This window comes from Netta rufina, assembly GCF_964035555.1.
Source record: "Netta rufina genome assembly, chromosome: 7".
NCBI classification, from domain to species: Eukaryota; Metazoa; Chordata; class Aves; order Anseriformes; family Anatidae; genus Netta; species Netta rufina.
In genome coordinates, this window is record NC_140130.1 from 29,090,696 (window position 1) to 30,049,314 (window position 958,619).

The 958,619-nt window shown below is 38.4% G+C and overlaps 5 protein-coding genes and 1 long non-coding RNA gene across 29 annotated transcripts; 3 read left to right on the plus strand and 3 right to left on the minus strand.

Annotated features, from left to right (window-relative positions):
* Window positions 1-2,667: 2,667 nt before the first annotated feature.
* On the minus strand, window positions 2,668-63,899 carry AFAP1L2 (actin filament associated protein 1 like 2). 2 transcript variants are annotated; one of them, XM_084289718.1, is made up of 19 exons: window positions 63,797-63,899; window positions 25,954-26,082; window positions 25,334-25,411; window positions 20,787-20,878; window positions 17,163-17,253; window positions 12,004-12,206; window positions 11,563-11,742; window positions 10,598-10,687; window positions 10,200-10,287; window positions 9,753-9,857; window positions 8,943-9,154; window positions 7,172-7,317; window positions 6,768-6,879; window positions 5,865-6,107; window positions 5,597-5,777; window positions 5,250-5,417; window positions 4,757-4,938; window positions 4,178-4,306; window positions 2,668-3,522 (listed from the first exon to the last, which is right to left on the minus strand). In XM_084289718.1, the coding sequence occupies exons 1-19, from the start codon at window positions 63,810-63,812 to the stop codon at window positions 3,496-3,498; spliced, it is 2,472 nt and encodes an 823-aa protein (XP_084145844.1). In that variant the 5' UTR covers window positions 63,813-63,899; the 3' UTR covers window positions 2,668-3,495. The 2 variants fall into 2 exon arrangements, with proteins under 2 accessions (XP_084145844.1, XP_084145843.1); XM_084289717.1 differs by having other exon boundaries at window positions 12,004-12,209.
* A 15,555-nt stretch (window positions 63,900-79,454) lies between these two features.
* On the minus strand, window positions 79,455-264,592 carry ABLIM1 (actin binding LIM protein 1). Of its 18 annotated transcripts, XM_084290325.1 has the most exons (25): window positions 218,914-219,042; window positions 177,697-177,831; window positions 165,605-165,788; window positions 165,141-165,250; window positions 151,068-151,194; window positions 149,806-149,899; window positions 129,699-129,786; window positions 125,035-125,093; window positions 122,269-122,331; window positions 118,866-118,913; window positions 114,655-114,732; window positions 112,101-112,256; window positions 107,547-107,582; window positions 106,125-106,254; window positions 95,920-96,024; window positions 93,818-93,865; window positions 91,359-91,505; window positions 89,070-89,161; window positions 88,851-88,938; window positions 87,337-87,398; window positions 86,935-86,995; window positions 86,210-86,217; window positions 84,879-84,953; window positions 81,801-81,881; window positions 79,455-80,478 (listed from the first exon to the last, which is right to left on the minus strand). In XM_084290325.1, exons 1-25 carry the CDS (start codon window positions 218,951-218,953, stop codon window positions 80,365-80,367), a joined length of 2,229 nt encoding a protein of 742 aa, XP_084146451.1. In that variant the 5' UTR covers window positions 218,954-219,042; the 3' UTR covers window positions 79,455-80,364. The 18 variants fall into 18 exon arrangements, with proteins under 18 accessions (XP_084146451.1, XP_084146454.1, XP_084146456.1 ...); XM_084290328.1 differs by lacking the exons at window positions 79,455-80,478; window positions 81,801-81,881; window positions 218,914-219,042 and adding exons at window positions 191,895-191,993; window positions 263,731-264,074 and having other exon boundaries at window positions 83,271-86,217; window positions 89,070-89,164; XM_084290330.1 differs by lacking the exons at window positions 79,455-80,478; window positions 81,801-81,881; window positions 218,914-219,042 and adding an exon at window positions 264,568-264,592 and having other exon boundaries at window positions 83,271-86,217; window positions 89,070-89,164.
* Window positions 264,593-270,690: 6,098 nt separating this feature from the next.
* LOC311211725 lies at window positions 270,691-274,249 on the minus strand. Of its 4 annotated transcripts, none has more exons than XR_014618640.1 (5): window positions 274,112-274,249; window positions 273,854-273,980; window positions 273,311-273,451; window positions 272,669-272,753; window positions 270,691-271,192 (listed from the first exon to the last, which is right to left on the minus strand). It is a non-coding gene; the product is annotated as an uncharacterized lncRNA (long non-coding RNA). The 4 variants fall into 4 exon arrangements; XR_014618642.1 differs by lacking the exon at window positions 270,691-271,192 and adding an exon at window positions 271,204-271,764 and having other exon boundaries at window positions 272,705-272,753; XR_014618643.1 differs by lacking the exon at window positions 270,691-271,192 and adding an exon at window positions 271,204-271,764.
* On the plus strand, window positions 274,140-309,840 carry FHIP2A (FHF complex subunit HOOK interacting protein 2A). The gene is made up of 18 exons (XM_084290642.1): window positions 274,140-274,481; window positions 281,551-281,629; window positions 283,481-283,650; window positions 285,860-285,964; window positions 286,195-286,317; window positions 288,837-288,875; window positions 290,551-290,844; window positions 291,860-292,056; window positions 293,271-293,385; window positions 293,491-293,567; window positions 293,667-293,859; window positions 295,114-295,283; window positions 296,160-296,303; window positions 297,866-297,956; window positions 299,691-299,834; window positions 304,228-304,368; window positions 305,540-305,643; window positions 305,737-309,840. The coding sequence occupies exons 1-18, from the start codon at window positions 274,437-274,439 to the stop codon at window positions 305,840-305,842; spliced, it is 2,337 nt and encodes a 778-aa protein (XP_084146768.1). The 5' UTR covers window positions 274,140-274,436; the 3' UTR covers window positions 305,843-309,840.
* Window positions 309,841-314,329: 4,489 nt separating this feature from the next.
* On the plus strand, window positions 314,330-365,428 carry TRUB1 (TruB pseudouridine synthase family member 1; the record flags this gene model as incomplete). 3 transcript variants are annotated; one of them, XM_084290600.1, is made up of 9 exons in its annotated part: window positions 314,330-315,525; window positions 315,612-315,698; window positions 335,521-335,616; window positions 339,603-339,658; window positions 354,406-354,487; window positions 360,862-360,934; window positions 362,194-362,333; window positions 363,467-363,523; window positions 364,909-365,428. In XM_084290600.1, the coding sequence occupies 8 exons, from the start codon at window positions 315,629-315,631 to the stop codon at window positions 365,121-365,123; spliced, it is 789 nt and encodes a 262-aa protein (XP_084146726.1). In that variant the 3' UTR covers window positions 365,124-365,428. The 3 variants fall into 3 exon arrangements, with proteins under 3 accessions (XP_084146726.1, XP_084146727.1, XP_084146725.1); XM_084290601.1 differs by lacking the exon at window positions 315,612-315,698 and having other exon boundaries at window positions 314,332-315,525; XM_084290599.1 differs by lacking the exons at window positions 314,330-315,525; window positions 315,612-315,698 and adding an exon at window positions 334,508-334,655.
* A 57,410-nt stretch (window positions 365,429-422,838) lies between these two features.
* ATRNL1 (attractin like 1) lies at window positions 422,839-913,225 on the plus strand (the record flags this gene model as incomplete). Its single annotated transcript, XM_084290483.1, has 29 exons — window positions 422,839-423,140; window positions 464,596-464,679; window positions 466,774-466,887; window positions 468,983-469,111; window positions 472,634-472,842; window positions 482,410-482,584; window positions 483,358-483,445; window positions 495,067-495,322; window positions 501,624-501,807; window positions 504,285-504,439; window positions 516,041-516,125; window positions 517,997-518,205; window positions 520,558-520,676; window positions 529,067-529,199; window positions 530,643-530,824; window positions 543,067-543,280; window positions 545,701-545,889; window positions 551,413-551,631; window positions 556,524-556,661; window positions 576,602-576,695; window positions 604,654-604,706; window positions 626,831-626,925; window positions 627,574-627,652; window positions 628,664-628,821; window positions 673,848-673,909; window positions 694,142-694,220; window positions 785,670-785,777; window positions 859,899-860,013; window positions 913,101-913,225. 29 exons carry the CDS (start codon window positions 422,839-422,841, stop codon window positions 913,223-913,225), a joined length of 4,152 nt encoding a protein of 1,383 aa, XP_084146609.1.
* Window positions 913,226-958,619: the final 45,394 nt, after the last annotated feature.

Below are 958,619 nucleotides of genomic sequence, written 5' to 3' on the forward strand. Positions count from 1 at the left end.
CCTCTCAGTCCTCGTTTTTGCATCCACAACCTTCCCTCTCTGCGGGGTTTTGCCAAGGGAGAGCAAACGCCTAGCAGCAGCAGCCCTGCAGCCCTGCTTTTGTAGGGGACGAAGCGCTTTGCAAGGTAAGGGGGCGTCAGGGCAGGGGGAAGAGGGGGGAAAAGGCAAAGGTCACAAAGGCCAGGGGGTTGGGATGGTCTTGGAGACAGCTGCTGATCCCACAGGCAGGTAGGATAGTGCTGAACAGTTGGAGTTGTTTTATTTTGCCTTTTTTTTTTTTTTTTTTAATTAGAGTTGAAGATCCCGGCTAGTTTCTAGGCCCTTTCTCCTGCAAATTTTAATTAAAAATGGGTAAGTAAAAAAAGTAAGTGGCTTGGGGCTCTGTCGTGATCCCTTTATTGGGTTTGCTCTCACAGGCTTGCTTTGAGTTGAGTCAGAAATATTTAACGAGAAGGTGTCTGATGGGGGCTGTGCCCTGGAGGCTGGATGCTGCTTGCACTTGGCACAGCTGCCAAGGAATCCCTGCGAAGGCGGCGCTGATCCTGTCTGGCTTAGCGGTGGGTACAGAGGATGAGGCCTGTGCCAGCTCTGTGTGAGGTGTCTGGGCTGCTGTTACCACCAGCCATGAATGCTTCTTACTCTGTAGGATTGCTGCAGGAACCTTCACAGCTCATGGGCCGTGCACTGACTGCAGGGGAGAGGCCGTTTCTTCTTTAAAAAACTGGGATTTAGGTAAGTGCCACGAATTTCATCCCCTTTAAGGTCTTAGCTTCCCTCGAGTTTCTTGCACAAAGCAAGCAAAATCATTCCTGTTGTGACTAGTAAATATTTGTTTCACAAAGGCATCTGGTTTGGCATATGTGCTTTAAAGACAGGCATCAGCAACTTTCTTTACTAACCCTTTTCCTTCCTTTCCAGCTAAACCCCATCCTGTTTGTCCCGACAGCGATGGCAGCAGGCACCAGCGCTGCACACAGTTGCTACCTGGTGGTGAGCAGGAGGTAAGGGACTTTTGGTACATTTTTCCCTTTGTGCTGAGGACTCTGCTCCTGAGGCTGCTGCATGGATTCATGCAAACTCCTGGCTATTTTTCAGTGGGTGAGCTGTCAGAAAAATGTGGTTGGCATTGCTGTCACTGTAGAGGACTAAGCTATTTATTTCAGAGAGAGACTTTGTGGACTGCATAGCCAAGGAACTCTGTAGTACCTAACAGTGTTGGGGTTTGAAGCGCATGAAAGCTACTGGAAAATAGAGCAGCGACAACGTGTATTACAAATAAATTACACTGGTAATAATATACTCAACATTTTATTATAAAACCCTCAAAAGCGCCACTTTATAGCTCACAGTTACGACAAAGGAAACGCCTTGAGTTAAGAAAACAGTGGGGACACAGAGACATCATTTAACATTTTTTTTTGTCTGGGAAGCAGGTGTTGCTCAGGACTCGCCTACGTTCACCATCCCCTGGCGGTCCCAGCAAGCCCACCGAAGCTGACGGGGCTGCGGTGCGGGCAGCGGGGCTGCTCCTGCCCAGCGCTGTGTGGGTACCGCTGTGAAATGGCTGGACAAGCTCTGGCAGGTGACAGCGGGGTGTAGGGTGAGGGCATGGTGCTGTGTGTGTATTTAGGGGGTGGACGGGGTCTCCTGCCAGCTCATCGTGGGTCGAAACAAAAGCTTTGTGACGGTGGCCATGGCCTCCTTGTGCTTTGGAGCTGAAAGGCCCCTGGGTCCTGAGCCAGAAGTGGCAGCAGGTGATTTGTGAGAGTTTTTCCCTACATGCAAACCTTGGTGAGGAACAGGGCTGACAGCTGGGGCTGGTGAAACCCTCCTGAGGCCTGGGATTACAAATTGCTCAGTCTGTGCCACAAGGGCATCCTTCTTGCCTCTGGGATGCCCTGCCCATGTGCTTTGCTGTGCCCAGGCTCTGCGGCAGCAGTGAGCATCCTCCCGCACCCCTTCATCCCACAGCCATCAGGCCTCTGTTCAGGGAGAGGCCTCATTTGGAGCTGGTCTCAGGCCTGTCAAAGGCTTTCAGGGGTTAGGAAGGTATAACGTTTTGCCTGTCTTTACCCTGGTTCTGGGTGCTGTTTGTCAGCGTAGCCACGGGACCCCAGGGACAGCCCAGCCAGGCTGGCAGAGGAGCCAGGCAGCGGTGTCTGCAGGCCTTCAGATGTGACAGCAGGCCACAAGGGGGAGAAGAAAACAAGTAGATGAATTTCTGCCCTGTGCTTTCAAATTTTACTGTCTCTAAGCATACCAGTTCCAGGCACCTAACATCGCTCATTAAAAAGCTTGGCCAGAGAGGAGAGGGATGAGCTTTGCAGGCCACAGCACCCAAAGGCTACGTTAAGTTTAATCATCTGGAAATAAGTGTGATAGCACCAAGACAGCCAGCAGCCCACCAGAGACGTGGACAAGAACAGATCCAGCACCCTCCTGCACCCATGTGAAGGGTTCCTTTCCCACCAGGAGGTGTCCAGCAGATTGTGCAGCTGCTGCTGTGCTGCAGCCTGCAGGGACCAGAAAGCATCAGCAAAGTGGTGCTTGCAGCCAGGGCAGGAGCACAGGGACACTTTTACCTCTCCTCCCCTTGGAAAGGGCCAGCATCAGGATCCAGCATCCTCATCCAACAGGTAAGCAGGCCTGGGCCTTTGGTAAATTGGTTTTCTTTTTCTTTTTTTTTTTTTTTTTTTCCAGAACAAACTCCTCTGGACACGGTCTGAGAGATCTTCTTTGCCCAGAGCCCTTGGTGCCACCAGGCTGTAACGTAGCACAAGAAGGTGAGCAAGGATCTTTCTCCGTATTGCAGCAAATCAACCCTGCTGCAGGCTGGTAGGAAGAAGGCCACGATGTGATGCATCTGGTCACTGAAAATCTCTGCTGCAGGTGTAGATATAGTTAGTTCTCTGTTACGCTGGGAGGCTCCTTCCTGCCGGTGTGTGCTTCTCATCCGTGTTGCAGCCATCGCTCAGGCCCAGGTACCTCTCCAGGCTGAAGGCTGGATGATCTGCAGCTGAGTGAGGACCAGCAGCAACAGGTGAGGCTTTAGCTGACCGGGATTTGCTGTAACACGTCAAAAACCACTGGGGTATAAAGAATAGCAGAGGCCTGTCCTGAACCCACTACTGCCACTAATATAGAAACCTTAATAACTCATTGATAAACCTTCAGAGTAGAAATAGACAAAACACCCCTATGTACAGTAACATTCTTGTTTACATCGACTGGGTTAGGAATCTGATGCAAGGATTGCCACTGGTTGTTATTGTTTTAGCTACGTGATGGGACTTGTCTGGAAAGAGCAAGATCGTTTGGGCTAATTGGTATTGGCAGCCGTTGGCTCCGCTGCTGCATCTGAGCAGGTGGAGCGACGCAGAGGAGACGCGTGGGGTGGGTTGTGTTGCACACCCAACCTCCACCGGCAGGTGATTGAATCCCCTTGTCCATGCCTGGGTAATTCCAGTCTTTAGTCCATCTCTGAGAAACGTCCTTCTAACTAGCGCCCTTCTTCTCCCATTCCTGCCAAAGAGTAAAGGCAAATTAGTCAAAAGGCAAATCTGGCAAGCAGCAGGAGCTGTAATATGCTCAGGAGAAACCCGATTATCTGGTACCCACAGGGTGGGTCAGGGAGGTCTCTGTTAGAAGCAATACTTTCATTACAGACTTCCCACTCCAGAAAACAGTGGCACTGCCTGCAAGGGACTGGGCACGTGGGTAGGTAGATGGGGTGAGACATTTAAAGGAAAGGCCGAGAAGCTCAGCCAGTGCCTTTGTTTCATTAAAAAGACAGGTGGTGGTAAGAAGACGGTAAGAAGACCACATGGAGGCCTCCCAGGTGCTCAGAAGCAGACTGCCCGATCACCCTCCCTCCTAGTGAAACTTCAAATGCATTTCAGCACAGTTTCAGTGAGAGGAAACCTCTTGTTTACTCCAGATGCTGCCAGCGCAGTCAGCGTGGCTGGGCTCCAGTTACAGGAGCACACAGCGATGAGCTGAAATCATAGCTGGGACAAGCCCAGGTGACAAGACCAGAGGAAAACCAGGCTGCCCTGAGTCCTGCTCAGCGTGCTGCCTGAACACCACCAGGCCAAACCCATCACCACCACCCCTGCTGGTCTGCTCAGCTGCTGGGACAAATGAACAGCAGCTACCCCAGGCACAACCCAGCATTTACCTTAGCTTTCTGTAGGACTGTTCCCTTCCCTGTCACCATGACAGACAAAGGTCTGTTTTTCAAAGCCGTTGCTGAGTTGACTGGTGAGCTCTCTGCGCTGTTTCCTGGACCGGCAGTTTTTGTTTGAGTCTATGATACAAATAGTAGAAATAGGGGTGACCATCACTGTTTTGTGGGAACCATGTCCTCAGGAAGAAATTTAGGGGCCTAAATCTCCCCCCAGAACAACCCTTTGCTTGGCTGGGTGCAGAAGGAGCGCCGGGTCCTGACCTGCATGGCCCTGATGGTGTGGCTCAAGATCCCACAACAGCCAGCGTCCTGAGTCCCAGCCTCCTTTTAGCAGCAGTGACGGGGGAGATATCTCATTATTTTAATACTCTATTGTCATATTATTATAACTTATTTTCATGTTACTGTATTATCATATTGCTATATTATCATATTATATTTTTATGTATCACATCATTATAGATAGAGTGTTTTAAAATATGGTGTTATGTTATTATTGGTTATGCCATTAAGGAGCAGGCTGAGGTGCTGTGCCCACGCCCCCACGCACACTGGGGTGCCCCCACCTACCCGGGGTGCGGCGTTCTCCAGGTGCGTGGTGTCCACCGTGGTGCCCAGCGTCACAGGGCCGGACTCTGCCTTCTTCAGGTTCTCCTTCACCTCCACCAGGTTCAGCTCCACATCCACCCTTCGGCTCTCCTTTTTCTTGCACTCTTCTTCTATCTCCTTCAGCTTCTGCTCCAGGCTCTTGTCTGCAAAGGGAGGGACAGCTCGGCACCGCACTTGCTGCCTGGCTCCCAGGGGCTGGCGTGAAGCTGGGGGTCCTTGGTAATTGTGGTGCTGGTGGCTGCAGGGGATTTGGGGCACCCAGAGGAGGAGCAGGGACCAGCCACAAGACTATACGTCACTCCTGCACATTTTCCTTATGTCTTTCCCCAGGATGGACCATGGCAGAGCGAGCACTTTCTCCAGTGCGTTCTAGGCTACGGGGTTCATCACCCCTCCCCATCCCCGTGGCCCCACCTTGTCTCGTTTCTGCATGCTGCCCCTTGCCCAGCTCTACCTGTGCATCCCACGAGCATCTCCTTCAGCTCCCGCCTCTCCTTGCGCAGCTGGGTGAGCTGAGCTCGGATTTCCTCCTTCTCCTTCTCCAGCCGCTCCTTTTCTTCCGTAAACCGCTTCACCTCCGCCTCTGTCCTGTTCTTGCCCAGCTTGGTCTCCACTGCCGCCACTGAAAACACAAGCCACCCAAACCAGCTCAGAGAAGGAAAAAGCAGAAGGGAAAACATCTTCGGGTGGTTGCAAACAAAAATGAACGAGACTGGGGAAAGTCAGGGGAGGCTCAGCACCAGCTGCAGGACACAGCTCGCACCCGGAGCCCCCCGTCCATGCCCCCAGCTCCCCACTCACCAGGCAGGGGCAGCTTGGGCCGGTGTGCAGGTGCCAGCTGGGGGCTGCCCACCACTGCTGCAGAGCCTGTGGGCAGCTCGAGGGCCGTCTGCGGGGAGGTGATGTTCTGCTGCTGCGCCTGGGCTTTGATGGGGGGCGTCTGGGGCAGCAGCTCTTCGGGCTCCGGCTTCTCGGGCTGTTTCTGGAGCAGAAGATGGGAAAGGAGGTGAGATGATGTGGTGGGGAGCTGGACCCCTAATGAATCCTGGCCCCAAACCTGGTTAAATACCTGCTCTGAGGTCTCCATCGCCTTTCCACTGGGCTCAGCAGTGTCCTTAGCCACCGGAGTTGTCTCATCCGCGCTGTCGGGAGCAGCCTTGGTGCCAGCCCTCTCTAGAGGTGGCGAGCCGAGGGGTGAGGTCTGGCACGACTTCTTGCCAGCGCAGTGCAGGAAGGACTTCACCGGGGTGAGATCCAGGTACACCCTGTCTTGGTCCCCCTCCAGTTTGCTCTCACTCTTGGGTACTTCTCCCTGCAAAAGGCAAATGTTCCCCTGAAAAGGGCCCGTCTGCTGCAGCCAGCAGCACAAAGTCTCACCGGAGAGCAGCAGCATCTTAGGCAGTCTGGGATATTTTCCATAAACATATAAGTGATCTAACAAAGTTACAACCCCCTTTTCTAAGTCATTCCTCAAGGAATATTTTCAGAGTACAGAAAGTTTCCCCCCCCTCCTCCACTCTCCTTTGATAAATCTTTCCAGTGCTTGCAGAAGACTCATATGGGGATCACACCCTGGTGTAGATATTTAGATATTTAGGATACCAGCCCCCATCTCCCCAGCATGGCCTGGGACAGCAGATCCCTACAACGCCCCACTGGAAACCTCTCACATTCCTCAGTGACTCCTCACCAGCGCCCACTTCTGTTCCTTGCAAAAGCCTGGATTTCCCCGGGGGGCTGGGAATTCCCTTCTCCCCAGGTGCTGTTACCAGCTGCATGTGGCTTTGGCAAGCCCTCTCCCTTCCCTGCTGGAGATTCCCCCTGGCTGGGAAATGAGATGCTTCCCTGTGAATCATGGATGCCCCTTGATGCAAGCCACCTGTGACAGTGACCAGGGATGTTTGCTGCAGCAGCAGGAGCCAAACTCGGTCGCAGTGCTCGCTGCAGGCGGGTGTCGTGCTGGGCACCTTACCTCTGGCACATCCGGCAGGTCCACATCGTCGTAGAGCTCCTCCTGCGGCATCCTCCCCCTGGGCAGGTTGTCGATGTAGGCGTTGGGCTCGGAGTATTTCCTCTGCATTAGGCTGTGAACAGGCAGCAGGACACCCTGTCAGGAGGGATGGCGCACTCTGCGTGGCCGCGCTGCTGAATTTTGGGGTGTCTGTGCACATGGTGCCGCACCCCCAACCCCACTAAGCTGGCTTCCCAATGGCCACCTGGGTGCACGTCCCTACTCCCGTGACAACAAGTGCTCTCCTGCCTTGCACTGAGCTTTCAAAGAAAGCCCCCAAATTGCACCCACACCTGAAGCACCCCTCTCCAGCTCGCTCCCCCTCCACCAGCTCCCAGGAGCCCCGCGCCACCCCATGGACGTACAAGAAGGAGTTCTTCGCAGCGCTCACAATGCAGGAGACTCTATCAGCATCCACGTAATCATAGGTAAATTCCTCCGGGTCTGTTTTTGAGCCTGACTCAGATAAGAGGAGGCCCAGCCAGTGGCCCATTTCCTCCGAGGACTTCGCCTACGAGGTGACCAGAAAGATGTTATGGGTGGCACCAGCAGCATCCCTGGACTCCCTTGGCAAGCGAGTTTACAAGCAGTTCTCTGGCCGTCCAAGGAGTGGAGCTTTATTTATTTTAAACCTGAGACCACATTAAAAAAAGAAGGCAGTACCACTTAGTGTATGGACCAACTGGCAAACTGGGAAGCTGTATATAGGAATGCAGCTTCTCTCTTCACTCCTGACTAAAATTTGCAGTCTGCGTGTTCCTTTCAGTGGTGAACAATTCAGCTGCCTTCCAAACTAAGTCTCCATGGCTGGAGATGCTGTCAGGGAGCCAGCTTTGGGAGGAAAGAGTGCATTTTTTATTTTCCACCAGCAGAGTGCAGTGACATGATTTCCAAACACCAGATGTGCAAGGAGACACAAGCATAGCAAAGAGCCTGCACGTTCCTTATGCCAGAGCCCCAAATCCTGTCTGCACAGGGAAGAAGGGAACGAGAGAGCTTAAAGCATGGTCAGAGAAGAACATCAAAGGGAGCCCCCAGCTATAACATGGCCAGAACCAAATTCCCAGATGCAATGAACAGCCTGACGTTTTGCAAAATTAAGTGTTGAATATTGTGCCTGGAAGTCAGCTCTAGCAAATAGCCTTATATACTTCCCAGTAGTGGATGATTTCTCCCTGGAGCAAGACGTGGGCTGACACAGATATCGTTTGCTTTGATTTGAGGCATTAGAGCAGTAAGTACAAAGTAAAATTCAGGGCAAGTGAATCCCAAACTGGAAAGCATATTTTAAGCTTCCAATCTGTTTTATTTAGCACAGACTTCCCAGTGCCTGGGAAGCCAGCCAGCCAGTCTGTACATTGAGGCTGGTGGCCCAACAAAATGCAGTTTCTTCCATTCACAAAATGTAAATGCTCCCAGCACCTTTTCTTCACATCTGTAATTAGGCAAAATGTCTTGGACATAGACATAGCCTGGATCAAAGGCTAAGCAAAAACACCTAAAAACTTCATGGCAGGCACTCGAAGTCAGTTGTTTAGCTATAAATATTCCACCCACTGGAAAAATACAGGAAATTGCTCACATTGTCCACCTCCTACCATAATCAGGCTGTCGTCAGAGAGAACTAAGATTAGAGATAAGCAGCCTAGATGCAGGCAAAGGAAAGTAGCAGATGGAGACGAATTCACTTGCACTTTCAGAGGCAGATCTGTGATCGGTTTACTTAGGATGCACTCATGACCCATGGTTTTGGGACTCTCTGTTTTCAGAAGATAAAGTTCATAGAATCACAGAATGGTTCGGGTGGGAAGGGACCTTAAAGATCATCTAATTCCACCCCTCTGCCATGGGCAGGGATGCCACTCACTAGATCAGGTTGGCAAAGCCCCATCCAACCTGGCTTTGAACACCTCCAGCATCAGAGGCAGCCTGGATTACCAGACGGGCAGGACACCTTCTAGGCGACTGTGGTCTGGTAAACCAAAGTCCTATGCTTCAGCCTCTGTTTCCTGAAGTGAAGTCTTCTCTAAAGGACCTTTAAAACGTTTAGCTTTTGGGCACTGAGAGGTTTTAGGCCTGCTAAGACACCCAAACCGACCATTTAAAGAAGAATGAGCTTGGAGATGCACAGCCTACCTCCAGAATGAGCCGTTCCTCCCCGTTGTGCAGGATGCGGAAGGAGTAGAGATGATCAGGGCTTGGATCCGGGATAATTTCACAACCCGCCAAACTCAGGGGCTGCTGAGCCAGTTTGCTTCGGTTCTTGTCCTGGTAGAAATGGAGGTGACCATCTTTTATCTGACACCAGCGGGACTTCCACTGGCTGTTCACAAGCACGTTCAGGTAACCTGCAAGCAAGCACAGGTTATCGGGTCATATTTTGTACCACACGGGGCGGGGGTGAATCAGAAGTCATTTCTGTGCACAGGGAGTAAGTCAGTTCTGAGTTCACCACAAAAAGCCACAGGCAATGATGAAGAGCAGAAGCACAAAGATGAGTGGTCCTGAACCAAACCAAACAGGATGAACGGGTGAAAATCGGTTCAAAATGGGACCCTTACAATTCAAAAAATTCAAAAATTCAAATTAGGCTTGGAGCAGCAAGCTGACTACAGACACCTGGGCAAAGTTGGTCCCAAATGATAATTCCAGTTGACCCACACAACCTCCTCCCTGTTGAATCCCACATGTGTCTGGTATTATCTGCCCTTGCTCTTGAGTCACCCTGTGAGCTATGGCCTGCCCTTGTAAGCACCACAGTCACCTTAATGTGAGGAGGCACCATAATCTGTGTGGATTTACTGGTATGGACCACGTGGACAGTGGCTTTTTTGCCTCCCAATGCATGCACACAGCAGGCCATGATGCCTGGTGCTCACCCCGCACTGCACACCAGGGTCCAGCCCTGAGACAAGTCCCTGCAGAGGAGTTTGTGCTGTCACTTACTTGAGGTCTCCAGGGATCGCTCTGGGCTATCCATGGAGCTGGATTTTTTCCTCCCCAGGTTCATCAGGTTGCTTAGGATAAGGCCAGTTGTCCCCTTCTTCTTAACTACCAGAAACAAACAAACAAAAAAGTCACTTAGGCTGCATTTATGCCATCTAAAACCATCCCAAAGCGACTTGCCCAGATTCATGCAGGATCTCTGTGGCAGGGCAGGGCCTCACACCCAGGTTTCTCAAGCCCTAGCGGAACACAGTAACTACTGAGAAATCCCAGTGTTCACCTGCCTATTCATTATGGAATGAAAAGCAATGAAATCAAGTTCTCAGGTAGCGAATTCACAGGTGGTTTTCACCCTGCATTGGGTCAGTTTGGGTTGGCAGCAGACGGAGAAGCCACAGAAACCCTCACTGCACACAGTTTCCCCTCATTCCCAGGGTGAGTTTTTACCATCTTTTGTCGTCTCAGCCGTCTCTGGGTGCCCCTCTGTGCTGCTCCCACTCTCTGAGGCTGCAGAGTACCTCTCGGAGAGCTCCACCTGCCAACAAGCACCAGACATCAGCCATGCAGACACATACAACCAACCCGCTGAGTTGCAGGGAATTTCCCCCCTGGCTGCTCCCCTGTATGGAGGGGAGCCCATGGCTGGGTCAGTTTTGAGGGAAAGAGGTGGCAAGAAAGTTCAGATTGTTCCATTAATGCTCCTTTTTAGCAGAACAGGTGGTGGGTTACGTTTGTATCGACATCTGCTCAGACACCATTAATGTACCTACGACTGCTATTTATTAAAAGAATAAGGGTGGAGAAGTCATCCCCCTATTCCTCCTCTCTTTTGGGGCAAGGTGTACCTTTGGGTAAGTGAGGCGCTGTGAGTCTGGGATGTACTGGTTGCCTTCACTGCCTCCTTCGCACTGCAGACCGCTGGTCTCCTGGATTACCTGTGCAGAAGACAAAGCCATAGCTGGTGAGTACAGCGCAGTAACAGGACCGATGCTTCTCCCCACAACCACAGACAGGCAAAAACAGGACATCCTGCTAGACCCCCAGAGTCCCTCCTGTTCCAGGTCAGCCAGGGAGCCCTGGTGCTGCCCCAGGCTCTGCAGAGGCTCCCTCTTCTGCTGCCATCCCAAGGCAAGGGATGCATTGCCCCCTGTCCTCAGCCACTTCACGCTGGGCACTCTCCCCCCAGACACTCCTGCTGTGGTGGCTGGGCTGCGAGGTGCCTGTGTGGCCTCCCGCACACAGGAGGCGGTGGGTTGCTCCAGGAAGAAGCTAACCCAGACATGAAAATGAAGTGGTCTATTTGTATATGGGCTTGCAGGGAGGAAGGAGCCAGAGCACGCGAGGACAGGATGAAAATCAGATACGGTCTTGTTGGGATTCAGAGACGCTCATCTCTGGAAGATGTACAGCCCTGCACAGGAGCACGAAGCACGTAGCACGTAGCACTCTCACATTTCTCCTCTTTCTTACCTTCCCTCTGCATTTCCGAGGAGTCAAGATAATAATCCATTTGGAGGGCCCTTCCAAAAGGCTTTCTCTGGTTACCTGTCTCTCCCTCCCCATGTTCACACCTGCCTCACTGAGACAGGCACTCCTGCAACACCAACACCACCCATCAGCATGGGGAGAAGCAGGGGCTGAGCCACACCACATGCATGGAGGGAAGCTGGAGGGAAGCAAGGAGCTTCCCCCTTGGCACACAGGGCTACTGATGGGCTGGTATGCCAGGCACTGCAGCCTGAAGGAAATGCCCAGGGACCTGCCTTCCCTGGCAGATGAAGACCTGGGCAACCCCAGGGATGTCACTGACCCTGAGCCACTGCTCTGCCTGGTCTTTACTCTGCAGCCCCAGCACGATGACATCGGCGTTCATGGGGATGATCTTCAGCTTGTGCTCTTTCTTCCTCACTTGCTTTTCCTTGTGAATGACGGTGCAGCCCAGCAAGTTCACATCCAGCTGAGGGTTGTGGTCTTTGGAGCTCTTGTAGCACTGGGAAAGGAAGATGGAGGACAAGTGAGGGACAAGAGGAGCCTTCCCTTTCGCTTGCTGGCAAGAGTGCACCACTAGAAGTGGCTCAGTGCAACCTCATGCATTAAGTGCACTGAAAACAAGAAGGTTTAGGACCTACAAGGACGCCACATCTAGCTATGCAGACTACAAGCAGCTCATCTCTACACGTATGTAGATACACCTATGGTGTAAATAGGTTGGTTTAGGTTGTTGTAGGCAGCCAGCAGAGGATATACGCACCAGCAGCCTGGTGTCCTTGATGACACACAGCTGTTTCGCCCACTGCCCCAGCCACTTCTTCCTCCATAGGAACGCACAGATACGGGCGTCCTTCATCAGCTCGATGGTGGCCTCTGTGGATGGCCACTGGTGGGTTGCTGACTTGCCTTTGCTGCTCTCTTCTTCATCGTAAGATTCATAGGAGCTGCTGACGGCTTCACCATCTTCTAAAGCAAAAGCAAAGCTTTGTCAGTAAATACATCCCTCGGACAGCTCTGGGCCTATTGCTTGCCTCAGCCATGCTCAGCCATGCAAAAGCTGCAAGCATAGGGATGTGTCTTTTGAACATCTCCTGCAGAGGATAATCAACAGGAAAATGACCCTCACAGATCTTTTCTTTTTTATTTTTTTCTTCCTACCCCAATATTAATCTAACTGAAATGTTTTGAGTCTAATAGCCTCAGTTAGCAAACACTCAAAAGACACATCTCGGTTGACCACAAGTTTGAGAACATTCCCCTAGATGTTTTCTGATGCTTTCTGCCTTTTTTTTTTTTTTTTTCCTGCCAAGATGCTTTCTCTGCTTTCCACTTCAAGCCAAATAAAAATTTTAAGGCAATAGCAAGCTATAATCACCCCTTGTTCTCTGAATGTCAGAAGTAAGAATGGTATTTGCAAAGCCATGCAACAAGCAAGGATCTGTTGTATTGGAGATGTCATGCCACTTTCCCTCTCTGGGCTAACAGATCTAAGGGACATCAAGGGGCTTTGAAGTAACACACTGTTGCAGCAGCAAGAACTAGTCATAAGTGGCAGTGGTAAATAATAACAAGCATATTTTTCATGTTCATTCTTGAACTGATTGCTACTTTATTAGGGTAAGCTGGGATTTTCAATGCTCGGCTCTAATGGGAGGCGATAGGAGTTTTCAGCTGATAGCAGCAGCTGGCCATTGGTGTCAGATTCATCAGAAACAACAAAAATGTTCCTGTTGGCTGCAGGGGAATTTGCAGTGCTTTGATGGTGTCTACAGTACAGCTCTTATTCATGAGGAACCGGATCCCCATCACTGCTACGTAAGCTCGCATGGCAAGATGGCAAGATTTGGGCACCGTCTGCGTAGAGTTTGACATTCTTATCTGATCAAACTGAGAAAGGTCATCAAGTTTCCCTCACCAGAATTTAATCTAATTTAGATTCTCATCAAATCTCAATATCCACATAAAAGTAACATTGTTGGATTGGTGTAAAATAAGAGAGGAAAAGCAGCCGGAAAAGAGAGCAAAAGCTTCAGGAGCTTCATTGAAGAGTGTTTCTTAGCTTGGGTTTGTTTTTAAAATAAAAGGAACTGAGATGAAGAAACAAAGCTACAGCCCTACCCCCAGCCTCCTCCGGTGAAATCTCATTCTACAACATCCCTCAAGTGGTCAGCACGAAGCTGCCCCAGTTTAACAAACTTTGAAAAAAAATAAAAATAAAATAAAATAAAAAAGACTGCCTTTCAACGTCTCTAAATACCACTGGCACACACTCCTGGCTCACCATCTCCAGACCCTCCTGGCCTGGCAGCACTGCTGTGGCCTCCTGATGGAAAGGTGTTTTCCAGGCTGCGTTTCCAGCTGGCAAACTGGGACAAACCCTGCTTGGGTGACTTGTGCTAACACTGTAATTACCCCTAGAGCTCACTCCATCCCAAGGCAGACAGCTTGGGCACATCAATACAATGTCTTTGCCTACTGGCAGTTTCAGCTAAGACCAAAGTTTTATCCTCTTGTTGAAGTGGCATCGGTGGCAGCCTCCTAGATTCAGAAAACTAGACACCAACACACAGCAGAGATGCTCTGATGGCAAATTTTGAAAAACCAGAGTTTTTCCCCAATTCTCCTGTTACAAGGATCCAGAGCCATTCAACTCCCCTCCTCCAGTTCTGCTGAGATTTCCAGTCTCTCCTGTGCCGAAATAACACCTGCAAGATACTTTTGACCCAGACAGAATTATGAAACCAAACCACCCCAGAGGCTTTCCGCCATGCCCTTATCTAGACCCAGCTCTGCCTTCCTGTTTGGTCTTCCCACAGCTGCCCGGGCTGCCCATCGATACAGCGATGCAGAGAGCTCCAACCACCCTTCATGCACGTAACGGGCAGTGCCAGGGGGAAGCATTTGATTGCCTTGGCTAAACACAAGGTTTCAAAGAAAAATAATAATAAAGGAAAAGCACTTCAGGGTTAAAAGCATGCCATACCCATCGTTATTGTGGCATAAATAACACCCTCAGTAACCTGCAACCCTGGCCTGGGTCCAGCCGCAGCAAGCCTACCAAAAAGACCTGCACAGTCAAAAGCAAAGAGAAAGGGAAACAAAGAGAGAAAGCCACAGATAAGAAAATGCAAAGAACAAGGGTGACAGCCTGGCTCGGGTCCCACTCCCCCCTCTGCCGGTGAGGCTGCCCCATCCCCTGCATCAGCTTCCAACAGGGACAAGGGGCCTGGGGAGCTTGCAACCAGCCCCCTCCAGCAAGGGGATTCCCCTTCAGAAAGGATCATCATCATCAGAATTAAAACCAGCGAAGGCAGACGAGCTGGCTCAGTTGGAGTAATTGTTGCTCAGTCGGCAGTCACCAGTCACGTTGCCCCTTCCATTTTCACTCTGTCTCTTATCACAGCCTTCACTTATGCAAATACAGAGGAGGAAGGGAACGATAACGGTTTAACACCTCTCGGTCTGGGAGGAAAAGGAAGCAGCAGCGCTTGCTGAAGCCGTACGGTGAAGGCAGAGGCATCCCCAGCGGAGAGGCAGGGATGATGACGATGAAAGAGGAATCCCAAGACCCAAGGGTCTCTCCTGCCTGTTTCATTTTAATTAGCTCACCCACGGTTTGTTACACTGTTTGCAGTCCCACCTCTGATGATGCACAAACCCTCTATCTCCTCAGCCCATCTGGAGGCTTGCTTTGATGTTCTTTCTTGGCAGCGCGCTCCCCAATTTTACTAGTGTTCCTATTTTTGTTTAATTTTGCTACGCCCATTTGTTTGGAGAGCCAAGGGTGTCTTCCAAGGCTCACGCTGTCAGCAACATCACGAGCAGCTCCCTGCTCTGCCAGACTGCAGGGGTGAGCAGCGAGGTCTCAGGTGGGTGCTGGGGTCACACCAGCATACGTGGCCAGAAGAGCCCTGGGCAAACCCATACATGTTCTCACCACCCTTTAGCAACACCAGCCACACTGAGGTCTCCAAGCAGTTGCTGGCAACGAGCATCACTCCCTGTAAGCAGCTACTGCAGGGTGCTATTGCCTGTCTGCCCCTACTCCTCCTTCCTACTCACCCCAATGAGCCCCCTGACACACAAATTTACCAAAAAACAACAGAGATTCCCAGCAGCACAGCGCTCTCTCCCTTCCCACAGAAACCCCCTTGAGAGGTACCTGCGTTGCAGCACACAGGTGCTTTGTGCAGAAGGGACCTGCTGGGGCCTGCAGAGGGCACGGGTGGTACCGCATTCACGGGTGGTAAAGGCACCACACGCCGTGGCAGCGCTGTCTGGGCTTGCACATCCCATCTCTGCGCCCTTCTCGGGCTGGGATCTCTGCTCGTTGCTGCGATGCTGCACTTGGTGGTGCCTGGCATCACCGGCTGGGCTTGGAGACAAAAGGGTTTCACCTCGCTAGTTCCTGACATGCAGCCCAGTGGCGGTGGCCACCCACCCCCTTCTCTTCCTGCTGCTCTTCTCCCTGCAGGCACCCAGGTCTGGCTTTTTCAGGACACCCTTGTTTAAAGCACACGCTGCAGCTGCACCCCGTTAGCACCACACCACAGGGCCAAGGTCAGTGCCTGGTGCTTTCGCTCAGGGCAAGCTGCAGCGTGCTCTGCGTTTAGAGGTGTGAAACACCAAGCCTGCTGGTCAAACAGCTGCTAACAGCAGCTACAGACAGCACCGCCAGCCCACACAAACACCTTGTTTTGACAGTGCTCCCATCACGTGGGGATCTTCTCTTCTACCACACTTGCAAGCTGTGATCTCTGGGTGCCTTAGGTCTCTAACTGGCCCTGCTGGGTGTATTTACATCTCTGAACAGCACTGAAAATGCTAAGCCTGAACGAGCTTGGGGACCCACACTGAGCTATGAGCTGCCTGGGTGTGTGAGGGGGACATGCTGCTGTGAGGATGCCCGTATAAACCAGCCCAGGTGGCTTCAAGCAGGGCCACAGGAGTTTTACAGCCTGATACTGCACACCAGGGCTGTGAAGCGCTCAGCTTCTCTCATGGACAGCTCTGATTCAACAGCCAAGAGCTTCGATCCAAATCCCACTTATCCCTAGCTCTCACTTCTCTGCTTGTCTCAACTCCTCCTGCTCAGATCTACCCCATGCCACGTGCACAGCTGCACCCTGAATGATCTCCATCATTCAGACTCAAATGGCTCGTACAGCAACGACAAGATCGGCTGCTACCAGATCAGAGGGTGGTAATCTCTCATAAAGGGTAGTCCCAAAAAGAAGCACGCACAAATGTGTCTGCACAAACGAGAAGCCAGGAGCTCTGCCTGCCTGCAGCAGCCTCCCCCAGAGGGGGTGGGAGCACATGGTGACGGGCACCCGTGGCACTGCTGAGGACATTACCAGGACATGGGCGTGAGTGAGTGTGCACAGCGAATCCACGCCGTCCCCTCACATGATGGCTGGCTTTTAGAACAAGCTTACAAATAGTTTAACTACCCAAAGAGACAGAGCTGAGTAAATAGTCAATTATAAAACCTGTTACAGCAGCTAACAGGTCAGAGTCATCAATTTTGAGCCCCAAAGGGACGAACAGAGCAGCAGGACATAAATGCAAGCCACCACAGCTTCACCACTTCTGAATGGAAACCAGCATTTGACTAGAGCCCATCTTCCAGAAAACCGTCAAGACAATGAGAATCCACAATGACTTAAAATATTTTACAGTGATGTCATATTAACCCAGACCCACTACTTATTTCTAAAGTAAACTTAAAATTGTGAGTAACTCATTCGACTTTTCTTTTCAGCTGGCATTAGACCTATAATATTACATGTGACCAGAATCAGAAGACAAAATCTGTCTCATAAGCTGTAAGAATTGTATGTTTTTAGTGTAACTTTCTCATAAACTTTAAGTCTTCCATCTCACACATAACCCCCCAGACAGTTAGCTGTGATATACCGTTTAGAGAGACGTCATATGGCTCGGCCTCTTCATAATATCCTTCTGGGGATTCGATCTTGGGGACCAAAGGTTGTTTTGTTTCAGGAATCTGCAGAATAAGTAAAAAAAAAAAAAAAAAAGAAGCATGATTTAAGGTAAAAACAGATGCTTGAAAACAATGGGTCATCCTTTCTGTAGCACTAAAACATATTCTAGGGTTTTTATGTAAACAAGCTAAGATGACAGGGAAGAAGAATTATTAGTCTGGTGAAGGTTTCCAGTTAAAGTAGAAAGTTCTCCGAAATTACTGCATAATTGCATCATAAATATTACTTTCTTTAATTTTGCTGAAAGCCCTGGAAGGATGGACTTGTACATTTCCCCATAAGCAGCAGCTCCAGCCCGTTGGCCTTATCATGAACTGGGACTTGTGCCTGCCACGCTGACCCCTCCCAGGCTGCTCCTCGGAAGGGGACGATCCTCTGAGCTACCGATCGCCTTCACAGGGAAGCAGCAGGGTGGACACTTGGTGCAATTCTGGCTTTACACTCGAAAGCACAGCCTGAGCACCCACGGGTCATATCTCTAAGTCTGGCAGATAGCAAACCATTGGCTAAAATCTCTGTTTCAGGAAATATTAGGAATCTTTAATTGTGCTCTGAGCAAAAAAAAAAAAATAAAATAAAATAAAAATGAAGGAAATGGATAAACAACACTGATGGAAAATAAGTCTTTGAAAGGAGTCCAAGTGTGGAAAATCCCTGTGGTGCCTGCCAAACCCCTCCTTAAACACAAGCAAAGGCAGGCAGGAAAAACAGTGCCTTGATCCTTTAGAAATACCAACACATGACAAAAAAAAAAAAAGGGGGGGAAGCTAAGAAACAACCTTTTTACTTCTCAAATAATTCACATGGCTGTTGAACGTGGTACAGCAGAGCCAGAGATAACAGTCGGATGGGCCCTTATCTTACACTCTTCCCAAAACACTCTCCCATCACAACCCAAAGCAGCATCCCCCCATTCCCCAGCGAGGTTTCCCCTCTCCTCGCCCAGGCCATAGCACCCCCAGCCATCTGACAGCGCTATGCTCCAGCTCACACCGCTCCCGCTGCCTTCGGACAGAGACAGGACATTCAGGGCATGAGGGTAAAACCCCACGCCTCCCAGGAGGGCAGGCAGAAGAGCCGGCCTCTCCCTGCAGACACAACATTGAAGGTCACGGATCATGCATGGTCCTTCATGCTGGACCATGGTAATTGCTCCAGGTGGTCTTGAGCATCATGGCATAGTCTAAGGGAGGTTAATTCCCTTTGCAGGTCACGCCAGCACCATCAAATGGAGGTTCAAAGACGTTCCTTCTGCCCTGGGTACCAAAGGGTGCTGCTGCCCAAAAGTAGATAGGAAGCTTTGAAGGAAAAGATTTTCTGGCTAACTGCCCTTGATAAGAGATGCCACTGAGCCCATGGGAGTTAGGTACCCTGCCCATGCTCCCACACGGGTGAGCTGCACACTTGCCACTTTTTCAGGTGTCTTGGATGAAGGCACCTCCTGACACGGGACTGCCAGCTGCTGTGAGCAGGCTCTGAGCTTGCTTCCCATGGCCACACAGGACATGCTGTCAGAAAACACTTGCCTCCAAACACTTCGAGGTTTAGGAACTTGTCCTAATGTGTTAAATTAAAGAAACAAGAACAACCAGTCCAAAGCTTTCCTTAATCCCTTCCCCGGCCCGGAGTATGTCTGTAATTGTCATCTGCGGTGGCCTTGTGCGTGTAGCCAGCTCACATTGTGTTATGACCATAAACAAATTGCCTACACAAAGAAAGGCTGTGGGTTTTCTGACACTATCCCAGGAGTGTCAGGGAAAGGGTGGGGGGAAGGGGCTGCTCTGTTTTGCTTCCTACAGACAATGGAATCCAACGGGGAATAGGTGGGACTGAGCCTCAGCTGCCCCAGAAGTCATTTTTTTTTCCTCTTTTTTTTTTTTTCCCCCAAAGACATGGAGTTGTTTTGTCTTTATCTGAAATCAAAGAGCATATGCTGCTGCGTTATCTCAGCCAGGCTGGCCCTCGCAGCACATTTGTCTCTTGCACACAGCGGAGCACGCAAACAAAACCATCTTGGGAGTCCGTGCCCGAGCCCTGCCACCTCCTGGGCAGGCAGCTGCAAGAAGAGGCAGAGCACAGAGGGCTGCCAGGGCTACCAGGGGATGGAAGGACCCTGACACCTGACCTATAACCCGTGGGACTTAGTGCTTCAAGGCTACTTTGGGACAAAACCAAAGAAATGAGTAGGACCCAGCTGGATCACCCTCTGTTGCCACAGTTCTTGAAATATTAAGTATCTCTGAGTGCTCAGATCTCTTTGCAGCCAATGGCTTGCTGATACTTCTCGGATGCTTACAGCAAGGAAGCACCTGACTGCTTTATGTGAGTGAGGTTAGCTCCACCAGCAAGCAAAGGTAGCTCCCAGCACAGGCAGCTGGCCTGCGAGCACAGCCTAACCTTGTCAGCTACTGTTAAAAACTGCTTTTCCTAATTTCCTCATTTAATTTTTCGATTCCCCTATCAGAAAGATGTAGCACTCTTTAGAGCCACCCCATAACACTTGACACCGCACCAGATGCTCAGGACAGGAGCTCCCAGGGGAGGCCTGCAAATAGCAGATCAGCTGGCAGCATCCCAGGGGCTTACCCGGGAACGGCAGTGAGCTGAGCTGTTTGGGGAAAATACTTGGGGTGCTGGATTCCTTGGGGTCTTCCTATAAAAGTAGTCCCTGCAGTAATAGCTAGCTCTGCTATTCCTTTTCCCAAGACAATGTATGTTAAACAAAAAAAAAAAGTGTTTTTAATTTTCTGGATTTTCTTTGAAGTGGCTTTTCAAAATTCATCATCAACCAGCTGCCAGGGTAGGGAAGAGGCCACCCCACTGGAGCAGTGGCCCCTCCTGCCCAGCTTACAAATGCAAATGTGCAGGAGCTGTCCTGCTAAAGCACACAGCCTGTCCTGGGCTGAAGTCCTGGGGCCTCCACCCATGGCCAGGGAAGGGGCAGGTTCTCTGGGGTCACGGATGCACCATCCTGCCCTCCTCCGTGTCCCCTCCACATACACTCCCTGCCCTCCTTTCCTTTCACATTCCCAAATCCCAGCTGCTGCAATTCCCACGTCAGACCAACAACAGAACAGCCACAATCTCTCGAGGACAGCCGGGCTGGCTTTCTGGCATGGGGACAAAATCCCACTGGAAGCTGACCATGTAAAACTGTACCCTCGCAAGATTTACAGCTCTCCTATGGATGGATCCAAAGGAATGTTCTTTTGTAGTTTTTTGAAGCTGGAGCACAGTGCCTGGGGTCTTGCACCTCTGAGCATCAAAAGCAGTGAGAAAATGGGCTCTGTGGGGCTGTACAGACCCATGTTGCCTTTTCCAACCACTTTTCCCCCGGCCTGGGGCAGGAAACTAATACATTGGGGAGACCCTAGTTGATTATGTATATATTTATATATAGAGAGAGGTTTATTAAAGTTCTGTCCATTTGGCTGTGCTGCACACTGTGTAATAAAAGTGGCCCCAAAGCCTTCAGGGGCTGATGTCCCCAGGCTGAGGGCTGGGCAGTGAACAGCGGAGGTTTTGTAACACCTACCTTCGGAGGGGGCAGCTCTGGTAGGCTCTTCTGAGGAGGGGATGAATGCAGTCCCAGGTCTCCATTGGTCAAGGAGGTTCTCCCATCCAGTGCTGCAAGCCAGAAACACAATTATATCGATGATATGTGGCATTTCCCAGCAAACGGCTACCCGGGAGATGCAGGAACAGCGAGGTGCTATTTTGGTAGGAAGCAGAATGATAATTACAGGCAGCACTGCGGGGTGACCATGTCACTTCGGGCTAAGTTCAGGACTGTGGCACTAGGAGACCCAGCAAAAGAACCCGCCTCTGCCTTTTGGGCATGTTTTTTTCCTTCTGGAAGGAAAACTGTGAAGCCCAGACCCATTGGGTTGGGCTGGGCTGCACAACAGTTCAAAGCCAGCCAAGAACAGTAATTTAATTACTATTGAATCTACCAGCTGAGGAAGAGATGCTCTTGAAGCAGCAGAAGCCAAACATGTGAAAGGGCATATGGCAGCAGAACTGCTCCAGGCAGTCAGCCTCTGCCTCTGGAAAGTCAGATTTTCCAAGCAGCTGAATGCAGAGTGATTCAGTAGCTGGGGGACATACGGAAAGCTCAGAAAACTTGTGTGCAGTCCCTCTTCCCCACCACAAAACTCCTGGGTGGCCTCAATCAAGTCCCCTGATCCCACGACCTCCAAGACAGAGAAATGCATTAATGCTCAGGAACAAGTGGGAGCCAGGCACCCGCCAGCCAAAAAATTAAGGACGTTGAAGGCATTATTCTGTGCGGTGGGGGAAGTCCCCTTTCACACAGTGTCTCTTAGCAAATACTCTGGGAAGAATGAGGCTAAGATGCCCAGATATTGCAGGTCCCGTAGATTAAGCAAGGGAATTAGGTCCAAAATCTGCACTGAGCTGGTGCTCTGGGCCCTGTAGTCACCTGCTAGTGCTGCAGCCACGCTCCTCAGGCATACACAGAAACCACCACGGCTCGTGCAATGCCCAGCAGCAATTAGCATTGTGCTCAGAAGGCACTGGCATGAACTTTGCTGCATACTTCTGGGTTTCAAAAATAGAAGCTGGAAACCACATTACTTTGTTCCAGTCTGGGGCTCGGAAGCCACAATGATAATTCTGCCCCAGGCTGCAGCGAGCTCGCGGCCAGATGGTGCAGGAAAGCAAAACACATCTCGCAAGTCAAATTGCTTTCTCTTAGGTCTCCTGGTCATCAGCACCAGCCAGCTATCGTGGACGCTCATGGACTGATGGACACCAAATGCACCGCACAACTAGGACTGAGGGATGCCCTGTGAGGTTCCAGGTGAGAGTAAAGCAGCACAGGATGGGGACCTCAGCCTCGGTCCTCACCCTGCTGGAGACCAGCCCTTTCCTGTGGACACAAGCCCACATGCTCCAGCTGAGGAACACAGCAGGATGCAATGGAGCTTTGATTTTCAGGCTCTGCACAGAAAGAACAACCTCCTCTAACCTTCTTCCTGACAGGACTCCTGGGGGATGTTTTGGGGTTTTTTGTTCTGAGGTTTCAAAGGGTACCTATCGCTGTGCCCAGCTGCCAGCAAGGGGGAACTGTGACTGATATGCTCGGTTCCTACACTGGAAACAAGTCTTGCTCAGGCTTATGAACCCCAACAGGCCTCCATGTGACAGTGCCTTGAACAGGGCAGCTCATTCATAATAGAGCACCTGGTGAGTGCTCACAGCCATGACCACGAACAAAGTGGGTACAGCCCTAGAGCAGGTGGCCATTGAAATTCCTCACGGGGAAATAACGAATTACATCACAGGTTGAGAGTAATATGATAAGAATTTGAAGTCTAACTACAAGCCAATCCATTTATCTTACACAAATAACATCAGAGAAAGCCTAATTTGAGCTCTCCCTGCTGAAGCAGAGGGCTGCATGGCATCCCCTTGGGCAGAGATGTCTCTCAAGTTTACTCCAAGAGATCCTTACTAACTACACTTGTTGATGAGTGGAGCTTCAATTTTTAAAGATACCTGATTTTTGTTAAGATTAAGCAATTTAATATGCAGTAGACCACTCACTGTGACTCTTATCATCATAACAAATTAATGATATCGATCTACTTACCATAATAAACCAAACTGACATCCCTGCCCATGATGGGGGGTAGGACTAGATCTTTAAGGTCCTTTACAACCCAAGCCATGCTATGATTCTATGAAATTGCTGCTATACCATTAAAACCATCTATGAGTTGGATATATTCTGCGACAGGAACCTGCACCTAGTGTATGCTCTTGGTATGGAGAGTCCACGCGTGTGCTGTACCTACCCCTTCCTTCTCCTGCTACAGCCAGTAGTGCATTTAGAAGGAAAGGAAGAAAAAATAGGCAAAACACCAGCTAAAATTCACATTGGTACTAACCGTTTGTTATTTATCTGTGCTTTCTGCTCTTTGTGAAAGTGAATCACCGGTGATATTTGGGATAAAGATGACAGGGTGCACCACAAGGAGCCCTACACTGTGCATCAGGCCCACCTCCCCAAATCCTGCATCCCTTGCTCTCTCTGGTGACTTTCAGAAGACAGCATTCAGCTTTCGAAAGAACGCCATGGACTTGCAGGGTAGAAACTTGCTGTATTTCTCAAATAAATGAAATCAAGCAAATGATGGTGCTGTGCCTTCTTCACTCATTGCAGTGAATTCAACTTCTGTACCATAAAGTGGTATCTCAAAAGCAGAGTACAGTTCAGCTTAAATTCTTACTGATGGAACTGGAAGCAGATACAGTGAGCAGTGAAATATGTCATTTATTTGGGTTTTGTTTTTATAGAAACTGCATTTTTATGGAGTTTAGAGGCTGGTGTATTATCACGTCAAGAAGCATTTCACCCTGTGCTGCTAGAGCACACCCAAGGTGGTGAGTAAAACCTGCAGGGGATGAGAGGTCCCACTGACCTCAGCCACAGGAGTGTGGTCACCACATCCCACCAAAGGACTGTGATGAAACACAAAGCTGCAGCAGATAAAGAGGATAAAGGGAGCTGCATAATCCCTTGGGGATCTACATCACGCTCCCTAGCACCTGTGGGTACTACAGCCCCTTCCACCTGCTAAGCCTGAACCTGCAGGTCCCCCCACTGACCGAGCACGCACAGACCTCTCCATGCCGTGACAGAGACAGGCTCAGGGCTGTACACCCAGATGCAGCTATGGCTAAGATCCCACACATGTGTCTGACTGACTGCATTTCCAAATAACCCAGAAGTTTTACTTGGAATAAGGAAGTTGCTGAAAACAGAGAAAGTGAGAAACACCAGGTCCCACAGGGAGGGACTGAGTGGCTAGGCTCACAGCCCTGATCAGGAAAAGTCTGAAATAAAAGAAGCAACTCTAAAAATAAATTGTCTGAAATAAATTGTCCCTGAGTTTCAGCATGGTCAATAAGTGCAAGCCTTGTTTTATCCACCTAAACAAGAACTTATATAAAGAGGTATTTCTGTTGCCACTCAGCTACTGGGAGCTACCAGGAGGCTGTGCAATCCTGTTATGGAGCATTACGGCATTACCCAGAGGACCCTGTCCGGGGATCATGTTGAGGCTGCATGCGTAATCCGGGAGGACATCCTGTCTCCCTGGGTATTTAAAATTAATCTAAATTCAGCTGCAGGTAGTTGTTTTTTTTTGTTGTTGGTTTTTGTTGTTTATGTTTTTTCAAACCAAACCAAAACCAAAACTAACCAACCAAACCAACTACACAAACAAACAAGAAAAAGAAAAACACACACAAAAAAAACACAACTGAAAACAGAGCTGGCCTAACTACTGAAGGATCAGCAAGTCAATAGCAGGCTGCACTGAGGCGTCCTCTTGTTTATTTGGACTGAAAACGTTGGGGCTGGGTTTGCCTCTGACTACAAGTGCTTTAAGAAGATGCGTGTCAGCAGTAATTCGCTCCACACAATTATCAAAAACAGCCTTTGTGATGAACTTCAAAGAGCACGGCTACTTTTAAAGAATTATGTTCTTTGACACGCTACGAATTTGAAACTTGGGAAATCTAAATTAGAAATTAATGAGGTTTGATTTCTTGGCTTGTACCCTGCAGAACTCAAGGAACCCCCAGGAGACAAAGCTGCTCTGCCCATGCAGCTGGTGCAGACCGTGCCTGGGAGCTCACTTCACTAGGTTGTGACAACTCGGACCCTATGGGCTACTGCAAAGCGACATACGAAAGAGAACTTGCTTTCAGGGGCTCAAAAAGGTGAAGTGACTTATTTCATGGCCAAAGGAAACACAACAGCTTCCTTAAATATTTCAGGCACTGGAATTGCAAGCCTTAGAAGGCAACGTTTTAATCCCAAAATAATGCCCTCCAAAGTGCTACTTCCAGGAATAACTTCAGTGTTGGCAAGGACCACGATTTCCAAAGGAATGTAATGAAAATGGCAATCCTTCCTCACCATCAACTGCTTCAGCTCTCAGAGCTGCCAGAGAGACCACCACTGGTCTCAGGAAAGAAAGGCTCTAGTAGCCACATGAACCCTCACCACCCTGTTAGGTATGAGGCACCCAGCAATCTTCAATTCCCTACCTTTGTCTTGTTTCTCCTGGTCACCCTGCTGTTTGTTGACAGTCACTTTGTTCATGTAAATATATTCTTCATCGCCACCTGCAACCAAAGGGAAAAGCGAAGCCTTTATCCACCCTCTGCTTTCCCATTGCTCATTTTTTCACAAAGACGGGTGTAAGAAGTGGCTTTGCTGAGTGCACGTGGGGGACAGCACGTTTGTTGAGGCAATGTGCAGAAAAAAAAAAAAAAAAGAAAGAAAGAAAACCAATAATAAAAAGCAGAAAAAATAAATGCTGTATAGCCAGGAAATTCCGTAAGTTAAAATTTCTACTTAAACACTAACTTAGGCAAACAGTACATCCTGTGTATCTTACAAAGTGGATTAAATAAACTTAAGGTTTAAGAAGGAAAACAGAAAGGATCAGGAATCTTGGGAATCCTTTGCTTGTAAAGCTGGACACGTAACTAGAGTAATTTTACATAAACAATTAGAGGTCACTGAAAAAATAATCTGTTTCATTTTCTCCTTTTAATTTTCTCGTCTCCCCTCCCTGCCAACCTCCAAGAAAATGGTGCTTCAAGACCCCATAGGGGTTCCCACGTGAGCCCACCACCCCATCTTCAGCTTTCCCTGCCCGTACCGCTGGTCTTGGTGTACACCCGCAGCAGGTCAGAGAGGAAGCTCTTCTTCACAAGAGCGGTGCTGCTCAAGTTCTCCTTGTCCAGGATCCTCAGAAAATCTTCCAGTTCATTGAGCAGCTGCTCGAGAGCTATGGCAGAAACAGAGACAACTGTTAGCAAAGTAGTTTGGTGGCATTTCACTGATTGTTTTCCATTTTTCTCCATTTTTTCTGCTCAGGAATTAATTTATATTTATTTTTCCAGCTTGAACGCTCCCTCTGTTTTTTAAAAGAAAGCTCCAAATTCCATTAGCTTGTTCATAAACCACTAAAATCCCAGGTAAACACCTACACTTCCTTCTATAGGACCTTTTGCTCAAGATGACAAAAGCCTAGAGGGATTTTGAGCAATAGGGCTGGGACTATACAAAAGCAGCTAGCAAGATCTTGCCACTTGAATCCCCAAACATAATTAAAACAACACTGCAATTAGTCTATCAAAGACCTTGCTTTTTGGTTCCTATTTTCAGGCATGCTCCTTATTTCTCCATAACAATTCAAAACCATCCACATGCTATGTGCCAAATATTCATCTCCCCTCAAAAAAATACAGAAAAAAAAAAGGAAAAAATAAAAGGATATAAAAAATCCATGATTCAGTAACTTCTCAAGCCATCTTGCTTGGGTGCTGCCCAGTGCTGTGTGTACCATGTGGAACTGAAGATAAACCCAAGGCTGAGCAGCATCCCAGACAGCCTTCAGGAAAACCTGCCGCACCGATGCCATCCCTTCACACCCACAGCAATAGATTTGTTTTCCTTCTGAGGAGCTGCTGCTCAGCTCTGCCACTGACAGGGCTCACACTGAAGCAACAGGCGTTTAATTGCTTGCTTTTGTTTGCTCTGAAATTTATCATGGGCTAATTAGCAGCAGTGGCAGGAGCCTGCTCCGCAGAGGAAATAACAGGGTGTTATGTGGAGAGAGGAAGCGCAGCACAAGAATGACAGCGTGTGGGAAAAGTAGGGAAAAACCAACTTTGGCTCTTCCTCTGGCTGGGAGGCTCCCTGCTTACTTCCCTCCATCGCTCCCTGATGCCAGCGACCTGCAGGGAAGGTGATGGAAGGCTGAAAAGCTTGGGTTTAGCACTGCCAGGCTGCAGATCCTTCGCACGCCATCAAGGAACGTGGGGCTGTGATGTGTGGGTTATTTAACTGGGGCAACGTGCCCTTCCCTTTACTTGCAGCAGTTTCCTGCTTCATGTTCCCACGTGAATCATAGTGCACAGCAGTGAACTAGAAAAGTGTTAATGTTTCAGTTCTGCAGGGCAAAGCATCTGAAGTACATTGACCCTAAGTGCTACCACCTCCAGTCTCATAACCAATATTTGTGCAGGAAAGAGCCGTCACCTTCTTACTGCCCTGTCTTTAGCCAGCTGCTGACCCTTCCTCAGGTGAATACTTGTTAGAAGAGGGAAAAATAAAGCATAAATTACTCTACACTGTGAAGCTTTGTGTTGTTAGCCATTAATTCAAAATCATGTTACTGCTCTCAAACTGTATTAACCTTCACTAGCCTGACTCTAAAACAGTCTCACAAGTCCAGATCAACTGATAATAGCTCTGGATGAAACTGCTAAATTCTAGCACTTCACACTTCATTTTATAACCTCTATATCCAATTAATTCTCTTCCGGTCTTATTTAGGACCAGTATGAAATAAAAACTGCCTGTACCACGATGCATTAACTTGAATGCTTTTGTTGGCTGCTTGTTTGCCCAGATATAACCCACTGCTAACTAGAGAAAGTAAAAATGATTTCAAGAAACAATAGCATTTTTCATAAGCTACAAGGAAACAGGTAGCATTTGGTGACAATATCAGATCTCATTGATAAGCGTCACTTAACAATGAACTGTGAGCATTTTGTGTCAAACACGCTTGTAACCTGCTTCTCTCAAACGTCAAGGAACCTGCTTCTCCTAAGTTTAAGGAAACTCCACTGGGGCAGATCCGAGTCTTATATACCCCCCTCATCCATTACAATGGTGCGCTTCCAAAAACCTGAACTGAGGTTGGTACTGGCTGAAGTCAGGCCTAAACGTATGTTCCTATTCATTTGTCCTAGGAACAGGACATTTGTGTGTACCAAAAGAAACAGCTCAAAAAAACACTTAATCTTAATTTGAATCCTCAGAAGTGGGTCAGCTCCCCCAGCTGCCTGCGCAGCAGTCACGATACTGCATTTGCAGGGAAGGGGGGATAATTCCCTCCTCCACCCCCATGACTGCAGAAAATGCCTTTATTCTTCTCCCAGGCATCCACAGCTAGCATACACACAGGACCCGGCTCTTGTGAATAACACAGCCCATACAGTAGGTTACATTTTCCAGCCCACCAAAGCTGAATTCAGGCTTCCAGTGACTCAAAGCAACTCATTTAGGATGTGATCCTGGGGCCACCGAGGTCAGTGGAAAGACTCTGTCAGACTTCAAGGGATTCAGCCTTTAGGGACTCAAGAGAGATTCATTTTGCTCTTCTTCAGCAAGAAGCGGCATATAAACCATCTGCTTCTATAAAAGTTTCTCTTTCATCTCAGCTGGACATTCCCTATCCAAACCTGATACCTGCAAAAATAAACCACCATTGAAATGAATGTGACCATTCATTCTCTCATATCAGAAGAAGAACAAGCTAAAATTCATCAGAGTGATGAATGTGAGAAAGAAGAAGGATGAATAAGAAGAGGCTCCATAAGATCCTTTCTGCAAGCAAGAATCACAGCAGGTCACAGCAGGTCAATAGGACTAAAAACAGTTGAGAGCCCATGTATGTCAAACCATCTCAGGATCTGGAATGCTGGAAACCACTGCTTGACCTCAGCTAAAGACCTGTCATGCTGTGGTGATGAAGTATTGAACATACTCATGGCAGAACCAGGTTGGTGGTTATCCAAAGCAGCCTGAAACAAATGGCTCTCCCTCCAAGCTGCATTGTTTTGCTCTCCTTATTTTAGCAGTTTAGAACTAAGAGCATATAAAGCCAGACTCTGCATGGCAGTAGCTACAGATGCAAGGAACACAATTGCAAAATCAAAAGCTGTGCTCAGCAGAATGAGATGTCAGAAGTAGACAGAAGCCGGAGTCACAAGGCAGTGCAATTCTCAAAGATGACTTTGAGAAACCTCCTTGCACATCTGTATTGCTCTTCTCAACTCCCATAACACTTCATTGTAACCCCCAAGTACAATGTGACCCTTCTAGTAATCCTTCTACCTGTCTACCTCTATCAGAAGGACTACCTCAAATAAATATTTCTATGTCAAAAATTCCACCTTATTTATGAAAAACAGATCACCTCTAAGGCTAAGAACAGAGAAAGCAATGCCCAGAAGAATTAAAAGATTTAGCCACGGTCACTGTGGAAACCCCTACTGAAGCCAGTCCTCCCAAGCCCCAGGACAGGATACTCCATCTCCTTACAAATTTTGGCCAAAAATATGGAGTACATTAGATAGCAAAACACAGCTCATACATGTATCATGCTCTTCTTCATGGCCACAGGCATCAGTCATTGAATACAACCATAAGGATTTCTCAGTATGAGATGAAGAGAGCAGTCAATGAACGGAATTTGACTGATTTCAGTGATGACTGTCACCAAAAGTACAATACTTTAAAATACACACAAATCTCACATCTTTGCTGGTATAGGAAGACTTGCAGAGCAGGGGCTACAACCAGAACCATCACCACCCTACATGATCTTAAATGGAGGGTGAGGGATGTTCTCTCTTTTTTTACTCCAAGACAATGAAACCCTTTTTACAGAAACTCCTGGGCAGCCCTCTGACCACAGAAGATGCTCTCTGTATGAAGGTTGGAAATTCGGTTGCAGCAATAAGCAAAGAATTACTTGAAACACAACTGATCTGTTTCGACGTCAATTCAGTGGCAGTCAGAGAGCGCTGAAAAGGGCTTCTTTTGGCTCTCTTCTATGGCCTTTCTTTGCAGACAAAGTCCCTTGCATTGCAGCAGTATCTGTCCTAGTTCATGTGAAGCTAGAGCCAAAAATGCAGCAGCTTGCAAAGCTTCCATTGAGGAAGCACATTCCTCGCAACGGAGCTGCCAATTTTGCCTGACACCAAGGTCACTGAAAGGTAAATGACCATAAAACTAGATTATAAAAGCCATTCCTTCCAATAACCACTGATCTTTGTCATTTTGCTACAATAACAACCTATGTCTACATCTAATTACTTCATGTCTTGGCCTTATGAGGAAATGGAAAGACAGACTCAGAATGAACTTTCATTCAAGTGTTTTAGTAACCACTGGGCAGGATTATATTAGACCTTTTAATCTAAATTCAATTATTTATTTTATCAAGGTAGAGGGGCCCCAGCCAATGGACAAAGGACTGTAAGAAGAGACATACTAAATGATGAACTCTTTCCTCTCCTGAGATGAGAGGATGATAAGGAGTACCCTTTACCACCAGGAAACTCGGGCATGCAGCAATGAGAGTGATTTGCCCATGGATATGGGCTTCTCCTCCAGCAGGTCCCCAATACAACCTGGCTTCCCTGTGTCCCAGCACACCCTTCCCTGAACCTTGGCATGTTAAGGAGATTCCCAGCTCCACACCCCATTTCAGGCTCCCCACATGCTATGAGTGTCTGTGGGCACACAACATGTAGCCCGGCACCCCGCAGATGGAGGGGGTACCCCACAACACAGCGGCCCACAGAGAGAAATGATTTTCACTTTTTTTTTTTTTTTTTTTTTGCTCTGGTTCCTCATCCCCCATCAATAGGGCAGCTGAGGAGTGCATGGAGGGGCCTGGCAGGCACAGAGGCAGCATTCAGAGGGCTGAACAGCGAGTGCTGTCAGCCGAGCCACAGCACTCCTCAGCCTCCTCAGGGGCCTCGCTCAGGCTGATGTCGCCCCCGATGACAGCCAGCAGGCTTCTCTCATGGCCCTGAGGAAAGGCAGATGTGGTGACAGTGACAGCTGTAGAGGCTGGATGACCCCCGCATGGGGCTGCCTTCCAAAACAGCAGAGCAGACCCTTCCTCAGGCCAGCTGGCCCTCCCCACGTGGCTGGACTCAGCGCCTCGTAGAGGAGCAGCAAAGACAAGGCCACCATGACGCCTTGGCCCTCCTGTAGTGGTTACCCCTCTGCTGTGGCACACTCAGAGGACGTGTGAGAGGAGCTGGTGTGGCTCTAGCACACCAAAGTTCACCAGGCTGATGAGCAGAAGGCAGACAAGCACGGGTTCAAGGGTGCCAGCTCGGTTTTCATCATCACTAAGCAGGCTCCACTGCCCATGCTGGCACCTGCAGTGACTGGCCAGCCTTTCTGCCTCTAGCTTTTCACGGGAAAATAAAATAAATAAATAAATAATGAAGAAAAAAAAGCTCCTCAACCCAGCATTGGCCAGATGAAACTCCTCCATTTTACACAAAAGAGTATTTCATAAATATTTGTAGAAAAAAAAAGAAGTCTCCCCACAGCAAAATGTGAAGTGCTGTGTTTATCAAAGGAGAAGAAGAAGGAAAAAAACAACACCAGGCTTCCAGTAAACAGCGAACTTTCTCATTAAACAATCACTGCTAGATTAAAAAAAAAAAAAAAAGTAAAAAAAAAAAAAATTGAGGCGAGCCTCTTCTCTTAAATAGGAAAACTGTAAAATTAGTGAACTCCTACCACATTTTCTCTATTAAGCCTGCTGTGTCAGACTATTATGACCAGTCACAAAGCTGTCTGATTTTCAGACATAATGAGTGCTCACAAGGAAGAAAGAAATAAAAAACCCAGACTGCTTCTATTGATGCACCTAAAATCCAGCACCGCCTGGCTTCACACTCCAGTCGGGACCATTAGGCTCGTCTTTGTCGCAAAGTATGAATCATGGAAGGAGAGAGGCAAACAATGTGTCTGGTGGGTTGTGGGCTGTGAACTGCACAGATGAACCCAACCAGCTCTGCGTGGGCTGCTCTGGAAGTTGGAACAAGCCTCGCATTGAGAAGCAGCAGCTCTAACCTAGGAACCCTGAACTTTAACAAAACAGCAGCAGAAAACGCACACAAAGCTTTTCAGTTTGCTGAGCAAACAACAGGCTTCTCTTCACTCTGCTGGGAGATGAGAAACAGCATCCAAGAAAAATTAAGAAAAAAAGAAGGAAGAGAGAAGAGAAGCAAAACATGAAAATTACTGTGTCATAAGGAGCTTTACTAAGCAATCTCATATTTTAGTGCCATATTGCTTTATTACATGCAATATAGGGTAGATGAATGAAAATTCAGGGGCTATACAGTGACATCTTTCTTTGCAAAGTGTCTCAGTCTTTCCATGACAGACCAATTGGTGACTCATTGGAGGTCTCGCACTGGCAAACAAATTGGTTGGCTGACATCTGAAAGAAGCCAGTCTCCTCCCTGTGTAACATGCCCTATTAGCAGGGTGCCCATCAGCCTCAGGAAGTCCCTGATGTATTACCAGGCTATGGACTGCACAGCTGTGCTCAGGTGCTTAGCGATGCGAGTAGCATTAGCACAAAACCGTCATGGGATGTGAGGTTGTTTGGACTGTCACCATGAGAAATGTTGCACCCTCAGCATACCAGGTCATGTATCACTTGCCTAACATGGTAACTTGCTGGGGCAGGACAGAGCTAGGAAACATCAGGGAAGCAAATAAGGAAAGATCAGCACAGTGGCCAAGAGGGTAAATTGAGATTAAACCGAATTGGCATGGACATCAACTGAAAAAATATGGACTAAGTCAGGCAGGGCAGGATGTTAAAGAAGGTCCTCTTTCTAAGATAAATATCCCCAAGAGCAGGCTGTAGCAGGCTCCCTTCCCAACACGGAGGAAAACAATCTCAACAATTTCTACAAATCAGAAATTTGCTGCCAAGCCCCATAGCCTCCTACACTGGCGTTACACAGAGACATAACTTCCTCTAAAGCTGCCATCACTGACTCCTTTCTCTTCCCACAGTCCTTTCTCCTGTGGTTTCTCCCTGCTACTTCTGCTAAGATTTAGGGTTCTTTTTTTCCTTTCTTGTGAAGTTTTGCTCTCTTTTCCCTCTCTCGATCTTTAGAAGACTCAGACTCAGTGCAGCTACTTTATTATGGGGAGTTGGTTACCACCTGACCTGTAACTCAAAAAGGACATCCATTGTTTGCTATCTAATGTAATGCATAGCTCTATCTACTTAGATATTACTATATCTAAGTAGATAGAGCTATGTACTAGTAGTGTACTAGTATATACTATCTACTTAGGCTACTTAGAGGCATGCAACCAAAAGAAAAGGTTTTCAAGGAAAAAAACATAAAACTAAAAACACACAAAGATCTCAACTACAAGATACAATTCGACATTGCTCAAATCCAGTGCAATGAGCATGTCACAGTCACTCACTCATCCCAAACACGTTCTTTTCTCCCTTGGTGCAATGTTTGCTCCATGGAAGTGGCAATGTATGCTCCTGCACCTCAGCTGAGGGCCTGGGCACTGCTGGGGGAAAACGTTTCTCTACTGCAGCCAGAAACCAATTCCCAAAAGCAGACTTCCTCTTGAAGAAGGAACAGAGCCAGGTTGGGCTGCTGTAGCTCATGGGAGGGAAGGTCTTGAAGGAATTCCTCAGACAGGGAAAATGATTGCTGTCAAAATACCGCAGCAGACCTTGCATCATTCTTATCCACCACTCTGCATGGCTATATCCAGAGGAAATCACATCCCCATCCCTGCCTTACAGAACAGCAGGCACACTGCTGTCCGAATGCCTCCCAGAGCCCTGGCCACAGGATCCCTCTTTCCCACACAAAAAGAAAGCCTGGGATACCACACTCCCAAAGCAGCAAATGGGAAAATGCAAGGCCCTCGAGAGATTAGCTATCACAATGATGGTGAACGACAGCCCTGGAACAACACCCCACGCTTTGTACCACATCAATACAAGTGAAGGAGGTTAACTGCCAAAAGTATTTGGAGATGGATTTCTCTCTCGCAGGCAAGACACAAATTAAAGGAAGCTGCCAGATATGCAGAGGGTTTGTGTGTGTTTGTTTTTTAATGGAGGACATGCACACACACATACACATACCCTCGTATCAAAGCATTTTCCCACCACTCTCTGTTGATTTAATGGCATCATTCCTCCAACAAACAATAGAAACATAACAGAAGGGGAAGAGAATTATGTTTGAGAAAGCAAAAGCAAGAGCTCTGGGGTCAGAAAGAAAGACAGACACAGAGCCCTGGCGTCCCCAGTCTTTCCCTGCTGTTTCCTCTGCAGCAAGGACTCTTCGAGCTGTGCTGGCAGCCTTCATGGCCTGGGCTGAGCCTCTGCTTCTGCAGCTGAGTTGCTGAATGACTGCACAAGACTATTGCAAAAACAGGGGAAAAACAGGTTTTAAGAGTATCCTGAAATATATCAGGGTAGGCTGGCGGAGGCTACAGCAACATCATCACTGATTGCTATGTTTCTTTCTTAACAATCTTGCTCAATCCCTTTTCCAAACATTTCATACCGTCCTTATCCATCCTCTTCAGGGGAATCACGGAGCCTAAATATGGGGCGGGAGCGTGTCCCCGAGGCACTGAGCAGTGGGGATGCAGCAATGTGCATATCAGAGACTTTTTCTGGAATCCCACTGCATAATCACCGGCAGGCAAAACACTCCAAAATGAAGATAATTAAAAATAAATAAATAATAAAAATCTACAGACATCACCCAAGCTCACCCCTTTGCTAACAACAGCAAGCTGATGTTTACTAAACTTTAGTTTAGGGTCAATAGGTGTGGAAGTGCTTAGGAATGACCAAGCGGTACTTCCTCCTGCCCTGAGTCACCAGAGTTCAGCAAGCCTCTCCCAGCAGGGCCCCAACATCTGAGCATGGGAGGCCACAGCTCCCACCCGCCTGCAGAAGGTGTCCCGAGGACAGGGCTGGATGCCATCTGTATTCATCTCCCCCACCTCGGACCTGACTTGTCGCTGAATTTGGGGTGGAAGAGCTGCACCCCAGGAGCACACGTCTCCTGTTAGCTGTGGATTACCGAAGCAGCTGGGCACCACATGAGCCATTTCAAGACACGTGAGCCCTGCAGGGAAACACCAATGTTGTCCTAATGCTGCAGTGATGCTCTAGAAACAGGGGCTCTGCTCTGCTTCAAACCCCAAACATCGCTTTCACCACTCACCAGGTTTTCAAATGAAGTTCAAGTTTTTGGGACCATTTGACATCTGTGATGTTAATTCATATATTGCCCAAGAAATTGCCAAATGTGTTTTCTTAGTAGAGCCTACCCCTCCAATGCTCACAAAAACAAGTGTCAGCTGCCTTGGGGAAAACAAGTGTCACCCACAGGGAGCCTCAGAAGCCTCTCCCAAGCTTCCCAATTTACGCAATGGCTGCACACACGTTACTCGTCCAACACAGCTCTCCTTCACCCTGTGAAAGAAACATGCCCTGCTAAAATACAGGTGACTATCAATGCCTCGGGGCAAAATGGTGACACGGTACTTCCCACAACAAGCCAGGAGCATACTGGGGTGAGTGACCCAGTAACGTGCCAGCCAGCACGGGTCAGGATGTCAGTGCCACGGTGACTGCCGGAGCTGGGTGCTGCTGCACGAGGAGCTGCAACGTGAGCTCCTGATGTCTCCCCATGGATCCAGGCCCCACGTGCTGTGATGGTCAGATCCATGGAGAAGGGATCAAAGAAGCCCAGAATCAACCCCTCTACCCTACCAACAGCTATAAGGTCTCTCCAGAGCCTTCTCTGCTCCAGGCTGAACAACCCCAGCTCCCACAGCCTGTCTTTGCAGGGGAGGTGCTCCAGCCCCTTGATCATCTTTGTGGCCCTCCTCTGGGCTTGCTCCAACAGGTCCATGCCCTTCTTGTGCTGGGGGCCCCAGAGCTGAACACAGGACTCCAGGTGGGGTCTCACAAGAGCAGAGCAGAGGGGGACGATCACCTCCCTCACCCTGCTAGCCATGCTGCTTTTGGGTGCAGCCCACAGTACAGCTGGCTTTCTGGGCTGCAAGCACTCACTGCTGGCTCGTGTTGAGCTTCACATCAACCACCACCCCCAGGTCAAATTCACCCAGACATTCAGAGGGGTGAGAAGGAGCTCAGGACAAGGTAGCTCTACTGCACCTCTGCCTTCTTCCCCAGCAGGGCCCCACAGGAGCCCAGGGGGCTGAGGTGGCAGAGCACAAGGACAAAGAGTGGCCTTTTTACTTCCCAAGAAAACTCAAAAACTTTTCCCTTTTTATTCTGACTGTGAGGCATGGGAAATGAAAGACAGCTCTCAAACCAGAAAAACAACCATTTACCGGATAAAAAAGATTTTCTTACTTTGTCTGTCTTGCACTTTGTTTACATGAACAAGAGCCAGTTATCCAGAGTGGGAACAATACGCTGAATTAAATCTCCGAAACCCATTACATAAATATGCCGAAGGTATTGCTAATCCTATCACGGATTTAAGAGTTAGATTGTTATTTTCATTTACCATTTCAGCAGAAAATCCATGACAAGAAACTGCTGATAGACAAGATCAGGCCCTTCCAGCAAATTCAGTTTCCTTGGAACTTCTCTGTGCTCGTGTTTGACTCCTTAATCTCCCTTGTAACAGACCTCTGAGAGATCCCTGTAGCTGGGCTATAATTTACCCAGTCTGGCATTTCTCTTTTCTTAGCATTAGTGCCAATAAGAAGTTATGTGATCCTCAGGAACTCCCCCTGCCCACCTGGGATATTTGGGGAGCACTTGAGGGGTCACACGGGACCAAAGGGAGCAGCGCGAGCAGGGAGCAGCGCTTTGGCCAAGACCCATCCGTGCTGCCCTTGCTCCAAGCTGTGTTTTCCATCCCAAAGGTGAACATAACACAGTTAAATGTTGGCACTAATGCATTAATAGCTTTTAATGAAAGTAATAACTTGAAGGAAGTCTCTTATTCTACTGTGAGGCGCAGCCTGGCCAGCACACTGCTCGGCCTCCGGCGCTGGAACCAATTCAGTCAAGGACATGATTAGCATCTCGCAAGCAGGAACTGCCCTTGAGATAGTTTTCTAATGCTCACAGTCATAAAGAGAAACACATCCTCAAAACCACTGGTGAGTGAGCTGCAACTAAAGCAGCAGAGCCCCAGTTTTGCAGAGAAGGTATGGAAAACCAGTGGCCATTCAATGTGCTGATGGTCCAGAGAAAGGAGCAGCAGTGAGGAGGAGAGCCCTGGGCTGTGTACTCCAAATCTCCCCCTCACCACATTGCTTTGCTCACTTGTCCAGGGAGCATTTGGGATACTGCTTAGGGAGGGATTTTCTCATTTGCTGTCTGCTGTTGCTGTCTCACAAAGGCTGTCCAAGCCCTCGCAGCTGCACCAGCCCTTTCCCACACAGGCTGCCACTGCAAATTCACTCAACCTGTTGCCTCTCTCTCCTTCCATCAATTTCCAGCCCCAAAGGCAAAGCTGAGGCAGCCAGGGAACACAAAGCCACAGAGCCTTTAAATCTTCTTGGGTTAGGGAAAATACGAGGATTGTTTCTGTTGTGGTTTGTTGAAGCTTCGTTTGTTTTATTGCTACCTGCTTGTCCAGGCTTTCTAAGCAGCAGAGAGGCAGGTGAAGGAATGCAAAGACAAATGACTAGGAAAACACTGCCCATTTTTAGGAGAAAAAGAAGTGAGAGGCAGGAGTTGGGTGGAGGTTGGACCCACCAAGACAGGGCAGCTGCCCTCTTACCATTACCTCCAAGGGGGCAGGCCAGGTTCAAATCCCTCCCCTGCCTGAAAGGATTTGAATTTGTCCTTTAGCTCTGCCTCTCTGCTAGTTTGGGACCAAACTATAGACCTGCATTTTGCAACACTTCTTAAATTCTTCAGGTAATTCTAAACACTTCCTAAAACACTTCAGGTCCCACTAACATGAGAAAGGATGTTGTGCAATTAAATATTTTTCAGAAGTGGACATTTTTCCTTATTCACCCTTCACCACAGGCAACCTTAGGCCCAAACCCAAAGCTTCGGTGATGGGGCTGGTTTTCTAAGCCTCACCAAGGATACACACCCAACACTGCTTAACACTCTGGCTTCACTGAGGCAATTTTTCCTCTCAGCACACATCACTGTGTCTATGCCTTGGCTATCTTGCTTTGATTTCTCTGCCCTATTTAGGTGGCAGCTGGGACTTGCAGGCGTACCCAAGGCATGCTACCTTTCTCGCATGAGTCAGCAGCAAGCAACAGGAGAGCTGTTATCTGTAATTGAAAAAGAATTAAGCGATTTTGAAGACCGGGAGTGTTTTGGACTAGTTAGCTGACTGACAGCAGGAGCACTTCAGAAAAGGCTGCGTTATGAAAAACAGACTTCAAAAGGAGAAGTGACAAGGGCCAGAGTGTTTATGGTGCCTGAGGAAGTCATTACAATTTAAAAGGATACAGATTGGGCAAGTACACTATGCTAAGAAAGCTGATCTACTGCCAAAAAAAGTTTCTTTTAGCTTTCCCATTGCTCCCCAGCCTGTCAGAAATGCAGCTTCATGAACACCTGCATTTCAAAACATTTTTACAGAAACGCCTTGCAACTGCTGAAAAGCTGAGGAAGACACCACCATGAAGAACTATATGCCTCCTGCTCCCATTTTTCTTTTCACCTCATTAACAGCTGTCTTGCTTTCATCATTTCCAAACAAGAGAGGGGTTCTGAAAATCCCTCAGAGATAAGACATTTCTTAGAGGACTGGATCTGTATGTGGCACAGTTTATCATCCCTCATCGTAGTTCAGAGGGTGGTGTTTTTTTGAAGCAAAGGCTTCAAAGGCATCTGGGGTCCACGAGCACTGATGTTTGCTTTGGCGGTGAGCAGCCTGCCAGGTCAGGAGTGCTGCTCCAGCTGGAGAGGCGTGATGCTAGCCAGAGATGAAACCGAATGCAAAACTAGGTGGTTTCCAGTCATAAACAACCATTGCTAAATTTCTGCTGCTTTGATATATGTGCTATGCCACGAGCGGTTTTGAATGGGGGACTCAAATGAACACAAGCTTACGACAGCAAAAGCTCAGCTGAAACCTGTCTCACTTGTTCTGTTCCCCTCTGCAAGCTCCACGTTCATCCCCTTCCACGAGGCCTTAACACTTCTGGAAGAGCAAGAGCCAAAGGCAGCCAGCTGCAGTGAGACCCAAAGCCAAAAGATTTGCGGTTCTGCAGTGAAGCCAAAGCTGGTGTTACACCAGGGCCATTTCTGCCCCTCACCTGTTTCCCACCTGAGAGCTTTAATGCCCATTTTCTCTAAACTTTTACCCTACTGTAGAGACTCTTTTCCTCAATGGCTCATATCCAGAGAGTGACAGATGATTAAAACAAGTCTACAGCCCTCAGAGGGTACAGGGCTCGGGTTGTCTCACTGGGTGCAGGTGAGATGAGGTGAGCTGGGCCAGGGGAACAAGCCCCAGCATCGCTGCACAGAGATGGTCCCTCAGGACTGCCCCGCTCCCAGCTGGATGTCGCCATGGTTAAGTCCCTGGGGTTGCTTATCTGTCAAGAGTGCTAAAAATAAATAAATATATGTATATTCTGGAGGTTTGGCACGCTTAACCAGGCTTCCAGAAACCCTCTGAGGAAGCTCACAGGATGTCATAACGCAAAGTATTTACTGAAAATTGTCTCAGCATTCAAATGTTCCTGGTGGACTTAGTTCAAACTGTGTTGGATCCCATCTGCTTCAGACTTGTGGATCTAACCATAATTTCACAGGAAGGGAAGTTGTCACTTCTCCCCACAGGTCTCATAGGGCCCCCATTTCACAAGCTCCTGGCAATTGTGAGGGAAACAAAGCAATCTTTGTGCAAACGCAGTCGCTGCTGAGAGAGGACTCATTACACGAAGGTACACACCAGGGAGGCCACGTTTCAGGAGGTACTGGCAGACTGGCAAAAGGCTTCTTTGCTGTGGATGCACATGTACCACTTCAAAACCTGCTTTGGGAGGTATCAGTGGCACCAGACACAAGCAGCCACCATGGACCAAAGGTAACTGGGCAAGAAGACAGCTTCAGACCAACACCTCAAAGGTGTTCAGAGAAATCTGATGGCTTCATTTCCCAGCAATGGGCTGCAGCCTGGATAGGTGACATCTAATCCCACTGCCCTCACTGGACTGCATATCACGTATCATGGCTAATGCAATGGTAACATCAGGTGCCACATCAAACCCAATAATCACTGCCATTCACAGGATTTTAAATATAGAGTACGCAATAATCTTGTTACTGCTGTACAGCCACCGCAGATATCTACCTGAGCCGTACCTTCTTTTGTAAAAGATCCACACAGCCCCCACTGAAGCTTACCAATAAAGTTTTGCTTTAAGCACAGAGAAGAAGGATGACCTCTTAAACAGAAACTTCAGTTTTATGCAGGAGCGAACAAACAGTGTAGATATTTCCCAATTCGTGTCACGGAGATCCAGATGTTCAGCTCTGGGGATCCCAAAATACCACAAAAAAAAAAAAGCTCAAGATGAAATTGAAACAAAGTGCAAGCTATGTTTCATTGAAACGGGAAACCACAAACCATTCCACTTTCAATGGGAAGACTAAGCACTGGGATTTTGTTTATTTCTAGGAAAAAGAAAGACTGAATCCACCACCTTTCAATAGCCGGTGACTCCACCAGGCTGATAGGGCTCTCCTCTGGGACAGGAGGAGACAAAACTGAGGTCAGGCTAGGCAGAACTGCAGGCAAGTCCTGTGTGCCCCAAACACCAGTTTCTCTGGAGCAGCTGGCTCCCATTTTATCCCATTTAAGTTGTTCCCCTACATACGTATGTCTGTACACATCTATGTATATATGATACTACTGTTCCTTGGCCAGGAGCCTGACACGGGGTGATTTGCAAGGCTCAGACCCAAGGACGTGGGTTTCCCAGGTAGTGCCGTTGTCACGGAGGCTGTTTATGACCAGAAATTCCAGCCAGGACCTCAGGAACTTTAACAAAAAAATAACTTTGGTATATCTTTACTGAGAAAAAAATAAAATTAAACACAAACAAACAAAACAGCAAACTCCTAACAGATCAGCATTTTCTGGGAAAAAAAAATAAATGGAAAAGAAACCAGCCAAAAAAGCCTTCCACTCACTTGAAGTGTAAGAACAGCCCTTATAATTCCTGGTTAACTGCGCTGACAGACTGTGCTTATGGTTCTCCTGCATTAGTCCATGAATTTGTTGGAACTTTTGAGCAAACCTGGCCCACTATTTTCCTACTACAGAAGGAAAAACCCCACTATGTCTGAATTTGCCCACTTTCCTTCCCTTCTCCTGCTGCCAACAACAGCTCCACCAAGCACATGCTCCCATGGTGAGACCCAGCAGTTTCTGAGAAGGGTTTGCCCCGTGCTGACATTTATCAGGAAACAGCTGTCAAGTCCTCAGACACCTTCCAGTGCTGCCCACGACCTACGTGGTGTGCTCCAGCCTCTGTGCCCTGCAGCCCAGCTCGGTATGAGAAGCTCCCAGTCCAACCGGTGAAAGTTAGACCAGGACCCGGCCTCGTTGCAGGGAGAGAGCCACAAGACCAAAAACTGGCGTTGAAAAACAGACAGTTCCAAAACCAAGAGTCATAAAGCAACCCTAAACTTCTGTTTGAAAATATTTAGACAGGATGTCTTGCTGAGCTGACACATCTGGCTTCCAGAAGCACTTTGGGTCAGAGCTACGCTGAAAAAACACTTTTCACGATGCCCTCAAAAAGGGCAGTGGGAGCCTGGGACACTGCTGCAGCCACCCAGCAAAGCTCCAGGAGCTGAAGAGGAGCTGAAGCAGCCCATGCTGCTGTTCCACCCAGCACAGCTTTTACACTTGGAGGTCACCTGCGAAGTCCTCTGGCCCTGTACCACTTACAAGAGGCGGATGATCAGCAGGCACCTTCACAAAACACTGCATTGTTGCAACCGGCCTGCTCGTGGCCCCAAGAACAGCACAAAAATACTCTTTTCTTTTCACTCACTACATTATGTGTGGCCAGAGAGCACCAACCGGGAAAAAATAAAAACGAAAAATTGGCTGATAGCCCTCCCTGCATGCTTCCCACACAGACAGGCACCCCTTCCCCGATACGGGTCGCTAAGCCAGGATGCATTTTGTCTGCTGCTTACCTAATAAAAAATAGATCATAAATCGTGGCGAGTTTCCAGGTCCTCCTTACTATCCAAGCAGCATCAACAAAGGCGAGAAGGCAAATGCAGAGCATACCCGGGGGACCTGGAAACACCCAGATGCTCCCGAAATAGTCACTGCTCGGAACGTCGCAGCTGGAGCACGCCTGGGACCCACTTCCCCACACGGCAGAGGCTCCCGGCGGCGGGTCAGGAGGTGCATTCCTCCACTAAAAATACTGTGAGAAAGAACGGCGGGGCGGCAGGCCCAGCTCAGCCCCTCGGAGGAGCCGCCGGAGCTGCTCGGGCCTCCTACCAGGCGGCGTTTGGGTTGGAAGAGCCCTTGGGGAAAAGGGCTGCTGCTCGTGTTGTCCCCCGAAAGCTGCTCGGTCTGGTTTTGGCTGTGCGTAGAAGGGAAATACGTAGCAGAGCAGATTTGAGAGCGTTAGAAGTAAAAGGCCTGAAATCAGCACAAAACCCGATAGCAATCAGCTCATCTCCATAGGAACAGGTTTAGTGTTGTGGCGGCCAGAGGACCGGGTCCTGAAGGCTTGTGTCCTCCTGGTAACCCTGGGAAAATCATCGGCTCTTAATCACGGATCTGGGGGAACATTGCACATCAGTGTTTGCACTGCCACGTTACGTCTTGGCTCTGCCTAAGGCTTCCCTTGGCTCCCAAGGTGCTGGAAGACAAACATGTATTTTCTTTTCATTTCAAGATAGCTGAAAGCCACAGGCTGAGCAACAATGAGAACTGTATGTGATTAGGAATAAACGAATAAAACAGCCTTGAACAAACAAACAGAAATCCCCTGGCCTCAAATCCCAGACCAAAACCCCGGGGGTCCAGAAGGTTGCAGGAACGGGGGAGACCTCTGGGCCCGCGTGCCCATGGTGACAGCCGGTGCTCCACGGCAAAGCAGCTCCACTGCAGCTCCAGCAGCACCAGCACACCTTCCTAACAGCCAGCAGGGCCTTCTGGCCACCCAGCAGAGCAAACTCAGCAGAGAAAAACCCCCTCAAGGGGTCTTGGCATGGTGTAAAACGCTGCTGAGGTAGCAGCGGATGGAGTTGTTCTCCCACCCCAGAGCGTGCTGCTGTGCTAGGGACAGCCTCAGGCTTCCCAGGTTTTTCCTGCAAGGCCACGCCGCCCAACACCGGCTGTGTGCAACCCTCCCAAGGCCCAGCAGCCCACGGCAGAGGCGCTTTGCTTCCCCTGTGAGTGCACAGACCGATTGTGCCCAGCCACAAGGCACGGTGCAGATGCACTGCTTGGAGGTTTGGGTCATATCCAGCTATCAAGGCCCTTTCTAAAAGGCAGGCTCTCACCACTGGTCACACTCACAGCATGTGGAGGAGCCCTTTCCTTTATTCACTGCCCATTTCCTGCCCGTTTGTTTCAGCAGCGAACTCCCTATTCTCCCAGCGTGGGTGGGATATACCGAAAGGAAGGGAGCAATCCCTCCCCTCCCGCAGCACAGCAGCCACAGGGACCACAGCCCCTTGCAGGAAGGAGGAAGCTTGCACGCAGCCCTTCTGCAGAAAAGCAGCTTTTCCAGGGAAAGCCTGGAAAGAGATAAGAGGCCGGGCATGCAGCTCCCACCACAAATCAATGCAGGAGTGCAGGGGGAGCTGCCTGCCCTGGGGAAATGGCATCCCCAGGCAGCATGGCTCATTACCAGGGGACCAGCTGCCAGAGGAAGGGGACACCCAAAATACTCCCTGTTTTGGCTTCATTTTCCAGGAGGAAAGGGGCTGGGAGGGAGTGTAGGGAGGCTTCCCACTGCTGCCCAGCTCCTGAGCAGCCCCAGCTCCCTCTCACGCACCCATGCACGAGCTCCACCAAAGCTACCTGGCTGCAGACTATGGCTGGAGCAGGGAGATTGCAGCCTCTTATCTTGGCTGCTCCTGTGAGCTGCACAAATCTTCAAAGACCTTCCCTGTGCAAACCTTTTTCCACGCTTCCATCTCTGCCTTGAGCTCACACTCGAGGTTTTGCAAGGAAAACACAAGTTTACCCTGGCAGTTTGATGCCTCGTCAGTGGTTTTCTTGAACCGACTCCTTTTGATCACCTCACAGCTCAGACCCAGAGGTCTGGGTCCACAACCAAGCCCGAGGACAGGAAAGGAGGTGGGGGAACCCACCACCACCTCTGGCCAAGATCTCCTGGATTTCTCCTCCCAGCCTCCGCGGCGCTCCAGCCCGTTGTCTGTGCTGTCAGCGCGCGCAGCGCCAGATGACTCAGCCTGCAGCTTCCCCTCAGGATTTCACGCCGAGATACGGGCAGCAGCGGTGCAGGGGAAGGTGGAGGGAGCGGTTTTGCACCGTGTCAAAACAATGTCATTTGTTTTGCTGGGTGGACGCCCGCCCCCTGCCAGGAATGCTCCTGCTGGTGACGCAAAGCAAAGCCGGGAGCCACCGTGAGCCGAGCACCTTGCAAGGTGCATCCTTCCCACAGCCCCACCAGGCACACAGCACCCTGCCCGGACAAATCCTCCTGCAGCTTTCTGCCAGCACAGCTGTGGGTGTCAAAGAGACTGACTCAATATGCTGTAATTTAAAACAAACTTCATCCCTTCAACTAAAAAAAAAAAAAAAAAAAAAGGAAAAAAAAGAAAAGAAAAAAAGACTCTGTTATCCTGAAGACTTACTCCCTTTCCCTCTCCTCCTCCAAAAGCAGAGTTTACTGGACCATTGGCAAAGAACTGCTTTGCTGGAGGGATGGAAACCTTGACAGTGGTCACATTTAAGGAGTAACAGATGTGCATTTCCACTAGAAATCCCTTCTGCCCAGATGAACTCCAGGACGTGTAGGAGACCTGGTGTGCCAGATCCTCTGATGAGGAACGTCCCAGTGACACTTCCAAACCTCTAAAAATAGAGGGCAGCCAGAGAGGATCAAATGGTGAACACCATGCATGGCTGGGTTGGAGAGCATCCCGGCCCGGGGCTTTGCCCACCCTGACCACAGCTGGCCAGGGGTGGGAGCTCACCTTCAGCTCACAGCGAAGGAAGGGCAGCTTGGGAGCGCATGGGAAGCAACTGACCTGCCAGGAGAGACTTCATGCTGAACCTAAATAAGCAAAACAGAGAGCCTCTTCCCTCCCACCAAGCAGAACTGCTGATGAAACCACCTTTGTGCATGACACATTTAGTGGTGCTTCGAGGAAACCAGCGGCAATAAATCCATTTGAACAGAAAAGCCTCTTTTCTAGCCCTGAAGGTACACTCCCAAGATTGGACTGGAGATTCTCGTCTGTAGAACAGCTTAAGGGCCACAAGTTCACAGGTACCTGAGCGTGCCAAAAGTAGATCCAGCGTGATGGGACAGATGTTCGCTCAGGCAGCTGGGAAACACAGACCCTGCTCAAGGAAGCTAAAACTCTCTTGACCAAGACAGATTGCGCCTCTGTGGAAAAGCATTGCCTCTTGTCCTTTCCCTAGATATCACTGAGAAACGTCTGTCTCTGCCTCCTTTACCCCCCATCAGGTGTTTATACACAGTGACAAGACCCCCTGAGCCTTCTCTTCCCCAGACTGAACAGTCCCAGCTCTCTCAGCCTCTCCTCCTGTGCCAGATGCTCCAATCCCTCTTGGGGGATCCTTCTTGGTCCTTGGCTGAACCAGGTCCAGCACATGGTCCTCTGAGGAGGAGTACCATGGTCCTCCACCAGGACCTGTGAATATTTCCTTACAAAGCTGCCTCCCATCAGGTCAGCCCACCACAAGTACTGGTGCAGTTATTCCTCTCCAAGGCAGGACCCTGAAATTCTTTACTGAACTTCAGAAACCTTTGGCTCATTTCTCCAGCCTGCTGAAGTCCCTCCAAACATCAGCACAACCATCTGGTGTATCGAACACTTCTCAAGTTTCATCTGCAAAACTACCAAGGATGCTCCCCATCAGCTAGGTTTTAACGAAGATGTTGAATAGTATTAGTGCCAGTATCGACCCCTGGGCACACCTCTAGCAGTGGCCCCCAGCTAGACTTTGTGCCACGAAGCACGGCAGTTCAGACAGTTTCATCTCACCTCCCCGCCTACTCCTGTGACGATGTTATGGGAGACCGTGTCAAAAGCCTTAGTAAAGTCAAGATAAACAACATCCACTGCTCTGCTCTCAGCCACCAAGCCAGTCCTCTTATCAGCGTTTTACACGCATCAAGTCTGTAAGATGATAGCGTGTAAAAAATAAAGCAAACATTTTCCCAAGCTGTCTACTCATCAAAAGCTAAGCATAAGTAGTAAGGTGTGGGTTTTTTGTTTGTGCTTTTTTTTTTAAGCTTGTTTAGAGAGAATAACATTGCATATCCATGGGTTGTGTTTATTTTAGGACTTAAACATGGAGATAAGAATACTCATATATCACCATATATCATCCAGCTCCCTCACCTGTATTTCTACATGCTGCCTCAAACCAAGCTACAGATGCAGCAGTTTGATATTCCGTGGGCTCATTTTGATCAGCATTCACCTGCATTCAGTTTACAATTGAAACATTGGCACCGTGTCAAGTTACATCACACCACTTTGGCAGCATCTGAATGCCTCCCACTGCATCACACATTTTCTCTTGGCCTTTTTTTTTTTTCATAGGGTTAGAAGAACATCTTGTTCTGAAATCTTGTATAGTGTACACAAAATAAATAAATAAATAAAAATCATACACATAGATTGAAGCTGCTTTGTAAAAGTCTTGGGTCAGATCCAAAGCAGCTCTGGTCTTTTGCAGCCTGAACTTTATTCCAACAGAACAATTTGCTCCACATTAATGAAATCTTGATTTGAGCTTCACCATCAACAGACGGGATGCTACGAGGGGACTGGCCTATTCCAAAAGTCTGCTAGCCCAGAGGGAGGAAGTCTGCCTGGAGATCCATTGCAGAAGCCACACACAAGCAGCTCCTGGCCACAAGTACAAGCAGCTTTGGCCAGACAGAACGCAAACAGAGAACTCTGATGAAATGGTTAAGCACAGCTCACGTAGCCCTTGACTATTCCCTGCAGGCAAGGATCCTCCCCACACACCCTGAAGGCAGCTGCTTTGTGATATGAGTATCACGGATTTATTCCAGATTCAGCATCTGGGTCATGCTGTCCCAAAGCTCATGCTTGTCAAGGTGCACATGTATGGATGGGGAGAGTGATGGCACCAGCTGAAAACTCCACACAGAAGCATGGGCTACTGAGCCATTACACCCCCAAAACTGCAGCTCCTGGAGGAGAGGTGATGTTTCTGGCTATTAATCTGAAGAATCCCAGAAATGCTCCAGGTGGAAGAGACCTCAGGCATCCCTAGTCCAGTGGTATACTCAGAGCAGCATTAAGTCCTAATTCACACCAGGTCACTTTGGGCTCTTTCCAGTGATTGGGTCTTGAAAACTTTGAAGGATGGACCTCTCTGTGCAGCCTTGTCCACAGCTTGACTCTCTTCATCCTCAGAAAGATTTTTCTCGTATCACGTCTGAACCTTCCTTCTTCTGTTCGTTCTGGGCCCACATTTGGGCTGGAGGAGGCTGTCCTTGTGGCCAAGCATCACCATCGCATTCTAGGCCAGAAAATATCCAGTTTTCCATTCAGGAAGATGGAGGCAAACATTTCTTTTTTACTTTTTAGCTGTCAAAATATTTATTTTACACCAGTCAAACAAAATACTCCATTTAAACTTTTCTCCGCTTTGTGGGAGGGGTGGGAGTTGAGAAAAGCAAATCATAATAATTTAATCAGGGTTTAAAAACAGACAGACAAACGAGACTACGTTGACAGAAGTTGTATTTGCTGCAGTAAAGTCTTTTTGACACAAGTCTTCCCTTTCCTTGTTTGAAATTCAGTCTGTTAGGACTTGAGCCTGTTTTCCTTGAAGTCAATCAGAGACTTTCCTCAACATAGAGAGAATTTCATCCTCAGATTGAAGCAAAACAAATTATGGATACAAGCACTCAAGAATCCAATTTAAGAACTGGGTTTTTAAGTTGAATATAATATTTCAAACAGACATGAATAGCACGAGGGCCTTGGAGGGCTTGGACAGCTCCAGCCAACAGGCCGGGCCTAAGAGGCGCTGTGGAAACAGGGACAGTAAATTCCCCAAAATGAGTTTATTTGTTGGCAAAGACAGAGCAATTCCATTCTGATTTATTTCTACTTTGAAAGAGACATTCAGCAGCTTCCCAGCATTAAGACATTTTCACACTCGAGTCCAAAAGGGGCTTAGAGCTACTTATGCCCAGTTACTGTACATTTCCACAACAGCGTGGAGCCTTGGCAGGCTACTCAACCAGCTGGTGAGCCTCAAATCCACCAGAATGTGAGGAATAAAATATTTTTCCTCCCAAATTTCTGAGCAGCTGTTTCTCAGGAAAGACATTGGCCAACTTTCAACAAATCTGCTGGGCAGGAAGTAGATGCAATCATTTTAACGTTGCTCCCAAAGCCAAGGGTGTCTTCACCTCTCTAGCACCATTTTCAGAGCGATTATTTCATAGCACAGAAAATGTTTAAGTTAAGCTGAAGAGGCTTAACAAGAAAAGCAGAAGTAACCTTTAAGGTACTGGATAAAGCTGTTTGCTCTCTTTTTGTCACACTCCTCTCCGTATCCTTTCCTACCAGTTAGGGAAACATCAAGGTTATTTCCATGACCAAAAAGCTTTCCAAATGAGGAACCCATGAAGCTGACGAGCCCCAGGCTCCCCTTCCTTTTCTCTGCCATTGGCTACTGTTTCAGTTCTGCCCTGCACTTGCAGTGGTATTCATCACACCCTTCACTGAACCACATCAAGCCAGTGAGAGTAATGTGTGGAAACAACAAAATGGTGGGGATGAGGGAGTTTCCCTTCCCTTCCTCCCCCATTTTTTCCCTAGGATGCCCAGGGGAATTGGCTCCGAGGGTGGGCTGACAAGGTGAGCAGCAGAAGTGCCCAGCCAGCAGCAAGAGCTGAGGGCACATGTGGTGGCTCCCCTTTCCATGGGGTGTGAGGTGTTCAGCAGCTCGGGTCCTCTCCTGTGCTGACACCCTCAGAGACCTCCCGCTCACTTTGCACACTCCCTTCAGGCTCTCACTGAATTGGAAACAGTCAAAGGTCAGCCTATCCCATCTCCTTTTCTCTCCTTAGTCTCTCCCCACCCCTGGCATCTCTGTTAATTGGAAGCCACCCACACGTTCGCTTCACATGACAGCTCCATCCACTAACATTTAACAGCTGACATTTTTCCCCTCATTTTGTTGAATCAAAGGCAGGTTTTCTTATTATGCAGTAACCACTCCAGGATTTCAAACCTATTTCATGCAGGGAAGAGCCTCTTGTGAAACCCGTTGCTTGTCCTTTTAGTTAATACATGGCTGATGGTCATCCCCAAAATGCATCTTCAGTAGGTCAGTGCAGTGCCCTGGTCACTGTCACAGTGTCCAAGGTATCTAGAACACGAGCTTCTCACTAAACCATTATATGCTTTTTTTTTTTTTTTTTATTCATCTTCACAAATCAGAAAAAAACAACACACCCCAGAAACCTCAGGAACCTTCTGGCTCTCAAATTAGCAGTAAGGATGCTTGGCTGGATCTTGATAATCAGCCTTGCCCAAGGTGGCCAAAGAGATACTGCCCTAAGCTGTGCTGAACCCAAGCAGTTCTTCCAGGATGACCTTTCAGTAACGTTAACTAGAGTGTGCTCAACCCTAACAGACTGCTCTGGTGTTTCCTACACAGCTGCCCAGGTAAGGATTGATTATTTTCAGGGACAAGCTATGAGTTTGCTGCTGCTATCAAGCCCCACCACAAAAAAAAGACCAAGCTGCCTCTGAGGCACACATCCTTCTGGGACATCCCATGCAGCTGCAAGGGCTTTTCATCCCTCCCGCACCACAGGGTCCATCTCACAGAACCAGCATCATGCCATAAGAAGGCTAGGAGGTCTTTGGGCACTTCTGCAGCATGATGATCTTGAAGGTCTTTTCCAACCTCGCTGATTCTGTGGTCACTGTAATGCTGCTGGAGTCTCTGTGCCCTGGGCACATGGGCACCCATCCCGCCTGGTGCCAGGTATAGCCCCTTCCAGTCCTCAGCTGGAAGTTTGGGATGGAAATTCCTACCTGGGCAGGGACTTTCAAGGCTGCTGGGCCACCACAGCCCTACCTGGAGGGATGATCCAGAAGCTGGTTGCACAAAAGGTTCAGACAGATGGAAAGCAAGGGAAAAGCTTTGCCCTGAACAACCAGTACAGGGTAGACATTCACCACAGACTCCTGCTGTTTGCCATCTTCTACAGATCTTTTAGGCTCAGACCCCAAATCAGCTTCAGGTTAGTAAAAATGCTATTTATTTCTGTTGGGTTTGGCTCAGGCCCCTTCTAGGTAAAAAAATAAAACACAGTTAATGGAAATGCAGCGTGCATGGAGCTTCCACTCCTATTAGCAGGTCTGTCCGAGAGGACACAATTTTCCATCCATGCATTAAGCCAGTCCAATACTGACATCAGCTCATTTCCATTGATCCTGATTACATAATAGTGACTTAATTCTCCATAGAATTGAATTTTCCATATGTTTGGATATTTTTCAGTTGCTACATGATTTCCTTGTTCCCTGCTGTATTTATTATCACTTTGTCCTACCACCTAAAAATTACAATCTTCACTGCAAGCTGAAATTTCTACAGGCTTATTTTGATTTTCTGATATAATGTTTATCCTATCAATTTCCTTCCATCTAAAAGACATGCCAGAAACTATACTGCAGCACTGGGCACACCTATAGCTTTGAGGACTGTCACCAATTCTGGGCAGAAGTTATGACCTACATTAAGAGTAGTTAATAACAGTTACAGCATCCAAGCTTTCAGGTACATTTACAGCTATTTATAATTCATAAACATCAGTTTTATGAGATCTGGAAGTTGTCAAAAAACCACACCCAACAACTGATTGCAAAAGTTATTGTTTTAAAGCTGGAGATTAATATTCACACTGTGTATTTCCACCCACAGGACTGTTCCAGCCAAGGGTTAAAAGCCTGCTCCCGTGGGATAAAGCTCAGCAACATCTCCAGTTAGGCCCTTTAGGCTGTTTCGTGGAGGACTGAAATCCATGCTTCTAATCTCTTTGCTAACATACATATCACCAGTGCTATTCAAGAAAGCATTATTCCTTCAAAATTCACATGGTGTCACAGGGTAAAGTCTCTGATTTTCACAGTACTGCTTTATATTAAAGGCACACTCAAGACCAGAGTGAAACGAAGCATGGAAATATCAAAAGCACCACCGATACCTGGGAGCACACCCATACTGCCATGCTACATACTGCTGGACTTGTGATTAGCCAGCACTGCTATGTGTTTTCAGTCCATTAGCTTCGCATTGGCCTATATGTCATGGTCATACAGTTCTCCCTCGGGCTGAAAACACCAGTGGCAGGAGAACCGGTACCAGAGAGAGTCCACTTCAAAAAAAAACAAAATACATATGATCAACTGCTCCTCAAGCTGTCACAGAAGGAACCTCCCTTCTGTCTCTGCAGGACCTTGAAAATTGGGGTAGTTCCTGGAAATGGATGGGCAAAACAAACTGTGATAATAGTAATGTACAAAGGGAAGCTGGAGGAGGAAGAGAAGGATTTGATGACATCTGGGAGCTCTCAGTCTGCTCTGCTGCAGGGCAGACAGCAGACACCTCCTCCTTCCCACCCAAGTGCCCAAGCCTCTGTTCCTTCCTCGAGGAAGGGATATGATCAACTCCCTCCAACCACATTCTCTCCACTTTCCAGCTGCAAGCCTTGAGCTTCTGAATCGTCTCCCAGCACCACATCTGCACTCACACTTGTACCAGCTGCCAGCCACAGGACGATGCTGTGGGAGGCCAGCAGCTCGCTGCTTAGTATGGGCTGGATGAGACACCCCTGGGTGCCAGGGCGGTTTGGGTTCAGTGTGACAGCAGGTAGTGTGGGCCTCCTCACCTTCTCCAGCTCTCACATCACACCATTGGCTGTTCTTTGGCATTAGTGAAAATGGGATTTTATTTATTTATTTATTTTTTTGCCATGCAAAGAAAGGAAATTATGTGAGTGTTCCACTGTATACATCCAGTACTAATATTTCACATCACATCCCTAGGAGTAATGAGACCTCCCAGATCATGGAGCAATCCTGAAGAAATCTGAGGGAAAGTCACATCACTTGGAACATTCAGCATCTAAATGGGGAAAACACCAGAAGACACACACTTTCTGGAACAAGGGGTAAAGTAAATGATTTAAGGACTCTTTTCCCTGTCTAATTTCATCTTCTCTACAGCTGTTTAGCTTGGGCTACCTAATCCAGCTACTATTCTATAACCAGCCCTGTTATCAGACATATACAGTGCAGACCAAGGAAATCCCTGCTGCCAGGCATCTGTGGAGAACCTGAACGTCCTTGGCATCCTGAGTGAGCATGCTTGACTGTGCATTGCTACCCGACAGAGTGGCCCCTCTCCCCAGCACACTGCTCCCACCCCCTTGCCCTCTGGTCTACCAGCAAGCAGAAAACTAGCCTGGCCAAAAGCTAGTTGGCAGCTGCTTGCTAGGAGAGCAAGAAAGAGAGCAAATGCAGAGGTGGTGCAGGCAAGGCAGGGGGATGGTAGGGCTGGGCTGTCCTCCTCAGCAGGAACAACCTGTTGGGTAGGAGGAGATTTCACAAGGCGACTGTGCCAAAGAAGTCTCCATCACCCAGTGCATGCAACCACCGAAACCACCAAGGAAGTGTTCTGGAGGCTCCCTCCACACACACACCCACTCACTCTCAGCCTGCAGGGGACAGCAGCACAGAACAAACCAGGCCAGTGGCTGGATGTTGAATAAAGCCGCACCAGTGACAGCTTTCCCTTGCACCAGGGCTTGCCAGCAGCTTGCTGCCTGGAGCCAGATGTGTTTCACCACGTCCCCAGGATCCCAGCCACACAACCTGCTGACCCCGGCACCCAGCTCGGGCCACGTGTGTGTGCTGCGGCCTGCGCAGGGCCCCAGCCCGGGCACAGCTGTGTTGTTGGGTCAGCTGCGGTGCCACAAAACACAGCTGCGCCGATCTGGGCCCGGACACCTGGCTCCAAATAAAAGCAGCTCAGTAGCAGGAATTGGCCATTCCTGCTCCACACAACTGGAGCTGACCCTCCAGTTGCGGGGTCTAACCACATCGGCCTCCTCCAGCGAGCTGCAAGAGGTGGCAAAGGAGATGCACCGAGTCAGGGCGAGGAGGCAGCAAACGTGGATTGTGGGGTCTGACTGAGGGCCAGGAGACACAGATTTTAATCCTGGCCCCACCTCTGGCTTAAGCTACGGTGCAGGAAGTCTCTCCCCTTCCTGGTTTGTCCACGTTGCTCCCTGTTCCCATCTCCCTAGCAGTGATCTTCCCCCACCCCCAGCCCTTTCTGGCTTCAGGAAAACTCTTGGCAACCAACATCAGAAGTTTTTTTTTTTTTTTTTTTTTTTTTTTTTTTTTTTTTTTTTTTGTTTCGGAAAAGCATCCACAGTTCATTTCAGACATTATGGTTTTCATTTTCACATAATATACACTGTGACTGACGTGTCAAACCCGCCATAGCCTAAATCTTAGGGTTTTATTTCTGAATTCAGAATAAAGAAATGCTCCCTGCTACTGACTGAGTCATCTTTTCTAGATCAAAGCTGCTCCTGCTCAAATTGAAACAAAACAGTTTGGCATTTGACTCTTTCATCCAGAAGCCAGCTCTGTCTTTGCTAGGCAGCAGTTCCCTTTACATATTTAAAATGGAATATTTTACTTCCTTCTTGCTGTACCATGGCAGAGCAGGCCTGCATGTTTGGGAACAATAGAAACAAAAAGTGACTGTATTAATGAGAGAAGGAAATCTTACAGACAAGTGCTGAGAGAAAATCTGAAATTCCAGCCCAGAACGTGGGACTAGCAGAAGCTCTCAGGAGCTTCTCAGCTGAGGAGGCTTCAGCCCAAAGCCTCTAAGATGAAGATGTCAAGCACCAACAGATCAGTGCTGTGCCGAAGGCTCCACAGCCCTCAGCACCAGGGTCCCCCAGCCCCAGCTGAGGTCTCAGCAGAGGATTTGGCTGTGTTTGCATACCGCACGTCTCCAGTGTGTTCAAGCCTCCTCATCTTTCACGGTTCAAGTAATTATGTCTGCAGCAACGGTGAGCCATGCCTGTGCTACGAGCACCCAGAAGAATCAGCATTTCTCTTGGGTGAATGAGCTGCCAGCTCTGCATTCCTTCTCCATCACACATTGGCTTCTGTTAACTTTAAAGTTCGATTTCCTGATGTGACAAAGCATCTTTATCAGTTGCACCAGAAATGTATCAATAAAAATTGGTTAAACTTTCAGTAAACTTAATGTTCTAGATCCTATCTGATCCTTGTGGTCAGCCCATTGACTATGCTGGAGTGACACCAGGAATGAATTTGGCCTTTCCCACCTCCTCTAGATGTAGGCCAACAGACATTCATGTTTGTCAGGAAAAACAAGAACACATGCTGAAAACAGAGCATTTCCAACAAAAACTCCAGTCCAGCATGGGAACAAAAGCAAACTGAGAAGGTTTTGCGGCTAATCAGGAGTGTCGGTGTGAGGTTGTCTGACCAGAGTTAAATTCTATAAGAATACCTTAAAGAGAGAAGTGGATTACCACGCAGACCAACTCATTTCTTCATGGGGACTAGCTGACTGATGTAAGAACATGCAATCTGGAGGTGGCACACAACAGTCCACGTTTTTTTACACACCTTGTAGTAACACTAGTTTCAAAGAGACCCTAAATGCCTACACTAACTGCATGGATGCTCCATTTTAGTACACACGCAGCATGAACAGGACACCCTACACCTGGTCTTGAAGCCATCTCCCAGAAGAGCTGTTCTCCATGCTCAACACCTGGCCATGCTCCAGTTTATCCCTGTGGCTCTGAAACTCCTGTGGAGCTGGTAACCAACCACCACAAAAATCAGAGAATCATCACAGCTGAAATGAAAACACACAGCACCAAAGGGGGATGCCATTATTTAAGCCAAAGAATTGAAGGAAGGCTGACGTAGCTGGTCCAGTGAAACATGCAAGTTAAATCCCGTGCCATTTAATGCAGGGTTTCGGATGGAGGCAATCCTCTCCTGGAGTGCTGCCCCAAGACCTAGCTGCAGCTGAGTTCCCTTCCTGCAGCACTCGGGTCTCCTGCCCGGGCACTGCCCACAGCTTGCTGCACGCAGTTGGAGCAGTACAGGAAAGCTGCCATTGCTCTTTCAGTTTAAGAGGCTCAGAGAGAGCTATCAGAATTACAAATAAATCATGCTGCTGTTGGGAACGCTGAGCCTCCCGGGTCTAGAAAGCATTTGCTTCTCTTCTCAGCCAGACATGGGAATTCAGGCTTTATAACGAACGAGTTTCAATTGCCATTTCGTTTCCCCCCAGCCCGCCAACTCCCACTTCAATTTCCAGAAATAGACCTCTTCTGCACTCAAAGAGAGCATCTGCTTGAGCAACCCGAGCTGAAAACTACACTCACTGAAGTCATCTAGCACGAAGTGCTAACAGACACGGACCTGAAGAAACCGCATCCTCACCCAGGTCTGCTCTGCTTCACATATTGCTAGGTTGTACTGGCTCAGCATAAGCTGAGGTAGCCCATTTAAATCCATTTGATTGGTATTTTGGCATATGCAGGTGATTAAAGCAAGAGCCCGCTGTGCTGAAACTGGGACTAGCTGCCACAATGTAAGCGCTCAGATGACAGACTGCATTAACAGCGTCTCAATATCTAGATCAGGATCAGCGACAGAACTACGATTCAAAGTCCCAGAAATCAAGAGTGAAGCTTAGCATAACAAACACACTTCAAGACTGATTTACAAGAATTGGGGAAGTTTCCTAGAACTAGACCCTGCAGTTCAACCACATTCAGATACAAGCCGAGCAACTCTTGCAAGCACAGATACATTAAACAACACCCAATAGGTTATGGTGTCCCAATACATAGCTCAGCATTGAGACAACCAGCACCAAACAAGGCAATAGTGCCTTTCAGCGCCTGAAAGATAACCCAATTTCACAAAAGAGAGTCTTCTCCTCACCAGGGGAGTAACTCCAAAGCTGCAGCAGCAGAATTAAACTGTCATGGCACCAAGGCAAATGGGTAACATCACCAGCCAGCATTGCTCATTAGAGAGTTGAAAGACACTGTGCATGCGTATATATCCTTTAATAGGACTGGAAAAGATGGGACAAGGTTAAAGCAGAAGTGAGAACCTGTGCTTATATAAAATAATACTGTGCTTAACAGAAGAGTAAATCATTTACAAGCACTGTTTGCTAAATGGTGCGGTAGCAGACTTCCATTTTGCATTGGTAAAAAGAAACATGGCCTTTTGTGTTTGTGTTAAGGTGAGCACACGTCTACTGTGAGCCTCTGAGAATATTTGGGTTATGCCTTTTCTGCACGCTCTTAGGCTGCTCCTCTTCCCACACAGCCCTTACCCTGCAAGGGCACAGGTCCTTGTTAGCCGAGAAGCTACACCCATGCTTGGCACACAGAAGGGGGACTGTATTATTAACTGCTCAGTTAATAATGATTGGTTAGGTTGGACAGAACCCAGTAACATGTAATTAGGACTATTACAAGTCAGTCCTCACGTTTTCCTATAGCTTTCTCATGGGGTAGCCAAGGGAGACACTGCAAGACAAGGTGGCAGGGCGCAGGAGCTCGTGAGGGGTGGCTCTGCAGAGATGACCTCTTGCAGAGGCCCCCGGCCATACGAGGCTGAGCATCACCAGCAACAGCAGTGGGCTCTGACTGCTGCACAGGGAACCAAGACAGATGTGGGGATCACAAGCACCAGGCTGAGGGAAAACCTCAGAGCTCACTGGTGACTGAGCGCTGCTCTGGGATACTCATACAGAGAAGGGTGAGGGTGCTGAACTCCAAAAGCCCGCGCAGCACTGATGACACTTGCAGCCCCAGGCATCAAGCACTACATGCCCCAGATTAGGCAAACCACCCGCATGGCTTGAAAAGCTCAGGAGGAAGAGCACGTAGCCGCAGTGCTGCCCAGTAGACACGAGACCCCAGCAGCAGCAGACAGCTGAGCAGGAGCCAGCCCGCAGCCTGCTCTTCAGAGGTCTGAGGCCAGTGCAGGACGGCACGTGGTCCCCCAGGAGCTGCAAGGTCTGCCTGGTCCATCTGTGTCACACCTTCACTTCGAGTCACCTCATGCAATTTCATCACACGTAGCTCGTCGTCTTTTGTGTTCTACACTTCTCCCCTCGTTACCCACCACAAGAGGAAGGAATATAGATAGCCACAAGGTTATCAAACAGGTTATCAGCGCTTCAGTCTCCTAACCCAGTTTCACAGGCATGGTTCTAGGCGCAGCTCACAACAAGCAGACAGTTGCTACAATGCACAGAAGACACTTTTTTTTTTTTTTTTTAATTAAGAAAAAAAGCTGCTTTCACCCACAAGCACATGAACACATCCTGAACTCCTCACAGGCAACAAGAGCTTGGCTGGGGTTAGATGAGGGGATGCTACCTCCCACCCCTCAGCCCAGCTAACTGCAGCAAGGTAAAGAGAGCTCTGCTGCTTTGTAGATGGAGCCCCATCGGTCTGAACAGTTCTCTTCTCATGCGAGGAGGCTTTATCATACTCCATCAGCTGCCAAGATCAGGCAATCCTATAGCAGATGTGGAACAGTACATTATAATCCCAGTTCTCTGCTGGATTCTGTATACCCCAGGGCAATGGAGAAGTCTGAGAAGCATGACAATAAAACCAGCAGAAATTCCCAGTATTCAAGACTACCAGGCACATTTTTAGAGGCTGCAATAAAACGCAAAATATCCTTGAAGACACCAGAATCAAACAGAGGAGGCAGGACATGCTCCCCAGCCAAGTAGCAGGGATAAAGCTGCTGATGGGATGAGGGGACAGATGGCCTCCAGCTGTCACAAGCCGCTGCAGAAGCCTGGCCTCGCCACATCTCGACTTTTGCAGCCCAAATTTCTGCATTTGCAATCCTTTACTGCTGCAGGTGGTGGCCACCTAACCGCTGCAATCACTTGCCCGTTACCAGCAGGCACCAAAGAGCGTCTCTGCGTTAGCGCCGGTTTCAGCTCATTCTCAGTGGGACCATGAGAAGCCAGAGCCTTTGGCGTGGGGACTGACCGGCCGCGTGCACTGGCTTGTTCCACACAAATGACAAATTAATGGTGCTACTGGAAGCTGGTGGGGCTGCAGCTGGCCGGGTCACATTCCTCTGCAGAAGAAAGCTCCCCGTTTCAAACGTGCTTGTGGAGAGACACTCAGCTAAAGCCACTAGCGGCATTGCAAAACCCTTGTGCAACTCACGTTCTCTGTGAGCCAGCTCTTTCTTCCCAAGCCTTAATAGTTCTCGTGCTTTGCAGTGATAAATAACGATGATGTGATCTGCAGAGCGACTTTGGATCAGAGATTTGTTTGCAGATACCTTATCTCAGCTCACAGGAGCCTGTACACACACTTCTCCTCGCCACCTGCCTCGGTGCAGACGCAAGCTCTGGGAAGGAGATGGCCTCATCGCAGCAGCCCAAGCCCTGCTCCCCACCGAGCTCAGTTCAAGAGGGAAGGGCTCAAGCCACAACTCGGGCATGAACTGCAAAAATCTCCTGGCTCGGGCCCACCTCGCTGAAAACACCGCTGCCAAAGCGTTATGCAAACATCTTCAAAAGGCATCCAAGCTGCTTAGCAGCCCACCTCTACACTCCAAACTTCACACTGACTCCAAAAAAAAAAAAACAACAACTAGATCCATTAATTATTAGCAAGATAGGGAGCCTAAAGATATTTTCAAAATGAAAGCCTCCCAAGTCACACGAGCGAGTGGAAAACCACGTGCATCACCCCCGTGCTGGGGGCGGCGACTGCTCCTGGTTATCTCAGGAGGAGACTCAAATTCCTACACGCACAAACACGAAGCCCACAGGCTGAACTGCCAGCTAGGGCTTGCGGGTCTCTCTTTCCCAGGCTCATTGTAAGCCTTGCACTACACTTTTATCCTAAGCGGATCCAAAGGAGGAAAACAACAACAAAAAAAAAGACATCAGAAAAACCTTTATGCAAGACAGAGCACAGTTCACTGAAGGGGAGGAAATACTGGCTTTTATTAAATCACAAGTGGCAAGTATGTACATTATGTGGGAGTTTCAGGCTGATCCTATAATTCTGAGATATTTGCTTCCAGACAGAGCTGTTTATAACTGAAGACAATGTTGCCATACACCAAACCATCCTCAGATGTGCTTTCTGTGGAATTTTGCCCACGAAGAAAGCCAATAGGTCAGTGGGAAAAGAGGGGAAAAAAGTACTTCAGTGAGCGCTGACCCTTGTGTTTGGAACTTCAGGCCAGATGAGCGCAGTTCCCAGGCCTCCCCCCGCAGCACCCTGCCACACCACAGCCCCGCTGCCAGGGGACCCCAGGGCTGCAGCAAAACTAAAGCCCCTGCCTGCAGGAGCTGCCACGCACACGCCTCTGTCATGATGCCTCTCCCATGGCCGTCCCGAGCCAGCAGCCACAAGCTAACCCATGCCAGGCGTTAGCCCTGGCATATTTCTCAGCCTCGGTGCCTTTCAGCCCCGGCTGCAGCCTCGTTGAGTCACTGTAGGGCCGGTCGCTCACCCAATGCAGCCCCACTGAAGGGTGCCTGCGGGCTTCTGGCCAGCTTCAGCAGCTTGAGTTTGCTTCAGACCTCCCCCCACACACCCCATCTTCCTAAAGCTCTGCTCCCTGAAATCAACTCAAGTTACTGGTCTCTAAAAACATTTATAGGAACTTTAGCCCAGAAATGAGCAGCGCTGGCACCTGCACCTCCTAGGGGCAAGGCCACATCAGAGACGGGTCAGATCTGTGGTGACAGACTGTGGCAGTGCCCACACCAGCCTGTCTTCCCCGCTGACCTGAGAGCAGAGAGGAGGTGACTCAACTTCCAAGGGGAAGTAAACACCACTGGGCAGGTCAGCAGACCAGCTCCGTGACTGCGGCACCCCAGTCAACACACTGGCTCTGGGCCTGTGCTTCAGCAAGGAACGCCTACGGCCCAGGTGCTGGTGCTCCACATCATCGTTAGTCACAGATGCACGGCTGAGTTTTGGTTCTCCAAGGTGTCCCCTGCAGTCCTGGGCTCTCTGGTCGCTACTGCCTGAAGATACGTTTGCCTGCCTCAGAGGACTTCTGCCTTTCCCTCTGGGACAGCAGGCTATTTGGAGGCTCATAGGAAGTTCCCAAGAGAACAACGTAAGCACTCCCTGTGCTGTAGGTTTTCAATGAAAGCGATCAGTGAAAGCCCCCAAACACTGAACTCCTTCACAGGAAACTTCTGGAGCCCCCGCCAAGTACAGCACGCACACAGCTTCAGGAGTGGTGAAGGTGTGCAGGGGGACAAGAACTGCCCCATACACAAAAAGAAACAGCACACCACAAAAACAAGGCCTCGTGCCTTGCCAGGAATGCTCCAAAAGTAGGCGCCCAAAGTTGCAGTGCAGGTGAGCACTGCCAGTGCCAGGAGCAGGATCCAGGCAGTTTTGTGAACGATGCCAGCAGGGCTCAGATACCATAGCAGCATGACTGAGGGGGTGCTGTGTCCAGAAATGCAGCTGGGCTAGAAATATACTGGCACGGGTGACAGTGTGCAGGATGGCGTGGCTGGGTGGACAGGGTAGATGTATAATTGAGACAGGCTGTGGTTTCAGTCACAGAAAAAGGCTTCATCTCCTAAAATCCGTGCTGAAAATGACTGCATCCCTGCCTTCTGCTCCCAGAGCCCATTTCCTTCTCCAAAACCCACCAGGGTCACTCTCACATAAGCGAGAGATAACACATCTTACAGCATTACACAGGACATTAATTTCCATTTCAAAGGAGACTCAGCACAGCAGTTGAAAATTGTATTGGATTCGGTACAGCAGCACACTGCCCTGTTTTCTCCAGTTGCCAATTGCACCAAGGCAATTAGCTGAACACAACAGCTGTGATGGTGCTCAGCTGAGGATAAACCACATATGTTTATGCAGAGCCTAGATCGTGTTAATATGAATCAATCCAATTCTGATTCTGATTAACAAGGGTTTATACAGGGTCTCAGAATGTCACCAGGACTCTTATTCTCCTCTCTGCTTTACGGTTCATCCCAAGCATATCTCCCTGCATTTGCAGGAACTTGTTAAAAAGAACATGTGCACTAGGTCCCAAGCAGGCCCACACCCCATTCCCCTCCCAGTCGAAACACGCTAATAAGCGAGCAAACACCTCATCTTTCTACCAAGTCACCATTTTAATCCTCATCTACACTAAACGCTTGGCTTCTGGTAACAAGGCAACCTCAAGGAAGGAGCACGTCTCCTTAGAGGAGCACTGGAAGCACTCACAGTGCCCTGCAGAGCCCTGGCAGACCCTCAGATGAAGAGGAATACAAAGCTGATGTCTTTCTTCAACAGAGACAGTAACACAAGAGTGCCAAACATCTTTCTTTGAAGGACTGGGCTGCAAGTCACACCGATTTCCATTAGAGAGCTGTACCGCATTAAAAATACAATAATAACCTACCAAACCTCTCAAGGCTCATATCATTTGAGAAAATGCTCTTTGCTGCAGACTGGCAGGAAAAAAAAGAAAAAAAAAAAAAAGAAAAAAAAAAAAACTGCCACACACAGAGATCATCTTTCAGAGCCTTCGTAGCCTAACAAGTGTCAAGAGAGTTTCTTCTCATGCAGCTGGCCCTGCATCCCCATCTGCAGAGGCTGGGAAAGGAAACCCATTCCCAGGAGAGCTCCACAGCCCCTCCTTCACTCCCACCATGTGCATCCAAGCGCCTAAGCCCTTCCCGCAGTGCAGGTGCCACCCTGCAGGCTGACACAGCACCCAAATCCTGCAGCTGGTCTGGAAGCAAGAGGGACAGACACCTCCTGTGTGTGCCAGGCTGGGGCCAGGACTACAACGCGTCCCCACCTGCATTTAAAAGAAATAAGCAGTGCTGTTTGCTGCTGCTCACACCCTGTGCTTCTTAAGTAATAGGAGAGGCTTTAGAGTTAAATGCCTCTCCCTAACAGCAGTTTATTGCTTAAGTGTCCTTTGACTCCATCCATCATAGGTGGACTGTCCTGTAGGAACAGGCACTGCCCCTCATGCTCATCAGTAACTCCTCACTCAGCTGCTTCCTCCACCTGCTCCACAGGGCTCCCACCTCCTGCATGCTCTCCCCTTGGGACCACACAGCTCGGGATGCCTCCCTGCCCTCATCAGCACCCGCTGGTCCCACACCTGCCCGTTCATTACCCATAGCACAGAAGGCACTGGCGAGCTCTGCCATCAGTCGCTCTTGCTATTCATTACACATGTGCAGAACACATCGCCCTGCTCTGAGGGAGCAGTGTGCATATTTAAGAAGACAATATACAAAACATAGCTGAATCTTAATGAATCCACTGCTTTGCCACGAGAACTGAATGGCACTGTGCAGACCCTGCCAGAAAAAAAAAAAAAAAAAAAAGAGTAAAAAAAAAAACTACACAATATTTGGCTTGTGATATGATCTTTAACATCACTTTAGCAGTACATCACTACTGTGCCTATCGGGCTTCTAAAGCATCAATTGTAAGTAGGAAACGAATCAAAATGCAACAGGAGCTACAGAACCAGCTGTGTCAGAACACTGCATTACTTGCACAGCAGAGTCAGAGAATGGAGTCCTGGCAAAAAGTAACTTCCCACAGTGTGATACCTTGGCATATCAGGTCCCCACCACAGAAAGATTAGGGAACAAGGGCTGTTAATTTGAATGCGTCTACTGAGCTCTAACCACACCTGGGCAGTTTGAGGGTAACACATCCAGGCAGGGTCAGGCAGAAACATACTTTTTGAGCTCTATGCTCCTCTCTGAAGTGTTCAGGCAGCCCAAGGAGGGCAGTGGCTATGAGCAGAACCCCATTTCCTCCCAGCAGGTAAAGCTGTACCACAGACTTGTTCGGTACAGTGCAAGTGCTGGAATGACCTCCTCTGGGGGAGACTTTTACAAGCCAGCGGCACCAAAATCGCAGAGCACCCCAGGCGTGGGCACTTCACCAGCCCCCCTCCCTTCCTCCCTCCTCCTCCTTCTCCTCCGCTCCCCGGAGCGCTTCCCCGGCGCTTCCCGCAGCGCTGCGGGGCTCGGCCGAGCCGTTCCCAGCCGCTGTTGACCCCCGGGGACAGCGGGGAGGCCGGGACCCTGCCCTCCTTCCAGCCCGATTTGCATTCAGAAACCAGGAGGGCAGGAAGTCTGCGCCGACGGGCGATTTAGGAAGAAAAAGCGGAGCAACCTTAGGCAAATCCAGGGGCTGCAGCAAGCGAGCCACGGCGCTGCTCCCTGACCCCGAGAGGGACCGGTCCTGCGTGGGGAGTCCCCACGGTCCCTACCCGGGGCAGGTGCCCGGGGAGCCGCAGCTCCGCGCCCCCCGCCCCGACCTCCTGCGGGACTCGCCCCGCTCCCATCCCCGCCCCACTCGCGGGGCTCGGCTCCCCGCGGAGCCTCCTGCAGCCCCCACACGCGGACACCCCCGAGACACCCCCACCTCCACCGCGGTTTCCCCACGCGTGAACGCGGCGACCCCCTTTATTTCCCCAAAGCCCTTTCCCCACCGAAGCAGGGGAGCTCGGCAGGTCGCGGACACGCGTGGCGCCCCCCCCTCACCTCTGCATTTCTCCATGGGGGCTGCGGGACACGGAGCTGTCTCCGCTCCGCTTCGCTCCGCACCGCTCCCGTCCCTCCGCCGCCGGCTCCGGATCCCGGCCCGGGCCGCCCCCTCCCCGCCCCTCTCCGCCCCGCGGCCGGGGCTCCGCTGTGGGCACGGGCAGCCGGCAACCTGCGGCCGCCGCCGAGGGCACCGGGAGCCGGGAAGGGCTCGAGGGGCACGGAGCTGCCCCGCCCCGCAGCGCCGCGCCCGGCTCGTCCCGGGGGATTTCCCCACCCGCGGGTTCCGGAGGAGTTTTTCTCGGCACAGCGCCGCAGGCACGGCGAGAGGGAGCTGGGTCCGAGGCCGCTGCAGGAATGTGATGCTTCTGTCAGTGATGGGAGCGTTGGGGGCCCGCACGAAAAAGATGTGGAGATGTTGGAGATGCTCCAGAGGGGACCACGAGGATGCTCAGAGGGCTGGGGTGCTTCTGTGGAGACAGGCTGAGGGAGCTGGGGGTCTTCAGCCTGGAGAAAAGAAGGCTCCTGGGGCAACTTACAGCAGTCTTCCAGTGCCTAAAAGGGGTTACAGGAAAGCTGGGGAGGGAATCTTTGTCAGGGAGCATAGTGGTAGGACAGGGCGTAATGGCTTTAAACTAAAAGAGGATGCCACTGATGGAGGAGGGTGACAGCAAGGCCATGTTGTTCTGAGGTTGGCCTTGTCCCTCAAGGGACTCACAGACTTTGGGGCTTTGGCCTTGCTTAGCACTTTAAGTGTGGGCAGGAAGACAGCGGTGTAGCCTGTGATGGAAACATACCTCTTCTTGCAGAGACCTGTTTCCACTGTGGGGCAGGTGGGTGGGCTCCCCAAACCATACAGCTCCTTGCACCTTTGCTCAGCTCTGCAAGCCTATGTCTGAGGTGCACACACGTCTGAAGAGCCTGGAGTGCTCAGAGATGTTCATTTCCACTTCAGCTGAGTAAAATGGTGAGGGGGGAGCATCATCGTTTCTGTACAATTGCTGGGCCGTGGAGTCAGCAAGCAGAGAGCAGTGAGTTGGGCAAAGGCCAACAAGAGGCTCACAGAACCCACATTTCCCAGCCTGCCTGGGTCCCTGTGTGCCCCTCCTGCCCCCACCCTCCAAGGCTGTGATTGCTGGCAACGACATCTCACAGGGCGTCTGTGTCAGGTGGAACTGTAAAGCGGCTTTTACTTCGTGGAAATGTCCCCAGTGAGAACAAATTTTGATAAAGGGCTATTGCTGCTCAAGGAAGCTGAAGGTGGAGCACATCCCGTCTCTTGCCAGTACACAACCACCACACAAATGGAGAGGCAAGCCAAGTGCCTGAGCCATCAGATCCAGCAGCCTCTGATGACTGGAGGGAAAAACAGGTTAAATAAATACATCCGTCACTAGAAATACTTCTCTTACGGCCCTTTCCAGCAAGTTCTTGGCTGCAGTTTTCAGAATCTAGCAGTGTGGCCCTGATTTTGCAAACTTTTAAAGCTTGTCTGTGCCTCAAAGCAGGTGAGTAGTCATTCTGAACTCAGCAAGCCTAATTAAGGATAATAACAGTTAAACAAGCTAATTAAAGATGATTTGAAACATCAAGACATCAAATACCTGAGATTCCTGTCTTCAGACCCCAGAGGCTTTATATCCCCTGCTTGTCCCTTGCGTTCCCCTCCTGGCCGTGATAAGGACACACTGGTGTCTCAGGACTGCTGGCCAGGCCCATGGCAATTGGTGAGGCAGTGACAACTAACATAATGGCAGAGGATATAAGTTTGTCCCCTTCCTCTTGCAGCATAAACTACCTAGAACACTTTGGAACATTTTTTTTTTTTCCAAACAGGCTGTTGTGTTCCAGGGTTTAATAAAACTGGGAAACGTGCAGACCCTGCTTAGTGCAAGGAGCTAATACTCCCAGTGTTGGTGCTGAAATCAGAGTTTGCTGCTTTGCCCAGGCAGAGCAAATACTTGTGTGCCAGTTTTCATGGTGGAGCTCCTTGGAGCCAATAAAATAACATCCGTCTACACGTGTATCCGTGTATTTCTTGCTTTTTTCCTCCTTATTATTAGTGGCAATTGCAGACATCCATAATAGGCTTCTGCCTCTTTGCAGGGGAGATATTTCATGTGCTAAATGCCACCACCAGGTGATTTACTGCAGTGCTCTGTGAAAAATCCTAGCAACCCACTCAGGAGCATGAGCCTCAACCCAACGTCTTTCCCCACAGGTAACATTTGTGGGTGCTTTACAGCAGACCTTGCCTGTCCCCGCTTCCAGGAAAGCACTGATGGGGCTCAGTCAGTGAAGAAGGGGCCAGAAGCAGCAGGAGACAGACCCATCACTCTCTGGGATAGCGTAACTGATGCAAGCAAAGCTACTTGGCAGAAGAGGAGTGAGTACTCAACTGGAGAACAGGACATGAATCTTTTACTTCAGGAGATTTCCAAGCATGCTGACTATGGGTATGCCTTTTGAGGTCTTCTTATTTCCCTGTGAAGCACCTCATGATTCTGGCCATAAAAGAGGTGGCCAAATTCTTCCCCAGCTTCAACTGGCGTAACACTGGTGTTGCTCCACTGACTTCTGCCCAGCCATTTCTGACTTTTTCCAATGAAAGGCAAGACAATCAGACCTAACACAAACAAATGATAATAATAATAAAAAAAAAGCTGTTCAGCTGCTCAGCTATACAAAAACGTCATGGCTGATACATCCCAGCAATGTTTTGGATTCCCTCAGACATTAACTGTTTCAAAAGAGCATAGCTGGGAAGAGAGTGGCTGGAGGGAGGGGGGATTTCCCATTAAGGACAGCAGGACCAGATGTCTTTTTGATGAGCTTCTCTTGGCTTCCTATTCTTTGACATTTCCTTTGCAGTCATTGAGTCCAAACTGCTCCTAGAACAAATTAGAGAGAGCTCTAACAGCATGGATGACTTTCGCTCCCCTGATAGATAGAATACCTATCTCTGGCCAAAGTATGAGACATGCTGACTGGACAGTGTTCTTAACTGCCTGGGCATTTATTCATCCTGGAGCCATTCCTTCATCACACTTATTTTCCACTTAAGACCTATGTTTCCCTCCAGAGAAGCCCCTCAGCTTTCCTTTGGCAGTGTTCAATACCAGTAAAAGAACTAAAAAACATTCTTTTTTCCACTCCAAACTCCATATGGGCATGTTCCCCCCAGCAGACCTCACTGGGTATCGATACGCTGCATTTCAGCATGTAATGCTCACAGCCACCATGGGACATGTCTTTCAGCTTCCTAAGAGTTTCTGATACAGGTTTCTGATATGTAATTAGCCATGGTCCTAGTTTTTGAGGGGATGGGATAGGAAATCAGGGCTTTCAGTGGACCAAATATTACAAATCTCATCCACACATGGATTTTATTGGTAAACCAATATGGAGTAATCTCTCTCCTAAGTCGGTACAAAAAACCTCTGTGGACTATAATGCTGTTAATGGAGGACTCACCTTGACAGAGATGACCTCTTGGCATCTTTCAGCACCACTAAAACTTACCCAGGCAAGAGGAAAAACTTGTTTTATCAAAATATGGGAAAACATTAATTTTTACAGCTTGCTACATTTTCATTAGGATCTTTTAAGACCTCTTCCATCATCACCACAACCTGTGGTCTGATGTCAACTGTGAGCTCACGGAAGGCTATTCATTCTGGCATTTTCCCCAAAATGAGTGGCTTTTTTTTTTTTTTCAGTCCGCAGCTTCTCTTTAGGCCTTAACCACTTCCACCAAGCCAAAGTCAATAAGCAGAACACGCTTCAGAGGTCAGCGCTGCTGAAGTGGGAAAGTTAAAAAAACAAACAAACAAACAAACAAAAAAAAAAAACACAGAACCTGTAATTTCTACAGTAGAACACCAACAAACTGCAATTTCTACCAGCTGTGGCTAAGTACTACGGAGGAGCCCTCATGCCTGCTAATAATACTAGATCTCAGGGTATGTCAGACTACCTGACAAAAAGGAAGCAACCACACAGTAGCAGATCTCATCTGTATCACTCGAATCTCCCATTTTTATTTTTATTTTTTGTCCTGTGAACAGAGACTTTAATTAAGAGTCAAGAAGTCAGCCTCAGTAAATACCAAAAGAGCTCTTTCCCTTTTCCCACGTAGACCAGCAGAATTGAATTTCTTCTGCCTTCCCAGCTATCATTAAGTATTCTGTTTAAATAGGCCAGCTTCATGCCATCCATAATGAAGTTATAGTGTATTGCTCTGTTATGAAGGATGAAGCTGTTGTGTCCTACGGGGAGAAAAATCGCTGTAATCCAACTTTCCTTTTGAAAAGGCCTAATGTATCCACATGAGATCTTCTGGCAGAGACAACTGAGAGAATATAAATAGAAGCTTAAAAGAAGAAGGAGGGGAAGGGGAAAATAACTCCAACAGGGCTGAGTAGCTGAAATTCGCAAGTTTAATAGGAAGATGGATGACTGAAGAGCCTGTTCTGTGACACAATTAGGACTTTATGTAGGCCTTTTTCAATTATTTGTAGCTGACAAAATATCGCACAAAGGCTGTTTCACACAGCAGGCCAGGTGCCCAGAAATGTGTGTTTTTTTGGAGGGGGTTGGACTGGGAGAGCCGCCCAGGGGCACAGGCCACGAGGGTCGCCACTGGCGAAGCTGGGAGATGGCGTGCGTCACCCCATGCACAAGTGGCAGGAGCCAGGAGTGTCCCACGGTGCCTGAGGGCCCTGGACACCCAAACCCTGGTCTGCCTTTCCCCGAGGAGCACAAGGCTGCAGCCACCATCCCCAGGCCCCAGCAACTGCAGGGTGGGAGGTGACCATACAAGCGTGCGTGTCCACCTCAGGCTGCAGCTCTCCTCAAGCAGACACACTGAGGAGACATGTGGGTTCTGGTACAGGATGAGGTTTCTGCAAAACGATAGTTCTGGGTCCCGAAGTTATAGCTAGAGATCTTGTCTCAGGGCCTTTCTGTTGCAGGTTCTGTCCTGCAGCTTCTCACTGGCCGCCCACCAAACACTATTTTTGTTTACTCTTGTGGCATTTCCTTTCTCATCAACAAGTCAGCTACCACAGCTCAACCTTCAAGGAAGGTCACTTGAAATAACCTGAATAGCTTTGCATGCAGCTGCTCCAGTGCTGCAGCTGAAGATGCTGACATCCAGCAGAGGAGTGGTGGTGAGATGTAATGGCTTTAGCATCTCCCACAAGACCTGCAGAAGATCTTACCAAACCTTCATGCTTTAAGTGCCTTTAATTTCTTTCGGTTTACTTCAATCCCTCAGTGAGATCATCTGACCAAGGACATTTCATTTCAGGCTGAAAATGCCCAGAGGGGAATGGACTAGCAACTTTAGTTAAGTTTGGATGAGCTTCCCTGGGTTTCCCCATGAGGTGAAGGCCAAGTGGCAGCCTGGGGCCTGCAGAGGGGTAAATCCTGCTGGGGCAGAGCTCCTCTTTCCTGGTGTCAGCACCAGGGCCATGTTGCAGCCATAATGACCCTGACAGCTTGCTGGTACAACTGAACCTAACTCCACTTTTCCTCATAGGGTCCGTTTTTGAGCTGGTTTGTGCACCCGATCGGGTGGCTGCTCGGCCTGCCCCAGCAGTCGTGTTGTTGTCACTGGGACTGGTAAAACACAGGGAAGTTCTCCTGTGGTCCTCTGCTGGGATCGCTCTGGGGCCAGAAGGAGCACAAATGCACTTTTCAAGAAGTGGAACAATTGATCAGCTATGGGAAAAACAAATCTTGAATGCCAAGCATTGGCAGCAAGGTTGGCATGTTGCAGTGGTGTGCTTGGAGCTGCCTGTGTGTATTGGCAGATCTTGTTTATGATCCAGTATTTCTTGTTCTCAACAGATGTGCCAATTACCTACTTTTTTTTTTCTCTCCCTTTTGTTTCTTTTTTCTTCCACAAAACTAGCCAGTAAGAGCATTATTTTTTTTATTTATTTCTTTTTTTTTTTTTCTTTTTTTTTTTTTTTTTCCCAGCTGTGTGAGGAGATAGGGGGAACAGCGAAAGACACAACATGAAAATAAAACACACACTTCTACATGACTCCAAATATCTGGCCTCCTTCCCCCTTCCTCCCACAGTATCTGTACTCTTAAATGCATCATTACTAAGGGAATTATTAATGTAGTCACATCAATAAATCTTACTTAAAAGTCCTTATATTGAAGTCATCATTCATCTAGCTGGGACTCCTCTGTAAATGATAATTAGGGTAAGAGCTAACTGAGATACCACAGAGTTTGCTCCTGGCAGTCATTTAACATCCAGCATGGTATCAAAGCTGTAAAGTAGGCATTTCTCAGCGGCAGTTCATTCATTGTAAAACTTGTTTTGATTATTAGCTTGTCTCCTGTTTCACAGCAAACACTTCGGTTCACATAAAGACCTCAAAGCATCAATGTCAATGAATTCCTTGAATGGACTCAGCTGCGTTTTGTTTGCTCTGCAGTATGTAGCCACGTCCAGAAGAGCCAGCCAACGTGCAGCACTATTTCAGACAGCCTCACTGGGCTCATCCTGAAAAGAGTTGGTTCTACAAGCAACTCTTCTTTCCAAAACCTGGTGCTATGGGGGCTGGGATATCCCAAACGATGACACATTTCTTAATGACTGCTTAATAACAGAATGTGTAAATGTGCCGCTGGAACCGCAGTGCTAAAGGGAGGGTTATCACCTCTGTCACCAAATCAAGACTGTAATTTCATGACATAACATGTCCAATATCCCTCGCAACTCAAAGTGTTCTGCTCTAATGTTCTTCATACCCCATTACCCATTTGTGCCCACCCTTTTGTGCCAGTACAACTGTTTTGTGAGGCCACTGCAGTCACCAAAGGAGGGAACTGACTCCAATTAAAAAAAAAAAAAAAAAAGAAAAGAAAAGAAAAGTATGGAATAAGAAGTAAAAAATGTTTTCTTAAGCAGGATCAGTTCCTGAATGTCAGGGAGAGCGACCCCACAAGCAGTCATGCTGACATATCTGATGGCAGGAAGGAGCTGTGAGGCCGTGGGAATACCTTGAGCTGGCTGAGCAGCCCAGTCCTTCGTCTCATGAAACCGCAGCCTGAGGAGGGACGGCTCTGTGCTGCTTTCCTGCTGCCTCATTCGTCCTTTCCCCCAGCCCATGGGCCCCCATCACTACCATGGCTACGTCCAGTCTGGGACGTACATTTTAATCTGCAGTGTGTATACAAAAGAGAACTGGAAGCAGTGGCTGTCTGAGACCCACCTGACCTTTGGACGTACAGCAAGCTTCCTGTTCCAGGGCTGCCGGCTCTTTAATCTCCAAGTCCTTAAAAATACAAGCGAGCCTATGTGAAAAAATGCTTTGTAATGGGAACTCCTGGAACAACTTCCCTCTCTCGCCCTCTCACTGAGCCATAGAAAACAGTAAATATCTCTCCCAAGAGTCCTTTCTTACAATAGAAAAATGGCAGGCCAGATTGAAGTTTCATTTCCCAGCCTCAGACTCCGCAGCGGACAGCACAAAAGCTAGAGGATAAAAAAGCAAGGGGAAAAAAATGCTCTTGTTCATTCAGAGCTGGAGAGATTTTTGGTGGAGAGCGAACTTCTTGTGACACCAGAGCAAGCCACACTTGGGAACTGGGTTTCTCTTTTTGCAGGAGGAAGTGGTCTTGGACTATATACTTGACAGCAAATTAGCACTGACATTTGACTTGTTTTGATCTGAGCTATTTACAGTGGTTTTATCTGTGTATTTTTGACATGCTGTGAAGATTCCCATTGCCAGATGCTTTGCGATGGCTGTAGGATGCAGCGCATTCCTCAGCCATTACTCAGGGGTCATAAACCTCACATTATTTGTGGGGAGGAGGGAACAGAGAAAAATGGCCTAAAAAGTAAAAAAGAAAAAATGAAAAGAAAGAGAGAAACCCAGGACTTAGATTTCATTGGGCTTGTACGTTTAACTGGAGAGAAATTAAGAAATGCAATTAGGGTGGCTGCCACTGTCATGCTGTGGAGCCAGTGACTGGACCAGAGCCTTGTATACTTACTCTGTGCGCAGGAGACGTTCATGGAGATGAAATTCCCAACCACTATGGACTGAGGCAGATTGAAACAGAACAACTGCTCCCTCACCCTTCTGGGTCCAAGGCCCCACTGGGGGCTGCTGCTCAGGACCTCCAGAGCCTGGGCTGGCCAGAGGTGTTCTAGGGTTGGCACCAGGCAGTAACTCTTGCTCTGTTGCTACAAGGAAGGAGCTGAGACCTGGGAAGTGGACTTTTCATGACTAAATGAGACAATCAAAAGGAAGACTTTCTTTCTTTCTTTTCTAGGTTCCTGGGGCTGCAGGGCAGCAGGCAGGGAATGGGATCCTGCCCTGCAGAGCAGTGGGGGAAACACCTCCAGGTTGTCAGTTGTGAGACAGGGAACGTATTACCTGCAGGGCACAAATCCTGGTGCTGCAGGGGCTGTCTGTAGGCTCAAGGATGCTGTGCAGGACAAAGTTCTTCACTCAGAGGGTGGTGAGGCCCTGGCACAGGATGCCCAGAGAACCTGTGGCTGCTCCATCCCTGGAAGTGTTCAAGCCCAGGCTGGATGGGGCTTTGGGCAACCTGGTGTGGTGGGAGGTGTCCTTGCCCATGGCAGGGGTAGGAGTTAATGATCTTTAAGGCCCCTTCCAACCCAAGCCATTCTGTGATTCTGTGACGTGTGCTGTACCATTCCTGCCCTTGAACAGAGAGCTGCAGCTCAGATGATCAATGGCCTGAAGCAGGATCCTTTCACACCCCCTCTGAACTTTTTTTTTAAGATTGATCTCCAGTGGCTTTACTTCAAAGACTAACATACCCCCTCCCCTCCCCCCCTTAACATTAAGCCTCAAAGCCAGTCTTAATGAGGCCCCAGTACAACTACAGGAGGCTCGAATTAATTCAGTGACGTTCAGGAGGCCATCTATTTACAGCACAGTGCATGCACAGCACCCTTTCCAGGGGCTACCTACACGCCAAGCCCCTGGACATTTCTTTCTTCTTAGGCAATGATGGGAATTGCTACAGGTCCCTCTGGGGTGCGGTGTGTCCAGCCCTGCTGCTGCTGTGGTCTGCTGGAGACCTGGGCGTTCAGCACACACGGACAATTTGCAGCTCTATCTCCTAGAACAGCATCTTCCACATCTTCTGCACCCAGACCAAGGCTGGGGAGAGTTAAACTCCAGGTAGTTGGGCAAACATTCAATTTAAAATACTAAGACACAGAAATACCCTGTCAGGGATGAAGTTTTTAGCTGAACTCACAAGAACAGAGAAAGGAAATTATTTAGATCATGAAGCCAATGCAGCAGGATGACCTAGCTGACCTTGCTGATATCTTGGGTCCTTTTAAACCACAAACTAACCGCACAAAATGAAGACTCCTATGTGGTTTGTATAAGTAGCTATTTTACTGACAAGAAACCTTTTGTCCTTCCTCAAGTCTGGTGAGAATTCTACTGAAGCCAGGCACTTTTTTCATCTGTCTTGGTCTGGTCAATGATGTCTCGCCTCTCTCTGCGCATCTTGTTCTGTAAGACTTTGATACAACTCCACAAGGTGAAAAAAAAGCAACCAAACAAATAAATGAGGCTACATGAATCCAGCGATTAAGAATAAAGCTCCAAACTTTATTCATTGACTTGAGTACAACAGTGATGCAGATTACAGTGGCACAGGAGTGCAGTATGTGCTGTTTGCAGTATGACAGTGGAAACACTAATTGTACAGAACAGCAACCCAGCTCAACTTTTCATTATGCATACAAGCAGACTTACTGTACAGACAAGACATTGATTCACTTTTACAGAGAGACTCAAGAGCTGTCTCACAGGTGAATGGGAAACACAGGGACACCTCCCCGAAACGCTGGTTTGTAATGTGTGGAGGGAGGAGAAAAGAAAAATAAAATAATAAAAATCCTATTGCCCAAATCTACCAACTTAAAAGGAAAATATACCTTTGAAAAACTAGTTTCAGTTTCCAAAGCTTAAAAAAAATGTCCCCAGCTGTAAGGCCCCCTCTCGCAGGAAGAGCTGTCAGCAATGACCAGGTGGCACTGCTGGGACAGGACAGATCCAGCAGGGACACACAGAGCTGGCTGCTGCAGGCGTGCAGAGCAGCCAGACACTTTCCTGGTCCTGCCAGATGAGAAAGAACCCGCTCCCAAGCATGTGGATGTCAGTGAGAGGCCCCACTGGTGTCAGTGGTTTTGCATCTGGGGGTAGTGCTTTCTGCAGGGTGTCCAGTGGGACCTGTCAGCGCCCAAGGGAGCCAGACTCAGCCTGGTAAGGCACCGCTGGGATTCGTGCAGCTGCTTCTGCAAGCCTTTAATACCTCATCTCCTAATGCCTAGGAGCAAGGTGGCCTCAGCTTTGCAAGTCCTAGGAGCAACACCCGTATTAACTGTAGTGATTTCTGGCCAAGCAGTTAGCTGCTTGCCTTCAGTCATCTCTTTTTGCCTCAAAAGAAAGACCACAGCACACATGGAATTATTACCTCTTCATATGGACAAGCATTTTTTTAGGAAATCATTAGCAGAAATCTTTTTCCCTGTTAAAAGCCCTTTGGGCAACAGATAATTTATTTTGCATACAGGCAAACAACATTAATGGCCAATTACACTCCCACTTCCTGCACTGATGCTCACATTAAAATTAATAACACTTACTCCCTCCACGTCAAATGCCAGCATCACACAGCTCCTGCCAGCAGAATCGTCTGACTAAAAGTTCAGTATCTTTTTTTTAGTGATAGATTTTTTGTCCTGCCCTTTACTAAGCACTAAATAGGTGTGTGGGAGAAATCAGAAGGCAACACTCACCAGCCAGAGCAGTCCTGCAACCTGCAGTAATGAGGGTGTTCCTACACTAGATGAGAAATTTCTACCATCACAGCGTGCAGTCACTCTCTCCAGCTCTTCGTTACATAGCAATGGGGTAAAAACATACCACATATTGTCGGGATCACTTCCTCCATATGTCTACCCTGAAGAATATGGACTCCAGAAGACGTGTGGGCAGGGCCAAAATGTTTGGCAAAGACCTGGACCGTGACCTGAATGTGAAAGGGGGCTGCGGGATCAAGCCCTAAGTGTCTCTGCTATGGAAAACTGATTGGCATTTCAGGACAGATCAGTTGATTTTATTGCTTCCTGTACATGCTTTATTCATCATCATTGAGTGTTTTTTAGCACCACAGGTAACTTCCAGGATGCAGACCTCCTCCTCTACAAGTAAATTCAGAAGGAAAGCAATGAAATGTGGAGTGGAAAAAAGGCTTATTTCCACTGAGTCGGTATCTACAAGGCTATGGCCCAAATGGGCCAGGATCTCCTAACTACTGCTAAGTCAGGAACAGCCAAAAGAAGTCACTCCACGCTGAGTTTGGAGGATGTTCTTATATTCTTACTGTTCTGGGGATCCATTTTTTCCATCACTTGTAGCTTCAGAACATTAACTTCGGCATAGATGTTCATAAACTACAGCTGCTCCAAACTTGATTTCCCCAAAGTTTGAAAGAGGTAGCACAAGCTGGCATGCATTTTCTTATAAATTTGCTAAATATCACACTTGCAAACCCTGGAGAAAGCAAGCTTATGCCAGCTGTCCTCCTTCCCAGAACTTAACACTTCTCCATCCGTTGACATCACCTGACATAGCAGAAACACCCCAGGAGGAGCAATGACTTACAGAAAGGGACTCTACTTCAAAATTTGTCTAACTTCAGAGTAACACTTTCACAAAAGAGACCCCTAGCAACCTCCCCTGAAGAGCAGGGTGTCTGAACCATATGGCTGAGAAAGGATTTCCAGATTGCAACAGGGGAAGGGCAGGGAGCACTGCAGTGCTGGCCCCACAGAGACTCGGAACCATTCAGCTTGGTAAGACGAGTTGACCACTTTCTTGACTTTTATTTCTATGAAAGCATTACTGGAGCCACTGAGCTATCTTGTCCCACATGCAGTGGTAAGAAACTTACTGTTTTCCTAGTCTAACCTTTCACAGCACACTGCAGCTATGTGCACAAACCATACTGAATGAAAGGCTACTAATCAAACTGGAAAAAAAAAAGAATATGTTTCTGAGACTCACACCACTAAAACCTGTGTTAAATGACACCAGCATGAAATGGTAACAAACGATTAAAAAAAAAAAAAAAAAAGTATGAAATTCTGAGAGCAAGCTTCACAAGAACTTACTCTTCCAGCTGTACAGAAAGTTTGTCAAGTTCGGGATAGGACACTGGCAGAGTTGAGATGCTACACTCAGCTTCCAAAATGAGGCTACAATAGATCAATCACTTCACTGAGAAAGAGCAGACAGTTTAGTAATTTCCAAACCTATTTTTCAAGTTGGCTTCATTTTACTACCTTCAGGGAAGATATTTATCATATTTATTTCACCACACTTATTTCCACGTCTGACTGTCAGCAGGCTGGAGCTTACACCAAGTGAAGGCGAGGGCATCCAGGGTACGGGCAGCTGTTTCCACTGTACTGCAGAGCAGCTCTCCTCTTGGTCATGATGGAAATTATCAGACTGGGATCTGGAGAAGCCACAAAACCCAGCAGGTTAAATCTCTGGATTCCCAATTAATCTGCTGCATAAGGTCTTACTCTTCCATCTAAGCACTGCCAGAAACAGGCACTGCAAATGTTCACATATGCTTGAGAATGCCTTTTAGATGATAACCACACGTGGCTAACCTTGCACTTCCACAAAGTGGGACAGTGACCTTGTATTCTGCACACTTGCTGGATCTCAGAAGCAGGTACCCAGGAGCCCTGCAGATACAAGCACATATGCAAGTGACGTCCTTCATAATTACTGCTGTCTTTTCAACACAATGCAGAGTTTGGAAATTCCAGGTTAACTGCTCATAGAGCATCTCAACTCCATAAGGGCAGCTTGTGCTTCATGTGCCTGTGTTTTTGACAACCTGCACGTGTCTATGATCCCGTTCTGCACACCTGTATGGCTGTTTTGCAATTCCACCCCACGTGCCTGTTTTGACAGGTCTTTGCTCTTACATCAATCTTAAAGCAGAAAGGGGAAAAAAATGAGACAAAAGCAATCAGGTTTCAGTCCTTTTGGCAGTGACGTTGTTGACAGCACTGAGTTTGATGGGGCTTCATCAGAAGCTCAAATGCTTTGCACGAGACAGAAGAACTTGAGCATGTACTTAAGGCATATTCTTTCACACACTTAAGTATTTACTGAATAATTTAGAGTCTTATTACAAAGCTTTGACTCTCTGTTACATTACAATATTCAAATTTATTGGCCACAAGGGACTATTGAGAGGGGAATTACAAAGAACTGCCCAACAGCACAGAGCTGCCCAACAAACAATATGCTACTGGATCGATACTAGGAAAATGATTCACTGCTTACACAGAAAACTCTCCCTGGAGCTGTCTTTCCATTTTTATGAGGTGGGAAGACCAGATGAAAGAAAATATTGCAGTGACAATTGCTAACAGCCCACTGCAGAAACCACCCACCCATCCCACGGCCGGCTGCGGCCTGCTCTTTGGGGCCATGGGATTTTGGGGTGGTTCTGCTTCTGGATGGGTGGGATATTAAGAGGAATTCACACTTCACATCCTTAATCAGAAATAAAGCAGTAGTAAGTCCAGTGTAGAGAGCAGTGAACTGACTGACTATGCTCCACACTAGAAAAGGCCCAAAAATCCAGTTAGAAATTAATCGTGTCTGCTGCATCTGAGCTGGATTCTCCTCATTCCTTCCCAAGGTCCAATTGCAGATTTAAATTCTCAGTTGATGAGGCAGACACAAATTATCTTGTCATTCTCAAAGGCTGAGGAAGTGTGTTGTTGTTTTTTTTGTTGTTGTTTTTTGTTTTTGAGGGGAGGGAGAAGAGAGAATAGAAGACAAGACAACCTGGCGTAACCATCTGTGAACTGACTGGGTGGTATATTTACATACCTTGTGAGCAGTTCAATAGTAATCTAAAGATGGGGACAGAAAAATGCAGACTGGCAGCTCACGTCCCTGAGAGCAGACTTTATACCAAAAAGGTTTGTTGTCAAGGTGACTTGGGCTAAAAGACTCGTAATGCCTGCTGCATCTGCCACAGGGCATCACCCATGTGGGCTGACAAATTGTGGAGAATTTAGTACTTTAAATAATTAAAACCCAAATGTTCATCTCAGAGTTAAGCCACACCTTCGCAGGCATCATACACTGAATTTCTGAGACTAGTGTTCACGAAATGCGTGACTGTGAGACACTGCTGTCCTTTCACTGCATGGCTATGATTTCAGCTGCCACTCAGAAATGCATCTCAACCTGCCAGTGCCCTCCCTGGCATTCCTATTTGCTTCCCAGCGTTCTTCTAAAACCATTTCAGATGCTTGTTCTGAAAAATGAAGTAAAACATGTTGAACTGAGCCTTGCTGCAATCTCAGTGAGGTCCAGAGAGCTACCTTGCAGCTAACTGCGTGTCATGGTATTTACCAAGGGCTTGTGTTCAGCAGGGACTACGAGGCCAGCTCTGCACAGGAGCATGTTCTCCAGTTTGTCCCTTGGGCTCACCCTTCCCTTAGCCCTAGAGCATGGAGCAGGTGCTGACCCCTTGCATCTGCCTCTCAATCACTGAATCTTCAGCTCAGGTTGGATCAAAGGAACCGCGGTGATCTGCTATAACAGGACTTCCTAAACCAGCACAGAAGAGGCAGGGTTTGGGCTGTCCCGCACGTTTCATGGTGAAATGCCGTGTGGTGAGACACAGAAGTCAGCACAGTGATATCAAATCTCACAACTATGTGGGACTGTTTCCCCTTCCTGACTTCCAGACTTTTAACACCAATGTCTCATAACAGAAAATACAAAGGTTCTGATGTCTCCAGTGCCAAAAGTTTCTGCATTAGAAATGAAATCTTGATATTCTTTGACAGACACAGAACCTGAATGTCCCTCTCCAATACCAGGAGATGGGCTCATTAGTGCAGTATGCATTGGCAGTTAAGCACCGAGGAAGAAAAAAGCTGACCTTGCAGCCACAATGCATGTATTCAATTACTTTGGTGCTCATGTCCATCTCTTAAGGACCTGCCCAGAAGCAGTTAAGGTATATATAGGCAGTTTTGTTATTTTTATTTTTTTTTCCAAGCTGCAGCATAGTGGAAGAAGACTGAAAGCAAGAGGAGTTCAATGCAGCTCAGAAACCATCTTGCATGATTTCTCTGTCTCCACAAACCAAGTCAGGCACAAAGGGAAATAAATATAACCAAGGCTGGAGCTCTGAAGCTTCAAGAGGGAAAAAAAAAAAAAAAAAAAAAAAAAAGCCTGTGCCCTCTTTTCCAAGCACAAGTGAAAAACTACACTAACTAAAAAGAGAGTGCTTGGCCCCATGCACTGTGCCATATTGACAACAGCAACTGCAATTTAATCAAAAAGCCTCTATTGGCAGAGCATGGTACCACCTTGGTGGTACCTTTTAGTTCATGAACATTCCTCCCCCAAGAGGGATGAAACTGTGTGTTGGCTTGCAGAGAACCGTCTTCCCTGCTTATGTAAAATCCTACAGCTCCACAGCAATCTGAGGGGCTGTACTAGTAATGACTAGCAGGGAGTCTGTCCCGAAATCTCTGGGTGTGAACCAGGGCACACTTAAAAAAAGCATTTTCTCACTCTATCACTCCCACCCTCATCCACCCATCTCCTGGACTAAATTACAAGAAAACTGACTCTTCTCCATCATTCCCATTACTTGAGTGATCTTAAATTATTTGACTGGTTAAGCCCCAGCCTTATTAATTCAAGCAGAAAGTGTGGAAGAGGGAAGACTGGCAACAGACACAGTAATTCACTTCCTATATATCCTAGCAAATATATACAGGTACAAGGAGCCCGCTTTCCAAGAATTCAACTGGGATGCACTGCAAAGGAGCAGAGCGCCCACCTTTGCAGACTGTATCACACAAAGATGTCATTTCAAAAGACTGCCAACTAAGAAACAGTTGTGTGAAAGACAACGTGACCATATGGGCGTGTTACAAAGGGCTTCTCCTTCACTACAGATTATCTATCTATCTCTCTCTCCATATATATACACATATATACACATACATACACACAGATGGATAGATATAAATACATGTGCGCACACACGCAAACACACTTACATATATATATATTTTTATATATATATATATATATTTCTTTTCCAGTTCTTGGAGTGGTTACAACTACTTTAGTCTACAAGGCGTCCTAAGGGCACTTCCTGGCTCTAGCAATAAAGTCCATCATGTTATGGAGAGAAGTAAAGGGAGTATCACTGAGGGAGAAGAACAGTTTCCTATCTTGTATGAGATCATGTAAAAGGTCAACACCTCTGAAAATCATCTTTGTTGTTTCTGAGCTCAGATATTTCCTTCCCTATGTTCCAGGAGGGCAAAAGTTCGTCTTCAATTGCTGTGTGCAGAGGTGCCACTATGCGATTTTCATTTTTTGGTGGGTAGGTAGTCGCTGCCAAATAGTTTGGACTGTATGATACAATATCCTATGTACCATTTTTAAGTTGGTTTCTTTAAAGGGAGATTAAAAGAGTTTTGCTTTTTTCTTCATGTCGTTGCGTCTCCAGAGAGGTAACTTGTCAAACTCCTGTATCGTCATGCCAAATATTTCTTGAAAAACTTCAGGTGCTAAGTGACGCTTTAAAAAAAGAAAGAAAAAAAAAAAAAAACGAGAGAACAGGCAATGGTCAGTCAGTCAAAGCCAAAGAGATGCAATAGAAGACAGGAGTGCCTTAAGGATTTCATGTCACTCTAAGAGCCACTGCATCATCTAGTGATTGAAGTTTGATGAACTAACAATCCCTTGCCAATGTCCAAGTCCTTATGAACCTGCATTCTCAATGCACCAATAAAATTTTGACATTTGTTACCTCTGAGAGGTCTACAAAGGAGATCAGGCCAACTATTTCAGTTGCTGAATAAGCAAGACAGGAAAAGATTTTGTCTGCAGTCATACACCAAGTACTGACAGATCTTAGAACAGAAAAAAGTTCTTGCATGCCCTTGTTGTGGACTTTAGGTAGTCATCCCCACCCACACGCTGAAGTTTAAACAGACACTGAGTTTCAACAGACACTGAGTTTCAGGAGAGTTTTGCAGAAGGGCTGCAGGTGGGACATGCAAGTTTTGAAAAGCAAGAAGCCAGCCTAACCTTCCACCACATTTCTCTGCAGAAAATGAAACATATTTTAGTGCTGTCCTGTGCATTAGTTACTTCTCTTGTTCAGCTGCTCTAGAGTGCACTAGACAGGGGAAGTCCCTCCCTGCAGCGCTAATGTAATGTCACCTTAAATTTTGATTAGCGATCACATTATCTACTTGTCTAAAAATGTACATAAACAGGCACATACATGAATTTTTGTGGCTGCTTTCATTCATCTCCATAAGATTAATTAACTACAAGTTACTTAAACATCGCCAGGCAAGGAATTCCACTGAACTACTTAAGTCTTACTAATCCACAAACTGGTTGACCACTTCTATTTGTTAGTAGAGATTTAAATCCTCACATTTTTGCATATTGGCCAGTCTAACTGTCAGGACTTACTGACGAATTGGAGCAAGTCAGACTCTGGATCCTCAAGGATGGCTGGTACTGACTCTTAGCTAGGATGTGATCCAAGCCTACACAAAGCATTGCTCCATTCTAGCGTGGGTTCTCTGACTACAAAACGCGTAACCAGTGTTGGTCTTTTTACCAATTTGTAAGTATGAAAACAATTGCTTGAGAAACTAAGGTGGTTGTGAACAGCTCCGTCCAGGAACAAGGAGACACAGGCATTGCTGGTCAGAGATGTGGGACTCCTGTTGCATCCTCCCTGTCCAACTCCTTCTTTCCTGCTTAGTGCTGAGAAATCTTTCCGGTATAACAAGGACCCACACATCAGTGTTAAAGCTTTCAAGTGTGCAACAATAAACAACTTCAGCAGGAAAGAGCATTTAGGAACTTGCTTCTCTTACCTCCAGCCTGGTTCTGTCTACATCTTTTAGTATTTTATTTCGCCCTCTGTTGGTCACCATGAGCATTTCATATGGAAAAATCTGTTAACAACGTATAAAAAGGGGAAAAAGAGATGTATTTACATTCAAAAACAGAAAGAACACAACGTGTCTTATTTTCATAACCACACAAGAATTTTTTTTTCTTTTTCAACGGAAATTGCAACATTTCATTTTTAAAGATGCATGAAAGGCCAGTCGGGATAGAGCAAGAACTTGTTTAATATCAACGTCAAATTGCCTCCTACTATAGAGGCAATCTGTACTTGTCCACACCAATGATTTTTATGGTGCATCAGCTCAGCTGGCTTTCATAACACAAAATCCTCTCTAGTCAATATACTTTCTCATCTAGCAACATACAATTTTTAGAGTTTATTAAGGTAAGTATATTTGGCACTCCTTGGTCTGGCTGATGGTTACCAAAGTGTGGACAGCTCTAAGGAAACAGACAGAGAACTTTTAAAAGATGAACCACATGAGAGTGCATCTGAAAAAGCAGCACTCTGAATAAGCAAGACATTCATTAGTGGGGGCCACTGCAATCAACAAAATTCATCATGATTTTCTTTGCCTATTTGGATAGTTAAAGAATTGAACAAGTGCCCTCTGTGCTTGCTGTCTGTGCCACACATGCATGGATTAAAGGAGATGCTTTTGTAGACATACTTATCTAACACACCTTCATCTCCTTCAGAAGAGTGTGTCCAGCACATCTCCCATTACATTTCTCCTGATTTCCCTTTGCATTGCAAAGAATATCCAGAACTCACACACAGCAGTTGCTGCCCAGTAATTCCTGAATGCATGGATTATTCATTTTTTCTTTTACACGTGTAGGTTCTTTGTTTAAAGTAAAAATGTTTACTGTCAGTGGGTCTCAAATCAGTTTGACCCAACAGAAACTACATTCCTTAGAAAGGATTTCAGAAAACCATGTGCCTTAAAATCAGTTTCTGGAATCATCTCATTTCAGTTTTTCATGTACACTTCCACGTACATTTGGAATGACATTGGAGAGCTCATGTTCTGCCTGACAGAGCCTCCCTATAGCCCTTTTCATTGTGTATCGCTGTAAGGATAACAGCATTCCCAATGAGGTCCTCATCCAATCCCCACTGAAACCAGTGAAGTTCTTCCACATACTTCAGTGGGAATTGGCTTTTACTGCTATTTTTACTGCTGGCCTTGTTCGACTGATTCAGATACATGCTCCCTGAGTGAAACCACCAAAACTCTCTTAGGAGAAGCAACTGTGCTATCATTAAACACCATTAATTCAATTATTTTAACAGTAGAAAATTCAACCAAATCAGCTTTGTGCAGTACTAAGCAATTAAGTTCATTCCATTGTAAACAATTATCCCAATGAACTTTGCAGAAATATAATAAATAAGATTCAGGCACTGATGAACACACCACTGAGTTTATTGTAAGTAATAATAATTTAAGTAAAGTGTGCTTACATACCAATTGTAAGATATGACTTATGAGATTCTGACATTGTCACAAATGTACAATTAGACTATACTTTGAATTACATTGCTTATGTTTGATACTGGAAATGATTACCAGATACACCATGAAAGGAAACTAAAACATAACTCTTCTAAATGTTTAAACAGACAGAATTTAAGTCAAGGTCTAAGGTTGTAAGTACATTTTATATTTAGGAATTCACAACAAGGTATGTTTCAATCTAGGGTGTCAGGATGCACAAATTCTGTCCTTTCCAGTGAATCACTTGGTAAGATTTGGTCTTTCTAAAGTTTACTGATTTTTTACTTCCCAGGAGTTTCATGCTGACTTTGAGGTTTTTTTGTTTGTTTGTTTTTTTGTTTGTTTGTTTTCACCCGATCAAGCTTAAATTAGCATTGAATCATTGACATGAATACAATTGCTGTCAATTAGCTCCAGGTCTGGCATAACCTTCTTGAATGTCAACAGAAAGTGACCTATTATCTCACAAAAATTCCCACAAATTTTATCGCTAGTAATATGACAGAATTTGTTACCCAAAACAACTTTCCAAATAATTGGGTGCATCAAGAGAAGTGGTGGCTGTAAGAATTGCTATTGCACTGAAAGAGAAATTATTTGGAATAAAAAGCAGTATCTCAGAAGTTGGGGATGTCCCCAGGGTCTTATCTATATAATATATAAAAACACTCGTTAATGTACATTGCACTAGGGTCTCAGCTTATAAAGCTAAAGTTATTGCCTTGTACAATTTGTCTGGAGGTCACTTGGAAGCACAAGTAGTAATCTGGTTTGCAAAAAGAGTTCCTCACTTAACTGCATAAGTGCTGATCCTTGTAACTTTGGCAAAATCATGATTTCTCAGAAGGTTCACCAGCAACAGAGAAAGTTGCAAGACTTAAAACACAGCCCTGGTTGAAGCCTCTCCATTGTTTATGTTCATTTTTGATTCAGACATCTCTAGACATAGCAGCAAAAGCACTTTAATTTATAACTTAACTCACATTCAGTTGATGTTGCCTTTTTTCCCAACAAAAAATAAATTTATTATATAGGGAATTCAACACTATTCAAGGTGTCAGGCTAATGGTGCTGACAGCTAAAGATCGATCCCAAAAGACACATAGATATCTAGCTTCCAATTCCAAACTGAGATCCATGTCTTTTATTAAACCAAGGCAGCCTCAACCACATGTGAGCCACAGTATTGTGTCACTTTTCAAACTTAACAGATCTGAGACTTTGCAGTCAAGTTTGGCTACTATTTTGGCTACTGACAGCTTGAGAGTGAACTAGCTTTTGAGTGCTTTCAGTAGCTTCATTTTGTCTCTGGAAAAGCCTCCTTTACCCAAAAAAGGGCACTTTGGCTGCCCTCAGCCTGAGTACTAACACCTAAAACAGGCAAAGTCCAGAACAAAGGGAGAGGTTTAGCACATAAGGAGAAGGGACTGAGGTGAGGCAAAGAAAAACAAGAGGACTAAGACATTTCCCATATTTTATCTGCATTTCACAGTCAAATCTTCATTGCCCTGAAGGAAAGTGAATAACATCTGCACTTGCCTTTGGCTCCAACATGTTAGGCATAGATACTCCTCTGTCCATTCTCATTCCAGGGACATGACCATCCGGAAGGGACTGCATCAGATACAGGTATACATCAGACACGTAGGTTACACACACAGAGGGTAAAGGCACTCAAGCAGTGGTGAAAACAAAGGTGAATTTGCACTGAGACTTCCTTTAAGTCTTAATGCTGACTCTTACCACACAGGACATTGCTACAGCTACCATTTATTACTCTTCTGAGGCATCCTTCCACCCTCTCTGCCACCACATTTTCTGTCACTAAGGCTGGCGATAGCTGCCCACTGAGACTAAATACAGCCCAGCCCAGGTGGACCTGGGGTCTTGGAAAGAATGGTAGGCCCTTCCCAGTCCCAATGATCAGTTAAGGCTCTTTGGAACAAATATGCAGGAGCATTAATTTAGATCCCACCCAACAGCATACATAAGCACTCTTACACTTCTGGACTGTCCTTTCTGTCATTTACTGTATCAGCCAAGGTATTTTTTTGTCTCTACAATGGGAAATTTTGACTATGAACCCAAGTGGGGATAGGGTTCTGGCAAAAGGGTGCTATTTTGACACAGGTACTGTTCCTACTAAAATTACATTTTGAGCATAATACACAGAGAACTCTCTTCTCTTCCCATAATCTTATTTTCTTTCTAATCATTGTGGTTTTGACACAGTAGTAAAAAAAATATATATCCAAACAATTAAACCCCTTCTTAAATTATCACTTCATATTGTGTTTGTGCTGAGGAACCAGCCAGACAAACTTCTGGAAAAAAATCCTGCAGATAGGATTTGGGGTAAAAGGGCTGATTCCTGTAAGTACATATCTTACTAGTTCATCTGTGACAGCAGCACTGCAGAAAGCTATTGATCAGACATCTTGTCTGGAGAGTAAATTTCAGGGAAAAAATAAGGATTTCAAGGCTCTTGGTATGGAAGAAAATTGCCTCCAGAAGAGAATTTCTGTCTCTGGGGCTGATACTAGAGAGGCTGGAAATAAATCTGCCCTCAGCCATCCAAAGAGAGCTACTGCAGATAACTTGTACTTCAACAGACAATGGGTTTAACAGAACAAGTCACAGAACTGGTCAGAGCCTTCTTAACCCAGTTCTGGGGAGGTACAAGGAGGAACCTGAGGTTGTGCCTGTTTTTTATTGATAAGACTCTACATTGGTGATTATGCTTAAACATGCAGGTAAATCAAAGCTAATGTCTTAAGAACCCCTTTCCTGTAGCAGAAATTCAGACTTCAACAAGAAAGTAGATTCTTTTAATTCCGTTGTCAGTTGATTGATGAGAATCCATACTCTACCTGGAAATCTGAAAAGCAAGAGAGAAATTTCATCTGCTGTAGAGTGTGGAAGAGGAGGAATCAGTCACAATTTACCAGATAATCCTAGTGTCTTGTGATCTGCCTGATCTTTTCAAAATCCCACCTGATGCAGAAAACCTCCCTACTTTTGAAGAATGAAGAATAAAACACTCCAAACAGTGGGATCCTCAGTCAGTAAAATCAAGTCACTTTGGAAATATTGAGACACACAGAACCATAATCAGGTTCTCAGCCCCAAGCTCAAACTGTTTCAAAACATTAAGTCTCATAAAGTTCCATAACTTTCATAAATACTACATCTATCTTAAAGTCTCAACGAATATCATGAGTAGCAACTGGGATTAGAAGCTCCTTACTTCACTGCAGCACACTGTGCAGTGGATGACAATTTTCAGAAGAGAACACGGTAGCAGAACTTAGTACAAATTCCAGTGAATAACAGATTACCTGCTTTCCATGTATACCAGTGCTAAAGCAGTCTCTTGGCATAAAAAGGGGCAGATCTACATAGCAGATTTAGCAAAATAAACCCAAAACTTTTAACTCTAACTCTGCAAGTACATGCTAACTGTCAAGTTTACCAGAGAAATGTACGCAGCAAATACAATGCTACCACATCTACAATGTAAAATAGCAGAAATGATCAAAGATCATAATACATTCCCTGTAATGAAGTGGCATGTAAAAAGGCCCCTGAGTCTTACCTCTAACACCACCACTCACATCCCCGTAACTGTTGTACTGACCAAAATCTGTAGACACCGGCTGTAACAGGAAAAGAGGGACATGCACATAAATTCCCAGTTCATGACCTCACCAGTGGGGTGGAGTATGGGGAGTAACAAATTGTTTAAAGCCTATTGTTCCTCAATTTTCATAAGCTTTCTTGCATTTTTAACACTGAAGTTTGTTGGGAGGGAAATTAGATTTTGACTTCAGATGTTCTATAAGAACATCTTTAAGAACACTATAAGAACGTCTTGTAAGATGTTCTTAAGATGTTTCATAAGAAAGCTTGATCAAACTGAAAATCCACTACATTTAATAGGAAAATACCATAGATTATTAAAGCCACCTTTTGCTTCTCAGAATCACCACCTCCTTACCCTGTGAAGTCCATTTTTTCCATAGCCAGGAAGAGAAGAGGTTTTGGAGGCTGAAGCATGGGCTGTCAAAGGAGGAAGAAAAAAATCATTTTACTGAAAAAAATCCCATGAAAACTCAAAACCATGAACATTTGAGAAATCCACTAGCAGAAAAAAACACAGAAGCACTGAATGTATACATAACCAGCTGAGATATACTGACTTTAAGAAGGTAACATCTCAGCCCCAAACTCATCACAACCTTCCATACATTCAGTAAGTTAGACGTAGCATTATCATGTCATGGTGCCAGGCTCAAAATCAAAGTGGTCTCCACTGAGCTGAATGTAATGCTCAAGGATTAGAGAAGAGAGTAAAATAAATTTTTAGACCTTAGATGAAATATCGACATGTATCTTTAATAATTTCTTTAGTTAGTGCAGCCCTTTCAGACAAGATTCTTCATATAAGAATGATTTTTTTTTTTAATGTTACTTTTATCACAGAAGGACAGGGGCATGGAACTTGAAGCATTCTTGTTGCCAGCAATAAGCAGCTTTGGGAGAAGTACCATCGACTCCACAAAAAGCAACTAATGACTGCATCGATTATCACTGTGAAGAGAGATGAACACATCTCCAATAAAGTAGTCCTCCAACCTGTGCTATCATTAATAAAAAAATCATAAGCTCTGAAGTGACCAAGTAGACTCTGGACCTGTAAACATTAAAAGTATTGAGGGAGAACTACAGACTTTCTCTCCTAAACCATAAGTAGATGCAACACACGTATACAACAGGGAACACTAAGAAATCTTAGTTTGCTTGGCAGCAGTCATTTTGTCCCTTCTTGGCTTGAAGTCTAGTTGCTGTGCTACAACAACCTGTGGATGAAGAGTGAAATAAAACCCCAAAAGCTCATCTCTGGACATCTGTGGTAGCCACTAATGTATATCAAAGTGTGCAAAAAGGCCAAAAGCTGATGTTTATTTCATTTTTTTTTTCTCTGCAACACAATACACCCAATCAAATGTCAGCCACTGCTGAAATACTACCTGTGTTTAGAACATGCAGCTCCACTAGTAAATGTTGCTGACTTTCTGTCCCTGAGGAGAGACTAAAAGGTGATTGCAACCACCAATTTAAGTAAAATGTGTTATTGTAATTTAATACATGTAAGCCAGTTATCAGCATGTGTGTGAGGTAACAGTTACTGAAGCTCATTCCTTAACTATTTTAGGAAATTTCTCTCCCCAAAATAGCCTCAGAATTCTCAGGCTTGCATTTCTTCTAGTTTTTAAAAAAATAATAGTCAAAAGAACACAACAACAACAAAAAACACGAACAATCCCCCCCCCCTGCACCCAACTGCCTTCAACAAAACTAGCTAATGTATTAGCCCACTCTTTTCATGGGAGAACACCACATATCAAGCAGTCTTCCAGTGGTCTCTCTTCTGGGAAACCACTGAATATGTGCCTTTGGGGCGTTCATTATTCACTGTTCATTGGTAGCTTCAATGCCTATGTGAATTACCTGGAGAATCGTAACGACTGGCAGAAAGGGATGACCTCTCTTTTTCCATCTCTTCTTTCAGTATCAATTGTCCAAGACCAGAGTTAAGCTAAAAATGGCAATTAAAAAAATAAATGAATGAAATAAAGCTAGTTGAGGTACGAAAAATTGCTTATGGAAAGAAAAGGAGCATTTTTTGTATGGTGTTCAGAATCAGTATGAAGACAAGGTTATAATAACCTTCATGAGCTGCTCCTCTTGCAGTTGCCGGCGTCTCTGTAGCTCCTCATCATCTTCCTCTCTTCCACTTGACCTGCGTCTCATGTCAGCTCCTGCTTCCATAAAACCACAGTACAGAGAGCTTTGTGTATCCATTCTACTGCAGCTTGAAATTTCAGTGCTAGTTCAATGTATTCATCATTTTGATTTACTGAATAAACAAAGCAATGTTTTCTTGCAGACTCAAGTTATTCAAAATTTGCCCTTCATAAAACTCACTCAGATAGCCTGTCCTATGGCTAACAGTTTCTCATAAAATTAACAAGAAGTTAAACTACACATGGGCTCCCAGCCAAGCAACGGTCCTGAATAAAAAACTGAAGAATTAAAGTAATAAGGAAAGGAGCTCAGATTTCTAGTTCTGGAAACATGGGGTTTAGTGTACCTGCAAGTGTACCAGCAGTTAAAAAAAAGTCCGATTTACATTTATACTTATCTAGACTCAGAAAAGTGAATTTCACATAACATTTCAAGTGGAAAATTAAATTTCATAAATCTCCTGAATAAACTCTCATAGTTGGAATGACTATAACATAATTTCTAGTATAAAATAAAGTAAATTAATTAATCCTTTGGATAAAGCTAAAACGAATTTAGACCGCTTCTACACAGGTTTTCCGCATTTTAGTTTCCTGATTTTTATTGGTTAATCTTTATCGTCTTGAATAGTCATAAAAAATGGTCTAATTTCCAGTTTGGATGCTAGGACACTAAAATGAATACACAGAGTACAACACTTCTGTATGCATTTAGCCAACTGTATTTTATTCTGCACAGACTATTTCCTCATACAGCTATTCACCAATACAGACTCAGTGTTTTATTTGAACGAAGACTCCATTTTGCTACTAAAGTCTCTGAAGGTTTACATCAATTGAATGTTTCGTACAGCACTACTAAATTGATGCTAACATGGAGACAAAAAGTTATCAAAAAATTATATCTTTGTATTCAATTTATTTATTATTTTGTTTGGTGCCTCAGGCTTTTGCAAAACTTCAGTACAATAGCTGCATGACTTATTTTTTGACTGCTGAGCTCAGTCTAGCTCTGTAACTAAAATACCACACTCAGAAAATCAGGTAACAAGCCTAAAAAACTAGGGCTTGTGAGTTTGTTTTTCAGTGCTTAATGTCTTTTTATTTCTGAATAAAATACATCCATGAGCACATTTTTATCTGTATAAACAGTCATGTTTAGTTTCTCGGATGTAACAAAGTCACCTGAGAGTCAATGTACGAAGCAGTTTTACTGGAAAAACTGTAATTAAAGTTATCATCCACAGCCAGGAGAGTGAGCTGAGAGCCAAAATTTCCAACAAAGCCTCTCCCTGTGACACACAGCATAATAATGCTGTAGTTATGACAAGCACCATCAGGAGAGGTTCAATGTAGATGTTAGCACTGTGACTGTAATGTTGTAAAGTTACAATCCTATATAAAGGACATTTTCAAACAATTGCCACTGCATATGCAGCCCCTTTGACTGGTAATCAAGCTCTCCCACATTATGTCACCTCTCACAGCAGTTCTATGAAAATCCCGTTGTGAGAATAACCGTACCTTCCTTCTCAGAAAGGAGGTTATGAGATAGGCAAGACCTTCACTGTTTCTGACTTGACTTCATAAATCAGCCAGGCTAGATAACTTTTGTACTGTGTTACATGAGGGTCAACAAAATCAAATGAAAAAAATACATTAAAAAAAAGTTTAAAAATTATCATGTGCATGGTTTAAAGAAAAGTGAATAAGGTGCCTGCAACGTGACAACAAAGAAGAAAAATACCCAGTCTATAGAAACAGTAAATCTGAAAAAAATAGGACTGTTTTAGTCTATTAATTGCTCCACTGCGGTGCTTGCACGGAAACAGTCATGTGGTTGGAAGCAATGACACTTTGTGTGGAATATTTGCCATTAGCTTAGGGCAAAAGCTTAAATAGACAATAACTGAAAGAAGTCAGGCTTGTGTGATACATCATACTGTTATTATGTTACTGTATGGGAATTCACATCAGTTGTCTACAGTTAGTATCTGTGTGATCAGTTCAAATGTCCTTTTGCAAGGACACTCCTCCTTACTCACTCCTATTCAACAGCTATAAATACCCAGACATCTGGAGGTCTCACCAGAAGAACTCCAGTTTGTGGAGAATACCTGGATTGGAAACAACGCTCCCTACCTGTTTTTGCACCTACTTTACTTATCAGTACCTCTTAGTCTACATCACTTACATCATTTCTTTAGCATACCTATGGCTGCAAGGGAGGGAGGACCTGGCCAGTGGTCCGTCTCAATCTTTGGTATCTCGTTGGGTGCTGGTGCGTGAGCTGCTGGGAACTTGGAGGACTTGATGATATCCTCGGAGGACTTGCTCTGTGCTGCCAAAGCAGCTGCATCTAGATGGCAATCAGGGAACTTAGCTATGTAGTTATCTTTATCAATATAAATCTCTTCCATGTTTTGGCAAAATTTTATACTTTACAAGAAGGCCATTTTCAAAACTATGCATTTTCATGTTTTGCCTTTCTAATTGTAACTGGAAGCAACATAATGATTTCCTCTTGCCAACAGATTGGAATCAAGTCTTCCCATCCCGCATCCCTACCCCCAAATAACCCCAAGTCAGCTTGGGATTTCAATAGGGTTTCAGAGCGTTAGAATGATAGGCAAGAGTGAGAAAATTTAAGCCAACAGTATTTGCCAATATCTCCTAAGGACAGCTGATTAATAATGAAGATGAAACCAGATTTATGCACTGGTTTGTCTTCCCTCTAGGGTAAGAAAACAAGTAGTTGAGAAAGACAGCATTAATTTTAATTGTACTGATGCTAATTATTTCCTATGTTTCTGTGACAAGCTGCAAAACAAACATAAAAAAAAATCTGAAACAAATATGTTTATTTAACCACTGTATCCTTTCTGCTGCATGTACTTGCTTATTAGCATGCAGTAGCAGTAAAAAAGAGATGCAAATTTATTTATTAACTACTAAACTCCATTTAGATCAACTTGGCAGGGAAAGGCACTTGCAAAGAAATGAACCTCACCATTAACATATCTTAGCAGTGGCACATGCATTTAAGATTCCGGCCTAAGCCAAAGTCACTTAAAAGCATGTGAGGATGTGCATTATGGATTTCACTTCTTGATGTTAAATGTATATATACATATATATATATATGTACACACATATATATACATACATATATATATATATATATAAAATCAATAGGATTTAGTTTGCATTTAAAACATTCTTAACTACCTCTTATCCATGAACTGTTAGTCCAAATCACCTTTCTCTTATATGAAGCTAATATATCAGAAGAAATAATTCTGGATTTTTTCCCCCCTTTTTCTTTTTAAAGGGAAAGATATCTGTTATAAAAATGAAGCACGTTGTTACTCACCCAACCCACTCAGAGTAGTTTAGGAGAATCAGTATTAGATATCATTGGGAATTCTTAAAATTTTATGATTGGGAAACTAAGCATAATTACAGGTATGGAGAAATCTGGTCAGAGTTTACAAAAGCATGACTTCAAACAGTACTTACGTATTAGAATTGGTGATGTCAGTGGTTAAACATTCACATGTTAATGGGAGATGAGGAGATACATTAAAACCATAAAAATAAACAAAAGTAATGTTAAGACTTCTAAAATGAGCACATGATTTGAAAACTTAAAAAAGAAAGAAGAAAGAAACCTGATGTAAAACTTCATCAGTTTACAATGCTCATTCCTGGCTACAGAATGGATTTCCTGGGCTTTCTTAATCATCTCAGCTCAACAGCTCTCAGCCAACTGTTCATCTGAACCCTGTAGTACTGCTGATTTGCTACTTAAATAAGTTTCATTGGGCAAAGGGTCTGCAAAGGGATGCAGAGTCTTTAAAAAGTAGAGTCATCTGTCTTTCACCACATCACATAGAAATCTCCTATTTAAAGTTTTCTGTTCACTGCAGAAGGGAATAGAAAACACATTCAAGGTCTCTCACTCTGCAATGTTACCGAACAGCAAGGCAGTTGGCTTCTGCCATCACTGTTATTGCAGACTTGCTAAAAAAACATCTACTCTGAAAAGATAAGAGTACTAATGCTGTTGTCCAATTCAAAATCCAAACACTGGAACAGCAAATACACTGCACTACCAGAGCTGTTTCCTAGGGCTTGAGAATCAAATGAGTACTGTCAATGACAAGTCGCCTATATTATTTTCAGTATTTAAAGATTCCTGTTTGAAGCCACAGTACATTTGGAGTTCCAGTCTGATAGTAACATCCCCATCACTGCTGTTGAAATAAATTGTACTTTGTCTGTTTAAAATAAACATAATCCATGAAGTTCCTGTCAGAAAACAGACTGTTGTTAATACATTTTTCCACCACCAAAACCTGTATTCTGAAAATATGAAATTAAAGAAGTAAAATACAGAAAGCCATCGCAACATTATAAAGACAGCAAAATCCCAGTTAATGGCAATTTTGCCATTAATATCAATGTAGCCAAGATTTAAGCCATATGATCCAAATGAAACAACATGCATTAAAACATAATCACTCAGCAGGACATGCAATAAAAGCTGTTTCAGGCTTGGACTACTGATTTTTTTTATGCTTGCAGCATAAACACTGAATACTTCTCACTATCCTGCATGCATTTCAATTGACAATTGAGTTCTGAAACAAAAAGAGAAAGATCATTTACCATGTTGTTTGTAGATTGGAGGTTTTCTGTAAATGTTGACACCTTGATCTGTGAAATTGAGAAAGAGAAAAATGTTGATACGAGAACTACTTCAGTTATAGTTGAAGTTAACCCCAACACTAAAACAGCAGACAGACCAAATCAAGGATGTAGCACAAGAAAAAGCCAGTATTACACAGAATCAGATTATTTGAAGAAAAGAAAACATAAGAACAAGTGACAAGTCAAAGACATGTGGTATGAAGTCCTTTGGAGCTGATTCTGTAACATGTGGATGCATCCAAATCATGACCAATTTACTTCAAATATTCAGAAGATTATCAGTGTCACAGACATTAGGAAATGCAAACAAGCAAGAGATTTCCATGGTGAAGATACAAGCTATTTGGGGAAACTACCCCAAATAACTTCTTGTGGAAAATTGTGCTTCTGTCATAACAGCTCAATTTTCTTTCCAGCTGACTGGCTGGATTGAGAAGAGGATAATGCAGCAAGCCTACAATTCACTTTAAAACCCAGAGAACAAAATAGCTGCCTCACACACTCTTTTGAACAGTCAACAGCTAGATTTCACTGAGTCAGTGCTAAGGGATACACTGCTAATCCTCAAACCACAAGGATAGACTTTTTAAAATATATATTTATTTTTTATTTAAGGACCACCACATTGCACATTGCAATGTAAATCAGGAAAAAGCACTTCCTGGAACCCTAATGGAGTAAATCTACTGCATATCTAAAGATAAAATATTGTTGCAAACAGTGATCCAAGACAGAAACTACATTGTTCTAAAGTACCCACCCACCTCAAACCAACACTTCATGTATTACAAATACAAGATCCCATTAAAGTGCTACAAATACACAGATCCCATTAAAGTGTTACAGGAGACAACCTCTGGCATTAAGGAAAACCAAGTAGAAATCTACCAAAATTAAGGTAAAACTTACTCTACGGAACCCTTCCTTGGCTAAGTAGGCCAATTCCTTGCACACAAAGACACTGCAGTATTTCATTCGTGTTCATGATCTGTTAGGGCTACTTGAACAGCAAATGGGTATAGCTATTAAAGGGCAGTCACGCAGTACTTTTGTGCAAGCCTGAGCTAGAAAGTCGTAAGGGGGCTGTGAAAACGGCTCCTGGGGGGCTGCTCTGTGCCAGGTGAGCAGGACAGCTCTCCCACCACACTGGGGACTGTTTACTTGGCTGGGTAAGTCATGCAAAGGCACTTTAACTTGCACAAGTAAAAGCAGCCAGGTTAGGTTAGGCAGTAAAAACAGCCCACCTGGGCCATGCCAGGTCATACTGTCTGAAAGGAAGCTCACATCAGTGGTTCATCTGCCTGGTCTGAGGCCAGGAGGCCCAGCAGTAACCTCTGCAGTGCAAAGGGACACTAGATGGAAGGGGACCTGAAGAATAACTGGATATAAGGCTGTCAGCTAGCACTGATGCAGTCAGACAGCGTGTGTCCACAATCCTAGGGACACACATCCTTTCCTATCAAACTGCAAGACAGGTGATCTCAGAGGCTGCAGCTCACATCTAAACAGATATTGCCCTTTATGGAGAGTGCATCCTGATGCACATGTCCTTGCAGATCTGCAGGGCTCTGTGAGGACACCATGCCACTGCACAAAATAAGTGAAATATCATCATTTGGTTAAAATAAAATAATAATAAAAAAAGGAACAATAAACTGGTTCAAGACTGAACCAAGTCCCAACCATGACTATACATATAATGGCTCACTGGTCTATGGGAACCGCAACCAACTCCTCCAAACTTAGCAGAATGATGCTGGTGCAACTGAAAGATCAAGCACTACATAGCTTACATCCAGCTCACGGGCCACTAGCAGACCCTGAAAAACATAGTATTCTAACAGTGAAACACCTGACCAACAGAACAGAGAAAAAACACCAGAAACCCCCAGTTTCTGAAGGCACTGCTCCTCCCAGGAAGCCGAGGAGCAGGCAGTCCCAAACCCTGCGTGCGCACACCATGGCAAACAGCGTGAAACAATGGAGACAAGACAGGAGTTACAAAGGCTACATTCTACACTGTGACAGGACACCGAGACACATACAGTGCCAGCTCCTACCTGGAACATGGAAATGTTTAGGGGCCTGAGCGTAAGTTGGAGTGAGAGGGCGGCTGTCTGGCCGATAGGGGACAGGGGAGTTCCGACCGCTGGACGGCTCATTGCCTCCAATGAAAGAATGGAGAAAACAAAATGAGAAGAGGGAGAGCAACAAACAAAATAAGATAAAATAAATTAAAAAAAGCAAGCCCAATCAAACCCAAACAAAATTGGTGGAATCAAAACCTCCAGGGAGAAATGTTTGAACCAAAAATATAAACACAAACAATAACAAGGTCTGGTAGCCCTGGTGACTTTTTTTTTTTCCTCATTTTCCTGCAGAAACAAAGATTTGTGTTCAGGCTGAAGTTGAGGTTTTAGCAGCTCACACTCATTCTGACGGCATGCAGGCAGGAGCTGTGTGCTGGCAGCTGGTGATTAGATGGGCGATGTGGAGAAGAAGAATGGAAGGTTACTTGGCAATGGTTTAACATGGCTATTGACATTTGGAGTTAAAAGTTGCAGGCACAGAGCACAGTAATTGATACGCAAACCCAAAATGAAACCAACTCCCAAGCAGGGAGAAGCAGATGCTGGCAGTTACTACAGTTCCCTAAACCAGAAGCGCAGAGAAGCTAGAGATGGAAAATAGCCGTTAGGTCACTTGGCCAATATCAAAATGCATACCTGTTCCTTACACACTCTTTCATTGGTTTATTCTTCCAATAGGAAGTTTTTGATATGGCAAAATAATTTGTAGAGCAATGCAGCCCACCTGATGGCTGAGCCCTCATCACTGGTGCCACCCCAGGTCTCTGTCAATGCCATGTCTGGCTCCAGTGACAATACTTCATGACTGCTGATTTAGCAAACCTGAATCTATTGTCTAAAAACTTAAGTTCCATTTGTATGGTTATTCTTACTAGGACTATATCTTTGCCTCCTAACAACCCATCAGCCCTGAAAACTCCCCCAGTCAGCGTGAGGGCTGCTGCAGAAATAAAGTTTGGTTCCTAAACTCCAAGACTTAACAGGCAGATTTCCCAACACACAGCTGTGTGTATTCCATAAAAGAACATTGCTGCCTTTTGCTTTGTGCCTTTCTTCACAGTAATGCAAACTCATACAAGCAAAAACTGTCCACCTGAGTGCTCAGTTTATATGGGTGTGTAAAAGGTAGGGAAGCATCAAACCTCTTAAAATTTTCAGGTATGCACCAGGGATTAAAAAAAACTAGCAAAGTTGATTAATAAAGCAAGAAAAACAAAACAAAACACCACCACAAAAATAAACTAGTAGACAAGTACAAGGAAGCTATAAAACATCAAAAAAAAAATAAAAAATAAAAAATAAAAATGCAGGCCTTCTTTCAGCTGCAGGTTTCCTATGCTCCATTAGACTACCCAAAACCTCAGACCAAGCACTCTTCTTATTTATACATTGGGGGTGGGAAGTTTTCTTTTACACCATTCCTCTTTAATTTGAGTGGTCATCTACCAATCTAAAAGGCACCAGAAATGGAAAAAAAAAAAAACACTCTTAACACAGTTAGAGTTGTGTCTCTGTGAGACACAGTTGGGTCTCACCTAGACCCAACAAAGTATGCTCACATACTTAAGGTATGCAGGCTAATCTCCTAGCTGGTACACAGATAACTTTTTTAGAGAAAACTGGTGATGTATCATGCACATAGTACAAGGCACACAGTTAGCATGGTATCCTCCTGCACATATTGCTTTGCAGATGTCTCTGTTGTCTCTGTTGCCTGGTATTTCCCGGGGTTCCTGCACGGTCTGTCTCTTCCTAATGACTGCTACTAGTACTGATATATGACTCTCCTTTACAGTTTCTAGGATTGCAGTCTCATTAACTCCAACCCCTGCAGGAGGGAATGGTACATCTATTTAGACTCTCATTAGATCATCCCTGGTGAGCCCACTTTCATAACAAGGCTTAAATGCTTCAGATGCAGCTATAAAATCACCCACCGTTTATGAAAGCAGAATTTTGTGTTAAAGTTCATGCTTAGGAACCTGCGTTTGCAGAGAACCAAGAACATAATTATTTTTATTTGCTTGTCATTCTTAAAAATCACTACAGGTTAATAAATACAACATTCTCTGATGCCTTCTCAGAAATTAAAATTAAAACCATCAAAAACTGAAATGTTTTGTTTCTAAAAGACCCAATCTTTTTCTAATTTTTTTTCTTATACTGCAACAAATCTGCAAAAACAATGTGGAATTGTTATAAGACTTCATCCATATACCCATTTTTCAGTAAATAGAAATAAATTATTTTCAACTTTGACCAGAAGAACTGTATAGGCTTCTGTCCTGAGCAGCTTTAAGGTACCATCTACAGTGGGTCTTAGGAACAGAAAACCTTAGGAATTTCATGTTAGAGTTGCTTGGAAAATTTTAATGTTTTGGTAGGAAAATGGCACTGTTGGAGTCTAAAATGATTTCTAGAATAACACAGCCTTGGTAGGCATTTGCTGAACACTAGATAGTGCCTGAGGGACTAGGAAAGGCTAGCAGTTCTGGGTCCCTGACCCTAGCACTGATCTTAACGCATATAGGAGATCAGAGAAAATGCATAAAAGGGTTTTGAAGTGAACACAAATGACTAGCCATGCTTTGGTCAGTTTTTCAGTATAAGGACACTTTTCTTATGACTTCAAGCATATGAAGTGTCCTGCTGGGTTTGGTGCTGAGGGAAAAAAACAGTTCCAAATTCAAAGAAAATTAGTGTTCAAGTGAAAATGATGCACCACAGAAACATGCTTATGATGAAATGGAAAAACAAACAAACAAACAAAAAAACTCAGCAGCACTCCATGAAATCTTTTAGAGGCTAACTGTAATGAAATTTCCAAGAACAGAGTCCTCAGACAGAGCACCCTAGGCTATTAAGAAATCTTAACTAACTTCAACTACCTAAAATGTAAAATGGCTCAGGGTGCTTCTTGAAAGGAAATGGAGAATCAATGCTCTGGACAATACTGCTTCAAAAATGAGTTTTCTTTAGTGACAGACTACGTAAATTGGAAGAAGCCTGTGTATCTTCAGTATTGATGTCTTTAGAGTGGGCATATGCAGACAGGAGAGCAGAGCTAACCTGCCTGTACTTACCTCCCAGTGCCTCGAGGCCAGCCTGCCAGCAGCTTTACGTAAAAGTAGGGGCTGAGCCCACTGCACTGGGGTTCCTTGCTGTGCCTACACCCAAAAGCCTGTCATCGTATCTCAGAATAAGCTGTAACTGGTTTTGACTCCACAAAGCAATGAGAGCATTCCAGTTTGCCAATGCTGTGGGAAAATCTAATTCCTGCTCCCCTGGCATGGAGCTTAATGTGTGTGCAAAAAAAGTAATTTTAACAGATATCAGTCACTTGAGCACAGCAGTCACTAGGCCCACTGTGTGATTCACAAGCTAATTTCACAGAATCAGGCTAAAAAAAGTCAGTATGCAACCAACACTGAGCTTTCTGTCAACCTGCAGTTTAGTTGCTTTACTTCCGAACAGACAAAAAACCACCTCAACAGAACCTAAGCCCTAAGTCCTTTTCATGTTTCGTCCAGCTGCCATTCATCAGCTTATCCAAATGTGTAGCCCATGTTTCCCAAACAAGTCTGAAAGTCATGAAGCAGCCAAATCGTAACTGTTTTCCAGAGCAGAACTTTTAGCTACATCCACAAAACCCTGGAAATTTATCACACGCACAGAGTATTTGATTTCAGAGACCTGTCTTGGGGCAGGAAAGGAGGAACCTGTGAAAAACAAGGCCCAGATTCACTATGGAGGTCTGTAGATTCATTATGGGAAGGTCTGGGAGTAGAGGAAACCTCCCCCCTTAACTTGGTGCTCTTTTCAGACAGAAATCTTATGGGGGCTTTGCAATCTTCTTGAATGCCTCTGAAAAATTCTAGGCATGTAAGATGAAATCCTGGGTCTCAATGAAAGTTTTGTCTCTGATTTCAGTAGGGTCAGGGTTTCTTTCATTCACGGACTTGTTTTGATTCTTTCATAGCGAAGACAGTACTTTATTGAGACAAGCCCAAATTCAATGGAGAGACCAAATGAGTTTAAATGAAGTCTGAGTTGATGTATATTATACCCTCTTTCAGCCTGTTCAACATGTAAATTACATCAACAAACTCTAACTAAGATCTCCTTAGGCATATTTAGCCCCCTCAATTCTTAAAGGCCTTAAAATCTGGCCTTGTCTCCAAGGCATGAGTATTACACTGATTTAAACATAATGCTGTATGTAAACACGCAAAGCGGTGTAAATGTCAACTTTTTTGGCTTAATGATACAAAATAGCACAGGTGTATGTGTCAACTGTCAACTTCATTATCATTATGCTGTTTGGAAATTACGCCCCTTTACTATAGCAGTTTTGGCTTGACCCATATTCTCTGACTCCTGAAAAAATCAACACAAAACACTACAGCTTTATGAAATATTTCCAGCAAATTTACACCAATTCTACCTTCCTGCTCAAAGTACAAGTGGCTTCAAAAAAGGCCAAGTACAAAGATGTATGATACCTATTTGTTAAATCATTGTAAACATATCTATCACATCTAATTAACTCCAGACAGTGCTCCAGTTCTCATCTCAGATGTATTCACGGGGACGACTCCCTAGTAGAAAAAGAGGTGTTACTCTCAAGGGTAAAAATAAGGCAGTTCTTTAAACTTTGAAAACTGACGGTTATGATATCCAAGGCAAACCACCACAGACAAGATTTTTAGGGAGTTGCATTAGGTGCAGCCAGTACCAGACCAATCTCTCTTTTCTGCTAGAGGCTATGTGGACACTTGGTATACAAGGAGAACAAACGCAGAACCATGTGGGAAACCCAGCTGAACCCACCAGTGGGTAATGATAGCTGTATTAGAACATGGAGTAGTGAAGAGGACACATAATACAGTGCAACTGGACTTCACTCAACACTACCTGAATGATTAAAAAAATTACCACACCAAATCCCCTAATTAAATTCAGAGCAAGCTATACTGTCTCCTATGAAAACATGTTCTCCTACATGTTGTGACAGGCACAGGGCTTATTTAACGAAAACATTCTCTCTCCCTATAATCTTGTATACATATAGTACATACACACATATATACACCATGTGGGTTTTCTGAGTGCATCTGGTTACAAACTATCTTCCATCATAATCTGTTCAAAGGACAAGCCAGAGCTTGCTCTGACTTCAGGAACATGACAAACATTTGTTCATCTAAAGTTTGGGTTTTGTCAGTGCTCCACTGATCACTTAACATACTGGAAAAATTATGAAGGTCTTCAGGCCTGTTGACTTTTTGTACCTCTCAATGTTTTGTAGCAATGAGAAGACAAAGATATTCCAATACCTACTTATCTTCAACTTAAACAAATGAGAGAAATCATGATTTTTGCCTAATTTCAGTGTACCGTAGGACCTTACTGTATCTTTGTATCTATGCTATATAGGAGAAAGTACTGTTACCACACATTTCTATTACACACGTAAATATCACTATCAAATTGTTCCATCTGATAGTGCTAATAAATTAACAGCATTAACTTTTTCACTATGAGATTTGCAATAATTTGATGATCCTTCTCTGAAACTTCTGCCGCTTTTCTTATGTCACTCATCCTGCTGTGAATCTACCAGTTCCCTGTAGGTCTTGTAACATCTCTACATAGCTCTTCTAGCTGGAGCATCTCCTTCTTCTGTCCTATCCAATCTAACATCCACCAGAACAGCCAAGTTCTCTTCATGGTTACTCCTTTTTCCAGCAGGTATGGATGGACATCACTCAGAAGCACAGCTTACAGTTGGCTGCACTGCTCACTGAAAAAGCTGTTGCTCGTGTGCTTTATTGGCTGCTATTCTCACAGTCTGCATGTCATCAGGAAGCTCTGCCTGCAATTTTACTACATGCTTTATTTCAGATCACTAATAAAAACATCCCAAGTTACTTCATCTATGTATGTTTTTATAGAAGTCTGAGTTTGGCTCAATGCTCTGGTGGAGCTCAGCTTGCAGTGGTGAACTGAATCCCAAGAGCGTACTTTTTGTTTTACTGAGCGGCCCCCTTCCTCCACAGAGAAGAAAAAAAAAAGGAAATGAAAACCATGGGACCATTCCCACCACACTAACCTGTGCACCAAACTGAAGTGCTCTAGGTCACCTTAAGAAGGAGGTTTTTTTTCCTCAACCAGCAATTAAGAGATTACTCTTCCAATTGAGCCATGTGAATTACAAACTGTGAGCACCTGCTGCTTGCCCCCTCTCAAACGCACCACATCCTCAGATGGTGCACATGTCACAGTGATATGAGCCACAGCTTTGGGAGCCTTGCTTAGTTACCACATGTGAACCCTGTACAGGCCTAAGACCTTTACATAAAATTTTCAGAAAATGGTAGATTCTTACAATGTTCTATGTACATCTACTTTGTAAGAACCATACTCACCCCCTTGTCTATAGCACTTACAATTCCAATTAGTCTTCTGCACCAATAGCTGCGATACAGGGCTAATCTACACATGAATATCTTTGAAACATGAAAACAACAGGCATGGTTTTTCAATAGTTCTTCTGATTTATCTACTGAAGAAGCTATTTTCTCAACAGAAAAAGAATGAAAATGCCAGTTGAAAGAGTGTAGGTAGTAACTTGGGTTAACAGCAAAAAAAAAAAAAAATGTTGAAATTGCAAGGGTTATGGATTAACTGCATGCTGAAATAAGCTGTGTATCTATTTTTAAGGGTCCCAATCTTTTAAGTTTGAAGTGAGGTGTGGTTTTTTGTTCTTGTAGTGACATATTAGGAAAGTTGAAGTGCATATTAACAAAAATCACCTAAGGACAAGCTAAACTAAAATTAGTAATGGTGCTCTGAATGTTTCAGGAGAGATAACATTGAGATCTATTAGCATTTATTGAAAGCGCATGGCAACAACTGCCTTGCAACTGTTTTTAACTCCAATTTCTGATTATCTGTGTTAATCAATGGTGCCAGAATAGAGTCTTTGCTCAACATACGTAATTGCCTCTTCTTGAGCTTTTGTAGGTGATATAAGCTATGACTGTCTCCCCCAACATAAAGAAACAGCACAGCCAGAGAATGCTCCAATAGAAATAAAAGTAAAACCACATCCAGAGAAAGCAAGAAACTAAAAGCTTGTTGAGCTGAATGAGCTCCTTGAAGGGACACAGAAAAAACTCTGCCCTCAAATTAAATAACAAAAAATTACAGGTTAAAAAATGAGAAATGACCAAATCCTCAGTTAGCGTAAATTCTTGCAATTCTACTGACTTCAGCAGAGTTTGCTGATTCTCACTAGTTGAGGAGAGGCCTAGGGATTTTATTTTATTGGGCACTAGTTATTGCCAATACAACTAATAATGATTTATTTCCTTATTGACACTGATCTTGATATAATTTGTGGTGTGTTTTTTTTTTTTTTTCCTCATATTTTTTGGGTCACCTTGGTCTCATTCAGGCAGGATTTGTAGTTAATTTTTAAATGTGCATTTTAAGAACATGAAAATAATTTCATATGCTAGTTGCTGTAGGGGTTGTTACATATTACTTTAGGAAGAGGCTAAGCAGTAGATGATAATGCTTCCCTCTGTATTTCTAACAGGGAAATTGCTTGATGACTTGTCAACTAGGGCCCTTAGAAATGACATATTTCCTCTAAGAAAGGACATTATGTCTATTCTACCAGAGTTTAAAGTGTAACGGCACATTTCGAGGCATGCTCAGCTACGCAGCCAATGATAACCTTACGAAGATGCACCTCATTAGCTTTGACAGAATGCTAATAAATCTCCAGCCCGGAGGGTACTCCTTGGAGAGGCCTGGCTCCTTACCTTTGACATGGGGGATGAAGTGGTGTCGGAAGGGGGAGTTGGGGCGGGAGTCATGGTGTGCGGAGCTGAGACTGCTAGTGCGCAGGTATGACAACCGCTGCACACCAGTAGAGAGCAGCTCTGCGGCAGCAGGGAATCGGGGGGCAGAACAAAATGAAAACAAAGAAAAATAATAAGAGAAAGGCAGGGAAGGAGGCTTCAAAGGAAGAAAAAAAAGGCATTAAACAATTAGGATTCTGAAAAGGAGGAAGGAAAAAAAAAAAAAGGTTAAAAGACGTACCAAAGGGTTCATAAACATTAGACAAAGTTACAGCAAGTAGTTGAAGAGAGGCTCAGATTTGAACTGCATTACTAATTCAGCGTAATATTTACTTGCTTAATGAGCTTCTTATCTATGCCTTGTTACCAGAAAATAGCCTGCTGCCATCATGCAAATATCACAAACATTGACGCTCAATTAGTTAAGAGAGCAGCTGTTTTGAAAAGTGCCTGACCAACTCCACATCAGTCAAGAGGCATGCAAGCTGCCCTCTATTGTTTTAAAGCATTCCAAAAATGCTGCCAACGTCAGCTAGGGCATTATGGAAAAGGCTGCAAACTTTTTCAAAACTTGTAGCACTCAAATTTTGAAGAACCTGATGCTGACAACGTCAACACAGTGCTTCACTTCTCTCTCAAGGGCTCGCTGGAAGCCAAAGAGGAGTTACCTGGGGCCACTGCATTTATTCAGACAGAAGTTATTCTTGCAAATAACATGATTACAAGAAGTGATATTAGGAAAATAATGTTAAATATACACATGCTATTATTTGATATGAATAATGCTGGAGGAAAATTATAAATTAACAATCACCCCAAAGCAGGGTAGCAAAGATCAATTCTACAGAATTCTACAGATTTCTGTCTGTGTCATATGAGAAACAAAAACAGGTTAGCCAAAGATGAGATCATCTGAACAGAGATAAGCTTGAACAAATATCTTCTCGGAAAATCCCTCGGGCTGTGAACTTTTGAAGATTTTACATCTGGACCCAAATTCTGGCTTGAGCCCATCCGCCCATCAAAGAGTTACACAAACAGAGCCTACTTCTGAGGAGCATCCTTGACTGAACACAGACAAAAAAAAATCAATCACAATAAGGTCTGGAATAAGTCTTGGATTTGTTGATGCCCCTGATACAACCAATACAAATAGAGAAATCCCCTTGAAATTGCCAGAATCAAGAGACAGAAGTTTGCAGCTTTTTCATGCTTTATAAGTCTCTTTCAGTTTTCATTATAATGTCATCTTAAAACACAGTCATGTTGTCAGCGCTAACTATAAGATACAATTTGCTTCTGTCCCACCTCCCTTGGGCCCATTAAATAAGGCATTCACTGACAGACACAATTAGCTGCTTTCAGCCCACCCTTACTAGGAAATGGCTCCAGCACTCAAGTTCCACAGTGGTGGCTCTACAATAAATCTTTAATTTTAAAATTGCAGCTGCTATTGTGGATGGGCCTTTGGCATGCTAAGTGTTCGTCTGCAATCACCAAGGAAGATGGAACTGCACGATTGTATCACTTATTTTAAAAATGGGTCACAAAGATTTAATTCATTACCATAAAGAATAAATCAATCTTGAAAAGTATTCAATGAATTACATTTACAGATACATTTTCATGCAATTTGGGTGTGGATGAACACTTAATTTTCATGTATTGCTTTCATATTACACAACCAGTAATTTGAATGCTCTTGGAACCTGAATGACTGTACGTTCTCTGTATTATACATAGAACTTGTGCATCATTTCTAAATCAATAATAAAAGTTGTGGTTTTGTGTTTTGTTTTGTTTTTTAAATGTCCCCTAGCAATTGTCCATGGTTTCAATTAAAAAAAATATCTATCTTGCAAACTATGAGTATGTATAAAAACTAACAATTCAGAATATGCTGGATTATTTATTTTATATAAATGTTTTTTTAGGAGAGAGGAATCCTACATTTGTGACTTCTCTATAGTCAAGCCATAACTTTTGTTTCTAAGATGTGATACTTTTCACAAATTCCTGAATGAAGGTTGTGTTTCATTGCTGGAAATTGTTGCTCACTTCTACAAATACACACACATTTACAAAATAATTAATCAGAAATAAAATCAGAAGATCAGTATTCATGACACTCATCAATCTAGGGCAAAAGACTGCATCAATCATGAACAAAAAACACAGGGAGAAGATATTAAAATATGAAGCTATTTTTCAAATGACTGCTAAGAGAAACAAATGCTTCTCTGTGCCACTCAGTGACATAATAAACACTACTTTTGTACATCCTTCTAACGCAGTTGCCCTTACCAGGTCTGTGGAAATGCTGAGGGGAACGTGACATGGTGGGTGTGTAGCTGTGACGACTGTACACTGGAGAATTAATGGAGCCCTGACTAGTAGACCTGTGAATCATGCGGTCCCGAACATCTTGATAACCCTGCAGAATAGAAGCAATTAAAAAGAATTCACTAGTAAATATAAATGCATGTTACACATTTCTTTTAGCAATGCTCAACTTTTGTGGATCTGCAGATATCAACAGAAGCTACTGAAACAATATTCCCTAAGCTTTCAACCCATTTCATTATCACTGATTGCTAATCTGTTCAAAGACTCTGATCCATTTTTATAGTCAGTGTCAGAGTTCAGTCTTGGAAGGTTCTAACTGCACCTGTCATTTAGGGTAACTTCTATTAAATGTTATGTAATCCTAGATTTCCCCACGTTCCTGCGATTCCATAAGGTCAGTTGCCTGTTCAGAGGATGCCTGTGCTGCAGCACATGGCAGAAGATACTCCTGAGCCAGCCTTCAATTAGCTAAGGTGGAGACCAACAAGAGTTCAAAAGAGGCAGCTCAGAGCTCTGTGGCTTAATTTACCATGTGTCTCAGCTAGCTACAAACAGGGTTTTTAGTACTCAAATTAGATCTGACACCCCCACCCAACCATCTGAAAACATGAAGCCTTCTTCTACAGCAAAACTCAGTTTTCTGTTTCCTGGAAAACAAAACAAACCAGAACAAGCCAAAACAAACCCAGAGCCGACAAAACAAAAAACACACACAAAGCAAAGCAAAACAGGATGAAAAGGGATGAGAGCAATTTGAATGCACAAAGAATTACATCAAATTTTATAGTCCCATTTTTTTTTGTTGTTGTTTTTAACCACGTAGCAATCACCATGACTTTTATGTGGCAAACAAACAATACTCTCCACCCCCAAAATGAAAATGCTTATGCAATAGCATCTATAGGAACCTGACAAATAACTTTACAAATATTTAATGTTACCATAGTGTTCAAAACAGCCCCCAGGGAAAACCAAACCAAACCATAGTTATGTTTCCTTCAAGGCAAAACTACAAATGTTTTAGTAGCAGCCATGTCTTCTTATTTAAATGCTTAGAGCAGCATTTTAGCTCATGTCAATCATCCATCTCCAGAGATCCTGCCTGTGGCAACCAGAAGGATCAATGTACAAGTGACCTCTGGTGGACAAGTGGCTCTGCTTTATAGACAACAATTGGGTAGCGGCACGAGCTTCATTTCTCATACAATCTGTCAATGAAAGAGTAATGTTTTCTTTTTAAAGTTAATTTTCCTTAAAATTCAATATTCAGAAAACATTTCTACATAGCAGAAAGAGATCAGATGGGTAACAAAATCTACACCTGCATTTGCTTAAGTGAGCAATTGTAATCATAGTAAGATTATGTTCCACCAAACTTACTTCTGCAGAAGGGGTAGGTGATAACGTCCTTGGAGACTGCAAAGATACAAAAATAAGGTTACAGAATCATCACTGCATGTTTTGGGCTAGAAAATGGCAACCCAGACATTGCTGCAGATACGCGGATATACAGCAGTATGAAGTGGCAAGGTAGACATTACTGAGGCCATCATAACACTGTAACTTGCTTTTTTCACATTGCTCAGGAACTGGTCCATAAATCATTGAAGCAATTAAAGTCTCTGGGAGAATCTTTATAAGTGTGATTAATTCAGTCAAATATCATGAAACAACATCTCTCAACCATCTAATCATTGTGGTAGCTAAAGCATATCTGTAGAGATCAGAATCAGAAAGGGTTATTAATTTAATAAGCATGCCTGTTATGAAGAAATCTTTAAAGTGGAAATCCAAAGTAAATAACCTTAACTCAAAGCTTTTCATGGCGTCAGAAATAAAGAATGACTTCCAGGATGAAGCATGCTGTTCCTCCAACACACACAGTCTGGCAAAAATCTCCTTTTCCTCAAGGCCTTACATTTCACAGCCAATGCAAAGCAGCACGTAGTTGTCATCAACATTTCTTTGATATGATCTCTCTCTAAGTTAACTTTGTATTCATCCATCTTTATGCAAGGAGCACAGACAGGAATTACAGCATGTATATTGAAAGAAGTATGCAAAAGCCAGTGGTAAGAAATATGCACAATAGTTATGAAGAGTTTCTATTACGTAGATAGGGAAACTGAGGCAAGACATACCTTTAGAAATGAAGCATAAGATCATGCATAAATTGGTGGTATAAACAGGAATAAAGGCCATGTATGATTACCAGTTATGTGTCTTTTATCACAAGACAATTTGAAACTGGAAGATCAGGATTTAAAATATTTATTCTTTTATGCATTAAGTTTCCATATTACTTAATTGCCATAGCAAACATGGCAAGAGTTTATGCTTTTAAATATGACCACAGTTGTTATAGGATGACATAGCCGTTAAGACAATGTCTCAGCACCAAAACTGCTGATTCTGGTTTAACTATTACAATAATGCACAACAATATTTAGTGTAAAATGTATGCTCAATTTCAGGTAATAATCAGAAATTCACCTCTACATTTTGCAGTGTGAGACCATTAACTCTCACAGAGCTGTTAACACTGGTGATTATTGCAAATAACCAAATTTCCATAATCTGTTGAGGTTGCCTACTTGCTCAGGCAATGTAAATGGTTGTCACAGGAATCTAAGACTGGGAAGGCAACCCAGAAAGTGACTTGCTGATTCCATGACCAACATTTCAGGTATTTCCACTCATCACTATCTAACATCACCTCATTGCTTTTTGGGAAATGGAACCACCCTCTGCAGCCAACTCATTGTTTCATCACGCATAGGTGAACTGCTGTATTTTAAATTCTGAGTCATGTTTCTTCAGGGCTTATGAAGTCTTTTAAAATCTGTTCTGTTGCACAAGTCTTTACACTAGTCAGTTCAAAATACGCTCTGCAGTAGACTGTGAAGACAAAGTTCCAGAATAGTAAGCCAGTGGAAACACAAAATTATATCTTCCAGATTTTAAAAACAACATCAACAAACTTTGGTAGAGCTGTAGTGAACAAGTTTACAGCAAAACTCCCCACAGCAGGCTCAGTCTTCTGTCACTTTGAGATCTACAGGGCTGCTCTGATGCCTGCAGTCATGTAGATCACTGATTTTTGGGAAATTCTGGCGTGCAACATTTTGGCCATCTTTACAGGTGTAATTTTACAATGTAACTTCCAGCACTTTGTTCTGATCTCATTTTAATTTCCTTTTTAATGAACTACCAGGTATGATGCCTGCTCCATTTTGAAGCATCTATCACATTAGAAAAAAGCAGTTTTCTCATTTTACAGCAGTTTATTTACTGAAAGCTGCTACACAGAGTCATTGCTCTCAGCTGACAGAAAACTAAAACCAGAGAACACGCAGGGTAACATTGCTTCTCTCAATATTTATGCAGCACAAGTCAGAGATGATGAAAGATTTGATTCCTGTGTGAATCAGGTTGCTGCTAGCATGGCAGAAGTTAAAGGCCTGAAGAACCTGAGCAACTTTGACTTTCTAGAAATTTTATCATTGCATTAAGGGTCAGTCTCAGTAGCAATAAATAAATAAATAAATAAATAAAAGTACTGATTTCAGGCAACCATCTTCAGACAGCCACAGAGCACTAGCAGGCTCATTTCTCATCTGTTTTGTCTGAGAAACTAAACCTCCTCTTCACGGCCTTCTTGCTGCTGGAGGATCTGTAACTCAAGCATCCAGTATCTTTAACTAAAATATCCAGTTCCCGCTAGATGGTGCTATGTGAAAGCGTTTTTCGTCACAGGTTTATAGAAAAAAACAAAATTGTGATTTAACTGAACACCACAGATTATCGGTGAGAAACTTTTCCATGCATTTCTCTTCCATTGCAATGAAGAATAATGTCTCATGCTGTTTCTTCACACTTTCTGTAGCTGAAGTATACAATTTTCTTGTAGTTTATTCCCTGTAATTTAAGGATTATCTCCACTACTGGGTTACTTTTGGTTGCTCTTAGACACCTGCCTTGTATACACACGCACATCTTTCTTACCTGAGTTTGATTTTTTTATATATATATTTCTTTTAATTTATGTAAAGAGCATCTCTAGGGTGCAAGCTTAAGGTCAGGCTCACCTTTTATTTAACCCCACCACATGTAAACACTTTACAAAAATAATGCAGGCTAAATTACTCAGTCTGTAAATCCCTGCCATGACTAAACGTGTCACCTCCTTTGCTTTTTAAGGATGATGGTAACTGATATTTGAAGATTAAGTGTCACTCATATACACCAACACAAACACAAAGTAAGAGATCACTCCACCCCTGATGGGCTTATGCTTTCATAAGGGAAAGGGAAGGGAGGAGAAACAGGCACAGAGAGGCGAGGTGAATTGCCCAAGGTCACAGTAGTCACCAGTAGCATTGGGTAGAAAACCCAGATCTATTGAAAAGATGGTGAGAACCACTTTGTATCGGGAACAAATTTCTGTAGTCACAAGAAATTAATTGGATTTAATGCTGGTGATAACACAGGGTAAGAAAACCCCAAAGGCTTTTGCTTATTCCCGGAACAAGCATAATGGCAGACATATGCCTTTATCAGTGAGCAGCATCCCCTTAAGGATTAACAAAACTGGGCGAAATCAGTTCTTCCTCTGTGACTAACAAGAGATTTGTGTTTGTAGATGGTTCTGTGGAATGGCTCAGATCTGTTGGAACTGGTCAGAGATCACCAATGCATCTCACAGGAGTTATGAATCATACGTCAGCTGGATTCGCTGCCAGCCTGAATCTGAGGGCAGAAATTCTGTAATATTCTGACCTATTAATCACCTATGGTATTCCTGAGATAACAGTCTCCTGAATTTCCTCATGTTAACTTATAATATAGCTCATAATTTAAGATTAGCCCTATGAAATATCAATAAATAAAGTACAAAAGCAGAGAAAACCAATCTATTCGTGAGAAGAATGCTTTGCTAAGAGAGATCATCTTAGTCACTTCATACCATCTGTGCCTGAATGCTCTACTGTACTTCCTTTTTCCTCAGCATATCTTCATACTTAATTCAGTTACTGTCAGCTAAATTCACTGAGATTGCGAAGAAGTTTATTTCCACACCCATTAGATTTGCATTCTGGAAACTAGGTTTACAGTCAACTGGTAATACCTGACAAAACCTGCTTCATGATCTGCATTTGAACCATGTTAGCAGTGGTGGCAGCTATAGAAGTTCAGCTGAGAAAACTGAGGGACCATACAACCTGAAAGATATCTTTAAATACAAAATTAATAAAATAAATGAGATGATTGTTTCTCTTGTTGCAGGATAAAAGAATCTACTGAATGTCAGGAGTTTACAATGTGAGGCAGCTATTTCCATACTGCAACTAACCTGCTTTTCCAGGTGGAAGAGCACTTCATCCTGACCTATTTCAAATTTTATCCTGTATGTATGTCTGGCAAAGTGCTCTGGAAATATATTTCCCTTTGGCATGCAAGAGAGAAAGCATTCTGCTGCTCTTAATCCTGTTACTGCCACAGAACATTATGGTATTCCTCATATTCTCTTGTGAGCACTGGTGCTCTACAGCAGCGTGCCTGGTACAGAGCACAACACCAAGCTGGCTTTTGCCTTGTGGTCTGGATTTTGCTGTACCCAAAAGCTAAAATATGCATGTGAATTATGAGCAGAGACACACACAAACAGCCTGCAACCTGCTCCCTGTTCCTCTGTCAGCAGCTAGCGTTAATGCAGGCAAGAAGTGGACCTGTGTGTTTAACTGTGTAGCTTCCCCACATAACACATCATCATCACTGTCCCCGTTAAGCCCAGATCAAACACAAAAAGCACTTTGAACAGCAGCAGCAACAATTCTAAAGAGTGTCAATTAGAAATTATTTCAAAAGAGGATAGAAGCATAGCAGGCTTTGAGTAAAGCTTATAGCAGAATTGGTTGCTTGTTGGTTCATTACCTCTCCAAGACTCTGTCTCTCCTGTCTGTCCTCGTAGGCGGAAGTGTAGAATGGCTCATAAGTAATTAGGTCTGGACGTTCAATGTCATAAATGGCCTTGACTTTGGGAATGGCTGCTAAATCCTTGTAATCAAGGATCTCATTGTCTACTTTTGCCTGAAGGTCAAAGACAGAACATAAATTAACTTACACAAATGCACTGGTAATTTCTATTTTACACAATTTATGATTTTGTGTATTTGTTATCACACTGTTGCTATGGAAAACCCTTTTTGGCACTCTACACACAAAGTGGCTGCTTCTGTTTCTTCTCCAAGTGGGCCTCCCACTAAAAGCACGCAGTGTTTTCTGAGCTTAGGAAAGAAAGAACATTGCATATACAGATGTCATACAAAAGTTGCTTATCAACAGCACTGAGCTGGAAACTTCAGCTCCATAAAAGACTCATTTTGTGGCCTGAGGCAAGTCATTTCACCTCTGCTCTTATTTTCCCATCTGTAAAACGTGCGATAATATCAATTTAGATTGCAGATCACAGAGATTGTGAGAGGATTCCATGCAGGAGACCACAGACAGAACGCCAACCTATAAATCTGCACACAAGAGGAAATACAACTCATTACAAGGAAATAAAAAGGCAAGCAGGACTAGTTGTCAGGACTAGGCATCAAGCTCCCAACCGAAATTATTATATTGCATTCATCACTTAACCTATGCACAAACTTCTAACTAAAGCATTTTTTGCTTACTAACAGGATACTATGTAGTACTAACACTGACTATTTTGTCACTATATCTGGGAGGAGATCTTGACTAGTTGGAAACTGGGAGTAGGAAATAATTTCTAAAAAGACAGTTGTACCCATCAGAAGGAGCTAGAAAGAGGTCTTACGTATTGTTTAGGGAGCTAATATCTTCTCTTAATTAAGAGAAGACTTGTTTAAAAAAAAGATCATCATACATTCTTAACTACATTACTGAAGTAAACTTGATTTTTAAAGCTACTAGGGAATATTCAATTTGCTTTTCACCTTTTCTACTAGGTATTTTAGTTATTCATAGTAGGCTGCACATGAAAACAAGGCTGATCTGTTTCTACTCACATTCAGTTCTGTTCTGCTTGAGTACTAGCACATAATGTCTTCAGATTTAAGTGAATTTACCTTCCTGAGCTTTTCTAACAACCACTGGTCTTGGTGAGTCTTAAATAATGCCATAAATTAGATACAATACAAAATAACTTCTTATTGAGAAGCACGGCTTGAAATAGTTAGGAAATCCACTTTCTAAAAACAGCCTCAAATCTGTTCAGTTTTCACTCACCAGGTATAATGAAGTACCATAAACCAATTTAACCCTAGGTAAATAGGTAATTATACTAATGTGTAATGTTTTTACCACAGTTTGTTAATGAGCTGCAAATAGGTCTGGATATTTTTAATCCCACGTAAATTACTATAGATACTTTCATAGACTCCAGATGTTGCCCTATAGACTATGTTGTTCAGCAGTAGGTGAAGCTTCATGAACTTATCCAGGTGATGTTACCAGAAAGGATGGCAGTTCTCTGGGACATGCTTTGTGGTTTGACAGCTGCAGCGTGAACACTTCTGACATACTAGCTGTTTTTAGGTTGTTGCTGAAATGCACTGAAGAACTAGCACTTATCTCAAGCTTAGGACTGGAGATCTGTAATTTTTCTGCGTTATAATACATGTAACAAATCTGTATGCCTTACATTTTCACCTATATAATCTTAAGGTTATCTACAAAATGAGTGATTCAGTATTAAGTGCAGGTAACAGAAAAGAAAGTCTGCCCTCTGTGTCTGCTGCTTCTTCCAAACATAACCTTTGTCTTTGATCCCCTCATAATGGACTCTCTCACTAACTTGCCTTCCTGTCATTTTCTTCCTTAGCTGTTATCTTCCAGTTCTCCCTTGGAGAGTTGTGCAGGTTGTCTGAAGCATGTTTTACATGAGGACAAAGGCCATACGGACTCTTGAATGCATGCAAGTTCTTGGAAGTGTAGGTTATATGCATTGAAATACAGCAAGTCAGAGAAGGTTGAGCTGTTCTGTTATTCATCCATGCACAGCTGATTTCATACTCTGCCTCCTTAGATCCGAACTACTAGATGACTTCTTCTGACCCTGGAAACTCCTCTGCCAAGAAAAAAAGGGCACTGACAATACTGAAGTATTGTGCTAAATACTAAAATTGGTATTAGAAGAGGAGAAAAAAAAAATCCTTTGAAAATTTTGAGCAAACTTTCTGTGAATGTATTTCCAACTGCAGTTTCTAAGATCTGGTCAGGCAGCTGACCTGCCTGCCTTCTGTCCATCTTCACATCACCAAGTGGCTTCAGGAGATTTACTGAATCTTTATGTGGCCTGGAAAAAGCCTGTTGTGATATAAACTATCCCTGTAATGGTGCTGAGAATTTTAACAATTTAATCACTGAAATGAAGGCATTAGCATCAGTATAGATATGATTTATTTGAGCATGAAGTATTTCGTATTCAAGCAGCTCATTCATCAGGAGAAATACTTACATAGATAGTGTGGCCTGGTGAGCCAGGTATACTGGAACCTGGTCTGGAATAAATACTTTCTGATGATGTTCTCGTAGGCTGAAAAACAAACAGGAACTTTTCAGAGGCAACGGAAGCAATTAACATTGGTAACTTTGGTTTTAAGTGAAGAAATCTGCACACATCTTGAAATTAACTGCATTTTTGGGAAAAAAAAAAAAAGTCAAGACAAATGCAAGCATTCTGGCATATTTCAATCTTATGAGGCAGGTGTGGGCTTTTTTTTTTTTTTTCAGGGGAAGGAGTGTTGTGAGAGAGGAATGAGGTTTTCTAAATCATACAGTGTAAAATACTGACAACAATAATGAAGAAAACCAAACGACACCTGCCAGAGACACTGCAAGGAGCCATATAACATACAGTTCAGGATAGTCCTGCTGGTCACTTTATCAAAATGTTAGTTCACAAACAGCTGGAGATTATAAGCAGCCATTGGTTCAGCAGCCAAAATTGTTGAGAGAAGCACAGCACACGTCATTGCTTTCCAGATGTTCAGTCACTGGATTTCCATTATGAATATGAAATTGAATTCGGCCCTTCTCAGTAGAAAGACCAGAAATCCTTGGCTTGGAGCTGTTCCCTGCATCTGCAACACAACTTAGATGCAACCTGAAAGCTAAACTGTTGGTTGAAATTTCATGATTCCCCAACACTGCAAAACTGATGTTTAGTGACAACGTCCTGCAAACCAAAATTCAGGAGAACAGCTGCACCCCTGCAGAGTGAGTGCTGTCACACATCTAGCAAGTATCTAACAGTACACTAGTACTGAACAGACACTGATTCCCTACGGGAAGTTTCGTGAGAGGAGACAAAATAACTTGGCATTGAGATGTGGGGATCCTGAAAACCTGACAAATGTGAAAACCATTTATTTGATCAAAAGTCACTCAGGTTATTGGGGCAATAACTTAAATATAGCATACATGCAGCAGACAAAGGTAATCAAAGATCCCACTTCCACTTGAGAAGCCATTTTTGTTCCTTAATTGACTGTGAAGAACTAACTCCAATCATAAAGTAATGCATCAGCAGATGACTCTGAGAACACTAGTGCAGTAGGTTATTTCAAAGTCACCAGAAATTAAGCCTTCTTAAGCAGTCCTTATCTCTCGTCTGTTTGTGAAAATGTACTAAGGGAACTTCCAGTCACATACTGATGAGAAACAAGGCTAAACAGCTTGGTTCACTGATTTTTCTTAGGAAATATTTGGAGTGAGCAAGGCTACTGGACATTTCTCATCCTTGAAACACTCTCAGACTCTTTCTACCTTTAATTTCATAGCCAGAAGAGCTACTGGAACCATCCTTATAAAAGTGCTGAAGACTAGTTGGGGATCATACAGCAGGAGTTCTCTGACTCCCTCTGTGGAAATGAAATCACCATATGCAGGGAGGGTCGAAGGAATAAAGGGCTTTGAACACATTCCACCAAAAAACGTGAAGATCCAGATCAGAGCAGATGTGGCTATGGAATGACATCGTCACCAATCCCCTCAGGAATACATCTGAGAATGCCTTCTCAGCCAGACCTCTCCATGTTCCTCTCTTTTTCCCTCTGTAGCTGCAAATTCCTATGTCCCAAAAGGGAGCACAGAAATTTCTCAGCTGTCTCTTAGTTCCTTCCATGATGAAATCGAAGGAAAAACAAAACAAAACAGTCCGCCCCCCCCACACACACACACTTGTTTGATGGAAACGTTACAAGACTAAAGCTGGCTATTGCTGAGAAACACTTCATCCCCTTTTCATTTCGCCACTTCACGCCACTGAGTGAAGACACATGTAACGTGCTGCTGCAGTTGCTATGGAAAACCACTGTTTTCATTACAACACAGGGAACACCATTAAGCAATTGAGGTACTGTTAGGGGCGTCTCTGTTACCTTTCACTTTTGGCAGACATGCTTTAAGAGTTTTGTCTGATTAATTTTCCCTCTTGCAGGAAAACAAGCATGAGAGCCAGTTATGACTTCTTCTAAACTGGCGCGTCTTCTGGGTTGCTTTTCCCTCTGGTTCTTTGTAATCTCTTTAGAAAATCAGATTTTTTCAGCCCTTGCTTCAACTCTAAGTCCCACCTCTTAGTGTAACTGCTAAAATCTTCTTCAGCAAAGAAAAATTCCCTTGTGCTTATCACTTCAGTGAGTTTATTGAATACAGTCAGATACCCTAAGATGACAGTTTCAGCAATGCCCTGCTAACAATTCTCTTATCTGCTCTTAATTCAGGAGTACAGGAGCAGTTGTCAGATGGACTGGCAAGCCATAGCACCTGTTCTTCATTTCCTCTCCGTGCTGCTGCTCCAAGTTCCTCTTTACTATCCCATTAACATGGCCATGAGCCAGATACGACACTCTCTAAAACCAGTTTTTTATTTTCTGTAACATTTCCTGTGTACTCCAATTTGACGTGGAGTGTCTCAGGAATTCCACGTTCCCCAGGCAGGATGCCACCCTACCTGAGCACATTGGGTTATCTGCTGAGCAGCTGAATGCAAGCAGACCTTCTACTCTGCGCTTCCTCCATCAGCTCCCAGTCCTGCATCTTGACTGATTTTACAACATACCCTTGAACAGAGCGCACGGAAGAGGACTTCTGCATCTACTTTCACTCTTGCTGCCTCACTTTGCCCTACTTGTTTTGAATTACACAGGCTGTTTCCATTGCAGATGGCTATTCTCTGTAGATTCTGCTGTTTCCCATATGGTCTGGAATCCTTCACAGATTTGCACCTTCCCCTAAAGACAACTGCTCTGCATTTAAGAACATTTCTGCTCTTTGCCTTAAGAAACCTACACTGAAGATCCCTTCATATAAACTGTTCGTCTTGGGTAGTTTTAGGCTATTATACAACTATAGCAACCTATAGGCCTATAATAACTCCTGATTGAAAAACTGTGACTGGGTATGGCTTCTATTACATTGTACATTATGTTTTCATTACCAGTTGAGAAACCCTGCCTCTGTAGCACTACTTTACTACTTAAACAGGTGGCAGGAGAAACAATCGATGATGAATTCTCTTCTGATGTAACCGGTGTAAATCCCATCCTAGAGAAGAGCTGGATCAGAGCACAAGTTAAAACTGGACCAGTGGCAAACCCTGACCTTCACTGGAGATATCACATGAGCATTTTTGAACACATACAGATAAGGAAATGAGAGGAAACCTCCTTTAATATGAATGCATTCCTCTAGTGGTATTTCATTCCATCACAACAAACCTGTGACACTTGTTCTATACTCCCAGCAACAAAGTTAAGCTGTCTTACTTCTGCAAACGGGTCTGGAATATTCTATGCATAACCATGCTTGTTCTTTAAGGATTCAAATAGAGCTTTTCATAATGCCACTTTTTTCAGAGAAATTTAAATCAAATCTTTGTTAAGAACTACAACTATTTTTTTCTTGTGGCATGGTCATTCTCCACATTTTTTGACTGTAGAAAAGGTGTTTCTTTTTTCTTTCCTCCTCCACCCAAATAGACATAACACTGGTAAATATATTAATATGGGATGTCTGTACCACATATAGGAAGTTTGTGAATGCATATGAAAAAAACAAACAATAGAAGCTCATACATATCATTAAAACAGGTCAGGGAGAGAACCAAATCACAAAGTAGCTGAAATATATGTAAGACTTTTCCGTATTTCCCACTTTATCACAGACATTTTTATGTTTTTGATCTTCATTTCATGCATTTGTCCTCAATGCAAAAGTTCTTTACCAACTTCATTTGCCGACTGGCAGAGGTAATACCAACTGTCATGCTCTTGATGCTCATCCTGTTAGGTTCATTGTGAATTTTAATGCTCAGTTATCATACTACCCATGCATATGCCCCAAGTTAATTAACTCATTATTTTATTATTAGATTACAAAGCTTAACATGTTCATCTGCATTTACCCCAGCTTGTCATGTCATCATGCATGGCACATCATCTAAATACATAACTTCTTTTAAGAAAAACATCCACACTAGAGCCATTCACATCATCCAGATACTGCTGTAATGTGGTGGCTGTGGCTTTTTGAAGTGCAGATGTTCAAAAACATGCTCTACAGTAACTTACAAGTGCAGGCAACCAGATCAAAACTGATCCCAAGAACATCTGGCCAAACAGATGCACTATTGTTTAACAAAGGCATCGTCAGCGTTGTTTACAGTACCTGCCTTAGTTTTTTGATAGAGTTCATTATGCAAGGCGGTGATAATAGCTGCAGAAGAATGAATATGTTTTCACTTAATAACATTGAACATGACAGTTTAAGCAAATTCTCTAAACCTCAGAAGCTACTGTAAGTGAAGCGTATTTATAAATAAGCTAAAAAGAAGATTAGGGTGTAATTTATTCTACTCAGCAGCCACAACTTTGCAATAGCAAAGAATTTGGCAGACCCAGTACAATACTTGCTACTGGAAGTACCTGCTTCAGCAACTGCAAGGCTTTACAGAGGATAGAATTTTTTTTAGGTCTTGGAACCAGGGTTCACTGGAAACAGGTTTCCCATGGATTTCAGTAATTTTCAGTGGCAGTGTACAAGACCAATAACGCACCTCAGTGCTACAGCATTCATTGTGCCTGTCTGCCAGTTGAACTGTGTCCTTCTCTTTACAAGTGCGTTACCTTCAAATGCACGCAGTACTTCAGTATTTCTCTTTCTTAAAAATCTACAATATATGTGCATCAGGACAGAGCTAGTGAAAAGGTTTAGTTCAAAGTCACACAGACACATATTAATAGGTTACAACATTTTTTTCTCCCTTTTCTAGACAAAAAGGCCAGAAAGGAGAAGGAATTTTCAGCACAGTCGTTGAAGGCACGCTGCTACCATATGTAAGATCTTTTACAAGACTACTCATGCAAATGTAGTCTTCACCAACAGTAAGGTGAGTGGAAAGCAGAAAAAAAAAATGAAGTGGAAAGTCCAGAACGTACTGAATTCAATGGTCAAGTTCTTACAGAATTCACAATATTTGGTTTATTTCCTCAAAAATTCTTGAATAACTTTTTTTTTTTTTTTTTTTTTTTTTTGCTGGTAGGTAGCAAGCATCATTTTAACAACACTACAGTCACCTTTTAACTTAAGAAATTTTCCCCTACAATTTAGTTATTCCAACTTGCTGGGTTCCTTCTTATATTTAGCAAACATTTAACCCCAGTAAACATGGGTCTCAGTCCACAGACAGCTGCCCATGGCAAATGATTAGCAATTACTTCAGAGGTGATTTATATTTCTTTTATGTTCCTTTATACTGTTTTGCTTTCTTTCTTGCACTGCCCTTGACATCTAGCTCCTAGTGAAATGCCTAACTTCTAACTTCCACTGATTTCAGTGGAAGCTCCAGTACTCAAGTCTGGCAGCTCAGTACTTTTGTTGGGATGTCGTAGATGGTGGTGTTGAAGCCTGATGTGTGATCATTGCATCAAAGTGGCATTTAAAGTGCTCGGAGTAAAGTTCTGTTTGAATCACACACCAAGGATTGTGTTCTCCAAATTATGTACACCATCCAAACAGCTTTCAGCAGGGTTATCGTGATGAAGAGCTGCAGTAGGCATGCACCTTCTGTCTTGCCTGTAATCTGCTACCATATTAGCAACAAAACACACACACAAAATGGAACTCATAGGCAGCAGGTTCATCTGAGGCTCAAAACATCTTCTAACTTCAGTACCAAAGTTTGTTCATAGATCTAAGAGACTGTCAGGTATTTCTGCTTCTGGCTAAGCTTTTGTGACCCGTTTCCCACTAGCTGTTCGGTACTCAGCTGAGTCACAATGTCTCAGACCTCTGAAGTCAGTATCCAGGGACCTACAGGATCTCTGAAGCATGCACCTCCATCAACAGGTGCATACTTCAGAGAAACAAGAAACATCAACAAGACTGAACCACCATGGTCTGGAAAAAGCTGCAGATATTATTTACAAAACAAGCACGCTCTGGCTTACTATGTGCAAAAGGCGTTTGCATCAAGCGTGCTCTGGTAAAGTTAAAAACTATAATTTTCATGTAGATTAAAGACTTTGGCCTGTCTTTACAGCAACAGCAGTGATAGCATCTTTGTGTCTACTCTGCAGAAGAGCACTTAAAGCCAAAGTCTGCCTTGAATTACACTTTGTATAATTAGCCTGTAAATCCAAGCAGTATTAAACACTGACTAAACTTACCCAAGAGGATATTATCTGACCCTAAGCTACTTGTATCCTATACAGTCTGCAAAGCAACAACAAGAACATACCTTGATTTTGGCACGGACCACTCCTATTTTTCTGTGCATGTTTTTCTAATAGACTGGACAGGATTCATTTTTCAATCCTAAGGCTCCTGGGTTTCAACATTGGAAACTCAGACTCCTGCATGCTAAACTGACTGCAAGAAGCCACTACACTGGCCTAAAAGATGAGTGAAACAGTCCCCCAGACTGCTTTCCTTACTCTCCAATATCAGATCCCATAAAGCCTAAAAGTGCAGAGACAATGTCCTCCTTAGGAGCAGTAATAACATAACTTTGTAGCTTTATTTTCTTGATATATATTCTGTAGATAAGAGAGAGCAACATTCAAGAGGGGTTAATACATTGCAACATCCAAGTGAACTACGTGAAGTCCTTTGCAGGACAAAGGGCACAGGCCTGGCAGTGACTGCCATTGAATCCCAGCGCTGTGTTCAGCCACGTAACGCTGCCCTGCAGACTGCATCTAACACAAATATCCTGCCCTGGCTGATGATACAACTGTGCAATGAGAGATGTGAAGGCTGTGTGAGCAGACAGTGAAAGTCCAGTGGCAGGGAATCTATCAGCCTGTCTGCCTACTGCTAGCCTGTACTAAGTCCTTATCAGCACATTTTTACTTCATCATTGGGTGAAAGCTATACAACCAGACAGCAGATACAACCAACAAAGAAGCAATGCTCTGAATGAGAAATGGAAGTAGGTGGTGGTCTCAGGTGCACACCAAACTCAAGGAAGTCTGAAAGCAGAAGAATCAAGGAGGGACAACCTCCTAACGCCAACATGGATGTGCTGCTGATTATGGAGAGGCCAAACGCTCTGGGGCAGTGCTCAGGACATGCCCAAACCCAGCATTTTGTAAATATTTTCTCAACTGAAGTTTTCATCTGTATTTGGTTAATAATTATAAAAACAAAAATGATATAACTGATAGCATTTTTCCCTCTAAAAAACATAAACCATTGTTCATGGAAACCTGACTTCTTCCCTTCAAAGTCAGACACTTTTTTACCATTTTCATTTGCTTCATATTTGCACTCTTAATTTTTTCCTTCAGAAGAAAAACTTTCAATGGCACTGGAAGAAAAATACTGCAACCCCCAAAAGCTCAAATTAATCTAAAAAAAATAAATTAAGCATTTCATTAAAAAAAATGAAAATGTGAGAATTAACAAACACTGGACTACATGATGCAAAATACAGAATCAGTGCCCAGGGTGGCAAGTGATAGCAGGAAAGCTATGTGGCAGAAGTAGTAGCAAGCACAGCAAATGACAATAACCAAGAATCTTCTCAGTAAAGAAGATTGTTATCAACACTGAAAACACAACAGCAAACCTCTGCAGAGCGTGGTCTGCGCAGAACCAGACTCTTTGGGTAAAAGAACTCAGATGAGGAATGCTGTCATGAAACAGAAAAGGGAAAAAGAAGAGTGAAAAGGAAAATAGTTTCCCCAGCCCGTAGGATTTATGTTACTTATTGGTTCCTGTAGAATCACAAACCACCAGACAGTTGTTAAAAACAAAATAAACAACAACAACAAAAATAAGCAATTTATACTCTTGTTACATACACAGGACTGCTTTACTGTGTTTTGTCTTTACAATCCTCTACAAATAAAAACAGGAGGAAGACCTTAACCATTTTCATGAGCTCCAACTGAAATACCAAGCAGCTAAAGTGCTGATTAGTTTATATCACAATTCAGAACTTGCTGAATACTTCTGAAGTGACTTCCACGATAAAAGGGCATTTTGTTTTGTTTTGCTCTACTGGGAAAGGAAACTCAGCAGAGAGGCCATGTCACTAACTTTTTGCAGAACCACCAATAAATCCAGGCCCGACCCTGCAAGTGGTTTTATCTCATATTTGGCAACTCACAAACCAGATTCTGATTCTCTTATCAGGTTGAAGTCTATGCAACCAAGAAATCGACAGTGAATCAAACCACAGTTCATAATTTAGTGGTGACATGTTCAAATAGCACATAGTTCTGCCAGTTGTTTAATATGTTTCTGTACCTCCCTTTTTGCTACTGCCTTCATTTGAGTCTGCTGAATGAAACATGTGGCAAAGTCATCTAAATGAACTCAAGTGAGCAAGTGAACTCAAACTGATTTTAAAATAAGGTGTCTGATATTTGCAGAATGCATACAGACTACCTGTGATGTAAAGCTGAAGCTAAAAATCCTCTCTCTCTCCAGCTATCTTCAGTATATTGCATTTCCTGATACCCTTTTAAGACATCTGAAACCTCTGCATGGAAGATCTCCAGGAATAAGGTGGCCTTGGATAGCTTTGCCATAACATTTCTCATGTTCCCTTAATAAGCATTCTCTCACTTCATTTGTCTTAAATTTCCTGCAAGCACTCACTTATGCAAAGTCTTGCAGGTGGATGAATTTATTTACTTCATTCACTTCAATTAAAATCAGCTGAAGAGGAAGAAGATTCACATGCTTGAATGTGTAATGGAAAAAAGGAGAAGATACTTGAAGAGGACTTTACAATTTCCATGGGGAATGGAAATAAACCAACAGAGTTATAAGGCCAGCTTGGAGAAGGTTCATAAGGGCAGCAGTGTAGTCAGGAATGCTTTGATAAGGCTTTTGGGTCCAAGTGAAAGGGACGTATTGTACCCCAGCCATTCACTGCTAAGCATAAGCATTCTGACACTTAAGCAGGTCCAAAGCCCTGTCTTACATTCAAATTGTTAAATGAGGAAGAAAATCCAGAGCAGCATAAAAAGTACTGCGGTAATTAGTTAACATTAATAAGGGAGCAATCTAATTCTTTGGAGTTCTCTCTTTACCTTCTAATTACTGAGCGCTGGCATAAACAATCTGTCTGCTCCTTGGGTGATGCAACAGCCCCACGCCTACTCTGGAGGTAATTCTGTCTCTTACGTGGTAAAGTTACAGCTGGTTTACGCTATGATAAGAGGGTCACTGAGAACAACATTTATGCAAGTGACATAATGCTACATGCTGGAAACCAAAGGCCAGGACAGACTTCTGAGAACAGCCAGGGAGCTTACTGACTTCCTAAGTTTCCAAGGCGGCATCAGGCCCACCTCCTTGCAGCTGGGAGGACTGAGTACAAAATCCAGAGAACTTTATGAAGGAAATTTCACAGGCATATTAAATACCTGGTCATCTATGGCCAATTCTCCTTCTGTATTATCAGTACAGCCCATGCAGATGTGAACTCTGCTCAAGAAAAAGTTATCAGTATGCTACCTACGTTCATAGTAAATTTGCAGAACAGCGCATCTAAATAAATTCTGAAGGCCTGGGTTTCCTGTGAATGACCCACACATAGAACAAAACCCACAGGATAACCTTCGTGCCAGTGCATCTCATTTTCCTTGTCTGGTAGACCTTCTAGCCATTTTATTCACATGAAGTCTCTAATATTTATATTCAGAAAAATTAACCAAGTTCAAAGAAACTACTGAGACATCAAAGACAGTAAATTGTCCAGGAGGCAAATTAGTGAATATAGGCTTAACATTAAAATTACATGCAAAAATCCAGGCTATAATGTTTATCAGTGCAATGTTATTCCCATCAATTTGATTAATCCAGAAACCATGTAGGGATATGTTGAAGTGACCCCAAGGATAACTGCAACTCTTCTTGGCATTCAAATTAGGATCCTTTTAGTCTGGGGTTTATTTGTATGAAGAGTCCATCTGAGCTAAATGCCGTAAATAACTGCACAGAATGGGATAACTATTGAGAGAAATTACACAGATGTGCAAAAATACTAAGATACCCTGTAGTACTAGCTCTGTTCACATTTTCCTCTTAAAAATCTCTCCCTAAAAATAATTGATATAAGATTAACTGTCTTAAAGACAATGTCACATCTGTATGTCAGTAAATGATTCTATCTTCATATCACTACACTGAAACAGATACGTGAAGATGCCTAAAAATCACACCAGTACCTCTGAAGTGCTGTCACAGTTATTCTGCCAACGTGGTGACAGCTATGCAATAAGCAAACAAGCAAAAATGGACAATCAACTCTTTCAAATACAATGTCCAGTTACTGTGTGTGCAAAACATCCAGCGAGTTATTGCCACAAGTTCAGCTTACCCTTAGCTTCTCTTCGGTCTTAGTGGATTGCTTACAGTCGGGATGCCAGACAGTGGAACCTTTGGGAGGTGTAAAAAGAAGAAAAATCCTTACTCAGATTAAAACAGATCATGAAAACCTGGTCATGAAAACTTAGTCATGAAAACAGAACCCCTTCACTGCATCAGACTGTGAAAGAGGAACACAAGTGAAACAAACCAAACCCTCAGCCCACCTACAGCAGGCCCTTGTGGAAGCTGTCAAAGCACTTAGCACACATTCTTAATTAAGTCAAACACCCCATAAGCAGCAAGAAATGCAGCCAGCACCAGCTGGAGGAACTGAAAAACTAAGGGTTCTTCTGGGGAGGATGGAGGGTAAGGGCCATAGTGACCTTATCTGCTCTTCCCTTACGTACCCCACCATGCATACAAAGGAAGTTCTGGTTACAAGCCCACCAATACCAGCAAAGTCTGATGACTTCCTTGAGCAGTCGGTGCCGTGCTCAGTTATTGTGAAATATTACTGAAATATTGCAAAATAGCACCTCTTCCCTGCAACTATGCAAAATGCAACAGGAAAAGCATATATGGAGCAAAATTAGAAAAAAATCATATAACAGCAGTCAGTGCTGTATCGTGCCCTGCACCAAGCTGGAGAAACCAGTATGACTATTTGCATGAAGCAGTACGTGAAGGAGCCTCTCTCGAGATCCAAGTGTACTGTACTTGTCACTGGCACACACATCGCTTCTGCTCCTTGCTCTGTGAGGTCAGTGGCATGTGTTGTATTGGATTTCTGCATGGCACGTTCCAGCCTCACATCCTTTAAAAAAAAAAAAAATCAAGGTCTCCACTGTCTGTGTTCCAAAACATGGGATTTTCTCTTACATTGTGAAAATGTAAATATCCGTCTGTGCTCACGGGCTGAGCAGTGCTCAGGGCAAGGGGCACTTCCATTCCACTTCAGTGCTCAGGAACAGAGCACGAACTGTGGTCACTGCTGGGAAGCTGCTGGCAGGTTTTAGCCAAACTGAAATGGAGCAGAAGCTAATGCTGATTTGTAACACTGACTGCAGCTGCAGTCAAATTTAAACTTCAGTCCAGCCACTGCAAAGCCAATACTGAGCCTTGTCTGCCTGCAGGAGGGAGCTTCACCTTCACTCCGTCCACACAGAAACCAAACAAAGGGCAGTCCAGGTCTCCTGCTGGTGAATATTAGCCCAAGTGCAGCCAGAGGACACCCCACCCTCAGAGCCACTGAGAGGTACGGGTCAGGGGCCCTGGACACTTTATTCTAACAAGCCCTTACATGGCTCAGTACAGAAGTGAAGAGCAACAGGAATGATTTCACTTCCCAGCAGCACACAGCATAATCATCATCAGAAGACTGCAGGGAACACTGTGATTCTGGATCAGGGCCTGAGACGTTTGGCTTCGAGTCTAAGACAAGGAAGAAGAAACTGCATTTGGCAGGCGGGGACGATCAGATAACAGGGAGAAGCGCACCGAGAGCCTTCTCTGTAAACAAACAGCAGCTTCCGAGCCAGGACCCCACAGCGCCAGCAAGATCAGGAGAGAAGCATGGCCTGTGCATTTGCTTAGGAGATCAGGCAGATCCCAGCCCTCAGGAGGAAGAGAGTTCGTGCCATAAAGCTGATGAGTTAAGACTCAGAAGGCTTCAGAATTTGCAAGTTCAGTTACAAGCTTCCTGCATGACCCTAAGAAAAATGTTCTCTGCTCCTCTGTACCTCAGTTTCTTTTCTATTAAACCGTTCCTATCATCAAAGGAAAAGCTATTGCTGAAATTTCAGGCAGCGTTTAGCACAAACTAGCCCAGTTTTAGGAACACCCACCCCAGGAGAATGCTGGAGCTGATGAAGGGAATGAGAAATGCAAGAAGGTTTGGATATAATTTTCACGGTGGAACTTAGTTACCAGTTGTGAGCTTTCTTTCACAAAAAATGGTAAGAAGTTTTAAAAATATGAAATTGTAAAACCCAAATCAGGTAAAGCTGGCACAAGAAGTAAAATGCAAATATTTTTTCATGACCCTGAACTATAGCTTGTAGATTTGATTCACCCAAACGTGTCTCACTATTTTGAAATGTTTGGAACTGTGTAAATTCTCAAGCTGCATTGCCCTTCCTTTCCCTAACAGAAGCAGTTCAGCAAATTGTGGCTAATCCCACTCCTAATGTAAGTTTGCTCACTTGGCAAACATCAACCAACACATTCATTTATTCAGCTTTTTGCTTTGCGTGTACCGCCGATTCAGAATACAGTGCTCTAAAAAGCAGCAGCTCAATTACACAGTGAATAAGGCTGAAAGCCTGTGTGAGAATCAAGAGCAGCAGCAGCCCTCTGAATGCTAAGCAACATCCTAGCTCAGCAACAGCCCTCTGGGATGATCCCTATAATAAAATTCTACTAAGGAAGTCCATGGGAAAGAGAAAGTTTGTGATGCTACTTCCTTGTCATTTCCCTGTGAGGGAGCAGGGTGAAGTCAGAGTGCTTCTGCTAGCACTACCTAAACCATCCTTAACATAGGAAGCCCCAGAATGATGGGTCTGGTTTTGTGTTTTCTTTTTGCAGATTTGCTTTTGCACATTCCTATTGCAAGTGACTAACAGAAACCTACCAGGCTCCTCTACTTATACAAAGTGGTACCAACACAGTTTTCATGTCTAGTAGAGAGAACAACTAGAGATGAGAAGGAAACTTCCTATTTTCATATATTTCATTGGTAATGTAATATTGGTTCTGGCTGGTTTTTATTTCAGAGAAATGCTTGGAAGGCTGATATTCTGCACCCTAGGGGGAACAATTTGGATGGAGTCAGGATATCCATTTCAGCTGGGAGCTCTGCAGAGGAAAGGCTTTCAGGTCACCTTAAAGCCTTAAAAGCATGCTGAATTCAGCAAGGAAAGCTTTGTCAGGACAGTCTGGAGTACACTCAGCAATAGCATTACTTGGTCAGAAAACAGACTTATACAATAAAGCAGTGCAACTTGGGCTGCTGCTCCTCCACTGAAGCACAGTGTGCATGAGGGACATCAATTCACCATCATGGGACAGGAGATACAGAAGTGTGTGTAGCTAAGAAGAGAATGACAGCAGGTCAAGGAGCCAGGTATCTCTTCCCGTCTCATATCACCTAAACTTTGCCTGGACAAAAATCTAGCCTTGTTTAAGTACCTCCTGCCTTACTGGGATCAGCACAAGTTTATACTGCAGCCTGCACATGAACTTCCATTCTGTGCTCAACTGGTGCAAACTGCATCAGTTCATCCCTTGCTGCTATTAAAGTAATTTCTGAATTAGTCTGCTCACCTTGAACTCTGCCTGTCCTTTATCATACTATCATGTGAAGAAACTAAGATTACCACTTGTAAGATGCTGTAACTGCTGCTTTCAAATTAGGCTTTCCAGTTTGCCATCAGAAAGCAGTAGTTCCTACCCAGCCCTCTTTCAGCCTCTCCTTGCTCTGGCAATGAAGTGCCGCTACACAACTGTGTATCTAATTCTGTGCACAGCTGGAATAAGATGATGTCTTACAAGGCCAGTGAGATGAGAAAAATGGACTGCAAGGGAGGACAAACTGTAAAATAACACAAATTAGCTTCAAAGGAATTCCTTAACAATGTTATCTTGTTTTGGAATTCCTCCAGAAGGAATCTGTCTCCATTTTTTCACGAGATAGCTGCCATCACACTTTCATCATTTCTTTCCTACACTTTTACAGGCCTTTCAGGTGCATCAAGTGAGTTTTCTAACATAACTACAATACACAAAATCCCGATCCGCAGTTACCTTTTCACTTTGATTTCTAGATGTACAAATGCATATTAGATGTCTTTCTACCAATATTAATTAATACTACAGCAAGTCAGAAAAAATAATTGTAGCTTAACAGCTAATGTGCTACCTTCTGGGAAAGTCAACAGAATACAGTTCAAGGATGTTTTTCAATCAAAGAAAGAAGCACATTCTGTTTTACATGAAAAGATTAAGGGGAAAAAAAAATGCTTTGCACCTGGAAGTGAGTACAAGACCGCTAATAATAAAAAGGAAATGGAAATGAATATATGAGAGAGAAGTGACTTCAGAAAGAGACAAATAAATATAAATGGGACTAAAGGAGACATGTGACCAGATGAACAGGAAATAGGCAAGGCAAGCAAATATAATTAGGAAGCAGAGGAGACAATCTAATGATGCGCATGGGGGATGAGATCTACGTGATTCAAAACAAGCTCACTGCAGTGTCTGGAAGGCTTTTCATTGCGTTTTACAGTTTGAAGAGTGGTCCGGAATAACAGAATTCAGGGGAAAATTACGTGAAATCCTCTCACGTTGTCTGATAGCTCATCCACCAGTCTGTACACTAAGCTATCTGTGAGAAGCCAAATTCAGACGCAGCCTAATAATTTTTACCCTTGTTACACAGCTTTTGAAAATACAATCTGGCTCAACTCAGGTATAGAGTCACTGCAAAGCCATCATCATGGCCATTTACTACAGTGAAAGAGTTTAGTAAAAATGTTTGAGGGCACCGTAAAGAAGAAAGGATGGCTGCTGTCCACCATGTCCACACTGCACAGGGATAGCTAATAAAGTGCTGAGGTCTGTAACAGAAAAATTACCAAGCCTGACTTTCTGGTTTTAGAACAGAGACGTCCTTACCTTGCAGATACATTTCTTCTCCTTCCGTGAACATTTGGTTGCACCTGCTGCATCGTGCACAGCTTGGATGATAATGCTTGTCACCTGCCTAAACAAGAAAGAGAGATGAGGGATCAATGCACTGTAAACATTGCTCACAATTACACTGCTCTGTGAGCACTTAATCTGCTAACAGACCACTCTCATTTTTCCTCTAGTTCGCCTGTTATAATATGGCTCTGATGATGTGACAGCAGCTATGGGAATGTAAGACCTGCCATTCTGGCTCGGTGCAAAGGTCCAGCATCCTGTCCTCAACAGAGGCCAGCAGTGACTACGCAGGGTAAAAAGCTACAGGAACAAGACAAGATAGAACAGCCTTTCCTCTTCACACCTTCCCATTCAAGTCATCAGTGGTTTAAATACTTCCTGGTGAAAGGCTATGCTCCAGTCTATTCTCCATGATTTTGCCCGACAGCTTTTTGAATCTCCACTTACCAGTCCAAAGCAATGAATGTTACACTGCAGCTAGACATCTGTGCAAACCTGCTGCCTCCTCCTTTTGCAGACAGCACATATTTTCTCAATTGCTCCATTGTTATGGATGAATTTAGACAATGAATGACAGTTTTCAACCTGCCATTTCATTCCTTGGCTGCCTTCCCAACACTGCTGATATGGGCAACTTCTGGGACCATTAACCTAAAGCACAAATGCCTGACTTCAGAAGCTAGATGGGTGCAGGCAGCTTGAGCTGCCTGAACTATTGACCTAAAGATTCTAAATACTCTAGATCCTGTAACCCAAATCCACCGAGTCACTTAAATACACATCTCTTCAATACAGTGATATTCATAAAAGGCTTGGTTGATCAGGTTTCAGGCCTATAAGGACAGGAAAAATCAAGGCACAGATACGATTGTGATTTCTCCTTGAGAAACTAAGCATGCAAAGCCCACATCAGGCTTTTTGAAAAAAAAAAAAAAAAAAAAAATATCCTAAAACAAGCAAGTAGTGACAATTAATGGATTCTAAAAGGCTTTATAAATGTATCCGATTTCCTAACATGTTAACTTCAAATGCTTTTCACAAAATATTCCCTATCAACTGAAATGTTACGTGCACAACACCAGTCTGCAGCATAGCACTGCAAATACTGAATGGGCTTCCAAGGTAGATCTCACATTCAGACAGCTCAGCACTCATCAGCAGGAGCCTGTATCCTTCTCTGCACTTTCTGCTGTGCAAAATCAATATTGTGCATACAAAGGAACAGGAATTTTATCTGTATTTGGTAAAAAAATAATCCCAACTTTTGAGCACTCCTCAAATTCTTCAGCAGAGTGAGGGCCCAAAGAGCTGCTTGTCACAAGCAATTTCAGGCATATTTCATTTAAAGATGATGCCAAGCCCATGTCCTGGAAACTGCTCCCAGTTAATGAGATATAAAAAATTCCTAACAAGACTGAATCACTGCCGGAAAGCATCTTCTCCAAACAGGAAGACAATGATTACAAAAATACATATGAACTCATAGAAGAGGAATCTTTTCTGGGCTCGCCTGTCTCATCCAACTGCAGAACATCTCTGCTGCATAAGAGCTCAGATTTTCAGTAGGCACATGAATGTTTTTTCTGAAATAAATTCATAGCTTCTCAAAAGGTATTCAGTACGGTAGCTAAGAAGCTATCTAGTCTGAATTGGGAAAAGTACAGGGCCTGTTATGTTATTATGAATTAACCCCTGACATATCCCATCTGAGATGGGGCCATGTCTCGTAAGATGTTATCCAAATTCCCAGACACAAAAGACTGAAACAACACTGTGGTCAAAAGTTTTTGTAATTTCAGTTAACTGCCAAAAAGTCTTTACATTGATATTGTCAGATTAATCAGGCTTTACAAAGAAATAATTCCCTTCCAAGAATGCCAATAGTAAACTACGGCAATGGAGTTTTAATGGATCCAGCAGAAATATCTATAACGTGAAAGCACCGTGCTCTGTGGACAATAGAAATCATGTATTCACATCCGAACAGTTTCAGCATCTGTTCTTCCAAGCTTTGATGTACATGTGTTTTAGGAACAGAATGACAGATGACCCCGATGTATTACTCAAACACTGCATTGCACGGTCCTAGGCAAAAACTGCTGAAATCTTTGTTTTTTGGGTAGTTTTTCTGGCACTAGCCCAGGATTCTGATTTTTGTGTTCCTTATTTTGCAGTCAAATTACAACAACTTGGGTCAGTAATTTCTACTAGCTCCATTCACCATTTGTCCTAAAAGGGTGTGTATGTGGTCTAATCTCGCTAATATTGGTGAGTCTTTCACTTGCTGTGATAAACTGACAAACATGCCATTTGTTTTTCTCCTCATCACAAATATTTTCTTAAGGACACCTGGTACATCTGTCAGTTGATTATGACTTCTATAAGCAGCCTACACATTTAAGAAAGTCGGATTATTTACAGGAAAAACAAATCCAGGATTCATCACAACATTGTGTGTAAACCTGTGGCCACTCTGAAGCTTCCCACTCCCTGGAAAAAACCTCCAATATGCTACTGCCAATGTAATTTAAACAATGTACACATATCTCTAAAACAGCCAAAATGTTTATCAGATCTTTCCCTAAGGCTGTAACAACTGGCCAAACATTAGCCCAGAGTGAGCAGTGATGAAGGAACACCACGCCCCTGCTAACACAAGCTTGCTAAGTGGAAGTGCTAACCCCTCCTGCACTGGCTGGTTTTGCTGGAGTTTTATATCACAGCAGCTGCAGCTGTTGCTGAATGCTTCCCATCCAGTTTCATCCATTTTCTGCCTCAGCAGTGTTTCTATGACTCTGGAGCAAAACTCTGTCTTCAGTGGGTATCCACTGGGAACCAATCTGCAGCTCAGCTAACCCAAGGCTAATCTTGCTAAGCCTGACTTGCCATCATCATCTGAGAAAGCGGGTTGCTAAAAATCAGTCATTACAACGTATTAGGAGAAACTTCAGGATCTACAGGGAACGAAATATTCACACTTTTCAGATATCTGTTTTCTTCCTAGCTTTCAGGCTACTAAACCCACATTCAGCACAATCGGTGTGAAGTTTCCTGTAACCACACACTGCCATACTGGGGGCTGTTAAGGCTTACATCCCAGTCCTGCTGGCAGTACCAAGCACCATTACTCAGTGCACATTTGACCTGAAGGTTCTTCAGCCGAAGTGTAAGAGGGTTAAAGGCACTTGCCTTCCCTCTATGCCTCACTCTCCTTACCCCTTCCCAAGTTCATTTCATGTCCAGAAATCCCTTACAGTTGGTTTGCTACTCAAAAACTTCTCAGCTGGCATCTTGCACCCTGCCGACAGCAACAAATCACTTCTTGCTCAGAAAAATAGCTATTCAGTCTTTGGGGACTTAAAGCCAAAACTGTACCATTTCTCATAGGTGTCTGGGAAAGGCAACTGTGGGTTGCACAAAAAAATAAATTTAAACACAAATGACTCCAACCCAGAAAATAGAAATACAGCTGCATGTGTGCCCCAGAAGCCAGCCTCAGTCCCTGCTTTGGGCACACCCAGCCCTAATCCTAGGACCACAGTACTTCAAAAGCCAAGGACTGCACTTTTAGATTCTATCTCCTCCCTCATGCTGTCCCCCCAGCTCCCACAAGACCAACTTTTATTTTCTCAGTGCTTGTAGAGCTCCAGTCTGATTAAATAAATGTTTTCCTCTTTGGTGAACGTGAGAGCTTAAGATTTCCTATTACTCATGCCTTCAGTCCTGTTCTTTCCAGCACAACGGTGAACAAGAGCCAGAAGGGACAATAACAAGAATCCCACCAGGAGTGCTCACATGCCAGTGGGTCTGGTGGAGGAAGAACTAATTACCAACAGACATTTTCTGTTGGCCAAAAGACACAATTAAGTGCATTTTTGCTGTGTTACATTTGCACAGCTGCACTCACTCTCCATTCAAAGATATCCTAGCAATCACCTGACAAGCAGCTATTAAACACATAGAAAGCTCAATTTTCCTAATACAACCTAAATGCAAAAAAAAAAAAAAAAAAAAAAAAAAAAAAAAAGATGTAGTTTTAAGAGTGCTTTTAAAAGGTGTTTTTTTTTGTTTGTTTTGTTTTTTAATGAAGAGCTATCAATCACAGCTCTTTGATTGACAAATCTAATCAAATATTTACTCCTACCATGACTCTAAGGAGGTTGACCTGATTTCTCAGATCTCTTAAGGACTAAGGAGCAGCATAAAGAATAACTCAGACTCATCTTTAAACCCCTTAAGGAATGTCATGAATTGTAAAACAGGAACTGTAGCAGTAGCCTACCATTTTCCAGAGAAGCTTTATTTTAATTACTGGCAGAGGTCACAGAATCTTTCACCCTGTTTGATGTTCAGGATAATATCAAATGCCATTGTTTCCTTCTCTGCAGGCTTCTGTGATCTCACAGGCGGGTGGAACAGCACAAACACTATGAAGACCAAAATTTGCTTTTAATAACATCCTGGCCTAAACTGTCCACTCATTTTTCCCAGGGTCTTATCTGTTCAGCAAGTCACTACAAACTTCTGTGCTGAGGTACAACAATAAAAGTGCAGCTCCTCTGCTTCCAAAGGACATCTGAATCTCCCATAACTTTCCCTGTTACTACCAAAGGAAGGAAAATGTAATACAATTTAAATTTTGTAAACTATCTAGCTTGATAAATCCTTGTTTGATGTGCATCTTTAAAACGAGGACCTCCTGATGTTGTTTGGAGTACTAATGTCACCACCCCCTTTGGAGAGGAGCAGCTCCCAGCAGAGCCCTGCCCTGCACCCGGAGCAGCGGGAAGCAGAGCTCACACCAGCAGTTCCCAGGCTGCGAGAAGCACGTGAGGGGGAAAATGGGAAATGGAGCATGAGGCCATGACTCTAAATCTGAATGACAACCTGCATGCAAGGGACGTGGAAGAATCCCAGAGCTTTCCATTGACTGCTGTGCTGTCTTGGGCAAGCCCAGACTGCAGCTGCTAGGAACACGCACTGTTCTTCCATGCCTGCTTTCTGAGTTATACAACATACTTCCCAGTATCCCAGCAGTGACTACCAGTGTCATGCTATTGCATTCCTTAACAGATGGACTGTATCAAACTTTTGGAACTTATTACTGTTAATTCCATCAGCATACAGTATTATTATACTCATTAGTGGCTGCTAATAGCAATGCAAATTATTAGCTGCTTAGAATATCATTTTTCCTTATAGAAAAGATGTGAGTAATGCTTCAGGCTACATCTCCAGTGTTGCAATTGGTCTGCTAGCATGAAGAATCAGCCCTCCTGGGAGCTGAACATCAACCAGACTTACTGTGCAGTAGGGCCCTAGCAGCCACCTGTGACTGCACTGTCAGCTCTGCCTCAAGTTCTCATTTCCCTGCAACACCCAGTGATGAGCGAGTTGCACATAAAGGCAAAACATGCTAAACCATAGACTCCTTATGGCAGCCACTCATCCTGTCTTCATGGAGCAAATGCACCTATCATTACACACTGTACCACAGCTAAGAACTTACATTCTCCACACAGTTAAAAGCAGGAGGTTGTTACTTCAAAGATAATTCCACTCAACTAAGACATGCACCCACAGAAGCCTCAAGAGGCCAGGTAGAGTATTCTGGTCTGTACAGAGAAGCAAAGCAATAGCAGACCCACCTTTATTGCTGACTGCCAGGATTTCTAACATCATATCCGTTAGAATCCTATCTATGCACAGAGAAATCTAATCCCAGTGACTGACCATGTAGTTAATCAGAGAGAATTCAGAGAAAATATATGTAGTAGATTGTATTAAGGTATGTGTATGTCCTGCAAAGTAAAACTAACCATTGAATGCGTGCAACATTTGCTCCATGTTCTGTCTTGTTGTGAATAGATATGTAAATTGATGGTATTCTACCCAGTCTCAGACATCTCACTACTCCATGCAATTTATAAGTCTTCTTTCATTATTATCTGGACTTTCATTATTATCTGGACTGACTGGATCTAGGATCTAGAAGGATACTAAGGATACTAAGAAGGATGTCATTCACATCAGAGATGTAGGAGTTAAAATAATGACTAGTGTTACTATGACTGAGGAAAGTAATCCAAGATGCATGTTTTCTGTTCAGAAATAAAAGATCAGGGAAAAGTCCAGGTTCATAAACAGCAATTCTCACATTGATTCATTGAGAGTCAATACAAATCTGTGAATTCACTGTCTTTGTGACAGATATTACTGGTATACTTAAGTAGAAACTACTTTCTCAGTCAGCAGAACGGCAACTGACTTCAACCTGCTGACATTTAGCTAGAAATTTCAATAACAAAGCTCTTTCATATCTTAAAAACCAAAAACAAACAACAACAACAACAAAAAAAACTCTCCCCAAAACAAACAAACAAAAACCTGCATCTGACAGATATTTTATAGATCAGAAGGCACTGCACCTGACACCTGGCAACAAATATTAGACCTCATCCTAATGTGAACAGGTTATTTGCAATTCTGAAAATTAGCAATTACTTCCATTCGGATCATGATTTAATTGTGTAGACAGATAAAGAACAACACTGTATTTTAAAGGAACATATACCTAGATCTTAAAGTAACCCTGAAAAGATAAATCCTGGAATTTTAAAGACAGCCTACTGAATGTCCTAAATTGTGTACTGTAAAAGACAAGCAAGAAAATAACCATGCTCCGTACTCTTTTATATAGAAAAAGCATAAGAATTGAGATAATTAAAAAGGTAATATAAAAGGTAATATTAGATACTGTTTGTTTGACAAGAATTATTTTTTTCCAAGTGTTTGTCATGAGTCTACTTTTACAAATTAAAAGACTTGAATAAATTGAACTCAAGAGTCTTAAAAAAAAAAAAAACAACAAACAACAACAAAAACTATAGCTAGGCAGTTGTCTGACAGATGGATGTGTTAGCAGGGGGGAGACAAACACCTCAGAGATGACTTCCTTCTGCCCACAGCATGAGGTACCTCTACTACTGGCCCAAACAATATAATAAAAACAAATATAAAAACCTTTCCTTGTAAATTTGCCGATGACTCAAAACAATGTTTGTTTAAGCTACCTAAAATCTAACAAGTACATTTTAATATCCTAATGCAGAATGGCTGCAAATCAAACAAGCAGGGCCCTGGGAGACTGAGAGCCATGTTGTAGGCCACAGCCACTGAGGGAGGCACTTGGAGGTCATCATTAGAAACCTCCCGAAAGAGCTCGGAGAGTACCTAAAATAGCTGGTTCTTCTGATCATTTGGTGTGTGCAAAGAACATAAAGGGATAGCAGAAGCAAGGTTTTGCTTCTGACTATATACTGCAGTCGCTATTATAATACTGACAAGTGGACACATGGATTTGCAGAGTAATTCAGTGGAGAGCCACCAACCAACGTGAGCCTTAGGCTGTGAAATTGAAGGACTTGGAGCCAAATTATTACTGAGAGAGAGGCTTCAAAGATGACTGGAGCACAATGGAACAGTAATTAAAAGCAAAGAAGAGAAATAGGAAAGAGAATGAGCTTTTCAATCCCACCAAAACAAACAAACAAACAAAAACAACTGTGACATCAACAAGCTAAAGTTAGACAAATTTAACCACAAAATAAGATGAGGTTTCTACAGTAGAGGTAACTTAAACAGCAAAAGGGAAAATCTGTGACTTCACAATCATTCTGCAGCCTTCATGACAAGACAGGATAATTTCACAAAGGATAACCTTATATTTTTATTATTTTATCATTATCATCATTATTTTTAGGGAAAAGCTCTATGATTTTGAAAAGAGAAGGTCAGACAAGACACTTTTAGCAGTTCCTCTAACCTTAAAATCCATTCCAATGGATATAGATGGAGGTATTTACCCATGCACCAAGGCCAGGCCTGGTCTGGTGGGAGGTGTCCCTGCCCATCGCAGGGAGTTGGAGTTAGTTGTTTTTAAAGCCCCTTCCAACCCAAACCATTCTGTGATTCTAAACTGCTCCTAGGGAGCACAGGACAGAATAATTAGAGTCAGAGCCTGAAAAATTTACTCCTCGAGCTGTCTTGGCAAAGCAGCAAAATTCCTGGTATAGCAGGAACTTTGCTGCTGGAAGTGAGCTTTTGTTGATGTGGTTTGCGGCTCAGGGAGACAGCCCAAGCACAACGCCAGGAGCAGATCGGGACGAGCTGTGCCGCATCAGCACCAGAGCTGCTACTGCCATAATTGCACCAGGGGCTCTGCAGAACAGGCACAGCTGAGATAGCTCGGTGCAGGGCTCAGCAAAACTCCTGCTAGCCTGCTCAGCAGGCAAGCGTCTTCCTATCAATGAAGGATGTGAGAGTCTGGGGCATTAAGCAACTCACCTTGGATCAAAAGTAATTCTTGCAGCAGATCCAAGCAGAGAATTCAAATTCTTAGACTCCCAGTCCGGCAGCGCCTCTGAGTAGCACACCACCAGATCCAATAGCTGATTTCCTACCTAATTAATATAAAATTGTCTTTCCAGTTTTCTGTCAGAAGGCTGTTTGTGGAACCGTGTAACCTCTGGCATGCAATGTAGCAATGCCTGGTCTCCACTCCAATGTCTGCATTCAGTTCAGAGGGAGTGTCCCAAGAACAACAGAGAAAGAAGAGTTGGGAAGGCCAAAGGAGTGGGAAAAGAGATTAAGCATGAGATCACACAGTACCTCACCAGAAAATAACAAGAGGACATAAAAGAAAAGTAGCCAATAAGAAATAAAGTAGAAATAAAGCACTCAATATATGCTTATTTGTACCTGGTAGATCCCCACGTTATTCTAATAGGAAAATATGCCAGGAGTGAACTGAGTAGAGTATTTTCTTTTCCTTTTGGTGACTGCTATCTGCTCTTGTAGCAAACTCACCCTAGTAGTCACTGTTGTTCCAGCTACTCTTGTCCTATAATGCTTTAAAAAGTATAAAAAGTATTCTGTCCTTGATTAACTGCAATGCTACCTGCTACCTTTAGAAAATTCTTCCGGTAAGAGGTCACAATAAGCAACAGATGACCATCTATCAAAGGGACAGATATTCTTCAAATGTTTTCCTTCCCAAACACATCACTCTTAACTCCAGAGTCTCTAACACATAATTACATGTATGAGACTGAATTTGACTACAGCAAGGCATTTCTGAGGAATCCTTGCTTTGCGATTCTGGCCAAAATGCCATCAAATTAACCAAGTGAATAAGTTAATGCACAGAAATAGTTGTCACTTTTTCAAATAGAGTAACTTAGAATCTAAGTGCCAGACCACCAACAGGTACTTGTTTTAAAAGCAGAGCCTTTTATTTTTGTCAGAAGTCCATTTTATATTGTTTGTCAGTCTTCTCGTACAGATGATTTCTAATTACAGATGCAAAACTATGCAAGCATACTTCTGAATCCTAGCTGGCATGAACATCACATCAGAGTATGTTTCTCAGAGCAAAGACACAGCCATTTTACTTGCTACATTGTTTTCTTCAGTTCCACATAAAATCAAGGTTTCTAGTTACCGCAGGAAAATGACTCCAGCAAAATAACCATGATAGAATATATTACTGTGGTGATGAACAGAAAAGAGATAAATGAACCTAAAGTAGAAAGGGATACCTAACATCACTTGCTGCCATCAAAGTTTCAATTGAATATAGCATCTCTGTGACTGTTGCCTCAATAGCACAGTACTTCAAGGGTGCTGCTGAGGAATCTGCTTGAAGTTTTACTGCCTCAGTTCTTATTCTCCTCATTCCTATGAAAACAACATTTTCCAGCCAAGATGCAACTACTTCACAGAATTCAAAGCAAAAACATCCATCTGTATGCATAACAAATCTCTCTCCAAGTTGTACATGTGCAAGGCAAATTCTTAACACACTAACTCATACTCAAGTGATTCTTGGTGCTCATTTCAGAGACCTTTGTAAACTACAGAACATCCCAAGCCAGTTTCACAGACAGTTTGAATGCCAGCATGTGTGTTGCTGGTGGTGCACAGGTGCACCTCTTGCTGTGTGCTGTTTTTCCCTCTTCCAAAGAAAATGGCTTGTAATAAATGTCAAACAAACCAGATATCTATCTCAAGGACAATTACACCTATATGACCTTCTAATGTAGCATGAGCATGCAATTAAAACCTACCTACTTTATGCTCCAGATGGTCATTTTAAACATTTAGTTACTTGCAAAATACTCAGGTAATCATATTTCTTCATCTTTAAAGGACCCAGTTCAGTAAAGAGACACTTGGGTGTTAATTGTGAGGACATCAAACTCCCAAGATTCCAAACTTTGTCAGGGAAAGCACCCTAACAAAGCAGAGAGAAGAGAAGACTGAGTCCTCACACAGAGAATATTAAGCACAATACCTGTTTTGGAACCTGTTACAAACGTGTGACATCTATAGACTTGCCTCAACAGGCTCTTCTCCACTTCTCAAGTTTCAAACTGGTTTCTGCTGCATTCTTCCCAACAATTACTTTTTACTGGGGACAGGTGTAAGTCCCACCCTGCCCTTCTACAAATGAGGAGCAAACTCTCCACTTATAGAACTTAAAAATGAAAGATCACAATCTTACAAAAAATATTCCACCACTTAATCCATTTTCATTGTGATCTCAGTCAAGGAAAATCAAAAACTAAACTGGCTGAAATAATGTCATGATGTCACAGATTACCTCACATTCCCCTATCACTACATCCCAATTGAAAGTGAGACCATGACAGTGGTTTCAGTGTAGTACTTTGGTGCAGGGATCATCGTAGTTTTATACCTCTTTTGTGGCTGATTGTGGTGCAAACATTTAAAAGATGCAAAAATAAATAAATAAATATATACATGCAAAAGTTTAAAAGATGAAAAGAAGAAACAAGAGCAACTATAAAATGAAAACCCAATATTATGTTTTCCCTAAAACAGATTGTGCCAAGAAAAGAACACGTTCTACAGTGACAACCATGCAGCAGAGTTCTTAACACAGGTACATAACAAGAAAAATAAAGTAGTCCAGGTAATTTACCATTCCACTGAAAAAATATATGTATGTTATGTGCACCTCTGTTACAGTAAAAAACTACCTGTTTCAAGTACCTGTTGTGTGCTACTGGAATACTTGCAATAGTTATATACCACACAGGCATACTTGGTGGCAGTGATCTTTATACTAATATAAATGCCTCTACTGAAATGTCATTCTAAAGTATTTTTTATCAGCCTGCTAAAGTTTATTGCTAATACTTAGTGCAAGAAACACTCTACAGAATATTTAATTAAAACAAACAGGAAAAAGCTAAACATGCTGTGCTAGGAAACATAAATCCTCATCAGCAAGACTATACACAAGAAAGCAATTTATACAGATAAGCCATTATTTTATAAGCACCTGCAAGACTTCACAAGTCCCTTTGTGGCAATAAGGAAGCTTTAATTGGTTATTTTTTCAAATTACTTGTTATGACTTGCTCTCCTTATTCACCATCCTGTACATCTTCTTAACATTCCTCCCTTTTCTATTGATGTTCAAATTGACTAAGGGATGGTTTCAAAACCACTGCAGAGAAGTTAATGCCTTGTAATGATGCTGCCATAGCAACTGAACTCGTGTTAGGGCTCTGTCAACTCCAGCTAATTGCTTTTACTATATGTCAAGCCTCTTCTAAATACAGATATCCCTCTTGCCAAGTTCGATCTTTTGAGTTTAAAAAAGCAAAGTCACCAAAACCTTGATAGAAAGATTTTTACATGAAGTTTTTTTTTTTTTTTTCCTGAAGTTTATTATTATATTTTATTGGATTATTTTTTTTTTTCTGGAAGTATATTAATTCTATATTTTTTGACCCTGTGCATGGTGCTGTGTTCTGTGCAATTACACATGCATATTTTTATCAGGGAAGGACAGTTTGAGTCAAGTCTGTGCTGCTACACAGCTACATAGACAAGCTGGCTGAAACATTTACTAATATGCCTGAGTTGTTATACTTTTCATTTCCCCATTTCTACACAAACAAACCCCACATTAAAAACAATACAAAACCCAACAATGTTTGGCATTAACTAATAAAACACATTTCCGAGCTCAAAGACAGAGAGACTGGAAAAAAGTCCTAACTTTATTGCTATGCATTGATTCTCCAGAAGTGATCACAAGATGTAACATACTATACTAAGAAGTATTTGAGATAAAGAAGTCTATTGTTCCTCCGTGCATCTGCAATCAGCTGCAATCAGAAACAGCCAAGCTCTGTCCTGTTCTCATCTATTTCTGGCAGTTTAAAAATGTTAGCTCCACTCTCCAACTAAGACATGGGATTACACATATCCCTTTAAAAAATCCTGCCGGAGCAGTAATAATAGTACACATATCCGATTCTGATATTACTGACAAGCTATTCAGTCACATCACAAAGCTGTATCCCCTCCCCGAAAAGAAAACTACTCCCCTTCTAGTTCAGATCTGGTTTCACAGGAAGACATTTACCTTCTGGTAAGAATTCCTCAGTCTAACTCCATCCGTGCTCGGCTGGTGGGCAGAATCCCTTCACCTTCTTGCAGACCAGGAGCAAGGCGCCCCTGAGTGCACCCAGCCCTCAGCCTCCCTCCTCCTTCTCCTTCTCCTCCTCCTCCTCCTCGTCTTCTGCTCTTGCTCTCCCGCCCGCCAAGCCTGCACGCTGAACACACGCTGTCACTGACTCGACCAGCTTGCTCTGAGAAAAGGAAACAGGGAAGATCCTGGCCCAGGCAGGGGCAGGGCCACTTCTCATCCATCACTCGAGTCACTGCTCCATGTTGAACATTTTTTCCCTCAGGGACAGGTGTCCACCGAGTATGAAACCAGCACTCTCTGGCTCTGGAAGTTATTAAATTTTACTTGCACGGCTTCTGAAGAATTTACACAGCCTCCTGGGTGTCAGTCTAGTTTTGTCAGAAGCACTTAGTTATGCTGAGCTTGTATTCTGCTCTGATTCAGGCGAGGGCAGGAAGAGCACAGGGGCCGCTTCTCTCACGGGCACAAATATCCTGTGTACTGCCAGCACACTGTGGGTGAGGCCATGCCCCACACACATCCTGTGAGCCTTTGATGAATGCACAGTGTGCCCCATAAAACAACCCTATTTGATCTCTTCACAGGTAAATACCACAATCGAAAGAAACCCTGTGGTCTGCTGTATGTACCTGTCTGGCTACAAGGGCAAACACAAGGCAAACGATCACAACAATGTGCTTCTGCTGTTTTCTTACCACTTACCTTGCTTGGTTAGGCAGCACGTTTGTGTTTTCCGATTTATTAGAACAGCAGTAAAATTAAACACAAAGCAAATCACAGAACTAACAAGGCGTGCACTAAAAGCTACCGCTTCTCATGTGTTATGTAGCCTTCTGCTGCTGCATTTTTCTGCTGTGTGAGGATGACAGTGCTGGCTGGGAGATGCTGGTTGAGAGCAGCTGAGTTATCTCCCAAGTCTATAAAATGTCCAAACCGGTGTGGTGAAAACAGAGTAGTAATACGTCCTTCAGCAATTTTCCTTAACACACCACCAAAACCAAACCCTTTTGCATACATCACATCATCAGTCTTCGTTTAAACTACTTCCTTTATAAAAGTGCTAAACATTTTAAATCACTTTGACCCTTACTACTGGTACAGGCTGCATCATCTGAATCTGGTAAGTGACATGTTTTGTGATACTTCTAGGATAATCACTATGAAAACAACCCCATGAAATATTTCATTCAGCAGAAGAATATGTTTGCCTTTCATTTAACACTTCTGAATGGAAGTAAAATATATCTATGTTTGTTTTAAGAGATTCTCTACACAGTTCTTTGATCTAGAAGATGTACTGGTGTAAGAACACAGGACCAGGTGTATGAATACCCTGCAGTACCTAAACTACATCCTGGACTGCAGAGAAAGGTGATGATTTCATGTGAGCTTCTAAATCTAGCCCTGAAATCAACACTTGAATAAACTCACAGGCTACTCTGGATCACATTCTTTGCTGGGTAAATGCAGAGATACAGTTTCCTTATACAACCATGGCAGCTCTCTCTCTCTAATTATTACTGTTATTTACTTCCAAATTCTGAAGTCAAGATGTGAAGGAGATAATTAGTATCTGAGTTAGGTGCAGCAAAGATAAAACGTCTTAAAATTCTGGCACATTAAAATACAGCAACTAGAAGTATTAAGTTTCCTTCATATGAAATGCAACCTCTTAAGTATACTCACCCTCTTTAAAATAAGGGGAAGCTCAGCATAAATTACTATATCAGAACTGCTTAGAACTTGACCTTGCAGGCTGAAGTCAAAGGAGGCTTCTGGTTTCCTGGCATTTCTCTTTCCGGGTCCATCTGTTAAAATGGCATTATGCCACTGCTTACAAGGTGGCATGCGAGTTTCAGCAGTGCTCAGGAAACAAACACAGGGCAGCCAGCAGCCCACCAGAACAGGAACTCAAGCTATGCACAGCCAGGAGAAATCACACAATGCCCTTTTGTTTGATAATGAATAGTAAGCAAGTAGCATTAAAAAAAATAAAAAATTAAACGGGTAGAGTAGCCAGATGGTTGAGGGATTTGACAGTAGATATAATAGATATATACATCTTCAGATCACGAGATCAAATCAGTAATAGAAAATAAAAGTGAAAATCTCAGCACCTGAATTTTTTATTCCCAGGCTTTCTGTCTAATTTCATGCATGTTATTTGTCTGTTTCTGTCTTGGTATCTTCTTTCTACAGAACTAAAAGAATACTACTTAGGAGTTTTGTAAAACACTTTAGATAAGCACAGATAGAATGCATGCGCATAGGCACAATCCACCATTCTCTGAAGTCAATGGAAAGCTTCTCAGTGCTTTAACATATTTTGAATCAAGCCCTACAGGAATAATTACATTGTGCATGATAAACACAAGGCAAAAATGGTTTAAGCCAGCATCTTTCAAATAGCTAAATATGTGCTGAAGTTTACTCAGATTTGTGGAGTTACACATGTCTACAGAGAGATCTGTAGGATTAAGACCAGATGGACATCTTTCCATAGGCAAGCCTTGAAGCTATGAAGACAACAACTTAGACTTTCCACTGTGTGACAGTCCTTACTCTCATTATGGCATTACTGCCTGAGAAGAAAAGTTTTTCACTGAAGTTAAGAGGAAATGAGTAATTTGCCATAAATAAAAGTTCCTTTCTCCTGGAGAAACCCAAGGAAGAACACTGATCTCTGTTGTCTTGACAACAGTATCATCAAATACTCAAGTATTAAAGTATCCTGCATGCTCAAGAAAGTTGCAGTATCTATTTCATGTTAGATACTTATCACATTCATTGTGCTGGCGTGCAGACTTATCTATCATCTGTGACTATTTATCACAGAAAGCTATGGGCAAAATAACATGAGAAATACCTGAGCTGACTTAAATGCACATGGCATTTTTTTATATTTTTACGGCTATTCAAAGTTGTCAGATCTATGGTATAGAAAAAAAGGAGATTCTTCCATGAGATGTGGATATTAACAAAATATATGCTGGTTTTTGTTTGTTTGTTTGTTTTGTTTTTAAGTAATGCATTTCAAAACTGAGCAAATAAATCATCTCTACAGAATGCTGGTGAAGTTCTATTTTCTTAAGGCTTGAATCTTAAAAAGTTTGAGCTCAAACCTTGGCTTTTCTGACAAAGTTTGCTGTATGTGCCTACAGGGCATAGCACAGCTGTCTTCTGAGATGAAGACTCTTGGGCCAACATTAGCTTCAGCTGTGGTTGTCTCTCTTGCTGACTGCTCAATGTAGAAGACTAAGGCCTGATTTTTCAGAGGTGCAAAGCAACAACGAGGGATAAAAATGAGCAGGAGCTGAGATGCTGCAAAGCATCTTAAATTTTCTATTTAAAAAAAATAAACTCTTACTGGAAAAACAGGTATCACCTGCCTCCACAAACAAAGCACAGATTCACACTTTCATTTCGCTTCAGTTTTCCTGCTTTTCTATACTTTCCATCTAGTAAAGTAATGAGAATGATCAAAAAATAAATCAGTCCTACAACAACAGCATTCTGTTGATTTCTTCTGATCCATTAGAGGGAAGTGTTTGCATACCACGTGCCACATACTTCCCCTCTAATATCTTCACATCATTGCTTTGGATGAATATTATGAAATAATATATAGTGGTCCTGACATAACAAATATTTTATTGTTGGATTAAATGAAAGACCTGGATCAGATTAATATTTCTAATTAATACAAGTAAAATACAAAGCTAGGTAGCAGTTGAGCTGCACAGTAATGCCATAATCTCCACCTCCAATAACATTGCTACTTCACACTGATAACATGGTTTTATTCCCAAGAGAGGTGGCAGGACAAGAGACAACGCATATGATATTAATTGACAAAAATGCCCAACTTTGCCAAAGAAACACTGCTTAAGAAAACAAGGAGGGAAAACAGTAATCTGTCTGTGAGAATCCCGAGCTTCATCTAAATTAAAACTTCAGGTGTACTGAAAGGTTGTGGGTGATTTTCTGTACAGGCTAATGAGGTTGTTACTTGTCCTGCCTCAAAAGCATCTGCAGCCCTCCATGAACTGCAGGATCCTGTTCTGTGAATTATCTTCCGTGACCCTCTGGCTACTTCCAATCTCTCATCTCCTTTGTTACCAGAGGATTTATGTCATGCTTTGGCCCCATCCTTTAAACTACTTTTCCTGCTAAAAGGAGACTTGTGCTGACACATAATTTTCTCATCTTATGTTTCCACTTATTAATGCCTTTAGTCTAATTTAGAGACATTAGTACTGCTCCTTTAGAACTGTGCATCTCTGACAGCATACAAGATTTCTAGGAGGAGACAAGAAACTAGCTCATGGTTCTACTAAACTTCTCGTATTATTGAATATTAGCTGTATCTTCTAAGCATCTTTTCAAGTGCCGCCCAATGACAGAAAATGCTTGTATGTCTCTCCAGCACCTGCATTCCCAGCTGATACGTGAAGAACTCAATTCATGGACTATCCAGACTACTAAGATGTACTGTGAATCAGTCAAAGCAATGTCTGAGTCTCCCTGACCATAAAATACTGTGCTTTTTTGGTGAAAGACTCTAAGGACTTGTCCACTCTACACCTATCACATAGCAGTGAGCTTCAAATGCCATTTAAAACAAATCAGGCAAGAGCTGTGTTACAAGTAATTCAATTTCTACATGCTTTATTTTTCGGTCTTGGTTAGAGATTGAGAACTATTGCTGCCCTCTACTGTATTATTAAGGGTTGTGCCTCTGATAATCAATGAGATCCATGAATATGCAAGCAAAAATTCTAGTTTTACCCATAATTTCACATGCATAATATTTCCATAAAATCATTCAAAAGGTCTGTTTCTATTTCATGAGCATATTTGGATCCTGCTGGGGCTAGGTCACATGAGGAATCTTTATCTATTTTCTCTGACTTTGACCCTTACATGAGGTTGGACACCTGCTCCATTACTTTTATTTCAGCAATATGTTGTCTCTTCTTCTGATAATAAATGCCCATAAGAAGAGAAAGAACTACAAGGCAAGAAACCAACCTTGACACCAAAATGACTGCAACAAGGTTCTGTCTGGGACACGAAGACTCTGATAAACCAAACTTTAGCTTAGATTGTGATAGAGAGCTGAACTCTAGTTGAGTTGAACTCATTTTCTCCTGGCCTCAGCTGATTCAGCTCTGAAAGGGTATAGCTCTAGATCGAGTACTGTGTTCAGTTTTGGGCCCCTCGCTACAAGAAGGACATCGAGGTGCTTGAGCGGGTGCAGAGAAGGGCGACGAAGCTGGTGAGGGGCCTGGAGAACAAGTCCTACGAGGAGCGGCTGAGGGAGCTGGGCTTGTTCAGCCTGGAGAAGAGGAGGCTCAGGGGTGACCTTATCGCTCTTTTTAGGTACCTCAAGGGAGGCTGTAGCGAGGTGGGGGTTGGCCTGTTCTCCCACGTGCCTGGTGACAGGACGAGGGGGAATGGGCTTAAGTTGAGCCAGGGGAGTTTTAGGTTAGATGTTAGGAAGAACTTCTTCACTGAAAGGGTTGTTAGACATTGGAACAGGCTGCCCAGGGAAGTGGTGGAGTCACCATCCCTGGAAGTCTTCAAAAGACGTTTAGATGTAGAGCTTAGGGATATGGTTTAGTGGAGGGCTGTTAGCGTTAGGTTGGAGGTTGGACTCGATGACCTTGAGGTCTCTTCCAACCTAGAAATTCTGTGTGATTCTGTGTGTGATCCTCTCAGAAACCTAATTTTATTTCTCATTGATACTAGAAAGAGCAACATGAATGCAACCTTTCTATATTCACATCCACTACACAGAAGGCTCCAAACAGAAATAGCTCATTTCTTCCCAGCTCTCCGCAGACTCAAAGAACCTCCTCTTTTATTATTTTCATCTCCATGCCTCTGAATAGATCACATTGCTTTCAGCAATAGATTGCACAGGTTTGAGCACCTATCATGAGCTGTGTAATAGAGTAACAGCAGAAATAGCATCTAAAGTCATTATAGAATATTTTATGCTTCCCAGTCTCACAAATCCAATTACTTCTCTCCAACTATGCTGAGTACTCTCCAACAGAGAGTACTAAACTGAAAAACTCATCAGTAGATGTGAACAGATAGGCAGATGGTAGTAGACCTCTAGATAAAAGCCAGAGACACAGCCTTTCTAACTCAAGGGAAAAGTCAGACTGTTCTCACTGATTATCTTTGTGGCACTCCAAAAGAATTAGAAACACACTGCAAAGGAGGCAGACTAAGATCACAGCTAACTGGAAAAGTGTACTTCCTCTCAGTAGAAGCAGTGACAGGTACAGCAGCTGTCTACATGCTTTCTGAGTCTCAGTTGGTGGCTACTGTCCTGGCTAATATTCGAATATTGAACTACAGAGACCTCCAGAGCTAGAAAATCGAGCCGTTTCCACTTTACATCAAATATGAAACTTATCAGATGAGGGCTGACACAGTCCTATACCAGCAGTAGATGGAACACAAAGAAGAGAACTTATAATACACATTTAACTAGCAAATTCCATCCGTTTTTATTTTGGTAATACTTTCAGGTTTATTTCTTGGACTCATTAAAATAATACATCTGGTTTCCTCTCCAAAAAATATGCCTGTAACTGAAATTCTTCCTGGCTTTCCCATTTCTTCCACTTTATTATTTAAAGGGAATTTTGTGTTGGTTCCCCCCTTTTTGCTCCAGGAAGGTTGAGTATTAAACATAACTAAATCTGGACCAAGCCACACAGCCCGTTCTAGGCCTAAGCTCAAAGGTCAGGTTATTTCCATTGAACATAGAATCTTATACGGAAGGGAGGCAACAGGTTTGTTCCTCATATTTCAATGGTAACAGGACAAGGAAGGTCTTCTGCATTTTTACCCACTGAACATTTCTGTGATGACACAGAGGGATGCATGCATAATTCAAGGATCCCATCTCACAGGGGACTAGTCACAGCCATGGGAGACAGTACTGACAACAAAAGATATGCAAGTGTAAAATGATTTGGCCAGAGAGGCAAAGAGAACACAGAGGATTCCAACTAAAAGTAAACAAAAGACTGTTCAGACATTTTCTGTTTGTGCCTTCTTGTTTCTAACATATTATTTCCAGTACATTTCTCCCTCACCTTGTCAGCATCATTCATATCATCTGGCCTTATTTGAGAAGAAAAATCTCAGGTACACAACCCCCCTTCATGACTATACATCTCAGAATACTCACAGTTGTCAAAGGTAATGATTCCAGTACTCAAATTACCTCTATAAATATATCAAATCTGACACAGAATAAGAAATGTAACAGACTTTGCACATCACCACTAAAAAAGAAACATAGAAATCATAAATCCATAGAAACTAGTGTAATTAATTCTCTATCACATACTTTCCCTGATTGCTCCAAAGGTAAAACACTTGAAAATATTTCTGAAAATTAGCACCTTTGCTCTAAAATCAGCAGTAAAATTTTCCCATGAGAATTTTTTATTTTTTTGCAGCTCCTTGAGAACATAATGGGATGTGGCCCAATTCTTAAACTCCATCTTACAAAGCACGTACCTCTAGGACTTTCCCAGTAATGAACTGGTGACATGCTTCACACTTGACTCCAAAAAGAACCTGATAGTCCTTTTCACAATAAGGAGCACCATCTCTGAAAAAGAAAATCCACAAAATATAAACCACCTTTTAATAAATGGGTTACAGCATGACTTACATTCTTCCCTTGTTTTCACTCTGGAACTCCAATGAACAGCAATCAGCAAATGGGAGAGAAACCAAGAGATGTATTTTGCAGTAGAAGAAAAAAAAATAAAAAATCATATTCTCATAATTCTATAATTATTCCTTTAAATTTCCATAAAGGAAAGGTACCCAACCTTGAAACACTGAAGCAAACCTCATTCTTAAAAACAGACTCTAGAACTACAGGTGGTACAATTCTAGAGAAATTATTGGAACTCTGTCCATGGTGATGAGTGGAGATCATTCAACAAAGAAATCTTCCGTAGTGTGTGAAGAGCGTAACCAGTTGCTTTTAAGTGTAAGGTCATGGATGTTTTTGGTATGAACAATGTACATCCATCGTACAAATGGAAGCACCAATCAGAACTTAATATTATTTCTCAGGCGCTAGCATTGACCTTCTTTTAAGAAATTACAGAATTTATTTCATTTAATTGATTTATAATATTATACATCCCACTGTACTTACTGATGGGTTTGTGAAACATACTTTATTTCCCTACATTTTCTCCTCATTATATACTTGAAGAGGAGAACAAGGACTGTATCTTAATTCCCTCTGTTTTATAATTACAACACTTTTCCCCCTTCACTTCCTCTGCCCCTCCTTATGTTCAATACTCTCTTCATTAGTTTCTCATTTGGAATTGAGAAACACTGACAGGTCAATCACATCATGTTTAGTCTATTCTGTAGCAAAGGCAAATAACGGACAGGTTCCTATTTTTTTCCTCAATATCAATGTTGGAAAACAAAATGGCACAAAGCCATATCAAAGCTGTATCTAACACAGAAAACATATAGGAATTCACTCAAACCCTTGTGGGAGCATTGAGATACACCCTCTTCTGTACTGGTATTAAGTAGGGACTGCTATCATTAAACATCACATTGCAGTTGCTCTGTCCAGTTTACCTCCCTTCCCCAGCTCAGCTCTCATTGACAGCAAAGAATTTTGGCATATGCTGAGAGGTGATAGAAATTGGATACCAAAAGGTGAACTTTGCTGCCAGCTCTTCCCTTCTGGCAACAAGAACTCATGCCAAGAGTGCAGGAGAGTTGCAGAGGCTACTTACTTGCTGATGTATTCCCCAGTTAGGACCTTCCCACAGGCCTTACACTTAAAGCATCCCAGGTGCCACTGCTTATCCAGAGCTAGCAATGCTTGTCCATTCTTTATGTCTCTTCCACAGCCAGCACAATCTGCAAATAAGCAAACAAATGCATTGCTGTCAGTTACCCGGTTCATTGATGCTCATTAACCACCCAACAATTGCTAGACTTGGTAATCAAAGAGGAAAATTACACAGCTATGCAGAGACACATCTTCCTTTCCTCAGAGACTTACAGATCCTCCATGAAGATACAGTCTTCTTTACTACAGACATATTCAGCAGAGGACAGAAATCTCTATCCTGTTTTTCACACTTTGTGATTCAAAGATTGCTAGGTAAGCTTTGTACAAACTTAAGATTTTGTTGGGAAGCAGCTATGAACCATCATCCAGAAAAGTACCAGCCTTCCAAAGGAATCAGTATTTTTCTCATTTTGCTTTTTACAAGATCTGGAGTGCCAAAGTGAAGCAAAGAAAGGAGGCCTGGGCGAGTGCCACCAGGATGCTGCAGTCTCCCATTGGGTGGCAGCAAAGCCCAGGACGTCCACCCAGCCACGGGCGGTGGCACATCCCAGCCCAGGAAGAGAGGAGAGAGCATTTTTAGCAAGGGCCTGAGGCGAGGGTGACAGCAGTGTGACAGCACTAAATGCTATATGACGGGGCATATTGTGTTCCACCTGCAGGTGTGGAAAACAGCAGCTTTCCTGGGCTCTAATAGGCACAAGCACTCTCACTTGGGGATTTTGGTACTACCCAGTAGCCCACGCTCAATTTTTGCTGTGATTCAGAAAGACAATTTGATGGCAGACAGCAAACCTGAAGCCCGAAGCCACCGAATGCCCTCTGTCCCAGAAGATGCCACAATGTCTCACGTCACATCAGAAATCTTGGGCTCAGCCCTGAGCTCCCATTCCTCTCCATTCAGATATAAGATACTCAAGAGATTTCCTGGCATGGGGCAGTTCAGTGCATGGGGAGATTTGACGAGACTGATGTGGGACACAGCAGGGAACCACCGGTGCTGTGTTGGAGCATCGAGAGAAAGGACAGCCTGGCAGAGCAGCGAGGCAGAAAGGGAATGCCCATCAACTGGGACATGCTGGAAGCCAGTGACAACCCAGAACAAAGGTTTTTCTGTATTTTATTATCCCAACACTCTTTTTGTGTTCTTTTCATGAATGTAACATCCTCTCCATGTGTCTGAAACATCAACAAACAGCCTCAAACCAAGACCAGTTCCAGCTGACTGAACAGGTACAGCCCTGACACCATCATCTCCTCACAGTTTTACAGCCCAGGTAACACCACACCCTGCAAAAGGGCGACTCCAGATTTATTATCACAACTGACAATAAAAGGAGTGTCTCCTTTTGACACCCAAGGGCCTGACTTTTGTTTGTTGGATAATGGGTGAGGACAGCCCCAAATAGACGCTGTGCATTCCTGCCAGCCAGGTCACTATTTGCAGCAGGCCTCTCTATCAGCATTCTTCATGCTCTCAACTCCCTCAAGAGAACAGGCCCAAGCACCACGCTATCTTGTAATAAAATGCAAGTCACAGACCAATGATGCAGCTTGGACTTGAAAAGCAACCCTGAGATGTCCTAATCCCAGGGCTTTGCTCTAAAGGACAAAAGTTACAAATTGAAATTATGAAATGACAAGTACTGACAGCACGTAATGGATCCCTCTGCTCTTCTGTGCCGTTTCAAGGCTTCATGCCACTCCACAATGACAGCAAGGGCTGGAACAGGTCACTGAGAGAGGCACTGGAGTTTACGAAATGGGACTGAGGGGGAGACAAATGAACATCTGTCAGGATGCCATTGGTACATGGATCTTCCCTTTGGTTTGGAGAGGATACTACATTATATTAGGTTCCTTCCAACTTGAAGCCATGCAATACACCTACCAACTGTAACAAGAAATGAGATCTTTCCTCCCACCTCAGTGGGTGCTGAGCTGCAGCTTTAATCAGCACCCATTTCTCAGCTTCCTAGCACTCCTGCTTCTCCCTGCTGTGCCAGCTTCCACATTCCTGACCTGCGGTCCTGCCAAACCATGACACATTCCCTGTTGCAATAATCCCTCCAAAAATCTGCTGTATTTTCCATGCTTTTGGCAGCTTTATCCAGGCAAGTTTTGTGAACCTGAAATTTTGCAGATACGGAACCAAGAAAAGAGATTTTTTAAAGCACTTTGTAGCACTTCAGCTGAATTTCTGAAGCCAAGTCAGAATAGAAGAACTGCCTTATGTAAAAGGGCCCACCCAGTCCACAGTCTTTGTCTTTCCTGGTGCAAAAAGCAGTTACGTGGAGGAAATAGGGATCCATGAAGCATGCCCACCTGTGTACCTGCTTCCTGTAAGTCAAAGGTGGCGGTGTTGGACATGCATTTATTATTCTATAGCAACTATGACATTCACTCACTCTTTGTGTGTTCCTTAAAGAGTAAATGAATATCAATCATTATTTCCAGTCACAGGCATACTAAACATCTAATATCAAAGCAAGCTAATAGCCCAAGTAGTGTCTTACTAGGCTGAGATGGCTTTTAACTAAACCTGATTTTAATTCTAGCAAAACAGTTGGGTATATGCATGAGAAGCTAGCAATTATCATTATTTCCTAAAATAGAGAGTAAATAAGGCTGGGCTAGGCTAAGAAAAGATCATTTATTCATCCACATTCTACAAATAAAAGCCATTTATGACCGCAGGCATGTATGAAGCATATTAAAGCATTTGGCTGAATGTCATCAACAGACAGCATATGCAGGCAGGATCTCAGTATCACACTAAGCACAGGCTGCATCAGTGTAAGCCATAACCATCTCGTGCTGCAAAGAAAAGGGCAGTGAGATAAGACTAGTGGTTCACAACCACGTGCCAGGCCAAACTTGTACTCAAAAATCTGAAAACTCTCTCCCAGAATTTTGTGTAATGGTTCCCACAGCAGTTCTCCCTCTGGCTTCACACCTGGGTCAAACATATGGCGTCCCTTTGACCTTGAGCTCTATCGTGCTCTCTTTTTGTCAGATAACCCACATTCCTCCCCACTCCCATCCATTTCACAGCTGGGCCGGCATAACGCAGAGAAGTGCAGTGTGAATGCACGAGTGAGCAGTACAGCTCCTGCATACACTTAGAACATAAAGAAAAGCCTACCACAAAATCAGTATGTGGAATTACATTTGAGCTGAAGGAAGACTTGAGGTGAGACAGTCCATGGCACTAATTCTCCTAAGAAACGTGAAGTAACACACATGCTGATGTGTATTGTGGCTGCCTGTGACACCAATAGCTGCAATTCCCCACCTTGTAGCCTCCACCAGCGACGTCTACCTGCTCAGACGTGGTACAGAAGAAGTGAATTTCCCCTCTCTCAGCAGTAGCTGACAGCATCATTTTTAGCCAAGCAAAAGCTCCTTGCGTGGTTCTCTGCCAGAGATGGCTAACATAACCTGTTGTGGTTTTCCTGTTCCCTGACTAGGCCTGCTCAATCTGAAGATACATCCTAACATATTTAAGTTACAGCTCTGGAAAAAAAATCACTCAGAAGGCTGTCATATTTGATGTGTCTGAACACAAAAGCAAATGACAAGAAGGACAAAAGGGCTGTAGCTGAACGTTGAGTCAGCCAGCCCAAAAGCATGGAAAAGTGGGGGGACAGGGCAATGGGAAGTGGCATGACACTGTAATACTGTGCATGATGAAGACCTCCACCCCCCAGTCACCTTAAGCTGCCTCATTAGAAGATGCAGGCCAGGGTGCGCTGCCTTCCATGGCATCTTGCTCGTGAAGATGCAAAGAGAAAACACATTTCCCTTTTTAGCATCTGCATCACCCCAGCCATCCAGGAGTGAAAAATCCTGCACAGCAACCCATTCGTCACTGCCTAAATTAAGCGGTGGATTTTCTTCCTTTGCCTCCCTCCCCTGCTCTCAGCCAATAGCAGGGAGCTCCCCCCTGCTGGATCCCTGCACAAGCAGGGGGCTCGGAGCTGACACAGATGCATTAACCCTAACAACACTGCCTAGGGCCTTGCCCACTCCCATTTGTATTGCTTTGAAAATTGACTGGCAATTGTACCTTTCTCTCACATTCTCCACTTGCTGCATAGAACATATCAGAGGAAAGTCGTCTCTACCTGCTTTTGTCCTAATGAACATCTTTGTGCAAAATCATGTGCAGGATGAGTTGATGTGAGCAGGCCAACTTTGTTCTGTGCAGGGGGCTGAACAGAGCTAACAGTATCCTGGCTTAAAGATGCATAATTAAGCCACCAAAAAGTTCTCATCAATCCTGATAGCCATTGGTAGCACGTGTCTAGATAAAGCCTGAAGCTGCTGAACATCTACAAATCACAGGAGTGAGACTCTGTTACGGTTCCTATAAAGTACAATACATCAGTTGTATGGAGACAGTACTAGCAGCATTCAAACCTGCAACAGGTAAAACAGGGAATCTAGTATCTATTTATCTCTATGTAAAGACATTTGTTTGAAAACAAACTTTCATTCAACATGCACAGAAATACACTGTCAGACACAACTGGACAAAGGGAGCAAGCTACAATGGACAGTGGCTTGGAAGTGAAAAAAAAAAAAAAAAAGTAAAAAGAGGCAAATATTATCACTGGAGTCGAAGTAAAGAAATCTCTAACTGTAAATAATTCTTAGCCATCTTGAAAAAAGACACTTGCATCCCAGTAATTCTTCTGTGGCAATCAGGAGATTGAGCAAGTTATCCTTTCTCACAGAGTTAGGGGACCAGAGAAGTTTCTCTCAGTTACCCTTTAACCACAAAGATCAGGCAATGCTTTTTAAAGCCCTGGTTTAAAATTAAAACTTTCAATGATATCACACAGGCTTTTCTAGCTCATCAAGATACTTCTGTGAAAGCTAAAAATACAAACTCACTTTGTCTGTTTACAGTATATTAAATGCTTTCAAAGTTTAAGCCACAATCATTTGATTGTTATGGCAGTAATGAGTTCTGAAGTCAAGAGAAGGCCATACAATACTGGAAATTTTTCCAGAATTGAGATCCATGTATGTTACTCAATTTTGCAATGAAATCTGTTGCCAGACCCTTCCTCTTTGCCAATGTAAAGATGGACAAAATGTGTTATTGCCCTTTTGCTAAAGGCAAAACAAACTCATTCCAACATCCTTGTACTCCTGAATAACCTAACAATGAGAGGCTGGGCTCACACAATGAAGGGAACAAAATTTCCCATGGGAAGCGGAACATAGCTTTGACCATTTATCATAAATGGCAAGTTGGAAAAAATGATATTTTCAAAATAAATATTTAAAGAAAATAAAAGGCTTTAGGTGATTAAATATGGAAAGAAATCACACTGGCATAGAATGGCATTATTTGCTTGCAGCACAAGTCCCTGTTAACCACCTATGAGTGCCTAACATTGACTTGCCTGTTTAAGAACTTGACTAATATACATGGAAATATAAACTAAATCCACTTATATGAAGATCACTGTGTGATTATCTTGATATATAATTACTGGAAACAACACTTTCACCATTTGATGTAATTTAAGGTAATTCAAAAGGATGAAAGCTTGTCCCTAACTTTAGTCTGTTAATATGGCATTGTTATATTATTAGAGTTTTTCTTCTTCTCCTCTTTATTGATGTGAGTATTTGTGTTAGTTTTCTACGCAAGAACAGGAAACTATTTCGCTTCCTTCCTTATATTGCTACACCTCCTTCTCAACAGAGGACGAACCAATTGGCCTTTACCCCCTTACTCCTGGAAAGTGTTTCTACAAGCAACATACCACCAAGTTGGCCTTTCTCCATGACATCAGCCACCTTTTCAACCCAATCTTTCCTACATGTCTGAACAGAAAACCAAAGTGTGATGGAAATAGCTTGTAGCATCTCTGTCTCTTTCTTCCTCCACCTGTCTTAGAGAGGAATTTGTAATTGTCCTGTAAAAGAAAGGTAACAGTATTTTTTTTTTTTTTTTAATTTTTTACACTTAGCAGCCCCAGTGTCCCAGTTGTAAAACTACTCTGAGGATAAACCTCAGCCAGATACAGATCAGCGGTGGCTATCTGAAGCTAGTCTAACCCGTTATTTCCTTTACCACACATTCAGGACTTGGATAATTACAGCTGAATTTAAATTCACAGCTCTAACTCACAGTATGCCAAGGGAGTTGCTCAGTTTGCAAATAAGCTTCAGTGCTTAAAGCCCAGCTCATGGACAGTACATGATGTGTCTCTTCATTTGAAGACTATTTTGGGTAATTTTCCATTGTTACTCTTGGAAAACAATTAAAACTGTACTATCTCCAATATGGAAACTTTTAGGAAGGTTTTTATGTCCTGGTAACCCATGGCAAACTGAGCTCTAAATAACAACAGTCAGTGACCTCTGATTCCTGACCTATTACCTGGTAGCCTCTCTGAATATGGCAATTCCCAAATACTCGTGTCTGGGGATTTCCTCCTATAGTTGTATTTTCCGAACTAGTGATGCCTCCCAATGCAACACCCATTTACTGAGCAATTCCTTGCATTTCTCCCAGAACTCTCTTTGGAATTATATTTGATTAGTGTTGGTAAAGACTTGGGAGATGGATTTATTTTTTTTCCAAATTTAAGATGGGGTTACACATACATAAATAGTAGCAGATCCGTAATGGTCCATTCACAATTGTTCTTGCCCAATTTATACACAATACCAAAGAATGCAAAGGAAATAGGCAAAATGGACTGAAAACACCTTCCTGAAAAAATAAAAAAAGGTTACATTTGTGAACCAACATTTTCTGATGGAGAATTGCTAAGTCAGAAACTTACTGCCCTGCCACCACTATATTCTCAATGCAGTTGCTGTTCTGTTTCTCATCACCCAAAAAGTTAGCTTCTAACAATGCTTTATACACCTCCAGGGAAGGAGCAAAGTTGATTTATAAAGCAGCAGTGAAAATACAAACCCTCATAAAATAAGAAGTAGATGAGCAAATGGAGGTTTCTTATGCAATTTAACCACTGGTACAAAACATAAGTGACAACTAAAATTAACCTAAGAAAACAATTCAAATTATGGAAATGTCTCAAAAATTGCAAACACTCCTCAAAAGAATAAAACTTTTTGGAGTAATCACAGAAATTGGCCATCACAGTCACTGAAAGGATTTAACAAGGGAAGAACTGAATATTCTTCTGCCATAAACCAATGGCTTTTGGCAGACAGGAATTGTACTTGAGGTTTGCATCACTTTTTTCTACCCTTTCATGAATGTTGATTTGCTTATTTTAGTCTTCAAAAAAGGGCAGGATAGGGCATAGTTTAGACCCATAGTATTCTCAATGTATTAAAAAGCCAGTAGCCCTGCAAGATTATTAAAAACCAATTTAAATTAAGATAGGGGAAATTTAATACTCATATTTAAAAATCAAGGATGTTATTAAAAATCCAAATTGTACACTTTAAATCACTTTTACACATTTAAAGTTAAAAAATCCAAACAGGATTTGAAAACACAGAGGACACTTGCTCTCTTTTTCATATCTATAAACAAAATCAGGTATAAGGTCCATCACTTTTAAAACCCTTACAGACATAGTTATACAAAGTAAGTAGCTTTATAAAGCTACCTTTGACAAATCAGGAGATACAAAATTAAAATACATTTTAATGTATTAACATTCTGCATGTGTCCAGCAGATTTCAGGTAGTTTCTGAAATGAAAAAAAATAATCCACAATGCTATTTTTATGCCTTGTAATTATTTCCATGCAAATGGATCTAGATGTAAGTCATGAGCAAAAATAGTCATTATGTAAAAATACAGATGTCAAAAAATTTGACTAATTTATACAGAACTATACTAGTTTAAGTAAATGTGTACACATACAGAGTGCTTAGTAGTTACCCTCTTCTTTAGGAGAATAATTAAAAGTATAAGTGCAAAACAAGGTTCCAATCAATTCTTTTAATCAAGGTTTCCTGGGTTCTTAGTTAAGCTATGATTAAAATCAGTGATTTAAATCACAGTGTTTGAAATCAATCCACAATGATATCTGTAGTGTTTTGATTCTATGATAAATCAAAAGTTACGTGACTACATGGACCCTTCTGTCAAGTCCCAAATACCCTCAGCTCAATCTCCAGTATGCAGGTGCGCAGGCTTGAATGCCCCAGAGATAAGTGAGTGCTTCTCTACCTTTAGCAGATAAGCCAGGAATTATGAAATGAGAATTCTGTGTGCTACAGCATACTCACAAAATATCAGTTCCTTAAGGATCAAAACTATATACAAGATTTTTACAAACCCGTTTTAAAATGCATGTTGAAAACCGAAATTATTGAGTTGCATTGGGGAACCGAATTGTTCCCCAGTGCTCTCTCTGACTGCCATGTATGCGTACTGGGAGCGTGCATCCCTTGAGACAAAATTGGGCTCGGCATCCTCCACTAAGGCCTATCTACATCTGTGCCAAGCAGTTGGACAACTCCTCCATATATTATGCAGCTTTGACACACAATGTGGAATTGTAAGATATTTCCTAAGAATGAGCTCAAAAATCATGCGCTGGATGTTGCTTAATATCCTTTTAAGCCCAAAATCATTGCAGATAGCTTGCTTCCAAATAGCCAGCCAAGTCTTCCCCTTCAGATTTTGTGTCCTCCCTGCAGACTTGCAGGAGTATTGTGACTGCTTGGGAAAGAAGACTAAAGAACAAAATAATGAAAAATCAGTCAAATGTGGATAAACAGTTACAAAGGCTAGGTGCAGGCCTTTCACAACAACTATGATTAAAACAAACAAACAAACAAACATCTATTTTATTTATGCAGCTAACTTCTAACAGAGAAGTTTGTGATGCCTATAAATTTGCTCAGGCATATTTCTGATGCTTTTGTTTTTAAAACAAGCTCTTTCCTCACACTTTTTTAGGCAGTGAGACAAAAGATGATTCCCATTTATTCCTGATCACCTTTTTCTTCAACAGATCAAGCATCCCAGCTCTGCCCTACTTCAGCTTTGCCACAAGCCCTGCTGGAAGTTTCAGATATGTACTGGGAGCTTTACTGTATCTTATTTGAAGAGATAAGGCTATTGAATCATTAACAAAGATATCTTTCTCCCACAAGTTCATTAAGCAGTAAGCTTATTATTTATATCACAATGGAGCAAAGAGCCCCAGTTGTGAGCCAGGATGTGGCTCTGTTGGGCTCCGTACAGATAGGCATGAAAGCATTTGTCCCAGAGAATCCTGGGTCATCCTTTGAACCAGAACAAAATGTGCAAAGTGGGCAAGGACAAACATACAAAACAGCATTGTGAAAGCTCCACGTGGAAGCTGGCTGGCCAGGGAACAGCTGCACCGAAGCTTATTCATGCACTGTATGACTGGCCATTTTGGAAACTCTGGTCCAACACTGGCTCTGTACTTCAATGCTCTTAGCTCACAACAGAGACCGCTCCAAAGAAAGGAGTGTCAAGGTATCTTCTTTGTGCTGCTTTCCAAACAGTATCACTGCATATCTCAGCATGTATTGGACACAAGTTATCTATTACACTGAAGAAAAGTAAACTATGGGACTCCATCATTTTGAAAGATGATGCATTTTTCCCAATGAAAGCTCTTGCTCAGTGATGGTACTGCTTCAGTCTTTTGTGGATAAGGAGGTTTTGTCATACCCATCTAGGGAGCCTACTTCTCATTTGAAATGCAATTTCTTAATCAGTTAATATACATCACTAAAATGTTCCAGCCTTTCAGCAAAAAGATAATCAGCAATAACTAAAACTTCCTTACCAGTAACCAGACAAGGAGCCAACACAGAAAGGGAGAGGAAGTAATGTAATATTCTTATTAGTGATGTGCTTTATCATGGAAATTCTGAAGTATAATGCCTAAGGGGAAAATCTCTGTCCAAGGAAAAGGGCAATCTCTTAAACTGTGCTCAAAGCCACGTAGCCTCCTCTTAATTTCAGAGATGAGCATGGAAGCAGACTGCTGGTTCAAGCTGTGCCAAGGCAGACTGCTGGCACCACCTCCCCTGCCTGCCCCTAGCATGGGGATGTCTCTGTGGCTGCTCTGCTCTCAGGTATTCTTTTAACTACTTTCTAGAAATTTAAAAATAAAAATCAAGGTCTAAATAAACTCCGAATTTGTATTCGGAAACACCCACATCAATTCATTCACCAGCTGCCCTAGTGAGAATTCAGTGATTAAATGCCCAATGGAGAAGCATTAAAGAGGGTACGCCTGGTAATTTCTCGAATCTACTTGCCTCTGCATAAATAAGTAACAATAAATTATGTACATAAAGTTTGAATTTGGCTTTGGCTCCTTTTTTGCTCTAAATTACAGCATGAAATTAGAAAAACATACATTTTGCAGAATTTTAAAGGTGGTCTTCAAAACAGTCCATTGAATATGTGATCCAAAATGCTGAGGGAGTCTGACTTGAGGCTGTCATATATGGACCAGAGATTCATTCTGTTAATTAACATCTATATTGTAAGGGGGAGGTGGAGGGAGAAGAAGAGGAAGCAGAGCACCCATCACCACCAAACAGACAACGGACAAGCTGTAGCCTCCTCTGTAATTACAGATAACAGATGCCTGTACAACTGCTTCTCTACATGTTGAACTACATGAACCATAACAAACACAGGTGTGTAAGCATGTAGCTAGAATAGAAAGGAAAATAGGAAGAGCTTAAGACAGTACAAACCAGGCAATCATGATGCTGTGTAACAGCTTGGACACTGTTTAAAACACAAATACTAATTGACCAGATACACTACTTACATTATGCCGTTACTAAGACCCAAACAAAATAACTTTATGACTTTGGCAGAAGCTTGAAGACCATGAACCATCCAAGCCATCAACATTACACTTCTAGTCTTTCACAACCCAGTTCAGCATCATCTCTGCTCTCAGATTTGATTTTTAAATACCAGGCTCTTGCCCCCTGCACCTGTGTTGCTCTGCACAGATCCTCGTCACTTTGCTTTATAGAGCATGTCTCATTTGTCATGCTGTCACATGAAATAAAGCCAGAAGAAAAAAAGACCACCAACCATTTCATTTGTCTGCAAGGCTACATACAGGTATTTGGCCTTAAATTTCCTGCTGACTTCAAGGAAAATCCCAAAGCTAATGAACTCTGTTCATCCACCAGTGTCTAACGAACACAGATGACTAAATTATGAATTAAAACATCTGTATACTTAAAAAGACTGTCTTAGAAAAAAAAAAAAAAAAAGGAATAAAAAAGGAGTCACTGATATGTTCTTTAAGAAAAAAGCTATAATTATTCCAAGTAATATATGTGGAGCAAAAAATATATATATTAATATAAACACAGTAAAGAAGTACCACAGACCCAACTAGTCTTAAAGAAAAAAGGAAAATGAACTTTTCAGTATTTTTCCTTCTGATTGCCATGGGTGCGCACTGTAAGAGTGTAATAATATTCAGGCTCATGATATTCAAGATCTTAACCCCTGTATTTAGAGGCATTTGATTCTCCTTGAAAGCATCCAAGAAAAGCTATCAACAAACCTTTCATTTATGTGAAATAATAGACATCAGAAAACTGTGTGTCAACATTAATGCAGACATTCCAGTGGATACAAAGCTTCCTTTTTTACATTACATAAACCAACCAAACCTGATACACTTTCAGTCTATGGAATTTCCTCACCCCCAACTTTCTTTGTTTTAAGGAAAACTGCCTCCAGTAATCTACGTGAAAGTGATCAGGCAAAACAGAACACAATATAGGCTGGAAAATAGATGCACAGTATGAATGAGATTCTTTTCTAGAAGAACTTATGTTTAAAAAAAAATCTTTTCAAAGAAGGGTGAAGTATTAGAAAAGATTGATGTGTCTCATTGAGCCAGCAGGAGAGAAGTGGAAGCAATCTGGAACAGCTTACACTAATTAAAATTTACTCTTCAGTGCCAGCAAGAAAGGCGTCTCAGTATCTAAGTCAACTTTTGTGTGAAGCTAAAGCAGCAGCTGGCATATCTCTGAACACACTCTATTAGGAGGATGCTTCATTAGTATTCTTTTAATTGAATTTGTCTGTACTCATGAGCATATACTGGTCCTGTTTTCATTTGTCAGTTTTGGAGAGTTTTGCTCTAAAATGACCAGAACCTCTACACTGTATCTCCCACGACTATTTTCTACAACTATCTGTCCACAACAGATGATACACAGTGGCAGGTACTTGCAGATCTCTACCTAGTGCACACTAAATTGGTAAGAGCAGGAGCTCTCTTGTTCTGTGCAGTGGTAAGTTTGCCCAGCAGGACCCAATTTTGATTTAAAAAACAAAATCTCAGCACAAGTGAGAGTCAAAATTATGTATTACCATCCCTTCTACCTATGGTTTCAGTTTGGAACCCAAACAGACAATTCTAGCAGAGACTATGGCTATCAAGAAATGACTCCCCAGCTCTGTCACTTGTCATCAGTGATACAATTCCTATAAATACTGTTTGCTAGGTAGCATTTTGGCACCTGGAGTCTCATCATGGGGAAGGGGCCCCAGTGCTGGACAAGCACACCCCTCTTGGAGAACCAGGTCTACTGTGATCCAGATACTCCTCTCACTGAACACCACTAGTTTGGGAACCAATGCTATGACAGAGAAAAAGAACGTCAGTGCTGTCCACATTGCTAGGTCCTCCAAGTCCTTGCTGGTTATCACTCCTAGATATCAGAAATTCAAACAAGTATGATTTCCACATGATTCCTTTAACTCAGAATGATTCTCTGGGTGCCTGCAGGTCTGCATACAACTTTATGTTAGTTTATAATTCTTCTAAATATTTTTAGAGTTTCCTTAACTCTTCATTAACCAATTAGGCCTGGGCTTTTTCAGCTCCAAAGCCACAGTTAGAGTGGAATATTATGGCTTAACAGACAGAAAGGCACGACACCAAAATATGCCTTTCTTTTCTCATTTTCCTAAGTGTCTGAGTACATGCTCTCAGTCAAATCAGAACCTGAGATTCTCTTCACTCATCTGCTGAGCATAAACCTTATCCAACTATGCCTTTACATTGCCCTTCATAATCCCAGGATCTCAAAGCCAAGTACCAGTAGAAAATACAGAAAGCCTCCCTCAACAAAACCAAAATTGCTGGTAAACTACCTAGTATCACAAAAAAAAAATCTGCAGTCATTTTGAATTATAAAACTATGCTGGGTAAATCATTACAAATTAACCTCCTAAGTGCAATCCAGAAGTCAGAGAAAGAATCAGAAATTCCAAAAGATTTAATGGTTAAGTTACCACAGGCAGAGCTGAATACTTCCTGTGAGTCAGTAATTTACAAATTCTCTTATAAGCATTAAAACTCAACAGCAAACCAAGTTAATTTCCCTTTGAGACTTTCTTCACCCTCTCTTTCCCCTTAACTTGATTTCTCTCTCTCTCTCTCTTTATTTTTTTTTTAAATAATAACGGTTTCTTAAGAACCATTCCTGAAAACCATTCCTGATCACAAATCCATTTCAGTATCAAACTATCAGAGGCATAAACCTGGTGATACCCCACTTTAAAGGATAATTTAATTAAATTGAAGTGTTAAAGAGTGGAAGAAAATTAATTTCCTCTAACATTGTCCTTTTCTGAATACTTCAGCTTGTGCAACTATACATGGAAAAACTGGAATCTCTGAACTCTGAAACCCCTGATTGCATCAAGAGGACACTTTTACAGTGTCTATAAAAGAAAATGAGCCCTTCAAAATATCCAATTTCTGGGTAAAAGTCATTTGTTCATACAGAAATAACTAAGTGTAAATGTCTCTTCCAACCTGTAGTACCAGATACTTTTAAAAAAAAAAAAAAAAAAAGGAAAGAAAAGAAGGAAAAAAAGGATGGCTTCCAGAGACAGTCTACACTTCTAAAAGGAGGAGAAAAAAATTAAATCAATAAGATTGAATTGAGACAGTTACAATCAAATGCTGATGAGCTCAGAAAGTGAAAGGATTCAGAAAGAAGATGGAATACTTACTGCTGGAGGCAGACAATTCTTTGGGGCTGGAGGACATTGGCTGAGCACACAACTGACAGAGACAATCCCTTCCATTAAAGGTAACTCGATCACCTGGTGGAAATGGGCGCCTGGAGAGTTAAAAAGAAAAATCTATTTTAGCAAAGGTTACACCAGAAATTCTGTTCTGTTCCCCATGCCTTAAGTTTGCTGCCTTCCACCAGTGCAATTAATATTTTACAGAAACTCAGGCCAAAGAGTTTCTGCAATGTGGCCTTGGCAAAGCCAGGCACTGGAAGAAATCCAATCCACAGATGCAAGCAGAGCAGAGGTTAGACTTGCCTTGTATTTTGGTTTCAAAATGTTATACAACATACTTTATCTAAAGAGAAGAACATCTTGAGACTTGTGTCTCATGGTGATGCCTTTCTCCCTGTTTTTCTGGTACTGGGTTCAGGCCATACTAGTTGAAAGCGATGACTTACTTGCAAACAGTACAGGCAAAGCAGGTTGGATGGTAAGTTTTTCCCAGAGCTGTCACTACTTCTCCTTCAACGAACTCCCCACAGCCATTGCAGCGGGTACCATACATGCGCTGGTAATCCAAAGTACAAAGGTATTCCCCATTCTTAATGAAAAAGCCTCCTTGTGCCAAGTCACAGCCACACACTGGAAGAAAAAACAAAAAAACACACATACAGATTGGAAAAATATACCTACAAAGGATGTTAGCAACACCCTTTGATGCCTACAAATGAGAGGACCCTGGTGGTCTTGCTTCCTTCTGTCAGATTCTTGCCTTTTCCTACTGTCACTGCAGGTCTTGACTTCACAGAAAATGACTGGCATTCTCTGGCTACAAGAGACTTTGTAATAAAGAGTTAAAAAATGGAATTTAGGACTGACTGGTATGCTATGAAACATAAAATATGACATAGTGAAAGATACTACCTCCCAAGTAACTGCTTTTATAAATTTTTCGAGTCACTCAGAACTCCTTCTGTTGCTGTTTCTTTAAAAGCTGGAGTTATTTGGAACGCGTACCACATTAAAAAGAAAAATGTCTCATAACAAAAACTTGGGGCTCATGTGCCCCTCTTATTGCCTGTTGCATTGTGTTTGCCTTTCTGATCTCATTCTGAGATGATCACTTAAACTGAAAAGCTCATTCTCTGAGCAGCTGAATCTTAAACAACTGCCACTGACTGGGGAAAGCAAAATCCTCAAACCAACTCTACTGAATTACAGGGGATGCATGTTTTTTAACCTAGGAAAGACACTGGAGGCAGCTGAAATACTTTTTAAAATTATTTTAGACAAGTGGTAGATGTGGACACATTCTTAGGGGAAATTGCTAAACAGGGCCTACCTTCTAAGATAGGTTTTGCATTGTATTTACTCCTGGTTATCACCAAATTACAGATTCACTAGGAACAGGATGCTCATGACTTTTTGTTTTCATGACAATACGTGTGTGAAGAACCTGCTCACTTCAGCACATCTTTGGCACACCACTGGACCTTGTGGGAGTTTGCCTCAAATCACCTGAAGCACTTGCAGGAATGCTTCTAACACAGGAAGGAAGAGGTTAAGCCTCTGCCCAACATCAAGCAAATCACTTATTTCCCTGCAACACCACCAAGCAGGCTTTGCAGATGGAGGCAGTTTTACTGTGGCAGTATCAGGCTGCAGCTGAATTTATGCTCCTTGCTGAAAGGCAAGGCTGTCTTACGTCTTCGTTCAGGGTCAGCACACTGCTATCTCACTAACCCTGCCAAAATCTCTGTGTGGGGCCACACTGTAATCTGTGAATGAACCTATTTGTTTGGAGCTAGCTTGGAGAACAGTTTTTTCATGCTATGTAGACAGCCTCCCTACTCCACAGGTTCAGTTAACAGTGGTGTATGAGTCTTTCAGATTAACCTGACGTTTTAGAGAGAAGATCATAGCAATATTGATTCTGACAGCAACAACAACATAAAAGACCACAACTACACAGCAAGGAAGTAACGGGTGCAGTCACTTGCTTAGTTCCTCGTGGAATACAGTGCTGTAGAAATCAAGATAAATCAGATGGTCATGAAAAAATAATACATCTGACAGAAAAATTCTATGCAGTACCTGGACTAGTGGGGATTTCTCCAGAGGCATTCATTGATTTTAGGCCACGAAAGCAGTCAGGAAAAATTCTTTCTTGTAAGGGCATATGGAAGAGACTTAGGAAGGAATAAGGTAAGACTGCATTATCTTCTTTTTGCCTGGAAATCAGACAACCTTTTTGACCCCAAGTCATGAACAAGGTGATACTACCCACTCTGTGGCCTGGTCTGCAAAGCCACAGCACAGCATAAACTGGGATTTTCATCTATTTTCCCAGCTGAAACTATTCCAGGGCTGTTCAACCCTGGAACCTGCCCACAGATCTCTAATTCACTTGCCCAAGGAAGATAGAGTTTGTACCAACACAATCCTGCTTTCACTTCAGGTATAGGAGACGAGCAGAAGATACGACTTCATAAATACAACAGATTTTACTATTTTATACACTATCACACATTTTTCCCCTCAGGCATGTGCTTTCTTATAAGAAGCTTTCATGTTGCTGCTTCTTTTTGAACCAATGACTATTTCAGGAATGTTGTGTGGTTTTGATTAACTCCTCCATTCCCCAGATAACGCTGAGCTGTCCCACCTTCACTGCATCAATACTTTTTGCATTGCTTTAAAAAGTACATCTGAAATGTTCAGGGTAAACCATCAGTATTTAGTTACACACAAATACTGTGAGAAGGCTGCAGTAAAGATGGTCAAGCATTAAAAATCTAGCCACATCTCCACTATCTATAATTTATGATACGTGCAGCCAAACCATATGACAGCATAGTGGATCTTGAATATGGCAAATGGGAATAAAGAGTATTAACCATCTTTATTTTGGACAAAGTCATTTCCCAAGAACTGTTATTGCCTTTGAGTGGCTAATCTGCATTGGTTGTGTGTTGGTCTTTTACACACTGTATTCCCTGTACTTCATGGATTAAATAACACTGCATTTGAAATTGTAGCTACATAAAATGCTAGTTGTGTACTACTTTACTGGGAAAAATAAGTGTATTTATTAAAGGGTGAGAGACCAGTCGATGATTTCTGTGAGCTGGCAGTTTTTCATTATTTCTGCTTATTCCTGCTTATTCACCAGGAACCTGTTTTGCTGTAAGAAAATATTCATCGTGCTACGTTGGCATTTTTGGTCAACTTAAGAGGCAGAAAGCAATCCATCCCCAAACAGTCAACTCCTATGAAGGGAAAGTGACACGAGAGATAGGAGACTGAATTTTACAATTCTTCTTTAGTTTGGGCTGAACCAAGGACTTGAACCTGAATCTAAAATACAAAAGTAGCACCGAAAATACTGGACTGTTTACTTCATGTTTTTTTTTTTTTTTTTTTTTTTTTTTAAGTCCTCTTTATAGACCTCTGTGGGAAAGCATAAATATGAGCTGCTAGATAACTTCTTAAAAGGACATGCATATGGCAGCTCCCAGGCATTTTTAAATGTTATTGTAACAGTAATTAATAGAATACTAATAAAGATCACATGCTAAAATGCAAGATAGAATTTAAGAAGCATCAGTACTAGCATTCTTCCAGTTTCCCATTTCTGAATAGACCAGTGTTAATATTTATATGCAAACAAATACCATTTCATGGTGGCATTAAACCCACAAGCAGCTAAAACTCAATTATCAGTGACTGAAGAGAGTGACAAAGAGCTACAGTTAAAGCTCTATTATAATGCTCCAAAAAATGTTCTAAACTGGTTTTCAGGTATACCTCCAGAAAAAAAAAAAAAAAAAAAAAAAAAAACAACTTTTAATTCTTCCATTTTTTTTCTCCTGATTTCCATTTTGTTTCAAATACTCTTTCCAAGTTAACATTACAACATTATGTAACCATATCAGGCAGAAAATAATGTGATCTCCACACCACAGGTAAGGTAAGACCTTAGACTTACCTTGTTTTGGGGGCTACCAAGACCTTTTCCACTGGACATCCAGAAGCAAAGCATAAGCATATTTACAATAGGTTTGCTCTACTTTAATGCCTAGATGTTGTTAGGGATTACTTCAGTATTCAGACTGCCAGTTCCTGTGGTTACGTTGCATGGACTGGAGTACTGGTATGGAATGCCCCATACTGGATGCTTCAGAAGGTGCTAAATGTCACGAGGAGTTATGGAGTGCTCATGTGTCTACATGCAAGTTTCTTCCTAACCTCCTTTAGTTTGTATTTTAGCTTGTAGCTTTAAAGCCCAAGTCTACATATATTTTGGCCTCAAGCTGAAGGCAGTCTCACTACTGCCTCAGAAGCCTTATATTTAACTTTCTGGCTCTTCACTGTGGCTCCCAATTCTACCACTGAGTCACTTTCTGAAAAACTCACTTAGTCATCAGGGTTGGTATAATCAGGTAGGATGATGAAGTAACTTTCCGTGCAACCTGTGTTCTTCTGACAATCCATCTTCACTGCATCCTACAAAGGACTGTGGCAGATGCATCATTGTTTGCAAAAACCTCTACAAACTTTGAATCAAAGAGTTCATACTCTCAATTATTAAGCTTCATCCCTTTTGCTTGGGGGAAAAAAGGATGAAAATGGGGGATAAAATTATTTGGAGAGTGTTACAAAGGCAGGTAATGACTGTTCTAAACAAGATGTTTCCCCAATTACCCTTTTCCTTACAAAATCACCTTTCCAGTCAATCTCTTATTGTTTTTGCCAGTCACTGAGAGCAAGTTAAATTCTCTCTTACTGGCAAGTCATGAATGCAGACACAAGGAGAACTGTTTAGTATGTGAACCACCAGCAGATTCATCATCTTTGGCTTCTTCACAGCAGGAAGCACAAACCAATCTGCAAGAATTAAAGACAAGTTCTGGCAACCCCACATTACGATGGATTTTCACAGCCAATTTAGCACATGGGTTCCTATCACTAATCAGCTTTAAGCCACACAGACCAAACAAGGGTCACCCAGACTGTTAACATCCATTGGTTGGAAAAATGCTGTTCCAACAGGCTGCTTTCACTTGGAGTCAGAGATGGAATCAGAAGAGATAAACATGATAGAATCCACACTTGGTGTACAACTTTGTATACAAAGAAGGGACTTTAACAGCTTTTTTCTTCTTGCAACTGTGCAGAAGTAATGTTTCTGACCACAAATCCCCTCAAGCTTAAAAACATTGCATTAACACGCATATTTACAACCACTGTAAAAATACCACAGAAAAGATGAACTGATTGTCATAGACTTTCTTTTAAATGAACACAATCTGCCCAACATTGTTCATGCCACATACAGTAGAGGCAACGAAGCGAAACCCACTGAGTTCAATATATAAGTACAATAAATCCCAGTGGTGTGATGTAGGCAATAACTGTGATAAAAGTATCATGTCATAAAACAACAAAAAATAAATCCACAGTGATGACAGTTAATAGGAAACATAAAAGTATTTTCCTTTTTTTTTTCCTGTGCTGAAGGGAAAACACTTCAAGAGAATTAATTAGTGTATCCAGTAATGATTATTAAATCCTGCTTGAAAAGGTGAAAAAGAAGAAGTGTTTTGTAAGCATCCACCACATGGAAATATTCTACCACCAACAGTTCTCCATGAGAAAAACATTTCCCCAAGACCCTTCCTGTTTGATATGATGATGGAAGGAATTCCTTTTTGCATGACCAGAGCCTCCCTTCTGAAACAGAAGATGAAGACACAGGGGGGCGTTACTACTCCCTGACATATTACAAAAACAGACACACACACACACAAAAAAAAAAAAAAAAAAAAAAAAATCAGCATCAACAACTTATCTTCAACAGCTCCTGGACAACACCAGACTTAGTTTCTGTTTTCTGTGTACCAAAGGCTCTCATATTCCAGTGATATGATCCTGCCTCTCTTGTGAAAGGAATGAGTTGGAATGCCCTTGTGCTGCTGCTCTACAGGCTGCTCTTTCTTTCTTCAGCTATAATGGAGCCTCTTCTTCGCATTTGTGGATCACAAGACTGGAGCCTGCCTCAGTGCTGCAGTCAGCTCTCAAAGCCTCAGAGCTGCAAGTGCAAGCCCAGGCTATTAAGACAAAATATAGTTGCTCAAGAGCAATCCAATTGCCTGTGATCTCCAAGGAACAGGATCATTCCTAAGCTGAATCACTTCCAAGCTTTAAGAGAGCTGATGAAAATGAGAAGATCAGAGTTGTTCAAAGTGAACAGAAGCACGATTTGATCCTAGCATTATGTAGGATTTTCATAGTTATTGTCAGAGACAGTTAAAAAAAAGCAGGCCTTTTGTAAAATAACTCCACATAGATTTTAAGTGAAAATTGTTTAAAAATTGAAGAAACAAAACCACAAGAGCAGACTCCATGAGCTCAATTTGATGAAATGAATGCTATTCATTAAGAATGTCTAATGATTTGCTTTGTCATCGTGCATTAAATAAGGTGCAAATTCAATTTCCTGTTCTGTTTTTTCTTTCTTGCATTTCTTATCTTCATAGAATAATGATACTGTTCTCAAGCAGGTAAAGATTCATATAATCTCTATTTCTTAAGGCATAATGGATTTTGTGTTTAAAGGCATAAAGGAATTTGACAGTATCAGTTTATGTTTATCATTTATATCTAAACAAATACACAAAAATATGTTTCAGGGTAGGGGGTGTTTTTTTGTGTTTTGTTTTTATTGTTGTTGTTGTTTGTTTGTTTGTTCATTTGTTTGTTTTGCCTAAGAGCTTAAAAAATCCTATATTGATAAAAACAAGGTTCATGTTCTCGTTATAGTTTCAAGTTTCCACATTTCAAATGAATGAAGTATTTCTCTACCTTTGTTTCATTCCTCTTATCGGCACTTTTCTTGATGGCATAACCTTCAGTTTTACGAGCCATTTAAGGAATGAATATACGTCAAAGTACACATCAACAGAAGATGAGATTGGTACGTCTCAGCAGCCATGTTTAGGCACTACCATTACAGAAAGATACCCAGGCACTATTAAGAACCTGCACACAGCATTTTGCAAAAGCTGTAAAGGATAACTTGATAACATGATAACTTTTTGTCACACTCCTGCTGCTGGAGATTTTCTTTGCCATACAGTGATGTCAGACACGTTTTGAGTGGAGCTATTCAGAACTGTGTCCAGTTCTCCCAGTGGTTCTGGAATCTCTTCTCTTTTCAACAGAGTGATTTTAGAAACAACCCTGGGAAGTCAGAAGAGCTTTACCTATACATAACAAATACAGGTGAACTGCTTCATTAGCAGTTCACCACCTTGGCTGAAAGAAAGGTTGAGCAGCTAAAACACTTCCTGAGCAAAAGATGGAAATGCATTTCTCCCCTTCTCCCCTAACTAGGTCTGGGATCCCCATGACAAGCATTCACTAGCCTCCAGCTGGGCCTTTCACCTGTTTCCCTGAAAAACCTTGACGCTCTGGTTTGAATGTCCTGCCTATACAACTACGTAGTGCCAACTGTCTTTATGACACAAATATTTCCCAGTGGGGTACCTTGAAACATCTAAGCATCTAATGCAAGCATTCATTGAGCAGAAACATCTGAGCTCTGAGTTTTAATTTAATCAACTTCCCAGTCAAAGCTGTGGCACTGCTTAAGTGCAAATAAGTCAGCATTCTTTGGTTTTCTGCTTAACACTGAAAATACAAGCACCAATCCAGCACAGGAGAAACTTTCCTGTCTGAGCCTGACGTGCACGTATTTCAGTCTTTCTGGCACTCTAACAGGCAATAGCTAGCACTCAAGCTCAACAGCAAGTAAACAACCACCATATATGTGACAATGTGACAGCTTTCCAAGTAAGATATCACTATTTTGTGCACCAGGATGGAAACAACAGCAAGAATCATTCAGCCATTTAAAACACCTTTCACATTAGACTAAGCACTAGGTGGAGATCAAAGTCATGTGTGGGTCTGTGGGAAATGAACCTTGAAGAAAATGCAGTCAGTGGAAAAATGTCAAAGTTTAGCCTTAGATTGCCTGGCTCTACCTATTTGGATGAGAGATTTCTAAAAAAAAATGAGCAAAACAAGGATGTAAGAATGTAAAAAATCCCTAAAGTTATGAAGAAGCCAGGCAAATGAACTTGATAATCCTTGTGGGACCCTTTCAACTCAGGATATTCTATGATTCTGCAAAGGATACATTGACAACAAACCCAAGTGACTTTCCCCATTCTCTTAAGGATGCTATGTGCCACTCACCAAGCACCTGTAAAGCATCCTGCTGGCCTCCTGTCTTCAAAGGGATCCAGTCGCTTATTAAAATCTGACGTGGCATCTGTCAGATTTCATAAACATCAGCGAAGAAGTGCAATTAGTTTCATTTCCTGTCAAACGTTTGGTCACTGAAGGGGACCAAAGGGACCTCGGGCCCAACTAAACTGACATTAACATTTCTTGCCCCCCTTCCATGGGGCTTTCTACCGTGGATAAATGACGCAGAGTTGCTGCAGCTGTTTGAGATAACAAGTCAGGTCCAAAAAGTCATGACCATCCAAACCAGGATGTTATAAACTTTCTGTTCTCTTTGTATACTGCCGCAAAAGCATTTCCAGTTCATATTTTCCAGTGCTTTCTATTTTAATGACCAGAAATGCCCTTTTGTTTAAACGAAAGCTGAGGCACTCAGGTTTTAGGAAGAAAATTAAAATACAAAACCTGAGAATGACTTAATGAGGTTGAAGGCTGTTTCTGTAAGTAAGCTGAAGAGAGGAGTTCACAAGCAGGCAAGCAGAACCACAGTGTCTGCAGAGTTTTTTATATAAAGGCGTCTCTGGTTCAGTGATTCATAGCTTTGAGGGACCTTGTGCAATTTCCTGATGCTCAGGAAGGAGCACTTTGTATCCATCAGCCACGTTACCTGGTCCGCTGCTCAGTCCCTGAGCAGCATTTGTGGAAATGCAGATATCTCTGCACACAGTGCACTGGCTATCTGCTACAAGCGGATCCTCATGTTTAGACTTGCCACGCACTGACACTGACCTATTAATAGTTCCCACTGCCCCGCAGTCACATTGCAGCCTCCTCCTGCCACCACCGAAGGAATCTGATGACAGATCAAAGGTCAAAGAACTAATGATTTAAACCACATTCCAGGCTGTTGATACAGTGTCTGCTTACATGACCCTAACTGCTTCCCTGTCCTTCAAGGGAGGAATATCCAGTTCAAAGTCAAAGATTACAGAGCATCCCAAAATCTAAACTTAGGAGCCCTCCCCCGTTAAACTCTTTGAACTACAGATGACAGAGCCTTGTAAAAGTCATCCCATAGACAAAACAGATGCGTGCCTGGAACCTGAACATGCCATAAAGGATGCTGCAAGTGCGTTTTGATGTAGGCTTTCCTAAACAACCCGCAAAAACATCTAACTCAAAAGAAGAGAGTTAGCACGTTTGTTCTGTAATTAAGAAACCATTTTTACACTAATTTCTAGCAATGTTTTAACAGAAGCTACAAGTTGCTTCTCCATGGGAGACCTGGGCTTGCGGAATGCTTCCTGAATGCCAAGACTTGGCTTTGTCTCATAATTAGCAGGAGTACTAGCTGGTAATTGCTGTTTGATATCTGACACTGCCATTGCACATAGAACGTTCAAACGCAGTGAAACATTTCCACCTGGCACAGCCCAGTCAAATTGTGGACATTTATGACATTTAGTAGGAACTAGAAAACTTGAGGACACTACCCATATCCACGCAGCAGGATTACTCATTTATAAGGTGGCTGTCTTTTTTTCTTTTTTTTTTTTTTTTTTTCTTTTTATTATTGTTTAGACTACTAAATGGAAGCTTGTTTTCCAATTTATATTCAACATCAAGAATAGGGACACTGTCCACTATCTGAATGCCCCTAATAATACATTACCTGGTTAAGGGAACACAGCCTGTCTCTCTACATGAGCCAAAAATCAAGCATTGTAAACTTTTACCTTGTTACTAGCAAATCTTAAAGCTGGTTTTATTATTTTGGCTGTATTGAAACTAGCATTTCCCTTTAACCCAAAAGATGAATCACATGCTTATTATTAAGTCTCATTATAGCAATTTTTCTAGCCTCAGAGTTTCCTCTCTTGGTACTTGCAGTAGGGTAAAATGAACCATAATCTACTGCCAATGACAAAAAAAATATATCAGTTCATATCAGATGACAACTTAAACTGATACTAAAATCTCTGCTAGTGCACAACGTAATTTATGCCCTGATCCCACACACATTTACATAAGTAACAGACACTGCAGTGTATAGTCTTAGTTTTCCAAATAAGTTATTGACATGCATTGAAGTTTACAATAATTTTTTTTTTTTTACTTCTTTACATGCCAATAATTCATTCTTGATCTTGTTCATGCTTATTAAAGACAAAAAGTAATAAAAATGAGGTCTCTAGCACAGTCTGCTCTTCCTCCAACCTTCACCTCTCAGCCTCCCTCCTTTCCACCTGCTGCTTCCATTGCCAGGTAACCATTAATACTTTGGTTAGAGAGCAGTGTGCTCTCGGTAACATATAAACTAAAACCTGTTTATTATAATTGGAGGCTAATGCACAAGGCAAAACAGAATCCAATTAAGCCTCTATTTGTAACACAAAATGGTAATTCCTTAGCAAGATGAGTGACTTTGTTATAACACTGCAAAATGCAACTGCTCTGCATCGTGCTGCTAGAGTTACACTCCTAAACGTTTCTTACCATCCCCTGTCCATCATGCCCTTGTTAACTCCAGCTCCAAGTCAGCTGCTGGCTGCCTGAGATTCCTTGCCTATCAGGAGTCCTGAGGAGCTCGCCTTCTGGGGCACAAGGCACACCATTTTCAGCTCTGTTCCTTTATCAGCTCTTATGCAGAGCTACAAATAGAAGCAGCCAGCCTTGCTGGGCAGATAGGACAAAGTGGTATGCATTTGGTTCTCAGTGGGCATGGAATCACTGCTAGCTACGCCTTATCTTGGGGGCATGTAAACGCACTGATTGGTAGAGGTTTTCCTTGCCGCCTTTGTCAAGGAGCAGTTTTACTGTCTCTTTTTACCAAGACTGATTCCAGAGATGGACACAGCACCAGACTACTGGGCATGAGAACCGCCTGATCACGTTACGGGACATGGAGCATGTCCTGGGCTGGCCAGCGCAGCACAGAGGTTTAAGCCCCTGTTTCCTGCAGTGCAGCACCCAACGCTGGCACACATGGCGAGCAGTCACAGTGTGCCTACGTGCCTCTGACACAACCTAGGAAGGAGGATTACAATCACATCAAACCCACTTAACAGCAGGCTGTAAACAGCGTTGTGAGCATGGACAGCAACGACAAAAAGGAATCCCATATACAGCAGACTAAAAATGGTCACACTGAAACCCTGCTACAGTACAACTACTGGGACAGCTTTATGAGGAAATGTTTTTGTTTGTTTGTTTGTTTGTTTTGTTTCCTCATCTTCACTAGACTATCAGAATAAGTCTAGAAGTAAAAGCCTAAACATTTTCAGCAGGTGTCTGTCTGTTCAGTCATACGAGCTTGTTCAAGGCTTTCACACTGTAAATGTATGAGCTGAAATCTCAAGAGCAAATATTGCTATGCACAAAGAAGAAAGACAACTAAACTGCCTATAGATGCAGCTGATGCATTCTGCTCTCAGTATGAGTTGTTGTTTCCTCTGGCTTAACAGCAAACTGCCTAAAGTGAGAGGGTCTAACTTTACCTTCTGTAGTGGAGCCACGTTAAATTAAAAACCCATTAGACTAAGAGGAAAAATGCTTACTCTAACATCTGTGTCCCACTTGTATGAACCATATGGTCAGCCAATATGCAATATGAGTAAATTACTATACAGTTTAAAAAAAAAAAAATGTATTCACTTAAATATGAGAAGTCAACAACAAACAAGCTCTGAAGCTCAGGTAAAAACAGAACTTGGAACTACCTCCTCCATATGCCACTTTTTTTCCTTCTAAGTGAAAGACACAAACACAAAAAAGAAAACACTCGCTGGCAAACCCAACTAATAAGGCATAGACTGAATGAGAGTTAGTGGGAGCCTTAGAGGTAGTAGGAGACCAAAATGAAAATCAAGGCCACAAAAAAAAAAAAAAAAGTGGACCCTGGAAAAAGAAGTAGAGGTCTAGCAGTACTGAGAGACCAGGAAAAAAAAATGGAGACAGAATTAGTGGGGGGCCAAAATCAAGTATGAGAACATTCTGAGTCTCCTAGCAGTGCTAAGTTTATCCCCCCTCCTCATGAATCAAATATCCAATATAATCTTTTCAATTACACTGTTTGCACATTGAATTTGTTCTGTGTGGCGTTGATCACCTTGCTGCTTGTATGTGGGTGATTCAGCCCTTTTACTATCCATTCATTACCTTCCCCACCCACAAATCCTTGACATATTGAGCAAGAGGAATATCCTGCAGATTGCAGGAAGCTTTATGTCTCATAACTGCTTCAAGGTATGTTTTCATAAACTGACTCATTTCTAACAGGTGATCATCAAGGTCTTACCTTTGCAGGTGAAGCATTTGATGTGAAAGTGTCTGGCCTGAACACGGAGTACTTCACCTTTACATGGCTCTCCACATTTATGGCAGTGGATGACTGGCTTTTCCGATGGGTGGTGAGGCTCTTGAGGATGGGCCACTGTAAAACAAACAAATATGATTTAAACCTAAAGAATTTCTGCTATACATAAATCTGTATTCCCAGTAACTTCTCATCACAAGTTCATCCCATCACATTTCACACTCATCAAAAAAGTCACAACCATTTAAAAAAATATAGTCTTTTCATAAAACAGTAGTTTAAGCCACCCTTATCCACTACCTCTTTCCAATGAGTCTGCCATGGACATGTGAAGACGAGGAAAAATTCCCTCTGCAGTTTTGACACCACAAAATGTTTCAGAGTCCATAAGCTTTTCTTTCCAAGAACATGAACACATGTAATTCATTCAACAAACACACAAGGCAGGAAGAACTGGACTATTTTAATACAAAAATAAAGAATACAATCCAAGAAAAAGAAGGAAAGGAAAGCAATTCCAAGTCATGTTTTGGGAAAAAAAAGATGAATGAGGTGGCTTGACTTTGCGTGCAAATGGCTATAATAAAACTGCAGCCCTCTCAACTTTGCTCTAGTACATACAGGGAAAGCACTTCTATAGAGAATAGAAGCCAAGTTTATTTGTTTCCTGCAGAAACAACTATCTCATGCAAATTAGAGATATGAGTAGACAGAAATGCCCAAAGCATATGCAATAGTCAGGGTGACAAAATTCCAGGTACTGGGAAATCAGCAATCCCTTAGCAGAGCTTGGGCAGGAACAGGAAAGGTTTGTGTCAGCTTTGTTGTATATTTCATTGCGGTAATAAAAGTTTTATTGCTCCACATTTGGCTTCTGTAAAGCAATGTTTAACTTTTTCTTCAGATGTGCCTTGTGTCAGCCCGGGGCTCCAACAGCAATGCGCGGGTGTAAGGTAGAACAAAAATGTGTCTCAGCTGGACTGTGTGAAGTGGAAAGTGTTACCCAGAATGTTCCCAAACAAAACTCTGTTCCCTCAAATCCTCCTCCTAAATCCCATTTTAGCAGCAGTAAGCTGTCCTAATGCTGCTCCCAAAGTACTGATACTTATCATTGATACTTATCAGAACATTGCCAAGATAATGTGCATCTCTTCACCCCATCTCTCTCTTCCTGCCATTCCTGCCCTGCTTTTCTTGGACTGACTGCTGATAGACCTATATAATTTTCACTGTCGCTGGCAATCGTATTGATTATTTTAGCTCAGCATTTTCTGGAACTCTCTTTTCCTTTCCTGATCAGCTCCTGACATCTCCCCAACCAGGATAATGCTTTTTTTCCAGGTTAGTGCTTATGCAGCAAGAGAACACATACCTTGCCCATATTTGCTGTACCAGTTTCCTCTCCTTTCTCAATGAAAAAGAAACTATGGTTTCTTTCTCTATGAAAGAAACCTATCACTTCATCAAGTTCTTGTACATTACTGTCCTTTATAAATGCCTTTGTTAAGAAATATATTGCTGTAACTGTATGAGATATAGTAAGTACAAGATCAATAATAAAAAAATGACTTAAGGGGAACAACAGCATGCAGAATAGAGAATAACACATATTTCAAGCAATAATTTCTGCTGTAATTTCAGCCAAGCTAAGATGGCAGCTGCTGTTTTGTTTTCTCCCCAATCTCCTAAAAGCCTTCAAAGCAAATGGCTGAATTCCTCTACTCAAATACCAAGTTGTGAATACCTCCTCTTCTGGTAGCCTCACTTCAATTATTTCCCTCGATTCAGTCCAGAATCAGAGTGCAGTTGGCAATGCCGACCAATGTTTTAATAAGCAGTTCCATCTAAATAAGATCCCAGTAAATGCCTTGCCTTGAGTGAACCTCATCTAATAGGCTGCAATACAAAACTATTTCTGGAACAGAAGTTATTATTCTTCCAAACAAGACTATTAACGATTAACTTGTAACCAAGGAAACACACAGTTTATGCAATATGAGGAAAAAAAAAAAAAAAAAAAACACCAAAAAACAGAGAGAGACAAGCAGGGGGCTAGCAAAGGAAATTATTATGAGGAAAATTCCCTTTCTGATCCAGACAGCCCAAGGTGGGCCTGGAGCCAACTGAAGAAAAGGAATCAGAGCAGATTTTTTAAAGTTGCTCAAAGGAGGATCTGAACTGAGGATTTGGGCAAGTGGTATCTAGGACTTGCATGGTGCAGATTGAAATCTGTACCTGCAATGTTCTGCTCACAGACTTGTGTGGAGGATACCCTAGCACACCCTGCGTGCCAGCACTCAGACCTTCTGGTATTGATCTGAAAGACAAGTTTTTGCTCTTTATTGGGAGTAAGTAAATGTGTTCAAGACTGGTCTGACGATGCAACTTCAAGTTCTGCCTTTACAGCCCTTTAATGAATACAAATGCTGTTAGTTGCTATTTCCAGACCGATCTCTTTAGTGAAGCTAATTATGTCACTTGTCTTACTGGCCTCAAATTGGAAATGTAGGTCAAGATTTGAGTAATTGACTTGTTCTCTTGCAAGGAATTGCTTGCAAGCTTTTTTTCTCTGGGCATATGCAACACACAGAAGGCAGAGTCAACCCTTTATAGGCATCAGCAAGGGAACAGTGCTTACATGTATGAGTGAGACCAGCATCAGAACAGGGAGTTAAAGAAAGACTAATACCTTTCCAAGCAATTTATTTCAAGTGTTCCTGACTGAAGTCCAACCAGCTTACTGGCCATATAAATAGTGAGCTGCTTTGGGTCTGAAAACCCAGAGCTAGAAATTAAGAGAGGTGCTGGGAGCTCAGGATTCTTCAGCTTGGATTATGGTGGCAGGCCAGACCATCCAAATCTGAAGCAAGTCACAGTCTGCCGCTCAGAAGTCTTAATTACCTTAGTGAATACTTATGTATAAACAGATGAAAATCAATTTTATCTAGAAGGAAACAAGTATTTTCTTTCCATTTACAGTAGCTAGGAGCAAACCTGCATGATCTGGTTTAGCACACTATGCAGTTTTCTCAGGTTACTCTAAAATTGATTTTGTTCCAATTTAAAAGAACAAAAACTAATAATTTTGAAGGCAAAATGCTCCCAGAGCAACACATTCTTGGCTCAGTACAGCAGCTCACAGTTGTCTTTGTATCATAAGCTGCATACTTTTCTGCAGGGTGTGGAAATGTAAGTCAGGTATTTACCAGCTCTAGCATACTGGTGTGCACTGGTACTTGTCTACATACAAGCCTTGTCAGATGAATTCAAGATGCAATTTTTTTTTTTGTCTCTTTAGCCCAACAAGCATAGCATGGCACAGGGATCTGTTAATGCAAGATTAAACACTATGCACTTGACTACCTTACATCAGGAACGTGTAGAAGCCTACTAATAGAAGGGATCATTTTAAACATCTGTTTTTCTGTAAAAAATACAAAAATACCCGAGCTACTAATACATTTTTGTTTTTATTTTTAAAACTGGCCCTAGCTGAACTACTGCAATGTCCACAACTGAACAAACCCCAAGGGGTGCTGGAAGCAGACATACACGTCAAATGGGTGTGAACATTTCTTTTAATATTTCATTTTGTTTTTATTCCTTCAGCACTTTTCAGGAATAACTCTAAAAGCTACAATTCATATAGAAGTCTAAGCTGTAACACTCTAATTTTGCACAGACTAATCACACGAGATCACCAATAAGACTTTCCCTACATTTCAAGTTGCTTTATAGCAATTTTCACTTGCAATGCTGCTGTATCCTGCTTGGACTTTTTATTTTTACCTTTACTGATGAAAAAAAAAAAAATCTCTGGGCAGAGATGTACACAGAACTCTTCAAGACGAGCTAGGCTGAGACTTCTACTCTTGCTTACAGGACCAGTTTAAATGAATAATTAATAGATAATTAATGCTTTCTTCAGCTCACTTGGGTTTCCAATAAGACAGATCAATGGACTATTAAACATTCCATTTACCCAAAGTAACAAGTATGGACAACTGCAAAGTCTGGACTACTTTTTCTTTTTAATCAAAGAAAGAGAAAAACAACAAAACCTCATTTTTCTGAGGAATAGTCTGTCACTAATCTTGCTTTGTGCTAATCTCACTCCACAGACATATCAGCATAATTTGTGTCATTCTTTACATCCCCTTGTGAATCATGCCATGTTGATTTCATTGCATTTAGCAACTTCACTACATTGATGTAAATTCAATTTCACCAGCCTGGGAGTGCTCGTTTCTGCATTTTACCAAAACATCTCCAAATAATCACAGATTTCCAAAGAAAAAGCAACAATTAAAAAAAGGAGAACAAAACTTTAACAACCCCATGTTCATGACAAGCCTGAAGTAGTTTCTGAACAAAATTAAGGAATTAATTTGCTGTGCAAAGTTTAAATCTGCCCTGTCAGTGCTGCTTTATGTAGAGCAGATCATTGTGCGAAGGTTTAATAGCAATTACACATCTTGCTGCCTCAGCCAGAAAAAGAACCTCAGCACCGAGTCCTTCTGAAATGGAAATTACAGGTATTACCTGAAGAGTAACAATTGTTGAATTAAAGAAAACAAGAAAAAAAAAATACTGCAGCCTCCCTTCCTGATGATTCTCTCCCTGAGCTTGACCTGAGCACAGAGCTGTTGGGAAACCAGACGAGCTAAGTGACTCTGAGCTGCAGATTGTCCTGGCAAGACTCCACGGCTCTGCTGCAAGCCACAAAATACTTCGGCTTTTTATTGGAAGTCAGAAAGAAGCTTCTGGGAAACGCCTTGCTATGAGCATGCTGCAAAGCAGAGGTTACAGCAAAATATGCTGGCTTCAATTCTGCTCTTAATTGAAGTAAAAAGCAGCTTCGTCTAAATTTAAACATGAGGAGGATATAGGCTAGTGCTGTCTAAAAGGTCCATTTTTTAGTTTTCATACTTGCATGCCTACCTTTGCAGATAAACGTGGGGTTACGCTCAGTCATTCTGACCGTGTTGTAGCAGCTGGGACTCTTCACTTCCTGCTAGGATATACAGTTTTTATGATTTCTATCTCCGCAGCCTCTGGAGGGTTTTTGCACACTGAGAACATCCTGCACCCAGAGCAGCGCAGGTGAGGGGACCTTCAGGATTTCACAGCTGTGCCCTTCACATCTTACGGGTGGCTTAATACAGACAGCAAGCTCAGAAATGCGAACTGTATCAAAAGCTGCTCTGGGATGAAAGGCACCAGAGAAACATGCTCAAGGGGCAGGCCTGCCCCATCACTGCCCTGTGCTCTCATAGTGAAGACAGAAGGCCAGCACAGAGGAGCCTTGAGGTGCTACTGAGATACCTGTTAAAAAGAAGGGTGACAAATACAGCGTTGTTTTGCTTCTCTGCAGATCCAAGTCTTGAATCTCATGTCTGAGAACACCATCGGCTGAGGAGACCAAATAATGACCAAGACTGAAATCAACCCCCAGCTGCCAGGAGCAGACAGAGCAGGCTCTGTGGTCGCTACCTGCAGGCATGGGACAGGGATCATGGGGAACTGTGGGACACCCTGGCAGGAGACACTCCCTGCAGAGACAGCAGCGAGCTGCGTGCCTACACACGTAGGAAAAAGCCTAAGGCAAAATCCTAGACTGCAGCTTGCTTATGCTGTTGCCATTCAAGCTGTACCTGGAGAATCACATTTTAAAACTCACTTCCTGGAAATTTGTCTTAAAGCTTTTCTAACAGTCTACATATAACCAGAGAAGCCATCTTTAAAGGGGGAAAAATCTTAAGCTCCTATTTGCTATATTTTTTAGATGCTTTCTGGCATTTTTCACAGAAGTATTGTTATTTTGTTATTCCAATTAGCCTGCTACTGAAAACAGAGAAGACCTAAGAACAACTGACACTTTACCTCTGTATCCTATTAAGTTATCACCATAACATTTGCTTCCTCAGCCTCAGCTTTTCAGCTAGAATAAACAAAATACACCAAAGGTATCTATCCTCAAAATAGCATCTCATGGCCAGCCATGGGCTGGATTACAACACACTAATAAACAGATGACTCTCTCTTCACCCCCTGTGCCCCTCAGCTTGGCAGGTAACTACTAAAGCTTTTTCACAACACACTATGAAGAAAATAAGACATCAAATCGCAGCACTTATCCAGCCTAGAAATAGGTTGCATTGCTATCTTCAGAGATCCTTTAAAAGCAAAAATAAGTTATAATGGCATTAATGAGTGGAACTAGTTAACTAGGATGAGAGGCTGGGAGAGTTCACAAGAACAGTTGAGAAAACATTCTAAGGAAAAATATCAAACTCGTAATTTACATGAAAATAGCATGTGAAGATCTTCTTACCAGAAGCCATTTTTTAAAAAGACAAAACATACCATTTAAAAAAAAAAAAAAAAAAAAAAAAGTTGGTATTTAGGTACTCCCTAAATATTCATAAGTATGCAAACTGCATAGGTAGAGCTGATGCCACCCAAAGAATGAAATAGAAGGTTTAGAGACAAATGCCAAGTAATGACCTAAAACATTAACAACTGCAATTTGGAATCAAAGAGAGAAGAGTCCACTGTTATTTAAATACAAAAAATTGAAAGTTCATGCCACAAACATGCATACGTATAATAACTGTGGAAGTATCACTGATGCTGTTCTCGATACAAAAGCATCAGAGCCTGTCTACACTAAGCCAGGTACATGTAGCATTGCCTTCATTTGCTGGCCAACACCAAATTTCACCTCCTCTGTCCACACGTGCTTGCCTTGCTCACTTGCCACAAGTTCCTAACAGTGAACATAGAGCATGTTTTGTAGCATGTCCTATACTGCAGAGACAAAAAGACTTGACAAAATTATTCTGCTTGTATTTGCTACATTATAGCATATATGACAACCTGTGTTTAAGAAAAAATAATCCTTTCTCAGAGGAGTTAATGAACAGCTTGTTATTTATGATCAAGTGCTGTTTTAAGTTCAAACAAGAAAAAGCAGTAGGCAGTTTTAAGCCTATTTTCAGTAATGAAAAAGTACTAAACTTACAATGAAGAATGCAGCAAGCTAAGACTTGCTGTGAAACACGATGTTGAAACAAATGTTGACTAAGCTAAGCCAGTCTTTGAATTAAAAATTACATTATTCAACATGATTCTTAACAGATGGGTTACTGGATAGGTAGTTAGCAAACCAGTGATTTTAGTCTGTCATATTTCTATATTAGTAGAGTAATTTTTCACAAAAATAGATTTAGATACAAATTGGGTGATAAAAAGATAGGGAATTCAGACTGCCTAATCTAATGTTCTGAGAACACCTTTATTTTTTATCTTCCTCACTTCAGCAAAAGTTCTCTGCATTTGCTCAACCAACTTACTAAAGGACAGAATTTCAAGATAATCTATTCACCCTTCAAATCTCCTTACCAAAGGGATGGAGGCATATGTTTCTCACATCTAACATCTGCAAGTCTGTAATGCAGCAACTGTATCTGCCTAGAAAGTAGTAAGATCATTTTGTTCTGTATATGCCTTCAACACATTGTACACAAAAAGATCAAGATATCTCAGAAGTGTCTTTTTTTTTTTTTCTCCCCTAGCATAGGATGGGGGTAATTGGAAATTCAAGAGCTCCTCAGAGTACTCTCTGAGTACACATCATTTGACGTCTGAACCAAAATTTTACTCAAAACAATTAATAAACAGAAGTGTCAAATCATTCACTGCAAGTCCTCAAAGATCCTCAAGGCTGCACAAAGCAAATTGCTGAAGTTAGCAGAAAAAGCAATGGCTTTTTCCAAAGAGCACAGAAATTCCATCTTACTGATGAACAGCATTGACCTGTAACAGCACTCAAACATCAAACAGGCCTCTGAGCTAGCTTAGCGCAATCCACTTATGGATTTTAGGGGACCCCTGCCGTTACTGCAGTCTGATGTGTGAATGAAAAATGGGGAAAAGCCTGCACAGAAATAGGGCTGTCACAAAGACCTTTCAAAACAGAATCTATAATAAAATGTCCCTCAGTTACCACCAAAAGTCTTCCCATCACGAGTTTCCTTTGAGGCCCTTTGCAGAGACCTGTGCTCAGCCATCGTTCCTCTAGCTAGCACTTGAGGTGGTGGGTAGCAAACAGGTTCTCAAATCTATCAATGCTGCTTCAAAGTGTATTCAGAGAAAAACAAACACACACTTCTTAGAATAACCTAAACATTTATTGACTCTTGTTTGATGTAGCAGTAATAAAAGATAACCCTCATTGTTCTGCAAGGCTGTGTTTCTACTTGAATCACTTCTTTAATGTAGTATCATTTTAAGATCCTAAACTAACACCAAGTTCCACAATTCTGCCATGCAGATTATATTAACATCTGTGACATCAACCTGGTGCTAACAGCGCTGGGAATTAGGGAATAAATTAGCGAGCTACCCTGGTGACACTGTTTACAGAACCATGCCTATTAGGCTTTTGTACAGTAGAAATCCAACAACATTTTCACTTCTGAACAGGCATTACTTTGTCTGACCCTTATGCTAGCGCTTGCTCCTCGCTTTGCAGCTTTGAGGAGATTCCTCTGCTTTCCAGCTTCTGTTTTCCTGTCAATATGTAATTTAAAACAGCAAATAACATATGTCCCCGAGCTATACAAGGCATATATCATTTCTGGGTGTATAGTACTTTATGATTAGCCCATATGAAAGCTAGCATTATTTCTCTCACTGTCACCTCCTACACAACAGTGCAGCTAACTTACACCACAAAAATCATTGCCATTAATGAAATATATGACTTTGCTGCAAATGGAGTCCAACTTTGAGACAACACCGAAGCACTTACTTGGCTTTAAATCCCAGTGATTCAATTAGACTCACAGAGATACTCTGCTGAACAGAATAAGCTTAAGACAAAGCCTAAGTGTTCTTCTCAGACAGATCCCCAGTGAGCCCGAAAGCTATCCAGGCTCGGCGAAGGCAAGGATTAATCACCCTTTTGGGGATACTGACTGTTCTCTAGGTGGAAACCCATGTTTGTTACAAATAATCCTTTTTTAAATTAGTTATGGATTGCCCCCAGAAACAACAAAATCCTGTTCTCTTGTTTCTCCCACACAAAGGATACACCACGTTTTGATTAGTGGAACTTGGTCTTTTTCCCCACTATGCATTCATTTGACACAAAAAGGACCAATTCTGCGACGGTGGCAGGCCCAGTTATCACCCTATCCCAACCTACAAGGACTGTCCTATCACATGAAGACACTCAAGGGGAGGCCCACGGGCTGTGGTCAAGCCCCGGTGGAGTGCCAGGGTACGACCAAAGGGACGCCCAAAGGCCAGGAGCTGAGCGCGCTGATCAGCTCTGGGCACCCTTGCCTCACCAAAGGCACTGCGTGGGGCCTGGGGCCAGGAGGCCAGGAAGGGGGAAGGAGAGAAGCCAGGGTGTGTTTGTCTAAGTATGAGTTTGTTTGCTCTTATTTTTCAACAGCAGAATCGGAAGTTTGTTAATTGGCGACAAATTAAATTGATCAAAACCCCCCACCAACTCAAAACAGTTTTGTGGGCTTGGGGCTCTCCCTTTATCTCTTCTGGAAGGAGGAATAGCTTAACTGCCTCCATCACTACCTGAACCATGAACTCTCTGGTCTCAGAGTTAATGAATAAAGCCACGAGGCCCTCCCCTCCACCAGCATCAATGGCAGAAGTTCTCCCGCTTCTCGGCACGAAATAGCTGCCACCAGATCTTCGGGGACTGCCTGCTGCAGGCAGCTGGGATGCGAGGAATGCATGGAATGGTGCTGCGGCCATGGGGCCTGGTGGGACTGCATGGCCTGGCTCGGGACTTGAATGCTCATGCCCCGGTGTGAACTAAGTGCTATTAAAAAATACGCAAAAAGTGCAGCAAACACGCAGTGCCTGAACTGGCATCTCTTTGGTTATTTTTGTTTCTCTCAGTTTCTCTGGCGCTGCACACCAGAGCTGCAACTTGAAATCAAGTATTAGAAATAAATTTGGAAAGAGAAAATAGAGAACAAGCAACACCATAAGTTTGCCAATAAAAACATAGTTCTTTTACAATCATTTTGTCTTAAAAAGCAATAAGATGTTTATAAGATATTTCACATACCACTGGATTTTTGTTTCAAGTGGTAGTAGTTGAAATCCAAGACTAATATTTCTTTGTGATAGCTGTGAAAAGTAAAAGAAACTCTCTGCTCCAAAGGCCCCTAATACAAATAATCAAGGCAGACAAGAGGAATGTTCTTATCCTTATTTTACAGATCAACTAACAAAGCGGGAGATCAAGTTACTTCCCCCAGGGTCACCTTAAGAGTCTAACACAGAACGGTTCTGTAGTTTAGTACCTTAACCACACAAGTATCTTTTTTTTAATTCCTAATGCCACATGTATTTATAAAATGCCTTTTTTGTGGCTTGTACAAAAGTCAGCACATTGACTTCATCAAAACAAAACCCCAAATGCTGAGCCCCAAAAGCAAACTGACAGGCACAAGTAAATTTAACAAAGTCAACCAAAGCAAAGAGAAAAGGAAACTCCCCAATCTTCCCCCAACGAAGTGTGAATGCATAATTTTGTCAAGTGATTCAACAGCAACAAACCTGGAGACTTCCCCAGGTCACCTGGGGATAAAAGTTCCCAAGCCGTGAGTTATATCAAGACTGTTTATCAGTAACATCCACAACACAGAGAAAGTGTCAGAATCCAGATCCCACTGTTCAACGTTTTATTCCTTCACACTGGCAATAAATGGTGAGACTGCAAATAAGCAGAGCACTGGTGAGAGAGTTCCACACCAAGAACACCTTGACATTAACACACGGGTAACATTTTTTATGCTCTTCAAGTCCAGCCCCAGCTAAAGCAGGCCAATTTACTTCAAGGGGAAAGGGCAGAACAAAAGCTGCTCTGGAGACTCGCAGCATTTAGGGATGTGGGAATGGAAAAGGAGGCAAGACTGGAGCCACCACAAGCACAAAAACATCTTCTTGATCATAACCTTAAGGGTTATCAGCATCATGCTTTATCAACAGTATGAAAAAAACAACACAGGACTAAATCTCTCTGCAAGGCTTAACTATACCAGAAGCCAAATTATCCAGGAAATGCTAACGTTTTGCTGAACGGTGTTTTCTGTCTTGTTTACTTGGAAAACCATTATCAACTGAATATCCACAGAGGCATCTGTGAGAACATGGAAACACGATGGGGCTTACTGCAGCTTGGCACCCAGCAGGTGCCAGCACCAAAGGTGCAAGAGAAGCAGTGTGGGAAGAACACAAATCATGAAATCTCTGCACCTGCTTCCCAGCCCTAAAAGTCTTCAGCCCTTCCTCTTTTCTCCTCTTATCCTTCCAAGCACAGAGAAGCCTGGCACAAATAGCTACTACTCCACTTCCATGGGTTTGGCCATGTACAACCCAGTCCAAGAACTCATCAGACAAAGGGCCAATTCCCACCACATTGTCACAGACTGGCAGATGAATGCCAGGCCATCAGCAGTAGGTCAGAAATCAAGGACCAGGGCTAAACCCTCAGTTGTGGTTAACTAATGGAGGGAAAAATGAAGCTCTAACAATGTACGTTATCCAGCAATGTGGCTTGCAGGCTCAAAATTCAGACAACCACCTCAACACAGAAAAACTGAGACTGAAGCTATTAGTATAGGCTTTGTAGAAGACAGCTATTAACAAGAAACACAGAACACATATGTAAACTTTCTGCTGCAGGATATATAGGTAGCAAGTCATCTTTAGACACAACACCGTGACAATAATTTTACCTTATTACTAGGTAATAAGGGCTCATAATTGGAAAGAGACAGGTACACAACGAGAGACACAAAAACATGGAATCAGTCAAACACAATTTAGGAAGAGCCATTTGGTGTCAGCAGAGAACACCCTGGCCTCAGGATTTTATTTTGTTTGTACATGAATTGACCAGGCAGACACTGAAATCACTCCACAATCTGAACATAATGAAGCATGCTAATTTGCTAAAAACTGTTACTAATCATTTTGCACTTCGGTGAATTGGAATCACATTTTTTCTAGTGGAAACCAGCCTCTCCTGCGCTTAGTTAACATGTTTACCAACTGGCACCAGGCTGAAGGCATTTTCAGCTTGTTAAAAACAATTCCGGCAGTGGCTGGGAGGGAGGGGACCAGCTGTACTATACAGGCCTGAAACAAAGCCTGAAATTCTGGGGAAAGCAGAATAAAGTGCAAGGAGAGAACACAGAAAATAAACAAAACAAAAAGGTGACCTACAAACTTCTGTTGGAGAAATTATTTGAAAAGAGTAAGGCAGAAAAGATTAAAGAAAAAAAATACTGAACAGTATTATCCTTTCTCATTCTGCAGCCATGATGTATGAAACATTAGTAAAGGCATCACAAAGTTAAAGGCAGCATTTAGCTCTTTTGTCTATTATCTGTGTGAACAGATGCCAAATTTTATATCCAACATCAATATTAATAGCTATTGTAAATAATTCATCACACTTGGTAGGCAGGGGAAAAGGAAGCAATTTAAATACAAGTCCTTTTCCTATTTTCAGCTGTTTATTGTCAACTTTTCCCATTATTCTAGCAAATCATCTCCCTTGCTTTTTTGTTTTTTAATGAAAATTATTGGCTTGTTTTAACTTCCTTACAGGTTAGTAACAACTTTCATGCTGCAAATTCATGAAAAAATTACTCTGCAAATTTCATGCAGAGTACTCCTAAGGTACAGCCCCATGCAGCATGGGAAGCCCAACCAACTGCGCATCAGCTGGGTGGGGAGCAGAAATGTAGCAAAGGATGAAAACTGCACTGCTAAAACCGCTACACATATTTAACGTGCATTTCAAGAAAATCCACAGCCTAAGTTCAAAATGCATCTTAGAAAACAAGCGACAATTATGATAAGCTGAATGACAATATGCTTTTCTGGAAAGATGGGAGGCAAATGATACAGGATCCCTGAAACTTATAGCTGCAAGGATTTGGGATGAAACTGCTTCTTAAACCATCCCTGGTATGGCTTACCGATACTGGTAGCAGGTCAACAGTTCACAGCCAGGACATTATAAAAATGATCCTGTAAATCTTAAGTAATGGGTCTCAAATTAGTTAAATATCCCATACTATTTATGCTGGACCAGTACATTTCATCAACAAAAGTTATCAGGAGATAGTTTAGGGCCACAAATCTCTGCAAGTATCAGATACACTAGAGCAGACTATTGAGAGTTCGTCCTGCTCACTCCAGCGTAAATCCCAATGAGAGTAAATTCACTCAATTTGTTTCATTTATAGCATTAAATCACTGTGTGGGTGTTCAGAGTTGAGAAACTATTCACTCTCGCTCAACACGACTGCTTTTTATTTCTGCTTACCTGGTTTGAATTTATCCCACATTAGCTTTTACAGAGCCCTCTGGAAAGTAAAGAGAACAGATCCTCCTCCTCAAAATACAGGGACTAAAGTCTGTATCTGTGGTAATGTAATGCTCCAAAACCACATCCATCCCACTGCTCAAATACAATTCAAACGTAGTTTGCATCTTTATAATGCAATAAATGATGCAGAGTGCTACTACTGTGAAGAAAGACTCCACAACCATTCCTGAATTCTTTGACTAGTAAATCCTTCAGTAGGAGGCTTAACACGTTACTTATAGGCAATTGAAATGCATCTCATTTACTGCTGCAAAATTCCAACATTATATAGAACTCCCATATAAGCCACTTCTTCGCTAAAAGGAAAAACGTGACCTTGTCAAGTCCAGGCTTGCTGGATGTGTTTATCTTAAGTAAGCTACTGCTTTGGTGGTCAAAGCTCCCTGAACTGTAGCTAACACAGGTTAAAAAATAAAAAATAAAAAAATCAACAGCAAACTTGAATTAAATCATGAATTTAATCAAACTTGTAGTAAAATTGGAAACAACAGCTACATGCACACTCAGAAGGAACTGAGCTGAGCAAACACCTTAAGTTAGGTGTGTTCAAGATGCTGCCCTTACTAAAACAGGTACAAATATCATCAAAGCAATCCACTGCATGCAGCTTTTGGCACATCACATCTACAGAAAGGCAAAAAGCAGCTGTCAATGAAGACGCACTTAATTTTAAATGTGAAAGTTTAGACCTCAGGTAATTAGGTCTTTTCAGTTCCAGTCTACCAATAAACATAATTACCTTTTTCTTTCACCATGGCAAACAAATTTTCTTCGTAGTGGAAGCAGCAAGAATTAGCTGAAGGAATTTAAACACAAGCTCTTTTCCAGCAGTGTTTGGCTGAAGTGGAATAAATAATAAAAAAAAATAATAATAATAAAAAGGCAGCTTATTCCAGGCAGTTATCTTCCTCAGCCAGATCTCCCACAAAATCTGATAAAGTCCTATTTTTCGTCGTGTCTCTTTTCTTCTTGTGCCTTTTCTTGCACTGTGGTCTCTTCCTCCGGCTTGTACCCTGCGTGCAGACTCTGCCCCTTGTGCCGAAGCACCCAGCTACAGCTGCTGCTGTGTAACAAATGCCGAATTCCCCGTCCCCGGCTCCCAGTCACTGACACCACCTTGCATTCCTCTGCCCTCACAGAACAGAGCTGGCAATGCAGTCTGCTCCTGAATGACTGGCAAAAGACTGCGAGTGAGAAGATGTGGGAGAAAAGAGGAGCAATGTTCAAACACACACGACACTGTGTATTTATGAGTTCCTTATTTTATTTACTCAAACTGAGCCAGGATGAGATGGGGAAACACAAGATGAACACATACAAATGCTGAGGAAGGCTGCAGCACGGTGTCTTTTCTCTGCTGAGCACTCTTTATCCACCCCTGGTTTTGCTTTAAAACTGTTACCGAACATCAGACACAGCCTCTCTCTGGTCATCTGACCACAGTACAGAACAGAGCAGCATGTATAATCTCTGCAAACTTGGAATGCTGACTCTATTCAATGCCTGAAATAACAATAAAAATAATAAAAATCAGATCTGCAGCCACTCAGTGGGCAGCTGGGTTTAGAAGCACAGCCAGGGAGTGCCCCAGACCGAATTCACAGCATGAGTCAGGTAGGCAATGCACTCAGATAGCCAGGGCTGGGAGCTCCATCCCTCTTACACAATTCTGTTTGAAATGCTGGCCACAGGCAGTCAGGGAACCAAGCAGCGAGAGAGCTGGAAAAAAAAAAAAAAAAAAAAGAAAGAAAGAAAAAACCACAAAGCCTTTACAATATTGCCAGGTCTCAATGTCTTACAGCAAGATTCAGAATGTTTCTGTTTTCTTTTAGAAGATACCACCTCAGAGTCAGGTGAGAATCAAAGCCTGACTTTCATAAGCACAATTTTATTCCCAGTTATGGAAAAAAGCTTAGAAATAGGATTATTCAAAACCCTGAATGCTCATTAAAATAATGTAATGTGGTGTTTTCAATCCATATATATACTGCCAGTATCAAGTAGCAATACTCCCGTATTTATAGGCTACTTTTTCCTTGTTTATAAATAACTTTATTCCTCATTGTAGCCAGCTACCAGTGATTTTGCCAATACAAACCTACCCCATCATGCCTTTGACTGGGCAGTAAATTTTAGTATCTGTGTTTTAGAGGTGGAGAAACTGACAAAGGAAAATGAACTGACTTGCCAAGGACAGAGGTGACCTCAGCAGAAGAGAGCTGGACTGAATACAAAGCTATTCTGGGCTAGAGGCCGGGCAGATTCACTGGGCTGCAGCTTCACCGGCCTCAGCTCAGTGCCGTACCTGAGCTAGGTTACATGACGGAGGTGCAATTATGTTCACGAGGCAGCCTACAGCAAGCTCTGTGTTCAGCCCAGAGCCAGAGGCACCTCTGTATTTTAGGCACTGGAGCTCACACCTCCACAAGGGAATCCCTTCTCAGTGCCACTATATGTAGGGAGGGAAAAATTAATATAAGGAAACAAACTGTAGGCATCAGCCAGACAGAGCACCAGATGGCTGATGCATGCTGGAAAATCACAGCATACATCCATCATTAAAAATATTTGCAGTAAATAAATTCTCAGTGTTTTGCATAAATGCCACACAGAAGAACAGAAAGAAATGAAATAAACCAGTCCACTTCACCCAAAATATCTCTTATTCAGTGACATTCTTTAATAAATAACTATATAAATTAGGAAGAGAGACTGACAGAGATTCAGGCATGTGCATGGAAAAAAAAAAATCTCTAGCAAACCTGGCTGGCTTTCTATTGTTAGCAGCCTGATGTGTAAGAGCAGCGCAGCCCCGGCAGTCTGACATTCTTGCTTCTGTGACTCAGTGTGCTGCTATTAATAGCAGCTCAGCCCCAGCCCCACCAACCTGGGGCGCAGCACGCTGTGTCACGCCGCTGACACCCTGGAGACGCTCAGGTTGTAACTCAGCCTGGCTGTGTTCTTTCCCAAGCCGTATTTTGTAAACAGTTCGGGGCCAGCAGCCTGCAAGGGGCACGGCTGACCTTCATTCATAACTGTTGGATCTGATGTGCGAGCAGCCCGTGCTCTGCACGCATGGGTACCATTAACTCTTTCCTTCTGACACCCTGCAAAGGCGTGCGATGATTATCATTCTTTTTTTTTTTTGTTCCAGCAGCTGCTGACACAGAAGCTGACTGCTGGTATCTGAACTTTCTGTTCTCTGAGTTCATTACATCCATTTTTCACATATGCTAGAGATTAGCACTGCCATATCTCATCTCGCCTGTGGCTGAATGGAAGCCTTTCCTCGCATGTCTCAACCATAGAAAGCTGCAGGGTTAGACTGCAGCATGCACACAGAAATAAATTTGAAAATACAGACTGCAGTGTATTAGACTGGGGATTTTAGGAGTCAAATGTAATTTACTCCAGCATAAGAAGACATAGAGATCAGCTGTTGGTATTGTAAATAAAATCTTTTTAAACTGGGGTCATTTTTTGTTTTAATCTCATTGTTTCAAGCCTCAAGACAAAAATTTACCTTGCTGTATAATTCAGAATCTACTCATATATGCTAAACTGGGAGGAAAGACAAATAGTTAGCAAGTCTAGAAAGAAAACCTTGGTACTTATTGCTTGGTACTTATTCAGGGGTGCATATTCTAAAAGAAAGAAAAAATTCCTTTGCATAACCTTTTGTACTGTACAATTTTAATAGCGAGTCTCACTTGAACACAACCAGGATGTAAGATTCCCAAAGAGCACACTATAACTACACAGCGTAATTATGTTACTGTTACTTCAGGGTGAAAAATACCCTGTGCAGCCAGCAAAAGGCATGGGAGTCATGCAGAGACCACGAAGGGAAAGAGTTAACCAGCTTGGTTTGCTTTTTCTTGTACGGTGATAATGTTGAAAAATCAATGTTAAGATACTAAGCAGTTTAGCCATGACTTAAGATTTGTTATTCTCATTTTAAAAGTTGGCTTTCAGATTTTTATCTTGCTCTCATTCTTCACAGATGAGACCACGGATTGTGAGTATCAGTACATAGTTTATATAAAACTCTTTAAAGACTAACTGAAATTTCTTGTTCATCTAATAGTGATGGAAACTGCCTGCTAGAAAACACAAAGGGAAAGGGGAGAAGTTGTACTAATAAATAACATCCAGGAAAATATCCTCTAGTTAATGTCCTTTTGCTTCCAGCAAAAAGCCTAGGACAAACAGTTTTGACAAGAAAGCCTGCCACAAGCTTCCACAGCTTAGCTGCTGCACAACCTCAGTCAATTTTAAGAGTCACCACTTCTGTAAAGTGTTGATCAGGGAATTTTGCAAAATGCTGATTTCTCCAAGAAGGAAATCCCCCTCCCTCATGCTCTTAAGGAAAAGGAGGCCTGCTCTGGTTGTTATCCTAACTTAACCACGCCTGTTCTGAAGAAAAACTAATGATGTCAACAGGGGATTTGTTGCAACTCTGCAGTGGTCCCAGTGCCCTGATGCTGAAGCACACAGTTTCCAGTTTCAGCATTCTCCAGTTGTACAGTTAAGTATTTCCTGGCTTCTGCTCCTCTTGAACGTACCCCAGTCCAGCAGTCTATTCCTCTGATGTGTTGTCCTCAGCCACTTGGACAACTGACACATTTTCCATCCTTTGAAAACAGCACAAGCAGTGATGCTTATTATGGACTCGAGCACAAAAGATGACAGACAACTGACTCATGCAAAGCTGATGATTTCAGTTTTTTTTCAGACATGCCACTGGGCAGAACTCAGCCTGTACCTGAAAAAGCTGTCTCCTACACCATGGGTCTGAATAGCTGGGTGTTCGCTCCCAGGTGCTTGACTGCTCTTGCATGCATTGCTCTTTTACCTCTCCAGGTTCTTACAGTACCCTCAGCCAACCTACCTATCTTCTGAAGCCAGCAGGTGAGTTGCAGAAGTCTCTTCATGGCAGTTATTCATTCTGTAGCCTTTCCATACTCCCCACACAGTGTTGCCTCCATGAGTTCACACAGCAGCCCGTGCAATGACCTTAGGCTGCCAGCCTCTCCTCACCCATCTCCTCGGCAGGATGCTGAAGAGCTTTGAAGGCCCCACAGAATGACATCCCCTCGGGGCTCCCTAACACAACTTTACAGAGGGGAGCACTCACTAGAGAGGAATGTGCTTCCTAAGGACATATTGCAGTCCTGTGACCCTACATGCTAGGATAATCACAGTAGCCTTACTCTTATCAGACTGATCTGCAGGCGAATAATGCACGATGGCCTTGGTCCTATTTGTGAGTTTTCTTCTATGCTGTGCTTTCCTCTGCCACTTATGTCGTGCTACTTTGACTACAAGCACCCTGTAATACTGCTCTTTATAGTATCATGCAATCATTCTTTTGCAGAAAATGAAATTATGAAATTAAAATTTACCAAATGCATCATCTGATTCAGCAAAATACATAGTGTAGTTTATTCTGATCTGCCAGGATGTGAGGGCTTACTGCTTTTTAAATAGAAACATTTCATATTCTTAAAAGCCAGATTCCTCAGGAATGAACTGACAGATTTTGATCTATTAAGTAGTCTGGTTTTCTTAAAACAGAATTTGATTTTATGAGGTACTTCCAAGCAAGATTTTCTTAGTAGGTTGTTATTCTGCATAACAGTAATAGCAGCCTACAAAAAATACAGATAAAACAGTAAAATGGTAATGCTTAATTTACTGCAAAACAAAACAAGCAAACAGGGATGCTCATCTTCACTCTAAATGTTCAGAAACCTCTAACACACAAGCTTATGTAAAAAGCACCTGAAACCTCCAGGTCATCTTATCTTTAGAAACAGATAAGAAAAGATGGTTACATTACACTTCTTTGCAGTGGCTCCAAAAATATACAAAGCTCACTGTTGGGTAATATTCTCACTGTAGGTACATATAAACATTTACCTCTGAACAGCAATTACATTATTGATATAACAAGCAGCCTCCAAACTGCTTATGTTACTGTTAATCCTTAGAAAGGAGATCATGCTTTATGAACACCTGTTTCATAAAGTTTATAAACTTACCTTACAAAATCATTGCATTTCAACTACTACAAACTGAATTAGCCTAGCCAATTCACAATCACAACCAGTAGTGCTGCAGATAAAAATACGCACATGCTGTCAGTAACCATTTGACGATTACTGACAAACACTGCATATAACTTGCATGAAGGCAGGAATCCCTGACAGGGAAGAGTATATACAAGTGTCATGCTTTACTGTACATGCCTAAGGTTAAGGAGATTTGATATTGATAATCCACTTCAGAATTGGATTAACTACACAGAATAACCTCTACAGCCTGTCTTGGGAGTTTGGGGCTCAGTGAAACCAGCAGGAAGGCAATAAAGACTCTCTAGTCTAAAGAATTTCTCCACAAGAGGCCTATGAAACAACAGATTGAAGCAGCTTTCCACCAATCAGTTAATTTGCAGAGCAAAGCAGCAAGTTCTTTGTTTTGCAATCGCGAGAGATGTGACAGAGCATCTCACTGAGCATTAACCTTTGGTGCATGCCTCAACGATACAACACACAGCAACGCAGCCAACAGTGCAAGTCCATAGTCCCCGAGGATGAGGCAACTCATCACAGACACTGGATATACACCACCCTTACATTTCAACTGGATTAATTGTTTTTTACTGTGCCAGATGACAAATTTCTTCTGTTCTGATTTCACATAAACTATAAATAGGACTCTAAAAAAGGCATCTGATCTGTCCTGCAAATATACTTCACTCCCAACGGTTATTTCCCAGTCCTGTGTCCTTTCAAATGAACCACAGAGGCCCTCAAAGGAAAGATAAAAATATGCTTTCTGAACAGATGCAACTTGGCTACATAGTGTAATATTAATATATTCAAACAAACTTTTACAATGAACAGATCTTTCATCGCCTTGCTCCAGCTTCTGGCACTTCTCCACTAGTGGCTCTCCATTTTATCTCCTAGCTAGGGAAGTCACTTGCTTCAGTTACGCAGAAACTTACAGATTCGAAACTTTCCTTCGAATTATTTGTTGCCATTTCAACAGTATTTAGGAGACACAGATCAAACTGATATTCAAAATAGAGTAGGCAAAATTGATTCCAATATCTGCACCGACTGGAATTTTTAAACAGAACTACAAAAGCTATTTTGATTTTGCTGCTGTGTAAGAAGGTCTGCTCGCTGTTAGTTTACATCAAACTGGATGGCTCATGGCCTCCACTCCAAAGGAGAGTCACATATTTTGAAGGAGAGCTTGCCATCTTAAAAAACAGTATTTAATCTCATATATACAAACAGTATTTAATCTCCCAAGTACTGATGAATACTGATAAGCTAATTGTTTTTATATTTTTGCAATTTCTATGATCTGCATTGAAAACTGCACAGACAGTTTCATATCTAATTCACACACAGCAGCAAACCAGCAACAAACATTCCCTGGTACTGCAGTGCTTCTGTGATACTCTACCATAAAGACTTGCTCCCTAAAGGAAAATAATTGAAAACAAAATTGAAAAGCAGGATGATGCAAAACCTGTAATCACAAGCTCCCATTCTAACATTGTCTTCTGATTTCCCTCTCAGCTCTACCTTGTCTGCATGCAGGATTGTGAATACATTTGAGACTAACAGCACCTTTACTATGTATGAGCAACATGCTCAGTATGGCAGGGCCCTCATCCATGGAAAACACTGGGGTGAAGAACACTCCTGCTGCTTCCCTCCTGCCCTTGTTGTTCCATTACCCGTCTCCCCTTTCACTGGAAAAAGCCCACAGAGGTCTACCAAACATCTATCGTTGTCCCAAACTAAAGATACTTCCAAGGTCCCGGTGTACAACAGCCGGCTCAGTGATACCCCCATCTCTGCACATAATGGAGGAGAAGGAAACAACAGCAGGTGGCATTCATCCTCTCCTCAGCCAGGGACATACGGAGTGGACAAGGCCAAGCTTCTCTCTCCTCTTCTACTCCCTCCATGCCCCAGCGTCAAAATCAAAGGGAGCGAAGACAGCCATCTCCGATTCTCCTCTCTCGGCTCTGCAGTCTTTCCCACTATTCTACCTTTTGGAAAAGGAGCTCAGACCCTGGCTCTCAGAGGAAAAGAAGCAGCACTTCCTACACCTCTCTTCCCCATCCCAGTGCCACCAGCATTGTATCCACCAGCAGAGCTGGCCTGGGTCACTGGCACAAGGCTGTGGCAGCCCCAAGCCCCTTGGAAGCAGGGCAGTGGGCAGCTCGCCCGCCTCAGGTAGGCCTCAGCAGCCATCCTGTTTCTGCCCTGCCAAGGAAGGGAACTGCACTTCTCCCTCAGCTGTTTGATTAATATAACGAGATTATACAACTGCAAGGGACAGACACGGGAGAGGAAGTTTTGATCAGATACGGAACAAAAGCAGGGCTCCCTGTAAACAGTGGGAGATGTGTGGCCAAAACATGCTCCTTCCCACCACAGCTGACTGCACTCATCAGTGTAATGGAGTTACAGAGCAAAAGAGATCCCTACTTAAATTCCCCTCAATAATCTTTACACCAATATTACCTTTTCTTTTCTTTTTTTTTTTTTTTATAGTGACACGGGAAGCAAAACCCCCAATTTTTTCATTCTTTCTTTCTACTCAAAGCTATTTAGCTAATTTTTCTTGCTAGTATCTAGTAACAGTAGGAACTGCGATTTTGTTGTTATTTATTGGATAACAGATAACAAAGAATGTAGACAGAAAGCAGCAAGCCCTAGAGAGGTGAATGCAGTTGCCCTAAACCATGCTGCATTAATGCAGATTAATGCTAAACCACCAATGTACCACTAAGCAAATTAAGTTAGGTTGATCTTGGACACTGGCAGTGACTTGGCCCACAGCAAATGGAAAGCTGAAACTGGGAGCCAAGGGTTAAGAAGACATTAAATGTTCAAATACTTTAAATAAAAATGGCACAGCAATTAAATAGGAGTAGATACAGCATATAGACAGAGGACAAAGAACTTGTTCTAATTAATTACCTTTTCTTTTTCCTATTTTTTTTTTTTTGAATGAAGCTAACTCTGCACATTTACATAACCAAAGACTTCTAGGGCCTGTCACAGGGAGTTTCGCCTATACTTCTTACTCCAACATGAAACCAGTACTCAGGTATTTTCACAAGCAAATTTATCCCTAGTAGGATAAGTACTGTAGCAACTGCCTCAGGTAAACTTAGCCTGCTGCTGCCCCTCGCTGTGACTCTGGGAGTACCACAGGTGACAACATCTGCCCGCGTTTAGCAGATGAGCGATGAAAAGCAACCCCATGCTGGTAAAGCTGATGAACTAAGCAACCATATTTTCAACACCTGCAACCATTGCAGGATTAAAAGCCAGTAACACTATTACTGTGGCAAAGGGCAGAGTAGCAAGCAGCTTCCGTAATGGGAGTGAGCAAGAGAGTACTTTCACCTGTGAATGCTGTGCACAAGCCCTTGCTATTTAACATCAGGCATTGTGCAGCGAGGACAAAAGCAAGATTCTCACTCAGTGGTGGCAACTGTTAGAATGGCTCTGCCACTGCAGGCGCCCAGGGGACAGCAGCTTAGCTGTGCTTGGCTGAGCTTCATCAGGCACACCTGATCCTTCACGCCTACCCCCAGCTGTGCACTGGTAGCACAAGGGGTTTACAACCAACTTCCAGAGGTGCTGAAAAACACCTGGAAGAGAGATGCTGCTCCCAGGACAAGAGCCCAACCTTGATGGCATGCTTGGTCCATGAAGAACACTGCAATATGCCTATGAATCTCTACTATAACACTGCAAAGCTATCCGCAGAAAAACAGGGATTCAAGGGGGAAGAAACACAGCTTCCCACAAACCTGAATTGAATCAAGACACTAGGACCATATGGTTCTTAAAAACAACAAAGAGAAAAAAAAAAACATATCAGTGCACTCAGCCAGGTCCTTAACTGACAGTGATCTGTAATCACAGAAACAGACTCAGAAGAGACTCAAGAGATTACATAGCCATGTGCTAGGTAGGCTCAAGCACCTTGATCCTTTGTGACACTCATGAAAATCTGCAACCCGTTTGCACAACATGCTTTGGCACTGTTCCTCCACTTCTCTGCCTTTGCATCCAGAAAGTTAGTTATACAGTTATGCAAAGTAGGTCTTCTCTGCTGCAAACGCAGCTAATCTCACTCAGTACAACGCAGAACATCTCCATTTGACAACCCTTTCCATACATGAAGATTGACTAAATCCCTCACTTATCTCCACTCTTCTAGATTGAGCCAACCTAATTCTATTAATCTTTCCATGTAAGTCTTCTTACCTAAATTTATTATTCTCACTGCCTTCTACTAGTTTTCCTCCAGTTTATCTGTATCTTTCCCAAAATAAGATGTTCAAACACAGGCAGTGTCCAGCAGTGGCCTCTTCTGTAGCAGAACAGAGAGCAATTATCTCCCTTGCTGTACACATCTGCTAACACATCCCAGAATAATAGATTTTTTTTGTCAGTAGTATCATTTAGTTGATTTATATTGTGATAAGTATAGTTATCCTCCATATGCTTTTCTGTAGTAGTGTTAGTTATTTTCCATATTTTACCTATGCAAGTCCAACACCTTAGACTTGTATTCACTGAAGATCAACTGCATGACTTCAAACCACCTAGCTGACTTCCCAGGACCATTCTGAATTCAGATATTCTGCAGGAGAAGGACACAATGCTCATAAACTTGGATTACCACAGAAACTTTTAAGGCATGCTCTATATTCCATCACGTAAGTCAGTTTTATAAACCAGGGAGCTTTTATAAACAGGGAGCGAAGCCAGGAGAGGTTGTTCACTTGAAGGAATCTATCCAAAAAGCTATGAAAAAGCAGAACCACCTTATCTGTACAGCACATCTCAGCATCTAAAGAAAGGGTACCAGCTACATTGCCAACAGAACCTGGATTTTTCTCTCTCTAATCACCACTTGCCACTCAGCATTGCTTAGCTTTGGACACCTTACAAGCTCATCCAGCAGCATTAAAATCCTATGGCTATAGGTACACATACTGTGGGGAGCTTCTATGAGCACCATCAGCACATTACAAATGGACCTTTTCTCCAGACCCTCATTTTTCACAGGATCTAATGCTTTATAAAATTTTCCTCCATCTGTCCAACCACTGAGCTGTCTTCATGCGCTCTGGACTTCCCCCATGCCCTTTTCATCCTCTCAAATTCCTTCTGTCTTCCTTGCCATCTAACTGGTCCAACACAAGCAGCCATTCTCACAAGCTCTGCTTTGAATTAAGACTGTTACATAAACAGGTACTGAACTCATGCAGGAGGTCGGTTAGATAATGTGGTACGTATCTCCTTTCCCTCAGGCGTACACCACCGCTGCATCGAACAGCATTCAGGTTGGAGGAAGAGAGGAGGCCTGCACAGGGAATCACATCCATGTGACAGATGACAGAATCTCAGGCAAGAAGGAACATCACACAGCTCCGAGCCAATTTTCTCTTTCAGATTCCTCTTCTCTTTTGCAACGAGCTGTCAACTTTTGCTAGTCCTTAATATCAAACATTTTTCCACAGCTTCCTTTGTATGGGAGTCTGGCCTCCAGAGACAACTAGCCATGTGCTTAAACAGGCTGGGCTAACACAGGTTTGGTGGCAGCAAACCACCCAGTTGGCAATTCCTCCCGTGGGAAGCAGTCCCTTACCACCTTCCCTGGAATCGGGAGTGAAGGCTGCTCAGCAGGCTTTGCGAGCCAAATGAAGCCAAGAATCCCCATCCTGCAGTCACCTTGCAGTGATTCAAAATGTCTTTTGAAGTCTTTTTCTTTTTCTTCTAAAAAAAAAAAAAAATAATCTTCAATTTTTAGAATACAGTTAACTGTCTACATCACACCGCTCTCTAACATGAGATGAGATGCTCCAACCTTCCCCTTGGGAAGCCAATGGACTTTCATGCTGAGAGCTAAGTAAAAGCATGGCACAGGTTAAATCCCTGAGACTCCAAAGACCCACTTCCTGGATACTAAATAGCTCTGCACTTGTTGAGAAGATTCCTGGCCCTCCAAAAACCTAAGAACAGGGCATTTCCAGAAGGCTATAATTCCACTCATGAGCAGCAAAAAAAAACATGAGATGAATCTCCAAATGTCTTGGATGGGGAAATTTATAATCTCTGTTTGTAAAGCCAAATACAGACAACAACCTGTCTTTCAGGAGCGTACATAAGCTGCTAAATCTTGTAGTACTTGAGGCACCATAATCCCCAAGCAGGCACATGGCCTAAGGGATGGACACATGCATTTTCTATCTTAAACTCACTTACAGCTTCTACCAACAGGCCTTTTTTCAGAAACCACGTCACTACTTTTCTTCTAAAGAGCTGGAATTCTGACTCCAGTTACAGTACCACAATTTAAGCAGAGCTAAGACACCTTTCAGCTTTTCAGCTGGCATTATCCACCCAACTGGAAACCAGGACCAGAACACCCATCCTACTGAATACCAGCACCCAAATTGCAGGATGATAAAATAATGCTAATCATTTGCTTAATGATTATTAAGGAACTGCTTATTATTAGTGCTTAATAATTCTTTGTGATTGCTGATAACTGAGTGAAGAACTGCATAAATGCAAATTTCTAGACAGATTCAAGTCCCATGCGAATCAGAATAAAATTGCAAAAAGGTGGCTGCCAGTCTGCTACAAATGCAAAACATTTCTTTGGAGTCCCACATGGATTGATCATATAGCCAGTCATTGTTCATTCAGTTTTCTACTTTAAATTGTGCTTTATACAAATGCAGAAAATATCCATCAAAGTTCTCTCTAGAATACCAGAGGGAAATGCAAGGGTGGCAAGGCAGAATTATACCTGCTTTTTCAGGGTCACAGCCATATTACATATTTACCGCACGTTCTAGCATTATCTTAGTTAGAATTTTAGTTTTAACAGAATTGGTCACTCAGAAGCAGTAACTACACACACACACACACACACACAAAAAATATATATATATATTTTTTTTTTTTTGCTATATTACTATTGCACTGTGGAGTTCATTGAGTACAGAGCTAACTAGCTAAAAAACTGCTTTCACAGAACAGAAAATTATCTGGCACTGATGAAATATCAAACCCGAAAGCAAATATTGAAGAAATACCCACCTACCATATACAGCAACTCAATATTAACACTTTTAGGATCTAAACAGAGTGATAAGTATGTAGTAGTTCTCTTGATCTGTTAAGGACAGGCAGAATTTCAGCACATAAGAAGTCTGGGGTATCAAAATCAAGGTCCATAACACAAGTCATAGAAGAGAAATTTTGTATTTGTCTGCAAGCTTCAGATTAACAATATTATAGCCAGTTTCATAGATCAGCATTTCCAGAAAAAAAGTAGTATTTTTTTTTAGTTCTTGATGGACTGTAACAAATGAGTTAAGCTCATGAATTCAAAACATAATGCCTCCTCCCGCTTTGCCACAATGAATAGTTCCATCAAGGAATAAACCAGTGTTCAATATCAATGAAATAGATAAATAAATAAATAAAAATTAAGGACTGCTGAGAGGAACAGACAGCATTTTTATGACTCTGTACATACATCCACATTATGCTGCATCTTGAATACTGTGTGTAGTTCTATGCCCCATGTTTTCAACTGTTATAATAGAACTAGAAAAATAAAGGGGAAGAAGGATAATAAAATGCATGGATAGGCTCCTGCACAAAGAGCATCTAAATAAATTATGACTATTTGTCCTGGAAAATAGATACCTGGATAAGAGATACAACAGAGGTCTAAAACTCACAAGTGACAAGGTGAACAGGGAAAGACTTCTAATAATCTTTTCCAATTCAAAAATTAGGCAGCTCCAAATGAATCTATTCAGCAATAGGTTTTAAAACAAAACCAAATATAGTTCCATAAAACCCTTCGGAAAGCTGTAGAACACACCACCACAGGATGCTGTGGTTTTGCAAAGTATTTTTATCGCTTGAGTACCTCTGCAAATTAAAGCTTTCTTTTTTTCCCAAGATGATCAGAGAGAGAGAGATGCACTTACATCTACCTTTAGACTATTCAGATTCTATTTTTTTTTTAATTCTTGTTCCCTCCTCACTAAAAATATTTCTGTACACCTGCTGTCATAAAGCATCTTGCTGTTACACAAAATAATAAGCTAGCTGTATTCAGTCTATACGGTGAACAAAAACCCCATATCTGATGCCAGCCCTCACTTACCCAGATCCTCAGGATCGTCAAATAACCGCTCGCATAAGTAGTAGTCATCTGGATTCAAGTAGGGCAGTTGCTTCAGTATGCTCTGCTTCGGAATGAGATACAAGACCTCTGCAATATCCCCATCCTCAATAATGGACATTCTTTTGACTGAATTTCTGAATTTCACCTTTTCCAGCACCAATTCTTTACTGTTACTTGATCCACACAGCTTTCCAAAGCTGTTTAAGATGGGGAAGGACGGCATTTCTATGCTGAAGGAGCTACAGAAAGTAACCTGTAGTGCGTGTACTCTGTCTACTACTGCCCTTACCGATCCTTCTCTTTTTCTCTTATCCAGCAAAGGAGATTAAGGAAGATATATTTTTAGTGATTATCTTCAAGAGATTATGACAGTATGCTTGATCAGGTGACTACCATCTAAAACTATTGCAATCAATTGCAACTCATTCCAGAGAATGCAAAAAGCTGCAGCAAAACCATAAAGAATATTTGAAAATCAGATTAATATTCAGGACAAGAGAAAGAATTTATCCGAGGTATGTAAGAGGATTAGTTTGAAAACAAAACAAAAAAAAATTTGCTCTGTTAGAAATCTTATTATGGAGGAATCATCATCATAAGCTACAAATGCACATCTGTGCATTTAATCTACCAAGCCTCTGTTCCATGCCAGGCCTGTGCGTGTGCCACGGAGAACAGGTTAGAGTAAAGCATGCTTGCCCTCCTCCTTCAGGAGTATACAAAGGCTGGCTAACTTTACTTCGTAAGTAGATTTCCTTGGAGAAATCCTTTCTGCAGCTTTCACTGCCTATTACAAACAAAAGCACTTAAGCTTCCCCCTAACTACTGAAGACTGGTTAGCTGGGGCTCTCTTCCTCTCCCCTTTCCTGTCTGGCCAACAGGAGAAGCTTTGCAGACACGGTGCCAACTCCTCCTGCTTCGCTTACAAGAAGTATTTACATTAATCCAATTCCAGTGACTTGCTAATCTAATCATCTAATGAATATTTCTCCCTGGGTAAAGGCAGAGTTAATCATCAACTGGGCACTGGAAAGTCACAGGAAATCCCAAAGCAAAATAGAAAAAAGAACTGGAACAGCATTCATAGTCTGAAACGGGGAGTTACAGGTAGACCCCAAGACAAGTCCCCTTCTCAGAGACAACCTCAGCTCCTTCTCCCACCAAACTCCCTGAGACAACAGCAGTGTTCAGCCCAGGCCTTCAGCTCCCCTTAACACTCAGAAGCTGTATATAGCTGCAAAATGGCCTGGTGCAATAAGCACACTGCTTCCAGTATGGCTTTTGCTAAATTATAAGGTGAAATAAAAACATTAAAACAATAAGCTTACTGAGCATGGCGAGAAATTGTCATTTAACTCTTCCCTCAAAACCCAAACAGTTCAAGTACTATCTGATGGGGACAGGCTTTGAAGAGAAGACTCCTTTATTTACTGTTTTAAAGAGAACATGCCATGTCACAAACCCAGCCTTTGATCATCTATTATTACAGTTTTCCTTTCCTGTGAGGTCATTTGCTTTTTATTTTTACATAGCAGGACTTTTATGTTATCTTGAAAACAAGCCCGAAATCACAGCTCCCTTTAAGCAGCCATTCCCTGGGGTTTTATAACCAACCATGGACAGAGCCAGCACAAATCAACATCGCTGCACTCCTTTTTATGGGGTCATACTAATGTGTATTTGAGGAGGACAGGGCTCAATAAATACAGCAATTAGAGTTCTGTCTTACAGTATCTCCCATCAGATCAGAGATCTCAGCAAACACTATTTTCAAGTATTACCCCCAGGAAATGAAGCTTGTCAGCTGTTTTGCAGTCTCTCCCAGATTTCACAATTTACTGGCCTGCACACCACGGGCCAGTCAGGGGAAAAGGCAGATCTCCCGAAATAACAACAGCTTCCATCGCTCAAGCTGAAGGTGGATCGCCGCTCTGTGTTCATGCAGCGGGATGACTCAGAGGAGACGGCTGGGCGCTCTCTAACATGTGCATCTCTCAGCTCAGATATCAGGTATTGCTGAATAATCTGAGAAAGATGTAGACAGGCCACAGAAATCCAACAACAGTGGTGCCCATTACCCAGCCTCACCAACGCTTCCAGGTGGGCTCCGCCCTTCAGGTAGATGAGGCAAGAGCACACACACGTCAACTCAGCTGCCCAAGTCAATCCTCACAAGGCAGAAAGGTGAGCTCCGCAGTGAGCTCTCCAGCTTCCCAGCTGTATGTCCCTACACAGGCGTTACACCTGCTAATGCATGACGTACTGGTACAATCTGCTGGGTAGTGGTGATCAGAAGAAACTGCAGTCTTTTTTTCTCACATAATCACATGACATAAAAGCTATATGAAACCTCCTCTGACTCTTTTAACCACTTGAGATTGGTCCCTGCATTGGTCCCTCTTACATGGCTACAGAAGAGCTGCAAGCAGGGTACACAGGGCAGGGGCAGGATGAAGGCAGAAGAGGCTGAATCCTCTGTTACCCATGCAGGGATCTGTTCCTGCACTTGGTAGCATGACTTCTGCAGGCAGAGCAACTCCAGGGTCAGCTTCAGAGGCAGAGAGACCAGTGTCCTTTTTCTGTAGCATCTCCACCCCAGAAGCAGTCAGCCTGTGCCTACTGTAGAAGTCTCCAGTGCTAGTTTGAACAGGGAGTCACAACCTTGTCTCCTTCTGATGCTGAGACTCAAAGGATTAGCAGAAAGGCCACGAGTACAGTTCAGCAAGCATTTTGTGACCTTAGTGTGTCACCATAGAAACACCCAGCTTCTTAATTTTTGCGAATTAAGGTTACCTTTCTCCGAGGGGCTACTCTAACAATGCCCCTTTCCAGGCATGGCTATTGGTGTCTGTGACTGAAGACTGCAAATATCGAAGACCACACAGTAGCTGCTGCTGCTAATGCAAAGCAATATGATTTTTTGTCAGTGTTTTTTACACACAGGGTATACCTTTAAGAACCTCCACGCTGCTAATACATTATAAAAGGGGACAACAAGTAGAAATGAGCAAAACAAGCCTAAGAAGTATCAGAGTGGCTTCCTGAGAGCTGGCTCAGAGGGTCAGGTCCCCGTGCCCCAGGTCTGAGAAAACCTCCTACACCACCCCTGTAACTCAGCATTATTGGTAACAGGCTTAGCTTCAGCCAGAATCAAAAAGACAGTGCCAATCTCCTACCACTGGAGGGGTTAAGCACTCGATTAGATGGAGGAGATTGATTTCTAATACCCTTGCTGAAGAGAAACAAAAGAGGCAGGAAGCACAAGGGCACAACCCCATCCGTATATTTCTTGAAACCTGTTCTCAGGAACCCAACCCAGAAACAGCACTGAGGAAATTTCCTCAGCATCTGCCAAGTATCAAAATGTTTTTCAACCACTGCCAATCTGAAGCCGTGCCTCCTCTGAGCGTTCAGCGCTGGGGGCTCGAGTCTGCCCAGGCATTACAGAGCACAGCTGCAGGTGCAGCCGCTTTTCAGACTGATGGAGTTCACCAGGGACTGAATACGAGACAGAAGTTAGGCAAACTAGTTACTTTAAATGTCTGATCTCACTACTAGGTAAATATTTTAATTATAGCATTTCCATCCATCTCAAGGCCATTTCCTATTCAATCCTGTCTGAATTTCCCGAACAAGCAGTCCCAGATTATACAAATAAACATATAACTAAGTATGTCTCATGTACAACTAGGAATAGATCACTCTACTAATGCTACTCAAACAGAACAACAAAATTTGACTGCAATCAATAAATAAATTCCACAACAGAGTAGCAGGCATCTGCTATGTTATTTTGCTGAATAACAGCAAAAAGTAGACAACAGCTGTAATTGCTTCTGTCAACAGACTTAAACTTCCTGCAGATACATTTCAGTGTGATGTTATTCTTGTTTTTGAAAAAAATAGTCAATCATCCTAAATTCAGAAAAACCTACTTCCAAAGGAAAACAAACAAACAGACAAAACAAAAACAAATTTTCCTTTTCCCTCCTCATGCCACTTCAGAGTGTAACACATTTATCATATAGGTAGATAGCCCCAACTATTGTTTCGTCCAGCTGACCAAGACGACAGGATTATCTTCTCTGCCATCAGAATTCTCATACAGACAGAGAATAAAAGAAAGAAAGTAAAAAAAAAAAAAAAAAAAAAAGAAAAGAAAAGAAAAGAAAAGAAAAAGAGAAAGAAAAAAGCCTTCACACAGATGAAAAATGAGCAAAGACTACATCCATTTATACCAAGAAATATAATTATCCAAGCAATTAAAAAAAAAAAAAAAAAAAAAAAACAGCAAGAGAGAGCAAAAAAAGGCATTCTAAAATTCAAGTTCCCACAAATAGGGAATCAAAAGCTTACTAATTACTGTAAAATGACTCCATGCACACAGCTTTTCACTTCTGACACACACCATTTACTTACTGAAGACTGCAGGGTGACATACAAAACACTCAGCTACTTACTGCAATCTTGATGAAAGAGTTCATTGATATAATGGAGAGCAAAAAATCCACATGCACATCTTTAGTTTCTTTACCTAAATGTCCAAAACAGGCAGTCATCTTCTGGGCATACTGACACAAGCCATTCTCGCTGTAGGACTCCTCACTGAGGACCTGTTCACTCATTGCTTCCGAAGGAGCTGCCTTTCTCGACAAAGTCAAGCAACTACTGCTTGCTTGAGACTGATAAGACTACAGAGCTTCCTCCAGTTTATCTCCATTAATAATTCAGGCCCTATATACAATTTGCTGAGCTCTAAAAACCAGCAGGGCAGAGCTACTTTGTGGCTTTTGAAGTAATCATGTCCTTAAAAAGTATCTCAGGTTATTATAGTCCAATAGTTTACAGCCATTATTTTAATTTGGAACAAAATCCATGCTCTTGCTGCACAGTGGAAAATATTGTTGGGATTGTGTTCTGGTCAGTAAGACACATAAAACATCTCCCCAGCTCAGACCCAGAAACAGAATTACACCCCCGGTACTGACACACTCCAGCAAGCAGACATGGACACTGTTGTAAGAGCATTTCTCGTGTCACGCACCCCCGCCTCAGTGCTATATATTTTCTAGGAACTAAGTATGATAAAAAGAGCCCAGGTATTAGCACCACCTCATTTTCTGGCACTTTCTAGCACCATGTATTGCAAAAGAAGTAAGGCACCATGGTCAGGAGCAGCAGGGCACTTTGCCAGCTCAGCCGCCAAAGCACGAAACCAGTCTAACCTTACCGCTACCTTTGCTTGCCTGACATGAGCAAGCAAAGGAGAAACCAAAAAGCAATCCACCACGTAAATTTGTAAAGAACAAGCTCATGATCCTTGTTGTTTCCACCAGCAAATATGGGGAAGCAGGTTCAACTCAACAATAAAGCAAATGGTCAAAACCTGGTAAGAAAATCAAACCAAACTGACTCAGCAGTCCCCTGGGCCCACTGCAGTGGCAGGCCTCACGTACCTGTCTCTGCTTTGCTCTTCAGACACCACAGCACAGTAAAATGAGACTAACTAGAAGAGAAAGAGCATACAACATATACTACAGATCACCTAATTAATGATACTGACTGAGCTAAATATTTGCAGAATGGCTTTTGCTATCCCCTCTGGACTCAGGCGATGATTACAAGTGAAGAACAGGTGGGCCTCCAACAACTCTGCTCCTTGTACCTCACACTTGTCTCCTCTCTGTTACAGACTCTTCACCAAGATCACCTCCACTCAAGAAAAAATATTTAGAAGAGATCATATAATGACTGCTGATGTTCATATTAAGCACTGCTACTACTTTACTTAACAAGACACTTTAAAAAGAGATCTGTGCTAGCATATCTGGATGCAAATTTTACAACTGATCAAAAAGCCTAGTTACTCAATATTACTTCAGCAATTTCCTGTCTATAAAAGCATAAAGAACTGAGAAGCATTGCTATTTTTCACTGTGGTACAGGCTATGAAGAATCCATACAAATATAACTTTTAAAGTCCATAGGTCCCTACCAAGTTAATTCCTTGGTTTCAACTGAAAGAGTCGGATAAGCTATGCCACCATCTACAACAGAAGGAACATAACAATCACAGAGACGCAGGGCAGCTCCATACTGGCAAAAAGAGCAGAGTGGCTGACTGAAAAGAGCTCTCTCAGGTTAAAGTGACATCAAAGATAAAATGATTTGTATTATAACTCAACTGAGCAACCCAGTTAAACCCTAGTCTCCCATAGAGGCTTATCAAGCTGCTAAATCAGGATTTGATCTTCACCATTATTGTAACTGACATTTAATGAAATAACAAATGAAAAATGAAATAACAAATGAAAAAAACAAATAATGAAATAATTTGGCAAGTTTTATCCCAAACACCTGTTTTTGTTGCATGCAACAAAACACACGCATGCAAAATACAGTACCAAAGAACTGTTATGAAGTCTATGAATGTCTTTGTCACAGGAGAGAAGCGAGTCTGAGGACTGAATAGGATGAAGCTACGGTTGTACCATCTTCCACTGCACCAAGCATGGACTTTTTGAAAGCCCATCTGAGGATCTCCGAGGTGTTGCACTGCAAACTGGATCACTGGTCTATGTAGTAACAGCAAAACTTGCATGCACAAAGTATTTTGTTTAACTGAGAAATAAGAAAGCAATGTAATTTACTGATTTATTTTTGGTGTTCATTGCAAAACAAATATAAAGTGTTGCTTTGCCCTGTTTTTCTTCTGTGCAATTTGCAAGCATGAAAAAAAAGTATAAAAGAAAACACTACTACAGTTCTGCCTCGGACTTAACTAAGACCACATGGTGACAATTTCCTTTCCCAACTGATGACATTTGCAAAATCTTTCAGCTGAATTAAAGCATTGTGCTCAGCTTCCTGTTATCAACTATGTATGATAACTTTCATGGCACATGAGCCTTAAATAACAAAAGAACAGCTTTGCAGTGCATTGTAAAGCTGGACAGGCAGCATAACAAGCTCTTGGGAAAGCTTTCCCCTTTGCTGTACATTCAGAAACTGAATCTGACTCACTTCCCTAAACTCCAGAGTCCATCAAGTTTATCCACCAGTGAAGCAATGCATGTTAAGATAACACACACAAAAATATCAAAACAATATGCTTGAGATTAAATCCAATCACTCTCTTTCTTGGACAACAAAGGAGAGCGACAACAGCCATTCTCTATTGTGCAATTAGATGGGCTGAAATAGTACACACACAAAAAATCAATCACCAAATGAAATATTTACATGATGTTAAGGGCAAAAATAACATCAGTTATCAAAGCACTGTCTACTACCTATGGCAGCTTTAAAACATCCCTTTCAAGTATCAGGTATCGGTCACTGTCAGGGATTGGATACACATCCACTGGAAATGAAACAATGGTTCAAATCAATTTCTTAACTACCTGATTTCTACATTGGATGATCCATTTTCATTAAGAACACTGCAAATAAATAAACATAATTTGTTCTTAAAAAGCATCTCTAAGCTTATCTAAAAGTAAGAAAGAAATCTCTTTGTAAAACTTCCTAATTCACTAATTTAAAGCAAACTACCTAGTCTTTCTACATTGCAGTTCTAGGTAAAAACAAAACAAAAAAATACAAAACTTTCCTTGTAATTCATCAATTCACCACTTAAAACACTTTAGAAGTCCACTAAAAGGTTTGTCAAACATTTTTTCCACCTTCTGCAAAAAGCTAGTGCTTCTGGGGTTACCACTTTCATTACAAAAATGATATCTCCTCCTAGGTTCAAATCTAATGCAGAAGCAGGCAACTAAATTCCCAATCTGTGATACAAAATCACTGGCACGCTGCTTGCTAGAGGAGTGCACTGATAATCGGTTTAAGACCAAAAGCATTGTTCAACCAAAAGCTATTTACCTTACTTTACCAATTCAAATGTGCATTTCAGACTAGTCATGGGGAAAAAAAATAATCCTTGACTATTTTCAGACATAAAATGTCAGTGTGTGCATTAATGGATCAGTCTATTGTATTATTTCAAGATGAGGTGGCTCAGCATTATATTTCCTGGCAGCACAATTAAAGAGTAATCTATTGATCTATAATGCCAAGAACACTGCAACATATATTCGTATAGAAAAAGCTATACTTTTTACTTAAAGGTGGAAGAAAACAACAGCTGTAATTGCTGACAACTGATGCCATTTTGTAGGCAGGATATGGTCAGAGGTATATGAAATACAAATATAAAAACTACTGCACCCTCAAGACTCTGTATAATTGAACAACTGACTCAGCAACACAATTCAAGTGCTTGCCTATCTGCAACCTTATAAATAATCCCTCAGCTTTCCTGGGGCCATGCAGTACGCTTGAAGTTAAAGAGACGCCTAAGCCACTCTAGGGAATAATTAGCAAAAAGGATCATCCTGGCAGAAGCTGGCACACCTTCAGATGTTTAACAGGAATTATTTTTTTTCTAGTTCTCAACAGTGTTAGGTATTTTTTATTTAAACAGATACTTGAGATGCAAATAAGCAGTGTGGAAAAACAAAAATTTTTGATTTTCTTCTACTTACTTGTGGTCATTACTTTGTAACAGTTCAGCCTGTAGTAGCCTGTAAAGAACCACTTAAAGAACCACAATCAAAATAAATAAAAAAAGTAAAGCTTTATTATATTAGCTAGAGGCCCCAAGAGCTAGAGATGGTTCATTAAAATAGCACCCCATTGTGTTTCATATTCATTTTGCTTTTTCAGACAACCACAAAGGTAGCATCAAATGAGCCAAGACATGCAAGAAAAACAGAAATCTGTTAATCAGACATTTTTTCTTCACTTTGCCTTTCTTGAACTTTGATAATTTTTCCAGCTGAGAGGAGAAACTCAGTAACACTCTCTTCACAATGTAGACTTCATAGTAACTGAGACAGAAATAAATTGGGAAGGAAAGAGATCAAAGTTGAAAGCTTGGTTTTCTTTCAGTCCTCGTATTTATTTCTTGTACCTTTTTAAGGTGTGATGTGCTGTAAGCATGACATCAAAGAAAGCAGCACTCCTCTTGTTATGTACTAAAATAAACTGGATATTATTGTAGTGTCTCTTCTGACAAGTCACACGATTACAAGAAGATACACAGCAACTTCACTCAAATGCTGAACAGAGAAACTATATTAGAAGAAAAAGTCCTCTAGGTCACTGTAAAACCTCCTGAATATCTTAGCTGAAAATTTCCTTTTCTCTCCCAACGGTGGATCTTCCATTGCAGATGCAGAACCAGCACATGTGATGGCACAAAGCATGAAGCATTTCTGTCCCTGCATCAAACCCTCGGGCTCCCCAGCACCACGGCCGTTCTCGGAGCCTAACTGCAGGGTAACTGCAGTCCTCCTGCCTTCAGCTCCAGCGAAGCACTAGAAGAGACTCCATCTTCCTGCTAGAAGGCCTAATTTAGGTACCTAACAGAAGCTGGTAAAATTTTTCGTAACATCTGTCAAAAACAAAACTAAGAATAGGGGGCTACCTTTCAATACAGTGGAAAGAATGGCACTGATGGAGGATGCCAGAAATGACATCAGATCCGTTCATCCACTGCCAACATTTCTGCTAAAAGCAGCTTTAAATATGCTGTGTTGGCTAATCTTTGCTTTGTAATTAAATAAATCCTACAGCACCACTGAACCCTTCCTCTCATGGTCAGCACTATCGTCTGGTTGACGAATCAGCTGTGCACACACGCACAAGTGATCAAGAGCCCCGTTAAAACCTGAGACATGTCAGTTAAGCAAAATGATGCTCTGCCAGCCACTCGCTTCTCACAGGGACTGTGTTCTGCACCACTACAGACAAAACACCCTGATGGGGCTGACAAAAGGCTCAGGATTTAGTCCAATTCATTCATGACATGAAATGACGTGTAACATAAAACGTAACTACTCATATTTGGCAAACTGTGCCACTCAGCACAGAACAGGCCTTGTTATATTTGCCGACATGTACAATGTGGTACAGCTCTGCCCATTAAATGCTACGAGAGTTATTCAAAGATAGTACTGCATCAGGAGTCTTGATCCTGTAGTGGAAGTGCAGGGCATTTGACATCTAGCCAGCCTAAAATTTTGGAATAGGAGATAGGAAAGAAGGTCTTACGATATTGGGAAAACCATACTAGTCGTAGTATGAACTACAGGAATTGTGAATGAGTCAGTTGGAACAGCTACAAAGACTCTGAGATCACGGTGTTGATAAATTGATTGATATTTACCATACTATATTCACAACAATAATTTAGAGCAGTATTTCTTCAGCAGTAAGTTCTTGACTTTATCCTGCCATTCCTTGACCATAAGCTGTCTACTGAGGGCATTTGTTTTTGCTAGTCAAGGTCGTGTATGTCTTGGGCTACTAGAAAAATGTCACTGTTCCAGCAGATGACGTTTAACCAAATGTTTGTGGCTTTTTTGTTGTTGTTCATTTGTTTTTTAAAATAAACTTAAACTAAAACACAATTTAATGTCAAGATGTCCCTTCCCATCTTTGGGAACAACCTGTTGCTGCATTCTTAGTCGTCATCACAGATTTTCTGTCCTTCCTGGTACTTACACTATGCTAAACACTGCATCCAGACAGTTACTCCATGATGGGAGGTTCAATTCTTCAGTTCATGCAGAGTGCAACCAACTATACAAGGGCATAGTAGTTTTTTTCTGTTTGTTTTGGTGGGTGTTTTTGTTTTGTTTTAAGTGTAGACACTCCCTTAGTGTATCACGCAGATTAATTAATGTTGATATTATCACTCTGAAACTTGTTTAATGCACAGATTTAACGCTGACACAGATCTATGACAAAAAAATCCATTTTCCACATACCAACTCTTCAAGTTCAGCTTCATCATTCCTTCTGGTATTTAAAGTCTACGTATTCAATCATTTGGTAGGAGTTTTGCCCTGGTATCTTTTAGGAATAGTTCTGCAACTGAGAATAACAAGAAAACAACAACAACTAAAGAAAGCAGGCATGCCAGCCAACCTGCCAGGCTGTGCTAATGAAAACTGATTGATGAACTACTTCTAGCAGCACTGAGCAATATTTTCAGATGAATCAGTTAAAACAGGTGCTGACCACCATAGGATTTAGCAATAGAGACCTTATGCTATAAACATATGTTTATAACATATGTTTTCTGACTGAAACTAGTTGGCACCTTCCAGTTATTTCCTTTTTAACTATGAATGAATTACAAGATAAACCATTATTTTGTAGTGGTTTTCTTTTATATTGTTTGTGTGTTGTTTTTTTTTTTCCCTCCACATTTATGCTTTCTTTGGAATCCAAACCTTCCCAGTACTTTTCCTAGATTCAGTTAATTGATTATGAAGAAGTCATAAATTTCAGTTCTCCAGCTGCTTGCTGGAGAATAAGGTCAGGCCTTGCAAATAAAGAGAGACATCTGACAAGGAATTGGTGGGTCAGCTTTCTAGAATGGGAAAGCTAGCACATGAAACTGATTAAAAACGGGTAAAACAAAACAGTGTCTTCATTACTCATTTTACTGAAATGACAAACACATATCTCAAAAACTGTCTCTCTGTTTATAAGATCTCAAAAGGGCTAGACTCCCAGCTTCCTCCTAATGCTAGAGAAGAGAAAGTACAAATTCCTAGAGTATGAAAGAGAAGCCATCAATTCTTCCCTCCTGTGCTTTATCAGTGCGGCAGTCAGAAGTTTATCTGCTAGGACCTCAACAGTGAGAACAAATTTCCAAACCCACACAAGAGGTCGTCTGCACCAGCCAAAGCAGGCAGAGATATAAGCAAGACTTCCCCTACTCTCTGTGTATCTGTTCAGGAAGGGCAGAAGCAGATATTCAGTCTAACCTCACTTAGAATGAATCCCCACCGGATTTGGACAGATGCTCTTTTCATCAGCACGTTCATGTAATGATATGGCAGTTTCCTACATCACAGCAACACAGAAATAGCTGATTTTAAACTTGCACTTCTGTGAAGATTAATTTGTGTTCCTGCAATCAGCCAAAACAGAATTTAAAAATAAAATAGTAAAGAAATAAGGAGGGGAAAAAATTAATTTTGCACACCTCATTCACCACACACTGGGAGATGCAACAGAAATAGAACTGTTCTATCTAGTCCCACATTAGGTGAAGTGTTTGGCCTACAAGGAATAATTAGCAATGGAATTTGTTTTGTTGTTGCTGTTATAAACAGGTAGATTTTTTTTTGAAGGTAAAGTGATACTTTTCATAAAGAGATATATAGAGTTCTCTAATATGCATACCTGTACATTTTTTAAGCTCCATAAAGATAGATGATGTCTGTGTGAGACATTATTTTTAAGTGACAAATGTTGGATTACGCAATGCAAAAAGAAAATATGATTTCACTTTTGCCAGCTGTAACCCCTGAAGTCAAATGGGGTCCTGGGAGGTTTGTTTTATCTGTGCAAGCAACTACTTACTTAAGAGAGTAAGCAACTACCCACACTTGGGTTACGAAGAAAGCTAAATGTCTTTTTATAAGCATGCGTCTTCCCTTGTGTTTTTTAAGATTGTGGTATATATAAAAAAAGAAATGCTTGATAAATTAATTAAGATTTGCAGGCCACTTGCATGCGCATCAGTCATGTTGTATCACTCGCTGGTACCTTACCTCCAAAACTGGTGAATAGTCTTTTGGTGTTCGGAAGCAAAGTGCTTCCAGTGCCTCCTTGCAGGCTGCTACACGTCGGCAGTCAGTGCTGCTCAGTCATACCTGCAGCACCTTATAACAAGGAAAAAGCAGGGCTTGGCAGCAGCAGCTGCCCAACATCCTGCTGCCTGCCTTCTGTGCAAAAGCAAACAGGAGTGACAGACAGTTGCGGGACAGCCAAGAACTCGTAGGTGTGCTTAGTCAGTAAGCCACAGATTGTACAGCAATGTTTCCTCAGGACAAATTCCAAAGAAAGCTGCCCTCAATCGCACAGATCAAGTTATCAGCTTTTCATTCAAAGCATTAATTAACAATACTTGGAACTTTTATGCCACCTTCCATCACAAAAAAGAACTAAAATCTCTTTATACAGAATTTACCCCACAGCAATAGCATGCTGTCATCATCTTCACCTATAAAACAGAAGAACCATGAAAACAGAGCAGGGAAGAGCTTTCCACAAGCACACAGTCAGAGGTGGACAACAAGGCTGTTTAATTCCACCTGGTTGTGCTCCACTCCTCACATTGCAAAATTCACTTCAGAGGAGAAGCACATGGATGCACACACTCACTGGTCAGCCATGTAGCAAAGTCCATGGACTTTGTTACATAAAATACACCAAACTGGGAAAGGGTTTAACTGCTTAATCAGTAAAAGCGAAACTAAAGAAATTACTCTACTAGCAAACATGCAATATTCAGTCCAACAGAACTTCTTCAGACCGTTTTCCCTCTGTAAACCCAACGCCCAATGTCCTGTGCATGTTTTAACCTATGTAATTTATCAGTAGAGCTATAGCCCAGGACAAACCTTTGCCGTTTTCAGAGCTTGGATGTATTTCTAGTTCCATTCGTGTTCTCAAGCAGTAACGTTTCCGGACCTCAGAAGCTACAGCCTTCCAGAGCAGAGATGTAAAGCCAGAGAAACGGCAGAGATCCTTCAGAGGTAGCTCACTTTATGGCTTTACTCCCAATATTTCCTGGGTTAGCAGTACTAAAGGGAGTGGCCCTAGCAAAATAGGTGTGTCTATGTTCCCAGTTTAAAGGAAGAGTGAGTATTTTCCTCTAGATATTCCATTCATCATCAGGACCATGGTATATTGCCCTTCAAACAGTGATATGTTCCAATGTATCAAGCACCTCAAAGCAACTGATACCACTGACAACTTTCTTTTCCCTAGCCTGCTTCAAAGGCTGACTGCAAGCAGACTTAATTTTGTCCTACAACTGCTGTACTTCTGTTTTACTCTGTGCCTCATCTCCACTCCACTGCTCTTCTTTTTTGGATATATCGCACCTAAACAAAAGAATAAGAGCCCGTGTAAGCCAGGGATCAAAGAAACACGGTTTTATCACTTTCCGTACACACTTAGAGCAGGGAAAGCCAAAGTCCCATGCATCTTCCTCAGGTTCCCAGAACATCCCACCCGGACAGAGGCAATTAGGCTGGCTACAAGTGTAAACTTCCAGGCACTTCCTTCTACGCAGTTGCACAAGAGACAAACTGTTCCACGAGCAGCTGAATTAATGAATCTTCTTGTCTGACAGATTTGTGTTCAACATCCTCAATACCCACCAGGTCTACATTACCTCCACGTAACATCCTCTTGGCAACAAGATTCCCAGAAAAGCTTTCAGTTCCTTTCCACTTGTCTGCTTTCCAAGTTCCTCTCCATGTCCTTTAGACCATCCAGCAAAGCCTAAGGCTGTCTTCCTTAACTGCTTCAATACCTTCAATTTCCACCTGTACCACCTGAACTGCACACTCTCTTCTCTTGCTCTCTTCTTTTCCCTGGGCCCCAACAACTGGTTAGTACCTTTCAGTTCTATTCCCTGAAAGAATAGAAGAAGGAATCACATTTTTCCCCTAAAGTTTCACTTTTAATAACCCCCCAAAAAGGGCACATTTTCTCTTGTCTGAACTCTTATGTAAAGATGTCAGAAACATACAAGATCTGCTGGGTTCCTGGGTAAGAACTCCTACATCCAAATTTTGGCCAACTACTTTTCATTCCCTGCTTCAAATAGTAAATCCTGAATTTCCTGAACTCTTGACTTCATTTTCCCCACACTGAACTGTCATCTTCTCAGCCAGCTCGTTAAAATTACACTCATCCAGACGCTCAGACAGCTGTAAATGCAGGCCCGGAACCTGGCCTCCCTTCCTTTAGTCGCAGGCTGCTGTTCTCCTCCTTCACCTTTATGCTTTTTATTTGCTGCCAAATTACGTGTAGTACAGGACAGGGCGTTCACTCCGCTTGGACTTCAACGTGCCTGACAGAAAGTGATTAGCTCAACAGAAATGCTGCTTTCTCTCCACCCCCATCCTCCTTTCTAATAATCAAGGCACTCTGTGCTTTAATTACCTTCACTGACACTCTTATGTGGTAGGCAAATACAATTAGGCCTGTTCTACAGACAAAAAGAATTAGAGCACTGCATTCCCAGGAAGCATTAACCATTAGCACTTATTTTTGTTGACTCTGCTCCTAGATACAACTATGGAGTGTGTACGTCTCAGACACAATTGCAAAGAGGCACGCTCTGGGTCTCCGGCCTCGTTCAGAGGCAAGTTCCTGGAGTAGGGCGCTGTGACTTCGGCAGCTAACCACATCTTGATCTTTTTTGCTCAGGTGAAGAGATGAAAGGAGAAGTTGAGAATGATGCAATAGACATCTACGTATTGTACAACTCACCGTGCTCACACCAGCTCTATATTAGTAGCCATAGTACTGGACACTATACTGAAGCCATATATTAACTTTTCTGCATGGCTGTGTATGTACATATGCACCCCTCTATAATACGGGTTGATTATACATCGACTTACATCTATGTTAAATTAACTGACCATTTCTGGTAATTTAGTGAGAAGTGATCAATTCTCATGCACTTTACCAGTCCCCAGTCTCATCTCAGCAATCTCTGTTCACTTCTCTTATGCTGAGGCTCTAGCCTCCAGAAACCCTGGGGGATTTGAAATCCATGGGTGTGCTGCCATGAACACTGTGTGTTGTTCCCATGAAAAAAAAAAACAACATTCAAATCTCGCCAAGTGACAAGACTCTGAAATACTGCAGTCTGTTATGCTCAGCAGAGAGGTGTTTTTGTTGGCTATTAAAGCTCAGCAGAGACTCGTTAGCTATTAGATCTACAGCAATCTCACTGGATTTAGCTTACTTCATCCTATGCAGTTCTCAGGCCTGTTGTAATTCCTGCATTGTCTGAGCATAACCAGCCCCATGGTGCAAGGGCCTTGCAGAATTTACACTGGTGCCAGCAGCACAGAGAAGCAACAACATCCTCGGTGACGCCAGCACACAGACTAACAATCTGATGGCTCTTAAACTGAAGAGCATGTTTGTGAGGCTTTCATTTACATTCAATACCATTTTTCCCTGCTCTGGACTTCATGTAATCCAAACAGAAGCTCCCAGAGCCACAAACTGCCAACTATCAGGGAACGCCTTAATCAGGGACTTTATCGGCCACTTCAGACAGCCACAGATTCACGAAGCAGCAAATTCCTGTTGTGTCTGCTGGGAGACACAGCAGGCATCTCAGCCTCTCCTTCAAGTTTCCAAAGCATTTCTTCCTAGACAACATTAGACCATAATAGCTCAGCCTGGTCCCTGGAAGATCTTATCCTTATTGAGATATTATTTCCCTTCTACAGATTAAGAAAACACTTAAGCAATCTGCCCAGGACCACAAAACTCTATGCTCAGCTTTGTGAGTCTGTACCAGGAATCCCAATCCTAGGCATTCAACCTCGTGTTTGGAGAAAATTATTAAGGAAGAAAGAAAAAAAGGGAGGAGGGGGAGCAGGAACAGGGACAGGGCTGAGGTTTTTAAGGACGAGTATGCTCTTATCATGAGGAAATTAACTTACCCTGTTCCTTCATAGCTTTTCTCCTTGTTTCTTCTCACTCCCAGCCCCACATAACAGAATATGCATGCACACAGCTCCCGCGATGATGCAGCCTTTCACCGGAGCTGGTTCGTAAGGGCCAGCAGCAGAACCAGCAGCTCACAGGATGGAAATCACCAGCAGACTCTTCCTCATTACTTCAGCCAACAACTTCCCTCACCTCCCAGTTTAGGCTGAGGCTCCTGATCGCTAGTTACTCTCCTTCTCATTTACTGCTTTCAGTGGTGACTATTCCAGATTTTTTTCTCCATCCAGTGAAATTATTGCATCACCAGCAATGTCTCTGTCTCCCAGCAGAAACTAATTTACAGTAACTTCCTTAATGCTTGTGCGTAGCAATTATTTTCAAGTGTAACTGCTTGGAACAAGCGTTATGCCATGCTCTCTGTGCTCCAGAATAATGAAACTTTATAGACATACAAAGCGAAGCCAGGCAAACACTCCTTCCCTGTGCATTGCTAATTGCATCCTAATTATAACGTTTTACATGTATTTACGCACCTTTCATCCTGCTGCATCCCAGGGCATTTTACAAAATGTCACACGGTTTTAAAAGCAGGCCTATATTAAGGCAGAACTCCTAGCGCCCAGACAGCCCCAGAGCCCAGCACAGCAGCCCACATAACGTGTTATGAGGGATGTTTGGGCCAAAGGCACAACACTGAACCCCTTCAGTTAGATAAAGACCTGCCCTCCCCCTTCAGACATCATTTGAAATTCTTGCATATCCATTCCATTTGATGATCTCAAGGTTTTAAAAACATTAATTAACTTGTACAGTATTCTAATTAGCTAAGGCATAAATGAAGATATAAAACCTGCAATGCCTCTGCTAGCAGTCAAGAGCAACTGCTTAAGGGAAAAACCATATGAGCCAGGGCAAATACTGAAAGAGCGCTCTAGATTCTCTCTCATGTTGCGGCAAGAGGTGGTTAGGCTGGGGACTGCCTCCAGAGCAGTGTTTGCCAGCAATCAAGGCACCCATTCTCTCTAAATTCTTCTAATTCCTCCCGGAACACCTCCTTCCTCCTTTTCACTGCTCTACACCCCGAAGTGGTGAGCTCCATCTTGCACTCCAAAGAGGAATGAAGAAGCACTTCCCCAACAGCTCTTAGCTTTTAAGCCTATCACTTACTAATTCAATGAGGCTGAGGCCAAAAGTCTCAAAAGTCTTTGGGGGGAAATAAATAAACAAATTGAAGAATCATTCTCTACATGCTTTCTCTGCCCATAGATTTTAGAAATTTTTATCATCTTTCAACACCACTCGGTTTTACAGGTAAACAAGCACAGAAGCCTTTTTTTTTTTTTTTTTTTTTTTCTTTTTTCCTACAAGACCTTACACCTGCATGAATACAAGCTGTTTATATGTGTCTAATTTTAAGTATTGTGTTTAAAATTTCTACCCATATAGACAAGTCACTTTCTGAGTTCACACGCTGAGGTAGTGAGAGCCCTGATGAAAGAGCCCAGGTGTCCTTGTCCTTACAGTCATTACTAGAAGGCAAGAAGAGGGAGTAAATTGATTCTCTGATTCTAAACTGCATGCTCCCCAACATACACAGGCAGGAAGGATGGATGCTGAGTCAGCACTATTGGGATTTCAGCGTATGCTTGCAAGAAATGTGAGTATATCACTTGTGATACACTGAGCTTTAAATAGCTTCTCAGACTAAAATGGCAGTCTCCCATTACACTTTAAATAAAGATTTACTGAACAATTTTGTCTTTTTTTATGCTAAGCATTTGCTGAGCTACAACAATGTGCAACCTCCCTCTGTGCTTTTCCACCCCGAATTGTAGCTTGGGAACTTGCTGATACTGATTGCGTTCCCCTGACTTGGCTCTTAACGCAGGCGCCAAGCAATGGATCACAAAGGGATAGCATGAAGATAAAATGTTTGGCAAACACTTGACTGTCATATGCTTTCTGTTGCCAAGAAACAAAAGAGGACCTATTAAAATCATCTCATTAATGAACTTTTCTATGTTCCTGTTTTTATTGGCATCTTGTTCATTAAGTAAATGCTTTTTCTTTCAGAGCGAAAATGTATTAGCAGAAGGAGTGACTTTTATTCCCACCAGAGGCTGGCATTTACCAAATCTTCACAATAAATAACTTTGAGTGAGATCCTCAGCTGGTTATGGTTGCTCTTGCTCTGTTTTTTGCTTACAAATAACCTTTTTTTTTTCTTTTTTTTTTTTTTTTTTTTTTTTTTTAATTTTGACACAATTTGGTTGCAATTGTGATCTGCTTGCTGAACAACTCTCAAGGAAAAGAAAAATATTTTACTCTGTCAGTGACAAGAAAACTTACATCCTCGCTTTTCTCAAGAAAAACACAACCCTCAAAGTCAGCTAATACCCAAACGAAAAGCCTGGTTGAAGAATTATTTCATAATGAGTAACAGCTGTAAAGATACAAAATCAGATTTCCAAAAGCAAAAAAGTGACAGGCAGGCATCAGTTGTGCTGATGTTTTCCTTCAACCTGAACACACGTGGCTTTATCTGTGTCAGGAGTTTTAATATAATACACCAAGGCTGACTGTCAGCACAGAAATTCCTCAGTGTGAGGCATGATGTAAGGGAGTGAACCAGACTCAGCATCACAGGACCCTGAGAGCACACCTGTCCTCGGCATCAGGCTTCACACATCACCTGGTGTGAATCTTGAAAACAGAAGTTTAATTTACCAGTCTCTGTGATACACTTCCCAGTGTATCAAGTTCAGCGGTCAGCAATTACAGGCTGTAACATCACACAACTCTTCACCTAACCTGACCAAGTTCCAACCTAAAAAATAAACATCTACAAGTCCCACGGGAAGCCAGGTGTCAGGATTCAGTTCCTTCTGTCTCCTATACTAAATTTGTTAACAGGATGTTTATGAACTTTTTTTCCTGTGACAGCTTCATCCATCAATTAAAACAGCTCCTTTTCCTTCACTATTGCCACGTACTCCTGGATGTGTGCCCTGACAGGTACACGTTCTCTCAGCATCTGTTCTGTTAGGCTCCACCAACACACACCAGTTTAGAGAAGTTGGGGTTTACCACCCACCATCAGCCTGCCATCAAACAAGGGGTGAGCATTCTCCTTGACAGTCATTCCCCCAATGGTTAATTCCTAATGGGCAGCAAAAGTCCTTAGTCCCCAACTACACAAATATCACTTACTTACTAAAACTTAATTTTAACCTGTTTCTATGATTTGCCCCAACTCCTACAACATGCTAATCCCTGCTTGGCACCCAAATTTGCCATCAGTACACTTGGTTAGCAAACACCTATGTTTTCCATCTGTATGACCCATAATCTCTTCCACCTTAATCAGTAATTTCTCAAAAACAAATACTGAAGTTTACAAATGTGTCCATATTTCATCTGTCATGTTTTACATGAGTATGTGAAAAAAGACCCCTCCTCAGACACTCTTGCAGCAGGCTGCTGTGCTGGCTCAAATCAGGTCAAAGGAATTCTGTACCCCAGAGATAAAAATCAGCAACAATGGTTAAGTTCTGTCATTAAGACTGCTCAAATGAGTCTTCAGTTCAGCTGACCTGCTCTACATTTTCAGAATAACCAGAGCATTGTTTCGGGGGTTAATGAGAAGTTCAGCCATTCGTACTTCAGTAACGCTGAGACACCACTGGAGGTAGCAACATTCCTGCATCAATTCAAACCTGATCAGGTGGGATAACCACCAGACAGGGGGGCAAATTAAGACATAAAGAGAAAGGAATGCCTAAGTCTAACTTTGCACGCCACAGATCAGGGGCAAAGCCAGAGCAAGAAGCTAGGTGTTACACCACTCCAGGCAGGACCCCACAAGACAGCTTTTCAGTTCTGTTTTCATGTGCAAGTACTGACACAGCCAATAGGAGTAGTAAAAATGACAACACATGAGCAATTTTATACGACTGAAAAATCAGCTGTCTCTCTCTTTTTGTTAACTGTTGCTTACACCAATCACCAGTATCTGAGGACCAAGGCTCCAAAATTTGCTAGAAAGGGAAAACCTGAAGCAGTTAATGGCTTTTACAGCACTTCGTGTGCTTTAAGTATAAAGCACAGTTGATAAGGAAAAATACTGGGAGAATTCAAATGATGCCTTATAGCTCTTTTTTGCTTCAAGGCAATTTTTATCACAGCCTACTGAATTATATTAAAAATCCTTTCATTAAAATTTTATTACCACTGACAATACTAAGTATGAGATGTGACTTCAGACCAAGAAATTTTTCTTTCTTACCACAGTGATTAAAGCAAGGTAATTCAGAAACCTAAGTAAGAGGGTTTTTTGTTTGTTTGTTTGTTTTTTAACTTCAACACCTGTCTAGTCAATAGCCACACAGCAAATTTCAGGATGGTAAGCACTAGTGAATCTGAATAAATAAGGCAGGGAAAACTGAAAGTGGTAGCATAACAGACCTCAGAATTATATGCACTCCGTTTATCTAACAAATGAGCAGTAAAACAAAAAAAAAAAACAAAACAAAAAAAAAATTAAATAGAGAAATACAGGATTAAAATTTACAAAAATTGTTAGGTCAAAAGAGAGGAAGATAGGGAGATTTATTCTTCTTTTAACTCACATTCCCATGCTTTTATACCTGCAAGTTTTATTTAGAAGTAGGGCAATGACATTTGCTTCTAGTTATTTCAAATGCATCGGGGCTGCCTTGCAGAATCAGCGGTTCTGTTATTTATTTATTATCTGTGGTACAAGGGCAGAAGCCAAGAACCAGGCTCAGCGCTACCTGCCACCCCTAACCGGTAGCTCAGCATTGCTGCTTCTATCACTCAGCACCCCATGCACAGGGAGCTCACCTGGGTGCACGTCCTTTCTTCTTTCTGCCCCAAATTTTCTGCTAAGGTAAGTGAACTCTGTCCAGGACTTATATGTGGGACAAGAGACCAAAAATACAGAAACTCCTATTGACCGAAATTCAGCAGGTCATTTGAACAGGGTTTAAAAGGAAGAGCCCTTTCAAGCAAGAGCAATGAATGCACAGGGGATGGAGAAGGAGATCCCTGGTTGTGTGAATTCTGGAACTCCTACAGGGTCAGCCGCTATCTGATGGCTGGCACCTCTACAAGCAGGAGGTGTGCGTAGAACTGGGTACTGTGATGCTGTTCCAGGGGAAGCTCTCAGTGCTGAACAGAGGGGAGCCATCACTCCCCTTGATCTGAAAGCTACATTCTTGAAAATCTTGTAAATTTTATTCCACTGCAGAGTGAGCTCTCAGTGTCACAAGCAAGCTTGTCTGGGCACAGTGCTGACTCTCATTTTACCTGTCCATCAGGTCCCACTAGTCCTTCTCTGCTCGTGGATGCTCCCAGCCTGCCTGGTTCTTTCATCCGACATGCCAGACTCCATTTGTCCTTGCAGAACACCCCAAGTCCCCCACTGGCCCATCCTTCCAGGTGGCTCATGTGCCTCTGAGTGGGAACCCTGCTCTCCCTCCAGCTACTGGCCGCTCTCCCAGTTCGATGCCACCCGTGAACTTTCTAACAGGGCATTCTGCCCCTCCATTTGGGTCACTGAGGAAGATGTTGAACAGCAGTAACTCCAGTATCAACCCCCGAGGTACCCTGCTTGGGACAGGCTGCTAGATGCTCCTTCAGCCTAATGATCTAGCCAGTTCTCCAAAAATCTAGCCTACCCAGTGAGTCCACGACCCCCAGCCTGACTGCAGATAGGCTCTAGCAGATGTTGTGTCGGCTTGAAGAACAGCAAGCACACTCAGTGCAAAGCTGCACCACTACTACACACCAAAGCCTGGACAAAATGGGTTGAAGGATGACCACCCCGAGTGAAACTTGGCAGATAGCACTACAAAGAGCTGTTGTGCCATTTCAGAAGCCAAAGATGTTCATAGGCACGCATCCCATATGGAAACAGACAACACTTTGGTCACCACCTGAGAATTCCTCCCTTTCACCTGTATTACTCGCAACAGCTTTCTCTTCTGTCCATTTTCTTCCTATTACATTCACAGAAGGGAAACTAGCAAGGCATTTTAACACCTCATTCTCTTCTTATTAATTAACCTGCCCTCCTGCAATGAACAGAATGCAGCTAAGATGTGGTCTGTTTCTTCTATTTAAAGAACGAGCTGTCATAGTTACCCATCCATCTCAGATCAACCAGAAAATAATTCCACACCCTTCAGCATCTGAGAGCACATGGAACAATTTAATGGGCAAAAATTAATGCAAGCCAGTGAGATTTAGCTGGCATTTGACTGAACACTTAGTCAGCAGTCTGTGCAAACTGATGACACCTACACACTTATTCTACTAATTTCTATCATGAGTGTCACATTTGTTCCATGACAAATTAAGAGTTTATTAAAAAAAAAAAAAAAAAAAAAAAAGAAAAGAGCCAACAAATTGTTTGGCCTTTTAGCAGGCTGTTTATGTATGCTAAAGGGAATCAAAAGCCTAGCTCAAGGTCAACTGCGTTGCCAAAGAAGGCGGTTCAAAACAAATTCCACCCAGAGTGTGTCTCTGATCCCAGATTTGTAAGGCTGGATAGCACATACCTTACAGACACCTACACTGGAAATACAAATCCTTTGTTCCATCCTCTGTGAGCGTTTGTCCATTTTGCACAGACACCTTTACAGGGATCACATATTCTTGGAAGCTCAGTTTCCAGATAGCTTTATTGTTGTGTCACTAATTTTTCCATCTCAGAACTATTTCCAGCGATAGACTAAATGCTATTTTTAATCTTAAATTCTGTCTCATTGCTAGGCTTAAATTCATTGTGTACTTCAAGATTCATTTTGGATTCTTCTCATACTTTTGCAATGCCAAGAAAATTCTACCAATGATCTCTAGATTAAATTCACAATGATCGTTCTTTTATCAATCTAAAATACTAAAATAATAATAAAGCATGGTGTTACCCATCAATTTTTTAAAAATTCTTAAATGCTGTATCGAGTTTAGACTTCAAATTCAAAACAAATCAGTTTCTGTCAAAAGATTTTAGACTTGATTCATCTCATCTCCCTGCTACCTATACCCTATTCCCAGAGGCACCAGAGTACTTCTAACAACTGGCTTCTAAAATCTCTAGCTGGCCTGACCGTGCCAATCCTTCCCTCACCTCCGAGTCATCTGTCTCAGCAGACTTGGTCATACCCTTTCACTATTACCGCCAATTAATTTGCAAAGCTGTCGTTTCAGGACCTCTGCAACAAGAGTCCCATTTTCCAAAAGTCAGTTTCAGCAAATCCAAGCGTACAAAGCAGCTTCCAAACTAAACAAATGAGCTGGGCCATCATAGCCATGCCTATTGTTCTTCAATTATAACCACATGAAAAAAATAAAAACAAAAATCTAATCCTGGGAATAATTAATGACACCTATGTCCTGATATGCGTATTACTCACACGGTCAGAAATCAAAGCATCGCTCTTCTATGCCAGTAGCATTCCTTCTGCATAAAACCACATTAAAAACACAGAAAAACCTAAGAGCTTTTCTATCTCGTGGAGGCAGTTTAAGAAATAAAAAAACTTGCTAGCTTATAGTATAGCTAAAGCAGATGAAAAATCCTGGCTTCTCTAAAGGCACTGCTTCCTACTCAAATTCACTCCTTTCCAACAAAACACAAACACACCCAAATCTAAAGGAATTCGCAAATAAATTTCAATGCACATTGTGAGTAAAGCTATCATAAGGCAATCTGACAGGAGGTGGGTTAGAAATACCTTGGAAATATTTTAATGGCTCCAGTGCCTTGGAGAGGTGACAAACCAGTCGCTGCTAGCACTAAATAATACAAACGCTTATTTAAAAGTTGGTGAAATACATGTTCCAGACCTGCCTGTAGTGACAACTCCTGTTTACGGCTCAGGAAAAACAAATTTCTATTTAAGGAAAAACTATTCTTGGAGAAAACGGTTCCAAATCTTTCCTTAAAGGCATTCCCATGTAAACTTCATTCCCTGTGTAAGCCCCATTAGGCATGGGAGAGGTAAAGGCCCTGCAAGCTCACAGCCTCCGAAGCAAGGCTCGACAAACAAGCTGACGTTGTTGCCAGCCCAAGTGACCACCAAGTTATGTCCTTGGTTGCCCCACCAAAGGGCCAGGAATACATCCCTGTGCTCTGAGATGACAGTATTTATTCCAGAAGCGAGGGCCAACGCCTCCACCCTCGAAACATGTGAGATAAGGTTTGGCTGTCCCCAGAATAGCACGAGCATCACCTACACAGGCGCTGGGAGCACGCTAGGAGGCATCCAGCAGCCAGGACGGAGCACGGCTGGCAGCAGCAGCTGCTGACAGGCTGCCAGCACCCGGCCCGAACTGCAGCAACAAAAACAACTTCATTAGCGGGCAGCCATGGTCTGCGCTGACTTCAGCTCCTGGATGATTTCCACACACAGCCCGCTGCCTGTCTTTAGCCCAGTGTAGCTACAGCTTCACAAGCAAGGCTTTAAGGTAGCAGAGTATTTTCTGACTGGGTAGCGTCCATCACAGAGGGGACCGGCTCTTCGGTTGTGGTCCCAGTGCAGCATTTCATTACTGCAATATGCCTCAGCAGCACTACCGTGGAAACAACCGATTCTGTAGCAAGGGACTGCAGCTCTTGGAAAGTCAATGCACTTGGCATTTGAGGGGCTAGATGATAAAAAATCATCATCATAATAATATAATAAACCCCTCTGCATATCCCTTAGAATTACTCCATAAAAGTGGAGGCCTTTTCTGAGCAGCTCTGAGTATGAAAGGGATCTCCTGGGCTGCTGAATTAGTGCCTGGGACCAGCACAATCCTTTAATATAGTAGCATAAGAGAGGACCTGAACCAGAAGAGAAGCTCAAACAGAGACGGTTTCTTGAGCAGCAGAGGAAGGCGTCTGTCAGAACACTCTCAAGCACAATATTTCCATGTGGCAGAGTGGCACAGGCATAGCAGCAGTGCCATCCAGCTGGAATCACAGCTCAGAGCAGTCCCCATGAACCCAGTCTTTCCTCCGGTCTCCCAGCCTTCCTGAATGTACAAGCGGGATTCAGCTTTTTCAAAACACATTTGTCTGAGTCACCAGTGAGAACAGCAGCCACCAAAGTTGCAGGCTGGGACTAACTGGCGGGACGTGGCACACAGGAAGCCTTCAGGGCACGGAGCCAGGCCAGGAGCCATGCCATTCCTCACTCCCAGCAGCTGGACCCCTGCAGAAATTCTGGCTGAAACGCTGGAAAATGTGTCTAAAGACTCACTCGCTCAGCTGTGGGTGAAGGTGTCATACATCAGAGCCAGGGGAAAGCAAATGGAAATTACGAGCAGGAGGTAGGTAAAAAGCATCCTGCTCAGCAGGAGCCCTTAGTCCCTGGTGCGGGCTTGAGGCAATAGCTGTGCACGGAGGAGACCTGGGCACGGGGGACATGGCGAGGTGGTGTGACACAGGGCTGCCTGCAGCCCACTGGGACACTGCCATGTTGCTCTGTTATAATTACTTGTTATGGCACAGGCAGATTTACTTTGGAGAGCTTTCAGTCTTCAAAGACGGACTATAATGGGTTTTCTGCCTGCAGACATTTCGGAAAATTAATTCAAATTAACTTCTGAAATGAATTACATAAAGTACTTTAAAGCTTTTTGTGGACACTCTTGTTCATAACTAAGAGTGACCTTAATTTCAGTTAGCTCATTACAAGAATAAATTAAGATCAATCAGAGCACCTTCCAGTCTGAATTCGCATCCTTGTTTAATCTGGAGGAATCGTTCCTATGTCCCTCCATTGGACTGTGTCAGCTGCCACAGAAGGCTGGAGAGCAAACAGAAACAAACACCCCTGCATCATCTTCCTGGTGATGGCAGTGTGAGACACCTGTAACTCAAGGTGCTCTTCCACAAGGCCATTACTTCTTTGTTTCTAATACCCAAGTAACCAAAGCAGGGTTTTATTTTAGCATTTTCCTTGAATACCAGGCAGAAAAAGCCTCGTGTACTCTGGAAGAGCAACCCCAGTAACAGCGGGGTGCAGCCTTTCCCCCACCTTGAGTTCCCTCAACAAGAAGTTGGGTTCCAGCTGAAGGTCAGTGAGAGACAACCAGCAGGGGGTGGCAGCAGTGACAGGTCCCTGCCATCCTGTCACAGACCGCAGGAACAGCACACGATGCCCCTGTCAGGCTCTGCTCCAAAGACGATGGCAGCTGAATGCCACAGATGATGCCAGCTGTCACTTGAGCTGTACTTGACAGCCTTCAGCTTCTCCTCAAGCACAGACTTTACGCAGAGACTACAGAAAGAACAGCAAAGGAACCAAAACCGCCTGAATTTTACAGAAGTCTTCTGAGCTGGATGTAGGCCAAAGGTTCAGGCAGAAGTCACTGAACACCGAGACTTTCCTTACAACCAGGGTTGGCTGCTGACTCACTTGGGGACAGGAATAACCTGTTCTGATAGATTTATTGCTCTTACCATTTCCCACTAAGCCTTTAACGAAGTTTTTATGACCCATTTCCTTCAAACAACACCCTTGCAGCAGTCGACAATGCAAGGAAGTTACACTTGCGGAGAGGAACAAAGTCAAGCAGGCACATGGGAGGCAACGCAAGCCGAGGAGCAACTCCCTCTGCTTGCCAAAGCATCTTCCCGATATTTTCCACAAAAAGCTGCAGGCAGCACTCCCTGCTTTGTCCAACACCACATCTTCCCAAGGATTACAACTTTTAAGTCACCTTCCACTCTCATACAGCGTTCCTAAAAGACCAGCATTAGCCAGACAAGCTTTTTGCCTGTAGCGAACTGGGATAGCAGCTTTCTTGTTCGTGCCAAGCTGGCGCAGGGTGAGAGTTAAGCTGTGTTTATGCCCTACATATCTGCAAAGCAGCGAGCTCTGGAGAAGTCGAGCAGCATTCCACTGATCAGACCGGCGTGATACCGACTTCCTAGAGAAAACCAACACAGCGGTCACACGTAACTGAAGGCTTCAGCAGCTACTTTGAAATTCAGATGAGTGCAAACCTTTGCAGCTCCAGAGACCGAGCTGTACACTCAAGGGAACTTGAAATGGTATAAACGCAGGAGAATTTGTCCTTATGCTGTCACCTATTTAAATGGCTATGGGATTGCAAGTGTGCCTGCATGCCTGAGTGCACGCTTATTTAGGCATGACAGGGTGATGGTGATTCTCTCTCTAGCATTATTTCACTACGCCTCATTGTGGAAGTGTCTGTACTATCAGTACATAGCTCTGAGGGGAAAGAGTGGAGCACAAAAGAGCATGAAGAAGGGTAACTAACAGCCTGCAGTGGCACCCTTACCTTACCTTAAGCCTTACCTTCACCACAGACTTTCTGAGGAATCTTGGACACATCACTTCTCTCTCACGGGTTAAAATGAATGTACACAAGAAAACAAAGGTTGTTTATACTTGTCATAGGTCTAACAGTGAGACTGGCAAAAACCTGTAAATCCTGAAGAGTGCTTTGGCTTCTTTAAATTGTAGGTTTCCTGCAAGCTCTTATGTAACCCTCACCCAGAAGAGGGAGTAGGAACAGACCAAACTTTGTGCCGCATCACAGAACATGTGCCAGCTATCCCCACTGTGCTCTACATTACATAGGTAGCACCACTTGTCCCAGAGACTCCAGGGAACTTCACAGCCCTTACTGGACTATGAAGCAGGCTGATAAAAGCGCTGACAAGCACAAGTCCCACTGCAGTAAGCAGGTAGGAGTTTCACATTCAGAGAATAACATTTGCAAACTGATGCCAAGCACAGCAGCAGGAGAGTACTGTTTCAGGGTAAATCTATATACCCAGAGCACTGCAGATTGTCTTAAGCCTGAGAATTTCCTGGTATTGAAACTGGAAGGATTACTTTCAGCCATGAACAAGTTTTTCTCTTTGCTACTGAACTGCTCGATGGTCTTTGTTTCACTGCCTTTATTTCGCATAGAATGAAAAATGGTCAAAGCTGAATTCTCAGACACCCACAGGTTGCCCTACTCCCTTTAAGACAAAACACACTTGAAGATAGACCAGGGGGGAAAAACAGAGATGGAAAGAGGTAAGAGCAAAGGTGACCTGTTACTTAGCTGAGTATTCTGCCTGCATGCATTCAGATACATAGCTTAAAGAAGATATACTCAAGGAAGAGAGCCTTGCGGGGGATGACTTTACCAAAACATCAGGAGACTAACTGGAGTGGGTATTAGCTGTATAATCAAACTATAATGCTTAAGACTAGAAGCTCTCTCTTACGTGGACTGCAACAATTTTATGCCACACTGAGACAAGAAGCGAAAAGTACTATAATCAAGTAACTGGAACCTATCATATCTTTAAGGAGAGCTACTGAGTGATGCATCTAAAAATAAATCAAGCAGTTACACACGGATTAGGGAAACAAACTATAACTACCTCAGATGACTTGGATCTGGAATTCATTTTTGTTTCTTGATGACATGGTTTCAGGAGCTTCAGTGCAGTCACATTTCACAAGGTATCCAGCAGCACCTTCGCAGGGAGCCCAGCGCTGTGCCGCAATGCCAACTCAGCCCCGACACAGGCAGATGACCACAGCCCCACACAAGTGCGGGCAGCCATCCCCCGTCTCCTTTGCCCAAGCTCACTCGAGGATGAGTCAAGCCTGACACTACTTTAAATTACAAACATTGCCTAAGAAGCTGTGTGGTGATGAGAGGCATGATAGCAGAGATCCACAGAGAACAGAAGACAACCATCTTTAAGATTTTTGAAGTCTAATTTACCCCCAAAATACCCAACATTGATATCATTACTAGGCCAAACATCTGCCACATTCCTTACTCACAGCAGTTTCTTGGTGAAAGTTAGAAACAAAAAGCCCAAGTAATGTGTCCTGTGGAGTGGAGTGAATTTTATGTCTTCCTTCCCCATCACACGTCTGTTTATTATTCTATTGTATTTCCAGCCTTGTCAATGGGCAGACAAACACTTGTTAAAAGTACTGCTCCCAGACAGGCTGACTGCCTTTGGTACTCTAGTGCTCTGTAGTAACTTTCTGCTCTTGAAAAGATTAAACAAGGAAGGAAAGAAGCAAGCCTGGGGAAATTATTTGTCATGATGAGGCCTCAGGAGGAATGGTAGATTTTATTTTCTCTACTCCGTTGCATCAGTAACTTGCTAATAAGTCTCAAGTTCTAAAAACTATTCTAAGCATTGCTGACATTTGTACTTACACCTTCACAGGCAAAAACAGAAACTGTGTCAGGTGTATCTGCATAAGGAAAACATATGTGATGTTCTTCCTTCTACCTTATTCAGCAAGTCTTCAGGCAAAGCTGGCAAGCAACCCTGCCCACAGGTACAGATTCATCTTAGGATGTTTCTGAGAGACAGTTTCAGCCAAATAGTAAGTGTTTATTCAGAAACAAAAAGAAAAAGAAAAAAGGTTAACAGTTCCAGAAACATAGACCATAATTTTTATTAAAATTAGTAAGTAACCTTTTTCTAAGGTAATTTATTTATTTTTACGGGACAGAGAAGATCCATCTCCACCACTCCATTTCAGTTAAGTCAAAATTCAAGTCAAAAAACGGACAGAAATTTATTTGCATGTAGTGACTTAAACTCTTTAGCAGTACAGCTTTTTCATTGTAAAATGCTTCCTTCCCTACTCCCTTAACAACTTCATACAGCATTGTCACTGCAGTATCCAACAACCGGGGTACCCAAATTTGTTCACAGCAGCTTTGAATATTAAAGTCTAAATCCTGCAAAATACCGTAGAATCTTCTGAGAAAATGCACAGCCGCTCATAAATATTCTCTAGACCCCATGCTACATTATTATACGTACATTAGCGCTAGACACTCGAGAGCAGCTCTCTGCTTCGCTAGCAATGGATTAAAGCAAGTCTTTTAATTAAAAGCCACCAATTATTTAAATTTTTAAAATGAGAGGGAGAAGTCAGAGTCATCCACAATGGCAAGTCAGTTCTTCTGAAATGACGGGAAGCGATGCTGACAGCTGCCTAATCCCCCTCCCTGTTACAGGCATTCTGGGAACGTGGGGCTACAGCAAGGGAATTGTAACGTCAGAGAGAGAAGTCTCATAAATCTGGCATTAAACCTATACATCTTCACCCATCAGGTGATTTTTCTAGACAAGATAAAATAGCATTAGGCATTACAGACACAGAGCCACATAAGCAATATTCACCTAATTTAACCAGACAGCCAAGGGGCCGGGGAATATTCGTAAGTCTTTCCGGTTTTTCAGTTCCTTAACGGACCCCACCTATTTGCCTGCTTCTCTGATATGAATTGTAAGGTCTCCCCTTGTCTTCTCCCGTGACGTTTTAAAATTTAACTGTATATTAACATTACTGCCTGTTCTGCTTGATTTTTACTCTGCAGTAACACTGTACAGCTATCAAAACAAAAAGACAATTACTAACTCCACAATTTTAACAGCTCTCATGCTTTTGACTTTACAAAATGGAAAAAAATATTGCAGTTACAGTAAAAAAAAAAAAATACTGGGAGAATATTAAAAGAGATTTATTTATTTATTTTGTCATAAGTTTCCTACAGGTATAGCGTCTACACTGTAAAGAGACCGGGAAAGTTTACACCTGTTTCATTTATGACTTTCATTACTCAGAAGCCAAAAATATAGAAGCGAACATGTGATACGAGGGATTTTTAATAATAAACAAACAAATACAACACAGCCCCATAATAAATGTTTCACCTGTCAGCTAAGCAGGCAGCTACTGTACAATCTGCCTTTCACCAAATCCCTTTTATAATTGGTAAAGGAAATGCTATTCATTTACATGCAGCTGCGAAAATAAAGAAAGAAATCTCATTCTCATTTGAATACAAAATAAAACACAATAGTATGGAAAAAAAAAAAAAAGAATCTCAATACCTTAAAAATAGGAACAGATAAGACATTACTGATTATCTAATGTAATATACATGTAGATTATATAACAACTGTTCTGGACATCCAGTTTTATACTGCAGATACTTGTAGTTAGGTGTCCTCCACAGTACCAGCTCTCATGAAGCTTCTGCTCTGCTGCGAAGTTCAAAATAAAGTGCAATGAAAATAAACACAAACAGAAGATCCAATGTTTATACTTTTTTCAGTCAAATTAATCCCAGAGAGCATTAGAAACTTACCTAATTATTTGAACAATGACCCAAATCTTGCAAATATTTTGCTAGCAGTGTCTGACTAGTCTGTAACACTAGGCCCCTAAGATTCATAAAAACTACTTCTAAACTCAAAGGTAAGTGTGCATTTCCAGGACTGTTCATTTCACCTGTAGCAACATCAGTTCTTTGACATAGGATGCAAGTTACTTCATGTGCACAGGTGGGCAACCAAAGGAAAAAAAAAAAAGAAAACAACACCTAAGATTCACACAACAAAATTCCATCAATATTTATCCTCTAGGAGAATATATATCCCACTGAAATACACTCTGTATTTTATTTTTCTAAGCTCACAGTTGGTTTGCACTTGATGGCCTGCAGAAGTTTACAGTCCCTACATGGAAACTCTTAAATGCTACTGAACTGATTGAAGGCATTGAGATGCTGATTTTCATTGAAGTACCTGCTGTTCAGGCAGCACACAACACAAAGGCCAATAGAATTTATTTTCTGAAGTGTATTTTTCTTCTATAAAAAGACATAGAATAATTTAGAGAAAAAAATCTAAGGATAAGGAACGTTTTAGAGAAAGGATGAAAAACTTGAATGGTTCCATTAGTTTTCAATAATTTTTTTTTAATTAAAAAAAAAAGGGTCTTGTCTTCTGTGCTTTCCAGATTAGTTCTGGAATCAGAAGCAGCACTAATGCAGGAAAATGCCTATTCTTCCAGTCTTCCCACAACATCTGTTTCAGTAGCATCTGTTTACTAGCAACTATCCAAAGAGGGCTTGCCAACCTAGGACATCCAAGTTGAAGGTCTCACATGGCTTGGAGTCCACTTTCCCATCTGCACTGAAAAACAGAGACATCGGAGGGGACAAGGAATTTACCAACTAAAAAGATGCACTTCAGATTGTCAGCAGGTGCCAAGCAGCATCCAAACCCTCAGCTGATAAGCTCTAAGCTCCTGTGCATCCCGTTTCCACGCAGTGCCATCATTCTTACAGCTCCTGCACAAAAAGGAACCAGTGGGCAGACGCACCTGCCTGTAGGGTGCTGTACAGCAGCCACTGAGCAGCATCCAGCAACAAGATTCAGGCACTTAGGTCATGATGCAAAGCATGTCACACTCCTGTCCACACCACGTCTGTGCTCTGCAAACAGAAGCATCTTTTCCACAGGCAGAAGGTCAGAGCTCAGTGTGCAGCTGGTAACACGATTAATGCTGCTATGGCTTCAGAAGACCCCGAAGGTAAGGTGATTAGCACGCCTGCCATCGTCTGCTTTCACTGCATACAAAAGGCACTTTCTGCCAAGACTTCCACAAAACACACAGTCTACTTCAGTGATTGTAGGGGGTTGACAATGGAGAGGATTATAGGAAGTTTACCAGTGAACTGGGTTCACATTCAGAACGCACACGCGTGTAAAGCACATACCACATTTTAAAAGGTGTCATAAGGCAACATTTGTGTAAGAGTGACACTTCCAAAACATATACAGTAATGTGGTCTTGGGGGAAACAATAACAAATTATTTCAAAAGCAGTAAATAAGATTTAAATATATGATCTATAGCTTTTGTGGATTTTAAAGTTAGTTCTTACAGTGAAAAGCAAAACCTCAAACTTAAAGAAAATCAAAGGATGTTCAGAATTTTTCAAGCAAAAAATACCACACTGACAGTAATACTCCAGTGACAATTCTTTGGATTTTTGAAAGGACACAGAAAATGTTTCTGCAAATAAACACACTCCTGTGACTGCGTTTCTTGTGATGCAGGCAGTTTTTAGGGTCCCCCGAAGAAAGCTAATACAAAGACTATTGAAGGGAACAAGCTGGGCTGGCACTCTGCAGAAAAGTACTGGCCTGCACAATGGCATCTCAGGGGATTTATTTCAGAAAAGCAGCTTAGGCTTGGACAGTCCCAGAAGCACAGGTGCCATGCCTAGGCTGGTCACCACCTGGGCAACTAAAAATCGATTGCTAGCACATGTTCTTGACTGAAAGAGAAATAAACGCATAACCAAATACAGCTATGGGTCTTTTCCTTACTTTCTTCAGTCCTACAATGCTCTTAGGATGGTGGGTAAGTCTAACTCCCTCACCTTAATCCCATGACTTCAGAACCAATAATTTCCTCATTTCAGTACAACCAGTCATTTGGATAGTTTCAGTGGCTCGATTTCTTTCTTCATTTCATTAATTTCTTGATTCCAACAAAAGCCTGTTGCCATAAGTTTCAAAGTCTAGTCAAACACTCATTTTTCTCCCATAGGTTTTTGATCACTTGTATTCCAACAAGTGCCCCGATATTTTTGTAATAAGAAAATATATGGTCCTGATCTACCTCTCCTATACCATTTATAATTTCAGCTACTGATAATAAAACAGAAAGGGTAAGAAGAAAGGAACCTAAGAAAATAATCCAATTGCCCCCTTCAGTCCTTATAAGCAGCCTAAGATGAGCAAGTGCTTGAAATATTTTAATCTGAATGTGGAGGATTTAAGTCAAGATAAGTATTTGAGAGAAAAAAATATACACCTAGTTTGTTTTTTTTTTCAGCTTCTGCTGTACCTCCTAGCCAATAGTAAACTATTTCTAGTAACAGCTGCTAAGAATTTTGAAGAGTATTTTTAGGATGTAACCAAGCTCAGGGTATTTTTATCTATGATTATACATTGTCTAAGTCAGATGAGCATCAGCTAGGAGGTTTAGCCAGACTGTTCTTGTTATCATACTCTCATGTAACTTGAAACTGCTGCAAAACAAATCTTTATGAAGAGCCATTTAAAAAAGGGTGTAACAAAGCAAAATGAGCAGTCCCATCAATTCCTGGGCAGGGAATATCTTCAGGGGAGTTTCATCTCATTACATTCTGCAATAATAGCAGTAACTCTCCAGTAACTGGAGCTAGGCAGTCCAAAGGGTTCCTAAGTCTCCTAAGTTCCACACAGCACAACACTGTGATTTCAGATGTGCAGGGAAAATACATTTCTTTCACGAGGTTACTTCGTTTTTTCATCAGTGCAGCACAAAATGAGAGTCTGGCTGGTCTGATGAAAAATGTAGAATTCTGCAGCCTGGGGGAGCGGACATGGGGTCGTTTTCCACTTGCTTGTTTCTTTGCTCACCGTTTCCAAATATTAAGCAGTTGAGAAGACAGAATAACATTGCCTCAACCTTTTGATTGTATTGCCAGATTCTGTGAAAGATTAAAGACAATTTTCCAATTATTTTCTCTCATCTTTAGGATTCTGAGAGAGCCTCTCATGGAAATGAAGAGGTAGGAGGTAACTATCTCTGTCAGAAAGACAAGCCGGCTTTGCACTGAGTAGTAAGGGTATCTTTTCCACCTCCACGTTAATTACTGTTCGCTTTGCGCAGTATTATGTAACAGATTGCTGTGAAACCGTCTTGCAGTTTAAGTTCCCCTACCCAAAACAGCGAGGGACCTGCTCCCTTACTGCCACTGCGGTTGCGCACTGGCAGGAAAACAGAACAAAATGGTTGGAGATCTCCAGACTGCACTGCTGAGAGGAATGGAAGAACAAGTTCCTGTTCAGTGGCTGCAAGACAGGGGGAAGAGAGACTGTCGAGAGTGTTTGGACTTAATGAGGGATCCAACAGGATACTGCTTACTTCTCTCCCGTAATGCAGAGCTGAGGGTGCAGAAGCAGAAAGGATGCCAGCAGGCCTCCAGCTTATGGTGCTTTTTTTGTGGTTAGTATAAGTGATTTTAACAGTCCCTCTCACACTATTCTCCACCACAGGCAGTAGAGGAAGGATGTACATAGAGCCAGACAGAATCGGTAATTGTTGTACATCATTAAAATTCTGTGAATTTTTCTCTTCTGCTTGGCGACCAGCAGCTTTTATTACTCCTAAGAATAGTAACAGGAAAAAGGAAATAACAAGGAAAAAATAACCCCACTACAGCAACAGAGATGCAGGTACCTTTATTCCTGCCCCACCTTTTGTTTCAGCATGACATTATCTGGCATGTCAATCCATTTCTGCGCATGAAAGCCCAATTCAAGAGGTAAAGGAGGGGGGGATATTCAGTGAGTGGAGGAGAATGGATAAGCCACCTCCACAGCGTAGCTGCTGCTCTGGGACCCCACACACAGGGTATGAGTGGCTGACAAACCGCAGGCCACGCTGATCAACTATAGCACATGGTGACTCAGGGTGGAAAAAGGCTGCAAAGCTGCCCTGCTAATAAGCAGCCAGGCTTCACAAGGGCAGAAGAAAGGCAGCTGTTTGACTTTCATTTCCTTTACTCAAGACTCAGTAAGTTTATAGTATAACAGAATGTGCCAAAGCTAACATAATTCACCATACTAAAAAATACACAGATTTTCACCTCCTACTAGCGTAATATATGTACTCCACTTACCAAGATCTACATCCTCCCCAATGATGGGGAAACATGGAAACACTGCAGTTCAGTATGATGGATACCTTTAATAAAAAGCACAGATGAGACAGAGAAAGCAGAGGTCCCTCACACACACATCTGTATGGCTGCCTTGAGGGTGGTTGGTGCAGACAGAAAAGTATGTTGGTGTTTCATTTCAGGTTCACTGCAATTTCCTTACTCTCTCCCCTGGAAGCATGTGCAATTTCACCACTGAGGAAAAGGTTAAGGACACCAGCCTAGCCTGGACAGGCAGACTGGTCGCTCCTGACACTTCAGTGCTCACCGGGAAGAAACAGAAGATACTGTAGAAAATGACTGGACGCTGACCCTTTTGCCAAGGGAAAAGAAAAGTGATTAAAGGAGCTGGGAGATTAAGTGAAGAGTGTGCCTCTGGCAAAAATATCTGGGATGGGGACTCCTCACTGTGTGACCAAATTGAACTTGTAAGGCCCTATGCAAAGACCTGCAGAGCCTTAAGTTTCACATACCTACTACGCTGTGAAATTAAATCAGCCTGTTCCTGAAGAACTGACTCGTCTGTGGGTGAAACCTGTAATTCCAGAGCCATCGCCTGGAAGGATGAAGGTGCTCCAGGGAGGCCACACAGTGCAATTACAACACTGTGATATCTGAAGCCCAAAAAAGACCAAAGCTTACCTGCTCCAGGGCTAGGCCACTGTTTAAAGTGCTACTGATGCAACTACAAAAGGCGTCAGAAGCCAAATTTCAGGAAGCAATTTCCTTTGGACACGAGAATGTGTAACAGTGGCTAAAAGTCATTTCACCTTTCTCTCATTGAAACCCACTTTATAGCCAGAAAAGCAAAGCTTTGTCTCTCAGGAGTTCTGGGATGGCTAATGGCAATCACATCAGTACTGACAGACAAACCACCAGCAAAGGTGTTCGTTGGCCCCGAGGGGTAAGCTGATTGCACACAACAGTATGAAAGCAAGGTGATTAAATTCAGTGGAAATACAGCTATAGGACTACAACTATTTAGCTAAGTCAAATTTTAAAAGATGTTTAGATGTTGAACTTAGTGATATGGTTTAGTGGAGGACTTGTTAGTCAGAGGTTGGACTTGATGATCTTGAGGTCTCTTCCAACCTAGACAATTCTGTGATTCTGCTAAATCAGAGGGATATTGTGAGAATATGCATGAACAAATATCATAGCTGTTGTAAAGAAACAAAAAGGTGATCCCAATGATGGTAAATCTGTCTTTCTGATTTAAATATATAGTCTTTTTGATGAAAATTCATCAAAACCACGCTGTGTTCCAACCCCTTTTTTTCAGGATGACTTTTAGGCGAGGACACGTGGTTCGGCGACAGCATTTAACCCACTGCTACAGTGGGGATGCTGAGTGCAGCCGGAGAAGGGGGGAAAATGGCAGGTGATTACGGAACCGAGTACAGGGGCAGAAGGAGAAGCGTGATACAGGGCACCCTGACCCGGCCCCACAGCGGCGGCCCCACAGCCTCCCGCCTCCCGCCGCCAGGGGGCCCCGCCGCGCCGCCTCAGCCCCTCCAGGCGCCGCCGGCTTCCGCGGCCTCCTGCGGGCCCTCAGCCCGGGGTTTCTCCCATCCGACCCAAACAGCCCGTGCTGGGCCCTGCAGAGAGATCTTACACAGATTCTCTGTGTACCAGACTGTAATGAGCGAAGTTGACGAGGTGTCGGGTGTTTATCGACCTCTGTTTCACAATCCTCACATAAGAGGGAAATGCCGGCACCTACCTCTGGTTAAAAGCACTCCCTGAACAACGACACGTCTCCCCTCATCTAGAGGAAAGGATCCGTGACTCTGCCATGCAAAGTGAATTTTATTAACTTGATTCAGGCTCTGTCACTCATTTATCAACATCTTACATGCACCTATATATACATGTCATGGTTAATCCGTTTGATGAACTGTGTTTATTTGTGCTTCTTTGACGGACTCTGCAATTTGCATGCCAGTTTAGCTCCTTTACAGTAACTTATCAGAGTCAAAATCATTTTAAATAACTGGAAATAGCTTTCTTTATTAATAAATAAATAAATTCAGGTTATAAACTGTTTCTCTGTTTCTGCTGTCCATTTAGATTAGAAAGTCCTCAGGCACTGGTCTTTCATGAAGTGTAAACGTGGCTTGGCTCAATGCCCGTCGCCTACCCCAGCCTTGCTGGGCTTCCCACTGCTAATCTAATGCCAGTAATACAAAGCATTTTAGAGCAGGATTCACCTAATCTATCTGTAGTTGCCCAAAAGATAAGCATCGCCTCCATGCCAAATCATGAAAGTCATCTCTACAGTCAACATTAAAAAGTACATATAAAGGGTAATTTATCACCCTGTCTTATATGTTTCAAGACAAATGCTACTTTTTATTCTTTAGCAACTGTTCAGACCAGACACAGTAAATGCTACCTTGTTTATTAGTGTCACTTTCCTCAAGGAAAAAGAACAGGCCACAGATGAAATGCTTCCCTTAGACAGGTCAAGTCAGCACAACTAGTATTCCAAGAAAATCTCCACGGTTTTAAAAACAGGGAAAAAAAAAAATAATTATAACAGACTTACATCATGTTCCCAAAAAGTTTGTTCCTCCTCAAAAATAAAACCTTATGACACTGGCAAAGTGATATTGTTCCTCAGCATTTCTTTTTGTAAAGAATTCTTAAATGCATGAAGCAAACTATTCATATTTCTGATACTAAAAATCAGAATCTTTAAAAGAAAAACATTAATTTTTAATTTCATGACTAGATATATTTGTCCATTCAACAACAAACATTTTCAGACTTCATTTTTAATGCAGGGGAACACACCACACCGTAAAATAGCCTACAGTGAAATGGAAAAACAAACACTTTAAGACAGAAGGCTCAGGAGTAAAAGGAAAAGATTATATGGTCAATGTTTACTACAAACAGGGAAAGAAAGAAAGAAAGAAAGAAACAGAGAAAGTGAAAGAAAAAAAAAAGTGAAAGAAACAAAAAAAAAGTGAAAGAAAAAAAAGAGTGAAAGAATGTAAGAAGGAAAAGAGGAAAAAAAAAATGAAAGGAAAAATAAGAGAGGAGAGAGGAGAGAAGGAAAGGAAAGCAAAGGGAAGAAAGGAATGTGAAAATAAAAACAACTGCAGGAATAAAGACACAATCAGCAGCAACACTTTGGACCAATGGCTCCAAACAGGCTCTGGCAAAGGACCAGCACAGAGGATCCCAGCCACAGGCCCCCGAGGTGCCCTGAGCACCCCAAAGAAAGCAAATCTGTGCAGCAACTGCACGCTGTATCTTCAGCCTCTTCATCTGCTGGGGAAGTTCTCTCACATATCACAGACAAAATCCCTCTGACCCCATAAACTGCAGCCAAGAGCAGGCAGGTTTACTTCAGTCAGAGAACAATTTCACTGCATGTGACCTAAATTAGATGCAAACAACAACAAAACTAGATGGCACTGAGGAAACCACAGCCTTCATAGATCTGATCTGATTAGCATCAAGGGAGAGACAATGGTTTGGAAATCAGTATTTATTTTTAATACCTTGACCTTGATTATGTCCATCTCAAAACACTGAAATTACGCTTAGTGTTTCCAAGGAAAGGCACGTCTAAAACAATACAGCTGCAAAAAAAAAGATTATTCCCATGTTAGCTCTGGATTTCAAAGGGCTTCCAAAATACAACACCAGCTGTCCATGGAATCTTTTTGGAAGCCTGAAGTTGATACAAACCTCCTACAAATCTTACTGGTGTTTGTAACAGCAGATACCAGGCTCTGCTAGCAGCTACCTCAGCACCCTGTGATCATTTTCAGTTCTAATTTGCTGCCACAAAGGCAGGTCACCTGTAGCATGATAAAGTACACCTTGGGGAATATGCCAAGCGAAAGGCACAGCAAGGAAGTTTTCCCTGGTAATATCAGGAGTCAGTCTCAGGTGTGCTCCTAAGGACAGACAAAGTAGATCATTGTTTTAGCCACAAGCCTGTCCTGAAAATCACTGGACACAACCCAAATTCTGCAATGCCCTACTAATAAACATAGCCCTTCCTTCCCCATAAAAACGCCATGGAAATCAGTTAATTAATAAGCTAGGAAGAACATAATTACAGATTGTAGGATATCTTTACCAGCATGAACACGTCATCACGTTTATCACTGTTTTCTGTCATCACATACAAAGAACATGTTTTCATTGCAGTTAGTTTAATTGACTAGCTCTAAAATAATGACTTCTCACCTCTGCTGACATTTCTGTTATTTTTGCCTTAGAAAAAGACAACCTGAGGATCTGTGAGGTACATTACAGAAAGCAGCTTGAGGCTTTTGTCTGCCTTAACAACAAAATAATGGTTTTAGAAAAGCATTACCTCTGCTCCCGAGCAGGTTCAGAATCAGATTTCACAATGAAAAAGAGTGACCCAGTTCAGCAATGTAAATACATTTCATCTCTCTAGCTCCAAAGTTTAGCTGAAATAACGTTCAGATGCTACAGCTTGCACTTCGGACAATAAATCACATTAAATATTCCTTACAAGTAACAGGAACAGATAAAGAGAAGGTCAGATCGTTGTGGGGTGAATTGGCAGAGGTCGCTTAAAAAGCCACATTCCTACAGCTGAGGCTTTGCTCCGGAATCCTACAAGCTATATACTTCAGGTGTTTACATTGCTTCAAGCAGCACTAAAAAAACCCTGAAAATCCTACAGTGAAATCAACATCACCAGAACAAGCTATTCCCAAAGCCATCTCAGAAATGCTTACTCTACATCTGTCTAAGAAAACCACTCTGGGTACCTCTAATTTAGTCTTAATATGATCTCTCTCCTTCACCTGTGAAACTATAAAAAGTTATTATTAAATTCGGCCATGAAGTTTTTTGTTTGTTTTTGTTTTTGTTTTTGTTTTTAAGAGCTGTACTGAGTAGCCACAAATTGACTGCTTTTGTAGACTTTTGTGTGAAAAAGCACCACCACGCCTTCAAAAACACAAACACAGAACATATGAAAACTGCACAGCAGTATCAGGATCCCACAGCCCTCACACTGTACAAGTTGAAAATGGACTTTTTTTTCCTCAAAACCTTTCCGTCTCTCTACAGCTGTTTATAATGGGAGTAAAGAAACATCGTCCCTCCAGTCTGGCCCAGATGATTAATTAACTGATACACCATCATTGCTGCAGCTGCGTTTGCCAAGTTATCATCCTCGGGACCATAATTAACAGAGAGGAACTTCCAGTGGGAATCAGGCTTGAATGACATCGGCGGTAACAATTAAAGCTCCCGATGCTCTCACAGCACTTCGGAGCAGCCTTGTTAGCCCTCCGAACACTCCTCGTTCTCTCAGTCCTGCCAAATGCCTCTGAGAGGCAGCTAAGGCTCCGTATAGTTTTACCGGACTCAGGGATCATCCAGAAACCTCTGGCCTAAGGTTTTGCTTCTAAAATAAGAGTGCTTACATCTACTTTCCCTTTTGCATGTTTCTGTTTCTTTCATGTAAGCAATGGAAGCGCAAGAGGAAAGTCCACAACCAAAACAGTGCGTGGGGGGAGAGATTTCTCCCTTCAGCCATCCTTTGGGATTTGTTGTATGTTGTGTAGTTCAAGAAGGCCAGAGATCCCAGTGCTGGCTACATATACTTAACTATACTCTAGTTTTGTTTCGGTTTTCTTCTCCCAACATCCACACTCCCAAACTCTTTATAGCTCTTAACCATGTGTCACGCACATGGGGTTTTGTGCCTCGTGGCAGAAAACCCAAACGCCAGACGGGAACAATATGTTATCAGAGTGGATTTTTTAATGTTTTTGTTTCACCTAGTGGAGACATTGCCATTCTCACCCTTGATTAATGCATCAACCCTTTGCACAAGGTTTCCTGATCCCTCTCAGGGCCATCAGCCTACCCAGGGGCAGCAGTTCCTAATGAGGCAACACGGCTCTCTCTCTAAAACAAATGCAAAGAGAGGAGGACATCCTTGATCTTTTATTGCTTAAGTGCTTCTGGTGCAATGATCTACTTGCAGCTGACATTTGAAACTTGAAGCTAAAAAGAATTCCACAGATGGGATTTGAAGGTCATCCAAACACAGCTTTAAACCCACTCTATTTTGTTCCCTAAAGTAGCCTCAGTACAAGCCTCTGGTTGTAAGCTATCCCGTACTTTTTTTCCTCTAAGTTCATCATCTGGTCTATCAATTTATGACTGGGCGGGAAAAAGCAAAAAATGTTCCTAACGTGCATACAGATGTTCCTAATGGTGCTTTCTTTTAAAGCAGTAAAGCTGGAAAACTTGATTTTATCTTTTAACTTACTCTGTTACAAAAAAAAAAAACTTCTCTCTTTTTCCGTATGATCACACGACACTTAACTAGAAATCAATTCCCACTGTGAAATGCCCTGGTAAATGTCTGTTCCACCTTTTCAGGACAGTGTGCATGTTGGAGATACTGTGACACTCTGCTGACTATCCAGTACATTTAAAACAACTTGTATTTGTAATTCAAAGCTGTTAATTTTTGTACCCATCCACATTTGAGCAAAAAGGCTAACTACAGGTTTGCATAGAGGCTGACTACTACCCCATGCGAAGGATTAGCCCACATCTGCATGACACTTCAATCCTACTTAAGCCTATTCCAAATATCATTAACGTGCTTCTGGCACAAATGAGACAGCACCGCCATGGATTAGGTAACGGGAGACACGCTCAGCATGCTGGGCTAGATGACAGGGAAGGAACAACATAGCATTACTAGGTTATGCTATCATATGTGCTCTCTAGCCCCCTTGGATATAACAGCTTCATCTTATATATACTATCCTATATCACATCCTGCACCTGCCAGCACAGATCATGCTAACTGCTGACACCCAGTGCATGAAAACACAGCGGGGAAAGCCACAGCACTGAGTTGGTCTGTACTCAGCAGTGGAGCATCACAGAGCTGGGACCGGGCCTGTGTAACATCAGTGGTGACACTTACAGGCACCTACTTCCTAATTTCAGTGTTCCCAGTCTTGTTAAACACACTAACAACAGCTTGCCATAAAGCCCCAGCTATGTTAAACCACAGCCTTGCTCAGGAAGTCACATCTCCAGGCTCAGTTGGGAAGGGAACAGAGCCCAGTGATAAATGCTTCTGAAATAACCCCCCAAAATCTAGGGATGCAGGCCATTTTGCCCCAAACTCCAGTCTGAGCAAGAACCACAAGAAAATGCTGCTGGACGAGGCCTCGTGTCCCCTCATTTGTCCCATGTCCCCAGCAGGCAGCTCTGCCCACCACTGCCAATCTTTGTACTCAAAGAAAAAGACAACTCACAGGTGGCAACCAATAGCCATGACGGTGAAAAGCCAAGCTCAAAACGTGTTCTGTGACTGCTGCCCCAAAGTATTTTCATTCCACTATTCACTGATTTTAAGGCATATGTGATCACCCAGACTGACTTCCAGATATAACATTTAAGAAGGAGCATGGAGCAACTCTCAGGACACGCCTGCTGCTGGATACTTCACAGTGCACTTCTCTCACACGAGCACAAGTGTAAGCGTGTTTTCTCGCTGTGTGATTCTTTATGTGGGCTAAGCGATGCTTCATCTTCCATAATTTGCACTTCCTGCCACTACTCTTCTACCAAATCTGAAAATGCTGTAAATAGAGGTGAGGTGATTTTGCAGATCTCAAAGCTTCTCAGGGAAGCTGTGCTGCAGCTCCTCACCCCACGGCACGGCAGCTGGCTCGGCCCTCAGCTCATCCGCACAGCAACAGGAGCACTTGTGCCACATCCAGAACTGCTCTTCTGGACATCAGGAAAGGCAGAAAACCACCGTGGGCAATCGCTTTAAGTATTAAAGAGCTTGGTCACCAAACGAGGGAGCATCGATCTAACAAAGTCTCTCTACTGCAGTGTGCATTAAAATCATTAATCCTCGAAGCTTTGTAAAATGGACAAACACAGCTGTTTGTGAGCAGCTGTCTTCGGCAGGGAAACCAAAGTCCAAGGGGAAAGGAAATCAGTAGGTGTTACACAGAGGGCCTGTTGACAAAATAAAGGCAGCATCTGAAGCTACATACTAAACTTAGAGAAATTAACTTATAGCAGAATAAGGCCATTGTTCTTCTAAATGAGAACAGACATAGCCACCCTTACCTACCCTAAATATCTATGTAAAGGAAGCCATCACAATCTCTGGTCCTAACAAAGCACTCAGGAAGCCAACTGGTAAGTAGAGGGAAAATGTCATGAACGCAATAAATATCGTGCCCCACATGGAGATGTGCTGGAAACACACACTTGGTATCAAAGGATTTAGGTTCATAACTGCAAGCATCTTCCAAGTCAGTGAACTGGAGATGTAGGCCCATCACTGGCTTGGGGAGGTACAGAAATCAGTTATGGGCTGCTAATGTGACCCAGAAAGAAGCTGGACATCACAATTATGGAAAGAGGAAACAACACCAATGTTGTTCGTGGAATTGCTGTCAACGCCCTTCGCCCAGAAGGCTGTTGACAGCATCATTTTCAAGGAAGCAGAGATACCATTATATAAGGGAGCTTGTCCACTGAACACAACACCATCCCGTGTACCCAGCACATAATTAAAATCAGTGCAAAACCATCAGTAAATCTCTCAAGCACTCCTTAAGGCCGTATTCACTCTCTTCTGCATTCAGAGCCATCCCTTCTGGAAAACTTTGGGTAGAGAGCTACTGCAACACAGGGCTCAGGGAGATATCTAGGGAATGAGATACACCCTGCATGCAGTATAAACGTACATATATATATATATATATATATATATATATACATATATATATATACACATATATATGTACATATATACATATATATATATACATATATATATAATATATATATATATATATATTTAATAGGCTTTGTAAGCATTTGCTCTGGGCCATTAGCAGGTCCCAGGTGCCCTACAGAGCGCTACCCAGAAAGAACTGCTTATAACTCAGAAACAAAGTAGTGGAAATGATATCCTGTTTTCCATTTATTTCTCCATCAATTTATCCCAAGCATCTTTACACCAAGTTCCGTCAGAGCTGAGAAAACAAGATGAAATTTCTCAGCGATCTGCTCAACAAATGACCCCTGAAAGGCCCAGTCCAACCCTGTCAGAACTTTGCTCATTCCACTGTGCTTACACTGGCCCCCAGACCCTGCATCGCTCCACTTAACACAGCTAACGTGTGTGACTAGAGCTCAGCTCAGCTCCAGATGGCCAAATGTCAAATAAATTAAAAAACAGCCACTGCCAAATCTCTGCTTAAAAAAAAAATACAGAAGAAATCAAAGAGGGAATGTGAATTCAGCATTAGAAAACATAATGCAACATGCTGACTTTCCTTTTGCAGGTCCCTTTTACAAGATATCTACCTCGTACAAGGTAATGAAAAGATGTAAAGGTAATGAAAACATGCAATAAAGCTCTGCCCCTAGCTACTGAACAGCCTCACAGCTATCTTCATCCTGCTGACAGCATTTATGTCCTCCAAGACAGAAAGCCACCATGCTCTGGATTAGGAGTAAATCCTCAACACCACTATTGGCACACAAGCTATTCCAAAGAGGTATTAAAAATGAATAACAACAACATCCAGATACTGCAGATTCTTTAGAGAAGATTGAAGCATAACTAGAAAGCAAACTATGGCAAAAAAATAAAAAAAAAAATGGGGGGGGAGGGTACTTGCCTATGGTTCAGCTAAGTCAAAAATCACGATTGGCAGTAGCTGATCAACCACACAACTGAATAAAAGCATAAATGCACATATGATTTGTAGAGTTGATGTTTCCAGCAGTTTACCAACATGGCTGCTGGGATGGCAAAAGAAAAACTACTCAGTTCAGAGCAGGGTTTAGACCAGAAGAAGAGAGGAAGAGGAGGAGGAAGGGACAGAAATATCTTGATTAACATACAGAACTGGGGCTCCTTAAGAGTAGGATCACTTTACACAACTTCTCTTCCCTGCACTAACCTACATCTGACATCAGTCATAATGCTTCAGGAACAGCTAAAAGTAATTTTCACACCTTTCTTCTAGAATAACATCTTATCTAGCATGTCCTAGATCAGATAAAGCAGATTGAGGATGAAATACAGATTTTTACCTAGAATATTGTAACCGGTAGAAGGAATGGTTCTCCAAAGATCACAATGCCCACTTTTGCACCTTCTGATCAGGGGAATACTTTCTAAAAATCAACCATATACAATTAACATTTGTTTTAGCACTCCAAAGTGTAACTCTATCCTCATTATCAACTAAACTTCTAAAAAACAACATACTGTTGATGCTCCCTGTGCTGCTCTCATACACTAATGAATGTGCAAAAATAACTTTTCTATCAAGAAAGTTTCCAAAATATGAGTTCAGACCAAATACAGCTGGATAAGCCCTTTCATCCCATAGCACAGAACCCTAGAAATTCTAAAATACTAATGGTGAAAGGGACTCAAAAATCCTGTGTGCCCCCTCCTCGCTTATGGTAGGATGAACTGTTCCTAAAACTTTCCCCTGCTTAATGTCTTCCACTGTGTCAAATGTTACTGAAAAAAAATCTGACCAATTCATTTCTCTGACTAGCACAAATCTGGAATTACTCTGCCAGCCTCCACAGTAATTCCAGATTTGCAGAACACAATAGAGTATATAGCTCGTCTTCAAAGAGCTCTGAAGAAAGACTTTTTGTCAATATATTCAAAGTGCAATGCATAAAATAAGCACTGCAGTTTCTAAACAGTCATTCAAGCAAGAAATAGATCAGAAATAAAAGGCATGCTAATTATTTTTGAAGCGCTTAGGAAAGATCAAATTGCTGTATCTGTTTCACCTTCTGATACTGCAGAATACTGTGCTCAAGTGTTACCAACAGTATTGTCTGACATTTTCAACACATATGAAACAGGAAAATATCTGAAATGTCCTCATACTTCATCATGGGAGTACCAACGCTGAGAATCAAGAGTAACATGCTTATGGAAACCATAAATATTAGTAGTAACTAATGCTGGACAGAGTCAAAGCTGAATTCAAGTTTTCCAATTGGGAAAACTCTTGCACTGCAGAGATCAAGCAGGGAGGTAGAAAATTAAAATAGATTCTAGAAGCCAAGAACTATATCAGTCCGTGATGTATGTTGTTTCTGGAATACAGGCCGTGGAAAACATCAATGAATTCTTCAGTAAGAATATCTGCACTTGATAGAAATTCTGAGCAGACACACTAGCACACACTTTGAATGCACCAACCACCTCCCACCCTTGTGTCAAGGCATCGCTTTCAGTCCTAGAACTTGGAATAATCTCACACTAGCTCTCACACGGCCCATTGGCCATGCTACTGATGTAACATTGATTACTGGAAATCAAAAAAGTACAATAAGTAAACTGAGCTGTCCTTCTGGAAGGAAGGAAAATATATTTTGACAAAAGCTGTTAAGCTGGGAACTGTTAATAGCATTACTTGTGTTTAGGCAAAACTGCAATTCCTGTGGGCTTCAGCTTCTCTTCCAGTTGTACCTTCTGTCATCTCCGTTTCATTTCATTTCATTTTACAAATAGAAAACTGCTTGTTGTGTTTATAAGAACAGCTTTGCTCAGTTCTGGCTGCATCTCTGGGCTCTTTAGACACGCCACAAGTCACAAAGACGTCCTGGGTGGCCTACCAGTCGATGGGAGATTTAACAGGGAGTTAAGACAGGACCTCCGCTGGCATCAAGCTTCCCAGTTACTTTACACGTGCCAACAGATGGTGTTTCCTAATTGCCCTAGGAAATCACTTAATAAATCTGTTTGAAACTTCAACTTGCAGTGCAAAGAAAATGTGGGTAGCGAGGAATTAACTATTTTTTCAAGGAAACCAGCAGATTTTACTTTTAAGCAGCATCACGGACGGCATACCTCAGCAGGAGAGATACGCACTGGCGCTGGGGCTGCTCAGCCCTGCAGAAGATCAGCTCTTTGCTATGCAAACACAAACACAGCACCAAACTTGGGTTTTAATGTTTCCCCTCAGAAGCCACCTGCTTGCACACAGCCCCCCTCCAGGCCCTGTGCAGGACAGCAGGAGAGGCCTCGCTTCCGCTGGGTCTGAAAGAAACCTGACTGCTTAAATACAGAAGCCAGCAGAGAGAAGCACTCAGAGGTTTCAGAAAGCTGTGATCTTTTCCTCAGACAATTATAAACCAGTACTCTTTCCGCTCTCTCCTGAAAAATCACAGAAATATTGTCAGCAGTTCTGAGGAGAGTCACTGCAGAAGGCTCTCGCCTAGGCTGGCTGCTATGCTGCCTGGGGTGTCCAAAAACTGAAGCAAGAAAAACAAGCTTTCTGGCATCAGGGCACTTCCAAGTCCTTCCACCAGAGAGCTATCTGTAACTCTCCAAACATCCTCTGTTCCCACCTCATTCTTATACTCAAGGCCAGTTCTGGGCTGTGCCAGCTGGGCCTCTCCCAGCTCCAAGGAGCATTTCCACGCACACTCTCCCGCCTTGCTCCACTTTACAGATTTCTCTTGCTCACCATTCCCAGGCGCCTTCCACTCCCCTTCCGCCCTCTCTGGCTCTCACTCACCATCTCCTTTACCCACTGCTCTCATTCCTTCTCAGCCTGTGGAAGAAAAGTGCAGGCAGCTCATTTAACAGGGGAGAGCAAGGCTCAGGCTGGACCTTGCCTTCCGGAGAAAACTGAGTCATAGCCTGCATTAGCAGACGCTGCTGGACCTCTGCTTTGGGTGGGAGGGTTCAGGTATGGAAACTAAATATGCTGTAAAACCATCCTATGCAACTCTGACAGTCATTCAGCAACAGGAATTGCGTGGATGGGGGCACGAATGGATCCCCTCCCCTCTTCCAAGTGGCCTCAGTGAGCACAGGTGCTTTCAGCTTCCTCAGTGGGTGTCACTTCACAGACCCAAAACACAGCAGCATGCACAGGAGCATGCTGGCACACACCCAGGGGTGCTTTGCTGGGGCTCCCACTCCCCACCGTTCCCCCCAGCACTTGCTAGCTTCAGCCGCCCGCCTGCAGATCCCTCCTGCACCAGCCAGCCCCAGCCATGCCCTTTGGCACCACCGCCAACGACCTGCACTAAAAATACCTCCTGAGCATCATAAATAGCAAGATGGTAGAATTCGCAATCCCCCCGGAGGCACACAGTCTCTTTGCTTTTGATAAATACAGAGTGGCAATTATGTACACAGAATAAAGTGCATCTTACTGCACCGGTCTGCTTGGCCTGTTTGCCTTGCAGAAAGGAAAAATGACAACTTCCACTATCTGCTGAAGCTGGCACCAGGGAACAAGAGAAAAAGGGGGAAATTGCGATTGTGAAAAGCCTCAAAATCTCCCAAACTGAGTTTTAGAACACATTTAAATTATGAGGATGTAGTGTCCAAAAACACAAGACTGGTATTACTTAAGAAAACCTCAGCTGTGCACCAAGCAGTGAGCCACACAGGAGGAAAACCCAAAGCACAAGGGGAAAGCTGCATCTTTAGGGTCGTGGTTTATTGGGCAATATTGGTGGTTGGGGGACGATCGGAAGGTGATCCCAAAGGTCTTCTCCAACCTTAATGATTCTAGCATCTTGCCCTGCTTCACTGCTGAACCACAATGCATGGCAAAAGGAGCAAATCACAAAGCACAGCACCAGCCAGATGGAAGGAGGAACAATCCCTGGCCCTCTTATGGCACTTCACTCTTGAAACCCCACTACAGGAGCCCCACACAGGGAGAACTTCTAAAGTACCAAAGAAACTTTCCAAGTCTGTGAGCTTTGCTGACCCATACAATTCTGGAATATTCAAAAAACTCATGTTATGATGAATAAAAAGTTAGATTTCTTTCCTCCACATTCTCTTGTAAGTTTTAAAATACTAAACCTAGGAAAAATTGCCACTGTCCAGCTGCAACTCTGAAGGAAGGACAACACAAGTGGACTACAAAGTTGTGTAGGAAAATATTTACCATGTCTCAAGCACATAAAGAAATATGGTACCACTGCGGTAATTGAAATGTATTCCTAGATATTAGCCATTTATAATTTTTTAAATTTTAAATGATATTCTCAGAAATATGGAAAGCAAGATAACAGCATCTCAACCATGGCACAAGAATTTTATTATAAATCAACCTTTTATTTTGCATAAACATAAAGAGTTAACACCAGAGCCTGCCTCTCTGAAACACTAGACTCCAGCAAATGTGCATGGCACATCTAAGTACACAAAACATTTTTACCATTCATCTCAAATATCAAAACATCTGTCAACAGAAAATAGAAAAAATATTTATAGACATTTTTGGACAGAGATCACTTCAGGTCAAGTCAGAAAGAATCCCTAAGCCGCAATCATCAAATTCTTTTATCAGTTGCTCTGGATTTAGCCAGTGTTACTAAAAGAGAAATAAGACATTGGCTTTTTATAGCAGCTGTCAATTCAAGGATGATCAAAGTTTTATTATTCTTCCTTAGATCAAAGTCCAGCATTTTGGGATTATCTCCAGCTCATAAAGCAGAATAAACAGTCCTGGATAACCACATCATTATATAACAATACTGTCTTCTTGCAGGGAGTTTTATTCCACAGGTTTATAAATGAATTGTCTGATTATCTTTTGTTTTACTATTACAAGAGAACACCATACAACAGTAGCAAAACCATAAAACAGTAGCAAAGGCTGTAGAAACATTAAATCCCGTCCTAAGTGTTTGCATTCATAGGGAGATAATATTTACAAGCACGGGTGAGACTAAGATTAAAAAAACAAAACTGGGCACAACTCCAGTGAAAGCCAATCGGTTTTACAGCTCTGCTCATTTTAAACCCCTCAAGACATGTGCAGGTTTCCTGCTGGGGAACACAGACACTCACCCACACCTCGGCACAGCCTGCTCATGCATGCACACACCCATAGCACTGGAATACAGAAAGTCCTTGGCAAAAAATAGCATACTTTCGTTACTACTTTCATAAATAGGCATAAAATACTACTTCACAGGTAATACTCAGCACAATTCCTTTTGCAACAAAATCTAATTTTAAAGGTGACATGGGTGGTGCTTAGATTTGTGCTAAGGTCACGAAGATGTTTACACTCAAAAAAAAAAAAAAAAAAAAAAAAAGTTTTTCCTTCTTTCTGTTTTCATTCTGAGAAAAATGTTAATTTCCACCTTGCCTACTGACCACAAGCCCACCTACATACCTGCATCTTCAGGAAAACAACAAATCCCAAATCCATCTCTTTTACACCCTAATTCTATCAAGTTCATGCACCTTACATAGCATTTATTGGAGCTTGCTCTCCCACAAATGCTGACTCACAAAACCACAAACCCAGGACAGGGGAGAGAGCCAGGACTTCTCATCTACCACTTGTGCAGGCTCTGAGTTAGAGCTGAAACACCCCTCTCAGGACTGTATTACCTTAACTCTGATACTTTACTGTTAACTAAGTTTCAGTTCTTATCTAACCTGGTCTTCTCCCGAAGTTCCTAATGCCAAAACCAAACTGAAACCTTTTATCACTAGTTAAAAGGAAACTGTAATTTGAAAAGTAGTTTTGCTGACTGCTCTGTTGATCAAAGATGCCTCACACAAGCCTGGTGCAATAGAAACGGAATCAGCTCTATAATAACAATAATTAGAGCAGGATCCTTTCATTGAGTGAAATCCCACAGTCCTTTGTACAAGATTTACACTGGAGGAAACTGTAGTTAAAATGAGAGCACATTAAAAATGACTAAGTTAGGGTCCCAGATATAGCAAAGGGAATGACAAGTATTAAAAAGTTACAGAAACTGTTTCAGTTTGGTACTTTGGAATAAAATATGACAATACATGGCCTGTCTGCAGTTCCACAAGCAGCATAAAGCATCTTTATTCGTAAGGAAGCAGTGAACCAAAACTTATGTTATCCTCCAAATGTGCAATGTGATAAGGCCACTCACTTCTCAGGTGTATTTCCAGAAGGATCACATCTAAGCACGACAAAGCCACTGATATGGTCAATGAAGAGCACCATTTCTCAGCATGCTCCAAAAAGACCTAAGCACTGGCCCTAGGGCTTCAGGGAGGCAGAACCTCACAGTCTGCTGACCAGCCTGGTCTGGTTTTCCTCCAACCCCCTTAAGTTGAAACTGCAGATATACCACAAGGAGAAAAAAGTACCCTTTGCCCTACCTTTGAGCATGCCGTCTCCTGGATGTTCCTGTTCCATGCTTCCCTCCACAGCACCTCCCAGCCACAGCGGCACAGAGCCTGTGTCTCCCCAGCACCTCCCAGTGACACCAGCAAAGCTCCAGTGTCTCCCCTCTGAAGGCAGAGAGCATCCCAGGGCCACAACACATGCTGGCGTATCATACCTTTTTGGACATCAGCCTTCTTTACCGAGACAAACACAGATCCTCTTTGCACTTCAAAATACAGAGCTTACATGAACATGTTCATCTTCTTCAGATGTGAAGCACACACAATCTTTTCTAGCCATGAGGCAGAAACTGCAAGGCCACATAATTACACCATAGCCACAACCACAACAACCACAACCAACAGCAGAGGAATCGGCATGGGCTGCAGAGCCTGGGCACAGGCAGGAGATCAGCACCGCTCTGAGTGTGAGCCCAGCTCAGACGTGGGCGCAGAAACAGCAGGCGCTGCACTGGATGTGGCCACGGTTTGTGATTCACACGAAACACACTGACTCACCGAAGCACTAATTCTAGCTTACAAATGGGGAAAGGAGAACCTAAGGCTCCTCCGCTATGGGCGTACCTTACTAAAGCCCATCTGGTCCAGCCTTGTTTACAAATTAAGGATTTCCTTACATTACGTATGGGGCTGGTAAACACACTGAATGCAATGCTCAGTAATGTTTACAGGACTGAGACTGTGACTGGGGCTGGATTTTCTAAAAATGAACTTCTTTCTGAAAACATGCAACAATAAGGGCTGAGGATTTAAAAGAAGAGTCTCCGAAGTTTTTTTCTGCTATTCCTATATAATACCTAAGAGTTTTCTTTGGGTTGTAACTGAGACCACTTACTTATAAAGACATCATAGCCTAAACAATATGTAATAAAAAAATGAGGGGCTACTTGTTGGTCTCAGAACTTACAGACTGTTTTTCACTGTGTCTGCTTTGCACTGTTTCCCCCTTTACACTGCAGAACTAAGAAAAACTACATCAAGCACATGAACTAACCACATGTGGTTTCATTTCCAATTACTTACAGATTAGGTTAAAAATAATTCAAAATATTCAATTCAAACCCATTATATTAAAAAGAAGGAAAAAGAATCTCCAAAAGATTATTTTCAGAAACTGCAAAGCACATGAGGTTCCGCTGTTCTTCACTAAAAGCAATTTTGCTGGCTTTTCCATCCATAAGCTGATGTTCATTTTCCTTGTGTGCAATTCCTTTCAAAGCTGTGCATCTAAAATAGATTCTACCTCATTGTCCCAGTTTCCTTTTGTTGTTGCCATTAGTCTATGTAACTTTTTCCATGTATTCAGGACTAATTTTCATTAATCTCAGAAGTTAAACAGCACAGGCTAATCTTTGTTGAGGGGAAAAGAAAGATGGGAAGAAGAGGATAAGCTTAATAAGGACCAGCTCGAAAGAAATGCTATCCTTTCAGACAGATACCTCATTAAAACGCTCTTCTTCCCCATCAAAACAAAACTTCTACTAGGTCTAAAGATTAGGCTGCAGATAGTGATTGTCATCCACAAAGTATAGCTTACAGCGACATTCCAGGTGCTGATCCTGACCTCTTTAAGCCACTACATTGAGGTTCAAGCCCTGAAATGAGTACCTAGAGAAAAAAAACAACACGTAAGTCATTAGACGAATTTGGAAGAAATAAAGTAAATGTATAGATAGGATTAAATAACGGTATGAAATGGGTACAAAAGGAATTCAGGATGAAAGCTGGGGAGAGAAGCAGCCTTGGCTGCAGGCTGGCAGCCTGCAGAGCAGAGGCCTGGCAGGCAGGACTCCATGCCTCAGGCACCGCTGCAGCGCGCCCAGCCCTGCCAAGAGCGCTCCTGCAGGCTCTGGAGCATCGCACCAAGGAACATGCTGGAAATCATTATGACTGGGAGTGTCCACTGCTGCTATAATTAACTGCTCAACACGCTAAACTTCGCTATTTCTGCAATTAAGGAAACGCTCAGCCGGTTTACACCGCCCCACTCTCCAGGCCTCTCAGGCGGACACGCAGCCGGCAGGTTGCAAACAGCAGCCGGGAAGGTCGGCACGTGCCTGAAAGAAACGCCTGTGACAACAAGCATTAAAACGGAGCAATAGATTTCAACAAGGACACGGCAGACAACATTGCCACCTCTTAAAAGGCTGGTGCCTTTAGATGGAGCAATATTGCTGTGCTCATCACAGACCACAATAAATGGCTGATTTGCAGCTCACAGCAGCTAGTTTTTAACCCTGTCAGCATGGACCTCGATCAAAACCACCACTGCCAGCAACAGCAGCCATGGCTACAGCTATTTAAGGAGCATTAGAAGATTAGGGAAAGAAAAATAAAAGGTACTAGTGGAATATATAGGAGCTCAATATTTATTATGTTAATTTCTCACTGACAAACCTGTGAGACATCAACCAAGTGATCTGCACAGTGTGTATGAGGAAAGAAGTTACCAGAGCAAAACGTAATGAGGTGAAGTTTGTCCTCTTCCCATCAAAATCTATTGCCAGCTGGTGTAAGTACAAACTAGTAGTCTGAGAACAGGACCTGGAGGTTGGAATTCCCCTCCTGACCCTGGATCTGAGACTAAGTGCAGAGAAAAACATCACCTCAGTTGCCTCACCTGTAAAACAAGGACAAAACCTCCCTAACACCGGTGTGTCGGTGATGGATCTGTCTGTTTGATCTACATTTGTTGCAAAATCAATTCTGGAAAGACAAGGATTGTAGTATGAAATAAATTCCAAACAACCCTACTACGCTGACTGTTGAGTAGGCTAAAAAATGGAAGTACTTTCTCTACAACTCCCACACTTACAGTATCAGAGCGGCACGGCACAACCTGTTAATACTAGACAGCAATAATATTTCTTTAACTCTGGCTTCTGTCAAAACGTAGTGATTTTTGTTATGGCATAAAAAAAGGCAGGAAAGACACCACTATTGATAAACCTATTTTATGTGCCTTCATTTTGCCTGAATTTGCCTGCTAGACTAAATATAGCTCGTGCTAATTCTTTCAATATTTAGAAACAAATAAACAAACAGCAAAGATATTATTTGTCCACACCAAACGCTACCATTTGTGCCTGCTTGCTTCAGTGTAACTGCAGATTACTAAAGTTAAAAATAGCCATTTTCCATTAACTTAGACCTTCATGATAACAAGTAGTTTTGACAGTTTTTAAGCAGTTTGAGATAACATGCACAAGTAGGTCACAGTTATACTTGGCTTTAGAAAAATGTCTTTCATCCAGCGAATTTACAGCTCTTTACAAACAAGCCCTTAGGTAAGCAACAACCTATAAGGCTTACTCCAACACCCAAATTCAGTCATGTATGAACCCTAATAGCAGCTACTTAACAACAGCTGAAAGTATAATATGAAGACCTTTGCAAACTGCACAATAGAAAGCATGACTGACGTCAACGGCAGCGATCCCAACAGGCTGCAGAACAGGTCATGAGAGTGCCCTGGGAAGGGCTCCAACTTGACAGGGACATGGAAAAGGATTTTCAAAGTTCGCTTTAGTTTAGCTCCCAGTTCAATCGCCAGATTTCCAAAATGATTATTTGTTCACGCTTCTGGGAATACTCATCTATGCTACTTCATCTGGCATTTGGTCAGAACGTCAGCTAGAGCTGTACTATGAGGAAAGCTGCAAAGGAAGTTTAGAGACCTTATGCTTTGGTAACTGGGAGAGGTGAGGGACATTGCAAAGAACATCAACAACATAGTCTGTAAGGGTTGGTAGAAAATAAAAGAGAATTTCAGAAAATTCATCGTAAAGCACAGGTCAGCCATTAGTCCTCACAACAATCCCCCTGAAAAAAATATCTCCCATTATTTCCATTGTACAAGTAGGGAAGTATAAAACTCTTCACCCAGAGTTCCATTTACAGCAAAATTACATTATTTTGTATTATTTGCTATACTTTATGTATTGATTCACAATCTACTATCAGGCTATACAGTACTTCTGCTTAAATAACAACAAGGAACTAGAGCAGAAGAGTTCAAAGGGATGGTTCAAAACACAGAGGTCCTGATGGATTTCAGGAGTTTCTTCCGTCATCTGTTGCAGTCAGTTCACTAGACCATGCTGCCTCCTGGAGCAAAAGAGACAAATAAAGAGAGCTGCACAAATTGAACACTGATGATATTGTGATGTGTTTTACTATGCCTTGAGTATCTTCTGCAGTTTAGTAATAAAAATGGCAGAGGTAAATCTTTACCTCTTTGGCTATTCTTGGTATGCCTGGTGTACAAACAGCAAGTAGACAGCTCCAGACCTGATGCATTCAGAATGATAATGATCACCTTTTGGACAGCTAACACTACATAAAATATTAACAGTCAACATTCGCTGAACACGCAGACCCTAATGATACTGAGGTTTTAATGAGACTCCTTATGCATGAGGTAATCTGCCAGCATGAAGCAAAGGGTCCTGATCCAACACTCAAACAAAGCCCTGATCCCATAAGGACATATTTCTTATCTGAGCTACATGCTCAGGAGTAACCTCAATAAGATCCATCATGCCGCGTTAAGTGTCTAAAAGTAAGCTCATACATAACATTTTATCAGTAGTAGCGTTTAGAACAGTTGACAATAAAAATGTTCTGTACCGCCTCACACACAAACAGCCTTTGGTCAGCACCAAGCAACTCTACTACATACTCCTACAGACATGTTTATTTTCCAACTAAGTCCATCTGTTAACAATGAAAAGCAGAAATCGATAGAAATTAATGTCTTAATCTCTTTTATGAATATTATTTGTTGCATCTCTAAACTCCTGTGAGGTCCCTGTCCCTCCAATTAATTGCTCTGAAAAAACCTGGATGGCATGGGAAAGGCTGAGAAAGAATTCCCCCTTCATCTCCAGGCAGCTCTCCAGCAGAACCAAGCAGGCATCAAACATCCGTGCCGTGCCGATGAAATATGAAAGAGAGATGGCGGGGAGAGAAAATGGGAATAGGGCCAGTGGAAATGTTCCCTGGCTACCCTTTCTGTACGTTTCAGGTTTGGTGGAGCAAAACATCTGCAGAGCTGAAATTGCAAGGTATTTCCATCCCTTCCTCAACTCCAGGTAGCCCTGTGAAGACGGCAATCTAATGCATGTCATAAAGCTTTGCTGAGACCAGGGCTTTCCCCCCCAGGTACTAAAGCAGCCTTAGCACAGCACTGATGCTAACACAATTAGCACTCTTCCAGAAATGGATCCTTCAGAGACTGATGCAGACCATGGCTTCCTACAGCAAGAACTCCACAGTGCCACAAGGAATTGTGCTGACCCACCACCATTTATTATTTATACCTGGGATGGGCGCGACGCTGTGGGAACATGGAGCCGGGCACATTGCGCTGACAACCCTACAGCAGTCGCACGCTGCCATCCATGTGCACGAGGCTCATTTGGACAGCGGGAGGAATCCAGGCAAACCAAAGCGCTGGTGCACGCCGGGCGGTGTGTAGTGCGTGAAGACGCAGAGAAATAAGGGGATGCACAAGCAGGGCGTATCCCTGCATCCAGGGGCTTGTTCACACGCGATATGTAATTTTCACAAAGTATTTTTTTCAATGCAGAGACAAGCGGGGAGTGGTTTTACTGGTTATTACCGCGCAGATAATTTTCTTTAAGGGGAAAAAATTTAAAAAAAAAAAATAAAAAAGAGAGAGATGCTTACCGGTATTTCAGCTTTGTTATGACAGCGTTCAGAACATGTTTAACTTTACGCCTCCGGTTCCTCCGATGGCAGCGCCCCGCGCCCCGCACCTGCAGCCCCGTCCCCAGCCCCAGCGCCCGCAGGGGGGCTCGGCACCCTCGGGCCCCCCACCCCGGCACCCAGCGCCCCCTCCCCGAGCCCCTTCGCCGCAGTTGGACCCCCCAAACTCCCCGGTCCCCCCTCGCCCCCCGCAGACCCACCTCTGGCGGACATGGCCGGGCCGTGCCGGGCCGTGCCGAGCCGGGCGGGGCCGCGGCGCTCTCCGCGCTGCGTGCGCCTGTGCGGCTCGGCTGGGCTCGGCTCGCCTTGGATCGGATTGGATCGAGTGGGATCGCCTGGGATCGGGCTGCCGAGGGCAGGGCGGCGGCTGCGGGGCGGAGCGGGGCGGGCGCAGCGCTGCGGGCCCGGAGGGGCAGCGGGCGCCCCCCCGGCGGGGACCGGGAGCTCCCCGACACGGCCAACCCGACCTCAGCGCACCGGGAGGCTGCGGGGAAGGGCAGGCGACGGGAACCGCAGGGCTGCGGCCGAATTGAGCCGCGAGAGGTGGCTCCGCTCAGGGTCGGCACGGCCAGCAAGCAGGACCCGGGGTGCTGCGGCAGCCGGCACGGCGGTGGCACGGGGGCTGAGTCACGCTCCTCCTGCTCTGCTGTGCCACACGCAGCGCAGCTGCCTCCCAGCAGCAAGCCCACACGGTTTTCCTACGAAAGAAATGCAGCCGGAGATCCAGGAGAGGTGGCGGTGCTCGCATCCCTGCCCGCGGCTGCGTGGCGCGGTCCCCACCGCAGTGCCGGGGCGCAGCCGGCTGGTGGCTGCTTGGCAGAGCCCTGCTGTGCTCGCCCCGCTGCCAGCCGGGCAGCGATGTATATATGTGCATGTAAATGTGTGTGTGTACACGTATGTGTGAGGGAGCAGAGCAGCAGCACAAGGGCGAGCACACACGTGTCCTCTCATCAGGTGATGTAGGCGCAGACAATGCGCCGGCACAGCTGTTCCTCCCATATCGCGCTCAGCCAGCAATGACCCGTGGTCATACACACCTCTGTTTGCCATGCATCGCCCCACTGTCACCCGCAGCTCATGCTCATCAGGTCGTTCTGTCTTCTTGTCCCTTGTTTCTGAATCCTGCGGCAGCAATGAAATAAATCGCAGGTTCGCCTCTTTCCCAGCTCCTGTAGTTGCTCAGCGAACGTTCACTCAAAAAAAGTTCCCTTCCCCATCTTCTTTTCTGAAATGAGTAATGTTTTCCACTTGGAAACAACTCAGGTTTTCTTTCTTGTACCAAAAGAGCCAAGGTTTTCCTCAGTAACATAACAGCATTTTGTGTTTTTAATTGAGTCATTTCCTATGCACTTCCTTCAATGAGTTTCTGACTAGCATTATCAAGGGTTCTCCTGTGTGATGCTTAATAGATGGCTTTAAAAAAAAAAAAAGGTTCAGGAACATGCAGAAATTAGCTTTTTAATGAAGAATTTCCTTTCTTTATGCTGCTAGGAAGTAAAAGGAGAAAGGCATTTGTACCCTGGCTTTCTATAGAACGCAAAGAATTTATTCCACTTACTGTGCAACACCTCTAAGGCTGAGCAGTTCAACAGACATGTCGATCAGAGAAAGTTAGAATGGATCAGATACAGAATCAATTTATTAAAATTAGCCATTTAGTTGGGTTTCCTAAGTAACTGAGGGTGATAGAGTTTCATTTTTCTGTCTGTCCAGCAAATCCCCTTCAAGAACTTCAAGACCCGGATATGGAAAATTTCTATTAAAGCTGACTAAAAGGTAGAACTCAGAAAGAGTTCAACAGCCTTACGAGTTTTGTAGTAATTAGGACTTGCAAAGAGAAATTAAAATGAAGAAAAGCTGCAGTGGGAACTCAAGTTATCAGTTCTGGAAGCCATGCCTTCATTAGCCACAAGTACCAGCCAGGCAATCTGCATGTGTGCAGCTGAATCAGCTTCTGCACTGGCTGTCTCCTGTCCTGCCAATATTTAGGGAATGTGGAAGGGAGCTGAAGAGAAAGGAGAGGGTGGGAAAGGGCGGTACAGAGAGGAAGGGAGACCTCAAATAAGAGCTATTGATCCAGACAAGATGGGCAAGCCAATCCAAGAGTTTGCTGCTGCTGCTTCTGCAAGCTGTTGTCACGTACTCTCCTGTGCACTGCCTTTTTCCTACTCACCCCAACACATGTGCTCCTGCTGCCATTGCTGGTCTCACCCCTATCAAACCACTTCAGCTCATTAATCACCAAGGAATTGCTCACTTCCTTGTGCTGGTGATTTTTCTGCCAGGAAAAGGAAACAGAAAGATAGACAAAACCAAAAACCTAAGGCTCAGGTAAACGCTGGAGCTTACAGAAGACAAGTGCGGAACTGCATGGCCAGCAAGAGGTAAAGAAGAACAGGTGAGCATTAGAGGGAAAAGAGATGGTCTTTTTGAGCAGCAGCAAGCTGTTGAGCTGTTCAGTTGACTGAGCCATTTCCTGATCACTTAAGAAGTCCATTAGGAGAAGTGATTGATATTACTTTATTTCAGGCACCTACCTGAGGTTTCTGAATTAGCCAGCTGAGAGGCAGGATCCTACCTGCTACATTTTTGTATTGAATATACAGACAGCTTAAGCTTCTAACTCAAATTAGACAGAAAAAAACAAACAAACACAAACACACACACACTAATGCCAGTGTTTTTTAAAGGTATTTGGGCTTTCAGATATGCAAACAGGTACCTGGGGATTTTTTAGAGATTTTTTCAAAGTCCTTCACCGACCAATTTTAGCAGCCAGGTGTTTTCAAATCCCCTATTGGTATATTCAGATGCTTAAATGCCCTTGAAGAGCTATGTTGTTTAAGGTCACAGAGAAAATTATGTCAGAGTAAAGAACAGAACCTGCATCTTTCCAGAAAAGCCCTCTAAATATTGGACTGTATTCTCTGTACAACATACCTTGCTGTCACTTGTGAATATATTCACCTGTGTGAATACATAAAAGTTTCTGGTTTTCTATCCATTAAGTAAACAGGTTTTAGACAAACTGAAAACTCTTAAAAGAATGATGATGTCCAGCTAAGTCAGCAAAGGCTAGATTTATACATTTGAATTGTGAAAGCATTAATCACTTTTACTGATATAACCTAGAGTATTGGAGATCTTGGCAGCTAAGAAAAAGCCTCTAAATAAGCCCATTAATAGCTAATCTATATTGCCTTTGCACCAAAATGGCTAAGTACCCTGGAGGAACTTAGGGCACAGGCCAGCATGTGAAATTCATTTCTGAGGATCAGGTTTGGAAAGATCAGCTAAACGTTGACTAGGATTTACTGCAGAAGAATTTCAGTATCACCTGTGTGTGCATCCTTATTGGAAAGATCCCAACAAAGAGCTCGGAGTCAAAAACTTACTCAGCTTTCATCAGGTTCTCACGGGCTCACATATGAGGTATGAACCATGAATAATAGCTATGAATCTTGACTCCTAAATCATTTTTTTTTCTAATTTTGTATTCAGTGTATGCCTACAGGACATACAGAGACAATTACATAAACTGCCTTTGCTGTTAATTATAAATGAGAGTTTTTAGATATGTGTCAAGCAAGGGTGTTATCTCAGTGAGTGCCCTACTTTGCCCTTTATCCTAAAGAATTTGCTGTGGCCGAACAGGATTAGATTATGCAATCAGAGCTGATTAAATGTGTAAGCATTTTTACATATAGTATCTTTTACATTATGCTATCAATGTAAACTGTGACAGATACTTCCTTGGCCAAAGTTCACATTAGCGAAGATGAGTAACATAGCAAGAATAAGAAAGAATATTATGAATAAACCAGAATCAAAATTTCTTGCCACTCCTCTACATAAAATTTTATGAATCATCAGCAAAAATTCACTGATAATTGCAATGACAATGAGCCAGACTCTGAGAAGTGTATACATTCTGCTGTGAACAGCCCCATTTATGTGGGATAGAAAGTCTGTACCCAAATAAATTAATTATCTAAATCAATGTGAAAGTACATCAGTGAGTAATGTGATAACTGACCATAAGACACACAGGTTTCTTCCTGTGCTCCTGGAATTCAGACATTGCTGATGCTCTCTTGATTCCTGAAATGCTATTTTCTTTATCCTTACTTTCTACTCTGACCACTGTGTAGCAGAGCCCTCTGGCTGAGGAGTATAGAAGCAGACAGGACTCCCTTCAGCACACATCAAGATCATTCCTTAATCAGCTGTTGGACACAATTTGATTTGAGACACACAAAGTACTGACTCTTTTTCAGGAACTGAATGCCTTGTCCCTTGTCAATCTATATCAAGATAGCAACCCCTAGTCTCAAACCTGGCACTGATCAGTCCTACAGCTAAAGCACACACCTGTGTGTAGACACATGCTCTTTGACAAAGTGTCACTGAAATTGTGACGGCTGTTTCACAGGGACTCGGGACACACCTGAGAGAGAACACAGAGCAAAATCAGCCAAAGGCACAGTCTCACTCATCTTAACAGGAGCTTGAATGAATCTCACAGTCTTCCTGAAGAGACTTGGAATAAAAGAAAAACACTTTTCTACTGTTAGCATCGGCCAGTGCACCCTGGTGCATGCATTCTGTATATTTTCTTTCTCTTACCCCTTGATATCTACCAATAAATGTATCTGGTTGACCTGTGAGATATGATCTCAGGCCTAGCTGAGTTTTCTGATGTTACTGTATTCTTTTGGGGTGCTTTTAAACAAACAAACAAGGTTTAATTCAGTCAAGCGTGTGTGTGGGAGGGTGTTCCCCACTTTTGAATCCGTTTGAGTTTCGGGCTGATGGTAATCCTCCGCAGCTCTCACTTGTTTATGCCACAGACAGTGATGCTGATGGACAGAGATGCCAGCAGATGATGGAATTCTCCACCTGAGCACATTGCTGGAGTGAAATCCTGGGACAGGCTGCCCTCTGCAGGCAGTGATCCAGCAGCAGGATGGATTGCTCTGAAACAGCTCACGGAATTGGTTAATGCTACAAAAGATTTTTATGTCTGAACAGAGAATTTCCACATATGCTGTAGATGCGGTGGTGAATGTAATAGCGATTGGCTTCCTGTTGCTGGCTGTAACCGCTGGAGAGGCAGAAGGAAATGTAGACAGCACTGGTCTGATGGCAGCAGCCAAGCACCCCAGGTAGAAGTATTAGCTCAGTTGGACACCAACCGCAAATTTCCAGGGGACCCAGAGACTGGAGATAACAGCTTCTGAACGCAGAACCAGAGAAACGAAATGGATGGAAATGCTTCTCTTGACACAGGAGCTGCCAGGCAGGAATCAAGCGCTCCGGCAGTGCTCAAGGATCTAATCAGGAGCAGGTTCCTTTATATTAGGCACATTACAGACACAGGTCTGCTTACTTCAGCATTTCACAACTTGAGGACTGAATGTCAAACTAATCCAAACAGCCTGAGGCAAACGAACATGGATGAGCAACCGAAACATTTCTGAATGACCTTAGGTCTACTACAGACTTCATTTTCTTTGCTTGTTGTCAGTGGTGCCTCCAGCTCAGTTCCTTAAAGGCCTCATCCAAGTGCAGATGCTCATTCCTACAGGGCTAATGACTCAGAAAGAATTACAAACAATCAAGCTGAACGTGCTTGCTCTGGAAATGTAGTTTGGCACAGAGGACAGCTTCTGAGCATGAAATTCTAACTGGAAGTGTTCAGATGAATTTATCTACTCTCACCTACAAATAAAATAACGCAATGGTGATGTGCACAGTCACTCTTGGGACTTACACAGGAACGCTGCAAGAATCCAGCTGGGGTTCCCAGGAAGGGCCTGTCTTTTACCACAGGCCTCTCCCTAAATTCATTGGGGTTTAGTTGATAGAGAAATGCAAAGATCATGTGGGATGTGATGGCTGCAGGGATAAATCAATGTCTGAGTAAACTCAGACTAGTCCTGTAGCTTCAAACATTATTTGAGAACCAAACTGGACAAATGAACTGCTAAAATCCAAGTAAAGGAAAGTAAAGTAGCTAAGCCCAGAAATAATGTTTCTGGTTGGTGTATTAATTCATTCTACAGAGGGTACACAGGGATATTTTTTCTCAAAAAATATACAAAGATTCTCTCTAAACCTTGTTGCTATGTTTCTGACAGAAACGTGCAAAACAGTTAAAACCAGGTCACTCGTGCCCTCTGCTACTGGACACAGCTTCCTATCAAGTCATGAAATAAACCCATGGGAGTTACTGGCCATTTCCCTGGCTGTAACAAAATAGGTAAGTGACAAATGTCCAGGGATTTTCTCCATGGATAGCGAACACTAGAGAGCTTTGTGACACAAATAATTGGGTCTTTCTAGATAATTGTTCTATCAATAATGATTTAAAACTAATTATGAAGCCACTAGAGAGTGCCTCACATAATAAATGCTAGACAGTTGCTTCAAAATTAAGACATTTTACAATGCCAACATTTAATATCAAACTCCGTGGAAGATTTCAGTTATGCCTCAGGACAAAGATATCTGAACTGATACTCCAACAAAAACTTAACTCTTAATTGTAGACTAATGCAAAAGAGAGATCTGTTGAAAGTTTATGAATATGCATAGTAGTGTGCCTGAACTATTTTGCATAGCTCCTATTTACTACCTAGATGAGCTTTTGCATACGATCAAACAGATTATCTTGATAAAATTTTAGGGATTAACAGATTATAACCCTAAATCCAAAGATATTAGTAACAGTGAAATCTTATTATGCATTAGAAAACAAACACATGCAGTCAGAGCTGATCTAAAAACTACTACGAAACCTCTTAGCCAAGCCAGGACTAAGCACCTAAATTGTCCCCTGAAGTACATGCAGATTCTAGTGTCTAGACTTTCCTTTCTGCAAGTACACAGGCAAATGATTGAGAGAGCCAACATATTGCAGCTGGGCCACTCAATTATTTTTTTTTTTCTTCCCAATATTTTGGGGCAAATTCCACTTTCATTTTGTTTCTATCACATTCAGACTCTTGCAGTCATTACAGTTGCAATACAGAACAAATCTGGAAATTTATTTTTAATCCCTCTGCTCCAGCTTCCAGTACCATATGAACAAGTAAACTCTTGGTCCTGTTAACCTGTAGAATTCAGTGAAATTGGCTAAACTCTAACTGATCACATTTTAGAGCATTTTATCTGGTTTCAGTAATTTATTACATGCTAATGCTTGCAGACACCATATGGCAGAACATTCATACATTTACTTATAGGGGAAAACTCAGATTATAAAGAGGTTTGCAGTGGAATAGAAACTTATTTGAGGAAAACATGATGTGTTTGGAAAATTCATGTCTCATTTCATCAGCAATGTGTACTTCTGACCTCCTTGTGGTCTCCTTCATAACCCGTTATGCAAGCTAGAGCTGTGTTGTATAAACAGTGTAACTGAGGCACAAACATAAGAAATACCCTGCTGGGCATGCATATTTGTCCATCCAGCCCAGTATCCTGTCTTCAACAGCTGCAATGAGGGATGGCGTAAAGAGACTAGCAGATGTGACTGGTAATTGATAAGACAATAGACTAATGACTAGGAGGTTTGTAGCCCATCAGAAGACAAGTGGATGCCTCTACAGGAGAAACAGATGTGCAGAACTGCAACAGGATGTGCAGGCCCGGGAATGTCTGAAATGGGATTTGAAGAAACAGTGCGTGAGCTGATTACATGGTGCTATTAGTGAAGCAGCAAGGAGGGAGGTGTTACACGCATCTTGAAGCATCAACAACCAGAAAATTCATGATGGAAAATGACAATTAATGGGAGCATGTACAGTACTACATATACAAAACAGATTAAACTTGGAAGAAACATGGTTTGGACTTCAATCCCAGTGCATGCTGTTTGGTATCCAACACACAAAAAAATGCTTGTTTTCTATCATAAAGCCTGATATCAAAAGGGTACAGAGATGATTCAAATTTCTCTTTAGCCTTCCCCAGCAGCAGAGATCATACCAAGCCTCCACCTTTTCATTCTTTATTTCATTCAAGCAGTACATGAAAACACAGATGTCACTGTGGTTATTATAAACACAATAGAATGCAAACATATTCTGCACTGCTCTACCAGTATGTTTTCATTCTGGGCTGCAAAACTTCCAAATCCTGAACCTCTCTGATGCAGAAGTCCAGACTGCAGGAAGTTCTTTTGTAACGTAGACAAATATATCCATTAGAGGCTGCCTGATGCCATCAATCTAAAGGGCACAGAGATTTCCAGATAGAAAGGCTAGCACATTATCTCGCTGTCTCACTCCACTTAAATTGATTTAATCTTGACAATTTCATTAATTTGCAAGAGGGAGAAGTTAGTTCCCAAAAGCTTCATCAATTAAAATAGCCTCATTTCCAAGAAGCGTATTAACTGACATTCAAGCAAAACACTAACCTACTGCATGTGGCACCCACAAAACAAATCCTACTTTAAAAATAAACAAACAACAGCAGAGATCTATACTTAAGGAGTATTAAAATAGGTAGTAATACTTGTGTTTATTTCAGTGGAAACAGCATCAGGCATAAGCAGGTGAGGTTGTGAGAAAAGCATAAAAAACCCCATCATACTTACAATTTGCAACATATATATGCACCATTGACTGGATTCTGCACTATAGATTGAAGCTCAATATATTAGTAAAGTAAATGCAGGGTTATTTGCAGTGATTCAATTTATGTTTAATAGGCCTTGGGATAATCATGCAATTGTGGTGTTTTCTTTGTTTTCCTTACTGCAAGGCATTTTATATTGAGGAGTCCTAATAAGAAGTCACCTTTACAACCAAAAACTGAATGCCAAGCACACTGAAATGTTTGTTTAAAGCAAAACAAACAAAAACCCAACCCTGTTTTTATGTACATCTGGCACTCTTAGAATAATAAGAGGCCCTCAAGCATTAAAAAACCATTGCCTCACCATCTGCGAAGAGGTGACTTGTGATTTCATAAATTGTGAACTACACTTAGCAATGCTCTCAGTTATAAAACTGTCAGCTTTTATATCTTTATGATACTTTACTGTTTCTTTATTCATTTTGCTGCCCAGACACACCCAAAAAACATTTTTGCAAAAACAAATGGATTGCAAAGAGCATTTGAAATTACCATGTTCTCTTAGACATCTTAATCAAGCATACGTGCCTTAAATCCACATTTTCTTCACAAACTATGCAGGCTCCAAATAGGGAATCTATAATGAGAGAACAGGAGGGTCCTCATTAACATGGTAAACATCCCCACATATGCGGAAGAACAGCTTTACCACTACTCAGTCCACTTTCTGACAACATATTTGCATTCAAACCTACAACTTATCATTTATTTTATTTGCTTTAATGAAAGCAGAGCTTAATCCTGCAATATAAACCACATAAGCAGGGTGGATGTATCCTCTGAACTGTAGTTACAGTATTAAAATGCTAATATATATATATAATCAAATCAATAATAATATTAGGCATAATCTGTGTGTATTACAAAACCATAGCAAATACCACTTAAATGCATCTGAATGCATCTAGCTTTGCCTTCTAGAGTATTCTTAAAAAATCTAAGTTTCTTTTGTATAGTACAGTATAAAAACCTTCTAAATAACCCATGTAGTTGCTAATTACCTAAACACAGAGAGAAGACAGACGTTTCATCATATGACTACTCACATAGAAAAATTTTTATTTCCTAAGAGTATCTACAGAATATAACTTGACAAACCCACAATAAGCAAAATTGTTTAAAAAACATAATTACCTTCTAAAATTACATTATGTGATATATATAGGTTTTGAGAAGGAAACAGCTAGCTCTGGTCCTTAGCCACTTCAGCAAAGGTGTCCATGTACAACTGTACAACTGGTATTTATACAGTACTCGGACTGTATCTCTCTGGGCCTGCAAAGTAGTAACAACAATTAGTCCAGCAGAATCATTAGTAAAACTTCATCACACAATCAGTCATAGACAGACTTCACAAATGACACAATATAAAATACAGCAGTTACATAGTAGCTTTGTGTTGTCTTTTGATTCACCTCTCTTTATTTATTCCTGGCATATGAAAATTGGTGTTCATTAGCCTCCAGCAATTAACGGGAAAGTTTTGCCCCATTTGAATGACAGGTGCCAGCCCTGTCACCTTCCCAACATTTCATTCTGCTCCCAAAGTGCCAAATCAGTGCTGTTCCCCCACTGCCATTTGCCCAGTGTCCAAACACTATGCTGTGAGCTGTAGCTGTTCCCAAACCATCACACTACCCACCAGCTGCTCCTGTAACCTCTGCCCATCTACCTTACCTCTGCTTTTCCTGCAGCAAGGGAAAATGGGAAGAGTGGTCTTTTTTTCTCAAAGTATTGGGCTTGGAAGTGAAGTAAACCCCCCTTGGTCTTGTTCAAAGGGAGAGGGATGCGTACCATCGGTATTCTGGGGAAAAAAATCAGCAGTGAAACAGGTAAGATACACGGTGCCTTAAGCGCTTTCATATTAGCTCTACAAGCACCCCAGCTGGCTAAGACCACACCGCCAGCCCAGCCCAGCCCAACCCAGCCTCTCACCCTCTCTGCCTTTCTCTGCTGCAGCATTCCAGGTGCCGGCCCCCAAGCACCCCTGCAACCACCACAACCCAGTGGCAGCTTTTGGGGCCCGCGGGCAGGGAGGGCGGCGGAGCGGGTGGCGGCCCCTGCAGGCGGCGGCGGAGTCGGAGCCCCGGCGGTGTCAGTGCCACGGTGTCGGCGGCCGCCGAGCGAGGAAGGCAGCGAGGAGCCTGGCCCCGTCCCCGCGGCCGGGCCGCCGCATGCAGCCCTCACCCTGGAGCGGCGGCGGCGGATCGAGGAGCTGTCGCGGGCGTCCCGGCAGCGGCTGCTGCAGTCGCGGGACAGGATGTTCTCCAAGTTCACCTCCATCCTGCAGCACGCCGTGGAGGCGGTAAGGCCGCCGGCGAGCCGTGCCACGCAACGCCGGGGATCCGAGCGGGGCCTAGCGGCCGGCTGGGCCGAGACGGGGATGGCCGGGGCGGGGGGACCCGGCTCGGTTCAACCGGGCTCGGTTCAGCCCAGCCCGGCTCAGCCCGGCTCGGCTCCCTTCCTCCTTCCCTGCCGTGGCCCCGCTGCTCCCGGCTCGCCCCTGCCGCAGGGAAGGGAAGCGGAGGCCGAGCTGCCCGGGCACGGCGGGGCAGGGCCGGCCCCTGCCCAAGGCTCGGAGCCCCGGAGGGTTCCCGGGGGGTTCCCGGGGGGATCCCGGGGGGTCTTTGGGGGGCATCGGGGTGCGTCCTGCCGGGCCCTTGTGTCCCGGTGATAACCAGGCAGGCCCTGGGTTGTAATCGTGTTTTTCAACGGAGCAAAATAAAAGGAGGAAAATTCAGGAAACTCCTCGGGATTGTGTTATTGTTGGTGGTGGTGTTGTGGCCTGTGAACCAGCTGCGGTGCTTTTGTGCGGTGTCGTCGCTCCCGGAAAGCGCCTGCTTGTCGCTGGTGGGTTTATTAACGGGGTAGGATGGGGGAGCAGGGTGAGGTGCCCGGCGTTGGGGTGTGCTTGGTTAAACCTTATCACGGAGCCCAAAACGTCCTGGGCTGGGGAAGAGAGAGCCCCTTGGTGGGGCTGCCGCCGGGGTAGGCCACGTTCGGCTGCCTTTGGCGATCAGCACCAGCTTCTGCAGCGGGCCAAGGTGTCTGCAAGGCTGGGTTTGAAGAGAGGTGTCTTGGGTCAGGTGTCAAACGCTGGAGGTGAAATGCTGCTGGGGCAAACGCAGAAAGTGCCGAAGGGGAATTCAGAGTGGTTGGGGAAAGAAGAGCCGCCATGGGAAGTCGTGTCTCGTGTGGGGAGCACCTTTGTGCGTGAATGCATTTTTCATGCTGCAAATACTGCATTAATTGCATTGATTAATAGGGTCTCCATCCTAGTTTGCCCTGTTGGTGGCAGAGGGCAGCTGGAAAGAAAGGTGATGATGAAAGTACGTACTTGAAAACTCTGTATGATCACATAATGGTCACCTTCAACAGACAGTGCTTTCATTGGAAGGCATACAGAAATTAGTGGTTGCCTAACTAAAGAAATCCTGTTATGGTGAGCTGTGCCGCTTTTTGAATAGGAAAGGGTGACTAAGTGAGGCTAGACTGGAGGAAAAGTTATTTTTTCAGGCGTAATGATTCAACTCATCAAAGTTATTCCTAGAAGAATCTTTACATCATTGGTGGTGCACCAAAATAACATCAAAAATAAACGAAGAGAACTGCATTTATATGAGATCCATGCAATACTAGGAAAAATCAGGGAGCTGAATGGAAAAATAGTAGGGACTAGACTGTCTTTTCTAATTTACGGAAGAAAACACACAGGCTGGTAAACGTCACTTTGTGAGTGGCCTCTGTGAAGCAACTTTCCGCGTGTCATTGCTCAATGGTGTTGTCCCTTTTAGAACTGGATCACCCTGCTCACACCACTGTGAGGGACCTCCTGATAGCAGACACCATGCTGAATTGTGTTAGTGGGGTTGTGACAAATATCGAGCACCATGTGTTACGAATGAAAGATGGGACCACAAAAGCAAGAAGACAGTAAGAATGCTTTTTTGCTTTAGTGTAGGAAGTTTGACCCAGCAATTCAAACACAGGGCAAAGAAATAGAAACTTTAACCAGTGTTGGGGCTGACTCTGCTTCAGCTCTGAATATCAGCAACAAAACTGTGAACTAAGAAGCTAACAGTCATTCCTGCTGCATATCACTCACTGCTGCTCTCCTGCCTCACTCAGGGTCTAGAGGCCTACAGTTAGACACGTATTTAAGAGTTGAGTAAGAGTTGATTTTTATTAGATAATAATTGTTATCTATCTCTCCACACTATGACAAGTCATTCCGAAGGTTGGCAGTGTAATGTGCATCGAGCATTAACTTTTTGCTTGTTGTGAGTGTTCTGCTCTTTAATTGACTCCCTTTGTGACAGGACTGTTGATGAGGCATAAGTCAGGGAGCAGTTGCTTTTTATTAAGGCTTTTTTATCTCAAAACTTTCAGTCTTTTCTCTCTGAATTGTCCAAGTGTGGGGTAGCTCTGTATTCCCATTTGTCATTACAGCTGAATCCTGATTGTTGCCACCTTTTATCACATCTCAGTCCTGACAGTATCTTAGGTATTTTTCCTTTTTTTGGACTTCCATGCAGCATCTGGATGAGTAAGCACCATTGTGGTATTGTCCTGACAATAAATTGGGATAGGTGGGTTGGTGAGATTGGTGGAGGGCACTGAGGTCTTTGTTCTGTTACCTTCCGTCAGGGCAGAGTAGAAGTGTTGCTACTTAGTGGGGCTACTATTAATGAATCTGAGACAGTTTCTCTGTCTTCTCGCCAAGATGTTTTCTTTTTGCTGTTTGTAACTGGTACGCTTCTATCCACAAAGTATTCCAGGAGTTTTAAATTCTCAGTAAGAAACAAAATACAGTGTAAATAAAGCTGCAAGTTAGGCTTCTTTTTTTTTTTTTTTTCCTCTTATCTCGTGTTCTTCACTTTTGTTTCCGTAGAGCAAACAGCTTGTCTGTAAAGGGGTCACTCGGTTTTCAAAGGACTTTTGTTTGTGTTGGTTTTGGTCTTTCATGAGATGTTTTGTCTTAATAGTGAACTTGAAAGGATGTGTTTGAGCTCTGTATCTTGAGCAGGAAAACTATGATTTGGGCTGTTTTGAATTTCGCATCTTTCTGTCAAACAACATTGTTTGTTTCACTCTGTTGGTCACTTGCTACAGATTACTCCAAAATCATTAGCTGTCCAGCTACTCAGAACAAAATTTATTCTTCTTTATTCTTCTTGAACCCACTTTATTTGATATAATGAGCTCAAATTACTGATTGTTTTAACATTGTGCTGCTGGTAACAAATTATAATGACAAAAATTAAGGCACTTGCAGGCATGTGCAGTCTTAATTTTGAACTTGAAAGCAGCAGCCATTATAAACTCTGGGCTTTCATCAGCTGAGAAAATAAAGTAAACCTTCAAGCGTTAATCTTTTTTTTTTGGACTTTCCCTAAGGGCAAGCATTCAGATTAGTGAGATTGAAGAAAAACATCGAGTGGCTGCTGTACTTTTCCGTGTTTCAGTCAGGGGAGTGTGCATGCACTTGTACGCACTTCCCCTTCACTTCTGTTTGACCCAGCTTCCGCTTTCCCTTTACCCTCCCATCTGACCAGCCAGAAGCTGCTGCTCTTTTATACACTGTTTGCTTTGCTGGGTGGACTTGTCCAAAAAAATATTGAGGGATATCACCAACTTCACTTCTTCCCACCCTTTCATTATTGAATTACACTTTTGAAAAGCATACATGCAAATATGGCAATGATTTTTAAATGCCCAAAGGAGTTGCTATTAAAACTGAATATTTATAGGTTTAATTGTTCTTGATTTTTTTTTCTTTTTTTTTTTTTTTTCCTGCCTAGACACTAATTCTGTATAGTTTTGAAAGCTACGTGGACTTGTGCTTTGGACAGATTTTATAACTGCAAGACTGAAGCTCTGGTCAAAGATCTATAGATCTTCTGGGAGCAGCACTTTCTCTGGAAAGAGTGGGGTTTGATCTTTACTAATGTAGTGTCACCAGAACGATAGGGCAGCGTGTGCTAAGTTTAGCTGCTAAATGAGAACACTCATTCACTCACTCCCAGGAAGCTCGACTGCTGGAGCTGGGGACCAGATGGAACAGCTAATCGCTGTCTGCTCTAATGGGCTGCTTTTTAGTGGTGTTCAGTGAGTTTTGGCGATTTTGATATACCAACACCCACACTGCAGTCTTTAAGAAGTTTCTTCCACAGAGGAGGAGGGCTTTAAATTGAGATTAGGAAAGGAATCAAGAGCTCATAATTAGTAAGGACATCAGTATCTACATCAAAGTCAACTAATATAACTGCAAGAAGGAACTGCACTTTTAAAGTAATTCTTTCAAATTAGACAAATAGCGGTAATCAGAGGCCTTCATAATCAATTTTGTTTTGCTTCAGAAACTGGCATACAAATATGCATACTTTTAGGAAAGAATGATTACTCAAATTAGCAACTGTAAGATATTCCATCTCGGCTGGTAGCGAGTAATTCCTTCTGGAGCAGAAACTACAACTTCATACTGGAATTACCTGACTTAGTAAGGGTAAAGCATGCCAACCAAGTGTTAGGGAGCTTACAGTTTTGCAGTGCTTCCCAGTGTTGGGCTTTGTCTGTGTGTAAGTTGAGATCTTAGTTTTTGTCGTTACCTTGGTTTTGTGTCTGAGTAACTGAGATAAGATTTTTTTTTTCTTTTTTTTGGCAGTAAAACACTTACCTCAGAATAATATGTAGCATTGCTGGAGTAACACCTCTCTTAAATGTTCCCTGGAGCAGCTGTGCTGAAATAAGCATGTTTATACTAGGTCCATCCTCAGTGGGAAGACCAATTTGAGGGTAGGAGGGTTAAAATACTTTAACCAAACAAGTAAATATTTTTTAAAATTATTTATTTATTGTTAGGGGTTGCTGAGTCAGGTAGCCCAGTGCAGGCGAGGATGCCATAGCTCTGCATCCCTAGGTCCAGTTGGCGGCAAGGTTGATTTCTATATTCCCAACAGGTACGCATACAGACATACACAATGCATGTATAGATGGCTGGCCACACAGACAGACAGTGATGCGAGACTTGTGCAAACACAAGCAGTGCAAATGACCTGATTCTGTTCCCTTCCTTGGCTGATCAGGATGGAAACTCGTTAGTAGAAAATGTATATGTGTGCAAAGGGGGTCCCTCCATTAGCTGGTGCTGCACATGCAGTCTGTGCAGTGGTTGGCATGTGGACACACACCTTGGTCTGACAAGACTGTGAAATCACCAGATATTTCAATTAAAAAGGGCAGGACCTGTCCCCGAATTACCTCTTCATCTCTGAGAGCAGTCCCTTGAGGCGTTTGTTGGGAGGGAGGGAGGATGTCGGTACCCACAGCTCTCTCTGTGGATAAATTATTGACAGTGTTGAGAAGCGAAATCCTGTTCCTGGCATTGCTCAGAGGCACTACGTTCATCTCAAAACAGATGAAGCTGGAAGAAGTGGAGAGGAAAATCACATCGGTCAAGGATAAATTTTTAATGTTATCTATTGTGTGTTACTTTGATAATAGCATGGTTGGAAAAGCCTGATATTCCTCAAAAGTGGTCTCTGTGCCATTTGTCAGCCTGAGCTGAGTTTTCAGTATAGTTTTGTTACACAAAACAATCATTCCATTGCCTGAAATACACAGCTCCACAGCAAGTGTGACATATGGAGCATGAGACAAAATACCTTGCGCTCAGGCTTCAGTTTGCTCAGTCACTCTTCTGAATTTCAATAACCTAGTAGACTTCACAGTGGAACTAACTAGTTTTGTGCACTCTGAGGTCTCCTCAAGCTAGCTGGTGTGCTGAAGTGCTGCTCTCAGTGCCCAGCCATGGCAATACAGAAGGCTTAATCAGGCCACAGACTATCAGGGAATGGATAAGCAATGTAAGTTTGATCGCCTAGCTGCCATTTGTGAGGACACGTTTCGACACAAGGTACAGGTGTAGATAGTTAACAAGCACCATTACTTTTTTTAAAGTCTTGAATTTCAAAGTCCTGTGTGCAAAGGGTCAGTAACAATTGGCATTTCCCTTCTTTATCAACACGTGGCATGCTGCTCATAGACTCAGCTTCATGTCTTTACCACCATAAATTTAAATGCCGTTAAATTCAAGGAAAAGACTGACACAGCAAACTTAAAAGGCTTTTTCAAAGAGACCAACCCTACACAATGAAGAGTGTACAGCCCTGTGCTTCTGTTTGTCCAGGACCTGAACTAACTTAGCAGTTTTTAGGCCCTAGGAGGAGACATGAGAGGAATTCAGGTTTATTAATCTTAATGCGCTCTCCGTAGCTTCTGGAGTGGAGATGCCCTGAGTTCACATTGCTACTGTCGTGTCAAGTTTGTCTATGCAGGATTGTGTATAAAAGAATGACATGGGGATTTGATTCATCCAGAAAAGCATCCAACATAGGATTAGGCCTCAGTAACAGCAGGTCAATTTGATCAGTGGGGTTGTATCAGTTTTTACTGTAAGATTCCTGATTTTACCAACTCTGACCATTTTGTGCTCTGGTCACAAATTCACTATTTGCCTCAACTTTTATAAGGCTCTTTGGAGAGCCGAGTGGTGAAGTGGTTGTGGTCATCTCTTTCTCCACACATGGCCTGTGGGGTAAAAAAGTTGTTTGTGCCTGTGGTGTAAGGGGCCCCAGAGGCTGGCCACCAAGCTCTCGCAGTTGGCAAGGAAGGAGCAGTGCTGGTAGCTGACCGAGCACGAGGGAGGCTGCGTTTCATTCTTGCAGCGTGTTATTTATTCCTGCACGCCAGCCACACTCAATGGGCCATCCCAAATGCCTTCAGAAAAAAAAAAAAAAAACAACAACAAAACAAAACACAAAGAAACTTTGCATTTCAGAAATGAAATAAATGTGTTTGGCTAAAAGAAAGAGCAACCTGTCGAACTCTAGGGATGGGTCTGATGTGGAAAAAAAAAAAGGAAATTTTTTTTAGAGGTTGTGGCAAATCAGTGTTTTTAAGGGAGCAGAGGGAGGAAAACAGAGCTTATGGAAAGGGATAGATGTCATCAAAAGCAGATGTAAAAGAATGTGATTTTTTTCCTAAAGGATAAAACTCTGATATCTGATGTCTAAACAATTCAAACCCATGTTTCTTGTTGTGCTTTGCTCTATGAGCGATTGCTTTTGTTGTGTCAAGTAGATTGTCTGGTCATAAAGACATCACTGAGATTGCTGGTGGTGTTCTCATCTAGTCAGTGTGATGTGGGGCTCCTTCCACAAATAATGTATGGAGGAGTCCTTGTTAAAGGTAAAAGCACAGTGTAAAAATTGTAGCATTGGTCTACTGGCAGCTTATTCCCAAAATTCATTTTAATCTCTGAGGAAATAAGTTTACTTATTACTAACTTTTTTTTCTTTTTCTTTCCCCCATAGCTTGCACCATCCCTTCCATTACAAGAAGATTTTGTTTACCACTGGAAGGCAATCACCCATTACTACATAGAGACGTCAGGTAAAAGAAAGAAATGCTCTCTTCTGGTCTGTTGGTTGTGAAATCTCGAATTCCTGGTTTCAGTTTTGTTAAAAAGTGAAGATGAAGAAATACTAAAATGAGTCATGTCTTTTACCAAAATACTAACATGAGTAATAATTAATTTAAAAAAAAAAAGTGTACATTCATCCCCAAAATTGTGTCATGAACAAAAATAGAAGGTCTTGTTTGCTGACTGCCATGTGGAGAAGTGCCCCTTTTCATGTCTGATCCAATTTCTGTCTTGATGTATTCTGTTTGATGTAAACAGACAGCTACAGAGATGTGGTACCTGCTGTTAACCTTTTTATTGTTTTGCATGAAGGATTTTGTTTTTCCTTCCAAGATTTCAACAAAATCCTTTGCCAAAGTAAAATAGGTAGAAAACAATAGAAATATATTTCGTCAGAATAGATACCTATAGAAAATATGTAGAAAATAGTAAAAAATAGATATTCTGATGAAATTTTGGCTATAGTTGCTTGTTCTTTATCTTTTTCCTGGTTTCCTACAGCAGTTATGCAGCACATATCTTTTCAATTTGTGGTTCTAGTTTAATAGTTTTAAAAGTGAATGTTACCATGCTTTCCACAAGCTTATTAGTTCTGCATTTTTGCTAGAGTAGCTATTCAATCTGTGTTTCTGTCTGGGACTGGTGATCTTGTTTATATCAATATTTACACTCAAAAGCTGAAACTTGACACCTCGTTCTACTCATCTTCGGGAACACTATGTGATGTTTCCTAAGGTGGAAATGACAGGGTGGTAGTGGAAAACTGATACCTGTGATTACGTGGAACAGAATAAAATCTGACCTATCCCCCAGACTTTCAAAAGTTGCATAAAAAATATGTTTTCACTCAGTGGATAGATTTCTGCTCTCTTCAGTAGAAGCAGAACTATGCCTAAGAAACTCCAGCAAAATGCTCTACGATAATTAGAGGTTGTGGTAGAGACCAAAATCACTCTGATACGACAGTTTTCCTTGTTGCCATTTGCATGCAAGTGACAGCTATTTTTAGAGCATCACATAAAAAGTAGTAGCTATTTCCCTAGAGGGATATTTGTTCAAGAATATAGCTGAAGAGATTTTTTTTTAAAAAAAGCAAAATCTCTTCACGTGCAGACATGCTTTACAACGTGTTAATGCCAGCTCCTGCTGCCAGTGACATAAATCCAAAACAGTTTCATGACTTCAGTCATAGATCAGTGTTTAACCCTTTCGTTCAAAAAATTTGAAAGAGTGCTATCTTAATGCAGAATGTATAAAAGCCAAACCTAAAATCTCATAAACAGCATAGAGTCTGAGTTTGCTTTGTTGTTGTCATTGTTAGAAAAGCCATTTTACTTATCTAGTTGATAAAGGAACTGATCAGCTGTGAATTGATTTAATCTTAGAGGCTGTTTATAGATTTCAGAATATGAGGCAGCTTATTGAGATGGGATGGATGCTAACCAAAAGATTGAGGCTTGAGCCTTTCTGTCATTAAATTTGGCTTCTGGCTGCAAGAGTTTTCCTTTCTGACTTGCTTTTCAGGACTCTGCAATTTTGGCTAGTTAGGGAAGGTGTCTTAAAACCGAACATCTAAAACCTCTATCTTTTCAAAATTGGGGCCACTATATATTCACATATATTTTAAAGATATAGATAATCTTTCAGATTATATATGTATATGTATGTGTATATCAACTGTCTGATAGCTTCCTAATGGTTATTTTGTGACTTTTGTATGACCACTTTAAATGAATGGTCTTGTGTTTAAATTTTAAATTTGGAACTGGACTTAAAGACGATACTTTAGTCATTCTTAATTGTATATCTCTTCTATTTAGATGACAAAGCTCCTGTGACTGATACCAACATTCCTTCTCATCTGGATCAGATGTTGGATATTCTAGTTCAAGAAGAAAATGAGAGGGAATCAGGTGAAACGGGGCCGTGTATGGAGTATTTGCTACATCACAAGATTCTGGAGACGCTCTACACATTGGGAAAAGCTGATGTATGTACTTCTCTGCAGAGCAGATTAGATTTTGGACGGGCTCCTAATTGTAATAGGGAAGTAGGTGTTAGTGTGGGACACTGAGGGACAAAGCAATAGCTGTTTGCTTATCTTACCGGCATATCATAAATAATAATCTTAAGTAATTGTGATCAAAGTGAGACAAGCAGTGAGATGCTGAGTAAGGCAGAACACTGCGATTTGTTACTCAGCACTCTGGTGCTGACTGTGAGGCTGGAAGTAGGAAGAACTTTTGTTCAGTCTAAAGGTTTTATGGCGTCCACAAGACGGTATTATCCCTCTCTCTGCTTAGTAAGTGTTGGGAGATTCTTGGGTGAAAAGTGCTGTATTAAATACACATTTTATTTTGTTTTTCTTAATGTGAGGAAGTACTGCTCATAAAGATTCCATGCTAGAAAACATTTACTTAAGCTGATTCCCAGACAGCTTTTACATCTGAGACTTTAATATAAATCCAGCCCATGGCAGTGTTGTCTGGTTCTTCTCACATCTGCTTTGTGGCATGTGAAATTAAATTCATGGTCTTCGTGCATTCTCATTGATATCTTTCTTGGCAGATTAATCAACTGAAATAGTTGGGATTGGACAGAACATGATGTGAATTAACTTGGCAGCCTTAATTCTAGAGCTTTTTGTATCATGGTGCAGGTGCAGTTAGAAAAGTATGGTGTGCCCTGTTCTAAGGGTAAATGGAGCTCTCCAGGATTTCCTTTTCAGTGAACCTTTTACATGTAGTCAGTAGTTTTTAATCTGCTTGATTTGACACATAGACAATGTTGGGTACTAGCTGTCTGAGCCTAGGATGTTCCTTGCTCTGGAAGGACCAGAGCTCTGCAGTTACTGTTACTGTACCAGCTATAATCAGTCAAGGATACCTAATACAGATGTGTTGAAAATACTTGTTGAGAAATATTTTAGTTCTTGTCAAGAAACCAAGATGAAATGGAGACATATGTGAAGCAAGTAATCAGTAGCATGTTTCTAAGAGTTGAGAGGAGTCATTTTGCACTCAGGCAAATACGCCTGTACAAGCAATTCTTGTACAGCCTGTCTTTATACTTCACCACTTGTGCGTTGATACATCTGAAGCAAACACACAGTTTGGTGCTTGCAAGATGTTTCAAAGATCTGTTGCAAAAAAAAGGTAATATCCATTCACAGCAGTCACTTACACTTATTGTTGTTGTACCCTGATGGTTCAAGTTCTGTCATTCATTGTCGCAGTTCACTTGACAACGGAGTGATAATTAGGGATTAATAATCTGAGGGTAATTACCTTGGCAGGAGAGGCAGGTTAGGCAGTTGTGATTCCTGACTGTTGCCTCCCATGGTCCATTCACTTATTTTTGTTAGTAGAACTGTTGTTGAAGGTGTGCAGTGAACTGGATCTGGGAAATAGCGTGGGGTAAAATTGACCCGTGGAGTAACAGCTTTTATTATATTTTAACATGTTAGGGCACGTTAGGGTTGGGGGGATTTAGCCAGAAGCAGAGGTATGTACAGGACCACATGCCATTAGATCTCATGGAGGTAGGAAAGTATTTTCATGTGATAAATGCATGAGAGACAGTAGAACATGGGCCCGGGTGTTCCATAGGCATTTGCAATTTATATTCTGCTGAATCTCAGGGATAACAACAGCTTTCTCTTGTCCTGGAACGTCTGTGCTTTTATAAACACTTTATCTGCCTGAGGCTAGTGGCTCATTAATTTAAAAAAACAAACATCTACAAAAATTTTTGTTTGTTTATTTCAGATGCTTATAGTTTTTAGTTTTTTTCCAACCTAAATGATTCTATGATTGTCTTATATTTGTATGTACTAAAATCACACTAATTTGCTGCATTTTGTGGTACAGTATCCTACAAGGCAGCTGACCTGTAGCCAATTCATTCAGAGTTAATTTCCCTCTGTATTAGGGAATATCTCCTGGAAAGATGGTGGAAGTCTGTATAAAACAATTAATTGAAGGTACGGATAATTTGAAAAAGAAAATGGATAATGAGATGCAACATTTTTTGTTGATCTCTGTTAATAAAAAGTGTGTTAACAGATGATGCGATTTTTAAAAATAGTTTTGGATAAATTATTTCTGTTTAATTATAGCCATTTTGAATGACAAGTTTGTTTCGATGTTTCTCTCCACGTTCGTTACATTTTCTTTAGTGTTCATATGTTTTTGTTTCAGTGTCCTCCAGGAATGAAACAGCAAGTTTTGGCTTTTTATACAAAACTGCTTGGAAGAATACAACAACCTCTTCTTCCCCACATAAATGTGCATAGGCCAGTGCAGGTACTGTTCAAATTTTTAACTAAACTATACTTTTGTATGACAAGTTTTTCTTACTCTGCTGCAGCTAATGGTATATTTTAATTTTTCTATTTTTGAGGCAGTGTAAGAAAAATCTTGGTTTTAGTGTATTGCCAATTAGATCCTTGAGCTGCCATCTTTCAGCCCGCCTTTCCTAGGTAAAGCAATAACTTCCTTCCTGCCTTAATTGTGTATTTTTCTGTGTGTGACAGAAATTAATCAGGCTGTGTGGTGAAGTTCTGGCAACACCAACAGAAAATGAAGAAATTCAGTTTCTCTGTATAGTATGTGCAAAGCTGAAACAGGATCCATACCTGGTCAACTTTTTCCTTGAGGTGAGTAAATCAAATCTGCATTTTTCTATGTTTATTTTTGAATCACTGTGTCACAGACAAAATCTGATAGAGAACTGGAGATAGCACATTGTGCTTCATAGTTTAGTTTTCATTCACTCTGTGATTTTTTTTTCCCTGCAATATTAAGTATTTTACTTCTAGAGACTTGATACATCTGATAAATTTTACTCACTTTTCATTCGGGGCACACAAATACACCTTCTTGAGGTACTTACCCTTTTAACCTTTAGAGGGCACTCTCCAAGTTAGAAAATCATTTTTTTTTCAGCCCAGGGAAAGAGTAGGGATTGTAAAGTAGAACATTGTGTGAGTAAGATGTTGGGCTTTCTTGTTATTTTGTCTTCAGCCCGATGAAGACTAAGGGACAGATTGCACAGGGCACTGAAACCTTGCAAAATGCTAAGTTTTCTGTGGGCTCAGGCCCTTATTTGGTAGTGGCGCATATGGTCTAGCTGCAGTGCCAACTCCCAATCTACAATATGGCATTATTTTCTATCTGTAAGAAAGCCAAATATCTTTACTCCCTTCTTGGAACTTACATGTGGCATTGATGAAACCAGAGTGGGAGTACAAAGAATTCCTAGGCTGACTTTCTATTCCCATTTAAAAGGAACATATAAAAGTTTAATTTATAAAAGTCCATTTAGAAATTCTTCCTGTACCCACTTAAGTGTTTCCTATCATGGCACAGTAACTATGAAGTGTGTGATACATAGCTGAAAATATGTAGATCTGTAGTACTTCAGGAATATTTTCCAAGGTTTCCCCAAACAACAATCTGTAATGGTACAGGCTGATAAGCAGCAAAGATATGTTCTTTTCCGCTGAGTATGTGAATACCTCACTTATAAGTCAGTTAGTAAAGAATCCATCTTGAGTTTATTTTTACCTTAATTAAACACTGCCCTGATTGCTATTGTATCCAGTGTGGTTGTGCAAGGGATAGAAGTGACATAAGGATTGAAGAGTTTGTGTTTAAATATTGGAGGTATTCAGAAGCAAGCTACTGGATATATTATGTGCAGAATGTAGTAGAAGTCCAAACCAGGATAATTTTTAATGTGATTTGTGTAATTGCATAGTCAAAAAGAATAAATAAGACCATCTGAATAACTCCTATACTCAAATAATAAAGTCAACCTTGAGAATCCCTGTCACAAGAAGCACAAGTATTTTGTAAGACATTCGTTAGTGTTCTTTTTGAATATAGCAAGTTTACAATATTAGAAATCAGACATGGAAAAAGAGATGATTCCAAATTTCAGAGAGATCTTCTAGTTTCACAAAATCCTGGCTATAAAGTTCAGGCAAGCTGAAGGGCATTCCTTGTCAATCCTGTTTCCTTCACAATGTTATTCTAAATGTTGTAGCCTAAGGCAGATATCTTTACAACTTCTGATAGTTCCTTCCAGGTAAACTGATATTTGGGGTGCAGAATAGTCCCCTGTTAGAGCAGAATATTCTGGTTGTTCACATCTGTGCCTCTTAGAGGTGCTATTGTGACTTGATACTGTTTCTGACCTTCAAATTCATGAAAGGGGGAAAGTTACAGAATTTTGTATGGCATTTAACTCTTAAATCTCTAACACTTTTAAACTGAAATGCAGATACATCTCTCCAAAGCAGTCTGCTTGTCTGTCAGTAAGTTTTGCAATCCTTCTTTGAATTTTCCTGATGAGCTTCCACAGTATTTCATGAACTTAACAGAATGAGTATCTACAAACACTGGAATTCCCTTTTATGATTCCATATCAAATATTTTGTTATTGGAAAGCTGTTTATATTTTAGTGTGATCTTTCCTATATTACTTAACTGATAAGACTATCTGGCATCATAACTATCTCTTGGAAAAGTTACTTCTGTTGTGGAAATTAGAACTGCGTTCTTCTTATAAAGCCTTTAAAATCCATATGCTAATTTTATTTTGGCTTTACTGTATTCCATTCTTTGAACTGAATTTTCCTCGTTCTTGTGTAGAGAGAAAGAACATATATAGGGATGTTTATCACCTCTGTCTTAATCATTATTTTATGCTATTTCCTTATCCGTTTCCACCTTAGTTGGCCTATCTCATCTCCTGAGAGGTGTTAACTTGCAACTGATTGTTCCATGCAAAGGGATACTTGCATCTCCGTGTTCAAATGAGACTTTAAACAAGTTCTAATATAGTATCTATTAAAAAGTTGTACATTCATTTTATAAAATGAAAAATAGTTTCACTGTTGACTTCTTTCATTCGTACAAATTGCCAGATTTATATTTTTCAACATAGGCATTTGTATTAGCTATGATATTTGATTTTTCACAGAATTCTTTTTAAATCTCTCTGAACTAGAAAAACAACATGGTATTTATTACCCACCACAGATTTTGAATCTTATGCAAAAACAGAACTGTATTTTTATATTGTCTGCTCTTTGCTGATACTGAGTTCACCTGGAGGAGTTTTTTATCTAGAAAACACTGAATGTATGTTTTATATAACCTTTCCTATTAGGTCATTCAGGATCCTGTTTTGCACGTTTACAGGAGGCAGGTGAGCAGCTAAGCTGCACAATTGCATGATTAGACAACAGGAAGCTTAAATACATCCATAAGCTCTGCTTGTGTGTTGTTGGATGTACAGACTGCTTTGTGTTACCTGCCTATGTTAAAATAACGAGCTATGAACAAATTTCCAGGGGCATTTATACTTCTATGTATGTTAGGTCTCATCAATGCCTTGGCTAAAGAGTAAACTACAGCCTTTCAAGTGATAAAAGAGTCTAGGCATGAGATAATAGGTAAGAAAAAATAAATGTTTTACGAAAGCATTATCAAATCTTTGGAAAAAAGTAGCTTTTCTCTTTAACAGCCCTGCTTGAGGCTACTTGAGTAGTGCCAGCAGCAGTGCTTAATCAGTGCTTAAGCAGTGCTTAATGGAAAATGCAGTTCTGGGCTCCTGCTGTGCTTTCTGTGCAAGGGTCATAGTTCTAAACCAGTTATTCCCATGTATTGATAACTTATAAGGATGTCAGGAGGAGTTTAGAAGATCTAGAGTCATTTTTCTACTGTAGTCAAAAATCCTACTTCTGTTACAGCATGCAGTATGGTGCTTTTACCACTGGGTTGCCTCTCCAGGGACAAATATGAGTGTATGGTATCATCCAGAACAAATTCCCCACATAGAACGCACGCCAAGCAAGCAAATGTTCACAACAGTTCTGTTGTTTGCTGCCTGTCCCTGCTGGTTTCTATGCACTAAACACCATTAATGTCATTAATATGGTTAATCTTTTAAATTGTTAATGTTTAAGGTACATTTGTAATAATTTTGTCATTATTATAGTGCAGATAAATGTTTAGATTAATAATCTTGCTACTGCTTTGAAAGACTGTCCTGTGCTGAAGTCTAATTTATGTTTCTACTAAAATATTATTCACCTGTGCTTATGCGAGAAGAACACAGAATTTTTGCCACTGTGTGAGTTTCTTCCTGGTCCCTCAGCATAGATTTAAATGCCTCTTTAAGTGCTGGAGACGGATTTATAGAAAGAGAGATGGGTTGCTTTCTTTCATAAGTAGAGGTGCTGTGTAGCATCTGAGAAGGTTCTCTGTGATCTGTTATAGTACCTGGTGCCCAATGCTAACTTAGAGTATCTTCTGTCCATTGAATCTATTGAACTTTTTCTTCAACTCAAGGGTATTCTACTATTGTAAATGTGTGCACTTTTTTTTAAACCTATCTCACTGAAGATAAACTCTCAAGAAGTTTAGAGTGAGTTCCATTTTGTATGACTCTAACTGGAAATAGTATTTCAGACATTAAATGAATTTGAGGCCTTGACCTAGAAAAGGACGTTTTATAGTGTGTGCTAAGGTCAAAAGGTGCCCTTGTGAGGTAAATGAAACACTTCAAATAGGGAGCAAATCAAATGAATGTGTGCCTGCATTGGTGGAAGGAAAAAGATGCTATCTCCTAAAAGGCAGGTTCAACCTTGAAACCATATAGGATTCAACCTTATGGGTCTTAAAACAAATTTAAGCAAATTAAAAGATGTGCTGGATTAAAAAACACATATTCTTGCAACCCATTACAATCTACATGGTTACTGTGTCTAGCCTTGTAGAGAACTGCTTCAAATGCAGGTGTAAAAATTTCCTTTTAGTAGATTTGTGATTTAGAATGAACAGCAATTTCAGCTTTGTAATTGCAACCAAATGCTTTGCAGAATAAGTTAAAAGCAATGGCTTCCAAAGAATCAACAAACATAATCACAGAAGACATGCTAAAAGGCCAAGAGTCTTTGGCGACAGACACAGGACAGCCCATTCAGCCTGAAGAAATACCTGGTGCTGCTGGAGCAGAGCAAATGGAGAAGGAAGATGACCTCCCCCACCAGGGAGATGATCTGTCTTTCAGTCTGGATGAACTAAATGTCGCATCATCACCCGAGTCCTCCACTGTCGGTCCAAATCATGACTATAATTTAGTGAATTCTCTACTAAATCTCACTAAAAGTCCGGTGAGTGGGTTTTTTTGTTTGATTATTTGCTTTTTTGCTTTATGTTTTGTTTGATGTGATAAAATGAAGGATTAGTTTGGATGCAGCGTGGATTAGGCAGAGGGAGTGAACACATGTCTTTACAGCTTGTACTTTATATTTTAAAAGTAAACTGAAGTTTTTTTGTGTGTTTTTTTGTCAAATGCTTATTTACTTTGCAAATTTAGATTTTTCTAAAATAAAAATATTTTAGAAAATGTATATTAAGTTTGTTGATGGTAATGTCAGTTTTGAGCAGTGTCCTATACAAATTGCTCAAACACCAGCTATGTAGGATAATCATTAAGTTAAATATATCACGAGGATTTAAAAAACAAAAACAAACAAACAAATAAACAACTTCTGATTATTTTGAGTTAACCAAACCCATTTTTCTTGCAAAGGCGCTAGACTATGTTTAGGGGTTTGGTTTCTTTTAAAAAAAAAGTTGACATATGTCTTACCCAGTACATCCTGGAATTCATCCTTAGAAGGATTCTTTCTGAAAACGTAGAGTAGGGTTGGATAAGTCTGTAATTGGTACAGCAGTGATGAGAACAGGAAAGTGTATCATGGATCCCTGAAGGGTTTGAGTTGGAGGGGACCTTTATAGCCCAGTTCCAACCTCCCACCATGGGCAGGGACACCTTCCACTTGACCAGCTTGCTCAAAGTCCCGTATCTGTCTATGTAGCTCATTATTGTTAAATCATGGTTCATATTGTCTAATATCTTGGTCTTAGTCTGACCTACAGCACTCTCTTTGTCAACCGTAAGGTTGCAGTTGTGTTCTTAGTATTTGACCTGGATTCAACTGAGGTTATTTTGCACCATCCAAATTCACTAGAAATAAATCTCAGTGACTGAAAAAGAAACAAAAAGAAATGGATTCGTTCACTGTGAGGGAATGGAGAGGTATTGTCTGGGAGATGTTTGCTTCTTGATTTCAAGTGAGCTTCGTTCACCCTCTGATTAATTCTTCCATGTCTTTCTGCCAGGATGGCCGGATAGCCGTGAAGGCCTGTGAAGGGCTCATGCTTTTGGTGAGTTTGCCAGAACCAGCAGCTGCCAAGTGCCTGACTCAAAGCACTTCTTTATGTGAACTGTTGACAGACAGGCTGGCCACCCTCTACAAAGCCCTGCCTCAGTCGCTGGATCCCTTAGACATTGAAACAGTGGAGGCAATTAACTGGGGGTAAGAATTTTATCTTTGTGTTTAATACCTGTAGTGACTTTACATCCCACCCTGGCACTCGTTTTCTGTAGTTAGATGAGATGTACAGAAACATTTACACCCCCCATGCTCATCTCAAGGGCAGAGTTTAGTTACCCTCTGCAGTATAGAGGTCAGACTTGAGTTGTACAACGTACTGCTTATTTCTGCCACAGGGCCAGGTTTGACTGCTAGTCCATTGCAGAGGTTCCTCAGGGGGTGAGGTTTTCCACTGAATTACATCAGCAATTTATGGTGTTGCAGCTGTAGCATCATGTGTAGATTATTTTCCTGTTCGGGTGTCAAGGATTTAAGAAGCATACTCACAAACTTTTCACTGTACGCAGTAAGCCCTGTAAGGTGCTGCAGAGGGCAGGAAGAGTGTATTTGACAGCAGGCTGTTGTTGCAAAATTTTTGCAGTAAAAATGAAGAAGGAAAGAGTTACTGCATAACAGCATGAAGCAAAAGATACGTGCCTGTTATCCTAACTGCTTGTTTGTCATATTCTCAATACATTTAAGTGCTCCTTCCCACTCTGCCTTTTTTCTTATGAATTGATCTTGATCTGCTAGTACACACACAAAACAAAGCTATTTGCAAAAGAATATTTTAGCTTCTGGTGGATGGAGTTTGAAGTTACAAGAAAAAAAAGGCAACAGAATAGTGGAATAAATCATTTTTGGACTGCTTTACCAAAGAACATGGTGCATTTGTTATTCCATGGAGCCTTTAAATTGAGATACATGTTTTTTCTTCTGAAGGATACCATCTAGTTCAGGTATACACTGTGTAGTTTTGGTGGACTTGATTGAGGCTGCTTACAGAGCAGAGATCGTTGCCTTCATTTTATGGTCTCTGACTACAGGAGTTGCAGATGCAGTTTCTGTGGCCTGTGTTTCCTGGGAGAACAGACTAGGTGATCCGTATTGCTTTCTGACTTAAGAAATACTTAACCTCAGTATTTCCACTCAGAGTTCTTCTGCTGGACATACCATATATCCTTTAGCATGCCATTGAAAACCTTTCTATGTAATGATAGCATTTCCAGATTGGTAGAGACAGGCAGAAGAACTGTTCAAATGTTCACTTTGTTGTCAGTAGATCATTAATTTTGCTGTTAAGTTCAATAAGAATAGAGCTCAATGTTCTTCAAGTACTCGTAGACTAAATAAGTATTTTTCCATGCATTCTCTAGCTTGGATTCCTATAGCCACAAAGAAGATGCATCTGCTTTTCCAGGGAAAAGAGCGTTGATTTCATTTCTTTCATGGTTTGACTACTGTGATCAACTCATCAAAGAAGCACAAAAGGTTTGAAATGTTTACAGATGATACAAATATATTCAGCAAATAAAGACTTCTAGTTGTTTCTTAGCTTTTGAGTTTGAGGCATACCATCCTGTATTTTTGTTTCAGACTGCTGCTGTTGCTATGGCAAAAGCTGTGCGGGAACGATTTTTCGTTGATGTTATGGAACCCCAGCTGATGCAAACGTGAGTAGCATCCTATAAAACACAGCAGAGCAAAGTCTGAATCAAGCTGAGTTTTCTTTTCAAATCCAGTACATATCTGACATTAATTTTACTGTTCAGCTCAGAGATCGGAATCCTCACATCAACTGCACTATTGCACCGCATTGTTCGTCAAGTAACTTCGGATGTCCTGCTGCAGGAAGTAGTTTATTTTATACTAGGAGAACACAGAGAGCCAGAAACTTCGACAGACATCAACAGACATCCATTGCGACACAGGTTAATTGAACACTGTGATCACATCTCTGATGAGGTGAGAAGTGCTAATCACGTAATAATGTCTGCTGGCCAGTTTTGTCTTGCATAGAACTTGTAGAGATGTCATCGTGAGATTTTTTCATATTTCTGTCAGCTCACTGCTTTTTGCCAAGGAAAACAGTTCTGACTGCCAGCTCTACAAACTCCCTTTAGAAAGTGAAACTCAATCTGTTTTTTCTAGCTAGCACATTGCAGCAATTAATAAAGATTCTTTGCTAAATTTGCTTGCCCTGTATGCGTATCTGTTTGGGCTTGCTTATCTGTAAGATTGGGCAAAATCAGTTTCTGTAATTGCATTTTAATTTGTAGTTTGTTATATGTTGCATCACTGTTATTTTCCACATTGTGTAAATTCTGTCATGTTATCACATAAGATATAGTAAAAGAATATATATATATATGTTTTTTATATAAATTACATGTGGTCAGAGAATATACACAACGACAATGAAAATATGATGTAATAACTTTAAGTACTTCACACACAGCAAACATCGTTAGAATACTTCACTTCAGTAAAATCCTCCCTCAGGACCTGCTTGTTTCATTTTTCCATTCTCCACTCTCTACTTTAAAAAACAAAAACAATAACAAAAAACACCTAACACAAGTTTGATTGAAAGACTGACCTATGCCTTCACATACCCATTTTTTTTCAGTTTGCTCACCTGCTCACCTTGTCAAAATTGGTTATCTAGCTTTTGCAAAATGAAGCACTCGAAAGCTGTCTCTAAAAACTGTTTCTTTATTGCTTAAAGTCAGTCTCCTTTTAAAAGCCTGCATATCTTCATGTAAAAATCTTAGTCTGTAATTCTAGCCTCAATATCCCAATATTATTTTGTTTTATTCTGGATATTTGTTACTGTCTTTAAGTCCTGTTCTGGGTCTCACTTGAACACTGATATCTATCCTCCAGCATGGAACTGATTGTAATACATAGAAAACGAAGTTGTAAGTTCTTTCTGATGTTGTTTGTGTCATTATTTTGGCAGGTTTTAGGAGAGTTTTTGTTTTATAGGAAAAAATACATGCACATAATAGTTTTCAGATATTTGTAGACTCTCTGTCTGTTTTTTATACCACATAATAATTCAGTGTAATAATTTACTAATTTTTATTGGGATTTTTGCTTCCTTCCATGATGTAAACAAGTAATTGCGGTGTTCTAAGGTATGCAAATTCAGATGTAAGATAAGCAGCATAAGGCAATAGTACATTGTTCATGTAATTTTTGCTTTTTATGTTGCAGATCAGCATAATGACTCTACGAATGTTTGAGCACCTTTTGCAAAAACCCAACGAGCACATTCTTTATAATTTGGTTCTGAGAAATTTAGAAGAAAGGAATTATATAGAATATAAGCCATTGTGTCAAGAAGATAAAGATGTGGTAGAGAATGGACAGATTGCAGGTGCAATGTAAGTTTCTTTTCTAAGGAAAATTTTCACAACAGCTAACTTGAATATTTATTTTTAAAATCAGGGTGTTTTAGTAATCGAAGGACAAGTGAGCACAGATAGCACATTGAGTGCTCTGCGTATTAAGCTGTATCCATAATAAGCATATCGAAAGTGATGCACAAATTATTACATTAACAGTTGTTGGATCAGTAACAGAAAAGCTAAAATTCTCAAAAGCCTCTTTTCTGAATGCTGGGCACTCAAAGATTGTCATTTAGCATTGTACTTACATGTCGACCTAGCTTAAACCCATGCATGTTTGTACTGTATTCAATGAGATTGTTCCTGAAGTCAGTCACTTAGGTGTCTTGTTTACATTTATGTTCTTTAATCATTTTTTGGTGGAAAAACTTTTCTGGGTTACTTCACATAAAATTCTTTGAAATACCTATGTAACTACTGTAACTTTTTTTTTTTTTTTAACTGATGGAGAGGAGGAAGGACTAATCACACCAGCTATTTTAGAAATTATCTAAAATAAGGTGTCTGAGTCATCTAAAATAACCTGGTGATTTCCCAGAGTATATCTCTTGTGAAAAATGTGTCTAAAGGATTTATGTGATGTAATGCAGTGATTTTGTACCAGTCAAAAATGTTGGTTCTGTTATTCAGATCAGCAGGTTATGATTGTTCTTTAAAAGATGAGAAGTTTTGTTGGTTATGTGTAGAGGTTGGCATTTCTGCTTATTAATTTGGTAAAAAGCTGTACATATGGTAGCATTCTGGAAAACATCTTAGTTGTTCAGAGAAGAAAAACAGAAAACATGCCTTTTGATCCAGTTTCCTGCCTTCCATAACATTCTGTGAATGACTTTGTCTAATATAATCTCACAGAGACCTGGAGGAAGATCCTCTATTTACTGATCTGTCTCCAGATAACACATTGTCAGCTCAGGAGTGGCTCAGTGCTTCTCCACCTGTCAGTCCAGAACATCCAAAAAATGATGGGAAGACTGAAGTTCATAAAATTGTAAATAGGTAAGTTGAAATAAACACTTAAAGAAATCTCTGAATGTGTGGGTGTCTGTGCACGCTGTTGCAAACCAAATGTACTCTGTAATGGATGTTATTCTGTGCCAGCTGGTAAAATGAATCCACAAAAGAAAATTATGTGGCATTTTATCAGAAAGCTACTCCTGAAAGATTAGAGCTTTCTATAAGTAAAAATAATTCGGCATAGACCAAAAGACTCCATAAACTTTACAGCTAACAATCCAGCCAAATACTCACAATTCTGAATGAAAGCCTCATTAGTATAAAACTTTCTTTTCTCCAAAAAAAGTAATAAAAAAACCAAAACAAAACAAAACAAAAAACCTCCACCTTCACGAAATTCACTTACGTAGAAGGAAATAATTGCCAAACCAGAGACACATCTTGGTTTTCAGGGAACAGAAGGTTATCTCTGTCACCTGCAGCATACCTTTCTGTGTGCTAGACATACTGCAAATAGGATATCATGAAGAGGACAGGTTCTGCTCTAAGCGTCTTAGTGATGGTAATTCTATTAGCAACTAATATTAGGACAAATGCTGTTTGCTCTGTTAATACACTTTAGCAAAGCAGCACTGGTATTTCAATGCTGCCCTATTTGCTTATCCAGAGATAATCAAAGGTGTTAGCCAAAGGCAGCAAACAGCCCAAGGACAGTCAGCACAGATTGGAGTGGCTTCTTGCCTTCTTTCCCCCAGTACTACTATATATAGTTTACAGTGGGCATGGTTTGGAGGAAAGATAAAAAGAACGATCTCCTGAATTCACCCTGTGTAATCTCCATCATTGACTAGAAATGTTTTCAGGATTTGCAGTGTTTTGCAGATTTATTTTTTCAGATAAGATGAACTCCATATGAAAACTCATGTACTACGTATTTCTACATACAAATCTTTGAGGAGCCTTCAGGAGTTCAGTGTGGAGAAAGCTAAACTTTGGGAAAAGGGTCCAAAAGCAGTTTTATTTTGCTGTCCAGAAATTTTAATCGTCTTTTAAAATAATTTTTTAATGAAATTCCCTCTCTGATAAGATTCAGAATTCTCTGATGTTATTTAGGCCAGATATTGGTGAAGTAATAAGCACATAAAGTGTATGCACTACATACCTGGCAAGGGCATTTGTATGCAGATATTCCTGAAGTAGATATTAGATATTTATTACCTCAACAAACTGGGAAATAAAACTGCCTGTGCAGTAGGTTAAGAAGAATTTTGACTGTAATTCTCTTTTGGCTCATTTATTCCCCAGTGAATTTTCCATGTGCTCTGGTAAGATGGAGTCTGACCTTTAGCAAACACTTGAGCTGGTTTTGACTATTCCTTTTTATCTCCATTCTGTCTGCTCATTTTCAGAAAGTGCTAGCCTTCCACTGAGGTTTTTGCCTCCGGTGCTAGATAGAACAGTTCTGAAGTGTAAGTCTTTTTACAAGCAATAGTTAGAATGCACAGACAATTCAGTATTGTGAACATTATTGCAGATAATGCAAAAGTATCGATCTGCTGCTCTGTGGATTATGGGTATTCATTAACACACTTTTATCTCTGTAGTTTTCTCTGCCTTGTACCTGATGAAGCCAAGTCGTCATACCACGTGGAGGGTACAGGTTATGACACTTACCTCAGAGATGCCCACAGACAAGTAAGTCAGTGAAGTCTTCATTATTCCTGGAGAATTTGCAGTGATTATGCGGATATACAAATGCTTCTATAAATAGTCCTAATGTATGCATCTTTTAGTAATGGAAGATGGGAAAATTCAATTTTTATTTTCTAATGAAAACTTAGCTTAGGAGATTTTTTTTGGTGATGAATCCACCTTGTATTACTCTAGTGGGAATAATGGATGACATTAAATGCATTAATATTCATATAACAAATACACTGAGAGGAAATCTGAACTGCTGATAGGTTCTTAATTTGCTTTTGCATTTATCTGCATTCTCTTGGAGAATTGCCTGCCAAGCTGTTTGAAAGGACTAAAGGGAAATTAAAATGCTGCATAGGAGTTATGCAATCTGGGACTTCAAAAATAAAGGCTCATCACAGGGAATGCATAGCCTAAGGCGTTCAGGTTTGAAGTAGAGGGTTCTGGTAGGAAGGGAAACCTTTATGATTTACTATTTTGAAATAAATGCAGCTTTTGCTTTTACACATGTAATCTAAAGTCTCCTTGGTCAGAGGACAATCACTATTTATTTGTGGCTTTCTTATTGAAGCCCTGTGAGTCTTCTATTATAGAAACAATTATGCAAAAATGTAACCAAGAGAGCTATATTTAGTAGGTACTTCAAAAATTCCATGATCTCTGAGTTATGACAGCAGCAATTTAGGGTGAGAAGCTTGGATTTCTGTATTTATTGTATTGTTTTATCTACAGTCTCCTGAAAAGAAAAGGAATAGAAAATAGTGAATAAGAAAATAAAGGTAGACGTAAAATGCCCCCATGTTCTATTCTTGGATGCTAGAAAATACATATCATCTTTGTATTTCTTTCATGCCTTGGGAAAAAGAGTATTCTGGGAGTTATTAGAGAACAGAATTGGTTTCTGTCACTTCCTGACAATGATACGGCTACTCTTAAAATATTTCCCCCCTAAGAATAGCACTGCGTATTGCTGTTATTACAACCAAATAGCTGTTCTGCTACCCTATTTCTGTTCCTGGAAGCTTGTACCAGTAGGTAAGCTACATGCACTGAATGATTCCCGAGTCTGTTTTGTCTCACTTTTGCTACTGTTTACTCCTGCATTTGTTATTTTCATGTGTATTATTGGTGCTCCTTTCAAGGTACAATTCCTTGAAAGTGAGACAGCAGGCAGCCCGCAGCAAATCAGAGGCAGAAGCTGGTGGGGTGTTAAGGAAGACTGCTGTGGATGATGGGAAACAGAGAGAGGGAAGAGAAAACCCTGAAGTTCATTTTGTTTCTATCACCTACACATACCCGTGCCTTCCCTCCCTGGGAAATATGGGAGCAGGATGGGTTGGATGTTGGGATAAGCTGCCCATGATGCAGTGACAGGGTGGTAACTTACTGACAAAAGTAATGTGTATGAATGTAATTTCTGCTTTAGAAGAACCTAGATCCAGATGTGTATTGTTAGCTTTGCTTTGTGTTTTGGTGTCTGCCAGTTTTGGGTAGCTCAGTTCTCCATGTGTTGTGTTTCTAAAACAATCTTAGTAGCATGAACGTTGAGAAGAAAATGAAGTGCCTGTATAGAAACTGGTTATGTTTATTTTAGAATGGCTGTTCTTTTGGGACTTAGATTTCTCATATAGCTACAGATTGTGCTTTTAAGGCCTAGACACTATTAACAGGAAACAAAATGATTTCCATGGAGGTTTGAATATGTTTTCCTCACTACTTTTTTTCTAGTTCCGTGATTATTGTGTCATCTGCTTACGGTGGGAGTGGCCTGGATCTCCCAGGTCTTTGGAAAAGTGCAATTTAGAAGCGTCATTTTTTGAAGGACACTTCTTGAAAGTCCTCTTTGAAAGAATGGGCAGGATTCTTGATCAGGTAAGAAAAAGCAAGTTATAAATTCAATTTCTAATGCTTTCATCACTACTAAGTGGCTAGTGTCCATCAGGCCTTGTGGATTCCATCATTCAGATGTCTGTTACAGCATCATGTTATTGTGTAAAATCCCAAGTCCTTGTTGCAGGTCTCTGTAGATTGCAGGATGTTACAGCGATCGGTATTCTCAACAAAAACAGAACAAAACCTTCATGTACATTAAGCATGTTATATTCTTGGATAGCTATCTTTCTGTGTACAGAATGCTTTCTTGACCATTGTTGTGATTGAAATGTCATTTAAATTGATGAGTAATACAAGAATACCGGTGTGGTATTGGATGAGTGTAAGATAGTATTCTTAAGTACTCTTTGGGACTAGCATCACTGGTTCTGTTTTCATTTTCTAGCATTTACACTTAGAAAGCATGTACATTTTTCAGTCAATAAAGTTCTTTACATTTCCTTTCTGCCACATTTCTCTGAATTTCAATCTGGACTCTTGTTCAGAACATAGTTTACACCATTGTGAGATGAGAAGAACTTACTGTATCGCTGGTAACATTCTCCCCATGTTTTTTCACAGTTAGAAAGAAAAGTAGGTTGCAGAGAAAATTTCTAGAAGGTATCCTTTTCCATCTGCAATGTAAAGGTGTTTTTCTTTTTTTCCCATTTCATTATATTCAAATAATGAAAGTATAGCTGCCAAGGGCAAACAAGTGAGATATGATCTGACAGGCTCCTTGTCCTGAAAAGGACATGTCAGGCTCAGATAAGTATAAAGGAGTTAAAAGAAAGTGATTTTTCCTGCTCTGTGTTTCTTTCTGTATCTAGCCTGTCCACATGACCTCGTCTTTCTGAGGAGAAGCAACATGAAGGCTCAGGGAGATGAAAAGGAGGTCACCCTGTACAAAAATTTCTTGTTTCTCTGTCCTTTCGAAATTCTGGACTTAAGTTAGTCAAGTCAATGCTGCTGTTTTTGATGAGGAAGATACCTTTCCTTCTTGGTAAAAATGAGTGCTGAAAGTCTAGATTACACTCCCTATAACACCAGCTGGAGTTGCTACAGATGCAGCATTGCTAGTTTTTCAGAAGTTTCCACAATTCTGTTCGGTTTTAGATGTGCAGATATCTACAGAATGATTAGTTAGCTGTGGTAGTGCCAGACTTCCTGCTTGTAAATGGGACAAGAGTCATTTGGACATACAAATGGCAATACACAGGCAACATGACAGGAAACCAGCAGTTGTTTCTAGGTCAGCTCTGTGAGTGTTTAGAGGAGGAGGATGTTTGAGATTACTGACTTTTATAATTCAGAAGTTGGAAAAGAAAGCCAAATACGTCTGCTGCTGTATTGTGTGTTCTCAGTGTTTTGGTTCCAGTAAACATGTACCGCGCTCTTCCCTAGTTTAAATGAGTACAGATTGGAGTTATAAGGAAACCTGGTTTTCTTTTTTTAGGAAAAACAATCCTTGTGGATATGAAAACCTTGTCTGAGCAATGACACATAAATTATAAAAAGAAACCAAATTACATCCACCGAGAAACACCTAAGTATCAGTTACATATGATTACAGCAAAAATAGCATCTGGCATGGCAGCACAGTGCCCATATTGACATACTACCGGTCGGCATGACACACATTTGAGTTAGTCAAGCAAGGTGTTACAATCTGTGGTGTCAAAAATACCTGACTCCGAAATTAAAATAAACTGCCCAAATCAAACAGCAGGGGTAAATCCATACTATATTGTACCTAAGGCCTGCCTTAAAAAATAAAAGAAAATAATTAAAAATAGAAATTGCTAGGGGTTATTCATGGTGAAACATACAAACAACATGGTGAAACACACAAACAACACTCATGGTGATACGTATAGAAAAACCTGAGTCCGACTAAGGGCAAATTTGACACAATATATGCTGATGCCCAGATAAAGTAAAAAAAAATAATCAGAAAAGCCTGTAGTAAGGCTACGGTACTACTTATGGATTGTGTTCAGTGTCATTTTTGCTTTGTCTTAGGTAGTTCTTGTGTTTTTATCAGTTTTCATCAGTGGATATCAGAAAACTTCACAGAGCTGGTCAGCATCATTCACCTAGCTTCTGACAGAAGATAGCTGAGGGACAGAAGTGAAGTAACTTGTTCCAAGGCTGTTCAGATCTAGTACCTTAATTATTAGACCGTACCTCCTTCCTGCTGTTAATATTACCCATTAAATTTCTATGGAAATAACTGTTTCCTAAGAACTTTCTAAACTCCAAGTTTCACTGGTTTTCTCAAACGAGAGAACATATGGACATAAATAAAAGCTCAGCTTTCCTTAGTGCTCTCAATGAGTTCAAATCACAACAGCAATCTGTCTGAACAATGCAGCACGTGTTACTACTTTGTTTCCTTCTCTTCTTGTGCACACCAGATAAATCTCGTGGCTTCAAAGCCTCCTAATGAATTGACTGACTCACACAACTCTAAAGCCCTTCTCCAGTGGTTCAGTTAGACAGACAGTGGAATAGATTTATGGGAGGAATTTGTGTCTCTGTCTGCACAGTAACTTTTCTCTTCCACACTAACTCAAAAGGTAGTAATCCCTGTCACCTATAACGTCTCTGGCCCAGAATCTGAAAGCTTCATTCATTTGTTAGAAGATTGGGATGAATCTCTCGCTAGAATATATCAAGTACAGAAATAACTGCCTCTGACTGGGAGAAATAAGTGCCTTCACTTCACAAGAACTGTGAGACAACTCCCTCTGGCATGCCACGGTGACTAGTAACGATCTCAGGATTACGATACCTAAATGTTAGTTGGGTGTCCACATCCAGTCACTGGAAATTTTGTCAGAACAGCCCCTGTAGTCTCGGGAGCTGTTAGACTGAGAAACCAGTAGGTGTCTTTTAAACCTAATGAATCACCATCTCAGCTTCCTTGACTGTAATGCCTGTCAGGTCGACTCAGTTGCCTGAACTGAGGTAACTGTTGCTGTTTTTGTGATGCCCGAGACGTTCCCACAAGCTGGCAGTTACCACACAGATCTTGCAGGATCCACCCTCTGTGGAACTGTCAAGAGATAATCAGGATACTTGGAGCATCTGAGGCAGCATGAGATGTTTATAAGCAATTGTATCAAGTGTCAAATCTCTGTTGAGTAGACTAATGAGAGCTTAGACATGGAGGCACACCTAAATATATCTAAATCTGAAGGTGAAGTCTTCTGAATCTTACTCTGGAAAAGGGAAGAATCTGTTCTCCTATTCTACAGTAGGATGCTAACTTGAGAGCATCAAGGTGATAATTTGAGCCCATGAGCACACATCGTCTCCTAGATGTGATTATGCCATGAAGATGTTGCTGCCAACGTGCTGCTGGCAGGCAAAGGGATTGAATGAGGGCCCAGTAATCCATTTCAGGTAGAATCAGGCAGATTAAGTGAAACCATCTGTGCATGGGTAACGTCTTCAGACTGGCACAGGCGTGTAACAAGGGAACGTCTGTCCAACTCTTGCCATCATTGTCTGTTCCACCGCTCAATAAAGGGAAGGAAATTCCACTAGTTTAGAAATTTTGGCCTGCATTAAAACATCAGATTGTTTTCCTTGCAACGAGGAAATTGAAGACAAAAAAAAGAGTTACTGGAACATGAAGACGGTGTGATGAAAGTACTTTCTTTTATGGAAATGAGTTTCTTTGTGGGCTGGTAAAAACCTTTAAGCTAGGTACTGTTTTGTTCCTAGAAAACCCTTATGGCTGATCAGTGTCTTGCAGCTTCTGACAGTGTTGCCTCTTCCATGTGGTTGATTTGGGGAAAGGCAGCACAGAAGCAGCTCAGAATTTCATGCCGCATTCCCAGCCCAGGATTGCCTCATCTCCAGTAGCATGCTGCCACAAGACAACCTGGCTTTTCGCAGTGGTTCTTTCCAGGAAAAAATAAAAGAAGAGAAATGCATTATTAGCTTTAAACATGGATTTATCACTGTCAATTTCCTAAGCTCATATAGTTTGCAGTTATCCAGGAGAAGCAGGAAGATGTTGCATCTAGGCAGATGATTAATCTAGGCTGATTCTGTGCTATTTGTTTAGCTAGTGAGCTGAAGAACGGTTTTATAGGAAGAGGACTTCTTATCCTACAATAAACAGGAAGTGTGCAGAAGTGCCCTGTGGTTGTAGCAGTTACACAGATAATGATATCTGATGCCTAACTGTTGTATTCTCTTTAATCCTGCTGTGGGACAGGTTTGGGGCCTGTCTTCTAATCTAGCTTTTTATCTTTACATATTTATAAGCCTCTCTGTGAGGTCGTAGTAGTTGAGTAAACACTTCCTGGATAAAAAGAACTCAGTGTGAAAATAACAAAGCACTACATTTTCCTTGTTTGTTTGTTTGTTTGTTTTGCAGCCCTATGATGTAAATTTACAAGTTACGTCAGTGTTGTCCAAACTCTCCTTGTTTCCCCATCCTCATATACACGAATACCTTTTGGATCCTTACGTGAACCTAGCGTCTGGCTGCAGGTCTCTCTTCTCTGTTATTGTCAGGGTGAGTAAACACACGGTTAATATTTACATATGGCTATAGAGCAGTGATATATTTAGTAACTTCGTAATGAATATTTAAAGCTGGGTACTTTAAGTTGGCAAATGGCTCCTCACTGAAAATAGATACTTAGCTCTTGATTTAAAAATCAGAATTACTGATTTTCTACCCAAAATATTGGAAAATGTATTCTCCAGCGTTTATTCTGATTCTGCATGTCTTCAAAGTTGTTTGTTTAGTTTCATAGCATAGATGTAAAATATCGCTTCTGGCAGTGATGTTGCTTTAAATTGGACTAGGTGACATTGTTGTCACTTGCAGGCAACATCAGGTAATGCAGTAAGAACAGAAAAAGTACAGGTTTGCACCTGGATGGGAAAAAGAGGGCTTTAATCTACACTCCAGCAAAGGACACTTCTGAATACCTGTGCCTGGGTGAATATCTCTGCTCATCCTTTTTTTCTTTTTATTTTTCTGATAAAAGCTGTTTTTTACAGTCCAGCCTGTGACCCTTCTCTGGATTCCGGTCAGCAATGAAGTGCTAGATTTATTGGAAGTCCCTTTCCTTTCCCTCTCTGATTTCATCTCTTCCTGCCAGACCTTCATCCTACAAGTGCTGGCTGGATGCCTGTCACAGCGCAGTCGTCTCAGTCAGAGATCCCTCGGCTACCCCACGCACCAGCTGTTATTAAGCTGGTCAGGAGCCTATTAATGGTGCTTACCCAGTGCTAACAGAGGGCTTAGCTCCCTTTTTCCCAGCAGCCCTCCCCGTTTCAAATATAATCTTCACTCTCTCCCTTTGTGCTTTCCCTAAACCCGTGAATTTACTGGTCAATTGCCTGCGTCAACATTTACTAGGATGAATTAATCACTGGTGTAATTAAAATAAATGAGTAATTTAATATATGGCAATAGCTAGGAAGGCTTCAGTGCTCCTGTCCTGTTTTATCTCTTCGCTTTCTTCACTCACACCCTTGGCCCTGCTCATATCTTTAGTGCTTATGACCACTCACCCTTTTTTGGCACAGAGCAGCTGCTCTGCATATTGTTTGGTGAGTCTGTGGCGATTTTGAAGTGGCTCTGTGTCCCAGGCACTGAAGGCTGTCATCTGTCCTTGCTGCCAACCACTCCGCAAAGGTGTGAGTGTGTGTGCTGACGGCGCTGTGCTTTGCAGGTTGTTGGGGACCTCATGGTTAGAATCCAGCGCATCCCAGATTTCACTCCCAAACTTCTGCTGGTCAGAAAACGCCTGCTGGGCTTGGAGCCTGAAGGGCCCATGTGAGTAAATTCATTGCATATTTTCTAAAACTCACTGTTTTCGTGCATGCCAGTCCTGATTCTCTGTTGATTTTTATTTTTCTTCTGTCTCAGCATTGACCACATGACGTTACTAGAGGGTGTGATTGTGCTGGAAGAATTCTGCAAAGAGCTGGCAGCAATTGCATTTGTGAAGTATCATGCCTCGTCTACACCCTAAGCAGCCGTGACGAGTGGCCAGGCTGTAAAATCACGCAGCCTGCTTTAGTCAGAAGGACTACTGACAACACCCAGCTAGAAGAGGTGACACCTCCTGGCACAGTGTCTGTTGACATTTGGCAGGACTGGAGGACGGGTTACTTTCACCAGTCGTTGGATTCACCACGTTGCGAGGTAGATGGATTCAAACGGACCTAGAATGTGATTAAAGGCATTTTGGGAGAAACCAATACATAGCATTTCTAGCCACTGTGCAAAGATCTGCAGAAGCTGCATGAAGAACCACAGACATCAGACCTTGGTTATTGTTCTGTTCTAACGACGATGTTCAGGGAGCTAGGTCTTTCATGCTTTGGAGCTCACGTGCTCCAGTTCACTTTTTGTGACCATATTACTTTTAAGTAGCAAATTAATTTTATAACATTTTTATGTCCTAATTCGTTTCTTCTCATGTGAAAAGAAATTACAACTAGAGTTGAAATTAATGTTGTTAGAAATGAAGAGAGGTTCAAAAAATCCACTAATTCGTATACAGTGGAATATATTCATGAGATTTTTTTTTTTTTTTTTTTTTTTTTTTTTTTTTTTAGTTTTGTGACTCTTAAAAACAACTCTGAGCTTGATTCCCCAACGGATTACTTCAGGAGATTTATTAGTATAAAACCAATACTAGTGAATTAACCCTGATTCAGGATCACGTCCATAACAAGTATATCAGAAATGTACATGTTTATAGCACATTTGTCTCTGTCTTTCCAAGTGATTGCTCTTCAGGTCATCTGTGTAACTAGATTTACTTCAGTTTTTTGCATGTGAACTCCAGTTGCTTGGCATTTCACCTTTATAGGGAAATGAATTATAGGTCATTAGTAGTTGTTGCTGAAACAGTATTTCTAATTTCTTTTTTAATTTCTAAATTGATATTTAGCTTGAGTTTATTTAACAATCCTCTGTGCCTTGAAAATTGGCAGCATAAATGTTCTGTCATTTTTAGAAACATTTTTATTGTTTATCTAACCCTAGTAGTGGTGCCCAGCAGAAGATTGCCTGATGCCAATTCAGTGAAGTGTTGATGCGTTACGTAGGACCAAAATGTGTACCTGCTTTGCATAGTGCTGGGGTACGGAAGGGTATCTCAGTGAGCCTGTCAGTATGAATGCTGCCAGCCAGGGCAGTCGTTCTCACTGCTTGGACTTTGCTGCTGTTTCTCTACAGTGATGGCAGCGAGCCCTTCAGACAGGGCTTGCAGCTCACTGCCACCCCTGCACCAGCAGGGCCAGGAGGCTGTGCTTTGACCTTCAAGCCACACGCAGTGATTTGGGTGAGAGACCTGTCCTGCACGCTGCACAGGTGCACAGTACCTCTTCCCCTCCTACAGACCTAACAGTATAGGCGGGCAAGGCGCAGTTTAGTTCCTTGTGTTTACATTGTCTTTCTTTGTCTTTCCTAGTATCCTATTTGCACAGCTAATGCCTGTTCTGGATGTGATTGCTTATATGCAAATATGGGCTCATTTACTCAGTCACTGGAATTGTCCTGGATTTGCATGACTCTACCTAGAATGAGATTCTGCTCTGAATCCATGCCTTTGAGATATTTTTTTTTATATGTTTATGGAATCTGGGTGTTGAGAGGTCATTCGAGTTAGCAGGTTAATTAGAAGTGTCACAGATAACGGGCTAAATTTATTCTTGTCACAACAGTGAAGGTGGTCTTGCTGTAAAGGCTTCCTGTACAGGTTCAGCTGGGGAGGAAGGCTAACAAAGCAGTTCTGGAACCAGGGAAATACTTTGGCAGGTAAAACCAAACTCAGTGGCTCCTTATACTGGGAGGCATCTGTACTGTTTCTTGGATTTATCTGGAAAAAAAAAAAAAAAAAGCAAATGTATTTTACTTCCCAACCTTCCTTTTTTCCCCCTGAATTTAGCCCTTAAGTGTTTTCAGATCAAAGTGGCATAGTAGGATAAAGCTTAAATAATAACACTTTTCTCATTTTTGTTCTTTAGAAATATACCTTGAAAGTAGCAAATAATTTTAGTGATATGTATTGCAGTCAGCCCATATTAGAAGCTTCATTAATGTAACATACTTGACATATAACTTAGAGCGTATGTTTATGCAGTGATGTTTAATACATATGTTTGTTATAATTAAGGTCACAATTCAGCAAAACAGTTAAACATAAGGTTAATTTCAGTAGTTTTCCTAAATCACAGTCTCTTGCGTGGATAAAGTAAGCTGTTGAGCACAAATGCTGATGCTTCATTGAATTCGTGTCTTTATTGTTTTTTCTTGAGCTTAATTACTTTTTCTTTAAAAATTATATTTCATTATTTATTTTTTTAAGTGTATGTTCCAGAATACTTCTGATGTCCTAATTTCAGTGGAAACTGGAAGTGATAATACTGCTATGAATGAAAGGGAGAGAAATGCTAAGCAAAACTTGCAAGAGCTTTCCAAGCTATATAATGATTTGTAAAGCCATGCGGGAGATGTCTGATCTTAAATGAAACCATTAACATCACCTCTGGTATTGTTGTTTTTACTGATACCTGAGCTCATTGTGTTGTACGGAATTGTATCAGTCAGTTTCTGGAAGGACTGCTGCAATGTCTGTGGCATTTTAATGCAAAACAGTTTACCAAGCTGCAAACACAATTCCTTAACTCTTGTACATGGGGAAAGAAAAAAAAAAAAAGTAGATATAACTGAATACTCTTAAATTCAGGATAAAATTCTTCAGTCTTCAGCAGCATTGGAGATGTTCTTGCAAACCAAATCTTACTCAGCTGATAAATTTGTAAGACATGGATCCATCTTGGTAAGAAGTGAAGCAATGTTTGAAGTTGCATTAGCCTGAACTGATTTTGTGAGTGCCACCTACAAACCCTTAATTACAATACACGATGACAATGACCTTTATTTTGTATAAGTGATTTAATCTTCCTTAAGAGATGGAACTCATTTAATTTTGTTTTGTGATACTTTCATGCACTTTTTTTTTTAAGAACCTTCTTAGGTTAGAAGTTAGTTCAGGTCCATGTTTTCACCTTTCCAATCTATGCATGTCATTGAGGTGCCCATCTTGTTCCTCTGTTTGTGTTTGTGTATTTATTACCCAGAGATGGACACCTGAGAAAATGTATGGCCTGAAGTTCACAACATATGGAGGTCCTCCACATGTCTGTGGAGAATACAAGTGCTTATCACCTTTGAAAATATGGTCACTAGTATTAGATTGAAATGCTTGAGAGGAGTACTAGAATAACTTTTGATTTCAAAAAGCAGATGCAAACTACTTTTTAACCCTTGATGCACGTGTGTAAATAGACACATTTTTATGTTTTTTCCATTTAAAGTATGTATTTGATTTAGACTCTGATATAGCAAATTTTGTAACAAGCCATGTGCTAAGCTCCCGTAGAACAAGTTTGTCCTTAGTTGTCTTCTCATATGACTGTAATATTCCTGGTATTCAGATCTCGTCTGTGTAATGTTCTTACTATGTATTTGTCTGTGCAATATAAAAGCTGTGATTTGACACAGCTTGAGTCTGGTTGTATATCACCTATGTATATATATACATAGATATATATATATATGAGAACCAGAATTCCGAGCTTGCTTACACTATGATTAGTGTAAAGATCGTTGCACGTGATTTTACAGGGCACAAGTAATCATGGAATGGCTTTGTAAATGCATGGTAATTTCTACCTTAACCTGCTGTGTGAATCCACAGGTGACATTTTATTATTACTTACTGTCCCAGTACTAAACCGAAGTGCTAGGTAAAATCTAAGGATTATGTAGCAGACTTAGTGCTACATGAAAAATCCATATCCGTTACGGCGTATCCTACAGGGTTTTCAAACCGTGATCCTCTGTAGTTTCTGTGCCCTGTAAAATAGTGTAACTATATAAAATAAACGTTCCTTGTTTTGCCTCCTGCCTTGTTTACATTAAACAGAGGATATTCAGTAAAATTTTTCTATTAAACTTTGTGTAGGTCACTTACTGATAGTGTTGCTGAAGTTTCACAGGTGTGGGATTTCTGGTGAGGAATGCTGAAACAGCCAGATGAGCAGACATACAATACTAAATTTTACAAAGGAGGTTGCAAGAAAATCCAACTTTTTGTGCTAAAAAATGCATGCAGGATTAAAAGGGATATTCTCCAAATAAATGAATTTCAATGAAGCCACTGCTTCTATTATTACAGAATCCATAATGGGTTTTGTTAGATGACCTCAAGACAGAAAACATTGAATCTTCATGGTGTCATATTTTATATCGTGCCTTTCATCTTGAAATCTTTTTTTTTTTTTTTTCTAAGTTCATTTTGTTTGTCACTGCAGCATCTTCTGGAATAAACCCATTTCCTGCACTGTGCTGTACTGTGCAGGGCTCAGAGTGAATCAGCGTACTCTTTCCCATGAAAAATGGAAGCAAAGGGAAATGGCCAGGATACAGTCATCCTGAACACAGATTAATGGCTGCTCTTCCTGAGAGCCCTAATATCTTTCAAGACTGCAGCTGGTCAAGACCTTGGTTTTCTATTGCATTTGAGAGCAGAGTGCCTCAGTCACAACAGCAGTTTATTGAATTGGGTACAAATGTCACGTACGTGAGTGAGCATCTTTTCTTCCTTCGGGGCCTTTGAGGAAAGCTTTGTTACATGTTTTTATATATTTTAAAATCATATTTGTTGGATATCTTTTCTTAGTATCTCATCTAGTTTTGGTGTCCTTCAAGTTTTCATAATCTTTTTAAAAATCTTACTGCTCTGTAAGATTCCCTTCGAGGACTACACTTGGATGTTAAGCTGTTTTTCCTTCTCAATATTTAACAGCTGCAAGTGCTCTTGCATCTTGAACAAGGAGAGAGCAACAGCAAGATGATACACTTGACAGCTTTTTTATAGCTCTTAGCATCTTTCCTCCATCCTCCTGGGTCTCAGAGATTGTCATCTCCCACCCCAAATCATTTACTTGCTGTGCCTGCATGAGGCATTTAGAGATTTAGGGACACTTTGGTTCCTCAAGCAGTGAGGAATTTGAATCAAAATCGCACATTTTATATCTTCTTGTATTTTTCACTTACTTTCGATATCCTTGAAATCACTTTATTATTGAAGCGTGATAATCTTATGGCACTTGCATTCTGATGCAAGTTTGGGGGGCTCCAGATGCTACTGAAAGAAAAACAAAAAACAAACAAACAAACAAAAAAAAAACCACTACTATGGGCATGTGGTTTCTCCTTCATATTCGTTAGCTCATTTTACAGATTCTCGGTCAAAGCTCTCAGTGCAGATACAAGTAGCACAGGATCTACCGAATTTGTTAACCTTTAAATATTAACAGAGCTGGTGCTGTCAAAGCCCAAAGGATTTTGCTGGTTTGGTATGTGATCCAATTGGATTAAAGGGTATTAGTGCTTGGAGAAGTGAATCCGTCACAACTTGTATGAGCCCTTTTGGCCTAGACCCGTATGTTCCTGGTGCATCCTTGATCAGCTGATGTTCTGTCTCGAGGATGAGCAAGAGGATTGAAGAGCAATTTAGGAATCAAGTGGAGCATATGGTGGATTAAAGTTTGCAGGTGACTTAAGCTTCTTGGGAATGCCAGAAAAGCAAGAAAATATGAAAAGCTGAACTTTACAAGTTCAGACTGGTTGCTGGTTTTGCTTTTGGAGTCAGATCGATATTGATAAAAAGATGCAATGCATCTTAGAATTTAGTGTCTCACCAAGTGGAAGGGCTACTTAAATCGCCCTTGCTAAGATGGTACATATTTTCTGAACAACATTTCTTAAATTTCTGCACATTACAATAAGTGCTGCTGGTCATATGGAGTCTGCTATGACAGCACTGTGGCACTGACAACTTTGTCAGTGTTTTGCTACTTTGATGAAGCAGGTACATCGTGCTCCTCTTGCCTTTCTGCTCTCCAGCATCATAATTCAGCAGGGGTTTGTACGGCTTTGCCACTCCGGTAAAATATTTTACATACTGAAAACTATTGGAGCACCCCCAAGGGAGGAGCCCCACTGCAGTGTTAGGCAGTAGGAACATGAAGAAAAACCTAATGAATTCTTAATCACCTTCATTTTCCAAAAAGGACCTTGTTTTATTCAATGTATTCTCTGAAATAACTGGTCTTGAGAAGAGGGAGGGTACCCTCCACAGGGAGCCCTAGATGGCAACTATAAACCCCCAAATGTGTTGCCTTAGGGGCAGCAAAAATGAGACATTTGCATTATGTGTACAGGATCCCCTACCCCAGCTTGGAGAGAGATCTCTGTATTTTCTGATGTCTCCATATGAAATGGAGACGTTTTGGATGAAAATGAGTCATTGTGCTGAGTAATGACAGATAACAAGACTGCAGGAAGTTCTGGGGAAAACGGCAAAAGGTATTAAAGTGCAGCAATTTATTTAAGAGCGAAGGGCTACGGGGGTAACTGCTTTTTGCATAGCGAAATTATGGCTCAGGCTTAGTCGAACACTTCCTCACAATAAAAAGATTTGAAAGCCTTACACATTAGGGCTGAAGGAAATACAGAACCTGATTTATCAGCACGTAATTAATGAGGTAATGTCATGGAGGAAAACTGATACTCCTGATCGATGAGAGCTTCCTGACTGAACGCTGCCAGGCTAGACGTGGAAGGAGCCTGTCACCCGACACGTTTTAAAACCCGGCTGGACAAAACATTGAGTGTTGCAACAGGAAGCCAGGCTGTATCAGTGGTGAGATGAAGTGGGCATGTATCCCTTTCACCTCCTCAGACTCCCAGCTAATTAACGGCTCCTCCGTGATTTGTATTTGTTCCGCTGGGAAGCGGTGCAATGGACTGATCCACTTGAAAGTCTCCTGCAAATGAGGAAAGTTGCTGCAATCTGAGAAGAGCAATTTCCAGCCTTCCAAAATGAGGCTTGCTTACATAAAAACCTCTCTGCAGAAGCTGCACCCATTATGAGCAGCGGGGGGCACAGCTTGAGGAGCTGGGCCAGGAGCCCCCCATGCTGGGGCACCTCCGAGAGAAGAAACAAATTACCTGTTCTCTGGATCTTCATTATCCTTTCCTCGAGAAAGCCACTTGTACCTCCCTCATCTCCGCATCCACAGGAAGCACCTGTCAAGTTTGTGTTTCTTAATTTGGGTTTATTTTCTCAGTCATGAATTTTTATTTCCTAACATTTTCGGAGATTTCTATTTTTATTATTAGCAGCAAGTCTTTGACACCGTGCATCTTTCCAGACAGTTTTCATTTAAGCTTCCTGTAAAGGACAGAAATCTTTCTATTGCCTCTCCTGCCTCCCGAGACTCACACTCTCTTGCCTTGTTAATTCCATCCTTTCAGATCCCTGGGAATATTTTCCTTCTTGTCCCTCACCTTGGGAATTGTGCAGTCAGCAGTTTGTTCAGCCCAGCGGGCAGGGCGTGTGAAGGACATCGCAGACAAAAGCAGCACTGCCTCTGTCCGTGCAGCTCCAGCTGCAGGATCCCTTAGGAAAATCCTAGCTGCGTAGCGAGTGTGGCTGGGCGGGTCAGTGGAAACCCAAATGCTGAAATCAGTGGGAATCTGGCATTCAGTAGAAATGATGCAGTCTTCTCTCTCTGCTCAGCAAGCTGATTTAGGCATTTCTGACAGTGTGTTAAGATTTTCTAGAGAAAAATAGGAAGGCAAATTAGCAGAGAAGAAGAAAATGGGCTCAGGAGTTTCTTAATGATGCTTGAAGAAAACTGGATAGCTTGGTCATATTTAAAGCAAAGACGTGTAAGGAGGTTCCTTCTGTTGATTTAAGGAGCATGCCTGTGTACGTGCCACAAACTGGCAACACCACGGAGACTGCAAACAGCCTGATCTGCTGGAGCTCAGCCCAGCAAGCAAGGAGCCAGGGTCCCATACCTGCAGCCTCGTGAGGGTCCCAGGCAGGGCCCGGCACCTCTGCATCCTTCTGGCTGTTTTTCATCAAGAATTGAGGTCCTGGCTCACGTCAAACGTTTGTGGAACACAATAATCCTAATAGTTTGGTATTGGCTTCACCACAGGAGTAAAGCATAAACCAGGGAGAAGAGAAGCATGATTCATTCTGGTTGCTAAACATGTTACTCTTTTGGTGGTGCTTCTTTGTTCAAACAAACCTATCTAACACAAATTCCAAAGGAACAAAAGCCTGAATAATGTAGGATCGAAATTCAGTCCCCCAAACCACCTGGCCTTGCTTACATAGGCAAAAACCTGTCTGCATCTGTAAGATGCTAATTTACGCCGATGGTAATTGAAGTGTTACCCTCTCATTGCCATTTGCCAGAATGCAGCCAGCGTTGCTCTTGGTAAACAAGACCTCTCATTACCAGCCTGGACTTCGGCTGTTCCTCTGTTCTGAATTTTCACTCAAATTTAGGAAAAGTAGTACTAACATGGAGTAAACCATGCAACAAAATGGTATTAGCCTTAGCATGCACTTTCATGCTATGTATTATGTCTGCTTCTCTGGAGCCATGATCTCAGCTTGGGTCATTAAATAAGGAGTTGGGTTAATATCAACCAACAAATCACAATAAGCCTTGATGTTTCTAAGATGGGAAATGTGCAGGAAACTAGATTTATCAGACCCTATTTTTACATTCTACAAGATCAAGAGATAGCATAACCCCTTTTTTTCCCTTTTATAATTAATTCCAAATGTCAATTTGATCTACTAATATCATTCTAATTGCTAAATTTCTAAAATAAGGTTGCCTTTTTGTTTCTAAATATCAACCAGAGAGAATAATGAAAAAACACATGCCTTGATGCGATTAAACATGATTTGTGCTACCAGTCAGCCTGTCCTGCAGCTTGGAGAACACTCTCTCAGTCTCTTGAGTGAAGCTCTGGCACAGTGAGCTATGGCTGGCTCTGTCTATGGGGAAAGCTCTAACACAAAAGTTTGTCTTTCACTTCTGAGGTGGAAAACAGAAGTTCATTACTTCCAATAGTTTGGGATTGTCATACAGTTGACAGTGATTCACCATTCTCCAAACAACTACAGTTTAATGCTGATGCTTATCCAGTAAACTAATATTTGCTTATTTAATTTTATTTTAGACAAAAGCAAAGGGATAGGAACTGTAAATAATGTGATGCTAATAACTGCAGTGATTGGTGCCATTTAAAGGAACTTTTCATAGTACCTGAGTGCTTGGATTATTTTTTATTCCTATATCACTGTGTTTTGTTCTGCCTTAGTTATTTTTAATCAGTTTGATGTCCATCCACACACTGTGGTGGTGTTGAATACCTGAGCCACTTTGTTGGGTTGGTGTTTTTGAGTGGCACATGGTTTTTACTCCATGTGACAGCTGGATGACTCAGACTGTTAATAGAGGAAGCTGTCATAGAGGAATTGCATATGCCAGGAATGTGCAATCCAGACTTCATTTAACTTTTTAAGTACAAGCTATATAGGTGCAATTCAACTTTTCAGCTCTTTGTGTATTAAACTGTTTGGCAGAGGAGGGCTGACTCTGGCCTCAGTTTTCCACAGAAGCTTTGTGTGGTTAGCAGTTACACCAACAATTATCAGAAGTAAGTAAGGATTTACAGAGCAAGCTGACCCAGATGCCATATAAAGATCTCCAGGCTGAAACTGAAATCAGATGAAGAAAACTCACACCATCGTGAGCCAAGGTCAGTCTAACTTTGTACCTCATCTCCTACAGCAGCTGAAGATCCCTGTTTATAGCTTCGTACTACTTCAGTACCATTTATTCCAGGGGCTCCCTGAAATTTTATGAGCACAGCCAAGGAGGCACCGATCCCACATGTGGTATTTGATACAGGGTTGTTCGTCATTAAGCCAGGTGAGCAGAAGCCTCCTGATGATGCCGGGCTGATCCCTGGGCCTACAGCCACCTTCCTCAGGCCGTGGGGCTGGGCAGGAGCAGGGTCACAGCTGGATGGGAAGCAAACCAGAAACATCGCAGCAGCACAGCAGAGCAGCCCTGAGGCCCTGTAACATGGCACAGCCCCTGTGGTAACAGGCCACGGGCTTGGTGCTGCATTTCCAAGGCCTCGGGGCTGAGGCCTCTCTGAGCTCCTGCCCTGCCTGCGGCCTTGTTTTAATTTGGGTTAGCTGCAGGGCCAACTGCTCTTCTCACCGGGTGGCCGTGTTTTCCTCTGCTTGCTGTAGCAGTACCACCACGTGCAGCTCTGCACTGTAGCCTTGTGACGGGGTGTGGAGAAATATGGGGCTGGTCGAGTGGCTGAGGCCTCGGGAGCATTAGGGTAGAGGAGAACCCGCAGGGAAGAGGTGGGGAGCAGGCTCAGCCCCATGGCCTGTATGGCTGTGTTATAACTAGGACCTGTAACACAGAAATCATTGCATTTTTTTGTGCCTAGACAAAATTCCGTCTGTAATAATCAGATCTGGACCGATAGTGGCTCTTGGAACAGACCTCAAAGATTTCAATTCTACTTAAATTCTTGGCTTTATATATAAGGTGTTTCCTCTTTGGCCATAAAGAAATCTGGGGTCATAACAGTAAAAAATACATTTCAGAACTACAAAGAAAAAAAAATGAAAGAAAGGAAAAAGAAAAGAAAGGAAAAACAAGCAACAGAATCAAACAGCAGAAAAATTCCATTCTCTTGCTGCCAGGGGAAAGATTCTGACAAAGCAGGGACAGAGACTCCTGCCTGCCTATGACAAATGTCATCTCTTTTATTGCTGTTCTTGACCCCAATACACACCATGCTGTGGCAAAGCTCCTCGTGGGTTTTTCTTGCATAAGAAGAGTGACATTTGATCTGAAGTCAGTCTGGAACTGAGACTGGGGATGTGCACAAGCCTGCTGGTAAATCTTCGGCGATGTTTAAATGGTGCCAAAGTCCCCGTTTGGAGACTTCAGCTGAGTTCAGCCACATCACGCCCGTTAAAGAAACAGGAGAACACCTGAGTCCTGCCTCTGACCACGCAGTGTCTAACAAAAGCTCTTTTTCTTTGTTTTGAATCCAAACATCTCTGCTGAAGTCAAATCCTACTCTGCGACTGCCTCCAGGTTTAACCAGGATAAAAAATGACCACCCTGACAGTCAGCATGAACAGATTGCAAAAATAGAAACAGAGAATTTCATTCGGATGCTCATCATTATTTAATCCAGCAACCAGTGGACATTAAAATTTCATTTTACCAGCAAGTATTTTTCTTTGGATTGAGTCCCAAATAATTTCATTCTCTGGTTATTTCATTGTTTCAGTGACAACATACCCGCACAGTAATTATTCTCAAGGGGGTCAGCATGCGTGTGGGAAACAGCATTCATCAGTGGGCACCATTCTTAACCATCCATTTTTCTCTTGGTTTCCTGATTCGCTGTTATGAAGCATTTCCAGGGAGCTGATACTCATGTTTTAAACCATTATGTTTCCTACCATTTATAAGCATCTCTGAGCCAGAAATCATTTAGCGGCTGTTGCTGCTGCATCCTTCAGGGACAAAATGTTCTAAAGAGCTAATGTTGCTCTTTCATTAAGAAACCTATTCAGAACCACAGAGAGTGATTTTGACAGTGCAATTGGTAGTTGCTGTAGGGTAGAAGCTTGACAGGAGTCCTATTTTAAGTGAAATGAATGTATACTGTTTATTTAAAGAAACAGAGTCAGCCCCAGATTTTGGTGTGCATATATATGTACATACCTGGGTGCCTCCTGCTTCTCTAGATGGCACGGGATTGTTCTGCTCAATACACGAACAAAATGCGTTAGTATGTCTTAGTGTGGTTAGCTGTGGTTGGAGCAGGAGGAGAAGGACCTCTAGTGACTCAGAGAAGGTGAGGTGAAGGGCATTGAAGTTAAAAGCCACACAACAGATTAGCTGCCTGCCAGGCTGAACAGCGGTACAGACTTTTGCCTTACAGTTCTTCCAGTGGCAACGCTGGTTTTTAAAAGTTCCTGTTCATAGCTTGGCATCGTGTTTTGCTCTTGCTGAAAGGTCAATGTGTATACACAAGGATATTCCAGGGGTCGTTGTGATGCAGCCCAGGAAGTTCAAGTGGCCAACTTAAGCTCACGCATTGCTGCAGGGAGGTGGAAGCATGAAACAGGGTGGGAACAGGTGGTAGATCTCTCTTGGTTTCACCAAAAAGGAGGGGAAAGGAGGATGGCTGCGTGGTCGGGCAGCAGGGGAAGCCGGAGCCTGCCCCTGGCCCTGGGCCATCACCACTGCATGGGAGCAGTGTCGCCGAAAGCCCCTGCAGAAGGGTGCAGTTACGGCTCATTAATGCAAGATGGCAGAAAAACAAAGCGTTGTTATCGGCGCGTCTCATCTCTGTAAGTGCCACTGCACAGGTAATTGCAGACTTTCAAAATTAGATCTCCTGGCAGTGCTGCTGAACACATATGCTTGTGTCTTAGCAAAATGTTCTTTGCAAGGCCTTTGGAGATGAAAGACAGGCTGGGCTTGATTGGAAACCAATTATCTGCTGCTGTGGGGACCTTTGAAAACTAACAGGATTTTTATTTCCATTATCCTTTGATCCCCAAAATGAGCAATATAAAGATAAAGAAAAACAGAACAAAAGAACAGATGTATCAAGTAATGAGTACAAAGAGAAAGGGGGAATCTGCCCATAGGTTACTTGGATAAATAAATAAAAAATCAAATTGCTGTATTAGAACCTCCCGACAAGCTATAAGCATAACTAATGCATCTTTCAGCTCAGTTTGTTTATAACTCACACCAGCACCCAAACACAGAGCTGCAGTATGGATTTACTGTAGATGGCTGCAGGGAGGATTTTTTTTGGTCTCACGTGCAGCAGGAATTGCAGCATTACTTGTGCAGTTGATGCTACTTCAGGTGCCATCCCTGCAGCAGCGTGTTGCTGCACCTTTGATCTCCGTATTGCCTGATTTCTTTAGCCTTTCTCCTGGTTTGGCTTCATGTTCCAGGAAGAATCCAATGCTGCTGAGTGTGCTTTACAGCCCCAGCTCTGACTTGTCATTTCCTTGCTGCCAGCAGACTGTGGCCAAGGGAAGCAGCTGCAGAGCCATTCACTCCTGTAGCATTTCACCCACTTCTATGCCCCCGTTACTTTAATTTTAGTTTCACTGTCTGGGGTCAGTCCAAAGCAATTAACACGGAGCATCTGAAATCCGATAGGGATTTAAAGCACAGGGCGAGTGGCTGCCACCTGGTGAGAGGAGGAGGAGGAGGGAGGTGGAGGATGAATGAGCTGGACCTTTTCCTCTTTCATCCGGCACACATTAGTGGATCAATGACTGAAATGGATGAGGGTGCTGCTGGAGTGTCACGGCACCGTAATGATGTAGATGCTATTAATGGCTAGAAGCCCCAGCCCGGAAATTATAGTGGAAGAAACAGAAATATATATATATTTCTGAGGGCTCTGAATTGGTGATTTGAGGGTCGTAATTTAGAGCTGGCTCTGATAGCTCAGAAAATGTCTACTGTGCACATTTTCAGAAGTTCATTTGTTGGTTAAAAAAGGAATAAAGTCAATAAAGTGTGGGTGGTCATGATTCCCCTTCCATGCCCTCTCTGAGGAACGGCACAACAGTCGGTGACGGTGGCTCTCTTTTAAGTCACGATCTATTTCTTGCTGTTTGCAGTGAGGAAATGCACCTTCAGCCCTCTGGCTCTCTGGATTGAGAGCAGACGTGCAAAATATTGTAGTTTATATGGCCTGTGAACTCAGTGTGTTTCGAGATCAAATTCCCATGACACTGAAATCACTGGCAAACCCATGGTTACCTCCAGGCAGCCTGCACCTAGACACAGTGAAAAAGCAGAGCTGACCAAAGCAACCCCAAAGTCCCACAGCAAAGGCACCTTTTCTTGCAAATTTGCTTCAAAGGACAAATTTGCTGACCTCAGCTCCATCTGTCACCTCAGAGAGGCCATACCCTTCCTCTAGCAGCCTGATGGATCTCAGGATCCAAGGGGTCTATTCCTCATCGACTTTCTTTGCCCTTCCTACAGTAATGAGGCAGGTCAGAGGGGAGAGCACGGAGCAGGAGTTCAGCTCCCTCTTCTGAAAATAATGCAAAGGAGCATGCCGTGCTTCTGACCCATTAAAAAGCAAATATACAGAAAGCTGTAAGAAAGAAATCTGTATGGGGAGTGCCAACCCGCTTTCTGCTGCCTGCTCGGAGGCTTTTCAGTGTGTTTCTGTGGCAGGGGCTGCCCCTTCTGCAAACAGGCAAGGGGAAAGCACCCAGCAGGTATGAAACAACTGACCACACCACCCAGAGCTGGTAAGGGGCCCTGAAAAGCCAACCCCACCTACATTTGACAACGGTTGTGGCTGCCAAGGTGAGGGGCACTCAGCCTTTATATGCTCATGTGAGGTTGCTGGGGCGTCTGCTGGTCTCCACTTACAGCCCTGTCTGCCTGCACCATTAACTCTTCATGGCTCCCTTAGTGGAAACTTCAGCACATAGAGAAAATGAAGGGGTTTCTTGAATTTCAGATTCCCAGCTATTTTATTTTATTTTATTTTATTTTATTTTATTTTATTTTATTTTATTTTATTTTATTTTATTTTATTTTATTTTATTTTATTTTATATTTATTTTTTTTTCTTTGTAAATAGCAGAGGCTGGCTGATAAGGCAGCTCTGTGTGGGCCAAGAGGGCAGAACCTGAAGTAAACAGCAGCGGCTGATCAGGCATAAATATTTTAGAAAAATGGGTCAGTGCAAAAGCCTTAGCTGCAGCTACTCATCCTGAGGGTCAGGTTGCAAAAGCCTCCTCCTTGCTACTGGTGTCTGAAGTCAGATTCAAGCAAGGAATAAATTTCAGGGGTGAGGGAAGTTGGAGAGCGATTTTTTACTCTGCACTGAACCAAACTGAGAACAGGTCTCGTACCTCTGCCTCCTCACCGGGTAACTAAACTCACACAGCCAGTTCATCGTCAGCCAAAGGCTGCGAAACCTGTTCATTGCCAGGCAATTTTGCATCTTTTCAGTCAGGGCCAACATATAGCACCTCTTTTACCCTGTTGAGGTGGTTCTTGTGAGCCACGTCCTGCGTGGTTGTGGGGATCAGCGGTGCCTTATAGCAGCAAGTGGCACATCAGCAGCGTGCCCCTCCTCTAACAGACTGGTTCAAAGAGTACGCTTCACTGGGATTTATTGGAAAATACTCGTTGTAGGAAAATCTGTTACATCCTACCCTCCTGATCCAAAGCATGGATTCAGTACCCTGGGGATCGCAGCTGTGCCAGTTCAGGAGGTTCCTCCCCACAGCCCCAGCCCCTCCATTCCCTGAGCAGGCCCAGCTCCTGCTGGAGTCCATCTTGTGTGGTCTGTGGCACTGCAGCACAGCCATGATGCACTGCGGGGCAGACCCTGCTCTGCCGAGATGAGGACATCTTCTGGCATGGGCACAGGCTGTCCAGAGCAGCTGTGGGTGCCCCATCCCCAGAAGTGTTCAAGGCCATGTTGGACAGGGCTCTGGGCAACCTGGTCTGCTGGGTGGTGTTCCTGCCCGTGGCAGGGGGTTGGAATTAGATGGTCTTTAAGTTCCTTTCCAACCCAAACCATTCTGTGATGCTTGTCCAGCATAACTTTATCTATTATCTGTGTTTTCTACATGAGAAAAGGAAATGGAGCGAAACCACAAGTTCTGGGTGTATCTGAGGGCTCCTGTATTCTTCTTGTGCCCTTGGGAGCTCAGACAACCTCTGTGCATCACAGCCCAGAGACAAAAAATCCCCACCGTGTGCCTGAAAGGACAAATGCGGTCACAGTCGGGAGGTTCAGACACATCCCTGAGGGAATGTGAGGCATTTTAGAAGAGCTTGGCAACATGTTTAGCATAAGGCTTCAGAGATAAGGAAACCTCCAGCTGTCTGGCAGACAGGGTGACCACCACTGGCGCCCAGACCCAGTCAGCTGCACGGCCACAGGAGCCCGGTGTCACTGACTGAACAGCGCCTGGAGCCAGCCTGGTAGCCAACACCGCTCCCCCGGCCTGCACGGCTCCGTAACCGATATACACTAAAATGCCTATTCTATAAATCTCTCCTTAATTCTTTTTTTTTTTTTTTTTTTTTTTCTCTCTGTCTCTCTCTGTAAACTCACCTGGCCATGTTTATATTCAAGATCCACAAACAAGATAGTTTTAAACTCCTTTGTGGGAGCCAGTTTCATTGCCTGATGCATCTGGAGAAAATATATCCAGAATATGGATTTTCCTTGTCAGACCCACTGTTCAGAGATGAATTATTCATCTTTGTTTGTACACGTTATTTATGAATTTTTAATTAATAGTACAGACAATAGCGAGCAATTATTGTACATTCTTCTGGCCTTTTCCACTCAGCAAGGGAATTGGAAAAAATGAGGTTAGCATATTCAACAAGATTCAGGAAAATTTAACTAGGAGAGTGTTCCTACTGACATTGCACAACTCTTGAGGTTGGTTTCATTTCACATAGAAAATAAGAGTAAATCCAACATGTAGTATTTAAAACTGTAGGGAAAAAAGCACAGAACCCCACAGGTCAGCTGTGAGGATGTGACACAGTTTTAAATTACAAGCGCAAAAAAAGCTGAAATGTAAAAGAAAATCTTGAAATTAGAAAGAAAGAAAATGAAGTCTTGAAGAATTCAAAGTCACTATATTGCAGTTCTCAGAACATCCAATTGCTCTGTAAATATTTCTTAATTAAAGGCAGTTAGATTGACAGCAATATTTAACTGCAATTGCACTGAAACTGAACCACTACCTGCTGCATTAATTCCAGATACCACAGGAGAAGCAAACTGGGAGTAGGTCTGGATTTACATCCTGATCAAGAATTTATGGTGCGGGTCCAAAAGCACCTAGGCAAAGGACAATGCCAATTTATCACAAGGTCATAGAGACCTTTGCCTTGTTGATTCATGTTCTCTGCGCCCAGCCTCACAAAAGACCTGTGGGAAGGCCAGCTGTTTAGTCTGAATGTCATGAAGAAGAATGAAGCAAATATGGTGCCCCCTTCAAATTTTAGCTCGCTAGAGAAATCTGGTACTACATCAAACGGGTATTTATCTTGGATGCCAAGGGAAGGGAAAGGCATTTTGGTGCACGGACTAGTGGCTGAGTGGGAAATCTGACATGACTGCATAAAATGGACTTATGGTCTGTAGCAAATGAAGGTCTGTCAATCAGACAAAATGTCAAACTCTGCTTAACTAAATGGGCTTGTTTATCACTGTAATTATGTGGCCTTACAATGATAAGGTACTGCATATACATGTCTTACTCTGTGCCAGGAACTGTTCTGCAGAAACCCAGTAAATTTAATTACTAAAGGAGGAAAAAAAAATCCTCTGTTTCATGATCTATCCACCCCTGCAGTGAATACTCAGGGGAAATTCCTACTGAAGCCAAGCAGATGGTTCCCACCTTGTTGTACGCCCAGCTTATTTTCTTTTAAGCTATGAGGTGGTTTACAATGCCATTTTTCTCTGGAGCTGCCTTGCATTTGGCAGACTTCTCCTGAGTGCGTGTGAATTCCCTTTTATTGTATATATGAATGAATCTTTTTTTTTTTTTTTCTTTTTTCTTTTTCTTTTTTTCCCCGCAAAGAACAAATCCCACTTCAGATTCACACAAATGAGGACATGAATCAGACAAGTATCTAGTCGAAACACTCTTTCACCAAGATGACTCCCATTGACTTCATTACAAGGGAGTCAATAACCAGATTTAATGTCACTGAGCCACATTGTCTCTGGTGTACTTCCAGAAACATCCGTATTGACTTCTTAAAGACTTGTCTATAGACCAGTGTCATGTATTTCTGATTCCGAGCAATCTCTTACTCCCTTTTTGCATGGATATGTAAGTTTGCAACAAACTTAAACAGATGCTAGGCGGAGGAAGGAGCTGCTTGCTTTCTCTGTGCCTGCTGGCAGCCTCCATTGGTGCTGGCAGCACGATGAAATACGGCTTGTGATATTCTCCAAAGCAAACTTTGTCCTTGTGTCAGAAGCCAGCTCAAGCCCTCTGCACCGCTCAAGGGACTCCCCCATCGCAGAGGTGTGGTACCGGCTCCTTCCCAGCAGCGCAGTAAATCTCTGCTCTTTTCCTCTCATCTCAGAAAAATCCAGGCTAGTGGGGGTCTCAGAAGAAACATCACATGGGTTTTGGAAAACTGATGAGCACTGATGATGTCTCTCAGGAAACTTTCCTTTAAGTCAAATCTTTGTAAAACTAGATGTGCCCAGATTAAAGGATAAACCTAAATTGGCAGGTGCCTGGTCAGGGAATGGTGTATACTTTATCTGATTTGAGACTATGTAGCTCCAAGGAGTTCTTTAAAGAGAGATAAATCATTAATCCCCACAATCAGTTCAGAGCAGCCAGAAAATAAGATAAAGTTCCTGTGTCTTTGTGCCACGTATACCTGCGGGCATCTTCTAACAGATTTCTTTGCAGCTTGCATTCAGCTCTCTGCTTCAGTCAGAGATACAGAGGGAAGCTGTGTTTGAAAGCAAAGAAAATAGCTGAAATCTCTCATGAGATGTAATTTAAAATGGATGTTCTTGGGAAAAAAAAAAAAAAAAAAGTAATATGCAAGCATTACGGCATATTTTTTCTCTGATGTCTGTTAATGGGAACACACAATACCTGGATGACTTAACCTGTGACCATTATTTATTGCAACCCATTTTTTCCCCAGAGTGAACGTCTGAATTCAAACCTTCCATTTATTGCTAAGTGCACTTCTGGGAAGGGTAAAGAGAATGGTGAAGGCTTGGATCCACAGGCAAGCAGCACACGGCAATCAAGCCCAGCAAGCAGGGAAGTGGCTCTAAGTGTCCTCTCTGCTCCCTGTGCTGGGCTGGCCGTGCAGGCAGGCCTGGGCAGAAATAAAAAGACCCTGCAGCCTGCTTGCTTCCCTGACAGCTTGCTTCAGTCACTCACTTTTAACCGTGGAATAAAGAATCCCCTTGCAGGCTTTGGGGAGAAAAGCTTTCCCCAGGAGCAGCTCCAGCTCGGTGATGTGTGCAATGCAGCAATGTGCCACAGCACCCTGGATGCAGAATTACTGTGAGGATCAAAGCAAGTTTAATCAGCTCAGCATTTCATGACTGTTCGCAGCCCCTCCTGCCTGTCTCCTTCACTTTGGATGGCAACGATGCAGGGAAAACCAGTACCAGCTGTGGCCAGCCTTCCCCCAGGCGTTTCACCGTCATCCTTCAATGGGAAGACGAATGGAAATGTGAATCAGGAGCGATCGGGAGATCTTGCCAACTCTACCCGTTGAGGGAAGGGCTTCTGAGGGGCTTCTGTCTGTTCTCAATGCAAGTGTGCTGCATTGCTGCCAGCGTCACCCCGGTGAAGGATTCAAGCAGAACTCTAATTCTCATAGAAAGCAGTGTTCAGCATTAAAAGAGCTGGACTTACAAGCTAAATATGGATGAATTAAGAGCACAGAATGCTTCTGAAGGGGAAAACAGATCCTCTTTTAGTTGCCTGAGACATTAAGCCCTATTTAAAATAATGAAGAAAAAAGTTTTGCAGGTCTTGTTCATTATAAGTTGCTATTCTAGGCTTCACTCCTCCCCCAGTTGGTATTTCCTGCTCTCCAAAATGCAGGGAGAAGCTCTGGAGTTATTCAGTTGGATGTATCTCCACAGGGAGCCCTTACCCAGTGCTGTGGGAGGACTTGAGTGGGTGGCAGGGGGGACAGGGCTGCCGAGGGGCGAGCAGAGAGGCTGCTGGACCAGAGAGCTGCCTCTGCGTGCCGTGGGTGAGGCAGATCTTACCTCCATAGGGACCTGCTTTCCTCCCTGCACGCCAGGCAAATCTTCAGGAGCTGGAGCTGCCTGCTGTGGAGCAGCTACAGGAGCTGGTTTGCCACTGCTGAAAAATAACTTCCTAATCTGACTAAGAAATCGCTGCTTTCTTTCAGAGTCCCCCTCTCCCACCTCACCGAGCGGGCAGGTTCCCATGTTGACTTTCGGAGTTGCCGTCATCTGCAGCAGTTCTTCCCAGCTCTTCCCCCTTAAGCTCTTTTGGACAGGGATGACTGTGAGCTCCTTGCAGCTCATTCACCGGGGCTCTCACTTTGGCAGGGTTTCAGGCTGATGCCAGGACAGCCACGGCCATGGGATTATTTTTTTTTTAAGCACGTTTAGTTCCTGCCATCTGTTTGTTGGCTCAACTCTACAAAATTTAGATTGTGTTGCCTTCCCAAAGTTGTTTTTTCCCCCTTGGACCGCTGTCAGGATATGCAATCTGTCTCGGTGAGCGTTCCAGTCAGCACTCGAGGTACGATAAAATGCCTTTGACTCTTAAACCTGCTACTTTATTCGTTAACAACACACACTGATAGCGACCATGCATGGCACCTGAAAGGCAATGAGTGCCAAGAGGCTCCAAACCTCTGATGGGCACTTAGTGTATTTTAGCAGTAATGTGGCAGCATTTTATATGCTATTCCCTGACTCTGGCCTTTTAGAGCAGGTCATTTGGTCAAGTTGGTGCTGTTGGTGCCATTTCTCTCCCATCCTGGGGCTGTCCAGGAGGTGCAGGCAGCTGCGCTGCCTCTGGCTTCCTCTTGCTCATCTGCAGGGCAGTTACACCCTGATTCATCTTCCCCATTTATTTTCCCCTTGGATGTTTTGATGAAATCTGTGCTTCTTTTCAGATACAACTTCTAAAAACAGGCCATTCCCAGTGACAGCCGTAGAGGTATGACAGGTATGAAGGTCTGATTTCTCACCTGGTAAACAGATTATGAGCCCACCTACACTTAAGATATAATTTTAGATTCTACTTGATGGCTGGCCTATACCTACATTTATATTACGCCTTTAACCTTACAGGGTTTATTTTCTTTAAAACACTAAAAAATACTACATTGGAAGTATGTTTCTAGATGAGACCCATAAGAAAGAGACATATAGTTTATAAAACGAAACCATAAAAACCTAAAAATGTGGGAGAACATCTGGTTAATATCTGTGTTCTCATCTAATTGACAGCTTTAAAAAATACTGTCTTAGCTAGAAAATACAATCACTCCTTTAACAAAACAGATCTTTCCAGTCTTACTTGATTGCAGGGCTCACGTGCTGTATATACAGCTGAAGTCCAACTAAATTATCTTTGCTTTTAGCTGACTGCAGTACTTCTGCAGAGACTGATGATAAATCTGCAACAGATTAAAACTGGATGTTTTCGGTTTCAATAAAAGTTAGTTATTTTTTTAAGTGGGAATAACAACAAAGAGGCACCAATTAGACAACGTAGGATTTAGATAAATTTAAGGTTATGACAGCTCTCTTGCCCTCAGCCAGTAAAATGAATAATTTAGAGCCAAATTTAGGGTCACTCCAGCACTAAAGTATTGCATTATCTAATTTCTGTTGTTGCTCTGAAGTGTAAGCAGCAAGCTTATTAAATATGAATGGAGTAATCAGACAAATTCTATGACTGTGTGCGTGAGCTTCTCATTAATGTTTCACAAAGAAGAACCAAGAAAGACTAAATAGACTGCACTGGATTTAAAAGTAATACATATACTCCAGAAACAAGTAACTTAATGACCTTCCTATGAACTCAAGGACTTAAACCAATAGGGTACTCGAGCAGAGTATCTTTACTGAAGCAGTAACTCAAGTAAATCTCCTTCTGCACATCCCTGGTCACCTCTTGTAGATGATCTCTTGCCAAAACACCATTGCTCTGGTACCATCCACTTAGTGCCCATGTCAACACTATGCTTACACACTGCTAGTCCTGGGCACCACCGCTTACCACGTCCTTGTGACAACATGAGATGATTACTGTAAGCTGTAGGGATGGCGTCTTAGTAGGACACAGAGTGTACCTTCAAGCCAAGTTAGCAATTAGGGCATGGTTTCGAGCATCCTTTTCCTCTCACTGACTTCAGCAGATAGCACTCCTGGGATCAGGTTCTTCAGCTATGTAAGTGAACACTGCTTCGAAGTGAGCTCCTGAGCTAAGAGAAAAAAAATATTTTGGCCTTTTTTTCAGCTTTCCAGGAAGGAGGCTTTCAATGTCTAGCAGAGGAAAACATTCTCTATTTTAGTTTATTTCAGTTTTAACAGTGGAGATTAGATGCAATGTTCCTTTCATCAAACCTGGCCAGATAAAGAAACAGACAAAGAAAGAATGATTAAAAAATATTTAGAAAACCTATAAGAAATGTCAGAAAAATGCCAATACTCAACTCCATTTTCCTTTCTTATTAAAAAAATAAAATAAAATAGGACTTGCATTGTGAACAGGCAAAAGTATAGTCTGAGCTTAGGGATGCTCATTGTCCATGATCACGACATGAGATAAAATAATCTGGATAGAGTAGAATATTGATCCAGCTATGTCAAAATATTTATTTGTTCACAGAAACAAGGTAAATATGCAGTGTCATTTTAATGATTGCAAGCCAGAATCAAAAGCAGAGTGTTCACCATCTTTAGAGTCTCTTCATTTTTAACAGGGTACCCGACGAATCAAAGTCTTTTTTCCCTCTGCCATTTTAAGGCTGTCTTTATGAAAATAAAAAGCAGACATTATCAATTTAATCTTACAGGTGGCAATTAGCATCTTTACAGACTCTACAGCCTAAGCAATTAAAAGTTGAATAATTTATGGTAAATGGAAAAATTTCTGTTAACAGTATTATAACGTGCATTAGAACTACACTTCTCTGCCTGGAGCTGCTCGATTATTGATTCTGGAGCTCTCATTAGCGATGCAGTTGGCAGCCCTCACCCATGGACAATGGCTACTTTTGTTTGTTTGCACTTCTGAATTAATTGGAACTAATCCGTGGTTACTTGTGCTTTTCCAGGGTGAGAGCCTGCCAATAAAAGGGGACGGAGGAGGTGTGCTGTGGTACTTCTCATGCCAGCAGGACATCTTCCAGGCAAAACGTGCCAGAATGGCCACTGGCTCCCCCTGCCAGGGCATACAGCGGACACCTCCGGGCTCCAAATTCACTTCTAGGACAATGCATAGCAAACCACAGCTTTGACCATAGGTCAAAAGCTTGGGCTGGTGAGATACATAAGAGGTGAAGGGAGCTCCTTGCAGTGTTCATTCTTGCTCTTTCCATAAGCACCTGCTGGTAGTAGAGGGCTGGGGACCTGAACTGACCCAGTTGCTCATGCAGAGGAGATGGCTGTGCCACCGCTGCAGCCCAGGCACAACAAATCTGAAGGGCAGAAGTGTTTTGGGAGATAATACCCCCCTAGATTGAGGCTTCATAGGCTTCAGCTTGCTTATGTGAAGAAATTACACAATATTTATTTAGCTTTGATGCAAGTTTAATGCTAGATGTAGAGTGTGTAGTTTGTTTTTTTTTTTTTTCCCTTTTCTGGAGACACAATCTGTTCCTTCAATCAAATGAGGTGAGGAAAGGCAGTCATCTGAGGTGTGGGAACCCAGGTACTGCACACCCGTCACAAACCACGAATCAGTCTGCATGTGTGCTCACGGTGTGAAAATGGGCCACTGAAGGGCTGATTATTATCTCATTTATCTGGACATGAAAATTGTACAAAGCCAGGTGAGAAAACAAGCACAAATTTAACTACTGGTGAAAGCACAAATCTATTTTATTTTCTGTCTCCTCCGATCTTCAAATCAAGATTGAATGTTTTGTCTAGAAAACACACTTCAACTCATATTGCTGAATTTAATGTAGCAGTGGCAGCTTCTCGGATTTCAGTGTCTAACTCTTTTTAACCTTAGGTTCTAAATTTACAGGGGGGCAGCGTGGACTTGAATGGTCCGCATAAACAATCCCTCATGTGCTGCATTCTTCTGTATGAACATCTGGTGAGTCCTTCGTCACTCCTAATTAGGATGCAGATTCTTGGAAAATTAGTTCTTTGACAGCAACTCTAACTAGCAACTGTGCAAATTTAAATGAGAACTGAGAACCCTACTAAGGCTTTTATTCGAAATAAAACCCAAAGATCTACACAATTAATATTTTTCCCCCTCATCATCACTGACTCTTCTGATTCCAGACCATGCTCTGTCATTACACCTGGACATGTACCAGAGATTAAAAGTGACTTCCTGGTCCATAACAGATACGTCTTCACCAACTAAATGCGACAGGCTCTTTAAGGAACAATTTAAATCATTTCTATATCATATTACTCCATAGCTCCAAGGGTGACTTGTGAACAATATGTCAAGAATTTCTGGTCTCTTCTTTAGTTAACTGCCAGGGATGCATTTCACATTAAGAAGGAATAGCTAAAAACATCTGAATTGTGCTATATTCATTTCGGGTAGTGAAGCTGGGGAGGGGTCTGGAACACAAGTCTTATGAGGAGCAGTTGAGGGAACTGGGGTTGTTTAGCCTGGAGAAAAGGAGGCTGAAGAGAGGCCTTATTGCTCTCTACAACGGGCTGAAAGGAGGTTGTAGCGGGGTGGTGGTCGGTCTCTTCTCTCAAGCAACAAATTCTTCACTGAATGGGTTGTGAAGTATTGGAACGGGCTGCCCAGGGAAGCAGTTGAGTCACCATTCCTGGAGGTCTTCAAAAGACGTGTAGATGGGGTGCTTAGGGACATGGTCTGGTGGCGGACTTGGCAGTGCTACGTTAACAGCTGTACCTGATGGTCTTGGAGGTCTTTTCCAACCTAAATGATTCTGTGATTCTGTTCAGTCCAACTCAGTTTGACACTACAGATCTGCATTAAATCAGCTATCCTGGTCTTATCTAAGCCATTCTCAATTGAAAATAATCCTTCTAATATCATAGAAGTTATAATAAAGATGGAAAGAAAACATTCTTAAAAATAAACAGAAACCTAGGTGTAAAACTTTAATTGGTGTAAACCTAGACTACCGATCTTGTTCTGAACAAAATAGAAAAATCTGTTCATGAAATACTTGCAGTTTAGGAACCATCATGGGAACAATGACTAACAAAAATTGCCAAACCTAGTGCTAGTGTATGGCACGGGTAGTTTTATCTTTCCCTTGCATGCAATAATTGATACTCTTTTTTTCAAAACTGCTGCAGTTCAACAAGATGCCGAAGAACCCACTTTTATTGTAAAGATCCACTCACACACAATCAAGTATGTGCTGCCTGCCCATCTGAAAGGGACTGAATGAACTAACAACTTGAAGAGTTATTTATCAGCACCTTATTATCCAACCAGATGGAACAGTTAGAGGAAAAATATTAGATGTACTTCAGGCTTTAACAGTTGCTACTATGGACAAAGATTCCCCTGGCTGACAAAGGGAACAGTTCCCATGACTAGGCCCTAAACTTTCAGACAGCTGCAAGTCTGTTTTCACAGGAAGAACATGAGCCATGACTGACCTCCTTGCAATTATCTGCTCTGATTTGGATGCAGACAATAAAGCTGGAATCATAAAGTGTTTTGCTGAACACAGATAGAGAAATGGCCTTCTGCTGATGAATCTACTTTAAAAGCTGACATCTAGCATCATTTTCTTCCGCATTTTGGTGTGTAAGCATTACTTCAGAAAAAGCTCATCTAAAATCAGACAAGGAAGTAAGCATCTTCCTGGAGAAGGAAGTGTTGCGTCTCTGTTCTGCACAAACAAGCAAAGGATTCCTCCTCTTCTGCAACAGCACTCATCTGCTGTTTGCACACACTAGAGCTGCTATGATCTTCCACATTATTTCTTCTCTATAAAGCATAATCACCAGATCCTCGAGGCATCACTTTGTGCAGTTCCAGTGACCTGCGTGGAGCATTTGGCCTGTCCCTACCCGACCTACCATGCTTCATGCATAAAGCGACAACGTCCTTTCAACCTTTTACTGAGCCCCTTTATTAATGTTGCTAATAAAATCAGTAACTCTAATCATGCTTTTGGTTGTTGTGGATCCTGGCTTGGCTAGGAATCGTTGGAGATAAACATCTCATTTCAAATAGGCTACTGAGCAGATGGTAATGACTTTTAATCACTAGCAACACGAGGCAAATCTGAAATAATGCCCTTGAGACGAACAGTTTGGTACATCATTCCCACCATTTCGAATGCTGAATAACCTTGCCCCATGAAGTGAGCCATGTGTGATTTATGTGCTCATATACTTCTAGCTAACTAAATACTGACAGTCATTAATAGTCTTTCACATTTCTTGTTTTGGGCCCTTATCCAATGCCCACTGAAGTCAAAGCAAACTTCTTCTTTCTAAGCCTTCAAAGACTCCATCTGCTGCAGTAACAACGAGTTGGGTTTTAATTGAGGATGCAGAAGTCTGGGAGACCAACAAGAACTTGCTGCTCAGTCCTAAAAATGGGGGTAGGAGGTAGTTTCTTTAGTCAGATGAAACCCCTCTCCTCCAGTGAAAAAAAAAAAAAAAAAAAAAAAAAGGCTTTTTGTAATTTGTGGAAACAGTACCAGGGTGAGACACTGACCTTCAGCTCAAGCCCTACGTCTGTATCAGGGTAATTACAGCAGACAAATCATTTTAGACAATTCTCAGCTTAGGTCAGTCCTTTAAAAGGCAGCATGAGGAGGTGTTGCACAGGCCCCATCCGCTGCTGCAGTGTTGGAAAGATGAGGTTTTCTTTGCCTTAGGGACATCTTTGTGCCAACAGTGGAGCTCTCATTTTTGTGTTACATACTTCCACCCCTTTGCAATGTTTTCAGAACAGCCTGCTGACCTAGTGATAGTGCTGGGCATGGCTGTGACAGGCTTGCATTTCAGTCCTTGGGCAGCAGTCTCCTTGCTTGGAAGCTTGCTACTTCATTTTTGGAGAATTAAAATTTAAATTTATTTCTATTTAAACAGTGCTGTTTAAATAGTTTTGCTTGAGCTTGCTTTCAGAGCAATCTGCGTTAAAGAACTTTTTAGCAGGGCATTTGTGAGAATATTTCACACATGGTGTTCAAATTGTTAGCTTGACTAAACCATATCTGCAAGAGAAACTCCATCACAGTTTACAATACATGATTTAAGATACCACTTAAATTCTTAAATTTTAACTTCACATAAATCAGCAGCAATTCTCATGCTGACCTTTTACCCAAGTTTTTTTTTTTTTCTTTCTTTTTTTTCCATTTTGTCTTCTGAAGGACTCTGATACCTCTCTTGTACATCCCACAATGATGGCCACACGTACCACTCAACAGGGAATTCACCCTCACAGTTTAAGATGACAGCAAATATTTCCACAGCCAGATTACAGCTATGTAAATGAGATCTAAGCAAATAAGGCACATAATTAAAACCTTGAATGATAGTTCCAGAGAGCTGACGTAGGCACCCTACTTTTATTAAGAAGGAATGGTTTGGATTTCACCCTTACTGAACACATGGGTACTACACTAAACATGATTGTACTGGAGAAAGGAGCTAGTGCTCCTCTTTTTAACTAGACCCCTTCAGTAATATGTGCAAGAAGTGTGTCAGGGAGGCTGTTCAGCACTGCTAGTGGCAGTGGAAGCAGGTACTCATCTCCTGGAAGCAGTGATCGTAGCTTGTATCTGAAGCACTGGGAGCCCAGGAGTTGCTATGGGAGGTGTGAGCAGGCTCTGAGAAAGACCCTGGCCCCAGTGGAAGCTGAAAAAGTGCTTAAGAACTCATGGGCCTTGGTCCTGCTCTGTGCAGAGACATCAGGAATACTTGTTTCTCAGGCTCTGGGAAGCACTGGGAACACGCTTAGCCCTTAGCTAAACATGTGTTTATTTCCTCAGTGTCTGTTTGTGGGTTCATCTGCAGGCTCTTACAAACAAATAAATAAAATGAATGAATGAAACATCCAAGTTCCTGGTACCTTCCTCATGTATAGCTTGCTTTAATGCCTTGGGAGTGTTGTCAGAGAAATGAGTCTGTACAAATCAGGCCTGAAGAGGAAAACCCACGCGCTGTACTTCCCTTGTGATTTAACAAGAGGAGGGAGAGAGCCGAGAGAAGCCTGCCTTAGCAATACTTTCTTATATGACACACGTGAAGGCGGGAAGATTAATGGACTGAGCAAGTAGTCAGCAGAATATAATTCTTTTAAGTTGTGAGGGGAAGGTACAGTGACTAATGTTGTGACGGGTGAGGGGGAGGGACAGCAGCTCTCCAAACCCATTTATCAGAAAGCCATGTGTCTTTCTGCCCATGCCGTAGGACAGGGTGAGCTGCATGCAACCACAAAATGTAATTTATGTACTTGAGATTAGCAGCTATCGTCCATAAATGTGATATTCCAGGAGTCAGGCACCTAGCACTGAGGTGGTTCAAATCTCAAATCCCGCCTTTGAGCTGGGTTGATAGTGCTGTAAGATTTTCTTCTCAGCGCCAAAGGCAGAACTGCAGGGGTCTCACCGCCTTCATTAAAACGCGATACGTTTATGTTCTAATTGACTACCTCCAGCTGTTAGGGAAACCTGATAGCTTTATCTAAAACTTGGGCCGTAATCCTACAAATTATTGTGTATATGCCCAGCTGTAAGCACGGCTCACGCAGCGAGGCAGCCGTGCTACCAGCCACCCGCAGAGTGCCCTGGTTTGGGGGCACCAGGCGGAGACCTTCCCTTATTTTCCCAGTATGCCTTCACTTCTGGTTGAGTTACAGCATATTTTATGAAAGGACTCCTAGTTTTTTTGATCAAAAGGACGAGCCGGAGCCCGGCCGAACTACGTTTCCCAGCGGCTCCCGGGCGAGGGAGGGCGGGCTCGGAGCATGGCCGGCGGGGAGGCGGGTGGCGGCGGCGTGGAGGCCAAGGCGGCCCAAAAGCTCTTCTCCCTCAGCGGGCTCTTCGCCGTCTACAAGCCCAAGGGACCGACCTCGGCAGCCGTGCTCAACCTGCTGAAGGAGAGGCTGCTGGCAGGTAGGAGCCCGGCCTGCTAACCGAGGGGGGAGGCCCCGTGGGGATGGGGGGGGCCCCGCCCCCATCGGGCCAGAAAATCCCAAAAGGGGTCATTTGGGGGGACTCGTCCCGAGGCACGGCATGGGGAGGTTGTGGGGTTTGTCCCCCTGCTGCCGCCCCACAGCCGTGGGGCCCGGGCCTGGGGACTGTAGGGGGGTGCTCAGCTCTGTGCCAGGTGCCTCTTGCTGCTAAAATAGCTAAATAAATCGGCAGCCGAGTGGAAACCAAAAAGTGTTTCAAGGAAGCTGGAAGTTCAGTCTGCAGGAACTTTTTTTTGCTGAATACAAATGGAGTCTTGATTGTCCCTTACCAGGGGAAAACAAAAGTTTGATCATTGAGAAAACGTGAGGGGGCTGTGGCATGGATTTCTTTCGTAATGGATGTGGGGACTTGAGCATCTAAATTAGGCCTTTATTAGAGAACAGGCTTCTTCTCACTTGGTGAGACCCAAGTGTAGAACTGGCTCACTGAGGCTAATTTGCCTCCATAGTGAGGAGGCAGTGACTGCAGCTCTTGTGTGGGTGACTCCAGGTCACGTCTGATGTGAAAGGCATAACGGAGAGATAATGCAGCGTCCTGGTCAAACTTTGGAAATAATTAAGGAGGCTTAGAACATCAATCATACTCAATGCTAATAAATAAGGAGCAGTGATGTGTACACGATTCCTGGAGTCATCAGCTTCATCAGAAGTAAGGTGGGTTGGGATGCTCAGTATAGCAGTTTCTGCACCACTATTTCATAGTTCGTGTTTGTTTATTCTCCTTTAGCAATCTGGAAATATGTTTTATTTGTCCTGTAATGCCTCCTTTCCATTTCTATTTGCAGAAGCTGGTGTGCAAACGAATGGTAACAAAAGAAAAAGTCAGGTCTTGAAAATTGGACACGGTGGAACTTTGGACAGTGCAGCGACAGGAGTTCTGGGTAATGAAAAGTATAAATACAGTTATACAATGAGCTCGGGAAACATTTTCATGCCTACATGAAATCAGATGTGGAAGAACAATTTGGGATACACGTGGCAAACCTTGTGGCGTTGGGGGAAGGACAAGTTACTGGAAAAGAGTGATCCAGGTTAAATTTCCCCTTCATCTACTTCTACATGCATATAATATGTTCCTGAACAAAAGGTTATTTTTTTTCCCAAATCCCTGATATAAGTCATGGGCTATTACATGAATTCATTGCACAACATTCTGTATTTTCTAAATAACCTCAGAAATTTATGGCTTTTTTTTTAGTTAAGCTAGGGATTTATAGTCATCATAATTTTCTAAAGTATTTGTTCTTAAAATAATGCATTGCTGGGATTTGGAGAGAGCCTTTTGGGCTTGTATACTTGTCAAAGGATAGATGAATAACAGCAATTCAAGTGCTGATTTTTTGAGGCTTAGCACAGAAATAGTTTTCACTTGCTGTCCTATCTTGCTTATTAAAGAAGAATCATCAAGGAGATTTTTGCCTTTTAATTTTGATAGTGATTTATTTATTAAATTCCTTTGTTTTGTTAAGGAAAAGGATATATCAGTTGCTGTTGAAAACTTGGCCGGGGGTATGATAATTGGGCCGGATTAATCCCATATCATATACTGTCACCAATGGTTTTGTTGATAGGTAATGTGGAAAACTACAGCTTGCTTTAATCATAGTTTTGTAGCTCACCTTGGCTAGAAGAAATAACAGCGATACTTGGGTATAGAAAATCAACAGTGCAACTATGGGTATACGCGAAATAAATCCATTGAGCTTTGATGTAATGACACTCAGGGAGAGCTGTGCTTCAAAGGAATGTTTTTTGCAGAGATTGGTGCTAACAGAGGCCTGTATATGCTGTTAATTATTGCTCTCTGTCACCTTGAGCATTTTAAAATGGAACCTTCTTGGGCTAGGAGTTAAGTACCAGCTCTTCCAGTTCTGATTTCCTGTGCTCTGTGGCCACTCACCGGAGAACAGTGTGTGTCTCACTGAAGCCCAGGTTTTCCTTTTGCAGAGATGTTCCCATTGAGCATATTACTGCTCATTGTGGGACATCAACAGCATTGATCCAGAGGCAAAGAAAAATCGCTCGACCTTAATTGCTTCTCCTACTGTTCTGTGATAATCCAGCAGTCTCTGAAGCCAGCTCATGTGGCATGACAAAAAGTACTTGGGCTTGATGTGCTTGGTAAAGACAGAGAAGTTCATCACCTTAATATGCTACAGATTGATCCAGAAAGGCATGGGATGTTTCATTCCAGTGCCATACAAAACACGCAGAGAAAAATCAGTGGAAGTTAGATTGGAAAGGACAAGACTTGTGAGGAATGGGGAAGGGAATGTGTTGAGATTTCCTGGGGGGTTCAGGTAAGATTATTAGGAGACACAATAGAAACAAGTTACTCAGAAAATGTGTGCTGCTTTTTGGTGGGGGGTGGGAGGGCAGGAAGCTTTATTCCTTGGTGTGTGGGAGCATAATAAAGAATTCTCTGAAACCTCTGACTGTCCACTCTCCATCTTTGCTGCTGTTTCACAGATTGTATGTGCTCAATATCTGTAACTTTGTGTATGTGAAGTAGCTGAGACAGAGCACTGCTTGGTGTGCAAAGTGTACTGCAACCACCTGGGCAGTGCCTTTCATCAGAAGACACACTTCCATATTTCTTCTCCGACTCCCTGCAAGTGTAGATGAGGAAGGGCCTTGGAGGCAGAGCTCAGTCATTTATGGCATTAGTGAAAGGTGACTTAGGGACCAAGTGGCAAACGATGGCCCTGCACTTATAAGAGTCTGGAGTGACTGCAGTCTCTGGGAGGTGAAGTCTTTTCTGTCCCCATCTGTGGCTTCTGTTGCATTTGGAAGGTGATGAGAGCTGGGACTCAGCTTGTATTTCAGTGAGGTCTCATATATTAGATAGAAGAAGCAAGGAACTCTTAAGTCTTTAGAGTACCATGTTTTAATATCAGTGTAGGGCTGTGGCTCTCATTGAGTGCTTTTTGCTGTATGATAGCAATTGTTCATCTTTTTCTTGTTTCTGTATGCCAATAATGAGCTGTAGTTCCACAGAGGAAGAAAAGAAGAAAAAGCCACAAAATTAAAAGCTAGTGGTAAAATTTTAGGAGCACTCATTACATCTTTAAGAAAGCGTATGTTATGGAGCTACGTTCAACCTTATGTGAGGAAGATCTGAGAGTAAAATCTTAGGGTTTCCTGGGACACAGGGCTCCCAGTCTAAGCCGTTCATAAAAAGGCAGAGGTAAGTGAGCAGTGGTGGTACTCCTGAAGTTGGCATTATTTAATCCAGTTAGTAACAGGCATTTAAGAAGTGGTTTGGAAGGTGGCAAAATGCAAGTGTGAAATTCAGTTAAACCTTGCTGTGTCTTGTGTAGTCTGGCAAGTTTAGTTTTTCAATAATACACATGCTATGCTAGTTGATGATTAGCAAGGAGAATTGTTAGTCTCTTATTCACAAAAGCATTTGATGCCTCTAAAACTACTCTATTGAATCTCTTGACGCTTTAAAGCAAATTTCAGCTCAGCAGTTGCATTGAGCTGTCAGTGATGTCATCAAGTTGTAAGAGAAGTGCGTGGTTACAAAGTTTTATCTGTGTGCTTATCTCCTTCTCTCAGCCTTGTTGCAGCTCAGTCTGGTGAATGTGACAGGAACACGCTGAACTGAAGGCACGCAAAAGCACAAGCACAAGGGCATATGTGACTGTAAAAAAACCCCGAGAACCAAGAGGATAAGTTACAGGGAATAAGAATTCTTAAGAGTCTCAGAGTGAGAAGCATTAGAGCACAAATGTGCTTTTTGTTTTTGTTTGTTTTAAGAAGTCCATTAGCTGGCTAGATGCTTTTGTTTCCTGGTTAACACAAAGCTGATTTCTTGCAAGTTCCCTTAACCTTTCCCTTAACTCCTGAAGTTTTATTAAAATCAAGGACATAGCTGTTACGTATTTCATGTACAACTGATGCAAATATTTTGCTTTTAAATTTCAAGAAGGGTGAAGGTGACCTTCTATTACTGCAACAGTAGAACAATTTAAGAATAACTTCTTAATTTCTCATCAGCGCTGTCTTTTTTTTGATGTGACCTCGTGGAGAATTCTGCAATGAACTACAATAAATAGCATGGCGATGCTCTCACAAACGTGTGGTGACAGTGTATCTGACTCCTCATTGTTTTCTATCTTCCTTCTGTTGTCTTTTGTTTCTTTGGATTGCTGTATGCAGAGAAAATCAATAGGAAAGCTTATCCAAGCACCATATTGTAAAAAGCTTTAAAGCAAAATGTAAAATATTTCTTTTTCCTGTCTGCCTCTTTTATGAAAAGCTGAGTGATTGTTACTTTGCGTAGTTCTTACTTAAGATGGAAAAGACAATAATCTGTACGTACACAATAACAGGAGGGTTTGATTATAGAAGATTTTTGACAGAGGCAGAGGCATTTAGACCTTTTGATTATTTTACTTGCTTGCTGTGACCCTGATAAACTATTTCATTACGCTATCTTGCCTGGATTTCTCTTAGCCAGCATCAACCTTTAAAAGGCCTATTTACTTAGAGTGAAGGCCAGATTCATTATTAGTGAGCCATTGCCTTCATCAAACCAGAGACGGGGTTAATTGCACTGTCTGTTTCTTTGGCGATTAAAAGCTAGATAAATATAGGAGCTGAATTAAAGCATTTTAAGAATTAGGTGAAGCTTATTTCTTTTCTGCTTTAGATGTGTGTTTTTTTTTTTTTTTTCTTTCACTAGTCCCATGTTATTTGAACATCACAGAGAGATTTTCTCATAAGCACTGACTCTCCTTATATGCTAACTGAGCACGAAAGGCAGTATTTCTGATGAGCATCATATTTAGTAGTGACTGGTGTTGAATAAGGGAGTTGTAGAGCTAGTTCTGAAGTGGCACTTCTCTTTCTGTCTTTGCAGTGGTTGGCATTGGAAAGGGAACAAAACTGCTGAAAACTATATTGGCTGGTTCCAAGGTAAGGAATACTAAATGTCGTGTATTTGTGGTTTTTGCTTGTTTTTTCTTCCCATGAAGAGCTGCACCAACATACAAATATCCGAAATGTCCATTACGTTCACTGTAAATACATACTTCTGTTCCTCTTTGCATTTGGGCAGAAATTTGATGTTGAGGCTCTTATATCTAGACTGGTCATTAAAAAACCTTTGTTTGTCTTTGGTCTTTATCAACATTCTGTAGGAAAACAAATTCCTATTCTACAAGAAGATTTCTGTAATATTTCAGTGTTTTCAACAAAGAAAAAAACCTGAAAACATGTAATGCAGATGGCGCCATAAGGGATGCTTTTGGAATGTAATTGTGTGTGATGGTTCGGTTTCTGTTTGATTTCCTTGTATGTAGATAACATAACTACTGGTCACCTTGCAGTAACAGATGGTCTTTGTTTCTTTTCTCCCTTCTTAAATGCAGCAAGACCTTAAGAGGCACCCTTTGGAGTGAAGTATGTTTTGTGTATGGGATAGTAGCTTTCACTCCAGGTTCTGTCTATTTCAGACAGGTGATTTGCAAACACCTGGACAGGCACATGTAAGGAGCTAAAGGTAACAAAAGCCTTCTGGCTGCGTGAGTTAGACCAGACTGGAGCCTCAACAGGCAGAAATCTTGTTCATTGCTGCTTTTGATCAGTTGCACTACATCTTTGGTGAGTGCACTCCAGACTGGAGGAGTTACTTACACAGAGAGGAGCGTGTGCTCCAGGAATAACCTATCAGTGTTGATTCTTTCTTTGCAAGTAAAATCCTGTGCTTTTAGCAGTTATTTTTAAATGAGAAGTTTAGGTAAGAATGAAAGATGCAGAAATCAATTAAGCCTACCAGATTTCATCTTGTACTCAGGGAAAGTCAATAGAGAGGGCTCAGCAAATTGATAGCCTTTCTAATGCATTCATTTCTGCTATTTTCCCATTCTCTTCTGGTCTGATCACTTAAGCTGTTTGTAGGTGTTGAAGTGATAAATTGAGGTAAAATTTGATTGATAATCTTCAGTTCAGCTCCAAGGAAAATACTTTGACAGGAGAGAATACAAGCAGGATAAAAAGCTGTAGCTGTAGAGACAGGTACAAACCTTGCTGTGTACTCTGTCAGTCTCTCAACTGACTGAAATGGGCTTGTATTGATATATAGGACCAGATTTCAGTCTCCTATGTTTGAAAACATACAGTGAGCAGCTGGAGCTGGGTTTTCAGTTGAAGTGTAAGGAGTTAGGTGATAAATCCTGTATGTATGTTCTGAACACTTAAGACGTTGCATTTCTTACAAATCACAGGTTTCTATCTCTGAAATCCTAGACATCACATTTCTCTCATTGACTAAGCAAAACTGAATTAAAATTAATCTGGGATTAGAACAGACATTTGAACAGAAAAAAAAAGTGTAATTTTAGTCTTTGCAATTTCAAGCAAAAAAAAATTAGCAATTTAACTAAAACCACCTCCATAGTTTCTTATGCAATTTGACCAGTGCTCACTTGTTAGTGTTTCTTGCAGCTGAGAGGCCAGAACCCAAAAGCATCCAGGAGGAAGCATACTACGAAGCTGAATGCTGCTTTTTTAGCAGCTTCTCTACCCTCGTGTTGTTAAACACTTGATAAAATTTCAAGGCTCTTGTTTAGTTGGCTGTTTAATTACCAGTTCAGCAGTGCCCAGGAGCACTTAAACCTTGAGCTTTCCTATTGAAGCAGCATTACTCTGCATATCTTCATATGGATTCATATAATATTTAAAATATTCCTCCTACTGAGGAGTTTCACCAAAGTTTTTGTATCCTCCTCCCCTCTGGCACAGCTGCCCTAACCTCTGGGAAGTGGAAAGCACAGCCCTCCAGTTGTAGAAGTGTTTCCAACCCTCATTAGGAAATTATTTTTATTTAAAGCATTTCAGCATGGAAGTTCTAACCTTTTACCACATGACATATCCCTTTAAAGAACATTTAAGTTAAACTAAAGCTTTGAGATAATTCAGTTATGTCTTTGTAGTGTGTGGAAAAATATCTTGATTTCAAAACGCCTCAAGCAAGTCAAGAATCTCTTAAGCTGATGCTCAGAGGAAACAGCTGTGGTGGATGAGGCGGTTCCTACTGTTTTGTCAGAAGAGCTCCTTGGTGACTTGGCCGTCCTGCAGCCAGTAGGGTCATTTGTCTGAGTGTTGTACCCAGGAAGCTCAGGAAGGCTTAGAGCTGCTGCTGCGGGACAAGGGAAGGGAACACAGAGGAGAAACGGGCGGTGTGGACAGTCCAGAAAGCTGCCCCAGCTGGATCCATCAGCTCTCACCTGGCCTTAGACTGGATGGGCTGCGGGCACGTGATTTAATGAGGCAAGTAAAGCTACATCCTTACAGCAGCTCTGCTCTTCCACAGGAACTGTTTGGATGCTCTGATATGGCAGAGGGAGCGAGGCAGCTAGCATCTGTGCCAGATGGCCTGACAGTCATAAGCCTTCATTTGGAGCTTGTCTGCCTCTGCTTTCTTATTTTCTGTTTATGCTTTGATAAATTAGGCACGCTGTAACTCAGGGTAGCAAGCTTAAGGAAGTTGAAGGATTTGCTGCAGATACCTGCCTTCTTGGGTTTGGCCACACTTACAGGAAAGGCTCATAATGTAGTGAGAGATGATATAGATAAATATATGACTGTCTAAATACCTTTGAGGTTTTTTTTTTTTTGCATCCCGTGCCATGTATTACAATTTTCTACTCTGATCTTTTTACCATTGTGGATGCTAAAGTGCATGCTGAAAGGTGTGATGTTTTTCTTTTATTTTGTTTATTACTATAAAGATTCAGCTGAACTGGCTGAGCTTCACTGGTTAGGATTTACTGTTTCTTTATAGGAATGTATCTTGTAAAGAAATAGTTCAGTCTATCATTGTTGGCAGCAGAGATATGCTGAGTGGCCAAAACGTATGTTACTGCAGTAAACTCCATATGGTGGCTCTGCCAGAGATTGGACTATTTCTGATTTTTTTTTTTTTTCTTCAAACATTGTGTGAAACTTTCCTGACTCTGTGTGGCAGCTATGAACATTATCACTCAATTTGCAACTTGTACATATTATACAAGGAGTGTTACTCTTCCTCTGTAAATCATGTTCTCCACTGGTGCTCTGTCAGTTTCACCTCCTTATGTAGTAACTCAAAACAAATAAAAATGTGTAGCCAAGGGCAATACCTACTTAGTGTTCCAGATCTCATTGAATTCTTAGTGTTTATCCAGAAATAAAAATATGTCCAAGCTGGCTTAGGTTTTGTTTGTTTGCATTATTTTGTTTCAAATGTTCCAAGTGAGGGGGAGAAGCTGAATCCTTTTGGATCTGGAATGTAAATTCTGAGCATTTAATATGTGTTCCATAGGAGAATCACTTTTCCATCTTATGTGCTGGGACTTGAACTTGTTCTGTCTTGGACTTTCCCCACTGTGTTTTTGAGATAAATTGTTTTATTGTGTTTGCAAAATAAAGATAGTTTCTTGTTCTACTATTTCTTGTTTCACTGGTAAAGTGAATAGAATTGGGGTGGACCAATTTTTATTATTATGGTAAATGGTTTTTCAAGTGCTCAGTCTTGTGGGTGACTTGTCTCTCTCAAACACAATAATAGAAATGACTTTTTGGGGAGGGCGAAGGGGTTAGAGAATGCTAGTTAGAAGTACATTTTCCCAAATGGTAATGCTATTTTAAAACCTCTCATCTCCTAGAATGTGCTGCTGTAATGCAGAAACAGACTCATTAGAGGAGGGGGGGAAAAATGTAGCATTAAGTAATGAAATTTTTCATTATTCTAATGCTTTCCATTGGGAGGAGTTGTCTTCCAACACATACAGCATTTATTGTTAGTTAGGATAAAACAGGATAGTTTAAACTTTTATGCTTCAATTCCATGCTTAATTTGCATATTTTTCAGTGAGATAACATCTAGGTTCACCCTAAGAGTTTTATTTCACTCCTACAAGTGTGAATGAGGCCAGGACTTGGCTATCCATCTAACTGTGATTGAAATCGTTGCTACCTGATGAGCAGAAAGCAGAAAGTTTTGTTTTTATCTAAGGATGCAGCTTCGTGTCATGGTCTGTTTATAATCTGAAACCTCAACAACTCAGTGATAGGAGGGGAATTGCTCGAGTACACTGCGATGTTTGCACAAGCTTGGGCAGGAGCTATTTAAAACAGAAAATGTAATCTCAGAAGTTCTGGCTTCTCCAGAATGAAACGCTATCCAAAATAAAATAAAAATCACTGGGTGGAGTAAAACACAAAATCCAAGTCATTGCAAGCACTAGAAAGAGAAAAAGAGATTATGGGCAGAACAAATATACATGAGTTACCTGATATGTGGCAACTTAGATTTATTATAATTGGACTATCTGGAGTTTCTGTGAATCCTGGATGGGAAATGAGTACTAGTCCAGTGATTAGGTCTCAAAACTTGGCATTCACACTTGCATCCTATGGAAGAATTGTTTTCACAGCGCTTCTGAGAATTTCGGAGACAAGTAAGTTGCTTCTTGCAGTGTGATACCTGGTTTAGATTCATATATTGCAGGTTTGTTTCTCTGGAGGGTTGGGACCAGATGCTACAAAACAAAATGTCCATAAAACAGGTTGTTTCTTTACCTCCTGTGATTATCTTACTGTCCTAAAAGATTAGGCTTTAATTTGTATCCCTTAAACTTCTCAAACGCAAAGATTGGCAGCTTTCTCTGAGTTCTTTTTCTTTTTGAATTTAGTCCTTAACTTCCATCTTAAGGCAGTGAGTCCAATGAATTAATAATGCGTTAAAAAGAACATCTAGGAGTTCTATAAGGAGCAAAACTAATGAAGCCTTTTCTTGTGACTTCGTTTGTTTACAGCTCGTTAGACACCAAAGCCCCATGTGGACTCGTTGGTATCCGGTAATACAGTGGGGCTCCCTCTGGGGCCTTTTTCTTAGTGGAAGCTAGAACAGATTTGTTTCCTCTATCTACCTATTTTCCTGAGATTTATAAGAACTCAGGATCTCTGAGAACTCTATTCTTCTGCCAACATTTGTGTGTTTGCACATTAATATGCATACCGTGATGGTATAAGTGCTATATCTTATGAAATCCTTTCTTTTTAAAGAGCCTTTTATTTTCTTTTAAAATGTATTTCTAAAGCAGTTTGTGCTCCAGTTCATATACTTGAATTATGAGTGCAAGAAAATTGATCTGACTTTCCTTTTGAGGGATGCTCTTGGTTGTGTGTGCTCTTATTTTTAATATTAAAAGATTTCTCCACAGTATCACCAGCTGAGCTCTTTGCTTCATCATGCTTTCTTTTGGAGCTGGCAGAGTCAAAACTATTTATTCATACAGTGGATAGTGGTGTGTGTTCTGTTTTCTTTTTCATATTCTGGTATTTTTAACATTCTTTTGGAAGGGTGAGCTTGTGAGTAATGGTAGTTTTTTTTGTATTTTATTAAATTTATTGGTGTAGTAAGGCAAGCTAGGCATTTGAACCTGCAAGTACTTTCTCAGGTCTAAAACAGAACCATGGGTTCTAAAATTAGATGCAATTTCAAATCTGTTCAGAGTTTAGTGAAGTAGGTATCTTTTAGATCACTTCTGAAAGAAAAAGTAGTTACTGGTTGTGACCGTGGTACACCAGCGGTTCTGGCCGGGCAGGCAGCGATGACAGGTAAGACCCCCGCACTATTCCATACAGATGGGCTGTTTCATTGCCTCCTTTCATAAATGGATTTTATGATTAAGAAAACAACTTCTATCCCATGTGAGGTAGCAGGATTCTTTATCAGCCAGGCTTCCAGTCAAGAAGGGTAGGGGGATTGCTATTGCTTGCATGATGAGTCTTCAGATCCTGTCTTGCTTCTGTTCACCTGTGTGTATCGGGCTTATGTGGCAAGGCTTTGATAGTGGGGGGCCGCGAGGGTGGCCTCGGTGAGCAGAGCCCTGCAGCTGCCCCACGTTAGATAAGGGCCAGTTTCAGCCAGCTCCAAAGGGACCCACCGCAGAGCTGAGCCAATAAGTGATGATGTTTGTGCCTCTGTGAGAGCAGATTTAAGGAAGGGGGGAAAAAAAAGATGCACAGCAGCAGCTGGGAGAGTGAGGAGTGAGAAGCAGCCCTGCAGCCCCCAGGTGAGTGCAGCGGGAGGGCAGGAGGTGCTCCAGGCACACAGCAGCAGTCCCCCTGCGGCCTGTGGAGAGGCCCCTGGTGGAGCAGGCTGTCCCCCTGCAGCCCATGGGTCCCACACGGAGCAGATCTCCACGCTGCAGCCCCCCCATGGGTGGAGGAGGCCCCGGTGGAGCAGGTGGATGTGGCCTGGAGGAGGCTGCGGCCCATGGAGAGCCCCCACAGGAGCAGGCCCCGGGCCGGAGCTGCAGCCTGCGGAGAGGAGCCTGCGTGGAGCAGGGAATCTGGGGGGGGCTGCCACCCACCAGTGGGGGACCTGTGCTGGGGCAGTTTGCTCCTGGGGGATGGACCTTGTGGGATGGAGCCGTGTGGGAGCAGTGCTTGAGGACCTGCTGCCTGTGGGCAGCCCCGCAAGCTCAGTTTGGGAAGGACGCTATCCTATGGGAGGGACCCCATGGGGAGCAGGGGCAGAGAGGGACCGTGAAGGAGCAGCAGAGACAAAGTGTCAGGGACTGACCGCAGCCCCATTCCCTGTTCACCTGCATTGCTCAAAGGAAGGAGGTGGGAGAGGGGGGAAGGTGGTTTTGGTTTCTTTCCTTTGTTTCTCACTGCTCTAGCTTGTTAGCAATAGGCAATAAATTTCACTAATCTCCCAACTCTGAGTCTGTTTTGCCTGTGACGATAATTGGTGAGTGATCTTCCTGTCCTTATCGCAGCCCTTGAGCCCTTTCCATCATATTTTCTCTCCCTTTCCCTTTGAGGAAGGGGAGTGAGAGAGCACTTGTGGCGGAGTTCAGCTGGGTAAAACCAACACGCTGTGGTTTTAGCTGGTGTTCTGCCTCCGCATTGCACTGCTGTCACATCCAGCTATCTATATTTGTTGTGAGGAATCCAAGTAAAACTGGATAGCTTGCTCTTTAGCACTTTCCCTAGGAAATTTTTCATCTGCAACACCTTCTCGTTTTTCACTCCATGGTTCGTGCCCTTTCGTTCCCACACCTCGTTGTTTGTGGTATGCCATCCACACTGAGCAAGGGTCTGACAGAATTTCGGTTGGTTTTGAGATTGGAGAAGGAACAAAAAAGAGTGCTGTGTGTGACCTGCTCACTTAAGCAAAATGGATTGTAGCTACATAAAATGTCATTGCTTTGCCTCTGTTCAAGCCCAAAGAAATTGCTGTTTCCTTACAAGGAAGGTAGGAGAGGAAAGAAAGAGATAAGGTTATCTCCTAGGGGAAGGAGAGAGCCTGGTATATTATTCATTGTGGAATGTGAGGGGGTTAGTGTGAGGTAACGTTATACTGTGCCATAAATCCAATATCTCTATTGAGCTCGTGTTTTTTTTTCTGAGCCCAGTGGAGTTATGAATTTTAGTTCCCAGGCTTGTTTTGAAAGGTGTTTTATAGGTTTCCCTTGAGGAATGGGACTGGCAGATCAGTGATGGAGCGATTGTTTTATGAGTGATGTTAACCCACAGGCAGATGGATGTGTTTCAGCCCTTGTAGACGGGCTAGGTGATTCATCCTGACATGTAGTGGTTGCTTAATTTCATCCGTTTAGTTACCATTTTTGTGTGTTCACTAAAGTATTTTACACTCTTGAAATACACAAATAGGACAGAGACTTGCCATTTCTGTTACCTGGTATTTGTTAGGGAGTTGTGCGAACAGATAAGGAACTCATAGGTGCAAGATGTTATCTCTGATACTAAAGCTTGACCTACTTATGTCTGTAGTCCATGACAGCTATATCCAAGCACCACCATGATACTGTTTGCTTTTTGTTTTAACCACTACTGACACCTGAGAATTTTTGCAGGACCAGAGCTTTCTGTTGTCGTACCGTGGCCTCGTACCAGAGACCATCACTGGTTACGTACACTTGCTGTGGCTTTCTGATATGTGAGCATCGCTGTACATTACTGATAATGAACTTCTTGTTCCCTGAATGTCTCAAGATGCTAACTAGAGATCAATGTCAGTTTATGAAAGCATGGTCTTCCTCCTTACTTTGTTACAAGGAAAATGCTTACAAAAAAAGGAAGGCTAGGAACTGCATGCATTCTCTTGTTTTTGATGTGTTTTGAGATTGTGTAGAAGGTGTTAGCAAAACTTGAAGTGGTGTCTGCGCGCTGAGAGAATGTTAAGCATGCACGGTGTAGGATGCGGGAATCAGGAAGGGCTGAACTGTTAGCTGGATAAAAATGGTCTTAATGTGCCCCTTCCATGTATGCACACTGGTGTCATCTTCAGTGACCCGTTGTTTCGAAACACAGTACATTTGTAACCTGTTTTTTACCCTAAAAAAAAATCATAAAAAGAGGCTGATGTGAATATCTGTTCTTCCCTTACCTACCCAGTATCCCCAAAACACAGTTGTAGAAGAAGCTGTTAGATAGTATATATAGAAGCTTTCCTGCTGCAGTACCATTAATAAGCTGGCTTAACACGCTGTGTATTGCTTGAGTCTCTTTTATGTTAACCCCAGAGGCCTAATCTATTAATAGCTCAGCTTCATGCTCTATTAATATTCACACTTTTTTTTTAAACTGTTGGAAATATTGAGTAGACTGCATCTATTGTGCTCCAGAAGCTCTTTCCTCCAAAAATGCGGAATATTTCAGGAGCATGCTGGAATGTGCTTGCTTTCATGAGGTCGGTGTGGCCCTCTTTTCTCTTGACCTTTCTATAATTGTGTGTCTCTGTGCTAAACGTACAGGTCTGCCTTGCATTCATTAACTCATTCATTCAAAAAAAAAAAAAAACAAAAGCAAAAACCAAGCAAACAAACAAAAACGAAAACCCAAACCAAGGCTGCAAGATGGCAAGATTTTTTTTTTCCTAGTCAAAATCACAGGGGTGACAAAAAAGAAAAGATGTTAACAGGATTAAACTAGCCATTCTGCATGGTTTTCTGTAGTGCTTCTTCTAGTAACGTGGAGATGCTCATAGTTCTGCATTTTAGAACATACAGCATCTTAAACTTAGCAGTGTCTTCAGATTCACTTAAAGGCTTTCAATTTTATCTATGCCTAAAGTCTTCCCACCCGCTGGAGGGACTGTCTTATCTCTGGGCAAAGAATTATGAATTGTCTTTAAACTGTTTCTCGGCTAGGAGATGGAGCTTGGCTTGGTTTATTTTGTCTGCTCTGTGGTGGAGGTGCTAGATGGCAGAATGAGGAAACAGGTGTTTAAAAACAAACACAACAACAAAAACAGGTGCTGAAGACAACATCTAAGGGCCAGCTTGAGGTATTTTGCTGTGTGGTAGGTTCCACGAGCAGCAAGTGTCAGAAAGGTTTGCATAAATAGGCTGTGGTCTACAAGCAGCTGCTTCTGCACATCAGCCTCCATCCCCCCTTTGGCTATTGTGAGTCTGTGTTGCATTTACGAGTGACACAGGGCCATGGTGCCATCTGGGGTGATTTAGTGTTCCTGTTAATGTTGGGATTATTAGTATTATTTTTAGTTATTGGTTTGGTTTTTCTCCCTCTCCTTCCCTCCCTCTAACACCAGAACTTGGTGCTATCTTTGGTTACTGCCTTAAGGCTTCTCTGAACTGCATGCAGGTAAAGTGTCCTTTGTGGGTTCCCCTGCTACAGGTGGTTCAAGTCCTTCGCTTTGAAAGTCCAGTCACCCTGTGCGCTTGAACTTCTTAAACAAGCTGACATAAGAGGTCAGAAAATCCTGTTAGCCCAAGAGTAAAGATCAGATAGTTCTTCAGCAATGACAGTACAATTACAGCATCCAGCAGTAAATAAAATTTAGTGCAGGCGTAGCACAAAGTCAGCTTTTTCTTTTGGGAGAAAAATGAATGGGAGAGGGAAGTTTTTTTGTGTGTGTTAAGAGGACATGTTTGGTGTTTGTTAATTTTGAATTTGCTCCATCATAAAATATGGAGCTCCTCCCTAATCCTGCAGTCTTAATTTTTTCCCCATGCAACCTGCTTTTAAGAGATTAGGGCTCTTTGTTTTTAATATATTAGAATCTACTTACTGAGAGTGCTTTGTTTCGGAAAATAATTGAAACTATGGCAACCCTCTTTTTTTTTTTTTCTCCAGCTTATTTGTCTACCCCGTGTACCCGTCTGTTTGGGTGGATGATTAGCATGCGGGAGGCCATTGGTCACTGCTGATGCTACACAAACAGCAAGCACCAGTTATGTAACGCGTAAATCCGGAGCATCTTAGTCGTGCTTCAGAAATCATCGCATACAAACCGAATGCCAGTGTAAAGCTGAGAGCTGAAGGCTTCTTTGGCTGAAGTTTACAAAAATATAACTGCTTGCACCAGGCATACAGGTCGAATGGATTAGTCATGGGAGCGGTAATTCTAGTCAGTGTTTGCCTGCTGGGTGCTGCCTCCAATTTCTTTCAGGTTCCCGAGACCACTTTTTTTCATCATTATTTATTTATTTTTGTTGATTTTTTTTTTTTTGTGTGCGTTCTCTCAAACTTGTCAGCCCCATGCAGGCACCAGTTTGCATAAATTGACTTTCTATCAGCTGTGGCTTCTCTTCCCTGGCTTTCAGCCTCCTGCACAGGGGCTGGGATCTCTCCTTTCCTTTTACACTTCTGCATTCGGTTGCTGCTGTGATTAGAAAATGGGTCACCCTTGGGTGAACTCTTACGACCTGCCTCTTCCAGGGAGTCTGCTTTGCTGGGAACTTCTTACAGTGGGAACCATCTTAAAATCTTCCTGACAGCTTCTAGTGACCTTATTTCATAATTACGTGTGCTGCTGTCTAGCTCCTCCAAAGCGTTGCGTTTCCATGTTTGAAAAAAGCTTTTAAACATGCTATAATCTAAGATTTCAGCTATCTGGCTTCTTTCCAAACAAACAACCAACCAAAAAAACCCACACCACCCTTTGATACATTAACAATTAAAATCGAGAAGTTCCGTTCCCTGGTCTGTCTGGCACTTGCACTGATAAGTGGGGCAGACGTGCCTGGCAGGCAGCCCAGGGGCTTCAGCCCTGTGCAGCTAATGGCTTGCTGGCTGCAGGAACCCTCAAGCAGGAGAGGATTCCTCCTCCTGCTCCTCCTCCTCCTCCTTTCTCCTCCCAGTGCACAGTTAAATATGTGCACTGACAAAGTCCTGTAATTTCTCTCTTTTTATGTTTATAGTTTTATTCCCCTCCCACCCAGTATCAGGATTTCTCTTAAATTGGATTTGAAATCAAAAAGGCAAATGAGAGCTTTTTCTCTTCCTAAAACATGATTGTGAGCATCATGTGTATTGACTGTGAGAATTTTGATGGTGCCTACAGTTGTGACTAAAACAAAATTTCTCTTCCCTTGATCTTTCAGGTGTACTGGAGGGTTTGTAATTCGTTTCTTAGGGGTTCCTGTGGTCCTGTTTTTCTCTGGTCCTGGCTTTTATGGCATGCCTTCCTGGTCACAGGTGTGGTAGCAGCCGTATGGCTACCAAAGCACTTCCCATCTTTCTGGTCTTGTTGGGGCTGCTCCCACCATGCATATCCCTGAGGCTGCAGGACGGTTTCCTCCTTATATCGTCAGGGATGGAGTGCAGTGCTCTGTCAACCTAAAGCACCTCGAGGTCAGCTCCTCACTAGTGTGAATGAAAGAGTTGCTTGTACTTGAGGGCTTCTGATCACTTTGCTGCCTCTTGTTGCAGTTGCCACAACATCAAGACAAATGTTTTCTAGGCAGCAGAGAGATTCGCCAGTGCCTGAATGTTGTCTGAAGGTCTGCATCCCCTCGGGGTCACGCTGTTCTGGCAGCTGGGAGGCTGCTTCGGGGCCATGCAGAACATCATCACAAGCTGAAATTAATGCAGGGTGCTTTAAGTTGTGACCGGGAGTGCTTCATTTTAACCTTGAATGTGCTACACTTGCATATCGAAGAGTCCCGTAGGGAAGCTGAGGTGCTGGTTTCAGTCCTTAAATGATTTGGGTCTTGGTCACTGGAGATAAGCAGGGGGCAGAGGTGTTGGGGCTGGCAGCTGGCAGACCATTCTCTGACGAGCTGCTCGTACTGGGATGTTCCTGTCATGGTCTGGATCTGCTGGGCTTTTCCTGAGATACCTCCTGCCGTGGTTGTGTGGGTTGCAGTCAGTGTGGCTGTGAGCTGTTGCTGTCCGTGTTCTGCAGTGATTTGTACTTTGAGTACAGGAAGAATATTGCCAGATACGTTTTATAAAACTGGAAGAAAGAAGTGATTGCCAACACAGGTGAGGAAAGGTCACCAAACACTTACTAAATGAGTCACGATCTGTTGGGTGCTTCCCAGGGCAGTGTGAGGTAGAGGCTGAGGAGAGTTAATGCTGAATTTGGACACAAAATAAGAGGCACAACAGATTAAATCGAGATTCTCATCTTCTACAAGCTCTGGGTCCCGGACACTAAACAGGGGAAGTAAATCCTACTACGTGCCCAGTAGGAATTACGCTGTATAATTGTAGGTATCCAAGGGCACTTCAGAGACCGATCTGTAAACCAACTGTAATTCTTGCTGCCCTGTTACAGCCTTCTTGGTGGATTATTGCGGTTCTGTCTCAAGTCTGCTTTTGTGACTCTTTAAAGGCTTCTCTAAGGAATGGCAATTTGTAACCAATTTTTAAGGATTTTCTTTCGGGATGGCTTTTTAAAGATGGCTTTATGTTTTCTTTTTGCAGAAACTAAAGAGCGAGTCGGGTCTAGAGCTCTGGGTTGTGTAGTTCCTCCAGTTTGTGTTTACATATGAACACGTGATATTATCTCTCCCTTGCAGGGAGGTCAGATAAAGCTTGTCATTAGAATGGACAGCCTGAAGCAGCATAGCCAAAAACAGAATTAAGACTAAGAACTGCATTCAAACTGAAGTGTCTGATTTGAAGGGATTTGAAGTTTTCAGTTTTCAAGTTTTACTGAACTGCTAAGACCGTTCATCATGCTGGAATTAAGATCTACTCACGTTTTTTATTAACCTCTAGAAATAACTGCTGAATAGTGTCTCTTTCTAACTGGGCTATTAAAAGTTAAGAACTAGATCATTAAATGTCTCGGAGAGCAAGCAATTTTATGGTCCTAAAAGCAGATGATGTACTGCAAAGTTGATATAAATATTTATTGTGGAGCAGCCTTCATCCATTCCTTCCTGTTCTTTGCTATGTTTCCCAGAAGAAAGTAAACTTAAAAAAATAAAAATAAATTTTTTAATGCCTAATTTTGCAGCATATTACTGCAGGAAAAAAAAAAAGTTTGCTTACCACATTAAGGCTATAGCTATTTTTATATTGAAGTTTGCACTCCGCTGCCTTTTGTCCAACTATTTCTGCTGTTCCCATTTCATGGCAGTTGCTTGAAGAAATGCATTCAAGTGGCAGGTTGTCACACAGAGCAAAATCAAGACAGGTCTTAGGAGTCCTTTTCTGTAGATGTGATTTATATTCGTACACTGTTATTACTTGAGCTTGTTTATTCTTGCCAAGTACATGAAAAAGGATGAATTGCATCAAAGAGTAAAATGTGAGCGCTGATGCGTGCTTGGATGCATTCCAGTGAGTTTGGTCAACCAGCTTCAGGAAGGTGCATCTTTTCATGACCTGATTCAAATTTTTATTAACTCGATTGGGAAGAAGTTAATTGAAGCCTTAACAGGGAGTTAGGTGCGTGGACCGCCTTGATTGTTCTCTTCTAGGCTATCGAAATGGGGATAGGGCTGAGTGAAATGTAAGGAAGAAGGATAGGCAGTAGTTCAAAGCACGGACCTTCAGGTACGAAAAGATCTCCAAACTTAACCCAAACTCATTGTACAGAGTGAGTCTCATGGGCAGCTGGTTCATGGGAAGCTTTTTGTCAGCTTCGGCAGGTTCTGCCTTATTCCTGTAGCCTGGCAGAACTTGGGGTGAAAGTGTGGAAAAGGAGGACACAGGTGAAATGCAACACAGACAAGAGCCACTGGCCTGGGAACACGCTAATCCCTTCTTGCAAGCTACAAACACACATTCTGGAGAGTTCTTTCGACAAATAACTGTTTAAGGAAAAGCCCTGAGAGGGAAATATCCTGCGATCCCATGACAAGCAGAGATGTCACCCAGTGGCCTCGCACTCCATGTACTAGTCACGATGTCTGCACCGGCTTCCAGATGTTCACAGCTCCTCTAGCTGTAGGCTATTGTGTGTCACTGCGTTTCACGGCTGAGCTGTTGCAATGCTTTGCTTTGGAAGTGGGTGTTTTGCTTTCACAAGTCAAGTTCTTTGTGTTTGTTTTTTTTTGTTTTGTTTGTTTGTTTTTTAAGATTGTAAAGAAACAGAAAACCTGCATGAAAGGTGCTCTGTGTGCCTTGCTTAAACAGTGGCTTATGACACCCCCCAGGGACTTGGATCTTTAACACTATTTTCTTTATGGTAGTGATGTATTTATAGGAAAAATCAGATTACTTTCTTCTTCCTTGGGTTTCTAAAAGTCATAGGTCCATGTAATGCAGGATTTAATTTCTTTTGAGCTCCCAGTCTTATCGTTGTTACTTCGGCTTACTCACAGTTAGTGTTCTTCCAGGTCTCGTTTGGAGTCCTTGTTGTTTTGAAGTCATTTAAAAACCAAAACCAGTCCAAATGAACACAAGAAAAGCTGGCTCACTAATCTCTCTCTTTTCGTTCCCAGAAGTACACTGCCATTGGACTGCTGGGCAAAGCTACTGATACGTTGGATGCTACAGGAAAAGTAACTGAAGAAAAACCTTATGGTAATCATAAATGAATCAATATGCTTGATGTGATTTGAAGGCATAAACGGTCTCTATCTGAGAAAAGCGGAAAAGATATTTGAGACCGTGTGGATTAAATTTAAACATGAAATCAAACTAAGATTATTTCATCTTCAACTTCAGTGCTCATATAATTCAGTCCAGCTTCGTGCAATTCTGCCCAGTGCAAGTGTTCATTTCTGTTGGGGGGGAAAAAACCAAAGCAGACACTAGACTGGGGGGAGAAAATAGAATTGGGCAGGACTGTGTCGTCTTAAATCTTTAACAGGCTGACAAATGGCATGCTGTGTCCGGTAAAATTTTCATCTTACAGTGTGTAGTCTCCTGAATGCTCTTTTAGTAACACCCTTCAAGGCCAGTGGAGGAATAAAGAGCACTTAGATCTTCCCTCCAGGATGTCTGGTTAACTACAGACTGCTCGGTGCAAAATGAGGATGGCATAAACTACCCTCTGCATATATTCACCTACTAAATCTTGCTCTTGCTTGCCGTTTCTGTCCTAATAAAGGAAATGTTCTGACCCGCAGAGCATTGTGTAAGGGTTTAAGGTTTCTGCTTAATCCTGACTGTGCAACTGTGTCGGAGTGGACATGCCACACTACCTGGGCTGTCTTAGAAACAGTGTGGGGCTAAACAGGGACACACCAAATGCGTTTGCCATGAGTTCTTTCTCAACCTTGGGGGAAAAAAAAGCAATAGGTAACTGGTTGCTTAGCAACTCGTATAGGTCCCACACTGTTTGTGGTACCTAGTTATAAGCAGATGAAGTAAATTATCTTTTTCATCATGCTATTAAAAAAAAAAAAAAAAAAAAGGTAGCCTGGGTTCCACTCCTTTCTTTTGTAGCCCTTCTTTTTGCATGAGTGTAGTGGGTTTACGTGGCAAGGTTTTGGTAGCAGGGAGCCATAGGGGTGGTTTCTGTGAGAAAGATCTAGAAGCTGCCCCATGTTTGGGAAGGGCCCCACTGTTTTCCAGATCCGAGCCAATAAGCGATGTTGTTTTTCGCCTCTGTGAGAGCATATTTAAGACAGGGAAAAAACGCTGCGCCACACAGCAGCCGGGAGAGTCAGAGGAGTGAGGAACAGCCTTGCGCCAAGGTCAGTGTAGAAGGAGGGGGAGAGGTGCTCCAGGCGCCGGAGCAGAAGTCCCCTGCGGCCTGTGGTGAGGACCATGGTGAAGCAGGATGTCCCCCTGCAGCCCATGGAGTACCACGGTGGAGCAGGGTTCCATGCTGCAGCCCGTGGAGGAGACCACGGTGGAGCAGGTGGCCCTGCACCGATGGAGGCTGCCGCCTGTGGAAGACCCCTGCCGGAGCAGATTCTGGGCCGGACCTGTAGCCCGTGGAGAGGAGCCCACGCAGGAGCAGGTGATCTGGCAGGAGCTGCTGCCCGTAGGGGAGCCAGGTTGGAGCAGTTTTCTCCTGAGGGATGGACCCCGTGGTACGGACCCATATCTGGAGCAGTTCTGGAAGAGCTGCTGCCTGTGGGAAGCCCACGCCGGATCAGTTCATCAAGGACTGCATCCCGTGGGTGGGACCCCACAGCACAGGGGACGAGAGTGACCGAGAAGGAGCGGCAGAGAAGAAGTGCTGTAGACTGACCATAACCCCCATTCCCCGTTCCCCTGCGCCGCTCGGGGGGAGGAGGTGGAAGAGGGTGGATGGGGGGAAGGTGCTTTTGTTTTTTTTCCTTTGTTTTCTCACTTCTCTCGCTTGTTAGTTGTAGGCAATAAATCTTACTATCTCCTTATGCCGAGTCTGTTTTGCCCGTTACAATAATTATTGCGTGATTTTCTCGTCCTTATCTCAATCCTTGAGCCCTTTTCACATATTTTCTCCCCATTCCTCTTTGAGGAGGGGGAGTGAGAGAGCGGCTGTGGTGGAGCTCGGCTGCCCACTCGAGCGGAACCACGACAATGAGGCAGGCAAGGATGAGTTTCTTGTGCACCTTTAACCCGATGGATCATTGTAAATTGTGTTATTTACTAGGCAGTGCTATTCAGAGATGTTGAATCACTTGCTTCTGCCTCAGGATCTAAGGATCTAAGTTTCTCTCTAAGCTTCTAAAGGACAAACTATCCAGGTGGTATTAGAATTGCTGATAGCCAACATTTGCTGATGCTGGTGGACGCTTCCCTAGTCCTTGTATACCTGTCAAAGTGGAATGCTGTGGGTGCACTGAGTGTTTGTTTCAAATAGATGAAATTCCCATAGTCAAATTAGAAAAAATAATTTTCATGAAACTTTATTCTTGCTTTTTAATTGTGTATTGCTTATGGCAGACAGAATTTACAGGATTTTCATGAGCATTTCTTCCACTGGCAGCTTCTGTTACACTAGCTTCCTACCCCTGCACCACCTCTTCTGTTAGGGTGCTTTAGGTTTTTGTTATACTGTATGGCAAGTAAGCTTGGGAAACTGATTTGGGTTAAAAATAACCATGTTTTTGAGGTGCTTATCCTTTAAAAACTGAGGTCAATCCCACTCATCATGCAGTTTCATGAAGGGAAGTAATGGCATTTCTGGGGCAGTGCAGTACTGGGTAGGGGACAAAGCTTCCTTTTGCTGAAGATGACTGCTGAAAGGAGTTCTCGTCAAATTGGCCTCAGTTACTTTCCATATTGCTGCAAATCAGAGTTGAATTCTTCATAAAGAAGGATGAGAGAATGTGTACTCCTTCTCTTTCTGCATGCTACCTACGTATTTTATATTTTCTTCCTTCTTCATCTTCCATAAACCCGGTATTTCTGTTCTTATCCAGTGCCTTCTCCAAAGCAGCTTGGCTTTCTGGGTGGCACACCAATTCCTAATCTTAATTGCTGCTCCAGGAACATACACAGCAGGTTTTTCAAACGAATTTCAGCTTTTCTTGACAACTAGAGGGATCCTGGGAGATGGTGAGCATCTGCTAGGGAATACAAATCCTGCAATACCAGCAGAATCCAGGGCTGGGACTTAATGCAGGGAGAGGGCAGTAAAGCAGCCTGCAAGATGTTTAAAACTCCTCTTGAATGACTCCACTGAACCCCAAGGGTAAAGTGCCTGAACAAAGTTTCCTGCTGTAAGAAAGTGTTAGGTTTTAGTCCTCAAGGTGTCTCTGGACAGCACTTTGGAAAGCAAACTGTTGTGAAATAGCCTTGCTCACAACCAAAGGATGTGTTGAAGAGAACTGCTTGGGTTTAACCCCTCCTGAACCTCTGAGAGTTTTTGTTTCTTTCTTAGCAGAGAAAGAACTTGTATTTCTACGTGAGATTTACTTAGGGCATCGTACAGCTCCCAGGATGCTGACTTTGGAAGCACCGAGGATTTAATGTTCCTCTGAAGTTTTCTGAGGATGTTAACGCTTGCAGCCCTTCTGCAACTACTCACAGGAATGTGCGTTCTGAAGCCCACTTCCTCCCAGCTGCTCAGAGACTGCATCCAGACATGGGGCACAGAATTTCTCAGGGTTTTCTAAAAGGTTCTGCTGATTCTGTGAAAATGTGTTTAATAGAGCTACCTGAATAATTTATAAATAAATAAATAAAAGTAGTCCTTGCAGCTTTCTGCTTGTCTGTTACAGACAATTGCTGCCAGACTGAGCTGAGGCCACTTGCTGTAGTTCCCTTGGACTGTCACAGTTAATTATTGTGATCTTGCGTTCTGTTCTGGTATCACTTGTTAGAAAGCACAGGGCAAGATCACCCTTCAGTGGAGGCTTCTTGAGGCTGTGGCACAGCTGGCGCCTTTTGGTTTGGGAACTTATTTCCCTTCCTTTATGATTGCAGCAGGAAAATCGGTCAACAGTTACCAGTGTTTAGAAGTATAACTGTTGAAAATGCTCATCCTAGAAGCTGAAAACATCATTCTAAATGTTTTAGAAGCCTTCAAGACCAGAAGCTTTGGGTGCTTTGGGGTGCTGGTAGAATTGTAGGGAACGGTCCACTGGAAGAAGCACGGCCTGTGCAGACATCATAGAACCCACCGTCAGTCTAAAGGCTTATGAAGAAATTTAGAAAACAGTCTGAAATAAAGGTATTTCAAATAGTGTGCACACAGAGCAGCTGCAGTCATCTTGTTTGAAGCTAGGGCTGTCTTTACTCCTGGGACGGCTCTCCCTGAAAGGGCAGAGAGATGCAGTTTAAGCCCAGCTTCTAGCAAAACTTAGCATTTGCAATTGGGTTACTGAGGAGAGTAGTCTAGTTCTCGGTAGCGAGGGTGATTGGGATCTGTGACAAATAAGTCCTGCAGAAACCTCTCTGGCCCTTGCTCTCAGGGAGCAGAGGATGGGGAGAGAACGTTTTGGAGCAGCTGAAACCATTTAGCCTTTGTGAACGTGTTCATCTTCCCTGCTTGATGGAGGGTTGTGAGCAAATGCTGCTCTGAACTTGCTGCCAAGGCAGGCTGTTAACCTACTAAACCCGAGCCCACAGCCAGGGGAGGGAGACCTGCGGGCACGGGGCCAGAAGGGAGATGGCTCTGCTGGGCAGGACTGGGGGAGCTGAACGGCAGCGAAGGAGCTGGCTCACAGTGTGGGCTGTGTGCTCTGCGGAGACACGAGTCCAGACTGGTGCCTGGGACAAATACACAATTTAGACATAGTGAAAGTGTTTGCTTGGGACTGGATTAATGGGGCATTCTTTTTCGTCGGAGAGCTGGGCGAAAGCTGCACCAGCTTGCTGTAGGAGAGAGCAAGAATCCAGTACAGCCCACTGACACAAAGGCAGTGCACATGGGAAGGAAAAAAAAAAAAACATGTTTTGAGATTTTCAGAATTTAATACTGACCAGATTGTGCTATGATGCATCGCAGAAGACAAATATGATTTATCCTGTATCTTAGCAAACTCATCTATAAATATTTACTTTGATAACACACTGCACAGCTTTGTTAATGGCTTAATGCATCATTCCTCACATGGGGATTTTTTTTTTTTCCCCTTAGATATTAAATACTGAATTCTAGCCTGAAAGAGCCTGGGTTTTGCAAGAAGGCAGACCAGGATCACAGGCATGGAGCTGAGTCAAGCTAATTTTTCTGTGTAATTTTGATGTGATGCATTGCTAAACTACAGCAATGCTATCAGATTTGCACAGCCATGTAAGAACCTCTTCAGAAGATGATCCAGGCTTACTGTGCAAACAATTTTGTCAATCCTACCCCATGTTCTGCTGTGCATTGTTCTTTCTCAGTATCCCTGACTGACCCATGTGCCTTGCAACCTTGCAGTTAGTAACGCTTCAGGGCAGCATGTGCTCCTAAGGCTACAAAATGTGCTTGGCCAAAATGAGGTGCCACATTGCCATCTTCAGAAGTTGCAGTGGAAAGAAAACTCTTCCTTCTTATTTACAGCATGAAGTACAGCTGTTCTGTAAGGGCTGCAAGCACAGGTCTTCTCCAAAACATAATGAAGGGGCAATAAATAATATAATTTTATTTATGTTCAGGGATGCTGTTGACTTCATGCGACACTAATAACATCATAGAATTATAGAATCACTTAGGTTGGAAAAGACCTCCAAGATCACCAAGTCCAACCATTAGCCTAGTACTGCCAAGTCTACCACTAGAATATAGCTTAGGAGGCACATGACTAGTTACTGAAGGGCATTTTGATTACAGATCTTATGTTTGTACTCTAAACAAATCAGGGATGAACGTCATCCCTGTTGCTAGTATTTCAAAGGACCAGTGCAACCAGCTACTTCAGTTATAGCCTTCTAATAAAAGTGGGGCAGGTTTGCAAGTGTATTCGAGAGTAGATTTCCTAAAGCAGTTACTTTCTTTTCCAGGATTTCTTCAGTAAAATTGCCTTACTTAATAGGTAACCATGCCTTTGTGAGCATCTGCAGGTTAGATGTTTGATGGAGGAATTTAGTATTTTGTTCCAGATGTAGTCTTTCTTCAATAGGAAAAAAAAATGCAGTTTTTTCACTAGTAACCTGTTGGAATTTTCCCATGAGTACAGTTATGTACTCTTAAGAGTAGTTGTCAATGTTAGATGAGCATTTTATTCTTCTTAGCCCTTCAACACAGATTAGACTAGGACAAGTTTTGTAGTTTTGCCTGGTTTCCAAGAAAAACGAATTTGTAGTCCCGAGGGAGGAAAAGTTGCAAAGCAGAACAGTGTGTGTAGGGACTTGTGCCCTTCTGAAAGCGGCCAGGCTGTCTTAATCACCTTGGACTGTTTGTTCCATTCTTCTTGTGATAATTCACACTCCTACCTACATTCTGTTTTTTATCGCTGGCATTTTTCATCCAATCTAAATTCAGACAAGAGGGACCACTTCTTTGTATCTGTTTGCAGAATGTGATCAGTTCCATTGATGCCACGTGAATAACCGATGCTAACATACTTGTTGTTTTCTTTCTACAGACCAGGTAACAAAAAGAGATCTTGAAAATGTGCTACAGAAGTTCACAGGGGACATCATGCAAGTTCCTCCGCTGTAAGTTCCACAATGTTCAGAACTCTCAGGAGCGGTGTTCAGCTCTCAGGACTTGCCAACAGGACTCAGTTCTGTTGGAAATAAAAAAGACATGTTTTGGCAAGAGGGTAGAGGCAAGGCAGACCTAGGAGTTTAACATTTGGAGCTGCAGGTCACGCTGATTTGAACATCAAACACAAATGGTGACCTGGAGCCTGTTTTGTTGGTGAATATAAAGCAGAGTAACAGTCCTAAGCAGCTTTTGCAGGGCTTGGATTGTTCTGTCCTGTCTTTCAATTAAAAGGGAAAGCCTCAAGGCTTTAATTTTATTTATGGGGTAGGGGTAGGCTTAATGACATCAGCACGGAAGTTCCTTTAACGCCTGTAAATTAGTTTTCTGAAAACTTAGAGTATGAATAAATTGTTAGTGATTTAAGCTTCCATAGCTTAACAAATTTCTTCCAGTCAGGTGAGCCATGGTAACTGGCAATATGCAAGTGCTTAGCTTGTGACAGATGGCTTTTCTGGTGATTTAAGCTAACATGCTTTCCTTTGCATTTGCAATGGATCGGTTACTGTGGTTCCGCTGCGAGCCCTGTAAGGTCAGCCGTTCAGTAGGTGTTCTGTTTGTGTGACCTTTTCAAATTACCCTCCGGTAATTTGAGCAAGATCTTTTTTGATTTTTCTATAGTCGTCTTTTCTTCAGGGCCAGAGTTGGAACTTTGATGAAGTGTCATGTTATCACTGAATTCTTTATTTATTTTATGTTAAGTTCCATAGTGGAACAAGGCTCTGTAACTTGGCAGTTGCTGTTCAGGAAAATCCCTGATCTCAGTTGAGTAAAGGTGCAAGGCAGAGTTACAGACATTGCCCGAGCTATGCCCAGTGCTCACCCCACCACAGTACTGAAACAGAGTGTGTCCTGCAGGCTTCTGAGGGGCAGAATGAGAGAGGCTGTTGCAAGTCTTGTACCCTTTGTAGAAACCCTTAGTTTTCATAAACTAGAAATTGAGTGATGAAACACTTTTAAATCCATGCAGCAAGAGTTAATTTGAGGACCGTCTCTTGTTTTCCCATTTACATAGCTACTGGTGAATGAGATTATTCTGTGTCCAGGAGATTTCAGAAGCACTTGCTAGGTTTTATTTTTTGTACGTGAGCATTTGGAGAGGATTAGAAGGGTAAAATGGATGCTGTTGTACAATATTAACAGGATCTGGAGGATGGGAAGCTTGTTCTGTTACAACAGTGTAACGCATTTTCATGCTCTATCTGATCAGCTATTCTGCTTTGAAGAAGGATGGAGAAAGGCTATCAACTCTGGTGAAGAGAGGAGAAGCAGTTGAAGCAAAGCCAGCTCGGCCAGTAAGAGTGTACAGCCTCTCTCTCCAACAGTTCCAGCCACCACTGTTCACACTGGGTAAGGGCCAAAGATTATTATATAGAGCGACGCTCCCAGTTTGTTAGTGCTTATTTACACTCAGAATGAGACTAAGATATAGAAATGGGTTTCATTTCCCTCAGCTACTTATTTTAGTGTGAGTCTGCGTGCGCAGACTTTCACTTTGCAGTAAAAGCACCATATTTTGGTTTTAAGTTAAGCTGATTATATGTAATCTTCCTGTGAGGGAAAATTCTGAGAGGCTGGCCAGGAGATTACTTGCATCTGTCCATGATTTTGCAGCCTCCAGCTCACTACTCCTTTCTCAGGTCTCCTTACTTCCCCTGACCCATTCCTTTGCCCCAGTGCCCAGACTGCTGGCATCTTAATTCATCAAGGGCCACCATCAGTTACTGTCAGACCTCTTTCTAGGTTGCAGAGACAGGATCCTACCCTTCTGTCATACATGAAAAAGCTTGGGTAGTACATTAAGAAGCACCTTAATAAATAAACCAAAGATACCATTGTAAATATTTGATGCAGGTGAGGTCAGGATAATCTTTTGCATTGAGGAAGTACCTGCTTGACCTGTAGTCCTCTGGTGGACCAGATGTTAGATGATGAGCAGGTATGAACAACAGAACTTGGTGCTGTGTTACTTGGGGCCTTACTTTATGGGTGACTTGCAGCTGATCGCTGGCAGAGGGAGAAGGGAAGGGTTGAGAGAGCAGGGAAAGTTAAAGGTGAATTTTAAAATGTCAGCAGCTTTTATTGGAGCTTCTTATGTGCAGTATCTTAAAAAAAAAAAAAAAAAAAATTGATAGTTTAGGCTATTCTGGAAATAATTTGGCTTCATCATTAGAAATACAAAACAACCATCTGAAACCTTTGAAATGAATAGAACTGAAGCATTTATTAACATACCACGGCAAGTACTTAATTTCTAGTGAGTTAGTTCCGTTGCCATTGTATTTGCCTTCCCTCCTGTCTTGGCTTAGCAATCTCACCCGCACATATGTTACAGGATGAATAATTGATGTTGCATCCTATAAATATTTTATCACTGGGTTGTTTGCTTAGTGCATTTTTACATTTGTTTGGGAGCATGGTCTCTATGTAAAGTAGATTTCACATTGTGCTGGCAGTTTACCATGTCACTATTAACATTCCAGATGTTGAATGCGGTGGTGGCTTTTATGTCAGGAGCCTGGTCAGCGACATTGGCAAAGGTAGGCATGAAAAAAAAAAAGTGATGGTTTAAGGAATGAAAGTGTCTGCTTATAGAAAAATCTTACCATGTTTTATATCTCTGGCCACCAGACTTCCGTGCTATTTTGCAGATTGGTACTGCTATCACTTGCTTTTATATACTAGGGTATTTTCCTTGGGAGCATGAGGGAATGAAGGCTAAATAATTGCTGGAGGACCCTGGGGGCTGGGGGATAAAAATGGAGCAAGGAATAGCACTGAGCAAGAAAATGCAAGGCAAGGTGGGAATTTTTTTTTCTCTCCTCCATATGTTAAAGCTAACTCAGATTAAGGGTGAGAAGAGGCAGAAGAAAGACACTGTCTTTTTAAACATTATTCATCACATTTTGAAAACAGATTGCACAGAACATTACCATGCACATAATAAACCCTATCTCCTGGAAAGACTTCTTCGTTTGTGATGATTTTTCTAGTGTTTTCTTTCTCCTTTCCTTTTACTGTGAATGGTGTTGCTTTCCCACAGGGTTATTTGTCTTGTGTCCTATATCTATCAAACTGCATGATGGAGAACAGATAGGCCATTTCAATTTTTTTAAGTGATACATTTGCAGATCAAGAAACCAAGTGATGTGGGAGAGCCCTATGAATTTCAATGTTGTTATTTGTACTTAGGCAAGTCAGAGATTCTCCTTTTGCAGTCTTCTGAGCATACTGGGTTGTGTTCAGTCCTTTAAAAACAAACCAAGATAAAGTCTCTAGCCAGCTGGCTCTTTTTCAGAGTATGAAATGCAGTAAAAATCCTCCTGCATCTGCAAGTATGGACAAGAATATTTTAGTACACCTGTGCACTTTCAAGTCAGTTCCAGTTGCTGACAAACAAAAGGGGTTATCTTTTGTAACCCCTCATTACGTAATTCTGTCCTACTTGTATTTAACCCATCGTAGCATTTGTTTATGTTTTGAATTTTTCCTTATCCTAGTTTATATTATCCTGATGAGTGGCACAGGATAAAAATGTTGAAAAACACGGACAAATGCTTTTCCAAAAAGCATGGAAAATAGCACATGGTCTTCTAAGTCACTTGAATGTTCTGTACAGAATGTTCTGCTTTTATTTTATGTCATTATTTCTCTCTCATCATTCTGATTTAAATCTGGAAAACCTCCTGACAACTTCCTGTCAGATTTTGAACTCTTACTGCAGTGGAGATCTACTGAAATCAAAGGAATTCCTCACCTCAGACTTAAGAAGATGTAAATGAGTGTTGAATCTCCACAAACTGCCTTTTCAAGCTAAGCAGAATAATGTAGAAGGTTACATATAAAAGTACATATAAAAGTACATTGCAAATAGTTAAATTTGACCGTGCACTTCTTCTAAAGTCTCTTTTCTTCTGTACTGTAGAACTCTCTACCTGTGCCAGCATGCAGGAGCTGACCCGAACCAAACACGGGCCATTTACGCTAGAGGAGCATGCACTTCATGAAGACAAATGGACAATTGATGAAATTGCGCGATCCTTAGAGCATTGCATGTCTCTTCTCCCAGGAGAACCATCTCATAAAAAATTTAAGACAGAGCATCCTGAAGAAACTGCTGTGAGCTGTGAAGATAAGTAATAAGTTAGGTCAAGGAAAAAGACTGAATGATTGAGACATTTTAAGATTGGATTGGGATTGTCTTGCCTTTTGTGTAAATTTACAGGTCTGTATTGGGACAAACTGCAGTGCAAGAAAAATGGTTCTGTTTTCTGGGGCTAGAACATTCACTGAAAATATCCAGTGCTTGCTGTTTTCTGATCTGTTTATTTCCCTTGTAACATGCTGTAAATTGGTCTGCCACTGAAGTCAAGTCTTCATAAACTTTTAAAGAACCTATGGGGTGTAATATAACTGTTGTTAATAATTCCTCAATAAAAAAATATATGTCCTTAGGATTTGCTAAATGTGGTCCAAAGAAAAATCTTTTTCTTTTTTCCTCCTTTATAGCTGCTAATCAAACGCTGAAGTACCATGGTGATAAGACTTTGATAGCTTAAAGGGTACAAGAATGTGGAGTGACAATTTGTTTTCTTGCAATCCATTTCAGAAGTGCCCACTTACTGCTGTTTCTGCTATGCTGATTGTTCTTTCAGTCAAATGTTCCTCAGAATGCATTAAACCTAGATGCTGATGTTTTAGGTCTGCAATAGCAGTGTAAGTAGCTTACAAGTTTAAAGAGTCCATAAAGGTAACTGGTAACTACTGCTATGAAAGATGCAGTCATCATTACAGGTGTGTATATTCTGTTCTGGTATGATGTCCTGATTGGTGATGATCTGTCATTTAAAGTGTAGCTAACAGTTATGTCCTCGTTGGGCTTGTAAATACCAATTTACTTCTGCTGTGTGTTGCTTGTATTGCGTGAGCTGTCTCCTGTTTATCAGGTGCTGCTGTGCTTCTGGGGTCTGGCTGGTTTGGTGCTGACCAGAAGCTGGGTGGACAACAGTGGGATCCACCACAAAGGATCTTTGCTGAAACCATGTTAGCTCAGTGGGACACTGAGGGCCTGTTCCGCAGTTCGTTTGTTCAACAGAATCTGATTGCACTGATTGTTTCTCAGCACTGCTTCTCTTGGGGTTTCCAAAATGGCTAAAAGACGGGGGTGTTTGAGAGTGCTAAAAAGCACCCTACTGGTTTCGATCTGTGCAATGGACTATCCTAACAGGACTTCCATATGTGTCGACAAGTTAGTGGCAGGTCTACTTCCCTCTTGTCATAACGTGGAACAAGAGAAATAATTTAAAGATGTGAGTAAAACCTGAGAGAAAGCCCTGCGTTTGAAAGTGCCACTGAAATGTCATCAAAGAGGAATGGACTGGCTGCTGTTCTGCACTGCTGCTGGACAAGTGGGCGGCTGTGGCTTTGTACCACTCCCACGCCTTCAGTTTGTAGTTCTGGAGTACGGAGACTCGATTCTCTTCCTCTGAGTGACTGAATGCTGTGAAGCCAACAGGCTGTGGTTAGATCTTGTTGGGTGTATCTTTTACAATGACATGAAAATTTGATTTAATGACTCCATGTTAATTGCCTTGCTCCTTTCCATGGTAAGTTATCTTGCTAGCTAATTACTTCTATTGTTGGAAAGAAGTTGCGTTTTATTCCCAGTTAGAATCTCCACACCCTGCATTTTATGTCTTCATCTACACCTTATGTAAAGCAGCGTGCTCTGTGTGCTGGTATTATGTGAAATGATCAAGTTCCAACTTTGCTTTCAGCTTCAGAAAAGAAATAAATACCCTGAAGTTTCTTATTGCAGGATGCCTTTCCAGACAGCAGTATATTTTATTTGTTTTCTATAAAATAAGAAACTGAAGTATATGCAAGATTAATGAAGCCCTCCCCCTCTTTTTTTTTGGTGGGAGGATAGAGTTTATATTTTACTGTTCAGTAAACAGACAATTTTCTTCTTTTATATATTTTTACAGAAACTTAAGGGAAATGTAGACTGGATGAAGTAACTATTTTGAGAAATCTTGATTTAGGAGATGGAAGAAAAGTGTGTACTGTAAGAGAGCAGTGGGAGACTTTAGTTTCTTTTAGGAGTACTTTTTGGTACTTTGGATAGGAACAGAGAAGAATGATTATTTTCTAAAGAAATGAAATAAAGCAGAAAACTTCATTTTCCCATGTACTTATGGGGGATGATCAAAGACTTCGACTGAAACACACCTTCTCAATTTATTGTCCATATCCCTGTGTTCTTCTAGGTTGAATAACTTCTCATTTTCTGTATTTATCCTTCTGAACTTTTAAAAATAGCTAGAAGATATTACCCTATTAGCCTCCTTCTTCCATCTACAGGGATTTGTTTAGTTAAAAATTAGTGCAATTGAAAAATTCTTCTACTAACAGGATACATTTGTATGTAGTGATATAAGTGTCCAGCACATTTCAGATGTTAGCAGTTTGTTTAATGCTTACCATGGCTTTCTTGCTGTTCCATGTAAGACCTCCCGATTTAGGCTGCAAGTCCTAACGTGTATGGAAAGCATGGAGAGAAAAGGAACACAGTTGTTCAGGAATCTGCATGAGGTGTGTAGACAGTGTTATTAAAGATTGATGGGACTTTCAGTCTACAAATAAAATTTCCCTCATTGCTTTTACTCCTCTGTAGGAAAAGTGGGAGACTTTCACCAGCTGTAGCTCACCTTTTTTTTCCTTTAATGAACTTCTTCATCTCAAATTAATGAACACCTTCTCTCCAGATAAGTTGTACTGCACTTTGAAAGCTATTTCACTTAGAAGTTGAGTATGAAGTATGCTTGGTTGCAGCTGTAAATGGCTGGATAGCATAAAAAATGATGGCAGACATCAGAGAGCTGTCCTTACAGGGTACAGCATAATGAGTGCATAAAGCCATGAACAAATGATGCAGTAAGAGCCTGGTTTGTGACCACAGATAAGTGCCAGCCCTTACCAGTTGAGCTATCTTTTTAAAAATTCAGACAAAAGCCAGCTTCTTCCCAGTGTCTTTGCTACGTGCTCCACCTCGTGTGTGCTCTTTCCTAGGAAACCTTGTGCTTTAATGGCTCTCTTCCCTTTAAATCATTAATCCCAATAAGTAGTAACCAGGAAGCCACTGAAAAACACAGGAATATCTTTTTTTGGTATGTTTTAATGAGTTTATAACCAAGTGTCTTGAAACTTTCCAGATCTGGAAGTAAGTATTGTGTTCCCATGGGAACCTAGGGAAATAATCTCTCATTTAACTTCTTTTTTTTCTTACTAATGTGCGTGTCTCTGAGATACCAGACTTCAGAATTGTGATTTATCCACAGAAAAACTTAAGTTTTTCCAGAAGTAAATCATGGGTCTTGATTACTGACGGTCATATCTCAAAATTAAGGGCTATCTGGAGTGAGAGGAAACATGCACATGCAATTTTTCCTGAGACCAGTAGAAAAGTTAGTAGCGAGTTCCCAGCTGAGAGTGGTTTAGATACAAAGGGTAGTTAATAGGAATTTTATGCTCTTCTGGCCATAAAATGCATGTGTCTCCGTGACTTACCACTTAAAATATGCCAGTGACACGGACGTAAAGATCTGTGACATTTTAATGAGCGTTGTTCATGGGGAAAGTCCTGTTAGAAAAACATGTCCTGCGTTCTGACTTGAACGTTGTCCACCCCGAATCTGCACTCGTGATCTCTAGCCCATAGCCACAGGCTGCCTTCGCCTGGCCCTGCTGCTGCTGCCAGTGCTGGTGCTCGGTCAATGAGATTGAGAAGGGCTTCCTAACTTAGCCTTTTCTAATGCCTCTGCCTGGCTGGGTCTCCTTCTTCCTTCTTTAAACCATAGTTTTTCTGTGCATTTCATAATGTGTTTCTGCTGCCAGCACACTGAGCACTTTTGAAATGTCTTTAAGTAAAATCAATAGGTTCTTTTTTTTTAATATTCATCAAGCCTGAGCCATTAGCGAAATATTCTAGGAGTGCCTTCGTCAATAACTAAACATTTAGCTTCTTACCCTGCAGTTCTGCTTTTGATTTGTATGTTTATTAGGAGAAAATAAAGTCAGATAACTTGGAATAACTCCCCAAATTTTGGGATACCTTATGATTTTCTATTTTCAGTGTAATAAATGATCGCGTCGCTATTCTGAGCGTGAATGGCTCTAAGATGTTAATGGCTGGGGTCATTCTTGGTTTGCTTGGCAGAGCCAAGCAATCGCTTGGCAGCAGCATTCATTTTATTAAAAAGCCCTTAGAGGCACACAGCGAGCGTGCACGTGGACGGGTGAGTGTGTGACAACATGCAGCCAGAGGGAAGCCGCGGAGGCACTGAATGGGTTCAGCCAGCCTGTAGGCGAAGTTGCTGCCCCTATTAAAAACCAGTCATTGTTTCTAATAGCCAGGGGTTTAATTCGCCTCTTTGTGAGACTTGATTAAGTAAATCACCAGTACTTAAGAGCGTGTCAGACAAGCAGGGTTATCTGAATGCTGATGTCTTTACACTGTGTGATGAGACCGCACATCTTTGCTCGCTGTCTCTGAGAGCTGCTAGGCTCCTACAGGTGTCCAGCAGGCACAGCAAGAAGATGGTAAGTGGGGCAGGTGTTTTCAGATAAGAAGTGTTCAGGGAAAACACAGGACTGTGTTGCACTATGGAAACTTTATTTTTTCCAATTCTCTTTTTGAAGAAATGTTAGAGGTGCTGCAGTGCTTCAGAGAAACTGTTAACATGGACGCGAGAGAAACCCCTGAGGATTTTGTTATGGGTGTGAGTGTCTTGGACTTGAATCCTTCTCCCTCTTCGCCTCTCACTCCAAGAAGTGGGGTCATGTCAAAGGAGCTGCTCTCCCTACCTTTCCCATATCACGTGGCAGTGTGTGTTGTGGAGAGTGAAACAATGCTGTGCCCACGCTGGGCTGGAGAAGGGCATGTGTGGTTTGCCCCAGAAGCTGGTAACTGAATGTGAGTGGGAGAAGAAATGAGGCAATAGAACTTGTAGTATAAACACACAAATGTCTCTCTAGCCTACAAAACAGCCTTTCTCTCACCAGATTTATTCATCTTAGGCTACAGCTGTGTGCCTGGCCTTTCTGCTTTGCATGTCATTAACTCATCTGCTGTTTGAGACAGCTTACCCCAAAACTCTTTTGAATTCTTTTCCAGGTACAAGAGAGCATTGAGAAAGAGTGGAGCAAGAAGTAGCTTCTGGGGGGACAAGAAAACTGGTAACAAAGTAGAACTGAAAAGAATGAGGTGTATCTGAGCCATTCCTAGCACTGCCCTTCTCATAAGACACAGTCCTGCATACTTTAGTGCTTTTTCTCTGGGCATAGGATTATTTCTGATATTTCAGAATTAAGTACTTCGAAGTCAGATCTGCAGCTGAGTGCATGCATTAAAAACAAAATACATCATTTCACAGATGTCAGACTACTTTTAGTGGCTTCAGAACATGGTTTTATAGTTTAAAAGGGGGGGGTCTAGAAGAGGAATGGCAGGAGGTAAATGCACATTTCAGTTCGTACATTTTGAAACAGATGAGCTCATTTTAGGTAATAATGTAAGGAAATACATTAAGTATTGTAAAGCAGGAAAGGTAAAGAGAGGATGCAATTTTTACTAGACTTTCTGTTTCTTTAAGCACATAAAATAATTAGCTTAAATACATCATTTTGAGGCTTAAGAAGCTTTTATGTAGAACGGCATAATAGAGGCTGTTACTGTATCCTGATGTGAGGAAAAAAACCACCTTTATTTTCATTTCGGTAGTTGAAAAGAGAGTCTTCTACAACGCCCTTCAAAAGGCAGTACCATTTCACTATTTTTGTTTGGTTTATTTTGAATTGCAATAAATCCTTAGCATAGCTGATTCTATCTTGAGTGGTATATCAACATCAAGTCACTTGCTTCCGCTAGCTTTCCTAGGGGTCAACAAAACCATTTCATGTTCTGCAGGTACGTAATATGCATTCACGGCGTAAATGGACCATTGTGTACAAACACTAAATTTACATAGAAAATAGGATTAATGCTCTCTAATCTTTGCTATGCAGATTGCTCTTTCAGTAGAATGCTATCCGGAATTCATTAAACCTAGCTGCTGCTGTGCTGTGTTGCTTCGTGTACAGTTTCTTCTTAGTTTTAAACTCTAATTTGACAAAGGGCATTTCTTGGTGATTCATTCCACCAAACTGCTGCTGCTTATACGCAGAGTGATTACTGACTTTGAGCTTCTGTATGTACTGGCCACGATTTCCTAGCACAGCATTCTGCACCTTTACCAGAGGCTACCCAAGCAGAAGACCAAACATCTCGTGGTGTTGCTCAGCTAACCACCAGCAATGATAGAGTGGACTACAGGACAGCGATATTGCACTGGTGCTCCCTCCAGGCGAGAGCCAGTGGAAAATGGCAGCAAGGTGTATAAGGAAAATAGCTAACTTAAACCATGGCATTATTTCTCTTGACCTCAGTAAGGGACTCCTGCCTTGTTGTAGCAAATTGTGTAAATTATTACTCCCTGAATTAAGGCCTTATGTATTTCATTTTCACCTATTCAGTTCTTTTTCTGAGTAATGCAAACTGATGGATTGTAAAATAATTTTTATAGGGGAAAAAAAAAGAGTAAACGGTGTTGCACGTCACTTAGAGTTGTTCTGTGTCTGATGAATATGTAACAGTTCTATTTTCTACTTAAAAACGCAAAAAAAAAGTCAGAATAGAATTAGTGTTATCTTGTAAAATTGTGTTTATCTAGGAAAAGTATTTATTTCTCTAGAGAGTGCTATTAAAATCTGTGCAGAATGGATAAACTCATTTGTTGAGTGTTGGGGATTTGTTTCTAGGGCTAGGAACGAGTAAATTCTGTTGAACTGTACAGTTTCCCTGCACCAGTTTTGTCAGTTCTCTGCTATGTTGCAGATGTTGGTTATTTCTGGAAAGAAGAGCATGTTCATACAGTCTGAGCTGGTCTGTAGCCATCCCTTTTTATCAGTGGAATTAGAGTACACATCCCACTTTCCTCCTCTCCTTTGCTAAAGGAGCTCACTCTATCAGTTCTGCTCTTGGATTGCAAGGCCTGTTTTTCGAGCCCTTCCATCACTTCTTGAAATTTCCGCAGTTTTCCATGCCTGGTATCCGCACTGGATGCGGTTCAGAGAGCTCCTCTGGCTCTCCCTTCTGGTTCCCTGAGCTTGTTTAGTTTGGAAAAATATAAGAGGGAATGCATGACAGCATCTGTTTAGTTACAGGCACAGACTCTCTGCTTTGTGGATGTTCCCACGTAAGATGAAGCTGGCCCGGGGAGAGGGCATTCCAGGGCTGCCTGTCTCCCGGCGTGCCCTTCTCATCGCCCCGTGTAGGAAATGCACAGCCCTTCTCTCGTCGCTTCAGGAACATGTGTGCATGCTTATTTTTTCTTCAAAGTTGGAAAGCCTTCCCCGAGCCCTTCTGCTCCTCGGTATCATTTATCTCTCCCTGCAACAATCTGCTGCTTTCATAACTGGCCCAAGGCTATGAAGCAAACTCGCAGCCTAGGGATGCTGCTGACTGCAGTCCTGAGGAAGGAGAAAATTGGCCAGGAGCAAGCAGCTAATTGTTGAGTGGGAGAAACAACTGGGAGTTCTCGGTAAATCAAGAAAAATGGCTGGTGTCTGAAAACACTGGTGTGGTACAAGGCTGGAAAGAAGTGCTTTGGCTTTCTGAGTTTTTATAGCACTTAGCTGTGTTCTTTCTCAACAGTGTTACAGAAGTGCCAGGAAAGTGGTTTTACTGGGACCAGGTCAAGCCCAGTTGCACGTTTTGGGAAGCTCAATCAATAAATTTATTTACATGATCATTTGTTTAGTTTCTGGCTAAGTATTTGTAAATGTATAGGTAAAGTGCAATAGGTAACCAGCAAAGTTGAAACTCAAGCTTACTCTTGCACTTCTTGCAGTGCACTTACCAAGACCTCGGCTCCACAAGAGGGACCAGGAGTACCCTCAGGGCTCCTTCTGATGGTGCACAGAGTAATTGCTGAGGATGCCGTGGCTGTTTTAAGGAAGAGGGTGACTGGGGGAATGAAATCTTCAGCTTTCAAGGTAGTGTGTTGAATTCTTCAGAGAGGAAAATGTTTTTTCAGTGTTTACTTAAAAATAAGGTCAAGCCAGTAACTCTAATTATACATAAGCCAAACAGCATGCTTCCTGTTCCATGCTGGAGATTTACTTGACCCAGGGAGAGCAGCTCTTCGAATTAGCCTGATTTCTCCGTGTTAGAATCTGTTTTCAATACATTACAATGCTATTTCTATGCGAGTCAATCTATCGGCCTCTGATCAACCGAGAGGAGTTACTGAACCTAAAATGTGTGTCGTGGTGCATGACTGCAGAGACTCGGTTCTTGCCTCCAAAACGTGTGCTCTGTACCGACTGCAGCAGAAGCATCAGACCCGATGATCTGAGAGGTAAATAAGGGAGCTCAAACCAAGCGCAGCTGTTTTCCTTACTTTGATGAGTATGGAAAGCCTTAACAAGAAAGCGAATAGCAAAGAATGATTTGAAAGAGGAAAAAAATATTTGTCTTTCGAAACCTTTGCTTGGAGAAATAAACCCGTCGGTAATCTCCCAGGGTTAGCAGGGAGCTCTTTCCATAGCGTGGGTTAATGTGGATCGAGAGAGAGGAGGCTTTGTAGGCGTGCTGCTGAATAACCTGGTCATTTGGCTCCATGAACTGCTGATCTGTGGCTCGACTGCCAGCGAAGGCGTTGTTCCCAACTGGGGCCCTGTTGAGTCACAAGTGCTTAATTCGAGTTTCATGTTTCTGTCACGCCGGGGTGGTCAGTGTGCTGGCAGGTCTGTCAAGGTTACAGGCTGATGGAGCAGAGCTTGAAAGCTGCCACGCAGCTGGCTGAGCGTAGGTGATCAAAATTAACTCTGCGGGAAGGATGCATCTTATCAAAGGGCACAAGATGTGCTAGGCATAAGGGTACACACAAAAAATGTGTAAGGAGAAAGGAAGATTTATTTTTTTGCTTTAAAAATCTATCATATTAAAAGTTATCTGGCTTTGGTTGATCAAACCTGCACATCTGCACAATCTGTTGCAGGCTGAAGTCAGAATGAAACGAGAAACTGCAAGCTCACGCAAGTTCTCCGGGTCAAAACTGTGATGTTTAATTGAAGAACTGTCAGTGTCATAAGCATGCATCATATACAGGCTCTTCTGAGTATTACTTAATGCTCTGCAGCTCATCTCTTTTATCATCTGTTTGCCCAGGTACATGTCAGAAAGGGCAAGCCATGGAAATGAAGATATTATTACGCTTTAATTTAAGAAGCAAACTGTGGCCTCAGGACTGTTGACTCCTGGTCACAAGGGTGTCAAGCTTTGCTTTAAAGCACTTGTTGAGGCATTTAGTTCCCTTAGAATAGATTTGGGCATGTGGATGTGGAGCAGCATTGACGTGGGACAGTAGTGTTCCCTCACAGACAATGGCAGTATCCACAGCAGTCAGTAAGTTTTACTTCTCCACATTTCCCAGTTTAAATAAAATAAGCCAACCAACCAAAACAACAACAACAAACTAGGTATATCAGAAGGACAGGAAATAAATTCCGGGGTGATGTTTAAGGGTGTGGGGTCCAACAGAAACTAAGCTCGACAGCTCACTTTGTTGAGGCGAGATTTGCAGCAAGCCACTTGGCTTCTGGCTCTTGTCACCAAGCTGAAACATTGCTTGCAATGTAATTTAGGATTCACATACACATGCTAATTGGAAATGTATGCTGTTGTCTTAGGACAGGAGAAGGGACTTTTGTTTGTTTGTTTACAAGTAGTTTAAGATATTCCTGACTAGTTTATAGTTCAGCATTGTGTGCTTAAAAAAAAAAAAAAAAAAAAAAAAGAAGAAGAAAAAGTTGAATGTAACTTATCATTGTCTCCCATTTGGTTATATGTAGTTATAAGGAAGGAATGCAGGAAAGTTATCCCATTGGTGTTAGCTGAAAATGAGTTCAAAAAGAAAGTCCAGTGCCCCCAGGGAAGTCTTTCCAGCAGCAGGCGGATCTCTGCGGCTTACTGGTTGGAGTTACCTTAAATCAGCCTATCCTTAGGCTTTGCTGGTTGGAAGTACATGTTATCTGCAATCCTGTTTAACTTAGAACTGTAAAGCGTAATTGAGGATGTTATTTCAAAGCACATTGCTTTCTGAAGCTCCGTTTCTGAGAAGGATTTTGCACTTTAACAAGAATTCTTCTGATGCAGTGAACCCTGCCCTCTGTCTTGTTTTCATTAGACGTAAAGCTTAAATGGAAGGGCTCTGGCATTCTTTAAAATGTTTCAGCTAAATATCCTTTAATATTTCTGTGGTCCAAATGCAGATGAAACTTAGGTCTGTCTTGTATTATTTTCTTTAAAGACGGAACGTATGAAGAAATTATTCCATAAGTCCTCTTGAAGGAGTACAGACATAATAGCTGTTCCTCTGTAATGTGACGTGGATCACACCTCTTCCTTGGGGATATGAGCAGAGTTTGCAAATGCTAAGTAAGGATGTCACCCAGCAAGGTGGTAAGGCGTCAGCAGATTTTCCCTGGGAAGAAATGAGTTGGGAAGTGGCTGGCAGTGACACCAGTCACTGGGGTAAGTCTCCTGTGCTCCGTCCCAGTTATACCACGTGCAGCTCACACGATGAGACTTTCTGGTAGAGATCATTCGTTTTTATTTTTTTTTACACTAATATTGGAACATATCTAGCCTGAGGGTTTTTTTTCTTGTCCCTTCGTAGGTGCTCAGAAAATGGAGATGCTGACCTGTCAATTGCACCTGACAGTGCTGTTAGAGAAAGGCTCTTCTTTTCTGCCTTTTCTACTGTATCCTGGCCTAGTTTCCTCACAGCAGCTGCACAGCATGGCACCAGCAGTGCAATTCAAATCTAAATTTATGAATGTCTGTTAAAGTGTGAGTTGCACTCCTATGCACTGCTTGTTCTCAAACATGTTAAAGCAGTTAGAAAATAAAGGAGCTGATGGAAGGAAGGCACAGTAATGTAATAATAGTGGAAAGCACATTTTCCCTTCCAGTCATCTAAGAAAAAATGTGTTAAAAGATTCTGAAAGAGTGCTGAAAGGTTGATGCTAAGGTACATGGCTTGGAAATTTCAGAGGGGAAATGTTTGTCCGTGAAGACATTGCCTGCTTCTCAGGAGAGTTGGTGAGTGCAGGTACACCAACAAAACCTAATCACGCCTGTGTTCCTCGTGTGTTTGGATCTGTGGGTGAAACTGTCAGTAACCCAGGATGTAAAGACAATGGAGGACTTCAAGTCATCGAGGGTAAAAGCTTTCTGAGTACTTCTGAAATCCCAGCCATTGACCATCGCAATCCCTTTCCTGCCTGTTCCCATGCAATAGTTACAGCTCACCTGTGCTGAGTGATTCTCACTCACCCTTGCTGCTGTGGATTCTGCAGGAGGGCCCCAGCCCGGAGCACGTTTCCTCACGACCTCTCTCATAGCAGTATTATTTCCCTAACTCAGCACTTTCTGTTTATAATGGCTCACAGCTCTCCAGCTCTCCCCTTCTCCCTGCTCTATGGTTTCCATGCACGGTTGTTGGTTTTCCCCTCTGGCATTACTTGGCACTATGTTTTGCTTTTTGTTGTTGCTGTAAGGGCCATAACAGCTGGATTTCCCTTTGCCTGTGTCTTTTCACCTTAATGAGCACCACGATCCATAGTTTTTGCTGTTCAGTAGAGATAATTGGCAGGTATTCTCCAGCCTTCTCTTAAATTATGCTGTCCTTAGCTATATTGTTGTTTTAATACTTATTGCTTTTTTTTTTTTTTCCCTTCATAGTAGCCTTCAAAAAGAAAAACAGGGCTTTGGTCATGGTAGGCATTGCACAAAGCGGGAGGGAGAGAGAGAGAGAATGAGAATCTGTGTTGAGGAAGCTGGAACTTGACTCCCAAAGGGTCGAAGGATGGGAGGAAAGCTGGAGCCTGGAGTGGTGGAGTTGCACTGGTCGCGATGCCTAGGAAATGTCCCGACACCTGATCATGCTTTGAACACCATGTGGTGATACACAGCACTCCAGTCCTTGAAGAGTTAAAGTATTAATAATATACGTTGGAGAGGAAAATACATTCTCAGAGATGTCTTGCAGGGTGCAATCATATACAAGGGAAAATAAGAAAATAAAGACAAGGCAACATTTACTCTTCAAAGCAATTTTTTTCCTGTGGTTCTTCATTACTGTCTCAGTATCCATTCTTCACTTTCTGTCTCGCATTTCCTGTGATTGCTGTGGGGGTCAGAGCCTGCTGTGCACCAGGATCCCAAAGCACTTGATGCTCAGTGATTTCAGACCAAAAGCACGGTCCCTGCTCCGTAGAGCTCATGGTGTCCCAGCACCACTGGGCAGTAGTCGGGCATCAGAATAGGATGAGCCTTTGGAGTAAGTAGGAGTAGGAAAAGCTCAGAGCAGGAAGGACATGGAAAGGGACTGCAGGATTTGGGGTGCAAGGGGCTGTTTCTTGAAGATATTGCTTACAAAGTCATGTGCAACAGACAGACGTGGCCTTGCTGTCTGTAAGAACAAACAAGAAGGCAACCAGCTGGCAGTCACCAGTGCCTTGCAGGAAGGTGGTGGTGGGCACAGGGAAGAGGGGAGGAACTGGTGGGAAGGGTTTGTGAGTGGGAAATGCTGAACTCTGTTTTAGCTGAGACGGATTGCTGGATGTCTGTGATGCACTACTGGGCTGTGATGTTGCTTGAATAGAGGAGATAGATTTGTCTGTCTAGTTTAGACCTGAGTCATCAGCGGAAAGGATTGAAGTATTGTGCTTTTTGCAGACAGGACTGAGCAGAGATAAAGCATTGAGAAACATAGGGGGCCACGAATCGCACCTCGTGGTGACCCTCTCTTCACTTTTTTTCCCTTCCAGACATGGAGAGAGAGATGAGCATCCTCCCAAAAACATACTGAAAGAGCAATTAAAGATTTTAAACAGAACTAGAAATACTCTTGTCCTCTGACTTCTTCTTGGTTTCTTTCTTGCCAACTTACTTTTTCCAGGGGTTCCTGTTGCCTTCTAAATGCTGTAGCTTCTGAAAGCTTCTTTCCTTTCCTTGTGTCTCTTAGCTGCAGTCTCTCCAGCACCTACTTCTTTCCAGTCTCATTTCTTTCTTTGAATCACTTCCTGAGAGTTTTGTCTGTACCTTTTCCCTACTTGCAGATGGAGGATCACAGGGGGAGCTTTCTTTAAGAGAAAGAAATCTCTGTGGGCAGGTACCTTAACTCTCTGAGCAGCCCAGGAAGCTGAATTTTCATTTGTGAGGTTCCTTAGCCCAACTGATAGAAGGCAGTTTGCCATTTAAGGGTGATACAGAGAGCTGTAGTCTTAAATTTTGAATTAGAGATGTCAGCAGCGGTTACCAGGGAAACTTCTAAAATTACCCTGGCAATGTCTCCTCTCAAATACTATATCAAATCTTCAGGAAACGGCACCAAGTGAACAGGCATAGATTGAGGAAGCATCTCTGTGTCAGAGTCCTGGATGCTGTATGTACAAGTAAAATAACCCCCCCTAAAACTTACGGAAGATACAGGGTCTCTAGTTCTGCAATCCTAAATCAGGAAAACAGCATGAGAGAAATAAAAAGTATTGATTCTGTAAAATTCCAGTGAGGCAATTGCTTTAATAGGAATATCCTTGGTAACCTCCATTTTAGGTTTTATGGTTTTGTTTTTAAATACTAAAGGAAGAACTGTTGCTTCCCTCTGGAGCTGCTTCCAACAGCTAATTCACAAAAACTGTAACTCATGGCTAGGAACTAACACGTGAAGAGATGTTGTACTTGCCCACCCCCTAAGCCTCCAAACCAGGTAAGAGTATAAAAATGTATTCACGCATATTTAAATGCATGCTGGTCAGAAAGAAAGAATATTTAGGGTTAGAACAAATTCCAGAAACCTGTAAAACGGTTCCAATTGTGCTGGAATAGGCTCCCTACCTGAACATGGTACCACTTTCTCTGCCTTAGTATGTCTTAGTTATGTGTATTTTGTTACTGTCTTCACTCATACAAGTCTCTGCTATAAAATATGAGCTTTTCTGAAGAGAAACATGTGTATTCTACATTATTAACTAAAATAAATGTTTGTATATAAGGCAGCTTTGCATTCAAAATGCATTGCCTGGCCAGGTAAGCCACGTGTATTTATTATCCGGTAACAAACATTGTTGGTTCAGCCTCTTGATTCAATAACATTTGTGGAAAGTAAATGTAAATTGTAATACATGTTTAAAACATGTCTTTTTGTGTGGCGCTGACTGCAGCGTGTTGATGTGTTAACAGGCTAACTTCTGCTTTTGTGGAAGTGCTGTAAGGCCATAATCCAACCCTCTGAGGAAAGTACAGGGGAAGATGCCACACAAGCATCTACTGCCAGATAATTGGCCACCGCCAGAACCTGGGAATATGCTGCTGTGGGGAGCTGATTGCTCTGCTGAAATCAAACCATAAAGAGTGCAGGTAATTAATCACCGTATGATTAATCAAAAGCTCTGGAAGCTACGCATGAAACAAAAAATGCCTTAAGTAGCAAATTCCTCTGGGGTTGTGAGGAGGTTACGCCAGCTGTTGCAGTGAGGGGAGCAGTGGCACGGCTGGTTCAGAGAGGCGGATGCTCGCTCTGACTTACCATACTGAAGTAGGAGCAGACCAACCTCTATTTTAATTTCACTTCCACACAGTTTTGTTCCTTTTGGTTTCAGTATGACAGGAGCATGCATGCAAGCCTAGTCTTGCAAAGATGGCAGGAGGAAGGCTCTGGAGGTGAGTGGTGGGGTGCAGGGAGTGCAGCCCGTGGCTGTAGGAGCCGATTCCAGGGGTATGAGGTGACCTGGTATCATTTCTTTGTGCTTCCTGTTGTTTCACCTGGAACGTTTTTTATTCTTGAAGCGAGAAGCTGGTGTCCTGAAAACTTCAGCGTTTTAAGCCATGTACATGCTGAAGGGGTGTTCCAGTCCTGTTTTCCTGCAGCAGCCAGCCACTAATGATACACCAACTCCCTTCCTGAGGAGCAGAGCTGACACAGATCAACAATTTGAAAAGCTGTGGGGACACTTAATGAGAAATAGAGCAGCTTGTCATTGCTGTGAACTCACCAAAGGCTGCCATGCTGACAGCTGATGGGGAAGGGGCAGGGCAGCCACCCGTTTTTCGCGACCCAGTTGTATGCAGTGGTTGCTGGATGGGCACAGGCAGAGCTGCCCAGCAGTGTGTGACCTGACCCCATGTTTCATGACCTACCACTGCTTTGTGGTGTCTCCTTGCTTAGGTGTGGGGCAAGGGTGGTAAAAGTGAAATGGTCCTTTTCCTTCAAGAAGCAAAGCTGCACTTCAGAGAGAAGCAAAGAATGTTTTTCCCTAGCTCCGAAATAAACCCTGCAGGAGATGTAGGGATGTTCAGTATCACGTGTGTTTTCCTCACACATAAACTATATTTTAGGCAGAGTTATTTGCAGTACTCTGGTGTAGACAATAAACACACAAAGCTATTTTGTGAAAACGTGCAGCTCTTAATTTAAATCTGACTTTTGCTCTTAAATCTTCACAAAGATGTGGAGAAGGACAGGAAAAATATGGGTGAGTTTATTATAAGATATTCCTGTTTCTTTCGGGTAATGTTTAATGATCAGTCAGTGACTGAGTTTACATAATGTTAAATATTTATTTTTCCTCTGTAGAGCTGAATGGGGAAATGTGCTCACATTCCTGCCAGATAACTAATTGGGTAACAGTGGATGGTTTGGGTATTTTTGAAGCAGCAGTTTTATCCACGGTGCCTGTCTCATTAAGGATTTTACTGTTTGTATTCCAGAAGTCATGAATTCTCCAGCTGGGGCCGGGGCTTTGAAAAATTATCATTCTGTGTGCTTGAATGGTAACTTTATTACTTCCGAGTTATAAAAAAAAATGTCATTTTGCATTTTCCTTACACCTTCACAGCACACATTTCTGTTCATTTTTAGTGTTTGCAAAATCATGATTCTGTTGCAGTCGGTGGGTTCCTACCGGTGGGTCTGGCTGCAGGAACAAGGCTGCAAATCTGTGAGATGTGTGTGATTCCTTACTCCTCTGTTTCTTTAACTCCCGTGCTCAGATTTCTGGTGGAAGAGCTTTCTTATCTCTGCTGTTGCTGTGTTTGAGTTACGACCCTTATTCTGCCAGGCACAGATTCGTCTTGGCTCATCTCAAAGGAAATGAAACTCAGGTGGTGATGGGCAGCCCCAGGAATCCTTTTTAACATTTCTTGGACTGTTCTGACCCCAGCTCCAGTCCCTGTTTCCCACCTCCCCTGTGCCTGGGATGCTCTGGGGAACATCTCTCATCTTGGCTGTGCTAAATTCTACCCCATGGTCTCCTCAGCCACAGAGGGCAACAGAATCAGCTTTTGAGGTGGTGCTGTTCTTCAGGGAAGGTGGGGTTAGCCTGTGGTAGCTGATCCTGCCCAAGTTGTATTCAAGGCACTTTTCCCTGTCCTGTCTGCACTTCCCCCTCCAGGGGACCAGGATTCACTTCCAAGCTTCTTCCACCCACATACCCTGAACCATGATGCTGGGAGCTTCGTTTGTTTTGCTGCACTCTGCTTTCTGCACTCTGCTTTATTTTTTATGGGAACAGCTGCCCTCAGTATCTCTCTTTTCTTCTCTCAGCAGAGCTGTGATATCAGCTTAGCCCCAGAGAAAGGGGCTGAGGTTGTATGAGGTGGTGAGAGAAGCTCAGTGACTGGGCTGCATGGGATTCTCCTTCTCCAGAGAGCTCTTTCATCTGTTTATTTTAGGTTCTGTCCCTGCTTCATTGTGAAATACCTTAATTCTTTGTTCAGCTTTCTGGTGAAAAATAATATTCAGATAGCGTACGAGTGCTAAATCTCACACTCGTCTCCAAAGAGGCATGAGATACTGAAATACTGAGCTCTTCAGCGAAGATTTATTAGAACTGAACTGTGCGTTGTTCTGATGTTGTTCCCCTTATTGATGTTATTCCCCTTATAATATATTCTTATGTTCCACTATTTGCTGAACGTTGTTGCCTAGCCTAAATACCATGTTAAAATTGAAGCTAATGTTGAACCTTGAAAAGAATTTTCCCTAATGTAATTTTAAATACAGATAAATGCACGTGTGCCATGTTTTTGTCATGCTTTTGTGTCTTTGGCTGGTTTATCATAATTGTGTGGATTTTCTTCCTAAAAAATCCTAGTGGATTTTTTTCTTGGTACATTAACAACATTTTTCTGTGAAGCACCCTAAAGAGGCTTCATAGCCAAAATATTTGAAGTCACAAAAGGTCAAAGCTGCTGTTGTAACAGCTCAGTTTGGCGTTACATGAATGAAATCCGCAGTTAGTCATTTCTAAGGTCACGGCATGGCAGGTTTACTTATCTATTTGTAGGCTGTGAGCAGTCTATTTAATGACTGCTGCTTTTGTGTGGAAGAAAAAAAAAAAAGAACTCAAGCCGGATCCTTTGCCACTTTCATCCTTAAAACATTTAATATTTATGTTATCAAAGTGAAAACTTCCTTAAGGTAATGACAACTGGAATCATTCAAAATACTCCTGCAAGAGGGAGGCTGTCATAGTGCCGGTCTGCTTTCAAGTATCGCTTGCTTCCTGCCTGCCCACCTCCCTCCTTCTCTCTTGGTTTAGCTTCCCTTAGCTTTTAACTCCTGTAGAACTCTCTCATGACTCAGTAAGGTTTCTTGCAAATTACTTTTTGTGAAACAAAGGTTATTTGTAGGGTGGAGATACATATATATTTATTTTCTCTGCAGCTGAAGGATTGTTGTTTATCTGAGCTAGAGAAATACCCTGCACTGTGTCAGCCTTAAGAGCAAGAATATTCCTTTATAAGTACTTCGTCTTAGATGTACGGTAGCTTGTGTCTATCTACTTTCATATTTGTTTATAAAATACAGCAGCATAGGAGGCTCAAACATCTAACTAAACCAAATCATTTGTTGTTGCTTTGATTAATTTCTTAGATCGTATTTGGTGTGGTAAGATGCATATACAGGAAATCCGGCCTCAGTGTATTCTGTTTCAGCATAATCTATTGAATCAATAGTTTCTATAAATAACTTTAAAGCCAAAGTGCGCATTCATGGATCTACTGCTGTTAGGCAGTGTTTTTCCAATACCTGAATTATGAAATGGGTCTCACCATGTTTTTCTGAGTAGATTTACTGATGCTGGTGAAAGGGCTTACAGGAAAGTTGTGAGCTCTTTCTGTGGAGGGTTCTTTTTTTGTCTTCAACTATTCCATAAATTGTCTGAGCTTGAGTAGTCAGTTAGTTTGGGTAGAATCAGGTGAGTTCCTGTTGATTTATGGATCTAAATGTTATCTTTGTGTTCATGGAACTGGCAGATTTATATACACAGGTGCATAGACATAGCTATATGCCTGAAAACGAACCACTGATAGATGAACATAATGATGCATACTGGGGAAAAAAAATATAAAGAAAGCCATAGGAGCCCCTTAACAAAACACTTAAGGGCAGAGAGCAAAACAGTCATCTGCTCTGCCATGGTGTCCTGTTGCAAACAGGGCCAGATTTACGGTAATTAATACAATAACACAGCTGCAAAAGAGCTCAAGGTGCAGTGTGATAATTTTTTTCTGTTTGAATGAACAAGAGAAACGATAGCTTTGTTTTAACTTGTGAATACTTTTTTTTTTTTTTTTTTTTTTTTTTTTTAATCAAAACAAGGATTTGAATTCTTAAAGTAGACGGGTATCATTACAAAGGTCATGATAAATTAGAGGGAGAGTCCAACGCATCAAAATGTTCAGCACAACAGGTTCTGGCATGCTTGCACAACCTGGGCAGTAAGTGATATTTCAGCTCCTGCAGTCACACTGCTGATGGACCTCTGTTCTCTTAAGGGTACAACTAAAACCAATGGACAGAGGTAGCATCTTTTTAAGATTTTAGAACAATGGAAATAGAAATAGATGAGATATGAGGCCTGACAACTTGCCAGCTTTCTTCCCTAGATCGGCTTCTAGAGACCTAGTCTCTAGAATTTTATGTAGAAGTAAACCAAACAAAATCAACAAAAACTGAATCTCTCCACTGTTTTTTTATAGTTAAGAAATGCACATTTAGACAAAAGTGTTCATGAGATGCTCTGACAATTTTCTGCCATAGGTGGGTTGTTCCTATGCAGAAGGCTGGAAGCCTAAGAACAGAATGGGACCCTCTGACTTTAGCGAGGTACTTGTGCTTATTATCTAATGCCTGAAAACTAAGTTGCAATGATTCTACTTTGCAAAGCGAAAATGGAAGGTACACTGTAAAATCTCTGAACTGTGTTATTTCCAGGGAACATGACATCTAATCTGGTCCTACCACCATAGCACCTGTGTCCTAAAGCAAGTACATTTCCTAAATGTAATAGCTTTCACCTCTGTTTCCTAGAATATTCTTTAAGATACATGCTGTTTTAAGAAAAAAAATAATCTTGTTCTGCATGGCTTTTGGAAAAGGTAATACATAAAGTAGATTAAATCCACTTTTTCCTCCTTTTCTTTTCTAATGCTTGGTTAAGGCCTATGAAAACCTCTGCACCATTACTTAATGGGCTTATCTGTTTCTAAAGAGGTCAGAAAGTAATATCTCTTTCCGTTCAAATGTTAGAACTTATTTTTGTGTCCTGTATATATTATCTTAAGGGATAGCACACCTTTTTCATTTGGTTTTCTTGGCTTGTGCTCTTCCTGAAAGCAATGTTGTGTACTCCATATTACTCTGTAATCTTCTTAATTTCATGATTTCAATTACACTGTGAATAGAAATCTTTTTTTTTTTTTTTTTTTTTTTTTTTTGTAATTAGTGACTTTGTTATTGCAGGAAGATTTATTTATTTTATTTAACTTCTCTTATACATAGATATCAAACATCCCATCTTTAGCTTGGGGCTAACCCACATAATATGTTTATGAGTCTGCCTCTTATTGAGGACAAAGTTGAGACTTTCATGGAAGAAGCTGCATTTTAGACCTCATACTTACAAGAAAGATTCTTCTGAAAGTGGAAATCAAGTAGCTGAGCAGCAGTGTTTGCCCAACCCAACCTCTCTGAGGAAGTAAGAATTTCCCTGTCCCATTACCCTCATTCAGGAGTTAATTCTCAACTGTAATGTATGGACCCGTAATCTGCTACCTCTCTTCTTATAAGCATAAGAAAGTGTAACAGGCAGAGCTCACGAATGAACAGAAGGAGTGCAGAGGGAATCAGCAACTGTCTCTTGGGAGAAGAAGAAAAGACATGAAAGGGACTGCGGGAAAGCAAAAGGTAATAATAACAATGATCCCTAAAAGGACCAGATTTTTAATTTTTGTATTAAATTGTACTGAATGCAAGAAAACAACACTGGAAAAATTCATATAATCTGTATGTATTCATAATTAAGAGAGTATCTCTGAAGATAAGTTTATATTTGTCTCTCACTCCCTGTGTCAATCCTTTCCTAACAAGAGAGCAGCACTTTCTGCTGCTGGCAAATGAGCCTGCAGCACTGCAGCATCTTCAGTTCTTTCTGTGGCACATGGATTTGCATCAAAGACAAATCTGACTCATTGGTAGAATAACCTCGCAAGGCTATTTAGTAAGAAATATCCATAGTCTTTGCCCCAAGCAGACTTTTTTTTTTTCTTTAGCCATATTTAAAACAATCAAAAATGTGTCTAAGTTGAGGTGAGAAAACATGAAATTCCAACTTTATTCTAAAACCACTTATTGATAGGCTTTAATTGATAGTTTTAGCAAGATGGGAAACCCCTCTTTATTACCTTTATACCAGAAATCAATACAGTTTCAGGAAGTACAATTTTTAATTCTCTGCCTACTGTAGGTAAAAATGTGTCTGTGGTTTTCTTTTGGATCAGCCATGTAGCTGTTTGAAGTACATGCATTATTCAGCACATTGATACTTAATTTCTTTAGAGGTGCCGTATCTTTTTTGCATGATTATTAAAAAGGAATTATCCCCAAACCTTCATTATACTGAAAAAGCAGAAACAGAGAGATGTTGTACACTGAGGTAACCATACTCTTCCGTGACCCTAACTTCCCCTTTACAAAAGCAAGCTTAAGTTGGTTAGAACTGCCTGTGATTGCTCATCTTCTCTAGTCATTACTTCCTGCATACACATAACAGAAGAAAAGTCTTGTGCCAAAGAAGATTAATGAAAATCTACATTACACTTCATTCAGAGCATCTGCCTGCTTTGGAAGTCATGCACTGGCACACATACTAATTAGAGCAGAACAAAATGTGCCATTTTTTTTTTTCTTTTGGGGAGGAAATTGAAAACCAAGAAGCTATTTTCTCCCTAATTTTTTTAAATGGTCACACCAGCTGTGCACATTAAATACCTCATATGCAATGTGCATTAAGACTGCTGCAGTGGTTAAAATAATAATTCTACTTTCTAAGAAGAAGCACACTTTAACAATCATCTTTGAAAGGGGAGAATTCTATTTTTCTACAAGTGAGTAAGTCAAAACAATCACTATGAATATATCTGCACCCTGAAAGGACCCACTGATGCTCTTGCACGTAGTAATATGTACTAGCTGCTGAATAACAGGGAAAACAGATGGTGTATTATGACTAATTTTTACAGTGGGAATAAAACACAGGTAATGACACACCTATTAACAGAGAGCACTGTTGAGGAATTTCCTGAAACTGTGGAATTAAATGTATGGTACTATGTGCTCATCCTAAATTGATTTCTGTGCCTCATTGCTGAGAGAGGAAGGGAGTAAGGCTGATGGGACTGATGAGAAAGTGAAGTTATTAATCCAGTGCAGGTGTTGCTCTGGGACAAACCCTCCCTGTTGCTGTGCAGTCACTCACGGTGCTCTTGAGTCCTCCTCAGAGGCAGGGAGGATTGAAAACCTTGGCCATGTGCATGTCCTGCGTCTCATCTGCAGGGAAGGCAACCTCGTGCCTTCTGGGCAGTGCCCTTGACAGTGGGAAATCCCATTGCTATAGGGTAGGGTAGGATATCTGGGGAAAAACAAAACAAGACTACTGTATTTATGTGTGTACATATATATGTATATATACGTATATAAAACTGTAACATAATGGCACTCCCAGACATCCAGCTCCATGAGGTGGATGTGCTTGAAAGAAAGAAAACTTTACAGGGCTCTTCATCTAGCGCGCTACATGGCAGAATAACATCCTTCAGTCTGTCAAATTTTTGCCATCAAAAGGCTGTGAAATTCAAAGAAATGTGTTCTTTATATATTATTCAGTGTAGCTTTCCAATTGTGTGCTTTGTAAATAGTATTTCTAAAGGTTTTGAAATGATGAGAAGATGGGCTGGCCAATTTTCATTAGAATGCATTAGAATTTTCGGCAGAACTCAGAATAATACTCCAGTGGTATAGAAAAACAGTGAGTGGCTGAGGAACACAATCACCCACTTTTCCTAAGTGTGTGGCTACAGGAAAAGACCCCTCAATCAGTGAAATGTAGCCTGAGAGACACATCTGAGTACATTAGCTATGTGATTCCCAATTTTGTATGGAAATTGGCTTCCTACACCCTCTCGGTATTAGTGCTTCACTGACAAGCAAAGAATGTGACTGTTTTCAGCTTTTTTTCTGATGATGAGTGCTCACTGCTCCCAAACTTGTCACTGCTGTGGTGAGATCGATAGCACCATAAGTGCTCCAAGTCAGGAGATGTTTAACATAAATTCATTATAATTCCTTATTTTCTCCATTAGGAGTTTTAAAGTAACTCCCTAAGGGTTTGGGTTCCCTTAGGGTTAGCTAGTTTTCACAGATTTTTTTTTTTTTTTCCAGTAAATTGTGGGAATATTTGCTTAACATTTACTGTCTGGGGAAGTGCAGGGGGTGGAGCAGAGAGTTACTGCTTTTGTCCAATTCTCTTGGTCTTGGGGACCATGAGGAGACATCCCTCATTACCCTTCAGCAAAATGACCAAGAGGATTTTAGGTTGAAGAGATGTAACCGGTTCCACCACAAAAATTCTTCTTCTGTCTATCTTTGGATCCAGAAAATAAAACCCTGAGAGCTAGGATTGTGTATCTTACTGAAGTCTGAGGAAAAAATTAATATCGATAATTACAAAGAGATTGTACAGGAGAGGAGTAAATGCTAGAAAATGAAAAAAGTAATTGAGGTAGAACAGATAATAACACTGGCTTGAGAGCAGGTAAATATCCCCTTGCCCTGAGAATGTTTAGGTTGGAGATTAGATTTTTCTTAATGATGAAAAAACAGGTTTGCAAGTGGTTTTGTAATGGGAGTAGCAAGAGCAAATGACCCAACAGATGTTGAAATGGCTAATGATGAATTTACAATGGGAAGATTATGGCATTTCTCTTGCAAGTGCAGCCATCTTAGGCTCAGGGGTCCAAAAGAGCCCTTTCACTCCTAGGTTTCCATCAGCTTTCAGCCTTTGGATTTCAAGCAAACATCAAAAACAAAGGTATGTGCTAGAGGAGGCAGATGCCAAGTTTTGGTATTGTGGTATTTACAGAGTTAAGGTTCTGTCACAGACTGTCAGCTGCCCTACAGAAAAAGGAGAAAGAATTTTGACTCTTTTTTTTCTTTCTTCTTCCCTAGAAGTGCCAATTGAAGAAGCTAAAAGTGATGCTAAGACCATTTCTTACTTCCTACGTTTATTTTTTTGTTTCCTCAGCTGCCATTTTCCTCCATTACAAACGATCTAGCCCCAGAAACCCTGCTGTTAACCAGCACAACGTTCATGCAGGATGAAAATAGATCTAAGAAGAGTGGCACGTTCAGGTGTAAGTTCAGTGTTTCTTTTAATAGTGCTCAAGAATCTGAAGAAAGAAGCTCCATTGAAAGGGGCGCCTTAATATCTCTGGCTGCTGTATTGATTGCATGGGCTTGCAGACAACTGTGGCTTCAGGATAAAAAGTAAGATTTTGTTGTGTTTAGAAAGAGGCTCTTTTAGGATTGAGTGAGGTGCCTTCCTGGCTCCCCCTGTGTGTTGTCATGAGACGTGATGAAGTGTATGGATACAAGCACGTACACCGCCAAGTGGATGAAGTAGCCCCCCTTAGATTCACACACCTTGGGACTGATCTGGAGCAAGAAAATCCTGTTTTGCTCTAACTGCCTCTTTGGACTATGCTCTGTTTTTCAGTGTGCACTATTTATAATAAAAATGAGTAAGGAATCTGTGGAAATGGAACTGACAACCAGCCTTCTTTCAGAATCAGGAAACAGCATCCTATCACAGCAGGTACACCCTTCTGAGAGTGTATCAGGACTTCAAACACCGATATAATCTTCTCTATTGAGCTTTCCCATTGCAGTGGGGAAAGGAATACAAATTCTTTGTAGTTTCAACATTTAAATACCACAAAAATGCCTGATAAGAGGCAAGCAGAGAAACTATTCAGTGGAACTAAGCCTGTCATGGACTGTAGATAATGTTAATAATGCATATTAGGTTGTTCTCTCGTCTCTGCCATCTTTTTATTTTGATGGCTATCAACAAATTCCTACTACTTCATTGTGTCCTACAGTGAATTCCGTGCTAAACTGGTTCAACTTATTGCCTCTGATGTAATAAGATGACTTGCAATGCTGCTGTATTTCAATTTCGAGATTATGAATGTATAAAAAAAAGTATTCCTCTTAATTTTTTTTCCTCCGGTTCCTTCTGGTGCTGGGGATGAGAGCAGACAGATGCTGAGTTAGAGGTGATACAGGACCCATTTCTCAATGAATGTTTTATCTAGCAAACCAAAGAGCCTTAGTGCAACTGAGGTTTGGGCATCACAGGTTACAGAGGGTTGCTCAGGTTGAGCAGTGCCCATGTCTGTGGCCACACTTTGCCAGATAACACGCTTGATTTCAGAACAGCCCAAAGTTGTTGCAACTCAGGGACAAGTATGTTGGTTAACAGCTGCTCTGACGTGTCATGCAAAGACAGCTTCGAATTAGACAAATCTGAAGAATTTAGGGCTGTAAACCTGCAGGAGGCTGCTTAGGATAACAAGTAAATCCAGATTTAAATGTTTAAACTTTTAAGTATCTGAACTCCAGTGCATAAATTTGAAGCCCTGGAAATGTGTTTGTCACTTCACGTATAAAGTAAGGTAATGCAGTTATACCAGAGCATTTCCTTTGCACTTTCAGTGCAGTATATTACTTCTGTCAAAATCAATTTCTGTGTCTTTTAATTGTGTTTGTTTAATTGTCTCAGCTATTGGTGCAAGGTCGTATACAAAAGGTGTCCTCACTCGAAAGGGGTCAGAATGGAAGGTAAGGGCTCTTCTGGTTTCTGCGTAACACTCGAGGAATGCTTAAAAAAGAAAAGCCTGTAGCGTTTAGTAAAATATATGGTTTTAACTTTGTGATAGCAGGAGTACCTCAAGCTTGCTTAGAAAATGCTGAGGGCATATCTGCAGAAGTATTACCATAGATGCATCTTTGTGTTTCATACGTAGGCAGTTGCCACTGGAGACAACTAGCTATGATAGTGCTCTTCACTGGGAACACAATGTTTGGATGAATCCTTAGTTTGTCTTCTGTCCTCTTGTGCATGCAGTGGGCTTAAATGAGAATGAGCTGATCTGGCTGGGGCTAAGAGCAGCAGCACGATCACAAGAGTAATTCCACTCCAGAAGTTGACATTGCTGTTTAGCTTCAAGTTTGCCCTCAAATTCTCACATTTCTTAGTGAGTGAGTAAAAGAGCAGTGTATGCTTAAATTGTTATCTATTGGGGCTTTTTACCAGGGTGTTTAATGCTGTTGTAAGGCTTGAAACAGAGAGAGGATTTGTCACCCCATAGCGCAGTCAGATAAATGCAAGGACTGAAAAAGCCCAATCCCGTCTGGTCTAATAAAATGCTGCTTTGTCTGGAAGAAGGTGTAAAATCACTTCCTATTTATCCACATGCCTGCTGAGACTAAAATTAACTTAAAGAGGTGCTTAATGGCACCTACTAAGCCATCAGATTAATTAAACGGCCTTATAACATGTACTTTCTGGGAAAGCACATATTCCTTTGTCTGCCGTGAACACTTATTACACTGTTCAAATGATATATAATAATAACTTTCATGCTACTGTTGACTTTCAAATTTATTTTTTATTTTTTGGAAACAACCCCCAGAGTGTTCTTGGCTATACATATATATCTGTGGATATGAACGTATATCTTTTCACAAAATTAGAGCTGGCAAAAGAGCTCCTGCCTTCAGACACTGACATCTGAGGAAGCTGGGAAGTGCCCATTACAAATTTCGTCCTAAATTTTGTCTCTTTTTAAGGGACTTGCATGGATAAAGTAATAGAGGGGGAAAAGGCTGGCTTATGGAGGAAATAATAAAGGGTCTACTTAGAACAATTTAAGCAAGGAGAAAAAGATCTAACCAAATGCAGTGGTAAAATGTGCTTGAAACAATTGATGAAAATTAATACTGATTCTTTGCTTAACATTTCATTTCTTTTGATGTGAAATTCCCTGACAATTTCACAGATACTAAGGAGTGCAATCTATTGATGCAGAGTAGAAAGTGCTGTTCTGCTGGCACACCAGAGGAGCAGAGAACAATAGCTAGGTCTCACAATTCACAGTCCCATATTTACATTAACACTCTCTTTCTTCTTGCCGTAGTGAAATTGGTGCTGTTCTAAATGCATGAGAAAAAATAGATTTGTGGCAGGAAGGGAAATCTCAGCAGGGTATTGTGCCAACATGGATGGACCAGGTAACAGTCTGCATTAGTACAGAAACGTTTTCAGGGATCTGGTTCCCCATTCTAAAAGACAGATTTTAAATGGAACCAGCAAACCTCCTTTATGTAAGGATGTTAATTTACTTTCTCTATTTAAATATGTATTTGTGAAATCTCTCTATATATTTGAAAACCTCTTTTTTTCTTTTATGCTAAAGATGATATTCATGCTTATGTTTTCAGTCTTTTTGTAGTATGAAACCCCTTGGTGCTTCCTTTTAGCCATTTCAGTGATGCTCCTGCCTGTAGATGTGACTGACAGAAGCCTGAGTGGTGCATGTACCTTTTGTCTTTGTGGTCACAGCTCTCCTAGCAACTTTTATCCTTTTTCCTGCTTCCTTGCCTCCTGCAAGTAATCAAAAAGTCATTTTCCTTTCTTTTTTTCTTTTTTTCTTTTAAAGTTATTTGCAACTAATGTACTATTTTTGCACTTTATCCTTAAATATACCATAATTTCCTTTGCAAGTGATTTGACAAAAGACTGTAGGACTGGACTCCATACTCCCATCCTCTCAGCCATGAACCAGTAGTGTATTCCTATCAAAGAGCACGACAGTCTCATGCTGTTGGTCTGAATTCAAAAACGAAGTCCAGGCTAGCTTAAGAAATGCAGAATCACAAAGTGAGAAGGACCAGTGCTGTCCATCTGCACGGGCACAATCATTTTCATAAAAAAGATAATTCCAAGTCAGTATCAGGTTACAAAAAGAAAACTTCAGCCAAAACAAGTATGCTCAGATGTTTGCTGGTGCCAACATAAGCAGCCCATTTCAGAAGTGGTGCCATGCCTTCCTAGAGATAACACAGCCGTCCCTACAAATGCTTGGAATTCAGTCCCTGGAGCATGGCTGCAGTCTTCTGGATAAAGGAAACAGCAAGTCTGAAAGAAAAAAAAAAAAAAAAACAAAAAAGAAAACAGAAGAAATGCCCACTGCTGATGAGAATTACTGAAAGCAAATACCAGGACCTCATGCAGGTGGCATGCTGAATTAGTGACCAGATTTTCATCAAAAGGTTCGGATCATTTTAAAGCGGGATATAGGAACACGTGCTTGGGTTGAAATAACCACTTAAAGCTTTGTATTAAACAACTACTCAGCTGCAATTACTCAGCCAGTCCTGCCCACCCTAAACACTTTCCACTTGCTTGGATTCCCATAAGTGGGGCAACTCACTGAAAAATACATTTTTCTGTTTACGTTTTTTTTTTTTAAATTACTAACTTTTTAGATATGATGAACGGTTGAATTCATGCTAATTGTCTGTTACACTGTAACTTGCATTTACAGATTCCCACTGCGATACAAAAGCTGAAAGTACTTTTCCTTCAGCTGGTTAATGTATTCAGAGTTTTTTTAACTATGGCTGGAAGTGATGAAAACATGTCATTTTTTCTGACATGTATTCTCAACCAAGAACTCTTTACTTGTCTTTTGCAAGTACAATAGACTGTCTATAATAATATCTCAGCTCTAGCAGTGGTATTTTTTGAAGCAGATGCTCATGTTAGTCATCAACTCTTGCTCATATTAGTAATCCTTAGATATACCAAGATCTCATTGAAGACACCGAGATTTTTCATGGTATAGGTGCTCTGACATGAATTGGAGCTGCATTATCCAGTCCTTCGTGTTAAGATCTGTGCCCAAGGCAGAAATAAAAGACTCCCCAAGAATGCAGCAAAAGGAAATTGCAAAATTTATCTAAAGCATATTTTGTAGGTAGCATTCATGGTGCATTTGGGAATGACTGCCACATGAACTCCAGCTTCTCTGGGCTTTGACGCAGCCAAAGACATTTGTTCTGGGGCATGAACGTATTTCTTTTTTCCTTAACAGGAAATAGATTCCTGCTCTTGTTTTTGTGTTTGCTTTGTTTAAATGTAAATGGAAACAAACAAACAAAGAAAGAACTCAGAAATTATTTTTCACTGATTTAAAAATAACACCATGCCTTATGATTGTATACCTGTTCTTAGGGTTAACTGTATAACTTAGATATTTTTGAAATGATGCCATATTTAGAGCACTATAGTGGCATTGTGGATGAGTAAAATATCAAAAACTATTGAGGTATGGCTATGCACACTAGCATACAAGATATTCACTGTGTAGAATCAAAACAGTTGTAGTGCTAGGTGTCCTTGCCCATAAGTTTTACAGCCCACACTGTGGTGCTCAGGTGGGTTGTCCCCATGCTTTGCAGATTCTGCTGAGTTCCAGGCACCTCGGGACCTCATTCTGCAGACGGTGCTGAGCAGGGTTTCATGCTGAGCTCCTGCAGCACGACCCTCATCCAAATCCACACCGCAACATTGGTATGCCAACTGACAGTGGCCCAGGTATGTGAATTCTGTTTGTGAAATGCTTTGAATTGCCTCAGAAAGAAAAGATACTGCTGCAGCAGACACGGCTGTTTTGGAGATCTTTTTCTGGCCCGCGTAGCTTCAGGACAGTTGTCGTGGTTACAGCTGTTAGCTGCTTAGCCTGTGTGTTTTCAATGGTTTGCCTTGATTGCTGTGACGTACGTGGAAGGGAAGTAGCTTGGTGTCTGTGTGGTAAACTGATTATTTCAGGTATTGTCATTTGATCTTTCTCCTGTGAGCATGGATTTAGATATCTACAGAAACAGCAGTGACAAATTATTTTCTAGAAGCGTTCATCTTCTAGCCGAGACCACAGTGAAATCGTTCAAGCATTTAAAAATAGTGTTTTTTTTGTTTGTTTGTTTGTTTGTTGTTTTTTTTTTTTTTTACTTTTTAGAAAGTAAGTTGACATAATGGAGAAGGTTCACAGCAGGGCTGCAAAACTGATTTGAGATTTGGAAAATCTACCAGGTATTTAGAGATTTAATTAGTTCACTCTTTTAAAAAAGAAAATAAAAAAGTGATATGATCAGTCTACAAATACTTTTTCTGTCATTTCTGGTGACATGCAGCTTCTTTCTCTCTCCCACAAAAGCATAATAACATCAACCAGACTACTCTGTGCGTAAAAATAAGAACTATTTTTCTACTCAGATAACTGGCCAAGAAATAGATAGGCAACTGTCTAAAACCCCACACCAAAAAAACACCTTGAAATCTTTAAATCAAGAGCATTGACTTCCTAGAAGGAGGAACTTAGCTCAACCCAAGCTTGGTCTGGGTTAAATGGAATTCACCACCAAGGGTATCCAAAAGATCAATCTGAAGGCGGAGGTATGATGAGAATAATTCTTTCTGCCCTTGTAATCTGTGCATGTGTATAAGGGAGACAGATGGGTGGTAGAGAACAGAGTTATGTGGAACAGTCCCCATTTTACAGTCTGCTAAAGACTTCAGGGCCAAAGTGAATTCCATAATAAAGGCAATTAAAACATTGCTGGCTATCTTTTCAGGATAGGCTTTTGAATTAATCATGCAAAGATCATTATTAATACCACTCAGGCATAGCAGAACATGTAAAACGAGCTCTAAACCAGCTCTGACAAAAATGGATGGTGAGCCTCATCTTTCTCCCTTGTTGATTAGAAAGTGTTACTTTTTGTTTGTTAAGCTGTGTAGATTATTATTATTATTATTATTAATTAGTGGCTACGTTAGAAATACAAGGCCCATTCCTACACATCTAAAAATATTTCTCTGGAGTTTTAGTGTACAAATAGAATTTACTTGAGAATGTATCAATGAAGCTATACCATTCTTTTAGCTGAAATAAATAAATAAATAAATAGTATTGCCAAGTTCATATTTTGTTTACTTCAGAAAAGTAAATAAATACTGAAGTGAGATACATGTATGACAAAATTTGTAGTCAGGAAGACAAAGAATAACAATAATTTTGGAAATATGTTGCATAGAATGGGTAGATACAATATGGCTATACTAGTATAGCATTCAGTATGACAGATAAAAAAGGAAAACATTTTCACTTTTGTTGTGAAATACAAGTATTGCAATTTTATTTATGGAGTTGCCACACACTATTCCGTACAGTTTATAAAATACTTGATGAAAACCAAAGTTTTAACTATTAAATCTTTCATCTTCTCTTTGCTTGTGCTTCCATTTTTTAAATTTTACATCCTTAGATAGCCTCTTTTCCGCCACCTTTTCTCCATAATTATGCAGCAGGCAATGCCTGAATCTTTGCTCTTAGTGCAGGACCTGCATTAGCAGAGGTTGAGTCTTCTGTAGAGGATGATCCCTCTGCTGTGTCTCCACAAGGAACGTGCTGCCAATTATTTTTAGGGAAGAGGTGACTTACAGTAAACAGATCTCTTTTAATGGTGGCAGACTTAGCTAAGGAGAGTGAAATAATAAATCTTATAGAAGGAGGGAGCTGACTGAATTAGTGAAGTAGAAATCAATCCTGCCAGGTAGTAAGAAATTTGGTGACAATGTGAAAATCTCCAAACCCTGGAAAGTTTTATCCATCTCCTGAAAAATGTTATTTTGCATTTTTAGAGCATTTCATGTCTTCAAGATACAGAGCAGATGTTTCTTAATTCTCCTAATGGTTCTGTGGAGCAGGTGAGCATTATCTCAGCTTTACAGATGGGTAGAGGAGTGGAAAGAGGTGCAATGATTTGGCTCAGACCACGGTGTGAATCAATGTCAGAACCAGGAATAGGATCAAGAAGCGCCTGGCAGTGCATGCCCATGCTGAAACCACTCAACCGCACTGCACCCGGCATAAGAAATGGAAATTAATTTTTAATATTCCTGTTTCTAAAGGAAGATTTTGGATTTTAGAAAAATTAAATATTTATTTCATTATGTATGACTTCATAGGCCTATAATTTATACCAGATAGATTTATTGGCTTTATTTCCCCATGATAATTGTATAGTCCTTGTTGATCTAATGGGCTTGTCATTTTTAGTAATGTACCCATCTGCCCAAAGAAACAGCATCATTTGCCTGTTATGTAGTTAGGAACAGAGCAGAACAGTATACATACAAAAATTACACTTTGGTATTAAAATGAAGGGGTTTTCCTTCTCCCAAATGCACATTAAATATACTAAATTAATTTGCAACTACTTCAGTTTTCTAAGCAAATTTAATCCTCTGATATTTATCAGGCTGGCAGCATTGCAGTCCTCTATTTACTTAAAATATTGAATATTTAAAGTGCTGATATACAGCAGTGACACCAGCAAATTGCAAAGAGTTTACAAACACTAGTCTATCTGTATGTAGCAGGACAAAGAATGTACCCACTGGTTCTGAATGGCTGGCCTTTCAGACCAAATTTCAGGGTATCATGTTTGATAGAGAGGATATAAAGGCCTAAGATAACCACAAGTAAAACAGGTTTTTCCCTAGTCCCAGCTTCAGAAACTCATGAATTACTATACAGCTGATAATACGATCCTGAAGCCTCTGCAGCCGTGGCATCACTGTAAACGTAAGTTGAATTTTCCAGTCTTTTTGTCTAGTTAGCTTCAAAATCAATTTCTTTCCCTGACTTGATTTTTTGTCAAGATGTCCCTTCCCAGAGCCACATGACTCTTAGTCTGCCTGTGCAATAATGCATCTCAGTCTCCTTGCTCAACAAATCTAAGACTCTTGTTCCATGGATCAGCCTTGGATCCCTCCCATTTCTTCTGGGAGAAAACTGGGTTGAACTGCATCTTCTTTTGTATAAATAGTAAGGAGGAAAAACTGAGAAAACCTGAGAAAAACTGAGAAAACTGTGACATGCACATTGGACATAAAAACCCTAAGAGATATCCTGACAATTTCCACAAATCAACATTGCATTTGCAGATTAAAAAAATTTAAAAAAGAGCATTATTATATGTTTAATTCCTGCACAGTTATGTTCATAATAAATATGGGGAGTCTTAGAGGTGCATTCAGACAGATAGAATAAAGGAGGGCACTGCTGGATATTTTTAAATAAATGTCCTTTAAAGGTTAAGTACAAATGAAAGGGTGTAGCATTTTGTTCAATTACATTACTGGTTTAAAGACAGCATTACTGTTACTGTATTAAATAATAACTTAGACAAAAACAAAGATCAAGGCAGGGGGAAACAATGACACTCGAGAACCTGGACCTGTGTGAGTATAGGAATAAAGACGATTCAACAGAAAGGTCGAATGGACCAGACTGTGAATGGACAGATTAGTTCTTATCCTGCTTTCAGTGCTGCTTTCTTTTTGGGTCCTGAATCAGAACATCAGTCTGTGTCCATGCTCATCCCCAGTTCTTGCTCTCCAAATTTCTGCTTAGCATTGCAAAGATCAGAACTAGGAGAAAACCAGGTTCAAGACCAGCTCAGGAACCTAAAGGTGCACAAGCCCATGGGACCTGATAAGATGCATTTGCAGGTCCTAGGGGAACTGGTGGATGTCCATCTGTGGCTAAGCCACTGCCCAGCATAGTTAGTGTAGATCAGTAACCATTGGTGTTCCTCGGGGGTCAGTATTGGGACTGGCAATGTTTAACATCTTTGTTGGTGATATGGACAGTGGGATCAAGTGCACCCTCAGCAAGCCTGCTGATGGCACCAAGCTGTGTAGTGCAGTCAACACGCTGGAGGGAAGGGATGCCATCCAGAGGAACCTGGAAAAGCTTGAGAGCCAGGCCTGTGCGAACCTCATGAGATTCAACAAGCGCAATGTCCTGCATCTGGGCCAGGACAATCCCGAGGACAAATACAGGGTGGGCAGAGAATAGGTTGAGAGAAGCCCTGAGGAGAAGGACTCGGGGTTGTTGGTTAATGAGAAGCTCAACATAAGCCAGTCGTGTGCGCCTGCAGCCCAGAAAGTCAACTGTATCCTGGGCTTCATCAAAAAGAACATGGCCAGTGGGGTGAGGAGGTAATTATCCCTCTCTGCTCTGCTCTCATGAGACCCCACCTAGAGTCCTGCATTCAGCTCTGGGGCCCCCAGCACAAGAAGGACATGGCCATATTACAGCAGGTCCAGAGGAAGGCCATGAATGTAATCAAAGGGCTGGAGCACCTCTCCTGTGAAGACAGGCTGAGGGAGTTGGGGTTGTTCAGCCTGGAGTGGAGAAGGCTCTGGGGACACCTTACAGCGGCCTGCCAGTACCTAAAGGGAACCTACAGAAAAGCTGGGGAGGGTCTCTTTGTCAGGGGGTGCAGTGATAAGACAAGGAGTAAAGGTTTTAAACTAAAAAAAGGGTAGATTTAGATTAGATGTTAGGAAGAGAATCTTTACTATGAGGGTGGTGAGGCACTGACACAGACTGCCCAGAGAAGCTGTGGCTGCCTCATCTCTGGAAGTGTTCAAGGCCAGGCTGGATGGGGTTTTGAGCAACCTGGTCTGGTGGGAGGTGTCCCTGCCCATGGCAGGGGGGTGGGAACTGAGTGGTCTTTAAGGTCCATTCCGACCCAAACCATTCTGTGATTCTATCAGGGCCAGAGCTTCTCACCTCTTTCCCTCCCTTCCATGTCCTTTATATCTCCAGGCATCCCATGCCCACTCATGAGAACGAATCTGAGCAGTATGCTACCAGAAAGGGAAGAACTTAAAAGGGAGGCAAGGCATGAGGATTGCTGACAACCACCTGTTAAGAATAACCAGTGTGCAGGCAGATCAGCGACACTATTTAATTTTGCAATAAATGCAACTAACTCTTCACCACAGAGCTTAATGTGGACAAGATTCCTGCTACAGGAGCAAATGGTAAGGTTAAGGTACTTCCCATTTTCCTCAGCTATTAGGGAGAAGAGGGATGACAGAAAAAGCAAAAAGACCAGAGAAAGGTAAGTGTTTATGGTAGACAATGTTTCCTCACTTCTTATGATCCATTTATCTTATAATAGCATTTTTTTTTTCCTCTTTCATACCGTATTTTAAAGACCATCTTACTGTAACTGGCTTGGCAATCACATCGTTCTCATTTATAGTGCAGTTTGTTTGACAGTAATTCAGGGGATTGACAGCTGTTTAATTTGTTTTTCCCACAATAAATATTTCTAAGACAAGATATGTCTTCCTAAATAATCTGGTAGATGTTTTGTACTGAATTCTAAAAAGGGTGATATGCAGCAGCATTACTATTTGGAAAATATTGTTATTTGTTTTGTATCATTTTCACTTTTAAGATGAGGGTTTTCTTCCTCCTCTGTCAGTTACATCTCAAGCTTTTATCAACATTATTCAAGCACTGTGGAATTACAGTTTATCTATATATAGGCTATTGACAATTTCTCTTCTTACCAAGTATCAAAATACCTATTACCTGCTTGGTAGAAACAATGCCTATACTATTCCTTGTACTATAAACAGGACATTTCAGGAATTCTTTTCAGTGGTTGCTGCTTTTGCATTGTTGACTGTAGTCATTCATTTTCAGGATATCTTCTTTATTTTTATAAAGGAGGAATTTTGGCACTCCCTGTGTTGTTGATAAGCATAATCTCTGTATAAACACACTTTTCCCAACATTTGGCATGATACTGCCTTTCTCAAGTGGGCCAAAACCATCACAATTCATAGTGATGTAATAGCAAAGGGGTAGTTTGCAATGACCTTCTACAAAACTTGGCCAGAAATCAATGCAAAAAAAGGTCCATGAAACATTCTGTCTGTGGTAGAGCAAGAACCTGTCAGGATGCCTAATGAATCTCTACCTTCCCTGCAATGTCCAAAGGCAGAAGAGAGTGAGAGCGTGGATAACAGCTATCCTAAAAAGCATTTTTCTTTAGGGTTAAAATAATATATACACAGAACAGTCAGTAGATGTTTGCATATTAGTGGAGCTTTGCAGTTTCAGTCTGCTCTTTAGATGCTCTCAATTGGAAATACTTCATGAGTGCAGTCGCTGTGGAGGTGGGTTGAAGGGCAGGGGAGACAGGTTCGTGGGCAGGAAATCAATAGCGGTGCAATTCCCGGGATGAGGCAGCAGATCCTGCAGCCACTTACAAGTCCATTATTCACATCAGTTCAGGTGTCTACGATTTGCAGGGTACTGCCTGCATTATAAAGGCTGTATTCTTCATACCCCCTGCACACCCTCACGCAATGCATTTAATTAAAGTAACAAAGCTACAGAGAAATACTAGTTCCTGATCTTTTTGTAGAGCACCCATGAATTTTTTAACTAGAGGGATATGATACATGATTATAATCTCTTCAAAGCTTAAACGTGCCACCTTCACATGAGAACATTTTGTGTACAAATATTAGAAAGCTTTTCTCTAATCACTGAGTAAACATTCCACTTAGAAATAGTTTCAACATTCCTCACAATGAATCCAGTCAGCTACATCATTTAAATATGCTGGAGGGGCAGGTAATTGAATAAACAAAAGTATAAATTGCACTTGAGCTACTGAGGAAGGAGAAGCTGAACAGATATGTTTGTGTCTACGCTTGTTACTAAAGGATGAAAGGCTGAAGGAAAACTTTAAATTGATACTGAAAAGACATTAGGCTGCAGAATTCTGATGCAAAAATATTCAGCAGAACAAGAAGCCTCAAATGATAGCTAAAGGCACTAAACCAGAAGATTGAAATGTAAAGTTTATTCACGGTGGAGAGAAAAATATTTATTCCTTGTTTTCTATTCCAAACAGATTTCTTTCCGATGCTCTAATCTCATGCTGCTCTTTATCTCAACCTGTGACTTTACTTATTCCTTCTAAAAATCACTGCAGCTGGTGGTGCATTTACCTAACCTTTCTGCTAGGATGGTGCCAAACAGGGAGAATCTTCCCATCTAATGCCCGAACTGGTGAAGTCCCAGTTAAACCACCACCATTTTGAACAAAGAAAATCAAAGCGAGCAGAATGAAACTCCAAAGGAGTTTGGAGTGAAACTCCAAGACCAACGTAACACAGCACTGAGCTGTGTACTCACACAAAGCACACAGTTGGCTTTAGGCATGCTAAATGAAACATGTTTTACATCTAGATCAGTGTAAGACAAATTCTCCTGGTTATTTTGCCTGAACACAAGAGAAAAGAATCTATCAGACACTGTTCCTGTGGTAAGGATTTCATAAAATGTTGTGGCTGTATGTTGTCACTCCTATTCGTTTGGTATTCAGCATGCAGGTAGTGATTCTCATTGTCATCTTTTTCACTGAACTCTGATGGGATGTTTGGGGTGATGGTTGTGGAGTAGAGAGCAGCCACAGTTGTTCTCACCACCTTTCCAGGTGAAGTTTTTTCTATCCTATCCTGCAGCTGTTCCCATGTGTTGGAAAATAGAAGCATCGTATGAACTCGGGCTTTCTCCTTCCTGGGGATGCCCTAGCCTGTGCTTTTACTTGCAGAAAATTTGTTAATTGTAGACTATCCTTCCCGCACCCCAGTAAAAAATGAAAAAATAGAGAATTTTGTCTTTTGGGGAAGTATAACAGAAGATAATATTGCGAGAAAAAAGATGCAAGATCAAAATTGGAGGCTCTGAATTTTTGAAATAGCTCTCTTCAAGATGATTATACAAGAATAGAAACAGAAAAATAACACTGTGTGGGCACAGAGCAGAAAGAAATCATGGAATACTATTTTTTATTGTCATGTCTCTGAGAAACTGCCAAGCAGCTTCCTATGATTTATTACATTTATTAGCATTTAGTTATTAAATAGTATTGCAGGTAACACTTACTCATTTTTTTTCCTATACTTTCAATTATCATTTCCAAGTTCAGAGTTTTTGATAATGGGGAAATTCTTATGTCTGTGTGAAAACCTTTTTCCTCATCCTTTTTTTTTTATCTAATGCAATACAACCCACATAGTACGATACTTGGAAGATAGATGTGGGTGTTATTTTTTTAATCAGTCTCTTCTTTTTTTTATATATTAATTCTTTTTTAAGGTGGAAAAGAATACAGCTAGGCAGAAGAGATCATTCTCACTCTTTCTACCACTAGTGGTGAAACAAACCAGCTCTATGTGATTGAGAGAACTGACTTTTACCTTTGATAGGTTATAAATAGCAGGCACTGTAATTGTCTAGCAGTTCTCCTGCACAGAAGAGGTAATTGTGGGAATGAATAAAATATTGGCATTAAAAAAACATTTTGAGTTAAATCTCAAAGTAGCTGATGAAGTATTTCTACAGCAGTCCTGTCAGGTCATGCTCTCTCTCAATAGTATCTTCTTGTACTTGGTTCTGTTTTCTATTTTTTTTTTTTTTAAGAAAAGGAAAAAAGATAAACCAAGCAAAAAAAAAAAAAAAAGAAAACAAACAAACCCAACAAATCAAAAAAAAAAATAAAAATCAACCCAGGGGTCTGCAGGTCCCACTACCTTCATCCTGTGGCCAGAGCAAGGCAGCCAGCACATGCTGAGGGGGAGGAGGGCTCTGAAGTCTGTCAGCTGTGGGACCACACCAGACCACGTCTGGTTCCTGGGATTTGATCCAGAGGTGTGGTAGAAAGCAGCCAGGAGGTGGGCTGGCTTCTCCAGCCCAAATCTGTGGGGGTGACAGGGATCAAACATGCCCCATGCCTCCCACTGTGTAGCACGACGGGAGGAAAAAGGGAAAGTGGTCTGGGGATTTCTGTGGAGATAGCTGATACCTTTAATGAGGCACTTTTATTTAATTTATTAATATAAAGTGCGGTGTGTCAGGTCCAGTATTTCCGGGACAGATAATTTGAAAATTTACCAGCAATTCACAACTCTGACATGAGCCAAAACATTTCTGTTTGGATTTTAGTTCTCCAGCTAAAGGATGACAGCATGGAAGATTAAAGCTGTTTTTTTTTTTTTTTTTTTTTTTTTTTTTTACTTCTCTTTAAGATCTCAGCAAAGTGCAGATTTGAAACACAGAGAGAGATTGACCTTCGTATTAACCTGAATCTCTTTTCCTGTTTCTTCTTGAACATATTTTATTCTCTTTATGCACAGTGGGGCTCTTTTTTTCTCGTGCTAGGCTGCTGAACGAAATGCCAGAAAGATGGAGTGTGCACTTTTACATCAAAGAAATGATGAGACCATAAAAACTCATTTCCCTTGTGACTTCTTAAATTGTTGCTAAGGAATTGAACAAGTCTGTTTGAAACAACGTGTCCCTTTAAATTCTGTTTTCTTATTTGTCTTAAAACACAAAGCCACAGTTTAAAGCAGACTCTGATACAAAGGCCACTGAAGTCAATAAAAAATTCGTAGTTACCTTGGTGAGCTGTAGGTCAGAGTTTTCAAGCATTTTGCTATATAAAACCCAGGATAAGCTATTCTAAAAAGAATTGCCTATCTGCGGGGCAAGGGGAGAGGGGAAAAAAGACCTGGTTTATTGTTTTTATCCAGCTACTTAAAAATGTCCCCTTCACATGGACCAGAATTAAGTCAACTGATTTTTTTTTTTTTTTTTTTTTTCTGAGCAGAATGCATCTGACAAGAACAAGGAAAGTGAATCAGTAGTTGAATTCAGAAATCTAAGTAAGTGAAAATATTGATTTACTTCCGTTTTTCTTATACATAAGGGTGATGTGCAGTAGAAGCACAAACTCCACGATTTGGACTCTGTTGGAGGGAAACCTTCCCTAGCTCTGCTTTGGGCAATCACTCTCACTGCTGAGGTGAATGGTTTGTTACTGCTAAAGTCCAATAAGTTGCTAGAAATGGTCTTGATTGGAGAAAAAAGCATTGTAAACCAATTAACTTCTGACTATTAGCAAAGCTCCCACAGGGAGCATTAATTTTTAAAAGTAGACAAAGACTGCGTTATGAGATCTTTGTAACTGTGTGACCATACTGAAATATGGAAAAATGCTACAGTAAAGTCTCAACTGTTGTAGATATTCCTTATGAGTTTCCAAAAAAAAATTTATAAAGGTCCAATTTAGAAAAAGCGTTTAAACATATTATGAATTTTATTTCATCTTAATTGGACACAAGTTAAAGAAATTGCTAAGTTCTTTGCATACTAAGTAGCAAGTATCTATCTGCTTATGGGCCAGGTTCAGATTTCATTGTAGTCTTCTTTCCCCTAAATTCAAGCCTTAATAACCTGAATCGTTATGAGGATTTTTGCATCTAAAATCTAGGAAACACCACTTTGCTCCCAGCCCCAGGTCAGTCTTCATCTATCAGACTCCCATATTGTGTGTACATTCCTTTACAGAGCTCCAGCCTTCTGGGCTTCTTCATTTACAGTTAATTTAAACAGGTAACTTCACAGCTGTTCAGAACAGGGATTTCTTGCCCTTCCCTGTTCAAGAAAAATGCAGAGCTAGAGAAGATACTAAAACCTCCGAGTGCAGGTCCCTATCTCTGATCATGCTCAAAGGTTGAGACTGCAGTTCTTCCTCCTCTCCTCTGCTGTACACAGTTTCTGGTTGCTCCTTTCTGTTTTATGCCTTGAAAGAGACAGTTACTTTTATGTTCCCATGCTGGGATTGCAGAACCATGGAAAAACATTGCTACCAGTAAAATATGTGTAACTGTTTTCAAAATGTTGGTGTGAGCCAAGAGGCACTATCAAAGCCTTTGCAGAGGCATCAAGCCAACTTCTCAGATTACATTGTTTATAATCTCTCTTGGGTTATTTCCCAGTAACTTAGAAAACGTGTGACTGTTTTTGTATCTGAAAGGAGTTTGTCCAGTGCTAAAGCAAGAATATAAGATCTGTACAAAAAAAGGCTATGTGTCACGACAGGCAGTCTTTAGGTTTCTGAAGGGTTGTAGCACTTCTTTTACTGAAGATAGTTCAGCCATCTTCTGAATTACACTTTCTTTTTTCTTCCCTTCATCTTTTTCCCCCTCCCTCTTCTTGCAGCATAGTTCTGAGTCTCATGATCAAGCCAAGCTTTGTTCCATGCTACTGCTTCCAAAACTGCTGACACAGCAGATGTGAAAATACAGGTTCAGAGAATCATGAAGGGATAAATGGGCAAATTTGCTCAATGCTTGGTGTTGCAGAATTCCTTTTGCTGAACATTTATTCTCCAGTGGTTAGAAGGGACAAGCCCAACTCAGCTGGTACTTTGTTAAACAGAATTTCCTGTAAACTGCACTGAAAGTGGATACGTTATGCTATTCATTAAAGCTCAGTGTTAGATTCCTGGTTCCAAACCCAATGAAAGCAGGTACCCATATTCAGTGCCCATACCTAACATACTGGCTTGTTAGATACCAGAATCCTGATTCAAGATGACAGAAGATCACTGACAGAAACAGAAGAAAATCAGTCTAGAGGAGAAAAAGCTGTCTTGAGAAGATTCAATTTTCATCATTAAACCAGTAGGTTGCATTTTTAATATCTCACCTTGGTATTTTTTCCTCCTCTGTTAGAAAGAAGTTCATAACAAGTTCACACCTTTTAATCTAAGAAAAATGAACAGACCTCCCATTGTTGAAAACCTGCTGTACAAACAGCAGAATTATTCAGACTTGCAGGAATAATTTCATTACAGGGGTTCTTCTGAGATACTTTTTTCATTAGAAAAAATTGTGATTTTCTCCCCATACAACACAAAACCTTTGGCATTTTTATAACGTGCAATAAAATAATCACCACCATTGGGCTTGCTACACATTTTTCATTGTAATCTAATTATGGGAGATGAAGTAGCTCAATGCTTTTTTTTTTTTTTTTCCTCCAGGCTAAAAGGTGACTTTGAAGAAGAAGGAGAAGATAAACTTTCCACACTGATGATGGATTCTTTTTTCTGCTATTTTGATTAAAAATGAGGCTGAAAATCTTTTAAAGCTTTAAAGGCAGAATTCTTTCAGCAAAAAAAGAATGAGAAGAGCATCAGGTAGCGGTGTGAACTTCTGCATTGTATTGAATATGTGCTACTCTGTGGAAGAACCATTTCTAGAAATAAGTGGCATTTGTCCCCAAAGTCTTGTTAAGCCTAGGTGCTTCACTTTTGACTACCCTCCAAGAAAAATTAAAGTGAATCCTAAATTCAGTGGCCAACTAGATTTTAACTGCTAAAATCAGTGCTGAATCTGAGACAGACATTAGTTCCATGTGCTAATGTGTCACTATGTGTCACCAGGCAGATACGCTAAGACACTGAGATCCCAGGATGAAAATCAGAAGAATGAGCTGCTGTGCTGTCTTTCTGGAAGACAGAACCCCAGTTTTAGTACTTATGCTTCCAGCATGTCATTTAGCTTTTGAAAATAACTTGGAAAAGCCCACTACTACAGTCATATCCTGCTGTGATGCAGCTTGAGGGATTCTCAATGTCTGTACTTGTATTTTGTTGCTCTACCTAATGCATCCCTTTCTTAAAGAGGTCATGTATGCTTCAGAAGAACTAGGTCTCTGGCAAAGGAACAGAGTTAGAAAATGCCAGAATCTTACTGACCTTAATCTAGATTTGCAAGAACTTGTCTGGAGTATTTTGTGATATTCTCTTATCACCCGAGATAGTTCCAAATGAGCACTAGAACATGCAGTTGTATAGTTTGTGTTTCAGAATTTGTCAAGGAGACCTACAATAAAGGAACAATGTATTCAGCTGAGGGGTGATGCAGAGAACAGTAAGTAATAAAGAGTTCTGTTGAGATCTTTACTACCATTTAGTATTTCACCTGTACTTAGTGTTGTAGTTAACACCAAGACCAGCAGGACTGAGAGTTCAATGCTCACTAAACCAAGAAGCTTACAGAGTCATTAGATACTGAGTACCTTTTAAGAGGTGTGCTTTCAAATACATTTCAAGGTAACATTATATAAAGAAAATAATGCAAACAACAGGAAGAATTGAAAAGCATTTGCATAGAAATGATCACAGTCAGTCATAATGTCTTAATTTGTGCTTATGTTTTAGGATGTTATGATGATTCCAGGACTGATTACCATATTAATTTTATGAAAATAATAGAAATATACTGATTTAGTGCATTGCTCTCTTAAATGAGTCATAAGGAAAGATTTATCTCAGTTATCCAGTGGTAAAAATTATATTACTCCATTTCTTCATCTTTAGTGCATGTGGTAACACAGAAAAATCACTTTGCAAAGTGCTTTATATCAGGGGAATTCCAGTCCACAGTGAAGGAATGCACATTAAAATCATGAAAAAATGTAATTTAACATGATTCACAAAATGAAGTAGTGTTTATGAATGCTAAAGTGTGTTGCACAACTATGTGCTAGTAAATTATGCATACACAAAAGGGAATATGCTTAACATTGGAACTAGAAAAAATCTTTACTATAGTTGGATTTACCACTGTTGGTCAAATACACACACACACATATATGTAAAAGGAAAGGGAAAGTTAATATAATAAACTTTATTTTGCCTTAGAAGCAATTCTCTTTCAGTAAAATGGAACAACTTGGAATGCAGCTTTTGGAGCAGAGATGTAAGAAACAGTTGAGACCAGTCAGAGGTCTAGAAAACATGAACTCTGAAGAATGATTTTATGAACTAGGATCCTTTTAGATTAAAAAAGAGAAGGCAAGGGCTAGGTGACCTCCCTTCCAGCTTTATAGTTCTGTGGTAATAAAAGGCACTGAAAGAGGATCACTGCATCCAAAGACATAATCCTGCCCTTCAGTAAATGAAAATAATTCCTGTATAAATGATGAACTATCACATATCCTGAGGACTTATGTAAAGAACTAAGGGGACATCAAAGGGACATCAGTGTCCTTTTACTCCCAGAATGGACAAGAAAACATCTTGCATAGGATGGCAGGATTTTGGTTATATGCAGGAGAGCGGAGGGTTAGTTAAACTGTTGCTCTTGCTAGAGTCTACTGTTTTATTATTCTATTTATAAATATTTAGCTAATAGATCAGATGATGTTAGGAACTATATAATATTAAGCAAGTAAATAAGTAACTTTTTTTTTTTTTTTTTAAACAAAACAAAACAACAAAAAAAAACCACCTGTGGGTGGTAAATGTGTTTACAAAAAACTTCACAAGGAGTACCTGGCAACCTCAGCAGGTCTTGACAACATAACTTGCTAGTGAGACACTTAATCAATAGTATACACGAGCTATATGCCATATGGTCATATACTTTTCAGTAGATGATAAATGGTATTTTAGCTTATGAAAGTCATCTTTATAAAATTGAAACAATTCTTGCAAGCAATCAAATAAAAGGTGGGGAAAGGTGAACTCATTCAAAACTGGTATAAGCTAACTGGGAAAATCTCTGTTCACTCTTCTCCAAATAGTCTGTGAAAACATTCGTGTTTTTTTTGTTTGTTTGTTTGTTTGTTTACAGCTGTACAGAAATGCACCTTTTCTTTCTGGGTGCCAGAGGGAGGATTGCATGCGTGACGTTGTGAGAATAGGTAGGCACAGGAGGGAGAAGATAGGGTGCATTACAAAGGCTGTTCAAGGTTTGGAAATTAAAGGTAAGGGAAATGCTGTGACTAGCCATATAGAAAATCAGTGATGGAATGAAGACTAGAATTTCAGCCTCTTGATGTCTTGTGTAGTGTTTCACCTCTGCCATCATTTCTGATAAACCAATCCTGCTTATCTTCAGTTATTTCTTGACTATGCTTGCTACTCTGCCTGTGCACTTCTATCCTGTCCAATGCAGTAGAGAGTGAGCAGTACAGCAGGCTTTAAATAGACGCTTTTTCAGACTATATTCACATTTATTTTTTTTTAATTTTTATTTTTTTTATTTAATATAGTAGGAACACTGAACATGTGAAATTGTTAATATTTTCAGTTGATTAGATGAAAGAAATATCCCAAAGGTTACTGGTTCTATTTTAGAGAAATTACAGCAATGCTTTTGGTCTTTTGGACAATTGCTCTGAAGACTTGAATAAATCTGGCACATTTCTTGTAGTTTTTTAATTTCATTCTTGAGATTCTGCTTGGGAAGGAGTAGTTTTAAAAATTCATTATTATTTGATTGCAAGCTGGATGCCAGCCAACTAAATTTTTGAATTTGAAAGAAAATGCAGCATCAGCTTCTCCGGAACTATAATGGAATGAAACCCTCCAAGCACTCATTAAAAGGGCTTCTGACGTCTGGCAAAATTAGATGAGGTGTAAATCACTGAAATACCATATGCGGATTTGAAATGGAATACTTAATTCTGGAGAACCAAAACCTAAGGCTATGGGAAAATTTAACTACACCAGCATAATATTTTGATGATGGAAAGAGTAATACCATTACAAAGGCTTTATGTTTAATTTTAAAAAATGTTTACTGGGGGAATCTCCATTGATATATAAATTGCTATCTGGCATATAGGCAAGTGCTTGAGGAGTAAAACTAAGGCACAATAGTAACTTTCCTCCACTGAAGATTTTCTAAGTGATTTACAAATATTATTGGAAAAGTCTGACTGTAAAAGCTTGATAATTATTTCTTCCCTTAGCTTCCTTCTGATGATTTTATGTCCCTTGGTACAGCTCATGTCAGAGAAGTTCGCTGTTGCTCCTTCTTTGGTCACTCCAGGATGGAGTTGGTTCCATTGTGGGGACAGAAGGGACCTGGGGCTATGAAACAGCTTGCCTTTGATTTTCAACGTATTAAAAATGCAACTGCAAAATGTTATTTTTTCTTCCCAATAATGTAACAGTAGTAGCAGCAGTAAATATTTCTGCTCCTGTTGTTTCCACTGACCCTTGTTAGGACTGGGGCTTCATTATTCTGGTGCCATGCAAATTTCAAAGAAAGAATGCCTGCCCTGAAGTGTTTGTACACTTGGAGAGCAAATAGGCATAATGAAAGTGATGGGGGTGCATTACATGAACAAAAAATAGAGGAGAACTGGTCTCACTTTGTTATATGTGAAGGACTTTTTATTGTTGTATTTAAGGAGTTCAATTTTGATCCCTTTTGACTCTACGTGGAATATGACTTTGTGAGATAATGCAGTTTATCACATGGTTTTCCATTTTTTTAAGTCAGCAGGCTGTGATTCAGTATGGTGTTGCCCTTGTGAAAGCAGGCAAGAATTCATTTCAGATGCAGCAAAAGTGTAACTGCCCCAACATAAAAAACAGTTTAAACAGAAAATCATTTTTATTTTCTTGTTTATACTGCATATAAGAATGGAATACTTCTGTACAGCAACATACTTCATTGTGATGGGATGGATGAATAGAGTTTGATTACTCAAAGGGAGGGATGTGTTCGTCTCTTTCAGCCAGACAAGGTGGGTCTTGGGAATTATATTTTAAGAGGAATGCTGCTGAAGGCAAGGTAGAGATCATGTGAGAAAACCTGCATTTGAGGAAATCTTATGCAGAATTTCAAATTTATTGACTTATGAATAAAGACATTCTTCAGAAAAGGAATGAGCTTTGAAAGACTCAGGATATGCAGCGCTGTGCTGAAAATGAGGAAGAGATTTGGTCCCTTTTCATTGTTCTCTGGAGTGGGGAAGCAGTGCAGTGTGTTGGGATCAAAGGATGCCTGGTAATTTATTTTGTGTCCTTTTCTACAGCTACTTTGATATCCAGCATAAGCTGAAATGAATAACGTTCATTTCTTGAGGAAAATGTGGTGCATTTGAAAACCAGTGTTCAAATGAGCAATAATCCAGTCTGGCTTCCTTTGTGTTATCCAAAGCAGCAGCGTCTTCAGCTTGAGATAAGAGTAGGAAGACTGCTTAATTTCAAAGGTTTTCACTTTTATCTTGGACTGGGAAATCTGAATACTTTAATGGGTTTAGGTTTTTAATTTAATTCCAGGTTGCTCATCATTTCACCTTTCAGCTGGGCTATAGAGATAATTCAATCATATTTCCCTTGACAAGCCATCTGAATTACGTGTGTATTTCTCTGCATACATGAAAGTCAGCAACCATAATAGAGATCATGACAGACTCTTCTGCAGTCCCTCTTTCTTTGTCCCTTAATTTTGGGACCGTTCTGGTCTTGCTTCATATTGCAGGTGTCCTCTGACACAGGCACATGAAAGACAGGCCTTGGATGAAGCCGTAATGTTGTACTTCTCCATAGACATCATGCCAGAAGGCCATGAGAAGGCCAGAGAGAAATCATCCAGCACGAAAAGGATCTAATCTGCACAAACAACGTATTTGTGGAGGTTTGGGGTGTGGGGGCTCTATTTTTGTGCAGAGCTTAAAGTAATATAATCTGTTCATGTATTTGATCCCCTCTGTAATTGTTTTTTTTTTTTTTTTTTTTTTAAAGACTTATTTAACTTTTTTTTTTCCAGACCTATCCCCTTGCTACCTAGCAACATGTAATCAGATTTTATGACTCAAATATGTGAAAACTGAGGAGGGTGATCAAGAAAGAGGAGGGTGATCACCAAATGGGTTATCAAGAAAGACACAAATAAGAGAGAGTAGTTTCTTAAATATACGTTGGCACTTATGGCCTTTTTCCTTCAAGTCCCAGAGTGTAGTACCTGAGATGTTTATTCTCCTTAATTGTAGACAACAAAAATATGCTGAAAGCATAGTCTAACCCTGCCCTGCAAATGACAAGCTGTCATTCTGCTTGTATAATTTTCTGACGTTCTTCAGAGAGATGTGGGCATCTGTTTTTGCCCTCACAGGAAACATCCATATTGTCTGCTATTTATAAAATTGTCATTCATTTTGTATTTGTATTCATATGCAACCTTGGACATCAAATGGACTTTTTATTCAAGGCATTTATGATGCTTTACTGGAGATAGTCCCTCTCAGCTGGGGAAGTATCACCAGGATCTTATTTTTTTTAAAAAAAATCAGGCTGCTACAGTTACCAGTCACACAACTTAAGAAGTATGCTAATAACATTTGAGCATATGTGTGTGTGCACATGTACGTTCATGTTGAGACAAACCACCAAAACATAAGGACCATGTAAGACTAATGTAGAGTGATGGGTGATGTAGATAACACAGGATAATTTTGTAAGGCATTAATGCTGGTCATGTTCTTTACATGAGATCTCTGTACTATGCTGTGTTGATAGGACCATGAATACTAACAACAGAATTAAATAATTAAAAAAAGAGTGCTACTTAATTTCTGTTTCAGTTTGGTTTGGTTTCAAAGTAATCCAGATATAGTAAAATGAAAGTGGTAGGTGAAATGCTGAGGAAATTTTATTTTAAAATCCATTTATACTTTTATTTAAAAATAAAAGTAGGCTGGACTGTTAACCAACAGCTTAATGGTATGCAAGAAAAACTCCTCTTTCAAATATAAAAAGTGTTTGTCTTTAATTATCATCAGAAGAGTTTTATAAGCTCTGTTTTACTATGTGACATTTTCCTCTAGGGTGGGTACACTGAAATTCTCCTCATGTAAAAGTGAGGAGGAATTTGTAGAATTTCTTTTAGTCTAGGGTAACTTCCAAGTGCCCTTAACACAACAACAACATCAAAAACAAACAAACAAAACCCACCAAAGAGCAAAGAAGATAAACGAAGACAGGCCAAATTTGGAAATGATAGAAAAAGAAATGTATTTAAGTTGACAAAAACAGTGAAGGAAGTGAACATGAGTCAGATTGAAACTTAAGTTAAAACTTTATAACTTGTCGTATAGTAGCTCTTCAGTCAGTAAATTATTAAAATAAAGTTTATTACAAATTATTTTTGGCAGTGTAATTAGACATTTGAATTATTTGAACAGATGGAGTTTTGGCCCAAATCATGTTTTTTCTCACTTTGTTTTCTGGTAAATGACACAACAATCTTCTCATAGTCTGGAAAAATGAAGGAATAAGAGAAAATACAGAAGCACAAAACACAGTAAATTTAATTATACAGCTCTGTAAAAAAAGTCTTGTGAAATAAGGGTGCTTCCACAGTGTTTCAATGAGATTTTTTTATCCTTCCTATTCTCAGACTTTCTTTTGGCCTGAAGATATTCATCTTCATGGCACAATACTATTATTTGTAAGTAGTGGTATAACCAATCCAGACTGATACCTATAACTTTGTGGTTCTCCATCGTGATACTAAAAGATATTAACAACTTTTCTTGGCAATGATGAAACCACAGAAGTGCTCCATAAGATTTAATTTAAAATTGTATTTTGTAATCTTGTTTTGAACTTCTTTTTAATATTTAGCGTGGCCATGTACAGCTTTGACAGAAGTAAACTGATACATGGAATTAATTTCAGTGGGCCATATGTGTGCCTTACCTTGTAATGACCATGGACAGTTGAAGTCAATGGGGCTTGGATGAGCACCTGTGACAATGAAACTCCACTGTCTTTGCTTTGAGCTTGTGAAATCATTTTTGGGGGACTGAGATTCAAAAAGCATCAGTAAGAGATGAAGAGATTGGACAGCAAAAAAAGATCAAAACCAAGGGACAAGCTGTTGTAGTGTGGCATAATCCTTGTGGAAAACAGTAGTCTTTTATATATACCCCTACAGAAGTTATTAGTATTTCAAGCACAGATCTGTCCCATTTGAAACGAATGTGAATATTATCGTGGAGCGTGTAACTTGTTCTGTGCTCCAGCGTTTTATTTTTATTTTATTCTGGCCTGTTTGTGTTATTTCATTATACTCATCATTGTATGTGTCCTTATTTCTGCTTTTTATGATTTTCTTTTAGATTTTCAGATAGTTTAAAGAGTTCTTGATGCAATCATGTTAATTTTTTCTGTACTTCTAATCTTTCTTCCCTGTTAGGATAATTTGCTGTTGTGCCCTTATCTTGTGTATTTCTTCTTTCCTTATCTCTTCTCAGATACTTGCATTTCCCTGAGCTATTTGAAGTCCATTACCCTTATTTTGTTATTTGCAATTTAAACGAAGAGTGGAAGACTTATCATTTTTATGATCTCTTTCACTTGAATTAACTTCCACTTTAAGATTCTCAACCATTTCCTCTGAAAGAATTTGAATTAAATCTAAAATAGCTACATTCTGTGTAATTTCCTCCACTTCGTGAAAGAAAAATACAGTAGCTAGCATGTTCAAAGAATTGAATAGGCAGTCTATGTCCTGCCTTACTGCTTTTTCCAGAAGATCCCAGTTGGTTATACTCCCATCTAACCACTAGGTCCTGCCATTTAGGTATTTGTAGTTTCTGCCCTTTGGATGTTTCCAGTAGTTGTTACAATAAAAATGCTTCCTGGTCAGAAAATCTTGGGTTCAAACTCATAATTAAGATAATTTTATCCTTATTCTCTTGCATATTTTAACTGATATTCAACAAGCCTTCTTATCACTTTTCCCTACACTTCAGAAGGAAACATACCCTTTAGAAGCCACAACACCTGACTTTTCCTGTCTGTTCTTCTAGGTTGTGCTACGCCTTTCTGCATTGACATTCATTGCTGTTTAGTGAGCCCCATTGCTGTAACATCAATTTGGTCACACTAATGTGTCAAGACCGTAATGTCTAGGTAGTTACCCCTTACAGTGCTGTATCTGTGGTTCTGTGTTTCAGATGTTTGACGGGTCACTTCGTGTTCTCCCTTTGTGTCCACCCTCAAATTGTGCAGCCAGATGTGACCCTGGGCATGGTCTACCATTATTTCAAACTGCAGACATAGAAGGTATTACTTCATATCTTCTGGAAAATTAATATATTAAGCTAATTAAATAACTACTTCTATGCTTGTCAAAATATTATATTTATACATGAGAATTTTTCTTTCAAATTACTGAAAATAATTTCATTGAATTAATGCAATATGCCATTTAGATTCCTGGCATATAATGCCTGTTTCGACACTAATACTTAGGGAAAAATTTAATCTACTCAGTTCTTTTTTGACATCTCTGTAGAAAACAAGACAAGGATCAATGCATGCATAGCCTCTCATTTTTCCCAATTTTATGTAAATTAAAGGGCAAAAAATGAGCACTATTTTATTCCATTATGCCTACTACAATCACTGGTTCATTTTTCTTGTTGCAGCCTACTTGATGCACTTGTTTTTCCTTTTTTTGGAAGTATCACTTTCCCAAGTTTAATCACCCAGATACTCAAGTGTTAGCTGAGTACACAGAGAAGTGTACATATTTTTAGCTACTTAAAAGAGAACTAACTAGAAAATTCACTAGGCTCCAAAAATAGTACTTGAAAATGAAATCTTTTAGCAAAAAAAAAATGATTTCTTTCAGTGTTCAAACAAAAAAAAAAAAGAAAAAAAAAAAAAGAAAAATTAAGCATTCTTGTGTTCACTGCAGTAGCTGTTGTTAGATATTTTTAAAAAGAAAAAGTAATAAAGCAACGTGAGTTAATATTGAAATGGAATCACTAAGGTTTGGCAATATCAATCCAGAGGAGCTGAACTGTGATATAAATATGAAGATGAAAAGTTTATTAATCAAAATACTTATTGTAGGGTCGATTTAACAGTTACACAACATTTTGTGAGTTTTTTTCAAAGAGATGGAATTTGTCAGCCTGAAAATATGGGCTGAGAAGTCATGCTTTAGCAGCCTTGGAAGAAATCAGTGTAGTAGGTATGAAGCTCTTGGGTAAAGAATAATGTGATGAAGAAAAACTAGAAAGCCATTAATAATAGTAAATGTAGTCTTTCTAAGTCTTGCAAATAAAAAATAGTGGATAAGAGGAAATTGGATCATATGGTTTGTTTTGATTTTCAAAATATTTTAGTAAGGCTTTTTTCCCAACATCATTCAGCAAACTAGCTTTATCCAGAAAAACATGGAAAACTGTGCTAAATTCTGAAGGAGGAGTGTAAATCCCGGTAAAGACTTTACATGGTTTCGTTAACCATCAAACACATTTTTCAGCATTTTGCTGAAACTTAAAGGGAACAAATAAAGAAATAAAGGTAGCAGTAGCACGAATCCTAAAGATAATTTCCTGATTTAGAAAGGAATGAGAGAAAATAACTCAAAGTAAATGCTTTCTCAGCTAGAAAAATTCTAATAGCAGTGTCCCTTTGGGATCATTAAGGGTATTGGATAAATTCAGTATACCTACTAATGATGTGTTAGAAAGGTTGAATTGTGAGATGCAGCTTTGCTGACAAAGAAAAATGCTCTAGCTTCGTCAAGATTAAGCAGGATTGTGAGAAACTCCAGAAGGAATAGCAGTGAAAATGAAATGCAACAGAACAGATATAGAAAAATTCTCAGAAGAAAGGACGCTTGCAATGGAAAATACAAGTGTTTTCCAGATAATTTGTAATATCTTCCAGATAATTTGGAATATATTGCAGGATGTGGAATGCAGTTACACATCTCTCAGTGGAAAGTGTAAACCAGACATCTAAATCTTTTTCTTAAAAAATAAAAACCAAAAAAAAAAAAAAAGAATTGTAGTAAGAGTCAAGATCAATGTCGATGGAGAAGAATAGTATTAAATTATCATGAAATGCCAATTTCTTAACATTTTATTCTTCCTACTCTCAAAACCTTTATATTAATGCATTTTATATCTAGTCTTTTAACACTGGGTAGGTACACAGAGCTTTGTGACCAAACTGTGCATAAAGTCTGGAACACAATAATAAAGATGCCTTGGGTGAGCCAGCAAATTAATTTTGCTTATGAAGTGTAACTTATAAAGCAGTTTCACTGAGCTGATTGAAGGATGGGTATTCACTTGAGAGATAATTGAAGAAATATTCAGAATAAAAGTATTCTTGTGGCTTCATTGCTGGAGGAAAAAAAAAAGTAAGTATTCAAACCTAGTTTCTGTGAGACTTAGTCCTAAAAATGTGAAAACATGAAAGATGCATATCAATCACAAAGAGCACTGCTTGAAATGATCACTAAGACTGAACTACCAACTGCCTTTTATAGATGTTTGTATTTGACATTAGCTTGAGATTTTGTATGACCTTAAAGTCTTGTCTGTAACTCACTGGTTCTCCTTGAGAACTTATAAAATCTGCAGGAGAGTATCAACCAGTATTCTATCTCATGAGCAGGTCAAACGAGCGTTTGACTTTCCCATATATACTTGTCACAGGACACTGATGGCTTCAGGTGTAATTGCTCCCCTCTGACTGATTCAACTGCTGAACTAATCAATGTATTTACATTAATTTTCTTAAAGTCTGAAACTTCAAAACTGATTCCATGCTTTTTCTTTCTTCCCCATCTGAATTAAAAAATGTAAAGAAGTTCGCTTCTTGTCATTGCTGATAGAATTTAGGTTTTGCCTGGCTTCTCTTCTTTTTTTTTTTTTTTTTTTTTTTTTTTTTTTTTCTCTGAAGTTTCTTTCATCTTTATACAAACCAGAAGACAAAGTGTAATTTACTCTCGATGCAAATCTGCAGTTCTAACATAACTGTTTAAAAAATTTAATTCCATTTTTTTTCCCAATGATAAAATTCTGCAAAGGAACAAATATTTCAGTAAAAGTCTGCATATTTTTTTTTTGTAAAATAGATTTTACACCTTAACTTATGCATGTGGATGATAAGATAGAACTGACCCTAATTTGCTTTTCTCCAGATATTTTTGATAAAAAAACATAAACATTATTTTCATCCTTTGTTTGTAAGTTCTTTCTGAGTCTGGTAAGCTTTCTACAGCTTTTTCTGGTTTTGTTGTTTTGCAGTTTGCTTGCCAATACTTATTGAAGATGATGGTAACAAACCTGACTCACTGCTGTAGCAAAATACAAGCATGGGTGATAAGAAAGTTGAGGTTTTCTATGAAGGTTTCATGTTAGATGGGTTCCAATGAGTCTTCTGTGAATTTAATTTCTTTCTAAATTAAAAAAGAGTAGAGAAGAGAAGACACATTTTACCTTACAAAAGTGATGCCTCCCAAGATCTGGCTTATTGGTTAAGACAAATAAGAACAGAAAATTGTAACATGCATTATTCTCTTAGCACTAGAATCTGCTGAGTAGGGATAAATTTCTTTTACCTCATGGAATAGACTGATGGTTTTCATAGTGTCAGAAAGGCTTAGAGTGGCTCAGGTATCAGCATCACTCAATGAAAAATTAGCATGGGATTTAGGAAAAAAAAAAAATTAGATATTGTCCTCCACCACAGGTATTGTGTTATGTGTGTATTTGGAAAGAAAAGGGAAAGTCTGTACCCCCTCTACTTGTAAAGTTCATTAAGAAGCCTGTACACTGCACACCATAAAGCCTGTGTGCTGCCCCGGTATGTTGAGCTAGAACAGCTATTGAAACTTCACGCTGGTGTTATTACCTCTGCTACAGCAACCTACATGCTAATTTTACCAATATGTCACAAGGCAGGGTGACAGATCTAAATACCCCTGGAAGCAGTGCAGAGCTTGGCCCCTTTTACTGAGTCGGATAATGTCTGTCCCAAGGAAAAGGGCATGGAAAACTTTTTTTTTTTCTCGTAATATCCCTGCAAAGAGGTCAACCACAAAGGTAGTATTTCTTCTCCCTTTTCTATTCAGCCGGTTGTATAGTTCTCAGCATCACTGAAAAAAACACATCTGCACAATATACCCTAAATAAGCATCCTTTTTGAAAGATATTCTCTGCAGCAAGGCCTGATTGGTATCAGCCTGTAGGACAGAGGAAGCTGAACAGGGAAGGGTGTGTGTGTGTGCATGTGTAGAGAAGGTAAATGGATTCTGCTGTGTTCTTGTCCTCAGGGTTCTGCAGAAATACTTAAAAAAAAAAAAATAAAAAAATGAAGACATCTGTCTCTGAGGGCTTTTTCCCTTTATCCATGCCACCGTGCCTCACAACAGCAAACATATATATCTTTAAATACACTTAAAACTGTTTTGCTGATGCACACAAATGTCTCAGTATTTTCGAATACTAGTGCTTAGGTTTTGATGGTAATAGCTAACAATATGACGGAAATATTCTTGAAAGGCTTTGTTTGATATCCCTTCTTCATTACTACTCTATTCTGTATTCTCACTATCTGTTTTTATCTAGTGACTTAAAACTTTTGAAGAGTTATTCAGATGCTTTTAAGTTGTTAATTCTATGAGAGATTTTTAGTACGTTAGCCCCTCAGAAGTGTAAATGTTTTCTATGTCAAGAACTGGAGGGATGAAGGGTGTAAAATGTTACACTTCCAAGAAAAGCGGAACTTCCAGATATGCATGTAACGATGAAAGGATTGACAGATCTGACTTCTCTCAGCCAGATCTGTTAAACTCATCTGATGTAAAAAAAAAAAAATAAAAATGCATCAAATGAGGACAGAAGAGAACCAATATTGGCTTTTGTACATCATTCATTTCCCAAGGTTATGAAATGTCTAATGTATCGATGTGACATACAACAGCCAAAAGGTTTGCATTTCTTCATTTTCATAGCTTGTTACTTTTTAGCCAGGAGATATCTATATGAGGTTTACCCCTTGCTGTTCTAAATCTAGAAACCTTTATAATTCTTTTAGATAGGATTGTTTAAGCAGTAGGAATACTGTCATACTCTTCTCTACACCTCTTATAACCATCCTAGTCCATTTCTGATGGCCTGTTTGAGCTTTTTGTGGAACAACCATGCCCAATATAGGTTTCCATTTCTCTTGCATTTTCATTTTAGTTTTTACATATTTATAACTGAAGAAGTTTGGCATTTAATGGACAAATGCACACTGATCGTTGTGCTTTTGAAGACCTTTTGCCTGGTTAAGGATTGTTGAGAGCCTAGCTTTGCTTTGAATGCTGATTTTTACAAACTTGGCTGACTTCTGTAGATCTGAAGCAAAATCTTTATTCAGGCTGAGAAAGAGATGGTGCAGGCTTTAGAACTTTCCTGGTTTGTATAAAGGAATTGAGAAAGTGGAGGAGGAATGTATCTTCCTGCCATGTTAAGCAAGAAAAAATTGTTCCAAGTGTTTCTGAGATTAAAGAGTAGTCTCAAACTGACTTTGTGTCTTGGACTAGAATCTTGTATTAACTGTGTTTCTGGTCTCATAATGTTATTTAACAGAGGACAGTTGTTCAGTAGCCTTAATCACATGTAATATTGCACAATTAGCAGACTGTTCAGCAAAGGCTTCAGTCTCAGCATTTTTTCATCAAATATAAAGCAGCAACACAATTTCCATTTCCTCTCATTGCATGAACTCAACAATTCATTACAAAACACACACAAAGAGATGCTTAATAGCTAAGAAATGTGTCTGATCCAGAACAATGAAATGATCTATCTCAGCTCTGTTAGGAAGACAATGTACAGACTCCTGGACTGAGAGAGGCTGTGGTCCTCCTGACAGCCTTTGGAATGGAACTGGATGAATTGCTTTTCACCTCTGCTTTCCCCACAAGCATTTTCAGGTGTTCCCTTAATTAAGATTGTAAAGTGCACGAGGCAAAGACTGTTTCTCTGTAGAGACTTTGGTTGGACTCTTATGTCACATGAAGTACAAATAGATACTGATGGGTTTTTGTCGTGCTCCTTACTGTAGTACTGATGTACATTGATTTTTATTGGAAATTCTGGTGAGGATTGAATGGTATATTTGGAAAAACTGGCCAGTCTGTCAGGCTAAAGCACAGCCAACCAAGCAGTTCCTCTCACTCCAAGGGTGAGAGCTGCAGAATCTGGGGAAGGGTTGGCCTGGAGACAGGTCCAACACAGGCCACTTCAGACCTGCCAGTTTTGAAACACCAGTAGGAGATGAAATTAAATACCTTTCCTTTATCTTCTTGGAATAGAGACATCACGTCATAAATTCTCAATTTCAGTGTTACGAGAAAGTTTCAGAGGCTTTGATTGCTAATGTCTTCTTTATTGCTAGACAGCGAGGCTCATTATTTTCTGATTATAGAAACACATTATAGCAAAGTTGAAAAAAATGGGCTACGTAAGGCACATTTTGCTGAAAAAATGGCAACTTTATTATGATTATTACTTCTGTGCTGCTCTGGTTATAAAGGTGGGAACTTTTGTTCCTGCTCATGGGCTGTAAGTGGAAGTCAACCTCCTGAACTGTGGAATGAGAAGATGGAGTGACTCATAGGAAGGCAAGGGCTCCTGAACAAGCCGTGACATCTCTCCTAGTGACGATTTTAAAGAAAACTCCCTGTGAACTTTGCAGGGCTGGGGGCCAATACTGAGGCAGGTAAGGAGCCGGGGGTGTCCCCTGGGCTCTGTGCCGGCCGGGTGGGGTCAGGTGGTGGGGAGAAGCCCCGAGCTGGGGGCTCCCTTCCCTAAGGGACCCACGGTCCCACCCCAAAACCCAAAGGGGAGCAAAGCTGGAAGGGGGCCGGGGGCCTCCGAGGTCCCGGCGGCTGCCGCCTTTGTGAGGGGGAGCGCAGATGAAGGGGTGGGGGGATGAGAGAGGCAAGCCGTCGCCGTGCCATTTCACACAACCCCCCGTTTTGTGTTTTTGCAGCGTGTGGGGGAGAGGTTTGCGAGGTTTCCAGGCGCAGGTGGCTGTGGCTGGAGCTGCCGGGCTGCCTCTGCCCCGGCTCCGCGCTGAGTCGGCGGTGGTCGCCATCCCCCTCAAACCACCACCACCAGAACCCCCCCGAGCCCCCTCTGAGGGCTGGTCGGCGGGGTCCAGCCTCCTAGCAGCCCGAGGTTTAGCTCCGAGCTTGCGGCTCCGAGCGGAGATTACAATTAGCCTTTAAAAATGGCTGCTTGGAAGCTGTCAGCCGGGGCCGCTAACTCTCCTCATCCCCTCCCAGCCTCCTGCTTTTCATCCCCACGGGGGTAACGACGGAGACGGAGGGGGTGGGGGAGTCTCGGAGCCCCCTGATCCATCCCCAGCCGCCTCCCCCCCCCTCGGTGCGGGGCTGCCGTAGCGGCCCCGGGGCCCGGCCGCCCTCGCTGAGTGGCGAGAGGACGGCGGCGGCCCCCGCCTCCCCGCGCTCCTCCTCGCCGCTGCCTGCGTGTGTGCCGCGGGCGGCGGGGCTACAAAGGAGAAGGGGGAGGCCGGGGCTACATGGTGGAGGGTGGCGTGCCTGTGTGTGTGTGTGTCTGTGGGAGAGAAGGGGGGGACGCGTCTGGCGAGGAGAAAGCCCAAGGTCAAGAGGCAGCTCTCCTCCTCCTCCTCCTCCTCCTCCTCCATGGAAGAAGACGATGAGCCGTGAGGAGGAAGGACGAAGAGGAGAAGGGGCGGCGGGCTGAGGGCTGCCGGGCTTCCCCGCGGGAGTGAGGAGCCGGCGCTGAAGGGGGCCGGAGGAGACGGCGGCGGGGTCGGGAGGAGGGGAGGAGAGGAAGGCCAGGAGGAAGCGGGGGGTTTGAATCTCCCTGCCCGGATCGTTTCTCCCTCAGGGGAAGCTCCTGGAGCGGCGCTGCCCCCGCTGCCAGCCCTCCGCGCCTCGGCCCATGGCCCCCGCGGCGAGGATGGAGCCGGGCGGCGCCCTGAGGAGAGCGGGGGCTGCCCCCGCGCCCCCCGGGGCCGGGAGCCCTTTCCCCTCCGCCTGCTGCTGCTGCTTCTCCTCGCTCCTGGATGTGAACAGCTGGCTGCTCTTCTACGCCTTCTTCTACCTGGCCCTCTACGCCCAGGTGTCCCAGTCCAAGTCCTGCGACAAAATCTCCTGCTTCTCGGGTCATTGTGTCAACTCCACCTGCGTCTGCGACCAGGGCTGGGTGGGAGACCAGTGCCAACACTGCCAGGGCAGGTTCAAGTAAGTCTCTGCGTATTACCGGTCTCTTTCCCTCTTTTCAAGACCAGTGCTAGCTCTTTTCTTGCTGTTATCACCTGCCTGTGTATTCCCGTTGTTATCCCCCCCCCCCTCCCCGTGTGTCTGCTGTGATGTTGTTTCTGCCCGTGTGGCAGAAGTTAGGGGTGAAACAGGCCCCTGCACCTCACGCTCCCTCCCTCGAAGGATACAGGACACAGTCCTGGGGTGGAAAACTGTGCCCGGCGGTGTGAGGCTGGAAATAGGCTGCTCCGTGCCAGGGGAACAGCACGAGGAGCAATCGGCCTGGAGCTGTGTCGCTGCTGTCCCTTCTGGAGGTGTCATGGAAATGACATGGGTACTTCACGGGGCTGCCCAGCGAGCAAAAATTACTGGTGGATGTGAATGACTTTTATCCTTCTGGGAAGTGACAGTCATTTGCTCATTTTAGTCTCGTTCCCTTTGCTCGCAAGTGTTTTACCCAAGTTTGGGCACATTCAGGGTGACATAAATATAACTGTTACTGAAACGTACATCACAAGCGATGAGGCTTGCAGGAGATGCGGTGGTATGAATGTAAAGCATCTTGGCCAAGGAGTGAGTGGTTAGTGATGCTGGAGCTACCCTCTCATTCTTAAAAGTGGATGTGATACTGAGTCATTGATCAGCGAGACAAAACCGTACACTGACACTTGCTTTTCCCTATGTAGTTGAAGAGAAGACTTAATTTATAGGGCTGTCACTTCCCCCCGCCCCCTTTGCTATCAGGGTGAAGACTGGCAGTGAAAAATGCTGTTGCAGCTAACAGTTTGCTGTTATTTCGCTATATAACCTTGGACAGGACATCTCATTCCATTCCTTTGCAAAACACCACTTAAAAGCAGGAACTCTGTTTATTAAGTATATTGACGTCTACAGCTGGAAACTGTCCTAATATTTAGCTAAAACAGTATATTGGTGAGGCTGTATCTTACAGAATTCAAATTCCGTCTTTGGAAAGTACTTTAACAGGTTAAAGTTGCCTATTTTTTAAAACGTGTTTCTGAGGACTAAAATCAAGCTATGTAACTCGTGTCTTTTAAGTGTTTTATCTGTGTATTTAATCACTCATTTCTAAATAAAGGCAAGGTAAATCAAGTAATATGTTAGCTCGGGAAGTTGAGGAGTAGCTGGCATGCAGACATGTTAGCTGAAACAACGCACATGCTGCAGAGAGAAGCAATTTACTGATACCGTTTGGTGGGTTTCTCTGTCAGGGAAACTGTAACTGAGTCAAAAAGGAAATAGAAGGCAAATAGATACATCCCATCTGCATGTGAACGTGGTGATGATCTTTTAAAGTTGGTCATCAGCTGCCTGCAAGTATTGAGGACGTGGGGCTGGCCTGTGCCCTGGCACAGTGGGCGAATGCCATAGGGATTGCGTGGGGAGGGAGCCCCCGGTGAATCTTCTTTGTGTGTGCTGGGCAGCAGCGGGCAGGCTAGCAGAGCATTTCCGTGCTGTAAAGAGATTACTGGGAGCCTTTATCTCGACACCAAGCACAACAGACTGTAACACTGCAAGGGCTGAAGGAAATTTTCATCTCTTAAGTTTCAAAAGCTTTTTTTTAGCCTATGTTCTGAATGGCTCCTGGAGCCTTTAGTGAGTCCTTAAAGGTATATCCTTGATTACTTGTTAAAACATTTATGTTTCTTTACATTGTTTGCATTTTCAAGTGAACTTAACGAGCAGAAGAGGCATGGTGGTTGCATTTTCTTAGCTCACTTCTGGTGGAAAGTTAATAATCCATCCCCACCTAGAGGAAGTTCTGCCGGAGTGTTGAAGGGGCACCTCTTCTGTGCTCAGCTAATGCAGGGTTAATCGATGTGCCTTTGGGAGTTTTGGAGAAATCAGAATAGATTTCTCAACTCTTCCGTATTCTTTCATGATTATTTTTAGAAATGCCAGTGATGCTTGCATTCAGATTTTTGTCACAGAAACGAGCTTCTTCTGTCACATTGGAAGCCTGTTTTTTGCTGAAGACGCTTTCAATACCAGTATCTTTGATAGCTCATCTTTAATCTTATAAGCAAAATAGACTCTGCCATGAAAAATAAGCGTTCTGAGTTTTAATGCTTTCCAAGCCCCGCGAGCTGGGGATGATATGAAATATGTTAATGCTTGCTGCGATGCGAGCAGCAACTCAGAGTGGCTGTGTTTCCAATCTTGAAAATTCAGAAGGGTGTCGAATGGTTGATGAGCCAAGGCTCCGTGTTTACGGAAGAGTTGGAAAATGAACGTTAGTCTACCTTATGGCCGGACTATTGAAGAGCTTTCTGACTCCTGCAGTTATTGGTAGCCTAATTTATTATCATGGAACTTTCATATGTTGTTTCCCTTTGTCTGAGTATCTGGGTGAGTATCTGCTTTATGCTCAAGTAGCCATGGCTGGATTTTTGCAGCTGTAGGACTCTTACTTGACCAGTTATGTAGGATGTGCATCACCTTAGAGCAGTTGCTTCTTGCAGGAAGAATTATTATGAAGAGTGCTTCAGAATAAAAGAAAGATTGAAAAGTATGTTTGGCTATTATAGCTACATTAAGCATCATGTATTGTAGATATGATGCATACCAATGGTAATAGAACATTGTATATTCTGAATATTTATGGTATTTCATACTTTCAGCAGATTGAAGTTCCTGGATGTGCCTATATTATGCAAAATTAAAAATGAATTTTTAGTGACCTAAATTGGACAGTGTAAAGCCTGTTTTCTGACACTAGATCAGCTGAGGAAAAAAATTTTAAGGGCAAGCTTAAACATAGCAAAATAAATGGGTCTTTATTCTTCTTCATATAAATCAAATGGGGTTATTTTTCCTCTTCTGGGAATGAGTGACTTGCATTAGCAAACATGAGGAACGTTACCGTAAGAGAAATACTCTACCTAGGGGCAGCTTGGGACCATTAATTCTTTTGTGACAGATATGTAGCAGTTTTGCCTTTTCTTTTATTTCTTTTCTAGACTGAGAAATAACAGCATAGTAGAGAGGCATCAAAAATAATTGATCAATCTTAGTAAGCAGGTGTCAAAATTAATTGACAAAACTACAGTAACCTTGCATTTCCCCTGCAGAGCTACTGAGTAAGTAGAATACTTTGCAAATGGATGAAAGAAGGGTGGATGGAGGAAAAATGAGTGAAAAGACTTTCCAGCACTATTTTATTACTATTATGCATCAACTCTTGCATTTATTCCTTATATTGTGAAGTTTGTGGTAACTTGTTGTATATATAATCAGACTAGTGGTGGTGTTCTCGCTGTGTCACATTCACGCCCTCTCAGGAGGGGCTGGACATTGTCTCTGCCTGGTGGTCAATTACTCTCTGGTCAAAAGGGCTGTCTGAATGCAACGCTGCCTTATTTCCTTCTATTTTAAACACTGTTTTCATTGTGTTCTGACATTAATTTTTTTTTTTCTTTGTACCAAAATGAAAAAGGGGAATTTAAATATAAAAAGCAAGAGAAAGGAATTCTGATTGCTTGCTTACTGGAGACAGGTGAAAGACAAGAAAGCCAAAGGGGAGCAGGGCCTTTTTTTTTTATAGCTAGGAGCCTCAAACAGCTCTGTTCTCAAGATGTTAAGAAAAACACAAGCATAAAAACACAATGTTGAGTTTTCTTTCCACCTGGTCATTTTACTGTAGTGCATTAACATTTTTTTTTTAAGCAGTAATATTCTTTATAAGTTTTTGTGACTAAACATGTCTGTCCCCAAATACTGTACTCTTAATATTACTTGATTTTTTCCTACATCATTATGAAAGCAAAAATCCTTTCTATAGTACACATGTTCATGTTCTTTGAATTATAAATAAATAGCACCTCAAGGCCTGGATTGGAAAACACTTCTCTCTTTGGATGTGATCATGTTCTAAGGAATATTGAAAGTGATTGTTAGGTTCATACTTGGAAAAACAAACAAACAAAAACACAAAAGAAACAAACAAAAAACCAAACCTGCAGATGGGTTGTTAACAGTTCCACTGTATTAACATTTCTAGTATAGGGCCCATTTATTTAAGACAAACAAACAAAACCATAAAGAAAACAAACAAACAAAAAACCAAAACCAAACCAAAACAAACAAAAAAAACCAAGTATGTTAATCCCAAGCCAGTGTTTGGTAGCTGCTTTCTTCTGAAATGAAATTGCCAGCAGTTGTCAGATCTACCAGAACAGAATTACCATGCTCTGTAATACTTGGCAGCTGCAGCTCTGATGTTGCAGATGCTAATGGCTTTGCATATTGCAGTCAATCCAGACTTCAGATCATACTTTCTGATCTTTCTGTTGCTGTTTTCCCTCCACCACCTTCCTGAGCGAGGTCCAAATTTTTTGGACGCCTGAGTGAGAGATTCTATTTTGCTAGTGGGCAGTGGTGATGTACTAATGCTTTAGTCTTGCTTTGCTTTGTTTGAAGATTGTGTTTCCCAGACATGTTGAACTTGCCATCTGTGTGTGACTTCTGTGCCTCCATGGACTGCTGTGGGCAGCGCAAGGCGGTGCCCAGCCTCCTGCCTAGGAGAGGATGGGGTTGTTCTGGCCATGGGTGATGTTCACACCCCTCCCTTCCTGCAGAAGGGGTGTTACTGCTGGGCAGTGCCAACCTGTTGCTGGCTGCTCCTCTCTCCCATTTCACCTTTCTACAGAGAATGTGTCAGCTCTTCCCCTTGGTCTGTGAGCCACCTAACAGCTGCAGTTTAAAAAGGATAATTGGGAAAGTACAAACACTTCTTTAAAGCAGAAGTGTTTTCTTGTCTGTGAAAACTGCCAGTTATTGAGAACAGCTCCTGTAGATTCTCTTCGGTGGTGAGGTGAGGCAAAACCTCAGAAACTCAGCTGTGCCTCTGCTCTGGAAGTCCCATGTGCTATTGATTAGCAGGCAGCCCAGGTACTTTATGGCCAGAGTGACCTGGAGAATAGCTGAGAGAAAATGGAGAGTTTGGGCCTGAAGCCAGGTCAGGAAGCCCTCTGATGAGGTACGAATTGGTGTCTAGCAGCTACATGTTCAAGTGTTCAATACTATTTCAGACCAAATAAGCTTTAGCCTATCTAATTAAGTTTTATTAAGTTATAATTTTATGTGCAGCACATGCTTTTCTGACCTTGCTACAGAGAAACAAAATGACTGCAGCTGCTGCTTGGAGGGATAGTAAGGAAAATATTTCTATTGTACAGACAGCTCCCTCTCTTCTAGTAAGCTGTATCTGCAGCTGAAACATTTGCTGAAAACTTGGTCTTGAATATCTTTTGCTGAGGGATAGGCTTTTGCTATGGGTACAGGAAGGTATGTAAGTACTAGGTTGAGCTAAAGTGATTTATTTTAACAAAAGTAAGAAAATGACCTTTGCATGTTGAGCCCTGGTCATAAATTAGTGAAAAATCCAAGCGTGTTCATAGTTGCCTCCTGTAATTAGCAGGGCTTTGATGTTCCTGCATGCTTCCTCTGCACTGCCTCACGGGCATGTGGTGACATTGTGGTAGGCAAAAGTCTGGCAGCAGGGTAACGCAACAGTTTCTTCTGCTCAGGGAACAGTAAATGGCTGGTTAAAACATCGTGCCAAACTGCATCTTAACTGCAGGAGGAATAGTAGATCATGAATTCTGGGGGGGAAAAAAATTAAAAAAATCTTTTGTATAGATTTTTCTTCTTTTGTTATTTTCCTAAAGAAATCAAAGTGCATTTTTTAACTCTGTACCATACTACCTTGCCAGTTATTGGCCGGTTTGTCCCTTGCGTTTCCATGCAGGTGTAGAAATTTCTTCCTGTTAATCCCTTTCTTGAGCTGTTGCAGGGTCTGTGTTAGGAGCAGCGCTCCTTCCTTTCTCTCTTTTCCTACTGATCCCTTAAAATGACTTTCTTGTAGTTCAGTGCGTGTTTTGCAAAAGGAGACAGGAATTGGGAAGGAGGAAGCTGGGTTAACGCAACATCGCTTCTGTGGGCAATAAGGATAATACAACTTAGCACTTCCTAATGTATTCCTAGGCTTTTCTCTCTTACTCAGTGGGCTCTGGAGTGGCTGAGAGTGCAGTTCTGGTTGTGAGGTTTCGGGGGAATTCTTGTGTTGGAAAGCCAGGTAGTCAGGGGTTTGTTTTTGCTGTGTTTGTTCACTGGGGATGCCTGTTCATCGTGGATAAGACCACAACAATTTTCGCTGATGCTATGATGTTAGAAAAGCAGTTTGAACTGTTTCTTGTCTGTATTTTGCTGTATATGTTTGTTTTCCATTTTTAATACCCTCTTTTCTATGCATTGGAGTGAGACAGTGTCACCAGAAGGCAAACAATTGTTTCAGGAGTAGGTGTAGGATGGAAAGAGAGCAGTACTCTGCCTTCGTAACGCTGTTCTGGGCAGCTCTTTTGCTGTATTTGCAATTGGATTTCAGGAGCTTTTAAAGCCATGGAATAAAAATGGTTCTTCTCCTTACTAGAGATATGTTGCAATTGCATATGTAAAATCATGGGAGGAAGTGAAAAGGAACATTCTCAGCTTTTTTTTTTTTTTTTTTTTTTTTTTTGTGGTAAACTTAAATTAACAACGGAAGCTCTTCTTTCTTCCTACAATCCATAATAAAATTGTAGAGCTTACTGCCACAGGATGAGGACAGATGTATAAAGCAGGTATGAGCAAGACTCATTATGACAGAGGTCGTGCTGTTGAAGTTCCAGTATGGAACCTGGTAGTTGTTAGAAAATAGGAGAACCACTGTACTTGTCGATGTGATTTTCTAATTTCAGCCTTAACTAAACTTTACAAGTATGACATTGAGCATGCCTTTCCTGTTTGGGTGGCTATACAAAAGAGAGTACATGTTTGCTGCTATAAAGTGTGCAGGATGATGTGGAGCCGAAGGCCAGCATCCCGTGTCTTGTTTCTATTGACAGTGTGAACTTAATGTAGAGTGGTCTTGTTCCATAAATATGATTTAATTAAAATCAATTCTGCTTATCTATAAATGCATTCTGTGACCTTACGTACACTTCTTCTTTGCTTAACAGAATGTTTATTCTGATAGTTTTATTTATTTATATTGACTTACAAAACAAATGAAGCTTTTAATACCATTCAGTCCATGTGCCCCTACCTTTGAACTTGTTGGTCAGTTACAGTTTTCATGGTGATTGGCACTGGAACAGAAGGCAAAGGCTGTCTTTGTTCATTTGATAACACACGAGTGTCTATTGTCGTATGTAATGATGCAGACTGTACCAGGCAGGTGAGCACCTTTAAGAACATCCCCTTTAATCTTCTTTGCCCAGTCCTAGGTATCTAGTTGTTACGAGGGAAGACCGAGCGTATTGATTGATTCAATTACTGAACCTCTGGAGGCAAGGTTCTTATTGCACTTCTAAATTACCTCCTGCATTTTCTCCTTAATTTCTAGAGCTCCTATACAAGATTCCAGTTTCTTCAAAGACAAAACAATTTCCAAGTACAAGAACCTTCACAACTTGAATGGTAAAAGGGTGTCAAATTTTCTTATTCCAGGTGAAGTCCTTGTTTTGATCGAAAACAATTCTGCTGTCTGCAGAACTTGTGCAAGCAAACTGTCCTTAAATTGCAGATTGTAAGCAGAAATAATAAAGTTGTTTAAGAAATGAACTGTATAAAAAAGCTACCATTTTACATTTAGTTGCAGCCACTTCTCCTTGGCTGAATCTTTCTGCTTCTTGTGTAAGCATCAGTCTTCCTGCTGAGTTGAAAAGTACCAGCAAGAACATCTCTGACTGCTGCCCAAGGGAGGCAGCATGATGGGGAAAGGAAACCGTCCCTTCTAGAAATGGTACAGATTTCTATTGCCTTAATTTTATGTGGGACAGTGTCCCCATTAAACTGGCACAACTTCTACTATATGTAGTGAAATCCTGAGTCAGCCTATCAGTTGCAAAATTGCCTTGGTTGTCAGCATGACCTGTATCTAATTCAAGACATGCGCATAATTAATCTTACTGAAGTCAGTGGAATTGTGTGTACGAATTAATACCTTTGAAATGCCTTTTTATAAGCCAACATGTGAACGTCTATGTAATTAAACTATTGGGAATATTATGATTTTATCTTTGTAAAATGTGGTTGCTGTTTTTGTTTAAATTTTTATTTTAGCTGGGATGCTCTGCCAAATATTTCTCCCAATGTGAATTATTCTCTGCATGTATTAAAATTTTAAAATACATTGATAGCTCATATGATAAAGGGATTTTGAATTTGTAAGGAATGCGTTTTTTATTCAAATCATGTCTTAGAAAGTGGAAGCATAAGCCATACAAGCATACCAAACTTCTCTTAGAAGCCCAGCCATCTGCACTGAGAGGTGTTTTTTGAAGGAACTGTCCTTCTGGAGGAAAAAGAAAAGTTTTCTATTAGGGTGTGTTTTTTGTTGTTGTTTAGTACTTCAAATATTTTAATGTTTTCTCTGGGTTTTTGTAGACAGCACCAGAAACAAGCGCTCTGATTACCTGTTCTGGCAGCTTGCTTTATGTAGGCTGTAGAGTAGCTCTGACTTAATTCCTGTTTGAGCAGAACATATGCTTTAGAAAAGCATCTGATTATGTCTGAAAACACTTCCAGTGATTGAAGGCCCATTATAGACCTCTCAAAACTCTTCCACTGCTTGATATTCTTCACCATTTCCTATAACCAGCAAAACCAAATGCATAATCCCTCTAAATCCAGGAAACCCACCCTAGCTATTCTGTGTTGCGCATGTGTTGTACTGGGGATGGAGCTATGGTCTCTTAAAAACATCCCTCCTCCCCTGAGCAATAGGAAACTGTCAATGTGCCAAGTCCATCCCTGCGTGCAAGCCTGTGACTGTCCACAGGTCTGGATTTACCAAGTTACCAAGGGGCTCGTGGATGCTGGAGCCTAGTTTGTCTGCAGGCTGAGTGGTTCAGTGCTCGATCAAGTGATGGTGGGAATGGGGCTGATGATCCTACCAGCCCCAGAGCCTGCTTGCCATTACTCGGGATGTGTGAAATGCTCAGCTGCATTGCACAGACACAAGGGTTGTCTGTAAATAATATTGTCAATGCCTGTACAAGTTATAGCATTTAATATTTTTAATTTAATTTGGTAAATGCGTGGTCTCACGCTGTGTGCCCCTTACTTCCTCTGGCCAAACAAGACACAATGGATATAGTTTTGGATGGCACATTACTGCAGTTCGTGTTATCTTTTTTAAAAACAGTATGAGTAGTTTGTGAAATGCCAGTCTGTCACACTGCACTAGAAATTAATTTATGTGTATCGAAAAGTGGGCAGAAGAGGTAATGAGATGCTTCAGGAACACCTTGGGATATTCTTCCGCGTATGAACTGAAGTGCTGGTGAAAAAAGCCTTGTTTAAAACACTGCTATGTAGACAATAGGAAAAAAAGCATTGGAAAACTCATGCAGTATTGAAGAACATCTCTCTGCCAGTGTCCATGGAGATTCTAAGGAGCTGCACAGCCTGGTCTTGGAAAGCATTCTGTGAAGTTTACGTAAGGAGGAGCAAAACATGGTGACAGCTGAAAGCCTGGGCACTCCAGGGAGCTGCAGCAGCTACCAGTCATAGAGGGACAGCGGTGAGCAGCTATCCGAGTGCACATCCTCATGTGAGGAGGCTGAGCTGTTGGAATTTTCCACCTAGCATTTTCAGCTGCCCTATATATTATTAAAAGCCTGCTGAGGGAACATCAGGGCTGTGCTGATGTTGGAGCCCTGGGTGGTTGCAGTGCCACAGGAGGCACGAGACCTGAGCCCAGTGCTGGCTGCTGCTCCGTGTCCCTTCACCGGGTGCGAGAACTGCCTCTGGCTCCCAAGATTCCTGCAGGCAGAAAAGCCTCAAGCTTTTAGACCTCTGGAAAGTAATTTAGCCACCAGCACTGTAGAATATTCTAGGGTAAACGTCTTAATCTAGCTGTTAAATCTACATCATTTTGCAGAGAATAAATGTGTTATAAAATCTCTCCCAAAACATAGAGCTTAGGTCACTTTTCTGGAAGAAGTGGATTCCAGGATCTGTTCAAACTGGTGTTTCAGTTTGTGTAGCTATGGATGGTAACCTGCTGCTACCCTTGTGTGATGGCAAATGTCTGGTTTGTGACCCTAATAATGTTTAGAAGCAAACTGACTGTAGAGTATTTCCAAATTTTAAGCAGCATGTGCCAGCAAATCATGATTTGGGTAGGGAATTTTGAAGCCAGGATATTCTAGGATTACCTGGCAACTGGACAAGTACTGAATTACTTAAGGCTTGGATGCAGACACCTAAAACGACACTCAGCATTGAAATTTTCTTAGGGATTTAGTCCGTAATTTCTGTGCTTCATTGTCTCATCTATAAAAAGAAAATAACAGTCCCTGTAAGATTAAATACATGAGGTGATCCATGACTGCAATGATGGGGACAGCTAATGAGCTAGGTACAATTTGAGAGATTTGAGAATGCATTTTTTCCTGGAGTGTGATAAATACTATGGCATGAAGTGCTGCTGTCCAAGTGGTGCCGTGTGTCTGAAATATGTGTAAAATAGCTTTCTCATTAGGTCAGATGGACCTAAACCTAACTTGGAAGCAGCGTGTGTTATTGCAGAATACTTGAAGAGTAAAGTCTTTTCTTATTCAAGAGAATCCTTGGAAAAACAGTTTGTACCTTGTCTGAACTGCTGGTAATATTTTACTGAAGTTGGTAACAGCCCAAAAAGCCTTAACTCCCAACCTTGAATTAAAAGCTAATAGTAAAATATTGTGAAATACAATCATATGCAGTACTACTTAACAGCTATTTTGAAGTTGCTGCTCAGCTTGTGTGCATAAAATGACCTCTATTAAACGTTACATTCCTGTATCAGCATCAAAGAACCATGCATTTCCAATTTGCAGGATGTTTGCATTATGCTATTCCAGGATCATGAGTCTGGATCCACAGTCTTTAATTAAACGTAGATTTTTATTGCAGACATGTACTTTTATGTATAGACATTTGTTTGTTCTCACGTTGTTGAATTTTCAGCTTGCTCCCTTTTTCTTTGAAGGCTAATAATTTGCCTTCAGTGATGAAGTGGGTAACGTTGTCGTGGAACTCCTGGGATGCAGGAGACTGGACTGAAGAACAATCAGAAGTATCACAAAAGGACCAGATCTCAGCTGTATACATTACCAGGTGCTGCAGTGGAATGTGAGCTGCGGAGATCTTGGTCAAAGCCTGTCAGGAGAGCTGGGGCTTGTAAAATTTTCAAATACGCTAGTGAGCTTCAGGGAGACTTTCTATTCAAGGTGTAAGTAAAACGTAAGGCACCATGGAACAAGATGACAAACATCTTGTCATCAAACAACATCAAACATTGATGTTGTTTTTAACTCACTTAGCGAGAGAAGGAAATTAACCAGAAAAAAAAAATAGCCTGTTAGCCTTGTGGTAGTTCAAAATATGCTCCTGCTTCTAATAGATAGCAGTGGTGAGTTAAACACTGTCAGCTTAATTTTCTCGGTATGTATTTCTGCTCCCAAAACTTGGGAGAACTTTGATACACTCTAACTTCTTATATGAATGAAGATTTGACAATTTCAGCTTTACTACAAAAACTGAAATGCTGAGTAATTCAACTCTAGGGTAATTTACATGTTTAACTGTTCTTTCCTGAATCTATACAGTGTATGAGAGAGAATGTACTTCTTGGAGAGGGAGAAAAGAAGCAAATCTAAAGAAATGCAGAGTAACTCCCATTAATGATATATATATTCATTTGTAAACACAGCTTGGAGAATATACATGATAATCAAATGTGTATATGGTATATGCAAGATATACCAAAGCAGTTTAGAGGAAAAGGGGAATGAACTTGATTTCATAGGAAGAGTCATAGAAATGCTCTAAGTGAATTGAGCTGCGTGCTTCTATAGTTCTCTTGTATCAGTAAATCTGCTGTGTTGGCTTCCAAAGTCAACAGAGGCTCATCCAGAGGATAACTTAGGCCGCTGGACAGGAGCTGGAAGGTGCTCCTGAAAAATGAAGGTACAGGAACAGACAGCTGGTTTTGAAAAAATAAACTTGCACTTGTGAGTGCAGATGTAATAATATTAAGACAGCTGTGTTAGAAATGTTCTCGCAGATGTTTTCTAAAACCTTATGCTGATACAAGTATTAAATCTAGAACATCTATATTTAGAACTTTGTTTTTATGGGTGTTTTCAATCATGTAGCACTCTGCAGAATGATATGTGAGCTACTATGATACAGTTTTTCTAGAGTTTCATTTCTGAATTGCTTATAGTAGTGTATTTTTCAGGGAGTGGGGTGGGGAACCCAAGCCCTATGTGCATTCAAGGAATTACTTAGCCCCAACATATCTCTGTCTGTCTTTCTTTATATCTTGAATGAAGCACTAAGTAGCTGGTCAACAGAAGGGCCTTGAGGAATAGGCACTTTTTTTTCCGGCTGTTTGACACCTGGGAAACCTGAGGTTGTGTAATTGTTTAAGGTTACCTGATGAACTAGTGACAGAACTGAAATGAAAGCTGGGGAGTTATATACATATATATGTAGGAAAATTGAATTGTTTTCAAATAGGATGGCGCTTTGCTGCAGGTACACAATGTGGAGTGCTTTGTTTTCTTGGAGACCTTTACTGTTGAACATTGCCAGATGTAGGAGATGATATGAAGCTTCTCATTCAGGTGTAGATCCATAGTCAAGGAGTTTTGTTAACAGTATCTTTCAACTGGCTGTTCCGAATGGATACCCGATGCCTTTCAGTGCCTATGCCCAGGCCTCTGTTAGTGCCAGGATAAATGCTGGTGTGGCCTAGAGGTTGGTGAATATAATTGAGAGAATTGGCCTTGAAAGGTGTTGTCCAGTCACATGAGCTAGGATATAAAATCTGGGCTGAATTTCTGGTTGGTCTGTCCTCTTTTTTTTTTTTTTTTTTTTTTTTTTTTTTTGGTCTGTGAAGCAAGCCCAGTTTAATGTGTTAATGTAACAGTTCACAAAGCTGTTCATTACCAGGATAATTGCTGAGTTTATTTTCAGTTTTATCTGCATCATTAATGTGCACTTACTGCTTTTGGGGTTAGTACACACTCAGAAGTCTGTTCAGGAACATAAAAACTCTGCTGTAATGGGCAGTTGAAAGGAAGCAGAATATTCCTTGGAAGTTAGACTGAGGCTTTCCGCTGTTGATTGGCTGCATTGGAAAGTAGCAGTCGGGCTTTGAGAGCAGAACTGGCGTGTGTTAGATTGCTTCAGAGTGGTGGGGGCTTGCAGTGTTGTACTGATTTTTTTTTTTTTTTTTTTTTTTTTTTTTATAATTTTAAGGTCATACACATTAAGGTTTAAAAAACAAAAGGCAAAAAAAAAAGCGCATTTATTTTTAATTGTAGTTAAAGCTCTTGCCTACTAGGGATGGTTCCTTCTTGTAAAGGGTCTAACGCAGTTCTCTCATACATCACTCATTCACAGTCACCATATATACACCATATATATTTTTTTAATTGTCCTGAAAAATTTGACCATTTCAATTCTTATCTACTACTGAACACCAAAGCAGATGCAGAGCCAAATTAATCATACTCCTTATTTTTAAATAAAATAATTAAAATTTAGTCTGTTTTTCTGTGATGGAGGAAGCATGGTGCAATGAGTGATATTCTGACTTCTGTTGCAAGTTTCCAGTCTCCATATTTCATTCTTATCTTTATGCAATTCAGTGGGTATGGAGGTAAATTACTGTGCTCAAGACTGGGAGAATGACAAATCTAACATATGCGAACTTGGCAAGTATGAGCATGGCGGTGCAACATCTTGAGTGAAAGAAATATTCTCTGTTGTGCTCACAGTTAAGCTGTTGCAGGCTTAGACTTTAGTGTATCATATCACTTAGTCTGGTTGGTGCTACTTGAAGGCATACTTCTTTAAATAAAAGAACACTATTTTATGAAGGGAATTCATGACTATCCTATGTTTAAAAAACCCTACAGATTAATGAGGAAAAAAGAAACTTTTTTTTTCCCACCTCCACGTTCTTAATTGCACTGGACTTTCTCAGTATGTATTTGAATCTTTCAATTTCTCAGATTATTTTTGTTTTCAATGGACCAGAAGTATCTGGGAGGTTGTCAATCTATAAGACACCATGCTATGCAAGTTCATCTTCAATATATTTTGTATTTATGAAGTATACCTAAATAGTGAGATGGATAGTTGCTTCAATAACCAGAGGGCTTTATTTTCTGTTTGTGCGAGTTTTAAGCTGTTTTTTTAAGAACAGCTGATCATCGTTGTTGATTGTTTGGTTTTTGCTTATTGCATTTCTCTTGGTAGGTACACATGCCTTGTAGTTACAAACACCTCCTTGTCCAAAAGGTTTTGTCATTGCTTCTGTAGGAAAGTGGAAAATGGCAATGGAAAATTCTGTTTAAAAATTTGGGTGGAGATGCCTGGGAACCTGCAAACCATGGCTCTGGTGTGAATCATGGAACAGAAGCTAGTAGGTTTGTATGTGAGAAATGGTTGCATGCTCTGGTCAGTAAGTATGAGCATGATGAGTTTGTTTGTGCTTATGCTCAACAATATTAGGCCAGTAATGCTTGAGGCATTTATGTACTACATGTTGATGGTAGCTTGAGGTACAGACTGCATTAACTCTGGCCTGGTTGCTGCTGTGAACCTTTAGGGTTAGATTTTCTTAATGGGTATGGGAGTTCGGGAGGACATTACTGGGGCTTTAGACTACCAGAATGTTTATTTTATTTTTTTGGCTGTTGAATTTTACTCAGTCCAGATTCACTTGAGTAGATCCTTAGTGAGTTGTGTAGGTTGCAAATGTGTGTACCTAGTTTACACACTCAGGTAGGAAACGTAATATTGCATATCCATGTGGATACGCTTGATGTTTGTATATCAGAAACACTGTGTATTTGCTCATCTAATTAGACATGTTGGAGTTCTGAGCTGTTTTCTTTTTGGGGGGTGGTGGGGAAGAGAGACTTTTTCAGGAAGTAGTTTTCTAGAAATTGTGTGTTTAATGAACAAGGTGCCGCCTACTTACAGAAGTATTTGCTTCAGGTGGGTCAATGTGAGAGAGAAATTTTCTCTAAGGAGGTGACTCTATGCAAAATATAGGGGTGTTGTAGGAAAAAGTGAAATGAGAGCATGTCCGCAAATAGGATTTGGGGCTTGTAATTCATTCAGGATGGGAAAGGTTTCTTGGTTTTGGGGTCTGACCAACCTTCATGAAACTATATGCCATCAGAAGGCATTCCTGGGTGCAGTTGTAGGACTACAATTTATACCCAGTTTACGGCTTAATAATTGTGGTATAACAAGGAATAATATGACTGTTCATATTGTACTTGCAGTTTGATTGCTGGCCTGATTCTCAGTTGCTATACTCTTATGATGGTGTAATTAATCTCTTTGGGGTTTGTTTGTCACTTAATTTGAAGGTAAATTTAAGGAAACTCATGTAATGGAATTGAGGTTCAGACTCTTAAAATTTATTATTTTTTATTTTGTATGTGACAACAATGCATCTTTCACTTTCAGATGTTGAAATGTGTGCTATCCTACAATTAATTTGTGTACATAAAATGTACTCTTGTACTAATGCATCACCTTGGTACATTATAGAGTGTTGAGTTATTAAATAAAAGGCAGCAAGCACAATAGGTATTCTACAACAAAATGAAGAAAAGGTGAATTTCACAATAAAAGAATGTCAGGATAATAGTAGGGAAGGCTGACATTGACAGCCTGTGTCTGTGATACTCTGTGCAATATGCTTTTCAAGTTTGCATGGCTGGATACAGTCAATCCTTTCTAGAAGGATTTTAAAATCATATAAATAAGAGGCAAGCTGGTGAAATCTTCCTTTCATCTAAAGGACTGTTGAGGGCTGTATTTATCTTCCTGGTAGTTTTAGAACCAAGCTATTAAGGTGTTGACCCATGTTGAGAATACCTTCATTTTATAAACAGTCCTCCAATGTGATTTAATCATGTTGGTGTTGTACACAGAAAGAAAGTTAGTAATTAAAGTCTTTGCTTTTCAGATTGTGATTCCAAATGTTCTTCTAGAATGTGAGATGTCCAAAGGGACACTGTCGGTGTTTTATGTATGTGTGGAAAGGGAAATGCTAGCTCCTGTTCAAGTAGCATTCTCTATCCTCTCCTAAAATATTTTTAGTTTATGCTTGTCAGTAGCTTCTTTAGGAAAACAAGAACAGTTGCTATGATGAGCTCTCTGGGAGCATTACTCTGTGTAGATGCAGAAGAGAAATTAGAATCCTGCCTCTGAACAGAATGGCCCTTGAAAAACAAAACAATAACCAGACCACAGCACCTGACCATTATTTTGGATTCTTTTGAATTTTATACTAAAAAGCACAGAAGGAAAAACACTGAAGATGAATATTACTATTTGGTGCAGGGTTATATGCTGGGAGGCGGGGAGATTTGAAATCTTTCTTCTTATTATTACTTTGTGGCTGGTATGCAATATGAATATTTGATTCTATATCCATTTCTGTTGCTTCCTCAAACTGGGGCAACATTTTTTTCAAGTAGCTTTCCACATAGCTTTCCCTGTTTGTTTGGAGATCTACACAAACTAACAGACTGCTGGTTAGTAGTATATTATAATCAAAGTTTTCAAGGTGGGGCCTGGAATAGTGGGGAGTTGTGGAGGAAATGAAGTAAAATGTTAATCAAATTGATTTTGGAAATCTTTGAAAGAAGTACTTGGGGATCATCCCTCATTATTTATAGTGATTTCATTTCTATGAAGAGTGCTTTAAAGGTTTCTTTACTGCCTTTACAATAAAATATGTCATATTTTCTTTTTGGAGCTGCAAGTCTTGTGCTTCTCTGTGAGCAATGCTGGAGCATGCTCCTTTGGATGCATGCTGACAAGTATGAAACATGGCAAGGAAGGCTGGATGTTCCTGGAGAACGATGGGGAATGTACTGAATGTATGTCAAGTGTATTAAATTTCCAGGTCAAGTTCTAATGCAATTGTAAGTTTGCAAGGAAACAGTTTGCAAAACTTGCTGAAGCTGTCGGTATTTCTAGGTCTTTAACTTGTCATATTTGTCCTCCATGTGGGTTCTGATGTCCTTTGCTGTTGGTAAAGGAAATATGTCACTAAGGTTAAAATATTATATTATCTGGGCTGTAGTTCTCCAGGATAAGTTTAAGTTCCAGGTCCTTTAACTTTCCATAAGCTGTCAAAAGTTTAAATTATTTTCTGGGCTTTCTTGCTATGAGTGCTTATTATATTTGTGAAGCTTTATGGAACAGCCAAAACTAAAGAAAATATGACAGGTGGTCATCTTGAAAAAGAAATCAGAGGTGTTTACATTTGATAACAACACATTGCTATAGAAATAATCAAATTCAGTTCTAGCATTTTCCTAAATAGAAATATTGGTTGCTATACATCTCTATATAGCACATTTCTATGTGTGCATATGTAGAGAGATAAATAGATGTATAAATAAAATAAGCTTTTTATATACGCTTCAGGAAAACTTGGGTGCCAGTTGTCTTCATCGCCAAGAATTTTAGAACTTCCTGTTGAACTCTCAGATCTTCTGCACAGAAGATATTCATCTACTGTTGCATGAACTGCAATTTGTATAAGACAACTTCCATGCCAAAATGTGCAGCATTTTAAAGCTTTTTCTTTTCCTTCTGCTGTTTAGGTGCACACAGTTTATAGAGGTCTTCTAGACTTTTTTGGGTGTTTTTCATCAGCAGTGCATGGTAATTTCATCAAAATATTGTGTTTTAAGTAATGACTGAACTATCGTAGTAAGTTTGAGATAAAGCTAATGACAAATTATTCAGCAAAATATTTGTTAGTAAAAGAAAGAAGGAAGATTTTTTTTTTTTATTATTTTTTTTTAATGGATAATTCTCTGGTTATCATCAAGGTTCTGTTATGTTCAATTTCTGTTTTTTTCTTTTCTAGATGAATGTGTTCCAGTTGTCTGAAACTGCTAAAAAGTTATTATCTCAAAGCAGGGAATAAGTAGGCAGTTTAGACATACTGAGCAGGGCAGCAGGGAATTGCAAGTTACCAAAAAATGTGATCAACATTGAGAATGAAAATGAAATATTTGTCAGCTTTCAGTGAACATAAATGTTGAGGTTTCTTTATTACCTCTATTGTGGTACAGCTTTCCTAGCACGCTATTGGGCCTGACATTAGGAATCACAACTAGCAATTAATATTTTATTGTTTGTGGGATAAATGAAAATTATTCAGTCCTGTTCATATGTTAATTGATAGTTGTCATCTGTTATTTAAATATAAGCATTTAGAATTGCCAGATGCTTTTGCTTCAACTTGTGAGTTTTTATTTCCAATATGAAACTTTACCATGATGCCTAGTTTCTGAAGTCTTTGAATCTATTTTTTTTTTCCCTCTTTAAAGTGCTTTAGCTATCTAATGACTTGCCTGCCTTCTCAACATTCTGGTAAATTGGGATTAATTAAGAAGGTGGGCAAACTGGGATTAATTAAAAAGACTTGTCTGTAGAGCAGCTGGGATTTGTGTGATTTTAAAGGTGAAGGCTTGCATATAAAAGCAAAATAATTCTGCAACTGGTAGATTTCTATATATGAGTGAGTGTATTTTGCATATCTTTATGTGCACATATAAACATACTTGAGTACAGGATTTTCTGGAGTCTGGCAGGACCATTGGTCCAGCACCACTGGCCCTTTGGCTGAAGCTACGTGAGTGCCTTTGCTTAGCTGCGCCACTGCAGGAATCCCTGTGCTCTGGAGTGCAGGTGGGGAGGAGGAGGATGACCTCCATTTCTCTGTGTGCTCATACTCAAAAATAACATCACTGCCACTGTGTTTGAGCTGTGTTTCCTGGTTGCCCAAGGTTTCAGGAAAGTTGGGCAGGTAGATTCACCTGTCGGGAAAGATGTGACATCCAGTTTTGTGCAGCCAAATGTGTCCTGTTCAGAGAGCAATTGGAGAGTTGCTGGGGGGAAGAAGAGGTAGCTGTTACGAATTGTTGTCCTCAGGACTGGACAGCAAGATGAGGGGTTTAGAGTTACAGCGTGGGCTTGAATATTGCTGATGGCCTATTTCAGGTTACACACTGCTCTCTTCTTTCTGTCCAGCCTGGTGTTACTGGCTGGTGGCTGCTGGCATCTCTGCTGAGTGTTCGATCTGTTTTGTTCCTCCCACACCCATGGCAGGATTCCTGCTCCATGTTCCCTCTTCTAGGGGCAAAAGCGTCAGTTGTTTTACAGGGACCCAACAGCTGCGTGAGAACATGGCATTTATTTCTGGCTCTTTAGTCACTGAACTAAAATGAAGACTTTGCTACCTCTAAGTGGCAAACACAATTCTCCATTATTAGTTGTACTCCCATACATTTTACATGCAGAGAGTGTTTTGTATTTAAAAACAAACTACCAAACAAAATCCAACTGAACCCTGCAGAAAAATCTGAGATTTGAGCAGGTATTTTTAAAAGTGTGTTGTAATGACTTTGAATGTGTGATTTAAATAAAATAAACTTTACTAAACTCTTTTTCTTGTGCCATACTTAAACTCTGTGGAGTGAAATGGTAGCACTTGGTAACTAAATACAGCATAACTATATTCAGATGTTCTTCCTGAAACTCACTTCGACTTTCTGAAAGTAGACTGTTAGTTCTGTTTGTTCTTACTATCTACTTGATGCATGTCTCATTCTGTGTGTCTCCATTTGCTTTTCCTTTAGTCCTCTTTGTATGCACTGAGTGTCATATTTTTTTCCTTGGACTTCATTACACTACAATAAACAAGCGTCTTCTTACCAGGCTCTTATTTCTTCTAGTTGCTCAAATAGGTTTCTCTGTTCATGTTCCAGTTTAATCTTTCCTATTGTGTTTCCTGTGCTTTAATATTATTAACTGCCTGATCTCTTCTGGAAATCCCACATTGTAGGATCATTTCTCTCTTTTTCTGGCTGTCTGCCATTGGTGGCATGTAGTCATTCTGAAGCTGCTTTAATTCTCTTCTTTCTTCTCCAGTGGGCTAGTTGAAACTATTCCTGTCGCTTCTAAGTGCGTGATTTTACCGACCATTGCTAAATTTTATCTCCTCTCAGTTTATCAAGAATCAGTATCACCTAGTTCTTTGCATAGGACGTATTTATTTCGAACAGTATGAACAGCTTCATGCCATCAATAAATTTCACTAGCATGCCTATGCCATTATTGGTAAGTCTCTTTTTAAGATCAGTTTTTGTCTGCCTCTACTGTCCTATGTAATTTGCCATACAGGCTGAGCTTTTTGCTTACAGCTGATCTGTTGATCCCATTTTTATTCCTCTCCTTACTTGCATTATGGCTTTCATGTTAACTTGGTCTCCAGGTTTAACTAATTGTACAGCTTATTGGCGTCTTGATATAATGGTAGTCGTTTTCGTTAAAGTTGTTTTATCAAAGATAAAGTGTGTGATGTTAATAAATTCGTGTTGCATTTTATTCTACTTTCCCTTCACATTCATATTTTTAGATTAAACTATGAATATGGAATAATGAGAAGCTAGAGTAATAGCTTCTATTAATTCTGGGCAATTCCTTCCCATTTTGCATTAAATTTAGGTGCAATACTTGCTAGAATGTGACAAATGGCATAATTTAATATATTTAATAGAGTGCCTACTGCATAACTTGCAAGTTAATGTCTTGGATCTTTTGTTTCCCAGTGTTCTGGTGTAGATTCTTATCCCTAGTCTGGTAGGACAATCAGTTACTTGAATTTTGTTACTACTTATGTTGTGATATTCTCCAATTCCATACAGTGATTTCCTGAGCTTTCGCATGATAAACATTCATTTTGTTTTGTGTTATCTTTAATTTCTGTGATTATAATCACACCATCTCAGTTTATCTTTTAAGATGGAATTCAAAGTCTTCCTTACAGTTCTTGCTTTAGATGTGATGATGTCAGCCTCACTTGGAATTTGGGCAGTATTGTAATTTTAGCTTGAACTTCTACCCTATAAGGCAATTTTCCTGTTACCAATAAGGTAAGTAGCACAGAGTCATCTCCATTGTTCCATGAATTTTAATTAAAATGAAAAACTATTTATGCTGAATACTACCAGAAGTACACACATTCATGGTGCTACCCTATTTGTTTTAAGTCAGTTACCTTAATTATTAATTAGATCAATGAAATGAAATTCTTCCTTAGATGCTATGAAGTGAACAAATACAAGCTGTCACTGAGAGAGCAAGTTCTAACTGTCACTAGCAAAGAAATAATATCTATTTATAAAAGGTTTATGATCCCATGGATTGTATTTTGCAAAGTAGTTTGAGAAATTGATTTCTGTGCATGTCTAGTTATTAAAGGTAACAATTTAATCAGTGTATTTGACTAATCAGCTGGAGTGCTAGTGAGTATGTACAGCTGCTCTGTTTTTTAATCTATTATATCCATATGGATACTCAAATTGTTACTGGTACATTATGCACATATATAACATTCTTTCATCTTCTCTATTCTTCTTCCACACACATGAAAAGTAGTCACTGATGGAAAATTTAAATGGAAATATCTAAGAATTAAGGATGATGCATGCTGGCTTAAAAAGTGCTAATTAGTTACACTTGGTACTTAAAAAGTAATTATGCAATTTGCCCAATATGAAAAGCTTTGGTGCCATTATATGCTCCAGTAATGGCTCTATCGTTAAGTACTTACACTAAATCAGACGTAATAGATGTGTATCTGGTTGATATGTTGTCAAAATAAGTATTTTTACTGGGTTTCTGTTGTGGAAGAGAGATTTATAATGAATTATATGATTTTTTTTCTAAATCCTGGCCTGAGGAACACTAATGTGTTCACAGGGGGAGGTATTAAAGTGTAGGCATTTAAGTCCAATGATCCTGTTTACAAATAACCTTATTTTCATTAACATTAGCTTACCCAAAATATGTGGAAAAAACAGTTGACTAATCTGTCCACACTTTGCTCTTAGATAGTAAACTATATAGTTTTTCAAGTCAGGTTCTTTCGTGTTTATTCGTAAATCATTTAAGATAATGATAATAATAATAAAAAACCAGTCTGCTCTGTAATCCAAAGAGAATGGAAGATTTTATGTCAGTATATATCTGAAATACAAACTAACTTATCACTTCTTTATGCATCTCTGTTGGTTTATATTTCAATCTCCATTTCATATCACAAGCAAAATTTTACAGCTTATTACTACAGAAAGAATCTCTACCCGTGCTTGTAAGAAGAAAATAAATCAGCTTTGGAGCATTTTTGAAATTTGCTGTTGATGAGTTTTACATGCTGATTAACTGTGACACTAAGATCAGTGGCTTAAAGGAATTTTAAAGGGAACGGCAACATCTAACAAGAAAAAGTTGGCAGAAATAGCAGATAAGCCCAATACAAAGACTTTTTTTTTTTAACTCGTTTCTGAGATTGAATACATTGTGTAGCAATGAGAGCAGTGCAGCTTCCTGGATGATGACTTTTGTGGGTTTGGCTTACTAGAAACGCCATAATGAGTCCTAAGATGTGTTTTAAAGTGGAAAATACCTAAGCAATATGGAGAACTGGGAAGTCAGTGCAAAGCTGAGCATCCGCTGGGAAACAAACTGAGCCTTGCCATCTTTCTGAATAGAGGGTTATCTGAAAACTTCAGTTTATTCTCATCAAATCTCTGACTTGATAAAGTAACCCTTTGTGATCGGTTTCATAAAATATTAGCAGGAATGTCTGTTCTGAGATGAGAGCGCTAGATTGGCCTGCCTCCTTTAATAAGCAGAGGGGCTTCTCCTTCTGCATATTTGGGGGGCCTATTTGCTTTATTATTATGACCTTATTTTCCCCTGCATTAATCCCCACTTACAGTTCCAGTGACATTTAGAGTATGCACACCAGTCTTCTTGAATATTGCCACATTAACTTGGAATTGACACCTCCTGCAAGCCTTGCAGCCTAGTTGTGATCTGTGACATATTCTGAGTGTAAGAACAGCCCCAAACAGGTCATAACTGAAGAGCTTTGTAGCCTTGTTTTATAACTATCCATTTCTTTCCCCGAAGTGACTTTTTTTCATGGTATAAATCTCCATCTGAAATAATGTTTTTCAAACTCCTGTGAAAGCATTGCCCTGAGACATCATTTCAGAAGCATCTGTTTGTACAACAAGATAGTTTACGGAGTGCTAGGGCCCAGCATAAGAACTGTTTTATGTTACTTAATGTGATTGTGTTGTTCCATGTCTGTTACATCCTTTGAGTTGCTTTCCTGAAAGATAAATCTGCTAAGGAAGTGGTGGTGGTTGAAAACCCAAGTGCAGCTTTGTTAATAGCAAGCCAGATTCCAACATGACTTCACCCATGTGGTGGTGATGGGTAAAGGACACCTGGTTGGTGTCTCTGTTTTGTCTATTGGGAATTTAATTTTGTGCCCTAAAAACAAATAAACAAACAAACAAAACCAAAACCAAACAACACAGCCAACTCAACCAATCTGCTGTTTCAGTGCATTCACACACGTAAGTGTTATTATGGCAAATGCATATTAAGGCATTGTCTGTTCTTTTCATCAAGTTTTACAAATGGCCAATACCTTTGTTAGGCAACTGTTTGTAAAATCCTTGATTTGACATCTTTTCCAAATTTGTCTTTTAACCATCTTTTAACATAACTAACTCCAGAGGTAGTAATTCTGTCTGGCTATTTTGTGTTTAAATTAAGGACGTAGAAGTAATTTCACATCTTTTAGACCAGAGAACCGACTGGTTCAGCCAAATTCACAGAAAAAGAAGGAGGAAAAATCTGCTCTTCCTTCATTTCTGTCAAGTATTCACACTTGTGTGCATTTAAGGGATACAGACTGCTCTGTGCTGCGAGCTGTTCATTCTTCTTTTTGATCTGGAGACTTGAGTCAGTACCTGACTCCAACAAATTAGATTTATCAGTTTCTCCAGTCAAGGTTATCTGGTTTTCTGGAATCTTAAATTTGACACTCACTGACTGGTCATAAATAACTTTTTTTTTTTTTTTAGGCAAAGTTTTTTCTTTTCAAAGTGAGAAAAAAAAAATGGTTCTTGGAACTTTTGCAGATCTACAGCTGGGACTTCTTGATGATAAGCTAAATTATGCCATCCATCCTTTATTAGTCTGACTTCTCAGGATTATGAGTGTTTTACTCCACAGTTCTTATTCCAGTTCTGAATGATCTCTGAAGATTTCTCTGCATTCACCACCCTGATCGATTTCTTTTTTTTCCTTTCTTTTTGTTCTCTGTTGAATCATGTCTGACAGCTGAGTTGTGGCAATGCTTTAGGATGTTCATATCAGTGCTGAGCATTTAAAAATCTTTCCAACACTCTAAGATACAGAAGCAGCAGACTTAGAAGTCATGTAAAAACTTTTAAGATCACTGTGTGGAAGAGGACCCAATTCAAGTTTATTCATAAGAGATACGGCTCTGTGTTCTGCTTTTATCCATCACCAGGGGCTGTTTAAAACTTGTGCTCTTTTTATGCAGGCATTTGTGCAAGGTAACCTGTGACCTAACACGTGTAGCCACCCCAAGTTCTAATGGATAGCAGGTGGTGATTCAGAGCTTCCTTATGACTTATTCATAAATCCCAGTAGTCACTTGTGCCAACATATTAAATGCATTACCAAAGGGGGCTCTTTCTGATTTTGAAGCAGGCAGATGTTGTTAACCTCATTTGGGCTGTTGCCTTATCTCGTATACAGAGGAAATGCGCGTATCTTTTATGTGGACTAAGCTGCAGTTTGCTGCTGAGGAAATCCAGGCTCCTACAGGTCCATATGGCTGTGGATAGCATACAAAAAAAGCTGGATAATTGAAGAATATGGGAAATTACTGGTCTGTTCGAACATGTAGTATGTGTTTACATCCTATGAACACTTACATATAAATGCATTTTTCCCTCTGTTATATATTGGCTACTTAGAGGCATAAATCTACTTCTGAAGATCAGTATGTTCTGTCTTAAATATCTTTATTTGCAATTCTGACATGTACTTAATTACAAGACATTGGCCTAACCTCCTTCAGTTTTCTCAGTTACCACCTAAACCTAAAGAATCCCTTTTCCACCTTTTGGCATGTGCAGAGTTACTTATGTGTATATAGCACTCTCACTAATAAGTGTGATCTGAGCTGTAGCTCAAAAGCACTAAGAGCCTTTCAACAAGTTTCTGAAGATGAGCTTTGCTAGCTTTGCCCTTAAGAGCCAATGCGATATGCCTGCAAACCTGTGTCAGATGTAACGTGCTCAGGAATGGCTGTTTCAGTGATTGAAGTGTGTTTTGTGGTGTAGTTTTGTCCAGAAGAAGCCAGTTCATGTTGCAGGATTGCTCTGCATCCAAGGTGTTTGTGGTGAGAGAGGAGGATAAGATTTACCTCAAAAGTGTACTCTTGGTTTGAATTTGAATGCTGATGTAGATGAATGAGTTGCATGAATTGAACTGCTATTCCTGAACTTAGCTCACAGGTTTCCACTCGTTCCAATTCTGAACATATAGAAATTTATTTACAGAATTTTGAGTTTTTTATTTACGCTTGTTTTATTTTAAAAAGCAAATAAGTATGGTGACTTGACTAAATACAATTCTAATGTGGGATTTTATTAGGTGAAGCTGTGTACATTCTGCTATGAATTCTTTTTTGTGTCACTAGTATGTGATCAAAAAAAAAAAAAATACAATATTTGCATCTCCTTTCTAACAACTAGGAACTCCTGAAGCTTTTTACCAAAATATTTAAGACAAGAACTAGGTCCATTGTTACTCAAATTTCTAGGTCTCTTCAATTTTCAAGATGATGTGGGGTATCTATTTAAATTCAAGAACTACTAGTAAATACTTCCATAAGGCTCGCTCACCAACTGAAAGCTTTTTAAAGCAGCCTTGTCAGTTTAAATTTCCTAAAAGTATCGTATGTAAAATGATATACATGTGCTGTATAATCTTATCCTCAGTAAACGGATTTGCAGCCTAAGAATTTCTGTGAATTGGAACACTTGGATCCTCAGGCTGATTCAAAAAAAAAGCATTTTAAAATGTAAAGGGATTAAAAACTTGTATGCCCAGTGACTTTGTAAGCAAAGACTTAACTTATTTTCCAACCAAATGCAAAAGCTGACATTAGGCAGGCAATTCCCACAATCCAGGCTGAAGAAGCTCTCTCGGTCCTGTGTATAGAGATAATTTTTAGACTTGGTGCTTAGAAGCAGCTGTTTTATTAAGCTACTTATCTGGGGGTAGAAAACAATACAAGAACACATCAGGGTGCCCACCAGCAGCTCACCTAGCCTGCGACTGGCCTCCTTGACCTTGATGGAGGAGTGAGAGAGAGAGTGGGATCTGCTGCTTTTGGGGTTGGAAGGTGTAGGGAGGTGAAGCCAAGTGACCTCTGTTCGAGGTGGTGCTTTCGTTGGTCTCTGCTGCTGGGGGAGTTGTGTGCGGGCTGGGCTCCTGGGCTGGGGGAGTGGGATGAAGGTATAGGTGTTGTGAGCAGTGGACAGTGTTGAGAAAATGCACAGAGCAAAAGGAAACTCTACACGAGTATGTGGTCTGTTTTTTAAACAAAACCAAACCCATGAACAATCATTTATTTACTCAACCTACTTTATTGGCCTTGATCTGTGTAGTCACTGAAAGTTCCTGAACTACCACGTTTTGATGAACACTTCTTTTATTTAATTTCTTCCCTTGAAATGTTACTTATTAAAGTAGCTGTATTTTTAAAGCCCAAGTGTTAAACATTTGTTTCATAAAGTGATGAATTAAACATCAGCTTGTTAATTGTGTATTTTGAAATGCCTTAAAATACGTAGTCTTGATTTTCCTCTCCTTGAATGCAGTGATTTTCCTCTGCTTGGAATTTTCTGTGGCTTTATTTATTTGTTTTTCTATTAACTAAGAACACACATCCATAGAACTCAAAACTGCAATACAATAAAACACAATAAAAGCTTGTTTTGAGGATGAGTCGACAAGCCCTCTGGCTCTCTCTAGGCACATAACACTTCAGCTTCCTTACTGAAGAGCCAGGTTGAGTTTGCTTTAGCAGTAACAGGTTCCAGTTTCATCTCATTGGCCTTGGAGAGTTGTGGTCAAGGGTGGCTGAAGCTCAGCTGAATGATTTAAGAGCACCTTCTGGTGAGTAATCAGAGTGAAAAAAGTGCTCATGGTGACTGAGGTGCTTGTTTAGAAATGTGTGCAGGAAAAAGATATGATGTACTTTGTACAGGACAATTTATTTAATGTTTTCTTTTTGGCCTTCCTGTTCAAGAACAGCTTCATCTCTTTTGCTATTTTTACTCATTGCTGGACAGACGATGATAAGATCTAACCAAAGAGTACCGATACCAAGAACCTTGTGTCAGAAATCAAGGTTCAGCTGTGCTGTGAGGGGATGCAGTGTTTAATCTTGTAGCAGCATTGAATGGTGTTATGTCTGTAGCTTTGCTTCCACTTGCTTTGATTACCAAAGCAACATTTTGGTAAGAACTTGGTTTGGAAACTGAGTCATACAGTGAAAGAAGACTGTGCTGTATTTGGGATTGCAAATATTTTGCAAAATTTAAGGTCAGCTGAAAGTTTAAGGAAAGTTGTTTTTTTTTTTTTTTTTTTTTTTTTTTTTTTTTTTTTGTGCTGTGACTCGTTGTTAATGTATTAAGTTTGTGTGAATTTATCATTGGAATGATTTTCTTTAAAAGAGAAATTATTTTTGGATTGATAAACATGGAATCAATTTTGCATCTGTATTAGCTGATCAATTGCAACTTCTGAGTCTTGAGTTATTTGAGATGCCAGCATAAAGTGCAAATTTTAGCCCCCAAACTGAGAGGCAAATAAAAGCATTCATCCTATTATTATTCTTATTTTTCTTTGTTAGAGGTTTCTTTTGACCTGGATTCTAGATCATTTTTGAAATAAAATTTGTTTTTGCTAGCTTGCCATATCTGCTCACTTAATTCTGCATGTAGCTGTACTGGGTCTGGCTGGAATGTTAACTTTCCCGGCAGCAGCCCATTCAGTGCCGTACTCTGTACTTGTAGCTGGAACAGCAGTGTTATCACACCAGTGTTGTGTCTACTGCTGAGCAGCAGTGGCACAGCATTGGGCCTTTCTCTAACCCTCCTAGGGGGTGGGCAAAAAAGTGAGGAGAGAAACATCACTAGGGCAGCTGACCTAAACCAATCAAAGGGATATTCCATACCATGTGGTGTCACACTCAGCAATAAAAGGTGGAAACAGGAAGAAGAGGGGAGGGGTGGGCTCTCGTTGAGAAGACGTCGGTCCTCCTCTCGAACACCGGCTGCGTGCGTTGAGGCCTTGCTTCAAGGACGTGGTCAATCATCGCTCATTTGTGGGAAGTAGAGAGTAATTTCTTTCCTCTGCACTTCCATATCGCTTTCATTTATTTTGTTTGTTTGTGTTCCTCCCTTTTTCCCCTTTCCCTTTTATTTCCCCTTAGTTAAATTGTTTAGTTCATGGTAGTCTTTATTTAATTATTATAATTATTTCCCTTTAATTAAATTATCCTTATCTCAACCCGTGAGTTGTTCTTTGCTTTACTTCTCCCCCTCCTTATCTAAAGGAGGGGGAGTGAGAGAGCGGTTGTGGGGTTTAGCTGCCCAGCACGGTAAAACCACCACAGTAGCTAAACTTTCTGGAAAAAAAAAATCAAAACAACATTTAAAAAATAATTTTACTCACCTCCTATTAAAATATTAAAAAATGAATTGTTAGAATCCAACTGTGGGTGATGTAGAGGTTGCTGTGTACGTCAGCACAAGGAATGGGAGAGTGGAAAGTTACTCAAGAAACATCCAGGGGAGCAGGTGAAGGTCTCATAGGCAAGAAAGTTGATTCTATTTAAACATGATTGGTTTCAGTTGTCTGTCTTGCTACACTAAAAATCTTTCTTCAGCTAAGAACTTCCTTTCCAGATAGCAGTCTCTTCACACAAACCAGTGCATTTCTGTCTGAATTTGCTGTATGTTGCAGTTGGATTTGAAGCAATTGTTGCTGTTTGATGCATCTTTCAAATGCCTCTTGTTGAAATTCCATCAATGCCAGGAACCTGCTCTGTGCTTTACTGTTAGAGATGACTTGTGCGTGTGGTGACCAGGGCAGTTTAGATTTGTTCTGATGCGTTGCAAGAAACCACTAAATGACAGCTGAAATAGTTAAATGCTGATGGGCTTTGCTGAGGGCATCTTTGTAGGTTGGCGCATTAAACATTTTAAGTATCTCCTTTGAATGAGTCTGTCTCATTCTAGAGAGGACAGGGTGTAGTTTGCTGAGAGCTGGGGGAGCCCCTCCATCAGTGTGAGCTGTGGTGGGTTTGCTGCTGGCCTCTCTCCTTTGGTGTGGGATGCATGGAATCGGAGATGGGGCGGAGTCAACTCATGCCTCTCATTATCCCTAACTTCAGCTGCACAGAAACAATTCTCTGCTCTAGGGCATTTCACTACCGTCACTTCTCTAAGCATTAGGGTCCCTGCTTTTTATTATTATTATTTTTTTCCTGACCCTATTGCAGAGCAATAGCTTGCCTTCTTGTTCCTTTTCCTCTTCTTGTTCTCAGCAGCCTAATTTACTGGCTTTGGACTTCAGCATATGGCTTTGTTGATTCCTGATGTTTTTTGGGCACTGTGCTGCACAGCAGAAGCTCCTCTCAATGGACAGGCATGGTTTGTATTTATCCTGTCACCATGAATAGTGGGCACCTGTTTGTAATCTCTTCTGCTTTGTGCCAGAACTGTGTGAGAAAAGACCATCAGCAGCTTTGAGAGCTTCTCGTAGCAAAGTGAGATCATCAGCCTGAGAGAGGGGAGCGGGTGCAGCCTGTTACCCCAGGCGTAATGGAAAAACAGCCGCTCGTGTGCAAGAGACTTCCCATCGCCGGTAAGACAAGGCAGACTGGCTGTGTGCTGTGCCTGCTCTGTGTCTTTTCCATTTCATAAGGATGACGTGAACAGGCTCAGCAGAGCTCTGGTCCCACAGGGGAGGTGTCCTGCCTTGTATTGAAAGGCAAGTGGGTCATTCCAGGCAGCGTTCTCTTACTCAGGTTCTGCTTTTGTGGGAGGCTGGGCCACCACGGCTGTGTTAATGCATGACAAATCCCCTTACGTCCTCTTGCCTAGCTAGGTATGTCTTCTGAGCTGTACTGATCACTGCCTTCCTAAGCTAGGGCACAAAGGGTTTGGAAATCCCAGCAGGATCTCTAATGTTGTTGTTCAGTGAATTGGCAATTTCCTTTTCAAGACAGGATTTGAAGGGACTTGATTTTTCTGTTGTAGGTTATGTGCTTGGCAGAAAGAAACTCTAGAAGAGTATTTTCTGATTCAGTGATCCTGTGGTGAATACACCTACAGAGCGTTATACTGAAGAACTTCAGAGATTTTTTTTTTTTTGTCATTGTGCTAATATAGTACTTCATTTAAGCCCTAAACCTGGATCAGACTCTGTGTAGGACAACATGTGTGGACCCAGTAGTTTTTTTCCCCCCCCCCATTGGAACAACAGGGACACATAGACATGGATCAGGTTGCAGGATGGAACCTGTTCGTTTCCCTGGGTGTGTTGCTCACTGTAAGATTTGGAAGACATAGAGGCTACCTGTCAGAGATTCCTGATAGTTTTGGTTTTTTTTTTTTTTTTGCTTTATTGAAGGGGAAGGGAAAAAAAAGGTAATGAGGGAAGAAAAAAAAATATCTTAATGAGTATGGGCTGGTTTTTCTGAAAGAGGGTGTTGGCTCTTAATGGTTCAAGATCTGGGTATCAGCTGTGTGGGAATTTGGGAAGCAATCAGGTAGAATGTGGCAAAAATATGATAGCAACAAAAGAGCTGTCTTAGCAGCTGCACTGCCTGAGGTTTTGTTCGGGAACTGGGAGCCTCTTGTGAAGAACAATGCGTGCTGGTGGGAGGTGGAAGAGGAGAGGCATGGCTGGTGTTCGTGTAAAAAGAAAAAGTTGGAAACCAACTTCATTCAGGTGGGCTTAGTGATGCTATTTGTCTTTTTCCTTCTAGATTATTATTCCTTACACTCTCAGAGAGGGGAAAATCAAAGTTTAATTGTGAAATGCTCCCAAAGCAGTGTGCAGTAATGCAGCTAGCGGGAGCTGGGGCTTGCAGCCTCGTGGAGGTATTCTCCTGCCAGGTGCACCCCGTCCTTGACAGATACATGGTGGGATGGGTTGGTGTTAATTGGCCTAAATGATTGAAAGGAGAAGGCAGCTGCTTCCTGTTGAGAACAGGTGTTTATTAAAAACTTGTCTTACAGAGAAAACGAGAAATTGGGGAGTAGGTGATATGCTGGATTTAGAGCATTCGGTTGGTACCTCAGGAAGATTAAGTTAAAACCCTGAACTAGGTCACAAAGGAAAATGGGATTGAGAGTGATGTACAGTAGAAAACTGGAGCAGCGCCTTTCCTTTTTGCCAAGTATGTCAATATGCATTGTCTGCGTGCTTTGTTTTGTGTCACACAACTTCGGGTGTTTTATGAAGTTTAATGTTAGAGAAAGTTGGGTATTTCTTATGACACTTGTGTATGGCTCAGTTTATGCATGCGTGTGTATATATATTTATGAAGTACATACAAATATATAGGAATATGTTTGTGGACTTCTGTGCCTTGTATGGTAAATAAAAATAATAAGTACCTTTATCCTTTCTTATTTCTAACATTGTTATTAAGTCAAAACCTGTAGACAGTCTTCCTTTAATGTGGACGCCACTTAGGACTGAAATCTATTCTTGGTAGGAGTGATGAAGTTAAAGACATTGTCAAAAATTATTTCTGTTACTTTGTTAATGTGCTCAACTTTGTCATTTTTAGAAACAGAAGTCTGCTTTGTAGGAAATAAAAGAGAGAGAGCTCTACCACTTAAAGAAACGTAAACTGTAACATTGACATTTTTAAAGTACTAGGGTTAATGTAAAATAAGATTACCCAGAAGTAACGTACTACAAACTGGAATATTCAATAGCTACTCAGGTACATGCCTTTAGGAAATGAAATGATGAAAATATTGCTGCAGTTGGATAAAAGTAAGCAATAGGACCACTTTGGTCTGGCAAACTGGTTGGTTTGTTTGTTTTTCCACTGATAATTTATTTCTTTATTTTTATAGCAAAATGTTACCAAGATAACAATGCCTGTCTGGACTGGACATTGTAAAACGTTAGAGCAATTCGGACTTCATCTTGCTTTCTGCAGATTCTTTCTTAGTACTTGCTTAGAATAGTAGCTGTCTGGGTACACATGAGAAAACTTTGGGGGCTGCTGTTAATATTGCACTGAATTCAGACTGAGTAGTCTGAATTCAATTCAATTTCAAATACTTCAAACCTTCCTTTTTTTTTTTCCCCCCCTCTGAGAAAATATGTTAAAATGATGTGAAACCAAGGAAGTCTGTGAAATGGGTAGACGGTCTGCCTCTTACTCAAGCAGGATTTTCTTTTTTTTTTACGGCTTTTTGACTTCTTGGACTCTAGCATTCACTATAATTAAATTAATCTGAAATACAGAGAAATAGGTGATGTTTTATATCAAATGCCAATTTGATGTTCTATCAATTCTTAATTTTCAGCATAGTGACAGGTGTATTTTTACAGGCAGAATTTTGGATGACATCTGTGAACTAGTCTGGGCATTGCTGTTAGACGTTGTCTGTCTCGTGTGATTTTGTCCAACTATGATACTAAAATAGATGCAGAATATGTGTATTATTCAAGACAGGAGAGATGAAACTACATTTCTTGAAGTTTTTCCAGGTCAGTGGAGGATATTGTGCTATTTTCGGTATATTTTAAAAGTCATTTAAAAGGATTCAATTTCAGAATTGGGATGAAGAGGACCAGGGCCACCTGGAAAATATTGGCAAGATTCAAGCCGTTAATTGGTGTAGCACTGCTGTAAAAGCATGCGGTTCACTGTTCAACTCTGTAGTTTGACTCAACTGCATTCAATTTCACAGTCTTTCCATTAATGTGTTAGATATAAATCCATCTGCCGAAAACAGTATTTAGTATTTCTGATTTATGGTTAAACCTCCAGAAAATGGCCAACCATATTTCAATAAAATACCTGTTTTTGGGTACCTGTGTTCTGCAGTTAGGTTGTAATCTCTAAGAATCTTCTTGTTCATCTTGTGGATATGGAATAAGGTCCTTTGAAGTCTTACTAAAATAAGAAAAGTATCTATAGTTATCTATATGCTCATCAGGGCATATAACAGCAGCACAACAAAAGATAGAAGTGGTGAGGAGTTTTCCTGAAGATAATCCAGGTAATTTGTTAGAAATCTGTGTGGGATTTTCTTCTCATTGCAGAACGTGAATTTCGTTATTTAAAAAAAAAAAAAAAGGCTAACAATCCACTGAAGGGCAATAATGCATTTAACGAGAGATTTCTGAGCTCTGGTCTATTTTTCCTTACTGTCTCTCCCAGCAGTCAGCCTCCTCCTAAACTGTTTATCATGCTGGCTGCACTCTGCTACTCTCCCTCATACTATATTAGTGTCTTGGCAGACCAGATTCTGTTAGGCTTTGCTGTCCTTCTCAATTTATTTTTCAGGTTTGAGCCCTCTCAAGAAATTGCTGCTATTCTTGGAGACCTTCCATTGCTCCAAAATCTGGGTTCATGTATGTAGTTATAAAAATAAACAAATACTTGGTAGCAGTGGAGAAAATGATATTTCTTTGTGTAAATACACAGCAATCAGCATTTGGTTTGTCTATTAGATAGCTGTGGCTTATTCGTATGCATTTTAGAGAATATATCTGTGTATGTTGAAGACAGAAGTCTCATTCTTACTTTCTCAAGATCTGTACAGTGAAACTAAGCTCTCAGGATTTTTTTTTTTATCTGCTCCAATTATAAATCAGGTTGTTGCATGAAAATAGTCCAATCACTTGTGCAGTCAGAGCGATGCTGTGCCAGTTTTTCACCTCATCTCTTGGCCTCTGTTCGTCCACAACTCTGGGATTTGTTTTGTCAGAGCAACTTGAAGTAAAGCACTTTGGCATATGTCGTCACTGGAAGCTGTCAGGGAAATTGCATACATAAAAAGTAGAAAGTTTTTTCTGTACGTGTGTCAGTGTTCCTCCTTGGACTTCAATATTAGGGTTTTCTTCTACCTCACAGTTCTGTGTGCTTGCTCCTCTGATTCACAACACTGGCATTTGGGGGCTGCCCAGTTTTAACCCCCATGTGAGGTGGCTGAGAGGCTGGCTGTGCTGTGGGCACCTTCCCTGTGCAGGGCCTCGACTTCTCATCTTGTTGGCACTGGCTTTGTGCCCCTGCTTCCGAAGTCACTATGAATGAGAATTCAAAAGCTGTGACTAAGCTGAGTAATTGAAAAATAGCTGTTATGGAAAATGGAGGCATTTCTAAGAACTTCACAATAAATGTATGCAAATAGGTTTTCATATTTTCTTCTGGAGTTCATTGATTTTTTTTTTATTATTACTATTTTTTTTTCAAGTAGGGTTTCTCATGGCTTATGGCAGTGTGTCGTGTGGCCAGAAGTGACAAACTTTCAAGTGAATGCTTATACAAGAGAGTCAAAAATAGACTTTTCCCATTGAGAAAATGATTATGGATGAAAATTTCCATGCAACAAGGTCCTGATTGTGCAAGCTGCATTGATCCTGTATAATAGCATCTGAAAAAAATAGCACTGACTGAATTGGAATCAAATTTCTGCACCTCTGTAGGCATAATTAACTTCAGAAAGATGAGCTAGAGCTTCCTCTGGAGGAAAGCAAGCAGTCACAGGGAATAGCAGGTTGCATACACACTGGCATGCAGCAGGGCAGTTCTTGGGCTATTTACACCGAGGCCAAGCAGCAGCAGTAAGTGCAGGAAAGAAACAATTCTTTGTTTCTTTTGTGCTGGCCAGGATATGGCTGGAGTATGACTGATATTTTGTGCTGCAGTTATATTGGAGAAGCTCTGGAGGAGGGAAGTCTTGGAAATGTGATGCGAGGAATGCTGGAATAACTTGAATCAGGGAAGAGAAGCCTGGGTAGATGTTCGTAAAAGGTGAGCAGAAAGGAAGGGATTAGCTCGCTTTCTTCTGAGCAGGGCATGAAGTAGTCTGTTTAAGTAGAATCGAGAGAAAAATAAGTTGGATGTTTAGAGAAACTTTCTAACAATAAGGATAAGTGAGTACTAAAATAGATCACCTAAGAAGATTGCAGACTCCTGTCACTGGAATTATTAAGAACAGATTAGACAAATAACTGGCAAGAAAGGTTTCAGTGTGCTTGGTCCTGCCCTGGGATAGGGAGTGTTAAAACTCAATGTCAATGCAAGGGTTTGGGGAGAAAAAGTCACGGACCAACTAAGGGAGTAGAAGAAAACTCGCAAGTGCCCTCGTATGGTATTTCCATAGTCATTTTAATTTACATTTAATGTTCCTAAATTGTCTTCATTTTCCCCACTTCATGTGTCTTCCAGATCTTCACGGGACTCTGCCCACTTCTAGCCTCTTTATAGATCCCTTGTAAGGGCTTATTGTCACACCACTGTGATGCCCTATTGTAAATGAGCTGCCAAGGTCTATGTGCCATGGATATTATGCAGAGGAGGGAAGAGATTCACTTTATTTATTTACATGTTTACATAAGTGAAAATACATTACCTGAGTAAGATGCCTGGTACACTTGCAATTTGAGAGCAATGTCTCCTGTTAATGCAGTTGTCTTTCAGCAGTTCTTGGAATCGCTACAAAAATGGAATATGGAATAGCAGCCATTTTCAGCCACAGTAAATGAGGAAGGAAAACACCTGCTGAAGTTAAACCTTAATGTTCTGTACCACTCAAAGATGATGTATCACTGCAATCTTTAATAAAAGAAAAAAATAAATTGTCCTTGAAATACCGAATATTCTGTATGGGGGAAAAAAGGCTGATGTGTCCTTTTCATTTTGTGTTTCTTAAATTGTTTTGGAGCTTGGTTTTCTTTGAAATAAATTAGAAGGGTTAGAAGGGGGAACTGAAAACTTGAATTAAGTAGTAGGGATGTTTTACAAAGAAGAACTGTTACTTTTGTCAATGAGTGAAGTTGAACCTACTTAAGAACATGTTTTTAATTAGTCAGTATGTGACAAGTTGTGAATGTTCTTACTGCTTCTAAATAGACATTTCTCTATTAATGCAGAGCAGTGTGTAACAAGTAGAGGAGTGTGACTGGCATACACAAATGTTATCTTCATGTATTAAATATTTATTCTTCTTGATTAGTCACTGAAGGAAAAATAGAGCTCCGGTATATTCAGTGTCTTCTGTTTTAACATCCATTATGAAAAAATTAGCTGACAGCAAGGTTCTACAGGAAACATAAAAATGCAGGAAAATCAAGTGCAAGTTCTTAGGATCTTTGTCAGGTGCTAATCAATACTTTTGCCTGGAAAAGTGTTTTTTTTTTTTTTTTTTTTTTTTTTTTTAATTTGGATACTTTACAAATTTCAAGGGTGGGGGTTAGGGGGAGGGGGGAATCCTTTTATTTCCATAAGTGTGAGTGGCTCCTGCAGGCACCTGGGGCTGTCTCCCATGTAGCAGTGGTTTGCGTGCCTTAGCTGCTAAGGGTTCAGTTCAGGCTTTTGAAAGTTATACGTGTGTCCCTTGCGATGCCTCCATTTATTGTCCACAAAGTAGTTGCTGCTTCCTGTCATGGGTGAGAAATGGCCTCTTGGTCTGTTTATTTCCTTCTGGTAACATAGTGAGTGCTGATTCTGGCTTGTCCTATAAGGTGGTTCAAAACTTTCCTTCTTTCTTAATTAAATGTTGATGTCTTGAAGTCTCTTTTCTGTTTTTTCCTTCAGCTTGCAACCTGAAAATGCTGCCTCTGTGTCTATGGAGCATTTGCTCTTATAACTTTGAAGCACAGTTGTTATTTAAAACTGAAAAACAATAACAATATTCATAAAAAGATGGAGAAAAGAAATGGAGCAGAGTTTTCTGGCAATAAAGAGAATAGTCCTTGGCTGATACCCTGATACCTGTACTGAGCTGAATCCGTATGCTTGGTATAATAAAGTCTGTATGCTGTCCCTGATATTCGGGTATATCTGAAGTAGGAGTTACAAAGTAATCCAGCACTCCATGAAAGTATTAACAGAAATATGACTCTAATGTAGAGATAAGTGAACCATAACTCCTTTTATTTAACAGTGAGTATTTGTAATATTATGAATACGCGTTATAGCTTCTCCCCCAGTAAGCCTGTGTTACAGCTCGGACCTCTGTCTGTCCACCTACCAGCAGCTTTGTAGGTCTCCATGTGCCTGGCACTTTGAAACGTGGTGTCTCAGGGCAGGGCTGTGTGGGAAGACGCATTGTCACTAAATTGTGGTGCTGCAGGCCCGTAAGTGGATCTCTAATATTGCCCCGTTTGATGACTTCTTAATGCTTTTTGTTTCTTCTTTCTCTCTGAGTCTCTGTTCCACTGCTGACAGAAAATACCTGATGACTTCTCAGGTTTAAATCAGCGCTCCTTTCTGGAAAAGATGACAATATCATTCTTTTGCAATAAGATTACAGGAGATGACATGATTGCATTTTTCACACATCTATAAATATTACAGTCAGAAAGGACCATTTTAATAATCTATTCTGACATCTTATGTATTGCAGGCCGTAGATTTCATCTCCTTCTTCCCCTTCATCTCATTCTCCTTCATTTTACTCTAATAATTTCTGAATGAAGTAGAACATACTTTTCTTTTTCCTTTTCTTGAACTGCATTGGTCTTGATTTAAGATCACTGCAGTGGTAAATATAAATGTTACCCATATGAATTGTAATGCAATTATATTCACCATTGCGTTGCAGCAGTGCTAATGTTCCAGGGGAATACAGATTTCCCTTTGCATTGCTTTTGAGTGCCCTGTGTTGACTTCAGCCTCTAGCCCTTGAGTTGCTGGTGTGCTTCTGTCTGCTGGATGAAACAACCTGTGGTGCCACGTGTCTTCTCTGTGGGTTGCTGCTGTTGAGCTTGGTGAGCAAGTAATCCGGGTTTATGAACGCTGGCCTGCCATGTGACATGACAGTCTGCAGCATCAGCTGCTCTCCTGGGAGTGCTGTTTGGAAAGCAGAAGCCTAAGTAGGATAAACATTTTTCTGGCTGTCCCCTTCTTTTGAAGACCTCTTAGAAATGAGCAGGTGCGTGCAGGCATTGCTCTGGGTTTTCCACTTCTGTGGTGCTCTTGTAGCCCTTCCCTTGCCAGTGACTGGACACCTCTCCCATGTAGCATAGGCAGTTATGGCCACGAGCACCTGGCTATATGGGGTATTGCCCTCCATTTGGTAAAAAGTTGTGTGAAGGTAATGCTGCTTACCCATTTACTGTTTACAGGATTTGGGAGTTGGTAATGCTTGGAATGAAAAATGATACAGAGAAGTTGTTGGTATATCTCAGGAAACTTAAAGAAAGGGCAAGATAGAGGAGAATTAGTTTATTGGAAATAGAACAGCCCCTTTAGCTCACTGCTTTCCCAGGCCATTACTACAAAACAATGTCATGCTCTTATTTATTCTTTATTTTTAGCACAGTGCAATAGCTGCTTCAAAGGTTATCTACTCCTCTGAAAAACTATTTATCAAAAAGTATCAGCCCAGGTGAAAAGGGAAATAGTTTGAGCTTTGCTAGTGCCAAAGGACTGATCTAATAAAAACAATTCTTTGTCACCTCTGTTGCATTATAGAGCTACCAGGAAGCCAACAGTCATGCCTGTGAAAGCATACTATTTTATACTACTTTACTGCAGTAAAGCAAATGTTTCGTGGCTTGCTCTGGAAGGAGAGACCATCTGTATCTAAACCATATGACAGCACTAAAATTATTTTGATTGGCATTTTATGCAGTCCTGCCTTTTTTGCCACAAAAATGCGTGCACACACTCAAGCATAGGATCTCATCCTGTAATTAGGTTCTACTAAGGGCTAAGCATCGATAACAGTAGCTTGATTTTAAAATCTGTGATGCGTGACTTAGTATCAACCTATGACTTGTTGTCTCTGTTCTCCATTGTCCAGGTTACCAGCACTGCCCCCTCACGCGTTGCTTTGCTTATCCCCTGCCCAGCATTTGTACAGCACTTGCCAGGAACCATTGCTTTTTGGGAGCATTGAACAGCAGCACTCAGACCAGCTCAGTGCATTAGGTTTTACTTGAGGAAACTTTCTCTTGTCTGGAGAAGTGAAGCATATCTATTTTTATCCAGTCTGTTCATGTTGCTAGCTGTTTGTCTGCTGCTTTTTGTTCAGAAACATAAAATATCTTACTGATACTGCTTTTATTCCTTGGAAATGTTTCAAAGCACACTTATTTGGACAGCTCCCCTTAGTACAGGGCTTTATCCTATTTCATCAAAAGGAAGTATGGTGGGAAAAAAGATTTTCATTGAAACCACCAGCGGCTAGAACAGAGTGGCTCACAGTGTGCTTAGCCAAAGGAGCTGGGTCTTCCAGGGCAGGTGAAGGAGCTCGTTCAAAAACCTAGGAGTTCATGTGTACCCTGTCTTGTAAATTCCTCTTTCTTGCTCCCTTGTTTTTATTTCTTTCTATGTATTTAGGGATTTGTGATTGGAATGATAGACCTGTGTTAATAATTATGCATTTAGAGTTTGATATGAATGAGTTCAAATGCAAATAAGTAATTTTCTCTAGGTATGAAAGGGAATATTTTTGAACTTTATGTATAGAGCTTCGAAGATAGTAAGATAGCAGATACTGAATTCCTTTTCAGCTGGACTCCTGGTAAGAAAAATTGGCTGTCACTTGGCCAGCTTGATTAACGTTGCCTCTAAGCGACTTAAGTCCTGTCATTTTGTAAAGAAATAACAGCAAATAAACTGATTTATTTAGTGATGCTTCTTCTTCGTCATTATCCTTCCACACTGCAGTGAAAGAAATGAGTGTATCTGAGTATGTGTTTGCATCATTGGTCATTGTTGTAATTTTGTAAAGAGCAGGATGGTCAGTTTTCCTGATGATGGAAGGTTGCCAGAGGTGTGCTATGGCCTGAACTACAGAAGATAATTATGAAGGATGCAGAAAATAGGGCAAATAATGAAGCTATAGTGTGCCAAAAATACAAAGCTATGTCAGAAGGCTTTTATGGTAATAGATTATTGAATTTCATCTGCTATTTTAGCAATCTGTGTAGATTAATGTGAGGTAATGTATGTGAAAAGGGTGTGTGTAGGGAGGGGGATCAAAGTTCTGCACACATAGCAAAGAACCTTGAACTCTGTTATCACTCAGAACAGCTAGTTGTGTTTAAAAATGTCAGCACAGTAGTTGTTGAAAGAGCAAATAAAATGTTAGGGTTGGAGTAGAGAAGAAGCGGAAATCATTGTTTTGCCACTGTACAAATTTATGGTTCCCTTGCATCTTGAGCACAATATGCTGATCTTTGTGTTGATCCTCAGGATATAGGAGAGTAGAAAGACTTATTAAATAAAGGCAGCAGGGATGACCAAAGTTAGTTACCCCATACAAGAAGCAGCAAACTGAACAAGGATTTCTCAGGACAGTGGAGAGAAGGGAGAGAGGCAATGCAATTTGCTGTTTTGGGTGAGACAGAGCATGTGGACAGAGTGCTGTGATTCACCATCTCTCTGAACACCAGACTAAGGACATCAAATGAAATTGGCAGAAGGTATGTTCAGGTAAAAACAGTTGAGATTGCACAAGAATTAATTCCACATATTAGACGAAGTTCTACATTCCAGATATTTTCAGGAATTTACATGGGCACGTTCCTAGGAGAAGCATTAACCCCAAACCGGTATGCAGGCACAGCATCTGCCTGAGAATGACCCTGGGCTGTAAGGCATTGCAGGTGGTACGATGCTCTGGGCGGTCCTTGGAGGTATTGAACCCAGGTATTGAAACTCTCTTGCACGTCTGCTGTAGACTGCTGTTGGAGGCAGGATGCTGGGCTACGTTGATGTTTTGGGCTGACATTGCATGGCCGCTCATACTGTGCAAAAAAGCAAATAGATGCAAAGTACTCCTTTGAAAAAGTAATCAAACGAATCATCAGAAAAATACCTTTATGTTTGCATAGATCCATTTCAACTGTAGGATTACTTAAATTATATGTAATATCTGCATTACTGGTCAAGAGAAAAGATGTCCTGTGATTGAAGATTAGGGGAAGAAAATGATAGAGAATAATTAGCATTCTACTTTCTATAAGCAAAAATAAAAAATAGTGACAAATATAAAAATAGACTTAACTCTGTCCTCTGCCCACAGTTTTCTTTCCATCCAGAAAGAATCTGTTAGCATCTTGATGATACCTGTTTTGTTTGCTTAAGAAATGTCTCTGCTATATTACAGCATTGTTTTTTTTTTTTTTTTTTCTCTTGTAGGTTAACAGAACCTTCTGGATATTTAACAGATGGACCAATAAATTATAAATATAAAACTAAATGTACATGGTTAATTGAAGGATAGTAAGTATTCATTTTCAAAGATTAAATTTTCTGACAGTTTGGTACTGTGTATTTTAGAGATCTAAAGAATGTGAGTTTAAGTTGCATCTGGATATAATGTAAACAGTTTTTTTTTTTTTTTTTTTAGCTTAAATGTTATAAAGATTAAAAAAAAAAAGGGGGGGGGGGATTTTCAGGATTGTTTAGTGCTGGCCAAATTACATTGCCATCCTAATTGCTGGCAAAAGTTACAGTGATATTGGAATTTGGCCAGTGCTGCAGGCTCTCAAAATCTGATGATAAATTTGCAGCCTGTTGGAGTACCTTAATGCAAGTCCCAGAAGTGGTTACAGGATCCTGTGATTTAACTCATTATCTTACTCTTCAGTGATAAATCAGGAATGTCTTCAAGTATAGAATGCTTCCAGTCTACTAATTTTTTGGTTGTATGTTGCTCGGAAGTTAGTTTCCACAAACTGTTTTCTTCTTTATTCCAGTTTTCCTTACGTACTTTGTTTTAAAATCATATTTTGTCCATAGTTCATACAGCTTAGATGTTTCATGTGTCTGCTGCTAATTTTCCAGCTTATGCAGCACAGAAACACAGACATGCACGTAACAAGACACGCACTGGTATGACTAACTGCTAAGTGCACAACTTTGTTAAATTTCAGTGGGAATTTTCTCCCCAGGCTATTGATCAGGATTTTGCTGAAGAATCCATCTAGCTCTGAGTTCCGCTAAGGCTGCAAAAGAAAATTACTTCTATTCTTCATATATTCATGTTGTTGTTATCTCATTACACTTCTCATTAGACTTTTCTTTTTACACAAACTAGCAGAGGAATAGCTGTGCTGAACTACAATACACTGAAGTGGAAGCATGCCTCAGGACTGTATATAAATGCTGCTTTGAAGTTGATCTTAACTCTGTTCCTCCTCTTTGCAGGAGATGGGAGAGTGATTAGCTGGAGGAAACAATATCCTGCACAGTGTGTGGGATAGTAATGCAACCCAGTAACGTGGTGCAAAATGTCAATGCATGAGAAACTCACATACATATAAAATGATCTTCCTTAAAAAATGGACAAAACCAAAGCTCTCTCACTTTGGTTCTCTCAAAGCTCTCTCGTGCTTGTTCTCTCTTTCTCAGAAAGTTTTCCAGTGATGAACTGCACTTGAGGCTGTCAGTAGGAAAGCAGAACATTTACAGTCCCCATCCAGATATCTCCCAAAACCTGGTGAAAACTGACCCCCAGGTGTGATGGGAAACTGCTAATTCTAGAAAACAAGGGGAGGTGCTACACTGTATCCTGTAATAGCTGCAAGTGGATACTCCAGAAGACACTAAAGACTTAATTATAAAGACAGTTTTATTGGAAGAGAGTGTTCTTCTTGACTTCTATTTTTATTTTTATTTTTTTCTTTTAATTTTAAGTTCCTGTAGGACAGGGTGATGTCAAACTCCCTGAAGGGCCAGTGGAGTTTTGCTGGTACATTGCATAAGTGCCACAAAGTTCTGCCTTGAAACAGTAACAAGCATGCGAATACGCGTTTTGAAATGTATTTAGAAATATTTTCATACTTAACTAGTAAAATAAGCCTTGAAATATGAAAAACAAACTATCAACTCTACCCTCTTGCCTTTCATCATTAATATTACTTGGTATTTTAAATTTGTGTATTAAAATTTTTACTTTCAGTCACTGATACAATACTGAAATGAAGGTTTATAGGGAGTTTTCTCTTGAAGGCTCTTTAAACCTGATAGTCCTGACATTGTAAAATAAAAGTAATATAATAAAATGAGATATTATAATGGCTTTAAATTACAGGTTTTGAACACTTGTTAAAAGCCTCATGAACTTAAGTATCCTGTTAACTACAGGGATTATTAGACTTGGTCGGCAGATGTTATTATAAGAGTATTCTAAGATAAAAATGAAATGTTTGCTTGCCCTACGTTTTGCTCTTTAACTCAAATATTTTGTTAGTACTCTGCTTTAATAAAGTCATGCTTTCATGATCAATTTTGTTGTAAGTTCTGTATTTTATGAGTTGAATACTACTGCAAATAATTTTTTATGCCAATATTGTTGTTGTTCTTCTTTTCCAGTCCTAATGCAATACTGAGATTGAGGTTTAATCACTTTGCCACAGAATGTAGTTGGGACCATATGTATGTATATGATGGAGATTCAATATATGCACCTTTAATAGCTGTATTTAGGTGAGTGTATTTATTAGCCTTTCAATCCAAATAATCATATAGACATTGTTAGTTTCAGGGGAAAAGTAACATCAGAGGTTTTAATTTCTTGGATAGTTCCCCCCCCCCTCCCTCCCCCCATTAATATTCTGGGGACATGAATGAAAAGTTATACCTGCAAAAATTGCTGTATAAATTTCCAAATGCTTTGGTTCGGGGATCATAGCATAAATTCCTTGTGTGGTTTGTAATCCATGCAGTGTCAGTATTAAGAGGTAATACTCATAGATATGCAATCAGAAATCTACTCTCCAGCAGACTTCCAATAGTGACTCCTACATTTTAATGTGCATGAAATGTGGCAGTGGCCACTAGTGTCAGTATCTTATTCTATTTAAGGGAGAATTGTAATTTGTGACTCAGGCAGTATTGCGTTACTTGTAAATTATAAAGAATAGCTACTAAATGACTTCTAAATTTATTTGCGAAGGGAATTTATATGAAGGCTACTCCTAAGTACTATTTTTTTTTTAGTGCTTCTTTAGATTGCTAAACTGGGCAATATCACCTGAGTTGTTGATGAAATTACCAACTTCTTAAAAGTCCTGGAACTTGCTGTCAACTGAAAGGATGGGATTTCTTTGCTTTTTGTTAGCTGCTAAGAATTGTAACTCTACTAAATCTGTTTTCAAATTAATGCTATCTAGAATCCTTGTAACTCTTTGTAATGAGTAGTTTGTAGTTTAGAAATAAAACCAACAACAGTAAACAGTGAACTTAACTAATACTGGATAGCTACCAGTTATTTGCCTTCCAAATAATGATAAACAGTTGAGGTCAAATATTAGATCCAGGCACAGCATTTCCTATGTGTCTAAGAGACAAAAAGCAGGCCATATCAATTTCAACTTGTTTCCTCCATTCCTGGATTTAAGTGGAATGTTTCAGTTGGTTTGTTCCTACCATTCCACTAGTGTTTTGGGAAGCATTCCAGAAAGGATATTCTAGGCAAGCGGGCTATAGTTCATTAGAGTTTTATTGAAGGTAGCGAAGACTAATATTCCATATTCCGTGCCTGGGCAGTTGAAATGAGGGCAAAGGATCCTAATCCTTGGAAATCAGTAAAAGTTTTATCTTTTGAAATACTATTTCTTTTAGCAATGCAAAGTAATTTCTGTCCCATATTGTACGCTTCCTCCCCCCGCCCCCATGGGGCAGAAATTGTATTTCATTTTGTTATGAAATATTGATTACGCTGCCAAGCTTTAAGAGATACTAATTGCGTAGATGATAATGGTTTCTGCAACAAAGCTCATCTCATCTCTCTTCCCTGCCCAGCTATTGCAATCTACATCTTCCCTCCCAGTTCTCAGTGTGTGTTTTGTGACTGCTTACATTTCCCTGCGCTCCTTCCCCTCCTCCCCAAAATTGCACAAACTTGCAAAGTTGTTAAATGTGTCATTCAGGAGCCAGACTTGTAGCATGAATGGAAGGAAAGAGAAGGTTCCTCTTCCTGTATTCTTCAAATTTTTTTTTTTTTTTTCAGTTTATTGGTTGTTAATGTTTTCTTTAGGATTTCTCTAACTTTTGATTTATGCTCATAATGTGGCACTGTTTTATGCAGGTGACCTCTTTTGTTAATATATATTGCTTATTTTTTCTGTGTTAGTCTTTACTGAAAAAGAGAACGTTTTTCTGAAGTTCTAAAAAATATATACATTTTTTGATTTGAAATAACGTTTTCATGGAAATTAATTGTATTTTCTAGGTTTAAAGTGTTTTTAATAAGATAACCTTTTTCAAAATTAATGTTTTAAAAATTACACTGACTGTACATACGCCCTCAGAATAATCTGATGTGAAATTTTGCATTAGTATGTGGGGGGGGAAGCTCTTTTGTTTTGTTTCCCTGGAAAACGTGGCATGAAATTTCAGAGGCCTGGACAAGTTTTGTACACATTTAAAAAACAAACAAACAAAAAAAAACAAAACACCACCACCAAAACCCTACTGGATTTATAAGTTACCTTGTCTGTATAATTAACAACTAGAATACATCACTTTTTTTCCTAAAGACTGATTTAAAAAAACATTATTTATTATTTTTATTTTCCAGTGGTTTAATAGTCCCTGAAGTGCGTGGGAATGAAACTGTTCCTGAAGTTGTTACTACATCTGGCTATGCACTGCTACACTTTTTTAGTGATGCTGCTTATAATCTAACTGGATTTAACATTTTTTATTCGTAAGTATTTCTTAAAAAGTAATTCCTTTGATAATTAAACTAGCATTCCTTTTAGGAAAATGACAAACCCAGGCAAGTATTTATCTACTTATTTTATTAACTTCATAAGAGTTATGCTTTTTTTTTTTTTTTATTTCTGAAACTGAGGTGCTAGATGTTGTAATGAGTTTTGTTAAGACAGTAGTTAAACCAAAACAAAAAGCAACACAGTGGATCATATTGTTCTCTGAGTGCAGCTCCATGGACACTCTAAGTGTGTGTTTGTCCCATGCCATATGGAACTAGAAAGTGTTCCCCTTCCAGTATTTATCCAACACACAAAGTTGTCATATGGAATAGAAGGGAGATTATATCAGCTGTCACATTGATTCCCTTCTCTTTAACTGGAGTCATCTGTTGTTTGATCTTTTTTTTTTTTTTTTTTTTTTCCTTGCAGAATGTGCTTTTGTGGATTTTTGACACCTTTACCAAAGTCTTCCATTTATTTCTGTGCCCACCCACAAGGGTTGTATTTCATTCCTTTTCTACCTTTAGGGTACTTTCTATCATCTATTTTGGTCTATCTTGTACCTTCGTAATTCATAACTGGACTGTTTTTTTTTTTTCCTTGATGAAATCTAGTTTGGTATAACTAAGCTTGCTTTCCTGAAGTCTGCTTTTGACTGTCAGCAGCCCTAAAGATGCATCCAACAGACCTGTGCCTCTTCCTTATATGTACCAGCTGTTTTCAATTTCTGTCTTAATCAGAACATGCTTGTCCCACATGACGTGGTGCATCATTACACGGGATGCTTGGTCCTGTTGCTCTTGTGATAGTTCCTATGATTGCAGATATTGTTCCTTTCTTTTAATCCCTTCAGATTCTGAAATACCATTTTAAGGGATATGATTGCCAGCACTGCACTTCAAATGTGGCAGTACATAAATTTTCGTGTCAGATTCTTTATTCATTTAAAATTGCTGTTTGCTTTTCTGACCATAGCTTTGTTCTCCTTTAAGTAAAGGGTCTTTAAGTTTTCTATGGGAAGATTGTTTCTATAATTTGCAGCCATTTGGCAGCCTTTCACCAGATAATAAAAGTTTGGGAAACCTCTGTAGACATGTGGTATTAGAAATGGCAGTCTAGAAGGCTGGGTATTTTCAATATTTTTCAGTTGACATCAGTAAAATGCAGTCACCTGGCAGACTTCCTAATGTAATTAGATATATATATATATATTTTTTTTCAGTTATCCCTGAAGCTTTTATTGCACTTTTGTGTTTGTTTTGAGAGCAAATGGCAGTATGACATGGCATTCTTAAGAAATGAGTTATGCGCTTGGCATTCTTTATGACTTGGTAATATGGTGCATGCTATATGTTATTACATTATTACTTTGTAAGATTTAAAATAAGAGAAAAATCTTCCAGGTTTTTAATTCCATTACCTGTACAGGGGAATATATAATTTATGAAATTTTATGTACTCTGTTCTTTTGTTTCCAATGTTGCAATGAATACTTTTCAATTTTTTTTTTTTTTTTTTTAATGAGCCAACATTAACTCTTTTTGTGCTGAAAGAAATACCAAGCTGTGATTGCTTGTTATGACTGCATTAAATTTTGTTTGTCATTCTGATCTGCTTTACTCTGCTTCTGTTACCCTCTTTTTTTCCTTAATTTGGTACCCTAGTCAGCTTTTTTACTTCATCTTGGCAGGCTACTTGTGTTCTTTTATTTGGGGGAAGACAGGAGTGCAGCATCTGTGACTGAAATGCCATGCCAGCTGCAAACAGTTATTCCCAAACAATGTGTTCCAGAACTTTGTGTTCTTGGAGTTAGGCGACCTACTTCCAACTCTGTCTATCCAGTTTTTATTCTTCTCTTTGTGTCCTTAAAGGAGCCTGTAGGAGAGGGGATGCTTTTAAACTGTTCCTATCTCTGTTACTGGAAAGATTTAACTATTCCCCTTCCTACGGAATGCTGTCCCTGTGAAGTCAACAGGAGAGGTTTCTCCAAGCTGTGTTATATTTTTTGTGCCATTAACGGTGTTAATGCAATGTGTAAACTAGGCAAATGTCCTCAGGATGCTTACAATTCAGAAGTGGAATTTTCTTTTTCCCCCTTTTTTTCAGTAGTATGACAGAATCGGTCCTCGGAGGTGGTCTTCAGAAAATGAAAACACATCTCCTGACTGTCTTATTGCAAGTAATTTTGGTTAAAGGCCCACCTTGAACAATTCCTACCTTCCTCAGTTCTTTCTTCCTTCAGTAAGAGCAAGGAATACTGCAAACGGTGTCCAGCTCTCCCATTTACAGGGAGGAGCCTGTGTTAATGTCGCCAGGGATTTGTAGCAACAGTTTATTCGGAGTTTCAACCTAACCCTTCCCTGTGAGTCATCAAAGGAGATTTCAGATCCTTTCTGGATTTCACGAGGCACTTGCTGCCTGAGATGCATACGCTGTTCATGGAATCTCTTGGACCCACGTACACCAATGTCCTTCATTTCTCTTGTCTCCAAGGAATTGTCTACACTTCTGGAACCAACTAGCATAGTTTAGGAGAGTCCAATTGCCTGTGATCTCAGTGTTTGGTAGGGTGTATCACAGAAATGCTAAATCCCAAAGCCGTCACCAGTTTCTTCCAGCCTAATCTTTCCCATTCTTGCATCTTTGACTCTGGAGTTAACAAGGCAAGCTTAAGGTGGCTCTGTTATTAAGGATAACAGAGTAGTAGTGCTGCCTTTACATAATTTCAGGATATTAGCCATCTTATACTTTTTCCTTATTCTGTTTTTCCTTTATTTATTTATTTTCCCTTGGATGTTAGACATTATCTTGCCTTATAGCACGGAACAAAGCCAGTCAGAAAAACCCACTAAATATATGTGTGTGATGCAGAGTTTGAGACTTAATTCTACTAGAGATTCTCCTGTTCTGACTTGTCACTAACTCTCTGCAGCAGCAGAGCTGAACTGTACTAAAATTCAAGCAACATTGTGACCACTTATATTAAGAGTTTTGCTCTCAGCAGTTGCCCGTTGGATGCCTATTCACCCTTCAAAGCTAATTTGTAAGCCCATTAAGAGTCTACTTTTGGAAAAGTGCTGTTTATACAATAGGGATTCCAAGATCTTCCTCGAAGTGATATTCGTGAGGGTTACTGCTTGCAGTCACTTGCAGTGTGAATGTTCCTAGAAAGAAGCTTTTGAAGGGACAGACTGAGGAGAGCTTATACTGAAACTTGGAGTAAGTTAGATGCTGATCTTTCCAGGCAGGGTTTGTCCTTCTGCTTAGTGTTAATACATGTTAATGTACAATAAGTTTGTGATATCAACTGCCTTGCAGACTCTGTATGTAATCCTGGATGAACTCTTTTTCAGTTCCCTTGCCTGTAAAATTATTAAACTTGTGTTGTATTACTTAGAAAATTTTCAGAAAAAACATGCCTTATCTAACAAATACTGTTGGAACAGTGTCGGATAAGAATCATTCTCATCAACCCTTGGCTTATCATTTCCCTTATTTTACATATTTTTTTTCAGAATTAATTCTTGTCCTAATAACTGCTCAGACCACGGAAAGTGTACAACCAGTGTGTCCGTTCCAAGCCGGGTATACTGTGAGTGTGACAAGTATTGGAAAGGAGAAGCCTGTGATATTCCATATTGTAAAGCCAACTGTGGCAGTCCAGATCACGGGTACTGTGATTTGACAGGAGAGAAGCTGTGTGTATGCAATGATAGCTGGCAAGGTAAGGTTTTGTTATTTACAGTCAAGTTCATCTCCAAAAAAGAATTGCTTTTAATGCATCCTATTTAGTATGCAAGTTAACATCTTTAAAGAATAAGCATGAATGGGAAAAAATACAGAGGTAAACTGTCATGTCGACTTACAGCTGTCCTTTTCAACAAAAGAAGGGGCTGAGAGCTTTACCTGGTATTTTTTATTTGGAGGTAGCGCAGAAGTATTGGATCAAACCTTTCTTGTGGTGGACATTCATCTTTTTGGATCACAAATTTGAAAAAATAATGGCAGTAAAATTGTGAGCATACTGAGCACTTCTGAAGACTAAGATCCTCCATTGCCTAGTTTTCTGTTTGCTTAATTTTTCAATTTCTGTATGTATTTGATTCTCTTCCCCACCTTTCTTAATTTCAGATCACAGTATTCCATTAATGCTTTATAAAATACATATTCAATGTCTAGTTTTTAATTGTATTTTATTTGTATAGTTTCTCAAGAAGACAAGGTAAGTTGTGTTGTTATGAGTGTGGATGTGGATAAGTACTGAATGATGGATGCACTGTAAGAATGTGTGCTGTAGTTTTACTCTCAGTAGCCCTACCATACATAATTGTTTCATATTAAAGGTTATGTATTTAAGCTCTTAAATGTTTAATTCACTTATTATAGTTACACTAGATGTTTGTATCATTTACTATTCCTATTAGAAATCTCAGTTGGATTAGCTTGCTGTGTACTGAAATTGGCCTTATGCTTTTAAAAGAAATAATAAAACACCTACAGGTTACTTAGCTGATACGCTGTCTTCCCATTCTTTACATACTCAGCTTTTTTTTATGTTGCTGTTTCTTTTTACATGTTGAAAGTGCTGTTTTACTCCTATTAGCTGCCACACCCCAAAGAGAACATGAGATTGAATTAATTTATGTCATTAATAATTGATGGAGTTGTTCATTAAAAGATAGTGCATCCACAGAATTCTACTGAAGGAAGTGAGTTAGCAATACAGCCATTGATTAGAACCACCCTAGTGACAGGCATGCTACTGAGTCCTCCAGAATCTCTCTTGACTGTAGTGCATAAAAAATAATCCTGAAATATATATCTGTAAAAGGAAAATGTGTATAGAATTTGCAGTAGGAATAGCACCCTTTTGCTAGTGTGTTGACTTAATGCAGTGTTCTGACTTTCATGTGTAATAGCTTCTTTTCATCTAGAGTTTCTGTACATACTAGCTTCCCATTCTTTCCTACGGCAAGTAGAAATATGGACAAATTGATTTTTTCCTCATGTTTTTATGGAACGCACATTTTTTTAAATTCATTTTTAAAATTGTATTCCAGGCAAACTAGTTTGTAATAGATTTTCCTTTAAAAAACAAAACAAAACAAACAAAAAAAACCAAACAACTTTCTTGGTGGCCTCTGGGAGAACACTTAGTTGTTAATATTTATGCATTTATGTATATACAAGCACATACATTACATCTAAATTCTCTTTCTTTACAGTTTCTAAACTGTCAGTATCTTCTACACAGGTTATTTGAAATACTGGAATCATAAATGTTTTTACCTATCCTACTGCTCTTGCGGTCTGCCAAAGTTTTTCTTGCTTTTGGTAGTTCAAATCAATCAGCTAAAGTAGGTTCTTGATTTCTATATTCCTGAAGAGTTTTTTTTTTTTTTTTCTTCTTGTTTCATATGTTGTTGATTAGAGTGTATTTAGCCCTCTTATAGGAAAAATATTTTATTCAACTTCATTGATTGATATGCACTGTAAATAAAATCCTCATTCAAAAAATGAAAAGGTATTTCCTATTATACCATACACGGGGTTCTTTTTTACAATAGCGACATCTTGTGGATACTGTGGGAGGAACATCAGCGAAGAATTCAGTTAAAACAAGTACAGGGTCATCTTTCGAGTAGCGTACATGTTTTGAGTAACAAGGTGTTTCTTCATGATATGCACGTGACAGTGCATTTTGTGGAAATTGGGTGTTGTAACTGTAAATATTCACAGTTAAGTACTAGTCGCAAATGTAAGTGATGTCATGACAATAGCTTTTAGGCTTAGAAAGCAAGTAATTAAGAATAATAGTATTCTTATTCTGAACAAAAAGTACAATTGTTATTTCAGCATTTGTAGTTGGTCTCAGAAATATGTAGAGGAAAAAAAATTAATATTCCTTGAAATCTATTTAATTTAAAACATTAACCTGGGAGAGGACTACCATGAAGGAAAGAAGCTGGAGTTTTTCATGAATACAGCTTCCTTTTATGAGTACTGCTGGTTAATCTGACTTGGTGTGCTGAAGCAGAATGTGCTTCACATTCTGCTTGCTGGTACAGACTTTGGGTGTATCTTGGGCAGAGAAAAAGGTATCTTAAAACTGTTGATCTATTCTGTTCGCTAGACACAGACAAGAAAGAAACGGGGACTTGACTGAGACAAAGTTTTTAAGAGGTTGAAAAGATAATTTTTAGTAAGATGTTACTCAGTCTGAGTATACAGCCAGCAAATTATCTTTTTGATACCGGTAACAGTGTCTTGGATTGTTTCAGACTGTAAATGAGCAGAGGAGATGCCAGAATAGTTGATTTCTGTAATGTCATTGACAATTCAGAATGACTGGAAGGAATGCAGACAGTCCTGTACTTTTTAGCACTGTTAAATGGGCTATCTGTGGAAATGCTGAAAATATTAATTACTCTGAAGGTGTCATGTCCCCCCAGACCCTGTTTATAGAAGCATTCTTTAACTTCAAGGAGCTTGACTTAATTCCAAAGGCAGCTCAAAAGTTGTTACATTGATAGTGTCAGTGTGTCACTTTCGAGACCATAATTTGAGGAAAGGAATAATTAAACATATAGTATGTTTAGAATTGTGAAACGGATGAGATGTGAATTTATCCATATAGTTCATACTAAAATAATTTGTAAGAAAACACAGTAAATTTCACCTGAACCTCGGCATTTGATGATAGGAAATTACTGTAAATGGTATACATGGACATGAGGGAACAATAACAGCAGCACAGCTTGTTTATTGGGAAACATCAGTGGGAGTGCTAAACAAGTAACTTAAGAGGGAAAGATGTAAATAGTACTTAAAGACTGATCTTGGGACTGATCTTGTTACATAATTTTTATAATCTGGTTATAAGACTGCTAATGGAATCCCTTAATATGAAGGCAGGAGTTGTTTTTAATATGAAGGAGGACCAGAATATCCCTTTTTAAAAAAAAAAAAAAAAAAAAAAAAAAGATGGGGTGGCGGGATGTTGGAGTAATGTGTGGGGTGCAATCACTTCAGTATAAATCCTAAATTCATACGCTTAAGGACTAGAAATACTAAGAATGTGTTTTATCGGCTAGGATTGAAGTGGGGAAGGTGACATGGAAGAAAGCTTGCCTGTCTATCAATTAGAATATGAACTAATTCATATACTTAATTTTATATACTCTATATAAACTGTCAAGTGTACTAGTAGGATGTTCAGCCATAATCTACATTTAATCCTAGGAAAATATTAGTACTATACTTCATTTTTATTATTACACTTTTATGAATGCAAATTGCACAGAGGAGAACCATTAGGATGATCAGGGCAATGGAAGATGCAGAATTTGTTTAAATTAGTAAAAAGGCTGGGAGGGAATAAATTGTTGTTTGTAAACGTTAGTGGGCTGTACATTATTAAAAGAGAAGCCAGCTTTTTCAGTCAAGTGATATTGCTGACAGATGGGGGGAAAAATGGGTAAGCAGGTTGTCAATACATCTAGCTTGAAAATTAGCAGCAGGCTTTTAACTACTAGAGCTGTGAAGATTTCTAGAACATGTTAGCAGAAATATTAGAGCTTGGTAGCCCACTGGCAGCATCTGGAGCCTCAAAAACTACAGACTGTGTCAGTAGTTTTTTCTATCAGCTGTACTATAGATCCTTCTTCTTTTGGAGACTAAGCACCAAAACTTATTTTTTCAGCTGAATAAAAAAATAAATAAAAAACTCATATGCACAGTCTACTGAGGAGTGCAGTTGTGCTCAGTTATGAAAGACTTGTAAGGCTTTCCTTGCAGTATCTACAGACAGCATTCGGTCTTCCCCTTCTCAGTGCAGATGTGTAGGGCTTCACTTCTGTCACTTCAGGTTTTGTCAACTGCCTGCTGAAGTGAAATGCTCACCTGTTGGTTGGGTTTTTGCCATATAGCTATTATTCCTTGTTAGTTTGGACATAGATACCAGATGCCTAACTGGGAGAGGTACCTAGAGGGCTGGGCTCTGTTGTGGCTCCCATATACCAGGCGTCTGTTGCAGGGAGCTGGCTGAGCACAGGTCAAAGCTACAGTGCTGCGAGGCTCTGCACACCCCTGCTTTGTGGCCAGCCAGGTGGCTGGATCTTATTGTATTGTTGCAGACACAGCATTAAAGGGCATCCACTGTAGGCCTGTCTAGGACAGACAACCCAGCATTTCTGGTGGGATGTGCAATTATTTTTTTCCCCCAGTTGCCTTCTCTCACCCGTTCGCAGGCCTGTGGGCATCATGGATACTGTTCTTCAGCTATTCTGATCCATAGGGCAAAGCCCAACCATTTGCTAAAAGATTTTATCTCCTCTGCTTCTTTGGCACTAGTTTCTGTGGGAGAACATCCCAACAGGTAACAATGAGGGCAGCTCATTTGGCAGCCTGACTGCTGATAGTCTTGGTTCATTTGCCCGGATCAGCAACTCCACTCCTCACACCGTTCATGGATAGTGGTGGATTGGCATTGCTGGAGTCTGTCACCGAAGACCAGTCCCAAATTCTTCTGTCCGTGGTTTTTTTTTTTTTTTTTTTTTTTTTTTTTGTATCTTATATAGCAGGTTTTTATTTATATTATTTTAAATATTTATTTTTTATCTTTGTATAATGACCACCTCAATGATTTCCTGTAAGAAAGATGATTTACTGCTTGGTAAAACTTCCAATATCAAGAGTTGTTAGTGAAAGTAATATTCAGATATGTTTGCTTTTCTAAAAAAAATAAAATTATTTAGAATCATAGAGTATGTTGAGTTGGAAGGAAATCACAAGGATTATCAAGTTCCATATTTTTCATGATCTCAAATTCATTATAATATGAAGATTTTATTGGATACTTGAGAATAGCAGTATTTTGTTTATGTTTGTAGTGATTGAAAAATTATCTTACAGTAATAATTCACAACTCAAGTCCTCAAACATCAAATACAGAATAAATAACAATAATAAATACTTGATTTGAATACTTTGATTGGATTGTATGAAAAAAGGACCATAACATTTATATTCAAGAGATCAATACTTTTTTTTTTTTTCCTGTGATCCCAAAGGAGAAGATTAACATTGAAGACGATAGATGATGTTTTCTCATTAGGTGGAAATTGATCTTATGACTTGAACTACTGGAATAGATAGTTACTTTCGCAGTTCACGGAACTCCTCAGTAAATAGAAATTAAATTCCTTCTCTTGTGTTGTGTGGGTAAATCTCTTTTTTTTTTTTTTTTTTTTTTTTTTTTTTAAACCTATAGAATTTTTTCCTACCTTTCAGGGTAACGTAATTGACTTCCAATTCAGTTTTATACAGTTGTTTCCTGTGTTTAAACCTTTTTTTTTCTTTTGGATTGAGTGGGCAAGAAAGAAATCCAATTTTAAATAAATGGAGAAAAATAGTATTTGCATAGAAAATAGTAAAACATTTATCTGTGTTCTGCAGCTGTACTGCTGCCTGTTCCACAAAAGATGTATATTTAGTGGATGTGATGTTTCTGAAGTGAAAATGTATTTGTGCGGAAATAATGGTGATGTTTCATGGTATACATACTTAAGTATGAAGATCTGTAAATCATATTCCAAAATCCTACAGTTACCTTGCCTTTATAAGACACTAGCCACACAAAAGCATTTGTTCTTTAAATGATGTTTCAATAGAAGTCAGTATTATTATATTGCTTTTTTTTTCCTCTCCTCAACTATATATTCCATTTTTTACACAGATTGATAGAGTTATTTCAGTATGTATGCAGGTTTTACAGCTCTACTGAAGAGGCAGTCCTGGCTGGTCAGTCTTACTTGTGTTGGTATAACGATGTGTATGCATGCAAAGTGAAACAGGTAAGGGATCGCACCCAATTTAAAGGCTCATCTGGCCAAAAAGCAAAGCTAGTTTTAACCTGGATGTTCCCTCACCTGATTCAGTGCAGCCACATGAAAATTGGCACCAGCGGTGATAGAGAGTAAGGAGTTGCGGGAGGCCAAGGGTGGCTTTTCTGGTGGCAATGCCAACTTATGTCACTTCAATAATCATGTGCGTCATGCATAGGGTGTTACGTCCTTTGAAGAAAACATTGGAGGATTTAGTATTTTCAAGCTCCGGAGTTCAGGTTCATCTCCTCAGAATGTGTCCCTCTTCCATGTCAGAGCTGGGAGTGTGGTGTTTCTTCTCCCCATCTCACTCTTCCTGTCATTCGTTGTAGACCTACCAACAATGAAGTATGAGGTTGCAAGGAAGTTATCTGTGATATTTAAATTATTGATCTGGTTATCAGTATTAAGATTTTGGCATTGTTAGAGTAGTATAAAAAGTTTGTCCTCATTTTAATACAGTCACTTTAATCTAAGTATAGTGTAGGCAGGAATAATATTTTGGATTTGCTATGTGAATTTGTGTGCTTTGTCTCCAGAAAAGAAAGCCTTAAATCAATTAGCAGGCGAGTAGCTTGTGTTTGATTTGTGATTTGCCACTAGGGGACACTGTTGACCACTACATTTCTGTGCAAGAATGTTATCTTTTATTGAAAACAGAAATATCTTTTCATTTTACTGGCGGCACAGATTTTATAATTATAAACTGTGCCCTGATCAAAGAATAATTAATCATCTTTTTATTTTTGAGCACTTTTAGATTCAAATTAAGTGTTTCCTGCTGTGATTTACCAAATCAGAATATTGTTGAGGTTACAATTTTACTACAGTATCAATATTAATGCTTGAGGAATAATATACTGAATTATTCCTACCTTCATTAGACCTCATTCAAATACCATTAATCTTTCTTGGGCAGAAGGTATAATGAGCAATGGGAATCGAGGGTCTCCATCATTTAAGCAACAAAAGGTAATCCGGATACAAGTCAACATCATTTTTCTAGGAAGTACCAGGAAAAGTTGACAAATGTTTAGGTACAGGTGATTTACCTGGTTGTTGTGTATAAGGAGTAATTGTAACAAGTTGCCCCAAAATGATAATGTACACTGGAAAAACTTGATCTTTTTTTCAATACGGATAATGTTTTAAAATTATGGACTTTATGTCACATGCTTATTTAGTTTTAGTAAACTTCACCGGTTCTCTTCTAAACATTTGCCCAGCTTTTCCTTAACTCTGTGTAAGCCTTTGCATCCAGAGCATCCTTTGTCAGAGCTCCTTGGCAAGAGGGTCTGATGATTATTGCATGAACTACTACCTCCTCCTGTTTGGTTTGAATGTTGCTTCTTCATGCTGCATTTGATGGATCTCTCTACTTACGTTTGAAGGGACTGTAAATTATTCACATCCACCCTCTGTCACTTATTTTATAGACCTTTAGCATTTGCTTCCACTATTTTTTTTTTCCAGACAAAAAGACCCAGCTGACTTGGTTGTTCCTTTAAATATCATAGTTACTCTGCTGTAAAAATAGTCTCCAGCTCTAATATATCTTTTATTATTGAGAAGGGCTCACAGATTTCTAAGTGATTTATACATGTACGTTGGGGTAATGGTGTCCTCTGTTCCTACCCTATGAATTGTTTTGTTGACCATTGCTGAGTATTGTGGTATTTTCATTATTGTGTTGGTTTCTTAACCTGAAACTCTGCTACTGAGAAGTGGTGGTTAGCTGAGGCTATTGTCTGTTTAGCTGAGCTAGAACATAGCTTACATAGTTTTACATTAATCTGTATTGAATTTTATGTCTAATTGTTTTGCTCAGTCACGTAAGAACTTCTGTGGTTCATCAAAGGCTGTTCTTATTTTTTCTACCCTCCATAAATCATCATCATCAGCAAGCTTTCTTCACTACTTTACTTTTGAGCTCATTAATGTGTACATTGTGTAGCAGAGGTACAAGCAGAAATCCTTGTGGACCTCCTCTGGTGACCTCTGTCCCTTTAGACGGGTTCCTTTACTCCGGTCTTCTAGCTTACAGCCAGTTATTTAGCCATGCAAAGACCTTCATTCTCTTTCTACAGCAGTCAGATTTCCTTAGAAGTCTTTGAGGAATTTTGTTAAAAGCCTTGTAAAAATCCGTGTCAGTGTATCAAATGAACTAATCTTAAGATGAAAACTAGGTTTTCACTTGTTTCTTTGTTGTTTGTGTGTTTGCTTGCTTATTCTTTAGTATGCTACTGCAGAGTCCTTTAAGAAGGTTATGCCCAGTGTGACTTCAACAGCTTTGATTTTTAGTAATGTGAAGTGAAGGATTTACTCCAGCTAGGCAGGCCAAGAGGGACATAACATTGCTTGCAGTATCAGCATCAAATTACTGAAATCATTTAGCTGTCATACAATATGTCTGCCATCACTGATGATAAAAATTTCAGTTCTGTGATTGATAATGCTCAAGGTAGAACACATTGGTGTCCTAAAAATTCAGTGTTTTCCTAGCTAGAAATAAAGTCAGGCAGTAAAGCTGTAGAGTCACTGACAAGAGGCAAATAGTTCGCATGCTGTTCTTTTTTATTTTTTTTGTAGCAGAAGTGTAAATATATTGAGGTTTTAAATAACAAGTCTTTAAAGTTTTTCTAGTTTCTATAGTATAAACCAATGGCAAAGAGATCACAGCATATTAGACAACAAATGGAAAATATTTCTTGTATATATGTTTTTTAAAATAATGAATCTTTTAAAAATGACACATCTTGATGTTTTTTCTTCATTTAGAAAAAATAATTGTTTAAAATATATTCCAAAATAATATATGGTTATAAGCTTTTGTAGCTTTATAGATAAATTATAAAATTTAAATACTCAAATCAGTCTTTCTATCAATCAGTTTAGTGTGTATTGTCCTCTTGAAAGACAATGCAAAATGGCATTGGTGAAGGCCAAATTTGTACTCCTGAAACTTTGTATAGTATAAAAGATATTGTAATGTAATCTACTGTAATGTTATTTGCTTTAATATAAACTTATTTTGATTAGTTCAAATGCACTATAGTTTTTCTCCAGAGGTAGCATATTGTTTATACTGTGCTACACCTTTTAAACCTCTGTTGCCTCTAAAAACGTGATGTTATGCCTTTCTTTCAATTTGTGACTCATACAGTATATTTTCTGAGAAGAATGCCGAAATGTATCATTATTTAAGCTAATCTAGCTCTTCCAATTTGACTGATGTCTCTTGTTGCCAATTTTTCATTGAGCATCTGTTAAACATAAAAGTGTATACTGTATTTTATCCGAATGAGCAATCCTGACATCTGTAATTAAGCCTTCCCTATTTCTGCTTTATTGGCTTTAACATCTCTCTCTAACAGATTGTACAAATTGCACATTTGTTTACAAAACAGGTCCAGATTGTTCTTTGAATGTCCCTTCCACGGAGTCTTACTGGATTTTACCAAATGTGAAGCCATTCAGCCCTTCTGTGGGCCGGGCTTCCCATAAGGCAGTTCTACACGGAAAATTTATGTGGGTGATTGGCGGATACACTTTCAACTACAGTTCATTCCAAATGGTGTTGAAGTAAGTGATTTCTCTATTATGATATCCCCTCTGATATGGCTTAGGGAAAACAAATATCAACACAAGTACATCTATCCTGCTACTTAATTGAAAGTTTTATACTTTTTTTTTTTAAGATTATTTGTTATCTTACTTATTTTCTGCTTAGTTTTCTTATAATTAACATATTATAAATAACATGTTTATCAACATGTCTATTTCTCCTGCTTTTGTCTATCTTCTGTTTTCTTTTGCAACTTTTTGTAATTATCCAAAAGAAATCCCATTTTCTTCTGGTCTTTTTCCTTTTCCACCTGTGCTTTTTTTTTTTTTTTTTTTTTTAAGTGAATGGAAATTAAAATCAACTGTGCATGTGAGAGGCTGCTCACTACTAAGTCTTCGAAGTAACGCAAAAGGTTGTGGCATAGGTAGTTGTGTGTATGTGTTGCTGATAACTGAGCTTAGTAACCTAGTGTTGTAACTTTCAGAAAATGGGACCATAATGAAAATCACTTGACTTACAAGAAACTGTTCATAGGTCCCTGAAGGAGATGTTCATGATTTTTCCACATTGAACATTTAGTACACTATCATGAGTTAGTACACTGGTATAATAATTAAAAATGACTTCGTTACTGCTGCTATAACAGATCACCACATCAGATAAACAGTGACAGATCAAGTGTGCACACTTTGCCAAACAGAAGTTTACTTCAAATAGAAATTTAGTTCAGACATACAAAAGGCCCTATATGCAGGTAGAAAGCATTTACTTTTTTTTTTTTCTCTTCTAGCTACAATTTGGAAAGCAGTATATGGAACGTAGTACCTGTATCCAAAGGGCCACTCCAGAGATATGGACACACTCTTGCTTTGTATCAGGTTTGGACTTCTTAGCCTTCTATTTAATTAATTAGTTTGTGTTTGCTGTTAGCAATCTTAACGTGATCCATTGATTTTTGAGGATAATTCAATGTCTAGTCCATAAACACTTTTTGTATTAGTGTCATCTTTAGTACTTAGATCTATAGCTCTTTTTTTTTTTTTTTTTTTAAATTGTGGTGGTTGCGGTGTAAGGGAAAGCAATCTGGGAGCCAAGGTAGAGCAGGCACCATCCCACAGGGGCTGAACCCAGCACACAGAACGGTGGCAGTGTCCTTTGACAGCCCCTGGGATAGAAAGTGATGACCCAGGTCCAGAGACCATTCAGGGAGTCTACTTGGGAGCAACGGGAGTCATGGCCAGAGACAGGACTGGAAACATGCCTGAGGAGGAGATAAGGAGATATCCAGGAGACAAGACCAGGTTCAGGTCCATCCATCCAGTCAAGCAGTCAGGGACAGAGGGTCCTTGGCTGAGCCTCAGGTGGTGCTGGTCAGGGCCATGAAGGACTGTCAGTGCCCTAAGGGCTGTTACACAAGAAATACATCTTTCGTTTGTTTTATGAGACTTAGTACAGAACCAGAGTAGTATTTAATACAAACAAAAGCCACCAAAACCAAACAAACAAGCAAAACCCAATGACAAATTAAATAAAGGTGTAGAGTATCATTACTGTAAATTCAAATAAGTATGTAAAAATATAACCAATAGTTTTGGTTCTACTAAGATCTTGTAGTGTGTATGCTGCTTTATTGAAAGAACTTTAAAAGGCTTGTTTCACTTAATAAATAAATAAATTTTACTGATAGAATATAGACAGAACTGCACATTAAAAAATGTTTTGTTAATCAATTAATTTTTGGCTACTGTTAGTAACATAACCGAAATATGAAGGACCAAAAAATACAGTCAGTGAAAGTAAGTTGAAGTAGTGCATAATTTTGCCGACAAACGTGTTAAATGTGATGGAGAAATGCAGATTTCCTTAATCCCAAATTTTCAGTTGTTTGCCTCAGACAACTTCAGTAGGGAAGAACAAAAAAAAAAACAGTACACTAAGCCAGACCAGAATGTTCATCTGGTCTGGTAACATGTTCAAATAATGGATAGCAGTGAATTCCTGGAGAAGAATGTCAGGAAAAATGACAAGAACATATAGAAGCTTCTTCAGAACGTTGTCCTGGTCTGCAACAAGGATTTTTCTGAGATTATTATTATGTATACTAATAGTAGCATTTCTATGGAAAGATCAGAACTTCGTCTTTATCTTTTTTCACACTTTCAGACCTTGCCCTTTTATTTATTTATTTATTTATTTTTTGGTCATGGATATCATCCTGTGCCTAAGAATTCTGGGGTTTTGTGTGGAGAAATACCACCTGTTGGGATACTGCTATTTGCTCATTTAATTTTGATTCTTTATATTGTTTCATATTTGTGTTCTGGGTACCACTCATGATTTTCTGTAAGTCTGACATATAGTGACATATACAACTCTCATTTCTTTTTCATATTGAGAGTTTCTTGCCTTCTTAATAAACTAGAGGGAAGTTATTTCATATGTTAGAAAGAATGACATCATTGTTATCTTTTTTTTTTTTTTTTTTTTTTTTTGAGTTCTGTTACATCCCTTCTGAGATAAAACGGAATCACAGCATTTGTGGTATTGGTACCTCAGAGATTGATGATGTCATAGACAGCAGTCTGTTTTTTTCCCCTCATAATTCTTAAAAATATTTTAGCATTTTGAAAATGAGCTATTGGATTTGTACTGCTATTTTCACAGAACTATCAATTACAATATCATGATCTCATTCCAGTCAACTATAACCTTATCACTACATGTACAGACTTAAAATTGTTTGGTATGCAGCTTGTGATGATTATCTACATGGACTTTTGTATGTCTGTCTGTTTGCCCTTGTATTGCATGTTCAGTATTATGAGGTTTTTCTGCAGTTCTTTGCCCTTGCTTTGCTTTCTTGTTCTAATGCCAGACTGAACAAACAGTTGTTCTCTGTGGGACACCACTGATGACCTCTCCTCACTGTTAAAAGTGACCATTTTTCCCAAGCTTCATTGAGTTACTTACCCTTGAGTGAGCTGTTTTTCCTTTCCCAGGGCAGCTTAGTTTCTTTAAGGCATAAGGAACAATATCAAGCATCTTTTGGAAATTCCAGGTAACTGTATCAACCAGACCTTTTTTTCTTTCAGGAAAATTCAGTCATTTTTAGGATGTGACTTCCGTTTTCAAAAGCTGTTTGAATTTTCCTCAACTTGTCTAACTTATCCATGTGTTCACTAATTCTGTCCTTTCTGCCTGCTGTTCTTCTGTCTTGTGGTATTGACACATGTTTAAGGAGGGAATTACACACATGAGACAGTGGTCAGCTGTTTCATTCTTAAATTCCTTCAGAACTGATCCTGATGACCTGTTGCTGATTTTCTTTTTTCTTTCTTTTTTTTTTTTTTTTATCCTTTTTTATGACCTTCTGTTATTTCTGTTATTTTGTAATTTCTGCTATGGAAATACCTGTAAAGCCTACTGCGAAGACTTCAAATACAAAAATTAATTTTATTGCTGAGGCTGTAACTTCTCAGAATACTCTGTACTGTCTGTTGGCACCACAAATCATCTAGTTGGCTGTACTTCTAATGAGTTTGAAAAACGGTATGGTAGTACTTTATATATAATTTTGCAGGCAACTCATCAAGCTGTTTCTTGGCTTGCCTTATATGTCTCCCCATTTTAATCTCCTGGATTTGAAGCAGATTTTGAAGTACTCTTTCTGACTTCTAAAAGTTCTCTGTTATCCTCTTGTAAAGTTAAGCTTGATTTATTTTGGTGTTTCTAATGGGAAACTGTATATATTTTTAAATTTTATTTTTAAATTAAATAAAAAGCATTCATGGGATCTGTGCAGCTGCCCTTAAAATGTTGCCATATTGTCATTAAATATCTTATCCTTTCAGTTTCTTTTTATGAACAGTCTTCCTTTAATATAGCGTTCCTTTAAAATTTAAGTAGAATTTTAGGTGTGTTTTTTTTTTTTTTTTTTTTTGCACCCTCTCTCAGCTTGTGTTGCTCTTTCAGAGATGCTGAATCTGTACGTGCCATGGTTAGTATTGTAGAGCTGTTTTACAGCAGTGATATGACTAGATTCTTCTGTGTGTGCCCCAAAATTGACTCAAAAATTACTTTTCTCTATAGTTCTATGATTCATTACTAATGTATTATCTGTTCTCTGAAAGGTTAACTCTGACTGCTATCTTTGGTTATAACAGTTCTTGTGGAATGTGGACCTTTTAGTTGGGAAACATTCAAGTAATGTATCATTTAGCAGTTCAGAATAAAGGCTTAAAATATCATTTAACCTTTCCTTATATGACAATGCTAATATTTTCTTGAGATGTTCCAGACTGAAGGATAACCAGTAAATACCATAGGATGAGTTGGGTTGGAATAGACCATAAAGACCATCCAATTCCTGACCCCCTGCAATGGGCAGGGACACCTCCTACCGGACCAGGTTGCTCAAAGCCCCATCCAGCCTGGCCTTGAACACTTCCAGGGATGGGGCATCTGCAGTTTCTCTGGACAGCCTGTTTCAGTGCTTCACCACCCTCTGAGAAGAGAATTTTCACCTAACATCTAATCTAAGTCTCCCCAATTTCATTTTAAAACTGTTACCCTTGTACTATTGCTGCATGCCCATGTAAATAGCCTTGTGATTCAGAGATCTTTCTTTCAGTGAGGAAATGCTACTCATTAACAGTAATGAAGTACCAAACAAGTGTGTAGTTAAGAAGCATTGTTGTTGTCAAAGGCACATTTTCATTAGTAATTAAAATCCACTAATAATGAACACAAACACCACTAGTGTCAAACAAGGAACTACTAATACATTGCTTCTGCTAGCACTTATATCAAATATCAAAAGGCCGAAGGAGCTGATCATGTAAGTTGAAGAAATTTTAAGTGAAAAAGCACATCCTTTTTACAATAAGTTCTTAAATTAACTTGAGATTTTTTTATTTTATATTTTCCTTTCACATATTTCACATATTTCCTTTTCTCTTGAAAAGCAGAAAAATAATGTAGTGTAAAGAGCGATAGGACATTATATAGTACCTAGAGATGGCAGTTTTGAGCTGTGTTTTGAGCTGTGTACTAGTCATTGTGTAACATTTTCTGTTTAGATGAGAGAAAAAAAATATCCACAAAGAAATTAGATTAAGTTTTTGACTTGAGCTCCTGAGATTTCAAAGCCTTGTGCTAGACCAGAGTGAGAGCACAGAGCTAGTATTGCCTGATTGTGGTGCAAGGTAAATTGAAGCTATATAATTGACTCTGTGGAGAATGAAATAAGTTACTGTGCCCATTTCCCTCAGAAAGCTTCTTTAGTTAAAATTGAAGTACTGTACTTCTTTACTCCGAAGAAAAGAGATCAGAAGACTCCCACTGATGTATAGTTATAACAAGTGACTAAGACTTTTTATGCATTTATAGTGGAGAGAGTATAAAAGTGTTCTTGCTTTTAGACCAGCTAAACTGTTAGTGTTGCCTTCAGTGCCTCTTCAGACTGGTTATTGGAAAGGCGTTACCTATCTCTGTTAGCAATTGGTTCTCCCATATCTCAAAGATTGTATATAGTTCCAGGCATCTTGATACTTGAAAAATGTCAACGTACTTTGAAATAAATCATAAAAGAAAAATGATTATGGAGAGACTGGAGGAAATGGCTTGTGAGGTTTTTAAGTAGGTACATACAACTCTTCCAAACTATGACTAGATAGGGTGTTAGGTGGTAAATTAAAAAATGCTAGATCCCTGGAATAATGTATAATGGGCATTGTACAGAGAGCGAATATATGGTCACTGTAGAGAATAGTGAACTTCTGGTCACATCACAGAATTCGACCTCATAATTAAACTGTTGTTAGTAGTCCTGTGACAATAGAAGGATGACGAGGCATTGAAATTAGATTCTTTTTAGACTGGAAATAAGAATGAAGCAAACAGGCAGGCTGACATATTAGTAATTGTAAAGATGTTTCCCAGTATATGAGACAAACTTAATTTGACTCATTTGAAGTCTATGAATGTTACTTCTAATTTTAAAGCTTTATTAAAAAAGGGTAATTGTTTTGATTCATTTTCTAAATTAATTGGTGTAGATGTTGAGTGTATATATACTCTTCTGGTATTTTTACTAGCCTAAACAAAACAAGAGTGAAACCTTTCCTGTCTTAACATAATTAAGACACTCTTTTGTCTATTAGTTCTTTGTACTTTTATATGCCTACTCATGTAGGCTATTGTAGTATAATTTGAAACAGCAGCTCTAGGAATGTAAGAGTCTTTTCTAACTATTCTGTTAATACTCATTAGCCAGTTGTACCACCAAGTTGCACACTCTTATTATTTTATGACTTTCAGTTACATCCTATGCACAGCTTGCTTTCTAATTCCAATTTGTGGACCTCAGAAGTCCTTGAGAACTGGGTAAGATGAGCCATCACATGCTTCTAGTATATAGCCTAGATAAGACCCTATTCAGAGTTCCTCTGAAATTAAGTGGACTTACTTATGAAGAGATTGGTTTCTTTATGTAAAACTGCAATATTTTTCATTCCTTTTTTCAACATTATACTCTAAGTGGTTTGAAAGTTGAAGTATAAGCATGGTTGCCTTTTATGTCTAGTAGATCTAAAAGTGGAGGCTTAAATAAATATCTAAATAAATAATAATCTTAAATAATAAATAATCTTAATAATCTTAAATGCTTTTCTGTATGTCTGTTACTTATTCATTTTCAACATGTTTTATCTAAATATTCTACAAAAGATCAGACTGACTTCTCTACTAAAATTTTGGCTTATATCTTAGTTTTAGAGCTTGGTTCACATAGTTTTATTTGCAGGCTTTTCTTTGGCCTAGTTTTCTGTACATGTAGGAATGTTCAGGCAAACAAGTGAATTTCAAATTTTGCCTTTTCCAAAAACATGCATTTTTATTTCATATTTATATTTACTTTATATTACTGTCTTGTGTTTTGAATACAGCAGTGGTCCAGGAAAATGTCAGTAGTTTAAGGTATATAGGATATAAATATATATATCATTCAATTAACTGATATTATCATTCAATTAACTGACTTAATTGAATTGTTCTCTGAAGTAATACCTTTAACTATATCCAGCAGCAGTGTGGAAGTATTTTAAAATTGCAAATATGCAAAGAGCTGAAAAGTTTCTAATAGATTGCAAGCACTGAAGTGAAATATCAGGTTGCCTGATAATGTGTACTGACAGAAGTTGTTACTGAATCTTATTGACTACAGGGAGATATGATCAATATTTGAAGCCTGTGGATGTCAACAGCATATATATATATATATATATTTTTTTTTTTAAGAAGGATCTGTTTCTTTTAGTACTATTATTTGAACTACTTCTTATAAATATTTATTGTCAAGGAGCTAAGTTCCTGTATTTTAATAAACCTCAGAAATACTGGTTACTTTGTTCAATAAAAAATACATTTTTCTAAGATAAAATTAATATTACCGTGTCATGCAAGTGCCTATGAAAACTTCCATATTAATAGTTCCAAATGTCTAAAGTGCTATAGACTTCTATTTTTGACAATTCTCATGAAAGAATTTTTAGTTAACATACCTGATTGCTGGTCACTTTTGCAATTTTTTATCCTTTTAACTCTATTAAAAACAATAATTCATTTGCCTACGTTATGGAAATTCTGTACATTTCTGTGTTCTTATGAAACTTTTTTTTTTTTTTTTTTATTCCCTTGAAACAAACGAGTTATAGTTTTTGGCTGTTCTCTTTGCTTTTATGTGAACAGTTGCCAAGAAACCAGCTGTTGTGGTAGGTAGGTTTCTTCCTGTCATGAATGAGCAAGCTGCCTACCTGCTCATCTTACCTCTTAGAGAGGTTTCTGTAACTCAGGTAAATTTAGTAGTGTAATATATCTGAAATGACCAAAGTTAGTTTTTTGAATAAATACCTCCCTGCATTCTTCACTCTGCGATATAAGATGTTGCTAAGACAGAACCCCAAAATAAAAATGTGTTGGAGACCTTGTGTCGTCTTGATGCTTAGTGCCTGCTGTTTTGTTTTCTGTCTTCGACAGTCTGTCTCTTGGCCCTTGCGCTCCTCCAGGCTGTGGAGTGCAGTTTTTAACATTTTTCATTTGCAACACGTGTCCAGATTGTCATTTTTCCTCACTAATTTCATGAGGCTGCCTTGTTTTTAAACCATTACTTATTTTTGTTCACCTTGTTATGCCATCTTATTATGAACAGACGTAGTGTGCTTCATTTGTGTGCTCAAAGGTGAGCAACATTTGTGTCCTTGAAAAATCCATGCTGAAAATCTAGTGCTGTATATCTGTACTGTGCCTGTCAGAAAACCTTGCCTTTAGTGCATACCTAGAATTATTGTCGGTTTATAAGGGGACTCCTTATTTTCTTTTACCATCTTTAGGCTGATGAGGACCATTTGCACTTTGTTTCCTTTGTGTAACATCTTCCTGGACTTTCCAGAAAATGTCCACCTTTGTGTGTCTAGTTTAATACCTGACTATTGCTTTTGTCCTTCATAAATATGTATGTAACATATTTAATTCTGTAGTTCTTCTGTAGTTTTTGGTTCATGTTCAGCTGATCATTGCTAACTTGTGAAGTATTTTTATTATTTTTTTTATTAGCAGCTCTACGAACTCCTTAATCTTAGAAAGAGCCCTGAGCAAAGCTTAGTTAAATCTGTTTTTGTGGTTGATAAAGCAGTTGTCATGACCTTCTTGTCTTTTTCTCTGTCTAATTCTGTGAATAGTCTCGTGTACAGAATCTGCTGTGTCATGTATAAGGATTGCTCCTCACAGAAGTGTTCTTTTATCTGAACTTTGAATCAGTTAAGTAGAACTGTGAGGAGGACTTTGTCAGCTGTCTGAGTAATCATTTTGAAGTTCACGTGGCTCTTCAGGTCACCTTTTTCTTCCTTTTTGGTGTTGTGTCTTTGCTCAGTCTCAGAAATCTTTTTGAAATGCAGTTATATTTCACTTGCAACTACCTCATTAGCTTCCTTTTTTCTGCTGTAATCAGTTGTCTGTATTAAAAAAGAAAAGAGAGAGAAATTAGTTGATTATGCTAGAGATGCTGATTTACCTTAGTTCTATTTGGCAGTATAATGAATGAACTCTGAGCTATCTACATGTAGGTTGATTTTAAGAATAGTATTTGCTTATGCTATTCATGTTTTACTAGCCCACAAATCCCCTATAATACCCCCCCCCCCACCCTCCTGTCTGTAAATTTGAAGAACTAAGAAACAAGCTCATTCAGGTCTGTTACTGCTGTTACCACGTTGCTTTCTTGGCCCTTAATTCTACCTAAATGATGCTTCAGCACTCAAGACAGGGATTTTAGATGTCCCTTAGACACAAGAGGAAAGCAGCATTCCTGAACGTAATAGAGCATGTACCTCCCGAAAACATATATGTAAGGCAGGGCAGGTTGGCCTGAAGCTTGAAGTCTGTATCAAAGACCAAAAACCCAGTTAACGTAGACATGTTATTTCTCTATAAACATGATGGAATTAGGAAAGTACTGTAAAAGCTACTGTACAAAATGCATCTTGATACTGTAATTATAGACAACATCAGTCATTGCTGATGTCAGATGTATTTTTGAGAAGTCTTTTTGCTGGATAACTCAGTTGTAGCACCTTGCTACCTGGATATCTAATCTTACACAGACAAAGTGAGGTTGATAAATACTAATTTTGCTTATGTGATTTGTTATGAATTATAAATTCTACTTAGTGTTGGTCCAGTTTTTCCAGCTGAAGAACCAATTAGGAAGTAGGTTTGCTGCTTACCATTGATGCATTTCATGATGAGTATCTTAGCAAGAAATGAGTCAAATGTTAAGACACTGAGTGTTTTGCCTCAGAAAGGAAAGGGGTGGTGATGTTCTGTGTGTTAATGTCTCTATCATGCTCCAGAAATTTGCAGCTGCCTTGACATTACTCATTCCCATAGGGTCAGAATGTGTCAAGAAGTTGATGTTTCAGTAGTCTACAGATAAAACTTAAGCTTCACTGAAATGGAAATTGCATCCTGATTTTGCTTACCTTCCCACTTGAGAACAATCATCCACTGGAGTTTATTTTCATCTTTACCAGGAAATCTTATCTCTTACCCTCAGTAAGATGACCAGCTAAAGCAACTTTTCATGCTTTTAATGTATATTCTTTTAGTGCACCGAGATTTTTAATAGTGGCATAGCTGTAACAGTGCACTTATTAAAAGTATCTCTTATTGTGATTTTATGTGTCAGCAGTAAAAATCATGATAGCAGGATGAAGTTATTTGATTACTCTCAGAAATAAATTTTAAAGGGGAAAAGGTGAATCTCTGATCTCAGCTGTCTTGTGATTGGTGCATTCAAGAAAATTAAATGGAAACACTGGGATCTGGACAACAATTTTCAGATTTTTTCACTTTTATTTTTGTAAGCACCTGCCAGTTTCTTTCTGGAGGAACTTAAATCTGGGATCATCTCAGCTGATTTGATTCTTGAGAAATTTGTCATCAGATTTTCACATTTTGTCTTCCTTTCCACTAGGCTTTTTATGGAATTTCTTCATGAGGAGCTTGTAAAAGCAACAGAAGAAATTCCCAGAAAATCCAATAGGAATATTTTCTCTTGCTGTGGAAATTATACATATATGTATAAATATGTATCTTAGAAATTCTATTTAATATTTTTTTTTGACTTTTTAATTTAATCTGTCTTGCTTCTTTGACACCTGTAGACTCCTCCAGTGTTTACATCCCACAAAAACAATTCCTCTGGATGTGTGTGAAGTCAGTGCCTCCTCACAGGTTCTCTGGGTCTTTACCCAAGTTCTTTGAAATATTTTATCTTATACGAAAAAAATGGTTTCAGATATGTACCAAGTCCTAAGGTAAATTAATACTAGAGAATGTAAACATCAAAAAGTTCAAAAATCCAAGTCCAGACTAATCTCTAACATGGAGTATCATTGCATAGGAGCAATTTTAACTTCCAAATCAAGAAATGTTTACATACATCAAATGAAAGAATAGTTTAAAATTGCAGAGATTTTAAGTGCGCTCTTAAAGACAGGTCAGACAGTTTAATTGTTTGTTTACTGACTAATCTCTCTCAGGAGTGGGGAAGTTTTTCATGTGTTCATTGATTCTATGTTGTTTACCATCCACTAGGTATAGAGACAACATCCTAACCACCTCAAGCCTTTGTTTTGCCAGTCTAAATAGAATGTCAATCTACTGATTGTTTATTTTTTAATTGTCTGTCAGTTTTAGTCTTTCTTGATGTGTATGAAGACAGTAACACTTAGTTTACATTTCTGCTTAGATATCATTTTAAAATAAGATATCTGCTTAGATACCATTTTGAAATAAGACTGATTTTTCCCCATGGTTCATTCAAGCTTCTTATATCAAGCAATTTCTTTATCTTCCAGTTCGTTTTTTTTTTCTTTTTTTCTTTTCCCCCCGCCACCCCACTCCTCCCAGTACCTAACTGTACCAAGGCTGCAGTTTTGATTTTTTGTTGTTTTGCTTTTCTTAAGCAAGTAAGATTGAATTTGAGTTAAACCTGAGTATTTGTTATACTGCAGCATGCAGGACGCAACTGCCCAAACACCATGTAGATGAGATGCTGACTGCATATGGACTTGCTATGTCCTAGCAAAGACTAACAGTCGTTCTTAGAACCAGAGGCAGTATTTCAGTGGGATAAACTGTCCTTTTGAGCCAGTCAGTGAAGCCAACAAGCTGAAATTCATTCTGTGACTTATATGCCTTGGTTTGATATTCTAGATGAAATTGGAGATATAGTAGAATCGATTTCAAGTCAATTTTTAAGTAAAGAACTCCTTATTTATCTCAAACAGCAATGCCATCTGTTTTGATATGTGGTTCATGAAGACCATGCTGTTTTGCATCCCTTTAGTACTTAATTAACACTCCCATTGGAATGCGATTTTTAGCAAATGTGCCCAAGGGGATCCTGTACCAGACATGGTCCCTTTTCTTTGGGTTCATTTGTGAACGATTGTGAAGTTTCTGAAGACTTAACTTATGTTGTTATTAAGATAAAATATTCTCCCTTGTGTATATGCCAAATTAAATTCCCATAGATTGAGTGTATGGTAAATCACATTTTAGTTCTGTGAGCTATTCCGTAAGAAAACATTATAAACCCCTTTCTGTTTATTTTTTTATTTTTTTTTAATAGCTGCAGTATGAATTAGAGTCATGTAATTAAAGCTTTTCTGCTTGAAGTAATCCAGTTGAGATTCATTTTGGTGTCATTTTCATGGCTAGGTTTATTCTTCAGTGAAACATTCTTCTTATCACTGTTGATTTAGCTTAAATATTGTTGTCTGGGACTAGTGTCTGATATTGAGCTGTTTAATGTGGTATCAGCTAAATGTGAAGATTTAAATCAGATTGTTCAGTTATGAAGTATTAGGCAGCACACAAGTATGCAGTTCAGATGTTATCTTACTATAAACCATTAACTGCTCTCTCCCAATTTTTACAGGAAGACATCTACATGTATGGAGGCAAAATTGAAACAAATAATGGCAATGTCACCGATGAGCTGTGGATTTTCAACATACACAGTCAAACGTGGAGTATCAGAACTCCTGCAGTACTTGTACATGGCCAACAGTATGCTGTGGAAGGTCATTCAGCACACATAGTAGAGCTGGACAGCAGAGATGTGGTTATGATTATCATTTTTGGATATTCTGCCATATATGGTTATACAAGCATTGTGCAAGAATACTACATCAGTAAGTCACCTTTCAGATATTTTTAAACTTATGTACACTTCCCCTTTTCACAAAGGAAGATATGTATTTGGCAATATGAATAAAATCTCGTCTCTTTTCTCACTATGTAGATCACATTTGTTAGACAGCAGCGTTCGTACATCTTTGGAATATTTATATAAGCCAAATAGCTTTGGCTATTTGTTATCTTGTACATGGCTGTGGTACTCTAAAGGGGCTAAAGACTGAAACAAAAAATTCCAAACACTTTATGTTCTGATGGAACTTATTCTTTTTACTTTATGCGTAATGTTTTTACTACATAGTTGAGTAAAAAAGGGTGAATGGAGTGAAAACCAAAGGGCTAAACAGAATACAATGAAGAGCAGTTATTAAAAGAATTTAGTTAATTTGAAGATTCTTAGATTAATGTTGCTGTAATATATTCACGTGTATTTTCAAAACTTAACTTAGTTTATCCTTATACACTTCAGAGAAAAGCCTATATATACTTGTTTGCGACTAGAAGAAATAAAAGAAAATTAAGACTAATTTTTGTAAATCATCAGGTCTGTCTGGGATTCCTCTTGCACCATAGCAAGCTTTTCTTATGGGTGATCTAAAATGTTAGAATTAAACTAAGATGTTTTATCTTATACATGATACTTCTAAGATATATTTTTTAATAGCATGATCTTGAAAATACACCTTCTTAATGCATCCTTAGGAATATTTATATGCTTACTAATTCAAATAATGTATTTTCAGTCTTTGTTTTCTGTAGAATTGATCTGAGGCTTTTACAGTTGTTTAAGCAATGATGGCATACACACACACACACATTTTCGAAGTAAATTTTTTATAATAAGACATAATACCTTTCAGATAGTTTCTATTTACTTGCTTGCATTTGTGCATGTGTTTATATAGACCCTGTTCGAGCAGACTTATGGGATGGCGAAGTACCCTCAAAACTTAGAGAGTTCCTATGCTTCTTAGAATTATTTTTGATGGTAGTGTTGAACGTTTGTAGTGATATTGAAGAAGGCTGAAAGAGAATGGGAATAAAAGGAAGAGTGCAATGAGATGCTTTTTCCCTGTAGAAAAATTTGGTTACGCTCCATGAACCTACTAAAAATCTCTGATCTTAGCAATGATGTTCCACAACAGTATTTTAAGGCTTATTAAGTATTAAAGGCCAGCTTTTTTGAAAAAAGTTGTGAAAGGATTTTTTTTTTTAATTTTATTTTTTTAAACTATCAGAGAGGAGACCTTTTCTTGAAGACTTCTTATTTGTTGGTGTTCTTCCTTAACAACAATTTCTAGTTCTCTGCATGCTCATTCAGTTTAGTTTATACTTGAACTTCGGATGATTTGTTTCTCCATATGTTTATTATTTAGTGTGTAGAAGAATTACAAATACTGTTCTTATAGATAGTTTAATAATGGAAGGAAAATAAGGATGAGGAACGTGATTCACTTTGCAATGTAAAAGTTTCTCTGTCTGGGATATTTTATTGCTGTCATTATGGTAGAAATGTACAACTTGTTGAATAAGTTTTAAAATAGCTCTGGTGGAGGATTAGTAAAACAGACCGCAAATACGCATATAGTTAAAACAACAAAGGAGCTCACACACACACAAAAAACAATCAAGCCAAATTATTGCAGTTTCATTTTACCTCATTGCATCTGTCTCTCTCCTTGTAATGCCCCCAAATGATTTTTGTGGTAAACTTTGCTGAATTCTGTCAGCTGCAGCATTGATCCACAATTGTGCAGTTGTAGGATCGTTTTTAACTGTGAAATTCCAGGTAGTGGTTTGGACTAAGAATGACAAGTTTCTGGGGAATTCAGCAGCTTAGAATCCAAATGTAAAAGGTATGTGAAATGATAAAAGTATTGCTGTGAACTCACCGGAATTGGAAAGAAAACATCTTAGACACCTCTTCTGATGTTACAGAAAGAAAAATTAGAGTCTCTTTTTGTTTTCCTTTCAAAAACACGTTGCATTAACATTTCAAATTGTACTGTTTTATTCTTTCTAAATGTTATCAGCCATGGCTTTTAGTTCTACTGAGGAGTATTTTTCAAGCTTTTACCAGATGCCTACTGAAAGGAGGCATTGTGCAAAACTTTCCCTTTGATTCATATGAATTGAAACTGCTAGTGTGATCTAGTCTTGTTAATGAACTTTCATAATCTTAATATATGGAATTGTATTGCTAAAGCCATAGTTTACTGTGTTTAGTTACTGTGACCCTGATTTCCATAGGCTTTGAGTCAAGAAACACAAAGAACTTTTTTTAGCTTTTCCTATAGGTATGCGGTTCTATTAACAAGGCATATAAGTTGAATGCATGTGCGTAGTCTTAAAATTTCTCTCATGTTTGTCAGATTAGCAAAGAAAGTAATTTCTATCCAAGTTAACTAAGTCTTGTAAAAGTCAGACGTGGTTTGCAGCTAGACTTTAACCATGTGAATGCACAGGAATTAATTACTACTCCAAGGGTATGCTGGTTATTGCAGTAACAAAGGAGCTTCCTGTTGTCCTTTTTTGCTATGACTGGAGCTGGGACTTCTGAGGAAACCATAAATCTTGATATGGGAATTATGTGACTGATTTTACTAACTTCAACCATAAAGCTTTTCTGGGTTACTCCCCAGGGAAATTTATTTCTCTTTAGGTTAGCAATACCTCATAAACCTTCTGAGAATTACAGTGTGAGTCTCAAGGTGAATCTCAATGGTGTTTTGTTTTAACCATAGTTTATAAAAGCTCCTTATACGTTAGGAAACCTCTGAATAAACCTTCTGTGATTTTTATTTTATTCTTTAAAAGATAGAAATTTGTTTGGATCAGCAACATATCGCTCCAGTTTTTAGGCTATTTTTTATGACTTCAGAAGTATGTTTTAGGTTGCTTTTGATTTAAAAATATTTATTTGAAGCTAAAAGAAATGGCCCTATGTTGTAATGTGTACTTACTCATTTTTTGTAAGTTAGCATGAGCTTCTTAATTACAAGTAAAATTTTATTATTTATTGTCACTGTAATTAAATGAAGATGGAACACTGAGTAGCTTCTTAGAAACATAGTGCTTTTTACTTAATCTGTTCAAAGGTTTTAACATGCTAAGAATGAGTCAGGCCAATGTATCTACCTTAGCTTTGACTTCTACTTCTGCAAATAAAACCTTTTTCTAAATGTCTGGTTAGAAACACCTTTAATTATCCTCAAATACTATTTCAATTATTTGTTTTTAAATGTTAAAATGATTATTGATCAAATTTGTGTTTTTTTTTTTTTTTTGAATGTGACCACCCTAACTAGTTTTATATGAAAAAATAACTAGGAAAAAAAAAAAAAAAGGAAAGCATTAAGAAAGAATTAGTTTTTGTTTTTAAGTTCTTTGGATTTGCATTCACTACTCCTCCTCCTGTCAGCACTAAATTTTGCTGTTCTTTATTCATATGTAACTAAATTTGTTTAAAATGCTTACTTCTAAGTCTCCAGTTTCATTCGCAGTGTTCATCAAAATTTTGGAATGGAGTCATATGTCCAGCTATAGTACATGAAAATTATTGTATTTTTATTTTCATTTCGTAAGTTTCCTGGAAATGGTTGTATAAAACTGGACATAAAAGTTTAATTCTTTTTGCAATATTCTTATCACTCTTTTCAGCACATAGCCATATCTATCTGTTTAACGTCTGACAGATTTGAATATCTGAACTGATCTTAATCACTTTTCTGAGCATTGGAAGAGAAACTGTGGTTTGAAAATTCTCCAGATGTTGATGAAGAAATATCATGTTTATAATAAAGATTCAAAGTAAAAATAAAAAATTAGAAGCCCTTATTACTGAAGTTATTTTTATGTGATATGGAAAAGTCATAAGTTTTGCACTGTCCATTAGACTTATAAAATGGATATCTGGGTAAATTAACAACACCCTGCATCCCACCCCCCAGCATCTTGTATATCTAAACTATAAGTTGAATTGGAGGAGAAATCTTGCCAGTTGTAGGCTAATTAGGATTTTTAGGCTCTTGAGGTTGGAGAATTTTGCATGATCAGTTTAGTCAACCAAGTATTTCCACTGACCCAATGTTTGAAAGAGTGGGATGTCTTTGAGTTTTGCGTATGAGGAGAGTTATGAAAGTGCATTTGATGATTGGATGTTTGTGTTTAAAAAGAAAAAGTGAAGATCCATGTTGATGAGTAGTTTAAAAAAATCAGATCATATGCTGCATAGCAATGTTTTTCAATTCAGACAGAATTGTTTAAGAAACTATTTTCTGTACTGAATGGTTCAGTATTCAAGATGCTGAAGAAGCACAAAAGAGATCAAAACTGCTTATCTGCTTTGCAGTTTTTAAAGTGAAAGTTCAGACAGTTCAACTAAATTTTAGAAAGAAGCAGAAACTGTAATACTCGTTTTGACTTACTCCTTTTGACAGAAAGATGCCTCTGGACCTTTCTGAAACTTAGTTATCCATAATGTTTTTTTTAAATATACAGGAAGGAACAGCTATTCATGTTTCTGTGCAAGTCACAGGGAGTATATAGTGTGCAATTTTTCCTATGAAAATGTTATAGGTGTTATGTAAACCAGTCAGATATAAACGCAAAATGTTTTATGTAAATAAACCGATGATGATGTTGATAGTGTGTAGTAGTATTTTTTTCCCTGAAAAGCATATATGCTGATCTTTTGGACCGGAATTTAAATCAAAAAATAAGGAATAAAATTGGCGATAGGAAGGTATATCAGCAGGTTGACTCCTCACCAGCCTCTATATGTAAATTGTATCAAGTAACCATACTTGTTGGAGAGGTAATATGTATGTAAAATGCAATGTTATTGTTATAAATTTGTTGATTGTGTTCAGAATTGGAGTTCTTAATAGCTTGATAACATCCAAAATGGAGATTAGAATAAAATACAAGTTACATTGCAGTACATATTAATAATGTAAATGTATGGTATCAGGTATAGCTAATGTATTACACAAGTATCTTCATTTGTACATAAAAAAAAAATCAGCACATATCTTCCAGTTCAATCCTTATTTCATAATTTGATATAAGCACTTAGGAATAAAAGTGCTGTCTTGCGTTTCATAGAATTTTATTTTGTTACAGAAAAAATTTAACTTGTTTATAGAGGTGGTGTCAGGAAACTGCTTAATGAAAGTAGAATTGCAACCGTAATAACTGAAAGTTGTGAGTCGTTTCACTGAACAGAAGACTTCGGATAAAAAGGCAATCTTAAACTGCCTACATAATATCAGATAAAAATTGAAAAGGAGTTCAAACTCTCAGATGAAGCAGGATGTATGGTGTTGTGTGCTACACTTGGATAAGTAACTTTATAAAGGCAGCCAATTTAGGCTAAGAATTAGTAAAAGACTGCTCCACTTAGGAAGTCCTTGTCCACATTTTGCGTTCTTCTGGCATAATCTTCAAGAGGATGTAACCAAATTGATTTTTCCATTTTACGTGTATAGAATTGGCTTCCTCTTTATCATATGGTCTTTTGAATAAGCTGGCTTCTCCATGAATACCTGTCTCCTGGCTTGCTCTTTGTGTGGCTCCTAACATCATCTGGCAAGGTGTTGGGGGGAAGAAGATTTCAGGACCACAGGCAACAAGAAATTATTCTATCTCTCTACCTTTTTCAGTGCTATAGCAAAATGTTTTCCTTCTGCATTTTAGTCTTCACTTGTAGTAGCTTTTGTGAATGGTATTATTTGGTGTTTCAGTCATTTTACAATTCCCGAGCAAAGTGTCTGTATCCATGTACACTTAGAGCTACCTTAATTTAAATGTTTCTGTGATCTCAGAGATCACAGCAGTTCAATTACTGCCAGGCTTTTCCACCTGGTTGTCTCACAACTGAGTACAGGTGTTCCTCATACAGCTGTAGTGCTTAATTCTCATGGGCCATCCCTGCTGGGACTAAATTATGGTTAAAACATAATGAATCTTAATTCTTTGTTTCATATTTTTCAAAGGGTGTTTTTTCTCCTGTTTTTGCTTGTGCTGAACTGAGCATTTGGGGAGAGTATGAGATACTGCCTGGTACCTGTAACAACCAAGTTTATCATTTAATTAAGAATAGTTGATAGCAGTCTAATAATAGTATCCAATTGCAAATGTTTTGATACATGGGTGTAAAATTACTTTTTAAAACAGGTCCCTAGTTATTGCTATATTTAGAATTAGAGTGAAAATGATTTTACGTACTTGGAACATCTAGTGTTGTGTTTTAGAAATTGTGAGCCTGAAACCTATTCTTCTGTACATTTTTTCCAGGGTCAAATTCTTGGCTTGTACCAGAAACGAAAGGAGCTATTGTGCAAGGTGGATATGGCCATACTAGTGTCTACGATGAACTGACAAAATCTGTTTATGTCCATGGTGGATACAAAGCATTACCTGGTAACAAATATGGATTGGTTGATGATCTTTACAAATACGAAGTTAATACTAGAACATGGTAAGTCAGACTTATAACAGAGGATACTAAGTTATTTCTTACTCTATAAAAATCCATAAACATAAAGGAAGCTTCTAGTAAAGTCGCATAGGAGCCTCCGTGTCCTTTGCATGTTGCAGAACAGTACATTCTCTGCAACAAAATGAAAGAATTGTGGCAACGAATTAGGCTTTGAGCCAGCAGATTAATGGAGCTACACAACAAAGCAATAGTAGGGAGGAAGCTTAGCATATGTTCTAAATATATACATATAAATTAAGAAAAGATTGTCCCATTCTGACATAATCACCATGCAGAAATAGTACATGTGCTGCTACCACATGATATGAATGTACTGCTGATGCACATTCATGTACAAGTTAAGTAAATAAGTGGAGAACTCTAAGAATTATGGTAAGTTATTTTTCACAAAATTATCTGAAGGAAAAGGAAAGAATTCTTTTGATTGAATAGGGAACCTAGTGATTCATGTTCTGGCATTTCTATTTTTTCTCAGTTCCTTGTCCATCAATTTCTTTTAACTTGTGAATGCTCCATATGTATTATATATGCAAGCTGACCTTATTTTTTTGTTATTTCTTTCTTACCTTCAAGATGATTTGAGATCAAGATCTTTTTACTTCAAACATTTTATTCTTGCAATTTAGTGTTTGTCTTGAGCGCTAATGGCTTAACTTAAAGCACGCAAGACTTGCTGCCCGATCAGCCTGTTAGAAATATGTGGGTTTGATTTCACTGAGGGTCTTTATTTTGAATGTCACTAGTTCATGGTAGCTGGAAGCATTAAATTTTTTTTGGTTACTTTTATATATTTTTAAATTGCTGGAATTTTAACACTCTCTTACTATATTCTTGGATCAAAGCGATATTGTATCCTGTGAAAGTCTATTCAACAATATAATAATAGTTATTTGAATATTATTATTCAGTATTACTTTAATAACTTATAATGAATGCTTCTATACTTACACTAAGTATAATACAACTTAGTATACTTAAAGAATTTAAGTTGTATTTGTTTCATGAATATTCTTTCATTGGAAGCCCTGCTATGGGACTGAAAACTGGTTGAGAGGATGGGACAAAGACACGATTACATAGGAGCAAAATCTTTGCTTCCTGTAGCAGTGAGCTTATAGTCAATATTCAAGATGTTCACTGAGGCAACTGAGCCTGAATGCATTACTGGTGGGGCAGTGCACAAGGCAAGGATAGTATCACAACTGATTTCAAATGCCTGTATGCCCATCCCAGCCCCCACTTTTTTTTTTTATGCATGCATTTGTACTCACTGTCTCTTTCTCTCCTCCTCTGCCTGATGTGGCTGAGGTTCATAGTTTGTTCTATGGTCTTGGCAGTCAAATCTGATTGCTTGTTTTATTCAGTGGCACATGGGTTTTCATTTTTCCATATTGATTAGGCATAAGCTTTGTTTCTTAAGATGCGAGGGGGGCACTGTGTTGTTTCCTAGTGTGGGCGCTATTTCTAATACATCATGAAGAAATACAGTGCTTGTAATACCTGTGTTGCTTAGCATTATTTGCATAATGTTGCATTGGTAATGGGGAGCAATGCTGTGCTGGGCTTAGATAATGTCTTGAAACTGTGGAAGCACCTACTTGCTTCTGGGTATTTCTGTTGCCATTGTAACATCGTGTGGATAAACGTAACACTTGGCATCAATATGGTTAACCAGAGCTAATGCTTGCAGATACGTGCATATGTGCATAAATTAGGAATTCAGTGTAAAGTGTGCTGAGATGCATGATTTGCATAAGGTTGTTATGTGTTGGAGAGTTCTGAAGGTTGCTCTCATCAGCGATGCTTTTATTATAAATTGTGAAAATTGAGTTCGATTTAACAAACTTGATCTATATTACACTTCTGTTGAATCTTGGGGAAAATGTGGCTCTTATAATTAAGAGCAAACTATGCAAAAATGGAGAGAAGAAATCTATGGAAAAGATCTGTATGTGGTAACAGGGACTGGGGCAGCACAATTAATGTAGAAAACTGAGTAGCTGAAATAACTGTGGGGATTGCTAATATAACCCCTATGGAGAGCAGAGTCCTTAGCTTCCCCCAAGACAGTGTACAAACTCTTCAGGATTTTAGTCACTAAGACAAGTATTTGTAAACTGTTGCAGGGCTGGACAATCAAGACAGGGCCTAGTATATAGCAATTACTCTAAATTAGGAGGTAGGAGCTATAGGGACAGGGTAAAGTGAAAGACATGCAAAGAAATCTATAGTAAGGTTGTCACTGATTTTAAACGCAAAGCTTTTTTTTTTTTTTTAATGAATACTAAATATATTTGTTATGAATTCATAATCTTAAAAACAATGAATATATTTACTGTTTTCATTGTATTATATATTTTTTCCATCTATGAATGTTTCTATCTATAAACTTTCTCAGTGTATGTGTGAAGTTTTATGCATGTTAATATAAGTTACTTTGTTCTTCTATTTTGCAGGACTATTTTGAAAGAGAGTGGTTTTGCAAGGTATCTTCATTCAGCTGTCTTAATCAATGGAGCTATGCTCATTTTTGGTGGGAATACTCATAATGATACTTCCCTGAGTAATGGTGCAAAGTGCTTTTCTGCTGACTTTCTTGCATATGACATAGGTATGTATATGTACTCTATTTTTTGGTCATTTGAATTTTAAACAACAAAATGTCGTTTTCTCAACTCCAGATAGCATGCTTTGTTAATGTCTCAATCACAAACACCTCGAAGTTATTTAAAAATTATACTGTAAAATTAAAGCCAGACTTTTTTTTTGTTTGTTTCATAACAGTTTTAAGGTTTTGATTTGTGGGACAAAGCACGCTAGCTAAAATTAAGCACGTTAAAAAAATAAAAATTTGGTCATGTTCTCTTATGAATAACAGATATTACTAAATGAATTGTGAAAGTTAATACATTTCACTGTTTTTGAAATGTGTTGAACGAACAGTCTAGTGCTTATAACTACCAAGCATTGGTTTATTTTTCATACCTAACACCAATGTAGTACTAATGAAGGACAATGATGGAACTTTAAGAACATGTTTTCACCCAGGTAATGTTTGAGAAGTTCCTTAAAACGTTTGGAATTGAGGAGAGTTTGGAAAACATTGCTTAGCGCTTATATTGGAGTGCCACGATTGAAAATGAGGGATAGAGAAGCCAAAGTAGGCAGTGGTCCGAAAGGTGAGGCAGTTATCAGGTTGTGGTGGTCAGGAGAGTAGGAAAGCTGGATCTGCCACAAGCTGAAGAGCAATTTGGAAACATAAGAAGTCCATGCCACAAAGAAGCATGTAGAATGAGAACAAAGCAAAATAGGATCAAGAGAAACAGCCTCTTAGGATAGCAATTGTGGTAGGCAGCTGGTTGTAGCTGAATGGAGACAGGTTGGGGCTGATAGCAGAGCTTCATGGATCTTTCTGGATATCTTTCTCTGACAAGTTGCTCTCACCTGCTTCCATCCTCATGCATTTCAGATTAGAATATTAATTAAGCTTCCTACCTTCAAGACTGAAAAAGCATTATTTGATCAGGATGACTGGCTTGATAAATGTCTGTTTCAGTTGGAACAATACCTCACCCACAATCTTGAATGAGCAGTCTTGCTGAGTGGGAGGAGAGTTACGGGGGCAACTCCCCAGTACAGACTAATGGGATAACTACATTAAGTGAATCAGGGTGATGATAGAATTATAGGATGCTTTTGCATTGCTATGTTAAGGCTGAGCTTTGTTTCCATGGACAGCAGTGCAATGAAAGTGGTTAAGTTACTTGTGATTTCTTAGTTTTATGAGATGCAAGAAGTTCAGTTTTCTGAACTACCAAAACTACTAGTATGCAGTACAAATGCTAGAATACATGCTTCATTCCCAGTGTCTGAAGGTTCAAAAGTTGAAGTAAAATAATTTCACCCAGGGAACTGAAAATTGAGAAATGTTAGAGCAGTTTGTGAAATACTTGCACGTGGTCCTGTTGAGAATAACGTGGGTAGAGATGACATCTTCTGGCAATTGTTTATTGCCTGGCTATAGTTGTAACAAAGGGTAAGACATGGTCCGTTTTATAGGAGTAGTTGATGCCTCTTTAATGGTTTGTGTATCTGTAAGCAATTCTGCATGTGTTCATAAGAATGTTATTTCTTATGTGTACATAAGAAAATAATTGGTAAATTTATCACATGGAACATATGTGCTACTTCCTGATGGTTCACTAAGCAAGTGAATCAAGTCTTCTCAGTACAGCTCATTTTTTTTTTTAACTGTATCCCTGTATTGCATATTCCATAGTTTCTTGTAGGTATCTGATGGCGTGAGCTATTGATTTCTGCCCCAATTTCAGTTTACATTTTGTTTTATTTTTTAATGAAACCGGGCTCCCCCTCATTTTAAAGGATAATATTACTTTTTGGTATACATTTATTTATTCAAAGTGGACTTAAGAGTATGAGTCTGGGGATCTGAATTAGTGTGTGTCTTGGACTTTGATACAGCAGGGCATTTTCATTCTACTTTATGAACATGTACTACACTGTTCTTAAGGATCAACAATATATCTGTTTTTCTACTTGATTACAATATTGAATATGGTATTTTTGTTTTCTTACAAGTCTCATTTTCCATGCATTATCAAGCTGGTGAAGTACAAAAGAAAGAGATGTAGTAATTACTCTTCAAAAAAAAAAAATAAAAAAAAATCCATAAAGATTGAGTTGATACAAGCTTAATCTTCTGTATTATTCATTTGGGCAAATTAAATACACAGACTCATGGTACACATTAGATACAGACATACTTTTTCAGAAAGTAGTGAATATTTATTTTACTAAGAATTAGATAAATATAGAATGTGTATATTTCAGAATTTTCTGTGTATCATGAGCTTTTGAACAATGTTTAGAAGACAAAATATGCTATGTTATCAGTATCACATTTTCTAGATACCTTGCAAATGATGGAGTGTTGTGCTGCATCTTGTAAAAAATGGGTGCTGTCTGGAAACCAGCTGAATCCTAGAGATAGAGCCTATACTATTTATGTTCAAGTTGGGCTATAGAATACTTTTGATTATATCTCTTATTATATGTGACATCGTTTTATGGATAGTTTGCTTCAGCTTTTTATTATCCATGAAAATGCTTACTGTTTTTCATATTAATGTGAAATAACTATTTGGAGACATTCATCTCAGTTAAGTTTAGCTGCCTAAAAGGCTCATTTCTAATAACAATTGGTAATCTAGACTCCTGCTGAAGTCAATGCAGGGAGATAAGCATCTCCAGAGAACAATTTGTTTCACCAAGCTTAGGACAGAATGATTTTTTCCATCTCCTCTGGAGCCAGCCATTGTTCTCTAGGTACTGAACTTAGTTTACATGCATAAGTTTTAGACAGCTAAACTTACATGTCATGAGCCAAGAAAGAGCTGAATTAAGTAATTTTAAATGCTTAATGCATCTGAATATATTTGTTAATGCTAAAGACTCAGACATTTAGAGATGCTATAAAAATCTAAAATGATAAAAAAAAAAAAAAAATAATCAAGCTGCCCTTATTTTCATAACGTTGCTTCATGTATTTACTTAAATAACAGCAAGAAGACTGTATGATGAGAAGTCTGCAGCATAAAATGGGCTTTAGAAACATGGCCTTTGGTATGCTTTTGTTTTCTTCTCATGTCTTAACTCTGGGCTTGCCACCAAGTTGCTCTGGCAGCTCCATAAAGATCCTGAAGTGGTTATCCTCATATTGGTGAGCTTTTCCTCCTGACTGTGCTGTTATTGCCTGCATAATGCTGAAAGAGGAACCATGTCAGTGGGGGACAGGGTTGTCACAGGGATGTCCTGGAGTCTCCCGTTGACCTGCTCTTTTATCTGATGTTTTTTACAGCTTTTCTTTATCTGCTGTTCACTGGAGTTACCAGTGTTAGTTACCAGTTAACAGTTCAATACATAAAAAGGAGCTGGAAGCTGAAGGGCATTAACTTGCAAGATTCTGCTTATTACGGATGTAACTTTTGGTGTTGAAACTAGGATGTTAATTCAATTCTTCCATTACAGCATTTTGACGTATACTTGTAGCAATTTTCTCTCTTAAAAAAAGCAACTTTATTAGTTATATATGGTATGCAATACTTGTGAAAATCTGTGCTCTGTGACAACTCTTTGGAAGTCAGGGAGTTATATACACGAAGGAATTTGTGTGTTGTCATACATAATAATTACAACTAAGTTGAGATGTGTGTCTGAAAATCAGCCTGAATAGTTCCTATTAATAGGAGTTTATCTTTCAAAATAATTTGGTTTCCTTGTTCTTCTGTCTTTGTTGTGTAGTTGAGAAACTATGTTAGGAGCTGTACCCCCATACAAACCACTTTGTGAAGACCTCTTATCCTTCATGACCAAGGACTACTTGGTGCAAGTTAGGAAAATTTGAGGACGTGCTTTTGCATGCATTTGCATAAATTTGAGTAAAAATAGCATATTTGGATCAGCTACTAAATGGGTTCCAATGTAATCTAAATGAGTTGAAAATGATTATGGATTCTTCTTGCTGTTAGCAGTCTCCTGTTACTCTAGTAATCACAGAAGTACCTCTAAGAGAAAGTAACAGAGCTCTCTGGTATTGTCCCAAGAAATACCTGAAGATACACTGTGAATATTGGGTGATGTTCCATCTTCTGGGCTATACCAACCAGTTTTGGGCCAAGAATTGTGTCTGGCTTGCAGAAAGAATCCTACTTTGCTCTGTTCTCTGTTATGGGCTTGGACTGAAGAGAGAGGTGCTTTATTTCTTCACTTTCATTCTGAGTCTGTGAATCTGGTGTGAAGACTTAAAGTGCCCATCATGTGTTTGACTTGCTTGTGTTGCCCTGTAATTGATGTTACAGTGTTGATGAATGTATTAAATAAATCTGATATCTTTGTGATTATTAGCACTACTGGAGATACTGTCTCTGAATGTATCTCAATTTCTCAAAATTAATGTAGTAGTTGAAATAACATTTTTCCTCAAAAATGTGGAACATGGGGCAATTGGCCAAAATTACTCCTATAAGCAATATGTAAAGGATGGGGATTGGTATTTGGAAAGATGTGACTGTGTGGGTTTTAATAGTCTGAAGGAGAGCTTAATTTTCAGCCGGGGAAGCTGTTGAAAGACTTTTTAAGACTCTTTTTTAAGACTCTTTAAAATAATAATAATAAAAAAAAACTGTGTGTGAAACATGTGTGAGTGTGTATAGATATATACGTGTTTGTGTGTGTGTTTATTGAATAACTTGTTTTCAGCTCAACTGTAGATGAAAAATTCCAAAGCTGTGCTGTACTTTTAGGTTAAATTTTTGACGGATTAGTTTGGGATTAACAAGAATTCTCCCCCACCCCCCGTAAATCCACAGATCTAGGAGCTGTCCTCACCATCTCAGTCTCCGAAGCTTAAATCTTCCGTGTTTCTATTCTTATAAAGCTTAGGAAGTCATTTAGACTATATTTTATGAGGTTTTAGTTGCAAAGTTTGAAGATTTTTTTTTTTTATTGACAAATTGTACATATAGAACCAAAATTTTAAACTGATTCTAACCACTGAGATTCATATTATTTAAAGGAAAAAAAAAAAAAAGCTTTGTTTGAAATGTAAGGATATTGATTTTAGTTCCTGGCCAAATTGCAATATTAATAAAGATACTTCTAAATGCCTAAAACACTTGTAGTTTCAGTATATGAAGTATTTGGTCTCTTTTTTGTTTCATGTATGCCAGTTAGTATCATATCTGGATTCTCTAGGAATTTGAGCAGAATGACAATTTCAAAAAAAAAAAAAAAAAAAAAAATCCCAAACCCAATCCCAAATCACTGTAATGTGGCAGTTGCTTACATCCCCTCTCCTAGTGGTAGCTGTATTGCATGATTGCTTGTGTCTAGGGGAGAGGGCAGTGAGTGAATGCATTTAAGACAACGTACTCTGCAAGGCTTCTTTTTTAGGTCTTACTGCATTCTGGTTTTCTGCTGATAGTTTATTATTGAGTAAATAACATGAATTCAATAGTTTATGAAAGACAGTGTTGTTTCTAAAATGTAAAGCTTCTTCCTTTTACCTGATGGAAAAAAATATTCAGAATTGATTGACTTTAATGTCACCTGAAATCAAACATTGCTTTTATTTTTGTAATAAAATGAATTATTTATTCATATCTTGCTTGTAAAATAAATTGCTTTTAACTCTTGTCTTGGTCATCCACAAAACTAGTGAACTTAAATGACTATTAAGTTTTTTTTCTCCTCCATGCAAAAATATGTTTGGACTTTTGTCCCTTCTTCCAAAATTACAAACAGATTATCAATAAGCTACCACAACGAAAATGTAAAACAGTGTCTGTCATAGATTGCTTTATGTGTTCCTGAGTATTAAAGTCATAAATGCAGTTCTGGTGCAGTCTATAGCAGCAATTACCTCTGTCTCACTGTACAATTAGAAAAGCAAAACCATAATAATGTGCTAATTTCTGCCTTTAATAGTGGAACTCTTTTTGTTTGTTTGTTTGTTTATTTTGTTAATATTGCTTTGGAGTTACTCTTATACATGTAGACCACACTCCGTTGTGTGTGTTAGATCTATAGTTAAAATTCAGTTCACATTGTTTCAAACATGTCTGCCTGTCTGGTTTGCTGAGAGTAAGGAGTTTATTATCTGAATAAAAAAAAAAATATATATATATATACATGTATATTGTTCAGTGTGCATGAATTGGAAAATTAGTGTTCTGCTTCTACGTAACTTTCATAGTGATGTAGATGTTTGTTTAGTTGTGATTTAGTTGTCTGGATTTTCTTCCTTCCCTCTCCCCCCACAAAAAAAAAATGGACAGAAATACAGTGCCTTTAAGTGCCTTTACTTTCTAAAGCTAACATTTCTGCTTTTACCAGAGTTTTTCCTGACCTTCCTACCAAAGTTAGTATAACTGTAATGAGGTAAAATAAAATTGGCAAAAATTGTCAGCAAGAAAAATTTATTTGATGATAGAAGATGTACTGCCAACACATGCAATAATCTTGCTTCATTATGCTTCTTCGTTCTCCCAAACCTGGATGCTTAAATGTTTCTAAACAGATAAGCACTATTTACCTCTCTGTCTGTTCCCTTGTTTGTGTTTCTAAATAGATTTGTTAGTTAAACAGCAGGTTAAATGGGTGGTTACCAAATGTTATCCTGACATGACCCTTGAAATCTGAACACAAAGAAAAAATGTCCTTCTCCCATAGATATACGTTCTGTATGGTTAGTGATCCTTTATGAAGTTGTTTGAGTACTTTATAGCATTGATAAGACCAATTTCCTGGCTATTGCTGTATTTCAGCTCTTCTGTCATTCAAAAATGATGCTCAATTTCAAGAAGAGGAAGGAATTCTTGCTGTTGTGTACCACTAGGCTGTTGAAGTCATTGAAGTCACATGGCCAATGAATTCTACTTTGAAGATGAGTCCTGTGTTTTCTGGGGAATAATGTCATAATGTCCCTGAGGCTAACAGTGGATACAATACAGCAGCATGAATTTGATTAATCTGATGAAATAATTTTATTTTCGTAATTATTAAGTTCTTTGGCTTTGGAAAGAAACAAACAATATTTTGCAGATTCCTTTGTTTTCTTGCTATGAGAAAATATTTCTGTTCTTAATTTGGTAATAAATACCCAATGGAGTTTTCTAGAAAAAAAAATAATAAAGGAAAACTTTTTCATTAAAGTTGGAAATAGAAAATAGTTAAAATAATACTAGATAGATTTTGGGAGTCAAAGTTTAGCCCACAATTTTCATTTCATTTATAACAAAATGTATTTTCAAATAGCTGCAAAAAATTAAAAATGTGGGTAGTGATATTATTTAATGTGGGTAGAATATTTAACAAATACTTGCACACAGAAATTAAAATTGTTGGCAAGGATCTTAGATGTCCTATTCTCTTAGTTTGATATTATCAAGAGGTCAAGATGCATTATATATTGTTTCCCATATTAAAAATAGGTTTTCATGTGATGTGTAGTGGTGGCTCACCGTAAGTCTACTAAACTGAGTGGTTCTTAGCAATACATGAACACCCAATCTGACATGGGATTCTACATGTCATAAAACTGTACTGCTGAGTTGCACAGGATTGAGCAGAGTTAATGGACTAGCATTTCAAATTATTTAAATACATTAAAATTGAGAAACTATTTGGTAAAGTAAATGTATAGTGTGCAGTTTCTTAAACCTTTTACTACATTTGGAGCTACAGGTAGCGTTATCCCTAAACCTGCCTGCCAGTTCAAAAATACGGGTATAATTCTGGGAATAAAGTATGTAACACTATCCCTTTTTCAGAGACTGCCCCAGCTGCTAGGCTAGAGCAATGCCTATTTCTGACAGTATTCTTTATTCTTTTTTTTTTTTTTTTCCTGTTCATTGGAACAGCATTAACTTGGAGTAGTGACGAGTTACCTAGCTTGAAGGGTTAGAGCAGTTTCTTTGGAGATGGGAAGCTGTAGGTTTAAATCCCATTGGGTAGGAAATGAACCTGTTTTTCCTGAATCTTGGGTCATTACTATAACTGCTATAAAATTATATAAAATAAGTCTTTTTTCTTTTATCATATTTTGGAGGTATGAGCCCTTTCAGTTCTTTAAAAGAAACAGTGTGAGCATCTCGTCAGATTGCAGCTCTGAGTGGGCATGGTGCTGCCGCTCAGTCTTGATTGCAGCACTGGGTAGGGGAGGAACATGAAGATGAGATGCAAATCACCTTTTCTTCTGTTCAGTGCCTGCATTTTCTTCCCTGAGTTCCTATAGTGTTTTCTGCAAAGGGAATATTTTGGTTCTTTGTTCTTCTCTATTGCTTACAAAATTTTGTAGTTTTGGGAGTGAGCTGTCAGGTTTTCCAGGGTTATTCTCATAGACTTTTTGCTCATTAAAAATAATTTAGTAAAAGGTGTCCATAGTACATCTAAGAAATCAGATGATGAAAAAGGTGAGTAGTCACCTCTAAAAACAGCTTGTAGCGTGCTGTTTTCAGATTTCTGTAAATCAGAATTTGAATTGTGGACAGTTAGGTGTTAAACTCGTACAGCTTTCAAAAGCACTTTCATAACTTAATTCAGGCATGAAATATATAGGTGATTGGAATAAGTGTAGGTGTTGAGGCCTGTCACTTTGGAGAGTGCACCCTGCAGCGTGCTCTCCAGGGCAAAATTCATCTGAGGTTTTTTCTCTGCCAGCATCAGCTGGGTTGCCTCAAATTTGGTGCATGTCTCTGGTGTTTTATCTTTTATCACATATGCAATTTGGATGAGTGGTGAATCCAGTCTCAGAGCCATTTCTGTATCATCTTGCAAACATTTAATCTACACTAGGGAGGAGTACATATCTTTTTCCTTTACATGTAGAATTTGTTCTTGAAGTTGAAGCTTTACCAACAGGAAGGAAAGTCTTTGTGTTCCTCCTTGTACTTTTCACTGACTACAAATTCTGCTCACCAGTATGGAATAAAAACTATCGTTCCTTTGTCTACTTAATAGCTGTTACTCTTAAAAGCAGTATACGTTTCCATGTGCCATATGTTATACTTGGTTACACCCAGACAAAATGGTAAATAGAATTTATCTCCCACTCACTACCTGCATAGTACTGTAAGAGTACATGATATTTTGCAGAGGAAGGTTATTTTATTCTTTATTCCTTAGAACTTATCATCATTATTAGATTTAATACAACAAAAACTACACTGAGAAGGCTACATTATTGATAAATAATGTTAAAAATCGCACTGTGTTTGCTATTTGTCACTTTCTTCGTGGCACTGTACAGTAAGTCTGGAGATTTAGATACTTTGAAATCTTCAGAAGTTTGAAGATAACTTCAGCATGGATGAATTCTGTTTGATTTTATACCGAAAATAAAAACAAAAACAAAACAAACAAACAAACAAAAAAACAACAACGAAACACCAGTTGGTTAACTATCTGTATTTCACATCAACCAATCTGTACAGAGAAATTCTGATTAGGAATTTAAAGCTCAACAAATGGATTTCTCTTGTACAATGCTCTGTTCAGTCTTCAGTAGTCACTGAGAAGGCTAGGAGGAGATAAGAGAGAAGGCTATTTGTAACATGCTTACCTCCCCTTTTCCTCTTGTGCTCTGTTGAAAAGACCTGCCAGTTTGACAAATACCATCAGTAAGCTAGGAGTTATTATATCTCCAGCCCTCAAGGATTTCTTATCTGAAAACCAGCCTTTATTATGGTTTTATGGTTTTCTTTCAGTGTTAAATCCGTCTTTTTTCTTAAATAACTTTCTAAGTGCGAGAAGCATTCTATATTTGTGTGTGTTTGTACACATGTGAAAAAAATGTGCAGTGCTTTTCCTAGATCTGATGAAAATTTAGTGTTTTTTTAAATGTTTCCTTTACTATCATTGACATATAAGCTCAAACATGCTGCTTCTGTTAACATGCAATGAATTATAGCAGCAAGAACTTGGTTTTATAATATATCAAAGATTATGCTGATCAAATATAACGTTAAAAATCTTTGCTTTTATAAAATGAGAATACATTCCCCAAATAGAAATTGAATACGCAATTGTTGATCGTTCTTATTTTACAGTAAATAATATTGCTCTTAGTATCATTTTTTTTTTTTACATAATTCAAACACCACAGAGGTATCAAATGGCAATGTTATGCTGAGATACGAAGAATATACAGTTTTTATATTAGACGTTTTTCCCATCTTCATCTGAACCTTATTATCATAGACAGTTAATTGGTGCCCTAATACCCCTAGTACTGCGATCTCTTCTGTGCAAATGGCTCAAAAACATCTCTGTCATATATGTGCTTACACTGTTATATTTCAGTAGAGCAAATCAAAAGGAAGTTATGAGAGCTGAAATGTGTTACCATATCATCATATTATAATATCAGCAGTGACAGAAGGTAGAAGTTGAGAAAGGAGAGGGATTCTGGCAGTTGTGGCAGCTATCAGTCCTATAAGATAGTGAACAAAAACTTTCTACACTTTGTTTTCTTCAAACTATTAAATTCAGAGTCTACCATCTCCTGTTGAAATTATTGCTGTTTGGACCATCTGTATTACTCTGGTAATGATGCGCTTTTAGTTTCTGTTTCCAATTTATAGAAAGATGTAATTGATTTATCTATTGCAGCCACAGTCTCACTCTGGCTTTTATGGGCTCAGGCTGTGATTCCGTGGAAGCTGAAGTCAATTGAGCTGCTTATTACTGCGGTTTTGCCCGTAGCTATGCTCTCCTGCCTCTTCTCATGTGCCAAATCCACCAACCTGCTTCAGCATGGTATTGTAACAGGAAGCTAAACAGACAAAGAGCAGAATGATTTTCTGCTTTAGAAGTGCCAGAACAGCAGCTCCAGCAAGAGGTGAACTGTTCTGACAGTGGCAATGAGAATGCGATCAGTCTAGCCAGAGTGTAACACTGACTGTATAACACTGGCCTTACTTATAATTTGTCTCTCTTAGATTTTCTAATATCTGTTGTTGTTTCAAGCTGAGGATGAAGGAGAAGAGGTGTTAAGATTTCTTTTTTAATTAGTATTATTTTAACCTTAAGCAGACTTCCTTGAACTATGTGGTCTCTGATATTCCTTTATTTTTCAATTGTATTTGTATCTTGTGTAAATTATTCCATTCTAAACAAACAAAAAATAAATGCTGATGAGTGTACAGCGTAACTTATTTAGACACGGTTGTCATTAGAATCATATAGATTAAGTAATTTGGAAATACTAAGTAAAAATCAACCTGTGTGATAATTGCATTAACAGTCTCGAAAGCCTGAGGTTTCCTGGGGGAGGGGGGGGAGGAACGACAGAAAAGAAAAACAAGTCCGTCTGATTTTGTAGAAAGCTTAGTTATAAATACTAAAACAAAGCAGAAGCTAATATTATGAAAGATATGAATGATTTTAAATATATCAGAATCAAAAATTGTACTTCAGAGTTGGTGAGACTGATAGGTAATAAAAGTATGTAAGAACTTTGGAAGAAGATAGCCTCCTTTCTCTCATCAGTGCAGGTAAACTCAGCTACATAGGGATTAAAGTTAGTTGATACTTAAAATATGGGAGAATGTCTGATAAAATCAATTTTGCGCGTTTTTCTGAAAATGTTGACGTTATTTTGTATAATACCACATGCTTTCATTTCATTTTTCAGCTTGTGACGAATGGAAGATTTTACCAAAACCTAATTTGCACCGAGATGTCAACAGATTTGGTCACACTGCTGTTGTCAGTAATGGGTAAATGAAGCATATTTTAAATTTTCCTGACCATCATTGGGAATGAAAAACTGTCCGCAATTATCTCCATGTGAAGTATGGCTCAATGACATATAACTAGTATAATTTATTTACATGAAAAATAGTGCTTAGCAGTGGCTTTACGTGTCTTAAGTAATCAGTAGCACTAATCAGCAATTCAACATGTTATGGAACCTGTTCAGTGGCATTTTATACCAACTTTATAGTGTACTGAGGTATTCCCCAATATTATGAAGTACAGTGAATTTGAAATTCAGTACCAACTATGACTGTCACTTAAGTGTAATGGGAGAAATATTTTTCTCTTTTGAGCATATTATGAGTCCTTGTTCTATAATCATAAAGTCAAAAACATGTAACTGAAATTTACTTACTGGGGGAAAAGCCAGATTTTGAAGATGCTGATAGTGATCGTCATCAACCACTTGCAGGAAAAGGAGAAGCCTGCCACTATCAGACTATATAAAGTATATTGCTTATACTCCATAAAATATAGCATACTTTCATGTCATTTGCTATGAGTAGAATTGCTTAATAAATCATTGCATAGAAACAGGAGATGGATCTGGAGTTTGCTGGATTTAGTGCCCGAGCTCTCTGCTTCCCCCACTCCAACCTACAAAGATGAAATTGTAGGACAAATGTCTCTTTTGTGATGGCAAAGTTGTAGAAAACTGTAGTCAGGTTTGCCCTTTTTCACTGGTTGCCAAATGACTTAATGGCTGAGAATTGCAATGCTACAGATGACCATCCCAAAATGTGTACTATGGATCATTCTATGTTATTCAGCGTCCTTTTAAGCTTAGTATTTAGATATATATTTAAGGCAATCTACAGATTGTCTACACAGGAATAATGTCTAGGTCAAAAATAAGTCATAAAAAATAATTCAAATCAGAGTTTAACAGATTTTAACAAAAGTAATAGCAGTAATTTGCAATTCTGTGCATAGCGCTTGAAGTTGATCAGCAGATTACTTCATTAAGAGAAAATTGGAATGAGAAATTTTAGCAAGTGGTAGTTTTTCACACGTTGATCTGTGTTTTAAAACATCTAAGCTATGCCTGATACTTCCAGAAATTTGTTTTTTGAGTGAATAAGAGTCAAGTGAAAATGCTTGTGTTTCTTTTCTAGAACTTAATGTTTTTAGAAGGGTTTTATGTAGAAAATAATGCAATATGAGATACTCTCTAAAGGTTTATGTTATTGGTAACTATATGATTTATTCTATTTTAAGAATATACAATACAACAGATATGCAAGTTCTTTCTTAATATCTTTTGAGTCCTTTCTTATCATTAAAGGGGAAGAAAAGAGTAAGGTCTCAAGTCTATTCTGGCTTTGATGTCAGCAGTTACTGTGCTGGAAATGGTACTAAAGAATACCAAATATCCATCAAGAAAATACCAAACATCCACCAAGAAAACCGAATATCCATCTCCTGATTATTATTTGCAGTCTTGGAAATATTGAAGAAAAAATGTTCTTACTTCCTGTAGCTCATTTTATAATGCTCTGTTCTCTTATTATCTAACTCCAAAACTGAGTACTGTTTCCTGCATAGTCATTCTTTCTTTCCAGACGTTTGGTATGTGTCACTGTCTAATACATACAGCACAGCCAACATTGAGCAATTTTTTTGTTAATCTAAACTTCTGTGGAGAAATATATAGAAAAACTTATCAATCTTCATAATGGAACCATTGACAGAGTCTTGATTAGAGAGAACTGAAGAATGTTTTTTATAATAATATGTGTTATTTTTTATTACATATCAGGACAGCTAAAGAAAACAAGAAAATTTATTTATAGCTGCTGTAAGTTATATTTACTTGTTTTTTTCCTAATAGGTCAATGTACATATTTGGAGGCTTTTCAAGTGTTCTTTTGAATGACATACTTGTATACAAGCCTCCGAACTGTGAAGCATTCAGAGATGAAGAGCTATGTAAAAATGCTCGTCCAGGGATAAGGTGTCTGTGGAACAAAAAACATTGTGAGTCCTGGGAATCTGGAAATGCCAACAACATCCTCCGAGCAAAATGTCCTAAGAAAACAAGTAAGTGATTTCTAGTCTTACAGTGTCAAATTTGCAGTGCAGTGTAGGAGATAACGGTGGAGTGGGGTGACAAAATAAAAATAGGAAAAAAAAATGGCGGAAATAGTGGACCAGACTGTTTAGACAGTTCTCCAAGAATACCCAATGCAAGAGATCTAGGGAATAAGTTCTAAAATCATTCCACACCAGGTTATTTGGGGATTTTTAAAGTAGGGGCAGAAAAACACAGCCTTAAGGTCCTAAGGGATACAAAATGTAAGAAGGTTCAAAGAGAAGAATTTACATAAAATTACTTTAGATTGAATTTGGCTTACTGTTTTCGAAGCACTTGAGGGTTGAGCTTTGAGATAACGTCTCAAATTAGTTTTCCTCTTTCTCCACCTTGAATGGAGATATTCCTGGAATGGACACTCACCCACCCACACCTCATGTTGCCCTAATTCCAAGAATTCAGCAGTCAGAGCACAGCTGGCCCCTGCAGGTGATTACAGGCATGTTGCATAGTTATGTCTTTATATACTGGTAACAGGAGGGAAAACATCACTGTTTCAAGTAGATTACATATCAATAGGAATATTTCTGTAGCATAAAATAGCATGGATACAGCTGGAAACAAACTTAAGACAAATAAGCCCTTTGCTATGCTATGTCAAAGTTTGCCTAGTGAATTTCTGTGTGGCGTTGTGATAGCCATATTGTTTGAAACAGCAATTGAGCATTATGAATAACTGTAGCACTTTATTCCTAAGGTTTTGTCATGTCATAAATAACTTCCTGGTGAAAGTGTTGTTCTTAGCTTACATGAACAGAATATGTATCACTGCTACATAAATTTTATCTTCACATCTTTCCTTGCAGCATAGTATAAAATCACCAACCAACCAAATTTTGGCTGTGCACTAAATGCACAAACTGCCATATTAGCCAACTGCCAGTCTACTTGCAGTGCTGGTTAACAAATTATTAGCTCTGCTTTTAGTGCTTCAAGACTTTTTTTTTTCTGTTAGCTTTCATTTATTTCTGAACAAGCTATACATTTGCAAACTTGGAAAACGGGTGCGTTACGTATCAAAAAGTTTATCTAGGTAGTTTTCTGAGGAACAGCTTTTGTACTATTTCATAATTCCGTATATTTCCTTATATATAATTATATATAATTTCCTTATATATAATTATAATTCCTCATATTCCTTATAAAAAGAAGAATCTTAAGAATATTAATTCAGAAGTAATACAGATGAAAGTGGATCTTATTTTCAAAAAAAAAAAAAGAGAAAAGCTGATTAAAGAAACAAAATGAAGTCAGGCTGAACAAAATAAAAAAGGTTAGCCCAACTTCCAAAATGGAAGATGCATACAAGAGACGAGGTACTGAGAATTGCAGTTCTGAAGAAACTTTGTGGACCCTTGCTAAATGGACATCACTGCTTTGATGCTGTCAAATCCTTCAATCCTTGCCGTTTCAGGTGGTAATGTTCTGCCAAAAGCCAACTTTTAATTATATTCTTGGCTCAAGTGTTATCTGTTTGAGAGTATCTTGTGAGAAACTGATGATACTAAAAGATAAACAGAAATGTCAGTTGATTTGTGAAAAGATCAATTCTTGTATAACAAGCCTTCCCTGGCAAGGGAATCTCTTAAACTTACATGATCCCAAGACCTCTGCATAACTGTAGAAGTGTTAAAGACAGTAATCAGTGTAGGAGGTGGTGGGACTTCTCCTGGTTGGGTCATAGTGATTTTGCAATTTTTAACTTCCTTTTAACAGAAGTAAGCATTTCTGTGTTTCAAACTCTTGTAAATAACATACATTTCAGTCCAAGTCCTAAAAGTGTTATTTAGTGAATTTAACATGAACCTTTTCCTGCGAGATTTTTTTCTGCAGAAAGGATAGAACTCTAAATTTCCAACCGTTATTAGGTTTATAAATTAAGAAGACTTAAATATTTGTGAGTTGCTAATAGCTATCTTAGATTTTTTATTTACAACTTTTACCATTGCCTTCTTGCATAGTGATCTACATTTATATCAGAAATCCACATCCAAAGAAAAACTTTTTTCTGTATTAAAGGAGTGAACAATCAATAGTTTAAGAAACTTTCTGATAGACTGAATTTATACACTATCCTAAAAGTGCTTACATGCTACAAATCAGTGAGTATTCCTTCAGTTTATCTGAGACTTCTGAACCTTCAAATGTTGTTATTACTGGAGGAATTTTTAAAAGAGTAATAATTAATAGCTACAGTTCAAATAAAGGATATAACAGAAGATACTCTAGGCAAGTGTTTAAAATGTGGTACTATTCTCCTTCAGCATGATGTTTCTTTTTGACTTTCATTTGTATTACAGTTACTGCAGATGACAGATGTTACCGATACGCAGACTGTGCAAGCTGTACTGCCAATACAAATGGGTGCCAGTGGTGTGACGACAAGAAGTGCATTTCAGCAAACAGTAACTGTAGCATGGTGAGTCTCTGCAAATCTATGATCATGTTATTAATGTTGTAGTTTTTTCCTAGCTAAACCAGAGGCCTGTTACACCAACTGCAAGCAGAATAGTAGATTAATAGTACTTTGTTTTGAACATAATCACAATTGCCTGGCTTTTGCAGTGAAAATCTTGCAGAGGGCAGAGTTGGACTGCAGCAAAGATATCCATTCCAGGGGGGAAAAAAAAAAAGGGTAATGTTAGCCCTCTGTATATCTCTCAAGACAAGTACTATTATCTCCTAATTAATGACCTTTGGAATGTTCTTGACTCATTATTAACCACATACAGTATGCAGGCAGAAAGTCTGGAATCCCATGAAGTGTGGCAGTTGTTTTTATTTTTTTTTTTCCTATAAAAAAAACAGGTCAGTCTTTTTAGTCCTGATGTTCAGATCACTGATCATCACACAAATGTTTTTATTTAAGTCACAGAGTTAATTGTCATTTTATTAGAGCATGAGTCTGTGTCAACACAAGACCAAGCAGTTTGTGATGATTTGATAAGATTGTTCTGATCCTTGTAAATATAAGCAATACACACCTATAGATTTAAATAAATTTATATTTTTCTTTTTTTTAACGTTGCTTACCATGCTTTTTACTTTGTTCTCTACCATCTGCTGCATCTCTTGCTTATTCATTTGATTTTTGAGAAGCTTATAATATTTTATTAGCTTGATAAATTTTGTTTCCTATATTTTTTCTGCTAGTTCCAGACCCCACCTGTACTGGATTTCAAAATCCTTTCTTTAGATGCTTCCATTAGGAAAAGTGGCTTGCTCTCTAATTTGAACCTGATGTAAATAAACCTTTTTCTCCAGACAGACAAATTAAGGCATGAGTTGGATTGACTCTGACACAAAGCTTGCCCATCCAGAGTGAGAACAGCCCACTCCAATCACTGGCGTTTGCAGGCAGTCACTACTAATAAAAGCAATGCAGATGTAACTTCATTAGCAGCCATATTATAACTGTCTGCCAGACTGATTTCATATTCCAGGCTCTGATGGTTAGTTTCTTTTGTGATCTACAAGGGCTCTTCCTTCCCTAACACAGCATAATGTGTTAAGTGCCAATTTTCAAGCAATGGCTTTCAACTCTTAAGCAAGGAATAGTTGCTAAGGAGCAGACTGTCTTCATCCCCAAGAAATGTGGAGCATTGGCTGTTTTAGAACAGGTTTCTCAATTTAATATCCCTCTTTGTTAACTGTTCATAACGAAGGTTGTCAGCTTAATTAGCAACTGATGCGTCAATCCTCTCTATATCATTTCTTACCTTTTATCCAGGTTTTGAAGTGGATAGAAAAAGCTGTGAGTGGAGTTGGGATAGTAAAGAATAGGATAGTGAAAATTCATCCAAATGATTTCTGAAAAGAAATTTCAAAATTAGTGTATTGGCTGGGAGGCTATGGAGACGGATTTTTGCAGCTATCAACATAAACCTACCAAAATAGCATCAGCAGAATGGCACCATGTGGAGAAATGGCACAGATCAGGCTGATTAACCATTTTCATAGACTGCTACTTCTGGACTAGGCCCACAATATGAAAATGTTGTGACAGTACTGTGGTGGTACTGTCGAGTAACAAACTGAGGACTCAGGAATACCACAAAGAGATGCTCCCTTTTTGCAGCTGTGCGGAGTCATTGATTTATTGCTTCGATCATAGAACATCCAGATGAGAAAGACAATAACATTTCAGAATCCGTTGTTTTCCCTCCACTGAAACTGGCCAGCATACTGAAGATATGTTGGCAATCAGTTTGGCATTGGCCTGATGGTCATGGATGTTTGCAAAGCAGTGACTGTTCTGGAAGGGCTATAAAATAGGGAAATTTCCCTGAAATAACTCTGCTGTTAGGGCAGATGGACCTCATAAGTAGTACTAATGCACTGATGATGCACACATACCTACCTATGCTCACCATCTGATGTGAGTCAGCACATTAACAGGATGCTCTGTTCCACTACTGTGCAGGCACTACTGTGTGGATCATCAAAGTATAACATAATACTCATATCGAGTGTAATTGTGAGCAGATGCTTTCAGTGCCACGTTGTTCTGGAGGCCTGGCTTGTTTCAGCACTAGCAATCTGGATTCTTTTTTTTTCCCCCAGTAAAAACTCAGCTACAAGAAATACGTGTGCATACTATAATCCTAATTAACCCATCATGCCTGATGAAAATGTTGAGGGGCGAAGGCTTATTCTCTCTTACCCAAGTGGGAAACTTGACTTAAAATATGTGGAATGTGTCAAGATGGTACTGAAATTTGTCTTTGGCTCATGAGTAGATTTGATCAGAATGCTAACTATAGTGCCTTGTCACTTTTTTTTTTAACCACTAAAGGTGTGTATTAGAGATGGTGTCTGTTATAATAAAAATTTTGAAGGTTGTCTTGAGAAATTGAGCCACTGAAATTTCCCAGACTGATTACAGTGGTTTTACATAGTGCTCTGAATTTATTCTGTAGCCATATGTAATGCTTGTATGCAAAATAAAAAATGGTATTTCATTTTTATCTTTGTTACTGATGAATGCTAAAAATGGCAAGATCACTTACTCTCCCTTGGTTCAAAAATGTGCAAGTACAGATACTGGTTTGCTACAGGGGCTGAAGTGAGTTATAATCTCATTAATACTACATACTCACAGTACAGACTTCATGAAATATGTCACACTAATCTCTGCATAATCTCCTCTTACAAGCTCTTCCATGGACAATTGCATCCAGTGCAACAATGGATTTTTAAACAGGAATATCAGGGCTTCTGAAACCTAATAGAATTGCGCATATTCCTTGAAGCACAGCATACCACCCTTTCCTAAAATTATAGGAAATAGCTTTCCCTCTTTGCTTTTTTCTTTATCTTCTCTGTTTCACATTTCATTCAGTTTCCGTCAAAAAAAAAAAAAAAAAAAGTGTGTCCTGCTTGTGATTTTTGTGGTGATCTGATTTCTGTGGAGTAGATTGTATTGACTTTTACCAGAAGTTCACTGATCGTTGCATTGATCTTGCGTTTCAACAACTTTCACTTGTACTGTCTGATATCCTAAGTGTCTTCCTGGTCCTCAGTGATTCTGATGTGTTTTGCCTGTTTTTTGATAGAGGAGGAAGATGATGTAGATCTGTTTAATTTTTTTTATGAAGCTATATTCACTTTACACCTCTGCATATGGAAAACTTTATCTTGCATACTGTAGCAGCGATACTCGCTGACTATGTTCAGAAAACTGAGTGTATGCATATTCTATAATGGAAATTTTCTAAAAAAAAAAAATAAAAATCCTGTTAATTTTACATTTTTACCTTCAAATCTTTAAAAACAAAACCCAGGTTTTTGGTGGAAAGATCATTTCTTTTTGAGTTGCTGTATCTTCAGAGGGTGTCATGTTACTTGAAGTAGTAACATTGAAGAATAAGCAAACAATTGGTCTACTCCTCAGAGGGGAGCCATCCCATGAAAATAAAATCTTTTTGTAACTTGTGACAAATAAAATGGACAGAGACTGAAAAGTGTTTGCCAGCTGCAACAAGGCAAAGGTTCCTTTACTGAGAAGGAGAGGAGATGGCCTGAATTTTAGAGTAAACATTTTTTTCTTTTTCTTATTTTTACTCTTCAGAAATGGAGTAAAGTAATGGATGATAAAGTGGTGGAGACCCTTAATATATTGAGAGTAATCATTTTAAGGGCAGTAATATGACGAGTCAGTGTGGCCATAAAGCCGGTTAATTTTTGCAGTTGTACTTTTCACACACCTGTAGACACACTCAAAAACTGTGAATGCATTCAAGCCTTGAAAGTGCTAGAATCCTTCTTGCTTGCCAGTCTTCTTTAAGCTATGTGCTTGAGAAAGAGGAGGGTGAGCTGGGTTTGGGTAAGTACCATGACACTTTCACTTATGATCAGCTCAAGTGCTGCCAGGCTTATATGCTAAAAATGTTGAAAATATTAAAGTATACATGCAGGGTATCACCAGACAATATGTTAATTTATTTTTCATATTTAAATTATCAAAGAATTTTGAAAGCATGATTTTCCATTCTGTCTTTTTTTTTTTTTTTTTTTTTTAACGTTTTCTTCAACCTACTTCATCTCCTCTCTCACCCTGTTCTTTGGAAAACAATGGGAAATGCTTGCACTAGTTCTGTATCAAAACAAATTAGTTTTGCTTCTTTATATCCTCAACATAACTCTTTCCCTTTTCTGTCTCCACATCAAACTTCATTTCAGATATAAATGAAGTCCTGAAAGGTAGGCTTAAGGAATTAACAAGAAATGGCTTCCTTCTGTCCTTGCTTTTGTTGCACTTCTCTAGAGTGAAAATTGAAGCAGTCACTGCAGATAGGATAGCTGTAGCAATATGCTGCACTGTTTTTCTACTGTGTTGTCTATAATCCTTCAGTTTATAGGAATTTTAACTGCCCACACCAAAAGTTTGGCAGTTAAAGTAACTTATTCCCATATTAGAGAAAATATTTTTGAGGAATTGAAATGCAGCAGCAATGTAATGCCAGTCTTAATGTGAAAAATGTTTTCACTATTGGTTGAAAGTAAATGCTTTCCTTTCAAAACCATACAAGTCTCTGGAAAAAAGGAGTTTCTGTATAAAATTTCATCTCTTATCCTGCAACCTTACATAGTTAAGCTTATTAGAATACCTACCTATTTACTGTAACAAACGGCACACATAAGGCAGGCAGACTAATTTGAAAACAAAAACAATTGGGATGAAGAACACCAGGCAGGAGCACATGTATGTAACACTTATGGTCAGAGTACAGTTAGAGATGCATCTTTTAAGGTAAAGTGCTTGTGCTCCCCTTTTTTGGGGAGAAGGCGATGGGAGGAAGCATAGCTGAGGTACACCTGCATCCAGTCTGCATGGCATTTTTGCTTGTGGCTACAAGGGGGATGTGTTTTTTTTTTTTTCTGTAACCGTGCACCTCTACCTCCAGTAGCAGTCTCTGAATTTCTCATTTGTTAGTCTCCACTTATTCAATATAATAAAACCTCAGTAGATGTAAGTAACCGAAACACAGACCAAATTGTTATGGTATTTCAAAGTATGTTGTATCTGAGTGTGGCAGTGTAAAATAAATGTTTTGGAACCTACGGAAGAGATGATAAAGAGCATCATGTTGAGGGATGGAGGGTACTATAGGATGCTTCAAAGAGAAGTGTAACTGTTAACTGTTTTTGTTAACTGCATTGTTAACTGTTTTTACACAATAACTTCAAGGCAAGAATCATTTTCTTTTTGCAGTGTTTGCACAGCTTCCAAAAGGATGACATCCTCTTTCAAGGTGGAAGTTCATAGAAGCTACACTAGTACCAATAATAATAAGCACAGCAATCTACCTACATATGAGGAATTTAAAGAACAGCCGAGGGTGTAATATTGTATGAAGTGGTAGAAGGAATTATGAATAGAGCAAAAACGTAAACTTAAGACAGGAGCACCCAGTGCTAAAATATGGCAGTAGATTCAGAGAAGTAGTAGCGAATCTAGTTGGTAATTTATAATTAGGCTAGGCAAACTACATAAGATTATATTGTTTTCCTGAAAAATCCAGGAAGAGAAAAGAAAGCTACATCATTTAATAGTAATTTCTGAAATTCTAAGGTAAACTACTGCAATATCTTCATTCTAGATATGCAGAAAATCACAGCAGTTCAAAGTCTGCCTATATACCACCATATCAAGATCAGTGCTGAAAAATCTAAGTAAATCAGATGTAAATGGGAAACTTACATATAAAAATTTCCCAATACTTTGGAGTGTAAACATTATAAATATCCTACAGCAATATAGAATTTCAGTAACAGATGGGCTGTCATATTTCAGAATTTCATTGGCTTTGGTAGCTTAAGTTATGGCCTTAATATTGTGTTAATATGAATTACCTATTGGATTCACATCTACATTGAACTAATGAGATTTTCAGACAAGCAATGTTTAAATTGGATTTAAGGGAAATAAGTGCTGGGAATAAGGGAATACAACAGAGAACATTATTACAGAGTAGTCACTAGTACTTTGAATTTTATTTTAAACATTAAATAACCAGCACGCAACAAGCTTCATGATTAGAAAGTAATAGAACAGATATCTTGGTTTAGCTGGAAAATTGTAATCTGTTTATATATAATGTTACTAAAGAATATATATATTTCAAAAGCAATCTGAAGGCTCAAGGATTTTGACAATGCCATAATGTGTTAAAAGTGAATGTTAGTTGAGGAATTGTAAATGAGCAGATGGTGCTTACTTGTGCTTCGAAGTGCATTTTAAAACATTGCTCAGGCAGTTCTGTGAATATGCATCATTGACTGAGTGATGAAACTACATGTGGGTTTGTACCAGAGTTTTTGTGTGCCTTACTGTCTGTATGCATTTATGGATCTAGATAGACCTTCTATTACCTTGCAGAATTGGCTTTGTTTTCTTCATGTGGTGTAGATGCCTGCTCCTAGAACACTTTCTCTATTTCTTCTCTTTGCTTCACAGTAGCCTTTCTTATAGATCAGAAAAATGCTCCCTGATGGGCATCTCATCCAATAAAGGCACCAAACAAGTCCCTAAACAGCAGTGTTCTTCTTCAGTAATTAAGCTGATCCTCCGTAAGATTGAAAATCTGTGTTAACAGTTATTTTATTTTAGGAATTAAAAACAAAGCCAAGAAAAGCCCACCTTTTAAAGTTTTAATTTATTTATTTTGATTCCTGGCTGTGGTAGGTTGTTGCCCTATTGACATTATTCCTATACCAGGAGGTGTGTAACTTACTCTCTTATTGCCCCTTTATCTTTTTTTCATACTATTAGAAAAGAAAGCGAAGAAAATTGTAATGTGAACCATACATATGCTATCTAAGTGCAATACAGTTTTGATAATAAGCATGAATGAATCTCTTGTTGTTAAGGACAAAAAATACTTTTAAAGTATTCTTTTGCTGTTGTTTGGATTTATCACATGGGAGGGACACATCTAGTTAACTGAAATCTGAAAAAAAAATAAATTGTAATTAAATTGTCAAAATGTATTCCTACTGCAGAAGATATATATGTAACTGCTTATAAGTGTGAATTGACATTTGACAAACGAGTGAATTTATGTAAAACCTCTTGGTACGTGAAAGCCTGAGTTTGTTTTGAATTTTTTAGGATATATTTTGATGTTACTTTAGCTGGGTTGTTTGATGGGTTGTTTAGCTGTGACTTTTACCAAAATAAGTTATTCCAACACAATGGTTCTTTGTTTCTGATGAATTATGTTTCTTTGCTGTTTGACACGTTTATAGTAACTTTTTTTTTTTTTTCCCCTCTTCCCATGAACTAAACCAATTATTGGTGCCTTTGTTTTATTTTAAATATGTCTATTAGGGAAATGCATTTTTATTTGAGTTTGCATATTTTGGTGATTATGGGAGTGGATCATCTCTCATGTGAGAAAAGGCTGAGAGAGCTGAGCCTGTTTAGCCTGGAGAAAAGAAAGGTGAGGGGAAGCCTTGTCTGAAGGGAGGGTGTAAAAAGGACAGAGCCAAACTCTTTTCAGTGGTGCCCAGTGCAAGAGGCAGCGGGCACCGGTTTTCAGGTGAAGAGGAAAAAAAAAATAATAAAAACAAACAAACAAACACAAACACTACAAGGTAAACATTTCATTTTCTTATATCCTAAAGTACCAAAGGAATAGCGTTACTACTGCTTTTATGTCACCACTTGGCAAAATGGTTTCCTATAAATCCTGTAAATCTTATTTACTAGCTATGCTACATACAGATTTGCAATTCAAACTGTGAAATAACAATAATTTTTGACAAATCACGAAATTGTTTCCTGTGATCACCTGTAGCTACTATTTTAATTTGTTTTGCTTGATAAGATAATGTAGGGTGTCTTCAATCTTCAGTCACTGAGGTGTAGTTATTTTACATGTGCATCTTGCTCCATTTTTTACAATCTCTTTGTTTTGCTTGCTTAACCTGCAGATAACTTGAGCATGAAATAATTTAGTGAGAATATGTCCTTCAGGGACATATTCTATCTAAGAAACAGAGATTTGTTTGAGGTATTTAAGCTCTTCTTGTTCTCTATACAGAGAAGTGGCATTTTCAAAGTGCTGTTTGACCCATGCGGAGTCAGTTATGTAGGACAGCTGGGGTGATTTGTGCTCTAGAGATGCCTTTCTTGCTCTCCACCAACTGACAAGTGAACCTCGGCAAAGAGTTGAAATTAGACCTAGCCTTTAGATGGCTGTGATTTTCTGGGAGGAATCCACCTGCTGTGTATTTCAGTTTTGACTTTTGGTTTGTTGACAATTTGACATATAATATGTTGTTGTGTCTTTTTCGTTTTTGTAGTCAGTTAAAAACTACACCAAATGTCATGTGAGAAATGAACAGATCTGCAATAAACTGACTAGCTGCAAAAGCTGCTCGCTACACCTGAACTGCCAGTGGGACCAGCGGCAGCAGGAGTGCCAGGCCTTACCTGGTAAGGGCTGGGGAGCAGGGATGCTGCTTTTCATAGTGGTCAAAACTGGGTAAATCTTCCCCATTACTTCCAAAGGGTATTTGGTCAATGGGTAGAGCTAGATTTGTTTTACTCATGCTGTTTCTCCCCTCCTGACTGCACTTGTACAAGGTGAACAAGTGTAATTGCGTCATACTGATTAGTATATCTATGCTACCCTTAATCTTCTTAGGGGAAATAATACTAGTGAGTGAATAATGGCAGGTACCTCTGCACAAGCTCTAGCCTGTGGGGATGGCTGAGTGCAGAACTGAATTGCCATACTGAGTCCTTTACTGTTACATATCCACTGGCACTGTTGCTTCTGCTGGCTGGAGCTCTACCATATAAATTATACTTCAATTATACTTCAATTTTGCTGTGCAGGTATGGCCTAAGATCTAGTTTCTTGATTGTCTAATGTTGGTAATGTTGGAAGCAGTGAATATTAAAATGGTAATATAAGATATTCTCACAAGGTGAATGTTAACGTTCTGAATAATATTTATTTGGTAATTCATATTCATAACTACATATATGCAGTTAGATACCGAAACCTTTCCCATTTGATCTTTATGTCCAGCTGAAGTTAATGAACACCATTTTTTCTCAAAAATTATTCTTTAACTAACTTTAATCAACTTATTATATGCAGCTTTAAACTGCATTTGTGAGCTCTGTATGAAAATTAACTATAAAAACTGTTCTGAATTATTTACTCATATTTTGGTAGTTATGTGCGTTTGAGTAATTCTGAAATATGTTGAAGAGGAAATAATTCCTAAAATATTAACAGAATTTCCTATCATTCTGACTGTGTTTATGTTTAGGATAAAGCAAGATAGGTTATGTTTTTGATCTCTTAATTCTAGGATAGTTGATTTCAGATTTTTGAAATTTAGATTTAAAAAAAACAAACACTGATCGTTGCAGTGCTATTAATTATATAAATCATATATTAATTATATAAATAATGTAATCTTTAATGTGTAGTTGTGTTCAAATCTGAATGCAGAGGAATAGCATAATAACAATATTACACTGGAAATTAGTATATTAATATATAATAATAATAATAAATAATAATAATAAATATAAATATATAAATAAATATAAATATATATATAAATATATAAATATAAATATAATAATAAATAATAATAATAAATAATAATAAATAATAATAAATATTTCAATAAATTATTAAAAGTTTATTTTCATAAAAATACACCGTTGCTATAATTAAAACATGAAATATTATTTTACTCAATGTTTTAGATTTTCTTTTTTTTTCTATGTGACTTGAAATTGGACACTAAGCATCGGGTTGTATTTTGACCTACTATTTCAACAAGATAAAATTCATACTTAGATTTTCATAAAGTTTTTTTCGTATCAGCTTTAACCATATACTTTTTATACTAGCTCATCTGTGTGGGGAAGGATGGAGTCATATTGGAGATGCCTGCCTCCGCATAAACTCTAGTCGTGAAAGCTATGACAATGCCAAACTGTATTGCTACAATTTAAGTGGGAATCTTGCCTCACTGACAACCTCAAAAGAAGTGGAATTTGTTCTGGATGAGATACAGAAGTATACGCTTCAGGTAACTTGAATAACTGTAATTGATGTTCATGTGAATTAAATTTGGTATGAGGAATCTGTTTTAAGGATTTGTCCACAGAGACACAGGAAACTGTGTGCCATCATAAGGGCTTGAAGATTGCTAAAGATTGATATCAGTGATGTGTAGGATATTAAAGAAAACTTACATTTAAGCTTAATGGCACAGCAGTTCACAAATGTTTATCCTTACTTGGTTTAACTGTTTCAAGTTGCTGTGTAAAAATGACTTCCAAGAGATTATTTGAGAGAAATGGCTGGAACAGTGGTTTGGGAGATCGTAGCCCTTTTCAACACACTGTGACAGCAAGAATCAAAACGACAATAGTTTTCACTGTAACACAGAAAAAATCCTGGCTTTCATATCAGTGTAAGTAAAACTGTAAAACTTTGTTTTCATGCAAAACACTCATTGAAGTTGTAGCTATGCGAAGACTCTGTCAACCCCCAAGAGAAAATATTGCTTTTAATTGCCCCTGCAGTTATTCTTACTGTATATGAAATGTATTTTCTTCTTTTAAGTTGTAGTCAGAGAGATGTGGACATTACTATTAAAGTTATAGTGCTAAATTTTAAAAAAGAGAAGTAGGATGAACTCACCTGCCTGAAAAGACAGTTATTAAAGTTGCAGATGAAAAATCTCTGGAAGTTAGTGGCAAGTCCTGTCTTCAGGAAATTGTAACTTCATGTTTTAACGCCATTGAAACAGATGTTTCTCCCCAACACATCTAGGAAAGGTATTTAAACAAACAAACAAACAAAAAAAATAATACCAACAACAGGCACAGCAGAGTTCTCTCCAATATTCTAAGTATGTTGTTCTTAAATCATATGGTGTTGCAATGATGACAGTCTGTGGCCTAGAGGAGTTCTACAGAAGTGTGCAGCATGCTGTGAAGGGCATTTTCTTTGGCCCCACAGAGAACTTAAGGCTTTTGGTGCTGCTTGCATGCAGCTTCCATGCATTGTCTCTGCCCATGGCAGGGGGATTGGAATTAGACAATCTATAAGGTCTCTTCCAACCCAAAGCATTCTGTGATTCTCTGACGATTCTATGTCCAAGGCAGAATTGGCTACCTCTGAAGTGATTGACAGTGGGATGCTACCACTGGCTGCAATGTCTAGTAAGAAGATAGGAGTGGAATGGGGTTTCTTGAAGCCTGTGGGAGTCCCAGATGGTTTTTTCATTTGAATGTTCTCTCACCTCCAGAATGTCTTTCTTTGTTTATTTAACATTATTCACTGCTCTACCAAATGTACATCTACAGGCATGTATGTACATATATGTAGTATGTGTGTATGCATGTGTGCATATGTACACATACATATGTGCATACATCTTGTGTGCATTTGTCAGTATTTATTTATGTATAAAATAGCTCCATTTCATTTCTGTTAAAAGTAGATGTACATTAGCTGAAAGCCTGTGGATAAAGCAAATACTTTTGGTGGATGATGAACACCAAGTAAATTGCTTTGAATGATATCAACTTCTATAATTAATAGATCTTATCCCTTATGTAAAAATTCATGGTACCTCGTAGGGGCTTTTTCCCTCATACTAACTGCTTAAATCAGTATGAGACAAAGCACATCTGTTTTCCCTGTTTGGGCCTTAGTTGCCTTGGAATTACATTGCTGTAATGTGCTCTGTTGAGGAATGCTGGGGGACTGTCCTCATCTGTTTGCTTACAGGTAGCTTAGAATATAGCAGGTTTTTCATTAACTGTCTCGTTGTACTGGGAGTCTGTAGTGTCAGTGATCAACTACATCAGCTGTTTAGGGAATTGCTCTGATAATTCAAGATTCTGGTTTATTCTGACTTTTCAGGCTCAACACCTTCAGATGCTCAGATTACAGCACCTGTTCACATACTGTTGTCCTGGAAATGCAGTCAGGAGCAGCCTATGAACAGATAGTTCATAGTTCAGACACAGTATATAGTTCAGACAGTATAAAAGAGTGTAGTCACAGACACAGCCACAGTATCAGTGAAAACATCAAAGACCCTGCTAAAGTCATGTCACGTGAAGGGTGCATGTTTCTGTGCCTCTTCGCCTGATACAGACTTCAAACAGCTGAGGACAGGGAGGTACTCAAGATATGTAGCGCCCTGCTCTGGAAAACCCCGGCTTCGTATGTAACTGGTATGTGGGACCGAGGGGCAGTGATGAGCTGTGCTAGTACGTGTAGCATGTGGGAATGCCCTGCACAGCAGCAATGGAATGGATAAAGAGCTAATTATCTTTCTATAATAATGGTGGGGGAAGGAGGTGGTTAAAAATGTGTACATGCCTCTGGCAAATACAGGAATCTGTCATCAGAATATTCTTGAGGAATATGATCCTTATCAATCTCTTAATTGTTGAACAACAGAGGGGAAGTTGAAGATTAATTATCTGCCCATGGGTGATAAGGTGCAGATTTTTTTTTTTTTTTAGTAATTGAATGTTCAAATGCTGATTGCTGTGTTATTTAAACCCACCTACATCATTGATACATGCATCTAAACTAGCTCCAACAAAAGACATCAAATGGACAGGATGTCTTAACGGAATGAGATGCAAGGCAAACAAATCAGGTCATATGAGCAAAGGACATTTTTGAAAGTGTATGTTTTGGTTTCTAGAACATACAACATTTCCTTGATTGCACAGCAACACTATTTTTTAGTAGCTTAGGATTTCACAATCAGGGGAATATTAAAGGAAATTGTGAATAATAATACAACTTATATCAAGCTACTCTGTGATTTGCAAAACTGTTACATTGCAAATGAATTGAGAAACCTACAGAGGAAGTGGCAGTCAAAGATTGCCTTTGTATTATATTAAATCTGAATGCAAGAGTTTAGACGTACGCTGTGAATCAAAATATTCTATATTTTTCAGTATTCCATTTTGAGGAGACAACTTTATGTTATATACTTAAGTTTCTTTCAGTAAATGTGGGACCTGGACAGAGCATTTTTTTTTTTTTTTTTCCCTAGAAACATAGGTATTTTTTATTTCCTCATAAAGGAGAGAGAGAAGTAATTCTTTTCTGCCAGAAGGTCTCTCTTGACATTGTACTTACTACAACCTTGAAACACGTTCTCTGTCCACTTTTGGATGTTACATAATGTTAAAAATGTAATTGAAATCAAAACGACAAAATCACAAATGGCAGTGATTTGTCTAGTTACTTGTCATGTTGTTCTTCCTCACCCTCTCCCCCCAAGATTCCTACTAAAATACTGCATAGTAGGCCCTCAAATCTAACAGCATGCTAAACTATTGATATGATTGATATTACCTGACTGAGGTAATGTCTTGAGATGTAGCTTTTTTTAGTGCTTTTGGAAGCTTGATATTTTTTAATGTTTCAGAGCTTAGAACTTCTGCAAGGTGACATCCTGCTGCATGTATCTTTATTTAAGTATGTCCTGAGTCAATGTGGTTATATAAATTTCAAGATACCTCACGTACAGTTTATGCAATTGTAGACAAATATATTCACTTCAGAGGTATATCTCAAGTTAAGCAATCGTGTAGTTATCAGAATCTTTAATGAAATGCTACCATGATTTATGCTGTTTTTCAGTTACATTTAAAGGAAAAATACATATACTTTCAATCGTATCTGTCCAGTTGGATTTATTCTGTGCAAGACAGCCTAAATGTGTTATCAGGTTTGACAGAGCTCTCTGAAATTTTGCTTGATTTCCTTTTGTCTGCCTTTTCCTCTCAAACTGCAATCATGATGATTTAAGGTGTGAGATTTCATTTTAGATGGCTTGTTTCTGTAACAGATGGTGGTGTGGAGTTCACAAATGTAGTCAGGCAGCTGTGAGGTGAGCACCATACCTTAATCTGAAGTATCAATGGTGGAGTTTGACTAGTAAGGTTAATATCAGAGGCTTTAAAATCTTTCTCCTGTGTGGAACAAAAGCTTTCAGGATTAGTGAATGAATCAGAGTGACATTTGGAAGTAAGAATATGGATCTATTTTTATCTTTACTTTATTTGATATTCTTGTACTGAGAAAAGAAGAAAAACTTTAGCAGCTTCTGTGTATTTTAAAAACTGTTAAAATATTATCAATAAATACTACAGTCCGGAAGGAATTAATTTTTTTTTTTTTTTTTTTTTAGAAACAATGTGGGGCTATGTAGATTGTTTTCTGATAGAAAGTTTGTGTTCTGTGGTTAGTGCTAAATGGTTTAGTACCATTTCTTCATTAGATTTAGAATAATACAAAACATGTTTAGAAAGATTCAGTGGGAGGAGGTTGTCATTGTCTCTACCTTCTGTCAAGATCTTATTGTGTATCAATATTTTCTCTTAATTCCTGTACTAAATTGGAAGTCAATAATTGCCTCCTTTTAAAGAATAAGGATAAAGTTAATTCGATACTAAAGAAAGCAACAATATGAAGACTTCTGTAGTGTGAAGTCAAAACACTGTTGAATTTGCAATTATATTCTAAAATAATGACCAACAATTGAATAGGTAATTTGATTTTTTTCATGGGAAATAAATGGAATTAATTGAGAGAATACCAAAGTAAACACAATAGATAGACCGAAGATTCCTGTACTAAAACAAAATAATGCTTGATATTTTTCTTTTATGGTACTTTATTGACCTAGTAAGCAAAATTTCATGAAAGGGAAGATGTGAATTTTTGTGTAAATTAGATAAGAACAACAGCAGCTTAAGATTAATTAATTGTTCCTTCTAGTATCCAAATATATATGTTTTAAATGAGTCTACTCATTTAAAAGTGCAATTAGTTCCTTTGGGAGTTTGCCTACAACTGTGGAATATAAATCCAAAAAAAAAAAATCTTGCTAAAGTGCAATAAATTCTGAGAGGGTTTGGTTTCGTTGTAGTAAGCATAAACAAAAATGAGAACAGGTTTTAAAAAAGCATAACATACAAGCTGTTTGTAACTTTTCCTTTACTTCCCTGTTTACAGGGCTAGGTATCCTTCATAAATCAGACTTCAGTGTAGGTTAGAGTTAATTAGTGAGCTTTGCATGGTAGCCTTATTCCTTGTTAGCTCAAAGTATTCTCAGAGGGCTGTATGTTTTTATGGTTTTATTGAACGTTTGCTTGTAGTGAAGCTGACATCTACTTTTTTTTTTTTTTTTTCCTCCTTCTGAAATAGTCTCTTTACTACAATTCCTAGCAGTCCCGCTTTACTGTTGAGTTTGTGGAGATGTAATAAATTCTTTCAGCACTTCTGTATTGGAGTTGTTACACTGACTGTCCATTAGCTCATTCTGGATGAGCTGGCTTCCTGCTTTCATGAAATGGGAGCTCAACTCGCTTTGGATGCCTGAAAATAGAACTTGAATTTAAAAAAAATAAAATAAAAAATACCCCTATAAAGAGGAAAACTCAAGGATTTCTAAGCCAAAGTCCTCTCTAAATAGTAGCTTTAATCTTCTCTGTAGATTGAAATTCAGGAAGTTTGAAGGCTTTTTTCAGTTTGCCAGGTTTAATTATTTTTTTAACCATCTTCTCAACAACAAAATATGATAGGTGGGAGAATTAAATGTTATGTTCTAATACCTGACTCCTACTACTAATTATAAATGTACATGTATTTAATCATTTGTATCTTTATCTTCTTTAGCATGTCATTCACTGGGTAAATATTTACAAAAAAAAACAAATGTGCAGGTGTCTAGCATGGTTAGAATCAACACACAATGAAATAATAGAAACATGTCAATGAGGTAGTAACTGAAAAGGATGGTTTTTCTTCATATGGCTCTTATTCTCAATAAGCAGTTTTTCATTGAGAATGATGCAGAAAAGAAGAGAACGAACTTCAAGCCCTTTTCAAAATACATGGAAATGTGAGCACTAAGGAAAGACAGTATTTTCAAGGTTTAATTACATGTTTTTAACTCATGGCAATGATTTTTCTAGAGATCAGGGAGTTTAAGTAGTTCTTGAAGAGTTTGTTGAAGTTTTTCAGTAAGATACAGTGACACACACATTAGAAAATAAGTGCTCAGTACGCTTCTGACTTAGAGGACAACTTAATATCCAAAAAGAAAGAACCTTAAATAAAGATGTGGATAAATTTTGGGACGTAGATATCTATCTATCTATATATTTTTGAAAGAAATATATTGTTTATCAGCAATTGCCATGATTATGAAACAGGAGAATTATAAGCCTCAGTAGTCGTTGGCTATTCAGTAAAGCTAAATTTGCTAACTTCACTCATTAACGTTCAACCCTCAATCAGTTTGTGCTGAGGCAGCAGTAATGCCTGAAATATTTCATGCTTATAAATGATCGTATTCACTGTAGATATCAAACTAACTTAGTCTGACTTAAATTTTGAGTAAACAGTGGAATTAACATGAAGCATCATCTCTGTAGTTAATGTTACAGAATTTTCCATTCTAATGTAGTTCCATAATTCCTACTGTAGAAGAAAACTAAAATGCAATGGTTTAGGAAAAAAAAAAAAACACATTTCTGAAGTTAGTGGTGACCAGTATTTTATAAATTCCCATGATGGCTAAAAACTTGCCTGATGTTCAACTAAATAGGACTTTAGTACAAGGTGACATGAGACATCCTGTAGGTACGTACTGTATGATTGCAATTTTGCTCCTGTTGAATGAAAATGAAGTCCTGTCCATCAAATTTTCCACTGAGTTTAATAATTCCTAAATCTTTTCCAATTTAGAGCAAAGGTTGATTTCTCACTTAAAAGGTGTTTTGGAAGGTTCTTACCAATGATATAAAAGCATATAAAGTTCTATAAAATGGATAATAATTGACTAGTATATCAAGCCTAATTGCATGTTAAGACTGGTTGTAAGTTTTAAAAACTGCCCCGGAAAGAAATAGATGAAGAGAGAATAGTTTCTAGAGAATGGTTTGAAGTTTTAGATTATGTAGTGGGATAAAGCTATGGAATAAAACTTTCAAGTACTCGAGATATATTTGATTGCATACCCCGGTGCAAGTTTAGTAAGACCTATTACAAACCTTCACAAGTCAGAGTTGATCATCTGCCGTATACTGCATTGCCTTTGTTTCACTGTAAATTTTTTTTTACTAAATTATACTTTGAGAATTTCTTGATATTTTTCCTCCCCTCCTTTCTTCCTTTATATTTTATCTTAAAACTTCTGTGGAATGCTGTAATGCCATGTGGGAAAGCTTAGTTGTTGCTGAGGTGGTTTTAATGTGAATTGCTTGTAATGTATAACCAGGGTTTTCATAGATATATTCGGGAACATGATTTTTTTTTTTTTTTATTCTACAGTGAAGCATTGCAAAGTATTCTTTTTAAAATAAACTTGTTAATTTCACATAAAATCTCCAATGTAATTGAAATAATTTTTGAAAACCTATAAAGAGTAACTATCTGTTTTATATAGTCACAAAACTATTTGTTTTGGTGATTTTTTTTTTTTTTTTAGTGGATGTATCATGATGTAGATGAAACGCAGCTTTTAGCTCTTTATGATTTTGCAACAAGAGAACAAAAAACTTTAATGCCGATGTCCAAAGTACTGACAAATCGTGGCTTAAGGAAGTAATGGTGTTTTAAAGCTAAAAATTTTAGAGACATAAATGGAAGATCATTCCTTGGAAAAATCTGTGAATCTCAAAATTAAGGTTATGAGTCGGAGCAAATGGTTAGGCTGTTCGTTGCCTGTGCAAAACAGCTTTTCCATTACTTTTTAATAGCAGTAGTAGCAGGTAATAAGGCTCAAGTGGTAGGGAATTGAGGACCTCAAATAAGTACTATGATAGCTAATGTATGAAAATGTAAAACACTTATTTTAAATGCTTATTTTTTTTTTCCAGTTACTTAAGGTATTATCTTTTGGTTGATTATAAAATACATTATTAAAGCAAACATGACAATTAACTTCTGCTGGGTAGAAAATAATTTCAACTGAAATCATTTTAGGTTTTATATGCTAAAAAAAAGTTGTAGATATTGCCTGTCTCATTCTTCCATATTCTGAGAAGAGTGGTAGAGCTGAATATCAATAGAACATGAGCAATAAAATTTCCTCCTGGCCTTTTTGTAGGCACTGTATCCCTGAAAATTCACTAGCCTTTCTTTGAATGCTTGTGCATATGTGTATATAACATCTGAAAGCACACATCTTTTGCACTACCTCTTTGTGACACTGAAATCTTTATGGATAGCAATACCCACTTCCATCCTGCATGCCCACTAGTGTTTTGTTAATCAAGAGAAGAGAGGGCAGAGTGACCACAGTTTTTATCAAGTGTCTCAGTACTAGCGATATAACAGAGCTTCAGCGCCATTTGTTTGGCTTCTAAATGACTGAAGGCAGACACACTCCTAAATTGGGCTAGATTGTCCATTCTCTTCTTGAAAACTAGAGCACTGCAGAGCGTACTTTGCTTTAAGGGATTCTTACACCTTATTTGGAGAAAGCAAGCACTCCCTTCCTTTACTGTCTCTGAGGAATGAAGGAAGAGGAATCTCTAATACAGCTTCTAGAAAAATATATCAGCTTTGCTGAAAGTAAATGAATTCTGCTAGGAGGCAAGAGTTGAAATGGGTCTTCCTAAGCTCAGACAGAGAAGGTCTGCAGATAATGTTGTGACATGCCTACCAGCGCAACACACTGTGACCACACATTTAGCATTAAAGGGAAATTCTAGCAATGATATGCTTTGGGGGCTTCTATTCACTTCTATCCACAGTGGACTGGCATCTGTGACATACATGAGATTTTGTAATCGTTTGAGAAAGAGACATAGGCACAGTCAAGTCATTTAGAAAAAGGTGGGGTACTTTTTCACTCATTTATGCTCAATTTCTGCCTCCATAGTAAGAAGCTGAGTAGAAGGATGGGATGACCCCAGTGCAGTGTGACAAAAACATCTTGAATAACAACTGTTTCCTGAACTAGGTCGTGCCATAGTTTATTGAAGAGGTCTTGCATGTGTATGTGTTCATGTGTGTACATGCTCACATTTGTGTCGGAGCTTCTTCAAATAGAAATGAATTCTGCTCAGTTGCAGGCTCCACTTCAATTCTGAATCAAAACAACTTACTAAGTCACAAATACAGAAAGGAGTGGGTTTCCTGGTTGTGTTTTCTGGACATCTTGAAAATATACATGCTTCAAGGCCTTGAGGAAGAAAGAATGTCTTCAGAACTCTGAGGAGTAATTTTCTTCCCACTTACATGTGGAGTGAAGCTCATCTTATTTTTCCACTGAAGAAGCTAGTATTCTTTAGGAGGAAAATCAAGGTGCATTTGGAACTGATTTCATGTCAGCAACAAGTGAAAAATGGATTTGTACCTTTTTTTTTTTTTTTTTTTTTTTTTTTTTCTTCCCCAAATATATTTTGAGAGGCTTGGAATGTATAACCTTGTATCAGCGAGTTGTATCACAGTGAACATTCAGTCTGATTTTCCTCCACTCTGTTCCTCTTCAGAAGGATCTTTGGCAAGATATTCAAAGCAAAGGATTTAGTTCCCTACATCCATTTTTCATTACCTGAAACAATCATAGACTTCAAGTTAAGGATGTGTAATTCTCATTATTTCTTAAGTCAGAAGAAGAAACTGAATTGGCATTTGCATTCTGTACCTTTGAAGTCCCTCAGTTGTTTCAAGTACTTCAGGAACTCTGAACTAGTGTGACTGAACCTCTCATCACTTTGACAGATAAGGACTAGATATATGCTTTCTTTAAGAAGAAATCAGTTTGTCACAGCACACTGATGATGGCTGCAGGTGATACATGGAAATTCCTGAATTTTCTATTCACTTCTTGCTTTTTTTACCTGTTGGCTTTTGTGCAGCACAGCAGCAGTCACTTTCTTTTTTGTGCTGATAAGTCTTGGTGTTACCAGTATGTAAACTCTATCACCAACAGTCTTCAACTGTAGTCCACCACATCATAACATTAATGACACATAATGCAATATTTACTTTAAGCATGTCCTTGGAGCACTTTGGTGGCCTACTTCTCAGCTATTTACCATATTTTAATCAGACATTAAAGAATCGTTTGGATAATCTGTTTTTTTTGGCATCCTAACTATATGCCCAAAGCCACACAGTGAGCCTGCAAGGTTTAACAGTTAAACCTTTAACAAGGTTTGATAGCATGTTAATCAGCCTTCAGGTCTGTATTTAGTTGTGTTACACGAGCAAAGAGCCAAAGATGGTACATATGGAATTTGAAATATCTGACACAATGGCTGTAAGTTGTCCAGATACCGCTGCAGTTAAGAATGATGATGACAGCTGTACGATGACAAACTGATCATTACTTTTATTTGAAGTATTTTGTTTCAGGGGTGCTGCTTTTATCTTCTAAGGCTGTTCTGGCTTTCCTGATCCTCCCTGCGACTTGGTCATCATTTAAGGGTTTCTGAGATACTTCAACTCAAATAGAAAAATTTCCCTCCAAATGTCACTGCTGCCCTGTCAGTTTTCATTATTGGCTTGACATGCTTTTCACCATAACTGGACTATGATCTCTGTTTCCTTTACACTGATACTGGGGCCAAATTATTTGGCAGTGCAATCAAAATTGTCAGCAATATATTGAACATTCTCTTGGCTAGAATTTCTCAACCCCAAAGTAGGCATTCAGGGCTGTTTCAGGTCCGTTTGTCAGCAGTATATCCTGCCTACTGCATAAGCCATTGACATATTCTGTACAAGCCTGGGTGCATTCTGCAGTGGGATATCTAGAAACATGCATAATATTTAAGGTTTTCTAGTGCATGTGGACCACGTACATCTACAGCAAAGTAGGCAACTAAATAACAAATAAAACAGATGTATTTTCTGTCACTTTCTTCTGTCCAAGTTCTTCTTTTGCTGCCTGCATGTTCTTTCTAGTACCTAGAACCTAGGAATTCTCTCAGACACCTGAAAAGTTGGTCATCTCAGATAGCAATGAAGTTGTGAAGCCAATAGGGAAGTGAGGCATGAGAGTAGGAGGTGGAACTTTTTCTGGATGTTCTTGTTGCTCTTTGATAGTCTCCCAGAGTGCATCATTCCTTATGGATTAGAACATTTCTTAGTCATTTATTTAAGTCTGTTCTTGCATCTGTGAATTTGTTGGATGCTGTAGCATTTTTTGTTTGATCATGCTCCCAACCAATAGGACAGAAGAGGGAGAGGACACAGCATAAATTTTTGGGAAGGTGAAGAATACTGACCATATTCCTACTCTTTTTTTTTTTTTTTTTTTTTTTTTTTAAGTAATTACAGTAGTATTTCTGAAGAAAAAATAATGGGAGAGATGATGGCGGTGATTCCTGATTCACTTGTAAAATAGCACATAAATCTTGAACCAAGACAAGTTACATTTAGGTATACTGTGGTGTTTTGCCTACTTTGGCCTCTAAATTAAAAGGGTTGGGAATGTAATTCACAACACCTCTTCTTTGGTGCTGACATCTGTCCTTTGTCTGGTGTAGACGATTGTGTTGTTTGTCTCTGTGGTATTTAGGTGGTATTCACTTACCACCACATACCTGTCACTACCCTGGTCTCTCTATACCTCTCTATGGTTAAATATATACCTCTTTCTTTGGTTAAATTTGAGTTAATGAATGCTGTCTATGAACAGAGATTACATGAGGGAAAGCGTGCTTTCTGTATCCTGAGATTTTCCAGTGATGATATATGTAGATTTATCCTGGAGCAGACAAAGGCCTCTGCTCCTCAAAATTTTCTTTTCTGTAGGTAATGGAATAAATCATATGAAATGATAAAAGAAAGTAGAATTAGCATGATCTGATGTCACTGATCCATCATAATATTTTTTGAGAGTTAATGCTTATTGTAGCATTGTAATAATTACAATATTATTGTAGTAATGTTGGTAGCATAGAAATCAATAGTAAAAGTATATTGTGTATTTACTGGCATTGAAATTGTGGATGTACCACTTTTATCTGACTCTGAACTGCTGGTAGATGCTGACCAGTATCAGCAGCACAGACTTTAAAGGATAGGATATTTATTATTTGTATTCCCCTTAACTTTGATTTCTGTGAAGTGCTCCTAACTTCTGTGTGTTTTATTATCCATATTGGCCTAGCAATTAGTAATCAGTATAGTAGCCACTGGAAAAGAATACAATTTCAATTTTGAGCATTCAATCAGGTTTCTAACTCTTTATCAAACAGTGTTTATCAAATCAGTGTTTAACTAATTATCTTACATTTGTTTCATTCTGCTTCATAGAAAATTTCACCTTGGGTAGGCTTACGCAAGATCAACATCTCCTACTGGGGATGGGATGACATGTCTCCTTTTACAAATACAACTCTGCAATGGCTTCCTGGAGAGCCAAATGACTCTGGCTTCTGTGCATATCTAGAAAGAGCAGAGGTGGCAGGTCTGAAAGCGAATCCATGCACTGCAATGGCAGATGGTCTTGTCTGTGAAAAACCTGTCGGTAAGCAATCTCTTGTACTCAGTTACCGTTACTGTCATGATTAGCAAGCTGTCTGGATTTTCACTTGGCTAAAAGGGATTATTGGGCAATTTGGATTTAAGTAATTACAAAAGAGAATTTTACTTTTTTTTTTTTTTTTTTAAATGTGCAACTCTAATGATATTCCTAATTTGCAAATATTTATTTGCAGATTAGCTTACATGGCTTGACACCTGCATGACACCAAAAGTCTTATAAGATGGCATTAAATCAGTAGTAGTCAGTGACAACTGTAACTGTAGCTTGAAAAGTCTGTGATGACATTCAACAAAGCTGATGCTGCTAAAACAACTTTTCTTCCTGAATCTCCCTGAACATCATTAAACATTTCAATGATCTAAAATACTGAAAAAAGAAACCAACAAACCGAAACCCACAAAATGCTAGATTCCATCTTTTAGGTTTCTTTGTGTCTAAAGAATGCTGTGGAAGATACTCACTTGTCAGTTCTAGATACTTTGAGAAAGTGAAAAAGGGGATGACTGACATCCTTCACTAAGATGTCCCGCTAGTGTTTGGAAAGAGTTTAGAAAGCTGGGAAGCTTTCTAAGCACATGCCCCTTCTTAGAATCCCCCAGTGTAGAAATTGGTAACCAACAAAGGCAACTAGAGTTGCAATCACTCAAAGATATCATGAGCAGTCCTGTACAGGAGCCTAGAAGCTCGATTCTGGCACTTTCAATACCTACTGCATATTGCATATGTGCTCACAAGGGGTACTTTTAGGTTCTATAGACTTCAGGATGCTAAAGTGTGCTGCTAGAGTTATAGGAGTTGCTTACTGTCCAGATAGCAACATAAATTACATCTAACGTTTTTTAAGATTTTTTTTTTTTTTTTTAACTTTGCTTTCTCAGAGTTTCTAAAAATCTTCTTATATCTGGTATCCTTCATTTGCTAACAAGAAGTGTGACTCCTGTCTAATCAACCCATGATGTTAGACCCTGAACAATCATGTTATACTTCAAATTAACATTTTTGTGCTCTAATTGTCCCATGTTTCTCTTCATAGCTATGTGGATAAGCACATAAAGCACTTTACATTTCCTATTAACATTTGTTTTTTTTTTTTTTCGTTGTCTGGAAAATAGTTACATTGTATGTTGATAACAAAACCTATCAATCTGATATTTTAGCTGTGAAATAGTCAGAGTTTTTTACTTGCATAACCAAAGTGTGATTTAACAATTTTTTATTTTCTTATACATAACTCTAAATAGTAATGTAATGGCAAAATAAACGTTAATGCCACCTCTATTTCCTATTATTTTTTTTCCACAGTGTTAGTTTTGAGTTAATGATTATTTACCAGATGTTTCTCAGGGTAATAAATGATATTGTCATAATACAAGAGACATCAAAATATATAAGATACAATAGGTGGAACAAAAGTGATGTATATATGATGCAGTGTTTTCCAGTTACATCAATGTTATATGCGTCTGTGAATGGTATCTGTTTTTTTATTCGATTTTTGTTCTTGAGATATTTCAGAGACAGTAGAAGCCTAAGTACTTCAACCTTAGGAGAATACTTTTGTAGTTTGTCTGATTTTTGATAGATTTTTTTTTTCTTGTTCATTTTAAATTATTATTATTTATAATTAAGAGCAAATCACAGCTTGAATGCATGAATAAGTAGGCCAGAGCCAGTTTTAGTGATTGGGAGTGCTAAAAAAAAAAGATGGTGAATGAGTTGAGAACTCATCTTGAAGTCAAAGAAAATGAGTAGAGTATGAAACCAATGATTATGATTATAACTCATTAAACCAAAATTCTTTTGGTTTCAACTGTTTGAATTAACGTACACTACTAACCTAGTGAAAACGTGGTCTCCACTAAAAAAAAAAAAGTGCATTGAATAATGTACCTTTTGCTCCTTTCTCTTTGCATTATAGTTACTTTAATATGTACACTATAGTGCAAATTTTTAGGAGACAAGTAAGTCATAAGTAGTAATAACAAGAACAATAGACCTAGAAGTCTATAGATTACTGTAATCGTTATAAAAGTTTGATATATATATTTTAAGTTATGTATGTGCAAGTAACTAAACTCACCTTAGTAGGCAATAAAAGTTAAATTTATGATCTTGGTATATAGGTAAGATTGCTATGATCCTTTTAAAATGAATTATTTTAGGGTATGATTTATACTGAGGATTACTTAATAATTTCTATAAGTGTTTATTGTATTTAAATACTTCACCACAAGTTTGGACCAAACTATTTATGACTATTTAAAATCAAAGTCATCTTTCATTTGAAAAAGGATATTTCTAATGAAGCATAATAGTAATAATAAAAAGCACACAAACAAAACAACAACAAACTAAAATTGAATTTATGTTCAAAATTACGTTTTTTTGTGATTGTCTTTCAGTCAGTCCCAACCAGAATGCAAGACCCTGCAAAAAGCCATGCTCCCTGAGAACAACATGTTCCAACTGTACGAGTAATGGTATGGAATGTATGTGGTGCAGCAGTACGAAACGATGCGTTGATTCAAATGCCTATATAATCTCATTCCCCTACGGACAATGTCTAGAATGGCAAACTGCCACGTGCTCCCGTAAGTGCCTAACTGAACACTTGACCTATTAAATATAATGATTTAATTTTTCTCCACTCAGAAGAATGCCTATATGATTTAGCACATTCACTAAAGATAAAAACAATTTCAGATGAATGGCCTCATATAGCTACTAATGTCAGCTGTCAGTACTGTGCAAGTATTTTCTAGATACTGGTGAAATATTGGTGATTATTTTATGATGAAACATATTTAGTCTTATAGGGACTATAGATATATGGTCTCTCTCATATTTAAATGAGACAGTAAATAAGTGTTTATTGTTTTTAGGTGAAAATACTGTGATTTGTTTCTATGACTAGCTTTGGTGTATGAAATGATGGCCATGAGTTAGAACCAAATACTGGTAAAATTAGAGACATAATATCTCCGATTAGATACACCTTAGATACAGCATCTAGGGAGATGAAATGAATTCAGTGTTTCTAAGATTCTGCTATATATTTTGTTAGCAGAGTCAATGAAGTCAATTTTCCTACCATGCAAAGATAAAACAATGTAATAATGATACTAATAGTCTTGAGAATACTGTAACACATCGGCAAAACAAATGGCCTATGTCCTCTGTAAATTCTTCTAATTTGCAATTATTTTATAAACTCTTGCAAATTGTTTGCCCTCTCCATGGAAGTAGAAAGAATAGCAGACTATTAGGCAGATAAAAGGAGGCACAGAAAACTTTTGTCCCATGTGATCAGACTGGGTCAGGTTGCATTAATGTACAAGATTGAGATGTGCTCATTTCATCCTTTTAAAATAAAAGATAAATGTTTCCTTTCTTTGTTACGCAGCAAAGGTATTCCCCAAATGTCCCTTTTGGAAGCACATTTCATCGGAAATCGATCCAATGCCTCTCTAGGAGAAAAAGAAACCTATTCAACATGCCTTTCAGTGCACTATTCAGCTAATGCTATTTTTTTCTGAAGTCTGAACTGGCTGGACCTTGTTAAATTCAGCTCCATGCAGTTCCAGCATGTATCAGTGCCATAATTCACAGATACTTGAGCAAGCTGCCTGATGCTTTAGATTCTTGTCTCAGTCACGGTCTATTTAGAAAAAATCCTCAGACATCATTCTACAGAAGACCGGTTCTTACAATTTTCACAAATTGCCATCCTTAAAGACTTGGTTAAAATATTTTCCACCTGTAAAGGACTCTAATCCAGTGGGTCTTGAACTTAATATATAGGATTCCTGAAGCTGACCATCAAAGTCTCATTGTTGCTCTTCTTTTTGAGAGTCTTACTAGTGGTTTCTGACATTCACAGAATCACAGAATTTCTAGGTTGGAAGAGACCTCAAGGTCATCGAGTCCAACCTCCAACCTAACGCTAACAGCCCTCCACTAAACCATATCCCTAAGCTCTACATCTAAACGTCTTTTGAAGACTTCCAGGGATGGTGACTCCACCACTTCCCTGGGCAGCCTGTTCCAATGTCTAACAACCCTTTCAGTGAAGAAATTCTTCCTAACATCTAACCTAAAACTCCCCTGGCTCAACTTAAGCCCATTCCCCCTCGTCCTGTCACCAGGCACGTGGGAGAACAGGCCAACCCCCACCTCGCTACAGCCTCCCTTGAGGTACCTAAAAAGAGCGATAAGGTCACCCCTGAGCCTCCTCTTCTCCAGGCTGAACAAGCCCAGCTCCCTCAGCCGCTCCTCGTAGGACTTGTTCTCCAGGCCCCTCACCAGCTTCGTCGCCCTTCTCTGCACCCGCTCAAGCACCTCGATGTCCTTCTTGTAGCGAGGGGCCCAAAACTGAACACAGTACTCGAGGTGCGGCCTCACCAGAGCTGAGTACAGGGGGACGATCACCTCCCTCGCCCTGCTGGTCACGCTGTTCCTGATACAAGCCAGGATGCCGTTGGCCTTCTTGGCCACCTGAGCACACTGCTGGCTCATATTCAGCTGACTATCCACCATCACTCCCAGGTCCTTCTCTGCCTGGCAGCTCTCCAACCATTCCTCTCCCAGTCTGTAGCTCTGCTTGGGGTTATTGCGCCCCAGGTGCAGGACCCGGCACTTGGCCTTGTTGAACTTCATGCAGTTGACCTCAGCCCATCGGTGCAGCCTATCCAGATCCTCCTGCAGAGCTTTCCTACCCTCGAGCAGATCGACACACGCACCTAACTTGGTGTCATCTGCGAACTTACTGAGGGTGCACTCAATGCCCTCGTCCAGATCATCGATGAAGATATTAAAGAGGACCGGCCCCAGCACCGAGCCCTGGGGGACTATGAGAGTCTTTTGATATGATAGTCTCTGGAACATCTTATAACTGGGTATACTGTGGGTATATTGAGATGCTGCTGGACAACAAGAAGCAACATGCTTCAGGGTCATAATTTGATTATGATTTTGTCTAATATATTATTGATACAAAGACAAAAGGTCTTTTATTTCACCTAAGTCCAAGAGGTGAAATTAAGTAAAATAAGATCCTGCCATGTCTGTAATCCATGGATCCATGCCTGGGATCCATTGATACATTCTAGTCTTAGGATAGAAGTTTGGTTTAAAAGGGCAATGGTTTAAAATGGGCAATTTTTTCTTTCATTTGAAATCATCCAAGGGTAGTGAAACCTGCAGAGCCTGTACTTCTAACTTAACTGAGACTCCTCTTTCATTCATAGTAATCATGAAATATAGCCAGTGCAATGTTGACCTGTTCTGGTAAAATTTCATGCTGAAATGTAAAATGTAAAATTCAGATATTAATCCAGCTTCTAGTGTCCTGGTTCAGCATGGACAAGAAATAGGGTTTTGTCCTCTAAATCTAGTCATTAGCCATTGTTTGATTGAAAAATAATTAACAGAAACTTATTCTCTTTTCCCATGTATATTTGAAATAATAATACCATAATTATGTAAAGGTTTCACTCTTTAAACAGTCCATTAAGCTTTTTCCTGTCCTAAAAGTACTTAATTTTACAACTTATAAAATTGATACTGAGTTGTGGCCAAAGATAAGATGACTGAAAATTTGGAGTTAAAATTGACAGATGCTTAGCTTTTTAAAGTAGCATATATTTTAATTACAGTCTGAACTTATAATTATGTTTCTGTGCTTGTGTGGTATTTGTACATCATGCATATTTTCTTTGTTTGGGGAATACAAAAAAAAGTTTTTAATTTAATAGTCATTTTTTTTGTCAGGTCTGTAAGATTTTATATTAAATAAGCCAAATGGGATTTGTTGTATGCCGGCTTATCTTTATGAAAGGGAGTTTTGTATCAGAGTATGTTTTCTACTGCACAAGTTAAGGAAAAACAAGATTCAGTGTCCATAGGCTGTTTTCTGTTTGTTTGTTTTTCCCCCAGAGTTTAAAGCATTGGAGATTTTGCATTAAACAAGAAAATGACTGTACAAATGAAACATGATTCAGACACTGCTTCAGTCTAGATCATGTAAAAATTAGGTAGCTTTATACTTAACGCTGTTGAGGTAATAAAGTGGATTCCCTTGTCAAGGGGCAGTGTTTCTACTTGAAGAATGGAATTCAACTATATCTTTAAAAATAACCTCCACTCCCCATGAAAAAAAAAAAAAAAGCACACCAAGCAAAAAAAAATAAAACAAAACAAAACCAGAAAGAAATATACATGCAGATACAGAAACTGCTTCTGTTGTTCTCTTTTCTTTTGTAAGATTTTATTCTTCTATTTCTGTTCATGATTGTTTCTGCACTTAGATTACACCATTCTTTGAATAGACCCTTGACCCTTGAACAGTTTTTTTTTTTTTTTTAAAACTTAAGTCTGGTGCTCGTTCTTGTAGTTCTGTCATTATTTGGAGTAAAAGTTACTTGATAATTTTTGCAATTTAAATGCTAAACTGGAGCTATGCATTCTTGTATGTACTAGCAGAACTCCATAATTTCAACATCAGTCATTTGGGGAATCCTGAAAATCCATTTAATTTCATTTACAATCAGCTGATAAGAGATTACTCACCAGATTTATTGCTTATAAGAAGTAATTATTTTGTAGAATAATCTCATATTAAGAGATTGTTTTGACAGTTTTAGTGGTGATGAGGGCTAGCCTTTTGTAGACCTCAGCTTACTTATTTGTTGGTCCTGAATTTTTTTTTTTTATTATTATTATTTTTTTTCCCCCCAGAGAAATTCACCTGAAACATTCCCACACTTACTTTAAGTATATTTCTTATACTTTCTCCTATGGAGTTTCAAAGTCTCTATGGATTCTGTGGCATTGCATATGGTATTTTTTTCATTGTTAAGAGTTTTTTGGTTGAAGAATTTTAAAAAGTTAAAATGCCTCCACAGCATTATTAGGAAGGATCATCAGGAGGACAAGTGAAATCTGTTTTAAAAAGTAAAAATGTCTCCAAGACCCAAACTGGCTTTACCCTTTTCCTAACAGTTGCATAGGAATTGAGTTTCTAATGGGAAGAAAAGAATCATAAATAAATGAGTCATCATGCTTTACCTAGTTCATCACATCAGATATTCTAAAGGTTTAACTTATGACAATATAGCATCCATTTGAGTGTCCAACAACAACACTTTAAAATACTTCATAGATAGTCTTAGATTATTTGTCTTCCTGGTAGGATCTTCCTGAAGTTTTTTTAAATATGAGTGTAGTATATAAAGCTTAACCTTTTTAACTCTAATGCTCTTGAAGATACTAAATTAGTAATTTGTTATTAAAAAGAAATGCCAGTAACTTCAAAATATGAATTTTAATTGGTTCTAAACAGATTTGCTCAAATATGAGGATGACCATTTTTATGAGAAATGTAATTATTTTATTAAAAGGTACAGTATAAAATAATTAGAGATTTGGTTTTAGTATGCAAAAACAAACAACTGATTTACTGTAAAAGACAAAATTCTTAATAACATTGTTTGAACTATATCTTGAATTATGATTTGTATTTTGAATCCTTTTTTAAAACATATATTGTGCAAGCTTATTTCAGAAGTTCAAGATGAGAAGACCAAGTCACGTTTATTCATCCACAAACAGATATCATCCTAAAACTTTGTGCCCAAATTTTGGGTTGAATTTGAATTACCAGATTTTTTCTTTTTTTTTGCATTGTTGACCGTTTCTTGAGTTTTGGAGTGTTCCTGTTGGAAGAACAGTTTACATGAGTAAAATTAGCAATATGCATTCCATAAAATGTGTTTAAATAATGCAAATGCAAAATAGATATTTAAAATGGGATTTAAAGTTAAATGAAGATGTGTAATATCGCTCATCTGTATCATTTTGTTTACCCAAAATATTTTTTGGTGGTTCATGGTGTAGTAATGACCTGTAGTGTATTTTGTGATCTTTTAAAGGAAACATGGAGGTAGTCTTAAAAATGTTACTAAAACTTTTGAATTTGTAGCATGATATAGTGATGCAAAGTTAATTCTTCTTTCTAACTGTTGTATAAATCTAGCTTTTTTGTTTTGTTTTTAAGAGCTAAACATAAAACGAACAAACAAAAAACTTGCATTAATATTGTATTCCATCTAACAAAGCTCAAAACTGCTCTGGACTGAGGACCTGTGGGCAGTGTTTGGAACAGCCTGGCTGTGGATGGTGCAATGATCCAAGTAATACTGGAAAAGGGCAATGTTTGGAAGGATCATCAAGAGGACCGATGAAGCTTGTTAGCATGCATTCTAATGAAATGGCACTTGACGCTAGTCTTTGCCCAAAAGAGAAAAACTATGAGTGGTCTTTTATCCAGTGTCCAGGTAAAGTCTGCTGATTTGTTTTATCTTCCATTTTTAAAATTATTTTTTGGTAGTAGCATTCCTGAGCTTATGATATGAAATAAAAGCTTCTTTGCTTAGACACATCAAAGTAATGTCTTTATTTTGAGGAATACAGATAATATGTGCATGGGATAGATGTTTTTCCAAAATATTTCCTAAAGTTTCTTTTCTGTCTATATCTAGTGAACACAAATGTGCTCAGTTTTGTACACATGTATGAAATTTAATACATTTTTACATATATTTTAATACATTTGATAGTTTAATCAAAATTGTTATTTATTTGTAAATAAGTTCTCACCCATTTTGTCCTTACACATCTTGAAATCCAGCTGTATTTGCTTCAGTTTTTATTCTTCTATCTTCTGTATCCATCAAAGGGTGCAGTTGCAGAGAAATAGGCAACTGCTGATGGCAGGAGCTTCCTGCATCCCAACCACTCGCACCAAGGTTCAGATGGCTGTGAGAGAGCATTGCGGGGCTGCCAAGTGTCTGAGCTGTGCTTCCAGATTAGTTTACTCCTTAGACGTAAATAGTATGTTAAGACTACAAAAGCAGACATATGTTATAACATTCTAATTTTTGAGCTGATTGGAAAAGTAAGCAAGACATCAGGTGCTTTAAGATGGTGGAAATTGTGCCTCCTGTATGGAAATATCCAGATCCTGAAGGCAGGGTAGCTGCATCAGTGCAGAAGTGGGAATAAATGTCCAGCACACAGTGGAGTTGGACAGACCTCCAGTGGTAATTTACAGTAAATATTACAGTTTAAAAGACATCTTGATATATATATATATAAATATATATACATATATATATATATAAATATATATACATATATTTAATTTTCATTTTGAGTTTTTATTTTTAGAATAAATCTTCTAATTTTGACATAGTGCTATTTTTCCAGCAAGCATTCCTACTGCTGGTAAATATTGAAGCTGGAGCTTTTTTAAGATCAAAACTTTTTTATTCACAGCCAAGGATGCATACAAGTTCCACTTCAGTATAAAAAACAAAACAACCACAACAATGAATCACACACTAAAACACACACACACACACACAAAACACAACTATTACTTTTATGAGTTTGTAAGAGGCAAATCCTTCAAAAGGCATAGAATTAAAATTTCCAGCTGATGTGAAATTTCATTTTGATACAGGCTGTCGGTTTTGTTTCCATTTTCTTACAACATTAACTATAATAGATTTAACAAACATAATTTATTCTTAGCCCAGCAATCTGGAAATGTTCAGTTGATGTACTTGAAATATAATAAAATCGATACTAAATCTGTATAAAATTACTGAGCAGTTTGTAGTTTGGAAAATAAAAATAAATAGGTTATAACATTTACTTTGAAGATAATTCTGCAACATTGATGAGCAATTGGCTAAACCATTCATGTTTTTATATAAATGATGTATATGCATGTTTATATATAAATAATATATATTTATATGTGTGGGGAAAGTAAGGACATATATAAATATGTCCTGTATAAATATTTAATCTCCATGCTTTTTGTAGTGTCTCAGGGCAACTATTAGTGTTTAAAACTGGTATTCAGAAGTTCATTTTTTTTTTTTTTTTCCTGGTCATTTTGAAATCAATAGTCCTCAAAGCAGCTGTCATAGTATTTCTTTTGATATGATTACTTTTTTTTTTTTTTTCCTCTAGAAAAGTAAAGGAAAATGAATAGCGTTGGGAGTTTTCATGAGAATAGCAGCTTAGGAAGGACGTGAGCTTGTCCAAGTTTTTCTTTAACAACTACATTTCTCCTCTGAAAAGTAGTCTCAGTATTGTAAATTGGTTCTTCTTAGTTTGCTAGTTGAAGTATCTTAACACCAGATCCAGATTGTGATGCAGTGTTTTTTTTTTTTTAATGTATTTTCCTATTAGGAAATGTTTTTTAAACTATAATTATCAATGGTTGTCAGCATCACCAATGATTTCAACACAGAGATCATAAACAAATTGGACATGAAATTGCTTATCTCAAGGGAACTGCACTGAATATTCAGCTAAATCACATCTGTATGCATGAAAAAACTTACCCTCTTGCTGTCATTGATGTATGTTAAAATCACTTAAGCAAAAAATGTGTGTTTAAAAGTTAACCCTGTAATTTTACAACAGTCGGTTTTGCAACAGTCATTTTGCAGCATCTCATTTTACTTATTATTTTATTTTTTAAATACTGTGCCATCAGTGTGATTGCCATCTTGTCTGCATCACAGAAAGTTGTGCAATTCATTTGACTTTTTGCCTTCCTTAATAATATGATACAGGAAAAAATACAGTATTATTTTAAAATGGTGTATCATATAAATTATAAACTGTATTGGTCCTTGTTGTATATAACTTATACGGTATACATTTTCAATTTCATTTAAACTCTGCTCCATTTTCTTGTGCCTTAAGAAAATGCATGGCTTTCCTGCTCGTATATTATGCTCTTAATATTATGACTTGCAGTAAAATGAAATTCACCATCAAAAATGTGATTAATAAAGATTACTTTTATATATCCTTTAAATAACACAAAAAATGAATATATACAAAGGTAGTCATTAGAATAGAAATAAAATAGAAAAAAATAGAGTTACAAATCAATGTCTGACTACTTAAATATCAAAACTGAACATTATCCTGATGTTATGATACTTTCTTAATTAGGTAATCTTCTTTTACTCTAATTACACTGATTTTATGCAAAGAATATCTGTTCTCTGAGTAAAATAAGGATTTTGCAGTTAACTTTTACTTCTGTGCATCTCTGCTGCTCATCTTCAGGACCTGTTGCATATGCAAAATTTGGGTAGCATGTAATGATATGATGAACTGGATTTTCTTTTTGATCACATTACTCACTTTTAATGTGATATTGCTCCAGAATCTGATAGACTGTCATTATGCATGTAGTATTTGAAGGCAATAAATCAGTTTGTGCAAAAGAGCTGGAAAAACAAACAAACAAAACCCTGGTGTTCATCCTAACCTGAAAAAGTATACTATTATCCCATTTTTTAAATTCATATTCTTAAATACATTGCACAAGGTTCAAGTCAACAAGTTCATAGTTTAAAGGGTTCTAGTCAAAGTTACTGTATGCCTGCTACAGTTACACCAATAATGGGATCCTCTTATCTAAATTATATTACTTTCATCAAGTTTAGATCCCACGAAATGGTATAGATTTGATTTGGAAAACAAACCAACCAAAAAACAAACAACAACAACCACAAAAAATAATTCCCCCAAATCAAACACAAAACAACACTAACTAACAACAAACAAGTGTCCTATTTATTTTAAACTGTGATCAAAGTCATTTAATGTAGAAGACATTAAGAAGACTCATGCAAAATTGAGCTGTTCATGGTATTTTCTTGTAGCTTTTTCTGAGAAAGGTATTAAAGGGTGTAGAAACTATGCCTGAAGGAAAACACCAGAAAATTGTCTAAAAAGCAAGCATTCTTAGGAATAAGAAAGAACAAGAAAAATTGTATTTTGTAAAGAGATTTAGCCCAAACCGTAAAACAAAACAAAAGAAGCAAACAACAACAAAACAAACGCCCACCCCCTTGAAAACAACACAACCAACTTATTTTCCAGTAGACCAGAAATGTTGGATTTTAGTCTACACGATCTTATAGATACATAAGAAGAGATTCTAAATTTAAGTTTAACAATTTCTGAGCCAAGCCTGACAAGGATTGTAAATATATTAAGTTGTAAAATTCTAAACCAGCTCCAAAAACTTATAAGTCATGCTGTGAGAACCACTTTTATTTCTAACCAAGGCACCACTAAATGTGACTTTCAGATTAAAAATCCAAATTACAAAAAAGAGTAAACAGAATGATCATACCTGCCCTCTGCAGAGTCTTACACACCCTTCACCAGTAGGGATTGACAGGCTTGACATAATCTGACACTTGACAAACTGCTGTAATTGACAGATTGCTAATCTGCTGAGCACTGTGAGCTCTGAGGTCCTGCAGTACAGAGAGGTTGTCTTGGAAAAACTCCTGCTCCTTCAGCCAAGGCCTGGCAGCAGGATCAATCGTTCTGGCAGAGTTTGCATCATGGTTTGCTGCAGTAGTGATCGGTGTGATCAGTGCTTTCTGAGAGTTTGTGGAGCACTGGACCAAGAGAAAAGATGTGATGTTACAAGATCAGTGATTTCCAGAAAATCACTTTTGACAGAAAGCTTAATTATGTTTTTAGGGTCAGACATAAACTGTGTCAATGGGAGTCCAGTTTCTTCTACTTTCACCAAAGTCAATCTACTAGACTGTCTAGAGACTGCAAATATTCGATGTGTTTCTGATGTCTTAAAAGCCCCTTATTGTACCAAAGCTAATGAGAGGAACAGAACTGTTACAAATAGAATGATCCTTGGTTAATTTTTTTGTGTATCCCCTCTCCTCAGTACATTCATGTGCGAGTTGTGATTTTCTTCTTTGCATTAACATTTCAAGTTCTTCACAAAAGCTTGTGTGTAGGTAGGGGTTTTCATTTGGTCTCAGTTAGTGGCTTACTGCCTCTTAACAGATTTCTTAAGTGGTTAGGCAGCATTTTAAAGCTATGTGGGGTGGATTCAGCCACCCACAATAGACTTTCTCACAACCCTTAAGCTTACAAGTCACCACGTTATCAACTTCTGTGGTCTTCAGTGAATTTATCTTGTCATAATGCTATTTTGAAGAAATTTTGTGTCAAACTATAAATATTTATATGCTAGTAATCAGTCAGCTTTAAACTCCTCAGAATTACATTCTTTTGCATTTTTGTAATAACATAAGAATGATTTTATTCCAGAGAGCAATCTAGTAATGATTTTTTAAATGTTATATTCTAGCTTGCCAGTGTAATGGCCACAGCACCTGCATCAACAGTAATGTTTGCGATCAATGTAAAAACTTAACAACAGGAAAACAATGTGAAACATGCATGCCAGGATATTATGGGGATCCCACTAATGGAGGACAATGTACAGGTAAGTTGGTTTGCTGGCAGAAAAAAAAAAAAAAAAAAGAAAGAAAAAACAATTTGTGTAATGTGGAATTCACTTTTTCACTTTTCTTTAAAGGTTAAATGTTGGTTTGATACCAGATACGTTGATAAGATAAATTAATAATTTAAAATCCAGGTTTATATTTTTAAAAGAAACTTTGCATTCAGAATCCTCAGTTTGCAGTTCAATTTGCATGCTCTACAAACAAGACAGTAATTTAAAGATGCTCTCTTAGGCAAAAGAGGAACAAGAAACGGTCATGTGGCAACACCTTAAATTATGGTACTTCAGAGGGGTATCATTTATTTGCATGTAAACAGTCCTCATAAAAATAAGAATGTACAAGTGAAAATCGTTATCTACAGTAATACATGATAGCATTCATTTGAATCAATGTATGATGTTAGTGGAAAAATAATGAATTCAAGAGACCATCAAGTCTTATTCATGCACAGTTTGAACAGCACGGTATACTGGGGATTGTATGTTACTCTAACCTTTTAAATCTATTTGGTTTTAAAATCACAACATTGGAGGATTCTCCTTGAAGTGAAAGAATGAAATCCCATAATCGAGATAATTTTTGTATATTGCTGTTGGGCTGCTTTTTTACTTGCATGGTTGATTTTAAAGTTGACAGTAACTCCTTCACTAATAGCTAAATGGGGGTATGGGAATATTTTTAATATGAAAACCTAATAAGGTAGTTGAGATTTAATCTAGTAGGTAGCTAGACAATTTTCTCCTGTGACTTTTTCTTCTCTGATATTGAAGTTTATTTAACTGGACCTTTATTTCTTAAGGAATATTTATTCATTTAAAGGGTTCACTTGTTCCTCAGCACTTTAACATGCAGTAGTCAATGCATGAAGCTGCACATCTGGTAAACTCAAGCACGGTGTGTTAAAAGTGTGTTCAAGGGGATGGAAAGATTAATGTCTATCCCTATTGGCAGTTGCACATTTTGGTGGTGCTTTATGACGCTTTAAATAATTCTTAATAGTTCTCTTATTTCCTGAAGTTGACAAAATGTTCTTTTGCTGTCTATAGTACCTTTATGGCAAAATGACTTATTACTATGGCTTTTATTCTTCAGGGATACATTAGCTATCTAACCAAATAAGCATTCCATCACCTTTACTGAATTATGTGTAGTGCAATAATGGCTAAAATCAATTTTTAAGACCAGTAAAATCATAAATTTTACAACTTGTTTTTTCAGCCCTAGGTAAGAGTTCATATTTTTATTGGTAGACATGATTTTAACAGGAGCTACTTAGATTAAATTATGCTTTAAAAATAAATATGATAATTATTTTGAGTCTTTAGCTGCATTGGTATTATACTTCAAAATATAATGCTGATAAATAAAGCCCATAAAACTGCTTAAATCTTTAAACCATTTTGATGAATCCTGTCATTATGAACTTAGATGTTCTTCAGTACCATGACTTTTGTCTCTGTGATAGTGGTGCCTAAATTGCAAGCCTGGGATTTCTGCAGAAAAAATATTAGTGATCCATAGGGAGCAATCAAAACAGTTTTACTTGAATTTGAGGATTTTGGAACCAATTGTCTCTTCATACTCTCTTATTCTGCCACTTTTCACTGCTGCTGCCTGCTAAGTTTCTGGTTGGACCTTTCCAACATTTCTTTTCTACTAAGTCTCATCCTTCAACAAAGAAGGGTTGAGACTTCCTGAGCATGTGGTGCATTTTTCCCTATGTGGAGCTACTGAGATATTTCTTTGAGGATCCAGATTGGAAACTTTTAAAAGGAATGACATGATAATGACTATAACTCTTAAAGAACATTGTGATATTATTATATTCTTCATATAAATAACTGCTACAGTTACAAGGGTGTGACTTGGTTATGAATTGAAGAGCAGTTGAGGCTGAGAGAATAGGTTGTACTCAGTGTCTGTAGCTGAGAGATAAAGTGGTGTATGCTGGGAGAAAAACTAAAAAACTTTCACAACATACTTGTATATGTCAAAATATTTTTCTTCCTGAAATGACAAAAATACTCATGTATTCAGTAAATTCTTCTGTTGTACTGATAGGTAAAATTGGACTTCCCTACTTTGACTATCTAAACTATAGATTTAGAAGGTTTTCAAGAAAAGCTTGCTATTATTTTATAGGGTGGAATAGTCTTTGTTGCTCCTTGCATCTCTTATCTTAAAGGAGTGACAAGGAGATACATAAGAAATTTTTAAGTCCCTGAAAAACATTTTTTTCCCTCAGCTATTCCAGTTCATTCTTAACCCCTTTTTGTTTATTTTTTCTAGGAAGTCTAGAACATTTAAAAAAAAAATTTCCTCATGTCCCATTTGAGGTACAATTTCGGAAGCATAAATATTAAAATTCAGTAATACAAAATTAATTGTTAAATATTGATGGATTTTGAAAATAAAACAGCTCTAAACGTAGATGGGAACAGATGTTATCTTGCTTTTAGTGATTTGTCTCAGTGTTGTATTTTCTTCAAGCTCTGGTTCTTTTGTACCCTATATCTGGGAAATGTGCAACATTTTTATATAAATTTTAGAAAAAATAAAGTAAGATGTGTACTATCAACTACAGCATAAAGTAACAGGAGAAAACAGTATGGGAGATTACTTGGAACAAATTTGTGTTGTCTTGACAAAAATTATTAGCATTATTTTCAAACTTATTAATCATCTACTTAGTTGACAATGTTAAAAAAAAATTACTCTAGCTGCTTATCATCTTGTCATTTTCTTTATGCAAGGTATTTTTCAAATTAGTCTTTAAATGTATGAGATGCCAGGAGAGAATTCTTTACAGTAACATATGGCACACACTGTGAATATATAATACGTTTAATAATAAGATAACTTAAGCTCTTTGCTGTATTGCCATTTTTTCATAAAGTGATAACATCCCAAACAATGTTCAGTTTTCCCATAATTGAACTGCTATTGCTGTTGCTTTTGCAGTAGGAGTAAAGCTGTGAGTACCAGCACATTGGGAACATTGTGTTTTAACTCCCATTGTTCTCTCTCTGATCAGCCTTAAAAACTATGGAGTTTAAAACGTTAAAAAAAGTTTTGTAAAAGTCCCCTATCAGATACTCTCTATGAATGAAGTTTTTAAAGCAAGTCTGTAGCATTACAGGATTAACTCCTCCTCTTCTGTCATGCAGTTGACATTTTTAACATTAAACGCAACAGCTTCCACCCACATTTGATTTGTAATCATTGTTTGAAAATTTGATCTTAATTGTTTCCAGGAAACATTTATATATTTATTTAACCGGATCTCCAGATTATTAGTAAAACTAAGCACACTTCTGGTGAACGTGCACTGGGTGTACATCAAGTCAGTAGTATCCCCTGGAGGCAGGTAAGAGGTCTGGGTGCCTTTTGTGTTCCTCCAGTACCTGGAGTGTGAAGGGCAGAAGAAACGTGAGCTTATCTGCTGTTCTGAAGCGTGTCTCTGAGAGAGCAACTTGTATGTTGTCTGCTTCTTTTGCACATTGTGTAAGTCAGTGCTTCCCACCTATATTTATTTATGCTCATGTTTAGCTATGATTATATATATGTGTATATATATACATATATATATGTACATGTATATAAACCCTGGATTTTTTCCACATAAACTTAGGCATCTATTCATTAGATATATCACTTTCATTAGACATTAGACATATCACTTTCACTTATCTCAGGAGGTTTGAAAAAGACAAAGATAGGCATCATTAAAAGACTAAGATCTTAGACTCAGTTCCTAGCTTTAATGCACCTTGAGCTAAGTGAACTTGACCCAGACAGTAAAATTGTTCTCTAGATATAATTTCTGTTTACTTTTATTTCTGTTGTTTAAATGAAGTAAAAATAAATCTTATCCGTTACTTGTTGATACCTAAGCTTTATCTGCAGTAACAGAAGGGAAATCCGTGGTGTTCAAATCCTGCTGATCAATGAATATGATTATTCTGCTGAGTAACTGACATCTGTGTTTTATATGTTTGTTTATTTTGAGAGAAGAGTCTGAGGAATGGCAGATGTCTTGACTTCTGGTGTCTATGGAAGTGATAAAGATGTTAAACTCATGGCAACTAATTGAAAATTGTCCCCTTGGTTTTTAGGTTCTACCTAACTGTGAAAGATGGCCAGATTTGCAGATTGCTTTTCCTCTGGCACTGTCTAACAGCAAATAGCACCTGTTCAGCTACAGCAGCCTTTGTAACACTTGCATTTTCTTCATGATAATCCATGCAAGAACTGCAAATGAAAAACCCAGGGTCATATTTCTCCTGAAAATCAGGGGATTCAGAATTTTACCTCCTTAGACAGCATATACTGAACCTTCAGTAGTCAGCAGGCTAAACTGTGTGCTCCTAGGGGAATTTAGGGGTCAAACTCAAGAGTGAATTCCACTCCCAAAGCTGTGAGCCCGATGCCTTAGAACTGAAATCTCATTTTGTAGCCTGCCCTTGAAACTTTCTCAGCCTCTGATATCCATCACTGGTATCGCTCCCAACATCTGTTAACAGTGGTTCTCAACAAGGAACCGTTATATAGACTCTCATTTTGATGAAAATATGTGGGAATTATTATAAACTGAGATAACCAAAGAAACGTAAGATACACAAACTCAATAAAATACATTTTAAAGAAAGAGAATTGATTATTTCATACAACCTCTACAAAATTAGATGCCTGTAGTTGAAACAAAATTACTAAAATAGAGCTAGTTTAACTACTATGCACATATCCTTGTTTATTTCATTTGTGTTAACCTTCTGCTGTGACAACAAATTGGCAACATGTCCTGAAGCATGTTTTTTTTTTTTTTTTTTTAATTCAACCTGTGGTTGGTTTTAATAACACAAAAGCTGCTTTCTTAGCTGTTAATTCAAAGACATTCATCCCATTGAGCCTGGCAATCACGTAAAAGTGCTTATTGTAGTCAGGTAAATTAAAATCAAGGTGGAGTTTTGTTATAGGTGGCATGTAGATTATTGCTAAAGGACTTCAAGAAAAATGTAAAAAATAAATAAATAAATAAAAAATTGTCCATTTTTACAGTGTTTTCTCTCTTGTATCTAAATTTACAAAATGAGGAAGGTGTGGTGTATTCAGCTGCACAAGTCCAGTTAGTATGAGTAGGGGTCTTGTAGTTTGTGACTGAGTTTAAGCTGTCTTCTGTCACTGATGTCAATGATGCTTTTCACAGAGGAAAATACCATACAGAAGTAGTAGAAGATTCATTGTTATTTTCTCTTCAAAATGTTTGTTCCAGTTTCATAGTGACTCTGTTTGGGCCACAAAGCCTAGAGTTTAGATACTTTTGTCCAGTGTTGTCCATAACGAGGAAGGAAACTCCATCAGTATGTAGAGTTTGGTCTATTAGAATTTGTTAGAACTGCGGTTGGGATATTCAGTGTATAACTCCATATCAGAAAAGAGAAAAGCTTGTGAATTCTACTAATGTTGAAGAAAGCTATAAATGTGGTCTTCTATCTTCTACCACAGAATCCTGTTTTCAAAAATCTTCTACTCCAGACTCACATTCAAAGAACTTGGGTCTTATGTAAGACAGGACTAAGAATGAGGACAAAATGTTCTTAACTTTTATGTGTAGTAAAAACAAATACAGAAAGCATAAATGAACACAATATCCTTGACTAGCCATAAAACCAGCATTTTCCTCTGTATCTTCCTGAAGTAAAATTAGAAGTGAATGTATTTTGATGGGAGATTTTGATGTCTTTGGAACTAGTGGCACAGCAACATGGAATACAGAATTTTTATACATTTTTTTTTCTATTTAGCAATTTTAATGTCTAATGTATAGACAACTACATTTATGGAATTCACTGATGTTTTAAAGATTGTGGCTTTTGGCATTAGATGGTACAAATTGTAGAGGAAACTTTGTACTGGGTGAAATTTTATGTTCTTGAAGCCTTCTTTTCATAGTGACTGGGTCTGTCTATTAAAAATTAATAACATCTTTGAGTGTAGGCTCTTTGTGTTTATTCATATAAATAACAGATATTCAGTTGATTGGAGGCTTATGATTCAGATGCCTATGTAAATTAAGTCACTATATAAAAAATGTGGGAATCAGTCAAAAAAGAGTATGATTGATAAAGCCAGGCTGAGTTCAGCACTGGAATATGGACCAAGTTTTAAAAAATACCCAGTTCCACTCTTTGTTTTGTACCTTGATTTCTAAGAAGCAGTGGGTCACAAGTTCACAGAAAAAAAAAAAGTGATAAGCTGGAAATTAATTTTTTTCAGAAAAAGAGAAGCTCACACATGCTGCTAAATTCCAACAGAAATCATGTTCTTGTTTGTCTGATGTAGGCAAAATAAATGAAGGATTGGACAAACAAGAGGGCTTTCAAGAAATACCATTTTACTTTAGGGGTTTTAATTTTAATTTTCTTGAAGTTTTCAGTGGAGATAACGCGATGCCAATTACCTATCTTATACAATACCGTATTGTGGAATAAACACAGTATTAACTTAAATACTGTAATTTGCTTTTTTAGCAAATATACCTACTAAATTTTTAGTAGGTAAAAGGCTTAACTATGAAAGATAATAAAAACAGATCATAGTATAATAAAGCATTCAAAAGAAGCTCAATATTTTGGTTTTTGTAGAGAGACAGAACAAGTACTTTTTTTTTTTTTTTTTTAAAGGCATTTTCCCCAAAAGGTGATTTGAAAATTTGTTCTGTTCATGTAGTGAATACTGTTTATTGATCAGTATTATGCAAGCGAGTCTGAATGCTGAGTGAATAAGATGCCTGTACTTTGTTTTATCTATGAATTTAAATTGAATTAACTCCAAACATATTCCAAATAAGTCCTGCACTACTAAAGCAGAAGAAAATCAGATTGTCATAATAAAAAGTTAATTGAGGAATTGAGAAATAAACCTCTTTAATAAATTTATTTTCCATTTTTCTTTGGCTGTGCAGCAAAATGTGCTAAGCAAAATTTTCAAAATGCTGTTAGTCATTGAATATACTTACCATTTTCTTTTTGCTTTGTTGTAGATTAGAACTGTATTATAAAGTATGATTTCTAACATAATTAATGGTAAATTAAAAGCAAAAATTCAGCTAAAAATAGGAAGCTTTTTATAGAATACATTTGTATTACGTAACCTACTTATGCTCAAAATAATCCTAGGTTTAAGGACCTGGAGTTACACTTCAAGGAAAATGCCTTCTATCTCTAAACCTTTTATCAAACACTGAAATTCCACTTTTTGTTTGTTTGTTTTCAGCTAATACTCAACTGTTTAAATTTGATTTTCCTTACTAGATCAGCATATGTGTGTTCAGTGGAGTGGTCCAGTTTTAGGAACAGTTTATGATTGCTGTTGGAAAAGTGTGTGCTTGCACAGAACTGCTAGCTGACAGCGTAGTGGGTTGACCCTGGCCAGCAGCTAAGCATCACCCATATCTTAAGTATCTTAAATAGTAATAAAAAGTGTAGTAATAACTTATGCTATATATATATCTATTTAAGTAGCAGACATTTTGTTCCTATACAGTAATTTAGCATGAGAATTCAAGCTAATTAATGAAGACTTAGCACTTTTATAGATATCATAGAGTTATGGCAGTTTGATTTACATTACATTACTTTATCTCTGTGTAAATCTGACTGTTTCTCAAATATTAGCAGTAATTCTATTGCTTTCATTGATGAAACCCTATTACTTTCATCAAGTCCTGCGTGCTATTGTGTAGCCTAGTTTCTGGCAATGATGGATGAGTTGCCATGCATTATTATTTTTGTATTTTTCAGTTTTACCTGGTACAGATTTATTTTCATGGGTAAGGAGTATTCATGAATCGTATTTTGTGTGTGCTCTTTTAGCTGTGTGAAAAACGTAAAGTGTACAGTCATTGGCTTCCAAAAGATGTTCACAGTGGAGCTAGGCAATTTTCAGCTGTCCAGAAATGTAATGATTTTGTTTGTTAGGTCCTGCCTCTTTTGTGTATTTCAGAATGAAATAAATGTGCATCACTTAAGAAGACATGTTTACCTTGTGTTGAAAGAAATTTCAATAGTTCACATAGGTACTGTGTGTAGGCTAAAAAGATGCTAGCATCTGATTAAGCGTTGACAGTTCTAAGTTTAAGATGACATTTTCTGAATTGCCTTTACTTAATACTCAAATAAACATTTGACTACACCCAGAGTCTTGTTCCAAATGTAATAGAAGTAAAGAAATAAGAAAAAGTAGGCATTTTATTTGTTTGTCATTTCTCAATCTACCATTCTAGATTTTTCTAGATGCTGAGAAGGTCATGTTACTCTTGTTACTGTAACCACTCGCAGCTTCTGTATTATTCTCATAGTTCTAAATGCAGAGACTGCAGATCTAACTGATTTGCAGTCAGAGTTTCCAGCATCTCTTTGTAATCCTTCCGCAGGAAAATCCTTGAAATATGTCTCTTGACAGCTGGCAAGCCTGACAGGTGACATGCAGCGTGGTATTTTCCATACTGCAATTTTACAGCATAAAATAAATAATTTTCTTATTTATTTATTTATTGTCTGGTTATACACCTATCAGTAAAAATTAGATCAGAGATGCTACATCAATCAGAGGTATGACAGACAATCCCAGTGTAACAGGAAGCCATGGAGTTACTGATTTGAATCCTTAGACCACCAGCAACACGAAAGAAGAGTAAAGAAGTTGTCATTTTGCACTGAAATGGTCATCCCTGTCCGTAAGACACTTGGAAACCTCCTACAGGCTGTTGAGCTTTTAAGGCATCACACAAATAATTTTCCAACTGTTAGAATGAGGATTCTCTTGAAAAAAAATAATTTGTAATGACATTTCTGTTTGATTGCAGTTGATTCTGCCTTCATTTTCTGAGTGGTAAATGCAATACATTACAATGCAAGACCACATTAGTTATTTAAGTGAAGAAAAAACTTCACCCACAGTTGAATGCATTAAAAATCAGTAGTGTTTTGTACCTCCTAATGGCTAATACAGAGAAATGATTTGCTGACTTCTTTACATTTTGTGCCGTTTTTGTCTGATAAATTGTGCAAGACATTTCTCTTCTTTGGGCTTTTATCCTGAATGACCAAATACACACAAATAGTTGCAATCACCAGTTGTTGATTTTAGTTGTTTTTCTCTTTGCATTGGAATAATTTTTTGACATTTAAAGCCACTATGAATAGTTACTGAGTGGTTTAAATTGTTTTGCTTTTTATACTGCCTTATAATAATCTTTGATTTTTTTTTTTCTGTTATAATTTAGGATGTTATGTATTCTCTTTAGATAGAGGGGAACAAATAGCAGTCTTTTAGCCAAAAACTTCCTTTCATCAAATTTTCAAAATTGGCAATAGAGAAGCAGCTCTCTTTTTCAAGAAAATTTAAAAATAAAATATACTATGCCTTTCATGTCTGAAAAAGTCTGCTTAAACACATCTCATAGAGGACATGCAACAATGAAGATATACAAACTGATCAGTTTGAGGTTTTCCTTAACAAAACTACAACAACAAAATCAAATAAAGCTCTGGTGTTTTAGTTTTTGAAAAATAAAAGTTTGTCTGTCACATCTGAAATTTCTTATTTTTCAGCAATTCTAACTTTATCTTTTGTTTTCTGTGAAAAAACTCTTCAAAAACAAGAAAACAAAAGTAATTCAAGGAATAACATTTTTAACCTAACAGGTGTTTGAAAGAAACATCTCTCTAAATGTTTATGTGCTTGAAGAACTGGTACTACATATCAGATACAGAGTTTAATTTTTGGCCTGAACTAACTAAACTCACAACTGAATCACCTGTAAAATTCAGTGTAAAAGCTATTTATAAATAAATATTTTATTTAAAAAATAAATATTTTAATATTTAAATTATAAATATAAAAATATAAATATTTTAATATTAATATTTTAATAAATATTTTATTTAAAAATGAAATGATTAAGTAGCAAGAATGAAAAGGAAAGTGATATTTAGGAAATACTGTCCATGGATATTATTCCTGAATGATCCCAAGAACAAGCTATAAAAAAATCTGTACTCTCATCCCAAGTATATATTTATTTGGTATTGGCATGAAAGGGTCAAGTACAGCAAAATTCTCATTACTTTCTTAAGATTCTGTTCAGCTCATAATGAGAAAAAAAGATCATGTGTTTCAGTATTAATCTTCTGGGTTCTGTTTTCATTATCTACTTGAATAAAACAAGTTATGGTTTTCGTTGCTGATGACTAAAGACAGCAACATGTCTTGAGGGTTATGAGGGGTATATCAATGATTGTTTGAGAGGTATTTATTACAAACATTAAAAATAAAAAAGCAGTTCAATTTTCAGGATACATGCTTTAAACAGAAGAAATAATGAAATACAGATATTGCAGAACTATGTTGCTCAAATGTAAAAATGGATTAGGAATAAATGCAAACCTTTACATGGAGAAGCTTTCTATGAGATTTTGTTGGTGTAACCATAATATGTTTTAGTTTCTGGAACAGAAAATCATCCTGTTTCTTGTTTCTCAGATAAAGCATTTAGCACAGTATCCTTTATTTTAATTTTTATTTTATTTATAAATATGTTGCTTTTAGAATATATGTATCAGTTCAAAAAGCTAAGGAAATTTCACTTTTGCTTTTTAATTGTTTAACTGCATTTTTTTTTTTTTCCCAGCAAAAAGAATAATCATTTTACTAGTAATCAAATGATCTTGGTAGGCTTAGGTCACAGTCAGGTGAAACTGGCTGTGTTTTGCTGTGACTGTAAATACCAGGAAAGAAGTTAAAATCACATTCGGGTTTGGGTGAATTGCTCTTTTTGAATGGGAACATGAGCATTCCCATATCCAGTGGGTTATCCTTTCAAAGATATCCCATTGGTATTTGCCCATCAAAGAAGAGCAGGATGCAATGCAACTGAGACAACAGATTTGTTGCATATTGAAAAAATTACCATATTGTAGTGAGCAGCTAATGTTACTAAAATGGCTGCCCACGTGATTGAGAATATTTTCCTTTTCCAGAACAAATTTTTATGCAATATTGATATGGAAAAACAATGATCAATTTTTAATGAATATGGGGAAAAGCTGACCCTGCTTTAGGTGATTGTGCATGTGTATTATATATGTGGTGATGGTGGTTGCAGAATTTGTGCATATCCTACCTATATAATTCTTAAAGCTATGTCTATTCCTTCTATCTTTTCTCTCTGGCAAGTATATAACAACTATACCATAATATTGCATGAATATACATAAATAAGGTTTTTGTTTATTGTGTGCCCTTACTGGTCTATAAAAATAAAATGCTGTGAGGCGAATGAAAGAGAAAACTCAAGATAAGGCATAAAAAATAGAATAAAATTAGTTATATGTGCTAATTAGTCTAATATGATTGGCTTATCTTGAAGGTTAATCATGCCACTATGAAATGATAGTTGCATTTTACCTGTGTTTACCTTTTGTAGTGTTCACTGTTACTTTCTAATAACAGCTTTCTTTCAACACTTACTTTTATTGCTAAGTAATTCACTCAAGTTCTTTAGCTTTATTTTAATGCTACTCAATTAGTAAGATCGCATAAGCATTGCTGAGCACATCTGTTTGCTTTTATAGCATCTGTCTTAAAGACTGGATGGATGTGTTTCTTATAAAGTAATTATTGAATGCTAACAGGGTATCAGGGGCTTCTAGCTGAATATACACTTCTAGGAAAAAAAAAAAAAAAAGATGGATGACCGGGCAGTTTTGTTATGCTAGTAATGTAAAAACAAACAAACAAACAAACAAAAAAAACTGGCTCAAAAGGGCAGTTCTCATGTCAGTAGACTAATGGATTACATAAGTGAACGTTTACAGTGAAACTGAGTATGACAATGTTGTATCTAATATATTTAAACTTGCAATTTCATACTTAGTCTTGCTGCATGAGAAAGCCCGGACGTCCTTTTTTGATACACCTTATGCCTTGCACATTAGCAAAATTAACAAAATATACACCTGAATATTTAATAGCATTATCATAGCTTTCCTTAAAAAAAAAACTCATAACAACAACAAAGCCAGCAAGGTCTCTTAAAGGAATTTTTAGCTACTGGTTTAATAATCTTTGAAGTAAACAAACATATTAAGTTAAAGTACCATTAGTAGTGAGCTCTGTTTCAGAGAGAACTCACTCTTGCAGCTTTATGTTAGAGATGGGGGCTAAGCAATAAATGTTTTTAAACTCAATTGTCTAAAATGCGTACTTCGTGGAAATGGTGATGGGTATTCTTTAGTTGTCAGCATCAGCAAGAATGTTTATATGCTGAGCTAGCAACTCAGAATCAATTGTGCCGTGGATTTATTATTTAATAAATTCTATAAGGTTGCGATGTTACAGCATGGATTTACTCTACTGGATTATATTGTTTTCACAGAGTCTTTCTGTTTAATTAGAATCACCATATTGTACAGAACAGTAGGGTGAACTGCTATTTGCCTAAAACTAGAATAGTACTTGCTGAGGTGGTTTTTAGTGGTTGTTGCTGGTTTTAAAGCTCTAATGTGACTTCTGTTAATATTTAAAAATAAGATGACAAAAATAGGTTACATTTGTATGTTTTAAGCATATTCATAGGTTATGTATCTTCAATATTTAATGATTTCTTAAAATGGTAGCATGGCAGCTAAGTATTTAAAATAATTGCTTAAAGAAAATCATGTATGCATAATCTTAGTTGGAAAGGAGTTGCAGGTTTGTTTTCTTTTTCACTGAGACCTTGATTCGTAATAGTAGCTGTATCATTTGATATGTACTTATTTTAAAGAAAATTTCATATTTTTTGAGTTATACAAGTTCTACACCAAGGTGTTTAATGGTGGAGTAAATAAAGATACATCAGATGCTACCAGTAATGTGGAAAAAGTCCTGAAGTTGAGCCCATTTCACTATTTCTGTCCAAAGGAGAAACATGGATGTACAGTAGTGCACAGTTGCACTTTTGCAACAGCCTTACAACACAGTTATACTCATCTGTAGAGTGTAACATTTATGAAAAAGTATCTAACACCTCTGCTCAAGGAGGGTCAACTGGAGCCTTCCCTAGGCTCCTCCTGAGCCTTGTCTTCTCCAGGCTGAATCCCAGTTCTCTTAGCTCTCTTAATAAGAAAGATGCTTCAGCCCTTTTATTGCCTTTGTGGCCCTGTTGCCATCTTCTGGTTTTGTTTCATTCCTATGAAATTATATTCATGGACTCCAGAGCCACTCTATGAAACAAACAAAACCATTATAGCAGGGGGATGATTGGGAGATTTGTTACAAAAGTGCACCCTATAGCTACAGTAAAATAGTTGACAAGGGTGGCGTTAATGGGATGTTAAATCTTGCCAGTGTCGGGGATCATTTCCAGCACCTACAGAGGACTGAATTTCAAAGGTATACCTTGAACATAAAGTTGATGAGAACTCATTCTTAAAACTCACCCCAGAGGCAGTTTATATAATTTTGAATCACGTTTCTATTTCCTGTATTCATGTTTCTTAGTTGTGATAATGGTGAATAACTCAGTGGCTCCAAGATACTGCATCTAAAATTTAGAGTTATACTTTCAAGAATAATTCTTTAGCTGATATAATTAAAAAACAAACAAACAAAAAAATGATATAATTCATGTAAATTTTCAAAGTTGATTTAAAGAATGTACACACATTTGGGAAGGAATTTGCAACATAAATGAAATCTCCATCAGAATAGAACAATATATTTTGAATTAAATGTTGTGTCCATATTCTGTTCCTCATTTTTTTTTTTCTCACATGAAGTATTAGAATAGCGACCATTCTAATTTTGATGCTTTTTGGGGGGGAACATAAGCACCAGTAACAAATTTTTCTGAGTTTTCTGGATTATAATTTATTTTGGAAGGTGTAAAGTTGATGCTAATATTGCCTAATAGATCGTTCTAAAATCCAGCAGAAGCTGACATTTATTTTGAGTCTCAAACTTAACCTTATAATTAAAACCTCTTAGCCCTTTGTGAATAATGAAATAGAGAATGACAGATGTACTTCTTTCCCATGAGAGAAGAAAGACACGGTATGCTATCAATCCCTATTGTAAGCTAGAGGTGTGATTAATTATTTTGCTTAAAATATATTACCCAGTCTTAACTCACTGTTATTATTTAAAATCAGTAGTGTATCGGTATGTAGATTTTTACTTTTATTTTAAATGAGCAGAAAATTCTGTATATTTCAGTTTTAACCATTTGCTTCTCAGATATTCATTTCTGGATTCTAAATACTGAATATGACTTGAATTAGGAGGAAATAAGGAATGTGAACAACAGTTAACACCGTTAGAATGTTACCTTATATTAAACTTGCTGTAAAGCTGAAGCAGGATTTCAGGCTATTCTCTGCAATGATTACTCTCAGGATAGATTTGAGAGAGAATTAAGATCATTATGACTTTCTGAAAATGTTTGAGTATGCTGATCCTGTGAATGCTGGAATATGTAGGTACAGCAGTAGAGTCTGATGTACTCTGCAGATAGACCCGTCTCTTCTGTAGCATCTTGTTCCATGGTTCACCTACTGGAACACATCAAAAGTTATAATGGCAATGACACAACAAACAGTTTTCTGTGTTGATGGTGTGCTTTTCTTCTTTTTTTTTGAGGATAGGACCAAAATTTGTCTCCCTATATATATATATACACGTATATACATATATATGTATATACGTATATACATATACATATATACGTATATACATATATATGTATATACGTGTATATATATATATATATATATATATATATATATATATATATATAAAGAAAAAAAAATCAGTCTTAAAATGCTTTTTCCTGCTCTGGAATAATAAGTGATGTTATCTTTCTGTTTGTTTCCACTCTCCCAAACATTTTTTAGAGATGCGGTATGAGTTTTCAAATGCTTTAGCATGTGCCTTGCTTTGACTCCCAGTAGACAAGTTTCCATTGGCTTCAGCAAGACCAGACTTAGACCACAGCTGATGGTTTGAAAAACCTTTTTTCTGTTTGTCTTGGTTAGGAAGCAAAAAAAAAAAAAATTCTCAGAACAATTAACTTGGGCTCAATTACTTATAAGATGAGAGTAGTCTAGGAGTTAACCTTTGTATGATTTGTTAACCAGGATTTGCAATGGATAAGATTTTGGGAGGTTTTCTTCTTCCTTTTGGATCCTCATCTAGAAGCACAAAGATTATTTCTGTTTCTATGTAATTTCTACTAACCCAGCAGATCTGTTTGTCTATGTGTGCTTCATGTTCTAATTTTAAGTCAGTGTCCCAAATGAAATATTTCTTCTTAAGAATTTGATATTATTTAAAGCATAATCATGATAGAGAATGAATCAACTGAATGTCACTTGAGAGATGTGGCAAAGCAGATTCACACTGTGCCTAGTCCAGCATCTGTAAGAAATACAATGTTGTAGAACACTAAGACACAAAAATAGGAAATTTTCCTTGACAGTGTCTCAGATATGTTAATTGATGTGGCAGACAGACCCTGAAAATCAAAAGCAATAATGTGATCCTCCCACCACCTAACATTAAGTAGTGGGAGCCTGGGATTTTCAGTCAGAAATCTCTGCTTCTGTGCAATTCTACTCAGACTCTTAAACCTTTTATTAAATATAAATGAAAAAAAGAGGGAAATATTTGAAATGTAAAGTTTTAAGTAAAGCTTTCATTTTAACTCTTATTTCCTTTTCCTTTAGCTTTAGGGAGTTCTTACAAAGAAGAATCCTGATAAATATTTCTTTAAATCAATATTAAAGGTAACTGTCCTTTTTAGCAGAAAAAAAGCTACTTGATGCAAGCTTTAGCTGCAGCTGCTGCTGCTGGGATTTAAGCCTCATTCCTTGAAAACAAATGCATGGGGATTGAGAGAGGTGGGACCACATAAAAACAGAAAATGTAAATTTCATTTCTTGTGCTGAGTTCTACCAGCTGAGAATGCTTGCCTCATATGCTTTAAAACTGATTCTAAGGTTTGGCGTTTTTCTACTGGCATTAGAAAGATATTGCTATAGCTACAGTTTTAACTATTGAGTTACAGTCCTATCAGAAGAGAAATGTTTTCACTTAGAAAGATTAAACAGAGGGGTTAAAAAACAAGAAGCAGAAGGCTTTGAGTTCCACATGCATTTTCACCAATTTCAGACTCTGTACAGCAATGAGCTGAATTGCTTGGCTGTGTGGTCTGGACTTTTCTTAAAAAAAAAAAAAAACAAAAACAAACAAACAAAAAAAACCACATTCGTATATTTGTACATTGTAAACTTTTGTCTCACCCAACCAATACACAGGTATCTATACAGTACATAATGAAAAATCTTCTTGAGGTAGGAGATGCCTCGTTGAGCTGATTTTCAAACATCCTTTCCTGATAAAACAATAACAGGAACACATTCTTGCCTGGATGTTTTCAGTACAGATGTGGAATCATGGGCAAGGATTTACTTAACGACTCAATATGTTTATGTATACCGGTGCTATCATTTTAGATTCTGTAGTTCTTGACCTCAGGATTGCCTTACTTTGAAATCAAATGTTGGCTTAGGTTGCAGTTTACTGATTAGTAGACATGGTTCATATTCAAAGTTCATAATTTCTTTTGTATTATTGGAAAGTAGGCCAGTGGAAAAAACCCGCAGTGTTGCACAAAGATAATGATATCTATTTTTTTTTTTCCACTGAACACAGTGTAATATTGTGTTGCTTGTGCTGTTGTTTGTTTGATAGCATATATTTAGATTTACTTCAGTAACAACAGCTAAGGCTCATATGCATTTTGTTTTCTAAATTAATTCTCACATAGAGGTCCACAGATCAGTAGGAATCCAGTTTTCAATAAGACTTCCAAGCCTGAGATAAATTAAATAATGCATTAAACAGAAATTGTCCATATGACATTTTAAAAATAATGTAAAAGTGATTAACTCATGATGTCCTTTTTAAAGGTATTGTCCAGGGAACAGTTAAATTACTAGGAACTCGATTGATAAAAGTAATTGCTGTTCATCTTGTAATAGAAGAAAATTAGCTGCTGAGCTAATCTGAACTAGGCTTTTAATTGACAAGGAATCCAGAACACAAGGTTCTGAGTCTTCTTACTCCTCCTTTCTTCTCCTTTTCTATCCATACTAATATTAGCACCATATATGCTTCATATACATGTCATGAGAATGTAGGTGATGTGGAGCGGCTGTGTTAGTGTTCTTGGGGAGAGAGACTGAGCTATGAAAGTACCCTTTATGAACATACCCTCTATTTGTATGTATTATTAATACACAGAAATCAAAATTTAGACATGACTCCATGGGAAAATAGGTCCATCAGCTATTTATCTTTAATGGTTCTCAAGGATACTCTAGTGGTAGGGACAGAGTGCAGTGACCAAAGCACGATGCACTTTAAAATGGAAGGAGAAATCTGGCTGATTGGAGAGCAGTGTATCTGTTGGACTCCTGTGTGAGCAGGCACATAATACACTAAAGTGCACTATATAGATGCTGGTTTGATTTAGATGTCCGTGGGGCTAAGTGGTACTGAAAAGTTTGCTTTATCAGTAATTTTGTGCACTGGGTAGGACGTCATGTTGAAGGAAATTATTTTGTTCTTTCAGAAAGTCTCATATGGCTATATCTGGTACGTTTGCAATATATACTTCCTTTTATGACTTTTTTTTTTTTTCATGATAATAAAGATGCATAGTATCCAAAGGATTTTGTAATTTAATGTTTAAATACTTTTGCTAAATAAAAGCTACTCTAGTAAAGAAAGTTCCACTCCCACATTTGTGATCTACTTCCTATAAAGTTACAACTATAGAAGTAATAATTAACACTGGTTGGCAATAGCTTCTGTATTTGTCAACATATTGACAGCTTTTGGATTTTTTTTTCTGCAATGCAGCCTTTCAGCTCCTTTAGTTTTTATGCTGTCTCATAATGCTGCTTCACTATTAATAGCAAATAACCAAAAGTAGAATGAGCTGTTAGGAATATATTCCTTTGCTTTTCATTGATAGCATAGCAAAGATTTTACGCAATTAAAATTAACTTTTGAGAACAGGCTGAAAGTGTCTGAATAGTCATTCCATGAAAATGTAGAGAGGAAGGCGCAAATGGATTTTGGAAAACAAAACTGATTAAAGAGGAGTAAAACTTCAGTGAACATCTGTCGTGAAGGGTCGAAATTGTACTTTGAGTGTACTTTCCTGTGAAGAAGCAGTGAGATGGGTTCAGATAATTTGATACGTCTCATATGCAGGATGTAAGAAGTGTTTTAAAACTCCTGTAATTTTTCTAGATTTACTGCATGTAAATGCAGTAAATCCAGAGGAGGAAAAAGGAGGAAAAGCAGCTCCAGAATGCTTCTCAAAAGGGAAGCCCTGGACAGTTTAAATCTCTAGTACCTCTTTAATAAGAACCCTTCTTTTAGCTACAGCTGGCTATTTAACAAGTTTGGAAAGTTGAACAAATCATACAATTCCTGGCATTGAAAAATTTTGTCAGTGATACCTTATGCATTATTGTGGTTCTAGTCTGGCTTGCCCTTTTTTCCTTTTTATTTTTAGGTTAGGGCAGAGAGATTATAATGTGTGTGGTATGGGATACTGCCACGGAATTATTCATAGTGTATTATCCTTTATCAGTAGAAAAGGAACAGTAAAACTCAATTCCTTAGAAAAAAATAAAAACTAGATTTCAATATTAAGATTAATAAGTGGAAAATAAACTTCTACTATATACAGGTTTCTACTTAGTATTATATCTACTCCCAAGCAGGAGCCCATGTATTAAATCTTTTATCTTAGTTGTAATGAAAACTTAAATGAAAGCATAATATGATCATCAATGTAGGTTCAGAATTGCTTTGTATTAAAGAAAGACTTCAGCTGTAGTGTGATTAACAGCAGATCAATATTCCAGTATGAGGTGGGGACTTAATGACATATTTACCAGAGAGAGGTTATTAAGTTTTGTATGCATGGGTAGAAAAGAGGGACGACTGCCTAAACAAAGTAGTAATTCCTATAAACATAGGAAAGAAAAAAAAAAAAAAAAAAAGACTTGAGATGGGAATCCATTAGGCAACAAGAGTGGCAGTGGAGAGACCACTGTGGAGAGATTTACTTTAGCCACGGAGTTTAAAAAGAATTACTTGTGTGGAGTAAATGAATGACTTGAATGGAATAAAAGAATGACTTGAGTGGAGTAATGATGTTGATCCCCTCCAGTTCCCTTCCAAGCTTCAGGATTTTATTTTATGTCTTTAAATTCTAGAATACTCTTATTGTGAACCCATAGCTATTGTATTAACTATAGTTAATATACAACGTGTATTGATATAGCATTAACTCAGCCTTTGTTCAAATGGTTTCAAAGCATTCTTTCTGTTCTCTCTTGTCAAAATTAAGAGTTCCAGATACATTAGACATTTTAGAAAGCATCTGCAATGATACTTTCTGTACATTTGAAACTAATAGAATCTTGACATTGCTTTTGCCATTGGTCAGGATTTCATCCGAATAGAAAAGATGTGTTAATAACTTTTTATGTTGCTTTCCGTGTTGTCATACTAAAGCATGTTGAAATTTTAGACTGTAATGGCTCTTCTCAAACTGCTGTGCTTTATATTGTCAATAATCTGCGGTGGAGATCACTGCAGAGTTCTTTACAGAAAATAAATTAATGTGCTAGTACAATGTTCTTCAAAGAAGATTTCAATTGAAATAATGACATTTTTTAAAAATACAGCTTGTAGGAAATGTCTTAGGATATAGCATTAGTATTCATGAAAAATCCTTTGGTTATAAAGTATAACATAGGTGGATAAATCCTTTTCTCTTTTGATTTTGTAGCTTGCACATGCAGTGGACATGCAAATATTTGTCACATGCAAACAGGAAAATGTTTCTGCACAACCAAGGGAATCAAAGGAGATCAGTGTCAACTGTGAGTACAATTGAATGTAGCCTGAAATTATTGTAAATCATGCTGAGTGTATAGTGTTTTTTTCTTTTTTCCTTTTGTTTTTGATTCTGGATTTTGTGATTTATCCGACAAAGTTTTAGTGATTAATCGAGTCTTTCCTGCATTTCTAACAGAAGTTCAGTATTATTTAGTGTTTTCTTAAAGAGTAACATCACAAATATCAGAAACAGTTTGCATATGCTACAGATTTAAAAAAACAAACAAACAAACAAAACAACAAACTTGTAAAAAGAAGTAGCTGCAGAACTACCTCTCATCGTAATCGTCTTTTTTTTTTTTTTTTTTTTCTCCTAACTCGGTGGATTCTAAGTTTAAAATGTCTGCAAAATAGGTAATTATGTTCAATATGTTTGTCACATATCTTCATCAGGATCTACAGTAATTAGATTTTTAGCATTTTGCAAATATGTTTAGGTAGACAGTATTTTAGATAATTTTCCACATCATTAAATACAGAACATGGGATTGTATAGACTTGTCATAGAAAGTACATTTTTTTTTTTTCTGTACTGAAATAGCATATTGCCTTTGTTTAAAAGAGGAGTTTGCAAGCTGAAGAATAACTTTAAGCATAAAAAATAGGAGGACTAAGAACAAGGAACAACTGAAGTGAAGTAACTTATTAACAACTCCCTAACTTTAACTATGAACAGCCTTCTATTTTTTTTTTTTCAGTTCCTTCTGTCCTGTACATCCAATAACTATGATTTTTGTACCTTAAAGTTATAAACCTTTTAGGATTACAGTTATTTTAAACGGTATCTGTCCCCCAAATTGTCTCAGCAAGTTTGGTTGGAACTGGGGAAAAAGGCTAATAAAGCTATTTCCTCTCCAGCAGGGAGAAGGGTGTATTCTAACTGACATGAGGCATATGAGACACTTTCACTGGATTTGCAGATTCATTCTTGATACACTTAATTAACTGGCTTGCATTCTAGCCTTAACACCTTGCTTGATAGTAGAGTAGAGTCAAGGAACAAAAATACCTGATGCAGAGGTTATGTGTTTATTCACAAGAACGAGCTGTGCTGACAGGTATACTCTTCAGGTCATACCTCTGGGACTTTGTGTCTAGCTAATTGGAGACTCAGGATGAGAAAGGAAACAAAGACAAAAGCTGAAGAGTTACATTTTCTTGAAACTCTGAGTTAAATCTTCACAGATAAGTTACTCCCCCCCCCCCCCCCCCCGCTTTTTGTGTCCAAACACTCAATCAGTTCTAGATGTTAATGATTATCAGTGTGCAGCATGGGAATGTTTTTGCCATTTCGCTTGTATACAAGGAATGAAAAAAAAAAAATAATCTACTCCTGTATTCATCATAAGACTCAAACAACAGGAAGGAGTTGCTTTGCTCGTAATAATCATTATTACCATTAAGCCTGAAGAACTTCTTGTAGATGTCTTTGTCTTGTGTCTGTCTAATCTGCAGCTCCTCTGATCTGATTGGAAACTTTTAGTTGAATACGCTTGGTTTCATTGCTCAGATATATTGGTATACTGTCCTGAGTTTGTCTGCCATAAAATATTCTTATATTACATTTATTAAACAAGAAGAGAGGAGGTGGTTGTGGTGGTGGATTTTCCTGTTTTGGTCAAGAGTTACAGCAATTCCACAATATGGAAAAGAATTTTGAATTTTGACTTTTCCAGAGTAAACTTTAAACTGCAATTTCAGACTGAACGTCTCCAATTTTGTCTCACATAATACATTCTTCTTCCTAGTTTCCTACATAGATCAAATGCTTACCCAGGGTAAGCTGTGCTATTGAAGCTTTGGAATTCCAAATATTTTCTTTTGGATCAAATAAACTCTGTAATGAAGCTGTTTTCATATTGTTTTTGGCTGTGATCAAATTTCAGTTTGTGAGCTTCACATCCATTGGGTTCATAGACAAATATTAGCATAAAAATTGAATTTCTTGGCTTAAATCCTTTCCTAATGCTGTTCTTTTAAAAAAAGAAAAGAAAAGAAAAAATATACAAAAACAAACTAAAAAGACTGTGAGGACTGTATACTTTATGACAGCACATGCAGAAAGAGACCAGCTCCTGTTATAGACACTGAATATATTACAACACTACCTAGGATAGTGTTTCAGTACTGTAGAGTAACTGTTAAGACCACTGGATTTCCCCAAGGAAAGCTAGTAACCATAAATTTAGATTTTTAGTACATATCATCAAACAATACGCTTAGGCTTTTTCATTTTACTTGGTTTGAGAAAGTGTGAAACTATTCATATCTGAACGTTTCAGTCAAATGTTATTTTTGAATTATTTCCCTTAGAATATCAAAAGATGAGGAACATAAATAGGCCACTCCTGAACTGCTGAATCTGGTCCTATACTGCTATCTAATTTGTAAACATTGTATGAAGAATGTGAACTTAATCAAATTCATATTATACCTAAAAAAAATATAAAAACTATTTTCTCTGTGAAAATTATCCTTACATTCAACACCTGTTTTGAAAGCCCCATATTATATTGTCAGAGTACATGCGCTGGTTTTATCTGGAAGGTAAGAATGATTTTAAGTCTGCTCAATGCTTTACTCGTATTCATTACTTTATTATATTCTGCATAAATAATCTGGAAATTGATTCAAGTGAAGTGTGAATACTGTTCTCCATAGCTCTGTATAAAATGCTTTTTCGCCACTCATTAGATAGGCTGTTGTGCAATCTCAGCAGCAAACCTATAACCTTGTGATTTCTAAAATAAGGATTTCTGTGAAAATTTGAAACTCTAGCTGTTCGGTGTGAAAGTTAGATTTATATTCCTGTCAAGAACCCTATTGATTAGAAAGTCTTAGCTGCAGGGCTGTATGTTTTCTCCCTCTTTCCCTCCCTTTGTCTCTTCCTCCCTCCCTCTTGTGCTTTTATAGCTGCACTCATGTGCAGTACTCACCATGCCTTAGGGGCAGAGGTTTTGGGAAATCAAGGAGACCCTACAACATGCGTTTTTCTCCAAGTAAGAGCTGCAGCAATCTGTAGAGAACACAAGTAGTTTCTTGTCTTGGGACTGGCAAACTGTCTGCTCTCACTGACTGCCTTTTTATTATTATTATTATTATTATTATTATTATTATTTTTATTTTTATTTTTATTTTTATTTTTTGTTAGTATTTCTCCCCTCAACTCTCAACTTAAAAACAGTCTTAATGTTGCTTGTCTTCTTGGAGGCTCTTATATACACATACATATATACGTGTATGTGTGTATATATTACCCATCTCAAAGTTGTCTTAATCTCCGAAATGTGCTGTTGCATACCAAATAGGACAGTGGCATTTTAAATCAAAATTATTGGTCTAAAGCAGTTCATAGGATACACTTAAATTCTGTTTTACAATGTCTCTTTAATGGCATGTGATACATTTTTTTTTTTTTAATATAAATATTTAAATTTCCTTTAAGTAGGTAATTTCAGTTGATGAAAAACTGTAGTGTTCTACTAATCAGGAGAACCTAACTTGAATGCTTTGATTATTTAATGTAACTAGATTATAAACCAACATAACATGATATGAAGAAAAAATCGTTTTCTTAATTTGAATAATGAACACACATTAATAACAAGAGGAAAATAATATTGTCTTTAAACATATTTTAAAGTGCAAACTATTACTTTAGAGTAAGTATGTAAATATTATATTTACTTAATTGTCTTCAGTATTTCATTTGGTAACTGTTCGCACTCTTATTGAACTTGGTCTACAGAGGCTTCAAAGTTTTCATGAGTTTGAGTGTATTCCTATGTAGGTTTATATACAGAGAGAAGTTTTCAGGAGTGGGCCTATGGAAGGAATATGCTAAAGGAAAATTTCAAAGTTAAAATTTTGCTATTACATGAGAGGACTTCTACTGGAAGAAAAATATAAACATTGCAGAATGAATTGAGTAGTTGCATCATTCTTTGAGAAGTTTCAGTGTGTCTGGGCTCTCCCTCACAGACAGCTTTCAGCTGTAGATGTGTGTAGCTTTTGTCATCCCTTGTAAACCTGTGTAAATATAGTCAAATTATGAGCTTATGAAACTCTACTGTTACAAATGCTTGGTGGAAATTTTTCACCATAGTGAAATTTCATTATTATTTTTTTTTTTTTTTTTGAAGCTTAGTGGATTTTTCAAATTCTTCAGTCTTTACTTTAACATTAATTGCACTGTGTTTCAGCCAATTACAGCCATTGCCATAATTCTGGGGAAGGAATCAAACACTTTTATTAAGTACTTTCCACTCTGGCAGTTCGTAGGATGTTGGATCTTTTGCCATTTGATCATATTGCTCTGTTACTTTTACATATAGGATGGTGTTTGGTATGAGGTTGTTTTCTCCTTGTTCCTGCTGAGTCCCAGCTTTGAGTTTTCCACATAATGGCAAACTTACTGTCCTTTCCATACTTATGTGTATTACTCTATTAGTTATGTTTCAAGAAGAATTCCAGCAAAATCTGGCATGTAGATCATAGTGAGTTTAGTGACAGCCTCTGTTCTTATCTAGCATTGAAAATTTTATCTTGCTTCTGTAAGAAGCCCTCAGCTAGTTCTTGAACAGCTAGATTATTAGGCTTCTAAGGAGAATAATAAAATAAAACTCCCACTTCAACATTAAATATGTTTAAAACATACTAATTTTCTGCTCTACATGTAGTAACTACTGCCAGGTATATTAAGGACTTAAGATGCTTTTTTTTTTTTTTTAATTATGTTTCTGGCATCAAATCATTTTTACGTAAATTGTAGCTTTCATTTAAACAATATTTCTAGTATCAAAGCTTCAGAACATGACCTGAATGTACTCTAATGTCTTAAAAACTCAAAAGGCAAATACCAGGAACTAGAAATATTTGAGATAGTATTTAATCTAAAATCTGAAGAAAAATAAAGCTTGTGCTTTAGAAGGGGCTTTGTGCAGTATTTTTAATGGGTTTTGGCAGTACCGTATGTCACTATCAGCCTTTTTATTGATCTTTCTTACTGCAGTAGGCTCACATCCTGTTCTTCGGCAGAGTCACTGCGCGATGTGTAAAGTTCAGGAAGCTCTCTGGGACCTTTGAGTTGTGAGCCCTGTAGATATGAAACAACACTTTTCGTTAAGAATTGTTACATTGCAAACATTACAATTTATTTGGAAATTTGTCCAACTGTAAAACTGGAGAAGAACTGGAGTTTGAATGCCCTGTATTATTCCTAGTGAACAATATTCTCAGTGAAGAAACAAAGAGGAGCTGGTGGTTAAGGGAGCAGCTGCAGACAGCCAAGAGCTTTGTAGGTTGGTACTTTATTGTGGGTCAGTTGTAAATGTGTTAAATCTGGAGAACACTGCAGTATCGATATTGCAATGTAAAACTAGTTATTTTAGCAAGATGTCTCATGCCAAAAGCTGAATTAAAAATGGTACATGCGATTTGCTTAGATGTTCCATTCTGATGAAATATGTTTTTAATCTTTCTGACTTCAGTATTAATTGTCTGGAAAAATGGGAATGGTTTGGGGGAGAGAGAGTTCTTTGTTCATGGGGATAAAGTCATTTTGCTTATTTGCAAATATTGACTTTAAGCTGGGCTCTTTAATAAGTAAATGAGTGTTACACATTTATATACATACATTATATATAAAACGTACATACGTACATATGGCTTTTGTTTTGGCAAGCTTGCCATAGCAGAATCTACTCACTGCTAGGTTTCAGTTGATCTCAAAGTTTTTTGTTTGTTCGTTTTTAATATTCATTATTTCCTCTTCAGTCTACCTCTGAAAAATACAAACTGAAGAGCAAAACAGACTTTCTTTACAACTTTCTAGACATTCTTGGCTGTAAAAAGGGAATGCAGGCAGTGTGTCTCTCTTGTGCCCAAGCAGTTTGTTATTATGCATGCTGGATATAGTATTAATTAAGTGATATCTTTTTTGGTTTCCCATTTGAAAAATATCTGGTGATGGATTTTCTTTCAATGTAAGTGAATCAAAACACTGTTTTCTAAAGTAAATAAATAATAAATAAATGTTTGTCCCATGCCATGACCATACCACTCAGTGACCGTCATTTAAAGAGTCTGGTTTGCTTTGTGCAGAAATATCAGTGAAATGGGGGAGAAGAGGAGATGCTACCTAAGTCTTTCAGAGATGACATGCCAGTGAGACGCAGTTTGAGTTCTGTTGCTCAGGATGCATCTGGTATAAAACAACCCTTTTTTTATTTTTATTTTTATTTTTTTTTTTAATGAGAAGTACCAGTAATTTTTAGTGTCAAGCATTGCTATAGTTCTGGTTGTCTAAGGATGTAGGCAAGGCAAAGCTTCTACCTATTATTTTTTTTTAGAGTAGCGCAGCTGACAAGAATAGACAAGCTTACACGTTCCTTAGGTCTGAAATAGAACTGTAAGGATTTAAAGCTAAACACAAATTAAAGACAATTATTCAGCCTTTAATTAGTTATATATCATTTGGGTCTGGTTTGGGATGAATTTAGGAGTGGGTATGATAATATTTACTGTGCTAGCAGAGAAAGAAACAGTTAGGGATAGCCGGTATCTATGATACCTGGTATCCAGTGAATTTGTGGCCTAGCTTCTGTTCTTGTTTTTAGAAACTGATTGGTAGATGCTGAAGATATTCCCATGATGCTAAAAAGGGGGGGAATGGCTGCATGGCTTGGGTTGCCTTTATATGTTGTGTAGTGCTAATGTTAAAGCAGACTGGCACATATCTGCATAGCACAACACTCGGCCTTGGTATCAGAAAGAGGCACAAGGTGTTGCTATAACTTTTATTTTTTGTTTTTTGTCTTTTCCCCCCCAGCTGTTGAAAGTGATGCTGGGGCTGTGCTACATTGGATCCGTTAGGTTGTGCAATGAAAGCAATTGCATTTCTCTGGGTATGGGACTAGAACTCCAGTTAAGAGCTCTAGCTAGAAAGGCTAGAAAGGCTAAGGCTTATGAAAAGTAATTTAAACCAAAATCAATATATACAATTATTACGAAGCACCTAGCCCAGTGGGAAAGATGCATGCAGTTATGCCATCTCTTGGCACTGCTTCTTTGAGAGGATGTAAAAGGAGATGACCATTTCTTGTAAAACAGCTGACATAAATCTTTGTTAGGGTTCCAGTAGAAACTTGTGGGAGGTTGCTGATAGTGCAGACCAGCTTCTTTTCAACAATTCATTTCTCCCAACCACTTCTCTCTCATAATCTGAATGAACCAAATGTCCCTTTAGACTATTATTTCTGCCCAAATACAACTCTGGGATTCCCATAAATCGTAAGTGAATAGATCCAGTTTGATTATCATGGTCACTAACTCTGTTAACCATTAATGAAATCATTCCATTCTTTTCATGGTGCTGTAGTTGGACTATAACTGTGTCATTGTTCACTGCAGCATTAACAAATCTTGCAGATCATAAATTGTCTTGTATAGGATAGTATGTGAATTACTTTAGTAAACTATATTTTGCTGCTCTGTATTAATGAGTATCAGTGCCTCAGTGTAGTCAAACACTGTATACCTACCTGTTTTACATCTTCAGTATTCACTATACCTGCTGTCAGATTCTAGCTATTTTTCAGACAATAACAGCTGGTCTACCTGATATTTTGAATGTTTCACACCTGCTTGGTGAGTATTCCGACCCAGCCATTCCTGTCCAGAGAAACTGTATGCTGGCTGAAGTCCAGTAAATAGTTTGGATCTGTAACTCCCAGTTGTCAGAAACACACCTCAGCAATTTTACAGACCACTGAGAAACTCTACAGTCTTGTTATCCCTAGGCACCTGACTGCTACCTGTTTGCTCTATAGGTAGCTGTGGCACTCGTTCTGTTTTGGGGATTTCTGCTCTATACCCTGGGAATATAACAATTAGGTGGTAAGGTAAAAAGCGTTACCGCACATGTCTCTGTGGATCTGGGCTCTGATCTATCCAGTTTTGATGCTCTTTTTGTTCCGTTGTGTCCTTCTTAAGGAGACAGTGAAGTTGCAGTGTTTTACATGTGTAGTTGTTTCTTTCTGAAGTCTATTAAATCTTTCTCTACATCCTTTATACTATACATTAACTCCTGTAGACTCTAAGAGTTAAAAATCCTAAATCTCAGATGACAATGTTTCATCCTCTTCTTAACACAAAACCTCACTTCAGATTTTAAATGTATTTGGTGCAGGAAAGACAGGAGAGAAACAATGATACAGATTTCCCATAAAGTTGTTTGTGCCTTTCTGCTGCTTTGGTTATAGACTTTGGGGTCACTTTATAGATGGAAAATGAAGTAATTGATGACTTTCCTGGATACTCATCCTGCTGTCATCAGGAAAAATCCTTCTACTGAATTGGCACTGACAAAAACATATTTGGGGGGATCTGTCTTTGAAATTTCTTATATGTAAATAGTAACTGATTAAATTCAATGTATGTCATTTTATATTATCTGCATTGTTATTATTATTGCTGAATACTGCTACCGAAGTCAACTTCTGACAATTAACTATGGAGCAGAATGGAGGAAGGAGATATTACTGTGGAAGGAAAGCATTTAAGGAGTTTTTTTTTTTCTTCCAAAGATTTAAGAGTAAACACTCCTAGTAAACTTTATGGAGGGCAAAGCTTTTTCAAGGCAGAAAATAAATGTTACTAGTACAGTTTTTCATGGGCTGCTTATCCAGAACAAATAATTTGATGTATCTAGTTATTTTTGGCTCCGTGAAGCACTGAAGTCAGATTTGATATACATATGTATTTGAAAAATCAATGATATCAGTGATTTTAATATCGTGTTCTTGCTAAGGAAATATTGTCTAATATGTGAGATATAGATCAGCCTTAAAAATGGTTGGTCAAAATTTTTTGCATCATTATTAGCCTTTTGTGATGGAGTTGCATCATTATCAGCCCTTTGTGATGGAGAAGAGAGAGAGTCAGTGTGTTTCCTGACATGCTCCCATCCTTGCTGTTGGTCCTTACCAGCATCTTAGAGAAAGGCTGTTGGTCAGTTTTAGGGAGAGGCAAGATGAGGATAAGACAAAAGAGTGGCTTGTAGCAATATTGTTATTGCTTTAATCAAATCCGTATTTTAAAATAATAGGTATTTGGCTGTGTAAAGCCATCATCTTTCAAGTGTTTAGTAAATAAGGGAGGCTCTTTTATTAATTAGCTTGCTATTTAGGGCAAGATTAATCAATCAAAATTGTCAGAACTATGACTGAAAAAAATCATAATGATAATGGATGGTGGCAATTATGACAACAACAAGATAATCAGGAGACAAGGCAGAGTGTCCTTCAGCTTCAAGCAATACACCAAAACATTAACGTTGCAGAGAGTAGTTATACACCAAAAGGGAGCGAAAGACCTTCCAAGAAACCTTCCCCTTCCCTTGATTTGCCAAGAATCCCACTTCTCCATTGCTAGACATGATTGACATGCAGCTTTATCCCAAGATGTCCTGCTGAAGTTGTCTTGCTGCCTGGCACAGGGATTTGGATGGCCCAGCAGCTCCTTGCCCCAGCACAGTGCAGCTGCTTACTTGCAGACTACACCAACATGCGTTTTTTAGTGGCAGATGCTAGTAGGTGACTTTGCTACGTCTAGAGATGCATTAACTGTGTGATTGTTGTACAGCTTCAGTTTTCTCCTGTAGTTTCTACCAAGGATAAAATGAATACTTAATGTTTTCTGTTAGCAGTGCTTACAAATGTTCTGGTAAAACAAAACAAAACAAAACACTAAAAACAACCTAAAAAAGCAAACCTTCATGAACTTCCTTCCCCTGAGTCATTCATGATAGTGCTATACTGGGGAGCTATCAAGACTTTAGAGTTATTTTTTAAAGAGAAAGAAGAAGCAATACATTTGCATTAGATGATTAGCAACAAAAATAAGATTTTGATAGCTGAAGTAAAGAGTATACAGTGTTAAATTGTAAGAAGTATTTCATTATATAGCATTAGAATTTAAATACTCTGTAACTGAAGTTGCAGTAAAGAGCGAAATAAGTAAAAATGGCTATGGGCCTCAGATATGTTGAATTTTGGTTCGTATGATATGGTTTGATGACATGGATAGAATTTCTGCTTTTAAAATGAAAATGCTTCTTCTTTTTGACTTTAAAGATAAATCCTTTCAAATAACCTAAGTAAGCAATTTTTTGACTGGTTAGATGCTTAGTATGTCTGCATATATCCATTATTGTCTGTCTGAGATTAAATGCTTTTGTCTGCCTGAGTTTGAACTTTATTAAAATGTTGGTCTTAACTATGGAAATAAATTGGAAATATGGAAAAGCTTTGTAAATAAATATATGAGGAAGTATATGAAGAAATTACTTCAGTGAAGTTGTAAGTTGTCTTTGTGTTGGAATTTAACCATCATGACAAGTATTTCTGTACTAAGAGAACATGCCTTATGCATGTTCCTGATCTGATTTTTGTTTTTATGCTGTGCAGAGAATATATTCAATGAACATTTACAATGAAAATAGTTTTTTTTTTTTTTTTTTTTTTTTTTTTTAACAGAACATGAATATCTTTCTGTTTTGAAAGAACTTTGGGTTGAATGATTTGAAACTGATTTTTTATTTGATGTTCTGGTGTTTTCTGTTGAAAACTTTTTTTTTTTTTTTTTTTTTTTTTTTTTTTTTTATGCTAGAGTATGCATTTGGTAGCTTTAAAACTGTTGTGTTGCTGATGTGGAAGATAATCCTGAAAATATCTTACATAATTTTGATCAGAACCGAGTAAGGGAATTACCTTTGTGTGTCTGTTTTCAGGGCTTGTGCTATCCAAGTCAATATATCACAGTGGATATATTTCTATACATAGTTGAAGCATGATTCACATTGAATTACTTTGTAGAATGTAGAAATGTTTAAAGTAGGAAGAAAAATACACCAATGCTAAACAGTGAGCACAAGCAAATAGTTTCTTTTTTGTAACAAAAAATGATTTGCATAAAAGCTTATATTTCAAGAGAAAACAGTATTCTAAGGTGTTCTATCATGAACAAACCGACCCATGTTTCCCTTATTTTCAGTGTCCAAGTTTAATCAAAACATTTGATCATTTTTTTTTTAATGAATTGAATGTAAATTAAGTAAACTTGATTCTGTGAATCTTATTTTCTTCTTAATAGATCTACAGTCCCTGTGACTTCTTGCAGCTCTTGAAAACTGTTTCAGTACTCTCAAATATTAACCCTTGAATAAATTATTATCCATTCTGCATTATAGTTCTGGGCTTATAATTTACATCTGATAAGCCATTAGTATGGTAATTAGTAGTTGATACCAGAGTTGTTTAAGTTCACAGAATCACAGAATTTCTAGGTTGGAAGAGACCTCAAGATCATCCAGTCCAACCTCTGACCTAACACTAACAGTCCTCCACTAAACCATATCCCTAAGCTGTACATCTAAACGTCTTTTGAAGACTTCCAGGGATGGTGACTCCACCACTTCCCTGGGCAGCCCATTCCAATGTCTAACAACCCTTTCGGTAAAGAAGTTCTTCCTAACATCCAACCTAAAACTCCCCTGGCTCAACTTCAGCCCATTCCTCATCCTGTCACCAGGCACGTGGGTGAATAGACCAACCCCCACCTCGCTACAGCCTCCTTTAATGTACTTATAAAGAGTGATAAGATCGCCCCTGAGCCTCCTTTTCTCCAGGCTGAACAAGCCCAGCTCCCTCAGCCGCTCCTCGTAGGACTTGTTCTCCAGATCCCTCACCAGCTTCATTGCCCTTCTCTGGACCCGCTCAAGCACCTCGATGTCCTTCTTGTAGCGAGGGGCCCAAAACTGAACACAGTACTCAAGGTGCGGCCTCACCAGAGCCGAGTACAGGGGGACGATCACTGCTGGCCATGCTGCTTCTGATACAAGCCAGGATGCCATTGGCCTTCTTGGCCACCTGAGCACACTGCTGGCTCATATTCATCCAACTATCCACCATCACTCCCAGGTCTTTCTCCGCCAGGCAGCTTTCCAACCATTCCTCTCCCAGTCTGTAGCTCTGCTTGGGGTTATTGCACCCCAGGTGCAGGACCCGGCACTTGGCCTTGTTGAACTTCACGCAGTTGACCTCAGCCCATCGGTGCAGCCTATCCAGATCCTCCTGCAGAGCCTTCCTACCCTCAAGCAGATCGACACACGCACCTAACTTGGTGTCATCTGCAAACTTACTGAGGGTGCACTCAATGCCCTCAGCCAGATCATCAATGAAGATATCTTCATCGATGGCCCCAGTGGCCCCAGCACCGAGCCCTGGGGAACACCACTAGTGACTGGCCTCCAACTGGATTTGACTCCATTCACCACGACTCTTTGGGCCCGGCTATCCAGCCAGTTTCTAACCAACTAAGTTGAAATAAACATCTTTTTTAATCAATTCTTCATTAAGCTAGTAAAAGTATCTAGGTAGCAATGGGAAAAGAAAATACTAGTGCTCAGCTACCTATAAGCTATCAGCAGCATATACCTAAGTTTGAAATTAAAATAGTGCCTCTTAATGATGGATGATATGGATTGCTTATCACTCAACTTGCCCCAAATACAATGTCCTATTTTTATTTTTGAATCCATTCTCAAAATCTTACAAATAAGTAAAAGATATGAAGCTATATTGCCACAAAAACTTTATTGATAAGTTTATCTATCAGCTTTGGCTTCTGATATTTCTTGGTTTTATTCACCGAGAAAGAGGAAGCAAAACTGGTTTTCATACATCAATAAAGAGATGCTAGATAGGGTAATGGTGACACATCTCCTGGTGATGGAAAGATTGCTTTTCTTCTCTATTGGTCTCTAACAGAAATAATACACATCTTCCTACTGCTGTTTTTGTTTTCCCTTTTACTCAATTGTATATCTTTACATATAGATGAAAATTTAGCTGCAATAGTTATTTTCTGGTGGTGAAGTTAAAACATTTTTCTTCAATTTGTTGCCAGTTATTAAATTGCTTCAGTAGTTGTTGAGTGTGTTAAAAAGAAATTTTCACATAAGGGATTAAAATTATGCATGGATAGAACTAAGAAATATATTTTGGTATTAAGGCAGGTGTGAGAAATGTATTTCTTTTCAATTTCTCCCCCCCATCCCCCCATGAATCTACTGATATTTATATAGACTAAGCACATCAATTACACAGTGTTAAATCATGCTTAAAGAGTCCTCAACTTGGGTAGCCTTCCAGTTGCAACAAACTTACATTTGTCTATAGTTGCATATGCAGACATCTGTAAGTCATACAGGCTTTCTTATGTATTGCATCTGTTGCACCTCAATTGTACATATGCAGTTGCTGTAGAAGAGGCTGTATTCTCATGCTTCCCTGTGGCCCAAATTGCAGACAGTGCTTGAAAAGCTTTAATGCATTAATGATGGGCTAACTGAAATAACATGATCTTTTCGTTCTGTTATGAAGATGAGTACAGCATGAAACATTTTAAAGAGTAGCTTAGAAAACAGTAGATATTTGAATTGTAATTTAACTCACTGGAAAATTAACATAAAGAAAAAATGGGGGACTATTAAAACCATGTTGTTTCAGAATGGAAAGGGATTGAAGTACTCTTCTGTAGCTGATTAGTGAAATCTGATGCAATTACCTACGTTGTTCTTCATTGCTGCAGATTTGTCTGTTTAAGAAGAATATTTGTTTCTGTCATGTTTAAAAGTCTGTAGATAGACTAGCTGAGATAATGAATTCAAGTTGACCATGTGTAAGCACATGATTTTATCTTTGCCTTAAAATAAATAGTATTACCAAAAAGTATCTGTAATATTTTGTCTTTTATAATATAACCTATCAAAATATGACACCAAAAGCAAGTTCTCCAAGTATTTTTTGGAAACAATAAATGACAGAGCAACAACAAATAGCATAGGACCAATCCTATCTTTCAGCAGCTGAAAGATAATAATGTCTTAATATTAGAAATGTTCACTTACTCTTTTCATCTTTTGTACTGAAGAATCAACTTTAGAATGTGTAAAATATAAATTAAGCTTCATAACCTTTGCATGCTTTCAGCTTGGTATTATTTGGTGGCTGAGTTGGGGGAGAAAAAAAAAAAAGTGGTGTTCTTTATCAAGCTTACTAGATAATGGGGCTGGGAAGCTTGATTACAAAGGCATAAAGCAGTCAAAGAGCCCTGATGATATCCTAAACTTCAACAGTGAAGCCTGAGTGGATTATTAGATTATCACTTCAGAAGGATTGATTTACAGCTCTAGCTCTCCAGCTCCATCTATTGTTTTTATATTATGAGAAAAGGATTTTTTTTCCAGGAATTTAAAAAAAGAACAAAGTACCAAAAGTCAAAGTAAATACTTCACCTGGAAAAGCAATTTTAAATAGTGACAAGAGTCTGTTTTAAAATCAAAGCAAATTTATAATCGCATGAAAATCTGACCTTCCACATCCACTGTTACACAGAGTTAGGATAAATTGGGTAATACTAAATTAAAGTAGGAGGCCAAATAGAGAGCAGTGGGATTACCAGACATGTCTGAAGGGGCTCACTGTCCCAGAAGAAAAGTTGTTGGGCTGCTCACAAAGTGTCAAGAACTACAGGGTAAAGGGACAGTTAGAGATGCTGAAAGAGATTTAATAAATCAGATTTCATAAAGAAGGTTTATCCCCCAAAAAATTTGGCTTGGGAGTGATTTCTTATGAGATCCAGAAGGACATGGCAGCAATTACTTCTTAACAGATGCTTCAAAATGACTCTCTAATCCTGTTCTTGTTTAGGTCATTTAACCCTTTCTTGTAGTTTTAGTTTAATCACAGATTTGGGCCATGATCCAGATAAATATTTAAGAACAGAATAAGGCCTTGTTACTCAAATTTAAGTGGGAGTGTTTCCCTGATTTGGTGCACATCAACAACCACGTGGTTTCCTTGTGCTTTCTCCTGGTCCTGGGACACTGACTGTAAATCATAACATGCAGAATGGCAGCAACATTTTCACAAAAGTGGTTCACAAAGTTCCTCCAAGCCTCTCTTGATATTTTCTTATCCATTCATTTTCCTTCCCTTTATTATTATTTATTGTTTTCTCAAGTAGGTAAACAAAGTTTTCTGAGGTAAGGCAAAGTTGCAGGTGACAAATGATGACTGTAAAAAAAAAAAAAAAAAAAAAAAAGTTAAATCTGTCCTTCACATTAAAGGGAAATATCTCCTTTTCTGTATTTATGAATAAAAGAGGCAACAGTACATCTAAACAACTGAACAACATTACTGCTATTCAGTGACATCCATGCAAAAATAAAATACTTCTGAGATATAGAAGTGGGAATTGTATGAATCAATTCTTTGGGGAGATAATCATTGTTTCTTATTTTATTTTTAGAAAATGAATTTATTGTTGAGTATTAAACATGAGTAAGGATTTTTTTCAACTTTTTTGTTGACATTTATAAAATGTCATTTATAAAATGACATTAATAAAATCAAATGCATATTCCAACCCTGCTTTTAGGGTAGTAAAATTATAACATTTCATTAAATTTTTTCTTAATGCTCCTGTCTTTTTGTTTTTGAATTCCATGTAACCTCTGCTATACAATCAGCTTGTTGCTTTTTGTTCTTGCTTTTTTTGGAAAATAGTTGCTTTTTTTTTTTTGTGCAACAGTTACCTAAATGATGTAAGAAATGGTTTAAGGTTTACCCTTTGAAAGTTTTGATTAAAATTTTCTCTGTGCTCAGCTCTATCTGCCTGTTTTTCATCATCTACTCCAAGTGTTTCTTTGCAGTTAAATTTATGCTAACATTGTGGGTCATTCTGAGACTTCCTTAGCTATTGTGCAACAAGGTGTTGATTCCTTTAATTGAAAGATCTGATTCAGTATATAATCTACACCTGTCCTCACCTTTTATCTTTGACACTTAATTTCTGTAACCTAGGGTTCTCTCTTGTCATTATTATTTTTGTATCACCTGAAACCTTCTGCAACACAGATACCATTTGAAAACTGACCTTAAATTACAGTGAAAATTTGGCAAGGAGTAGGTATTCTACTGGGAAAAAAAGACTGAAAGAGTGACTAATGTTGGTTTATACACTTTAAAAAAAAAAAAAAAAGTGTTAGAGGTTCAAATTAAATTATTCCAAATGAATGCAGGCCTAGAAGCAGATAAAAAAAGCATTGAATAGTACTACCCCACTATTAGTCTAATACATTCTATTAACACGCAGTCATAAAACCCACCAAGCAACATATTACACGAGTCTTTTCTGTAAATCCGAGTCATAGCTAGAAGTCACGAAAATTCCATAATGTAATACAAAATTACACTTTCCAGAATCCAAGACTTATTATCTAAATTTCCTTCTACTATGTCTGTAGAACATTTCTTTTTTTAATGGACCGTACCTCTTACTTAACAACTTGAGTGGAAAAAAGTTTCCTGTTTGGAGGAAAATAGTTTTTCAAAATGTCATAGAAACCATGGAGATTGGGAACAATAGCACTTTTTGTTTTTAAAATGAAATATTTCATTACATTTTTTTTGTATATTTCTTATGAATATTTTATGTGAATTTGACATTTTGTCTTCTGTGTGTGCTTGTTCTTCTTAGTAGTATACTCTTCATCAGAAGATTATTTCAAGTAGTGAATCCAAGATGGCTTACAAAATATTCTGCCATTTTCAAAATGATTTGTTTTTTAGGAGCTTCTCCAAGGCCACTTTTGAAGTAAAATTCTGTAATAAGAGTGTTTTTGTTTACATTTCCTTTAAAAATATCCAGGAGAGGATGGGGCGAGAGTGAGAGAAAGAAGATGGAAGGGTTAAAATTGTAGTACAGAAGATGCCTTTTTAAGCTTGTCTCATGATGGTGACTTGAGAATTTTAAAATTTGATCCAACGTTGAAATGTTTGCTATAATACATCAGAATGCTCTGCAAACATTAAATAATCATAGAGTGTATTCTCTGGAATTTTTCCAGTCTGATCTTGCCAAAACAGCATCCCCCTCAGAGTATATTTCTCCACTGCTCTATCAGGTTATTTTTCTCTTCTATTTATGGAAAATGTGATAAATACTTTGTTTCTCTGACGTGATAGACCATTTCAGTCATCAGAATTGTTTCAAGTGATGTTCAAATATTTTGCATTTCTGATTTGTGTGTAATATTGCAAATAATAACATTAAAGGTTAGACTAGATAATCTGAGAGGTCTTTTCCAACTTTAATGATTCTATGATTACTTTTGTATAAACTGGAAATGAACTGAAAACAGGAAGAATATATATGTTTGGCTATTTCTGGCAAATATTGTAACTGAAACTTTTTTTTTCCTAGGTACTGATTTTGAGCTTATCTCTCAGGGAAAAAAAAATCTGAATATTTCATAATATTAAAACCATTGGCCATATTATTGGACTGAGGCAGTTTATTATTCTTTGACTTAAGCAAAATGACTTGGGACGAATTTTCATGCTGGCATGCAGAACAAATTTAATTCAAACTGAGATGAAAGGCGGTTAATGTAATTGTAGCCTATTATCCTATGCAGGCTTGAGTTAAGAAGCAAACCCAATAGACAGTCAGAAAATGATGGATAGAAAATAGAAATGCTCAAGGCTGGTGAAATAGAGATTTGTGAAGGGATTAGGCCTTAACTGTTCCCACACAATCTCTGCATCAGTAATATCCCAACTCTACTGTATGTTTGGATTACCAAACAGGATTTTTGGATGCCTCTTGGGTTGTATTTATTTGCCTCTGACGTCAAGAAAAGGTCCCTGTTTGAGTAAATTTCAGTACTCTGTAATCCTGATTTTTCCCCCCCTTTAATCTACCGCATTCATCAGTTCCAGGGATGCACTAAAGCATTTTGTTAGAGCAGTTCTCCCTCCCTGCCCCCCTTTTTAATTTCCTATTGTACAGAGGCAAGTGGTTGGTCATATAACTAGTTAATCTTAGATCATAAGAGTGGTATTTTTACTAAGGTATTTATTTAGAACATAATAAATCATAAACAGCTATCAAATTTTTCATCTGTGGAAGTGTTTTGTTTAGCCTGGCCCTATGGAAGTTACATGTTTCAGCTGTCCAGGCTGTTGGCTTAGGACTGTATTATGGCAGTTTAAGTAGGCAGATTTTATTTGTCAACAGCCATTAGAAAGGTACAAAGTTTTGGAATACTTTGAAGCATGTTAATTATAAAAATATTTGGACAGGAAATTTGTGACAAACAGGAAGTAAAGAAAGCACCTTATTTTCTGTACAATACCTGATCGTTCCCACTGAAATATACACATCTCAGGTAATTCTAGCCATAGAATAGCCATTTTTCTTAAACATCTATTGTGGTGTTTGCAAAACATGGGAGATGACTTCCTAGTCATAAATCCAACCACAGCTGCTCTCCTATAGCCTCTCAGCTGCTCTCCTATAGCCTCTTTGTGGAGGGACTGAATCTTTGAGATGCAGCCTAGGAGGATAAAATTGCTCTGTGAGAAGTCTCTTTATCTTCTCACTTACTCCCAGCTAGGGTGCAAGAATTTTCTCATCCATTGCAAGTTAGTCACCAGAGCTCTTGTTGTAGCTAACGCTTTTCTTTCCTTCTCATTCTGTCATTGTTTAGGGTGAGATTTTGTGCCCAATTGTTTTGAAAATTGCTTTATTATGTGAATTGCCATTTGGAAAGTAATTTGGATTACTTACAGATCCAAAGACTTTGTTCTTCACTGTACTTGTGCAGGAGAAAGCATTGCTGTTCATGGTAGTTCTCTGCAGCCTGCCCATCAAAAAAACAAACAGATTTGAACTATGTTCAAGACTGACAAACAAGGATTCCTGTTATAAAATACTTTGCAGTAACCTGCCATGAGTCTATAATATGATTTTTAGTCAACAGTTCTTTCCTTTTTACAGCTATTTATTTTAACTTTTCTTCTTAAAGGGAAGATAGCATTTTTTAGTAGAGATAAACAAGACTGGAAGTATTGGAAGATATACTGTTTTTGTTGCAACATAGACAATAACATTTATTTCCGCTTATTTGGCACTTCATAAAGGAGTATCAGTGTCATCTCTGCACCAGGAAATTTACAAGATTCTGGACTATAATGGGCTAATGGAGATCAGGGCTCTTCATAGGAAGGGGGCCGGAGAAAAGTGAACATGTGTTTTGATCTTCATACTTTCTCCAACCACCAATACTCTTCTGTGTGTTCTATTCTTAATAGATGTTTCTGTATCTCTTGGATTGGTATCTTTTTTTTAATAAAGTCAAATAAAAGATGGTGCAGGGCAGATGGGGTTGATATCTTAGATATTAAAAAGGACTTGGAAGGAAGACAGACGTAGTTATGGTAGAACAATAGTAGGCATAAGACATGAATTTCATGGACTTTACCATGTATGGAGTGGGGGAGTAAAGGAAAAGTGTCAATAAGATTAATATTAGGCAGGAAAATAATTTGTCAAAACAACATGTGGGATGCACTTATAGATATTGAAATAGTCCGAAGGACAACAATGTGTGGTTTTAAAGGCTAGAAGAACAAGAAGCAGCTAGGAGTTTGGAAACTGCCATACTTGGTTTTAAATGATCATCCTTATGTGGATCACTCACAATGTTTCTGATGTCTCATAATTCGATTTTGTTCAAGGAGGAGATACAAGAAGGAAACAAGTATGATAAGTTAAGTATAATTAATTATGAACATACTTATGGAATAACTTGAATTGAATAATAAATCAGAAACTCCATAGTCACCTAGGAACACTGAAAGTATGATTTGAAAACATCATGTAACAAACCGAGTTTTGGCCTCCTAACAGGAAGAATGATAGCTTCCTAGTTGCACTGTATAATACACATAAATTGTTGTTACAGGTAGAGAAATAACTTGGATAACATCACCATTTTCTAAAATTTGATATAGTATAGAATCATAGAATATTTCAAGTTGGAAGGGGCACACAAGGATCATTGAACCAATTCCTTATATAAAAAGCATTTGGGCATGCATGAGCAGCCACTCTCCACTTGAAACTGGCAATGCTCTTTACTTCTTAATCATCATTATTGTCTTGGGCAGTTTTTGAAAAGTATTAATTGCCATATTGAGATAAATTGTAGGCTTACATGACAAGAAAATGTTCAAAGTTACCTTATATGAAGTGGAAATAGAGAAAGTAACTTGCATCTCTAGATGTCTTCTAGAGATTATAGTGTATATAAAGCATCATCAAGTACATATTTTTTTATTACCCAAAAGAAATCAAAAATCTTTAAAGCAATCTACTGAATGAAGAAGGCATTCAGTACCTCAGCCTTTTCCCTTGTCCTGTGTGACCATTTCTATGTAATCAAACAATCTGTTCCTATACCTGTTTCTTCAAATACAAGGGAATATAGATATTCCTGTAGTGCAAAGTGGGTTTGGGACAGACTAAAAAGCCATGGTATCAAAAAGCCATGGGAAATCAAAAGACTTTCACCCATTGAGTAGTTGCAAGCATAGTCTCTGAGATCAGTCATTGCAGGGGAGAGTAGTTTTAATAGGTAATGCTATAGAATTGCATAGTTTTAATAGTTCAAATTTGCTGACATCTGAAGATGGAAAACCTTGCAAGAGCCTCTTCTCATGTCTTGTTTCAAAAATCTTTTCTTTTCCTTAGCTTTCTTTCCCTTTAGTAATTATTCAAATGTGCATTTGTGAGAGGTGTTTTAGAAAAAAAAAAAAAAACATTTTAGGATGAGAATTTTCTCTTAACTCCTTTAAAATGCAGAAGAAGAAATGTACAAGTTCTCTTGTTCTCTACTTTGAAAGAACATTTTCTGATAGGGAGGTCTGCTCTTCCAAATTCATCCTTTTACATACATAAAAGTTTTTGTGCATTGCTGCCACGTGGACATTTTTAGAGAAGAGTGCCAGTAGCATAAGATAAGGCCATGGACATGAGGTTTTCTGGTTCAGAGTAAGTAGTAACAAATCACTGGCCTTGTGACATCCATTTTGTTTCTAATTCATAAAGGTTAACTAAACTATTATATTTCATCCAGGTAGTTCTAAATGATGACTGTAGTTCACATAATCCCTGTACAGGGGAAGAGATGTAAATACAATCTAGAATTTGTTAGTAAATAATATTTGATCTCATAAACAAAGCACTTAATTATGTTAATTACATTTAATTAATTCTTATATGATAAGTTTATCACCTGTTTTAAAGTTTGTTTTCTCCTGTAGTGCAATGCTTTTTATGATTGAAATATTATTACTTCAAGAAATATACAAAAACCTTGTGACACTATTTATTTTTGATCTTCCAGAGAAAATGGATTTGAGTACAATGAAGGAAATTTGGAAGTGGAAAATCTGCTTATGAAGCTAGAATATATATATTTTTTTTCTCCTGGTGAGATCAGCCTAGATTAAATATATATATTACTGGCCTAGGCCTTTTTTTCATGATTTATATGAAGAAGAGACAAATTAATCTATAGAAAAAAACATTGTTTCAAGACATCATTATATGCACTTGCAAGAAGAAACAAATAAATCTTTTTCCCATATTATTAAAAAATCCTAACTGGAAACATAAATCCTCTTACCTTTTACCCTTTTAGGTTATCATTATCATAAGAGGTAGATAGATAGTTCTTTATATCTAAAGCACAAAGGTTGCTTATGACTGGAAGGATTTTGGCACTGAGAGTAGTGAAAGTGTCCAATTTTTGCATTAGAACCAAAGATATTTTATTGTAATCAAAAAATTGAGGGAACTATTCACATGCTTCTGTATTAATGAAAAACATTTGGACAACATAGTGCAATGTCAATACAGGCAAGGACTATACTTAAGGTTAAGTCCCCATAAATGCAAATATATCCCTTTTATAGATTATTAATTTGTGTGTTTCACTACAGCAAATTAAAGATAGGATAAAAATACAGTAATGTTGATTAAACAAGCCTGTTCTCTGAAAATGACAAAGCACATATTAATTTGACGTACCTTTTTCAGTAAATACATCATCAAAATTCAATGATTATATTCAAATCTGAACACTTTAGTGGAAGAATAACACTGCTTCTGAATCTTGTAAATGTATTTGAACTTCTAATACATGAAACAGGTGGTTTTCTGGTGTAGCAAAGCTCTGCTGGCTGTTGGATCACTCACATTCACTGACCAAGTCTAACCGTTGCAGACCTAGGAAGTTTCACGGTTGGAAGATGTGGCTATTCCTTGGTGGTTTTGTATAAAAACTATTGAAACCAAGCAGGCCTATCTCAAGATCTGGGAATTTTGTTCTCTTGTAAAAATGTGAATCAGGACTGCAAGTATCATTCGCTCACTGTTCTGGACTGGTTAATATCCCAAGACCAGTATCTGCTGTTGTTGGTGCTTTCATTCAGGGATCACCAATCCTGAGCTGAAAATAGCTAGTTTCTATGGCATTGCTACCAAAGTGCTATGAAGTACAGTCAATGACAGCTAGTGGCTTTAAGTATGTGATTTAAGTACAGTAATATGTAGTAGTATGTTGTAATGTTTCATAGTCTGGCTATGATGCCATATGTCAAAGTATGTGGTTAGAGTAATCTACGTTCAGTTTTACAAACGGTGCAGAACTTTTGGTTATGAGGTGTGCCAAGTAACCAAATTGTTATGTTGAATAGTATTTCACTATACAATAAATAAATAAATAAATATATTTCACAGTGTTATACCATTGTGGTGTTGGGAATATAGAATAAAAACAGATTGTTCTCAACATCAGGAGCTGGGACAAGTACATCAGAAACAGGACTCCTGCATGCAGGACAGTAGGAACAAGACCAGTGGCTAGACAGGTGGCAGAAAGAGAAATAAAAGCTAGAACATGGCAGAACACTAGAGCAGATGATGAACAGTAGTCCTAGAGGACATTGTGGCCCTCTGAAAGCTGGAGCCACTGGTCAGGGCCCTGGAAGAGCTTGCTAGGACCATTAGTCTTTATTTTTCAGCAACTTGTTCCAGTTGCAGTGCTGAGAACCCAGGAAAAATCAGTCCAAGACCTGTCTACGACTGAAGGTCAGAAATATGATGGCTCTTCCCGGGATTCTGTAGAATTCTGTGTCAATTTTCACTGAGTTATGAGTTATGGGTTGTCATAGTAGAGTTGCCTATATCTAGGCCAAAACAGGATCCAGCAAACCCAGTAGGCCCATCTGACACATTTTTGTCTTCCCTGACAGTTTGCTTTACAAACAAATGCAGCTAGAGACTGCAGTACTCAGGTTGCTCCTTCCATTCCCCCTTTCCTTTTTGCTTCATTTTGAATTGAAAGGAAAGGTTTAGCAATTAGTTGGGGCAGCAGAACTGCAGAAAATCCTACTTTCATGATCAAAGATTAAATGAATTGTTCTAATTGTTATAAGAAGGTTTCCAGATGATCACATCTTCAGTCTAGATCACATCTAGGTTGGTGTGATCTATTGGTAGATCACATCTACCAATATAACATATTATTTATCTAGTACGTAAGGTACTGTAAAGCACTTGATTAAGGGAGATACCAGTAAGCACAATAAAAATAGACGTTATATATTTGCAATTTATTTAGCTTTCTTAAAAAATGTTGATATAGTGTGCAAAATCAAACACATTACTAAGCTTGAACGCAGGATCATTTGTAAATGTATTCTTACAAAAAAACCTTTCATCCGTTAACATAAATTAAAATCTGTGAGTTTTAATGTACACATGTTCTTGGAGACATTTATGGTATTTGAAAAGAATATCAAAAAGTTATGAACAAATGCATAAACAGTTAACTTTGCCAATACATTACCAATTTAATGTTGATTTCTGTTTCAAACTCCCAGGAAGTACTGGGAGTGGAGAAGAAAGGGGTCCAGTTTTGAAAGGATAATTGAGGGAGAGGTTGGAGGGTAAGTGTTTATGGCAGGCCATGAGAAGGTCAGTGAGCTCAATGAATACCTTCATACTGGAACAAACCACAGAACTTGTATCTAACCTGGTAGGAGCCTTCCTCCATTTGTCCTTGTAAATGGGAGCTTGTGTCTCTGGAGGCGTGCTAGAGTGGAACTGCTCATTCATTATTACCACTTAAAGCAAATGACCATAGCCCTATGGCACATAAAACAGCCAGCATAACTCCCAGTTCACAGATATGAGGCATATATTATGCTTCAGATACAGTCAAATCTGTAACTATCTATTGGAAAATGTACAAAAATTTCTACAATGAAGGAAGCTTATAAAGAAAAAAATCAGCAAATAGAAAATGTTGTAATTGGAACCGTAATTAGTGACTAATGCAGAGCAATGCATGTGCTTAATGAAGCAGGGTAGGACTTAAAGACAAAGCTAAATTTAGTCAAAACCTACTGTATATACTCACATGAATGATTTTAAATGTATTCCTAAATCTATTAGTTTCATCTTTTTACTGTAGTGAAAACTAAGTGTTTTCATAGTACCTTTTGAATAGTACTCATTTGAATTAAAGCTGACTTCCTTAATTAGCAAGAACTTCACCTCACACTACTGCTAATATATATAATGAACGTGTTTTGCACGAGGGGACAGAGGGAGAGTGTAAGAGAGGTGATGCAAGTATTTTTTTTTTCTTTTCCCTGTATTTCAAAAAGGAGAGACAACAAATAGCATAATAAAGTACATGTTTTAATAAGATAGAAAAAGAGGGAATACAAATAGTAAATTTACATCCCTTCAGATGCTGAGAACTCCTGGTTCAGGTAGCATTGGATGATCTCTGGATGCATTTTCCTTGGCATGCTGCACAGATCCTGCCCATGGAGAGGTTCCTTCTGCCTCTCATACTGTGTACACCTGCTCATGCTTACGTGCAGGCTCTACAAGACAGTTGACCAGGCATGGCTTGCCTGAGATCACTAACTCCTTAAGTACAGTGACTTTTGCAACACACCCAATACAGAAAGTACAATATATATGATAGTATATCAAAAGACTTCATTGTGGTGTAATTCATTTTTTATTTATGCCTATTTTATCATTTCATCTTGGCTAGCCATTTGCCATTTTGCCCGTAAGATTCTTGAAGGTCACTTCTAAAATTGACAGGAAATTAATAATTATTGGTGTTTAAATATTTGTTTACATTGATTTACATTTACATTACATTAGATTGTTTGAATATATGTTTACATTGCAAAAATGTTGCATACTTAACAATTCTCGTATTAAGCATTCTTTTGTGTGTTTGTTTGAGTAGTGAAACCTGTGGTTGATTTTCATGGACTTTTTGTATTCTCTGGTGGTTGTTTTGTTTTGTTTTCTGTAATGTAAATAGAAAGATTGTGTGATGCTGGAAATCCTTGGGCTTGTCATGTTATTAGAAAGGTTGCTGAGTGGTGAAGGGAAGCTGTATGGAAATAGCTTTATTTTCTATAGATATTTTCAAGAAAAAGGGGAAAAAAAAAAAAAAAAGTCCCATTCTGGGAGCAAATTAAGCTTCTTTCAGATCCTGGGACAAGTTAGAACAAGGGAGTGTTGTGGTCAGCAAGTGCTCATAGCAGTGTTTGTTTTTTGGTCCATGTTGTTAATGTCCCATGATGGAATATTGCTACAGGTGGTCGGATACTGTTCTTCCGTGTAATACATTATGTAGTGATATGATCAGCAAGCAGCAAGCTAAGATTTTTTTCCCCCTTTTTTCAGACTCTGAATGCACAGTTGTTTATGTGATTTTTTTTTGGTATTCTGGTGTAAAAAAACAACCAAACAACCAAAACAACAATACATATTCTGAATACTTGTTGTCTTGTAATATTCTACTTCTGCCTTTGAAGCAACTTGGAGGGGTAAAAAATAAATAACTTCCTTTTATAGTAATCTCTGTCATATCATTATAATTCGTTACATGACACACTGTCTTCTTTGTGTAAGATGGAAAAATCATGCATACAATGAAAGAAAAATATATTCTTTTAAAATCCTCATTAAAAAAGATCTTTTTCCCTTAATTATTTCTTTCAAAATTGCCAATCTAATGATACTTTCAGACAAATATTCAAATATTTTTACGAGGCTAGTCTGTTTAAAGAATTTAGTATTTTGTAATCTTTCAAAAAAGTTCATCAGGCAGACCCCATGCTACTACTTGAGATAGTTCTACCATCTCCTTTGTAAGTACGTGCAAGAGAGATTTCAGCATCAGCCCCTCTTTCCAAATTCTGTAGAAAGGAATGTAGGTTTCTTGTGAACAAGACCACAAGTTTTGTCCTACAATTAAAGCCTATGCCTTTTTGGTTTCTTGGAGTTTAGGGAAAAGGTTTTTTTCTATGCCAAAATAATGGTGGTGAATTTCTGTGTAGCTTACCCTGCAAGGAGACCTCCTCTCTCTCTCACCAATGTGAGAATAGGAATGGGCAAGGACAGAGTCCAGAACATTGTCTTTTTTTCTGATTTTTTTTGTATGTGTTCTGTTTCATTTTTTAGTGCATTTTTTTTTCTGTTTATTATTTTCTTTTTGATATTGTAACAAAGATTCAAGGAGGTTCTTGGTCTTTTTTAAAAAAAAAACTGTTAGTATGGTAACAAACACCAGTTAGAAAACTATTGTAGAAAGCAACAGAAAGGCAAATATTATTCTACAGTTTGCAACTGGTTAGCTGATATGACATCTAAGTGAGAAAGTTTTTTAATATTACTCACAAATAACAAAAAACAACAAAAATATCCTTGCAATTCGAGTTTCTCTAAGAGAGCAAAGTAATGAAAAAGTAGTCCAAGCTATTAACTGAGCCAGATTTCCTGTGGGAAAATATTTCTATGAAATTTAATACGCAGTGATAAGTTTTCTCTTTGTTTTATGAACCATTCTGTATATTTAATAGAAAATTATAATCTTGCTGGAGATTTCTGTGAAATAACCAAGAAAGCCAAGAGCAGGGTAATCATTTTGTATTAACGTATGTGGTGTTTTTAGTGAAATGTTATGTAACTCAGTTTGATCACTATGATATTCTGTAGGATATTCTGTGTCTCTGAATACAGCCATGTATCTTTATAAGAAAGATGTTTTTCCATTTCTTTTTATGTATATGTTTTGCAGCAGCACCAACCTGGACACAGTACACTGTGCCTAAATTTCGCCTGGTGCCCTGTGCTTAGTCAATGACAAGAAGCAACTGCCTCTGAAATTCAGAGAGGCTGAGTAGCTGAGACACCTCTGCGCTTATGGTGCTACATACCCAGCTGCAATTTCTGGCCTCAGAAACAATTGCCATGGACTAGTTACAGCCACGTAGCTTAGACCTAGGCTCTCTAGAGCAGTCTGCATAGCTTTGGAGCACATCTAGGTCCTCTGTAGTGCTGTGAAAATATAGTCATTATTTAATGCTTATGGGTATTTTGAAGGAATATTATGAGCATGTGTAGAAGGTGTCATTGTGCAAAGCCTGCTTTGGTAGTGTTTCAGGACTGCATATGTTAGAAAGAGATGTATTTGGGAACAGCTTCTGAAGTGAACAATCTCTGACTCAGCTGTCTTCTCAGAGAAAGCCAGTGGAAAGATCAAAACCAGCCAGGGGATGAGCAATCCCCTGAGGCAGTACAGATAATTAGAGATCCCATGCTCAGCATCCCTGCCTGGCTCCCCTTTATTCATTAGTGGAGACATACCACCTGAGCTAAGTCCTACACTAGGCACCCATTTTAAGCATAACTGCAATGCCTTATTCAAGAGCAAAGTCACTCCGGGTTTCTTTTGAAAGGAGAGAGAGGTGGTTCCAGAAAGTAGCACACCCTGATTAAGTGCTATATCAAATACCTTTATTTCCTTGTGCTTGCACTGCTAGTAATCAAAGTCATGATATTTGGAATAAATATTTTAGCTGCATTTGTGTTAAAACGATGCTGTGTTTAATGGGAATGTTTGGTTTTGTCTTTTTCCCCCTGCAGCTGTGACTCTGAAAATAGGTATCTTGGAAATCCGCTTAGGGGAACATGTTACTGTGAGTACTTATATTTTTAATGTTTAGTGCTTAAATGCTGTTTACACATTGTGTGACAATTTCATTACCTCTGAAAAAAATAAATATTTTTCTTGGGATTTTTTGAAGTTAGGGCATGTTGATAGTTTGAAAAGTAAAATGTCCCACTGGGCTTTTCTGGTTATTACTTTGTCCAAGAGAAAGCAAATTAAAGTATACAGAAAGTTGAATCTTTACTCTTAGGTTAGAAGCAGTGAACAAGCATTATATTTCTGTACATGAACAAAATGAACATATAATTGTGTCATTGTTTAAAAGACAGAATTTGTGATGGGAAAATGCAAATAGGCAAAGCAGAGCATTTCCTGGGGACAATGTGAATGGCTTAGCTGGTATGCCTCCCAGGGACATGATGCACAGCTGCTCTCCAGAGTATCATAAAATGGTAGAGCATGTGTGTTGTCTCCATGTTCTTTTAGTTGTAGAAGAGATGCCTCAGGCAAATTAACTTTTGAAGCATTACATTTCTGATAGTCTTAATGAAAGACCTGAAGGGATGGGAATGCTTATTACCCATGTGCAGAAATCCCTTCGAGAGCTGTACCAATTTTGCTGTGCCAATATCAATGTTAAATAAGTATTTTAATCATCATTAAAAAAATATGTGTTGCTGGAGAACACTGTTTTATCTCTTGTGACTTTTGCACATACTGGCTGAATGTTAGACGACTGGATCAATTTATCTATTATTTCTTAACACCATCTCTACCTCCAACCTGATTTTGCATAAAGATTTATCTCTGAATATATGTGTAGCATCCCTTTAGAAAGTTTTCTTTTAGAATCTTTTTAAGGCATCATTTGCCTAATAATTTTTTTTTTTAAACTACTACTTCTATCTACGTTAAATGGTTTGCATCTACCAGATCTGTTTTACAGAACAAAATTGAAGTATACATTATTACAGATGTTGGCATATCCCTAGGCCTTATGCATTCCTCTTGTCAGTTATTTAAAATTTTTGCTTTTTTTAATCACAGACAAGTTCAAGTGTAACACTTCTAAATGGAATTTCATTTTAAAATATTTTATTTCCAATGTAGTGTCTTCATTATTGACAGTTTACATAAAGTAGACCTAATTGAAAATTCTCCTAAAACTGTTTTGAAGATGTTGTTAATAATAATAATAATAATAAAAATAATAAAAGTAAATCCACTTGTTGTTTGTCTCCATAATATATTTTTATTACTTCAAACAGAAATTTCAGTATTTATGGGATTAGATATTTGTTTTATAAATTGTATAAATTTGAAGATGGGTAATAAGCACCTGAACAGTTTGTACAATGAAGAGAGTGCTATTGAGACTATTTTAGATGTGTGCATCAACATTTGTTTAGTCTTTTAAAAATAAATGCTATTAAATTTAAGAGATGGAAAAGAAATGACAGTAATGAGATTTGTAGACCTCAGGCACCTCCAAGAAAAACCTTATTTTTGCTATCATGTTGCAGGTTGGGTCTATAAATCATATCGGAGACAAATTGTACTATATTCAAGATAGCCTTTCACCTTTAGCTCACTACCATTATTTTTCTTCTGTCAGATTTCAAAATATTTTTAAGATCCTGTTGTTCTGGAATGATAAATCTTCTAATACTTTCAGTTATTTAAAATTTAATGTATAAACTTTTTTCAGGGTTATTTTATCTGGAGGTAAGAAGGAGCCTGAAGTAATTTAAAATAATGGAATTCAGTTTCTTACATTTAGTGGTTAATGCATCATAATGGGAAATAATTTTTTAATTTATGGATAACTGACTGACCTAGGATTTCAGTGACAATTGCTGATTGGCACCATACGTTACCTGCTAAATCATGTATTAAATACATGTGTCATAAAGTGATGCTTTGATTTCATATATGTAGAAGTATTTTAAGGTATGACTTTACCATGGACCGTAATTTGTCTAAGAAAATGTTTTGCTTTTGTAGAAGATACTCATTTGGATGATATTTTTCTAAGCTTATTTCACTTCTCCGTAGGAATTTTCTATTTAAATACCTCTACTGCCCTTTTTCTTCTCCTTGAAGTGAAGAACATTATTATTTTCTACATTATAGGAATACTTGTTGCTCAGGAGGAAGGAAAATACTGAAGAAAAACAAATTAACAGAAAATAGTGTAATCTTATTAGCAGCATAAATTTATGAGAAATGAAACTTCTAGACAAATTTGTTTCTACCTTTTAGTATCAAGATCAGTGAATGGTACTGAAATAGGAATACAGCTAAGAATTTGCTATAGTGGTTGGGATCTTCAGGAAAGTTTTTAGTCACATGCTTAAGTTTCACAGTCTTCAAAGTGGCTATGTTTTATGTGCTTAAATTTTACTTTACTGACTTGTGAAAATGCTATCCTGAATTGGAATGTTTTTCTGAGTCCAAACCTTAGAATTCAATCCTGAGTGTACGGCTAACTTTTGTATGTTATGGGATAACCTCAGTTTCTCTTAAAAGCAGGATTGAGAACACTTGTTCCCTTAGAGAAACTTCCAGCAACTTGTGATATTGTGAATACCTACTGCCCTGTACATAATTCAGCTGCTTCCATCTCTTGCTCTCTGCCTACTTTGCCTGGCTCTTGTGTAGTTCTCTCTTCCCTCTTGCCTGTCATTGCTGTCTTCAAGCCTAGGAAGGGGAATGTGACTGGTATTAATCTAGTATTACTGCCAGTAGGCTGTTTAACTTAGTAAGTAAAGTCTGAACTTAATAGTTAGCCAGTTGGATAGCACAGATTGTTTTAATTCCTTTCTTATTTGTTTCTTTCTAATAATGATGTAGGAGAGCAAGCAAAATATTACTGCTGTACATAGATAATGCTGAGATTGTAGAAGTTATCTGGGCACCAATGAGAACAAAGGAAAATTTACAGACAGATCTAGCATTATCAAAAAGAACAAGATTTATGTAGAAATGAGATTTAGATAGCAAGTTGAAGCACTGTAGAGGCTTAGTCTAAATACAAATACTAAACAAAAAGATAAACAGAGCAGCAAAGTCACCAAATCCTATGGCTGACAGGAGCAGCTTATTAAACATCAGATTTCATTCTAATATGGCATTTCAAAATTTGGCAACACTGGACATAAGTAGTTTTCCTACTTTGTTTGAATTATCAAAACTTAATGAAAGTAGAGTAGGACATCCATAACAGGCAGAACCTTCAATGCTTATCCCGACTGTATGAAAATTGCAGTCTATTGCTTCTATTAAAATTAATTTAATTCTTCATGACTTCTCTGCATGACTGAAAAAGCACAGCAGAGAAGACAAATGCTCAGAGTATGAGGACGAGAACAAACTTCACCCATAGATACAAGAATTAGAAAAGTGCTGAATGTATAATATAATGTATGAGTAGCTATATGTCTATTCTATTACCACATTGTCAGTAGTGGCCAAATACGAATGTCTGGGGACATTCACTATACTTTTATTTGCTATACTCCTATAGCGAATGGGCAACCATATAGTGATCTCTACGTCCTGCAATTTGCAGCTCAGGAAGTTCATAAGAGGAAGGATTTCCCAGGCCAGGAATATTTGGTATACCATTGTTTAGAAATATCAGAGAAAACCTTATCAAGGATTTCTTATAAATAATAAAAAGGAGAATATAAATACAAAAGAAAGAGTTTCATGAATTTAAAAGTCACAGTTCTGTTTTCCTTTGTGAGTATTCTTGTAGGCTGAGAACAGGTCTGCTTCTGTATTGTGCCTCTGTTTTTCTAGGAGGGAGGCTCTGTATCTCCAGGCCTTTCTATTAGAAGCCAATCTTTCTGTGCATGATCACAAGCTGATTCAATCCATATAAATGAATGCTGAGTGGAGGCCAGAGATGGTTGTTCAGCTGACTTATGCATGTACACAAACCATAAATATAATATTTTGTCATGATGGATATGTATTTGTTGTTGTTGTTGTTCTTTGGTATCTGAGCTAGTGTGATGTATAACAGTGACACCTAGATAGCAAAGTGTGCATCCAAATTGGTGGATTAGTTCTTCGCATGTCAGCATTAGAAATATGCTGCTGTCAGAACCAGTGCTTCTGGGTGCAAAGAAACATGCAGCAAAACCAGATGGTTTTAGACTGATTGTGAAGAATTCCTGGGATGAATGCCACTTTCATGATTTTGACCTGGGTTGTATTCAGACACAATGCTTTAAATCCATAAATGGATAAATAATTAAACCAGTGCTCCAGAGAAAATGAGAGTTTAACTACATAATTCATGATATGTTAGATAGACGGTGGATTATAGGCTTGCTAACAATCACTAGTTTTGAAAGGATATTATACTCCTCTTTCAGAAAACCATATTGCTATGGCTGAAAACTTTCCAAAATGTCTTTTATATGTACATTAGTTGGAGTGTCACAGTGCCAATGATACATTTGAAGCAAAAACTACAACTGTTTCTGATACTACCCTGTGCACAGGCATAAAAGCTTACAACAAATCAGTACTGTGAGTGTAAATTGCATTATTCACTGGCATGGTTGTTTGCCTGCATGGTTGTCAGAATTTCCAGATGTTACTTACCACTAGGTGTGCAGAAGCAATTCTTCTCTTCCTTTTGTCCATTCTGCTAAAGTTCTCCCCAGGAAGATTGTGAGCAGAAGCATTTTTTGTGGTTCAGGCAGTGCTACACTCCTGGAGCTGAGCTCCTAAGAGTTGCATATGCCATTGACAATTCCTAGCTAAGATCATTTGAGTAGCCAGCCAAGAAAAAGTAGTTGAAAAATGTACACATATAATAACTTCAGGCTACTACTATCAGCAATGAAAAGTGGGAACTAGTAGCTTCTCCACTTGGTTCTGCAGATGGGTTGCTCTTTTGAAACAGGTAGCAGTGGTGGGTTACAGGGCAGGACACTTCATAGAGTATGAAACTCATACATTCAGCAATATACAAGTGTTGTTGCCTTTCGGTAAAATAACAGTAACCTAACAATTCTGATGAATCTGTTGTTTCATCTCTGGGCTAGGCAGATATTTTGTGATTCTATAACTCTAAACTCAAAGAAAAAGCAGTAGAAACTTGCATTTTGCATTCAGAGCTGCATTATGTATCCAGAGTAATACCATAATGTCTACTGCACTGAAGAGCAGTTTTTAGCTTTTGAGATTAGAACATGACCTTTGAGAAAGAGAATCCAGTAATGAATAGAGGTCAGGAGGGGATGGGTCACTTATGAAGAAAATTTAAAAAAGCAGTGAGTTAAATAATTCACGGATTTCTGTAAAATTAAAACCCATTTATGGATCTCTCTCTCTTTTTTTTCTTCTTTTTTTTTTTTTCTTCCCCCCCCCCCTCCCCCCCCACATCTTCACCAGAATATTTGTCTTTGGAGATTTGTTGGGTTTTAAGCCTTTGAAAAAAGAGCAAGCAGTAATATCTATCCATAGAAGAGTCTGAAAGAATGTAAAAATTTCAACTATTTACCTAACTTCATTGTGTTTTCCTCCACAGCTCTTTCTAATCTTCCTCTCAGCTCTGTGTTTTATGAAATGCCATTTGTGGAAGCCTTCACACAGTAAATCAGCCACCATTGCAAATATTCTGGGTTGAAGCATATAAAAAAGGAAGGTAGTAAGCCCATCTGCAGGAGCCTTAAGGTTCAGTTCTACTGCGGAGCCTTGGCACCACCGAGCTTTCCTTGTCAGCCTAGTGGAAGTGAAGGGAATAAATGGGAAGCCAGAGAAAACATTGTGGAGTTCTCACATGTTTATCACTAAAAAATCCAATGTAATAACTAGCAAGAAAACAATACTAATATATTTTATAAAAATTCTTTGGATACTTTAATTATTACTACTTCATTTTAGTTATATTTTACTTGAAGTACACTGTGGGAAAATATGATCATATGTGTGCTACTAAATATTTTGTAACAATTTTGGGGGGAGCAATCTGAATAATAGATTTAAGGCTTTACTGTGCAATTCTATGCTCTCAGCAATAAAATAATTATAGTTTATAACACTATTCCTTGCTTCCTTGAGGTACATACAGAAAGGATAGCAATATGCAATTCTCTCGGTATACCAGCAACTTACCAAGATGAAGAATGATACTTTCATATCTGAAATTGGTGAGGAAGCATGAAGTGTGTATTCAGAGAAAGCTCTTAAGATAAAATCTGGTATCTGTGCAGGGAGTTGAGGAAGAAGAAGGGAATTTTGCTTCTGGCTGTAGAACCTTGTAAGGATTCTATTGCAGTCCTGGAGCTGCAGTAGCCCCATTACTGCTGATACCTCAGAGCTTAAAAAAGGGTAAAATAAAGAAAGGTGCTGTTCCTTACCATTATTCGTACTCTTTTATGAAATACAATTTTAATTTTGAATCTTTTAAGTGACATTGTTATGCAAAGTGAGTGGTACCTGAAACAAAAACAAACTCTTGTTTCTTATATCCCTTATATGTCTTCTCATATCCAAAATGTCCATTCATTTAAAATTCATGTCACTTGATAAAAAAAAAAAAACGAAGACAAATCTTAATTAGTTTTTGATATCTGGACTTTGGAGTAAAAGTGCTGGTATTCCTTTAGAGGTGTTTGTATTTTTTCTTTCTGACTTTTTGCTTGTTTATTTTTTGTAATACTGCTAACAAGAAAGATGCTTTGATACACAGAACAGATTTTAAAAGTAATTCATTGCAGCATTTTACCTCTAATTACTTTTTAGAAACTTCAGTGTGATAATGTCTCACACCAAAAGGGTAGCATAACACATCCTTATTTTTGCTGTCAATATACATTTCAGGCTCAGTCATTACTATTTGAATATGCTTCTTTTTCTTTATTTTTTTTTCTGACTATAATCAAAGTTCTAATATAGGACAATTTTCAACAGCAGCTATAAATTTATGTTATTTGTAATGTAATTTTAAAATAAGGAGGGGAGGAAACAAAACTGTTGAAAAAAATCTTTTTAAATACTATACCAAATTTTCTATGTGGTCAACCTGCTTTTCCATAATCTGGCACAATGAAGGGGTTGAAAACTAGGTCATTGTCTTCACAGAAGAGTTGATTGACAGCACAGACATAAGCAGCATCTGAAGAGAATTGTTCTAGGTGGGTGATAGATCTGGAATGACACTTAGCTCTGGTTGCTCTTAGTTTTTGAGTAGCTCTCACAGTCAATGAACACAATTATAAGATGGCTTTATGCTAGAGATACAAATAGGCCTGAGTAGCTGTTGAAACATGTAATGCAAGCTGTCAGCAAGAAGACAAAATGGGATTTTTAAGCAGTATATGTGTATATATGCACATGCATGTACATGCATTCATGAACTTAGAGTATGATATCCTTTATTGAAAATTATAATAATAATAAAAAAAGCCTGAAATAAAACATCTTCTAGAGATGGCCATAAAGCACTAGATGGCAGACTTGCTATACATAGAAAATGATTAAACTCAAGAACATTCCAAGGAGAGTATTTTAGAAGATAAATAGCAAGTAGCACTTTTATTAAAACTGTTAACAGAGATTTTCCATGTATTTAAAAATTATGTTGAAACTTGAAGGGCAGAAACAATAAATTTTAGCTACTGAAAATGTGTATGTTTTAGTTGAATTGATATTACCAGCAGTTAGATTCTTCACTACTGATTTGTAGAATTCACGTTTCCTTTTAGAACAACATTAATTTAAACTGGCTACATATTGCTATTGTAAAACTGTCATGCTTGACTTAAAATAACTAGTTCCACTGATTATACCTAGCACTGATTGACTTTGAAACAGAATGAGCCAATTTTTATTATTTATAAATACAGTACCAATAATGTCTATCATTGTCCTTAAGAAGTTCTATTTAAAAATAAATCTTAGTATTTCAAGATTCTTATGGAACATTTTCCTTCAACTCAGATGTTTCTGGGTAATTTGAGAAAAGATTACTCTCAACAAACCTACTGACTGAGAGCATATAAAGAGCAACACAACAGATAAAGAGTCTTTGCCCTGAGCTAGAATAACCACAAAAATTGTTTCCTTCTAGGGAATTAAGCCAATAACCAAACCAAGATACTTAAGCTCCTAATAAAGTATCATGATCTCACCCCAGGCTCTGCATACTCATTTGCCAAATTCTAGGTTGGCTTGTTTTTTTTTTTTTTTTTTTTTTTCTTTTTTGTCATGCTAAAGAAACAGTTTTGTCACCAGTCATCTACAGACTTTACTGTGAATAGGTGAATCTTTTTTTTAAATATATATGTTAAATATATAAATATATATATATGTGTTGGGGATTTTATTTGTTTATCTGTGTCAGAAATCACACTATTATTAAAATAAGGATTATTTTCTTTCTCTGATAGCTTTAATGCAACAGTGCATTTACTAGCTGGCATCTCCTTGCATGTACTATTTATGTGACTTTTGAGAAAGTGGATCATTTTACTGTAGTGATTACTTGTTTTGAAACACTATTTGTTTAGACTACCTTTAGTCAAAAGAAGATGGCCATTACCCTGGATAAGCTATCTTTCTGAGTCCTAAGCAGAAAAGAAAAATAGATAAACAGAAAGGTATGCAAATAAAATTCCAATTTAGACTTTATCACCTAATTGTTTGTTCCGTTGGGTACTATAATATTTTAATCTTATTATCTTGTAAATATAATAAGTACTATTGCAATTAATTAATATGTAATAGTGTGAAACATTATTATTAATAACAATCTAAATTTTGAAAAGCTTGGTAGGACATCTGTGAGGGAGACTGGCTTGGAGAACTCATTCAGAAGAAATACTTTTCATCGTAAGAGACTCTAGCCCATGAATTAAACAGATTTTTGAATCAAAAGGAAACTGATGCAAAGATCTGCATATACACAATGTTTTACATAGTCTCTGTATTGACCTGGGATTCATAGGGATGCGTATTTTTGAATCCTTACAGTGTGCTGTGTTTGTATTTGTTTTTCCTAAGATGTTCACAAGGATGGGGATTGCCACTGCTCAAACACCTGGGAGGCCCCGAAGGTCTCCAAACCTGGGAAGCAAATGGAATAGGAAAGGGTCCATCAGTGTTCCTTTAGTTTACCTTCTATCAGTGAAGGGAAAACCTTTTACCTTTGTGATGGGTTTACAGTTGAATTGCCTCCAGTGCTGACTTCCCAGGGAAAAGAGAATTCTTGATCAGAGGGACTTTGAGGTAAGATCTGTAGTAAAATCTTGAAGCAATCGAAATAGGAAGAAAAACAAAAACAAAACCTGACTTCAACAGGAAAAGGGTTTATGGTTTGTAGAAGAATTTCTTTTAGTTCCTTTTGGAGTTCTTTGAAAGATGTGGTAACTTGTCCAGCTGACTGTTTTTCACCACTGGCAAATATGAACTGTTCAGGATAGCTTAGTGTCTTTCATTATAACAGGCTGAGCACCTAATGAAACTGTCTTCTTATCACTAGATATATTATTCAGATATCTTGAGTCTTGAACCACCTAATCTTAGCACACATTTGTTTGTAAAAGTAAAGAGAATATTCAGTAATGTTTTCTGCTTTAGAATTAGTAGTGTGAAGTCGTTAAAGGGTATATGGGTAAAAGGCTCTGATCATGTAAATAGAGGGTCACTTCTGCTTCAAGACAACGGTAAAACCTTGGATTTTATAAATGTTAAGAAAATTTATATTATGTTAAAATATGGACATTGTCAAGTTTGACTTTCTCAGTTTGACTGACTAACTCAGCTCAATTTCAGCATATTATAAAGTAATCTTTGAGACCTTGTTATTAGTTTATTGTTACTTTTTCTTAGCTTGAATTGTAAATATTGTTTCAAAATATGTACCAGAAATATAACCCATTGACAGCAAAATGTAATTTACTAGACACTTGATATAAATGGTAATACTGACATAAAATGGGAGAGCAAACTGTATGAGGTCAAAATGCAGCAATACACATTAGCAAAATAGATACAATAGCAAACAAGACATTAAGGGAAAGTTGAAAAATGTCTCTGTCAAGGCATATGAAGATACACTGGTAGAAAAGTAGTATGTTCATATATTTGATTTGTCCTTTTGTATTTAATTTTATGAGTAAATGAATATGCTCTACTGCATTACCCCCTTGTAATGAGTATTGTGGCCATTAGAATAATTTTGGAGAAACAACAAGCTGTGAAAAATGTGAACAGAAAAATTTTAAAAGGCCAAAAATAACACTTCTTAATTTTTGTCAATGAAGTGATGATTTCAGAATTCTAGTCTTGAGTAGAAATGGATACCACTTACATAAAGTTTTATGAAAATAAGGCTAGACAGATTTTGAAGTGTTAGAACTTCAGGAATTAGGCCTTAGGAACAGCTAATGAAAGATAAGGTGAAGAGAAGTCATTATTAAAATGAACAGTAGAATAAATAATGGAAAGAAAAAATTCATGTGAGGAAGATGTTGTAAAACTACATCATGCAAATATGTTACTTTGATCGTTTGATCCTGATCATTGTAATGGATTGCTCAGCATGATAGGATCATGTAAGTGATATGCATGATCAGTGGTTTGCAAATAGCAAGAGCAGTCTGTCATAGTATTCATTATAGTTTGATGTTCATTTTTGCATGGTAATCCAGTTCCTAAAAAGTTAGTGTCTGATATCATTGAAAAAAATGGAAATCATTCTGTATTAAGCTACTCGTCTGACAAAACAATAAATGAGAAAGGTTTTATTCCATTGGTTCATTTAGATTAGCAATACTTTCTTTCCCTGGCCAAAAGGGTCATAAATTAATGAAAACACAGCTGTAGCCAGTTCCTGTTTTACAGTTTTACAGAAAAAAAAAATAGCGCTAAGAAAATACAGTATTACTTTTAATGTCTGACAGTTGTTTGAGGTGGAAATTGAGTATTGCAAGTTATTTCAGAAAGGAGTTGGTGAGCCGTGCCTCAGTGGCCAAGGTTCCCTCTCTGAGACAAATAAATCTCCTCTGAAGGCTGCTTTGGGGTTGAGAAAAAACAGCATTTCAGGGTCCATTTTTTCTCCTTCTATCATTTTCATTTGGTTAGCTTAAGCAAATATTTTATTATTTTATGTACTTAATTGCCAGCCCTACAAGCAAAACTTGCATGGAGCGAGGAAAAGAATCTGGGTTTATTTCTTCTTGTTAGCCTGTAGTCTCTAACAAGAGTTGAGGTATTTCTTCCTATGTGTTTTAAAGGGTGTGCAGATTGGATGATTGAGCTATGTAAATTCATTTATAAATGATTGAAATTTTAATATTCCATCAATGTTTTTTGCTGAATTGGCATTCAATTCCTTGCATGAGCCAAAAGCAGTAAGAACTTTATTATTTAAATCAGCAGATTTTACTTTAAGTATACATGATCTTATTTTAAATGAAAAGGTGTTATCTTGCATCTTCTTTTCAAAGTTCTAATGCAAAAATATTTGGCTGTCCATTGTGCAGATGTAGTGCTTTAGCATAGCATTTTTTACAATACAAACACTTCTTCCAATTCATGACATTAAAATACAGGAGGCTGGACACTGAGGTATACTACGTGCATTTCTGTTCAGTATAAACTAGTTTTGCTAACAGTGGTCTGGATTCATTTACTGTAAGGGATTTTAGTCTTCGGAACTAAAACGTTAAAATTGTTTGAGAAACAGCAAAGAATATCAGCAAAGTTGAAACATCTCAACTTCAATTTACATTGTGTGTTTTGTACAAATCATGTAGAGTTGAGCAATGTGGAGTACGTTCTGACATTTGAGACTGTAGATTTAAGGCTTCTTAAGCAAAGTTCAGCTAGATAATGAGAAAAACGGAGAAAAAAAATTGAAAATGTTGAGATATTAAAGGTGTACCTACTTATCTGTGTATATTTATAGCCGTTTTGAAAAGTACTTGTTCTGTCTCCTTGTAATGCCTGATCAACCAGAGGTTACTTTTTAATTGCTGAGGTCTGTGTTGAATTATTGAAGAGCCAGGATAAAATCTATGCTAATAATCCAACTAGAAGTGATTGTATGAAAATATATACTGAAATTGTATGAAAACTTGGGCATGTACATTTACAAAAGCATGCACAATTCTTTAAATATTTTTTGCATATTTGACATGCCTAAAGTAGTTTTATGGGCATTGATTCATTTTAAAATAAAAGTACCTTTCTTTATTTCTAAAAGGAAAAGAAGTACCTTGTTTATAGGGATTATATAATACACTGAACATATTAAGAGCAAGATTTAAAATAACTGACGAGAAACATCCTTCTTTGGCAATAAAAAAATGAACTTAAAAAATAATTTAATTATGTATTTCCATGGATGTTCCATATCAGTTGCCAGAAGAGCAAATCAGAGATCTTTTCAATATGTGTAAGCTATGTATCTAAAGAAAACATAGAATTAAGTTAGAGAGTATTTATGCAAATATTTTGCAAAGTATTTTTTCACATTAATTATAACATTAATACAAATGCTTTAAAGCATCCAAAGCATCTAGATCACAAAGAAAATTTAAGATAGAAATAAGTTGGAATGTCTTCCATATTTTAATGAGATATATTTTCTTGGTTTTCTTTTTGTACTTTGCTCTCTCCCATTTTTATAACACTCCAAGAATATTGCAAGAATTAAGATATAAAAAAGATTACCCATTGTGACAAACACAAAATATCATTTATGGGGCAGAGCAGTCCTTACTATCAAGTAATATTTATATTTTTGACTTGACATAATACATGTGGCATGAGCTTTAAAATATGCCATAATTAGAGAAATCCTGAACTTTTCTCTAAATCTGTTTTGGTAAAAACTGTCAATTGATGCACTTACTTTTCTTTGTTGTTACTTATTTTTCTAATACCTTGTTCATAGTTCTCTAGTTCATTGCTTTTCCAAACTCTGTTGACCATGGTGCTGTGTAGAACTTGTAAAGGGTCTACAGCTGTTTCTAGAACATCCATCAATTGTTGTAATCTTTTCAGTTAAGACTTTGGTGAAGGATCTGTGGAAAAATTGAGATCTGGCTGTGGTCTATGGTTTAAAAAAAATTGAATCATCTTTAAAGTCTATGCTTAAAGAAATAAGGTAATTATAACTGTTCCTCAGCTTTTAGATCTCAGTAAAAAGTCTTCCCTTGCTTACCATAACATTTACATACCTACATAATTACTTCTAAAACAATTACATTTTAAAACCTATGTCCAGACTTAATTAGCCTTCTAGGTCTTTCTAGAGTCAGTAGAGAATCAAGGATTACTGATCCTCCCTGTTGAGAATATCTGTTTTAGAAAAACATCCATTGTCTTCAGAAAGTTTTAGTTAAGGTAGAGTGAGCCTAGACTATTAGCAACATTTAATTGAATAAAATTTTAACACGGGTCAGATTTTTCTGTATCTGGTCCTCTGTTAGGATCAAAATTGACAGCTTACTATTCCTTTCCAAAAACTATTGTAGGAGAAATGATTTGTGTTTAAAATAATATTTAGTTACCCAATTTGTTGGTTATGACAATAGTTCCTATGTCTTTTTGTAAGTGTTTTAGCCTAGTTCATCTTTTTAAAGTGCATTAAAAGAAACACAGATTTGTTGTTGCTGTATGTTTTTTAAAACTTTGAACTTCTGTGAAATTCATTCTCACACGATCTCTGTACATGGAAAGAGGCGTATAAATAGTAATTGCTAGAGGTTTATAAAACTCATGCCACTCTCATTATGTATAGAAAAAATGCAAATTTTGCTATTTCATAGTGAAGACTTCACAGTAAATGACTTTTTGTTTTGTCACAATGGACAAGCAATGTTGGACACCAACATATTTTAATATAACAATGAAAATGAGGCAGTGGATGACTGTTCAATACAGATGATGGAATGAATCAGACAGCTGCTCTGAAAGTTCAAAACAATTATCCTGACTGAAAATAGGTCTGGTGGTAACCCCCCTAACTTTGATGTAATACAAGTGGAACTTATTTTGGTCACAAATGAACTTGATTTATAGCATTTGATAATGGAACTTGGTTTCCAAAGCAACATTTTTGCTGACAAAGATGAATATAAATAGAACTGTTCTCAACAAACTCTCAGTGAAAATAGAGAGCAGTCACTTTGGAAGAGCAGGAGAGAGGCAAACAGTTTGAACAATTAAAAGGTTATACTCTAACTTCTAGAATCACCATGAATAGAGAGATCCCAAAATTGAAAATGTGGGTAGACTGACTGTGATGTTGCAGTCATGGCAGGTGGGGGAGTGTTCAAACTCTAACTTTAAAGGTGGTTTCAAGAAGTAAAAAATAGAACAGTAGTATTTTATGGGGTTTCTATTCATAGTATTAGTGTAATTTGGTCATGCAAAATTATCATGAAGATGTATCAACTCAAGCATGTAATTGCCTGGTTGCCTTCCATTGTAAAGGAAATATTGAAATAATGTTACAGGTGGGAATGTATGGTTGAAATATGATTTCTTAACTGTGATCTTAAAAGTTTTTATTAATATGTACATAGGTATGAGTAGGCCAGACATTTATTTAGTGAATGAAGAGGTTTCACATATTTTTGTTACCCATCCTTTGCTAGTAAACATTTCGATTTTGTTTCATGGCTACCGCTCTTACAGGTGTATCATCTCTCACTGCAAATTTAGTGACTATCTATCCACCATAATTTCAAGTTGTCTATAGGGATTCCCTCTGAACTAAGGTCACTCCAGCAGCGTTTGGTGTCCCATACCATGCTTTTCAGCACACTTTAATTGCGATTATAAGTTATCAAGAAAAAGTATGGAAAATCACTTCAGTCATTGATTAGGTGAAGATCAAATGACCCTCAGCATTTATAGAACATGACTTTTTGTCACAATGGAGAAGCAATGTTGAACTTCAACATTTTAATGTAACAGTGAAAATGAGGCAGTGGATGACAGATAAGGACAATTGAATGAATCAGACAGTTGCATTGAAAGGAACTAGGCTTTGTTATTTGTGGGTCTGGTAGCATACTCTATGGCTGTATGTTATGTACTGCAGGACTTTTGACTTAGAACTTATGCAAAACTTCAATTTTTGGGGTCAAAATACTGAAAATAGAAAGTTACAAGACCCATGAATGTGCTGAGTTGTATATATTTTGCTCCTTTGCTGGGAGCTCAGGTTCATTTTTTCCTCCCTGCTGGCAGAAGTGAACTGGGATGCTTTACTGGAAGGACCTCGGGAAAGGGTCCTCAACTCAAAAGAAAAGCAAATTTCTAGAATTTATTCCACCCTGATTCTTAAAGTTACTTAATAAAATTCCCTTACTGAAATATGATACATAGGCACTGGATGCCAGTAAAGCAGAAGAAATGGCATAATTGTTTTTGACTTGCTTTTTTAGTAAGGCAGTATTATACATTTTTTAATATCATAGCTATATACTCTTTCCCTCCACAATACACAGAGTGGAACTGTTTGTGAGGTAGAAATCAGTGATCATGTAGATGAATGTGTATGTTCCTTTCCTATTATGTTGCAAAACTTGAGAGAATCACAGTGAATGATGGAAGGAGCTGCAAAATAAGAATGATCATATGTAGTATTATATAATTTGGAATATTATGAAAAATTAAACTCTAAGTGTTTTGGATTGGCAACTCGCAATTGATAATTGTTTTTGTCCTTGGTCTCTTTTGTTTCATTTCCTGCCCAATAAAATGGGACTAATAGTGCCTGCTCATCTCACAGTAATGTTATAACAAATTCGTTAACTTTTCTGAAGAACTTTGAAAATGATAGTGATGAATACTATAGACAGCCACATTAGAAATTAATTCGGTCTTTAGAAGAGGGTTTGTGTAGTGTGTAGTAAATGAGGCATGGGTCTAGCACTGAGTACTGAGCATAGAACTAAGTGCTGAATAGCTGCCCATTAAGTGAGCGCTCACCCAAAAATAATTTACAGGCAACCTTGATTGTAGTGGTTCATTTTACAGTCTTGATATTCCTCTTTAACATACCTTTTTGTACATAACTTTATCACTAAGTTACATTACACATATCCATTTTCTTAAAGAATATCATAATTATATATTCTTAAAGTGTTTTAGTGGCACTCAGAAATAGTGAAGTAAAACTTCACTAAAATCTCTAAATGTTTCTGTCCAGCCTTTGTCCTTTTGGAAACAATCTGGCATTTTAGAAAACACAATTTTCTTTTAATACAAAAGCTTGAGTATCAGAATAGGTCTATTCCCTGTTGAAAGTGAGCATAAAACTCCCATATTAAGCCATATTAGCCATGTTGAAAGTTACGGCTGTCAGAAAGAGAACATTGTCTTGAAAATTAACAGCAATATTAGGATTAAACTGTTGCTTTGAAATTTTATTTTCTCATTTAATCAAATGACTTTCTTTGCCTAATTATTGTTGTGTTCTCACATGTGCTCATTAGTGACATTTTGAATTGATTTTAGTAACTTCTTTTGACCATGAAATTGGTAAATTGTTTTGAAAAATTCAAAATAGAGGTAAGAAAAGGCTCAATAACCATAAGACCTTGTTATATTTGACCGTTGATGTCAGGATTGTATTGTGGTCTTAGCTCACAACATTCTTTTTCTATTTCGTCTATTTAATCTTCATCTATTCACGGATTTTTTAATACAAAATGAAGGAGTGGGCTTGGGAACAGAAATTAGACTATAGGACTCCCCTCTGCCTGCTGAATGCCTGTGTCATTTGACTTACTCTTACCTCTTTCCATGTGCGTGCACACTGAATCCTTTTTCCCTGGAGGTTTGAGTCCTGCTGCTGCTCCTCCCTTGCCTACACTAAGATGACAGTGGCACACAACCTGCTAGGAAAAATGGGAAGAGCTGGTTTTAATACTACCAACAAGAAGGGAGCATGCAACATGTTGGTATCTTTGAAGAGGAGGCTGTTCTGCAGCAACGTGGTGGCTGAACTCTGCAGTAGCTGAGCTTCATAGCTGAGTATGGGGCTGGCTGCTTGAGAACCTTTGACTGAAGCTTGTAGATTCAAACTACAGCATGTGGTGGTGGGATGTGGGCTCGATGCATTTGTGTAAGAGATTTCTAGGTCCTCAAGAACATTTTCATCAGGAATATTTCCTGAATATTTAGACATTGAAATTCAGGGGAGTTATTGGTTATACCCTAGTATGTGGCTGTTTAAATTCTTTCTGCCTGGCACTTGAGTCGCCTGTACCTTGTATCAGATTTGACGTGAAGGTCTGGACTGCAGACCAAACATGCCAGGCATTTTACAGTCATTTTACAGCTTGAAGTGGTAGGATTACTTTTGTTATGTGGTAATGTCTCAGTGACTTTCTCTCAACCATTGGTGTGGGGAAACTCTGAACATACATTTAAAAAAAAAAAAAAAAAAAAGCAACAACAATTATTTATTTTTTATTTCAAAAATAGTAAGTGGGAAAATGTAATGATGAAGGATGATTGCAAAAAAAAAAAAAAAAAAAAAAAGAAAAATAAAGGTTGGATATTAACATTGTACTGAAACAATCTAAAACTAAAATGAAACAGTCTACTGTATAGTATTTCCAAAAGACTGGAGCTCTGTAGAAAAACAGGTCACTGTTAGAAAGCTTATGTGGTTCAGGTAAATTCTTTTTGTTCCCTTTTTAAAAATAAAAGAATGCAACAGTTATTCTGTAATGTCATTAACATTTTTCCATAGTTCTGAGGAGAATCTATGCAGTGGTCAACATAGTTAACTACTTGCTCTCTTTAGAAAATCATTATAGCTAATTAACACTTTGTGAATTAAAAACGTGCTGAGAATTAAATCTAGATTGAAGAAATGTGTCTTGAACAAAGGTGGGATTCATTGTCTAGATTTTTTAAAAATTATTTGTTTAAATCATCAAGTGTAAATCCATATGGAAAAAAATGTGAAAATGAAGATATCCTAAGAAAAACTAATAAATTTAACTTCATTTTTTCTTATGGAAAAATGAAACCACAATCAAAACAAAACAGTGTATCAGTTGCACTTCTGGAGAGTCAAGGATTTTCTTCTATAATTAACTGAAATCATTCTATTAACTTAAATGTTTAAGTTCTAAAACTTAATGGTCATTGATGATATTTTGAATTCTATCTCTTACAGAAATGTTGGTTGCATTTGTTTATTTTATTTTCAGTGCTCATCAGATTTTGAAATGACTCGGAACTTTGTATAGATCAGACAGCTGAAAATTATAATATTGCTTTTATCAGGTGTTGCTAATATAGCAGGTGATTGTGTTTACTATTTGTATTCTGCTTTTGTTTTCATCCTGTGCTACAATGTAAATACAGTGAAATTTCTTAATTTCTGTATAGCTGTGAAAGATTTATTTCCTGATTGAATCAATCTGTTATATGTGAGTGTGTCTTTATAAACAGAAACACTTATGAAAAGTCTCATGTTTATTTAAAGGGTAAAAATACTTATGGTTGGCTTGATCAAAGTTTACAGGACAAAGAAAAATATATGGAGTACAATCTAAGGCTTCTCTAAATTCCTGACATTAAATACGTGGAACTATATGTCAACAATATGTACTGAATGTACTTTACATAGCTATTTAAGTGTGCTATAAACAGCTATTATCCATTTAGCTATTTGTACATTTAACTATTCAGAACAAGTCATACTTATACAATTACATTTCACTTTAAATTTTGTATATATTTACAAGATAAGCTGTCTAGACTGAATGGCACTATGAATTGGGAAACATGGTGTGATGTACTGAGTAACTGCTTAGTTTGTTTATGTGCTTTTACACTGCATTAACATAGATTATTTATTGGGGTTTATGTTCAGGATGGAGCTTGACAATGCAAAGGAAAGTTGTTTGTTCTGCCTGTTGTCTGAAGAAGGTGAAACCTGGAGGAGAGGAAGGAATTAGAATAAGATGCAGATGCAATAGGTAGAGGAGTGACTTCTTTACAGTCCCTTTTAATTTCTACTCTCACTTTGAATTTCCTCTTAAATTAGTTCTTCCAATTTTTACTCTAATAAAATCTAGCTTTAGAGCCATACAGGTATGTGGGATGTTCGATTGAAAGAATAGATCCAGGCAAATCTTGCTCAAAGTTTTCACTAACCAGAAGAATCCTTACTATGAAAATAAACCTTTCTCCAAGCTGTGAGGAAAAAGAAACTTCTTCAGCATACTTTTGCAGTCCTCAGAAAGATGTAAAGAAGTCTTTTCGTAGTATCATCTCTTTAATTTGCACTGTTGAGTCATGTAACTGCAATAGGCAGTGCTCTTTGTCATGTTCAAGTCTTGTACATTACAGGTATCTTCCCTGAATTTGAATCATCTGTGAAGAGATACATAGTTCTACTTTGCAAGCATCCACTTTGTGTTCAAGATAGGTTTGATGATTTGTTGCCCTCTACTGCAGGTCTCTGTGAAATAAAAACTTCATAATTTGTGTTCATTAGTGCTCAGAAATGCGCTCTTTCTGAATAGTGGAAATCTCTTCCCACTTTATAAGGCTGGCTTGCCATAAGTGAAAGGTGCTGTGGCACCTTTGAAGGTCTGTGTATCTACTCTCAGAAGTCTTTTTGAGAATCACAAGTGTTGTCTGTGTAGTATAATGGAGATAACAGCTACTGCATGGGATATATAACTGTCTCTGCTACTTACTAGTAATGGAGTGATTGCTAATTGATAGCTCCATAAAATTTTTTGGGACATGTTGACTGTAAAAGATGCTATGCATAACCAACTCTGTTTTTCATGATTTATTATTTCAATTGTTTTGTGACTAAAAGTAAGTGGTGGTGGTGGTGGGGTGATTACAGATGGTAAAGTTATGGCGATCTCTCTAGTTTAACATCTTTTATCATTGGAAGATATGTTCATAACTCCTTGGCTTTTAGCATGTAAAACAGAGGGGTGTGTTTTGTTGTTGCTTTTAGTTAGCTAATTTGTTTAAAAACAGGGAAAAAAAATGTTTAAAAGCAGGAAAAAAACTTTTTTTTTTTTTAAGATTAAATGACTTAAGTTTTTAAACTCAAGTGCTTCTTTTTTATGGTTGGGTGACAGGAGTCATGTTTCTAATCTTGTTTTTGTCTTATGATGTCTTAAACATATATCACTGCTGGTTTTTGGCTGACATTCTGCATCTCTGAGAGGGCACAATCTAGGCTTAGAGAAAAACCATGGCATTTAAAAATTTGCTCTGTATTGTGAGAAATCAACCATACCATACCATACCATGTCCTGAAGGCCTACTTGCATGTAGTCTTTGTAGTAACCAGAATATCTGTTGAAGTGCATGCTGTGGTGCTAGTCCACAGTATATTTACAACAATTTGCAAAGATCTGTACTAAAGCAGTTATTTGTATTTCATGGATCCCAGGCTAACCAAATCACATTTTAACATATTTACAAATTATTGCAGGCCTTTGGCCTTACAAGTCGTAATTATGAAAGGATTTATTAATCCCTTTAATAGGGATCAGTCTCTACTTCCTATCTTTTGTTGTCCTGTTACTGTGTAATAGGTATAATAATAATCTTACTACATAGATATGTCACATTGTTACTAAAAAAGTCACTGAAGCTTTCTTAATTTTATTTACATAGTCATAGAAGTGTAGAGTACTATCAATAAATTATTATTTAAAAAATATATATTCATCTTTCACCTTCATAAGCTTTGAAATACCTAATCAAAACTCATTGTCTAAGGCATCTGTTTGATGATAAAATTTATTTTTATTTGATTAATTGAAATGTGGTGACTGTAATTCCTTTCATTTACTTCTCTTATTTTCTTTCCATACTCTGAAAAAAATAGTTGAAGTTTTCTTCAATTTTTAGGGCAATAAGTTGGGCTGCATTCACATTTCATTGATCAGTAAGCTTTTTTCTCCTTCTGTGTCAGACTTCCCATGGGATACAAGAGTGTATGTTTTCAGATGATGTGTTGCAACAGAAAAGGTGATTGTCAGCAGTAAGCACACTATTGAGTCCAACAAAAGGCTGACACTGCTTTTTTCCACTTTTGACTTAATCTGTCACTCTTTGTATTTACTGATTTGGTTTTATGATCACTTTTTTATTATTATTTGTAATGCTCTGCTAGAGTGGTGTTGGTGGCTAGTACAATCTTATCAAGACAGGGATTAAAATAGGGCATCGGAATTATTCACTAGGGTCTAGTATCAAAGATAATTTTGGTCTAATCATATTTTCACAAATAGAAAATACTAATCTGAATCATGTAAATTTACAATTATAAGGCACCTCCTTATTTCCCATAACAGAGGAAAAACTGGAATCTTTTGATCTTTGTAAGGCCATATTGGTCAAAGAATTCTGTTAGATCTGAAGATATCTGGCCCTGTAACAGAACATTCAAGATCCACCCTATCCACCTCTGCTTCCTGTTGTACAAGGATTATTAAACTGCAACACAATTTATATAATAAATATAATATATTTATATAATAACTCTCTGAGAGCTCTGGTGATTCTTGACTGTCTGATTGCCCTGAACAATGTATTCTGTGATTCTCCATGACCCCTCTATGAATTTCAGCAACAGTAATCCGTGTTGATGGGTTCTTTTTCTTGTATTACAGAGGTGCTGGAAACCTGCTTCAGCCTGAAATTTCCAGAAATTTCCTTTACAGTTGTTTCTAGAGTTGTTTCTATGACCCAGCTAAGACTTAATTTAATTCGTCCATCTTCAGGAATACCATGGGATGGCTCAAAATCTCTGTCTTCCAACTGTTTGCAATCATTTTATTCTCATTTCAGGAAGGGTTAAGCATGGCTTGGGTCCTTTCTCCCTTCTGTACTTAAGCCAACCTGAGGTGGTCATTGAGGAGTACCATTGATGTTGAGTGATAGAAATGGAACAGATAGAAATAGCATGGCAGTTTCTTGCCTCTGTTTCTTTAATAGTTTGAAGGAAACATTTGTAGTACAAATGTCATATGAATATACCTGACTTTTAGATTACCCTGTGCTTTTTAAAATAAAAGTGAACAGTGAATTTCTAAGTGCTTCCATAACATTTTATTAATGTATGCACACTTGAATCTATTTTATTTCTGCATTCTGTTTTGTCCACAGACAGCCTTTTGATTGATTACCAGTTTACCTTCAGCTTATTACAAGAGGATGATCGCCATCACACTGCCATAAACTTTATAGCAAATCCAGAGCAGGTAAGAAAATATGATTAATTTTAGACAAGCTTTGAAGAGTCATGACTGAGATTTCCATTATATTTTATCATAATGAAAAGTCTGTAAAGTATCTATAAGTATTAGAAATAATTCAAATCTTTTTGGAAACTGAAAATATTCCTGTGCATTTGGTGAGAAAAATTTCTAAATGCTAGATCAATGAGCACAGATCAATTGTAAATGTTTATCAGCTGGTTTATTTTATTATTAGTCCCATGAATGACGAGTTCTAGTATCTTCTTGAGATGAATTATAGAAGCATACCCTTTAGTTAAGGAATGTTTATTAGTAGATGAAAAAGATTGTTTATGAATTGTAATTGAAATGTATTTTTATACCATTTTTTTATTTAGTTTTGCAAAGACAATTATTTCACTATGTGGTTTGCAATCTGAAAAGATAACTGGTGAAGTTGTATTCTTACTTGTGACCTATTCTTATCAAAGCAAAAGAGACAATTGCCTTTGTCTTGGAAGACTGTATACTAGAGTGTCTGTTTTAGCTGAAAAATGGTAGATGATTGTAAACCTATATTTGGTTCTGTGCACCGGATCAAATACATTCAATATATTCAAATACATTCTGATACATTTTGTTAACTTCAATTATCTTGTTTTTTGTATCCAGTCAAATAAAAATTTGGATATATCAATTAATGCATCAAACAACTTCAACCTCAATATTACATGGTCTATTGGCTCTACAGGTAAGGGTGAATTTTGGTATGATGTCTTTTTCCCATATGATTTCATGATCCCTTAAGCTGTTTTAACCCAATTGTCTCTTTGTTGCTGATTTTGATAATAAAACTTTACAAAATGTATTCTTTTGCCATTATCATTATGCCATTATTAATTATATTATTTAAAGCTCAGATGATAATTTGCAATTTGAACAAAGCTTCATTAATATGTTAACTTTCTCTCCTATTCAATTAAAATGACTTTGGTAGAAAAAGCTTGTAGTCTATTTAATTTTTTTAAATGACAGTGTTATGAAATGCTGTGATTTTAATTAAGATAAATTGCTTCCTTAACTACTGTAGAGACTGAGATTTTAATTTCTTTGTTTCAGTGTTCAAGCTAAAAATTTAATTATTAACCTTAACATTGATATCAAACAATAAAGTTCGTCTGTGTGTGCTGATAAAAGGAGCTGCTTATCTATTTTTCTCCAACTTTCAGCCCCATTACTCCTTTTTGTTTTAATAGCAAGGAAGAAAAGCTTTATTTAGATAGTTTCTCTGAATTGGTTCTATTGACTTTCTGAAAATACATCCAAGGAGAAGCATGATGCTTCAATGAAATTGTAATAAAGTAAAAAATAAAAACCTGAAGGTTCAGAGTCTGATGAAGGTTCATCAACTCATAAATTTCTTCTTAGATGTATTTCTGTATTTTATTGCTGTATTGTATTTTAACATACCACAGTTTTCAAATTCTATTTATTCCTTTATTTTAATTTAGTCAACAGGAACCTATAAGTTTTTATTGAAATGGAATATAAATTACTGGAATAAACTATATTAGCTGTTTAGCTGACCATAATAACTTTAGAATAAAGTTCATGTAACTTCTATCAATTTTATGTTTCGTTCATGATTTTTTGAAACCAGAGTAATAGTTTTCGTAAATTCTCTGTACGTATATGAAGAGATACCTGTTCTGATGTCCTGTATCAGGACATCATATGTTATTGTTATTGTTTTTTTTTTTAGCTGGAACAATATCTGGAGAAGAGATTCCTGTTGTTTCTAAGGCTAATATTAAGGAATACAGAGACAGCTTTTCTTGTGAAAAATTTAACTTTCGGAGCAACCCAAACATCACTTTCTATGTCTATGTCAGTAATTTTTCATGGCCAATCAAAATACAGGTTAGTACAGTTGTTTTGTGCTTATGGAGATGTAGACATCTTAGCTTTGCGTTGAAGTTAAATTTCACTTGTAAAGCAATTGTACAAATAGTATTATTTGCATAATATTACATAGTATTTTCTTTGTAGAGTAGTTACATTATAATGTTTGTACTTTTGGAGGTTGAGAGGCTTTCTTCTTCCTTTCTCAAATGAGATAGACTTTAGGCTGTCAGTTTTAAGTCTGAAGTTAACATTATTGAACATACATATAAATTTGTGATATCTTATGCCTTTAAATGTGTACATAAAAAAATATGAATATGTTTGTACACAGACACTTGTATGTCATCATGTGATGTGATGACGTACAAGTATCTACGTATATACATACCTAGATATTTGTTTGTAATCTTTCACTAATCATTACCTTTATTAGCCTCGTACTACCTTAAAAGGTTTAATATCTGCATTGCAGTGCATTATTACATACTTCGGGGTTAATGTTAGGTGTATGTGGTTGGAATTTATATTCTTCTTTGACTTCATTGGAATAAATTTTTTTAATATTTTCTGGAATGTGTGGCAGACTAAAAAAAAAAAAAAAAAAAGATACAGTGATGTATTATTTTTTGCTAGAAGTTCCAGAAATACTTTTAATTACCATTTAATTACCTTTACTATAGCTGTATTTGTAAATACTGTGTCCCCTGTATCAATCAGGTGCTTTTAATGTTGGATGACCAAGTTTTGGCTATAGCTAGGCTTTTCATAATCAGACGTGAAAGATATCTGTGAATATGTTACACGGTGTCCAAAGATAAATTTGCAGAACTTATTCACACTTATATATGTACTAGTTAACATTTATGCATAAAACCCCTGAGGTTAGGGGTATCTTTCCCATCCACCAATCCCACTTTCTAAGGACAAAACAAGTTTGAACGCCAAATTCCTAAACAGACTCATGAAACAATTTAAACTGCAAATGCTTTACACACTCCTTTCATCTATAAGATTGGAAGATACCTTTATCATCATTACAAGACTACCATTATTAAGGTGATGTATTCTTAAGATGTGCAAATCTTTGTCAGATGTTGGCAGATTGCAGCTCCTTCCTGTGCTGTTGCTATTTGCAGCGTAACACGCTAATAGCAATGTGTTTTAATGATTGATAAAGAGAATCCCTAATCAATGATTCCATTCCTTCTTCTTTTCTTTATGTCAGACTTTTGATTTGCTTCCTTATGTGCCACAGTTGCCTCAGATTTTTTTATATTTATTTTTGAGGCATGTAGAAATTCTTTGGTCTCAGGTGATGGTGCTTGAGTATTATATTCCTTTTCTGCCCTGTTAATTTCTCATTAAAATTTTCTTCCACTTAGAAATGAATTCACTTGAATTTTATGCTGAGGAAAAAGAATGCTAAGTTTCAGCTACAGAAACAAAGTTTCAAGACTGTGATATTATCCTCTCTATTTGGCTTCCTAAATTGACAGGATTGTTATTTATCCTTCAACATTTTCATACTGTGATTTGTTCTTCTACAAGGAAATAAGTGAAGTTCATGTTATCCCCATTAATTTATTATTTTTGGTACACTGTCAACAGATAAGGTTTTCAAATGATAAATGGAGTAGGGAACTTTTCAGAGAACACAAATTTAGTTTTCTATGTAAAGTTTATGATTCTCTATATAGTAGATTTTTAAAAAATCTATTGGCCTTCCTAGGATTTAAGATTAAGAGAAGGAAGTAATAGGTTGTTCCTATCCAGAGGCTGTAATTTCTAAGACTAGTACTACATCACCTCACAGTTCTCATACCTATGACCTTTTACATCTACATCTGTAAGCGCATTTCATGTTCACAAAGGTGGTTGCAGTCAGTCTATTGTCATATCAGAGAACATCCATTTAGAGGATGATAATCCTTACATAAATGACGTTACTGTGACAGGGCTCTTTGGGAGGTTCAAGATACTGATGATGAAATAGAGTTTGGTTAGGAATGAGGAACTCTTCTAGATGGTCTCTGAAGAACTTCTAGACCATTTGAAAATTCATGTTCTTGAATTAGCCACCTTTATGTTTCTGTGGTGATTAGACAGCTAGCCCTGTGTTCCAGTGCGGGGCTTTGGATATCACGGGATGCTGGCCCATTCACAAATGGTCTAAACTCTGAACTGTTTGTGTTGCAGTTCTTTCAATGACTGCAGTCATGCTGCATTGGTCATAACATGCTGGTTAAAAGCATAGTGATAATTTATATCAATTCACCACTAAAGGTTTCCTTTAATCCTGTTAGAGTTAAAGAAATCATTGCAGCTTTCAAGAGAGGTATTTTGTTCATATGAATAAGTAAGATAACACAGTAGTTTAGCAGAGGGCTAAAAACTCTCTTCAGCACATCTAACATGATTCATATACAATCTGAGTACCAGTCCCCTGTATCTACTTTATTCCTTAGGATTTGTAAAAAATAGATTATATAAAGAATGAGTTCTTAAGGAAGCAGAAATCATGACCTTAACTTCCCTTGTAATTGATATTTCAAGTTGTGTTCATATGAATTTCACCACTCTTCTTTTATGCCTGCTATGTTGGCACTGGAGTTAAGATTATTTATGTCTTTCACTGGGAAGGTTTGGCTTTGGGTGCTAAAATTACTGCTCTTACCATTGCATTTTCTATAGCAGAAGTAACTGTTTTCCTGTCCAAGTCACCTATACTATCTCCATCTTTGCATTCAGTTCTCTTCATTAGTTTTACATGTACAAGAAAGAAAACTGTGTCCCAGCATGCAGTTATTTATTTGGATCAGTGTCTTACAGTTGCTTCCTCAGGTACTTTTATTATGTGTTACCTATTCAGCAATTTTTGATTCTTTTTCTAAACTTTAATAAATCCCTGGTGATCCTAACATAAAATATCTTCTTTTGAAATGTGATTTTCTGACTCTGAAAAAAAAGCATATGTGAAGGTTGTATCCATGCAGCAACTTCCTGAATTGTGTTGGTGTGAGATAACTCTCAATCAGCAACTACCCAGTGACCCATTTTGGTTTTGTCACTGGTGATCCTAGTGACCTCAGAATCTTCAGCACTAGGTAGTAGTGAATTACTTACCAGTCATAGAAACTACATAGAAACTATGTATGAAGTTCTGTTCTCTTTAAAAAAATATATATTTACTTTGTAAAATTCTGCTCTATGTTCCCATTACTCAGTGTCCCTCTCTTCCATCCATAATGGCTGGGTGCATTTTCAGTAACATTGCTTCTCTGCAACACTCGGGAAAATGCATTTAAATTTCCTGATGCTAAAAGCATTTTATTTAGCTATAAGATCTTTTTGTCCTTGACATCAAAGGAGAAGCAGAAATATGGCAAAGGTGCATAAATGATCATTAGGAAACTGGTGATATAGGACATCTTTGGCTAAGAGCTGTTTCCACAAATAGCACTCTTACCAGGTGCAACATGAACAGCGACCATTTTTTTCTCAGAATTCAGTAGTCGTTCTATACTGGCACACAAATTTTGGATATTTTCCTGTTGAACTATTGGAAGAGTATGCCACATATCTCCATTTCCTGTATTGCAGAAGTGGATTGGAAAATATGGATGACACGTAAGAATAGCTGTTATAGGCTTTCGTGGACTATAACAGTATAAGTAGCTTATGCATCTTTCAGAAGATGTCTGTAAAAAATATCTTTGTTATAAGACAGTTCAAGTGTCCAAATAACGGGACATAATTTTTCATCCAGATTGAACCTCCCTGTGTGTGACAGTCTGAGTTCTGTGAGTAACACATCTTTTACAGTCCCGACCCTTATGGTGTGCCAATGTTTTGTTTCTCTGTTAAATAGGAAACCATTAGAAAATGCAGTCATCTTAAATTGGCTAGATTTGCGAACAGAGTATATGCGGGAAAAAACAAAACAAAACAAAACAAAAAACAACCAACCAACAACAACAAAAAAACACACATCATTTTCTTCTGCTTATTTATATATATATATAATAATACATATATATATATATATATATACATATATATATATATATATATATGTATTATTATATATATATGTATATATATATATTATATATATTATATATATATTATATATAATTTATATATAATATAAATATATATATATATATATATATATATGTATTATTTTGAGAGTAGATGTAATTCAAACTCCAATGGTAATGGAATTTAAAGGCTGTAGCATTTATTTAAAAGCGGTAACTTAGTCATAGCTACCACCCCTAATAATGGTCACGGGTCCCTGAAATAGTCAGTAATCATAAAGCTTGGGCAAAGCTTGGGCTTCTGAAAGCTGTGCTAATATTAATAATAACAGTGCGTTCTTCAGTCTCAGGAAACTAATTTTATTGTAAGCAGGTGGTAACATGTTTTTCCTCTTTTTCATCAGTAGTTCCCATATTTGGAAAAGTAACAAGTGTGTGTGCAAAACAAGCAAATACCCTTAAAATGCTGTCCTGGCTGTCTGCTTGACATACATGGTCCCAAAGGACAGCATTCCTGCTTCTGGATCAGCTGCTTTCATGCACCTATACTTTTTTTATAACTGATCTCACCTTGTGCCTGAGCAGCAATTTCTGCCATTTTTAAAGCAGCTTCTGTTGCCTTGGTGCAGGGGATGCCATTGCTATTACAGCTGCTTAATATCCTTCCTACCTGTGCCATCAGAGTGTGTCAGCTGTCAGTTATTAACTTGAGTAGCTCAACTGTGGCTAAGAATAATTCACGCTGTTACTAAGACTTAAGGAAAAAAAAAAAACACAACTCTATAAAAAGCAGAAGATAATGATAAGTCTTTTTAGTCATTATTTCCTTTCCTCTTTAATGTGTAAATGAAAGATTCACAAGTGCCATAGTTTTTATTTGGGGAGGGGTGAGAGGGGGTGAGCTTAAATTACTAGGTTCAACATCAACAGCAAAGAACTGCCTGGCAAAGTCAGGTTTAGGTTTGCATATAGAGGAAAATATAGCTTGTTCTTCCTTTTTGATCACAGAGTACTTTATCCCTTACATGTTTCTGTAGCATAGAATAATTATTTTTTACAATGAAGTTAGACATGATGTATGTTGAGAATGCCCAAATGTGTTTTAAAGAAGTATTTTAATTAAACAAGCCTACTGCAAGGTTTAGTAGCACATCATTAGGTTCTATTTTTCTGCACTGTTGTTTCTGAGAAAATATCTTTGGCACCTTGTGTTATGCAAGAATATAATAATGAATTATGGTGAAGATTTACATTTATTTGTATGTCGCACAACAAATCATCAAAACTACTTCGTGTATAAATTTACAAGGGATTTTCTTTTTTTTAAGAGGAAACCATTATTTTTTTAAGTTTACTGGCTTCTGTTTCAGAATTGATTTTCTTTCACCCTTTAATAGCCTGTCTGTAGCAACTGAAGAAGGGGTTTAATGTAAATCAAGAAGCCTATCTACCTTTGTAATAAAATTTACTGTGTATGTTTTATTTCAGTTTTCTTTGTTTTGGAGTTCACTTTGAATATTTATGCATTCATGAGTGATGTAGACTGTTGTAAAACCTCCAATAAGTAAAACTTGTCAAGAACTACCATCAGAATTTACAACAGTAGCACAACCCTCATTACAAAATCAACAAATTAATATGAGAGCTTTTTGTATTTTAAGTTCTTACCAAATTTTTCAGAGCTCATGATTCTGTAATCTTTGTTTGGAAAATGTGTATGTGTCTACATTTGGCTGTGATTGTACGTTACATCCTCCCATTAGTGACTGCATACCAAAATCTAATCTCTGTGATTTATGGTTAACAATTCCATTTCTAAGTTCATTAATGATTTTCATGGAGGTTGCTGAATAGCTGCTTATAGCTATGTGTGAAGACACTATAAATCTTGAAACACTAAACAGGTATGTTCATGATGAAGTGGATGCATTAGCTTTCAAAATGACTTTGATGTTTTATTACAGTAAATATAAGATTCTTCTTAAAATGAAGTTTTAAAGTAGTATATCGAGAACAAACACCTAGAAAATCCTCCAGATGACCATTTAGATAGGGCTCAGCAAGGAGTATGAAATTCTTTTAGAGAATAGGACGAGAAGGCATCCTTTGGCATTCTTGGACAAGGAAGAGTTTAGACGACTGAGGTATAGTCTAAAATATAAACGTATACGTAGCTTCATTTTTCCATAAGGATGATGATATCGATCACTGTGTAGCATCAGGATTAATTATAACAATAAACACATCTTTATGAAAATTCTCAGGAGAGTTGGATGTTAAAAGGCAAGGAGATTAATATATTCAGGTTAGGGACCACATAATATTCACCCTACAATCTGAAAGAAGTGATGTGAAATTGCAGGGCCAGACGCAAGAGTGTAGAACCACAAGACTAGATAAAAGTTCTTTATCTGAATGTAGAAAATAAGTTATTTGCGTGACAAAGGGTTTAGTAGTATGTAGTGCTTTGGAAGAGATTTGGAAGGAAGATAATGTTATTGTAAATTTTTGTAATATTCTGTCAGGTTTTATATATTGTCTGTCTATAAAGTCCTAGAGAGTCTTGTAGTGGAAAAAGCAGAGAAAAAAGCTAATCTGCTTTTGTGTTAGATCCTTGTAGGTTTATGTAAGCTTCTGACATGTTTGAGTGCAACTGATACTGATGCTTTATAGGCAAACAAAATTTGGGATTGACAATAATTCTGAAAGAGTATTTATAGCATGCTGTCAATGTCAGTGGAAACTCTCATTTAGGAGCCCTACTTAAAGCCATTTAAAAGATTTTTTTTAAAAAAAGTTTTACTATTGGTGTCTCCCCCCAGAAATATTTCCCTAGAATATCTGCTTATCAGACTAATAAAACAGAGAAGAGAACAAATAATTATGGATTCCTCTATTAGGAGCTATTATTGTTTTAGTCATGTAGTAAAAGATGCAGAACCAGGGTACAAGGATGTAGATATAAAGAATCAGTTTTCAGTGGTAAATCATATGGCTGTATGGTACATTTGGTACATTTGCACTTCAGTGTTCTGCCATCTGATTACCTTTCTGGGCACGACAGACTAGAAACATTTACTTTGTTTTATAGAAAAAAAAGTCTGGAAATTCAGATTTTTATCTCATGTAGGATTGCTTCTTATATCTGATGAAAATATATGAAAATATGTTTTTCATTCTTTCTCAATTCAAATTAAATAGAGTATTTACTCTAGACTTAGGGTTAAAAAACCTGACTCCGTTAACAGAAGAAATTCAAAATTATATTGAAATTGTAATCAGTGGGGCAGCAGTGTGGAGATAGTTATGTCTCTTGGAATTTCCTTTCAATACTAGATTCTAAAACTAAACTTCATTTTGTTTTTAAACACATTAGAGACCATTACTAAAATTTCTGTGTTATAGTTGCATTATTACAGGTATATCTTAAAAGTGTAATTATTGCATTAAATAAAGTAGACAAAAATTACTAACCAAATGGGCACTGTTATGGTAATTATGATTACCATTTTTTTTTTCCCCTGAGTTAATCAAATACAATACCACAAACCTACTGGTTCTTGCCTTTGGAAATTGTACCTCTATAATATCTATAATTTATTTCCCTGCAGTTGCAAGGCCAATTGCATAGACAATAAATCACAAGACTGTGTAACATTCTCCAAAAATGCAATGTAACCAAATCCTATATGGCTTTTTCCAAAATGCTTTCCATGAATCCTGAGAATATCTGGATGTATTACTAAAATGAGGAGTTGTTTCCTGATTATTATACCTTTATTTCTTTAACAAATAACAATAGAGCTGCTAATTCTGTTTTCTTAAAATACAACTGAATGAATTTTCTAGCCATATTGTGCCAACTTCTAGACCACTCCAATAAATGTAAACATTAACTTCATAACTTTCCCTGATACATTTCTTTTTTCAATCACCTTAGAAATGGGTTCAACTGTAAATATTTAACGTAGTTGACATAACTGTTACTTCTCAGAAAGCAGAAACACTGTTAATAGTTTAGCTGATGATTTAGGGAAGCAAAACACCTAATTAAGAGATAATTAGTCCTCAATGATGCATAGTTTTAATTGGTGTATAATTTAAATTTCTGAGATAAGAGCTCCTGTAACTGATGTGCCAATTGTATAGGGTTTTCTTTTCCAGAAACCAAGACACCATCTACTGGTAACTGTTTAACACAATACAGATGTCTAGATATTCTATTTCCTAATAAAAATAGTCTCCCTGTGATTTTTAACAAGTAGATATTGAGATTATTATTATTTTTTTAATTTCCATTTCCCTTATAATACTTACTTAAGTAAATTATAGTTAGAACATTTAAAATGAGATAGAAAATACCGCTTAAAGAAAGATAACTTTTATTCGTTCAAAACATTTGATGAGCTGTAGGAAAAGAAGTAATTCATTCTTCTTGAGATTTTGGAAGGGAACAAACATATCACAGAGTATATAAACTTTTTTTTTTCTTTTTTTTTTTTAATATATATAATAAAGAAAAGAAAAACCTTTAAAGATTAAGATTCCACCTGAAGAAAATATCCATGCATTTTTTGAACTGCAGAAACCTGTAAAGGTCATACACAGTGGCTCCCATGCAGTCAGAGTAATTTTAAAGTAAATGTTTGGCTCATAGGGAGTCAGAATGGTAATAGGAAGATGGTAGGGAATAGATATTTTCATCCTATTTATCATGACTGTCATTTCTAGAAACCTTAGTTTCTCTATCTAACCAGGGTTTCATAGATAAATGTGAACAACACGCAGGATTTCTGTATCTTACATTTCTGTTTAAATTTGGATTTGTGCCAAACAGGACCGAATTGCATTTTGTTAATATTTCTTAATAGAATTTCAGTGGCCATAATCAAAAACTCCAGTGTAAGACGTTTGTGAAGTGGGCTTCTTTGGAACCTCACATCTGGTGAGTAGTGATGGGAATCTTGTGAGTCTCGCCAATATGGTTGTGTCCCTGACACTGTCAGGTACGTTGGGTTTTCTAGTTACAGTAGCTCCTGGGTTTCCTAAGGTTGCAGGAATTTTTCTTGGTCAGGCCACTGAACTCAGCTGCAAGATACCTCAACCTACTGAATCCCGTCCAAAACACAAGCCAAGTTAATATAAAAACTTTTTTACTTAAATGTAAAAAAAAAATGTAAATCTTCATCATTGGACTGTTCCTCAGAAGCAGCACATGGCCACTTGTTCCATGACTTGAAGGCTCCAAATCTGACCTCTTGAAAGCTGAACCAATAGAGTTTCTCATGGTCTTTGAGCGAGTGATTTGGGAAACAGTACTTTCCAGCTCTAGCTAAACTTGACAGCAATGACTGGAAACAGCTCTGGGCTTTTTTTTAGGATTGAAGAGCTTAATTCCTATGCTGGCTATGGCCAACTAACTAGAAATTATAGGGGTGCTTACAGATGTGTTTGCAGAGCTGACAGCTCTCCACAAGCAGTGACACTTCAAAAGTTAGGGCAATTTTTCTGGAGGAACGTTCTCAGGAGTGAGCTAAGGCACCATCAGCATCCTTTGCAAGAGAAAGATTCTATCTTAGATTAATCAGATATTCATGCTTAAGAACATTTATTTTGGTAAATCAGTATTTTTGATGGAATTCTAATGTGTAGGAGTTATTGTAGCCACAGATAAAAAGAGTTAATCTTTGTATATGCTACTAAAAGAAAATCCCTCGGAATTTTCTCATATCGATACCTGGGATCTCTTAGGTATTTTGTTGTTGTTGCTGAAGTACTTCCTGTTGACCTCTACCATTTTAAAATCTATGTATTAATTTTGTACCAATATGGTCAATGTATGAATTCCTATTATGAAATAACAAAATTAGAAGTTAGTGAGACTACAAGATTTTCAAATGAGAGCCATCCCACAGTTCCTTGTGGATTAACTAATGCTCATTCCTAAGGAACAATCAAATATTAGCACAAAGTTGAACAGAATCACAAACTGTCTTTAGCATTAAGACCAGAAGGTGGATATTGGGGAGGTGTTCTGATCTTTCTCAGATTATAGTGTGAATGCTCATTCCTTTAGACTCAGCAAGACAATGTTAGGTCAGGGATTCTGTTTGCTTTCAGTATGAAATGTTGATTAATTTTCTTTTTAAAATGTTTTAAGGATTTTAAATTGTGTTAATGGTGTCATTTTTATAATCTCTCCTGAATTATTTGTTGTTAGGAAGCTATATTTTGAAGAAACAAAACAAAACAAATAAAAAACAAACAAACAACAGACACATCAAACTGCTTGATCTGTATTACACAAACATATTCTATGCCATCAGAGAGGCTGTATGAACAACTAACTGTTAGGCACAGTTAGCCAGGTAGGTAATTGTTTTAAACAAGAGAGTGGAGAGCTTTAAGGTCATCTGTTCTTTTAAAATCTGGCTATAAGTACATTAATTACTTGTCATTGCTTTTCCATGTAAGCATTTGATTCCATTGCTACCTTGGTGTTGTATCTCATAGATGATAAATCCAGAAGGGGCTGCTATGATAATATAATCTGAAATGAGACATAAACCAAAGCACAGGCTTTCACAAATTAATTGCTGTTTGAATTAGACAATGTATTTCAAAAAAAATATTCAGTCTTGGCTTCAGTATTTCTAGTAATCGGATGTGCACTGGAGTCCTACTAAATAGTTCTGGCTTAATTATTGCACTGTTTAAAAATATATTATTCACTGAAAGTGTATCTTTCCATGTGCTAGTCTTGAAATATAGTTTTCTGCTAGAGAGAAGAGCTTGTGCTGTTGTAAATACTTACAATGTGCTCTATCACTTTTTCTTCAGTCTTTCTCCAGTCTTACTGTCATTCTTGCAGTTTTTCTCCAAACCTTCCAGTATCCCCTGGGAATTACGGATGCCAGACCTGGATATGCAACCTTAGCACTTCCTTTCCTGCTCTATCTTCTTGTGATTCCAGTCCAGCCTTTTTCTGACATTCATTATTTTGTTCTATACAGCCAGGATTGCCATAGGAATTTAATTATCTACCATAACCCCATATGTTTTTCAGTGTCACCAAGTCCATAATAGCATCATTGGGATCTTCATTTTTTATTCCACATTTATATTATCAAAGGCAGATTTTATTTTATTTTTTTTTTTAACCTTCCACTTATCCTCTTGTCCTATTATCTTTGCTCTTCCTTCAATATGCCATATAGAAATTTATTAATAAAGAAGTTGTTTTCTCTCCAGTTACTGACAAAAGCTTTAAGCAATACTAGGGAGAGAAAATGTAAGAATTTCACAGTGCCTTGCAGTAGAAACACATTGGTACAAATGTGAACCTCCATTTGCAATTACATTACACATTAGTTAGTTGAATACATGTCATGTTGAAGTTGTATTATTCGTTTCTTAAAGTGATGATTTTGTCAGAAGGATTAGTGCAAACTTTGGATGTATAAACAAGAAAAATATCCAGAAGTTATTTTTGTATTGCTACGTATGTTGTTTGGAATGAGTGAGGAAATGATCTGTATGAGTGAGGAAATGATCTGTGTAGGTATGAATTGGAGAGTTGTGGTAACCTGTGGAAATGGGTGAACTGCTCACTATAGAACACTTGTTTTGAACACATATGTTCTTTAAGTTAAAAAAAAATATTTTTTAGACCAATACGCTCTACAAATTTTAGTATGTTATTCCTACACCGTTACTACTTATCCTACTTGCACCTTATTGTTCCTTCAGTGTTTCATTCTGTTACCCTTCGATGACCATACATTACAAAAAACTGGGGGAAAGTGAATCTTCTGACATTTCTTCTGACTGACTTTCCTTCCTTTTTTTTTTCATTTCATGATGTTCTCATTTTACTTTCTTAGGTTTTCCTTTTATTATTATTCTTTACTGTGACAAGAAAAATACACAAGAGTGGCATTGTTGCAGATTGCAGTCTTGTTAAAATTGCTGTATTAACTAGAAGTCCAGGTAGTGAAAAACCATTCAAGCTGTCAGATATTCTCAAATGAGTGAAATAAAAGCTGTTTATATGTATATAGAATCATCATTACTCCTTTGTCTTGTAATGCCATCTTCTTGCAAGCATTGAATTGTTTTCATTTAAGGTAATTTTTATCTTTTATTCCCAGTTGTAGTGTCTGAAAAATTCTCTGCTGTGTACATAGTTTTATAGAAATGTCTGATTTTGCTGATAACATTTTTGTATTAATTACCTCTAACTGAAGGGTTTCACATTATGCTTCTTCATCAAATTAATAGAGATATAGCACAGAACGTACTTGCCATGGGTACAAAATTTCTGAGCCTGAGAAACAAAATAGTTTATGTTGGAAGAACCTCTTAAGGCTTCTGGTCCAGCTACCTGCTCAAAGCAGGACCAGTTTCAAAATGAGATCAGAGTGCTCATATCCTTGGCCATTGACATTTTTTCTTTAAAATTCAGCATTTCTCATGTTGCAGTTTGACCATTGCATCTAATTCTCTTTCTGTACATCTCTGAGAAGAGCCTGTCTCTACAACCCACTCATTAGATAGTTGGAGGCAGCAATAAGATTCCTTCTTTGCTCTCTTATTAAGACATTCAAAGTTAATGACTTACTATGTGGTAAACCGTGAGTTCAGTGAATTTACAGCATACATTAAGATCAATCTCAGGAATTCAGTGCATTCTCCTTCTAAGCCCCTCTAAACCCCAAGAATTTAAAAGTAATGAAAATGGCTGTAAATCTTGAGATTATAATTTTAAATGAATTTTGTAGAATATAAGAGCAAGATAGGCTGTATTTAGGCTATAACAGGTATCTATCTACCTGTTTGGTCTTTTGAGTTCCATTATTTAACACTGTGTTCCTGAAGTAGGAAAAAAAAAAAAAAAATGTTTAGGTAACATCTGGGTAGTCCTCTTCTAAGACAGAAGGAGATGTAGCTTTTGCAGACACTAATTCTAATCACCGTCAAAACAAAATGTGTGAATAGTATTTTTTTGAGAGAAATGTAGCATTAAATTTTATCCCATCAGATCTTAATTTTTCCCTTTTGGAGTTGTTGTGCCAATAAGTGTCTACTTTCAAGACTCTAAGTTGCTTATTATGCCTGCAGGGTTGAATTAGTATGTAATGCTGGAAAGTGATGTGATCAGACGTTTCTCTCCAAAGAAGGCCACAGAAATGTGTACATTTTACCATGGAGGGGACTTGATACTACTTTTAGTCGCAAGCCACGTCCACTGTATAGAGCATAATATATGAAGTGCCTTTTCAGTTTAATCTTTTCAACTGGTATCTTGCCTGTGTAGTATAATCATTGTCCTTATTAAACTGTATTCCTCCCCTTCTCCCCCCCCCCTCCCCCCATGATGATCATTTAAGTACATGTTCCTGTATTGAAAATTTAACAGTGCTGGTATGTACACAGTACAGATTGGAAAGAACAAGGATGAAGTACACCTCTTCTGTGGCAGCAAGGATAAAAAACTGGAAATAATGTAAAGCAGCATTTAAACTGAAATAAGAGGATGGAAACATTACAATTTTCTGTTGTTACTGTTGTACTTTATGGAGTTGTTGGGGAGTTGTTCAGGGAGGAGGTGTTTGCACAGTGTATTAAAATGGTTTAAAAGGAAGTTTTCAGTCCACTTTCTTATTCAGAGTGTATTCTTGCTGTACTCCTCAGCATTAGTGTGATGTATCACTGCATCCATGCCAAAGAGAAGGCAGTCAGTGGGATTCTTTAAAGTGCTTATGTCACGTCTTCAGCGGGAATACAACAAAAGATGTATTTTCTGCCCTGAGTAACAGCACTCATGGTTAAGTCCCATGTGCATCAGTAAGAACAGATTTTTCCTTAGCTTTTTCTTTAGGCATTAGAAAAGGGTAAAAGTTATTTAATTCGTATCATACCTTTATTAACTACTGTCAGCTGATAATACTTTTTCTTATAAAATGATTACACTGATTTTTGCTAAACTAATAATGCTTAATTTATATTCTGTGGGCGTTAAGAATGGAACTCGATTTGTTTTGAAAATCCTTTTCAAAGCTGTGTTCATCTGTGGTAAGGCTGGCAGTGGTAAAGAAAAAAAAAAAAAAATCAATTGCAGCTGTATTATTTGCAAAGTAATCAATTCACTTCTCTATTCTAACTAGAAAAGACATCCTGAAGAGCTGGAAAAATTACACTAATCTGATGTGCTTTAGTCTTGTCTTTGTTTCATTGTAAAGACAGATACTCATCTTTTCATCCTCTTCCTTTAAATTTTATTTAGAGTTCATATAAATAAGGGCTACTTGAACTCATGAATATAAATCATCTTTTTTTTTTTTTTCTTTTTTTTTCTTTTTATTATTTTTACAGTTCTTTTTCTTATTTGGTCTTTGGCACTTCTCATTTACTGGGCATGTTTATAGTCATCTTCTGTGTTTATTATCGTGACCTGATGTTGCAAATTATGTATTTAAAGTAAGTGTATACAGGCTGTAAGCAGTTACTTTTCAGCATTTGGTTTTCATGCAGAAGAATCTTTATTCTATCCAACGCTTGATTCCATTATTAATAGTTTTGTTTTTTAATATATACATATATATATATATATATATATATATATATATATATATATATATCTTTGCTGACTGCTGATGTGTATCTGATGTGTGTATAGTGATTTACAAAAAGTGAAAGGCTACAAGTTTTAAGTGCTGGGCTCCAAGTCTTGCAAATACACATGGTACATCAAGGTACTATTATAGGTCTTCTGACATCTTAGTAATGCTGGCAGGAATCTTCTCCATCAAGGTCATGTTACCTGATACAGGCAAACAAGTTTTCATAAGTTCAGCCATCTGTTTTTAAACATTTTTTATTTTTATTTTTTACTATTTGAACTTAGTGTATTTTCACAAAGTAGCTCCTGTATTTGCAACACAAATGTAGTCATTCAGTTTATGCACATTTGTTATTGTGCACCCATTTGGCTTTGGTAGCTCTTCATTCTTCCTGTTTTTTATGACTTTTAGCGTATTTATACACAACAGTCATATTCCCTACCAGCCTTTGATTTGCTTGGCTAAACAAGCTTTATCTTTTGCCTTTTATAAAATTCATTTTCTGTTCCTCCCCCTTCTCCCCCCCCAGCCAACCCAATAGTTCTTCACCTTCAGTTTGAATCAGTCTTTGAATAGAGTGACATTTATTAGTCTGTCAAGACATTGTTTTGCAGATAGAAGATTAAATTGCACTGCACAGTACCAGTGTAGTCTTTACAATTCCTGTTACTCCATTAAGATGCTGTGTTCTGTTTTTGTTGTTGTTTTTTATTTTTTTGTGCTAGGTGGAAAAACTTGAGAAAGTTTCTTTGGTGGTGATTACGGCTGTTGTAGTAGCCAGATGTAAAAATGGACTTTCAATTTTTAAAAAGATAAATAAGAATTTGACATGGAACTGATCTTATTTGAAGTGACACTTTTGACTGATATTCTATTATGATAGAATTTAATCTGTTTAGGCAATCATTGAAAATCAGTGTGTGTAACTGCAAGATGTAGAGTTTTTATGATACTAGTACCTATGTGAATTTACTCCTGAATTTACAAATGTGTAATCCGATTGTTAAATGCAGTTTCACCTTTGAGATGATTTCAAATAGTTTATCATTCACAGTGATTCTACATGATACTATGATATTAAACCATTAGTTTTTGTTCACATCCACTTACACGCTCTCTTCATTAACATGAATACTACATTACTGGGGCTGCATTCAATATTGATGAATTGCTTTATGTCTGAATTTTTATTTTTGGGGAATACCCTCCTACTTGAGTTCTTATCATTTTGAAAACTGATTTTCACAACCTTTAATTGTTAACTTTGCTTAGCCTCAGTAAGTATGGTGAAATCAAGTATATTATGGAGGAAGAATTTTTATTTTGGTATTTTCAATTTAAATTGACAAATATACAAGATACAGTATTGATGATTTACTTTACTGGCAATATGATATCAGGTGTGCTAAGTTTAACTGTGTTTTCGATCAGAAGAAACTTGCTGATAAATGGTACATAAATGCAATAGCCTTCTGGAGTTGTAGAGAGAGAAATTAATTTTTATTAATGATATATTAATAATTTTAAAGGTTTTTAAACACCATATTCATAAAGCAAGTTCTTATTTCATGCTACGTAATGTTATACTTCTAAAATTCTCTTGCTAAAGTGACACTTGAGCTAATATTGTTCAAAAAATAACTCATGATACAAATGGAACAAAATGAAAATGCATACAAAGACATAAACCTAATGTTTTAAGAGAAATGTGTAAACAGTTCTTTTGCTGTACTCAGCTCTTTCTGATTTCAACCTTAGAGTTTAGAAGATGGTAAAAATTGCAAAGAGCTCTGAGAAAAATGACTTGAAAAACTGAAATGATTTCATTTGTTAATCTTGTGAAGGAAAGATTTAAGGGGTGATGCTGCAGCTAGAGATGTCTGAAGAGGAGTGAAGGGAGATGGAGAAAGAAAGCTAGAAGAAGAAATAGGAGTAAATATCACTAACAGATATTCACAAGGAGTATTTGAAATTTGTGAAATTGGTTTTAAAAACAACTCATATAACCATCTATCTGGATAGTTTTGATTCTTTAAGGAAGCAGATATGTACCATCTGCTGTACTTGCTGTGCTTTAAGGATGTATTTTGAGATAACATTTTCTTTATTTTCAGTATTCCAAGATTTTTTTGTTTGTTTTGATTTGGTTTTGTTTTTCCTTTTTAATGTGTAATATTATTACAACAAAAGTAAAATGACTCCATTGGTGTCATCTAAATAAAGGAATGAAACCATCAGGAGGTACCCTACTAGTTGTTCTTAGGAACTGTAAAGTGAAATCAGTGATGTGGAGGAAAAGTGTTTATAATTGTCTCTGAAGTTAAGGACCACTAATTCACAATTTAAGAAAACAAAAACAAAACAAAACATCTTTGACATATCTAAGCAGTTATTACTAGAAAACATTTGCTGGGCTTTAAAAAACAAAGATTGATTTGATCCATTTTTCAGCATTGCAAGTTTTTATGAATGTGAAATGAAATCGGTCCATTACCAATTGACCATTACCTTCTTTCACTGCCAGTTCATTGACACTTAGAGCCCTTTGCTCACAAGAAGTGATAATACAATTGGTCTAGTGCATAGTCTTTAACCGAATAGACTATTTTGTCCTGCTGCTTAGGGGATGGATAAACAGCTGTACTGCTATAACCTTCTGTTCTGATTTTTTAAAATATATTTTGGTTTAGGAATAGAAAAAAAAAAATAAAAAAAGTATGCACAAATAACATTCAGAAATGGTTATTTAAAAGACATAATAGTTTTTTTTTTTTTCTTCTTTTTGATTAATGATGTAATTACAGCCTAAGTTCTGTGAAATATTTTAAGAATTAATCAGTGTTTTATCTCATTTCTGTTTCTGGCTTCATCACGTAGGTAAAATAAATTTTAATATTCAAGATGCTACTACTGGTAGACTGTAACCAAGTGCTATGGGTTTTCAACAACTATTTTTTTTAACCTGAAAAAAAATTATTAAAGATATTTTTTTTCGTGATGTCATAAAGTAGATTATTAATATTGTTCTTGTAAAGGGTAGTACAGACACAGGCGGATGACTTTTTGTTATTAAGCAGGTTGACTGAAGTTCCTAAAGTGATTCTTTAATCAAGTACGTCATAGAATCACAAAGTGGTATGGGTTGGAAAGGATCTTTAAAGATTGTCTAGTCTAGCCCCACTGCCTCGCAAGAAAGTCTACAGTTCTCACTAGTACATAAAGAAAAGAACATCACTAAGCCATAGCTGGGAAGGTTCTGAGCATGATTGTCAGACAATTTAAATGTATCACTTACTTCATGTTTGACATCAATCGTTATTGTAATTAATTTAGGAATTGCACTAAAAATGTCTTTTTATACCTTCCATCTGAAACTGTGTAGAACATTCACATGACCTTTAGAAGATTTCCTGGAACAGTGTCCATTTGATTTTTTAACAGTTTTACTGCCCTTGTGCTTTTATAAGACACCAAACATTCTGGAGAGTCAGCTGTCAAATATCCCACTGCAGCAAGAGATAATTTTTGATTAACTCCTGACCACAGATAACCGTGTCCATCAGGATATACAGAGACTTAGTTAAACTATTTCTTTTCAGTACGGGTTCCAGAAGTCTGAGAAGATGCTCAGCAAGTGCTTAGTAATCAGATAAGCATAACTTTTATTTACCCTTCTATCCATGAAATAAAATAAATCATACTCCAAAAGTTACAGAATTTCTACTAGGATATTAAGACATGACTCTATGAACTTGATGTAGTTTTCATTACTCAAGCAAAAGGTGGATTTGCCATTTATTTGCAATAATTGGTTCCTCAGAGTTATTTTTTCTCATTTTTGTTCATGTCATACTGAAGCTTAGCTCTTGGTCACTGTGGGTAAATCAGATAAATGTTCTATATGGTTTTACTTCAGTTCTGTGTGTAGTTAAGGGCACACTTTGAGCTAAACTGAGTATGAAAGGTTCAGAGGATTATAGTAAGATTATAGTTAATAATACAGAACAGCTCTAGCTGTGATTGAGAAGCTGCTAGTTAAAGAGTTATTTCCTGTGAGTGAAAGCATTCCTTAGATCTTCATCATGCTTGTGTGTATGCTGAATTCTGTTCCAGAAGATGCACTAGAGGTGTTTCTTATGTCTTGCTCATCAAGGTGATCATCTATCTCTTATTTAAAAAGACTGACCCTGATTTCATTTGTCAAGTGAGTAAAGGAGAAGACTAAATCAATCAAATGTTATTCAGTCAAACCTGTGATAAAAATGTGATACATTTTTAATTATCTCCCTGGTTTTAAGAGTTCAGCTGGAAGGAGTTCAATCACCAAATATGATGAGGACTGTTGTGATTTCAAAAAATTATTGACTTATATTAGAAATAAATCTCATTTTAACTATTAAACTATATAATTATGGAATTATGTGTTTAAGGTTAATAAAACTGCAGCTTCAAAGACAATGCTTCAAAGAGAATAAGATATAAAGAGGCTGACGTTTCTACAAAATGTGCCTTTCAAACAAAGCTTCCTTGTCTCCTTTGTTTTTCATGTATGTTGGCAATTTTGCTGCCTGACAGTGCAAATGGTTGCTGTGTCTCATCCTTCTTTCTCCTAGGACAGATGATTTGCAACTCCTATAAAATACACTATGAAGTACCTTCACTGGACACTTTCAAAACTCTTTGAGATCAAGAACATATAATGTTATGAACATATAATATTAAGAACATTATAATATTATGATATGATTATGGGTGGGTAGCAACAGCTTAAATAAATGTAATTTAGAATTTTAAGTCTAGTTAGAGCTGTTCCTTTATTTTTGTTTTATATATTTCATCTATAAAGGCACTTTTTTCAAATGAGTTCCATCCTGCAAAGTGGAAAGAATGATCTATTGGTAGCTCATAGTTGCCAAGGAAATTTGAAAAGTTTAACCACTTCTAATTTTTTGTTAAATTCAGATTTCTGTTATAGTGTGGTCCCAGATTTCTGTACACATTATTTCCTTGAGTGAAACATTCCATTATTCAGAAACAGAAATCAAAGTGTTTTTTTTTTGTTGTTGTTGTTTTGTTTTGTTTTGTTTGTTTCTTTGTTTTTTGGTCATCATTATTTAGTCTTCCAAAGTGAAGGTGTCTTTAATCTTGTGGGAGAATAAAAGTTGGTAGATGTTGAGTTTAAAAATACGCTTTTTAGATTTTGTTTTCCTTTTAATCATCTGTTGTCTTTCAAACACAATATTTATAATCGGTCTGGTTTTAGCTTCATTATACTGCTTGTGTATATCTATTACATATTTACTTTTTCTAATCTTATATATTAAACTCTTCTGAAGAAATCGAGTGGTGTTTGTGTTCATGCTAGCATTTTTTCCCTATTTTTTGATGCCTATGATCTAAAGTCATTTTCTAACATCACATCTGTCTTTATCATTTCATGCTGACTGATAAGCATTTTCCTGTTCCCACTGTAGTCTCACCTGCTTTCTATCCATTTTCCTTAAAATATTCACCTTTCACAAAAGGAATAGGGGATAAACGTGAACCTTTAGTAGTACTGTAGGATTAATAAGAATAATTGTAGTGTAGTGTCAGTCCTGAATCAAAATCTCATTCTGCTGAGCTGCGCAAACAGGGGACAAAAGGAAATTACTTCCTCATTCTCAGATTTCTTCCATGCCAGTAATCAAAAATGGTTTTCACCAGCTGCTGTCCTGGGTGGAGGCTGTGTCACATCAGTAGTGTCACTGTTCATGGTTGTAGCACTACATCACTATCAATAGCTGTTTGGCAGTCTCTTTGGGCTTCTGTTGAAATGTCATTGGATTCCTTTGTTTTTTTTTTTTTTGTTTTTTTTTGTTTTTCAGTTTCTTCCCCTGAACTTTTGAATAGGTATTTTAATCATCCTCTTTAGTTTTGTATAGTAACACTTTTATTTATGAAACATGCAATGCAAACCTTTTAATTCAGCTTTAGAAACATTTCTGTATGTATTAAGCTCTTTTGTTGTTGTTGTTGAAAAGTTTAACTCTAGAATTAGTCAGTGGTCTTTTGTTAGTGTAGGGTAGTTTTTTTAATGTCTCTAAGGTACCTTCTTTCCAACACCCTATTATTAACTCAGTATTCATGTGTCAATGAAAACAAATTCTTCCCGTTGTTGGGGCTGTGTTGAATAGCCTGATTATTGCATGCGGATTGTTCACAAATTGCTTTATGTATGAACTCCTTAGTTTTGCTTTGTGATCAGCTAAGCAAGATATATTCTTTTATGAAGGAGTGAGTGTAGTTAATAGAAAAAATAGTATAAGGAATTATTGGTCCTTTTATTGTCTCAGGAAAAAAAGATAGGAAGTATTTGTTCAGTTCGGAAAAGCTAAGCTGTATGAATTATGAACTTTCTAGGACATTTTGAGACACTTTCAGAAGATGCTTTTATTCTGACCTTGTCTGAGACATCACTGCCAGAAAAATTAGGTTCATGTGACATTAAAACTTAGTTTCAGGTTTAAAGCTATTTTTCCTCATTACGCTCACAGCCATAACAATTTGCTGCAAAGTAGCATTGGTTTTCCACAGTAGAAATTCACTGATCCTTCTTTCACCAGAAACAGATTTCATTTAGTCACAAAATAGATTTTAACTACAAGCCTGAAACTGATTTTTCACAAGTACTGCATCAGTATTCATATAAACTTGTTGAAAAATATTCACTTATTTTATTTAATACCTTTCCCTTGTCTGGTCTGTTGTACTCAAAGTAATGTATGTCAGCAGGGAAATAGGTGATTGACATAAGAAGAAACTAAATTGAGAAGAGAAACTGAAAGGGAGATACAGATATTTAAGGCTGAATATGGCCTGGTGGGTACATATTCCTCATGCCACTTACTTTTCTTTATATGTATGTAAAATATATATAACACTTATGTTTCTTATCGTAATTCATTTTTTCTGAACCAACATTTCCATAAACATGCCAGAGTAATTTAAATACCACAACTGTATATTGATACAATCCTACCTATCCTGAGATTGAATTAAAATCTGTTTAGGCTGTTAATTATGGTACACTTAGAAAAAAAAATCATTTGAGGAAAATTTTAATTGTCCTTTGTTGCTTTATCATGAGCAGAGCTATGTAAATAGTAATTCGGAGTAACCAGTGGATTTTTTTCTGATTTGTAACATACTTTTATGTTATGTGAAAATGGGCTAGGTTTAGCTTTTCATAGCTTAGTTGTTTAGTGTCATTCACCTGCCTTCAAGCATGTAATATGGGGAGAACTAAATGTAATATGGGGAGAAAAAAAAATAATGATTTGGCACATATCAGTATTGCTCTTTGAAGTGTCTTTTCATTGTGCTTTCATCTGGTAGTATTAGAAGATCTCAAAAGCAAAAGATCACAGAACTCTTTAAGGTCACTGTGAATAACTCCCTGAAGATCTCAAAGTTCAAGTACTGTCCAGAGAGAGGGTTTGTATCACAGGTCTGGCTGGAACAAGAGGCTCTTTCAGTGTCCATGGATTACCAGGAAGCCCCTCTGGCAAGCAGCAAGCCTGGGGAGCCTGCCTGATCATGAGGCTCCCAAAGGGGTTGTTTTAGTGACACGGATCTGAGAAGTTCTATCCTAAAAATCTTTGTTGTCAAACTCTGAATAGTCTCAGCTAAGTGTTTCCTGTCCGTTTTCTCCAAACCATCTTGAGAAAATTGACCATTCAGCAACGAAAATCAGTCACAAATAAAAACTTAAATTCTGAATAAACTAGAAGTTGCATCTTGTAAATAACCAATAGAAATTTGTCATTAATAAAAATTAGCAAAATGGTTATACACCATGATGTTAAACCTATTCAGTGACAATACAGTTGCTATGGCTGGCATCTAAGATGCACATCGTGTTGTGCTGGTATATTCAAGCAGATTAAATATGAAAACTCTGGCTTGTGCATCGTTTTTACATATATACATATTGCAACTCAGTGTATGCAAAATTTATGATGAGATTTGGCAAAGAACTGTGATCCAGAAGGTCCTATTGATTTCCTAACATGATCAAACGTCTCTAAAATCTTTGTTTTCCATTGTATTTCTTTTATTATTGTATTTTCCTTTTCCATTACTTTATTTTCCTTTTCCATTCCATTATCTTCAGCTGCTGAAGATAACACAGTTGTGAGATTTTTTTATTTTTTTTTCCTCATTTCTTTGAGTTCTAAGAAGCAGAAAGGAACGTAAGTTGTTTGGGCCTTATATGATAAGGCCTTCAGACTATAAAGGTAGCAAACATCATCGTAATAGCCAAGCATGAATAGAGTACTAGTGGATGTTACTGCCAGGGGAACGAGAAAACTTTTGCTGTTGATTTCATGGAGCTATGATATTCATCAACAGAAGAATAACTTTTCCCTCTCCATTTCATTCTTTTATGACTACAATGGATCATTATTAAGTGTTTAGTTAACTCTTTAGCTATTTTCTAGCCAAAGGTGGGCATCTGAAGATTGTGAGAATGGTGTTAAGCTGAGGCAGGGGAAGTTTAGGCTTGACATCAGGAAGAGGTTCTTCACCGAGAGGGTGGTTGCACACTGGAACAGGCTCCCTAGGGATGTAGTCACTGCACCAAGCCTATCTGAATTTAAAATGTGATTGGACTGTGCACTTAGTCACATGGTCTAAACTTTTGGGTAGACCTGTGTGATGCCAGGAGTTGGACTTGATGATCCTTATGGGTCCCTTCCAACTCAGGATATTCTATTATTCTATGATTCTTTTGCAAGCTAATCTTCCAAGAAGGTAGGCTACAAGAATTGGCTAGCAAATTTAGACCACTGATCTATTTTTTTTCCCCAAAATTTCCATTATTTTCTAATCATTTGAATATTTCTTATTCTCTTGTTCCTTTAAACTTTTCTTTTGATGAAAAAGTAAAATAAATTATATTAAGTTAGGTATTTTGGTTAAGTTTGAAAGTGCATTTTATGGCCATGTTATTAAAATCTAAATTTCAGACATTAGTCAAATGCATTTTAAAGAGCTGTAGTTGTAGCTTTAACTTTCACAAGTATAAACATATGTTAGTGCAGCTTCAAAGAATGGAGGACATTTGTAGCTCAGTTTCCTTGCAAAGAATGTTATCTTTTTCCGCATGGTAGAAAAATATGCTGCTGAATTAATTGGCTTGGATTTCAGGTTTAATTTTAGTCACATTTGTATGGTTTCTGATACCTTTCAATTCAGTCTTTGAAAGAACAAAAAATGAACAGATCTACTCTAGCTTAAGCAGCAGTAACTTAAGAAACTTAAGTACTTTATATTCTTCTGCAATAGACTGCTAATCAACATTTATATATCAGAGCTAAAATTGAATTAAATTAGATTGAAACTAAATTACTAGGTCTTCAGTAAATTGGATTTGGTAATTTACTATTAAGTCAATCTGCAACTGATGTCATAATTTAGATTTGCTTCTTATGTGAGAATGATGCCAAGAATTATTCTTCCCTTTGCAGTTCCAGTTTGTGGGCATGATGAGGAACGTGCTTTTGCTAATGATCCTGCTTGAAGTGCAAAACTAATAACTGACCAGATGTTAATAATGAATGTTAAAGTCTTTTAGCTGGTCTTTTCTAGAAATTACAAGACAAAGTTGGGACTCACTGGGTCTCAGGGACAATCAGAGTAAGCAATGTGTTATAGTTTGTTTACATGAAACAGATAAGATATTCAAATTGTAGGAGAAATGTTGCAGATGTCGTATTTAGCTGTATTTATAACTGCTGGTTTTATATGCATTAAAGACTGGCTTTTGAGTTTCAAGTTTTTTCTTTTTTAGTTTCACCTGTTTACAGTTTATCACTAATTCCCTAACTTCTGACAATTGGCTTACTTGTAGAAGGTGTTAGAAATTATTTTAACAATTGGGATTTGAGGATGCAGTCTATATCGTATCAATGAAATATTTCAAGTTTTTGGACTCTTAGGAAGGGATGGTTAGATGTGATTTCTCACTCTCAGATATACATCAGGAGACTTATTACGTATAAGCATGGCTTACAGAAATGCACTCCATTTATGAAATCTCTTACATATTTAGGGAAATTTCATAATGTGTCATATTGCTGTGAGTTGTTCTTTCCAGCTGGAACAACGGCCTTGGGCATGAAGCCACACAATTGGGCAAAATAATGGCATCATTTTATAGCTTGATAATGACACCATTAGCACAAGGTATTATCATATCACCTTTTTATGGATACTTATATTTCAAACCAAGCTCTATTACAAGACATGTAAGTCCAGCATTTGAACAGACTACAAAAAATAAAAGTGTAATTTATCTTGCAACAAGTTAAATATTGTAACACTTATAGAGCTATTATATTTATTCCGTATAAAACAGTGGTCTTCTCCTTTAGACATCTAATTGAAATATATATAACCCAAAAACATTGCACTGAGATGTGAGGTGTTTCTTTACCCACCCACTATGGCATTTACTCTCAAGCAGAGGATGAAAGGTCTTATCTTGGACAGTCTGATGCAGTTTCAGATTCTGCCAATCCATTAAAGCTGTGGATGCTCTGGAGGTTATACATACCTCAGCTTCAAAGAGTCAGTCTCTGACTGTTATGGAACTCATGTTTTTAACTCTAGCCTAGGTTTCTAAATGTTCAGCTTACCAACTGCATCCTCATCTTTTGACTTAGGCTTTGCCTCTGATAGTACATCTCAAATTGCAATTTAGATGTTGTGGAAGACCTACTCCCCAAGACAATCAGCTTTTTAATGACAAGTAAATCCCTGGAAGTAAATGTCTCTGACAGAGTTTCTGTTCTTTAGTACACCAGTCTTGACTATGGATGAACTACAAGTATTCAACTACAAGTCTGTAGGTGAACTGGTATCACTGACCCTAAAAACCTGGCTTACTCAATGCTAGAAATTTTTTAATAAGCTCTTTTAGCATCATAGCTTCTCCTTTCTTTGTACAGAATCAGGTCTGATGGTTCTCATCTTCTGAAGCTGCCAGCAGATATCCTTTCCATAGCATTTCACTCTCATCATCTTCAAGTCACCACCACTCCCTACATTATTTTATTTATTTTTTTTTCTTATCGGGGGATTCAGAACTTATTTTTTCTCCACTTGAAAGTGTAGAGTAAGTGTATTAGTCTTTATTTTCAGTTGCTTTGAACCACTTCAGTTCAGTTTTTCACATATTACTCTTGATCCCTATTAAGAATAGAGTTTGTTCTTTCTACTGTACTGAATAAAATGTAATTTGGAGTTTTATTTAAAGGCACACACAGATTAACACTAATTGGTCACCATCCCCAACTGATTATCAGGTTTTAAAAATTCAAGATACAATTTATAATATGACATATAATGAAATGTTCATGAATGTTTATGTTAATAGGGTAAAAATATTATGAAATTGGTAATATCACTTATTTCTTTAGATTACACATTAGTTTGTTGTTGTTGTTGTTGTTTAGGTTTCTTTTTGTTGTTGTATTTTAGTAGTGTATTGTGCCACTTTATCACAAACCTTTTAAATAACATTTAAGATAATTTGGTAATCTGTTTGAAATTAGCTTTCCAAAACAAATAGATCAATTGTTGCGTATTTTTTTTTTTTATATATATATATTTTTTTGTTTGGGGGGGGCAGTTTGGAGTTTCAAATAATCACAGTTATGATAAACTGTGTTGCAAGCATTAGAGAAAATTAATATTTTGGTTTGATTTGAGAGCTGTAACTTTCTTTTCAGATTAGTCAGAATTTTTACATTCCAAAAACAACATCTTTAACAGATGTGTCAAATGGAATATTGGTATAATGACTTAGTCAAGGAAACAGATCAAAACATATCAATGTTCAATAAAGGAGGAGTTAACCTGAAATTGCACTTGAGTTCTGGTGTATTTGATTCTTGTCAGGCTCTTAAATTATAGCACAATAAATATTTGGAGACCTTGACAAGTGACTGAAATTTATAGATAGAATTTTAGTAGATAAGGAGCAAATGAAAAATAAGGATAAATTAATTCATTTTAAGGAGAAAGCATCAGAAATTTTATGACAGAGATGATTCACTATTGAGGTATGTTCATCCTTGGCATTGTGTTTTTGTTATACTATAAAGTTAATAAATTACTGCAAAATAAATGAGCAAAGAACAGAAGTTTAAATCAGAGCAACCATTTTTATTTGATATAATTTTGAATGAAAAGATATGCAAAGATTCAGTGGTAATACTTTAATCTTACTACATACATGTATCACTTAAAAATGACAGTTTTAAAACTTTACTGCCTAAGGCTTATTATTGTATATTAGATTTTTTTTTTTAATTTTTATTTTTTTGAAATGGGAGGTGAATGGATATTTTAAAAATCAGAATCCCAGAAAACTAGGTGGTCTTCAAGGTCCCTTCTTACCCAAGCCATTCTATGATTCTATGATATATATATGTATATATACAGAGAGAGAGAGAGAGAAGTAGAAATACGACACAGTAGAAGAAACTGATTAATGTGGTGGACAGTGATGATTGCACCACAAGTAAACTGCATTGCTTAGAGGTTCTTATTTCTAATGTTAACTCTAAGCAGTAAAACATGGTTCTAGATGATTTGCCTTATAGACAATTCAGTATTAAAGCTTTTCTGAAAAAAAAAAAAAAGACTTTTGTTTTTCAGAAAAACAAAATTCTGTCTGGTGTGAAGATACTTATATTTGTAGTATGTTGATACACCATATACAGATTTCCCTTTGACTTTAATTTAATCATAAATATTCTTATTGAAAGTAAAATATGTCTATGTATGTACATTTGAAGACCCTCTGTGGATTATCTCTTCTTTTTCCTGTAGTCATCCCTTCTTATTACTTAATTTGGTCCATTCTCTGTCCTATTTTTTATCCAGTCTTTGAACTGACAGAAGACAGTTTCAGATACCAGTGATGAAGAAATTAAGACTTCTGCTTTTAGGAAAGATGCTTTTTAGCTAAGGCAGGTACAGTACAAATGTAAACATGAAGGGATTTTTTCCCCTTTGCTGTAATAAAATTTTAAATTTGATTGAATTTAAGAACTTGAAAGCACCAGGGATTAGCTGTGCAGTCAGATGGCTTAAAGTTTCATGGTTGGGAACTGCCAAAGCATTTTAACTTCAACCTTTTTTTTTTTTTTTGGATTCAAATGTAGTAACTTTATGAAAGTTTATGCTGTCCATAGCCTTATTAATAGATTCTCTGGTACATCCAGTTGTAGTTATTGATATGTGGGCCATTTCAAACCCATGTTTATATGCACATAACATATATCAATCTATATTATTTTACTTTAGTGTTCTGTATCAAATTTTGTGGCTATTGAGTTTCTAAATTAAGTGCAAAAAATTTTAATATCTTACTTTGTTTTGCATACCAAGAATCAGGAGATAGAAAGTAGACTTACCACAGAAATTTAATTTCTTGCCTCTTATTTTTATTGTTATCTCAGAATCACAGAAAGTTTTAAGTTATATTAGCCCCTGGAGGTTATCTTGTCCAAATGCTCAAGAAGTGTCAGCTAGAATAGGTTGCCCAGGATGAAGTCCAAATGAATTTTGAATGTTTCCAAGGATATAGATAAGATTTCTTTTTATCTTTTATTTATTTATTTATTTATTTATTTTTAAATTAAATTAAATTTATTTCTATATAAGATTTTATTTGGAATACTGGCAAATACAGCTTATGTCTGAGCATGAGTCTTCATGAGTGTTCTGTAGACCTTAGTAAACTAATCATCCTGATAGGATGACTAGTCACTATGGGACATGAGACCTGATCACCCTGTTAGTTCGCAACAGTCATTTTCCTATGTCCTGTAAGTTTAAATATTCTATTTTTTCTCCATGCATAGAATCATTAAGGCTAGAAGAGATCTTCAAGAGCATCTGGTCCAACCATCATTCTACTACCAATATCACCCCACTAAATCATGTCCCTAAGCACCAGGTCCTTTCCCAATATCCCCGGTGATCATCAAATCCTTGGGCAACCCATTCCAATGCCTGACTACCCTTTCTGTGAAGAAATGTCTCCTAATTTCTAACCTAAGCCTCACCTGGCACAGCTTGAGGCCATTCCCTCTAGTCCTATCACTAGTTAGCTGTGAGAAGAGGCTGATCCCCAGCTCCCCACACCTTCCTTTCAGGTAGTTTTAGAGAGCAATAATGTCTCCCCTGAGCCTGCTCTTCTCCAGACTAAACAACCCCAGTTCCCTCAGCTGCTCCTCATAGGATTTATGTTCCAGGCCCTTCACCAGATTCGTAACCCTTTAGATCTGTCATCATGTTCACAAAATTCAGGTAAAGAGAATATTCAACATTCAATTATGCATGCAGTTTTTCCAGATGTTGCAAACGACTGGCAGTCTAATAAGTCCATAATAAAAGAAAAGAAAAAAGGACCAAAAGAGCTCAATTAATTGTCGTAAAATGTGATAATCCTTTCAGTTTGTCTGTCTACTAGCAAAAAAAAATAAATTAACTATTCAGGTAGGTTAAAATTAAATGAATAGTATTTTACAAAGACAGCCATTAAGCAGACATTGTTTTACAATGCAATACTTAGACCAATAACGAACAAGCATAGAATTTATTTTTACAAATTAAGCATTACATTGGTGCTTCTGTAATAACACGTTGCAGTAAATATATTTTATATAATCATCATATTTTTACAACATAGTATTAAGTGTTTGTTGTCATACCAGAATCAGAGCATTTTTTTCAGGTATATAATAAAATAAATATAATAAACACAGAGTGGTCAATCTTTCTATTAACATATCATTTTATTTATTTATTTATTTATTTTTTGTCTGAGATATCAACAGACATTTGTGACACTTCTCTTATTTTAAGAAACTGCTTTGAAATTGCTAGAAAGCATAGGTGTCTTTGGTAAAATACATGGGAAATGAGTAAATTTGGTGTGGATTAGATAGTATTTGTTGCTTTAAGTTAACACTTTTAATGTGGTTGTCTCTGCACAGCTTTGGAAGAATGGAGAGAAGAATAATTCTCTTGGAAATCTTTTTTGTCTTGTCTCCTGTTACTGACACAGCAGCCTAATAGTCCGTACTAACAACCTGTGAGAAGGGAAATAATCTTGAGTAATCACAGAATTACAGAATGAGGACCAGCTGGAGGTTATCTGACCCCTCCAACCAGAGTCACTAGAGCAGGTTACCCAAGGCTGTGTCTACTCAGATTTTGAATATTTCCAAGGATGAAAAACCAAGCCCAACCTGTTCTAGTCAACTGTCACCCTTGCAGTAAAAATTTTCTTGTGTTTAAATGATATTTCCAGTATTTTAATTTGATCTGGTTTAGGTTCATATTTAAAGAGGCATTTGGAATATGAAATACTTTGTCTTAACATTTTAAAAACTATATTAATAGGAATATATTTTTACTGAAAAAAAAGGTGTTTCATTTTTAATGAAGAAATTTATAGAATACTTCATCTGTGAAAATCTCCTTTAACATTTGAATATGGTCACACTATTTATTTTCATCAAACTGTTTCCCAGCAGGGTAAATCAAGATTTCAGTAAACAACATAAATCAGCATTAAGCCCTCTATAAATGCATAAAATAATTTTGAAACAAACTTGCATGTAGAAAGCAATTAAATAGTAGGTCTCAGAAATAATAAATATATTTTTAAAAGAGAGTATTTTCTATAAATGTGCTCATTTCTCATCGAAAAACGTATGTTCTCATTTGGAAAAAGTGTGCGATACAATCGAGTGATCTTGGGAATTTCTGTAACCATTGGGAGAAAAAAAAAAAAAAAAAAAAAAAAACACAATACTTTCTCTTTGACTGTAGTCAATGCATTTAGTTGAAGATATCTTAGAGACTGCTTCTGCAGTATTCTTGTCCCAAAAAGGGTACTGAAAATCCTTCCTGAAATACTCTGAGGATGTCTATTACACATGGCTGCTGGCGAGAAAGATACCTGTAAAAACCATACTTGAGAAAGTTCGTTCTGCAGGGAGTAAACATTATGATTTTAATCTCAACTTTATTTTTCAGCACCTTGCTCTGCTTGAAGCCAAATAAGTCAGGATTATGTTTTAAAATACTTGGCTCTTTGGGAATGGCACTGTTAATATTTGTTCCTCCATACCCTGCTCAGTACCACTCTCACAAAAGCCTGCTCAAGTTTATTCAGTAATTGGAGCTTATCAGCTATGGTGATTTTGTAGCAAATTTTTGGTGAAAATTGCTTTTTCTATTTCTAAAGCTTACCAATAAAATATTTCAGGGTTAAAGCAAGGGTTTTTTGTTTGTTTGTTTGTTTTTCTGTGTGTGAGTGTTTGTTTTTAAGCAAGAACTTTTCCCATGTTTTCTCATTTTGGAAAAGTAATCTTTCCCTATAAAAGCTGCAGTAACCAAAAGTGTTTTATATATTTTGAAGCCAGCTCAGTCAATAATAACCTTGTCAAAACTAATGAGAGCAAGCAGAAACCTCAAATTTCCTAGGTTTCTGTAGAAGCCTGGTACCTAAACCTGATATTCTGTCCTGTCCCTCTGAAATTAATGTGAATAATTGGTGCTTTATAAATATATATTTTTTTCCATTTACTTCTGTGATGTCTGATAATGCACACACTTGTGTAGTTGTCTTATCTTCCATCTATTTAAGGCCATCTCTCTTGTATTCTTGTCATAAATCTTGTAGGCACTGAATTTTTAAGACCCTTAGCCTCCTATGCAGTGTGATTAAAATCAGTCTGAGTCCAAAGCTGTTCACGCAGGGCATGCAAAGCTACATCCTCTATCTTTGATCCTTAGGAAGAAACAACAAAAAAACAACAACAACAAAAATAAAACAGTAAAGGATTTCTTAGAAATTGCTCTATTGTATTTTTTAAACACGTCCATAGTTAAGAGATAGAAATGATTTTACTGAAGCATGAATTTTACTGAAGCTGGAAGATACCCAAACTTCAGTTGACTTACTCTTCCAAGTAGGTTTCTTACTCATTGCCTAACTCCCCTGCCATACAGATTTGGAGCAGCATATGAGGTGTTTCAGAATTCCAAAGTATGCATATGTGCAACAGAAACTGAATTCATTATCTCCCTGAATGTTTTCCATGCAGGATCTTTGCCCTGACTCATATACTTGTTTTGTTCAGAAGATGTTATTCGTTATTGTGGGATTGAATTCTTCTCTACAGTTGCCATTTCTTCTAGTCAAATAAAAAGAATTTAGATAGCTGTGTCCTCAAAAGTCGATCTTAATGATTCTCCCTTAAGTTGGTATGAAGTATTCAATATAAGAAAGGAAAAGACACCATCTATGTCTCAACAGAGTTCAGGACAGTATAGTAATTTTGTAAGGCCCTTGTAAAGTATTATCCTTTGCTCTTTGAAAGCATAATGTACTTTAACAGAAAAAAACACTGTTTATTTTCTTGGGTTTTTGTTAAAGCTGTTCAACAACTGAGTAGTTGATAGTCATTTGCACATGTCTAATTAGACGATTACAACTTCTGGAAAACATGTTTGAAAATATTTTAAAAAGTGGGAATAAAAAGTACTCTCAGTGTTACCAACCTTGATTTATTTATTTTTGCTTCTGCTAAATGACTGAGGCCCTTATGAGTTTAAGGGAGTGTGAATGAAGTGCCTTGCAGTTTGTACATGAGGTGGGGACAGCCCATTCTGAATTGTGCAAGGACCCTTCAAAATCACAGTTCTAGCTAACATATGTCTCGTTCATTACACTCTCATTTTGACATTTCAGTTATGGAGCTTTTGTTACAAACCCCATGGTTTCACAGAAATGACCATTGCCAGTGTATATCAGCATGGTCTATTGTATCATTACCAAAATGTTAGATGGGTGGCAGCTCATCTTCCAGCATGGCTTCTTGAAAAAACTATTTCAGTTTAGCAGGTCCTGTTCTTGTGTTTTACATTTTTCTGAATCTCCTTGAAAGCTAGTTACTCATCCACCTTTCCCCAGCTAATTACTGCAAGTTCTTAAAAAAATATGACATTAAAGGTTCCTGCTTACTAGCACTCTAAAATTCTCTGCATCTTTTCCAAACACTTCGCTGGATCTGACAGCATATCAGTCAAGGATATGATATATGATACATCAGTGGTATATCAGCCTGACTCTACAGAATGTATTAGAAAATTGAGTAAAATCTAAGCTGTCAGTTGTCTCTGCTTTTTTTTCAAATTTATTACAGCTTGCAGTATAATAGGACTTTCAAGTGAGGGATAAAAATTAAATGAAGGAGTGTAAAATTAACATAACAAAATTGGATCACAATGTGTTCTGTTAATCCTCATCATTTAATTTTCATTTTATCTTGTAAAAGTCTCAGTTGTCACTTTCTGGATTTTGATCACCTCTTCAAGGGAGAACATTAAACTCATTTTCTTCCTTGTGTGTTATATATTTTCTTTCCTAGTAGACTGAGGTTTTTTTAGGTCAGTTAACCTCTTCCACTTTATTTGAAGCCATTCATATTTTTCCTTTAGTAAGAACAGTTGTTATTTTAGCAGCAGGTTTATTAGAATAGTCTTGTCCTTGTATAAATAAGTGGACAGCATCTCTCACATGAAAGAACAACAATGAAATACTTTTGCTCCCTTGGAATATACATACAAAACAGAAAGCTTAATCATTTTTATTTTTTTATCATATCTTTGTAGGTTGGATATTTGATCTTATATAGGTTAGTATCTGTCCTCTTTTATCTTCACTCTCACATACACGAATGTAATTGACTCTCAGACCCTTCTTTGTGTACCCCAGTTTTTCTGACTATAGATGGAGATCTTCACTACGAAACTGAAGCAGCGATAAAGCTGATGGACGTTTTTCTTGTACAGTTTGATGAGGATTTCTGTCTTCATTTACCATCATTTCACAATGAAAATTCATTTCACCTGAGTGAGCCACCTTTCTGACATCTTTTGTCCAGTTATAGTCATTCATGAGAGGCAAAGCATTTGATTTGATTTTTTTTTTTTTTGTTTTATCATTCTGTGCTGAAATTCTATCTCTTCTGAAGTCAAAAAGAGGTCAGTAGTACCATCAACAGTGTTACTGTAGTCAGCCTTCACCTTCAGGTGAAATCTTCTAGGTTTATCCTACGTTAGCACTGTTTATGAGATGAACAAAATTATCAATGGAATACAGTTTCCCTTTCTCTTTTCAGAAGTTTAATTGTATCAGATGTCACAATGACTTCTACTCTTGTAGCACTCAAGGAATGAAAGCCTCTTTCATGGCCTTATCAATATGTGAAGAGGGGAACAAGAAGATTCATCAATGAACTTCTCTGCTGAATGGGAATGCTTCTTTTCAGTTGTTTTACACTTTAGAGGGAGGAATCACCAAGCACCATGCAAAAGATCAGAAAATGTAATTTCTATAAAGGTGTATTATATACATAAATCTTCTGAAAGAGAGATACCTTTGGGATATCATAGACTGTAGACTTTGGTGTAATCCATTACCCGTGCTGATATAAACCTTTGATTTGTGGGTTAAAACCTGAGGCTGAGTAACCTCATAAATATGCTAATCCAGAGTAATCAAGAAAAGTGCTATTGCAAATAAAAAATTTGTATTCCATAGTTCCAGCAGTTTTATAGCATGCTCTTCATTTATAACAATAAACTTTGGGAAATTACTCTCTTCATGTTTAAGTAAATGCTTTGCCCTTTTCTTGGCATCTCACCAATGAGTGTTACATACGTTATTTTGAATGACATGATCTTTATGCAAATTTCAGTGCATATTTTGCCTTTTCGAACTATTTGATTTTTAAAATGAACAAAACAGTACATAAATGTAAAAAGCCAGCTTATGTAGCCCTGTAATTTTTTATTATCATTTTTTTGTTAGGCTGGAAACTAACCAGTGTGTTAACTAGAAGATTGTCTGGCAAAACCAGCTGTACTCAGTATCTAAGCAGAGAAGGTCACAGATTTTTAAAAATACGTTATACTTTTTAGCAGCACGTTTTCCCTGTTATATGTATTTCTATAAATACACGTAGACATGAACTGTAAATGGCAACTGTAAATCATACTAAGTTTTATAGTTATTCAAATGGCTCTACGTAGATATGTATATATATATTTATTTATTTTTAGGAAAGGTGAAAAATGTCTTCCATGCAGAAAAGAAAATAGGACATTTTTCATGTTTATAAACTTTAGAATATAAGAATTATTCTTTTCTTTGGGGATACGTTTTCTCTGTGTTAACAGATCCCCATGGAATGCTGTATACATAAACAGTTGTTTTTAAAATCAGTCTTTTCAAGAAATAAATAGTTTCCTTCAGTTAATATTTCAGTTCTGAGATACTGCAATACTAATATTTATTTGGCTTTTATAAATATATATATATATATATATATATATATTTTTAAGGTAAGACCTCTAATCCATGTCTAATGAAAACTGAGTTACTTACGAAAATGAAGGAACGAATAATCAGTCAGTTCTGAAATCATATATTTCTTAGTTCATATGAAATATTTGTCAAAAATTATTTTTCTAGTTTCTGTAATAAGTAACTATAATTTTGTATTTGTTGCCTGAAGGACTGAAATCTAAACACTGGTCATTTGAGCAATATACTGTTTTCCATTATATTGGACAAACACTTTTGAGCTTGTCAGACCAATGGTATAATGTAGATGTATCTCGTTGCATGTGAATCAGATTTTTATTTTTTAGTATGAAATCAGGGTCCACTTTTTGGTGAGCTGAAACTTGCACTATCAACTAGTTTATATAAAATAAGGTTACATTTCTATTGTAGGTTTAAAGTGACACTTTGTAGAAATAAGACTGCTATTAACCTCTTTAAAAATAGAAAATAATTCAATACCTGTTCACTATTACTTCCTTCAGCCATTTCAACTTGAGTCTCATTTACTCTTTAAATACACTTGTTGTGGTGCAGTACCACTGGTTAGATTTTTATAGAGTAACAGTAAAAATAAAATCCAATCACTGAAGATGAAAAGCCAGAATCAGTTGCTCTATGACCACTCTTCAGTGCTCCATGCCCCTGAAAAGCTCTTGTTTTCTAATTTGATCTGATTCCTTTTGAATTTTATTTTTGTTTAAGTCTACAACAGTAAGAAAATTACATATTAATAAATAATAAAAGGTCATTTATGCTAAGCCATCTGGATAGCTTTGTAAATTAAACTTATTTGAACAGTATACAATTTGAGTAGAGGCAAGTACAAAGTTGTTAATTGTCCACAAGTTTAATTCACTATAACATTTTGGCACTTGTGTATCCTTCCACAACATCCATTACCCCTTGCTTAGATCAGAAGAGCAGGACATGTGGATTTAACAGCATTAAGATGACTGCAGCCTTATCCTCAAACGCTTATTTTCTCCTGTAGGCTGTACGGAGAAGTCAGGGAGTCAGCATAATCATATTTCAAGTACATTGTAATAGACACAGGAACAAAAACCGAAGCATGCCATTTTGTGAGACATTTTGTGTTACACAGAATGTTTCCCCTTTAATTTGCATGCATTTTCCACAGGTTGCCTCTGCTCATTCTGTAAGCATTTCCATTTTTAAAAGGTACCCAATTTCCTTCAGAGTTAACTTCTGTGGATTTTGCAAACTAAACAAAGTACCAGGCTTTTCTTCTTATGGCATTCTGCATCCACATGTGCTCTATGGTGGAACAGGACTAAGTGCATGTGATGTTGCAGGATTCTCTGCATCAAGGGTCAGTGAAAAGGTGGTTTGGAGCCGGAGTGGAGGGGAAGTGGCCAAGTGCTAGTCAGGCTTGACAAATGTTTGCTTTAGCTGCCCTAACAGAAACTTATGCTCTGGTTTGCCTAGTTAAGATGACATGGTTTAATGTTTTTTCTAGCTGTGCCTGCTGCACCCTGTCTGATCAGTCAGCAATTCAAGAGCTGAGATCTTTAACTGCTGACTGGTGTATACTAGAGCATTGTATTCCTTGAATTGCAGAGATGTTTTTAACTCTTCATGTGAGAAAGAGCTCTGAACCTTTCTCTGCACCATAACTGCTGGGAAGTGACATATTCACCACAGTGAATGTTCTCTGATTCATCAGATGGAATTGTAAAGCTATTTTGTAATTTTGTAAATTTTTTTTTCTACAGTAATTTTGACTCCTTTTTCCGACTTCAGCACTCGGGAAGCTTTTTTTTTTGTTAAAAAAAAAAAAATCATTTATGTGCATGCTATCAAGTAAAAAAAATTTCCAATAGGCTTTCTGTAGCATCAGTAATTACAGAACAATTACTTAAAAATTAGCTGTACAGTGGTGGTTGGTAGGTATCTTATTGGATATAAGAACCCACAAAGGATTCCAAATTGCTTCATCAACTCTACTCCTAGTCACCATTTGACAGAATAACATGAAAATAGTGTGCTGGCACCAGCAGATTTAACCTTGCACCACTAATTCAATTTTGACATTGACAAAAATATCATATGGGTCTATATCAACCATATATAAACTTGGAGATTTCCTATATTTATTTTTTTGAATAAATATAATTTACAGTTTTGACTTATTCTAGAGCGATAGCAGTCTGCTAGTTGTTTGAATGGGATTCTCTATTATGGGCAAGTGTTCCTTATGTTTTAGTAATCCATGAGTCATGCTACATCAGATGAGAATGAAGGTATTACTGTACCTAGGTAGTTATTTATTCTCTTTACCTGCAATAGTGGTTATGCTAACAGGAAAACATTCTCTAACAGGCCCAACTGTCAGAAGGAGACTTTAACTTATTTAAGTCATAACAAGATGTCAAGAAGTCACAACAAGAAAGCTGAAGAGAGGGAAATCAGATTCTAGCAAGCAACAGGAATGGATTTTCCTTTAATTTAGTCTGATGACTAAAACCATATCATCATGCAGTGCTTCTCTTTGCATTAGAATTTAGCTTGTAGCATTTTTAAAACTATTATTGGGTTCATTCAACTCTGCCTGAAAGATTCCCTGACTCCATTCATTCAACTTCTATATATAATTTTCCTGCCTGTCCAATTACTCCAGTACAGACTTCTATGACACAAAGTTTCTGAATAAGTTGTCTAGAAACTTTGCTGTTTCACAGTCAGCTTATGAGAAAACTCAGTCTTGCAAAGATTTATGTCTGAAATAACTTTCTGGTGCTGTAGGTACTATAGGTGTCAATTACTTTTTAATTTAATTTTTAAACATGTTGTTTCTCCCTTGTCTATGCCTCTTAATTCTCTTTCAATCTCTCATTGACTTTAATATTCAATATTTCAGTTTCTTAATAATGTCTGTATTAATCATTGTGAAGTTATTTAGCATACTAAATTACACTGTAAATTAGGTAACGGCCCCTCTCCCCCAGTTTTTCTCCTTTACTACTTCAAAGTAAAACTGAGGATTTCTCTGTGTGGTATGCATTTGTGGTATGCATGTGTACATATGCACAAAATTATATATAGCAGTAAAATAGTAGTGTATGCATATTGATTTTAATAGGCAAAGTGTAATGTAGGAAAATAATCAGCTGTAAAAACTTACTTTAAGGATGTTGTTTGTCTCTTTTGAATACAAACGTAGATTATCTTTCAACCTCTCATCATTCTCAATAGTGGAAATAATATCCTGTAATTATTACATTATTTGAGAAAGAAAGGGGTGGGTATCTGGATAATCTAATGTATGCCATCACAAGAGACAGGACTTCAGTATGCAGAACTAATCTCTAGAAGCTGTTTATCAAATTTTGATGCGAAGGCTGTGATTCTGAGTCTGATTTTCTTGAACTCATCTTTCATTCTCTAAGTTATCAATATGAAAGTTTTACTATCACTAATTCTCATCAACTGGGAGGACTGTTTGTCAAAATTGGTCTAAATTATTTTCTGGCATTAACACAGCAGAAAGCAGTAGGATTCTGACAGAAGGCACTTAGCTCCATATTACTTCTCTGATCACTTCATTCCAGCAAGAAGGAATATTATTTATTTTTTTATTTTAGCATTATGCTATTTTGCAGAAATAGCTAATCAGTATTTAGAAAATATAGGAAAAATGTATCTTACCTAACATTACTTAATTCAAAGTCTGACACTAGGTATATAATCTAAACTAAACATAGACTCCCTATGTTGTTAGCAGAGAGAAAGTGCAGCTCCACAAGTTAATTTATCCCACATAATATTAGTCCCACATCTACTTCAGTCACTTGTTTACTTGTAGCCTTCCAACGTCTGCTGACTCTTTTAAACTAGCTTACTAATTTTGACAAGACTTTTAATTTTCACGTCAAAATTCACAGAAATATTCTTTCAAATTTCATTTTGTATTTCTAGGAAAGTCAAAATATAGAATGAAAAAATGAAAGTGTTTTTGAAAAAATGAAAATCTTTTGCCTCCACATGAAAGTGTTTAATGTTTCTTTAAATTAGACAGAAATAACTTGGATTCATTAGTAGCAAATTTGTCCTTTATCTTGGATTTTTATTTATTTATTTATTTATTTTACTGAAGTAGAAGATAAAAGATTTTGTGCTTCGCCTGTTGGGAAAAGCACAGGAGAAAAGGACAGTGTTTCCTACCGTTTGCTTTTCACTGGTGCAGGTCACTCTTCATATTCAAAGCCCAATGTGAAAGAGCAATCATTACCATTCTTTTCTCTCTCTAGCCCTCCTACTAGCCTCCCAGTTGTAGTTATATTTAGCAAAATATCCCAGTAACTGATCTTTTCTTACGTGATTACTGATTATTCAGAAATCATGTGTTTCAGTGATGTATTTACTGATATCCAAGAAATCAACAGAGTTTTTTTTTTTCACCCAAATATTATGTAGTAGAGGATGTCTTTAAAAATAGTCTATTTTTGGTCTCTGTAGTCATGTTTCTGCACAATTTATACATAAAGCTCATACAACAAATAGTAAATGTAAAAGCCTATGACATATCTAAAATTTTCAACAACCTGTTCCCAAATTATGACAGTATTTGATCTTTACCATCTTTCCTGATAAAATGTTATGTACAAGAACGTGCTAAACTACATAAATATTTTCCTCAACTTTTACGTTTATTGTCTAGAATTGTCTCAGTCAAAAAGAATTCCTCAAGAAAATGTAAAAAGGGATGGACAACAAAATGAGTTAATCTTCATGTTCAATCAATATCCATTCGTTCTGCTTCAGAACATACACAGTATCAGTGTGGGAGTGTGTAATAGTTTTATCCAAGAAGAAATTCAATTACAGTTCTGATGATACTGAAGGAAGTAATAATTCTGTGGGGTTTAAGTATGCATTATCAACACAGTCCAGGCAGTTTAGTTTGGGTTATGTTGTTGTATTATGGTTTCAGGTTTAATAATTTGACCATCTACCAAATTTTACCCCATATTTATTTTAGTATCTCTTATTTGTTCATTCTACATTCGTTAACAGTGTAAGATGAAATAATTGTATTAGTGGAAGTATTTGGTCACTGTCTGAAAGCCTGCGCAGATAAAATTTACATTAGTGAATAATTTTATGAAATAGGGAATTGATTAAAATTGCTTTTTGTGCACATTATTTGAATATTTGAACAATTTCATGGATTAGGTTCATGTTTACTGCAAATGTTATATTGTATTTAGTGTGCTCTTGTTGTGCTTTATTTTCCATTTCTTTGTCCTTTTGCTTGATTGATTTCTTTAGTATTGATTTCTTTAGCTTCTTTTTCAAACTGAGACACAAAATTCCAAGGCAAGACTTACTGTTTCCATATGAAAGATGTCCCCAAGTTAGACTTTCAAAATTGTCTGATTTTTTGTGGTGGAACAGATCTTGACCTATTGTTCTGTAAGAGTACTGCTGCTGTATGGCAAAGGTGAATTTGACATGAATCATCTAGAGCAGGGGGGAAAAATGTATTCCTTCAGACATTAACTTTAGAAGATCAGAAAAATCTCTGTGTCCAAAAGTGTAAATTCAGCGTATTCACTGATCAGTAACTGTCATTTATTCAGCATAAAGTGTATTTCCTACATTTTGCATGTCACCAAAACTTTATAAAAATTAAGAAATAACATAGATAATGTTTATCCTTGCAGCACTCTCTGGAATATTCACCCAGTAAAAAATCGAGGGAGAAATACTGATAGAAAAAGCATATCTTATAACAATATTTCTAAAGTTAAAATTGCAAGATGAGTCTTGGAGATAAAAGTTTGCATCTTTTATTAAGCCAGCTGGATAACTGGAAAAGTTAGACAAACTTTCAGACACACAAGTCCTTCGTGTCTGATACAGAAGCATCAGACTTCAAAGCTAAATCCAAGTTGAAAGCAATTGCTTAGAGTTTAATTATAGAGCATTTTTCATAAAACAGTTGCTGCAGTTCTTACTTCTCAGTACTGAACCTCACAACTCCTTCACAAGACGAACCCTGAGACTAGGATACAAAAAGCATTGGCTTTAGAAGTATCAGTTTTAGGCATATTATAATTTCCTTGCACATGTTTATCTTTCCATGTTTCTCAGGTTATAAACTGTCTATCCCACTTTTTTTCCCTTATGACTTTCCTATCTTATAAATCCATTGTCCTCTCTTACTTATCACTTCTACTCCACCCAAGAAAACTATGTCTTATATGTTCTAATATTTAATTAAACTGAGCAATCTTCCCAACCTTTATTTTTCTTTCAGGTCATCTGTACTGCGCAACCAGAAGAGCCCTTGACTCATTTTTATCTTGTGAAAAATATATTGATGCCTATGGCTCTGTCTTATTAACATAGATCCTCATAGCTGGAGCTTCACTGCTATTAGAATATTCCAAACTACCCAGCAAAAATTCATCTTTTCTCCATTTCACATTGTCCATGGTAGTTATTGGACATTTCACTATTGATGGAGCTCTGTCACTTTTTAAATATTTTTAATCAGAAGGCTTAGGCAATAGAAGACAAACTTCTATTTTTTGTGAACTGGGTGTCGAAATTGGACATCGCATGACCACTGAACCAAAGCCATTTGATTTGTAGCAGGCCTACAGTTTTGTGATTTGCAGCTTAGAAAGCTACTAGCAACCGACTATTAGTTTATCATGTATAATGAATTTGCTGAGATAAAACCATTAAAGGACTTAGAAATATTTTTGTAATTTTTTTTTAGAGATCTAATGCTGGTGAATGAAAGAATTAGCATCTACACCTGAAATTATATTGCAAATTATGTATCATAGTACTTCAAGTTGTCATATTTCCTTTTTTTTTTTTTTTTTTTTTTTCAGTATTAGGCTCAGTAAAGGAGAGGTATTATTGTTTTTCTTTCTACAGGGAAACTAGTAATATGCTGGAAATTTTGCATGTTAATTCACAGAGGTCTTTTGGTTTACGTAATTACTTACCACATGGCACTTGGTAATTGTATTCCATAGGAAATGATGGAGTTGATACTCTTCTTGATCTTCATTTAGAAGATAGAGACAATATTTGTGGCATCCATAGGCTTATTAGATATTTTGGTGAGATTGAGGGCTATTTAACTGTGATGTGTTGCAAATTGCCAATGAAAAAAAAAAAAAAAAAAAAAAAGAGATATTCATCTCCAATACCTTTAACTCCAAAGCAGAAAACTGGGATTGAAATAATTTTCCTTGTCTCATCCTCTGTCTATGTAGGCAGAATAATAAAAAAAAAAGACAATACCATTTGTATATAGATGAAAATCCTATGGAAATAAATCTTTGTAATTATGTTATGGTTCTTTGTGTCAGGCTTAGACTCATGACATTCTTTGCTCCTTCATGATGTACTTGTAATTAAATTATGTATCAGTTTTTTGGTTAATATTCTGTGTTGAAATTAGTCTAAGATGCATGGTACTGTTTCTTCAGAAAATGCTGTAGTTCATCTTTTAAACATGAGCTTACCATCATTCAAAGATAATGTTTGATAAAATTTGAAATTACTTCTGGAACGGAACTTTATATTTTACTGGATTTTGTTTGTTGTTCTAAACTATGTCCTGTACAACCAAACAAGTAAGTTTTACAGACAGAATTTCTCATGTGGGTATGTAAACAATAACTCGAGCAAAAAACATTACAGTTGCTACTGTTTAAGTAGATTATTGGACTAAAAGTAGGTGGAATATGTAAAATCATTCTTATTGTGTCTGTATTTTTGTAAAAAAAAAAAAAAAAAAAAAAGTGTATGCCATCTTGAATTTAGGGATATTCAAATCATATTTAATCATTAGTATGCATACAAAAGCATTGAAATGTTGTAAGTATGCTTGGTTCATATTTGCTGTGGGTTGAAAAAGAGAAATGATGGCAGCACAGTCTCTTAGGGAAAAAAAAAAAAAAAAAAAGATGTAATACTATCCTGATATGAGACTGATCAGATTGCAGTTTTCCATTGCAGGACTTTTCCTTGACAGTAGTTGTTTCTGGAGTAACAGCGTCTTTCAGTGAATGCTGACACCTCAAATGAAGATAATTGCAGTAATGCAAAATATAATTGCTCATTCAGAAAATAGCCTTCTAACAGCGTCACAAAATATGAACTCTGTTGAAACTGACATGCTTTTTTCTCTTGGTATTAGTTCATCTCCTGAAATATGGTACTTGCAGAAAATGTTCTGGAAAAGCCAGCAGTTAACTTGAAAGCTAAATATTATTTGAGGGGATTCTAGCGTACATTTAAAGTACAGATTGAATATAACAAGCTGTTACCAAATATTCTTAAATAATTTTTTCTGCTTTGGATGCACTTTTATATTGGGCCAAGTGAATCTTCATGTCCTTGCTCAGGTTTTATCTTTTCAATAGAAAGTAAAGGTTATGTTGGCATTAAGAGATACTTTACCACTTTTGACCAATTTTATAATTTGTATTCAACTTTTTTCAACTCCCTAATATCTCTCAATTTTAAAGCAGTATTCATCATGACAGTAACCTAAGTTAAAGTTTCTGAGAACATTAAATTTCTACTTATATTGAACAAGTGTAAAGACACTTGTAGATTAGACTGGAATAGCAAATCTGACCATTTTTTTCTCTCCTGCTTTAATCCCACATGGTTGTCAGCTTCTTGTCTTTACACTGGCTCCAAGGCCAGAATTACCTGCAGCAGTACATTGCTAGTAAAGAGAAAGCAGAAATTATGTTTAAGAGACGTGTTTGCATGATGGTGCCCCCATGCTTATTCCTGGTATTCCAGTTTGCATGTTGTTCCTTAGGGTTTAAGTTATCTCACCTATGGTTAGCTGTTTGGCTGTCACAAGACAAAGTAATGCCATTATAATACTAAAGTTTACATTATAGCTTTGTGTTAAAATAATACTTATTGAGTATCATGAGTTATAATTTCAAAAGTTCACAAACTGACTGTGAAAGGTAGTCAAACTAATTTGGAATAATTGCTAGCCATGATCAGATCTTAACTGCATGAAGATTTCTAAAATACAGTTAGATAAACACTTTGTGCAATTCAAAGTAGGAAATTCTGCATAGCATTAGTCTAATAGTTGCACTTTATGAAACACTGAGCAACTCAGGGACTTAGACATATTTGCAGTTATAACTTCAGTATTAAGTGCAGTCCTTAACATTAGTGAAAAGTAATTATAATAACAATTATGGGCTCTATTCCATGTAAGTGTGAGTGTGCGTCTGTGTGTATGCTGTCTTAGAGATAATTATTAAATCTTCATGAAAAATTACAGTAAAGAGTTGAACTAATGCATGTTCTAGTTTGGTTGTAGAAATGTAGCCTGAAGGAACATTTATTACTTTGTCTTTAAAGTAATGTGCTTTGAAAGAGTTTATTATGCACCAGAATTTATCTGTTTTTCTTTGAAAATTAACATTCTTTTTCAAATTAGGCAATTAAAATATTTTAAATGTATTAATTTTAAGCACAAAATGATTTTTGTCATTTCCAAAACCATGTTTCAGTGTTGTAATTACAATGGAAAATGGTGATAGTTAAAACATACTTGACTATAAAGATGATTTATATTCATATGATATATTAATATTTTGCATGTTGCTTTCATTTTTTATACCAAGCAAGTTTTATATGGATATTGCTATTAAATTTAATTCAGCAGAAAGACTATATTTCATTGTTTGTATGTTGATACAAAGACATGGGAGTTAGTTATGCTCCTCACATTATGGTGAATGCAGGTGTGTGCATACTAGACTGAAATTACACTTGAAGCTGATCATCCATGAAACCATAAAGCCCCAACCTAAAAAGAACAGTTGGCTCTGAAAATGTTGTAATTTACTTCTATTTTATTTGCAGATTGCCTTCTCACAGCACAATACTATCATGGATCTGGTGCAGTTCTTTGTTACCTTCTTCAGGTAAATTGCTTTTTCTCTTTTCTGACAGAAATCATGCTGATTCTATTCCATCAAAAAAGTACATTGCCCAGCTCCTTAATCTTAAGAAATGTCTGAAAGGAAGTCTTTAAACTCTGTTCAGTAATTTGCACTGTAGAGGATAGAGGCGGTTGCCCTGCAAGTAAAGGCAGCTGTTGGCATCTTTCATATATCAGTGGTACAGTCTTCACACTTACGCATCTGACTGATCTTTATGCAGTATTTCTTATTACACTGATTAAGAGAAGCCAGCTTTACTGAAGTAATTTTTATGATTTACTTAAGTATTTTGTGTGCCTGTATTTTTTAAAGTGTTTTACCAAATTATTAGAAATGCTCATTCTATTCAATGTCTTATTATTTTTTAATAAAGGCCCCTAAATCACTCACTTTCATGGGTCAGAGGTGAATTGTGAAAGGCAGTAAATGATGGAGGAGATTTAACTGTGGCAGCAGCACAGGAATTGGTTTCCTCTGCAAATGGACAACTATTCTAGGATATCAACAAAACTCCATTGAAAGACTTCTTAAAAGTTCAGCTGTCTTATAAAATGTCACAGACTTTAATATACATGGATTAGTTACAGTGCTTTGAAATCTTGCTATGAATATATTCCTCAATAGCCATGAAGCGTATGTAAAATGCAAACACTGACAGACAACTGTGTTCATCAGACTTTGTGTATTTTGAGAAATGCCATGCATTTATTTCATAAGTTCACAGAACAACTTTTCCCTCTGCTCTAATCACCATGCTTTGAGGAACGTTTTTTGAGGAATCAGACACAAAATGCTGTGAACAGGCCAACTTTCATGAATTGCTCTCACCTATAAAGGGGCAGAAATGAGCAGGCCCTGAAGTATTCTGCATCCAATATGTGGACTAATGAGCACTTAAGTGGCTGATGCAAAACCTCCCATTTCTCCTTTTTCACCATAAAGAGACCAGTAACATGCTGGTTGCCTAATGGTCAGTCTAGAAGTGTTTTGTTTTGTTTCTGGGAAACAAAGATCCAAAGCAACATCCAAAAAAAAAAAAATAAATAAAAATGGTGCTCATGTGAACTTTAAGACAAACTCCTATTGAAGAAAGCAAAATCTGTCCAAGTGTGATAGAACAGGCCTGTGACAAATAGCAGAGGCAGATGACTAAGAGCAGTTTATTTCTTCTCTGTGTCATAATGCTGGCTTAGAAATGGTAAACTATAGGCTGTGTGATGGTAATGTCTTCTGTATAGATATATTGCGGTAGTTTTCCTGGTATGATGTTCTATCTGATATGGTTTATTCATGGCAAACTCACCATGCTCCTGATGAAAGATCTTGCATTGCCTATGCTATGCGCTAGGGAAACAAAGGCCCATCCAATACCTGTTACTGAAAGAAGGGGTGTCCTAGTTGGCAGCTGTGGTACCACTACCTTTGATGCAGCCCCAGTGTAATTAACAAGGCTTTAGGCTGGCATTAATTTCAAGAAGATGGGCTTGCAGCCATCTGCAGCATAGCATTAATATCCAGTTGCAGAAATTCTTATAGTGGTGTTTTTTGTTTTTTTTTTTTTTTTTTAAAGAAACAGGAAATCCTATTGGTAGTGCATTGCAGTAATACCAGCAAGGACCAAAAAAGTTTGCAATTAATGGCAAGACACCTTCTGAATACCCACATATGTCAAGCTAAGGTTTGATTCTTGGGCTTGATGGTTACGATAAGAAATGGAATGTCTATCAAAATATATTTTAACATCTTGATGTAAGGTTGTATGATACCCCTTGATGTTGAAACATCATTTAGAAACATCTTTAGGTTTTCTTGTGACATTTAGAGTTTCGCAAAACTGAATATCACTTGGCAGCCTGTTTGACCGGGAGTGTCATTCAAAAGTATAAGCAAACTGGTTTAGTAGCAAAAAGTGTGCTTTTAAGAATGGTACTCTGCTTTTAAGAGCTTTTCTTGAATGACTTTGGGCTAAGTTCTGTATTATGGTATAAACAAAATCATTTGTATGTGTATGTAGGAAAAAAAAAATCAGGCTGACTGGTCTGGACAGGCAGCAGCCTCATGATTAGAGTATTAATCTAAGAGAAGGGAGACTGATTTGTGTGCTCTTCTGCCTTATTTTTATCACTGTGTCAGTGCTGTTGCTCCTGGCTTATCAAAATGAGAATAACTGGGGGAAAGGCTTTCTTTGGGTTCACTTCCGTGTGATTAGGTGTGGCTTTAGGTGTCTTCAGATACAGCCACAAAGCCTGGGATGCAGGGGAGTGTTCTGGTGCTTGTAGATGTAGGCAGGATATCTGGTGCTTGTAGATGTAGGCAGGATATCTATGTGCTTAGGAAATCTCATTCTGTGTTTATCGGAAAAAAAGTAGAAATAAAAAGAAAAGCACATAATAGAGTCACTATACACAAAGCAGATTTTGGAAGGTAAGGGAAGGAGGTTGAGTTAGTCTGAATGAACTAAAGGCATACCGGCATAAAATAAGTTAATTACACTGCAGTCCCAGTCAATTAACTCTGCTTAGAAAATTAGTCTGAGCCCACAGCTTGGCTAACTGGCTGTCTCCAATACAAAAGCTTGTACTGTGTTTTTTTGTTGGTGTTTTGTTTATTTGTGTGTGTGTTGAGCACAGAGCTATAGGTGTTAGATCGCCATTTGTATTCTTACCATGGAATTATCATGGAATCACACATAATGTCACAGCAGCACTCCCAGGTAGTAACTACTGCACGCGTAACATCCTTACCAACATCTGAGGTACAAAATGGTCAGTCAGTGTAAATGATCCAAAGAAGAAACTGTCAGGCTGTTTGTCATTGAACTATTAAATGCAGTGTGTATTTGCAATTGTAGTAGATCTACAGAAAATACTTCCTGCGTTCTTTACAAAGAACCAGACCCTGAAAAATTTAGAAGGAAAAATTTCTAGTTAAAAATTTCCATTACAACTTTCAGTAGATTTTAAATTGGATGTTATTTCCACAGGATCACTAGTCTCAACAAGCTGCAGAATATTTCTAATAGGAAAATGTAGCAATAACTATTTTTTTCCCACTCTAGTGAACAGTTAGTTATACCCAAGAAAACTATTAATATGACCTCTCCAAAGTGGTTTATAGTAGTCAAGGTTTCATCTGAAAATTTTGCTTCAATAGTTTGCAACAGTTTGCAACTCAGCCAAACTATTTGATTTTTTTTTCATTTTTCTTCCTTCCTTTTTTTTTAAAAAACAAACAAACAAACAAACAAAAAAAAAACAACACATCTATATGAGCTGGATAGAAATGTAGTGTGTTAAAACACTGGCAAATTACATTGGTAATAGTTTACATCATGTTTACCAGGATTATTGAAAGAGCAAACAATTGTGTATAAACACAGGTTTAATGTGCTTACTGTCAAAATATGTTTCAACCAGCCTTGAAAAATGTGTCTAGGACCTTCTCCATTTTCCACCCTTCTGAGCACAGGCTATAACCCTTCCCACCCTGGCTGCCCAGCCAAACCAGGAAACAGATTTGTTTGACAGTCACTGTTCTTTTAAACGATCATTCATATGTAAAGCTTAAAACTGTTCCTTTATGGTGTGAGTGTTCCAGAGTAAAAGATGAAGTATGCATTTTACCGCTTCATTCAGAAACATGAGAATAAAAAGCATCTCTAGAATTTTCAAGATGTATCAACTATTTAAAAAGTATTATTGTAAGGAAATGTAAGGAATTAGTTTTAGACTATACATAAGAAAACAAAAAAGCTATGGTTAGATCTGTAACTAATGTACAATCTACTATTTTACAGCTTAGAACAAGAAAATGATAGAAATTCAAGTTCTCTTGTAGAAATAAGCAGAATATATTATGGGAACTGTAGTGCCCTGGGCCATGATATTTGGTGGTGTGGTGGTGGTGTGGGGGGGGAGGGGGCATACTATTTAATGTCTTATTTTTTATACTGGATTGTTTTGTTGTACCTACTGGTGAAGTGGTGTAGTGACCTTTTCTTGGAAATCAGAAATGCAATCAGATATCTAAAGGTAGTAACAGATTCCCTACAAGTCTTATTGAGACTGTGGCATCTGTTTTGTGTTTGTCACTTTTTTTTTTTTTTTTTTTTTAGCTTATGCTTTGAAGACTTCTAGCTGCCATACCAGTTGAGAAGTGTGTAGCTTTTTTTTTCCACCTGCTTTGAAGCAGTAAAGATCTCATTAGAAAAATTTCACAGGCAGCAAATTTGAATGATCTTTCTTGTTCTTCAAACTAAAGAAATTCAGTCCTCACTATTACAGACAGTTCATTCTGATGTTGCCCTCACCAGTAAACAAGCAATAAGCTAAAGCCTGACTTTTTTTCTTTATAAGCTATAATTTAAGGAGTTTTCAGTGTCAGCAAATCTTACATTAAAATATTGTTTTAGTTAAGGAACATTTTAGTCATTTTCCAGTAGTATATTGAGTGTCTTTAATTTCTGAAAACATATTTTTTCTTTAGATCATATTTTATTGTGTATAAAATTTTCAATAATCAATATTTATTAATTTTATTTTATTTAATTTTATTTGTCTCAGTAAATCCTGAATTGAGAGCTAACACACTCCTGAGTTCTAAAGCTGCTTCTGAATAAAAGTATGGTTAAGAATTTATAACAGTACTTATGCATTTCTTGGAAACTTTTTTTTTTTTTTTTTTGTATCAAGAATCTGAAGCACAACTTCGAAGTTCGAAGTGCGAAATGCAATTTTTTCACATAATCCTGAGAGCAAGAATTTGAAACAGATAACAAAATTTAGCTATACGTATTGTTAACTGCATGAAGTTCAACAAGGCCAAGTGCCGGGTCCTGCACCTGGGGCGCAATAACCCCAAGCAAAGCTACAGACTGGGAGAGGAATGGTTGGAGAGCTGCCAGGCAGAGAAGGACCTGGGAGTGATGGTGGATAGTCAGCTGAATATGAGCCAGCAGTGTGCTCAGGTGGCCAAGAAGGCCAACGGCATCCTGGCTTGTATCAGGAACAGCGTTACCAGCAGGGCGAGGGAGGTGATCGTCCCCCTGTACTCAGCTCTGGTGAGGCCGCACCTCGAGTACTGTGTTCAGTTTTGGGCCCCTCGCTACAAGAAGGACATCGAGGTGCTTGAGCGGGTGCAGAGAAGGGCGACGAAGCTGGTGAGGGGCCTGGAGAACAAGTCCTACGAGGAGCGGCTGAGGGAGCTGGGCTTGTTCAGCCTGGAGAAGAGGAGGCTCAGGGGTGACCTTATCGCTCTTTTTAGGTACCTCAAGGGAGGCTGTAGCGAGGTGGGGGTTGGCCTGTTCTCCCACGTGCCTGGTGACAGGACGAGGGGGAATGGGCTTAAGTTGAGCCAGGGGAGTTTTAGGTTAGATGTTAGGAAGAACTTCTTCACTGAAAGGGTTGTTAGACATTGGAACAGGCTGCCCAGGGAAGTGGTGGAGTCACCATCCCTGGAAGTCTTCAAAAGACGTTTAGATGTAGAGCTTAGGGATATGGTTTAGTGGAGGGCTGTTAGCGTTAGGTTGGAGATTGGACTCGATGACCTTGAGGTCTCTTCCAACCTAGAAATTCTGTGATTCTGTTGTGATAGGCAATGAAATGCAACTGCTACAGTCATACTATTTTTGTAAGGTGTGTTTCAAATACAAAATGCCAGCCATTAACTTAGCAGGCTTTTCTCTGAGCATAGATCTTCTCTATGCTCTCAGAATGATTCCTTCCTTTGTCTGTGGTTCAGCTTTTCAGGTGGAGCTGCCAGCTGGTGGATTTTATCACTGGCTGGAATGGTATGCTTTCATTGTATTCATTTGTAATGAGTGGAGTGATATTAGGAAATATGGAAGCAAATTTTTCTTGCTTGCTATTAAGACATTCTATGAAAGAATGGCCACTTAGGATCATGGGGTACACTCTTCTTCACAAACCTTTCTGTGTGCTACAAGTGAGGAAAAAAAAAAAAAAACAATGTTCAAAATATGGCCTGTGTTTATTGCAGGAGGAAGGAATGGGCATTTAGATTATGACAAGGACTAGTATGAGTTACAAGAGGAGATACTGAAGAAACAGATTATCACCCATATCTGTATGACTGTGGGTGCCAAGAACTCAAAGCAGTCCCTTCATTTAGGTTTCATGCAATGAGAGTGGATGGCTGCACTACAGCCAGTTGTGTCAGATCTCCTGAGAGCTTGAATACTGAGAGCAAGAATGGGGCATTCTTGGTGTAAATTTGCAACAGGTGAATACCTTCTCTTTACGAGCATCCTTTGGTGAATCTGTGCAGTTTTGTGTTTCGGTTTGGTTTTGTTAAAAGCAAGGATGATAAATTAATGCTGGATTTTAGCATGCTTTGTTTCAGAGATTGCCATAAAATGGACAAAGTGCAGTCTGTATGGATCAGATCATGTCTACGATGGCTAGATTCCCAGGAAATGCAGAAATCTTTTAAATCAAAATTGAAATATCTTCTGGTTACATGCAAATCAAGTTATCATAGCAAAAATGGATTTTACATTTAGGGCTAGAATAAAATTGATTTTTACTTAGTCATGCATTAAACAATTTTCACCTGACTTCGAAGTAAAGAGTTGTTTGACTCCCACTGGGACAAACACGTCTATGCTGCAGTGGGTAATTTCAGTTTTTGTTATTGTTGAAAATATTTGTTTTTGAACTGTAAAATGTAGCTTTAAGTCTTCTGTACTACAAATCACCAGGAAGCTTTGCCATCACAAAGTTATTTGATATATTTATATTTCCTGAGAAGGCAGCCACTTGTTATTAGCCAGCAGGCAAAGGAGATTCCTCAGTACCACTGGACCGGTGGCTCTTCTAAACAACAGATGAGTCACTTAATTCCCTGGAGAATAGAACTGTTTTCCATTATTTTATTCTTGTTTTTCTTCTTTCTTTGTTCATCCTTTTGAGTCATTTGGAAGTGCATTTGAGTGCACTAGAGCCTGAAATATTTTGATTTCAACAAACTGTTCCTCAAAGTACAAAATATTTGCTCAGCTTGAAATCTGGAGGTGGTCTATGAACTTGCTTGATGTATAGCAGATTTGATCTTTTCCTTCCTTCAAATACTTGCATTTAAAATTTTCCATTTCTGACTTCACCTATGTGTCAAATACAGTATGCGAGAGCTGTTCAATGTGCCTGGTGAAGTATTTAATCCTAAATGTTGCCCGGTTCATAATATCTAGAAATAATTTCTGTTGTTGCTTAGCCACAGATGGAAGTTGCATAATCAAGAATAGATATGAAATTCTACCTCTTGTGGGTTGTATTTTTTCCTGTGGCTGCATGAGAGAGTAAGTGCTGATCACAGCTGAATTAAGTTTGATGAAGGGTATAAAAGAATCATTATGTACAATGGAGCAGTTATACATAGATGTACAAAATTATTAGATGGGATGCTTCATATATAAAGATCCATATCCCATAAGATATATTCATTTTTTCCCCAGCAATGTGATGCTTGAATGTAGTTGCAAAACCATATCAGCATGCAAATAATCTTTGAGTGACAGTAACAGGATTTGAAAGATTTATTTTTTTGCTAAAAAACAAAACAAAACAAAAAAAAATGTACTCCAAGGAGCATTTTGTCATTTCTTTTGCAAAATCTCATCAGAATTGAAGCAGCCATTATGTAGTTGTGTTCACACCAGAGGTCTCTGAAGGTGACATCTGTAAGATATTTCCCAAAATTTCTGCAGAAAGTATCAATGTTTTTTTAATTATTTTATTTTTTGAAGATTCAGTTCTATGCAGGCTCTCTTACTCTGAAGCAGTTCTGTAAAGTTTTCCTTTCAGTGATTTTATTTTATTTTATTTTATTTTATTTATTAAAAAAAAAAAAATCCTACATTTTATATTGTATTTTGTCAAATCTGGTTAGTCAGTTGTTTTCTCAGACTAAAGCAATGTTGGAACTCACAGCTATTTGTATTTAGAGTGCTTAATCCTAGTCACTTTTATGAAACTCCATCCACTGCACTTTAACCAAGGAATTAGAACAGGTTTTCATCTCTGATAAATGGACTTGAAATTTTGCTTTTGTCATTTTAATTCAAAAGAGAAGCAATTCTGTCTTTTTTATGATAGGGTACATGTAATCAGTTGCAAAGTCAACTTCAGTAGTCTGTTTCCAGATGTAGATAAAGAAGTGGGGTAAAAGATGTTTAGATGTTGAACTTAGCGATATGGTTTAGTGGAGGACTGTTAGTGTTAGGTCAGAGGTTGGACTCGATGATCTTGAGGTCTCTTCCAACCTAGAAATTCTGTGATTCTGTGAAAGCCGATGAAGAAAAATAATTAAAGAAAAAGGGAAGTAAAATAGTGGAGTTTAGGCAATAATGTTATTGTCCACTACAGCAAATTATAAGGTGCTTTCTCAAGTACTCTACTGGTCTGTCTTAGCAGATGCAGTTGGTATGGCATGTTGTGAAATAAGTGACATCAAAGAAATGAGCTATCTGCTTATGGCAGTAAAGAAATACTGAGGGTCCTTGTATTGAGAGTGCTAGACTGAATGTCATAGTGTGTATTTAATAACCATTAAATATTAAAATTTTAAATATAATTATTTTTGAAAGGAGACTTCTGAATTTGAAAGGAATTTATGCAATCAGCTTTGAAATGTAGTAATGAAAAAAATACTACAGTAAAATTTCCCTGTACCAAAAAAACATTTGGTATGGAAAATTTTGGTTTGTATCTAAATGGCTTATTTATTTATTTACGGGGATGTGTTACATTTTGTCAGTAAGATGCAATATTATGGAAATTCTGGTGTGGACTCCAAAAGCTTCCCTAAACCATTAGAAGAACATTAGATTTACATTAAGAAGTAGTTAAATAATCTATTTATATGCTAACATCGAAATTTAGTCTGTACATGTGGCGTAATTATGTTCTGTATAATAATTGTCTTCCTGTGTGCTTTTAATATTTTTTATGATATTTTAGGAAAACACTCTACAGTTTCACAATGATATTTCTTTTCTTATATGTCTTGAATCTTTTCAGTCAAAATTGTAAATATCACATGCAGGGGGCATCAACACTTTTGTATTTTTTTATATAATACAATTACAGAACAATAATGATGAATCTAGAAATCTAAGCATCCTTATTCTGTCTTCAGGAGAACTTTTAATGAGGCTTTTTATAGGGAGAGTTATGACTTCTTAACACTTACAGCTTCGAATATATACCTTTCCTCTTTGGAAAAGGTATTGAAAATAATGAAGGGAAAAGTCCTTTAACAAAATAATAAACTTTTTGATCATATTTGAGTCTAGTACCCTAAACAGTGCTGTCATCAAATAGATATGCCTTGGTGGCTCTCTAATTGTATTTTATATTTGTGCAATTTATTATCAAAGTATAAAAGCCAAACTGAAAAAACAGCACAGAGAGCAAAAAGAATGAGGGGAAATCATTATTAAAAAAAAAAAAAAAAAAAAGCTGTTGAAATAATGTGAATCTTTTGATTTGGCAGGCTGCTGAAATACAGATTTTGTTGGCAGTTGTTTTTCCCCAAATTCACTAATATGCCATAATTTTAATGAAGGAGACTTTTCTTGATTAACATAAAATTTTAAATAATTTTTATAAATCAGCAAAATCATTGCAAAAGCTGAAGTGAAAGCGCATCTATTTTCAAGCAGAAACAATATATTTAATTTCTAATTCTTTTTGAATGTTTCTGCAGAAAATATTAAATTCTATATGTCATAATGTGTCTGGAAATTTCATGGAAATAATGCTTTTTTTTTTTCCCTTTATATATATATGTATATATATACATGTACAACAACACTTGTTGGGAGAAATATAGAGTATTTCACCCATGAAGGGCAAAACCATAAGATTATTTGAAATATGAAAGTCTTTTCCATGAGTAAAAGAAACATAATCACACTTTATGGGTGTGATGTTCTATTTATTCTATGGAGATTAATTTCAGTTTATGTTAGATTAAACCTCTTTGATTGTAAATCTTCTTTATTTGCTCCTTCAAAGAGGTGAAAGGAAGAACTGCTGAGAGTTAAAGTTCACATCTAGAGCTTTATTGTGTAATATATTACAGATTCCTTTTAAATGGTTCATTTCTGTTTGATATTGTATTGGCAGAATGAAATTTGGATGTCAGTCTTCCAGAGAGTATCCTGATGTATACTATAGCAATTTTCCTTTTAAAGTTGTATATACAGGCTGTTTGCATAATTGAGCATCCATTCATACTTCACATTAGTAGCTTCTGGTATGGGTCCTGGTATATTAAATATGAAAAGACAGCTTTGTGTGCATGTGTGTGTGTATAAATCATTCATGCATGTAGTAAAATGTACAACATATACATGTGTGCATTTATACATTATATAATGTTAACTATTTAATAATTATTTAATAACCATAGAATATCCTGATTTAGAAAAGACCCAAAAGGGTCATCGAGTCCAACTCCAGCTTGTAGGTTTTAAAAACCTATATTCTTTATAACATTTAGGCATATATACACTATTGGAGGGAAAAAAAGTAAACAAACAAACAAACAAACAAAAAAAAACCACTTCATTTTTCATAAATATATTCCCTGTATGGACACATTTCTTTCCTCCTTCCAAAATGAAATTTTGATATTTCATTGCACAGCAAAGACCAATAAAGCAAAAACGAATAAACCTGTTCTTTGTTGGGGCAGTTGTCAGGGAATGGCTTCAAACCATTATAGGAGTTTATGTCTGGAAGATGAGGAATTAAGCTGCTTTTCTGCATTCAATATGAATTAATAAGCAATTGAAAGAATGATGTGGTAGCTGTTCTTACTAATTAACTAATATTTATTATAGTGGTATTTAATTGATGCTGCTTACTTTAACTAAAATATAAGTTCTATAAAAAGCAGTAGATATTGATATTTTAAGCTCCCTGGTGTCAGTTATGCATTCTGTACTTAAATTGCAGGGCTTTATTAATAGCAATATTGAAGTTTTAGTGTATTATTTAATTTTGTTCTTCCTCCTTCTCAACAAAATAATTTTGGTTACATTTTCAATAGTCTGTTTAAATGCACTTCTCTACAGCTTTTTCACAGTATGCTCTTGACAGTATGTTGCTTCTAAGGCTCATTTCCCTTTCTTTCATGTATTTCTTTTAACTTCTATAGAGCAGTCCAAATGTTTTATGCCACAACAAGATCCAGTGCTTCTAAGGGGACTGGTCTGAGATCCCTGTGGCATAGGGATACGGCTTTAATTTGTCCATCACATTTATTTTATCTCCTCTGTAATGCTACAGATCTGTGCTTCCAAAGCCAGTCTCAAAATAGAAAGGCTACTCCCATCAAAAATGTTTACTATGGCCAATGGGCCACCTAAAGGAAGTGAGCATCTTTTACTTTGGAAGAAAATTCTTATTACTTCCAAAGCAAGTTGCACTCCACATGCAAAGTAGCTCGAGCGTCTCAGCCTGTGCATTTAATCCTTTGGTCATAATTTGTTTTATGCACAGGCATGCATTGTGGTCCTGTGTGTTAGTGTTTGGGTGAACTAGTCCATGAATACCTATACTGTGCTGCCCCACTCGATATAGGTGATTCATCTGGGTTGAAGTATTTGAGCAGAGACAGTTCATAGATATTTCTTTATTTTTTGTTGTTGTTTATATTGCTTTTTATCTAAGTCATAAAACAACCACATTCTATAACTCCATTCTTCTCCCGTAATACCTACATAATTTTATTTTATATATATATAAAATATATATTTGCATATATTTCACAAGATATGTTTAATTAATTAATTATTTTATTTTATTTTATTTTTTTTGAGTGGACTTGCAATACTCATAAGTGGTCTAGATGGCTGTGGTGCAAACTTCTGGAGCATTTTAAAAAAAGATGTCATTGGGATCATTTAAACTTGTCTAATAATAGTAAGTTCATAATTATGTGACAGTAAGCTTGGATCATACATGTCTTCACTTATTTCTTGGTTGTTGTTTGGCTAGTCACTGAGAATTTCCAGAAAAAGAAAAAAGAGACACAAACCATATCAGAATCCAGCTGCAGCAGATCAATATAATCTCATGGTCACACTCAGGTCAGAGTTCAGGAAACACCTAAAAGCTAGTGCTACCTTTGTGGGGTTGGAATAAATTGTTTGATTTGGGATATCAGAAGCTTGAACATATACCCATATGATTAATGACTGCTCTCAAGAATGGGTTGGGAAATCCCATCTGATGGGCAGACACTGCTAGTAAAAGGAGTTGATTTCTTGAAGGGGATTTACTTTGATTCCTTGTTAAAATACAGCTGCTACAGAGGACATAGGCCAAAAAAAATGATGCTTGGATGAGATAATGCTAAAGGATTTAAAATTCTACACTCACCTGAGTACTGTTGATTCCAAAATCGCACATCAGGTTTGGAGATTAAAGCACTATCTGCCATTATTTTATTTACTCATTTATTTTTTTTTAATTTCTCATGTCTGAACATACTTCCTGTATAGGACAAAGTAGTGATGTGGTTACACGATATCTTTAAAACTAGGTTGTGTCTGAGATTATAGTAGTCTTCAAGGCAAGTTGCAATATTCCTGAGTTTTCCAGGCACCTTTCTTCTTTAGAGATGATTTCCTCAATTAAAAGGACTGCTCTGATACTAGGTGGAAATCCTCACAGAGGTTTGATGTTTTCTTGGTGTACAGTTGAAATCTGCACTGATGATACTGGATAGGTGGTAGGCTAACAACAATGAACACTCTACTGAAATGCAGGAATACAAAATCTTTAAAGCATTCTTTTAGGTTTACTTTTATATTTTATTTTTTTTTTTTAAATACATGTTGAATACTCAAATAAAGAGAAAAGCTTCTACCAGTAAACAACTGAGTTTCTCTACATTCGTATCCCTATTGTATAATCTGTCATCCTTTTCTCACATTAAAATAGCTACATATTAGCATGTTCTATACCTGCAGAGCTGCTCGTGGCAGTTACTTTGCTGTGTGAGCTGCAGAAAGGGTACACAGATTTTCAATCACCATATTTAAGAAGTTTAGCATATAGTAGAGAACAGTGATTTCATCTGACTCTCCGTATGTGCAGGTCTTCTTTAAACCATAAACTATGATATTTGCATTTTGCCCTTGTATTGTTTGTAAACCTTCATTTAAAACTTTGGTCAGTAATTTTATGAACTGCATCACTGTGCAGATGCTATTCCTGGTAATCAACCATGACACAGTAAAACAAATACAATGTGTGTCTCCTTTATCATGCATCCTTACCAGACATATGGCTCTGCCTGGGAGGACCAGATTAGACAAGGCAATATGTGTTTCCTTTTAACTGTTATTCTGTTTTTATAAGGTTGGTAGTTGTGGACACGTAAGAAGAGAATTTTAGGGGCAACTTAATGTGACTTTCATGAGATGCTTCAGGTAAGATTTACTTATGGAAATATATAGGTTTTCAGGGTTGCATCCAAAAATAGCATTTTAAGCTCTGTCATCTGGATAAGAATTAACCATGTAATTAGTTTCAAGTGAGCTTGAAAGGTGTTGCTTAACTTGTGCGAATTCCACCTGAGAGACAAATAAATAAAAACAAATTTGCATTTAAATGATTTTTGGTTATTTTTGAAGTTTTAAATACTATCTTAGATCATTTGCGTCATATTCAGACACTTTCATTTCCCAGTTCAGGAAGCAAGAACTGAAGGCTTGTACCCTTTGTATGGCTCTATGATTGGAAGGGTCACGGTTGAATTAAATTTCCCTTGGTTTCTTCTATTTCATGGAGAAACTGCAGAAGAAAAGTTGGTGCTTAGGAGCTATTGCCTTATTAAAACAACAGGGGAGGAAAATTCAAATCAGAATGGGGCATAGATCTAGGCTATAACAGGAAAAAATCCTGTTACATTTAAGTTTGTACAAAAATTAAATGAATGTAGGTGAAGAGGGAATGATTGCTCAGCTATTGGCCGAGCAATTGCAGAAAATGGCATTTGCATGGTACTGCTGGTATTAGTTACTTCTCAAGAGTACCTCTTACAACTAGCAAAAATAAGAGGAGAAATCTCCTAAATCTACTCAAATGGTAATGGTGGCTAATGGTAATATGGTCAGCATATTTCATTGCCTGTGGAAGCCTGATATTTCTTAGACCAGGAAAGAAGGTCTACTGCCTGATGTGTCTTGGCTCCGAAGGGTCAAGATTTCTTTTCATGAGCCCATACACTGTGCCCTACTGTTGACAGGAAGCTGAATATCTTTCTCCATCACCAGCCAAGGTGACTTTCCCTCCCAGTATGCACATTTTAATTTGGAACTATAACACTTCATTCCCAGAATCATTTAGAATTGTTACTTGTTGAAATACTACTTCTAATAGTGCTTATAAAAACTCTGTGAATTCAGAGGAATATAATTAGTCATTAAAAACATCAAAAAGTTTATACTGCTTTCATACATATCAGACCCCTAATACTATGTTTACACTACTTTGTGCTTCAGATAATCCTGTTGAAATCTTTGGAGCTGCTTTTCATGTATATTAGTTAACACAAGTAAGGATGGCTGAACCTGGCACATCATAATCATAAACACAATGTTCTTGTCAAGTACAATGAGAGAAATCAACTGCTGTGACAATAATTGCTATTCAAATTCATGGTTTTAGAAAAATAATTGTTCAATTATTTTTATTTTAGAATTGTACTTGCTTTATAACATATCAATTAAAATGTGCTCTATTTGCCAATAAAAAGGCAGTAAATAATATTTCATAAAAACAGCATATGTGATCTCTTAGGAAAATTCTACAATATTAATTTAATAACACAGACTTTGGTGATGCATTTTCCTTGTATTACATTAACAAGTTTTTTTCTTTTTTTTTTTTTTCCTGAATGCTATTAATTTTGGTTCATATTTCAAAATATCATAGTATGAAAGAGGAACATAAATATAGCGCAGGGGACACTGCTAAAATTAATGTTGGACTGTGAAATGTACATTTTTTTGCTCTAGTGAGATGGAGGGGCAGGAGGGTTCTGTAAGGATATTTAACTGTTGTCTCATCACAGCAAGGTCTAAGTAACTAAGCAACAGCTGTCTTGATAGTCCAACTCCTGTTTTCAAAAGAATACTTAGGAGGACTTACACATAGAAGTGTAAGTGTACATATATAGGCATATAAGTCTCACTAAGTGAGACTTCTATACACCTAAAAGAAAATAATTGTTGTCTGCTTATATATCTGTTAATAAGCAGTGTGGGCAAATAGGAGCTTATCTGTTGAGTGAAACAGTTGGTGCTGAGGACCAAGATTGACACTAAATATGTCTTTTTTTTTTTTTCACATTGGACTAGCTTGAGTTTAGATTTGTGGATGTCAAGTCCATTTGTGTCTAGACTGTGCATTACATATTTTCCAGTATAGCCTGGAAGCATCTTGAGCTCCAAGACTGTTCCACAGTCAAAATATAATGCTCCATAGCATGTGGTGACAGTCAGTAAAAAGTTCACTCCAGATCCACACTAAACCATTGTGGTGATCAAAATAGAATCCCACAGAATTTTTAATTTTAATGGATTTAACAGTATTTTAGATTTAAGGTAATGTGTGTGTGTGTGTGTTTAATATTTGCTTTTATCCAATATGGAAATATACACTCAGCTGTTATGCAAATTATGGCTTAAATAAGATTTTTTTTTTCACAGATTATTTAATACATTTTTGGACATTTTCATTTTTCTTTTATATATTATGTAAAAAGAGGATGAGAAAAGAAATAGTGAAGGATGGAACACTTTGTTTTGTTGTTTACTTTCCATTTATAACATAGTTTCTTGAAATATTTATATTTAACTAATGAAATAGTTCCTTTTACATCACTATAAAAGTTAGTAAATTATTTTCCCCTATATTTGTTCCAGTGATTTGAGTTTGTTTAAAAATGATCTACAGGTTTCATTCTAATTTGCAGATACCAAGCAGCAACACATCCACTAATACCCTTTACAGTCTGTACTGGTGATTAATCTTATTTTTTTGGTCTACCTCCTAATCACACAGAAAAGTATTTCTCAGTTCCAGAAAACACTGCCATCTCAGTCCTCAGCTAGGCCTTTGGACTGGGCTAAATATGTCTAAGTATGATGTCTTTTACTTTGTACATTTAACTTTTAATATGTATGTTGTTTAAATGGTTGTGCAGGCAGTAATTATTCCTTGTTATTTTCCTTTTCTGTGTTCTAATAAGTCTCTCCAGGAAGATACTGTGTAGCCTAGACTGTGCTGCTAGACCTATGTTATCCTATGGCCCCTTTCCTCTGTGTCAGACATAAACTACTTATCTTCAGGGTTTCCTCTTCAGTTTGTTCATTCTTTAATTGTTTATTGTCTCCTACTTAACACTGAGATGATAACTCCCAATCACCCTGTAAGCCATGGTGATAGACTGCTCATTTTCAAACTTGCATTTTTAACGTTTCATGTGGTTTGAACAGGCAACTCTGTGAAGCTATGTCATTACCTTCCTGCTGATCATTCCTTTGATCTAGAGACTACAAAATCCTGATAACACTTGGACCGCTATAGTTTTGCATGTCTTACCATAATAATTGTCTTATTGTGTAGATTTATATTCATAAATACATATTCATTCCATCTGTACTGTGGATCAACATTTCATAACCTATCTGCATTGCAAAGGCATCTGTCTATTTATTCTTTTTCAGTATATGTGACATTATGTACAATTATAATACAGAAAACAAATCATAATAATGCCTGAGTTTAATTCAACTTGTTCTGCTTCCAGGCTGTGGAATTATGTACTTACTATGTATTTCCATGCTAGATGAATGGGAGCCTTAGTATTTTCTCCCTGTGGAAACTCATACATGCCGTAAACTAGTCACCTCTTGATCTTTTTAAAAATTGAAATGATTGAGCTTATTAAAGCACTGTCAGTAAAATATTTTCTTAATATTTTAATTTATTGATTGATTGATTACTGTCTCTAGTCTTTCCATGTTGTCAACCTCCTTCAAAAAGCATGGACAAAAGAAGTTCTGTAATCAGAATTTCAATAACAAGTCTCACAGTATCTGTTTTGGCAGCACCAAAATAGTGATAAATTCATCTCCTAAGTGCTGCTCATTACTGTTCACCTGATCATTTTAACCTTTTAAGTTTCAGCATCCCAGCAGCAATTCATGCATTGGATTTATGCACTGACATCCCAGTGTTTTCTGCCTTGTTCTTTATTGCTTTTCTAATCTCTTCTAACATCCTGTTTGCTGTTTCAACTGCTACAAAACATTCAACTGACATATTCAAAGAACTATCTGCAATGACTTAAAGACTATTTTCTTGAGTGGCTAAATTAGACCTATCATTGTGTATGTGTATATGGAAGGGGTTTTATTATTTATTATTATTATTATTTTTTTAATTTATTTATTGTGCAGATTGCCTTCAGTTCATTGGCACTGAATTTCATTCTCTTATTTAACTGCCAAGTCATTCAATATTGTGAGATCCTTTGTAGTCAGCTTTAATTTTTATTGCTATTCTATTTCTGTTGCCATTATTTTTTATAAAACAAGACTGTTACCTCCCCACTGCCTAAATATAGCTTAGTTTGACAAAACTTATTTTCCATATGTCTTCTCTTCATTAACATTAATTTTGATTATTTCTTCTGACTTGTAGTGAGAAAAAAAATAAATGATTATTTGTGTAGAAAACAGAGGAAAAAGTCAAATACTTCACGTTTACTTGCCAGGAAAAGATTGCACACAAGTGAAAACATTGGACATTATCAACCCTGTAATTTCCAAATTATTTATTATTATTTTATGTGTGTTTTTAAAACACTTGTTTCTGATTTTGCAGATAACATAAAAGATGTTTTGACTGATGATAGGAAAGTTAGATGTGTGACCCAGCACCATGGATATACAGATTACAGCAGGAATCTGCATCTGTGGCAGCTAATAGATAAATTGTATGGTATATGGAAGGGAAAACTTTCCTGGGAAAGATCATTTTTAAGCTGTTATTTGTCCAGAAAAAAACTGAAAAGGAGTTGCTGCAAAGGTGGTTTACTCTGCAGGACAGCAGGGTTTCTTTGTTCTACTTTTCCCTGGACACCAAATAAAAATTCATAGTCAACTTGTGATTGCTTTCAAAGAAGACTAGAGAAAGGCAAACAGCCAAAGATAAATTTTAAAAAGTGAAAAAAAGTGAAATCAGAGTGCACAAACTGAAGTAATACATTAAACAAAATGGTGAATATTCTCTGATGATTACTTTCTGTCATAAAATAGTGTGTGCTTCTCAGATATTTTGTCATAAAATCTCTTAAGAGAAACTCTTTTAGTAAGAAATACTGTGTTAGTAAGATGGTGCATCAATTAAAATGTTCTTACTGCATTAGTTCCTGTCAGTGAAGACCCATGTAGAAAGATGATTTACACTGAGTTTCATTAAAGTGTAAGGTTGAAATTTCTCTTCAGAATTCCCTAAGGTTCTTGAACCAGCACTTGCCCTCTCAAGTCTTTTTATTATAGATCGCTAACTCTTCCACAATTTCCTGTTCAAAGGATGATTTTTAGATAGGCTGAACTGTTCTGATCTATTGATCAAAACCAATCAAAATTCCAACTACCTTTGTTTTTCAGAAAATCTGTGCCAAGAACCAATAAAAGCACAACACCATATTTAAGATAGTCCTACTAGGAGAGAGGCAGAATATATCTTCCTTTTCCATAAAAATCCCTAGGTCCCAAAGTGCATTAAAAACTGCTAAAGGAAATGCTGGTGGTTGACTTTGGGTTTTAAGAGGAAAGTCAAACTTTACATTTAGAAATAGATCCTTTAACCATTTTTTTCCTTTCAGGTTCAGAATTATCAGCCTTCTTGGAACTAAACAGACAGAATTAAGTCTCTTACATAAAAACAAAAACACACACACAAAAAAACAACCTGTTAATTTTAATTATATAATTGATCGTTTTTCGTCCAAATCACTTAATATGTATGGTACTTTCCTCTTTCAAACCTAGCCTTACTCTGACATCCTTTCTCAAGGGTGTTCAAATAAATTGATAAAAATAATTTAGAAGCTAATAATTTAGAAGGTAGTGAAAAGAGTTGTAAGTGAAGAATATGTGGATAGAAATCTGTATTGATTTGCATTACCATCATTATTGATTTGCATAACCATCACAGAGTCACAGAATTGGAAGGGGTTGGAAGGGACCTTGAAAGATCATCAGGTCCAAACCCCTTGCCAAAGCAGGTTCCTTAGAGCAGGCTGCCCAGGTAGGCATCCAGATGGGCCTTGAATATCTCCAGAGAAGGAGACTCCACAACCTCCCTGGGCAGCTAGTTCCAGTGCTCCATCACCCTCACCATGAAGAAGTTCTTTCGCATGTTGGTGCGGAACTTCCTGTGCTGTCTTGTGGCCAAGGTGAGCTTGTGTTATGGAAACTGAGTTTTGAACATACTTGGAGCAATGGTATTCTTTATTGTGAAATACATAGCAGTACAGCTGATTCTTGGTTGCTTGCAGACCAAGGAATGATTGCGTGCTTTATTCCATTATCTTAATGGAGACATTATACTACAGTTACCATAAACTGTTTTCTAACAGTCTTAATATCATGGAGAAATATTGAATGACGTGACCTGTTCCTCCTGGAGATATATTTTAAGGTCATAATTTCAATTCTGTTTACAACATGAAGTAGGGAAATATTGGTATTCCTGTACGGATAAGAACTTACATACCAAGAAAGAACTTTTTATCAATTTTTGCTATATTTCACCCTTTTTCCATCTGGTGATCTTGGAACTTGCAGCGTGAGACTGTTGAGACTGTTATGGGTACGTGGACTGTTGAATGTTATAATGGAGCTTATCCCACACTAATGGAGACAATAGTACTTCATGAAGTTAATTACAGTATCATAGGGGTGCATCCTCTTTTAACTTTGAACCTGGATGGTTGACAGTTTTTTTGTCATCCTGGTATAGTTCAGTTTTCCTCTATTTTTGTATTTTTTTTTCCATGCTTAAATGTGTTTTCATTACCTTTGATATCCTAAGAATTTAAGCTCTTTCACAGACAATTGTGTTACAACTATTTTTTTTAATATATATTTTTTTGTAATTGCAGTTGTTTCTTATCCTTACTGCTGGTAGCTGCTGTCGTTTGGAAAATCAAACAAACCTGTTGGGCTTCGCGACGGAGAGAGGTATTAATAATTTAAGATTATTGTGGTGGCATAACTTTCAGGATGAATTGAGAGCTTTGATGAAGAATCCCACTACCACTCTCCCCTATATACACAATTTAAATATCCCTCAACATTCTACTGACTTCCCCACCCTCACCCCTGGACTTTTTATGTTGAAGAAGAAAAAAACGTTGCTTTAAATTACAGAAATTGCTGAACTAGATTGTAGAAAGCTATTTTATTTTATTTATACTGGAATGAATATACTCTCAGTCTCAAAATGCTACGTTGGTAAGTTGATTGAACACAGGATTGGAGTGCAGTATCTCAAACTTTCCCGGGACGTTATTTGGTGCTGTTACTTTGCTGTGTCATTATAAAAAGTTATTGAAATGTATAGTAGGAGAAAGTTCTCTTTGCAAAGAGTTTATACTTATATTTTTTTGTCATTTTCATCTTTTTTTTTTTTTTTTTTAATTTCAAAACAAAATTCTAGTTCTATTGACATCAGTAGTTTTGTCATTAAAACCATAGCACAATTAAACCTCTTCAATAAATATTCACACATAAACCATATTATTATTATATTATTATAGTGTGTATAGTTATAGCTGTGTTGGAAAATTTGGACCAAATATTTGTTCTTATCTGTTTAACAAATGATTAGACTTAGATGAGGTTAAATTTAGGTTATGTATATTGCTACATGTATATGGCAAGATTCAGCTGACATATACTTGTTATAATTCATTTTATTCTCATAAATACAATAGGTATTTTTAGACAGATATTTTCCTTTGAAGCTTCTATTCTTGATAATTTTTGGAAAAAATACTTGCTTAGTGGTAGTATAATCCAAATAAATAAATAAATAAAAGCTGAGTCTTTCTCTAATAAGTAAGTTTTTCTTAGTATACTGGCACTATGAATGTTTAAATACTTTTTTTTTATTATTATTATTTTTATTTTTTTTTTTACTGTAGATCTACAGTGAATTTATATATGCTTTAGTATATATTGCTATAGCAAAAGAGCCAGGTAACTAGCACTTACAATTTTCCTTCACTGAAATTATAGTGCACTAATGCTCAGTCTTAGCTTTAAACTGGTGCTACAAAGAAAGACATATGTTATAGTAATTATTTATTTTTATTTTTTTCAGATTAATAACATAAAGCATGTTCTACGTCTAAGGACAAATGCTCATATATTTATTATTGTTTGCAAAGTGTAGATGAAATTTACCTTAAACTACAATATTCAGTTCAATTTATTAATATTTTATTGGAATTTGTCTCAATACTTAACTCATTAATAGTCCAGTGCAACAGTGTGTTGAGATGGAATGCAGCAATTCTTTGATATAATTTCTCATGTTAATCAGGTTGTGTTATTGACATGTTTAAGAATAAATATGAACATACAAATTTACAGGTTAAGGGTGTCTACTCTTATTTCCATGGTTACTCTTCTAGATGTTTGAAAATTTACATTTTTAATTTATTCTGTAGGCATCATCTTGTAAAGAACACATCGTTGTGAAAATTTTTTAAAAATATTTCCAAGTTTTATTTTCCTGATATTATAAAAAGTATTTCTAAGGCTTTATGAAAATTCATACAAGCTAATAAACACAGTATAGGTGTAAATCGGTTTCTTTGGAAGAGCAAAATAGAAAGAAATACTTTGGAATTGGATTAAAACTCTCAGATGTCCATACTTGAGTGCTGATCTTTATTTTTCCTCAAATATAGCCAGACGAACTTAGTTGTCTCTAATTCAGAAATGTTCGTTGTTTGATTTTAAAATGTCTTGAGTATGTATTTCCTCATATTTTAAAGGAGATAAGAAAAGGTGCCTACAGATTATGTTCATAAATGTTTAAGCAAATGGTCTGTATTTTCAATCCACTGTAGCACATCAGCAGTAGTTCATGTCAGATAATATTTGTTTGATAACTCTCCATATAATGGTTTCCTTTAATCTAGATCAGCAGACGTTTTTGTAGGTAGGATTTCTTCTAAGGCTGTGGAGTGAAGTGTGAATAAATTGTCCGAGTAACACACAAGTAGAAGGCCATCTATTATTGAAAAGAATCCTGAAGTACCTACTACTTTTAAAACTCACTGTTTTCGGCTGATGAGGTTTTCTTCTATTTTAGTCCTTGAAAGACAGGAATATTGATTCTTTAGATGTTTCCTTCAATATGGACACAAACTCCATTGAGACATTAAATATAAAAGAAACGCAAACAAATATGGAAAATGCTGTTAATAGCTATTAATATCTATTAATCAAGAACTCCCCATTTATTGTTCACCTCAGTCTGCTTTCCCCTAGAGAAGTAGAATCTTATTATCCAGTTCTTGTGATCTTTTAGTAGTGAATTTTATCGCGGTTGATGTAAGCAAATATGTTTAAGTTTTGGTAGACTTATATGTTTAGTTGAAAAATTGTGTTGTGTTTTGCCTTCTGGCTTTAATGCTTGACTAAACTTGGTCATTACTGTTTCCAAACTGAATGTAGCATAGCATCAGTCCAATACAAAGCAAGAACAAGTTGTTCCCATTGTGTTGTGGGAACATCTCAATTTTCTATGAATTTAGAATTTTTATCTCTGATTTCTTTCCTAATTTGTTGCCCATTGAGTGAAGATTTACATTCTGCTGCTCAGAGTACTGACAAAATCTTAGCAGTTCATTTGAATTTAGTCTTTATTACATATGACATTACTATATGTCTATGAAAAAATAAAATAAAATTGTTTCCCAAAGAACTTTAGTTGATGTTTGTTAACACTGAATTTAACTTCCTTTTTCCTACATCTATTTTTTCTTTCAATTTAATTAGCTGAGATCATTTTTGCATAAGCCATGTACTTGAAGTTTTTTTTTTTTTCCCATTCATAATAAAATTTTGCTTCTCAGCTTTTTCCTGCTTAAATTGCTGCCTTGTAAGATGTACTTTATCTTTTGAACATCTGAATTTATACTTTAACTCCTGGCTGAGTTTCTGTTCTTCATTCCTGCCTTCTGAAAGAGTAAGAAAGAACAGACAGACTCTCTCTCCCACCTTCTACCATCAAAGTTATTCACCTTGTGCATTGAAAGAAAATGGGAAGTATCATTATTTTATTTCATGGTTCTAAAAAGATCAATGAAACATTGCAGAAGAACATGAACAACCTCCTGCCTGGCATCCCTTGACACATTCCTCTACCCATCCCTCCAATGGATCAGTGATATTTTAAAAATGTTTTTAAGAAAGGACAGTGTTTTTAAGAAGTAGGATAGTAAAATATTCCTCATCTGAGAGAGCTTGATCCTTTGAGGGAATAGCACAAAATTTTATAAGCTGATTTCCCAAGCATTTTTCTTATGGCACTATCTTTCTTGAGAAACAAATCAGAGGAATGGGAACATTCTTATGTACCAAACTTAAGTTCCTACTTATAAAGCAGGATAAAATTTGCAGGCAAGCCTGGAAATTCATGTAGAAGTAGACAGAAGGTGAGAAATATTTGTCAAATAAATTGAAGGAGTCCCTAAGTATTTCAAGTTCAGGAGCAGCAAAGTATTTTTAGAACAGTCTAAAATAATGGCATAAAAAGATCAGATATGTATTCTAGGTTTTAATTGCTCATCCTTCTTTTCTTCCAAAGACTCACAAATCTTTCTAGCAGTACTTTTTTTTTTTTTTTTTTTTTTTTTTTTTTTTTCTGTGAAATTGCACTTGTTATTTCAGTGGATGAAAAAGTAAGACTTGTCATTTTCTTCCCAAAAGATTTGTTAGACCTCTTGCATTCTATACCCAGGAGCCCATCTGTGAAGTTTCAGTCTGACCCTGTTTTCCTTTAGACACACACACAGACACAGAAAAGTTGTATCACCCAGATTTACCAAATAAGAAAATTGAAGATAATGTTATTTGTTGTCTCTGCATGTTTCATATTTAAAGTGTTTGTTCAGTCTTCTGCTGAGAATTGTTGCAGGAGAATCTGTTTATAGAACATTGTACAGAAAAGCTTGACGGGTTGCCTGCCAGTTTTCATAGTGGCTTTGTCCCTTGAACTACTTTTGACTGAAAGACATCACACTACAGATGAAATTTGAATCCAAAGCAATTTCTCATTATCAGCGTTTTCTTTTTGCTCTCAGAAAAACTACACTGAGTGTAGTTTTACATAGAAAAACACATGTATGAGCTCATTAATAGATAGAGCTCATACATGGGATTGTAAGCCTCACATCTCCTATCTGAGGTATTATAGCAAATATTTGTCCTTCATAAGGTAAAGCAGCTGCTGATAAGATACACCATAAACTGTGCATTGAGCCAGATGTTTTAAGGGTTTGTTGTCATTAATCCAGAAACATGCAATCACTGATAAACATACAGATGTCCTCTTTCCGTTCCCTCCTCCCCAACAAACACAAAATATGTTTGTAGGACGTGTCCTATTTGTGTATATTAGATCAGACAATTAGTTAAAATGCAGTTTTATATTTTTTCTTATAAAAAACTTTTTTTTTTTTTTTTTTTACATATTATTATAATTACACAACAGAAAGTTCCTATATATCTTAAAAATAAGACTTGGAATCTTATTTGCTCTTGTAATACACTGTAAGTCTCTTGAGAAATGAGGAAGTAATGCACGATTGCACATTTATGTAAAAATGTTTGAAAGCATGGTATTATATGTGTAAAATGCTTGCCTAACTTTAAAGGTTAATATCATTCCTTTATTACAATTTTCATATTTATATATAGCATTTCATTATACAGTCAGCTGTGCACCATTTGCCTGTCTGAAAGAATAGCATATACAAGCATAAAAACATGGAATTATACAGAAAACTTGCTTTATACAGTGTGTGGGTGCCACACAACTTATTGCTTCATTTTATTAAATAAGATAATTTTGTTTGTTTGTTTGTTTTTTAAAAAAAGTCATTTCTAGCCTTAATTTTAATATCAAGGTAGTTTTATTGTCTTGAATATTCAAAGGTTCTTAAAAACACACAAATGATGCTGAAATAGAATACTTCTTAATAACAGTAACAATTCATGTAACAGCTCTATGCTCATTTCTATGGTAACCCTAATAAGAACAGGAAAGTTCAGTTATGTCAGTAGTACTAATGAATGCAGACAATATGTGAATTCCAGCTAGAACTGTTTTACTTTATATTGTAAGGTCACTTGCATTTTTAAAGTCTTCCTTTTATTAAGTGCAATAATGGCTTGTGGTGTATTTAATATTGCTTATGAAGTGCAATATGTTTAGCTTAGGAATATTAATACACATAGAACACAGTGTGTTCTTGAACATGAAGCAAAGGAGCAAAAGGAATACTTTGGTTCATCTATATGTTTTAATGTGGGTAAGGGACCACCAAAGATAGGTGGTCCTATAAAGAAAACAAGAAAATATTCTTATATATAATTAAAGTATCCCGATGTGTAATTTTATGCATGCATGTAGGTGTCTACAGGATTATATACTTTGTGTTTCAAAGGTAACCTCACAGATCACTTTTCTTTTTTGGTAGCTTCTTGTCTGTTGCTTAGCAAATATCTTACACATCTATATGTACTTAGTCATAGGCTGTGAGTAATCCTTCTGAAGTCAAAGAAGCTATTCATAGGACTAAAATCTCAATTTGTTATATTGCTCAAGCTCTTCTGAAATCAATAGAGCTATGACTGTTTATTTCAACTGAGGTTGTAGTTTTACTGAGGACAACTGGGGCATTTATTTTAGGCTGACTTTTTCTGCATTCTTTCCAACCTAAAATTTAGGTTCCTCTCTGAATGAACCTTTCAAGTGATATGCCTCGTTAGCTGGCACTAGCTCTTGCCTCAGGACTCACTCTGCAATCACTTTTGAGAGACACAAAAGCAGCTCATCCCACCCAATTCTTGTAGTGTTCATCTTTACACTGTGATTTAGTTGTGGGAGACTGACTATATAAAGGATCCAGTGAGTCAAATTGCCTTTATTTAGTGAGAGTTAATCTTTAATTTTTTAAAATTGAGGTTGTAATTATAATACTGTCACTTAATAAAAATAAGTGATTATTACCTGATTAATTCCAATAATAGCTCTGCTCAAATCATATTTATTCACTAGATAGAAAAATGTGAAATGGTACTAGTGGCAGACTCACTAATTGGAAAGGCTTATTTTGGAGTGAGCTACACAAAGTTGATCTAACATAGATATCTTAATAAAATGTACAGTTCTAGGAGGCTTTTGTGAACAACTATCATATAAGACTAGGGGCTGAGTTTGAAGGACATCTTAGTTGTTGAAGTTCATGTAACTTCTGCCAAAGACATCCATCCCAGGAAGTAATTGTAGGTGTCTTGGGTCGATTCTGGTTTTGAATTATGGTCTTCGGGATGAATTCACCATGACCTGACTGTAGAGAAGCGACTGGTGTTATTTGGACCCTGCATGGTTATGATGTTCTGTTTCCCTTGTACTTTGAAGGCATGGCACATGAGGGCACAGGTCTGTTGCAATAGTGTTAGAGTGTTATATAGACTGGAGGAAATGAACTATACTAGCAAAATTACCAGTTTGGTCTTGGGGAATCAGCAGATTTGCTCCAAAAAAGAGCTCAAGTGTATTCCAATACACATGCATTCTGGACAACCAATGACCCAGATGTCAGAAGTGCTACACGACTCAACAACAGAAACAACCTTAAATGCTGCAAAGCATAAACTATACGGGTGTTTTAATTATATCTAGGTATGACCAGGAGAAGAAATTGTTGTTATTAATACATAATAACCAAAGTTCCTTTTCATGTTTGCATAGCATAGTTAGCCTGAAGGATCCCAAGAGACAATAATCAAAATAAATTAACTTCATTATGTATAATTCCTGGGTGCGCGTATAGAAGAAAATTTGGATATAGTTATTAGTGATGACAGCAGTACTTTAACAGTTAAATTGGTATTCACTAGAGTCTATTATCAAAATTCAAATTTCTAAGGATTAGAATAAAATGCTGCTGGAGCATATATTTTTCATTACCTGAAAAATATAGGTATACACTTATATATATAGTATAATGGACTATATTAATACCTGCTATCTATCACAGACCTGGTTAAATCTTATCAGTGATGAGTTTATGCTTTCAAGTTAACAGGAAGTAAAAAATTAAAATCATTTAAGAGAAAGAGGGACATGAACAAAATGAAAACAACTGCCTGAGGCAACCAGCCACATGGCAGAGCCTAAGGAGCTGTTAAGCTGTATGGTCTGAGAGGTTTCCATGGGACTAGTTGTAAACATAAGAGCATTAGGAGACTTTTCAGTAAACTACCTGTAAGCAAAAAGCAGCAGACAGTGAGAAAGGCAGTCTGAAGTAAGGTCCTGGGAAGAAGCCAGAGAGCTTCTTTTGAATTTTTGAGAAGAAAAGTCATCTAGAGTTGTTTCCACAGTGTTAAAGGAAATGGGATGGTAAATACATTATTTGTAAATAAAGAGGATTGCCCCAAAATAGATGACTCATTATTGTCTCCTAACAAAAACAAAAGAGCAGGTGTTGAATGTTGGCCCAAGGTTGGGAGACCATTCTATACATTTATATTTCCTCTGTGTTTGCAGTATCGTGCTTATTTTTTGTCCCTATTAAAACACAAACAAAGCCCTGTAAGAAATGGGTGGATTTAGGAGCAAACAACAAAAACAAAAGTTGGAAGAACTCTGTTGTGAAGGGAGAGTGAAAAGGTTTGTAATGGCACTCCAAGGGAAGTGCAAATGAAGTTGTAGTTCCTCTTCAACTTTTGTCAGAGTGGGAGCTATTTTGGTGGCACTGATTGAGCATCTTTGGCTCAGGTGACTCACCAAAGATATGGGATGCACGAAGCAAACAGAAGTCAGGATATTTCCTCCAAGAGCAGGGAGGCAACTCAATGTCCAAACCAATGAGAGATGCATAGATCCTATCTCTTTCCCACTGCTACTCCTTTTTACTTAAAGTTCTGTTTATTTACAGTTAAATATTAATCTTTCTAAAAATATATATATTAATTCGTGGTAACAATACTTCTGATTGCTTGTAATGTCTGAAATGTTTGTTAGCTGGTCTGTAGACAGCTGATATCAGTAGTACTGGTGTTCTTTCACAAAGTAAAATCTGCTTAAACAAAATTCCAACTGCTCTCTGTAAATATATCAAATATGTAATTTTTTCAGAGTTTTATATACATTTCTGTATGTGTGCAATTGAATAGCAGTAAAGAGGGATTAATATTGTGTCTCACTCTATTCCAAAATATTTGCATTTCACTTTAGTCAGCATGGGTAGTACATGCCTTCTAAAATAACTGTATTGTCCTTTGTCTTTCTTACAATTACTACTGATAATATACACAATCCTAATTTCTCTCTTTAGTGTCTTCAGAACATGTTTTTAAGGTTTCTTCTATGTTGATAGCTTCATGTTAAGGTCTGAGCTTTAATATATTTCATTGCAAAGGGATTACAATGATCAATGGAACTGGAAATTTTTTGTTAACTTCACCAGCTTACTTTTTCAGTGCCTGTGCTTTAATCAGAATCTCATCATGGCTGTGAATGTCAATACGGTTGCTATCACAAACTCTATGCTTCTGTGTTTTTTTTTTTTTTTTTTTTTTTTTTTTTTTTTTTTTTTACATATGACATTCCTTGGTGTTGTCACTTTGAGCAAACCATTGCTCAGTCTATCTGGGCACATTCTAGGTTTCACTCCTCACTCCTTACTTATGAAGGGGAAAAAAAGTAGGCACATGGTGACAAAATCAACATATATATACATATTTCTTTAGCAACCTCTTAATACAGACACTGGAATCTTAGGCTGAAATGTCTTTAGTACACACCTTGAATATACAATACCATCTACAAAAATGTAGTGTAGTTATTCTTTCTCAAGGCTATAATGACATGATGCCTATCCTTCCTGGACCTATAGTTTTTATTGCTCCAGCAGTTCACAAACAATAGTAGAGAGTTAATGTAACCTCATATAAACTAAACTTATTATATTTATTTTCAACAGATAATTAATAATTAACATATAACCTTTGGCTTTCCTTTCATCTTTCAAGTATTGACAAAAGTCACACAAAAACATACTATGTGTGGAAAGAATGCTTTGAAATGCAAAATTTAATTAAAATTAATGTAATGTTATTTTAGGGCAGTTGTATAGTAGCAAAAGTTCTATAGGGAATATGAATATTTGAACGGATCATTATTTTTATCCATGCTGTTCAATTTATGCACAAGTCATTTCGGGAAAATAGAATACAATTTGATTTTTTGGTTGGAATTTATTGGATTGAATGCAATATTACAGGCAGTTAAATTGTAACATCAGTAAATTACTCTAGACTGCTTTACCAATCAATTAAACCACATGTAATTAACAAAAATGAAACCACAATAAGCCCTGTGGGTTGGATTTTTTTTTGTCTTTCTGTGCTCCAAATACATTTTGACTCGCAGTTAATTAGATTTATCATATCTAAATAGCTGTAGTTTTAGTCATTTATATTTGTACAGCCACAGTCAGAAATACTCCTGGAGGAGGCAGGCAGAGAGGCATGTCCCACTCAGAATTTTGGGTTTGGAAGACTCTTGTGATTTTTTTTTTACTGGTCTTAGAGATGCCCTTGTGCAGATTGCTTCACTGGCTAGGCCATCAGTTTCCCCATCTGTACAGGTCTTCTTCATATGTTTTTTCTTTACAGACACTGTTGCTATTATTTGGGGAGCCTATTCTGTTTTGCTTTATTCTCCAATAATCCTAATTATGCCTAAGCAATTTATTTAGGCATTGGTCCATTTAGGCAGGAAAAGTAAGTGAACTGGACACTGAATTGACTTCTTAATTGTTGTTTGGGTACATTGCTACTAATCAGAGATACAAACATGTTGTGAAGTAAGTACAGTCTGTTAGTTTAAAGTGTTGTATTTATTACATATTGCATAATATGATAAAATACATTATGAAAATATGAAGCATCTCATGTTTCATATTCAGCTTAACTAAAACCAATCACCCATTTCTTATGGTTTTATGCTTTCTGAGTATAGTAATGATGTACGATAGTGATTATACTTTTTACCTACCACAGTCATTTATGCCCTTGCAAAGTTAAGTCAAAATATTTCCAGAATACAGTGGGAGCACATTACAAAAACGCTCTGCCAAGGTACATGTACAGAAGTATCAGACACACCACATTTTGGCTTAATGGTATCTGTTAGCAATATTCCTGAACTTGTCCTCTTTCCTATTCAGATGGAAAGGAAGTCTGCACTGTTAATGTTGTTAATGACTAAATCAACCATGTGTGAAATGTTCAAATTTCACCTCTGGTTAGAGCATCCACTATACTGTAAGCTCGTGGAAAACAATGAGCATAAATCATTTCTGTAGAAAGGGAGGAAAATAGAAGCCAGAGAATTATGGACAGTAAATTGCCAGAAACATCCTTGAACAAAACCTGAACTGTTTGTAAGCATCTATAAAGGTGAAAGGAAAAAAAAAAAAAAAAAAAAAGGCATTTCATCTAAGGTAGGCATTGCTAGGTCCTTTTGAGAGGAGGGGAAAGTATCTCAGGTTTGTACAGTCGGGGATCATAAACAGTTTTACAAGTCTATCACATGATAGCTGTGGAGTGGGTGAAAAATTGGTCAGAAAAGCGTACTTAGATGTCCACTGTCAGTAAAATGAGTCATTAACTACAGGTTAACCTCAGAGATTTGTCCTAGCTCTAGAATTTGTCAGTGTTTTTATTTATGACCCGAGTTAAACAAATAGAGATTATATCAATTAAATTTGTAGATGCTAGAAGGTGGGTCACAAGAGTGTTGTAGGCAGGATTAGTTCAAAATAATCTAAGAATTCGTGAGAATATCTGTACCAGTGGATGCAAGCTTTTTTACTCGGTAGAAGCAATCATCTTTATGAGGAAAAAGCTGACTGTGCTACAGTTCTTCAGAACTCATCAGTGGCTTAGAAAGAAAGGTTCACAAGCTGAACGTGAGGCAACAGCAACCTGGTTGGAAAAAAAAAAAAAAAAAAAAAAAGAAAAAAAATCATATCTCCTGAGTAGTAGTGTGGCCTTAACTTGACCACCAAGTCCAGTTTTGACGTTCCACTTCAAAAATGTTAGAAAGTATTTGGAAAATTCCAAAGGATAGCAATTGTCTGTCTGCTGTAGTTGCACAGTGTAAAAGAACAAGATGGAGAGAAGTGGTAACAACCTTGAAGGTAGGGAATGGAATGATGCATTTGCCATATCTGTCATAGAGAGGACAAGAAGTGAAGTGCCTGTGTTGCAGCAATGAGCATTCAGATGACATGATTAAAAAAAAAAAAAAAAAGTTGCATTGATAAAGGTAGTGTACCACTGGAATTGATTGTCTTGGAGATTCTGGAAACTCTGTAATTGATAGATTTTAAGAATAAGGTAGGACAGGAAGTAGGACAGGAATTATATGGCAGCTATGTCTTTGGAGAGTGGTTAATGTCTCATAAAGTCTTTTTCAACAATATGTTTTTATGATTAAAAAAAATCACACTGCATATTGAATTCAGGTAAAGGCATTTTTTACATAGTGGTATTTTTATTTAGTGTGCTTACTATTCAGTGATACGAAATTAAAGCAGCATGTAATATCTATATATATCTATGTATCTATGTAGCACAATCTATGCTCAATTCAAGTAAACTCACGTTTCTGGACTGTTTTTGGATTTTATGTTTTGGTACTCAGCATGACTAATCATCTCACAGGTCCTTGAAAGAGAACAACTATGAAACATTGAAAGTGATGGCAAGTGCTGTAATAATACTTGCACTTCCTCATTAAAGACTATTTTAAAATGTAAATGAATTTGTTGTTTATACTTTCATTGCAAAACTGTGTCTCAAATATTGATAAAGACAAATTACCCACAAGTTCGCTTGTTTTTCCATTTCAAGTGGCAGCTTTATTTCTGATAAATCTCTTATGCATAAATGTGATCTTTGATGTTATTGATGTTGCCATGATGTTATTGATGGTTAATACTTTCCAAATTTCAAATACTGGAAAATTAGCATCAGAACTAGCCATGACCCTTACATTTTACACTACTTAAGTTCATATCCATGATGTCCATCTGAGTGACTGATCGAACCACATTGTGATTTTTTTTTTTAACACTTTTACTACTGTTTGTTTAGGTTTCTTGATTTGAGCTGAACTAATTGTTCTAGACCTCACAACCCTTCCATCATGTAATTTTACTGGCATCTGTGTATGAGTGGCAAGCAAAGCAAAGTAAATTATTTGGGATTAAAATTGATTACCTTGTACAGCGCAAAAATTGAGCAAGTTTATTTTTTGTTTTGTTTCACTGTTTTTGTTTTCACATACATCTTGTAATTATTCTGGTTTTGATTCATCTGAACCAGTTTCACCAATCTTTAAAATACACGTACACATTTTTTACAACAGCACTGCTCAGCACATGTATAGAATTCCTACCAAAGGTAGAGAAATACAGCAACTTTGTGAGCCATTATGCTGGCATTCCTATAGCTGTGGCAGATGATCTGTGGCAGATGATTTATCTATCTTGTAGATGGACAATATATTGTATTTCCACTGCTTTCAGAATGGTATCTTGTTTGATAACATGAAGCTAACATAATTTAAGCATATGTTCTTCCTTTATGTAATTATTAATTTACATATAACTTTTGGCTTTAATTATATTATGAATCATTGATACAAATTACATAAAATCATAGGATTTGAGCAAAAATGCTTTGAAATACAAAATCTAATTAAAATGAATATTACATTAATTTACGACATTTATGCTGTTGAAATATAGTGTTTGGGACATCATCAGTGTTGGAATATGTGATTAGTTTTTCTATGTTGTTTGCGCATGAAAAGTGGTTAATGTTTTAGGCAGAAAATTTGAATCAAGCATGGTGTGATGCAAACTAAATTATTGCTTTATTAAGTTGTGTTAATTTGTTTTAACATTCAAAATGCAAACAAATAGTAAATGAATAAACATTTTTTTTTTATGTCTTACAAGACCATTATTAATTGGAAATAATATTATACCATAGGTGCTATTACCAAACACCTTTTTTGGAAGATGCAAGTATAGATTTATACAGATTTATAGTATAAAGAAATAAAGTGAATTAGTTATATCACTAGCAAAATACAAACCATTCTATGATCTCAGTAGTAAATAGTTTTTTTTTTCTAGTGGTTGATACAGTCAAAAATTTACTTTCAGTATAAAGTTGTCATTCGTCACTATGCCTTACAAAGAGTTTTTATCCCTCTATTTTGTTAGCATCTCACACAGGCCAGTCTGATGCCATAAATTTCAAAAGTTTCCACCATCTTTGGAAGATCTTTCTCTAATCCAAATATTTTACAAGATGCTATTTCTGCTACCATTCTGAGCATTGTCTTTAATTTTTCATTGTATCCCAATTTCTAAGTTCTATAAGTGCCCATTTACTGCTCAGTCCTGCAGTATTCATACAGATATTCAGATATCTAATACAGATATTCATAGTTCATTGAATTTCTCACTCTAAGATTAAGGGAGGTATTGTTGATTTGTTTTGTTTTCAATTCTTTTCCTATTCTTGTTTCTTTCCATGAGCTGCAGTACCTAGCAAAATACTGGCTTTGCTTTTCTCACCATACATGTATGGATAGCCTCAGGCTACCAGTTGTCCTGCAGCACTTTCATTCTATTTTCTCAGCATCCTCCAGGTGAGAAGGTAGTGTAAGTGTTTACAAGATGTTTCTCTGACCAGAAGTTCTGCTTCTTCTAGGCTTATTCCCTCAATAGAAATTGGTCCTTTGTTAGCAGTTTGGGATGCAACTAATTTCAAAAGCAGTATTTACTGGACTGCTACCAACCAGTTGAAATGTTCGGTTGAAACTGTAGTCTATCAAAGATATGTTAGTGGTACTTGTGATAAATCAATTACATTTTATACATTTCACATGAAAAACATTGACTTGGTTCACCCATTGATGCCCATGTGGAACTTTTCCCTGTTTTACTCAGGGCAGTTTTTTTTTTTCTTTCCCCCCCCCCTCAAAAAAAAAAAAAAAAAAAAAAAAAGATTTTCAATCTACAGGTATTCAGGTTTCCAAATTAAGAACTTGCTGTGTGGGATGAGGTAGGCTATATTATGTTGAGCAGAAAGTGTACATCATTCCTTAGTTTGCCATATAAATATGGCAGAAATCAGTAATAAGCAAATAAGGAATATGCTCATTAATGCTTCTTCTAGTTGTCTGAGGAAATAAACTAAAGTTCTGAATAGATCTTTATTGCTCGAAGGGAAACCCCATAGAAGTTGTTAACATATTTCCTATTGATTTAGTGGTGTTAAAACTTCCCTTTTAAAATTATGTGGGTTATCATAATCTAGATAGTGTTATGCCCAACAATAATATTGTGTATAAACCTTCTAGGCTTTGAAGATTAGGATAGCCAACTGCTGCAATATGGTAAAATGCGCATGGTGGCTTCAAATTGTAGCTGTTTTGTACCTACTTCTGCTATGCTTTTCATCAGGTGGCTGTGATCGCTTTGAAGAATCCCATACAGTTTGTAGTTTGCACCTTTTCCAAAGCTCTAATCTTATCTTAAAGAGGAAAAAAAAAAATCTTTTTTTTTTTTTTTTTCCCAGGGCAAAAAGATATTTTTATCATTTTTTATTTACAACTGACTTTGATTTTCACACCTCAAAGTGCCATAAAATTGGCTTTTGATCTTCATACTTTCTTAAAACAATTAATCTAGTAATTAAAGGAACAAAGGGAGAAGGTAAGAAAGTAAATTTGTTTATGAAAAGCAGTGAATCAAATGATAAAGAGTTTTTTTTTTTTTTTTTCTTTTTTAGTATGGTTAAATTAGAATAATGTTTTGGGTCAAAACAATTACTCTGTGACACTGCCCTCCATGCTCACATAAAAGTTTGTCAAGTGGTGCTTATGTGCTTTTGATAATAATTAACAATTTTCTGAATTTCTAGAGAGTTTCATTCACATTCTAGCTGTTAGGAATATTTAATAAATCTCATTAATGTACTTGTAGAGTTTCTTCTTCAAGACAAGTGTTTGTTGAATCCTAAGTGAAGGTGCCTTTGATGTTGAATGGCTGCCAATTGTGATAACAATGAAGTAACTTGTGCAAATTCAAGTACAATCGTGTCTGACAGCAGGTCATTGTTATGTGTGTGTGAGGTTCTAAAGAGACTATGTAGCTATATACATTTGGACCCAGTGGTTAGATATGGAAAAAATACATGTTCCTGCAGTCGTAGGGAGTTTATAATCATACTTTTATTCAAAGTGGAAAGTCGTTGTTTACGGAGTGGCTTTCAGTTTTGATGTAGTTTTGCAATTAACAGGAACAAAAATAAAGCAGTATTAAGAAAAACAAATTCTGCATTTAATTTCTTTCCATGATACCAGTACCTAATGTCATTCTCCCAGGAGGAAAAAGCTGTGTTGCTGCCTTAATGTTCATGCTTAAAGGTATGCCCTTAATTCTATTACCTTCGTGTGCTTTGCCAGAGCATGCACAACGGCTGGAGAGCACAGGCAAGCTCTTGGAACATTCATGTTCTTCTGAAAGAGAAGCAGCAACCTTGAAGATAAAAAAAAGGCTGAGGACAGTTGTTCTGAGTTTTGTGTGATTAATCAGTTAGACAATGGAACAGGCGAGATATATCCAGGAACATATACTGTGGTGGTTGTGGTGCTTTGTCAAGTGATGTTTACATCTGTCCCTTATACAAGTTCAGTGTTTAGTGCTTCATGGGAAATGCCTTTGATGGCAAGTTAGGCATGGCTGGGCCTTCTCTGAAGTTTCAGGTAAAGAGTGTTCCAGAAAAAAAAATGCATTGGTATAATCAAATGAAGAACAATTGGCTCCTGACAAGGAGCCACAAGTGGTGCCCATCAGGAAAGCCAGCCAGGAGCCGGGGTGACCCCAGCCTGAGCAGGGCCCTCACCCACCTGGCAGCAACCCACAGTGGCTGGGCCTGGTGCAGCAGGGCTGTGTGCTGGAAGTGGGGTCCATCGGTGGCCCCAGCAATGAGCTAGGCCCAGGGACCACCCAGGGAGACCAGGCAGGCACTGGGATGGAAACAAGGCTAAAACGTGGTCCAAATCCATCCAGCAGGCTGGGACAGGGCCTCGAATGCCCTCAGGGTGCTAACACAGCCTGAAAGTCGTTGCTAGGATTTTATACCAAAGGAAGAGCGTAAGTTTTCAATTCTTTCTCTATTTCTTTTTTTCTTCAAAAATAACACTAGTTTTCTCTAGAAATCTTTTTTTATTTGTATCATCATGCTATAACAACAGTTCTTTCATGTTTAACTGTAACTGAATTGCACATAGTATTTTGCTATGGAAATATACAAATGCACACTTTATCTGCCCTTTATTCAGAGAGTTTCCAGAAGAAAAAAATAGCTATGGGCAAGCTATTTCATGAGAAGCCTCTCCAAGTAAGTGACAAACTTCTTCAGTTATATTCATTTTCTTCTAGTATTATTCTGACAGAAAACAAGGGGAGAAGTTTTAATAAGCATGTAATTCAACTTGTATCTTTCTTCCATTGTCGTACTGATTTTGATTATATACTTGTTACCTTTGATTTCCCCTGATTTCTTTCCCTCTCACATCACATACACCAGTTTCTCCTTTATGTTGCTCATTGTTATATTTCTTTAGTTCTATTTTGTCGATACTTGAATATGCTCTTATGAAACACATCTCAGCTGTGTTGTGTTTTTGTTTAAATTGGCACTTCTAAAAGGTTAGGCCTCTGCCTTTTGGCTGTTATACTTGAACTCAATTGTCAAAAGGATTTTTCTAGATTGACAGCTCTTTAGAGAAAGCACCGCTTTTGCCTGAGTACACTGTTGGTATATAATAATCATTACAGATTAAACTACCTCTTGAGTGTGAAAATTACCATACAAAAGGCTTAAGAGGACAGAAGGGACAGCACAACTTGGTGTAGCAAAGGACAGAGGATGCTGCAGTGTAGTATTGATGTCTTGTGCTGGGAGGGCACTTGTTCCACTTCCCAGGGCAAATGCAGGAAGGGAAATGGGAAGCTAAGGTCTATGAACCTCTCTAAATGTGTACATTTAGGGCTCTCCTCAGCCACAGCGATCAACCAAAGTGGCGAGTATGGCCACAACAAATGGTATTTCCAAGTATGATTTACGCTACGCAGATTGGCAGGCCATGGATTGGTATCTACTCTAAGCGTGGTCGTGAAAGGGAATACAAATAAGTTCCAGTAGGAAAGGACTTGTACAGTAATATCCATTATGTTATTTTGTAACAGGGATACAAATAACTTAAAAGCATAAGCTATCTAAAAAGGTATCAGATATCAATATAGTGCAAACATCATAAAGTATCGATCAGCGGATCTGTAAAGGATTAAACCTTTAATTCTCCAGAAATCTTTCACTTGCTGGAAACTGTCTGAATTCAGATCCCCAGATGGTTATTTACATTTGACATTTTTGTAATTTAAAAATATCTACAAGCAGCATTTTATTAATGCTTTTAATTTAAAAAGTCATCTCCTCATTATTGGTATATAAAGCAGAATGTGAAGTAATGCAGGAATTAATAAAGCAAACTAATACATGGCTTAAATAAGAAAAAACAGTTGCAGTCTCTTCACATAAATTTTAGACGCAGCTAGCAAGCTAAGATTATTTCATTTAAGTCAATGCATACTTGTGTATGTGTACTCCACTCTCATTTTGGAGGTGAAGGAGAATATGCAGAAAGCCCTCTTCACATAATTTTTTTGATGTTAAGGATAAATTTATAGTTTGTTACCCATGTATTTTTGCCTATTTATTTGCTTCTGCAGTTTAAGCCACTTGAATGTATAAATTTATCTGCCGGTTTGTCTCGGTGACTATCCTACACATAGAAAGATTGCATTTGCAAATATAAGAGGCCAGCTGAGATTGGCAGGAGGCTTGCATTGCTTTCTGCAGTAGCATTCCTCTTTCTGCTAAGGAGCCAAGTGCCTGAAACTTGACTTATATTCTTGAAGTTAGATCGTAGGAATTACCCTGCATTATAGAAAGTGGCATAAGAGTAATGTGATTTAAGTTTCTCACCATAACTGCTTTACTCTGTATCTCTGTCTGTATATACAGATGTAGGTATTGTTCTCAATTGTTAAAAATATAAAATAAGCCTTTTGCACCCCCCCCCCCCCAAAAAAAAAAAAAAAAAAAAAAAAGTGTGCTGAGGGACTGTAAAAATATCCATAACCACCCATAAAAATTTTAGCCTGTTCCTCAGTGGTAAGAACTACCGAAAGAGTTTGGTTTTTGTGGATATTGCCTGCCTATGTTAGGTGACATCGTAAATAGAGGACTACAATATCAATTCTTTTACACGCTTACCCTCAGAGCATTCTCTGTTCCATAAGCTTTTTTGTTTTGTTTTGTTTTTTGAAAAGTGTATTAAGATCTAAAACCGGGTTGTATTCTGAATTTACTGTCAAGGTTGATTCTATTTCACCGCATGTTATATCCAATAAACGTGCAATAACTTAGGAAAGAGTCAGCTCCCTCTTCATATTAGATTTTAACTTTGCTATTTGTTGCTTTAACTTTATTAATACCCTTTTCATTTTTGTGTGTGTTTTTACCATTTTTTAATGAATTTTGGGAGAAGAGATACCAAATACAATTTTGTATCATAACATCTGTGGCAAATTCTGCCATTGTAGAATAACAATTAAGCTTATCAATGTAATTTAAAAAATATATAAAATTTAGGATGTCCTTTTAAATTACATCTATCCACGACTATAGCCATACACATCCTATCCATTTTATGTATTTGACATGATTACCAGTCTTTACAAAGTGAATTTATTTTGTTGTAGGTTATATAAAGAAAAGACTATAATGCGCACTGGTCTTGCTTTAACTTTTTTTGGGGGGGTGTATCTTTGATAGAGAACTTTTATTTGGTCATGCAGAAGTTCAGAATGATTCTACAACACACCATGGAGCCCCCTCCCCCCCTTATTTTTTTTTAATAACATGGCATCTTTAAAAAAGTCCGAATGATAGTTACCAGTGCAGCCGACACTTTAATACCCGAAGCACTATTTCATGCTATTCTGTATTACTTTCGGCATGTGTTTCTTCTAATTTTAAACATTAGAATGAAATCAATGGATATTTGTTACATATTTCACAACTTTCAGTGTTTGTTTTGTTTTGTTTTGTTTTGCCTTTTTTCAGGTACTTAACATTTTATGCTTATCACTAGCTGACATTTTTGTTTTAGTACAGGGAAAGAGACTTAATCTGTGTCAGATAATATTTTAGGTTGTGTCTTTTAAAAAATGAATAGTTTTAAACAGGTCTTGAAACCTTCAAAGCTTGATATCCCTGAAAACTAAAGACCTGTTTGTCTTTAAAATGAGACATCAAAGGCAGTAAAGATATTCAACCAATGTTCCCTGTGAATTTGCTTTGCAATCAGTGTTCATGTCTGTATACTCAGTTTCTCTTATCAATTGCTCACAACTGAAACCAAGTTTGTTTGACATTTTCATAGCAGAGAATTATGTATCATACTTCTGGTCCAAAATTCATTAAAATAAATGTATAATGTCCTGGTGACTTCAGTGAGAGCTGGATTCTGCCCCATTATCTGAACTTATGTCCTTGTCACCTTTGATGTCCTTATCACCTCATCAATACCAGACATTTCACATATTTCACATACAATGCGGTAGTAACAACACTATAAAAACAGAACATTGACATCATTGAAAATGATCACATTATTCATTGTTAGGCAGGACACTAACTCTTACAGTACTCTCTGTACCTTTATTATAGCTGAACAAAGTGTCATCATCTAAGTTTCATAAAATGTATCTTAACAAGCAGTGTGTGTGAATAAGAACAGATCTATCCAACAGATGAGCACTGATATATAAATAACTCTTAAGTTTGGAGCTTGTGAAGATAAGGTTGTGGTTTTCAGGTGATTAGAAAGGCAAAAATGTTGTGTGCCCTTATTACAAAGTTAACAAAGCGTTATATTGCCACCTGGCCATCTGCTAGGATATGATGGTTGCTATTTCCAATTAGGTTGCTTTGATTTTTCTCTTCCAAACTTGTGATTCACTTTTTCTATATTACACAAAAGGGCATATTTTCCAATATATTGTAGTTGAAAACTTGCTGATAAATTCTATTTGCTCGTAGCTAAATACACACTTGCACTGTTTGCTCATGGATGGTGACAGTTACATTTTATACGTTATTTGAATTCTTATAGAGGCAGCCACTTTTTTTTTTTTTTTTTTTTTTTTTTTTTTTTTTTTTCCCTCAGTGCTAGGTAAAGCAAGCCTATGCAGTTATATTTTTGGGGAATCGAGCTATATTCACTCACAGCCAAGATGCTTTGCCAATTCTTTCACACTCCACTCACACATGTGCGTTCTCACATCTGCATCTCTCCCCAGCTGGCATATGCTGCTGTGGCTGTCTCTGTGTTGCTGTTGTTCTTTTAGTGGCCGTAGTGTATACTCAGCCAACCTTAATTTCACCAGAACAAGTCTGTAATTTATTTTTTATTAGTAGTGTCATGAACAGAAGTAATTGTCTTCTTTCTGTACAACACATTTCATGTGTTTTGAAACAGCACAACTTGTAGTACCTCTTGTTTTTAGAGACATACACAGTATAGAGATTTAAGTCCCCACAGTATGTCAGTTTATCCTAGAATATAATTTTATTGTCTCTGAGAAAAGCTGAGGATTAATATATCACTGTGAATCTATATTCTTGTACTGGGAATATTGCTTTTGCTGTTTGCTATGTTTTTTATGATCAAAAACATGCTTTAAATATACAAAAAAAATAAGACTCTAATTATGATTTTACTAAAGATAGACAAAACTCTGGAAGCAAAGCCAGCATTTCCTGTTACTACCCAGAAAGAAGAAATACTGCAAATGGTCTATGTGGGAATTACATTCACTTTGTTAACAAATCTGAGCTCCTTTGTTTTTTGAGGATTACACAAAGTGAACATATGTGGAATATTGCTACCAGCTTGCATTGTTTGATAAATCCAGACAGGCAGAAGAGTGCTGGTGGCAGAAAGTTGAGCATACTGGTGTTTCTTCTGGTTAAAATCTGGAAATTCTACTCCTTCTGAGCAACAAATGCCAGTGAGATTAGGACACACATTGTTGAATGAATGTGTTTCATGTGCTAAATATCAAATGTTAATATTATATGTATTTAGAATTAATTAAAGGTTTCCATTCTATGATTTCCATAGATCATTTGCAGTATGTGCATCTACTAGTAGATGAGATACTAGTAGAGAGATTTCCATTCACAGAGCCAAAAAAATGGTCTTTTTGCACAAAACACCTGATTTATACTGAGAGTCTTTTATGTGCTGGTAGCTTGTTCCAGCTGTCTTGTAGCTTTCTGCAGCACAGTAGCGGTAGGGGTCAGGGTCTGTCAGTTCAGACCTTTGCTGTTCAGCAGACGTGAGCTGGTATCACTGCTCAGGCTGTCAGGGCCAGTCTAAACTTCATGGAGTTCCCTGTCACTCTAAATGACCAACTCCGGAATATCACTGATGAGAGGAACTGTGACTACTTCAAGGAATAATATCTAATGTATGACTTCAGAGAATGTTCTCATGAATTTTATGCCTAAGGAAACAGAGATGATCTTTAGTGTCTGTATCCTCCTAAAATTTGTCATCCATTGGCCAATGTCACACATACTGGACAAAAAAGGAGAAATCTTAAAGATAAGTAAGTTCTACAGAAAAATCAGTGGCTGACTAGAGGACTGAGACCCATCCTAGCACTCTCATTTGAGGGAAGGACTAGACTGACAAAGAGAAAATGAGGAAATTTGATATCCATATGATTGAAAGAAAGTGGAGTCAGCAGACAAAATCCACAAATCTAAAGGAAACAAGGCTTCAGTATTTCAGCTGCTTTAATGTCATTTTTGTATTACACTTTTTAACATTTGTCTGAGTAGCAGGATCTTAATTAGACAGTATATTGTGACTCGGTAGAATAAATATTCCTGAAGGAGGAGTGGGCAGGGGGAAGATTTTGAGTTAAAATCTGTCTTACAGTGTACACTGCAATGACTTTCTGCATTTATAGTGTTTTCACTTGGAGTAAGTAGAGGGGACACTGAATGGGATAGAATCATTTCTGTTGTAACTTGGTTACTTTCCATTAGTATAAACAAAGATTCTTAATCTGTTTTTAATGGAAGTACATACTAAAAGCCACATGTCATCGCATCATAATGGAGGCATTACTTTGGGGCTTCAAATGCTGTGAATTGGTTTTAGCTTGCATTTCCTTGGTGGTCTCAGTAGTTGTTTGCTGAAAGGCATTGTCAGCATCAAAGCCTCTACAGAAAGTTTAACGTGCTGCTGTGATTTCCTTGCATATATCAAGGTTCTAGGACATCCTCCTGCTTATTCATCTGGGACATCTCTTATCTTTCTGAAAGATCAGAAGGAATCTGCAATTAAATCAAATTGCTGAGTAAACTGGCATACATTTAAGGTGCAACATAAATTCATCGGATTTTATTACCCAAATACTGTCCTTTTTTTTTTTTTTTTTTTTTTTTTGTGATTTTCACCTGTCCTTTTTTAATAGTCATCTGATTTAACAGCTTTACATTTTCTATAAAACTATTTTTCAGTATATGGTCTATTGATTTTTTTTCTCCCATAAAACATTATTGTGATGATTCTATGGATTCAGGAACATTCAGCTCAACATTACCCTTGTGAATAAATTCTTGTGAGGAAATGTCCAATATTAACTTAGCTAGCTTTTTATGTCACAAGCAAAATACTATTGGAAAAAGCACAATATTCAAATTCGTATTGTCAAATATTTGCTAAAAGAGAATCGTAACAACCTTCAGCCCAAAAGTAGAGCTGAACATCAAAGTGTGCACATACTCTTGCATTTGTTGTTATCTGACATCTGATGCTCAGTGTTGCTGACATCTGGAATATTTCTCAATATGTTTGTATAATGTGTTTCTCTCTCTCTTTCTCTCTGTTATTGATCATACTTTCATTTGCCATGCAGACAGATTTTTCTAAATGTTTGGAGCCTCAGATTATTGTCTCTTCCTCTCTCAGTGCAGCAATTTTACATTTGTTAAAATTTTCCTCAACAAACAGTAGAAAAGAGTCAAAAGTTCAAGGGCAGCCTGAAGACAACTACCAAATGGAACTATTGAGGATGGATTCGTTTGGATTTAAGGGAGACTGACTTTGTGTTACTGTTCTCTGATCAGATCTTTAAGATAATAGAGAGATATTGGCACAGGTTAACAAAGGTGGGGTAAAGGATAAGGAAGCATGGTTCAGTGCAGTGGGGCTAGACAAAGAAACTGTAGCTATTCAATAAACAAGTCATATCATTCAACTGTGTTGGAGTATTGGCCTCCCTGATTCATCGAGGCATCTTCTCATTGACATCCCTGGACAGAGTTTGTCCTGTCTTTCCACTGGGATCGATGCTGTCAGAGACGCCCGTCAAACTCTCTGGTTTTTAATCCAGAAATTGTATATATGTTAAGAAAATTGTCTCTGAAATACTGGTGGAAATTTACATTGTATTAATGTGCTCATTTAATATAGTTGAGATATTGACCTGCTTATCCTAATTATCTGCCTCTTAGCATCCACAGTCAGTATGCAGAAGAGCGGTTATAACACTTGGAGTAATACAGATTTCTGTTTGCAATTTGTTTGATTCCTGTTAGGAAGTATCCTCTGTTCGAATGAGTAGTATAATTTATTTCATACCTGCAAGTATGCAGAGTAACCCAGTTTAATGAAATTATGGAAGACTTTAGTTTGTTTCACTATGGCTACTTTTAAGTTGCTATGAAAACTTAAGGTAGATTTTGCTTACTCAGCTGCTTACTTTTTTTTGACCCCATTGCTGAAATCTCATGGGCCAGATAATCTACAAAAGCCCAGCAGCATAACTACTGCAGTAATAACACTTACATTCCCCAGATAGATTTTATTTTAAGTTGCGGTGACACACTCTGCTGTTGAATAAATGTTTTTATTTAAAATGTGTAATTTGTACTGAAGTCTTTTATAACAGAATCATTGAATAATCATAAGACAAGGCCCTGAACTAGCAATAGAAAGGTCAAGAGAACGTGGCCAATAATTATGTGATCACGTTGCTACTTCAGGCAGTAGGCTTTCCACGTTGCCAGTGTTTATCAGGCTTTTCTTATGCAGTGGACAGAACTGCAGCTGACACAGCGTGTGTGTTAGATCTCTGTCAGGAAGCTTTGATACAGAAATGTATTCCAGTAATGTGACCCATAGCACATAGGGAGTCAAAACAAATGAGTTCAGTTTGACCATTGTTGGGTTGGAAGTGGGGACTGCAGCGGCCTTAAGAACAGATTTGAATAGCAAAGACTCTGATTGCTAAATGATTACAATCGTTTACTGCCATAGGCTATAAAAATTAAAAAGGTCTAAGTGCTTTTTTTTCAGACAGAGATGCAGAGACTAATTTTACATGAATGCATATCCTAACAAGATTAGCTGGCTTATTCAGGCGTATGAATTGCACTTCTGTTCTTCGTGTTAAACAAGCTTGTACCATCAGAGCCACTCGGAGCTTATCATGGCCTCAATCAGGCCTGTGCTTTCACTCTGTTCCTCTTGCCCATCTCACTATTCTAACACTAGGTCTCTGAGCTTTTTACCTACTTTCACACGGACTTTTGCTATTTGTCCTCAGTTTGAATTCTTGGTTTTCTGTGCTTAGTGTCTTTGATTTCAATGTATGATTTTCTCCTAGCAACTCTCTGTATAATGCAAAATGATGTCATAGTTTGCTAACACTCTGCTGGCTAAAGAATGGAAAATATCCATTTTTAACAGCATTTTCTTTGTTTCAATATGTGTTATATTCTTACAACTTCAGTGGTGCTATTAGGGTAGAGTCCTTTTCTACAGCAGTTACGCAAGCAACAAAGAATTCTTTTCCTGTCAAGGAATTAAAGATTGAACTCATATGTTGGCTAATCTATTGATGGTGAAACATTAAAAATATCTAGATTACTGGTAGTATGAAAAAAATCAATTCTGAAATTTCTTTGTCTTCTAAGATCAAACTCAGTGTACTTCATTATGTTTTTTGAAGCGCTCTGGCTGAGAAGCTGTTAAAATCATTAATACTTTTGTCACTTTAGATGGATCAAAAATTCATACATATCAATATATTTTTAAGGAATCCAAACAGAATTTGGTGTTCTCTTTTTTTTTCCTGAAGACATTTTATAAGTTTAAGGCTACATTAAATTATTACAATATGCTGATAAAAAGTTCATTGTAGTGATACATGAGTGCTACTGCAGCTAATGATGTATCATAGCTTCCACTGAAAACATTTATTTTCAATTTTTGCAGTATGTGTCATTTTTAAATTCAGGGCTAGTACCTGACATCTCACATCATCTCAGAGGAAATGGAAAGTTTGTATTTTTAGTATACCTTGAAAAATTCCATTTATTTATTTTTAATAACTTGATTATGTAAAATTCTAAATGAATAAATATATGGGTAACTAGTATTTTCGTAGAACCTCTTTTTTTTTTTGTCATTGTGTTCTTACCAGCTTGCATGTGCTTATTTTTCAGTATTATCATTGGAATACTTAGCAATAACAGTTAGGAATGTGAAATTTATTATCTAGAAATTAAGCAAGGCTTCACTGAGACAGTTGCTTTATATATATTTTAAGACAGAGTATTCCTTTTTTGAAATGACAGGGACTTTGTCAGGGACAAAGTGATCAGAGTGATCAGAGAAATCTGTTTTTGTCTTAACTATAATGAAGGTGGTGTTTGTCCTTGGACTATGGGAGGGAGATTGGGTAATTTAGAGAATAGACGACGCTGCAAGCCAAGTTTATGCACAAGATGAAAAGTAAATGCAAGAACATGGCTTAAAGATTTATACTTTTTTCTTCAAAATTCTCTTTATTGTTTTGATTGAGACCCTACAAAGTGCCTTGTTGAAAAGTGTATGTGCACATAAGTGACTTAAGAAACCTCCAAGGGTTTCAGACCTAGCCTGGAATAGCCCACAAAGACATTGCTCCTGCTTGATGCTCTTGATGGTCAAAGCTTGGGACAGCTACAGTGAACGAAGAACAGAGATACCATCTCTTATAGACTTCACGATTGTTTTTCTTTCCATCATATTGTGTACCTGCTTGCTCCCTGCAGCATACTCACCCTCTTAGGATTTTCCAATAGGGAAAAAAAATAATTTAAAAATATGCTCTGCTTTATTCAGAGCTGGGAGTAAACAAGTTATCATGAAAGCTGAAGATGAGACAGCTGCAGTAAGAGACACATCTTATTAGTTTTGGTGTAGCCCCATGCTGACATGGGTCTACTGATTTGAGACCGAGTTGTTTTCTTTTCATGAAGCTGCACTGTACCATAAGCATATTTTTCAGAATAAAACATATCTCTGAATCTTTTGCCAGGCTTGAGCAAATGTCTTATTACAGCAGTTGAAGAAAATAAGCATTTTGTTGCCTTATGTTGCCTGTTGTGACATGTTTAGATAGTCATCTGAAAGCCAGATTATTTTCAATAAACAAATATGTTAAAAGGGTACAGAAATTTGTAGACACTTTTATGAAAGAAATATTTAATTGTGAAGATGGTCTGCTAAGGGGAGTGGTGTCCAACTTTGTGGAAATAATTTTTGTTTAGCAAGACAATAGCATTTCCTCATTAACTTCTGTAAACATTCCCTTTATGTTTAGTTGTCTATCTGCTTGCTTAGTAACATAAAGGCAATTGCATTCAAAGTTCTGAATAACCAGCTGGCTGCTTTTCAAATGTACAGCCTTTGAAATTGATTCGAAGCTCCTTTGTGCAGTAAAACAAATGTAAATTGTTGATGTACTGATGACACTGCACATACTGCATTTCTGTGAAAGAGCAGAATCAATTATTTTTGCTTCTACAAAATGAATCACCAAGATGTAAACCTAAGCAGGATCTTTTCTAGCTTGAGTAGTAATGTTAGATTAGTCGGTGTTTTTCCAGCAGTGATGTTTATGATTCAGTTTTCTGTGAGCTAGTTCATCTTGTTTCTCATATATGAAATTATTTTAACAATTGAGAGATAGATTTCTAATTCACATAATTAACGTAGAACACATGTTGAAGTGCATTGTTTTGAGACACATTAGTGGATGAAGAGCTGTCTTGGATTTGGAAGCTGGAAAGTGTATGTGTGCATTTTCAGGTGGCTTGAGTAGAAAGTGTAATTAAGTGCTATTGTGTGTCTATCTAAAACCATGTTATATATTATCCTTACATGTAAAAAAGAGCATGAGTTAGTCAGTAGCTCTTTAAGCTGTTGCACTTCTTATTATTCTCGTTCTGAGGCTATATGCTCTGGTATAACCCAACATTTTTTTCTAGTTCTGACACTACAAGTTACTAATAAGATAGAAAATAAGAGTTAATCTTTTGCTTTGTGACGGATGTTGTTATAGCTTCATCACTGCCTTTTTCCTTCTCAAACCTGAGCAAGGTGATTTTGGTAAGATGTGGTAATTCAAGTTGTGTTAGATGTGGTAATTCAGGTTCTCAAACAGCAGAGCACTGCCTTGTGATGCTCATTAAGGGTAGCTACCAAAACATTTACCTAAACAGCAGCTAGCTATTTCAGCTCACATCATTTCCATATCGCTGCCCAACAGTGTTGTGAAAAAAACAGTTATTAACTCAAAGATAACTGAGGTATGTCTGTTTTACTTGGATGAGCTGTGCCCTCAGCTGTTCTTGGGAAATAATCTGTATGGATTACATAGGTGATTTACCTGTCTTCATTTCTAAAGTAAGTCTAAAGTAATCACAAGTGCTCATAAATGCTTATATGTATTACTGGGATATATATATATATATATATATTTTTTTTTTTTTTAATTTTTTTTTCCCTGTATGTATCCTTTTTTAGGCTTATCAAGAAGGAGGGAAGGAGGAACGCTGAGAAAAGGAAAATGTATTCCTTAAAAAAATAATAATTCAGTGGGCTAGTGAATAGCACCATTCGGTACAGGCATGATATGTTTTTACTAAGAAAGGCTTATTTTAAATTGAAGTCTCCAAAGATAAATATTTGGAAGGTTCAGAAAGCTAAAGATTAAAATAATAATAATAATAATAATAATAAATGTTTTGAACATCTTTAGCATAGCTCTACATCCTGCTGCTTCCTGGGCCTGTTTGGGCCTGTTCAGAGCCTTGGGAGGGTACCTGCTGCCAAAGGAGAGGTTAGGGTGTGTGAGGCAATCGTTGATGGTTTGGTGCCAGACACTGCTCCAGTGGCAGTAAACTTGACTCTCTAAGGATACCTCCAGCTCTCCATCCCAGCGCTGACTCATCCTTCTCCTACTTTTAAAGGATGGGACAGCAAGAGACTAATTTGGTGTTGACCCCTCATAAGCAGTGACAAAATGTTGTAGTTCTTACCCTGTTCAGACTTGTCATTGAGGTAATGTAGAATGTTTCATTTAAATAAACTTGAATCTGTAAAGCTTTTAAACATATAGCAGTATTGTATACGAAATGTGAAACATCACTTTTAAGGTACCTCCAGATGACATAAATTAATACCACCCCTACTGCCTAACATAAATGGTAATAGTATAAATTCCCTCAAAGGTACAGTATAGGAGACAGATCTCAGCTATGCCCGAATCATTGAGCTCTCAGTCAGATCACAGCTGAGCTTGCTTCAACACTAATATTTAGTGCCATATGAAGGAAAGGATTAATCTTTCTCAGTAACTGCAATCCACGGGCTTTATTAGAACTTAAACATGCAATTAAAGTTATGAATATGCTTTGCTGAATTGGGATTGCTTATAATCTTTGTACAGGGAAGAACAATTACAAAAGAGGAGGTGAAACTGTTTTAGTTCTTTCTTTGTTCTTCTTCAGCTGACTGAAAGAATTTGAGAGAACCTCAGAGTCCTGTGCAGCTTCCTGGCTGTTAGGCAGGTGGGTGGACAAGAAAGAATTTCCCAAGTCTAAATTTCTCTCTTTCTGATAGCAAATAGGAGGACATAGAAAAAGGAGGGCCCCTTTGAGAGTACCATGGTTCCTTATGCCTTCTTTCATCTCTCATCATCATTTAATTAAACACATTCCTGTCATCTGCATCCTAAGAAAACATATATGGATCTGAGGAGGCTGGAAGTATTACCTATGTTAATAATCACTAAAAAAAAAAAAAATAAAAAATTGAGATCTTGAGCTCACTGGACTAGACCTTACTGTTTCTTTGCAGCACATAGTTGAGAAACAGTTTCTGCTTCAAAGTGTGTTTAAGGTCAATGTGGAAAGTAAAAAAGAAAGGTTAGGAGAGAGAAGTTTGTCTAGCATAAGCCTCCTGCTACTTATTTACATACCATATGCTTCCTCATGCACATTCACACAGGATGATTTTATTTGGATAGACAACTGAAACATCAAAAAAGTAACAACAGTGTTTGCACACTGTGAGGCTTCTATTACAGCAGCTTGCCATCCACTGCTAAGTTCACTTCTCAGCTGAGCAGTCTGAATGCAATACAAAGAGACAAAGCTGGCACTTAGTTTTGTTACCACAGTATTGAAAAGCACAATTCATAACTATGCTCAGTTTCCTTCCTTGAAAGCAATTCAACAGCTTCTAGCATCACCTTTTAGCTTAGTGGCCTGCAAAATGCACTTGTGCAAAGACTCTGCTGACTGTCAGTAGTAATTTCTGAACCCAGTCTCCAACCGCAACCTGATTACTTAGTCCAAAAGTGCTCAGTTTCTAACAGATCTTGGGGAAACTGGCAGCTGTGTGAAGGAAGGAGACCCAGATCTAGGAGAACAAAGCCAAGGCTGAGCATTGAGCTATTTTGTAACCTACCCAGGCACACCCTTAGGGGACTTGTTAGCCAAACCATCAGCCTAACTTCAACACTAGCCACAAACAGGCAGAACACGCCTTTTGCCCAGCTGAAGTGGTAGCAAACACAGAAGGTAGGAGAAGGCAGCATCCTGGGAGGTATTTACATTAGGAGTATATACATTAGGAGTATAAAGTGGAGCTGAGGGTTATGTGAGGGGCTTTGTAGGCTGGGCATATAGGCTTGTTGGAAGGCCTGTGGATTTGAGGAAGGCTTGAGAGTGATGAAGAAGGTGTAAGGGATACAAGAGAACTGGGGTGAAAAAAAAAAGAAAAAAAAAAAAAAAGGGAAAAATAAAAAAAGAAAAGAAAAGAAAAGAAAAAATCTATTAAGAGTGTCTTTCTTCTCCCTTGCTTCCATTTATTTCTCTGGGTACAGCCAGCAAAAGGTGCTTTTCTGTCTGTGCCTAGGAATTTACACAGTTGCCTGGTGGAACTTTGTGGTATAGAAATAAAGGCATTTGAATCCAAAAGCCCCAATGCCTTCAGATTTATAGTGTGTATAGCAATGGATAATTTGATAGAGTTTCCATATATGCTTCATACTTCATTGAAATACTTGAAAGCAATGGTCAGTTGATCATAAGAAACTACATGGTTTCTAACAAGGAGGAATGTTAAGAATCTTTGTGAGAGGAAGAACAAAGATGTGTTTAATTATTTTTTGTTGCATGAAGAAAAACAAACTAGAGGGGTAGAATGAGGTGAAAGGGAAAGGGAAGCTTCTTTAATTATGCAGTAGCATAATTAAACCATTAACAGCTTATGCCAAGGTCTAAATGGATACATGATTAATTTCATTTTCTTGAGGTGGGGCTCAGGCTCAGGCAGAGCTTTTGATATCCATTATAGCTACACAAAGAAGTCCTGCTTTGCAAATGTTTGCCACTCTAAGTTTCAGTGCTGCTTGTCAGCTGAAAATTAAAAATGTGCATGAACCAATAGTTGCTAAATCAGCATCTCTGGGAATTCCTAAACTCATATTTAACTGAACAACTTGAATTTTTTCCTTCTGCATATACGTTGATATGTTCTTTTCTTGTATCATGTGGGAAGACTCTGACTAGTACAAAATGGGACTAGCTGTGCTGTGACCCAAATACCTTAAATACAATTTCATAAATTAGGAATCCTTGTTCTGAGTGGAAAAGTGAATAAAACTTAGACCTGCTGTACTGGACATTGAGGTTGTCATCATTGCCAAAAGTGAATACTGTTCACCCAAAATGTTCTGTTTTGTAAGGTAATAGAAATGAGTTGTCTCATTTTGAGTATGTCCCAATATGAAGGGCTGTTAAGTGGACAGAGTAATCAATAACAAGCAGTGGTGGAGTTGAGAGAACTCCTCTCCTGCCACTGGAGTACTGCTGCCTTCCAAGCCAAAGGAACAGCACTAATAGCTGCTGTTACTGTTTCCAGAGACATAGTTCTGTGCCTATGATAAGAGAGAGAAAAAAAAAAAAAAAAAAAAAAAAAAAAAAAAAAAAGTTTAGTAGAGGTTTGGAGCATTCTCAGACTTCAGTTCAACAAAATACGGACAAATATAATCTAGACTTATCATTCTGCAACAAAGCAAAACAAACAAAAAAAAGACTTCTTTGTGTTCCATTGAACCTTATGTGCAAAATACCAGACTGTGTGTGCTCTATCATCTTAGTGAGCACTAAATTCCACGCAGTCAAAATATACACTCTTTGAATGGGTGATGATAATTATGGTTACATCAGCTAGCTTGGACTATATGTCATTAATTGCACACTTGCATTCATAACTCGAAATGTCGGTATGGTTCATAAATATTTCTTATTTCAGACATTACAAAAATGATACTTTCCAGCATGACATAGAAGTTTACAAGCATTTGAGTCAAATGAACTATTATCTAACAATGTATTAAGTTTCATTTTGGAGGAAGTTAGAGTACTTTTGAGACGTTTACATCCATGTAGTAAAATCAGCATACTGAGAAATGCTTTATTCAGTGGTAGTCAATGGTGGTGATTAAGTTTATTATTATTATTATTTCTGTGGGAAGATGAACTTTTTTTTTCTTTTTCATTTGCAATTCTGTGTTAATATAACAGTAGTTGGATAAGTAGAAATTCACTTTATATTGTAAAGAAGTTTTGCAGTTTGTCCTATGTACTTATGTCTCAGTCATGCAGACATACATGTATATGACATTACTAACAAGAACAATTCAATTGTTTTCAAGTACCTCTCTGTAGGTATTTGCTTTCACGTATTAGAACTCATGTGCCCAAGCTGAGCAGAGGCCCCGGGCGAGGTGGGTGGTGTGGCTCTCACCACAGCCTGCTCCTAGCTCACAGGGCTGCCCCGTGCCTTTTACCTTGGGCAGGGGCAGCCAGACTTTGGAGAAGGCAGAAGAGGCTCAGGGTCCTAGCACAAAAGGCTCCTCTACACCACGGCTGGTGCAGCAGGTAGCTTAGTGCAACAGTGTGCTCTCAAAGAACATAAATTTCATGCACAGGTTGCAAAGGTTGTCTGTTAAAGAATGAACCTTGATTAATAAGGCTAGGCATTATGGGCTATAGCTACTTTAGAAGGTAATTCAGCACCCTTAGGTACACTAAGGAAGTGGCTGAGGCTCCGATGTATCCGTTGCATGGAGTTCAAGAGCTTTCACACCAGATTCAGTCTGCTTTCTCCTCCTGAACACTCCCACCCTGTCTGTGGTTCGGATTTCCTAAAGACTATTTATAGCTCAGGAAACTCACAATCATATTGGGACTGTGGAATTTATAGTGCATGGTTGAAGCAGTTTCTTGGTTTTTTTTTTTTTTTTTTTTTTTTTTTTTTTGTTTGTTTGTTTGTTTGTTTTTGCTCCAAAGAGCTTAGTGCACCAAAACTTCACTTCACACCTAACCAAAGACAGAAAATGGGAATGACAGGGTATAAGCTTCAAAACCATATTACTATATTTTAGCAAAATGCTAATGCTGTTTTCTTTATGTTCCCCTCTGTCTTGCCAACTTGTTTCTGTTTAGCTTGTGTAGTAAGCTCTGCAATGCCTCCTTCCAAGATATTTATTCGCAATTAGACCAACAGTAAAAAATCTTGTACTTTCTATCTGTGCCTGTTTTAATTTAGAAATTATTTGGGACATAAACTTTATTTTTCTTTTGTAGTTTTCACCACTGCTGTAACTTTTAATGAAATGGTAATGCTAAAGATCAATATACACTTAGTTCTTTGTAGCAAAAATGGTGTTTCTTTTTTACTCTGCAATGTAACTTTTTACATTAAAAATCATTTTGCTGTGAAAAAAATTATTATAGATGCCAGTAAAATTCTTTTTAATCTTTGCTCTTAGCTATGAACACAAAAAGTCTTTATTTAAAATTTGTTTTATAGAAGGTTTGAGTATGTGCCTCATAAAATTCTTCCAGAGCTGCTATTCTATATGCTTAGTTTCAGATTGCAAAGGATTTTGTCCTGAAGTTATAAACCCTCTAAAATGGGGACATAAAAGTGTATCTAACAGATCATTAACTATAGGGATAGTATCAAGCGTAGCTTTAATGTCATACAGATCTTGCATTTCAGAAAGTTTCAATACATGGAGATGAGAATTTTAAGTGTGGTAGTCAAATATTTCTAATACGGATATAAGCGAGAATTAGACAAAAGAAAAATCTTGTTTTTATTTCCCTTGCTTTGAATGAAATACAACCCCAAAGTGCAAGAAATATACTTTGAAAATTTGCATTGCATCTTTATCAGGTGTAAAAGCTGAAAACTGAAATAAGGAAGGAAATTATCAGAAAAGTACTGTTAAATACTTCTAGGTCTGAACAATTTAAATTAAGATGTAGGGTTTTTGAAAAGCCTCAGAAGAAACGTGAAGACCTGCTGTCTGAGGGAGCACTCAGAAGTAAATGCCAAGAACGCACAATACTAACTGCAGCTTTCAAATGAACCTCAGATCGCCTGTCATCTCTGTCAAACTCCATTTTCTACTGCACTAAGTGAAGAAATGAGGTGGTCACCATAAAAATGCCTCTAATATGGCAGTTTCAAGTGTCATTAAGCTCTGTTCCATCTGCTTAAAGAGAATGTGGTCTTCTAATTACTAAGAGCATTGTCGCAGACCAAGCAGCCAAGCACACAGATTTATCATGTGGAGTCTGTTGACATTCTACTGCTGTTTCTTGTATTATTATGAATTCAGTCAACATGTTTGTAACTTCCTCGCTTAGTGTTTAATCCATCTAAAGAAGATAAATAAGCAATTGAAAATCAGGCTGTTTTAACTGTCTGGTATACACTTTATTGTCTCTTGTGACTCAGTGATTAATGCTCCTTTAGGAACTTTTAAACTGTAACACTCCAAGCACTTTACAGCTGTAGATAGGTATTGTATCATTTTACAGATGAAGGCAGAGAGGTGTGACAGTAAGAAGTGTATATGGTGAGCAAGTTCAGGTAAAGATCTGAGTAGTATGAACCGTGTTCTTGCCTTGTGTGGTCTCTGTACTGCACTTTTTGTGCTTCCTCCTCTCCTTCTCCTCTCTTTTGCTGTATTACTCTCTGCTTCTTTTTCACTTAAATCTCTCTCTCTTTGTTCAACTTGATGAACCCTGAAGACTTTTAAAAACTGTGTTAGGAATTTTAAGTTTAGCATTACCAACTTAAGGAAAGGTCTTGGAAAAACTTCACTAGGTATTGATTTTGTCATCTGTCTCACTCCTGTACATTTGATTTATTTGTCTCTCTGTTTTATGATTACTATTTTTTTTTCCATTTAATTTGCCAAGAAAGAAAACCCTCATTTTAAAATGGGAAAAGGAAGGAAAGAACAGATGAAATAAAATGGATGCTCAAGAAAACTGAGAGGAAATATTCCTAATAAACATCCCATAAGATATTTTTTTGGACAGAGATCTCAGATGAACCATCCTGCTTTTTTTCTTCTCTTGCATCCAGCTCAAATTTTTAAATAGGTATAAGTAAAAGCACCACATACCCCAAGTAGTATGAAATGCACTGTCAATATATTCTGGTGAGTTGCCTGAAAATATTAAGCTAATAAAACTGAGCCAATTTATTTCAAAGGTGAGCTGTTTTGCCATTCTTGGCAAGATCTGTAAGTCAGATTTAAGTTTGAAGCATTTAGCTTCAACATTTCTGAATAAACAGTGAGCCAAAAATTGAAATGAACATTGTGGAAATGCATCTCTTTTTATACGCATAATAATCAAAGGAACAACTGAAGCAGTCTAATTCAATTTTTTCAAAACATTTCAAAAAATATACAGAAACATATCCCAAAATATTTTTTGTTGTTGAGAAAGTTCTGGGTAAAATAAACTTGAATGAGGCACCAAATATAACATTTTGGCAAAATATATACTATGATATAAATTACAAGAAAACATTGTAGGCAAGATTTAACAACTGATTTTAGACAAATACATACCCCTTCAGTTTATCTTTTTTGTTAGAATATTTAAAAGCAATACATTTAATAATATAATTGAATTAATTGATAACACTAAACATCTAATCTGTTCCAAGTGGTGCAAAGATCACTTAAAGCAGCAACATACCCACAATTACCATTACTTCTGAATAATTTGTTTGTATCTACATACATGCACAATTTAAACACACACACACAAAACAGCCTTTTTCGTACTTATTTCTCATTTTGTAGAGCTCAAGGATTTGGTTTCTTCCAGAGTGCTAGTTTATTCCTGGAGTATTTCATACGTTATGGCATAGTTACATTAAACTCTTGTTTCCTGAATGCAGTTGTAGTTTTATAATCCTTCTTAGAAGGATTGATCTTTATGAAGGAAATTATCTATATTCTGTCATGCAAGAAAAGAAGCTTTTAGAGAATGCTAATTTCAACACACATGTATAGCACATACCTGACTGACTCTAAAAAAAGTTATAATGCATAAAATTTTTGTGGTAGTTTGGCAATAGATTAAGGTATTTCTTTGGGGACTGAAGCAGAAATGTCCTTCTGTTAAGGTATAGAAAAGTAAGTAGCTGTATACTTCAAACCATATATATTGGAATGAAGTACTTGGATTCACAGTACTATATTTGTTGAGATAAATGCACGCTCATCAAAATAATTAAAGAGGAACTGTAAGCTAAAGTTAGTGCTGGTATGAAGATGCAGTCCTCGTTTGTATACTTCTCATCTCTAACAGGTGCAGCACTAGAATGTAATTTTTTGATTTTTCAAATGAATATTTAATCCCATTACTTTAGAAATACTTACGGCTACAGAGAAAATTCAATTTGCAGAAAGTTTACTCTCTGAATGCTTTTGTGACATTCCAAGCTTGCATATATTCCTTCCATGCAATAATTATGCAAATATTACTGCTACAGCAAATGACCTTTGTCATGAGTTGTTTTATAATGGAGCAAGGTTATTGAATATTATAGATTTTTTAGTTTTTTTTTTTAGCAGTGGTTTCTATGACAATATTATATATAAAACGCAAAGACTAATTGCTGACAGTAAAAGCCTCTGCAATTGTAACTGATGCTTTTCTGCATTTTAAAATGTCAAAAAATAATATATTTAAAAATATTTAAAATGTGTTAGTATTTCCTGAAATATGGTTGCTATGGATGGCAGTTCATCTTTTCCAGTAAATGTGAGAACTGTGATTGTGTCCAGCTTTTCTTTTCCAGCTGTCACTAGCAGGGTGTCATAATATTTAGAGAGATGCTCTATACCTGTCAGAGTTTGTTACAGTTCAGTGATGCATGATGAAGTGTGAGGGACATAGTCTTCCTACACTACTAACAGTATAAATGCAGTGATGATACTTCACAATAATTCCTTGTTCAAGGTCAGTACAAAGGAACTCGTCTGTAGTGTTTAACAACTCACTTACTAATTGTTGGGTTCCAGAATGCGAGTCCATCTTAATATGTCTGTAATTTTATGTAAATATTCCTGGGTATTTATGAGAAATGCAACAAACTTTTATAACAAGTATAGTTTTTCCCTAGAATTTCTCTTTCGAAATGAACTGATGCAATCATCTGAAATTATTTCTTTGTTCAAATCCTTTGAAATTACATACGATAGCATTAAGCTTTTGCTATTTTACCTGAGGATTAGTCCTGCTGGTATTTGAAGATATAACTGAAGGGGTACGTCTGGCTAATACTTTTTCTGGTAATTTTCATTGCACCTTTAAAAGAATTAAAACTTGCTAGCTAAGGGATTAATTTAAGCATATAAGAATAATATACAACTAGCTTATTAGCCTTATTCTTCTGTTTTGCTAAAATATGCAGTTTTAGGGCTTTAATACCTCAGGTGCTCTTGGCTTATTTTGTGAATGCCATTTAAACACATAGTAGTTCAAGTCATTCCATTAGGATATTTGCATGTACTACTTTTCCAGTTGCTAATTATCTAATAAAAATACCTACTAATTTACAGATGCTCTGTTGCAGTGCTGTTGTCCTGAAACACTTTTTCTCTTACACTGTTCCCTTATAGAGCTATAAAAGGTATGACTAATTGCATTATTAATGGCTTATTGAGGTGTTTAGATCCTCAGAGAGGTCTCTTTAGTTGTTGTTGTTGCTGTTTTAAATCGAAATAAGTATATACAAATATATAAAGTTTCTATTAAAGATCTGCAAAGTTGAGTAAACTTTTATTTTGAGAAAAAAATGCTGTTCAAGTCATACAGTAGAAAAAATCCCTTATACAATACAGTTTCAGATAAAAAGTAGTTTTGAAAATCTAAGAGAAAATTGTTATGAAAAAAAAGTCTTTAACTCACAATAAGCAGTGTATTTTCTGAGTATACCTCATTGACAAGATATGAAGAAATCATCTCAGTGGGATGTGAATCATAATACAGCAGTACTTCTCCAAGCACTTGGGCAGCATCTCTCTAAATCCTAAACTAGTAAACTAGTAAACTAAATGAACTAGTACAGTACAGACACCATGGTTCTGCTGTGACTCAGGTGGAATGGAACATCTGAGAGGATTTTCTAGTAATGTGCATCCTTCTTGCTTCCAAGTGTGGAACTTGGGAGCAGTGGGAGATGTGATTCTTCCAACATCTTTGTAAATCACCAGCCCTTTGTCTTGCAACATTTTAGAGGAAGATGTTTATTTTATTTTATTTTATTTTATTTTTATTTTATTTATTTTTATTTTATTTTTATTTTATTTTATTTTTTAAACTGTACTGAGTATAAAAGTGGAGGAGAATTGGGGCCAGACTGAAACTTGACATATAATATTGTGCATATGCCAGTTTAAGAAATCTACTCGAGACTCATAAAGTCAGGAGTTTGCTTGGTCACATTATTTTCTGGGCACTTACATGGGACCAGTACTAGAAAATGTGCTCTTACTTGCTGCAGGTTTTGTCTCCTCATATCACTCTCTAACCTCCAGTGCAATGATGTGTAGGCGATTAGGACTTTGACTTCCAACAGTCTCTTCAGAGATCTGAGGGAACAAAAAGTATATATTTCTCATGTGTGTCACAGAAAGAAGCATGAATGTCTGTCGAGGCCTGAAAAGGTAGTAAGATTTACTGATCTGATGTATTATTTCTCTTGGTTGTAATGTAGGTTAGTCTGCCTACACATCAACTGATGTTGACATCAGAAGTTTCTGAATAATTTAGAAGAGTGCTACAGAGCACTCTTATTAGTTTAAGGCATATATTTTGCTGAAGAACTAAATTGATTTGAGCCCTGAAAACTTTGTTCTTATCCTCAACATTTGTCTTGCTTACTGAAAAGCAACCCGATGTCTGTTATGTATTTTGCTGTTTGACATTAAACCAGAAACCCCTAAAGAGCTATATGGGTATGAATTGAAGGTGTGTAGTGTTACACCTGAAAGTTGATGTCTTACAGCAAAGCTCATGATAATTTACAGAATATACCAATAGCATATATGAGGTTAGAAATTCCTTTCATTATAATCTGTTAATATATTTACCATGTTTTCACCTTTCCCTAAAAGTTTATCTAAAATAACTCTGGTTGAATAATTGTAAAGGGATCAACAGAAGAGAGACAATAATTTGTCTGCGATTTGATAAAATGCTTGTACAGAAATTGAAGGTCTCAATGTTGTCAGCAGAATGAAGGTTAAGAGGTGATCTGAACAGAGTTTATTTCCACATGAGGGAGAAAATTACCACTTTTAAACAAGAGTTCTTTGATATAGCAGTAAATGATACAGACAAATATAACTTCTGGAAGGTTTGAGGGCTTCTCTATCACTATATAAATGTATATGGTCGATGCATAAACTACTGGGGCAATTCTTTAAAGTGTGTTACGGATCAAGTCAGCTTGGATCATCATAACAGCTCCTTGGTGGGCCATTGGTTTGATCCTTATGTAGGCATTAGAATGTCACCTTCTCTGGAAACATACATCATTCTGCTTTTATGCACACACCAATCTATTATTGCATTTTCTTTGTGAGATCTGATGCGTCTCATCACAAGGTAGGACAACTGCTGACAGGCCTGTATTACAGTTGTCATGCGATTACTTGTGATAATTGCAGGTGCCAAATAACTACAATTAGTTTGTATCCCCATTTCATGCCTAATAAAATAGTCTTTCATTATGTTTATAGTCAATACAGATAAGTATTTTTCTGTTGTTCTGCCTTATTATACCACCTTATAACACAATCTCTTTTAAACATTGACAAACTTCTTCAGTCATATGGCTAAGGAAAATATCAGCAAATAATAGTATTAGATTGTCATTAGTTTGAGTTGATCTTTCAGTGAGTGAAGTATGCGTTTCCTGCCAGGTTATGTGTGTAACAATTTCATTTTCACTGGTGTACATAAAACCCTGCCATGCAATGACAGTTATTGAGACCTATATGCCATAAAATGTACTTTAATTTTTTCTCCCTCTGTAGTGTTTAGAAGCAACTTAGACCTCTTGAGCATTTGGAGATTTACACTGAAATTACTGCCACCAAATTGTTTTTTTAAGCATACATTGCAAATCTTTTACAGCATTTATTAGAATCTCTGTCATATGCTGCAATTAACTTGCCATTACTTGCAGCTGCCCTTTCCAGTGAAAAGATTAGAAGATGGGAATTTATAATCAGGAGACCTCAACACAGCTGTCAAAAAAGACTTGGGATCAGTACAAGTAGTCTCAAGGGACAGTTTGAAAGGCAGATTTGAACTGTGAACTTCTGTGTCAGAATTTTGATTGTCAAGGACCCTTCTAGGTCACACAACAAGGATAATGAGTGCTACATACTTAAATGATCTTGGACAAAAGTTTATTATAACTGCACAGAGAAATAGCCCAAATATGTCACAATAGATTCATGGTTATTACTGAAACAATGCATTAATGTTGGCAGTCACTTGAAATATGGTATGTATATAATAGTTTCATTTAGTATCACTTAAAGGTCTCTACTGCAAAGAGGCATGACCTGTCACTGATGTATGCTGTTATCACAAAATATGAGAGTTATCCCTTTCCTCTGACAAATTTCAGATCACTCATTTGATGTACAAAATTAGAGGAGCATAGAATAACTTATAAAGAAATTAATTCACCACTTTGTTGGGTAGGTCCTATTTGGGAAATTCAGGTGATTGTCCCCAACATAAAGAACATCAGAAAATCAGGTATCGTTTTTATTTTAATATAAACAAACAAATCCTTTATTCATATAAATTAATTCAAATAAAGTAGCTTTAAAGCTTATTTTTGTTTTGTTTTGTTAATGTTAATATTTGTTTTGTTTTGTTAATTTGATGGCCAAAGATATGATTCAGTTAAAATAGCATTTTCAGATGTATATGTAGTTTATTCTGAGATTCTTAATTCAGAAAAGAAACGTAGTATACCAAAACAAATACATAATAAGAAAGTGACTGTGTCTGCTATAGAACTGGTACTAACAAAAAGAAATTACTGCTTTCCTGAAAGAAAGCAAAAGTTGTCTTTTCTAGTCTCTGTCTGATGTTACCTTTGGAAAGCATGAGTGTTTATGCTACTGTTGAGCTGTCATGACATGGTTTTCAAACTAATTTACGTGTCATGCCATGCTGGTTGGGAAAATAGTGAATGTCACCAGTTTTCAGTAGGAATATGGAAAATAAGATTAGTGTCTCCATAAAGTACAGCAGATAACTGTCTTACTTTGTCTTTGCAACTGATGCTGGGAAGTCTGTGAGTTTGCATCTTACCATAAACTCCGATAGCATCTGAAGTGACAGCAATGATTTCAACATCTGCAATTTTTAAATCACTGCAATTTTTAAATCACAAAAGAAATGAAATAAGGGAAGAGCTCTTGTTAAAACAAACAACAACAACAAAACCACCAAACCACAACTTTTGTTTGCATTTAAAAGAGCAAATCTGAAAGAGTGAATCTTATAACAAAATCTATCAAGTTTGAGATTTTATCTTTCAAATTATTGAGAAGTGTAGCAATATCGATGAGACTACATTGACTGTGTAATTCAGGATGCAAGAAAACAGTGAAAGAAGAGTTTAATAAGGTGGAACTGATTGGGTTGGACATTTGTATACCTCTGTGAGTATTGTTTAATTGTCCATGAGATTGAGTAGTTAAATAAGCAGACTAATATAAACTGAGTAACACAAGAAAGAGAACTAATAAGAGATCACAAAAATAATTTTGTTTCTAATACATAGTTCTTAATTACAGTGTTCTACACTCAACGCTGTATGCTTCAAAGCTTATATTTCATGTCTTTCTCGAAGGAAGCAAAATAAATGTTGTTTACTTATACCAACATTTCAAAGTTCTCCCAGGTACTTACATTATGTGCTTGATTTATAAAACATGCAAGAATTCATGGATTATTTGAATTGCTGGATGACAGTGTAGATACACATGGAAAATGTTAACAGAGAAACGTTTAGGGTGTATTTGTGACCGTAGCTCATGAATACACAATAGCTGATGTGATTAGATGTCCAGATCAAGAATGCATACAATATTCATTTTTCATTCAAGTATGATGGTCTTCATATTTAAATGTACGTTTTCTCTAATCCAGCAGTGGCAGCGGAAAAGGTTATAATCCTGTTTTTAACATTGAGCTGCTCATCACTGCCATCTGCTGAAGGTTAGCATGCTCTCAGCTGTCCTTGATTAATTGCAAGGGCTCACTTAAACCATTTCAAATGGCTTGGGCTAGCAAAGATGTAGTGTTTAAATCTTGTAATCTGACCTGGGTATTATAATCTTTGACAAAGAGGGTGACGATTGACTGTGTTGGCTGTTGCCATATCCTGTAAAAGAGTGTGTCTCAGCCTTCAATTTCTCATTATTTGGTTACTCCATCCAACTCAGTAACTCCTCAAGATGATCCTTGTGAGCAGCTGGTTGCTGTACTGAGGGGAAACTATTCTATTATGATGATGACACTGACTGACCTCACTTACGACAATGAGAACTTTGGCAGCTGTGGGGGGATACAGGGAGATCCTACAAAGATCATATTTATGCAAACTCAGGCTGTGAAAATGCTTAGGTTTGTTTTCTTTCATATGAGAAGATCATAAAGTAACTGAGCTAAAATCTATGACTCTTGCTTTGCTTTCATTTATTTACATCTAAATTAAATGATATAGGAAGGTAGAAGTAAAGATGTTTCATTTATCTTACTTTCAGATGAGCTTTTGTGCTTTCTGTAATCAGGACAGTATTTAAAGTAATTGGCCAAGCGTCTCATACAGCAGTTTTCTCTTGGAAGGTGGGTTTCTGTTTCTCCAAAGCTATATGCTTCCATGAAACCATTGTCTTTAACAATAGCTAAATTAAGACTTCCTTCCTATAAGGCCAAGTTTCAGTTACTGTTTGTTATGGTGTCAAAAGTCAGGGTGATGTAACACCACTTGGCATCACTTGATCATTTTACGCTACCTGAAAATAATTTTATACCAGACTAACGTTTTTTCTTAATATGCTTTGGGTTTTAAAGTGAGGTACTGTTAAATTAAAAAATAGCTAATTTAAACAAAAACAGACTTGAAAGGCAGAGCAGTGCTTTTCATTTAAGCTCTAGGCATTATTTGGGCCATGTATGGTTTTAAGACTAGCTTAACTTAAGGACTGGTTAGAAAATGATTAGACTTGGTGAAACAGCTTATAGGTTGAGCATGGCTTACTGTGGAGTGAAAGTCCTAAGCTTTAGATTTATACAGTTTTTAATAATTATTACAATATTTGATGATTTGCTTCATCACTTCCAACTACAAAGCTGAATTATATATGCAGATTGTCTCAAAGTACATGTTCTGAGACTTAAAATCCCTAATCCTAAATTTTGTTATCTGCTTTTCCCTCATTTATGACATTGGAATACCTGACCATTCCATTTAACTTAAATAAAATAATCTTGAAATCACCATGGAAATAAGATAAAAATTATTTTTTAAAGTTTTTTTTGTTTGTTTGTTTCAAATAGCCAAGCAATATAATAAGGCTAGATCATGTAAGTAGAAATGAAACAGCATATTCCTAAACATTTTCATAAATGAAATACATGTAAGACTGTGAATTTTTCTTAATATAATTCAGACCACGTTAGGAGCAAACTCTTAGATGGTTGTTGAGAAAGAATAGCTGAGAAGTAGTTCACCATGAGGTATTTATGTGGCAGTTAGTCCTTCATTGGATAGTGAAGAGAAGCAAGCATAAAATATATAATGAACTTCAACTGAAGTATCGCTTGAGCACTAAAAAAGAATAAAAAAATCTTTTAAGGGATGGATTTTTTTTTTCACTTTTCAACTTTTTAGTGCTATCAGACATTCTCTGTGTTACCCTACCTGTTAGTGTTTATTCTGTCTGTGGCTGAGGGAGGGCAAAATATTCTTCATGCACTGGGATAGTGAGTTGTATGGTGCATTGAATTTACTCTGCAAGAGTGCTCTCTCTATTTTTCTTGGCAACCATTACTAGAGCTGCTTTAAAATACTGCCAGGGCTCTGGAAGGTGCTTGCAACTGATCTTATCTGAGGGAAATGCTGAATGCTACCCAGGTCTTGATTTTCTCCAAGTATTGTGCATTCCAGAAGTGTAAATTTCACTCTGCCTGTGACATGTAGTGTTAATACAAGTCAAGGAAAATCAAAATCTGTTAGTAATAGAATTTTACAGTAAAGTCAACTGGGATATGTCTTAAGATTTCTTTAAGATTATGTATTATTCCCAGTGTACAGATTTGAGAGTCTCTTGGCATATCTATCTAGAAGGAGAAAGTGAGGTGAAGGAGAATAGAAATTACTAATTGTAACAGGCAAATGAAATAGCCAGTGCTTTGTTTTATGAATTTCTATCTAAGAGAAAGGAATTTCATGACCTGAAAGAATCATGACACTCTCTACCAATGTTTTACTAAGCACAGGTGATGAAAAGCAGGAGTTTAATACAGACCCATATGTTAAAAGACCTTGACAGTTTCAAAGAACATTATTTCAAAGTCAGGAAGTCCTGAACGTAGGTTGCTCAAGTTCCTGCATAATTCATGTTCTTCTTTATATTTGTGTTAAAATAGACTTTTATTATCTGATCGTAGATTTAGATTTTTTTTTTTGCATGAAAAAGGCAAAGGTCATAATATTAATATCCCACTTGCCAAATTCCAAGTTTGTCTCCATCCAATGTGTTAGAATAGAAGATCCTCTTTGAATACAGAAAAAAAAAAAAAAAAAGTCTAATTGCTCTTAACGTGGGGGGAAATATAAATTTTCAATTCTTAGAAAAAAAAAAAATGTATACATTTTTACCTAAATTGTATGAAATCTTGAAAAAAAAAAAATCACTTTGACCAAAGTGTTAATTGTTGCAAATTTTAAACTTAAAGTTTGGTGAAATTTTAAGCAATATAAAACTACTTCTTTGTGAAGAGAAGAATTGAGTGAGCATATGTGGGAGAGACAAAGTTCAGGAAAAATAGCTGGAGACTGTTAACTAAAGCTCAGAACGTATAAGATCATGGTTTTATACATAATACATGAAAAGGGTTGAAAGTTTTTACATTTTACTATATTTAGTTTTAACTTTACTTTTATTTGTAAAAGTAATTTACTAAAAGTACTGGAACTGGCTAAAGTTTTGATTTGCAGATTTACCTATGCCTGCAGTGATTACCCCTATCATATTAATGAACTACACATATTTGCCTCCAAGGTTCGTTAATTTTCCTAGAATATAAATAAAAATTTATGTCTTTCTGGCTTATGGAACAATTACTGATAATGTGTTATGAGAAAAGATGGCCTCAAATTCTGATACAGACAGATAATGTAAGAAACCTGCATCAAAATACTGTTCTCATATATATAGATTCATACCAGCGTAAGAACACTGAATCCACATTTGTTTGATGTGTGAAAGTGATCAACACCAAGTGTTAGTGTAGAACAAGTGATTTAATACCAGCAAGAGGAGGCAGACAAGCGTATAGCTACTACTCCACTCTTAAAAAAGTTTGGCAAAGTGTGTGATGTGAAGAATAAAGAGTGAATTGAGATCTTAGGGTGGTTTATGGGCTCATGGACTTCTGCTGTTACAGAATGATTTCAGAGGTGCCACAGTGTCCGTGTACCTTTCTTGATGTGAGGGAGTCCATTAGATCTTTAGCCAGAAGGAATAACCATGCCAAATTGCACATTTACAAATCCTGCAGTGGGCTTTCTGGTAATGTGCCTACTACTAATTTTTCTTGCTGAATAGTCATTTTTTTCATTTTTTTTTCCAGCCCCATATAGAATAATCTAGTGTCATAAAAGTATCTTTTAAAGGCATTTTTAAGAAGTTTAATTTAAGTATGAACATGCCTTTAGGACTCATAAATAGAAGGGGGCTTAAAGCAAGATATTTTGACATCTCAGAAAGTTGTAACTTCTTCAAGAATGGATGCCAGTCAAGTTAGTGAACTGACAAATCATGTTCTACAGTGCAATCACAGCATCTTCACATGCTAACCCTGAAAGTGATTTATTTCTCTTTCCCCCTTGCTGCTGTTGAAATCTATGGTTATCTTCACTCTGATCTTGCTGGGAAAAGACAAAGCTAGTGGCCACGTGCAAGACTTATTTATGTGTGGTTGTTATGCCAGCTGCTCACTGGATGACTCAATACCCTTTTGTGACCAGTATTTGCCTTATTACATATTAATTCATAAGTGAATCGTGCAATGACTGCCTGCATGTGGCAGAAGAATTAATTCCTTGGTGTCCACAGTATGAGATACGAGTGGAAATTGCTGTGAATAGTTACTTCTCACTGTGTTCATGGTGATTGTCTCAGCATTTGTTCATACAGTGTCTGTGGGTAAAGAACATTTTACTGATGAATGCGGAAATGGAGAACAATAATGCTTCTGACCAGGAGAAGGATCCTGCAGCTTTTTTAAAATAAATAAATAAATAAAGTGGGATACAAGTGAGGGTAACCTCACTTGTAGTCCAAAACTGGACATAATGCTCCAGCTACGGTATTACAAGGCTTATGCTATGGTTCTTGCAAGAGGAAGGCTTTACATTACTTCTCTTAGAGTTTTCCTCATTGTTCACTCTTTGTTCTAAATGTAAAAAGGCATAACAAAATTACACAACATTTAGGAATTGTACCCTAGCCAAAGTGGCTTACATTCATTTGAAACATCAGCTGTCTCAGTAATTAGAATACTTACAGTTAACAGGGACCTGGCCCAAGCTGTTTGTTTTTGGATGATATTTGGTTTAAGCATCTGCCCTTGAGTTAATTTTTTAAATTCCTCAGTATGTTCTGGCTGTGTTCTGCATATTTAATTTCTCTTGAACATTTTTCTAGCATTCATGGATAAATGACCCTTTCAAATTTAAAAAAAAAAAAAAGATATTTTGTGTATGGCTAGAAAAAAAGAAGTGTATTATTTTCCAGTATGAGCAATTCTTATTTATTTGGTTCCACAAAAATTACATTTTTATTTTATGATATTTTAAAACCTTTGGGATATGAATGAAAGAATCTTCATTTTCATCTCACTGACTTTCCAGGGTAAAGAAGCATAGAAGGACTGGGAATTATATGACACCGTAAGCAATAAGTATTAGGGTAGGGTAGTAGACAATTATATAGCTTTTGTTACTGTGGAGTACAATCATTTCAGTTATAGTATTTTGAAAATATATTTTGGGAACAGTTTGATATATTTGCATGCCGTTATCCAGGGAGTTGCTTCACTGATACCTCCATTTGATTTATTACTGAAGAAGTCCTACTTTACAATATTAAAATTTTTACGAACATTGAAATATTTGTCATTTAAGAGATTTGTCAGGATATCAGTCTCTCAAAATGAAAGAAACATGAAAATATTTGCATTTTTTGTTTTTATTTTTTAGTTTCAGAAATTCAAAAATCAGTATTTGTAATATTATTTAACAAATACAGGAAAAATTCACAGTACCTTTTAGTTTCATTTTGGATCTCCTTTTTTTCTGCAGGGCTAAGAAGGAAAGGAGAAAAATGCTTTAAAAAATAACATTGATGAGTGTTGAGGAACTGTGACAGAAGCAATGGCAGGAAAGAGATAATAGAGATGGGGCAAAATTTGAATACTATTTTTGTCTAAAGACTCAAATTGAAACTGTTTCTATTACAGTATTCACAAAAAGCCCATTAACAATAGAAACAGCTAACTGCTGACATTTGGTTTAATTTTATATTTCTTTCTATATAACTGTTGCGCAGCTTTTTCTGGATGTAAAGGTTAACATTTAGAATGCCACTACTTTATTACTCTGTCTGTTCTCTTTAAAAACATTTGGGTCAAAAATAGATATAAAACATCTCATGTTGTATGATATAATATTATATAACATATTACAAATACATAATTTGTAACAACAATATAGTGCATATATTTGTATCTATGCCTATATATCTGTTATACAAAAGAGGCTGTTTTCTTTTTCCAAGCAAATTATAAGATTATACAGCTATGGATGTTAATAAAACTAAGAATTTTCTATGCCTCACTTTTCATCCAAAGTACCTCAAAGTATGACACACACACACACACACACACACACACACACACACACACAAAAAGAGGATCATTGTTCCCATTTAACAGCTGGAGAAAATAAGGCTGGGGTTGTTAAATAACATCCTGTGGTTCACAGGTTAAATCTGGGCAGAGCTGGGAGAAGAACACTGCTTCTCTTATTTCCAATGTACTGTCAGCTCTGACAAATGCCAACTTTAGTGTATTCCTGTCATTAGGTCACTGGTAATGACATTTGAAATGTAGATGTTAGATGAAAGTGTGAAAAATGCATAATAGTTGTTTTGTTAGGAAAAAGTTATGCATAAAACCACTTTGTACTTTTTATTGAAACAATTCTTCTATTAAACCATATTTAACAAATTCACATTTTTGATGCGTGATATGCCATAATTGCCATCAACTTTTATTAGCTTTGGCAAATGATCATTGCTGTTCTCTGAATGACTTCACCTAGAGAGATTTTTCCATTTCATGCAACCCAAAAAGCAGTTCATTAGTTCCTATAATAGTACTTGTATTCGATCAACCATATTAAGCAGTGACCTATTAACAGGATGGTTCAAAGGCTTAGAGATACAAGTGTTTGGATTTAGATTGACTTCCACTGTCCTAGAAGTTAAAATCATTCTTTTATAGCTCCTAAAAATCATCTTGGAACAATGAATTTAATTGGCCACTGGTTAGTAAGCAAATAGTATGTAGAAAATCTATTTAATTGACTACTCTTAAGCCTAATGGAGTTACTGTCCCTACGCTAATGAATCTGTAGCCATATCATATTTTAGGTCCAGTCATCAAGCTTTGCTTTACTAGTTCACATTCTTCTAACAGAATGGAGTGAATGCTGTGGAATGCTTATGTTAGCATTGTTACAAACTATCATCTTTTTGCTTAAGAAAAAATGAATTAATGTATGTTTTCATTTTATTGGTATCATTGGCAGCCTATACTGCATTCTTTACATAGAGACAACTGCAGGGATAGAAACTGTAGCGTAAATGGACATATTTCTAATACACTCCCAAGAAGTTATACTTCATCTTTTTGATCAAACCAAAAATGAAAATTGGCTTTGTATTTCTGTTTGATGTTTATTTTCCAGAGAGTAAAGAATGGTCTATCTGATAGCCTTTTGATTTACATTGCATAACCACTATAATTATACTGACATTTTAAATTGTCTAGTTACGTGCAGTGTTTGCTGCTGTGTGGCTGGTTTAGAAGCCCATTGTTTCCTGTTGGGTTTATTTAATTTCAGTAGTGTGATGCAAAATGGTCTCCAGTATTGATGATATATTTTGTCATTCATTGAAGAGCTAGGTGTGCAGTTTTCCCAGGGTGTGAGGAGTGTGATCCTTCTAGGAATGGTGTAGACTCATGACGAACCAGTGATTGAAAGCTTTTGCTATAGAACCTTACTTGCTCCAATATATTTCCTGTTTGCTGTCAAGTTAGGTCATAGTTCTGCCCTCAGTGATTATCATATTTCAAAAGAGTTTTGTTTGATTTTGCTCACAGAGCATTGTGCTTTTGTTTGTATACGTTTTTCTTATCTTTTTAAGATTTAACCAAATGATGCCTTCTTTAGATTTAATCTTAGGAATTCTCTTTCAGTGAAATCTTATGGTTCCCTCTCAGTGCCTTCTTGGTAAGAGTGACAAAAGGTGTCGTTCTGACATTACCCTTTCTTCTATGAGTCAGACGATATAAACTATTATTAGTGAAAATTGTTTTCATAGTTTTTCATACAGAACTTCCCTAAGGGAATATTTTCTTCTCTATTTGATTTCTCTGCATTTTTTTAGCTTTAATTGAAGAGCATAGCTCTTCAAGGTTCAAGCTGCATCTCCTGCGGAGCTATTATGCCTGCTAATGATGGATACTCAAGCTGTTTATTTTGTTTAGGCCAGACACATCTGAAAAACAACCTTTCACTCTGCAAGTCCTTATTTTAGAGTAATCTGTACTGGTTTGTTAAGCTATAGCTTCTAAGAAAATAATATATACTCTCTTTCTGCCCTTGGCAAATGTCTCTGAGAAAGTAAGAATCTTCACGAGGAATCTGCATTGCCTTTCAAAATTTACCCTTTTTCTTCTGAGAAGGGGGTCTCTGTACCTGTTTCACTAGAAGGGCCAGAGAAGTACCAAAACACCTTCCAAAAAGACTGACTGGAAGTCAGAAAAGGCTTTTTCATCTTCTTGTGAAAATATTTCATAAAAACACTAATGCATATTTTGTAAAACCTAGTAAAATTTGCAACGAAAGTGTCATCACTACTTCGTCAGAATCAGTGTACTTGTATCCAGTGCGTTTGAATTACAGCATCTGTGGAATTCTTGGGGACAACTGGGGGAACAAGCTTGGATTCTTACTATACCTGATGGCATTAGAGGATATGACTGTCTGGGCTCCCTCACAGTTCTTTAGAAGTTAACCATTGCAGAACAGTACTCAGGAGACATGAGAACTAAAGACAATGAAAATAATAACCAAATATTTATGGTTATGTTGGCCCATCCTGTGTATTTTTTAATGTAACTTCAGCTTTTTGATGGAAAAACAAACAAACAACATTTTTTTTTTTTTTCATAAGCCTGAATATGATACACCTAACTCTCTTTCTACTCTCCCACAGCAAAACAGTGCAACCATCTACCTAAAAAGTTAGGGCCAGAAACTTGGAAAACCAGAGCAGCAATATCTCTCCCATTCACTACCCTTTGCTTGATCTTGAAAGTCAGACTCATTCGGCTCGTTGCACAGACTGTCACACCATCTGCTTTCCCCTATCTATGTGCAGAGTCACAGTGTCTAAAGCATCCTAACTAGAACTAGAGAGGCACTTCTGCGGCTAGCGCAGGGAGGTGATCATGGAAGTCTTTGGAGATCTCTATGCTAAGTAGGGTTTCTGTCAGAGAAATCATAGGTCCACTTTCTGGATCTGTATTCCTTCTCTCATCACAAGTTTGATCTGAGCTGAAAAGTCTGCAGTTGATTTATAGTTTATGATGGTGTTGAGTCCACACCTCCCTTCTTTATATCTTTGAGTTATTACAGTCTGACCTATGTCTTTTCACCTTCCTTTTGTTCCCTAGTAATTTTTTTTTTCTCTCCATCCCTCAGGTAATTGTAAGAACTTCCTTCCTATAACCTTCAAGTAGTTTTAGGTCATTCTTTCTTCTCTTTTCACAAATATCTGAGCTTTCTTCCTTCCTTTCAGTACTTTTTGCTGGGGATGGATATTGTCTGGATTCTACTACCTTTCAGCATCTATTACTCATCAGCTTTTGTTAGTTTAGATTCATAGAATGATAGAATCATTTAGGTCGGAAAAGACTTTCAAGATTAAGTCTAACTATCAACCTGACCTACCAAGTCCAATCACAAAACCATGTCCCTTAGTGCCAGGTCCACACGTCTTTTAAATACCTCCAGGAATCATGAATCCACCGCTTTCCTGGGCAGCCTGTTCCAATGCTTGACCACAATCTCTGTGAATAAATTCTTCCTGATGTCCAGTGTAAACCTCCCCTGGAGCAACTTGAGACTGTTTCCTCAAGTCTTACCACCTGTCACCTAAGAAAAGAGACTGACACCCACCCTGTTTGTTGTTGTCGAGAGCAGTAAAGTCTCCCCTCAGCCTTCTTTTCTCCAGGCTAAATAGCCCCAATTCCAGTTGCTCCTCGTAACTCTTGTTTTCAAGTCCCTTCACCAGCTTCATTGCTTTTCTCTGCACATCTTTGAGCAACTCATGTCCTTCTTGTGCTAAGGGGCCCAAAAGTGAGCAGAATATTCAAGGTGCAGCCTCACCAGTGCTGCATAGTGTCTCTTATGCTCCACTCCTATAGTTTGGCAGGTAACAAAGGGCCAGCTATTTCTCTGTATTTTTTCTTTCACTTCTACTTTTTGGTCCTTGTGTTGCAATAATTTTCTCATTTTAAAGAAAAAGTAACTACAGGCTCTAGTAGTAATTTATATCTTTAACAGTGGGTGCAGTGCTGAACTCACATACTAGCTTATCCTATGTTAATTTCTCAGTGTAAGAAGCAACATTACCTTATATCAGCAATGTATCTGTGATCCTAGTAAAGTTTCCAGGGGTAAGTTACTGACTTCAAGAAAGATAAAAGGACAAAACTGAAATTCATTACTTCAGTATCACCATTAGCATTGCATTTGCACTGTTTGCCCCATTTGGTGCAGTGAACATGTTGTGTTAGGCAAAAGTCAATCGTGGAAATAATAATATATCGGCAACATTTCATCTGGCTCCCCTTGGCATTCGGTGGCATTGAGGAGTCCTGTAGTCCTTTTGTTAGTAAAGGATCTTCATAAAGTGGATCTGGTCCACAGATTCCCTAAGGAAGATTTCATCCCCTGTGCCTGCTTATCCAGATGATGTCTGAGACTTTCAGGAGCTTTGTCATTGTCTGGCTCATAACTAAAGGACATGCTATTGGCTATGGTCCAAGGTAATTCATTCAGTTGTTTGACATCCCGTAGACTGGGGATAAGGAGAAGGTGACTCCACCAAATAATGGAAAGCTCTACTCTTACTGGCTGGTTGACAAATTTTGTATTAAGATAAAATAATTAATGTATTTTAATTATAGTCCTTTATAAAAATCCTTTGCTGTGGAATATTTTCCCAGTAATTCTCAACTAAAAGAACAAACCCAGAAAATATACAGATGTAACCGTTAATAATTTATACATACATTTTAAATGCAATTTGGAAAAGGTACAGATATACAAGAAGTACTGAACTGGTTTGTTTGTTTGCTTGTTTGTTTTTTCCTTTAAACAACTTGGTTATTGCCTGCATTTCAAATAATCTTTTCCCCATCTTGCTGATTTTGGGATAAGAAAGGCATTTGAGACTACCATTACCTATCTTCAAGTTATGTTGTAATCTGTTGATTTCTTTTAGTTGCAACTAACTTAAGATCGTCAGTAAAAGTAGTAAAGATGTTGAAAGATACAAGAAGATGTCTTCCATGAGTTTGTGATGGCCATGTATGTATCTATATAGAAGAGATTTTAATAAATCTTAATATTTGGCATTTCATTTCATAGATCAAGAAGCAAGTAATTCTAGATTTCCATTCTTTTTCTTCTGGAATGGAGAAAACAAATGTAAATGATTTAAAAGCAATTAGTTGCATGCATATTGTCCTGGCAAACCATTCTATTCCTTTCTAGTATGTAAATTTTGAGGCAAGCTTGATTCATCTGGCTCACTGATGTGAAACAGGGGAAAACCATGGCTGCCATTCTAAACTGATGTAGGTTGTTTTCCATTCTAATTTTATTGTTATAGAAAAATAAGACAATTTCAAATGCAGTTTGAGTCAATAACAATGTAATAGCATCCTAAAATGATATTATTATTTATTCATGCTTAGTTAAATATAACTGTAACATGAAATAAATGATTATCTGTTTTGGATATAATTTCATAATAAGGCCTTTGAAGGTCGTTTGAACTACTGCACTAATTAATGTTTTATTTCCAGCCTTCCTTAATTATTCTTGCCAGATGGTCCTTTATTTATGTTATTGCTTGGAGTTTCCAGCTGAGGTTGTTTGATTGTTGAAGAAAAATATGTGATGGCACCATAAGATAACTGTAATTGAATTGTTAGGTATGTTAGAACATTCAAGCCTTCTGTCCCTGCTTTAGCCACATCTGGGAAATAAGTTTGTTAACAAAGTGCTTTGGCACTTCATCGGATACTTGATGTGATATATAAAAATGTTTAGAGCAAACTCAATTAACATAAAAGCCTTTAGAAAAAAGAACTCTGGTAGCTTTTCATTCATTTATGAATTACAAAACCTTCTGGGTAAAATGAAGAAATGGGTAAATTACCAGGTGGTTGGTTTTGTTTTGAGTTTTGTTTGTTAACATCTGACTTAGTTTTCTCATGTCTAGATAATATTACTTTTGTGTTTATAATATGCTATCTTTCCAGTAGGCAAAATAATGTGATAAGAAACTTAGTAATATTCACATTATTTGGATATTCTGTAGCTAGCTTTGGTAAGTAGGATTGGTGGTCTCTGAGAGCTGGCGAAACTCAGCACTGGGAGATACCAGATTTGGTAACAGGAATGTAAAGACAGCATATTCAGAAAAGTGACTGTTTTGTTTTTATCATCATCATCATCTGTATTATGCTGATAAATAAATAGGCCACTTAGTCTTTGACAGTTCCTTGGTGCCAGGTTGTATATAGCAACACATAGGCAGGCATGTTCTAAAAAATCCAAAATCTAAAAAAGAGGTGGTTTTGTGAAATGGAGATGACATTTCAGCCCTGAGATGTTGAATATATTACAGTGTGTCAGGAGTAGTTGGGAAGAAAGAACTGAGATGTTTGTGTAAGCAACTGGTTAATGCATGAACAAAAAAAGTTACTGATACAAAGCTTAAAACACAGAAGAATAAATAAAAAGTCGCATCTAGAAAGTGAAAAGTGAGATGTATTTTTGTCTAACTGATAGCTGTGTACTGCAAGAGGCAGGTAAAAAGTACTACAAAAAAAAAATCAACTACAGATTAGAAATAATAAGAAAAAGCTTACAATAACGGATAATAAGGCTAGCCTTCTAGAAGATCACTTTTCTCTGTTTTTCTTCTATCTTGATTTTGTTAGCACTATAGAAAATGCTAGGGGGAAAAGAAACATATATATGTATATATATTCTGCTGTGGAGAGCAGCTCCCAGTGTTGAAAACATGGATGTGCCAAATAAAGTTTTACAGATCTATCACAGCATTTTGAAGTGTTGGTTTAAAAAAAAAAAAAAAGTTTTCTCATTCTATTGCAGTACATGTTTAACAGCTCTACTTATTTCTTTGGTAATTCCTCTTTTGTTTGCCACATGTAGCTTTCCTGAGCAGCCAATAGTCTGGGTACCATGAGAAATACTCTCTCCATCAGCCTGTATTAGACATGTGTGTTCTTGGCTTGTGAGTACTCTGAATGTAAAACTCTCTTCAGATGTTATGGAAGATGGGAAGCAGCTGCTGTCTTTCAGAGCACAAATATAGGGCTTTCAATATACTGAAAGCCCTATCTGCCATGGGCTCCATTGTATGGACTCCATCCTGCTCCATCACACAATACAGATGTATCAAATTAAGTCTCTACCCAATTGGATTTTGCTACTTCCTGTGTAATTCAAGGTCTTTGTGATTTGTTAACTCATTCGGCTTTAAAAACATTATAAATATGCATTATCTGAATTGCTGCTCTGAAAATGGGACCCTGGAGTTGGAGGTAACATCTCTGCCACAGTGGTGGAACGAGTGAGCACTTCTGTCAGCTGCAGGAGATCTCCCCATTCATATTTAAATCCAGTCCTTGTGCCAGAACAGAAATGCATACTATTCACGTGCTCATCTTCTACAACATTAAGCATGCATGTTTCTGAACCGTAGACAAAAGAGAGCAATGAATTTATTTAATTACCTTTTCTAATGGTGACCAGAAACTGCTTTTAACAACTGGTTGTCTGAATAAGAAAAGTAAGCAAGAATACCAGTGTGGTTTCCCCTTATCTCCTCAGTCATTTTTTAAACTCTTTTCAACTTTTTAGCTTTTTTCTTTTTATCTATTCATCATTTCTCTGCCTTCTACTTTCCTCCACAACACAAACTAAATTCCCCCAGCAATGTTGCCTAATAATTTCTAGCACAGATTTTAGGGACAGTATATGAACAAATATGCTCCTCTTTCTATCTAGTGCTGCAAAATAATAAATCAAGCCCAAAGCCCCAAGCTGTATAGCTGCCTTGCCATCAGTGTATTTAATTCTGCAGCTCTGGGGACAGCGTCTTTTCCAAAGTCTGACAAGAGGCGCTGCATTTTGATGTTTCCACACAGTGCAGTGGGCAGGAGGATGGCCAGCTGGGAGAAGAGACAAATCATGCCAGAAGTGAACCGACCTCTGTCTTCTGTATCTGTATGAATGGGAGGCTGGTCCTGGTCAGTCTCTAACCACAGCAGGACATCCCAGTGTGAGATGCCAGCATGAAATTACTAATTACCATGATTTTTGAGTTCTGGATCTGCTGTTAACTTTATAGTTTAGTAATGTCACCATAGTACTACAGAGGTATGTGCAGAAAGAGGTATTATCTTGCCAATGTGACATTAAATTGTATAAGAGTAATTTAGCTGTCTTGTGTAACACTTATTTTTAATACTCCTGCATTTTAGAGTGATTTATAAAATACCCGTGCAAAGAAAAAAATAATCCCCAAACCAAAGGTTATTTTTTTTTAACCTTATTGGGTAAAAACCTCTAACTTCTTTACATTGCATATGGGTTTTGATGCTGTAGAAGATAAATATTAGTGTTTCTTTTTGCCCATAATGCGAGATGTATCGTCCAAGGTATGACACACTATCCAACCAAAACACCCACTGAGATTTGTAGGTGGTGTTGGGTTACAACTGCTTTTTTCCTGGAGGCTAAAATTGCCTAAATCTGGTCTCTCACTGTGCTGTTTTTTCCCTCATTATATATTTAAGAGGGTCAAATCATTCATCATTCTCAATTACTGAGATATAATTCACTGCATGCAATGTGAACTACAGACCAGATGCCTGCAAAATTCCTGCACTGACCAATAATCTTCAGTCCCAATACACGTTCTGGTTTTAATACAACAGTAACATGTTTGTTTCCTATTGAATTATTTGCAGAAGATACATACCTAATCAAAGCTTAGTCAGACAGGTGGTTATCAGAATGAGACACAATCAGGGAGACACAAAGCAATATAAACATACTGCGATCTGTTCCTTTTAACAGCCTATAAAATGCCAATGATGTTTAAAGAGGAGTAACTTGATTTTATTAAAGGGCAGGATCTGTCAAGTGGGAACTTGCTGGCTGCAAGACATTTTAATGAACGTCTCATAGTGGTCTGGAAGTCCTGCCCTCTAGTACAACTGCAGGTATTATGAAATAACGCTTGATTTTAGAAGTGTTTCAGCTTGCTTGTAGTCTCTTCTACTACTGCTGCATAAAATCATTTATTATCCCTCATGTCATGTAATAAATTTATCAGAGCTAAGGTACAGACATCATACTAAAATAAAGTTCTTTTCTTTGAGGAGGGGGGGGTCTAAGCAATCTCTGAGTAAACAATCTAGTCTGGTTTTGTTTTGACTTACTGTGGCATACTAAACCTTCATACATTTTGTGTCAGTTCTTGAATTATGCCAACAAATATAAAATACTAAATGAATTTAAAGTCTGTTATTTTCCGGAGTTACTGAAATCTCAATATCTGTGATTCCTGAGAGATTGCTTATGGTCAGCCCTCACAGGGTTTGGTTCTTTTAAATATGCACCTGAAGCATTGAATTGATTTCTGTCTCAGACAGCTTTAAACCTGATTAGCTTTTGGAAAGCTAATTAAAAAAAAAAAAAAAAAAGAGCAGGTCAAAGTGCAATGAAAGGTGGTCTATCAGATAACAGTGTGCAACATGGAAGCCCATACGGCTAAGTTATCTCAGTATACCAGTGGTTCAGTTTTACCCAGTTTTCTGAGACATAGTGTCAGAACTGATTGGAAAGCTGACAATGGCCTAAGTTTTTTGGGTAGCCTACAGGATAGTGTAGGAGAAAGTATAAATGGGCTTCTAATTTCAGAAGGTAGCATTAATGATTCAGGAACCAGAATGACAGCATATGAGAAATGCTGGATAGGGGAGAATGAATTGCAAGGGGTTTTGAAATTGAAGGCAAGTAACAGGTATTTGATATGAACAAACAGGGAAGCCAGTGAAAGGATATTTAGCAAGGGATGATGTTAACAAAGTGATGACAAGATTATGATGTCTGCAGAAATACTGTGCATTGATGTTAAGTGGTCCAGAACTGCATTTTCAAGGCTGGTAAGAAGGCTGTGGTAGTTGAGGTACAAGCTGATGACCACATGAGTGTGATTGTGATGTTAACTGCTACAGTTACGCTGGGATCTGACTGACAAAATAAAGAACTATTAAAGTAAATGTGAATTATTTTTTTCCAAATCCTTCCTTCTTTTCAGTATCAGGAGTATCCTATGCACTTCTATTCTTTCAATGGTTTGGCAGCATGCATTAAGTATTGATACTTCTGAAAATTATTCCTTTAAAAATGAATAACAGAAGTTTTCTGTTTAAACAAAGATGAGGAATGATACAATTTGCAATGAATAAAAAAGAGAGTTTTGTTACTTGATTTGAAAATGAATTAGGTGGATTTTCTATGCTACTTATATTTGCTTAAACACTTATAAGGAATAATTATTTTAGATGTTAATTAAATTTCTGTAAATATTGCAACTAAACAGTTAAAGATGCATACTTTTCACTCCATCTTTAACATACCACATAAATAGATTAATTCATGAATGAGTAAATTGATAATTAGACCTTATGATTCTTATATGAATCTTTTACGTTATGCTTTAGAAGTTGCACCCATAGACATTCTCTTTATACAGCAGAATTTTATCATTACTGTAAAGTCTTCTGCAAAATTTTCCATCTCCCATCACTGGCAGTGAAATACAGAATCACAGAATCACAGAATTTCTAGGTTGGAAGAGACCTCAAGGTCATCGAGTCCAACCTCCAACCTAACGCTAACAGCCCTCCACTAAACCATATCCCTAAGCTCTACATCTAAACGTCTTTTGAAGACTTCCAGGGATGGTGACTCCACCACTTCCCTGGGCAGCCTGTTCCAATGTCTAACAACCCTTTCAGTGAAGAAATTCTTCCTAACATCTAACCTAAAACTCCCCTGGCTCAACTTAAGCCCATTCCCCCTCGTCCTGTCACCAGGCACGTGGGAGAACAGGCCAACCCCCACCTCGCTACAGCCTCCCTTGAGGTACCTAAAAAGAGCGATAAGGTCACCCCTGAGCCTCCTCTTCTCCAGGCTGAACAAGCCCAGCTCCCTCAGCCGCTCCTCGTAGGACTTGTTCTCCAGGCCCCTCACCAGCTTCGTCGCCCTTCTCTGCACCCGCTCAAGCACCTCGATGTCCTTCTTGTAGCGAGGGGCCCAAAACTGAACACAGTACTCGAGGTGCGGCCTCACCAGAGCTGAGTACAGGGGGACGATCACCTCCCTCGCCCTGCTGGTCACGCTGTTCCTGATACAAGCCAGGATGCCGTTGGCCTTCTTGGCCACCTGAGCACACTGCTGGCTCATATTCAGCTGACTATCCACCATCACTCCCAGGTCCTTCTCTGCCTGGCAGCTCTCCAACCATTCCTCTCCCAGCCTGTAGCTCTGCTTGGGGTTATTGCGCCCCAGGTGCAGGACCCGGCACTTGGCCTTGTTGAACTTCATGCAGTTGACCTCAGCCCATCGGTGCAGCCTATCCAGATCCTCCTGCAGAGCTTTCCTACCCTCGAGCAGATCGATACATGGCATTTGGTTGTGAGCTATCCTCATCATCCATTTTCTGAAGATTTAACGTAATTTCACCTGCTCACCTCTGAATGTGCAGGCTGTTTAGTTTCCTTTCACATTTACTCATGCTGCTTTTGTCTCTTTTATTACCCACCCAGTGAGTTTATGAGAGAGTGGGAAAGCACGTTTCTCTTCAAGGGCTTCTTCTCAAGAACATGAGGAAGAAGTAGATAGGGTGCCTGTGCTTTTTTTTTTTTTTTTATTATTCAGGAATTAATGTCACCTGTGAATGTCTGCTTTTTGAAAAAATATGGAGGATTATGGAGTATAGTAAAATTATAAATGCCAAGCGTTGTCTAATGTTCTGACATTTGGCTGATTCTTTGATTCAGTTTTGAAAATAGCATTGTTCATATTTCTTTGAGTATAAGGTCTGCTTTTAGCAACTTATCTGCCAGCATTTTTTTTATATTCCTGCTTACATTGTTTGTCTGTGAAGTCTGTGTACTTTTCGAAAGTATTTCCATGACAGTGTTATGTGAACACTTGGTATTATTAAATGGATGGAACCTCCAAAACCTTTGGCAAAGTATTGGTATACATAGTTTATATATGGAAAACTGAGATATGGAAAGACTAAAGTTCTCAAAAATGTTTAGGCACTGACTTCCTCTCCTATTGGGCTCATGTTTACATTAAAACATTCATGTCCTGTAGCTACAGATATTGGAGATATGGGAGAAGCAATTGTTATGGAGTATATTGTCTTCAGGGAACTGTCATGGCTAGAGGAGGCAGCAGCTACATTGCAAAACAGGATTATAGTCATGAAAAAATGGAGATATATATATATATAGATGCCTGGGTATAGTGAATTTCAAGCTCATCGTGATGCAAAAGTTATGTTGAAACAAAAGAATAGACAAATTCTGTATTGACTTATAAGTGATTTGCCAAAGAAAGGCAGTATTTTTCCCTTCTGATTGGTTCATTGTTTCGTTAGTGACTTGTGTTAACTTAAGGCCTGAGCCCTGAGTAACTGAGCCCTGCAGTCCAAGGTGCATTTTTTTTTTTTTTTTTTAATACTCTGTGACTGTATATCCGATGTCCTTGGAAGAAGAGGGTCACAAATCTGGATCTTGCTGTTCTGAAGCAGTGACCCATCCACTAGTCATAACTGTAATATTTATTCTTGCTAATTATCTGGCCATGCTCCATACTGGGTTACATTATTTTCTTTAAATAGGCATCCTTATTTTCTCTTTGAGACTTAAAGGATAACTTTTGAAGGATTTTTTTTCCATTCCAAAGATTGATTTTTTGCAAGACTTAGATGGAACCTGTCATAAACAAAATATGATGTCACCAGGAAAGGGAGCACACAGTGTAGGCTTCATTGTCATCAGCATGATGATGACCTGGGGCTCTGTGATTTATTTCATTAATCTGTGTCAGTGGAAGGTCTCTATTGTCTCTGCCTTCACAGAGTATCTGTGAAATTGGATTTGGATGACAATTGGATTTGGCTAATGCTCCAACTAGAAGAAGACACTGCTTGCTTGGAACTTTAGAGTCATGCTGATTTGAAGGGAGTATGACCACAGGTTCAGTTTATTCACTGGAATCCAGTGGTGGACAATATCCGGCTTGGTGGACAATAATGTTTTAAGGTGCATCAGGTTAGGTAGGCTACAGTGGGATTTGTAATTTGCCACACTGATCCAAGTTCTTTTGTAGATTATTGCACTGAATGTACATGTATTTGTTGTTCTCGCTAAAGGACAGCGTTCTCAAATGTGGCTGCAAGGGCAGAGTACTGCCTTCTGTCTGTTCTGCAGGTGAAGGATGTTGTCTGACGTGGAATCTTTGGGCAGCCCCTTGGCTTTCCAGTGATTTTTTTTGTAGAATCATAGGGGCGGCAGTGGCTCCGCTCCTCAAGTCTTCCATGATTTATGTTCTGTTGCCTACACAGATCTGTGTACACTGCTGATCCAGCTGCCTCGATCTGGGCATTAAACATCTTTGTTTTGGCAAGTGAATGTTCTCAGTGGAAGAACAATGGTATTTTAAGACATTAATCATAATCTATCTCGCCTCTCTTGAACATGAAGTTAGTTCTTTCCTCTCACTTTTTAAATAAAAATAAAAGGCTGTACTTTCTTAAGTATTTTGTGTGTATCCCCTGAGGAAAAAAGTTTGTAACTGAAGTGATGGTTGTGGATTTCTTTTTGAATTTTGTTTTTTCCTGAAGCATTGTATTTATCTCATATTTTACTGCAACATTAAAAAAAAAAAAAAAAAGATTTATGTATTTTTTTTTTTTTTTTGCTTTTATCCTGGCAGCAGAATAGCTGGGAGGCATCCAGATTTACATTCTGTAGTTCTAGTCAACACTGCTCAGAAAGTGCAGAGCATCCAAAAACTATACAGGTAATGTGTTTTATCACTTGTAGGTATTCTCTAAAGTTAGAGAGATTTCCAACTGGAAATCACAGCCTTTTTTCAGAGCTTATTCTGTTTGAATCAACAAAATATCTCTATATATGCTTCAGTAGCACCAGGGTCAAATGTGTTCATACTGTTATGGCCAAATGATTCAGATTAATTTACAATGACAGCAATGAGAGCAAATTACCAGGTGGTATTATGTTGACATATATATGTCTGTATATATATATATATATTATTTTTTTTTTCTCCAGTTAGTTTCTTGTAGTACTATTAGTTTCCATGATCTGCCAGCTGCTGATAGCTGGTTGCCATGATAAAAAAGGACATAGTTATTTTTATTTTATTTTATTTTATTTTATTTTATTTTATTTTATTTTATTTTATTTTATTTTATTTTATTTTATTTTATTTTATTTTATTTTATTTTATTTTATTTTATTTTATGTACAGATCCCAGTTCAAGACAGGTCAAAGAAGATATTAAACACAGAACATTAAGTTTCAGGTTAGGAATGCATAACTTAAACATGCATAGAGGAATTCAAGTTCTTTACTGATGAAAAATAATCACTTTAATCACAGTACCTCTAAACCCCAGTTTACATCCATGTATCATGCATACATGTGGCACATAGCAACAACAAAGCAGCAACATAGTAGCTGACCTGTTTATTTTAGCAGCTACCACCTAATTCTTACCTTCTTGGTTTAAAATATGAGGAAACATTTGAAGTAGATATTCAGCAATGCCTTTATTTTGTTGTAGGGTCATAGAGTTTTCAGCTCATAGAATTTGTCAGAAAAGGGGAAGATCTGGTTTTGCTCCAGTCCACACTGTATGTTGGAAGGGATAGGCGCTATAAAGAGTGTAAACAAAACAGAGGTGGAAGCATGGGAAAATAATTGTTTGCTCTCACTGTGATAAAACGTTCAGCTTTAAGATATGGAAAATAATGGTGAGAAGATTGGTGAGTGCATTATCACCATGAAATTTAATTTAGTGTAGTCAAATAGTAACTGTTGAGTGAAAACCGACACAGCACAGATTTATCAGGTCAGGCAGCAAAGTACATCACAAATGCTGTCTTGGGAGCTAATGAAATTTTCTTCGTGTATACTTGTATATTGAAATCTTTCATTTTAAGTAACCTAATTTTCTGTACTACTCTTTCTGTTCAGCCACCTTGTTTGAACAATGTCGTTAACGTTTCCCTTTAAATTAGTCAACAATTAGTTTCAGCCAACTAAAAATTTACAAAAGGTTGACTTCATAAAATTATTAAACTTGATTTTGAAGTATGTGTGATTTTTAATGTTTCTTTTAATGTTTAATTTTGTAAATTATCTTGTAAATGTAAAAATATTATTTGATAAAATATCTTGGTAGCACTGCATATGTAACACACCACATAATTTGCTACTTGCTGCTATGGCATATGAGATAATAATATAGTTCCTGAAATACATTTAGTTATACTTGTTTTAATTACAAAAACAATTTTTTTGTCTGTTTTATTCTTATACTCTTTAGTACTGAACACAGTTATCTCAGAGTACCATCAATACTGCCTTGTCTTATGCCTAAATTAGGCATGACTTCACAGATAATGTACCTACTCTTAACAGTACAATCCTAATTTGCTAAATTAGATGCCTAGAATTCTTATATAGCTAATCTGAGAGCTGGTGTGTCTTTTAATGGCCATCTGTAAAGCCCCCATGACATGTGGGGATCAAAGTTTAGCTGTCATTAGAGCTAACCAAAATGAAGTACTAGGCAGATTATAAACCTATTACTGCCACAACTGATTATCATCCAGTTTTTAACATTAAGAAAACATGAATCACTGTAAAAGTATTTTTTGTTGTTGTTTTGTTTTTGTTTGTTTTCCTTCAATACAATACAAATCATTTATCTAATAAGTAGATAGTAAAAAACTTTAACTTGAAATTATTTCTCCCTTGGCATAGCAATCATTAAAATATCTGATCTGATATGTAAGGTTGCTTTTGTCATTAAAATGACTCCCATCTAAATCATGCATTAGAGAAACTTTTCTGCAAGGTTTCCAGATTAATGAACTAGTTGAGAAAATCTCTGTCATCTTGTTTTAGAAACTAGAATATATAATTTTATTTGAACATTATGCAACTAGAAAAAGAAAGTATGCAGAAGGGCAAATGGTATGGAATTTTGCCAAACACAATACCTACCACTACAAAAGATAATTTGTACAAAAGGAAATTTATGTCATTTTTTCACAGCCTGATTCTTAATGAAGTCTTATATTTTTTTTCCACCCATCAGTGACGTATGTTTTGTTTTTTTAGGCAGTGAAGCTAACAGCCTGATGGCTTGTATTACACATTTATCCATGAAAATGAAATTTAACACACACATTGGCCCTATACAAAACACAGCATAAAAAGATGATTCTAAAGTGAAAAAATGCGGAGAGCTATTTTTCTTCTCCATCTTGTATACCAGTACACATGCTGTGTGATAGTTTGTCCTCCTGGTTTAAATTTCTGTTCTGTGCTTGGACAGGAGACTGATCACTGGCACATAATCTAGAAAAACAAACAAACAAAAAAACAGCTCCACTTTTTCAGCTCCACTTTAGCTCTTTTTTCAGCTCTTTTTTTTTTTTTTTCAGCTCCACTTTACCTAATTGACTCTTAATTGAGGTGACACAGCCGAACTGACAATTCATACATTTGTCCACCATGAATGACCTACTTCTGACCATGCAGTATTCCCTGTTATCTTTGATTTATGAATCTATTGCAAGCTCCTTAAGACAGGACTATTTTTTTTTTGTTCTGTGTCTGCAAAGTGTTGAGGAAATGAAGCTGGGCTTGTAGGTCTTGAAGGTGCTACCCTTAGCCAGGTGCTATCACTTACAGCACAGTGCCTCACCAGGGGAGATTAAGTTTGTTGACTTTTTATATTCAGAATCACAGTCCACCTAGCATGTTTTTATTCATTTGTCCTTTGTTTTTATTCACAAAATAAGTTTCCAAATGTTTGGGTTGCTAATTAGTCTTCAGTTTATAACAATTGTCCATAAACACTGCAAAGAAAAACATCTTCTGTAGTCATTGGATCACAAAACCCAATTATTTTGATTAAATTTGTAGTTTTTCAGTGTGATTACATTTAAACACATTTACTTCATTTCTTCATACAACTTCATTTTTTTCTGCCTTTTCCTCATGTATGATGAGGTATCATGTGTGCTTATTGTATTGTATATGGTTAGGAATATGGTGTGGGTATGAGTATTCACCTGTAAAGATAGCCAGTTATATTTCTTGAAACTGGAAAGTAAAATAAAATAGAATGAAACAATAAAATAGAAAAGGGCTTTGTCTTTTCAAGTTATTTTGCAACTATGATGTGAAATGTGGGTAGGATGCTGGACATGAGTGTTCAATATTGCAAAATGTAGAATGTCCAAAATGCACGTTGAAGTGAATGGAAGTTTCAGACTGTAACTGTAGCAGCAGTATATCTTTGAAAATCAGTTATAGCAAGTATATACATAGAACTGGTGAATATGTTCATTGTGTATAACCTTGACTAATTCTCATACTTCCACGTAATATAGAGAATTTGATTTTCTGGCTTCTTGTTCACACACCCTTCAACTCCTAAAGAAAAGCAAATCATTGTTTGCAGTTATTCCAGGAAAAAATAACTATAAGTAGTTACTATATGTTAATTTAAGAAAAATAAAGTGAATATTTTGAGAACGGCCTTAAAGTGAGGTGTATTTGATTTTGTGCTTCTTAGCAAGGAAATATTTTGTTCTTGACTAAGAAGTTTGTTACATTTTAAGTGAAAAGAAGGTGGGACAAAATACTTAGGAATAAGTCATTCTTATGTTTGAAAACAAAATACACATTTGCGAATGCAAATGTTTTCAAGGAGTGGCGGTAGACTGGTTTATTTCAGTCTTTCTTCCTGGCACTGTTTGCATAGAACTGTGTCACTGGCAGGCATAACATTTCTGTAGTTCCATGAGGTTGATCTCTTGAAAGCATATGAGCTGGCCCTAGGACACAATACTCATTTGTTTTGCTTGTCTTAACTCTACCAGCTGATCTTACCTGTTATCAGATGATGAACTGAGACAGTAAAATATTTTGGATTTTTGTACAATTGGTGTGTTTATTTCAAAAGAAAGAAACTGGCCCACAATCTCCTTCGACTTCATTCAAGTGAGAAATGGTACTGCATGTGATTCTTAGCAACTGAAGATAATACAGCCTTATTCAGGCTAAGAATGCTTAGCTCATGTAAATGTATGAGTGGAACCAGAAACTGATTGTTTAGTAAGACAAAAGCATACAGAAATCATTACATGACTACACAATGCGTCACAAGCATTTGCGTACATAATATTTTTCACCTTTACTCATGATTGTCAAATACGTATAAAATTGGGTTTTGCTTTCAACATACTTCTATTTGTTTCTGAAAGAAATATAATAGTCTGCTGCCCCCCTGGTGTGTGGGAGTGCATACTGTACCTGGTTTTCTGGCTTGGTTTCCTTGGTGTGTCAGTAAGTACACGCAGCTGGAGGATATTCCAGATGGGATACAAAAAAAAAATCTCATGGTAGAAAGAGACATTAGTAGAGATATATGTTGAAAGGGTTTTTTTTGTTTGTTTGTTTGTTTGTTTGTTTTTGTATTTTTTTTTGCTTTCATTTCTTATTTCCAAGTAAAACCTCAGTGACAGTCAATTCTTAAGTACATGGAAAAGTTTCACCAGAGATTATTTCTAGTTTATATGTCCTGACACTGGCTCTTTCTGTCTTATCTGTGTCTCACATTAAGCAGTCCCAAGAATTACTTGTTAGCATGTGCTTTTAGAACTAGTGTCTAAATGGAGACAAGTGTTGGTTTTAACTAGAAGAGCTGAAACAAGTTACAAATCTGCTGCTGAATTTTGCCTGTTGGAATGTTGCATTTTTAAATTGAGTAGTAACTCAATGGATAAATTGAGTAATGACTTTTAGAAATATACTACATAGCTTTGTATACAAAAATATCTTTTTTTTTTTTTTGGTAGATACTGGCTTCACATTGCTGTCAGTCTTCACATAAAATCATATAAATTTTTGTTAATCTGAGATATAATAGGAGTACAAATGTCACTTTAAGAGTCCTTATGTGAGGGAAGACATTTTATATTTCCTTAAAGCTCATATACTATATTAAAATATAAAAAACTGTCAGGATATTTATTGACCCCAAACTGTTTAGAGTCTGTACATACTAATGAAGAATAGTTGCATACCTTTACAGGGATGTTATTCTTAAAATGAAGTGTGCCGTCCCTCATGATCAGATTTTCATATCGTAATTCAACAGCGAAATCAAAATTAATTGTTCTTCAACAGAAGTGAAGGGATACATTAAACTAATCTTATCTATAATAAATAAAGTCTGCCATTTGTCATGTTCTGTGTATTATAATGTAGATCCTGTGCACAGTTGTTTCTTTCTTCTTAGGGCTTTATTTAATGCATTTTTCATGAAATCGTCAATACTTTAATGTTTTCCTCGAAGTTAGTTGTGATAGTACTATTTATATAGTCCTATAGTTATTTTAGCTCACTAAATAACTCTCCCTCAGGCAAGTAAGATCAAAGTGCTTTGTGTCTTTAGTTATTGCAAGTAACCAGGACAGTTGCTATGTGAATCTGTGCTAAGCAACCATTTATGCTGTTTTGCCTGAAGTAACACTGGACATCTTTTTCTCTTGAGACATGGAGAACTCCCTGATCACTTAAGACGATCTCTAAGCATCATACTTCATAATTATTGGCATCTGCATGCATTCACTCAGTGTCAATATCTGGAGTTAAATATCATGATCTATAGCTCTTTGTGATGGTCTATCTTCCTGAAGTTGTTTGTTCTAATAAACTAACTTTTGGTGGATAAAATGAACAACAAGATTCAGAAGTTAATGAGTCTAAAGGAACATCTGTTAGAAGGACCTTCATTACCATACATTTCCAGGGAAATGAGAACATAAGGCAAGACAGAAGCTGATGAAGAGCCTGTTTGGCTTAAGCAAATGAATAATGTGGCTCAGGACAAAGACTGAGCTTTTCATTCGGGTACTAATAAGCACTGCATTGTTTTTGGCAGTTAACCCCAGATGTTAATCTGCTGTCAGTTGTATTGTTCTGCCCTTTTTTTTTTTTTTTTTTTTCATACCAGTGTAATTTATTCATCCTGGCAGGATCCACTTTTCCCTTTATTTTTCCAAGGTAAAAAAAGTGTTATTTTTTTATCCAATAGGCTTAGAAAATACCTGTCCTTTCGTTTAAAATGTAAAATGGTTACCAGTTCAAAATGAGGTTTTTTAAATCAACTTTTTGCCATGCTGAGGAATCCAATCAATGAGTAAACCGGTGCCTTTTGTATTAAGAAAAGGAAACCTCAAGGCTGTCTGCATAATGTATCTTTTTATTTTTTCCTCTTTTGCTTTATGATCAACTTTGGTAGCTGAAATGCTGCATTTTGTACAAGTGGTTCTAGACACACAAAACAAGCTTTCACACAACATGCACTCTGAGATTAAAAAACAATTGCAACAATGCTTTTCATACAGTGAAACACATTTATTAACCACTCAGGCACAGATTTACTATTTTGCAGCTAGCACTTTTATTCTGACATGGCAAACAGCATATAATGAAATAAAATTATGTCTCTAGACAGATCTGATATTTATAATGAAGAGACAAGAGTCACTCTTGAAAGTTCTTATTGATGCTAGTTCTCCATTATAAAGCTGATTGACTTAAATATCTCTTTATTACCCCAGAGATACTAAGCTTCTGAAAATTGGCCAAGTACTTTTTTCCCAGACTAGACTTTTTATGAGAAGTTTGATAGAACTAATATAAAGAACTTTAGACCTGAGCACTTTGAAGTGAGGTTGTTGCGTATTTTTAAATCAGTCTGATCCTGGGAGAAGTGGGGAGTAATGTACTCCAGAAAGTACAGCTGAAGAGAAAAGATTTGTCCATAGCCTGGACTACATATGTAGACACTTAAAATGTGTCATGTAAAGTTCACAAGATGTTTTTAAGAAAAGCCTGTATATACATGTATGTATATAGACTTTGCATCTTTTGGCTGTAGCCAATTATGTAAGGTGGACATTTGATTGGAAACAGGGGCAAATATGGCAAAGAACTAGGAAGGATGTATAGCAATGCATTTAGCTATCCAAAATCATTCATGTTGTTTAGCAGAAGCCAGAATACTTATAATTTTCTAAGATAAAAATCCTCCTATTTCTTGTGGTATTCTTCACCACCAGTTGCTTCTCCCAGACCTCATGGCTGTCTTGACTTATTACAGCTTTGAATTCTGTCTTTGAACAACTTTCCTCTATCCAGCTCCTGAGTCAAAAAATCCTTTTGATACTGAACAAGCCTATGTGAGCTGTTCCTTTTGTTGCCATTTTGTGAAGTAAAATTGTTCCCTTTTGTTTTGAAGGTGGTCTGGCATATCCTGGCTCAGTGCTTATAATTTCTTTATGACCAACCTGATCCATTTTGTCTCATTTTCAGAATTGGATATGTTCCTTGATATTAGAGGCATCAAACTTGTTTTCCAGGTCTGCGCAGAGCAATTAAAATGAGAGGTTTTGCACCAATTATTTCTTAGTATTTCTCTGCTCTGCTGAATAATAGACTCAGATGATATCACCCAATGGTGGCATTATCATAGCACACGTTCGTTTTCACTTACGTATATTAGATTATTAGTTTTTTTATTAGATTATTATTAGATTATTAGATTTAAAAGTAATTTTAAAGATGAATTTTAAAACTTCTATGCGTATGCTGAAAGAATAGTTTCTGTATTATTACAATAATCACATTTTTTTGTTCTAAATTTAATTCTATCTTTCCTGGTTTTTAAAATTTCTATTAATTTTATGATTATTGAAAATAATACAACATATTCCTGTTTTGCACGGTGGAAATTGCTTAATGGGAATATTGACCACATAAGCAACTGATTACCTCTTATGGCTCAGCTTGACAATATATGTTAGTAAGCTTAAAGAAGTATTGGCATTTACCATGAGGGAGCAGAAACATGTCCACAATATTTTCATTTAATAGTGGATTTACTTTTTAAATTCAGAGTCTGTTTCAAAAATATTTTATCAGATTTTAAAATGTTTACAGTCCCGCTAGTTTCAAGGTCTGTGTACTGGTTGTGATTCCTGAGACAGTTATTCATTTAGGAATCTGATTATTGACTTCTAAGAGACTTCGAGTCTACTATTCAAATTAAATAGTGATGAGTACTTCCTTAGCTTACAACAGTTGTAACTGTTTTATGGGAACTATCCAATGCTAAGTTTTAATGTAAAATGAATCTACCTTGTGTTATTGTTTTCAAGAAATGTAGCAGGTCATGATACGCAGCTCGTGACAAAGTATTTTACCTGAATATTTTCTTAGTAATTGAGGAAAATACTGATATATGGATAAATTATTGTGTTTTGAATTTCAAGATGTGCTTTTATGGACAAAGATCTTGGGAGAGATGGGGGGCAAGAGTCAGTATTTCTATTCTTAAATTGTGATCTGATTTGCACCTTAAGGCATTTCCATTTTTTCCAAATCTTTCTGCATACATGTGCGTATACTCTATGTGGAGAATGTATTTTATTAGCTTATACAATTCAAATACCTTCACTTGTGTTTCCTTAGTTTCACAGTGAAAAAAAAAATCTTTTAATTTCTTAGTTCTGAACAGGTTTTTCTTAATGTTTTCAATGTTCACTGCAGAAAGGGAAAAGTACAGTAAGCACCACTAGGTTTCAATTTTACCAACTCTGAACCTCCAGTGTGACTGTGGGTCTAGAAACTAGCAATCAAGCCATAATTATCATTACTACTTCTATTTTATTTTGAAGTAAAGATAGCTTTGCAGTTATAGGAAAAAAACATTCTTTTTATGGATATTGGTAGTTTACAGTCTGTTCTTTGTATGTGTTTGTTTTCTTTGTTTGGGTGTATTTTTTTTTCCTGCTTCTACCTTTTCTTTTTTTGACAGTGGATCGAAATTCTCTTGTAAATAGACATGGTTCCATTTATGTAGTAATATTTCATGCATTTATACCTAAAGAGGATTTTCTCCTCCTTACTGCCAGTTTATAGCAGTGTTCAGTGTATCTGGTAATTGTGTTCTCTAAATGCAGAATTGTAATGGGAGCTGCATTCTGTTTTTGAATGCCTGAACGCCTCATTCAGATTATCTTTCACTCTTCATTGAAAATTAACAAATTATAATATAAACCCTTTGGACCGTAGACCCCCTTTTTCCTTTGTTTTCACAGCAGTTAATACAGAGAAGTCCTGGCTCATGGCTTTTGAGCAATATACTATTTATAAAAAAATAATAATACAATTAACTTCAACTTTAAAGTGAGCAGATTATATGCAGTCAACATCCATGACAAGGGGCTTTGCCTTCATTAACAGAAGAGCTAGGTGAAATGATAGTTACTTTAATTTTATTGGAAGTATTGTATTTCTCTTTCTTGAAATTTGCCTTTACACATTGTCTCCCATAGCCGTTCAAAGCTAATGAAAGAGAACAAATGATTATATACAGTGGAGATCAACAAAAAAATTAGTCATTTGGCTGGCCACAGAATAAAAAATATTGACCTGTTACTGGAGTCCTCATTTGCTTCTTTTTCTGATGACAGCCACTGTATTAGTACTCTAGCTTTTCAAAATAAAGAGACTCTGATAATGTTTTTTATGCTAGCTTTACACATATTTACATGACTATTTTTTTATTTATAAAGGTTTGAATGAGGAAGGCCTTTGTGGATAGTTATTTGTCCTTTATTGTTCTGTTTTCTTCCAAATTTCTCTGTTTTACTCAAATTCCTCAAGAGAGTCTGCAAATCTTTCCATATAAACACTGATTGCCCCACAAAATGTATGGTATAGGGACACATTGCCCAAGTTACTGCCATTTAAGTTCTTTACACAACAAGATGTGAATGTGAACAAGATGTGAATCAAATGCCAGCATTTCCACCTTCTCTTTAGCTTACTCCTCCTTAATGCAGGGGCCATCACTCACACCTTCCTCATGATAGAGTTCATCCACATTCCCAAAGTGAAGGCAGATAATCTTTTTCTCCAAGTCAGGGTTTTAAAGGAAAAAAAAAAAAAGGCATAATATATGCCAAAATAAAAAAGCACTCAATTTGATTGTATCACTTTTGCCTAGCACTACTCTATGTAGCAGTCTTTGATAAGCATACATTCACTGTTTTTACTTCTGTGACTAAAAGAGTTGGTGGAAATTAGAAGATTCTTGTTTCTTGCTTGCATATAAAAACAAAGCCGCTTCTCCATCCCTGGAAGCAGAGAGTTCTGATGTAACAACCTTCATTTGTTTTGTTACTGCAGCAGCTTTGGGCTTGCTAAAAATCTGTAGGATAGTGTTAGAAAGTGGGATCATCCTGGTGGATGATCTCCTTTAAGAAATTTGCTGATGGTAGGATACAGAATGGAAAAACTAAGATTCCGAACCACTGGCTCTGATATAATCAGCAGGCAGATCAAAAACTTGAAGAATAAATTGGAGAATAGCAGCAGTATGCTGAGCTGTTATGAAAAGCCACGGACCCCAAATAAATGTTTCACAGGATAATGTCAGAGGCAAGTATCATGTCACGTTTAAGAACACATTCCAGTTGGCTTCTCTGCATCATAAGTAAGGGCTAGATTATAAATTATTATATTTTTTAAAAAATGGTACAGTATAAAAACTGGTGAGTAGCTTTTTTATTCGTCCCATGTATTATATTTGTCTTCTATTGAACACTTCCAGGGAAAAAAGGACTACCTTGTCTTATGTATTTGCATGGGAAGAGTTCTGTGCTTGTGCTAGCTGCTGGCTCATATCTGTAGTAATAAGTTAATACCTGAAATCTTTGTTCTTCAGCTAGATTGCTTTACACCCTTTTTGGCTTCACTTTTTATGTGCTATTTTAATAAGAGATTTCTACCCATACTACAATATTTATTGTAGTTTTAATTTCTCTCAGCATTCTATTAAAATCCACATAATTTTTGCTCTAAGGCTAAGAAGAATAAATTATCTAAAATGTTATTTTCTTGGGAGAGTTTTTGCTCCATGTGTCTGTATGTCTGTAAGTACCGAGCAATATTTACTGCTGTGGTATGCCCCATGTGTGAGTCCTGGGAAGAGCTTCTTATTCTAGAACTTGTCTGTATATTTGCACTGTATTTATTTGCTATATGAGCAATGTCCACAAGGAGAAAAAGATTATTATGAGTTTCTTTTTTTTTTTTTTTTTTTCCTCACAGTAGGAGAGGAACAGTAGGAGAGAAGAGGATCGGTAAATTTTAGCTTTTCTCTTCTTGCTAGTCCAACTGTTTTTATATTGCCAACTAAATCTCATGTGTTTTTTTGGTTTGTTTGTCTTTCTGAGTGTACTGCTAGCACAGTCCAACAGGTAGTTCCCAAGTAGGTTCAGCCATAGGATGCTATTCTTTCTGTCCCTATTCCTAAAGAGAAGGAAGAGCTGGTGAACCAACCAAATACAGCCCAAATAGCTTTCCAGTCCCCACCCTGCACAGCTCCTTGTTTCTCTTCTGCCTCTGCATTTTGCCCATTAGGGAGGAAGGAAGAGGTGTGAAGGAGTGCAGAGAAGGACATCTCTAATGCCCATTCTTGGCTACCAAAACGTGACAAACTGGAGGAAACAGGGCAAAGAAAGCTTGCCCTGAGCAGGCTGTGCTGCTTCTGAAGGGAAAAGCAAAACTAGAAGAGAGTGGCAGAGAGAAGAGGGGAAGGGAAAGGGCCTCCCAGCAGAAAATTTATTTACATGAAATGTAAGGAGGAAGGGACAGCACAGCTGTCTGAGGGTAAAGCTGGATGGCTCCTGCCCTAACAGAGCTCACTGCCCTGCACCCAGCGCTGCGGAACAGGGCCCTGGCCCCAGTCTCAACTGGGCAAACTTCCCACTTGCATTTATTTTATAAGGGTGATGATCTGAAAGCCTTATCACCCTGTATGAATTCCGTTACATACAATATGAACACATTTTTGAACAGCTACAAGAGGGCTGGACAGCTGAGAAAGAATCTAGTAAACATTTTCCATTCACTTTTTTTATTATTATTATTATTAATTGCATGTGTTTTGCACAAAAGTCATGTGGTTATAACCTCTTTCTTGGTAGCACTCCCCAGTAACGTCATGGTAACACTTCATAATAAGGAAATGGACAGCCTTGTATAAATCATTATGTGTTGGGTTTTCTGGCAACAATAATAAGTGCCTAATTCTTCTATTTCTCTACCTCCCTTGATCTTAAATATTTCTAAGTATTTTAACTGTGTATTTGTTTCTTTTGGACAGTTAATGATTTTTTTTTTTAATTCAGAATGAAATAATCACATAACATACTCAGATATTTTCTGTTTTAATGTTAAAATGGAAATAATAACAAGCCACAAGGAACTATACAACAGAACTGACTTAAATCCCCAAAGTCAACATGATCAGAGACAAGGGTGAAATGTCAGACCTGGCCTAACCCTCTTCATTACGCCTTGTTTTTACAGTGCTCTGACAACAGTGGGTGATCTTAAACATCATAATTGAATAATTATGATTCACGATGTTTTGCCTCAGGGCATACTTTCAGCTTTTCCTGATGTCATAAATAATGTTCCATTTCATTTGGCATTAAGAAACATAGCAGCCAGGCTCTGTATTATGCACTAGCTGTTTCAGAGTTGCAGCACACAACTGCCTCCTGTATCAAGTAAAGAAAAAAAAAAAAAAAAAAAAAAAAAAAAAGGAGGTCTCCAAAAACTTGTATGAAGGGCAGGAGACTTTTAAGTACCCTATGTGGTTCACATCTGCAAACTTTTGAACTTTTGCTTCAAAGCTTCGTATGTTTTTAACAGAAATGGTGATATGTCCACAAGTAATGACCAGTTGTTTGAGGTGTTTTTGTCAACTTGGCATGCAAGTTGACTTGTTAAAGCTAAAAATTGGATCATTCATTAGAAGCTGTATGTAAACATTAAAAAACAACATTGTGGATTCATCTGTTTATATATACTGTACCATTGCTGATGACTTTTCTTTTAAACAAATAAAAGTACTTTGAAAAATGCAGCTGACACAACAGAATGTATGGCACACAGAAAGATTTTGCATAAAGGTTTCGTTTTTGAAAGGTGAATGTAATTTATGTCCAGGTTAAGTGGCATTAGATCTCCTTTTCACATAGAGTTAACTGTGAGTCCAGCCACTGTTGTTGCTTCATCACAATAATAAATGACGTGCTCAGGGAGTGCTAGATCTCATCACATCACAGCGTGATTCTTCTGCACTGAAGCAAGTTTGCCAGTGGCAGCTGAGGTGACATGAAATGAGTTTGCTTCTGGAGAAGAAGTGCCCCAGGAGACGAAAATATGAGAGCTGCTTGTGTAGCTGAATCACAGCTGCTGATCTGCAGTTTGTATGAAGAAGGGCCAAAACATTGTCTGGAAGTACAAGACTAGCAAAAAATCGTAGATAAAATTCAGTAGTCTATCCTCTTAGCTATGTCTCATTCCAAACAGTTCAGTATTGTTTATTTTATAGCACACGTCATGCTGTGATGTATGTTAGGATTAGAAACATATCTGAATGACTCTGAAATATGAACGGAGCATATAAAATCCTAGGTGTGATGGCAGTGTTCCCTGTGCTAAATGTTTCTTATTGTTTGCTACAGGGGCTAAACAGTGGAGAATATTTTCCTTTTCAAAAAAAAAATAAAAAAATCACCTAATCTAAATGTCAACTTTGTATGAGAAGAGAGATATTTTAGGAAAAAATTTCTAATGAGCAAATGGGATGTTGAATTACTTTGTTTTGGGTCAGGTGAGCATTGACTCTGAAATGGTGCAATACCTTCTGAGAGTTGTAATTCCCAGTAGCGTGAAGTGCAGTTCTCTGTTCTCCATGTCCAGCTTCAAACCCGGGTTCCATCCAGGCACAGCCTCTTCCTCAGGTTCAGATGCCACAGTGCTGTACATTGTAGAGCAAACGTGACCGATTACCTCCATCCGAAAGAATTCATTTATATCACACACTAGTTGTCTGGAAAATTGGACTTTGCTACCTAGTGTCATGCACCACATGGAAACGTGTTATGTGGTTTAGCTCTAGCTTTCCTCCATCTCTGCTCTCATTGTGTATTGCTGAGTGGCTAGACACTTTTTCCAGAAGAGGAAACTGTCTTATAGGTATCTTCCCTTGTCTAGCAGGCTGTAGCCAACATAATGCTTCAGCTGACTTTCCAGCTGCATTACAATGCCCTGTTCACTCACCAGTGAAAACCTAATATGTGTTGGCATTTAGTAGTAAGTTGTTTGCCTTCATTCCATGTACGCCTTTGACTTACAAAAAAAAATATCACATTAAACATGTTCAATACTTAACTCAGTGTTTGAAGCAACCCATTTTATACTCTGAGGAAAAAACAAAACAAAACAAAAAAACAAACAACAACAACAACAACAAAAAAAAACAGATCTGAAAAATTATTAGAAAAAACATCATTTATCGTTAATTGAGAACTAGAAAGAATGGTTATATTTTATTGATAAAATGCAAAATTCCATTTTCTTCTTACATTGGTGACATAGGAATTAAAGGTCTGAGAAAAATAAACATATTTTTACAGCTTGTACTGAGCATCTTCCTTGTTTCTGCTTTTCATATTTCTAGTGTATATGATCCTGGTTTAGCATATCTTGGGCCTTGTCATTCTGAGTAAAACAAACTCTTACTGTCAGTGTAGTTCACATTATATGTATCAGGTTTCATTTTCTGAAAATTGGGGGGGACATTACTAAAGAAGGGCCTGATCTGTAACTGGTAGTATGCAGGGAATTAAAGAAACAAACAAATGAACAATAAAATTAAATAAATAAAAGACAGTCTTAGCTGCAGTAAACCTTGACTCACTGAGTACAAATGAAGAGAGGACTAAGTAGCTGAAGTGTATTATCTGAAGCTCTACTCCTGCATCAGTGAGTTCCAATGATTTTATTTTATTTTTTCCCTAGACTAATTCAGATATAAACATCATTCATTTTCAAGTTGAGCATTAAATCATGCACTCTGTGCTTTTGGAATAAAAAAAGCCATCACTTTTTAAAGTCAAGCTGTATTTTTTAAATCTCTGCTGGATCGTACATATACTTATTTTCAGAAATACTGGGTACTCAACAGGTCAGTGGGACCTATTTTGTTTTCAGCATAGAAAGAGAAACTACATTTTAAGATAATACATTTTAAGGTATATATTAGAAATTTTTGCCTTTCTCAGATAAAAGCATGAGGATTCTGGTACTATCTTACATAATACAGAAAAACAGATATAATCTCAAGTTGTTTTAATTCATATAGTCAGACTGTATCCAAAGTGTTGGTATGGTAAATGGAAGATTACATTTATGAGATGTGAGTTGTTTCACTTTCAAAGAAAATAAGTTAATCTGCAACAATTTATTTATTTATATTCATCATTATTATTTAGTTTTGTTGGAGCACCTTTTGCTGCACTTGCATTTAAAAAGTCATGTTTAAAAATCATTGGCATCTTTTGCCTTTAAAGCTGCAGAGAATTAGGTCAAAATTTTCCTTCATCAAAGACAGAAATTCAGAAATGATGTTTGCCCGTAGGATAGGAGTGTATGCATTTTAGTGTAAAGGCCAGTGAAATATAACTGCAAGCAAATCTTTACTGTTGAAATCACAGGATTCATTCATTAAAATTGAAATAGAAGAGAAACAACATGCTGAAAAATTATAAAGCAAGGCAAATATTCTAATACTTTTCCAGTATTATTAGTTTATCTTTTCTAAGAAAGCTGTAGCTTTACCACAAATGGTTTATAGGTACAAGGGTATGCCTACATGAAACTGAATTTGCTAACGCTGTATTTGCCCACCTTTTGTGTTAGAACATTGCCAAAAGTAAGTTAAACAGACGTTTTGGGGTGCTTATATACGTCATAATTCATATTTCAGCTATGTATTCATAGCTTGTTAATGAAATAAACTGTGGGGATAATATAATTCTTTTCATTATGAACAATTATAAGTTTGGGAAAAAAAAAAAAAAAAAAAGGTAATCAATTGCCAAATATAACAATATTGTTTTTAGGACCTCTTTGGAGCTACCTATCCAGGTGTTGTAACTGACCCTCAAAAATGGCCATAAAGGACATTATATAACTACAGTAACCCATGGCTACATTCTTAATCTACTACTGCTGATCCCAATAATCCACTGAGTATGGCTATTCAGTCTTCCTCTGTCTATAATGAAGGAATCTGTCTCTGCTCCAAGATTTTCCTGTTACTCTTTACTGATAGAATATTAATGTTGCCTATAAAAAAGCATAACTGATGCTAGTCTTTAAGACCCATAATCCAATAATGTCAAGCTGCCTGCATTGATTTCTGATCTCTGATTCCAGATTGGGCTTTCAAAATTAGTATTCCACACTGCACTCTTCCTATAGTTGTGGCATAAGGAATAGTTGTACTGTGCAACCAAAGCAAGATTTCCTCATGGTAGAGAAGCTGCTAAAAATCTGTATTATGTGATTCAATATTACCTATGAGCAGAGTACTCAATTCTGAATCTGAATAGTTTGTTTTGAGCACTGAAAAATTCTGGACGCCATTGGAAAAAGAGCTCTTCTTTGCAGGGATCCTGCAAAGTAGACCTTATCCAGAAGATTTTTCTGTAGTACCTTTAATGACTTGTGTACTCCACCTCTATGTCTGTGTGGCAGGGAAGGATCAGAGAATCCTTCCTGATTACACCCCTCCAGTGTTCTTATACAATGCATAATTGTGATCACTCAGCTCACCATCACAAAGAAAAGTCAGATCTCCGCTTCATGGGCAGGAGTGACCTCCTCCTCTGCAGTGCTACCTATCATTTTCCATATTGAAACTGTGAAATCTAATGTGAGTGGTCCTTTCATATATACAAAGATAGAAAGTTTTTTAGTCCCCATTTATCCCCAAGAGAGAATGTAAATGTATCCTGAATTCATGTGTTTGTAAAACACTCCTACTTAAATAACAATATTTAATGTGAGTGAAAATAACATTTTCCATGTTCATAATCAAGCAACCACAACATATACTAGGTTATTACAGCTCCATATAAGAAACAAAACCAAAACACCTTATGTTGGAAAATTTAAGCATTATACTCTAGCATACTTCCCTCAACTCCAAATGAGTTAGGAAAATTAATTAGCCAAATCATGGTTGTCATGCTTTGTTTTAGAAGCCCCTAGGGTGAGTCCTTGCTTTGCCTGCACTGTGATAAATACAGGTCTATTGAAAAGAACCACTGAGATGTATGGCACCTTTGACTCATAGATCATATCTATGTTTTCTTTTGTCTCCCAATTAAGGATGTTGTTGTTTTTTTTCTTGGTAAATAAATTTCAATTAATGAAATTCCAGCTGTCTCATATATTATAATGGTGTAAACTTGAAAACATTTAGCAGATGCCCATATAAAATCCATTAACACATAGCAGGTTCCCTGGCATTTAAAACCAATATGTCTCCAGCTGGAACAAATAATGGAAAACAAGTCCACGTTCTTGAAAAATTTATGGCGCTTTCTAATGCAGGTAAAAGATTCCGATACAGAAGGTACATTTTTTGGAAGAATAAAAAATGTCCTGTTTTCAGATTTGCAAGAGTAAAGTCAGGAGTATATTTTGTTGTATTCGTTTTTTCTTTATACAGGCCATATAAGATTGCATATTAAAAGAAGGAGCAAACTAAGATTCCAGGTAAAAGATGATACTGTTTCTAAGCTTTACCAGTCTTGAAATCACTCAAGAGTCTTTAAAAATTGGCAGTCAGGAACTCTGATAATTCTCCGTAAGCATTTTAATCTGATACAATTATTAAAACAACTTTAAGACTGCCATTGACATCTTATTAGTAGTTCACTGCTTGAAGTCTTTACTGGTAAAGTCAAGCTTGGGGAGAAAGTACAGGAATGGGAAAGGGAAAGATGACCTTGACTTGCATAAAGCTTGCAATATTTCATTTGGAAAGAAATTGTATTAGAAGAAAGCAGGTACAAGAGAGATGCACATAATGCAGAAACTGTGATGGAAGAGGATGGAAATGCAGTTTTGGAAGTCTGCTCGTTCAGATATAATCATTGCAATTTGGAAATTTTTAATTGCCTATTTTCATCTGTCAATATTTTTTTTTTTAAAAAAAGGAGATGAGGGAAATTGGATGCTGTGCAGAAAACAGTCTTTTTGTTCTTTTGGATTCTTTCTTAGTATTTATTGTGGTAGAAACATTAAGGATGGCATTTCATCCTTCTTGTGTGAGTTCTCCACTATGTAGAGGGCCAGCAAAAGGCCCGTTTTCCATGTGAATCCATCTAGACTGCAATTTAAATGATGCACAGTGCTTCATCTCTATGACATCCATAGAGATGAATTCTTAATATTAAAATATTTTGTAAAGTGATATCTGTGTGAGGTTCTTCAATGCTTTTCTATGTTTTGCTGTGATTTAAGTTACTGCACTGTCAGTGTCTTCAAATAACCATGGCAAATTCAAATTTAAAGTCTGTCAGTTGGAAGGCAAATTCTAACAATTTACTGATAGTGATTTTCCTTTAAAATAGCTAACCTATGTCCTTACCACATACAGTTACAATGGCAATCCAGTAGTGCCTCATCTATTTTAAGGATTTAACTGCAAAGGTAAATCAGTGTGTAATGTTGAGGGATACAGAACAGTGCCTGTGGGAAGGCGGTGACTGCAGTACTGCTAAAAAGATGTTTAGCACATTGCTTCTTTAAATCAGGAAGAGGGTTATCAGATCAAACCAAATGAAGGAAACTAAACGTGGCTGGAGATTTTGACCCAGCTGAAGCTGCTGCTGGAAACGCATATCATTCTTGCAAAGAACTGCTGTGCTTCCCTTTGACAGTGTCATTGCCACAGTCCTGTACTTGGCTGTCCTCTCTGTTGTAAATTAGAATAGATGAAAGCTGTCGAGCCAAGCTAGTGATGGAGGCTAATTTGATGTGATATAATTGATGAACTCTAAATCGTCTCACTTCTCTCTCTTGAAACAGTCTGACTGGAGCTCAAAATGCCAGAGCACTTTGATTTACGTTCTCTGTCACTTTTATATTGAATGTCTGTGTGGTACCAGTGAGGTGAACTCCTTTACAGTATTTTTTCTAATCCATAGAGTATTTACACGCAGATTGGTGCAACCCCTTCTAGGAATGCTACCAGAAACTCTGATTTCTGTTTTTGCAGCTGCAGTGTGCACAACATTACTATCAAAATAATGAGAATAGCAACTTGACGTTTGGTGCTACAGATGTTGCCAGGATGGTTTCTTGCAATTAGCGTTGTGCATCTTATTCCAGAACTGAATTTTAGATTGAACGATTAGGTTATTTAGTACTCATAAGCCCAAATTTCTTAAATTCTGATGTTTAAATATTTTAGGAGGTTAGACAGGTTTTAGTCCTTTCAATAGCTGTAGCTCACTAGGTTACAGTTCAACTCTTAAAATAATTCTCCATTAAGGTATTGCAAACTTCAGGCTTCCTTATCTCAGCAGTTTCCTTTTACTGATACTTCCCTGTTCCAGATAGTTGAACTCCAAGTAAACTGTCTTGATTTCTTGGTTTCTTTCAAAGGTAAGAGATGGTTAATTGCCCTGCTCTCTTAGTTCTGTAGCCAAAGTGGAAAGCTTTGTGATCAATTAATTGTTCAAGTACTTTTGAGCAACCACCATTAAAAGGTGCAACATCTCACATCTGCTAAATCTGTTGTCTCAAATGAAAAAAACCAGCATGAATGAAGGAGAGCTGCTTTAGTTCACATTATTACTCTGATCAGATAGCAGAACTGCATCTGTTTCAAAGCCGTTCACTCCCCTGCGCAAAATGAGTTGGCTATGGCCACATGCCATTCCCACTAGCAGCGTGTGCCAAATTCTTGCTGACCTGAAAGTACTAGGTATGGTGAGCAAATCTGTAAACTTTGGAATATTTTTTTGGACAAGTACACAAATTTCAGATCAGTATCCTAGTTTTACATCAGTTAGCTAAAAGCCTTCTCTCTGAAAATGCCAGATGGATGGGATTTCTTGTGATGATTTTCTGTATGCTCAGAGCAGCCAGACTTCCTGGTCCTGTATGTAACTTCAAAGTATGCTTTTACAAATGATTTGTGATTTGGTTGATGTGAAAAACTGTGGTTTTAGAGCTACTCTTGGATGGGACAGTTGCAATAAAAAGGCTATCATTGCCAGGATGAGTCTCATTTTTTTAATTAAGAGGGAGGCCATTAACCTGGTGCCTACTGCAACTGAAAGTACAAAAAAAAAAAAAAAAGAAAAAAAAGTACAGCTTTTGTAAGAATTGTCTAGAAGAGCTTTGCTCCCCCAACAGAGTAGCACAGGCCAAGTGTGGCATGCCCGCTCAGCTTGCGATGGCAAGGCTGTACAGCTCCTTTCACTGAGGATCCATTTACATCTGGTCGTTTCTATCCTGATACAGGCAGGGCTACTGGTAAATCCACCTCTTTTTGGTTCCCTTTGTAAGACCATGAAATTAATGCCTTTTTTATTATTATTATTTTTATTTTTTATTTAGTACTTTAAGAACTAAAGTTGGAAAGCATTTAAAGGCATCAATCAGTCACAGTACGTCACCAGTTTACCTTCCTTAATGGTAATGTCCCCAGTAAGATATAAATTACAGTTATCCCTTTCCAGCCTTCTTGGGTCTCACTTGTCCTAGCTTTAGGCACTGGAATGGGTTCCAGTGGTGGTGGTGGAGTCACTGTTCCTGGGGGTGTTTAAGTAAAGGTTGGACGTGGTACTTAGGGACATGGTTTAGCAGGTAATATTGGTGGTAGGTGGACAATTGGACCAGATGATCTTGGAGGTCATTTCCAAACTTAATGATTCCATGATTCTATGAAATTTATTCGAAAACATTAAGAACATTGGCTAGTGTGCTGATCTGAGACTGTAAGGGTCTGCTATGAGACTTTAGATTGGACAAGTGAGACTCAGTATAGCATTACTTCTACAAGGCTTTTGACGATGTTTCACGTAACTCTCATAAACAACCTGAAGAAGCGTGTTCAGGCCAAAATTATTGACATTTGGATCTTGATGTAAGCTGTATTCTTAGGATGGCTAGTTGTAAGTTTTCCAGTGTGAAAAGGGAAAGATGTATCGAGTGGGGTTGTGCTGTGATCAGATTCTGGTGTTTAAGTAATGGACCATGGCTATTGCATATGTAGCTGTACATATTGCATATGTATTTGAAGTAAGAGAGTCCGCAAAACATTCTGTCTTGCAGGACAAAATTACAACCTGTATAGAAGAAGATGAGAGAATGTGAAATAATTGTCTGGAAAGTTACAATTTCACAATGTTGTAGTTGGTAAATACAAGATTCTGCTCTGAAGAAGCATCTGCAGAAAAAAATGGTGGGGGGAAATGGGCAACAAGCTTGGTAAGAATATTCAGGAAATGAGGTAGAATTATGGATCAGAAGTGAAATGTAAGTCTTTGCAAAGATACTGGCATAATACTATCAGCAAAAAGATCTGTAAGGCTGGAGAAATTACCTATGTATGTATGACCTGTGCAAGCTTTGGGGCTCCACTTTCTAATGAGGGTGTCATGCAGTTGGAGAGTGCAGAAGGGAGCACTGAAACTGGAAGCAAACATGGTGAAATAATACTTGTATACCCATGTTTGTTTGAAGTTGAGAAGGCTGAAGGGAAACTTCAAATTTATAAAGAGCTCCTGGAGAGGAGAAAAAAGTAATTTATTTTTTTTTTCCTCAGATTTAGACAGGACAAGAAGCACTTAACTTAAATGTCAGCATGGAGATTTAACTTAAATTTTAGAAAAGACTTTTCTGGCCTGTGGGGCTGTCAGGCACTCTAGAGCCCTGGAATTACTGGGAAACCTCCATCACTGGGGCCTTTCTAAGAAACTTGTGTATCTGCCAGAAAGATCATAATCACTCTGCAACCTGCCTTTGTGTAGAACTAATGCACAGAGGTGAACAAAGTGATCTCATGTGGTACAACTTACACAGTTTCTTTTATTAGACTGTGTTTAATATTTTTAAATCAATCTGAGTTACTGCTATAGGAACAGACTAAAATTTTTTCAGAGTTGGGAATTTAAGTTTGACTTCTGTTGTCTAAAGTAAGTCTAAACTAAAGCAGTATTTAATGTGACAATAATGGTACCTCATTTTGATACCATTTGATACCATTCATGATACTTCATTTTGAAAGTAGTAGTTTAATAATGTGGATGGGATGCACTGATTTTTTTTTTTTTTTTAAATGTAGGGTAGTTTAATTCTGTGTCTATTCTACTTATAAACATGGCACTTTATACATAAGTACTACACTATCACAGTTAATAATTCTTTAGAATACATTTTCAAAAACATTTATTTATGTGACGCATTGTAAATGAAAGAGTTCCAAAGAGTAGTTTGCATAATATGATACTCAAATCTCACTTTCATATTCTGAAATAGTTAATTTTAACACATATTTTAATATATTCATTTATAAATAACTGTCCTTGGGCAAATACAGTGGAATGTCTTATGTGGAAACATTTTAACATATATAATTAGTGGCTCTGTTTCTCTTTTTTCTTTGTACACAGAATTAGTTTGCAGAATATTTATTTTTAGAAACTTTCTGTTAATTGAAAATGGATCTTCTAGCTAACAGCAAAATAACAGTTTTCTGAAAGGATTTTCTAAACCCACTTGATTAAGAAAAAGAGTGCAGTGCTGGGTTAGAAGGCCTACAAAAAGACTTAAGTCTTGAGGAACATTTATAATGATTATTGTTACAGAGCTATGGAAATGCACAACATGAATTGCTAGTGATCTAAATGAGATAATAGGATTAGGTCTTGTATAGCACTTCTTAAATTTGAAAGTAGTAAATTGTGGTATAGAATTGAATTTAGAGCTTATTATTGATTCTTCACACCAGAAAAAATCTTCCTATGCAAAATTAATCCTTAGGGAAAATATCTGAAGGATTGATCAGAACTTCATTGTAACATGAGCTTTCTGTCATAAATTGTCTGCAAATAAGCATAAACCAGTGTGTCATTTCCACTGTAATACCCAGCTTTTTATACTCAGTCATTTAGAGATGGGAATTCTATTCCAGAACTATTCTACTCTATTCCTAAACCTGAAGTCACATCAGATTCACATTTTGCTCTTTGCTTACTAATGTGCAATACATAAAATGTCTGTTCCTTGGATCTAGCAACAAAATGACCTTTTCAGGGCTCATCTTTTTTTCTCATTTTTGATTTGTTCAAGGGAAATTACAGACGACTGGTATTTGGTTTCCAAAAGGGATACATAAAAACTTGACCTTTTGGAACTGTTATTTTTTGGGATGTGTACACTGTATTTTAAGTATGTCTTAGCTGTTGTTTGCTGGACTATGTCTAGTTTAAATAACCCTTCATTTCATTCAGTGCAAAGCTAGGACAAAAAGTATAACTCCTCTCATATTTTTTTTTTCCCATGACAGACTTTGCACACACCTGAAAGCACTTTTTCTTCAGGCAATTTTAGAAGAAAGTGGCATGGAATAGCCTCTGATATCTTAGGATCGTTGTCTCATTGCCTACCTGAATGCTCCCATGTCAGAGCACTTTCCACTTAACAGACTGGGAAATAAGGCACAGGGAAGGCAAGTTACCTGTGTTATTTAGGAAGTTCATGATGGAGAGAGTGAGTGAATTGGATTGTAAGATTGTCACAAGTGTGAAAATTCCTGCTGCTTGCTTCCCTATGGTGGCTTTTGTCCAGCTTCTTAACGTCACCGTATCTCCTGCAATAATGGAATAGTGAGCTTAGTTCTCTTCAAAAGTGACAACATAGTTTAATGACTGGGACACACCATTCCAGTGAAATTGGATGATTTGGAAATTAACCAAGTAGGTTATTCAACACATAAATGAGAAATTCCTCTCCTTTCCAGCTATGTAAATAACTCATTTAATTTGAAGAGATTTGTAACACCGATAGTTACAATGAGAAAAGTTACAGAGAAGACAATCTTTGTGCAAATTAAAGCAAATAATCAGAGCTACAATGAATTATGTACAGTTCAGTTTGAAAATGAGAATTTAGGATTTTCAAAGGGAAATAAATTCGGTTTCTAACTAATATATGTGTGGTCCAGACAGATCTGTACCCACTCAAACCCACTTAAGCTACTTCTATTGATTAGATATGGCAATAAAAAAAAAAAATAAATCAAGAATATGTATGAATGACTAAATTATATGGCTTAGAGAAAATGTCAATTTTTGCAGGACTGTCCACTTATATATAATTACATATATATTTGTTTTTACCCCTGAAGTTTGTCAAACGCAATGTGGTCATAAATTAGTCAATGCATCTGTCATTGATGTTTTGACATTTTTTTCTCATTCCAAACACTTTTTCTTGAAATGCCATCTAACACAGGGCATTGTTAATGCTTTTGTTTTAGCCTTTTGGTGTTATTCACATCAGCATTTGACAGCACAGAAACAGGAGAGGAGGAGACCAAGCTGTAACTGCAGACAAGTCAGAGATGGGTGATGAATAAGCAGAATGGGAATTTCAGATTTGGCGTTTGGAAAAACTGTGTACCTAAAAAGTTGCCAAGAGAGCATGTAGAATCACTGTTCTTCAAGGTTTTGAATACTCATCTTGGGGAAGAGTCAGTCACGAACTTATATAATGTTGGTAGTAATCTTGTTGGGGGGGAGGGGGAGAGGAAGGAATACATAAAATCTAAGATGTGAACGAAGGAAACCTAGGCAGAATTGTGTTGTTGCTAAAATAATTTTCACCCTTTCAACTGGTGTATCCTTCCTTATTTCTGAAGTAAGGTACTGGGACTGCCTGCCTCTGAACAGACAAAAGGAAGAATTTCTTGGTCTGGCTGTCAGAAGTCTTCTTAACATTTCAGAAGTGCTTGACCACCCTAGCTGTCAAGCTGTCCCATGAACTTTGACATACACACTGGTCTGTGCATGCTTTACAGTTCACTCTTTAACATACACCTTGCTAACTAATAGACTAAACTAAGGTGCCAATCCACATCAGAAGGATCTTTGAAAAGACTTTTCTATTCATCCTGTTATGGAACTAAAGTGGTCTCATCCTTTATGGCTATCCTAACCTATCAGTCTCTCAAGATTGTCTGTTACTGTCCAACAAAGGAAAAGTACACCTGTCCTAGTTCCTCACATCTCATTCTTTTTCAATTAGGGTTTTTAGAGGTGCATAGAAAAAAGCAGTGCTTGTCAAAAGAACAGTATCCTATTCCTAGAAAGAAAGAGAGAGAGAGAAAGGAAGCAATCTTCTAAATAGGAAAGAGAAGCAAAATGTTAACACTACCTAAAATACAAAAGCCTTGAAAAACGTAAGCCTGGGATTACTGAAATGTATTCTGATAATGTTAAATCATTGCAATATGTGCTTTGCATTGTGTTTTATTATACATGAATACATTATTGGCATCAAAATGTTTTGAATGCAAGTCTGAATGTTATCAAACAAAGGAAAACAAACAAACAATAAAATGAAAAAAGAAACATTTCTACGTAATAAGGACTTTTCAACAGATACATTTTCTTATTGTACAAGATCCTATGGAACTTTTTAATTCCCTCCAAACTGCATTTGTCAGAGAAGTGTATCCCCCATGAGATTTTTTTTTTTTTTTTTTATGATCAGCAGTAAAATCTAATTGTAATACCCAGATATTTCCCTGATATTTACTTCTAAATAGGTCGTTCTGTTCTGTTCTTATTTGACTATCAAAGCAGAACTAAAAAATAAAATAAACTAGTGATAAATATGTCTACATATCCATGGAAAGTCTGGTGAAATGTATGTTTCCATGACAAGGAAATAATTATGCCAAAAATGGTTGTTTCATAAGAACTGTTCTTGAACTACATAGGTTTTGAGTGAGAAATGGGTGAAATAATCTATACTAACATCTTATTGTTCTTCATTGATGACAAATACAATTTTATACTTCAGAAAAATGCTATACATAAATATAAATTAATTTAAAAAATAGTACTTTGAAATTATTGGAAAACAAACAAACACAGAGACACCTATAAAACAAATATCATCAATATTCTTGGGCTTAAAGAGATTTTAAATTATAGTAAGCTTGAAATTAGTTGTCTGGTCAGCCAGACAGAGGCCATTGACTTTCTCAGTTCTGTGCTGAGATATTTAGATTCTGAAGTTCCCATAATTTTAAGTGAATGTTTAGGCATACACTTCATTCTGAATATTATAAATTAAATTTGTGATTCAGTAGTTAAATATTGTAGTAATCCCAACCTATTTTTTATCTCCAAGTGAAAAATCCCCCTATTCCTGAAGAAGTATGTTGAGATTTTTATTTTTTGGTATGAATTTAAAATGTAGTATTATATATATATATATATATATATATATATATGGTAAAACCAGTGTAGTTCCACTTCTGCTCTCCTATATTTATTTATTCTACCTGATCTGTGATGCAATCTATGTGTTTTTTCATTTCTTTGACTGTTGCGAAAAAGGTCAGGAAGAATCTCTTCTCTCTTCTTATAATACCCGTGTTTGGATAAATTCTTGGAGAGTTTCCCTGTTTCCTGACCTATTGGGTAAATTATGGGGTTTTCTGCATACCTGAATGAACTATGTGCAACCAGTGTGTGGCTGGAGCACAGGGTGTCACACCTGAATGCCACCTGTGAGGCAATAACCTAGCTCACAACATTTTCTATAACTGGAATTTTGCCTTTTACATAGTCTTGATGCATGAACAGTTGTAAATGGTGGGAGTTAGAGAACCTTCTCTATCTACAAAACTGATTTTAAGCATCATAATATCTTATTGCTTTTCTCCCCATTCCCACTTATTTTTTCTCTTCTGCACCTTGTAGGGAGCTTTAAAATGCTGAACAGAAAGAAGTAGAATTTTTAATAGAACTTTTTTTTTTTTTGATGTGAAATGCTCAGCTGCCAGCTCAGCAGCACTTCATGGGTAGCTGAAGCTTTTAAAATGTTCATTCTTGTTTACAGAGCTAATTAAGAGTCTTCATGGTACTAATCTTTGTAGTACTATTTGTAAATGACAGAGTATCAAAATTACAGCAACTGCCTTGTGAATGAAAAAGTTTTACTGAATGCATGGCTAGAAGCAAAGGTGAAGAAAACTTCTAGCCTTAAAAAACTGAGAGCGTATCAAATACTCATTCCTTGGTAATCTGTATTGACTAAATCTTTTAAATAATCATTTGTGCACTTGGAGCATAGGTTATTCTGCTCATTTAACTACTTTCCCCAAGCAATTCTATTTGTTTAAAACAATGTTTGGTTTCCTATTAAAATGTAACCATTTGCCAATGGCTCAATGCAATTAAAATACTGTAATGAGTTCCATATGGCAGGACTACTCTAATAACATAGTTTTCTTTAATTTTTGTTGTTTTAGGAAGAAAATGAGTTAGATATAGTAATTTTAGCATGTAGGGACTCAGTATTTTTATACTTTAAATTTTTGTGGTGTTTATCAAGTTGTTGGTAAGACGAGAGCCATAGTTATTTCTGGCTGTAAATCTATGAATATTGTATTGATGCAAATCAGTACTCATGTAAATCAGAAGCCACCAGTTTCAATTTTAAATGAAGGCTTAAAAACCTATTTTTTATCCATCTGTATATTCAAATTAAGCTTTTAATTATTTAGTGACTATTTTATTTATTGACTATAAACCTCACAGGCAGATCGCAGACATCAATTATCCCCTTGATACAATATACTGAGGGCCCATTTGTGGGGGTACTGACAAATAAAGTGCATGTTTTTTTGAAAAATAAAATAAAAACAGGCCTTGGGAATGTACTAGGTATGAGTTAAGAGAATACTGTACAGTTTTGTTTTTAATGGTACAAGTGCTACTTTAGATTTCTGAAGACACTCTTAAAACACAAGTAAAGGAAAAAATGCACGAGGTATTACAAAGCGAGGTTGTTGCTTTGTAACAAGCCTTAAATCAAGAGTGTTTATTAGTAAGCTGCCGACAAGTATTTGTTTGTGTTCCTTTTATTATATCAAAGGCTTTTATGAACAGTACGTCACAGTGCAAGTGTCATTTACATTCAAATGCCAGTTTCTAATGTTTTATGCTTTCCAGAGAAGTAATAGGGAGAAAACCACGAAGAAAATGAAACTTAGATCTTTTCTAATAAAACATTTTTGTAAGTGTTTTGTCTTTTCAAGATGCTGTGACATCCTGTTCAGTTGAAGGAGCACACGACTTTAATTGCACAACTCATTCACTTTAAATATTTAATAATGCTTTTATTAGTTGCACTGAACCAGTGAAGTAAGATCTGTAATATCTAGTGCTGGTCATCATTTTTATTCATCATGGTTTAATAAGCATTATAATTACAGATTGAAGAAGAAATATGAGTTAGCTTTGTGGTTTTGCTTGGGACTTCTGTGCACAGTGGTATGATTGGAAGGGATTGTACAAGCTCTGTGAGCATAACTGATCATATTCAAATATACTGATGCAGGTTTCCCAGTACTGACACATTATTCTTCATATTTAAGTAACTGCAGGAAAGATGCTCCATAAAATTATGAGTCCTGACACTATTAACTCCATCTGGCTTAGTAGTGAAGTATGAAAATTTGAAGGCCAAGTGGGCTTGTTCTTGGCAGGTGTTCTGCTGCATGCTTTATCAGTGGAATTAGACTTCAGCTATTTTTACCAAACATTTCCCATATCTGTTTCCAACTAGCACAAATAGCAAAGTTATTTTGAATGAATAGCCAGTTAGGGGAGCGTTCATTTGGAGACTTCATCAGTGTTCAAGCTGAAAGACTGTTTGTAGACAACATGCGCTCTCCAGGCTCACTCCTCAAGTAAATATAGATGATGATCTTTTAGTATAAATTTCTCCCTTTAATATTAAAAATATGACTATTTGCATGCTATTTGCATTCTAATGTTGTAATGGGAGGTATAGTAGGGCAGCCTAATATCTGGTGCACTTTTTAATGTTTTGTTAAAACATCATTTTTTCCCCATCAGCAACTTATGCGGGAGCGACAGCAGATGGCCAGCCGCCCCTTTGCTTCTGTCGATGTAGCACTGGAAGTAGGAGCTGAGCAAACAGACTTTCTACGAGGGCCATTAGAGGTAGGAACAGTGGTGCTGACAAGGGACCATTGTGATTTGCATATTTATATTGCTAGTCTCATCTGCATCTGCTTCTGAAACCAAGCAGTCTGATTACCTGGAGCTGACAAGTCTCAGCTACATATGTTATGCCATTTTCAAGGTGCATAGTTTTAATAGCATGACATGAGCTGTAACAAAAGCCACTGGAGAATCTATTAGCCTCGGCTGGAGTGACAGCTCACCTGGCACTCCTTTCCTGATGGATATGAGCTGAAGGAATGCAAGACACAAGAGAAAGCAAACCTCATGCTCAGTCCTTTGAGTACAGAGTGCCCCCTAGTTAACATCTATCTTAATTAGCAGATATTACAGCAAACAATTAAAGAAATAAATAAAGCAACTGTGAGTAGCATTTCCATGTTGTTTTATATGTACAGGTTTAAAGAATACAGAGTATGCTGCATATTTTCGTTTGTAGATAATGGCTACATTACTGCATTCTTTTATTGTAATTGCAGACCATTGAAAAAGAAATAATAATATGCAAGGCAATGTAATACTGGAATAGTGTAATAATGCATGAAATGAATTCTGGACGTTTCACCCAAAAATAGAAGGAGAATTACAATATGTGGATAATAATGTATATCTAATCTAGGTTGGGCTTTTGGTAGATTGTAATCCTCTATTCCTTTACTTTTATTTATAATACTGTGTTTACAGTTATTACTTTATCTTATTTATGATGGGACCTGAGAATGAGGTGTGATAGCTTTGAAATCTTTCAAGATTGTACTTTTCTTTTCACTGCTGCCAATTCCTCTTAAATTCAAAGCTTCTCTTACTTTTCTCAATAGCCTCTTTGAATGGAAGATTAAATACACTATCAAATCTCTAAGGTTTATGGAGAAGTGAGCAATGTGAAAAACAGATTCCTAGCAGGAAGAAAAAGAATCAGCTCTTGAGTACTTATCAAATTGAGGCTCTCTGTCCTGCTACTGTATGAGAAGCAATCACAATTGTTCTTGCTGACATAGTTTAAATACTTGGAATAGATGGTACATAAAAATGCCATATCTTTTTGGAGATGCCTTGTTATTTTCAGACCAAATTACTAGGACACACACACACCCCTTCACCATATTTCTGTCTCCTTTTATCATGGAACAGAAGACCTCTACAGCCTTCCATACTGAGGACAAAGTACACTGTAGTTAAAAGTTAACTTTTTGGAATGTGTTTTCATTGCTTCTATGCTGACATCTGAGAACATTTTCTCTGTTGTCTTTTCAGAGGGAGGCAATGAGTGGGAGCTGAGGCGTCCAAACTCTAATTCTGTACATACTGATTATTTAATTAAACTTTAGAAGTAAACATCACAAGTTAATTGCCACATTTTCTTCTCTAGTGTCTTTTATTTAGCACTAAAGAGGTAGATGCTAAAATATTTTAATTATATTTTACAGTTTTTATTAGCTTTTTCTTCCTAGACTAAGCATTTTCTAGTAATTGCTTAGTATTCAGTAACCATAGGGTTTGTGTGTGTATGTGCGTGTTTTTTTTTTTTTTCTTTTACTAATTAATATATAGTTATACACAGAATGGAGACCATTCAAAGTTTCCTCAGAATTAAAATATACTGTTCTATATCAAAACAAAACATTTGGGATTAAACAAATGTGATTCTGGATATTGATTGTCCTTTTATGTATATTATGTAAGAAAGTGCTATATTGACTTTTTGTTCCAGGTCTTTCCTGAATTTGCAAAAGAAGGACACTAGAAGTTTTAATTGCAATTCTGTTCAGTCTTAGCTCGTTTTTGGACTGAAGATCTTTTTTGGATCACATGATTCTAGGATACAATGCTTAAATAAAGGATAAAGCTATAACTTTTTTTTAATTAAATTAGAATGATAAAATTATTCTAATAATACTGTGATATCTGATGCCCATTGTGATCATTTAAAATTAGAGTTCTTTTGGTAAAAAAAATGAGCAAGATGCACAAACTCCCTTCGAAACGTTCCACCAGCATTTTGGAGATCTTCATTGACATACTAGGGGTTCCAGTTTGGATGGTGGGGCATTGTGACCCCTAACCTCATGACTTCATTGATGTTGTGTGCTACATACTTTCGATGTTATTGATATACTTTTTATTGACACTGTGTTTCCAATCACATTGTATTGATCCATGTGCCCTTTGAACACAGTGCAATGTCATTGAATTGTTGCATACATTACTGCATCTCCCAACTGCATAGTAAGACTGCTGTTCATTAATGTCATCTGACTTATGTGGTGGTGGTTTTGTACAGCTGGTGTTCTAAATTTATATGGATGGTCTCATGCATGTCAATGCTCATCTACATGGTAATTTTGATTAGCTTTTGTTTTATTATTTGTATTTATTTTTAAATACCTGGAAGAATTATTTTACTATAAAATTTTAGTTTGCGGTAGTGAGGTACTTTTTGTCCAGTGTTTGGAATCTGTATTTTAAAAAAGTAAGAATATGGATACTGTATTTACAGTGATTGCCTACTTTAGATACTTATAATACAACTGATAATATTTGGGTCTATTTTACATTATCCACAATTTACAACAAATTAAAATCTTGAGAACTACAGGAGAGTGCAAAACTTTGTTATTTTTGTTGTTTTGAGCTGTCTTTCTACTTTGGTGTCTTTACCAGCCAGTCTGTTTTTCTTAATGTTTTGCCAACAAAATGACAGTATCCTAAAAAAGAAAATAAAAAATCATATGCATCATATTTCTCCAGTTTCCTGCTGTCTGAATAAGTTTTCAGGCACTGGCAATAGCCTTTGCTCTTCCCAATTTAAATCATATTAATCATCCATCTTTACCTCTTCAGGCTTTCTTTCTGTGCAACTGATTTCACAACATGACATTACCAAGTCTCATCTTGTCATCCATTCTGGCATGTTGGCTATTTATCAGCTCTTAAATATGTTATTGTCAGCTTAAACTTAATAAAGGAAAAATCAAACTTTGTTTTTCCCTTGCTCTCTGTCCCTATTGGTCAGCTGTCCCTACATATCAGCCACCATCCTGCTAATAATATTGACAGCATAGTACTATCCTAATTCTAAATGTTTGAAGCAATGCATTGCTTCAAAATCCCATTGTAGCTTGATATTTATGATACTAATCTTGTGCCCTATTCTGGAGAAAAAAAAAAAAAATACCTATGCCAACCCCAATCTGCATCATAATTTGCTTCCATTATGATGCCAGCAGAGGGGAGGTAGGGAAGTCTGGTGGGCAGTGAGCCTCCAGGTCCCAAGAGGAGAACAGGCAAGGGGAGTAGCTGGTATCCAGGGGCAGGTTAAAGAAAAGAAGAAATTCCTGTGGTGCCACTGGTTGCAGTTTCATGTAGTGAAGGCTCTTTCGGAAGCAGAGAAAGAAAGCATCAAAAGCTCCCTGTTCGGAGTTTGATAATTTTTGTGGTATTTTGTGAGACCACCATATTTTTTTCAGTACTAGATTCATAAAAATTTAAATAGCATTGTAGATCAATAGACATGATACATCTTGCCATGCAGTGCCATCAGTATTAAAATGTTTTATTTATTTATTTTGTTTATTTTTCTCTAGACATGGCTGCTTTTTGATTCATTCTTCATAGATGATGCCTCCTATAAGGCAATATTTTTTTCCCAAAATACAAATCACTTTTGAAAATTCACTTCCACCGTTCTGCTGATGGTCATTTCACTTACTTCCATGATAAGAGAAAATATTTTTTTTTCCTGTCCTGTTTTGCCTAACTTCTGTGTGCTTTTCAGCTATTTCATAGCCCATGCATTTTTTTTTTAAATAGAGACACGTTCTTTTTTTTTTATGCCTGTAAGATAAGGTGGGCACAGTTGTAAATTCTGATGTAAGGTCATGCTAAGTCTCTGAACAGCAGCATCTACTGTGCCAAATCTGCTGGTGTACAGACAGATGTATTATTGTCTGCGTAAGAACCAAATGCAGATTTGCTCTTATGCTTATCATACATTTGATATCTATGCAGTCTGAATGGGATTTCTTTTTTCAAATTGATATTCTTTAATAATTATTTCTGCAGAAAAGCATGCAGTAATCGTTACAATTATTTTTCCATCGAGTTACTGCATTCCTTGTAGAATTGTCACAGAAGTTAGATTGTTCCCTACTTCTAACAAGGTAAGATGATCTAAAGAATTTTGAAATTCAAATAAAATCTGTTCTTGTTTCTTTAGTAAGTAGCAAGAAATATTTATGGTACATTAAATATGTCTTGAATTTCAGGCACTGCTGAGAAGTATAAAGCAACAATAATCAATTATTTCTCGTTTATTTGAGTAACAGAAATGGAATTTATGCACCAACACCAGTAGCTATCCTTATGCCAAGAATGGCTATTGGAAATCAGAGTGACTTATTAAAACACATTAAAATCCTGTACTAGAGGTGTGGGGGGTGTAGGTAGCTGAAGTTTATATTAATAAGCTATGTTGCTGTTTTCCCTCACCAATATAGTCTCAGGACTTTTTAGCTTGCTTTTTAAATAAGTCCAGTTAAGTTCTATTCATTTTCTTGTTTAATTTGAATAATTCAATGAGTAATTTCTGAAACTGCAACCTAAGCATTCTTTACTATTTTGTACAAAATGAAACTAGTTGTATGCTTTCTCAGCATTACACTTGCATTATTTTGATGACATAATGCTTAAAATCAAGGAACAGACTCTTCCTAATTCTGTGTTACAGGTCATCAGATTGCCCCCTAATATTCCCAGTTCCTAATTTTAGTCTCAGTAAAAGAGGATAAATTAACTCATATTGTAAGAGAGTAATAATTTATTGAAGACAATGATGAATTTTCCCTAGAGTGGTCATCTTGTTTTCACTGACCATAAATGCAATATATATTTGGCAAGAGGTGCTATCAATTATACTTTCACATTTGCTTACTTAAAAAGTCATGCTATATACTTTACAAAGTTGTAAGTGTGTCTTATGCAAATTGATTAGGGAACTGAACTCCAGGAACTTTAAAGAACAGATTAATTATATAAAATATTATTATTTTTGTTTAAAATATGACCAGATCTGTTTATTCTTTGTTGTTATGATGGGATAACTAGACATCAACATGCTCTGTCTTGTGGGAAGAGTAGACATTCTCCTGGATGGGGAAAGATGGTTTTGCTGGCTAATCTATCTATCTTTTTCTATCTTTATGATTAGAGCTTAGGAAGGTTCAGTGTCAGGTATAGATGCAGCTCATGAAATAGTTAAGCTGCAATCATGTAGAACAAATTGCAGATTGTTCTGAATATTTCTAGGGCCTGGGAAAACCATAGGTGGACTCAGTGGAGCAGAAACAGTTTAGAGACATCTACCCTGTTACTTCTTATTAATGCCATTCAGAAACTAAGGGTGTATTGTTTCTTTTGTAATGTAGAAGGCTTTGGATATGCATGTTTTTAGAGTTCTCATTCTCTTTAATTTTCTTTTTCCATTTCTCATTTTCGTGGTATGTCTGTAAGCCAAGCTCTGCTTGGCGTTGGAAAGACCTAAGTATCATGTCCAGTTTGTAGCACAGTAACTCAAAGAGGACCAGAGGAGAGAGAATCTGGTTGCGAACAATGTGAGCAATCAGAGACTTAGAAAATATGACTACAAGGAAAAGTCAAGGAAATTGGAGTAGACTATTGAAAGGAGTCAAAATAATAACTTTCAAATATGCAAAAGGTTAGTAGCAATCAGGAGGGCAATAATCTTTTCTTTGTGTGCACTGTAGGCAGCAAAGGTGTAATGGACTTAAATTGTAGTAGAGAAGTCTTAGGATTGATATCAGGAAAAACTGCTCATAATAAAACTGAATCGCTGGAAGCAATTGCCTGGGGAGGTGATGGATTATTATTTTATTTTATTTTTTTTAATTTTTTTAGAACAAGTTGGACAAACATTTCTCAGGAACTACGTACCTAATAGCCACATTAGCTTCTCTCCTTTCAGCTCTGCCTATACTATGATTTGGATTGCCACCTAGCTCTTCCTTCTGCATACTCTGAAAATTTTCCATTTCTGTTGTACACCTTAATTACGTTCATTGCACTATTAGTTTTCTGTAACTGAATGCTTCTGACCCTTTTCACTGTTGTTCTTATCTTCATTAAATCACAACCTCAGCTTTCTTTGAAGATCAGAAACTGTTAAGTCATCTCTGACCCCCAGTCTCTCTATGACTGTTGGTTTGCCTAATGTAATCTCCAATTCATTCTGGAATAGCTTTATTTTTCTCCTTGAAGTTTATATTCATGATATAATTATTTTTTATCTTAACCACTGCATTACTATTTTTATAGCCTTTCAAGATCCATACATCCTAAACTACAAGATCTCAGAGAAATGTAGTCAGGTGATACATCTGACACTGAAAAAAAAGAATCTGTATTGGGTCACATTTCCCGTTTTTGTCTGTATTACTCAAGGATTAGGCTAAATTTGCTGTACAGTGTCTCAAGAACTCCATTACCTTATGCTTCATTTTGACCTTGATCACTCACTGCATTCTGCTATCCCATTGCTTCAGCCCTGTTTATCTCTTTTTTTTTTTTTTTTTTCTTTTTTCCGTCCTAAACTATTGAGTCACTTTATTTTAAATCTACTTTCAAATCTTTCTTTTCTCCTTTGCAAAGCATTGATTCTCCTTGGGTATCCTTCTGTGATAGCATGTATAAGGTATGCTATATCAAATGCAAAAATCACATTCTGTTGTTCTTTCATTCGAGGAAAGCACTAACTTGAAAACAGAATTGTTTTGTCCCTGCAATAATTCCTCCCTTGTAGAATGATGTTTTTCATGAAATAAAAATTTTACTTTTCACACTATTTGTTGTGTAATTCAGTGGTCATATATAACATTGTAGCTCTGCCTGATCAAGTATCTTTATATTTGCATACAACTTCGGTAGATTCTGCTTAAATTTATGTCTAGCAATGTCTGAACGTTCTGTGCCTGTGATTCAGAACAAACACCTCATCTAGTTGCATGCACATAATGGTCACTGCTATGATATTTTTTCTTTGTGTTTTGCCTACTATCTCTGTTCAGTAATAAGCGTATGGATGTCCAATTCCTTGCCTGGAGTCAAGTTAACAAAATTTTAAGATTTATAAGAAATAGTTCCCTCCTTTGGCATATGTGAACTCTAATAGTCTGAGAAATGCTGTCTGGAATAAGCCGAGTCATTTTTTAATACTGACCACAATTATCTTATGTTAATTGTTACAATATACACCAACACCTCACAACTTGTTGATGTCTTGACAGAATCCTTACATTAAATGATTTTTTAAAAGGAAAATCTAGATTCATTCTGGAATGCATGCAGTCTCTAAACTCACAGAAAACACATTTTTAGTTCCTGAATTCTCGTTTGATTACTTATTTCTGTTGAATCAATTTACCCAAAAGGGTGAACAGACATTGTGAGTATGCCTTAAAAATGATGCACAGGAGATATTTATACTTCCAAGTTAGTCTCCTAATATTTCATGCTAGCAAGAAAGTAAAATGTCTGCTTAGCAGCCTATGTGCTCTAGGACCTGTGAATCCAGTTCAGAAAACCTGATTTTGTTCATTTAAAAAAAAAATAAAAATGCATCTTTCCACTTCACAAAATTTATTTTGCACATGTACTGCATAATCAAATGACTATAGAAACTACTTGGATAGAAATATATGATTTGTGTTGAAGAAAATTGCCAACAAATTTTATGCTCAATTGGAACAATTAGCTGGATTTTTGGCTGACTAGCTAAATGTAGGTGTTTCAGCGATATTGGCATGCTGTGAATAGAAATTGTTAAATTGGTGTATTATGTTATGCATAGATGCAAATTGAAAGTATCAAAATACATATTCTGATTGTTTTCAAGCAGAAGTGTTTAGATGTGTCTGTAAATGTTATGAAAAATGACACTGTACGTGTCCTATGTTCATTAATATTAATAAATAAAATCTTGTTTCATAAAGTAGATAGATACAAAATTCAGTGAATGCAGAATAAAATACATATGTTTGTAGCTCTAGGATTGTCTTTTAACAAAGTTTGCTTATGGGAATCTTGCCTTTGGATAGCAAGTCCATGACAATGTAATTTTTCCAGAATTGTGTAAACACCAAAGCATGGAAACAACTATACTCTTAGGATAACTAAAGAGCACACAAAATGATTTTTTTTCTTGGTTTCTTTGGCTGGGCCTTTCACCTGGTTTGTACATGCCAGTTTTAGTAATAATCTCAACATTTCTTATTACATAAAATATCATAATATTCTTAAAACTTGAAAAATTAATAACTTCAATCAGGATTTAGGGCACAATGGTATAATTCTTAAAAGGTTCTGAAGGAGTTGTTTCCTTGTAAAATTTCTGTTGGAAATCAAAGGATTATGAATGGTGTATTGAAGTGTAGTAGATTCTGTAGTAATGTAGAAGTTACAAAGACAGTTAGACTGCAGTGAAATTTGGAATATCAATAAATTTGAATCAGAGCTATCTCTATAACAGGAGCTCCTTTAAAGAGTAAGCAATATTTGTGATATGTTATTGCTTACAGTTATAAATATAGTGTATTATACTAACCTATTAGAGCTTCCTATAGCAAATACCATAAAACATTATTGTTCATTAGCGTGAAGTGTTCATTAGTGTAAAGTTTAACAGATATGTATGAAATTTTCCTTTTTTTTTTTTCATCTTTGGTACATATTCACATTATTGGAATTTTATTTGTTAGAAGTTTTACTTTTCCAGTGTTATTCCTCATCCTACAACCTTGGTGAGATGACCTTTTTCTTATCTTTATTATCCACCTTTTGGTAAGAAACAGAAAGTTTAAAGAGACACTTGCTGTCAGCTTCTTTTTTCCACTATTTAGGCCTTAGAAAAAAATGTATAAATATTGAACCAGCTGGAGTTAATAAATAAAATTATTCTGTTCTGCAGACACCTTAATGGTTATTAAAAGAAAAGGCACTGGGCTTCTGGAAAGGTAGACGAGCAATGCCTTTTATATTGAGATATTTTTTGTATTGTAGGAAACCGAAGGAATCAAATGTTGAACACACTTAAATATTTGTTTATGTGTAAAAAAAGAAAAGCATTATTCAGAGACCCACAAAAAAAATTGTGTTTTCCAACACAAAACACATAAATGTAAGACAGTCTTTGTGATCTTCATTACATATAGCAACAGGAGCTGACATGATATTGGCAATGATAACCAGTGAGTTCAATTTTCTCTAGACTTGTGGATGCTGTAAAGTGCCTATTCTTTTTTTTTATTCTTTTTTTTTTGTTGTTGTTAATATTCTTCATGAAAAAAAAAAAAAAAAACAAAAACACAAAACAAAACACATATTAAAAGAATCAAAATATATTAGAATATTGTTTTAAACAGAACCAGCCAAGCATAATAAATTGAAAATCCATAAAAAATATCCAAAACCTACTGTTTCAAACTCCTATGTATCTTCAGTGCTTAATCATGGATTATTATTTGAGCTACATTCTCCCATCATTCGCTAAACTCAGCAATGGTAGAGTTGCATAGGACCATATCCAGCACAATGTGTGTCCACTACAGCATATTTAAAAAATAGACTAGTGAAATTGTACACTTTGATATATGTATTGAGGAATAGTGGATTTATGTGTATAGTCAAATGCAGAATAATTGCAGATGTATAAAAAGTAAAGTTTGAAAAACTCCTATTTTTATCAATTCCCAGTAGAAGTTCCGCCTGGAGAAAAAAATAAATAAATAAATAAAAATCTACCTGGATGTTAATCTGAATATTTACTTTTCTTTTTCTCCAAAATAGTTACAGCATCTATTTCACTCCTAGTAGGAAATTGCTGTGGACAATATCCCTTGGAGTGCAAAATGCCAATGTCATTGCAACCTAGCAACAGTTTATAACCAGTTTGCCAGTCGTTTGCAAAATAAATAGCTAAAGAAGATTTTAAATAAGCTTCTCTAAGCCAGGTGTCTGTCCTGTTTGTGACTTCCTTTCGCTTTTAATTTAAAGAAGCTGTAACAGCTCAAGGTGAGAAAGAAGTAAGAGGAGAACTGGAAGAGGCATATGAACAATATAGGACCTTAAAGGAAAGCAATATTTAATGTATGGCTATACATGAAGATGCAGGCTGCCTTGGAAGTAACACATATATCCATAAAATTGCAGAAGAAACACATACATAAAACTGCACAAAACTGCTTCCAGATCTCCCCTAATGTGACCTCTTCATTAAGTAATGTGTTGCATGGAACCCAAACCATAATTTTCAAAGCTTTGACAGTGGTACAACTGTCATGCGCACTGTATATAGCTATTGATATTCACAACAATAAATGGCATAAAACCTGTGCATTTAGTGTAGGAAATGTTCATTGATTGTTGACATTTATACATGGCAGACAAAATGTAGATCTGATGTTTGCAAGAGTACAATAATCCAATGAGTCCTATCTAGAATGTTAACAAATATATTTAAACTTTAAGAGCAAAAATATAAAATAGTAAATAATAATTACAAATGATAGGGTTTATATATTTTTCCCGATGCCTAAACTATTGCTAGTTCTCAATACACAGTCATTTCAAAGACTAACATTTAATTTTTTAAAATATAATACCAAGAGGTTTTTGAAGCTTTTAGCACCAAGGTTTGGATGGCACTTGTGTTGTATTTACAGTGTGTCTATGCCCACTGTATATGTAGATTCATTCATTCTGTTTATAACACATTGATCCATTTTGACCTTTAATGATAAAGACACTAAAATGTGATCTTCACTGTGTTAGACTATAAGTAGGAGTTTTCATTTGTATTCCAAATTGGTGTTCTATGTAGGTGCTTGTAAATGCTTATTGCCACATTATCTGATTGCTTTCTGTCAGTAAATGGAACATCATTAGTTGCTAATGTCTGTCACATTTGCTCTCTCATCCTATCTCCAAGAAAAGGAGTGTGTAACATCATGCTTTGTTTTATTAAGTGTATACATTTTGCCATATGTTTATGTTAGAAAAGGCAAAGTCAGAGAAATCTGTCTAGGATTTGTGATACATGATAAGGAAGTTTTTGAGTCTGCAGACTTAGTAAGATTTAACTCACATTAATGACATAATCCTCAGGAAGATACATGTATGTCTCCTGTGATACTTGGCATTAGGTTTGTTCCCTAAAGTTCTCTTGTGTAAGAAAAGGAAAACAGGCAACTATTGGCTTGATCACAGACCTTGAGGCAGTGATTTAGATGTGCCATCTTAGCCACTAAGCATTTTGAGGATGAGGTCTGAAACTTTGAACTTACATTTTTCAGAAAGCCAACACAGAAAATAAAGCTTAGGACTGACATTTTTACAGCAATCTCTGCAATAGACTTTGCTACAGAGGTATACACTATTATTCTGTTTCAGATAGTTTTTCAAAGGGCTTAAAATGTCCAAGCATATCATAGAGCTGAAGTCTCCCTGAGAAGTGGAAAGAAAACAAACAACTCATTATCTTCCAAAATGTGGGGTAGTGACTTCAAATCAATTGGGAAAAGCAAAAAGCATTATACGGAAATGATGCTTAATGAGAGCTGGAATGAATGAGAAAGCCAAAAGCTCTTCAAACAGCGTATAATGCTAATCATTGTTTGGTACACCTTCTGTGTAATTGTAGGGTCTTCAAAATGCTTTCCCACACTCACCTATACCTTTCCTGATTTTAACTCCAACCAGCATTTCTTCATTGCTATGCAGATCTTCTCCAAGTACCATTCTGTTTTAGCATTATGATCACTAAGGTAGTAACACACTGAACACTTGTGACAGATGAGTACAACTATTTTTTATCTGAGTATTTACAGCACTGTAAACCTCATTTTCTATCCAGCTGTTTTGGTGAATTTATGTTAATACGACCAATGAACTGATCCCTATTCGAAAAGTTCATGTTAAGCTGAAATTCAGTATTTTTCATTATTGAATTTGAATTAGACAATAAACCTAATCTGTAGAAAACAGCATTCATCATGCACAATAGAATCATAGACTAATACAGTTTAGAAAATCATAGGCTAGTTTAGGTTGTAAGAAACTTCTCATCTATCAGTCAGACTGACTGTAGGTCAGTCAACCCCTAGACAAGGTCAAACCACCTTTAATCAGCTTGTTCAGGGCCCTCGCCCATGGTGCGTCTAATATCTCTAAGGATGATGATTCCAAAATCTCTCTAGCCATCATTCAAATGTTTGGCTACCCTCCTTGTGCAAAACTTTTTCCTAATTTCTCATCAGAATCTCCTTTCTTGCAACCTTTTTCTGCTGCCTATTGTCTAATCCCTGTGAGCCTTGGAGAAAAGGCATGTCTGGCGTCAGCAATTAGATCCTACCTCAGCCTTCTCTTAAGAATTAACAAATACTGTCAGCCTTTCCTTCTAAATCCTAGGCCACCTATATCTCATAGGTTTGTTTACAAAGGAAAATTGTGGAAGACTTCTTTGAAAGCCCTGCTAAAGTCAGGTTTGGAACCATCCACCTGTCTTCCACTAAGCTAGTCATATTGCCAAAACCAAACAGGTTTCTGTGGCCAAATTTGTCCTTCTGGCTGTTCCTAATCATCTTTCTGTCTTTTGTGTGCTTGGACATGGTTTCTGGGAAGATTTCCGCCATAGTCTTCCCAGGGACTGGGGGAAGCTAGTTCAGCTGACTGGCCCAAACTTTCCCAGATGTGTGTAAAATTTGCCTTTTTACAGGAACATCCCTGATCACCATGACCAAAGATTATTGCATTTTCTCAGTGACATTGGCCAGCTCCCACAGCATCCTGTCTGATCCTGTGCACTATATCCAGTTTGTTTAAGTGGTCTACTATGCATACTATGAGTAATACTACACCCCCGCAGACTCTGCCTGTAGGATCATGGATTTGGGAGACCTGAGAGAAGTCCTTATCAGTAAAGACCAATGCAAAGAAGGTGTGGAATACTACAGCTGTTTCTGTCTCCTGAGTCACTAGGTTTCCTGGCCCACTGAGCAGCTGGCCTACATTTTCCTCATGCATCCTTTGCTCTTGTTTCTGACAGACTTACACAAGTCCTTTCTGTTTCCATTCACATCCCTTCATATTTTTTAATTTCAGCTGAGCTTTCACTTTCCTAACTGTTGGAACAATGCCTCTCTATGTATTGTTGGGGTTGTGATGAATCTATATATACTTCCTACTAACTCAACCAGATGGATACCTTTAGCAAAAAATATAAAACTACCTCAGGTTTTCAGACTTTTTTTTTTTTCATGGAAAAAACATTGGATATAAAGTCTTGAATAAACTAGAGCAACTTCGAGGTTAATGTAATCAAAAAACTGCAGTAAAGGCACTTCCCTCAGTACCAGCATGTAACAGTGGTCGATGTCTTTTTTTCTCCTGATATTTCTTGATGAGGCAAGTTTTTTAGCTTTTTTTTTTTTTTTTTTTTTTTTTTTTTTTTTTTCTTATTATGCCAGTCTGTGAAGTCCATAATTTTTTCCTGGCCCTTACATTTTAGTACCATTGTATACAATACATCGTGAAGAATGTATTAAAGGATGTGTTTAAATATTGGCAATGTACATGCAGTTACAAAACACAGTTTTGAGTTTGTGGGTCATATATGGTGAGATGAGTTTTTTTTTTTTTAAGAGTTTTTTTCGTAAACTACACACAGTTTGCAGGGAACAAACCAGAAAGGGTTAATGAAGATTGAACTACTTGTAGGCCTTTACATATGCTCAGCTTTGACCAGTTAGCCAATTAGAAACAGCACCTGTAAAATAAAAAAAAAAATAAAAATATCCAAATAAATAGCAAATTTGCCACCTTGTGTGAAAAGTCTATAATCATACTGAGAGATGTCATGAAAAGAAAGTGTGAAAAACCATGGCTGGCCACCAAAAGCAGCCTGGAAAGCTGGTGAGTTGTGGGAAGAAAAATCTCTCTTCTTTCTTGTTTTATGCAAGGTGCTTCAGCAAGATAAAGGTGAAGTTGTTATCCATGTTATGCAAGTTGACATAGCAAATGCTATTTTAATTGCTTAAAGAAGTAAAAACAGAAGAAAAAATGGGTTTCAAGTATGCATTACTTGAGAAAGAAGTTTGTCTCTTTTCGTGTGATTCTGTTTGCTTGGTGTTTATTTTTTTTTCTTGGTAACGCATCAGTCAGAGTTTCTTATTTGTGTGTATCAGCTGTTCTTTAAGAGAATTCACTATTAAAAATATTCTTTTCTTTGCATTAGTACTTCCTTGCTAGTCTCTCCTTTGAAACCTGCCAGGTAGTCTGGGCAGATGTAACTCTTCTACCAAGTACTTTTTTCTTCTTCATCTAGCAATAGGCTGGCTGCTCTTAATCATGTCACAGTTTCACTGAAATATACAGTACCTCTTTGTTGAAATAAGTCTGTTTACATGACTAATTAAAAAATCCTTGCCACATCATAAAGGCATAACTTTCTTTCAGTGATTTAGTAACACATCTCAGTGCTAAGTGTCTAGACCATGCATTTTTAGGTTAATATCTTTAATTGATACTTACAGTTTATCCTATTCAGCTGTTTATATCGTATTACCGGCTTTGATTGTCAACCAGTGATAATAGTGACTGAGTGCTCTCAGGTGCTCAATTGGTGAGTCATCCCAAATAGCTTTCTCCTGAGTAAATTACAACACTGTTATATGAACAAAAGTGTTAGTGTGTTTAAAGACTATGCTTTTACATCAGAGATGGTCTGAGCCTTGGTTTAGTAGTATTTTTCTAATCCATCTTCTGACAAGTCTTAGTAATTACTTTACACATGTCTTCATGTAACTAGCCTCTCTTCTTCTTTTTTCAGCTTTTCCAACCGATGAGTTAATGATAATCAATCCCCTGTATTAGCATGTTGCTGTGAATAATATAATGTGGGTCCTAATCTTCCAAACAAACTTATGTGCTTACCTGTCTTTCCAAAACTAGTCTATCTGACCTAACAGTAAATAGGCAGCTGCAGTTCAGCATGTTCATAAATTTTGGCAGGACCAATTTTATAGTCAGTTGCACTGTGGTTGAACTTATAAATAATTACTTGTGATTATTGTAGATGTATCTTGGGAACTACTCTGAAGTTTCTATAGAGCTGCTATAGGAAGTGGAGAATGGGTTGTATTTGAAAATGAACCGTTATCAGTGCATACAAATAATGAAACCAAAAGTAATTATTTAAGCTACAAATAAAGAAATTGTCCTGTTTACTATATATGGTCTGATGGTATTGATCTACTAATCTACTTTTATAAATGTTTTAATTCTCAATGGATGAGATCATGAATGTATTGAATGCTAGTATGTGTACCCTTTTTCCTTATCTGGAGGCTTCTGTGAAGGCACTGTGTTAATATCTGAGGCACACAGTGAATCTTCTCAAACTTGTATTCAGAAACTCAGTGTCACCGATTTTGCGCAGTCATAAGCAACTTGAAATCAATGTGACACAAGGAAGGATACTCGACTGTCTCATCTCTAATAAATGGCAGTAATTAGCCATATTTAAAGCAAAAGATGTTGTATAACAGATAAGGAAATTTGTCTTATATACAGTGCCTATTACCACAGATGTTGGCTCAAATGAACTCTTAGCTCCTGTATAAGTTGTTTTATGATGGGATATGTTTTAAAAATGATACTTATAAAGCAAGTTAGATAAAGGCAGAAGAAACTCTTAGAAATTGAGGGCATTAGTGAGCAGTCAGCATTAGTATTTACTTTGATAAAGAGTAGAGGGATTCTGATGGAAATTGAAGAAAGCCTGTACGTTCTTGTATCTTCTTCTGCCTGTCCTAATTACAGAACAGATGTTCAGTTCACCTCTGGTCACTTCTACAGTGATTCAAACAATAACAGCTTTGCCTTTTTTTTTTTTTTTTTTAAAAAAAAGTCTATAAATATAATAATTGTTCTCAAGTATCTAAAAATTCTTTAGTGCTAGTTCATATTACTGACCCTATGATATGGTGACCTTGGAAACAAACTGCAGTAGGAATGAGGCTTCCTACATTGGGTGGACGTACAGGTTTTTCCATTTCAAGATAATGGTAATCTGAGGTCCAATAGCAAATAACTGATTAATACCATAATATATTCTTGTTCCAACTTGTAAAACCATTGAATAAGTTGAGTAGCTGGTAAGTACAATTAATTCCATTTACCTGCTATAAATAAAGGGGGAAGTTGTGTGAGGAAAAAGTGATGGAATATGTAAAAGCTGTGACCTAAGTAAGCCAAACCCTGCCCGTTGCCATAAGTAATATTTATAAAATTACTGCAAAGCAGCAGAAGAGGGGAAGACAAAATACCCACCTTTTATGTATAGCATTCCTGCTATATATATGATCTCAAAATGCACGTGATGCAGGTGAGCCAACACTACAGTGTATTCTGGAGGTGGTGGTATTCCAGTGGTAACAAGGCTGTTGAGTAGCTGTGGTTAGTGCTGGAAACATGCACACAAGTTAGGTGTAGTAGCAATGCAGGGTACTGCTACAAAGGGCAACCAGTGTGAGAGAGTGACACAAACAAGCTCATGATGCTTTGCATAGTGTTCTTAAGACACAATGTAGGCTTTTTCGTATGAAAACTTGAGTACTACCCTGTTGGAATTCTGATGAGAAAGTGGAACTCTGTTCTTCTAGAAACTCAAGCTTTTTTTTTTTTTTTTTTTTTTAAAAAAAAAAAGTTAATGCATACTTGGCTATATTCAATAGCATCTTCCTGGAAATAGCTAGTGTCATCCCTGTGATTTTTTTTTCCATATATGACTATTTACCAATTATATGATAGGAATTCCCTGCTCACCCCTCCACCCCTCCACCTGCCTTGCATAGAATAAAGGGGCAAGAATGTCAATTAGGGATTTCAGAATGATGAAAATAATCTGCATTCCTAATAAGGTTGTTACTGATTCTGAGTAGAAAACCAGGTAACTTTTTTTTTTTTTTTTTTTTTTAAATTATCATTTTAAGTCCGTACGCAAAGGGTAATCTGTGAAGTCTCTTTAGATTAAAAGTTCCCTTATAAAAATGGATGTGTTTAGTATTTTCTTCATGAATATATTTAAATAGATACCGTATTCCAAGATTTATACTGTTAAACTTGCAATAGAGTCTTCAGGTATTTATCCATGTGACTGATTCAGAAAATAGCACAAATATATATGTAACATAGTTGTGAGCACAGATCAAATTTAAAAGGAGTGGTGTGAAAAGAATAAAATCTATTCTTTGTCATGAAGCAAATATTCCTACAGAATGAACAGTGAAGTGTCCTGTTGCTGTTTGCATGTTCAGAGAAAATCAACACTGCTGATGTTGTACTTCATTTCCTTTCCTGTAACATGATGTTGAGTTATTAATGTACTAATGGTGTGGTTTAAAATGTTTTTAAAATGCTGGCGAGACTCCAATGTATCTTAAGTGTCACAATTAATGAAGTGAGGTTCTTCAGTATTATCTAACAGTCATTGTCATAATCTAAGTGGTATTTGTGGAGTATAGAGTCAGGCTTCCTGAAGTGTGAATGTCCTTCTGCTGACTTACAGTCTTAAATTATTTAAAGTAGTAAATTGTATACAATGCAGATGAGGAACCTGTCAGGGAAAGCAAATATTGTAGTAATTCAATATTTCAGTAGCCTTGTAGCTATTTGAAACAGTCTACTAGTAAACAATGTTTATTTTCATGTTTAGGCATAAAAATGTTTCTTATATACCACTAGATATTCATCCCACTTTGCACACAGGAAAACCAAGGAGGGAAAAATTGGAAGCAAGCCCACGTTTTCTTGTTTCCTATCTAGTGTCTTACTTGTAAATAATAGTATTTATATTGGCCCTTTCTATCTTCAATCTAGATGTGGCTTTCAGCATAACAGAAGCCATAAAATATAACCCAATTATTACTACAGCTATTCCTACAAATGCAAGGCTTAACTAGCACTCATCCAGAAATACGATGTCAATTTAAAAATACTGAATGAAGCATTGGGATAAACTTCTCCCAAGAGATCTTGGTGTTATAATCTGTTGCTATAGTACTCCGACTTTTAGATGCTTGATTTTCTTCTGAATCAAGAGCCATGTGTGGAGCAGAGCCAACAGGGAATATTCCGAAGGGACACCTCTTCAAATGTTCCCAAAACAGGATAGAGGAAGCTTGTGTCAAATAAAAATTCACAATTAAACGTGGTCTCTTGGAGCTAAATGTTCATGCTACTGCACTCAAAAACAGAGGTGGTTCTGCTGCTTCTATTTGTTGTAAAGTAACTCAATGCCTCACAGTAAACTAGTGTTACATGCCATCAACCAACAGAGTCAAAGAATAATCTCTGAACTGGACATAAGGCTATGAGCTGGTCTTGTCACTTATTGCCATGGTTATGACAATGTAGAGAAGTGAGTTCATGATCTCAGAGTTGGGGGAAACCTGACCCAGGATCTAGGCTGCTGTTCTAGGAGAAAAAAGGTGTTGGCTTTTCTAATCTCTGCACCATGTGATATCCAAGCCTCTAATACAATAGAACTGTTGCAGTGTGATGTTCGTATATTGCCTTTTGAGGTAGAATCAAACTTGATCTCTCTTGTAATATCTTAAGGATAGCTTAAAAATTCATTCTGGCCTACTTAATCATGAATCTTTAATTTTTCTATAGAAAATGTGAGTAAAGGCATGTTTACTCAGGTGTTCCTGCGGTAAGACAGACAGGGATTTAAGTGCCATTAAAATAATGCAGAGAGGATTTTGGTGGACCAGTATCTTTGGAATAGATATCTAAATTTTACATGTCCTCATTTTGGTCACAGTTGATCCTTTTAGTCTGTATCTGTGTTCTTTGAATGGTTAATACTTTTCAACTTTTTTTATGGATCTATTTTAAGTAATGCACCAACTTGTGATAAATTTAAGAGCTACTTAAATTTGTTTTGCCTTTGCCTATTAAAGTGGTCTCAAAATCTTAGTTTTTATTGGTACTTGTAGATCTTGATTTAATAGCCTTTTAAAAGGTATTCAATAAAGCTAATTGAGTTCTTCACACTACAAAATATGTTTCCTAAACTACAAATTGTTCTGTAGCTCTCCTCTGAATGTGATATGATTCTGCACCTTTTGTCTTCCTTGTTTGGAAAGTAGGACTGGACCTGAAAAGCGAGCTCTGAAAGTTGGTCTTAAACTAATATGGTTTTGTTTGCTTCATGCTGGTTGAGGATCTGTACAAAAATGAATGGAATCTTACAAATGTTATACAAAAAGCAGCATTGCACTAATCTTTTTTTACTCCTCTGTCTGCACCCAGTATTTGTTTTTCTGTATAACATCACAATGGGAGCTTGTACTAATCTTTTTACTGAGATTCAGTTAGTTTCCTAGTTCCCCCTAGGATGAATAGCATCCTGTGTCTAGGTAGGACCTTGCATTCAGCTGTTTCATGATGCATATGTCTTCCTTACAGCTGTCTTACTACATAATGTTTATCAATGGTAAATAACAATTTCTGACAGATCAATGTTATTTATCATCTGAAAGCTTTATTAAAAGGTTTTATTACCATGTAATGATTGAAGTAATGGATCATATAGAATCAAATGCCACTTGTATTTGGATGCCAATAGAAATACTAGATGATACTTCAAATTCAATTAATTATAAGCTGCCTCTATTTTAATTTAATGTAGACTGTTACATGGATCAGTCAATCCTGGTGTTGAATGGAAAGATCAACACACTTTTTTTCAGGTGTGTGGTAATGCCTTGCAAGCTTGAATACTACCTTTGCTGTTCCAATTTAATTCCAGATTCTTGTACTTCTTAGTAAGAGTTTAAGATGTGTTACAGACTTCAAATTATGAATTATGGCCACATTTCTTTATGAAAAAGCTCTTTCAAGCAATTTCTCTTTAGAACTGCAGCATTTTTTTGCCAAACTTGCAATGAGATGCTCAAGGGAAAAAAGTGCTTTTTAAAGTCCACTTCACTGTTATTCTGATTCAGACAATGTAATTCTTGAAACTTCTAGCACATTTACTGTAAATATATAAGCTTTTGACTGAGAATTCTTTCTTTCCATGCCCCCTAAAAGGGGAAAAATAAAATGCCATATTTTCCCACTGCCTTTAAGGTATTAAATATGTGCTGACAGGGTTGGGAAAAGCCTGTTGGCATAGGTACATGTGTTGTTAGCTTTGGTAATGAAACTAGAGCTATGAAATCTATGATTCTAGATTAAGAAGTTCCCATCTCTGATTGTCTTTTCATTTGTCAGTATAACTTTGGATCAATACAGTAAAACACCATAACAGTCTTGTTCAAAAGTAATCCTCCACGCAGAGGGTTATTTCTGTTATTACCGAAGGGTCCTTGAACATGGTAAAAATAACTCTCTATTTGGAAGGATTTTTAGTTGAATTTTTATATACTTAAGTTGTGCTTCTGCAATGTTCAAGTGCGAAGTTATACCTGCTCTGATTCCTAAATGGACACCTCTGTAACTTGTCCTCACTCTACCTACTCTGGAGATCTTCTTGGGGGGTGGAAAGGGATGATGACAATGACTTTCTGAGTTTTGTCATCCTAAACTGCTCCTGGAACAGTAAGAGCAAATGTATCTCAAACTCCATTTACATTTATTCATGAAGAGACATATCAAACTTGTTCTCAAGTTGTTTTGTTTTGTTTTTTGACTTCAAGCACTCTGTTAGCCTCACTTGAAGCTAAAGCTAAAATATTTCCTTACTTATTCAAGATCTTTGTATACTGTCTGATAAATAGCAAGGCTAGTGTTGTGCTGGTTATGTACTGTTATATTTTTAAACTAGGTTGGTCAATAGCAGTGTTCAGCCTGCAGCATTTTCCCAATGGAAGCTCAGTCTGTTAGCTCGAGGATAGGCTTAGTAAATGGATTTCTTTTTGCTAACAGAAATGATCCATGGGAGTTCCCATGAGGAGGGGAGTCATGAGGCAAAAGACAGCTTTTCATGCTGTAAAAGAGAACCTAGGAAGTAAGAATCTGACCTGTTTTTGAGGTGGCATTTCAAAGGCTTTGCTGTTGAACTTTTTTCTTTATTAAATCAATTCATGTTATTACAGGAGAGTTGAAAAGCCTTTTTGAAACTTTTTAGCTTATTGTTGCTTGTTTGCAACCATGGCTGATCTTTCTTGAAGTCAGATTACAGGAGAATGTTAATGCAGCAGAAATATAAATATCTGAAATATAAAGTGGTCTGTGTCCGCTAATGAATGTACAGTGTGCTTGCACAAGGTAGCTCCATTAACAGTGAAACTGTCTGTAAGCTTTATGCACTGTCATATCTGACAGATAAGAGTCCAACTTGGTGAAGTTTCACGGGCACCTATTGTGAGTATGCTGGAACACAACTGATTTCAATACCTTGTTTGCTAAGTTTTCTTTAAAAATAATAAAAAAAAAAAAAGCTGACAGTATTTTGATATTCAGGAACTTCAAGGTATTACAAGGACTTACCAGTGTGTCCACAAGTGTTATATGTGGTTTGATATATGGTTTGTAGATGTAAAGCTTTAAGCAGATTAATAAACTATTAAATAATCACAATCTTAATTTATTGCTATAATATAACTGCATATCTATATGCAGGGACTCCTAACTGAAGTCATAGTCATTGTAAATCCCCTGGATAAGAATATTCCTGGTTCACAATTGCCATAAAATAAACTAAAAAGACTAGAAACAGGAAGGATAATAAAGGATGAACTAAGGCCCACAACCCCCAAACAGAGTAACTTGGCCTCCTTTTCACTCTGCTTACAAACCAGCAAGCATTTTCTTATTCAGCATCTGGACACCAGCACTGCCCAGATGTGCTAAAAGTATATAAAATGCTTCCAAGTGTGCTCTAATTGCTAGCATGTGTGACCTAAGAGACGCCCCCCTCTCCTCAGCTGAGCCGAGCAACATTGCATCTTTCTCCATGTTCTTGAAAGCTTACAGAGTCAAGCCTAATGCTGGAGCAGTAGGGGAACATTTGCAATTAAATGTGCTGCTGGTGGGAGGAATGGAGGTGTCTGGGTGCTAAATACAGTTGCTAAGTATTGTCAAACTAGTCAATAGCAAAACTGAGTTATAGGCTGCTTAAATTATTTACAGAATTTAAATTTGCAAACTTATTAGCTGGTGCTTTTAACAACAGTCAAGTTATTGAACGTTCAGTGCTCAAATGAGTTATTACAAGTAAGTTAACGGTTTGAAATTAAATTAGGTGATAAACAGTCTATTTTTCTCCTGTAAATTGGCATTCATGACAACCAGTTCTAAAATGCACCTGAACCCATTATTCTTGGCACTTCATAAAGTGGCAATTGATAGCAATTTGTATTGACAGACCCTTATTGAACATAATTTCTCAACAGGAACCAGCTAATCAATTAATTAATCATAGTTTTACTTTAGTTTGTTTTTATGTTGCTCTATCATTCAGAAAATTAACTGTTAACATTGTTTTTGATTAATGCAACTTAACCACTTTAGTTTTCATTGGCTGAATTACCAAGCTTAGACTAATGAAATAAGTGTTAAAGCTTTTTGAATTACTAGCAAAATTGAAAATTATATATGCTAATATGCAAAATACACAACAAATCCTAACTCCATTATACACACCATTGTGCAGTATTTCAGAAAAGATTGTCTTGCATTCCCTCTTGAAGACTGCCTGTAGGAAGATCTAGACCCTTCTGAAAACTTGAGGTACCAGTCATCAAAAATGCTGTGCTGAATATTACTATCAAATTGTCTTTCAAATATATTTAATAAATGTAATAAATCAAATCTATCTAATAAAAATAATAAATGTAATAAAATCTTCCTTCAACTTTGAAAAACTTTTTTTAAATTTTGAAGTTGCAAATGGGTATATCCCTCCTTCTACTAGTTTATTTTGGACAAATGCTTTATGGAGACTCTACTGATTCTAGCAGATCTGTAGAGGATGCCAAGACTTGTTGCGTTGAGTACCCTTTAAGTCAAGAGGGCTTCCTTGTCAAGTGCAAGGGTTTTCTTGTCTGTTTCTCATTGCAGTTAGAGAACCTACACTGTTTTGATTTTTATGTGGATGTAAATTTAATTACAGAACATTCAAATTGTAAGTTCTATTAAAGGTACTTTTGCCACAATAAGTACTTAAGTCCTGGCTCAGTGCCCTATTTTTCCCAACATAAGCACAGCATTCCTCTTACAAATTAGTAGAATGGCCCTGATCACCTGTAGTTCCTGTGTTACCAGTATTTATACAAACAGAAGTAGAATATACAAAATGCAAAGTAATCTGATAATACTGACAAATGTATTCACCAACTCATATGCTTAGGCAAATGTCTTGAAATGCAATTTTAGATTATATTTTTTCCTTTGAAAAATATGCATGTATTTATTTTTTAGCTTAGTTTGATAGAATAAAAGCTGCCAGTTATTCCATGTTTGGGATCTTGTTTGCCAAGTGACAGTTTTAATAGAATAAAGATAAATTAGCATTACATTAACATGTAATATGTTTATCAAGAAATGTTATTACTTTGTAAAGATTCTAAAAGTGTCGATTGAGCTTTTTTCTTTTTTTTCCTTCAAATAGTTTAAGACAAAATACTGAAGGGTATAAGCAAAGCCAACCCCTTTGTGGTGTTACTCCCAGATCCTGCTGTCATAGGTGATCTGTACAGCTATGGACTAAACCAACAATATTCGTATTCTGAAAGAATGACATCTGTTTTCCTAAATGTCTATCTTCCTCACTCTTCCAGGTGGAAATAGTATTTTTTTCTTTTAGATTCCTGAATATTGAAATGCTAGTCTGATTGCCTTTGTTTCTTTTAATAGTTTTTAATAAATTAATATTTTTGAAATCCTGATAGAGATAATTTATTGGGAGTGTGAGCGACCTTCTTTATTTGGTTACTAAATAAGTGATTACAATATAAGTATTTTAATAAACAAATAAGATGATTCTTATTTTGAGTGATTGTTTCAGGGTGGTGTAAAGTACACTGAAGTCATCTAAATGTCTTTTACTTCTGCCACTGAAAGCTGGAGAGAAGTCTGTGGCTCTGGCTATATACCTGAATGTGCACTTACTATATACCTGGCTATATACCTTGGTATGATAGCTGTACTGTCTGAGAAAGTCCCACAAACATCTGTTTCTCTGTTACTAGCCTATCTCAAAAACAATCCAGGATTATCTCAAAGTCACACCTTCACTACTAATTATCAGATGCAGCATGAGAGATGTTGGACATTTCATCAATATAGTTCTGTAATATTGAGATAGAGATTTTTTTTTTTTTTTTTTTTTTCCTAGTAAACTGTAGTCTAAATTGCAGTCTCACCTAAGGGGATGGGGGAGGCTTAACACCACTACAAAACTTCTGATGTGTATGCGTACTTATTGTCAGACCTCTTTTAACACGGAAGAACTAGGATGCAATAAATCAGTTTAGATACCAGCGAATTTGATTGGGGTGCTCAATTTTACTATAATAGTCTAATCTAAAACACTCAACCCTTTTCAGCTCTTCTGTACTCTTCCAAAATTGTTTCTAACAAGAACAATCTTCAAAAATGGGGCATTTGAGGCAAGTTAATGATGCTATAGCTACTCAAGATAACCATTGTCTAGAAGTAGCATTTGCTGCCTAAGCAGAAGGCTGGATTCAGTTAATAGTGAATAGTATCTAAGTTCTCTAGCAGCTTTGACTTGAAAGGAAAGATGTATTGGCCATTAGAACAGCCATACTGTTGGACAAAAACACTGGTTTAAAAAAAGCAGAAAATGCAAACTGGAGTAAAAGCCAACCTAGTTTTAAAGGTCACTACTACCTTTTGCACCAGGCTAAAATCCAGGAATTAGGAGTTTACTTCTCCTGGCTTAGAATCAGAAAAATATTTAGTGATATTCTTATCATTGCTTATCCCACTGTTTGCTCAAAGGCAGTCTCACTTACCCCACTGCACTCTCCCTCCTAGTTTTTATGCAATTAAATGCTTGTCTTTAAATTATCAACTCTGGCATTATAGTTCTGTATTGAAATGTGTCTTGCATGACTTAACTTACAGTGAATGTTTGATTTGCCGTATTGATAAATCTAATCAAAGTGTTCAGTGTGACCATTAGCAATTTTCCCGTAATTACGTGAAAAGATAAAATAACATGAGGAAAGGAGACAGTTTCAGGCCTTGAATTTAGTATCTCAAGGGAGGTTTGTGTGTGAAATGGAGCTGCTGAAAACAAGATTTCTCCAGTGAGCTGGAAAGGAAAATGATTTTCCCAGTGCACTTCCATTGTCATCACTCTAATCACTACAATCTTGAACTGAATCTTGTTTTTCTTGTCAGGGAACAGAAACATATCTGAACGTTAAGAGATGGGAATAATGTTTTTAACTCCATTGCCCCCTCCCCTCAAGGAAATAACACATAAGTAACAAACTCACTTTTGGAAAGAGTAGCCCTAACTTCGAAGAAACAAATGTTGGCAACTTAGAACAAGATACTCCCTTCCAGTAGATCACCGAACACAGTTCCAGATCTTCAATGAAAAGGTGCATCCCTGAAATGTTCTTTGGCACAACTTTCTGTATATGTATTCATTTCCAAGTCTTGCCCTTCCTTTGGGGAAGGAAGCAGCACTACCAGAATCTTTCCAAGCCTCTCTTGTGCTGGCAAAGCTACATGGGAACTCCATTAGGGACAAGCATTAGAACACTGAGTGCTTTTTACTTCAGAAGCTTTTGGCTTTTGATATTGTATGTATATTTCTAATCAATTAACAAAAATTGAAAGGATTGGATAAAGCACTATGTATTGCATGCAGAATTGACATCACATACCTTATTGTATTACTAGTGTATTTGAAACATCTGTGAAGCTGCAAAACTTGTTTCCACATATTGTTCACAAGCAAATCAGTCTGCAAATAAAGCAATTCAGGATACAGGGAATAATCTGGCTAAAAGCAATTTAAGGAATTATTCCACTGCTAACAAAGGTTAAATTTCCTTTTTTTTTTTTTTTTTTTTTTTTTTGTCCTTCTTAGTTGTGGTTCAAATAATGACCTACAGATAATGCACAGCTTTATTTGCATTGAGGCATATTACTGGAAGTGACAACTCCACCACACAGAAGAGCTGACACAGAGACCAAACAGATTTGATTGCTTCTCCTAGCCACTTAAAAATAAATAAATGAATAAATAATAGTTGTAGATTGTCTTAAACATGTGTGTGATAAGGAAATCTAGATCTGCTTTGAATTGTACCACTCACTCCTGTTATTAAGCTGTTATTGACCCCCTAGTAAGTGAAACTGTCTCTGATTTTGTGTTCGTGAGCAGACGTGTCTGGACAGGTTTACAATGTGTGTGGTTACTTAGTCTGCAATGCCTCCCCTATTCCCATCACTTTATTTTATTTAATGATTTTTTTTCTTGGTTTTAAATCAGGAATCAGAATTGGACCCCAGATTTTCAGCTGTTTTAAATGAAGACTAATTTTCTCCCACCAAGATTGCTGTATAAACATGTATTTTTTAACTAAAACACTGTCAGCCTATAGGACTACTTTCTCATTTCTGTTGTGTTGTCTGACCTCTTGTTGACATGCCCATATAATTAATGATGCATAATTACATCTCACTGCTTACAAAATGCTGCGGTGATGTTTTCCTTTATTAATAAGGGCCAATTATCTGTAAATCAAGTCACTTGTCTGAATTTCTCAACATTCAGTCATCACTTGTACTTTTTTTTTAAATCTATTTCATCAAAAGGCAGATTTTTCTCCTTGACCCTCCTTCCCTCCATTGTATGCACACATACAGACAAGTGTCCTCTGTCATCTTTTTTCTTCAGGTAGGCATTCACTAACAAACAGTCATGAGTAGCAGATCAAATCTTCCTATGTAAGCTTTCTCCTATAAAACTGAGACGTAAACTTTACTGCCAGGCTAGATCATTCTTCTAATTAAAATATACGTCACAGATGGGGTGGGGGGGTGTTGGGCTCCAAGTGATACAGTGCCACTAGGACCCAAAGGTTAGAAATAACCTCTGAAGGTCAGGACTTGATCTGCTTTCCTCCCCATGTCAAGCATAGCTCCCTGTGCAAGATGAGAGGCCTTCAGTACCCACCTGTCCCTGTATGTAGGTAGAAGCTCTTTTTTTTTTTTTTTTTTTGACAAAAAATTCTCTTCTGGGTGTCAAGGCTTGACTCCATATGTCTTTACACTAATACACATCAAATCTTTCTGATCAAGGCACATTAGTAGAGAGACTGGGTTTTGTTTTTTTATTATTCTAAAGAGGTTTTCTCAAACCATTCTTGATGTAGGATAAGGAAAATGTATTCCTTTCATCATGCAGCTGACTTGTAAACTGTCATGTTCTTAACGGATCTTCTTGAATATAAGTTTGTTTCATTTTCATCCAAATCTTTTTAATAAAGAGTAGATAACTGTAACTCTAATATCATTGATATCATCCTTAACTGTGTACCTGTATAAGATTTGGCAGCCTTCCCCCTTTAAAATCAGCACTTCTCCTAAGTCCTTTTGGTGTTATCTGCATAAAGATAAGGAGCTGAAAAAAAAACAAACAAACAACAACAAAAAAAAACCCACACACCTGCATATGAAGGAAAGCTTGGACTTCAGAAAAGTTGGATGTTATTAGAGATGGATGCTATCTTATAGGTCTTAAAAAAAAAAAACAAAAATATTCCATACACTGGGCTTTGTGCAGAGCTCAACATCAAAGCCCTAAAAAAAAAAAAAAAAAAAAAAAAGTGAAAAAGTTCTGCTGCAGAAAAGTTAGATCTTAATGAAAGTGCTGGAAGGTGCTGACTGATAGTTGCAAGTTTATTGCTGATACCCTAGAAGTAGACTCACAGTCACTGCCAGTCAGTCTTTGACCTGCTCAGATGCTAAGCAGAGTAATGAACACAACTTAACATCCATCCTTGAGATGAAGACAGTAAATTCAGGAGTGGGGTTTAATCTACTGGGTGAATGTGGTATTTTTGTACTTATCAAATAAAACTGACCAATATAACCTGACTACAGGTAAGATCTATGCTCCTATTTCCACAATAGAAAATTAATGCAGAAGAGCTTTTTATGGCTGGTTTGCTTAATTGGACTATTCTAAAATCTTTATCAATCAACAGGCAAGTCTGTACTTCAGCTGTAAGCAGTGAAAAGCCTGAGATAGGTTACCAGGTCTGCTGTAAAATAGTTATAGGCTCTTAAGCTAATGTGTACTGGAAGAATGTACTGGAAGTCCCTTTAACAAAGAGAGCACTATAGTGTTTAAATTACTTGGTACTTGTTGTGTGGAAGCAGTAGATAGGATTCCTACTATCATCCTGGCTGCAAAATTTGCATGTTTTCCCTCATTACTCTCCCTGCATCTTTCCACCAGAGAGACTGATGCAGCATAGCTCATCTGCTTGTGAGTCATGGTGTGAGTAGAGAGAGCAGTGTCTGGAAGTTCAGTCATACAAACCATGTGAATAATGTCACTTTCCTTTGTGGTATTATGACATCTCGTGAAAAAATAATCAAAGCCTCTTCCTACTGCAGCTCTTAAATAAATATGACAGTAGGCAAATGTCCCACTGCAGAAAATGCTGGAGTCAAAGCAGGGCCCTAGAGCAGGACAATTATTTCAATTATCTGGAATTCATGATGAAAAACAGGAGCAGCTTTCAGGAAATATGCACAAGTCTGGCAATTGCTTGATCAGTTATGACAGTCACTGCTAAATATCACATCCCATTGGGTTTTGCAAGAGGAAAGCTTGGAGCAGGTGGATTATTTTAGTTACCTATGCACCATCACAGGAGCATAGTGTGGCTCTCCGGAGATCAAACGCCACCAACTGCTTGATTAAGTATGACATCACCGGCTAATATCACATGGCCGTAAGTAATCGCAGTAAAGGCAGAAAGAGTGCATACAGCAGATGGATTGTTTCAATTATTTGGGCCCCTTGATGAATAAGAACTTCAACTGTCATCAGCAGATCCTGTGGCAGGCAAGCAATAACTGCATTGCTATGACATCACTTTAAAATCCGTTATGGCTTAAGTATTTCAACAGCTGTAAAGCTTAGATTTGTCTTAGCATTGACTTGACCCATAGCTAGCTTTAGTGCAAAGAACTGAACACTGAGAAAACTGTGAATGCTTCCAAGCACGTCATGGTATTTCAGTTTGTTTTCACCACTGCAGGGGAAACATTGAACCAGCACCAGGCTTGCTCTTGGTACAACTTTTTTTTGTATTTCATTTTTCAGGAGGAGACAGCAGGGGAAAGCTAAGGTCTGCTTTCTGTCAGATGCCAGGACAGAATGCAATAGCTTAGATCTGTTTATTCATAAACTTGGGAAGGCCTGAGCGTCCAGATAATGATCCTTAATTGGATAATATGCTAGGTTGAAAATCTGATAGGCCTGAAATTTTGGAGGGGAAAAAACAACCTAAGAGTCACTAAGAGTCACACTCTCATTATTTTTTTTTTTTCTGTCTGCAGCCTGTAGGAAATCCACCTTAAACTTGTTTTAACATCAAAGCAAGTGTAAAATAAAAATTGTTTACTTTTACAAGAAGGCACATGGCACCTTATGTCACTATCCTGTTTCAGCTAAAATTATTTGACTGTAGTGCACAGAAATCTAGCTTTCACCTCCCCCCTACACCCCCCCCAAAAAAAAAAAAAAAAAAGCTATAGAATGGAGTACACTGGAGTACACTTCAAAGAATTAATAAACTTTGAAGCCTAGAGGTTTTTACAAACCAAATCCCATCTAAATCTGATAAGACTTAAAGCCAGATCTGCTCTGGTCAGGCCTCGAAGGCAGAAGAGAGTCAATAAGAAGCTTGTTAGAGCTACATATGTTAGCATATTACAAAAAGTTAATGTTACAGAGGATTTGATTTCTGCCCTCTTAAGTGCCTTTAACTTCACCTCAACACAGAATTGATAGAGAAATATTTTCTCTAAGTAATTAACCCAGTTATGTAAATGTAGCTGGGGGGAGAGCGGAAGGGAACATGACACAGAGTGGCATCATTTATGCTGGATAACAAATGACACTTTCTAATCACTTTAATCCTTTCTACTCTTAAAGTGAGACGAAATGGGCCCATAATAGAAGAATCAAGAAGATGATTTAACTGTATTAATTCTAGAAAATATGAGTCAGAAATTAAACGTTTTGTGGAGGCTGAGTAAAGTTAAAGTGAAAACCTTTTCTTTCCCCATCATATCTCTTTCAGACCAATTAAGGAGGGTATTGATTACATTCTGTCTTAGGAGAAAGTAATCCTCATTAGTATCCTTTATCTGACCTGTCCTTTTCCCATTACAGGGGAAACAACTTCTAATTTAAGATCAAGAAATTACTTTTGAGAGGAACAAATATCTCAAACCGATGAGGAAAATTGAGCTTTTTCTCCATTTGCTACTGACCTGAAATCTGCAAAGTACTAAACACTTGTCACTTCTGGTCATTTCTACCCCAAATTGAATAGAAATTACCAAGAAAGCTTTGTCTGGCTTTACTACTTTAGAATGAGTGACACTTTTGTGGCATTCATGTGACTGCTTGAGACTTTTTTTTTTTTTTTTTTGCTTTTCTGTAATCTTCTGACCATCTAGTTGGTATTGCTAACTCAGTATAGTTCAGATAGTTCAGCTGTTGTGCGGCCTGCTTTTCCATTCAGATCAGGTTTGTCTGTCCCTGAAGAACTTTGAGTCAGAATGCTAATAGTTCCATTTTTAGCTTAAAAATCATGATACTTTAAAATATTAGAGTTGAATTATACCCTTTCTCATCTGTGATTCACTAAGCTGAGACAGGATTATGTTTCATGCTTTTTCATGTAGCCATCAGACCTTGAAACTTTCTTTGAGAGTTTTTTTTACATATTTCCTTCAGAAGCTGCAGTTTTAGTAATAATAAAAATATTTCAAGTGTTGTAATGAAATAATGATAACTGGCAGCAGTCTTTGCAGAGAAGGTTTTGTGTTGTGTTTTTCTTTTTAAGCAATGCTGAAGATCAGCTTCCCTACAGTTTTGTTTTGCTAGGTTATTAGAATGAGGTGGGATCTGAAGAGCAAGGGAAAAGATATTTGGGCAAATGGAAGAAAGGAATAACTGAATATATAGCTCAGGGAAGATTGGTGTGCGTTAGGTTGGATCTTAGGAAGAACTTCTTTACCGAAAGGGTTGTTAGACATTGGAACAGGCTGCCCAGGGAAGAGTCACCATCCCTGGAAGTCTTTAAAAGACGTTTAGATGTAGAGCTTAGGGATATGGTTTAGTGGGGACTGGTAGTGTTAGGTCAGAGGTTGGACTCGATGATCTTGAGGTCTCTTCCAACCTAGAAATTCTGTGATTCTGTGATTCTGTGAAATGAGCAGAGAAATGTTTGCAAGACTTTATTTAAAGAAATATCAGATGAAGGAATATTTAAGCAAACTAGATGTAGAATACTGATGAACAGAAGGGAGAGTAGGATTGGTATCAAAACCAAGATTAACTTGTGCTTTTTTAGGTAATCACAAACTGCAATTGTGTGGTTTTTACTTCTTATAAATTGTTCTATAACATTCCTGGGCACTATATATGTCTTACTTCCTTACAGAGGAAACTCTGGTTGTACCTTGTCCAGTAAGGCAATTTGACTGGATACAGGAATCTTCTCATATTCTTGAGTTTTATATTCAAGATATTTTATAGTACTGTAGTATATGCATAGGGTCTTACATAATTTTTAGCACTTTAAAAAACCACTAGCTATTATTATTATTATTATTATTATTATTATTATTATTATTATTATTATTATTATTTTAAACTGTGTGGTCAATGCAGTGAAAAGATTGTATTTGTTTGTATGGCCTTCCAGAAAACCTGTTTTGTCTTGGAAGCCTTATCTAAAATAAAAGACCAAGCCTCAAAACTGTAGAAGTGGTTAAATGTGCTGTGGTTTTAATTGAAACCTCTCTTAAATCATTTACCATTTTACACCTTTGACATAATGCAGGGGTCCTAAAGATAAAGTCATTGAAGGTTGTATTTGAAGGAATGAAGATAGTTTTTATCGGTGTTCTTTTAGGATCGACCACAAGGACCGAATAGTGCTCCCAAAGAAATACATTTGGATGAAGATGACTGAACATGCAGATCCAAAGGCCTTTTAGGATATGGTGAACCTTTGGCCTTGGATGAAGAACATTCTTGGATGAAAGAACACCAGCTGAAAGACAAAGTCTTTGCCTTGATATTTGCAGAAATATGAAAGATAAAGGAAACAAAGATTTGCAGCTGAATTCTTGCAGGGTGCACTTACAGTGGCTGACATTGGCAAGCAGCCAGCCTGCCTCATTACTGTGGAATGTCACATCCTTGCACCCCTTCCTGTTCTCCTATAGCTCCCCAAAAGGGTCACATTTTTATCTTTTTTCTGCTTTCTAGTTGCAAACTACACTAACAAATTTTAATTGCATAGTTTCTGCATTAAAACTGGCATTCTGCGATTGATGAGCATCACGTGGAGCTAATATGCAGAAAATGCACACTACACTTGGTTCATCAGAATATCATACTGTGCTTGTATCTGCAGCTGAACAGGTAGTTAGATAATACTCTTGTTTTTCTTTAGTGACTTACCCAAGTTTAAAATGTCAAGAGTTCAGTGAGTCAATGAACTGACATTCACAATGTGGTCAGCCTTGACTACCTGGGCATTCAAACAGATTTCGTACTCTAACATATTGAACTATGTTAAGTCGATATGGAGACATCTATTGACTTTGTAAGTTTCCTTACTAAATATTCAATATACTTGAAATTTGATTATACATTTGACTATTTCACTTTTTGAAGTGTCCTTATTTTCACTTTATTATAAAATGCAGGTCTGCTGGACAGTTTTTGTTTAGATTTTTAGAATATGATTTGGACCACAGATTTTATATAATAGTATTTGCTAAGGTGACCATCAAAGCATGTTTATATACTGACATGACCTGATAACTGACATGATACCTGAAGCTAACTAAAGGATTTTTCCTTAATTTAGATTGTGTCAAAATCAAACAGACAAAATAACCAAAACTCAGAGACTACGAAAGAGAAATGCCATACCAAAGTTTAAAGGGCTTTGTCTCTCCCTGCATCAGTCCCCACAGAAAGAGGCTTAAAGACTTTCACTGGCTTAGAAGTAGGAAAAATTCTATAATTCTTCTGTTTGCACATCAGCTCACATGCTATAGTATCTTTTGTGCCCACTGGCTTGCATAGTAGGTATGCAGAATTTAGGCATCTATGGTATCTCTGCTGAGGGACAGACTTGACTAGTAGCAACTATTATAACAACACAAAAAAAAAAAAAAACATCCTCCAGCAAGGTAGCATAGGTAAGTCTGTCCTTATCGGAGGTGGACATATTGTCTACTTCTTCCAAATGTTCTCTGCAACTTGTTGAGAAAGTTTTTCTTTAACAGCTACATCTTCATGCGCAGCCAATGCATGTCTAGCTTTACAAGCAGTTCTAGAAAGTGTTTTCAATTGAGACATAGACTTTTCTAAATAGTAGTACAGATACTGTCTCTTAAACCTTAGCGTTTGTCCTGAAGAACGGGGAGACGTTAACCTTTCTTCAATCAGTGATTTTGCTTGCTTGTATTCTCTTCTGGCATCTACCTGTCTATCTTCTGCTCTCTTCTCTGACCTTAACAGGTCATAAATATTGTTCATGACAATTGGAAGTTTTGTTTACTGCAGGGTTTCTGTACTGGGCTGATTAATATAAAATAGTTCATACTGAGATGCATATGCATGTTTGAGTGCAAGTTATTAATATTGCTTGCATCGAGCCTATTGGAATCTGTATATACATAAAGTTATGAATAAAACCAGATAACTAGACACTGGACAGTTAAACTCTGTTGTTTACTACTGAACTTTGATGTACTGATGCTGTTTTGTTATTTCCCTAATAAAGGAACCCTTTATCAATATTTGATATTGAATAGTGTTTGTGACAAAGAGGCTTAGGGTATTGTTCTAAAAGGAGACAAAAATCCAAGAGACATGATTGGCTTCACAAAAGCAATAGATTTCTACAGTAGTCACACCCCAAAACGGGTCAAGTCAGCCATGGGTTAACTTGGAATAACAATTTGACTTAATTTTCACACTCTCCCTTTGCCACCATTAAAACTGATCGTCATTGCCAATTTTACATGTTTCTTCCATGTCGGATAATATTTCTGTGCATCTCTGTAAAGATGTGGCTACATCTCTTTCTGGGTTAGCAGGGCAGTGTCTGTTGTTACAGAGCCATGTTTCTGTGTGTCTGTTCTTGTTACTCTGCAAAAGGTATAAAGCAACCCACTTGTTGGGTATGTTTTCAGTCCATCTTAGGGCTTGGTGTTGGTGCTAGAGCTGCCATACCCTATCAAAAGTCTGTTGCTGCTTCTAAAACATGAACAACAGTCAAGATTAGGCCACAATATGTTTGCTTTTTGTTGTTTTCCAGGAATTCCTCTTAACCGATTTTCTCCCCCTCATCAATAGCACTGCTGTGTTGGTAAATTTTCATTGTTTGTCAGGTGGAAAAATGCTGTTTATATTCATCTCCTTGGTCACTCGTATGGCTTCCTCTAACTTTGAGAGAAATTCACCATACCTAATATGCTAACTGCTTAATTAAAAACACTATGAATATGTATTCCAAATATAAAGACACTAGAGGGGTAATTCCTAGTTTTAAAACTGTGTAAAACTTTGCTCATGTGCTTAGAAGTTCTTTACTTCAGTCATCTCTCAGTATATCTTAATGTAGAAAGGACATGGGAAACAACTTCAGTACAGTCCTCTTCTATTTTTTTTTTTATTTTTTTTTGTGGGTGGGGTAAGGATTCTTCCTTTGCCTTTGAATATGAACCTCTGTGCCTGACTGAAAACTCTTCTGCCATGGATTTGGAGGTGAAAGAATTCAATTTTTTTATATGAGGCAAGACAAACTTTAGTTTTGTTTAGAATCAGTGAGACAAATCCACATGGGGGCTTTCTTTTAACTTCTGTTTTCTTTGTCAAAGAAGAGCATAGAGGGTGACATATATACTGCACACAGATTAGGTGCTTGATTTTGGGGATTCATTTATCATGGAGACAAAACATAACAAGATCCTGAGGCTGAAAGTCAGAGTTTGATCAGGAAAGATGATGCACATTTTAAAAAGCCAAAGTATTTTATTATTGGAATGCATCATTCAGGGAATATGATAGATTTTCCATTAGTGGAAGTCTTTGATCAAAACTGCTGATCTTTCTAAAAGAAGAGCTGCCTCAAGAGCAAGCAGCTGAACGTGAAGCAAGAAATATTGAATAAGGGGTTTTGTCCTTTTTTATGCAGAATGAGACAGATATGGGTACCATAATACCACAAATAGTAGTGGTTGTTGTAGAAAACAGATTAAACTTTAGCCACAGAAGTAATGCTAAGAGAAAAATATTAATGGAGTGTAAAGTAACTCTACCTCATGCTGCTAGCATCAGAGAATGTGTATGATGCATGCTGTAGTTCAGTTTGTCATAGGTAATCCTGCATCTGCACAGTCTCAGAGATGCCTGTTGAGGCAGATGGGCACTTTCCTGCAGGCAGGAGACTAACAGAAAAAATTTCACAACTATTAGCTTCATAGGTCAGAACTATGGGCAGCTTCAGGAGGAATGATGTTACTGTGTTTTTTAATTAGTTAAAATGTTTATACAGAGAGAGTTAATTTCTAAATCCTTTTTGGCCCAGAAGGTTTAAACCCTAAGTGTCAGGAGAGGGACATAATTACCATGTTATGATATAACCTATATACAAGTATTGTATATTCCTTTCACTGGGCCACGGTAGTTGCCAGTGGTGGTGTAACCTATCCAAATGGTCCCTGGAGCATAGAATCATTAAGGTTGGAAGAGACCGTCAAGATAATCTGGTCCAGCCATACCTTACTACCAATATCACCCACTAAACCCCTAGGTGCCAGGTTCAACCTTTCCGTGGTGCAAATTCCTAGCTTTAGCTGAATTGGGATGAATCTCACCTGCACTTCTTTTGGACCCTTGACATTCCCATTTGTTTCCATTCCATAGCCTGGCAGTTTGGTGGAGAATGTTCACAGGTCTGGTGTGTGGGACATGCTTCTTGTAAGGTGACAGCTGAGAGCCAAGCCTACAATAGTGGTAACACTGCTCAAAAAAGGCTGTCTCCTAGGCTTCAGTTGTATACATGAAGCTTGTTTCCTGCTGTTACTCCTTAGTCACTAGAGAAAGAAAGATGTCTAAATTAGGTGCAGTGGACCATCCTCTGCAGCCTTTGTAGGTACTTAATTTTCCCCATTGATTTCAGAGGGCTTTGAGACCCTCTAAAATGCTCAACTCTCTTCTTCATTCTCCTTTTCCCCTCCCTCAAGCTGCCTTCACCACACCTGTGCCCCAACAACGTGTTTATTGACAAGATTTTCCCTGTGTAGAACTCCCCAGTGAACGAAGCCTGTTACAGCATCATTTTCAGTGCTGGATTACAAAACCACTGTAACATCAGACCCTACATATGTTAGCCAGAACAACTCCCTTTGGCAATTCTAGGGATTTTATTTATTTATTTATTTATTTGTAAATTGGCTAAACTACAGAATTAATTTTGATGTCTTATGTTTTGTTATGAATGGCTTGTTCTGTACTATTATAGTCCTTTCAGCTACAGTATATTATTCCTCAGATTGTTCATTACTGGAGGTGATTAATAAAATCTTCAGGTACTACAGAGCCCGCTAACCTCAGATAGGCTGTCATCAAGCTGTTGTACTTATGGACACCCCTGTGTCTTCTAGCTACAAGGACACTTTAAGTAAATACATTTATAGTTGTTTTCTACAAATTCAGAAACGGTGCAAAGAGCTTTTTGTGCCTTCCTTTTCATGCCTGGAACCATGAAGTAGTCACCATCTCCCAGATTTTACTAATTTGTTTTTTTTTTTTTTCTTTTTTTTTTTCTTTTTTTTTTTCTTTTTTTTGTGGTTGTGCCACAACTGGACCGGAAAAGCTCTTCAATGCTCAATGCACTATTGTCTTTATGGGAATCTTATGCTTCAGAGACAAACTGCCCTACAGTACAAGAAGTATGAAGCCTGGTATATTATAGGCCTTTCCATTTGTTTTATCCAGTGATTTTGACCTTGTCTAAAGATATTCTTCTTCCAGACAGTGCTCTCTTACACATTGTCTCCTTATTTTCACTTTTGTAGCATTCGTTATTAGATAGGAAATATCAGAAAAGTTATCAGATGATAATTTTGTTTGTAATAAGCATTCTTTAATCTTATATCTCTTTTTCTTACTGAGAATGCTGAATCCTTTTTTTCACCTTCTCCTATATTACTTTATTATGAAAGTCTGTTACTGCAAATATGGTCATATCTGGACTTTTATTGATAAATGTTCATCATTCCTGCTTCTGATAGTTGGAGCCATTATGTTTTTGCTAGCTACTATTGCTACATGATGTGGGAGAAAGGAGAGAGTGAGTAAAAAGAATCTGCAAAGAATAATTTTCCTTTGGGTGCTGAAGAATGGTTTTCTTTCATCATGGTAACAGTTTGAGAACCTCTGAGAGGCAACTTGCTCCTAGGTCCTTGCTGCAGGGAAAGTATGAACTGTATAATGATCTTGACACTGGCACCAAACACAGCAGTTCTGCCAGTTTTGTTGTCCCTTTGTTCTGTTGTCCAACATGCCCGTAGCGTGTCTGAGGCAGCTTTGAACTCATTTCTTTGTGCGGTGAGACCATGCTGCAGTTCTGAAGATAAGTCTGTAATTCTGTCTCTATGTGTTGTGCTTCATAACAGGCCATGCTACCTCCTCATTGTTAGAAATGTCACATTTTGATACTTCCTCCTTTGTATGAACTTTTGTCTTCTGTTGCTTTTCGATAATGCTTCAAAAACACATATGCTTTAGAGCCTAACACCTGTTATTTCATACATCTGCTTTCAAGCAAGAAGGGTAAAATACCATTTTTAAAGGAGCAGAACTATGACTTGAATCTTGTGATCCATTTATTTATTTTAGTACCCAGTGCTATCTGGAAACTTAGCATGAGGCCTTCAGGGGCACTCTGAAGTTAGATATGCAATTCTGGGGAATATCCTACATCCACAGAAATTCTGTCCCATTATCTCCATTGAAGTTTCTACCAAACTTTCAGATATTGCTCTGACAGTTTCAACATTAGTTTTGGAATATTCTGAAGTGCAATGCCAAAGGAAGATGTTATTTTATATTTTAACTCACAAGTATATAGTACTTGCATGGTGAAATTTTCATAGATGTGAATCTCTGAAAACAAGAAGTGAAGTGTTTTTAATGACCACAAATTCACGTTTTCCGGAGAACATCATTTTCAAAGTTCTTTGTTCACATTGGCATCTAAATGTTTTTATGGTCCTAACTTTTCCCCACTTTTATTTCGCCCCCTCTCCCCACCCCCCAGACTTCATTGCCTCCTCATAAGTTATTTATTTTGTAAAAGTATCCATAGGAAGAAAAGAGGGGATAGAAGTGGTAGTCAAGTGATAGGCTTCATTTTGTACCAAGTCATACAATTTAGTTTTCAGATAACAACAACAACAACAAAAAGCCAAACCCAAAATGTAATGCAAGTTGTCAAAAAGCTGACACTCTAAATACCAGAAAATATTAACATCTATTGTCAAGAAAAATAAAAAGTATGAATCACTCCATCTCCATGACACATTTCAAAACTGCTATACACAGCACAAATTATAGTGTGTTTGATGGTATCAGAGATAATAGTACTTGAGAGTTCTTCTCAGAGCACCCAGCGTTCCTACTAAAAGGGTTCAATTGTCTTGGCTTGCAGTATAGAGTTTTAGAGAAAAGATTAAGGTTCTCTGAGGTCATCTTTGCTAAAAATAAAAGCTGATAGAGAATTATTGTTAATAACTTCAGTCAAAGGAAGATGTTTTTCTTTTATTACTTTTTTTTTTTTTATTTTGTGTATTACATTCTTACTGGAAAACAAAAATTATATCCACCTGTAAAATAGTGATTTATTTCCTTAGTGCCTTCCAGTGTATTTCCAATATGCTATCCTCATGTTCACCAGCATGATCCTGTGTTTTAATTCCTTCTATTGTCAAGTTCCTCATAGGCAAATCGGGAATGATTCCTGTGCTCAGCAGTCATGTGGGTCCTAAACAGAGGAGTCAGAAATATGTCAGGAAAGGCTAAAATGCAAAAATCTTGCTTGTCTGAAAAGCTTATGAGGAATTGCCCTCCTTTAGAAAGGCTATCACTTCCAATTTTTTCTTGCATTGCCCTTAGCCAGTGGTTTTCTGTGCTTCAAGGAGATAGACAAAAAACGTCACTGAGAACTGTACAAGATGGTAGTCTTTCTCTGAGTGGCCACTTGTAGGCAGCATCTTGTTTCATTTCCAGGGAGAACAGTGAGAGAGGACAAGTACTTTGTTCAGCGTAGTTCCTCATGGAAATTCTAAAGCAGAACATTATTAATTGGCAACAAAGAAGAAAAAAATGAGCTGTAAAAGCATGTGTGTGGAAATCATAGTTATTTTCAAAGAGAAAACTATTCATAAATGAAATAAGTGCAAAATTAGTTTAAATTAAACAGATTTTTTTTTTCAGATTTTTTTTTTTTTGAGGGATTTGTTTTATTTAGCTTAGATTCTCTGATTATTTTTGTGGTTGTTTTGTTTTGTTTTGTGTGTGTTTTAAAGGACCCAACTGTAACTTATTTTAATTCATAGACTAATCTTCAGATTTCTACCTAAACAATGCAGTGAAACTTCACCTATACCACAAGAAAAAGTACCGTGATCTAAGTTAGCACTGTAATATAAGTCATGTAATTATTTGATTTGTTATTCATGTATTAAAAAAAAAATAAAAATAAATAAATAAATAAATAAAAGGGTGGGCCGGGGAAAGAAAAAAATAGATGTAAGTTCTGCTTTTAATGCTGAATTCTACCTTAACTGCAGAGGTGTGGCTCCTGCCTACATAATGAAAAGTTTGGTAGAAGGATACCTGGGGAGGGCAGTCACAAATTTCTCGTGGTTACTGAACATAGAAATGGAGCAGATTCCAAAAGGAAGAAGATGATTTAGAACATATTAGGATGTATTTATTAATATATTAATCTAATTGGAAAGAAAAAAAAACAGTAGGGAGAACCTAGGTACTTATGTATAGATTGCTTGACATATAGTACATCTCTTTGAAGATGAAAAGGTCGTTAAAAAAGTGTTTTCTGAATAGTCATGCGTTGTGTGTCTCTGGGGTTAACTGCAGTGTTAAAAATACAAACAAAAACGTTTTTTTATTATGTTTTCTTTAGGTTGCCTTCATTACAATGTTCCAGTTGCCTCTAGCAACTTTCTTAATTTGCATTAAGAAATGCAAATACTGTGCAACTTGTAATTTGTTCTTTTGACCCTGCACATATAGACCAACTGAAAAGGATGGCAAGTAGCTGATTCTATTTTCCTTTTTGCTTGGCCACCAGGACTGTGTCCCTTAATCTACTCCCTGATGCCTGTACAAAATTCTAGGAGTCAATGCACTGTTAGAGACAGAATTACCGAGTCCAGCTGAGTGTGCAGTTGCTACAGTTCTTAGTGTTGTTTTGTTTGTTTGTTTGTTTGTTTAGAAAATGAGGTCTGATGAGATCTTAGTTTTGTTCAGTAAATTCTCCTTTCTTTCCCCAGTGAAAGAACAGAAGATGAAGCTGGGTTTAGATCCAGTGATGTTAAAAGTGTAAATCACTTTCTTGAAGGTGAAAGGCACGTGTGGATATGATGGTGCAATATGGTAGAATAACTTCCCAAGACAAATAACATAAGCACTGCTGTTTGAGATGGGTGAATAATGTTGGTTGAAAATTATGGTTGAAATTTTGGAGTCTGAATCACAGTATTAAAAGAACATAGCAAGTGGACTGCCCATATGGGTATAATTTCCACCATTTTTCTTTTTTTTTTTTTCACACTGTGAAATTACTTTCAGAGGTCTTATTCAACTTGGCGCTGGCCTCAATGATCCTCAATATTTTATCCATTTGTGTCTCTCTGCGTATTTCTGTCGTGAGACAGAGTTTTAGGAAAACGTTGATGACATAAGCAGCATCTTGGATAATATGGCCTGAAAATGAAGCTGCTAAGAAATCTTCAAATCAAATGTGGTTGTGTCCAGGAGGAAATCATTTGCATTAAAAATTGTGCTGTAGCTTGCTTCACAGGCTTGGCAGCCCACACTCCCTCTGTTCTGTGTTATCTTGTTAACATTATTATTTGGGAGCCAGAGTCAAACACTTATATTGGGTAACAGTTACGACTACTTGACACAATGTCAGTAAAATGCAATTTTTTTTTTTTTATAATTAGAATTTTGACAGGAAAGAGAGGAAGAGGCACAAAATGAGAAATTAGTTATTTCCTGTGCCTCTGTCATTGCCCACATTAAGCTTCACTGGTGCATTTTGCATGATCTCATGGCAGCCTCTTCACAGCAGCCTGTTCTCTGCCAGATTTAAAGACAGAGTGAAAATAAGGGGTGAGATAGAAACATTGCTGCTTGGAAAAATAGACCTTATCAATTTACTAAGTTGCAAGAGGTCTGAGACAGAATACTGTAACTCTGTTTTTGCTGAGAATCTAGGTTTATGAAAATCATAGGAATTTGAGATAAAACTTTCCTAAATAACAGTTAAGTTTTTATTGTCCAAGGGCAGTCAGTTTGAGTAAATTCTAATGAGGTTTAGGGCTATAATAAATTATTTTTCCTGTTTCTGAAACAGAGCTTATTTTCTCACTCAAAAAGAAAGATTCGACCCCTAAGTCTCTTAATATTGAGTTCAGATTTCAGAGATTGCTGATCTCTACCTACCAGCAGAAATCTACCACTGGACCTCCATCTGGGACTTACACTGGTGTGGCTAATGTCTTGCTATTAAGGTTGTGCTGTGTCATCTTGGAAGGAGGTGGTCATTAAGAACTGGCATGCCTGCTTATAAGAATAATCAAATAATATTTAAGGCTTTCAGCAAAGCATTTTTAATCAGCAATACTGACAGCCCTGTCTAAATTCTGTTATTTGATTTTTAAAACCAGATTAATTTATCACTCTTTTTCCTCTTGTTGTTTTTCCATATCTTTGTGCCTAATTCCATGTCTTATTTAGGTTATCCACACACCTATTAGTCACCAGTGAAATTAAAGTTCCCACTGGGCTACACACTGTGCAATCATTTAGTAAGAGTCCTTACACAGAGATGTTTCCTTTATAGTTGAACAGAAGTAAGCAAGGAAACAAACACAAAGAGGTGGAGCTACTTGACTAGGGTTGCAGAACAATTAAGAGGCAGAGCAGAGCTTTTTTGCCAAAATTTCTTGAGGTTGATGGAATCAGCTGAGATTTAAGAGTGTGGAGTCTCTCTGCTTTAGGAAAAGATCTTCTAAAACTTGCATCAGAGCAAACTACTGACTCATTTTAGGTTTAAAAACAAACACAAGACCCCTCTCCTTTGGTTCTTCTGTTCTAGTTTTCCTTTTCTTTGAGATTTACATGCTGTTTCTATATATAAAATTTGTCCATCCACATTTAAAGCTACAAAGTGATGGTGATAAGCTTTTAATTCATGTCCTGCATTTCCCAAGATTCACAATAAATAGTAACAACCCTGTGATATTGCTTCCTTTTTATTTTTCTCCTAAGGTCAGTGAAATTTGTATGAACTTTCTGCACTCTTTTGAAAAGTTTATATAGAATTACAAGTAATATTGTAACGCCATTCTTTGTGTGCTCCTCCTTCAAGTTTGGCACTGACAGAAAAAAACACTTCATTTGTTTGTTTCACAGGAAGTGGAAACTGAATTTTGATAGCTAGTAATTCAGTCAATATTGCATCTTGCTAATGATTTATGGGCTTAAGTGTGTGTTTTGTTCTTTGGGCTAGTGCCGCAATCAATATGTGTGAACTTGTCTCTTCTCTATTTGTATTGTATTATTCAAATTTAAATAATGGGCTGTGTATGGCAATCCAAGCAGAATTCAGTAACTCTTCAGTGTTCATCAGTCTCCTTTTCCTAACTCATGTCCGTCATTAAATCTGATTCACCATCTTTCTCTGACATTTTTACACTCTGACAGCATGCTATGTTTAGATACAGTCATGGCCTGTTCTGCGGATGACTATAGGAACTTTTTGTCTCGTGTTAACAGATGTGTATGTCTAGATAGTGATTAGATTAATTGGAATAAAGTGAAAGAAATCTAAGCCTGAAAGGTCTGTATCTCATTGGAACTGTGATAAAAGTAGATGCAGGAGGTGAAGCTTTAATTGAAAAGTCTCTGTTAATACTGATCGTGGCCACCAAAAGCACAACATTTCATCTCTCAATTAACAGGAGCCCAAGTTTTGATCTGTCAAGCCCGACTGATTTTCTTTTTAGTCACATTTATTCAGAAAAGCATCCAGGTGGACAAATGTTGAGAAAAAATTCATACTCAAGGTTGCAATGAATATGCACAATTTTTTGCTAGAAATTACCCCTTCATGTATGAATTTCTCATGACATGTATCATGTCACTCTAACTCAAACAAATCTTAATAAAGCATGGATGCAACTATTCGGGTAAAGAACATGGACTTAGGAAAGTAAGACAATATTCAAATGTCAGTGCTTGCTGAATTCTCAGACCCTTGTTCTTCAATGAAATGTGGAAAAAAAGTAAAGTTGATGTTATGTTTCTTTTTTTTTTTTTTAAAGTAGATTTATGTTTCTTTTAAATAACTAAAAATTGCCATTGTGTGTTAAAAGATTAAACCTCTACTGATTTTTCTACTAATATTTAATTGTTTCTACTAATATTTTTCTGCATTCTTGCAAAGTTTACCTGTAAACTTTATTTGGATGATTACACTAATAGTGGGAAACATGCATGGGAATGAATTAGTTGTTGGTTGAATTTAAGAAATCTGCTCATTTGTAAATATAAGCAGGGTTGGATTTTGATGAAACATCAAACATGGTGACAATTTTGCCATTAAATAGAGGACTATACAGAAGCATTCATAGTTACAATATCACAGGGACTGTCTATGTATCTTTGCTGATGTTCTCCTATTAAACCAGCGCTCTCAGAAGAGTCCCATTGGTTCCAGAAGTTTCTGGAGCCTTTTGTATAGATTTCTCTTTTGCCACAAAGAAACATAAATTTTAAATGGGCCCTACCTGGGTATGAAGTAATTGTTTAGCATCTTTATAAAGAGGAAAAATAAACACATATATATGTATATGTATAATCAGGTGTATGTATATAGGTATATGCAGTCTGTGCTTGCATGAGGAATGAAAAAGCGCATATGTCGTAAAAGAATAACAAATGCATGATTATGTCAATTGGTAACTTTTTCTGAATATTGCTAGAACTACTTGTGTGTGCATTGATGGTAGAGCAAAATATATAATGACTGAAAATGGCTATCTACTCCACCACTGCTACTGAGATCTGGAAATCTCTCTCTGATTTCTGTTATAAAGTTCCATGTTTTTCCCTGTGCACTTTGCATATAGAAGCTGTGGCTTTTTTGTTTTTATGTGTTTATTTATATTTTTTTTAACTCAGTGCTTTCAGGTAGAAAGTGAGGCAAATTAGCAGGTATTTGCACTCTAGGTGGAACAAAGAATCTGCACAGCTCTATGGAAACCTCATAAAGACTTCCTGAAACTTTATAGCATCATACTAACATCAGAACAGGATCCAACAGACATAAATGACAGCTCTATAATTTCGCCATCCAACATAATATTCTTGGAACCGTATAAAAACGCAAAATGAATTCTTGCTAACAAATGTACAATGTTACATGTACATGTTACTCTCCTTACCAATGATGATTTTTTCAAGGATTTAAAAGTTGATGGAAAGAGGGTCAAATCACGTTTAGTCTTGATGAATGTCATAGGGGGAAGAAAAAAAAAAAAAAAAAAAAAAAGGATGATTATAAATTGGATGTATATGTTTCAAGTTGTACTCTGAAGCATTTTCTATTTGTTGTCACAGAATTAGTCACGTTAAAGTCACTGGGCAATGAGTAGCAGAGTGATTCTTCTTCCAGAAGTGTATTAAAACTCACTGATATTTCATAATAGTAGCATAAGGAGGAAATAATTGACTGTATCTTGTCACATGGGCATACATTATAATCTAACCAGAAATCAGACATAATCATATTCCTTTATATGAGGTGTTTATAAGCTGTCAGAAATTAAGTCATAGGAGAATAATGCCAGTTCATAAATCAGTAAATGAGATCAGATAAATAAATTGGTGAGAATGTGTAAATGTATGCAGAGTGCTTTTGTTCTCTTTCTTGGCTTGCTCTCTCTTTGCTCTTTTAGGATTGTTCTCCCATTGGCTGAATGTTTAGTGAGAGGAATATATAAAATGTAGGATTTATGAGAGCTTCTGACATTTATGGTATTTTTGATTAACACTTTTATTAGACTTGTCTGAAAAATAATTCATTATTTCAGCTTTTCTTTGTAGTTCTCTAAAAAGCTGCCATGATCATCAAATAGATCAGGGCATGTAATAAAAGCCATACAGCCAGTAGTAGAACATACTGTCATATAACCATTAAGACTGTTCTAGGAGCCAAAATGTTGGAACTAAAAGTATTTTTAATGACTTTAAATTGCTTGAAGTGCTTTCTGAGAGTAGAAGGGTGCTGATTTATTTATCTAGTGTACTTAGCTAAATTAATTTGGATAGAACTACTTTGCTTTTAATCCTCTTACAGTGAAATTTATGTTAATATTTTTAGATGCATCATTTTCTCTGAAGGATAGAGTTATAAGATAGTGGTCGGAGCATTGTCATTAAATAAGAAAACGTGAAAATACTAGCCAAAAAACGACTTCAATCTCACCTGAGCTATAGTCATATTTTTTTTAGAAGTGACCTTGCAAGAAATGCAACATTCTAAAACTATCTTCTCTTTCTCTGTTTAGTTAGTCTTTTAACATGGCAAGAGTCAGTAATGTAAGCGCATCAACAACTATTTAAGTAATTTTTTTCAGTTCAATATGAATTAATTTATTGTTCTGTCTTTGTCTTCTGTTCTTGCATTGAATTCTTTAATTATCCAAGAATCACCAGCTTAGAGGTATGGCCCTCGTCCATAGCCTGACCCTGATGTGAGCCTCCCCTCTGTCCTTGTTATTTGTTACACTTTCACTCCAAAACTGATTTTCATCTGTAGATTGTTATCAGAATTACTAAAAGGAAACATACCTCTTAGTACACTCTGTATTATTCAGAGGGATCTGCATATTGTGGATGTAATTAGCAATTTAAAGGTATCAGTGTTTTTGATTTTACCCTTTTTTTCTACTGGTTGAAAAAGTAGACTGCTCAGCTGGATTAATCTCCTTGGCACCTATTGTTTGCATTATTCTACAGACTACATTGCTTCTTACAGGAAACATGGTAGCTTAATGTCCTGCTTCTTCCTCGTTCACCAGTACTGTGATAAATCTGTCCTCATCAGTGAGAGCAGCTCCTACCAAGACCTTTTCCTGTCACACCTTGTAGCTTTCCTAGAGCAATTTTGCCTTGTGCTCTTCCTATGAGACTGCTAATCCTTTTTCCTTCATTCTTTCTGAGTACCGTCATTAGCTGGATCTTTGTTGCAATTACTGAATATCCTTCATGAACATCTATCATGAACATCTATCCCTCCAGAGGCAGGTTTACCTGCCTGTGGATATGGGCTTTGCCTTCTACATCTGCTTGTTTTCTTAGGTCTGCTCTAGTGAAACAGAGCAATCCATTGATTTACACACAGATTGAAAGGATATTATTTGTTTATTTCTGTTGACTCATGATTACAGCTTGCCCACTGCCAAGCTGCAACACATTCTCTTGGCAAAAATGGTTGTATTATGTAGCCCAGCTAGGATATTTGTTCTTAAAGTCTCTGGGCACGGGAGAAACTATGCAAGTCTCAGAAAGTTTAGCTTAAAAAAAATAAAAAATAAAAGTGCTTTTGATGTTGAGTGTCAATTTTATCCTTCCTATTTGATGGTCTAGGAAGTCCAAGCAGAAATATACCCCACATCAATATATACTTACAAATAGTATATAGCTAGTATAAATAGAATGGTCTGAGAACAAGAACTTCCCATCATTGTTTTTAATTTATACTTATCAATCTGGTCTAGCTGTTTGGTCTGCCTTATTTTTTCCCTCCTTCAAAATGTTAAAAGTGTGAAAAATATTTAAAGATTTTTTTATTTTATTTTATAAGAGAAGGAAGAGCTACGTATTTCTTCTGTTAATCATGTAAGAAGATTCTGAACGTTTAATGGGAAAGATAGAAATTAAACTTTTAGAGGTTTTCAGAGAACTTTTAAAAACTCATTTACAGGGAAACCTGGTTTCTTAAAATATCTTCATAATAACCAAACTTCAGTGAAATGGCATTGTGGAAAAGTATGATTTCAACAATCTCATGGAATGTGGTATCTTTCAGTTTCTACATCTTCTGTCCTAGCATTTGCCAGGCCAATAAAAACTTGCAGTTACTATTTCACTCATAATTGAAAATTAGTATGGCAGGCTGTGCTTAATTTTTTTTTTCTTCCAACTTAAATGCCTGCATTATGCAAGCTCTGCCAAAACGGCAGTACCTAGGAACCTGTTTCTCATTGCAGAAAAAGGAGTGATCACAGCACAGCTATGGATATGGATTTCTTTATGCCTTTCTGTGGGTAGGTAGGCAGTCAGAGTCCTGGTTTTCTTCATTGATAAACTTTATTTATTTATGGATCAAGGGAAGAACTAAGAAATAAAAATAAAAAATCACCGGGACAAAAATAATGGTCATTTTTCCTGCAACCAGGCATAGTTTTCCAGAGAAAACAGAGGCAAGAGAGGTGGAGAAATATATACTGCTTACATAAAACTTCACTCACCAACCTGTTAATCTCATATTCTCTAGGAAAATAAAATTTTCCAGAAAAGCCATGTATTTTATTTAACTAAGATATTTCTGGAAAACAAACAAACAAAAACATTTTCTCACCCAAAACCACCCATTTTCAGTCTGAAAAAGAAATGGCAATCTTCAAGCTAAATACAGGTTATCAGCAATTAGTTTGTTTGACTAATTTAACTAACATAAATGGTTAATTTGGGATAAATTATCCTTGGAAGCAAGGAGACATGCAGGTAAGGAATACATAGTTCAATGTTTTCAGTTGCTTGGGTATGATGATTTCAGCAGCCCAGCTCTCTGGGTATGGCTGCACTAATAGTTGCACTGGGAAACCCCGCGCAACAGTGTGCTATGGTGAAGAGATGAGAAGATAACATCAATTCCCAACCCAGGAGCTGAGCAGTTGTTGCACCTGGAATTTTAAAGGGACTGCAGTAGAGGATACTGTGCACTATAACCAATATTTTGTGTCTTTTTTTTTTTTTTATGAAATCATTTACAGTTGTTCTTACAGGAGAGTACAGTGCCATCAGCACATGGTGTGTCACAGCACAAATTGCAGACAGGGCTATCTTTTAGCCTTTGTACTAAAATTTCAGCACTTTAATTAAAAAGATTTTCAAAAGTATCCTAAGGATATCAGGCCCTGAGTAGCTTTGGCAGGGGAGAAGAGAACTGGGGCTCAGGTGCAGTAAAGCAAATGTGTCTGTAAGGGACAAAACAATTGAAATTAATTTAGGCTAATGGCCTTACTTCCACACTGTCTGTGGTATTTGTTATATTCTTTGCTCATTATAAGAGATGCTCTATAAAAGAAAGCAACCAAAAAGGCCTCAATTGCCGCGTGGTCTTCCATATGCAAGCATAGAAATTTTGTGAAGATTTGCTGATATGGAACAGGGGGGTTTTTTTGTTTGTTTCATCAGAGGGGAAGGAAAAAAGGGAACTAAAACTTCTGCTACAGCATGAGCAACATAAAATCTGGAAAGTAGCCATTCATTCCTCATTGCTTTGCCTAAACACAAATTAGGTGTCACCAAGTTCATGGAAGAGGTTTTAAACCTCTCTGAGAAAACTTGCTAATAACACACTACTACTTTTTACATTCCTTTCATATTTAATGGCTCAGATTTTTTTTTTCTATGTAAGTTAATAGTTAAACAAATTGTGATGCTAGCCATTATGTGACTTCTGTGCTTTGCTATAAGGATCTTTTACTCCTCTTTTTTTCTTGCTTTAAAAGCAAAGCTTGGTTCAGTCCCGTGTATGTTCCTGCTTGTAAGGTTGGCAGCGTGGACCCAGCTTCTACAGGAGTCAGAGTGCTGAAGCACAGGCTCTTTGGTATTACAGAAATTGGCAGATAGAGGTCCTAATAGCTAGAGACAAGGTTAGAGACAGGATTCTGCTTGCTTGAGGGTTAAATAAAAACAAAACAAACAAACAAACAAAAAAAAAACAACCAACATCTAACTGAAGACCAGGAGCCCAAGCTGGCAGCTATTTTGGAATAAAAGTAGTGTGCCGTCTGGGCAGCTTCTATGACTTCAGGGGTAAATGTGTAGGGGCTTGTTTGGCATCTGCATTAAACTTGCTTGCAGGTGATTTTGTGCCTTTTTGTTCCCGTGAGGAAATTTCTCCTTTCTCTGTAAGCAGCTCTGCTTCTCCCTTTTTGAGGTGTAAGCGCAGAAGGCACAGTTCAGCCTCTGACGACAGGTGACAGCAAGCATCACTTACTGCTTCACTCTGTACAAACACGGAAAACTTATGTGACAAATATTTTGTTTAGAGTATAAAAAGCACAGAGAAAAGCTAAATATTTACTATCAAATCAGAAGCGAATGCCAATCCGTCCATAATAAGCAGTTTCCTTTAACCCGTCATAAAATCTTGGGCACTGGGGGCATTTCTTTCCTTCCCATTGCTTTTCACTTAACAGTCTTCTATCCATTAAGCTGTCTGAAGGAAGCAGGCACTCAGTTTCTGTGTAGGATACATAGTGATTGTATGTAGGATATCTTTCAAGTATTCTCTGCAACATACGTGTTCACAGATGAAATTCGTCAGTATATCTTACTTCATCTTGAATTTATAGAACCAGTTCTTTCCAACTTTTAACCTTGCACTTAGTTTTTAATGTATTTAATTCCATTAAGAATTTAAAAGATATTTGAAGTCTTTGTTGAACCTTTTTATTGTCTTCAATTCCAAAAATCACTTTAATGATAACCTGTTCAATTTTTTTTGGAAAAAGTTCACTATAAAGGAATGGACTTGTTATAACCTGAGTTTATGTGCATTTTTCACAGCATGCTACCTACTCGCTTAACATTCAATACCAACTGCAACTATAAATTATCCTTTAAGATCTACACATATCAGGAACGTTTAAAAGTTTCTTGCATTAGAGCATTTTAAGCTTTACTATTATATATTATCAACTAAATATTATACATTATCAAGGATACCTTCACCTGCACTGTCTTGTTTTAATAATTGTAGGGTAATAATCTGCATATAAGAATAGAGGAGAATTATGTAGCAAGCAGCTTCTACATGACAGTAGCATAACTTATTTTGATGTTTCTGTGTTACGTTTCATACAGAAGTCCTTCAAAAGAAACGGTCAAGAGCTGGTATTTTTTTACTCGTAGATTTTGTGAGAAACTCCTTGATTGAAGGTTATGGATTTAAATGCATAAGTTTTGTAGAATGACTGTTGAAGTTGAAACTTCATTTGAGAGACACTGGGCTTTGTTTAACTGTGTATTTTTAGTATCCAGAGTTACTGAACCAGACTTTGCTTAATTAATAACTATAGGATGTGAGGCAGTTACAGTGCTGCTTTTTCTATTAACTTGCAATTTCCTTTAGGAAATGAATAAACTTGGGGAGGGGGATGGTGGGAGGCATGGCTGCTGAGAATAGATGGGGTACCACTCTACATTGCCAAATTAATTTCAATGAGTTAACAAACATGGTTTATAAACTGAGTAAGTTTAATTCCATAATTTGTGCAACACATTTTGTAGGAAGAACAAACACAGAAGCTAAATATGGTGTGAGATTAGGAAAACCAAGAGATTACATGTATTTCTTAAAGTTCATTAAAATAGCATTCTAATTCTAAATTCCACTTGGTAGTTTATTACTATCAAGTCCATATTTTAATAAGATACTGAGACATTTCAAATATAAGTCAATTTGTTTTTTTCCAGTGTAATCTCCATTGTTTCCATTGAATTTGTATTTTGTCACTGAAAGCAGCAGCTGGAATGCTCTGTCTGTGAACAAGTTCTTAACTGTTGGCCCAGACTTTGAAAAGTCACTTTTGTTTGGAAGTGAAAAAATTTGCCATGCAAGCACAAATTGCTGAAGCCTGTGGTTATTTCAATCACTGAAATCCTGACTGTTAAGATTGTCAACATTGCTTAAAGAATTATTCTCTGAAGAACTGATAGTCTTTATCATACACATCTACAACTACCCTACAAAACTTTGATTTTCTTAAAATGGCTAATAAATGTGTTTACTTACCTTTCATTTTTATTTTTTTATTTTATAGGGATGTTTAAGGTCAATAAAACTTAAAACTGAACCTTTCTAAACATACTCCACAGGGACAAAGAAGGAAGAAGGATTAAAAAAACAACAACAACAAAAAACTTATTTAATGAATCACTTACTTGTAGTTTTGTCCATTTTACTCAGTATAGCTATATTCTAAATCTCTATTTCAAATGCTCTGGTTTCAGGAGGCTACAATTTATTTTAAAGGGGTTCTGGAGTATTATATACTCCATAATAGAGATTCTTTTTTAAATTGAAATATCTTGTTTTCAATTATTATCAATTAAGAAGAACACCACTGTAGTAACCATGTTGTGTGTGTGAACACAAACAGATATGGCACAAGCTGCAGAATGAGTCTCAATGTCGTTAAACTTATTTAATGTATGCTTGTAAAGGAATCAGTCTTGCTTTCAGTTGTTATTTGTTAGACATCTATGGACAGTGCCTGTGTTTAGTCTTAGATTTATCATTTATGTGGGTACCTGCTTAAAATATTTGTCTTTTGTATAATTTAGGCAGTTTATAAGCATCTAGTCACTTGCGTACCTGAAATCATTTCTTGTTCTTGTTTAATGTGTGCTAGTGAGTTCATCGGGATGTCTTGTTATTAAGCTCCTTTATTAAAGTCACTTTTTAATTTCCTGAGTTAATTAAAGATTTCTGTTATTTTCACAATCACCTTCATTGTGTGATGGCAAGTATAGTACTCTTTACTCATTTGGCTTCTTGTAATTTATCATGCTGTCAATGGAGTTGTTGAACTATTACTTTGTATTTAAGTATTAGTAATGAGTGACGGAAACAAATGATGTTATAATAGCTAGCATATATTTGTGAATGGTATGAAAGTATTATCTTAAATTCATGCTGAAGATAGGCATGATAGGATGAATAGCAGCATTTCATCCTTTCAGTCTTTGTCTTGGATGCAGTATAATGAAGGTATTAGTTTGGATCCAGTTTTATTTAGTACCAAAAGGTAACTTTAGGGTGTTTTTTTGTTATTGGTAGTGGTGGTGTTGGTGTTTTTATTTTTTCATCTGTTCTGCATCTAAACAAGACTAGTAGAAGAGAACCCCCTCAATTATTTTGGGGCCAAATTTACAATTGGCTAATCACTTGTGGATTTGATATGCACCTGTAGGTACAACTGAATGAGAGGCCAAAATTGACTACCAGTGACAGTTGGCAAGAAAATTTAATTTGAAGTCATTAAAAATCATGATTTCATTATAAAAATTAGAGCTTGAAGATGTGCTGTTAAATAACTATAATAATGTAAGTATACAAAACAAACAGGAAAAAGGTGCTAGTTTGTATCCTAGTGTTTAAGCATTCAGATAAGAGTTCCGTTCCCACTCCTTTTGCTGCCCAGTCTAAATCTGGTAAGCATTCTTGGTAATAGTGTCTGTCTTTGTGTTCCGCCACTAGAGTAAAAAGCCAGGCTTTCTCTATATCTATCCTATACCTCTGTGGAAAACAATCTCTTGAAAATAGGTGAGGTTGTGTTTGAGTGCCTGTGGTTTATGGGAAATCATGTCTAGGATTTGCACATCTTAGATTCATACATTAGCTCAAAGATAGCTATGCAAAAGGCATGATGCATCCACTTTTAGCATAAAATACATTCTTAAGAAATCAGACACCTGGGTGAGATTTAGATGGGGATGAGATGCTTCAGAATGGCTTGTGGCCCAGATGGGATAAACTCGGTAAATTGATGTTCCTTCCAAGTAAAGCAGCACAGAAACTTGGGCAAGGACATTTTGTAGCTTACACATCGAAATTCTGATGAGGTCTGAGGCATCGGAGAACCATGGTAGATCATCTCATCCTTTTAGCAGTAGTCTTCCAATTCCCTGTGTAAGTGTCTCAGTTTGTATGCTGTAAATTAGTATCTTGTGTATGCTCTATCCCACTTGGAATGAATGAATTAAATATTCATCAACAATAAATGTCTGACCATCATAAGGTAGTATGGCAGGTACCTAGGCTGTGGGGAAAAAATTCAATTCCTTGTATTTAAACAAGCAAAGCAGGGACTGTTACCATATTTTCACTTTCCTGGAAGCAGTGCTCATGTAATCATTTGGCCTTGCCTGTATCTTCTCTTTTTATCCATTCTCAAGACAAATAACTTTTGTTTGGATTTTTTTTTTTTTTTTTTTTTTTTTTGTAATTCCTGTTTTATTAGCTGCAGTACCTGTTTGTAATTATATCCTTGCACATGAATTTAACTGATTGGAAGCCAAGCTGTCTGATTTTTACTGCAATAAGTACCAACGGGAGACTGAATATAGAGGCAGGAAGTCTACATGCAATGAGAAATCACTCTCAGCATTTTGTAATATTAAACCAGACTTACCTAAAAGAATACCATCATGCACTTTCATGCCCTCAAATCTTTCTGAAGAGTTGCCCAAAACAGTGTAATAGGCATGTCTCAAACTTGGAAAATGCTTCATCAAGGGCTTGTTCAAATCATTGATCAGTAAACTAGGTGAAGATAGAAAAACAGGTTCATTTTCTAGGTTCATTAGAAAAATGAACCCCTGAGGTGTTGTCTAAAGTTTATAGAACTGAAAATATTTTTAACCAATCTAAATGCACATTATGTGTTTGCTATTGACTTCTATTCCTTTTGTGAATAACTTTGCTATTATGCTGTTTGATTTAGTTTTTATCATGTAGCTATTTTTCTATTAAAATAACATTAATCAGGCATTTGTCTTCCTTTGCACTCCTGTGAAAATCATATTTCCTGGTTGGGGCTGTGGAGGAAGTGTTTGAAATGCCATTTATTTGTTTGTTTTGAGTTGTCTCAGACCTAGGAATATCATTTTCATAATACAAAACAGAAAGTTACTTTCTGAATTTCTGAGGAAAATAATGTGTGAATCATACGTGATAAATGAAGGCAAGATCTTACCAGACAAATGAAGGCAAGTCACAGGTTTTTTTGTAGGCTGCCATGATGGTAAAATATCAAGTGGTTGAGTAGTCTTCTATTCAGTGTGGTATATCCAGTTCAATCATTTATTTCAATTTGGGAAACTGGAATTATGCGGTAATTAGCTGCATCAGTTCATTCTGTTTTCTCAGTCTCAGACCTGACCACTTTGACAAAATATGAATTGCATGGCTGCAGTTTTTAGAGATAGCTGCCAACTCTTTGATTTTAAATTATTCATAATCAATACTAAAATATACATCCTGAAGATTTACAAACCATATCATATGGAGAAACTCAGATCTATAGATAGCTTATAGGCTTTATGAATCAACATTTAAAAATTTTATTTGGTATTTAATATACTGACAGTAATTTAAAATAATAAAGAAAATACTTAAATGTTGAATATATAATTAGATTCCTATACTTCAATTACATTCCATTAAAACAAGAAAATATTGCTTTTGGAGATAGCGTAATACAGCTTTTTAATATTTGAGATATTTGGATTTTTTTATTTTTTTAAGAAAAAAAGTGCAGTGACCAACCCTAATGATATTTTTATATCATCCTTAATCCTTAATCCTCAATATAAATAAACAAATGAGCATTGCAAGTTTATGTCCTAATCGTTAAATATACCAGTAATTGATGGTGATGGAGATTAATAGGGTCATAGAATGGTTTCCATTGGACATGACCTTACAGACCATACAGTTCCAACCTGCCTGCCATAGGCAGGGACACCTCCCACCAGCCCAGGTTGCTTAAAGCCCCATCCAGCCTGGCCTTGAACGCTTCCATGAGCATCCACAGCTTCTCTGAGATTGACCCGATGCCTGGGGGGGGAGGGAAGGGAGCTAGAAATATATGCTATAAAAATCATTTTTTTTTCTTAAATGCAAATCAGGTAATAAAAACAGTCCTCGATAGATGGAATTATAAACTCAGAAAATTTTACAGTCCACTTTTCTATTTTTCAGGACCTTGCTATTAAATTGATGAAAGCTAAGGAATTGGTTTTAGATCTGAAGTATACAAAAACTGGTATGAGAGGAAGATTTTCACATTTTCTAAATTACTGCTTTTTCTAAAATGCATAATGTATTTAGTGTGTAATTGGTGATGTCAGTATTATGCCTTCTTCAGCGTCACTTGCATAAGCCCTGACATTCAAGAATAATGTGGCCTTCCTAAAGTGATATTCATTGAATGTTTTCATCTTTTATATGTCTGTGAGCAAGGGTTTGGGAGGACTGCATTACTCATAAGTGAGCAATATGTGAGTTGTATAGATCACACCAAACAACCATCAATAAAAGCTCTGAGGATCACGTTGCCATACATTATGCATATGCCACATGTTTCACAGGAGAAAAAAAAAAAAAAAAAAAAACTCTGCTATGGGTTAAGTTCTTGTACTCTTTTATTATGAAGCTAAATTCCTTCATTTGTATCAGTCTAAATTTGATGTTCTGAAGCAGATGCTGTGTATCTCAGTGAAAAGCCATGAATCTTGAAGTTTAGGTTATCCAAACCTTTATATTATAGTTTCTAAAATCATGAGATAGCAGGCCCAAAAGTTTGCACTGATACTAATAAAATACCAAGCATATATACTCTAGCTTTTAGGTGAATTCCAGGTCTTAAGAACATGAAAGTGTCTTGGCACATTTAGATATTTGCAGTCAGACTAGGTCTCCAAAGATTGTTATTTTATTTTTTTTTTCTTTTAAAGTGTGGAACAGGTGAATGGAAATGTGCAATGGATTATATATGATACAACATGGCATTGTATAGCAGAACATAAATCTGTTGGGTGTACATGGTAATTGAAAGGAAAGAAAGAGGTATGTGGCATATCTAAGAATCCTGGTAACAAGTATTTAAATGATTGGATGCATTTCTTTCAAAAGAATCTGGAAAATTGCAAAGAGAAAATGTTATACAATCTGTTTCAATCAATGTGAAATGGATGTGCTATAACAAAACTGGATTTTGAGGGAGATCACTGACTCAGAGAAAAGTAGAACTGCAGAATAAGGAGGATGAAAGTCCTCAGGGCAGATTTCTGATTTATGGCTCTGCTTTCCCCTTTTGTAGCTTTTCTTTTTTTAACCTTGATGATTAACAAGTTCATTTCATTTCTTTATTTTCTTTTCAACTCCTAATGATCCTTCTCAGCCCCTAATGACTATGTAGCAGGGATCTAATTACATACAAGTGCTGTCCAGAAAACAGTTCTAACAATTAGAGAATTAAAGACCAAGTAAAGTGCTTGAACTATGAGAGTCACAATGATCCCTTGCTGAAATTTTGGTGGAAAGCATAAAATATTATTACCAAAATATCACTAAATAAAAATGTGAATCCTTTAAAATATGCCAAGTTACATGGATTCTGTTATGTTTTCTGCTCACATGACATGCTATGTAAAAGCATTCTGTTCCGCATACATATTTCATGCAGATGGTCCAGTGTTCATAATCATCACACAAAATCTTTGTTGTGAATTAACAGGAATGCAGGTAGCACCTGTAATTTTCAATAGTTATATTTAAGTACCGAACAAAATACGTAAAGATTAAAAAGAAAAAACAGGTATGATGGTAGAAGTGGAATTGCCTCAGAGTAGCCATAATCCCTCCTGCATGATTGAGGGGCACCCTTGTGGTAAAGGGGCATCCTGTGTGGTAAAAATGAGTAATGCCTACTGACACACATCAGTAAGTTATCCGCTTGTAAGAACAGAGAAGATGGTTTCCTTTTGTGCTAGAAATTGCTTTTAAGTACGGATAATAACTTAGTCTCTGTATCTTTGTCATGGGTGTGAGTAGCCCATAAGAAAAGAGTTAGAGGCTTTGCATCAAGTCTTTGTGAGTGTATTTGGGCCATAACAGCGTACTGGCAATGGGATATATAGGTAAATATACAGTGCATTAAATATACAGTGCTGCGCGTTATAATAAAAAAAAAAAAAAAAAAAAAAAAGATACTCTCATTGCATCGGCACACTCCAATGAGCGTGCACAAATGAACACTCCAGGAGGTGGTGAGAGACAAGATATATTAAGGAAGTTTGTTACCCTGCTTGAAGCTGTTCAGAAACTCCTGGGGTCACTACAGGGTATAGAAAGTGCTGGAGTATTGTAGTGGGTTTACGTGGCAAGGTTTTGGTAGCAGGGAGCTATAGGGGTGGTTAGGGGTGGTTTCTGTGAGAAAGATCTAGAAGCTGCCCCATGTTTGGGAAGGGCCCCATTGTTTTCCAGATCCGAGCCAATAAGCGATGTTGTTTTGCGCCTCTGTGAGAGCATATTTAAGACAGGGAAAAAACGCTGCGCCACACAGCAGCCGGGAGAGTCAAGGGAGTGAGAGAACAGCCTTGCACCAAGGTCAGTGTAGAGGGAGGGGGAGAGGTGCTCCAGGCGCCGGAGCAGAAGTCCCCTGTGGCCTGTGGTGAGGACCATGGTGAAGCAGGATGTCCCCCTGCAGCCCATGGAGTACCACGGTGGAGCAGGGTTCCATGCTGCAGCCCGTGGAGGAGACCACGGTGGAGCAGGTGGCCCTGCACCGACGGAGGCTGCCGCCTGTGGAAGACCCCTGCCGGAGCAGATTCTGGGCTGGACCTGTAGCCCGTGGAGAGGAGCCCACGCAGGAGCAGGTGATCTGGCAGGAGCTGCTGCCCGTAGGGGAGCCAGGTTGGAGCAGTTTTCTCCTGAGGGATGGACCCCGTGGTACGGACCCATATCTGGAGCAGTTCTGGAAGAGCTGCTGCCTGTGGGAAGCCCACGCCGGATCAGTTCATCAAGGACTGCATCCCGTGGGTGGGACCCCACAGCACAGGGGACGAGAGTGACCGAGAAGGAGCGGCAGAAAAGAAGTGCTGTAGACTGACCATAACCCCCATTCCCCCGTTCCCCTGCGCCGCTCGGGGGGAGGAGGTGGAAGAGGGTGGATGGGGGGGAAAGTGCTTTTGGTTTGCTTTTTCCTTCGTTTTCTCACTTCTCTCGCTTGTTAGTAATAGGCAATAAATCTTACTATCTCCTTATGCCGAGTCTGTTTTGCCTGTTACAATAATTACTGCGTGATTTTCTCGTCCTTATCTCAATCCTTGAGCCCTTTTCACATATTTTCTCCCCATTCCTCTTTGAGGAGGGGGAGTAAGAGAGCGGCTGTGGTGGAGCTCGGCTGCCCACTCGAGCTGAACCACGACAAGTATACAGTTAAGTAGAGCAGCTTTGGAAACAATATTACATGCCTTTATTTGTAAAAGAAAAAAAAAAAAAAAAAGATTTATCTGAGGAAGTAATTTTATTTATAAAGACTGTTTTACTATTACTTTCATCATAGGAATCTATGATCTTCATTATCCTCACTTATTATAACTATGGAATGAATACATGACTTAGAATTGCTTAAGAACCAGACACTTCTGGTTCTGGGAGCAACAGACACCTGCAATTTTTGATGTTTTCTCATAATAGCAATGTCATTGACTCAATTAGAGAGAATCCAGTGATCTACAGTCTGGATTGTGAGTCACTTGTCTTTTTCCAATTACTTTCTGAATATTGAGAGAAGTCAAATATTTACAGCAGGGCAGAGTGGTAGCAGAAGGCCCTTGCTAGCCTTTGCTGGCTCACAATAAATGGCTGAACCACCACTGAACAATGGTTTGTTTACAGATGGTTAATTAGGGACCTAACTGAATCTTTTAAAAGGACAGATGCAAATTGATTAAAATGTATATCATCTACAAGAGCAGTCATTAATAAGAAACTCCTACAAGAAAAAAAATAGTGATATATCCAATTAACATCTTCAGCTTGCTCAGCAGTTTGCTGAAAATTAGGAAACTCTCTAATGACCAAAACCAGAAAAACTGGAGGAAAATTACAGCCATACAAAGAGGCATTTAATATGGACATGAAAAAATGTTTTAAATATATAATGAAAATGTAAAGCTAAAACTCAATAATATAAAGATCAAATGAATGAAACGTTAATACCCAAATTAAGTTTGTCATTAAGTATATGTTCAGATACTTCTCTTAATGAAGGTTACGCAAAGGTAATTTTTTTCTATTCATCTGTAGATGAATAAAACTATTCATCTACATTTCAAGTTACATTACTTTTGGTAAATTCATAGAAGTTTGAACAAGGACAAAACCAGTTGGAATGTGAAGGGCAAAGATTACTTGAGTAAAGAGTGCTAGCTGATAAACAGACAAAAAAAGATAGTGTTTGGAATTGCAAATTTCAACACTAGGTGATTCTGCAAAAACAAGGACTTTACAACAGTCAGAACTGGAAGTCATCCAGAAATGTCACAGCAGAACAATCAGAGACAAGGGAACTGGAAAGAGTAGATACTATTCTGGCAATTTATTATCTAAAAGAACTAAAAGACATCTATGAAATCTTTAAAGATATTGATGGCTCTTGAACCTCTTACTGCAACTCATTTCAGTAGAGATTTTGGCAGTTATGTGACATTGCTCTGTCTGAAGAGATTTTTAAGAGGATTTCATTTTTAAGGTTTTTGATAAAATTTTAATTGAACTTTTGTTTTTGCTTTAACATAGCATTCCAGAGATATAGGACACCTGGAAATAATAAGTATTTGTGTGCGTAGTATGTCTGCATACATGTGTGAATGTAATTATTTTATTTTATATTTTATTTTATTTTAATTACATTGTATGTCCTCTCCACGTGGAACACAGTGAGGAAAAAGAAGAAAAATAGGAAGAAAAAAATTTAAAAAGAATGTAGAAAAGCTGAGTTTGTACACGTGAAGGGGATGGGTTTGGCTTGCTCTAGGCTCATACTCAAGGTTGCCCTAAATCAACATGGCTGTAAATGGCAACTTGCTTATTTAAACTGGGAAGGAGGAGTCAGTCAAATGTGTTGCTAGCTACCGTAATCCCTTAAGTACCACTATCTATAGGACCCACGTTAATCCTATGTAGCCCACTTCCTTTTCCCACATTAATCCTATGTAGCTAAAAGCTTGGAAGCTTTTCCTCCATGGAGAAAGCATAAACTACATCACAGACATAGAATCAGTTAAGATGTTCTCAGTGTATTTAAAGATAGCTTAAAAGATAGCATTCAAAAGATAACTTGTATGTTCTCTGAAACTTCAACCTACCTGTAGCTACAGCACTTCCCTACAGCACTTTCCTTATTGAGTGTTGATTGGGGCATTTGCCGACCCTTATTTGCATTCTTTGCATTCAGACCCACATGATGACCTCTAAATAGTAACCGTCTTCATAAAACATGCCTGCAGTACTCCTTCTTTGTGATCTGTTTCCAAAACATCTTTTGCCACACCTTCTTCACACCTAAAATGACTTATGGATTATATATTTTTTATTATCTTCATCATACAGGTGCAGACAGCACATCACAATTAAACTTTTTTAACTGACTTCTTAGTTGCGCTTAATACTTGCCTCACTGCGGCAGTATTGTGTGTTAAAATAGATTATCAGTGGCACGCGTATTTCTATACTTCTGTATATTTTTATGGAAATCTAATTCTGATCGTATCACTGCATTTTGAAACAGTTTTGTTTTGCAGTAATGAAAAGGAGGAATCCTTGATGTTACCTGAGTCAGGGCCAAGTTTTAAATTAAATTATAAGCCTTGGATAGAACTGGTATTAGAAGAAAATGTTAATTGGCCCACATCTCAAAGATAGCTGAGAAGTTTCTGAAAGACTGAGCAAAATTGTCCTATTTGAACCTAAACACAGTGTAGAAAGTTGAAGGAAGTTATGAGCACATGACAGTAGGTTCAAAATCAAAAAACAGCTTTCAAATTTAAATTATAATAATCAGAATATAAAAAACATAGAATAACCAGAAGTTGATACCAGTTGAATATATCTATACTTTGAAACATTAATATTAATACCATTTTATCCTTTCTAAGGATTTCTCTGAAACAGCAACACCTCAGAGGACTGTTTACTAATATCAATATTATGCATATATTCTATAATAAAATTTCTTCTAATTTGCTTGGGTAGCCTTAACTACAGTTTTCCTTTCTACATGGTATACAATCAAGTCAGCTTCAACCTGCTGAACTTCTGTTTGAAGTTTGCCCTGTGATCTACAATCCGGTAGATGGTAGGTATTTAATTGTAGCAAGAGTGAGGTGGTTTCAATGCAGGTTGGTCTAACGGGGCTTTACCTGCCCCTTGCCGTGGGCACAGGCTGTAGCATTTCGAAGTCACCTGGCAGTGTTTCTTGTGACCAGCCCTGCACTTGGGGATGCAATGAGGGATCCAGCACTGCTGGAGTCCCCCTGGCTGTGCTGGAACAAAGATTCATATTTTCACTCTTCTAGTATGGTTAGAAAATAAAGCATTAAGTCTGAGACTGCTGGTTATGATACCATAACTAGCCACTGAAAGATGCTTTTTGAGTGACGCACAAGCTTCACAAAGTCTATGAAGAAGGGTTTAATTGCTAAAGAGGCTGGGGCTGGCATTTAACAACCACTGCTGGTTTTGTGCTGCTGATCTAACCACAGGAATTAGCAGTGGGTTCCTGTTTTTCACTGCTGCTAAACAGGGAAGCACTGATTTGAGTGGCTGCCCACAGAAAGGGGGAAATGAAACAGGCTGGAGTTTAGCGTTGAATGAGTACAGTGTGTGTCATTTTATGGATGACTGGTATTGTGATACAGTATCTTGTAAGACCTGTAGAAATTCTGTCTTGTAGTCACTATTGAAAGCAAATAACCAGAAAGAAAATACGTGCAATTGATAACTTACCGTGGGATGCAGTGTAATGCAGAGCACTGTAGTCACATTGCTAGCTAATAAAGAAGTGTTTGTTTGGAATATTTTACAAAGCTTGGTTTCTATAGTAACAATAATCATGAACACTTTCAACTTCAGAAATAACATCTGCTTGATGACTGATCTCAAATCTCAGCTGTTGTTTAAGTAAATAAGATCCTGCTCCTTCTGCTTATTGTATTAGCCAGTGACATTTGATATGGGGCATTTATTTTCAAGGAAAGAGCACCATAAGATTGGGGAAAGTGTTGTGAAGGGGAGGGAAAAGGGAAGAGGAATTAGAAATAATGATGAAATGCATGACTAGCCTAATAGTAGTCACTACTAAACTAAATCAGAGCTTACATATAGCAAAAAGTAAATCTGTTCTATTCTCTTGACAGAAGTACAGAATGAGCATCAGAATGAGCATTCCTCTGTTTTACTCTTGGCAGCAGGTTAAAACCTATGTACAAAACTAGGGTAAAAGAAACCGTTTGGTTAGAAATGTGTGTATATGTATATATTTATATGTATATGAGATGAAGTACAAATATTCAATTCCATATTGATGGAATGCAAGAATTTGAATCAAACTCCAATCAAGAAAAAAATCTGTGAATTTTCAAGGAAACTCTTTTAAAAAAAGATGGCCAAATTACTGTGAAAATGGTATGTCTTTTGAAAAAAAATTGCATACCATTTCTGGGAACTTGTGGGCTTTACAACGTAAACTTTCAGGCTAGAACATTACCTTAAACAAAATAACAAGTTTTTCTGTACTTTCATGCATTAAGAATGGAGTCTATAGAATTCAATTGTTTTTGTTGGTGGTGACTCTATAGTAACCTACTGAATAAAATAATAAAAATATAAAGTAATGAGAAGTTCCCTGCTGTGTCATAGGAAACACAAATGGAACAGAAGTACAAGCAGAAAAAAGCTATGGAAACATAATCAAGCTACTCGTTTTCAGTTAGCAGTGCTCAAGAGGCTAAGCATGCTTTGGAATACAGTATTTTCTCAAAAAAAAAAAAAAAAGTGACACTTTCTACATAAGTCAAGTAAGGGAGATTGAGGACATCCAACTTCAGCAAATCCTTTATGCTGAATCCTTTATGCTCTTTGCTGGCTTAGTAAAAATGATGTAGATCTTGTAATATTTTAAAGGAAGATTTTTTTTTCTTATTTTTATAAACTACCTTAAAAAAAAATCCATGTTCTCATGTTAGGCCAATATGAGTAATGTGCATAAACAATTTCATTCATGCGAATAATCCTGTTTGTTTTAATGCAACAGCTTCACCAAACACCAATTCTCATGTGTCTAATTATTTGTCAGATTAGATTCTTTAAGGAAAAGTTTACTTTCTTGTTGTTTTTCAATGGAGTTTCTAATATGTTTGTGACCAGTGTAGGTGTTAACAATCTTCATGGGAAGCCATCTTGTAAAATATCATTAAGTGATAATACCTGAGTTTGAGTTAATTTTCTGGATTTTTCAAAGAAACTATTAAGAAAATAATAAAATTGTGTCAGATTTGTAGTTACAATAAATCAACATATTTCTGGTACTATTTGTGTGTTGTACTGATTTAGACAGCTGAGGATTATCTCATAGATATTTGAGATTTTAATTAACTCGTAAGATTCAAGTGTAAAACTATACCCAGTCATGCTTTCAAATTGGTGAATGGGCCCGAGTAGGAGGTCCTCAAGGGAGGAAAGTGAGAGATGCAACTTGCAACACCTTTACAAAGGTCTGGCTGTGCTATCATGATCCTGCCAGGCTGCCCTCTCCCTTTCCACCTCTAGTGATGAACATTAAAATGTGTTCATTAAAAGAAACAGCATTTCAACACATGCTGCTTCTACTATATGTTAGAGCAAAACTACGTTCCCTTTTGCTCCCATCATGTGATTTTTCCTTGGGGCAGACAAGTCTGATTTTTTCTTCTTCCTGCTGCTGGAGCAGCTATTATCTTATGCACAATATCCAACACATGGTCATGTGTCACAAAAACTTCATTGTGCTTACAGATCTTAAACAGTGGGGTAATTTGTTTCAGAATGATGTTCTGGCATTTAAAAAGAACACATTTTATAGGACAATCAAAAGAAATTCTATGTCATGCTTTGAGGCATTCAGTTCATGTCTTCCCTATGTTCTGTAGGCTGTGATCTGTGTATATTGTCATGATAGAAAGTGATAGAAAGTCATTTGTTATTCTGGTGCTATTAGTATTTTTTTTCTTGCATTAAGAATATTGCTAAGTTTGCACTTTAATCCGTTCTGCTGACAGCTAGCTTTCACAATGTGTCTTGATTTAGTTCTTTTTATTATTATTATTATGATTCCAGGTATAAATGTTTTAATTTATCATTCACTAAGCATCCTGCGTGTGGCCAGGAGGTTACAAAAGAACCTTAAAAGACATTGCAGAAGAAAAGTTCACTAAGGATGTATTATGGATGGCATATGGTGTACTATATTTTCTTTGCAAGAAATGCAAAATACAGCACAATAATTTGAGGCTACTTGCCTTTTCTAACCTCTCAAGTCTGGTATAGATCTCCTAATTCATAATTAAACCATATTTTTAACGATTCTAGAATGCTGCACAGGCACCTTCTAGTCAGAACTTTTCAATTCTCTCCTAGAGTCATTGTAGCAATGACAGATTGAAATTTTATGATCTACCCCAAGTAAAAGACAGCCCAAGTTTTTCTGCCTAATGTACATATTAGAAATCTGTAGCTGAATCAGTTTGCTTTTGCTCCCAAAGAAACTAACCTGCACCGTGCTTATCCTGAGCTCAGAATTCCCCTGATGCCAGACACCACAGCCACCCTTTTTAGCCTGCAAGTTACGCAGAATTTAAACTGCACCTGATACTTCATCTTTCTCACACTGAAAAGGCAGAAGTGGTTACGGAGGGACCATGTCTTCTTCTTGCAGGCAATCGGTGGTAAAGTAACTCACTGGGATGCACAGCAGCAACAATCTGGTTTTAATTGATCAGCCAAAGTTCTAACAGTGATGGGCTGTCAGTGATTTGTCAGCAGTAAAAATGTAAGTTTTCATAGATGTGAGCCTTTAAGGCTGAATTGTGAAGGAATAATGAAATTTTCCACTTCTTGTTTCTAATCCTTGGAGATCCAACAGATATACCCATCTGGGAAACAAATGCCCATTAGCATCACTTCACTGCACAACACCACTTTGACTTACAGAATTTGAAATGGCAGTAGGAAGAAGTGTTTACAGGAAAGTATCTGAGGATACATGATGCTTGGTATATGCCACAGACATAGGGTCTCAGATGTTTTTCCCAACAGGATCTAGCTAGCTGCTGCCAAGACAAATTTCTTTTCACAAACTGGACACTAGCATTGCCAACCTTTAATCAGACTCAGACAGCTTAATAGGAGAGTGTTCTGGAGGCTCTTGGGGACTCCTCTGGCAGTAATCCAGTACAATTGCTACGCACACCTTCCACTGGAAGTTACATCCAATATTTTGCAGATTAACCTGAAATTGCTCTTATGAGTGGGAAAGATATAACAGTAAAGTAAACCCAAGTTTATTTAACAGGATGAATAGATAGGAAACTATATACATGAACACACAGAAAAGAAATGAAATACAACATGCCTTACAGCCATCTGATGTTTTGATTTAACTTGTGTTTTGCATTCCATTCAACCAGTTGTGAAAGTCAAGGAAATTGCCGGATGGTTCACATTAGTGTCACAATTCAAGGAAACAAACAAAAACACCTCTAGGCAAATGGATGCAAGCTTTAATAGGAAACCTGGCTTGGAGTTCTTTCTGGAAACCCCATTGAAATGCAAGTGTTCCTTGTAGCTTAGTCTTAATTCACAACTCTCTTGCTAGTGAAGTGCTATCTTAAACAGTATTAGCTTTTGAAATGAAGTCTCTTATTAGGTGAACTGAGACAGAATAACTTTGTTGCAAATAAATATACTTTTTTTTTTTTTTTTTCAAATAAATATGGTTCATGTAATAGAAATACAGCTCTTCTGGGTAAAAACACTTTCAAATTGATACATAAATTCAACATTAGTACATAACCTTTGATAACTGACAACCATTCTAATCAGAAGACTGCAAAAAGAATGCAACCTATTAGTACATATTGGTATAGTTACAACAGAGAGGTAAAACAATAAGCTGAAGGATAACAATGTGTTTTGATCACTGCTACCATAATCACAGCTTGTTAAATTATACTGTGTTCTTTTTATTTCTAATTCCCACTGTTTTTCTTGTGGAAAGTAATACACCAATATGTGTAAGATTTCCATGGCTATTTTGAAATGAGGAAATTAACTGAGATTTATATTCTGCTAAAAGAATGGTGCAAAATTGGTTTGAAAAGATAATTCATTGTAAAAAAAAAAAAAAAATAGATCTGTAAGAAATGTTGAAATGTTAGTGTAATGATATTGGTCTTATTCCTTTACATTAGCTTGTTGGTCTTAGCTCCATCAGCTGCTATAGAAATTTTCAGAGGATACTAGCTCCTCCTGAAGGTCAAGGAGAGCTGATAGACTCCTCCCAGGAAATCAGTGCTGGCTTGGTGATTTGCAGGATCAAGGCAGTTGCCTCAAGCGTTCTCCAGTATAGGTGGAAGAATTTTAAGATAGTCAAAGCCATGCTTTTCAGCTTTTACTGCTCTAGGTAAAGTGGATATGCACCTTACCTGGGTGAGACCTCATTAACTAGGGTTATAAATCATTAAGAGATCCTCAAGCAAGAGACACTGCAGTGCAGAACCACAAAGCATTGATAACTCTTAGGCTCTGGGCCATTCTTGCAGGTTAAGCTGAGTTAAAGCTTTCCACTCACTAATTGTGAAAGGAACTCTGTGGGATGGATGCAGTGAAAATCTTTAGTGAATACCTATAATTTCAGTAGAACCCTAGGGTCATATGAAGAACTGTCACTTCCTGTGCTGGCCAGAGTTGTGGCTTTGCTGATTGATTCTGTAGCAGTATTTCCTAAAAGGTACATCTGCTGGAGCATAAACAATATTTGGTGAAGGCATTTTTTTTCCTGTTGCAGTCATTAAGGCTCGTTAAGTGTAGTGATAGGACAAGAGGTAACAGTTTTAAACAAAAAGAGGGTAGATTTAGATTAGATATTAGGAAGAAATTCCTTACTATGAGGGCACTTGGAACAAGCTGACCAGAGAAGCTATGGATGCTCCATCCCTGGAAGTGTTCAAGGCGAGGCTGGATGGGACTTTGGGCAGCCTGGTCTCGTGGGAGGTGTACTTGCTCATGGCAGGAGGGTAGGAACTGCAATGTCTTTAGAGGTCCCTTCCAACCCAAACTATTCTATGATTACTCCTCACATAAATCTGCGGAGAAAATTGTCGAAAATTTTGGGTAGCTGAGCTCATATTCAGAAGAAGAATTTTAATGACTGTTAGTTCATGCATACCCAACATTTAGAATAGCAATGCAGTATAACACCGATAGTCAAAGAAAACAGAAGTACTGATTACAGTCTCTGTTTCTATCTGAGGCATTGCCTTGTTTCAGGTGTGCCAGGTGCTTCAGGGCAGCAGCAGGAGCTGTTAAAGCAGTAAGATGCTGCTGGAAGGAGTGGACACCATCTTGTTCCTTTCTCATTAATGGTACTGTCCAGTACCATTGGTTTTGCTTCTCTTGGCAAATAAACTTTGGGGAAGTCAGGTGGGGACAGGATGGGGGTTGGCTTCTGGTGAGAGTTGCCTATCCTCTCCTCTTGGCAGGATAGCTGTGCTAATGACATTTGGAGTTTCTCCAGCAAAATAGCCAAAAAAGCCCCAAACAAATTACATCAATGCAGTTCTACGAACTTGAGGGGATCAATTTTCTTTTCCTCTTCTGCACTGTTCAAAAGTCTGCCTTTACTCCACTGGAGACAGTCAGACCATTCACAGAATTTTGCTCTCCATCTTTAACTATAGCCTGGAGTATTTTACCTCAAACAAACATTTACTAAATGCAGAACAGGAAAACCAGGAGAACAAGAAGAACATGTTTTTCTGTGAAGAACAGAGCTGCCTCTGACTTCAGCTGTATTTTAAAAGAAAGTGGCCACAAGTGTATTGTAAAGCCTCATTTGATAAATGTGTTTTACCAAACAGCTTCTCAGCTCAAGCTCCACATCTAGGAGAGTTGCAGAAATGCCAATGTATCCTGAGTAGGTGTAAGAGAGATGAGGATGTGCCTGGGCAGGTGAAGGAGAGTTTCCACTGTTGGGAAAATATTAATAGTGAAACTACGATATTTACAGGGTTTTAAGGCTCTTGATTTTGCATGTAGGTACCTAAATTTGGTCAAAATCCAGCCTAAGCATTCAAGTTCTTTTCTGAATTTGAGACTTCCTTATTACAAATAAATCAAGAAAGCCAGAAAATAACCAAAGAATTCAGGAAAAGAACCTGAAGGTAAGAGAAAAGGAAGATGTGCGTACTTGTAACATAACTGTATGAATTACACCCTTCCTTCTTTTCTACGTTCCTTACCTCTTCAGAAGACATAGTCTTTTGTTTCCTGTTTTCTTTTCTTCCCTCTGAAGTCTTGCACATTGAGGTGCAGAAAAGTGCTTTTTTATGTTCAAGGTCTGGTATTAATCCTGTCATAACAGGATTGCTTATTTGCCAAGCCATCAAGCCTAGTTTATGTGGAATTCACCTGACTAATTCTGCATTAATAATATGATTAAAAACTAAGTTTATATCATCATAATTTATTACTAAAACAAAAAGAATAAGTCAATTTTATTTTTTTTTAAAAAAAGAAGAGATGAAATTTCATTTATAGTCAATTCTTGCAAGCAGTTCTAAAACCATTTTAGTTAGGAAACATTGAAGTGATTAATGCATAGTTGTTTATATTTTAATACTTGATTTATATATCAGATCTGTATTTGTGCACATTGTCAAACTTTATTCTGTTCTTGTCAAAATACTTATTACTGCTGACAGGTGTAACATGCTCACATTAATCCTTAATTCCTTGATTCAATTTTCTAATTGCTTTTTTGGCAAGAGATAGGAGCCATTTAGTTTTACGTGATTTGTCTTATGGTATAATAACACACTTTTAAAAATTGGATGCACCTAACTTAGAATGCTGAACAGAAACACACACACACACTGAAAATCTGAATTTCTACAGCACTTCTGTAAGAAACCACTTCTTGGAATACAGATGGAACTAAAACCCTTTACAATTTTCCCTTTCCCATATTCATAGTTTAGAAAGTATTTTAATTGATAGATGAGAATTAACGTCAAAGTGTTGGTTCATTGCAACCAAAGAGGTTCTAAACTCTTATAGCTGATCTATGAACATCTTCTTGGTCATTGTTACCTTCTCCTGCTCCTCTCACCCTTTCATGCTGCTGCCTTCTGTTGCCCATTCTGCCAGCTAAGAATGGCAGAATACATTGACCATTTTTTTCTTGGGCTGTGTGCTTAAACACAATGCAAGGTTTGATGGAGTTTCCAATACCTAAATTAAAAATAAACCTGTTTTATTACTTCCTTGTCACTACAAAGCAGATGTGATAACTTAATAGTAATAACTATTTTAATTCAGGTATGGCTGTTTTTATGCCAGTAACAGTAGTACTGTTATCTGTGCTTTGTGGTGAGAGGGGAGGGGTGGGGGAGTGGGGAAGGCCAAAATTTCTTTTTTTTAGAAACAAATCAGGGGCAAGCAAAGAATCTTCCCAAAGCTTATTAATTCCTCACAACCTCACCCAGGCTGCTGGACTTCAGCTAGATTTTCTGAAAAAAATCTGAAGAGTGGAGAAATTTTTCTCTGATAAAAATGGTGAACCTTGGGCAGAATTCTTCTGACACTTAGTTCTCTGACTAAATAATTAAGTAGAAATTTAAATTTTATTCTTATTTACTCTCAGTTTTATTCCCTATTTTCTCCCTTTTTTATTGTCAACGTCTGCTAACTTAGTTTTTTCTTGTCACTAGCAATAATTATATTAATATATACTCTTTGACCCTTTTATCCTTTTCTGGTTTTCTTCTCCTTCCTTTTCACATTCCCACCTGATGTACCTCTTTCTCTGTCAGTTGTGTGTAAGAAAGGGGATATAAAAGCAAAGTGTTGTTTAATAAGACAAGTATTTGTTTATTCTGCATTCTACTGATAAAGTTTTATTAACTCTGTGATTGTCATTTGTGCTTTTTGGCAAAAGCAGAAGTCACTTTTTTTTTTTTTTTTTTGGTGTAGGGGAAAAAAAGCTGATAATTCTAGTAAGTAAATCACGGTAGGTAAGTGCTTTGGGCAAACAAACATGTGCCTTATCTCTTCCAAAAAAAATAAAAAAATAAAAATGTGGAAAATGCATGATAAATGGTACATTTCAGAGAACATGTTATGTCACTAGGAAATAACTTTGATTCATGGTTATGTATTTATCTTTAAACAACTGACAAACCTCGGAGAATCTAAATTATTATCATTTGCTCTATGCTTCTCTGGCTTTTTGCTAGCAAATCTAAATGATGTGAGGTACGATTATACGTCTCCTTTTTCAGTCATAATGTTTCATAAAGAATCCGAATTTTTAAGCACAAATAGAAAATTCCTACTGTATGTGATTTTTGGATGAGGTCCTCTGAAAAAAAATATTTATCTGAAAGTTTCCTCCAATTTTGTTTAGAAAAGTATTGATGTAAACTTCAAACGGAAATTGACAGGACATGTTAATGAAAGGTTATATACTGCACAGCAATATAAAACATCAGTTTGACATATCATTCAACAATTTTTCATCAAATTAAAAGACATAATGATAAATTTGTTCCTTTCATTGCTATGTCTGTGTATACTGTATTTCAAATTCCAATTTAAAATGAAGATTTCATTTTGTCTGTCTTTTTAAATAAGATAGAACAGAATAGTTCAATTGGAAGGGATCTTCAAAGATGATCTATAGTCCAACTGCCTGACTACTTCAGGGCTAACCAGAAGTTAAAGCATGTTATTGAGGGCATTATACAAATGCCTCTTCAACACTGACAGGCATAAATAGAATCATGTTATTTTATTTGCTTTTGTGAGAGATCGGGAGAGATGACTTAAATGCTCCATTATTTGCACTACTAATACTAATTCTTTTAATAGCAAATGCTCTTTCAGGTTTCAGGGATGCTACAAGGTGAAGTAGGAAGCACAGGGCGACAGTGAGCTATGCTTAACTGGCATGGAGCTGTATCCCTGTCTGGATGGTTGGGAAGAGGGAACTAGGAAAAAGTGCTGGAGTTAACGGCATGTGTTTAGGTCTTGGGGAGGTGGAGGTGCTGCCTGGTGGAGCAGTTGGGAAGCCATCTATTTTGACAATTGAAAGTGCAATATATAGGAGTGAATGAACGCATAGAATAGTAGAAGTTATCAGAGAGGTTTACACTGACTGCTGTCAGGACTGGTATTTTGTATTATATTACCCTATGCCTATGCTTGTCTGATTAGATTTAAACTGCCCAGGGCACAAACTAGCTGCTAATCTGAATGATCCCATCAAGACCTTTTCTATATTAATGCCATGATCAGAAGAATTTTATTTATTGTTTTTTACATTGCCCTTCAGCATAAGTCAAAGAAACCTTAAGAAAATTTTCCCACACCATTTATTTTCCTGTAATCCACTGATACTGCTTTTCTGTGTGTGCAATCAATGCTTTTAATTTTAGTATGGCTCTTTTCACCCACCTTTCTGCATTTCTTTTGGTATAGAGTCATATCACACAGCAATACCTGTCTAGGTGTTTTACTGATCATAGATTGATGTAAGTCAATGGATATACACCAGCTTAGAAAACACAGAATCCATTCTCCTCTTCTGTTTCTTTGGCAAACATTTGGCCACTGATTTACAGAAAATTAAATTAAATGCCTCAGATTTAGTTTAATCAGTTTAATAAACATTTCTTATGCTGTTTTTTGAAAGTGACTGTTGTTAGCTAAAACTTCTGGGGTTTTACATTTATAGTGTCATCATTTGGTAAGTTTTTAGTTAATATAGGTTGTCAATCACTGTGTCTCGGCAATTTTAAATTAGATGACACTTCTCACCCAAGTTATTTTAATGTTATCACCTCAAATGAATCTACAAACATGCCTTTCAAATATGACCAGGTAGTAAAATTAAGTATATTTATCTATTGCTCAATTTATTGCAATATTCTCTATTTCCTTATCTCCACTGAGCAGTAATAAATGTTGGTTACTGGGATGTAGAAAAATAGAAAATGATAATTGCTTCACATGATGGAAGCTCCTTTGTTTTCTTTATATCTAGTATTTCACTGTATTTTACTGAGCTAAACTATCATTCTTCTTCATATATTTGAATCAGTTGACATTTTATATATACTTTGCATTTTGCATGTAAATGGAAAGTTTTGTGGCTTTGAATTTTGAATGAAAACATCAAACTGGTATTTTGCCTTGGAACATGACATACATTCTAAAAATTTACAAACAAGAAAGAGAGAAATGCTTACGCTGATTTTGACCTAATGTTTTCAGAAATATCTTTAAGGGTTGACTAAATATTTAAGCTCTTAAAAGTGAAATGCCTGTCTCATAGCGAGCTCAAAATATGGAAACATGTAAATATGAAAACATTGTAAATTGTCATATTAGAAACTTACTCTATTGCTTTGTAGGTTGCTCTGCTTCCTAGCTCCTAGTACCCTCAGTCTTGGTAACTTGAGAACAATATGGCAGCAACCATTCAGTTGACAGCTAACTGCAAATTAAAAGATCTATATAGCTAATAAGAGAGAGATGCTTAGTAACAGCACATACCTCCTACCAGCAAAAGTGTTGTTATCATAGTCGTATATGAGACAAAGTAAGATGATAATCATGCAGGCAACATTCACAGGGAGTTTGTAAGTTTATTTAAATTAAAGTAACATTGCACCTGTTTTCGGTGTGTGCAGAACATTCAGAAAGAACCTGCCTCACAGAAATCACTTGCTTACCAAGACAGACAGAAGGAAGTCTTACTGGTCTGGGAAACTTAAGATGGATCTTAAGTTTCCCAGATCTCTATCTATCTACTCATTTTTTAGTTTTGACATCAGGAAGGCTAGGTAACAGCTGGTTGATGAAGTACATTTCTTTTAGGCTTGGTACTTCTGCTTCTTAGAATATGGGAAATTCTAGTACTCTCAGACCCCACTGTGTGTACCGAAAATATGTTGTGATTTTCTAAGTCTAAGAAGTTGAAACTGCTAGATTTAGTGAGCTATAAAATTAGAAGAATAATTTTGTTGTCTTTATGATCATTTCATTTTTTCTGTTTGATTAGATTTGCAGTGTGGGCTGTTAAAGCCCATTTTTAAGTCAATGAACATGAGTAGGACAATCTGCTTAAATGCAAAGAGCTAATTGGGGAAAAAAATCTTCATGCTGTTACAACGAACCTTAAAATAAAGAAGTACAAGTAGAAAATATAACTGAAATCCCTACAAACCTTTACATAAGTGCCTTCCTTTTACAGGGTGCTCCTAAACCAATTGCTATCGAGCCATGTTCAGGAAACAAAGCAGCTGTCCTCACGGTATTTTTATGTCTGCCCAGAGGATCATCAGGAGTCCCACCCCCGGGTCAGTCAGGTAAGGTTCATGATGGTGAGCATTATCTCTGTCCTCATGCAATGCAGTCTTGGACAACTGAGCAGATGCAAAATAATGGCACAGTCTATGAATGCAAGGGGCTACGCAGTCATGGTGTTTAATGCAGGTCAATGTTTAATGAGGAATTTTCAGCTGGAATTTGATGTGGTATAGCACATAAAAAGCCCAATGATCAAACAAGGCTGATGTGCAATGACATACATCAGCACTTCCTGAAATAATGTTTGTGTACCGAATTTTCGCAGGACAAAACACTTTCATATGCAGCCACTTCTGCAATTTCAATTCAGCTGCTGTAAATGGAGCTATAAAGGGAATACCAATGCTTATTCTCACTTCAAGTTAGTGTTTAGTGCACTAACTTCTGGTTAAGTTCCTTTTCACCAAGAGAAATTATTCCCAGTGCTGTGCTGACCAGGATTCAATTAAAATATTAACATTTCCCAGAATGCCTGTTGGATGAAACCTGGGATTTTTGACTGAATATGCCTGCTTTATTAGGAAGGTGTTCACATTGGAAATGATCCCAGCTCATTTTAAAGCAGCATTTGCATTACCTGGAAATACTTCTCATGGTAACCTACCTTATCTCATCTATGCTAGATTGTTGTAAAGAACCATTACAGCCATTCTTATAAAATACATTCTAAACAACAGATACATAAATTCATTTTTTTTTTAATCCTTTAAATACTGATATTATAATGATATGATACAAAATGGTCATGATAAGAAAATTTAGACAATGATCTGACACTACACAGATGAGCAGTTTACTATTACAGAGTTCACTGGAGTGTTTGCCAAAATGAACACCTTTGTAATGAACAATAAGATGCATGATACGAACCCCAAATACTCATAAGCTAGAAAATATGCTTTAGGACTAACTTTTATTATTAAGAGCCAAAAAGTTAGTTGTTATTTTAACCTTCAAAAATTTATTAAAGAGATAGAAAGTATTGAGTAATGATGATGAGGGCAGACTTGGGTGACTTTTGTTGAAAGTAAGCTCAGCTGAGTGTTCTCTCTTCTCCTTTGGGACAGATAACTATCTCTTGTTTGTTAATTGTTGTTTGCATTTCCCTGAGTCCTGAGATGAGGATTTTGTTCTTAAAATGTCATTTATGGCTTGGAATATCATTTCTGGAAGTGCTATGAAAATGAAAGTGTTACTGATACTTTGACAAATGCATTTCCTGGTGGAAGTATATAAATGTAAGTGCTCTGACAGCAGCAATGAAGGAGGAAGGACATTTAAAGTATTCCCTCTTCATGTTTTAAGGAAATGAAAAAGAAACAAAGGTGTTTATAATCTTACAACAAGGAAAAACATTATGAAAGGAAATTAAAAGTAATTGTTGAACTGGAGCTTAATATGCTTTTGTCGTTTTCAAACTTACCTATGATGTGCTCTTCTGTAGCAAAATGTGCTTAACTAGTTATATCATAATCAGTTTCTATTTACTATTTATAGTTTTTTTAAGTAATTGCTGTTCTGTGCTGCACATGAGGCATGGAGGGAGTAGGCTTTTCAAACATTAGTTGGGTTCAGCAATGCAACAGATGTGTCATTTTCAAAGATTCTCAACACGTGGAAGAATATACCTCTTCTTAAAGTGCATTATGTCCTCTATTTTCTACTTTGTTCAGGGTCAAAAGCAAATAGGAACATTTGAGGTATGCAACCATGGTGATTCAAGCATTAGATTATATTGCTATAATCATTTTTCTTAAGTGTAATGAATTTTGGTACTCATGGACTGTTTTCACTGTATGTAACCATGCATAGTCTAGGCAGAAGCTATTATGCAAGTTTGTTGGCATACCTGTAGCTCTACTAATTCACTTCATTCCTGTCCTGCAGCACTACCTGCTGCTTCTTTCCTGGGCTTCCTGGGAGCAGATGCTGTGAACTGTGCCAAGTTATTTGAAATGATGTGGAAGTTTTGTGCAGCAGACATATGTTTGCTATGCAGTTGGTTTCCCTTCTGACCTAAGCTAGGTTAAAACAATGATACTTAGGTGGATGGAAGTAGTATGTTCAGTAATTATGTCTTTCCAAGTAATTTTAGATGCTTCTATTGCTTGCATATAATCATTTTCAAGCTCATTGGGATCATTCTAGGATAAAACTGACAGTGTGTCAAACATATTTATTTGAATGATATGTCAACGACACTGATTCTCAGTTCACAGTGTGAGACTGTGTTTCATTTCTTATATGTGTGTGTGTCTGAAATACAAAGAGAGAATGTCTGTATTGTTCTGCATTAGCGTTCCTGATTTTGAAGAAAATGTAATATTTTCCACAAATAACTAATCTACACTCTTCTGAAGTTATTGAAGTTATACCCATACACTTTTAACATTCTAGTTTGCTCAAAAGTGAATTTTGTTTTTTTCCAAGGTTTACGCTAACAAATATTTTCTGGACAATGTCTCACTGAATGTTAAAAATAATAATAATAATAATAAATCCAATGTAAAGGTTACTGTTTCTGCAGCATATGTTCTATACTTCACCTTTATCAGCAGCTGGAAGAAAACTTGAAACTACAGATGGTGGGCTTTGACCAAAGGCTGTGCAAGGGAAAAACTTCTCTAGGAGAGACCATATGTCCCAGTGGAGATCTGAGTGTTCTCTACATCCTGCACAAAATGCTCAGATCTTTACAGAAGACTTCTGTATTGTTTAGTTCTAAGTGCTAGTGCTATGAGGATACAAATCAGTACTGGGTTGATGAAATTAAAATATTTAAGATTAATATGTGATTCAAGATAGGTCTTATAGAGATTGGTCATGTAGATTCAGGTGAAATATTGATAAAATTGAATTTAATGCAAAAAAAGAAACAGTATTCATTCTAAGTCACATTTTTCAAAGATGGAACAATTTGTACAGTTAAACATCCTGAAAATCTGGAAAGTCGATAAATGTTTCCATTGTATGACATTAGGTGTGGTACAGAAGGCCTTATATATTCTGGTAGGTGTACTAGAAGAGGATACTGGTAATCTAACTATATTTATCCAGAGTAGGAACTAGTTTTAAATTAAATTTTGCTTGGATAAAAGCAGAAATTAGAACAAAATTATAAAATAAAACAATAAATGAAAAATATTAAGGAATGTTAACAGTGATAAAACTAAATTTCTCAGTCATGGCTAGAGAAATAGAACATAGTTTTCTCATTCTTCAATTGTCTCCTTGGTGGCACTGCACCTGAGCAATCAGACATGATGAAAACTCAGAGGTTCATGAAAATATGGATTCTTTATACAATCCATGTGTATAATAATATGCATGCATCTGTGTGTGTGTATAGCGGAAAAATAAACCACTTGTGGGAAGATATACAACACAAATGTCCTGCAGGTTTTATGATAGACTGGAAACTAAAGATCATCTGTTCTTGTTGTAATGTCTGACCCCATGCTTCAAATAGCTTTAACATTTCTTAATATCAAGAGAGATCTAATAATGACAGCAGCTGCAACCAGATCTCTAGAAAGAGCTAAATTATACATCTCAAAGAGTATTGAACAAAAGCTAGAGAAAAATATAGGAGGAACATGAAGATAATATATAAATTACTTAATGTGAAAATTACTTAATAGAAAAATGTGCCCATGGATTAGCAGCAGTGGCAAGACCAAGAATAACTCCTTGAAGGTCTTAATACAACATTGGTGATACATTGGGCAATAGAGAAAGAATAGCCTGGTAGTGTGATAAATTCTGCTAAAAGAACTGTGGTTATGTCATCATTATTATTAAAGACAGCTAAATCCCACACTTTGAGGTATCAAGGTGTTGTAGGAAAAAGTTTATAAAACTCTGTGATAAATGTTTTCAGCATTTTTGAAGGATAGTAAATACTCTAAAGGGAGAAATAAGAATTCTGGAGCACTTCAAAATAATACAGAATCAAGGGATGCAATTTACGAATTATTTACATGTTGATACATTACTTTCACATGGCAAAATGTCCCTAGCAGGTAGAAGTGGTAGAGCACCCAGTAAAGGTATTTGTCCATTAAGACGGTGAGTTGAATGGTCTCTGAATGAACGTTTCTCTCTTTCTATTAAACCACAAAGGACATCCAACTTCTATATGACTAAAAGAGATAAATCTAACTTAATACATGAAAAATAAAACCTTCAAATATAAATCAAGAACTAAATAAATTATAGTCATTATTAGAGCAATTTCAGAGGAAATTTTTGTTCCACTGGTTGTAGAATGTGCATCCTAAAAGACTGCATACAATATTCTATCGTTACAAATATAAATGTTGATAGCAAGTTTTCCTGTTCAGTAGGCCTCTCCAACAGTGCCATCTGAAAGTTACTCTCAGATATATGTGAATCAAAACAGAACTTTATATAATGTTGTCCACACTAACTGGCATTCAATCCTACTTAATCAGCAAGCTACAGTAGGATCACAGAATCAATAACTGCATGAAGTTCAACAAGGCCAAGTGCCGGGTCCTGCACCTGGGGCGCAATAACCACAAGCAGAGCTACAGGCTGGGAGAGGAATGGTTGGAGAGCTGCCAGGCAGAGAAGGACCTGGGAGTGATGGTGGATAGTCGGCTGAATATGAGCCAGCAGTGTGCTCAGGTGGCCAAGAAGGCCAACGGCATCCAGGCTTGTATCAGGAACAGTGTGACCAGCAGGGCTAGGGAGGTGATCGTCCCCCTGTACTCAGCTCTGGTGAGGCCGCACCTCGAGTACTGTGTTCAGTTTTGGGCCCCTCGCTACAAGAAGGACATCGAGGTGCTTGAGCGGGTCAGAGAAGGGCGACAAAGCTGGTGAGGGGCCTGGAGAACAAGTCCTACGAGGAGCGGCTGAGGGAGCTGGGCTTGTTCAGCCTGGAGAAGAGGAGGCTCAGGGGTGACCTTATCGCTCTTTTTAGGTACCTCAAGGGAGGCTGTAGCGAGGTGGGGGTTGGCCTGTTCTCCCACGTGCCTGGTGACAGGACGAGGGGGAATGAGCTTAAGTTGAGCCAGGGAAGTTTTAGGTTAGATGTTAGGAAGAACTTCTTCACTGAAAGGGTTGTGAGGCACTGGAACAGGCTGCCCAGGGAAGTGGTGGAGTCACCATCCCTGGAAGTCTTCAAAAGACGTTTAGATGTAGAGCTTAGGGATATGGTTTAGTGGAGGGCTGTTAGCGTTAGGTTGGAGGTTGGACTCGATGACCTTGAGGTCTCTTCCAACCTAGAAAAATTCTGTGATTCTGTGATTCTGTGATAAAATTACCATGCCATCTGCCTTCCCTGTACTCACCATCTTAATGAATAACGACTCATTAAGTGTTCTACAAGACAATTAGCTCTGGATGGGGGTTTCAGTAACAAGGCTTTCTTAATACTGTTTAAAATACAAAATTTAATACATATTATAAGAGGCGCATTATTTAAAATATGAAATAAATATTATATTTAATGACATTGCTCAGTTTCTCTGAAGCTTTGAAACAAAACTATAGGTTAGTGTTTTCTAAATGTTAAGGAGAAGAATACCCATTCCCATATGTGGAACTTATGTGTGCAGTCTTGAGTGTGTAGTGAAATGGCAGCTGTAGACAAGGGTGAGCAAGTCCCATGAATTTCTACTCGCTAAAACACACACCCTGCTAAATCCCTTTTTATTGCAAAATAACCCAATTTAAAGTCACATGTAACAAGGAGGAATAAAAAATTTCTTGTAGAAAAATGTTAACAGTGTTGATGGAAATATACCGTAAATAAGACAATGCAGAAGACAATGACTACAACAGAATGTCTTATATATCATTATGTTGAATCTTTTATGGCTTTTTCTCATGTTGAAGGCTATCTAAAGAGTATTTAAGGAAAAAAAAATGCAAGAACAAATAACAAAAAAGTTAATGTATAAATGGTATCCTACAGTGTAATGTATGGAGTAAATATTAAGGGTTTGTGTGTGCGTATCACGGGTCTAGAATTTTTTATATACTCAAAGGGAAAAGACAAGGAATACAGAAAACGTGTATGAATCTGATTCTGCATTATGAAGAATATCTGTGGGCCTACTGAAAACCTCCTGCCTCACCGCAGCAATAAGGCTGAAGAGAGGAGGGTGAATGTCAGAGCTTCATTTGCTTGCTTTAATCCTTTGTCTTCTGAGACATGCTTATTCTGATACAGTATTTCTCCTCTTTGCAGACGTTTTCTTATTCTCTGAAAAAGTTAAATTTTTATTGGGGAAAAAAAAAAAAAAGTCTTGAGGCTTGATCCTGCTTAGAGCAGGGGACCAGTTCATTAATCTTTGTCCTTTGTGTGGACTCTGTTCAGACTGGAAAACAACACTTAAGGGTTCAACAGATGTATGTATGCTGTGATGTCAGGTAGCTAGTAGACAGGGCAAGTAGTGTTGGCAAGGTGTCTCTTTTAGAACAGTGCTTATGCTGGTTATATATTTCATGCTATATAAAGAATGGCATTAACTTCTGGGGGTTTCACCCTGATGGATAGCTAAACTCCACCACAACTGCTTTCACTCCCTTTCCTCAGAGAGAAATAAGGATAATTTAGTTAAAGGGAAAAGTCACACGGAAGCAAAGAGAGAAAAAGTAATTATTAATTATTCTCTACTTCCCATCAATGAGTGGTGGTCGAGTATGTCTTGGGAAGTAGGGCCTCAATACACATAGTGGTTTGGGAGGACAGATGTCTTCATAATCCCTGGAGGTCTTTAAAAGACATTTAGATGTAGAACTTAGTGATATGGTTTAGTGGAGGACTTGTTTGTGTTAGGTCAGAGGTTGGACTCGATGATCTAGAGGTCTCTTCCAACCTAGAAATTCTGTGATTCTGTGTGTGATAATGAGAGACCTCCTTCTCCTTACCCAGCTTTTCTTCTTTTCTTTCTTTCTTTCTTTCTTTCTTTCTTTCTTTCTTTCTTTCTTTCTTTCTTTCTTTCTTTCTTTCTTTCTTTCTTTCTTTCTTTCTGTGTGTGGCATCATATGATGTGGAATATCCCTTGGTCATTTTAGGTCGGCTGCCCTGGTGATGTCCCCTCCCCACTTCTTGTCCACCCCCAGCCTACTGGCCTGTGGTGGGGGAACAGGTGGAGAGAGCCTTGGTGCTGTGCCTGCACTGCTCACCAATAGACAAAACATTGATGTGATACCAATGCTGCTCTAGCTACAAGTGCAGAGCACAGCACTGGAGGGGCTGCTGCAGGGAATGCTAATTCCAACCCATCCAGACCTAGCACATAACTACTGAGAGCAGTGTACTGGGTGGGGAAGGAGAAGGAGAGGGGGTGCTCTCATTATGAGAACATCCATCCTCCCAAAAAACTGCTACATGTATTGAGGCTCTGCTTCCTGGGACATGGCTGAACATCACTCATTGATGGGAAATAGAGGGTAATTTATTTTCTCTCCCTCTGTGCTTCTATGCAGCCTTTGCTTGTTTGTTTGTTTCCCCTCTTCCTTTTCCCTTTAATTAAATTATCCTTATCTCAACCCGTGAGTTGATTTTTTTTTTTCCTTTCCAGCATACGTTCTTCTTTCCTGCTTTTTATAAGGAGGGGGAGTGAGAGAGTGGTCGTGGTGGAATTCAGCTGTGCAGCAAGGTAAAACCACCACAAGTACTGCACACAGCATTTTGAAGGCAGATATGGACTAGTAACTACAGACAAAAGAGAAGTCTTCAATGCACAATGGTTAGAAGAGTTTAACCTAGAAAAGGAATGCAGGGCTCATATAAAAAGTTTTTTCTCTTTTTCTTCACCACTCCTGGGAAGAAAAAATACAAAAGTAGAAACCTGTCTCCAGAAAATACTTTACATCTGCATTATAGGAATGATGCCTTCAAGGTGTGAATCACAGTGTCAGTTTACATAGCTCAGCTTACAGAGGTGCATGCTTGTACTCATTTGAATGTCTTGATATGGAACAGGATTTTGTTAAAAACTTACCTTTACAGTCTAGTCTGGAGATTGAGTTTAGTCTCTCTCTCTCTCTCTCTAATGTAAGGCATGACTAAAACATTTAGTACAGAAATACATTTTGGAAATTGCATTGAAGGAGTCTCTCTCTTAGCTAACAATATGTTGCTAGTGAAATGCTCAAAAAACAGGAAAAGTTAAAATGTGTGAGAAAATCAAAATAGTCTTTGTAAAAGATGAATGACTACAACTAAAACTATAACTGACATACTAAGCAGTAACTCCAATTTATAGACAAATCAGTTTGTCAAATGGTATGATAGAATAAGTAAATTCTAGAGTTTTTTGTTAACTGGAGATCCTTGGCAAAACAGCTCTTTAAGACCTAGTGGAGACTGAAATAATCTATTTTGAAGACTATTTTACTGATGGAGTTGCTTTCTTTTAAATAGTAAGGCCTATTTTGGCATTACTTTTCTGCTTAATTTTGTTCTTCTGCACTTCATCAAATGAGGGAGCAGACTGTGTTTATAGTATTGACACTGTGAAAAGAACACAGTGGTAAGTGGCAGATGGTGCTGATGATTACTTAAAAAATATTTATGGCAATAGCAAAAACAAAATAGAATAGCAAAAACAAAATAGATAATAAGACCCAGTGGCCAACCACCCAGCTTCCCACCCCAGCCCCAAAGCAATTCCCACCCAAACCCAAAGCAATTATTTTTGCATAAAGTCTTCACCTAAAAAGCATTGAGGTTCTTAGCATAGTAAGCTTTGTAAGTGATGAAGAATGAAGTGGGTATTGATTTTGTCTAGTCTTATTTTTAATAATTTTAGGTGGATCTGTTATAAATTACTTTTTACATCATTCTAGCCATAGGACCTTGATTCCTTTTTATTTCTGTAAAATTTACTTGAAAAAAAAAAAAAAAAAAAGGATGTAAACAATTTAAAATGAAGAACATGCTGCATAATGTTAGCAATGTGTCTTCCACAAATCTTGGCAAATGTTACTTATTGCCAATAAAAGCTGCATGCTATATAGCTATGAAATGAGGAGGGGGGGAGAAGCAAGAGCGGGGAGAACAAACAGAGGAGGTTGAGATGATTGTTTTACAACTTTATCACTGGATTTCCTGGCCTAGAAGAACTCAATAAAATGAGACATTTTAATAAAAAACTGTTAAATACTACCATGAACACTTCTTTGACAACTAGCTATTCATTGTTGAAGCCAAAATGGTCACTGTCCTCCAGAGAAATACATTTTTTTTCCCCTCTTGGGGACTTTTGCACTTTTAATATCTGATGAAGTTCTGAACACTGAAATATAAATCCAGTCATGTACATCTCTTCAATTGTTCATGGTGATGGATGAGCCATTTTCAGGTTGCATCCAGATGGCAATTTGCCAGGTTCCCCTCCTCACTCATTACGAAGACTACAGAGACAATAGTGGATGCTCATGGTCTTAAACTTGTATCTGTCAAAGAATCATCATCCTTCAAGCATATCTGCCAGTTGACCATCAGCTGAAACACTCAGGACATCGAACATCTATAGGCCTAGAAGTCAGAAAGTACCCAGTAATACAGACCTTGCCTATTGCAGGGTCTATGTCACATAATCTCTTTTATTGGTTCTGCAAGGTTATTGTTTTCTCTTCTCACCATTCATATTGGAAGACCAGTCTATTGATCGCAACAGCAGTGTTACAGTACTTCTAATCTCCAACTTAAATGTATCTGGAGGTGATGATGGAAGAGATCCTTTATCTCAAATTCCTGTTTTCAACCTGACATCTATCACCCACAATATTTTCACACAGAAAACATATATCTTTTCCACCTTCATTTTTGCCAGGCTAAGGCAAATAAGTTCTACTTTAAACATGTTATTCAATCATCTGAACACCTTTATAGCACTGTCCCAGTTTCAGCTTTAGTTCAGTGTTTTGTTTTGTTTTGATTTTACTTTGCATTGCCAGGTTGTACTGAGAGTGCCATGTGAAGTCCCATCTGGCCTTACCCAATGGCACTTACATTTCCTTGCTGTATTCCATTATTCCGTTTAACATTTACTTTTTCTTTCCTTTTTTTTTTTTTTTAACAACTGTACCCTTTTCCAACTTGTCATTCTGTAGCCAACTTCTTACATCCCTGCCCTTCTTCTCTTTTTCAAACAATGAGCTTCTAGTGTATAAGTTTCTGCTTGTTCCAAAATACAAGTTTGAATATGCACAGTTGAATATGAGTGCATTTATATTGCTTGAATTCTTGAGGTCACGCATCTCTCTCTGTTTTATATTCTATTCCTTTCTGTATTGATGATACATACCAATGTTTTTCATGATTGAATTTCAGCAGCATGCTCCTACTTTTATGGCAAGATTTTTAATGGAAATATTAAACAAGACTGGTCAGAGGATTGATTCTTGTTGCAATGCTATACCTTCACCAGCCTCCTTCTTTGTAACTACTCTATTTTCTCTCCTTCATGCACTTGTCTGCTCTCCATAATCCCTGTACTATCTATCATTTTTGTGTCCATTGATAATATCCCACACTATAAAATACCTTTCAAAAATCTATATAGAATAATCTTTTGCATGTTCTTATCTAGAAAATCAGTTAACATATTGTAGAAAGCTATCAGGTTGTTCTGGCACAATCTTTGATGAAATGTTGTTGCATCTTGAACCCCCCCCCCCCCCCACTTTCATTTACCTGACTTTAATTATGCTTTTCTGCCAAGTATCATGTAGCTGAATCTGATCAGTAACGAACAGAATATTTTTTTCCTTTTTGAATCTAGACAATTTTTAGTATGAAATAAATAGCACTTACTTTTCTCAATTTAAATGCCCTGCATTTGTCATGACAGATTACTAAAAATCCCTGTTACCAGCATTTATTTTTTTTGCATTCTTACAGAACTAGTGTTCTGATTACTCTAATGTCAATGCATAAAGCTTGTGTTGTTTCAATTTCCATACCCTCATTCCATTATCACTGGTATTGTATCTTCTTCGATAAACATTATCTTACTCCTTGAAAACCATCAAATAATGCACTCAGTTCTGGGACAATGTCTAGAAAAAAAATTGATCTCTATCTCATTCTTGCTACGTAGTGATTCTTCCTTTTATTTTCCTCCCTCTCTTTTGTTTTATTTATACAGTGAAAACATTTAGGTATTTGTTTTAATAAACCATTTGTAAGGTTCAACTCAGCTTGATTTTTGGCAATTCTTATTTCACTTCTACATTTTTTTACCTCTAAAACACAGCCTCCTTTGTAGTTCGATCCTTTTTATCTGCTTTCATAGGGTTTCTGCATTCAGAAACTGTGCCTAGCCTCATTCCTTTAGAAGTTCATTGGCTTCTATGTAGCATAGTGGTAATGTATTCATTGGAAGTCATGGAAGAGTCAAGGGTTTTTCCTGATGAATGTATTGCAATTCAACCGGAACTATCTGCTTTTCTCTTGATGTAAAAAGGGGACAGATTTCTAGCAGTGATTTTTCCCTTGGAGAGTCTGGGTGAGATTAATGGAAATAGCCCATTCCCTTGTACTCCCTACATTGTCATATGGCAGCAGAAGCCTTAGGATCCTACAATGGGCTCCATGTGGAAAGGTGGAGAATATTTTGGCCCTTTTTTTCTTGCTGATCGAATTGCATTACCATGATCACTTCTTCTAAACAAACTGGTAGTTTACAGAGCTTGGTCCTATTTTCTTTTTTTAGGCTTTGAAATCCTATACTGGATGTGATCCTGTATTATCTGATATGTTTTTTCTTCTGGGTGCATGGTACCTCTTTTAAAGCCTATTTGTAAAATGAGCAGCATGCCTTATGACTGGGTGAGTGCTATACATAGTGTTAGCATAGGCTCAGTGGTGTCTAATGAGTCTGATCCCAAGTCCAAAAGGGAGAGAAATGGAAAACAGTTTAATCATTCATACTCATTAAAAACAGAAATGCTAATCTGCCTTTAGACACTGAATGGTCAGACAGATTGATTATTTTTATAATGTCTGTCCATCAAAGTACAAAGTGCAAAGTTCTTGCACACTGCATTTAGATAAAAGGTATACATTTTAGCATAATTTTCCAGTGAGATTCATGCCTGTTCAGTGATGTGGGTAGGCCACAGGATTGGCAGGATTTACATAGAGTGAAATTGATAGGATGTAAAGAAAAAAAAATAAAGTAATTCATACATAGGAAGAAGTTAGATCTTCAGTTTGACTGTCCTCTAGGCAGACTCTTAGGTACTCTGTAAGATTAAGCTTTACACAGCTGAAAAACATTGCAGGTTGTATGGTATTTGTCGTTTTTAGTAGAAATCCTAAAAGCAAACAAGCAACAAACAAAAATAACTTTAGCTAGTATGATTTTTTCACACAAACTTCTAGTAATCAGATTATGCTATTCATCAGTGTTTTTTTCTAACACAAGTGTTAGAACACTCTTGATATGAAGACCCACTGCTTCTTACATAGGAAATACACAGTAATGGGACCTGTCTTGTCTGCATTCAGCCCATATGAATGTGCGGTTTCCCTTTAACTGATGATCTTATTTGGCCGTGGTCCTACCAGAAAAACAAGCAGTTGATTTTAATTGTACTGTTAAATTTTGAGGATCCAACAGATGTCTAGTTGAGTTGCAAAATTAGGTAATGTGAAGAAATCCCTGTTTAAGTGACAGATTAGATGATAAGTGTCCTTCTTATTGGAAATTGGTGGCCTGCTTTTATATTATGTTATGTTCAGTCAACATACAGTAGGTGAAACAGATGGTTTACAGTTAAATTAGAACCATAAACCTTTCAAGGCTAAAGTTACATATGATTTAAATCTTTCAGCAGGGGTCCCATCACCTATTTCTCCTTCCTCTAACTTTGAATTCCTTAAAAAAAAAGCACCTTTTTATCAACAGAAGACAAATCTGTTCAAATCCACTACTAGAAATAGTTACATTGAGACCTGTCCTGATTCTTAGTCATACCATCATGGAAAGTTTCATTCATCACTGGGACAATGCAATTGCTTATAATCTATCTTCCCACATTTATTTTATCACTCTCTTGGGCTAAAATGCTTCTACTGCCTATTTCTGGTATAAAGCCATCCAAAATTATATAGAGACCAATCAGATATATCATTCTGTGGCATTTGATGGCATCCATCTGTTTATTTATGAAACCATTAAAGACTTATTGAGTTACTAGACTACAGAGAAAATAAATTGAGTTATCATCTATAGTTAAATTCAGTCCTTGCATCGGCTGTCTTTTCAGCCTGTATGGTGTTTTCTGAAATTATACTGGCTTGCAGACTCAGTCTTCAGGAATACATTTACTTCACAGCCTTTTTATGGCATTTCAAGTGAATTTCTAATGCATGAGCAATTTGTGGTTCAGGAAAATGTTGACAGAAGGATGTCAGGGTTTTCTGTTGTTAGCAGTTTAAAACCATGATAAGGACAGTCCTCTCTTAAAAGTAGCTCTTAAAAGTTTGGAGCTGCCCAGTTTCTAGAATCATTTGATTTCTTCAATCAATATTGTGCAACTATTGTAGGAAGCTAGGTTTAAAGCCTATGGTCACAAATAAATTAATATAACTATCATTAAGTAAAACACTTTTAAGATGAAGGATGGAAGAAGAACTACACTCTGTACTCTATATATTCAATTACTGTATTGTAAGTACAAAGGAAAAGGCATAGGGTTTAAAGCTCAAAACTTGCTGTTAAGAAAATTGAATGGAAAACTTGGGAAAATACATCTTAACAGGATACTTTCTGTCTTGTAATAAGAGTGAGTTTGTATGGCATCCTTTCTGGTTGTGAATTAACAGTTCCTTGACTATGAAATCACTAGAAATAACCTTCTGAAAGAGCTAGTTTGGATCTAGCAAATATGTTAACTCAAACCACCACAGAGAGCTGAAGGTTGGTGTTAAGGAGCTCACATCAGCTATGGAAGAGAAGTTGCCTGTTAGGACATCTTCTTTTACTGTGACATCTCAACTTCTCTTATTTGCACACCCTGGACAGTTCTGCTTCGTAATTCTTGAACTGAAGGCTAAAGGGAGTATAGTTCAGAGATGTCTGTGTGTCAACTCACATCCTGATAAACATAGTACATCCAGGCCAGTATTATCTGTATGAGACTAGGGCTGATCTCTGCATCTCTCTATATTATCCCTTTACTATCTAGGTATAGCACTGTGCCTAGATATACAGGTATTTAATCAGTGCATTCAAATGACTATGTCTTTGCAGAACATGAAGCAATGTCAACAATGTAAATATCACAAAATGCTGATTTTTGGAATAAGTCTGAGCCTAGCAATGCTCTCAGAACTCATATATTCTGGTGCACCATACCTGACAGCAGAGCTGCTCCAATATTTCTGTGGAGTGCACCACTATATATCCTGTAGCTCCTGCACTAAATGGGCTTCTCTGATATCAGGGCTATTCCTGTCTGCAGTTACCCTGGTTAAAAATAATAATAATAAATATATATATATATATCTAATGTGTTGTATGGTGATTTTTCAGATCTTCCTTATAAAATGGAGCAAAAACAAAGGTCTGTGGTAACACCAATTAGTAGGTAAATACAATGAAAAAAAGACAATGTTTAATAAATTGATTTTCCCCAAAAAATAAAAATAAAAATAAATGCAAGGATCAGTTAAACATATGAAAAATAAAAATAATAATGAATTTAGTGTTTATGTAAATATTATTGTGCTTGACACATAAATCACACACCAAAATGCATGTATAGTTCGTACTGGAGAAGATGATCTAGGAAGTGACTGAAAGATAATTAACATAGAAAAATGACAGATGAAATAATTTATCCAAAAGGGAGACACTTTCAACTAGTACCTGTACCCTGAACCACTTTTAAAATAATCTCTTTTTATAAACCTAATCTTTCTGAAATTTAGATCTCAAAAATGCTAATATTAAGTGAATTTTCCAAATTGCTAAACATGAAGCATGAATCTGAACAGTAGAAGAAAAAGACCAGTCTTGTCACTTTAAGTCTTTCATTTCAATAAAGTTGTCTTAAGCACTCAAAACATGTTAGGGTGTAAATGAAAGATTGCAAAGGAAATTACAATGGCAAACTATATTTAGGGTTGAGAGTGACTCAACGTGACACAATTATGGAGAGTTTAGAATGACAATGTATCTACTCTTTTCACCCATTCTGTGCTTAATTTCTGCTATTTTTATATATATTTATTACTTGTAATTTAGAATTCAATGATACATGGTCTTGAGTATCTTCTCTTGCGTCTGACTGTAAGTGGGAGTTATATGTTACCTTGATAAAGGTAAAATCCAGTAGAGCAGTGCGCTTTGATTCTGAATTGGAAAAATTGGTGATCAAAAGGTCACCTCCTTATACTTGCCCTCTGAGAGTGAAATACCAACATGATACCCATAACTGCAGTTCAAGGCTTAAAACTTGTCCCCGTTAGCATCATTCAGTTATCCACATGCATAGCTTCTTCAGGCTGCCTTTCCCTTTATTTCTTTCCCTTCCTGAGTATTTGCAGCTGTCTGCCTCTGTGTCTTACAGCTCAAGTTCAAATTCATACAACAGTGGGTTCAACAGAATTTGCTCTTCACCTACTGTCTAGAGATAAGCACGAAAGTTTTAAATGGCTGATTGTAGTTAATAACCTCCAAAAAGGGAGAAAAGACTTGTTGGGACTTGCATCTATTGGAGCTTGCATGCAAAGTAGGATCTAGTCCTTGCTATATTACTGTTTACCTATGTGTTTGTGGGTGGATGATGCTCCTCCATGCTTTTAAAATGGGAATGCTAAATTGTGAAGATGTTGTGGTAGGAGCAAATTAATTAATATCTGAGAAGTTCTCAGATTTATTGTTGTAAGTGTAATAGAAAAACTTATAAATAATCATTCATAGTATGTTTTAGCACTTAATGTCATCCATTAATTTTCAGATTCTTGCATTTCCTTCTTGCAAGAAGGAAAGTCTGAGTCAATGATGGAATTAAGAATGCTGCTTCAGTATTTCTTGATGAATTTTCAGATCAGTGTCTCAGTATAAAAGATATGCTTTTTTTGTTGTTATTGTTTTTTGTATGTTTATTTGTTTTTCTTCAGGGAAGTGCATATGAATCTATTATTCTTCCTGTAGATAAATGACTCTTGTCAAATATACTCATGCAGGAATCTTTGTCCACAATAGAGAAATACTGATTAGTTATCATCAGGGAAAATAGATATAGAATTTTAGATTGCATATTACAGTTGTGAGTACACAAAGAAGGTTTTTGTAGAGAAATTTTGATTACCTGAAAATGTATCAATGTATAAAAAGCTACACTACAAACTATTAGAGCATAACACATTACATTCAAGAAGAGACTGTATCTTTTCCTGGGGAAGCAGCAAAGGAAGATCAGCCATAAAGTGCAAATGATCTAAGTATAAATGGGAAATTCAGATGGAACTTTATTTACAATTTCTGGAGACTGAAATTATTAAATTCTGAATACCAACTATTGAAAAAAAAAAAAAATCCTTTGAATAACTTCTATCTGTATTTATATAAGGAGAAGATATTTTTTTCTTTTGTTTAGAAAACTGCAAACCAAGGATGGCAGCATAGAGTGAGCCACATCCTGAGTTTCACCAGAAGCTTGTTTTAGACAGAAGCTTCTTTTTAGAGTTATGTTTAGCTGTATGGGTTCTGGTAGATTGAAATTAAAATTTATCCTTTAATTATTTTTTTTTATGATTTAGTAGCAGTTTCTCAGAAAAAAAAAAAAAAATAGAACAGAGAAAGTTCTAATTTTTGTACATTAAAATCAGTTTTTCACCTAAGAAACATTATCAGCTACCCATCAACTTCAATTCAGAGCAGAATCTGAAGAATGGTGTGAAAATAACATCAATTTTTTTTCTGCTTTTGTAAAGAGCTTGATGATGATGCAAGATAATGCAAGATGAGTGTGACAAATACATCTTTCTACAAATGACCACCCTTTCTTCTTGCAGCTGCTGGAGCTTGAGGTCCCACTTCCCACCACAAAGACACACACAGTTCCACCTTGCTTTGTACCAGAGGAAATCTGGAATGCCATTACAGAACACTCCACAAACTCACATTATTTCCAGTAGGAGTGATGCCAAGCTCCTTTCAATGTTGATTACAGAATTGTAAAAAAAAAAAAAAAAAAAAAAAAAAAAAACTAAGGCTGGAAAGGACTTTTAGAGATGATCATTTAGTCCAATCTCCTCTCTTCAAGGCAGCATCAGCTGCATGTAAACAATTCTTGGCAGATGTTTGTCTAACCTGTACATAAAAACTTACAAAAATGGAATTTCTGCTTCTTGACTGTATATTTTTTTTTCATGTACATTGCTGTGCTGTTAGAAATTTGTTCCTAATAGTTAACCTAAATTTCCCCTGCTACATTTTAAGTCCATTGCTCCTTATCATGCCCAAAATGAGCATGGCGAAAAGATTATTTCCTTCCTTCCTCTTCTCTGCAGCCTTTTATATTTTTATGTTTCTCCTCAATCACTTTTCTCTGTATCAAAATAATCCCAGTTCCTCAAAGCTGGTCAAGGTCATGTTTTCTAGGCCTGATTGCTTCGTATTAGTCTTCTGTACTGTGCCTATGCAAAGACAGATGAAACAGGAGTGTAAAATACAGAGGACTGGTGGGGGAATAGAGTATTTTAAAAGGGAATCTTCATAAAATGATACTCAGCATTGAACAGCTGTTTTGCAAGGACATCAGCTTATCTTTCAGCCTCCTCTCCAGTGCACCCTTTTCACATACACAACTTCCATATTCTTTACACTTAGGGCTGATATAACTGAAATGATTTGATGAAAGATATGCCTGAACAAAGAGGTACACGATGTGTGGTGCTGTAATTCTGAATTTGGGCAATATGCAGGGTATATAGAGTAACAGGAAAATCAAAGCCGTGGTTGATTGAGATTGTCTGTTTCCCAAATCTCAATTTTACTAAGTGACTTGACGTTAAAAACAGAAAAGCATACTCCATGCTTCTTATTAGGTTTGGCTATTTTTAGGATTTCCTGCAGAGATTTTGGCCCCAGGCTTTAATTCCTTCTACCCACAAACATGCCCATCTCTTTCCATACACAGTGGAGTCAATGATTCATGTCTGGTGCAGTCAGCCAGCAGGGTTCAGTTATTTATTCCTGCAGGGTTATGGCACTTTGTAGCAAGGTGCAATGAAAACTGCATTGAATGGAGAGAAATTTGTCTTAGGAAGCAAGTATGACTTAGTTCTCAGCAAAAGAATTGCATGGAAATTTAAGATCTATGATCTATATTTTGTTTACAAGGATGTGTAATTCATTCACAAGGGAATTTGTAAAATTTTCAGGTAATTCTTAACTGTGGAACAAATATCGTCTCTTAACACTTAGATATAGCAGTGTAATCTGATAATCTGTTCTATCAGTAAAGTGCTAAGAAATTCCATAATAAATTTTTACCAGTTATTAGTAGACTAGAGCTCTATTCAAACAATATTTTCCTGATGTTATGCTTCAGTGAGACTTTCTTTGATTTTTTGCCATTGATCAGAAGTACTGACCTGAAAAGAGATCTTGAGAAAGCACCATTCTCCTGCATCTTCTTATCTTAAAATAAGTGATTTTTTTATTCAATGGAAAATGCATGAAATATTCCGGATAGCCAAATGAACAATCAGAGACCACGTCAAGTATAAATATTTACTTATTTAAGGCTCAGTTTTTGCATTAGATTTAGAATTTGTTTTTGCTAACTTTAGCACAAATAATTTTTCTACACTTAGGGAAGCTACTTTGTACTTTGCTGCTGTGAAAAATTCTTCCTGTCCCTGTGAAAAATGCAAGACATACTGGATTTTATATCCCAAAGCAGACAAATCCCTGTACTGAACCAGTATATGAACTATGTAGTAATCAACAACGATGACTTCAGTCACAACCTATCCCACTATCCCAGTATGGCCCAACTATCAAATAGAAGTTTTCATCAGCCAACAGCTCTTGAGGTCTACTTTTTATACTGTGCAAAACTCAGGGGAGACCCAGTACCCTTATATTGGAAAAATTACACTATCAAATCCTTACTCAACAAATCCAAGGAATGCTGAACACCCATTCCCCATTCTCTGATCACTTATTATATCCTTTACAAAATGTATAAACAGGGAGATGCTAGCAAACTTAATCTGGAGTCCCAGTCTAATTTCCATGCAAAACCTATAGCTGCTATTCATCCATCAAACTGGTGACTGATGCAAAGACAACAAATTTCTAGAAAGATCAATCAACATAAATTATTTCAGCCTGTAAACTGTCATGTACAGAACACTCCTGGAAGCACTTGTCTAGCTCTCCACACCCATAAATCTTGCAAACACTTAAAAAGTTGTAATCTGTCCTAAAGTCTTCAGGTATCTGTATTGATCCAGGAAGAACATTTATGGCACCTACTTTACAAAATGTAAACAGGGCACTTGTAAAGGGAGACACTCTTCAAACTAAACTGCTTGAATACTCACTTGTGAATTTACAAGATTATGAAAACATATTATGCAATCACAAGCTTTAGATTGTACCTTGAAAGCAATTTCCCCAGAAATTCCTTTCCTGGTTTTCAAACAACACTTCTGCCTCCCCCATATCTACTGACCTTAGCAGCAGAAATACATTTCTCATGAATCAGCAAGCCCTGCACAGATTCAGATATTGTGATGGCAACAAATGCTACGTGAAAAACTGTTTCATCATATTCTACAGATTCTATTTTTTTATATCCTCAAATGTACCAAATACATCTTTTCTATAGATACATATAGGTGCAACTGAAGAACCACAGTGCAACAGAGTGTACTAGCAATCTGTTAAAGACAGAAACTCCCAGCTACCAGTAAAAGAATATATTTGTAGAATAAAATATGTATTTTGTGCAGTATACCAAGGTTAAAGCACAACAATTTTACAACATTCTAGTTCTGAGACCTGAATTATGTTAATACGGGCCTTTCTAAAAAAAAAAATAAATAGCTCTCTCATCAAATCAGTGCTTCCACTGAGTGAAAAATACCTGAATGTTACTGAATATTATGAAATTAGTTCCAAAGCTTATCTTCTAAAGATGTTTTATGGGTATCATTTAATATTTTTTTCACCTATTTCAAGTGTTCTGGTAGAAGATGATCTCCCTTCAACCATGTCTCTTATAATTGATTCAGGGAAGGAACACAATTATCACTGGAGAAAAAATATTTTTATTTGCGCATTCACCAATAGTACAAAGATAGCAAAAACGAAAGCTTGGCATGCACACTTAATAAAATAAATAATTATGTTTTAAAAGATGGATTCTAATAAAAATATTTATTTCTGGATGAATAGGGCAACCTGTCTGGACAGACATACATGCTAAAATTCCATATAATGAGAAAAACAATTATCTTTCTCGGTAGTAAGGTATGACCACCTTTACATCCATAGATACTTCTCCAGATCTTTTTCTATGTGAGAAGTTTTATGTTGTGTTACCAGTTCTACTGAAATGATTAAGTTTTTTAGATTTTTGAATTAAAAATATATAAATTAATAAATAAATATCCTAAGGATTTTCACAGGACAGTTTAAATGTTGTTGTTCAAATGTAAATGTTCAAATTAACTGGCATATTTATTCTTAGTGTTTGTTACATTCTTTAACTGCATCCATTTTGCACAGTACCTGTGCTGCTTACTTTAAAAAACCCACCTTCAAATCAGTAGTTCTAAGCATTCTCCAAAGCATAAGAGAAGAGAATGGAATATTGATTTCTCAAGAAATCATACATTAGAAAGTGAAACAGGTGGGGGGAAGGTGCCTCATTGGCAATGCTTCTTGAAATGCATTCTGATCTTCTTTGCTTTTGGATGCCACTTGTACCACAAATCTACCACTCTTTAATTGGAAAGCTGTTCTGTCAGATCTTGAAAAGGAAATGTTCTTTCTGTTCAAAACATTTTCAGTGTTTCAGGCCAAACAATTTATGTAAAGGAATAGATCTCTGTTTAAAGAAATAGCAGCAGACTGCTCATTATTGCATCTGGAAACTTACTTTAACACATTCTTTGTTTTGAAAGCAAGACTATGAAATATGCACATTTTATGAACTGAATAGTCACAAATTAGAGAGTTGGCTGATTTTGTCTCCATATTATATGTCTTTCTTGTAAACTCAGAGTTGCTGTAATACCATTTTGCCTGTCCCAGACTGGTAAGGTTGAAATGGAAAAAAGTGAACCTGATTGAAGTTGCAGGTCTACTTGTAGTTGGGTTCATTCTAGATATAGTTGAAACCAATCTTATTTTCTTTTAGTTGAAAAGAAAAAAAGCGTCCAATCTTATGTACACTGACTCCACACAGAGAGATATACTACAATTTAATATCCTGGATCTCTTCCTCACTAAATGAGATGGCATTGTTAGACAAGGCTGTAAAATTAAATACCCCATTTGTCAGCTGAAATGCCAACACGGACTCAAATTCGTTACAGTAGACGGCTTGTTTAACAGTGATGTTGCACATGGGTGTAGTAATAAGATAAAAAGTAGTAACATTTATTTTTCAAATTGAGTGTGATCATTTTATTGAGAAAAAAAAAAAAAAAAGTAATTGGGAAGGGACTTCTGATACTGTCATGTAATTACAAAATATCTTTCAGGATAATGTGTTCTCCTTATGAACAAAACCAGAAGCAGAAATGGGATATAAAGTCAACCTTAACAATACATACTGCTCTTTCATGAGCACCTTTAATTATTCATTGTCTGCATATAGAGTGGTGTGTTGACATCACAACATTAAATATTCTGACTTCTCCCAGACTTTTAGGACAATTCAAGGTATGATTATGGAAAGTAGCATTCAAGTGATTGAGTAAGTTACGACATATTTCTCAGAAATGACAGGAAAATGATTACTGCCAGAGGAGGTAAATGTTGCTACAAGTAAGCATCCACATACACACGTGAAAATTAATTCACTGTGGTTTTGTTTGTTCAATTGGTTATTTTTATAATTTTCATGGAAAAGAGAAGAATCTTACAACAATATTTGGTATTAGTAAGTTAGTTATTCTTTCCACATGTTCAATTTTCTTGTACACATACCTGCATATGCAGTTTCTGGACGAGAGGAAAGAAAGTATGGCTCTGTAAGTTAAAGGACTTTTTTTTTTTTTTTTTACATGAGAAGAATAACATATAAGTTACAAAGTTTTAAGTCTTGTTAAGTAAATGCTTTAGAAAAGATTCTATAGCATAGTGCTGTTCCTTCTGTACACATGGCTAAAAATGGCAGACAACCTGCCCTATGTTAGAAATGTTGAGACTTTAAAAGATTTAGTGTGATTTTAAAAGTGTGTGCATGTACATGTGCATAGACTAAAAAATATGATAAAATTTCATTATTCTGAATCATAACACTTGAGAACCCTCTCTTCAGAAAGCTCAAATTTGAAGAAAAGCTCTTGTTTAAAAAAGTCAGTGTGGTTTTCTGACTTTATCAATTGGTCAATATTATCTCTCCATAGAAATCCTACCTTAATGTCATTCAGTGATGTATCACTGTGGTGCATCATTAAATACTGACTCCAAATAAGTGGAAAGAGGTACCTCAGTAGTTCTTTGAACTTTGCTGCTATGAACTAGCTGTGTGAATTACTTCAAATAGTGTAAATAACAGGCTTAACTGACTGACTGTATTTAGTTATGCCTGTATTCATTTAATTCTAATTCCTTAGATACTAAGCAGGAGTTTGTTTTCTAATGCTATTAGGGACTTCAGTGAATATAGGGCATTAGTAACTATACGTAAGGTGGTACTTATCTGCAGCTAGTTATTTGAAGTAACTAACATGTTTATGTGTAAGTGTTTTTCATGTCGATGCCCATTTTATCATGCTTATAAACGTGTTTGTGAAGTGCTTGTGTGGTTATATATGAAATATTTATTGAGAGGAACTTAGGACTATCTGCTAAGTTTCCCAGCACATTGAAATGTAAGATTTTTGCAAAAAAATATGATTACTTTCAAGGCAATTCTAACACTTCTATTGTTTCCAGCAGACTTTTAAATTTGGTTACGAAAAAACAAAGCAAAACAAATTGAACAAAAAAAGCACCATTTCTTTGTTCCCTTAATACAGTCCAGTTTAGTGGAATCATAAACTGCAAAACACCACAGTTTTCTTTCTGTTAGCTGCATTTCACAGGAAAAATTGGCAGCAGGCTGAAATAATAACTGAACTCAAGCAATTTTAAAGATTCAGGTTCACAGTGCTGCCAGAGCAGCTGTAGCACAGGCTGCGCTGTGAAGTATTGGAGCTGCTGGAGCAAGGGGGAGGAAGGAGCAGGCACAGTTGAGGCTTTCCCCTCCCTAGACCTGCCATGGAGCCATGTCATTTTGCCCCATCTGAAGGGTCACAGAAAAGATAATTTTCACCCATGGGGTTACTGTTGACAAGGAATACTTTTGGTCCTGAACATAAAGTTGAAGAGTTGTGTGGGGCAGGTAATAGGTCCAGTAGTGAGTGCTGGAGCTTTGGGGAGAGTATTGCAGTTAAGATAGCAAACTTTTACACTTTTTCCTTTAAAAAAAAAAAAAAAACAAGCAAACAGCAAAAGCCAGAAAAAAAAAAAATGTATATATATATTTATATATATATATATGTTGTTTTTTAAAGGGGATCATTGAGGATGGAAAGCCAAGTTTGTGAAAGTAATAATTTCCCAGATTTGGCTGTGCAATCACGATTCTGTTTCCTGGGGTGGTATGTTGTGATACAGCCTTCAATAACACAACATTGTTCCATGTTTCTGCAGAACTACAACATCCATTGCATAGGCTGGACATAAGAAAGGTCAAAATCATGTTTGCACAAACAACTGCATTGTTTGTGTTCTTGCTACTGCTGATATATGTTGTAGGATATTCCTGTGAGCGTGGATGCTCTAGGACACATACATACTTATAGGGGGTAGGAGGAGGAGTGCGCGCATGCACCTGTAATTGAGGAAATGAGGAGTATTTTTCTTGTAGAACAAAAAGAACTATCAATTTCTCAGAAGAAGGATGCTGTAGAGACAGCTTAAACATTTTAGTGTTGTAGATGTATGATTTTAAGCCCTGGGTAAAAGTAGACTGAATATGTCATAGAGATGATTTGTCTTTGGATGATAGCAGCATCTCTCATAAAGCACTCAATCTATGGAATGATATTAGTTTTGAATGTGGAGAATGCTCTTTTCCAGTAGCTTGAGGTGTACTTATATGAAGCTAGCTGGTGAGTGACATGGTAAATAAAATCCGGGGGAAAAATGATATACAGTTAAAGATGTATTTCAGAGACAGGCAATGCAGCAGCAAAGGCAAACAAAAATAAAGCCCTGCAGTAGATACATGAAAATAAGAAGAAACAAATGTCTTTGTGAACCAATGGTCCCTTAAATATTTTATCTATTACCCCAATTAGACCAGAAAAATCAGTTTTGCAGAAAGAAAAAAGAAAAAAAATCTAGTTCATCGCTTACTACATTTTGTGAATTCCTCTCAGTTTCTACATTTATGAAATAAATGTTAGGAACAGAATTGTTTCCTTTGGAAAAAAAATATGATGCATAAATGAATTGTGTGTAGGTCTGTGTTGGTATGGTGTTATTTTACCATCTAGATTGTTTAAACCATGTTTTGTCATATCCTTCTGACACTAATTCTAGTGCAAGAATCCCATTAGTCCCCATAGTGGATCTCCTTTCCTGACAGTAGATTTCTCAGCAAATGAAAAATCATTCAGTTATTTCTCTCTAATTATGTGTGTCTCTAAATACTTAATTATCATTGGGAACAAATTGCATGTTACAAAGACAGTATTATGGAGGACTGTTAATCTGTTAAGTTGCTGCCTTTGAGTTTTGAGCAGTTGCTACAGCTGTTAAAACAGAATTTTTGCCACCTAGACATATCATTATAGCTTTTTTTTTTTTTTTTTTTTTTTTTTTAAATTCAGAAGCAACCGATAAGAAGCCAGAGTACTGGATTTACCTTCCTTACGTGTTCAGAATGTCATATATACAATATGCCTGTATGACCTTCATAATCTACTCTTTCCCATGCTTTAAACTATTTTGACGATTTTGGAATGGGAATCTGTGGCAACAGTAAATCTTAAAATATTGAATTTTATTTCATGTTTGTTTAGTCAGTAGCTTGATTTGCATTGTCCACATACATGTGGCAACACAGAATAACACAGTAGATTCATGGAGCTTTCTTGCCAAATACAACCTGCATAGAAATTACATGCTTCTGTGGGTTACTTGATAATTGTGCTTAAAATGCTTAAATGCAATTAATATGTAATCTACACTTTGGTTAGTAAAGAGAAACCACGTACTTACGCCATGGTTATTTCAGTATGCACTGCACAGTTGTGGTTTTTTTTGGTCAAAGTAGTGCAGGCTGCTGAGCATCCTCAGTTCCTATTACAGTCTGTTGGTGCTGAGTATCTCTGGACCCTTCTGTGTGAGGTCCCAAATCCCTGAGGATTAAAGAATAATTTAGAGTTGATGCCTGCATGCAAGTAATGCCGCTGCTTGTTATGACATCATCGAATATTCTGAGCTCAAGGATATTTCTGATCACTGGAGGGATAAATTTTATTTATAGTAAAACCTCCTTTTAGGGCAGAACTTTTGGGTATCCTTATATTCTCTTCTATCATGTCAATTCTCCAAACTACAAGATTTCAAAAGATTTTTAAAAAGTCATGTACAAGCAAGAGTGATTTCAATACTAGAGGTAAACCCAGTTGTACACCCATTGTTTACTTGTATTGATCTGTTAATATAAAACCTAGAAAAAAAAAGTGAACTTGTAATAAGTTGAGTTCAGATCTAATTAGCAGTCATTATGCTGCCACCCATTCTATGTAATCAAGTTGGCAGAATACTGACAATATGAAACAGAGGTGCTTGAAGAAATCTAGGTTAGTGAGACCCATTAATAATCTGATCTCACAGGAATAGAACTAAAATTTATTCCCTATTTTACTTTCATGAAAAAGTTAATTAAACTAATCAGCACTTTAAGAATCACAAGAGAAATCCTGTCCCAAATTCTGCTCATTTGTATACAGGCAGCCTTGAAGATGGGAATAAGTTTATAATCATGCCTCATCCCTTGCCAGAACCTCTAGGCAACTTGTAAGGATAACTGCAAGTGTTGTGAACTCCCCCAGTCATGTCAGTCAGTCCCAATGGACCCGGATTCTACATCCATGGAGTTTGGGAGCTGTTATAGAAATCATCATTTGCAGCATCCAGAGACGCACATGTGGGGTTTTGTGTCTCTGCTCTTCTGAGATCTGCTCACAGTGGCTTCTTAATGTTCCCCCCACACTCTGTAGAGATCTGAGTTGATGACAATGCATATTTCATGTACCGTTGTGAGGAGCTAGGCAGAAGGACCTTGGGGGTAGTCTTGGAGTCCAGCCTGGCCAGGAGTGGATAGAAAACAAAGCATGAGCTGGTGAGCTAAGCAGCTGAGAAGACAAAATTCCAGCCAAGACCTAGAAGGATGGGAAAAAAAGGTACGGTTTAAAACTATTTTAAAACTGTTAGCTTGAGTTAAAAGCTCCAGACTTTGTGGCTGAAGAGCACTTCTGTTCTTCCATCTCTTCTGTGGATGATGTATGACCCAAGGCATGGTAACACACACCAGAAAGCAGCAATGTTTTGAATCACTGAAGCTGCGAGTGAACATCTCCTTACATCAAGGTTAGCTTCAAAGGATTTGGTTTCTAACTCCTGATTTTTCCGATAAAATAGAAATGTGGAGAATCTGAGGTTGCTTACTTCAGAAGAGCCAAGACACAGGAAGCCGTTCCCAATACCTAAAAAGCATAAAACAATAACTTGACAAGTCTTGTTCTTAGGATACACTAATTAGCTAAAAGCTACAACTGTGAGTTAGATGGAAAAGCAAGCAGAACATAAAGGCCGTTTATCAGTGATGACCAAATGGCCCAGTATTGCTGTGTAATTTAATTTTGGTGGAATCTGATTCCTCCATGTTGTGGTGTCTGTGAGGCAGTGTCACTCCAGCTGGGCTATTTGGGAGAAGGTTTGTTTGTTTGTATTATTTTAGTGCTGGGAAGCCCTAACCATGGGTCAAGCCTGCACTGTTTTAGGCACTAAATGAACTCAGAACAGAAAGGCACTTCCTCTGCCATAGAGCTTATAATTTAAGTATGAAACAAGAGACAACAGATGGGGCTAGACAGACGGGGGAGCATAAGGAAGCAATGTGACAGTACTGGTCAGCCAAAAAGTGTTCAAAGGAGAGCAGCAGGCCAGCTATGAGTTGAGTGTATCAAAGATGGAATTTGAATGAGATAATTAAGGCAGCTCTGCAAATAGCTACAGGGAACTCCTTCTAAGTTTGAGGCAGCTTGATGGAGAAGTGCTTTGGAAGTAAAGCCAGACACCACATTTTTTAGAGCACAAAACCAGGAAACCAGTTGAAGGCACGCAGACAGTGGCAATATCACTAAAGTTTCAAAATAAGCACTTTTTTTACTTTTTTTACTTTTTTTTTTTTTTTTTTTCTTCCCAGCAGCAACAGTATTCTGGCTAGATAGGAGTGAGCTAAAGCTGCATGTCTCTGCTCTACTTTCTCATAAATGTAGAGCCATCCCCCAAAGAATGGTCTTTCTCGTTCTCATTGAAGGATTTCACCATCATTGTATAATCTAACACCACTTGGCCCTGGACAGTTTGATGAGATTCACTTTTGAAAATATGAAAGCCTCTATTTGGCCAATGAGGTCACAAACATTTCTGTACTCCCAGAATTCAAAGACTATTGGAACAAAAAAATTAGTTTTGGAAGTTTGTTTTTTTTTAATCAAAAAATTGGGAAAATAATCACAAGACCATGTTTGATCATGCTGGACAACTTGGCAGCAATTTTGTCATATGGTTGCATTAGCTATTATTTTATATGCCAGAGGTATTTGGTAAATTACAATTTCTGTTTACAAATGAGCTTTGGAAAATAATACATGACATTTTAAAGAGCCATGATCCATATATACAAACTAATAAATGCAAGATAACTGCATACAGCTAGATGGCATTAGCTGAGTTAAAGGAGGCTTTGCTCTAACATCTCTCACTTTCATGTTTCTATATCCCATTGCTATATTAATAAAGTTCTCTGTATTTAAAATGGCAATTGCTTGCAAAAATATATGATAAGCTTTATGTTTGCTTTCAATTGTTGTATGTGGTTTATAGGGAAGATAAGAGCACTGAATATCTCTTAACAAAATGAAATCCCTCCATATGGCACCCTTCTCCCATTAAAATGTATAATATGAACCCAAAAAGCATCTTTTAAAATAGTGTTATAGCTGAAATGGGATTTTAGTCTATCTTAATTTGTGAATTGCCTGAAGCAAGAACTGTCTTTAATGCTGTCTGTAGAAGGCTGCTCTCACAGCTGTTCTTAACCAGTTCTATATCAAAATAACCAGGAGCTCTCATATACTTTCTTCCAGAAGTTAGGTTTCTAATCTAATCTAATCTGACTTTCCTTGATAGTCAACCTAAAGAATGAAGTACTTGGAGAGGCCATTTTGTCCTATTCTATTACATGTGCTCAAAATAAAATAGCCTTTTAAATTTCACTCTTCAGGTGGCCCTGTTCCTTTGACATCTACAGAAGAAGCTTAGATGATTACAGTCTAGTCACCTCAGTCCAAGCTGCTGAAGCTGGATGAGCATAAAAACAACCTTTGAAACTGAGCTGGAATGTCTTTCCTTTTGGACTGTCAAATATAGTACTCTGATGCAGTTAGCAGCCATCTCTTTACCCAGAAAGTAAGGGAAGAATTTAAGGAGAGCCTGTGCAGCGCCCAGGGTAGAATAGTTTGTATTAGTTAACCTGAATGTTATAAAGCCAAAAGGATGGTCAGGCTTAGTAGCAACTACTACTTTTAATTGGAAATCAACTTGAGAATCTCTAATGTTTGAGATAATGTAAGAACGATGTCATATATTGATAACCATGTAAATAATTAGCAATATCATATGCTATGACTCCTACATAATGAAGAGCCTTTACTTCAGAGAGCCCTACGCTTTTGCATTGCTGGACTGTTCTTATATCAATCTCTTCATTTCAGTCCTGAGGTTCTCACCTGCCTGCACACTGAGAGCACTCTTCTGTGCCCAAGATCACTGCTGGCACCTTACTATGGCAGAATCTATTATGTTACAAATGTCTGATCTGTTGAATGTGAATTGGGAACTTGCAAGTGTGTTTCATCAGCTGTAGCATACGTAATTCTCAGAGCTGTTTACCAATTGCAGACACATTTGACTGAGCACAGGGGCCATGATTCTGTCTTACCTGCTCCCATCCTTCACCTGTTTTATGACTTTCTCTGTTAAAAGTTGTGGTAGCCCTGATGTTTGAAGGAGTTTTATGGAGTTCTCAGAGCCTGTAAAATAAGCCTTTTTGATAAATCATATTTTTAAAAGTGCTGCTCCAAGTGGTTTGACTTTTTTTTTCAAAAATAAGATAAAAGTTTACTTGCTTGGAAGCGATGTCTCTAAGAAGTATGCACTTTATATTTTATTCAGTTTGATAGCTTATGTTATGATACATTTGATGGATCTTGAAAGACACTGTCAGTTTTAAAGATATAGGCAATAAACTTTTGTTAGTGATGAAAATGTGTCCCATAATGATCAGAAGCTTTTGTCTATGCAAAGAGATTATATCAACCTCATGACTATTTTTTTCAAATGTTTTTGTTGTACAGCTTTGACCAGTGTTCCATAATATATTGCAGAAAAGGAACAGGGAAAGAGGAAGAGGTATCTTACCTTGTTTGGAATATAGAGTATATTGAGTAACTAACTAGTATACTCTAAGAAATAAAATAGCAAGGTATTTTGCATGAATATCATTGACAGAGACATGCACACAGAGTAGCTAGAAGCTCCTGAGAAAGATTCAATTTCATGTTTCTAATCACTGCAGTGATTGCAATTGAAGTGGGAGGTAACAAGACTTAAAGGTGAATTGTTAATTGGAGGAAAAAAAAAAAGGCTCATTTTCTTTAACATCTCTCATCTAGCATGTCCATATTAAGTCTATGCATTAAAACACAACGTGTTCCTTAAAGTAAACAACAGAGGTAATGTAATTATTTTGGAAATAGGGAAAGTGAATAGTGTTCTTGCAAAGAAGCCTGAAGATAGACACCTAAGTGACTTCAGGTGAGGCTCATTTTGCCACCTGTTGCTTTCATGTTCAGGCAGCCATAGAAGTTGCTTGGTTGTAGAAAAGTTGCTTGTATTTCCATGCCAAAACAGAGATTTATTACTTACCTCAAGGAATCCAGGTTTAAATCTAAATCACAGTCTCTCTTCGAGACAGAATGAATGTATAGCGGATCTGGAAATATGAATAGTCTCCTAACTCCTAATCCTGTACTTTTAGTCCCCCGTAGACTCAATATCCAGTGGAAAGGGAAATGAGTGAATGTGAAAAAAAGGGAGGAAAAGGAACAGACAAGAGTGCAGGTCAGCTCAAGAAACAAACCTTAGCACAAGCTCTCAGTAAATGACATATCTTTGAAAAATGCAGCCGTCCAAAAGGACTGTGAATCTATTTTCATTTATTTGCCTGCCACAAGATAGAAGGAAATCTCTTTGATTAAAAGTGTGGTTTTTGTTTGTTTGTTTGTTTGTTTGTTTTTGTTTGTTTTTGTTTTGTTTTGTTGTTGTTTTGTTGTTGTTTTTTAAGATGACAACATGCTGTAACTGTTACTACTGGCTTTCAATTACATTGTGAGAATGTCAGCAATTTCCCTTGATGCTTAAAGAAAGCAAAACAAAACAAAACCTTCAGCTGACTTCTGATATTTTATGAATGGTAGAAAAAGTTAAAAACTGAAATAAACAAACAAACAAAACACTTCTCCAGCTGAGGAGCAGGAATTCTGTGAAATGATAATCCTGAAAGAAAACAGTAAAAGACTGACTCCCTTCCACCTCTTCTTGGACATGTGGTATCTTTTCTTATCATAGTTTGCTCTGAAAATTTCAGAAATAAGCTTATATATATAAAAAATTCAAATACCTGGATAGTACAAGTAATACTAATTAGGACTCAGTGGTTTGCTAGATAGGTCAAGAGAACCAGAACCCCATCTAGCAAAACTGGGATTAACCCATTGCCTGTAGTAGAGACCATCCATTAATACTAGCTGAGGATATGACCCATCATAGTTTTTCTGAAGGCTTTAGCTTTTGTAATAAAATATGTTGTAGACACTTCCCCCTCCCCCTCATAGTGGAACAAATTTCAAGGATGGTGTGGAAATTGTATGAGCTGAAAATATGAATTAATCATTAGTTCTGTTTAAAATAACAATTTATTTTTTTATTTTTTTTTTTATCTAGAAAAAAGCTGAAATGCAATTACCAGCTGGTAAAGTTTAAACAGATACATCAGTTCTTGGTGTACTTCAAATAGTTTGATTGGTGGATTACAAGGCCTACAAGAAAGTATTGTGCATGTACTAAGGTGCAGTACAAGTGAGAATGTGGCCTAGAGATAGGAGACTACTTAAAATCCTGCCAAGCAATTCCTCTATTTTTGCTCTATTTACACTAACCAATTCAGCAGTCAGAGCACATAAATATTTTTCTTTGTCTTGTGAAGGAACGATCGCTCTGTAATTTCATAAATGTAATAGTGTGATTTTTACTGAAGTAGGAACCTACTCACTGGTGTTTGCTGAGCTTTCACAAGCAGTGAAAGAGGTTGTTACTGCAGATGTTTCACAGAATAATATGAAGTAGTTGTTTACAGGCATATTTTTAAATGGAGAAGAGATTTGAGTGCTTTATAACTGTAAAAATGTTTGCAATTCTGCCAGAGCATTTCTACACGTGCGTTGTCTCTCTAATGTCTCTTTTCACATTCATTCCTTATCAAAAATATCTCCTTTTCCCCTCCTCTTCCTACCAAATGTCATCAGTCATTTGCTATGACTTGACAGTAAACACAATACCAGGTGTGAGATATTTGGCTGGGGATATCATTAAAATTACCTTTAAAAGTCATTTTATTAAATAAATTATATAATATTTAATTATTAAATTAAATAAACTGACCCCCAAAGGAAACTTTCAAACCATCCCATCGAAAAGTTTCTGCCGTGTAGATAAGAATTATTGCACTTACTCTTTCTTGAGACAGTGGACAATGCACCATGGCAAATTTATGCTCTGTTTCAGTGTGCAGACAAGCAGCATCTCATTTTGGTTTGGAAATGAGCCATCTATGAATTTGTGAGTTTAAGGCAGGCAGTCATGGAAACATCCTTTGTCAAGACTTCTGCTTAGATAATTCCCTGCTAGAAGACTTCTGTTCAGTTGCTCTACAACGGGGGGACCTCAGAGCCCTCAGCAGGCAAACCGCATTTCTGAACAACCAAAGGTTTGTTCTTGTTACCACTGCCCCAGTATTAAGTTTTCTTCTAGGCAGCACATGAAGTTCTGTTTGCATTTAGATATCTCTATTAGCAATATACTGTGGTAGTATACTATTAGACGTAGAGAGATCACCACTTTTCCTCCTCTTTTGTTCCAAAATCATTATGCGGTGATTTATACTTCTAGTTTATTTACATTTTTAAATAAAATGGGTGAAACATTACACATGAAATTATCTTAGTGCTAAAAGCTGAAGTGTTTATAGTTGGTAAACCAAAGTATACTGTGTAATTAAAACAATTATTTCATCAAAAGCTGCTTTTTAAAATTGTTTTGCAATTAGTGCCATTGAAATAGTTCTATTATTTTACATGCATTTAATGTCTGTTTTTGTCTCATTTTTCATAACAGGCAAAACAATTTAACTTCTATAATTATAGTTTAAACAATTAGGGGTATGCATGATCAGATTAAAAGTCTATAATAAACCTTCCCATACTGGTACCAAAGTGCATGAGAATATACTGTGGTAGATAACCCTGTTTAAGGTTAAAAACATATGGATATGCTTACAATATTTTCCTGCTTCAAAGCTATTGTATAACTGTATATTCCCAGAGAGTTGGAAAAAGAGTTTCCAGCTCCTGATTTCACCTTACAATGCTTACTGGTTAGCACAATAGTATGTCATATGCTGCAGTGGTAATGAATTCCTTGTTGTGGGTATGTTTATAATACTGGTTTCCATTCTGTCAGATTTTATAAAAACCTTTATTCCTTGTTGTGCATCTCTGGTCTAGACACTGGCCATGGTATTAGCCTTGGTTTGTGAAAGAGATTTGCAAAGAAGAAAGCTTTTGTGTGCACAGTCCCATCAAGGCTGATGGAAAACTGAAGTGAATGCCTGCTATACTTGAGGGTCTTTCTACAATTCTAATGTTTGGTTTCCTGAAAGCCGTGTGCAGATCACATCTTTCCATAAATGTCTTTGTGGAAGACAACTGGTTAAAACAGACAAAAGGTTAAAAAAAAAAACACGTGTAAGTCATGGATCTACTAGAAATGTTGTTAGCTGCTTCCATAAAAGGACAGACGCTTCCCCTGTTGACAGGAGTCTCTGTAAGGTCCTGACACATGTGAAAAAGTTGGATGTTTCTGCTGGGAATTTTTCTTAAATTGAGAGGAATAAAGTCTAACAGATAGGAAAAACATTCATGTTGGAATCATAGAATCATAGTATGGTTTGGGTCAGAAGGGACCTTAAAGACCATCTTGTTCCAGTTCCACCCCGCACCATGGGCCAGGGATACCTCCCACTAGATCAGGTTGCTCAAAGACCCATCCAATGTGGCCTCCAACAGTTCCATGTCTTTGTTATGTTGGTGGACTCAGAGCTGAATGCAGTACTCCAGGTGGGGTCTCACGAGAGCAGAGACTCCACATTAGTCTATACCCACTTACTTTCCCCTTTTTGATTTGACAGGAAGTTTTTATTCTTGCAAAACAATTCCCCTCAAAGCTACCTTTTTAAGAGGAGGAAATGGAGTTCATCTGCTAATGGCTCTGAGTGCAGTATTGAGGTTCACTCTATCATATGGCTTCAAAGGAGGGCAAGGAACAATCTATTAGAGACAGGTCTAGACAGTGGAGGACCATGCACCAAAGTCTGCTGATCCTTTTATGCTGAGGACAGGAAAACAACAAAGAGAAGACCTTGTGCAACCATTGACTGAAAATTTTCAAAATGTAATTAATGGGGATTTGTCATGCAGAAAATGTCTAAACCAATTTAATTGTGACAGCAAGAATCACAAATTTCTACTATATATTACTATATATTCACTGTCTGGTTCCTGTTTATACACTCCTGGCATTCAGTACAGGTTTTTTTTTTGGCAGCAGATCACTGGATAAGGTATCTCTGAGTGGCTGCAGTTCAATTTCTCCCCACCTCTCCCACCTCTATCTCCTTTTTTTTTTTTTTTTTTCCTTTTAAATAGGAATTACAACTGATTTTTTATATCTCTTGATTCACATAAGGCTCTATATGTAGTGCCCAAAACGCAAGAAGACCTTTCTGTAGACAATATATATTCTGCTTCCTTTTGATTTGTCTTTTTGTTTATACTTAAATTTTACCCTTTGGGTTTGTTCCTATTAAGGAACAAGGTTCATCAGGCTTAATAACATCAAGCTTGTAGCACATCAGTAGGAGTATTAGAAAATGTACATGCAGCATGAACACACAACTGAGTTTCTTCAAAGCTTTGGTGAGTGAAGTGCAAGTAGATGGTGATCTGATAATATTAGATGTTTACAGCTTAATTTCAGATGGGATTTATGTTGATAGTTTACAGACTGGCAAACCCAAAACATATAGATAGCTTGATGATTTCAATTTTGGTTTTGTCCTCTAGAGGCCTATTTCATGTTTTTGCTTTCATTTGCTAGAGATAATTTATTTACTAGGCAGTGTAGAAATCCATATTTTCAGATAATTTGTTTCATCTTGACATTATTGAAATATATTTTCAGACTTCTTCAGTTTGTGATGTTGACAGAAAAAATCATTAGCAAATTATTAGCGAAATATGTTTGGAATAATTATATATATTATTGACTTTTAGCCAGGCACCTTGACTTTCTTTTAATTGTTCCCATATATGTATATTTTTTCCCAGTGCTTTACTGACATGGTTCTTCTGCTGGTGATCTTCTTCCAAGTCTCTTGGCCTTTCAGAGTTTCTGTTTGATTCAATATTTCTAGAGTTCAAGACATGAATGATTTGGCTTAGCTACTCTGATAATGTGTTTATCAAAGTTTCGTTAGTTTCACGTCATTTAGCTTTCCTGAATTTGGGCACAATACCTGGATGATAAATCTTTCTTACTGGAAGAGCAAAGGAGTCCTTTTATCACATGATCGTTCCTTCCTTCGAACTTCCAAAATGTGGTCAAATCATTTACCTGACCCTTTACCTGACCTCTGGCTTGGAGAACCTTTCTGAAGCCACTGCTTTCTTTCAGTAAGGCCTACGTTATGGCTCCTAGACAAGTAACTTGATATTTAGCTGTAGGGGCAAAGCATCAACAAGAAAAAAATAATAAAATTAAATATGCCTCATTTAAAAAAACAGATTTTTTAAAGGTACATCATAAATACTTTGTTTAATAGCATTTCCTGGTGACAGCTCTTTTTGCAGATATTTATGTCTTCTAATGTTTCGCCCTTTAACCTTTATATAGCAGTTTCACAAAATTTGTGCACGCTATTTTAGATATGTTACTAAATTAATCACTCATGTTTCTTTTGTAAAGCTCCTGACAAAGGATAATTCAGCCCACTTTCAATCTTGATTCCTCTTTGGACATGCCTTCCTCCACTTATTTTTCAAATTTGACGTGGTGCCTTCCAGACTCAGATATCAGCTAGGTGCCTAAAGGCCAAGGGGATGAGTTTGAGACCTTTGTCCCCATTACAAAGACCCAATCTATCTTGACCTGATCTCTCTAATTTAACAGTCTGTTCCCACACATGTAATGTGCCTCTCTCAGTCTTTACTTCTTAATGGTCTCTCTCTCTTTCACACTTCCATCTCTGTAATTTCTCTTGTTTTAGAATATTCCCAGCTTGCCCTAAGCTCACACCATTGTGACTTTCTTACCTGAACTATTAGCTTCATCTATCCTAATACATTATCCTTCCTGCTATGCCCATTTGGGATAAAGCATATTCTTCCAGTGTTTTTAAAGCACTGTACACATCGATATATCTGTATATATTCTCACAATTACTTCTTTGCAATTTCAAATAATACTGCGTCTAATTCTCTTATGTTATTCAGTTTCCCCGAGATTCTTATTTCTATTTACCTAGTGCTGTAGAACAATGTGTTGGTCAGAAAGCTTTGTACTATAATTGAGTAACAAATTATTGTTTTTTCTTACATGTTCAGTGAACTGGTTTTGCAGATCTTTCAGCTCAATTCATTATGATCAAATGAAGAAGCATTTGTTTCAATAAGATTTTAATCTCTATGACTATCTTTTGCATCAGTGACTTTTCATTGTTAATTGCTTTCTTGTCCTCCATTAAGGTGTTCTTGTAACTGTTTCATCTAAACTAAGCTCCATTTACATATACAATTTGAAAAGAGCCTTTTCTACTTGTAATATAACTACTGTTGCCATATTAATCCAGCAGTATGATTTTTTTTTGTGGATTTTTCTCCCTTAATGCTGAAAAAAACTGTATAGAATCACTTTTCTAGAATCACATTTTAGAGATGTTCCAATTTCCTCCCAGATACATCAGAATACAGTATATAATTTTATTATTTTATAGCATCAATTAAAAACACCAGGACAACTCATCTGTGCTGGATACCTGCAAGTGAATTACCAGTAATATTAATGACTAAAAAGAATACACACTGAATGGAGCACACCCTGAAAATCTCATACACACCCTACTGAAAATGATTTGATTATACCTTTTGAACCTGTGACTACTTTAAGCCCCATAAATGACATGGGAAGCACTGACTTCAAACAACAACTTTAAATATGCCCCCAATTTTACATGTTGGAATAATCAAATCAGTGGGTGAATAGAAGGGGCACTATCCTTTTCAAAAATCAATCAGTTGTGAATTTATTATTTTAACACAGCCGACAGAGAACATACAGAAGGAATTCAGTAATGAAAAGCATTTGGGGGTTTTGACAGGCCTTGGCTGAAATGAAGTCCTTTGAGACCAGCGTTTGGAGGCAGAGGTGAAAGTAGAAATTGGTTTACCTGAAGATCTCTGTATACGGAAACTAAATTTTCAAGGGAGACTGCCTGCCAGTGTCAAGGCTTATCTTTTGACACATTCAGCCAGAAATCTATCAAAATCTGGAAACTTCTTGACTTTTCATTGTAACTTCTGTATGTGTGATTTTCTACACAAAACTTGTGTAGTTACTGAAAGTTTCTCAGAATTTTTGTGCTAATGTTGTAAGTGGTCAAAACTACAAATAGTTTTTATGTAGGTATTCTATGCTCAACTCTAAGCATAAACTATTTTTAAAATAGCTCATTCTGATATTAAAATTGACTATACAAGTAATTGGATTTTGCAACTTATGCATTTATTAGTTTTCACAATAATTTAGTCCATTTCTCTCTGAAAAAAATAAAAAGCAAAAAAAAAACAACTTTGATTAATGAAATATTATTGCTCCTTAGACCTACATGGTATTTACATAGACAATTTTAAATGTAAAATAGTATTTTTCACTTGTGTTAGAAATGCATGGCCAATGTAGATAGTCATGAGTGAGGTAGATTGTGTTCCTTCTGTCTCATTAATACAGCTCTTCACTAAGGTCTGCTCAATAGCAGCTGTGTAACGGGATGTCAGAAACATAATTTGAAGCCTCCAAACTATACAGTGTAACTGAGAGTTGATAGTGATTTGCAGAACTTTTATTGCCTAGTAAGTTATTGCCTAAGGGAAAAATCTAGCTAAATTTTCATAGTCAGCTCATGGGTTAAGGAGGTCTGAGCATGTTTCTTTGAGCATGTAAGTTTAAGCACAGTGGGAAGTAGTTTATACTGTAAACTTTTTCGTGCATTTCATGTAGTACACCCGAAACAGTGGGACCTTTATCCCTTACTGGGGTTGACAGAGGTTGCAAGAAGATGGCTCAGAAACAGTAATAATAATTGCACAGAAAAAGAATATCAAAACACTTCTGGTTATTTTAGAGTCATTCTATCCATGCATGCTGCTATATGTAACATGCAAAAAAATATATCTTATATAATTTTGTATTTTATTTTTAACTGTATCTTACCTAGTAACTGAAATCTGTGTGATAAAATTGTCTGTGTTCTAGGAATTTTTCCCTGGCACCCAGAGCATGCATAGAATTGCACCATTATAAAATAATCCTTTGTTGTGGTCATGCTCATGTATCTTTGGAAATCAGATTACTATTTATATATTTATTTACACATGCGGTATTTACTGGCTCAAAAACTCAGCCAAGTGTACTTGGGGCACTGGAGGCAGAGCCAAGTCCTGAGGCTCTCAAAGCTGAGTCACACTAGATGGCACAGTGATGCACCATATTCATCCGTAACTGTGCAAACAGAAGATATTACTTGCATTTGAAAATATTAGCAACAAAGCATGTTAACTCTCATGCTATCACCAGAATGCATTGTGTTAGCTTTTGAATACATAAAATGTAAGAAAAATATTTAAATAAACCATAACCTCCTATCAGAGGTTGGAACTGCAAGAGTGTTCAGCAAGAGCTAAAGATAGACAAAAAGTAAAAGATACAATCTATAGTAAGGAGTAGCAGATGAGTCGCATTCAGGACAAATAGATTTTTCATGAAAACGCTGTGACATTTATTTGCAATATTAAAAATTCAAATGCAAGTGTTTAATATGTCTCTTACACATCAGCTCTTTCTGCAGTTCTGGGACTGATGCAGTTTTGCCCTTAGTCATTTGGGGATTGCTTTTGCATCCACTTTGATCACATTGTGCTTCTGCAATATTCCCAGCAGTTATCCTAAGAACTCTGATAACTGAATCTTGTTTCATCTGCTGTAGAAAATATAATATCAGGAAGGGAACTCTCAAATAAACTGCAGATGAGGGGAAAAGAAAATAAAAATGCTTACTAGCACCTTTAATGTAAACATTGGTACTTATTAGGATTTTGCCAAACCTCTCAAAAATTGTAGCATGAATATATAGAATTCACAGCCAGTATCAAACTTTTTCTTTTCTACACAATGCAAAGCATTTATCATTCTGGTATCACAAGGGAAAGAAAACAATGCCAATTCACAAATAAAACCTCTCATGATTTAATATTGTTGTTTTGTCCCCTGCGATCCTAGAATGATAAATATTGTAACTTCTTTTGTCAGTATCAGAAACACTTTCATATCTGGAATAAAGGCTCATTCATTATATTCATATTGTGTTTTTTTCCCAAATTGTTTTTTCCAAGCTGTTTCAGTATACATTGTACCAGTAATATTATGCCATCTTTCTTGTGGTCATTCCAAAGCTTCACAAATACCTCTGATGCTACCAGTGTCATTTCTATTTATTATTATTTTTATTATTATTATTATTATTAATATTCTTTAGGCTTCCAGAGGTCTCACTGTTGCTTGGGACCTTATTACAAGGTGCGATGTACAAACATCTACCTAATCTAACCTAAAGAATTACACATGACATACAACTGACCATGGAGTGTGGTCCTCTGGGCAGCCCACAAACACAGTTTTTAGTCTGTTACCTTTTTCCCCAAAGGACGAGGGAAGGGACAACCCCACAGAGAGGACAACCCTTTTTTCAATGGACTTTCTGTGCTATTTGTGCCTGAGTAGATGCTGTGGGAGGTCAATGCCTATAAAATTTACACAGAACACATTAGTCACCCCAGGTGAAATATCTGAAGTTCCATTCTCATCTCACATAGCCAAATACAATCTGTAATGTTTTTGCCTAGTCTTAAAGTCTTTCAGTAACTCAAAACATATATTGATTTCAGAATGTTTCTCCAGAAGTTGTTGCCTTTTGCAAGTAATTTCAATACTCTAAATGTAAATGAATTATTTTCAGGGGGATTGCACAACTTTGCAATAAATAAAAGTGCCTTATATTTATAAAAGACCTGTCCTGACGTCAGTGTGATACCAAACAACCTCTCATTGAATGATGGCATTAGGAAACTAATAGGAAAATAATAGAACTTGAAAGATCTATTATTTCAAAGAAATCTGAAAAGTCAACTTTGTTTAAGTCAGGGTTTTAATTTTGGGGGCCATATTTCTCCTACCAAGCCTTAGGTCTCTATACGGTTACACACTTACTGCACCAAAGAATTCTTCATGTCTGGATCAGATGGAACTGCTGGTATTCCAGGTGAAAATGCAAAGACTATAACCTGACTTCATCCCAGATGGAGTGCCCAGTTGTCTAAATTCATGAGCATATGCATCTTCAACTGAGCATAGCAGCAATGTACCTCAACCTAAAGTCTGTCTTCCTGTAAGAGCCTCCTAGCCTCCTCTTGAAATCCATCCTGTTGGGTATGGTGAGGTCTGAAACCACACTTCCTCAGCCCCCGCAGACCTTCAGCAGCTTCATGGATGTCTCTCACTGGCACAAATGATAGCTGTATTATTGAAGCCATTCCACACAATATATATACACAATATATATACATATATTTATTTATATATTTCCATCCCTTTTGCAGCATGAACAGAGAAAGTAGTTGAACACATGAAAGATGAAAAGTTGCAGAAAAAAATGTGCACTAGTTAGCACACAGTTTTTAAATTCTGGAAAGAAAATATTGTTTTTAAAGCACCTATGGGGCTCGAATAATGAAATAAGGCTGGCTGTATTTAGATTATTACCAATCTTCTCCATCACTCTTAAAGAAATATTTAGATAATAGTTCAAACATGAACAGTTATTTTTATCTCTCTTTGTAAATAGTAGATTTTTCTTGGAAAAGAATTTCTCACTAAAATGAGAAGTCAGAAGGACAAATAATAGAAATGATTGTTAAGATGCAGGCAGTTTTTAAAACCTGCCATACCTCTACCTCCTTACACTATTACAATCCAGAGAGATGAAAGTATGTGGAAGGAAATTAGAAAAATCTGAGTAACTATCAGATGCACAAAGAGAATTCCTGATTATTCAAAGTCTAGTTATAGAAAAACAAGTACTTTGTAAAGGCAGTTAAATAGTGGGGTGACTCACAACTAATGAAACAAGAAGCAAAAGAACAGAAAATGAAGAGACGAAGAGCTGTTTGGAGGGAAGGCAATGAAAAATAGTATAGGGAAAAGCCAGGAATCCTATATATTCCATTGTCCTTATATTGAATGCTTGTCCAGACAAGATAGAACAGACATATCCAACACAAACACTCTTGCATCTGAACACAAACCTTGTAGAAGTTTCAAGAAGCCCCTCTCATCTCTGACCTGTCTGAGAGAGAATTAGCATTATAAAATCTCACACGTTGCCAAATCCCATTCTCACAACCCTTTTTCCCCTTACCTTTTAAGATAGAAGCAAGGTGTGGTGTGCTACGTACCATTTCAATTCTTTGCACCCAAGCTTGTGGCAAGCTTTTGGAACTAGTCCGAAGCAGGAAACAAGCTTTTCATTATCACTGTCTTTTCTATTCTTTATGAAAATTATTGTTTGCTTATAGTTGCTTCAGAGTCTCAAGTGTATGGTGTCTAATGGTATTGCTTTAAAGTTTTATATTTTATCTTTATAACTTGGGATAATTATTTATAGTTGCAAATTGTAATGTAGCAGTATTATGGGAAACAGAATGCTGGATTGCATTGCAAAGGGAAGAGCAGATTCAGGGTTTATTGCATTATCATATTATAGAAGGCACTTCAGAGGCTACAGAAGAAAGCAACTCAAATTGTAGCACTTCTCAGAAGCTGGGATAGTACAAAGCAGATTTCATTCACAACACACTCTTGTGTCATCATCACTGTATATACAGCCATTAAAGTATAATTGAAATATAGAAGATCAGGAAATGAGAGATGAAGCCAAGTTTTCCACATGTGATCAAAAAGCATATGGGAAAAAATACAGGGCGAAAAGGTCTGCAGTTCAATAGAAAGTAGAAGACAACATAATTTCTGCTTTTAAAAAACAGATGGGAGATTTAGATAAAATGAAGTGAGGGAATTCTAATGTCCTGCTGAAGGTTTATTTCTCCTTCATCACATAGTAAAAAGTTTTTGAAAATACACAAATGAAAAATATCTCTTAATCACATCCTGGAAATACAAACTAGCAGGGCACTTTATACAGTGCTTCACTTTTAGATGAAAATAACATGAAGAACAATGCACAGAATTGCTCTAAATTTTGCCTGTTGTCACAAAGAATGATTCTGGCATTGGAAAGGCCTAACCAGAAAGTCACCCTTGCCACATCATCTTCTCCCTGGTTTCATTTCTGCCACTTCTTAGTCCCATGGTAGTCCCATGGTTAGTGATGAGGAAGGGCAGCTGTAGAAACTCTTCAGTACCTGTTTCATTTACATTGACATCTTCTGGGAGCTGACTTTGCTAGGAAACTGGCTTTATGAGAACTTCTGGATTGTTATCTTTCACCCAATTTCTACCTTTTATTTTCAAATCCAGCTAGTTGCAAAAGTCTTGTTCAATAAAAAATGAGTGAGAGACTTTACCTTGTTTGTTGGATAAAGTGGTGGTGTGCAGAAATTTTTCAAATGAAAAAAAAGTTATCATTTTGTAATATTTGTACCATAATATGGTATATATATTTCAAATTTTATAATAGGATTGGTAAATGAGACAATGAGTGCTACTTGTCATCTGTTGGAGTGTGAGTACACATAGAGCAAGGTAACCGTCCCTGTCTCCTGCCAGTTTTCTGTTTTTTTCTCTCCCAGCTAGGAAGGATGCCTAGGGAACATAATATATTTTCAGTGATGCACAATCATAGTATTAGTATCTCACCATTTCGGGCATTTGCTCTATCTGCATGTGTCATGCAAACAGAGACTGTGCTCTGCTATTATCATTTTACTGATATTTATCTATATTGACTGTTTAGAGCCAATGGTATGTAATAAATTGCAAACAGACTGTTTGAAATGGAATATTTTTCTCCATACATTTTGATAATAACCAGGTCTAAGTGTGTCATTTTGCTTGTTGAAGTTATAATATGGTGCATTCAGTACACTGTAGAAGATTCAGGAAGAATAAATCAGTAGCCATATAGCCTACCTGTATATACTAGAGTCCCCTTCAGAATTATTCATTATTCTCTCTCAGCACTGTGCAGGAATCTGATAGAGCAATTTCTATGATTTATTGATTTATTTATTTATTTATTTATTTGCATTTTTATTGGCTGAGCTTTTTTTTTCAGATTTTACCAAGATTTTCTGCTTACTTCTGAAGCTTCTTTATACTTGGGCATTAATAGGTACCAAACTTAGAAGCAACCTTGTGTTAGAGAAGCTAGGGATGTTGTCATGTTAGTAATATTCCAAAATATGTTTCAAAATTCTGGGCACACTTTCTGTCCTGTTGACTTAATTCTATGTTACACTCCCAAGATCGTTTGTTTTGTCACAGTGACTGCTGGCTATGGAGCTGGGGATGTACTGAATGTCTAGTTGTAGAAATCAGCAGAATACTGAAAAACTGGCTTTGTTATTTGGCCAAAACCAAATTATAAGCCAAACAGTGGTTAGAGCAATGATATATTGCAGCAGGATGTTGGCAATGGAAAACAAGTCCAGTACTTTGTCAGCCTTGGAAAGCAAAACTTATGAGAGAATTCATTATGGGAAAAGCACTGCAGATAGCATACCTACTTCTGATTAATCTTTTGAGAGTCCTTTTGAATTTCTGGTGAACTGTAATCATTTGTTTGTATGAACGTATTCATCACTTTCTGGTTTAAATAATTTTTTTGACAGTGGAAAATATAACAGCATCTGCAAAATAAAGGTGCCAGAATGAGAAACAACACACAGCATCTTTGAGGATTACAACTCTGATCTTCTTCCTTAAAAGTAAATGATAATGTAAATAGTATTGTATTATCTCTGGTGGGAGTAGAATTGGCCCCTGTTGGGCCCTTGAACCTATTGTCTTTATGGTTGTGTGTTTTGTTTTGGGGAGAGGAGAGGTCTGATATCAGAGCAATAAACTGCACAGCAGAGGAATGGCAGTGAGAGAAATAGAGTGTAAGAGTAGTAAAGCTGCAAATCTAAAAATATTTGTTATCACCCAGATGGAACATTAAGGAGGTATTCACAAAAACTGAATTACACCTGGAGAGGTTAATCACCCCAGATTTCCTCTACAGACATGAAGAGGTCTGCTTTAAATCACCTTCTGCAAGTAAGGCCTCTCTGGAGGGAAGCAAACCCCACTGAATCTCTCTGCCTTGTCTCCATTTGACTATTCCCTGATTGTTCAGTCATGCCTAAAACTTCTCTCTTTTTCGCAGATACTCACATTTACACAGGTTTTCTGATTAGTTAATTGCCTGAAATGACAGTTCAGCACTGTATTCTCTAGTGTACCCTGTGATATAAATGGTAAATCTTTGTCTCACAGGTGTTCATCCTATTCAGGATGTTTAGTAAGGCTTTAGCTTTCATCACAGTGGTTAAACTGTCCAACTTGCATGAGTGGATTTGGTTTAAAAAGCTTTAAAAATGTAACTGAAACTTACAGATTTTTAGAGTTTCCATACCTTTACCTTTGGCATGCAGGATCCCATTCAAAGGAGATGGCTGAAGGTGGAGACAAAGTAAAATAATGCTATATGAGTAAACTTAGGTGTACTGGTCTGGAGGAGGCTTTAGCAATCCAAATGTGTCTCATTGCTATGGTGAGGTTCATAAACTAACCCCATCTGTGATACTAACTTCTAAACAAAACCAATTAGAATTTCATTTGTATTTACCCAGGTATAGCTAAAAGCGAGTGAAAATATTGCTTCTTTGGTACTTTAAGTATATCTTTTTCTCTTCTACAGCAATGGGTTTACAAGACCAAATTAGATTCTGGCATGATTAATGCATCTCACCAAATTCTTGCAGAGTAGAAAATTAGTTTATAGTGATTTTCTTGAAAACAAATTAAACCGGTGCACAACATCACAAGAATAGAGATGTTTTTCATAACATATGGATAAACCATTCAGTGGAAAGAAGATGTAATCAAACTGAAAATTTAGTAGTTTTTTGTGAAAAAAAAAAATAAATCTGAATGTTTTAAATATTACTGTCTGTTATGGAACCCTGTGTAATTACATGCATTTTAATGCATGATGTGTAAACATGCAGTGGCAGTGGAGTTAATTGGCAGGAAGTTTGCACATGTTCTAAGCAGATTATTCTTTTTAACTGTTTTTAATAGTCATCAGTTAAAAAACACCCCCTCTTATTTTCCTAGTAACTTAAAATAACAATTTGTGTAACAGGTGGTTTTCCATTCATGTATTTAAATTATAGATTTCTGAAAATGTATCCAAAAATTTGCTTTTTACCCCTAAAATGTAAACATATTTTGCTACTGATGTGCCTGTTTAAGATTTTAACTTACATTCTAGAAATGCAAGGCAGAGAACGCCTCATAAAATGCAAAATTATTTATGCAGTAATTGTTGTTTTTTTCTTAATGTAAAAAATATTATTTATGAAGAAAAATTTCCATTATTTTATATAAAATTAGCCATGTTGAGAAAAGCAATGGAATAGTTAAGAGCATTCACAGATTTATGTAATCACTATTTGTGGTCAAAGGTCCAAGAATTATAAAGGGAATAAAATAATGGTCTAACAACAGATTACTTGTCTGTAACTAGTGCCAAGGTAAAACACCTTAGAGAAAAACATTAAGCAACTTTAATTCTCTTAGCTCTGCTATTCTGTGAGAAGAATATACTTACTGACTAAATTTGATGCCTGCTTTATTAATTGAAATTTAGTACTGATAAGTATTTCAGCTTTAGAAGCTATTACTCAACTGGTCTAAATTTAACCATTCCCCAAGCATATTTTAATATCTACAGTGAGTCAATAAGAGGTTTTGAGACAAACATTTTATCTTCAGACTCAGCAGTCAACTACAATTATTTTTCCCCCCCAGTCTTTGGAGTCAGTCATATTCTTAATATCACTGATAAATCTGTGACAAGCTTTACCAGGAAGTCCCAGAGAATAAGGTCCAAGAAATATATAACTAGTACTCTTTTTTTTTTTTTTTTTTTTAACCATCACAGCTTAGCTTTCCTTTTCAAATTTAAAGATAGTTTCTGGCAAAATAATGTATCAGAAATCTAAAAAGTATTGGTGGTTCCATTTCCTATTTCCTTTGTAAAAAATGCATGTATTTGACTTCAATGAAAGTCCCTGTTCTATACAGTTGGATTTGCATTACACATCACAACAGGTTATGTTACCCTAAGCTTCATTTACAAACCTACTTTATGTAGTTTATTCTTCATTCCCACAAGATTTTCCATTTCTTTGTGTTCAGTTCTTATTCCACTATTTTCCCTCAACTCTGTTAATGGCACCATTACCCTTGCTGTCCCTCTGGTCTTGCCCAAGCATTCTTGCCCGCTATGGTTCTTTTGCTTCCCCACAACCAGACTGATACGGTGGCCTTGCTGAATGCTGCTGCTGCTGCAGCCTCTCTAAAGCACTATCTTCCCTCTGCATCTGCAAAACAAAAGCCCTTGTTCAGGATCTCTGCATCTTACTTCTGAATTACTGCCACATTCAGCAAATGCTATCTTAACCACATTTATTTCAGATCATTTTCTTGACTAGTTGGTTTATCACAAAATTAATTTTTAGTAGCTCCATGGACTTCCTTTTCCTATTGCTTCAAATATCATTATTCATCTTCAAGACCCTTCGTTACTTATTATCTCTTGGGCAGTTCCAAATGAGAGTTCACTTCCCAGCTCGGTTTAGCCATGATCCTGATCTTTCTTTCCCACTTGTTTAGCATATTTCTGCATCCTTCTGCACTGCTTTCGCTGAGCCAGGCACACAGTACTGATGATGCAGTCCAGCAAACTGCAATAATTTCATATTATTGTATTAAATTAATTATATTAATTTAATTAATACATTAAATTTCATTATATTAATTATAATCTTACGTTCTTTGATTTCAGGAAAGCAGGAGAGAAAAAACAGCTTTAAGCTAACCAACATGAGATTGCACCAGTCCCAACCTACCTCCATGGTGCCTCCAACATCTCACTACATTCCCTTTGTCACTACAGTATTTGCTTGCCCTGCTGAACAGAAAAGACCTACCCCAAAGTGCTTGGATAGCCATGAAAATTGGCGCAGATTACCCTAGCATACATGTACTCTGACCTTCCGGCTGTCCTTGGGAAGTTAGCATGCCCCTTGCCAATCCCCATCTGCCTGTAGCCAGAGACCAAACAGTGCATGCTGTCTCAGCCACTGGCTGGCTGGATAGTTTAAAGGCACCAGACATTGCACAGACCTGCGTTACAAACTAAACTAGAAATATCTCACACTGAAAAGGAAGGGAAAACTGCCTGACCGTACACAAAAAATCACTAGCAGCCTCTCAGAACACAAATATTTCACACAAATATGTAGGGCCATTTCCTTTTCAAAATGAGAAAAATTGGGAAAGGCTGAACATTTCATAAAAGATCCTTTATTGTATAGTCTGCATTTCCCACAAACTGACAGCAAGCAATTTATAAGTCTATTCTGGGAATACGAGTTTCCTAGCCCCTCATAGATAGCTGTTATTGCTAAATACCAAGGGTATAATGCAAAAGAGCATGACATCTCCTCTCTCCTAGTGTGTGTCTATTTAATTCCACACTATCATTATTTAGTTTATTATTGTTATGGTTTAAGCTCTGTCTCATATTTTACTTATTTAATTAAGTTATATGCATAAGAAAAGAAAACTATACCTCCTGGTCTCCTGGCTGTCTTCCCATCTAGAAAAAACTATCACTGAAAAAGAAATGATGAGGTTACTTGCCCAAAGTAATTTCCTAGTTAGTTTAGTTTTTAAAATATATCTTTCTCATAGTAAGAGTAGTGTCAATTTAAAATACATATCCATGCACCAAACAGGAAGAGAGGCCCATAACAAGATTGTGATTTTGAGGTGCTGTCAGCTTGTCCTTAAAAAAAAATAATAATAATAATAAATAAAAAAAATAATAATAATAACATTTCAACATGAAAGGTAATGCAGATACTTACTCTTCTTGGCAGTTGCTTAAGACGGCTGTTCTCCATGACTAAGCCTGTGATTTCTGGATATTGTCTAGGCACACCTGCTAGAGCAGGACACTCAGATATACATGCAGGATTGGACCATTTTATGATATTAACTTCGCTCTGTCTTGACATACAGCTCCATGGTACCTCTGGCCATGCATGATGCTGAGTTTCAGATGATTCTTTTTTTCTTATTGAAAGTAGTTATTTAAGTATCAGATCTGTATGTGGTTAGGAGAAGATTTTGTGGATCACTCCTTTGAATCCGGAATTCTTCTCTTGGTTCCACCTGATGTGCCTTCTGTCTCCCCACATGACTTGCTCTACAGCACAGGCGTATGAGCATGTAGGACAAACATTCTGTTCTTTTTAGTTATGGAAACTAATCACAAGTTTTTTTTGAAAAAAAAAAAAATGGTTAATGAGAGAACAGGAAAAGTATAGGAAGTACCAGACAATCCTGAAAATTTTATCAAACAACTAAACTGAATAAGAATACACCTAGTGCAATGTTGTATAGAAAGTGAGAGAATTGTTTCAGTGGATATTCAGAAACACTTGCCAAGATCTTTTTGAAAGTTCTATTCCTCTGCCATTATAACCACTATAGCTACTGTATATGTTTCCTATAAAGTATAAATGCACACTGTCCTGGATTTTATCCACAAAGGTTATGGTGATCAAATTAAGAAGTAGATAATAAAAGACTGCATTTTTAATGAAGTATTTTTGTATATAAATATGTCATTTTTAAACATGCAATGTATGTGCTGTGTATGTATAAAAAAAGGTCTTTATAGACTTGAAATAATGATAACTTACAGACCTCATAAAAATTCTAATTTTATTGATATAAGCATGAACTTGTCTTCACTGTATGTGATGGTCGTCTTCCTCAGACACTAGAGACTAATTCTCATGACTTTCTCAATATGTCTTCAAACTGTGTAGATCCACTTGTATGGATATTCATAGACATTGCACCTTATAATATGAAAAGTGTTAAAATAACATATCCTTTGTAATAAAAGGACTAAGTCCACTATTAGTTGAGCATTGTACTGGAACAGATCTTCAAAGAATCAACAAAAAAACGTGATGCAAATAGTGCTGTGTGCTGAAGAATAAAGCTATTAAAGTAATGGTATATGGTTTACACAGGTCTTTTTTTATGCTTTAAGTCTCTCTGTATGGTAGCTGTCATTTTATTTTCATTGTTTAAGGTCACCTTAAGCAATTACAATAATATTGGTTAAAATATCAATTCTAATTGATCTACATGAGCTGTAGTTATTTTACTGCCTTCAGCATTCTGAATTTTCTGATTGTGTGTGGCAATGAAAAAGTGTAAAATGTAATCAAGTGAAGACATCTATCCAATTGTTATCTCCAAATAATACATATTTAAATTGAAAAAAAAAAAAAAAACCACACACACAACATTTCCAATTACCTGCCAAACCACGAATCTGGGGTCATTCTTTGTTCCCTTACTTTTAACAAAATAATAGGAAGAACTCGATGTATTTCTCATTAAAATGAACAATAGAGGAGGAGAAAAGGGTTTTAAATATGCAAGCCAGCATGTAGGACTAACTTTTTCAATGTTAGTTTTTTTTCTACTTTGAGAGATAGCGTAGCCTTACATCAGTACAAATGTAGCTGTATACAATCAGAGGAAAAGCATTTAAACATCCCAGCATGGGTATTTCCATTTAAATCTGATTACAGTGAAATAAAACTGTAGCTATTAAAGGTTTAGAAGAACTACAAATACAAGCAGTAAAAGAAGACAGTTAGTAAATGAGGTAGTAAAACATTTCAGCGGGGCAAACAGTTTATAGCACTCAGCCTTCCTGTAGCAGACTGTGCTATTCACTACAGACCCGTGCACTGTTCCCTGAACTGCACTTAAACCTGCAATTAACCTTTCACGCCTAATGAAGCTGTTTTGCTGGAAAATTAAAATATATAGTACTGCCTGTTTTTACAGAGACTGGGAGGAGAGCATCTCAAAATGAATGACTTTTTCCAATGCTTTTGTTCAAATGCAGAATTAAAGTGCTGTTTGTATATAAATCGGGAACATGCTTTTGAAGGCAATCTCATTTGATGTGCTATATTTTATTCCTGTACTTATTAATTGTTTTGCATAATTGTATGAAAAATATAAAAAATTCACACACCAGTAATTTTATGATTAGACACTTACTTCCTGAGAATAAACTATTACCATTTAACTTCCATTAGGAAAGACAATAGTTCTGCTAAAGATAACCAAGTTTGTATTGCTTTCTCTGGTCTTTTTCTCATTGTGGATGCAATTATGTCTTACAAAAATAAACTTTCCACTTATGTATTTGACTGGGCTCACTTCTTAATGATCTTTCCATATATATACATAAAACAAGCTACAGATTGTTTTAGCTTCGCAGAACTAGGTCAGGTTATTTCTATAACATTTAGTAGAAAAACAAACTAAACTTAAAAATAGGACTGGTTCTGTAGGTAGGCTTGAATTTTGAGAAATTAGACTATTAAAGGTGACCCACTGATTCTGCTTGTGTCATGTTTACTTATTCCACTGTTCCTTTCTGCCACCATACTTAAGAGTCAGAAGCAAGCAGAAACCATATACTAGTTCAGAAAATACCAGTTTGGTAAGTAGGATGTTTATCTGGCAGTGTTCAGGGAAGGCAGGTAAATGGAATAATTTATGAACAGGGGCAACAGATATAAAGTATTACAGGTTTTACAATTCCAACTTAATGACTATAAAAGTAGTCACATTTGTTGTTTAGATACAAAACCCGTAAAATAAAGGGAAAGTTTGTTGTTTTTCTTTTAATGAATATTTAAGCCACAGCATTTTTATCAATTTTGCTGTTATATTTTGATGCAAATTCTGCTTGCTTGCAGTGTCTGTGTATCAGCTTGACTTGGTAAATGAAATTCCTTTAGACCGCCAGTCTGAAATAATGAATTGTTCTCCCAGTTAATTGTATTGCTTTGATAACAAGGAACTATGCAGGGCTTAGAGAACATAATAAATGAATTTCATCAGATGATTTGTGTGACGTTTGAAAAATGATCTTCTAAGAGTGACCTGATTTTAATGGAACTCTAACAGCATGCCAGCATATCCTGGTATGCAGCATTAGATTTGAAGAAAATAGTTCTTCCTTTTTGTTAATTGTTATGTAAAGTGAGGCTAGCATCATGCATCCAAGCACATTTTAAATTATCTTATAAAAAAATTGAAAGTCTGTTTTCCTAATAATATTCATTCCATTTAGCATACTCTCTAAGCCTAGTTGTTAAAACCAGGATCATGTGTAAGCAAGCATTGTTTTGATTTTATCTTTGAATTTTCTATTACCAGATACAGCTGATAAAGGTGCCTTGAAGATTTCAAAAATTTCATCTATCAAAGTCCAATTTAAAGCATCACTGGCTCATGCCAGGAAATGTATGTGTATGTGAGAAAAAAGACTTAATTAATCTTGGCTCTTACATATCCTGAAATGCAGCAATGATTATTGTACTTAGCATTTTACATTATAGTGCTATGAATGTTCGAAAAGCTGTATGCACATTAGTTAATTGTTGCAACATTTTTGTGAAGTAAAGAATATAGTGTTACCATTTGCAATTGCATAAATTCTTCAGGATACTTGAGAGACTGTGATGTACTGGGGAGTATGAGAAGCAGCACAATCTTGGCCTATATTATGCGCATATTTAAATGTACTTTTGCAAATATAACTGTTTTATTGTGGCCGTGGTGGAGTATAACACATGAATGATGTGAATAGTCCTAATCCATTTAATTGAAATATCACCTGTGTGAATTAAAAACAAACAAACAAACAAACAAACAAACAAAACTACCATTGATTAAACATTTCAGTAACAATAAAATGATAGTAAATTCTTAAACTACTCATTTCCTAGGCGTGCCTGTCTACGCCCTTTGTAATGCTGTGTTACGTTTATAACAGGTTGTGAAATATTGACAATTTAACCACAGTTTGGAAGAGTTTGTGTGAGTTGACCACATTTAGAATTAATACAGTTCAACATCATCATGCTTCACTGTCTGTTCATAAGTCTATGCATTCTGGAAGTATATTTTCATATGTTTTTATTCATGGTAAATAATAACCTCTCGGGACAGGAAAGCACATATATTGAAAAGGGTACAGTTCATTCAAGGGTACAGTTGTGTCCTAACTATGGTCTACATTTTGCCCTTACTTTCTGATATGCTAGCTTCATCTATTTCTAAATGCAGTGCATAAACATTTATTAAGAGAAAATCCATGTCAGATCGCTTCTGGTCCACATAACCAAGAAAATGGTGATAAGGAGAGGTGAAGCTGAGATCACGCAACGAATCCATAGGAAACTTACACAGAATATGGCTCTCCTGATTCCCAGTCTAGTCTACTAACTGCACTTTCTTCCTGTTTCTTCATTGTTAGCAGGTATCATTTCAGAAAGAGAGAACTTGGTTACCTGCCTCTAAATTAAAGCTGATCTCTTCTGTGAAAGTATAAAAACTGCATGAAAGGTACCACCACACTGCTTTGGAAGTCTTCTCAGGAAAGCTGGGCATTAAATTCTGTTTTCCCTTTATTTATCTTACAGGTCTTGCAATTGCAAGTGCACTGATAGACATTTCACAACAAAAACCTGCGGATTGTAAAGATAAGAGTTCAGGAGTCAGAAATCGAAAACATCATCTTTCAACACGTCAAGGAACTTGTGTCTGAGATTCAACAACTTCAATTGTATATTCTGTAATGTTTTCTTTTTAAATGGCTTCCATTGAAAGCTATACTACAGCCTCAGTTTTTATGGAGGCAAATCTATGAATGAACATATAAGGTACTGTGCTCTGTTAGTCACACGGCCTACTATACCCCAAAGCAGAACAGACTTATGGTAGGTATATCTGATGAGCTTTAATGAAAAGAGTGGATTCTGATATCAACAATAGATTAAATAAAATACCTAGCATTCTTAATCCTGAACAAATCAGAGTAGGGAAAATCCTTCAGCAGAACTAGGAAAAATGTATGTTGTTTTGTAATGTAGAAGGAAATTGTATAATTGAAAATTAAGCAAATTCCAGGAAACTAAAGGACATTTTTGTATTGCTTAATGTAACAATGAGAATTGTAAAGTTCTTTCCTTGTAATCAGAATTAAGATGTCTTTCAAGTAAGCAGGAACTACAGAGGATCATTTGGATTTTGGTGTTTTTTTACCATTGCCCAAGATAGGTAGGCAACTTTTGAGTTTAGCATAGGTAGAATCTGAGAATACCACAAGTAATATTTAAAGGAAAATTCTATTTAAAAAAAAAAAAATAAATTATTTCAAATTTATTTTTTTTTAAACTTGCAAAAGGTTCAGAAATGTAATCTGTGTTGCTACAGAGTGATGGTTGGGCTTTCATGTTTCTATTCCTAATACTCTTTTCAGAATTCGGACTGAGATATTTTACAAACAGCTCATGTGAGACTTCCATGCCAGGCAATTCATTAGCAAAATTGATTGAGCATGAGAAAGTTTCTTTTGTGATCAAGTTTGGCATTTTTTCCAAGAGAGTCTCCAAGATTGCAAGTCTAACTTGCTGTTACCCTACAATATATCTGCTCCCATTTCAATACCGAAATTTCTAATATCTACAAATTATTCTGACCTTCAAACAGAAGAAATGAATCCCAGTCAGCACTTTGACCCTTGTTTAACAGCAAAGTATGGTTTTCTGATGGTGTTGATCTCCCAGCTGCAAAATTTCATCTCAGCATCACTATCAAAGCAACCCTGCAAACCAAAAATTAAATAAGTATTTATAAATTCAAGTTGCTTTCAACAGTGGTTCTGAAATTCAACATCCAGTATGGATCCTCACACAATCAGTACTCAGCAACAACATGCAGACAAAAGAGTTTCCTTTTCACTGGACATTAGCCTTTTGGGGGCTAGGTCACCACCACAAATAACCTAGCAAACAGCTTTAATGACCCTCAGGCTTTTTATTTGCTCAAAATTCACAAATATACAAAAAAGTAAGAGTATGCTAGGGGTAGGTAGCAAACGTGTCATGTTCTAATTTTTGCATTACACGTTGACAGCATTATAATATGAAAAAAGTAGTTTTGTATGAGCTTGTTGAAAGTGTAGTTTCTCAGCTACAAATTTGCCACCATGCTAGTACAGGAGACTGATACAGAGGTATAAATTCCTCATGTAATGATAGACTTTTGGTAAATATGAAAGATATAAAAAGATAATTGATGTTTACTACTATATCTGTATTTTTCATGTTCTTTTTATTTCAGGAAAATGATGACATTTTACTGTTTATAGTTGACTACATAGTTACTTGCATGCCATGGTGGTGCAGTAGCAGTAATAAAGCCCTGTTGTGAGTTGTGTTTATTTCGTAATGCCATTCATACCTTGAAGTACTCAGCTAAATTAATTTGGGTGAGGACTAAGTGTAAAAATAACTATAAAAAGGAACGATTGTACAGTGTGTAGTTATATCTTATACAGAAATATTAGGTTGCATCTAACCATGACTGCTCTATTGTTTTGATAAATTATGCACTTATGAATTATGATATAATTATTTCTTATGCTGGCATGATTGCTTCAATATTTTCATATCTTAAAATAAGATTATTATCCTAAAATAATGACATCACAATCTTGTGACTTTTATTGCCTATTCTGACCTCAATCTCTTATATCTTAAAATTTCAAAAACTCCTTCTTAAAGCTCCTATTGGGAACTTTCAATCAGTGCTATTTAATACAGTGAAAAAAAAAGGTCTTTTTTAAACAACCCTTTCTGTTGGTTTTCAAGTTGATCTGTTCAAATGAATATAAGCCAGTAGAACTGGTTTATAGGATACATACATTTAAGAAAAGGAAAGAACCACTTGTCTGGAATATTTTCCAAGCTCTGTATTATCCTCAACCTAAACATTTCACGTAAGAAATATACAGTGTGTGTTTTTTGAGTGTACTGGAAACCCTGTGCACAGAAAGACCATGTATTCTTGTAGAGCAGTTCTGACTGTACTCACAAAGGATTACTTTTCTGTATCTCAACTGGAGTTTTACAATTACTTGAAAAGCAGATATGAATTTAAAAGGGATTAAAATATTTTATTGCAACATTGGAGATGGGCAAATATTTTATTATGTTAACAGTAAAGAATGTTACTTTCTTGTATAAGAAAAGCATGTTTGTTATGGGATCATTCAGCATTTTCATTCACTCTGAGAATGTTTTTTCTTAATGTATCTTTCTTCTCCCAGGGTCCCTAATAATTGCATGCAAATTAGTAAACACATATAATAATAAAATAAATGGAGAGAAATAGTTATATAATGGCCAAACCTAAATACCAGAAGATTGCCAACAGACTTCAAACCAAAGCTTCAGAGTAACTGTTACCACTTTCTATTTTAAAGGTATAAGAATAGTATGATATGTCTGGTAGCAACATTCTGTCAGTGATTGGCAAGTCCTAGCTTTTTAATAATGACCTCTGTACATCAGATGAGATGTTTTATCAACTATCATATTATGACTGCTTCATGAGAAAGCCAATTTTGTTAAACCCTGCTTTCCAAGATTAACATTTGAACTCTTTCTTAGGGTCAGAAAATGTTGAATGGCCTGTTTTAACCCTAGTGTGATTTATGTTGGGCAAAAATACATGACTAAATGCTGTTCTGGAAAGTAAGCCCATAGTGAAGTTTTGATTGTCAGGATTCCACCCCCAGCCCTCTCAGCCCATTGATTCTGCTGAGGGAAATTCAGCAGCTATGACTGTTCAAAATTACTGTTCAAAATAGACTGTCCATGGTAGCATGGGCTTATCAGTCTTTCATTTCTTCTCTGTACATGTATATTTATAAAAAGTCCTGAAACTACTTAAATAAAATTTGTGCACATATAAATAACACACTAGAATACTTCCTTCATTCATTACATTCCCTTGAAATGTAATGGAATGTTAATGCACCTATACATAAAATAAATAAATAAGTAAAAGGTTATTTGTATGGTACCCCTATTAAAATTATATCTAAAAAGCTAAATTCTAGATATATTAATGCATGAAGATACCATTAATTGGGAATATTCAGATTAATCTGATTTAAAAGTTTTCATAGTTGACTGCTCTCTTTAAAATCCCCTCCGATCTTCCCAAGCCAGAATCTTTTGGACAAATTCACATTGAGACTTTGCATTTACTATGTGTAAAATCTGCAGAAATAATTGTTTTCTAAGTAATCTCATGCAGAGAGATGGAATCCCGATGGTAAGAATTTTAGTTTGAGATCACTTTAACTGGCATTCAGTCTTCATGCATAATAACTTTCATAGTATAAATTTAATTATAAAATCATTATGTATCTAATTATATTACCATTAAAAAAAAAAAAAAGCATATGAAAGGTTTCTTGACAGTAAAAGAAAATTCTCTGTTAAAGGTAATTAACAATCTCTCTCTTTTCTAATGCAATGTTGTCCTATCTAGACTTCTTGACATTGCTGAAAAAAAAAAAAAAATCAATAAAATAGTTTTTCAGTGTTTAAAGTTCAGAGTTAAAGCTGTAATTTACAGATTCTCTTGTCAGGTAGTTTCTAAAGTAAAGTATGAACTACTTAGTGATATTTTACATGCTTCTAATAAATATAGTTCCTCTGACAACAATAGCAAAATTCCCATTGTCTTACAGGTACCCACAACTTCCCATATTGGCTTCAGCTATGCTTGCTTGTTAAACACAGAGAACAAAGCTCTCAAAAGCAGTCTTGCAGAATCTGGGCTTGAATAAATCAGAGCCATATCTTGTTTCATGTTCTCTGTATTTAATGTTATTTCACTTTCAAAATCCATACTTATATTTCTATATTACATGTGTAGCCACATAGCTACAGATATTTCTGATGTTGAAAATCAACATTTGTGTATTTATTTGAAATTCTAGTGGCCCCTTGAAATTCACTGTGAAGTCAAAAGGGGACTATTATTACCCTAGGCTTTAATTTGCCAATATTTCTTCAGTCGTGCTATTTGAAGCTCAGTCATGTTTAGGTAAAAAAAATTCTTTGCACCACTTCTGAAATATTCAAAAGTTTCTTCTTCTAAAATAAGAAAGCAAGGTTGTAAATGATGAACAAAGAGAGGGAAAAAAGTCTTTAAAACACACAGGAAGCATTTCTTTATGGAGTTACACAATCAGTTTCACAGCTGATCTAAATCAGAACATTTTCTTGGTTTCCTTATTCTCACATATTGTATCAAATGGTCTGAAGACTTTAACTGAATCAGTGACTCTTTGTGTGTATGCTAGCGGTCATTTTTGCAGAAATGAAGCCTCAAATGTGTTTATCCTTATGAGAGATGATACAGAACTTGGTTTAAAGTACTCCATAGGTAATGCTTCATAGGGTTATCAATTTGCTGTTAGTATTTTCAGGGACTCCAAGACTGAGTGTGGCACATGTATTTATTTTTCAGTCTATTTTTCTATAACAGCTTTTCAACGATAAATTAAGGCCAGAGTTATTACAGTAAGCTTATACGAATTTGGAGTTTGAGAAAATTGTTACTTATTCAACAATAACTGTTTACCTTTCTATTTGGGGGATGTTATCACCAAAACACTGCTTAGCTGTTGTGCAATTTTAGCAAATGTTTTTTTCTGACAGAGTTTTTGTTAGACAAGAAGCAAGAAAAAAATGACATGGAACTCTTCAAGCACACCTCTAGAAGATATTTGACCATCTTATTCTACCGAAGATCTGAGTTTCTTGTTAAACATTACTTTACAGGTATTTGCCAAAAATCATTATTATTGCACTATTTTTAGTGGTTAACATGAAGAACAAATTATTTTTCCCATGTGATGACTTAAAACTCTTTAAATATATTTGATTATAAAATATACTTAAAAAAAACCACAACCATAGTTATAAAAAAATAATGTTTATTAGGATTATTACCATGGATGTTTTTTTGACAGAGCTCTACCCAAATTGTCTGCATCATAATGCCTTCTCTCAGTAAGGAAATCTGTTATTTTTCCTGTAAGTCCTCTCTTCTTTCCTCCCCAGAGCACAAAAAGACAAAGGGTCAGGTATAAAAATCTTTCTAAACATATTAATGTAGATGATTTTGTTTTTGCTACTAAATAGAACATTGGAATTTAGAAAATAATTTTTCCTGCTTCAGGTTTCCTAACTAAATACTTGGGAATGACAAAATTAACTTTACTAACGACATGGGAATATTGAAGATTAATTAATTAATGTTTAGAGAGTACTTGGTGCTCTTTAGTGCTCTAAAAATAACAGGCAAACAGGCACTATGAGCACTGAGTGTATTTTTGTTATTATGTTATTTAGTATCAGCTTTATTTAATAGTGCTAGATGTTATAGTTTTCTACACCCAAACTTGAAGCATAATTAATGTGGAGGAAAACAAAAAACAAAAACATTTTCTGGCTGTTCATACTGTTGAGGTCACTTTCCCTTTGTTGGTAAATTGTTGGTAAATTTGTGCTATTTACTGAACTACTTGGCTTACTGATATCTTTGGTTATTCAGCTTTCTCAGATGATTGATTTTTACCTTATTCTCCATTTTTCTACTTTAAGTATGTAGTCTTTGTACAACACCTCCTGATTCATTCACAGTTGCCCAGGACATAAGCTCTCAAAGGTGCTCCACTATTTTGATGTTCATTATAGTCTGAAAATGTTAGCGATTGTACCATTTTAACCATGCTGAAGAGCACTGGGCATAATGCATTTCCATGCTTTAATCCCTCATTTATAATAAATGGGCCAGAGATTTTGCACTCTTCATGTTCCATCTTCCTCATTGGAAATAGTGAATGTGCATTTCTAAAAATTTTTTATGAAGTTATAAATCCTCCCAGTGTAGTTGAAAGGCTATGATAGATAAGATTTCTTTAAAATCTTTTAGTTATGTGTATTCATTCTGATCGTAGTCTTATAGTCTTATCAAATATCTCATGAAAATATTTAATATTTGATAGAACCCTCTTCCAGAATCCCCACTGGTGTTGCTGAACTGTTCCTTCTTTGTTAAATTAAAAAAATGTACCTTTTTTGTTAAATTAGAAAAAAAAAAAAAAAAAAAAAGTCTTCTGAGAGAGCTTTATAGAATTTAAGAAAGGCACCACACCAGGTTTTACATTCTATTTATGAAAACCACATTCCAATGCTCTGAAACGTTTTCAGATCTATGAAACCAATAAAATTACTCTGCACAGTCTTTATTTATCTCCTCCTGTTTTTAATACCTTAATGGCAACCATGGAAACACATGGCATAGAGCTATTCCCAAAGCAATTCTTGAATCTCTTCAGAACTGACTTCCACAAACAGCTCAGGTCCATCCCTCTAACTTTCTTTGTTGAAAATAAAATATTTTCATTGTTCAACAGGTTTTCAAGAAATTTATGCCCTTTCCTCTAAATTCAGATTTTCTTATCAGTGATCTCAGCCATTAATATTCCTTCTCTGCTCCATCCTTTCCACCATGCCTTTCAAATCTGTCTTTGGCTTATTCTGTTGGCATCTTCTTTTGATGCAATCTCATTGTGAATCCAATCCAGGTTCTGAAGACATGCAGTCCTTGCCACATACTGATCCTGATTCCTTTCCAACTACTGCTGTCTCTGTTCTTAGAATTAGTGCTTTTAGTTTCTTCAGCAGTTCTCTTACCACATCTCCATCATCTTACACTTAGTATCAGCATCACCTGTTCACTTTATATAGATATCTTCAAAAGCTTCAAACCTGTCCTTTCCTGCTACTCATTGATTCCTGAACCTCTCAGACTTTGTAATTTTATTTGTAGCATGTGTTCAAATTGACTCTTTGATTGTTCCCATTCCCCCACGTTACATTTTGGATTATTTTGGACTGTATGCCCTCAAAACATTCCATGTCCTCAGATTCCATCCTTTCCTTAGACATCTACTATTTTATCTTTCTCCATTACTTGTTCAAGTGTTTCCCAAGCTTCTGAGCTCTTTTGAGAAGAAAAAGCCTTCAAATGCAAGCATTAATAACGTAATCTGACACAGATCAGGATTCAGGAACCTCCTAACGTGAGCAGGTGTGCTAAACCATTGCTACATTTCTATAGTACAGTAGATCTGGGAGTTGTTTTGTGCGGGAGGGACATCTTTTAAGAAAACAAAATATTTTAAGTAAATTAATCAGATAGCTGTATAGATGTTCTCATCTGTTTTTAACTTGACACCATTTTATATGGTTTGCCTTCCACTGTGCCTCTCCCTGTATTGTCAAATGGAAAGCATACAGCTTTATGCTCTCTTCACCACTAAGCCACTGATTTTTAGTGTATTTTATAAATTCATTTTTGAAAGGTGCTTTTAAAATTATGTGTCTCAATGGTAGCTCAAAATTGAAACATTGAGAATTTTTGATTTACCCTGTCTTTGCTCAAGGATCTGTTACAACAAGCTGCATTTGTTTTAAAAATTACCAGCCCAGAAGGAGTACTTTGGAACTCTGTTGGCTCTTGTATATAGTCTCTAACTTAAAGAGGATTTTTCTTTACGAGTGGATCAAGTAAAGGAAGAGAGATGTTGCTATTATTGGCACCATTACAGTGAATATGCAGAAATGTAGATTATTTCCTGAAGAATATCAGACTCTAACTTAAGTTACTTTCACACCTTTTGCAAGCTGGGCTCCTAACAGAATTGTTTCTACCTAGGAAAAGCTCTCTCTTATTCACATTGTTGCTGTTCTAACTGAGTAGTCTATCTCTGGATTTTGACATAAATAACCATAAGGGACTTGGACATAATTCAGACATCTGTGTTCAATACTTGAACCTGAAAACCATGCTCAGCTGTGTCAGGCAGCCAGAGTTACGGCTCTCTGTGTGGCTTGGTTGCCCCAGGCATATTGGAGCTGGGCAGTTCAGCAGCTAACCCTGATTCAGAAACAAAGTGTTTCACAACAGCCCAAACAGGGGATGTTCAATCTGGCGAGTTATCTTCAAACATAGCACAGCCATGGTGTTTCATAGAGTGAAATGGTGGCAGACCACTTCTGCCACACCTCTCCCATTCCCCCCAGCCTCTGAACAATGAAGTAGCCATGGGGATAGAAAGCCAACATCTCTGCTGAGGTTTCTTAGTTCATCAGGTCATTAATTCCTCTCTGCACAGTAAGGCCATCTTTAGTTATCTAGGAGACGAATGAGCCCTGATGAAATCTTCTCGCTTCCAGTTTGGGATAGAAATTAATGGCTATGAAATGAAAAGGATCAAACAAAGTAAATTCTTGTCCTTCAGATTCCAGAGTACTAAGGCCAGAACATAAGATTTAGGTCAAATCCTTTAATGGATCACCTTTTTGAGATATGTCAGCAAAACTTCATTGGCAGCAGAGGAATGGCATAGATTTATAGGAACTGGGAGCAAGCACAAAACTTCCCTGTGGTGTGAAAACTCTTTAAAAAAGTACAACAGTGGTGTTCTTTATAATCATTTGGAACATTTTATGAACACTACATGCACTGTGTAAAATTGCATCAGGAGTTTTGTATGTAAAGATTGTAAGGATACTCCTACATAGGATAATGTATTATGGTGCAGAGCCCTCTGCCTAACTCTAGGTGTGTTACATCTTGGTACCAGAAGGGCATAGCTGCATCAGCACTGTGCTGCGTCACTGCTAATAGCTTACTTCTCTGCAGAGCTAATTAGCTCACTGAGAGAGCACAGGATACTGGCACTGGTACAAGCTAGCTCTTTCCCAAGTAGTTCAGGTAGTTCTGAATAGCATTTAATTTTGCTGTCCAGTGTCTAAATTAGCAACACTTGCTGGATTAGCCTTAGTGACAAAACCATATCAATCCAACAAACCTTCTCCAGGAATACACTTGGTGTTATCAAGTGACATTTTTTTCTGCAGAATTTCTTCTATGAGCTGGCAAAGCAAAGCAAATGTAAAGATATCCATGTTAGTTAAGTATATTGTGCCCTTAAAAAAGTCAGTTATTCCTTCTTCTCTGAAGGCTAACAGTAACTGTGCTGACCTGTGGAATCTGAATCATAGCCTAAAAAACCCAACTGTTGGAAGAACTCTGTAACAAAGAGCATACCACCAAGGAATAGTATATACTCCTTGGTTTCCTTTTGAGCCAAGTTTCGTGAAAGTTTGCTGCCTTTTGTCTGCTATTCCAAGCTGCACAGTTACTCTCTGTTCCTAGGTAGCTGACATTTTGTTAGGTGCTTCTAAAGCTGAAGTGTTGTACTCAGAAATATTTAAATTTGTATCAATAAAGAACAGCTTTCATTCTTTCGCAGTCAATGTTGGCATATGCAAAGCAAATTGAAAGCTATGATCAACATAATAAAATGAAACGTCTCTCTCTTCTAGTCAGCCATTGCTTTTTTTTTTTTTTTCACTTTAGATAAACAATCTGCAATGTGTTTACTGAAGCTTGTACTGATATCCCTCAACGGTATAGGCAAGTCTACTTTTATTCCAACAGACATGGAGAATAAGCCCACGGTACACAGTGCATGCAAACCCCTTTGAAACCTAAGATTATTTGTTCTCTGACTGTTCTAAGGTAATTAAGGAGCATTGCATGTTTCTCAATTAATGATTCCTCATTCAACTGGGGATCTTTGATGCTAATTTGTTTTAATCAGGACAGAGACTGCTAAAAAACTAAACAATTCAGTGAAGAGGAACTAGGAATTTTTAATCAAGTGGAAAAGATCTAAATGCTGTGAGGGACACATCCATCATAAGTTTTCACTTCTTGTTCATTTAACTTTGTTCTTTCAGGTCTCATAAAACAGTGCGTTAATCAATGCAAGGAAGTTTGTTAAGATAAAGAACATGTGGTATATTTTTCCTCTAGCTGGTGTGAACATTTGTGCAAAAACAAGGAACTCGAAGAGCTATGCTCCTACAAAACATTCACCACAGGTTCTTAGTTATGCACTGTTATAATTTCATGTTTTGTCAAACATAGTATAGGAAGCTGGCATTTTTTTTGTTCTTTCAGAAGAGTCATTGGGGGGGGGGGGGTTGGAATGCTGTTTTTTGAGGATAGAGTACTCTCCATTTAAATGTTATTTTTTTATAAAATATATTGGGCAAAGTGAACTTCTGCATTCCTCTGTGCATGGAATTAGTATTTCAGATGCTGCAGCCCCATGCTACATGAAACAACATGGTTTCTGAGTAGCGCATGTGTATGTCTGATAAAACAATATTTTACTTCTAAGTACATTTATTTATAACATTGAGGCAAAAGCACTTCATGGTTCTGCCTCCCCCAGCTGCTTTACTGCAATAGCCTTCATGTCTTCCATTGTGCAAAAACTACCGATGTGCACTTTCTGCTCCCATGGTTTCAACAGCGAGGGTGTGCTCACAAGCCTTGGCTTCAGAGGTCTTCAGCCACCTGAGAGTGCTAAAGCCATAAAGGACATCTAAGTAAAAAACATAAATAGATATTCTTGTATACGCACCTGTTCAATTAAAGGCAAATTGTAGGTGCTAAGGAATTGCCAGATCAGAAGGAGAAGTATTTCTTGACTTTGAGGTTTTTTGTGGTAGGAAAAACATTCTCATATTGCAGGTTCTCACATGACCACGAGCATCTTCCCAAGTACTGCTTTGAATGCACGAATTCTGTTTTGGGCAGGTACCTAACTTCTAGTTCTGAATTGCTTCCTTGAGAAGTGCTGTGTACTCTGAACAATGCCAAAATGAGGTAGAGCCAAAAAATCTAATTGGCTTTATGCCCCTTGCCCTTTCTTTAGGACTGTGAACCATTGTGTTTACTTTGTAATTCAGGAGTCCAAATTGACAGGAAAAAAGTGCTGATAAATTCCTAATGACCTAACGTAAGGATGAGTTTCATGTAATGTAGTGGTAGTAAATTCTCAATTTTATATAGTTTTCTCTAAGCAAGCATAAATATGCCAACACTGAAAGAGCAGAAATCTATATGTTGAATGATTTCTGTACAAATGGAAGCACAGCTGTTTAAGAGTTTCTTATAGAATATGGCTTTTTCCCCACTCAAAAGCTGTCCATACACTGATGCTTGAACCTGTTAATTAAAAGATCAACATTTTTTCTTCAGTAAGTACCCTCCTCTTTTACTCTTAGAGATGGCTCTCCCATGTGGAAAAAAAAAAAATAAAAAATAAATAAATAAATAAAAAATGGAGCTGTAATTATGCCCAGCTCAAGGCAATCTAAGGATCTAAAATATCCTGCCAACCAGCGTGTTCTCAATCTGCCTTGTTAGTTCACAAAAATGTGCATGTGCCTTTGCTATAGTCTCAAACCTGATAATGTCACATCATTGGGACAGGAAGCATTCTCTGATCTTATCTGAAGTGACACTTGCAATTTCAAGTTCTAGCTTGATGAGATCACGTTGTCAGGGCTCCACGTAAGTGTGATCTTTCCAGATTTGCAATTGTATCTGTTTTGAATGATCTTTACACTGTTCAAGCAAAAACATATGATAATGTATTTTGTCAGATGCAAGTATAACGAAAGGGTGATTTCATGTTTCCACTTTTAGAAAATGTAATTCGTGATTTAACTCTTACCAGTTTCACCCCATATGTCTAATTCTATTGGCACCCAGAAACCCTGGTACCCACAAAATATCAGCATGTCAAGGAAGCTCATCCCCTTCATAAAACAGATGAGCCTTATTACCTTTAAACCCCTATTAATTCCATGAAGTTCAGGGCTATAAAATAGTGTGCACATGCTAGAGAGTTAAAACATATATTATGCTTTAAGTAAAAATATTTAGGAAAAGTAAAGCATAGTAAAGCTTGTAAAGTTGAAGAATACTTAAATATCTGCATTGTCCTGTTGGCAATAAGAAAGTTTGTAATATTTAACACAAGGAGACAAGTTGTTTCAAATGTTGTTACACGTGATTAAAAACAAACAAACAAACAAACAAACACTAGCACTGGTAAGGGACGAACAAAGACTTAAGCCTTCAACCTCTGTTTAATATACATTATTGCAGAGTCCTACATCAATGCAGATGACTAAGACAACAAGTTTTGGATTTAACTCTGATTTAACAATAATAGGATAGCATATTTGTCTGGATTATGACATACACATCAGAGTAACCAGCAAGATTTAACCACACCTTTTTGCCTAATTTAAACTACTTCCTAGCCAAAAAGTGAGAAAAATATTTGGCCATTTATACTGCAGAGAATGGAAGGCAGTAGGAATCTCTAGTATTTGACCTTTCTAAATAATAAGGGGAGATTGGTATTGGAAGGCTAAAGGAGAGGAACCAGAGGACTTTCTTGGCAAGCAGTTTTGAAATCCTTACAAATCTTTGCCTTTTTTCTTTCCAACTGATAAGAATAATATTCCTAAATAGTCACATCCAAGCCAGAGGAAACAAAATTTCCAGTTTATTACAGTTACTCCCATATTGCTATAATAATTGGATCCTTCCTACTACAAGATTAGATAAATGTGCAGTTTTGTTGTATATCAAATAATGATATATGACCCAGATAAATCACTAAAAATTAAACATAAAGTGTTGCATTTGGACTGACTAATCCTAGACAAATTTTATTTCTTTAATAATGAATTCAAGCCCAAAATGCATTGTATTATAAGAGAAGTGACAGTTCTGCCAAAACCCTGCATAACTTGCAAGATGCAGGCTCATGTGAGATTACCATGTACTATGCTGACTAAGAAAAAGAAAGGACAGAATTAGGTTATTGTAATGCTACCATATATATTGGGCCATTCCTGGGATGAGAAATGCATATGCAAACCTGCCCCTGTGCATCCACATGCTCTCCAAGTTTTGGTTGTATTGTGGGGGCAAAGTAGGCAGATACCTCTCTCTATCCACCTAGGCTACCAGAAGTTATTTTTCTGAATATTATGTCTCATTCACTGTAAGACAACTGCTGTGATTTAACCCAGCAGGCAGCTCAGCACCACACAGCTGCTCACTCACTCTCCCCAGGTGGGATGGGGGAAAGAATCAGAAAGGTAGAAGTATGAGAACTCATGGGTTGAGATAAAGACAGTTTACTTCATAAAATGTAAGCTGTGCACCCAGCCCCAAGCAAAGCAAAATGAGGAATTCATTTGCTACTTTCCATTTGCAGGCAGATGTTCGACCAATTCCAGGAAAGCAGGGCTTGTAATGGTTTCTTGGGAAGACAAACACTATCACTCCAAATGTCCCCTGCTTCCTTCTTCTTTACCCCAGCTGCTATTGCTGAACATGATGTAGTAAGGTATGGGACATCCCTTCAGCTAGCCTGGGCCAGCTTCTCCTGGCTGTGTCCCCTCCCAGCTCCTTGGGCATCCCCAGCCTCCTCGCAGGGCCGCATGAGGAGCTGGGAAACCCTTGCCTCAGTGCAAGCACTGCTCTGCAACAAGTAAACATCGGTGTGTTACCATTTTCATCAAAAATCTCAAATACAGCATCATGCGAGCCTCTATGAAAAAAAATAAAAAATAACTCTATCCTAGCTGAAAACCACAACAGCTACACAGACTAATACATTTGAAGGAGAAAGCTGTCTTGCATTATTTCTAAGGCATGAGTTGTGTTTTTTTTTTCTGTTGCACGTGGTTTTGCATTTATTTCTATGCTAATGTTTAAGTTTTATGACTCAATAGCCTCAAATGTTATTAGGTGGTAACAATAGCTTTCAATCTCTTGCCTGGTCAGCTAGATTTTTTATCTTTTAAAATAGCTTAACCTTTCCCTACCGTTTTATAGTATATGGAGAGCTTATTTCAAACCCCTGTATACTTTGACTGAAAGATGTATTAAATTGATTTCAAAAAGTACTGTGTTTGAAAATCTGCATCTTATGGAGGCATTTGAACTAATCTGTTCTTGGCCTGATGCTAGTTCATCTTTAGCAATGATCTGGAAGAAAATGTGAAATCTCTGCTGGTAAATATTGCAGATGACATAAAAATTAGTGGAGTGGTAAATAATGACAGGACAGATCATTTCTATATTCTGGATTTGCATCATTCCATAAGGTGAGCTCATCTGAACAATATGCACTTTAATACAGCCAAATGCAAAGTCATCTGCGTAGGAACAAAGAGTTCCAATCGCACATACAGAATAGCAAAAAAGTACCCATGAAATACAATGATTCTGATGAAGATTTAGAGTTTGTGATAGGTAGTGTCTGAATATGAGCTCCCGGTTCAATATAATGGCTAAGAGAAAAACATTAGCTTTGAATGGGTAAGCAGTGAATGTCAAGCAGGAGGGAGATGAGTTCATGATATGACCGAGATAATTACTAGCATTCTCTGTCCAGATCGTATTTTCACCCATTAAGAAAAAATCTGAGAAATAGCAAAGGTTCAGAAAGGAACAAAAGAATGATTTGGAGCCTATGGAAGAAAAGAAGTCCAATAACATGCAATTTAAGAAAAGTAATCTACCTAGTAAATCGAATAGTAGGTTAATAGGTGAATTGATACCAGTCTTCAGTATCTACATGAAATAGCTGTTTTATGATTCTGAAGAAATGTGAATACATCACTAAGAAGTGTAACAGTATCCAGTGCATAGAAGCTGGAGCTAAACAAATATGGACTTAGAATAAGGCATACAGTGTTTTAAAACTGAGGCTAATTGATTACTAGAACAATTTACTGAGAATCAGAATGCATTTTCCCACACCGATTATCTTTTTGAAAAATATACTACTGTTTAAATGGAAGTTAATTTAAAATAGATTATCGTAATAATCCCTTTGGTTTTACAATCCATTAAAGAGACATTACAAATCTCCAAATATGACCCAGAATGCAGATTTTTGTTTGAAGATGAGAATGTTTACAAAATGAAAGACCTATAGGAATATGTGTTTGATTCATTTTAAATCTCCAAGAGAAGTGTTTAAAAGAAATAAAAAAAACCTCCAGTGATAGCTATAACCCAAATATTATGCATCAGAATTAGAAAGGGAAGCCACAAAACCAGTGACAGGAGTTTCTGTTAACTGTTTAAGCTGTCCAAAAATACCAAGGAAAAGAAACAAACTGGGAAGATAGAGAACTAGAAATTAAATACAGTAATAGGATAATTATTGGCATATTGCTTATGATACCTCTTGTTTATTGCACTTCTTAAGTTGCCAACAACCTTCCCCTTTTTTAACACTGAAATGCAGCTAAGATTGTGACATAAAACCATAGGCATTAGACACAAGAATTTTGATGTGACATTTTTGGAAACACTGGTTCGGCCACTCTGTATTTCTGTGGTTTGTCATGTGAAAGAAATGAAGAAAAACATTAGTGAGACATTAGAAAATGTTTGACTCTCTCTGGTAATGCTCTGTAGTAAGCCATGCGAAAGAACTGCTCTCATTGCTGAAGACACGCAAGGTAAAAGATATTAGCATGATAATGACACCAGTAAGGGTCAAAGGATGAAGAAGTAATGAGAACAGACTTGTCAGAAGGATGAATAGGTGTGGTCATTAATTGCAGCTGAAGAGGCAAAAATGTAGATTCTGGCAAGATTTAGAGGACAAGTAGAGGCTGAACATGATGCAATACAGGACAGTGCTACATTTGGATAAGGCTAGAGAGGAAAAGAAACACTCTGCCGGCATGTTTCATTTATTCTTTTTTTACAGGGTAACACCTCATTCTGCTACAGGATGAGCTCAGGTACAGAAAAGGAAAGAGAGATGCCAAAAGGCAGGCTTCTTTTGTCTACCAAGTACGGCTTTCCAAAAACTGTTCACCTCAGTTGATTCGGGGCAGTGTGTCTTTCATAGCAAATGGTAAGCGCAATGACTAAACTAGCTGTGGGGAAAATAAAAATAAAAATAAAATAAAATAAAAATAAAATAAAATAAAATAAAATAAAATAAAATAAAATAAAATAAAATAAGGGTGTTTAAGTAGAGAAATTAATGGAAAATATTTTTCCTGGATTCAGGAATGGTTGAAGCAATGACAGTGTTTGTCATTTCATACCTCTCCTCTTGCCTTAGAACCATCATTACCACTGCTAGGTAACACAAACATATATAAACTATGGGCAAGGATCTCAGCAGGGTACCATCTCAACAGCCCTGACATCCTAGTGAGTGCATATGTTGATTTTATAGCGTTATTTATACACAGTACTCACTCATTTTTCTGGCCGAATTCCTACAGTAAGGTAGAAATGCAGTGAAGATGAGAGGATATGTGTATATATATATTAATGGCAAGGTCTTGAGCAATGATGTAATAGAAATAATAATTCAAATATCTTTGACATTCTGATCAAAGACACCCAATAGCAAAAGGTTCAGTTATTTAGTGTAAGTTCCCACGTTTCAATTAAGATTCAAAGAAATCTTTCCTTCTAGGATAAACAGAAATTAGTTAGTGATATACCTATGAGGAGGAAAAAAAAAACAAAAAAAACAACAATCAATCAGTTTGACCAACTGATACTGGGAAACTATTTCTTTTCAAAAAATTATATGTTTTTTCTTGTTCTGTTTTCCAGGGCCTCAGTTCAGCAAAACATTTAAATGTTTGAGGTAACTTATGCTATCCAACAAAATGCAGTTTTGTACTTACCCATATGTCCCATTGACATTAAGCACATACTTAAAGTTAAGCACACAATTAAAGGCTTAGCTGAATTGGAGACTGCACTTTTTATAAAAGAAGTTGGCTGCAAAGAGAAAATGAGTAGGGGTTCATTTCTATTTAGTTGCACTTTGCAGCTAGATCTGTGTTTAAAGATCTAATGTAGAGTCTAGGAAGAAATAGTTAATCCTGATTCCTCTCACAGGAGTCTACATAGAGCCAGCTGCAAAGGAAGACTGAAAAATTAGGACTTGAGGACTACCATATCATGGACCATCTGTTCTAGTCACCCCATTACTGTAGACAACCATGTTGCCTAAACCTTGTTAGCTCTTATTATAGTGGCCCAATAGATCTGGAACTGAGTAATCACTGCCAACTGCCTGCCCAGCTACCTGGGCCATGAACCTGTGTTCACTGGAATTTTGTAAAAGCTGATATTCCCAGAAAAGACGTCCCAGTTAGTGCAAAATCAGGAAAGTAAAACAATATTGCATGCATCCTTTTACACTGTGAAATCTTTAACTTCCATTTTGTGTTGCTCTCTCTATCCTCTTCCTAGAGTTTTTATTTAGACCTGAATTTGATGCAGACCCATCACCACGGTTAGACAATTTAGAGGATTAAGCTGTTGCATTTCTTGTAAAGCATTTGGAAGAGATGGTAATTTTCCTCTCTGAACTGTCACAGGCACTTTTCCCCTAAATTCTCTAAACCGCAGATTTATATCTGAGCACATATATGTGTTATCTTTAGACCTCATGCTGTTCTCATAACCATTTATTACTGTTATTAATTTTTGTCACATGTCACAGTTTGGGTTTCATATCACCTGCAAGTACTTTCTTGTTATAAACAGTGTTACTGATGTATGCTTTTCTAATTTGATAAACAAATGGATCCAAGAGAATCTCTGTGTTACAGCTGGATTCAGATAAATAGTCTTTTCAGTGCTGCTGTGAGCACAAGCGACATTTTTGAACCAAAACTTAATAGAAAGCGACTGGAATAGCTGAGTCCTGATTTTTTGTGGAGATAAAATGAAACTTCAGTCTTCAGACAGTCCTATCATTGATTTTGGTCTTTTATCTCCCATAAAAACATCCCCCTCAAAAATCATTTAACTGTGGATTTAGAAAAACAGAAAGCAGATTTTGTCTGTTTTCAAGCTACCCCAGTAATACAGTTATCTGACTTTATTAGGGCATACAGATGCTAGTTGGAGAACAAACCCACTTCTAAGTTTACTTAACCCATTTCTTACCCTGACAGGAAAAAATGTGTTTTGTATACATTTGGCAAGTCACATAGAAATAGTTTGCTGCTGGAACAAAACTGACCAAAAATAATAATTAAAATAGACAGACAGACAGATAGATAGACAGATGGAATAATAAGCAAATAAGCAAATGGAATAATAAGCAGAATTAAGTGTCCTGGTCATCCCACAGTCCGAAATTTGGTGTTCCCAGCAGCTTCATGTTTCATTGTAGTCTTGCTGCTGACCACCTAATTCTGTTCTTCCCTTTATCCTGCCATCCTTCCTCCTCACCTATCAACATTTGCTTGAGCATAATATGTTTTGCAAGCACCAAAGAAGCATTTGATGGCCTGTTTCCCATAGGTTGCCAGCACTCATCAAGCCCATGGTCCTGGTAAAGGTCAGCACGAATGGCTACAAACGTTTAGAAGAGGCATGGGACCACCTGTAGCTGACACAGAAGAGCCAGGAGAGGAAGTCTGCTAACTCTTGTCAGAAATGCTGCCATGATCTTTCCTCTGTTTACATATATTTAGCTCTGTGGCAGAAATCCTGTCCTTACCGAGGACCCTTGTTTCCATAGAGGTGCTGTATGTTTCCTGGCACACAGATCTGCCTGGCTTGAACCTGCTGTACCTCCAGGACCTGCCTATTGCCATGCCAGCCCACATCACCAGCTTTCCTATACTGTGGATTTTCTCACTACTTAGTATGCTGTTGATAACCATCAGGCTGTCCAAAATCTGGGGTAAGGCCGTGGGACAAGTCTGGGGCATACAGGCCACAGGCCAAAACTCTCAGAGTGCTGTTGAACAAGAGTGTGTGAAGGCAGAGATCTGAACTGCAAAAATGGGAGCACTACAACAGGTAGCCCTGGCCTTGATGCATGGGCTCATAGGTCTGTTCTGGCATGACGGTATTCACATGGGTAGGCCTTCAACGTACACTTTGCAGGTGCCTGGTTTCAGGAACGTGAGGAGATTCAAACAGTGGAATGAACTTGTGGATGCCTGATCTGGTAACAAGAAAACAGGATAAAAGCTTCACTCTATTTTAAGATGAACACAGGAGGAAAGAAGAGAGGAAACAGAATTTGCTTATGAATGCATAGGAAAGCCTGAAGCAAGTGTGCTGGATGAAGGAGCAGAGAATCTATTTGCATTAGCTCAGCTGTGTGTGGTTATGTTTGTCTAGTAATTGGGCAACTAAAACCTTCGGGAAGTCTTTCCCAAAGAGCAAGTTAAATGAAAGGCAGTAGTTACAGAATGAATATGTGCAGAGACAAGGGGGAGGAGGAGAAAATGGATAAAGGTTGGATGTCAGTGTTCCGTGGGGTGAGGTGGGAAATTGCTGCTCTTCATTTAAATGTGTGATCTCACTATGGAAATTCTTCACTGCTGTTTAGAATAGAATAGAATAGAATAGAATAGAATAGAATAGAATAGAATAGAATAGAATAGAATAGAATAGAATAGAATAGAATAGAATAGAATAGAATAGAATAGAATGCAGTGGGCATGGAATTTTATTGTCTAGTTGCTGAAAAGGAGAAAAGGAGAAAAGGGTGACTCTATTGGAAACAATACTAATAAGGAGATAGCTCATATTCATGCCACAGACTTTCCTTTGGTAAGGTGCTGATCCTCAGTTGCCACACTTATACAGTGGCAATTTATACAGTGGACTTCATATGGAAACAGATCAGAGGAGGTCAAGGTTTTCCATGTTGACCTTTGCTCTATGCTATTGCCACTGGTGGTGCCTCGCAGTCTCTCAGTATGGCCCAGTGTTGTACTTCTCACCATCTTCCCAGAGCTGTGCTAGGGCCAGCTGGTTGAGTTGGAACATTTGCCTGTTTGCTAAAGGTAAAAATTTGAGAAAGCCAACTATTACTTTTATTTTGATTTAAAAAAAAAAAAATCATTGTACAAACCCATTGTGCATCATGTGCTAATTGTAACAGGCTGGTTTTCTCTGTCTCTGCACGTGCTTCTCTTAGAGTTGCAAACCACTGCTTACTGCAACTCGTTTCGCAGCGCCTAGCAGCTGGTGCTGCAAACAAAGAGGCTTATTGAGCATTTCTTGATGCTGGGCACTGCTCTGGTGGCTGGAGCTAAGAGAGCCACAAGATGATTCAGTGTTTGTTGATCCCCCCCATTGCTCTCTAGTCTCTGTCCTGAGGTTGAACCCCAGCTTTCAGAACTGCAGACCTACCCCATAAAAGGCCCTAGGACAGCTGCTTGTTGTAGCTCTGAACTGTTATGGCACCATGGGCTGAAGCCAGCCTCCAAAATTCACTGATGGAGGATCCCCACATCCCCACAGGGACATGTATGCCCATATTTCTCTCCCTTGTACAGGCAGAGCATGAGGACAAGGAGCAGTGAGAACTGGGAGCACGGCTCCCCCCCCTCCTTGCAGAGCACAGACTGCTCCTGGCTTATCCCTGCCTTTTTGTTTTGTTTTGTTTTCCCCTCATCTAACCCCTAACCAAAATAAATAAATAAATAATACAATAATACTGAAGAGTTCTAAATCCTAGGGGCAAGCCATTCTGTTCAGTGCTTTGTTGCAGCCCATGTTTGCCTAGTGCAGAAAAGCCTGTGTGCAGCAAGTTCAGTGCCTAAGCTGTGTACAGTACATGACAGATCTCAGAGCTGTACAATGCTGAGATCATCTCGGGGATGCGAAAATAACAGCCAGGCAGCAAAAATCTCTGACAGTCAATACATAACACCAAAATTGGAAGAGGGAGAGTGTATGTGGAAGAAAGTCATATGTAAAATATACATATATATTTTAAAGCTAGATATGCAGTTTCCATGACACCCATTTTATCTTATAGTATGTTTCCTTTTATTAAATATGCATAACCAGGCTTGCTCAGGATGTGAAGTCTGGTGTTTGATTTTCTTTACATTGTCACTAGGGAATTACTAATAGGCAAGCAGATTTCTGAAGACATTGAGGGCAGTTTTACCTTCCTGCTACAAAAGATGGCTTAACCCTTAGGAAGCCAGCCAGATATAGGGATGGGACAAAGAATAAAGGGAAGGTAAATTACTGTGTACAGTGTGAAAGGCTCATCTTCCTTAGTAAGGCTCTTTTTTTTTTTTTCCCCCACTGGATCAGTCTTTTGTTTTATCCAGCTTTTCTACCATCTAGTCTTTCTCTTGTTTTGCTTCTTTTTTCTCAGCTTTGATAGCAAGAAATAGTTATTACTGATAAAATCTTATTACCTTGGGAGGTGCTGGCCATGGCACATGTGAATGAGCAGCTGCATAGGGAACAGGAGTATGAAGCAAGAAAGCCCAGTACTTAGGGTGGGAAGACTTGGGGTTATTTCTATGTTTGTTTGTTTGTTTGTTTTTTTGTATTTTTGAGACATGATATAGAAGAGGAACCTTTAAAAACAGAAAATAACTCATCACTTTTTAGGAAGGCTTTGGAGTGGTGTCTTTCTAAGGTGTTTTTCTTCAGCAAGACTAAGCAATGAGTTACACTGAACGTAACACAGTGTAAAAGAGAAAAAGAAGTGTGAGTGGGGGAAATCTTTTTGTGTAGTTTTCTTAAATTTTAGTGCAGAATTGTTTGTGTTTGCTCACTGATGAGAAGGAGCCGTAGGTTGCAGATTTCTGAGGTTTCCCTTCTGGTTTCCAGTTAGCACCAAAGCAGCAGCTGTGTGGTCTGAGTGGCTCCTGCTCAAGGCACAGTACTCTTAGGAGATCTGACCTCTACTTAACTAACACCACAGATGAGTGGTTATGAAATGCTCTCTTGCCTATACAGAAACTTAGCCCTGGCCTTAGAGAGTAGCTAAAATATCTTGATTCATATGATGGTGGTTCGCATACCTCTGGACAGAAAAATGGTCATGTTGTTGTTCTCTTGTTGTTTCTTTTTTTTTTTTTTTTTTTTTTTTTCTTCTCCTTTTAATCTAGATCTCTTCTTTAAACTAATTTCTTTTTTCATGTTCAGGGACAACAACTGGTGCCAAATTCAGAGAGTTTATTAAAAGCTATTGATCCTACAGCGTTCTGTGTTCAGGCCCCCACCTGGTCATCTAGTTCAGATTCATACTGCTTTTTACATTATTGCAGCCTTCTGGAATCAGGGAACATATATTTCTCTGTCAGGTTTAATGGTGAGAGCGCTGTCAGTGTCTCACTGATATGCCATTTAGAAGAGAGAAGGGGGAAAATTCAGAATTATTCTATAAACTTCACTTTACTCTTCCCATTAAAAAGGCAGACTATAGGGCAGATGCCCTACAAATGTCATCACTTACATCTGCTTATACTGTGAAGACGTCCACCTGAAACCTCTCACGAAGTTTTAATCCATTAGCCCCCTTTTTGTCGGCCTATTTTGTATTATCTTGGATGCTGTGCTGAGCAGCAAACTATGAAAGCCAAGAAGCAGAGCAAAGGGCAGGTGGCAGAGAGAATGATGCGGAAGGAGGTGACTCATTTGGCATTTCGTCCTGATCAGATTACTACATTTAATTTAGACATTGGAATCTGACGTCTTCTGACACTTCTCATGGCAGACAGAGGAACGGTGGATGGGGGAGAAAATGCTGTGTGAAACTCTGAGACAGCAGGGCAGAAAAAAAATGTTGCCATTCTTTTGTATTTCTACGCTGGCAAATACAAACTATTACTTTCTAGCGCAGGGACAGGGTTGCTTGGATGTGACTAGTAGGCAGGTTATGTGGAGTTCAGCATGGGTCCTGTCTGGCAGAGGGGCCCAGGCCTGGAAATGCATCTGCAGAGACTGAGTAAGTCTGTCTTCTGGAAAGACACGGACATGTGTGGCCCTGGTGACCTTAGTTCCTCCTCTCTTACACAGCAAGTACTGTCCTACCAATACTGATTGCCCAACCAGGCACATGACCGTGTGCCTTAAAGTCTTAAGATCCTAAAAGATACCAACCAGTGTTAGTTCATGGCCTAAATGGGAGTCAGATAATTTTCTTTGATACAGAAATGGATTTTGTGTGGTGAAACCTTGAATTCCTGGTCCCAGAGCCACTGACCAGAGTGCAAAAAGCCCTGAGAGAGAGGTGTGTGTCCCCTTGCTGGTGCCTAGGTCGATGCACACTCCTCAGGGATCTCACTTGTGCACCCTCCTTTTGTCATCACTGCCCTGCTGTCTTACAGCAGGCAGGGAACCACAATTATCACTTGGCATTGTTCCACTTTAGAGAAGTTTATTTATCTGAATCCTTTCCAGTGACGAGGAGTTGCAGCAGGACTGGTGATACTCTGCTGCCAAAGCTCTGTGACGCATGTCAATCAGCACAGCTCACCGTGGCCTGTCCAGTTTGCACCTGGTGTGGACACAGCCCTGACTTACTTTTCACAACACTCTGCCTTGGCCTGAAAGTTTAGTAGTAAGCTGCATTGCTTACAGCATGCAGACACGGTTATACCTCTAGTGTTGGTGACGCATGGGGAACAGCGCCCCCTGCTCTAGAAGGTGCTCTGTGGTCTACAGCTGCCAGTGCTGTATGTGATTAGTCAGCCCTATGCTGAACTCTGGAGATTAATGTGTTGCTCTTCTCCCATTATATGCCTTCGCCACGAGGCAGTCTATCTCTTGCATCAGTAATGACCAGCTGCAGAGCCTCGGGGTTTTCTCTAGCTACTTTTAACTGATCTAGCACTTCTTATTTTTTTCCATGCTCTGCCCTTTCCTTGATTTGTAAATTCCCCAATGGCTTTAATCAAGATGTGTTGAGCCTAGCAGCTCTGGCAAGTTTTCTTTTGTTTTAATAAAAGGTGAGTTTGCTCCTCAGGCAGGTTCTGCCAGCTCAATTTCAACCACTGCACATTTGTCTTGAAGGAAGGGGCCTCCCACCTCACAACCATGGGCAATACAATATCCTAGGTGAACTCCTGCAACCTGCCCTTTCCCCTTTGGAAAAAGAAAGGGACCTTTCCCTCTGACTTCATTGAGGTCAGTGTTTTGCCCAGTGCATTCCTCATTCACAGCTTCCTTCAGGCTAGTGGACACAACAGAGTTGGTTGAGTGGCTCGCATTCAGCACAGCCTCGGACACAACATGGCCACTTGGGCTCTCTGGAAATGTTCTTTATGTTAATATTCCAACAATGATAATGTTTGAACCTGCAAAGTCTAAGTTAGGCACCCTTGAGATCTTGCTTTCATCCATTCTCAGTTTCTCCCTTTTTCAGGCATTTGATTAAAGCTGGGTGAAATGTGTCAAGCAAACAGACTCTTTGGAAAATTGCACCTAAAAGGAGAGAGCAAAACTACTCACAATTTTGGTCAATGTAGGCCTGTGGATTTAGTTAGATATATTTTTTTATTGTTATTTCAAACTCTGCTTGAGATATTACCTTTCCAGAAGATCCTAATATTTACAAGCAGACACATTAGTTACAGGACTGGAGGGCAGGTGAGGGGAGTCCCAGATAGCTCATGAAGACTGAGAAGCTGAAGTAATATAGACTTCCACAACTCCTGGCCATCCCTGCAACTAGTACTAGTATTCCCTCTAGGTTCTGTTGTTCCTTCTGTCAAATTTGTTTTAAAAAACATTCTTCAATTTTTATATGTGTTTTTAAAGCTTCCAGATACTAGTAAAGACAGGAAATTCAGAGGTAAGGCTAATGTATAAGAAAAACTTCCAAGATTTAGACACTTGAAGTGTGAAAATTTCTATTAAAAGCATCTCTGCAATGCATCCAGCCCTGTACAACTAGAACTGCAGTGAAAAGAACAAAATGAGTGCAAAACAGGATGGTTTCAGACTGGAGAAATCAAAACAGAAATACTGAATCAAAGTATTACTCTGATGTGAGAAATCATTAAAATGTATAAGGTTCAGTAATTTATTTAGTTCTCCACAATATGAACCAAAATCTGTCATTTTAAAATACTGATTACAGAAAGCAGGTGTAGCTAATTAACAAAGGTAAGAATGGAGGTGCCATCCTCCTCCTCTCATTGACTAGGTCATTGATTAGAGATATTCACCACAAGATGGAGATCCAGATTTACCTTCTATCCCTGCATGATGGATGTAGAAACTACCTCCCCACCTCCCAGGGGAAGTATCTGCTGCATGCTATGTACTCAACCAGTCTCACTTGTGTAAAACACTTCAGCACTCCTAGGAAGAGCAAGGAAGGAAAGGAGAGCATGTGAACCACAGTGTGATGGTTTGGATTTTCAGTCGTGGGACTGCCTTGCAGATCTTTCTCCTATTAACTTATACTTTGACAATGTCAGAGGAGAAACTACCTCACGTCCCAGGAGCAATGTATGAACCCTTGAAGCAAGATAATGCTAGGATGGGTCTGAGTCAGATCCTAAGCATGTTTCCCTTCCACTGCACTGCATTTCCAGATATGCACTCCAAGTAAGAAGCCCCAGGTTTCTTGCTGTTCACCACTCCGTAATGTTTGGCAGGTGGGAAGGCAGGGAAATATGGGAACAGCAGTAGTGGTCCATCTTGGCTGAAAAGACAACATGCAAACCCTGGCAGGGCAGGAGATGGTATACAACTTTCTGCTGGGAGGAAGTGGACCTCAGTAAAAATTAATTGAGTGAATCTGCATTAAACTGTTGAGAAGAAGGTAGCAGAGCCATCTATTATCTCTTCTGAGAGTCCTGGCTCTTTTTTTTTTTCTCCCCTCAGATGTAACCATTAGGAAATTTGACCTGAATTTACAAATAGTTTCTGGACAACAGAAAATGCATTTTTGGTGACTTTATTATTGACTGAAAAAATATGACTACCCAGCACCGCAGCAATATAAATAGCTTTTATCTCTATTACAAACAGGCTTATTTTATCTGTAAGTGATGTACTTTAAATCTCACATTTCCGTTACAAACAGGTTTGTTTTATCAGTGACTTACTTTAAATCTTGTAGTAGGCTTCTGCCCACCTTAATTTTCTTTATGGCCAAATGCAGCCCAAAGAGAAGTAGGTGCCATGTACTCTGCATTCATAGTCAGGAAAAGAGCAGGCTCAGAAAGCTTTCCTTCACAATTCAGACCTCATTCAACAGAACAGAATTAGAGGTAGGTAATGGGGCAATTGCTGAGGCTTTCCAGCCACTGAGGAAAGGATAGCTGTAGGCAACTGGCTAAGTTAGTGAGCCCTGCAAATCAGTCCATATGCAAGTGAGACCTAAGCCACCAAGCAGGGTTCCAACGACTCTGATGCACTCCCTGCATGGACCACCAATTATATAAATGTCATTAGATATCGTGCTTGTTATGCCTGCATAAATAAACCTCCCAGGCCCAGATCAAGAAATTATTGCACTTGGTTTCTGAACAGAACAAAGATTAGTGTGGTGATGAAGCTGCGCACTTAGCATTGAAGACATGAATGTATGAAGTCAATTACAAAAGGAAAGCTCTGTGGTGTGCAAGTAATTGGTACAACTACAGTGGCTCTTCCATGTGGAACGGGTCCTTAGTGTATTGCTGCAGCCTTCCTACACTACTAAAGATAAGTAAATGATTAGAAAAAATAAACACACCTTACAAAACGTGAATGGAACAGGGAAGGGGAGCTGGGAGTTAGCAGTGGGGTACATATTAATTATTATTTTGAAAACCTCAACTATGAATTTCTGTACTTTGAGATATATGAGGTTCTTTTAAGTACAGCCAGAACTCAGGGGCTGAGTTGTTAATAGCTGTGGTGATCATTAGTGCCAGGCACCCAGTGAGTGTTAGAAACAAATAAAGTCATAGTTTATGTTCGGAAGTGTTTACAATCTGAGTTGAAATAGGGCACGGTGAGAGGAAATGATGAGCAAACAAAATACAAGAGAAAGGTTGTTAAGTCTGAGTTTTGGTATTGCTCCAGCACTTTGATGAAACTATTTTAAGTGTGCAGGTTGCTGTGGGATTGCTGCATCACTCCTCTCCATCGCTTCTCCATAATGCAGCTTTGCCAACGATAGTACCCGTGGTTTCTGCTCACAAAATTACAAGGATGTAAATTCAGGAAATGTCACCTAAACTGTAACAGTATCACACCCTCAAATCTTTGAATTGGCTGATCTAATTTAGTCATTAGGTCATGTCAGGGTATACACAGCCTGTTAGAAAGCACGTCATCTTGAAAGCTGTCATGGGGTTGATTCACACCAAATAACTCTCCTGTCACACACTCTTCCTTGCTTCATATGTCTTGGGTGTGTGACTTCCCTCTCATCAGCCACTGAGGCAAGAGGCCTGTAGGTGAGCGGGTTCTTGAGGGTGCTCTAAATAAAGTCTTCTGGTGGGAATGCCCAGCAGGAGCACCAGCACCAGCTGTGACAGTGCTCTGACAGGTGAGCGATGTGAGCATGCAGCCCTTTGGGAGCCACCACAGTGGCTGTGCCCCTCTCCAGAGCTCTCCAGAGCCTGAGGAGGAGGAGATTGCCAGATTGCCTCCACAGAGCTGAGGGCCTCCTCTGGTGTATCGTTCATGGCCATCCAAATTCATGACAGAGGATTTCACTGGCTAGATGAGGTTTACAGGAAGTCTCGGTGCTAAGCAGAGCAGTGTTTACTTACAGCTATATTCACACAGTGTCAGTAAGTACCACATCCCATGTCTCATCTGTTAAGTGTCTCATTAACATGCCAAATTTAAAATGATTTAAAACCAGAAAAGGCTCATGTTAGCTCTTGCTTCAAGTGGCAGAGGAACAACGGAAGTATTTAAATAGTCTTCAGTATCCAGTGTTAAACTCATTTGCAGTAGGACTTGAGTGCTAGGCCTCCTGCACAGCTATTTAGAATGGAAGCAGGGCTAGCATAATACAGACAAGAAATTAAGCAAATATTATACCAGATTCAAATTAATTTTCACAGGAAATCTAGCTGCATAAATCTAGATGCTTGTACAGTGGGTAGTCCATCTGACAAATCATTAGAAGGCTGGAAATAAAGGAAAATGGCCAATGAATAACTAGACATTATGCCTTTTTTTTAGTCATAGTAGATCATTGTTTCATTAACTGATTATTTTTTCTTTTCTACCTACGTCTTTGCTTTTAGGGTTTATAATTCTGTCAATTGGCATAGTCTTGCATGGACTCTGTGCAATCTTTGGCACATCTCATTTCTTAGATTTCATTAATTACCTCTCCTTTCTTTGTTTAGCAGTGGGAGTGGGAAGTTCTGTCCTGTTCCAGACTAGAACGAGGTGTTGGAGCTTGAACACCTGCAGCAACATTTCCCATGTAACACATTGTCTACCTTCCCTGCAGTGGAAGATGGTGACCATGGAGGAGCCCCAGGGCTGGTTCCTACCACAGCTAATTACTTCTCTCCAGCAGCAGAAGCAGGGCAGGCTGTGGTCTCCCCTGGCTCACAGGCAGCACAGCAGGATTTGGCCTGCTTTTTGTGTTTCTCCGATGTTTCTGCTTAATACAAAGCACCTTTCCCTAAGCTGGCTTGGTACTGTGGAGGCAAGAATATATTAAGAACAGAAGTGTTAATTCCTTACACAGCACAGAAGTAATGCTCAACATCTTCCATTTACCGAGGAGCAAAGTTCCTCCTAAAAAATAATGAATAACTGAGAAGCCAAAAATACTATTAGAAGCTATTTGGCAATACACCATGATTTTACTTTGTCTCAAGCCTTCATCTTATGATCGTCTTGATAATGGTATAGAGCACAGGATAAAATAAGGCAAGATGTATAGATCATTTGTTTACAGTTTTATGTCACTGCTTTGCAGAGATGTTCTTGCCAAGGGACCTATGCACCATTTTTCAGGTTCTGTGTCAATCTTCTAAGGAAGATATCTGTTGATCATGCTCAAATTTGTCTAGGGAGTATACCTATCTCAGCAGAGAGAAAATCATTCATTTTTAGATCTGCCAGTCAGAGCAGACATCTGTCCTTACAGTTAGGAAAAATGATAGGATCAGTATCCTGTGACAAGTTATCCCCAAGGAAGGGATGAATCTCATTGTTGACATGATCTGCACAAGAAACAATAGTATGCAATAGCAAAGAATGGGAGAAAGGATCATTTTATTGAAACAAAAAATAAGGTGTTTCATCAGAATGAAGAGAATGGGATTAGCTCTAAAATTTATATTCTGTACTCTCCTTCTTTGCTGGGAGAATTTTGTGCCATCCTCAGATCATCTTTATCATCCCTATACACTGGTGTTGTCAAATCATCCCTCTCCCACTTTTCTTGTAGCTCTAGACACTGTTTTTCTTTCCTCTTCCTCTACCTTCACCATTGCATTCAGCTTCCCACCTGCCTTTTTCCATAGGCTATCCAGGGCACTATGTTTTGAAGCCCTAGTTGCAAGGGAGTGTGACAAAACTGCTAACAGTAGCAAGACAAGCAGCAGCACTTGCTCATAAAGGTCTGGAAAGCTCTTTCACCAAAGCTATTGGGTTGTCATATTTATCATTGTTGGCTTTGAAAGTTTACAGCAATTTGATACAGAGCTATTGATGCAAAACCTTTATTACAGGAGGAAGCTTTGAACTTGAGAAAATATGGGGAAAAGTATAGCTATAATATTTTGGGGAGGATGGGGGAGGGTTGCGTTGCTTTTCTCAACTGACTCAGTTTCAATTTTGACTTTTTTTTCTCCCTATTGGGTCCATTCCCTAGGATGCACCTATAAAACTATAGATTTTAAGGCTCACCAGCTAGGTAGTTATATTTCTAAAAACAAATAATGCATCTTTAAGTGCTCATTAGTACACAAATGATAATGGCTCCTGAAACAGTAAGAGACAGAGACCTTTTCTTCCTTGGGTAAAATACTTCTGCAGGACAGTGCCATTGCCCTGGCTATATTCCATCAGTCTCATCTTCCCTGGCTTGCTGTCATGGCTTGCTAGTCTGGAACAAAGCTCTCAGACATGCTGCAAGAAATAAAAAATCTTAGAGAGACAGAGAGTTAATGGCCACATTCAGAACTATTAACATCAACCAAAGCCAAGTTAAAGGAACATGTGGCAGATATATGCACTGGGCTCCCTTTGTGGCTCTTTGATCCTGTGCAGCTGTAGAACAACTCAGCATAGCAACACCTCCTGTAAAACAGCTCAGTGACTGTGCTAATTGCTAAACTGAGGAAAACCAGCATTAAATAACACGAGGGTGACCACAGTGTTTCCGCCTTCAATCACTCAACAACAGATCAAACACCGAGCCCTGCTGATGAAATGCAGTGAGCAGGAACAGGAGACCTGACACTGTTGCTGTACTTAAAGCCTGATTCTCATCTCATACTCTCAAAGGAAGAGGCCAAGGAAAACTTTAAGGAGTTTTGGGGCCAAATTTTCTGCTCTTATATCAGTGCAGAATAGGTACATATTGCTGGTGAATGTGTTTGGGGGGCTGGAAGGAAGCAACTCTCTGCAAAAACATGAATGCACATCAGCCAGCCCTACACTTGGCCTCTCCATCAGTGATGGAGAATCATTGAGGAACCCTGAGATCAGCTCTCCATAGACTGGGAAAAACTTCTGGGCAGGGGGAATTTCTGGGTAATAATTTTGGCCCTGCTAAGAAATCTTCATGCAAACAGACACCTGAAAACATTTTAGCCTGTCTCAGAAATGGATCAGTAGGTACTACATTAGAAAAAAGCAAGCAACCAACCAAAACCTAAGCAGACTGCCTGGCTTGGATATGGACACATTATTCAAAACACAGGGTATTTTTCATTATGAAATGAAGCTGGATTTTACATACAGGAGTAGTATATTACCTGACTTGTTTTTTTTTTTTTGTGTGTGTGGTTTTTTTGTTTGTTTGTTTTTTTCCCCTTGCAATAGGTGGTATGCTATTTACCATTTGCAGACCTGAAGTACACAGCCTTTTGTAAACTACAGTCATCACAGGTGTTTTCACTGTAAAGGTCCAGGGAATGCAACAAGATGGAGATTAATTTGCAGGTCTTACCTAAAATAGCCCAGTCCGTGTATATTTTAAGCATTCCTTCCAGTGTAAGACAGTGATAAATTAGAAATCTTTGCCCCAGAAAGGCTTGTTAGTAAATCTGATACGCAGTTAGCTGACAACTCTGATGCATGGAGTTTTAAACCTGTTCTTCAGCAGCCCTGCCTTCTGCCCACCTCCCACCCCATTGTTAGAAAGTATATCCATCACATTTTACATGGGATAGCTGACTGCTATCTGGATGGTAGCAGCAACATTTTCTGCATTAGCAACTCTCTACAGATAACGTCTTGAGGATTGAGAGGGGGAGATTAAGTCTGGATAAATGTCCTACGATATTCACATTTAATCATTGTACTTGGAGGCTGCCTAATCAGTCAAAGCAACACCTGCCACTGACATATAGGTGTCATAGAGATACATACTAAACTACAGCAGTAAAACTTGTTCCTTTAAATTCACCTCGAGCCTGTAAGTGGCTCCCAGACAGAACTAATTGTGACCTTAGACATGGAAACTGATGGCTGTAATGAAAGAGTCATGTCACTCAGGAATGACAAACAGTAACTTTGGACATATCTACATGACTGGAGGAGTAGAGGAGGAAGAGGGAAGGAGAGGTTGTCTTCTGAGTATCTTGATCTAACAAATAGTAAACATTTGTGACCCTATTAGTTTCTTGGTTTGGGACAGATTAAAGCTGTTAAGCCCATGTACACAATTACACATGCTTTAACAGAACCACCTTAAGGCCTTTTTCTCCCTACATAAATGTCAGTAGGATGAAAGGGGGGGAAAACCAGCAGGGGCAAAGGAGGGGGGCTTTCTTTGGCAATACTAACATTTCTCTGTTTCTCTGGGTACAGATTTACAATCCTTGGCAAAAGGCCGGGGGGTGACTGGGGGTAAGAAAGAGGGATACAGGGAGAAAGGGCTGAAGGAGAGACTGAGGTGGATATCTGAAAATTTCTAGGAGAGGCAAGCAGATATATCACTGATGTGCTGTGAGTAGAGTACACCATAACCAGTTCGGCTAAGGTGAGCTGGCATGTGCTTTCACAGTGAAATTCACCTCCTCCATCACACGGAATATTCTCTGGTTGCTGCCCCATCATTTAACAGCATGGCATTCTGCTTAGGACAGAGCAAGATGTTCTGTACCTTCAGAGACAGTGAGTACGTGTAGCTATGACTTGAATGTTTTCACTGTAGCATATAATAGAAAGCCTCTCCTCCGTAAGCATTAGCAATGCAATTTCATAACTATCTGTTCAGACAGTGCACAGGAGCTTGAAAAACAACTTGAGACACTTTATTCCCTCTGGGAAATGCCATCCGAGAATATGTTCATCTGACAAATATGCGAAAGGCTGTCCCCTATTGGTGAACCATGAAGAATACCACCCTGTTTTTTTATGTATGTGAGCTCTGCTCCTCCCTGCCTAGAGTGGAACAATCCTTACCCTCTCATCAAACCCAACAGCTGAACAGTACAGAGACATCGTGCTGCCTCTTTTTGCCTTGCAATGTGAATTTGATATTATCTGTACCACCTTTGACAACGCACTTGAAATTAATCAGAGGAGAAATGTCTTATTTGATTATCTTTAACCACGAACATTGATCAGTTGCATGCAATTTTAACTTCAGAGCTGCGTGTCCAAAGTCCTTTCTAAAAAGGGCAAAACGTTACCCAGAGATACATGGGAGCTTGTATTATCTGAGTCTCTGAGAAGACACACTCCGGGGAAATAACTGTACATCTGGGAAATTAAGACTCATTTACTATGAAACTATCTGTGAGAGATGGTCAGTATCAAAGGAAAGATCCTCAAAACAACAATCCTCTGCCCACTGCATGTTTTTCTTTCAGTTGTCTTAGCTCATCTTGCTTTAAGATTCTTGCATTAATTCCTGACAGACTGGAGACCCCTCAACATCTCCAAGGAGGCCATAGCAGGACCCGCTGCTCCCCAGTATTTCAAGTAGAAGCACCTGGCTTCCCTGCCTGTAGTTCAAATCAATAATTAAATAAAATAAAAAACGCCTGAAATGAGACAGTCCTCTGGCCCTTTTTTCAGCCTTCTCTTCTGCCACAGGTGACTTGCTGGCCCTAGGTACAATAATAACTCAGCACCCTTAGGGCAGATCAGGCAGAGGATCCATCAAACAGTCTCAGGTAGAGCCAGGTGGGCTGAGGAGGCCTCTACACCTACACAGTGAGTGAATGGTTTACTCTGGGTATAGCCTGCCCCCCTAGATTGGACTTCCTTCACCAGGCACATTGTTAAATTCTCAGCAAAGGACCAATCATTACTGCAGATCATCAGATCCCCATTAATGGTTGGCACACATTTTGTAAATGCCTGGACTGGAGCTTCAGCCTTAGCTGCCTCTAGAAGTTACCTCACTGGCATGCACCTAGGCTGCTCTGCAAACCGAGTTGGCACTGAGCTGCACTACTGTACTGAACCCAAACAGAAGTCCTCATGAGTACTTTGTGGGATGGCAGTGGAAAACTTCACACTGTTGTTGATTGAATCTTAAATAGTGATCATTGTCAATTGCCAATCCTGGCACTTCTCCCCCTCTTTTGGCAGGGGGAAGGTAAATCTCCCAAATTTGTTCCATCCCATGATGCTCAGATAAGCCAGCCCTTTCTACTGACAAAAATAATTCGACTTAGGAAGAAAAAAAAAAGAAAAAAAAAAAAAAAAAGAAGAAAGGCAAAGAAGAAAGAGTTGTCACAGAATGTAGCAGGATGGTGGGCTGAAGGCCAAAATACGTGTGCTCTAGTCTCTTTTCTAGAGCTCATTGTAATTTTTAATTCCTCAGCTGTACAGGATCTGTGAACCCAAATAGCACACATGTTTAAGCACTTTCCCTTTTCTCCTAAGAGAGACTTAGGAATCCCTTATTTCCCCTGCCTTCACAATGACAGTGCAGTGAGGCCACTCTGCATGTCCTGACAGGTTTTTGTTGCCTGCCACTCAGATTCACCATTCCTTCATAAGGGATAGGTTCCCTGCCTCTCACCCCTAACCTTCCTGCTTTCCAAACACCTGAAGGGCCTTGGATGGCCTTTCCCAGGGGAATAGCTCAAGCTGTTTTTCAATAGCTTTTTTTTTTTTTTGGAATCCAAGGAGGAATCAATATTTCACCAAAGTGACTGGGTGGGTGGTGGGGGGAGCCTGAATATAAAATTCACTTGTTGATTGGGGTTCCGGGATGGGAGCAAAGGATGAAAGCTTTGCAGGGAGTGTTTTCAAGCTCTTAAGAGCATGTTTTTCCATGAGCTGTTCTTAAGCATAAAACTGTTGTTAATAATAAGAGCACAGTAGGGTAATATAAATGATACAAAAGGCACTCTTTTATTGCAAAGCTGAACGGTTTGTGGTTTAGTAGATTTTTGTGATAGAAGAGACAAAAGAATAAAAGTTTTTCCTTCTCAAAAGCTACCATGCCTGGTAACATCTTTTGCTAATAAAAAGATCTCAGCCTCCACCCCCTCCTGACATATGTTCTTACCCAATTAAAGTCCTCCTGCAGATCTGTAGATCTATTGACAACTCGTTCCATGTCACTAAGCTTGGTTTGCTGCCCTGCTACAGAAATAACAATGCAGCACCTCTTAAATGGTCTTAGTGTTAATAAGTGGCAGAAGAGATGGAGTTTTGCAGGCTGCCAGACTGGTATCTGGGATATTCATTCAATCGTTTACCTTTCGCTTTGCTTTCCCTTCTATCTTTTTTGGTGTCAGCAGCAAGACTAACATACCAGCAGGGAAAGATTCAGTTCTCTTTTGTATGGTAGGAAATCAATGTTATTTTGTCGGTGGTGGATTTTTTTATTTTTTATTTTTTACTGATTTGCATTAGGTAGGTTGGAGGTGACAGGCTCTGAAATGTGCAAGTTTGCCATGAAGGTACATAGAGAGATGCTGTTGTCTAACGTGTACGTGGAGAGGACAAGAAGCTGGGGGAAAGAGTAACCAGTGTCCCTTAATCAGTCTGCAAAATCGTGATGGAAAGGAGGCAATGTTTTCCTGTACTAGGAGGCAAATTCTAACTCAAAGAGTGAAACCCTCTGAAAATAGGCCTGTAGATAAGCTATGCAAGCAGCACGGATGCCAACCATCATTTCTGCAGCCCACCAGCTGCTGCAGACTCTCTGTAAGTCTGTGTGCTCTGTTGAAAGTGAGGCAGTGTCCCCCCAGCAGCAATTCAGTCACCTGCTCATACAGGTAAGCATGTGCAATCCAAATAAACCTGATTGACCTTCCTTTTTTAGCAGGAGCAATAGGAGGAGAGGGTGTCACAAGTTCAAAGCTTTGAACAGAGGTTCTCCAGGCATATTTTCCTCCAGTGTTCACTTGGTGAAAATATCTGGGATGAAACTGTGAGGTTTTAAGGAGAGGAACATCCATGACTGTAATGCCTACAAGAGGGCTTTGTAGTCATTTCCCATCTCTTTCACAGACTGTGCAAAATGAGTTGGGGGGGTAATTGGCATGGTTTCAGAGAGGCACTGAGGCATGTAACTCTGCTGGATGAATGGCAAGGCCTTACACCACTTCTGGAGGAGCTGTGCAATGTTTTTTTATTCATATATAAAAGAGAAATGGTAACACTTAGGTGGTGGTGTTTGTTTGTCTGTTGTTTGTTTTTGTTTCTGTATTGCTGTTTTGATCTGCATGCCTCTTGTGGAAAGAGCTTTTTCCAAACACATACAGAGCTCAGCACAAGGAGGCCCTGCCTTTTTGGCACCACAGTAGTTTTAGGCCTGGCACCACTACACGGCCAGAGGAGACAAAGCAGTCTGTAGTCTGCTCTGAGTTACGGGTGTCTACTACAGAACCCCTTCTCTCTGTGCTTGGCAGCTGGACTCAGTCCTGGTCACACATTTGATTTAATGGCCGGGGGTGGCTCATCAGTGGTTCTATAAAAATGCACGCACGAAGGAAATAGTTGTACCTGGATGTATGGCTCTAGGCCAACTCACTCTGCAGCATGAGAAAATGCTTCGATTCATTGGTACCTTGGTCTTTGTTTCACCTCTGATTAAAAGCAAACCTTTGTCTCCTGCACTGGTTACATTTGTTATCATTAGTTCATTGAGTAGTGCATGTACAGCTGGTTTTAGCCTCCATTTAATATGCAGTTTAAATACTGATGTGTGGAGTGCAGCAGGATAAATAAAGACGTACTTGAGCAAACGCACATTTAGCTATTTATTTTTCTACCAGCAGTTTTAGAGTTTTAGAGACTTTTTTTTTTTTTTTTTTTTTTTTTTCCAGTAAATCTAATCCGTTCAGTCAGCGGTCTCAAGAGTAAAAGCTTCTACCTCAGCTTGGTGTTGATGCTTGGTCGAGTCTTAAAGCTTCATGGTTTTTTGACACTGCACTGAGTCTGAAGCTTTGATGTCTGAGACTGCTGCCTGCACAGAGTAAATCATATTTTAAAGTTTATCACTAGGAAGAGTATGCTGTTTTTCAGAAATACACACATACATTCACACACAGCATCTTTCCACTTCTTTTTTGCTACCTAGAAGTTTCCTCAGGATTAAATGATTCTTCCACTTACTGCTCCCACACAGATGTTGCCATCTTTAATTCAAAGCTCACAGAGTTTATGGGCTTAGGTAGTTTATACTTGTGCTTAGCAGTGCCAATTGAAGTCCTAAAGAGAAATGAAAATGGTTTTCTCACTCTACTGCTGTAGCCACTGTACTTGGTCCATATTGCCATGCAAAATCTGTTTCTGAAACTCATAGCTCTATAGTGAAGGTCTGAGATAGTTCTTGTGCCTCAGTAGATATGGCTCAAGTGCCAGTGCAGGTTCACTCCTCTCTTTACAGTGTCAGAAAATAATAACAAGCTTCTTCCATGTAAACCAGTAGTGCCCCCAGAGATCATTGGTGGCTTCTGGTGCATAGCTACAAACACAACCAGCTTCTGATGGCCTCATGGGTGGCACAATCCCTGAGAAGCTCCTTTGGCTATGTACTCTCTGTTGCCTTCTGACTGGGCCTAGGGAAATGCATGAGCCACCTCAGTGAACCGTAGGTTGGCAACAGTCATGAAAATCCATGTCTGCCTTTCACAGGCCAATGGAGCACATCAGGGCATGGGATTAGCAGTATTAGCAGGGTCAGGATCTGAATTGTAGCTGTTCAGAGCTTTCCCAAGTGTACAGATGACTGCTGGCAGAAGAAAGCCATGTCTCCATGAGTGAAGCAGCCACTCTTCTGTTACAACCTTTTTCTTTTTTTTTCACAAATGCACCTTATATGAGAAGCATATAGTATAGCATGAACATACATGTATGTCTTTGTGTCAGAGGTAAACTTTTTAAGAAGCTAGCAGCACTTGTGATTGCCTTTGAATATCTTTTGTTTCCCATCCATGCAAGTGAGAGCACAGCAGAGCACAAAGAGATTGTACAAAAAACTAGTGCTGATTTTTTTCAGACAAAATTGTAAACCAAAGAGCAGCATCCTGCACAGTTCAGCACATCCGGCACTGAGGGCTAAATATGTTGTTACGTAGTTTGTTGTCTTTTGCAGAAACACTGGAGAGAAGGTGTCACCAGGGAAAGAGAATATGAAGGAAGAGGGAGTTTCTGGAGAGGGTGCAGTCGAGGCACAGCTGTGCCATGCCCGAGTGTCCCTAGAAATGGGAGGCTGTGATGCTGAAGCACACAGCAGAACCGAGAGCAGAACTTCGTTCCCAGCACAAGTAAAACATCTTAGTGTAATAAAAAGTTCAATCTAATCCAACATCACCTGCAGTTATGAAGGATAATGCACAAAATCTGCTGTTCCAGGTGTTAATTGCAGCGTGGCATTTCAGACATACCTAAGAAATGTAATGCCTGTCAGTGGGAGTTATGCTCCTAAATCCCATAAGCACTTTAAAAACTCCTCACTGCTCCCCTCCGCTGTTACAGTTACTAATGCTAATGCCTCCTGAGCTCTTCTGCACCTACTGAGGAATATCTGGGAGTTCTCGGGGCAAGAAACAAAACAGAGGGCTTTTCTTCTTCTTTTAGCACAGCTCTTTCTTTATCAGAATACTTTAAAGTGCTGGGGTACTCTCTTCAGCACCTACCGTCTGCAGTTGTTACCTAGAGGAAAAAATACAAGTATTCAAGCCTCTTCTCTCTTTGGAGTAGCTGCACAGAGCTGAGATGAGGAGTATATTGAAATACATTGGTAGCATATAAAAGCTCCTCTACCTACTCTATCATCTCAGCATTTTTCCTCCAGCTTCTATTTATCTTCTATGTACAGATTCCCTGAATGAAGAAAATTTGTCAAGAATTCATGTTTCAGGCTGTGGGGCCAGAAAGTAGCTGGGGACAAAGAAAGAAAGAAAGAAAGGGCAGGTAAAAATGTAATTAATTGTCTGTACACTCCTTTCTCTCAGCCAGCTATATAACTCTTTCCTATGGACGTGTAAATGCCTTGGTAGAAAGGTCAAGATTTTAGCACACTGGGCATGATTCAGACAATCTTTGCTCAATTCCTGCTATTGACTCTTTGTATGACCTGTGGTAGGTCCCTCATTTCTCTCTGTCTTAGATCTCTATCTATCTGTAAAATAAGGATAACTGTATTTCTAGTCTGTTTGGACTGTCAGCTCTTTAAGCCTCGTTGTTAGTTGTCGATGCTAATATCATCTGCAGCTATCAAAGCATAATGACGGGATTGCAAATATTTAAAAACGTACCTTAGCTTCAAAATCTGAAATTAGCTGAAATGTAACAGTTTATCTGATCTCAGCTTTACTTACTGTTGACAATTTATATTCTGTGTTTCAGTTAAAATCCATACTCTTAAGTAGTAAACCCTTCTGTAAAGACCGGGATGTTAGTGATAGTCTTCAGCCATCTTCAGGCCACTGAGGCCAGTGAGATACTTCCTAGGCAACAGGTTCACTTATAATGGCAGCTGTGAGCTGTATGCACTCTCTTCAGAAATGTCGTGCTGGCCAGTGTTTACAACAAGGCACTGGACCGAAGAGATCACAGGCTGATCTGGCATTGAATTCCCTCTTGTCCTCAAAGAGAAAGTGTGACAGAAAGTGGTGTGCTATTTAAAATCACAGCAGCAACAGCCACAAAAGGTTTCAATGCCCCCCAAACTAGGTTCTTAATATCGATGGGATATTGATATCTTAACATTCTGTCAAGGTTACTTCATTAGCACCCCTGCTACGACGGAGAGGGGCACCTGAGGAGATGTGGGTTTCAGCAGCAAAGGAGCTGGTCTAAGATGCATTCCCCCCAGCCAGCTCCCACCTACTGCCATGCAGTTCATCACCCCTCAGCTGTGTTGATACAACTGCTTATTATTAACAGCTATTTTCAGGCCATTCCTTTCAGGAATCCAGGTTACGGTTCAGCTCCACAAACACCCGTGATGACACAAGCGAGGCACATCGGGCAGGGTCAGGAGGGGAGGCGCAGGGCAAGCAGCTGCGGAGCAGGGACTTGTGAGGCTGGGTGTGCTGCTGAACCAGGACACGGAGCAATGACCCAGGTCTCACCGCATGCAGCCTGGTGTCGTCTTCTTAGCCACATGTGCATGAGTGTATGTGCTTCACTGCAAAGCAGAGTGCAGAACAAATTCCTAAGGCAATCCATGGTATAGTGTTCCTGGGGAGTACATCTGTGCTATCAAATTCAACTGTTCATCTTATGGTGTCCAGGAGTTGGAGGCACTGTTGGAAAACACAAGACGTCTGGACACATATAACACACTACAGTGGAGGAAGGAGTTGTACTCAGACCTGAGAAATCATAAACAGGGGAGTCAAATAGAAAGAGTACAGATTATTATATCAGCATATCAGCTAACTTTTCTTAAAAGTTTTTTTTCCTCTCATCTTATTTTATATATATATATATATATATATATATATATATATATATATATATATATATATATATTTGGCAAATGAATGGATATGATGGCACAATTCCCAGCTTGCAAGGCACGTAACCAGTAATTTTAAGTGATCTTAATAAACATTGTTGAACCTTGTTAGGACCAAGTTAGCAAAACTGACTTCAATTTGCATACTTGTGCTGAAGCTTATGCTAGGAAGGATCACACATTTATCGTCTCCAGATGGTAGATGTTTTGATAGATGAAGACCCATCTTTTTGGGTCAGTTAGTTCTGTATTCATAGGTAAATTGGTTGTGATTTGGGGCTGGCTTGACTCTGAATGAATGGCTGAATGATGGAACCTCAGTTTCCACTCAGGACAAGAAGGTGACGACTGAGAGCTATTGAGGCTGCATCTATTGATCAACAGATTGGCCAATGTCAGCAAGCACTTTTTTAATCAGAAAAAAGCCATACCTGGGGATATATGCTATGAAAATTACTGGCAGAGAGAGGAAGCAATTTCACAAGGAGAATATTGCTAAATTTAATCTTCCCAACAGAAATTGTAGAGATAAGCCCATTAGCAACCTTCTGTTTCTGCTTCCATTTGCATTATTTTTCTATTCCTTAGCTGCAAAGTTTAAGAAAACATTTCATCTCTTACAAATTATATAGTTTTATGACTGTTTGTCTATTTACTTCCATTAGTGAGGCTAGAAAGAATTTTCTGTCAGTTGTCATATCATTAAGGCTAGATTTCTAGGCCTGATTTGACTATCGTGAATAGCATCACTTCCAGATTCCATTTGAAAATGATTAAATCCATGTCTTTCTTGTGGTGAAAAATTGGTGATCTTTCTGACAAACGATGTTCATAACTCCCAGTTGCATTCTCACAGGTGGAAGCTACAGCCTTAAAATGACAGAATCAAAGCCCAAGAGAAGGAAAAGGGAGAGGTATGAAAGAAGAGAGCAGAACAAGCCTGGATTCTCAGAAGCGGCTAATGATACCAGGAGCCTAGGAGAAGATCTGGCTTTCAACTAGCTTTGAATGTCTATTCTCTGAAGATTAGAAGCATTTAAGATGGCTAAAACCTGAGCCAAAATCATCTGCTCTCTGGAATTTGCTCACTGATTCTTCTCTCTTTGGACTGATGACTTATTTGTCCCACAGGTCCTTTATCAATGCATTTCCATAACATGCCTGTACTCCTTTCATCTCGCCTCATTTCCTGAGAGAGCTAAACTATTTGGAATTCTTTTCTTTTTCCAAATTGAGAGTTCAAAGGATGGATTTTTAATTAACTATTCCTGATGAGTGGTTTCATTAAATGAACAGAAGGGAAATTGTTCTAATAACCTTCTGTGTTGCAGAGTGGGATAGTAAATTCATGACCTATGAACAAAAGGGCAGACTCCCACTATATCGAGAACTTCCCAGAAATGTAATATGTTGTTTTCTGTGAATGATGCAGATAATTTGGGCATGCTGCCACACCTCTCCTTTACTGAAATCAAGATGAGCTCCACTAGAAAAGACTGCATCCTCTCTTGCTTACAGTGGGGATTGCCCCAGTCTGGTCACAATGGTCATTCGAATGAGGGCAATTTCTCCATGAAGATCATAGACATACAGACAAAGTATTGGTGCATCTCAAGAATCTGGGAGTCACTAAGAAAATATTTGTACAACAAAGTGTAGTATTTGCATTAGTTATGACTGTTTTGGGTTACCATATATGTTAGTTACAGACCATCCGGTACAGTCCCCACCAAGCTATCTCATGTATTCCTACCCTACACAGATCTGAACTGCACAGATAAACACAGAAGGACTTCTTGAAGTTGTAATGGCATCGACAAGGTCTTGACAAAATATATGTGAGTACACAAAGATTTTCAAATGATGATTAAGACAGAGTCATATTTTATCTACTGTACTTAAAAGGTAAGACTAGCCTAAGAAAGTCTGTGCTGTAAAAAGCTTGGAAGAAAGTGCAGTACCTATTCACTGCGTTCACTGGGTTGTGCTCCAGAATGCCTGCACGCTTCTCTGAGAGTCAAACAATGAAGTTCAACAAGGCCAAGTGCAAGATCTTGCATATGGGCTGGGGCAATCCCAAGCACAAACACAGGTTGGGCAAAGAATGGATTGAGATCAGCACTAAGGAGAAGGACCTGGGGGTGTTGGTTGATGAGAAGCTCAACACAAGACAGCAGTGTGCACTTGCAGTGCAGAAAGCCAGCCGTACCCTGGGCTGCACCAAAAGCAGTGTGGCCAGCAGGGCAAGGGAGGGGATTGTCCCCTTCTGCTCTGCTCTCATGGGACCCCATCTGGAGCTCTGTGTTCAGCTCTGTGGCCCCCATCACAAGAAAGATATGGACATATTACAGCAAGTCCAGAGGAGGGCCACAAGGCCTCAGAGGGCTGTAGCACCTCTCCCATGCAGACAGGCTGAGGGAGTTGGGGTTGTTCAGCCTGGAGAAGAGAAGGCTTTGGGGAAGACTTACAGTGGCCTGCCAGTACCTTGAGGGGGCCTGCAGGAAAGCTGGGCAGGGACTCTTTGTCAGGGGGTGTAGTAATTTCTGCCCCAGTGAGAACTTGGGGTACATTGAGGTGGTTTTCTGCATAACCCTGAGGTGTGCTAGCACTTCATGTTAGAGACAGGAGCCTTTCGGCTCCACCCAGGGAGACTCTGAGCCTGCAAATGTGTCTGACAAGCCCTAGAGTTCAGAATGAAGGCATTGACTGAATTCAGTCATCTTCAGGCTTAGGCAGTGCAGGGAGAAGATGTTCATCACTTTCTGATGGACTGGCTCTAACTTCAATCTAATCCCTATTTAGACTGTTTGTGCACTTATTTCCTCATCCATAAAATTGATTTAACAGCATTTTCCTGCCTCTCAAGACAGATGGATAAGCATACAAAGGTAGAGTTGTGCCTTAACACTAATGAGATTGTATGAATATTGTAAGTACCATTTAGATTTAAAAGCTATGAATCCTTTTCATTATTTTGCTGAAAATAACTGAATCACTAAGATCACTTTTGAGGGGGTATCCTGGAAGAAATCTTTATATTCTGTGGAGGAAATGGTGGTGTTAGAACCCATCAAATGTAAAGGTTACGTGCATAAATATACATGGGGCAGTCCAGTGCTTTCACCTTTGGGAACCCATTTGTTTTACTCTATTTTATTTTTATCCACAGCAAAAATTGAGTAGGGGCAACTGTACCAGGGAGAGAGATGGTATCTCAGCTCACTGTCTTTGTGCCCTGAACCCTGAATCTGATGGAACAAGCTTTTTAGTCCTTCCTTTCTAAGAGAAACAGGGTTCCAATGAGAGAATAAAAAATTCCCTGTTTCATACATAAGTTACTTATTCCAAATACAACAATTATTATGATGTGTACTTACATACTTTGACTAAGGGCTCTATAAACTGTTATTGTGAAATACATACTCTTGAGCAGAATATTGTTATTGTACAGAAGAAGGCACAAACACAAATTTGAACGGCATATATAAGAGCAGGCTGTACCTGCTAGCCTAGAAGTGCTGAGCAGCTATTCCTCTCATGCCTGCTTTGCCTTTTGCCCCTTTTTCATCTGCATATCCCTTCCTACACTTGTGCCCATTACTGATGCAATAAAATGTTAATTTGTGGTAGGAGCAGGAAATGTTAACTCTAAGCAAGAAAGGAAAATCATGATATAAAATGACTTGAACTTTAAATTGCTACTTGGGGCTTCAGTCCAATGGACTTTATTGCTTATAATTTGAAATAGAACAAAAACTCTTTTTTTCTTGGTTTTCTTTCCCAGGTGTTTGAAGCATAATCTTTTGAAGCATCCTCTGCTGTCTATTACAAAATCAGCCGCAGAGCAGAAACATGTAAGAAAGATGTATGAGGCAAAATGGATAGAGATTGTCATTCTTTCTGGTTTGTCACTTCCTATGGGCTTTCAGAGATTCCCTCGCAGCCATACTGATCGCATGTGATTATAGTGTGTATATTTATGACTGTATGCTTAGTACCAATTTCCAGGCTGAAGACTATGGTTTTGTTGTGTATTATTTATAAAGTTCCTGCTAAGCCTAATGCTTGCTTCATGAGAAATCGCTGGTGAATATTTGAACTGAACATGTCTCATTCCCTTTAACAGCCCACTGTATCAGCTTACTCCCCAAAATAACGCTGAGCCATGACCACTTCACACCAAGGTAAATTTTAACTCTTCCATTACTTTAACAGAAGCTCGACCTTCCTTGTTGACTAACACCTTCCTAACCCACTGTACTGAGTATGCCACCTGCTAAGAGGGTCAGGGTTTCTTGCACAGAGCTGAAAGTTATTTCATCACTGGCATTTTGCTCTGGAACCTTTGGACTATTCTGTTTTCCAAGTCAGCAATTGGATCATATTTATTTAGGTCTGGCTGTTCAAACATATTGATTTGTAGCCTGTTATTGTTTTCTGTCTTGTATTTATGTTGCTCTAATGGACTGAAAGTGTTTCAAAACTGAAGGAGATTAAAATAAAGAGCTTTTTCTCTGAACAAGCATAGGGAATATCATCTACTTGAAATCTATTTTAAAAAGTGAATTTACAACATATATACTGTTATTTTAAACTTACAGATAGTCTACCATCCACTAGTTGAGTACAAGCCAACAAAAAGAATAGACAGAAGCTGGCTTACAGAGAGGAAACAGTGGGTTTGGCAATACAAACACTCATCAAAAGTGAGGAATGAGTTTTTAAACAAGCTCTGACTTCGCCTTAGCATCACTTGCTTGGTCAAGCAATCTAACCCCTAGCTAGACGTGACCATATGGCCAGTGACTACTTTCTGTTAAAGGACTATCATATTTATGATCTCCTTTTACATACAGATGAAAAGCAGTCCTGTCATCTGTCCACTGCCTCAGAGAGGTGTTTGTGCTACTTCTTTCAAAGGCATGTGTGCCTAGACCTCCCTCACCATTAATACATTGAGTTTCCAAGCCCAATTTTAGTGTTTTGAACCCCCTACTCATCCTCTGCCAATCCTGAGAAATGAATTGAGCCTGCATTTTCCCTAGATAGTAGGGGCTAGGCATTTTCAGAGCATGGCTACACAAACATGACTTTTGTCATGCACTTCACCTACTGAGCAAGGAACACACTCTGTTGTGGTAGCAGCACCAGTTGCACTTACTGAGAAGTTTTACTGCCCTTAATGAACGAAGGAAAGGTGCTGATGATCCAATCACCCCCTCATTCTTTAGATGGTTTAATCTTTATACAACAAATTTGATTATAGGAATTACCATATGTTTAAATTAACTGAATGTCCCTCTATGCG

Coding starts and splice junctions, on each gene's coding strand:
- AFAP1L2 (XM_084289717.1), bottom strand. Junction 10,688..11,562: donor AGGCAGAGCAGTGGCTCAGG/GTCAGTGACATC, acceptor TCTTCTGCACAG/GTAATCCAGGAGACCAGCGG. Junction 6,880..7,171: donor GCTGCGAAGAACTCCTTCTT/GTACGTCCATGG, acceptor GCCTGTTCACAG/CCTAATGCAGAGGAAATACT.
- ABLIM1 (XM_084290325.1), bottom strand. CDS start 218,953: ATGGAACTAGAAATACATCCAAGCTCTGAAAACGGCAAAG. Junction 114,733..118,865: donor CTATCAAAAAACTAAGGCAG/GTACTGTAAACA, acceptor TTTGTTTTTCAG/CCTACGAGAACATCATCAGA. Junction 91,506..93,817: donor TCCAATCTACAAACAACATG/GTAAATGATCTT, acceptor ATTGCCATCTAG/ATGCAGCTGCTTTGGCAGCA.
- FHIP2A (XM_084290642.1), top strand. CDS start 274,437: ATGTTCTCCAAGTTCACCTCCATCCTGCAGCACGCCGTGGAGGCG. Junction 283,651..285,859: donor ACACATTGGGAAAAGCTGAT/GTATGTACTTCT, acceptor TTTTTGTTTCAG/TGTCCTCCAGGAATGAAACA. Junction 290,845..291,859: donor TAAATCTCACTAAAAGTCCG/GTGAGTGGGTTT, acceptor TCTTTCTGCCAG/GATGGCCGGATAGCCGTGAA.